At 44.7% G+C, this 1,153,433-nt stretch overlaps 2 protein-coding genes across 2 annotated transcripts; one reads left to right on the top strand and one right to left on the bottom strand.

Moving 5' to 3' along the window:
* The first annotated feature begins 312,139 nt into the window (after positions 1-312,139).
* CP (ceruloplasmin) lies at positions 312,140-848,361 on the top strand. Its single transcript, XM_069618363.1, has 19 exons — positions 312,140-312,336; positions 343,554-343,798; positions 402,844-403,056; positions 413,841-414,008; positions 428,805-429,059; positions 480,743-480,917; positions 506,947-507,086; positions 511,031-511,177; positions 535,356-535,555; positions 598,287-598,437; positions 619,027-619,239; positions 654,911-655,115; positions 670,840-670,979; positions 673,256-673,384; positions 721,735-721,841; positions 731,310-731,526; positions 740,168-740,307; positions 835,642-835,804; positions 847,901-848,361. The coding sequence occupies exons 1-19, from the start codon at positions 312,179-312,181 to the stop codon at positions 847,945-847,947; spliced, it is 3,213 nt and encodes a 1,070-aa protein (XP_069474464.1). The 5' UTR covers positions 312,140-312,178; the 3' UTR covers positions 847,948-848,361.
* A 202,955-nt stretch (positions 848,362-1,051,316) lies between these two features.
* Positions 1,051,317-1,067,287, bottom strand: TM4SF1 (transmembrane 4 L six family member 1). Its single transcript, XM_069618364.1, has 5 exons — positions 1,067,030-1,067,287; positions 1,058,881-1,058,970; positions 1,058,644-1,058,789; positions 1,054,496-1,054,682; positions 1,051,317-1,051,831 (listed from the first exon to the last, which is right to left on the bottom strand). Exons 1-5 carry the CDS (start codon positions 1,067,204-1,067,206, stop codon positions 1,051,817-1,051,819), a joined length of 615 nt encoding a protein of 204 aa, XP_069474465.1. The 5' UTR covers positions 1,067,207-1,067,287; the 3' UTR covers positions 1,051,317-1,051,816.
* Between the last annotated feature and the right edge of the window lie 86,146 nt (positions 1,067,288-1,153,433).

Below are 1,153,433 nucleotides of genomic sequence, written 5' to 3' on the forward strand. Positions count from 1 at the left end.
ACACGGGCGTAACACTCGGAATGGGGAACAACTTGCCAAAACGTGGGCGTCACGGGGGAAGTACAGGGTACAAGTGCGCGGAACGCCCACACGCTCGCCTACAACACGTATTCATGGAATAGAATAGGGCAAAAAAGCGCACGCTCAAACCAGCGCACAGGCACAAACACGACCGCCACAAGAAAGCAGGCGGTAGCGTCTCTGCGGCTGTAAGAAATGTGCGCCAAAAGGTGCGCCAACAAATAGCACCTATATACTGCCATGATGAATGTCCTATACTGTGGCCCTCCAGGACAAATGACGTGCAAAGGGGTACCCACAAACACCGACACCCGCTGACAAAAAATACGTGTGCGTGTATACCGGGGTGCGCGGGAAGTCTCACACGCGATTTCAGCAGGGTACGTGTATTTCAGGGGTGCGCGGGAAGTTCCACACGCGATTGGCCCAGTGCGAGCAGGGTACGTGTATTTCAGGGGTGCGCGGGAATTTCCACACGCGATTTCAGCAGGGTACGTGTATTTCAGCGGTGCGCGGGAAGTTCCACACGCGATTTCAGCAGGGTACGTGTATTTCAGGGGTGCGCGGGAATTTCCACACGCGATTTCAGCAGGGTACGTGTATTTCAGGGGTGCGCGGGAAGTTCCACACGCGATTTCAGCAGGGTATGTGTATTTCAGGGGTGCGCGGGAAGTTCCACACGCGATTGGCCCAGTGCGAGCAGGGTACGTGTATTTCAGGGGTGCGCGGGAAGTTCCACACGCGATTGGCCCAGTGCAAGCAGGGTACGTGTATTTCAGGGGTGCGTGGGAATTTCCACACGCAATTTCAGCAGGGTACGTGTATTTCAGGGGTGCGCGGGAAGTTCCACACGCGATTTCAGCAGGGTACGTGTATTTCAGGGGTGCGCGGGAAGTTCCACACGCGATTGGCCCAGTGCGAGCAGGGTACGTGTATTTCAGGGGTGCGCGGGAATTTCCACACGCGATTTCAGCAGGGTACGTGTATTTTAGGGGTGCGCGGGAAGTTCCACACGCGATTTCAGCAGGGTACGTGTATTTCAGGGGTGCGCGGGAAGTTCCACACGCGATTGGCCCAGTGCGAGCAGGGTACGTGTATTTCAGGGGTGCGCGGAGAAACTCCACACGCGATTTCACCATGGTACGTGTATTTCAGGGGTGCGCGGGAAGTTCCACACACGATTTCATCAGGGTACGTGTATTTCAGGGGTGCGCGGGAAGTTCCACACGCGATTGGCCCAGTGCGAGCAGGGTACGTGTATTTCAGGGGTGCGCGGGAATTTCCACACGCGATTTCAGCAGGGTACGTGTATTTCAGGGGAGCGCGGGAAGTTCCACACGCGATTTCAGCAGGGTACGTGTATTTCCGGGGTGCGCGGGAAGTTCCACACGCGATTTCAGCAGGGTACGTGTATTTCAGGGGTGCGCGGGAAGTTCCACACGCGATTGGCCCAGTGCGAGCAGGGTACGTGTATCTCTGGGGTGCGCGGGAATTTCCACACGCGATTTCAGCAGGGTACGTGTATTTCAGGGGTGCGCGGGAAGTTCCACACGCGATTTCATCAGGGTACGTGTATTTCAGGGGTGCGTGGGAAGTTCCACACGCGATTGGCCCAGTGCGAGCAGGGTACGTGTATTTCAGGGGTGCGCGGGAATTTCCACACGCGATTTCAGCAGGGTACGTGTATTTCAGGGGTGCGCGGGAAGTTCCACACGCAATTTCAGCAGGGTACGTGTATTTCAGGGGTGCGCGGGAAGTTCCACACGCGATTGGCCCAGTGCGAGCAGGGTACGTGTATTTCAGGGGTGCGCGGGAATTTCCACACGCGATTTCAGCAGGGTACGTGTATTTCAGGGGTGCGCGGGAAGTTCCACACGCAATTTCATCAGGGTACGTGTATTTCAGGGGTGCGCGGGAAGTTCCACACGCGATTGGCCCAGTGCGAGCAGGGTACGTGTATTTCAGGGGTGCGCGGGAATTTCCACACGCGATTTCAGCAGGGTACGTGTATTTCAGGGGTGCGCGGGAAGTTCCACACGCGATTTCATCAGGGTACGTGTATTTCAGGGGTTCTGGGGAGTACCACATGTGAATTGGCCGTGTGGGCCCTCCCAGGTGTACGCTTCACAACCTCCACAGACCCTGCAGGCAGCCCACACCACGGGGGACTACCCTGCACCCATGCTCATGTCCCGCAGGCAGCCCATCCACCATGGGCATGCCCCCCAGCCAACCCACATGTCACCTTGGACTACTGATCAACAATGCATGTCTCCCACCACCCCCACCCCCCTGCCACCATGGGCAGCCTCCACCAGGCCCCCACTCATGTCTCCCACCACCCCCACCCCCCAGCCACCAGGGGCAGCCTCCACCAGGCCCCCACTCATGTCTCCCACCACCCCCACCCCCCAGCATCCAGGGTCACCCTCCACCAGGCCCCCACTCATGTCTCCCACCACCCCTACCCCCCTGCCACCATGGGCAGCCTCCACCAGGCCCCCACTCATGTCTCCCACCACCCCCACCCCCCAGCCACCAGGGGCAGCCTCCACCAGGCCCCCACTCATGTCTCCCACCACCCCCACCCCCCAGCAGTGCAAGGGCAGCCTCCACCAGGCCCCCACTCATGTCTACCACCACCCCCATCCCCCAGCATCCAGGGTCACCCTCCCCCAGGCCCCCACTCATGTCTACCACCACCCCCACCCCCCAGCAGTGCAGGGGCAGCCTCCACCAGGGCCCCACTCATGTCTCCCACCACCCCCACCCCCCAGCATCCAGGGTCACCCTCCACCAGGCCCCCACTCATGTCTACCACCACCCCCACCCCCCAGCAGTGCAGGGGCAGCCTCCACCAGGCCCCCACTCATGTCTCCCACCACCCCCACCCCCCAGCATCCAGGGTCACCCTCCACCAGGCCCCCACTCATGTCTACCACCACCCCCACCCCCCTGCCACCATGGGCAGCCTCCACCAGGCCCCCACTCATGTCTCCCACCACCCCCACACCCCAGCAGTGCAGGGGCAGCCTCCACCAGGCCCCCACTCATGTCTCCCACCACCCCCACCCCCCAGCATCCAGGGTCACCCTCCACCAGGCCCCCACTCATGTCTCCCACCACCCCCACCCCCCTGCCACCATGGGCAGCCTCCACCAGGCCCCCACTCATGTCTCCCACCACCCCACACCCCAGCAGTGCAGGGGCAGCCTCCACCAGGCCCCCACTCATGTCTACCACCACCCCCACCCCCCTGCCACCATGGGCAGCCTCCACCAGGCCCCTACTCATGTCTCCCACCACCCCCACCCCCCTGCCACCATGGGCAGCCTCCACCAGGCCCCCACTCATGTCTCCCACCACCCCCACCCCCCAGCATCCAGGGTCACCCTCCACCAGGCCCCCACTCATGTCTACCACCACCCCCACCCCCAGCAGTGCAGGGGCAGCCTCCACCAGGCCCCCACTCATGTCTCCCACCACCCCCACCCCCCAGCATCCAGGGTCACCCTCCACCAGGCCCCCACTCATGTCTACCACCACCCCCACCCCCCAGCAGTGCAGGGGCAGCCTCCACCAGGCCCCCATTCATGTCTCCCACCACCCCCACACCCCAGCAGTGCAGGGGCAGCCTCCACCAGGCCCCCACTCATGTCTCCCACCACCCCCACCCCCCTGCCACCATGGGCAGCCTCCACCAGGCCCCCACTCATGTCTACCACCACCCCCGCCCCCCAGCATCCAGGGTCACCCTCCACCAGGCCCCCACTCATGTCTCCCACCACCCCCAGCCCCCAGCAGTGCAGGGGCAGCCTCCACCAGGCCCCCACTCATGTCTCCCACCACCCCCACCCCCCAGCATCCAGGGTCACCCTCCACCAGGCCCCCACTCATGTCTACCACCACCCCCACCCCCCAGCAGTGCAGGGGCAGCCTCCAACAGGCCCCCACTCATGTCTCCCACCAGCCCCATCCCCCAGCATCCAGGGTCACCCTCCACCAGGCCCCCACTCATGTCTACCACCACCCCCACCCCCCTGCCACCATGGGCAGCCTCCACCAGGCCCCCACTCATGTCTCCCACCACCCCCACCCCCCAGCATCCAGGGTCACCCTCCACCAGGCCCCCACTCATGTCTACCACCACCCCCACCCCCCAGCAGTGCAGGGGCAGCCTCCACCAGGCCCCCACTCATGTCTCCCACCACCCCCACCCCCCAGCATCCAGGGTCACCCTCCACCAGGCCCCCACTCATGTCTACCACCACCCCCACCCCCCAGCAGTGCAGGGGCAGCCTCCACCAGGCCCCCATTCATGTCTCCCACCACCCCCACACCCCAGCAGTGCAGGGGCAGCCTCCACCAGGCCCCCACTCATGTCTCCCACCACCCCCACCCCCCTGCCACCATGGGCAGCCTCCACCAGGCCCCCACTCATGTCTACCACCACCCCCACCCCCCTGCCACCATGGGCAGCCTCCACCAGGCCCCCCACTCATGTCTCCCACCACCCCCACCCCCCAGCCACCAGGGGAAGCCTCCACCAGGCCCCCACTCATGTCTCCCACCACCCCCACCCCCAGCAGTGCAGGGGCAGCCTCCACCAGGCCCCCACTCATGTCTCCCACCACCCCCACCCCCCAGCATCCAGGGTCACACTCCCCCAGGCCCCCACTCATGTCTACCACCACCCCCACCCCCCAGCATCCAGGGTCACCCTCCACCAGGCCCCCACTCATGTCTACCACCACCCCCATCCTCCTGCCACCATGGGCAGCCTCCACCAGGCCCCCACTCATGTCTCCCACCACCCCCACCCCCCTGCCACCATGGGCAGCCTCCACCAGGCCCCTACTCATGTCTCCCACCACCCCCACCCCCCTGCCACCATGGGCAGCCTCCACCAGGCCCCCACTCATGTCTCCCACCACCCCCACCCCCCAGCATCCAGGGTCACCCTCCACCAGGCCCCCACTCATGTCTACCACCACCCCCACCCCCAGCAGTGCAGGGGCAGCCTCCACCAGGCCCCCACTCATGTCTCCCACCACCCCCACCCCCCAGCATCCAGGGTCACCCTCCACCAGGCCCCCACTCATGTCTACCACCACCCCCACCCCCCAGCAGTGCAGGGGCAGCCTCCACCAGGCCCCCATTCATGTCTCCCACCACCCCCACACCCCAGCAGTGCAGGGGCAGCCTCCACCAGGCCCCCACTCATGTCTCCCACCACCCCCACCCCCCTGCCACCATGGGCAGCCTCCACCAGGCCCCCACTCATGTCTACCACCACCCCCGCCCCCCAGCATCCAGGGTCACCCTCCACCAGGCCCCCACTCATGTCTCCCACCACCCCCAGCCCCCAGCAGTGCAGGGGCAGCCTCCACCAGGCCCCCACTCATGTCTCCCACCACCCCCACCCCCCAGCATCCAGGGTCACCCTCCACCAGGCCCCCACTCATGTCTACCACCACCCCCACCCCCCAGCAGTGCAGGGGCAGCCTCCAACAGGCCCCCACTCATGTCTCCCACCAGCCCCATCCCCCAGCATCCAGGGTCACCCTCCACCAGGCCCCCACTCATGTCTACCACCACCCCCACCCCCCTGCCACCATGGGCAGCCTCCACCAGGCCCCCACTCATGTCTCCCACCACCCCCACCCCCCAGCATCCAGGGTCACCCTCCACCAGGCCCCCACTCATGTCTACCACCACCCCCACCCCCCAGCAGTGCAGGGGCAGCCTCCACCAGGCCCCCACTCATGTCTCCCACCACCCCCACCCCCCAGCATCCAGGGTCACCCTCCACCAGGCCCCCACTCATGTCTACCACCACCCCCACCCCCCAGCAGTGCAGGGGCAGCCTCCACCAGGCCCCCATTCATGTCTCCCACCACCCCCACACCCCAGCAGTGCAGGGGCAGCCTCCACCAGGCCCCCACTCATGTCTCCCACCACCCCCACCCCCCTGCCACCATGGGCAGCCTCCACCAGGCCCCCACTCATGTCTACCACCACCCCCACCCCCCTGCCACCATGGGCAGCCTCCACCAGGCCCCCCACTCATGTCTCCCACCACCCCCACCCCCCAGCCACCAGGGGAAGCCTCCACCAGGCCCCCACTCATGTCTCCCACCACCCCCACCCCCAGCAGTGCAGGGGCAGCCTCCACCAGGCCCCCACTCATGTCTCCCACCACCCCCACCCCCCAGCATCCAGGGTCACACTCCCCCAGGCCCCCACTCATGTCTACCACCACCCCCACCCCCCAGCATCCAGGGTCACCCTCCACCAGGCCCCCACTCATGTCTACCACCACCCCCATCCTCCTGCCACCATGGGCAGCCTCCACCAGGCCCCCACTCATGTCTCCCACCACCCCCACCCCCCTGCCACCATGGGCAGCCTCCACCAGGCCCCCACTCATGTCTCCCACCACCCCCACCCCCCAGCATCCAGGGTCACCCTCCACCAGGCCCCCACTCATGTCTACCACCACCCCCACCCCTCAGCAGTGCAGGGGCAGCCTCCACCAGGCCCCCACTCATGTCTACCACCACCCCCACCCCTCAGCAGTGCAGGGGCAGCCTCCACCAGGCCCCCACTCATGTCTACCACCACCCCCACCCCCCTGCCACCATGGGCAGCCTCCACCAGGCCCCCCACTCATGTCTCCCACCACCCCCACCCCCCAGCCACCAGGGGAAGCCTCCACCAGGCCCCCACTCATGTCTCCCACCACCCCCACCCCCAGCAGTGCAGGGGCAGCCTCCACCAGGCCCCCACTCATGTCTCCCACCACCCCCACCCCCCAGCATCCAGGGTCACACTCCCCCAGGCCCCCACTCATGTCTACCACCACCCCCACCCCCCAGCATCCAGGGTCACCCTCCACCAGGCCCCCACTCATGTCTACCACCACCCCCATCCTCCTGCCACCATGGGCAGCCTCCACCAGGCCCCCACTCATGTCTCCCACCACCCCCACCCCCCTGCCACCATGGGCAGCCTCCACCAGGCCCCCACTCATGTCTCCCACCACCCCCACCCCCCAGCATCCAGGGTCACCCTCCACCAGGCCCCCACTCATGTCTACCACCACCCCCACCCCCCAGCAGTGCAGGGGCAGCCTCCACCAGGCCCCCACTCATGTCTCCCACCACCCCCACCCCCCAGCATCCAGGGTCACCCTCCACCAGGCCCCCACTCATGTCTACCACCACCCCCACCCCCCAGCAGTGCAGGGGCAGCCTCCACCAGGCCCCCACTCATGTCTCCCACCACCCCCATCCCCCAGCATCCAGGGTCACCCTCCACCAGGCCCCCACTCATGTCTACCACCACCCCCACCCCCCAGCAGTGCAGGGGCAGCCTCCACCAGGCCCCCATTCATGTCTCCCACCACCCCCACACCCCAGCAGTGCAGGGGCAGCCTCCACCAGGCCCCCACTCATGTCTCCCACCACCCCCACCCCCCAGCATCCAGGGTCACCCTCCACCAGGCCCCCACTCATGTCTACCACCACCCCCACCCCCCAGCAGTGCAGGGGCAGCCTCCACCAGGCCCCCACTCATGTCTCCCACCACCCCCACCCCCCTGCCACCATGGGCAGCCTCCACCAGGCCCCCACTCATGTCTACCACCACCCCCACCCCCCAGCATCCAGGGTCACCCTCCACCAGGCCCCCACTCATGTCTCCCACCACCCCCACCACCCAGCAGTGCAGGGGCAGCCTCCACCAGGCCCCCACTCATGTCTCCCACCACCCCCACCCCCCAGCATCCAGGGTCACCCTCCACCAGGCCCCCATTCATGTCTACCACCACCCCCACCCCCCAGCAGTGCAGGGGCAGCCTCCACCAGGCCCCCACTCATGTCTCCCACCAGCCCCACCCCCCAGCATCCAGGGTCACCCTCCACCAGGCCCCCACTCATGTCAACCACCACCCCCACCCCCCTGCCACCATGGGCAGCCTCCACCAGGCCCCCACTCATGTCTCCCACCACCCCCACCCCCCAGCATCCAGGGTCACCCTCCACCAGGCCCCCACTCATGTCTACCACCACCCCCACCCCCCAGCAGTGCAGGGGCAGCCTCCACCAGGCCCCCACTTATGTCTCCCACCACCCCCACCCCCCAGCATCCAGGGTCACCCTCCACCAGGCCCCCACTCATGTCTACCACCACCCCCACCCCCCAGCAGTGCAGGGGCAGCCTCCACCAGGCCCCCATTCATGTCTCCCACCACCCCCACACCCCAGCAGTGCAGGGGCAGCCTCCACCAGGCCCCCACTCATGTCTCCCACCACCCCCACCCCCCTGCCACCATGGGCAGCCTCCACCAGGCCCCCACTCATGTCTCCCACCACCCCCACCCCCTGCCACCATGGGCAGCCTCCACCAGGCCCCCACTCATGTCTCCCACCACCCCCACCCCCCAGCCACCAGGGGCAGCCTCCACCAGGCCCCCACTCATGTCTCCCACCACCCCCACCCCCCAGCAGTGCAGGGGCAGCCTCCACCAGGCCCCCACTCATGTCTCCCACCACCCCCACCCCCCAGCATCCAGGGTCACACTCCTCCAGGCCCCCACTCATGTCTACCACCACCCCCACCCCCCAGCATCCAGGGTCACCCTCCACCAGGCCCCCACTCATGTCTACCACCACCCCCACCCCCCTGCCACCATGGGCAGCCTCCACCAGGCCCCCACTCATGTCTCCCACCACCCCCACCCCCCTGCCACCATGGGCAGCCTCCACCAGGCCCCCACTCATGTCTCCCACCACCCCTACCCCCCTGCCACCATGGGCAGCCTCCACCAGGCCCCCACTCATGTCTCCCACCACCCCCACCCCCCAGCAGTGCAGGGGCAGCCTCCACCAGGCCCCCACTCATGTCTACCACCACCCCCACCCCCCAGCCACCAGGGTCACCCTCCACCAGGCCCCCACTCATGTCTACCACCACCCCCACCCCCCAGCCACCATGGGCAGCCCCCACCAGGTCCTCACAATCCCCAATCATGTGCGTAATGGACAGCCTCCACAGCCAAAAAGCCCTACCAAGTAACCCATTCACCCACATGGAAATGGAAATCACATGTTACACCCCCAATGTTCATTAAGCTAATGAACCCATGTCCGTCACACAGAACGGTTGCAATTGAATGGGAAAACACACAACATGACATGCATGAAACCAATGAGATGATACCACACAGTGAAGTATGGAAACAAAATTGTATTGAATAAAATAAAGAATGCTAAAGAAAGAAAACAAACTACAATGTGAATGAGAAAAAAAAGCTGCATGTCCGTATAAAAACACAAAACTGCAAATCAGAATCCAAAAAATATTTGCCCAAAGTCAAAAGTTTAAAAATCTCCATGCAATAAAGAACTATGTAAAAAACTACCAAGGGTCCATGAGCCCAACTGAACAAAGGAAACCTACTAAAAAACCTACCTAAAAATCTACTATATGCAAAAAGTGGAGCAGTGTCCGTCAACTCCAAATCATAATAAGAAAGAAAGGAAACCTAAAACTAAAGAACTATATACAAAGGCGGCGGGCAAGTCCAGCGGCTCACTCCGTGGTGTCCCGGGCCAGGGCATCATCGAACTCCTGTTCGATGTCCCGGAGGCGGTCCAGTTCCATGGCCCCGAGGGTCCGCAGGGACGACGCTGTGTCCTCCTCCAACCCCCTGCGGATTGCCTCGAGGCTCTCGGCCCGCCTCAGGGCCCTCCGCATGGAGTTCTCCGCCCTGACCATTGTGAGCTGCGCCTCTTCTGCCCGCCGCCGCTCTGCACCTAAGGCGTGACCCAACCGCTGCCACACGGAAGACACTCTCTGTCCTGGGTCCCCCTGCCCTCCGGCCGATGCCTGCCCCTCCGATGTCGAAAGCCCCGAGCCTTCATGTCTCCCACCATGTTGCTGCTGCTGCTGCTCTGCCTCTGCCTGTGCACTGCCTCCTGCTGCCTGCACATCCTCCGCCGGCTGGGGTGCACTTGTGGATGTGGCCACCCCTGCTGGACCTCCGACTCCCGACTGTGGCAGGGATGCCTCCTCCACCAGCCTGGCCGCACCGTCAGAGGCAGCTCCACAGGGCACCCAGGTGACTGATGGGTGGGAAGATGGCACAGAGGACGACTGGCGCGTAGGGGGTCCAGTTGAGGAGGGGGTCGGAGCAAGCCCCATCAGACGGAGGAATCCGGCCTGGGTGACCTGTCCCAGCAGGCTGACGTGGTCAACGAGCCATTCGAGATGACGTGCAGTCTCTCCATGAAAAGACTGCAGGTCACCTCGCATGGGCCGTTGACGCAACGCCACACCAGCCAGGACAGGCTCAACCCGGACCTGGATGGCCACGTCCGCAGGCAGAGGAAAGCCAGTTGACGTCAGCTCATCTCCTGCCTGAAAACGGGTGTGGACGTAGGCATCCCTGCTGGTGCAAGATGATGCAGGGACAGGATAGGGGACAGGATTGCACACAGGCACCTCCGCGGCGGCCTGTGCTGCCTCCTGTCCCTGGTCCTGCACTGCACCACTAGCACCAGTGGGATCCCCACCTCCAGACCCCTTCTCTGGTGCTTGCACGGCCCCCTCCTCCACCAAACCCCCCACCAATCTGGATGACTCCGTGCCATCTTCCTCTGTTGGGCCCTGTGGGGTCCCAGCTGCCCCTTCTGCTGCCGAGGAGTCCAACTGCAACCTCCGCCTCTTGGACCTCCTCCCGGCAGCTGCGGCCTGGGACGCGGCACCGGACTCCTCACTCCCCGACGAGATGACAACACGGGAGGGGAGCCGGGCCTTGCGTCTCCGGCTGGCGGTCGGATCCCCGCCGCTGTGCTCCACAGCACCTTCTTCGCCCTCTTCATCAGTTGACGCTGCAGACAGGGAGAAACAAAACACAGGCATCAGGGCACTGTACAATGGACACATACACGCATGACAGTTGCACATGAGTGGCATTGGCAAACCTCAGACATGTCATCACAATCCCCAACACACATGTCATTGCAACTCACACACATGAGCCATACCACAGCCATATCGCAACTGCCACCACCATCCCTACACATACAACAGCATCGCAGCCAAAGGGGAGCCAGACATCACATGCAACACAGGAAGTGCACCACACATGTACACACAGCACCACACTTGCATGCATGTCTACACCTCTGCCAAGTGTTGCACTGTTCAGACGGGCATCCATGTCACATCTGCCAATCAGGCTTCCACATACCGCTGTCACATGCATCCATGTTGCATCACTGTTACACCCTTGACAAATACACACACATGCACATGTACACAGTGCTCATACATGCAGCCGAAAACAACATACATGCCTGACATCACGGACATGTCTACTTACATACACATTCATCCAAACATGTGTGCACGCACAACTGCATTTGCCATGCAAGCCCACACACACAAGCACCATCCATGTCTCACACATTACAGCCCTCGCATGTGTCAGACCCACGGCCCTGTACACCCCCACCCATACTCGACCCCATACAAACAGATGTGCAACCGGCACAATGCCGAATAATCACCACACGCACTGCTCACAATCAGGATGCATGTACACTCACCGCTCGACTCCAGACGGGTCTGCTTCTCTAGGACCTGGACGTGGAGCGCTGGGGATATGCGTTCCAGGACCCCCATCTGTTCTTCCGACAAGTGGCCCCGGCGCCCCTTGGCATCCGCTGCCTTCAAGAGGCGCCGGGCCTTGTTCAGGGTCCTGGACCTGAAGTCCTCCCAGCGCTTCCTGACATGTTGTAAGTCCCGGACTGCCACCCCCTCCGCGTTGATGGCAGTCACGATGTCAGTCCAGATCCGAGTCCGTCCTTCCTTGTCGGCGCGGGAACTTCCGAAGAGGGCATCATACTGCCCCAGGACTTGCTCCACCAGGACACCAACTTCGGTGGCACTGAAGCTGGTGCCCCTCTGCCTCTCTGGCCGGGGGTTGTCAGTGGTCACAGATGGTGTTTGCCCCGACATGACAACCCCAGAGGCAGGAGTGGGTGGGCAACTGGGTCCTGGGGCTGGGCTGTGGATCGATGGAATTCCAGTCGGGAGTCTTCGGTTCCAGCAGGGGTGGTCACAGCAACAGCACCCCTGGCTGATGTGCATGCAGCAAATGGCAGTGCACGTGGGCAGCAGGCAGTCAGGCAGCAGCAGATGGCAGGTGGGAGCGTGCTCGGGGCTCTGGGGGGCAGTAGTCCGGCCTTCTGGGCAGGAGCGTGGTCTTCCGTGTGCTTACGCGTGGCCAGCTTGGTACGGAGTGATTTGGCACGTGAAAATCCTGCACGTCAGCGTGAAAACTGAGGAAAGGCCCTTAGCGCGTAAGCGCGTCAGCACGCATACGCAAATCTATTGGACCAAAGGCCCTCAGCGCGTAAGCGCGTCTGTGACGTGACCCGCACGGGTGTTTCCCACACAGCACGTGATGACAGAGCACACGTGGAAAGACTGCACGTCAGAGTGTCATCGCGTGTAATTGGACAGCACGTCAGAGTCTCATCGCGTGTAATTGGACAGCACGGCAGAGTCTCATTGCGTGTAATTGGACAGCACGTCAGGGTGTCATCGCGTGTAATTGGACAAAAGTGCGCGTACACGCGATTGGCCTATGTACGTGTATATCAGGTGTGCGCGGACACTTACACACGCAAGTACGTCAGCGCACCTGTATCCCGGTGTGCGCGGGAATTTCCACACGCTATTGGACTGGGTACTGGATTTCAGGGGTGCGCGGGTCACACGCTCGCCTACAACACGCGCAACGCATTAATTTGCGCGCTAAAAAAATAACAAGCTCAGACCCAGGATGAACATACCGTTCCTAGCAGCAGTGGGCGTGGCCTACCAAAGGAGGAGGAGGAGGAGGATAGTCAGGGCCAGAATATTCACACCCAGAACCAGCCTTTTCGGGATGCCTGATGACCAGGTGCATGGGAAGTACAGGTTTCCACCACACATCATACTGGACCTGGTGAGTGAGTGGGAGGATGACCTCACATCACCCACCCTGTGCTCCCAAGCACTCAGCCCCCTGGAGAAGGTCCTCAATGTACTGCACTTCTTAGCCACTGGATCATTTCAGCGGACAAGTGCCATTGTGGGTGGTGTATCACAGGCCACCCAGTCACGCTGCCTACACCAGGTCTTCAACATCATCACTGCACGCCCATCAGTCCGCATGCACATATACCTGCCCAGAACCCCTGCAGAAAGGCATGCTGCCGCCCTGGATTTCTACGCTGTGGCACGATTCCCCAAAGTGCTAGGTGCCATCGACTGCACCCATGTGGCTCTACGTCCCCCCAGGGCATCTGAGCACATCTATAGGAACCGCAAGCACTGGCATTCCATCAACGTGCAGGTAGTATGTAATGCCAAGGGAATCATCACCTCAGTATATGCCAACTATCCCGGGTCCACCCACGACAGCTTCATTTACCGAATGTCCACCCTAAGCCGGGACCTAGAAGCTGGGCGGCATGGCGATACATGGCTGCTTGGTGAGTATGAATGCCACTGCACATGCATGCATGTCAGATACTGAGCAAGGTCACAACCCCACCAATGATACCAATCACCACCTCCACAGGGGACAGTGCCTACCCTCTCAGCCCCCACATGATGACGCCAATTCGGAACCCCACCACGCCACCCCAGGTAAGATATAACGCAGGCCACATTACAACCCGGGGCATAGTGGAGCGCACATTCGGAGTGCTGAAGTCACGCTTTCGCTCCCTTGACCGTTCTGGCGGGCAGCTGTTGTACGCTCCCCCAGTAGTGTGCAGGATCATAGTGGCAGCATGTGTCCTGCACAACGTTGCAACACGCCAGGGCCTGGCCGTGGACATGGTGGTGCCCCCCCATCCCCAACCACATGCACAGCCGCTGCGCATGGGAGGGGAAAGGGCATGGGGGGAGGCAGCCCGTACACAGCTAGTGGCTAATTACTTCACATAGAAATCACACCCCTGTGGAGTGCACACTGCCCTGGCACATTCCATCTGACAATCAATGATGACTCAACCTGACACTGACCCTGAATGTCTGGAGAAAGAACCGTGAAAACCATATCAGCCTGAGATTGTTCACCTGGAAGTGTCACAATGTGTGCATCCCTACCCACACAGACACCACCAATGCAGTTTTGTGAAGTTACACATTCAAGCAGCTAAAATGAATACCCACTTGCAAAATGCAACAAGAGGACAGTGCATGTCAGCCAACCCAACCCCAGCACCGCCACACCACACACCGTGCCATGTCATGCTATTTGCAGGTAAACAAAGTAATCCCCACAACATGACACTAGTGTCACAATGTACAGTGTCCCTATTAGAAACTTGCAACACCTGAAATGCTCACAGTAATGCCGGACCAACAACAAACTTGAGCACGTACTACCATTAACATGACATCACTAATGTTAAATATTAGTAGTCTCACCACCTGGAAATGCCTGCACTCCCACCACCACCAACTGTGCAGTGTTGGCGCCATGTAGAGTTGGAGGTGCACTGCTGCCAACATGGACCACATCTCCAGACTAGAGGTCCTTGTGTAGACATGAGGAAGGGACCTGCAAATTGGGAGGTAGACACAGAAGATGAGTTACACATCAATGCAACATGCAGTGTACAACACAACAGCAATATGCACTAGGAATGTATACACAGTATTGACTACAGACTGCCCACACAGCTCATGGGAGTCCAACGTCACTGTGTAATTCACTGTCACTTGGGCACACCCTTTGCAAGCCCATGGAAACGGGAAGCAGGAGGGGTGTGTGTGACTCAAACCCAAGCATCTGAACCAAATACATTACAAGCCTGCATGTGCCCAGCCACAATGCAGCGTATGCCCACAGGAACCACGGAAGCCAACAAATCGTCCCAAAAAAATTGGGAATAAAATAAATAAAAATGAAAATAAAATAAAAATAAAAAAAAATAAAAAATGGCCATTGAAGGGCCCGGGGGGGTTGGGGAGGCCACCCAGGAGGTCCGAGGACAGGATGCACACCAGAACCCACCTGCGTGGATCCTGGGAAAAAAAACACCTCCATGGGCTCATGGCCCACACGGCTACCCTATTGTGGGAGTATCATTGCTGTCGCTATTATCACCCTGTGCAGCTGCATCCGGAGGTGGTTGCACTATGGGAGGCAGCCCAGGCAAGGCCCTAGTCTGCTCCTCCATGGCTGCAAGCATGCGGGTGTGGTAGGTCTGGTTCTGGAGGATGAGTGTGCGGAGGTCCCCATGCAACAACTCACGGGATGCCCGGACCTCCGCCCTCGTTGCCTGCATCTCAGCTGAGAGCGTACGGGTGAGACGCTCCAGCTGCTGTTCTGTCCTTTGGTGTGTTGAAGCCTCAAGCTCAACAAGAGTCGTCCTGAGGTGAAGGAGCTCCTGCCTCAGGGCTTCCCTGTGGCCCTGGGACTCAATGGAGATGGCCTCCTACAGAGTCGCCAGTGCCGCCCGCCTGTCCCTGTTGGACCCCAACATGTCCTCCCTGTGTGACTGGCAGATGGAGTCGGTTGCCTGCTCTAGTCGCTCCATCAGCCTTTCAGGGGGGACAATGGAAGTGGCCCCCCTATCCATGGCCTGAGCCATCATCTCGGATGATGCTGCCTGTTGGGTTGCCATACCGTAAATGGATTGCTCCCATGCGGTATTGCCAGGTGGCGTACGGCCACCACGTCGGCGGGCACCACACCTGTCTGTGGCAAGGCGAACTGCACCTTGCTGTGCCGGCACTGCCTGAGGCTGCAGGACTGCATTCCCCCTCTGATCTGCTGGCCCAGGTACAGGATCAGATGTCGCGGAGTGTGACCCTGCATCCGTAACCACCAAAGGCGTAGCTGCCAACACTGACATCCCCATTGAGGGTTCTGACCCTGGTGCAGGTGGGTGAGACAGAACAGAATCCCTCCCTGGAACACTCACCTGCGACGGCACGTAGGTCTCATCCGAATCAACACCTGAGTACAGCTCGGGGGAGGTGCAGCCAGAGACACCCCTTGAGAGCAGGACCTGCAGCACTTGTGGGTTCTCACCCACCACCACACCACGTCCCTCACTGGTGGTTGGTCGGCCCTCGGACCCCTCCTGGGTCTGCACCATCTCCACAACCCCAGCAGTATCAGGTGCGTCTTCCCCTGCAAAGACATAAAAACAAAGAAATGGAAACAGGCATTAGCACCATGGCACACAATGAGGGCTGAGAAGCAAGAGAACCAGTACTTGTTTGACACATGTCCCACATGACTAAAACCCTCCCATGCATGCACCCTCACTGCGTATGAAGGGCAGGCAAATGGCACACACTGATGACACCAAGATGGAAGATGAACACATTTTCTGCATGCTGCCTGGCAGTGGCATCACACATTGGCCTGTGATTGGCAGGTGAAACACACATGCCATCACACAGATGGCATGTACCATTGCTATTGAGTGAAGATGGAGAGGAGGGCAGCACCTATTCATTAAGTCCAGTTCCCGCATGTAATAGCTTTTCTAATTCAAACAGGTCAGATTCTTCACCTGGAGCTGCCAGTCCAAAATGGTGCAATTGCACAGGGACATGTTTGAACAAATGATATCCAGGTAACAAAGTCACTCCACTTTACCATAGCCATGTCAGACATGTGACTAGAGGACTGCGACATGCCTAGTAATAGTGGTGGAATGCAAACAATCTGACTAAATGAACAGTGAAAAATCAAGCAACAATGTTGTGGCAAGGTGACACTTCAAAGGCAACTGGCGTGCAGTTGGGCTAGATGTCTACTGTTGGCAGAAGGGATACTGCTATGGCCAAATGCAGCTGCGCAGGATGTATTGCATGAAGCACATGGCTGACCCATACGACTCAGGCGCACACACTCTCACCTGTCACACAAACAGAAGCCCTCACACACACCATGCACATGGATGACACACACATGCATGTGCACTCACCGGACAATGCCTCGTAATCAGCCAAATCTCCCACGCCTTGGATCTGTTCCTCCGTGACGTAGGTCCCAGCGACTGACTCATGTGGAGTGAGTTCCATGTCTACTACTGGAGACCCACCTCCAGTCACTAGAGTTGCGGCATGACTTGAGGCCAGCTTACTCTTTGCCCTGCGCTTTAGGTCATTCCAGCGCTTATAGCAATCATTGGCTGTGCGCCTCACGATTCCAAGGGCACTTACGATGTCCGCAACGGTCTGCCAGTGTGCCTGGCGTTGTGCAGGTGTGGTCTTGGATCCTGCAACAATGACCATCTCGTTGTCATGTGCGGACACATACTCGACAAGTGCATTCAGTTCGTCATCCATGAAGCTGGGCTTCCTGGATGGCCCGGACTGTGTAGCCGTGTCTGGGGCATCAGCCTGTGCCGGACGAGCACTCTTCCTCTTCCGCTTGGAAGGTGGTGGTGATCCTGAGTGTCCTGCGCCGCTCTGGACACTAGGGGCAGGAGCCCTGGTGGACTCTGTATCAGGAGTGTGGGATTGCACACTCAGCATGGGAGTTGGTGCAGGCATTGGCTCAAGTGTGATGGTATCAGGGGGAATGTCAGCAGCATGGACTAGGACCGACACTGTCCGGGCTGGGTGTGTGAGGGCTGGGGTGGATGGAGCCGCAGCTGCCCCTGCAGCCTCTCCGCCCTGCCTACTTGGTGCAGCAGATGACCATGCTGCCCCAGATGCACGTGGCATGGTGACATCAATGTGCACCAGCGCAGCGCACGTGTCATAGGCCTGCTGACCTGGAAGTCAGCCATGGAGTCAGCCAGGTCTGGTGCCACAATGGACTGGTCCAACAAGGGCTGAGCATGGATGGTGTCAGCCACATCAGCCTCAACGGGAGGGGGGGATTATGGGTGCCCTTGACTGGTCCTCCACACATGGGGGGACAGGCTCACCCTGCAAGTAACAACCACGTCCCCTACCGGATCCACCACGGCCACCACTTGTGGCTCTTCCACCTTTGCCACCCTTACGGAATACTCGCCTCCCAGCCATATCACTGATGTTAATGTGCGTATGGGAGTGGCTGTAAAATATTGTCCTGGGCAATTGGGGGTCAAAGGGGTTGGGTACCAGATGGTAATTGTACCCTAGTGCTCTTGCAAGGCTGATTGTAACCCCTGGGGAAAGATGACGGGTCACGCTACGCACAGGAGGCCCAAAAAAGGGAGATGACGTGCACGCAACCCCTCCTAGACCACGTGTGCAGAAAGAAAAACCTGCACTACGCTGTGGCACCCAGTAACACAAGAATGAACGTATGCGTGTCACACGCAGCCTAGAATGACCTCTGAAGGGGTAGGCTACACACGGGGCAAGCACAGATGTTAGATACGTGCGTGACTCACCGTCTGCCAGGTAAAAGAGCGTGAAAAAGGAGCGCACTTGGTTGGCAACACCCCCGCCAAAAGAAGATTTGTACGCTGTCTGAGGAGACAGGACAACAGTAGAAGGGAACACTGTTTGAGGGAACAGGCCCAGGTAAACCAGTAAAAGAGAAAAAAGAGAAAAAGCTGTCAGAGGTAACAGGGAATACGAACTTGAAACGCCGTGAAGTAAATCGCGTGTGAAACGACAAGAAGTACAGAATTCACCCACTCGCTCTCCACGAAAAGCACGTACAAGGAAATGGTGTTCTACGCGTACCTTTTATACAGGCCCACACGTCCAGCGTCACTTACGCGGCGTGTACGCGCTAGGGCCATTTCCACCAATTACACGCTTTGTCACTTATGCGTGTAGGGCCATTTCCACCAATTACACGCTTTGTCACTTCTGCGTGTAGGGCCATTTACACCAATTACACGCTTTGTCACTTCTGCGTGTAGGGCCATTTCCACCAATCACACGCGATTACACTCTGACGTGCAGTCTTTCCACGTGTGCTCTCTCATCACGTGCTGTGTGGGAAACACCCGTGCGGGTCACGTCACAGACGCGCTTACGCGCTGAGGGCCTTTGGTCCAATAGAATCGCGTATGCGTGCTGACGCGCTTACGCGCTAAGGGCCTTTCCTCGGTTTTCACGCTGACATGCAGGATTTTCACGTGCCAAATCACTCCGTACCAAGCTGGCCACACGTAAGCACACGGAAGACCACGCTCCTGCCCGGAAGGCCGAACTACTGCCCCCCAGAGCCCCGAGCACGCTCCCACCTGCCATCTGCTGCTGCCTGACTGCCTGCTGCCCCTGCACTGTTGGGGGGTGGGGGTGGTGGGAGACATGAGTGGGGGCCTGGTGGAGGCTGCCCCTGCACTGCTGGGGGGTGGGGGTGGTGGGAGACATGGGTGGGGGCCTGGTGGAGGCTGCCCCTGCACTGCTGGGGGGTGGGGGTGGTGGGAGACATGAGTGGGGGCCTGGTGGAGGGTGACCCTGGATGCTGGGGGGTGGGGGTGGTGGGAGACATGAGTGGGGGCCTGGTGGAGGGTGACCCTGGATGCTGGAGGGTGGGGGTGGTGGGAGACATGCATTGTTGATCAGTAGTGCAAGGTGACATGTGGGTTGGCTGGGGGGCATGCCCATGGTGGATGGGCTGCCTGCGGGACATGAGCAGGGGTGCAGGGTAGTCCCCCGTGGTGTGGGCTGCCTGCAGGGGCCGTGGAGGTTGTGGAGCATACACCTGGGAGGACCCACATGGCCAATTCACGTGTAGTACTCCCCAGAGCCCCTGAAATACACATTCCCTGCTGGTATCGCGTGTGCAACTTCCCGCGCACCCCTGAAATACACGTACCCTGCTCGCACTGGGCCAATCGCGTGTGGAACTTCCCGCGCACCCCTGAAATACACGTACCCTGATGAAATCGCATGTGGAACTTCCCGCGCACCCCTGAAATACACGTACCCTGATGAAATCGCGTGTGGAACTTCCCGCGCACCCCTGAAATACACGTACCCTGCTCGCACTGGGCCAATCGCGTGTGGAACTTCCCACGCACCCCTGAAATACACGTACCCTGATGAAATCGCGTGTGGAACTTCCCGCGCACCCATGTAATACACGTACCATGCTCGCACTGGCCCATTCGCGTGTGGAACTTCCCGCGCACCCCTGAAATGCACGTACCCTGCAGAAATCGCGTGTGGATCTTGCCGCGCACCCCTGAAATACACGTACCCTGCTGAAATCGCGTGTGCAACTTCCCGCGCACCCCTGAAATTCACGTACCCTGCTCGCACTGGGCCAATCGCGTGTGGAACTTCCCGCGCACCCCTGAAATACACGTACCCTGATGAAATCGCGTGTGGAACTTCCCGCGCACCCATGTAATACACGTACCCTGCTCGCACTGGCCCATTCGCGTGTGGAACTTCCCGCGTACCCCTGAAATGCACGTACCCTGCAGAAATCGTGTGTGGAACTTGCCGCGCACCCATGGAATACACGTACCCTGCTCGCACTGGCCCATTCACGTGTGTGACTTCCCGCGCACCCCTGAAATACACGTACCCTGATGAAATCGCGTGTGGAACTTCCCGCGCACCCATGTAATACACGTACCATGCTCGCACTGGCCCATTCGCGTGTGGAACTTCCCGCGCACCCCTGAAATGCACGTACCCTGCAGAAATCGCGTGTGGAACTTGCCGCACACCCCTGAAATACACGTACCCTGCTGAAATCGCGTGTGCATCTTCCCGCGCACCCCTGAAATTCACGTACCCTGCTCGCACTGGGCCAATCGCGTGTGGAACTTCCCGCGCACCCCTGAAATACACGTACCCTGATGAAATCGCGTGTGGAACTTCCCGCGCACCCATGGAATACACGTACCCTGCTCGCACTGGCCCATTCGCGTGTGTGACTTCCCGCGCACCCCTGAAATACACGTACCCTGATGAAATCGCATGTGGAACTTCCCGCGCACCCATGTAATACACGTACCATGCTCGCACTGGCCCATTCGCGTGCAGAACTTCCCGCGCACCCCTGAAATGCACGTAGCCTGCAGAAATCGCGTGTGGAACTTGCCGCGCACCCCTGAAATACACGTACCCTGCTGAAATCGCGTGTGCAACTTCCCGCGCAGCCCTGAAATTCACGTACCCTGCTTGCACGGGGACAGTCGCGTGTGGAACTTCCCGCGCACCCCTGCAATACACGTTCCCCGCTTGGCGTTTGCTGTTTGCCAGCCCGGTGAACTGGTCCAGGGTTAGCACAGCCCTTTGCGATGATTTAGCGATTTTGATGGCTTTTCCTTGCGCAAGGGCGTTCTTGGGGGCGTTACTGGCGCTGCTGCAGGGTCGCTGCGATTCTCTGCGCCACGGCTGGTTTGGAAGCCTGAAATCCATGAATACGCTGTGCGCAGAAATCGGTTTTAGCGCACGTGCCTGGCGCAGTCAATCGCACGCGGACACTCTGCGCCAGCCGCTTGCGACACTTTTCTGCGAAATTCTATGAATTACCCTGCAAGTCTTGTATGTTACTCATAGATGATAGATGGTTTCAAGTAGCCATGACCAAGTGTTTACATTTTATGGATTGCTTACAATTATATGATTTTAGATAACGGAAGCTCACATGTCTGAAATAGGGTAAGCTGGTTCAACTTTCTTTAGCTGCAGATTCATTTTACTATCTATACGACTCACATGGTATATGGTTTCTTCTTTTTTTGGGCGATACACCTTACAGTGGTTTATTGGCAAAGGACATTTCTTACAATGGGAATATTAACAATTCATAGGGTTTGACACACTATAACTCTTAGTGGCAAGTCATTGGTCTTCACATTAATACGTATTGTTCAGCACAATAGTGAGCGTCCGATGGAGTGCTTGGGGGCCGTCCCTCGTAACGTCCACTTTTTCGTATGTTCTTTCCCATTTTCGGTGTTCCGGCTGCTACCCCGCCCTCTGAGAAAGCCATGCCCATGCTCTGCGTGGTGTCTCGGCCAAGGCACTCTGCCACTCGCAGGGGCATGCCGGACTGCCATTGAATGCACGTAAATCCAAGGAAAATACTGCACATTCGATTCCATGGATTGACAAACGGGATTATGCACGCAGTTTGGCAGACAAGTTCTCTATTTTCTGCACCAATGATTCCATGAATCGGGCCTTTAGTCCCATATTGATTGCTGTGAGGCTGGTGTGTATTAATAGTAATGGTATAGACGTTGCGTAGCAACATGCCGCAACAGAAAGCAAACCTTCTAATGTCAGGCTTAAAAGAAGAGAAGGAAGCGCTGTCTTCTTGTAAAACAATCCCTGTGAAATCCAAGTGTGTGGAGACAATAACTCTTGATGTCACGCTTCTGACTGTAAAATTGCAGAGTAATCCGGAAACCTCGCGAACAACAGCGGTGGTAGAGGGAGCAACGATGCCCAAAACAGACAACGAGCATTTCTCACTGCCTGCTATTTCTAATTCTAAGTTACATATAGTGGATGTCGATCCCATGGCGGATGTCACCATCAGTATATCTGGGTCCTTGTGATAATTCCAGCATCTGGACTCCGAGGACCTAGATAATTGTGTGCACAAAGACCTAACATTGGATGTTGTTACAAGCTAACAGGGACGCGGTCCCCTTAAGGAGCACGAACAGAGGACTGGGGGAGGGACTGGGGGAGGCTTCGGGAGGAGAGGGGAAGGAAGGCAAGTGGGAGGAAGTCAGTAACAGTCAGTAAATAAAGGAAGCATGAAGCACGTCCGTCTTTGTGTGTGGTTTAAAATAGGCCTGTGCGAGACCACAACAACTGGCGATGGGCCAGGAGCCCACGCCCGCTGCCTCACAGTAGAAGGAGGCGTGAAGAAGAAGGTGAGCCCAGCAGAGAGGACCGACTCTGTGGAACATTGAAGCCTGGACCAGCTACGGAGGGTGTGGAGACCCCCGTGACATGAAGGAGAGGCGTGGAGAGAGCAGAGACCCCTGCAATGTGAAGGAGAGGCGTGGAGGGTGCAGAGACTACGCAACGTGAAAGAGAGGCGAGGAGGGAGCGGTGACCCCGTGACATGAAGAAGAGGCAAGGAGGGAGCGGAGTCCCTCACAGCGAGGAACGGAGGCAGGCCCAGGAGGCCGGTGAAGCAGCAGCTGCGGCGGCACGAGGAGAAACGACCCAACAGCTGCTAACGAGGATCACAGCAGTCGGAGGCTGCTTCAGGGACAATGCCGGCAGCTTGCAGGTATGCAGCGCATCCCCACTAGAATGCAAGGATTTTGCATGAGACTTTGTCCAAACCCACTAGAACGCGAGGAGTGATTGATGGACGCACAAAGCACTAGGACGCGAGGATCAACACGTAAAACCATAGACTGTAAGAGCCACCCACATAAACCCCACATGCAAGTGGTTTTGCCAAATGGGTGCCAAAGGCACACATAAACCCCAATAAAAAAAAAAGGGCTTGGAGTGCTTCCCAAGAAGAAGACATGATGTCTCAGCCAGTGGTAGCACCAGCAGACCAAGCTGCCCAACTCGATATGTGGGAGTAGCACCCACCAACGCGGTGTCCTTCCCATACCGCCCAAACCCCTTCACCTCAGAGCCTCAGGAGGATCAAGGTCAAAGATGGCAGGAGTGGATGGACGAGTTTGAAGAATTCATGAGGGAGGTAGGAAACCAAGATGCGCCCAACAAACTGGGCATCTTCACCAACCTAGTGGGGAAAGAAATGAAAAGCGTTATTAAAAACATCCCCCCTGCAAGAAAAGTCAACCTACCAACTTCTCATCACTGCAATACATGGTCGCCTGGTTGTACTCCCCAAGAAGGACTATGAACGCTATACCTTCAACCAGTGCACCTAGGCCCCCCACAAAACAATTGGACAGTTCATACTATGGGCCTCATTACGACCCAGGCGGTAAGGGGTTTACGGCAGCGTTAACAGCGCCGACCCTTACCGCCTGAGTACGAGGTCCCTTAGCGCCATGGCGCTTTTAACACCTGCTTTTAGCAGGTGTTAAAATCCATGGCGCTAAGGGACCATGGAGTTAATTATGCCACCGTAATTTACGGTGGCGTAATTAACGCCTTCCCCACTCCCATTATGCCCTATGGGGCAAAAATGGGAATGGGGAAGGGTAAATGGGGATTGGGGACTTACCGCCCCGCCAAGGTCGGAATGGGGCGGTAAGTCCGCCAACCACCATGGCGTAAACGTAGTTTACGCCATGGTGGTAAAGTCACGGCCCAGGCGGTAACTTACCGCCTGGGTCGTAATGAGGCCCTATGCCTCCAAAGAAAAATTACATATTGTGACTTTGCAAACTTTAACGATGATGAATGAGGCCATCCGAGTGCGCGTGATAGAGGGGTGCATATCCTCGCAATTCAGGAAACATCTGACAAAGAAACCCCTTCCACTACAAGAGATAGCTGAACTGGCAAGGGTCTACGAAAGGGTCGATGTACAAGCACCGCAGATAGGGAACCCGAAGAAGACAGACACCATTGCTGCCATAGGCAACAGCCGCCAAAGGCAAGCTCGCCAAACAGGTGCACCATTTCGCCAAGACACATGGAACGACCACTCGCCGGGCCCAGCCCAAAAGACAATGCTACAGATGCGGGTTTGAATTCCCACACAAGGGCCAATGCCCCGCCATTTGCCAAATGTGCCTGAGATGCGACCAGGAAGACCACTTTCAAATCATGTGCCGGCAAAGGGCCCGCTTACAGCCACCCTACAGACCACCACCGCAAGTGAATCCCTCCCGAAGATATGACCCGACGAGGACACCCAACGTGCACCATACCCGGACAGAGACGGCGCAAGAACCGGCTTCGCCAGAAACACCACACCATATACAACGCACCCTGGGTTCACACGAGCCATTGAGAACCTACAAGTTGACACACCTGACAGAGTGTTCGACAACCAGGAACGCCTTTTTCATGTACAACCCTACCAAGGGGAAGACCAACAACGAGAATTTCCTACAGATGACACATATGAAAACCCTCCAGTGGAAGAAAACCCACTAGGCCCAGAACAATACCACGGGTATGACTGGTACAGTAAGGAATTCGTCTGACTCATCTATGACACCTCCGATGATAGCACAGCCCCGAAAGTGATGATGCTCCTGGGAGGAAGAGACACGCCGTTCCTCATTGACACAGGAGCCACTATCAACGTGATGAATGAGAAAACATATGAAACCATGGCAGGCATGTTCCTGCTACAACCATCTCGAGCACGCATCTTTCAATGGGGTGCGCCCCTGCAATCCAAAGGACAATTTCAGTGCAAACTGGTACACAGAGAACGATGAGCCCCCATCACAATTCACGTCATCAAAAGCCTGGTAACAGGAATATGCCTCCTTAGTTACAAGACGGCCACAGCGCTGCAACTGATCAACCTCCACTATGACCAGTGCGAGAGAATCCAAGGCCACCCGCTACAGGCTCAAACCATACAAACCATACCTCAAAAAGCAATGGACATTGATGAGCTGAACGCAATGTTTCCTAACCTCTTCAAGGGTGTAGGTATGCTGAAGGATACAGTCATATGCCTTCACATCGACCCCACAGTACGGCCCGTGCCGCAACACCCCAGAAGGATAGGGTTCCACCTCCAAGCAAAAGTGACACATGAGCTGCAACAGCTACTACAAAATGACATAATCGAAAGAGTGGAAGGACCAACCCTGTTGGTATCCCCCTTGGTGGTAGGTCTCAAAACCAGATGGGCGCCTACGTCTCTGTGTCAACCTGTAGATACCAAACTTGGCAATTCAGAGGGTGAGACATCCTGGACCCAACTTAGAGGACATGCTAGTAAGACTAAACCAAGCTACCCGGTTCTCGAAGTTGGATCTAAACCAATGCTACCACCAGTTGGTCATCGATCCCGCATCCAGGCCCGATAACCACCTTCACAACCCATGAAGGCCTATTCTGCTATAAGCGGCTCAATTTTGGAATATTCTCGGCAGCCGAAATATTCCAGGAGACAATACGAAGGTAGATAGCGCCAGTCACCAATGCCTTCAACTACAGTGACGACATCTTGGTGTTTGGGATCATTCAAGAACATCACCACGATGCATTAAGACAAGTGTGCTACATGAAGCAGGCCTCACCCACAACGGCCCGAAGTGCACCATTAACAAGCATAGCCTGTGCTTCTTCGGTCAAATTTTCTCGGATCAAGGTGTCAGAGCAGACCCAAAAAAGATTAGCGCCATTGAACCCCCAAAGGACGTGTCTGAACTGCGATCTTTCCTAGGTAAGGCAGGCAAATGCGTCCGATACCTATCCCAGTATGCCACTCTGACAAGCCCACTCAGGCTGCGCCTCAAGAAAGATCTCCCCTTTACGTGGGATGAACAGTGTCAGGAGGCCTTTGACACAATCAAAAGAGAACTGGCCAACAATCGCCAGATCGCGTATTTCAACCCGGAGTGGGACACCGAAATCACAGTCGACGCCACCCCGGTCGCATTGGGTACCATCCTGGCCCAGACCAACCCACACCAGAAGTCAGGGACACACATAGTGGCATACGCCAGTCATGCACTCACTTCCATCAAACAGGCCTATTCCCAGGCTGAACGAGAGAGCCTAGCAGTGGTCTGGGCTTGCGAAATGTTTCACCATTTCATAATAGTGAGGACGTTTGTCCTCATAACGGACCACCAAGCACTCCTGTCACTCTTTGGGAATCCAAAAATCAAGATGCCACAGTGGATTGGAGGTGGGGCATTCGCCTACAGAAGTATGACTACACCATCGTGCACAAGCCTGGCGGCGAAGCCAACCCGGCTGACTACTTATCGAGGCACCCCAGTAGTGCCCCAGACCCCGATATGCAGCTGGAGGCAGAATCATATATCACCTCCCTGTCCCTGAATGCCGTTCCTCCAGCCATCACGAAGGAACAATTCGCTGAGAAGTGCAGGGCTGACCCTACCATCCAGGCAGCTTTCCACCTCACAAACGCCAACCGATGGCACCACTCTCCCACGTAACACTTTGCAATGGGGGAGGTGGACAGGAGGGACCTGCAGAGGATGACAAGAATAAACAGGGAGCTGGCCACAACGGAACAAGGGACACTCCTGAGAGCAAACCGGCTAGTGGCCCCCAAGAACCTCAGGAAACCCCTCGCCATCATCACACATGAAGGGCACAGAGGCATAGCCAGTACCAAGAAGATCCTAAAGAATCAAGTGTGGTTCCCATACATGTACACCATTGTTGAAGACACACTGAGACACTGCAAACCATGTTAGGTGACTGCGACAACTGCACTGCCATGTCCACTCCAAATAGTTCCGCTACCTGAAAGCCCCCGGCAAAGCAGAGCCATGGATTTCTACAAACCATTGGAAGAGGGAGGTCATTTCCTGGTGGCCATCAATGAATATTCTCGATTTCCCTTGAAGAAACACTTCACATCCACGGCATTCCATTATGTAGTGACAGTAGTGGATGAACTGTTCAGTGAGTGGGGTGTTCACAACATTGTCAAAACGGACAACGGTCTGCCATTTCAAGAAGTTTGCTGCACACTTGGGACTCCAACATCAAAGAATCACCCCACTGTGGCCACAGGCCAATGGCATGGTGGAGTGGTTCATGGCAATCATAAAGAGAGTCCGCCAGAAAGCGGTCGCAAACCTGGCGTCTATGCCCCAAGCGATATCCCAGATGCTGAGGAGCTACAGAAATACCCCTCATGACGCAACGGGTAAAACCCCAGGAGAACTCATGATCAAGTACAAACCATGAACGCGGCTGCCACATTTGGAGGATTACACTCCATCTGAAGAGGCCTAGATCAGAGAAAGGGAGGCTGTGAGGAGAAGAAAGACAAAAGAATGGATGGATCAGAAGCAGAAAGCCAAAGAACACCAGATCCCCGTAGGCGAGGTCGTGCTAATCTGACAGATGCAACAGAGGAAAACAGACTCCGGATACTGGCCCAAACTCCTGGTGGTCAGTGAAGTCAGAGGGCCCATGGTCACAGCCACGGGAGAAAATGCGGACATAACAAGGAACGCATCATTCTTTCGCAAATTGTCTCAAGAAGATCAGGAAGAGGAGACACTGATGACAGAAGAGGACAAAGAGGCTACCGAGCCACTGCCAGAACCTCCCGAGGACCCTCCGTCGAAGGCACATGACGGAGACGCTGGGGACCTACCTGGCCGACCTCAATGGAGCATATGCTGGCCACTCCGCCTCATCAAACAGATGTAGGCCACAAACATTTGTGATGAGTAAGGGGGGGGTTTTACAAGCTAACAGGGATGCAGGCCCCTTAAGGGTAACGAACAGAGGACTGGGGGAGGGACGGGGGAGGGAATGGGAGGGGAGGGGAAGGAAGTCACGGGCAGGAAGTCAGTAACAGTCAGTGAATTAAGGAAGCAAGAAGCACATCCGTCTTTGTGTGTGTGATTTAAAATCGGCCTCGCGAGACGCAACAGATGTATAGATTATGGCACCTATTGTTTCACATGAACTGAGGAAACGGGTGCTTCTTTCTTTGCATTTGGGAGCTGCTCGTACACCCACATGGGACAGAAGAGAGAATGTGTGTCTTTACAGAACACCCATCAATACCTTGGCTGAATCATCCCCAAATTCATCGGACAAGCAAAACGCAGGACGAGCGCAACATGGTGTAACAACTTACCTGGGTGGCTCTAAAACCCTTTCCACACCAGCAGGTTGTATGTCACCAGGCATGCACACTAATCATCAGAATCCCTATGCTATTTCGAACTCTGGGAATCAGGCGGTTGATGCCGTTCCTTTCACAGTCTTGTCATGCATCCTCAGTTCCATGGATAAAGGACGTGATACACTTGAATATGAATGACGGGACGTTTGTTTGGTTTTGAAGGACTGGAGTGCCAAAATGTTTTTTTTGGATGGCCTTACTATGACCACTAGTGGATCCTTAAATAAATTGGACCCAGCTAGCTGTGTTGAGGCTCCACTGAGGTCAGAAGTACGAATAAAGGCCCATTGCTTGTTACCAGGGCCACTGAAGTGATTGAGGACATTTCTTTGGCAGTAGGTAGAGACCCACTTGTGGAAGCCTGGTTGAGATGTCCATTTGTTGATGTGGGGAGTTCTGTATTGAATTGCTCAATTGCCAAAGTGCCCTTACGTGCTCCTAGAGAGAAAACAGTAGTTTTGGGAGGTCCAGTGAGACACCCTACTGATTCAGGCGGCTCATTAGAGGTCCCTCGCAATGGTACTGCTAATAAAAAAAAATCTAAAACGCAAAGGAACATACCAGAAAAGAGCCAAAGGGGTCACGTAAGTTCTTACGCATGCTAAAGCTTCAGCCTGATGAGCCTGTGAGCTTACAAGAGGTGGGGACTTTGGTGACTAATGGGGGTGCTTCTACACATGGCCCAAATATGATTTTACAACAGTTGATTCCGTTTACAAAGAGTTCAAAGGGCAGAGGGACCCACACATTGGTATCACTATTTCAAAAAAAGACATGAAAGAAAAAAACATAATCCTCCTGTAATGGGAAAGGGGCAATCACTAATTTCTTGAAACTGAGTCCTCCTCTGGACAGTAGGTTGCATTTAAGTATTTTGACAATCCATTCGAATTGTACAAAGGATGTCAGAGCTATCGAAGATGATATGAATTGAGTTGAAAGGGAAGGGAATGCAGTGAATGCTGGGGGTCAAGTTTGGGTTCTGAAGTTGTAGAACAAAGAGTGCCCATGTCTTGTTTGTCCCCAACTGCAAAAGCGTTTATTCCATCTGGCCATAGTCATCCCCTTGAGGAGAGGGTCTTTACTGTTTTCCTCTATTTAGAGGAAAGAAGAAAAAAGGTTCTTTCACAGGAGCCTGAAGCCGGAATATCTTCACATAAAAGCAGTAAATCATATTGGGATGCAGTGAAGCAACCGCTGCGATTACCAAAATGGGCCGATCCAGATAGACAGAATACGTTGGGAACTTTAGAACAAAAAGGAGACTTGGTGTGTGGTGAATTGTTCAACGTATACCTGGAACATACTTTTAGACTGAGTGGTATATTCCCCATGAATAGGCAATATATTTTAACACTGGTTGGAGATATCCCGTGCTTGAGTCCGATAACATCTACTGATTTGTCTCAGGTGGAATTCATAGATCATTTTCGAGTTGACATGGTCAAATTGGGCTTCTCTTCTCAACTTGGCTGAAACTTAATATTAACTTAAGCATCAACTTTGGAACAGCTTGTTATAGGTTAACGATGACTAGATCTGAATTATCCAAACTTCCACAGCAAATCACAATAGTCAGTGATCAGGTCCCAGTTCCGCGGGACCCACTTGTCATAAATGTTAAATCTGAGCAAAAACAGGACCAGGCTGGGCAGAGGAATACTGTGGTGGAAAGATTGGTGCAATATGATTGGTCACACATTCTGAGCTCATTACATGCTAATAATCATCCTTACCAATATGCAAGTTGAAAACCGACCTTAAAAATGGCCTTGTGGAACACGCAGGGCTTCTCGCACTTAGCATATAATCTGGAGGGATTTACTGTTTGCTGTGAACCCGCAAAAAGGCGAGCGAAAGGCAGGCCCTTTGGTGACCTTTTGTGTGCATTACGTATGGACTGCCCTTTGAATATGTAGAAACTCCCTTTAGAAATAGTGACATTCTGGGAGTTAAATTAACACCTATAAATCACGGTAACCAACGGTTTATTTCCTTTATTCTATTCAATATGTATTACAATCCCATGGTTAGGGATCTGAATGAGTTTTTGAACACCCTTTCTGCTGCCTTTGAGAGCTATCTATATACCTGAAGAACGAGGGAATTGTATTGTGATGGGTGATCTAAATAGTGGGTGCCTGGATGATGTCTACTAAATTTGTCAAAAGGGCCAAAAAGTAGGAAGAATGATACATGAAAGAGGTAATATCCTCAAAGAATTACTGAATGCTTGGAAGATGATAGTTCTCAATGACAACATACTGTGTGATGTTCCTCCACAATATAATTGCATTTTTGTTTCAAATGATTTATTTCTGATCTGTAGAAGTCTTAATGTGCCTGATCAGGGGGGTAGTGATCATAGTCCCCCTACTACTGACTTTAGAATTTGAATATGGAATGCCTAACATACGTTACCAATCTGAATGTTGAAGTTAGAGAGAGAGAGCTCTGGAGATCACACATGAAGGTGCATTTAATAGTAGGATTGAGCAATGTGTACAGGAGGGTAGGGGAATTTACAGATCTACCCCAAGGAGGCTTTGTTCCAATAATACAAAATATCCTTAATGGTCTCTCATCAAGTAGACACTTAGATCAAGAATCATTTAATGATCTTCATAGACAAAAATGTGATAAACTCAGCTGAGGAAAAAGGCTCTTAAGCAACTCTTGAAAGCATAGACACTAATGGGACACTTGGGTGTGCCCTGGACTAAAAAACACAAACATGATTATTCTAACTATTCAAAGGCCAATAGATATTTGAAATACCAATGTGATGCTGAGTCTATGCTCAATAGTTTTTACCTGAATAATGGGTCTCGTTTTTGGTCCTTGATCAAATCTTCAGGCAAGCAAATATCAATGCAAGTGCAACCAATTGCTGGCAGCGTATGGGTAGATTACTTTTAGAACTTGTATTCAAAGTCTACGTTCGATGCATTAGAGTTGTCAGCAGATGAGAGGAGAAGTCAGGTGAACTGGGATAACCTGAATATAGATCAAGAGGATGTTCAAAAGGCAATTGGGAGATGTAAAAAGTCTAAGGCACCTGGTCTGGATGGGATGTCCAATCTCACCCTAAAATCATGACCCTCATTATGGGCAGGGGTTCTCCTGGAGATTTAACATCACATCTTGTCTCTTCAGGAGTTTCCATCATCCTGGAAGGATGCATTATACTTGTTTACAAATTGGGAAACATTGCAAATCCTATCAATTATCATTCAGTATCCCTGCTTGATGCCCCTTACAAAGTCTCTTCATCCTTTCTAATAAAGGACCTTGAAGAATTAGCAAATAGTGTGTTTTGTCAAGATGTATACCAATCAGGTTTTAAGTAGGTGACCAGCATGTCACTGAATTATTTGATTATCAGCCTCCTCTCCAGTCAGGTGTGTCTGGCGAAAAGACCATTATTTGTGGCCTTCTTAGCTAGTACAAAGGCCTTTGATTGTTTCTGAAGTTCTACTCTTTGGTTTAAGTTAAGAGAGCAGGGAAGCCCGGAGGCTCTGGTGAGTATGTTGGAGCGATTGCACTCTGGTACACGACTGGAGATTAGATTGGCCCATAGAGGTACTTGTTCTGAATTGGTGATGAGTGAGCAGGGTTTGCGCCAGGGGTGTGTATTGGTCCCCTTTCTTTTAAACACGTATATTTCTGATTTAGGAGTCTGTTTTAAAGATGTTGGAATCAAATCCTCCCAAACGGGGTTCTGCCTAAATACACTATTTGCTGTATGCAGAAGACGTGTTGTTTCATTATATGCCAATGGGTTTGCAGAGGTGATTGACAGCAGTAAATCATTTCTTTATGCATTTTGACTTGGTGTTAAATATTTCAAAATTGAACATTTTAAATTTGAATTCTATGACAAAAAGCTGCTAATAAGTCTTTTAATTGGGTAATTAAGGAACAGAAACTTGAGGTTGTGTAATCTTTTAAATATTTGGGTGTTTTTATGTGCACGAATAGAGCTACATATGCTTTAACTTCAATGAGCAAAACTGCGATACTTACCTCTGATGCCCAAATGCGGCAATTAGACAAATAATGTGGGTGATTTTCTTTGAGACCGGTTCTTCAATTTTGTCGGCAAAAAATAATTCCTAACATTATTCATTGGGGGGAAACCTTGGAGGCTGAAGGGAACTGGGCAAAGTGTCGAGGTAATATATGGTGTAAGGTGTTGGCTCTACCGCAGGGCACCTTGTTAGTGCCCATTAGGCACATTCTAGGGCTTACATCAATGCAAGCTATGATACACTGGAGAAGGCTACAGCTCTACAAAGGGCTGATTGCACCCCAGGAAGGTACCCTATATATTATACTAAAGGCTGTGATGAGTTCTTATAAATGCAGATCTCTGATAAAATGGACGGATGCATGTGCGTGCATTCGGTCAGTAGGTGCAACTAAAGAAGATCTTATTTACTCCCCTCAGAAAGTCAAGAAGCTCCTTTATGAGTTAGAGTGAGCTGAGAAAAGAGATAGGCTCTCCTCATATAAGATTTTTAGCCATTTTATTTTTGATGTGAAGAGTTATAACTCTATCTCAGTGTCATGCCCGCGCCGCTGGCGCACGCATTGGCAAACATCATGGACTACTTGGTACTCATTTATCCTCCTAATACTCTTTGAACAACTCCTATTCACGCCTTGGTCTTTTATTTCCATTTGCTCAACTTTGGTTCTTTCTTATTTTATTCAATTAACTACATTTACCATAATGCACCTGGCTACAGTCCTCAATTCCTGGCTATTCTCATTCATCATTATTGGGACCACAATCCCCAGAAGCCCTAGCGACCAGTGCTGCTTCTACCTGCTCAGCACCAGAGAGGGAGGAGGCAGATTGTCTTCAGGTGTGCTGCTCCAGGTGCTGTCAATTAGCCTGCCTCAGAACAGGGCAGGGCTGTATATAAGCAGCTGCCTGCAGGAGCACAGTGTCGTGCATCTTGAGATCTCCCCGCTCCTGTTTGCCTTGACCCTCTACTTTGTATGCTGTTCCTCTTGCTGCATTATCCTGTTTTGATCCAGTGCCCTTTCCGGGCTCCCTGCCTTGCAGCCGATCACGCTCCGCTGCCTTCTACCTACAGCCCTTGTCCTCTGGGCTTCCTGCCTTGCAGCCTGTCTCACTCCGGCTGCCTACAGTCCTTGTCCTCTGGGCTCCCTGCCCTGCAGCCTGCCTCACTCCGGCTGCCTACAGTCCTTGTCCTCTGCGCTCCCTGCCCTGCAGCCTGCCTCACTCTGGCTGCCTACAGCCCTTGTCCTCTGTGCTTTTTCCTTGCAGCCTGCTCCCTCCGCTGCCTACAGCCCGTGTCATCTGGGCTCCTTCCTTGCAGCCTGTCTCCCTCCGCTGCCTACAGCCCTTGTCCTCTGGGCTCCCTGCCTTGCGGCTTGCTACACTCCTCTGCCTTACAGCCTGTTTTACACTTAGCTGCCTACAGCCCTGCTCCTCTGGGCTCTCTACCTCGCGCCCCTATTCTTTTGGGCTCTCTGTCTGTCGCCTACTACTAATCTCTCTCTGTCCTGTTCTTCTGGACTCCCCGCCTTGCAGCCTACTACAGTCCTCCGCAGTTCGCTACAGTTTGCCTGCACCTAGTGCCACTCTTGACTGCAGACCTGCTTCCTACTTTGCAGCCCTTCTGTTTTCCTGACTGCTGCTCCCTTGTTCTCTTCCTTGAGTCCCCTGTACTCCACCTTAGGTTATCTATTTCAGTCTAACTGCCTTTCCTTCAATTCCTTCTGCTAGATTGCTCATTGACTTCCTTTTCGCTGGATATTTCTGTTCTTGTCTTCTCATGTGTCTTATTTAATCCCTTTGTACAGAGCTTGCCTGTTGGTTTCCGGCAGGCAACCTCTGCCCCTTCCCTTGTCGCGTTTTCAGTGTTACAGACACCCACTGCTGTTGTTCCCAGCCATGAGCATACAGCGTGGGCCTCTGTTATAGCAATCTGTGCAGAAGGCTGGGGTTTCCTAAGGTTCGTGGAAAACTCTTTCCCATTTCAGCATACACCCCAAGAGGGAATCCAGTTTGTTTGCACCTTTGTATCTTTTGCCCTCTTTGGCTCACAGCTATAGTTTCCTACTCTTCTTTCTTGTTGAACTTCCTGCTGTGTGTGCTTATCTGCTACCTTACTTCAGCACAGCCACCCAAACCCTACCTGGGTACCCTGTGCCACTCTTGACAGAGTGCCATTCCTGACACTCAGCCCCTATGAAAAAACATCCCTCTAGGAAATGCAGAGTCAGAATGCTCTGTCTAAAACTTGACTTATTTCATACTAGAGAAGTGTTAGGGGTAAGACAAGGGATTGCGAAGGTGGACAGAACCTGCCATTTTTGTTATGACGGTTCAGAATCTCTCAATCACCTGTTTATTGAATGTGTATACTTGATGGTACTGCATGAGGAGATCTTGAGTAGATTTATGGTAACCTCCAGTGATTTAACTTGGGAAAGGCTCTGGCATGTTTTTCTATGTGAGCAAATGGTGGCTCTAGCAATAGCTGCGATTAATTTTTTTAACATAGTATTTGGAGATGATTTTTAACTCTCTGTGTCTTCTGTTGCCCTAAAGCAGTGGTCTTCAAACTTTTTGGGCCTGGGCTCCCCAAAAATGCCAAATGGACAGTAAGTCCAAATGACTATGAGCTATCGCACACCGTCACTGCACCCTACTCCGAGTATAGTGCCTAGCCTCCCCCATCTGTAATTGTAATCATAATGGGCTATTTATAACGCACTTAATAACCAGAGGTGTCTAAGCAGGGACCCGGGGATCGAACATGTGTTTCTGCGCGTCGTCTTGCTTCCAAGGTGAGAGTGTTGCCCCTGAGCTATCCTCCCGAGACAGTCTCTGGACTCCCATCACCGTCTCTATGCACCCTCATCCCACTCCTAGCCCAGTCCCTGGGCTCTCCCCATCCCACAACAGACCTTGGGCACTCCCTACCCTGCTCCCACCAATGTCCCTGAGCACTCCTCACCCTGCTCCCACGACTATGCAATGTCTCCCCCCATACTGCTCACATCACAGTCCCTGGTCTCACCCCACCCACTCCCAGAATAGTCACAGCGCCAGTTGCGGCTGGTGAATTTTTAAGGTGGAGGGGCATAAATATTTCTCCCATATATGCCGTAGCAACCGAGCGTAGCGAGGGAGCCTAAGCCAATCAAGGATGGCTCGGGGGGGGGGTTCTCCCCCCAGGAATTCTTTCAAAATAATGCTCTAAAATGTTGCATTTTAGAGCATACTTTAAAAAAAAACATTGGGTAAAAAGGCAATCATTTTGCAATTGAGGCCTAGAAGGCAGGCATGGTATGTTGTACTGGACATCTATGGGAGATGACCAGTAAAAGAATACCATCCCTGTCCCCTGGACTCCACAGTGCCTCAGAAGGAGAGCTGATTTTGGCAGGTGGGTAGGGGGATTGTGCAACAAAGGCATTTCCGCTCCACGGACCAACACAAGCACACACATTCACACAGCATTCACACATCAAGCATTAGACTATCATTCACACGAACGCCCCTCATCATACACTCACTCATACTCACTCATAACACAAGCATACATGCATCCATACACATAAATACATAAGAAATAAATGAACATAAACTTACCTTCTGCCCCAGTCCTGAAGTTTCCTCCCCAGCGCTGAAGCTCCTGCATTATGAACAGGAATCGAGAAGCAAGAGCTTCCTGGTTCCTGCATGCAGGGGCCAAAGTATGGGTGCTGAAAACCCCTGCTACAGCCCGCTCTGGCTGTGTGTGAGGAGGTGTAGGAGCTCCCCCTGGCACATACAGGCATGCAGTTCACCAGCCAGCATTTCCAATGAACTATGCGAGGCTGGCGAAGCAAAGCGCCCCCAGCTTTGCATGCCTCATTGAGCATGTGCGGCTGGGGAACTGAACTGCCTTTCCCTTTGACAGTTCAGCCAGCCCAGCAGCACTCCCTCAGCTGGAAAAAGCAGCTAAGGGAGCACTCACACTTTCATTGGGCTGGCTCCTCAGCTCCTCCATAATGGGTGCGATGGCCACTGGGTCCACACCCCTCACCCATTATGGATGAGCCACACATGCCCAGGACTCCCCCTGCCACACTTTTCATGGATCTATGTGATCACTGCACCGCCCATAATGTCAACTTTCAAAATGCCGACTTCCATTACGGTGCGACACAGTGATCACATAGATCACTGTGCCCCAGATCCCCCTACTCGGCTCCCTACTCTATCCTCTATCCCTGCAGCGTCAGTTCTCTTCAACTAACGTGGGTCAGAACTGGCGCTGCAGGGTCCTTTTTTCTTTAAACTTTTCCTGTATTGTCCCCGCTACCATCTAATCGATGCGGGTGACACACGCGCAACCCTCGAGCCCCATTAAACCGACTAAAGGGAGCAGGGGACACCCCTGCAACCTCCACTATCCTTAGTCAGCATAATGATAGGACTTTTGTTCTGTGCAAGGGCGCAGACATTTTGGTACGTTCAGGCTCGGTCTGGCCTATAGGGCAATAGGGCAGTGCCCGAACCCAAAACACAAAATGCTTTCGGGTCAAAGAGGACCACTTTTTTGGCACATGTGAGCCAGTTTGATAAATTACTTCAGCATTCAGCTAGTAGTTTTGACCCGTGTTACTGAATAAATATTCTTTAAAAAGCACAATTTGCAACACATTTCATCAAAAACCTCCCCTTTGCGTACTAATGAAACAGTCTGTCACAAAAGGAATGAATTGCCCTTTGCAACTGTGAGCCACCTTTTCACCTGTGCCCCAGTCCGACCATGGGCACTTTTCCCTTTTTAATTCCTCCCTAAAAAAAAAAGAAAAAACAATCTTTTTTTCTTTTTTTAACATGTTTTTTACATTTCGGGCTGGGCATCCCCTCCTCCCCCTCGCCCCCCCTGCCCCTCACCTGGGATTGCGTCCACAGCTCCCCTCGCGGGATACGGGGGACACGCCCCACAGTTGTAGTCTCATGGGATCTGTTCTGCTTCCTCCTCTCTCCTTACATATTAATTGGGATAATCTTAACTGCTTAAAACGTAACATGATTGCACTACGATTTGATGTTTTTGTGCATTCATATTTGCATGTTAGACTTACTTGACTTTGGACGTGCCGCTTATTAAACGTTCTGCACACATAGGAAAATGAATTATGATATTTTGTTAATTTTTTAACTATGTATTTTAAAATCTTCGTAATTTTTCTTCTTAGTCGTAATGGAAACTTTGAAAGTTGTCAAAATAACTGTCTTGACTCATTTTTCTAATGGTTGTATTTTGTTTTAACTTAAGCACACAATAAATAAATAAATAAATAAATAAATAAATAAACAAAATATAAATCAGCAGCCACCATCAATAAAAAGGTGGACACAGCCTGGATTATGGCTGGTGTGTCTCTCGGTTCTTGGCTTGAGCTCTATGAGGATATGTTCATCTTTTTATCATAGCCTTTGCAATGGAATGCCAAATGGCTAATTTGGGAAAGTCATTAAATTTTCCAATTCAGAATCTTGGCACCACTGACCATACCTAGCAATTCTGCAGCTTTGAGGTGGTTCAAAATCAATTCCAGCCCCAGATTAACCAGGTACAGAGCAATTCTGCTTTTGAAGATGAGGAAAATAAAAGAGAAAAAAAAGGAAACTGAAAGTAGTGATAAACAATGCAAGCCATTTCTTAATGTTGAAGGCGCTGTCTAGTAAGCTGTAGGCCTTGAATCTGTACTAACGTGAGGTTGGGTTTCCCCACTCTGGGTAACCAAATTGATCCATTCATGAGCATTTGTTTCTGTGTTGCAAAATGTCACTTGAAAGTCATGGGCTATTTTCAACTTAGAAGGCTTAATGAGAAAGACAGTGGTAACAGGTTTCTTGATGAGATTGATCACTTCCTTAAATGTCCATATTCATTCGGCAGAGGATTGCCTCTTGTCTGATCATATAAATTAGTAATTTTCTACTGTCACTGGTTCGGACTGGTGGTAACTCTACACAGTATAAGCTTTCTCTGAACATAATATTCCAAAGAGGCCTTAACAAGGCTCTGCGCTTTGTGATGATCAGAAGCTCCCCAAGGGGAGTAAGATGTGCATTTTGGATTTCTTTATGCCACTTGCAGTCTGTCTTCTCTCAGAATAGTTTGAACAGAAGCCTGATGAGAAAGCCTTTAGGTTCCGTCCCTCTGCTGCTTTTTGTATGGCAAAGATAGGTAGATTGCTGCAGCGTTAACAGTTCTCCAAGTCCTTGACCTTGCTCTGTAGAGTGCGAATCAGGAATTCTTGCGTGGACATAATTGAAAAATGGTTTGCAGAGGTTTCTTCACATTTTACTTCTACAGACCTTCATTTGACTAATTTAAAAAAAAAAGTTCTACCCATGGGGCGAGACCCTCTCAAACAGTGTGCTATTTTTCTTTATCTCAACCAGACTTTTGGAGGTCTCAACCTGATGTGATTGTATCGACTGGTCAATTGTTGGTAGGGTTGCCAGTGTTAGCTGGTCCATAAGGTATTTAGCACCCCCTCCTCTTTCTGAACATCTGTTTTTGCATGATGCTGCAGTACAGAAGCAGACGTCTTCCTGCTCAGAACTCCAGTGGCATCACCAGAATCCCTGCAACTTGCGATAGCCAAAGGGACGAAACGGGCTCTGTCATCCCGGGACAGATCCCCTTTGCTTGATGTGTCTAATTCCAGGACTTCTACATCATATCCTTCAGATATGTGCAGCTAGGAGTACACCCTTGATGCTGTGGCTGCATAGAGAGGTGTACAGACAGGTGTATTACCAATATGCATCCAAAGAGAGCCTGCTCACGTCGACGTTTGTCCAGGTTAATATGTGAGTTAATATTTGAATGGGCTGGATTGTACTACACTGGCCCCTAGTCAAATGAATGCCCACCATTATGTGCCCAGTGTTGCGGTTGGGACCTTTAATCCAGCTCAGTATGGCCTCCACCATGGACGTTTATCATAGCAATACTTTTTCCACAGCAGCTACCATTCCAAGTGACCAAACTCTGTTTAGGGCCCAGCTGTGAGGAAACTTTGCTGCGTGCCCTGAGGCTTGTGTGTGTTTTCTTGAATTGCATAACCTTGTTTATACCTTAGGGCATTTTCCTTCAGGGAGGTTTTGGGCCTAATTTGGTGATCCAGTCAGTCGGGCAGGCTGGGTGAGTGCTGACTGTAAGGATTGAGGAGATTGGGGTTTGGCACTGGCCCAGGAGCCAATTTGAGGCAATTGTTACTAAATATTGGGGATATTGCTACAGGAAGGTGGTGGCTTAGTTGATGTTTCTTTGTAACTCCAGTCTATTACTTAAAATCAATGGACTGTGTGGGATAACAGTGTTGTAGTAGTTTGTTGGGTCTGATTCCCAATGTACAACGAATATCATCTGTGTTGATTGTCACACTCACAGGCATTGCACTACGGTGGAAAAGGGGACTGGTGGTTGGTAAAGACACTAGTTTGAGAGAGAGCATGAACTTCAGCACTGGCTTCAAGCGGCTCAAACTCTGAATGAACACCTGGTTGCACTGTTAGCACACAGCCTCCTATTCCTCTTCAATGGAAAACCTTGCATTGAAAACCTGGTTATTCAATAAATATTAACCGCTCAAGCCCTACCCTCCCATGACCAACTACACTGCTTAGGGCAGCCGCTGTACTGCAAATAAGGCTGAAACAAAATGGGAAGGGCTAACTGACCAATTGGAATCTGGTATATGACTACATGATATCTTGTAACCTATGTATAAAGAAAAATGTATTATTTGTATTGTAACTGCAACATTGTATAATAATGAGTTTAACTCTCCTGTATCTTTCGCCGTGATACCCTAGGGTCTGGGCGAGTAACAAATGTAATAAATAAATAAATAAAATGGTATCTACTCCAATAGCCTTGTTTCTGCACCACCCACTTCCTTTGACTTAAGGTCCTTATCTTTTTCTTCCTAACTGTCTTCGGAAGGAAAGGAGGCTTCTGGTTAAGAGCCCAACATGAGTTATAACCCTGGCGGCCAGCTACAAAAAAATCCAGAGATATGCTCAAGTCCTGAAGAGTGACCGGGAGCAGCGGAGGACATCTCCACTTGCCTGCAAGTGCCTCCCCAACAGGTGAGAAATGCTGTGTGTGGCAAACTGGGGTTGCTTGGAGGCCAAAAAGAAAATATTTTGCTTGTTGGTCCATTTCAGTTCTTAGGTGTCTAAAGAAAGGCAGAGGGGTACCACTTGGTCAGTGGCTTGGTTAGGGCAATATAAGCTGCTGCACAAGGAGAGCCTGTCTATTTCTGCAGTGGTACTAGCACAGCAGCTTAGTTTTAAGTCTTTTCTTAGAATATTGGAATGGGCATGATAGGTTGTGCATTTATGGCATGTGTAAGACTGAATGTTGGCCTTGTATGCTTAGAATTTCATGAAAACATGTAGGTTTATGGAGTGTGATGAAGCCCTCTGCCTTGTTCTGTGGGCTTCTATTACTGTGACTCACAGTCGCCTCCGCGAGCCAGTGGATTATGGTCTTCGGGGTGGTATAGGGAGGATCCCCTGGTCAAACTTATGTACTCCTCAATAGTGAACAGAGGGCCATTGCATCTGCCACACAATACTACTGGTCCTTTTAAAGGGAAAGATATTTTGGCAAATAGAGGCAGAGATTTCCTAACATGGGAAGTCAATGCCTCGCCCAATGACAGAAGTGGGCAGAGAAAAATAAGTTTACCATTCCACTGTTCACGAGTTTTAACACAGCCAGCACTTACTAGACAGAGAAAATCAAGTGTGGTTCCACTCTCAAAGTTTCCATGATGGTTGACCGGCCTTTTATAGGCATGGAGTATCCTCTCCCTAGTCTCCTAATATGGACAGACACAGAACCTGAGCTGTAATTAAAAATAGACAAATGGCAAGACAGACCTAACAAACACATGCGAGAAACTGAAGAGATATCCAGAGAGCAAAACACTATTACTTACAAAAGTATCAAATTATTTTATTTATCATGATACAAAAATTTGAACAAGTCAATTAATGGCATTCTACTTTGTAGAGCATCAATAAATCACGTAACACACCAGCATAGATGAACAAATAACTGTGACTAAAATACATCCATCTCAACAAACATTCATAGTGCAGCATCCAAACCATACATCATACATAGTGACATTCAACCAACCAACAATGGCTAAAAAGATAACTAAATTAATTAACATTATTTGCCAATTGGGAGTGGGACAAACATTCATCACATCCCATTTGATTATTTTAATGTTTACAAATATATTAAACAAACAACAATAGAATTCATTAAAAACAATCTATCACAAGGGTGGATCTGTGAGGAGAAGTGTTATGTAGATCACATCCCTAAAAGAATGAAGAATGAGTTCATTCTTTTAGGGATGTGATCTACATAACACTTCTATGCACTATGAATGTTTGTTGAGATGGATGTATTTTAGTCACAGTTATTTGTTCATCTATGCTGGTGTGTTACGTGATTTATTGATGCTCTACAAAGTAGAATGCCATTAATTGACTTGTTCACATTTTTGTATCATGATAAATAAAATAATTTGATACTTTTGTAAGTAATAGTGTTTTGCTCTCTGGATATCTCTTCAGTTTCTCGTTTTACGATAATACTCTGGTCCAGAGGATAGAGTTTTCCTGCATCTTTCCGCTTTTGTGCTAACAAACACATGCACCTTAAATTCCTTGTACTGGGCCTGACCCTAGGTGGAGACCATTCAGTGGATAAAAGGGGCAACTTGAGAAGGGTCAGTGTGACAGTTAAGAGGAAGTCAGGAGTGACGTTCAAATGGATTTGGTAATTTTAGAGAGGTGTGGAACAAAAAGATTGGAGGAGCAGATGAGAAAGCAGCTAGGCTCCGATCGTAAGGAGTCTGCCCACGGAGGGAGGAGGAAGAGCACGTAGCACAGCGCATAAGAAGCTCAGGACTAAAGGAGAGTTTGAGAGAAGATGCAGAAGGTAGAGACCAGGACCCCAGGGAAAGGAGTTAGGAAGGCCTTAAGAGCCCATTTGTGAAAATTGAAACCAGAAGACCAGGGTTGCTCTACATGCCATGTAACATGTAAAAAAAAGTTCCACCTGCTAATACAATTAATGGTGAAGTCCCAGCAATAGCTACAGAACCTGCGGGAGGGACCGAAGTTGACTGCATGCCAACTCCACCCAAGGACAAGCTAAAGGGTGAAGAGGAAAACCTTAAGAGACTGTGAGTGCTAGGAAGTTAACCTAAACCCTTGCAAACGTTTGAAAGAGACCTATTGAAATAAAGTTATGAGTGGAAAAGATTATGTTGATAACTTTATTTTGTCTGAGTTGCTATGGAGAAGCTTTGTGGTTAATAAAATGTGTGTCCCTACCATTGGACTCTTTTGTGGTTTCTCCAATCGGCTATATGACAATAGAAAACCAGTTGTGAGTGTAGTGCTAGGGTTCAACAGCATTTTGGTTTAAAAGTGTCCACCACTGTTTAGTTGTCATGGCAATTGTTTGCTTGTGACGTGGTGTGCCCCCCCTATAGCTAGTGTCTAGGATTAGTTGTATGCTGTCAGTGAACCTTTTAACTGGATTGTGCTCACTGTTAGCATGGTATGTTACACAACCTGTTAAGAAAAGTTGGACATTTGACTAGATTCATATGCCAATGTTTGTGCACATCTATGTGTGTAATTATGTATATGGATACTGTATGGTTCTAGTGTTGTTGCAGTATGTGCATCTACACGACTGATAACTCTAATTGTGAATAATGTGTGTGTGTAATAGAATGCAGGATTTAAATGTGTCTGTAAGTAAATGTGATTTTCAAGAGTGTTTCTCCATTGGTGTTTAAGAGTTGTGACTTAACATTTTCGAAGCAGGTTGATTGATAGGTTTTGGGTTTGTCCTAGCACTGTGAGTCTCTAAAGGTCCCCAGATGTGGCAGCCTGGGTGCATGTGCACGTGAGTGTCTGGGTGTGGCAGACCTGGGGGTTTGAGTTTCTGTTGGGTCCTAGAGTGGGCTGATCAAGGTATGTGTGGTAAATATTAGGTCCTGGGCATGGCAGACTCAGCATCATTAGTTTCATGAGGGCTTTTTCCTGGAAGCTGGTCATGGCCCCTGTCTGTGTCTAGCAGTAGGAATCTATTATGTCTGTTTTTCCTCGGCATATGTCTTCCTTCTGAGGCGCATAAGTTGGACAGCGGGTTGTTGCTTGGTAGTGGGGACATATTCTAAGGTGTTAATTTTTTCCACTTCACTGCGAGGGGTGGGAATATTACTGAGGTGCTGCACATATACTTCTTGGTTTTGGCAAATTTTGGTGGCACATCTACCAAAATATCAACAACACCGTTGCTGCATAGAAGAGAAAGAGTAAAGGGGTGCCAGGGCGCTGACCTGGGGTTGGCATGACAACTGGAAATGCAGTGGCATAATTGGTTGACACACTAAATGTTATTTCTTGTTCCATTACTCTGATGTAATCTAATTGTGGCTCGTTTTAACTAATTTTCTCTCAATCAGGAGTACTGTACCATTTCACCTGTCTGTGTCACTTTCAAAGCTGGGGCCACTAGTGATCTTTCTTTTGGTAGCCATAGGAAGTTGGGCTATATTAAGACTACTTTCTTGGCCCCTTTTGAGCTACATGTATGTTTTTTTTTCTTCTGGATACTGTTACCGTACAAGCAATTATACTTTGGAGAGGTGCAGTACCACTGAAAACAAACAGATGTTCTCATAGGAAATCTCAGATTTCTTATGGGGACATCTGTATATTGTCAGTGGTACTGCACCTCTCCAATAAAATAAGTTGTGAGGACATCTGTAAAATGTAGTTCACTGGAGATGTGCATTGTCATTGACAAATGTTTTCTCCTGCTCACAACCTGTTTCCATTTCTATTTCATGTTTTCCTGTTTCTTGTTTATTTTATTTTATTTTTTGGAGAGGTGCAGTACCATTGACAACATACAGATGTCATTACAACAAATCCCAATGTGATTTTCTTATGAAGTCATCTGTATGTTGTCAGTGGTGCTACACCTCTCCAATCTCAACATGATTTCTTATGAGGACATCCTTATGTTGTCAGTGGTACTTCATGCTTCCAATAAAATAAGTTGTGTGGACATCTTCTTGTTGTAGTTCATTGGATAGGCACAGTACCACTTGACAACATAAACTGCAACCAAAGGCTGCAATTGTACATGCAACCAACAGATGCCACTCCCCACTTGTGCTGTTGCCCCTTTCCTCCCTTGTGGTGTCCCTCCTCCCTGCTTGTGCTGCCCCTCAACCACCTTGCTCTGTCCCTCTTCCCACCTTGCACTGCACCTCCTTCCCGCTTGTGTTCCCTCTTGTGCTCCCGCCTTCCCCTTGCGCTGTGGCTCCTTCTCCCTTATGCTCATGCTCCTTCCCCCTTGCACTGTCACTCCTTCTACCCTTATGCTTTCCATTCTCCTCCTTTGCGCCATCCCTACTCCCCGCTAGTGCTGACCCTGCTCTCACCTTATGTTGCCCCTCTTCCCACAGTGGCAATGTCCCTCCTCCCCCCTGGTGCTGACCCTCCTTCGCCCTTGTGCTGTCTTTCCACCCTTGCACTGTCACTCCTCCCCTTGTGCTGTTGCACCTCCCCACTGGCGCTATCATTTCTCTCCCTTCTGCTGTCACTCCTTTCCCTCTTGCACAGTCCCTCTCCCCCCTTTTGTGGTGTCCCTCCTCCCCCCTTGCACTGTCCTTCCACCCCTTGCTCTGTTCCTCCTCCCTCCCTTGCGCTGTCACTCCTCCCACCTTGTGTTGCACATCCTTCCCCCTTCTGCTGTCCATCCTTCCACTTTGTGCTGTCCCTCCTTCCCCCTTGCGCTGTTGCTCTTTACACCCCTACAATTTTCCTCCTCCCCTGTGCTGTTCCTCCTCCCTGTTGTGCTGTGCCTCCTCCCCACTTGCCTGTCCCTCACCCCCCTTGCGCTGTCCCTACTCCCCCATTGCACTGCCCCACCTCCCCCTTGCACTGTAGCTCCTTCACCCTCGTGCAGCCCATCCTTCCCCCTTGCAGTGTCGCTCCTTCCCCTTTGCGCTGTTACACCTTCCCCCTGGTGCACCTCCCCCTGGGGATGTCACGCCTTCCCCTTGCACTGTCAATACTTTCCCTCTTCCATTGTCCCTCCTTCCCCCTTGCACTTGTGCTCCTCCCCCTCTATCACTTTCGCTCCACACACCTTTGCACTGTCGATCAGCCCCCCATTTGTGCTGTTGCTCCGTCCCTCTTTGCCATGTCAGATCTTCCACCCATGTGCACTGTCACTCCTTCATTCAAATGTTGTACAATGGCCCTGTGAACAGTTGCTGGCCTAGCTTTCATCTATTACATTTTTATTTTCCCTCGTGTTGCCATTTATTGTGTATTTCTCCCCCACATGGCTTCCCTCACTCCCCGGCCCTGCCCTTCACTCCCCCATGCTGTAATGTCTTCCTCCCTGTGCCGTCAATCCTCATTCCTTCCCTACATGGTAAAATGGAATAAAATAAAAATGCCAAATGTTTATTCCAAGGGATTGGCATTTAGTGCATGTTTTACGGTGTATCCATCAGGGTATGCAGTTAGTCATTTGCACAGAGTGTGCTCTCCTTTGTGTTATTGAGATTTGTGTTTGCATCTCCTCTTTGTGTTGTGGGATGTAAGCATTGTCCTATTTCCTCATTTGGATCACTAGGTTGAAGGAGAGGTGTGTGTTAGGGTATACTTAGTGTGCATTTTGTGTGAAAATGTGAGGAGTGCTCTGTCTGGTAACTGAGTTGTTGACTGAGTACTAGCATGGGTGAGGTGGTCATTGGGTGTTTTTAGAGAGATTTCCCTTTTGCACATCTTACCCTCTCTGTCCTGGGCATCCCAGCACTACTGCTGCACTCTCTGGTATTTATTTCTGACTCCAGAGCTGAGTGAGACTTTTTTTTATCTCACACACCCCCTGCATGCCCTTCAGTTCTGGGACCACTGGACCCCTTCTTGTGGGGATCCTGTGGAGGACAGACCTCTCCCCATGTTTTCCCATGGCAGCAAACCAAATCTATATGTGGTGTGCTGCCAGTGACCCCCAGAGCCCCTAGTTCAATCTCGGTTTTGGCTCACTGGTGAATCACCTAGACTCCCCAATACAGGAGTAGTCACATCCTTTTTGTGACTGTCGCTTTTTTCTAATTGCTGCACGAGCCAACGTCAATGGAGCATTGGAGACACTTGTATCCCCTTAACTCCTTTTTAAGTAGCAATTTTACATGCATCCTCTGTAGAGGCTGGTGGCAGTCTATACTTTTTAATTATAATATGTGAGTGCTGCTGCAGCTGTGATAATACAATAAAGAGGACTATATGCTCAATTTGGTGCCCCTTCCTCTGTTATGCTCTGTTCAAGAAGTGCTGTCCTTTGTTAGCTGTCCTTCCTTTCCAGGTGGGGGAGGGCTCTGTTCGTTCATGTACCTTGAAAGTCATCTTGCAGAAAGCCAGCGAAGGCTCTCCTTTGTGTGTGTCAGCTGAGATCCCTTATGTCTCTTGAATGACCTGCCCCCCAACATAGGATTTGCATTGGGTGCAAATTCCTGATTACCTTAGCGCAATCCGCGGCTGATCGAGGGTAGTGGTGTCTGGGTCAGTACTTCTGGGGGTCCTCCTGAAGAACTCCAGGCGTGGTTGTTGCTCCATCACACTGGAACCAGATGTGACATGGTCATGTGATTACAGTTGATGGCATGATGAGCAGCGTCATGCCCTACATGTATAGAAAGTTCATAAATAAGGGTGAAAGCCTGCCAAGGGGACATTGCGTCCCTGCCACCAGCCGTGTTTGGGAGTGAGTTATTGGTGTGGGGCCTGTTAGCATTCAGGCTTCATTATATATTTCCCAATGACTCAGGACAGTGGTTTGTCTAACCCTGATGACAGCAGCATTGACTGTGTCACGTTTGCTGCAGATTCTTGCTTGCAGCAGCATAAAGGGAGAAACATACTCCTGCAACGGTGCCAATGCTGTCCAAGCGTGGCACAAATAGCTGCAGCCACTGGGAGAATCAGAAGGTCGCAGGCTGCGTCTCCTCGCTGCAGCGTCACCAGTGGCTGGGGGAATGGAGGCCGCACAGCACTGCAAGCTGTGTTCTGGCACTGGGCCAGCCATCATCAGCAACATCAAATGCGAGTAGGCGCTGGAGCTCCATCTACCATGCCCCTACCCCCTGTAAACACCCGGCGGGGCCCACCGATCTGCCACGACCCTGCCTGAAAGATAGCAGGCACATGAGCGTAGGGCGGGAGGCACTCTAAAAACTGTATGAAAAAAATGTGTAAAATTAAAAGCAAGAAGAAACAACCAGATACCCAGCACTGCCCCAGTGACACTATATGAAAAATAAAATCAGGAAGTTATTAAAGCAGACCCTGCACTGCCAGTATCCGAGGCATAACAAACACGTGGTTAGACACTACACAAGGGACATTCATGAAGCTTTTGATCCATATGGGACTGGTGCTGCACTTAGGTGGGAGCTGTGGATACAACAGTTTGAATTCCACAGCCACCTCCGAGAAATGGCGATACGGTGTGACTTCCTGGATGAAGAGTTTGCTGTTAGTGAGCAGGTGATCCACAGCCTCTCATCAGAAAAACTCTGCAGAGTGATACTATCGGAAACAAGCCTACCACTAGAACGAATACTCACCATGGGACGCCACGTCAAAGAGGCTCTGTAATTCACTACATTACTAATTTTTTTTAAAATAGTATTTTTAGATTCTCTAGACATTTGTGCTTTAACTGTGTGATAGCAGGTTGCCAGTTTTCTGTCCTGCTTCAGGGGAATTTTGTCCTGACTTAGCAAACAGTGATTTGCATCAGAGTTTTCAAACTTTGCACGCTTCGTTTTCGCTTCTAACTATACTCCCCAGCAGGAGTTGTAGTTCCTGGAAGCAAACTTCACCTAGAACCCGGCACAAGCGTGGCATCGCGCACGGGACAAGCAAGTCTGTGCGTGTCCATGCGCGGACGTGCAGACGTAGTGCTGCGGCTTCTTTAGATGGCTGTTGCTGATGTCCTGGAGGCCATAGCCAAAGCCAGAAGGGAGTCCATTGACTGCACCATACTTCTTGAAAAAGCACTTAAAATGGCCTAAGTGGCTGAATACCCTATCAATACTCCTGACACCTCCAGTATCACTGCTGAGAATGGCGTAGTGTCACCTACATCTGTTCTCAAGCCGACCAGTATGGACAAGGTAGGAATACCTCCCTCAGTAGATACCAGCGCTACAGTGGAAGACTATCATATGCCTAATGTTACACTAGGAAAGGTTTTTTTCATCCTGCAAAACTTACGATGGCTCTATTGAACACCCAGTCTCTGGTGAGGCACGTGATAGATGTTCACGACTATATTCTTGAACACAGCGTGGACAGTATGTGCGTCATAGAGACCTGGCGTACTGAGGTGCATGGCCCCACCATCGCACAAGTGACCCTGCCCTGGCTATGTGTTTTTGGGAAGCACGAGAGGGGGGCTTGGGAGGGGGTGTAGCTATTGCATGCAAAAAGGAGCTTGGTCTCTATGAGACTAAGATTGAGTGCGAAGACTGTGACATTGTACATATTAAATTGATCCCTAATTTTAATCACAGCATAACCCTGGTGTTGCTTTATCGGCTGCCAGGGGAATCCCTCAAGTTTAATGAGGACTTTGTTAACACTGTCTTTTCTATGTTAACAGCTAACTCTGCGTTAGTCATACTGGGAGATTTTAATCTCTGGAAAGGAGAAGTCAAGGATAAAAAAGCTTTGGAACTTGTAAAAATCTTAAAAAGTCACCATTAATAGTTCATAATTCGGAACCGACACATTGCAAAGGCCATACCCTCGATTGGATTGGTAGTGGAAACATCCCGATTGAAAATATTATTACTACCCCTTGTATATGGTAGGATCACTCCATTGTTTCATGTCAAATGAAGCTCTCAGCCCCTCCACAAAGAGAACATTAACCTGTAGGAAAAATATTAAATGGGAATTTCAAGGCCGTCACAACCCCTATTCTGGCCGACTGCATGAAGGGTCTGATGACGAAAAACACTGACTCTGATGGTCCTGAGGTCTAGATTAGTACCTATAATGAGGACATTTTAGATATGCTAGACCAGACTGCTCCCTTAAAGGTTGAACTGTCAGAGACACGCCTAACCACTAGAAATGGTTTTCCCCAGCCTTAGTGGAACTTAAAGCCATCAAAAGGCAGGCAGAGCATGTCTGGTTGAGAGACAATTCTTTGGAAAATATGACTACCTGGAAACAGAAAGATAAAGAATATAAGGTAAAGATCTTAGAAGCTAAAAGTAGCTTCTATAACGACCAAATTACCCATGCCGGGCATCAAACGAAGGAACTCTTCTATTTATTTAGGTCTTGGGAAAAACCTGCAGTTACTAGTCCTGCTATTAAACCAACTAATGAAGACTGCAACAGAGTGCAGAAAGCCTTCTCCGACAAACTGAAAAAGGCCCAAAAAAAGATCCTGGAGGAATCCAACAAGAAAGCTTCCCCTCACTTAGCTACCACAGTGAACTGTAGCAAGACTATGGGGGAAGAGGATCTTGCTAATATTAAAACGGGCCCTCCACACCTGGAACAAGAAGCACAATTCCAGCCAAAACCTTGCATTGGTTTCAGGTTTAAAGAGCTAACCGCGCTAGAGATATGTAATGTCCTTAAAACTATGCACCCCACTAATTGCCCAGGAGAATTATACCCATCTAAAAATATATTATAGCATAAGGACATTTTTGCCCCATTCTTCTGTAGGTTTGTAAATTTTTCATTTCGAACCGGTATTATCCCACAGTCCATAAAAAGTGTAGCGGTTAACCCTCGATTAAAAAAGGCAGGCTTAGAACCTTATGATGTGACCAATGTTAGGACCATCACAAACAATCTTTGCTTCCTTAAGTTAATTGATAAGGTCGCCACCCTACGGCTCCATTCTTACGTCTTGGGAGCTTGTATCCTACACAAAAAACAGTCTGACTTTCTGAGCTTTCATGCCACCGAAAGCGCGCTGCTCGATTTACAAACTCATATGCTCTCTAAGTTGGAACAAAGCAAGTAAGGCTGCTGATGTTGTTGGACATATCATCAGCCTTTGAGTTGCCAGACCATGAAATTCTCCTGGACCGGATGGCTACCGTGGGGGGCTTCTCCTTGGAGGCGCTAAGTTGGCTCAAGTTCTTCCTGCAGGGCCGCCGTTCGCGAGTTCACTGGGCGATACTGAGTCTGAAGCAGAAACCATCACTTGCGATGTGCCCCAGGGGGCCTGCCTTTCTCCTTTGTTGTTCAATATTTATATTTTCCCATTATGTTTTGACCTAGAATCTTTGGATCTATTCTTCTGCAACTATGCTGATGATTTTCAGTTAACATTGGAGATCGGTGGGGATTACGTAAAGGACCAACTGATGCTGGACTCAGTGTACAGGCCATTAAGAGCTGGACATCAACAAACTGGCTCTGCCTGAACGCTGCAAAGACTGATTTTATGTTGTTCGGCCCCTGGCCAGCCAGATAAATTCTGGATCTTTTGTATGCCAGCTTTGAAATCTAAATGTATTGTTTGTGCGCAAGGTAAAGACCTTAGGTGCTTACCTGGAAGACAGTTTGAACAGCAACGCCCATGTAGTAGCTATCACCAAAAGCACCAACTACCACCTTAAGATGCGATGGCAAGTCGCTCCACTAGTTTCTACATAAAACCGTGTAAAACTGTTTAGAGCGGTGATACTTCCTTATGTAGACTACTGCAATGCCCTGCTGGGAGGCGCTAACAAGAAAGACATTAAAAAATTGCAAAAGAGCCAAAATGCTGTGGTCCGCATTATATGCCAGATGAAGCGTTCTGAACCAACATCGGCGGCACGAAATAAGCTTCACTGGTTGCCAGTATTGGCGCCAATCCAGTTTAAGCTGCTGTCCATCTGCCATAAGTGTTTCTTTCGTGGTGCCCCAGCCTATCTTAAGGATGGATTAAAGGTTTACCAACCTAAAAGAAATCTTCGTTCCTCTAAGGCCTGTCTGTTGGAAGTAGATCGCGTAAAGCGAGCTCGTGGGCGTGGCCGTGCTTTTTATATGCAGGCATCACAGGCCTCGAATGCCCTGCCGGAACACTTACGCAAAAAGTGAAAATCACCTGGCTTTTAGAAAGCAGTTGAAAACCGCTTCGTTTCAGAAAAATGAATACAATTTCTGCTATCACCTAGTGCTTCTTCGCTTCCAGTATTAGGTGCCCGGATGCTTTTGGGCTTTGGTGAGTTACAATTACACTAACATAATATAACAACGGGAACAAATGGGCGCACATGTGGCTGCACTGGAGTCCATGAAAACTGACTACCCTTGGACTTGAAACATCCGGAGAACAGCAAAGTAGCAGTAAACACGCTAGAAGGCCACCCTTCTAACTTGGCTAGAAGCCAAGGCAATCTGAATCATGCAAATGGTGCTGAGGGCCCTGGCATAGAGAAGAACTGTGCCCAGCACTAGGAGTTACCTTCCACAAGTGGGGAAAGCGTAACCATTTTGCAGCAGTATGCCTGAGCTCCAACCCCCGCAGCCAAACTGAATACAGAGTCACAGGACAGCCAGAACCTCGGCACAACAACTCCCTCTGGGAGAACAAGCATGAAAGCACTCCCAGCAGCAGGCACCCCGCAAAACAACATGAATGGAGTCACCAAGGACGAGCATGTGCGGTGGACACAGATGATGAAGACAGTGACAGTGACGTGGAGGAGCACTCAGGTGATGACTCATCCCCTGACAGGCCGTTTACACCACTAGAAGCTGAGGAGAGAATTAGTTCACATGATTTCAGCCGTGAAACCACGCTACGGCAAAAAGAAACGAGGGATTAACACCCACCCCACATGCATGGTCCTAGCTGACGGCACTTCCTCAAAAATGATGATTGACAAAGGGGCCACTGTCAATGTAATGCCCACAGTCCGCTATGAAAAACTCTGCCCCTGCCAGACGCTGCTGTAAGTCAGTACAACTGTTTGCGTATGGGTGCCGGAAACCTCTACCACTTTGGGGCTGCTTCAAGACAGAGCTAGAATACGAAGGAGAGATATACAAGTCACGCATTTACATGGTCGATGCAGGCATTGAGACATTCCTCAGCTGTAGAACAGCAGAAAAACTGAAGTTGATCCATTTTGCTTTTGTGGTGCGCACCAGAGGAATCTAACACCTTTTAGAAAAAAATGGCATGCTATTCCAGGGCATTGGGTGTTTGACGAACCACACAGTCAAACTACACATAGACCCCACGGTTGAACCCAAAGCTGTCAGACACCGAAGGGTCCCCTTCCACATGAGGGCCACAGTAGAGGCTGAACTCAAGAAACTCAAAGACCTCAACATCATAGAGAAAAAAACTGTCCCAACGCCATGGGTACCTACTATGTTGTTAACCACAAAGCCTATGCAGCCCCAATCTGTACGGCTATGCATCGGCATGCGACTCCCGAACATAGCTATTGAAAGAGAAAGACATATCACCCTTACCATAGATTAACTTATCGTGGACCTTATGGGGGCAACCAACTTGAGCAAACTGGATTTACACTCCGGATACCATCAGTTTAAACTAGCCAAAGAATCGAGGTACATTACAACCTTATCATCAACTTTTGGATTTCCTCCGCAGCCGAGGTGTTCCAGCATGAGATCAGGAAAGTCCTGCAAGACCTCCCCAGAGTGACCAATGTCAGCGACGACATTCTAGTTTTTCCGAAAAAAAAAGACAAGGAACATGCCTCCTGGTTCGCCTCGACGCTCCAACGCCTAGAAGACTCCGGGCTAACACTACACGCTGAGAAGTGTGAGTTTGGGAAAAATACACTCAGCTTTTTCGGGTATGTGTTAAATGAAAAAGGCATGTTTCTGGACCCGATTAGGAACGCCAAAGCACCTACTAGCGCCACTGAAGTTCGCAGTTTTCTTGGGATGGCCACCTATTGTGGGAGGTTCATTCCTGACCTGGCCACCACTGCAACGCCATTGCGTGAACTCACCTAAACAAATGTCCCTTGGGAGTGGGGAGAAACACACAAAGCCTCTTTCCAACGTATCAAAGACTCCCTGCTAGGAGATGCAACCATGGCTTTCTTCGACACTGCCTGAGAAACAGAACTTCTTGTTGACACCAGCTCGGTGGGACTGGGCGCTGTCCTGACAAAGAAAGATCGAGAGGGGATGATCCACCCTATAGCAGTTGCAAGCAGGGCCCTGACCCCCACTAAGAAGAACTATACACATATGGAGAAGGAAGAATTAGCCATCCTATGGGGGTGCAGGCACTTCAACGTGTACATCATCAGCAACCGGCTAAAAGTCTTCACAGACCACACGCTGCTGGCACTGATATTTAAAGGTTCCGCCCCACACCCTCCTGCGTGAATATAGCGCTGGATGCTGCCACTACAACAATTTGACGTAGACGTCCAATACAGAGCCAAAGCTGACACCCTCGGCAGCAACCCCGAGAGAGTGCAAAGCAGTGCTGGAAGTGGAAGAACATGTCTGCCAAGTTGTCCTGTGCACACGACCAAAAACGGTGTGGCTGCAAGACATCGTTGAAGAAAGAGCCAAAGATACCTGTCTCCAAATCACCAAAAAGGCGATCCTAATGGGAGAATGGAAGAACTACCTGACAGCTATCTCACACCACACAGCCCAAGCCCAGGAGATGCTAAAAATCCTATTTGGCATATGCCACAAACTATCTGTCTCTCCAGAAGGACTGGTGCTATAGGGGCCGCAGATTGTTATTCCGATGAGACTGGAGGACAGGGTACTACTCCTGGCCCATGAAGGACACCAAAGTGTGGTCAAAACACATTCCTTCCTGAAGTTGTGGCTATGGATGCCACAAATCCAACAAAAGGTATTGGCACTGGTGGAGACGTGTGGGTCGTGTCAAGCCTCATGTTGCCTTGGCCCCCCAGAACCGATTCCCAGCCCTCCCCTCAGCCAACAGAGGTGGGACACAGTCAGTATTTACTTTTGCACCATCGCCAATGAAACATATCTCCTAGCGGCGGTGGATGTATTTGCCTGATACCCGGAGATTGAGCCTATGCACTCCACAGATGCGACATCAGTGACCACAGCCCTGGAGAAGATGTTTGCCATCCTTGGCATTCCATCCATTGTCAAGAGAGACAACGGACCTCCTTTCAAGAGTCGAGAGCTCCAACTCTTCTTCTACAATTTAGGAATCTGTTACCATCGGATAACGCAATAGTGGCCACAAGCCAATGGAGAAGCTGAATGGTTTATGCATCAATAAACAAATTGATCTGAGTTCATGTTGGTATTCAATTTGGGGAGGGATGTGACATGGTCATGTGATTACACTTGAAGGTATGACGAGAAGCGTCATGCTGTACGCAAATACAAAGTTAATGAATAAGGGCAAAAACCTGCCAACGGGACATTGCGTACCTGCCACCAGCCGTGTGCGTGAGTGATTTCTTGGTGTGGGGCCTGGCAGCATCCGGGCTCCATTATATATATCACACTGGTCCTAGGTACCTTAAATCCTCATCTTTGCATTGTTGCAATTGCCCTGCTCTAAATGAACTTTGATACTGTACGTGCACTAAAAGAGCGTGCCCTCCTGGTTATTCACCTCCATTCTCAGGAACCTTTTGGGACACCTAAAAGACTTACAGAGACTTGGGGTAGACTAGGGCTGGACTTACAAAGTTGGTATATCACTTCCTCATTACTCTAAAATATTGCTTTTAATGAATTTATGCGTTTTATGCAAAGTACCTTAACACAGAGTGTAACCCCTTGAGGGTGACCTAACTGAGAGTTGTATATATGTTCTAAAGTATTTTTATTTACCGTACGATATCTAAAGTGCACCTTACTGTGCTATTGTAGTAAAATATTGTTAATTGTATAACTTACCTATGTGGGTGTTTTATTAACCTGTTCTACTAAGTGTTAACTGCACCACACAACAGTGCCCCCTTCCACCTTCGTTCAGCCTTGCTGCTTGGTCACTCCTACTTAAGAGAGTGGCTTTGCTCAACTTGAATTGTAAGAAACCTTGCTAACTCTAGGCCGGATTTTCTAAGTCCTATCCCAGATAAAGACTCTGAAAAACCCTCCTAACAGGTGTCTCCTGTCTATATGTAAATTAAGAAGCTAGACCAAGAGTAACTGGAATAAAGGCTTCATCCTCAGCACACCTGCCTCCTGATTCCTGAATCATCACTGTCAAGACATAAAGCTTTGATTATAACATTTCTCCCTCTCACCTCCTCATTCCGTCCCCATAGCCTTGACTGCAACCCAGGAGAATCGCTACAAGCAATTGTGTAACAGTGCTTCATTGGCCAATCAGCTTTGTACGTGTCCCTTTTATTGCCCCGGTGCATGCCTCAACAGTGCCATTCCCTCAGCCTGTGCTTACTAGTTCCTCTGTAATTTGAAGGCTCTGCATAAGGAAGTCCTCCCTGAATGGCTTTTCAATGGGCTTTATAATATGCTTAATACCCTGAGTTTGCAGATTATTACCATGTGCGCTTCATGAGCCTCATGAATCTTGGGGTTTCCAATAGAATTCAATTGCAATCGTGTGTCTGCCGAGCAACTACCAAAAATACTATTCCATTTAGCATCAAGGTCATAAAAAATGTCAATGTCCGTATGGTAACAATGGGGTATTCTATAGGGTTTTGACAGTTTCCTGTAGGGTATTGACAGTACTCCACACTGGGTGGTGCAGCCTTGAAAGCCTTCCATAATGGGAGGATTGGTGCATGGCATCTGTTTATGGGGATACCTAGCCCTCCCCCCAGGGTGAGTAGACCCCCCATATTCGATCTACACCAGTACAGTTAATGATGGTGGTATAGGCCAGTGCCACTCAGGTCCACAAGGAAACACACACCTCCCCTGAACTCTCCTCTGCTTCTTATCCAGGGTGCTGTCTGCAGAGCACACAGCAGCTGAACGCCCCCTCGCAGCGCAATGCAGCAGCTTGGGAATGGCTCCACAGATTCCAGGTATGTGTAGCCTCACTCAGCTTCAGATCCACAGTGAATAGTTGGAAACATCCCAGGGCCTCCAAGACCCTGCGCGACATGTCTAACATTCCTTCTGGCCTGCTCCGAGTCCATTCAGCACTCTTGACTTGATCTTGGCACAGCCTAGCACAATGTCTCTCACTACGCGTGTGGGGACACATTTGGCATCTAGGGCTGTTAGCAGGGCACTCTCATTGCAATTAGACCCAAAGAGCAATAGCTCCAGCACCACATGGGATTGCAATGATTGTGGCTGTCCCCACCCAGCCCTCACCCAGGTGAGACACCAATACATGGAAATTCTACCCACTTCAGCAGTAGACGAACTTCGGGATATACCCTTTGAACCAGAGAGCAACATTTGTACAAATTGATCTTTCTAAGGGCCGAAAAGGCCAACTCACCAATACATCTTGTCACTGTTTTGACTCCAGTTGATCAATGGTGCTTTGTCTATACAGCATTGCGTGACACTGCCTATATTGTTGGCACTCCATGTCTCTTTGTAATTCAACAAGGGTTAAAGCAGCTTTACCGGATCTACGCTATCGTTCCTCATTCCGAAAAGCTTGCATTACAAAATAGCGAAGCTCACTTTGTTGCATTTTGCAATTCAAGCTTTTTGGAATTTGTGCAATTGACCCCCGCTTTCCCTTTTATGTAGGCAGGGGACCCCCGCAGCCCCAAACCTGAAAATACCGAACTAGGGGACCAGGGGACACCCCTGCAACACCTGCTCACCTAGTTTAATATTTTTGGATTCAGCATTTTTTTTTTACCTGTGCCGAGGGCAACAAAAGCGCACATTCAGCATTTTGTATTCAGTATTTTGGGGTAAACCCGCTGTACCTGCATGCGCTGCACACATACGCTAGTTATTTTCTTCATCGTTGGTGGACCAGTGATCAGAAATCTTCTTGGTGAACCCCTAGAATAACTGGAAACCAGGGTTCGCCCCTGAGGAACTCCCCAATCAACTGCCAGACAGAGTTCTATCTTCCCACCAATGTTAATTTGTATGAGTAGGCAGAAGATACTAGTGCCCATATTTTGGTATTATTTATGACCTATAATTTTGATTGCGTCAATTAAACACTTCAGACTGCATAAGGTCATGTCAGACAGTATTTCACCGAGGTCAACTTAGGCTTTTGCTATTTATTTATTTTCAGACAGACCTATTTTATGGGTGAACCTTCATTACCACTAATCTTATGGTGCACTCTACTCCTCCTGCCAAGCAGGATGTGAACATGTGGCTCCTCGCAACAACATGTTTTTTTCTGATCTATTGGTTATCATTATTATTATTATTATTATTATTATTATTATTATTATTATTATTATTATTATTATTATTATTATTCATGTTGTATTTATGAATACTTATACTTAAGAAACCCAGGTTGGATCCAAAAGACTGTGCGAGTTATTGAACAATCTCCAATTGTTCATTTTTCTTCAAAATCATGAACAAGATGGCCTGCCTTCATTTAAAGCAGGGTGTTAAGTTTTGATCTGCTCCCTGTCCATGGTGTGTATGCTTAGGTCATGTCCAGAGTGTTGTTGTGGAATGTTTGGACTGGACTGTGCATGAGTGTTCCACTGTGCATGAGTGTTCCAAGAAAAGCAGTTGGGACCTGGAACTGAATGGACAAGTTGGGCCGGTGGATGTCTCTCCCTGCCTATGTTATTTACTTACCTGCCCTTATGTACTTACCTGAAGATTAAACCCAGTAAAGACTTATCAAACCCACGTACGGCTCCACCTGTATATTATACTCTAAAGTATAGACATAACACAGGGTTCTACAACCTTTGACTCTGCAGATGTTTTGGACTACGCCTCCACGCAGCCCTTCTCAGCATTGTCAATGGCAAGCTATCATGGGAGTTGTAGTCCAAAACATCTGGAGAGCCGCCGGTTGCAGATCCTGATTTAAAGTATCACCTAGAGTAGTGCAATATATGTGGGCACTGCTAGTCAGGTTTTTGTCCCGGAAGAAATACTAAGACATCTCTCCTTGATGCTAAGGGAAACCCTCTTGAGCTGCTGGATCCTGATGGCTCATGTATCCGTCTGATGCTAGATTTATCTGCTGCTTTTGATAGTGTTTTTCATCACATTTAGCTGAACAGAATTTCCCAGAAGCTAAGACTAGATACTTCTTCCTGCAATCGGTTTCAGTCTTCCCTTCATGGAAGGTCGTCTACAGTTAGACTGGCAGTTTATGGATCTTTTTCCAATCCTTTAGGCTGTTGGTTTCCTCCCCAGGGCTGCTGCCTTGCCCCAATCCTTTGTAATGTGTACTAATGTGTACATGTTTCCACTTCATGAGTTGTTCACCAGTGAGGGCTGAACTCCCAGCAGTACGCTGACCATACACAGATTCTCCTGAAACTTTCAAGCACTTTGGAGGATACTCGGCAACTTCCTTACAATTGAGAAACGGATGAAGTCACATGTTCATAAAAGAAAGAAAGAAAGAAATAAAGAAAGAAAGAGAAAGAAAGAAAGAGAGAAAGAAAGAAAGAAAGAGAGAAAGAAAGAGAAAGATACTTGTTACTGCATATAACAAAAATGTGTGACCCTTTAGAACTATATTGTATAGGTGGTACATTTCACATATATGTATACTTGAAAGAATATTACTCCTGTGGTCACATGTATCATTGAAACATTCACCTCCACTACCTGTTTCAATAGTATACAAACCAAACCAAGTGCATTAGACGAAACAACGAATTGCTTTGTTGCATTTACTGGATTTTTTCTTATTTTCATACATTTAAAACTCATCTCTGAGGTGGTACTGGTAATTACTTTGACTTGCCTGTTTTTAATGATGCGAGGGCCCCTTTAAGCACACATTTACATTCTGCAGCTCCTTTTCCAGTGCTGCATCTTCTTTACTAATCTTGCATTTGTAACCATGAAGTACCGCAATGTCGACAGCTGAGGGTGGCAGTGGCACAACGTTTTGTTAAGTGTAGGTCATGTGGAAGCGAAAGATGCAATTAATTGGACACGTGCTCCGCCTAGCGGTTGTAGACATACCGCACCTTTACTCTCCGTTTACTACCTAACACAGGAAAGGTCTGTTTATCTAGAATGCGGCAGCGGTCTGTGTTATTAAGAGTACAAGGACGAAAGAAATGAGCCAAAGTGCTGCACTGCCTATTGTTGAATTTTGACACCCCCGTATGGGTGGCAAATGCTAAAATAAAACATGCGCGTTTATGTGGTTTAAAAATACAACGGACGCTTCAAAATATAGCTTTTGTCACAAGAGACCAGTTTTGTGTGCACAGTTGTGCTGCTTCGCTTGTATAATGGTACACGAATTTACTGTTGTCTTGACTTTGGAATTTTAAGTAACATCCTCATCACGGCTGGAGGCATCACCTGAAACTGTAAAAGGTGGGGGGGGGGAGTGAAATGCAAAGCAAGAGAACCGACCTACAGCAACACATACGTGTGACAATTGCAATTTCGCAATTTCGGTTCTTTCTTATATACGGATTTGTACGAAAATATTATGAACAATGCTGTTTAGCTAAATAGACTGTAAACGCCCTCACTGAGAAAGAGACATATGCATTCCGAGTTAGCAGACTTGGCAACAAAGTAACTGAGGGCAGTTGGCACAAGCTCTAGGTCACTCACAGACCAGGCATGCTCCTGCTGTCACTTGGACACACACTTACTGAGGCAGGTTGATGACTTGCACACTGTGCCTGGAGCATAGGCGATGCTACATTTCTGAAACAAGAGAGCACGTCACTGATTGATTGATTGATTGATTGATATTTTATTTCTATCACGCTCGTACACAAGTGTTTCAGAGCGCAAAATGAGCTATAGGCACACCGTCACACGGACACGCGCACATTACTGTGCCCCTGGCATCCAACCGGCTGTCATAAATGCACAAAACTGATTTTACAGCACACTCTTACTGGCACACCACTAAGTGCATTGCTTATTTTACACCCATTGTAATTGACACACATCACAATATTACTGGCCAGTGCTTCAATTGACACACCCGGCTATGGTTAACCGGAATACACATAATGATGGCAACTGTATGAATATATGGTGACATTACAAGTATGTAATACAGAAGCATATTACGCATAATTATATCATTTTAATGTGGGCAGCGCCTAGATTCCAAGCAAATTGTGATTGCCATGCTACAGAAAACGCCCCACTGAACACACCACACATCTGGAACCAAGCAAACAATTAGCCAATTTGCACGGGAATTTAACTCTGAACAAGCTTGAACTTTGCCACCTGATAAGACGTTATTTGCATCTGGTTTGGAGACAATTTTTTTTCTATTTATTTTAATGCGCCACTAGAACATAGTTTAAAAATTGGTTACAAGACAGGCGCTCTGTTGCCAGTCAAGTTTTCCTGCATTAGCTTCTCCTCTAAACGCACATTTTCATGACTCCATCAATCTTCAGGGAGGCTGTGTTTCTTTGCTTTTTCAGGCGTGTCTTCATTTCCTTTTCAGGTGTGGCAAGTTAATTGACTCTGATTCTGGTACTTGTATTTTTCGCACTTAATTTTTCCTGCAGGTGGCTGGAAACAACTCCCTTCCATAGCACAAATCTTCCCCTTGATGGGGGGAGGGGGAAATCCATGTTTGTGGCTCTTCATTGTAAGGCATAATGGACCTGCTGCTACTGCCTTTTGAGCCCGGGACTCCTGGAACAATGTTTAGAAATTGGTGACAAGGCAGGCGCTCTGTTGTCAGTCAAGTTTTCCTGCATTAGCTTCTCCTCCAAACACACATTTTCATGACTCCATCAATCTTCAGGGAGACTGTGTTCTTTGATTTTTCAGGCGTGTCTTCATTTCCTTTTCAGGTGTGGCAAGTTAATTGACTCTAAGGATCTGGTACTTGTATTTTTCGCACTTAATTTTTCTTGAAGGTGGCTGGAAACAGTGAAAACCACTAGAACATAGAAAAAATACAATAAAAACACGAACAATAACATTCAAATATTTAATTAACCCAAGAATGCCTGGACCTGGAATTGTATCAGCACATGTGGGCCCTGCACACTGACTCATGACATTAAACAGCATGCAAGCAATGCAGTTGACTGAAAACGTTCACTTCATCAACACATTTCTTCAAATAAGTGAGCACCTGCATTATTATTTCTCAGTGATGATTTTAAGCTTATTAATGAAAATACTGTTATTTTTCATTTTAATGAAACCTTCTGTATTACTTGTTAAGCCCCCAGAAATGGACAGGTTGTGTATGTGGATTGACTAGTGCAGTGCTATGAACATGTTAACTAAGTAGTAGTCCTGAAGGGCATAATAAAATCAGTTGTTTTTTGAGTGTCACAGCTGTTGTAAAGTACGGTATTTGGATCAGCGCATAGAGTCTCGGGAGGATAGCTCAGGGGGCAACAGGACGAGGTGGGTCCGCGGGTACACGCTTAGAAATCTCTGCTAAATAACCCATTAAGATTAACAAACATGTCATTTGATTTTCATTTTCCTGGTTTGATCGTTCTGCTTTCAGGGAATGTTTAATCATTTGGTATCACCAGTTTTTTTAATCTTTTGCATTAAATGTGATAAAGGTAGCAAACTGATGGTGTGTCTAATGCAACGTGAAAAATTTTAAAGAAAATCAAACAAAACAGAACTGACATGGTAAAGTGGTAACTTCATGCTGTACGCTGTCCCTTACCATGCTCTTACCGCTTGATCATTTGGCACGAGGAACGTTTACGCATAGGCTGCAATGTCAGCTGCGTCTGAACGACCCTCGTGCCAAATGACCGGCGTTGAATTGGCTTTTGCTCCATTCTGGCAACACCGAAAGGGATTTATGCAGCAAATTTGGTGCGCCAAAATGGCCGGTGCTAAAGTGCTCACGCCAAAAAAGTCATGAAAGCCATGCACAAACAGTGCTTCTCCCCTCCCTCCTCTAGTGGTATAAGCAAAAAATACATGTTCCTAGAAATACCGTCCTTTTTTCGTTTGTTAGTTTAAATTAGTGAAAATAAGAATTTACTATAAATAAGCATGACTTATATTTTTGTCAATTGTTTTAAAACTTAAATATTTAATGTGGAATATTTAAATCCCCCAAAATATATAAAAAGAACATTACATTTTGACATTAACTTTTTTTGTGTTTGCCAAGGGATTCTAATACCTTTATAGAGCTCTCCCTTGCACTGTACCTTGTATGGGCCCTCATTCCTTGTTAAAGGCCCTCACTGCTCTCGGTTCTTTAACTCGGTCTTCAGGGTGCATAACTCCCAGTACAGCACTTGTGCTAGGTCAATAATGCTATAATATTGCTGTTTGCCTTTTCTTGTTATGGCCCTTTGGTTGAGCAAATAAAAAGTTGCACGTCAGCATTCATTATTACTGGGTGACAAAGTGTGCATTTGGTACTTGCATTTCAGCAATTAATTACATACTTTAAGGGTGGAATGACTGTTAGATGAAAAGTTATTAATTTGCTCCAGAACATCTTTACAGATGAGGTTGAAATGGAGGAGAGAAGAAAATGACAGAATAGAGAAGGATGTCGGGATAATATGAGGAACAAAGAGTTGAAGGCAAATATTAGAGCAAATTGCCACAGAAGTGGGAGGGCATTCAATGATAAAATAGTGTTTCTGCCTGAAATAATGCCTTATTCTCTTTTTTTGACATTTTTTGCAGTTTGTAAGGCAAAGGATACTTCAGAAAATGATGTGGTTTTTTAATGTGGTATGGAGCTTGGCCTGGACTTACATTCACTTCCCTCCACGAAGTTGGGTCTGTGTTTGGATTGCGATTTCTGCATTGCTTTAAAACATGTATTTAATAGTTTGGCTAAGCATAATTGGGACGTATATAGGCATACAAATCCTGTAGAAAAGTGGTAGTCTTCAGACATATTGAGTCCCTATACAGATATGGCAGTATTGCATGAGCTTATCCAAATTAACCAGACATCTTCCAGAGTATTTAGAAACGTTCAGACTTGCAGGTTTTTAAATGATTGCTTAAAATTACACAACCGCGGGGAAGAGGAAGATTTGATGGGAGTATGAGCCCTATATTTCAGGACAGATGCAGAAAAGGCTGAATGAGGCAGGAGTGTTTCCCAGGGTTTGGAGCCCACACAGTTTGCATAGCCGAGTCTTTCTTTCCTGTCTGTTGTGTGGGGACAAGCAGTCTTTAAAACCACTTATCACTTGTGGAGCGACACGGAGTGAGATAGGAATGTTTCGCAGTGTTTGGAGTTTGGAGGCCATACAGCTTGCAGAGCCCAGTTTGCCTTGCAGTCTGTCGTGTGGGGAGGAGCAGTTTTTAAAACCACTTCTCACTCGCGGAGCGACATAGAGTGAGGCAAGAGTGTTTTGCAGTGTTTGGAGCCCACTCAGCTTGCAGAGCTGACTCTTTCCTTACTGTCTGTTGTGTGGGGAGGAGCAGACTTTAAAACCACTTCTCACTCGCAGAGCGCCATAGAGTGAGGCAGCAGTGTTTCGCAGTTTTCCACTGGGGTTCACTGATGAGGTGACTAAAGACTTGGAAAACAAGCCGCTACATTTCCAGTGTACCTATAGCCCCTCGCCTGGGAGCAGAGGGACTCCACCCACATGATGGAGTCAGCAGTGCTGGGTGAGTCTTTGAGCGAATGCTGTGAGATTGAGGGTGACCCAAGAACTTATCCTGTGGATTCTGTTACTCCAGGAACTGGGGAGAGTAGCAAGAGTGATGAAAGACCTTTAATGCCTGAGGCGCCAGTTGACAGTACTCAATTGTCTTACTTCCGTCACCCACCCTCTAATCTTATTCCATTTGACATCTCAGTTGTAATAATGGCTTCCACTGCTGCCTTTATGGACACACAAGGAGAGGCAGCCGAGCAACAGGTCACTGGCAAAGTATGGAGAGAGCCTTGCTCGTCGGGGATACCTCACAATGGGTGCGGGACATCCAAAATGAATTGTGTGGTGCGGAGACCTGAAACTCCCCTACCTAAGACATGGAACCCACATGTAAAAGGTAGGGGGTTGGATAAAGAAGCTGCAAGCCTGCCCTCGCAACAGGTGCTGAATTATTTCACATATAGGATGAAACCCACTGAAGCATTTGTGGCCCCAGAATCTGTGTTTAAGGTTGCAGGCCCAAAATTCCAGTTAAAACAAAACCTGTCTGGTAGCTGCTGTCTCGTGGCTTTGAGGAGGCACTAAAAATTTACTGATTTTTCTATCGCAAATCACCGACTGAAGGAAGTTATGACCTGCCATCGGCTCACCAGAAAAGGTCAGAGTAAAAGAACTCAAGATCTGAGATCAATGATGAGGATTTATTTGAAAGCTTCAGATTGGGGAACTCTTCTTCCTTTCCTCTTCCCTGCCTCACACGAGGCAAGAGTCAGAAATGCTTCCCATTGATTGCGAACCCACAATGGAACCTCTGAGGTCGACTCAGAGATCTAACCATGAACCATGATCCATGATCTAACCTGTTGATTTCCCTCTCACACAAGCAGACCCATGACAATGGAAGTTTTCAGAAACAATGGTACAAGGAAGACCATGACTGTGCAAAGTCCATCGGACTATGCGGCTTTGGAAGCAAAGATCAGCACTTCCAAAACCAACTCTGCAATGCACACGTCGGGATGTCCAATGTGGGGAGGGGAGCTAAAATGACCTTGGTCAACACAACAAATGGTGGATCGACTGGATCCCCCACATGGCTTGCAAAGAGCAACAACAAAAGAGCAATGACTACTTCGGGAAGTCCACTGTGTCTAAACTCCGGGGCCAGGTGTGATTTAAGCACTTATTGTGGATTTCGCTGCAAGAAAAGGCAAGAGGAGGAACCTATGTTTCTGGGTGGCATGTCAGCTGGGATTGACACCAACATGGTGGCTGCCTTGGCACTAACATCAGACACATTCACCAAATTATACGAAAGCTTAAACAACCAACTTAAAGATCAACCCACAATGCTTGCCATGGTCCATTCTAAGATGCTGTTTGTAGAGGGCTTCATTCCAGTTACACAGGATAGTCTGGACAAAAGCTCTGTGTAGACTACAAACATCCTTCGAAGCATCTTGGACCCGATTATTCAAGACAAAAAGTAAAGAAGAGCCTGGAGGACCCAAGTGTCTTTATTTACTCAGACGGAGGACGTTGGCCTCCTACATCTCCCAACCCAGAAGGAACTCTCTAAGGTGCATTCAGAGCCCCAAGATGCCCAAGCCAGAGTGTCACAGGTTAACCCTGATACCATCATCTTTCCATATTCCGGGGAGTAGGAAGATTCAATTCTAGAGGGTCAGCTCAGTTGTTCCTCTTTCGAGGATAACAAACTTGATGAAGTACTACTCGAGGCTGAGCAAGAGATCCCAGCTTCCCCACCAGCGAAGGAATACACCATCTTCGCAAAAAGGAACAAGGATAAACAGTCTCAAGAAAAAGGAACAACTGACAAAATGAAGCCACTAAAGTCACACCAGGAGAAAAAATCCAAAAACCAAAAAGTGGTACATAAACAACGATCAAATGAAGCATGTCAATTTGTGAGGAACTTGATGTTACCAGTCAAACCTGCCGGGATGGCTTATGGGAAGACACCAAAAGTTAAAGCAGCCCTAAAAAAATCAAACAACGGGAGGACTACCTGTGATGCTGCGCCTATTGAGAAATTCCTGTTGAATTAATTTGAAGCTTTGATGACTCTTTCAACATACTCATTTGCTGATCCAGAATCTCCTGAGAAGACTAACAACGTTTATAACCTGGTTTCCAGGAGAAAGTGGGGTCGGGAGTTTATGTTCTCGCAAACTAGCAAAAGCAGCTGTGGATCCAATAAAGTGGAGGAGGAAATGATGTCAACAAAAGAAAAGACCCAGGCCCAAGGGCAGGCCTGGTTGCCCCCTCAAGCTTGCATAGACTGTTAGGCCCTGGAGAAAGTGGGGGTTGGCCGGAACCCACTAAAGTCAAAATCCCTGCGGTACCTCACAGTGAGGTTGAAATAACAAACAAGAGAGTCCAGTTTTTTGTTATAATTCCTTCACTAGAGGTGCTGAGCCCTTTGATCTTGTCCTCGTAAATGCCCCCAACTTCCAACACTAATTCTAATTGAATGAGTGTCAGCTGCGGAATGGTCCTATCAGGCAAATGGTTGTGGAACAAACCCCAAGGGTAACGCTTATCTGTGCGGGAGACTTAGGGATGGTGATCAGACTTTTCGTTCCCTCTGGGGTGAGCTCCGGAATGGCAAATCAACCAATGCCCTAGCAATGTCGGCCCGTCAATCAGCAAACGGCAGACTAACTGATCCACGTTCTCCTCCATTTTTGACTACGCAGGACAGGCAAAAAGGGTTTGAAAGTAAGTTCCCATAGGCTAGGAGAAGGGGAGACATGGATTAGAATGAGACAGTAAACAAGGGCTTCCGTCAATCTAAGCACTCCCCAGCCGCAAATAGATTATTATTGGAAAGAATGTGGCAAACCAACAATGGTCGAACTTTAAATCAAGAACATTTTCTTAGACTGTTGCACCACATCCAGAAATTCTGTATGATATCTACAAAGGTCATACAAGCAGTTGAATCTTAGGATTAACAATGACTGGACAGGGTTGAAATTCATGTACCATCCAATCTAGTAAAACAAACTCTAATGGAAGAGGCACCTCTCTATTACAATTGGGCTTTGACTTGATAGAGATACCAGATGTTTGGAATCACACAAAAGCAGAGTAACAGCACGACTGGAGCAAGCCTTCTAGAGGCCCTGAGGCAACAGCAGCCAACGATGCAACCCCCTTTTTTTGCTCTGTAAAAACTGTCTGTAATTCTGCACCCACTAGAAGTGTTGAAACTAAACAGGGATCTCCCCAGGTCCATGTACATCAAAGTTGGGGATGGTGTCTGAAGCCCTGAACCAGGATAAGAGAAGAGCATAACCAGCACAACCTACCAAGCTCAAACCTTTCATTTTGGGATCTTGGAACACAAGAGGGCACCCCCATTTGTTTGGCCATGGGGATTTGAATTTTAATTTGTATAATGTAGTCTGTTTGCAAGAGACTTGGTTAAGTAACCCCCTATTTTAGATGGGTATTCAGTTTATTTAAGTACTGCAATAAAAAACCGAAAACGGAGACCAATGTCGGGTTTGTTGGTAGCAATTACGGATGGGAGAGGGTTGACTGTGTTGGGAACGTTTAATCTCTCTGTGGGGTACATTTATGGCCCTAAGCAGAAATCCCCTTAAAAAAATGCATTGAACACTGCCACTCAAAGAATGGCGCTGCATTTGCTTTACTTTCAAGTTGAATCATCAGAAAAGACCAGTATTCAGAATGGCTCTACATTTGCTTTTCTGCCCTCTAAATCCTAAAGTTGCACACGACATTCAAGATGGCCCTGCATTTTCTTTCTTTCATCTAAAACATCACCAAATTTTGTGTTTCATTGAAACATACCCCTGCGTGTTTATTTCATCTGATTGCCAAAAAGGTAGGCCATACCTCCCATGAACGGCATTGTCTACTAATAAATCACATGAGGGCAGAGAGCTCTGCTTTTCACTCAACACTGCTTTTGTTTCCTTTTAATGTGAACCATTGTGCTCAAATTGCAGTAAATGAAAGAAATAACGTGGCATTTCCTTTTCCATGTTATCAAAGAAATCCTGTGCAGCATACTTTTGTGTCCATAAACCAACATTACATGCAACCCCCGCCAGAAAATTAATTGAAAGTCAATCCTGTGAGTTGCAGAAATCACATTTGTAAACTTGGAATGAAAGGTAATGAACACAGTGTGAATCTGCTCTTTTGAAAATTGGGAAAATGCTGTTTAAAAGTTAATGTCAAATGACAGCTTTTGCTCGCACAGAAATATGATTGAATATGTGGTTGGGGGTTTGTTTATATAATGTACATTATATTTGTCCCCACAAGACTTGGTTACTTAGAAAGGATTCAGAAACCAAAAACATTGGGTTTTTGGCCGAGGCACTGAATTCAATGACCAGCCCTGCCTCCCACTGATAAAGTTGCATCCATAAGTGAACCGGCACACAATGACATATGAAAAGGCCAAGAGTGTGAGGATTCACTGCCCTGCTAGACTAGCAGGCAGCCCTGGGAGAAGGAACAATGGAAGCCAGTAGGGCTGGTGCATAACTAAGAGGTGTGATTTTCTCCTGCACACACTCTGAAGGAGGAATTGTCAAACTTCAAAGGGTATCACAAATGTCCTTTGTTGTAAGCTTAGCCTGGCAGGGACAGTTTGCTGTATGGATCTGCAGCACTGCCCACACATGTGACGAATCCACCCATTGACATTAAAGGACTCCTGTATTTTAAGACATTTTTCCCAGCACCCTCAATAAGTAATAATTTTGTAGTATGCCAGCTTTCCATGTGATTTTTAGGCAAATGTAAAGAGACCAAGTACATGTTTCTAGCACTTGGTGACCTGAACTGGCATTGAAAGACGGATTTAGGGGTGAATTGTAAATGGGACAAATATGAAACTAAGTGAGAAGATGTGAATTGCTATTGGCAGAATTTTGAATATTATGCATTTCATAAAAATGGTAAAAATGTGCCAAGGGCGATGCGACCTCGGATTGTTCAATTCCCTGTGACCTATTGAATCCACATATCTACTTCTCATGGCGGTGGCTAGTATAAGTTCGAAGTTTTGATCTATAACTAATTTTTGGTAAAAAGTAGACTGGAGAGACAAAGAAAGATCATAAATGCAAGTGCACACATGATGTCATTTCCCATGAACCAATCGGCACAGGGGGAGGGGATAACACTGGTCGGCTGCCCTATGCCAGGAGAGGGATAAATACAGGGTACTCCCCCCCCCCCCCCAGGTTGTAAGTTTGATGATGTAATTTTGGCTATTTAAGGGGGAGACAGAGAAACACAGGGGACTCTCAAGACTAACACACTCTCAAGACTCACTGACTGAAGAATCCAAATCCATTCAAGATCCAGGAAACCAGTTCCATCCATCCAGGCAGATCCATCCATTCATCCAGAACCAGGCACACTCAATAATCCAGGGAGAAAGGAGAGGAGGCAGCTGATCCCATCCTAGAGAGTGCAGTGACCAGACTTTGCCTAGCCGTCCAGCATCCATCCAGGAGAGCCCAACGACCAGATCCCTAAGGTCAGCCATCCCAGTGACCCCATCCCTTGGTCCAGCCATCCAGAGTGACCAGATCCCTTGGCCTAGCTGTCCAGAGACCTCGCTGGCTTTCCAGAATCCCAAACTCAAGCTTACATTGTAAGTAGCGCATAACCCCAGTTCCCGAAACTGCGTATCCCGGTCTTTTGACCCTTGCACCCCATTCAAATCCCATTCAAATCCCAAATTGCCAGTATAATCTGTTCAACTTTCCATAGACAAATCTGTATTAGCCTGTGTATGTTAGTGCATCCCTTTTCATAAATCTTTCAAAAGTCTGTATACATTATTATAATTATTTGCAAGTAAATCAATTAATTCCCCCATAAAGAGATTCAGGGTCAGTTGGTTGAGGTTTGAAATCAACCACCTTATGTCAAGTGCCTTTCCTTAATAATTATAGCCATTAAAATATAGTCTCAACAAAACTAGCCTTTGTCTAACAAAAACCAAATGTGCCTGAGTATTGTGTGTGCTTTCCTACCAATTCCGAATTCCTACTGTGCATTGGTCCCATAGAAAAACCCAAACTGTAGTCCTATTGAGAGTAACCCCGTATATCAGAATCCTATCTGTTATGTGCGTCTGTTTCTTGTCCTGAAAACCAATTTTTGATTTTGACAGCCTAGCCCTTTCCGTGGCTGCCTTTCATCACACATCCTGTGTAGAAACAAATTTCCATTCTGCCGCGTAGGTTTTCTTTTGCATTTGTTTTTCTTTTCAAAACTCGATTTTCTTACCTTATGCTCACGTTGCCTTGGTGCCCTGCATATTAGTCGGTATACTTCCTTATCTCTCAAGTGTAGCAACACGGATCTCTGTCCTAGCTATCCCACCGTGGTTGCAAACTGCTGTGCGAGTAACAAGTGAAATCCGATTATGCCATTTTGCTCCTAAATAAGGTTTTCATCTTCTTTTCTGGCCTCCCATCCTGGGGGGTGGCCTGAATCCTAAATCTGATTTGTCCCTCTTCATACTGACTCCTTGCCGTGTCATTCCATCCAGAAAGAATTTAGTTAGCAGATGTTTGGGGGGAGTTGCAGGGGAGTGCTTAACATGAATGCCATCTGTTGCTTTTAAAAACGACTTATCTTTGCTTGCTATTAAAGGTTGCTCTATATTGGGTTATGAGTTTGAATTAACTGCATTGTGGGTATCTTTTTGCATTGCCACAACATCAGTGGCTGGTGCCCAATTGTTTAATTTTGCTTAATTTTTCATTTTGATCATAAAATTAATAAATATCATATTGTTACACACCGGCCTGGTTCCTGGTCCATTGCGACACAGGGTGTTTGTTAAGGTGGGTGCGAGACGGGTTGGGGCCTACTCAAATAAAGAACCTGCGGTTGATTAAAGATAAAAAGCATTTTTATTGTGCGCCACATTCATTGTCAGTGGAAGGAGTCCCTGGCTGGAGTGGGCCCGGTTATAAAATCGTTACACCTCCCCTTACATCCAATTGCTAGTCCTTGGAGTGGAAAGTGTGAGTTTGGGTGGACAGGAGTGGTTGCTGCTTTTTAATCTGTATAGGAATATGAACGCTGAGGGTTCTTAGTACTTTCAACCCATAGTAATAGGTCTGTTGGGCAGAGCCTTCGAGACGTGGCCTGATCCAACGGTAATAATTTGTGGTGACTTCAATGTACACTGTTTTGATGGATCTAACTTCTTGTTAACAAAGATTAATGTGGCCTCTACTCCTTTTGAAAAGCGAGGTCAAGTTTGGTGTAAGGAATTGAGTAACAGAAACATACACATGTTGAACAGACATTTACAGGGAGATATTCCGGCACGGGTGACTTGGAAAAGGGATTGGGAATCAAGTGTATTAGATTATGTTTTCCTCTGTGGTCAGATGCTCCTGAGATGTCTACAATTTGAAGTAACCCACACAAATCAGAGTGATCATAACACTGTGAAGCTGACATGTAAGAATTGGGAGTGTAAAGCAATTGAGAGTTACTCCACACAGGAACAGATTGATCATGAATCAGCCTAGACTAGAGGTTCTGACAGAGAGACTCATAGCCTCTGCTACCAAGCATCCTCTGGATCGATTTGACCTGACTTTAGATTACACTAGACACCTGGTGAATTCTGATGGCAACCAATCAGGTCTCAGGCCCAAAGTAACCCATTTGCATGTACATGATATAGAGGTGAACAAAGCAAAAAGAAATTTGAAAGCTGATCTGAGGAGACTCAAAAAGAACCCATTAGGCATCAGAGAGCCTCTGATCAAAACATTGAAACAACAACATTGAAATTGGCGTACATCGAGAAAACATCTATTGCTACAGCACAATGCAGAATTGATGCTTAGCAAAGAAGAACATAAACAAATGGGTGAGATGTGGGAACTGATAAACTCTATGCACGGCCCTAGGGCAGCATTGACTATCAATGGAGTTTCGGCTAAGTCATGGGTTGAACATTTCTCCTGTCATTTTTCAGTAAGCAATGTGTGCGGGACTGTAGTAACATCTTCCCCTGGGGTGAATGGTCATTCCGAGTGGATCGGGATGACATTGTGGAGCTAATCTAATAAAAAAAGCCAGTAACTCCAGAGCACCTGGCCCGGACGGCATCACAAACATGATGCTTAAGACTCACACGGTGGAATGGGCACAGTTCTTATTTGAGCTATTCACGCACATAGGAAAGATTGGTATGGTTCCACCGTCTCGGAGGACCTCGGTCATGGTGCTGATTTTTAAGAATGGTGATAAGTTTGATCCTGTGAATTATAGGCCTATCACTCTTCTAGACACCTCAGGAAAGATCTATGCAGGACTGGGGCAGAGAGCCCTATTGGGCTGAGTTGAGCAATCTGGCAATTGGGACCCTCTGCAGTCTGGCTTTACAAAGGGGGTGAGCACCTCATTGAACGTGTTTTTGATTAACATTCTGAAAACATACGCAATTAGAAGGAAAAGTAAACTGCACCTGGCCTTCGTAGACCTCGCTCAAGCCTCTGACACAGTCGATAGGCAGAAACTGTGGGGAAAGCTTGAAGAATGGAGGTGCCCAAAGGCTATCTTGGAGGCAATAAAGTGCCTATATACTGATACATCTTTTGGGGTGAGATTAGACCGTGGGGGTACCTTTCTGAAAGTATTCCAACCGACAAGGGCCTTAAACAAGGATATCCACTTGCACCAGCCCTATTTGACTTGTTCATTTCGAACCTGAGTAAGACACTAAAGACGGTACATAGCTCACAGCCCATGGAGGAGGGTAAATAAACGCGTTGCAGACGTACGTTATTGAGAACGCTCTAACAATAAATGCTGACAAAACAAGAGTGCTTATTTTGCAGCTACCATCGGGAAAAGCAACCTGCAAACATCAATGGCATCTGTGCAAGGATACCTTGTTAAAAGCAAATTCCTTTGTATACCTTGGGATGCACCTGGGAAACAGCATCAGGGACGCCTCCAGAGAACAGGTTTTGCGTTTAAAGGCGAGAAATTTGGTGGTTCAGGGAAGGATCATCCTAAGAAAATATGGAAGATTCTCTTTAACTGCTGTGATATCCTTTTATCGGCAGAAGGTGATCACTGTTCTTGCTTACGGCACAGAGGCTTTTTTTGCACTTCCATCTGGAGTGTGGGCCACTCTAGAGGGGTTATTCTGGAAAAGGGTATTGTCGCTTCCGAAGTGTTTACCCATTCAGGTCATAAGAACACAGCTGGACCTTATTTCCATGTACTCTATGGTGGTATGGAAAAGCTTAAGGCTGTACAGGAAATGTATAACATCAAACCCAGCCAGAGGCTTTTCTATCATAAAGAGGGCTTTACTGGGTGGCTCTGATTCCACCCTGAATGAAGGTATTTTTGTAACGCAACATTGAGCAACTTGATTTTTTTCAGAAGAAATTCTAGTTACAAATCCAACCTCAGTGAAGGTCAAATTATGGTCAAAAGACTAAATAGAATCCCAGGAGCAAAGGCATTCCTACAAATTGTATGGGCAATTAGTCCACACAACACACAAATATAATAGTTTGCCACAATATTTAGCAACATTTCCAGACAGCAATTATCACACTCAATACATGAGATTTAGACTAAATCTCCACCCCACTAGAGAGATATGGCATATACATAACAGGGATGGAAATGCTGATGCTTCATGTAGGTTGTATGAACTGGTGAATGTAAAAGAGACTCTGAAACATCTAGTTTTATTCTGTAAATCACTGACTGAGTTAAGAACGAGGAATGTGGGAAAATTGGCATTCATGCACAGAGACCAACTGACTTTAATCTTAGCTCTTGTTGCTTTTTTAAAAGTGACATTCATGCTACTGGAAAACTAGGCTGAATTCCCTAAACACTGGGAGCTTGATGTTAGCGTATCCATGGGCAGAATCCTTTCAATGCTGATTTTAGTGATGAAAAGAACATTGTAAATTCGTTGTAGGGCTGATTCTAATGAAATAACCTTAAGGAAATATATGTTCTTTTCTTGTCTTCCTTCTAATTGTGTACTTTGTTTTTTTTATGGGGAATGGCAAAAGGTTTTAATTTGTAAACTATATGCTAATACATATAAAGTAAAATAATAAAAAAGGATGACATAGGTTTTAATTTTTTCAATTTGTGGAGTTTTTAAGTGAATGTGTTTATTGGAACTTCCATAGATGATCAGTGTTGTGCCATTGAAAAGTGGGGACCCAAACGGAATCAATAATTAACCACATAAGCTATTTTGAGCTTAATTCTGGCCCCTTTGGCTAGCAGGTTTACATTTGTCAATGGAAGACAAACCAGAAGACCTGGGTTGAAAACTTTCTAATGGAGAACATGAGGGCAAGTAGTGTGGCTACCCCTAGATAATTGTTGAGAGCCTTTCATTTACCAACTAGAGTTGGAAAGGGAGACCTGGAGGGTTAAGGTGCAATTCTTCAGACTTTGATGAAGGCAAGTCAAAGGCAGGAAATGTTCAGTGTGGCTGACCTGAAGAAGAATCTGAAACACATCCTTACTGCTCAAACCTTCAGAAAAAAAGAGATCTCTCCAGAAGAGCAGGAACACATTATTCAATGTATATATTGGCCAAGATAAGGTTCACAGCAAAACAAAAAGTTGATGGCTGGAAGATTCTGAAGAAATCACAACCACGGCACTGCTTTGGGAAAGCTTCCAGACCTTGTTTTTCAGTCTGTGAAGTCATTTCAGAGGGGGAAAGACCATATACAAATCAGGTTTGGTGCCATCCCAAAAGGGGCAGTCCATCCCTAACTGCTTGGTCACATCACTTCTGTACAAGACCACAAGCATTCCCAGACATGCTTCAGCCTTGTTGGGCATCATCAGTGAGGAGTAGCTTGGGTCTCTAGGCCCGGCAGACTCGGGACCCACATCTGGGCATACCCATCTCAGACAGGGTGACTACAGCAAAACCAAAAGTTGATGACTGGAAGCTGTTCACAAGCAGGGGCAGAATCAATGTTTACCTAAGTGGAGACTACCTAAAAATGCCCAGACCATCTTAAAGCAGGGGAAGAGAAATCTTGAACTGGGGTAAGGTCGGATGTGGTTAGTTTTGTAAGTGTCACCTGGAGTTAAAGTCTAGTGTTCTTTATAGGTGCTAGTTTTTGAAGGGATTTGTGAAACGCCCTTTGGCGTCTTATTTTTGCAATTACTCAAGGAGACAAGTAGAGGGTGGGATAGTTGGATCTCTTTTTTTGGGGAATTAAGTATATGACCCTATGCCTTTAAAGGAGAGATTCAAGGATTGTATTACATTATTTGTGGCAATACATTGGCAGTACTATAACATGGGTGCCAGTATGGTAGAAAGCACTGTATGTTTTGTTTCTGCTTTGGGTGGACGAATTCATATATGTTGCTCTGAAATAAAGTCAATATTTCTTATTTGAGTGAACCAGTGGTGCTGTATCAGAAAATGTTCCAGATAACGGAATGTCTGTAGTCTGCATGGCAGAGAGCCAGGAAACAGAGCAGAGTCTGTATAACAAAATATCCTGTAATTCTGCTCAATACACTGTGACTCTACCATTCAGATTGCTCTGCAGGCTTATAAACATAATTTACAGCATTCTATCACCCAGAATGCTCCTTTTTAATAGATAGTTTGTTTCGGATCATTAAATCCTGCATTACAAAGATTGTACTTTATAAAAAAGATATTTAAAAATAAATTGGAATAATATGGCAGAACATCTTCCAACCCATATCAAAGGAGGTTCCCCATGTAGCACTGTCTTAAAAAGAACAATTGTGGATTCTGGGATGGAGCCAGTTCAGCATTCACATAGTTAACCCAATTTAGGATGGTATTAGCATATTTGATCGTGACCCAATTGACCTTTTCCAAATTGACTGCATTTTTTTGTTCACATTTTCTTTTTAGTTTTGGTCAATTTTAATTAAATATAGATGTGGGGTGGGGTAAGGGAATAGGTTAAGGTGGGGGGAGGCGTGGGGCAGGGGATCTCCACCCGCATTTTCAAACAAAAAGACAATACAAAAATAAATCAGTCTAATCGGAAAAGGTCATTATTATTTTGATCAAATAAAGCTAAACCCTTAGGACCAACTTCTGACCAATATGTGAGCACAGATGTCAACAATGTCATGATTCTATATGTGCAGTCTGCTGCAGAGTCTTTTGGATACTGATACTGCAGGACTCTATTTTGCTTTGCTCCAGGAACACAGAAGACTTTTCCAGTCCTCCTTCTATCTCTGGCAATTTTACTTATAATCCCCAGGAAGCCGCAGAGCGGCCGCGTTGTCTGCTGCAGAGTCTTTTGGATACTGATACTGCAGGACTTTTTTTTGCTTTGCTCCAGGAAAACAGAAGAGTTTTCCAGTCCTTCTTCTATCTCTGGCAATTTTACTTATAATCCTCAGGAAGCCGCGCAGCGGCCACAGAGTCTGCTGCAGAGCCTTTTGGATACTGATACTGCAGGACTCTTTTTTGCTTTGCTCCAGGAAAACAGAAGACTTTTCCAGACCTCCTTCTATCTCGGGCAATTTTACTTATAATCTTCAGGAAGCCCTGGAGCGGCCACAGAGTCTGCTGCAGAGTCTTTTGGTCTTTAGGCTCTGCAGGCTCCGTGGCGCCGCTCCGCTCTACCTCCAACAAAGAACAACAGACTTTCACCAAGAGGTTTCCCTGAGACTGGCCTAAAATAACTGACAAAACCTCTGCTCCACGGTACCCCCTCGCCCCCTACTCGCCCACCACTTTCCTTGCCTTTCCTTGCCTCCCCCCCCTCCACTCACTCAGAACTACACTCAGAACTACACCTATAGCACCCAAAAGCCTATCCTGTCTGCTCCCCTGCTGCCTCCCATCGGCTAAGCACACTCCCGTCCTCACAAGTCTTTGCCTCTCTACGTTACATCTCTCCCGTCCATACATCAAACAAACAAGAAAACCAAGCCCGCCCGCCAACCTTCACCCGCGTGCTCTCGGAGCCTGGCCTTCCTGCCCACGCACGCAGGCTCCGCCGATCAAGCTGCACGCGGACGAGCCGCAAGCCCTGTGTGACCGCTCCTGTGTGCTCTGTGCCGTCACCCTTCCCTCTCTCCCCCCTTCACATCCAGAAACACATCCATGGCTTTATAAAGCCTGTCCTGTCTGCCCACTGCCCCCCTCCCTTCGGCAAATCCGACATTCCTGCCCTCGCAAGTTTTTGCCTCCCAACGTTGCAACTCTCCTGCCCGCATAGCAAACAAACAAGACAATCGGGCCCGCCCGCCAACCCTTACCCGCATCCTCTCGGAGCCTGACCTTCCTCTTCGTGCAAGCCGGCTCCATTGATCCAGCTACACGCGGACGAGCCGCGAGCCTGCTCGCTCGCTGCTGCACGGCGCGCGCCGCAAGCCCTGAGCGACGGTGGTCCGACTGTAGACAGATGAGCCGCGGGCCTCTGTGCTTGCATCTGCGTGACTGACATCGGGTGACCCCGCGCGCCTGCGCGCCTGTCCCCCCTTCCGTACTGCTTGCGGTGCCTGATCTCCCGTGACCTCCAGCTTCTCATCAAGACACCACGTGAGCTGCATCCTCCCATCCTGCAGCCACGAGCACGCTGGCCCCATCTAGTGGCAACCCTTTACCACAGTAGGCAACTCATTACCGTGACCTGCAGCTTCTCATCGTGGCACCCCGTGAGCTGCATCCTCCCATCCTGCAGCCACGAGCACGCCGGCTCCATCTGGTGGCAACCCTTTACCACTGAAGCCAATTCATTGCCAGCTGAAGGACCAGGATCTGCCAAACTTTTCAGTGCCCATCCAAGCAGTGCTTCTTCCCAACACAAGATAATCTCACACAACGAAGGAAAAACCAGAATTTTGCACAATAAAGAATTTACCAGGACATCTCTTCCAAACATCCACCTCCTTGAAAACCGAAAGTGCCGCACAAAGAGCCTTGCTTAACAGCAAAAGAAGCAGTGATCCTTCAATACAAGTAAGCTAGTGTCCGGTTCTTTCTCACTCTCCTGTACCAAAATAAGATCTAAAACATTTCATAAGACAGGAGAACACAGAGAGCAACTCCCTCTCTCCTTTACATCAAGCGCCTACCTCGCTACAAGAACATCAAAAACACTAACAGCACAAGAGACGTCCTTGCTACAACAACATCAACAGCACAAGTGTTTTCCTTGGGGTGCCGAATTAAGACCCTTAGCAACTAACAAAAGGCAGAAGACTGCAGGGGTTTTCTCCCCTTTAATCCTGCCACCCTATGCCCCTTACCTTGCTACAACAATATCTGCAGCAGAAGCGATATTCTTGGGGTGCCGAACTAACAAAAGGCAGGAGACTACAGGGGCTTTCTCCCCTTTGATCCTGCCAACCCTTACCCCATACTAACGGAATCACCCTCATTGAAAGAACATTATTATAGCAACAAAACTACTAAAAACAGGAGACTTCAGGGGCTCTCCCCCCTTTGATCCTGACCAGATCTTTGTGCTACAGCAAATAATCCCCTGCGATCATCTGAATTAACCGGAAGACAGGAGACTGCAGGGGCTTGCTCCACTTTGATCCTGTCCTAGATGCTGCATCAAAGAAACTCTGACGACCCAGCTCATCAACTTGGTCCGCACTGCTTCATCTAAAGTGCTCACTCGATCCCGAACCCATCGGAACACAGGAGACTGCGGGGGTGCTATAATAAGAAAACCTCATCCAATAACAACCCCTCTACCATCGCACCAAGAGACTCACTCATCTTGAAATGCAAACTGGGACATTACCAACAACAAAACTTGCAAGAGTACTGGAGACGGCAGGAAACCACCTGTCCCCCTCAATGCGGCCAAATACAAGGCTCAGAGGAAAGCTCCACATAGACCCCTCACAAACAACAATGGAACAGGTATTTCAAAAGAAGAACTCTAACAAACTTCTGACCGAAAATCGACCAACCCATAACACCTCAGAAGTACAAATTCAAGATAATGAAACACAAAAACAGTCGGAAGACATAGAACAGACCTTCTCAGAAAATACAAGCGAACCCTCACCGCACCCAGATTGTGGACAAACTAAAGAGCCGATCCAAACAAACCAAGGAAACCAAACAGCTCAAGACCTACAAATCCCAACCACTTGGGACCAAACGGAAAACCAGCTAACAGAAAAAAATGATCAAACCAACCAATTAACCTGTAAAACCCACACGGAGGATAATGAGATTGTTCGAGCTAACAAACAATCAGACATGCAATCTGAAATAAAAGAAACAAACAAACGGAGCGAGATGACTGCAGATCCAACCCTTGCAAAAACCCAACCTAATCCACCAACGGCCGCCGTCAACGACCCAATTAGAGACACACAACCAACAGAAATGCCAAATCTACCACCAGCTGAAACATCAGCGGCTACTCAGAGCCAAATTGACAACGAAGAACCATCCAAACAATCAAGCCAAACGAATACCCCGAGAGTGCCGACTACCGCGATGACAAAAAAAGAAAAAGCAAAACAGGCCAAACTACAGTGGTTACAAACCCACACTGCTCAAAAGCTATTAAATGAACCTCTCAAACACCCTCTGAACACAGCGACAGGCAAAGCAGCCCGTCTATCTTTAGACATCACTGAAATAGAGTCCATCATGAACAGTGCAGAAAGAAGGAAAGAAATCTTCGGTGAACCAACACATTTGGCAACTCCATCCTGCACTTCGACGCCACTACCAAAAAATTCCAACCAACACAACTGCGAATCCCATGGAAAACAAAGTCCACGCAGAGAAGCACAACCCTTACATCTCAAAATAAAAAAGGAACAAAAACACTACCCAATTTGACTACGATGCCGAAGAAACCGGCGCAATGAAATACCACAATCTACCCTACCCCAACATCTGGAGTCACAGGAAAACAATTTTCTCCAAATGACGATAATCAAAATCAGAGACTTCCGACATCAATGTTAGAACTACAAAACATGCTGCTAGCAGTGGTGTCCCAATCCATGATACCCTTCCTTAAACTTCACGAAGCAATAAAAGACAACATATGAGATCAAGCCACTCTCTTGGCAATGATCCACACCAAGCAAATACACACAGAAGACTTCATAAATACAATTGGGAAACGTCTAGACTCTGAAGCAGAACAATCTCGCATCTGGCAACAAAGACTTTTTGAGATAGCACGAGGCGATAAGGAAGAAGAGATTCAACTCACAAAAGAACTTATGACCTTACTCAGAAACCAACAACAACAAGTGCCCTCAGCGCAGAACACACCAAAAGAAAACACACTACCTTGCATGATACCAGAAAAATTAAACCTTGATCAACCTAGATCTACACCAAGCAAACCTTCAACGTCTTCATCGACCCAAATAATAAAGCCATCAAACGCATGCAAAGAGAAAACAAAACTGACAAACGGTTCACAAACCATGACCGGCAACGACACTGGATCTTCGGTCCAGCAAAGAAAACCGACAAAGAACCAGCAAAGAAACCCACCAAACACACTCAAAAGCAAACGGGGTCACAAGCATTTCTCCGAAACCTGTCAATACCAAAGCAGGTTCCAGAAACTACCACAGAAAAAACATCTAAAAATCAACCTAAAAAGTCCGTAATGAAACACCCGGACCCACCGGCACAAAAGCCAAACAAAAAACCAGCAGCTGCGACAGCGCTAACACACAAGCACCAAAGCGTGGAATCAGACGATCTACTCATCCTAACGACGCATGAGGACCCATCAACACTAGAAAAAATGAAAACTAAAAGTCAACTAAATGACTCAAGTCTAATAGTCATCGACGAATACCAACCAAATCAGCTACACAATCTCGGGTGAAGAAATTTCAGACAGATCAATGACCAATTCAATTGATGCTCCAAGTAAACAGTCAACCTATGACGAAATCTCAACATCGTTTCTCAATGAAACAAGCAGTAGCACCGGAACCAGGCATTCCCCAACCCATCCAACACAAGAAAACCCTGGATCACAACACCAGAGAGAATGCACAGATCTATCTGAACCAATATTCCTGAACCCATTTCAGACAACAGAGTGCCATATGGTACAAATAGAAAACATCATCATGAGGCCTACCAAATTGTCCTACACAGAGCGAACATTCTAATCCTTTTCCAAGCAATTCCAAACCTCACTCAAGTACGTTCCAGAGACATCGACCTAGTCATCTTTGTAGACGAAAACTCCGATGACAAAATATTACTAAAACTGCACAACAAATTAACTATGGAGCAAATCTTAACGTCAAAAGCCGCGCTACACAAGCGGGGTTTTAGCTGTACACCTGACATCAAAGCGAAATATGAAGATATCATCAGAAAGGAAAACCCCAGAAATGCTATCACATCAAATCTTAAACAAGAACATTCGAGAAAACAGTAAAACGAGAGACATAACCACTCAAATAACCTTCCAACTGTGTCTGACCACCTTAAGAAGACCGCGGGCCATAACTTCAAAACTGAACAAAATAATGCCACCAGAAACAACGGTGATCGCCAAGTAAGACAACAGCATACCCTAGAAGACAGTATACACAACCAAGACGAATCAAGGATGAGTAACAACATAGATCGTCCGATCGGACACCAGTATGCATCAGAAGAAAGCCTAAATCTCTCAGACTCTACAGAGCTGAGCAATATCTCATAACCATCAATCAACATATTAAACAGCTGGACCCTGTGCTCATGGAATACACAGGGAAACTCCCACTTGTTTAATGACCCATCACCCGAATTTGACTCATACCAGATCATCTGTTTTCAAGAAACATGGCTTTCCAACACTCCTTGCTGTGACGGCTTTCTAGCCTTCCTAAACCCAGCTCCGCCAAGAACCAAAGGAAGACCCTCATCAGGTCTACTAACGTTAATCAAGATTGACCCTACATGGTCAATACTGCACACAACAAACATCAACCCGTGGATACAAAATACAGTCATAAAAATAGCAACAAAGGAAGACCTAGATTCCACTACAACGACACCCAAACACGAAAGAAAAATTGCAATCATGAATTTGTACTGGAATCCAGTGGCAATCAACAATGAAGCGTTCTTGGACAGTGTCTTTCTAACAGTTGACAACCTCATTCTTAAACATACAAGAATTGATTTCATACTATGTGGCGACCTAAACCTACACCTATGGCAACAAGACGGACAACCAACTCCTAACGAAAAACTAACAATTCGTGCAAAAAAATGGATCAAAGAAACCAGCATCCATAATCTACTATCCATTGATTATCCCAAAGACGAAACAGGCAAGCCTTTTTCCACGTGGTCCCGAGGCAAATCATCTGGCATAATTGAGTACATCTATCTCTCCAAAGAACTAAGAGCTGCAGTACAAACTATAAGCATAATTGCAACAACATAGAGCGACCATAACAAACTTGTCGTACATTGACAAGACATTTCGCGCCAACCTCAGCCCAATCGTCCTACCCTGCTAGAAGTCTGTACAGCTGGGAAAAAACTATGCATAACCCAACAAGTAACAAGTTCACTGACAAGACAATTTATCCAAACTACCCTACCTGACGACCAGAAATTAAATTATGGATGGTTACTTCAACCTTACTACAAACCAACCAAACAGCATACCGTACAGACTCACCAACATTCATACAGCAAGGAGTTAGTTGAAAGGAAAAGGGCACTGAGAAACACAGTGCGGCAATTGACGAAAAAAAAAGACAAAGAATCTTTTGCCAAAATAAAAGCGGCCAATCAAACCTACAGAAACTGAATCAAAACGCACAACATGATGCTATTACAAGCAGACGCAGAAGCAATCCTTGAAACTTACAAAACACACAACCTTCGAGACCTCTGGAATCTTCTGAACAACAACGCAGCGCACCAGCAAAAACTGACAGGAAATGTGACTGAACATCGATGGATTGAACATTACACAAAAATATATAAAGCCCAACCATCAGAAACTGGAAAAAAACCCACAAAAACAGAACATAAAGTGGACAGTAAACTGCACCTATCAAGACAATTTCGAGATGATCCAAAATCTCAACATATCTCGTGCTCCAGGCCCTGACGGAACATCGAACGCAATGATAAAGAAAGATCTGCACTCATGGGCCAATCTCATGAGGAACATCATCATGCTCATTAACAAACTTAATCAGATACCAACATCATGGAAAACTGCGACCATCGTTCCTATTCATAAACAAGGTCCGAGGGACGATCCGACAAATTTCTGCCCAATTGCGTTACTGGATCCGTTAGGAAAGCTGTTTGCATCGATTCTTCTGAAAAAACTTAACAAGTGGGCAACTGACACAAAATGCTTTGCAATAAGACAAACTGGCTTCACGCCAAATGTTGGGACAAACATCAACTTACTATTGCTAAATCTGATAAAACACAAAGCAATCCACAGCAAAACAACAATTTACACGGCTTTCATAGACCTCCACATGGCCTTCGACAGGATATCCCGACAAAAAATTTGGAATAAACTTGAAAAATGGGAATGCCCTAATGAAATACTAGGCCCAATCAAACAACTTTATTCAAACACCACCTTAGCAATAAGACTTACAAGAGAAGGCCATACAACACCAAAAATAAAAGCCGAAAATGGTCTAAAACAAGGATGCCCTCTTGCAGCCACATTGTATAATCTCTTTACTGCAGACATCGAGACCCATCTACAGTCCGATGCCCTCAACCCCCCAAAGATCAACTCAACTCCGGTAACAATCATGACATATGCGGACGATATCATTCTTCTGGACATGACACCATCAGGTCTACAAAACAGCCTCAGCCAATTAAGCCTTTATATGAATCTTAATGAACTCACCATCAGTACAAAAAAGACAAAAATCATGCAACTGACCAGACCGACCAATAACAAAGGGAACCAACTAAAAATCCATTTAAATGACAATCGGCTCGAAGAAGTAACAACATTCAAATACTTGGGCATCCACATAAACCAATCCAAATCCGAAAAAGAGTGGACTCTGAAATTGGAACCGCTGACTCGATCTCTAGCAAGACAAGGTTGTATGATCCAGCGCAAATTCGGCAAATACTCTTTCAAACCAATAACCACATACTACAAGCAAAAGGTGATTCCGACAACAGTCTATGGAACAGAAGCCATGATACATGCAACGGATTATAGTTGGACAAATCTAGAAGCCCTCTTTTGACATAATATCTTACAGCTGCCACCTTCTTTTCCAATGCCTAGAATCAGACATGAAATAGCACTACAGTCCATCAGTTCAATTGTCCTATGGAAACAACTAGACCTATACCGCAAGCTCCTCACTGATGAGAAAACACCAGCAATTCAAATCTTGAAGTTCCACGACGGAGCAATGAACAACACAATCCTCGCTAAGTGGAAAAGCAATCTGGATCAATTCATGCAAACAGAAGAAATCTCACATGAAATGCTCACGATGCGACCTCAACACGCAAAAATAAAAATAATGGAAAATGACTGGATAAAGACCCTTGAGGAAACAACAAAATACTCCCTCAACCTACAATGTGACACAGACATTCGATCCATTAACGAATTACCAGCCTACCTGACCATCTTTCCTGATGCCAGAATCCGTGCAATATATCTGAAAGTCCGAACGAACACCATACCAACACGCTTCTATCTAGCCAAAACCAGACAAATCGCTCCAACAGAACATTTTTGCCGCTCCTGTTCAGACACTCAAAAATCTGAAACACTGTTCCACCTACTAATGGAATGCAACGATCTCTCAGAATAAAGATCTGGATTCGGCAGCTATTATAAGATCAGAGAGCAAATAATGGAGACAGAAGAAAGATGGATGGAGATGCTCAATGGCAAATCGCAAAGACTGATCTTGACAATATTCCAATTTCTACAAGACATTCTAAGTCTTGGCAAACATGTAATAAGTTAAAAACAAACCTTGGAAACCTGGAGACAATGAAAAGGTTAAAAATGAAACTATAACATTTAAAAAAAAATATATGCATGCAGCTAAGACTACATTGACTTTAGAAAACGTGTAATAAGCTATTCCCTCAGGGGAGCCCTGAGACATTCATGCAGCATCACGTGTTTTACAGTGAAACCAATGATTGTCTACTGGCATTTACTGATAGTCCTCTCAGTTCTCTACTCCAGGTTTTGTAGGCAACTGGGAAAGATAAAATCATTCTAACAAGAGTTAACATTTGTGTAGTTCAAGTGCAAGGTTCCCCTTTCTTTAGATATATTTTTAGACTTCTGACTGCTTGCAGGTATGTACATTGTGCACACGTCCATATTGTCAGCATACCAGTGCATAATAGCACACAGACAGTGAATAAGAAGTGCTATCAACACATTTACCACAGTCAAAACAGGACAAAATCAGTCTGTGATTGATGAACGTCTTTCAGAGATGGGTTGCAAGTGAGTGGCCTTTTTAAAATTGACAATGGGCATGGCCAGAGGCCGTGCCCACTGACCACAGCTGAAGACCATGCTAGTGGTCTGAAAGCATTCTAATAATCTATGGAATAACAAAACCATTGAAATTCAAGGAAAAAACTTTAGTTGCTTGGACGTTAAGGTGAGAACTTAACACAACAAACCCCTGAAATTCAGCTAAAGTCACCTTTACTTCGTGCCCGTTGTTGCGCAGCCTATGGCCACAATGAGGACATCACAGATCACATCACTGATGACATCACTATTTACATGTTGTATGAGAACACTGATGACATTAATGATGACTTCTACAGAAAATGTACAGACAATGCGAAACATACAAAGAGGCATATGAGTTTCACTTTTCATGCCCTGAAAACACACATTAAATTCAAGGCTTACTTTGATGTCAGTTTTCAGTAGATGTAAAATGCATGCATACCAGTCCGGACTAACAGGCGCTCTTATGAAAAGCACTCCTATGACACACGCTTGTTTGACATACAACATATGCACATATAACACGTGCTCTGAGATCAGTTTCTATACAAAATGTGCATGTACATTTAGAATATGTACATTACACATGCTGAGATTCAAAATGTACATGTCCTGAGTCGGACTGGGCCATAAAACTGTCTTGGTCACCAATGTAAAAGTGGCCCACAGTTGCAAATGGCTATTCATTCCTTTTGTGACAATGTTTGACTAGTATCCAAGGGGGAGTTTTTTGATAAAATATGATGCAAATCGTGCATTTTAAAGAATATTTACTCAGCAACACTGCTTAAAACTATTAGCCATATAGTGAAGTAACTCATCAAACTGTCTCACATTGGCCAAAAAAGTGGCCCACACCAGCATTTTGTGTTTTTGGTTCTTCCATGGGCCCATTGCCCTATATGCCAGTCCAGGCCTGTGCATGTCCACTGTCCATTTCCAAGCACAATTGCTTTGGGAGTAGCTTCTTTAGGAATATGCGAAGGTGGTCCGTGTCAAAGCACGGTTGCTCAGGAACAGCTTCTATAGAAAATGCACAGGCAATAAACACTGTACAAAGAGGCATATGAGTTTCACCCTATACGTCCTGAAAACTCACATTAAATCCAAGGTTGACTTTGATGCCAGTTTACAGGAGATGTAAATTACATACAAGTATGGACTGACATGCGCGTTTATGAAAGCACTACTATGACACATGCTCCTATGGCATGCACTCTTACAACACACGCTTTTATGATATATACTCTTATGAAAGATGCTCTAATGGCACACACTCCTATGACACCCACCCCTATGACACACGCTCTGACAACACATGCTCCTATGATACATGCATCCAAAACACATACTCCAAGGAAACATGCTACAATGACACACACTTACAATACATGCTCCTACAACATGTGCTCCTATGACAGGCACTCCTTTGACACATGCTTGTACAACATACGCTCCTACAAACGTGCTCCTATGACACATTCCCCTATGACACAAAGTTATGACTGGCACTGTTATGACACGTGCTCCTTTGACACATGCTCCATGACAAGTGCTGGTACTCTGTGCTGCTCAGCAGCAGGAATATCCAAGGGGTTTCCGTGCCGCAGCATAGTTGATCTGGGAACAGCTTCTGCAGGAACATCCCCAGGAGGTCCATGTCGAAGCACCCTTACTCTGGGAACAGCTTTTGCAGGAATATCCCAAGGGGGCCGGTCTCCAACCATGAGAACAGCTTCTATTCAAAATGTACATGCATATTTATAAAATGTAAATTACATACACAGCCTGATTGTTGTCAGTTTTCAGACGATGTGATAAAGAGTGGGAATAACAATTTTAAGGTACATACATTTACTGAATACCACTAAAAATGGAGCCATGAGGCTATAGGTATAAACACTACAAATCAAACCTTAAAACTCACTTTAAGTATAAACCAGGTTACATCAATACCACAGTTGAAATAGGTGTTACGGTTTGATTTTTAGTAGTATGGAGTGTGTGTTTATGTTTAGAGTGTCATGGTTCAATTTGTAGTGGTACATCGAGAGTGCTTGCATCTTAGTGTTGTTATTCAAACTCTTCATACACTTTACTTTCTGTTGGATTAACATTAAATCTTGATTACAAAAGTGTTGTTTTATATATTTAATAAAAACCTATTATTCCATGCACTTTAAATATTTTGTATGTTGCAAAATTCTACATATTGTCACGTGGAACTTGTTAATTCTGCACAGATGGCACAAACAACACACACATGGATAAATGGACACACTTAGGTCCAGGTCTGCCATGATGGTGCCAAATATAGGCGCTGAAGCCACATGATGATAGTATCTGTTGAGAGGATGTAAAATGCTCTGTTGAGAAAAGAGAGGCACAATGTACAATTCTTGAAGATCATTTTTGAAAAGTATTCACTGTGAGATATTTTGATTATCCATGCCAGACATAACTTCCCAGGCCCATCCATATAGCCTGAATGCAATCAGCATTTGATGATTGACTGTGATAGTCGCCCAATTAGCTCCACCCTTTCTTGATAGACTTCGCGAATAGCTCATCCCAAGTTGACACACTACATTACTTTGATAATTGTGAAGAAGAGACCAAGAAAGGACATTTCTGGGATTATTCAATGAATGAGTTGTCTTGCCTCCACTTTTACATGATTAGTAACATCTGAGTGGCACATACACCTTCATTGTAAATAAAGCATCTCTGCTTTGCTATGGCACGGCAACAGACAGACCTCTGCTCAACAACTTAAAAGGACTTCTCTAGCCCTCACCAACATACTGGCCCTCATTACAACACTGGTGCTAACCCATGGCGCTATTGGCACCATGGTTGCTGCCGGTATTGTAACGAGTCCGCCATGGTGAAATGGGGAAGTACCACCCCATTCCAAGGTTGGTGGGGCGGTACTTCCCCATTTCACCATGGCCCTTCCCCATTCCCATTTTTGCCCCATAGGGCATAATGGAAATGGGGAAAGACGGTAATTACGGTACCGCAAATTGCGGTACCGTATTTATCGCCAGGGTCCCTGCAAAACGACTGGTTCTAGCCGCTGTTATGAGAATTGGGCGCTAAGGGATTACGGTACCCTTACTGGTACCGGTAATCCCTTAGCGTCAGGGTCGTAATGACCCCCACTGTCTAGTGAGCCGATTTGTTAGTCAATGATGAGTTTGTATTGCAATTCTATTATGTGTGTGTTTGTTTGTATGATGGTCCAAGAAATAACTCGTGCATCTGAAATGATCAGCAAAGTATACACAAATTAAAATGGTGTACCTTTATTAAAAACACATTCTTTTTTTAAAAATTATTGTATAATCAATGCATTTAAAAACATATTTAAAACTGCATTAAGTGTTTTTTAATGAAAAAGCTTCTGATTTGAGTCACACAGAGCTGCTCTTGAAAAATGAAATATGATTCATCTCTTCAATAGATTGAGCCTGCTATGGCCTGAGTGGAGGGCCACTGAGAGAGCATTGCAGCACTTAGACATTGATGTCACTGTCTACACGGGATTGCTGTCCAGTAGTACAACGTAAACAAGGTGTACCATATTGTTCTGTTATGTCAGATTCAACCATGTTGCCTTGCCACAGGCGACGGAGTAAAGTGCAAGTGACTGCGAGGACAGCAATGATCAAATTCAACCTCTCACCAGGCTTGATGACATTGATTGAACTATGGTGGAACTCTCAACCAGCACAATGTACATCATAACTTTTTGTTTTCTTTTCATAACAAGCCTCCCTATGGTAACTCCACAGTTCTACTCCTCAATAGCATCCCACGCATTTACTTAAACCCAACATTCCCCAATGCACATCCCAAAACATCCTACCCTCCTCCCTAGCCCACAAAACCCATTTGTCACCAGAGGGTAGATTGGTGTATACCCTATATATGCACAGGCGAGCAAAAGGACAGTGGCCACTGAAGAAAACAGAAGCAGCTGGGGACTGCATTCCTTAGAAACTAGCTGGGCACAGCTGGGAAGCCTGGGTGATGCACACAGCTGGGCTGTCTGGGTAAGATAAAACAAGCAGTTAACGTAATGCATGGACCTTGAAAGAGCAGATCTGTCTAAGGGGCAGAATGCTTTCAAATTCTAATAGTTATGTTTGCTTCAATAATTTGGAGGCAAAACTAAGCACAACTTGTTAATGAAAAGAAACAAACGGTTTTCAAATGCCTTCACTATGAGAGAATAAATATGTCATGGGCCTAAAAGTTCAAAATGCAATTTTTTTGACTGTTTCAATTTTTTCCAACCAATTTTTGTCCCATTGTTACAACATTAAGAAACAACATCATGTATTTTTGTCAAGCAACCTGTGCTGGCGACACACCAAGTTCATAGTGATCGTGAGTTTTGGCAACGTGAATAAAGTGAAGTACTGCCTGTGCTGTCCCTCACATTATTTTGGTAAAGAAAACTGGATCCCTCAAAGCACAGAGTATGTAAGAGAGGAGTCCTTACTTGTGGATTAAAAATGCTTCACCTGTAATTTGGTATCTGTGGCTTTAGATTGCTTCTGGGTTGTTTTAGGTAACTGCCCTAGACACTATGGCCTTTCAACCAAGTTTTTTTGGTAACCCCTTTCATTTAATAGGTTTAATAGGGGTCGCCAACCCTGGCAGCACATGTTCACATGGTTACACACACACTGCTGAAATGTTGTAGGTTGCTTTAACATTCTAGACACGAGTCAGATACTTGGACTTGATTCAGCTATTTCATTGCTAGTATTGGAATCTGCATATTGTCTGACTATGCTATATTTAATGTTCATGGATTATCACTACAAAATGAAAAATATACAAAAATGCTAAACAAAAAGAGTGGAGCAGTATTAATGTGTTTCTATTTTTTGAGTAAAAAAAAGACACCATATTGAAAGTGTAAATAATTATCAGTTTAGTGATTAAAGATGTTGATAATATATAATGTTTATCATGCACAAAAAAGGCAATACAAATTGGCTCTTAGATATTCTAGAGGTAGACCCATGACAATATTGCTGTTCAATAGTAGGCCTGTCAGGTCCTCAGTGGTAGTGGATGCTCTTTCACTAAGTGCAGAGATTCAACCCTCCCCTGAACTTTCTGTCGGGTACATCACTATTCTCTACTGCAAAACCTGCCCACAGCAGCAGATGGACATTTAGACCACCATTGGGGTTGAGGTTAGGCTCTGGCATGGAGGGTATGAGAACAATCACAAGACCTGCAGAGGGAAAGATTGAGGCAATGGTGAGTCTGTGACTTTGACTAGGCTGCTGAGATAGTGATCATGTGTTCAGTGATGGCCTGCTTATGGGCCCGACGGGTATTCTTACAGTCCTGTTGACATGCTACACCTGAATCTGCCCATCCCAATGCCAGCAATGTAATCGTTCCGTAGCTTTGTTCCCTGTGTAATCATTTGTATGGCTTGGCTCACAGGCCTCCTCCAACATGTACACCTTGTGGGGCCGAGCGTAGCTTTAAGGTAGCATTCAAGGTCTACACATTGGGAGCTTCTGGGTCCAAACGGGTGCCACATAAGGCCACTGGGTGTCCAGGGATTTATTTAAGGGGACCCATGTCTACTGTTTGTTTAGCCTGTATAAAAAGGATTTGGAAGACACCAGTCTACACACTTCATCCAGTGCTTGGCGGCGGAGTTTGTCGCACAGCATCACCCAAATATAATGGATGGCTTGGCCACAAGAATGGCAGATATCAACCATCTATATATGTGCGTTTCAGGGGTGGACTGGACTATAGGGAACGCTGGAGATTTCCCGGTAGGCCTCTGAAACCTGGGCCTCTTTTGTGTGGTATCCTATTTTATTTCCAAATGTTCTCACAGGAAAAGGGTTGGGCTTCCTGAAAATGAGTAATATGGGGCAATTTGAAAATAATTTCCGGGGCCTCTTTTGGTCCCCAGTCCACCCCTGGTGCGTTGTGTGCCTCTTCAGTCTCATAGCTCATGCAGACCCATTATCAACAAAGCATCTGTGTTAATACATTCTCTGGGTTTCGAATTCGGTCTTTGCGAAATTGCAGGCCTTCACCGTTGCAAAGTTATTGCAGGCACACATAAATACCCCAAATCAGTTTTAATGCATTTAAGTTCAAATATGTGAATATTAGCATGAGAAATGGTGCTCTGGTCGCCCTGTGTTCCTGCACTTCCACAAACAGCTGTAAACAAAGAACATATGCTGCTAATGTATTACCCACCACAACCCAGCACAACAGAGGACGAAGAGATATGGGTAGCAGGTTGGGTCTAGGGTTGGCAGGGAGCAGGAGGGCATAGAGAGCCTTGACTCGTGCTTCTGAAACAGGAAGTGGTGTTGCCTGTTCAGCCCTCTTCTTTGAGAATGCTGGAAAGCTAGCCACTTGCAGGTCCTTTGTTTACCATTTAGGGAGCCTGGGGGAACCGAGGACACACGTTTTTAAAAACAATTTCGTGTATAAAAATAAAATATACATTTTTATATCGTTTTTGAATTTGTATAACTATTGAAGAAAATGTAAACCATTGGTCCTTTGAATTGTATATGTTTCTAAACATTAATAAATAATGTATAACATGCATCTGCCTTTTTGCACTTTGCAATGAGTCTTTGGGAATGCGATTGTCAATGAACGTGTGTGGCTTAATGTAACAGAAGACAATATTTGTATTTATTTATTTATTGGTTATTTGTAATGCATCTATACCAAATGGTGTTTAAAGGTGCATCAATACAAGGGAGGGATGCAAGGGGGAAAACAAAAGTAATAAGCTTCCTACAAGGTTTTGAGGCATTTGGATCGTGCAAGTGCAATAACAGAAAAAGAGGGAGTTTGGGGGGAGTGAAGTGGGGATAACAAGGGAATAAACAGACAGTAACGTCCCTACTAGGTCGTGAGACAATTCAGGGCGTTCAAGTGCAATGACATTAAGGGCAGGGAGGGGGCAGGAGCGGAGGTGCAAGGCAAGAGGGGAGGGAGGAGTGAGTTCAGGGGGAAGGAAGAGGGGCAACTTAAAGTGAGGGTTAACAGGTTCCAGCACAGCACAAGGCTGGAATGAAGGAACAACATTGGAGTGGTTACACAAATGGAAAGCCACATCCAGGTGGATGGGGTCTACATCACAATGAAAGTACGAGGTAGGCGGGATGCAACAATGGAAAGCCTCACACTATGGAGAGGGGAGCTACATCATAAATGCAAGTACAAGGTAGGTAGGATGCAGCAATGGAAGGCCACACCCTATGGAGAGGGGGTTACATCACAAGAGAAGTGCATGGTAGGTTACATGCAACATCGGACTGCGTGGCCCAAATTAAGTGGGGGGCTACAACAACATGCAGGGACAATAGATAGAAGCAGGGACAATTACAGTAACTGAGCAGTCTGGCAGTGCCACGCTGCAAGGTGCTTCAATGCAAAGTAAATTGAACAACAGGGACTGGAGGCGGAGTTAGAGAAAGACAATCCAGTGGTTGGAGTAGGCTAAATGCAAAACACAGCGAAGGGCTGTGAAAAGTCAATCAGGTGGTAAGGGGTAAGCACATGCAAATACAGTGCAAGGCTGCCAAAAGTCAATCTGGTGGCAAGAGGTAGGTAAATGCAAACACAGCGCAAGGCCGTGAAAAGTCAATCCGGTGGTTAGGAGTATGCAGAATGCAAACACAGTTCAGCGCTGTGAAAAGTCAATCCAATGGATGGTGGTAGGATGCAAGCACAGCGCAGGGGTAGAAAGAGTCAGTCAGAAGTTAGAGGACCCAATAGGTCGATAAAGCAAAATGCAAGCCTCGTCAGGTGTTAGGCAGAACGACGCAAGGGCAACTCCCAACATTGCCTGCCGGGAGCCACCAGGCAGGGCAGGCAGGTGAGTAGAATATAACAAGTCACAGGGACAGCGGAAGTGTGGCGGGAAGACACATGCTGGCGCAGCAACACCCTGTGAGGCAGAAGGCCGCGGCAGCCACATCAGGCAGAGTGAGGGTGTCAGGGGGACACAGAGCCCGATATGCACCGGAAACAGAAGGTGGCAGCTCACATTGGATACAGGAGAGAATAGGAGTATGGAGACAAAGGGTAGAAGGAGGGAGTGAAGAAATTAGCAATAAGTGAAGAGAGGGAAGGCAGTAGTAAGACTTACGTGCCAAGAGGTGAGGCAGTTTGTCAGGATAAAGTATGAAGCAGGCAGGCGCCTTGAAAAGGCAGTGACTGGTGACAGGGCAGGGTCCCTCCATGCCCAAACGGGGCAGCTATCCTTCAACAGGGTCCTTTAAATGGGGGATGGCTTCGCCTGCCGGCTCCCCATCAATAGACATTTAAAGCAGAACGAAGCCTATTAGAGGCGGTGATGAGCTGAAATGAGCCTTTGATGCAATTGCGGACGTGGCTTCCCCCATCTTGAAGGAGCCGATGCTCAGGTGACAAAAATGTAACCACTGCAGGCTCTCGATCCAAGTTATGTATTCGGATGAATAACTACATTTTTATGTATTAATCTTGATTATTTCTGATAAATTATTTATTATATTTGTGTTACTATTGTATTTTCCACAACTTTCAATAAATATTGATTATTTTTGCATCTGAGTAATATTAGTTGTATTGTTTCTCACTATTAAATGTTTTATGGTTTACTGCCATTGCCATATTACTCTTGATTGTTTTTATTTCTGATAATTATTTGTGTTACTGTTTTAGTTTGTGTTAATTACTACACATACTTTATTGATCTAGATGAATATTATATGTATGTTTTGTTGCCATTGTATATTGTTATGAATTATTATATACATTATTAATTAAACGTAATTATTATTTCTGATCAATATTTTTGTCACTGTGCCTCATTACGAGTTGGGCGCAAAGGGATACCGGGCACCGGTAAGGACACCGGTGCCGGTAATCCCTTTGCGCCCTATTCCAAGGTCCCTTTGCGGGTCCCGCTAAGGCTGCCTGGTTTTACCAAGCAGCCTTAGCGGAGCCGCAAAGGGTCCAGGGAGCAAGTAACGGTACCGCAAATTGCGGTACCGTTATTTGCACCTTCCCCATTCCCATTGAGCCCTATGGGGGCTGAAATGGGAATGGGGAATGGCTTTTTCAATGGGGACTTACCGGTCCCGCAAAGGTTGAATAGACCGGTAAGTCCCCATTGAATGAGGGCAGACTCTGTACCTTTATTGGAGGCTACCTCCAATCTCGCAATGGGGCCCACTGTGTAATTCTTCGTAAATGACTTACATTTTTCATTAATCTTGCTTATTGATATTTCTTATTAATATTGTTTTTTTTACTGTTGTATTTTTCATGGGTTACTAATTTCCATAATGAACAAACATTTGTGGACTGGAATGGTCATAGTAAAGGGAGAAGGGCAGAGGGAAATGGCAAAATAGTATGCACTGATTGTTACAGCGAAAGTGAGAGCAAGGAAATAAATCCCGAGTCAGTGGCACTTTCTGAAATGTAAAGTAGTGCACACGTTCACCAAATTGGTGCAATAAGCAATGAATCCATTTGACTTTTCACACAACCTTTACCTCTGGGAGGTCCAGCAGCTCAGTCAGATAAACAGGCATATGTAATACACGTATACAATATTATATACATATATAATATTCTTGTGTGTAGGATCTTGTAAGGACCTTAGAAAGTATTGTAGCCCATGCTTACACCTTAGTCCATAAACTGTTTAAACATCAGCCAGTGTCTTTTTTAGCTGAAACGCTTTATGAGACACCTAGAAACTACATTTCCCAGGAATCTTGTAGTTCCTGACAGTATTTCATTTCACATCAGACGCGTAAGCGCTGGCGCGTAGGAGCTGGTTTGTTCCAGTATATATTCTCCTTGCGTGTGTGCCGCTTCATAGATTGTTTTAATTGTATTGTATTCTAACAGATAGCACGTTGCCTTTCAGCTCTGTAATTTTGAATACCTTGTACAACAGATAGCACGATGCATTTTAGCAATTCATTTAGCGTCGTATTTTATCTTTGTTGTTTTGAAAACTTTGTATTTTAGCCTTTGGGTTTTAATTAGCAGATTTAATAGTCTTGTGTGTAGGATCTTGTAAGGACCTTAGAAAGTATTGTAGCCCATGCTTACACCTTAGTCCATAAACTGTTTAACCATCAGCCAGTGTCTTTTTTAGCTGAAACGCTTGCTCCGGTCTTACTGGGAGTATGAGACACCTAGAAACTACATGTCCCAGGAATGTTGTAGTTCCTGACAGTATTTCAGTTTCACATCTGGCACGTAAGCGCCAGCGCGTGGAAGCCGGTTTGTTCCGGTGCGGTACGGGAGTCGGGAGGAGGGCTATTTCTCTTTCCTGTGCGCAGTAAGTATATATAATGGGAATTAACGAAGTATCACAAGCAGGGTTTTTTATCGAAAAATCTATTCAGCCCAAATCTCTTGTAGCTAGTAGAAGTCATATGAACTTGAATAAAGACATCCTGGGCCCCTGGGCCGATGCCCCGAACACCAATATTGGAAATCTAACCAATCTTGAAGACATGTCAGTCATAATGATAAACTCTCTAAAGACAGCTACAGAGAAGTTTGCTCCTGTTCAAAGTGAATTCAACCGAACATAATAACAATTGGTTCTCTAATGATCTGATGGAACTTAAAGCCAAGAAAAATAAACTCTTCCACGCGTGGAGAAAATGCAGAGTTCAAAGCAATCTTGAAGCATATAAAATTACTGCAGCGGAATTTAAAAAAGCTAATGTTATAGCAAAAAGATGTCTTTTAATGACAGAATTATCAATGCCAAATCTGACTGTAAAGAGCTTTTTTAAATTTTAAAAGAACACTCACACACTCTAGGGCCCATACAAGGCCCTATTGTTAAAAACAAGGTATGGTGTACAGAAATTCAACTAGCTATATCCAATAAATTAGTTAAAATTAAAGAAACAATAGAGATTAAAAAAACTCGCCCTGAACATAAAAGGACAGGAAGATAATTTACATTGTCCAACTGCCAATGATAAAGAATCACCTATCTTCAGATTTATTCCAATCTCTGAAGATAAACTAGCCAAAACAATCAGTCAACTCAAAAGCACAAGCTGTAAAGGAGACCCCTGCTCTTCCATTATTGTCAAGGAATGCCTACCCACTCTGATCCCGGCTCTCAGTAAATTTGTTAATGCCTCCTTTCAACTTAATCGGGTGCCAGATAACATAAAAAATGTGTGGATTACGTCTCTTCTGAAGAAGCCCAATCTGTGTCCATTAACACCATCAAACTATAGACCGATCACCAACACCGCTTTTCTATAAATAATTCTAGATTGCGTCGCGTATAACCAAATTTCTGCATTTTTGGAAAAAAATCAAATCTTACATAATTATCAATCAGGTTTTCGTATCAACCACGGAACAGAGGTGGCCCTTCTTGCCCTTAAATCTCACCTCCTTCAAGGTGTGGACAAGGGACATATTGCTCTCCTCATGATTTTAGATCTGTCAGCGGCCTTCGACCTGGTGCATCATTCCAACTTGTCCACCAGGCTAAGGGAGAATGCATATTTTTCAGAGGAAGCAATCCAATGGATAGCCTCTTTCTTGAAAGATAGACAAGTTAGAGTGGCCAGTGAGTTGGCAGAAGCCGACCCTATGATTCTACTATATGGGGTCCAACAGGGAGCATGCGTATCACCATGCTTTTATAACATCTTTATGATCCCCTTCTTCCAGGTGCTGGAAGGGGAGGGAATCATATCTGCCAACTATGCAGATGATACGCAATGTGTCTTACCTATCTCGGGCACCTATCAAGAGGATGAAGCCTTCATTAAGCAAATCTTAAAATCCAAAATTGGATGGCCACAAACGGGTTGGCCCTGAATAGTGCTAAAACCAAACTTCTTTTGGTCGACACACCCAGTAAATTGGAGAAATGGGGGGCTGATTATAAGAATCTTAAGTTGGACAATGGTGTTATTGAAATTTTAAGTAAGGTGAAGACCCTAGGGGTATACCCAGATAAACACCTGACCATGAAGGCTCAGGTGAACAATCTGATATCCTCATCCTCATATTTCATCAAACTCTTTTGTCATCTACGCCCTTTCATTTCAGAAAATAATTCAGAAACTTTGGCTAGGGCCAAGATTGGATCCAAATTGGATTATGGTTGTAGCCTACTGGTAGGAATCTCGCAGTAGAATTCCCACGCCTTCAGGTGATCCAGAATGGGGCGATGAGAGTAGTGAAGGGTTTAAGTAAAAGAGATCACGTAACAGAGGCTAGAAGGAGTCTTCACTGGTTACCGATCAGGGCCAGAATTCTGTTTAGGCTTCTTCTCATTACTCATAAATGTATTATGGGTCAAATGCCAGCATACTTTACAGAAGCCATTGTCATGAAACACAACACCAGGACGTTAAGATCGGATAATATGAACCTTCTTAGAGTTCCGCGCAGTATCTCCAATAAGGCACAGCAGGGGTCGTCTACAGCAGCAGCCCCAATTGCGTGGAATGCCCTTTCGCCTATGATAAGATCTATAGCCTCAACAGACCGCTTTAAGAAGCTGCTGAAGACCTTGCTTTTTGACTAGAGAGTACTTTCTTTCCATTTGCGATTTAGCAGATAAATAATCTGATCTCTTTCATGTCTTTTCCTCGTTCTATGTTTCCTGTGTGTTAGTCTGCGCCCATCAGCCTTCGGGTACCAGGTGCGCTCTATAAATGCCTAAACATAAACATGAATAAATTAATTAACATACACATTTATATTCCTGAACCTTTGCATCTTTACAAACAAACACTGACTACTGCAAATGTAAGCAAGTGCATACATTGCATGCATACTGTATGCATACTTTTATATTTGGTTTATCTTCCATTCAGGTAGACCAATCAATCAACATTCTTTTCATGAGAAGCCAACCAAGAAACGGATCCAGAGGAGGCAGCTATAGCAAGAACAAAAGTGACCACCAAGCAAATAAACCAGCAGTGTGGCTAACCCTGGGATCAATGCAAGACTTGCATTGCTGCAGAAACAATATTGTGCCTGATGCAGCCACTAGTACCGGACCCACTAGTGAAAACAGAAGTGCTCCCAAGCCTAAGCATCACATTCGGTTTGAATCATGGTCTAAAGAAGGTGGCGGCACTGTGAGGCTGCAGACAATCTTTGGTTGTGAGGTACAGTCACAGGCAGTGGGTAAAGGTTAAGAAACAAAGCAAGTAGGTACAGATGGGTTTGCAGAAAAATGTACCTAGAATAAGGTGAGAATGGTGATAAAAGTGAGGAAAAGGCCTCACCATCGCCTCTTCCAGGGGATGATGATGCCATTGACTCTGTATTGAACCCTCCTTACCCTGGCAAAAGGCAAGTGCAATAATCATTGACCAACTCTAGTGATGGCAAGGGTAGTGACTGTTAGCCTTGGAAATGTGAGTGAAAGTGTGACAGAAGAGAAACGGGCAGCACAAAGCAAAAAGCATCTGTGGCACCTATCAGTGCTATTTCTTTCCCCAGGAAAAATGAAATTAAACCAGATTAGGGAAAGTAGTCCAAGTATGTATGGAAGCAAACTGGTAGCAATAGACAGTGAGCAAATCGCCCTAGAGGCCCATGGTTCTTCTATGTCCACTACTGAATGTGACATCACCACCTCAAAAGTAGGAAGCTCTGTCACTGATTTTGTCAGTGGGAAAAAGTCCACATCACAGGCTTGGGAGTTTTTCACGATTGATAAGAATGACAACAATGCAATCTGTACACTTAGCAAAAAACATGCATTGCTGGGCACATATTTTGCCACTGGTGGATTTTGGAAAACAATTGCTGACTAAAGTATTGTTCTCATCAGGAAAATAATAAGAGGGGTTGGGGGGTCAGCTGCTGGAATGTCTTCTGAAGGGAAGATGCTTATTGTCAAGGAATAAAATGGTGATGGTGAAGGAGCTGTAAAAGAAGTCAGGATGTGAGCAGGACTTTAAGACTCATGCCCTTATATTCCCATCTATATGCAACAAAGATGTCACCCCTGCTCGTTCATGATCACCACTGGCGAGCGGGGCACCCTGGCTCACACCAGCAGTACACTTTCACAGCCCACTCTTAAACAATCCCGCATCAAGACTACTTTCAGTAAGTTTAGAAAGTACCACCCAAACCATCCCTTAATGTGTTTTTACAACGTGAAGCTGGCTAAAATGTTGGCAGTTCAACTGCTGCACTATTCTCTGCTGGACAACGAAGGATTCCAGGAATTTGTCAAATATGTTTGTTGAAAATATCAGGTGGCCAGTTGCACACACTCTTCCACTGTTTCAGTGCCTGACCTTTACAGAACACTTTGGCTGTAATGATGCGGTCTGCCACGCACACAATTCATGAAACAATGGAAGCACGGGCCTGAGGGCGTGCTGCGCTGTTTGGAGTGAAACAATGAGCCTCGGGACCAGTGGGCAGGCAACACAAAAGCTTTACCGGCAAACAAATCCTTAAATGTTTGTCGTGGAGAAGGTGCACACTGCAGCCAACATCCAGGCAGCATTCAATAGTCTGAGCCATCCCAATGTTTTGGTTTGGCTGAGACATAAAGGAGTGAGTTTGAGTTTTGTTGACAGCAGCAATAGTAGCGACATTGTGCGTGCAATGGCGGATGGCCATTACTACAGTGCATGGGTTCTGCCGTTCTGTCAAAGCCTGGAAGATGCTGGGACGTTTGCAAAACACGAATGGTCTACCCCAGCTTTGATACAGGAGGTTTTGACTCAATTGAATTAATGTAAGTCCTACATATGTTTTGATGCCTCTTTGACAGCACAAAGCTGTCAACCATTAAAACAAAAAGTTGATGAATGGTCCTACATGTATTTGACTCATCAGGAATGCTGGCTCGTGAAATGGCTCATCCAGCTACTAATAGCCTTTCAATAAGCCAAAAGGCTATCAGCAATAACACCATTAGCAGCAGTGAGGCAATTACATTGGCTAGTCAGCTCGAAGGCTTGCTCATGACTATGGGACAGGCAATTGTGGAAGAGGAGAACGTTTCTAAACGTGGACCCAGGGATTGAACATGTGCTGCTCCGTATCGTCTTGCTTCCATTTCAAGCACGTTTCCCCTGAGCTATCCTCCTGAGACTGACCACCAAAAGTGTCAGCAATTCAAAACAAACAGCAGGATCAACGCAGACGTAGTTGGTTCAAAGGAGTTCATATGTGCCACCATTTTAAACCCATGCTACAGATATTGATTGCCTCACTTTTAGACTCTTTTGAAGTTTTATATGGCCAGACATGGAGCGGGACCAAAATTGTGACACGTGCAACGGAGTAGTCTCACCTGCAACTTCTATTGTTCTACCGCTGCACAGAGCAGTCGCAGTGCCAGCTATATCACCATCACATCTGACACCACACACCCAGGACAATGGCAATAACCAGCTTCACCAATGTCTTCCCCATATGTTACAAGTGAACACAGTAGCAGAAGTTAAAGTCTGCCTTCTAAAGGAGATTTCCACGTTCAGCCAACAGCATAGAACCTTTTGATACACAACAAGGCTTTTTTTTGCCACGGAAAAAGGGAGCAGTGGTCAACACTAAGCAGATGGTCAGTCAAATGTTAGGAATCCTAACAATGCTGAAGATGAGCCAGTACCTCCTACCCCACGCATGCATTGTTCCAGATGAGGGTTTGGTGGCAGTTTTATAAATAGCTTGAACAGCTAATAGATAAATAGTGTTTTTAGCCCTAGAGAGAAAGTTCCCAAGGCACGCAAGCAACCACATATGTGTTTGATCCTCATTAGGGATCATCAATGTGGTATAGTCTGACAAGCAGGTGATTGGGGTATTGGGGTATGTTAAGTGAACACCACTGATGTTATGGGGTTTACAAATGCATGAAAAAGACCTTCACCTTAAATGTCAAAGTCGAATAGTCCATTTCAGCTAACCCACCACCTATATCGCAAGGATATCAGACCATATGACACTAACGATCCCTTATGAGTGTGAAACACACATGTGGTCGTATGAAAGGCCTATTTGACTGTTGTATATATAGGATATGCTAATTGAGCTTTGAAATGGGAATCAGCCACTGTTCTCCCAACATTCTACTCTAAAATGTGCATTACGTAGTGAAAGGATAATGATTATAACAGAGACAACAACACGAAAATGATTGTGTGACGTATACATAAAGAAGTGATGAAATAACGTCTTGTCAGCAAAAACAGAATGTTTTTTTGTTGATGCTATACAGTAATGCTAGTGCCTCTGCTCAGGATGAATCTATATACATATATGCAAAATGTCCTCGCTCTGAAGTGTTATCGTTGTTATCGACCATTTGAGAGCACATTACTTCATTTAATGTACATTGGAATTGAAAAATGGACACTCATTGAAATAATTTGCTATTCTTAAATGAAGAAATGTTATCCATCCTTTTTGTATATTGCAGTTTTAGCATGATATGGATTCTATAGTTGTGTATGTGATTAGCTTTTTATATGTCTTTTTTGCATTATCTCTGTGTGGCATTATTTAAGAACCAATCATGGGGCAAGGGACAGAGTCAGGGCTTCCCAGGACTTTGGGAAACAAGGTAAAAGGCAATAGAAACCAAGAGGCCACAGTGGCCATCTTGCCTTTCTTTGGGAATCCATTGATCCAATGGCAGGAACTCAGTGTCCCATAAATTGAGGAAAATCAGAGCCACTGCCATGTCAGCACGTGGCTGCCACCAGCCCATACCCTACTCTGTGGGCAACACCCAGGTGACCAAAAACACACATAAGGGGTACAATGGTTTATCCCCACCCATAGGTGCCCTAGGGGTATCCCATGGGTGCTGGTCACCAAAGGGAAAACATGAAGCGCTGCATTGCCAGAGGATCATGATGGACCTCAGTGGCAGAAAACACGAAGAAAACACACAAAGAGAAGTGGAAGGACAAGGATTAGGGGGCCCTGTCCCTCCGAAAAGGCATTTCCAGCATCAGAATGACTAATGGAAACTACGGCCCATATTACAACTTAGTCGGTCCAGTAATAAAGTGCAGGTAGCACAGTTTACTGGCACTATTACCAGACAGGCCAATCCAGAGCCATGTTGGTGGAAACAACAGCACCGGTAATACCAAATAATGTGACACCGGTCCCGTTGCACAGGCAACAGTAGTAGCAGCACCCTCCTAGACATGTGCCGATAACACCAGCATCACAGGACCACAGGCACATTACGAGCATGGATATTCTGGTACTACATGCCGAAAAATGCCGCTAGTGCCAGAAAAATCATGCTAGAAACACCAGCACCGCGGACGAGGTGGTAAATGGGCCCAGGTGGGGCTAATGAGGACACAGGTGCACCAACTCCCCCGGGTGCACCCAATACATATAGGAATGGTAGAAAAGGTCAACATCCACTCCCAGAACACTCCCGCAACACAACCATGGTGCCTTTCACAGTAGTAGCAATGGACAGAGAGGTGCTGAATGCTGCAGTGCAGCTCAATGAGCTGGAGCAGCACCAATGATGACAGGAGGCCAGAGAGAGGAGGAGGATGATGGCTGGGATGCAAGTGGTGATGCAGAGGCGAGCTGTTATACCTCGCACAACGGCCACACCCTGGGTACTGACAGATGGCCAGACACATACCTTGTACCAGCTAAACAGGGAGACAATACATGAACTACTGAACCTAGTCCAGGGCAACATAGAGAGTAGGATCCGCAGTCGGACAGCCATACCACTGCTGTCGAAGCTGGTGTCGGTCCTGCACTTCCTCACCACAGACACGTTCCAGTACTCCATGGGCCAGCTGCATGGCAAATCGCAGCCTGCCTTTTCCAGAGTTCTGGTGCAGGTACTGGCTGCCCTTCTGCACCATGTGGGCCAGCAGATCACCCTGCCAAGCACCCTACCACAGGTAAATGCCATTGAGGCCCACTTCCACATGCCTAAAGGCATGCCAAATGTGCTTGGTGCATTGGACTGCACACATGTAGAGTTGGTGACCCCCACACCACAGAGGAGGTGTACAGGAACCAGAAGCAGTACCATTCCCTCAATGTCCAGATGACTTGTAAAGATAACCTAAACATCATGCACTGCTGTGTCTGCTTCCCAGGTTCAATCCACCACTCCACAGTCCTGCAGAACAGCACCCTTCTGGCATACATGTCCTAGCAAACAGGACAAATGACTTGGATGTTGGGTGAGTACATGTAAAGTACACACGCATTGCTGCATAGTCATAGTCCCACAACCACCATGCATTAGCGGTACCAACCAGAGGATGTCCAATTGGCAGGCCACAACACAGCAGAGTATACTGAAAATGGTGTAACATCAGTCAATGACAATTCCATACCTACACCATGAGGACACAAACAGACAACACACTACAGGTACCAAAATGAAACACTGCCACTCCACCAAATCAAGTTCTGCAGTACACCATCCCACCCAGGCCCATGGGGGCATGTCCTTGCAAGGTGCATGCATGCATACACTGACTGTGTAGAACACTCAGTCACAGGTGACACCACTGACTTACACCATCTTCCATGCATGTCAACAGTCAATGTGAATGTTGAAGGGCCTCATGTAGTGCATTATTGGCACTTGCATGAATGGTCGGTGCTCAAGTGTGACTGCAATGTGATTAGCACAGGGGTCATAAGTCAGTGGGATATTAAGGGACATGGCCAAAACGTAAAATGTAGTACTGTTGCCAGCTCTAGTGATGCCAAACTTGTCATAGGTTATCTGGGCCCACTGCATGTAAGACATCCTGCTGCGTCGATGCATGTCAGTGAATGTCCAGACCACAGTGTGGGTGTTATCTGGTGTTTGTCGACACTGATGTGGAGGTGGCATGGAGATGACCACACCAGACCATGGGGATATGCATGCTGGGCCTATCAGTGGCAAGTGTATTCCCACCCCCCCGTAATCCATCCCAGGGAGTACAACGCAGCACAGCATGGATGATACAGATTGACTGTCACAGGGTGCAGCGCCGTGCATGATGCACATACATACCACAGTCTAAGAGGCATGATGAAGAATACATACACAGATGTGCCATGAGTACGACAGTCCTGCAACAGGCAGGTCATGGCTGACATTATGGCCCCCCCTTGCTAAAGATTCTGGTTATCTGCTCCTGCCTTGGCTGAGGACCCCTCTGAGAGATCCACATATGTCGGAGGAGATGAAATACAATTGTGCACATGTGCAAACCAGGGCAACTATTGAACAGACCTTTGGACTATTGAAGGTAAGTTTCAGATGCCAACACCAGTCAGGAGGTGCGCTTATGTACAGGTCAGAGAAGGTAGGGCAGATAGTCTTGGCCTGTGCAATGTTGCATAACAACTGCATAGTACGAAACATACACCTATCCCCAGACCTGGACATGCCACCACCAGAGGGCAGATATGAAGATGATGGTGTGGCAGCACCAGCCAGGCACATGCATATGCTCATGGATGCCAGGAACAAGTGTATTGTCCAACAGGAACTCATAGACAACTTCTTCTGAGGCCCCCACACTGTGCTCTACCCATGCCACATTACCACTTTAGATGTGCTCACTCAATGAATTGTGACACATAAATAAGGACTGTCCACTCATTGCTCTAAGTGTTGAATGAAATGTATTGGAATTAACTAACATCTACATAGAACACCCCGTGCCCACCTCCCCCTCCCCACACACCAACCTCCCTCTCCCCACACACCCGAAGACCAAAGTTTCTAATGTGCTGGTCCACAATGTCAGAGCCTGTGCACGACCCTTGCCATGGGCTGGTGTGCACATAAGTCACTGGGATCAGCGCCTCAAACTGCTCTGGACTGGACTAGCACGGGTGTTGGTACTGGAGGGGGGGCAGATCCCTGAGCCCCCATGTGCTCCGAGGTGGCCTGCAGGGAGAGTACTACAGACTCTGCAAGAGTAGACACCCCCAAGTTGCCCTCCCAAGCCCTCGATGCAACCCAGGGCACAGGAACAGCATCAGATTGGACACACTGACGCATCGTCTGGATTCAGTCAGCTGCTGCCATACAGTGTCTGCCTTTTCTTCATGACGGGCCTCCATGGAACGGATCCCTCCGTCCATCTCCTGTATGCTGGGAATTGGTGGGTTTTGAGGTCTGTTGAGGGTTGAGGGACTGAAGGTGAGTGTGGAATATTGGGTGTGGTATGGTGAGGCATCAGTGCCTTCCTTCCATCCACTGCCTCAGTCTCATCAGAGGTGGTGCTTTGATAGGGCAGGGGCTGATGTGTGATGGGCGCAGAGTATGTGCGCCTGAGCTGTGCCACTGGCTGAATTTGTGATGGCTTTCAGCGTTGGCCACTGGCTGGGTTGGTGGTGGCTGTTCAGCCTGGGATGCTGGCTGGGTTGGTGGTGGCTGTGCAGCCTGGGCTGCTGGCTGGGTTGGTGGAGGTGGCTGTGCAGCCTGGGCCCTGGCTGGGCTGGTGGTGGTGGCTGCTGGCTGGGCTGGTGGTCGTGGCTGTGCACCCTGGGCTGCTGGCTGGGTTGGTGGTGGCTGTTCAGCCAGGCCACTGGCTGGGTTGTTGGTGACTGTTCAGCCTGGGCCGTTGAGTGGGTTGGTGGAGCAGGCATTGCCAGGGATGTGTTGGGGGTGGGCTGTTAGGCAGTCCTGCCAGATCTTGCACGGTCTGTTGAGGGTCCAGTGTTGTCGCTGTCAGTGGATGTGCCTGTTAGGGTGAGATGAGGACGCGGATGGATACATGGGTGTCACATCGACGCACTAGCATTACACAAATACCACATTGAATGTTCCTTGGCCTGGACATGTTGTCTGGGGGTCAATTGTGCACTGACGGTGCATGCATATGTGTGTGGTGTGAGTCCATTTTGGTGGTAGTTATGGCATGGTGGCTTGTTGTGTTGTGTGCATTGGGGATGTGCTAATTGTCCAGTCATGCCATTGCGCACATGGTCAGTGCTCATGGGCATGTATGCGTAAGATGCATTGCATGACTTACTTTGACCCAGACCCCTAGCATCTATGTGTGCACAGTGATTTTTGATGTTGACGTCACATCTAGTACCCCTTTCCTTGGACACAATTTTTGTCATGCAGGGTATTCAGGTGTGGCTTGTTGTGCTCACTGCCATCTCCTTCGGTCCCTGCTCCGGCCTCTGCAGATCCAGCACCCTCAATCTCTTCGAGATGCATGATGGAACTGCATCTGTCTTCCCACGGCATAAGCTTGAGGGGAGAGGCCTTCCCGCCTCCTGTGGCCAGAGATTGCCAACAGTGTGCTGACAAAAGGTTGCGCACTCGCAAGTCATCCCACCTTTTTCTGCAGTCTTTGGGAGTTTGGGGAACAGGCCACTGCAGTGACTTTGCGTGCCACGTCCTCCCATATGGCCGACTTGCGCCGCTGGCTTGTGTGGCGGTTGTCCCGCCCAACCAGAGCTTCCGAATTGGCCACAATGTGATAAATTAGGGCGGTAAGGCCTGCCTCACTGAAGTGGGGTTTGAGGAGCCGGACCTCAGGCTGCCTTGATTTAGACCTACCAGACATATTGCTGGTGTTTCTGTCAATGCATGGCAACAGGAAATACCCAATTTTAAATGGATTTAGTTTTCCAAAATGGCCACTGCTGAACTTCCCGTTCCTGTGATGATGCTGTTTCCAGTGCCGGTGTTACCGTTGCCAGTGTTTCTGGCAACGGGAGCAGTGCTGCTGGTGTTTCTGTCACGATGGGCACCGGAACCGCTGTTACTGGCATTTTTTGTTACGGTAGTGCCGGCATTTCCCTCTTTTGCCTGAGTTACCATCATGCCGGTAACAACATTTTCAGAATTGCGCTGTGCGTGCGCCGGTGCAGTCAGAATTTGTCAGTGATTTGGTCACTCCGGTAGGTGGAAACAGTACTACCGGATTGACGGTATCACTGGCATCATTTAGGATAACTCGTAATGAGGGCCAATGTCTTTATTATTAACACAAGTTGAATAAAATTTGACTATTACAACTCAGGCATTAAGGGCTTAACGGCGCCGTCGGCGCCGTTAACCCTTAACGCCTGATTCACATTTTAACGCCTGCTTTTTGCAGGCGTTAAAATGCGAGGTGCTAAGCCACCTTAGTGCTAATTACGGTACCGTAATTTACGGTGCCGTAATTAGCGCCTTCCCCACTCCCATTATGCCCTATGGGGCAAAAATGGGAATGGGGAAGGGGCCATTGGTGAATGGGGAATTCCCGCCCCACTCACCTTGTAATGGGGCGGTAATTCCGCCATCCACCATGGCGGAATCGTAACCTTAGCGGCATGGACCATGGTGCTAATAGCACCATGGTCCTCCGCCAAGGTTGTAATGCGGGCCAATGTGTGCTTTTGTTATCTGTATGAATGTTCATGTGAATGTTTGATTTGCAGTTACACAATGCAATGCTATCATCCTAGGTTGTTTTCCAGGATCTATCTATTTATTTTTGAATTTTGTCATTTTGAACTTACTTTTTTCACCTTTCTTTTGTGTTTATGTTTGGGTTGCCACCCTATGCAGCCACCTCAGTATCTGTCTCCCATTTTCCCAACCAATGGGCCTCATTCCGACTCAGGCGTTAAGGGGTTTACGGCGCCGTAAACGGCGCCGACCCTTAACGCCTGATTACAAGGTTCCCTTTGCCGGATGGCTGTTTAACGCCTGCTTTTTGCAGGCGTTAAAAGCCATGCCGCAAAGGGACCTTGGCGTTAATTACGGCACCGTAATTTACGGTGCCGTAATTATCGCCTTTCATCAATTCCCATTATGCCTTACGGGGCAAAAATGGGAATGGGGAAGGGGCCATTGGTGAATGGGGAATTACCGCCCCACTCACCTTGGAATGGGGCGGTAAATCCGCCATCCACCATGGCGGAATTGCAACCTTAGCGGCATGGACCATGGTGCGAATAGCACCATGGTCCTCCGCCAAGGTTGTAATGATGTCTAATGTCTTTTTCGTAACACAATTTTCATGAAAACGTCATAATTCTTTTTTCCAAATAGTTCTTCTTCTTCCCCATGTAAGCCCTAAAAGTGGAAGAGCTCTGGGCATTACCGTAATATATTTAATAAGTTACATTGGGGTCCATACAGTTCTAGCATTTAACATCCTGTATCATCATTGCTATAATCATTCTTACCAATCTCTGTTAGCACTTGCTAGCACTCTTGTGGACTAAGTGTCCATCTTTTTCCATTGCAACTCGCTTGATTCCATGATTAAGGAAGGACAGAACGTTGCAAGCTGGGTTAATTGGAACATTGGGCAGTATAAGACAATATTGATGAGTGTAAGTCCTCCCTTAATGGTAGAATTATACTATTTCCCTGGCTGTGGACTAGACTTCAAGTCACCCCAGATAAACGTTTAATATTCCACATCATTAAGAGCATGAATTTCACTCTACTATTGAGGAGGAAAATGACAAAAATGTAAATCAGTCTAGTATGGTTGACATTTCAATAATTTTCAAACTATTGCATATTAATTTTCAGGGATCACGCCATTTATATATGTCTGTCAGTAAACTATTTGACGGGCTGTATAGGTTATCTTGGATTATTTGCTGTATGATATGATATGATAGGTTATTTATAGCACGCTTAATACCCAGAGGTTTCTAAGCGCGGACCCGCGTATGGAACCTATGTTGCTCTGTATTGTCTTGCTTCCAAGGCGAGCACGTTGCCCTTGAGCTATCCTCCCGAGCCCTGCTCTAGTCCATATTGATCCTGATACCCAGCCATTCCATGCCTTTATTGACCTAGTGAAATGAAAAAGGCACAGCAATCATGCACAAGGTAAATTGGTTCTCTAATAGCGGTCTCTGGGTCAGCCAATGTCAATTGGATGAGACTGCTTGTCGTAATCATTATAATGGTTATTTTATTGTTCTTACTGATTTAGTTGGAAAGGAGTCGCTGGCCAGTAAGAAGAGAAGAGTGGTCAGCGGGAAGACCATGTGGTTCCTCTATGCATGTTCAGTATTTCACAGAACAAGCCATGCTATAATATATGCCAAAGGTATACTGTACAGGGGTTGAACCATGTGTATACATTTTGACCCAATCCAAATCAGTCACAATTTGGAGCTCAGATATTCCAAATTTAGCTTCAGTATGAGTCTTTGAAGTCTAGTGACGGGGACTTAATCAGGAGTTTGTTGTCTGAGTTTATAAGAAAGATATGTCTGCATTTCTTATATCTGGTGGGACTTGTCCCTCATATGGCAAACTGTAATAATGGTGTTAAATTATTTTAGAAGTGAACCTGTGGTGCTTTCCTCCGAGAATACTTCAATAACCAGGCAGTGATTCTGACCAATGCAAATTATGTTGAGTTCTATTGAAAATCTGTCAATATGTTCTGAAGGGCTTGTCTGATATCCAGTAGCGAGATTGGGTCGTGCATGGGGAGTCTGTCTTCTATCTTCAACCAAGGTGTGGTGAGTTTGGAGAAGAAGTTGTGTCTGCCCAGATATTGCTGGTGGAGCAGCCATTCATAGGGATTAAGAAACGCTAGGATATATGCTGTTCATTACAAAATGCATTCGTAAATTATTAGATGACTAAGAAGGGAGTTATAAATGGCTTAAACGTGTATGTATGGTAAGCAATAATTTCACCTATGAGTGACTTCAGGAAATGTGTCATTTATTATACCATCTCTTTCCATTAGAACTGAGTAACATTTAGCCTGGTGTGCTAATCTCTCTGAAGCTAGTTTAATTCCAGGTGGACCTGGAAATGATCTGTCCTTTTAAAAAATATGGTGTTCAAATTATACTTCACTCTGAGAGGGATTTTAAGTAGGTCCAGAAATTATTTTAAGATGTTCTAGTCTCTGCTGTTCCTCCTGCACCCCTTTTTTTTCCTTTAAGGTATTTTATCTAATTTCCTGCTGATATACTCATTCAAAGAAGCCATACGAGTGCCAGGTGAGTCCATCCAAGCTTGATTGTGGTCAAGATTTTCCTTACCATCATTTGTCAGAGGTTTTACAGAATCTCATTTTGCATCTAGCAAATTATTACCTTCGAGACCCAATTCACATTCTATAGATATGGGTTATGATGCGAGAGATCCATTGGAAGAATGTTCTATTCCATTATTGAATTTGTCAGGTGATGGGTAGCACCGCAGTAATCTAGCTAAGAGAATGACTCTATGTATAACCTCTGGTAGTTGGGTGCGGAACATGCCACATTTTCGTCGGGTTGTAAGAATGTCCCATTTTAGCTTCCCTTTCTATGCATGAATGTAGATCTGGTTAGTCTAAAATGCTTAGTGTTGCTCATTGAATTTAATCCCCGTTCCAACGTATCACTGTTATTATGCTCCTTATTTACCTCAGTGTTATGTTAAGAAATGCGAGGAAGCACAGTTTGAGCCGTCAAGTGTTTGCACAGAGTACACAACAGCTTTTGTGTTTTGGATGCTCAAATTTGCCAGTGCTGTTCTGCCCATCATCTGTCAAAGATTTCGTGATTATATAGGAGACGGATTTGTGGAACAGGACTGTGTCCCTGTACATTTCCCATTATCCCTGATACTGTGTACTGATACTGTGTCCCACTTTTCCTATGAAGGCTCTCTTCAGTTTTTTTGCTCCTCACGCCTCCAGGTGTTTTTCCAACAGAAGTGAAATGTCAGAACATTACATTTTTAAATACGCTAAGGTGTACTTCCTCTTGACAAAGCTGTTCAGACCATTGCTGTTGAATGATATAATCCCTAGACCAGGTATTTGCCAAACTCTTGGATTTTTGTGTCCCATTAAAGTATTGCATTGTGAGGGAGATAAGTAAAACTGAAGAGTGATAGCTGGACGGTTTTGAATGTATGATAACCACTGCCATTGGTCTGGGAAAGTCAACAAAGTATTGTTTTTAATGCTTGCAATGACATTAAAGATAGGAAAGGACTGTGTGTATGTCAGGCTTGGTACCACCCCAAGAGCATTTTTGAGTAGATCGCTCCACTCAGAAATCAATGCAGATGCTATGTAATGGGTCCCTCTTCCCTGCATCACCTCACCATCACTGAATTAAGAAATTAACTAACAGGCACAATAACAAAACCTTGCTTACACTAGAGATAAACAATTTTAAGGTTGTACCACAGTCTTTCAAGAAGTCAACAGGAGGGCACAGTACATTAACATAAATGTGTGGGGGTGTAGGGAGAAGTGTTGTTCTTAAGAAGAACTATCAAAATAGTTTAGCCTAGAAATATAAATAGCGTGTGCAAATTCCCTGAAGAAGGTTCTATAATACAAGAAACTGAAACATGTAGGGGGACATATATATTACGGGACGTTATGTCTGGAACTATGTACGTATTGTTCTTGAATTATACAGCAAGTTTTTGAGGGCAGCATATATAGGGCCTCATTACAAATTCAGCGGTGCGCGAAAGAATCTCTGCTAATTTCGTTACCACAAATTCTTTTGGCAGTAGCAGAATTATCCCCCCTTTCCCTGCACCGCTGAATTATGAATTTAGTGGTAAAACAGAAGTTTTACCTCCAGTAACAAGCTAGGGGTATATCTAACACTCTCCCTACAAAAATTGGTGATTTTACAGCACAGTAAATCTGCTAGTGGTAAATCTGCCAAAAATCCCTTTGGAGTCCTATGGACTACAAAAATGGGAAGGTCCCATAAAACCATGTGGCAGGAGCAGTAATCGAGCTTGGTGGTAATTTGGCAGATTTACCACTGAATTACCACCAAACGTGTACTGAGGCCCTACAGTATTTTTTCAGACTTAGTGGTTAGTTTACATCAATTTGTATTTCATTTGGTTGCTCCATCGGCTACGATAGGGTGAGAACTGATACAGCAAAGAGAAAAAGACATGTACTGCTACCTGTCTGCCCACAGTGCACTCCAATGGGAGGAGAACTCCCCAAACTATTTGATTAGTAAGTATTTAATGTAGGTTGTCTAGTTCAAAACATTTCGCATTGCAGCACTCAGTGTATACTTTCAATGTAATAAATAAAAGAATTCAGCAAACCATTTGTTTGAAAAAGGAAAAAACAACCTTTTATTGATATTGTTAGACTTCAAAAAGAAGGCATACAACAATAATCTTTATCAATGTATTGGAACAATCAAAATAACTTAGGATAAATCTAACCAAATAATTGCACCATTAGTGTTACCAAAAAACAGAACACTGTCAAACTTCAAAAGACACTTCTTCCTTAGAGTCTCACATGTATCACAGTGCAATTTGCTCTTTTTTTAAACTGATCATTGGTGTGTGGTCCTGTCATTTCCAGGGCGCTGTGTATCTATCCATCAATGTACGTATAACAATTCAACAAGTTGAGGTTTGTCAATCCCAAAAAGTACCAAGTCTATTTTAATTCTTTGCCAACGCGTTTCGGACTGACAATCAGTCCATCTTCAGGGCATATGATACCATTGGTTCCGCGACATGTGTTCATTCACACTTTCAAAACCTAAGGCGGAATCTAAAAAGGGGACCCACTATTAGGGTTAAAGTCAATAATAGTGTTTTCAATTAAATGATTCTTAAAGTACAGAAAACCAACCTTGTGAATTCTGTAGTGGGATCTATAATCCTAGGCTTAATAGCCAACCCTGCTGTAGATGCTGTCACTGCATCAGTTTCCAGGAGGGTGCCGTAATCTCACTTCCAAAACAGGTCTAATCAGGGGCAATTAGTTCTAAAGTGAAAACGGACATAAATTGATTTTAGTTTCAATAAATTTGATTCTATTGACTATTTCCAGTTTAATATAATAGGCCTAAGGGTTTTCTTGCATGTGCTTACAACGTTTCCCAATGTTACCTTAAAGTCGGTGTGGTGTTTAGTCATTCAAAAAAGAAGAAAAATGGGCATACATAATCCTACATCCCCCTCGATTAGCTAGGTTAATATAATCCTCCCACTCTTAGAATTTAAGAAATTCGTCCCGTGATTATCTAACAGGCGAGATTCTCAGCCTGAGGATCAATCCTTACCCCTTCATCAATTTCGGGTCTGTCAAGCGTAGTTCCTCGCATGCGGCATGGGAGTGAATGTCACTTCCCCGGACTTGAGGCTTTTAATGCTAACGTAGAGCCTCATTGGTCATGCACAAGAAGAGTAGTGCCGGCGTGTGGAGCTGGCTACTGCTCTCCTGCGCATGCGTGCTGCAGGTCGCGCGTGTGCTGCAACTCTGCCTTTAACTAATCTTGCATAGAAGAGAAGAGAAAACCACAATATGCACTCTACGTGCATGTGCAAAAGATGGTTGGCCTTTTTTAGAGGTTACCATGCCGGAGTTAGAAACCCACAATACTGCATGTGCAGGGTGGGCAGTGCCGATGTACCGTATCGGCAACTGCTCTTCTGCGCATGGGTATTTCAACAGGCGTGGGTAATACACCCGCGTTTCTGTCTAATCAGAGAGTCTCGTGTCTTTAACTCGATCATGCTTGCGCGACGGGGAACAACACAGTGTCCACCCCTTGCGCATGCGTAATGACAATTCGCCCAGTCTGAAACGGCACCACATCCAAAACAAGAACGCGGCGCTGTCTATGCAAAGCCTGTGTCCCAGAATGCAAAGGAGCACTTAAAGGCATGGTCTAGTAAAAATTTTTATTGTCCCTACGGGTCGGCCATGTTTTTTTAAGCCTAAGTGGCTCGATTTTAGAAAACTTTCCTATGGACCTTACCCGAGTTTTCGTCCATTAAACGCACGCGAAAACAGGCACCAGGGAGCCGCCATTTTGTGATAATCCTATCACTTGCCGCATCGTCCTGGCTGACCTGCTTCTGCGGCACTAAATCAATTCCCCAGCCCCTGAGCTTGTCATCAGCAGACTCGTACCGCCCATTTCCCAACGCCAAAGCACGTCTTGTGTCAACATTCGCTGCGCTTCAGCTAATGACGTGTCGCCATGGAAATGGCAGGACGCCTCTTTCCTCAATAAGTATAAACAGACAGTTTCACAACACACAGCAGCAGATTTTCGATTCCATTCCTCTCTCTGTGTTACTTAGAGTATTTTGTGACTCGTTTCAGTGCTCTGGTCAGCTACCTTCGCCGCTTGTAGCCCGTGTGAACACCTGTACCATCTCGGTAAATTATTTTACTTTGTTTACCACACAATGGCTACAATAATGCCCTACATGTACGAGCCCGAGTATACCAAGGAGGAACTACTGGAAAGGGAAGCACGCGAAAACGATGGGGATTCGGACGGCAGTTGGCAGGACGAATCAACAGATGAAGAGCCTAGGCCTAGTCGCATGGACGGCGTCTCCACCTGGTGCACATGCAATCGGTGCGAGCTAATGCCAACCGAGGAGGAGAACTGCTGCTGCCGAGAAAACTCGGGATGCCTGGCCTACATTTCGGAAGGCGAGCCACGACCGCAATGCATCACCGAGCTGCCAGACTTCAGGGCAGCCTGCCTCACACGGGCCGTGTTGAGAATAATGATGGTGCTTATGCACGAACTTCGCGCAACTGTTCGTCCTCGTAATCCGAGTAACGAGTAAGTATACTCTGCTTGTCATGCCACTCCTATTTCATGTTCTTCTACTATATCCAAAATTACATCTACATATCATTGTAACGCATGAAAGTCGTTCAATAGTGCGCAGTGTCTAGATAGCATTTGTCCGAGCAGAATGCCATTAGTTACAAGAATTGTCATTGACAACAAACGTTTATTAAACTTATCTTGGTCATTTAAAAACAGTTTGTTTCATTCCTTTTCACAGGTGGTACAGGCTGGTGGCCTATCGTTCCTTTACATGGTGGCTCCACGGGAGGCTTGGACACCGCGTTCGAAGAGTGATACCCGCCTGTGCCATTCGTGCCATAAGAGAAACGTAACCCGAGTGACAGCGGTCAGTACAGGGGATTTTCTCTCGCTGTGCTGCAACCTGACCTGTATAATCTTTAAAGTCTTGTATTTTTGTGTCATGAAAATAAGATACAAAATAAAACACCACATATATTTTAACAAAGGTTGTTTCGATTTTTTTAAATGAATCAAGTGTGTCTCCATTCAAGGATGGACGTCAGACATCTGTGCTCCGAATGGGTGAAGGTCTGGTCGCTGTGAAGCAGGGTGGTCACTATCTAAGCTAACATAAAATATTCTCGATAATGCATGCACTAAATAACACTTGTTCAAAGTCTTTCAGTAGGTTATGTCTCTATAAAAGTCACACATATATCTATACTAACAATTAACATTGGATTATACAGGCCTTAGGTTAAGGGTCTTGACCACTGTAATACACCGGTTGAAGTGTGGGTCTGTGCTCACAAGAATCTCTGGTATGTGGCATTTGTTATTGATAAGCAACGATATACTGCAGTAGGGGTCTAATGTTAATTGGGGATCTGCTAGGTGGGCATCACGTCGTGGTCAGTGGTCTGGTACTTGAAGAGAATACCTTGCAGGTACACAGGGTCACAATGGCAGTAAGTTTCCACTGGCGAGGGTGTGTGGGCAAGGACACGTTTATGGAGATGAACGAGCGATGTGCTTAGTTCAGGCTGGTTCACATGCAGGACAGTGATCTCAGAGGAAGAGTCATGCTCGGTGGTCCCATCTACGCGATTGTCAACCAAAGTTATCACATAAGGGCAAGGGGTGAACCCACTACTGGAGGCACTTGGTCCGAGTTTCTACTGAGAAGTAAAGCATGAGAGGGGCCATCGAGAGGGGCCTGATGGCCCCTCGTTCCCACACACTTATCTGCACGCCCACCGGCCCATCCATCCACCCCCCCCTATCAAAGGCAGTTCGCACCCGTGGATGAGCGCTGGCATGTGGGGCTGTCTGGGGCGCGAACGGCCAAGGTGCCAAACAACATGTACACTTCAAAAGGTATCTTACACCCAGGGGCCATCGTTCACATGGTCTCCTCAGACTGTGTGTCTCCAGGCAGGCCTCCCCCGAGGTAGGCCGCCCCCCTGCAATCCACATAAGTGTGTCTCCATTCAGAAGTCTTCCTGTGCCTTATCTGCATGCCCCAGGCCCATCCAGCCCACCCCCCTCTATCAAAGGCGGTTCGCACCAGTGGATGCGCGCTGTCAGGGGCACGAAAGGCCAAGGTGCCAAACAACATGTACACTTCAAAAGGTATCTTACGCCCAGGAGCCATCGTTCACATGGTCTCCTCAGACCCTGTGTCTCCAAGCATGCCTCCCCTGAGGTAGGCCGCCCCCCTGCAATCCACATAAGTGTGTCTCCATTCAGCAGTCTTCCTGTGCCTTATCTGCACGCCCCAGGCTCATCCAGCCCACCCCCCTCTATCAAAGGCAGTTCACGCCAGAGGATGCGCGCTGTCAGGGGCGCGAAAGGCCAAGGTGCCAAACAACATGTACACTTCAAAAGGTATCTTACGCTCAGGGGCCATCGTTCACATGGTCTCCTCAAACCCTGTGTCTCCATGCATGCCTCCCCTGAGGTAGGCCGCCCCCCTGCAATCCACATAAGTGTGTCTCCATTCAGCAGTCTTCCTGTGCCTTATCTGCACTCCCCAGGCCCATCCAGCCCACCCCCCTTTATCAAAGGACGGTTCGCGACAGTGGATGCACGCTGTCAGAGGCGCAAAAGGCCAAGGTGCCAAACTACATGTACACTTCAAAAGGTATCCCACGCCAAGGGGGCATCGGTCACATGGCCTCCTCAGACCCCGTGTCTCCAGCCAGGCCTCCCCTTGAAGCAGGCCGCCCCCCTAATACCACGACATACATACGTCATTCATTCACAAACACACCCCTGTTTCTAATACTTTATAAACCACTTGATATGTCTCATGAGAACATCTTTGTGCTTTGCAAGTCAACTCGTGAATGTGCTACCTGGCAACCACTGAGATCTACGCTAATCTACTCGTCGTCGTGCTATCCGTGAACTTCTGTGACTGCTTAGAGCAAACCCATCAGTGTGCTACCTGTGGCCACCCACCTATTCTCCTGCAACATACTGCTCTGCTTGCTGAATCCAACTGTTTGTTGGTCAAGGTAAGGCTATGTATCCTAGTCATATTTCGCAGATTTTTAAATTTCTATCTATTTGCGAGTAGAGTACACAATAGTGCTATGTTCATTGGTCTCATTGCTATTGACTTGAGTTTCCATTGCTATGCTATCAATAGATCTATTTATTTTCATCTTTGTCTATTGTCATCGAATTGCATCCTTCGGGGGTCCAGTCTATAATGTAAGCATGTTTCCTTCTCGTGCAAGACAGAACATCCAAGGGACGAGTCACATGTTCAGATTTTAGTCACATAATTTATACATTTCTGCAACTTATGCGAATACTTAGCCGCACATAATGAACTGGTATAGTTCCAGCGACCAAAACAAACCTTGCATTGATCATTGTATGATTCATTTACTTTTGTATCAAATCTTTATTCATGATGATTGTATAATAATGTTGATATTTACTTTTCAGATTTATCAACAATGCCTGCCTGTTCGATTAGCGGTTGCCCTTCGAAGACCCATGCGAAATCTGAAGGCACTACAATGCATGTATTCCCAAAAACTGTTGATCGAATAAGAGAATGGGTCAGACATTGCGGATATCCACTGGATGAGCTGGAAAGTAGAGTCCAACAAGTCTTACAGGACAAGAGGGGTGATCGATACCGCATGTGCAGCCGGCACTTTTCCTTGGATATGTATACAACATCTTGGGTAACAAAGAACAATAAACGGCGAACGACACAGAAATTGATCGAAAACGCGATTCCCACTCTATTCGTCCACATTCCGCCATCGGTGAGTCAAGTGTCCGGATTTAGCTTTAGGCCTTGCGGTAGTGTGTAGGTAGCCGAATGGATTAATTGATATTGTAGGTGTTCTATCCCTTGTAATAATTTCAATATTGATATGAGTGTATAGTTTTTTGAATAATGACATTTATCATATATTCTTTTTCGATTTCATAACCCACAAACGCAATGTATATATATATGGGAACAGGGAACTGTGCTGTATTGAGCATTTTTCAAGTATTCTGTCGCCTTACATGGCTATTTTTAATATTGGCATTTCATTATCAATCATTAATTTACTTTTACAACTTCTTGACTATCCCTTGAATCTGAAGCAAGAACATTCTACATCCTTGACGTGGTCGCAGTTATCAACCACTTCTAGCGCGTATCAGGTAATCTTACTAGGCTAATCCGCTACATACTTGTTTTATGCATGTCAAGTAATAGTTTTATTCTATCGTGTAATTATTTTACTGAATGTTTGGTTAGTGCTTTCCAGTTGATATACACCTTAGTTATCATCCACTGGTGTTTGTTTTCAGTTATAAATTGGTGTTATCCATACTAATGCAAGTACTGTCATTCAGGGAGATGCTGAAGCGTCCGCCACATCTACAACATTTCTAGATGTTCTTCACCAGCAGGAGGTATGGATACTGACAGCTCCATCGAGCGTCATCATCAGAGCTGGAATTCTTGTCGTTTGATCGTTCTACACAATGTTTCATTCGTGGTTAGCCGTTGATATGTACCTGTGCTGTCGACCCCAGGTGTGTGTTATGTTTTCACTATTGTAATCCTCACTAATGCAAGTACTATGTTTCAGGCAGTTGATGGAGCGTCAACCTCTGCACTTGATGCAGAGCCTGACATTCAAGTAATTCCAGGGGAAGTGGAAGCGAGACCATGCGTATACGAATCGGCGCAACAGCTTTCGGAAGTGCGCACTACATTTGCAACATCCATAGATATTCTTCAGCAGCACGAGGTATGGATACTGACAGCTCCATCATGCGTGATCATATAACGTGATTCCATTAGCTATACTTTCTTCCCTATTAACGCAAGTGCTCTGTTTCAGGGAGACGACGAAGCTTCCACTACAATCACAACATCCAATTTAGATGATGCAGATGTAAATAAATCGGAGAAATAAGTCGATGAAATGTGATCATATTTAGATTTTCCTTGATTCTTTTAGACAATGCATCATTTGTGGTTATCTCTTTATATGTACCTGTGCCGTCGACCCCAAGTGTGTGTTATGTTTCCAATATTGAAAACCATACTAATGCAAGTACTGTGTTTCAGGGAGACGACGGAGCTTCCACTACTATCACAACATCCCATTTTGATGATGCAGATGTAAAGGAATCGGAGAAATAAGTCGATGAAATCTGCATACTTATATTTTCCTTGATTGTTTTAGACAATGCATCATTTGTGGTTATCTCTTTATATGTACCTGTGCCGTCGACCCCAAGTGTGTGTTATGTTTCCAATATTGAAAACCATACTAATGCAAGTACTGTGTTTCAGGGAGATGCAGATGCCTCCTCTCCAATACAACCATTCATGGCAGTCCATGCAGAGCCAGAGGTATGGATACTGACAGCTCCATCGAAATAGATCATCACTGGTCGAATACTTGTCGTTTGATTGTTGCGCACAATGTTTAAATCGTGTTTGGCTATTGAGATGTACCTGTGTGTTCATCCTCACGTGTGTTTTATGCTAACAATATTTTGATACATAGTAATGAAAGTACTATGTTTCAGGGAGACGATGGAGCCTCATTCCGTGCTGTCTATGTGGATACAGAAAATATAGTCGTTGCAGCGCAAAAGGAAGGGAGGACATGCGGAAACGAATCGGAGCTACAGCGTGCAGATGTTGAAGGTCGAGTCAAAAAAGTTGCAAAGAAAAAAAAACAAAAAAAGGTTAGTTACAAACAGTTCATAATTTTAAAAAAATGTTTGTGCTGGGGTCTATTTTATGTTTTTTTCCAGTCAATTGGACTACACTTTATCTTGTATTTAAACTGAACATCTCTTTTCCAATCTCTCCTCCAGTTACCCGTGGGTGTCAGAACTATACATACACAGACAGTGAAGTGAATGAGAGATGTTGCTTGCCAGACCATGTACACTATGGAGGAGCTATTCATTGAGGCGAGGCGTGTTCAGGCTCGAGATGCTCATGTCCAATGGCCAGAACATGAATTAACTGCGTTTGGAGAATACAGCAAAGTTGCATTGGACCATTGCTACAGTGCGACCGGACCACCACAAGAAGATGTTATTGAATGTATTGAAGATAGCTCTGAAGTAGTTGCAGATCAATTCACACAATTTACACCCGCTAAAAATTTGCCACCCAAAAACCTGTCGACATTGTTGTGTTCTCCCATCAATGTTGAAGTAATAGATGTCGAAATGACAGAGAATGAACCAGCCGCAGCATCCATAGACGCATCAGAACTTGCTATCAGCGATATTACTTTCCAATGTGTTGAAATCTCCACAACGTCACAGGCCGAAACAACTTTGACGCAGGATGACAGTCTAATGAAAGAGAGCAAATACATTGTATTCGACAGTTGTTTGATGGAAATTATAAGTATGCTGACATGTGTGCATTCCGTTAGAGGGAAAGTATGTGGGAAGCCATTGATTAATGTGACTCGCCAAATAAAAGGCAGTAACGTCAAAATAAATGCTGCCTGTAGATTAAATCATAGGTTCTCATGGTCTGTACAAACGATGCTGGGGAAAATGCCAGCAGGCAATCTACTGTGTGCAGCTGCATCACTTTTTAGTGGCTCCAGTTTTAGAAAGTTAGAGGCTTTCTTTCAGTTTGTGGGACTCCATTTAATTTCTAAATCGCTGTACTACATATACCAACGTGATTATCTGTTTCCGGCCATTAGTGATGCTTGGAAAATTGAACAATTGTCTCTAGCAAGTACATTCGAAGGCAAACGATTCAGGCTAGCCGGCGATGGACAGTGCGACAGCCCTGGATTTTCTGCCAAGTACTGCACCTACCACTTTCAGGACATGGATAGTAAGAAAATTGTGAGTTTGGTGGTCATGCAGGTAACACAATGTACATCATCAGTGGTCATGGAGAAACTAGGATTTATAAAATCAGTGGAATATCTACAATTAAGGGGAATGCACATCGACCTCATAGCCACGGACAGACACGTTTCAATTGCCAAGACAATGAGAGAGCAGTTCCCACATATTAATCATCAATTTGACGTATGGCATCTTGCTAAATCAATCAGTAAGAAAATCTCGGCTGCAGGAAAAAAAAAAGGTTTTGAAAGTACTTTGCAGTGGTCCCATTCTATCACCAACCATCTTTGGTGGAGCTCAAAAACTTGTGAAGGGTCAGTGGAAATACTATTTGAAAAATGGCGGTCACTGATGCACCACTTTACCAACGTTCACCGCTGGACAGCAAATCAACATTTCCACCAATGTGAACATGGCCCTTTGTCCCCAGAGGAGGCACGGAAGAAGAAGTGGTTAATTCCATCTTCACCGACACACAAAGCCATTGAGAAGATTGTTTTCGACAAAACTCTATCAAGAGATTTGAGAGGACTGACAGAATTCTGTCACACAGGAGATTTGGAGGTGTTCCACAATATGTGCCTAAAGTACAGGCCAAAGCGCTTGCATTTTAGCTTTCGGGGCATGAAACATCGCACTCTACTAGCGGTCTTGGCCCATAACAGCAATGTCGGACGTGAACAATCTAGGACTAGGGGTAAAGTAAGCATGCCTCGCTACACTAAGGTGTTTTCAAAACGAAGTAAGCAATGGGTGATCAAACCAGTCTATGATGAAATGCAGTTCGACTTTGTGAAAGGCCTTATTGTTGCTGTGTTAGAGAAGCACAGATATGGAATTTTGGACGTTTCTGTGCAGAGCAGTGATCCATTGCCACCGAACATTGCGACTGTGCCATGCCCACCCGAAGCACAGCTGGTTGTGAAGTACAAATCCCGGTTTAAATAATTGCAATACGATTGTCTTTTTGTAAATAAATGTTATTGTACAGTGTACCTGTAACCCTAACCCCTACCTTCACCATCATGGGCGGCGAACAAGCTGGGTGTCATCTTTGAATTCTCTCTATTCACCTCATATATGTGTATGTATATATTTTTCTCATGTCTCATCTCATGTAAATGTAAATGCTGCGCACTGTTGCGCACTGTTAACGGAGGGGAGGCTTGCGTATTGCAAATAATAAAACAAACAAACAAACAATAAATCTCACTTTTAACTCAACTCCTGTGGTACTTTATACTTTCCCTGACCTTCCGCCAAAAATTAAATGTCTCAATTTGGGCTGCAAAGCTCGCAGACAACGGGGACAAAATTGGGGACTTAGAACGCGCCAAGCGGGCCATGGCATTTGGGAGAGAAGCCAGTTCGCATTTGCACATTGAGGCGCACTACATAGAGGGATTCTAAACTTCAAGTTCTCACAGATGCCTTTACTACGTGATGTTGCAAATAAAGAATGCGAAGGACAGCAGCTTTGATTTTCAGCTCGCGCCCAGATGAGGCCCACAAGTTGCACTGGAAGTATAAGGGTCTATTGTTTTTTGACCTTGAGACAGGGACCATGCCGAAAGAACTACATTTGAAGGGGGTGCGCAATAATGTAAGAGACGATAAGGCAGAAAATTCAGAAACTAGACCGAGTTTCATTTTAGTTCAGTATACGAAAAATCGTTGTCAAGAGCACGGTCCATTTTACAGACTGCATTACGAAGAGACACAATGGAAATTTCAAATATAATGTGAGTAAATCTTTACACGCTTTTATACCGGAATGAAGATTTAATGAATGGATGCATGAATAAATGAATGAATGAAGAGCTAGGAAAAGCAATGAAAACGTGTTCGTAGTGTGCACATGGGCATGCAGGTCCACTGGTCTCACCGATCTCGGTCTTTGGCCCAGCCACTTTTCCCTGCACTGCCTACCTGCACTACGGGACTGTCTCTGTATCCTTCAGCCCCTTCTCCCGGCATTTACCTTGCACTTGCCACCAGCTGGCCCTATTATTTAATTTGTATTCAACTAACCATGTACAGCACTTTTACCTCCCCTCCCCCCTTCCCCATGCGCGATCAGAAAGACACCTGGCCTAGTAGGATCATTGTCTGTCTGCCCTTGTTCCCCACCTGCCTCGTCGCGCCTTGAAACATTTGAGTATAGGCGCGTTACAAATGCCATATCATATATCATATCATTCCTCACGCATGTAGACTAACTGTCGTTTATCATTGTGTGTTGGCCTCGATTTATTTCGTTACTTTTCGCATTGATTTTAGAGCCGAACATACTCCATTGAACTATCCTTGCAAGCAAATAGTTTCTGATCGGCTGTAATAAATGAAATGAGTAATATTAATGAAGATCGGCTGGCAAGACTAATTATAATTTTTTTGTTTTCATAACAGGTATTTGCTCCTCTTCTGCTACTGCCATCGGTTTGAGACACCAGCAGACGGTTTCTTCGTGAGACACCTGCAGCTTCGTGTGAACAACTGGAGCACACTGACAATTTTATGGGACGATCGCCAAGGGCCCACATGCCCTTACGCTGTACTAGTGGCTAGAAGCAACATATCAACCTTTACGATGGACTAGTGCCTAGTTGATGGAACAGCCTTGCGGTTCACCGTGCTTCCAAAGTGCTTCTTTTAACGAAAAGCAACACCCTGTGTACCATTGCGGATACAGATAAAAGAAAATAAATGGCTTTCGGAGTTCATATGGCAATTGCTGAATATTCTCTAAACATTTAATGTCAAATAAATGTACTTTACCAAATGTACCGTGTTGCTGTTTGATTTTAAAGTACAGTTTCATATTCCGAATTGTGGCACGCTGTGTTGTGAGATGGTCTGTGTTGGTTTCCGCGTTCTGTGTGGAGTCGCGTAGAAGACGACTGGGCGCGTTTGCCTACGCAGCACAGTAACGTCATGGAGAGAGGCGGGGAATATGAATGTTTGGATAATGTCAGGCTCAGGGGCGGGGGAATTGATTTAGTGCCGCAGAAGCAGGTCAGCCAGGGCGATGCGGCAAGTGATAGGATTATCACAAAATGGCGGCTCCCTGGTGCCTGTTTTCGCGTGCGTTTAATGGACGAAAACTCGGGTAAGGTCCATAGGAAAGTTTTCTAAAATCGAGCCACTTAGGCTTAAAAAAACATGGCCGACCCGTAGGGACAATAACATTTTTTACTAGACCATGCCTTTAAGTACTGTAATCCTACAGTGAGACATGGTAACAAGATGTCTAGTGTCCAAGATGTGATAGATTTACAAATGCTGGTAAGCAAATAGAGGGTGATCCGCACTTATGTTGGTGATTGGAGTATTTACATATGTCGGGTCCAGCTGAGTGAGGATGACGCAGAGCTAGTCTGCTCGGGTCCCCATGTCTGCCGGGCTGCGATGTATATGTGGTGGAACCAATGGTAAGTGCCTAAAGTCTTAGAAGTTCTTTAGGATCTACATGTCATATGCCATCCTGCCGTCATATAGACGTAGACGTTCACATTCGAAGGCATAGTTTCTAGAAGCCAAGTGATTATAAGACCTCTTGATAGGGCCTATAGCTTGTGCCTCAGGTTAAGGCACCATCTCCATATCATCAGGAATTATATTCAAATACCCTTGTAAAGCATTTTAGACATAACACATAAGGACAAAATCCACATTCATCCCCCTAGGACTGAGACAGTCTAGTAGATCAATCCACCACATTTCCCTTTGTTGAAGTATTCTTACTGTGTCACCTCCTCTAGGGTTGGGCTTGATTTGTTCCAATATTACACATTTAATTTGTGCTATTGAATGTCTAGCTTCTAGGAAATGCATAGCTACTGGTGATTTTTGATTCTTGGTTCTAATGTTTGACTTGTGCTCTGACCATCTTATTTTCGCTTTCTTGGTGGTCATGCCTACATAGAACATACCACATGGGCATTTCAAGCCATAAATCACGTTCGAGGAATCGCATGTGCACGAGTGTTTCAAGGCAATGGTTTTTCCTGTATGTGGATGTCTGATGGTATTGCCTTTTATAACATTAATGCAGTGTTGACAATTTAAGCATGGGACTGTTCTTTGCAACTTGATGTTGTGGTTCTTGTAGTGATACAGCCCCATGATGATTTATTGTGCCATTTGACATTTTTCTGTATTTCTTTGTTGAAATAAAATGTAGATTTATTCTTAAAAAAAGAAGGTCATATGTGTGTTTGAGGGGATTTTACCTATTGGCTAAGAGGATCATTGTGTGTTATTAATTATAATTACAATTAGGTGGAAGTACTGTAGGGGTATGTTTAAGATGTTTTTTAAACAAAACATATGTAGGCCACAGCAGTTCCTGCTTCAGACTATTCAGAAGGGCTTATTGAAAAGGCTATTTTCAAAAATCTGGTCTGGCCATGGATCAGGGTAAATGCAAGAGAATAAATTTATTTTCAAGTGCCCAAAAATCCTTTAAACAGCTCACTACAAATAGTAGCTACAGCAAATGTAATTGTGGAATCTCTATAGTAAAGATGCAGATCTTGGTTGGATGCCTGATCAGTCCTTTGATACTTTTGATAAAAGATTATATTCCTCTTCAGCTAATTGGCACCCATTTCATGAACTTCATGACAATGAAGGATTGGGTTGTCCTTGCCCGGATTCAAGCCTATCGCTTGCAGATTACACCAATATTTAAAGAAATTGTAGGAGCCCAATGATCTACCTTATAAAAGGACTGCCATAGGAGGAAAGGCTCAGGCATATTGGACATTTTATATAGTGCACACCACAAACTGAATTGCCTCTTAATGCTTAAAAACTTTAATAAAACAGGACTCCCGAGACTGTATGATATCCACTGAGCTATCAAATTAAGAGAACTTTAGAGCTTCAAAATACACACAAGGCATGGGAGCAGGGGTCTTAATCCATTCAGCTATCGTCAACTAATAGGAACTGTTGATGCACAGGTTCCACGTAGATCTCAGCAGAAGCTGCCTTAGCCTCATAAGCAATTTTATTAGGATCGGAATCTGCTGCCTGAAAATGACACCCACAAATGAGTGGCCATCACAATGAAGTCTGACAGAAAATCGTTTCTTTTTTCCAGAAATTATGAATTGAGGTGACACTCAGAAAATCTTCTGATTCGCAAAACCGCACATTGGGAAGAGTGTTGCTCCTGCTGATTTAGATTTGCAAATTTTGTATCACCTAATTTATTGAACACACTGATTCAGTTTTGAAAAAATATGTTTTATTTTCATCTAAAATTAGTTTTAGTCACAAATGCTTTTACCTTTGTAACAAATGGATTTCAAAAACCTTTCTCTTTATGTAACGAATATCTGTGAAAAGGGGCGGATCTGTAATTCGATACACTGCAAATTCTAAACAAAAAGTCATAAATGCTTATTCACTTTTCTGCACTTTAAATGCACCTGTCCCTAGTCACAATAAATCACTGAGTTTATCTTTCTATCAAAAATGTGAACAGGTGAATGTCTCTTGCGCAGCACTGCTTGCATGGTAGTCATGTACCTCAAATTGGAATTAAGGCTGCTGCAGTCAGTCATAGTCTGAGGCCAATTGATAAAATTCTGCAGGATGATCGGAAATCTATATATACGATGCACTCCCACGAGGCCTTTCCTATTCCCGTCCTTTTATCAACGCCTGAACGATGAAAGCCTGAAGTAGGCATCCCTAACATGTGATTCATTATGATTCAGCCCTGAGTACATACACTGAGTACATACACTGGGCTGTGATTATGTCTATCGTATTTTTGCCAAACTCAAGGATACTTATTTTATCAAGCTCAGAAGGATGACCCTCTGACTCGCTGCCTACACAAACATCTCAACAGCAAGGGCATTAACCCAATGAGTTGTGTTTACTAATTTGTCTCATGTAACCTTTGTTTACTGCACTCCACCATCTCCCACCTCTTCTCCCTGACATCAAGACTTCAGCTCCCCCTGCCCCAATGGCTCAGCCTTTTATTTTCTTAACTGAATTTCACAGGAAGAGTTGGGCATTCTGACACTTTTTTGAAGAGATCCAAATCACCCACATTTTCTTTGGGGAAACTACAGCGTAACTTTGAAAAGGTTAACCCTAAACTAACACTGTATGAAAGGGACATTGGGTTAAGTAGGTGTTTATTACAAAGGGCAATGGCTTGGGCCCCACTGCAGTTACAGCCTATCCAGCCTGCCACCCTGGTTATTATTGCAGTAAGCATTCTGGGAATGAGGTGCTAATAATATTTTTATGTAAAAAAAAAAAAATACCAGAGGCCCATCCAGGTCACAGAGCACCAGTCATAGAAAGGGAAGACAGACTCCCGGAATAGCCTGTCTTCCATTGGTATGATGCAGAAGGAAGGGCACTCAGAGCTGGAGACTGACAATTTGGTGAGCGGGAAGATTTGTGGAGGGAAGGTGGTGGAGAATGCTGGGTGTAGAGACAGGTAAAATAGAACGTAGGCTTATACCATGAGATTTAGTCCATGTTACAGAGTTTGTGATTGGCTTGCGCTTTTTCCTGGGTGCTAATAAGAAATTATGAGGATTGAAGGACAGTTAATTTACTCAAATATCATGGTGACTCTTTGAAGCAGAACAGCAGCAGTGCTTAATTCGTGAGTGCAGCAAAGAAAATATGTGACCCTTTTCACCATTCTGAGAATGCACTTACAGCATGGCCACAAACCCTGCCAAAATACACATTTCGAGGTCATCAACTTGTCCACCACACCCACCACAAATAATTATAACATATCATTTTAACGTGTATGCAGATGTAGGCCTGTGGTTTACATATTTATCATAGGCCAGCCTTTCTAAAGCCAGTATTAAAGATCAGCTCATGGCTTTTCTGAGGGAGAAAGACACAGAGAGAGAGAGAGGGAAAGAGAGAAAGAGCGAGAGAGAGAAAGGGAGAGAGAGAGAGAGAGAGAGAGAGAGAGAGAGAAAGGGAGAGAGAGAGAGAGAGAGAGAGACATATGTTTTTGCTGTGGCCCCAGGTAGAGCTACAATACACATGAATAATTCCACTGAAGCCATTTAATGAAATATCAGTCCAGACAGAAAAACAACACTTATGTTTCTCACTACAATCAGTCCATTGTACTTTATGACCTCCTTGAATAACTTCACTTTGCCCCTTATTCGTGGACTTAGAGACTGTATCTAAAAACAAAGGTGTCAGAAGCATGTTGTGACAGGCGAGAGCAGCTGGGGCCCAAGATTCCTTGAATTCCTGTTGAATGCAAAGAATGACCAAATCAATTTTTCAAGGTGTGGCCTTTATACAAGAGACTAACCATAATCATTTTTCAAGAAGCAGCTTTCATACAAGAGATGACACTCAAAAATGTTTCAATGATAAATCCTAGGTATCAAGCTCTGTCTAGCCAACGAACTCTGGGGTTATGCAGCTTGTAATATTAGTCAATTGATGGACACTTTTAAATGCACGTGTGGCAAACTGTACATAAGACTAATTCTCACCCTGCACAAATTCGATGGTACGAGCATAAATCAATTGTACTTACTAAAGGTAATGTTCAATCTTAATAATCTAGAGATTATCAACATCCAAAGTACGAGATCAGCCTGTTTCAAAGTCACTATCGTTTTTGAGCAATCACTTTAATTCTGCACCAGTGGCTTTGCAACAGTTTTTACGTCCGTAACTATTTTCCAAATCATTACTGGATGCTCTCTACCTCAGTCATCATATTTCTTTCACTAAACAATGACAGGACAAGAGTCATACCGGGCGATGGAGTTACGCAATAAGTAGACAGATTTATTACAACTCAGGGTTAGCAGCGGAGTCCAGTTCTAATGCCTCGGTAGGGTGTTAGCGAGACATAAATCAAAATAACACATCAATCAATTAGCAACACAAGCACAATTCCAGACCAGGCAGTCTTCAAAACCTCACACTTTGTAAATCTAAATGAAAGAATGGCATGTCGTGTTCTGTCACGCTCCCCTGATGTTTACAGGGCATGAATGTGGAGATGGGCATAACATGGGCAAATCACCCTTGTAGATGTACCTCTCTGAGAATGCCATTCTTCCATATTCTTATGTCTATCAATAATTGTTCAACACAGTAGGTGGTGCATTGTGAATCCTATGACTCCTATGAGCCAAACCAAAAAGTTAGTTACACTACGATCTTGCTGAAAGGCATTTGATGGACCCAGACTGGATATCCTTAATACATAGCAACAACATCATATGTATCCAGGAAACCTGGGTTTTATTACCAGTCAAGATACAGGGGTTCAATGCATTCAGCACCCTAGCGGCTAAAGGTGCTAGAGGAAGACCGTGGGGGGTGGGGAGGGTTATTAACTCTAGGTGGGAACTAGAAATTAGCAAATTTAGCACTTTTGACTTGCAATTAATAATTGGTAAGAATACAGAGGGGCATACTTTACTTATTTTTAGCCTACATAATAGACCAAATGGGACTAATCAACTGGGGACTTTAACACGTCTTCAAGATCTAATAAACAACTGGGATAATAGGGCACATGGTAAACTCCATTTTCTTTACTTGGGGTAATTTTAACTTGCAGTTCTAACCTCTTAGAGAACTAGAATGGCTATGGGACGAAGTAGATTTGGTGTGGAAGCTCCCAGCCTTAGAGTCAAGTTACCCTCTCCGGGACCATGAGCAAGCATTAGAGTCAGCTCCGATATTGCAAAGGCTCAATTTATAGGCATGCAACTGCAGGCGCAGTGGTGATTGACCAGGAAGGTATGCATTTTTTGGGTTTGAATGCTCCACACTGATAGATTACATTTTGGTGTTAATGAGCGATCGGGTATTTGTGGACAATTTTACCATTATTGATTGTAGAGCACCAATTAGGATTTCTGGGAATGCCAGACGTGTCATTACATGGGATCAAATAGAGATGGCGGTGCTAAAACATGTCACAAATCAAACGATATTGCCAAATATTAAGAGTATTTGTGGTGTGGGCTTATCGACAGTAAGGTTCTGGCCAGATTTGACCATCTGATAGTAGACCTCCATCCCCTAATCACAAGACCGGCAAATGAGATAAAGAAGAGAGGGGCAGGGAAGCCTGATTGGTTTGATGGTGAGTGTAGGTTGGCAAAACATGCTTTAATGCACTGCCTTGCAGCAGAAGGGAAGGTTAAAAAAGAGGAGCCGCGCTCCAAAAGAAGTCATTATACATAAAAAATCATGGAGAAAAATCCAAATGGGATGATCCTATGGAGGCATCTATCAGAAGGGACATTAGGACATCGGTCTCTGACAAAAAGGAAATAAAAGATTACATGCTCCATTGTTATATCACTGCAGACGATTTGTTTGATCATTTTAGTGGTATATAAATAGATGTTATGGTTGATAAGTGTGCCATCATTGAGGGACTTTTGAACCAGGCCCGGATTCAATTAACCAAAGATCACCCTTATTTTCGGAGAGGTAAAAAGTGCAATGCTGAATTCTAAGGGAGACAAAGCTCCAGGTCCCTATAGAATACCAATTGACCTGCTGAAGAATGAACCAGATGTCTGCTCACCGATTTTATTGAAGCTGTTTCGAGCAGTGGTCAAACGTAATAAGGTCCCCAATTCCTGGCATAGTGCTGAAATAGTGCCTATATGTAAAAAAGGCAGGAGAGAGAAACCTGGAAATTATTGTCCTTTTTCATGAATTGATGCCACCGAAAAGATCTTTGCAAGGGTGTTATGAATTAGGCAATAAGACCAGAGCCGGGTGGGCATTACCACCTCAGGTAATGCCCCCCCTCGGGCCCCATACATGAAGGCCTTAACAAAGGCCGCAGGGACATTACTGATGTGGTAATGCCTTCCAGCAAGGGGCTTAATGCCATTAGTACCCAGGCCTGTTAGACCGAGGTACTAATGATGTCACTTTTCGGTTGCGAGACCCTTCGCATTTCGCAACCAGAAAAAAAAAGCCTGCTGCAGACTGGGAAATTAGTCCATTCTCCCTTTCGTTGGTGGCCATAGTAAAGAAAGGAAATGGCCGGCACGGAACGGGAGAAGGGACTATTTGTAGTCCCTTCTCCCTTTCGATGGCGGCCATTCCAACAAATGAAAAAAAAAGGTAAACCAAAAAATGTCCACCATCGAAAGGGAGAAGGGACTACATGTAGTCCCTTCTCCCTTTTCATGGTGGCCTAAGCTAGTTTGTAAGGATCGGTAAGGAATGCTGGGGACCATCGTGTGGGAGATGCAAATACGCAACTGGGATTACTGGCAGGTAAGGCTTGCAAATGCACCAATCGGTGCTTAGATGTGGCAGAAAATATGGCGCACCGGGTACTAATGCAGTAACAGTATTGGGTGACTCCTAACAACCTTATCTCCTACCTTCAGGCTGGTTTTCAGCAAGGGATAAACATCTGTCAACCAATGTTTCCGCTTGTCCCTTGACCTACAAAAATATACAACATTGAAGAGAATGCGAGTGTATGCGGTCTTTGTGGACCTACAAACCACTTTTGATAGTGTACCTAGAGACCAACTATGGCATGTATTGTTGGAACGAAGGGTCCCTGTCCAACTTTTAGCAGTTATTTCCCAACTTTATTCCAACAACACAGCGGTGGTAAAGTGGGGTCTTGCAGGCGAAACCACTGATCAATTTGGGGTCGACAGGGGCGTGCTCCAAGTCTCTGGCCTTGCCCCGCTCCTGTTTTGCCTTTACAATAATGAAGTCATCTTGGACTTGGTGCCCAGGGGATAAGCTTGATCCACCGATGATTGATGCTGACATCTTCCCAGCATTATTTTTTGTGGATGATGCAGTGCTACTGGCTACTTCTCTGATGGGGATCAGGCGCTCCCTGAATCTCTTTGTCAGCAAATGTTCTCAATTGGGCTTGACCCTAAAGAAGAAAAAGACTAAAATACAGGTATTCAGACCAATGGGATCCAAGCCCTGTGTGTGTTCCATGAGAGTAGATGGGAACAACCTTGAACAAGTAAAGTACTATGACTACCTTAGAGTACTGATAGCGGGGCATGGTTTGCTTAGTCTGAAAAATCACATGTCATGCTAGAAAGAAATAGCGGTGGTTTAAGAACTTTTTTGTGGACCATGGAGAGAGAGCTGTAACCCCTGTTATTAACATCAATAAACTATAGACTACCTCGGCTGCTCTTTATGGAGCCGAATTATGGGTAAACAGAAATTGTCTGAAATTAGGACAGTGTAGAATACCTTTTTAAAGATGTTATTTAAACTTCCAAGAAGGTTCTCAAATGTTCTCTTGTGGATGCAGTGTGGTTTAGAGCCGATTGTTTTCCTGATAGCTTGGACACTGGTATTTTACAGTGTACGACTCTGGGTGACCCGGAGCTTAGAAAGTATTAGGAGGCTTAGACTAGCTTACTTAGCCATCTAGGAGGACGCCCACTTGAATGGGCAAAGCACATAAGACAGCAGTTAAGTGGAATGGGTTGGGTGATATGTGGGACAACCAAGAGAATGTATACAGCTGCACCAAAAAAGAGGTCAAATCGGTCGCAAGATGGGATACACAAGAACATCTCATAAGCTCAAGCTTAAAACTGAAAACAGGGCTGAATTGTGTGTCCCTGAAAACTGAAAAAAGAGCTGGGAAATACCTTGATCTAAGCCTATACTGCGGCATATGCATGTGCCTGATTTATGGAATTTAGGACTTGAACGCTGCAGGTCGTGAATTTTACTTACAGCCTGAAAATAGGTTACTAAGAAATGTGCTGATGTGTGGCTCAGGCCCAGAGTCAATAATGCATTTTCTGCTTTTTGTGAGAGTTGTGTGAGAGTTAGAATGACCTGAGAAGATTGTATTTGCTTCCATTGTTCAAGAAAGTCTGTGTCAACATTGCAACGAAAGCTCTAATACTATGCAAACTGACTGAAATTGGTGGCAAGGTTTTTAAATCGTGCTTGGTCCCATAGGAAATCTTTGACTGGAAAACACATATACGTTTTATGGATTTTTATCATGTATTTTAGTTTACATAAATGTAACTTGTAACTAGTTTTCATGTTGAAATTTGAATGTAACTTGAGTTTTAATGTTGAAATAGGTACCCTAGATGTAATATATGTATGGAATAATTTAGTGCACACAGTTTCCAACAATGTGCATTGCTGTCTTGCAGTGGTGGGTTTCAGGTCAAGAGCTACAAGGGCATTCCAAATGGCTTATGCACTGTTCCCTGATATGTAGGCAGAAGGGGGGAGGTAGTTGTCAGATACAGTCAGAGGCGTAGCCAGGAAGGTCTAACAAGTTTGGCCTGAAGCTAATGTACTTGGGCCCACTGTAGTGACATTAACATCTGTAAATGCCCACACAGTGCTTCTAAGGGAGAAGTTACAGATTTTGGGTGGGCCTTGCCCACTCAGGCCCTACCCTACTATGCCTCTGGATACAGGTTAGTGTGGGTATGGATTAGCCATCCCTTGCAATGTGATATGAACACTCAGCCGGAAGCTAGCCATCTCAAAGGTATCGGCTTGCGATGGAGTTGCGATGGAGTTGCCATAGTTGTCACTGTGCCTGAACATATGAGTCATATCACGAGTCATCTGTCATCTTCGGATACAATTACATAATGTAAATAATAGTTTGTTTTGCATTGGCTACAGCTAATGATGTAATAGAAAGTTGTTTCTGCTTTTTAAGTGATTGGGACATTGCAACCAGTCTGTTTACGTGTCCCCGTGGCCAGCCTATCAATGTGAGTCAATTAACACAATGGATCCTAAGGCAATGTCCATATTTCTAAACTATCAATCACATTCTGTCACACTGGGGTATGCACACTGAAAAAGATATACAGTCACACACTGAGACACTGGTTAATAGTTCAGATGGGATGAAAAGCATGCATATCTAATATTATTTGACATCATTTGGTCATAGAAACAGTCTTAAATGTAGGCAACGTTTGCAAGGCCTGACCATTGACCACCAAGACCGCTTCCGGCTGTGCGCCACTCAGCAGTTTTCACTTGCTCTACATTTGAGGCAGCCATTTCTTTGGCTAATGCAGTCGCGATTTATTGACCCTGATTGTGATGGCCCAGTCAAATTACTTTTTGTTTGCCTCTGCTATTGATGATGGGGGCATCTTGGGGGCCAAACATTATCCAGTTAATATACTGAACTGGATCTTTTTGCAGTTCCACGAGTTGTCAATATCCCTTGTGGTAGCAGCTGCTTTTGCGTTGGTTAGTAGTATGTTTCTGCGTTTGATTTACGTGTGTTTTAAATGTGTGACATTACAAAACGTGCATTTATTGGATCAATGTGATATAATATCTATATAACATTTGTTTGTTTCAGACACTTCCTGATCTCGTGAGAATGTTTTTCTTATGCATGAGTTGTTCTCCATTCAGGTTGCTAGAATATTACCATTAATATGTACATCATATTAAGTAATAGCTGTCTCATTTAGGACAGGATTATTATAATTCCTGGTGGGAACACTCCTTTTGCATCAGTCTCGTCCTCCCCAGTTACCCCCAGAGTCTGGGAGACTCCTTTTGTGTGAAAGGTTCATATTAGGTAGCAAGGAGACGGTAGAGAGAAGTCTACTGAACCCTTTAAGTGGCCTATTACGTTCTAGAAAAGTGGTCTCGTTTTGCCACAGGATGGATATATACTTCCCAATTTTGGAGTGGTGGTAGGGTGTGGGAGAGTAATGCCTGTGACCCCCAAAGCCTGAGGCCCACCAGGGAAAAAGTTGTTTTTCCCACATTCTGGGCTCTGGGCAGAGTAGGAGGGAGAACATACTCAAAGGTTTAACAGAAAAGACAGGCACTTCTAGTGTGCCAAGTGCCAACCTCATAATAGGCTCCAAAGAACCTGTTCTCAACTCAGCATCACTCAAGCCCTCACCACTTGTCCTGCTTTAGCGACAGCATCGGTCAGACAATTTAGGGTCAAAGACCACATCCGCATTGGACAGAAATTATTTTGTGCTACCAATCCCCTGTAATCAATGTAATCACCCACAGTACCACCTTACCTATCCATGTGTACCCCTTTCCCCACAATCTTAGAGTAACTTTTGTTTCAAATTTCACCCCATCCCCCAGCATCTCACTCTACGAGCACTCCTTGCTATTCCAGTCTCATCATTCAGTCTTTCTTTCTCTCTATTGCTCCCGTCTCTAGTCCGTCTTGTCCGTGCCTCGAATCTCTGCATATGCCCCATTCTTCTCCAGTAGTCTTTTTTCATTTTTGTTTCTCCAACTCAACCTCCACTTTTTATTCTCTGTATCTCTCTCTCATCACATATCCTCTTCACTTATCTCAACGCTCGTTTCTTATTTTTCCCCACTTTATAATGATAACATTGTTTTCCTGTTTTCCCTTTCTCTCCAGAGTTTCTTTCCTCTTGCCCTGATTTTCTCACTCGGTGCTCGTTGTGTGCTCTCTCCTGTTTTTCTATCTTTTAACACTCCACTGTAGTGTCTTTCTTTTCTATTGTTGTATTTATCAAAAACAATTTGATTTTAACAAAAACTTAGATGACTCTTCTTCTTTTTCAACAAGGTATAGGCAATTATGTTTAAAATGTCATACTTTACATGTAGTCATTTGCTGTTTGCGTTATCATTGTCCTTCTCTTTTCTCTATCAGCCTGAAGGCATGTTGTAATATTTTTACCGTGCCAATTGACCAGGCCGTTTTTTCCCTGCTTATTAGGCGAGGCCACCAAGTCTCTTCCTTGTGAAACGTATGAGTTTCTAGGAGGGTTGCCAGATAAGATTAGTAGTGTCTTTCTCTTGTTATTCCCCCTACCACTATGTGTTTTCTCCCCTTTCCTTCATTGTCCTTCATCTTTTCCTCCACACTCCCTCCTTTCTCTTTCTCCCTGCTTCACCAACTCTTTTTCCTTCTCTTGCCTCCTCTCTTCAGCACCTTTATCCCCCTCTCTAAAACCTGTCTTTCTCCTAATCCTCCCTTCAATATCTCTCTTTTTCCAAATTGGGCCTACACAGCGTATCCTGCTCCATATCTCACAAGTGCCGATTGTCCTCTTTTCTCTACTCGACCACTCTCGTGCATATCTTTGCTTCATTCTGTTCCATCTCTTTCACTGTCATTTCTTCTTCTCTTCCCAGTTTCTATGCCCCTCCTTCTATTTCCAATTTGCAGCCGATTTCTCCTCTAAATATGCCTCATTCTCCCCACTCTGCATACTTCTGCCATTTGTCTATCAAGCCCCCTCATCTGTTGCTCTTCTATTTATCTTCTGAACCTTTCCCTAATTCTCTGAAGCATGCACCTGCAGCTTTTCCCTCACTCTTTGTTAACTGCACCATTGGGCGGCAGTGGGGAAAAATGTCATTGGATGTCCCAGAAGTGCTCTGTGAGTTTGCAGACCTCAGCAGACACAATCGGCAAGACCATGCATGAGTGTCACACGAGGAGAGACCCCCATCTCCCATCGGTCTGCTCCCATGAAGCACATTATCAGAGTGCTGGGGTGCTTTTACCCACACAAAACCCAAAGCCATTCCTTAGGAAATGTCAATGGGACTGCAGAGATGAATGCTAGTGTTTCACACCCGACTCCTGGTGGGCCCCAGAATACCACAGAGGCCAAGGAGGATTGATGTAGACTCGTCAAGAAGGTGGTCTCAGTGCTACCCAAGGCCTATCAGCCAAAAGAACATTTGTCTTTGAGGGATACTGAATGGCTTTCAGCAGCAAATGCAACAGAAAATGGCAGATGTCTGCTCACGTTGTGCTGGCTTGCTGTTGTTGCTTGCGAGTGGGGGAAGGAGCGCCTGAGGCATAACAGCATCATACCATCCACCATTTGTGAATAGTTAAAAAGGAGACAATTCGGAGGGCGCGGCCAAGCTCCATAGCGGATGGTGGCCTGATTTCGAGCTCCCGGCCTGGCTTTGAATTTTATATAAATATATGTGGTGTATGTTACTTTTTCTTATTAAGGTAACATACCGGCTCCCTCTGCATGCATGTCTCAGAGGATTGTGTAGCTTCCTGAGTGTTTCTCCTCCTCTCACAGATGAAAGGGTAATACTGCGTTGTACATCCGGAGGCTCAGCCTGCTGACTGCAGTGTCACGTAGAGATAAGCCCGTAACGTTCTGTCAGCTGCTCGGCCGTCACGGCAAGGAAGCATCGCTTATCTCAAGGAGGCAAGTTTTCTCCACAACAGAGGCCAAACTCACACACGCTGCATTCCTTACAAAGAAAGGTACTTTTGGCACACCACTGCCAGTATATTGTATCTAAATATGTGTTCTTAACAATTGAAGCACTTTAAAAGTTTATGAGACTCTGGGGAAAAATAATCTCTAATGGCATACATTATTCAGAGTTTTTAAGTTGGAAGGCTCCTTTTGGCACATGATTGCCAGGACATTTTAAAAAAACTTGTTTTATTTATACATACAATGTTTAAGAGATGCTGTGAGGCTCTAAGGGAAACATAGCCCTTGTGGTATATATAATTCAATATTGGGCTGTAGAATTTTTCTTCTGCCATATGGTTGTTAGGACACTTTAATAAGAGCATGTTTTGTTCTTATAACTAGAACTGACAACAGGTGTTGGGAGGTCCTGAGGCAAACTAAGCCCATTGGGTTTATACTACTGCTAAATTGCCATAAGCTGCTTATGCATAAGAGTGCATCCAATTCTGCTTTGCTGACACTTGAATCTCACTCGGATCCTTGCAAAGGAAAACTGTGTACCTGTAATTAATGCATATTATTGTGCTCTAAACACAACCATTGAAGGAAAAGTATCTTAACTGGAAAGAGAGGCCTGATTTCACCTAGTTAAACATACCCTGCCTCAATATGGCTTCAATGAAGGTGCAAACTAAAAAAATGTTATTAAACCCCTACCAACAATGCTCCTAAAAGACAGAAAAGTGACTCTCCCACACCTAAAGATGATATGCAAGATCCGGTTATGCAAGCTATTTTAACTGAAATTAAATCTCTTAAACCCTTAATTGAGGCCACAACAGCTACATTGCAAATGATTGATGGAAAGTGGTCCACATTTGAATCAAGAATAAATGAAGTGGAATAAAGGGTCAGCAATGCTGAAGATGTTGCATGAAAGGTGATATCACTTGAAAATATACGGAATAGGAGGAATAATATACGTATTGTTGGTCTTCCTGAGAGGATTGAAAAAGACAATTCAATCCAATTTCTATACTCTATGCTCCCTCTACTTCTGGATCTTCCTACGCCCTTAAAACTTAACATCCAGAGAGCTCATCGTGTGTGACCTAGAAACCCTTCTCGGCATCCTCCACAAACTTTAATTTTTGCCTTACTCAACTATACTCATGTCCTACTCATAATGGACAAGGCAAAACAGAAAAAGATACTTACATGGGAAGGCACCAAAATCTTTATTTATCAGGATGTTTCCAATGCCAGAGCGGCAAGAAGAAAAGAGCTATTGGCATTTAGACCAGCCTTACAGCAACTCAATGCCAGATATGGAATCATCCATCCAGCATCTCCAAAGGTTACTCTCAATGGTAACATGTTCACATTTCAAAATCCAACCGACTTGCGTAATTTCATTCAGAGCCACAGAAGGGACGAAATGGATACCACCAGACCACCACCTATATGAACTGCACTACATACACAAAATAGTTTCTTCAATACATGATTTCCTGGCTGGGATAGGGCACGGAACAGGGACATCCAGATCAGGCTCTCCACCCCTACTACTTATTGACTTTTGCTGGACATGGTTTGGAGTGGCTGTTTCCCGTTAGCCACTACTCCTTTCTTCACTAGTTGGTTGATATCGAAATTGCTAAATTTCATGTTCTTTTTTATTGTTTTTCCCTCTCCCTTATGTCTCTTTTCCTTATGTGTTTCAACTCACCAGCATACTACTATAGACTATACGTTTGTATATACTATCCTTACAGTTACCAATGGAATTTAACATAGTCACATGGAATGTTAAAGGGTTACATAAACCTGTTAAAAGACAGAAAATCCTCCCACACCTCAATAGGGCCAAACCATCTATTGCATGCCAACAAGAATCACACCTCTAACAGGCAGAAGTTGCCAAATTGAAACACTTATGGGTGGGTCAAGTTATTTCTAGTGCGGCAGATGGAAAGACGAATGGAGTCATCACTGTTATTAATAAGCATCTTCAATACAAGGTCTTATCCTCAGAGTCAGGTATTAGTTAAACTTCTTATTGATTCTATAGAATATTATATTTTAAATGTATACAACCCCACTAATGCAGACCCTGCCTTCTGGACTCAGCTAAGAAATCATATTTCCAAATCTTATCCTAATAACCTCATTGTATGTGGAGACTGTAATGAGATCATGGATCCCCTTCTCGACACAAAGTCTAATGTACGTTTTAAAACTACTACGTCCCATTTACAATTTACCAACTTTGTGTGTGGATTAGGTCTCATCGATGCATGGCGTATCATTCACCCCTTAGATCTGGATTATACCTTCTATTCGCTGCCTCATAATTCTTTTTTGAGAATTGATTATGTCTTCATATCCAAATCCTTGACTAACTGTTTATTAGATGCCAACAGAGAATCACCTTGTCAGATCACGCCTCTGTTCAAATCAAACTATCCACTGCACAAAATGAACATCAACATAGCAGATGGAGATTCAATTCAGCTCTTTTAAAAGATGAACAATTTGTAAGATTCATTCATCAAAAGCATGCCTATTTCTTTGCAGAAAACTCTCCTGAGGATACTTCTGCACATAATAATTGGGATTGTTATAAAGCAATTTTAAGAGGACACATATATATGGCCGCTAAAAAGAAGAAACTTAAAAAAGAGACAGAAGATATTCTCAAACCAATCAAATCTCTACAATCTGAACAAATACAAACTAATCGGGCCACTCCCCTCCAAGTAATCATGAAACTTAGAATACAGTATAATAACGTAGCTACATAATATTCATGTGCCAATATAGTAAAGTACACATCCAAGATTCATCAGTTCTCTAATAAATCTGGTAAATCATTAGCAGCATGTCTCAAAGCAAAAAAAGACTAAGCAAAAATTACTGTAATCAAAGACCATGAGGGTAATAGAATTCTTACGGACAAGGACATCTTACAAGTCTTCTCAAAATTCTATCAAAAGCTATACTCATCTGAGAAACTGCCTAATAGTACCCATGCATCAGATTTCCTACAGATCCATCGCAACTCATATGCAAATTCCAACCTCCAATTATTAAATAACCCTATATCATTGAGTGAAAATTACACAGCCATTAAAGACCTCAAAAAGGGTAAAGCCCTGGCCCACATGGTTTCTCTATTGATTACTTTGCCCACTTTGAAGATATATTGGTTAATAAGCTTAATGAATTATATACCTCTTTTATTACTAACGAAAAATTAGTAATGCTAATTGTATTCCCTAAACCCAAAAAAGACCCTGAATTCAGCTAAAAATTATAAACCCATATCCTTAATTAATACTGATTGTAAAACTTTTGCAAACATTCTAGCCAATAGACTTATCCCATTTCTTCCAAATTTGATTAAGAACGATCAGGTTGGTTATGTCAAAGGAAGAACATCTTCAGCCAATATTAGATTATTTACAAACATCCTTAGCATCATTCAAAATTTTCCTGATCCATATGCGGCAATAGCACTCGATGCTGAAAAGGCTTTTGATAGGGTTGAATGGACATTTTTGTTTGAAGCCCTTACTTGGCATAGAATTCCTGATTGATTTAGATCTATGGTCAAAGTATTGTATTCTAATCCCACAACATCCATCTTTATTGATAGTCATATGTCCTCCTTTTTTCCTCTTCATAGAGGTCATTTTATCCTAGCTTTAGAACCCTTTCTAGAATCAATAAAACAGGATGATAATATACATGGTATTCAATATAAAGGTATTAAGATTAAAACGGCTGCTTATGCAGGTGATGTACTACTTTTACTGAATACAACAGATAATTGTTTATACCATTTGGCCCGTATTATCACAGAATTCTACCTTGCAAGGGGGTATAAGCTCAACACAGATAAATCTGAAATTCTGCCACTTAACATACACTGTACCAAACACCACATTTAAGCTCTGGCATGAGATGGTGCCCAGTAGGTATTAAGTATCCAGGTATTTATATTACGTCCTTAACCAAGAATATTATTAAACAAAATACAGCAAATATCACAACCAGGGTGAAAGAATTAACAAATACAAGGTCACCCCTTTTCATATCTTGGTGGGGTAGACTTGAAGCTGGTTAAATGATGATTTCACCTATTATACTTTATTCTCTATATATGCTATGTATTCCAATCCCAGCCTCTTTTTTTAAAGTCATTAGAATTGTGTATTCTCAAATTCCTTTTGGGAAAAAGAAACAGAGAATCTCATTGTGTAAACTCAAGAAGCCTAGATCTCAAGGTGGGGTTGGTTTTCCTGATTATAGAAAATATCATTCATCCTTTTTTCTAAGACAAGCTCAATTATGGTTAGTACCCACAAATCCAAATGTGCCAAACTGTTTTTTTGTAGAGAAAGCAATGGTCTCCCCTCATGCCCTTATGGATTGTTCCTACATCAAAAATAATAATACATGCTTTACCATCACTAGTATTCATGTTTCTATTATATACCTTCGATCATATTTATTCTCATCAAGCACAAAAAAGATCCCAGTTTATATCACAGTATATTTGGATTAAACCCCTGATAAAAATTAACAGAAGAACTATCTGTTGGAGACCATGGCTATCTCTTGGCATTAAGTTTGTAGATCAGCTGTTCGTTCAGGGTCTTACTTTTGAGGAGTTCATGGCCAAATGCATGCGCCAATGTCCTTTCTGCAGCAATATGTAAGTCTAATTAATGCTATTGTGGAAAATGATGATTTGTTAGTCTCCAATATGAATGGTTATCAGGCTCAAAGACTACTTAATGTATCTAACCAAAATGTTACAGCATCCATGCTCTATAAAGTCTGTTCTTCTATGTCAACTGATGGAACCTTCCTTAAATGCCTAGAGGCTTGGAACATTATTTGCTCCTTGTTAGGAAAGATTTCTTAATTGTGGGTAATTTTCCTTCCATGTGTCAACCCCTAAACTTTTTGCTGTTGTTTTCACCGGGATCTAGACTTTGCCAGAGAAGTGCCGCCTTCTGCCGCACTCCTCTGGGATTTCGCTCCATTCTTACGGGGAAACTGACATGCCCTTAAGACAGTCAGTACCGGGAAACGTTGTTTTCCGTAGTTCTTTTATCATGTTGCAGCTTTCGCGCAACATTGGACAAGAGGGCACTGTAAGCTAAGATACTGCTCTCTTTGAGTCTCTAGTCTACTACAGGCCCTAGATACTCTCTTTGGATTGTAAATGAACGGTGCAAGTGCATCATGGACGGTACTGGTGGCAGCAATAATTTCTTTGTGTTTTTGAGTTCCTTTTGGTGTTTAAGCGTGTTTCTCGCGCTTAGCCCAAAATGGTGGCCTGGCTCCCAAAATGGCCAGACCACGAGGCTCGTTGTCCTGTCCGCTGACCGTCTTGCCCCCTTCGCCTTCCTTATTTGGGCATGTACTTTCCCGCGAAACACAGATGCTTTCGCAGGCTTCTACAGGCCTTGTGTGTGCCTCCAGGATGTGGGCTGGGATGTCTGGTCCCAATACACATCCTGGGTGCCAGAGAGTCTAGGGTGGTGTGAATGCCTGGGACCTCCGTGGTCCGTGATAGGTCCACGTATGGTGTGAGTGTTTTGTGAGCAGATCTCCCATTGGGTCCCCTCCGTTTTAGCGCGAAGGGAACCATGGATAAGAGGGGGCTGGAAACACCACTACCATGTCGATCTCCTGAGTTCTCACGAACAAAGGAATACAGGAGGCAAGTATCCTGCACCATGAGGCTGAACCGAGGAATCTCTGGTGACCCGCTGAAGGACTGCTCCTCTGCACTGCTGTCACCTTGTGAAACCTTTTCTACCCCGGATCGAACGAGAAGGCCTGTTCTGGTACTTCGACCCTTTGAATAGTGGGAACAACTATTCTCGGCATCTCCACCATCTCCTGCACGGAACCCTTCGGAAGTGTCTCTGGGCCATCCAGCAGACTGACCAGCCTACCCAGGAGTCTTGCTCTGTAACCGGCGTCAGGTTGTGTTGTATTACGAGTCCTTGTCACTCTCACACGATTCGTACACTTGGCATTCCCAGGTCTGAAGTGAGTAGTGTACATTTGGCTGAAATACACACGGCCGCTCCGTTGCCCTGCTGTGGTAACAAACTGTGCGGGTTCACTGCGTTTGGGACGTCCTCAACTCAACTTCTGCTGCTGCGGAATCTACACGACGACGAGACGTCCCCTGCTCCTATCTGAACCTGCCATCACTGAAAGTGATGCGGAGAAGCCTGGGTGTGCTTGCATTGGGGACCGGTGAGTAGCATCGCTAGGAACTGGTCGCCCTCCTGCAGGAGCCCATAGCTTTTCCCCGCTGTGTCTAACAGCACGCCTTTCCGTACTCGCACTCTGCTTCTGCCCACAGTGGAGGCTACGCTTGAGTCGCGGAGCTCTGTTCATCTTCATTTGTTCACCGAACTAAACTGCCTGATTCCCTCGAAGAGACTCCCCTTTTTGCCCATTGGCACCAGCGTGTGCAGGTACTTTTGAGCACAAGGCTCCACTCTTCGTAGTGCTTGGACTTCCTTTTAGTTAGGTGCCTCTGAAGGCGGACTGGGTCTAATTATTATTTGCACTGCCTGTTTTCCTCCCCATCTAGGTGGTCTACACATTTCTTGCATCTAACTCGTTAGACTCGTTTGTATTTGTTTATATATTGTATTGGTTTGGTATGTGTTGGTTTACTGGAGTTTTATTGTGATTTCTCGCTACGGTCAATGTTACAAAGGCCTTGTAATAAATGTGTATATATTTTTAATATAACACCTGCTTGGAGTAATTTGTAAGTGTCCTTGCTTTGTGTGCTCATTGCGGGCTTTCAGTCACCCTCACCCCTCTTGAGACCTAGACTTGACCGCCGAGATTGCTACCCTGATTGGTCTGGCTTGTCCAGAGGTTACCCTGTTCCAAGAAACTAGGCTGGCCTTCTGAACCTCTGCCCCTCCAGGACAGAGTTCAGAAATCCGTCTTAACACTCCTTCAATGATCCACAACTGGAATGGTCTTCAATGTGGACTTATATTTCTAAAGCGATTGTCTCTGCTAGTTTACTTCAAATGCTTTACTTCTTCCACCACCGAGCCTACATTACTCCACTAATCCTCTTTAAAGGTGGAGTAGCCCAAAATGGCAAATGTTGGACTTGTCTTTGCTCTCAGGGGTCTTTCAAGCATATTGTTTTTGATAGTATTTACGTCAATGTATTCTGCAACAGGGTCTGGAAGACTCTCAAACATATTTTTCTGGTACAATTGGCTTTCTCCTTTACTGCTTTATTTCAGGGTAGCAAAAGTATTCAACCTGTATTGATAAAAATAAATGTTATCTGTTTGACTTGTTCACCGCCATAGCAATCCAGACTATCACTTCAAACTGGAAATACATCAAGGGTGTACATTTTAAATCATGGTGGAACTAAGTATGTAATATTTATAGAATGGAAAAATGCAAACCTGTGTCTCTACGCTTGCTGCACAAGCACACATTGAAATGGAGTGTTATTCTCCGACTTCTTGGAAAATGTAACGCCTGGTTAATAATATAGACCGTATTTATCATTGTTATATACCTTGGTAAATATTGCCCCCTCCCCACCTCTCCTTTTGTTCATGTTAGTCCTGGGTGTCTTGTGTGTATTTGATGTTTATCATAAATAAGTTACATAAATATTAGTTTAACTTTGAATTGCATTTCATGCATTGGAGCACAGCATTTATTTATGCTATATACGGTTCCTATATTGTTTCATGTGTGATACATGAACGTCTCACTCTAGCCAATTTGTTACGTTTACTCTTTCTTATCAGCCGTTCCACTTACTGTGTGAACCTTATATACTTACTGTTCTTAATAAAAAATATTTTAAAAGGACGACAATTCACCAGGAAGTGGGCGGTTAGTTATTTCCACCTTCAGTGGCATTGGAGAAAAGGACACTGCAGCATATAAATATGAACATGTCAGAATTAATCAGGAGTCTAGGGCCTTATGCAGATCTCGCAGAGCTGGGGCCGGCACTGGCCTTATGAACTCGTTGCATCATTAGGCCCGGGCGGTGCAGTGCTGAGAGGTGAGGGCCACGGGAACCCTTAGCGCAAGCACGGGAAGCGGATGGTGAGTTCTGGCGGCTGTGGCTACCCTCCTACCATGTGCGAATCCCATTATGATTCCTTGCTGTGGAAAGATGCATCGTGTTGCAGCCACTGCAGTGTTTGGACAGGGATGGGACCAGACTTTGGAATCCTACTGGCAGAGTTTGTCAGTAGATAGCCAGTAAGAGCATTCTAAAAGGAAAGTTAACTGAACACTGCAAGAGCAAGGAGGTAGTTTTACAGATAATATCACTGGGTGAATTATTGCTTGATATAAACTTGAAAAAACTATTCTATAAATGGCACTTGCGAAACATGCACGTATTGCATTTGAAGTAATCAGCACTTTTTGGCCACTGAAAAAAACAGTGGAACATTCTATACAACAACAGTTTAAATTGCACTGATTTATCTCCATTTCTTCTTATTGATACATCTAAATGGCATACCTGATATACAGTTGAAAAAAATCATAAACGGAAAAAGACAAATGAAAAAGAAAGTGGTAAAGTGCATAACAACTGATTTAGACCAATTTAGTGCTACAACATGTTACAGTACAAAAACACATATAGTACATAAACATATGTACATCAAGTTATCAGTCAATTCAAGGCGCTCCTATCCTGGTTGCACACATTTTTCTGTGCTCGCTGTTCAGTGAAATCAATGATGTTTTCATTCTTTCTGGGTGACAGAACAGGACCTGGGCGTGGGGGAGGCGCTGTGCCCATCTTTGCGATTCACGCCTAGGATAAAGCTGGCACGGCAGGTGTATAAAGAGAAGCGAGTTGCAGACAATACCAGGCTGCTGCCAAGGCACCCCACACAGCCATGACACGCTTGCCCGCCACTTCTCTGCTCATGCTCGCCTTCCTTCTCCCAGCATGTGGGAGAAACATAGACTATTTCATTAAGATTGTCGAAGAAGCGTGGAACTACTGCCCGACCAACATGAATATAATCTCTGGGAAACCCATCTCGCAGGATGAGTAAATGATTATGGATTAGTTATTTGCAGTTACTGCTGATGATCTAATGAAATAACACATACTTGTTCCAGGTTTTATATTCAAAAAACACTTTTCCTGTGTAATGTAATGGCTTTAAATGTGTAATGTTCTCCAGTATAGCACCTTCATTTTTTAGAGTGGGCAAGGGAGTTGCAGAGAATTTGAGACAGACAACCCCTATCTTCTGTGAAATCTTAGTTTGTGATGTGCCTGGAAAAGGAAAAAAACAATCCTCCGACAGAAATGATCCAGAAAACAAGTAAAGTGTTGTTATTGGGTGTGTAATTAACATAAAGAGAAAAAACGACCTAAAAAAACACCTAGAAGTCACTTCAGAAAATAACCAGCTCTCTCTTTGTATATAAACTGCTTGTATGTAACATTTGCCAAGAAAGCTATTCCATAGTTTCACACAGTAGTGCTGCATATGCACTTTTATTTTTTTAACTTTTGTACTTTATAATGGCAATCAATTTTTGGCCTCAGAAGGAATGCTGAGTTGACTATGGTGGGGATCAAGCCGGCAGGTCACTTGCAAAGCTCACCAACAAGTAGTTAGCCTGGTGTGCTAAATGGATGGCTTGGAAGATATCAATTAATTTAAAAGCTCTTGTCCGCACAGGTGTTTCTGCGTGGCTTCATTGTATTTCAGGGATGTGGATAGCCTTTGTGGACCTTAAACTGATCAGATAGTCGTTTCACGAAGGCATGTAGGCAATGAAGAGCATTATGTTTGTAAGGAACATTGGAGCACATTTGCAGTTTATCTTTCTAGATTGAATGCCACTTTCTTGTATTTGTATTTGTATTTTATTTGTATTTTATTTATTTGTATAGCGCACCAGGCCCAGGGGCAACCGGGCGCGTCACTTAGTTACAACATAAGAAAAACAAACAGAACCATAATTACAAAGTTTACAAGTATGATACAGAATGTACAGGTATAATAATAGCAATGAGAGGACAAGCAGATTATATATACATGTACAAATTAAGCAGAGAACCCAGAGCTAAATGTCCTGGGCGGCCAGCCAGGTTTTCATAAGGTGTTTGAATCTCGGGAATGAGGGTTCTGCTCTATGCTCATTAGGAAGCGTGTTCCAGAGTTTAGCTGCCAAGATAGGGAAGCTAATTCCACCTGATCATTGGAGATTGAAACGTGGAACCTCAAGGCAGTTTAAATGAGCCATTCTGCGGGGTCTAATGGAGTTGTGCTATTCCTAAACTGAGCTATTGGTCATGATCAACTGGCACACGTTATTAAGTGAAAACAGGGAACCTTAAACACTTAGAAATGATATCTAAAACCTTTATATTGCATTTGCTGTGCTGTATGTATGTGCTGGGTTTTATAGAGAGCAACATCAGCTGTGAAGCAAGGAAGTACTATACAAGAGGATACATCAATAAGGCACATCCAGGGTACCCCGCACCATTGGTCTTCTCAGGATCACGTGGTGCGGGTTGCTGATTTACAGCTATATGTTTTTATTTTATTGTGCTCATTGGTTACATATATTAAAACCTTTCACACAAAATATGTTTAACACATTGGTATACATAATACATCAAACACTTCACCATTGATATACAAGTAATTCATCAACACTAGTACTAAAACGACAAAGCAAATAAAATCAACAAAACAATTCAAACATTTTTAAAAGTCGGATTAAGAACCAATTTAAGAATCATTGATACAATCATCCAGGGCCATTTCTACAAAATCCAAAATAGCAATTGACAACGAGATTTCGTTGGCATTTAAAATACGAACCCACAGCTGGTTGGTCCCAGTCAAATAACAATTGGACATAGATCTATTGAGTGTCTCAGGTATGTGGTCCTCAAGAACGGTGAGCTCGATACACACATTTCTTAGGGTTTCAATGACCAAGCCACAGTGATGACATAACCTTTGATCCTGTGGAGATTTCTGCCTCCTTCCCAAAACATCCTGAGATGGTCGCAGATTAGGTTAAATCCTAATATTTTGGATCGAAAATCCCTTCCTGGGTGCTTGGATAAGTGTAGAACCATAACACCAAACTGTTAAATGTTCCAATTAAAATGATTGCTAAAACATTTATGTTTCAATAAAGTCTCCCTTAACTTAATCCATTCATGTCTATACAGTTTTAGCCTCACCCTGTTTGGGTTAGTGCTAAGTACTTTGGCAGATGACTCTAGTCTCTCGAGCCTCCCCTCACACTCTTTTTTCCACAACGCCAGGATATTACATCTACCTCCAACCATTTCACTTGACAAGTTGACATAGAGGGATGAGACTGGTGGGGATACTACTGAGGTGTAAAGTTGTAAGGTCTTCCATTCAACAAACGTACCCAAAGGGAGTAAACCCAATTCTTAGCTGATGCCTAGCATTGGTACCAAACTAGGCAAGCGAAGACCTTTCTCCACATCAGAGCCTCTAGCTTAGACCAGGGGTTTCCCCTGTAGTAGTCTCCACATCAAAGATTAATTTGGCTACCTATTTCTGTCTGTAGAATGCACCATTGGAGAGACTGAGTATCTACCAAATTTAAAATCAAACTGTATCAGCTAGGAAGCAGATGCTAAGAATATTGCCCTTTTCTCTTTACACAATGCCAATTTTGATTTACTTGCGTAGATGTAACCTCCCAAGTATTTAAAAACATTTACAACCTCCAGGTTTTGATTTAGGATACTCCATTTAAAGAGTTTCCTTTTGGCTTTCCCTGCATCCAAAATCAGTATTTATGATTTTGCAATATTTATATTCGGCCCTAAATCCGTTAGATAGACATTAAGGCCGTCTAAAGCTTGTTGCAGGCCCATAGGCATCAAATCAAAGATAATGGTATCATTTGAGTAATTTAGATATTGAATTTTTTTAGCCCTAATTTGGGAGGGTTAGTACGTTTGGAAATCCAGCAAGCACCCATAACTGTAATGTAAAAATTAAACAAAAAGGGTGCCAAAACGCAACCCTGGCACAGGCTCAAATGTGTTTTAATCCATTTCGTACATGCCACTTGGGTGTCTAGCCTAACCCTAATGCTTGTGTCGCTATGTAGATTCTCCAAGATACCAACCAAAGAGGCAGGGCAGAGACACTTGGTTAATTCTTTCGAGACAATTGCTCGACCAACACAGTTTAACGCTTCACTCATGACAACAAAGGCAAGATACAATGTTTTTTCTGGGCCCTTGCTTGAGTTTCCAACAGCGAAACCACAGAGTTATTTAAACCAGTCCCCACACCTCCGCCCATCCTCACCCCTTTTTTGAAATCACCTTCCTAAGATATCAAGTTACCAGATTTCCTTGCCCAACTTTGGAGCTCACCTAGAAGCATTTTAGCAAAGATTTTATTTGTAGCATCCAGCAGTGAAATTGGTCTATAATTAAAGGGAGAGAGCCTGCCCCCACCCCTTGAAGACCAAAATCACTGTTCCCAGCTTCCAGGAAGGGGGAATCGTGTATGTCAATGAAATATTGTGGAACAGAGCCGATAACATTTTCCCCTCCGAAAATATATTTGATTTAAGTGTCATTGCAGATAGCCCATCGGCCCATGACCATTTAATTTTTTACTACGATTTATCAACACTACAATGTCATCCACCACCCAAGTTATCGCAACAAGCTAGGGTGAGCCCTCATAGGCTTTTATATTTCCCCCTTCCCTAGAAGTGTACAAATCCACAAGGGGAGAGACCCACGTTCTTTCGCCTTTGTCTTAATCATGTTCAAGAACCTGTCTGGGTGGTTCCCAGAAAAACAACATAGTATCCTCTCTGCATTTTTAATCAGCATTAAGCATTTATGGCCGCATAGCCAATTCTAAAATTTTAATTTCAGGCAATTTATTTTGGGCCGGTAGTGCCCGTTGTTTTTCTGTGGCAATCCTATATTCTTGTGCAGTGCTTTCTTGCGAGTTTGAACCTCCACATCAAAAGGGTGTTTATGTGCCAGAGATGAGGTCCCCTTTGCCAGCTGCCTAGAGGATGTTAACTCACCCAATGTTGCCCAGACAACATACTCAATTTCCAGCCGCTTGCGTAAACCAAGCCTGCTGTTAAATTGGCTCTCAATCAAACTATTAAATGGTGCAGCTATTTTATTGCACCATTTCACACTGTGGTCTCTAGGATTAACTGAAACCTCCAATTTTAAGACTGGAAGTAACTTTAAACTCTATAGTGGTACGACGTATGCTACCATCGAATGGTCATTTATGGGTGAGTACAAGATCCTCAAGGTGCCACCCTTCACTTGCAAAGAGGACAAGGCCAAAATGTAGTCCAGGGTCGACCTCCATTGATTATTGGACCATGAGAAATTTGGAAGAATATCAACCTGGGTTATATCGTTTAGGACGTCTAAGTCCCATGACGCTAGTTCATGAGTAATCAGGAGCCCATTTGCTCTCTTCTTACTTGAAACATCTACCCTGTCATGCTTCAAATAGCATTCATTACTCAAACATTTAACATTGAAATCACCAACTACAATTGTGTGTGCACCATCTACAGGGGTCTCACCAAGCATTAAAAAGGAAATATCTGCTAAAATGCATTTACAATGGCACTGTTAGGAATAAAATACATATTGAACACTAAGCTTTTTTGCCATGACTTTAAATCAGGGTCTTTCCATGGAAGCAGGCTCACTAGCATATCTGATCTACCAGAGTCAATTTGTTTCAAAATAATCCCCTGGTTACACTTAACCGCAGTTAGTAGCCCACCATATGGGCGCCCTTCAAGCCCTGTTTAGCATTAATGGCATATATTTCCTACACATCCATTAATGGCATATCCAACATAGGAGTCTCCTGCAGACAAGCAATAGTGAAGGCACTCAGGGTTTCCTTGCTTTTAATAATGTTTACATGCCCTCTTGAGTTCCAGGATAATAGATGGAGCTGAGAAGCATATGCCTCCTATTCAGTGTGTGCCGGTTGTCTATGCAATGCATCTACAATCTTGGGCCAGTCATAGCTTGCCTCTCTGCTTGGATAGTCACTTTTCCACCCGATTTTGGGACCCACCCTCATTAGAACACCTTATCATTAGGTGTTTTTCTGGTATAGCCTTAGGAGACTTTTCTCTCAGGAACCTGCTCGGGATATTATTGTGTACCGGGTCAAGTTGCTCAAACACTTCATAGCCGAATGACAACAAGGCTTCGACCTTCTGCCAGAATCACATTCTTGATTATCTGGGTACGTGCACAGATGTTAGCCACGTCATAAACAAAATTGACCCTCGGAATCCGATCCCCAATCCCACCTGGCATAGACACCGCCCCCCCTGTAATCACACTGAGCCTGATTAACCCTCCCTCTCCCAACACCTGTTCAAAAATTCAATTAAGTGACTGTAATACACCCCTCAATAAAGTTTATCGGTGTACACATTTCTTTCAGTATCATACGCACCTCCCTCATTTCAAAGTTTAGGGTATCATAGCCCCTGTGCATAGTATCCAATAGTCGAGCCAGTACTGTAAAAGACAGCTCGTCTGTAGCAGTTGCTTCTAGCCCACCTTTAAGACCGGACTCATCAGACGGAATCCCAGTCAAAATCTAAGACATGTTCTCTATATAAGCACTTGTAATGATCTGAGTGGCCACCTCTGGGTCACCACAACCTTTATTTTCTGTGAACAATAAAGACACATTACTTTTGGTGGACAAAACCGCAACTTCCTGTATAGCGGATTCCAAGGGTTGATGTAATAACATTGTTGTCAAATCCTCTCCTTTCAAGGTGGACTCTGGTATAGCCCATTGGATCACTGGCGCCAAATGTTGAGCTATCTGATACCCGGTCTATTTTGCTTGCTACCTCCACATAAAAAACCTGACCCATCTCTTGGGGCTAGTCCTAAATCTGAGGCAAGCTATCAGGAAACTTGCTGGGTATAAAGACTGCCTCCCTGCGACAAAATGAATCACAATCTCCAAAAAAGAAGGCGTCAATAAAGTGCTTGTAACGCTTGTAGAGTATGTAAGGTATACCCACACCTTATGTTTGGAAAAATTAGTAAAGTAGGGTACTCTTAGATTGCGCCAAGCATCAAAAGAAAAGTTCCCAATTAAGTCAGCGATTCTTATTTGGAATTTTATAATTTTTTTATAAATGTCACTAGAGTTCAGTAATCGTAGACTTGGGATTTCCGAGAAAAGCGCTAAAATAAGCCCCCCCCCCATTAGGTGGATCTTTACCCTGTTTACCAAAAAGACGACCCAAGTATAAACAGTAGGCCCCCTCAGCCTCCTTAGATCTCTCCTTCCCTCCACCTTTTCTGTTTCCTTTTGACTCATTGGAGTGGACCCTTCCCGCATCAGCTTTTAAGTTATGAGTTCAAACTATTTCTTGTTGGGCTTTTACCCCCTCTCTGTTTATGCTGAATAGTGGTCATTCTCTTTTCCTCCACTGTCCGGAATATTGGGATTATCTACTGGGGGTCATCCTTCTTATTAAATATCTTGACTGTGGGGCCTAGCACCCTCTTAGGCAGTAGGTTTGTGGGATCGTATTAAGCTTACAGCTTTTCCCCTTGCCAACATGCACCCAACTAACATTTCCATTAACCACACTAGAGTCTGCATTGCCATAGTTGGTTGACCCAACAACCCCTATTCTTGGGTAAACTGAGATATTGCTCAAGCATAAAGAGTCCTCTCTATCCCAAATGGGTATCATGTACTGTGTAATAGAGCCTTTACCTTTCTGAATGCATCCCCCTTTAGCTGGACTCCTTGAATGGCAGGTACTTGGGTCTTCTCCGTCCTCTAGTGGGTGGGTCTTTACCTTCTTAGTTACAGTAGACCCTTTATCGGTTATTTCTTCAACCTGTAACTGCAGTTTCCGTAAAAACTATCTTGAACTCCTTATTTTGCTGTATTTGTGGAGCTTTACAGTTCTTTGACTTCATTTGTTAGTTTTACATTTTACTCTTTTTCCCCAAAACTATTTCCGGGGATCGAGATAAGGTTGGTGGCTCCGTCCTACTGCTACTAAGTAAAATCACAGAAGGCGCTCTTTTTACAATTGCAGAATCAAAAATCAAAATTGAAACCGAAGGTAACAGCTCTGTATGCACTGATGTCTGTACCTTATAATTTTTTTAATTTTCATTTGTGTGCCCGTCTATGTTGACACGTGTTTCAGCCAACACAGCCTTTCTCAAAACTGAGTTTAGGAATTTACATAAAAAATCAATCTCCTTTCAAATTATTTCACATTTTGTAGCAAGAATACATACATTGAACATGTATAATCCCATTGTGTAACCAGACAGAAAATTAGGGTTGGTATTGGGTCGGATTGGTAGGGGGTGACAAAACAGCACCATAACACATTAGTTGTATCTTAACATTGTAAAATGCTCTTATGCTTTATGGCCTATCAGCTTGTTTGGGGAAGTTGGTGACCTTTCCATTGTTTCAATATCCTAATCGTGTGCTTAGAGATGTCATCATCAAATTAAGAAAGTGATCTCCCTGAGTGGCTACTTGTGACTATGTGCTCCTGTGGCTTTAACTTAGCATACAAGCCTGCAAATATTTTAGAGACTTACTATCTCTGCTGGAGATGCATTACTCCTCCTTGGTAATGTACATGCATTAAATGGGGAATTTAGGTAGTGGGTACCAGTATCTAGTTAATCACCCATAGAGTCGTAATTCTAGGCGTACCATTCTTTTCCTTCTTAGATTATCCTCTTAATCATATATCATGGGTTAGATCCCAAGGTCCAGAAAGAGATAAGCCATATAGGTCTACCATTTACTGGGTTTTACGTTCCCATTTATCTTTATTTAGAATGCAATTGGATACCCTATGTACAAATTGTGGTCACTTTGAGGGTTAATAATGAGGCCCCATTGATTCATTCAATAGTTCAATAACACATGGCCTTCTTTGTTTCTTGCTTTTCCTCATATAGGTCACCATTTACTTTAGCGCTTACCTGCTCAGTTTCCCAATCAACAGGAGATTCACTCGGCGTCCCTTGTCGCGGTCACCATTTTGAGTTGTTTTTAATCCTATAAGCATTGGATGATGTCACGTGTATTGCATGCAATAGCTTCCTTTTCTGGTGGACATATTTTCTGCTTAAATAACCTAAAACACCCAAATGGCAATAATATGCAATGCAGAAGACCAAATTGCCGACATTTAGCATTGTGTTAAATTAAATTGCATTTCAAACTTGGACATTTGGTATCTAAAGGTGTGTCTGTAAAACACTTCACCTCGGCCAGGAGCAATTCAAAAATCATTCAATGTGTCATCATTAAATGGCAGATTTTATACAGGTTTGTTTGTTTATTGATTTATATAGCGCACCAAACCCTTAGGCATCTGGGCACATTGCATTACAGATAAGTTACACAGTTACAATTGAGAAATAGTGGACGTCACAGTTTTAACAATGTTTCAAGTCCCATGCACATTCACGTTCTCTGATTGCACAGCTTTAGCTGCGGTTTAGGTGAATCTATACAATAGCTAGCCCTATTGCCCTATTCTATCCTCGTGACAATGCTAATGACTTCACCCTGACAAAAGTCGGGTCATCTGCTTTCTCAGGGTTTTGATTGGATAGTAAACAGGATAATATGTTGCACATGCAACTCCAATGGTCATTGGTTGCTTCTCCTCAAGTGTTCATGGGTAGGTTGCATCCATCATAATGATTGGCCTATCACTTTGTGAGGTGTGAACAGTGTGACAACAGAAAAGAATACTTCACATCCTTTGTCATGGGATGCAAACGTTGGTACCAATTTACTGCTCCCAACATTGTGACTGTGCAACTGACAGTTCAATATTGCGACATGTTGTTGGAAACATGTTGCCTTTTACAGCACATCTCCTTCCTTTCTCATGGTGGAACTACATGACCTAATGGGGCGTGCTCTTTGACCTTTTGTTTCGAGACCATGTGCACATCTAATCTGTGTATTTAATGATTGGGCGGGTGTGAGTGGTCTGGATATCTAGGGACAGGTGTAATCTAATAGATGTCAGGATCATGTATGTATTATATGCCTTATTGAACTCCTTGCTTCTATGAACCCAAATGCCCATCTTCTTTATATTCTATGTGAATGTCCCCATGCTGTCTGGTGCTCATGATTCCACTCCTAGGTGGTTGAGTTCAGAAAGTGGGCAGTGTGGGTCTTCTGCCTGATGAAAGGGGCAAGAACTTCATTTGTTATATGTTTCAACTGTTAGATGCTTGGGACCTTGCTGCACCTCACTGTTCCTAGTCAATCCCTGTTCAGCTTTTACAGCTTCCCCTAACAAGGTCTGCTCATAGTTGCAACATCTGATTAAGTCATGTTTTCCCATTCTGCCCATTGGAATGAGCTTCGCCTCGTTGTCCTGACCAATTGCAGCACAAGTTTACACCCTGTCTTGTGAAGCTACTGACCTTGTGTTATGTCTGTCTGAGATGAACCAAAAATGAGTGTATTTTGCTTTGTGGAATGACTCGTGTATTTCTGATGCCTAATGTTTCTGAATGGCCCGTGAAGCTGCCTTTTGCCTCAAGGCCTAGTTTTCTGACTACCATGCGGAATTGTTTCTATGGATGCATTTCTCAACTCTGTAATGGCATTTGCATGGTATTTGCTCCGCACTGTCTGACCATTGCTACTTCTACATGTCTCTTACTGCTTCACTGCTTTCCTATCTATCAATGTTTATAAAAGTGAAAATGTGTGGGTTTATTTGTGGCATGGCGAAGCGTTGTTCCTTATACAATTCCACACTATTTCACCAATCTGCACCAATATCTGCATGCTTACCTGTTAGGACCCTTCGGACAATACTGGCTACATGACATTTGGACACCCAAACCTGTTCCACAGTTTTCAGCAAAAGTCAAAATGTTTCGGTGGGTGTGTGGCTTGGCAAACCATTGTTCCTTATACAATTCCACACCATTTCACCAATCTGCACCAACTTTTGGATAGTTACCTGTTAGGCCCCTTCGGACATTACTGGCTACATGACATTTGGACAATCATACCCCAGATGTCTGCACCTTTAGACATTAAGGTCCTCAACCCTAGAATGAACGGTTTCTGGGACATATCCATTGCAATGCACCACGCCAGGGCGAGGAACCAGGTGGGGAGAGAGCACAGTAGGTCCCACTATGCAGCAGCACACCTACTCTCGCCTCCCCACAACATCTGCTCTGGGGTATACTAGCCAGCCACACACACCCATTCTCAGTGCAGTTTACTTCAGAGTGCAAAACAAATCAAGCGATGAGCGAATCAGATCAGCAACCTACAGGATCATTGATTTTGAACAATTGATGACAGTGTTGTCACGTCTGTCCACAAAACCTGTTGGGAGAGTGCATACTTTTTGCTAGTGTAATATATTTCCCATCTACTATTTCCACACTGGGTACGTGCTTTTTTCTATCATCCGTGAGTGTGCTCTATTTTTCTGCTGTTAGTTATGTATTCATTGTTTTCATTATTATTGTATGTAGTCTCCTCTCTTATTGTTGACCACTGATGTGTGTCTGATGCATGGTTTGTCACTGATTACTCTCAGAATTGTATCAGTTCTGTGATCAGCCGCACATGTGCCCTACATATTGTGGATGCTAGCTGGGTGCCTGGCCTTTTGTGTGGTTTCTGTCTCATGTTGTAGGGACTTCCTTAGCTTATATTTTCTCTCACGTGTGGGACGTTGGAGGTTCATCCCAACAATACAATTAGTATCCAATGATGAAGAGTCAATATAAAAATGTCTAATCATCATATTCATACAATAAACACAGTACAGTAGTTCTAATGGAACATTCACACATAGAAAACTACAAATCATGTTCCTAGTACGAGGCAGTTATATAAAAACAATCAACAATGACGCTTAACGAATCTGAGTCTAATTCTCAAGGCTCTAGTGGTACATGAGGCAACTACAAAAACCCTGTGTGGCCTTGAAGAATTTCAGCTAAAATCCACAGCCTCCTGGATTGATACACCAGTACGATGCCTAAATATTAATTAACTGTCTTTTGCATTCACAGGTTTTGCACTTTGCAAGCTTTTTCAAGAGACAAACCTTTTCTATTCTTTAAAATTATGTGTGTCTAGAACATCTTTAGGCAACTGTGTGATCAGATCAGGTGATTTCAGGTTGCAATAGCACTACTTTGCCCTTACAAAAAATCACAACCACTTTAGAGTGCCAACTTAAAGAGCATACCAAGTTTCCACAACCATTCTTTATCGAGCAAACATGAACTATAACTACAACAATTTACAATGCATTATGTAGAGAGTCAGAGGAATTATTTGACAATTTGAATCACAATGCTCAAAGTATCTTTGAATCACCTGATTTGATCACACAGTTGCATAAGGATGTTCTGGACAAATATCATTGAAAAGAAGAGAACACATCTGCTCTGAAGAAGCTTGCAACAAAGTGAAAGGTAAGGGACACGTAAGACTAAGTTTGGGTTCATTGATTAAAGTCCATTGCCAAACAGAAAATGTATGTTATCTGACCACAATTCCCTAATGTTAAATATGTGTAGACTCAAAAATTATTTTTTGTAGATCCTTTTCTTTAAGAAGATTGTTGCGCTACTTATCTGCAGTCACCAGACTAACAGGCTATAATTTAAAAGGTCCATATTCCGAGGACTGGCCTCTTCGTCAACTTTACCGCACACCCTAGTGGGAATTCCATTTGACCAGGTTCAAATGATTTAACCTGTATTTATTTGCTGGCAGATAGGTTTTTGTACATCTTCTTGACTTCTATGGAAAAATTGCAGTAGATTGAAGCAGAACACTGGTAACTTTGTTACATTATGTAGCTCAGAGAGATAAGCAAGTGCTCAAGGAAGTGCACGCAATTTGCAGTCATAAGATAGAATGCCAGCAAGTACATCTAGGCGCTTCATCTTGCACAAGATGATAAAGTTAAAGTTAACACAATTAAATTGTGTGATTATTCCAGCGTAAAAACGAGAATGGAGTCTGGCACGCAACACTATACAAAAACATGATATGTTAATATTAGTTGCGTATTTGAAGTGAGTATTTGTTCCTAATGAAATATGTTAGGCTCAAATGATATTTATACTGTAAAAGTTGCTTTGTTTTTTTGGTTCGCATATATAGATCAATGTCTCAAAACCCATATCGGGGCTGTTTCTAGGGGTGGACAAAGTGGGTGATGTCACTGGGCGGACAAGGAAGAGGTGCAGCTGGAACAGATACAGTATCTGTCCCAATACCACAAGGGGCTGAGGTGGACTGTGGTGGACTGTTTGTGTGTTTTTGAAAGCATCAAATTGAAGCCTTCCCTCCTCGGTCTGTGCCCCTCAGTGCCTCCCTCCCATGCAGACGTAGTCAGTGCAAGTCATGGTCTTGCAAGTATTACCACCACTCATACCGTAGAACCTGCCTGTCACAGAACATACCAGGATTATGGTCTCAGATATTAAAGCCGCTCGAAGAGAAAAAAAAAGAGTAACATTGAAAAGAAAAGGAAACAGATCGCCGCGGGGAAAGAAATAATTAACAATTATAGGCAAAGGCAACCATTTTGCCTTTTTTATAGGCACATGTGTTCCCCCTGTTCAGATATGTTTAACAGGAAAACATTTGCAAATTATAATTTTATTCAAATGATCTCAATAAAATTAATAACATGCTTCTAATGGTCTAAAACAATACGGCACTGCCCGTTTTGACATTTTCTATAAAATAAAATGAGACAAGCTAGATATTTTAATTTACGGTTGTGTGTTGGAACGCTATATTCCTTAGAAATCAAATGGCTGGTGGCACAATTGGAAATACGTTTTTATTAAAATATTAGCTGTTTAATAGTTGCAATTAATGCACTGACTTTCGGACAGACGCTTTTGAAAGCAAAAATTGATGTTTTAGATCACTTAAATCCTAGAAGTAGCTAGTTAAGGATCAGCTGATTGGCTGTAGGTTTCCCTTTACCTTTCATTCAACAGTCAGTCATAGGCCCTCATTAGGAGGTTGCTGGTAGACCGCCGGGACTACCGGCGGCCTACCCGCAACCTCTGATTACTGCTTCTGCTGCCTGATATCCTGGCAACACCAGAATATTACGGATGTCAGCGGAACAGTAAAACATTGCCATTGCCATGGAGTCATAAAGGACTGCACGGAAATGGAAACACGGAAATGGAAACACTGAAGCACTGGCACTGTTAGTAATGGTGCCAGTGCTTCTGTGATTTTTCTGCTGGTAAGGGCTTGAACTACCGGCAGGTCTGGCCTGCCGGTAGTTCACTGTCTCTACCGGCAGACTTGTAGTTTGCCGGTCCAGAAAGGATCTGGTTACAATGTTACCGGCACATTTTCCAGACCGTCAATCTTAAAATGAGGGCCATAGACACAGGACCTATGCAACAATCTCTCATCATTATTCATCAACGAGGTAAAGAAATCAAAGAAGGTATTCAGTTAGCCATTCCAGTCAACAGGCCAATAACCCACATCCACATGAACTCCCCAAATGACAAACCTCCCTCCACGTCATTCAACTTACAACTGGTTTCTGAGAGTAGAACTCACAAGAGGCTCAAAGTAGTTGGACCTGCTCAAGACTAAGGCAACCCGTGTCCTTCATCCATTGGAGCCATCAATGCTGATAGTCTGGCCCTCCCACTATCCACATTGATTAATAGTGCACGCTTAACTGGTTCCGTCGTTAGCAATTTAAAAATATGCCTTGATCATTCCCCTACTAAAAAACACCCTGGACCCTAGGGATTGGGCCAACATCTCAACCACTGCCAGTCTCCCCGAAGCAGCTAAAATTCTAGAAAAGGTGGACTCAGCCCACCTCCAAAAACACACAGAAAAACAACCTGCTTATGAGCGAGATCTGGTACAACTCACAGGAGGCCAGCTCATCATGGCCGTTTTGTGGCATTTTTTGCTGTATTTTCATGGGGGGTTAGCGGCTGCAACGAGTTGGCCCCCTGTGGGTTGGGCAGGCACGTATGGATCAACTTTAGTCAGGCTTCCATCCCTGCCACATCACAGAATCTGCTCTGGCCTTAATTTGATGACTCTGAGAGTTTGTAGATGGTGGTCCTTCTCAACCTCTCTGTGGCCTTCAACACTCTCGATCATGCCATACTGTTGCAGAGGCTTCAATCAGTCACAGAGGTCTCTAACGATGCGATCAAATGGTTATCTCCTTTACTCAAGAACAGAAAGCAGGGTGTGAGCCTAGGGAAATGTATCCAACCACTCTTCAAAGTTTTCTGTGCAGTTCCATATGGCTCTCTCTTCTCTAACCTCTGTTTTTCAACATCAAGCCAATTATGGACCACTTAAGTTCACAGACCGACATATAAGACTCTGCCATGCAGTAATTGGTTTGCTCAGATATCTGTTCTTGATGCACCAACACAAATGTGTTTATTTCAGCATCAAATGTTGCTTGTGCTCATTTAGTGTCAGCAAAGTATCAATTCATCATTAAACACGCATTGGCAATGCCTATAGTTTGGGCTTTTGTGTAGCCACAGGAAACGCACTTGCAGGCACAGTCATAGTGGTATTCACTGGCCATTGATGGTAGCAGCTGCAAAATGGTGTGAGTACATTGGCATCTAATAGCAGTGTCTGGCAAACCTTAATTCTTACAAACAAGCCAAAATTGTGCTTACATCATAACCTGGTAAGAAAATGTTATTATACCAATAGCGGGTTTACAATTCCAATTAAGTCATTAAGTGACTTGGAAGTGGAACCAGATTGTTATGAGTTGCATGGGAAAGATTAGAGGGTAGAATATGGAAGCAAACGTCAAATCTTGCTTCATCAACACCTATGCCCTCTCTACGATTCAAACGGGGTCTCCTATCACTTCAAGCCTGATTCCCCATGGCGTGTTTTAACATTGTTTAGTGAAATGGCATTCCCTATTCAGGGCTCTTTATATGAGGATTTGCAAAGTGTGTTAATCACTGATTCTTCGAAACAGTTGAAAATCCATGAAACAAACTGTTGAATGTGTTTTGTCAAAAAGTGGTAGGAGTATACATGACAACAATATTAATCCCCAGTGGGTGAAAAAATGTCTAAGTGAAATGGATTGGATAGAATCTTTTCATAAATCAAGTAGCAATCGTCTCCATAACACTTTTTCAAAAGAAGATTAACTTATGACCAGAAATATACATGCCCTTCGGCCAAATCCCTACGTGCTTTGGTGCAATTATTTCAGCTAGTGGATATCTGGCGGACCCTGCACCCGCAGACCCGAGGCTAGTCACATTACTCAGCCCCCCAGGACTTGTATACTAGACTAGATTACATTTTCACAGGTGAATATCTCATACAGGTGCAGAATATAAGGCACGAGTGTTGTCAGATCATTCCCCTCTGGTAGTTACTTGGCGGGCCTTTCCTCCAATGATTCCCACATGGAGACTCCGTAGCAAATCTCTCCAAGTCGAGGCGTTTCAGGAACATTTGAAGGCAGGGGTGCAGGAGTACTTCAAGCATAATAAAGGAAGTGTGAAGTCAGCAGGCACATTGTGGGAAGCCTTCAAGGTGGTGATTAGAGGGATAGCAATTGCTAAGGCGAAAGGGGTGCTGGCAACAATAGAAAATGACTTACTCAAGGCTGAAACTAAACTAGAAGACAAGAAACGGTCAAAGTGACCTCCCCAGCGGGAGCACCCAGCAAAGTGGTTGCGCTACAGCAGGAGTGTTTAGTACACTGGAATAGGCTTGAGAAACTGAGTTATAGGAAATACATGGAACGTCAACACTCTGAAGGGGATAAACGAGGGCGCTTGTTAGCCTGGGTGTTCAAAAGTGAGACGGAGCGAAGGAAGATCCGAGCAATTGAAGCAAGAGGTGGAGAGCTTTGCGAGAAGCAACAGGACATACATAATTGTTTCTGTGAATTCTATAAGACATTGTATGAAGAGACGTCAGATGTGAGGGAATCGGAAATAGAGGAGGCCTTAGAGCAGATTGATCTTCCAAAGCTAGACTCGGAGGATGCAGATATGCTGGAAGCCCCCATAACTAAATAAGAGTTGGAACAGACCATAAGAGGGTTGTCGATGGGCAAGGCTCCAGGGGCGGACGGGCTACCCAGTGAGTTTTATAAACAGTTTAAAGCAGAAATTACGCCCCCATTGTCGGCAATGCTGAACGAATCCCTAGATGAGGGCATCCTGCCACAGTCATTGCGGGAGTCCATTATAGTTCCATTGCTGAAGCCAAACAAATCTGATACCGAGTGTGGCTCTTACAGACCCCTCTCGTTACTTCATCAGGATGGGAAAATACTGAAGGCTCTAATGGTTAATAGGTTGAAACCCATGATACATAAACTGGTGCACCCAGACCAGTTGGGGTAGGTTCCACATAGAAATATCACATGCAACTTAAGACAATTACATCACTTGATAGACCAGACCCAAGACAACACCCAGTCTATGGTGGTCGCCTCGTTGGATGCAGTCAAAGACTTTGATTCAGTTAGTTGGCCATTGTTATTAGCGGTTTAGAAAGGTTTTTGCATAGGCCCAACTTATATTAGGTGGGTCAAGTTATTGTATAGCAACCCGGTGGCTAGAGTGAAGACGGGTACCATGATATCAGAGCAATGGGAGTTAAGTAAGGGAACCAGACAGGGCTGCCCTTGATCCCCGATGTTGTTTATACTGGCCCTGGAGCCGCTGGCAATATACCTGTGGAAAGAATACCATGGAGAAGGCATTAGCATACAGGGCAACACGCGCCTGATCTCTCTATATGCGAACAACATGCTGCTCTATCTGCGACACCTGGAAACCAATTTACTTGACATACTATATGTGCTAGAGCGTTACGCAGAATTGGATTATCCCACAGAAATCCAGCTTATTCCACTTAGCTGGGTACAGTGGAAGTCCACGGGAAGCGCTACCGGTATTACTGACTAAATGAGAAACAGTAACATTTAAATACCTAAGAGTAGATATTTTCCATAATCCAACGATAGAACTTGAGCAGAATATGATATGATATGATATGACATTTATAACGCGCCTATACACAAGTGTTTCAAGGCGCGATGAGGCAAGGGAGGGGGAACAGAGGGAAGACAGACAACGATCTTATTAGGCCGGGTGTCATTCAGATCGTGCAAGTGCAAGGGAAGGGGGAAAGAAAAGTGTGAGGTGGGAGGGGAAAGTGCAGTACATGGGATAATAAAATAATAACATAAAATAAATAAAGAATGGCCAGCTGGTGGCAAGTGCAGGGTGAGTGCAGATATAAGTGCTGGTTTGGGGACTGTAGGGATACAGAAAACAGTCCAGAGGTGAAGGGGTTGCCAGGAAGGCAGTGCAAGCATGCAACTGGCAGGGCTTTGGCCCGAGGTCAGATAGGTGGACAGGTAGCCCGTTCAGTCTCAGTATCAGCCAGGACTTCAGCAGTGGAGAAGGGGAGAGAAAGCAGAAGCAAAGAGGAAGGTTTTTAGGTGCTTCCGCAACCGAAAATGGTTCTCCACAAGTTTCAGGGAGGCGGGAAGGCTGTTCCAGAGGGAGGCCCCAGCCGAAGAGAGAGATCTGCCACCAACTCCTTGCTTGGAGAAGCGACTGACCCTGAGGGAGTTGGAGGCGGATGAGCGAAGAGCTCGAGAGGGACGATATTTAGGAAGAGAGAGTTGAAGGTATTGAGGCCCCAGGCCCCAGAAGGCCTTGTGGACGATGCAGAGGGTTTTGAACTTAATCCTCGCAGCCCCTGGGAGCCAGTGCAGAGATTTCAGTCCTGGAGAGATACAATCCCTGGGCTTGAGGCCAAGGACAAGTCTCGCAGTCCTGTTCTGGATGAGTTGCAGAGGGCATAGAGTAGAAGCAGGCAGATTTAGAAAGAGGCTGTTGCAATAATCCAGCCTGGAGAGAACCAGAGCTCTAGAGACAGTGAGCTTCTGGGGGAAGGAGAGGAAAGGAAGAATACCTCTGAGGAGGTGCAGCTGGTAGTGTGACTTCTTAGAGACGTCAGAGTTTTGAGGGGAGAAAGAGAGTGTGGAGTTGAAGATGACCCCCAGGTTCTTAGCCTTGCAGGTGGGAGCAGGAAGAGGGCCAAGAGAGGCCGGCCAGAGAGCTACAGGAAAGGAGGGAGTGGGTGTGCCGATGAGGAGAATCTCAGTCTTACTGACATTAAGAGAGAGGTCATTGGCGGCACACCACTCCTGGATAGCAGACAGACAGTCAGAGATGAGGGACGGGGAAGAGGTGGCCAAAGGTAACCTGAAAATGAGCTGAGTGTCATCCACGTAGCACTGAAAGTTGAGGCAGAGAGCGGCAATGCGGTGGGCAAGGAGTGCCAGGTATTGGTTGAACAGCCAGGGAGAGAGGTTAGACCCTTGGGGGACACCACAGGTAGAGAAAACGATAGCAGAGAGGAAGGACCCAAGTTGGACCTGGGAGGGCCGGTCAGAGAAGAAGGAAGTCAGCCACCCCAGGGCCTGACCGGTGATACCTAGGTTATCACAGAGACACTTTAGCAGGATAGAATGGTTGACAGTGTCAAAGGAGGAAGAGAGATCAAGCAAGATGAGTACACAGGGGGTGTTAGAGTCAAGGTTTGAGAGCAGTGAAGAACGGATGTTCAGGAGAGCAGTTTCCATGCTTCTGGCAGCTCTGAAGCCAGACTTATGGTCATGAAGACAACCAACAGATTCAGTGTGGAGATTAAGCTGGGAGATGGCCAGTTTCTCCAGGAGCTTGCCCGAGAAGGGAGTGATGGAGATTGGGCGATAGTTGGCTTGGCAGGAGGGTTCGGCATAGGGTTTCTTAAGAAGAGGGTGCAGAAGGGAGTGCTTCAGGGGGGATGGGAAGACTCCAGTGGCAAAGGAGTGGTTGTAGAAGTCAGACAGGGCAGGGTCAATGAGGTCCTTGATGGTTTTGGAGGAACAGGGATGAACCTGTTTTGATGAGACATTCATAGATCGGACTTGTCTAGAAACCTCATCTGCAGAGAACAGGGGAAAGACAGAGAAGGAGGGAGGAGGGGTGGCTGCAGAAGGGCCAGAGGAAGAGACGGGAGTGTAGGGAAGGAGGGGATAGGAGGAGAGTGAGGACAGGATGTCCTGAGTTTTAGAGATGAAGTGAGAACCCAGTGCCGTGCAGAGGGCCTGGGAAGGGACAGGAGAGGTAGAGATTGCGGCAGGATTGGCCAGTTCCTTGCAGATTTTAAAGAGTTCAGCCGAGTTATTAGATGCTGCCGAGACACGGGCTCGGATATGAGCTCTCTTCTTGGTGAGGACAGAGAGCCAGTATTGCCTTTGGAGCAGGCGGCAGGCCAGTTTGTCAGATGATGTACAAGAAGCACGCCATTTCCTCTCAGCCACCCTGCACTTGTGTTTAAGTGTGACGAGGTCTGAGTCATACCAGGAGTTGCACTTGGCTTTGGGCTTCAGGCGGATCCTCATGACAGGGGCAAGGATATCAAGAGTATCAGATATAGCAGACTGGAGCGTGGAGAGGGCTGTGTCAGGGTGAGAATCAGCCAAAGGGGAGGGGGATGAGAAAGTGGCTGTGAAAGTCTCAACTGATACGCGCTTCATGGGTCAGATGACCGAGAAGGTGGATGGCAGTGATGGAAGTGGCTTGGCCTGTGGGGTAGGGAGGGTGAGATGGGAGGAAAGGAGAAAGTGATTACTCCAGGAGAGGGGAGTGGCGAGAGGGACAGAAAGGGGAAGGTCTGAGGAGATCAGAACATCCAGAGTGTGCCCTGTAGAGTGAGTCGGGCCAGAGGGGAGAATAGTGAGTGAGAGAGAGTCGCAGAGGTCGCGAAAGAAAGAGTCCAGAGGGAGGACAGGAGGCATGAGGGGGACGGTTAAGGCGATCAATAAAACAGAGAACTCTATGTGATTTTGGGCTAAACTGCCACTCTCACTAATGGGGAGAGCTGCACTGCTGAAAATGATGGTGCTCCCAAGACTGCTGCATTATTTTACTAACGTCCCGTGCAACATACCTAAAGCCTTTTTCAGGAAGCTGAATACCATTTGCAGAAGCTTCCTATGGAACAATCTGAGGTGTAGACTAGCACTAGAAAGACTGCAGAGGCCGTACAAACAGGGTGGGACTAAAGTGCCGGACTTCGAGATGTACTTCGTGGCATGCCAGCTGCAATTTACCACATACTGGCTATCCGATGAACGGAATAAGGACACAGAGTTAATACAACCAGAGGGAGATGGTATGGAACAAAGTTCTACGTGAACCCAGCCCTCCTGTACTGTTGAAACTAGGCATTGTGATGTGGCAAAGGGCCTGCCGCTTTCTAGGCAAAGGCACACCTTTTTCACCCCAGATCCCATTGGTAAAACTCAAGAGCGGAGATACTCAGCTTAGACTGACTTTTTGGAAATACTGGGAGCCGAAAGGGTAGGTCACGTTAGGAGATATATTGTTGGAAGAGAGACCAAAGACCTCTGGTGAGATAGCGGCGGAATCAGGAATTGATGAGGGGCAATACATAACCCACGCCTCACTTCTACAGGGGTTAAAGCTGACATGGCCGGCAGCAGGGAAAGTTCCGGTCGAAGACCGTACAATAGAAACATTATATGATATTTCTGAGGGGACACACGCAGTATCAAGATTATACGAAACGCTGATGGTAAAGCCTGATGGCCATTTGACACTGATTAAACAACGGTGGGAAGCAGACTTAGGGGAGCAACTGTCAGACAAAGCTTGGGGAAGGATCATGGGGTATCATAAGAGACTGTACAGGAACGCAAAGTTACAGTGGATACAACTATATGTATTATTTATTTATTTGTATATGGTTATAAACAACCTTTACAAAAAAACTCAGAATAAAAAAGCATCCAAAACATATAAAATATCAACAAACATTAACACATAGATACAATTACCATCCTTGCATAAAGAAAACAAGAGCATATAAAACCGATCCATTTAAAAAGAACTTACAACATCACAGTCAATCGATCAATGTATTAAACATAGAATAAAAATCAAATCTCGGTCAGCATAATAAAAAAAAACGGAACCTTCTCCTTATGTGCTTGTATAGGTGGCCATTCCCATATCTGATTCCTGTTGAGCCCCCATTTTGCATACATTTCTCAGAAAACCCACAATGGCTAATTGCAGCGATTTATCTTTGCCATGCAACATTTTCCACCAGAGTGAGTCCAAGTTCACAAAGCCAGTAGGGGCAACAAATTTGCCGAAGTATTGTATCCGGTATGCTCTTAATACTAAACAGTCAATCAGCAGATGCCCTAAGGTCTCTATTACTTCTCTTTCCTCACAGAATCTGCATCTTAGGTCCCCTCCCATCTCGGGTTTCCGAGAGTATAGGATTTCTCTGGTAGGGAGGACATTGCATCGAAATCTTGTAACCAATGTCTGACCAGTTTGTCGGGGAATAACACTAGGTATGGTTCCATACATCCAAGTTTCTTATAGTGAGTTACCATATGTTTTTGGAATCGTGTAGATCCCACTACACCCATTGTGATGTCCCAGTCCCCCCACTCCAAGCATTTTTTTTACTCTGTTCGGATTAAAAATTTAAGGTTTCCACTGAGAGACCTAAAGATTCAAGGTATACCACACATTCTGCCTTAAGATCTTGTATAAAGGCAGAGGTGATGTTGTTACTTCGTACACCTGAACCCAAAAGATCATATAAGGTTCCTCTGGCAGTTGTGATCAATTTCCTAAGAAGTAAACGTTTTTTCCACATTACAGTGCACCTTAATGAATTTAAACCTAATTCGTAGCGAATAACTGCAATCCGAACACATTTCGGGAGACACATGAAGAGTGACCTTATTAAGCAGCTTTCATATTTATACAATTCCTCCAGAAACCATCTTGGAAAAAGCTCCAGACCATAGCAGAGTTGTGGTAACAATTTTTACTTATAAAGGTGTAAGGCCGGTAAGATATAAAACTTGCCATACTTACTATCAATTTTTTTTATTAGTAGCCTTAAAGAATTGGTTTTGGCATCCATCTGTAATGTATAATAAGATTTCTGCTTATTACCAAAGATGGAAAAGCCCAGGTATCGAAAATTCGGCCTTACCTCCAATTTTATGTGGTTCAAAAACCAAGAAACTTGTTTAACGTAAGTACGCAAATGCAAACGAATGACCACTGTTTTAATTTCGTTAATAATCAAATGGTTTGCTTCTGTGAAGTCTCAAAAACTACATAGCAGATGCTGTAATCCTATAAGAGTGTGGTCACATAACACAAAGTCATCTGCATATGCAGTGCAGCAAATTTTGTTTCCTTCCACCACAGGAGATACAAATGCCACCTCTTCCAGCCACTCCCATGCGTCAGACACATACAAGTTGAATATGGTGGGAGAGAAAAAACAGCCCTGCCGCAGCCCATTCAAAGCATCAATTAAAGTAGATAGAGTACCCTCATTATCAAGTCGGACCTGCAATTGGGAACCCTCATGTAACTTTATTAAAATGGACAGAAGAGCAATTGGCATACCCAGGTGTTTCAACTTTCCCCACAGACGAATTTGATCCACTTTGTCGAATGCCATAGACAAGTCCATTGATGCAATATAAATTGGTGCAGCCTCCTTTCTCCATGCTTTATCTTGCATCACAGTTAACAAGAGCCCCCTCCACATCTGTCCCCAGATTCTTCCTGAACCCAAATTGAAACTTGGATAAAATACTGTTTTTATTGATCCAGGTATGGATGTGATTTGGAATAAACCCTGAGAATATTTTCGCGTCTGCATCCAACAGAGCTATTGGCCTATAATTGAAAGGGTTATTTATATATGGGTATCACATAAGAGATATGCCAGGAGGTGGGTATAGTACGCGACAAAAGAATGTCTTTGAATAATACAAACAATATTTTAGTCCACAGCTGTTTGTTTTGTTTAAAAATAGCATTAACCAGTCCATTTGGACCTGCTGCCCTGGTGTTGGAGGCCCGATTTATCAAAATACCAATATCCTCCTGGGAAATCTCCATGTTCCAGTCAACATTATCCAATTTCATTAACATTTATGGAGTGTTTTGTCTTGTTTGATATAAGTTGCCAAAATGCCTGACTCACTGGTGCTCAGAAATGGCGGTGGATAGGGCTGTGGTATTCAAAATTGCCTTATGATTAACCAGTGACCAGAAGGACCCAGATGTATTGTCCTTTAGTGCACGTAGAATATTCTCGCCGTCTAATTGATACAGCGTAAGTCGGCGTTCCTTGATCTTCCATTTCCAAAAATTGGCAATGTATATCTTAAGGACCGATTTCGCTGCTAAACGGAGGGAAAATTTGGCCAGCATCTTCAGGTCCTTTCGTCTATGGTTTTTGTATGATCTAATAACAGAGTCATAACAGTGAGAATGTTTGATCCTACTTCGCCCTGGTTTCCATAAAACATGCGGAATAGGTGGGGGGAGGTTGGGAGTTGGGAATGTAAATCAGCTGAATAATGCGATGTGTTATCAGATAATAGTTATTAAGTGTTGTATGTTATGTTGTGTTAAAATCAATAAATTTGTTTTTTTTAAAAAAAGATTAATTTATGGGCATACTACCGAAATATCTTGTGCTCTATCTGAGTCCATATTACCGGAGTCAAGTATCTTAGATTTTGTCTAAATTTACCACTGACAGGTGAAGTATTGCTTTCACATTCCCCCATGCCGGATACAGCAATAGGGATTTGTGGCTTTTGTAAAATAGCTGAACAGTCCAGACCTCGTGGTATATGCTAGTGGAATGTTCTGCTCTGATTGATGTCCGTACAAAATATTTGGGTCATTTTTTTAAAACAAGTATTCTTGCCTCTCCGGATGATATATGGGGCAGAACAAATGCTGGTAGAGAAACATTTTTGACTACAGATCGCTAAGCTCAGGCCTTTACTGAGGGTCTCAGTGCCGGTTACCACTTGTTCCAGCCCATTGAACGGGTGCATATAGTAATGTTTTTCCTATGAATGAATGGGGCACCTTGCAGCGTCTCGTTCATACATAAAAAAACAAACTCATGATGGCTACCATGGAGCTGGAAGACGGGGCTCCAAGCACAGTCCCTCTTCCATTTCCATGGCAGCCAGCAGGAAACGGAGCCGCAGCAGTGGCGGCGATGCCCCCGCCCCCGCCACAACAATCAGGTCAGTGGGGTGGCAGAGGCAGTAAACAAAGGGGAAGGCAAGGGAGGGTGGGGGAAGATGGTGGGGCATGGGAAACAGCTGTCAGATTGCTCAGAACACAGGGTTGGCTGGTAGGATTTAGCCCGTGATTCGAGCACCTGATTGGTTGCTCCCTCTTGCCATGGGTGCTAATCAAATTTCCATGCCCAGTACTACTGCAGGACCCAAATGCAGGCGGGAATGGAGTAAGGGAAGAATGTATCTGTTAAGTGATTTGATCTGCTACAGCAGCAGGTTTTTGTGTTGAAGAGTCAAGTTAATCTGTAGTTGCAGATCTCTTCCACTGCAACGTACAGGGCTGTCTGTCTCAAAACAATCTGGTTCATTGGAAATTAAATCAATTCTGCATGTAGATACTTTGAACATGCATCAGGTTCCAGAGGATGGAGTGCAGGAGCAGGAGGGGGAAGTTGAGCCTTCACCAACCAAGGTGCAGGAGGGAGAAGGATCAAAAAAGCGAGAAATCAATGGATGAGGAAAAAGAGGTGACTCCTGATAAATCCCCGCCTACGCTTTCCTTGGAAACAGATGACAATGAAGACCAAGACAATGATTTTGCATCATCCCCTGATTCAATATCATATAGCGAGGGAAATGCTTCAATGACACATCTTATTTCCAGAGTATAGCAGGATGGAACACCAGCACCATTGCTTGGAAGACCACATAACAGATTCCTCGCATGATGAGGGTTCTTGTGCGGGCAAGATATAGTCCTACAGATCAAGTACCAAGGGGAAATATGGTGGAGACTTTTCCTCGACTTTAGTGGTTGAGTGTAGTGCAAAAGTAAGTCTTTCACTTTTCCTTCATCCTCATTGTATTTGGCTCTACCAACCAGCAGAGCCATTCCACTAGTCGTAGTACCATGCTCACAAACTGGGGGTTCAGATTCAATTTATTTGACTCTATAAAGCAGTGGAGCCACACAACATCCCCTATATTGGGCCTGATTCACAGAAGCATTTTATAATGGCGCAAACCTGTAAGAAAATGCTCTGTGAATCAGGCTCATTGTGTTACCTTCTTGACTTCATCAGTATGGTTAACACCAACATTGGATTCAGTGGAGGTTCTGCCTCATTTTATATGGCTCCACCAACCAACGGAGCAACTCTCCATGTCTAGTACCGCACTCTCAAACATCATCCAGTGGAGTCAAATAACATTGTCTACATAGGGTTGCATTCTTGAATTTTTCAGTCTGATTAACACTAGCACTGGATTCGGTGGTGGTTCTGTCTCATTTCATTTAGCTCTACCAACCGGCAGAGCCACTCTCTGAGTGTCAGTGCCACACACACAAACTGGATGTTCTGCCCCAATGTATCTGGGTCTACCAACCAGCAGAGCCACTTATGCCTTTTTGATGCATTCTACCGGTGCCCCCTGACCACCTTTTACTATCAGCTTGCTCTGTCATCTGGTAGAGGGTAGGGTGTCACAGGAGGATGTGCCTCCCCATACTTTCCACCCCAGCGTCATAATCCATTTTACATTTATCTCCAGAGATCATGCAATGCATGCAGTAGCTGCCTGCATCACGGAGGCTATGCTCCCAATAGTGGTAAAGTAGCCCCACTAGTCGATGATGCCACTGAGTCAAGATGTGCTAGAGCAGACATTGGGGGTTGGTATGAAGGTAGCTTCCTAGCACATGACCGGTGATGAGTTGGAGTGTACCCTACGACAACCCTGTGGACATTGGCCCTCATTATAGGTTTTCCGGTAACCCGCAGGTAATTCTGGTGGGATACCATTAAGCCTGCCTTACTGTCTCTGCCAGCCGATATCCTGTAATTACCAGGATATTACGGGTGGCGGAGTGCCAGTAAGATCCCATTCTCATGGAGTCCAATAGGACTCCATGGGATGGAATTGCCAGTGCCACCGGTGCCGGTGATACCGGCAATTATCTGCCAGTTGGGGCCTGATCTACCGGCAGGTCAGGCCTGCTGATAGATCAGAGCCCCCACCGACAAACGTGTGTCTTGCCGGTCCGGAATATATGCCTGTGCGGGAATTACCAGCATTTATTCCAGACCAGCTAATCTGTAATGAGGCCTATAGTCACTGTTGCAGGAGGTTGATACACAAGCTGCATCTGTGAAAGGTGTTGTGTGCTCCTTGAACACATCATTGTGCTACAGCCCAAAGTGCTTGAGCATTGAAGAGATGCCCAAGGTTCTCTTACTTGGATTACCCAGATGAACTCTCTTCTAGCAGAGATAGAATATTACAATGCATACCTCCCCCTTAACAGTTATACCATTTGGAAAGCTTAGGTAGTACCAAAACATGATCAGATAGGTGATGATGGCATGGGTGGGAATGTCTTCTGACATCCTCTTGAGGAAATCTTCAGTATCTGCAGTAACCACAGTCTCCTTCTCCTGAGCCTTCTGCTGGGTAATCAACTCAAACTTTTCTGACTGACGCTCTTCAGTCTTATGCAGCACCACAACCTCCACTCCTCTCTGCCCTTAGTCCTCAAGCATTTCTTTGACAACACCTCCTCACTGCTCCTGTATTACTTCGTCCTCCCCCTCAACTCCAAGGTCAAGGCACTTGCCCACCTCCCTCAGGAACTCCTCGAAGGGCTCTGCCTCTATCACATCCTCCTCGAAAGTGGTAACCTCATCCTGCTCCTACTCATCATCATGCTCACACCTGCTCAACCACAGTCTTCCCCTCCTTAGCCACTGTCTGCCCTACCTCATACTTCTTCGCAACCTCTATTTGCCTTTTTTCCTCTTGCTCTTTGTCTCCCTGCTTGCTTACTCCCTCAACCTTTGCACTGGAGGGTGAAGAAAAATCAAGCTCCTGTACTTCTCCCACCAGCACTCCCTCCAAATAAAAAGACATGCTGATTATGGTCCCAATATGCAAAACACTAATGTGCCTAAGTTGGCTTAAGTTCATAGGGTGTCAAAGTGCAAAATACAAAACACGTGATGAAGACAAAGAAAGCGATTCTCACAAGACAGCACAGAAATAATTCTCGGGTTTCCATACAAAGGTTTCTCTACAAAGGCATGAAAGGAAAGGTGTTAGGAAACAAGTTGTTTAAAAAAAGAAATAATGTTATAAGGGAATAAGGGTAAAAAACAAAGGTTAGAGAGAGGATCTAAAGAACGCATACAGACAAAAGGGGATAAAAGAGTGATTGAGAAACAGCAAAAATGGCACTAACAAGTACCAACCTTTCCAAGGCACTCTTAAACTCCCCAAATATCATCAAAAGCCCTCCAAAACATCTCCAAAACCACCCATTTGTGACTAACTCACCAGCCAAACAAAACCCACAAAGGGAACAGGAAACAATCTGGGAATTTTGAAGGCCCTTAAATCTGTTTTAAAGTGGGTCAGGGTCTCTCATTGTCTGGTTAAACTACCCTCTCAAGTAAATCAGGTCTTGTAATTGTATGGTGGGCCTTGGACATGCAAGGGTTTTGACCCTCAGGAAAACCCATGGCAAGACCTTGGGTATGTCAAATGTGCTCATAAACTGCGAGGTATGAACATCCCTAATCAAGCTACTTATAGACATTTTAAGATCACACCATCCCACTTTTCACTCCTATGTTGATGATATTCATATTTACTGCACCCAATAGTGGAGAAGGATCCATTTGCCACCATATTTAAAGCACTGCTTGACAGCTTGGATGTTGGTCAATTGTCTGAAACCCAATGGAGCCAGAACAGAAATCCTTATAAATGAACTTCCTTAGCTCCTCAAACTACTAGGCACACACCACCTCCGCTTACATTCTTCCGAAAACCAGTCCCTAGTAAAACCAAATTCAGAAACCTAGTCCTCTAGACGATGATGAAATTACTCTTAACTGTCAAATCAGGGCCATGGTCAAGAGCTCCTTCTTCCAGTTGAAATGGCTCTGCAAGATCTTCCTTCACATGCCACATTAGAAACTTCCCCGTGGTGGCAGGAGCACTTGTCAACTTGTGATTAGACGATGGGAATTCCCTCTGCTCAGGACTCCCCACTCACCAAATCAACTACATGCAAAAGGTACAAAACGAATGCAGGACGCCTGATTTTCAGATTAGAGCTATACATTTCAAAAGCCTTCACCGACTCTGAGTGCTTCCAGAATCATGTTGAAGGTTTTATCTCTTACATTTTGAAAGAGAATCCATGGTCGTCTTCTCGTTACCTTCAAGACAAAAATCAGATGTACCTACTGCCAAGAGGCCTTGTTCGTCTGGCACAAACCTTCTTACAGTTCCATATTCCCTCTGTATGTACATACGAGATGGACACCTGTCCATCTTTGACCCTCATCTCTGGAACCCTCTGTTTACCCAAATTAGAGAAATCAAATCCCTCATGCAATTCAGGCGAGCAAAGAAAACCTTCCTTTTCTAACTCTCCATTCTTAAATGCTAATTTCTGCATCCCTCTGCCTTTTCCTTAATCTTCCTCTCACCCTTCCTCTGGTTCGTCCTCACCTCCCAGCCTTTCTACTCTGTTAGCCTGTCATTCTGACAATCGGCTAGCGGCAATTCAATTTGTGCTGTGTGAAATATAAATTACAATGATAAAGAATAAACACAGGAACATATGGCCAGGTATCCCCTCATCATAATATGCCCATTACATCTGTCAAATAACAGGCATTGCCATCATATGCCCAGGACCAAGCAATAGGTAAATAAATGCACAGGTACTATCAGGATATGCAAAAAAACATGCAGCCATCAGCAGAGGCCATCTTTAAATGTAGTATGATACCATTTCTGATCTGCATGACAGAGTTCAAAGCACACACTGTCCTTACCTTCATGAAAGGGCTCCTTGACTTAACTTATCATTAGCACTGCCAAGTTTCTAAAGACTTTTTGCATCCTCTAGCCAACTCGGATGCACTGCAAAGTATCACATTACTGATGAAGCGCTTTTTCTGTTCAACATTAATTACACAAGCTGCTTTCTATACTTTCCAAGAAATGCCCCATAAAATCATGCTAGCATCCTACAACCGTACAGAGCAACATAGTCCACCACTTAGTCACCAGAAACGGCATCACTAGAAACACGTACATTGAATAATGACCTGCAACCTTGTATCAGTACTTAAACACAGCGGTCAACCCTACTCATTAGTAAGTCTAATTACTACCATACACGACCTAGTCGGTGCTCACAGTTCAACTCTGCAATCCTCAGGGGATGCAGTGCAGTGCATTCTTGTGATCACAGAAAACGTCAGCGCGATTTTCTATGAAAGCTGGTAGTGATCTGCTAAAGCATGGCTACTCACTAAACTCAACAGCAACCCACAATATGACAACAGACCTTAAATGATAACCACATAAAGTACTGCCAATACCCCAAGTATTCTGAGATGTCATCCCAGGGCAAACTCCAATCTAGATACCACCTTCAATTCCTCTAAAAATGTGCAGACATATAACTAGGTGTCAACCCTGTAGCAGTGGACACCCCATAGCAGAAACCTATGGCTCACAGTTATGGCCCAATAACTGAAAGCCTGCCTCCCATAATACCTGCACTTATCACCATCTCCACATCAAACCACATGTCCACCAGACAGAACAATCCACCACTTGTCACAATTCAGCAACACCTTGCCAAGAATTCCCTGCCTGACCTAGTCATCCAATCTCCTTCTATCCATCAAACTACCCCCAGCCACCTCTTCACTGCCCCCAAACAATGACCTCAGTTCCTTGGACATCCCTTTGCATACCTCTTCACACCATATGGACAACTCTATTCTCCTCCTCCATCTCACCAACTTAGTCATGATATCAATACCGACCCATGCATCCCCAAACCTCTCAAGCAAAGATCAGAGCCTTCCTCATAAAAAAACAGCTCCTCAGTATAGAGCACACATTTTATCTGTGACCTACTCACTGACACGCTCTTCATCACAGAATACTCATTCTTTACCTTACCCAACCTCATTCCCCAAGCTTCCAAATTCTCTGTAACAAACAAAGTTGCCATCATATTTAAAACTCTCCACAACCTGAGACAAATCCATGTCCCAACCATGCTAAACTCTGAATCCTAACTGTTGAAATGTATACCACCAATACTATCAACATTCTTTTCCAACTACATCTTTCTGAACTCCAGACCACCAACACCAAGCCAAGCTTTCCTTTAAGCTAATGCTGACTTCCTCACTCAGACAAGTCTGTGGAGGTCTCACCTAATACAATTAGGCAACTTTATCTTCTAGCTCAAAAACTGCTCACTACAGTTCAAGATATCCTTGCTTAGAAGCCAATCTAACTTTGTCTTAAATCAATTAGTTCATGGCCTCACTGTCAAGGTGCCATGCCCTGCGGCACGGCAATTAGCATGCCATGCCTACTCCAGAAACTGGTGGAATCCCTGGCGCCGGGTGATGTCATGATGCTAGGCGCCACCATGCTCCACCATGCTCCATATCCTGGCAGGAATAAAATGCAGTAGCGTTCGGAGGCTTGCCCCTTTTTATCGTATTTCGAGCCTCAACTGCGGTGCTCGTTTATCTGTTTTGTCAGCTTTCCTGTTTCTGCCTTGGGACTTGCCTTTATGTGGTCCAAGCCGCCTGCTTTTCCATGTCCATTTCGGTAGCAGGTGTGGGAGCTGTCCATGGACACCTGGTGACTGGTGAGTGTTCACATTGGATTTTTGGACTTCGTTTGGACTTCTTGTTAGTTTCCTGGACTGCCTTCAGATTCTGGACGTCGGCTCCAATGAACTAAAGACTGCGTGACTTTCCTTGTATTCAACGCTGCTTCTATTCTTGAATTGTTATTTGACCTCTCTTTGGATTTTGTGGTTTTTCTTTGGATTACAGACCTACATTCTGTGAACAGACTAGGAATTATGGGTTTCCCTTTTGGATTGGATATCTTCCAATGTTGCATCCATCATAGACCTATCACGCTGCTGTACCATCTTGCAGGTAACAAGTCGGAAGGGTCTGAGACTACAGCTATGAGTACCTTAATCCATGAGTGCTTAGCATTGTTCTGTTTATCTTGTTACAGCTAGGGAGAGAGATGTGTGGTATTGCTCTCCACCTTTCGACTTGAGTATAATAATTCTCAGGTATTGTACGGTTGGGAGGAAGGTCTTACCCTCCCATTGAGTTTGTTTATGGTTGGGTGCTTGTTTTGTCCCTTCGCTCTTGGGCGTAACAACCACACATTCGGGTAAACAAACACTGGACAGCATCTTCAGCCTCTGTCTCCCCTCTTATTCTGTTACTATGCTCTGATCACTGCAGAATGCTTTACTATCTCACCCTTGCAGAAAAACGTGTAACTCACAATGATACATCCCTCGCCATCCTGTGCATAACTTAGCCCGAAGTTAATGTCAACACCTGAAGCTCTCAATACATCTCAATCAAGAGAAAATTCCACTCCGTTCACACCATACTCTTTTCCTTCACAACTTCCAACCCCATCACAACATACCACTAGAGGTTAACTATCCCCTCAAATGCAAACATTTCCTCACCACCAATCGCCCAAATCATAATTCCACTGAAATCCATGCTGATTCATTAGAAGACTGTATGTCAAAGTAAAAATAAGCTTCTGTAATCGCCTTTCTCTTCACCGAACAGCGTGAAAAAGGTCTACTACACACCTCATCAACTCTTATAACCTACAGTTATTCACATATGAGGAGGCTACCCAGATGCTCATTTGGCTGGGATATGCAAACAATTACACCCGCAACGTTACTGAATGCTTGTCAAAAGTTTGCAACAGACTCAAATGTAACCGAGCCAAAATGGAGGTCATCACTTGGACCCGGTCTCCAGAAATTTGGCTCCAATCCTTGAGCTCTTGCCACACCGTGTGCAAATAGTCAGAAACCTGGGAATCATTGTTGACTCACAGCTAAGCAGTTTACTTATGCAAACGTGTTTCCTCTCGCTCAGTACACCTAAACATGTTATCAATATTTTCCCAATCAGTCACAAAATCACAGTTACGAATGCTTTCATTTCTCTATTTCTCGACTAATGCAACAGCATTTATCTAGACCTCCCCAAGACTCAAATCCACAGGCTCTTACTATTTCAGAATGCAGCTGCAGCCTACATTGCCGTGACCACATATCACCCACTAGCACTTCACTCCATTGGTTCCCTATTCTGCAGTAAACCAAATTGAAGGCTTTTTTAACCATACACCAGGGACGCTATGGCACCAACCCTAGTTTCACCCTGGCGATATTCAACAAACATACACCAGCAAGACAGGCCTTTTGTAATGGCTTGGCAGGAAAAGAACAATGGTCTGGAGGGTTGCCCAGAGCAATTAACAGAGGTTTAAGATTCATTCTAAACCTTCCAGCCATCACTTCTTTGTTTTGCTTTGCTGATGGAATCTGACATTTATTTACTTATTTATTTAAGTAGTGTTATGAAGCAGCTTCTGTTAATGCATTCATGTTGTCGTGCCGAAAATCGCTGGTAAATATGAGATCATATTGTCTGATGAACAGAGGCACACCTGTGCATTAGGAGATTGCAAGATGATCACAAACACAGTCACACACACACACTTTCCTACAGGTTGGCACAACTTTGCAATCAGTGGTCCAATAAAAACATCTTAAAGTTAATTGTTGGCCATGTATTCATCCATAGCCAAAGGCTATGAAGGTGAGGGTCATCATATCATGCAGATTACTCATACCTTCTTAACACACCTGCATATGTTAAGTATGATAGCGAAAAGAAGATGATCTGAGCATGTGAATGGCCATTGAGGTATTTATTCCTCTGTACATAGCTCTATATTCGGCCTGCATCCATAAATACACTGATATAGCTCAACCTGATCCCCCAACAATTCCTTGGGAATTCTCAATCAAAATCCCATTACTATCCCCCATGACTACCTCACTGCAGTGCACCACCTGACTTCTTTCCGTTCCTTGGCGTGAAGTCACTTGCGCACAGGCATAAATATATATCACAAAGAAGTTGCAATGTGTCACTCTCTCGTTCTTTTAAGTTAAACTTGGTAAGGACTAGTTGGTTCACCAAAAAGTTCGATGGGTAACTCTTTTTTTTTTATTTCAACATTTTTATTCCGAAGAATTGCCAAATTCATACAAACACAATTAATCACAAAACCTGCTCACAGAGAATCACAGCAAATCACAGATAATCTCGAATAACACAGAAAATCAATGCCTACAATCACCACCCAAAGGGGGCCTAAGCACCCTGTTCACTGGCTAACTACCACCAAATGATTAATTACATAACTAACAAATTAATTGCTCGCTAACTAACCCCCATGACCAGCGATTTCCTCAACCAAGCCCAAAGGCAATTCCTCAATTCACAAAGAAACAGATAGCGAGATATTAGGGAAAAGAAAACAAAAACAAGAGAAACGAGAAATATAAAGAGGAAGACCAGACCACTAGAATGCAGTTAGGGGAAAGATGCAGTTGGGCAGGTGGGAAAGGGGATATGAAGGGAGGGACACAAGCAGGTAAGAAACAGATAAAAAGATAAAAAGATACAAAAACCGAGACAAGAGCAGATACTACAAAACCTCCCAGACATTCCTGTAATACAAAATCCCTTCCACACGGGACGTAGTATGAATATGCCTCCTTGACCCATCCGCCCACCCCGCTCCCGACTTCAACAGATAAATCATGAAGCCCATTGTCCTCAGCATGTACCATCCTCCCCTGTACCAGTACCTGGCCCATAAAGGTTCTCCATGGTTCCCCAGAGCTCTCCTTGGTTACTCCCCGACATTCACCCCCCACCGCCCACCCTTCCTGGCACAAAAGCCTGAGTTAGAGGTTCCACTCTGCTGCCTCCATAAAGTCTTCCAGTAGGGCCCACACCCTCCTTTCCTGCTCCTTGACCTGGTCCTTCTGTATAAGGAAGGATTCCATCATGTGTGTATATGCCACTGTGTTCTATTGAAACTTTTTGGACAAAGAGTGAAGGGCCTTCCAGTTGGCCATGCAATGCTTGAGGGCAATAGCGATTAACAAGTCCAGCAGGTGCCCCTGAGCCTCGCTACCCACATACCTTGGATGGACGCTGCCACACAATATAGCTGCTAGGGACAAAGGTAGGTGTATGTTACATATTTGAGGATCTGCGGCCAAACCAATCCCCAGAAACTAGCTGTGAACCTACAGTCAAGTATCATGTATTTCAATGTGCCCTTCACTTCCCTACAGGACCAACATAACATGCTCTGACCCCCCTTACGGCCTCCCCCCAATTTCGATGGAGTAAACAAGGATATATTGTAAATCATAAATAAGGTATGTATCAGTGACGCTGACCTACACATGTGCCTGATTTTCATCCACATGTAAATCCAACTATGTACCAGAAACTCCTTGCCACACATCCTTGTCCACACTTCTTCAATCGCCACATTGGTATGTATCCTCACACGGGCAGGCAGAGCAGCATATGCCGAGACCACGGACTTGGGTAGTCCTGCATTCCCACCACTCCCTCCAGGATCACTCCTCCCACCCGTCTGCCTGCCCCCAGCCACCAACTGTTTGTACAGCAGAAACTCCCCAGCCACCAACCCGTACCTGTATCTCAAAAACTGCATTGTGACTATGCCGTCTTCCACCCATATCTCTCCAGTGAACAACAATCCTGCAGCATGCCATACCGGCCAGTACACTGCTTTCCATCCCCCTTCAATATCCTCAACTTCACCCCCTTGCATCGGATGCAAGGTCAGCCGAGCCATTAAAATTCTAGGGTTCGCTTTCCCCCAGATACATTTGGAGATCAGTTTATTCAGGGAATTAAAAAACGTAGACGGCCACCCCACCGGTAGCATTGAGAGGGCCTACAGAATCACTGGGGAAATCGACATCTTAACTGTTTCCATCCTACCCCACCTGGATATGTGGAGAGGGGACCATTTCGACAAGAGGGCCTGCACCTTGGATAACACCTCATCCACATTTGCTTTCACCGTGCTCCCTGGTTCCCTCAAAAATTTGATTCCCAGATGTTTTAATCCCCCGGGGTTCCACAAGAACCTGGTTCCCTCACAGTGAGAACAGAGACAGAGAGTTTTCAACGGTATAAATTCAGTCTTCTCCTTGTTCAGTTTATACCCAGACAATGCCGAATACAGCCAAATGTCCTGCAAGAAGGGCAGGTAGCGAAGTTTGCGGGTCTTCCCCCAATGTCAAAATATCATCTGCATGCACTGCAACCTTTACCTCCACCTCCCTGACTCCCACCCTTCGAATCTCTCCCCTCGCGCTAATGCAATGAGTGAGAGCACACATAGAGCACAAATAGTAGCGGCGATAGCAGGCATCCCTGCTTCGTCCCGCACTTAAGTGGAAAGAACGGCGATAACACACCATTTATGTACACAGCCGATTGAGGGTGCCAATACAGGGTACCCACCAAGTCAATAAAGCGTGCATCTATTACATGCCACTTCAAGGTTTCCATCAAGAAAGGCCACCTCGCCCTGTCAAAGGCCTTTTCGGCGTCTAGTATTATTGCCCTCCAGGGTATATTGGAGATTTCGCAAAGTCCAATATGGTGCACAACAACCATGTATTTGCCACGGATTGCATCCCTTTCACAAAACCGTACTGGTCTTTATGAATCAGAGCTGGTAATACTGTATCCAGTGGCAAGGCCAAAACCTTGGCAAAGATCTTCGCCTTGGTGTTAATCAGGGAAATTGGTCTGTAGTTTTTCACTAGCGCGTCCACCCTCCCCAGCTTTGGAATCACATGGATCATGTCTTCATAGAACGTCCTTTGGGGGTAATCCCTGTTGATATAGACTCCATCAATTTCGGCACTAGAAACCGAACAAACATGCAAAAGAAATCGATCGGCAGTCCGTCCGGACCCAGGGCTTGTCCCCTCTTCATTTTCATTATTGCCAATTGTACTTCCTTCCTTGTGATATCTCGCCTCAATGTGGCCAGGCCACCCTCTGGTGGGTACCCTGTCTTTATGTGTGGAAGGAGACCCCCCAAATATTGGGCTATTTGACTCGTAGTGGGTGTGGATCCAGGCGTATACAGTGTCCGCTAAAAGGTTGCAAACTCCCAGGCGATCCCCTCATCATCCGTAAAAACTCCACTCGACCCTTCCACCGCGACCACCTGGTTGTCTTGCCGCTTCACTTTCAGGCAATTTGCCAATAGCCGCCCGCTCTGTTCGACCCCGCCATAAAATTTAGAGTTGTATTTGAGCAGCAACCCTAATGCCTTATTGGAGCACTTCTTATTGTAATAAAATGTATCCCTCATTATGGTCATCCACCTGCCTGAGTCTGGGAATTTAGGTACTCTGCTTCCTTGCGCTTCGTAGTTCGGAGCCTCCTACAGGCCTCTGCTTTAGATAATTTGTTCTGCCTTGCTACATAACCAACGATATGCCTCCGGAGCACGAATTTATAGGTCCCAGACTAAACCCACCATAGACCTTCAGCCACATTACACTGATAAAAGTCCTCTGTAAAGGCTTGAACGGAATGAATGAAGTCTGGATTCGCCAGAAGGTCCACATTTAGCCTCCATCTGTTATTCTTCCACCGTGGCTGGACCCACTCACAATCTGCCACTGCTGGAGCGTGTTCCGAGATAAGGATTGGGGGTATGTCCGCTCCTTGTATCTGTGCCATCAAACTCTTGCTCAAAAAAATACAGTCGATTCTGGAGTGTGAGTTGTGGGGAATGGAAAGTAAATTCCTGCGCTTCTGGTTTACACATGCGCCACATAGCCACTAATCCTTATGCATCCAACACCAAATTCATTGGCCATTTACAGGTCCCACCCAAAAGCAATGGTTCCCCTTTTTTAGCGCTGCACATCCAAGCTCAGAGATCCCCGAAACCCACTGTCCTGCTGATTTGGACCATATGTATTCACAATGCTTAGCAGGGTGTCATCCAGCTTCCCTCTAGCTATCAGCCATCTCCCCTCGATATCTACACGTACCTCCTGCACCTGATACTTGAATTTATTATGTATTAACACCACCACACCCCCTGTATGTCCTACCGCCTCCGATGCCATCACCTGCACGACCCACTGCTTATTCAGCAAATTGCACCCATCCGTCAAAGGTGAGTTTCTTGTAATATGGCTATCTGTGTTTCCAATCTCCTCAAATGTGTCAGCACCTTTTGCCTTTTAATAGGTGAACGAAGACCGTTCACATTCCATGAGACAAACTTCACCATGGCTTACGGGACACTGTATGTGATATCAGCCTTATGGACCTTGCCCCATTTGATGGTCCTAGCTGCTCAGCAAATGGGACTCCGGCCCTCCTACCCCCATGCCCATGGGTATACTTCCACCTCCTATCCACCCCTCGTCCCGACCCGTGCATATGCACAAGGTATTTGTTCAGAAAAGAAAGGATATCAAAACAATAATTAAAACTAAACTTAACAAGCACCTGGGTCAGCTCAGCCAACCCACTCCAACAGTTCTGCCACCGTCCCACCCTCTTCCCATGGGCCCCCACACCCAGGGACCCAGGGAAGACAGTGAGCCAGCAAAACAGATCCTCCCTGCCCAAACCACTGCCACCATACATCGGCAGAGGGTGTAGGGGGGAAGAGATGGCCCCTGCACCAGCTATGAAAACTACAATAAGCATACATCATAACAGTAACAGATCAACTCATAATCATGATAACTATACCTCAACACAAGGATACCTCTCCAAATCCTATCAGACCGCAACCAATTTCAGGTCGCCTCAAAAGGCTGCATCTGGGATTTTAGTGGAGAGTGGGATGCATTCCTTTCATGGCCATCCTTCCCCCCTCTGTCCCCTGGGGCATTTTCAAGAGACCAGTATCTAGGCCTGTGAGGTGGGTATTTTGGGAATTTGAAGCGAGAGAGGTGTGATGATGCTGCCGGCATCTTCCCCGCCTCTGACTGCTGACCCCGTCCTGATCCGGGTGGGCCTGTAATACTCGTGGAGTAGCTGATCTCCATGTCGGACCCATTGCGCTCTCCTCTAGTCACCTTGAGATATCCTTCCAAGTCCACAGGGTCATCGAAGAATTTGATAAGTCCTGTCGCATTAGAGCTCTGCATCCTCACCGGAGGATGTAGCCCAAATCACAGCTCACTTCTTCTCAACTCCGGCCGCCAGGAACAGTCTCTGTTTAATCATCATGTATCCAGAGAAGTCTTGTACAATTGAGATGGATTGGTTCTGCAGCTGCAGCTTCCCCCTTCCTGTTTCACAGTATTCAGGATCTGCAGTACCTGAGAATGGAGGAAGAGGCAAGTGATGAGAGGCCTCGGGCCCGCTCTGCGTTTAGGCTCCAGGAGACGCACTCTGTGAGCTCTCTGAATCTCCATTGCCAGCAAAAATGCATGTTGAGGAAGGAGGGAACTATTGTTTCATCCACTTTATCGTGTCCTGCCCCTCCATACCTTCAGGAATGCCAACACCATGATGTTATCACTACAGTTTCTGTCTTCTAGCTTATTGACATTCCGCTCGAGCTCACAGACCCTCCCCTGTAGGTGTTCCAGACCCTCCATACGATCTTCCAGCGTGGAAATCCGGTCCTCTGCCTCCTCCAAATGTCCTGCGAAGTGCCCCATCTTCGCCCCTAGTGATTTCCTTTTGCCCTGCATCTCCGACCTACGCTTGTGCACTACCACCATCATCAACTTGATATTGGGCAGCTCCCCTACAATCAGCACCTCCTCTCCCACCTGCGTGTCAAAAGCCAGGCCATGAGACCCCTTCTGTGTAGCTCCCTCTGCAGGTGAGGGCTTCCCCCCCATTTATGTGAGAGAGCTTCTTCGATGCCATGGCCCTTCAGGTTAAGCAGAGGAAATACCACAAAGTAGGAATTACAGTTACATCAAATAAGAAGTAAACATCACAGCAATAAATAGGATGTAGTAAGACTACTAACAGGCCCTGAAGAAGCAGGGATGTTGAAATGTAATATATAGTTGGCATTTTGTGGATCACATGAATGCCAAATGCATTTTATTTACCTACACATGTGACCATAGGGTACTATGTAGCCAGTGGAAGGGGAGAATAATAACTAGAGACCTTTTGTATTTAAAGGGTATATTATTAAATACTTTCAAGTTGTTTTGTTCATATAAGGGGGTATTGGATCTGGATAATGAAGAGCATATTGAATCCTGATAAACTTAATTTTTCCTTTGTGAGTAGCATAACCCTCTCCAGGAGTACTTCAAGTGTAAAGCAGAGTTGAGCAATTTATTTATTTATTACATTTATATAGCGTGCAGGCAGCCCAGGGGCATTGTAGCGCTGTTACTTGTAGGGGAACTTAGTTACAGGTACAGGTTGTGCTATGGGTTACAGTAAGGCAAGATCCTGTGTTAAGCGATAAGGAGTATCATACACCATAATACATCATACACCATAGTACATCATACATGTTAGTCATGAAGGTTTAAACACGTGGGGTTGGTTAGGTGAACAAGATAGTTTTCATGGCTTTACGGAAGGCAATTAATGAGGGTCCAGCTCGCAGAGAGGTGGGCAGGGTGTTCCAATGTAAAGCAGCAAGGTAGGGGAAGCTGGCACCACCTGCTCTAGCTCTTTTTACCCTGGGTACGGAGAGCATATTGGCATAGGGTGTCCTGGTAGGTCTTGTGGAGGCGGCCGGGTGGATTCTCTGGGATACGTACGGTGGGGCTGAGAGGTGGATGCATTTGTGGGTGATGCTTAACGCTTTGAATAAAATCCTTTCCTTTATGGGGAGCCAGTTGGATGCTTTTCTGGCAGCAGTGATGGGCTAAGTCAAGAGTAAATCGGTGTTACTCATACTGTGGTACCTGTCTTTGATTAAGTCAATGGAAAGTCACAGTTGCTAACAGTAATTATTTTGGGAAATGTCCTATTTATGTTTAAATTCATTGGGTTGGGCTCGCCACCCCCACCATTTTTTACTGAAGAGCAGCTGAGACAGCAGCCAAATGTATGATATTTAATGTGTCTTAAGGAGGCCTGATTGTTATATGGACAACTTAATTACAATGTGGTTTCTCTGTAATGCTGGTGGAAATCAAATGAATCTGGGACAGCTTCTAATTTTATATGTTAAGTAATGTGCACATTTGCATGCAGCTGATGGTAATGCTATGTTATGCTATTGCTTTGATTAATAACTAAATAATCATGATATGAAGGCATACCTCTAGAAGGTTCCACCATGTACAATGCATAGTAAGGGTTTTCTGTATTTTTTAGTTACGCCAGCACCTACTGCCTGAACGGACCAGACAGAATAGGAGCTGTATATAAGAAAGCTATGTACAAGCAGTACACCAATGCGTCATATACCGAGGAAGTGGCAAAGCCGCCATGGCTGGGGTTCTTGGGACCAATTCTGAAGGGAGAAGTTGGAGATCGCTTTGTTATACACATGAAAAACGAGGCATCAAGAATCTATAGCATGCACTCACACGAGGTCAAATACACCAAATTAAGTGAAGGTAACAATCTAGAGCGATTCCTTGTTAAGTCATAATTCGGTGTAATCATATCCTTTGCCGTGATCGTCTAATGCTCCATTTGAAGGGTTCAATTAGCCTGACGCAAACATATTTGCAATGCACCAAATCCTAAGATGTCTGGAGCATGGTGGAAATGCTCACATGCAAATACAATGCACACAGACATGCTCAAGGGCATTTACGAGATGCCCCAGGCATCTCATGATTTGCTGCTGTTTCGCGCGTTGTGAATCAGGTAAAAGGAAGCTTGTTCGTGTCTCCTGATTTTCTGCAGTGAAAATCTTTGTTCCTGTTTCAGTCTCTTTTTCATAAGTGTAAACCTTTGTGAGTCAGGTTTTGTGTCATGATTTCTCCGACAGCATGGAACACGTTCCAACATTCACTTTGGTTAATGAGTATGTTGAGTTTACCATCAGCCTTTTTCAATTCTCGATTGATTAAGGCATTTATGAAATAGTGAGAGATCTACCTCACCACTCGCCACCCAGCACACACAACACCACCCTCATCCTGATGTTTCGGTATCTGCTTATTTTGCTGCCTGCTTGCAGGACTATTTTTCACATGGTGCTGGAGCCCCAAATGGGGGATAGAACATGTGCAGAAAATTGTCATGCTTCATGAGTATTGGTATTCCAGTCTCCTTTAAATGGCTGGATTGCCACGGACTGTGCCTAGATGCTTGGCACTTGCAGAAAGCAACTGAACCCATAAGAGTAAAGGTAAAAATGGCTGTGACAAATATCTCAGTGGCACCTGCCATTGCTTAGCTCCACCGTGCATGTGTGCGAACTGTAAATCACTGCAAATGTGAAATGGAGGGCACAGACCCCTGGACAGATCATAGGCTTCAACGCCTTTCCCTGAACATATGCTGTGATGCACTGACCCATCTCCATCATGTCTGAAGTCAGACCTGAATCCAGAGAAAGAAACCTACTGCACAGATGTGGAATTGCTCAGACTATTTCCTGCAAACTGCCTGCAAACATGCTCATGGGGGTCCAACTTGTCTTACCACGGTCCTCAGTTTCACAATCTCTCATCCAAAAATGGTTTGCATTGGGGAAAGTATTTGCTCTACGGCATGTTGCTTCTTCTTGGGGATACCTGTTCCTTTTGCATGGGTAACGATGTATGATCGTATGTTTCTCGGAATACAGCAACAGGGGTCTCATATCATCGCAATGTCTTTGAGATGCTTTGGCAATTTTCCCAGAATGCAACGTCAGACCTAACTTGTGTACTCATACCTTCAGGGTGTTTCTTACATCCTCCTATTGTCAGCAGACTACTCAGCCCTCCAAATATTTATCACATCTCTCCAGCTCTTGCAAGACCTCTATTTGCAAGTTGAGGGGGGTCTTTTCTGCTGGCTCTCCTGGCTTCATGGGGTCCACAACAGCTTTTACTCCTCTAGCATCACACTTTCCTGGACTCCGTGCCATCTTCCCACCATGAGTTCCTGGCCCTAGAACCCCTCCAACAAACTGGTTCCTCCAGAAGGGTCCTGCTTCAGCAAAGTCGGAGCGACTTCTCCTCACAACACTCTCTGGGCCATCTCTACTCCAGGCTCCTGTGGCGACCTCCTTCATGTCACCTCTTTGGAGTATCCACAACTTCTCTCTTTCTGATGCATCTCTTTCTCACCCAATTCCGTTCATGTCTTTCCCACATGGGTGGGGTGCCCCATAATCTGTTTTCACTGGTCTTATTGGCACACTGGTCTTCAATGACTCCTCAATTCCCAGCTCCCAGCACTCTCAGTCCCTGACCTCTGATTGGCTGTATGTGATGATTGCAAAACTGATCTTTTTCGAAACTCTCTTTGCTATAAGACGAAAAGGATCTCTTTCCCTCCCTGTTTTCCTTCCCACTTACCCCGCTGCCTCTCTGGGTGACACCCCCACAATCCTGTTGATTTACATGTCCCAACCCCAACCTGTATTCCAGCTCACCTTCTCTGGGGGTCCTTATATTTAATCCCAAACTAATTACCACTTGCAGACAAAGCACTTGTCCAGGTAATACTGTACCATTGCGTTAGTAGGTCATAAGAGCTCTAGTTACTGTGATGCTGTCAGACAATGTAAGTCAACAAAGGTGTGAACTCTACTTTCACACCCCACCCCAGCTATTGACTCTAAGATTGCATGACCAAAAAGTGTGCCTTTCCTAAAAGAAGGAGCCACATTGCCACCTCTGCAAAAGACTGTCTTGAGACCTGAGGTGTTATGCTTAAATGATGTAAGCGCTGGTGTTTTTGGTCCCTGGACTCCATGGATTCCCATAGGGTACCATAAGAGCACTTCCGAGGAGTTTGGTAGCTGTTCAGTGACCTTCCTGGATCATTGTGCATCCATCAGTAAATTAGTACAGAGATCTTCTAGATCATTCATGCAGCTTGAGCTGGCTATGGCCAGGGATGAAGGGTGCCTGATTTCTCTCTATCCATTCAGTCTTTTTACTCCTACACCAAATCTGAAGTATAGGTCCCTTTGCCAAATACTAGGCTTAATGCATTCCACTGTGCCTGTGAACGCCCCTGTTTCTTGGAGATGCACTGCTCTGCTGATCTCATTTGCATCTTTCCGGTTCTGCTTGTCCATCTATAGGCCTTATCCCTATCCTGCACTGTACGTCTTCTTGTGTTGTGTCCAACCCTTGCTTCAGCCTTATCTTGGGCTTGTGAGCAACCTGTCGCCTATCTTCAATTCAATATTTCAGTCATATTCCTGCACATGTGACCAATCCCATTATTTCCAAATGTTTCCTGTTTGTTCTTCCCCACTGTGCTTGGATCACTTGCCTGTTACTTCAGAAATGAATGGCTAAGGAGTGAAGAAACAGGCAAAGGCAGTTACTCAACTGCTGAAATACCTATCAGGTGCCTGCAACATGCAGCTCTCCAGAGGGTTTGCACTACAACTCCCATGATCCCTCACCCTTGATTAAGCTGATGAATGTCCAAATTCCACCCGTGGAAGGCTGCAACACCAAAAAGGCTGCATTTATTAGGCCGATTTGGAGCTGCCTTCAACGGGTCGGATAATCATCATTTCAGGGTTTATCCATCGAAACCGCAGCACCCACATCAACCCGCTCCCATCCCCTTTTGCATTCGTGAGATTTACTTGTATTCAATGGGTGTAACCCCTGAACCACCTTTCGTGCCCCACCCCTCAAACCACACATCCAGACATATATACATACACACATACACAAACATGAACATAAACACTTACCTTCTCTCTGCACCGTGCATCTTCCGGGCTGCTCCGAAGTTTCTTCGGGCTTTCGTTTACAGGTTTATGTGCTCTTGATCTACAGATCATGGGCAACAGTCCGTAGATGAACTGCGCTAGCTACTGCTGATGGGAGTTGTAGTCCAAAACATCTGAAAAGCCAACGGATGTAGACCCCTAACTTGATCTATTTTCCCATCTCTCTCATTCTCCCTCTCTTTTTCTCTTTCTCTCTTTCCCCTCTCTCTCTGCCCCTCTCCCTCTGCATCTGTACTTTCTCTCATCATATTCTATATATGCTTCTCTAATTAACCATCTGCTGTAAAAAAGGAACTCAGCCATATGAGTTGAAGTACTATTTTCTCTTCCTTATTTGTGTCTATACCATAACTGCCTGAACTAATGTTTACCAGTGGTGTCCCTTTCTCTCCGGCAAAGTCCTTTTTCATATATAGTATTGTAGATGTTTAACTATCAACAACATGGTTATAGTCACCAATGCTGTCAGAGTTACATCTGGTAGACAATGAAAGCAAAGCTCCACTTTTGTATGGTGACACTTGGTGTCCCCAGGGAAAATATGTCCCCTTTGTTGATAGTTACCCATCTTCAGTGTTCCTTTCCACTGTGTCCCTTTTTCTACATCCTTGGTGCACTCCTCATACAGTAGCAGGGGAGTGTATGGAAAGAAAAGGCAACAGTGTCAACTTTTATGTACGGGTGTTACCATCATTTTCCAGACACTGCCATAATGTTAGTACCCGTCCATAAGATGGCAAAAGATGGTGAATGGTGTTAGTATTTGGACATATTGTTGCAGTGACCAGCAAATGCCTGTCCAATGCTTTTTCAGCAGCCAACATTTCTGGCTTAGCTAATGGTTGTTCTAACAGGAATTCAGTTCCTGTGACAGATACAAGACAACACACATGCTGTTTAATAATCTAGTATCTGAGGGAATGAGGCAACAGTTGGTTAAAACATACTTATTACACCAGGAGCTGGTTACATTTCTGCAGTTATGACATTACCTTTCAGAAGGCTGCTCAGAAAGCACACAGTTAGGTCAAAGTGATCCCGGGTTATGTGTTTTGGGTAGGAAGAGGCTGGCAGTGAATGGGAATGGTGATAGGAACTAGCATGACCATGGGCGATCAATAGGTGTGTTAGAAATTCAAACAACACCCAAAGGCCGTGTGTCCTTCCTCGCATCTGATCGCTCTTCAATCTTCACTTTCCATGACAATAGTTTTGGCTCGTAGGCAGCACGTACAGTGCCATTTAATACAAAATCAAAGAGTTATCCTGCCACCTCCCTCCATGTGCCTCGTGACGGTGTCTTCCTCCTTTCTAAAATGAGATAATTCTTCTATCTTCCCACCTTTTTTTCACCTCCCTTCCATGGTGGACTGGCCTATAGGGAATTCTGGAAATCTCCCAATGGGCCTCTGCCCATTGAGCCTCTTCTGTGTCTGCTCCTCTTACCTCTCCTCTCCCCCATAATCTCTGTCCCCTTAATACCGTCTCTCCCTCTCCCGACATCCATTTAAAGTAAAGAATGTGTAATAAAATTCCCGTATGGAATTCCATACTATAACCAAATGTAATTAATATGCCTGTTTTTGTCATGTTTAATGATTGTTTAATCCCTATTTCACTATTTGGACCAAAAGTTTCCACATTTTGTTGTGGGAGAACGTCTGAGCCCTTCTGAGGTCGGGCTTGTGCACATGGTGAAACATGGGGCCGCTTTGAAAAACATTTCTAGGGCCCCTTTTGTTTCCAAGTCTTCCCCTGCCTTCCCTGTGTCGCCCCCACCACCACCGAACTTGGTCTCCTACCCCACCCTCCTCTAGTCTTGAGTTTTCATTTCCGTTCCCTCCCGCCGCTGCTGAGGATGGTTTCCTAGCTGGGAGCGCTGAAGCTGCATAGCTCCCACAGTCCAGTACTGATGGTGAGGACAGATGTGCTTTGAGGAGTCCTGAGAAAAGAAGAGAACAGCCCTTCTTCCAGGGAGTGACGTCACAGCAACGGAAAGGGTTTTTGTTTTCCACTGGTGTCATATCACGTTTAGACAATGCATTAGCAACGTGGCTTAAATGGACACAATGATAGTTTCTTTCTTTCTTTGTTTATTTGATATAGCGCAAAAACCAAACCGGCAGGTAGCAGGGTGCAAACATTACAAGGATACTTGAGAACTTAGTTACAGTGAACACACAAAAGTAGGCAATAGGAACAGTTCTACAACATTATAGTATGCATGTGCTTATACAGTTAATGCAAGTGTAGGAAGCAAAAGGAAGTGGGTCGTAGGACAGTACAATAGCGATAAAGTCTGAATATAGTTGTGCAGTTGAGTGCCAGGTGTCCGGAAACATGAGAGAGCTGAGTAGTAGTTAAACAGAGTTAGTGGTCCCAGAGGAGTCCAGTGAAGTGGCTGGGTACTAGCAGTGGAGGTCGGGGTCCCTAGGGGACAGGTTAGCAAGGGCATGGTCAGGAGGGTGTCGCTCAGGATGAGTGGTTCTATTAGGGAGGGGGATCAAATTAGATGTCATTGGAGCGTATCCATGAGAGCACCTTGCGTCTGAAACTTGGGTAAGGTTGGTCCTTTCTGAATTCTAAGGGGAGTTTGTTCCAGGTGTGAGCAGCTGTGACTGGGAAGCTGGCGCCGCCAGCTGTGCTCTTTTTGTATCTAGGCACCAGCAAGGTGAAGGCGTTAGTCGTTCTTGTGGGATGGATTGAGATTCTTTTGTTGATTCTATTTACTAGGTAGGGAGGAGCTATATTGTTGAGGCATTTGGATGTGAGCGAAAGAGTTTTGAGGGTGATCCTGTCTTTGATTTTTAGCCAGTGGATGTTCCTTCTGGCGGTGGAGACATGGTCTCTGTTAGGTATGTTTAGGGCTACTCTAAGAGTGTTATTTTGGAGAGTTTGGAGTTTGTTAAGGATATACTTGTTGGATCCCGCATATAGGGCATTACAGTAGTCCAATCTGGATATGATAAGTGCATTGGCTAGGGTAATACAGCTGGCCTCCGTTAGGAATGGCCTGCATGCTCGGATCAGTTTACAAGTATAGGTTGTGGAGGAGGCTAGGGAGTTAATTTGTGTCTTGAAAGTGAGTGCTGAGTCCAAATAGACCCCAAAGGTTTTGACGGTAGGCATCACTTTGATGATATTGTTGTCTATGATAAATGAGGTATAGTTAGGGTCGAGTTTTTTAATCGCTGTCTCTGTGCCGAGGATCAGAATCTCTGTTTTGTCGTCATTCGGACACAGGCCATGGGATGCCATCCATGCCTGAATGAGGAGGTATATCTTATTTACCAAAGCTGAGTATTCCAAGAAGTTTCCCGAAAGGGGGATGAGGATCTTAGTGTCATCCGCATAGTTAGTGTAGATGATACCCAGTCTATCCAACTTGTCAAACAAGGGTTTGGTAAAGATGTTATACATAGTAGGAGATACACATGATCCCTGGGGGACACCGCAGGAGACTTGTACGGGACCAGCAGCTGCAAGGGGGGAGAAGACTCTCATAGTCCGGTTAGCAAGGAAGGATTGAACCCAAGTTATGGCATCGCTTGAAAAATGGGCAGCGGAGCTGAGGTGATTGCATAAAACTGCGTGATCTACCAGGTCGAAGGCTGCCGTTAAGTCAAGGAGGATTAGCATAGCTGATTTTCCACCATCCTTCAACTCGACAATTTGAGTCTTAAGATCAATCAGGGCTGTTTCAGTGCCGTGAAGGGGGTGGAAGCCAGATTGTCGTGAGCCTAGAAGTTATTGGTTTCAAGGTAATCCTGAATTTGCAGGTAGGCTACCCTGTCGATAATTTTTAGTAGGAATGGGACGGTGGTGATGGGTCTGTAGTTTGTCGGGATAGCGGGGTCGAGAGTTTGTTTTTTTAGCATGGGTAAGACCCAAGACTGTTTAAGGTTATTGGGCACTAGGTTAGTCTTAAAGGAGGCGTTGATCAGTTTTGAGATGAAGGGAGCTAGGTCTCTCGCTGCATCTTTTATAATTTGAGGAGGGCAGTTATCTCCTTTGCAATTAGAGGGCTTTAGGGAGAGTATAATTTTTTCTGTCTCAAGTATGGTTATTTGTTTGAAGATAAAGGGGTGCGGAGTGTTAATGGCCTGGTTTAGGGAGGGCTGTGCCATGGGGATGGGCTCAGGTGGCAATAGCAAGGCAGCTTTTTTATTTGCAATTTTAGTTTGAAGAGAGCTCATTTTCCTGCAAGGGCATTTTGTATGTTAGTGCACCAGAGTTGATTTTTGGGAGTATTATCCGTTTGCGGTATGGGCAATTCCATTTCACGCAGGATGGAGAATAATTCCTTGGTGTCAGATTTGGCTTTGGTTATTCTGTCATTGTAGATGTTCTTTTTAGTGCTAATGATTTCCTTTTTGTAATGTTTGGCATGGGTGGCTTACTTGATTTTGTTCTCCTCAGTAGGCGAGTGTCGTCATATAGATTGCAGTTTTCTTTTTTGAGTTCTAAGGTCTTTTAGTTGAGGTGTGAACCAGTTGTTTAGGTGGGAGAGTTGTTTGCCTTTCCGGATTTTGGTGGGGGCGATCAAATCTAATGCCATGGTCATGGTGTTATTGTAGGTTTCCACAAGCAGGGATGGGTCTGTAATATTGTCTACATTGTTCAGGGTGGGGAGGAGGTGCGGAAGGAGTTGTTCTGCTGTGATGACTTTTTTGCTTCTAGTGAGGAGTGGCGGGGTCATTATTATCGGTTTAGGATGTGTAAGGTCAAGTGAGGCGGAGAATGAAATTAGATGGTGGTCTGTCCATATTTGAGGGGTTATACTAGTGATGCTGATGTTGCAGTTCAGGTCAGCAACCCAATCAAGGGTCCGACCTTTAGAATTGGTGGAGGTAGTGACTTTTTGCGTTAATCCATAGTTGTGCAGTAATGCTGCAACAGGTGTGGCATGTTTGTCGTTGCAGTCATTGAAACCAAGGTTGAGGTCCCCTAATAGTAGGATCTGCGTGTGGTCTTTTGTATTTTTATTCAGGATACTTGTTAGGTCATCCTCGAAGGTGCCTAGTGGCCATAGTGTTTTTGGGAGTGTAAAATTGTTGTAAACAAGTATACTTAACGAACTCATATACTTCAAAAATAAGATTACAAATATGCCTTTGAATGGGGGGTGGCTCTGTTTCACGAGAACTGGAAAATCAAATATGTTTCTGCTGTCATACGTTAAATGCAGCCTTGCATGTGCTTAAAAGGACAGTAATAAAGCTTAGACCAATACAAATGAAAGCAATAACAATCCAAACATAAAACAGGTATGACAGTCAAACAAAAAAGAAGAGTTCGAGAAATACTGCTCTACTGAGCCTTGTAGATCTTGGAGTATGCATTAAATTGACAGTATAGTCAACACATTACAATAAAGCCACACAATGACCAGGGTGATCCAGCTGTTGGTTAGCCCCCTTCAGACCCGACTGTTAGTCGTTGGGCGCCCCTTTGAAAGGGGCCCTTAGGGGTCCCTCGCGATATGGAAACAAGGCAATAACCATACACGAAAGGATGCACCAGACACGAGGTTCAAATTCCCAATGCTAGGGTCTATTGCAAGCAAAATAGTCCCAATTGGCCAACTGTGGTCTCACGCCCCGCAACGTATATTCTCTAGACCTCGAGGGACGCAAGAGAGCGAATTACGTACATCAGTTACATATATACAAAATGCATATCATACAATCAGCTATGTCATGTTTAACACCCCCCTTTTATTGAGTTTCTTTGAACTCGGGATGATGATGGACATTTCCGACGAGTATGACAATTATGACACTTTCGATGTCTATTCTAGTAACAATGTGCAATTTAGAAAGTGCGGAAGCATCTTTTAGTTGTTGAACAGAACACGGTGCTTCTGTTCTTGGAAGCAAGCTACACACGGGGGAAGAGTCACATTCCAAGCTTTGCTATCTATGAGATGCTATTCGTGTCCTGGGAGCCGACACGCTCTAAAGGGTTTTGTGAAGAGGGGCCGTAAGAAGAGCATAATTCAAGCCTTTGGCTGCTTTATTCTAACATATTCTACCACAGTACGAGACTGGCTGGCAGCTGTGAAATGTTTAAATGCCCTGCAGCTCTCCCTCAAGGCTACAGAGAGGGAGCGTGGGCATTCCTTTCTGGGCTGCTCATGAGGAGTTTTCAACAAACTCCTCAGTCCCGCGGCCTTGCCCTTTCATATTCAGACAACAATGTTAACAGTTGAGCAGAGTAAGCAGAATTCGCAAGCATTGCAAGCTGCAATGCAGTTTAGACAGAAAGCAATGAGCAATGGTTAACAAGCAAAATGGAGATTCTTGCTACGTTTAAAATGGCCGCTTGTTGGTCAAGCATAGAAGTCTGTATTTCTATAATTCTGTGCATAAAACGGTTGGCCTTCCGCACCAAGATACGTCTATCATCCAAATGAAGGGTATTCATTTTTCCAGATTGACAAACCCTCCTTTTGGTCGTATGCCAAACGTCTTATTCATTCATTGTATCCTCCTCTGATGAGGACAAGTCTGGGGTATCTATGTCTAAACCTTTCAAGCTATCATAAGCATCATCTTCATCATAAATGTCTATAGCCATGAATTGTTTTACTGTTTTTGTTTCATCAGTGTCTCTGTTATTTCGGCAATGCGTTTGTTTTCCTCTCGACACCATGTGCATACATCCCTTAGTACATCCCTCAGTTATCTCAGTGCAAACTATTGGTAGGCATTGTATGCAACAGCAACATGTTATGAATATACCAAATACTACCACTAGTATCGAAATTAGCTTCCACCCCCAGGACCGCAATAATCCCCAAAACCAGGATCCTATCCCCCAACCCCCTTCTTCAGTAGAGAGTGTGGAACTTAGGACATGTAATTTCCAGATTGCTTTAAATATCGTAGGGGAGTAATCATCTATAAACACACAGCATGCAGTTTTTACGAGTTTGCAAACTCCCCCACGATCAACTAAAATTATATAAAGAGCCATTCTGTTTTGTAGTGCCATTAGCGCTAATTCCTTTTTCTTCCAACGTCATGTTGTATAAGATATCCGTTGTTGTATCTGTTGTATTTTTTAGTATTCTGGACAGTTTCCTTATGTTATAGGAATTTTCTATTTGGACCAAGAATGGTATAAACGATTTGGCTACATCCATTGCTATCATTCCATCTTCACTACTCCTTCAGGTTCTACCTTTTAATCGTCTCACTACTTCTGCAGTTTCTAAGAGGAACACTCCTGGGAATAGTAGACCCAAGTAACATGTACCTCCCCAGTTTCTAGGTAACCATGGATATGCTTTTTCCCCACATATAAAGTAAACAGGGTCCCCTACGTACACAGGTTCTATTTCGTGCTTTAAAACCACTGTGTTCAGGCAGCTGCTAAACGTTCCTACTTTATAGGAACCTTTTTTGTTTAAACATAGGGGAGCAGTTTTGGGGCTATAATCCACTGTATAGGCAGGGGGCACAGCATCTTTACTCCATTCATCCCTTATTCGAAATGTCATTACTGATGTTTCGTCTGCTGGCGGGGTCGGTCTATTCTGCCTAGGTAATCTATCTAGTCTTGTTGTTTTTCGTGTATTTTTCCTCATGGGATCTGGTGATAACACGCGAGCTTTGTGGAATATGGAACAGCCCACAGGCATGTTCACTTCCTCAAATTCATTCATATTGGTCTCGTCTAGCTGACCCGTATTACTCTTGTTCCATTTCCCAAAGAACATTGCACTCAACGATACTTCACATGAATAAACCAATGATAACGGTTGTACATACCAGCCTATCCCTTTCCCGCCGTGCTGTGGTAAATGGGCACAAACCCAGCAATCTTTTTTCTTTAAAACCGCATGGGTCATGTTCATGATGAGCAACAATGTATTGTTGTCATATCCTTCTCTATGTCTTTCTTCCATTGGGGACAAAGTACTAGTGATTACATGAACTGGGCTCTCAGTAGCTGCTTTTAGCAAAAGTGTTTCTAATGGGTGCACAGACTCCAGGAACCATAGTGTAATAGCTATTATTGTTGGTACTACCATACTTAGAGAACACAGGACCAATGTCCAAATCAGTACCTTATTCCTTTTACCATGCTTTTTCCCTAAATTTACAGTCTCTAAAACTATCATCTTTTCAGCAGGGGTGTAGGAGGAGGCTGAAACCGGTCTTGATTTGTTCTTCATCGTCCTTCTTCTTGCTGGCAAAGTTCGTCGCAAATGTCTCTCGTTCTTGATGCAAAAAGTTCAATGAAAATGTCACAGTTCAATTCTGCCAACCCTTTCACAGCCTAGATCACTTATCCCCTCCGAGCAAGATTAGTTGTTCTTTCTCCCACTGCTCAGACGATTTCTGAACAGTTCTTTATTGACAGAGTACTATGTGCATCCAGCTTGTCCCGCTCTGGCTTAGGACACATGCACTCTATCAGCCTTAGAACCTATGTGCGTCCAGCTTGTCCTGCTCTGGCTCCTGACACATGTACTTTAATATAAGAGCACCGAGGAGCCATGAGTCTTGAATTGTCCGACTTGCACAACTCTCACACTTCTCTCCTCTACGCCCCTGGTTCCTACTGCGTCCGTGAGTGGAACAAAAGGCAAAAGAAAAGCACCAAAGATCTGTGGATCACTTTGCCTGTCGAGGCCGCAGATCATGTCGTTTCACTCCTGGTATTGTGTGATCTGTAAACAGTGCCGATGCACTTCCAGTATCAGGTTCAGTGTCAGCCTGCGGCGCAATGATGGGTAGCGATGAGCGCCGTGGCAATGATGTAGTTTCTTTCTTTGGCTTTGGTGCGTTTGCAGAAGCTGGTGGGCGCCAAAGGGGTACACGCGTTGTTTCTGCTCGTGTTTGTAATGCAGAGTTTGTGTCGCTCGGCAGTGATGTTGTTTCTGCTGAGCAACGTTGGGGCACTTTTCGCCCTTTCCCCTTCCTGGCAGCCTCCTCAGGATTTGTTTTGAGTTTCACTTCTCGGTTAGGCTTTGTTTCAACTTTCACTTCTCGCTCAGGCTGATGCTGTGGCAGTGGACTGGCAACAGTTTCTTTCTTTTTCAGGACCGTTGTCTCTTTCTGGTCGTCTGGATCAGGCAAAGTTTTCAGTGAAACTGGGAACCTTTTGGCATGGGTAGCATGAATCCAGGCCTTGCGGCCGTCCACCCGTATGGCCGTCTGCGTCGCCAGCAACACTTGATAGGGGTCGCGCCACCTGGGTGCTAATGCTGTCTTCCACTCAAAGTTCTTAATCAGGACCCAGCTTCCAGGCTCCAGCGCGTGCCCCGGTCCGGTGTATCGCACTGGTAACGCCTTCTGCACCTGCTAATGAATCAAACGCAACTTCTGCATTAAAAGGCCACAGTACATGCTTAACACAGGATGCTCGACCTCACATAATCTTTTGGGCTGCGGTGCGCACCATACATTTGCTGGTCTCCCCATTATAATTTCATAGGGAGAGAGCCCAGTTTTAGCCTGCACAGACGTGCGCATGCACAATAGCGCTATGCATCCACCCAACTCAACTTGCTCCCAGCACAGATCTTAGCTATCTTTGACTTTAAGATACCGTTATGTCTCTCAACAAGTCCGGCGGAACTCGGATGCCTGGAACTGTGGAATCGTTTCTCTATCTGTAGACCTGCACAGATCTGTAACACCACTGAGCCCACAAAATGTGGGCCGTTATCTGACCACAGGACACAGGGCAGCCCGAACCGGGAGAAATACTCCTTCAACATTACTTTTGCCGTTGACATGGCAGTACAGTCTTTTAAAGGATATGCCTCCACCCACTTGCTAAATGCACAAATCACCACTAACACATATTTGTAGTTCTGGCACCTTTCCATTTCTATGAAATCAAAATGGATCACCTCGAATGGCATAGAGGGTGGGCCAAAACTACCTACTGGAGTCACGGTTCCCTTCCCTACATTGTGTTGCAGGCACGTAATACAATTCTGCACTAGCCTTCCTGCATTCTTTTGTATGTGCTCATTTTTCCATACTGTGGATAAATGCTGTACTATTTTCTTCGCGAAAATTTGGGTAGGGCTATGCGCCATTGTAACCATTGCGGTTACGTAACAATTTGGCAACATCCAGTTCTTGGTCTCTTTGTCCACCCAACATCCTTTCAAATCTAACTCAGTAGAGCCCTCAGCCCACCCCTGAATCTCTTCGGTCGTGGCCTCAGCCTGCATTTCTTTGACTGTGGCAACTCCATTCTCTATCATACAAGGTACTTCCTCTGTTTGTATTGTCATCATTCTAGTACTCAAATCAGTGGCTGTTTGTTTCGCAATCCTGTCTGCAAATGCGTTTCCCTCTCCCAATTTGCATGTTACTTTTTTATGCGCCTCGCATTTTACTATAGCTAAGCGCTTTGGAAACATGAGTGCAGACAACAATCGTACAATCAAAGGGCCATGCTGAATCCTGGCCCCATGTGATGTCAAGAAGCCCCTCTCAGCCCAGAGTCGGCCAAAGTTATGAACCACGCCAAAGGCGTACTGGCTGTCAGTATAAATATTCACGTTCAAATTCTCAGAGAGTTCACAGGCTCGGGTCAGTGCTATTATTTCTGCAGCTTGTGCCGAATTGTAGGGGATTCTTCTGCTTTCTACAACACTCTCTAGGGTAGTAATTGCATATGCGGCCATTGATGTGCCATCACGTAATTTAAAACAAGAGCCGTCACAAAACAACTCCCCATCTGGCTCTTTCTGTGGGATGTCGCTCAAGTCAACTCTTCCCTTTGTTTCTTCTTCAGTGACCATTAAACAATCATGGGGTGATGATTTGTTGTCACCAATTTCTGCTATGGGCAGTGGCATTAATTCTGCAGGATTCAATGAGCTACACCTCATAATTTGGATGTGGGGTGCAAACAAGATGAGCTCATATCTTGTTAGTCTAGCAGAGGTGAGGTGTTGCGTCTGTGTTCTGTTTAATAGAACGTCTATGGCATGTGGCACCATCAGAATTAAAGTATGCCCCAATACCATTCCTTCCGTTTGTTTCACTGACGCAGCACCCGCTGCAACAGATCGCAAACATCGTGGTAGTGCGCGTGCTACAGGGTCCAGCGCGGAAGAATAATAGCCGCACAGCCTATTTCTTCCACCTTGTTCCTGTGTCAAAACCGCCAATGCACATCCTTCACTCTCGCTCACATATAGTCTAAAGATCTTTTTATAGTTAGGAGTGCCTAAAACTGGCGCAGCACACAATGCAGCTTTCAATTGCTCAAACGCTTTCTGACATTCCTCATCCCACTGTAAAGGCATCACTGCATCCTTTTTAGTTAATTTTATCATCGGCTTCACAATCAACGCAAAATTACTGATCCACTGCCGACAGTAAGGGGCCATGCCTATTACAGCTCTTACTCCTTTTTGAGTTTTTGGAATAGGCATACTAGAAATACTTTCTATGCGTTCTGGTGTTAATCTTCTCCCTTCTTTCGAAAGTAGGTAACCCAAATAAGACACCTCCTTTTGATTATACTGGAATTTCTTCAAACTTGCCTTGCGACCCTGGGTCGCTAGGTGTGTCAATAGTAATATAGTACTTTCTTTGCAGATCTCTTTTGTGTCAGCAGCTAGTAACAAGTCATCTATGTACTGCAAGAGTACGCAACCTTCAGGTAATTCTAGCATGTCTAGCTGCTCTTTTAGCGCTCTGCTGTAAATACTCGGGCTTTCTGTGTATCCTTGTGGAATGCGTGTGAATGTGAATGATCGACCTCCTAGAGTGAACGCGAACAGATATCTACTGCTTTTATCCACTGGAATGCTAAAGAACGCGTTCTTCAAATCAACTACACTAAAGTATTCTGCAGTGGCCGGTATCATTGTCAGCATTGTTGTGACATCTGGGACCAAAGGGAATTGTGGGTCTACCACTTTATTCAATGCGCGCAGATCAATTATGAAACGATATGGCACTTCATTGCCTCCTTTCTTGTAAACTGGAAGAATCGGGCTGTTGCACGTGCTACCTGCAATTTCTTCAATCACCCCCAATCTCACCAGGTTAGTAACAATACTCTTTAATCCCTTCTCACCTTCAACAGAAATTTTATACTGGGGAATTCGTGGTAATGTAACACCTTCTTTCAAAGTTATTTTTGCTGGCTCTATTTTCAAGCATCCTACATCGTTATCATGCATTGCCCACAGACAGGTTGGTACTCTACTTAGCTCTTCTGGTAACGCTTTTGACATAAATTCCAAAACCGGTGGATCGTGAGGCCAAATCGTGAGGAACACCCCATCTGTCGTACAATGTATAACTGCCCCCAATTTTCTCAACAAGTTTAATCCTAGCAAGTTCTCCCCACAATTTTCTGTCAGAAGAAATGGACACTGTTCCGTAAATGGTCCTCTTGTAATTGGGACAGGTTCGGACATGGGGTTAATTACTGGTGTACCTGCAAACCCTACAGAAACATTCTTTTGCCCCGACAGTGGGATCTCTGGAACCAAGTGGTGGTCTATCGAACACTTCTGTGCCCCTGTATCTACAAGGAAACTGTGCTCCTTATTCCCGACTCTCATTTCTACGTAGGGTCCTCTCTGATTCACAGGAATAGACACTGGTTCCGACCCCTGCCGTGGGCTGTCCTATTGCGAAAATAACACATCGTCCGATGTGTAGTCACCGCTGCTACTATAATACGTGTTTGGCTGTGTATCAAAAATATTTCCATTTCCGCCTTGGTGTCCTCCACTCTGATCATTTCTCTGTTGGCCCTGCCCGCCCTGATTTTGGTTCGGAACACTTTGGTTCAATGCCTGGTTCTGTTGAGCTTGGTTTTGACCATAGGATTGGTTTTGATTACCTCCATTGGTATATCCCTGCTGCTGCTGCATGCTATTTCTGCTTGGGCCATTTGACCCCTGATGTCCTCTATGAGGCCTTCTCTGGCCAAACCCACCTCTATTCTGTAGGTGCGGGCATTGCGCTCGCCAGTGTCCTTCCTCTTTACAGTACGCACATTGATTTAATTCCAATGACACCCCGTGCATATTATTCAAATTTCCCCTGCCTGTGCATTTCCTCTACCTCTATTGTATCCAATTACCTGCTGCAGTAACACCCTGGTTTTTAAATTTACTCTATCCTTCATCTCTCTTTCTTTCGCCACATTTACCCTGTTCTCGTAATATTGGGCTATGTGTAATATCTCACTTACCGGTTTTGCTGCCCAGGCACTTTCCGACGCAATTAACATATCTTGAATTGGTAATATGAGTCCCCTCACATATTTATCAACAAATAGCCTTTTCCCCGACTCTGTGCTCACATCCTGCCCACTAAAGTCTGTGAATACTCCTTCAAATCTATTGAAATAATCCGTTACTGGCTCATCCTTGCCCTGTACACATGTAGTTAATTTATCCCACTGAATCCTTTTTTCTGGAATTATTTCCCTCAATCTCCGCATTATCCGTTCTGGTAGATCTGCCATGCGGGTTCCCGGATTTTCCCCTACTTTTTTATTTTTGTCCTCCAATAGTTACTCCGCCCATGTGGCGCCCAAAGCCCCCACGTCCTCTACCGTCCTTATCTGTTTCCATATATCTGCTGGCAAAATGACTGGGAAAATCAAATCTATATCGCTCATAGTAAGCACTGCTGATCTCAGGGTTGACTCTACTTCCTTGTAGAAACCTGCTGGATTCTTTCTTATATCGGGAATCGTCTGTTTTATAGTATTCACCTCTTGCCTGGAAAAGGGGACATGCACATACTGGGCGGTGAAATGGGCTGGTGTTACCTGCGCTCCTACTGTTCCCGTCGCAGGGACCTCTTCTTTTGGTACAAACGTGGGCGGAACCTCTCTCATTGGAAATGCCCCACTCACGATCCCTCCCCCTTCTCTTAGGTTCAATAGTATTCCTAAGTCCAGTGATAGGCCCGTTTCTCCTGTACTTCGCTCAAATGCTCTCTTGTATACCGCTAGTATCTCAGGTGGGCTAGCCTTATTGTTTTTTATATCCTTGTCTATTAAATGTTCAGCCATCGATTGCAGTGCCTTTCTTTTCATTGGCATGGAATATTCGTCAAATATGTCATGTATGACCATTGTTGGGATACTAGGATTCGACATCCACTTTATCGCTTCCCGTATACATACTTTCAGCTTGTCGCCCCTCTGTACAGATGACATTGAATGTCTCCGCTGTATGTATGGTTCTACCGTCCCTCTCCCATCTCTTCTAATATCCCAACCCCTGTATCCAGGTGCAGCAAACATTTCAGCATATTCATTATCCAACTCATTTTTAAGATCAAAAAGTCCAATCATATGTTCCTTTACTTCTTCATCTTTTATTCCACAACATGCTAATTGGTTCAAATCTAACAATCGTTGTGGCGGTACTTTCTCAAGTAACTTTTTCCATTCTCCCACCAAAAATTTCCCCATGTATTCCAACACTACCTGTCTCTCGTTGCTTCTTTGGTACCCATATAATGAGGCCAATGCTGTCGTCCCATCATTTCCTTCTATGTACATTTCTGCCTCTTGCTGTAATTCAATCTTTCTTTCTTTGCTGATCGCGCTGCGAGTTACCCGTCCAAATCCTGTTCCTTCAGCCCCGCCTCTCGCCTCCCCGGTCTCAATTTCGACTTCGGGAGGGGCGGATGGTGCTGAATCTGTCTCTGGAGCGGGAGGTGCGGATGGGACAAGTGACACAGGTGGTATCTGTGAAGGGCCTTCCTGGGTGCTGGGAAATTGCGCGTCTGCGGTCTGCGCTTGTGGGATGGCTCGAGCTGTGGGTGGGGCGTGGGTTAATGCTTGCGTGAGGGGAAGTGCTTGGGCTGCGGGAGGGGGTATGAGAGCTGCTGGTTGGGCCTGCGCAGTCACTACTGGCGTGTTTGGTTTTGATCCTGGTTTTGGGCCTCGACCCGTATGGGTTAACAAATGTTCCATTAATTCGTCTGCTATGTGTAGTTTTCACTGCGGGTATATTCCTTCTATGTTCATTTGCTCACATCTCCCTTCCGTCTTAGACTTGCCGTCCACTCCTCCTCCTCCTTTTCTTCTGCTACCTCAAGCTTCGATTTGTGCCTATGCGCATTCTTCTCTCTACTCCTAAATCGGAGCATTGCTTCCCTCCTCCAATCTTTGATAGTCTCAAAAGCTGCGGGTCGCGCTTTTTCCCTTATCAACACCCTTTCTAGGTTATCTATCCTCGCAATCTCAAAGCTACTATTAATCGGCCACTGATGGCCCTGTTGCTTTCTAGTTTGCCTACGCCAAATTTCACAAAATATTATCGCACCCACAACATATTTTGCATACATGTCATAAGCCGGCGTTCCCCCAGGAGGTGCACTTTGGCCATTTTCCAAGGACTGTCTACCGCAGCGGAAAAGCCCCGCTAAAGTGGACAGTACTCCAGGCATGTTTTTAACCTTCCCCTTGGTTAATTAACCTTACTCTGGATGTTTGAATTTGCAAAATCAACCCTCTACCAATAATCAGGGTTTCGTTTAAATCGGGGAATGACTCACCTGATAAAACAAGTCGCCTGTTTCCTGACGCAACCTCTCCCAATGTCGTGTCTGCGCTTCTCTGGCTTCTGCCTCGTTTCGGGACCCTCGCCTCCTTTGCCCTCTGGCCGGTACGTCGATCAGGGATCAGATGTGTGCAGATCCGCAGAAGGAATCTCTCCTCACTTCTACAGAGCGCCCCGTACACCTCTTGATCCTGGCTCGATCGTCCCGTCCTCGCCGTTCTCCGCCTTTACTCCGTTACAACGTATACGATGGGGCAAGTGGGGGAGGGTCCCTATTCGGGTGCCATCTTGAAAGGGGCCCTTAGGGGTCCCTCGTGATATGGAAACAAGGCAATAACCATACACGAAAGGATGCGCCAGACACGAGGTTCAAATTCCCAATGCTAGGGTCAATTGCAAGCAAAATAGACCCAATTGGCCAACTGTGGTCTCACGCCCCGCAACGTGTATTCTCTGGACCTCGAGGGACGCAAGAGAGCGAATTACGTACATCAGTTACATATATACAAAATGCATATCATACAATCAGCTATGTCATGTTTAACACCCCCCTTTTATTGAGTTTCTTTGAACTCGGGATGATGATGGACATTTCCGACGAGTATGACAATTATGACACTTTCGATGTCTATTCTAGTAACAATGTGCAATTTAGAAAGTGCGGAGGCATCTTTTAGTTGTTGATCAGAACACGGTGCTTCTGTACTTGGAAGAGTCTGGGGAACACTGGGCACACTGGGGAAGAGTCACATTCCAGGGTTTGCTATCTATGAGGTGCTATTCGTTTCCTGTGAGCCGACACGCTCTAAAGGGTTTTGTGAAGGGGGGCCGTAAGAAGAGCATAATTCAAGCCTTTGGCTGCTTTATTCTAACATATTCTACCACAGTACGAGACTGGCTGGCAGCTGTGAAATGATTAAATGCCCTGCAGCTCTCCCTCAAGGCTACAGAGAGGGAGCGTGGGCATTCCTTTCTGGGCTGCTCATGAAGAGTTTTCAACAAACTCCTCAGTCCCGCGGCCTTGCCCTTTCATATTCAGACAACAATGTTAACAGTTGAGCAGAGTAAGCAGAATTCGCAAGCATTGCAAGCTGCAATGCAGTTTAGACAGAAAGCAATGAGCAATGGTTAACAAGCAAAATGGAGATTCTTGCTACGTTTAAAATGGCCGCTTGTTGGTCAAGCATAGCAGTCTGTATTTCTATAATTCTGTGCATAAGACGGTTGGCCTTCGGCCATCAAGATACGTCTATCATCCAAATGAAGGGTATTCATTTTTCCAGATTGACACCTTCACAGGGAGTACCATTTAAGTAAATGTGGGTCTCTGTGTGGGTTAGTAATTCTTTCCACACCTGTTCACTTAGAAGCTTATTTGCCTTGGTTCTGTGAGCTTTTTGTTAAGACCTATCTAGTATGCTATGTTTCTGATTCAAAGACGTTCTAGGCGCATGTGTGAATAACTTCTAAGTGCAGGCTATTATGTGGTCTGCTCACGTAGAAATACATGGCCTTATAGCCTTGACACCGAAGCCATTGTCAAGTTCCACACTTCTCAGTACTCTAGACCTGCATGGCCCCCTCAAGACGACAACACGTAAAAAAAACACAGCCACAACTGGTTTACTGAAGAGCTTTCTTCTTTCTGCAAATTGAAGCTCGTCAAAGAAAACATCTGGCAAAAAAATCGCACCCCTCTAACAAAGAGGCCTTCAGCAAATACTGAACCTCAGAAATAAAACTGCCCTCAAGAAATCCCCGTTCTCCTCCTCCAAAGACGAGAAAGAAATCCACCTTCAACTCAAACTTACCTACAAATTACTGGCTAATCACAATAGTCCCCTTCATCCTGAAAATTCTGGACCCCACATCCTATTTACAACTCCAATCTCACCTAGAAATGAACAACCTACTCGGCACTCGCCAGTCGGGGTTCAGACCCAGGCATAGCACAGAATCCACCCTCCTTGATCTGAAGATTCAGCTCGACCATATCTGCGACAATGGGGACCTTGCCATCCTCCTCCTCCTGGACCTCTCAGTGGCCTCCCAGCTCGTCGAACATAATATCCTCTGTCACCACCTCACTAATACCTTCAACCTCCCCCCGAAGCCACCAACTAGATCAAATGCTTCCTGAGTGAGCGAACTTCTAGAGTCTTCACTGGTGCAGAAGCAGCCGACCCCCATCCCTGTCTCCTACGTGGTACCACAAGGGTCCTGCCTTTCTCCCACTCTACATCATGTACACCAAGCCCCTCTTTGATCACCTGGGCAGTCTCAACATCCCTTGTACAAACTTTGCTGATGACACAGAGGTTCTCGTCAAGCATATGGGCAACTACGAGTTCGATTCTGCCAGCATCAATCATTTCTACAGCATCATTCAGGCTTAGATGGCTAATCACCAACTCTGTATGAATGATGACAAGACGGAACTGCTTATTGTCTTTGTTTGTTTGTTTGTTTGTTTATTTATTTGTAATGCGAGCAAGAGCCGGAGGTATCAGGGCGCAGAGGAAAATGCATCTACATGAATGCTTTCAACGTACTGTCGACTCTTCACATCGCCTCAAACACCTGGACCCTGCCTTCTCCAAATTCTGCATCGACGGGAACACCATTTGCGTCTCACCCCATGTAAAAACACTTGGGGTCTACCTTGCCTCAGAACTCAACATGCACAAACATGTCAAAGCCATAGCCCCGTCCGAAGCATTTTCAACTAAACTCATTAACGTATCCAGAAAGTTTCTTACCCCCAACAACTGCCTCACACTAGCCAGAGCCATCATTGGAAGCAAATTAGATTGTTGCAATGCCATCCACACAGGCACCTCTGCAAAAAACATTAACAAACTACAATTGACCCAAAAAGTGCCCTCAGAGCAGTGTGGGTCCAGAAACGTTCAAATCACATCTCTCAAATTAGACGCGAAGCTCACTGGCTTCCTATCAAGGCTTGCATTGAATTCACAATACCATCCATTACTCATCGTTGTCTCCATAACACAGCCTCTCCCTATCTCTCCCATCGCATCTCAAAAAATTCCCATGCACGTCACTATCCAACACCAGATTCAAGAGTAAAAGAGCAGGAGGATCGAGCTTCGCTATCATTGCTCCCACCCTTTGGAACGCCCTCCCCCTCCACCCAAGAAGAACCCTCCTACCTGACTTTCCGTAAAAAAGTAAAAACAGCTATGTTCAACTAATTGGCCTCTGAGCACCAGAGTGGATCGTCTGTAACCATAACGATACCTAAAACCATGTATTTGCAATCATGCTGTCTTCCACAATGGATTGGGCCTCATTCCGAGTACGGCGCTAACCAATGGCGCTATTAACGCCTTGGTTGACGCCGTACCCGGACCGGCAGCGCCTTGGTGGTTGGCGGAATTACCGCCCCATTCCAAGGTTGGCGGGGCGGTAATTCCCCAATCCCCATTTACCCTTCCCCATTCCCATTCTTGCCCCATAGGGCATAATGGGAGTGGGGAAGGCGTCAATTACGCCACCGTAAATTACGGTGGCGTAATTAACATCAAGGTCCCTTAGCGCCATGGTATTTAACGCCTGCTAAAAGCAGGTGTTAAAAGCACCATGGCGCTAAGGGAACTCGGAGTATGGCGGTAAGGGATTACCGCCACCGCTCTCGTTAGCGGTGGCCGCTATCCCTTACCGCCATACTCGGAATGAGGCCCATTGTCTGTAACATATTGATACCGAAAAACCTTGTACTTGCCTGATGCTCAGAATGTTAACTCCTACTAGCGCCATGACAGCTCTGGGTCCTGGGCGCTATCAAAAAATAAATAAATAAATACAATAATCACTCCTACCTTGTTCTATGCTTTGTCAATGACTGAGCAAGAGACAGGGCACTATTTTCAGGGCTGTGAAAAATGCTCTGCTTGGTGGCCATCTTATAATAACGCTATGACCTGGGGAATCTGGGAGCAAGTATGCAGTGAAGTGCAGTCTATCATGCTCTGTCCTGAAACAGAACAGAAGCACTAGTCATTTGTAGTATGCTTTATTCTGCAGTAACAAAAAAATAAAAAACGATATGGTGCAGTGTTGTACTCTTAACTCTGTGGCTATCTAGATGTATAATAATGTACAGTTTAACCTGAGGTAACTAGAAGCAAGGAAGGCAGTACAGTGCAGTACCGTGCTAGATGTAGGACACAAATGAGTGCAGCGTAATATGCCTAGCCCTGAGCACCTCCAGCTGCCCAGCAACAGAACATGCAGTGGGTTACGTTTTAGCAAGCAGTCCTTAAGAATACAGCCCAATATATTTGAGTCTGATAAGTCTCGAATCAAAGTACAGCAGAGTACACTTTAGCTTGGGAGGTCAATGAGCACTGTCCCATAGGAAGCATAGGAAGTAATACCCAGGAAGGACTTGGGGTACACTCTGACCTTTGATACCTGGAATGAAATACAGTAGTGTACAGAGTGATGTGCTTTAACCTGGGACAACTATGAGCAAAGCATTATGCAATGTAGCGTGAGATGCTTTACCCTGGGTGCCCCAGAAGCCATTGACAATGTTGTGTAGTGTAATGTTATTTATATATGTAGTCATTTATTTTGTAATAACGCATTATATGGTTTTTAATAACACCTTTAAATGAACGTCATTATACTATGAAAAAAGCTTACTGATAAATTAACAGTGATACATAATCCTTAAAAAAATACATTCATGGGCCCTCATTACGATACTGGCGCTAAACCATGGCGCTATTAGCACCATGGTTGGTGCCGGTATCGTAACAAGTCCGCCAATGTTCAATGGGGAATTACCACCCCATTCCAAGGTTGGCGGGGCGGTAATTCCCCATTGAACATTGGCCCTTCCCCATTGCCATTTTTGCCCTATAGGGCTCAATGGGACTGGGGAAGGCGCTAAGTATGGTACCGCAAATTGCGGTACCGTACTTAGCACCAAGGTCCCTTTGCGGGTCCCTACTTTAACGGCTGGTCTAGACCAGCCGTTCAGGTCGGGTCCCGCAAAGGGACCTCGTAGTAAGGTGCTAATGGGTTAACGGCACCGCAGCCTTTTACGGCGCCGTTAACCCATTAGTGCCAGGGTCGTAATGAGGCCCATGGACAGCTAAAATACATTCTGCAAAACAAAAAAAAAGGTAAAAACATAGGGTCTCATTATGAGTTTGGTGGTAAACTGTCGGAATTACCACCCAACTCATTTACTGTTACCACCACTCAGTCCCTTCGGAATGACTGCAGAATTACGAATGGGGAGCGGCAGAGTTAGTCCCTATTTCTGGAGTCTATAGGACTCCATGGGGATTTTAGAGGAGTAAATCCGCCACAGTACATGCTATATATGCTGCGAGCAAACCTTTCACTTGACCTCCACACTCGAGTTCGGCAGTATGGTAAAGTGGTGCTAATGCATTACTTTACCGCTGTTTTACCCACACAGTCAACTCATAATGAGGACGGTAATTAGTCTTCGCACACCTTATCTTTCCATGCAAACCTTATGACCTGCAGCCGATCGGTTGTATACGAATTGTTCGTATTACAACTGTTCGAATGACAATTGACCTTTTCACAATTGACCGAATTGTGAAGGTCAATTGTAACATATATTATGCGGGGGGAAACACCTGCAACCCCCCACCCAACCCAAACCCGTCCAAAACCCCTTATATATACATATATATATATATATATATATATATATATATATATATATATATATATATATATTACCAAAGCGATATATATATATATATGTGCGGTCAATTGTGAAAAGGTCAATTGTGACCCTTTAAATTCGGTCAATTGTTCATTCGAACAATTGTTAAACGAACAATTTGGGTAATACCCAGCCGATCAGGACCTTTACTCAATTTCAAAACTCAACTGCCACGAGCGACAGAGTGAGCAGCCTTCCTTGCATCATGCATAGCAATGGGTCAACAGAATGTATCAAATTTACATCATGTAAAATGCCCCCAAACAGTAAATATGTCTCAAATGAGATAATTCAGTACTAGCAGTAGTAAGAACATTTATTGAACGCATGTGTGCGTTTTTTAAACCCTTGTGTAAGTACTAGTGCCAAGAGATCCAGGGGCATAACCAATAGATCTGCCGGAACATTAACCGGGCCTGTAGCTCGGTTACATCGCTGACACCCAATGGCCTGTTTTATTTCATCCACTGGAAACTCAATACATGCTTCAGTGAGAAACCTGTTCCTATTTTTCGTACTACCCCTGTATGCTTGGCCCTCTTCTTCATCCCTGCTCGCTGAGCTATATAGGGATGAAAAGTGGTCCAACCAGGCCTTGTCTTAGACATTATTGATAGGGGTGTCCATGTTAAATGTGTAATATGGGCCCTTCTGGGCAATCTACTGAAATCATTTTGAGTCATTATCCCTTGCAGCTACCACCCAGGCTTCTCATGCTTCCTCCACTATTGCTCTTTTTCTAATGGCCAGGGTTTTCTTTTAGTGGGATCTACCCCTTATGATGGCCGTTGTGTGGGTACCAATTCTGCCCAGAGCTAGTAACAAGTACTGGTACAATCAGAGTCAAACGAGCCCGCCCCTTCTCTTTCCTCCTCCTTTGCCTTGGGCACATGAGAATACCTGGGAGAGCTGGGTCAACATACTTCCAAACTCCTCCATGCTGCTTTCCCTCTTCAAGTTTCCCGACAGCAGATTCTCGAGTTCTTACGAGCTTGATAGTAGTGCCTTTTAATAGTTCATCCTCCTTATCCTCCTTCCATTTGAGCCTACGCCACGAGGTGTCTAGGGATACTTACAGGGGATATACTCGGCTCAGCCCATCCGCCCTTAGGACTGACTTAATCTTGAGTTTAATGGGGAAGTGGTCACTGCGGATATTATACAATACCTCAAATCCTTTTAAGAGGCTCCAGTGCACGACCAGCACACAGAAGTAGTCTATCGTTGACCTACCCAGTGCTGAGGAGAATGTGACTCTGCCGGGAGTATCCCCTACCAGCCGCCCATTCGTTGAGCGCAATCCCTACTCGTACAAGTAGTGCCAAAGGTGCGACCCTTCCACACAGAGCCTGGTGTTCATCATAATGAGGGAGGATAGGTATGCATTAATAAAATTGAGGCAAAAATATTGCCTTTACAAAAAATCGCAGCAAAAATGCTGTGGTTTGATCCAGTAAAGGTATACCCCATTATACCATTTAAGGGGAGCGAGGGTTGCGGGGGTGTCCTCCGCTCCCCTTAAATGGTATAATGGGTCTGGGGGTTGCTGGGGTGTCCCCCACATTCTTTACATGGATTGCGGCAGCAAAACCACAGCCTTTTTGACGCAATTTTTTGTGTAAACGGCCATTTTTGCTGCGATTTTAACACATGGAACCGGAGGATATCCCTCCCACAGCATCTTCCATGTTATCATATAGGTCATCCTCCAGCCCATATCCCAAGTTCGCATTGAAATCACCACCCAATACCAAACACACATTGCTGATAGGGGACCTTACAAGTCATCCCTCCAACACAAGAACCAAAACACTCTGACAGTTTTTCTCGTATTGTTTGTGGGGGCTGTTATAGAAGTTCACTACTAGAATGTCCACCTAGCCCGGTCTAAGGATTTTGACCACCAATATATATGACAGCGGAGTTATGTTATGTTATTTTGCATTTATATAGCGCCTTATATACCATTGGTATGGTCTGAAGGCGCTGGTAGGTTGAACGCCCTTGAGAACCAAAGTTCAGATCAGTAGAGAGAGTAGAGAGAGCCAAAGGTGCGTGTGAGCACTGGGTATGTGTGCAGCTGGTGCGGTATTCATGTAATAGCTGCTTCTTAGCGGTAGGTGTAGTGGTTGAGAGATCAGGAGTATGTGTTCGTTCTGGCAGGATTTATCCAGACCAAATGTGGCTGCGTTAGGCCTGAGGATAACGCCTGGCTGGGGGGGGGTGTAACCAGCAGTGTTTACTTAGAATGATGTGGAGTGTGCGGCGGATGTTGGAATGAGAACAGTTATACCGAATGGTGTCATAGTATCTCTGTGTTCTAGTTGAGTGGTGGTGCAAAGGAGAGAGTAAGTGTGGTGGTGTGATATGATGGGTTATATGCTCTTTCAAACATTCTCTGCATTCCAAACCATACTATATACGTCATGCAATTCTATGTGCTCCAGTCCGTTCCATGCACTCCTATCCACTCCATGCACCCCAGTCTGCTCCACACACTCCGGTCCGCTCAACGCACTCATACACTCCAGTCCACCCTGCGCGCTCCAGTCTGCCCCGCACACTCCAGTCTGCCCCACGCATGCACTCTTGTCTGCCCCACGCATGCACTCCTGTCTGCCCTACACATGCACTCCTGTCTGCCCCACGGATGCACTCCTGTAAGCCCTATACATGCACTCCTGTCAGCCCCATTCATGCACTCCTGTCAGCCTCATGCATGCACTCCTTTCCGCCACATGCACTCCTGTCAGCCACACGCACTCCGGTCAGCCACACGCACTCCTGTCCGCCACACGCACTCCACTGCGCTCTATTTACTCCCATCCGTTTTGTGTATTCTAAGTTGTTTTATGCACTCCATCCACATATTTCACCGTACCATTCCGTGTGTTCTAAGTTGTTTTATGCACTCCATCCACATATTTCGCCCGTAACATCTTCATACTTCATCCTTTCCATCCACCTATTTCACACATTTCATCCACTTACGTCACCCGTTTCATCCACATACGGCACCCGATCCATCCACCTAGGGCACCTGATCCATCCATATACGGCACCCGTTCTATCCACATATGTCAGCCGTTCCATCAATGTATGTCACCCGTTCCATCCACGCCCGGCACTCGTTCGATCCATACATGTGATCAATTCCATTCACGTATATCATTTGTTCTATCCATATAGACTCCATCTACATACTTCACTCGTTCTGTCCACTCTACGCATTCAGAAACTCTACGTACTCATCCATTCTACGCACTCATCAGTACTGCATGCAATCTGCGCTCGTTTGTTCTACATACTCATCCGCTCTATGCAACTCATCCGCTCTACGTAGCACGTCCGTTCCACTCTAAGCACTTGTTCGCTCTAGGCACTCGTTCGCTCCAAGCACTCATCCGCTTTATGCCCTCACACGTACTATGCATTCACCTGTTTTGCTCACTCACCCGCTCTATGCACTCATCCCCTTTACGCACTCATCCCCTCTACGCACTCATCCCCTCTATGTACCCCTTTTTTTCATATGCACTTATTCGCTCATATGCACTCGTCTGCTCTATATACTTGCCGGCCCTACCCACTAGTCTGTTCTATGCAGTCCTCCACTCTACACATTCTTCCGCTCAGCTCATCCATCCCGCTCCGCTCATCCATCCGTTCCCCACACTCTGCATGCATTCCGCACTCATCCGTTCTACGTGCTTATCCATTCTACGCACTCACCCGGTCTATGTAACTCATCCGCTCTAGGCGTTTGTCTGCTTTATCCCCTCGCATGCACTACACCTTCATCTGCTCTACGCATTCACCCACCCTACGCAATCACCTGCTCCCGGCACTCACCCGCTCCCCGAACTCACCAGCTCCCTGTGCGGATCTGCTCTCCACGCGCATCCGCTCTCCACACTCATCCGCTCCCCGCACTCATCCGCTCCATACACTCATCCACTCCCCGGACTCATCCGCTCCCCACGCTCATCCGCTCCCCGCGCTCATCCGCTCCTCTCACTGATCCGCTCCCCGCACTCATCCGCTCTATGCACTCATCCGCTTTATGCACTTGTGCTGTCCACGCATTCAACAGCAATATGCACCCATCAGCCTTATAAAGTAATTTGCTAATACGCAGTAATCCTCTTCTATACATTCATCTGCTCTCTACACTCATCCGCTCTATACACTCATCCGCTCTATACCCTCATCCGCTCTATACACTCATCCGCTCTATACATTCACCAGGTCTGCTCATTCATCTGCTCCGGCGATCTACACACTCTCCGCACTTCCGTACTCATCCGTTATCCACACTCATGTGCTCTACATACTCATTCGCTCTACATACTCATCTGTTCTACACACTCATCCGGTTTACGCTCATCCGTTCTGCACATTCATCTGTTCTACGCACTCCTGTGTTCTACTTGCTTCTCTGTATTTACGAACTCATCCGCTCTACATGCTCGTTCGCTCTACACACCCAGCCGCTCTACACACTCATCCGCTCAACATGTTCATACATTCTATACACTCATCCGATCTACATACTCATTCGATTTACACACTCATTTGAACTATATAGTCATCTGTTCTTCCACTCATGCATTCTTCCACTCAGCGCATTCATCTGTTCCACATGCTTCATCCATTCTAACTATTTCATCCACGCCATTCACTTTGTTCACTCCTCATGCATTATGTCAATTTCAGGAGTTTAAATCTCTTTACTGTTTTCGTATGATTTATTCTTATTAACCATTTCACTGCTTTGATCTACTTTACTCGTTTAATTCTGTTTGTCCTTCTAGTCTATATTAGGGGTTATTAGTTGTCAATTTCTTGCATCAGGTAGTTTGTTGGATGGGTGTCATTGAGATGCTGTTAGTCTGTTTGGGTTAGTTTGGTACGGGTTGGTTTTAGGGGAAGAGCCAGGTTTTCAGCAGTTTGCGGAAAGACGTTAAATCCTCAGTTAGGCGGATGTGGGGTGGGAGTGAGTTCCATAGCGTGTGGGCCAAGGCTGAGAATGATGATCCGCCTAACCTGATTGAGTTTGTCTTTGGTATGACTAGGAGGCTGGCTGAGCTTGATCTTAGGGTGCGTGGGGGGTGATAGGGTTTTAGCTTGTTTTGAAGATATTGAGGTTCGGTTTTATGCAGTGCTCAATGGGAGATGCATAAGGTTTTGAAAGTCACCCTTTGGGCTACTGGAAGCCAGTGCAGCGTCTTAAGGGCTGGGGAGATGTGGTCTCTTGGGTCGAGTGCAAGTAGCATTTTGGCTGCCGCGTTTTGTGCCCTTTGGAGTTTATTCCTTTGGTACGCGTGGATTCCGAGGTATAGGGGGTTTGCGTAGTCCAGTCTTGATATAACGATTGATTGGACCGCAGAGAGTCTGTTGGGAAAGGAGAGATATGGAAAAATGCACCTAAGGGTTTTAAGGTGGTAGTGGCAGGACTTTGAGACATTGTTGACTTGGCGCAAGAGTGTTAGGTCAGAGTCAAGGGTGCATCCAAGATTTTTCACAGAATTGGAGGGGGTCGGTGAGTTGCCCATGGAGGATGGCCAGGGTAGTGGGTGCGGAAGAAGTTCAGAGTTGCCACATACCATGATTTCCGTTTTGGGGGGGTTTAACAAGAGGTGGCTTTGGGTCATCCAGAGTTCTATGTCAAGGAGGCACGAGGCTTAGTCATTCCTACCTTTTCTGCTATTGTACAACCCATAGTCGCCTTACTAAAGAAAGACGTTCCTTTTAACTGGGCTAAAGACCAAGAATCAACCTTCCAGGAGTTAAAACAAAGATTTACCCGATTTCCCATCCTGGCACAACCTGACATTGACAAACCCTTCCTGGTGGAAACAGATGCCTCGGATTACACCATAGGAGCTGTTCTGAAACAAGAATCAGAAGACAAAAAAGAACATCCCATCGCCTATCTATCCCGAATTCTAAATCCCAGTGAAACCCACTATTCTGTTCTGGAGAAGGAGTTACTAGCCATTCGACAAGCCTTTACAGAATGGTGCCATCTGCTCTTGGGGGCCAAATTTCCGATCCAAGTCAGGACTGATCACAGGAATTTACAAATTCTGCAGTCCTTAGAGTGTAGAAACAGTCGTCAGGCTCGCTGGGCCTTTTTTTTGCTCAATATCAGTTTCAGATAAACCACTTTCCTGGAGTGACCAACATCATCGCTGACGCCTTGTACAGAAGACCGGACTATGAACCAGAGGAAACGTGTGCCCTTCCTAAGATGTTTCCCGATTCCGTCTTTGTTGCCCAGGCAAATTCATTATTGGATAATATTCATTCTGCAATACCTTCATCTGATCTCTGGAAGGAATTCCTTGAGACAAATAGATGGGAACTCTCAGTGAAAGATGGATACCTGTTCAAAGAAAAGAGTTTAGCGATACCTACACAAGAACTGAGGTTAAAGATCATGAAACTCTGCCATGATACCTTCCACTCAGGGCATCGAGGTATATCAGCAACTCTCAGACTCATTCAGAGGGACTTTTGGTGGCCCAGAATGGCCGAAGATGTAAGAAATTACATCCGAGCTTGTGCAACCTGCTGCCAGAATAAGCATGACAATAAGAAACCAGCAGGACTCCTTTATCAGCCTGCATTACCTGACCGTCCCTGGGCGACTATTGCAACTGACTTTATCGTAGAACTGCCTCCTTCCAAAGGCTTTACGACCATAATGGTGACCATCGACCTGTTTTCCCATATGGCCCATTTTACTCCCTTGGAAAAGCTACCTTCAGCACAAGAAATGGCAGGAATTTTCATAAACCACATCTTTAGACTTCATGGCCTTCCTTCCAAAATCATTTTGGATCGGGGTCCACAGTACATCTCCCAGTTCTGGAAATATCTGTGCAAAGTGTTAGGCATCCAACGAGCCATGTCCTCTGGATATCATCCCCAGAGCAATGGAATTACAGAACAAGTCTTCCAAACACTCGAACAATATCTGCAATGTTTTGCCTCCCAGGTCCAGGATGATTGGTCCGTCTTGATTTCCGTGGCTGAGTTCGTTTACAATAACTCTGATCATACAGCCATTAAGACCAGTTTGTTCTTCTGCTTCCAGGGATTTCACCCTTCAGTTCTACGTACTCTGCTACCTCAACCCACTCCAGTTCCTTCGGTTGATTCCTGGATAGACCATTTGGTTACAGTACACAAGGATGAGACAAGTCATTTGGAAAAGGCCATGGAAAATGTAAAACGATATGCTGACTCCAGGAGAAGACCGGCGCCTAGGTATGCTATCGGAGATAAGTTCTGGCTTTCCTTCAGGCTCTTACCTAGACATTTGAGACCCAACAAGTTTGCTCCACGTTTCTATGGACCCTTTACAATAAGAGACCTCCCCTCGACCTACCCCCATGATTAACAATGACCAGGTCGAATTTGAAGTTACCAGGATTTGTGACTCCAGATACAGAAGAGGCCGCCTCCAATATTTGGTGGAATGGAAAGGATATCCACCTAGTGAGCGAACATGGGAACCAGTGTCCAACATGACTGCTTCTCATTTGCTACGACGATTTCATTTAACCCATCCGGGCAAACTAGGAGGATCACAGTTTAAGAGTGGGCATGCTTTTATGATTCGCCGTTTCAGCCCCTTCTTGACTATGGGGTCCATAAGGCATTGCTACATTCCCTCTAAGGCACACTCAACCTGGCCCACGTTCGTGCGCGAGTACCGCACTAGCGTTTCCAGGATTTTGCCAGTCCCTTGAAAAAGGACATGCCCCCGCGGCGCTTCGCGTCTCAACGCTAGACTTCCGAACTTCGGCAAGCATGCTCGTACTTTTCTGTGCTCTTTCCCTCTGTCCAGGATCTTAGAGCTTCTCTTTCCTAGTCTCCTTCAGCGCTCCCCCTTATCGAGGGCCTTCGCCCGTAGCGCTCGCTCCTTCCATTGATTCGCCTGGTTCCTTCCTGGTCTCCTTCCTTCCGGGACCTTAGTTGCTTGTGCTCCCACCTGGAACTGAATGCAGACTCCCTCGGTCAGAATTAACTACACACTGGTGACGGAGGATACACGCCCGTGTCTTTGCAAGTCCCGAGCTGTCCAGAAAAAGGAAAAGAACCAGTCCAAGACTTCGAAAGACAAACAGGTGAGATTTCAGGCAAAGTGTGGCAGAAAGTGAAGTAATCAAAAAAGTAGCAGCACAACCAGAAACTGTTCATAGCCTACCTGATTATTTTTATGCACAGAAATGATTGTTCTTCTTCAAACCTACTACTTCCCTATGAATAACTATCAATTGATATGACTGCACCCTAAAGAGAGTAATGCGGATACAAATATGAGCATATCAATAGAAAGTACAGTAATAAAAAGATCAGGAGACCAATAAGAAAGTGTTCATGACCTTAGTGATTGTCTTCATACACAGAAAGCATTGGTATCTTTCAAGTGTATATTCTTCCTATGTATATGTTTCATATGCTATGAGTGAACCCCAAATGAATTAATGTAAGAACATGTTTGAAGTGTAAGTCTACAAATATAGCACTTTTCGATTTTTTTGTTCCTAAGTATTGCTAAGATATATCAGTAAAGGAAAAAGAGGGAGCCAGGCATGTGATGTCATCAGTGATGTCATCAATGACATTTGTGATGTCATCAAACAAAACAGCTAATACAGTCGTTTAGCAAAACAAAGGAAGCATCAACTACCGAAACTGTACCTCCTGTATCAAAATGTGGCACTAAACACAAAACGCTTCACAAAAAATCGGCTACCAGTACTGCTAACAATGCTCCTATTAATCCTGATGTAGTTACAAGAACCTATAGTAAAAAAAGTATTTTAGCAAAAATGTTTTGCCACAGAGTCCTTCAGAATCTAATAAGAAGAAGACCGAAATCATCCTCAACCCTTCAAACCTACCGTAGAAAGTTAATCCTACAAGCTCTCGTGGACAGTGCAATCCTTCTCAAAAGGAAGTTGTTTATATTAGTGTTAAATAGGATGAAACCACTAACAAAACTAAGTACTAAACTACAAAAGAAACTTATCAATAAACGGAATGTCAACAAAAATAATTTCTTAAATATGTGTGGAGGTGAATGGAGTCACACAACAACCACAGAACCATATTTTAATGAAGAAGCATACAAACAAAATCAAACAAAAACAATTGCCATCCATAGCAGTGGACAAGGGTATGAACAATTCAATAATACCATCATGGAACAAGAAACACTGCTTACAAAAGTATCCCCTGAAAACTCAGAATTACCTCTCGATTCGACTGAGCCAGACCGTCCAGTATACAAATGGCTGTGCACGTCAATGTGTGACATTCCTAACAAATCTTTCAAATCTTTATGTCAATTCCTCAATCAGTATGTGAAAGGTAAAGACAAAATTAAAATGAAAGTGCTGCAAAATATGGATATCTGTCCAGTGCGCAAATACACAGGACTACAAGGAAATTCATTAGCCTGCATTTCAGGACCTATTTGCAAAAGAACCTTCCATGATATCAAAAGGATATCAATACATCATTCAAATGTAAGAAATCTAGTGTATAAAATGTACTATGCTAAAAGTCGAGCTTTAGAATTAGCTAATTTAAATAACACTCTTCTGCATGGTACACCCAAATACCTACAAGAAGAAATCGACCGTATCCAGAGAAAATATTTTGGAAGTGAAAGCCACTCCAAAATGCAATAGTTTTAGAACAGACTAGCAACAATTGTGCACGTAGCAACCTTCTATTACACACATACAAAAAAGAAATTCTAAAATTTAAAAGTGCATCGGCTGAAGTACCAAACCATGTGTGTGTGTGTGTTGCCGCAGAACGTTTTACAAAAGAAACACAAACAATATTGACATAACAAACAAAATAGAAGACAATGAAGATTCCAAATGGTTTGAATTAGCTCTCTACCTTTTAGCAGAAAACAAATACCAAATAAGTGAACCCCTAATATGTTGCAGTTACTGCTGTACAAAACTGGACAACAACCAAATTCCTTCACATGCTATCACAAATAATTTGGAATTGTTCCCAATACCGAAATCCCTACAACAACTCAATTTGTATGAGAGCATCATAATTCAAACAGTCCACCCATTTCAAGCAATTATACGCCTTCAACCAAAAACAGCAAAATTACCTCCCTCTGAATTGGTGAAAGGCATTTGTGGCAAAGTAGTTTATTTGCCATTAGATCTTACAGAAAATGTACACACTCTAGGAGTGCAACATCCAATACAGCATTCTTTAACTGTCTTGGTAAATGGTGTACCAACAAAAGACAAAAAAAATTGGCAACAACTAGTTGACTTACATAAAGTTAGACAAGCCTTGCAATATCTGAAAGACAATAACGAATACTACAAAGAAATAAATATTGAAGAAAGCTTAGGGAAAACAACTGAAATAATTCAAGAGTCATCAGAAACTGGTCAATTTAAACCTCTGGATCCTGCTGCAGTATCCACTCTGTTGGACCAGTACACAATTCATCCATTGCATTCCAATGAAAGCATAGATTATGCACTAGAAACTTACTAAATGCGACAAACCAAAGGGTCACCAATGAGCATATGGGAAAAAAGTATAGAAGCGCGTGCTTTTCCACTGCTATTTCCTACTGGCAAAGGCGGAAGATACGATGATAGACCCACTCAGATTACAGCATCAGAATACCGCTCATTATGAATGTATTCGCAAGATTCCAGATTTAGACAAAATGTGGTATACATATTCCACCTAGTCTTTGAAAGTGAACTAGCAACCCTATGTTACGGAGTTGCACACATTTTGAAATCTGGAACCCACTTTCAAAATATGTCAGCTACGCAATTAATACAAAAAGTACAAGAAAAAGATGATGTTTTACAATCAAGTACAACAAATCTGTTTGCAAACATGCATGGTACAAAAGAATACTGGTTCCAACAGCACAGAGACGTACGGTGTATGATCAGAAACCTTGGACCACCGACTTGGTTTGTTACACTAAGTTGTGCAGAATAAGCATGGGAAGATTTACATGAGTTCCTATGCATATCAAACAACAAAATAAACAACATAGATATATTAACACTTGGAGAACTTTGCTCTCCATATCCAGTTAATGTATCAAGATATTTCCATCATCGTTTCATTGCTATGCTACATTTTATTTGTAATAAAGCTGTTCCTCCCCTCAGAGAAGTGCAACTCTTCTTTTGGAGAAAAGAATACCAAGCAAGAGGAGCACCACATATTCACATGCTTTTATGGATCAAAGGTGCACCTAATAAATTTGGTCACGACAGTAATGCCACTGTTTTGCAGTTCATCCAAAAATATGTCAATTGTGAAATCCCTTCACATCGGACACATAGTGACCTGCATGGACATATTTTACAATTTCAAGGACACAAATGTGGCAAATATTGTTGTCGCAAATACAAAAGCAAAGGGAAATACTACACCAAATGCTGCTTTGGTTTCCCTAGACCAGTTACAGAAACAGGTGTAGTGAACAACTTCATGTCTTCAGTTCGACATAGTGTTAAAGGTAATGACACGATCAATCACTCAATACTCCTCGATCGCCTCCACTCCCTAGGAATACGTGGAACCGCCCTCAAATGGATAGCCTCATTCCTCAAGGGCAGGCACCAAATAACGACACTCTCCAACTTTACCTCCCAAGCCCGACCAGTCGACACAGGAGTCCCACAAGGAGCGTGTCTATCTGCTCTCCTTTTCAATCTCTACCTGATCACCCTCCCACCGATAATTCGTGCACACAACATCCTATGTTACAATTACGCCGATGACACACAACTAATTCTAAAATTCTTGAACACGAATCCTAACTCACGACCTGACCTGGCAGCCTGCCTCCTTAACATTGAACGCTGGATGACCCAAAACCACCTCCTGTTAAACCCCTCCAAAACAGAAATCATGGTGTGCGGCAACCCAGATCTTCTCCCACACCCACTACCCTGGCCAACCGCCATGGGCAATTCGCCGATACCCTCCAACACAGTGAAAAATCTTGGATGCACCCTAGACTCTGACCTAACACTCTCGCACCAAGTCAACAACGTCTCAAAGTCCTGCCACTACCACCTCAAAAACCTTAGGTGCGTATTTCCATATCTATCATTTCCTAACAGTCTCTGCGGTACAATCAATCGTCATCTCTCGGCTCGACTACGGCAACCCCATATACCTCGGAATCCATGCCTACCAAATGAACAAACTTCAAAGAGCACAAAACGCGGCGGCCAAAGCGTTACTTGCGCTTGGTCCAAGAGACCACGTATCCCCAGCCCTCAAGACACTGCACTGGCTTCCAGTAGCCCGTAGGGTAGCTTTCAAAACCTTATGCCTCACCCATCGAGCAGTACATAAAACTGGACCGCAATATCTTCAAGAAAAACTAATAGCTTATCACCCCACTCGCACCCTTAGATCAAGCACAGCCGGCCTCCTAGTAATTCCTAAGACAAACTCAGCCAGGTTGGGCGGAGCATCATTCTCAGCCCTAGCCCCAACCCTGTGGAACTCTCTCCCACCCCACATCAGGCTAACCGAAGAGCTAACCGCTTTCCGCAAACTACTGAAAACCTGGCTCTTTCCCTAAAACCAACCGGTTCCGTTCTAGCATCATCAAAATAACACCAACCCAGCGAAGCACCTAAAGCAAAAGCAAAAAAAATAAAATAAAATATCAAATATTCACAAAATAAATTAAAACGAGTAATGTAGATCTATACAGTAAAGTAATTAATACGATATGATCAATGGATAAAAGAAAAATAGAGCGTAGACGAGCTTGGAAAGCCGATGAGTATGGTGAACGGATGAGTGAGAAGGGCGAATGAATAAAGATGATTCTAGACAAGTATAAATGAATGTGGAGGATGAAAGCGGTTGACAGGTGCGTCTAGAAGACGGTTGAGTCTGGAGACCTGATGAATAATACGAGCAAAATCAATGGGGATGACGGATGAGTCTGTAAACCAATTGACTGTAGAAAGCGGTCCGAGTATAGAGAACGGCTATGTGTAGAGAGTGGAGGAAGGTGGAGAATGGAAGAGCATGCAGACCGAAGGAGCTTGTTGAGCGAAGGGAGCATACAGTGCAGAAGAACGTGGAGAGCAGATGCGCGTAATGAGTAGAGAAAAGTATCAGCGACTGAATGGGGAGCGACAGGGTGTGGAGAGCGGAAGAATGTGGAAAGCGGAGGAATGTGGAGGGTGAGAGGCCGGAAATGGGAGATCGGCAGAGTACCAACGTGTGGAATGCGCATGGAAGATGAACGCTGCTGACAGATGACTGTGGAGGGCGGATGACTGTGGAGGGCGGATGACTGTGGAGGGCGGATGACTGTGGAGGGCGGATGACTGTCGAAGGCGGACGACTGGGCAGGGCGGATGTGTGCCCAATAGCGTCTGTGAAAAGTAGAATTTAGAAGTGTGCCCAATAGCCTCTCTGTTAAAGTTAAATTTAGAAATGTGCCCAATAGCCTCTATGAAAAGTTGAACCTAGAAGTGTTCCCAATAGCCTCTCTGTGAAAAGTAGAATTTAGAAGTGTCCCCAATAGCCTCTCTGTGAAAGTAGAATTTAGAAATGTGCCCTATAGCCTCTGTGAAAAGTTGAACCTAGAAGTGTTCCCAATAGCCTCTGTGAAAAGTAGAATTTAGAAGTGTCCCCAATAGCCTCTCTGTGAAAGTAGAATTTAGAAATGTGCCCAATAGCCTCTGTGAAAAGTTGAACCTAGAAGTGTCCCCAATAGCCTTTTGTGAAAACTGACTATCGAAGTATGCCCAATAGCCTCTCTGTGAAAGTTGAATTTAGAAGTGTCCCCAATAGCCTCTCTGAGAAAGTAGAATTTAGAAGTGTTCCCAATAGCCTCTTTAGAACATTTTAGAAAACACTTGAATTGACCATATAACCCACCATATGCTTACTCTCTCCTTTGCACCACCACTCAACTAGAACACAGAGATACTATGACACCATTCGGTATAACTGTTCTCATACCAACATCCGTCTCATACTCCACATCACTCTATGTAAACACTGCTGGTTACACACCCCCAGCCAGGCGTTCTCCTCAGGCCTAACGCAGCCACATCCGGTCTGGATTAATCCTGCCAGAACGAACACATACTCCTGACCCCTCAACCACCACACCTACCGCTAAGAAGCAGCTATTACACGAATACCGCACAAGCTGCACACATACATGGTGCCCACACGCACCTTTGACTCTCTCTACTCCCTCTACTGATCTGAACTTCGGTTCCCAAGGGCGTTCAACCTACCAGCGCCTTCAGACCATACCAATGGTATATAAGGCGCTATATAAATGCAAAATAACAATAACAATAACAATAACATAAGAACACGTATTACATAAAAAGAACAGAAGAATCAAAATATATCAATGATTACAATACAATCATTGCCCTCTTATGGAATGCAAACATAGATGTGCAATACATTGCAGACAATTCCACTGCAGTTGCATGATATGTTACAGCCTACTTAACAAAAGCAGAAAAACAGAGCTTCAAGACCTCTGGAATGACCTATCATCAGACAAAACACTTCCTCAGAAATTGTACAGCCTAGGCTTAAAAATTCTCTCTCATAGAGAATGTGGCGCCTATGAAGTGGCAGATCGTTTAACCGGTACTGCTTTATATGGAGAATCAGACAACATAGTATGCTATGTCTTGGGCGTGCTAAATCTAGAAAAAGAGTTCTAAATCATATGAGGACATAGAAACAATTGCTATAAATGATCCCAACAGCCAAGACCTTTTAAAAAACAATTTACAGGACACATACTATCCAAACAGGAGTAGCACTTTGGAAAGCATGTGTCTATACCACATAGCTCAAAGGTTTGCATACAAAAATAATATAAAACCTGATGAAACCAAAGGTAGATATAGAGTGACAGATTGTGAAGGTAGCTTAGTGAAACTTACCAAACAAAGCTTAATTAATATTGTCAAATTGTCATTAAAAACTCCTCAACAAAAAGAACTATATTACATGTCTCTGCTACAACTTTTTAAACCATGGAGAAAAGAGGAAGAGATACTAGATAACTATGACTGCTATGAAGATGCTTTCAAAGCAAATGAAAGCGCTATCACCGATGTGAACTTTACGCAGTACAAAACAATGTTGCACAATGAACAGCAACACAAAGAAGAACTTCAGGCCCAACTAGATAAGGACACTTCCGACAGTAGTCAACCTTCTGTAACAGGAAGCCAAGAAACACCAGGACAGCCACTAATAGCAAATGAGGCAGAATTAGCTATTAGAGAAGTGGAAAACACCATGTGTCACTATGAAGAAGATATAGAAGACTTAACTGTACCACAAGCAAAACTTAACAAAGATCAGCGCAGCATTTTAGAAGAAGTAACAAAACAAATTGCACAAGGTGTACAACACGAAAATAAAGAATGTACCTGCCAAAATTAAAAACGTATACTGCTGTACGTTAGTGGGTGAAGCTGGGTCAGGAAAAACATTCTTAATCAAAATCATCAGCAAGTTCCTTCAACAATTGACAAATAACAAACTGTCAGCTGTTGTAACTGCCCCCACAGGTTTAGCTGCCTACAACATAGGCGGTGTCACTTTACACCGATTACTACTCCTTCCAGTAGAACACCAAAACAAATTAGACTATTACAAACTATCTGCAGAAGCTGCAATGGAACTACGCAGAGTATTAAAACAAATGAAAATGCTACTAATAGATGAAGTGAGCATGGTCTCCAACCTAATGTTGGCTAAGCCCGGCGCGCAAAGGGCATCGTTACAGAGGATTGTGTCAGCTGTTAAGCTGTGGCTGCGACCCCCCTCACCTGCCCTCTGTTAATCTGCCAGCCTACGGAGGACTTTGGAGGTGTTGTGGGACATGCGGTTTGCTGCTGAGGAGGACACTGTGCAGGAGCGTGCGCTGGTTGGCTCCGCCCCCTGCCCGCCCCTTACCACGCCTACAGGAAGTGAAATAAAACCACCACCCAGACACCCTTGCAGCGCTAAGCCCGGCGCGCAAAGGGCATTGTTACAGAGGATTGTGTCAGCTGTTAAGCTGTGGCTGCGACCCCCCTCACCTGCCCTCTGTTAATCTGCCAGCCTACGGAGGACTTTGGAGGTGTTGTGGGACACGCGGTTTGCTGCTGAGGAGGACGCGGTGCAGGAGCGTGCGCCATTGCGCTGGTTGGCTCCGCCCCCTGCCCGCCCCTTACCACGCCTACAGGAAGTGAAATAAAACCACCACCCAGACACCCTTGCGGCGCTAAGCCCGGCGCGCAAAGGGCATCATTACAGAGGATTGTGTCAGCTGTTAAGCTGTTTGGCTGCTTGCTGTGGCTTTGCAGGGATCTCTAAGTTGTTGGCTGCTGGAAGTCAGTGTGACGAAGCACAACGAAGAGGCCCTCGATAACATGAAATCAACCCCAGCATCAAGGGATCTACAAGGGACTGGATTAAGAACCCGTCTGCAGGTAAGGCAAAGATTTGCTTCACTCCCGGAGGCGAATGGGAGTCCGGAGCAAACTCTGAGAACGGCTACGCTGAAACAGAATCGCCTACCATTCTGTACAAAAAAACAAAAAAGTTTATCAGTGGGAGCCAGTCAGCCAGATATGGACATATCAAATCAATCGCAGTTAGTAGAAAAAGGCGATAATTTGTGGTTGGCCCCAAATTCTCCTGAACTACCCATGGCGTGTACTATCCCCACGGCAAGAGAAATCATAAAACTGCCCCTAGCTCCTACAATAGCTATATTAGCTGAGATGGCTATTGAACCTACTTGCAAGGAGAAAGTGGCTGAAAAAACTTTTAGTGATCCCAATGAAATAGCACTAAGTGAGGACCCTATCCTAGCACAGGGAACCGACGCACGACCAAAGAAGCTCAGTCTAGTGTCTGCCAACCCACTTGAAGAGACTTTAAACAACCAGAGGAACCTACAAACTGAGGGTGAGGTCATTGTAACACGCCTTGCAGTGGGGGAGATGGAGGTTTTGAATAGAACAGGTCGGTCTCTAGACATTCTTAGAGAAGATCAGCACCCCCAAAACAAGAATGCAGATGAAATAATGGAGAATCCACAATTGACCACATCGTCTCACGAGGTGGAAAGGGCGGACCTAAGTGAATTGATGTCTGAGGCAAGAATGGCCACGAGTCTAAATGAAACATTAAGGCAACTGACATTAGAGCCTAGCTGCGGTATGGATAACATCAGAAATGACCATCAATCATCAGAAGCATCATGGGACCGAGGAGACCAATGGGATGTGATCGAACTGGGATGAATGGAGGAAGCCCTACAGGAGTCCATCAACCTGAGTGAGAAGACAGGTTATAGAGCGCCAACAAAGATAGTCCAAGATTCTATAGACATTTTCCAACCATATAGGGAAGATAAGGCTAGCCCCATAACGAAGATAAGTCCACTGGCTACAAATCCCCTAAAGGGAAAAGGGAGTCGATATGTAAATCCCCTCAATGAAGCAAACAAAATAATTGGCACCGTTGGATATGATGCTGAACATATCAGGCCCCACATGGGGAGGGCTATTCCATTAGGAAGAATGAATACCAATGGAGCATCAGATATTGCTCCAGCAAGCCTGAGCAATTCATGTCTTGCAAACAAAATCTTGCAAGACATTTCCATACTGATGGACAAAATCGAAAGAGAAAAAAGAAAGAGCTTTTGTCTGATAAATGAGAGAATGGCCGCTCTGGATAAAGAACAAGCCAAAGGGAGCCCTTCCTCTTTGGTCGAGGATCCTGCAGAAGCAGCAGTGGGGAAGGAACAAACAGGAATGAACATAATCAGCTCTCTAATCTCGTAAGATGCAAACAGGCTTTCAGGAGAATCAGGGAACAAACAAATCCTAAGGGTAATAACCGAGGCCTGTAAAATTGAAAGAGAAAAAGACATGGAGCATATTGAAAAAGTGGTTATGGCTTCATTAACCATCACAATGGCCCCCTTTTTAAAGCTCTACGAGGCAATTAAAGACTCTGTCTAAGAGGTGACCATCAGCAATACTCAAATAAAAGAGACACACGCCCAAATGACTTCCTCTCTGCAGAGCTTAAATAAACGAACAAATAAAGAAGCAGAATTAACCCAAATTTGGCAAACTCGCCTAGGTGACTTAGCTAGGCGAGATGCGACCGATAAATCCCTGCTGATGGAAGCAGTCCTGGAGGATTGCAAATGGATGAGAAGCATCCATAAACATAAAAGCCAAAAGAACGAGGGCATTTGGACTGATACAAAACCTAAAGAAGGAAATGGCCCAATGAAATTGAAACAGGGTGTAACCGTCCCCTCTAAACAAAAAAGGAGCAACATCTGGACGATGTGATTCTGATCCCGTCCGGGACAAAGGGAAAGGATAAAGGCATTCCAACCAAACAACCGATCTCAGCTCAACCGGAACTATCCTCCTTTGCAATTTTTTCAGGGGCTACGTTGAAGGACTTGACCCACCAAAATGGGAAGGAGATCATAAGAATACCGAATGAAAAGGGGAAAAAACCCAAAAATGAATCCCTTAAACGCAAAGTAAATGGCTCAAGAGCTTTTCTGAGGAATCTAAGAACTCCACCCAGAAGAAACAGTACACAGTGTGCTAAGAAATCTAGAAGAGAACTGAATATGAATCACTCTTTAGAGGCAGAGAGGATAAAAGATCTAGAAAATGCAATAATAGAGGAAAACCGGGATGATCAGGAGCAGCCAGCAAATCTCAGTGATCTTATTGAGCTGATGGAAAACGACAGTAAGGATGAAGACTGGGACAGTATCAGTGTATCGGAATGGCAAACCATAGACAACTGGGATACAGTAGACCCAACTGAAAACTCTAAGGATGATAAGAAGCTGAAGTCCCAAGGGAACAGAGGTTGGACCAAGTCATCTTGCACTTGATGTCCAAGAAGATAAAGCAGAAACTCTTGGAGGCGACTGATATTGTAAAAAAAAAAGGGGGTTCCTGTTGGAGGATCTGGATGATGACTCTAGGCAAATAAAAGAAAAAGCTCAAACGGGACAAAGAAAAGAAACAAAGGAGGAGATTTCAGTAAATCCTATAGTTACAGACACTGGGAAAATGTACATAAAAAATAGACCAGATGCTGAAACAAACACCGAAGGAAAAGAATGACAAAGGTAAAGAAATGGAAGGAAATCAGAAAGAAAACCCTTTAACAACTAAAAAAAGTAAGGAAACACTGAAAACCCTGAGGTTTACAGTGGACAATTCTGAAAATCCAAGGAGGACAAAGAGTAAGCCAATTAAGGCAGACAGTCAGGGAAAGGATTGGTCATAGATGACAAATGCCTTGAATTCTAAGAAGAAACAATAGAATAAGGAGAACGAGCAGAAGTCGATCCTATTTGCTTCGTGGAACACAAGAGGATTTAAACACCTGCTCTCAAATGACAGCTGCTTCTTGGCAAAATATGACCTCATTTCAATACAGGAATCATGGTTGCGTGAACCTCCAGTATGCGAGGGCTATGGAGTTTTTACCAACCCGGCTAGAAAGGGACCTAAGGGAAGACCATTTGGAGGTCTCATGATATTAAAGAAACTGGAATGTCCACTAAAAGTATTAGAACATCTGACACCAAACCCATATGTACAAATGCTCAAAGTAACATCTGAAGCGGAAGACTCAAAAGGCCTGAAACAAATGATCTTGATTAACATCTACTGGAGTGAGAATATGCTTGGACAGGTGATCTTTCTAAAATCAATCATGGATGTAATCGACAAATCCATGACGGAGGAAAATGACCAGCTGATAATATTAAATGGCGACTTAAACATAAAACTGCTGGATAAAGAAGGTAAAATCAAAATAATAGAACATCTACTAGGAAAAGAACAAACATGGATGAAGGAAATGAGAATCCGTGAGATGAAGATGTTAAATGGTCAGACAAAGGGAGATCTGCAGGGGGCTAACACTTGGCACAGTGGGAAATCAGGAGCATGCCTAGACTACTGCTTTGTTGTAGGGAACACGTTGGAGAGGATAAAATCCTTTACAATAGTTAAACAAACCAGCAGTGATCATTGTCTGTTAGCCACCAAACTCGCCTGGGAAATAAGTACTAACAGAGAGAGCGAAAGATCAATGGAAACTGAGGATTCATGGGGAAGAAATCGCTTAAGAATAAAAACTCAGGCAATCCCAAAACTAGTACAAGGATATAAAGAAGCTATAACCAAAAATGAAGAGCTGGTTGATTACAAATGGCTTCTGGAAGCCTATGAGGTCAGGTATAACCCTACCCAAAGTAAGCACATTAAGAAAAAACATGCTTATGATGAACAGCTAGTGGCTAGGAGGAAACAATATAGATCAGAACAGAGACTTATAAAAAAGAATACCAGTACAGAAAGAGTGGAACTTCTGAGGAAAAGTCAACAAACCTACAAGAACTGGTTGCGATAAACTAGCCACCTAAGAATGCAAAGGGATGCCGAAAAAATGCTAGCCGCAATATCTACTGTCATTGAGTAAGACAGACTTGAGTAGTCTGTCTTACTCAATGACAGAGACCTCAATCTATCAGCCATAGGTATTAATCAAGTCTCAGAAGAGAAATGGCTCCAACATTACACTGCTCTCTATAAAGGTGAAATCCAGGGAAAACCACAAAAGAGACTCCCGACACGACCCCTTGGGCCCTGGACTTTGCTCAAGATGACATCCGAATCTTAATAAACAAACTTAGTACCTCTAGAGCCGCTGGCCCAGATGGCATCTCCAATAAATTGTTGAAATAAAATTGCGAGAACTGGACTGATCTAATTTATGCCCTATTTCAACAAATCATGAAAACAAAACAAATTCCAGCCACATGGACGGAGGCTTATATAGTACCAATATACAAGAAGGGAGACTGGGAAAACCCCAGGAACTATAGGCCAATAGCGCTTCTAGTTTCAATTGGCAAGCTATTTGCATCACTTCTACTAAGAGACCTCAAAAAATGGGCTTCCCAGGCCAAAATCCTAGATGAAAGACAGACAGCCTTTGTTAGTGGAGTTGGCACTGCCTTGAATCTGTTTCTGATTAACCTACTGAAGGCAAATACATTAGCTGGGAAAAGAAACTTTACCTAGCATTTATTGACCTCGAACAAGCCTTCGATGGAATTAATAGAGAACGTTTGTGGTCAAAAATGAGGAACTGGGGTTGCCCAAAGGACTTACTGGAAGCCATTAAAACATTATATACTGACACTTCAATCAAGGTTCAAATCACAAGCAATGGGGGGCTCTCCAGGAGGATTAGAACCTCCAGAGGAATCAAACAGGGCTGTGCAGTAGCTCCGTTCCTCTTTGTGCTATATATGGCCGATATGAAAACGGCCCAAGACAAGATTTGTGCATTCCCGCCAAAAATAAATGGAAAAGAGATACCGTGGATGCTGTATGCTGATGACGCAGTATCTATAGACCAAACACCAATAGCCCTACAAAGACGGATTGAGACCTTCAATAAATATCTAAAAGAAAATAGCATGAAGATGAATGTCAAAAAATCTATGATCTTAACCTTGAAATCTGGCATGGGAAGAAAATTGGCAGGAAAAACTGTGACATGGTCATTGGAAAACGAAAAACTGGAAGAAGTGGAAATGACACTGCACCTGGGGATAATGATTAACAAAAACTGCAACGAACAGGCACATTACACTCTGATCGGGGAAAAACTAGTGGCCCTGACAAATCAAGGGATTTGCCTACATCGCAGATATGGGAAATTTTCTTTAACCCCGATTGTAACCTTTTTCAAGCAGAAAGTGGTGGCGGTCATCACTTATGGCGCTGAAGCACTCTTAGCCCTAAAATGGGAAGTTTGGAATCTCTGCGAGGCGTACTTTTGGCGTAAGATCCTGCGCCTACCAACTTCATTACCAGTGGAACTCATAAGAATGGAGCTTAGACTCCAATCGGTAGCCTCAGTCGCACTTTGGAAATCTCTATCTCTGTATAGAAAGTGCATCCTGGACATCCCATCAAAGCCATTTGAAATACTAGTACAGACGGACACAGTGAATGAAGATAAGATGCTTAATAACTGGAAAAGAAGATGCAAAGCTTGCATGGAACAAGTAAACCTCCTGGAAGATACCCTAAAGAATAATCCGGATAAAGCAAAAAGAGTTATCCGGGAAAAGGACTGGGAGGAAACCCAGGAACAAAGATTGAAAAGAAATCTATGTTATAACATCGTCTGGGAAAAAAAAGGCTTGAACATGCTACCTCCGTACCTGTTGAAATTTCCATCTAAGCATTACCGGGACCTGCTGCTGCGCTGCAGACTCAACATTTGGCACTGCAGAGAAGTAAAATGGAAAAGGAGGCAAATTGAAAAGCCAGCAGCATATTGCAAGTTCTGCAAACTTAAAGGCCAACTGGAAACGATCAGGCATGTTATGTTAGTCTGCCCAGCTTTAAAATGGAAAAGAGAGATCTATATGGGCAGCTATATAAGGAATATTACTGAGGAGAAGACTATTGGGAACGGCTCCTGACAGTTGACAAGATTGGCAAAACCCCTGATGCACTAAAATTTGTCGAAACATTAAATCTGAATCAGGAAGAAGAAGGGTCCGGACTTTGAGACAAATCTAGGAGTAGACTTATGTAATTAATCAATTCATTATTTTGATAAAACAAACTTTGAAACAATGTAATGATGGAACAAAAGGTAATGGAGGGAACACGCTATTGGACTGGTTCTTATCGATGGAAGAGGATTTTAAGAAAGGAATAATGACCTTACTAATGGAGTAAGGAGAACAATGTTTAAGGTGTAAATAAGATTAACCAATAAAACATAAAAAAAAATTAAAAGAAAAAAAGAAATGTTGGCTTTGATTCACCTCAGATTGCAAGAAGTACTTAAAACAAACTACGAAGAACTCTTTGCAGGGAAACACATTATCGTTTTCGGAGATCTTCTACAATTGACACCAGTAAAAGGTGAACCTATTTTTAAAACCTTAGGACACAAACTCTGCCGTAAAACTGTTGGCAGCATAGGAAATTTCAACCTTTGGCAACATTTCCAATACAGAGAATTAACCGAAAACATGCGGCAATCTGCAGATCTCACTGATGCCAACATTTTAAAAAGTATTAGAGTTGGTGTACTATCTCAAGAAGCACAAGCAATATTGAAAAACCGGCACATCCATGCACTTTATGGCGATAATGCATGTGCTACTGATGTTATGGAACAATTAGCGCACAAAAATGTCAATTGTATGGCCTTAATGTCAACTCTTGCAAGATGTTTCAAATTCATTGAACAATGTTAACAAAAGAAATGCAAGCAATAATGGAAATTTGCGCCACAGACAGACTAGACGTACATACATGGTATGACACTACACATGTGTAAGGAAGCTACAACAAGACTAAATACCTTAGAAAATTCAATCTCCAACACAGCTGGGTTGGAAAAAATATTAAAATTATCCTTAAATTGTAGAGTAATGCTTAAACGTAATCTTGACGTGGAGCAAGGGCTAGTTAATGGGGCACTGGGTGCAGTTGTTGGCTTTCAAACATACCCACCTGACAACAACATTCAGTTTGTCAATATTCGCTTTGATAAACTTTCAGAAGTGAAAAGGATAGGGCGCTCAACTGCTAGATTCCTTCTCTTCAAAGACATGTATGTACGTAGAGAACAATTTTCTCTAACGCTTGCTTATGCTGTCAACATTGATAAATACCAAGGTCTTACCCTAGACAAAGCATTGATAGATATAGGAAACACAGTCTTTAAAGAAGGCATGAGCTACGTAGCACTATCACGCTTACGTACACTTGACGGTCTATTTCTAATCAACTTTGATGCAAGTAAATTGAACGCTGATATTTCTTGCATTTTAGAATACAATAGACTGCGTTCACTGTACACCCCCCATCTGAAATAATATCCTGTTCCATAAAAACTAAAATGTGGTAAAAGAAAACTAATTCAAACAGAAATGCAACAGAAGCTGACAGCAAATCCTTCAAAGAAAACAAAAGAAGCTAAAACTTCATCAATTACCACAAGCAAAGAAGAACCTATTAGGGAAAGTAAATCAGGTACTTCTTCAAAGAAGGAACAAAAACTCCAAAAAAGCACTCAGACAGAACTAGGTGGTCCATTCAAATTTTCAAATGAAACTGGTGTAAGTTGCTATGCAAATGTAGCAATTAATATTCTATTTCAATTGCCACCAATTGTTAACAATATTTACTTACACAGTACAGACCAATTGTGTTTGCAAATGTTAGTCCTTCATAGAAACGCAACAAACAATCCTGACAACGCGTACAGTGTTCACGGAATAAGACAAGAATTGGACTACTGTGCTGGAATGGTGAGATTCACTATAAACTCACAAGAAGATCCACAAGAATTTCTAATGTACTTACTACAAGTACTGCAAAACAAAAACATACCTATAAATGAAATCTTACAGATTTCATACATATGGAAACATACATGCACTCTCTGCAACAATGTGATACAGGAACAAATCCCAAATGAGCGATTTGTGTATGTATCCATACCTAATTGTGAATCCATTCCATTACAGCAACTTGTACAGAATGCAAACCATGGCAGATTATGTGCTATTTGCAATTCAGATAATCACTCCACCTTACTGATACAAACACATAGTAACTACATAATACTTATGCTTCTACGTTACAATGCAGATTGTACCAAAAACAACTGCAAGCTGACTAGATTCACACATGGCCAAGTGTCAATGGGACAGAAAACCTTTACAACAATAGGTATAATCTACCACGCAGGAGCTACAACCAATGCAGGTCACTACACTGCATACATTAAAAAGAAATGTGGATGGTTCGAATGCAATGATAGCACCATTACCCTAAAGCAGAGATTGCCAGCTCATCTTAGAAATGCATATTTAATCTTCTTAGAGCCAAAATTTAATAACTAATGTGTACTACAACAGTAACAAAAATTCAAGTAAACGACTATAAACAGTTAGAATACGCCAACAAGTATCTAACTCCCCAAGAGTGTATAACAACCACACAGATAAGTGAATACCACAGATCCGTAACAAAAAATGCACAGTTAGAATAAGCCAACAGGTGTCTAACTGTTTTTTTAGAAATCTGCAACAAGCCAACAGACATAAAATTAATCAGAAACAACAAGGAAACACTCAAAGAAAACAAAGAAATAGTTTGTAGCATAGCAAAGAAAGTTTTTTTTTAATCCGACAAGGATTTTTTTTCCCCCAGACCCAAGGATTTGAAAAACAAACACAGAAACTGAGCAAAATGCACAGAACACTGGTTTGTAAACTAAATATTAGGATAAAAAAAGGTAAATGTCTATTGCACAGTGTAATAAGTCTTCATAAAATACAAACGCTAACATGGTCTTTTCTCTTATCACAGAAATTAAAAAAGGATATTTCGTGCAAGTACTAAAGTCATGTAAGAAATATATGGATACTCAAGAAAGTAAACAGTAAGTATAATTGCACACATGGCATACATATTCAAATCTGCACGTCTAATCTATGGCAGTAATATGGTGCAGTGGCTGTAGGCAGGGAATAGCATCTTGGATGTATAACCTACCACCTACACCCTGCGGCCAAGCAACCAACACTATAGGTCCTACCCACAACCATCGCAGCATATCAAAACCATGGTGCTTATAATTTCACTACTGATAAGTTTACTCTTGGGTGCATGGTCTGCAACCATGCACTTAACACTGTAGGTCGTGCACACAACCACCGCACCACAGCACACCCATGCTGATTTATAACCTCACTGCTTATGACTTCAGTCTTGGGTGCATGGTCTTTGGCCATGTAATGCACCCAAGACGCTAGACCCTCCCCACAACCACTTGAATGATGTTTGATACTACGGGTGTACCTATAGCTGTAATATGCTGCAGTAGTTGTGGCGAGAGGCGAAAGTCTTGCGTGTAAGGCCATAGATATTTCAATGTATGGATGTGAAGTATATAAAACCCATAGTGGCTTATAACTGCAGTGCTTAACACTCTACGTCCTCACCACAACGCCGACAGCATATCACACCCTTTGTGGCTTGTAAGTACACTACGTATAAATGTGGTCTTGGGACTGCAGGCCCTCCCCACAACCACCTGAGTGATGTTCGACACTACGGGTGTATCTATAGCTGTGATATGCTGCAGTGGTTGTGGCCAGGGCCTAGAGTCTTAGGTGTATGTCCATAGATATTTCAATGTATGGGTGTGCAGTGCTTATAGGTGCAAGACTCTAGGCCCTGGCCACAACCACTGCAGCGTGTCACACCCATGGCGGCGTATAAATCAATAGCACACCCATAGAAAAAAAACATTTAACTACGGCATGTACTCAATTTCATTGTTCGCTAACACCACGCGTGTCCTTAGAACAGTTTCAAGTTGCCTGCGCACAGCACGGACTGAAGTACCATCCTTATGAGACCCCTCATTTTCTGTACTTACAAACATCCCAAACAAGGCAGCCATAGGGAATACATCATTAACACCTACCACTTGAACAAATACAGTATTTCACCCATCTCTTACTGTCTGCACCTCCCCAAGCACTCTCACACAGCAAAACAGTTTCCGAAATAGCACTTTGCCGCTGGTCGCCGCTGCGCTGTCGGCAGATTCAAGATGTCGGGCGCATCCAAACAATCTGACGCAGAACATGACTCACTGCAGCCAATCGCGGGGAGATGTCGCGTCTCCGCGGTCATGACGCCAGCCCCCTAGCCAATCGGTATCTTGTCCGCGGAGGGAACAGGGAAGTGTGACTGCGAAGCGGACATAGATATCACTCATTTTTTTAGACCTACTTTTTGGTCATTTTAAAGAAAACTACTGCACGGATTGTCACCAAATTTACAAAAGCACGCTTTCGGGACCAAGCACCTGCCCCTGTTGCAAATTTGGTGAAAATCCGTCCAGCGGTTTGGCCTGCAGTAAGTTTTTCACCCATTCAGTTAATGGGAAAAAAAGACGTTTTGGGACCCCCCTATAGCTTTGCCCCCCCTGGACCAAACATCGCCAAACTTTGCAAAAGAATTCAGAGTGGCCCATATACTTTTTTGCAAAGTTTGGTGAGGATTCGTCTAGGGGGAGCGGAGTTATAGGCCGCCCAAAAAGTGCGCTTCCTATCGAAACAGCAACTTAACCATAACTACACAGCCACTACTGTGGCTGTGTAACCATAGGAAGAGCACTTTTTGGGCGGCTTATAACTTTGCCACCCCGGACGAATCCTTACCAAACTTTGCAAAAAAAGTATATGGCCCTGTCAGATTGATTCTGTGAAGTTTAGTGAGGTTTCGTCAAGGGGGGCAAAGTTGTAAGGGGGTCCCAAAAATTTCTGTTTTTTCCATAGACGCAATGGAAAATACATTTTGCTCACATCTACAGCCCAAACTGCTGGACGGGTTTTCACCAGATTTGCCACAGGAATGGCGGCTTGGTCCCGAAAACATGCTTTTGTAAATTTGGTGTAAATCCGTCCCGTAGTTTTTTAAAACAGCCCAAAAGTAGGTCAAATAAATTAGTGATATCTTGGTTCGGTCCACGGATTCACTTCCCTGTTTGGTCTGCGGACGGGCATCCGATTGGGCTAGATGGTGATGTGATGTCTGCAGACATCGGACGTGCCCACTGATTGGTCATTACAAAACGTGTGGTGCGTCAGAATTTTGGAAACGCCTGCCATGTTGGATTCGCAGACAGCTGCCGTTGTCTGTGAACATCGCAGTAAAAACTTTAAAAAACAAAACATTGCACTTGTCCAACTTATCAAACAATCTCTGGGGAGGTGAGGAGGGATGAGGATGGGATGGAATATGGACGTACGAAGCCAAAAACCAGGGGATTTTCATCACTGAAGTCTGTGGACAGTCCGGATGTTCGGGTACAGTCCTGTGATGTTTGCAAACACTTCAGATGTTCAGGGATATCTCTGCATATTTTCTGCATTACAGGGTTGGTGAAAAGCAGTTTTTGGATAGCTTATAACTTTGGCACCACTGAATGAAACTGCATGAAACTTTGGAATTTGATTCTAGACGTGATTCTGTATGGTGTTGGAAAGTGTGGAGCTGTTTTGTCAAGAAGGAACAACATTTGAAGGGGGGTCCCAGAATATTGTATAGGCTTATACATGTGGTGCCATTTGACAAATCTACACAATCGTTTGCGAAAAGATTTTAGATCTACATATAAATGTTATTGTAAGGTTTGGTGGGATTTTGTGAAGAGAGGGCTAAATTAGAGGGGGGTCTCAACATTTTTAGATAGTTTATAACTTTGTTGCCGTTTGACAAATGTGGACAAATGTTTTCAGAAAGATTATAGACCCAACCTTGAATGTTTTTGTAAAGTCTGAATGGATTTTGTCAAGTGGGGGTTAAGTTATATGACTATTGTATGTACATACATGTTGACACTTTTGAAAACATAAAACATGGGTGGATTTCCAGCAAATTCGTGTAAGGAGCATTGGCAAGGACCTTAAAGCATGGTTTTGCAAATGTGCCCGTGTTCTATTTTTTGACAAGTGTTATAATGTATGTGAAAAAATAGTGATATATCTTCGGTGAGGTATAGCCTGGGCCACCGGCAGTGGCCGGATTGTCCGGGTCATGGCATAAGGTCATGACCCAGACAATGTGGCTACTTGCCATGACCATGAGGGACGACAAATGGGGTTAAAGTGGCCATGCCCACCTGGGACTGGCTACGTGTAAAGTTATTCGGAGGTGGGATAGGTTTGAAAGGGAAACAAAAATGTGCTGTGGGAATATGGTAATAGGGTTCTCTCTTTGCCTTCGGCAGGCTGCCATGGAAAGGGAAGACGGGCTCTGGGTGGAGCCCCATCTTCTCTTTCCATGGTAGCCATCTTCGAAAAGGATTTTTCTTCCTACAGCGGGATGTCCTGGTGTAGGAAGAAAAATCCTTTTGTTTAGCACCCCTGGTTCCCGCTTTTGGAACCTGTGGTGCTAATGGTTTCATCCCCCATTGCAGGGGCTGGATTGGGGGATAACGGTCGGGCGTCCTCATTATCGGCCCTCGCTTCGCTTGGGCCGATATCTTGGGCTGCCTGGGCCGTTATCCCCTGTTCCAGTTCCTGGAACAGGGGATGAACGCCACATTATTTGCATTAGCATAACACAAAATGCTAATGGAAATGTCGGAAAATCTTATTGAGTCTTTGTACTTTACTGAGAAATGTACAGTAGATGGAGTCTATAAGAGTATTTTTTTAGTTCAATTTTTTAACTGTGAAAGGTGGTTCCTAAAGGAACCTTTCTTTTGTTGTTTTTTGGTGTATTTCTTTTTTGTAGGAGAGGTTAGAGCGTAAGGTGGGGAGGGAAATGAGGGAAGAAGCACCAGACACTAATATGGAAGGGTAGGTGGACAGGGGAAGATGTTGCACGTGTTTAACTTCTATAGTAGAGGGCAGTGTTTCTCATGCTCCTTGATAACAGCTTCAAAAGCACATTGCAATTGATCCCCCCTGCAGAGTGGTGTGTTGCAGTATATACAAAGTGCTGTTGTCTTCGAAAGATATGGATCAACAGCCTCTTTTATATACCCAGGGGGTAAGGAATCAAGCCCCCATTGTGACCTTCCTTTAGATACCCATAAGACTGGAACCGGGCCGCCTGATGAAGTCTGTATGCCCTGACCTTAAAATGGGGGTTCGATCAACTAGGCTTGGATGAAAGGGGGACATCCCATGAGGCCAGCATTAGTTATAACTGATGGCAAAACTTCTGCAAGGCCAGTGTTCACCTCTAATACCATTGATATTTCTCCTAAGGCCAACGCCCTTGTGATTGTGCTAGCCAAAGTCCCCACAAAGGCTTCAAAGAATCAACATCCTCTCATAGCAAAGACCACACCCTATCTTAACACCAGAACTGGCATGTCTGTTGAACCTGCAGACATATACAAATAGTAAAAAGAGTGAGTGGGATGGGGAGAGAGGGAAAAAATCTTTACTGAGATTGTATAGTTACTAAAGGTTTTGCTTCATCTGTTGCCGATCGGACGTTACACCTACTGAGGGGTTGTCAAAATGTGTTGCCTTCGCAAATTATCGACACTGCATGAAAACGATAGTTTACCAATGTTCACAGATTGGTAAACCATTGTGTAACCTCAACTTTGCAACAGTTTACACAGCTATTGTAAACATTTTGCAAACATAATGTCTACTTGCAGTTTACACAACATTTGAATGAGTGTACACTACGTTTGCAAACATTTGACAACAATGTAAACTATGTGCAAAACCTTGTGTTTACAATGGTGTGCTTGTTTGTAAACCATACCCAACCTATGGTTTGAAAGGTTTACAAATGTTCTGTAAACCATTAACACAAGATTTACATAGTTTACAACAATGTTGCATACCTTTTGTTTTAATGGCTCATGAAAATGTGTACTTTTCAAACCATAATTTTGGTTAGGTTTACAAAAGAGCAAACATTGTAAGTGTAAGGTATTGCATGCAGTTTGCATTTTTGTACAACATTGGCAAACAAGGTGCACACTCATTTAAATATTGTGCATACTTAAGTTTTAAAGGAGCTTTGTAAACAGTTGCAAAACTGAGGCTATTCAATGGTTTACAAATCTGACAACATTGGTAAACTGTAATTTTTATTGGAACACAATGTCATGTTTTTAGTTTTAACTTAAATCAACTCTTAAAGAGTGACATCATGCACATGCTAGCAATATGCCGAAGTGTATGGTGGCAGACCTCTCATTCCTGTACTTCGCAGTACTCATAAGCCTTAAAAAACATAGAAGGAATTCTATTGATATGGGGGGGAAAGTAGCGAATACAAAGTTTATGTGTTTATGGGGCAGCAGCATTCTCAGGTGTTACCAGATGTGACGATTCCCAGGATCTCATCACTTCTCCCCAGAGGGGAGACCTTCTCTGTGAGGCTAGGCAGTGTGAGCCCGCTACACAATATTCTGCTAGCAGTGGCGGTAAGTGGAACCTCACAGGGAGAGACACCCCCGTTGAAGCATTCTCTAACTTCTTTTTTTTTTTAAACTTAAACTTGAAATTGTAGCAGAGAAAACAAGCACAATATAGGCAGACTGTAAATATACATTCTTCATATGTATGCCGGAGGTAAATTACATAGAACTATAAAGCAGTAATTTGCTAATTCAGGGTACAGTCACTCGGAATACAGGTGATACAGTGACAATCAAAGCATATAGATCAAGCAGAGTTGGGCACCAGAGAGATCCGGTCGCTGGTGTCGTCATCGGTATCCGGGGACAGGGAAGAGATATAGGAGCGAAATGGGATCCAGATGTTTCTAGCTCTAGCCGCTATTGGTTGTAAGAATGACCAGCGCTTCTCGGTATCGTTGGTCCAGGTAACAGCCCGAAGCCACTGAGTGTGTGTGGGTGCCCCAGGGCGTAGCCAAAGTAGCAGAATACAGCGGGTCGCTAGAAACAGGCATAGGCCAGGCAATTTCCTGGATTCGCGCCCGAGTTTGGGAAGCTCATGAAAAAGACATGTCAGCGGGGAAGGGGTGATTGTGTAATCCAACATTTTGGATATCGTAGTGCATACCTCCTCCCAAAACAGGGAGAGGCGTGGGCAGGACCACACCATATGTATGTAGTTTGCATCACCTGATCCACATCTAGGGCATGTAGGTGGATGGTCTTTGGCCATGCGATGAAGTCTGATCGGGGTGTAGTGGAATCTCTGGAGTACCTTAAATTGGATCAATTTAAATGGTGAATTAAATGCAATTTCATGGGTGCGGGCACACATGCGGTCCCAACGTTGGTCTGTGATTTCAACACCTAGATACCTACCCCAGGACTCCTTGCACTTATCAAATGGGGAGGCCACTCTACTCTGGAGGATGGTGTACAGGCTAGAGACTTTTCCCTTAAAGGTCGTGGTATTCAGAATTTCTGATAGTAGCGAGTCATCTGGAGGCATTGAGGGGAAATCTGGGAATCTATTCTTGAAAGAGCGGCGCAAGCCTGCATATTGTAGCCAGCAAGAGGGCCTGCCTCGCAGGGGTTCTGGTAAATCGGGCCATTGAATGAAGATTCCCTGGTCGAAAACATCTTAAACAGAATCAAGACCTGCATCTGACCAAAGACGTGTTGTTATGGTGTCTACACGGGGGGACTCCAGAAAAAAATTCCAGTGGGGGAAGAAACCATGAGAGGGGTGAGGGGTGCATACCTGCTTCCATAGCTTAGTCAGGGCCAGTGCCATGGATCCAGCAGCGTTGGGGGGTTCAAATTTGATGGAGTGGGCGGGGAGAATTAAAGAGCAGATGTCTCGACCCTCCGTGGCAAGGTGTTCGAGTTTGACGTGGAGATGGGGGTCGGGAGATACGAACCAGTGCGAGGCATAGTGGGCTTGAGCAGCTATCCAGTACCCTTCGAAATTGGGGCCGCTGAGTCCGCCCCTAGACATAGGAAAGGTTAGTGTTTCTAATTTCAGGTGGACCGCGCCAGAGTCACATAAGAAAGTATTGATGATTCGGGTCAGTATTGCAAAGAATTCACGAACTAGCCATAAAGGGATATTTATGTATCTGTATAAAAGTTGCGGCAGCTCCACCATCTTGAGGATCGCAATGTCCCCTGCACTTTCGACTAAAGGTGGTAAGGTATTTCCCAAAATTAGCTTGATAGAGGAAGTTCTGTTGACGTGTAACCACCAGCCCAAGATAGGTAATCTCAGACTGCGCCCACGCAAATCCCAGGGGGTTTAGGTGAGTGGTGGTGGCTTTGGTCAGCAGAAACAATTTAGATTTAGAGCAGTTTACTCAGAGTCCTGAGAGCTAACCGAAGCGTACAACGTCTTCTAATATTGGGGCCAGGTTGTGTTCAAGTGAGCGGATGAAGAGGATAGCGTTTCCCGCGTAAAGGGAGATGATCTCCGGGGGTGGTGGGGTTGCCAATCTAATGCCTCTGTGTGCATGCTGTTGGTGTATCCTGTCAGCCAAGGGCTCAATTGCTAAGGCAAAGATTAGCGGCGAAAAAGGGCACCCCAGCCTCATGCCTCTGGCTATTGGAAATTGGGGCGAACACCGATCTTCGATCAACGAACCCTGGCAATGGGGGAGGAATACAGGAGTTTGACCCAGGACCTGAAACGGGGACCAAAGTTACATTTTTCAAGGACTTGCCACAGATATCTCCAGGAAACAGAGTCAAAATCTTTATGCATATCGAGGGTAGCTGCCACTGCCTGTGTGCCTGGGTCGATTCGGGCAAGTATGTTGAATAGACAGCGAAGATTAAATGAAGTGGAGCGCCCCAGGATAAAACCTGACTGGTCAGGGTGAATAATGTATGACATATACAGAGCCAATCCCAGGGCCAGCACCTTAGCGTAGATTTGAACATCACAGTTAATAAGAGAGAGGGGGCGGTAAAATCCACATTTTGTGGAAGGTTTGCCCGTTTGTAAGTCGTACCGAGATTATGGCCTCTCGAAGAGGGGAGGACACCTGTACCACAAGCCTCATCCCAAAGGGTTGACAACTGGGGACCAGGCGGGTGTTGTACCGTTTCTAAAATTCGACGGGGAGTCCGTTGGATCTAGGGGCCTTCCCAGAGGCCAGCGAGTCTATAGCATTGGATATTTCTTCGGGTGTGATAGGTGTGTCTAAGGCATCTGTAGTCTCTGAGAAAATGACAGAGAGCAGAAGTTTATCTAAGAATGTTTCTATGTCGGCAACGGGGGCAGGATCTACATTAGAATACAGAGTTTTATAGAAGGAGTGAAATTCAGTATTAATATCATACGATGACAGAGCCAGAGTACCATCTGCCCTCTCGATACTGGAATATGTGTTGTTCCATTCTCATGCCGAATCAGTCTAGCCAGTACGCAACCTGGGTGCTCACCTTCCCCATACCTTCAAGCTGACTGGGGATCATCAAGGAACTTCTGTTCTAGCTCTGCATGTGTGCGGAACGCATCTTATTCCGTGCCTATATTGGTAAGAGTGCTGGGTGCCTGAGAGGGAGCATATTGGGTCTCGAGGAGGGCAAGTCGGGTTTTGCTCGCAGCAATGTCTCTTCGGATTTCTCTGAGAATCCCTGCTTTCTTGGATATTTTCCTATTTTAATAATCATGAAGTTATCGCCAATCTTGGCCACCAAATTAGTCCTCATAACAGCCATGGGCTTGTTTGTTTGTTTGTTTGTTTGTTTATTTGGTATAGCGCAGAGAAACCAAACCCGCGAGGGTAACTGGGCGCAGGCAGTACAAGGATACTTGAGAACTTAGTTACAATACAAGAAAAGGTTGTACAGATGAGAGGAAAGCATATACAGGCAGTACAAAATACAGAAATGTAGATAGAGCAGGTAGTCTAGCGACCTGTAATCTGGTTATGCACATCCGCAGTCTCTGGGAAAAGTGGCGGTAAGGTGGACGGGCTAAGTGTCGAGGGATCGAATCCAGGTGAGGGCTTTACGCCTGAAGCTAGTGTAGGGTTGGTCTATTCTGAGGTCAAAGGGGAGTTTGTTCCAGGTTTGAGCAGCTATGACCGGGAAGCTGGAGCCGCCCGCTGTGCTCTTTTTATATCTGGGCACCACTAATGTGTAGGCATTCGTCATTCTGGTGGGTCGGTTTGAGATTCTCTTGTTGATTCTGTTTACCAGGTAGGGGGGCGCTATGTTGTTGAGGCATTTGGAGGTAAGGGATAAGGTCTTGAGCGCAATCCTGTCTTTGATTTTTAGCCAGTGAATATTTTTCCTAGCGGTGGAGATATGAACTCTGTTAGGAATGTTTAAGGCTGCTCTGATAGCGTTGTTTTGGAGCGTTTGGAGCTTGTCATGGATGTATTTGTTAGAGCCAGTGTATAGGGCATTGCAGTAATCCAACTTGGATATGATGAGTGCGTTCGCTAGGGTAATGCAACTAGCTTCTGTTAGGAATGGTCTGCATGCTCGGATCAGTTTACAAGTGTATGCAGTGGAGGATGTTAGTGAGTTAGTTTGTTTCTTGAAGTTGAGCGCTGAGTCAAGATAGACCCCGAGAGTCTTAACTGCAGGCATCACTTTAATGATATTATTGTCTATGTTAAATGAGGCATAATTAGGGTCCAATTTTTTGATGGCCAGCTCTGAGCCGAGGATCAATAGCTCAGTTTTGTCGTCGTTCAGGCAGAGGCCGTGAGTTGCCATCCATGCCTGAATGAGGAGATATATCTTGTTCGCTTATATTTACGAAATCTCCTACCTGCCCAGATGAAATTCAATCAAAAGAGGACTGCAAGGAGGGCGCCAGATGACTCATGGTAACAATTTGTGGCACACAAGAATAGATTTAAACTTTTAATGGATTGAAGGATGTGGATTGACATCATCACCAGTGAATTGCCAACTCGAATTAACCCGTCACAGGGACGGTGTTGAGTTAAGGGATAAGGCAGATTATACTTGGATGATTTTTCTTCATCTACACAGGTTATGAATGTGAGGCAAGACCAAAGAGAGGATACGTATATGCTTAACATGTGTTTTAATGATCCCTCTAGACCTCAGGAAACACAGATTACCTAATATGATATAAAATGCAGAGATATAATTTCCAAGACCGAAAAGCATCCAGATATGTATCTGGCTAACAGAAATTGTTCTATTGGTGATTGTAAGGTTAAACTCAATCCAGCAGGGGGTGAAGTGACTGGAGGGACAGAGTCTGCTTCCTCCGATGATCCGGCTGGGCCTAATCTGCTACAAAGTGGCCCTTTCCAGGCGTCCCAAAAGGGTTCAGTGCAAATCTTGGCATTGAAGATAGCTGGCCTACGGTCAAGGTAAATGATGTCAGTTAACTCAACTTTGTGAAGAAACATGACATCCTCATGTTTCAGGAAACATAGGACAGGCAATCCCCCTTCCTTGATTGATGGATACGTCATGTATGAAAACAAGGCCAAGTTTAATCTGCCTGGGCACCCATTAAAAGGGTTAGCAATTAATGTCTCCATGGCAATTAAGATGATGCATGGGAAGCCGTATTGCCATGTGAGGACATTCTTGAAGTATCCTTTTCCAATTCAGATATAGGTAATTTGGTATTGATACATTTTTTATACTGCAGTGAAAGGAAGGGTTAGTGGGTCTCATTACGAGTTTAGTGGTGATGACAGCGGTAATTCCGACGGATGGAATTACTGTTACCGCCGTGATGTCTGGCCGAATTTACAGCCACATTAAAAGGTGATGGAAGCACGCACACAACCTTATCTTATCTTATCTTTATAGTATTTCTAAAGCGCATCGTACGCCCGAATACCCATCAGCCAGGGTATTAACTGATGGAGGAATCAATTAAAACAAAAGAGTCTTCAAAAGATGGCAAAAACATAGATGATCCTTAGTGGCACGCCGTGGCTGGGGAAGTGCATTCCACAGCTTTGCTGCTACCACGGCACAACATTGGCGGTAACAGTAATTCGATCTATCGGAATTAGCACTGTAATTCACCTCCGGACAATAAATCTGCCTTCAATGGCAGAATTACTGTTAGTGCTGGCCAACTCAGTGCTATTGCCACCGGTAGAATTAGTGGAAATAATATCATCGTAGAAACAGGAAGCCAGTCAGTGGCCATCTTTAAAGAATTCAATCCACCCTGAATCTCACATTTTCTGATGCCAACCGAAGACAACAGTTGTGTGCAACATGTCTCAGGAAGAGGGGAAAGACAAGCTTGTAGAGATGTGGCTACGAAAGCCGTAATTCAGTGAACGGGCACTGCAGCTGCTGACGGATGATGTGGTTGCTCATGCAGAGTAGCTGTTAGGCACCAGACAGTGGAAGACCTCTGGCCAAAGGAAGGCTGCCATCTGGGTCAGCATTCGGGACAAGGCTGTGGCAGTGGGCATGTCCCACTGGACAGCGAGGACTGCTGCAAAAGATAGAACAAGCTCAAGGCCAGGGTCTGCAGCCTCATTGCCAATCACAGGCATGAGACTTCCACCACAGAGGGCAGCAGCATTGAACCCCTCATCCAGACCCCATGGCAGGAAAAGGCCAACAGCATCCTCCACATGTAAGGGATAGAGTGCGTTGGCAGTGCCAAAGTGGGAGCAAGCAACTAAGGAGATACTGGTGAGTTTTTAAGTATCCCATAATAATGCACTGGGCAAGTGCATGTGTCCCCATAAGGCCCAATGTTCAGGGGAATGGGCAACCAAATGGCAATCTGTACAAATGCACTGTGACTACATGCATGTGCTAGGGAAAGTGGGCTGTGAAAGTCCAAGTTACAAAATGAAACCCCTGCGCCACCACATCAACATGACATATTGGCAGGCCAACAGGCAATGAGCCCATGCATGTGCTGTGTATACCCTTAGCAGACATTACTCCCACCTTGCATAAGCTGTACTCATTGGCCTTCAATGTCCCTGCTCATCAGACAAAATGTGTATAAGATAACCATTCATCATGTTACATGAGTGTCTTGCTAGCCCACATACTAGTATGCATGATGAATGACAGCATGTCATTATCCACCCAACAGGTTGACAATCGACTCAGGCTGATGAGGCAGGGCCCTCCACTTCCCAGAAGACCCCCATTGGTGGCAGCACGCCAACATCATCCCCTGCACAGGCCAGCCTTGGGACAAGCATCAGGAAGAGCAGGAGTGAGGCATCAGGGCCAGAGCATAGCAGCACCATGTCAGCCGTGCAAAGTGGTGAGACAGCCACACTTCCCACAAGCGTCCCCCGTGACACCTTCAATGGCACTGCACTGACACGGGTGGCGCAGCATCTGATGGAGGCACTCACCATACAGATGCAAATGTGGCACCCCCATCAGCTGCGATTGCCACACCACAGCTGGCCCCTGAGGAGCAACAAAGAGCCAGTGTCACACATGGCATAACATCTGCAACCACCCATCTGCCCCCTGACTCTCCCTCTCCACCTGAGGCAGACAGCCATTCCCATCACCAGGGAGAGCTGGATACAGGGAGTGATGGCAGTCGTACACCTGATGGAGATGACACAGGCTTCAGGTCCTCCTGCTTCAGCCCTGTCCCTCCGCATAGTCCACATCATGTGTGTTAGCATTCACTATCTGCACTCTGGGAGAGGCTGGACACCATGGATTGGCATCAGGTCACCATTGAAAACCATTCAGAGAAGCAGGTGCAGCATCTGGAGGCCATACGGGACTGTGTGCACTGCTCAATCCAGAGAACAACCATCAGTTCTCCATGGCGATTGCTGCAATCACAGTATGAGGGAGCACAAGGAGGACATGTTGGCTTTTGCTCAATCAATGAACCCCAGCATGCTCCTCACCCTGCAACATGTTCGGGCCAGGAAACTGAGCCTTCCATCTCCATCACCCCCACAGAGGGGTCAATGACTGGTAGCCCACTTCACCGGTCATTGTGCAGTGTGGCCCGTACACTGTCAGAGCAGGCTAGCAAGGGCAAGAATCCCCTAAAATGACTTGTATTTACATGACACTATTTAACTGGGCACAAGGGAAGTGGGTGGGACGGGGAGTTGGGGAGGGAGGTGGAATCTTTGGAAAGGGGTTTTGGGGATGCGAAGTGTTGTTAGGGATGGATGCTCACCACAGTTCTCAATATAAAGTTCACTTGAAGAAATGCAAGGACAATGCTTTTTGTGTTTAGGTTATATATTCAAAACATGTGTATATGAAAAAGTGTGATGCATCTGAAAAGTAATGTGTCTAGAAAAAAATGTCAATAAGTTTGTGTCGCACCAGACATCCCTCCCTAGCATCCTCACGCTCACTATGAGGCAGCACTCCTTCTGCAGAGAGTGCATCATTGTTTGCTGGTAGAGGCATGTCCACATCAGGAGGAAGGGGGGCATTTTGCCTGAGACAAATGTTGTACAGTGTGGCACAGTGTTAAGCGGCTTCACTTCAACACTACAGCAAAGTCAATGCCTAGTCTGGGATGCTGAGGAAACCCTTATTGATGTATTTTTATGTCCAGTTCAGTACTTTGGATGACAACCCTTGTATAACACCCCCCTCTTAGAATCCCCCTGACCCCACTGAGCCAAGAAGTAGGTATTTTTGTTGCAAATTAAAAGGTTTATTTGAACATTTAAACAATATATATATATATATGTCACACTTCTATAAATAAATTGATAATGGATATTACACTTGTGAATATGAGAAGTAATCAGCAAGAGGTAACTTATGAATAGGAACAGAAGAATACGGTGGGAAAGAATGCTTTATATGGTTCAAGGAAACGCAAGGTGGAATAAATGCAGTACAGAAAATAAACTGATATGGTTTCACAAGAGATAATATGTTCACTTTTCCCCTGGTGGCAATTCACCCCCCCTATATGCAATGCAAGGAGATGGAAGTAACACACACAGTCTTCATGAATACAATCAAATACAATATGGAACTCAGTTCCCCCCCAGCAAGCTTAGAGGAAACAGGTAGAAGTTTGAAACACAGGCCCAAAATGCTTTTAAATGTGATGGCAATGGATGGGAAAATGTGCTAACTGATTTTAATTCCCTCTAGAGATTCAGGGTGAGTGAGAGATGCTTGTTGGTATTAGTTCAGGCTCACTTTAGCAATGCTCTATGAGTTATTACCAGGTTGCAAATGGATTTTAACAAAGGAAAGAATGGAGCTGCTATTTTGACAAGTGGAGAAATTGAGCCAAATCGCAAATCGCGGTAAATTTCGCGAGTGCGTAAATCGCGATTGCGGAAAAAGTATAGGGAGTAGGAAGTCGGTTCTATGCTTGTTGGAAAAATGTCATTCCTAGCCCAAACGGTTCCAGAGATACGGACGATTTAATAAAGGTAGATTTTCGATTTAAAGTAAAACTCAAAATGACAGGTGACAGCTTGCAGCTGCAGAATTGACAGGTGACAGTTGTGCAGCTTTAAAAATGACAGATGACACAATTTCTAGGAGGCAGTTCTACTTAGGTTAAAATAGCTTGAATTAGATTATTTAAACTAAGAGATTGGTTCTGCACAGTTCTGCTAGGTACTCACAATATAAATTTGAACTAGGCCTCGTCACGGATGTGGTCAACACGTCCGGTGGCGGCTCTGTCTGCTCGGCGGGTCAATCAGGCACTGGTTCTGCTCACAGCGATCCGGATCTCTGGTTCTGCTCACAGCAGTCTGGGTCAGCTCTGCTCTGCTGTTCTAGCCTCTCTGGATACAGCGGCCTCTGTTTCTGGATACTGCTCTGCTTTCTGGTCCGGATCAAGTGGATTCTGGATGTAACACTGCTTTCTGGGTACTGGCAAAAGTTCTTGGCAAAAGAATTCAGACAGCTCGCCCGGCTGTGGAATAGTTTGCAAATGATTTTAAGGATGCTGAGGCCTGCTGAGAAGAGTTCTCAGTTTGTGGGTTTAGGCCCTTGCTTTAAGTTCTGAAGTAAATTTCTGGTCTCTGAAGATTGATGGATGTGAAGTCTGGAGTCTCCCGGCAGAGTGTCCCGCAGAAAATGGAATTGAATGTCTCTACCTGTCCCAGCAGTCTCTTTTTATGTGTTTTGGAAGTGGGTGTGTGCGTGGCATAACTGAGCCTGCCCCTCTCTACTTGTCATCGGCCCAATTCTTCCCTCTCCCATGATTGGGGGAAGGAAATGTGAGTCAGAGTGATGAGGTCTGTTTATGGGCCAGAGGATCCTCCCCTGGTCAATTTGCCCACAAATCTATATTTGATTCAAATACATATTTCCCAGATACACAATTTGTTGAAATTACATGTACACATTATATATTCCTTATGTTCCATGCTTGTCCGCCTCTGATCTTCCTGGGGGCTTGCATTAAAAAATGACAACATTTTGCGCTTTTTGTCTGGTTTACCAATATTGGACATTTACCAAAAATTACACACATGTGCGCAAGGAGTATGGACATTAATTGATGAAGTGTCAGATTTTTAAAATGCAGACATTTGGAGTGAGACCCTATTTTCTGCTAGCAACCCCCCAGAATAAACCACAGGGTCCTAACGCCTCTTAAAACGTGCACAGAAAAATCACAAGAATAATGATATTACTTATATAATTCTGACAAGTCCGCACTATGAGTTATCTATCTTTTTAAATTTATGCTCTGGCCCAGATGAGTGTGGTTTAGGTTCCAAAGCACATGGGGGAAGCTTCTGTCCGCCCCCGCCTCCAGCTCGGGTGGCTCCCAGAGGCACTTCTCCTCCCACTTCTCCCAAGAGGAAGCCACTTTACGGCCCCCCCAATATAACATTTGCCTGAGTCCATTGTTCAGTTTCCTGCAGTCCCCAGGTAATTCAATCAGAGAGGTGTCAACTCCTTTTGGTGGGGAAGCAGGATGCAGCTAGGCCTGGGAAGAGTGGCTGAGCAGGTTTCTCCTGTCGGGGGTAGTTGTCAGGCAGAATTCAGCTAAATGTCACTTTAGTTCCCAGTTTAAATCAAACTTACAATTTTTACCTATACATTAAATAATTACTTCCTTCAAGTCATTTCAGAATATAGTTTTACATTGTATCCACCTCTTAGCAAGTCTTTCCTTGGTCTGGTTTGGGTTCCTCTGTTCAGTTTTACACAAAAGTCTGGTGGTTTTAAAACACTGGCTTTCTGAGAGTGGTGAGTACCGGTATTGTAACCATTTTTGGTATTAAGAAAATGAATTCCCCACAGTTCTGAGTTGCTTTTTGGCAATTAGCATTGCCATTTCCAATGGTTTCAGGCTACTGTGTGTGTAGCCCGATGGTGGTTTTAGGCAGTGCCCTCCTGTGCTCACAACATAGGCAAAAATGGGTGGCAGCCTATTCTTCATGTTTTCCCTGTGCACTCTCTGGGGAGTTCTGGCCATCATGATGTTTTCCATGCCAGTACTGCACAGTTTTATGGTAGGGCTTGGATGCATGGGTAAAAACATCCCACAAGCCCCCCCTCTTGCGATGGCCATTCTGGCTTTTCACTGATGGAACTCGCACGATCTGGGATGTTCGCCTCCTCTTCTTCCAATTCCATAGATGGCATAGTTCAGCATCTTTTCCTCCCTCCAGTCGATCAATCAGTTCTCCTTGCTGGTCCTGATGGGAGGATTGGGCGGTACCCCGGGCCCCTCGGATCTTCGCTCCCGGTCCCCAGGTCGCCTTCCGTGGTCAGTCTCCATGTTTTCTTTCTCCTAGGACGACAAAGGAAAGCGGCAATACCTATTCATAGACATTTCTCCCCCACTATTGATATAGTGGGGCGACATATACATTTTATACTTTAATAGACATAGCATTCCAATTTTTAAAAACAAGATATAATTCAGAGACAGTGGCTTACAAGAGTCATAATATTTTAGAGACTATATATGGGATATTTTAGGGTTGGAACTGAATTACTCTGGAGCGGCCCCCTCTGGGATTCCAGTGGATTCCTCCAGTTGTTGCAGAGTGTGCCTGGGATGGCAACACTTCAGCTGATTAATATGGACCCACTTATCTTCCCCTTCCGCCAAATTACCTTTGGGGATGCGGATTTTGTAGGCAACAGGGGAGATCTTGTCTATAATTTCAAAGGGTCCCTTCCATGTAGGCAAACATTTTCGCTGTTTGGCCTGGTTCCTTTGGAAATTGTATAGATAGACCCGGTCTCCCACATCATATTCCTTCCTGGTGGTTTTCAAATCATAGTGCCTTTTCATACTCTCAGCTGATCTTTCTAGATTCCGCTGAGCATAGGCAAAAGCATGTTGGAGGTGTTTCCTTAAATTCTCCACATACTCATGAGTTGTGGAGGCATTTATCAATGTCTGCTCTTGGGTCCTGTAGAGCAAATGCTGGGGAAGCACCATCTTGCGTCCGGTCATCAACTCAAATGGTGACATTTTAGTTGCAGATGAAGGGGTAGATCTGATGGCCATTAGGACCAGAGGTAGTCGGATATTGTAACGCTCACCTGGCTCCCACGGAGGCGCTGGTCTGGTCTGGGTTGCTGTGGCCTCTTCAAGCGTGATGCGCAGAATTCGGACCACCGATTGAACAGGACCCCCAAATCTTGCTTGTCTGGCCCGTAGGAATATCCTTCTGCAGATGAGAAAGGGGATTAACTGTCTGCTGAATAGTGTGCTTACTCCCCCCTTTACCCCTTCGTTCTTCTCTGACTTCCTCCAAAACCCCCGGTTTAAGCTCACCTTATGGTTTGGAAGGATGAACTCTCCATCCTGCTTCTGGTGCAGGGGCGCGCGTTCGGCCAGTTACTTCACTGGTTTTCAGAATGGCGCTGGCACCTCCACTTGACTTTTCTGAGCGATACGCCGTAAGTATGAAGATGCAAAAGTTCAAGTGTGAGCCTCCTTTTATGTTGTTTTTCCTAACCTGTGATCTGTCCTTTATTTTAGGTGCAGAACAAAGGCGATGCGTTGAGGGGTTAAATTGCCGGTGGTAAAATCAGGTGAGTTAGCGATGAGGGCGACCCCTCCAAATGTCTTTATAATTCCCCAGTAATGTCTTTTGTCCTTTCCCCATAGGAGCCGGGGTGCGGTACCTGCCAAAGATGCGGCGCCGACCCGAGATGTGGAATGGTTCACCAAGAAAAGCCGGTAAGTAATATGGCTGAAAATTCGGCTTTCCTCTTGTGTTCCCTTGCTCACCTTTTGTCTCTTCTTCTCTCCCCTAGGTGCAGAGATGTGGCGACCGGTGCTGAGAGCCGCGATGGAGCCGGGCGGCGTCTCGGGAACAGGTGAGTGAAGCGCGGCGCTGCAGCGAGCAACGTGGTGCTTTTAAATGGAAGTCTTCCTTCTGGAATGCTGGCGTGAAGATTCCGGATGCAGGTAAGAAGGTTGAATAAGTTCTTGGTTTTCACCTTTCTCTTCTCTTCTTTCCTTACAGGTGTTCCAGGTTCGAGGCGGGCGTGGCTGGAGTCCAGGTGCAGGAGCAGACACGGTGAGCGTTCAGCTGCTGGGATGCAGAACAACGCGAAGCACGTGTGGCTGTCCGGGCGTGGCTTAAATAGCCTTGGAAGAAGTTCCAGGTGAGTATTCTTCCACAGCCCCACCCAAGTAACAAAATAGTTCCTTCAGAAAAATAGTCCCTCCTAATCCTCATTTGGCTTTGTCCTTCATGCAGCATGGTCTGCATCAGGTGAGTGTGCAGCATGGTCTATTTCAGGTAAGTGCACCAAACACTTCCCCTTATGAGCCTGGCGCCTATGGCCTATGGCGCCAGGACTGATGTCCAACATGAGCCTGGCACCAACGGCGCCAGGACAGAGTCCAAAGAGCCCCTATAAAGGGCCGCTGGGCTTTTACCCGGGGGCGTGATGCCTGCTCCCAGGGGTGCTGGGCCTGGCCTCGTGCTCCGGGGGTAGGCATCATGACAGATATCCCAACTTGGCCCAGAATCTGCCACAAACTTTTTTAATATGCTCACAATGGTTCGGTTGCATCTCTCTACTGCTCCAGAAGAATCTGGCCTGTAAGCAATGTGTAGCTTCCTTTTAACCCCCAGTATCTCCCACATCTTTGAAATTACTTTGCTGGTGAAGTGGCTACCTCTGTCTGACTCAATCCTTTGAGATAGACCAAAATGGGAAAAGATGTGGTTAATCATCAGGGCAGTTGCTGTTTCTGCCTTGCAGTTTGGGGCTGGGAGACATTCCACCCACTTGGTAAACAAGCATGTAACGGTCAACATGTACTTGTTTCCTCTAGACGAGCGAATTACAGGGCCTACAAAGTCGATTTGCAAATCTGACCATGGCAGTGTCATCCCCCTCTTTTGGAGAGGCGCAGGGTGTGTGAGGGATGATGGCTGAAATTGTGCACACACAAGACACCCCAAGTATTGGTCGAGGTCCTACCCTATGTGTGGCCAGTATGCAACCTCTCTTAAGATTTCCAGTGTTGTGTGAAACCCCCTATGACCGGCTGTGGCCGCATCATGGGCGTGACTTAACATCATGCTTCGGAATGAGGTAGGAACCACCCACTGATCATGGCTAGCTTGGGATTTCCTTACCAACAGCCCGTTTTGGATCCGGAACATCTTTGGACATTTCATCAACACTCTTAGGTCCTCTTTCCCAATGTAATCAGTATCCGTCAGTGGAAAGTTCTCAGGGTCCTCAATGTGTTGGTAAAACTTACCAATTATTGGATCGCCCTTTTGAGCCATAATCAAATCAGCATCAGGGGTCTCCTTACTCCATTGTGCAGTTGGAAGATCATTGTGAGCATTTGTCTGGGACCTAGTGATAGCAGTGACCTGGAGTTCCCCCAACAGGGACTCTGTTTCTATTAGATCCCCTTGGATGGCCTCGGTTTTGGCCAGCTGATCAGCTAAGTGATTTCCAGTTTTGTCTGGTCCCTCTACTTTGGAATGACCCTTGATCTTTTTCCAGTAGATGGTCATCCCATTCGAGGTGACCAGATCATCAATGTTTTGGATTAACTTCCCATGTTTCAAGGGCTTGTTATTAGCACATAACATGCCTCTGGTTTTCCAATTAACCATGTGCTCCACGAACCTGTTCCGTACATAATCCGAGTCTGTGATTATGACCAGTTCATGGAGTTGATGTTGGACAGCAGTGAGGATGGCCTGATGCACAGCCATCAATTCTGCCACCTGACTACTTCGGGGACCAATTTTGTATCCAGCGGAGGGTTCTGGGGACTCATTCACCCATGCATTCCCTACGCCGGCCACCAGTTCTTTCTCCCCGTGGTTGTCAACATGGTAAGATCATCCATCCACATAGACAGTGGGCATTCCCTCACACTTGTCCTCTTCAAAGACTTTGTGTGGGGAATTGAGGTATGCCTCCATGTTGTCCTTGATTTTTAGACTTTCGTCCTCGAGACAGTTTTCTCTGGCACAATCATGCAAGTCAGCCAGACCTTGCGCGAGGGGACTCTTCTTGTTTTGGCCATATCTGACCTCTACAGGAAAGCCTTGCATTGACAGAATCCAGGAAGTAATTCGGGAATTACTCACATTTCCGGCCCGGATTCTGTCACTTTGGAGGTATTACAGAGGCTGGTGTGGAGTCTCCACTATGATGTGTTCCCCACGGATGAACGGGCGGTAATTCTTCAATGCCCACACCGTGGCCAGGAGTGCCTTCTCACAATCGTTGAATTTTTCCTCCACAGAGGATAAAGTTTTGCTCGCATAGGAGATTACTTTATTGACCTTGTCATGTTTTTGGTATAATACTGCCATCAAGCACGTATTAGAGAACCCTGTCTCCAGGAAGAACTCCTTGTTTCTGACACGGTAAGCTAGGCAAGGCGCTTGTGAGAGGCTTCTCTTGAGTTGTCTTACTGCCTCGGATTGTTCTGGACCCCATTCCCACTTGACACCCCCCCTTCAGGAGATGAATCAGGGGTCTGGTGATTTCTGCGTAGCCCTCAATGAACTTTCTGCTGTAATTAGTCAGTCCAAGGAGGCTCCTTAGTTCCCGCAGAGTTGTGGGATCCTTCAGTTTCTGGAGTGCTTCCACTTTCTTTTCCTGGGGACAGAGACCCTGAGGAGTAATCTCATGCCCCAAGAAATTAACACGGGTTCTTCACCACTGTGCTTTCTGAAAGGAAAGTTTTGCTCCGGCGGCCCACAACTGCGTCATAACATAACGGATCTCCGCTATGTGTTCTTCCGCAGATGAACTTTTGATGAGGACATCATCTACATAAGCCAGGTTACCCCTCGCACCCAGGTCGGGCATGGCCTTATGTAGCAAAATGTTGAATTTGTTGCCGGAGTTGAGGTATCCGAAGGGAGTCCGGGTCCAGGTGTACTGCTGGCCCCCAAAGGTAAAAGCCAGTTTGTATTGGTCCTCCCTACTGACAGGCACGGTCCAGTATCCATTGGTCAGGTCTATTGCAGTGAATACTTGTGACCCTTGAATCTGGGCCAGCCCTTGGTCAATGTAGGGCAGAGGCCATCGGGAAGTATGGACCCGTTTGTTGAGCTCCCTAAGGTCGGCACAGAGTCTCCACTGGCCGTTTGGCTTCAATAGTCCCAGCACCGGATTATTGAAGGTGCTGTGTACTGGACGGATTATTCCCCGGGACTCAAGGTTCTTAATTATTTCAGTAAGGGACTCTATGGATGCGAGAGGCAAACGATATTGCTTCACAAACACTGGGGTCATTCCAGGGTCCGTGGCAATTGTTGTGGTGTGGATGTCGGTGCGACCACAGTCATATGAGTCTACCGCAAAGAGATCTTGGAAATCCAAGAAAACTTGTTTCAACTTTTGCTTCTGTTCCAGAGTCACACAGGCATCAGCTAGGTTGACTCTCTCTTCCACCATCTGCCTGAAGCCTGGAAAGACTTCTGGTTTGGCTATCTCAGCGGCCTCCTCCAGCTGGGTGGAGAAGTCCCTGGTCAAAGTGCTGATTTGGACTGGAGGCTTCAGGTGGGTAAGGCAGCCCTCATGGACCTGGAAAATCACCTCATCCCTCCTGACCTCACAAGTCACATCTTCCTTACCATAAGGGCAGGAAGTGTACACCAGGAAGTTCCCCCCATGCCGGGTGAAGATCCTGTCTGGTGTTGTATTGTCCTCACTGTCACTGTCAAAACAGTCTTTGGGGATCGGTCCTAATAGTTCATTTCCTAGATCAATGGAAAAATGTCGGTCATCAACCGCCATTCCAATAATGGTGCCTGCGGCTAGAGTAATGCTCTTTAAGTCGCTGTTATCCACCTCTATTGGAATGGTGTCATGTTCTATGTTGACTAATGGAGTTGGGTTTACCCCCAACCCTTGCTGTTGGAGAGAAGCATTTAGATGTATGTAAGCATCAGGGTTTTTCAATTTTTGTCCTCTTTTAACTTTCACTTCCAGGGAGAATTGTCGGGTCCTTTCTGGGATGGTGACTTCCTCTTTAATCTGAATTTCAACTGCATAAGGTAGCAATTGAGCTGACCTAAATGCTTTTTCTGGATCATCAAGGCCCATGGGATTATCCGCTAATCGGGACTAAGCTTTGAAGTTTATTAGGTCCAAACTAATGGCGAAGCGATTGAGAATGTCACTGCCTAAGTAAAAGGCGGCAGTGACGTCTCGCACGACCCAACAATTATGGACTATGCTCTTGTTGCCAATGGAGAGTTTGAGCATACACCTGCTTGGCAGGAGATGTTTGGAATTGGGTGCTTCCAGGTCCATTTCCCATTTGTCTATCAGTTTGAATGTGGGAATGGCTGGATCTTTTGGGAGTTGGCGGAACATGGCTTCGCTGATGAAGCTCTTACCGTTGTTCACACACACTCGAGCGGGAACAGAGTCCTTCCCATCATTTAACTGAACAGGGATGAACAACTGATCTCCAATTTGCTGAATATCAGCCAGGCTCTGAGCTGATTTCACATCTTTCTGGACTATAGGAGTGGGAATGTCTGGTTGTGGATTGGTAAAGAATTTCAGGGTATTTCCTTCCAGTGTGGAATACCACCTTAAACTGGAAGGAAGGTTGATTTTCAGAAATAGAGAGGACCCCCCATCGCCAGTCTGTTGTCCTACTGCTATTACTGTCACGTCTGGAATTTGGTTGTTCTGGAAGTGAAATTCTACTTGGTCAGATTTTTGTTCAACCATGTGGCAGGTGCCGTTTAAACTAACATGGTTGACACTCTGTTTTAATTTTATTGGTCAACTAGTCTGGGTCCAAAGGACGTAGTTTACGCAATCTATTAGGGGTGACAACCTTCTCAGGAGGTCATTCCCTAGTAAACAAGGGGTGGCCTCTGGAGTCACTACTATGACCGGGTGTTTCAACCTGTGACGCCCAATTTTAATGTCCAAATCTGCAGTCCCCTCGACAGGAATTTCCTTCCCGTCAAAGTTCTGCAGTTGTCCAGGAAGAGAGGTGAGAGGAATACGGTACTTCTCCCCCCTTCCTGCATTTAGTTCATCAAAGGCCCTTTTGGATAGAAGGGTAGCTTGGGATCCAGTGTCCACCAGTGCCGAAATTGTACCCTGCCCCTGTACTTAAACCAGGACATAATATCTTCCCTCCTTCTCCTCAAGGGGGCACAGATAATGCACATTTTTGGAAAACTGGTGGGCTAAATTTCTGGTTTTGGACATTGCTAGCGAAGAGATTTGGGCAGAATTCTGTGGAGAGCCTGGGGAATCTGAAAGAAAAAGTTGGCAACTGGAAATGGTTTCGGGTTCTGGCCCGCCCCCCCCCCCCCCTTTTTGGAGGCACTCATCAGGATGGGTTTGACCCATGGGATTTTGGTATTGTCGGTTCTGGGATGAGATGATGGGCGGCGGTAGCTCAGTCTCCACATCTCCCCAGTCTGAATTGGCATCCCTTGGGACCCATTTTTCCTTGGGAGGAGTTCCCCCATCTCTGAAGGAGAAGATCCTTTTCCCAGTGTCCTCTGAGGATCCCTCTCCCTCAAATTGGAAGACCTGTACCTCCTCCACAAAGTGGGTTTGTTTGGGTCCTTTGTTTCTCCTACCCCCCTCTGCTCTTTGGGAGGCAGTCTTTCAGGGGCAGGAGATTTTGTTTCCGGTTCCTGGTTTTCCAGGGGCTGTTTACAAGTTGGGAAGGAAGCTTCCTCCAAGGCTTTACACCCCTCTTCCCCTTGTGCCTCCTCCCTGGGAACCGGTGGGTTATCGGGGTGCTGCCCCCGTCATTGTTCTGGAGCACCAGGTTCAGAGTTTGGGGCATTCTGCGGTTGCATGCTCATCTGAGGGTTCTGTTGAGCCCTCAGTATGTGACCCAGATCTCGTGCCATATTTTTCACCTGGCGCTCAAGTTGTGAAACCCGCTCAGGCTGATACGGGGCTCTATTTTCTCCCCTGGGCTGATCCCGGGAAGGGTAGCTATCCCTTCTCTGGTAATACCCCGGATTGGGAAGATTTGGGTACCCCTCCACCCTTGGCCTCCCCTCTCCCGGATTAGGTTGTCTGGGATCAGGGAATTGGGGAAAGAAGGATGGATGATTTTGGGGCTGGAAATTGGGTGGATACCTGGGGAAAAAGTTCTGCCCAGGATTTGGTGAATTTCTGCCCTCCTGGGGGAAGTTAGGAGGGAAGTTCCCCGGGTCAGGTGCTTGGCTGGATCCCCCCCCTTGGGCTGGAGGAGTCCACACATACCCCAGGATTAGTTGGTTTCCCTTGTAGCAGGGACTTACATAATCAGGGGAGCGAGGGACCCCATTTGTGGGACTATCTCCTTGGCTCCCTGTCTGTGACTGGCCCGAGGGCCTTCTGGGCTTGGCATTATTAGGTGCAGGTAGGTTTTTAGGCCCCCCATCTCCAAATCCAAAACGGGGGTGACCTTTACCTCTGCCACCTTGGCAGCAGCAGGGGTGCTGTTGGTTTTGGGGGTTTTCTGCGCATTATTTTTATTTTCGATGGGCTTCTGCACCTCATAGATCTGGGTAGCGTGTTCAATGACCCAGTCTAAAGATCTTTTCTCCTGAAAATCTCTCACGAGCTGGGCCATTATGTATTTGGGTAAGGCATGGAAAAACGTATTGATAAATTCTCTGCTATCCATGTGCACCCTTCTGGTGGTCTGCGCAAAAGCACGCTTTCATTCTTGCACAAACTCTTGTGGGACCTGATCCTCCCCACATTGCAAATTGTAGGCTGCCTTGCGAGCCTCTTGAGGATTTCTGTGCACAGAAAAATGTTTCAAGATGGCCGCCCTGTATGTGGACCACCTTGAATGGTTTTGATCCTCCAGCCCTGCAAAGAAACTGGAGTATTCTGGTGAGAAGGTCCATTTGACGTACTGGATGCAGCTACTGCTGTCCTTCGAATGGAAAGTCCCCATCATTTGCTCCAAGTGTTCCCAAACAGAATACTTGGCGTGATGACACTCCTTATTGCCTTTATTTGTTTCAATGGGTCCTTAACCAAGGCCCTTTTTGCCTTATTGGCCCTTTTGGTTCGGGTAACCCTGGTCCATTCATCCTCTGATTCAGAAGCACTGCTCCCAGAGGTGCTCGTCTGATCTTCCAGGTTTTCCCGGATTCTGCGAGCCTGGGAATGGCTGGCAGAATGTGGGGACCTGGTCTCCTGTGTCCTGTAATGCTCAGAGGAGTCTTCAGATCCCTCCTTGCTGCCAGGATTTGATGGCTACCCCTCCCCCCCACTGACCTAACTGGGCAGAGGTTTTCAGGATGCCCTTAATGGGCCTACTCTCCTGGGGTTCCCCACTAAATTGCACTGTTCTTGGGTGCCCAAACCCGGATGCCCGCCCATCCATTCCTGGGAGGTACTGGCCTATGAGCCCCATACTTCTAGCTGGATAGTAATCTGCCATCCCCGTGGCACTGGGCTCATGTGCGTGAGGGGACATGGGGGTGGCAGAGTCCAGGGACTGGGAGAGATGAAGGCCTCTGGTACTAGGGCTCCTGAGGTTATGCTCAGGAGTTTCTCTTTCCCAGCGAACCTCATCTCTATCCGCCCCTGTTCCCTGTTGCAATGCAAGAGCCTGCGCTTTCAGTTCCTCAGTTAAGGCCTTACTACACTATATCAGTCTCTCCTGCAACGCTACCTGTTGCTGGAGCCTATCATTGTGCTGGCAGAGAGCCTCATTCTCTCTCTGTGCCTCCTGATTGGTCCTGGAGTACTGGGCCAGTCTTTGCTGCAGGAGGGTTACCTCCTGAGCTGTGTCCCTATTGGCCTGCGCCTTTCTTGCCAGAGCATCCTCCACCCTCCTGGTGTGCTCTAACAAGTTCTGGTGTTCTTTTTGGAGGTCACCCAGTCCCTGGAGGGCCAGGTGATTTTCTTCCATTTTCCTTTTTAAGTGGCAGACTTCCTGGCCTAAGATATCCCTTTCCTGACTAAGAGCCTGCATCTGTGCCGCCAGGTCGTCCCTTTGCCTTTGGAAGGCACCAGCTTTCTGGTGCTCCTGGTCAAACTCTGCCTGGGTATCCAGGTCTTTCAAAATCAGTTTATTGCTCTCCTCTTTTTCCCTATCTAGGTGGCTTTGCAGGGTGACTACCTGCTCAGCACATGCCCTATTGAAGTCTAACTGTTGCTCCAGCTTTTTCTGGCTCTGTAGTAGGGAGTCCAAACCTTCTTGGTACTCCTTCTGCAAGGCCAGAAATCTGGTATCCTGGTCAGCCTTTTCCTGTTGCAGCACATCCATATCCTCCTTTATTTTAGTGATGTACTGTCTGCTGTCATTTTCTGACTCCTGGCTCCTGAGCAGCCTCTGCTCAGAAGAGTCCAGATGAGATTGGGCCTTTTCTAACGCCATCTGTTGCCTATTTGCCAGATCTTGGCCTTCAGCACATTTATTCTGTATGACTCCCATATATAGGTACAAATATGCCGCTATCCTGGCAATCTTATTATGTTCATCTTTGGCTTTAGGGGCATATATAGTTCACTCAGGGCCACATGTAGGGGACCCTGATCTCTCCATATATCTGACCCTGTTTCAGTGACCTGTTGCGCGATTGCCTGCAACCAGACCGTTTGGTCCTGATGAGTCCACTCACCTCTCACAAATAGCTTATGTAAGAAGTGCTCTCTGGCTATTTTGATGTCTACCAGTGTCGTCATTCTGGAATTTGAGTTCATTCCTGACTTACAGAAGTTTGTATTTTATTTTTGCAAAACAGACCGTTTCCTTAGAGCGTTCCTTTGAGGAGTGCTTTACAGCGTAACGCAGCGTGGTGATCCGACCGGATGTATGTCACCTGTCAGTTAGCACACTGTATTAATCTGCACAAGTGATAGATCTAACCCAGAATCCCGGACAAGCCCCCACTTTGTTAAGCGACTGCACTTCATCACTACAGCTAAGTCAATGCCTAGTCTAGGATGCTGAGGAAAACCCTTATTGTTATGTCCAGTTCAGTACTCTGGATGACAACCCTTGTATAACACCACCCTCTTAGAATCACCCTGACCCCACTGAGCCAAGAAGTAGGTTTGTTTTGCAAATTAAAAGGTTTATTTGAAAATGTAAACAATATATATATATGTCACACTTCTATAAATAAATTGATAATGGATATTACACTTGTGAATATGAGAAGTAATCAGCAAGAGGTAACTTATGAATAGGAACAGAAGAATAAGGTGGGAAAGAATGCTTTATATGGTTCAAGGAAACGCAAGGTGGAATAAATGCAGTACAGAAAATAAACTGATATGGTTTCACAAGAGATAATATGTTCACTTTTCCCCTGGTGGCAATTCACCCCCCTATATGGAATGCAAGGAGATGGAAGTAACACACACAGTCTTCAGGAATACAATCAAATACAATACGGAACTCAGTTCCCCCCCAGCAAGCTTAGAGGAAACAGGTAGAAGTTTGAAACACAGGCCCAAAATGATTTTAAATGTGATGGCAATGGATGGGAAAATGTGCTAACTGATTTTAATTCCCTCTAGAGATTCAGGGTGAGTGAGAGATGCTTGTTGGTATTAGTTCAGGCTCACTTTAGCAATGCTCTATGAGTTATTACCAGGTTGCAAACGGATTTTAACAAAGGAAAGAATGGAGCTGCTATTTTGACAAGTGGAGAAATTGAGCCAAATAGCAAATCACGGTAAATTTCGCGAGTGCGTAAATCGCGATTGCGGAAAAAGTATAGGGAGTAGGAAGTCGGTTCTAGGCTTGTTGGAAAAATTTCGTTCCTAGCCCAAACGGTTCCAGAGATACGGACGATTTAATAAAGGTAGATTTTCGGATTTAAAGTAAAACTCAAAATGACAGGTGACAGCTTGCAGCCGCAGAATTGACAGGTGACAGTTGTGCAGCTTTAAAAATGACAGATGACACGATTTCTAGGAGGCAGTTCTGCTTAGGTTAAAATAGCTTGAATTAGATTATTTTAACTAAGAGATTGGTTCTGCACAGTTCTGCTAGGTACTCACAATATAAATTTGAACTAGGCCTCGTCACGGATCTGGTCAACACCTCCGGTGGCTGTTCTGTCTGCTCGGCGGGCCAATCAGGCACCGGTTCTGCTCACAGCGATACAGATCTCTGGTTCTGCTCACAGAGGTCTGGGTCAGCTCTGCTCTGCTGGTCTATCCTCTCTGGATACAGCGGCCTCTGGTTCTGGATACTGCTCTGCTTTCCAGTCCGGATCAAGTGGATTCTGGATGTAACACTGCTTTCTGGGTACTGGCAAAAGTTCTTGGCAAAAGAATTCAGACAGCTCGCCCGGCTGTGGAATAGTTTGCAAATGGTTTTAAGGATGCTGAGGCCTGCTGAGAAGAGTTCTCAGTTGTGGGTTTAGGCCCTTGCTTTAAGTTCTGAAGTAAATTTCTGGTCTCTGAAGATTGATGGATGTGAAGTCTGGAGTCTCCCGGCAGAGCGTCCCGCAGAAAATGGAATTGAATGTCTCTACCTGTCCCAGCAGTCTCTTTTTATGTGTTTTGGCAGTGGGTGTGTGCGTGGCATAACTGAGCCTGCCACTCTCTACTTGTCATTGGCCCAATTCTCCCCTCTCCCATGATTGGGGGAAGGAAATGTGAGTCAGAGTGATGAGGTCTGTTTATGGGCCAGAGGATCCTCCCCTGGTCAATTTGCCCACAAATCTATATTTGATTCAAATACATATTTCCCAGATACACAATTTGTTGAAATTACATGTACACATTATATATTCCTTATGGTCCATGCTTGTCCGCCTCTGATCTTCCTAGGGGCTTGCATTCAAAAATGACAACATTTTGCGCTTTTTGACTGGGTTACCAATATCGGACATTTACCAAAAATTACACACATGTGCGCAAGGAGTATGGACATTAATTGATGAAGTGTCAGATTTTTTACATGCAGACATTTGGAGTGAGACCCTATTTTCCGCTAGCAACCCCCCAGAATACATCACAGGGTCCTAACGCCTCTTAAAACGTGCACAGAAAAATCACAAGAATAATGATATTACTTATAGAATTCTGACAAGTCCGCACTATGAGTTATCTATCTTTTTAAATTTATGCTCTGGCCCAGATGGGTGTGGTTTAGGTTCAAAAGCACATGTAGGAAGCTTCTGTCTGCCCCCGCCTCCAGCTCGGGTGGCTCCCAGAGGCACTTCTCCTCCCACTTCTCCCAAGAGGAAGCCACTTTACGGCCCCCCAATATAACATTTGCCTGAGTCCATTGTTCAGTTTCCTGCAGTCCCCAGGTAATTCAATCAGAGAGGTGTCAACTCCTTTTGGTGGGGAAGCAGGATGCAGCTAGGCCTGGGAAGAGTGGCTGAGCAGGTTTCTCCTGTCGGGGGTAGTTGTTAGGCAGAATTCAGCTAAATGTCACTTTAGTTCCCAGTTTAAATCAAACTTACAGTTTTTACCTATACATTAAATAATTACTTCCTTCAAGTCATTTCAGAATATAGTTTTACATTGTATCCACCTCTTAGCAAGTCTTTCCTTGGTCTGGTTTGGGTTCCTCTGTTCAGTTTTACACAAAAGTCTGGTGGTTTTAAAACGCCGGCTTTCTGATAGTGGTGAGTACCGGTATTGCAACCATTTTTGGGATTAAGAAAATGAATTCCCCACAGTTCTGAGTTGCTTTTTGGCAATCAGCATTGCCATTCCCAATGGTTTCAGGCTACTGTGTGTGTAGCCCAATGGTGGTTTTAGGCAGTGCCCTCCTGTGCTCACAACATAGGCAAAAATGGGTGGCAGCCTATTCTTCATGTTTTCCCTGTGCACTCTCTGGGGAGTTCTGGCCATCATGATGTTTTCCATGCCAGTACTTCACAGTTTTATGGTAGGGCTTGGATGCATGGGTAAAAACATCCCACAACAGTAAACAAATATCTGGCCACCGTTCTCTGTCCGGTACATCAGGACACCTCCAGTATGGTCAAGGCACCGGAAACATGCCTTCAGTAGGCCAAATGTCTGCTCAATGCAGAGTCTCGTCCTGATGTGTGCCTCATTGTAGGACACCTCTGATGGCGTACGTGGATTGCACACAGGTGTCATCAGCCATGGGAGCTGGGGGGTAACCAGAGTCACCTGAAAGAGCACAGGACACTGATATCAGTCACAGTGCATTGAAAATGCGTGGCATGTTACATGTCTTGTTCATGGGCACTCTCATGGTGCAGTTATGGTGCATTTGTACAACATGGTTATCATTCCCAGTAAATAAATAAAGTGTGATGTACTACAGTGATACATGTGCATTGTCACTTAGAGATACACTGTGCACACAGCTCACACACACCAGTTGTGCCAGACATGGCCTGTGATAGGATTTCCAATGTGCATGTTATCTGTGTTGAACCTGTGCTGTGAAGCAAGTGCCCTGCTGGGTAATTGGTTGCTCTTGTGCATGTTTGTGGTTTCTTTTTTCCTGCCGCAATGGATTCACACACATGGTTTGCTGTGTACCATGCCATCACTGTCTGGCAGTGTTGCATTGTCCTTGTGCAGCGTTGAACTGTTGCATTGGCTGTGTAGGTATGTGTGCTCTATGTATTGTGGTTCCTGTAGTTCTCTGTTTGTGTATCAGTTACTGGTTGGGGCAATATGCACTGCTGATGTACTACTACATAGCCCTGCTGATATGTATTTTCTATGTCTGTCTATATTAGCCATGCTTAATATGGCATGTGGTCTGATCCGCTAACCAGACCTTCTTGCTGAAACACACAGTGCAATTAACACACTTACATATTTAATGCAGGCAGCGAGATTTGCTTTTTCATGTTGCTATGAAGTACAGTAGATCTTTTCTAAATATCTTGGCTGCCCACCAGTGGCCTTGAGCCTGATACATTAAACTCCTATTGAATAAATATGGCTCTTGATGACAATGTAGGCCTTTTCTGGGACAAAGGCCAATGTTTTCGCAAAATACAAAATATAGATAACGGCAAACACTGCAAACTTCACGATGCAGTCCATTCTGTAGTTTCAATCTGTAGTTTTAAACAGGTTTCTGTAGTTCGCTGGAATAATTTCTGGTGCAATTCCTAGGGATGAATGACGACATGTCCCTGGCCAGTATTTGCACAAGAAAGGTGCATTCAGCTAAAACATACTTTCTGGCACAATTCCTAGTGGCCAAATATGCTTGTGTCCTCAATATTTAGTTTAGGTACATTTTCAGTGCTGAGCGAAGTTTGGGGATTTTAGGCGTGGCATAGGGATGGCCCGGAAAGTATAAAGCAGATTAATCTCAGCCCCTGCACAGAGCTGTTCGGGCGACACAGCTAGCAGGAAGACGGGGGCAGACACATATCAATGGAAGGAGATAAAGAGCAGCAAGGCTTCCCAGACCAGATGGGAGAGGTACACCCACTCCTAAATCTTTTACTGGATTTTTAAAGCCCCAAACTGGATCCTGGTTATTTAGAAAAAAAATGACGCAGAACTTGTGTGCTCTTTGAGCTGCTTGGGGAACAATCTTTGCTTTTCCCCCCAAGGCACTTCAGCTCACAGCCTAAGAGCAGACACCGTATTCTGGATTGGCTATATGATTGTCAAGCTGAGATGTTCGTGATGATTGTGTACCTGTTTTCCTTGATGTGGATCTTGTTGAGGCCGCCAGACTGCAGTCTTCTGAACGATGAGTGTGTGACTCGGGGAACCCGCCTCTCCACCACCCAAATGGCACAGGGTGGAGGATGGGCAGACTCCCAGCGCCACGGAAAGCACTCTCCCGATTTACGTGACGATGGGACTGTGCAAGCACAGACAGGAGAGGCTACGGTCAGTCTGAAGAGTTGAAACAAGGCGAGGTCCACGTTGAAGGTCGATGCACCAAGCTGCAGGCTAACTTCGGATAGCTGGTAAGAAGATGGAGCACCAAGCACCAGGCTGAGACAGACTGGAAAAGGGGAACCAGATTGGGAACGAGCTAAAGGTCCCAGGGGAATCAGAGGGGACCCTTGAACCCGCAAGACGCAGGGCAGAACAAGGAACTGAGGTACTGAAATAGGGACCAGAGAGACCCAAAAGACCAAGAGCTAACTGGACCCCTCAAGAGACAAAGGGTAAGTAAGCAACAGGGCCCTAAGTGGAACAGGGTACCCAGCAGGGCAAGTAGGACAGGATACCCAGGAAGGCTTTAGGCAGGGCAAGTAGGACAGGCAGGGCAAATAGGACAGGATACCCAGGAAGGCTTTAGGCAGGGCAAGTAGGACAGGAAGGGCAAGTAGGACAGGCAGGGCAAGTAGGACAGGCAGGGCAAGCAGGTCAGGCAGGGCAAGTAGGTCAGGATACCCAGACAGGCTGTAGGCTGGGCAGGATAGCAGGAAGCTGGTTTCGCAGGAAAACCAGGAGCGAGCAACACGAACAAAGCTTCCGCGTTGAGACGCGATTAGCTTCTGTTGCCGCTCCCTTTTATGGGCCGCCGGCACCCGCGAGGCCTGAAACGCAAGCCGTTTCACCTCCGAGCGCCGGCGGACCCAAAACGAGGCTTGGAAGGCGAGCCCTTCCCGATGTACAAGTCTGATCTACGGCGCATGCGCGGGACCGAGACAGTGGTCTCCCGCGCATGCGCCGTAGCCCACTAACAGCGGTTCCTGAAGCTCTCCTCCTGGCGGCTCCCCAGACGCGAAAGCGCGGGTAGATCCGCCAGGAAGGAGAAGGGAGAGCGATCGCCCTGGACCTCGGTCTCCCCCGAAGTGGCGTGACACTATGTTCCCTCCCAGGAAGACCCGGAGCCCCGGGTTTCCAAGGAAACTGATCATAGAACTTCCGCACCAAGCGGGAGGCATGCACATGCTGATGAGGCTCCCAAGTGCGATCACAAGCCGGATACCCCTTCCAATCCACCAAGAAATGGAGCACCCCCCTACGATAGCGGGCATCGCAAATCTCTTGTACCTCAAATTCTGGAACCCCTTGGACTATGACAGAGGCAGGGCGAGGACAGGACCGACCATAGGGATCTGCTACATAGGGTTTCAAAAGGGAGACATGGAAAACAGGGTGTACATGCCAAGAGGGAGGCAACTGAAGACGGAAGGCCACAGAGGATAGCCGTTCGGTTATCGTGAATGGACCAAAGTACCGGGGGGCCAGTTTAACCGGTAAATTGCGTAAAGGCAGATTTTTGGAGGACAGCCACACCTTATGCCCTACTTGTAAATCTGGTTCCAGACTCCTTTTCCTGTCAGCCTGGGCCTTCATCCGTTCCTTCGCTCTCTTCAGGATATCATATGCCAATTCTTGTTGTCGTTGAATATTGGAGACTAAGGCATCAGCAGATGGTACGGTACTGGTGGGTACAGGATGGAACGGCACCAATTTGGGATGTTGACCAGTAGAACAAAAGAACGGACTGATTCCGATGGAAGCATGAATAGTGTTGTTGTAGGATACTTCAGCGAGATCCAAGCATGCCTTCCAGTTGGACTGAGTGGCGTTGGAAAAACAACGGAGGTACTCCTCCAAGGTCTGATTAGTCCTTTCGGTAAGACCGTTGGTCTGTGGATGATAACCAGAACTCAACGCTCTACGTACACCCAGATGATTACACACCTTGTTCCAAAAGGCAGAAAGGTATTGAGAACCACGATCCGAGATTATCTTTTCTGGAAGACCATGTAATCGATAGATTTCGTGGAGAAAGACGGAAGCCATCTGAGCAGCCGTAGGGATCTTGTGGAATGGAATGAAGTGGGCATATTTAGTGAAACTGTCGACCACGACCATGATGCAAGTGTACCCGTCAGAGGGAGGTAGTTCAACCACGAAATCAGTGGCGATAGTATGCCACGGGTATGGTGCCAATTCAGTGGGTACCAGTAAACCCAGAGGTCGTCTCCTTGGGACTTTACATTGAGCACAGACGGGACAACTCTCGATGAATCCCTTAACCTCGGTAGCCCACCTAGGCCACCAGAATTGTCGAGAAATCAGTTCACATGTTGCTCTCACCCCTCGATGCCCACCAATGGGAGAGTCATGTAACCCATGTAATATGCCTTCACGGAGCGAACCCTCGGGAATGTAAAGCCTCTTCCGATAAAACAGGAGTCCATCATGTTCCGATACGAACTTGCGCCGAAGAAGGACCGGTCTTTCAGGATCCGTCCAGGTGGCGTCAGCGATGGCTTGTAGGTGAGAGGACAAGGTCAATAAGAAATGTTGGGGGGAAAGCAGAGGCTGATCCAAACCAGGCGTTTCTTCCCCTTTCTCCAGGGATCGTGAGAGAGCATCCGCTTTCAGATTAGCTGTTCCCGGAATGTATGTGACGTGAAACACAAAAGGGGAGAAAAAGAAGGCCCACCTAGCCTGTCGGGGTGTTCGGCATTGCAGGGAGCGTAGATACTGCAAATTGCGATGATCGGTACGTACTTCCACTGAAAAACGGGCTCCGAGTAGATGATGCCTCCATTCCTCGAACGCGGTTTTTATAGCCAACAGTTCTAACTCGATAACGGCATAGTTTCTTTCACTGGGACTCAGCTTGCGCGAGAAGTAGGCCACCGGATGTTCAACTGAGGTTTCTGGATCTTTCTGCAGAAGGACTGCACCCACAGCAAAGTTCGATGCGTCCGCTTCTACGATGAAAGGTAGATCGTCCTGAGGATGGCGCAGAATGGGGGCGACCATAAAGGCCGACTTCAAGGTGTCGAATGCCTGGGAAGCGAGAGAATCCCACCTGAAAGTGATCTTACTGCTGGTCAGACGGGTAAGGGGCGCTGAAATTTGAGAGAACAGTGGTATAAAGCGCCTGTAAAAATTTGCGAATCCCAAAAAGCGTTGTAGAGATTTTACATCATGGGGTTGAGTCCACTCCTGTATGGCTTGTAATTTCTTGGGGTCCATTTCTATCCCATCCTGATTGATCACAAATCCCAAAAACTCAATGCTGGACAAGTGAAAACTGCATTTCTCAGCCTTTGCGAATAGGTGATTGGAAGATAAACGTTGAAGGACCTCACGAACATGTTCTACATGGTCTTCGATGGATCTGGAAAAAACCAAGATATCGTCCAGATATATCCAGACCGACAAACCAATGAGATCACTAAAGATGTTGTCCATTAATCGTTGAAAAACGGCCGGGGCGTTGCACAGACCGAACGGCATGACTTTATACTCGAAATGGCCAAATGATGTCTTGAAAGCCGTTTTCCATTCGTCCCCGTTCTTGATACGTACCAGATGGTACGCTCCACGTAAATCCAGTTTAGTGAAGATCCGGGCAGTATGTAAAGTATCCAGGATAGTGCATATCAAAGGGAGAGGATACCGGTCTTTAGCTGTTATTTCGTTGAGTTCACGATAATCAACACAAGGTCTCAAGGTACCTTCTTTCTTCTTCACAAAAAATAAAGGAAACCCCGCAGGAGATTTAGACGGAACGATGTACCCTTTTCGTAAGCAATCCGATAAGTAATCCCGTAGCACTTGTTTCTCCTCCCGTGTTAAAGCGTATAGTTTCCCATGAGGTACCACGCAGTCAGGTAACAACTCGATTGAACAATCAAACGGGTGATGCGGTGGTAGAGGTATATCGCCCGGTTCAGAAAACACATGCTCGAACTCGGCGTAGTCCTGAGGAACATGAGAGACAGAACACACACGGACCCCGTTTCCGTTAGGATCCAAGGGGGTCGATGGAGCCCGAGTTGGCGTAGACACACAGCATTTCTGAGTGCAAACAGCAGAGGAAAAGGTCAGAGTGTGCTTTCTCCAATCAATTACCGGGTTATGGTATTGTAGCCAAAGTAATCCCAAAACCACCTTGTAGGTGGGAGACTTTATGACGTCCAAAGCGAGTTCCTCAAGATGGTTGGCGATCCGAAGAGATAGACCCACTGTGGATTGCAGGACAGGGCCAGAGGACAGAGGATTTCCGTCGATGACTTGCACGGACAGAGCAGTGGCTCTGGACAGGAGTGGAATCCGATTCACAGAAGCAAAAGTTTCATCTATATAATTGCCGGAAGCCCCGCTATCCAGCAGAGCAAACACCTCCACACTTCTGCCGGGTAGCTTGATTCGAATCTTCAGAGTCTGTAGTACCGCAGGTTGCATGGGATGTAGAACCGAACAAAACGCGGAAAGGACTGAAGAGAGAGAGGAACCTGTCGCTGCCTTCCCAACACACGACAGGTCCTCTAGTTTTCCGCCTTTTTCTTCTGAGACCGTAGAGGGCATGTACCCAGGAAATGCCCAGCAGCTCCACAATAGAGACATAGGCGTAAAGTTCTTCTCCGTCTTCTCTCTTCCTCTGATAAAGGACCCCTCATAGCCCCTAGTTGCATAGGCTCTGGTCCAGATTCAGTAGACCCGAAGGATCCGGCAGGTAAACCGGTTGTCCTGGAACTGCCCCTCTCGAACCGACGTCTCTCTGCCTTCCGTTCCGCCAGTCTCTGATCAATACGGAGCACCTGCTCAATTAGCTGTTGAAGAGTCTCGGGTTCGGGTATATGGAGTAACTCATCCTTAAACTCTTCCCTCAGCCCACGGCGAAACAGTGTCTTTTGTGTGATTTCCGGCCATTGGGAATCGGTTGCCAGCAGACGGAATCGACTGATGTATGTTATTACGTCGACGTTCCCCTGTTTTAGATCCATCAACTGGTTCTGCGCAGCGGAGGCCAGGTTGGGGGTCTGAAAGACCTCAAGAAATGCTTTTTCGAAAGCTGCAAAGTCGTTCAGGATTGGGCTATTCGTAACCATAAACGGAGTAGCCCAGGCCAGAACATTGCCCGTCAAATTACCCAAGATATAACCGATCTTGGCCTTGTCGTTATTGAAATGCGTCGATCTAAAAAGAAAATGGATTCGACAATGATTACAGAATTCTGCTACTCGTCGTGGGTCTCCATCGAACTTGATAGGCGTTGTGTGTGCCAAAGATCCTTCCACCTGTGAGGTGCTCGGAACCCCTTGGGTTATCATTTGGCGTAGGGTCTGGTTCTCCTGGCGTAAGGCGATCATCTCTGCCCTGAGTGCTTGTAACTCATTCCGCACTTCTTGCGAATCTTCCATCTCAAGGTCTGAAGGCAGGCGTCTCAATCTGTCAAGCTGAGATGTTCGTGATGATTGTGTACCTGTTTTCCTTGATGTGGATCTTGTTGAGGCCGCCAGACTGCAGTCTTCTGAACGATGAGTGTGTGACTCGGGGAACCCGCCTCTCCACCACCCAAATGGCACAGGGTGGAGGATGGGCAGACTCCCAGCGCCACGGAAAGCACTCTCCCGATTTACGTGACGATGGGACTGTGCAAGCACAGACAGGAGATGCTACGGTCAGTCTGAAGAGTTGAAACAAGGCGAGGTCCACGTTGAAGGTCGATGCACCAAGCTGCAGGCTAACTTCGGATAGCTGGTAAGAAGATGGAGCACCAAGCACCAGGCTGAGACAGACTGGAAAAGGGGAACCAGATTGGGAACGAGCTAAAGGTCCCAGGGGAATCAGAGGGGACCCTTGAACCCGCAAGACGCAGGGCAGAACAAGGAACTGAGGTACTGAAATAGGGACCAGAGAGACCCAAAAGACCAAGAGCTAACTGGACCCCTCAAGAGACAAAGGGTAAGTAAGCAACAGGGCCCTAAGTGGAACAGGGTACCCAGCAGGGCAAGTAGGACAGGATACCCAGGAAGGCTTTAGGCAGGGCAAGTAGGACAGGCAGGGCAAGTAGGACAGGATACCCAGGAAGGCTTTAGGCAGGGCAAGTAGGACAGGCAGGGCAAGTAGGACAGGCAGGGCAAGTAGGACAGGCAGGGCAAGCAGGTCAGGCAGGGCAAGTAGGTCAGGATACCCAGACAGGCTGTAGGCTGGGCAGGATAGCAGGAAGCTGGTTTCGCAGGAAAACCAGGAGCGAGCAACACGAACAAAGCTTCCGCGTTGAGACGCGATTAGCTTCTGTTGCCGCTCCCTTTTATGGGCCGCCGGCGCCCGCGAGGCCTGAAACGCAAGCCGTTTCACCTCCGAGCGCCGGCGGACCCAAAACGAGGCTTGGAAGGCGAGCCCTTCCCGATGTACAAGTCTGATCTACGGCGCATGCGCGGGACCGAGACAGTGGTCTCCCGCGCATGCGCCGTAGCCCACTAACAGCGGTTCCTGAAGCTCTCCTCCTGGCGGCTCCCCAGACGCGAAAGCGCGGGTAGATCCGCCAGGAAGGAGAAGGGAGAGCGATCGCCCTGGACCTCGGTCTCCCCCGAAGTGGCGTGACAATGATGACACCAGTAAGTCCACTGAACATTCAATTCTTTTTGAAGCATGTAATACAATTTTGATTAATTTCTGATGGAACGCTAATGGTGCAATAATTGGTGTCTTTTTGGATTAATTCCAACTTTTTCAATGTTTCCATTTTTATTTTAGATTGTGGATTTTTTCCAGGCTTCCAGTATTATCCAGCCCTCTACAACTCTCTACCTTCTATATTTAGAGAGTATGAGGAGGTATTTTACCCTACATTTGATATCACATTGAGAATGGTATTGAGGTATTGATTGAGGCAGATGCTTCTAACATTGCCTATCATGATTTGGTGAGGCAGGTGTTAGATTGCATAGCACGATTTGTGAGGTTGTCTATAAAGACTTGGTGAGGCAGGTAGTTGTATTTTAAGGTGACTTTGATGCCTTTGAGAAGGTTGATCAGTCTTAGTCTTCATTTGAGGTAGAGGTAAATGACAATGGTTCATCGTTTCCATTCATGATTTATTGCATTATTAAGTGTGTTGTGTATAGTGAAGATAATAATGGTGGTGTTTCTTTCTTACAGTTCTCTCCTAATTAAAAAGATGTATGTTTTACATGACAGTGTAAGAAGCATTAATTGAGTGTTAATTAGTGAGTGACAGGTATGTGAACATGAATATTAAGTGTGGGGCATCTATTTGAACTACAGTATATTGATGTTTTATAAATGTTACATGGCTTTTAATACACATATGAAGGGTTACTGGATGGGGTGAGCAATGTACTACCAATAAAATATATGTGACATTGGGAAACCGCTCCTGTTTTGGCAATTGAGAGCAGACACTTACTGCAGGGGTTGTTGCCTAGTGTCTTTACTGGTACACAGTGACAGGTACATGCTTTCCCTACACCTACCACATCTCCTACCACGGCCCTTGCTGCGGGGGTCATGGACACCCCCCTGTGGGTGGAGGCAAGGCTCTGGAAGTAGGGGTGATAAAACTCATGTCACTGCTGTGTAGCACTATATTGGGAGACCATACTCAACATGAGGAGTTCCTTCCCCCCAACTAAGGTGCCACACAACATAGCTGTGGTGTATATTCAGATAGCACTGTCTATGACTCATATAGAGCCAGATGAATCCCTCTCCCTGTGCCACCAATAGGCCAAGAACCAGGCTGGGGTACAGAAAGAATATATATTTATTAAATAAAAGGTTCCTTGAATATTTGCACCAAATAATTACACATGCCACCTTCCCTATGACGCCAAACAAAGCTTCAATACAAAAACTCACTTTTTCTTTGAATTTTACTTTTGGGTCTCATGTACATGGAACACAGGCCAAATAATCAGTTCAAACCTCTTGTCCCAGGAACCCCTGTATGTCAAAATTAACCAATAACTTGGAACATTACTAGATCATGAGCATTAGCATTGCTTGAGAAAACTTTAGATTTAAAACAACTGTAATATTTAGCTAGTTTCAAAAGCAATTTCAGACATGCAACGCTTTGTAAGTATTCCCTGCACACTTAAAATGCTAGCAGTTTTGTCATCACAACAGATTTTGGATACTACTTTAGATTGATAGAACCCTTCTTCCTTCTTCACCTCCAAAGAAATACAAACCCTTTCTTCTATCAAGGTCACTTTTTCACTCATAGGAAAGAGTATGCATTTTTCTATAAGAAATGACACTTTATTGCATTTAGAAAAAGCACTTTGCTTACCCAGCACCAAACCCAGACTTTCTGTGACGTTCAGCACCCCTCTCCTTAAAGGCCAGATCTAAGGAATGGTGGCAGTTAGGAATTTCGTTTTGTGCAAGGACACCGCTTTCCTTTATGGAAAAAGAGGTACCTAATTACATTACAGACAATAGTTTTTAAAGTACAGTGAGAATGACATTTTGTTAATTTTGAATGTTAACAAAATCACCCTGTGTTATTTGGCTATAGGGGAATTCATTTAATTATTATTTATCAAATATACTAAGGATCTACTTCCATACCGCTGTCCATTAAGTAAGGGGAAGGTATTAAATCAAACAAATCCCCGCACAGTTGGCTTTATTGGACAAGCTACTTACAATGGATTTCTCTGGGTTTGGCACACAGGAAAGTCAGCAGCATTTCAGGACCCTCTCTTGGGGAAGCACAGGGATCTGGTCAGGTACTTCAGTCAAAGATAGCCACCAGTATTCATCCCTCCATCAGGCTCTGCTTGGTCATAGAGCCCAGTCAGCTTTTAGGCTTTCCCAATTGCTGTCTCCCAGATAAAAATAGTCCTGCAGCAGTCTTCAATAATTCCAACCCATGTAGTATCAGGCAGTTTTCCCAGATAATTTCAGGAAGCTGTCACAGGATTCACCCCATTGGTTTTTAGGCACGTCTCCCTTTTCCATAGTGCGAGACCTTTTTACACTCTAAGCCCCACCTCTGAAATATGAACATTAGAAGGTACAAGTGTATTGGTTCTGGCTTTTGACTGGAGGTTTATCCCCTTCTCCTCCCGCAACACGCTGCTTCTCTCTGAGGATAGGCCCCACAGAGTTTTGAAGTGGAATTTATGGGAAGGATGAAACCACCCACCAGAGTCTCCATTTGACTCTTTTTTTACACGTGTAGTTTTGCACTGAAAAAGTCCTACATGAGAAAAAATGTTGTTTTACAAATAAATATAACAACATATATATTTGTGTGTTCCTCTACCCATACCGGTCTTATTAAGATGACTCCTGTCTCAGCAGGAGGTTGCAGGTTCAAATGGCAATTTTTGCGCACTTTACACAACAATTATAACAGTTACCAACTTGAAATATTCTGGGGAGCTAGAAACACCTTTTAGGTTGTAACAGGGTATCCAAAAGTCATGTTTTGATACAAATGTAATCAACATCACGGGCTCGTAATAAGCTTTCAAATGATACTTGTCACAATTATGTACGTTTCATGGTTCAAAGGTTAATGGTGAAAAAATTCCTAATATAAACCTATGGCTATATATTTACAGACGTCCGACTCTTAGTTTCATTTCTCAATTTGAGTTTCTGTTCTTGTTTGAGCATCTGTTCCAAGCTCTGCTGCCTCATTGTTTGCTTAAGGCCCGAGTAAAACTATTAGCCTTTCTTCTCCCAAGGCGAATGGTAATTTTATTGATTATCTGAGAGAACAGGCCCTCATAAAATTCCTTGCTGGTCACCACAGTGTCCTTAATAGAGCTGACTCCTTCTTAGGAAATAGAAACGTACAGTCATGCCTCTAGCAACAGACACCTATATGGTGAAAGTTACATTTCCGTAGGGACATGAGGCCTTTTTAATGTTGCTTTTACTTTTCATGTGAAGCCTTTTAACATCTCTCATCATGACATCAATGTCCACTTCACTTTATAATCTTTATTTGAAGGGTTTACGCAAGGGAGTTTCACTGTAAAACAATTCCTTTCCGTCCAAACTTTAAAATGCCCATAATTCCAAGGCATCTTTCTTTTGTCAATAACGTTGCTGGTGTTGAAAAATTGGCCTCACAAATTCTGGCAATGGCATGCAAAGCCCTTTTGAATAAGTATGCTTCTCTTGATTTACAAATGGCCATTTTAATTTGGAAGATGCAAGTGAAATGCTTCTGACATTTTAGCATTCACAATGTGCCTTTCCACTTCCCTTCTGCAGTCTGCTTTTATTTTTGCATATTCCTTGTTTAAACTGAAGAAATACACACAGTTTGAATTCACTAGGCACCTTGGCTGTGTGAAAGTTTGGAGGCTGGCTTTTCATTCTGCCAGTGTGCCTTTCCATGAGAAGAATGTATTTCAGCACATTAGGCCCTAACATGGTGTGCAATAGCACCTAGAGCATTCCAAGTGGCAAATGGGATTACCAAATAAATTATCTCAGGCCCAAATAACCGGGCAGACTTAAGAAATATGGAAAAATACTACTTTAATATCAGTCCAATAAAGTAGGGAAACCTGGAGAACAAACAGATTGTAGGTCACAAACTCTCAGTGCATTTCCATTACACAAAAGACTTTATACCCCGATGTACATCAGTTATGATGTCATCCTATGTAGCAAACAGTAAAAACCTATTGGGCGGAGGAATTGGTTAAGTGAACATATATATTTATAGTTCATATACGTGTTAGTATCATCATTGGCTGCCCCTTATCTGGTAGGCACGACTTGAACAACCTCTAACTACATAAAATACAGATACTAGCCTAATACCAGTAGCAGATAGGCTTCTGGAACAATGTATAGTCCACAATTACATAGTCCCTCATGATCGGTTGGCACTCTCTTCCAACCTTGGACTGTCTTCCAACCATGATCATTAGCAGCACGTAAGCAACTAAACCCAGGTGCAGGGGAACAATGTCAGACAACTGCCTTTCTTAGCTAATTAGCCTATCATCTCTCATTAGTTGGGCCCTAAGCCAAGGATTCCTCTTTGTAGTTGACCTTGTTGGCTGTTCTCTTCCTCAGAACTTTAAAGGGAGTGAATATACATTGCTATCTTAGTCTGGATCTTTATGAATAGGCCTTGTCCTCTGGTCTTACAGCTCGTGTGAAGAGACCATGATTTTGTCCATTCTGTCCTTTTATTTAGTGCTATTTGATTCAATTATTTTGGGTGCTATTACTCCTCTTGGCCTCTGGAGACTTGGTTGCTCCGTCTTGCATATGCCTTCTGCATTTTTGATTGTTCAATACTTGCCACTCACAATTATTCACCCCTTTACTTAATCTAAGAGAAATATGTCTTATGTACATCGGTTATCCTCTTCGACTCCTCTAGTGCCTTTCAGTTGCTTCATGCTGTGGCTTCCTTGATCCTGATCCAAGTAAATACTCTTTGTTCTTGCACAGAGCTGTATTCCATCACCTGTCAGCTTTACAGCCTTGGTCTCTCTCCTTGAGGCTTTTCGTTTACTATCAAATGACGCCAACGTCCATTTTCTCAACATGGCTGCTTTACTTGCGTTATGTTTCCTTCATTAGCAAACTTCTACGTTGTCTTATCTACCTTGCGTTTCTGCGTACATACATCTACTGCATCTATTGTCACTTATCTTTTAAGTGTATATGGTTTTTCTTCATATTCGCATATACATATACTTCGTTGCTTCAGTTACATCTTCATTCTTCAGACATCCATACATCAGATTCTGTGTGTCTATGTACCTTCTCGCTTCAGGACGTCACTTTGCACCTGGCAGACTTTACTTATAGGTCTACTATGTCCACTGGTGTCTGTAGACTCATGTGTACCGCCTCCGTTCGAGGGTACATCCGATACGGTTGTCTCAGTGCATAACTTCTCTCATACCTTCGAGGTGGTATTGGGATGATACCAGGTGCCATGCAAAGTGTTCTCTTGCTGTTCTTCCAATATGACGGAGGTGAGGGGGGTGGCTATATAGATAGAATGTACATCTGCCTCTCTACAATGGCCTTTCTGTTCATTTGATGCTGGGGCTGACTTTAGACCTCCCAGCTGGGACTAGTCCTGTTCGTTGGTGGATGTCACTTGCATAAAGACTCATTTCTTTTAACCCAAAGGAGTAGGTCACTCTTTCTCTGGTCTGATGTCTGGCTCCTGATCTGATTTTCTACAGTATTTGTATGCAATGTGTTTGTCCTTTTTGTGCGCACAGAGGCGTATGGGCATGATGCGTGAGATAAAAAATAAAAAAGAGTGTAAGAGGGCAGGTCTTGCATGTACGGGGCCTTGACAGGGCATGCATTGATCAGTAGCAGTAATGTTCCACTCCACTTCACATGGCATTCAACTTGTGCTGCAAGATTGCATCGTGTGATGGCACTTGTACTCACCCAGTATCCATGTCCATTGACTTTTATGGCTCTCCATGTATGCAGACAGGATGCGATTATGCAGGACCATAGCATCGTGGATGGATTCAGGAAAGCAGGCACAGCAGTGTGTTATTGTCAGGTCAGCGTTGCACATAGCCTGCACATTCCGAGAGTGGAACTGATTCCTGTTGTGGAAAGCCTCTTCGGATGCCTGGGGGCAACCAATGCCACATGGGTGCAGTCCAGCGTGGAAATTACATTTGGCATGTGTACTGCTGTGTAGAAACATGCCTTTGTGGCATTTATCTGTGCCAGGGTGGTGGGAAGGGAGATGTGCTGGGATGCATGGCAAAGGAATGCCTCCAGAACCTACCCAAGCACAACTGAAAAAGTGGGCTGGGACATGCCATGCAGAATGCCACCAGTGTGCAGGATGGTACCACTGGTCAGAAAATGTAGCACTGACACACGCTTCTGCAGTGGAGGTAGGGCAGTCCTGATATTAATCCTGCTCTGGGTGTTGTTATGGATCATGGACATTACCTCTGCAATCGTCTCTTTGTTCAGCCGGTACAGGGTAATGAGCTAGGTATCAGTCAATGCTGACTTGGGAAATGGGAGCTTGCCTTGCATGGCGCCTCCTCCTCCTCTTTGTGCACCATACCGGTGCTGCTGTTCCTGCCTCTGCAGCTCAATGTGGAGCAGGAGGTGCTGCATGTCCCAGTTAGTGACTACTCGTGGCAGCATGGTATTGAAAAATGTGTTGGGGTCAGGTGTGTGCCTTATGTACTGTTCGTAAGTGGATTGGTTTCACCTGCAACTTGATTTGATTTAAATCACATGTATGCATTGCTACTACAATGTGTTTTTGGTGGAATTACTGCCCATTTTCAATACTAATTCTACCAGCGAAATTAACACCACACCCTAATTCGGCATTGTGGTGAAAGTGGCAGTAATTTCATTACAGCTGCTTTTATTGCATTCTACCCAACTCACAATGAGCCCCATCTTTTAATTACTCTCCAGCACTGCACAGAATAGTTGATATGCACATCCTAGATGAGAATGAGAGGGAGACTGGTCTGTCACTTAGAAATTATAGAAAATGTAGACTCTAAGTTCTAAGAAGAAGCTCTATTGTTCAAATCGTAGAAGTATTCACACAGTCAAAATAAAATCCTTCTATGAGCATGGTTTAAGGGGAGCTCTATCTCTCATCTTAGAATGTTTAAAGTAAGAACTCTTGGCAAATAGGCCTATTTCAGCCTATGAAGGATTACCAAAATTGCAGGCCGTATTTAATTAGACCTGTCTGCCGCCTTTTATACCATTGGCCATGCAGTCCTCTGACTAGGTTGTGCAAGACTGGTTTCACGGGCCCTGCTGTGGAATGGTTCCAAGCTTTTCCGTCCCTCCATACACAATCTGTTTCTCTTTCTTCTTTCAGGTCTTTTCCAGTGGTTGTCACCTGTGGTGTTCCTCAGGGTTCTGCTCTTTCACCTCTACTTTTCAATGTTTGTATTCAGCCACTGACATGTCTTTTTCGGTCTTTTATGTTTCACTTTTTCTCTTATGCGGATGACATGCAACTTCTGTTCCGTCTTGACCTTGAGTGTGATGTCACAGCTGAACGTTTGTGATCTTGTCTTAAAGGGGTCAGCGACTGGATGGGTATTAATTAGCTTAAGTTAAATGGAGAAAAGACAGTTACTAATAGTGGGAACTCCGGATTGCTCCATTTTGTGGACTCCTGAATTTTGGCCATCTACCATGGGAGTGTTAGACATTCCAGCGAAAACAGTAAAAGAATGTGGGTGTCAAGTTTTCTGCCTCTTTTTCGCTGGAAGCCCAGATTAGCTCTCTTTGTAGCACAGGCTTTTTGAAATTGAAACAGTTGGAAAAAATTGTACATTTTATTCCAGCCTGCTTCCATGCTCTTGTTATAGCAGCAATTTTAAACAGCAGCTTAGATTACTGTAATGTTGTATTTCTTTCTCAACCTGCTTATTTGGTACAATGCTTGTCCTGCAAAATGCAGCAGCCCGGTTAGCGAAGGGTATTCCATATGGTATTTCTGTCTCCTCAGCTTGACGCGACTTGTACTGGCTTCCTGCCCCTGCCCAAATTGACTTTAAATCACTGTGCATTATCCATCGCGCCCTATATGGGAAAGGTTGTCACTCCTTGCAGGAGAAAATCAGGTATTACTGCCCTTGCCTCATGCTTCGCTCAACAGTTTGCGGTACTCTTGGAGGTTCCTCCTTAACTACGCGAGCGTACTGGTGGTGTTCTTTAACTTGCGCCAGACGTTGGAACTCACTGCCTCGGTCTCTCCATCGTATTCAGGATTGTAACCTTTTCAAGAGCTATCTGAAAACCCATCATTTTAACTAAGTATCGTCTGTCCATCTGCATCGTTCAACGCCATGATGCCTCTGGTGGCAGTTGCTTTTTACAAGTACCCAATAGATAGATAAATAGATCCAACAAGGGTCCATTGACCAAAGGGTGACAAAAAAAGGTTGCTCAGAAACGGGTATAACGGTGCAAAGGATGATCATCCAGTGCTAGTTTTTTTTTTCTTCACGTGAAATTTTATTGAAATCTCGAACAGCATGAGTTTAATCTTGTAAAACACAACATGATAAAGGCATTATAGTACATCGTGACATCAAGATCTCCTTTTTTACTTATAATCATATAACTATACCACTAACTATAGCAATCCAAGAGTCGTTAACAAACCTTCCCAACCAACATTTCCTCCTCCCCGCCCCCCCCCCCCCACCCTTTACCCCAATCTTTTTAGTTCCAGAGTCCCTTCTCCAGTTGCCAGACCTTTCAGGTCTGAGGCTGCAGGTTTTGCTTACTATCGCTGTGTCAGTGCACGTGAATGGTCTTAAACATTAGCGGTTTGTGGAAGTAAGCTTCTCTGTCTTTCACATAGTCCTGAAAGGGAGACCATACCGCTAGGAATTTCAAATATTTACCTGCCTTTAGGGCACACATTTTTCCATCATCGTCACCCCCCAGATCTTGACCCACCACCAGGCTGTTGTGAGGCCAGACTCGTTATTCCATCTTTATGCCAGCATCATTCTAGCTGCCATTAGTAAATGTGTAATTAACGTGGCTTTATGCCTTGATGCTGCGTAGGTACCCACTGAGACAGCTCCTAATAAAACTATTTTGGGCGACATTGGCAGCGCCACTCCCATGATTTCTTTAATGTGGCCCAGCATTTCTTTCCAATATATCACTGCTTTTGGGCACGCCACATATGAAACAGATCACCCCTTCCCCCACATTGCCTCCAACATGCAGGGGAGTACTTTGCGTTGATTTTATGTAGGCGATGAGGGGGACATATACCACCTACAGCATAGCTTGAACGCCAATTCCTTAATTGCAGTACATTTGGATGAGCTATGTGCTTGCGACCATATCTGGCCCCATTCCTCCTCCGAGATCTCCTCCCCTATGTCTTTCTCCCAGCTCGCTTTATAAGGGCGTTTGCATCTATGGACGCGTTGTTCAGCAGTCTATACAATCGGGCTATCCCTCTCGTGGCCGAACCCTCTTGCATTGTTAGTTCGATCCCGGCTCTCTTTAACGATGGGTGGGAGATCCAATGCCTAATTTGTGTGTATTTATGTCTTTCGCTTTCCCCAATGCCGAATTTCTGTTTGCTGTCTATGAAGGTTAGGGGGGCCCGTCCCGATACATGTCACTTAGGGTTACTGCTTCTGTGCCCAGCCAACCCTCCCAGAATTTCTGCTGCAGACCCAGAGTAAAGTCAGAGTTATTTGCTAGGGGGGAGAGCGGACCCATACCCCGTCGGATGTTTTTAATGCATAGCGCTGTCCCAGCAATGTAATGACATTCTAGTGGACTCAGCCAAGCTACCCCTCTTCTCACGGGCTCTAACAGTGAGGGCCAGCAATGCTTTCAAAGGGATTTTTGTAGATGCTTGTTTGATTTCGCACCACCCTTTTGGTTTGTCTGGTCCCGCCCACTTCAGCATCGGCGCCAGGTGTGCTGGCAATACATATCTCCCTATACCTGGAACTCACAGACCTCCAAGTAGCGGAGGGCGCATCAGAATACTCCTTTGTATTCTGGGTCTCTTGTTTCTCCAAACGAAGGTAAATATTGCCTTTTGCAGCTCCTTAATTAATCTGGGCGGGATATATATGGGCAATGAGTTTACCACATAAAGCTGTCGGGGGAGAAGAGTCATTTTTATTGCAGCGATTCTTGCGAACCAATATAATTCTTGGGCGTCCCATCTTTGCATATCATCTTGGAGTTGTTTCCACAGAGGCTTTATATTGTTCTATACAAGCTTTCCCTCTACCTTGTTAGATTTATTCCCAGATATTCCAGAGACTCTTTTTCCTAGATCAAAGGGTAGGTATTTTCCAGGGCAGTGATCTCCTCCCTCTTTTCTGTTCTGTTTATCGCTTTCGACCCAGAAAAGTTTATAGAAAACCATGATACCTCGGCAAACTCTTATAGTTTTGACATGACCCTAGGCAGTGTGTTTTTGGTATTCTTCATTATCTCGTCCCCATATAGTGCCATTTTGTGTGTAGCCTTCCCGCATGCCACCCCTTTAATCTCTGGAGCTATTCTAATTTGTGCCGCAAAAGGTTCCATTGCCATTGTAAAGATCAGCGGGGAGCGAGGGCAGCCCTGTCGGGTACCCCTCCTTATGTTGATCTGTTCTGAGGCTAACCCATTCACCACCAGGCTCATAGACGGGATCTGAAAGTTTGCCATTACCATCCTAAAGAATTCTGGTCCGCATCCAAACCCCTCTAGTACTAGTTTTAGATATTCCCAGTCCAGACTGTCAAATGCCTGTCTAGCGTCTAGGGCTGCTATTGAGAACCGTTGTTTCGTTCTCGTTCCCATATCTATGATGTCTATGGCTCGCTGCATGTTGTCTTGTGTGTGTCTGCCCGTGACAAAACCCGCCTGGTCCTCGTGTATAATCTCTGGGAGCACTCTCATTAGTCTGGTGACTAATATCTTACCGTAAATCTTAGCATCTGTGTTTAAGAGAGCAATAGGGCGGTAGCTAGCACATTCTAATGGGTCTTTACCTGAATTCAACAGTAATATTGTCGTAGATCTTCCCATGTCTGCGGAAATCGAACCCCTCACCCTAATGACATTGAACAGGCGTGTGAGTAGGGCGAGCAACTGCATGCGGAATCTTTTATAGTAACCATTTCCCAAACCATCTGTACCCGGGTTTTGTTTGCCGGTAACACAGAGATAGCGTTGTTGACCTCTTGAGCCGTGAACGGGCCCCCTAGTGTATCCCTGTCCTGCTCTGTAATTTGCGGTGGATGTGTTGCCGATAAGTAGGACCTCTGATTTTCAGGTTTGAGGTTTGAACAACGTAACAGTTCTTCATGGAACTGAACCATTATGTGTAGTTTTTCTGTTTATGCAGTGTGTGTTTCCCCATGCCCATTTTTGAGTTGTGCTATATAGTTACGGGTTCTCTGTTTCTTCAGATTTGCGGCTAGAATTTGTTCGCTTTCCCACCATGTATGTAGTATGACTGCTTGGTGTTCAGTAGTGACTGTGCCACCCTATCACTGGTATTATTTTCTAATTGGGTCCTGATCAATCTTAGTTCCCGGAGTGACTTGTGCGTTTGTCGGGTCTTACGCTGTTTCTCTGCCTCTACCAGGTTCATTTTGAGTTTATGTGTTATTAGAGCTCTTTCTCTGTTATATGCGGCCGCCTGCGACAAAAATTCCCCATGGATTACCGTCTTCCCCGCGTCCCAGACTATCCTACAGTCCATCTCACCCGTATCATTTTCTTTAAAGTAATTTTTAATCGTGTCTTCGATATGAGCCCTGAGTGCAATATCCCTTAAAATCATCTCATTCAGTCTCCAGTTTGCTTATCTTCTTTTTGCTACTCCGCCGATCTCAAAGCGGACCAGCACCGGCGTATGGTCTGAGAGGTACTTAACCCTATTTCCACTTTCGTCACCTTAAGGAAAAGAGTTGCCGATAGCAGGACCATATATATCCATGAGTAACCCTTATGCACTGCCGAGTAGTGGGTATATTCCCTATTTTCATCCTGAAAGAACCGCCATGTCTCCACCACCCCCAGGTCTCTAGAGAGTTTCCCTAAGGCTGGCCTGTTTTTTTTGGTTGGCTAATATGGGTGGGAGAGTTTTATCAAGTAGTGGGTCCATCACACAGTTGAAATCATCGCCTATAATTAGTTGCCCCTCGCACCAACCCCCCAGCTTCTGTAAAACACTGATAATGTATGCGTCCTGTTTCTCATTTTGGGCGGTACAATGCTAATAGCGTGTATATTTGACCCCTGATGGAACCTTTAAGACCCAGGTACCTCCCCTCTGCATCTCTGACCACCTGGAGTTTCTTGAACCCTAATTCTCGATTTATAAGTATTTCAACCCCTCTTGTCTTTTTGCCACTGGAGGCAAAGAATTGATGGGGGAAAGATCTACTGGTCAACCTCTTTTCATCTTCATGGAGGAGGTGGGTTTCCTGCAACATCCCTATCGCTGTCTGCATCTTCACCATCCTACCCAAAAGTGTGCGTCTTTTCATAGGGGAATTTAGCCCTTGCACATTAAGGGATACTATTGTCACTTCAGCCATTAAGTATAATTCAAATTAAGTGCTCTCGCTCTGTGGTCAGAACTTTTACTCCCATCTTCATTGCACTTCCACTACCTGCTCCTGGAACTCTGGACTGTTTTTTATCTATATTTACATACCTTTTCCACCCCCTCCTTCCCTCTCCCCCACAAATCTCAACCCTCTCCCCCCTCCCACCTTCCCTTTCCCTTTAGTCCCAGTGTGGCCAGGGTTCCGAGGAAACCCCCCTGGTAATCTACCTAGGTATTGGGCCACGAGTTCTCCAATATTTTCTTTACGCCAGGATATTATCATACCCAGATATGGATTCCAAGTCGTGGCGCTCCCTTACCTCAGCTCGAGCGCTCAGGCAATATATCCTGCAGTTTTCACATTATTGTTGAAGCTTTTAGATGTTTTGGTTACGTGCATATGACAAAACGAGGTCCAACTTTGCACCAATTAGGATTGACTTCTAGAGGGCCCTGACAGCTTTGCGTCCCTTCCAAATGTTTTCTTCCTTTCCGTTGACCATTCCCATGGATTGGGCTTGCTATTGGCGTAGTTCTGCTTCTGTCTGGGTTCAGGTTGTTGCAGGTCCACTTCCATTTGTAGCAGCGAGAGCCTCTCTTCACAAGTGCTTATCCTCCTCAGCTTTCCTTCCCAGGTGAAGGTTAGACCAAATGGGTAGGACCATGTGTAAATTATGTGTTTTTCTTGTAGGGCTTTCGTGACCAGTTGCATTTGTCTTCTTTTGTGAAGAGTCGAGAGTGCCAGGTCTTGATAGAGATGGATAAGACACCCATTGATCGTCAGGTCAGTCTGCGATCTGGCCGCTACCAGGACATCCTCCTTCAGGCCATTAGTGGTCACAGCGATCAGAACGTCTCTGGGTCTTGCTCCTGGTTCGTTCTGCTTAGGTCCTACTCGGTGTATCCTGTCAAATTTGATCCTTTCCGGTGAGGTGTCTTTCAGGAGACTGCTGAAACATTGTTGCATGGTATCTTTCAGGTCTCTGTCCGTCACTGATTCTGCTAGACCTTTGACCTTAATATTGGACCTTTGTGATCTATTTTCAAGGTCCTCCGCCTGCAGTTCCTAGTTTGTCATAGCTCTGGCAACATGGTCCAGCAGGATACTGCACATTCTCAACCACGTTCACCCTATCCCCCAGCTCATTCATCTCTTTTCTCATCTCTTGTAGGGAGTTTCTCAATTCTTCCTTCATTTGCTCTTGGAATGTGCTGGTCAATCTAGCCTCCATGCCTTTTAGACAGTTCAGCAATTCCTCTTTATCTGTCATCATGCTGACCAGTGATTGAATGGGGTCTGCTATTGTCAGTTCCTGAGAGGGTGTGGGTGAGGTATGTCCTGATTGCTGCATCTGCTTCCAGCACCTCTTCAGCTGTCCCTCTTGGCGCTTTGTTGTACCCTTGACTCTCAGCGAGGCACTTCTTAGTTTAGCCCCTGGCATCAGAGTCCCCTTGAGCAGTAGCAGCGTGAGGCGCAGGACCAGTTTTCTACCGGTTTTCAGTTGTCTACAGAGTATTGTCTCTATGCTGGTTCAACTGTTGCTGCTATATACGTAGCTTCATTTGCAGATACGTAGCACGTGTGTATCTTTGGTTTCTGTATTATTGCCTGCCACATGCAAGAGACGTGTGAGGCCAGGGGTTACTCAGCTCATTCCACTAGGCCGTATGGGTCACAGCTTCTTTGGTGATGCCAGTGTAGCAGTGTTGCTTCTCCCCCCCCGCTGGAAACGAGACACAGGGTACAGGTTCCGAGGTTCTGGGCTCACCCTCCTGAGTGCCGCCCAGGACCACTCCGCACTCGGGACCCACAGGGGAATGCGGACTGGTTTAGGTTGTTATTCTGGGGGGGAGGTGCACCCGATCATCCGGGTCCGTATGAGCCTCCGGGCTTGCTTTCAAGTCTTCTTCAGGGTAAATTGTCTATTGTTGGATGCATAGGTGTAGCTAGGATAATCTATACATGGTTTCAGTTGTTTGTGCCGTACTTTCCCCGTCGATCCGTGCGTCCCTCACCTTGGTCATCCGGCAGAGTTAGATTTAACAGGTCCCGCTTGGGGTGTGGGTGCTTGTACCCAAGCGACAGGGCAGAATCTGGAGTATGACCTGGGGCGTAGGCAGACCTTTCATTCATTTAGGTGTGGCCTCTGTTGTGGCAGTTCACTGCCTGGTTGGGCTTTGTTTGTTTCGTGGGATCCAACCCGCCTCAGCGTGCGGTTTGTTTCTTACTGCTTGTAGCACTAGTTGGCGCCATTATGGCGCGGCTTTATTTTGAGCTTTGGGTGTGGGACCAGGTTTCAGTGCCTTGTGAGGTGTAGCTTCTGTGCAGGCTACCGTGAGGATCACGAGCCGTCCTCTGGATCCGGCTGGTTGCTCGAGTCAGGCTCTCCTGTCACCCTTCGTCCCCTTGTCGGCAAAGTGCTGGAGGAGCATTTAAGCAGAGAGCTCGGTGTGGCCTCAAGGAGGCTGAGGGTTCTCCGAGCCAAAGTGATTATTCAGTTTGTATAGACTCCGCTGTGGGCTGGGTGTTGCGTCTCCCGGGGGGACCACCACCCAGTAGAGGTCAGAGATCTCCCGGGCGCTCGTCCAATGAAGGGCCCCCTGGTTGTCAACGGACCTCTCCGTACAGCACGGATCTGATTGGCATTGGTCGCAATAGATTAGCCGCCCAGGACCGCAATGACCCCACCGCTGCTGCGCGGCTCACCGGAGTTGGCGTCCGCCTCCCAACTGGATGTTGTTTCTGGGAGATTCCAGGTCGGGGGCCGCTCTGACTGTGCCGTATACTTGCAGTAGTCTCCAGCGGGCAAGGGCAACTAGTTCTCCCCCGCACCTGATAAGTGCTCCGTGCTCCACTCGTTGCGTATGTCGCTCACTGGGCTCCGTCCTCCCCAAGCACTTCTGAGGATGTCCGTGCGCAGATCTGGCCGCCCACACTTTTCTCTTGATGAGGACACTATCACAGGATGTCTTTTGTACGATCGTCACAGCTATTGACTGCAGTTTTCAACCTTTCGTTACCCGCGCGAGCAGAGGAGCAGAGATGTGTGTCCTCACGGGCTGGCAGCCATCTTGGAATCTCTATTTTTTTTTTAAATTAATGTTTAGTTACTTGAAGTTATGTTGTTCACTTTACAATTGGAGAACTACAAATCCATGAATATAAAATGCAATCAGTGGGGAGGAGTTGCTCAGGCATGACATTGGACAAGTTGAGAGCTCTCTTACTTCAGCATGTTTCAAACCATAGCTCCCCATCCCAAGGCTGTAAAACTTGGTTGTGTGTCTTTTGTGAGAGTGCTCAGTTTACTCTGAGGAAAAGAGGGTCACCAGTGGAATACCTCCTACAAGTGGCAAGCCTTTTAATGTAAATACATTATAGCACAATGGTCATGACATGAGGCCAGGGGAGAGTTTCAGGCAGCAGGGTTTAAGTGCAACAGAAGTAAATATCTCTTTGTGCATGTTGTGAATGCCCCCTGCTGAGTTTTGCTTGTTTTATTCCTTCAATCAATAATTGTTATGTTTCAGTATTTTTGCGCCAGTGTTGTGCGTGTGATGCACTTATTTCCTTCGTGCAGTCAGGGCCATTTTTCAGTAGTGTTGTGATGGTGCTCTGTCCTGTGTGACGTGAATTTGTTTCAGTCCTGAATTGAAGACCTGCTTTCAGTACTGAAGTGGTAGTTGTCATTCTGATGTGTGGTACACCTGTTTCAGGATTGCTGTGTGGTTCACTTTCACTTGCAGTAGCACTATCCTTGTCAGGTGATTTTGTTTCAGTCCAGAGTTATCTGTCGTCTGTCTGTATTGCAGCAGTGTGAGGTAACTTGTCAGTATTTCATTGTGGCACTGGCAGGGTCTTGAATGAAAGATGCTTGCTTCAATCCTGCAGGGATGGTCACATTTCAACCTTTCACTGGTGGTATTGGATCCTATATAACACGTGCATGTGTTTTAGTGAAGTAATGTGAGTTACCTTGTAGTATTACAGTGATGGCGTCCTGATGTCTGTGACGTGCTCTTGTATCAGCCTTACATTGATAATATATCACTATAATGATAGTTATAGTTAGTTCTGCAGTGGTGGTGCTCTGTGCTGTGTGAGACTCAGTTGTTTTAGTCCTGCATGGAGTGTCACATTTCAGGCATGATTTGGTAGTATCCTGTCCTGGGTGATGTGCGCTAGCATGAGGCCTTCACTGGTAGGCACTTTTAGATATTGCAGCGGTGGTGATAGTTGCGTGTCCAGACTCTTTTGACTGGGGTGGCCTAAGTGTGTGTTAGGGAGAATTCTCTGTTTGGGCTGAATTTCCTAACCTAGTGAGTCCCCCAGCAGCTTTGCTGGATTTCGGGAGTTTGTTTTTTTCCATCCTGCCAAGAGTGGGACTCTTTTCCTCCCACTCTTGGACATGTATGTGTGTAATTCCTTTGAATGTCAATGTGTTCTATGAGCTATGGGGTCTTTTACTCCATAGGGTCTCATATGTTTTTTTTCTATGTGTGTTACACTGCACCCTACGTGCCGTAACACTGGGGCGTCCTAGCGGACCTCCACCATAGACTCCATACCCGGGGACTGACTACTGTCTCCCCGGGCATGTAAAGTCACCATTGGCTTTACTAGACCTAAATTTACTAACAGGACTAGTACAAACCATCTTATTATGGACGTACTAGTAGGGGTAATTCGATTACTCCTGGACCTGTTACTCGAGGGGGCACTGTCCCGTCCCCCCTCGTCGAGTTTTGGCTGGTGGCAGTGGAAACTACTTGTTATGTTCGACCCCTAACATAACCCTATGGGATTCGTCCCATTGTTGGAGATTGATACTTTTTCTCGTTAATCTCTAACGTACCACCGATCTACTTATCTTAAATAGGTTTATCGGATTGGTATTTTCTGCCAGAACTCGGTTTGTAAAATGGCGTCTGTGTTCATCTCTGTGACTCCTAAACCAAAGGTTGAGCCCTTTGTTCCACTTTTGGTGGGCTCTGTACAGAGACCCTCCAAAGTGGTGCCATTCTGTCTGGGTTACCACAGGGGTGTGGGAGGGGGTTTAGGCACCCTGGACCGAGTTGCCTTGCCAACTCCGGTCGCACTCTGGAGTGATTGGCCCAAGTGGTGAGCCTTCCCGCTCACCACTTAGCATGTGTTGATTGACAGCTAGGCTGAATGAATGGGGGTTCTCTGCATAAAAGCAGGGCTTTTGGGTCTGGATCTTCAGAAGTCGCCACAGGACCTAAGAATCCGACGAGGGTAACGCTGAGCCGTCCTGCAACGACGACACCTCCGGTGGAGCCCTGCTGAGCCGACTCACCACTTCCCGACGACAGAGGAGATCTCCCTGCCGGAGAGTCTCTTCCCCTGGCTGGTGGGAACAACTAGCCCCCCCTTTGCTTTTTATTCGCCTCAGGACGCAGTGGTCGAATTGCCCGTGCAGAGCACCTCGGCAACCGGATAGCCACTACCCCTGTACGCGACCAAAAGGTGGTGCCTTGTGACGGAGCACTCCGTGGCTGGTCTCTTCCCTGGTGGTGCACCGGACTTCACTTTTCTTCGACGACGAGAACCTCTCTACTCTTGGCAAAGACCCGACGTGCATCCACCACCAGGAACAACTGCCCCCGCCGGAGCTGCCCTCCACAACAAGGTACCGTGTCCGCCTGGCTTCCCTTTCGATCGGATTGAGTGAGGTGTCTTAATCCTCTCCTTTCCGTTGGGTCGCCTCCAAGCTTTTCTCATTTATAGTTCTGAACTGGTTCAATTTGCCGATAACAATTTGCTACAAAGACTTGAATGCATCTCCACTAGAGACTTTTTGGGACATTGCGCCTTGCCTCTCTCCGAGTGGGCCTGGCCTCTGAACTTCATGATCTATTGTGATTCTTGCCTTCTTGCCGTGCATTTTACCCGCAAAGTATTGAACTGCGTTGATTTCGTAACCTGCCTATCTTTTTCTCTCCCGTCCTAACTAATATTCGAGTGTCATCTAGGTTGAGGTATGCACCTCTGTCTGAAAATAAGTGGTACCGGTAGAACCTAGAGTTGTCGAAATATTGCTAGGGGGATTGATCGTTTTCTTCTTCGTAGAGAAATTGTGTTTGATTTGTTTGCCGTGATAGTGCCATAGTGTTTTTCATAGATGTTCTGTTATAAATAAATACCTTAATATCTTTACACTAAGCCTCGTTGCGTGTTTGCTTGTCTTGCTGTGAAGAATTGCCCCATTTTGTATACTCCACATACTGCTCAACTTTTCTTGAGGGAAGTCTGACTGCTCAGCCACAGCTACCAAGTGAATCTGTGTGGTACAGACTGCTACCAAGTGGGTTCACCGCCAAACGCCTGTAGTCCTAAATCTTTTGCAGTGGTCCCAGAGGGAACTGCACAGGTTTCCGCCTAACAGTGTGCCACTGATTTAAGCAGGGGTGGCATGAAGTACGAGCACAGGGGGACCACCACCCAGTAGAGGTCAGAGATCTCCCGGGCGCTCGTCCAATGAAGGGCCCCCTGCTTGTCAACGGACCTCTCCGTACAGCACGGATCTGATTGGCATTGGTCGCAATAGATTAGCCGCCCAGGACCGCAATGACCCCACCGCTGCTGCGCGGCTCACCGGAGTTGGCGTCCGCCTCCCAACTGGATGTTGTTTCTGGGAGATTCCAGGTCGGGGGCCGCTCTGACTGTGCCGTATACTTGCAGTAGTCTCCAGCGGGCAAGGGCAACTAGTTCTCCCCTGCACCTGATAAGTGCTCCGTGCTCCACTCGTTGCGTATGTCGCTCACTGGGCTCCGTCCTCCCCAAGCACTTCTGAGGATGTCCGTGCGCAGATCTGGCCGCCCACACTTTTCTCTTGATGAGGACACTATCACAGACACAAAAGGAAGTAGGTGATCTGAATTGAGGTGAGCGTATGGCAGGAGCTTGAGGAGGTCTTGTGTCCTGCAGCTGATGCAGGAAGTGTGTGGCAAGGTAGGAGTGAATAAAGTGTGTGGGCGTCTGTGTTGTGAATGCAAAGTATGTGTTGTCGGTGTCATTAGGAGGTGCTGCCAGGGCCTTTCCAGAGCGGCGCCTTGCCTCGTGGGCCATGGCCCTTTGTTGCAGGCAGGGAACTTCCGGAGGCCAACAAGCGGAGGGGGTGCAGTGGAAGAAGGTGAGGGTCACTCTTACCTGGCATTTTTTGGTCTGACCTTTAAAAGGGGGCTGAGTGATGACCCAGCCTCTTTTCCCGCTGCACTCGCCACACAAAAGAAGTTTTCCTGCCCAACCAACACCTTGCTCTGGCAATTCTGATTGAGCCATTATCTGGGGATCCAATTTTCACAATGATGTTTTGATGATTGGTATGTGTAGTTATATGTGTGTTCTTTGCATGTTACATTTTGGCGCTGTTGACGGGGACGTACACAATGGATTATGAAAGATGTTCAGACCATGACCAACTGTTAACTAGATGGATTATGATTTTTCTACCCGGGTTGGGGGTTGAGGGGTCCACTCTCCAATAGGCCAAGCAGACGGGGACGGTGTCCTCTCGGGTTGCCCATTGGGTGGAGTTGTAGCCCAGGCTTGGGTGTTGGACATTGACATTTGGATTCTGCAATTAACTCTGGAACAGCTCAGACAGCTAGTAGGCCGAATCAGGCAGCTGGCGAGTCGGCAGGGCTGCTAGGGTCCAGGTCATGGTAGCTGATTATGGTGGATGTAAAATGCGTGTGGTCCCCATCATTGATTTCTGAGAATTTCTCGTAATGAAGTGCCTCCAAAAAGGATGTGGTACAATAATTGTATAATGCAATGTGTGTTTTCTGAAGACATGGGGCCTCATTACGAGGCTGGCAGTAGCCATGCATGTAATACAGTACGGCTGCCGCCGGCATTCATTTTTTTCCAGCGCCCAGAAATTGGCAATTGCTGGTTCATTACGGCCTTGGCGGAAACGTTTTTTCCCCTTTTCTGGGTGCCGGAAAAAATTCTTCCCCAATCCCATTGAGCCCCAAAGGGCTCAATGGGAATGGGGAAGCCGGATGCACAGGCACCGTTGCACCGTTATAAACGGTGCCTGTGCATCCGAAATGCTCTGCTCGCGGGTGCCGGTACGGCCGCCAGGCCAGTCCCGGCGGCCGCAATGGCACCCGCGAGCAGAACTCGAAGTTTGCTGGTCCGGGAACTACGGTACCGGCATGCTTACCGGTACCGTAGTTCCTGGACCAGAAAATTTATAATGAGGCCCATGGTCAATAAGAGTGCACCCCTATTAAATGTACGCATAAGAAGGAGAAATTGAGTATGTGTCAAGTGGCTATGTATGTGTGAAACAGGTGAAGAAGTTTGCTTTTGTTGCCATGTGTGAGCTTGTACAGGCGTGCATGTAGCATTAAAATGCGGCGACTGCAATGGATTAATTCTCCTTACACTGCGGTTCTTGGTGTTCCCTTCACAGCCAGTGTCTACCTTTTAGTGTAAGGTAAACCAGTTTAACATTAGTCAGTGTCTACTATTAATTCAAGCGCATTTCTTTTGTCTTTTTACTTTTTTTGTTCACGTTTTTTGCAGATCTGAGTAGATTTGAACTGTGGTCAGTGTATTACTAAATTGATAAATAGTCTAACTGAAATATCTTTTAAAGGGAAAATGAAAAGGGGGAAAAAATAGAAATAATGTAACGCTCTGCCAGATATGGCAACTCCTTCCGCGGATGGCTTTCTGCCTGCCCCAACTCAACCTGTTATGCCTAGACATGCAGGTTTGGAATGCCTGGCGAGAGCGCGTATGCTTAGTCAAGTCTCAGGAAATTGGTTTTACAGGAAGAAGAGCTTGACCTAATTATAAAGGGCCTTTCCGGGGGCTTTCCCCTATGGCGTAAAGATGACAGGCTGGCGCTTGTGCTATATGTATGCTTCTGCTGAATGTATGCTATCTCCTCTTCGATGTTGTGACATGTCCTTGAATCAGTCAGGCTGGAGGCGGGCATCTCTGTGCAAACAACATTTCCAGGCCAGATGCCAGGCCCCTCCCTGGTCAGGGCAGGGAAATGCAAACAGAAGCCACATATTCCATTCTCAGTTACTGCACTGAAACAAATACACGTCTGTAGGCCAATCCCTCACCTGTATGTCTGTTTGACCCTCTGCTGTTTTATTGCATTGGAGTACAAATAGGGATGAACAGGGGTGGACTTGGAACAAAAAGAGGCCCTACCCAGAATTACACATGAGGAGGGACAGAGAGTCTGTGGGTGTTGATTGGTTGTCTGACCACTGATTGACTGCCCATGGTCATGCTAATCCCTATCGAAATGCCCACCCATTCCTGCCTCTGCCTGCCAAAAACACTCATGGGAACTCTTTGAGCTTGCTTTAATCAATCTTTTGCATCAGACTTTACATTCAAAGTGCCTGCCAGGTGTTTGTTCAAAGCAGTCTTCTGAGAGGTAATGGGCCTCATTATAACACTGGCAGTAGCCGTGCTGGTAAAAACGGCAAGTTGGTGCCGGAGTTGTGTTTTTTTTTTCGGCGCCTGGCAATAGGGAATCATCGGAGCATTAAAGCCCGGCTGTCTCTGAAGCCAGGTGTGGGAAAAAATAACTCCCCATTCCCATTTGAGTCCTATAGGACTCAAATGGGAATGGGGAAGACGGTAGCACTGGCACCATTCAGAATGGTCCCGGTGCTACCGTCAAAGTCTGCAAGCAGGTGACTTTCCGCCCAACAGGTCAGACCTGGCCGGCGGAAAGGCACCCGGCCCGCAAACTTGTACCCTGCCGGTCCGGGAACAACGGTGCCAGTAAGCCTACCGTCACTGTTGTTACCGGACCGGCAGGGTTGTAATGAGGCCCAATGACTTATTTGCAGTGGTAAACACACTGTCTGATCAAGCCTACCTTCAGCCACGTGATGTATAAGCACTCTGCGTGTCCTTCACTGAAATCCTGTTAAAAACAAGCATTAGCAAAGCCAAGGAAGGCCTGCTTAAAACAAGCATATGTTCGGCAAAGGCAATATTTTTGGCTTATGCATACGTTTTAAGCTTTTGCCAGGCACTGCTATATAACATGCGAGAAACTGGCAGCACGTCACAAATGTAGTGTAATTAGGCATACCAGTTTATGGTTCAGTAAAGCTACATAGCAATCCTGCAAATCTGGGACAATAACGGGTGTTTATGTAATTTATGGGGCTTGTGCAAGTAGCTTTGGGTACTCTGCAGTAACATGCAGTAACATGCAGATGACTGTTAAACTATCACTTTGAACAGTTATGTTACTGTGGCTTGCTGTAGCACAGCGTTTCACATTTACATGGCATCCTTGGTGGCAAATTCAGGGCATGTTTTTTTCATTTTTATGAGGAGACGAGTATCCCTAGGGCCAAAGGCTGGAGTGAGAGCCTGTGGAGCTGAGCACCCCAACGGAGGCTCGTGCTGGGTTGCACTTGCTTATTATTATGCGGTTCCTGTTGGTTTTGCATTGCATTTGTCATCTGTACATATACATAACAAAGGCAAACCCCATATTATCCACAACCGGCTTCTCAATATGTACCGGAATTCAAGAAAACAAAAACTAAATGAAATAAGTGAACAGTTCAAAGAGGTATATTTCATTTGTATGATAACTTTTTGTCTGAATGCCTTTGAAATGCAGATTTGATCTCATCAGGAATAACAGCAAGGGGCATCCTCGGGGTCAAGAATGATTAAAAACAGGGGTTTTTCCCTGCAGGCTTCTTTGAAGTGTCTTTAAATTTTTGAGCTAGTTGCCAGTTTGCAGAGAACTGAAGTTGCTCCCTTTCAGATGTTCAGCTAGCTTTATTTATGACGTTTACAGCACTTTGCATTCTATTGCTTATGCTCCTACAAAAGGAAACTAGCACTAAAAGTAGAGTATTACTCCGTAGCAGAATAGAAACTTGTTCTACTGCCAATCAAGGGAATTTATTGTTTCGGCTGAGTACACACCTATGTCATAATAGAGACTGGCATTATGTTGATGTGTGTTTGTGTCCTCTCATGTCACTTCCAGAGGTATTGCACAGTCCATTTGTCACCCCACTTAATAGTTTTGGCTATAAACCGAAATGATGGCATTGGAATATGAGAGGAGCAGTATTGGTTGTGAGGAGGCACACAAAGCTTTGTTTGTTTACTCACCCATTGATTAGCCGGTTCTATGTCGTTTTACAGACAGTAATTTTTTCGATGGCGTTTTTACTGAAAAAAATCCAGTGAAAAAAACTCATCAAATTTGTTTTTTATTTTGGGGGCACCCCCACCAAACCCCCCATTTCCCTATGTTATTAACCACACCTGACACCCTCCCCATCCCTCTTAAACCCTTACCCTTCTCGATGGAATTATTTTGGCAGAAATTCCATCTTAAAAACTACTGTCAACAAAAGGACGTTGTACCAATTAGTCATGGCCTTGCTAATTCCTATAGCCATTCCCACGCCTAACCTGACGTTCCCTACCAAAAACTCATCTTTGAGCTAGCTCTATCACGCAGTAACATCAAACTATGTGCTATAAATAGCAGAACAGTGTTATTTCAAAGCAGTGTTCTTAGAACAAATGGCTTAATTGGAGAAGTAAATACACTATTGCTGTAATACATACGTCTTAAACAAGAGAGCCTTCAGCCACTTGATTGATAACAGAATGTGTATCCTTGCATGTGTTCCTTGCACCAAAGTTCTGATAAAAACAAGCATTGGCAAAAACATAATTTTTGGCGTGTGTGTGTAGGTATTAGGTAGACACCTGCCAGGCACTGCTATCGCATGCCCAGGTACTCAAATAATTTTACAGCCGGTACCTCCTTATGGCTATGCAGTGCCATGATGGCAGTGCCTGGCAAATGCCTATTCGATGCCTACTCAAACCTGAAAGTGTTAGCTTTGCCAAAGCTTATTTTCTATGGACTTCAGCAATAAAAGTGATTTTCTCAGTAGCATGATGAGGAATGTTTCAACTCTTGACAAACTTGGAAGGAGGCTGGCACGCCAGCTAGCCAGGAGGTTTACAGTTCACCTAGTACACGGTAAAGGGACCTGCGAGGAGAGGAGTTCTAGCATTACATGTTAAGATGCCGCTATAAGCAGCAACTGACATTTAATAGTGACTTGAATGTGGATGCAGCAAATTATGTACAGATCTATCATAAAATGATGTGCATAAAAGAAACTGAAGATGCACAGTATATACATATATATGTGTGCTACATCACAGACACAGTGCCTGATACAGTTTTTCGCTCTGGCACTTCAAAACATGCCCATCAAAGACCATATGCAAGTAGACACTACACTATTTTTAGTTCGGGCTATTAGGTGTCGGTTGTGACACCTATAAGCCGAAACTATTGCATTGCAGTACAGCTGGGGAGAAATGGCATTTGAGGAGGAACACAAAGCTTGCGGTATTGTTGGTAAGTTGGCCACCCATTGACTGCCCATGGCCCTGCTAATCCCTATGGCCAATCCCACCAAGTTCCTGCCCTCCCCGCCCATAGCACCTCCTCCTGGAAACCACTGAGCTCGCTTTAATCAAACCTTAGTATCAGACTTTGCACTCAAAGTGCCTGCCAGTGTTTGTTCAAAGCACTCTTCTGAGAGTCAATGGCTTAATTGGAGCTGTAAACACGCTACAGGTGTATTAAAAATGTCTTACTAGGCCTGCCTTCAGCCACTCGATTTATAAGCACGCCTGGTGTCCTTTACTGAAGTCCTGTTAAAAATAAGCATTGGCAAAACCACTGAAGTCCTGCTTAAAAGAAGCATTGGCAAAGCCAACATTTTTGGCTTGTGCGTAAGTTTTAAGATTTTGCCAGGCACTGCTATTAGATGCCCAGGTATTCGCACCATTTTGCACCTGCTACCAACAATGGGTAGTTAATACCAGTATGGCTGTGCATGGTAAGTGCTTTTCCCATGCCTACACAAACACCTGAACTGTTGGCATTGCTAATTCTGTTTTTTAAAACCTCATGCAGAGAACTCAGCCGAAACTCCTTTGGCTCGGGCTCCCGCCTACACTCGGTAACTCCTGCATCTATGTGGAAAACATACATGCTCCTCAAATTATAAACGTCACCAGCCGCCACCACTGGTAATGAATACCACAAATAAACGCTTCCCTGATGAAAAACCCACAGCATAACTCATATTTCAATCCAGATGGCTCTTATCTGCAGCTGTGCGGAAAACAAGAGAGTCACTGTGTCGATTCGGAAGGGCAGATAGGGCCAACCACCCAGGATACATTTTATACTGAGGGGACATTTAAAGCTGTTAGGTTGGGATCATGGTTTCCAATGCATGGACGAAAAAAAACTTTTCTGTCTTGTTACGTTTTGGATTTATTTATGACGAAAATGCCCCTTATTGATGATAACTTTTGAACGTGTTGATTTGAAATGTGCTTCCGTAAGGTGACTGGCGATAGAAAAATCTATCAAAGGTTCTGTGAAGTTTGTACAACCAAATGAATCAGAACTGCTAATTTGGATACAATCTCTAGTCAGGTCAGCCATTTTGCTCACTGAAAAGGAACATCAAGAACTCATAAAAGGGCTATTTCCAGTCTTCCACGGAACATAATTGGCTGACTGTTTTGCCCTAGCAATTCTCAGCATTGTTCTTGTTATCCGCTGGAAGCTTTGTGACACATTTCTGCACCTGAAATGCATGTGATCAAGCAGGTGTTTCTTTTTTTAACCTCACAGAGAATTCTGGATTTCTTGGAACTTTGCCCAAAAGCGTATCTTTTATTACTCATATTCAGTACTTTATATTTTCACATGGTAGAGAGGTGGAAAGTCCATTTTCCAAAGGAAAACCTAACTGGCTACTGTCTAGATATCACACATTGGCTTGAAATTACCTTGATAATGTTGTTTTTCGTGTTTCTTTGTAAGTGTCTCTGTAGCAGCACCCAACAAAGCAAAAGCTATTGATAAGGATAAATAGTACATGGTGACTACACATTGGACTTAGTGATGTGTTATTCGCTTCTTTTTTATGCATTTGACATTGTGATTTGCTGAATGGTGAACATTCGGTGTGCCTTACTTGCAATTGCTTAGGGTTTCCTGGTTTAGTTTTTTTTTTTTACTTCCAGGGGTATACATACTGTGTTTTCAAAAATGTTCAGAATCTGCATTTATCAGTGTTTTCCTGTTTTCCCCATTCAAAAACTTGCGAATCATTGTTTTTCCCAGTGTGAACATACAAATATTGTGTTATTGTTTCATTGCGTGGATAAGTAGGGTAATGTCTCTCAGAGCAAGATGTTATGAACACTTTCTGGATAATAAAGATGAATGTGTTAATCCAGTAATATATAACATTTCTACAAGTCAAACTTATTGTAGTAAATCATACAATACTTTTTCAGGGACTTTTTTTTCCAATCCTTGCACTATCTTTTCTTCCCATGAAGACTTTGATTGGTGAAAACGACCTTTGCACATTGTAGAGACATCTAATTTTAACAGATAAGACATGTGTGGTAAAAGGATTTGCCTGAGAGCACTCAATTTGGTGGCGATAAGGATTATTTTGACTGTCAAAAGAAATAAACTACAAGCAGATATTAACTGTTTATCAAGTGCTGCTCACTACAAAATGAGAAGGGAGTCTCCTTAATGTACTCCCTGAGGATTGACTGGAAGGCGTGAGCACGCCAAATCTTTTTGACTGGTCCTGGAATGTCAGTGGATCCTATAACTAAATGTTGCAAAGGCAACTCATCAGGTTATGTGATTGTTGCTGAGATGTTATATGTCTTATACCTTCCTGTAAATCATATGGCGTTTTCCCTATTCCTGCTGCAACATGTGCTGTAACATGCCTTGTTTTGACTGGGGATGAGCACGGCTCTCGCGCTTCACTCTGTGCAGGAACCTTTTTCCTCATAGCAAAAATCAAAAGCTGGCACCCACGATTATATGCACAGTAAGTTAACATAACTTAAAATGAAATATTCAAACATAGTTCAATTGACCTTCCCCTTAGAAGAAAGTGTGCAAGACAAAAGAGCATGGGACTTTTTAAAAAAAGTAATGAACACCAGAAAAATAACCTAGCAGAGGAAATGTTTCCGTAAATATGCTGGCAAAGTATAAAAGGGGCTCACCTTTTAAACCCAACAATCTGTAGTGATTTATTCCCTAAAAAACAAAATCCCAATACGAGACAAGTGCTTGTTTTCTTGTGGGTAAGCGTCTGCGCTGGGAATATGACAACCTGGGTAAAAGGCTTCCGGAGATGCTGTGATTTTCCGTGAGGTATCTTGGGGACTTCAGGGTGGCAGTCATGTAGATGATGCAGCAGGATTTGAAGATGGCACAGGCTTGCAGCAGGAGCCAGTGCAGTTTGATGAGGGTCGAGGTGATGTGGTCGAATTTGCAAAATCCTTTGATGAGATGTGCTGCAGCAAGCAGGATCTCAGAGGAGACAGGGTAGTCGCTGGAAGGCCTTCCAAGAGGGCATTGCCACCATCCAGGTGGGAGAGGACTAATGCTTGGACAGCAGGTCTGAAGTTGTTTTCAGAAATGATGCACTGGAGTTGCTGAGTCTTGTACTGTAGCTTTATTAAGTCTTCATCGGTGTCCCCCACCAGCACAGCACAACCTCGTCTCAGGCCCTACCAACTGCTTCACTGGAATGACACCATCCCCCTGTTCCAGGGAGTGTGGTGATGTCACTGTCCCATGAGATGTGACATCCTCAGCATGCCAAACATCACCCTCCTTTACACTCCAATGGATGCACTGTGTGGGGCTCATGGGTTAATGTACACGGAGGGGCATTGAGGCTGTGCCCACCATGAGACCAAGGGGCTGGCGGGGGGCTGTGTTCAGTGGCACAGTTTGGGCTCGGCTTTTTTGTGGTCTTTGTACAAAACTCTGGTATCCAATTCCCCACAATTTCTGCAGGTTCCTAACCAGGAATGGAGGCACGCTACACTATGCAGTTCCTAAGGTACCCAGATTGTGTGCTTCCGCCTGACTGTCTTGTGTGCAGTTCAGATTACTCATACCTTCCTGCCAGCACCGTAGTGCAGCAATCTACCTCAGTCGCCCTCTAGCCCCTTTGGGGATCATCTTCTTGAGCCAGTGCATTTGGATATGGTTAAGGGTTCCACACCTTACCAACAAACACTTAGATGACCCCATGCAATGTTTTCAGAACTCAGGTGCGACATGATCATACTCTGTCATCTTTTTGAAGCTGAGGAGGTGATTGGATCCTTACCCACTCTCTCATTATTACCTTGGTTACGCCATGGCCATGTGTCTGTGATAGCTTCTTTTATTGAATGCTTTCCTATGTCTCATTCTCGCTTCACTGTGTTTAATGCCAACCTTGGTTGCTCGCTTGAGGCATGAGGGCATAGCCTGGTGTTTGGCTTCCTACCGCGTTACAGTTTGAATGGAGAAATGTGGCTTGAACACGTGGGCCGGCAGGACCTCACAGAAATATGCAGCACACAACTGTAGCCATTTATAAAATATTCCCCGGCCACAAACCAGTTAGATTTGCTGTTTTTCATCTTGCATATCTGGATGGCCCTTTCTGAAATTTGCAGACACGGCTGTGCACCTTAAGGTAAGGCCAAGGTGTTGCTAAAATGATTTTAGAAACTCTCGGTTTAATTTAAAGACAAAAAAACACTGGATGAGTTTTTGCCAGACAAACAATTGTTTATAAACAATCAAACAAGAAAGTGCTGTCTAATTGAAAGATTATATTAAATTAAATCATTAAAAAATGTATTATTTGGCAGTGTGAAACATTCATCAGCTTTGTATAAAATCTTTCTATTTGTACAAATTCAGGGGGATGGAGAAAATGTGTGGTAAAATAGGGTGAATGCCTTGCACATACAATTGTTCTACTATGTGCCCAGAAAATATAAATTGAAGTCATGAACACAAAAACAGTTAAAACCACATCAATATTTGATTCATGATGGCTATACAACAAAGACACTACACCTACAAATGTAATTGCAAGCGGCGGGCACAATGGCACACCTACTAATGTTATTGGTCCCCTGCATGTAATTACATTTTTTTTCAAAATTACCCAGTTGGTGTTTTAGAGTTTTCGGGGACCCTCCCTGTTCTCGGGTAAATGTATTGTATTTTACCACAAAATTAATGCAAACAAGGCTCACATCGATGAAAAAACAAGATGCTATTTTTTCATGTCTCAAAAGTCTCGGTTGCTGCAATGCATCATGGGAGATATATTGTTTCCTTTTCGGTGCAAATTTATGCCACGGTTTCGCAAAACCGGTGTTCAATCGATGCACCCTTTTCTCCAGGTGGAAAAAGAATGAGAGGAGGCTGAAAACAGCCGTTACTTTCTCAAGGAGTTTGAAACCTTTTAATTAATTTTCCCCAAAATGTCTAGTTTGGAGGTGCCTGTGCCAGACAATGTTCTTGAAAATCAATAAAAATATGTGTCATCTTAACTATAGGGAATTGACTGCCACCCTATAATATATCTATAGCTAAATATTATAGTGCAATGGTCGCCGCACTATAGTTAAGGTGTCTAACATGAGCCACAGAAAATCAGAAAATTCACATGCTAATAACCTTTGACTTGCATGACGGATTTTGTCGATATCTTCCAAACAAAACGTTTGTCACGGGCCCCCCCCATACTGGAAATTAAGGGAAAGATTTGTTAAAAAATGAAAGTTATTAAGAAAGCAAGGAAATGCTGTTTTTGGCCTACTATCAATCATTTTTCTGTTAAGAAAAAGACCACATTTTATCAAGCTGAAGGGCAAAAACTGCTGGACGAAATAAGAAACCACTTGGGCACGAAGGGGTGACTTAATTTCCGGGACAGGTTTGGGTTATTCCGTCCAATAGTTTTTAAATATTTGACAGGGAATGGCATGCCTCCTTCTCCCAAAAATATAGCTATATCTCCCATGGTGCTTCGCAGCAGAGAGGCTTTTCAGAAATTCGGGAGGATAGCTCAGGGGCAACATGCTCGCCTTGGAAGCAAGTCAACACGGAGCAACACAGGTTCGATCCCCGGGTCCGCGCTTAGAAACCTCTGGGTATTAAGCGTGTTATAAATAACCAATCATATCATTAAAAGCTGCCATTCTTTTTGTGCTTGATGCGAGAGATTACAGCGGTAATACCGGGTAATACCAGGGAAGCGATAACGAAACATGCTGAAAAAGCTATTTAGAGGTGAAAAAAGGATACAAAGGCATTAGGCTAATTGAATTTCATCTGAGAATACTCTCCTTCTAGTACAACATTAAAAGCTAAATGAGACAATATGCTGATGTTATCAGTTACTCAATGTGAAGCATAATGCTTATTGCTGTTGAATGGATTTTAATATTCTCATCAGGGGAAGGGCAGTCAGCCAATCAGGTGACTAGAAAAGCGGGCGAGAACACACTGTGTACTGCCGACTTTTTCTAGCCACCTGAAGCCCTTGCCTCGGTGGCGCCATCTTGATTGTGGGGTTGCCTGTTGCCACCACACATCGCCACCCTCTTCCCCACCCCCAAACACATCCTGCACCCTCATTCCCCACTTACCCCCTGGACCGGAACTTTGTGCTCCGGCCCGACGCTCGTCATGCCCCCAGCGGTCGCCATGGAAATAGAAAAGGGACGACGTCCCTTTTCCTATGTGGTGGCCATCTTCTTTTTTGTTTTTTCTCATGGGAGAGTAGGCTCACGCAAAATGCCCATCTTCCTCAAAAAATAAAAAATTAAACTATTCACACCACAGACGAACCCCGGGATGCAAATAGAGATCACCTCTGTTTAGGGTGGCCATACAGGGCCAGTACCAACCCTGTATCCCCCCCTCAACAGAGATGGTTGCTACAGTAAGCTCTTTATTAATGTACGTGAGAAATCACATTAATAAAAAACTTGATTATAAAGCCCCACTTACATATGGTGCTATACCAGTCTTTTGAAGGCATTATGGAAGTTTTTGAGGGTGAACATGGCATATGTTAGCACCACCTAGACACGTGGAGTTATAACGTGGATAATGAGTCTACATTATGCTTGTGGTGGCATTATTGTCGCATTTTAGTCTGAATGTATCCAATAATGCAATCACCTGCAAGGCTTTATTTAAGCAATATTACCCGAGTGGGCCCTGGGGCATTACCTGAGTCGGTAATGCCCCCGCCGCGAAGGTCATATTGCTTTTAGTACCCGGGACCAGGGCACTAGAAGCATTTTTTTCTGTCCCGAAACGTTTCAGGACAGAAAAAAAAAACGACCAAGAAAATGGCCACCGGGAAAGGGAAAACAGAGTCCGTTTTCCCTTTCTATGTCAGCCATCGGGAGCGGACACGCTGGAAACAGAAGTGTTTCCAGTGCATCCGCTCCTGAAAAAAAAATGAGAAGGAGGTAAGTGGGGTTGGGAGGGAGGAAGGGGGAGAAAAAAAAGAAAAAAAAGAAAAAAGTACCTGTGTCCCCGGCGGGGGCGACGGAAGCCTCCAGCCGTGTGGAGGCGCAGAGCAGGGATGGCCCCGCTCCGAGCCTCCACACAGCTGGAGGCTGCCATCGTCCTCCACCAGGGACAAAGGAGCAAGAAGGTAAGTGGGTGGGTAGGGAAGGGCAGGGAGGATCGAGGAAAGGGAAATAAAAAAAAAGCCTTACCTGAGTTCCTCGCTTTGAGCCTCCTCATTGGCTGTACCCCCGCCGGGTACAATGGCCGTGGAATCCCGGCTGAGGGATTCCCGGCCGGGTAATGCCTAGGCGAGGGACAATCAGAATGGTTGTTTCATTCTGATTGCGCCCTCGTCAGGTACTAAATTGCAAAATGACTACTTATCTGGCATATTAAGGCATTAAAAGGTCATTTGAAGGCTGCTCTTGACATATGATGCAGGTAAAATAGCTCAGTGGATTGCGCACAGTGTTAGGCAGAATCCTGTGCAGTTCCCTTGGGGAACACTGCAAAAAGATTAAGACTGCAGGAGTAAGCAGTAAACCCAATTGGTAGCAGTCTGCACCACCCAGATTTACCTGGTAGCTGTGGCTGAGCAGTCAGACCTCTCTCAAGAAGAGTAGGGAAGTATATAGAGTATACACAATAGGGCTAAAAACACAGTAGAGCAAACAAACACTGACCAGAGCTTTGTATAAAAAGTATATAATTATATATTTAAAACACACTTTAGGCAATATACTAGCACTCTAAATCAAAAGCAAGTTAAAACACAGTCAGGTAAAGTATACACACCTCCCTTAATAACTATTAGACAAGTCAGAATTAAAACACCACGATTTGTTAAACAGAGGTGAGCGCATAACCTGATGGCACTCCAATAGTTCAGTTAAAGCGAGAGAAAAAGGCATAGCATAGGAATAAAACAGGTCCCAACACTTTTAGGAGTTATCAGCAAGGGAATAAAGACTGTAGAGCCAAAGTTCATAGGCCAGGCCCACTTAAAAGGGAGCAAAGTGAAATGTGCCCAGGATCACACGGTTTAAAAATGCACTAAAAGTCTTTGCAGAATGTTCAGAAGAGGTTGGGGAGATTCAAAAAGGTAAAGTTAGGAGGTCTGGGGCCAACCCAGTTGGCAAGCCAAGGATTTAAGGGTCACCTTGGGCAAACCGAAGAAAGGGAGGCCAGGCAGGACACAGTACCTTAAACAGAGAGGGAGCTCCAGCGGAGGCAGTTGTTCCTGGCAGTGGTCGCAGTTCATTGTTTCGACCAGGGGAAGAGAGGATCTCGTCGAGGAGGAAACGTGGAGTCGTTGCACTGCAAAGGGATGAAACCAGCCGCGGAGTTCGTCAATAAAAGGAGCGTTCCTTTTATTCGCGGTCAAAGTGGTGAAGCTTGGCTGGGGTGCTTGGCACGGGCGATTCGACCAAGAGACGTCTTTGGAAGGCGAAAAGGGTGAACTGGTTGGTCCCACCAGCTCAGAGGAAGAAGACTCGTCCAGCAGAAGATCTTCTCTTGTCGTCGGGAAAGTGGTGAGGTAGTTGCAGCAGGGCTTCACTGGTGGTGTCGTCGTTGCAGATGGCTCAGCTTCTTCCCTCTTCGGATTCTTAGGTCCTGTGGCGACTTCTCAAGTTCCAGTCCCAAAGGCCCTGCTTTTATGCAGAAAAACCCCCATTCATCAGCCTAGCTGTCAATCACACATGGTAAGTGGTGAGCCCGGCGGCTCACCACTGGGCCAATCAGAGAAGAGTGCGAATTGGGTTGCCAAGGCAATGCAGTCCAGGGTGCCAATTACCCCCTCCACCCCTCCTGTGGAACCCAGACAGAGTGGCACCATTTGGAGGGCTTCTGTGAAGCCTGCCAAAATAGTGGAACAAAGGGCTCGACCTTGATCAGAGTTACAGAGACAGACACAAACGCCATTTTAGAAAAGAGTATTGGCAAAAAGACCCAACGGGGGATTTAATATTAAATAAATAAACCGGCGGTATCTTTAACATTGCACTAAAAAGTGGTGCGTTTAAAATCAATGGGAAAATCCCATAGAGAATATTCCGGTGGAATATTTCGCGTGGTAACCACTGCCACCAGCCAGAAACTCGGCAAGGGGGGACTGGACAGTGCCCCTTTGAAAACAGACCCAGGGGCAATATAATTAACCCCTTCCAGTACTTCCACAATATGATGGTTTGTACTGGTTCTGTTCACAATTTAGGACTAGTAAAGTCAATGGTGACTTAGTAAAGTCAATGGTGACTTTACAAGCCCTGGGAGACAGTAGTCAGTCCCAGGGTATGGAGTCTATGTTTGGGGGTCACTATGACACCCCTGTGTTACTGCACTGAGGGTGCTGTGTAACACACACATAAAAAATAGATGATCCCCTATGGAGTAGAAAGAACACCCCATAGCCCTTAAGCACACACAGAGTCAAAGACACTGCCTAAGAGTGGGAGGAAAAGAGTCTCACTGTTAGCAGGAGAAAAAACAAACCCCAAAAATCCAGCAAAGCTGCTGGGGCACTCAATGGGTTTGGGAAATTAGCCTTATAAGAGAATTCTCCCTAACACACATGCTGTTGCAATATGTGTGTGATCTGCAGGTCCTTGCAAGAACAACTCATTTAATTCTTCCGAGATTGATAAATGAAATACCAGCTCCGGTTGGGTCATAGTTGTATGTAAAATGTTCTATGTACAGAGCTTGGCGAAAGCGCTATATAAATAACCAACATTAATATTATCAAATGACAGCCAAAATCCGTTCGCTTTGCCAATGATTGGTTTTAGATAGCTTTAAACCTGTAACAAATAGCATTTAAACAGAATGTCCTTAAAAATAAGACGTTGTGGAGGAAGGTGTGCCCACAGCAAAGAAGGCAGCTTGATTTAAAAAATAAACTAATTATTTTGTGTTAGATGTCATTTTATTCTGTAAAATACCCCCAGATTTTTTGATACCATGGAGTTTCTCATGTGTGGTTAAAAATGACAAGAAACCACTACCCAATCGCTTGCATTCAGATAACATCTCAACCTGTGTGTTGGGAAACTGCCACACTTGCTTAAGCACGACCATGGTACACGCGCTGCCCTAGCGAGTCCTTGAATTTAGTGACCCGTGCTCCTTTACTGGAACCACATGCCTGGGATCCAATTCTGTGTGCCAAAGGGTGTTTACTTTGACAACAGAGAGCTTCCTTGTGCAACGCGGTGATGCGCGCGCTAATCAATGAAAGCAGAGGCGAGGAGGGCTGGCGGGTCACTCTGGCATATATAGCGGACCGCGTGAGGCAAAAGCCCACTCTGGAAAGAGCGCACGGAGAACATGACGCAGCTGTTAACGGCGGGCCTGCTCTGGCTTTCTTGCATTTCCCAAGCATGGGGGAAGGAAAGAGTATACTACATCGGGATTACGGAAATTGTGTGGGACTACTGCCCAAGTGAGATGGATGTAATCACTGGGAAGCCTATCGCAGAAGAGGAGTAAGTATCTCCGTGTGTAATTTTCGAGCATTGCTTACAGTCTGAAGAGAATAACATAAACATGTATTTTTTTTCTATAAGAAATTGCTCGCAGAGCGATTTCCCAGTGCATTTAATGCAAAATGTCTTGGTATGGTTGACAGGGGAATTCTTAGGGCACTGGATAAAAGGATTTTTAGCGGTGTACTTTAATTGGACAGAAGGAACTTGCAGCAGAAAATAAATTACAATTCTCTGATCACACGCATTGCTCTGCAGTTCAGTGGCATTTGCAGTACACCATATGAAAAAGGAAGTTAAATATAGTCTTATCCCTGGTACAGAAAACGCTTGCCTGTATCGTATTTCAGACCAGTTTGATTCTATTGCAGCAAGTTTAACACTATAGCCTTATAGAGCAAGAGAGTGGTCATTATTGTGGGATAATGACCTGGCACCAAGTTACGGCCCAAGGTGAAGCCAAAGGGTATAGGTTTGGGAAGGGCCATTATCATAAGCGATAATGCCCTCTCCCAAGGTCTACAAGCCTATTAGCACATAGTGGTACTCGCAATACATGTTTTAGAGTGTTGGTGATGAATAAAACATGTTTCTTTAATAATGAGAAAAGTAAATAGATAAATTAAACGTGTGATCATTTTGTAATATTTAAATAAGTTGGCTTCATAAGTTAATAATTTTGATTGCAAACTTGTTTGAACTGAAACAGATTTAACATGAGCACGCATTAGGTGTCATGTAAAAGTAAGTTGTTTTTCTAAAAGAAATTGAAATAATTTCCCCACTTTCCAGCTTTCGCTTTCGTGTGTTACATAGCATGTTGTAGCAAAAATAGGTCCTCCCACAGAGGAAGTGTCTTTCTGAAAGAAATCTTGCCTGAAAATAGCAATGTTGTTTCCCTATCGTCTTTTGGAGACAATATTTTCAGAATGATGTCAATACCAGTTATTGACTGCACTCTGATCCTTCTTATTGGGCCGGACAAGGTAAATAACGATCTCCATGTGTTAAACGCATATTCTAGTGATACAAGCAAATTATTACAAAGTATGCCGCCAAATTCAAATGGGCCTCCTTAGAAGTCTGGCTGTCTGGAAATAAGGGTGCCGGTAGCAACGTAACAGCACCCTTTCGGGAACGCCAGACTACCAGTATGCCTGCAGGGGCCGGTGATCCCGGCAGGTCTGACCTGTCGACAGCACCGGCCCCTGTAGGCATGTTTTCCACGGAAGCACCTTCCGGCACCGTTAGCAACAGTGCCAGTGCTTCCGTGTCCCCATCACGGGAATGGGGACTAAGAGTTCCTGCTGCCTGATATCCTGGGCCCAGTGGCACTGGGATATCAGGTGGTGGGAATTGTGTTACCAAGTCGGCGGCTACCCACCAGTAGCACCGGCGGTTACTGCCGACCTCGTAATGAGGCCTAATGTCTTTATATGTACTGTTGTTTTTGGTCGCGCACTAGACCCAGCAGTTAAGAGCAGGCAGCCTTCCAAAGTAACTGGCATTTTTGCTGCAAAGAGGACACAGGCAAAAGGTGGCGAACAGGTGAGTAAGCGGCAATCGCGCAGCTCCTGAAGTACAGCGTGATCTAGCAATTAATTTGCTGCCACATTCGTTAAAGGCCGTATGTCTGCGAAGGAGGCAGGGTCGGGCACATTTTTTGTATTATCCCACTCTGGATGGAGGAGGGGCACATATAGCAATTAGCAAGGGACATGAGAAGCTGTGTTTATTACATTTCATTTGAAAGATGTGACAAGGTTGAATGCAGTGCTGGGAATGGTAATGAACTTTCAGAGCTCACCACCACTGAAGGCGTGGTATGAGTAATGGGGTGGCAGTAGGGGTGAAGTCATTGCAGTCAAGTGATAGGCTGACTGGGACTGGGAGTGAGCCACTGCCTGTTAGGAAAGATTTCGTAATTGTAGGTAATTTTCCTTCCATGTGGCAACCCCTAAACTTTTTGCTGTTGTTTTTCACCTTGTTCTTGACTTTGCCAGAGAAGTGCAGACTTCTGCCGCACTCCTCTGGGCTTTCGCTCCTTCTTACGGGGAAACTGACATGCCCTTAAGACAGTCAGTACCGGGGAACGCTGTTTCCCGTAGTTTCTTTTATCATGTTGCGGCTTTAGTGCAACATGACACAAGAGGGCACTGTAAGATAAGTTACAGCTCTCTTGGGTCTCTAGCCTTCTACAGGCCCTAGATACTCGTTTAGGATTGTATTTGATCGGTGCAAGTCATTCAGGGACTGGAATGGTGGCAGCGATCGTTTTGTGTATTTTGAGCTCCTTTTGGCGTTCTAAGCGCGTTTTTCGCGCTGAACTCAAAATGGTGGCCTGGCTCCCAAAATGGCCAGACGACGAGGCTCCTTTGTCCTGTCCACTGACCGTCTTGCTCCCTTCACCTTCCCCAGGTCGAGCAACCCGGGGCCTTCCTTATTTGGGCATGTACTTTCCCGCAAAACACGGATGCTTTCGCGGGCTTCTACATGTCTTTTGTGTGCCTCCAGGGTGTGGGCTGGGATGTCTGGTCCCAATACACATCCTGGGTGCAAGAGAGTCTAGGATGGTGTGAATGCCTGGGACCACCATGGTCCGTGATTGGTCCACGAATGGTGTGTGTGTTGATGAGCGGATCTCCCATTGGCTCCCCTCCGTTTTGGCGCGAAGGGAACCGTGGATAAGAGGGGGCTGGAAACACCACTACCATGTCGATCTCCTGAGTTCTCACGAACGAAGGAATACAGGAGCCAAGTATCCTGCAACCAAGAGGCTGGACCGAGGAATCGCTGGTGACCCGCTGAAGGACTCCTCCTTTGCACTGCTGTCGTCCTGTGAAACCCTTTCCTCCGTTGATCGAACCAGAAGGTCTGTACTGGTGCTTCGACCTTTGGAATAGCAGGAACAGCTATTCTCTGCGACTTCATCATCTCCTGCCAGTAAGCCTCCGGAAGCGTCTCTGGGCCATCCAGTTGACTGACCAGCTTACACGGAGTCCTGCTCTGTAACCGCCGCCAGGTTGTGTTGTATTTCGAGTCCTGGTCACTCTCACACGCTTCGTACACTTGGCGTTCCCAAGTCTGAAGTGAGTAGTGTACATTTGGCTCGGATACACACGGCCGCTCCGTTGCCCTGCTGTGGTGACAAAACTGTGCAGGTTTCTTCGATTGGGACGTCTTTTTTCTCTACACGACGACGAGGCATTCCCGGCTCGTCTGAACCTGCCAGCTGCTGAAACTAACGTGGAGAAGCCTGGGTCTGCTTGCATCGGGGACCGGTGAGTAGTATAGCTAGGATCTGGTCGCCCTCCTGCAGTAGCCCATTGCTTTTCCCCGCTGTGTAAAAACAGCACCCTTTTGTCCGTACTCGCGCTCTGCTTCTGCTCACTGTGGAGGCTGCGCTTGAGTCGCGGAACCTGTTCTTCTTCTGTTGTGCACTAACCCGAACTGCCTGACTTCCTCCGAAGAGCTTCTCCTTTTGCCCGTTGGCACCAGCGTGTGCAGGTACTTTGAGCACAAGGCTCCACTCTTCGCAGGGCTCGGACTTCCATCTAGTTAGGTGCCTCTGAAGGCGAACTGAGTCTAAAGCATTATCGCACTGCCTGTTTTTCCTTCCCTTTCAGGTGGACTACACATTTCGTGCATATAACGCTTGCGACTGTCGTATTTGTATATATATTGTGTTGATATGGTATGTGTTGGCTTAATATTGTGATATTGTGATTTTCTCGCTACAGTCATTATTTTAAAGGCCTTAAAATAAATGTGTATATATTTTTGATATAACAACTGTTTGGAGTAGTCTGTAAGCGCTCTTGCTTTGTGTGCTCATTGCGGGCTTTCAGTCACCCTCACCCCTCTTGAGACCTAGTCTTGACCGCCGCGATCGCTACCTTGATTGGTCTGGCTCGTCCAGAGGTTACCCTGTTCCAAGTAATTAGGTTGGCCTTCTGAACTTCTGCGCCACCAGGACAGAGTTCAGAAATCCGTCTTAACAAATTGGTGGCAGCGGTGGGATACGACTGAAGGTATCCAGTGTTGCGCACAAACTAAGGCATTTCAGGTTATTCCAACCAGGACACGTAGTGAATTGTTGTAGTATAACTTTAAAAAGGCCGTAGTCCTATCTAACAGTATGGAAACAAATACCTTGTTAACTTTAAATGCTTCCAAATCAGAAACATTGAAGAAGATGTGTGCGGAGAGAGGTGTTTCCTCTCAAGGCACTAAATTGAAAATGATCCAAAGAATCGCGGCGTGGCAAGAAGCGCAGCTTGACGCTATAACTTCTGAGGACAGTGCAGAAGGTGGTGGGGCTGCTCTCACTGGTAGAACCGACGGTTCTGCCGCTGCACTGATCCATCGCGACCACGAGGACAGGGAGGCTATGCTTGAATTCAAGAAGCAAGAGCTGCGGTTTAGGCAGCAGGAGCTTGAATTCAGCATAGCCAAACTAAAACTCGAACAGGCAGAAACACAAAAAGACAGGGATCGCCAGTTGGAACTGGCCAAGCTTCAGGTTGCAAATGGGTCCAAGGGTCCTGGACATGGGTCTGGGGCCTCCTCTCATCCACGGTTTCCGAAAGATCTGCTCAGTGTGTATGAGGAAAGGAATGACATTATGGACTGGCTGAATGCGTTTGAGTATGCATGCGAAGTTCAACAGGTTGACAATGCTGATAAGATTGCCTGGTTACTCAGCAGACTGCCCCATTCTGGCTGTAGTGCCATTATGGAAATGTTGAAGGCTGAGCGAGCTGATTTTGCAATGTTAAAGCAAACTCTCATTTTAAAGTTTGGGAAGACTCCGGCCCAATATTTGAAACGTTTCAGAGAGAATAAGAAAAAGGAAGGTGGTACTTGGGTATCTTATGTCACTGAATCCTTGAAAAACTTAACTGGCTGGGTCGAAGGTTATAAGGTTTCTACCTTTGAAGGCATGATAAATCTTGTCATGCTGGAACACATTTTTGCTTCTTCTTCCCCGGAGCTTAAGCAGCATTTGGCCGATTCGAAGAAGATAGATCCTAAGAAGCTGGCCATTGCAGCAGACTTATGGGTGTCACATCGAGTGTCCCATAAGGACAAAACTCATCCTGGTAAGCAGGAGGAAGGGAAAAAGTCCAAAGATATGGAGGGTGGAGAATCTGCTAAATCTTCTTCCCATAAGGGCCACAAAAAGAAAAATAAGGGTAGGACACAAGAGAACTCACAGGGTAGTGAAGGTCAGCCTCCGAAACAAAACTCTGGTTACAATAAGCCTCCCTATGTAAACAGACTCAATGGATCTTGTTTTGCTTGTGGAGCAACTGACCACGTGAAGGGGGATCCCCGTTGTAAGGTTAGACCTTTGGGGGTCCACTCCGCTAATCTGGCCTTCTCCTCCTACGAGGAAGAAGAGATTACAGGAGCATCCTTCTCCTCAGATTCATTTCCCAGCAGGATAGAGGCTGAGGTAGTTTTAGTGTCCCTGGGTTCCTGGGAGCCTAAAGTCGCAGAGGCTTATGCTAGGATTCCGGATAATACCAAGCACTACTTTAAAGACAGTGTGCTGATCAATGGAGTAGATACTCCAGCTCTTAGGGATAGTGGGTGCAGTCGCACTGTAGTGGATTCTACCTTGGTAGACTCAGAGGAAGTTGCCAGAGCTTCTCTAATGCCCACTAAGTTGGCAGACGGCCCCCTCCGTATGTTTCCCGTAATACCTGTAAATCTTACTTTAAATGGTACAACAGCGGGATTCCAGTAAGCATTCAGAGAAACGTCCCGGGAAAGGTCTTGTTAGGTAATGATCTCAGAGCTTTAGGGCTCGTAGGAGACACTGCCGAAAGAACCTACACACGGTCTCAAGCACGGGCAGCATTGGCCAAGTCCAATATGCCGCCCCAGCCGAAGGGGAAACCCAAGGCGAAAGGAGTCGACAAGTCAAGACGAGGGAAAGAGAATATTCCCCCGAGCTCGCCTACCACTGCGGTGGAGGAAGTTGGTCAATCGCCCGGGCCTGACGAGGAGGTGGCGATGCCTGAAGTATTCGACCCCAACGATCATCCTGAACTAAAAGACTTGTTAGTTGAAGGAGGTCCTGATAGGGACGAATTCAGTAAAGGCCAACGTGAGTGCCCATCTCTGGAAGGCCTAAGGAGACAGGCCTGCTCCCAGCTTGAGGGTGAACCTCCTGGGACGCATAGGATTTATTGGGAAGGTGGACTCCTGTATAGTGAGCCCACAGAGTCTACAGAAGGAGACCATAGGAGGTTGGTGGTTCCCCTTGCTGTTAGGCCCTTCCTCCTGCAGTTGGCGCATGAAGTTCCCCTTGCTGGTCACCTTGGTATGAAGAGGATCAAGCAAAGGTTATCCATGCACTTCTACTGGCCCAAGATGGGGGTGCAAGTAGAAAGTCACTGCAGGAGTTGTGCCTCCTGCCAGTTGTCTGGTAAGGTTGGCGCGACAATCCAAGCTCTGTTGGTACCGCCCCCAGTTGTGGGGGTACCATTTGAAAGGGTAGGGATCGACATCGTTGGTCCCCTTGACCCGCAAACATCCTCGGGCAATAGGTTTATCCTGGTGCTGGTCGACCATGCAACCAGATATCCTGAGGCCATCCCATTGAAAACTGTAACTGCCAAGTCAGTTGCAGAAGCTTTACTCGGCATATTTACTAGGGTTGGCTTCCCTAAAGAAGTTGTGTCGGATCATGGCAGCAACTTTATGTCGAAGTATAGACAGGCTATGTGGAAAGAATGTGGGGTCACCTACAGGTTCTCTTCTGCATACCGCCCCCAGACCAATGGTCTGGGGGGGGCGTTTCAACAGGACGTTAAAGAGCATGATTGGGGCTCTGGAGGACCCTCAGAGAAGAAAATGGGATCTTCTTGTTTCATGCTTACTGTTTGCCTACCGAGAGGTACCACAGGAGGGTGTTGGCTTTAGCCCCTTCGAACTTCTGTTCGGTCATCCCGTACGGGGACCCTTAGCCATCGTCAAGGAGGGATGGGAGATGCCCACTCCCCCTGTTACTACCAAAGTAGTTGATTATGTGCTAGGGCTCAGAAAACGGATGGTACTTCTGATGGGCTTGGCTAGTGATAAATTGAAGGCAGGGCAAGCGCTGGTGAAACATTGGTACGACCAGAAAGCTTCCCTCATCAACTTTACACTTGGTCAGCAAGTCCTGATCATGAATCCCATAAGGCCTCGAGCTTTACAGGACAAATGGTCAGGCCCTTACCCAGTGGTGGAGCCCATGGGTGAGGTTAACTATTCAGAGGACCTTGGAAGGCCTGAACAGGCTCCAAAAGTGTTTCACGTGAATAGGCTGAAGGCTTTCGTCCCAAGCGTCGAAATCGCAGCACTGCTACTGGCTTCAGATGTTGAGGAAGAGGAGTCTGAACCTCTCCCCGACCTGTTCCAAAGCAGTCCTTCAGATAGCTCTTTTGAGGGTGTCTGAGTGGCCCCTCACCAAAATGGACAAGGCTCTGTGGTTTACCTTGGACATGAAGTAGGTGGAGGGAGGAGACAGCCTCTACCCAGTAAGGTACAAGCAGTACAAGACTGGCCTACCCCCACTACTCAAACCCAAGTGAGAGCCTTCTTAGGACTCACGGGGTATTACCGCAATTTTGTGGCAGACTATGGCACCATAGCTGCTCCTCTGACTGCCCTCACAACTCTGAAGAAACCCAAGAAGGTAACTTGGACCGACGACTGTGAGAAGGCCTTCAATGGCTTAAAAGACTCCTTGTGCCAGGCCCCTGTCCTCAGGGCCCCTGATTATCAAAGACCTTTTATCGTGCAGACGGACGCCTCTGACACTGGGATAGGAGCTGTACTATCACAAGTAGATGAGAAGGGTAAGGAACACCCTATCGGTTTTATTAGTCGCCAGCTTAAGGACAGAGAGCTCAGATGGTCCACGGTAGAGAAAGAATGTTTCTCTGTTGTGTGAGCCCTAAGGAAGCTGAGGCCCTACCTCTATGGGACCCACTTCACTGTGCAAACTGACCATAAGCCGTTAAAGTGGCTAATGAACATGAAGGGGAAGAATCCAAAGTTGCTTAGGTGGTCCATAAGTCTACAAGGCTTCGACTTCACTATTGAGCATAGGCCAGGTGTCCAACATAGCAATGCTGATGGGTTGTCCAGAATGTTTAACTGACCTGAACAAGAGACTCATCCAGGGGTGGATTAGTTCCCCCTGTCCATAGTCTGGGAGGGGCGAGTGTTAGGAAAGATTTCGTAATTGTAAGTAATTTTCCTTCCATGTGGCAACCCCTAAACTTTTTGATGTTGTTTTTCACCTTGTTCTTGACTTTGCCAGAGAAGTGCAGCCTTCTGCCGCACTCCTCTGGGCTTTCGCTCCTTCTTACGGGGAAACTGACATGCCCTTAAGACAGTCAGTACCGGGGAACGCTGTTTCCCGTAGTTTCTTTTATCATGTTGCGGATTTAGTGCAACATGACACAAGAGGGCACTGTAAGCTAAGTTACAGCTCTCTTGGGTCTCTAGCCTTCTACAGGCCCTAGATACTCGTTTAGGATTGTATTTGATCGGTGCAAGTCATTCAGGGACTGGAATGGTGGCAGCGATCGTTTTGTGTATTTTGAGCTCCTTTTGGCGTTCTAAGCGCGTTTTTCGCGCTGAACCCAAAATGGTGGCCAGGCTCCCAAAATGGCCAGACCTCGAGGCTCCTTTGTCCTGTCCACTGACCGTCTTGCTCCCTTCACCTTCCCCAGGTCGAGCGACCCGGGGCCTTCCTTATTTGGGCATGTACTGTCCCGCGAAACACGGATGCTTTCGCGGGCTTCTACATGTCTTTTGTGTGCCTCCAGGGTGTGGGCTGGGATGTCTGGTCCCAATACACATCCTGGGTGCCAGAGAGTCTAGGGTGGTGTGAATGCCTGGGACCACCGTGGTCTGTGATTGGTCCACGAATGGTGTGTGTGTTGATGAGCGGATCTCCCATTGGCTCCCCTCCGTTTTGGCGCGAAGGGAACCGTGGATAAGAGGGGGCTGGAAACACCACTACCATGTCGATCTCCTGAGTTCTCACGAACGAAGGAATACAGGAGCCAAGTATCCTGCAACCAAGAGGCTGGACCGAGGAATCGCTGGTGACCCGCTGAAGGACTCCTCCTTTGCACTGCTGTCGTCCTGTGAAACCCTTTCCTCCGTTGATCGAACCAGAAGGCCTGTACTGGTGCTTCGACCTTTGGAATAGCAGGAACAGCTATTCTCGGCGACTTCATCATCTCCTGCCAGTAAGCCTTCGGAAGCGTCTCTGGGCCATCCAGTTGACTGACCAGCTTACATGGGAGTCCTGCTCTGTAACCGCCGCCAGGTTGTGTTGTATTTCGAGTCCTGGTCACTCTCACACGCTTCGTACACTTGGCGTTCCCAAGTCTCAAGTGAGTAGTGTACATTTGGCTCGGATACACATGGCCGCTCCGTTGCCCTGCTGTGGTGACAAAACTGTGCAGGTTTCTTCGATTGGGACGTCTTTTTTCTCTACACGACGACGAGGCATTCCCGGCTCTTCTGAACCTGCGCGCTGCTGAAACTAACGTGGAGAAGCCTGGGTCTGCTTGTATCGGGGACCGGTGAGTAGTATAGCTAGGATCTGGTCGCCCTCCTGCAGTAGCCCATTGCTTTTCCCCGCTGTGTAAAAACAGCACCCTTTTGTCCGTACTCGCGCTCTGCTTCTGCTCACTGTGGAGGCTGCGCTTGAGTCGCGGAACCTGTTCTTCTTCTGTTGTGCACTAACCCGAACTGCCTGACTTCCTCCGAAGAGCTTCTCCTTTTGCCCGTTGGCACCAGCGTGTGCAGGTACTTTGAGCACAAGGCTCCACTCTTCGCAGGGCTCGGACTTCCATCTAGTTAGGTGCCTCTGAAGGCGAACTGAGTCTAAAGCATTATCGCACTGCCTGTTTTTCCTTCCCTTTCAGGTGGACTACACATTTCGTGCATATAACGCTTGCGACTGTCGTATTTGTATATATATTGTGTTGATATGGTATGTGTTGGCTTAATATTGTGATATTGTGATTTTCTCGCTACAGTCATTATTTTAAAGACCTTAAAATAAATGTGTATATATTTTTGATATAACAACTGTTTGGAGTAGTCTGTAAGCGCTCTTGCTTTGTGTGCTCATTGCGGGCTTTCAGTCACCCTCACCCCTCTTGAGACCTAGTCTTGACCGCCGCGATCGCTACCTTGATTGGTCTGGCTCGTCCAGAGGTTACCCTGTTCCAAGTAATTAGGTTGGCCTTCTGAACTTCTGTGCCACCAGGACAGAGTTCAGAAATCCGTCTTAACAAATTGGTGGCAGCGGTGGGATACGACTGAAGGTATCCAGTGTTGCACACGAACTAAGGCATTTCAGGTTATTCCAACCAGGACACGTAGTGAATTGTTGTAGTATAACTTTAAAAAGGCCATAGTCCTATCTAACAGTATGGAAACAAATACCTTGTTAACTTTAAATGCTTCCAAATCAGAAACATTGAAGAAGATGTGTGCGGAGAGAGGTGTTTCCTCTCAAGGCACTAAATTGGAAATGATCCAAAGAATCGCGGCGTGGCAAGAAGCGCAGCTTGACGCTATAACTTCTGAGGACAGTGCAGAAGGTGGTGGGGCTGCTCTCACTGGTAGAACCGACGGTTCTGCCGCTGCACTGATCCATCGCGACCACGAGGACAGGGAGGATGTGATGTCTAATGTTTCCTCTGCCAGTGCTGATGGGGAGGCTATGCTTGAATTCAAGAAGCAAGAGCTGCGGTTTAGGCAGCAGGAGCTTGAATTCAGCATTGCCAAACTAAAAATCGACCAGGCAGAAACACAAAAAGACAGGGATCGCCAGTTGGAACTGGCCAAGCTCAGGTTGCAAATGGGTCCAAGGGTCCTGAACATGGGTCTGGGGCCTCCTCTCATCCACGGTTTCCGAAAGATCTGCTCAGTGTGTATGAGGAAAGGAATGACATTATGGACTGGCTGAATGCGTTTGAGTATGCATGCGAAGTTCAACAGGTTGACAATGCTGATAAGATTGCCTGGTTACTCAGCAGACTGCCCCATTCTGGCGGTAGTGCCATTATGGAAATGTCGAAGGCTGAGCGAGCTGATTTTGCAATGTTAAAGCAAATTCTCATTTTAAAGTTTGGGAAGACTCCGGCCCAATATTTGAAACGTTTCAGAGAGAATAAGAAAAAGGAAGGTGGTACTTGGGTATCTTATGTCACTGAATCCTTGAAAAACTTAACTGGCTGGGTCGAAGGTTATAAGGTTTCTACCTTTGAAGGCATGATAAATCTTGTCATGCTGGAACACATTTTTGCTTCTTCTTCCCCGGAGCTTAAGCAGCATTTGGCCGATTCGAAGAAGATAGATCCTAAGAAGCTGGCCATTGCAGCAGACTTATGGGTGTCACATCGAGTGTCCCATAAGGACAAAACTCATCCTGGTAAGCAGGAGGAAGGGAAAAAGTCCAAAGTTATGGAGGGTGGAGAATCTGCTAAATCTTCTTCCTATAAGGGCCACAAAAAGAAAAATAAGTATAGGACACAAGAGAACTCACAGGGTAGTGAAGGTCAGCCTCCGAAACAAAACTCTGGTTACAATAAGCCTCCCTATGTAAACAGACTCAATGGATCTTGTTTTGCTTGTGGAGCAACTGACCACGTGAAGGGGGATCCCCGTTGTAAGGTTAGACCTTTGGGGGTCCACTCCGCTAATCTGGCCTTCTCCTCCTACGAGGAAGAAGAGATTACAGGAGCATCCTTCTCCTCAGATTCATTTCCCAGCAGGATAGAGGCTGAGGTAGTTTTAGTGTCCCTGGGTTCCTGGGAGCCTAAAGTCGCAGAGGCTTATGCTAGGATTCCGGATAATACCAAGCACTACTTTAAAGACAGCGTGCTGATCAATGGAGTAGATACTCCAGCTCTTAGGGATAGTGGGTGCAGTCGCACTGTAGTGGATTCTACCTTGGTAGACTCAGAGGAAGTTGCCAGAGCTTCTCTGATGCCCACTAAGTTGGCAGACGCCCCCCTCCGTATGTTTCCCGTAATACCTGTAAATCTTACTTTAAATGGTACAACAGTCAGGATTCCAGTGAGCATTCAGAGAAACGTCCCGGGAAAGGTCTTGTTAGGTAATGATCTCAGAGCTTTAGGGCTCGTAGGAGACACTGCCGAAAGAGCCTACACACGGTCTCAAGCACGGGCAGCATTGGCCAAGTCCAATATGCCGCCCCAGCCGAAGGGGAAACCCAAGGCGAAAGGAGTCGACAAGTCAAGACGAGGGAAAGAGAATATTCCCCCGAGCTCGCCTACCACTGCGGTGGAGGAAGTTGGTCAATCGCCCGGGCCTGACGAGGAGGTGGCGATGCCTGAAGTATTCGACCCCAACGATCATCCTGAACTAAAAGACTTGTTAGTTGAAGGAGGTCCTGATAGGGACGAATTCAGTAAAGGCCAACGTGAGTGCCGATCTCTGGAAGGCCTAAGGAGGCAGGCCGGCTCCCTGCTTGAGGGTGAACCTCCTGGGACGCATAGGATTTATTGGGAAGGTGGACTCCTGTATAGTGAGCCCACAGAGTCTACAGAAGGAGACCATAGGAGGTTGGTGGTTCCCCTTGCTGTTAGGCCCTTCCTCCTGCAGTTGGCGCATGAAGTTCCCCTTGCTGGTCACCTTGGTATGAAGAGGATCAAGCAAAGGTTATCCATGCACTTCTACTGGCCCAAGATGGGGGTGCAAGTAGAAAGTCACTGCAGGAGTTGTGCCACCTGCCAGTTGTCTGGTAAGGTTGGCGCGACAATCCAAGCTCCGTTGGTACCGCCCCCAGTTGTGGGGGTACCATTTGAAAGGGTAGGGATCGACATCGTTGGTCCCCTTGACCCGCAAACATCCTCGGGCAATAGGTTTATCCTGGTGCTGGTCGACCATGCAACCAGATATCCTGAGGCCATCCCATTGAAAACTGTAACTGCCAAGTCAGTTGCAGAAGCTTTACTCGGCATATTTACTAGGGTTGGCTTCCCTAAAGAAGTTGTGTCGGATCATGGCAGCAACTTTATGTCGAAGTATAGGCAGGCTATGTGGAAAGAATGTGGGGTCACCTACAGGTTCTCTTCTGCATACCGCCCCCAGACCAATGGTCTGGGGGGGCGTTTCAACAGGACGTTAAAGAGCATGATTGGGGCTCTGGAGGAGCCTCAGAGAAGAAAATGGGATCTTCTTGTTTCATGCTTACTGTTTGCCTACCGAGAGGTACCACAGGAGGATGTTGGCTTCAGCCCCTTCGAACTTCTGTTCGGTCATCCCGTACGGGGACCCTTAGCCATCGTCAAGGAGGGATGGGAGATGCCCACTCCCCCTGTTACTACCAACGTAGTTGATTATGTGCTAGGGCTCAGAAAACGGATGGTACTTCTGATGGGCTTGGCTAGTGATAAATTGAAGGCAGGGCAAGCGCTGGTGAAACATTGGTACAACCAGAAAGCTTCCCTCATCAACTTTCACTTGGTCAGCAAGTCCTGATCATGAATCCCATAAGGCCTCGAGCTTTACAGGACAAATGGTCAGGCCCTTACCCAGTGGTGGAGCCCATGGGTGAGGTTAACTATTCAGTGGACCTTGGAAGGCCTGAACAGGCTCCAAAAGTGTTTCACGTGAATAGGCTGAAGGCTTTCGTCCCAAGCGTCGAAATCGCAGCACTGCTACTGGCTTCACATGTTGAGGAAGAGGAGTCTGAACCTCTCCCCGACCTGTTCCAAAGCAGTCCTTCAGATAGCTCTTTTGAGGGTGTCCGAGTGGCCCCTCACCAAAATGGACAAGGCTCAGTGGTTTACCTTGGACATGAAGTAGGTGGAGGGAGGAGACAGCCTCTACCCAGTAAGGTACAAGCAGTACAAGACTGGCCTACCCCCACTACGCAAACCCAAGTGAGAGCCTTCTTAGGACTCACGGGGTATTACCGCAATTTTGTGGCAGACTATGGCACCATAGCTGCTCCTCTGACTGCCCTCACAACTCCGAAGGTAACTTGGACTGACGACTGTGAGAAGGCCTTCAATGGCTTAAAAGACTCCTTGTGCCAGGCCCCTGTCCTCAGGGCCCCTGATTATCAAAGACCTTTTATCGTGCAGACGGACGCCTCTGACACTGGGATAGGAGCTGTACTATCACAAGTAGATGAGAAGGGTAAGGAACACCCTATCGGTTTTATTAGTCGCCAGCTTAAGGACAGAGAGCTCAGATGGTCCACGGTAGAGAAAGAATGTTTCTCTGTTGTGTGGGCCCTAAGGAAGCTGAGGCCCTACCTCTATGGGACCCACTTCACTGTGCAAACTGACCATAAGCCGTTAAAGTGGCTAATGAACATGAAGGGGGAGAATCCAAAGTTGCTTAGGTGGTCCATAAGTCTACAAGGCTTCGACTTCACTATTGAGCATAGGCCAGGTGTCCAACATAGCAATGCTGATGGGTGGTCCAGAATGTTTAACCGACCTGAACAAGAGACTCATCCAGGGGTGGATTAGTTCCCCCTCTCCATAGTCTGGGAGGGGCGAGTGTTAGGAAAGATTTCGTAATTGTAGGTAATTTTCCTTCCATGTGGCAACCCCTAAACTTTTTGCTGTTGTTTTTCACCTTGTTCTTGACTTTGCCAGAGAAGTGCAGCCGTCTGCCGCACTCCTCTGGGCTTTCGCTCCTTCTTATGGGGAAACTGACATGCCCTTAAAACAGTCAGTACCGGGGAACGCTGTTTCCCGTAGTTTCTTTTATCATGTTGCGGCTTTAGTGCAACATGACACAAGAGGGCACTGTAAGCTAAGTTACAGCTCTCTTGGGTCTCTAGCCTTCTACAGGCCCTAGATACTCGTTTAGGATTGTATTTGATCGGTGCAAGTCATTCAGGGACTGGAATGGTGGCAGCGATCGTTTTGTGTATTTTGAGCTCCTTTTGGCGTTCTAAGCGCGTTTTTCGCGCTGAACCCAAAATGGTGGCCTGGCTCCCAAAATGGCCAGACCACGAGGCTCCTTTGTCCTGTCCACTGACCGTCTTGCTCCCTTCACCTTCCCCAGGTCGAGCGACCCGGGGCCTTCCTTATTTGGGCATGTACTTTCCCGCGAAACACGGATGCTTTCGCGGGCTTCTACATGTCTTTTGTGTGCCTCCAGGGTGTGGGCTGGGATGTCTGGTCCCAATACACATCCTGGGTGCCAGAGAGTCTAGGGTGGTGTGAATGCCTGGGACCACCGTGGTCCGTGATTGGTCCACGAATGGTGTGTGTGTTGATGAGCGGATCTCCCATTGGCTCCCCTCCGTTTTGGCGCGAAGGGAACCGTGGATAAGAGGGGGCTGGAAACACCACTACCATGTCGATCTCCTGAGTTCTCACGAACGAAGGAATACAGGAGCCAAGTATCCTGCAACCAAGAGGCTGGACCGAGGAATCGCTGGTGACCCGCTGAAGGACTCCTCCTTTGCACTGCTGTCGTCCTGTGAAACCCTTTCCTCCGTTGATCGAACTAGAAGGCCTGTACTGGTGCTTCGACCTTTGGAATAGCAGGAACAGCTATTCTCGGCGACTTCATCATCTCCTGCCAGTAAGCCTTCGGAAGCGTCTCTGGGCCATCCAGTTGACTGACCAGCTTACACGGGAGTCCTGCTCTGTAACGGCCGCCAGGTTGTGTTGTATTTCGAGTCCTGGTCACTCTCACACGCTTCGTACACTTGGCGTTCCCAAGTCTGAAGTGAGTAGTGTACATTTGGCTCGGATACACACGGCCGCTCCGTTGCCCTGCTGTGGTGACAAAACTGTGCAGGTTTCTTCGATTGGGACGTCTTTTTTCTCTACAAGACGACGAGGCATTCCCGGCTCTTCTGAACCTGCCAGCTGCTGAAACTAACGTGGAGAAGCCTGGGTCTGCTTGCATCGGGGACCGGTGAGTAGTATAGCTAGGATCTGGTCGCCCTCCTGCAGTAGCCCATTGCTTTTCCCCGCTGTGTAAAAACAGCACCCTTTTGTCCGTACTCGCGCTCTGCTTCTGCTCACTGTGGAGGCTGCGCTTGAGTCGCGGAACCTGTTCTTCTTCTGTTGTGCACTAACCCGAACTGCCTGACTTCCTCCGAAGAGCTTCTCCTTTTGCCCGTTGGCACCAGTGTGTGCAGGTACTTTGAGCACAAGGCTCCACTCTTCGCAGGGCTCGGACTTCCATCTAGTTAGGTGCCTCTGAAGGCGAACTGAGTCTAAAGCATTATCGCACTGCCTGTTTTTCCTTCCCTTTCAGGTGGACTACACATTTCGTGCATATAACGCTTGCGACTGTCGTATTTGTATATATATTGTGTTGATATGGTATGTGTTGGCTTAATATTGTGATATTGTGATTTTCTCGCTACAGTCATTATTTTAAAGGCCTTAAAATAAATGTGTATATATTTTTGATATAACAACTGTTTGGAGTAGTCTGTAAGCGCTCTTGCTTTGTGTGCTCATTGCGGGCTTTCAGTCACCCTCACCCCTCTTGAGACCTAGTCTTGACCTCCGCGATCGCTACCTTGATTGGTCTGGCTCGTCCAGAGGTTACCCTGTTCCAAGTAATTAGATTGGCCTTCTGAACTTCTGCGCCACCAGGACAGAGTTCAGAAATCCGTCTTAACACTGCCCAACCTAACAAAATATGCAAAAATTCCTTGTAGAGGAATGCTAAACCAAGCAGAGTATGAGTGTAGCTTTATAAACCACTTGCAGTCTAAAAGGAAAATATTCTACTCATTTTCGTTTCCTTGGTAGGTCGAATGCACTGTACACTACATTCCAGCAGCAGCGTTTTAAGGAGGCTAAGAATAATTAATTAAGATGGTATTAACCAAAGCTGCTTCTCTTGTAGTAGGATATATTTCAGATTGTTATTAGATGATTACTACAGAAAGCCAGAGAGTTAGGAAGATGCACCATGCAAACCTCTGTATGCATAATCCGACAAAGAGACAGTAAGGACACATGTGTCCAGGAACAGCAGCAGGGAAACAAAACATGCACTTAAAAGCATACACATCTCCTCTATTGTAGACCACTAGCAGCTCAAAAGTGACACAAATCATCAATGTACCAGGCAGCGTGACAAAACAACTGAAGCCTGTTATAGCAGCATTCCGCACCTCTATTAAATAATATAAATGCTGCACATAGGTGACAAATATGTAATTCTTTTTTTTAATTTGTATTTGGTTTAATCAAACCTTTACAAAATGATAGATATACATTATAAATATACATACAAACATATATCCATCGTTCAACATATATTTAAACAACGATTCATATAAAAGTAAACATCATCAAATATAAAATATAAGAATCAAGAAGTAACAGAGAAAAGAGAGAAGTGCATAAACCAACTAAGCAAAAAACAAATAATCCTAATTAAAAATGATCCAAAACAGTCTAATTTAAGGCCCTTTAGGAACCCAGATATTGCTAAGCCTTCTCGCGTATTTTGGAGATTTAAACATCGTCTCCAGACTGAGTCAATAGAGTTACATGAATACAACTCCTTCAATGGGCTCAAAACAAAAGGTGTTCCTCATATCAGCCACTTGTACACCATTTAGAATGAGATGTTTTACAGATTCCTGTTCGGAGTGACAAAATCTACATAAGGTTTTCACCAAATTTACTTGATTTCTTTTAGCTAGAGCATCATTGGTAGGGAGGATATTCCATCGTAACCGCAACAGCAAGCCACAACGGTTTGGGAACAGAGAGAGAATTTTAGAGAGGCATCCTCTTTTCTTGTGCTCATGAGATAAATGACTCATAGATTTGTATGAGTGGAAAGACTCTAGTGTGGGGATCCAATCTTTATCTAGCAGCCTCTTTTTCGTTAACATCAAGTTGCTGATTAGGGTTTCCAGATTTGAATCTATGTTTTGGAGGATCTTCTCACAGTCGTTGCCAAATTTTAGTAAGAATCCAGAGTAATTTATGTTGTTCCCTACCAACTCATATAAGGTATTTACGTTAGGGGCCTTAATTTTGGTATATAGCAGAAGCATCCTCCATTGTACGCAGGCCCACAAGGAGATATATCCCAGCTCATACCGTATAGCAGTTAACAGCACTGCGTTGGGTACGCCAAGGATCCGTCTCCAGATTCCACCTTTTATCTGGTTCAGCTTGTACATTACTATATCAGAGCATAGTTCCAAACCGGATCGCAATTTAGGGATAATTTTCCTTTCAACAAAACGTGATCACTGTTTTTTTCGAGAATCTCCCACAATTACGATTCATTTTCAATATTTGGGCTCGACATAATTTAGCTTTATGTGCTAAGATTTCCAACTGAGCTCTAGCCCCCTTATAAGCTCCCACATAATAGCCCAAATAAGTCACACTGGGTGAGATACCCACCCTAGACTCCTCCAGGCTCCAGGTGGGATGCAATTTCTTACATTTTCTCTTTGCAAATGCAAGGATTTTTTTTTTTTTTTTGGATTAATTACAAGGCTGTTATCCTTGGCACCTATCGCAAAAGTGGCAAGAAGACGTTGGAGGCCCACCCTGGTAGAGTCAAACAGCAGAAAGTCGTCCACGTAGGCCTATCAAATGATTTTACTTAAACCCACTATAGGGGCTAACAACCCCTCTTTAATCAAGCACTCTGCCACATCGGACAGGTACTGATTAAAGATCCACAGCACCAATACGCAGCCCTGTCTCACCCCAGAGTGCGTTTGTAATTTTGCTGACATATCGCCCTTCTGGTTCAGCCGGACTCGAATACCGGCGTTCTTATAAAAGCCTTCAACAAGGCTTAGAAGGCCCATTGGTAGACCCCATAGCGCTAGTTTGTGCCAAAGTTTGTTACGATCAACCCAGTCGAAGGCTGCAGAGAGGTTGACCGACGCCATAAAAGTACAGCCCTTCTCCCTCCTCCATGCAGCCTTCCGGATGCATTTTACGGCTATACCATTGATGTTTGTCGAATGGCCCTTACGGAAGCCAGTCTGAAAGATACTTAACGGGTGGTAGCATTTTTCCCAATCTTCAAGATGTGTCAGCAGGAAGGCTGAAAAGATTTTGCAATCAGCATCAATCAGATAGATAGGCCGGTAATTCTTAGGCTCTGGCCTACTGCAACACTTGAAGATTGGAATAACTTGTGCTGTACTCCAGGAAGAAGGGCAAGTCCCAGTCATTAAGATATCTGTGAATTCATAAAAAAGGAGATTGGCCAATAGGTTAGGGTCTGACTTGAATGTGTTGTTAGTAAGACCGTTAGGTCTCGGGGCACGCAACCTTTTACACTTCAGGATTAGCTCCCTAACTGTGTCAATCAGCAAAGTGGACTCCCAGTTATCCCAAGAACCATTGGCAGGGCAAGCCTGTTTTTCCCACCCGCACATTATCGTGTTAGGGCCAAATTTGTTACCATAAAACGCTAACCATTCTTTTTAAGAGATCGGATTCAATTGTGAAATGACCTGATAAGTATCTTGGCCATTCACAATTGTCCAGAACGCCCCCACATTCGCCCTGATTAGAATTTCCAGCATAGATTTGGCGAATCGTTGTTGGAGACAATGTTTTATAGTTTCGCATAGATTTTTATATTTTTGCTTAATCTTTCTAACACTGTTGATCAGTAGGGCCTCATCGGGTTTTAAGTTCTTAACTCTCCTGATGTCCTTTCTTATAAGTGTTTTAGCAAGGGCCAATTCCCAATTATAACAGTGGGTGTGCTGAAGAATAGTTACTGGTCTATTTGATCGTAAGCCTATGGTTATAATCGCATCATTGATCAGGGACATAATCCTAGCAGCGTTAAAGGTGTTTAGCTTCCATTCCAGAGTGGATTTATTAAACTGCTCCCTGAGGTTTTGATTTAAAACCTCAATGTTTCTAGGAGTCCCTCGAACAGCTTTTCCAGAATTACTAACTGAGACCTGTAGGTATGGAATATGTTTCCTATTGGTAACATTCAGATTGAAATGTGCAGCTAGGATGGCATGGTCACTCCAATCATTAGTGTAGACCTTAAAAGTCGTACATCTATTTCTTAGGAAATTGTCCAGAAAGATGTAATCCAACATTGAGGAGCTCTCTCCACGCCACCAAGTATGCCAGGCAATTTCCCCATGTTGTTCTTTGTCGGAACCCACCAAAGGTAAAAGACCCATATTTCCCAACCTCACATACCACGAGATACCCAGTTGTTTTTTCCGGGAGAAACCTGCTAGTACCACATCCGTTTTACAAATTGGGATATTCAAACTGCCAATCAGCATTCAAGTCTCCTGCAATCAATATTCAACTATTCTTATTTTCAAGGGCCCATACAATTATTACTTGACACACCATATCTACAAAGACTTCCACTGATGACATTCCACTATGCCAATAAATGTTTATAATAAGTACCCTCAAGGCACCATCACCAGTTATAAGGTCAACTCCCACCACTCAAAAGGGGAGGCCCAATTAAACGGTTCCACTAAAGCCTAAACAGTTGGCCAAAGCCACCAAGAGACCCCCTGAGGGCCTACCCCCCACACCCTGATTGGCCCTTTGGTCGTAGGTCTGATAGCCATCCAAGAGGGGGGTTGAGGTCATCCAAGTTTCCTGAAGACACACAACATTAGCTTCTCTCAGATCCCGCATGCAAGCAGGATCACCCATTAGATGTTGATTTCCTCTTGTGTTCCAGGATTTAAAACATAGATCTATCTTTCTGGAAACCTTCTGGGTCGAGAAGCCTGTTTATGGTACAAGTTTCTGCCACAGGCTTGAGATAATTGCGGCCCAATCAACATCAATTCCCTGTTTCTTTTCAGGAAATCCTGGTTGTGCCTGCCTCTCATTACCTAGCGGAAAGCCTGAGGACATTCTCGTTTTGTAAGATAGCTAAGGGCTCAGAGTTCACCAGCTCCAAAGACAGTCTGGATTCAACCTCAAAACCCAGATTCCTCAATGGACCGCTCTGGGACAGAATAAGTTCCTTAGCCAAGGGGAAATCCAAAAATAGGAGGCTTGTATCTCGGTGCTCTCTATCCGGAAAAGGCCACCCTAGCAATGTCCCTAGAGGTGATCAGAGCAAGGGCTGGAATCTCTGCAAAGATTGTCAAGATGTTAGATCGGTTTAGGCAAATCGGTTAAGGCAATCCCAGCAGGCTCTTTATTCTAATTAGAGCCAATGGTTTAGTTGGGATTGTCAAGTGCCGTGAACTACTATATGGACCTCTCAAATTGTTTTTATTGGGAGCACCTTGAGCACCTTGCCCCTCACTTTGGGCACTATTCTTGCCTTTCTGAGTGGTTATATTGAAGGGTTTATGGAGCCGTTCTATCAGGTCTCTTATTCCTGAAGAGATTATGGGATATAAGGATGCTGGAGGAATATTCTCTTCTCAAAATTTGCCCCACCGACTCCACTTTTAGGGGGGGTCGTCACTTCAGGGGAAGAATGTTTACTAACAGAGGATAAACATCCCTGAATAGGGCCCCAAATCGAGGGAGGGATTAGCATACCACATTTCACCTTGCGTGATACCTGGTGCTTGTTACTCAGTCCTAACATACCACTGGATGTGAGTGCAGCTATGTTTGTTGGTCCAACAACACAACCTTATTGGTTTTCCCTGGGCCACACCCCCATACAACTGTTGAAAACACCCTTTGTACATACCCAGATGGCTGCTGAAAGGGCTGAGATTTAGTGTATAGACCATTGCTTATGCCAGATCACTCTCAGAGTCCCGCACAGGAGGAACACTTACATCTGGGACATTGTTTATCAATATCGTATCAGTTTGCACTATTGAGTCAACCAACTTAGTTTTTGGGAGGATCACAGGTATATTTGGCCCAGTTTCAGGGATGGTCACCAAATTGGGTCTAAACAGGATGTTATGTGATGTTTTAGTGGCTATACCATGTGGATTTTTCATTGTGAACTTCTGCTTAGGTAATCTCGTTTTCCATTGGAGGGGTACCTTTTGGGGGCTGGTGGGTCCTTAGCCACACAACTCTCCCAATCAGACCGTCCTCTGCCTCAACACTATCAACTTTAGCAATAGCAAGGTGTGGTTTTAAGGAGACAGACACATTTGGATCACAGACAACACTCTCTGCTTTTTGCTGTGTGATCGTGGAGCCACCTGCAGCCAGCCCAGTTAGGTCTGCAGTATCTGAGATTTCAATTATCTCAGATGTAAAGTTAATAACAACCGGATTAATATCCAGAATTCTCCCTTCAGAATGCCCTGATGGCGCCCCCAAAAGTAGCAGTCTGAGACTAAGTTCAGAAGCAGTACAATCCAGTTTGGAATTCATCTCAGCCAATAGTTATGTACCAATACAATCAATTTTGTCATTGACCTCTGCCAGGAGTCTTTGTGAGTTTTTCATTTTGTCCCATAAATTGTCACACAGATCAACAAATGAGCTAAGGACCACATTGAGAGCCGACACAGCCGGATTAGTTAATCTGATCCTTTCGTCAAGCTCCTTCAGAGTATGATGCATTATTGGGGAGCCCCCTGGCTCACGTAGATCTACAGAACTATTGTTCGCCCCATAAACCTCATTGAGCTGATTTTCTGCCCTATCAATGGCTTCTATTATGTTTGTTAGAGCTGTTGGTGAGTCCTGGATTGAGGCATCAGAGGTCTGTTGTACAACACTTTGCAATTTTTCATTACGAAATTCCATGGCATTATCAGCACATTCAATTATGCTAATGTCAGTAATGTCATTCTGTCTACCAAAAAAGTCCTGAGTCGTCATAGCGGAGTTATCCAGCATGGCATTCCCTCTAAAGACCTTAGAGGTGTGTTTGGAAAATCTGTCCGTCAGGTATGGAGGAGATTGTTGGACAGGCATTTATGAGTGAGGTTGCGTGATTTATGAGTGAGGTTGAGTGGTATCAGTAACAACAAGTGTGTCCAGTTTGTGGGTAGTGATGATGTTTGTGATGTGGGCTGTATACAAGATCTCTGAGCAGGTGTTGAGTACCAGCTTTCGAGTTTTTCTAGGGGTTGTTGGTGGATTAGTTACTTGGTAATACAAAGGAGCTTGCCATGGTGTGCTGTCTATGTTACCAATGGTGGTGAGTTTGTTTGCATTGTGTGGTCATGGTGGTAATGTGCTTTGGAATGAGTGGGTTGGACACATGATTTATTGATTACATGCTTGAAGGGTGTAAAGATATTGGTTCTTTCTAGGGCCCAACATGACCAAACAGAAATTGTCCTTAGCATCGCCTGCCCTTCATTTTGGATGCCCAGAGGGGAAATGACCTAGGAGCTATGAGTTAAAAGGAGAAAGGAGGGAATTGGAGAGGTAAAAAGAGCCCAAACCTATCATACCACAGCACATACAACTTCCTCGTGCCAAAGCCACCAAAGCAGCCGCAGACTCCCCATAACTCATTCAAGGAGGTCCTGATGTGTGCACTTTGAAGAAAACCTGACAGTCACTCACAACACACACCCTTCACTGAAGATGTGATCCAACCAAATAAACCCTCCTATCCATGATACAAGAACTCAGAGGCAGTAAGCACTCCAGCCACAGACAAGAACATCTATGGAAAATAACAAAACCCAAAAGACCACATAACACTGACAGCTCTTCACTCCACATCCAGGATTTTCATCACCACAGACAAGAAGGGTTGCTTGTCATTAACCATATCAGACGCCTCCAGGAAGAGCAGTTCCCGCTTATAAGCTGAATAAAATGTATCAACCTTCTACTATAATCTGTAATCCTCACTGCACAGGCACAATAAATGGTATCAGTGACCTTCTAATGGATGAAAAGGGCAAAAGCAGGCACTGCATTAACAGCACCATGCTCAGGAGATCCATTGGACACACCCTTCAATTGGGAGGTGCCAACATGGGCAAACATAATGTCCATTACACTTGACGAACACGTTGACAGCTGCAAAGAACACCACCTATGAAGAACAAATCCTCCCAGCCTTAATTCTCAAGAAACTCTCCTAAAAGGCACTAAGCTCACTGATTCACACATTAATGCCTCCCTCACTCAAGACATACTCTACAACATTTTAAAAACTGGCCAAATCCTTCCTCTGCTGAAGAAGACTGCTCTCAACCATCCAGAATTGGAAATCATGCATACCTTCTCAGTTCCCTTTATTGAAATATCATTGAAAAATTACCCTTGACATGAAACAATCACAGAGCACAACCTCCTACAGAGCTTTCAATCTGAATTACAGCCACAATTGATTGATTGATTGTTTATTTACTATGTGCTTATACACAAGTGTTTTCAATACTGCCACTATCCTGTCATTGACAGTTACCCTCTTGGCATGGATGATAGTGGCCCATGTATGGTAGTTGTGTTGAACTTGCCAGATGCCTTTGAGACTCTGGCTAAAAAGGCACAATTCAACTGACTTGCCACATCCACAAGTTAAAGAACACAGTTCTACAATGTTTTTTGCCCTTACTCACAGCGCAACATCAGTAGTCCGTATTATAGCAACACATGTTAATGTTTTACGGCATTATGATTTGTTTAAGAAGCAGAACACCACTCTTGAGTACTTCCCTCAAAGCTACTGTTTAATTCTACTTTTTTGTAATGACTCACAGGTGTCATGTTAGCAAACTCTAGTGATACAGAACTATTGCATGAGAGTGTAAACATAGGGCAGATGGAGTACAAGGATTTACACACAGCCTATAGATGTTGTTTGGCTTTTCACCCACTGACCACTCATGGCCAGGCCCATCCATATGAACCTTCCAGCCCACTTCCCCACCCAAAACATGACTTTTATACCATGTTTACATTCTCAGAGCATTTGGTTTCGAAGCATAAAATGGTACTTCCCTGTGTTTATGTAGATGCAGAGAGGATTGAGCATACAGCATTGTCAGTGAGGGAGAATCCGTGAATTGTGTTGTAACTAGTGAGCGTTCTGGGTCCAATGCATAGTTAAAGCAATGTACGTACCTCTCAACTCACACTGTGATGATATGACTACTGCTCTACAGAAGTACAGGGACAAGTGGAGGTTTAACTGCCTACTCACCTCCACACTACTACTGACCCAGTAGTGATCCAAATCATAAAGGTAAACCAGGCAAAGAGCGAAAGGAATACCTCCTTTGCCTTGTGTTGTAGCACAGGCCGAGGGCAGGCTATATCTTCACGCTTGTAGCGCGAGCATCAGAATTTTCAGGTGGGATTGAGCCCAAGACTAAAAGTGCTTAATTTTCAATAAGAACATTATTATTTGTGTGAACCGTAATGACACATTAAAGGCCTGTATTTGAAAAAGGTGCAGGTAGTACGCCGAAACATGTGTCATCCAAGAGGGGCTGAAAATTCAAAATAAAAAACTTTATCAAATACAACAGAACTTTTGGATTTGTCATTCATAGCAAAAGGAAATACACCAGTAATTTATCTTGGTGCAAATAAGTGCAGACACAGTTGCAACTTTTCCTACAGTTTACAAACGGAGTAGAGGAACTCGTGTCTCCATAGTGACCTACACTCATGCGACAAAGTACCAACCACAAAAGACAAAAACCCTAAAAAGGCTAATAAAAACCTAGTAACCCCGATTTGGTCGCAAAGGTACAGGCCTATGATATCTCAAAAAAGTTCCTCAATGTTAGAAAACTATATCTTCAGGAGGGTTGTGAGATGATAACAGTAGCAAACCAAACAACTTAAGTGCAATGGTTTTAAAATTATAGAATGTCCAATAAAGGTTATGTAAAGTATAGCCTTTTCATTAAATAATAACATTCAAAGAACTAATCAGAAAACACTTTAAAAACCCAATCCTGTAAATTAATTGCAGAGAACGCAGACCTTTGTAAAAGGGCACTCTAGGTAGATGAGCAGGAGTATTCAGGCAATAGACTGGCAACAATTTCCCTGTTCAAGGATATGTCTTGTCTTTGGGATTTATCTGAGTTGAGCCAGGCCTTTCAGTGTTCAATGTCGAAACTGAAGTCTGGGCACCAGCCTGGTGTTGAGTTGTGTGTCCCAATGATGCAGGTCCCAATGATGCAGTGCTGGTTGGTTGCGGTCTCGGATTATGGGTCAAAGATGCTGGGAATGGGAGGCAGTGTCAGGATGGTGGCAGTGAAAAACTTGGTGACCTTGGCAACAAGGAAGAGGAGAGCAGGCTTGGCTGGCTCAATAGGATGTCAGGGCACTGCACAGTTTTGGCTGGGAGCTTGAGGGAACTGATGGCCAGGTGACAGTGTCGTATTAGCTATGCTAAAAGAATCAGCAGGTCTCAGATGCAGAGAAAGTGAAGCTTCAGTGTGGGGTGTCAAGCCAGCTAAAAGTAACAGAGGCAATCGAGATCAAGGAGGACTCTGGCAGTTTCCGTCCATCAGATTGGACAGCATTGAAGGTTTCAAACCTCTGCCAAAGGCACATCAGAGAGGCAGAGGAAGCCAGGATTACTTCCTATTTTTGGTGATTGATGAAAGACACAGTCGAGCATTTCCAGGCAGAAGGTAAATCCTTCTGTTCCTCCCTCACACTCCAGGTGGTGCGGTTGGCACCTATAGGGATTGCTTCATCTCTAGTGACCACGAGCCTGGTTCCAGAGCATTCAATAGAGATGCCTTGGTCCCATAGTAGCCATTACCCCCCACTGTTACCTGAGGATGGTTAGGGGACACAACACTCCAATACCTTCGATGCCTGCTATCTTCATGTCTATGGACGAGGACTTTGGAGCAGGATGTAATCCCAATAGTGGTCTAGCGAAACCTTCTTGTCCTTTTAAGAGTCCAAAGATGACTTAAAGAAGAAGAGGAATGCCTCTCTTTATAAAGGCAAAATGTCACTGGTATTGCTCCAAAGAAGGCCTTGTATAAGGGGTCCAATACAGGCTGTTCTGACAAATACCCTGTGCCCTATGACATCACACCCAGTATGGGACAGGAAGAGGTAGAGTGCCCTAACAGAAACTAAGATGGGAGAACCCCTCTTTCAGCTCACCTCCCCTCCAACTACTCTAACCAAGTCCCTTCCCAAGTCTGCTGACCTCAAAGGGACTGCAGAGGTCAGCACCCTGGTGTGATTTTATTTTATTTTGAAATATTTATAATGCGCACCTGACAAACATAATCATATCTCGGTGCAGATGACATGAGGTAGCAGCCCCATCCAAAATGGGTTATGCGACCACAACTTGACCCTGCTAAGAGACTGAATCCATTTATTTGTTTCTACCGTATCGGGAGGATAGCTCATGGGCAATGTGCTTGCCTTGGAAGCAAGACAATGCAGAGCAACACAGGTTCGGTCCCTGGGTCTGCGCTGAAAAACCTTTGGCGATTAAGCACGTTATAAATAACAAATTATTATGAGTATAATTCTAACATAGCCCACCTAACAGCTATTTGAATAGGTGTGTTTTTAGTGCCCTACGGAACTGATATAATGATTTAAAGGCCCGGATTCCCTGCAGTAGGCTATTCCAGAGTTTAGGGCCATACGGTCGCCCCGAAACACATGCTTAGACCTGGGAATTTTCAAAAGCAGCTTGTCGCCTGAGTGCAGTTGCCTGGTTGGAAGGTACTGCCGACATTTCTCATATAGATATAAAGGGGCCAGGACATTAACACACTTAAACACCAAGCAAAGAACTTTAACATCTATCCAGTCCTTCACCGTGAGCCAGTGCAGGGAATGACGGAACTCAGAGACTGGGGAGGACTTACTTTAAATATCAACCAGACAGTGGCATTTTGAGCTTTTTGCATATGATGCATTTGGGCAAGTGGTATGCCTACTAATAGTCTGTTGCCGTAGTCTAGGTGGGAATTAACCATAGCTCCCACCACCATAGGGTGGTCCTCCACCGGACTGTAAGGGACGGCCTGCCATAAAAGGTGCAGGGTAAAAAAAGAGATTGGACCTTCACACTCAACTGGGCTGTACATCCTAGATCTTCTTGCCATGTACAGCCAAGATTTTTGATTTTGTGTGTGAACAATAGGTCTACATCCCAAAAGCAAGGTGGATCCGGGCACATGTTATAATTCAAACAGTGATTTGGACCAAACAATGCCACTTCTTTTTTGCCGGCATTCAGTAGGAGCCAATTTAAAGGCATCCAACTTCTTACATTGAGCAAACAATTTTCAACCATTTCATAGGCCTCATCGACATTCCTTAGTTTTACAGACACTTATGTGTCGTCCGCATATGAATGGAATTTGACATTATGTGTTCTAAGCAGATCCATCAGAGGACACAAATATAAGTTAAATAGCAGGCGAGAAACAGGGTTGATGTGAAACCATCCATCCTAATCATTTGCTGTCTCTCTCAGAGGAAAAACGCAAGCCATTTACTAGCTTGGACGGATCTGTTGCTGATCTTTCTGAGCCTACCAAGTAAAATGCAGTGATCCATCTGATCAAAGGCTGCAGAGAGATCTAACATATCCAGAAGGGACAAGTCCCCCTGATCTGCCACCTCGAGGAGATCCTCCCATACCGCTGTCAGTGCAGATTCTGTCCCAAAACAAGGGTGGAAGGCAGATTGCAGAGGGTCCAGTATAGATTTGAGAGTGAGAGAGTGTGAGTGTAAGAGTGTTTTTTGTTATGTTAGTGCCACTTTTATTTATTTTATTTTATTGAGCATTTGTAAGGTGATTATAGATCAAGTAATTATGTTTCAAAGCTTCCACAGGAAAAAAGAATGGTAACAAGGTATCAATGCAAGACACTGGAATAGAATAACAGTGAATTATCAAAGACAAAAGCGGTCCTACTAGGCCTTGTGAACATTCAGAGCGTGGAAGTGCAGAGAGAGAGAGAGAAGGGACTGGGGAAGGGGTAAGTGCGCAAGGTTACACAGAGGGAGGAAGTGGCAAAGAGCCAGTTGCAAAGGCAACATGTAAGTGCAGGCAGTGACCACTTGGTAGAAAAAGGGGTCACCAGCCAATACAATAAGTGCAGGCCTGTGAGACATCACAGGGCAATTAGTGCCTGAAGGCAAGTGCAGGGGATGCCGGATGCTGCGGGCGATGGACAGAAGGCCAGGACCCAGAAGGACACATGGCAGCCCTGGTTCCCAGGAGACCTTGGGGGCGTTCCTATGCCCTGAGTGAAGGTGTTAACCTTCCTGCAGCAGAATCTAGTAAGCATCCTGTCTATTGTTCCGCATGACTCTAGTGAAAACAGCCAGATTGGAGACCAAGTCACATACCAGTCCTGTTATAGCTGAGCCCTGCTCACAAAGATTACACTAGTTTGGTATCAAATTTCTGTGCCTGTAGAATAGTGCGCTCCTATCTGTCACTTTACTACAACTTATATTTAAAGAAAATTACATGCCACCAGACTGACAAAGGCATGCAATTAATATATTTCAGATCAGCGGTACAGCAGTTTAAAACATCACAACTGCCTGCAGGAACTTTGTGTTCCACAAGCTGTCAAAGTTGCACACATGACCTTCAAGCATGCCCTGTGTCACCACAGAGCCTGGGCTGAGGGCACATATGTGCTGTCTCAGCAAAGGCACATGTGTGCACTATAATGTTGGCATGGAACATTTATGAAAGGTGGTGTTTGATAAGCAGACCTCCCTTTCAGAAACATAATTACTTGCATCATTTTATGTAATCAAAATATAAAAAAGGGTGTGCTATCATGCCCTCTCCAGATGCCATTCTATCACACACACGCTTTTGGTGGGTTCCACCTTCCATGGGATTGGTTCACTCACCCTCCAAGCATCTTAACCATTGTTGCGCGATGGATGGCCGGTTAACTGGCAAGTTTTCCTTCTTATTTCCGGTTCCCCTCTTTCTCTTGGTGGTTGGCACAACTCATATGAGGGGAGCTGAGCATAGTGGTGCCACTGAATAACCACCCCTTGGTTCCCTTAAATGCCCAGTAGTTGCAGGACCACTGGCTTCAATAGAAGCAAAAGCACTGTGCTTTGGGGGATGTGAAGAGCCTGTTTTACTGGATCCCACATAGTCTCTGCGTCCCAGGTGCAGGGGCTGTGTCTCCTAATGAGAGCCTATTCCTAGTTGATGCCATATGACTGCTCCCTGTCCGAAGACGGGGACCAAGTGAGGGTGAACAGGGGATCATTGCCGTCAGAGCACTCATCTGCTTGCATGTGGAGACATGCATTCTTTTGGTCACCACATGGAAGGTTCCCAAAGTGAGGAAGGAGACCTTGCCACCGGAACCACTCACCAAAAGGCACGCATTATTTTCAACTGTAGAATTTAACAAATGCCAGCCTCTAGTCATCAGCAGAGTTGCTGGATATTGGATGGCAGTCTAGTCATCAGGAGAGTTGCTGGATATTGGATGGCAGTCTAGTCATCAGGATAGTTGCTGGATATTTGATGGCAGTCTAGTCATCAGGAGAGTTGCTGGATATTTGATGGCAGTCTAGTCATCAGGAGCGTTGCTGGATATTTGATGGCAGTCTAGTCATCAGGAGCGTTGCTGGATATTTGATGGCAGTCTAGTCATCAGGAGCGTTGCTGGATATTTGATGGCAGTCTAGTCATCAGGAGAGTGGCTGGATATTGGATGGCAGTCTAGTCATCAGGAGAGTTACTGGATATTGAATGGCAGTATAGTCATCAGGAGAGTTACTGGATATTGGATGGCAGTCTAGTCATCAGGAGAGCTGCTGGATATTGGATGGCAGTCTAGTCATCAGGAGAGCTGCTGGATATTTGATGTCAGTCTAGTCATCAGGAGAGTTGCTGGATCTTTGATGGCGGTCTAGTCACCAGGAGAGTTGCTGGATCTTTGATGGCAGTCTCCGGTGCTGATAAGAGAACCTGGGCATTTGATGGCAATCCCCAGCAATGTTCTGACTTACATATCTTTTGATGACCATACGTAGCCGACTTGTCATGGAAATCCATGCCATTGGTGTGAGTGCCTGGGCATTTAATGCCACTACCTATCAATTTTGTGTGTACATGGACATGTGATGGCAATTCCTAATGATGAAGCCAATACCCGGACATAAGATGCAAGCACCTGCCAAAAGGCGTGTGCACCTGAGTGTATAAAGGTAAAGCCTCATGATGAAACCTATACAGTGCCTATGAAATGAATCACTAAATACCATTACAAAATTGAATGCTTGTTTCACATTTTGATATAAATATAATGAACATTTGGGGTTTTCTATGTTTTCCAGACATGCCAGCGTCTTCCTCCAGCAAGGACCTGACAGAATAGGGCGCTTGTATAAGAAGGCTGTCTACACACAGTACACCAATGGATCTTTCACGGAGGAAGTTAAAAAGCCAGCCTGGCTGGGATACATGGGGCCTGTTATAAGGGCACAAGTTGGCGATTCCTTGGTCATACACCTCAAAAACTTTGCATCAAGAAACTATAGCATGCACTCTCATGGAGTGAAATACAACAAATCAAATGAAGGTAATTTCTATTGGTATTTCATGCAGCATTATTTTTTAAAATTGTTTGTATTTTATTTGTATTTATTCGGGTGATTGGGTTGTGCCTAAACCTGAAGCACTGTACATAGCACAAACAGCAAGGGCAATACCATTTCTGGAGGTTTTAACAGCTATGCCTTGTGTTGGAAGGGGTAGGGTGTGGAAACACACATAATCAGTAGGAGACAACAGAATGACATGCGTAACTATGGTACCCAGTGATGCTACTAAAAAGATAACAACAAATGAAATGTTACTGAAAAAACCTGAAAACTAAATATAGAAAGGGTGGGGATAAAGGGTTAAAAGGGGTGGCGGCGTTCATGAATCAGTCATTACACACACAATTGCAAAATGACCTATTGACATACGGTTTGGAACAGGCAGAGAGTTCTGGTGGATGGGCAAGAGGAAGGTAGGACGCATAACTGGTTCTATGTCATTTCATCGACAGTCTTTTTTTAATGAGTTTTTTACAAAACGCTTTCAACAAAAAAATGAATCGAAATTGTTATTTTTTTTATGGGGTTCTCCCCAATCCTCCATCCCCTATTGTTTTTTTCTCTATTCCCGACCCTCCGCCCCTTATATTCTCTGTCCCACCCCCCTATATTCTTCAATAAGTTTTTTTGTTAAACATTTGTCAGAAAAAAACTAGTTGAACAAAAGATTGTCGATGAAAGGACGTCATACCGGCATAACTTTACTAGATATCAGGTGTAACTTCTGCCTGGTCTTAAATGCCTCCACCAGCTGGACTGGCTTGAAGTCAGGCATAAGAGCATTCCAGTGGTGAGGTCCCAGTAAGGTAAAGAAGCTTATTAATGCAAACTCTAAAACGATTATTATAAAAATAATTCTTGTTGACATTGCAAGTAGTGAGAGTGAAAGGAGATGCTGGCAGTTGAAACAGAGTTTTGGTTATGAAAGATACCTGGATCTGTTATGTCCCAAACAATCGACGGCATTGCATCTGACGCTTCGCTTAGGTGTACTCCCACTTGCTGAAACACTACACAGGTGGAACTGTGAAACCTCTAAAATGTGTCCCTTATGTGAGGGTGCGATTGAGAATATACCACACTTGTTTTTCGTCCCTTTTGTCATGTAATCAAGAATAAATATCTCAAGGTTTTATTTACATGCAGGGCAGTAGGTACTGTGAAGCGAGCCTTGACTGTGTGCACAAACTCCAATGATGATCTGGCAGTGCATTCAGTTGTTAATGCTTTGTCTACGGTTTGGAGGATGAGACTTAATCGGGCTGCCTAACAATGCATTTGGCACATTATTGGGTCTGGGTAGTAATTTGCTAACATTTTCAAATTATGACCTCGCTTTGTAATAGAAAATTACCATCAATTCTATTAAGCACTTTGTAAATCCGAAGTTTTTTACTGTTTTTATATGAACGTTTTGAATGTGTTTGACACATGGTTTGTTTTAGGTATTGATTTTGATGACTATGTAGATAATGGGCCTCTTACAAGTGAAGCGGTAAGGGGTTAACGGTGCCGGTAAAGGTGCTGGCACCGTTAACCCCGTAGTGCCTCATTAAGAGGTTCCCTCGCGGCACACGCTCTGGACGTCAGATGTCCTTTGCGGGTCCCGCGAGGGGACCAGCATGCTAACAACGGGCCCGTCATTAACAGGCCTGTTGTTAGCATGTTCCCCATACCCATTGAGCCCTATGGGGGCTCGAATGGGGATGGTCCGGGTCCGGGTTCCCTGAATGGGGAAATACCGGGCCCTCCAAAGTCGGAATGGCCCAGTATTTCCCCATTCAGGGACCCCGGACCCGAGTTTGGAGGAAGCCATGCCCTTATTAAGGGCATGGCTGCCTCCAAGCTCGTAATGAGGCCCAATGTGTATTGTATTCAGTTATGGATTGCTTGTGAATGTGCTTTGCTTGTGATATTAGTTTTATGGTCTCTGACTGAAAGAAAGTCAATTCACTCGAATCGAATCATAAAGAAACGAAAGTGGGAGGCAGACATGGACAGTAAGGTTGTTGAGTCCTAGAGGCAGAGAGTCCAAGCATGAGAGTAACGAGAAATGGTTTCAACCAGAAATAGTAGTGGGAGGCTAGGACCTTGGTATATTTAAAAACAAGGAGATGAAACATTAAGAAGAAGCCATTCTGCAAAGAGAGCGTCCCGGCGTGTGATGGCAGACAAGGTTGTAGAACATCTATGCAGGTTGTAAAAGATGTGTGTGTGCGGCAAAGCTGCGTTTTTAAGGAGGAGAAAGTAGATTCGGGACCCATGAGTAGTCTAGAGCAGTAGCCTAGTACACTGAGAACCAAGGTGGGGTTATGAGTTTTGGCAAGGTGGTGGATGAGTGTGGTTGGATCTTCCAGATATATAGGTTTTTTCTTGCAGCAGCAATGAAATGATTTAGTTTGAATTTACTGTGAAAGATTAACTCAACGTTGCAGTCCCGGGGTGATGGTGTAAGGAGGCTTGGAGGTAATGGGGAATGGCAGACTGGGATCAGCATTGGGTCCTAAAGATGAGTTTAGCACCAGATGGCTCAGTGCCATTAAGTGTTGGATGACAAAGAGACAGCTGTTGATGTTACTTCAGATATCAGCAGTAATGGAGGGACAGTGAACGATGACCTTCGTATCATCAGAAATTAAGTGGCATGAGAAGCTGAAGGATTAGATGAGTTTTCCCTGAGAGGCAGGCGTAAAGAGAGGCGGTTCCAGGGCTCATCCTGGTGTGACACCCACAAAGAAGACCATTAGCTGTGCAAATGTTTCAATAGGTGTATAGGATAGGTTGGCTAAGTGGAAGATTGCTGTCAGGTCCCAAAATACGATTGCCTCCTAATGGGGGATCATGAGAGACACGTCTTCTCACTCATTATTGAGTTATTTAATGCATTTACATATAACCAGTTACAATTTTTAATTGCTTTGTGCACTTGCAAAACAACAAATCTACATCATCAATGACCAATTCTTAAACACACAACCTTGTTTCATTATTCATCAGTTCCACAATCTCTTATACAGACAACTGTTGCTCTTTGCAATCTATTTCTTGTGTATCATTGTGCTGCTCTTTTCTTACCGCAGGGCTCTGTCTTGCATTGTGGCAGATAAGCTGAGAATCGTGGGCAAAGCAAATCAAATGTTGCCCTTAATGCGCATCCTCTCTGATTGTATGTACTGTGGGGGATCAAGCATTTGAGTCAGCTTTGCTGACTCAACAAAGCAAAATCTATTCTGGTCTAAGCGGGATCTTCTCTCAGGTGTGGGAATTGAAATGTATCTGGACAGTGGGGCTCTGCAGTGTCACCTGCATGAGCGCTGGTACCGTCCTACTATGCGTGAGCCTCTGCAAACTACTCGTAATCTGGTAAATGGAGAAAATCCGACAGTGAGTAATCCCTCTGTCATACTGGTACCAACAAAATTATGCATTTAAACCCGGGTATCTTGGAAAATGTACTATTGAATACCAGCAAGCCGGAGCTTTCAGCGCAGGCTAAAGATCCGGTTTATAAATCCATGAATCAGCTTTAAAAACTGCTGAAAGCAAAGTGAGTGCCCTGGGACACAGAGTTGAAATTATATCCTGGAATATTGCTGGCGTGGAAAGACATCTACCGGACTAAGACTTTGTGTTGTTCTTGGCTAGGTTTGACATTATATTATTACAGGAAACCTGGGGAACTAACCCTGTGGTGGTAGATGGGTTTGCAACTTTCTTTTCCTCTGCCAGAAAGAAAAGCCGGAAAGGAAGAAACAGTGGAGGACTGGTGACTTTGGTGGCAGAATCTCTCGCTCCTTTTTATTCTGTATTTTTATCGATTCCTACAATTTTGGCTGTGTCCTTAAACATTCCTGATGTTGACACTTTCTATATTTTGAACTTGGATAATTCATTTAATGGCCAGGTGCTAGGGGAGGATATTGTGGAACTTTTAAATGTGGGCCGGAAATTCCTGGATAGTGCTCAGTCATTTGGGTGTAAACACCCCGTTTTTATTGTCAGGGGCGATTTTAATATAAGATGGCGGAATTGCTGGGGGATGGGTTTGGAAGTGCAGGAAGAAGATTTTGCTCATAATCTATTACAGCCAACAATGGTTAAAGATCCTGGGATGTCCAGATCTGGCAGTCTTTTTTGCCATTACTATCTGAATTAGACATGCGGTCGGTAAACAGAAGGTTTCCATCTGATCGGCCGGGGAGTTTTACCTTCCGTAATAATAGGTGTGCATCATTAATAGATTATTTTTTTCTGCCAGTGCAGGACTGGCATCGCATATCTGATTTAAAGATAGAGTCCCGGCCGGAAAGTGATCAAGACCCCCTAATCTTGATGCGTTGGATTAGGTCTGGTGGTACTATTTCTGAGAAGTGTGGCACATGGCAGGATCATGTAGTTAGGTTGGTAAGATGGGACAATATAAGTGGACGGCTACTGTCTGACAAGTTGATTGCTTGCACCCTATCTTTAATTGAAGGCTGTCTTATGTGTGATAGTGCATGTGAGGATGCCTTAGTGTTATCTGACAACTTAATGGCGACTGCGAGAAATATTTTAACAATGTGCTCTTACTACCGTTTTCAGTGACAATGGAGGGCAATTTGGTATACAAAAGAATGAAGGAGGCGGAAAGCCACCCTCATTAATGCTGTAGAAATGTGCCTTAGAAATGCATCTGCAATCAGCACTGCTAGATCAAAGGGAAAGTGCGCTCAAAAACTATATTGTCCCAAAAGATGGGCAATAATCAAAAATGTATATATAAAACATATTTTTTTTAATGTTCCTATGTAGAATTTTGAGCAAATGAGGCTAAACGTGTTTACATGGGGGCATCCATTTTGTGATTTGAAGCAGCCTCCTCTGTGCATGTTAAGCTTTTCTCTGGCGGCACTGATCAAGCAGCAAAAAACCCCTACTGGGAGCTTTTGCTTACTGCAGCCAGAGCAGAGCTTAACATGGAGAGGAGACTGCCTTCACTTTCATTTTACATTTTCTGTGCTCCCCAAGCCCAGGGAAGCAGAGAAAACGGAAAATGAAAGGCAGAGCAATTAGAAATACTTTGCTGGCGGAGTTTACATAATTTCTGCGACTTTCTTTTCTGGTTTCCCGTGTGCAGGAAACTAGAAAAGAAAGTCACAGCAATTATGAAAACTCTGCTGGATGCCGGCAAAGTATTCATAATTGCCTGGACTTGCCTACAAGCAAAGGGGCAGCAATTATAAATACAAAGTTTCTGCATTTATGATTGCATTTATGATTGCTGTGGTTAGAAAACCATGGAAATCATAAAAACAAAAAAGGAAGCAGGTGCCCCTCTCTCGAAAGAACATGGCATGATAATCTGTTTCTGTGGTTTTTACCCCCTGTGAGAGTCTGCAGCCATCGCCTTTAGCTCGCTGTATGGGAGACTGAAAGTGAAAGCCATCGCAATCATAAATACAATGCAGTTACATTTATAAATGCTGTGGTTTTCTTTTTAAGTTTCACGGGCTGCCCTGGGCTGGACGGGCTGTGGTTTTATTTTTAAGTTTCCTGAGCTCACCCGAGCCAGAGGGGCCCGGTTAACTTAGAAAGAAAACCACAGCAATCATAAATAGAACACGATTGTATTCATAATTGCAGTGGTTTTCAAAGAGAATGAAAATTAAAGCACTTACTGGCAGCAGCCTTCCTGCCTGCATTCTGTGCTCTCCGGCACTAATGAAGCAAAAGCTGCTGTAATAAAATCTACCAGTAGGTGGCATTTGCTTCATTATTGCCGCAAGGGCAGAGATTAACACAAGCACAGGAGGCTCATCCATTTCACAAAATGGATGCCTCCTAGTGCTTGAAGTTTTTGAGTTTGAGCCTCCTTTACTCAAAATTTTATATAAGAACTTTCTTTAAATCTATTTTTTATATACATTTTTGATTATGGACCATCTTTTGAGGCAATCAAATTTTTGAGTGAACTATCCCTTTAAAATATAAGCAGGTGATGGAGGAGGCTATATCTTGGTGGAAGTGTAAAATATGTTGTGAATGCAGACCGCTGTCCGTAGTCAAAATTCTGCCATGTTTTGAAAGATAGTAGCAAGTGGACTAGATAACAAACAAAATGACAATATTAGTTCTATTTTGTCTAATCAGTGAGTGAAGCATTTTTCCGCATTATATACATTTACCCCCTGTAGCAGTGCATGGGTATTAAACTTTTCTTTTTAATAGCTTTATCTAGGACATCTGCTATAGGTGATGATCCTATAGTATTTTGTCATCTTGAAGTACGACAAGCTCTACTAGCCTAGGCAAATGGGAAAGCACCGGGAAGTGACATGGCTAGGTTAGACATTTTACAACAAGATCTACCAATTTGGATCCTAGTATTCACAAAGCTGTTTGACGTATTTAGTAGAAACTATCTATTCCCAGCAAGTTGGAAAGTGGCGATAATCGTACCATTTTTCAAAAAGGGCGATAGGGCAAATTGATGTTGTTATCGCGCTGTCTCTCTGATTGATTCTTCAGCAAAATGGTACAGATGATTAATTCATAAAAGATTAACCGAGTGGGTTCAGTCCAATGGACTTTGGGCTGAGGAACAGTAGGGCTTTTGCAGGCGAGTGGGGACTATAGAACAGGTTTTAAATGTAGGTTTGATTTTAGAGAAATATATGTTAAGGCATGGTACACCATTATATTTGGGTTTCGTGGACCTTAGCTCAGCTTTTGATAATGTCAACCGGGAGGAGCTTTGGGATTTTTGGTTGAGTACAGGTCTTCCTTAAACCCCTTCTTGTTATTTTGCTGTCCCTGGACAAACACCTGAATGGTAAGGTCTGCCTATCCCGCACGGGCGAGTTATCGCCGGTTTTTAAATCTACACAAGGTTTCAGGCAGGTTTGTGTCCTGGCACCCCTGCTGTTTAAATTATATATATATATATATATATATGATAAAAAAGAGGAGAGGGGCGCACTCCAGTTCCCTGCACAGTAAACCTTCTCAGCTGCTGGTGTTCTCCTCCGACCGGTTTCTGTGCCAATACACGTCATCAGGGAGGCTGTCTTAACTTGCAGCTCACAGCAAGTGCAGGTGTTAACACTTAGTGATAATTCTGCTGCAAGGACTTCTGGTAGCTGTAGTCATCAGGTTTGCAAGGAACAAACTCACACCCAATCCCATAAATGGGGAAAGTGGGGGAGTAGCCTACAGTGAGGCACTCCAAAGTTGGGCATATGTTACCCCGGTGCAGCACCCTATAAGATTTCTGAAGATTCCACCCTTCAGAAAACTTGCAAATGTGATAAAAAAGAGGAGAGGGGCGCACTCCAGTTCCCTGCACAGTAAACCTTCTCAGCTGCTGGTGTTCTCCTCCGACCGGTTTCTGTGCCAATACACGTCATCAGGGAGGCTGTCTTAACTTGCAGCTCACAGCAAGTGCAGGTGTTAACACTTAGTGATAATTCTGCTGCAAGGACTTCTGGTAGCTGTAGTCATCAGGTTTGCAAGGAACAAACTCACACCCAATCCCATAAATGGGGAAAGGGGGGGAGTAGCCTACAGTGAGGCACTCCAAAGTTGGGCATATGTTACCCCGGTGCAGCACCCTATAAGATTTCTGAAGATTCCACCCTTCAGAAAACTTGCAAATGTGATAAAAAAGAGGAGAGGGGCGCACTCCAGTTCCCTGCACAGTAAACCTTCTCAGCTGCTGGTGTTCTCCTCCGACCGGTTTCTGTGCCAATACACGTCATCAGGGAGGCTGTCTTAACTTGCAGCTCACAGCAAGTGCAGGTGTTAACAGTTAGTGATAATTCTGCTGCAAGGACTTCTGGTAGCTGTAGTCATCAGGTTTGCAAGGAACAAACTCACACCCAATCCCATAAATGGGGAAAGGGGGGGAGTAGCCTACAGTGAGGCACTCCAAAGTTGGGCATATGTTACCCCGGTGCAGCACCCTATAAGATTTCTGAAGATTCCACCCTTCAGAAAACTTGCAAATGTGATAAAAAAGAGGAGAGGGGCGCACTCCAGTTCCCTGCACAGTAAACCTTCTCAGCTGCTGGTGTTCTCCTCCGACCGGTTTCTGTGCCAATACACGTCATCAGGGAGGCTGTCTTAACTTGCAGCTCACAGCAAGTGCAGGTGTTAACACTTAGTGATAATTCTGCTGCAAGGACTTCTGGTAGCTGTAGTCATCAGGTTTGCAAGGAACAAACTCACACCCAATCCCATAAATGGGGAAAGGGGGGGAGTAGCCTACAGTGAGGCACTCCAAAGTTGGGCATATGTTACCCCGGTGCAGCACCCTATAAGATTTCTGAAGATTCCACCCTTCAGAAAACTTGCAAATGTGATAAAAAAGAGGAGAGGGGCGCACTCCAGTTCCCTGCACAGTAAACCTTCTCAGCTGCTGGTGTTCTCCTCCGACCGGTTTCTGTGCCAATACACGTCATCAGGGAGGCTGTCTTAACTTGCAGCTCACAGCAAGTGCAGGTGTTAACACTTAGTGATAATTCTGCTGCAAGGACTTCTGGTAGCTGTAGTCATCAGGTTTGCAAGGAACAAACTCACACCCAATCCCATAAATGGGGAAAGGGGGGGAGTAGCCTACAGTGAGGCACTCCAAAGTTGGGCATATGTTACCCCGGTGCAGCACCCTATAAGATTTCTGAAGATTCCACCCTTCAGAAAACTTGCAAATGTGATAAAAAAGAGGAGAGGGGCGCACTCCAGTTCCCTGCACAGTAAACCTTCTCAGCTGCTGGTGTTCTCCTCCGACCGGTTTCTGTGCCAATACACGTCATCAGGGAGGCTGTCTTAACTTGCAGCTCACAGCAAGTGCAGGTGTTAACACTTAGTGATAATTCTGCTGCAAGGACTTCTGGTAGCTGTAGTCATCAGGTTTGCAAGGAACAAACTCACACCCAATCCCATAAATGGGGAAAGGGGGGGAGTAGCCTACAGTGAGGCACTCCAAAGTTGGGCATATGTTACCCCGGTGCAGCACCCTATAAGATTTCTGAAGATTCCACCCTTCAGAAAACTTGCAAATGTGATAAAAAAGAGGAGAGGGGCGCACTCCAGTTCCCTGCACAGTAAACCTTCTCAGCTGCTGGTGTTCTCCTCCGACCGGTTTCTGTGCCAATACACGTCATCAGGGAGGCTGTCTTAACTTGCAGCTCACAGCAAGTGCAGGTGTTAACACTTAGTGATAATTCTGCTGCAAGGACTTCTGGTAGCTGTAGTCATCAGGTTTGCAAGGAACAAACTCACACCCAATCCCATAAATGGGGAAAGGGGGGGAGTAGCCTACAGTGAGGCACTCCAAAGTTGGGCATATGTTACCCCGGTGCAGCACCCTATAAGATTTCTGAAGATTCCACCCTTCAGAAAACTTGCAAATGTGATAAAAAAGAGGAGAGGGGCGCACTCCAGTTCCCTGCACAGTAAACCTTCTCAGCTGCTGGTGCCGCACCAGGGTTATATATGCCCGGCTTTGGAGTGCCTCACTTGAGGCTACACTCCCCCCCTTTCTCCACTGTGGGATTGGGCGTGAGCGTTTTCTCTACTGACCAGATGACTACATCTACCAGTAGCCCTTGCAGCAGATTTTTATCACCTGCACCTGCGGTGAGCTGCAAGTCCACCCAGCCTCCCTGATGACGTGTATTGGCACAGAAACCGGTCGGAGGAGTACACCAGTGGCCTGGAAGGTCATGCAGAGAATTGGAGTGCGCACCTTTCCTTATTTTTCCATTTTTCGCAGGACTTGAGGGGTGGAATCCTCAAGACCTGCCTAGGTGCCGCACCAGGGTTATATATGCCCGGCTTTGGAGTGCCTCACTTGAGGCTACACTCCCCCCCTTTCTCCACTGTGGGATTGGGCGTGAGCGTTTTCTCTACTGACCAGATGACTACATCTACCAGTAGCCCTTGCAGCAGATTTTTATCACCTGCACCTGCGGTGAGCTGCAAGTCCACCCAGCCTCCCTGATGACGTGTATTGGCACAGAAACCGGTCAGAGGAGTACACCAGTGGCCTGGAAGGTCATGCAGAGAATTGGAGTGCGCACCTTTCCTTATTTTTCCATATATATATATATATATATATATATACATTCTTTATTTAGTGAGCCATCTAGTGCAAGTGATAAATGAAACCCAATATAATTCAGAAACTGTTAATAAAAAAAAGTTCAAGATTGTTCACGTAGCCATCAAAATAGTATTTTCCTATTCCTGTAGACTTTGGCAAACATTTTTTTTAAAAGGATAACACTTTTAACATTTTGGGTCCTACAGGGTGAGCAAAATCTCACTGCATTTTAGAGATTGCTGTCCTTTTGTTTGATAGAAAAGGACTTTCCAGTCGGTGGAAAGAAAAACGTGGAATGGAAAAGGACAGTTGGAAGCTGTAATGAACCAATGGGAGGCACTCTCGTCATCATGAAACAGGAGATCAAGACATACTTCCACATTACAAAGATCCCTCTAGGCAGACCTAAAAATGTGAAGTTACAAGTGAAGGCATCAGGCATTTAGCATAAAAAAAGATGAAGTTGACAAAAACACGACTAAGGCAGGAATAGGAACCTAGAACTTAAGAAAAGAGAATGATGCTCAACAAACAAAGAGGACCTGGGGCTACCCTCCATTAGCTCTGCTCTGTGTACTCACTTCATTTACACCCCTCAGTGTAGTTTCAGCAATCCAGCTGTTTTACATTAATGAACGAATTAAAGACCGTATCGATAGGGCTGTCAAAAAAAGGTGAACTCATTTTGACTACCATTGTTCAGTGAATCTTTGTATATACCTGTGGCAAAACTAACGAGTATTTTAGCTGTTCCCACATATTCTGCTTGAGTAACTGCAGTGTGGTGAAATGATGACCACAAAATGAAAGTGCTGACATTAGTAACCTGGCCAATTGTATGTTCGCTTATCTACGTTTAGCATACAACCCTTATAAACAATCACTCACCATTACCACCCACTCCAACATCCTCTTTGCTGAAAGACCTTTATAAACTCTCATCGAGAGTGATGGGAAGGTTAAACGAAAAATATAAACAATTTAATACGTGTTATGAGGAATTTTGCTTCAATTCCCCAGGGAACTTAACTCCAAAATGCATTGGTGCATGTCGTGCAATAATGCCAGTGCTACTCGAACTGGTTGGATTTACCAAATTGTTACAAAGAGACATAGGGCCTCATTACAACTTTGCCGGTCTGGAAACAACAGTGCCAGTAAGCTTACCGGCACTGTTGTTTCTGGAACAGCATTGTACAAGTCTGCCTGCCGGAGCCGCTGTGTCCAGCAGGTCTGACCCGGCCGGGCACAGCGGCCACGGTAGGCAGACTTTCAGGGAAGCACTGGCACCGTTAATAAGGGTCTATGGGAGTCTATGGGAATGGGGAATTACATTTTACTGGTGCCTGACTTACCAGACCGCCAGGGTTGGAATGCCCCAGTGTTTCCGGCAAGCCAGGCGCGGTTACCGCTGGACTTGTAATGAGTCCCATAAAGTTCCCAAACAAAGCATCTCAATTTTATTGGTAGTGGCAGAATTGAAGAGACGTCTGTGCAAGACAGCAGATTTCCCTCCAAGAGCATGACTGGAGGTTTTGTCTCCACTTTACAGCGAAAAACGTAAGGTTTTTACGGCAGCCAGAATTACTGCCAGTGGCAAATGCTCTAAATCCCAAATGAATGTGGATTAACACCACCAAACTGCCACTCATAATCTGACGGATTTACTATAACAGTGTTCTAGTCTTTCATGAGAAATAACACAAAACTCATAATGACGCCGAAGGTAATGAATTATGAGGAATAGAAGAAAGAATCAAAAGAAGGATTCAACACTCATCCAGAGGAGAACATTTCATTGTCTTTTAATGCACATACATTTTCACAAGGATTTGGAATTTTAAGACTAAAATTAGGTCAAGAAGGATTCTTTTCAGAAATGCTATCCCCAAATCTGAGGAGCCTCTTCATCAAAGCACACATACACCAGTTTGGAAGCGCTGATGATTCTACGGATGGAAAAGCACAAATGATAAATCCTAGTGTTGCTTGCAATTGTGTCCAGGAAGGCAGGTAGACCGCCATTTGATTGTCTGTTGACATTTCTGGAAACACAGATGGGCTCATTTTTGAGTTCCTCGTAATTTGGCGGTGCAGAGAAATTACATCTAGACCTACACTCCCTGCCACCACATTATGGCCCCTTGCACGGCAGAGTACAAATGTACAGGGCAAAAGGCTCTTTTGGTAACTGGCAGCATTTACAATGGATCCCTTTCAAATCTGCCTGCTTTATGTTGCCACATAAAGCCAACGGGCTCCATAGGGATCCCAGCATTTGCACCAGCATGAAAATGCATGGCTGCGCAAATGCTGGGCTATGACAGAGAAGAAAAGGAGATGGCGGAAACCTAACTTGCATTCTGCCCCTGCTCTCTGCCATACAAATGGATGAAAATGAGCCATTACATGGATATTACCTGGCGTAAAAGCCTTCGCCATGCATTGTGATTCTGATGAAAATGAGCCCCCACAGTGCACTGTCTGCACAAACAGTGGACTTGGAACTTGCGAATGGGGAAATATTTGTTTTCTTTTTCAATATGCGCCTACACCAGTAATGCAAAATGAAGTGAAAGAAAACCTATGTTAGACGAGGTCTCAGAAACAATGCGCTGGATGTGTAGCAGGCCAATACAGCTGTTTCAGATCAGTGTTGAAAGCCCGCGATCCAAACTTTGAGGGAGAAAAGACTGAAGACTATTTTTCCGAAATAATCTTTGTTTTTTCTCCCTTGAACATTCACAACTTGGCCCCTGTCCCACCCACAACCCCACCACACCCCCACATCCCTGCTTACCTTGTGTCCCTGCAACGCCTGTTCCCTGTCACTTACGTGATCGGGAACTGGTGCCGCAGGGTCCTTTTTTTGGGGGATGGGGGTTTGGGCTGGCTGCGGAGACACCCCGACAAACCCCGCTCACAATATATTGAGCAAGGGTGTGGGGGTGCCGCTCCTGCACCGAATTAGTGATCTGGTCAAACTTTTCATACGTTCAGAATTTTCAAACGGCCGAAAATTGGCCAAATCATGCATTCGGCCATTTAATTTTGGTCATTTTGGATGATTCTGCTGTTTCAACAAGTCATAGACATTCATCCTCGTTTAATTTGGGAAAGCATTCTTAACAATGGAAGGACAGTGATTTGAGAAATGAAGGCAAAATCCATTTCATATGCACAGGAGATTTTAAGCAACGAGGGAAACTGTCCAAATTAAACTTAATATAACTAGTCCTGTAATTCCCTTTTGAGTTCCATGGATGCTTTGTGTTTTCAAGGCCACCAAGAAGTTCCCTACACCAAAATGCTTGATAATCATTTTGTATGCAGTTTTGTATATTGCTATGCAGAGCCGGTTGCTGCCTCAGAGTGTTAGCAGAAGAAAGTGGGGGATTTATGCTAGGGAATAGAGTAAAGAACAAGAGAGGAGAGGTGAGAAAAGGTGAAGAAAGCTGAGGAGATAAGAGGATAGAAGAGACGAGAGGAGAAGGAGAGGTGTCAGTGTGTTCAGGGTCACGTTCCTTGGAAAATAGTAAAGAGTGGGGTAAGTTTGTGGGGTTGGTCAGCTCTAATTGGGCCTGTCGGGAAGACCCACTGCTAGGTGCAGAATAGTTCAGAGAAGGCATTAGTTAAAATGGTTTGAATTGATTAGAACTGAACCCCTGAGTAGGCTTTATGAATCTTCTTAAAGAGCAGGTGGCTGTCTCTGAGATGTTGGTTGTCTGATTGGTCATTGCAAAGTTTAGGTCACTGCCTACCCTATGCATTTGCCATTTTTCAGAATGTTATTGGGTATTGTTATCTGGATAAGGCCACTGTGTGTAGACCTGAGGTTTCTTTGAGGGAACATCATATTCCAGAAGGTGTGAGGGCTCTCAGAAAGTGCAGTCAAGGGAGGACATTTTGTTTGTGATGGTTTGGATATGGGGAAGAACTATCACTTCAGTGGCAAAAGTCTCCCCAACATTTTTTGGCCTATGGTTACTGGAGCCTGATTACAGCCCATACACTCAGAACATATGATTATTTGCCTTGGATTAGTTGGGGATCCACATAGGAGGACATCCATTTTGGTTCCATTGAGGCAGTGTTTGCAAACGTCCATCTAGTCCTGGATTTACTGAAGAAACCTTGTGATGGTGGTGGGGTATTACTTCTTTTTTTATAACTGGATGCTTAGTTCGGAGTCATGGTCATAAATAGAAAAAGGACCTGGAACCTTTCAATGATGGTAGCAAGGGGTCTTACGTCGACATTAAAAAACAAGGGCAATTAAATGAATATTTGAAATGTAGGTTATCCAGTGACAATCATCCTTTAGATAATAAGATCATCCCTGTCAGGACAGACCCAGAATTCCCATCTTAAGTTCTAACTATTGAAGAGCATGCTAGGATTTGCTGTTTCATGTGTTTCAGCGAGATTTACAAAAAGAATCAATACAACAGGTGATTGCAGTCTAGTGCTTTGAGAATGTCCCCTCTAATACTGATAAGGGTTTTTTAGTTTCACTGGATTGTGTGAAGCCAGACTGATGGTCCGGTACAAGGACGTTGACATTGCTGTATGTCTAAAGCTGATGAGTGGCCCTATTTTCCAGGAAGTTTACCTCTTTGGAGAGACCCAATCAACTCACTCCAGCAATACACAGAGGATCTCTAATTATACCTTAAAGCCTCTCAAAGCCTAGATTACAACCACATACCTAGAGCCCAAAACCACAAACACAGAATGTGGTCTACTTGGTCACCCATCTAAGCAGGAGACCATTCAAGGGTAGATAAACTACATGCAAATTAATGGCTGAACACCTCCTTTGGCCCAGACTGCCAAAGCATTCGGGGTAACTATAGACAGCACACTCTAATTCCAACAACATATCAACAAACAGGCCAAAACAATATGTGCATGCTTATTGTTTATTTTGGTAAAACAAAGCATACCATAAAAACATAACAGCAAAGGTAGCAATCAACAATGCTACAAAAAAATTAAAATAACCTTGATTAGGCCCAACAACCATAAAAAGACTTCAATACCCAAAGTCTAACCGCTCCTAATAAAGATTCTCTCCAACACAGAGCACACTTTAAAACAGTCAATACAGCCCAACCCACTTGTACAGAATTCGCCCGCAGCAAATAATACAATGCAGGCTCGTAACGACGAAAGCCCAAACCCAACAATACAGGTTTCAGAGTATGTTCTCTAATAATTGAAAAAGCTGGACAAAACATACAAAAGTGTGCCAAGTCCTCCTTAGGTGCCCCACTAAGCAAACACGATTGGTTCACAGCCCCCTTGAGCTTTTCCACCAGCAAGGCTCTTAATTGAATACAGTTAGAACGCGCCCTAGAAATAAGGATATGTTGAACCGGATGCTGAGCCCAGTTGAAATACTTCTGCAGGCCAGGAGACAAAATGATCATATGTTTTCTATTGGCAGGGATCATGATCTCCAAAGACTCTCCCTTGGTCTGAAGAGATCGGAGCACACTGTTTTTTGCAAAGTTTACATCCTTCTCAGACAGAAGGACTGCTGTAGAATAAGAGAGTGACCAACAACCGCCTCCAACAACACGGTTTTCCCAAACCTCATTAATAGAGTACTCAAAAGGGGATCTCTGCACACATGATGACTAACCAATAGTCAAGGTAGCATTGATGTTACCCCAAATTCTTAGGCAATGACTGGCAGGCATACCTGCAATCAGATCAGTAAGAAAGCAGCAGCCCAATTCTTGATGAACTGCGAAATTGGGGGCACACCCAGGTAACCACAAAATGCTCTTAAACAAAGTGTTCTGAGTCACCAGGATAGGATCAGTTTTGCCCAACCCCCACAGTTCTGTGCCATACCTTGCTGCAGAAGAGGCATTGCCCTGAAAAACTTGGAGTACGAGATCCATCAGTTTTATTTTCAAGGACCCCAAAGCTCTGGCTGCCCCAGCAATTGTCTGCTTGAATCTCAAGATCCGCTTCTCCACATGTGCCTCTCATCAAAATTTGATGAGAACCTCACCCTCAGGTAATCAAAATTGGCCACTCTGGGAATTAGCTCCCCTTTACAAAAAATAGCTGAAAACCGCAGAGGGCACTTCCCCCTGTGACAAACCTTCACAGCTGACTTCTGGGCATTTATCTCTAAACCTAGGGTATCCATAAATTGGGCATAGTCATCAACGAGGCACTGAAGAGATGTAGGGGTGCGATCTAATAAAATTGTGTCATCTGCATAGGCAAGTAAAGGCAAATGCCGCCCATCATGGAAACATAATGGAGATGCACTGGATTCCCATGCCTACCAGCATACTTTTTAAGATTGGGTACATTATCTATAAGGAAACCACCACTCGCACACCTGACTACCTAGCTGCAAAACCAAGTAGCTCAGGTGGGTTGTGCTCCTTCAGGAGGCAGGCCATCTCTAGGCTTGTGATGAAACTGGTGTGCAGAGAAATATAAGATGTCTTCTCTTGCTATGCCTCTGTGTGGTGGAACATCATTACTATTGGCGATACGCGGAAAACCGGAGCTTGGGAAATACTAAGATGCCCTTCAACATCTGCTGTCACTGGGAGGCAGCGATAAAATTCAGTGGCTTAGACGTGTCAAAAAGTGGCTTATGATACTGGGTCTAACCACTTATTGCGATGCCCCGACTTTAATGCATGGAGACGCAAAACAAGTGCAGTGTTTGCTCACTCGAGGTACAAAAGTAATAGAGCAGTGATAACATGCTCTGCTTTGGCTAGTGGGCTGGACTATTTAAATCAAAAGCGTGACTCATGTTGTGAAGAGTACTTGGAAACAATAGCCCAAACATATGCTTGTGCCTTGTACATGAGATTCAAAATGGGTTGCCTCCGGGTGAGGTCATATACTAGCCACTGGGATAAGAACCAGGGTGCAGACTGTTTGTGTTGTGTTGCGGTTGCTGAAAGCCTTTTTTCATTTTATGTTAATTTGTGAGGGCTTAAAAATACTCAGGAGTAGATGTTGTGATCTTTTAGTGCAGTTTGTGTTTTATTTTGTCTATTTTTATAACTGAGAGGGTGGCCCTGAAGAGGGACGTTTGGGGGGAGAAGGAGGGTGGAACTGCGAAGGGAAGAACATTAGGATTCCCACTTCTAGCAAAGGGTAAAAAAAGGCACATTTATTTTCAGGGTAATATTTTGTTTTTGAGGGTTTTTTGTTTTTAAAACAATCGGGGGGAAAGAACGGGGTGATTTCCACATAATTTTTAACGGGGGGTGGGTTTTGGCACACAAATTATACCATCGCTGCTGCTGTTGCCGTGTTCAGACAAGTTGAATAATGTCTGATTTGGGAGGAAAATGTAATAAAATCGAAAAATAATCAGTAGACAAATATAACAAATCATAGGAAAAAGGAGAGAGGGAAATAGACAAAGGAGGGCAAAATGGTAGGGAAAATGTCAGGAGTTTGCTAATAACGTTCTTATACCTCAAGTAGAACCTGTTCAGTACTCAGAAGAAAAAGCAATGAGGAAACGTTATGGAGTTTTGCATGAGTGTGGTGAATATTCAGGCTACACCCACCAGCCAATCAGACAGCGCAGATTCTATTCGCATCTATATGAGAGCGTATCATGTGTAAACCGCGTGTATGGCTTCAGCCAATGGACATCGGGATGCATAGACGCGGCTATGAGTAATGTGTCAGCGCGATACCCCTGCACGCAATTTGATTGGGTGATCATGTACGCATGGGTACGTCATTGCACTGGGCACGTTTAGGCATGTAAGTGCTGTGTGCAATCTGATTGGTCAGTGCAGAAGGCTCAAATGCGCGTAGGTGCATCAATGAAAGTCGTTGCATGAGTGGTCAATACCACATGTGCCGATTTCATCATATGGTGTGGGCATAGCCACGCTAATGAACCATTAATGAACCACGCCCCTTGATTGGGTCTTCGCTTTGATGTGCCTATATAGTGCATGCAATCCGATTGGTAAGTGCGGGAGGCTGAATACACGTAGCCGTGTTTATGAGACACGCCGCCTTTTTGGGCCTTCTCGTTGACTTGGCTATATAGTGTGCACAATCCGTTTGGTCGGCTCAGAAGGTGCGAATGCACGTAGCAGTGTTAATGTACTGCGCCACCTGATTGAGCCATCTCATTGACGCAGCTATGAGTCATATGTAGGCGTGTAATCGGTTTGCGGAATCTGATTGGTTGGTGATTAAGGAGCGACTTCGTCATTGCACCTGGGGGTTGCCTTGTGTTTTGGTAGCTGTGGCTATTCATTGCACCCAAAGACACCTCTTGTTATTTTCCCATTCCTTTTTATCTCTTGGTGAGTGAACTTGCTTGTGAACCTCCAGGTACTTTTAAAGATATCATAATGTACCCATTCTCTCTTTTACCTCTCTTCTTCCTATACCTTTGTCCTTTGTCCAATCATTTGTAGTTTGTGTTTATTTATTTTTTTAGCTTGTTATATTATGTTTGAACTTTTCCCATTATCAGTGGGCAAGTCATTTTAGCGTGTTTTTTTCTTACAGTTTTGTGTTTTTTTCTGCCTGGTCCCACATTTAAGTATGCCTGGTACCAGCAGTGATGAGGACGTTGTGTGGGGGTGTACTGCCTTACCTCCATGGAAGAAGCAGTGTGCCCAGAAAACGGTCACTGATAGCTGGCAGTATTTTAGTGTGAAGGAGCAATGGTGTAAGAAGGAGATTGAGGAAGTTTGGTGTGTTTTCTGTGGGAAGGTGTGGAGGAGGGGACCTTCTAATAAAGCATCACAAATTTTGGGAATCTCTTGTTTGATTCACACCTCGTCCGGGTCCATTGGGACGATGTGGAGGAACCCTATAGGGAGGCTCATTTCCATCACAAGGTGAGGGCCCATGATCCACAATCTGCATGTCGATATCTGCCAGCCAAAAGCACCTCTCTGAAAACTGCCTTCCACTTCTGTTGCTTCCTTTGTTTCTTCCACCACCACCCAACCTCATCCCATCCTGCCTGCACCCCGTTCTATAGGAATGCCAGGAAATGTGTTTGAGATGTCACAACTGGATCGTGGTGGGAGATGTCACCCAAGATGGCTGGAGAAGGGCCATTTAGACCACCAGGCCAATTGCTGCCATTATAAATATATTTTGTTTTCTAAATGGTCATTTTTAACCCCCCAAAAACTCCAAAAACACAAAATGCATAGAAAAATAAATGTTCCTTTTTTAACTCTTTGTTACATGTATGATTCCTAATGCATTCCCCTTCCCAGTGCCATCCTCATCATTCTCTCTACCCCAAAGCTGTGCTTTTCAGGGCCAAGTATTCAGTTATAAAAGTAGACACAAAAAAACACAGACTGTATAAATGGATCAATAATCGATAATCCTTAATTGGTACTTTTAATACAGTGTGTGTTAAAAAAAAGCACATACATCTATGTTTTTATTTTAGCCGCGTTAGGCCTTTATGGTAGCCGCGGGTACAATGACAGTAATGACAGTAGCAGCGGCAACCATGAATGTTATGTAATGCTATGTTGTGCAATGCCATGCCCTATAGCTGTGGCTATGAAAAAAAAAATATTTACATAAGTATATATGTGTGTAGTCCTGTAACATTCTATTTTGAAATATATTAAGTGTAGTATTTGTACAAAATTACTGTAACACTTTAAGGACTTTCTCTTCATGTATAATAAATATAACTGTAAACAATTTTTAAAAGTTACATAAGTATACAAGCAAAGTTTTTTGTACAAATATTTATTTGGGGAAAGAGGTTGTGGGATTTATGGAATAACAAAACCCTTGACATTCAAGGAAAAAGCTTTAGTTGCAGGCACGTTAAGGTGAGAACCTATGGCAACAAAACCACTGAAATTCAGCTAAAGACACCTTAACCTCAGGCCCCCTGTTGCACAGCCTATGACCACAATGATGACATCACAGATGACTTCACTAATCACATTACAACAGTAACCAGCACTTAACATGGCCTTCAGCCATGGTCAGTGTGCATGGCCAAATATATTTTAACCAATTTATGGGCCAGTATTCATGGTCTTTTAAAACACTAACAGGTCACCAGCCATAGCCTTTGGCCTTTTACCAGTGGCTATGACCTTCCGCTGGTGCCTACTGTATATTATATACACTAACCAACTACTAGCCATGGCCTCCAACACAATACTGGCCAATGGCCATGGCCTTGAAAGGGAAGATCCTGATTTCAGTTCTTTTGACTTTTTCAGCATCAATGTAGCGCATACAATGTATAATTATTTATTTATTTATTTATTTATTTAAATTTATATAGCACGCAAGCAGCCCAGGGGCATTGAGGCGCTGTTACTTGCAATAACTTAGTTACATGGTACATATGATAGCGATTGTTGACACATTATGAGTAGTACAGGAAATCATACTGTTGTTACAAATATTGCATTTGGGCGTAAATAACAAACCTAAATAATAAGTATTTGTGCTGATGTGTCGGTCCTTATGTGAAGAGGGTAGTTTTCAGTGTTTTGCGGAAGGTGGTGAGGGAGTCCTCGCCACGGATGGTGGGAGGTAGGGCATTCCAGAGGGTGGGCGCGAGGTAGGGGAAGCTGGACCCATCCGCTTTTACTCTTTTTACTAGTGGCACAGAGAGCATGTTGGTGTACGGGGATCTGGTTGGCCTAGTGGTGGAGACAGGGTGGATCCTTTGAGAGAGGTAGGCAGGAGCAGTGAAGTGAATGCACTTGTGGGTCAGTGTCAGGGCTTTGAATACGATCCTTTCCTTTATTGGGAGCCAGTGGGCTAGTTTTCTGGCTTCAGAGATGTGTTCTCTTTTAGCAATGCCTTGGGCTGCCCGGAGAGCATTGTTCTGTATAACTTGTAGTCTCACTAAGTTTTTGTTGGAGGTTCCTAGAAAGAGTACATTGCAGTAGTCTAGCCTGGAGCCGGTGATGGCTCTGGCTATGTTGGTGCAGTTCTCTTTGGATAGAAAGGGCCTGATTGCGTTGATAAGTTTAGCATGATATGCAGCTGCGGATGCTATTGCGTTGACTTGTCTATCCATGGATAGGCTGGAGTCCAGGTAGACTCCCAGCGTTTTGACAGAATCGGAGACCGGGATTTTAATGGAGTCAATGGTGAAATGGCTAAATTGGACATCTAGGTTTTTTAGCGTGTCGGGGGAACCTACCAGGAGGAGTTCCGTCTTGTCAGTGTTGAGGCATAGTCCGTTGTCAGCCATCCAGGCTTGGATGGTGTTGTAGAGGTTGTTGAGGGTCAGGGAGTCGGTGTCATAGTTACTTGTGAGAGTGAGGAGGATCTGGGTGTCGTCGGCGTTGTTGGTGTATGAGATGCCCATAGCGTCGAGGATGAGGAAGAGGGGTCGTGTGAAGATGTTGTATAGGGTGGGGGAGAGACAGGAGCCTTGCTGTACACCACAAAGTATAGTAGTTGGGGATGCGGCGGCTAGGTCAGAGAATACTTGCATGGTTCTGTCTTGTAAGAAGGAGGTGATCCAAGCTGTGGCCTCTGGGGAGAATTTGGCGGTGGAGGAAAGGTGGTGGCATAGGACGCCATGATCCACGAGGTTGAATGCCGCGGATAGGTCAAGGAGTAGGAGAAGTCCTGGTTTACCCATGTCTCTAGCATCGTCCATTTGGTTCTTCAAGTCAAGTAGGGCGGTTTCGGTCCCGTGTCTAGGGCGGAAGCCAGATTGGCGGAGTCCAAGGAGTTTGTTCTCTTCAATGAAATGCTGGACCTGCAAGTAGGCTGCTTTGTCCAATATTTTGAGGAGGAATGGGACAGTGGTGATAGGTCTGTAGTTGTTGGGGGAGGTGGGATCGAGAGTTGGTTTTTTCAAGAGAGGTCGGACCCAAGCTTCCTTGAGGGAGGCGGGGACTTTCCCTGTGGTAAAGGAGGCATTAACGAAGGCTGTTAGGAAGGGCTCTAGCGCTTTCTGTGCAGTCTTTGATAATGGAGGCTGGGCATGCATCACCTTTGCAGTTAGAGGGCTTGATGTTCCTCATAATGTTGATGATGTCTTTTTCTTGGATGGGTTTGAAGGAGAAGGGGGATCCGTGGCGTGTGACGGGATAGGGATATGGCTACTGGGTAGGGCTTGTTTAGTGGCTAGTATTTTGCTTTTGAGGCGGCTTAATTTGGTTTGCATGGCCGTTTGTATTTTGTCACACCAGTCTTTGTCTTTGGTGAGATTCTGGGGGGCGGGAGTGGGTGTCTCGAGCTCTCTGAAAATGGCGAAGATTTCTTTGGTGCTAGATTGGGCTTCCGAGATTCTGGATTCAAAGGATTTGGCCTTTGCTTGGGTGATTGCCTTTTTGTATTTGGTGGATAGGGCTTTAAAGAACATCTTGTCTTTTTCAGAGTGGGACGTTTGCCACTGTGTGAGTGCAGCTTTTTTCTCGTTGCGGAGTGTGAGGAGCTCAGGTGTGAACCAAGAGTTGGAATGGGTAGTGGGTTTGGATTTGCGTGGTTTGAGAGGGGCAATGGAGTTGATAGCTGCTTTAATGGCAGTATCATAGGTTGTTGCGAGTGTTTCTGGGTCTGATGAAAAAGGTGGTCTGAAGGCTGGGCCTTGGAGGAAGGGCAGTAGCCTTTCCTTGGTGAGCTGGCGGGAGCTTCTGGCGAGGCAAGGAGGGAGCGGTTGGGGCAAGGGGGCAGCAGGGGAGCTAGTGGTGAGGATGCTAAAGGTGATGATGTGGTGGTCAGACAACGGGGTGGGATTGTTACCTGTAATGATGAGTGGGCAGTTATGCTGTGCTATCCAGTCAAGCGTTCTGCCTTGAGTGTGAGTAGGGCTAAGGATGGTGTTCTTGTAGCCTAGAGCATTGAGGGCAGAGTCAAGGGATTTGGCTGCTATGTCCTTACTATCCCGGGGCCCTAGATTGACGTCCCCGAGGAAAATGGCTTTAGACTGTTTTTTGAGGTTGTCAGAGAGGAGGTGGATGAGAGAGGCTTGGAAGTCTCCTGTTGGGCCTGGAGGGCGGTAAATGGTGTGCACAGTAATGGTGCAATGGGGAGAGAGGGTTATTTTAACTTGGAGGTAGCCGCAGTTGTTGTTGGTCAGGGATTTCTCTATCTTTCTGATAGAGAGCGAGTCTCTGGCAATAATTGCTACACCTCCACCTTTGGAGAGGCGGTCTTGTCTAGTTATGGAATAGCCAGGGGCTAGGGCGAGGGATAGTGCCGGGCCGGAGGCATCATGTAGCCATGTTTCTGAGATCATGAGTAGATCTAGGTTGTGGGAGGTTAGGAGGTCGTGTATGTCTAGGGCGTGGGCATTGATGGACCTGGCGTTAATCATGGCGCATTTCATGTGGGGTTCAGTAGTGCCTGAGAGGGGGTTCATGATGAGAGAGGGTTTGGTGGAGGGGGGGTTGAGCTCTGGGTGTTAGGGGAGATGCAAATCACAGATTTTACATTGGGGGTCATATTTTCAGCGGTGGTGGACACATGTGGTATAGCAATTGGCACACTAGCATTCAAAATGGTGGTAGAAGAATTGCAAATCACAGATTTTACACTGGGGGTCACATTTTCAGTGGTGGTGGACACATGTGGTATAGCATTTGGCACACTAGCATTCAAAATGGTGGTAGAAGAATTGCAAATCACAGATTTTACACTGGGGGTCACATTTTCAGCGGTGGTGGACACATGTGGTATAGCATTTGGCACACTAGCATTCAAAATGGTGGTAGAAGAATTCCAAATCACAGATTTTACACTGGGGGTCACATTTTCAGCGGTGGTGGACACATTTGTAATCACATTGGTTATGGAGGCGGTATAATTGTACGGAAAGTTAAGTACTTTGTTGGTGGCTGTGTAGGTAGTACTTGACGTGGATGCAGGCTTTGAGGTTTTGCGGGGGTGCCTGGCCTTATCAGCGAGTGAGGAGGGTTGTACAGTGCGTGAGCATAGCCGCGTATTACGGCTATTCGTGGGAATGGGCTGTGAACTGAGGGCAGCTTTCAAAGTACGGGCGCGCAGCCTGAAGCGCCTTGAGGTGGTGCAGGGGTTGGAGAGAAGCTTGCAGGGGTAGAGCTTCTTACCTTCCGGGTGCGGCGTAGGTTTCGGGCAAACGGCAGACGAGCAGCGAAGAGCTGCAAAGAGCACAGGAGGCCTTTTCTCCTGGCCTTCTCTCGTCGGCTTCGCCTCTCGGCCCTCTCCCCCTCCATTTAAAGCAGGAGGGGAGGGGCAGGCGAGCCGACTTGACGAATGGGCAGCAGACTTCGTGGAGGTTTTGGATACTTCCATGAAACTGCTCTGGCATCCATTTTAGCAGGTTTCAGGACGGCACACGCGGCGGGCGGGATCACAATGGAACACACGGTTGTTCCGAACGAGAGAACAGCTGATCCAGTATCCAGCTGGAGTGGGAGGAAACGTGCTCGCAGCGCAGCTGCAAAGAGCACAGGAGGCCTTTTCTCCTGGCCTTCTCTCGTCGGCTTCGCCTCTCGGCCCTCTCCCCCTCCATTTAAAGCAGGAGGGGAGGGGCAGGCGAGCCGACTTGACGAATGGGCAGCAGACTTCGTGGAGGTTTTGGATACTTCCATGGAAACTGCTCTGGCATCCATTTTAGCAGGTTTCAGGACGGCACACGCGGCGGGCGGGATCACAATGGAACACACGGTTGTTCCGAACGAGAGAACAGCTGATCCAGTATCCAGCTGGAGTGGGAGGAAACGTGCTCGCAGTGGAGCTGCAAAGAGCACAGGAGGCCTTTTCTCCTGGCCTTCTCTCGTCGGCTTCGCCTCTCGGCCCTCTCCCCCTCCATTTAAAGCAGGAGGGGAGGGGCAGGCGAGCCGACTTGACGAATGGGCAGCAGACTTCATGGAGGTTTTGGATACTTCCATGGAAACTGCTCTGGCATCCATTTTAGCAGGTTTCAGGACGGCACACACGGCGGGCGGGATCACAATGGAACACACGGTTGTTCCGAACGAGAGAACAGCTGATCCAGTATCCAGCTGGAGTGGGAGGAAACGTGCTCGCAGCGGAGCTGCAAAGAGCACAGGTGGCCTTTTCTCCTGGCCTTCTCTCGTCGGCTTTTAATATTACCATCGTACACCAAACTCTAAACAGGATAATACTCCTATCCAAGAGTGATAGTAGCTATGGAAATAGAAACAAACATTTCAGAATACCTGCAGTTCAATTTTTTTTACATTGAACACAAATGTATGCACCCTATATTTAAATATAGTACAGATTAAAAGATTTACACTTGGAAAAAGGAGGAGGCTGCAGAGGCTGCTTTAGGGACAACAGTTAATAGAACATTATAAACAACACTGTATGGGCACAACATCTACACTAAGTACTTAGGTAACTACAAACCTGGTTTAGCATCAGCAAATTCAAATCAGAATTGCCTGCAATGTCAATGGTTTGTGCACCTCCAAAGACATTTCTAACCATTTCAAATACAAAAAGACAATAATAATATAATACAAATAAATAACTACATACACAAAACCAATGTTTCAATTCTGTACAAACGTTGTTTCATTTAAAATAATATAATATTTGCTGAGTAATTTATGCAACCTTAATCCAGGAAACAGAGACATATAATGTAAATATGTCTTCAGTTTTACAAATAAAAATATAAAGACATGCAACATTGTACCATTATTTGAGTGTAAATCTTTTTTAAATCTAGTCGTACCTTTATTTGAAATAATAGATAGACAATAGAGATCCCTGTATGTAAATGCATTAACAATTAATGCAATGCCATTTCAATACTTCTTGTAAAATATATGTGTGTCCTTGTTTTGGCCACCTACACACATGAGAAGTTAATAATGACATTTCATAATCTACTCAATTTTCAATATTTTTCTTTAAAATTCTATTGTTATTTAGTACTTCTATTTACTCAGAAACTTCATTGTGTGTGTGTAGAATACCATCTTGAAGTTGTCAATTAATTGGTAAACTACATTTTTGAAGTACCTCAAAAGCACCACAAACTGATATTTAAACAATGCTAACTATCTGGAAATTGTCATTAAAATACTTCTTTTCAAATGTGTGTGTGCCCTTTCTTTGGCCACTTAACCACATAAGAAGTTGATAACAATTTTTTGTAATCTATCCTGCAAACAATATTTACTATTTCTCAAAACATCTCATTTCAGATTGTAAGCACAATACACATTCCTGGACTTTTCTAGAAAATACCACACTTGAAATAGCTTCAGAGAATCCACTGACTACTATTTAAACTAGACTAATTTCCTTTGTATTTTCATTCCAATACTTTTCCAAACTTTGTGTGCATCCTTATTTTGGCCACCTACACACATGAGATGTAAATTACAATCTAAGTAAACATTTCCTTTAAATTAAAATTTCTGTTCACAAGTAATTTGTTTTTAATCATTTTTTATATTTTTATTTTTTTGCTGTACATCCTACTGTTTACATGGTTTCAGAGGTAAACAGTTATCAACATCTACTCTCCCTAGCACTCAAAATAATGTACATGGAACCAATTATATAACCCAGTGCAGATAGGGAACACTTGTGCATATTAAGATATACAGTGTTTTAAATAATAAAACCGAATTAGAAGATTGCAGAATGCTGTTTTTATAATAATTTATATAATTATATCAAATAAATATATATGTTTATTTTATAGTAACCTGATATTCTAAACTAGTAACTATCTATTCTTTAGTTTACATAAACACATTAGCGCGGCGCAAGTGGGCAAAAACGTGCGAATCGCAGTGGAATAGCGAAAATCGCAGTGCAAGTGCGAAAATCGCACGAAAAGCAGCGCACGTCGATTCATGGAAGGCCGTGCGCGAGAAAACCAGGGGATGTGCGATAAAAAAGTGCGCGGCGCACGTTGGCGCACGTTGGCGCACAGGCTATCTAACAGCGTGCGCCAGGTCACAGCGAAAATCGCACAGGCCACAGCGAAATTCGCACATAGCGCGGCGCACGCAACAAAAGTAGGCGGAACACGGGCGTAACACTCGGAATGGGGAACAACTTGCCAAAACGTGGGCGTCACGGGGGAAGTACAGGGCACAAGTGCGCAGAACGCCCACACGCTCGCCTACAACACGTATTCATGGAATAGAATAGGGGAAAAAAGCGCACGCTCAAACCAGCGCACAGGCACAAACACGACCGCCACAAGAAAGGAGGCGGTAGCGTCTCTGCGGCTGTAAGAAATGTGCACCAAAAGGTGCGCCAACAAATAGCATCTATATACTGCCATGATGAATGTCCCATACTGTGGCCCTCCAGGAAAAATGACGTGCAAAGGGGTACCCACAAACACGGACACCCGCTGACAAAAAATACGTGTGCATATATACTGGGGTGCGCGGGAAGTGTCACACGCGATTTGCAGGGTACGTGCATCACAGGGGTTCGCGTGAAGTTATTCACGCGATCGGGCCTGGGGGAGCGGGCTACGTGTATTTCAGGGGTTCGCGTGAAGTTCCTCACGCGATCGGGCCTGGGGCAGCGTGCTACGTGTATTTCAGGGGTTCGCGTGAAGTTTCACACGCGATCGGGCCTGGGGGAGCGGGCTACGTGTATTACAGGGGTTCGCGTGAAGTTCCTCACGCGATCGGGCCTGGGGGAGCGTGCTACGTGTATTTCAGAGGTTCGCGTGAAGTTTCACACGCGATCGGGCCTGGGGGAGCGGGCTACGTGTATTACAGGGGTTCGCGTGAAGTTCCTCACGCGATCGGGCCTGGGGGAGCGGGCTACGTGTATTACAGGGGTGCGCGGGAAGTTCCACACGCGAATAGCCTGGGCGCGTGAATTTGAGGGGTGCGCGGGAAGTTCCACACGCGAATAGCCTGGGCGCGTGTATTTCAGGGGTGCGCGGGAAGTTCCACACGCGAATAGCCTGGGCGCGTGTATTTCAGGGGTGCGCGGGAAGTTCCACACGCGAATAGCCTGGGCGCGTGAATTTGAGGGGTGCGCGGGAAGTTCCACACGCGAATAGCCTGGGCGCGTGTATTTCAGGGGTGCGCGGGAAGTTCCACACGCGAATAGCCTGGGCGCGTGTATTTCAGGGGTGCGCGGGGAGTTCCACACGCGAATAGCCTGGGTGCGTGTATTTCAGGGGTGCGCGGGAAGTTCCACACGCGAATAGCCTGGGCGCGTGTATTTCAGGGGTGCGCGGGAAGTTCCACACGCGAATAGCCTGGGCGCGTGTATTTCAGGGGTGCGCGGGAAGTTTTACACGCGAATAGCCTGGGCGCGTGTATTTCAGGGGTGCGCGGGAAGTTTTACACGCGATTTCTGCACGGTACGTGTATTTCAGGGGTGCCGGGGAGTCCCACATGTGATTTGACAGTGTGGGTCCTCCCAGGTGTACCCTGTACACCCTCCACGGCCCCTGCAGGCAGCCCACCCCACAGGGGACTACCCTGCATCCCTGGTCATGTCCCGCAGGCAGCCCACCCAACATGGGCATGCCCCCCAGCAAAGGCACATGTCTCCTTGAACTAATGAACACCAACACATGTCCCCTTGCACCCCCACCCCCCAGCACTGTGGGGCACCTGCCAGCAGGCACCCACCCATGTCCAACTCATGTCCCCCACCACCCCCACCCCCCAGCACTGTGGGGCACCTGCCAGTAGGCCCCCACCCATGTCCAACTCATGTCTCCCACCACCCCCACCCCCCAGCCACCAGGGTCACCCTCCACCAGGCCCCCACCCATGTCCCCTATCACCCCCACCCCCCAGCCACCAGGGGCACCCTCCACCAGGCCCCCACTCATGTCACCCACCACCCCCACCCCCCAGCCACCAGGGTCACCCTCCACCAGGCCCCCACTCATGTCTCCCACAACCCCCACACCCCAGCAGTGCAGGGGCACCCTCCACCAGGCCCCACTCATGTCTACCACCACCCCCACACCCCCAGCCACCAGGGGCACCCTCCACCAGGCCCCCACTCATGTCTCCCACCACCCCCACACCCCAGCAGTGCAGGGACACCCTCCACCAGGCCCCCACTCATGTCTCCCACCACCCCCACACCCCAGCAGTGCAGGGGCACCCTCCACCAGGCCCCCACTCATGTCTCCCACCACCCCCACGCCCCAGCCACCAGGGTCACCCTCCACCAGGCCCCCACTCATGTCTCCCACCACCCCCACCCCCCAGCCACCAGGGTCACCCTCCACCAGGCCCCCGCCCATGTCCCCTATCACCCCCACCCCCCAGCCACCAGGGGCACCCTCCACCAGGCCCCCACTCATGTCACCCACCACCCCCACCCCCCAGCCACCAGGGTCACCCTCCACCAGGCCCCCACTCATGTCTCCCACCACCCCCACACCCCAGCAGTGCAGGGGCACCCTCCACCAGGCCCCACTCATGTCTACCACCACCCCCACACCCCCAGCCACCAGGGGCACCCTCCACCAGGCCCCCACTCATGTCTCCCACCACCCCCACACCCCAGCAGTGCAGGGGCACCCTCCACCAGGCCCCCACTCATGTCTCCCACCACCCCCACCCCCCAGCCACCAGGGGCACCCTCCACCAGGCCCCCACTCATGTCACCCACCACCCCCACCCCCCAGCCACCAGGGTCACCCTCCACCAGGCCCCCACTCATGTCACCCACCACCCCCACCCCCCAGCAGTGCAGGGGCAGCATCCACCAGGCACCCACACATGTCCCCCTGCCCCCAGGTCCTGACGATACTCAATCATGGCAGTAATGGGCAGCATACCCAGCACAAACACCCAGGCAAGGATTGCATCCACCCACATAGTGAATGCAATTACATGATACAACCCCAATGGCAAGTCTGTAAATGAACACATGTCCGTCACACACACATACACAATGGGTGCAAGTCAATGTCAAAACCCATATCATGACATGTATGAAACCAATGAGAAAATACCACAAGTGAAAGTTAAAAAGAACATGTATTAAAGATGAAAAATAAGTAAAAAAATCAAACATACAACAATGGCGATAACAAAATAAATGGTCCATGTCCGAGAACAAATGTAAAAATAAAATAAACAAAGTAATCCAAAAACAAATGTTGTCCAAAGCAAAATCATGTGGAAGTAAAATAATGAAAAACCATTTCCTCATGGTGAACACAATAATTAATAAAAAAAAAAATTCTTCAAAAAGCAAACTATATACACGAAAATTCCAGGGTCCATGAGCCCAACACCATAAATAAAACCTACTACTACCTAATGAAAATAATATATACAAAAAAGTGGCCATTGTCCGAGCGGTCCAAAAAAAAAGAAAATTAATAAAGGAAACCTAACACTAAATAACTAAATAACTATATACAAAGGCAGCGGGCAAGTCATGCGGCTCACTCGGTGATGTTGCTGGCCAGGGCATCATCGAACTCCATGTCGATGTCCTGGAGGCGGGACTCTGTCCTGGCCCCGAGGTCTCGCAGGGATAACCCCATGTCCAGCTCAAACTCCCTGCGAGCTTCCTCGAGGCACTCAGCCCGCCTCAACGCCCGACGCATGGAGAACTCCGCCCTGACCATGGTGAGCCGCTCCTCTTCCGCCCGCTGCCGCTCCGCACCTATCCGCTGGACCAACTGCTCCCACACGGAAGACACCACCATCCCAGGGTTGCCCTGCCCTCCGGCCGATGCCTGCCCCTCTGATCTTGAAGGCCCCGAGCCATGATGCCTCCCACGTCGAGCCTGCTGCTGCCTCCGACGCCACTGCCTCTGCCAGCACGACGGCATCCAGGCTGATGGAAACCACCGACGCCGTCGTGCACGTGCCCTGCCTGATGATGCTGTCACATCTTCCACCTGCTGGGGTCCAGTTGCTGTGTTGTCCACCCCTGCTGGACCTCCGACTCCCAACTGTGGCAGGGATGGGATCCCCACCGAGCTGGCTGCATTGGTCGGGGCAGGTCCACAGGGGGCCCTGGTGGCATCTGGGCTGGAAGACGGCAAGGAGAACGACTGGTGGATAGCCTGCACAGAGGAGGAGAGGGCCGCCACATTGGCCAACACATGCAGGAAACCCCCGAACATGGCCGATCCCAATTGGGCCACGTCGGCACGGTGCACTTCGTGATGACGTGCGTGCTCCTCCCGGGAAGCACGCACGGCATCACGAATCATAGCCGTGCGCATCGCGACCCCAATCAGGACCTTCTCCGCACGGCCAGGGGTTCCCACGTCCGCAGGTGGAGGGGAGTCAGGTGACATGGACATCCCCTCTACCTGCGGACGGGCCTGGGACGGGGCATCCCTGCTGGTGCATGGTGGTGCACTCACAGGGTCAGGGACAGCGACATGCACAGGCCCCTCCACGGTGACCTGTGCTGCCTCCTGCCCCTGGCCCTGGTCTGCACCACTTGCACCAGCAGGGATGCCCCCACCAGGCCCCATGTGTGCCCCAGTGGCGGCCTCCTCCTCCTCTGTGCAAACCACCAACCTGGATGGCTCCTCACCGTCTCCCACCGTAGCAGGCCCCTGTGGGGGCTCACCCACCCCTTCCGCTGCAGCCGTGGGGGCATCCCCGCCGCCTTGCTCCACAGCGCCGTCACCGCCCTCTTCTTCACTAGCCGCTGCGTAGAGGGAGACAAAGAACACAAGCATCAGGGCACTGTACAATGGTCCCCTAGACAGGAAGCAATAGCGGATGAGCACCACTGTCAAAGTACACTTCCATCATGTCCCTCCACAACACATGGGTCAGTCCAGGCAAAACACACACAGTAACAGGCATGGTGCATGCCATGGACATTTCCATGCATGTCCAATGGACTCTTGAAACATTCAATGATATGTAACTCACATGCACCATGGCTCATGCCTATCACATGCACACACTTCACCTCAGTCACATCCATCTGGCCCCAAACACACCAAACACAGCGGATACAAGGATAATTTGGCTGCTTCACTGAATCTGTGCATTGTCACACACATGTGTCATGCATCCATGGCATGCACAAGTCACAGACACGCAGGTCAGGCACACAGACATGGCTACCATATATGTACCTGGCATCAGCACCCATCCCTCACCCCCACCCATGTCCAGGTACAGAGACTGGCATGCTCTCATGTTCAAAATCTGCATAGGGCTCCCCATGCGGCATTTGAACACATGCAACAACCATGTGGGTCACACATCACTGGTCGCACATGCATTACCATGATGTCCCTGCACACATACATGCATACATGGCCTATGGCACACATACAGGCAAGTATCATAGAACCAGCACACCGCAACATGCCCTGTCTCACACAGTAATGCTTGGACACTTACCGCTCAACTCCAGACGGGCCTCCCTCTCAAGGATCTGGGCGTGGAGCGCTGGGCGTACGCGTTCCAGGACCCTCATCTGGATGGAACTCATGCGGCCCCGGCCCCCCTCCACGAGGCGCCGGGCCTTCACAAGGGTCCTGGACCTCAAGTCCTCCCAGCGCTTCTTGATCTTCAGGACGTCGCGGGTTGCCACCCCCTCCGCGTTGATGGCAACCACACAGTCGGCCCAGATCCTCTGCCGTCCTTCCTTGCTGGCGCGGGACGATCCAAAGAGGGCATCATACTGCCCCAGGACATGCTCCACCAGGACCCCAACTTCGGTGGCAGTGAAGCTGGTGCCCCTCTGCCCCTCTGGCCTGGGGTTGCCACTGGTGCCAGATGTGGAAGTGCCCGACATGGCAACCCCAGAGGCAGGTCTGGGTGGGCAACTGGGTCCTGGGGCTGGGCTGTGGAGGGATGTAATCCCAGTCGGGAGTCTTCAGTTCCAGCAGGGGTGGACACAGCAACTGGACCCCTGCAGATGGCTGATGTGCAGGCACCAAATGGCAGGGCACGGTGGCAGCAGGCAGGCAGGCAGGCAGGCAGCAGCAGATGGCACGTGGGAGGCTGCTCGGGGCACTGGGGGGCAGTAACTCGGCCTTCTGGGCAGGAGCGTGGTCTTCCGTGTGTTTTCGCGTGGCCAGCTTGATACGGAGTGATTTGGCACGTGAAAATCCTGCACGTCAGCGTGAAATCCGAGGAAAGGCCCTTAGCGCGTAAGCGCGTCAGCACGCATACGCGATTCTATTGGACCAGAGTCCCTCAGCGCGTAAGCGCGTCTGTGACGTGACCCGCACGGGTGTTCCCCACTCAGCACGTGATGACGGGGCACACGTGGAAATACTGCACGTCAGAGTGTCATCGCGTGTAATTGGACAAAAGTGCGCGTACACGCGATTGGCCTATGTACGTGTATTTAATGGGTGCCCGGGCACTTACACACGCAAGTACGTCAGCGAACCTGTATCCCGTGGTGCGTGTGAATTTCCACACGCTATTGGACTGGGAACTGGATTCCAGGGGTGCGCGGGTCACACGCTGTATCCCGTGGTGCGTGTGAATTTCCACACGCTATTGGACTGGGAACTGGATTCCAGGGGTGCGCGGGTCACACGCTGTATCCCGTGGTGCGTGTGAATTTCCACACGCTATTGGACTGGGAACTGGATTCCAGGGGTGCGCGGGTCACACGCTGTATCCCGTGGTGCGTGTGAATTTCCACACGCTATTGGACTGGGAACTGGATTCCAGGGGTGCGCGGGTCACACGCTCGCCTAGAACATGCGCAAAGCATAAATTTGCGGACTTTAACAATAACAAGCTCAGACGCCAGGATGAACATACCGTTCCTAGCAGCAGTGGCAGTGGGCTACCAAAGGAGGAGGAGGAGGATAGTCAGGGCCAGAATATTCACACCCAGAACCAGCCTTTTTCGGGATGCCTGATGACCAGGTGTATGGGAGGTACAGGTTTCCACCACACATTATACTGGACCTGGTGAGTGAGTGGGAGGATGACCTCACATCACCCACCCTGTGCTCCCAAGCACTCAGCCCCCTGGAGAAGGTCCTCAATGTACTGCACTTCTTAGCCACTGGATCATTTCAGCGGACAAGTGCCATAGTGGGTGGGGTGTCACAGGCCACCCAGTCACGCTGCCTACACCAGGTCTTGAACATCATCACTGCACGCCCATCAGTCCGCAGGCACATATACCTGCCCAGAACACCTGCAGAAAGGCATGCTGCCGCCCTGGATTTTTACGCTGTGGCACGATTCCCCAAAGTGCTAGGTGCCATCGACTGCACCCATGTGGCTCTACATCCCCCCAGGGCATCTGAGCACATCTATAGGAACCGCAAGCACTGGCATTCCATCAACGTGCAGGTAGCATGTAATGCCAAGGGAATCATCACCTCAGTATATGCCAACTATCCCGGCTCCACCCACGACAGCTTCATTTACCGAATGTCCACCCTAAGCCGGGACCTAGAAGCTGGGCGGCATGGCGATACATGGCTGCTTGGTGAGTATGTATGCCACTGCACATGCATGCATGTTGGATACTGAGCAAGGTCACAACCCCACCAATGATACCAATCACCACCTCCACAGGGGACAGTGCCTACCCTCTCAGCCCCCACATGATGACGCCAATTCGGAACCCCACCACGCCACCCCAGGTAAGATATAACACAGCCCACATTACAACCAGGGGCATAGTGGAGCGCACATTCGGAGTGCTAAAGTCACGCTTTCGCTCCCTTGACCGTTCTGGCGGGCAGCTGTTATACGCTCCCCCAGTAGTGTGCAGGATCATAGTGGCAGCATGTGTCCTGCACAAGGTTGCAACACGCCGGGGCCTGGCCGTGGACATGGTGGTGGCCCCACATCCCCAACCACATGCACAGCCGCTGCGCATGGGAGGGGAAAGGGCACGGGGGGAGGCAGCCCGTACACAGCTAGTGGCTAATTACTTCACATAGAAATCACACCCCTGTGGAGTGCACACTGCCCTGGCACATTCCATCTGACAATCAATGATGACTCAACCTGACACTGATCCTGAATGTCTGGAGAATGAACCGTGAATACCATATCAGCCTGAGATTGTTCACCTGGAAGTGTCACAATGTGTGCATCCCTACCCACACAGACACCACCAATGCAGTTTTGTGAAGTTACACATTGAAGCAGCTAAAATGAATACCCACTTGCAAAATGCAACAAGAGGACAGTGCCATGTCAGCCAACCCAACCCCAGCACCGCCACACGACACACCGTGCCATGTCATGCTAATTGCAGGTAAACAAAGTAATCCCCACAACATGACACCAGTCTCACTATGTACAGTGTCCCTATTAGAAACCTGCAACATCTGAAATGCTCACAGCAATGCCGGACCAACAACATACTTGAGCGCGTACTACCATTAACATGACATCACAAATGTTACATATTAGTAGTCTCACCACCTGGAAATGCCTGCACTACCACCACTACCAACTGTGCAGTGTTGGCGCCATGTAGAGTTGTAGGTGCACTGCTGCCAACATGGACCCCATCTCCAGACTAGAGGTCCTTGTGTGGACATGAGGAAGGGACCTGCAAATTGGGAGGTAGACACAGAAGAAGAGTTACACATCAATGCAACATGCAGTGTACAACACAACAGCAATATGCACTAGGAATGTATACACAGTATTGACTACAGACTGCCCACACAGCTCATGGGAGTCCAACGTCACTGTGTAATTCACTGTCACTTGGGCACACCCTTTGCAAGCCCATGGAAACGGGAAGCAGGAGGGGTGTGTGTGACTCAAACCCAAGCATCTGAACCAAATACATTACAAGCCTGCATGTGCCCAGCCACAATGCAGCGTATGCCCACAGGAACCACGGAAGCCAACAGATCGTCCCAAAAAAATTGGGAATAAAAGAAATCAAAATAAAAATAAAAATAAGAAACAATCAAAAATGGCCATTGATGGGCCCGGGGGGGTTGGGGAGGCCACCCAGGAGGTCCGAGGACAGGATGCACACCAGAACCCACCTGCGTGGATCCTGGGAAGATAAAACACCTCCATGGGCTCATGGCCCACACGGCTACCCTATTGTGGGAGTATCACTGCTGTCGCTATTATCACCCTGTGCAGCTGCATCCGGAGGTGGTTGCACTATGGGAGGCAGCCCACGCAAGGCCCTAGTCTGCTCCTCCATGGCTGCAAGCATGCGGGTGTGGTAGGTCTGGTTCTGGAGGATGAGTTTGCGGAGGTCCCCATGCAACAACTCACGGGATGCCCGGACCTCCGCCCTCGTTGCCTGCATCTCAGCTGAGAGCGTACGGGTGAGACGCTCCAGCTGCTGTTCTGTCCTTTGGTGTGTTGAAGCCTCAAGCTCAACAAGAGTCGTCCTGAGGTGAAGGAGCTCCTGCCTCAGGGCTTCCCTGTGGCCCTGGGACTCAATGGAGATGGCCTCCTGCAGAGTCGCCAGTGCCGCCCGCCTGTCCCTGTTGGACCCCAACATGTCCTCCCTGTGTGACTGGCAGATGGAGTCGGTTGCCTGCTCTAGTCGCTCCATCAGCCTTTCTGGGGGGACAATGGAAGTGGCCACCCTATCCATGGCCTGAGCCATCATCTCGGATGATGCAGCCTGTTGGGTTGCCATACCGTAAATGGATTGCTCCCATGCGGTATTGCCGGGTGGCGTACGGCCACCACGTCGGCGGGCACCACACCTATCTGGGGGAAGGCGAACTGCACCTTGCTGTGCCGGCACTGCCTGAGGCTGCAGGACTGCATTCCCCCTCTGATCTGCTGGCCCAGGAACAGGATCAGATGTCGCGGAGTGTGACCCTGCATCCGTAACCACCGAAGGCGTAGCTGCCAACACTGACATCCCCATGGAGGGTTCTGACCCTGGTGCAGGTGGGTGAGACAGAACAGAATCCCTCCCTGGAACACTCACCTGCGACGGCACGTAGGTCTCATCCGAATCAACACCTGAGTACAGCTCGGGGGAGGTGCAGCCAGAGACACCCCTTGAGAGCACGACCTGCAGCACTTGTGGGTTCTCCCCCACCACCACACCACGTCCCTCACTGGTGGTTGGTCGGCCCTCGGACCCCTCCTGGGTCTGCACCATCTCCACAACCCCAGCAGTATCAGGTGCGTCTTCCCCTGCAAAGACATGAAAACAAAGAAATGGAAACAGGCATTAGCACCATGGCACACAATGAGGGCTGAGAAGCAAGAGAACCAGTACTTGATTGACACATGTCCCACATGACTAAAACCCTCCCATGCATGCACCCTCACTGCGTATGAAGTGCAGGCAAATGGCACACACTGATGACACCAAGATGGAAGATGAACACATTTTCTGCATGCTGCCTGGCAGTGGCATCACACATTGGCCTGTGATTGCCAGGTGAAACACACATGCCATCACACAGATGGCATGTACCATTGCTATTGAGTGAAGATGGAGAGGAGGGCAGCACCTATTCATTCAGTCCAGTTCCCGCATGTAATTGCTTTTCTAATTCTAACAGGTCAGATTTTTCACCTGGAGCTGCCAGTCTGAAATGGTCCAATTGCACAGGGACATGTGTGTACAAATGATATCCAGGTAACAAAGTCACTCCACTTTACCATACCCATGTCAGACATGTGACTAGTGGACAGCGACATGCCTAGTGAAAGTGGTGGAATGCAAACAAACTGACTGAATGAACAGTGAAAAATAAGCAAATATGTTGTGGCAAGGTGACACTTAAAGGGCAACTGGCGTGCAGTTGGGCTAGATGTCTACTGTTGGCAGAAGGGATACTGCTATGGCCAAATGCAGCTGCGCAGGAAGGATTGCATGAAGCACATGGCTGACCCATACGACTCAGGCGCACACACTCTCACCTGGCACACAAACAGAAGCCCTCACACACACACCATGCACATGGATGACACACACATGCATGTGCACTCCCCGGACAATGCCTCGTAATCAGCCAGATCTCCCACGCCTTGGATCTGTTCCTCCGTGACGTAGGTCCCAGCGACTGACTCATGTGGTGTGGAGTGAGTTCCATGTCTACTACTGGAGACCCACCTCCAGTCACTAGAGTTGCGGCATGACTTGAGGCCAGCTTACTCTTTGCCCTGCGCTTTAGGTCATTCCAGCGCTTATAGCAATCATTGGCTGTGCGCCTCACGATTCCAAGGGCACTTACGATGTCCGCAACGGTCTGCCAGTGTGCCTGGCGTTGTGCAGGTGTGGTCTTGGATCCTGCAACAATGACCATCTCGTTGTCATGTCCGGACACATACTCGACAAGTGCATTCAGTTCGTCATCCGTGAAGCTGGGCTTCCTGGACGGGCCGGACTGTGTAGCCGTGTCTGGGGCATCAGCCTGTGCCGGACGAGCACTCTTCCTCTTCCGCTTGGAAGGTGGTGGTGATCCTGAGTGTCCTGCGCCGCTCTGGACACTAGGGGCAGGAGCCCTGGTGGACTCTGTATCAGGAGTGTGGGATTGCACACTCAGCATGGGAGTTGGTGCAGGCATTGGCTCTAGTGTGATGGTGTCAGGGGGAATGTCAGCAGCATGGACTAGGACCGACACTGTCCTGGCTGGGTGTGTGAGGGCTGGGGTGGATGGAGCCGCAGCTGCCCCTGCAGCCTCTCCGCCCTGCCTCCTTGGTGCAGCAGATGACCTTGCTGCCCCAGATCCACGTGGCATGATGGCATCTACGTGCACCAGCGCACGTGTCGTAGCCCTGCTGACCTGGAAGTCAGCCATGGAGTCAGCCAGGTCTGGTGCCACAATGGGCTGGTCCAACAAGGGCTGAGCATGGATGGTGTCAGCCACATCAGCCTCAATGGGAGGGAGGGAGGGGGGGGATTATGGGTGCCCGTGACTGGTCCTCCACACATGGGGGGACAGGCTCACCCTGCAAGTTACGACCACGTCCCCTACCGGATCCACCACGGCCACCACTTGTGGCTCTTCCACCTTTGCCACCCTTACGGAATCCTCGCCTCCCAGCCATGGCACTGATGTTAATGTGCGTATGGGAGTGGATGTAGACTATTGTCCTGGGCAATTGGGGGTCAAAGGGGTTGGGTACCAGATGGTAATTGTACCCTAGTGCTCTAGCAAGGCTGAATGTAACCCCTGGGGAAAGATGACGGGTCACGCAACGCACAGGAGGCCCAAAAAAGGGAGATGACGTGCACGCAACCCCTCCTAGACCACGTGTGCAGAAAGAAAAACCTGCACTACGCTGTGGCACCCAGTAACACAAGAATGAACGTATGCGTGTCACACGCAGCCTAGAATGACCTCTGAAGGGGTAGGCTACACACGGGGCAAGCACAGATGTTAGATACGTGCGTGACTCACCGTCTGCCTGGTAAACGAGCGTGTAAAAGGAGCACGTTTGGTTGGCAACACCCCCGCCAAAAGAAGATTTGTACGCTGTCTGAGGAGACAGGACAACAGTAGAAGGGAACACTGTTTGAGGGAACAGGCCCAGGTAAACCAGTAAAAGAGAAAAAAGAGAAAAAGCTGTCAGAGGTAACAGGGAATACGAACTTGAAACGCCGTGAAGTAAATCGCGTGTGAAACGACAAGAAGTACAGAATTCACCCACTCGCTCTCCACGAAAAGCACGTACAAGGAAAACGTGTTCTACACGTACCTTTTATACAGGCCCACACGTCCAGCGTCACTTACGCGGCGTGTACGCGCTAGGGCCATTTCCACCTATTACATGCTTTGTCACTTCTGCGTGTAGGGCCATTTCCACCAATTACACGCTTTGTCACTTCTGCGTGTAGGGCCATTTCCACCAATCACACGCTTTGTCACTTCTGCGTGTAGGGCCATTTCCACCAATCACACGCGATTACACTCTGACGTGCAGTCTTTCCACGTGTGCTCTGTCATCACGTGCTGTGTGGGAAACACCTGTGCGGGTCACGTCACAGACGCGCTTACGCGCTTTGGGCCTTTCCTCAGTTTTCACGCTGACGTGCAGGATTTTCACGTGCAAAATCACTCCGTACCAAGCTGGCCACGCGTACGCACACGGAATACCACGCTCCTGCCCGGAAGGCCGAACTACTGCCCCCCAGAGCCCGAGCACGCTCTGACCTGCTGCTGCCTGACTGCCTGCTGCCCCTGCACTGCTGGGGGGTGGGGGTGGTGGGAGACATGGGTGGGGGCCTGGTGGAGGCTGCCCCAGCACTGCTGGGGGGTGGGGGTGGTGGGAGACATGGGTGGGGGCCTGGTGGAGGCTGCCCCTGGTGACTGGGGGGGTGGGGGTGATAGGGGACATGAGTGGGGGCCTGGTGGAGGCTGCCCCTGGTGACTGGGGGGGTGGGGGTGATAGGGGACATGAGTGGGGGCCTGGTGGGGGCTGCCCCTGGTGACTGGGGGGGTGGGGTGGTGGGAGACATGAGTGGGGGCCTGGTGGAGGCTGCCCCTGGTGACTGGGGGGGTGGGGGTGGTGGGAGACATGAGTGGGGGCCTGGTGGAGGGTGCCCCTGGTGACTGGGGGGGTGGGGGTGATAGGGGACATGAGTGGGGGCCTGGTGGGGGCTGCCCCTGCACTGCTGGGGGGTGGGGGTGGTGGGAGACATGGGTGGGGGCCTGGTGGAGGCTGCCCCTGGTGACTGGGGGGATGGGGGTGATAGGGGACATGAGTGGGGGCCTGGTGGAGGCTGCCCCTGGTGACTGGGGGGGTGGGGGTGGTGGGAGACATGAGTGGGGGCCAGGTGGAGGGTGCCCCTGGTGACTGGGGGGGTGGGGGTGATAGGGGACATGAGTGGGGGCCTGGTGGGGGCTGCCCCTGGTGACTGGGGGGTGGGGGTGGTAGGGGACATCAGTGGGGGCCTGGTGGGGGCTGCCCCTGCACTGCTGGGGGGGTGGGGGTGGTGGGAGACATGAGTGGGGGCCTGGTGGAGGCTGCCCCTGGTGACTGGGGGGGTGGGGGTGGTGGGAGACATGAGTGGGGGCCTGGTGGAGGGTGCCCCTGGTGACTGGGGGGGTGGGGGTGATAGGGGACATGAGTGGGGGCCTGGTGGGGGCTGCCCCTGCACTGCTGGGGGGTGGGGGTGGTGGGAGACATGGGTGGGGGCCTGGTGGAGGCTGCCCCTGGTGACTGGGGGGGTGGGGGTGATAGGGGACATGAGTGGGGGCCTGGTGGAGGCTGCCCCTGGTGACTGGGGGGGTGGGGGTGGTGGGAGACATGAGTGGGGGCCTGGTGGAGGGTGCCCCTGGTGACTGGGGGGGTGGGGGTGATAGGGGACATGAGTGGGGGCCTGGTGGGGGCTGCCCCTGGTGACTGGGGGGGTGGGGGTGATAGGGGACATGAGTGGGGGCCTGGTGGGGGCTGCCCCTGGTGACTGGGGGGTGGGGGTGATAGGGGACATGAGTGGGGGCCTGGTGGGGGCTGCCCCTGCACTGCTGGGGGGTGGGGGTGGTGGGAGACATGGGTGGGGGCCTGGTGGAGGCTGCCCCTGCACTGCTGGGGGGTGGGGGTGGTGGGAGACATGAGTGGGGGCCTGGTGGAGGGTGCCCCTGGTGACTGGGGGGTGGGGGTGATAGGGGACATGAGTGGGTGCCTGGTGGAGGCTGCCCCTGCACTGCTGGGGGGTGGGGGTGGTGGGAGACATGAGTGGGGGCCTGGTGGAGGCTGCCCCTGGTGACTGGGGGGGTGGGGGTGGTGGGAGACATGAGTGGGGGCCTGGTGGAGGCTGCCCCTGGTGACTGGGGGGGTGGGGGTGGTGGGAGACATGGGTGGGGGCCTGGTGGAGGGTGCCCCTGGATGGTGGGGGGTGGGGCTGGTGGGTGACATGAGCAGGTGTGCAGGGTAGTCCCCTGTTTTGTGGGCTGCCTGCAGGGGCCGTGGAGGGTGTACAGGGAACACCTGTGAGGACCCACCCAGCCTAATCGCGTGTGTAACTTCCCACGCACCCCTGTAATACACGTACCAAGCCAAATCGCGTGTGAGAATTCCCGCGCACCCCTGAAATACACGTACCCTGCTGAAGTCGCGTGTAAAACTTCCCGCGCACCCCTGAAATGCATGCGCCCAGGCTATTCGCGTGTGGAACTTCCCGCGCACCCCTGAAATACACGCGCCCAGGCTATTCGCGAGTGGAATTTCCCGCGCATCCCTGAAAAACACGCGCCCAGGCTATTCGCGAGTGGGACTTCCAGCGCACCCCTGAAATACACGTAGCCTGCTGAAGTCGCGTGTAAAACTTCCCGCGCACCCCTGAAATGCATGCGCCCAGGCTATTCGCGTGTGGGACTTCTCGCGCACCCCTGAAATACACGCCCGCGCACCCCTGAAATACACGCGCCCAGGCTATTCGCGAGTGGGACTTCCCGCGCACCCCTGAAATACACGTAGCACGCTGGGAGACATGAGTGGGGGCCTGGTGGAGGGTGCCCCTGGTGGCGGGGGGGGTGGGGGTGATAGGGGACATGAGTGTGGGCCTGGTGGAGGATGCCCCTGCACTGCTGGGGGGTGGGGGTGGTGGGTGACATGGGTTGGGGCCTGCTGGCAGGTGCCCCACAGTGCTGGGGGGTGGGGGTGGTGGGAGACATGAGTCGGGCATGAGTGGGGGCCTGGTGGAGGCTGCCCCTGCACTGCTGGGGGGGTGGGGGTGGTAGGAGACATGGGTGGGGGCCTGGTGGTGGGTGCCCCTGGTGGCTGGGGGGTGCGGGTGCAGGGGGACATGAGCGGGTGTGCAGGGTAGTCCCCTGTTTTGTGGGCTGCCTGCAGGGGCCGTGGAGGGTGTACAGGGAACACCTGTGAGGACCCACCCAGCCTAATCGCGTGTGATAATTCCCACGCACCCCTGTAATACACGTACCCAGCAAATTGGCGTGTGATAATTCCCACGCACCCCTGTAATTCACGTACCCTGCCAAATCGCGTGTGATAATTCCCGCGTACCCCTGTATTACACGTGCCCTGGCTAATCGCATGTAAGACTTCCCGCGTACCCCTGTAATACACGTTCCCTGGACAATCGCGTGTTGAACTTCCCGCGTACCCCTGTAATACACGTTCCCTGGACAATCGCGTGTTGAACTTCCCGCGTACCCCTGTAATTCACGTTCCCTGGACTATCGCGTGTTGAACTTCCCGCGTACCCCTGTAATACACGTTCCCTGGACAATCGCGTGTTGAACTTCCCGCGTACCCCTGTAATTCACGTTCCCTGGACTATCGCGTGTTGAACTTCCCGCGTACCCCTGTAATACACGTTCCCTGGACTATCGCGTGTTGAACTTCCCGCGCACCCCTGAAATACACGTACCCTGGCACCCTGGCTAATCGCGTGTATGACTTCACGCGTACCCCTGATATGCACGTTACCCGCTTTGCGTTCCTTGTTTGGCAGCCCTGTAAACTGGTCCAGGGTTAGCGCAGCCCTTTGCGATGATTTAGCGATTTTGATGGCTTTTCCTTGCGCGAGGGCGTTCTTGGGGGCGTTACTGGCGCTGCTGCAGGGTCGCTGCGATACTCTGCGCCACGGCTGGTTTGGGAGCCTAAAATCCATGAATACGCTGTGCGCGGAAATCGGTTTTAGCGCACGTGCCTGGCGCAGACAATCGCACGCGGACACTCTGCGCCAGCCGCTTGCGACACTTTTCTGCGAAATTCTATGAATTACCCTGATTATTACTTATGTTGCCCTTGAAAGTATAATTTTTGTATGTGTATATTCAGAAAGAATATGCAACATATTTAAAAAAATATGTTCTAGCAACATTAAACAAGCATCCTTTAAGTCCTTTGGCAATCTAGTTTGGTGCGTGACTATGGAGTCATTGCAAGCATGCCAATTTACTTCTGTACACACCCATGTTGTGAAATTTCCACAGTGAATGGATGCTCCCTCATGAAAAATAATTACACATGTTACTAACAGTTAGAAACAGTTACTAACAGTGCCAGTGCGTCCATGATCAGTCTGCCTACCGGGGCCACTGCGCCTGGCAGGGTCAGACCTGTCAGGCCTATGCGGCCCCAACTGGCAGACTCAGAGTGTGGCGGTCCTGAAACAAGGGTGTCGGTTGGATTACCGGCACCCTTGTTTCTGGACCACCACACTCATAGTGAGGCCCAATGTCTTGCTTCTCAGAGAGCAGCATTGTAGAGTTGAACGTGTCACACTCTCCAAGTGTACACATCAAAGCGGCACAAGAAATGTTCTTTTCTTGAAGAGTCAGCATGACATCAGGCACAGTGCAACCTGCATGAAACATATTAGAAATCAATCTCCCTTTTAAGACTGTTTTCATATTCTCCTCAAACATACCTATGCAGATTTTATTAAGCATTTCTGCATACTCTAAGTCTGCAGATTGTTTCATATTAATGGTAAGTTCCTACAATTCAAAACAATTCCAAAGGTTACAATTACCAATGCTACCGATAGTTTTTTGTCTCTCCTTAGATTGCAGCATCTTGAAAACGGGCTGACCTTTCATAGGGGTTAATTGTAACAAATCTCTGAAATCAAGGACATGTTTGCCTCCAAACACAATGTCATAGTCAGCTTTCAATACCTCTTGCATTCGCAAGTGAATGACAGCTAGCATCAAGTTAGACACCATGCTGACTTCATCTACAATCAAGGTACTTCATTTTCTTAGAACTTTACCTACTTCTTGTGCTTCACTCTATATACATTTTTGATACTATAGTTTATTGTCTTGCTCCACTGGTAGCGTTAATAATCGATGTAAAGCAACACCTCCTATTTTGAATGCTGCTAAATCTGTTAGAGCAGTTACAATACATGACAGAGGGCAATCAGTTCCATTTTGTATAGTTGCTCTGAATGCATGAATTATAAAAGATGTCCCTGTTCCCGATTGTCCACTAACATACATCAATAGAGGTTTAGTATTGGGCACCACAATATTCATGCTTGTCATGTTGCAAACCGTGTAAGAACCTATCTTTAATTTTACAATAAACTTCCTTCTGGCCTACATTAAGCTTACTTAATAATGTATCATAATTTGCATCTGCAACTTTAGTTTGTTGCTTTGCACGTTCTATTTCTTCCATGGCGAGCTCAACATCAGTTTGATTAATTGTCTCGCCTAAGACATTTTGACGTCCTACTGCAGTATCTTGACTGCCCTCAGGAGTCTCTTTTGCCAATTCAGCTGCCAAAAGTTCTTGTTGGCGTAGTTATTTTTCCAGTAACACTCAGTGCTGGTCAAATTTCGGATATCTAATTAACTCTTTTTATCAAAAAACTATTGTTCAAAAGTTTCAGAACTTCTGAACAAATCACTCTGCACACCACGGGAAGAAAAATTGCAAATGGCAACTTTAAAATAATTCCTTTTTCTCTGCCGTTTGGCAAGACAGTTTCATGTGGTTGATGAGAAATGGCATTTCTGGTCTCACCAGACAACAATTATATTCATATACTTTAAACCGTCCTCTGTCATTGTTTGCTTCAATATTTCGATAGAGTAGCATTCTGCTACTTCATACAAACAAAGATCCTCCAACTCTACAGACCTATTTGGATAATAGGTATCAATCAAGTTGGTTTAGAGAATCTCTGTACTATCAGATACTCTTTCAGCTAACTGCTAAATTTCACTCAAACGCTTTAGTACCCGATTTCTTTAATTAGCTGGGCCAAGACTTAACCATAGTACTTTATTTATTTATTTATCTATTTTGGGGATATTTACAATGTGACTATACAGCCAAAAGGTGTTTTGAAAGAGCATCAAGACGAGGGAGGCAGAGATACAGAAAAAAAAGCATAACGTTCCTACTAGTGGGATGAGGTTGGGTGGTGGTGGATGAAAAAAGGAAGCAATAGAAGTGGAAGGCAGTGGTGCAGAGGTTCTTTTGGTCGGCAGATACTGGCATGCAGATTGTGGACCATGGACTCTCACCTTATGATGGAAATGAGCGTTCCTATAGGGTTCATCCACATCATTCCAAAGGACACGGACGAAATGCTGGATCAAAGTAGAGGTTCCCCAACTTTGTGATGGCTTATTGGAAGGATCCCTCCGCAACACCTTTTCACAATAAACACACTGCACCTCCTCAATCTTCTTCTTGCTCCATTGCTCCTTGACACTAAAATACTGCCAGTTATCAGTGACAGTTTTCTGGGCACACTGCTTCTTCCATCGAGGTAAGGCAGTACACCCCCACACCACCTCTTCATCACTGCTGGTCCTAGCCATACTTAAATGTGGGCCTGGGAAGGAAAAAAACAAAACCATAAAATCCACAAAACAAAAAGTACTCTGCCACTTAAAATGGAAGTTAAAACATAATATAACAAGCTAAAATAAAAAAAAAACACAAACTACAAATGACTCGAGAAAGGACAAATGTAAAGGAACAAGAAAGGTAAAAAAGGAATGGAAAAATGAGTATACTGCTCCTTAAAAGTCCCTACAGTTTCACAAGCAAGTTCACCCACCAAGAGACAAAAAAACAATGAGGAAAAAAGAGAGGTGTCTTAGGTGAATAGCGGTAGCTACACAAAAAAGCTACACAAAAAGCTAATCATAGTGTAATTTTAATATGCGCGGATACACCCAGGTGCAATGATGTATTCATGCCTAAACTGTTGACCAATCACATTGCACACTTCACTTACGTGCCTACACATGTCTCGTAGCTGCGTCAATTGGGTACCAGAACAGGTGGCGAGGTTCATACACGCATCAGATTGCATGTACTGTATAATTGCGTCACCGAGAAGGCCCAATCAGGTGGTACGGTTAATTAACGTGGCTATGCCCACGCCATATGTCAAAATCTACACGTACAGCACTGACCAATTAGATCACAGGTTTCATTAACATGGATTCGCGCATTTGCATCTCCAAAACAGATTTCGCGCCCCACTTACACACCTATGCATGACTCGTAACTGCATCGAGAGGGCCCAATCATGGGGTGTGGTTCCTTAACGTGGTTTCACGCACACATGCACTTTGCCTACGTACCTGCACATGACCTGTAACTGTGTCAATGAGAGGGCCCAATCGGGTGGCGCGGTTCCTTAATGTGGATCCACGCATTCACGCCTAGACTATCGACCAATCAGATTAAGCGCCTACACATGACCCGTAACCGGGTCTAAAGCATTAACCAATTATGTGTCGAGTTCCATAGGCACGGCTATGACGATAACCCGCGTGTGCAGAATTGACCAATCAAACACACACTGCAGTAATGCAGTGACACATGACTCATAGCCCATGTATAAACTGTGCCGCCTGATTGGTTGATGGGCGTAACAGTGAATATTCACCACTCCCACTTTCCGACAGTCCTTTTTCTTCTGAATACTGAGCAGGTTTTCTGTTAGGTATAAGAAGGTTATTATTAGAAAACTCCTCATATTTTCCCATCCATTTTGCCATCCTTTGTCCATCTTATCTTTCCTTTGTCCTGTGATTTGTTCTGGTTGTCGATTCATTACTTTAGTTAGTTGTGTTCTTTTTTTTATTTTAAGAGGCATAGTCCCTTTTGTCAAGTCTGTTCAGATTTTATTATATTTGTCACCCAGTTCAGACGACATAGTCCAACAGGTATGAACACAGCAGTACCAGCAGCAATGACGTCATTTGGGTGACAAAGCCACCCCCTGCAAAGAATTATGCGGAATGAAAAAAACAGCAGATAGCTGGAGATAGTACTTGGTGGAGGAGCACCAGTCCCTTAAAGAAATTGAAAGCATGCAGTGCAGGATTTGTAAGTAAAAACTATGCCAGGGACCATCAAATGTGCCGTCACAGAATTTGGGGTCATCCGTCCTCATTCAACACTTAGTTAGAGTCCACTGGGATGACGTATACGAGGACTACAGAAAGGCCCAGGAGCAACACAAAATACAAGCTCATGTACAGCGACAAACAGTTGCAACCTTAACACCAGCAACCACCACTGCATCCTCTGGACCCTCCACCTCCACCACTATACCTACCACAACCTCCTCTGGGCCCCAACCTCACCCACTTCTGCCGGTACTAGATGTAAATGATTGCAAAGTTTTGTGCAAATTATGCCACAATTGGATCACAGTGGGTGATGTCACCCTAGATGGCTTGGGACAGGCCATTTCTGAACACCACGCCCACTGCCACTCAAACTATTTTTGTTTTAAGTGGCAAAAGAAAAGTAAAACAAAAATACAAAATAAAATAAATGTTACCCTTTTTACCCATTGTTACATTTGTAAACCCTAATGTTCTTCCCTTCCCAGTTGCACCCTCCTCCCACCCTCTCCCACAAAACGGCCCTTTTCTGGGCTATCCTCTAAGTTATAAAAAATAGACAAAATAAAACACAAACTGCACTAAAAGATCTCAACATCTTGGTGATCTAATTATTGTAGTGTGTATTGCTGAAATGTATTTTCCACATTTTTTCTTTATAGCCGCGGGTATGGAGCCCAATAACTTTTAGTGATAGCCACAGCTACCAAGCTCCCTAGTCGTTGCTGAAGTTATTTGTGCCTCAAAACTAGTTATCTCATTGGATGCTGTGGTCGCCGTGGTTATGAATTTATATTTTTAAAAACATTATTTACACATGTATATATTTGTGTGTTCAGTACTCACACTGAGTACTCACACTAGTTACATTTTATGATATATGAAGTGTAAGAGATCATGAGAGTAGGGTGCAGTAGCATGAAAAGATTCTGCAGTGATAGAGTGAGTAGGGATCAACAGGGTCAGGGTAGGCTGGAATGGGGTAGAAAGGATGTGGGTAGAGTGTTTGGAGTGTTGGTAAATTGTCAACAGGGTGTGTGGGTAGGGGTAGTCAGAGTTAGGTAAAGTGGGTGGGTTTCATATTAGGTATGGACACTTAATAGGTATAATGAGATATAATGAGGAAGGTATAATTTGCACTCTTCTGCCTGTGAAAAAAGAAAGCATAATTAGAGAACAAACTTTATGAAAAACAATTAGTTACAGTTGAACACATGTTTTATTTTGTTTGACCCTCATATTTATTTCATCATATGCACTTTCGATACAACATGTGTGCATACTACACCGTTGTTGTCTTCACATAAAATAATCACTGGGTTCAATGGGAAACAATCCAAGGTGGTACAGAGGGTGAGGGTACAATGCATGGGTAGGGGTAGAGAGGGGGGTGGTTGGATGAACAAAGCATCCATCCATTCCTGCAAAAAATCATGCAGCAAAAGAAAAACGGCAGACAACTGGAGGTACTTTTTTAAAATGTTATTTCTTGCTCACATTCCCCTGAATTCGACACAATGAAAATATTGAATGATTCACCCTAATTCTTGGCACCATTACTTTGTTTCCTTGGAAAAGAAGCCTTTCACATAAAATACAATTAATGCATAACAACATATATTCCAGTCACCTTCCTTAGGCAACTGATTGACTGCCACTGTGTTTAAGCCGGTCCGATGGCACAGCGAGTAGGGCGCTAGCTTTGACATCTCTGCAGAGCCTGCTGACACAGGTTCGAATCCCGGCAAGGCCAATCTCAGCCTTTCATCCTTCCGAGGTCGATAAATGAGCACCACACACCGTGGGTAATAATAAGCAGCGAACCTGAGGGTTCGTAGCGCTATATAAATGCTAAATTATTATTATTAATAGAGGTTTCAAGGGGTATTCAGAGAAAAGATGTTTTTAGATCGCTTGCATTTACATGTTTGTGCATTTGCATCTACTGCATTTACCTCCATGCATTTGAATCTTTGTTTTTTTTTAAAAATGTTATTATTTTCTATATTGTCTACTGATTTTTACATCTGATTTGCTTTTTAACTTGAATTAGCAAAACAAATAGAAATTTAGTAGGTGCAAAGATATGACACCAAACTGAGGTTCAGCATTCCATTGAATGGTGTCAATCCCCCCATATTTACCCATGTGCTCAGGATCCAGTGTACTACTAACCTGCAAGGCCCCCTTCACCCGTGCCACTTAAACGTTTCCTGTATTGGCACGAAAGTCCAAGGTTGTCGAACCCCGTGAGAGCCAGATCCATGTCAGATTTTCAGGATACCCCCTCATTAATATTCATGAGATAAATTTACATACAATGATTCCAAATGTATGCAAAATTCTTCTAATGAATATTAATGAGGGATATCCTGAAAACCCATCAGGATCCTGGCCCTCAAGGCCTGAAGTTGGACAACCTTGGAATTTTGTGCCATGGCAAGGCAGTACTCTGATGGCTACTTCAAGATATCTAATTTCTAGTTCTGAAACCATTACACTGTGTGGACAATTAATAATAAAAACAGGCTTTGACACTCCCCATAGTTTTGGCCTCTCCATAGTGAATTGCTTTCAGTTATATCACTCTCATTAGAATGGCAGGAATGACCTCTAAGAGGCAATAAATGGATGATTGTTCCCCCAGAGAACTAAGTTGGGAAAGTAACTATGGAACGTTTTCTCACCTGACCAGCCATATCATTAACACACAGTGCCTTTATTTGGCTTCCAGGAGATACTGCTGATACAGCTACACAAGGAGCGGTCTATCCTATAAACAGTAGGAGTCCCCTTGTCATTCAACCAAGGTTTTTATGCTCTCATCCACCGCAGTTAGCCAGAGAGTTGGTAGACCAGAGGTTAGAAGTATCTACAGCAACACAAGCAGACCTGAGAGTTATTGGCTTGTTCGTTCATACTGATCTCCTATTTTTGTAAATGTTATTCTAGGAATGTTGTTATTATGATCACACATTCCAAGCAATATCTTTAATTTGGCATGTTTACCATTGTTTTTGGCTAGACCTCAGTAGTCTTTTTTCTACTTTTTGTGTTGTAAGCAACTTATGTTTGCATGCAGACTGATTCTATATATTTAATATTATTGCTCACCCGTATGATGCCATATTTCCTTTAATATTGATTATTTGGCGAGTATTAATCACTGCGAGTTTCAAGGAAATTTGAGGTCTTAGATAATTTTAGCTGCATGGCACTACCAATGTTAGCAAGTGACTCCATGTCACCACGGACATGTTCATTCTCCCAGTGTGTCCTTGGAGTTCATTTCTCATTAATTACATTCTAGGAATATTGTCTTGTTTCACGTAAATTGAATAAGGTGATCTATAGTAAATGCAAAGCCCAGGACTGGAATATATCATTACCAGCTGGAGGTTCCCACTCGGCTGCAGCCACCATTAGAAGAGCTGTCTTCAGTAACTTCTCTTCTGAATGAAGTGCTTAATGTACAGCAGGTGTTATAAAATGGGCTGCAAATCCAACCATGGTAGGCTACGTGAACTGGAGAAAAGACTTGTATCTAGTCCAACCATCTGTTAAAGTTTGACCTCCCCTTGATGACCAATGCTCATTTCCTTTTATTTCCTGCAACTCTGCCACTCTGCTTAAAACAACACTTTCACACATTTAAAATATTATAGAACATCAGTCAATATTCTTGCTGTTGCTTGTTAAAAGACTTGCCCCATGTTGAGGAATAAATGATGCCATTGCATAATCAGAGGCACTATGCACGTGATTTCTGCTTTTGCAGACAGACATATAATTATATATGCATACATATAAATATATATGGGTAGAGAGTTGAATACATAGATACATAAATAGATAGGTAGGTAGTTAGGTAGTTAGGTAGGTGGATGGATGGATGGATGGATGGATGGATGGAAAGACAGGCATATGGGCAGACACAAAGATAGATTACATGACGCGACACATGGGAAGATGAGAACAGTTTTTCATTCATAGCTTTTGACCTCACCAGTGCAAGTTACCCATTTTTGATATTTGGCAATCTACTGATTTGACTAGACCCAAATGCTCATGCGTGATTTGGTGTACCTTCATGGGCATTGTCATGTAAAAAGAGAATATTGTGTAATTGGCGTTTTTTGCATTGGTTTTTGTTCTCAAACCCCTGAAAAGGGGACTTTGGGATGCATATTTCAAAAATGTCTGCCTTGAATTCCAAGATTTTCAGCACACGCCTAACCCTTACGTGGAACTTGCGCATGCTGCATCAAGTTTGGCTGCTGGATCAGGCAAGTTTGAGATATTACATTTTTAATATCCCAAAAGTATATATCTAATTCAGAGCTGTGAAATAGATCCAGAGTGTGAAGCAGTATGAGTGTTATCCAAATATCTATTCAGATTGTGAACATTTATTCTGAATGTGTATACATGACTGAATAGATATTCATAAGGTGTATCCCAAGAGTGTCTTTCGAATGTGGATTTAGAATCCAAATATGTATCCAAGATGTGCATTTTGGTTATGCACGTGTATTCCAAATGTTTAATAGGATTACAAATTGTAGCATGACACTTTGCGTAGCAAAAATGCAAAACATTTACTAATGTAACGTTTGATTCCATCCATGAAACCTCACCAAATTTGATAGACTTTGTATTAGGGGAATACTTTACGATCTCAGTTTTTACAACATCTAAACATATTTACATGTGCCCATTGTTCCAATCTTTATAGTCTCATTGCATTTTCGTAAAGTATTTTTGATATTCTGAACAAAAAGCATATTCCTAATACGAAATGATATCCCTAGTGATAGTCTTTCGTTTTCATCATGCTTGGTACATTTGTTTCTTCTTCCTTTTTTGGCTTCTTCTAGTGTGGTTAAAGACTATACTAATGATTCTCCGATTGATGACAATCAGCAGCTTCTTGATGCAGAGAGTGCTGTTAGTTGGGCCATTGCAACTTAGATAAATCAGGATTTTCACAGGTGCCATGTTGGAATGGCAGGACACATCAGGCAATGTTATCATTGTGTGTGTGTCAGCTGTGTGATAACAGTTTTATTCAGTCTGCATTTTCTTTATGTGTGACAACTTTGAGCTGAAGCATGTTGCAATACAATATGGCGATTGAACCACTGGATTATGTTATTGGAAAATCTTTTTGCGGTGTGCATTTTATGTTTGAGCTGAGAAGGAATTGCTGCATTTTATTACAAAACATTTTGCTTACAGATTTCTGTTTTTGGAACAGTTTAATGCAGTGATTGCAAACATATATCCCGAATGCCAAATGCCACCTGTCAGGGCATGATGTAAGGCCCTCAAAGTTGCTAGAACTTTACAACGAATGGTGTCCTGCTTCTAGTTGTTTGAAATCTAATGTTTAGAAAGCAACCAAAGCAGGACTGGAAATAACAGAGTTTAGCACAGATGAAGAACAAAATTGCAAACCCAAAAGTCACAAGACAATACCTTCACAATAGTCAATACATCAGGTATACCATAACAAAAAGCAGAAACCTTGCATGGATGTGACTTTAATAAACACCAACTGCCACTCCACAATCAAAAATCATTTATCAAATGATAAATTACTTTCTATGTTGTAGTTCTGAAACTCCAAGGTAGATGTTGACATGGAAAAAAAAATACAAATAATAGTTCAATAAGCAAGAAGTAGTAGTTTTCAGATCCAGATCTCACAACTGATTTTTACAACAAAGAGTGCCACTTGGTATTGCATTTTAAATACTGCATGATAGGCATTGCAGTAAGGTGGTGTCTGAGAGCCAGGTATATTGTTAACTGTGGCATTTAACACCTTGTGATCCTGGGTAAATAGTATTTTCACAGCTATTGCATTCACAGGAAGAAAGCAGCCAATCAGCTCTCGGAGATGTACATATGTATTGCAGTACAGCCCTGGGATCATGGGCAAACACTGTAGACACTAAGCCCTTTTGTTTCATGAGGAGGAAAGGAGTCAAATCAGTACCGAGAGATAGGGACACTCATAACTGTGTATCTTGGTGATCCTTGCAAGGGTGCAATGGGCTCTTGTGTTCCAAGGGGTGGAGACAAGCAATCATCATCGGAATATGGAATGATTCATTAGAGTGCAGCATTCACATCAAGGTAAAGCAGTAAATCCTGAGGTCTTGTTTTTTACAGGGAGGAAAGTAATCAGCATATGGAGGTGAGGTGATTCATTGCAGTGCAGGCTTCTGGTATTTGGTCAACAGTATATTCCGAGTAATTGTGTTGCAGCCATGGGGAGGAAAGTAATCATCAGTCATCACTCGTGTGGATGGAGGGATTCATAAGAGTGCACCCTTTGTAATACTGACCACACATTACACCCAGAGCACTTGTTTTGTAACAAAGGGTGGGAATGGAACAATAAGCACTGGAAAGCGAATGTATTCTTTCAGGGCGAGCTGTGTCATTTTGGGCAAAGTATAGTCTGAGCTCTTATGACCAATTATGAAACATGACACACAACACTGTGCTGGAGCTAGTCCCCTTCTCAGGGTTGATTCCACAACCTCATGCACTGTGCACATAACTCATCATGTAAATGGGGCCCATCTTCTCCCGCCATTCTCTGGGCCATGAGAGAGCTATTGACTGGGACAGGCTGCAAACCCAGGTGCATCCTTGATGGATGAAGGCAGGTTGCTATCACTTCATCTATCCGTAGCCTCTTAGTTTGTAACTTAAAATGGCCCAGACCTCTGGCAATATCATGGGCAGATTCTAAACTTGCAAGTGGCTCCTTGCCAGTTATATGCTTTAGGCTTGGGAGTCATGTCCATGGCATGTCTGTTCCGTTGACCATAGGCCTTATATTTTCTTCTGTAACTTACATTAAGTAATCATTTCATTATGCTTCAATTATTAATTTCAAATCTTTCTGAGAACATATAACATTTTTATTACAATGTATTGCAAGTCGAAATTAGAGAAACAAAAACAATAGATACAACACACAATACATATTGGGCATCATTATATGTTTGGCGATAGCCTTGCTGTGAAAACCGGCAGGCTGCTGCCAAACGTGCAAAAGTTTCCGGTGCCCGCGAATGGACAATTACCGGGTCATTATGGCCCTGCCGGACCTGGTAATTGCCCATTAGCGGGCGCCGGAATGAAATGCTCCCCCTTCCCATTTGAGCCCCATAGGGCTCAATGGAAATGGGGAGGTCGGATGCACCGGCACCATTCACAATGGTGCCGGTGCATCCGACATACTCTGCTCGCGGGTGCCGGACTGCCCGCCAGGTCCGACCTGGTGGGCAAAAAGGCACCCGCGAGCAGAACTCGTAGTTTATTGGTCCGGTAACTACGGTACTGGCAAGCATACCAGTACCGTAGTTACCAGACCAGCAAACTTAGAATGAGGCCCACTATCTTGTTTTATTATAAAAGATTTTAAAAAGACAGGTAGGCTGCCCCCCTGCAGCAAGTGCTATAATGCTGCGGGGAGGGTGGGTGATGAAGTGGCAACACTTTTGTGAAAGCAGCTTGTGATATTTCATGTTAGTATATTGTAGTGAACAAACATTTGGTGAGTAGTACAAATTGATATGCATTGCACTATTTATGAAAAATGTCAAAATGCAAAAGTTATGGTGACCATGTTTACAGTCAACACTTTACACTCATGCAACTCTCTACAGTCATTACTTTGTCATCTATCCTGTGTGACAACATAACATCATTTGTAGGGACAAAGTAGCAGTGACTAAACCAAACAACAATGATTTATGATGTGGAGGAAAAATAAGTAATAAGACATGCTCATTTATGTACCCCCCTGTTATAAGGTAACGGTGCACTATTATATTCTGTTTGCCACTTGCCATGTTTAAACTACTGTCTGTAACTTGCATGAGACAGCTGCAAGATTGCACTGCACATGTCACGGTTAGAAAAGCACTGCACTCACTGCAAAAGAATACTTGCCTTCACTGTTCATGCTTCTGACGTATATCACTTTTGGAATGGCTAAGTGTGTTCTCTGCTCTCACTTTCATTCTGAAAGGCAGCTTTAGCTGGAGAAAGTCATATTGCAAGGACTCTCGCCTGCCTCGAAGAGGGCGCAAATCTTTTGGGAGTATATGCACCTCGGAGAAATGTATTATGCAATGCAATGCTTTTTTCGCTGATAACACTAAAGAGCAGGGCAGAGTGCAGCTGGCATCAAAGGTTGTATAATGAGGATTTGTTCTCTGTCAGCAAAATGTTGCAAGGTTTGACCTTGCCAGGTTTTGACCACTCCCCTTGCCATTGGAACTCATGTATTAATGTGGGTGTAAGAGACTGGGGCACAGTAGGGGGGTGTTCACGTTTGTCAAAGTCTTGTGTTGACATTGGTTATGTACGTTGCTAGGCGGATGAATACATCACACACAGCTTCTGCCCCTCACCCAGCCCAATACCGCATGGGTGAGGAACGTTACTCACTAAGACAACCGTACCGCCCTTATCCCAAACAGGTACAGCAGGAGATGGACACAATCTAAGATGAAGATGGCAGAAGTAACTAAGATGATGACAATACATGTGCATGCATTAGGTACAAAGCAAATGTGTACTCAACATCAAGAACGTGGACACTAGGTAACATGCACTTATGCGTGAAGAATATTCACATAGCATCCAGAAGATATGAAGAGTACTAACATAAGCAATTTATAATCTGAATGCAACATGAACGGCATGCAAATATAGCTCACTCAAATAGAATTACAACAGTAATTGGCAGCCATCTTTTCCAAAATGGAAGCCACAACATGCTTCTCATTAAATGAAAGGCCTTGAGGTTTGAAGAGAACTCAAAATGCTGAAATTATAAAAATACAGATCCGGCACAGCTCAGGAAGGTGCTGGCACCCAGAGTCAAGGTTACCGCTAATTAAGGGAGGGTCAGAACGTTGCAGTGAAAGCATAAGATAGTAATCCCTCAGATGCAAGGATACTCCTAGATTAATTAAGGTTTTATAAGAATACAACCAACTTTTGTAAGCCAGGTGCACGATAACTATAAGCCAAAAGACTCCATGAAGAATAACTCAAGAGTGTCCCCAGTGGCAAGAGAAAACATAATACTTGCATCAATATTAGCTAAATTCCCAATGAATAAAGGGTCAAATAATTCCAAACATGGTCCCATCACATGTGAACCATAATTGGAGAACACAGTCTATTCATTAGCAACAAACACAGATAGGACACCTGCATTAATCCTTACACATATAACCAGACACAAGACTCCACACAAGGCCAAATACAAAGAGATCCCCCTGGCTCATGGCCTAGAAATGAGGGATTGTATCTTCTTTAATTGAAAGGAAAGCAGGCTATGGATCTCTCTCCCCCTACTCCTGTCTGACTCATGTCTTGATGATCTATCAGTTGTTCAAGGTTGGCTAGCAAGAAGCCAACCAATGAAAATCTCTAATGTTACGCCACCCATAAAACAAGGTGCCAGCCAATTACATATTGCAGAGATGATGTCTTTTTACTGTTATCAATTTAGAGGTGGTCGCAGGAGGAGCCATCAGACAATTGTTACCCAATTAGAAATTGAACCCCTATAGAATGTATATGTAATCACCATGATCAGCCAATCCCCATACCATATATGTTTTGGTAACTAGGATTACAGTATGATGTCATTTATGACAAATTTTGGATATATAAACCACTGTTTTTGATAAGCATGTATAGAGCGACAAGAATTCTTTGCTTGTCTGCTGTCCCTGCTTTATTTTGATAATTATAAAGCTGGGTGTTACCTTTCACTTTGTCTATTTCCGTTATTGAGTCCGGTTTGAACTGGCTCCAGAACCTCTGTGTTTTTTTCAGACTTCCCAAGCCGTCTTACCATGTGTCTGCTACTGCTTTACTAATAGAGTGTTCATCAATCCGCCGGAAGCGTGAGTGGTTATTTGGTTCCACAACAATGGGTTTGCAAATTAGAACTAGATGATTTGTGAAGAACTAGCAATAGGTGCTGGTCAGAGAAATTAAAATACAATCAGGGCTGCAGAGCAAGCAGTGAGTTGCATTCTGACAGACATGTCTTCTAAAATGGATATTAAACATGTGATAATACATATTTCGATATTAAAAGAAAATAAAAGCCTGAAGGAGGGGTCCTGGTGGCTCAAAAGCAATTGGAGGTAGATAAAAAGCATGCTTATGTCTGGAGTTGGCCTTACAAGTGTAGGATAACTTTTGAAGACTTGCTTCGAAGAACTCTGTGCAACCTACAGTGACATTTTGGAATTCAGGTAGTGTTGACTTAGCCCTTCACCGTTCGAAGGCAAATTAATTGAGTTACATCGAGTTGCTTATTAAAAGACACCTTTTATTCCAGCATTTACAATTGAAAATATATATTTATAATTCCTTATATTATTATTACTACTACTAATATTATTAATAATGTGTTTAAAGTTTCAAACTATTCAGTATGCTTGATATGCTTAGCTTCCATGAGTTACCCTGGGCTTACCATATTTGTTTTTGTAGATCGCCCCCATGATTTAAAGGTTTTTACTTCAATGAAACATTGAATTATTGACTTTTTAAATTCTGGTCACATGTACTGAGATTACAGGTGGACACTGGGGAAAACCTCCTGTTAACAGTACAAGGTTTCTCAGAAACCCTGATCACGGATTTGATCTATTTCTGAATGGAAAAAAAATCTGTTGCTTTAGTGAAAATACTCAACCCTCAAAAAAGTTCAATGAGTTAAGCACTTGCTTTAAAGATAGGCTGTCTGTGTGTGTGTAATCAGTGGCCACCGATTTGAAACCCAGGAGGAATGACTACGTCACTGATAGGTTCAATGAGTACAAATATATTGGATAATATTGACACTTGTATTCATACTGCAATGAGAAGTTGAAAGAATCTGGCATAAAGCACTCTATGAAAATGTTGTATGGGTTTTTGCAACTGATGAAGCTAGGCTCAAAACGTGCATTTTGAAATATCTGGAGGTCTCTACTTCTCTATTAATTTCAATCATGTAATCCATCGTATTGGGTGGTGTAGGTATCACCTTCGTCAATGTTCTTGCGTTTGTTTCATTTACACATATCTTGTCATCATAAGAGAACTGTCCCTATAGACATCTCACTGATTTGCTGCAATGTTATCAATCTGATTCCATTATACTATTTGCCCTATGATACTAAAGCAATGCAAATATCTTCAAACCAAAATGTGGCCTTTTAATAGTAAAGCAATAATATCTCAACTATATGTCCCTTATGTCCTAGGTGCCTTGTATCCTGACAATACAACAGGCATAAATAAGGAAGATGACATGGTTGCTCCTGGAGAGGGCTATACATACACATGGGATGTGGTGGAGGAACATGGTCCAGGTAAAGGAGATCAGGATTGTGTGACAAGGATTTACCACTCGCATATCAATGCCCCGAAGGACATCTCGTCTGGACTTATTGGACCGCTTATCATCTGCAAACATGGTACGTCATTTGGCTCGCCTGTAAACATAGGACATGACGGGGGAATACACTGTGCTCATTTCTTTGTCCTGTTGTAGCATGACCTTAGCAGAATGACCATTACAAACAAGTATGCTATTTCAATACACCATATCCCTGAGGCTTGTGTTGTGTGGTTTGCTACATGTTCTTAAATTGTCATACTTCTTCTACTTGTCATATTGATTTCTTTGAGAAGTCCTGAAAATGTACAGTCATCTTTTATACTGGTTCACACTGGTGTCTTCACATATTCTTCATAACATCACAAAAAAGAGGAAACCCTATTTGTATTTCACAGTGCCTCTGTCACTAATGCTGTCCCTCAAGAAGAAGCACGCTTTGCCTAATGTTGATTACTGCCTCTAGATCGGGGGATAGAGGAGTATCGATCTCAACCCTAACAATTATATCTGAACATCTACTACCACCCCACGACTTTGGAATTTGGCAAAAGGAGACCAAAAAAGACAACAAAATCATTGTTGCGTGAGCTTTACGATTTTGTCCAATCGTAGTATGGTTGAGTAAAAACAATATATATTTAAACAGGAAATGGGGAATTAGTCACCCACGTCTACCCCAGTTTGACCTTCAACTTGAGTGATATACACTTGAATAAAAAAGCTTCTATATGTAGCAAATTCAAGTGAGGATTTAACTTTTTTATTATTCCCACACCTGAATAAGTTTTGACTCTATCATACCTGCGATTGAGCCTAACTCTGCACAGCTGCCCCCTGTGAATGTGCATAGGACTCATGCACACATGTCCTGGCATAAAGGAGGCGTATGGGGGCAGGTAAAGGGAAGTGCGGGGTCAAGGCAGGAATCGAGAGGATGGGCCTATGATTTACCAATAGTTATGACTATCTACTTTATTGCTTTTTTAAGGAGTAAAAAACAAAAGACAGTGAAATTGTGCTGAGTCTGATACATCGGGGTATAGGTCAAGAGTGGCTACTGTCTGATTTCACAATTCATTTCTGTCATATTGGAGATGGTGCAAGTGCATTAGCTTATTGGTTATGCACAATTGCAGTGCACCTCATAATGACTTAAGTGTTGGCTGTCATTGAACAGTGCATAATCACACCATTGTCCTAATTTGGACAAATGTGTCATTTGAGAAATAGTGCTTTTGTAGATGCACACCCATAGAGGTGCATACAGACATTTTGCAAATTGGTTATCTCATTGCTAACGGGTTCCTCGTTCCCACATTACAGGTCACTCCCACTTTTTGTAAACTCTGTGTACCTCCCTCGCCCTTTATTTGTGGAGAGATATAGGCTGCTAGGATTGCTGCTCCATAGAAATCCCACAGGTGTGTGCATACCTAAATGTCCTTTGTCCTCTCAAGCAGTAACATGATCATTTCAGTTTGATTTGCAAAAGTAGAATGTGGGTATTCATAACATTAAAACCAGAAATAAACACATTATCAACCAGCAAGAGTGGATTTCAACATGTAAAAAAAACAAGTTTGTTCTTTATCAAAAACCAGAATTATATTACATCATAATAGTTGCCATCTGAAGAAAAAGAAAAGGTTTAGATGAAGCTCCACTGACCTCTTATCAGAGACCAAACGTGGGTAGACACAGACAACAAAAGCCGAGCCACATGCACTGAGAAAATATCTCACAAATCAAACAATTAACAATGTATTACATAAAAAACCCTCATTTATTTTAACTTTACTCAATGTTATGCCCAATAAATTGATTCTACAAAATGGAGATGGGGGAAAGGAGAACAGGGATCTATTAAAAGAGTCCATCTTATTTAAGACTGGGTGCAGCAATCGAGCTCTAGAGGAAGATGTATTCACTCTGTGGGTGTGCCAGCATATAGGCCTTGTGCATTTAAAGATTAATGTTTCAACATCTAAATCATCACTGAATTAGGCTGCCTGCATTGCTACTCACAATGTAAGAAATCACTTCAATCAGGACTATTTTTAAAAATCATAAAATAAAATGCACTCTGCTTGAATGTAGAGAAGTCTCTTCACAATTTAGAGTTGTTTCAATTGCCTTCAAATATGTAAAGTCAGAACTGATGGATCAATAATATACCAATGCTTACATCATCCTCAAGTAACCTGGAAGCCATTTACACTTTCAAATCTTCAAAAACAAATAATGTATTTTTCTTTTTTATTTGTTTTATAATTTTTATTAAAACATATTGAAACACAGTAAAAATATGACATGAAAAATCTCATAATTTATTAAGTACATTATGCAATTAAGATTGATTGAAACAGATTTAAATGTGAAGAACGTAATGAAGTACATTTTAGTGAAGTGAAGCTCGATGTACTGGGGACAAAGAGGACAGAAAACAATAGGAAAGAAAAGGAAAGGAGCAAATCATATCTATGCATGACAAACTCAATGCTGCATAGCAAAACATCATTAGTCAGCATTATTAAGGTTTTGGTTACAAATATTCATTTTTTTGTTGATTTTGTACAAACAATTAACAGAGAAACCATGATATTTTTCAATTCGGTGCATAGAGCAGATGAAATTTCACCAAGTATTAAAAGACAAATTGGAGTGCTTACAATTATGTTGTGTAAAGAAATACTAACAAATAAATTAGGTGATTCAATCAATTTTAGATACAGATTAACAATAGGGCTAATCATAAGATTAGAAAGTGACAGTGGTTCATGAAAATGAAAAATCTTTTGCAGGCATATCCATATTTTTGACCAAAATGCATAAACAAATTTACAGTCATAAATTAAATGAAAGAAATCAGCATTAGGTAAATGACAAGACCAACAATTGTTGGTTGAGTTAGAGGTGACTTTTGCAATTCAAGGAGTAAGAAATGCCTGGTGTAAAATAAAAAAATTAGTTTGAGTTAGATTGGCAGCTGCTGACGTTAAATAATATAGTTTCCACGTTTCAGACCACATTTCTGGAGGTTGGAAATTCCTTTGTAGTTCCCATTGCCTAATAATAATGGAATTTAAGAGGTTAGAAGACTGAGCATTGTTTAAATAGGTATTTAACTTAGCGGCTTTAATGGAAGAATTATAAATTAAAGAAGCAAAATGAGGGGATGGGGACTTTTGAGTAAATGTAGGTAAAGAGTTGACAACTAAATTGATGAGAGATCTATGAAACAACAGATCAGATTCAGGGAAATTGTATTGTTGACAAAGCTGTGTAAATGGGATTTCTATCGTATTATGGAACACGTGTTTAACAAGCTGGATACCTGATGAGTACCACCTATAAATATTAATCGTGTTAGATTTAATAGGGCATAGTTTAATAAACCAAAAGAAAATATCCCCTAATTCAGTTAAGGAAAAAGAACTAGCAGGTAATTTATTCCAGATGTATTTAAAAAAGTGCAGAGAAAGATATGAAGTGATGTTAGGCCATGAGGATGTAATTAAGAAGTGAGAAAGGGAAAGTGGGACAATCAAATTAGCCTCAATATTGATCCTCATAGGAGCGTCACAGAGACAATTTCAGTCTTCCGCGCTTGCCAGCCCCTCCTCTCCTGCTTTAAAGGGAGAGGGGGCAGACTGGTAGGCGAAGCCGCAGTCTGGGGAAGGCTGCTGGAAAAGGCTGATGCCGCTCTCTGCAGCTCTCTGCTGCTCGACGGCGCTCAAGGCGCCAGACCCCCACCAGCAAGGTAAGGCAGCTAGCAGCCGCAACTGCCAAACTCCGCGCATTCCATATCCCCAACTGTGCAAAGTTACCGCCCCTACCCACAGCCCCCCTCCCTGCCGCCTTAGAAATACTCGCCTCCGGTTGTGTACCCTTCCTCCTCTCTCAATAACATACTCTCCCATCCAGGCGGTCCGCAACTCGAGATTGGCTCACAGATGTCCTCACCTCTCAGAACAAAGCCGCCATAACAAACACCTTGATTCCATGGCTCAGGCCAGGGCACACAAGCCTGGTCCCTCTAAGGCCCAGCCACAAGATCATACCCATGCAGGAGCTTCTGCGCCCTCTCTTTCAGCCAAAGCAGGGCACATGCCCACACTTGTGACTCTCTATGCCTTACAGTAGCTACACACTCTCTCCGTGAGTACCTTGCCCAGAACTCAATTGCTGCTTGACCCTGCACTGTATACTTTGCCTGAGCCCCCTGTGGCACCTATGCTCAATATTGACCCTGCACTGTATACTTTGCCTGAGCCCCCTGTGGCACCCATGCACGATATTGACCCTGCACTGTATACTTTTCCTGAGCCCCCTCTGGCACCTATGCTCAATATTGACCCTGCACTGTATACTTTGCCTGAGCCCCCTGTGGCACCCATGTGTGATATTGATCCTGCGCTGTATACTTTGCCTGAGCCCCCTGTGTCACCTATGCTTAATATTGACACTGCACTGTATACTTTGCCTTAGCCCCCTGTGGCACCCATGCGTGATATTGGCCCTGCACTGTATACTATGCCTGAGCCCCCTGTGGCACCCATGCTTAATATTGACCCTGCACTGTATACTTTGCCTTAGCCCCCTGTGGCACCCATGCGTGATATTGGCTCTGCACTGTATACTATGCCTGAGCCCCCTATGGCACCCATGCTTAATATTGACCCTGCACTGTATACTTTGCCTTAGCCCCCTGTGGCACCCATGCGTGATATTGGCTCTGCACTGTATACTATGCCTGAGCCCCCTGTGGCACCCATGCTTAATATTGACCCTGGAGCTATTAGCTCCATGGCTGCCTTCAAACCGGGCTCCATTACCGGGTTCCTGCAATGGGGACTTACGGGATCATTCCGACATAGGGGGACCCGGTAAGTCTTCCTTGCAGGAACCATTCCCCATTCCCATTTGAGCCCCCATAGGGCTCAATGGGAATGGGGAGGGAGGTAACAAAGGGCACATTACAAGTGTCCCGTTGTTATCTCCCTCTTCCCCTCGCGGGACCCCGAAAAGACGTCAGGTTTTACCAGACATATGATCCGGGTCCCGCAAAGGGAACCTCGTAATCAGCCCTGACGGAATTAAGGGGGGCGGTCCCGTACCGGCCCCCTTCATTCCGTCAGCACAAGCCTTGTAATGAGGCCCATAATGTCTTCATGCAGGCTGTATATCTAACCACTGCTTATTTGCTTTTGCCTGTAACCCTGTTCTTCTCTGTATCGCACACTGTCTATGCCTTCTGTAACTAAGAGACTTCTGGTCGCCTGTAACCTTTAATCAAAAGCTCTTACATAATCCTGTAACAGCGCCTCGATGCCCACGGGCTGCAAGTGCGCTTTATAAATGCAAATAAATAAATAAATAAATAAATAAATAAATAAATAAATAAATAAATAAATAGTGAAATGAAGCTAATTACTTTAAAGTAAAATCTTTGTCATATAGTTGAAAGTTGGGAAATGTTACTCCTCCTGCACGTTGTGGGAGTCTCAATTTATTAATAGCAATTCTGGGTGTTTTTTGGTTCCATAAGAATTTGAGAAGTAAAGAGTCAAGTTTTTTGAAAACATGTGTTTGAATAGCTACAGAATCATAGATAAAGAATAAAAAATGATAGGACCACCCGGAAACGAGGTTGATAACTTTTTCTATTAATAAGTTGGTGTTTAGAGTAACTGTAGTGTGAATATTTTTTGTAATATGTAGTCCAAGGTATTTGATGTATGAAGTTTGGCAGGTCATACCAAATAGTGGAGTGTTGACTAAAATACAGGCGTTAGTGAGAGGCATAACTTTGGATTTGTCAAGGTTTAATCTGTATCCAGAAACATTAGAAAAATCATCAATGGTAGTTTTTAAGTGTTGAATGGAAGAAGCATGGTTAGAAAGGTAAAGTAAAATATCCTCTGCATAAGCAGAAATCTTCACTTCCAAATGTTTGATGAAGATACCACTTATGTTAGCATTTAATCTTATAGTTTGTAGGAGGAGTTATATGGCTAAGTTAAACAATAATGTTGAGAAAAGACATCTTTGGCGAGTACCTCTCTTTATTTGAAAAGCGGGAGAGAGAGGGTTATTAATGAGAATTTGAGTGGAAGGAGAGGAGTACAAGATTCGAATAAGGCTGATGAAGAAAGGAGAAAAGCCATGCCATTTTAAGGAGTGAACCATAAAGTTCCAAGAAACACAATCATAAGCTTTTTCTGAATCGAGAGCAAGAAGGGCTAAGGGATCTTTAGATTTATGCGAATGTGATAAAATATTAAAGAGTGATAAAGTGTTGGAGGAAGCATAACGATCTTTAATAAAAACCTGATTGCTCAATATGTATGAGTTTAGGAAGATAATTTTCTAGACATTTGGCTAAGATTTTAGCAAATATTTTGGAATCAGGGTTGATAAGGGAAATAGGTCTATACAGATCTCTATCAGGTTTAGGAAACAATACAAGGAGGTCTTCACCAAAAGGAACCAAGGGCATGTCCAATTTCAGTGAAGTGAAGTAAGAGTACAATTGTAAATGTTTTGGGGAGATAAAGTCAATAAACGCCTTATAGAAGTCAATTGAAAGCCCATCAGGGGAATTAACTTTGTTGGGTTTCAGGTCTAATATAGCTTGTTTAATTTTAGATAAGGATACATGTCAACAATACAATACAGGCCAACTGGCACAGCGAATTGAGCGCTCGCTTTGACATTCGTGCAGCGCTTGCCTGTGGTGTCGCCAGGAATCAAATTTAGGAGGGGCACAGAGGGGGCCAAAGACAAAAGTAGGGGGGCACAGACAAATGTAGGGGGAGAACATGGTCACTGCTCGTCTTAGGTAGGGGGGCACAAGGGGGGGCACAGGGTTTTACAGGGGGGGCCCTGGCCCCCCCAGACCTCCCCTAGCGACGCCACTGGCGCTAGCTAACGCAGGTTCGAATCCCGGCAGGGCCAAACTCAGCCTTTCATCCTTCCAAGGTCGATAAATGAGCACCACACACCGTGGGTAATAATAAGCAGCGCTCAGATACCTGAGGGTTCGTAGCGCTATATAACTGTGAAATTATTATTATTAGTAAGGGAAAACAGATCAATAAGGTCAATAGATTGTTTCTTATTTCTTTCAGAAAAGGAGTGGATTTTGGACCCTTTAATAGAAGTATCAGAAGAATACAGGTTAGAATAGAAGTCTAAAAAGGCCCCATTTATGTCATTTTGATTAGTCAATCTATTTCCATCAGAAAAGATGATATGAGTAATGAGCGATTTTTCTTTTTTCTTTTTAAGTAAGCGCCAATATTTTACCGGCTTTGCTGGAACCACTATATAATTTAGATCTATCTCAAAGTGTAAAATGTGCATCTTTGTCAATACATCATTTATTAAATTCAATACGCTTACTCATAAGAGTGTTGGCAATCATAGGATATGGGTTAGCATAATAGGAACTTTCGAGATCCTTAATGGAAGCTAATAAAGTGTTGTGGATGGATACAGATGGTTGTTGTTTTGAAAGCTGAAAATGGAATAATAAACTCACATAGGGTGGCTTTGAAAGCATCCCAATTATTGTGAATAGAAGTATGTTCTGGACGGTTGTTGAGAAAGAAATCTTGAAAAAACAAATTTGCTTTTTCAATGAAGAAGTTATTTTTAAGAAGAAAAGAATTACATTTCCATCTTGGGGAGAGTTTAGGGATGGGAGTCCATTCAAAAATGCTAAAGACAGGAGCATGGTCAGAAATGGATATGGAACCAATTTCAGAATTAATAATGGTTGGAGTCAGCGATGGGTTAACATAAATATAGTCTAACCTAGAAAAGGAATGGTGGGAGGGGGGGGGTAAAAGGTACATTCTTTCACACCAGGATGACAGAAATGCCAAATTAAGGTTATTCAGCAAATTGAGAAAATTAAAACGAGATTTGGAATCAACAAAATTGGAAGTAGATTTACGATTCAGAGTGAAATCAAAAACATGGTTAACGTCTCCAGTCAAAATAAGTCTATCACAATTTTTCTGCACAAGTTTCAATTTGAGGTTGGACCAGAAAAGGGGGTCAGAAGCGGTAGGGCCATGTACATGAATTAGAATTATAGTCACTGGTAGGTTGTTAAGAATTGCATTATCAATGATCCAGCAGCCTTCCGGTCCTTTTCTTCATTGGAAAAAGAGAAGGTTAAGCGTCTGTTGATCAAAATAGGGACACCACCATTTTTATCTGGGGCATTTGAAAAAAGGGTATGACTAATCCAAGAAGTTTTAATTTTGTAGTTTTGCTGTCATGGTTCAGGTGAGTCTCTTGAAGGCAGGTGATGTCAAGGTTACATTTTGCAAGTTGACTAATAACTTTATGGCATTTAATGGGATGATTTAACCCCTTAACGGTCCAAGTGACAAACTTAATAGACATTGATGATTGTAAAATGATAGAACAATTGACCAAAGGGTGCAGCGAAAATAAATGCTGTATTGCAGACACATAAGATGACATTATAGTAGTTGGAGAACAAGCAAAGCATTGACTTCCATGCATTGTGGTGATGTTAGGATGTATAGGGAAGAACAGAAGGATGATAGAGGGACAAAAGGGAAAAGGACATATAAAGTAATGAAAAAATTCTACTAGATTTAATATGGGAATGTTGAAAAGTAACAACAGGAAAAACTGAGAGAATCCTTATAGAATGACAATAACAGCAAAAAACCATGGGAGATACTAGGGCAGTGTGACAAACAAAGCAAAAGTGAAGAAAAACTAGAGAACAGGAGATAATGACAACTAACAATATTATAAGAAAAATAGGGCAACATATAAAGTAACCAACCAACAATATCACAACTAAGTAAATAGATTGAAATAGGTAGTCTGTGAACATGAATGAATCAAGTCAGAGTATGTAGGAGAGTTAAATTGTATTCAAGATTGTAAGGCAGCAAGAGCAGGTTCTGTGTTTTTAATAGGTGATCTAGATTTGACTCTGGAGCGCTAGGATTGGGAGAAGCCAAAGGGATTGAAGAAACAGATCTGCTTCGTGAAACGTTAAACTTGCTTTGTAGATTCTTTGCTCTTTTATAAGAAAGCAGTTAAGGATGAGGGTATGGTTTAGAAGAGCAAGATGTTGAATCTGAAGAATAAGAAGTATCCATCGGAGAATAATGAAGAGACTGGAATAGATTGAAGAGATAGTTAGGTTCCGTGAATTCTTTAGTCAGACCATCTGGGATTGTAATGATCATTTTCACAGATTCAAGCAGTCCATATCTGATGCCAAGGATTTTGATGAGAGGTCTCATATCTAGAAATCTTTTTCTTTTGGCTTGAGTGAGTTTGGAAAAATCTGGTCAGACAAAGAGTTTTTGACCTTGAAAAAGAATAGGGGAGTTTTTCGAGGCAGCAAGAAAAGTTTAGCATGCTTGCTGGTGTTTTCGAAAGCAAGCAATAAAGGGTCTAGGCATAGAAAACTGAGGCCTTATTCAATGAGCACGTTGGAGTTCCAATGGAGGTGAAAAAGTGATACCTAAGGCTGATGGGATCCATTTAGTGAGAACATTTATATTGCCATCAGATTCTATTTTCTCAGTGATCTTGTAAAAGCGCAGATTATCTCTACGAGTTCTGGCCTCCAATTCAGTGTTGTCAAGCTCCAGTTGAAGAATTGTTTGTTTCATGCATTCAAGACCTTTTAACCTATGTTCAACAAAGGAGATTTTTCCTTCTGTCTCCTCTAATCTGCCTGAGAACATTTTGATCTCATGCTTGAAGTCTTTGATTTTTTTCCTGAATGTTGGAGGAACAAGAGTCGTCTTGAAATGGAGGAGCAGATATTGCTGAGCTCCTCTAAAATCTTCTCCAAGCAAGAGTTGAATGAAGAATTGTCTAATATAGGTGAAACCTTGGTATTATCACCCATATCTGTAGTGTAAAGTAGTTATTGTGAGCCAGAAATAAAAAAGTTCAAATAAGTATGAGGTATGCTATATCTTATTTCAACACCGGGTGTCAGTATTGACTAAGCCACTGAAGCTCAGACTAAGTTGGGGAGTTATGTGATATGTGACGCTGAGTGACGGGAAGCAGTCAGCCAAGTGAGGGAGACGGGCACCAGAATACAGCATATGAGAGGGCAGTCAGCAAAAGGTGTAGTTATGGCTTAGAAGGAAGCAATTGGAGCACACTTCATGTAAAGTCGTACATCTGTGAAACGTGAGGAACAATGGAAAACGTAATCAGTGAGTGACTGGAGGATTTCACCTCCGCCGGGGGACACAGCTGGTACAATATATTCTTACCAGCTTGAGTGCATTGTCCCCAAACCAAACCGGAGTATAACAAGGTGCCGATGAATACATTCCTTCGTCAGCACTGGCAAGGATCATCAGTGGAGTTCGGGAATAAGCGCAAAAGAGATTAGTTGCAAGAGATACTGATGCACCATTTCCTCACATGCAGAGCCTATGATATCACAGGAGGAGCATTCTTAAACTGCTGAAGTTTGGAAACATGGCAAACATGAAAACCTGCTGCTGTTTAATACTGCAAGTTGATGCTTTGAACATATAAAAATGAAGAAACAATGGCCATCTTTATGACATGATCTCTCTGTCAGAGGGAGCTTCTCACTAAACCCACCAATGTTTTTCTATCATAGATGCTTCTCATGGTTTACTAAGAGTTGATCGGCAGTACCCATGTCATAAAACAATACCCAGTGCTACAAAATGCCTGCACTCATAGCATGACTTAATAATTTGAGTAATTAAACTGCTAACATATAAACACGTTATGCTATTGCTTGTACCTTACCTGCACCTATAATCACCATACATGAATTCATATTTATGTTTATTTTAGGTGTTCTCTGTAAGCAGGCAGAACCATTGCCAGAAACTGAGTTCATCCTGATGTTTTCGGTAGTTGATGAAAATCTCAGTTGGTATTTGGATGACAACATTGGGACCTACTGCACTGCTGACGTTGACAAAGAGGATGAGGATTTTCAAGAAAGCAATAACATGCATGGTAAGCTTCTTGAAGCCTATTGTAGATATTTGTTTCAGCGTCATTCTATGTTTGACTGTTAAAGAAGTCTTTTTAAAATACTGGAAATTGGTGAGCACATAATCAAGAGCTTCGCAATATATTTAGCACATTGTGTTGGCTTTTATGGTAAATCCTTTGGAGGCTACTGAACATATGCTGTATGGAAGACAGTTTGTTTGTTTTTCCCAAGGTGTCAAGCACATATTGCATACTGTATAATATGTCATCTAAGCAGTGGAATGATGACAATTATTCGTGAATCCAATAGTTGAGTTTGTGTCTTTACTAGGTATCAGAAACATTTCTGCAGGGGAAGAGTTGGGTTTTGCCTTTTTAGTTCCACCTGCCACTTTGTTAAAAAAGTGACCATCAGCCCACCTTAATCTGCAAAAGTGGTGCACAAATATTTCAGCCAATCATGTGGTTAGAATGTTCTGTGGGCATTGACTGCCTTGAATTCAGGTTATTTTAGTCAATTAGAACATGTAGAAAATGCTGGTCTACTGACTGGCCATAACGTCAGTGTGCCCAGGCCACCTACCCCTTCTCTGATTAGGTGAATTCGACCAAATCAGAAAATGGATTCCTGCTAGCAAATCCATATCACAGAAAAGGCTGCCGTGCTTCTTCAGACGAAAGTTAAGTTACATGCAGTTTGATGGAAAGGGGCTTTTGGGCTCAGATCATCGTTTCTTGGGTCATTACCAAATCTATTATTAGAATCAGATGCCAGCCACCAAAGAAAATGTGCCAGGCATGATTCAGTCTTCAATGGGTGTCGATGTCCTCATCTGAAGCCCTTATCACACATACGTTTTTGCAGATTAATTTGTGTCCCATTGCTTCACCAAGAACCACATCCACTGCTGTATTGAGCTCTAGATTGGGATGTTTTCCACAGTTCATTATATCGATGGTGTACATGGAACCAAGTTCAAAATTCCTTAGGATCAGTCCAAAAATGTTTAGAGTGTTGTCTTCTTCATCACATCAAGGTGCGAGCAAAGTGTCTACCCAGAAGTTACAATGCGGTTGCAGATTAGTGCTCTCATGATTGGTTGGACTCCAGCTAATGGTGTCTTTGTCCAAGGTTGTTTGGGCATCTTTTGAATCAAACAAGGTTCTTCCAGGTGGATATTTTTTCTTCAATTACCAGCCGTTAGACATTCGTGACTGGCTTCAGATTTCCTTTGGGACTCTTGGACCCTAAGGCCTTTGGAGTCCTATGGCGCTGTAAATAATTTCTGAGTTCACTGTTGTGTTCAATAGAACTTGAATACCATTTAGGGTGGATATAGTTCAAGCAGTACATGTTTTGGCTGATTTGCTAACTTTGATGTTCTTTTTCTCAGTTAATATTAGTAGGTCAGATAATTCTCCCAGGAGGTTTCTGATGGAGGAGTTTCCTTTGGGGGAGTATGGGCAGCTCAGTCATCTCATTGAGACAGCTTTTTGACTCTCATCAACGTAGGCTTCCTTGTATGTGGAATATAAACGTGATTCTTTCTTTGTTTTTGTTGTGGTCTGTTAATCTAAATCTATTCCTTCAGACTCTGCTAGCAAAGTCGGTAATGTTAATGTGTTTTGTACTTTTCAGATGTTTTTCAGATGTGGAGCACTTGACTTAATGGGTGCATTTTTACCCCTTTTGCTGTTTCCTTCCAAAACTTTGTGGATAGGGGCTTATCTGGAAGATACTACCAGGTCCATTGGTTGATCTATTGATGCAATAGTTTACAAGTTCTTCTGTAAACCTATTGTGCATGCTTGGCCATGGACTTTGTCTACTTATTGACATACGTAATAGAAAGCCTCTGTGAAATGCTTTAAAATGTCTGTTTTTTACTAGTGGTGATTATATGACTTTATTAATGGCATGGAGACACTGTTATACCACCACTGGCCTTAAAACATGTCCTTTTTTCTAGTACTTTATTCTGTTTCGGTTTTAGGAGGCTTTAACAAGCCTGCCTATTTTTGAGGGGAAAGGCCATGTTTCACCCAAATTGTCTCTGCTGTGTGTTGGCTGTTGTGGGTCTTCCCTTAACAAATTATCTTAACTAGGTTCCAGTTTGGTTATGTTTGTGAAGTCCCTGTTAAAAGGAGGGCATCTGCTTCTATGATGGGATGGGTAGCCATATTAGTGTCACATCATCAGAGAAACCTGGGAGTTCAATAAATCAAAGAGTATTTTTTATAGTACTTCATTCCATTATTAAAAATTCTTGCTTTCCATTGTCAACACTAGGAATAATACCAGTGCTGGTGGCAATGAATGACCGGTAGGACAGATTACACCTTGGAGTTTCATCCAGTGTACCCTGGAGACCCCATCCATCTTGCACTCAACTTCACATGGTTTAGCATAAGAATGAGTCCTAGAATGAGAATGTAGAATCTCACGAGAAGGGGGTTCTGAATGTGTCCGTTGCTGGAGGCTATTGATTGATATGGACTGTTGCTACCTATGTGCTTCAATTACGAGATTACGCGTCATTGGCCTTCTGAATTTTCTTTAACAGGCTCATTAAAAAAAATAAAAACATAAATGGCACAGAGAGGCCCACACTCCCTAACATAAACTATTTTCATTATGTTTTTCATTGTGTTTGTAAATTGGTGTATATCATACATGAAAATCTAGGCAGTTTCAAGTTTCCATACTGGTTTAAACCAATTCACAAATATAATTGTAAATGCTGCCCACCATTTATTTGCACAGCAGACAGTATATACATGAGTACCTTTGAAATTGGCCTCATTTATGCAGTTACAAGCACCAGGTGGAATGCATAGGGATTTCAGCATCTACCCCTGCATGGAGATGCATGCTCATTTGATAAAGGGAGTGCATGAAAGAGTTGAGAGCAAACTTTATTCCCCACCCCCCCAAGTCCACGCATCCAAACTGCAAATATCACAGAGATCATAGTTTACTGGTGGAGACCGTGTCTCTGAAAGTACATTACAATCTCAGCCTGCAACAGAATAACAACATTTATAGCAATATGCACTATTAGCTATTGATCAGATTGTTGCATTTGTTCAATTATATGTGAAACGTTGCTTGTTCATTGTGAGTGTGTTTCTGCTAGTTTCCCTAGAAACTGGGCATTGTGTATTCATGTCTGGCAATCGTGCACACTGCCTTGTGGGCAAAGTGGGGTAAGGAGTAGAAAGATGTCCTTAAAGTCTTTGAAAAGATTAATGTATGAGCTGGTAATACCCAAGTGGAAAACTATTGCAATAATCACCCATCAAGATAGGATACTAAAGTGGAAATGAAAAGACTCCTAACCAGCTGGTCTTTATTTGAATATTGCAAGTTGAATAAAGTCTTTAGCACATTCTGATTGGGTAGATTGGATCAGGAAATCTGAGATTAAAGTGCTTCAAGAAATATGGTCACTAGAGCCTACCCAAATGAATGGTTATGTTACAGATGAAAAACAAGACACCTGGAATGCTGAGGGGAGAACATATGACTTATATGACTATCGCATGCCCCGATTTGGGTATTTCAGGAAATATATGTTGATGATGAAAACATACTGGGCCTCATTACGAGTACGGCGGTAGGGGGTTAACGGCACTGGTAAGGATGCCGGTGACATTAACCCCCTACCGCCACATTCCGAGGTCCCTTAGCGGGTCCTACTAGGGCCGGCTGGTTTTACCAGCCGCCCTTAGCGGGACCTGTTAAGGGAACAGGGAGCTAATAACGGGCCCGCTATTTGCGGGCCCGTTATTAGCTCCTTCCCTATTCCCATTGAGCCTTATGAGGGCTCGAATGGGAATGGGGAATGGTTTTCAGAATGGGGACTTACCGGGACCTCCAAGGTTGGAATGACCCGGTAAGTCCCCATTCCGACCACCCGGACCCGGATATTGCAATAATTCCGACCACCCGGACCCGGATATTGCAATAATCACCCATCAAGATAGGATAGTAAAGTGGAAATGAAAAGACTCCTAACCAGCTGGTCTTTATTTGAATATTGCAAGTTGAATAAAGTCTTTAGCACATTCTGATTGGGTAGATTGGATCAGGAAATATGAGATTAAAGTGCTTCAAGAAATATGGTCACTAGAGCCTACCCAAATGAATGGTTATGTTACAGATGAAAAACAAGACACCTGGAATGCTGAGGGGAGAACATATGACTTATATGACTATCGCATGCCCCGATTTGGGTATTTCAGGAAATATATGTTGATGATGAAAACATACTGGGCCTCATTACGAGTACGGCGGTAGGGGGTTAACGGCACTGGTAAGGATGCCGGTGACATTAACCCCCTACCGCCACATTCCGAGGTCCCTTAGCGGGTCCTACTAGGGCCGGCTGGTTTTACCAGCCGCCCTTAGCGGGACCTGTTAAGGGAACAGGGAGCTAATAACGGGCCCGCAATTTGCGGGCCCGTTATTAGCTCCTTCCCCATTCCCATTGAGCCATATGGGGGCTCGAATGGGAATGGGGAATGGTTTTCAGAATGGGGACTTACCGAGACCTCCAAGGTTGGAATGACCCGGTAAGTCCCCATTCCGACCACCCGGACCCGGACACGTAATGAGGCTCACTGTGCGGACAAGGTAAAAGCTGTAATGTTTCCTAATCATTATCAATTTCTACAATTTTTGCAGCTGATAAATGCACGGGTAGCTTCGAGAGACTTTTGCCGCTGGTCTCAAATTTGGATGAGTTCTGTGTTCTTTGGAAGCCTCTCTGCTATATAGCTAAAGGATATTCTAATGCAAAAATTAGACACATCACTTGATATGTGTAGGTATTTTTCATGATATTAGATGGATGTAACATACCCCCAATTGTCACTAAAAAGTTGAAATGGTACAAGGTGGGTAAAGCATTGCTGGAATATACGATGATAACAGGAAACAGCACAATACATGGATACAGATCCTTTGATACCCCGGATGCACCCATCTATGTTTTGAATGTGGCTGTATCCTAAGTAGACTGTGCACTGGTAAATCAGGATTCATAGAAAATAGTTGTAAATTCTGAGGTTATCCTAAGGAATGTGATCAGAAACATATTGTCTCACAATGGGAGTTTAGATCATTCTCCTAGCATGGCTGATAATGTCTTGCATTCCACGAAAGTAAGAATCATGAGGAATAAGATAGTTGCTAGTATTTGAACTCAGACATCTCTTACAGAAATAATCATATAGGCATGTTAATGTTTGGTGAAGGCGACAGGCTCTTCTCAGCTCAATCCTCAAAGAAGGAAAAGGCTAGAAGCAGGAGAGAGGTCATTGGTTTGATGAAGAGTATTGGCAAATCAAATTAACCATTTTCACTGAAATCAAAACCGAGGAATGAAATATAGAACAAATTAGATCAAACCAAAAGGGATACAAAGCTATATTGTGAATGAAAGAATTCACATATCTGGACACCCAGCGGTGAGATCTCTTTTTTTAAGACTGCTATCATTGCTGACAGGAAGTCGATCAATCACCTCAGAAATATATGCTATGCTGTGGACTGAATTTTTTGCCCAGTTATATGAAGCTGACAAAGACCTGCCAATAATAGGCCTCCGAATTTAGGAGCAAGCTTCAACTCACCAGAATGTCCTATTACTGTCGCAGAGGCAGTAAGGTGAATTGCGATGCAATGAACATGAAGTGTTACTTGCCCAGAATGACATCCAGACAGATTTTGACAAACTGAATGTAAAGGTAAGGGGTGCAGTCCGTGATAAACCAAACCCTGAAGATCCCTGATTGTTTGAGGTTAGTGGATATAGTCCCAATTTTTTAAAAAGCATCCAGAATGACTGCAAGCTGCTATTGACCAATATCACTCTGCAACGGTCATGCTAAACAATTTGGGATGATACTTTACAACAGAGTCAAGGAATGGGTACAGAGAGAAGGGATATCGTCACCATGCTGATTAGGTTTTAGACTAGAATGTAGAACAATAGAATAGTGTTTGACTATACATGTACCCCTCACCAAGTACCAGATAATCCGGAGTCAAACGTTTTGTGAATGTAAGTTCACTGTTTGACCTAGTTAATCAGAGCAAGCTCTGGACCCTGCTTAGTAACCTGGTTATCCTGAACAACCTTTCATCATGTATAATGATTCTGTACAATAATAGTAAGGCTTAGCGAGATTTGGCACTCATGGACAGTGCACAGTATTTTGAGGTTTCAAGGGATGTGCAACAAGGTTGTGTTTAGGCACCCTCGTTAGTTATAATTTACATCAACATTTTAGATCGTGCACTGGGGCAATAACTAAGGATGTACTCAAGATAGGATCCCAACATGCACCCTTATTGGTGTATGCAGACAATGCTCTCATCCTAGCTAAAAGAGAGACAGCGCTATTCAATTTGCGGAGGGCCTTTGAACAGAGTCGTTAAGATTTAACTCTCAGAAACAATTCAGGCAAAAATAAAAATAATGTTAGTACGCCATGGCAGGAAACTGAAGCTTAAGTTCCAGGTAGGGGATCACCAATTAGAAACTGTTTGTACATTTGATCAACTAGGAGCCAGCTTTCAGATAACCTTAGTAGGGCCGGCCACTCTATAAGAGTTCAACACCATATGTTGTTTGATTGGTGTAAATGAATAGGAAATTTGGGAGTGTTTTAGTGCAAGTATATACATATATATATATATATATATATATATATATATATATATATATATATATATATATATATATATATATATTAAACATTCAAATATATTAGGCAGCTTTGTACAGCATATTAATATGTTGATCTCTGTGGCACCACATAGAGGTATGCCTATCACCACAGTCCATTCATTCCCCAACGCCAACTCCCAATCACATTACAAAGTGCAGAGAAAAGCATGGAATATCTTACCATCTCACCCAAAGCACCAGAGAAAAATGAAGCCAAGTGATAGCAAAAAGTGTCTGTGGTTTGGTTTTAGAAGGGGCCAATTGGGGGGTGGGTGCAGAAGAGTACAGGGAGTCGGGGGAGATGCTGGAGGCAGGGAAAGAATATGCCATTCACTATACTGTGACTACTGTGGGATGGTGTTACTGTACATTATGCATTCTCTCTTTGCATTGCCCTTCCCTGAATCACCAAACTGAAAAAGCTCACAGCACATTTGTCCTCATTACAAGTCTGGTGGTAACCATGCCGGTAAAACTGACAGGTTGCCGCCGGACTTGCATATTTTACCAGCACCTGGCTTGCCGGAAACATCGAGGCATTACAGCACCGGCGGTCCGGGAAGTCAGGCATCGGTAAATGGTAAATCCCCATTCCCATTTGAGTACCATAGGACCCAATGGGAATGGGCACCACGGAAGCACAGGCCCCGTTAATAATGGTGCCGGTGCTTTCGTGAAAGTCTGCCTACCGTGGCTGCTGTGCCCAACGGTACCAGTAGGCTTGCTGGCACCGTTGTTACTGGACCGGCACACTTGTAATGAGGCCCAATTGTCCCTAATATGTGAAACCATCCCACAATAGTGACAGGATAGTGAATGGCATATATATGTGTGTGTTATGGCAAATAGAACAGCCCTGTGTAGTATAAGTTTGGTTTCCCCTGGTTAAGGGTCAGCCAGCTGTGATACATTCAATTGTGAATGATATCAAGGATGTATGAAATGTTTGGTATTGTTTGTGTGATTGTCCAATGATAGTTTCATTTAGAGTTGAGAGTGATCAGCGTAGTAGTGGAAGCCAATGCTGAGACTCTCAAGCAGGTCATGAAGTGGCTTGGTGTAGAGGTAGTAAAGGAGGGGGGACAGAGCAAAGCCTTAGGGCAACCCAAAATTGGCAGGAATCGGGTTGGAGATGAAGGTGCCTCGTTGGAGTTGTGTTGAATGTTTTCCTAGAAATTATACAAACCATTTCAACACTCTAGCAGGTGGAAAGGATGGTGTTGTGGTCTAGAGTGTTAAACACTGCCATTAAATCCCACATGGTGATCAGGGCTCCTGTTTCTTTGTCTATGTTCTGCCTAATACCGTTCCTTGACGTCCGAGAACGGGGTCTCTGTCTGCCCTAGACCAAATCAAGACTATCTCATGCATAGAGGCTTCAATTGGTCTACATGTGCTTGTAGCTTTTTAAGAACTATTTTTTCACTGATTTTTAAGGTGGGTTTTTAAGGTGGGATATGATCCATAACAGTTTTAAATTGTTGTGGAGGAGCCCGGTCCAGAAGGTGGAATTTACAAATTCCTTGATGATTGAGGCTAAAGTCTGGATGTTTTCAATAACAAGGGAAGGCGGCCAGGGTTTATTTGAGCAAGAGGTGGGTTTAATTCCATTCACAATGTCAATGACTTCCCGGACTGTGACTTCTTGTAGCTAAAAGGTTGGGGTGTTTGACTTAGGTTGAGCTTTGCTTGTTGATTGGTAGAGGGTGAAGTAATCTCTGATGGATGGTATCTATAAATTTTCCACCTTTGTCATAGAAAAACCAGCTCTCTAATTGATTTAAATATTTCTCTATATTTAAATCAATTGGTTGCTTTACTGGTTGCTGCTAGTATGATTTGGTTTGATTTCACATCAGGGGTAAACCATACATGTCTAGTAGATGGATGGCAGTTTTTTTTTTATTTAAGTGGTGCTAGGAGGTTGATGGCATTAGTGAGGGTGATATGGTATAATTCAGCAAATAAGGATGGATTGTTTTTTACCAAGGTGTTGTAGTGGCCAAGTTCTGTTTCAACAGTAGGACCCAGGAGAGCCGGTTTTGGGTGTTTTTTGTTCCTAACCAAGATTGTGTAAGGGCTAAAATGCGTTACTTATTCTTTGTGCGGGAGTGTGCACGAAAGTATGTAGTAGTAGGTCCAGTTAACCTGAGTGTTGGTTAGGTTGGTGGGGGTTGGCTTTGCATGAATGATTAAATCCAAGGAGTTGCCCTTGTCATGGATGGGCCCAGTGTGAAGGGGGGCGAGATTTCGGCCCAGAGGTTGAGTGAGGAAAGAGGTGACTAACTAGAGGGTCTTTGGTATCGTTGGCTTGTAGGTTAAGGTCGCCCTAGATGATACGTTTGTCAGTGTGGGTAAGGAGTTCTGAAAGTAACTCTGATATTTGTGTTAAGAGCGAGGGTGTTTTCGAGTTAGGTGGGCGGTATACAGTTGTCAATAATGTGGAAGAGCTACTAGACAATTGAAGGAGTCAAACAAACATTTTTCCAGATGTGGGGTTTCAGTTGTGATTTGCCCAGTGGAGCTACTCTGCCGCCTCTGCTGGTGGGGCGGTCTTCTCTCATTAGAGAAACCTCTGGATAAGTTAGTAAAAGAGTATTGGGGCCAGATGATTCATCCAACCAGGTTTTTAATATGGGGCAAACAACAAGTTCTCGTGATGTGCAGGAAAATGTCTGTGGCATGTGCAGTGTGCCAAATTGGCATTCATAACCACGAGGTGGAGGTATTGGGGAACAGTGGTATTTGTGAATGATGTCCTATTTGGGGACCTGCAGCCAGTGTGGATGGAATTGATGCGCTACTGGTAATACAAGTCGGTGAGCGGGCGAGGCAAATGATAGCAATAGGAGATTTGGCATAGATGTGTGTTTTAAGCAGAGTATATTTTATTTCCAGACAAAGGGGAAGACAGATGTCACAAGAGCAATAGTTGGTGTCACGGGTAAAAACAGAAGGAAGGCATGGTGGAAAAAAGAACGTTAAGAGGGCAATACCTCTAGGTTGAAACAGGCTTTGAATAGGCTTCGAACAGGCTTCAAATAGGCTTTCGCGTAGGCGCTCTGTGCCTACGAAGACCTTTTGAGCCTACAGGTTGCATCTAGATGATGCACAAGTGGTGCTCCGAGCATGGCTGCTGGAGCTGGAGTCCCGCCCTCAGTCGGTATGACACAGCTAAACAGGAGAGGCAGTTCTCTGTGTGATGCTAGTCAGCCTCAGTTGCATGAGTTTAAAACCCACAATATTAGTCAATAAGGCTCATTACGAGTATGGCGGTGCAGGAAAAAAGTGCCAATAACGTTCTGCCATGCTACGAGTTTGGCCCTTGAGTGGGGGATTTACCTCCAGCTTGATGCTGGAGCCAAATACTCCCACTTTCTGCTTTCTGAAGAAATCAGCAAAAGGTGCTGAAGTACCGCAGGCGCAATTACTGCTGCAGCAATTCCACTAAAATCCCCCATGGAGTCCTGCGGACTCCTAATTAATGGGGACTAACACCACCACCAATCTGCCGGACCAAGTGGTGGTAACGGTAATTCCATTGGGCGGTATTCCAGCAGATTTGCCACTGGAAGAATACTGCTGAACTCATAATGAGGCGCATGTGTGTTGCGCTATGCAGACACAATCATTTTTGGAATGAAAGCAGTAAAGTTTCAAATTTCACGACTGAGCTTGTGATTTATGAGCATTTATGAATGGTGTGTGAAAATCAGAAATTATATATTCCTTTTCAATTTACAACACGTTAGCTATAAGTTCCTTAAACAGCAGAAAAATAGTTGTATTTCAGTGAAAACAAGCATTTGTCTCAAGAATATAAAAAATGCATGTAAAATATCTCATTAAAGAGTATTTTGATTGTTCTGATAAGTGTTCAGATAAGCCAAATCCGGCAGTTTACAAAGCGAAAACAAAGTGAAACAGATCTACACGTAATATGTCTACCTTGTATGTGTATTGTCACCCTGGGAGAGGTAGGCTATGTAGTCAGTCCCCTGCGTATCAGGGACACCCACTCTCCAAGTAAATGCAAGGTGGGCTTTAGGGAATATTGGGTTCCATTTCCTACTATTGTGCAGACGGTACTGCACCAAGCACAGAACATCGCTATCACCACAACACGTATGGGAATGTCAGGGAAGGTGAATATTGTTTATTTTTTATTGAATCTGTCAACACAAGGGATATTGTACAAAATGTGCAGGTGCATCGTACATGACATGCAGTTCGGGAAATGTGCTTCACGAGGAGCTAGAATGAGAAAGATTAGTGTTACAAAACATTGTAGGTTTTATTAGGTTGGAATAAGGATTGTGTGGATCATGCTGGTCCTACAGCAGATTGAATCTAAACATAGATGAAATATATCGCTGACTGATTATAGCAACTCGTTTTTTCAAATAGTTTTCTGCAGAATTCCGTAATGGTGTCATGCAGAATCATGTTGCTGTTATTGAACAATAGTATTATGTTTAATGGATTGTTCACACTGTTACTACTCATAGTACAGCTACGAGTACCCCAGGGGTTTCACCTTAGCTGTCCTGCCTCTCTTAGGGGTTAAAGGGAAGTCTAGGCATATGGCTTGGACGAGAGTGTTATTGGAGACAAGCCGGACACTCCAAGTCTGCTGGCAATAAACATCACAACCTGAGCATGGTAAAAGCAGAAGAAAGACGTGTTCAATAGATGGGAAAGGGGTGGCAACAGTCCCTACTCCAACAGGTTAGCTTTATAATTTGACCTCCAAAAGAAACAGACAATCTTCAGTAGGTGTGAAATCAGGCTCACATACTTGCCCTCAAGCTGATCCATATTGGACCTGTAATAAAATCTCTAACTGCTGATGACCTAGAGGATTCATTTCAAGGGCCTTTGCACTATGCACAGGGTTTTCGAGAGCAGATGCCCATTTCACCTACAGAAAAAGCCCCACACTGCATACTGAACATGGTCTTTTGCTTCAACAAGTCACCAAAGATCAAAAGCAAAAAGAGCAGCACAACCCTTTTGAAGTACATGGCCCAAAATCAACGGATGTCCTCAAGCCAACCGTAAGACTCTTATCAAACTATCTCACCTTCAGGAAGTTGCTGAAAACTGAGCACTCTTTTGAAGCATGTGAGTGAATGGGCCTTGAAGCAAATGAGCAAAGCTGAATCCTGCTGATATCTAATCATTTACAATGCCCAGCATATGATAATTTACACCCAACTGTTCAAGTCACAAAAAACCGGCCACCACCTCAGAAGCCAAATTACTGTATGATCACCTTTTTGACATACAAATGCCATATTTATTTGGATCCATCTATTACAAGAATTAATGCATCAGATCTTAAACAAATCTCACTATAGCAACGCATATGTATGGTATACACTGTGCATTTGAGCGATAAAACCTGTGGCTATCCTCTGTCCTGCTGTGAGGTTTGGGGATGCACATCTCTTTGCATTACACTTTTAGTGCCAGGTGTTTCATCTATGGATTCGATTTGCTGCACCACAAAGCAAACACAGCGCATTACTTTGCTGCGGCTTCAAAAACGACTATGGGCCTCATTACGACCCTGCCGGTCGGGAAACAATGGTGGCGTTATAATCGCTGGCACCGTTGTTTCCCGACTGGCTGATTCAGAGTCCTGCAGGCGGGAGGTGTCACTCCCGCAAGGTCTGACCTGGCAGGATTAGCACCACCCGCCTGCAGGCAGACATGGAAACACCGGCTCTGTTATAGACGGAACCTACAGGACTCCATGGGAATGGGGATTTACAGAATTCTGCCTCCGGAATTACCGGGTCACCGGGGTTGTAATGCCCCGGTGATTCCAGCAATGGAGGTGGAATGGTATTACAGGTCCGGCGGCAGCCTGCCGGTTTTTCCAGCACGGCTACCCCCGGACTCGTAATGAGGCCCTAAGTCTCAGTTGTTTACCTGGAAAGCTCAGAGAAAGGCACATAGCTTCTCATCTCAGTGCCACCCATATTTAATTCCATCTCTTTCCATGACCTCATTTAGAGAGGTGGAATTCACTTAAAAAAAAGCAGGCTGTCTTAGGCCAAGGAACCAACCAAAGACACAAGACGGTTGTAGTTTATTTCCCATTTATATTTTACAAAACAAAGAGATTGTAATAAGGCCTATAGGTCTAACTGTTAATGGTTTTAACACAACAGGAATGCTTCTCAATATACCAGTGCAGAGGCCAAAGGGGAACACAAGCAGGTGAGAGGAACCCTAGTCTAAAGCCGGAAGGTGCCCTGAGTGTAAGATCCCTAGTCTGCAGCAGTTTATAGAAACTATTGTATCACTCTGAGTGATTCATATACACTCACATACACTTCCTGGAAATTATAGGAGTTGCAGGGCACTTCTTCATTGGTTTATATGAAAGGTTCTTCGTAAATATTACACTTTAATAAAACAAATATATATCAAGCTTGGCCCTCCTGGCCATATAGCATGATGACTGATGCTCAATGCCCCAACTCTGCTGCTTCGGGGTGCAAGTCAGAATGGTTGGGTTCTTCCCTTTTCATCCCTGTCTGTCCTGGATGGATAATAGTTATTGTCACGTGCTCCCCCGATTCAGCGGTGGTTCAAATGTCAAGATTGACTTTGATTTCCTTCCCCTTAGGTTTGAGTATTGCGCCGCCAGCAAGTCTTGCTTTATTGTTCCCTTCTTTCAGCTGTGGACTAGCATACAGGCTGGGATTTGTAACAGAACCCCCAGCAGATTGTATGTAGGGGGGTTTTCCCTGCCAAAAGAGAGACTAAGTGACAATTCGAAGTCTGATTCCCCCTCTCCTTCTCCCCGGTAATGTATAATGTACATTACGTTTCTCTTGGAAGCAATACCATGCAGCACAAAACAGTTTATAATCCCGATCCCATGCTTAGAAACCACTTGCTGGTATTAAGCGCATTATAAATGAACAATTAAAAAAGAAATCTCACCTCCGAAAACCTCTCTCTGACATTTATGCTCTTCTCTTCTTGCTTGAGCTTCCCCCTCTCAAGTTCCAATCTTTTCTTTACAGTCCTCTCCTCATCCACCCAACTCCACCATGCCTTCCCTGTGGTCCCTCGTGGGCTTCCTGGCTTCTCTGCTGCACCTCGGTTGGATTCCCCACTCACATGTAGTTCTTCCCTTCTTTCACCAAGTGTATTAGAATTGGTGGTACTTCGAGTGATTACATCTTCCAACTTGTGGACTGCGTGTTCCTGTGTAACCTGCATGTTGTGAGATTCAATAGGCTTGTAGTCCTGATCCTTTGGGTTTCAGTGTCAACGCTTTCTCTGACTAGTATGTGTGGGGTTGTGTGTGATGGCCAGGTCAGCAGGCTAAGGATGGGAGAGAGACTGAGGGCAATCCCCCATATACCATCACAGAGAAAGGCATCACTAACTCTTGCCATTCTCCAGACCCTATGAGTCTCTTGTACCCCTTTCAACAGTTGCTCAAAACTGACTTTGTCACAAGGAAAGGGGAATGGAGTTCAATTTGTGGAAATGCTAATGTCAACAATTTGTAATACATTAAACATTATCCTAAATGGCATATTTTTTCTGTTAAATTTTGTAACAGAATCTTTCAGCGATTCATCTTTCTTAGAGCCACTGGACCGCATTCCAAATATGAAAGTATGCATGCCATATTTCCATGGAAATACCACCAGACTTTGTTACCGTTACTGCCACTATGTCTGGTGGATTTACTGCCTGATTATGAGCCACCATTCGATATGTGGCTAATTTACTATGTCCCTTTTTGGTGTTGAAATGATGGAACCATAACCAGCATGTTGCTCAAGGTCAAACTCAGAATTTGGTAGTGAGTTGAAACTGGTAGTCATTCCATGACTCCCTAAAAAGTGGCAGCAAATGCATGGATTTACCATAAATGCATAGATTTACCACCAAAAATGTACTGCACTGTGGAACCCTTAATGAAGCCCACTGATTCTGCCAGTGCAGTTTCTGTGAGCATAATTTATGAACACTAGCAGCTACACAGATAGGAATTCTTCTGCTGTTGTCTTTGGGAAAACTAAACCATGTGTCTTCTTTCATTTAGCCATCAATGGATATATGTACGGGAACCTCCCAGGACTGACGATGCAATCTGGGAACACAATAAAGTGGCATCTATTTGGCATGGGCAGTGAAGTTGACATCCATTCAGCCTATTTTCATGGCCAAACTTTAACGGAACAGAGACACCGTGTGGATACTATTAACCTCTTTCCTGCAACGCTTGTTGAAACTGTGATGAAGCCCACTACCCCAGGAAAATGGCTGCTCAGTTGTCAAGTAAATGACCACGTGGAAGGTAGGATATCAACTGTTTCTCATCAGTGTACTAAGAACATTTGCTAATAGAGTACTGAGAAGGCCACCATGAGTTCTGTTTGGAAATATTGGAAACAGACTGCTACTGTCTGGAAACATTTTGATCTTCCCCATGTGGAGAATCCTAAATCTCTTATGTCCAACCAAAACCAACATTTTAAGTAAATGATCCTTGTCCTGCTTCTGAGTTTAAAGACTATTTCCCACTTGTTCCTTTTATCCCTCCACTTGTGAACCTTTTGCTTAGTCATTTTTTCCCTGTGACTTCTTTGCTTTTTTCTTGGAAGGTTTTTATAAAGAATGGTTTCCGATCATCTAAATCGTTGGATTATGGAACAGCAGCTATTGGTCACTTTCCAATCTGGTTTTTGCCAGGGCTGTAGTATTGACACATTCTGGATGATATATTTCAGATCTGGAAATGGGGGCATTTGTTTAATGCTCTTTCTGGACTTTTCCGCTGCGTTTGATACGATTGACTGTGAGGTTCTTTAAGATACCTCATAGCAGTTTATGAGTATTAGGGGTTAAATTATGGAGAGAATGTTTGTTCTGTTTTGTATAATAGGTGGCAGTTGGTTACCTTTTCCTAGGACCCATTCTGATTCTTTGCCCATGCCATTTGCAGTACCCCAGAGGTCAATGCTGTCACCAATTTTTTGTGTGCAAATTGTACATATCCATCAATAAGCTGACAATACTTAGCTGTATATTAGTGTGTCCTCTGAGGGTGAAAGGTATTATATCTGTGAGTGTTTGCATGAAAAAGTGGGAGGATGGCATCACACTTTTTAAAACTGAATCCCTCCAAGACAAAATTCATATGGTTTTCTCATTTGAACTTTTTAACACCTATTGATAATTGATTTGGTTTATTAAATATTTCACAGACTCCACCTGTTTTTTTTCGAAAAATGTTAAATCCTTGGGTTTTATTTTGGACTCTCTTGACTGTCCATGATTCCTCATATTAACACCTTAGTCAAATCAGCCAATTATCATTTATTTTGATTATCAGCTAAAACATCATTTGTATCCTCTGCCCATTTTCGTTTATTAGTCCAATCAGTCGTTTTTTCCAGTATTAATTTTGGCAATGTATTAATAGCGGGGCTCCCTCAATTCTCTTTGGGACCACTAGAAGCTGTGTTCAATGAGCTGTGTTCAGCTCGCCAGCTGACATTTGGTGCATTGACGTTTTATCAGATTACTCGTATCATGAAAAACCTTAATTGGCTTTCGTTTGATGCAATAACTTCTTTTAATCAGCACCACGTATAAGTAAATTTGTGTGTTCTCCACCACGCATTTGGATGACAAATTGAAGATCTGTGTGGGATATTGGGGTTTGCATTGCCAGGAGATGTTGCATATTGAGGTTCCACGATTTAGATGCTCAGTGTCCAGCAAGAGGTCCTTATCAGGTGCTGCTGTTTCACATTCGGATGTGCTTCCATCTGATTTGTGTACCATTCTTCATTTCTTGAAATTTCGAAAAGTTAAGTCATTGTTTTGGAATTTGGTTTTTTAATCTTTGCTGTTTTTACGGGTTTTAGTCTACATTGTTGTTTTTAAATCTTGTGTTTTTTTAATATTGTATATGTATAATATTACGGTGCTCAGATGCATTTGTGCCTAGCTCTATAAAAATGTGTAAATAAATAATAATATTGTACATGCAGTAATTAGATTACCACATCCAATGAGTCCAGAGTCAAGGACCAATCATGAATTTAATTATAAATTTGATGCAGTGTTGTTTTTTTAATGCATTTTTTATTAAAGTTTTGTTTGGTTAAATAAACCTTTTTACACTGGAATTCAAAATACAATAAACAAAACATAGTACAATTCATATTCAAAAATAAAATCTCTCAAAACCATATTCACTATAACAGACTCCTAAAAATAACTTTCATCTAAGACAAAAAAAAATCATACCGCATTTCGACAAACCGTTGCCATTTCACTCAGTTTCTTTTCTATCTTCTACCAAATATGGTACATAGTCAAATTCAACATTCTACTATTACCAGAATATAAAAGACCCCATATTTGGTCATAGTTAAAATGTTCCAATTGATGTCTCAAATTAAAATAGCCTTTGATATAAAGATCATACAATTCTGGACTGTCAGTAAATAAATGTCTCTAACTCCATTTTACAAATAAGGCAAAGTCTAGCCTGGTAAGGAATAGCGATCCATGCACCTATTTTTGTAAATGTAGGGAGTAGTTCTAATCTCAATTGAGAGATGAATCTTCTCACCTTATCATTTTACACATTCTTAAAGTAAGCACATAGAGGGCCTGATTCATGGAAGTGTTTTATAATGGTGCAATCCCGTAGGAAAATGTTCCATGAATCAGGCCCAGAGTCTAAACCGGGCAACTTTGCATCACATAGAGGTGAAACTTCTTATTTTTCTAGAGGATGGTTTCATTATTATTTCTGTCCCATATCTTTGCTAATTTCTTTATGTTCTTCTCCACTAAGGACATGTTAACATGCATAGTGTAGTCAAAGCCTATCAATTCAAAGAATGAGTAATTATCTTTTTTCCATTCTTCCAGGGTTTTAAGGCACAGAAATTGTGTTAAGAATTCAGCAAAATTAGCCAACATTGTGTGTTTGTTGGATTGCAATAAATGTTTCACAGAAAAGATTCTATTTTTTTTTTTAATAGAAACCAAGGATGTAAGGCCAATCTCACATCGTATTGACTCTTTGGAGCAGAGTTCTAAAGACCAAGCGTTCTGCACCATAATTTGCTTTCAAGTTTTTTTAACCATTTAGTTTCCTGGTTAGTAAATATTTCTAATCAATACAATATACTTGGCACCAGACTTGTGTTATATAATTTAAAAAAACCTTCAAGTGAAAAAGCACCTTTAAATCTAATAAAATACTGTATTGCAATGAACTTTTTTCTGTTTTTTTGAAAAGAGACACTGCTCCAAGTCTTTGGACCTTAACAAATCAGTAACTAACACTCCTATATAAGTATAAGACTTATCAATCTGGATAATCTAATTTTCCATCTTTTATACATACTTTAGATGTTTCCCTTTTCAAATTTTCACAATTTTTTATTTTTTGATAGTTGATAATCAGGTCATTTTCTTCAGAATATTTGCTCACGGCCTGCAAACTCTGTTGTAGGCCAATCTCAGTTCTGTCTAATAACAGGGTGTCAACGCATAGGCGAGTCATCTTATCGCTTGCTGACCTAGCCGAGGGGGTAAAGTTGTGGCACTCCTCCAAGGCAGTCCCAACATCGGCCACATAAAGATTGTAGTGAATGGGAGCCAACGACAGCCTTGCTTAGGACCAAAATGAGTTTCTGTCAGAAGCTCATTTTAAGTTAATCGTAACTGGACTATAGTATCTGAATATAATGCTTTAAAAAAAGGAAGAATCAATGTATTCAGATTCCATATTTCTAGTTTTCCCCAAAGTAGCTTCCGGTCTGCTGTATCAAATGCTGCTTTGTAGTCAACAAATAAAATAAACAAAGCATTGTCTCTATTAGATAAAGTGGCCCAGATTAACTATAAAAGAGACCAGTGGTTGGTAAGGGTACTCTGCCTTTTTTCATGAATCCAGATTGTTGATTCCCCAACAATTTATTCTTAATTGTCCATGCATTTATTTCAGATAACTGTAGTTGAGCAAATAATTTAGAGGTAGCATTCACCATAGCAAGTAATCAGTGGTTCTGTGGGTTCTCTCTAGATCCCTTTTTGAATATGGGAATTGGTATGGATTCCTTCCAACTATTAGGGACGCAGTATTTCTCTCTGATGGTATGAAAGTGTGTATCAAGTCTAGGGGCCCAGTTATCAACATCTTTTTTCATTATCAGTTTAGAGATTCCTTCAGGGCCGGGGGCTCGAAATGGTTTTATTTTTTCTATCATCAAGATTATATCCTCCAAGGAGGAAATTTCAAAAGAATAGATTGAACACTCCACGGTAGAGTGAACACTCCACAATCTTAGGTGAATCTTGGGCTCTATAATACATCTTGGCTATGTGTTCCAACCATACTGGCTCAGCAATTGGATTAACTTATTTTTTCCAAAATTCACTTCCAATTGTGTTTTATATATATTCCAAAAAACATGAAAATCAGAGTTCCTGAGCACATTGTGTAGTTGAAACCATTGACAAGTGTTGTAGCATTTTACAGAGTTTTTATAAAACGTGTTTAATTTCCTTATTGTCTTTTGTAGAATTTGTAAGTTAAACCATTCCTTTTGCACTTTCTTTGTGTCAAATTTCAACCGTTTTTTCATATTTGCAATTTTCATATCAAGTGATACATTACTCTGTCTTATACCCAATGCATATTTCATTTGAAGTATCACCATTTGTGATTTAACTGCTGCAATGGAGGTTTCATATGTTACTAAATCAAGGCACTTAGGATGGTGATTCTTCAACAACTCTTTATATAAAAGGGTGTTAAATCTTTCTATATTCTTCTCGGACCATAAGTTTTTTATTTCCTGCATTATTAACATGGATATCACCAACAATGTCATGTTTTTGCTGGTGGATATTTCCTAATGTAAAATACAGTACCTTGTGGACACTCACAATCGGAATAATCTGTAAATTACCAATAGATTCAAACACTGAATCAGGAAAAAGTACATAATCCAACCACAAAGAGACAACATCATATGACCAAGCATAAGGAGCAGAGCTGAGGTCTCCTTGTTCAACATAAAGCTGTAACAGACAACATGTATTTTTAAACACCATCCATGGATCGAGTAAGGTGGCCTCTTCACCCATATAATCAATAGCTCTAGCACCCAGTCCATTAGTCACCGGGATAATATCACTCAACTCTGACTTTGAAAGGCGATCCAATCTCTTAATTAAAGTCTCCCATTACTAAGTATCATGCTTTGGGGTTTCCCTTAGTCCACTGCCAGATGATTATTTTCAATTCTTAAATCAGGTCAAAATGTATGCAGTTACCTAGTTTCTTGTAAAGCAAACACATGAGCTTCTAGGAGGAAAGACACCAATAGGGTTAGATGAAAATTATTTGGAACATCTAGTGTTCCATGATATATATTTAACCCTGCCTTTTTCTCCCATTTTTCAGTCAACAGACTAAGCAGTTCTTCGGCAGGAACATTGCTTTTCAGATTTGAAATGTGGACACTATTTTTTTAATGCATGTATGATTTTGTTAACCATGGATTCAAAATCATTCTTTTTAGTATCTTCTTCCTTTTGCTTAACTCCCTGGGGGAAGATGACCTTTTTTTCCTTCAATCTGCTCAACTCTTGTGAATACATAACCCATTTCTAGACACTGTACTACACATGCTAATGTGAGTTGCAAAACAATTCAAGGAAGCAAATGAATAACCACCCAATTTTCTTCTAAGGATGTGCAAGGTATTTGTACCAGTGTAGTGACATCACACTCAGATCTTATAAGCGCAATGTGACAGATGTTACTGGTGGGCGGGGCCTGAAAGAGAAAGGCACCCTTCCATCTATCACCACCGGCCCTCAGACAACTATGCATCACACTCCAGTAACTACTGCCTCCATAAACTCCAAACTGGCAGCAGAACGCTCATGGAGCCCCTGCACTACGCCCACATGCAATCTCAACCAGAATTGCCCAACTCAGGGCCAGAACCTGTACTCTCTATTTACAACTTCCCACCAACACAGGCGAAGCCTCAATCAGCATGATTGCCAATGAAAACCTTGCCTGATGTCACTAAATCCACAATAGCCACGGACCTCCCCACACAACACACTCAGACCTCGGCCACTATCAATCAGTCACATTCCTCACAGAAATCCACAGTTTTAAGTCCTCAACCTACTGTGATTACCATCCTCCAGCTCCTCCATGCAGCCATTATTAATGCCTGATCACTCAACGCACATGCCTTGGACATAAACTACCTCATAGTCCCCCAAAAATGTGATTTCCTAACAATATCTGAAACTTGGCTCCATCCTGCCTCAGGCCCTGCACTCTCCTTGGCCCTACCAGAGGGATTAACCATACTCAGACAAGACAGAACTGAAGCTAGAGATGGAGGTGTTTCCCTCATCTACAAAGACTCCCTTCAAATCAGACCTATTAAGTCCCCCAGCATCGCACACTGTGAACTACTTTCACTTAAACTCACCTCCTCCCCCTCTGATTCCATCACCATTCACATTATCTGCAGACAGCACGACCCCCATGTCCTTTGAAGAAGAATTCATCCATTCAATTGGTAATAACATCAAACCCGCGTCCAGAGTCATACTCTTAGGAGACCTCAACCTAGGCCTATATGACCCTTTAGACACAGCTGCGATAGCCCTAGACAAGACTTTTACTGACCTAGGCTTTACTCATCGAATCACAGAACCTAACCACATTAAAGGAAGATCACTGGACTGGATATCAGACCTTAACAGCCTGATTTCCATCACAACTAATGCCCGTTCCCTTGGTCAGACCATCACATTCTTCGATTTTCATTCCCCATGCAGAAACAACCACCACCAACTACTCAGAGCCTACCCAGTCCCCTCAGTCCCCTCAGCAGCCATACGGAGGAGAGGGCAGGAGCCCCTCCTCACCGACGACGATCGCCCCACTCGTGGTCCCACACGTGGCTATGCCTGCCCCTCGTGCAGCGACAAAGAATCCTTGAGGCTCAACAGTGCTGCGAAGAGCACCTTAACTGGGAAAGGCTGCACCATACTGGATGGACTGCAGCTGCCCTGATCTTCAGTATTTCCCTTGAAATCAAGCATGGAAAGCCATGCTTACCTGCCTTGCCTGACCCCTTAATGCTGGGCGCAGCGTGGCATCAAAGCGAGGCTGCTGCCTCGTTGCTAGGTAACTAGCACTATTTGAAGCAGCAAAGTTCCGCCGACAGGCAGATACACCAGCGGCCCAGCTAAGGCCCTAATAAGGCCCTTGTTTACCCCTGGAGCCTTCTCAGTCCCCTCAGCAGCCACACGGAGGAGAGGGAAGGAGCCCCTCCTCACCGACGACGATCGCCCCACACGTGGTCCCACACGTGGCCCTGCCTGCCCCTCGTGCAGCGACAAAGAATCCTTGAGGCCCAACAGTGCTGCGAAGAGCGCCGCACTGGGAAAGGCTGCACCATACTGGATGGACTGCAGCTGCACCTGATTTGCAGTATTTCCCTTGAAATGAAGCACGGAAAGCCGTGCCTGACCTGCCTTGCCTGACCCCTTGATGCCGGGCGCACCGTGGCACCAAAGCGAGGCTGCTGCCTCGTTGCTAGGTAACTACCACTATTTGAAGCAGAAAATTTCCGCCGGCAGGTGGATACCCCGACGGCCCAACTAAGGCCCTCATAACGCCCCTGTTTACCCCTGTTTGCACCGATTGTGCCGGTGCCGTCCTTTCTTTACCTCCTACTATCATCCAAACAGACCTACCATATGACTGTTGAACGCTATGAGAGCCCTTTCAATCTGAAAAATCGTGCTGCAATAGTCTCCGGCTCACATACCACCTTGCCATGCCTACATCTACTCACCACATGTCCCGTTGTATTGAGGTGGTCAGACCATTCTAAGATGGCCGACCTCTAGAGCTTGCTGCTCCCTCACCCAAGCTTTGCCTGATTGGCTGAACCACAGTTTATCTCCTACCCTGATTCACTGGTAGGCGCAAGCCGGCGTCCGCACTAATGCGGAAAACAAAGGCTCCTGTCCTGAGCCTGTCACGAGCCAAACAGAGCCCAGGGCCAGCCACACTGCCCAGTTGGAATGGCCCAGGACCCGTATATCATCTCACCATTTATCCAGCCAGTGACCTGGTAAGACTATGAAATCACTGTAACAAGAACGATAAGTATAAACAGTGTTATTGTACCATTCACTACTGCCCACTAGTTTACTTACTACATCATCTGTATTGTTTCCTGTGCATATTTTTATCACCAACTACCCTCCATGTATTATTTTGCCTTAACATAGTTAATAACCATGTTACTTTGCATTTATCCTAGTATTACCTTCTCCGCATATGTATTGCAAGTGTCCTAGGAACACCACCCAAATCAACTGTAGATAGTGATATTCACTCCCTACCAGTGCAGTGTTGTAATTCTGTGACAAACCTTACCAGTTATACCGTTATGCGCATGAGTGCAATTACTACCATTCTGATACTGCCTCACATTCGCTTCTCTGGTAAACCAAATGACTCAGAGGACGTTCAGTACTTTGCCTGCCCAGCCAGCTTGCCTCCAACCGGCACCATTAGCCTCCCCACAGACAGTAGACGCGTAGTCCTCTAATTCAATTAAATCATGGCAAGTTGGTTACTGTTTATGATGTTCCCCTTTTGCACTGTACCGTGTGAATTACCTTGCACAGGCTCCCACTTCATTATCCATGAAAACCGGCTTCTCAGGGCTGCATGCCCTCGTCATCACCCCATACCTTGTCCCACACCTTTCCTACCACACATCAATCCTTTCCCCCAGCACTACCACCAGACCAACATGCAAAAAGACACTATAATGGCCCAAAAGCTGCAAATTATGCCCAAATCATACACTCTCGTTACCAATAATTCGCCCATAATAACCTACCTGGTCCTCAATGCACTCAGATGTGTTAGACTTAGATCACGGACCTACACCACCCGACGTTGTCCAGACGGGGATTATACCATAACCAAGAAATCCAAACAGATCCTGCTACAGGGCAGCATTAGAACCCAAAGACTTAGATCCCGGCCTATAAATTGCCCCAGTTCACTGGCCTCCACCACATCTAACACCAGAGGCAGTGTACACGCACCAGTCTACCAGCACAAACCTTCCAAAATAACTAGCACAACCAAACAACAAACTACTAAAGCTGGGATTACCAACACCTGCTTACCACCTGTAGTCCAAAACCCACCCCCCTCTAAGCACCTCAAAGCAGCGCTCATTAATGCACGCTCCATAGCTGCACATGCCACAGAAATACATGACTACATCATTGAGCAACAGCTTGACCTACTCATAGTGACTGAAACCTGTCTCCACCAAGCCTCTGGACCAATACTTACCATTGCCATTCTTCCGGATTACACTATCCTCAGGACAGACAGAATGAAGTCAATAGGTGGGGGAGTAGCTATTATTGCTAAAACCCATCTTAAAATAAGAGCCTGCCCCATAGAGAACCCAGACGGGTATGAAATCTTACTATCTAAACTAGCCACTAACCACAAAACTGCTATAAACATAGTAACCATTTATAGAGCGCCCAATACTAAATCTCAGCCTGAAGTAGACATACCTTTATTACTAACGCCATTCATTAAACCCAAAACTAAATGCACAGTCCTTGGCGACCTGAACCTTGGATTCAATGATACCCAAGACTATAAAGCAGAATCACTACACAGTGCACTTAAAGACATGGCCTTCACACAACTCGTGAACGCTCCTACCCATGCAAAAGGGAGAATATTAGATTGGCTACTACCACTCAATACCTCAGTATCCTTAGACGCCATCAACACAAGTATCTTGGTCAGACCATCACAGTGTAAACTTCTCTATCCTGTGTAATGAACCAGACCCACCTAAACCTAACATAGCGGAATCCGATGTAACTAGAAATATCCGCAAACTCTCAGCAGATAACCTTACCCTCTGTTAGCATTCACTCTCAATGAAAAAATGATTACTAATGAAAACCCTTATGTCTTGGCTGACACCTACCACAAATGCCTCACTAACACAATAGATACATTAGCACCTTGCATCACCAAAACCAGACACAAGGACAAAAAATCCTCCTTCTGGTTTAATGATGAATTAGTCTCCCTTAGATGTACCAAACGATCACTCGAACACCGTTTAAACAAAACCCACACTCCAGAAGCCGCGGAAGCATTCAATACCGCTAATAAAAGTTATAAAGCAGCTATCATTGTTCACAAAGCAGATGCCCTCAATACTAGGATCAAAAATGCCTCCTCAGACACAAAATAATTATTCTCCATCCTCAAAGAGTTGGAAAATCCCATCCCAATCATTAACCCGGTTCAACCGAGCACAGAATGGTGTACCACCATTCAAGATGCTCTTGCCACCAAAATCAAACTCCTACAAAACAAAATAATTTCCCAAAGAAATCTCCTATCTGATAAACACCTCACGTCGAACCAAATCACTAAGCACTCAGGAGACACTACTCCTACTTTCAACGTTGCCCCAGTCATCTAAGAAGTAGTACAAAACACTATAGCTAAACAACTCAAAGCATCCAACTCAGACAACTTCCCAGCACACCTAGTCAAACTATGTGCCCCTACCCTCACCCCTATAATCACCAATTTTGTGAACGCCTCTTTCAACTCTAATCTGGTCCCAGCTAGCATCAAAGAAGCATGGGTCACGCCACTATTAAAAAAGCCGATGCTAGATCCTCTAGCTCCCACCAACTACCGGCCCATAACTACTGTCCTCTTCCTACTCAAAATCATCGACAAACTAGCCTATAACCAAATACGACCCATCTTGAACAAAATAACTTATTAGGGGCTAGACAATCTGGCTTCAGGCCTAACCATAATACTGAGACTGCCCTCCTGGATTTGAAAAGCCAATTAGATACCATCAGAGATACAGGAAAAATGGCCACACTACTGCTCCTGGACCTATCAGCAGCATTTGACCTGGTAGACCATGACAAACTTTGTGAAACACTAAAAAAAGACTTTAATTTCTCAAACAATGCCACACTCTGGATCAAATCCTTTTTAACTGACCGAGCATCCAGAGTCACCATAGGAAATGATTCAGCCAACCCTATACCAGTTCTCATAGGAGTTCCCCAGGGATCATGCCTCTCCACCACTCTCTACAATGGATATACTAAACTCCTATTCAAAGCCCTAGATGATATGGGTGTCATCTACACAAATGTTGCAGATGACACCCAGATCCTCATCCCTATTACGGGTGACTACACCCAAGATACCCAAACCATCAATAAAGTCTACGCCATCATTCAAAATTGGGTGCCCTTAAACAGTCTTTGTCTCAATGATGAGAAAACTGAGGTTCTCATCGTGGGCTCACAAAAAAGAATAAGCACCCTCCATCCTGATTACTCACACATCAACATAGATGGCACTCGCATCCCAGTACTCAAGCAAGTTAAAACTCTTGGGGTATATATAGATGCCAATCTCACTATGCATAAACAAATATCAGCCCTTTCCTCCTCAACAGCATATACAGCCAAACTTATTGCACTCAGTCGCTAATTCCTCACTACTACAAACTGCATCACTCTGGCTAGAGCACTGATTTTAACAAAACTGGACTGCTGCAACATCCTTCTCTTAGGTACCTCCAAAACCAATATCAACAAGATACAGTTACTGCAGAACAAAGCCCTTAGAGCGGAGCTAGGTATAAAGAAATCCGAACACATATCTAACATTAGGTGAGAAAATCGCTGGCTGCCCATCGAAGCTTGAATCATTTTCAAAACACTATGAGCCTCATTATGAGGTGGGCGGTAAGGGATTACCGGCACCGGTAAGGGCACTGGTGCCGGTAATCCCTTACCGCCCTACTACGAGTTCCCTTTGTGGGTCCTCCCTTAATGCCTGGTTTTTCCAGGCGTTAAGGACGGGATCCGCAAAGGGACTCTGGAGCTAATAACGGTACCGCAAATTTGCGGTACCGTTACTAGCGCCTTCCCCATTCCCATTGAGCCCTATAGGGGCTCAATGGGAATGGGGAAGGGCCCTGGTGAATGGGGAATTACTGGTCCCGCCAACCTTGGAATGGACCGTCAATTGCTCCATTCACCAGGGCGGAGTCGGAACGAGTTTTGGCTACCTCCAACCTCGTAATAAGGCTTTATGTGTCGTTCATAAATGCATCACAAATAAAGCCCCTAGCTACCTCAACAACACTATCAAGAACAAAATCTCCTGCAGGGCCCTTAGATCCAATAAATTGGCTCTACTAGAAATACTGCAATACAAATACAAGAGAGCAGGTGGAAGTAGCTTCAAAATCCTAGCCCCAACTCATTGGAATGCCTTACCACTTAATATCAAAAATGAGGACACGCTATCAGGGTTCAAAAAAGCACTGAAAACCTGGTTGTTCAACAAATACTAAACGCAGCTAGTCCCTATCAACCAGGGTACCAGAGTGGCCCCGACTTACCTTGATTTTCCTAACCGGTCCTATGGACTAAATGTATGCCCAGTGGCCTATTAAGCAACAAGAGTCTTAATTGATCGGCTATTACTGTTTTGATGTATATGCAACATTGTATAAGAAATACTATAAGCTGTCTGCTACTATTGTTTTGATGATATGTAACATTGTATAAAAATAATTCTAGAAGATGTCTGTAATCTCGCCGTGATACCCCTGGGTCTGGGAAATTAACAAATGTAATAAATAAATACAAATAAATAAATACAAATAAATAGCCCCCACACTCACCAGATGTTCATGAAACATGACCAAAGACTCCATCATCCCTTCCTCACCCCCTTGTCTGCAGTCTACACAGACTCATCAGACCCAGAACTCTTTGCTTACCATCAGAGTCGTTGCTAGGGGGGCTGAAGGGGCTAGAGCCCTGCGTCTTTTGGTGGTAGCCCCGGATAGACGCTCAGGGGCAACAACCAAAAGGCCATAGCTAGCCCCGAGTCCCGCCAGTTCTGAAATTAGCTTAGCCCCTGATCTTTTCCAGACCTAACAACACCCCTGCTAACCGTTACTCAACAACGTTGGCCAATAGTGTTAACATGGTAGCTCCTCTATTCCCAATAAAGGCTAAACCTATAAGTCATATTAACTCTTGTTTCACCCCTGAACTATCGGCCCTACGCTCCAAAAGGACACAACTGGAAAACACATGGAAGAAAGAACCTACACACCTCAACAAATCCACATTTATTAGCATAGCATACAACACAAACAGACAATCTTAGAGGCTAAAACATCAGCCTACGACCAAAGAATAGCAATTCAAACTCGCAAGAACTCTTCAAAATCCTTAGGGAATTAGAAACCCTGTCTTCACCACCAAGCGCCATCATCAAGGATTAAACCTGGTGCATCAGCATCCAAAACGCTATGCAAGCAAAAATAACCTCCATACAGGAAAAAATCGCCAGGAAACAAACATCAGCTAGCCTTACTAAATTGCCCTCCTACACTAGGACAAAGCACAACACCACAGCCTTCAAATTCAGAAACGTACCAGAATTAGAAACAGCAAATATCCTCAAAACCCTTAAAGCTTCTAGATGTAAAGGGGACATATGTCCAGCCTCAACCATCAAAGAATGCTCTGCAACAGTCGTCCCGTTCATAACCAGATTCATCAACGCATCCTTCTCATCCAACCCAGTCCCCAACAGTCTAAAAGAATCTTGGGTACTCCCAATGATAAAGAAAACCTCCCTAGAGCCCCTTTCTCCCAATAACTATCATCCTATCAGCACAGTACCTTTTCTCCTCAAGATACTAGACAGGGCAGTTTACATCCAAATACAGTCATTTCTCAAAGGTAATCAAATTTTAGGGATGTGCCAATCTGGTTTCTGCGTGGGCCATGGCACTGAATCAGCTCTATTGGACTTACAAATGCAACTTGACACCTTCAAAGATTACGGCAAACTCACGTTCCTTCTCCTTCTGGACCTATCAGCTGTCTTTAACCTGGTACCATAACACATTATGCCATCATCTCACAACTGCAGCAAACTTCTCAGTTGAAGCTGCCTCATGGATCGATTCCTTCCTGTCCAACCGGTCCATGACAGTCTTCTCTGACATAGCAAGTGCCCCCTCTAACCTACCCTGTGGTGTCCCCCAAGGCTCCTGTGTCTCCCCTTCACTATACAATATCTTCACCAAACCTTGGTGGTGGTGATTCCATGTTTATCATTACTAAAAACTCTTGATAAGGTACCATTCATTATTTCACTATCCACAATTACCAAATTAAAAATATTGTACTTCGGTAGTGCATGCTGCAGTAATTGCCTATGTGTATGTATGATTGCGTTCCTATATTAACAACACTCCAATATTATGTTTTGTTGAGATGAGCACATTCTTTAATACATACATTAGTTTATGATAGATCTTCCAATCACCCCTCACATCTTGATACTAACATTATCAACACAATTCCCTTTAGAAACTTTTATCACAATTAATTTCATATGTGATGTCATCAGTGATGTCATCAATGACATTTGTGATGTCATCTTTGATGTCCTGGGTGTTAGTCTTACCAGTGCACGGAGGTGGCGGGAGTTATTGTTGCTTGCCATACCATAACTGGCGAATTTCTGAGCTTTTTCGGTGTTACTTGCCACCATAACATCTCTTTAAAAACGTATATTCACAGATTTGAATGGGTATATGTTAGTGCAACTTAACCATAACGTTGCTTTAACAATGTTATTCAGTGGATTTCATAGGTTTTTATTAGTGCAACTTAACCATAAAGTCCCTCTAACCAAGTTTTTTCAGTGAATTTCATGGGTTTTTACGAGGGCATGCTAATTTCCTACAACTTACTAATATCGTACTTACCCTAATATAGCAACATTTGTGTTCACTTTCCAAAGTTTGACATTAAAACTATGCCATTTCCCACCTTCTAGCATTATTTTCAACACTTCTATACTCCTTTTGCAGTTTTTTGCACTGTTTTTGTGTTCGTTGACATTCGGGGACATCTGACGTCATCGCAGACTTTCCAGACAGTGTCACATGACCTCGCGTGTGTGCGTCATGATGGTATGTTGGCGAACGCATCTGCACTTCCCGAGCTTGTCCATGCTTTGTGGACAGTTTGGAACTGCATTTTCTATTGATCTAGGAACTTGCAAGCTCACAAGCTCATAATGTACCCTTGCACAGCTCCTATAGCTATTCTTACTCATTATCCATCAACAATCTAGTACAAAGCACATACTTCGAGGAATATTAGCACTATTGCTATTTATCTAACAAAAGCATGAGCTATTGCCATCCCTCCTCTCCAAGAGCCAAAACCACCACCAACACCAGCTGGAGCACTTACACATCAAAAATGTGCAGTACTTCCAAAGACAATGAAAAGGACCAAGAAGATGAGCTAGAAGAAGTGCCTACCTATAGCACCCAGAAAGAATCATGGGTGTGGCAGTTTTTTACCACTGTTGGAAATTGACCCTCCACCTACAGGAAATGGCATTCCCACTAATCTGATGACTATATTGAGTATTCATTGTCTGTTATAACAAAATGGTAACATAGTTTGCTCATTAGAAGAATCAATTGTTTTTTTTTTTCTTTCAAAGTGTGTAACAACACACTATATCGTAATTTCTAAATCATCTTTATGTCCTGAAGATGGCTGGCTTATGTAACATAGACAGATTACCCAGCAGAAACTGGAGTAGACATTCTTAAAACTTCCATTGGACAACAAATGCTCGACAGCTCAGCAAAAATATATTACTGATATATGCTAGCATTTCAAAATAACTGTGCATTTATGGTCGCTATAGCACTTTGCACTTTAGGCCAACTGTTTTTTCTGACCTATTCTTTTTAACATAAATTGTTCTGCACCAATTTGCAAAGTATGAATGAAGCAGTATGTGAATGATTGTTGGTCAGGTTGAATGATTGGTGTTTAGGTTACGTATGTGTATGTGTGCTCATGTTTCAGCAAACAGTGGAGCTTTTGACCTAAAAACAACATTTTACGAATGTGTTCTGATTATTCACTGTGGTTTTCTTATGTATGAACACAATTGTCAAATAAATGTATTTGAGATAACAATTGTTTTTTTTATTATGTGTAGGAGTTTGTAACATTAGAATAATTGATGAATGCTATTATAGGTGGTATATGCCCCTAGGTATATAAACATTTTTGTGTTTAGGAAATGTACCCAAGGCTAAAGCTAAGTAAGTGAAATGCACGGAGTGCAACGCTCCACTCAGTCGCGGCCTACCTGGACAGTACTCCTAAGTTACCACCTCCATGCTCCGCCACACCAAATCCAACCACTGCAATGCTCTCAGAAAGGTATTCCTTTCTTAGCAAGTTCTAGGATGTCTTAGTCTACCTCATCTTCCTCAACCGATACTGTAACCACACAGCCTGCTTCTGTGGGACACAAAATCCCACCAGCTACCTTGCAAGCGATAAAAGAGGCTGCTGGTCCATATCTTTCAAAGACAACAGTACTCTGTATATACTGCAACACACCACTCTGCAGGGGGGAGCAATTTCGAAATGCTTTTTAAGCTGTAATCAAGGAGCATGAGAAACACTGCCCCCGATCCTTAGGTGTAACACACACGCAACATCTTCCCCTGTCCACCTGCCCCTCCACCTTAGTGCTTGATGCCTATTCCCCCATTTCCCTCCCCAACTTACTTTCTGACCTCTCCTGCAAAAAAATTAAATACAAATAGGTTCCTTTAGGAACCACCTTCCACAGTTAAAAAATAGAACTAAAACAAAAATAAACATATAGACTCCATCTACTTTACAATCATCAATAAAGTAGATAGACTCAATAAGATTCTCCAACATTTCCATTAGCATTTTGTGTTATGCTAATGGGAATAATGTGGTGTTCATCCCCCGTTCCAGGGGCTGGAATGGGGTATAATGGCCTGGCCCAAGTTATCGGCCCAAGCGAAGTGAGGGTGGATAACAAGGGCTCCGGGCCGTTATCCCCTGTTCCAATCCCTGCAATGGGGGATGAAGGCCATTAGCATCCCGGGTTGCCAAAATGATAACCCTGGGTGCTAAAAAAAAGGCATTTTCCTTGCTACAGTGGTACGCACATGGCATCCCGCTGTTGGAAGGAAAATCCCTTTCCAAAATGGCCACCATGGAAAGGGAAGGCGGGTCTGCGTACGGAGTCCCTCTTCCCTTTCCATGATGCAAAGATAAAGAGCGGATGTGGCGGCAGCACCTGCTGCCAAAATAAGCTATGTAAGGGGCTGGGTGAAAAAATAAATTGGACAGGGGTGGGGGAAGATGACGGCGGGGAGAGCCGGACATCAGGCGGCTTGGAATGCAGACTTGCACCACCGGTTCAAGACAGTGTTCCTCCCACCTGATTGGCTGGCTCACCCGCCCAGGGTGCTAATGGGCAATTGTATACTAGAAATACATATAAAGGGAAAAAAACAATTTTATGTCCAAAATACTTTTCTCTAGTATACAAAAAGGGCCATAATAGATGAAACTTTATAATTATCCACGGTCTCCACAGTCCCCTTTCCAGGCCATGGATCATTAACACACCATCGCACAGGGCAGCCCTTCTACCCTTTTTAATTTTATATTTGTAACACTCCCTCAATGCCTGCTTTCAAACAGTCACACATCCATCCACAATCACTTCCAAAAACTGTACATATAACCCTATGACCATTCTAAGCTTCCACACACAAACTACCACTTAACAATCTTCTACAAATCTTTTGCATCTTCAGTTCCTTTATTTATACAAATTCCACACACCAACTGCCACTTAACAATCTTCTACAAATCTTTTGCATCTTCAGTTCCTTTATTTATACAAATTCCACACACCAACTGCCACTTAACAATCTTCTACAAATCTTTTGCATCTGCATTTCCCTTACTTATACAAATAATTTGTACACAATGCTCCTATAAATGAACATATGCATTGTGCAGTGAGAGAAGTGCATAAATAGAAGGGGAAGTACAGATGGACAAGTGCTCAGGAGAACCCAGGAGAGAAATGCAGAGGGATGCCAAGGTGGGACCCCAATGCTAACTACTGGAGCAGAGGAGTCCCAAGGGTCAATGAATCTTAACCATAACATCCCTTTAACAAAGCTTTTTCTGTCAATTTAATAGGTTTTCATAAGTGAAAATGTTTCATGGTGTTACATCACTGTATATAAGTTATTAACAATTCCTCTTTTCATATACATGAAAGAACTATAAACCTCCTTTAAGAAACATATTTTTTGCAACACATACGTATTTCTGTCGTTATCAGCAGCGCATGCTGCGGATGCAAATCATTGTTGAATTACCTAGGCCATAAGGCTGCACCATGACCCTGGCCAAACCAAACCACCCCTATTATTCACTGCACCTATCCTGCATCCGAGCTCAGTGTCCACTATACCCTAATAATGAAATCAATGGCCAGTGCTTATGGCTTGCAGCCAGGTCAGTCTCCAAAGCCATGGGACATAGGTTTCGGCCATGCTGCATTCCCCAATAAGCAAATCAGAGTCCAATTTTGCGTTTGCCGAGGGCCAGGCCCACTACCCAAACACCAAATGTATATCACTAGTTTTTTACTTACATTCTTACACTTTGGAAAAATAAAACACAAGACATATTCTGAAAAACATGCGCAAATGTGTTGTAGTCTAGTCCACCACTTCAGGCTGTAACCACAAGCTGAATATTTTTTCCCAATCAAACCAACTGCTTTCGCCATGCTGCAAGCCCCAATAAGCAAATTACAGTACACAGTTCTACTTGCTCACGGCCAAGCCCATTGCCCAGACAACAATGTTATATCACTGAGTTGTGTACTTACATTTTACACTTAAAAAAAATAAAACACAGGACATATTTGCAAAACCATGCTTTCAAGTTCTTGCTGACCCTCCTCGTGCATATTTGCTGTAATCCCATCCAGCACTTCCATCTTTACCCACAAGCAGATTTTTAGTCCCATTCACAGCTATCCCAATTTCTAAAATCTTTACCACATAGCCGGTCCCTGGTGGCCATGCCCACTTTAACCCCATTGCTGGTCCCTCATGGTCATGGCCAGTAGCCAGATTGTCCGGGACACAGACTTAGGCCATGACACAGACAATCTGGCCACTGCCCATTGCCACAGGCTATAGCTCAGTCACCAAAGGTATATTACTGTTATTTGTACCTACATTATGACACTTTAAAAAAAAATAAAACATGGATGTATTTGCAAAACCATGCTTTCAGGTCCTAGCCAATGCTCCTTTCACATGTTTGCTGCAAATCCACCCATGTTTTATTTTTTCAAAAGTGTGAAAGTGTATGTACAAACAATAGTCATATAACTTAGCACCCACTTGACAAGATCCATTCAGACTTTGTACAAACATTCAAGGTTGGGTCTATAATCTTTCTGAAAACGTTTGCCCATATTCGTCAAACGGCAACAATGTTATGAGCCATCGAAAAATGTTGAGACCCCCCTTTAATTTTGCCCCCTCTTAATAAAGTCCCACCAAACTTTGCAAGTTTATAACTAGGTCTACAATCTTTATGCAAACTTGTGTGCAGATTCGTCAAATATCACAACATTTATAATCCTTCAAAATATTTTGGGTCCCCCCTCTAATTTTGATTCCCCTTGACAAAACAGCATCACACTTTGCAATTCCAACCTTTCATACAGTTTCATTGAGTAGCGCCAAAGTTATAAGCCATCCAAAAACTGCTTTTTTGCAACCTTGAAATGCAGAAATAAGCATAGCGGTCCCCGAACATCTCAGATGTGCCCCAGACCGTGTGCGGACATCAGAAACGAAACACGCCAATTTTTTTGCTTTTTAAGGCCATATTGCATCCCATCTTTATCACCCCTCACATCCCCAGGGATTGTTTCATTAGTTTAACAAGAGCAATGTTATGTGTGTTAATACGTTTTTAGCACGATGTTCACGACGCGAGCAGAAATCTGCAAATCCAACTGGCAGGCATTTTCAAAAATCGGACGCACCCCATGATTTTCACCATCCAATCAGTGGGTGAGCCCAAAGTCTGCAGACCTTACACTGCCCCCTGGACCAATCAGAGGCCCGAGCGTGGACCGAACAGGGAAGTGAGTCTGCGGACCGAACTCAGATAGCACTAATTTCTTTTACCTACTTTTTGGCCATTTAAAAAAAAAAAATACTGGACGGATTTATACCAAATTTACAAAAGCGCGCTTTTGAGACCAAGCAGCTGCTCCTACCGCACATTTGATGAAAATCCGTCCAGTGGTTTGGGCTGTAGGCATGAGCAAAATTTGTTTTCCATTGCGTCTATGGGTAAACCCCCAAATTTTGGGACCCCATATAACTTTGCCCCCCCCTTGATGAAACCTCACCAAACTTCATAGAATCATTCTGATGGGGCCATATACTTTTTTGGCAAAGTGAGGATTTGTCCAGGAGGGCAGAGTTATAGGCGACCCAAAAAAGTGCTCTTCCTATGGATTGAGCAACTTAACTATAACTACAGGGCCGCTACCGCAAGTTATATATATTCAATGAAAAAACTTTGAATGTCCTTTTCAATAGATGAAGACCACTAGCATCCTAGGTCCTCAAAGTGGGAACCCCGGTGTAGGAAGGAAAATCTTTTACCAAGAGGGCCACCATGGAAAGGGAAGGCGGGGTGTATAAAGAGAACACAACAGGGCATCAGCAGAGGGGTGGGGGAACAAGAGGTCAACAAGGGGCATCATAGGAGGGGGGGACAAGAGGAAGACACGGGGCATGAGCGGGGGGCGGGGGGAACAGGAGGGAGACATGGATTATGAGCGGGGGGTGGGGGGAACAAGAGAGAGACATGGGGCATGAGCGGGGGGTGGGGGGAACAGGGGAGACACGGGGCATGAGCGGGGGTTGGGGGGAACAGGAGGGAGACACAGGGCATGAGCGGGGGGTGGGGGAACAGGAGGGAGAAACGGGGCATGAGCGGTGGGTGGGGGGAACGGGAGGTAGACACGGGGCATGAGCGGGGGTGGGGGGGAACAGGAGAGAGACAGGGGGCATGAGCGGTGGTGGGGGGAACAGGAGGGAGACACGGGGCATGAGCGGGGGGTGGGGGGGAATGGGAGGGAGACACAGGGCATGAGCGGGGGGTGGGGGGGAACAGGAGGGAGACACGGGGCATGCGCAGGGGGTTGGGAGGAACAGGAGGGAGACACGGGGCATGAGCGGGGGGTGGGGGGGAACAGAAGGGAGACACGGGGCATGAGCAGGGGGTGGGGGAACAGGAGGGAGACACGGGGCATGAGCGGGGGGTGGGGGGAATGGGAGGTAGACACGGGGCATGAGCGCGGGGTGGGGGGGAACAGGAGAGACACTGGGCATGAGCGAGGGGGTTGAGGAGGAACAGGGGAGACACGGGGCATGAGCAGGGGGTGGGGGGAATGGGAGGTAGACACGGGGCATGAGCGCGGGGTGGGGGGGAACAGGAGAGACACTGGGCATGAGCGAGGGGGTTGAGGAGGAACAGGGGAGACACGGGGCATGAGCAGGGGGTGGGGGGAACAGGAGGGAGACACGGGGCATGAGCGGGGGGTGGGGGGAACGGGAGGAAGACACGGGGCATGAGCGGGGGTGGGGGAAACAGGAGGGAGACATGGGGCATGAGCGGGGGGTGGGGCGGAACAGGAGAGACACGGGGCATGAACAGAGGTGGGGGGGAACAAGGGAAAACACGGGGCATGAGCGAGGGGTGGGGGGAACAGGAGGGAGACACGGGGCATGAGCGGGGGTGAGGGAACAGGAGGGAGACACGGGGCATGAGCGGGGGCTGGGGGGAACAAGAGAGAGAGACACAGGGCATGAGCGGGGGTGGGGGTGAATGGGAGGGAGACATGGGGCATGAGCGGGGGGTGGGGGGAAAGGAGGGAGACACGGGGCATGAGCGGGGGGGTGGGGGGAACAGGAGAGAGACAGGGGGCATGAGTGGGGGGTTGGGGTAACAGGAGGGAGACACGGGGCATGAGCGGGGAGTGGGGGGAACAGGAGGGAGACACGGGGCATGAGCGGGGGGTGGGGGGAACAGTAGGGAGACACGGAGCATGAGCGGGGTGAGGGGGAACAGTAGGGAGACATGGGGCATGAGCGGGGGATGTGGGGGAACAGGAGGGAGACACGGGGCATGAGCGGGGGTGGGGGGAACGGGAGGGAGACACGGGGCATGAGCGAGGGGTGGGGTGGAACAGGAGAGAGACACGGGGCATGAGCGGGGAGTGGGGGGAACGGGAGGAAGACACGGGGCATGAGGAGGGGGTGGGGGAACGGGAGGAAGACACGGGGCATGAGCAGGGGGTGGGGGGAACAGGAGGGAGACACGGGGAATGACCGGGGGGTGGGGAGGAACAGAAGGGAGACACAGGGCATAAGCGGGGGGTGGGGGAAACAGGAGGGAGACACATGGCATAAGCGGGGGTGGTGGGTACATGAGGAAGACACGGGGCATGAGCGGGGGGTGGGGGGAACAGGAGGGAGACATGGGGCATGAGCGGGGGGTGGGGGGAAAAGGAGGGAGACACGGGGCATGAGCGGGGGGTGGAGGGGTACAGGAGGGAGACACAGGGCATGAGCGGGGGTTGGGGGGAACGGGAGGGAGACACAGGGCATGAGCGAGGGGTGGGGTGGAACAGGAGAGAGACACGGGGCATGAGCGGGGAGTGGGGGGAACAGTGGGGAGACACGGGGCATGAGCGGGGGGTAGGGGGAACAGGGGTCAGGGGGGAGACACGGAGCATGAGCGGTGGGTGGGGGGAACAGGAGAGAGACACGGGGCATAAGCAGGGGGTGGGGGGAACAGGAGAGACACGGGGCATAAGCGGGGGGTGGGGGGAACAGGATGGAGACACGGGGCATGAGCAGGGGGTAGGGGGGAACAGGAGAGACACGGGGCATGAGCGGGGGGTGGGGGGGAACAGGGGAGACACGGGGCATGAGCGGGGGGTGGGGGGAACAGGAGGTAGACACGGGGCATGAGCGGGGTGTGGGGAGGTACAGGAGGGAGACACGGGGCATGAGCGGGGGGCGGGCGGAACAGTAGGGATACACGGAGCATGAGCGGGGTGAGGGGGAACAGGAGGGAGACACGGGGCGTGAGCGGGGGGTTTGAGGGAACAGGAGGGAGACACGGGGCATGAGCGGGGGTGGGGTGAACAGGAGGGAGACACGGGGCATTAGCGGGAGTGGGGGGAACAGGAGAGACACGGGGCATGAGCGGGGTGGGGGGAACAGGAGGGAGACACGGGGCATGAGCAGGGGTGGGGGAAACAGGAGGGAGACATGGGGCATGAGCGGGGGGTGGGGGGGAACAGGAGAGACACGGGCATGAGCAGGGGGTGGGGGGGAACAGGAGAGACACGGGGCATGAGCAGGGGGTGGGGGGAACAGGAGGGAGACACGGGGCATGAGCAGGGGCTGGGGGGAACAAGAGAGAGACACGGGGCATGAGCAGGGGTGGGGGTGAACGGGAGGGAGACATGGGGCATGAGCAGGGTGTGGGGGGAACATGAGGGAGACACGGGGCATGAGCGGGGGGGTGGGGGGAACAGGAGAGAGACACGGGGCATGAGTGGGGGGTTGGGGGACCAGGAGGGAAACACGGGGCATGAGCGGGGGGTGGGGGGAACAGGAGGGAGACACGGGGCATGAGCGGGGTTGGGGGGAACAGTAGGGAGACACGGGGCATGAGCGGGGGTTGGGGGAAACAGGAGGGAGACACAGAGCATGAGCAGGGGGTGGGGGGGAACAGGACGGAGACACAGGCCCCTCTATCATGCACATTCCTCGGACAGCTTACACCACTTTCACCTGAGCGGTTGATGGTTGGTGCCGGTGCCTGGCGTCCTTCTCCCTCTGGGTCCGTCCTGCTGTTGCATCTTACAGTAAAGGCGGCAGATCCCGCTCCTCGGCCCTCCAGCGCGGGGTGGAGGGAACAGGAGGGAGACACGGGGCATGAGCAGGGGATGGGGGAACAGTAGGGAGACATGGGGCATGAGCAGGGGGTGGGGGGAACAGGAGGGAGACACGGGCATGAGCGGGGGGTGGGGGGAACAGGAGGGTGACACGGGGCCCCTCTACCATGCACGCTCCTCTCACAGCTTACACCACTTTCACCTGAGCAGTTTATGGTTGGTGCCAGTGCCTGGCGCCCCTCTCCCTCTGTGTCTGTCCTGCTGTTGCATCTTACAGTTCAAGCAGCAGATCCCGCTCCTTGGCCCTCCGCAGGCCACCGTGTGGTGATGGCGTGTCTCCTGGCAGTCTTCAGGAGCCCGGGACGGGTTGTATGCAGGGTCTCTGTTGCCTCTCAATGCGAACGATAATCTAAGATGGCGGGCATCTCTGAAAATATGACACACTGCATGCTTCACTGCAGCCAATGGGAGAGCGCGTCACATGTCCGCGGACATCACGCAAGCCACTTGCCCAATCCCTGTCCTGTCCGCGGAGCGAACAGGGAAATGTGTCCGCGAAGCGGACATAGATATCACTCATTTTTTTCACTTACATTTTTGTCATTTTAAAAATAACTACTGGATGGATTTACACCAAATAAAAAAAAGCACGCTTTCGGGACCAAGCCACCACTCCCACCGCAAATTTGGTGTAAATCCGTCCAGGGGTTTGGGCTGTAGACGTGAGCAAAGTTTTTTCCCATTATGTCTATGGGAAAAAAATAAGTTTTGGGACCCTCCCTATAACTTTGCCCCCCCTGGACCTCACCAAACTTTGCAAAAAAAGTGGGCCATATACTTTTTTTCCAAAGTTTGGTGAGGATTTGTCCAGGGGGAGCGAAGTTATAAGCCGCCCAAAAAGTGCTTTTCCTATGGAAACAGCAACTTAAACATTACTACATGGCCACTAGCGTGGCCATGTAATAATAGGCGCTGGTGGCAGCCCTATAGTTAAAATAAAAGCAGCGTAGAAAAAAAAGATGTTTTGGCCTACTCCAATAATTTTCACATAGAGAAAAAGGAGTTGAGGAGTTGCAATTGAACACACGCAGAGCAAAAACTGCGGGATGGATTTGCGCAAAATAAGAAACAAGTTGGGCAAAAATAGTTGTTAATATTCCCTTTCTTTGGTTTGGTGTAAGTCTGTTTAGTCGTTTTTAAAGTGGACGGAGAAGAGGGTTCCCTGGTTCCAAAAAAACATGTATATATCTCCCATGGTGCATTGCAGCACTGAGGTTTTTCACGAGTGAAAAGTCAGCATTTTCTTTTGGCTCAATGGGAGCTATTCCTGTGTTAATCCTGCGGGAAGATAAACAAGAAAATGTCTCAAAATTAAATTTGAAGGAGACACGATTAGAAAGAATTGTGCATCATGGGAAAGAGCTGGGGGAAGATGTTTAGGAGTGGCTAAGGAGGACTTTGCAAAGTGGGGGAAAAGGTGGGGGGACCTAAAAAAAGTGTGGGTGCACATGTAGAGTGGCTTTGGGGATTGGTAAGATTTTATAATTTTTTAGTGTTTACGCATTACCCTGGTAATCAGATAAAACGTTGTTTCGGCACAAAAGATTCTAACAGCAATACAAGGCTGTGTTAGCGTGACCATAGTTATGTTTCTCTGGGAAATTATCAAAGAGAAATACCACAGGAATGAAAAAAGGTGTAAAAGTGGCAAATGGGTATTTACAACTGAAGGAGATAGGTGCTGCAGCCAAAGGCCATGACTCCTGGCCATGGCGTGTTAGCTTAATTGGTGCAGAGTAGACAGTGGCAATGGTCATTGAGACCTGATTATTTACTAATGAGGGGATTTATGGCATGACCAAAAGCCCATATCCCCTTCGAAGACCATGGCCATTGGGCCACTGTATTTTGGCCAAATCGTCGCAGAGTGGAGAGGGTCCACAGTGAAGGCCATGGCCGGTGGCTCCAGTTTTTTATTTTAATGGCGAGGGGATATGGGCCGCTGCCATAGGTCCTGGCCAATGGGCCACAGCTTTGTTGAAAATTGTTACAGAGTGGACAGTGGTCATATAGATATAGCATGAATGGCCATGACTAAAATATAGCATAAGAATACCCTTGAAATTCAGTGAAACAACTTTAGTTAAGAGATAGTTAAGATATACCACTTTGACACAACAAAACACATACAATCGGTTGGGTGTGTGTAGTGACAACAATCTAAACTCTGAACCCTCCTCTTGCTCAGCCCATGAGTACATACATGAGATCACAGCAGGGAGAGCAAAAACACATTGTTGGTGACATGAATGGATGAGCTCCAAGTTAAGATTGTCTTCACTTTCCACACTCAGAGAATGTCACTGATTTGTTGGGATAAACTGGTTTATCGTAAGTAAAGGTGCAGAAGTAAGACTCAGACACAATGGTGGCATGTTTTTGGGCATGCATCTTTATTTTTAAAGAAAGGGTTGGAAAAATGCCTCTCTGTCCAAAAAGTAAGAGGGGGTTCCAAGCCTCAAAGAAAACTAAGGAAATTGTCAGAAAGTCTAAAACTAAAAATACTGTCTCAAAAGCCTACCTTTGTCCCTAACACTAATAACTTAAACTCACTGTGCAAGTATGATCTCTTCTAAAAGTAAATAGTTAATTTTGATTCCAACCAGCATAAAAGTTCCCAGTCTCCCAGGTAATCAAAAACTGATGAAATGAAGAAATGTTCACAAATGTAGAACTCCAAGGCTAGAGTTGTGAACTTTTCCCGTAGATGGATTCTTGTTCTATTTTCTTTCCTTTAGGGGCTCTCAGGCCTGTGTTTTCTTAAGCAAATGTCACTGGTTAATTCACAAGAATAGCTTTATTGAATTCACACTGCATTATCCCTACAACTTGGCACTCCCTTTGGTGGCAAGCGCAGGATTCCACTTGTTTAATTATTCTTCACTCACTTTGGGTGCGGGTCCCAGACTCGCAGTATTCAGAACGGCTTGGTTCACTCTCCTGCCAAACAATTCTCCTCTTATGAATTTGGGTGTGCGTCCCAGAAATGCAATATTCAGAACGGCTTTGTTCACTCTCCTGCTAAGCAATCTTCTTTTTAACAACTTTGGTGTGTTTCCCAGATTCGCAATATTCAGAACTGGGGTCCCAGACTCTCTTATTCCCGCTTCACCACCCTTGCTTCCCTGGACTTTCAGCAACTCATGGGTAACCCACGTACCTGTTTGTCTCTTCCGTGCAGATACCAGGGTTTCCCAAGCAGCTGCTTTTTTTCTTGAGGCTCCGGTATAGTTCGGGAAACTGACTCAGTCTGCAACAGCTGTGCGGATGTCTGCTTCTCCCTGGCTGCGCACCCTCCCTTTCGGTTGCTTTAACGGTGTCTGGGATGCCTGAAGGTTTGACTCGGCAATAGCCCGAGCAGTCCTTTTGTACTCAACCACATTCGTGTTCTCCCTCTCCTCCGCTCACGGCTTCTCTTCTGGCTTTCATCTGCTCGGCCAGTGCACAACTGACCGATTTCCTCCTCTGAGGACAGCTCTCTCTTGGCATCTTAGCTGAGCTGTCTTTGAGCTCCCGAGCTGGATGGTTGAACTTCTTTGGGCCAATCACACACATTGAAAGACTAGAGTGCTGTTATGACTGGTTTTCCTTTTTGTTCCCTTCTACCTGAATGCATGGTCTGAGTGGAATGATATGTAAGTGTCTGGAATGCTGGTGAATGACCGAGTGTTCCAACCCAGGCAGTTAGAATAATGTAGCCTGGGTGGTGGGAGCCAGTGGGCTCTCTGTGCTTCCTTGTAACTCCTATTTGAGCCTATGTCCAGATGACATTTGATCTAAGAAGTAACTGGAATAAAAGAGTGTAATGATCTTACCTGCTGCCTCCAGAGAGTTTACCTTTGTAACAAGCGCTCACTCTGCTTCTCCAGTGTGATCCTTGGACTCCTGGTCATCTTCTTCTCAGTACTCAAAATAGAATCACATGTAGTATACTTTGAATTTTCTGATGTTTTAGTCTCGTCAAGTATATTAGGTTGACTAGCTTGACCATAGAACATAGTGGCCCTATTAAAAGAGGGGAAAGGGGGATTTAGCAATGGAGAAGTGTTTTGCTGTATTGACACGGAGATATACTGCATTCTCTCACAATGGTCAGCCCCAATCCCATAAGGGGCTTCCTCCCACAAGTGATCCTCCCTCGGTGCACCACCATCAGGGGGACTATTGTACTGTGGGCGCACCAGACTGGCCCCATGGAAAAGGTCTCCCCTGAATTTCAAGGATTTTGTTGTGATAAAAGAGATCACCTTTACTAATGAATTTCATTACGATACACTTTATTCTGTTTTAGCTGAAGTTTTCTCTTTGGATTTTAAGGGTTTTGTCATGCTAGATCTTCTTGACGGCCCACTGGCTTTTGTCCTCAATCATGGGCACCGTACATATTGCTCTAATTATAAAAAGGTGGGAAGGGCAAATGCCATGGCCATGGCCTGAACCTCCTTACCAAGTTACTAACGGGATCTCATCAGCATTGGCCTTTGGCCATGTCCTCTGTGCACATTGCAACAATTGGACATGATCTTCCTCGGATCCCAGTGACCACGGGCAAGTACATGTACATGTTGCACCAATTATTTAAAAGGACAGAGGCACCAGACAATGTCCCCCTCCCTGGTTAGTAGCTCACCTTTTGCCGCTTCCTTTTATTCCCATATAATGGTTAATTGAAGCATCTCCTTCAGCAATCATTTCCCATACTCATTCCTGTGGAAATGCTACATATGCCGATTTCAGCTGTAATGTGAAAAACAATGTAATTTTTCAATCTAAAAAATTTCCTACTACCACTAACCATGTGTCCCCCTCTTCCTTTCTTGTTCCCCCACTCTGCCCCTATTGTGTAAATCTTCCCTGATGCTCTCCCTTAACCTCCTTTCACTTGCCGGTTCCGGTGTTTTCACGTGCATCTTGCAACTTTACTGCAGAATTACCCCGTTAATCCAGTGACATTCCCCCAATAAGACAAACATTTTCTTGTACAAACCGGCCGCAGGGCCCACGCCAAATGCCCCCAGTACACGTGTTGTCCTCTTTCTCCCTCCACAACTCTACCCTATTTTGAAACCACCCCTTTACAGTCCCCAAATATAATTTTGAGCACTTTTCTTTTTAGGCTTCCCTCAGGATTGCAGCAGAAATTGGCCTGCATAAAATAAATCAGTTTGATTTAATTTCTGAAAAGGCTCACTGCTTCAATGCACAATGTGAGCTATATAAATAAATTGGGAGCAGGGGACCCCCTTTTCTACATCGAATATTGTCAAAACTACTAGACAGATTTACTCCAAACAACCAAAAGGCACATCCGCAATGCTTTGTGCTCAAGTTTGTTTCTTATTTGGTGCAAAACTGTCCAGTTGTTGGCATGGTACGGGTTTTCAATGGAAGCGCTGTTCAATCTATAGGAAAAGTAATGGGATTAGGCCAAAATCAACTTTTTTTTTTTGCTTTCTTAATAATCTTTCCACCATTTAATGAATTTTTCCTACAATTTTCATTTTGGAGGGGCCTGAGACAAACTTGTGTTCAGGAAAATGTCATCCAAATCCGTCCAGCGAGTCAGAAGTTATTGGCATTAGAATTTTGTGAAATGTCTATATAAATAGGTTCCACCTTACCCAGTAATTTTAGTTATGGTGAAGCCCGTATACATAACATTTTCCCAAAATTCTTCTGCTAATAACTCGACTCACTGAATGGATTTTGATAAAACGTCCCCCAAAAATGTTTGTCACGGCCCCCCCCAAACTGAAAATTGTGAGAAAAATGCATTAAAAGATTAACATTTTATTAGGAAAACAAATAGCATAGTTTTCAGTCTACTCCCATTCATTTTCCCATAGAGAAAAAGTGCACTTTTTGGACAGGCATAGCGCAGAAACCTCTTGGGCCAAAGCGTCGACTTAATTTCCTTGACTGATTTGGTGTAAATGTGTCCAGTAGTTTTTAAAATATTCAAAGAGAAGGGGGTGTCACCTGTTCCTAAAACCGTTTATATTTTTCTCATGGTGCTTTGCAGCAGAGAGGCTGAGAACCTTTCAGAAATGAGAAGCTGAAGTTTTATCCCAAAACACTTTCGCTAATAACTTTTGACTCGCTGGATGAATTGGGATGCAAATGCCCAAAAGAAGATATTGTCATTACCCCATCTCACCATCACGGCGCCCCAACCAAACAGGACATTTTGGAAAACATTTGTTAAAAAATGAAAAAGTTATTAAGAATACAATACACGTTTTTCGGCCTGTTCAATTCATGAACAGCCGCAGAACGAAAACAGTTGGGCAAAAACAGTTGGGCGGAAAGCGTTGCCGTAATTTCCATGATTGGTTTGGGGTAAATTTGTCCTGTAGTTTTTAAAATCTCCAACCGAGATGAGAGTGCACTTTGCTTCTTTAAACTTTTATGTAGTGCTTGACTGGCAAGCCGGGATACTGGGGGGATTACAAATTGTTAGAGTACTACCATTATGTAACTGTCAGAAGATACGGTAGGTAGGCAGCATATTGTTTGTGTTTCAGATGAGCTAGCGTACATTTGAATGTCATATTGTATTCAGTGAAGGCCATTGAAGGTTAAATTTATAATGAGGCTAATAGACATTAAATGAGTGCAGTGGTGTGAGATATGAAACGTTAAGTGACTAATGTACAAGTAGGAGTTTGAAAACCAGTTTAAGATTATGGAAGCTTTGCTTATACAAGATGTACATGTCGATGACTATCTGGGGCCTTGCCCAAGGTGAGAAACATTGTACACTGAGAAGGTGGTTTTTACAAGGTCGCATGAGGGCCCTGATCCTTGTGTGCACCCCAGAAAATAACTTATGCACGGACACAGTACCGGGTAGCTCAGGACGGCTGCGCTCACATCACTGGTCCCCATTTATTTACTCGGGTTGCCTAGCAGTCACCTTACATGGTGGCGTGCTAAGTCACAACATCCCTTTCCACCATCATAACAAAAACACATAACAACAACCTGGGGGTGCATTGGAGAACCACATTACTCCACAACATAATCATGTAGTCTCTCCGGAAGTCTTAGAATGGACTGCGGGGCAAGGGGGACGGCCGTTCCTCCAGCTCACAGCCGGGTGGGGAGATGACCCTGCTGGGCATTCCTGGTGTCGACCTCGGGGCCTCGTCCACCGGCCCTGGGCTTCGACTTGGTGTTTCCATGAGGCAGCAAAACCAGCTGCAGTTCCTTCATCAGGGACTCCTGTCCTCTCACCGCTGTGACCATGTAACCCGACTTATCCGCAACCCTCCACAGTGTCGTCTCATGAGGTAAACACAACTTGTGGGTGGGGCACCTTTTGTGGGCGAGCATCAGGTCTCTGACCTCCATCGCATTCAAGTCCAGTTTCCACTGTTCAATCTCTCTGTCATTTGTCCACTCTTGGGCATCTATCATCCGCTCGTCATCAGGCACCACCAACACCCTTGACTCGTGGTCAGGAATCAGCAACCTCATCTTGCATCCCAGGAATGGCTCTGCCGGTGACACACCCGTTGTGGAGTGAGGGATTGACTGGTACGACAGCAGGAAAGATGTGAACACCGGGCCCAGAGGTTGCTCTTTGTCTACAGCGATGCAGAAAGCCTTGTTGAGTGTCCTCATGAACCTCTGGACATCTCCATTGACACGCAGCCAGCATGGGGTGATGCACCTGTGGGACACCCTGTAGAAGTCGAGGAAGCTCACCACCTCTGCACTCTGGAACACCGATCCGTTATCTGACCTCACTGACTCTGAAATGATGTAGGCCTCAAATAGCTCTTCCAGGATCTGTATCACAACCTCAGTGGTTGTGGACTCAATGAACTGCACAATCGGGTACCTCAAGTATTCCTCCAATACCACCAGCAAGTGCTGAGACTTTATTACTGTGCCAAAGTCCACACTAAACGATCTCGACGGAGCCGACGCGCAAGCTGGGGATGATATTGGGGGTTTCTTTGCCACTGGTCACAATGCAAGACACCACGCACACCGGCTAAGGGCTTCATCGAACTTGTGCTTCAGCTCAGGAAACCACACCTTCTCCCGCAGGCAAGCAATCGTCTTATTGGCCCCCTGGTGCCCGACATGAGCTAGCTCCAGGATCCGCTCCTGAAGAGGCAGTGGTATCATGATCTGGGACCCCCACAGCAGACCCCTTTTTGTCCCAAGGACAGCTCGCTCCTCACGTTCCACAAGCCCTGGAGGAACGTCTGGGCCTCCGGTGTGTGGTGCTGGCTGCTCGACAGGAAACCCTTTCATTGTCCTGCGTGGAGTTGTTAGATGAGGTCTTGCAACCTGGTGTCATCCAGGGTTGCAGCTGCGATGTCATCCAGAGACATCAGTCGGGGTATGGCCGCCATGTTGAGCATGGCTACAAATGCTGCTGTGTCCCCATCATTCGCGAATGGGGACTCTGCCGGACCCACCGGGTGGCGAGAGGGATAATCAGCAGGGTTGTCCCCCCGCGTGAACCATCAGGGTGACTCTGTATTCTTGAAACCACAGCAGCCACCTTTCCATCCGGATTGGTGGCTAGGGAAGGGATGCCGTCATGATGGGGATGAGGGGCTTGTGTCTAGACATAGACGTGAAAGTGCTTGCAGCCCCACAGGATGGCTAAGGCTTCTCATTTAATCTGTGAATACCATCTCTCTGGGGGGTCAGCGCCTTACTGGTGTATGCTACCGGCCTCTGGCTTCCCTGTTGGCCGACCTGCAGGAGGACAGCACCCAGGCCGACCATACTGGCATCCACCACGAGCTCTGTGGGCTGAGTGGGGACAAAGTACACCATGTCCAGGAAGGTCTTGCACTCAGACGGGCCCCACCGCCATTCTTGATTCTTCTTTGTTAACACTTGCAGTGGTTCTGTGATGGAGGCAATATTAGGAATAAAGCGTCTGCAGAAATTGGCCATGCTGAGGAAGCTTCTAACCTTGGAGGGACACCACAGGGCCATCGCCTTTTTTATGTCCTTGACCTTCCGAGGGTCAGGTGATAGGCCACCATTGTGGAAGACAAAACCGAAAAAATCCACACTGGACTGCATGAACTTGCACTTCCTCCTGTTTAGGGCGAGGCTTTGCTGGGCGAGCCTCTCAAATACTGCAGCAAGACGTGGCAGATGATTCTGATGTGACTTCGAGAAAATGAGGACATCATCGCTCACATTCAGGATCCCTGCCAGTCCTGCTAGCACACCCCTGATCGTGTGCTGGAAAACATCGGCAGCTGACAACATGCCAAAACTGAGCCATTGGTAGCGGAACAGCCCACATTTGCGGAGAAGGTGGTGATGGGCCTCGAGTCTTCATGAAGCTGGACCTGGTGGTACCCAGCATTGAGGTCAAGTGCTGAGAACACCTTTGCTCCCTGAAAGTCAGCCAAAATGTCATCCACTGTTGCCGTGGGATGGCGTTCTCTGCAAATGGCTTTGTTGGGAAGCCTCATATGCACGCAGATCCTGACCTCCTTGCAACACTTAGGCTTGTTGGCATCGACAATAGGTGAGACCCAAGGGGTGGGGCCGGCCCTTTCTCAATGATTCCTGGCTGCTTCATCTTGGCAAGCTCCTCATTCGACCTTCGCCTGCAAGTGAAATGGAATGCACCGGTGGCGCAGTGTGATCTGCTGTACGGAAGGGCTATATGGAGCTGTACTTCCTGCCCCTGGAGGAACCCTACTCCCTCGAATAGGTGACCAAACTGTAGCAGCAAGCTGCCAATGTCTGCCTGGCATACCTGGAAGACAAATTGGACCAGGCCCATGTCCTCGGCCGTTGAGCAGCTGTAGCGTGTCTTTGGCAACCAGCATCACATAGAAAGTCATGCTAGACTTTGGCCCGAAATGCACCATGGAGAGATAGCGCCATGCCCCCCCCCCCATAAATGAAAATCCAGATCTGGGTTGCAAGCAATTTGGGTGATGGGCGTAGGCACCGGGGCAGGACTGCCGGCATGACATTGACCAACACCCCTGTGTCAATCAGAATGGACATGTCTGTACTTGCAATGGACACAGTACATCTCGGCCTCCTCCTTGCATCGGGGGCCACCTAGGCCGACGGTGGAGATGAAGAAGACGTCTTCAGTGTCGACTGCCCTTTTGAGCCTCAACGCATGACGGCGTGAGAACGTTTTTTTGTAGTTTGCCCCATTGACCACAGAGCCTTGCACATCCTGGCGAGGTGGTTTGTCAGAATGGGAGATCCGCTGAATCCATGAGGCGGCCTCGGGAGGGCCCCTGGGGCAATGTCACTGCCCAGCTGGGCACTGGATAATGGGGTGCTCTGGATCAGGGCCCAGCCTCATCATCTGACTCCATGGCGCTGTCAAGTCGTGGGGCGCAGTCGTCCACGGCACCGTAGCTGTCCGCCAGTCACACAGGCACCCAAGGGGCTGCAAACTGGGTAGGCAGTCGGCATATGGCACCCACCCTGCCAGACAGGGTCTTGGAGAGACACCCTCCCAACCGCACAAGCGCCCGATGGTCCACAAGCTGGGTGTGGCGTGTGCCCAAAACTGCCCTCAATAGGCCTGGCTCACAAGCCTGCAGGAGCCTGTGGCATGTGTGATGGGTGTAGGAGGAAGCACCTTGCTGTGGAGGGCTTGCCTGGCTCAAAGATGGTCCTGAAATGGCCTGGCCCATGGGCCTGCAGGGTCCTGTGGCAAGTGTAATGGGTGTGGTTGGAGGTACCTTGCTGTGGCAGGAGCTTGGCCCAAAGACAGTCCCGTAATGGCATTTTCAGGCCTCTGCAGCGACCCGGGCCTCCAGATGTCCTGCCGGGTTGCTACACACGAGAAGCAGGGGCCGCTCTGCGTCGGTCCGTGTTGCAGTCCGGCGGCAAAACCTCCTTGCAGGGTGAGCCGCCACCCACCTTCGTCTCCAGTTCTTACAGGGTTGCACGAGGGCCCTGACCCTTGTGTGCGCCCTGTCAAATAACATATACATGGATATAGTGCTGGGTAGCTTGGGAATGCCTCGCCCACGTCACAGAATATCATGCTGCCTGCAGTGAACTGCTTCTTCCTTGCGGTTCATAAAGGAGCTGCCCCTTTAAGTGAGGAAACCAATAAAGAATCATGTCCTACGCAGAGTGTAGCAGAAGTGTAGCCGAAGTGTTCTGGTGTTCTGGTTGGTCCAGGGTGCCGGGGTGACATTCTACGGACTGGAGGAACGCTCTTGTTTTTATGGTTATCGGTGTACAGCACTTTGGGTTTCTACGGATCTCCAGCTGCTACAGCCCCTAACGGTGAGTGGAGGACATAAGGAAGAGGAACCATTGTAAGAAGATTATCTGCCAACCCTGCACGGTTTTGTGGGTTGTCCACACTTATTGTTGGATATTTACTTGGCAGGGTGTTTAAACGTATCGTAACACTTATTGTGTGGCTTGCTTGCATTAAGGCGTGCTTACAATGGGAAAATTAAAACACCTTAAAGTGCTTAGACCTACCATGATGATTACATTTTTTTGCCAAGTTATCAATGGATACACAATGATCAAATTTGTGAGTTTCAGAATGTATCCTACTTAAAAATATAGGAATATTGGCAGTTTGCCGACTGAATAAACTAATCTCTTGACAATGTACATTCACCATATGGTCAAGCTCACCAAACCATGTACTCCTGGATAGCAGGTCATTATGGGCTAAAGCATTTTGAGCTAAGGATTCGACACCCTGCCAATTAAATTTAATTTCCATCCAAAATGCACAGGCAGCTGTTTTCCGCAAAGATAGTAAGGACTGAGACCTAATTACAGTCTTAATGTCTCCACCGGAACTCGGCATATTCAAAAGAGAGCAAAGTATTTTGGCCACAAGCTTGGGCAACCAACGAACTGCACTTAAAGGAAAAGCTTCTAGTGCGTACATGATTGTAAGGACTATTACCCTTGTATAGGTAATTACTAGGGCTTCAATAGATCGGCCACCGTTTTGGTGGATCACCCTCCTATTGATAAGCCATTTACTCCAGGCTTTTGTTACCACCTGTACCTCAATATGTGACAGCAACACAGAAGCCCGCAGTTGGACACCCAGATACTTATAGCACACCGCCACCTCTAAACGAATACCATCCAGGGTCCAAATAAAGGGATTCTTACCCTTGTGTTTTCTGCCAGAGCATTATTTTAGTTCTAGCAATATTAATTTTAAGCCCATTTAGTTTTGAATAACTGGTCAAAGCATTCAGGGAGCGGTGGAAAACAATTTCAGTTCCATCCATAATCACAGTGTCATCAGCATACTTTAAACATACAGTATTTACTTTTCCAAATTTAGGGGGAAAATGTGCAACTGAGGTTAACGCTGGGGCTAAGTCAGAGACATAGAAATTGTACAACAGCGGCGCTAATGTGCACCCCTGTTTCAGACCCACATTTGTTGGACAGTATCCTGACAAAGCCCCCTTCTGGGATAATCTGACCCTAACTTGTGTATCTCCATAGAGTAATTTCAAATAATATAATAGTGAGTCAAGGTACAAGGGTACCTCTGCATATAGGAAAAACAGGAAACTCCAGGACTCAGCGCCAATTTAAGATTTGATTGTTTAATTGCACAATCTGTTACAAAGCCCTCTACTTGGTTACGCGTTTCGGCTCCCACGAGCCTTTATCAAATCAGGGCCAATAATAGAACTATTTGATCCATACGACTGTTGTCCGAAAATTCTGCCGCTCAGAAATCCCTCGCGTCGGCTGCTCGAATGGTGAAAGCTTTCACCATTCGAGCAGCCGACGCGAGGGATTTCTGAGCGGCAGAATTTTCTACCATTGGGATTTGTCCCTATTATTATATTTCGGACAACAGTCGTACAGATCAAATAGTTCTATTATTGGCCCTGATTTGATAATGGCCCTGTTACTTTGTGGACGGTATGGGCTTAATATTCGTCCAAATCCAGTGACCCGTGACAATTGATGATAACTAGTGCAACCAATATTGCCTAATTACCTGACATTCAATAGGGATTGAAAGGAGTCGCCTGCCAGAGCAACTTTGTTAAAAATAAGCCCCACTACCTCTGCATATAGATTAGAATCCGAGATTAGGGTCTTAAGTATCCATTTGGGATGAGTAGTATTAAAACCCTTATGAAATCCCGCTTGATGGGGGCGTAGTAGATTATTTTCATTCGCACAATCAGACAAAAGTTGCAAAAGCAGTGCAGCAAACAATTTAGACCTGCAATCCAGCATTGCCAATAGTCAATAGCATGCAGGGTCCGTCCTGGGTCTGTGCTTAAACACGGGCACCAGGACAGACCTTGGGACAAAACCTATTCCACAAAGATGCAAAAATTGGCCCTTGAGCAATTCTGCCCAGAAAGCGAGGTCCATCTTCAGGACAGCGTTGCAAAGACCATCAGGTCCGGTGGCCCTAGGAACTTTACTTTGTCTTATCATACCTTCCAAGTCCGCTCCCTCAATATGGGAATGGACTAAAGTATTCAGCATTGATTGAGGTGGTCCCACGACTCTAATCTCCATTTTCGAATAATAGTGTTTTTTAATATGTAAGCCCCAGACAGCTTCTTTAACATTTGCTAATTCATGCCCCAAGGAGCTGGATCATATCTGCCGCAACATATGCCAGCATTTTTGGGAATCATTAGTTCTAATCCACAAGTCGATTAGTCGCAATTGAAGTGAGGAATGATTTGCCTTACGGGCCCTGCGCCATGAATGATAACGGTTTTTAATAGTTTTTATCCTTGTCCACACCATTAAGGACGCATACAATAAATTTTGTTTAATGGATCGAATCTCTGCCCCTACTTTCTTTTCTTCGTGGCAATAGCTGCATCATAGGTTGCCTCTAGCTGTTGAAACTTAATACCCTTAACCAAGCGCCTCCACACCCTAGGGTAAAAAATCTTCATCAACCTACCAATATCCCCATGTAACATATCTAGCGTGGTGGCAATAGAGTGATTCCCAGTATTCACTTCCCTATTAATATCGGCCATACTGGCAGTAGTACAGATGAATCAGTTTCCCTGCAGGTTTACCAGGGGACTCTCCTTCAGATGAGACACCCTATTTATTTCCCTGATTACGGGTTAATAGTAATGCCACATGATCACTCATGTTCACATATGTTGTACTCATTAGTGGAACAAGTTTCCTAATAGTGGCATTTAAAAAATAAATTCTGCTACTATAGGTACCATTTGACCATGTATACGGAGGATCATCAACTCTAGTCAAGAGTGGACTTAAATCAAAAACATTCAAAAGTTCCCTCCATTTTCTAGCACGTTTACGCAGGGCTGATTTCCCATGTGAGCTCAAGTCAGTCGAAAGTTCCTGCATACAAAGCACATTAAAATCTCCCATCAAAATTATCCCCTACTATACTTTTTACACTCCATGCTTGTAAATTATTGTGTACCATTTTTATAAGATTTTTTGTTTCCATACCTGAAGGGGGTGATACAAAGTTGCAAACAAAGTACCACCATGGCCAGGCAAAAGCATGGGCAATACCACCGCCAATAAATAATCATCCTCCCTGACCCCCTTCGGAGCATAAGGGGAAAATTCACACTAGGCTGCTATGCAGATTCCACCTTTTGGGCGTCCTGACATAGGCGAGGGCCAGGCGATGAAAATCCTATAACCATCAAGAAAAAAGGCAGAGGTAAGCCAAGTTTCCTGAAGATAGAAGACCTGGGAGGATACTAATTTGTCTGAACCATGTTGATTAGCAAGAAATGAAAATGACCACGAGTGTTCCAAGATAACAGAGAGAACTTTTGAGGAGACCTCTCAGAGCTTCAGAATGGAATACATAAAGCTTGTGACCAATTGCCAATGAGTCTCTGTTTCCCTTCCCTGTTTACCCTCTTCATTGATGAGAAGTCCCTTAAACATTCGTACAGGTTCTACTCCCTATTAGACAAAGAAGGGACTCTAGCTGAAGGGTAGAATACATTTATGTCAAAACCTATATCATATAAGGTTTTAGCATTCAAACAAATATGTTCACTAATCAAAGGAGAGACAGTAGTCAAGATTATCCAATTCAAAAAAACGATCATAGCTCAGTAATTCCAGGCTCAAAATCAAGCCCACGCAGTTCAGGAAGATGCAGTAGGTGAAGTAGCCAAGTACGGTTTAGAAAATGATCAGATTGTGTAGGTTCACACTCTATCAGCTTGATACATTTGAACAAGGCACTGGACTCCAAAGGCTCCTGTTGTAGTATTTGTTTTCTAGATGACGTATTCACAGTATTTACATAAGATTGCCAGTTACCTGGTAGTTGGTGGATTTCAGAAGAACAAGACCCTCCTTCGTGATCGGGGAGGGTGGCTTGTAAGAGGCTGTGCTTTGACTGGGCCTTCCTTGCCTCGTACCAGGCATTCAGTATTCAGGTTCTTTGCATACTTACCAATGCCCCTAAATTGGGGATAGCTTTTGACCTTCACCAGTGGCTCTGATATAGACCCCTTATCTAAGGGGCCATGCTGTACTACTTGTCTTGAGGTACCTTCCAGTTGTGTATTCGTAATGAGGTGTTTGTCAGCCTTAACATCATTCCTGTGCTGGTCAAGTTGTTTCATTCCCCATGGGATGATGGAGGAGGAAGATTTTCTTATTTGAACCATTTGATCCAAACCAGAGTTAATGCGGCATCGTTTTATCTTTCTTGGTGAATCATTAGTGTTATTTAACAAGGCTTGTTGCATGTTCAAAGCTTCCCTAGCTTGTTTGCTGGACCCTGCTGCAACTCTTAATGCAGACCCCTGTTTTACCACTGAATGGGATTTGTTGATGGGATGGGCAAGCAGAGTCTGCTTTCATCCACCTTCGTTATTAATGGCTCAATTAATAACCAGATTCCGCCGAACTTGTAATGAGGCCCATTGTCTTGTTTTTGGGCACATTCCCAAGAGCTTGGTTCTAAGTTCAGTCAAACCCATGCAGCTCACCAAAATGTGCCGTAATGATTCACCTCACCTTTATGTTGGCAAAATCTACATTCATCTACATTTGATTTGGCATATCGCTTCAAGATTTCATTAGTGGGAAGCAGGTTGATTCTCAGTCTCATGAACTGAGTTCTATACCATGTGATGGGAAGAGCTTTAAGTACCGGGGCCTTGTACCAAATGCCTTGGATTCTTTACTTAGTGCCAGTTGCCACCAATGGGAGTTTCTGTCCTCAAGAGTTTTTATCCAGTATTGTGCCCAGATTTTCCCTTTGACTTTATCTGTGTTAGTCAGTAGAAGTTCAGTGCTACAACCTAGCGACTCTAATGGGGCATACAACGATCCTTCCATTGAACCAGAATACTGGGTCCCATCCCAACCGACTGCTGGGCGAGAAACTTCAAATGGAGGTGCAGAGGTACCAATATGCATTTACAAAATAACAATAGCGCTTTCCAAGTTGTTTTGACATATAATGATATAAGGCCTAGCTCGTACCTTATCACTGGAGTTGCTACCAATTTTGGCAACTTTAGGAGCTTTCTCCAGAAGGTTCCCTCCAAAGACGCCCACACCTTGTAAGACATGAAGAGAAAATCTTCTGCGCCAAAATCAGAATCAGAACCAGAGATAGCTTGGCTTCAAAAATGTGAAGACCGGTTCTATAGAAAATTTGCCAAATCTCTTATGGAGTGGTATGGCTTGGGATGTCATCATGGTGGTCCTTCCTACTGTTAACAAGGGCACCCAAGTAAGTCAGTGCCTGGGTTTCTAGTAGAGGGACACTTTCCAAAAACCATTTATATCCCAAAACACCCTTCTTGCAATGCCTCCCAAAGGTCAGGATTCTGGTTTTGGCTAGATTGATTTCTACACCATAGTGATATTTATATACTTGCTTTAATTGTTATCCTATCATGCGTTTATTGTGTTATGTATTATGTATTTTATAGGTAGTGTGCAAAAGGATGCTAAATGCCTCCTAAAAGCACCTTTGTTTTCAATATAAATAAAATTGCCGTATTCTGACATGGTGGCGTGCTACGTCATAACAGTGGTGAGCAGTGAGTAGGCTTGGAATAAAGTTAGGCCCATGTGGTAATGCTGATTTTGTTTGGATTAAGTAAAATATGGAAGCACACAGGGATAGTCATGGCGCTCTATGCATTATAGGAATCCAGATATGTTGAGGGAGTCAGTTATATCACTATATGAGAAACGGTCATCATTAACATGCAGCATTCCCTCAGGGCATGTTGGCTGTATTAAATAATATGGGATAACCAGTAACCTTTTTAAAAGTCAAACATATTTAATTAATATATTGAATGGGTAACAAGAACACTGACATTTTTGGTTATACAGCTTCATTCACACGCTTGGTTGCTGCAGCAATTCAATTTATTTTTTGTCAAATATAATGAACTAATGTATCAGATGGGCAGCTAGACTATTTTCTGGGAAGAGACACGAGTGCATAATGTCATTCAAGTCTTAATGCTATGGTTAATAATGTATGGTTTAAACGTAACCCAAACAGTGTAACAAATGTGTTTTGAAATGGAAATTGAGGTGTGACGTTAGCCGCTTACGTGCTACGTCAGTATGCGTTTAAACATCTGTGTAACAAGTTTGTTTTGAAATGGAAAATGAGGTGTGACGTTGCCGCCTACATGCTACGTCACACCTTTCAAGGAGAGATTGGAAACCTGGACATGCAGTTGTGTATAGGGCCATGCTGGCCACAGTTTACAAAATGGGGTAAATAGCAATTTCATGTAAAGTAATCCAAGTTAAGGTTTATAATGTAATGTTATTTTCCCGTGGACAGGACCACTTTGAGCAGTGATCACATGCGAACACAAGTTTTTATTCCCAATGCGATGGCTAAGATCCCATGCATTGTAATGTAACGCGACCAGCGTTACACAGTGTTGTAGAATGGAAATGAAGGTGTGACGTCAGCCGCTTAATGTGGGACGTCACACCATTAAACAGCAGTCAGTCACAGTTTGAAGAAACTGTGCGGAACGTCGCAGATATCCCAGTAAATTGGCACTTTCTGTTAGAAAGTGTGAATGTTTTAGGAGAAGCTACTTAAACTGTATCATCTATTTTGTGTTTTAAGTATTGAGAAAAAATGTTTGTAGCAACAGTGAGAGAAAAGTGATTTGCCATACAATATCAAGATTGAGGCTGGCAAACTCAATATATCGGTATGTTCACATTTAGAGAATATGGATATAATATACTAATATGGTGTGGATCTAGACCAGCATATTAATGGTGTTTTTCCTTGTTATGATTTGGTGCTAAAATTAGGAACAATCAAAGTGGGAAGAAGGACAGCAAGTGTAATTGTTGTTCAAGAGTTGGATTGATCAAATAGTTACAAAGCCCATGTAAGGTGTGCACAATTGTGTTTGCTTACACACATTTGATTGATAGAGCACGACAAAGGGAGCACTTTAGAAGGTGATTGAATGTGTGTGACACTGTGGCATGAGGTACAGGTTGTTCTAACCTAGTAGTAAAAGACGATTTTCGTCTTGCACCAATACACTCTTGTACTTTTGTAAGAGGGTGCACATCATTTGAGACAACCCATGTTTGAAACAAACCTTTCTTGGAAAAGTTTAAACTCGTATCACATGGTGGCATGAGGTACAGGCTGATTTAACCTCTTAGTAACATACTTCTACTTTGGTCTTGCACCATTGCACTCACGTAATTAGTGTAAAGTGATTGGCAGCTCCTAAGCTATACATTATGGTAAGGGGTGATAAGGAGGACACGTTAGTAGAAGAGTGGAAAGCAAAATGTGAACCCTCAAGCGTTTGTGAGTGAAGATTCTTGGCTAGCGTGCTTACTTCAGCTCTGTGTGCGCCCACTGTTTTTTTCCCAAATAGCATGAACCCTTTGTGCCTGAATGAGGGGAACTGGTGATTTGTATTTTGTGAATGAGAATGCCTATTACCTAATGCTTACAAGTAGGAGAAATCAGGCCTAAATGACTATACAAAAATGTGGTTTAATGCAAGAATAAATGTTCTGATACGTATTACATTTCAAAATGAAACTTAAAATTTTAATTTTAATTTAATTTTAAAGCACCACATGCCAAATTGCAGTTTTGTAGCATGTTGGGAAGTGTGCTGAACATTTTGAACAGACACACATATATCCACACATTTCCCCCAAAAATAAATTAGCCAAAGGTACATTTATAGTTTATACTTTTTACATTGTCTACACCATGGAACCTACCCACATGCCAAATGTCAGGTTTGTAGCATGATGAGAAGTGTGCTGAGCATTTTGAACAGACACACACACATATCCACAGATTTCCCCCACAACATAAATTAGACAAAGGTATATTTATATGTTATACTTTTTACATTGTCTACACCATCACATCTAGCCACATGCCAAATTTCAGGCTTGTAGCATGTTGGGAAGTATGATGAACATTTCTGACACACACAAACACATATCCAAGCTTTGCAGACCGCCTAAAAAACACTTAAAAAATATATTTAAAAAATGTATTTGTTATATACTTTTTACATTGTCTACACCATGGAACCTACCCACATGCCAAATTTCAGATTTGTAGCATGCTGGGAAGTATTCTGCGCACTTGCGAACAGACACACACCTATCCACAAATTTCCCTTTTATACATGCAGAGATAGATACAAAAAATACAGATAAAAAGACCAACAAATTAATATGGATAAATACTAACGAAAATGTCAATATGATAAATGCCCTAAAGCTATGGGCCTTAAATGCATTGTAGAAGAACATTGTCACCTATAGATTGTTTTTAGATATTATAATGCGGCAGTGCACAACATATAGCATGTCAGCCAGAGTCCTTCAGGGCATGATTTATGGCCCTCCAAATCACTGGAGTTTCACAGGGAATTCTAGTTGCTTGATCTCCAAACTTTAAGGTGCAAACAAGGCAACACTGGAGTTAAAACAAGCTTATAAATCTTCATTCACTGTGGGCCTCATTACGACCCAGGCGCTAATGGGTTAACGGCGCCGTAAAAGGCTGCGGCGCCGTTAACCTATTAGCGCCTAATTACGAGGTCCCATTGCGGGACCCGACCTTAACGGCTGGTGTAGACCAGCTGTTAAAGTAGGGACCCGCAAAGGGACCTTGGTGCTAATTACAGTGCCGCAATTTGCGGCACCGTACTTAGCGCCTTCCCCATTCCCATTGAGCCCAATGGGGCAAAAATGGGAATGGGGAAGGGCCATGGAGGAAGGGGGAATTACCGCCCCGCCAACCTTGTAATGGGGTGGTAATTCCCCCTTTCTCCATGGCGGAGTCGGTAACTTACCGGCATGGACCATGGTGCTAGTAGCACCGTGGTCTTCCGCCAGGGTCGTAATGAGGCCCAGTGTGTGCATTTTCATACATCCTAGAACCTGTGGCTCTCCAGTTGTTTTGGAATGCAACTCCCATGACTTCTCGCTGTTTACTATGCTATCTAGGGCTTATTGGAGTTGTACTGCCAAAGCTGCAAAATCCTATCCTAGAGGCACAAAATCCCCAAACATAAAGATACAAAACATTTCTGCTAATGGGACACATTAGAGCTATACCGGTAACGGTAAAAACAGACAGTATTATCGCCCACCCCTTACTGGGGTGCTATTCCAAGGTGAAAGTGCCAGCAGCAAATGCCACCTGATTATTTGATGGAATACTGACATAAAACATCTTATGCATGCATAATTGTTCAAATATCACCATTGCTAGTAAAGTAATTATTCCACTATAACCGCTGTACAGGTTATAGTCCAGATGGCGGCGCTCAGATTAGCATGGGCGGTAATGGTACTTGCAGCTGGCAGTAATCAGACCAAAAATCTGCAGGCAGTGCTTCATTTACTTCATAAAATTCAATAATAGTGCCGTATTGGGACTTTAGGGGAGAAAAACTGCTTCCCTGCATACGAAATCATTCAAGCAAATAAGAAATACATTTTGACGTTTTTGATGTTTTAGTTATGAAACGTCATAGCACAAGGATGGAATGGATTACATTCAACTGTAATGCAATGCAACCAGGATTCGCAAAATCTCCCAAAATTAAACACAATTGTAGTTGTAGATGAGTTAGACATGAGATCAGAATAAAAAGTGCTATTTGGAATTGCATTTACAGCATAGTTTGGCAGGTGTAACAATATAAAGGTGTTGGAAAGGTGGGGTTTTCTTAGATGTTAGCGTACATTCCTATGCATGTATAGCATGCACCGCTGCCCTTTGCATGGTCTTGAGGCGCTGTGCTGGATGTAAAAGAGAGGCGGAATTGGGAAGGTTTGCAGGAATGGAGAGACAATGCGCCTTTGCTTTGCTGTTGTGTTGATGCATGCTGACCAGAAGTGCTATGAGCTCTGCACGCAGGTATGTTTCCAGGTGTTCTCTGTCAGAAGTGTAGTCCCTGATTTCTTGCTTTGGACCGGGCAAGGGGCACGCCTCCTCTACCCCTGATTGGGAACGATCTTTACAGGAACCACACAACCCCCAAGTCATATCGACAGGGAGGGGCTCTTCAACTGTAAAATAAAATTTCTATTAACAGAAGATGGGCTATGCCCTAAATGCTTACCTTAATCCTTTATGAGACACATACAGCAAGGTGGGCTTTTCAGGGGTCTTCATTTATAAAAACACTGAAACCTTTTATATTAAAGATTTCTATCCTTCTAATTAATAACTTCCTTCTAAATTTCCCCGGGCGCAAGTTCTTTCTAAAAGGGATCTGCCTTGTCAGCCCACCCTTCCTTAGAGGGGTCACAGGGAGACCCATAGGGTGGGACTGACGAAACAGACCCCTTTCCTACACCTGAAACCAGCCATGATAATGGGGGTGAGAGGATGGCCTTGATGAGTGGTCCAACACATTAGGTGGCCTGAGAGAGGCCCCAGCTTCTTACCTGCCTCTTGCCAGGGTACCCGTTCCTTCTGTACCTCCCTCTTAATTCTATAACCATTCCCCCTTGCTTAGCTAAGCTATCAATAAAAGTTCCGATAACTATGAACAGAGACTTTTCTTACCCGCTCCTCTCTTCACCTCCCCGGCCACCTGGCATACAAGGCCCGGGAGGACTTTTCTGCAGGGCCCACCTCGCCAGCCATGAGGTGGGCTGACAAGGGACACAGCTGTGTTGCCCAGTTCAGGCCACCCCCAACATGCGGCCTGGACTGGGCAGGTCTTGGTGATTAGACCCCTGGCACCATGCACACCGCTGTGGACCTTTTTTTAATGATCACACTGTCCCATCTAGCCCATGGTGGGCTGACAGCCGCCACATCCATGTGGGTGCCCACGCTGCTCCGGGCATGCAGCTGACCCAAGGTAATATGCTGGTTCACGCGGGACACATGGCCCACATCCGGAGGTTCATTAGGGCTTCTTCTCCCCCTCTTCCTATTTCTCTCTCTCCCTCTTTTCTTTTTTCTAACCATGTTCTAATGGTTCTTCTTTTTTAAACCTCTAGAATCTTTTCTCTTCTGCCTAGCCCATTTTTGGGCGGGGCAGTTCTGTCCTTTGGTGCTTTTTTTCTTTTTGACAACATTACATCCAGCACTAGTAAACACACACAAACTCAAACACAAAACACACACTAATTAATTACAACCCCTGGTGTATTTATCCTTATTTCTTGGCTTCCCTTAGGGGAGAAGTATACATCCCTGTCTATCAGGGCCCTGTGTGGGCCATGGGCTACACGAGCATGGAGGTATTCATGATCAGAGTGACACCTTGAGTGCCTGTGGTATTTGGATGTCTTGGCCGTGGATTTGGTATCTAAGTTGGTTTTCAAGGTGTAGTGTTCTGTTGTTCAATGTCACTTGGGATGGAATTGTAGTTTGCTGAGTGTGTTGGAGTGTAAAAGGTAAACATGTTAGTGTGGGAAGCTTAGTGTAGAGCCAGGGTGGCAATGTTGAGCCTCCCATGGCAATAGTCATCCGATGAGTCCTTGGTCATGTCTCGGTGGAAGTGCTCTTTGGGTGAGTTGCTTGTGAGATGGCATCCTGAGGTATCCTGGTCTGGGCAGATATCTCTGGCAGTGGGTGTTGTGAATAAACTGAACCTTGTTCATATCCTTGTAGCAAGTAATGTGTTGCGATCTTGGGCAAATAGTATATTCAGAGCTTTTGTATTCATGGGGATCAAAGGGAAGCAATCAACACTTCTAGATAGAGGGATTTGTAGAAACGAAGCCTTTTGATCCAATAAAATCAGCAGAGACACTTAGCTCTTGTGCTCCCTGAAGAATGCAAGGACAAAAACATCATTACTGCTTGATAGAGACACTCGTTGCAGATCGTTGTGATCTTTGGCAAGGAGTATATTCTGACTCTTTTGTTGCATGGTGTGGAAAAAGGTAATCAACACCAGGAGATGGTAGGATGCATTAAAGCACAACCATGTGCTCATGGTCAAGTAGTATAGATTGTGATATCTTTGTTTCCATCAGGAGGAAAGAAAAGGAATCAGCATATGGAGGTGTAGCAATTCAATACAGAGGAGCCTTGTGATCTCTGGGGAACAGCATATTCTGAGGTCAAGGTTCTAGTCATTGAGAAGAAGTCAATCGGCAAATCAGTCCATACCAAGGTTGGAGATATCCATTAACCACCCTTGTTCAGAGGAAAATTGATATAAATTAAACTGCTCCTCGCTGTCTCCTCAGTTGGTAACTAAAAATGGCTCACAGTTCCCTAGATGAACCTTCAACCTTTCTGCTTACTGACAAAATCAGATTTTGTGTTTGCAAATTGCTACTTTCCAATAGAAATATTTAGGCCTGGGATCATGTCAATAGCATTTGTTTCCGTACACCCTGAGCTTCGAGTACTGTTACTCACCGCTCCGTAAATAGGTCAGGAAGATAGATAGATGACCTTGGAGACGATATGTACACAGGAATCAATATTCAGCCTTCAACTCCAGATCCCCTGAGTTCAAGACTCAGGCTTCCTCAAGAGAGGGGCTCTTCTTTACAACGTACCTCTCTGCTGTTTCAATTGGAACAGGCAGAGGTGTCAGTTGAATAAAAGAGCAGGGAGAACACACACCGCCAATACCCAAGCTGCAAAGGAATACAAAGATATTAGACAGTGCTGAGAAACCAAGTAAGCAATCAAGCACAGTATGGGACATGAAATACCTAGGCAGGGATTGGAGTGGAACTTTCCCCGGAATGGACCTACAAGTAAAGAAGTAAACCCAAATGAGTGAATTAATCTAATGGATTCTTCCTTTAGAGAGTTTTAGTCAAAACTACAGACCTGAATTGTGGGACTCTCAAGGGTTAATGATTTATAGGATTGGAGAAAACGAAAGGGAAAAATAATAAACAGGGAAGTTAGTACAGGGAAGTAAACCCGTGCGGCACGAGTGTCGCGATTGAGCCGGGTTGGTGCAGGATCAGGAGAGCGTCAAAATGCACTTTGAAAATAACTTTGTTGAGTGTTGGAGTGCAATGAGTGTTCCAAATCCAGTAGAGAGGAATACCAACAGAGCAGTAGATAAATTATGTACAATAGTCAAAGATGGCGCTGGCAGAAATAGAAGAAAATAAACACAGTTGGTTACCTGAAACACAGACTTCCCAAACGAGGGTTGGAGCAACTGAAGTGTTCCGAATAACTGCTGATGAAGGTGTTGCGAAGACAGCAGGAGCAGGGAAGAACAATCCAAGTAACGTTCCGTGTCAAATACCAGAAGATCACGACAATGATAAGGGCGTAGAGAAGGCAGTCCAGGGGCAGTCCGGGTCGATACCGTAGAGGTCTATGAAGTGTCAATGGAATAGGAAACATAACAATCCAAAAGTTCGGGCGTGGGTCGGAACCAGGAGATCAAGTTGGGATTTCGTGACAAGATTTCACGTAGGAAAACGGACGTAACTGCAAATAGTAAGAAACACTAATTAGCAGCAACAAGCCCGCTGGAAGACGTTAGTTTTAAACCTGTAAGGGGGGCATGCCTTTTTGTACGTCCTTCACGTACGAGACATGTCAGCTGACACGGGTTCCGCCGTAGCTTGTACAGACGCCATGGAAACCTGTATCTGCTCAACAAAGGAGCCGTGAATGGGACGTACCCCACAGGGAAGTTTTTGTCTGCCGAAGTGTAACAGTACTCATTTGTAACCTAACCTATATAAACTCATGTTTTCTTTATTTCTCTATGAAACAATGCACATTTTTTTACAAGAGGTTCCATTTTTAAAAATGTGAAGCTTAAACTAGAGTAATAAAGGTAAGCAGTATACCTTGGAATCCCTATTTTTTCTGTTTTTAAAATAAACTTTCAAGGTGAAAAGGCCACTCCTGTGACAGGCTGGCCCACCATTAAAGGCCACCCAGAAAAGCACTTGTGTACGCCTGCTGTATTTGTTTCCATGAAGTTTTCCAAAGTTGCTGGAGGGTGGGTGTAAGGTGTGTGTCACTTTTCTTGAAGTATCGTGTTATATTTCTCATCTTTCTAAAGTTGAACGGCATGGTGAATATGGTGTATATAAAGCACTTTACCGTAAGGTGTTCTTTCCCACAGCACATTCATTTTTATGTTTATGTTTAATGTGTTCATATAGCGCTTTACGCCAAAGAGCTTTACATTATAACAACAAGGATACAATAAAAAACAGTAGAAGCAATTACAAAATATGAATCAAACCAGTAATACAGTAAGTAGAACAATTTGCCAGTAAATATAAACGAGGGAGGAGGGGGTGGAGAGGGGAGGGAGGGACAGGAAGAGGAATAGGCTGAGGATGAGAGAGGAGGAGAGGGGACTTAAGAGGAACTGAGCATTCTTTGCACTCATCCTCGTGGAATCCATCCGATATGAACATATGAAATGATTTGCAGCTAGAAAGCTGCAACAATACATCCCCGATCTCTACCCAAGAATTATGCAATGAAATTGAGATGGACTTGCTATTACTCATCTGGAAATAACTGAATAATGAATGTCCACTACTCCCCTAACCCCCAAAGAGACATCTCACCTGGAACCAACCTCTCCGATGATAACCACTTTTCGCTATTTCCCCCTGCAAAACCTTCTCCTCCAACCCCGCAGGATTATCAGAAGACACCTGCTGCCCCAGTTTATATATCCGGATCCAACTCCCATGCATACTTAGTTTATCTGATAACTGGCTGCATGGTACTTTGGGATCTAGGATATTATCTTGCAAAAACAGCGTTCAATTTCCGTCAAAAGTATATAGTGCGTGTTCTTTTCCTCTCCATACCTTGAAACCAGACTGATCTTTCCAAGGTGGTGCAAATGCACTGGATTCCTATGAAATCTGCCTGCTTTTTACATCAGCTAAAGCCAAGAGAATCCCATAGGAATACATTGGACATGCTGCAGGCCATGCGTACATGGCAGGTTTCACTTCCTCAATTTGCATTACAAAGGTGGAAAGGTAATTTTTACTGCTTTTAAAAACTACTACTTGCACTTCATATAGTGTTAATGACTAAAATTGCATGGGGGGGGGGCTGTTTGCACCTAAGTGCAAATGTAACAGGCCTCGTCCGTGTACTTTAAGTTTTTGGGGAAAGACACTTCCATGGCGTAAAGGAATTTTCGCCTGGGGCCAGATTATTAAAGAATCGCACTGGTGCAAAAGAAATGGAGCAAATGAATCTAGGACTAATTTCACTGCTCTAATAATAGAGAATGGAGCAAACAGGTTTAGCCCCAACCAGAATTATCGAAAAATAAATTCACTGGGGGAAATTGGAGCAGGCTGTTTGATTCGCTATGTTTGCTGTGTAATACGAAAATAATTGTAGTAGACACCTTTTGTTGTATGCTGTGCAGCAAACTAGTGCAGAAAACTGCCTGATTAATGTTTTTCCGAGTGCAGTCGGTTTTAGATAATATGGATTGTGGCAAAATCGGGTTGCTCCATTTTGCATTATCAAAGCATTTGCTAACATTTTAGCACCAGTGCAAATCTTTGATAATCTGGCCCCTGCTGTGACACTTTTGTCTGCAAGTGACTGAAATCGCAGGTAGGGGACCTGCTTGCAAGCATGTGCACATGTAGCTGGTCCCAGCATGAATCTTTATCTTGCAAAATCTGTGTTGCATTACAGTAAAAAGTATAACATGCATGTTCGTAACCTGAAAATAAATCTCAGCGGAAGGCTGTTCACCTATTTATGAAAGTAAAAACTACTTAGGGTGACCACTATGTGCAGACTATACATAATTTTGCCAATTTTTGCCAAATTGTTGAGAATTAGATTTAAAACCTTGGTTTTTAAAATCATGATGTAATGTGATGTATTATATGAATATTTTCTAAAGTTTTTATGAAACTAAACAAATAAAGAATAATTATAATGAAAGGAAAAAAGAAATTGGTTGACATAGGTCCAGGGTACACGCTAGCTGCTAGAGTCTGGCAGATTCTCTGTCTTTTTGTGTTCAAAGAATAGGTCCCAAATTGCCTCAAAGCTTGGCATGAACGTCCATTTTCATGCAATCTTAAATGCTTAAGTACCTATACAACTCAAAAAATGTGGTCCTCTGTACACACATTTCAGATAATTGATATACGTGTTTCATATACTTTTGTTACTTTGAAGATTTGTTTTCATATCGCCCTGGACATTTTTATTTTGTTGTTTTACTTTTAGTATGAGTATGTTACTGTTTTTTTTACTAGGTTTCTCAGTGTTTTTTTCATTGTATTCTTACGGAATACCTGTTCTATGTTAAAAAAGAAAAACATGCAGATTGTTCCCGGAAGTTACTGCTTTCAATGATCTTTGTTTATTGAAATCAAGGTTTTCAAGAGCATACTGTACGTTGAATTATTATTATTTTTTTGTTATGCAGCTGGGATGCAAGCCATTTATGAAGTGCGTCCATGCACTATAAACTGTATAAAACACAATAGCAACAAGCAGAACCATGTAAGGCATTACTACATCGCAGCCGAAGAAATTATTTGGAACTATGGCCCAAGTGGAATAAATCAATTTACAGGAAGGCCGCTGGACGAACCAGAAAGGTACTTAATTACATGCTTGCTATTATATTGCTTGTATGGGCCTGGAAAACAATTCGGCCACCTCCCTCTGGGTGTAACTGAGTGAGAACCAGTCTTCATTAGGACGAGTCTTTTGGAACATAAAGGCTGTTGAAGAGGGGAAATTAAGTCGTCTGGCTGGTACCCCAGCTGAATGTCTGCATCATAAGCATAACCAAAACGGGGGGCTGAGGTTGCGCATCACAGAAATACTTAATGGTGGCATAACATGTATTTTGTACATTATAAATATTAAACAGTTCCTGCTTTTTGGTCTTTCTGGGTTTTCATCTCAGGTAGTAGCGAAAACAATCTATTGGTACGTATGGTAGCAGGCGGCAAATGTGTATGATTTCACATCCGCCAACATTCTCTGAAAAGTGAACTATTTGCCTAGGGCTTGAAACAACGTTTTCTTGTTTTGCTTTTTATTTCAAGAGAGTGGCTGTTTTGCGTAAATTACCTTAAGGATTGTAATAACTTGCCATGGTGTGATCTTTATTCCTGTCCTTCTGGCATAATGTTTGTTGGTGTGTGTGTTTTTTTTAGCTGAGTGGTATCTTACGTATGGTGACTGTACCCAGAGGTCAAAGTGTGTGGGAACGAAAGGGCACGATGCTCCCTTAGCTGAGTGATACCTGACAATGCCCTTGTTATGCAGTATTGAAGGATCTGTGGTGCGGGTTCTCCTGATGTTATGCTTTAACCCAGTGTGTGCGTGTTGTTGTTGGAAGGATTTTATAAGTAAGCCTTTTATTAGTGAATAGAAAGCACTCAATAAAAGTATAAATTATGCCTCTTACTATACCCATATGGTATGGTAACTATACCCAGAGGTCAAAGCATGTGGGAACGAAAGGGTACGACGTTCCCTTGTTTTCTGGGGAAATCAGTCATCGTTCCCTTACTTTATTCAACCCGCAGCTGTGAAAGACAGCTTTATTTATTTAACTTCTCCCCTACTGGGTATTTGATCTGGTAAAACACCAGCGTCACACCATGCTGTGCTACCTTGCAGGGGCTGGGTTGCTTTCATTTGTAAAGACTGCCTTGGACGTTGGCTTTTCCTCGGTTTTGATAGTACTGTTGTAAACACAGCAGTGTAGGGTGGAGGGGTGATAGGGAAGGCCTGTTCTTTGAATTGGGGGTTTGAGAATGGGGTTGGTGGCGAGCAGGGGGATGCGGGAGTAGAAGGGGGCTGTGAGGGAGCAAAATTGGGGGCATGGGCAACATAGTTCCACTACTTTTTTTTCTCCACTTCGACCATTGACTATCCCGGGTTTCTAATGAAATTTGTACGGCATTAGATGGTTCACTTGGCCCATGCTGACAGCATCTTGACATGTGAGATTATCCCCTACATATGGTGACTATGCTAGGCTAATGAGGACATTGTTGGGCCATTCAAGACTGCTTTTGGCTTTTTATGGCAGCACCTGTGATGGTTTTGCTCATATAAACATCACTAATCTCAAAGCTCCTCTCCTCCATTTACAGCGTTCCAGGAATACCAACCTCGGTTCTTTGTGAATGGTGCTCCTTGAATTTTCCAACTCTTGCTCACTCTCTCGTTAAAATGTGTGATGTGCGATGATTTATAGGCTGGGCATAACATAAAATTGTCCTGTTCACCCTAATATCCAATGAAAACATCCTCAACCTAGTCCACCCAAGATTACCTTTCACCTCCTGGATTTCTTAAATTGCAATATTCTCCTGGAGGTCTTATTCAAAATGCATCTTGTACACGAGTCATCAAGCCATTCAGTGGTTCCCCTCCTAGTCACACAGGATGAGAAACTCTGTTTTTTTGTGTGATGTGAGATGATCATTCACAAAACGGGGGAGCTCAGTGTACCTTAGTAGCTGTCTAATCACTGTCCCACTGAATTATCTACTGTTCTTATTTATTAGTGAAGAACACTCTGGGTGTGGCCTTGACATTGGCTATTATGGATGCTGATGTTATTTCCATACTCCAAACACTTTCTTGTAATTAGATGTGCTTCCACAACCCCTTAGTATGGCCCACATGACTTGGATCTGCACTGGAAAGGGATGTAGGAGGTTTGCACAGCAGCAAAAAAGACATCCAAACGAAATACAGAATGTACACCAGCCTCAATATTTGTTAAAAACATAGACCTGCGTATTAAACCCAGGGTTAATTCAATTGGCTGCTTACAACGAGTGGAAACATTACATCCAAATAAATGTATCAATGTATTTCACAGTACTTCTATGGCCTTCAACAATACATTCTGCAATAAATGATTTTCATTCAGCTAAAGAGGGTGACCGAGAATACCATGGAGTGATTACTTAGCCATGTCCACAATACTGTAGATCTCTAATAATACACTAAACTACCAGGAGATCTGACGCTTCTTTAATGTATCCTGCAATCAGATTCAGAGTCCAAGAACTAAGGGCGGTAAAGGGAGATGTAACTCAATTAAGGGAAAATTATGCTTATCAGAAAATGCACAAGACCTTTAACTAGAATGACAAATTAGGATTTAGGAATTAGCTTGGTAGCATATTCACTCTTTTATGCATTGGTGTCTGCTCTGCTCACGAGGACTGTGTGTGATAGTTTAAACTCACTTCTGGCAGCTGAGTGGTTCTGCTACTGCACAGATTCCCTCGAATCCTGGGAAATGTCGTTTTTGTTTTCTTTTTGTTTCTAACTCTCACATCTATTTTACTAAACGAATAGCCCATGGATGCCATGAACATGAATGTGCTGGTATGATAGATCTAAGACTTCACAAATCCCCTGATGCTGGGAAATGTAGTTCTTCCTTGATTGGTACCTCTGACATACATTTTTCATCTCAAATCAAGTCCGTAAAGACCTTGCAGTTTATTGTGCTGCAGAGATTCCTTGCCCTGATGCATGGAATTCGAGCTTTAATATCCTTATCAAATGTACCATAATTTCAAGTTACACGCCATGAAAGAGAGCGTATTTCATGATGAAGCACCATCACCTATTGTGTAATGTCTCCCTGCTTCTCAAATTCCGAAGATAGCTCAACTTGGTCATTTAGACCCTATGTTATACATTTTATGGTCATAATCCATAAATGTTCTTTCTTTTTAGAACTGCTTGAGCATCATCTCTGCATTTTGATACACTGCCATCATATGTCTTGATCTGGATGTTCTTAGGGAAAAGGCTAGCAAATGTGGTCCGTGGCATCCCTGTCTGTATTGTGACAGTGACCTTCTGGGCAGTCATTCCTACTTATACTGAGTTTCAGGGGCAAAGTGCTCCATACACAGCATTTCAGCTCTAACATTGTGAGTGGGTACATAAAGACCAATTTCTGTGAGTATAATAGCATTCATTACATTCCAAGCAAAACGTGGGGGATGCTCATGATCCACACTTAAATTGCCCCACAACTTCCAATAAGCCCCTATAACCGAGTAATACTTTCTTCCTCAGAGTCTTGGTAAGTATACACTAATGTTTCTGTAGAGAGGCAGATGTATACGTCATCTCCAGTACCCACCCCTTCACCTCCGTCATATTGGAAGAGCAAGAATGCACTGTCTGTGACACCAGGTATCATCCCAATACTGCACCAAAAACATGAAAGACGTTATGCACTTAGACAACCGTATCGAATGTACCCTCACACTGGTGAGGTGGAAGGATGTCTACATACATCACTGGACATAGAAGATATAAGGGAAATCAGGCCAGAATAAAGTGACTTCATGAAGAGAAGACAATAGGACACATTGAAACAATATGCACATACTTAAAGAATAAAGATGCAACTGAAGTAACAAGAGAAACATGTATGCAAATATGAAGAAATCATACACTAAGAAGATAAGTAAGAAGAGAATCAGCAAATGTATGTATGCAGAAACGCAAGGTTGATGAGACACATAGAGGCGTGCTGCAGGAGAAAATATAATGCAAGAAAAGCGGCCATGATGGAAAGATGGACGTCGGTTTCGTATAATAGTAAGCTAAGAAGCTTTGAAGGGAGAGACAAGAACTGCAGAGCTGACAGGCGCTGGAAAACAGCTAAATGCGAGGAACAACAAATATCTGTATGGCTTGGGATCAAGGATACCACATCAAGAGGCAATTGCAAGGCACAAGGTGAGTCAAAGATCATAAGCTTCATATGCATGACATATTTCTCTTAGATTAAGGAAAGGAGAACGCATTTGCAAGAGCCAAGTTTTGGACAATTGAAGATGCAGAAAGCATGTGTAAGACAGAGCAACCAAGTCTCCAGAGGCCAAGAGGAGTAATAGAACCCAGCTTAATTGAATTGAATAGCACTAAATAAAAGGTCAGATGGGCAAAATTGTGGTCTCCTCACACATGGTGCAAGACTCGAAAAAAAGACCTATTCATTAAGCTCCAATTGAAGATAGAGAGGTGCCTACAATCCCTTAAAAGTCCCAAGGAAGAGAACAGTCAACAAGGTCAACTATAGAGAAGAAGCCTTGGTTTAGGGCCTAACTGATGAGAGACGGTAGGCTAATTGACCAAAGTGGGTAGAAGTCTGTCATTGTTCCCCGCACCTGGGTTTCGTTTTGCTTACGTGCTGCTAACGAGCCAAATGTCCAAGGTTGGAAGAGAGTGCCAAACAATCACGATGGCCTGTGTAGCAGAGTACTATACATTGTTTCTGAAGCCAATCCGTTGCTGTTATTCTGCTATTAATCTGTATTATACGTAGTAAGATGTAGTTCAAGGCGTGTCTACCTGTTAGGGAGCATCTAATTATGTTACTAACACCTAAATTAAGTATAGATATTGTAGAAAAGTAAGTTCCTTGGACACATCTGTCAGGTTCCATAAGTAAGCTTTATACCATACACATAAAGATCCCTCAGGATGACAAGTGTGAACCACTGGCTCGCATCACCCAGGGCAGGAGTTCTCCAACTGACATACAGTGGAACCTTCACTACAAACATTCCTTCACTCACAACTCAGCATTCTCTCAGGCACACTAACATATATATTCCCTTAATCAGTGTCTCGTTTCGATAGGATTTTACTGTTTTCCACGTCGGATGATGTCATAGCTGGCGTACATCGGGGTATAAAGAGAGCTGCAATTTGTTTGTTCTCCAGGTTTCCCTACTTTATTTGAGCTGATAATAAAGTAGTATTTTGCCATCTTTTTTGAGTCTGTCTGGTTATTTGGGTCTGAGATAGTTTATTGGTAATTCCATCTGACACTTGGAACACTCCAGGTGCGAGTGCACATTTTCTTAAAGTGTTTTCCTTTGATGAAGGCAATAGGACATTGCTCATGACACTTCTGAATTTTTAATAAGTGCAGTTTCAATTAAATAGATTTTTCTTATCAGACTAATATGCGTATTAAAAGTTGAAACTATCACTATTGTCCTCCTGTGTCCATGAGCTTCACAAACTGTCTCTATTGGAGAATCTTGAAAGTTTAGATACCAAATTTACTTGGCGCCTTGCATAACCTTTTTCCTGAAGGTTGTCTCTTAAAAGTTCAGCACCTTTAGCAACATTATTTATGTCTGAATAGTACTGACAAATTTGCAAAAATTGGCAATAAGGTCAGTTTTCACAGAAACCTCAGGGGTGGAAACTGTCTAAAGGGGGCAACATATGTGTATCAGTTGTTTTAGTAAACAGTACCATCTCCAGGAGTTTCCTTAACACATAGGTAATCAGGCCAAGGAATGACATGGCCTGATTGTTAGCTGTTATGGTAAAGCACAGACTAATATTATGCATATTAATCCATGTAAGCAATTCTACTAATTGTCTACCATTCTTTCATGTGTTCATGACCAAATGAAAACTATATTGTCAATTTACCTCCGCCATATATCAATGTCTTTTTGAAAAGGATTTGTGTATGTATATAAATCTCCTCAAACTTGCCAGATACGCCTTGCCCACACTCAAAGTGAACTTGTAACCCAAGCACATCCTTTTTATTTGTGCGTGATTGTGTGTTTCAAAGATGACATAATTCCTTTTCATGACTAATTCAAATAGGGATGCACTAGGAATGGTGTGTTTTGATTGTCCAAGAATGGTATATGCCACATAGAGTTGTACTTTTCTTTATCAAATACCACTCCTTCGAGTTTAAGCATCTTACCCTTGTTATCACAGATACATGAAGGGAGTTGGGCTACACGTCATTTTATAAAGTAGTCCACTTAAATGGGCAGGAGCCTGAGTTCTGATCTAATCCATGACACTATAAGGCAGACAGGACCGACATCACAAATACAGCATGAGTGGACAGGATCGCCCATCCCATAGCCACCATGTTCAACTAGGTGGACATGACACTGGGTAATCGAATGATAAGGCAGCGTGCTAAGTCATTGTCTTTGTCATAGTCATTGTCTTCAGAGCTCAAATCAACCACGGATAGTCGAACAGGCATAAAAACACCAGAGGATGCCCCAGAACCACATCGTTGCACTCTTCGGCTTCATAGTCAGCCATCAAATCCTGAGCATCTTCCATACCATCATACCCCGTAAGACAATCAGGTTATAACTATCGTCAGAATTCCTGGGACTTCCTGGGAGTGTGTTCCCCTCGGCATAACTGTAGCAGGTCATAATTGTCCCTTCCTGGATACCATGCACGTTAGCACCAGGGACTACCACAAAAGCTATATAGCAGTGTTATAAGCCCCTCCCCTAGTGCTGCCATAGCCTTAGAACAGCCCCATACCTATTTATATTTTGATTAATGTATATAAAATCTATATCAACATTTATATCAAAATGTATATCAAATTTATAAAAATGTATATTAAAATGTATATAAAATTATATAAAATGTATAGAAAAAATATTGGGGGTCAATAAATTTGATAGCAATCAATTGTTTTTATATACAATTTATATTCACTTTATAGTAAATTGATATCAACGGGGCTGGACTCAGGAAAAGGGGTGGGCTAAGACTAGAAATGGGGGCATGGCCATCTGTCCAAATTTAACATGGAAAGCTAGGGTACCCCCTTGTACTACTCGAGCGACAAGAGAATGCCTTTCATCACACCAAGGAAGCTCTCTCCAGCACCATGACCAGGGATTATTTTGTACCCAACTGAGAAACCAAATTCATAGTGAAAGCCTCTCTAAGCTGACTAGAAGTGCAAAAATAGCTGAGTGGGGCGATTCGGCCAATCACCCATGCTAGGAGGGCACTCACCCCCACAGATTAGTGGTACTTGCAGATCGAGAAAGAGGCCATGGACATGCTGTGGGGGGCAGGCCATTTTCTTCTCTACTTGTGTAGGCATAACTTCATAGTAGTAATGGACCACAAGCCACTGCTGTTACTCTTTAAGGGGTGGTCCCTTCTGCCTCTCATAAAAATCAAGAAGTGCGTCCCCCAACTACAAGAGTGCCAACAGACTGTGGAATGCTGCTGAGGAGCTGGCAGACTATCTATCAGGGCATCCTAGGCCTGGCAAGAAAAGGAAAGAAAGAGAAGTGAGCGAGACCAATGAACAGATCCAACTCCTGGCAGACAGCAATTACCCCATCCCACTGTCCCTGGGAGAAATATGGACAGCAACGGAGGAGGATGAGTGTTTTCAGGTAGCCATACGTTGTAGAGGAACAATTCTATTATCCTGAGGTGGATTTGATATGATTGTTGGCTTTGAATAATTTTATCTGATCTAGAGAAGATGTTGGGTACACAGACTACCCAAAGACATTCAAACAGATAACACCCCTCCATTCCAGGAGCAAGAATGGCAGGTCACTTGAAATCACAGGTCATCAAACACCAATGGAAAATTCCTTATTGGCTCCAGGCGTCCAGGGGAGAAAAGGAGGTTCAGCAGAAACAATATATCTACATTAGAATGAGACTCATTGAAAACTCTGGGGGAAAACCTTGTATTTACCAAGCAACCCGTGGATAAAGGTGTGTGAATTGCAACAATGAATACAGCTAACTATGAGGCAGTAGTCAGATGGCAACTATTGAATCATGAATTCAACCTTCCTTCAACTTGATTAGCTAAAGTAAGGGGGACTTTCTAACCAATATGGGACCCCTGATTCCTGTATTTTTATATTCTGCCAAAAATACATAAAAATAGTAAAACAGAACTATCCTTCTGGGGTGTTGCGGGATAATATGTATGCCTACATGGCCTTTATAGGGAGCCTATTAAATGTTGTCCACGATACCCTGGAAAGGCAGTTCTCGGCAGGAATCTTTTACTGCGATAATGCAGGGCAATTCGACAACATATGGTTCACGAAGCGAGCCCATCATGCCAAGGCCAGTAGACTATTCGATTTACTAGGAAGTATACACTCTGACCTTTTCTTCCAGTATAAACTACTGATCAATGGCTTTGACATTAAAAGGAAACTATCGAGAAACACGACTGCTTTTTTGCCTCATGAGGGGGAACACCAAACAATACAAGCTAGTCATCATATCGGCAAGTTTATTCGTTAAATGTTTGAGTGACTTTCCGACCATTAAACTGGCGCATGCAGAGGAATTTCAAATATCTAACATTAAGTAACTGGTGGAGAGGTTTGCCCTTAAAGTCTTCAGCATTCCTACCAGTAGTGTTGTACCAGTCAAAACAACCTGTTCCTGGGGCAGATCCCAAGAATAATCATCATGTGGATTTTTTAAGCAATATCGATCACCAGCGCATACGATCAAAGTCCCTTAAGCTTCAAACACTGTAACATGAACTATGCAGCGCTGCAAAAGGATAGTGCCCTGATCACTGCCAAAGCATACGTGCCTAACTTTGGAGTTCCGAACATAATCAGGGAATACATGGGCCTGGTGGCTGTCACGTGGGAAGCACATGCTTGATACGCTGGTTTCAATCACACACGAGTCTGCCCTCAGCTATACCCTAATGGCCTTCGGTCTAAGACTTGACAACGTATCAGCGGGTCATTTCAACCTTTTGAGGAGCAGGAACCTACGCACTGAGATGAAGTTTGAAAGAATCCTAACCGCTATGCACTCATTGTCACTGTGGAGTATTTTTGATAGTGGTCTCAAGATCAACGCTCAAAGCAACATACTTTTAGATTTTTAATGGATATTCTACAGATAAAAGGATCTCTGAGTAAGCAGAGACATGCTTGGAAAACATTTCACAGTGTGTATGCCAGCGATAAATACTCCAAGTGCCTACCCAGGAATCGCCCGGTTAGTCTACTGGTAAACACCGATCCGCAGGCCGGTGGTGGAACACACTGGATAGCTTTGTGGTTGCAGGGGGACGTGCTAACGTTGTTTGACAGTTTGGCACAGTACCTGCAACACCCCATCTATGCCCAGAGTTTTAATGGAGCCATTGCAAGGTGTTTACGTTTATTTATACAGCACTTATACACAGGTGGAGTGCTTCAACGTTCTTCAAGGTGGGAAGGAAACAAGGGAATACCGTAATCATTCTCAGGCCTTGAAGTTTCCGAACAATCTAAACAGAGAAACTAGCACATTAGGCCTGACGGCATTTCTCGTAGTGCAAGTGCATGAAGTGCTCAAGCTGTGACCAAGCTAGGGAGGGGGGAAGAAGAGGGGGACATGACAGACAAACTTACTAGTCCCAGTACATTTAGGTCATGCATGCATACAGCCGGAGATACGAGGAAGGGTGGTGGGGGGAACAAACGTGTCCAGTCCAGTAGGGCCCTGTGTTAAGTGCAGAGAGGTATCCCCACTCATGGAGCATAAGCTGAAAGTGCAGTAATGCTGAAAAATGTGCACTGGCCCGAAACAAGTGCAAAAGCCTGGCAGGGGAGCCTGGCACCTGTAAGGCTCTGGAGATTAACCAGGCAACCAGTCAGCAAAAACTGAACAGAGTTAGGGGAAGAAGGGTGGAGAGAAAAAGAAGTGAGGTTATCAGGGGAGAGGAAGGGAGAAGGAGGAAGAGAAGAGGAATGACTTGAGGAGTTTCTAGAAAGTAAGGTGCTACAGCTCAAAACAGAGAGAGGCAGGAAGGCTGTTCTAGAGGTAGGCACCTGAAGAGGAAAAAGATCTACCCCCAAATCTCTATTTGTGAAACCAGCTCTTACCCACAGAGAGTTGGAGGAGGGCTCTAGAGGGAGAATATTTAGCAAGAGAGTATGTTATTATACATAATAATAAGGACTGTAATAAAGAACCAGTCTGCATTATGAATTAAAAACAAAATTACTTATAAAAAATACATATTTTGAAAGGAAAAGTTTATACCATAAACATTTGAAACATTTCAATACAAAAAGAAAATAAATGTATACATTCAGGCAATGGATGGATAATCAAATGGGGGGACACTGTCTGGCGGGGCCTAGACGCTTGGGAGGTATGGGGGGCAGGCGCGTCATAGATTTGTGAGGGGGTGGGTAAAGACTCCTTAAGCCATTGGGTATTCTACCCCTTTTTGAGAATGGTGGGACAGACTCTATTTACAGGCGTGAGTTTTCTGGGTGTATTTAGAGGGCTGTGTTGTTGGCGTGGGGTATTGGGGGCACCAGTGTTTAGCCGCTCCAGAATGCAGCGTTGTGCGACATTACCCTCAATACATGTCGGGATATTCAAATCAGCGACCACTTGCACAAACATGTTCCAGCCGATGGGGGCATTTATTATAGAAGTGGGCTGTCGACTCGTAACACCCCATACTAGATTGCGCAGTTTTCAGCCCCTTAAAACCCTACATCTCTAGATAAACTCCTCCCTATAGGTCCATTCATCCACATCCTTTGCAAGTTCTGTCTTATGTAGCAATAGTTCCGCAATAGGTTTATAGCATTGACTAAGGGTATTTACCATGTCTGCCACAACCGGGTCTGCCCCCTTGGAGCTTTCAAACCACTAGATTCTTCAGACGGCATGTATAAGGTTAGTTGTTTTTTTCTGCATCACCGTACTAGGCTTGGTTTAAATATGCATGCAAAATATCCATATATAAGGCTGCTTTATCATGCGCTTGTAAATCACGTCTCTTTAAAACATCCTTAATTTCTGAGTCAAGCCGCATGGTGGCAACCTTCCGGATATCCCAATCAGCAGGAGGTGTGGGGGTTGCCAGACTTTCTAACTGTTGCTTGTCCACCACATACATTTTAAGGGTGTGCTCCATCACTGATCCCTGAGCAAGCTGGTGATTAATGGAAGGGCTATGCCTATGAGAGAGCCTACGAATCTGCCAGCCTGTGAGACCACTTTTCTGTTAGCCCGTAGCAATATCCGCCTAGTGACCAGTTTCTTGACAATGCCCTTTTACTTTTTCAGCACACTTCATGGTATGTTAGAAAGACGTGCCCCTTCAAGGTGTTCCGGCAGTCTCTGAAATAGTGTCCACCATTTTGTCAGAGGCCACGGCTAGAATAGACTTACATTGTTGAGGGGTGGTGTATACAAGCATTTTGAGCAGCGCAATTTTTCTCTGTATGCGTGTCAAAATGGTGAATGCATGGCCGGTTACTCAAGATGTATATAGAGCTGGTAGCCCCCGCAGGAATATATCGGTTCACAATCTATAATCCTCTAAAGTGGTTGTTTTTAATTCAACAAGCAGATATCCGTAGGACTTACTGGTCGCATCTTTAAAAGCTTCCATAAAAAATGTGTTTTGGACAGATACATCTGTCGAGCTATCATGGCTAATTGTTGTTTATCATGGGGGGGTTTAAATAACACTATATAACTAGCATTTAGCGTTCTAGATCTGTTGCTCTTGCCGTGGTTGAACAAGTTCTGCATGAAATAACACATGCTTAGATTGTGTTGATGGAAGTATTGAGTAACAGCTTTTTTTCTAGTTCAGTGTTCTAACCAAACTCCATCAACAAATAGTCCATGATGACCATATTCACCATGCTTGGTGACAGTAAACGATCGTCCTTGAGACTGTCAGGCATACCTTCTACAAAACGTAGGTGCTTCAACTGTTGTTGCAGGGTGGTATAAAGAGTTTGCCTGCAGCTATACAACCAAACAATATGTTTGGGGGCAAGGCTTGTAGCGGTCTGGGTGTTTTCTAGAGGTTTTCTGACAAATTAACTCTTTCTGCAACTGGAAGGCCCTGCCAGAACACACGTGAATGGATGTTGCAGCCTGGTATTCATAATGTCAATTCCTTAGGGGTTAATACACCATGTACAGATATCTATGGAGGAACTCTCTGGTGGGGTTTATTGTACTGTTGACTCAGCCTTACAGTCTTCTGGGGGGTGATAAAGAAAATGCTGCTGTGCCTGTGCTTCTTTATTTGTCGTTTCAGCACTATGTGGAAACCGCCAATTAAAATACATGGCATTCTCTATCTTACCTAGAAGTGGCAAATACAACCATGTGACAGTTTTGTATATTTTCTCTAGCAATAGACCTCTTAAAGGTTGTATAAAACTCACATCCATTGTGTATCATCCACAATATACCTTTAAATGTGCATCATCTGTCGTACGGGGGCCCCATCCCCGGCCCCTGCAAAACAATGTTCATAATTCAAACTATAGTGGCAACCATCACATCCTGTAACGTCGGCTGGGGATCAGCATCACTACCTACATCGTTCCATGATTGGCTCCTTGATAGCCGCGACATCTCAGATGAATGCCCCCTTGTGATGACAGAACAATGAGTGGTGTTGCAGGTCCTAGGGCTTGCAGATAGCTGCAACATCCAAAAAAAAACACCCATTCCCAAGGTACCTGTTGCCACAGTCCATTAAAGAACCTGAATATCCACTCTCCATCACCAGTGGAGATGCCAGACACTCCATTGACCCTTGCTGGGGCAACTACCCAACAATGGGCCTCATCACGACTTGGGCGGTAGCGCAGGCGCTATCTGCCCTACCTCCGAACTCCCCGGCGCTATAAGCGCCGGATCACGAGTTTGGCGATAATGTTAATACCCATTCCCCATTGCGCCCATTCGGGAATGCCCCATTCCCCATTGGGCCCAATGGGGAAATTTCACGCTAATACCGCTGGCAGATTTCCCGCCGGCGGTATGAGCGCGAATTTTCAGCGGATTTCCCCCCAGCTCAGAGCTGGGGCGAAATCCACCGAAGTCCTGATTTGGCGGACCCTTAAATCCAGCGGTAATAGCGCTACCGCCGGATTTAAGGGTTACTGCCAAAGTCGTGATGAGGCCCAATGTCTCTTAATGAATCTGAGGGACAACTGCACTGCATTGGGGTCCTAGGCACTTGACTGATCCTTGCTGGGGGTCACAACCAAGCAATTCCCCTTGTTAAATCAATGAAAACATGCAATCCCATCCTCGGGTCTCCAAAACAGCCAGGGCATGTTGAATCAAATGCACAAATATCCATGTTCACAGAATCTGACAGTTGTCTGGTGGCACGGGCCATTTCTTTAGGGTCTGCCTGCTGCATAATCCAGCTGTTGGAATACATGGTGTCTCAAAGTTAATACAAAGAGAATATAGACTCAGAATAGGACATCCTTTACACAGCACCAAATACCTCTTTGAAATATTCAGATACAATTCCCCATTCACTGCAATACACAACATATTGCAACTTAAGCGTCTGCATCTTAAGTCCAATGTAACTTGAGCCCTTAAACAATTGAACATTTCATTCAGTTTGTGTGAAAGAATCTCAGCTACACTGCTTTATCAAAATGTGTGATCTTTGATACATACTCAAATCCCACTGTGCGTGACCTGCCAAAATTGGAAGTTCCCAAACCCTGCATCTTTCATAATTAGTGAACGGATGTTGTAGCATGGTATCCATAATCCCAAATACTTAGGGGTTAATGCACCATGTACAGATATCTATGGATGAACCCCCTGGTGGGATTTAATACACCGCTGGGTCAGCCTTACAGGCTTCTGGGGGGTGATAAAACAAATGTCACTGTGCCTGTGCTTCTTTATTCGTCGTTCAGTGCAACGTGAAAACCTACAATTAAAATACATGGCATTAATACATGGCATTCCCTATCTTACCTAGAAGTGGCAAATAATAACATGTGACAGTTTTGTATATTTTCTTCGGCAATATACCTCTTAGAGGCTGTATAAAATGCACATACATTGTGTATCACCCACAATATACCTTTAAATGTTATAATGCATCATTCGTAGTATGGCGATACCATTCCCGGCCTCTGAAAAACAATGCTCATAATTCAAACTGTAGTGGCCACCATCACACCCTGTAATGTCGATTGGGGGATCAGCATCACTACCTACAGCGTTGCATGATTGGTGCCTTGATAGCAGCGGTGTCCCAGATACATGCCTTTTTGTGATGACAAAACAATGAGTGCTGTTGCGGGTCCTAGGGCTTGCAGATAGCTGACACGTTCAAACCCCCCACCCATTCCCAAAGAACCTGTCGCCACGGTCCATTAAAGTACCATAAAAGCTGCTCTAAATCACCAGGGTGCCAGACACTCCATCGACCCTTGCAGGGGCCACAACCCAACAATGCCCCTTAATGAATCTGAGGAATAACTCCACTGCATGTGGGTCCCAGCCACTCGACCCATCATTGTTGGGGGCCACAACCAAGCAATGCCTCTTGTTAAATCAATGAAAACATGCAATCCCATTCTTGGTTCTCCTGAACAGCCAGGGCATGTTGTATCAGATGCACAAATCTCCATGTTCACAGCGTCTGCAGGTTATCGGGTGGCACATGCCATTTCTTCAGAGTCTGCCAGCTGCACAATCCAGCTGTTGGAATACACAGTGTCTCTAAATTAATACAAAGAGAATATAGAATCAGAATAGGACTTCTTTCACACAGCGTAAATCACCTCTTGGAAATGTTCAGATACAATTCCCCATTCGCCGCTATACACAACGTATTGCAATGTAAGCACCTGCATCTTAAATCCAATGTAACACCCTAGCCAATGAGCCCTTAAAAAATGCAACATTTCAATCAGTTTGTGTGAAAAAATCTCTGCTACACTGCTTCATCAAAATATGTGATCTTTGACACATACGCAAATCCCACCGTGCATGACCTGCCAAAATTGGGAGTTCACAAACCCTGCATCTTTCATAATAAGTCTTTGCTTAATGAGTGAGCTGCTGCGTTAAATATTTTCACACTTAAAATATTTCACAGTAATTAGCACCACTCGAGCATAAAGAAGAATGTATGCAAGCATATGCTGTGTGCACGTGTGTGTTTGAGATACATGATCTTACTTCTTGGTTTGGGGAGGTTTTGGACTCAAAATGTAATCTATGCTGGGGTGCAGTGCTGTAGGCTTCGAAGGACTGAATTTGGAAAGGGTTCCCACTATTTTGAAGTAAGACCCCTCCATTTTTAACAGTTATATCAGTGTAGGCTTAAATAATTGCACAGGATCACACACTTTCAGTGAACAGTGAAGCAGGGATTTTAACCCACTCTATACATTTGACCTCATACTTTCCTTCTTCTTACTACCCCTTGTATTGTTGCAACTACAACTACATTTCATTGAGTGCCTCTTTCTGTGTACTTGCCCCCTCAGGTTGCTTAAAAGCCCCCAATCTATTTGAGAAAAACGGTGCTACTAAAGACCCGTAATTTCCCAAATTACAACATCGGGTCATTGTAGTTAGTGAAATACACATTTTGAGTAACATCAAACAAGTTAGTGCCTCGCGGACCCCGGCCTGGGCCCCGACGGGCTAACTGACAAAATGTTGAAACAACATCTGTGGAATTGGCACTGAAATTTTATTTCTATCGCGCTCATGCACAAGTGTTTTCAGAGCGTCACAAGGCAAGGGAGGGGAACCGGGAGAACACAATGACGATCTTACTAGGCCCAGTGACAAGTGCATGGGAGAGGGGGAGGGGAAAAGTGCATGGAAGGGGGAGAAGTGGAAAGTGCTCAGCTAAGGAGAAACAGATAAATAATAATAAATAAATAAATAAAATAAGCAACACACAGTGGTAGTGCAGCCAGCAATTGGCAAGTGCTGGGTTTAAGGCAGCAGACAGGGTTGTTCTGATAACTGCGGGAAGAAAAAGAGGGACTCTATGGGTACAGACCCCAGTGCATGGGGTGGCCAGAGGCAGTGCGGGAGGGTGGCAGGGTGTGCAGGTACCTGGGCCCGGAGGACAGAGGTGGCCAAGAGAGATCAAATCATCAGGGGAGAGGTGGAGCGAAGGCAGAAGAAAAGAGGAAGGTCTTGAGGTGCTTCCAGAACCAGAGATGGTTCTCCTCAAGTTTTAGAGTGGCAGGGAGGCTGTTCCAGAGGGAGGCCCAGCCAAAGACAGAGATCTACCCCCAGCTTCTTTCCTTGAAGAACGACTGACCCTGAGGGAGTTAGAGGTAGAGGAGCGAAGAGCTTGAGAGGGGAGGTATTTGCGGAGGAATAGCTGAAGGTATTTTGGACCCAGGCCCCAGAAAGGCTTGTGGACAATGCAGAGGGTTTTGAATTTAATCCTTGCATCTACTGGGAGCCAATAGAGGGATTTCAGAGCTGGAGAGATACGATCCCAGGGCTTGAGGCCAAGGACAAGTCTTGCAGTCATTTTCTGGATTAGTTGCAGAGGGCGGAGAGTAGAGGTAGGCAGATTTAGAAAGAGGCTGTTACAATAGTCCAACCTAGAGAGAACCAGGGCTTGGGAGACCATGAGCTTCTGCAGGAAGGAGAGGAAAGGCAGAGTACCTCTGAGGAAGTGCAGTAGGAAGTTTGACTTTTTAGAGACATCAGAGACGTGGGCGGAGAAGGAAAGGGTGGAGTCAAAGATGACCACGAGGTTCTTAGCCTCACAGGTGGGGGTAGGAGGAGGGCCAAGGGAGGCTGGCCAGAGAGTGAGGGGAAAGGATGGTGAAGGTGTGCCGATGAGGAGGCTCTCCGTCTTGCTGGCATTCAGACAAAGATCACTGGCGGCACAGCAATCTTGAATGGCAGTTCGGCAATCAGAGATGAAAGAGGGAGAGGAGGTGGCTGAGGGCAGCCTGAAATGAGTTGAGTGTCATCAGCATAGCACTAGAAATTTGAGCAGAAAACTGCAATGCAGTGGTCGAGAGTTGCCAGGTATTGGTTGAATATCCAGGGTGAGAGGTTAGACCCCCGGGGAACACCGCAGGTAGAGAGGAAGATAGATGATAGAAAGGATCCAAGTTGGACCTGGGAGGGTCGATCAGAGAGGAAAGAGGTCAGCCAGGCCAGAGCCTGATCCGTGATACCCAGGTTATCACAGACACAGTTGAGCAGGATGGTATGGTTGACCATGTCGAAGGCAGAAGAGAGATCGAGGAGGATGAGGACAGAGGGAATGTTAGTCAAGGTTGGAGAGCAGATCTTCATGGATGTTCAGGAGAGCAGTTTCCGTGCTTCTGGCAGCTCTGACTGCTGGTCATGGAGACAGCCAACAGAATTGGAATGAAGGTTAAGCTGAGAGATGGCCAACTTTTCCAGGAGTTTGCCCAGGAAGGGTGTAATGGCAGTTGGGCGATAGTTACCCGGACAAGAAGGATCTTATGTGGGTTTCTTGAGAAGAGGATGCACAAGGGAGTGCTTCAGAGGGGAGGGGAAGGATCATGAGGCAAAGGAGTGGTTGCAAAAATCAGCAACAGACGGAACAAGGGTGTCCATGTGGTCCTTGATGGTTTTAGAGGAACAGGGATGAACCTGTTTTGACGAGACTTTCATAGATCGGACTTGTCTAGCGACCTCGTCAGGGGAGAAAAGAGGAAAGGACGAGAAGGAGGGTGGAGGGTGGGGGGTGAGGGTTTGGCTGAAGGAGGGTCAGCAAGCAAAGGTGGAGAGGGGAGAGGGGAGAGGAGAGGGATGGGTGGGTGTCGAGGGTGGTCAGGGTGTCCTGGGTTTTTGAGATAAAGTGAGAGGCAAGGGCATTGCAAAGAGCCTGGGAGGCAACAGGAGGGCTGGAGACTGCAGCAGGGTTGGCCAGCTCCTTGCAGATTTTAAAGAGTTCAGCCGAATGGGCAAAGTTTTGTTGTACACTGTTCAAAAACATTCTTAAAGAACAAGTGATTCCAGCAACATGGAAAACAGCTATTGTTGTACGTGTCTTCAAAAAGGGCATAAGAACAGACCCTAAAAATGACAGGCCAATTGCGCTGTTGGATGTGGTAGGAATAATCTTTGACACACAATTACAACATCAGTTACTTGGATGGATAAAAATGTCTGGTAAACAAGATCTTCGACAAACAGGGTTCATCAAGGTTGGTGGGCTGTGATCTAAATGTTCTGATGACTAACTTGCTAAAAATGGAGGCAATTAAACACAAAACTAAATCCTATCTTGCCTTCATAGACCTGGCCCACGCCTTTGACAGCCTAGATCGAGAACTTATGTTGACGTAGTTGCTCGAGTGGAAGTGTCCTGAGAGCCTTCTTATGGCCATTAAAGAATTACACTCTGAAACAGAAATACAAATTCGTCTTGACCAGAGAGGGACCTTGTCTTCCCTTATAAGAACTGAAAGGGAAGATAAGCAGGCATGTCCCCTGGCGGCCATCATATTTGTGTATCTCTGACATCGGAGATACTTGAGAGATGTACATGCGTTTGCACCTAAAACCAATGGCAAACACATAAGTTGGATGCTGTATGCTGATGTTTTAGCTCTCTTAGACGTCAGTCCAATTGGGCTACAGTGGAAATTGGTTGCTCTTGAGAAATATGTAAATGCCAATGGCTTAAAAATCAATCATGTTAAGTCAGAAGTCCTTGTGCTACAGGATCTCAAGGGAAATCGAAACAACACGCATAAAGAAACATCAATGGAAGCTACAAAATGAAAGTCTAAATACGTTATCCAGACACAATATTTAGGCATGATTATCAATTTGAACATCAATGACCTGCCGTTTACACAACATATCATCGATAAATGTAAACAACTAGCGGCTCAAGGTACCTTGATAAACAAAAAATATGGCAAATTTACCTAAAAACCGGTTGTTGACTTTATTAAGATGAAGGCTGTTGATTCACAGAGCCGAAGCCGCTCTTGGGTGCCCTAATTCAATCTGTGCTGCATGTGAAAATGTGTTCCGGCATACAATCTTACTCTTACCAAAAGGAACATCAACTGCATGCATTAGGTATGAACTTGGGCTCATATCTATAGATGCAAGAGTCATATGGAACAAAATCAATCTGTATCGAAAATTGATATGCTCAGACCCTGCACCCCAATTTAACATTCTAAAGATGGAGGAGTGTGGTACATTCTAAAGATGGAGGAGTGTGGTACATTCTAAAGATGGAGGAGTGTGGTATTAAAGACTCTGCCTTGTCTGAATTGGTAAATTGTTGTGAAGAGCTACTAACACAACAGAACGTTTATAACTGCACGCTGCAAGGGAACCCCAATCAAGTGAAAAAGAACCTATGGTGTCTAGATTGTATTCAGACTATGGAGAAAAGATCCCAACACAAGCGTATGCAGTTGGCTGTCCCAGAAACCAAATCGTACAATATGCTGCAGAACTACTTGCTAAAGTTTCCTGGCAAATATCGCAGATGTCTTTTCATGAGGTTTCGATTAAATTTGTTTGACACAAAAGAAAAACTAAAATTAAAAAATTAAGATCTGACATTTCATCTTTCAACTGGAATTGTAGGTTTTGCATTATAGCCAAGGAAACGCTAAAACACCTGACATTGTTGTGCCCAGGGCTGAAAGAACTAAGAACAAAGTATTTTGCTGTGGAAATTGCTAAAAGACCATCATTCTGTGGAGAGGATTGGTGGACATTGTTAGCCGAAGGCAGTGACAAAAAATTGACATTTGCTCTCACTTTCTATCTAGAGCAAATGAGCAAAATGATTGATGAAATTTCAAATAATTAATGTTCGAGTCGCTGTTTTAGAGTCGTTCTGTCATATCACATGATCTTATGAATTAAAAAAAATGTTTTGGAAAGTTTGTATTTTATTCTTTGTGATCTTTGTCATCTTTTAGTTACCTTTAAAAAGTTTGGAATAAACTCAAATAACAAAAGAAAAAACAAAAAGCCCCCCTTTTGTGGTCTGGATCTGCATCCCTCCTTCTGAACTTCTGCTAGCACATTGTGGCACCCGCTATTAAGCAGCCTTACATTTTGTCCTGAGTCTTCCTTTTACACACCCGGTCACGTTTTTGGAAATATGTGCACTCAACTTGTCACACAATCAGCTTCCTTTCTACGAAATGCCCTGATTTTTCTTTGTCCTGATTAAACCTATAATATCTGATGGTTTTAGCCATTTTATCAACAAAGGTGTCCAACATTCCTGTGTCCTGTTTCTGTTCCAGTTATAACTTCATTTTGCCCCGTTCATTTAAAAACTCTTCATTTATAGGTTTGGCAAGTTTGATGGTTAAATGCAACATATTTCCAGGACACATCTGGACCCCCTTTCCCTATTGTTCTACGTTATCTGGTTGCTTTTGTCTTTCTCTTGAAAATTTGAATAGGCACAGGCGTTTTGGACTTAACTTAAATTCAACCTATTTTTCCTGTCACTATATAACCACCATCTCTTTCATGCACAGCTCGTCATATTGTTTAAGCCTGTCCAAATGACTGGGAGATATAATAAGTGCATTATATCCATTAGCTAAATATAAAATAGCCAGGCTGGAATGGCCATCTTCATAAAATACTCCTGTCATGTCTGTGCAAAATGCTGAGTGCCACTAGGAACGGCCATAGTAAGGAAAAAAGTGCCCCTTCGGTATTGGTTTCTCCACATGGGAGACCAGTTGGAAGAGGGGGCAATTAATATGGTGATGACAGTCGCAGTGAAGAAGAGGATTCAGACAAGTGCATTATTTAATTGGCAAAATTCATCAGTTTAAAGCAGTCTTCAATCCTCAATAATCAATACTCAGATTCTTAACCCCAAAACAATATCACCCGCTATGCACAAGCTTTTTAATGGCTTTAGCGAGTGCAACGCTGAAAAACTGTTCATACAGCAACCCGTGCAAAGAAAACACCCACATATTTATTCTTAAGGGTGCTCTATCCCCTCACAAATAAAATGGCGAGACACTCACCAATATTTTGCCACCCAGCGCATATTAGCATGGGCATTAATAACAACATAGATCACATCATGCATGAACAATTCCAATTACCAAAATACATCTGGGCAGCCTGTGCCAATATTCAGGGCAGTTGTTTAAAAAACCTTTAAAAACTAAGATCCTCTAGACAGAGTCTTCTGGGGATGAACCAACATCATGCACATCTCTCCCAACTCCATTTAAGGAAAGGGTCACCAGGTGCTCTAATTACATCCAAGATGTTCAGTTACAAAACACAGACACTGTATAATATGTAAATACTTATAGCAACATGTTAAGCCGGAAGAATATTGTTGTATTTTTAATTTGCACACCCTGACTGGTAAACTATAGGCCCCAGAATGCATGGGAATGCAAACCTGCCAAAACTATTAACCGCCCCTGATCCCACAATGCTTAAACCTTGACCTGAAAGAAGCGGTGTAAAACCGAGATAGATATGGAGATTCCTTGTCAGAAAACTCCAGCTCTTTGTTATTCCTGCTGCTGAGAACATTTGCGTAGTAACTTAAGTGCAAATGGGCCTCACTACGACCCTGGCGGAACGGGTTAAACGGCGCCGTAAAAGGCTGCGGCGCCGTTCAACCCGTTCCGCCACATTACGAGGTCCCCTCGCGGGACACATTAAGCACGCCTGGGAAAACCAGGCGTGCATACCGGGTCCCGGGAGGGGAAGAGGGAGCAAACAACGGGCCATCTCGTAATGGCCCGTTGTTTACTCCCTCTCCCATTCCCATTCAGCCCAATGGGGGCTGAAATGGGAATGGGGATGAACCGTGTCCGTGTCCTCCGAACTCGGAATGGTCCGGTAAGTCCTCATTCCGAGGACACGGACACGGATGCGGTTTTGCCGGCAGCCATGCCGCCAATAGCGGCATTGGTTACCGCCATACCTCGTAATGAGGCCCAATATCTTCTTTTTTCTACATGTCTGACTAACAGGGATCATGCTGTCCAACACATCTATATAGGGTGCCTTGAAATGGTCAATTTGTAAAAATACAACCCCCTCCCCATAATACTAGCAATGTTACTATCATAGAGCAATAAGCTCTACATTTTAAAGATTTTAAACAACTACTCAACTTAATCTAAGCCAGCTGAGGTTTTGAAGTCAGCTGTTGATCCAATTAGTAAAGACAGGGATCACTTGCAATTAGCGCTCAGCAAAGGGCATCCTCTGTCTGTCCTGCCAGCGGCTCGGACAGGGATCCAATTAACTCCAGATAGAACAGATTCCTCCTGGGGCTCGGCCTGCCAGCAGCTCCAGTCAATTAACTGCACAGCTGGAGACGCCGACTCAAGTTTCTTTTCCAATGCCATATGTCAGAATTTCCAACTCCAGGTAAACATCCACACATGTCCCAGGAGATGTCCACGCCCCAGTGAAAAGTACACCTTTTAAGGGTTAAATATATGCACCCCCTCCTGCCTGCCCATGCTGCTTCCTGGTCACAGAAGCACATTGGTAGTACATTATCAGCAAAGCACAGATATCCTACACATCGTGGATTTCCTGTGTACTCTGCAAAAATGCATGCTGGCATCCTGAGTCACTGCAGCAGAATCTAAAATTAGCTGCGCCCTCTGGCCTGAAGTTTCCTTTCTCTTTCAAATAACCCCAACATCATTCTTTCAGAAGCTGAGAATAGCCCTCCAACCCCTGATGACTATAGCTAAGCAACCCCTGCATGTATTTTTGGTCTTTGGAATCCTGCCATGCAAAGCTGACTCATTGGAGCTTAAAATAAAACCCCTTCTTAGCAGCCCCCATATGTGTTCTCAGCTGAGGTCTGCAGAATGCAGAAATCTCCATGTGAATCATTGGGGTTTCTGGTCATTCCAAAGACCATGAGTCACTGTATATCTGATATCTTCACGCCCCCAACAGCTGCGCTCAGTCACTGGTATTTGTCTGCTGCAGTGCCGTGGGCCTTGAGATGTGCTGGCCACAAGAAAATAGAGTGGGGCTTCTGAAGGCTGGGGAGCGCTGGTGTAGAATCAGCAAGCTATCAGAAAACAGGCTGGTGCCTCTACAACAGCCCGCTCCTTCAATACCATGCTTTGCCAAAGCTGACGGTTTGGGGCTTTTGTGTAGGCACCTGTAGACACACTTTGAAGCAAATTGGCACAGGGTTATTTTTGGCCACCATCAAAGGTCGGAGGGTGCCATGCAAGCACTTTATTTATACTCTATGTAAAATTGATATCAAAGTTTGATATTAGTAGGTGATGCAGCAAACTGAACTGTCCAGGGTTATTTTTAAATGCCGTCAAACTTCTGAAGTGTCAGGACGTCATCTATAATATATATAGAATGTATATCCAACTAATATAAGATTTATATAAAATGTATATATAAATGATATCAAAGATTTTGGGGATCGATGAACATTTTTTGGAGATCATTACATCGATGTAAAAAATTATATTGAAATGTATATTGATATTAAAATGTATATCAAAATGTATTTCAAAATGGATATCAAATATATATAAACATGTTATTGTAAAATATATATAAAATGAATATAAAACGTATATAAAAAATATTGGAGGTCAATACATTGACTATGTTTGATGTCAGTGCGTAAGGATGTTTGAAACAGAATCGGAGTGAGACAGCGATACGCGTATATTAGGATAGATGTTGGCTTACGATTGGGTCAAGGTCTGAGCTGTCGTAATTGCCTTTTTGACATTACATTTACTGATGCCCCCATCTATATTAACACAGTGACCTCTAGACCACATGGGCATGGCATTTTGGGTGCAAGCATCATTTGCTTGATTTGGTGTTGGCTGTGGAGAACATGCATACCTCAGCTTCTTCCTCTTCATCCTCACTATTAGTTTAGCACTTTTTTAGAGCATAACGAGACCTCTGCTGTATCTGCTTGTAGCCATTTGTTGCTCGGTTGCTAGGTGGTTCCTTCTTCTTGATGATGATGACTTACACATTTTGGGGTAGTGATACACTTTCCCTGCAGACCCCAAAGAGTTTGCCTTTTGAAGGACACGGGCCGACACAAGAGAGTGGAATTCCACAGGGGCCAGACAGTATTTTGAATGCTGCTTTGGGTATTCCTGACTTTTGCCAAATTACCATATCACTGAATTACATTTTGCTGTATTTGTACAACTTTTTTTTACTTCCAAAAGGTAGATTGTGGGTTTGAGTAAGGTATGTAGAAAGAGATGGGGAGGAGAAGGAGGTGAAGAGCAGTTTAAGGGGGGTCTGCCACTGCATTTTCTTGTAGCTAAAAACGTGCAGAAGTTAGTAAATAAAAAACAGCAAAAAGTAATTCTGCAAAAAAAGAAATCGAACAACCTCATAAATCCGATTTTGCATTAAAGCCATCGATCGACTCCCTCACAGGGTGCAGAGTCAGACAGATGATGAACCTCTTGTTTCAGCATTGACTGGCACCTGGAAATATGCATTTAGGTGTGGTTACTGCTCTATCATGATCATCTTCTTCACCACTGTTGGCTACATTTAGGAATGTTTTGTGCACACCATCCCCCCAAAGAAGCAGCAGCAGGGAGTGTTTGGCAGCTGGATCAGTCTCTTTGGTGGCTTTTAGAAAATGTATAAATCAGTCTTCCATAACTTTCAGCTGGGAGTGTATAGAGGAATAGGCACAATCGGGATGACCTAATCAATCTGGTCACCACCACTTAGGGGGCGTCCTGGTTATCCATCCCCTTCCTTTCTGAATTTCTATATTGTAGTTGTTATTTTGTTCTCTAGGCAACAAAATCTCGACAATCAGTACCAGTGTTGTGTTCAGTGCCTGTACCTTCGGGGTGCTCTGCTTAGTAGTGGAATGCAACACTGTAACAAGACTTACACAATGATTGCCCCTCTGGTAAGGGTACTTCCTTTTTAATTAGATCAGCAGCATCTGACATCAGATGTGCAATTTTAGAAATACCTGTGTGCATATGTCACAGCGAGACGCGGCCTCCCCCAGCAGATGCGCCACCTACTACATAAGAAACATCATATTAAAATTGGATTTCACACACTTCTAATGAGATCCAATGAGAATGATTTGCTGTTTGAAGAATATGCTTATATTCCAATTACAGAGGTTTTACTGTTTCTGGGCTGTTCCTCCTGGGCTGTGGTCTGGTTGTCACGGATTTGGTCCAATCGCAGGACAAGAAGAGACTACTTACAGAACTATGAAGATTGAGAACTGTACGGTGTACTATATTTCAGTTTCTGCGATCGATGCTTACAATAATGTCAATGTTTATATAGTGCTACGTGCCAGATTGATCTTTCTTCTAATGACTCTAATGATTACCGTTATTATAATAACCCAACTTATTGGTACTCACTTTATTGACCTCAGATGGATGAAGGACTGAACTAGCCCTATTGGGATTTCAATCTACGACTGCACATTTCACAGAATTATAAAATGCGAGCGCTTAGCTCACTGAGCTATCGCCCTAGCTTAATCCACTGCTGAGCTATCTTTCTAGCCTACTGCACACATTTACATACAACAGCCCGCAAGAAGTCTAAATCCACAGTTGACACTTGGAAGCCAAGTGACAGTGACCTGGATCTTATAAATGTTACTAAACTAAATATTACTATTTGATAATGCTATGCAACAAGTAGTGGCATTTGATACTGTGTTGATATTTCTGGTACGTCTTCAAAATGTATTTTGGAATTACTTCACAGGTAGCATGTCTTTTAATGGTACGTAAAATTGCAAGATCGGAAATGATGATTGCTTTACTACAAAGAAGGGACTGCCCTCCAGAAATAATCTCATTTCAAATATGGAGTCAAGGTACAAATTGGGAATTTGCTTAGTCGCGTCACTGAGAGAACGCAACCAGAGATAGCTCAGGTCATAGGAACTTGTGTGTTTTAAGCAAAAACGTTTGTGCATGTACCTCTTCATGTTCAGTATCATTTTATAATTTGAATAATTTCGAAAATTATTATCCACAGTGAATCGGTTGTGTTTTTTGAAAAAAATGAAAAGAGAATTGGGGGTTCATACAAAAAGGCTGCTTACATCGAGTACACAGATGCTACCTTCACAACGCAGAAGGAAAGAAGTCCTGAACAAATGCATCTGGGGATTTTAGGTAAAGAATTGCAATATATGGTGCCATTTTATTTGTTTACTTTATGTTGTTCCATAAAGTGTCACACGCACAAGTAATCAAACCTGCATCCTATGGTCCAGCCTGGCTACTTTAAATTAAGATGAATGCACAGTGTATTTTGAATTCAATGCATATTTGTACAGAATTTGATTTATTTCAAGAAGGTTTTCTTCTGCACATAAAGTGAGATATGATCACATACTGTTTTTAGTTTTGGATCATGCTACTTGTTTTAGTCACTAAGAAGGATTAACACGCTTATGCTTGGTAAGACTAGGGATTATTGGGACTGTGAGATGGAGCAGCTAATGCATGTGTTGGTATTTTAGTATGTCCACCACACTTTGGTTGGACGCATTGTTTATCTTCCAACATCCACCATTCATTTTTACGGGTATCAACAATGATCTCAATCTCCTCTGATATTAAGTAGGTTTGTTGTGATTGAAGATCATTTTATCTTTGATTGTCAATGGGTTTTCAGAATTGGGAAGACACTGTATTTGTGAAAGGAATGCACGCCATTCTCTGTTTCTCTAATGAGAACATCAAGAAGAGCTCATAAACAAAAAATAGTACCTATTTCCCCCGCGAGTAAAGCAGATTAGCAGCCTGACACTGAACCCCAAGAAAGTGCTAACATTGGAAATGGAGCATGTTCTGAAAGAAGCCTGGAAAAAAGAGGCTTTACCAGGTAATACCTGGTATATAATGTGAATTCATGCCTTATGATAACACTATCTGAGCATTTCATCACAGCGCCATGGAAATGATGGAAGTGCATTGAGCTATTATGACAATTATTAACGAATGGGCACTGTTACTGATGCAACCACTCGGTCACGTGATGACAATACCCAGCACATGATTGCCATCAATCCCCTATCTTGTCAGCCCTTAGCATAACTTGGAATGTATGACAAATACATTACCTACGCATGTGATTGCAAGAGCTAGCAAATAGTGTCAGTATCTGGCTTGTAATAACAATAAGGAACAACATTAACAAAAATGTTTATTTTACAAAAGCCAGCTCTATTGCATTGGCTAATGTTTGTATAGAAATACATTGGCAACATAATGTATAGAAGTAGTACAGGAACTAAACACAGCCTCCAGGCTAGTTTAGGAACCACTTCCCTGAGGAATTTAGCCTTTTGGTGCCACTGATGGTAAATGTATTATAATGTATACTGGGGTTGTGGTATCTCTACCGGGGCCCATTCTGTCCTTGTGCTCAAGGCCAAAGCCTCTTTTCCTAGTTGAGTAAACTGATTTTTAAGTATTGGATGGGTTTGTCAGAAGGGCACTATTTCCAGTAAACTTTAACAAATAGTCGTTGGCAAGTGTTTCCCCTGATTGGGTTCTCTTTTCAAAATGAAACCAAGGTGGCACAGCTCAAAGAAAATACTCTGGGGTGAAAACTAAGCAAGTCTTTCTTCTTCCTACACAAATAGCCTTCTAGGATACCCTGGGACTTTCCCCAGTGTCACTTACCGTCCCTGGGTTCTTAATTGTGTTAATGATTGTGAGGTCAGTTGCTTTTAGTAAGGCTGTATCTCTGGACCTCCTGGAGAAGGTTCTCTGTGACATGGTTGCCCATATAAACGCACAGACAAAGACCAGAGAACCCCCTAGATACTGCATACTCAACCATAAGGTCAAATATACCTTCAAATGATGTCTATGAATCAATGTTTGCAAAGGTTCCAAATATGTTGTATGTCATGCATATACAAATTGATCACGCTAACACTGTATTTTTCTTTGAGAAGGTGATTTTAATATGCAAAAAAATAAAAACAATGTAAGCAGATTGCATAAAAAGCCACTGCATTACGTGCATCTGTCCATCATCAGAGCTAAATCTGTTTGTCAAGGAAAAAAATAAAGAAGTCTACATGTTCTCAATTGGTGGAATTAGGCTTTTTAAGTTCCTATATAACTCCGGATCAAGAGACTGATTGAGATATATATACATATTGTTTTTTAACAGCACAATTTGCTGTCTGTATATCCGTGATGCAGTGGTGAAAGTTAATACACGGTCATTTACACCATGTCTCCCTACAAGTAAGTCTTGGAAACAAGCAAACATATGACACTGAAAAATGATATAATTATATAATTTGTTAGAACTCACCCCTACATGTTTTATTAGGTACAGGAAGAGCCCAGAGCAGCGCAAGACAAAATCATAAATGCGATTCATATTCTTTCGGTATTCTGTTAGATTCATTCTGTTTCAAGGATTATATTTAACTAATGAACATCACCATTTCACCAATGGGGTTTATGTTTGTGTACAGGTTTGTTGATGAAGGAAGTGGGACTAAACTATATGGATAAAGTCTATGTATGAGGCTCTTCCAGACATAGAATTGGTTAAGGTAATTGACAATTTGTTGAGCTCTGCTACAGGTTACAAAGCGGGTGTTTTTTTTTTGGTACTAATTTAGATCAATGTATTGCTTGTTTTAGGTCCATACACACACCAGTGAAGTCCAGGCAGCCTTGTCACGTTTGCTCTAAGAGACAGGAGCGCACAAGGTGCACATGCACCCCTTTAGATTTTTATAGGGACACCTAACTGAGAAATTTATCGGTATAAAAACACCAGCTTGTGAGTTTTGTCCCTTAAGAATGTCATTATTAACTACAGATCACAGGAACATGTTGAGTATTTAAACAGGACAGGTGATTGATGTTACATGTCTAGGATGGCAAGATTGCCATTTTTGTATGTAAAATTCAAAAGATAGTGTTTTTATTGTCTTCACTATTATATCTTTTGGTATTTTGGTGAAGTGTATTTTTGTTAATTATGATGCACCATTATGTTGTTAAAACATGTTGGTCTATGTGATGTGTTTTATTAGACAATCATTGGGTATGAGTTGTGAAAAACCTTTTTAGGGAATCTTTTTGAATCCTACTTGTGCAATGGAATTTTTGAAGACTCCAGGATAGGTAGGATTTCCTGACTTCTGGCGTCTTGAAAGTCGAGATGAGTTACATTTCCCATCATTCATTCTTGTGGTCATCTGACAAACCACATTATCCCGTCATGACATGATCCCATCATGGCTCATGTCTTCAGCTATAAATGAGGAATGCAAATAACTAATAAGGTTTTAAGTTTCTGAGTGAACAAACCACCCGCATATTTTATTATTTTTTTGTTCCACGGTGAGGAGAAATCCAAGATCTGATGATATTGGAAGAAATAGTTATTACACTGAATCGCCTGATTGTCTCCACATTTGGCATTAGCAGCTGGCTTCATATTTTCTAGGTATTTGGCCAAAGCTTTGTAATGATGTTGTTCTCATTGGGAATGCCACTCCAATGTGATAATGTGGAGCTTAAAAATCGAAATCAATTTCTTTCACCAGGGTCAAAACTTATGGGCAAATGACTAACCCTTCTTCATGGCAAAGGACAATGGGAACCTATAGAGCGCATAACTTATATTTAATGGCTGTATGTACATACAATATTGAAAAAGAAGATTGAGAAATACAATTAATATATGACAGTTGACAGATAAAATTCAACACATTTTGCCAGTTGAAAAGTAGGCTGGCAAAAACTGTCTTCAGATTAGCATAGGCATTGTGCCTATAATAAATACTTCTTTTATGCCCTCCTTGCCCCTGCCATCTCACAAAATACCCCAGTCCACATCCCAGGATGTACCCAAATATGTAACAGAAGTTGGAACATAAGCATAAGAAGAATACAACTAACAGTATGTTCCACTGAAAGTAATTTGTAAAGTTATTGTACGTGTCTGTTAAATGGTGTGTGTAAGTGTGTGTGCGTGCGCGCAGTTGTGTGTACTGTGCATGGATTTTATTGACTGATTTTCTACCTAGACAATGCATACATAATTACAACCAATGCTGTATTGCTTTTACTAGGACCAATCATATCTGCAGAAGTTGGTGATGAAGTGATGGTGACTTTCAAGAATAATGCAAGTCATCCATTCAGTATTCAGGCCCATGGTGTCAGTTACAGCAAGAACAATGAAGGTGCCCTCTACAACACAGATGTTAACCCTAAAGGTATTTAACTGGCAACTGATATATATGTATATATGTACTTGAAAATGTTGCATCATTCGATGGGATGGGAATCTAGAGTTATTCACATCACACTCATATCGTTTTCTATGAAATAAAGACACTGGCTAGAATTATTTTTACAATAAGACCCTTTGTTCTGGTCCACCTGAAACTAAATCCGATATAGTAATAAGTGGCTTACAAAAGTGCACCTTTTACCAGGGTAATCCTGCCTATGCCAGGCCAGTTTTCATGTGCTTATAGAGGCTTGGATTCCATTTTATAGACAGTACAGCGACAACCCTGTCAGACATCAAGGAATACGTTGACATTATGGGATCAAGAACAAAGGGCCAGGGCCTATTGGCTTTCTTTTTATGTTGGACCTTGAACTGTTGAGTAAGAGTCTTGGCAATTGGATAGACAGGTGACTCACATATTGAGTCTTTCCTGAAATACAGAACTCTACAGACGCTACTCCATCCCAGCCTTTGAAATATATCACCACTCTAGTGTAATATTTACATGAGGCCCCTGACTCTGGTGTTCAAAGTACATTTTCCATGATTATCAGATGCATGCCTATGGTAGAGTTATTGTAACAATCTATGTTCTTTACAATTCCAAAGGAACGGTGATCACAGTCCTTACTGCAGATCTCAGATAAACAACAAGACAACACTAACCTGGTCCAGTAGGAATTCGTAGAGCAGAATGGAAAGCTCACCTAACCTCCTCTCCCCGCGCCGGAGAAACCCAGGTCGAGGAGGGGAAGTCAGGGAAACCCTTGTGGGGGAGAAAACCCTGCCGTGCCAGGAACTCGGAAGAAGCGATGGGCGAGTCTTGATTCCCCAGGAGTGACTTCGGGAGTTGGACTTGCTATCGCGAATTATCCTGATGAGAGAAACCAGGTGGTGATTAGAGAAGGGAGAGATTGCGGAAGTAGAACTCTAGTGAGCGATATACCTTTAATTCTGAATGTCTGTTGAGGAGATGTAGGACGGCTTGCACGGAAGTTGTAATCTGTTCAGCGCGTTGGAAAAAGTAACTCCCTGTCCATGCTGAAGAGACTGAAGGATGGAGAAAGGTTAGTGATGGAACGAATTAAAGGATATGTATGCTAGGGGGGGTACGGAACTATACGTACTGAAGAGTGTAGAACAAATGCCTCCGGTGTATGCGTGTGGAGAGCTGGTAGGGCGGAGGACCAAGGACAGAGGAGTCTGACACTGAGAAAAGGAGAGACGGTAGAAAGATTACAGACAAGCGGAGTCTTCGGATAGTAAAGAGAGCTAGCCTAGAATAACAAACTTACGGTGCGTGGCCTCTGAAAACAGTAGCAACGCCCTGGACCGAAGACACCGCCGAAGGAAATCCATTCTGCGAGGTTGGGGGCGGAGTCATCCGACACTCCCGGATTCGAAAAGCTGGTGCGCTGCTTTTCCTTGCTACCGCCATGTTGGAGGAAGTAGAGGCGATGCATGAAACTCGTCTCCACCTGTGCCAGAAAGACCACGTGAGCCGCCCCCTAGAGGGAGCGGACGTGACAGTTATAGCATGGCTGACTAAAGGCATCTAGAAATGGATGTGAATTGACAGATCACACATGCTGAGTATTCAAATTCTATAATCATTACCATTTTGTGGCTTGGAGATGATGGGATTACCTCCCACCACCTTACCTAAGATTCAAAACCTACCGGATCATACACCCATCATTCAGATGAAAGACCACCTAAGTTTTGAAATGTGATACCCACAGTCTGTGTTGGGCCAGGATTGTCACCCCACCTTTGGAAAATCAACACGATTGCATTAATGATGCTGGCTGGTTCATCCAGTCTAATGCCATATACATAGGATTAACCTATTACGCTATATACTGGCTACAGAGAATTCATAATAAAGCATTTGGGCTAAATTGAGAGAGAAATATCTACAGGATATCACTCTTGAGCTGGCCAGCCTGTATTATCCCCACTGACTCCCAGTAGCCAGGAGGATAGTCTTTAAGGTCCTGCGCATGGTCTCTAGGGATTTCTGAGATAACGGGCCTGCCTATTTTCTTAGAGATTCTGGAATTTGAAGGCCATCCTGCATCCTGAAGTTCACTAAAGCAAACAAGTAGGATATCCACACAAGGAACAAAGCTCTAGAAAGTTACCACTGCCAACAAAACGGGGCGTTAGATCTGTATACTGCTCCCGTTATCTCAAGGATCACCAGCCGGAAAGGAAACAGTAGCATTGATTGGAGAAGTGTGATGTGCTTCTTGCTCCGGTGTTTGGGGCCACTTGGGTCCAATGTGAACCATCTTTATCCTGGGATCCGGCGAGTGCTGCCCAAAACAAACACTTAGAATGTGATCAGTAAAAGGATGGTATGAAACTGGGCAGTTTTCGCCTTATCTGCACCAAATGAGCATTGGCAGATTCCATTACAGCAGAAAAAGAGGGCAATCTACATTTGCAAATTTGGATCCTCCAGGTAGTGAGCGTCACTACCTTGAAACCCCCTCCCACCGGCTAAACACACAGCTCAGTTTCACCCACTATTCTGTTATGACTGATGATCTACACAACATAATATGCATTAGGAGAGCATTTGATCAAATCATGTGCAAACTATTGCTGTAATGTGAGAATGAGCACAGTCAAAAATATGTATTGTTTTTGAGGGATCAAGCCACAACAAATATCTGAAGCAAATTGAGACCTCTAGCTGATGTGTTCCAATGCTTCAGGCTGAAGGACTTGCATGTCCCTTCTAGTCCTATTGGTCTAAACAACTTAAGCTCATCCATATGTTGGTCTGTTTTCCATATTATTATTATAATGGTGCTATACCCCTGCTTATTATGCCTTTGCAATTTTTTCAAAAGTGGTTTGGCAGTCTTCGTAAATCTCCAAGTGAGGCTCAGGTTGCTTTAGAGTTTCCACTAACCTTATTCCTACACTGCAAATCTGCCCAAATCTCATTCCAAACCGTCAAGATGATATTCAGAGAATGTTCAGAACTTTTCAGGTTTTATGGGAGAGATTTGTAGTGAAAAGATATTGGAATGAAAAGCTACCTCAAATAGATGCTTTATTGCAAAATAAGCCAAAAGAAGTGTAGAAAAGGAGGGAGGGCGAGCAAGGCTGGATAGGTTACTTAGCAAGAGGACAGTTCAGAACAGATACACACCGCTGAAGGCTTATATGGTATGGACATAGTCAGTCAAATGTTAAACATGCGTTATGCAGCCATTCATCCATTAGAGGTTGCTTACTTGAATATCATTGAAATCACTAATATTATGATTGGACAAGTGTTAGTTGCAGGCATTACCTCAGAAGGTTCAGTAGTGCTGGGATAGAGCTGGTCACTTGCCAAGTATAAGCAATGCTTCCTACCATTCATCTTTCTGACTCTGCTTACATGAATACCAACATGATTGATAATGTGACAGTAGAGCGATTTTGTGTCAGGCATTAATTTTTTTAAAAAGCCATGCCACTCTGTGGCAGAGCATACATTCATCCTTCTGGGGTTACTTACATGAGTACCAATGAAGTTGGTAATGTAACAATAGAGATAGTTAATGACTGGCAAGCATTTATCTCTAGTCTCTAGTGCCAAGTGATATTGATGCACCATTAAGCCTGGCAAGGTTGGTTGCATGAGTAATATCAAAGTTGGTAAAGTTACTATAGGATGAGTTCATGCCTGGCATCTCAAAATGCCAGTATGGCTGGGGCTGAGTCAGTCACATGTTAAGCCATTCATCCATTTCAGTGTTAGGGACTAGGCATACCAGTGTCACATTCTACCTCTTTGTCCAGAGAAAAGGACTGTCCTTCCCAGGAACAATAGGGTTCTCGACACTTCAGACTGCCAGGCTTCTCCCAACACATCTGTGAGAAACCTGAAGGTGTCTTCCTGGCTAGTCCCCGGGGATCTGTCATCCAGGTAGCAAGGACACGGCCATCACTATTGGATCCAGTTCCTGGGGGTGGACCAGGTGGGAGGATCACCCGGATGGGGGGTCCTCAAGGAGTTGAAGTGGGACACCGGCGGGTGAGACTCGGTTTCCCCCCTTCTTTCAATACCTTTTCCGATCCTACCACATAGGACATTCAAAACCCCTGCCCTCACCCCTTTTCTAACACGAAAATGTTCGCATGACACACAATGGACTAATACCAGAGCCGTTTACCTGACATGTCCCAAAACAAGGGTCAGGCAATTGATCAGAATCACACACACCTGACGGCCTTTTCCGTTGCCCACAGGGATAGGAGGTGGAGCAAGAAAGCACAGTACGAGCAAGGCAGACCGCACAACAAACCAGCTATTGAGATGCGTCAGTTCAAAAGGAGGAGAAAGGTGGCGAATATCAAAAGGCTGACAAGGAGGTAGAGACCTTGCTTTTTTTGATGCAGACACGCGAAACATCTGCAGAGCGAATCGTAAGGCTGAGTACAATAGCCCAAGTGTGTTGCAGCAGATGTCAACGGTACACGAGCGTGTCGACGCTGATAAGCGGGAGCGAGGGAAACTCCTACTACTGTGGTACCGGCCTTGACTCCAGTTACGAGGAAAACCAAGCGGTTCATCACAGCTGGTGAGTCGAGGGGAGAGATGATAAGAGCCGGGCTGTGGTGAATGAAAGAAAGACACAAAGTGGCAAGTTGAACCAAGTTCAAAGAATTGTAAAAGTGTTAAGGGAAGACCAGTTGTAGAGGGAAACGCACCACGTGGGTGCTAACTCGAGAGAGTCTTGTCGATCTCCATCTGAGTGAAACTACAAATACCAGAAGGCTATAGGAGAGCCCACAAGATAGATCAAAGTGGTCATACAGGAGGTCAAGCAAAATCCCTGTACAATCGAAAGCCTTTGACCTAAGAAAGCAAGGAAAGTGAATCCCACAAACAATTGTGAATGTGAAGTGGCAGAAGTGAACCCGATCGAGGGATGCTGATGAGAAGGGGACAAGCTCAATGTCCCAAGTCACTGTGTGTTGACAAAACTGAACCCGGCGGAGGGATATCCACTTGAACTGTTTAAAAAGACATTAAGATTTGTGAAGGAATGAAAAGCCATAGTGAACCCGGTGGAGGGAGGCTGAGAGTAAAGAGGGGTCAGTGCCTGGAAGAGAGGGACCCATGGGTGAAGAATCCTCACCCTAAGTGAAAGCAGGAAACAAACTTTGATTTGTTGAAGAAACTTTTGTTTTGTTGGTTGAATAGATCAGGCCCTCGAAGGCAAGAGACTTTCAAGTGAAACAAGATTTGGCCATCGAGGCTCCTGATGAACTGGAACAGAACTGTCGACTCGTGCTGGGGAAGCTCAAGTGTGTGCTGTGCTCCAAGATCCCAACTTATCCCGTGCTCAAAACGTGAGGAATGGAGACCCAAGCTACCACATCCTGACATATTATTTGTGAACACTTCTTTGTTTTCTTGAAAACCACCCACACCTTTTTTGCAGTAGATGTAAGGTTTGGCAATAGGTTTTTTAGTATAGGCCCTTTTATTTTGACACATCGCCACTAGGCCTGCCTTATTTTCATTTGATGCTCGATGCTTGCTCCAATCTTAGATTTAGGTTTAGTTTATGTGTTTTTCCACCATGCAAACATTGTGCAATAAACACCCTTGAACTGCGATCACTTGTGTCTGTCTTTACTGCTGTCCCCATGAGTGCCTTACACACTGCAGCACCATGTTTGTCCCAATAGTCTTGAGCATTAAGAATGTTCAAATGAACAAGTATCCCATTGAGGTTGTTCACATGAGTTCCATTGAGGTTGGTAATTAGCCATTGATTCACTGGTGTCAAGCATTTACCTATGAAAGGCAGGTATTGACATCGTATATATAGCCCGTTAAATGTCAAGCATGAATGATGCAGCAATTCATCCATATAATGCTACGTACAGGAATAACATTGCGGATGGTTAAATTACAATAACGAGTTTTCATTGCAGACATTACCCTCAAAAGACTAAATAGACTAAAATATAGTGAGTCATGAATGCATGATCCAGACATTGATCCTGTCATCATTTAGAGGAGTACAATTTTGATGAGTAACATTGCTATGGTATATATTTATGGCACCCCTCTACCTCTAATAGACCAGTAAAACGAAACCTTAGCAGACAGGAGAGGCATCAACTTATTCAATTGCTTCTTAACAGAAATTGTGTTTCTGAAATGTGTGGGAGGTTTGTTGGGTTCCAAATACCCAGACAATCAGGTTGCTGTGAGTTCAGCCAAAAACCTTTTGTGTTCTGACTCGTAATTATGAGTCATGGCTATACATTAATTATCATTCTAAGAGTGGTATTGTGTTCCTCATTGTGGTTGGTATGATGATAATGAGTGATGCTAAAGAAAAGTGGTTATAGGTGGAGATTCAAAAGAATGCTACAAATGTGTTTAAGTTTTGTTGTTAAGAGATGTCATGGTCTCCGTGAGTTATTTTCCAAAATGAGAGCTAGATAAGAATATTATTAGTTAAACCAGTCACTTATATGTCTTTTCAGAAGACTGTTTTAATTGCTCATATCAAAACTGAAGGTAGAGATCCTATGACTAGTAAGGCCTTATCACTCTCATTAGCAATGTTAAGTTTGGTGATCTTTGCTTCTTTCCATGATGAAAGCTGGAGCAGAAGCCCTCTGGAACTCTAAGCACCTGCCATTACCCTCAGGCAAATTCATGAGGAATCTTCCTATGAACGGTTAATTCTAAGAATACAGTGCCTTAGCTTCAATCAGCAACCCAGCCAGTCTAATGAGGTGTGAATACAAAAGCAAGGAGAGGGACTGGCTGTCCTTTGCTATGAAGCAGAACATCTGTGGAGAATAAAGTGAGATCTGTTCAAAGTATTTGCAATTGATCTTTGGTGAATGAAGGATGATAGTAGCTCTCCATACTTTTTTCATATTTATTTAAAAAGAAGGAAATGCATAATTGGACTCTGTCATAGCTATATGAGAGACAGATGATTGGAAACAATGCAAACGTGATGAAGATCTGTGCCAATAAATGATTGACCTTTACAGAAGGTAAATGAAACTGAATGCTGTTTAAATTCAGTGAGACTTAAAAAAAGCTGCAATCTGCATGACATCAGAGACCTCAGACCATGTAACCAAGTTCATCCTGAAAGTGGTCTACTCCACGACCAACCGCTACTTATTGATATGTGCCTGCCGGTGAACACTATCAAACCTTACTTTGGAAAAGAAATGCAGTTGAAAACAAAGTGGATCTATAACACTGTTCCTACATTATTTTTCATTTCCACTCCATCATGGTCACTTGATATAAAAAATGAGCGTGACAATATATTTCTTCTTGTGGATTGAGTGTAAGGAATGGAACAATTGAAAATCATAATGAAATCAACATTGAAATAACTGGGAATAAAGATAAGACCAAAAGTAACCTCAGGCATAAACGTGAAGTAGAGAAGTAGGACAGCACAACTGTAATAAAAAACAAGTAATAGGGATTACACATGGTAATCTGTGTCACTTTTAGTCCCCCTTAATCTCCACAGTTCCTACTGAATGAAGTGTCATTACTTTACTGTATTGCAGCAAGTTACATTTGCTGACCTGATTCCAAATGCTGATGGGTGATGGTAGTGGTTTCATCCCTTTAGCTGAACAAACATACATAGCATACATAGAACATGAAGAGGACATTAACTTTCCTGAAAGCCTACCTATTTCATATATATATATATATATATATATATATATATATATATATATATATATATATATATTCCTTTGAGGAGTTGGAGGAGCTGGCAAGAATATTTAATGGACCAACTCCTCATTGATATGAAAGGCTGAACAGACCTTAGGGAGGAAATCTGGAATGTACCTCAATCATCTCCATTCATGTCAGACACCAGAAACATACCTATTTCAACCATCCACTTACCAAAGTGATTGCTGGCTGGAAAACCTCATTGCAGGTATATGCATGTTCAATCCATGTTCTTCAGCACTTCAAAACGGAATTAATGAAGATGCTGCAGGACCAACAGATTATTCTGGAGCATGACAAAGAGCAACCTGGATCTCGAAGGTGGACGAAGAAAAGCTCCATCTGAGTTGAAACGCCACGTGAATCCTATACCGGATCGATTGTTGCCTACCGGTTATGCTGGGGAAGATTGTAATTGTAATGGCAAAGGAGTCCCGCATGAGCTCCAAAATTAGTTAAAGATCTCCTGAACACAAGTACATTTCTACACTGTGCAACAAAAGTGGCTTGTGACTAGTGTAGGGGGCCGGAGTGGCTGACCAAAAAGATTGTGGATTCATTTGAACAACCTCCGGGGAGATGCCCCGGCCTAATCAGACTTCCAAATACAATGTCTAAGCCATCAGATGGATTCAAAGCATTGTCGAATGTTGAAGTACCAGACCCCAGAATGGAGCAGTGAATGTCAGGAAACATTGAGGCTGGTGCAAATCTAAGTCAGGGAAACAAAGGAATCCCACTGTATTTGTTTCCACTCCTGGGTAATTAGTCACAACCTGAACATCTCCTCATGTATTTTCACAATGAGCCATGATAGAAGTGAGCAGGGCAGCAAGAGCTTCCACCACCCAAAGTGAGTGGGTCCAAGCTGCAAAGCAAGTTGGCTTCAGTCTTAGAAAGATCCAGAAGGGGAAACGGCATTGGGGGAGTCTTAAGAGTTTTCTGAGAGATAAGTGTTCTCAGTTCCAGACAATGGAATGGTGTTTGCATAACCCCAAATGCCAATTCCACATGCCACAGACTCCAGAGTCTTTGTCTGGTATACCAAAAGCATTGACTTTATTGGATGGGTCCCAGTGCACATAGCTAAGTGAAAATGTGTGAAACATGACTGTTTTATTCTTACCTACTGCATGCATTGACCCACTTTAATGAGGCATCCAATGTCCGTTTAACGCCACATATGTAAGGCAGAGTCACCATATGTAATATGCTTCCACCCATGTGATACCATCCAACACTAAGCACAATCTCCAATGCCCCATTAATCTCCTCCAATCCCAATTTTATGTAATATGTCATGTACAGCCTGACATACAGGAGCTGCCCCACACTCCCAAACCAGCAACTACCTGTCTCTATGCAAACCATTCTCCTTCTACCAGCATTTGAGCTCTCACCACCACCTTCATTATTTGCAGCTCCCAAATAACATGCAGCAAGCTTTATCATCTGAAGGAATCCACATAACAGTTTGCCTTCTGGGCTTGGTCCTTCTTCCCTCTTGCAATGTATCATCTGAAGGAATCCACATACCAGTTTCCCTTCTGGGTTTGGTCCTTCTTCCCTCTTGCAATGTATCATTTGAAGGAATCCACATACCAGTTTCCCTTCTGGGTTTGGTCCTTCTTTCCCCTTGCAATGAATCTGAAGGTCCGGCTGAAGCAGTGAGGATGGGAAGAGGAGAGCAATCCTGTTGCCGCTCCCTAATCCTTCAGGAGCCATTTGGAAGCTGCAGAAGATCCAGGGGAGGGACCAAGGGTTTGCAACTGAAAACCTAACCTTGCTACCATAGCAACGCTTACTTTTGGTTTGGCACTGTGTCTGTGATCCCTGAACCAGAGGTCACAAGGTCAGGGCCATGGGTAGCTGATGCTCACCATTGGCAATCCCCAAAATGGTGTTCTTGGCATTGGCTCTGCCACTGTGACATTGACGCTATTAAGCGCAGTGCTGCCTCGTCTGACATACCAAGAGCATTAGTGCCAGACATAGCAGATGCCTGGCAACTGTGAAAGTGCTGGCAAGTACAGAGCATCGTCTGCTGCCATTGAGAGCACTGTTGTTCAACTTTAATTCAGAGATTACTTTCATAAAAGTTACAAACCAAACAGTACATAGAAGTAAGCATTACAGCAAAATGTGATAAATTCCCACTGAAAAATAATCAATACATTTAAAAAATATCATGAATTATTGTACAAGTCTCATAAAATCAACCTTTTTATCCCATGCATGTATTAAATATATGTTGAAATAGCCAAAATTACATCAGTTGCTATCGCCTGTTTGCATAGCTGCTCTGTACGGCCCAATGTCCTCACTCCCCAATTATTAATACAAGGTTTCAGATTCCTTTTCCTTGTGATATTGTATAAAGGGCAGTTAAAAAAAGAAGTGTTTCAGAGTCTCTCTAGTGGTCGTACAATAAGGGCACATAAGAGAGGAATCTGGATACCACCTAGCTTTAACAGTGGCAAGGGATACGTTACCAAGTCTCATTCTTGTATACAGGGACCTTTTTCTGTGATCGTCTATCAGAATTAAATAATCCACTATCTTGTAGGAATATTTATACATGAAATAGTCATATCGCATTGCTAGGGTTAAACACCTTTCTGCACAGTTCTCCCACTCACACTCAGAATAGGTGTACGTAACAGTGACTTTGCACATTCCATCAATGTTCTCCAGATGAGACCACAAATCCTCCATACCTAAGTTGGTTACAATGGATGTATTGTGTCGAAACCATACATGCAAGCACACGTTGTTATAGGACAATAGCTCTTTTAGTACCTCTCTAATCTTTGCATGATCAACACAAGACTAAATACGGATCTTCAACAGTAGGAGTTTAATAAGGATGGAGTCTTGGATACAAAATAGACCCAGTTCCATATGGACAGAGATGTTTGGAGAGCTGCCAGGAAGGTGTAAGAGATGTTTTAAGAAGTTGTTTTCTTTGATTATATGAGCACCAGATTTACAGCACCCCCCCATCTCTGCACCATACAGAGCCCTCAACAACACCTGTGCCCTGTAGATCTCAATGGCTGGCTTCACAGTTAGTTCTTGCTTTGCTAACTAATTGCAAGGTGCTGTTACATTTCCTACCCATTGTTGCATCAGCTCGAGCCACATGTTTAATTCATCTCCCATCATTGGACATTCTAATGTCAAATAGTCAAAATTACCGACTTCTTCAACAGGTTCTCCAATTTTTTTTCAGGGCCATTGTAAAACAACGACCCTGAAGATTCCCACATCGCATACATTTTGTTTTTTGCAACATTTATTTCTAGACCTCTTGTCTCACAGAAGTCTACAAAATGGTCAACCTGTTTCTTTAGCCCCAGTGCGGTGAGTGATATAAGCACAATATCATCTCTGAAGAGCATAATCCAACCTTATCGCTGGTTAATGTGGGGGCGTCTGATGATCCCATTGGGAAGCCCTACAACATGCCATTGAAGAAAAGGTTGAAGAGTAAGGGAGCGATTGTACACCCCTGCTTTACCCCCTTCGTTACCCCAAATGTTCTGGTGGTCTCACCACTTAGACCCCACCTAGCTCTAGCCCCTGAATCTGCATACAGCTCAATGATTGCTTTAAGCAATTCCATCGGGACCCACAAAGCAGCCCTAGAGATACTATCATAGGCCGCCTTGAGATCCACAAATAATAAGGAAAGGTCACCCCTTTTTAACTTAACATAGTTATCACAAATTAAACTTAGTCTTAGGACCTGGTCAATTGTACTCAGCCCTCTAGGGAAGCCCACCTGTAAATGACTGAGGGTACCTGTTCTGTAACCTAGGCTTCAAGTCTTGTGTGTAAAATCTTCCCAAAGATTTTCCTACTGGTGCACAACAGTGAAATGTATCTATAGTTACTAGGAGTACCTCAATCTCTTTTATGAACTATTAGAAAAATGTCCTCAAGGTTACATATCGGGGGTTCTGAGCCTGATCTCAATACTGCATTAAACAAATTATAAAGGTATGGAACCCACATTTCTAAATTACTCTTGAAAAAATCTGGCAGCATATTATCTCCACAGGAGGATTTTCCTGGGACCTGGCAACCCACTGCAATAGCCACTTCATTTAGACTCAATTCAAGGAGTGATACCCCCTTACACGCCTGACTAAACCAGTCCAGAAAATCAGGCTGGTTAGCAAAAGCAGGCCTTGTTTCTTGGTAGGGGGATGAAAAATGATCATACCAAATCCTCTCATTAATAGCCGCTTCCACAAAATTGGAACGATCGCTAAAGCCCAGAGTCACAATCCTCCAGAATGCTTTTGCATCCATCTTCTCAAGATCGTTTTTTAAAGAGTCCCATGTGCCTAGAAAAACATTTTTTGTTTGTTTTATAATAACGTCTTCTTGTATTCCTTTCTAAAGGAGCATATTTCTTCCCTACACTTCAGATCCCTATTTTTAACAGCCTCCAACAATCTCGATTTGGCAGCCCGGCAATCCTGATCATACAATGCCAATTTCCATACTGGTTGATCCATGTTTTTCTTTGCTGGTTTTGTTAGCTATGTGCCAAATGTAGATGTTATACTACCTACCAAATCAATGATATTGAAGTCATTCATCTTGCTATTTTTAAATACCATGTCAAGTTCAGGCAACCGCAAATGGTAAGCCTCCACCAGCGCATCAGCGAGGGGGTCCTCATCCCATGTTACCCTACACCTTTTTTTAGTAGGACATACTTTCTGGGCAGCACTAGATTTCATCCTAACCACCATATTCATGGCAAGGGTAAAAGGTAGCAAATTGTGGTCATTATCCATCTTTTCTACAACCTCAAAGGATATAGCCAATCCCCATGTTTCTAAGTCAACTAGAACATACTCAACATGGCTACTTCTATCCCCTATATTAAACATTTTGGAGCGAGGTATATCTGTTGTCACCCTGCCATTGCAAGCACAGAGGCCGTTTCTAAAAAAAATAGCTCTGCTGTTGGTAAAGCATATTCTTTTACTTTATTTTGGCAGGGGCAATGAGGTCAGGAATTCCCCAGATAGGATCTTCTCCTCCATTAGTTCTGCTAGTTAATTTTGGGGATCGTATTGCAGGTTTATCTCCCTGCAAACAATCATACTCAGCTGGTCCACGTGTTGCTGGGCTAGATCAAGTTCCAACAATTCTAATTCACTTAGTGTTCTCATACCATGTAAACAATATGGTTGATTATAAACATAAAAAACACAGTCTCATGTGCAAAGCAAATTTAATCATGAGGCACTGCCAATCCAAAGATTGGGTTTCTACCATCCTAGTCTGTGCTTTAAAAACAGTCTTAATCCAAACACTCATTCCCTCACTTTGTCACACAACCTCACTCCTGTGCCTGGCCGTTAGGATTGAAAACACAGAATAACCCACTATCATATGCTGGTTTAGGGCCCATGTCTCTTGAAAACAGAGTATTTCATAGATTCTAAGGTTCTTTACCCAGCCTGGGTCCTCTAGGTGTTTCTGGAGGCCTGTGACATTCCAAGGAGTAATCTTAACTTGATAAATTAAATCAATTTTTCCAGCTAGGGTATTGTCCATGTCCCGCACAAGGAGTGGGGAGGTTACTGCACATCAAGAAAAGCTGGGGACATGGGCAGAATGCAAGGAATCAAATCATGCCAATGGAGCTGTTGGGGAAATTAAAGTATTATTCGAACAGGGTGGCTTTCCTGTCAATTCAATTTTTATGTCACAAGGTTGCAGAGTTCTCTTATCAATTGAAAAAAGACCCAACCTTAGGTTATCATTTACCAAATACAGCCTAATATAATCAAGCCGCCTATATGCCCTTGAGAAATGCGTTGTGCATCCAATATATCTGATCTTACCACAGACAAACAATTCATGTTATGTCAAATCCAATGGATCTATGTATTTAGTAGACTAGCCTCGCCTTCCCAGCTACCTTGCTGGCGTTTAGGAACATTGGTTAAGAACACCGCATTGTCCACAGATTCCCGACCCCCAACCCTTGCACGAGATCTCGCCTCCCATTGGCCAATGCTGGTATCTCATGGGTCATAGATAGGTTCCATGGGCTTTGTTGATTTAGTTCTATTCCCTTTACCACCCAAAGTATGGGAAATTATCTTTCCGAAGACTATTGGTCTACCTAATACAGGAGTGGCTGGGCAGGGATGTTTTTTTCTCATGTTCTTCTATGACCTTAGTAATTGCACCATAGGCTGGGGCTCTTCCCAAGGGAACCCCCCTCCCTTTTAGTCCCATTGAGGTAGTAAGAGGAGCTAATTGAGATTCTACCCTTAATTTCAAAGTTCCCAGATCATCTCTTAGCTCAGAAACCAATGGTTTAAGAGCCACAATCTTTGTTTTGGCCCAAAAACAACCCTTACAACCAAGTTGGTCTGTCATTCCATTGGATGTAAGTGCTTGACATTGTGCATCTGTAGGCCCCAAGTTATCTATATTGACCTAAGGGGAGCAATTTGCCTCAAGATCAGTTAGGGCAGTGAGTGATTGGAGGTTGGGACTAGTTCATTAATAGCCATGGGTGCTTCAGATGACAAATCAATTAGATTTCCAGAGGATACACCCACTTTTTCATCGCCAGCCCCCCTCCCTAAACCCTCCGGTCAGTGTATGGGTCCTTTAGAAGCTGGATGGGTTTTATAGCGAATGTGAAGTTACCCCCCTCTTGCTGGTGATCAAGTTGTGATTAGCCACTAGATCACAATAAAAAAATGTGAACTTCCCTCACACCTCTCCAGGTTTAGTTTTGGGCTTGGCAAAGGGCAAATGTCTCTGAGACAGTTTGCCCTTGGTCCCCCCCTTTGGCTTTCCATCGACATTTGGGGACTTCACTCTATTTTTACTTATGGCTCCAGCATTTCCATGATCACCATTATCAATATCATCTAAGAATACACCGATTTTCTAAATCAATAAGTTTACTTCATTAATCAAGCAGAAACCTGTGCACTCTTTTTAGAGCTAAGGCAGAGGAAGTTGCTTTTCGCTTTAACATTATGGTCAAATATCCGATAGGGATATCAAAATATCAAAGGGTTAAATGTATTGCACAGTCTATCACAAATTAAACTGCAGTAAGGTAAAACGATAAGCAAAACCATTTGCATAAAAACCTAGGCATTAAACACAGAATTCAATGTTGAAACATGCAAGATAAAATTATACCACAGTATTATGACACAATAACCAAAATCACATGTGTTACATGTGTTACCCTCTCCCTAGTTGGCTCTGATGTACCGCTTATCTAAGTAAAGGGATATAAAAGAGATTAGCCCTAGTTTCTCAATCTAATTTCTAAATTTCTTGTATATCCATACAGATGAACTATACTCTATCTGTAGAGATGTTTAGCACAACAAATTTAAAAAGCCTTCACCATAACACCAAGGCTAGTGACACTGGGGGAGGTCAGTCTAATTGTATTGCTCCATCTTGTGTGTCTGATAAAACACAGTATTATCTGTGGCAAACTTGAAGTATTAATTCATATTTGGGGATCCACTAGTTATATAGATGTCCCAAGAGTTCAGAGTGTGAGCCCTGGACTCAATTTGGTCCACCGGTTTCAACAGATTAAATATATTGGAACCGCTTTCTTCAGGACCCCTAAGGTTTTAAATCAGTAGGGTAAAATATTGTATCTGTTTCACCATTTGGATTGTGAAGCTGTTTTTCTTTTTTCAATATTTGGTTGCTACCATGACATTTCAAATGGTATGTATCTAGGCAGCCTGCATCCGCACTCTGCCGACATTGCCAATCTTGGCCCGGAGTTGTCTACTCCTTCATGGAAGATCTCTTCCCTGCAATTGTGTTATTTATTATTTGTACTGGTCAAGTTCAATTTGTCTCGTGCCATTATCGCTTTTCGCGGTGGATTTTGGCAGCGGTATGTTTGGTTCCTATAGTTATTGAGAAACTAGAGCTAATCTCTTTTCTATCCCTTTACCTAGGTAAGCGGCCCACCAGCGCCAACTAAGGAGGGATTAATCATGTCAGGGATAGTTAGTTGTTTCCGCAAGGGGGACATAGCGAGCCGTAGGCCACCTGATAAAGCAACCAATGGAATCTGAGAACTTCCATCCTTTTTTGTGTTCAAGTGTTGGGAGCCATGGATGGACATTAATGCTCCCATAGACCCCTTGCATGTTGTACTACCCTTACATGTGTTACCCCTATGAATTACGTATATACGTGCTTTTCTTTAAGTTCACATGGTATCCATAGTGCCCACAAAGTCAAGAAAGGCCAGGAGAAGTCCAGGCAGCACGTGTCGGGCACAAACTAAGCAAACATGAACTAAGCACAAACTAAGCAAAAGTAAGCCAGCAAATAGATCTTTACAGATGTTTGCAAATAGAGTAATATCCTCAATCCAAAAGCATACAGCTCAGCGTATTGCTCTAATGGGTTTTGGGTGAATGCAGAGTGGCGTTTGATACAAAAAGGCTATAAAAGCAGTAAGTGCAATAAATACAAAAAGTAGAATAGGCTCTGCAAACATTACATTTAGAAGAGGCCAGCACCACTCCAAGCAGAGGTTTTACCAATTTTGCTGCGAGCTACGAGCAGGGGAAAAGATAAAATATCCAAACCAGGGCTAACGGGGCCACCAGGTATATAAAAAATGTTGAAGATGTAAAAGATGAAAACATATAAATTGCCTACCACCAACGGTGAGGCAAACAGTGGTCCCCAAAGTAGTGCTTGCAGTACTTGCAGGCCCAACAGGTTCAGTGCTCACAGCAAGGTTTTAGATGTAAAATGGTCTTCACTGCTGTTCCATTGGCATATCAATTAACATCTCATTCCAGAATAAGGGAAAAATGACAACAGTGGCTCCTGCTCTGGCTAATAACCACAGCGTTCTGCAACCTGCAAGCACCGGCAAACCCAAACACAGCCAGTCAACCAACCTGCTGGACTGCAGGACTGCCTTTATCTCCCTTCGCTGTGGCTTCGTCGTGCAAAGGCTTTCTTCACTAACACTGCAGGTGGCAGTGATTAGCCTTCCCCTCCTCCAGCACACACATTAAGAGAAGTGCTATGCTTGGCAGTGGCCCTGTCATTAAGCTGCTGTGGAGTGCAGCATTGATTCTGATGTGTCAGTGGGATCAGAATTCTTTGGCAGTATGAGGGAATGTTAAGGAGTTCTGGTCTTTTTTTAAGTTAATAAGGGGTCTGCAAAACCCACACGGCTGTTGAAGGATGTTGGCCAGAAGGTATATTTGTATATTTGTGAAGTAAGAGGACTGGGACAAACATTAGGCTGGGATTTGTTGGCAGTGGGGCAGGCATTTGTATATTTTTTAGGTGGGGAACTGTAATGGATGCACTCTATTCGCATCCCTAATAACGATCACATGTTCAGAGACGGTGTTTTATATCTTCATTTCCTTTACTGCCTATTTATAAAGACAGCATCTCATATAAAACAACAACCCTCTTCTCTGCCTACCCTTTTCACTCTCATTCAACCGTCTCTGCTTCCATTCCACATGCTAGATTCTCCTCTCAATAATAGGTCACCCCCTAACAGGAACGATACGGAGAACCTGAAGATGTTGCAGTGGGTGCCTGGATAATGTTTACTAACCTATCATTGACACACTTTTAAGGCTGTTGCTGACTACAGGACTAGGGCTGAAAGGGAACGTGAGGGCAGTTTACTGGTGTCATGGTAACACCTGGCCCCTGTTCCTGGTAACACCTGGCCCCTGTTCCTATTTGCCCCATTATGTGGGAAGCACCAACAAGGCGAGTCACTGTTGAATTACACTTAATTCACAAGCCCTCTCGAGTACAATAAACGCAGAGGGTAAGTGGGTGAAGCCAGCCTTACAGTATCTTGTCCAGGTTCCCCAGTCTGACAGTGAACAAACGTCATTCATGCACTCATCAAGGTATTGAATAGTGAGAGTGACAATTTGGAACAGAGGCACAACAAGCATATATATTTGGGGAAGGAGGTGCCAGCAGCATGGAGACTATGGAGGGCTATGTTGGGTTAGGGGAGGTATCAATGGGTGTGGGGCTGTTGTCCTGGAACACAGCAGGTGTTAAGGGCATGGTTGGAAAGGGCAGACATCATCGAATTCCTGAGGTCCCATGAAATAATTATTTTGCAGGAAATCTGGGCTCTGGACATCCCTCTGTTAGATGGATATGTATCATACGGAATAGCAGCTAGTAAAAACCGGAGAGGCAGATGTTATGGAGGAATGGCCAGCCTGATGAAGGCCTCTTGAACTGTAAGGTTAAGATGGTGGTGACTAAGTTGGATTTCCTGCAGATGTTATTAATAACATCACCAATGGAGGGTAAAGTGGGCATCTTACATTTTTATAACATCCCTCATAAGGGTGAGGGGAATCGATTGGGGAAGCTTAAGGACTTTCTTGATGACTATTTAGGGAAGAGAGTGAATAGGCGAATCAGGTTTGTATGGGGTGGAGATTAATCTCAGAATGGGCGTGAGAGTACCAGTAGATCTCTTCGACCTTTTTGAGGAACTGTCTTTGAACATTCCAAAACTAATAATGAAGGATCCTCCGATCTGTATGAAGGGACTACAGTTAAGCGTTTGGCTAATAGAATGGGGGATGCAATCAGTAAATGGCTGCATAACGCCAGATATTCCGGGAAACCTGACATTCCATAATCATTTGGGTTCTGCCACAACAGATTATTTTTGCCTATCTTTGGAATTGTGGGAATACATAGTGGACTTTGAAGTGGTGGCCATAACCCTCTAACCTTGAAGTTGAGGGGGATAGTGGGAGGGGAAGGCCTGACAGACAGTGCTCCTTGTTTAGTTGAAGTGGAAGCTGTCTCAAAAAAGAAGAATCAGTTGGGGGTAAATCCGGGACTCTGTTTTGCATCTCAGTATTCTGGCTGGGAAAACTTTGGAAATTGGTGGAATTCTAGAGAATGAGGCCAGCCCAGTGCATGTTGTGAAGTGCTTCATTGGTATACTAGGATCACTCACAAGGTCTTTGTGGCTGAGTGCAGGTAAAAGGGGAATCCAACTAAGAAGGGATGATTTGATGCACACAGCATATCTACATAAAAGCACTCCTGAAAGCCCTAAAATTACCTACTTCTTCGAGGAGGGACATTATCCAGGTGAGAGCCCACTATCGTTCTGTGGTAGAGAAGAGGAAAATAGTGATTGAGGAGGAAGCGTGGGAAGGGTTCCTAGAGGCTCTCAGGGCCAACGACTCTAAAAGATTTTGAGAGTTTGTGAAGGGGGGACTTGTCCATTAACCGAGTGAAGAATCAAGGGGTACCCATGTGGCAGCAGAAGCCTGGGTGGCTTATTTTGCCTCCATGTTTGGAGACAGAGGACCTCCAAGGGAAGGAAGGAATAATAGCACATCCCTATGCTTTACACTAGAAGAGGTTACTCTAGCTATTAAAGCCCAAGCTCAATATCGGGTCCCTCAACCAGATGCTATCCCTGTGGATTTGTTTCTGGACCATATCAATATATGGGCACCTCTGTTGACTCTAGTGTATAATACCTGTCTAAAATCAGGATACTTCCCTCCCTCATGGAAAACCGGCAACATTTTTCCAATTTTCAAGAAGGGAGACCCCACCTGCCCGACATCATATAGAGCTATATTCCTCCTAGATACCTCCTTTACAATATTTGGAAGGGTTTTGCTGGGTGACATAGAGTCCTGACTTTTGGATGGGACAGTACTCTCAGATTATTCAGTTCAGGTTTCGCCTGGGGTTACGAACAATGGAACTGGGTTTAAACCTGTATTTATTGGTCGCAAATTCTGTATTTTGCAGGGGGGATATGGTTTATCTCACATTCATGGACCTAAGCACAGCCATCGACAAAGTGCATAGATCAAAGTTGTGGGCTGTGCTGGAATCCCTGGGGTATCCAGAGGAACTCCAGGCTGTGTTGCGAGAAACCCATAGGGAAAACAAGGAGTGTGTCCTCAGTGAACCGTGGGGGCAGTGTACTGCATGCTTTGAAGTTGGGCTTATGGGTTCGTCTTGGCCCCAATATTGTTCACTCTCTATATTAATGGGCTTATTAAGGCCCTGGTAGATAGCAGGGCTGATTTGGGAGGGAGGGTGGGCCTTTCCGGTTCTGGTTTATGCCGATGATACAGTGCTAATAGCCAGAACCCCAAGGGCGCTACAGATTTGTATAAATGCCTATGCGGCCTTCATGAACAACCTGGGGCTAAAATTCAACACCACAAAGTGAGCAGTAATGGGATGCGTACGATGGAAGAGGCCCGCTAAGATGCGCCCTATGATGTGTAATGGGGAAATTATTCCAAGAGTAAAGGAATTTGACTATCTTGTGGTCAGACTTTCGGAGCCAGTTACGGGCAGCGTCCATGTTAAAAAACAAACTTTAAAGATGAGTCAGCATGTAGGCGGGATTTTCCGCTTTTTGGCCCGCTGTCCGGGTCAGCCCTTGGAACTGGTTCTGAAGGTTCATGCTGCTCAGACCAAGGCGGCCACTTTATATGGAGCGCCCCTATGGGGGCACATGAAGGCAGCGGAGCTACAGGTGAAAGAAATTACATTTTTTAGACAGCTCTTCGGACTCCCTGGCTCAGCCAGATGTGTCTCAGTCCATAGGGAACTGGGGATGCAGTTTTGGGAAGATCAATGGGCTCTTGCTCCGAGCATCTTCTGGCTCCGTATGTGGGCCAATCAGTGAGGCATTCTATGCCATTTTATTATTAGGAGCCTTATGGGCAAGTCAAACTGGTGTAAAATCCTGTGGTTAGCATATTTTAATGACTATTTTGTTTAGCAGTAATATTCTAGCCCTCTCCCCCCGGGACAGTCTGATGTCTTTGAGGCAAATGAGAGAGTTTAAACAGACGCTACTTCCGGTGTTGAAGGAGAAGAGGGAGGGTAGGGAATTTCACACCCACTCTGATAGAAACCACACAGTGAAAAGCAGGGTGAATGAAATCCAGCCTTACCTTCTTTGGAGGTCGAAAAGGAGGGAAAGGCGGCTTATCACGCGGGCCAGGTTTGACTGTCTACAGCTGAGGGGAAACAAGTACAAGTGGCCAGGGTTTCCTGATAATCCTAAATGCCCAGCATGTGGGGAAGAAAGAGAAGACCTGAAAGACTTTGTATTGTTTTACCTGGCATATAAGCATATGAGTAGGTCTACTATTTTGCCGGTTGTTAGGCATTTAGACATCCGCCTACATAGCCGCCCCTACTTTTCCTCCAGACTGCTGTTTCAGCATTGACTGCTAGGTCTTCCTGTTTTATTTGAAAAGGGCTATGTACCAGAGAAAGGGATTTTTATTTGAGCAGTAATATTTTAACTGCCCCTTGTAATTTGGTTTCATACTCCTGCTGTATTGACTTTTATTTAATTTTAGGGTAATGGTAGTGCTGTGTTTTAAAAAGGTGATGAAATAGTTATTGTCAGTATAATCTGTTTAAATGTCATGTTTTTGCGTTTAACGGATGTATTTAATTTGAATAAACAAGATATTGATTGATCGATATATATTTGGGATTGTGGAGGCAGGAAACAATCTACAATGAATGTATACAGTATTCACAATTAATACATAATCAGGATGTTGCAAGTCACATTGGAACTCCATAATCTTAAACATGCACTTGTCCGTGACCACATGCCTCTGTATGGTCAAAGAACTCTTCTGTCACATGCATTATACTGAAGACGTCGCAGCGCTGTAATTGATGTCATATATCTTACATGAGCTGTGCACATTAACCAGGAAATAAAGTACTCTGTAGAGTAATTTTCCACCCTTATGACATCTCACGACTGAAGGATCAAAGTTAGTTTGACCTTATAACTGTGATGAGCAACAATGAGGTGAAGAGTAAAGAGATGCCTGCCCCTCTAATCACTTGCCTGATCCTGAATAAGGCTTTATTCCAAACACCCCCAGATGGTGTGATAAATATGGATGTATAGTGACTCAATAAGAGTGCAGTTGAGTTCTGGAGCTCCAGCAGTACCAGCAATCAAGTGCCAGGTCTTACTGGAAGCAGAGGCATGAAGGTTTTGTTATTAAACATCAGGTCACCTTTATCTTCTGTACTGGCACTGTATTTTTGCCATTGCCCTCTTCCTCATTCTGGGGTGTAGGACAACATACCACTTGATGGATCTGCACATGAGGCCTTGTGAGGCAATAGCTCTCTTTGGAAGACAGTACCATTCCCATTCATTAGCCATGGAAGGCTAACTTCCGCCCGATTTCTCATTTAGATTGTGTTGGAAAATTGTTTGGGAAAATTCTATTAAAATATTTGCAGGAGTGGGCAGACAGGGAAAACAATATTAGTGATCTCCAAGATGGATTCAGAAAGCACAGGGGAATGATGGATCAGTGCTTTATGCTTTTAATGTTAATCCAAAAATACACAATTTTAAGGAAAATGTATGTATATGTGGTATTCTTGGACTTAAGAAAAACATTCGATTCTGTCTCTCAAGTGACACTCTGACATATTCTTTCAGTTCGGAAGGCACCAGCTAATCTGATCTCTATCATTTGCCAGTTATACTCAGGAAACAAGGCCTGTGTACGTTATGGTTTGAGTGGTGAATTGACATGAGCCTTTGATGTTGATATGGGTGTTAGACAAGGCTGTGTCTTGGCTCCCCTACTTTTTAATATTTACATCCAATAAATCATTGCTGTTTTATTGTAGGAGTGCCAAGACTGTCCCAAAATGGCATCTGCGAAATATCCTGCATTATTTTATGCAGATGATACGATTTTGATAGCTACAAACCCTGCAAGGTTTGAGAAAATCCTTGTCTGTTTCTTTGGCTAAATGTAAAGAGTCGTCTCTTACTTTGAATATTGATAAATGTAAGGTAATGGTGTTTAAATCTCAATCCTTTAAATATAAACCAGTACTGCTAAAGGTAGGATGCTCGCCATTAGAACAGTCAACCTTTTATGAATACTTGGGAGTGAGATTTCAAGAGACTGGTGGCTGGGCAGCACAACTGGACAAATCTGCAGTCATACTTGAGAAATTTAGTGGAGCTGTAATGTCTTTCTATTTTAAACATGGTAGTAGTGCATTATCCCCAGCCACAGATCTGTACCAAAAACAAGAAGCCCTACCTGCCTCAATGTATGGTTCAGAGATCTGGGTGAATGCCAATGTTGGTAAGATTAGCATCTGTGAACACACATTTTTGAAAACCTGTCGATGCTCCCTCTTAGTGCCCCCTCCTCACTGGTATATTTGGAGCTTGGTAGTGTGCCAGTCAGTCATCAAGTTACCATTAAACTTGCTCCTTTTGGGTCAGAGTGTGGAAGCAACATGGCCTGGAAAAACTATGGGATGCATTGCGTCACCTAATGTCATTGGTTGGGCGGGGGGCCTGAAATGGCTTTTACATGTTAAGGAGAACCTTCCAAAGCTTAGATGCATCTGACTTGTGGACACATTCCCAATGTTTGACTCTCTCAGTCATTATAAAGTGAGAGCTGGTGAGAATCTATTGGTTTATGCTTCTATAATAAAGACGTGTTTAGATTATCGTGATTATCTTAGGTTACAGCTTGGATTCAAATCTGACCTGGACATAATTTCTCAATCATTCGAAAAATCTTTGTATTTTTTATTTTAGGCTGGGGTTACTCCCAGTTGCTTCCCTTACTTAATCATGGAGGTCTTCAGAGTCAAATAAATGTCCATTGTGTGGGGTAGCTAATAAAATTATCTTACATTTTTTGCTAATTTGTGACAAGACCATGCAATTGAGATGTATGCATCTTCAACCAATTTTAAGGAAATTAGGGATTTGTTCCTCTGTTCTTGCCTTGGGATACCTGAGCCAGTATTACATTCCCATGTTGTTTTTTCAACCACCCATTACATATACATGGCTTGTTGGCAAAGATCTAAAGCTCTGAAAAGCCTAGGATAAGGTGGTTCTTGATGGTTCGACAAGGCTCCTTGCCTTTTACTTTTGTTAGCATTTTTATATTCTGCACTGATGGGTCTTGGGTAAGAAATGCATACTGCTTGTTATTTTACGCATTGATCTTATTCGTTTAACAATTTGTATTGCTGTGCATTTTTCTTTAACATATTTGCATCATTGTCCATTTTATGAAATGTGTTATTGTATGTTGACTTGATGGTTTATACCGAATAAAAGTCTGAAAATGAATGAATGAATGTATGTTTGCCCAGTTTGCTGTGCCTTTGGTGACTGGCATTACTAGCAAATGAAACTCATAGACAATGCAAACTCAAGAGCCTTGTCTAGTTACACAGCACTAAACTCATCTATGTGCACCCTTGTGTACAGGCACATCATAAATGACTTATGATATCATATCATTTTTTAATATGACAGGTTCTCATTCAACTCCTGCCTCTCACGTGAATCCAGGTGAGACATTCACCTATGTATGGAGCATTCCGGATGATGTGGGTCCCACCCTAGAAGACCCAGATTGTTTGACTTGGCTGTACTACTCAGGAGTGGATTCCATAAAGGACACCAGTGCAGGCCTTGCGGGCCCTCTGATAGTGTGCCGCAAAGGAACCTCAAAGGTAAGGCAATATGCATTCTGACATAAACCTTTTTCCAAAATTTAGAAACACCTCGATCGAACATTGAGCAGTATCCAGTCACAAGTGGAATTTTACAGTTCCAAATATGTACAAGGAGCAATATATTTTACAAATAATATAATTATTTATTGTTGACTGTAAATTCAAATTCAAATTGGACTACTGCATTTTGGTCGTCTATCCTTGATTGGTGACTGCATTCTGGTCACGTATGGCCCTGACTGAAGTTGACTATGTATTTTGTTTGCAGCTGGTCCTGATTGAAATTGTGCTACTGCAATTTGGGGTGACCTCTGACCACAATTGAAATTATAATGCTGCATGTTAGTCGCCTATGGCCTTGATTGAGCTACTACTTCTCTATTTTGTTGGTTGCTGGTGGCACTGATTGAGCTCAAACCACTGGATCACCTATGACCCTGACTGAAATTGGGCTACTACATTTTGGTTGTAAATGGCCCTGATTGAAATTATACTTCTGCATTTCGGTTGCCTTTGGCCTAAATTGAGCTCCTACTTCTGCATTTGGTCCTGATTGAAATTGTACTACTGCATTCTGGTTGCCTATGGCCTTGATTAGAATTGTACTACTGCATTTTGGTTGTTGATGGCCCTGATTGTGCTCAAACTACTGCATGTTGGTCACCTATGACCCTGAGTGAAATTTAAAAAATACAGCATTTTGATTGCCTCTGTCCCTGATTGAACTTGGGCTATTCATTCGGCTGCCTATAGCCCTGACTGCAATAGTACTACTGTATTTAGTTTGCCTGTGGCTCAGATTGAAATTCTACAACTGCTTTTTTGTTGAAAAATACCCTCTAGCTGATAGTATATTATTTTGGTAACCTGTACCTCACTTTTCCTGCATGTAGCTCTGGTTTCACTAGTTACCTGCTTGACTACTACTAGCCCCTACACGTTCTTCTTTCCCTTCTTTTCTGCACAGTGTTATTCGAAAAATAGCAATATTAATTCACATGCACATCATATTCATGGAACTAAAATGGAAAAACCAAACCCCTTCAGACTTCACTTTAAGGATATAGCTTCACTAAGAATGTCCCTTTTTATGTACTATGGCTTCCACGTGTCAAGATATTGAATAATCCCGCTGAAAATCCGTGAATATGGCATACAGCATTTCACAGATCAAGTCTTAAAATATGCCTGTAAAAACCCGGGAATTAATTTATTTGGCTTCTGTCAGAGAACAATATATTTGCATTTTGCGCTCAAAATTGTATGACATGCTATATTTGAATACACTTCCCCAATTTCTCCATTATATCCCAGTACACATTTAGTGGCGTAGATGGTAAAGGACTCTGGAGGCATATTTATAATTGTACTAGGATTTGTATACTAACTTTACATTTTTATTTCAAAGGGAAAGAACAGGTAGGGCATTTGCAGCTCAAGGCAACTTCATCCAGTCAGCTAGCCCGTTTGTCTGTTCTTTGTTTACAAAATCCTTCTCTGGGAATCTACTTTTGATTTGGGGTAAAGTTTTCTGTGTCAGCTTTGCTATGGATAAAATGCCGTTTTAAAGGGGTCCTCCACCTATCTCCAAGGTATATTCCCACGCCAAGCAGACATCAGGCAGAGTGCCCACATCTGCAGACTTGCAAGAATCACAGAACTCTCCCTGTTTTCCTCTGTGTTTGGGCTTAAATAGCTCATAAATATTACTAATTCAGCATCTTTTGCAAACATTTTTCATTGGATGGGTTCTATGTAATGTGATGTAATGTGAGCATATATAGCGCCGGTAGCCCGCAGGCATCAGGGCGCGTTAACACAAACAAAGCACAAACTATCTAGTAATCTTAGTGGTGCAGCTAGAGGAGTAAAAGGTCTAGAAAGTGGGATTACTTGAATAGGTGAGTCTTCAAGTGCTTTCGAAATTGTAGGTGATTCTCCTGTAGTCTCAGAATCACTGGAAGGGCATTCCGCATCTGAACTGCCTGCACTGCAAAGGATCTGCTCATCGCTGATTTAAGATTGTGCTTGGGGACTGCAAGAAAATGTTTTCCAGCCGAGTGCAGCTGCCTCTTCTGCGTATAGGGTACAATGCTCTCCTTCAGATAGTTGGGTGCTTTCCCAAAAAGGCATTTATGCACGAGCGTGAGGGATTTAAACTTAATCCTCTCTTCGACTCCTAACCAGTGTAGTGCTTTTCTAGCTGTGTTAATATGGTTTCTTCTCGTAAGGTGCTTGATTAGTCTTACTGCATCATTTTGAATGACTTGGCAGATGTGTAGATCTTTAGCATGAGTGCCTATGAGAAGGGCATTGCCACAGTCTAACCTAGACTACACCACCACCCTGGCAATGGTGACCAAGTTGTTTTCGCTCAAAAAGGGTGTAATAATCCTCATGAGCCGCAAATAGTAGGCTGTGTTCTTTCGCAAGAGGTTGGCCTGGGCTTCTGAGTTAACAGAGGAGTTCATCATCATACCCAGGGTTTTAACCTGGCTGAATACTGTTATGATGGCCTCTTTGATTTGAAATGATTTGTACTCCCCCCCCCAGTTTGTCTAGGAGGCGGCTAGATCCAAACAACATGAGTTCCGTCTTAGAATCATTGAGGCACATCCAGTTGGCTTGCATCCAATCATCTATTTTACTGTATATAAGTCCAATCTTTTCACTGTCTGCTCTATGAGATCCATCTAGCTCTAATATTAGCTGAGTGTCATCAGCGTAATTAGTGAAGAAAACTCTGGATCCCGTCAAGATGTCACACAGTGCACGCATATACAAATTAAAGAGCATAGGTGAAAGGCTAGCACCCTGGGGCACTCCAAAGAGAATTAGAGTAGGATCAGAAAAATTGTCCCCCCCAGTGAACTCTAGCTTGGCGATTCGTGAGAAATGAAACCAGCCACTTCTGTGCTATATCCGAGCAGCCCACAATGTCTCCCAAGGCTTTGACCAGTAGATCATGATCGACCAGATCAAATGCCACACTAAGATCAAGAAGCATCAAAATCCCAATTTTACCCCTGTCCATGAGTCCTAGCATGTGGTTTTGGAGATCCAGCATGGCCGTCTCTGTGCTGTGTGCCGCTGTAAAACCAGACTGTTGGTAGTGTAGGGATGCATGGGTTTCTACATGGTCTTGCAGCTGCTGGGTAGCTATTTTGTCCAGGATTTTAAGTATAAAATTAGAATTAGTGATAGGCCGTAAGTTCTCTGGGTCCTTGGGATCCAGCCCAACTTTCTTCACTAAAGGTGTAATGGTAACCTTTTTGATTTAATCAGGAACTAAACCCTCTTTAAATGAGGCATTAATAATTCTTAGTAAAATGGGAGCAAATTGCTTTTTCTTTTGTAGGATGATGCTGGGTGGTAAAACATTTTCCACACAAGACGTGGGCCTCATGTGACCAAGCACCTCCAGTAGCTCTGTTTCGGTTATGGGGGTGAAAAAAGAAATTCTCCTGTCCCTGATTTCTAACCATCTTTGTGGTGCTAATGTCCTGTTTTAGTTTATTCCTGGCGTTGATAATGTTCTGCCTGGCTTTGGCTATTTTGGCAGAAAACGCATTTTGCACGGTGTTGCAGTCTTCTTTCAATCGTGACAAAGGCGGGGTAAGGTTTTCCGGTTTCTCTACACTCTTGAGTATTTCGAAGAGTTTGCTAGTCTTGTTATCAGCTAATTCAATTTCCTTGTTAAAATAGTTGGACTTGGCTGCTCTTATTTTATCATTATACTTCTTGTTTGCTGCTTTCCATCTCTCTTTATTTTCAGTGGTCCTGTCTGAGTGCCACTTCCTTTCAAGAGCCCTTTTTTCTTTTTTAGTGGTTTCTATGTCCTGATTAAACCATTTCTTTTGATTGTTGATTTTCCTGGCTAACTTCGATTTAATTGGGGCTATTTCGTCTACTAGTTTTTGTATGTGAGTAGTGTATTTCTGAAGCAAAACATCACATGTGTCCTGCTCCTGAAAGGAGGCGAGTACTGCATTTAAGCATGGCTGGATATGTTCTGATGTCAGATTTTTGAAATTTCTGCTGGTGACCTTGACATGCGGGTTATGTGTAGTCAAGGGAGCATTGAGTTCTATATTCAAAATGACTAAATGATGGTCACTCCAGACACATGGCTCAGTCTTGCAGTTTTGGTATTTCAAATTATTTACAATAACCCAGCCCAATTGATTTACTTGAGGATTGGTGGCTACCTCATTTACAATCATAAAATCTAGGTTACATAGTGCTTTCTCCAACGAGATCCCTTCCTTATCCTTTGTATCCCCCCGCCAATAGTTGAAATCACCTAACACCAGGGAGGATGTATTAGTGGATTTCAGATTGACTAATTGGGAGCATAGTTCATTAGAAAAATCTGAACTCAGTGACGGAGGTCGGTATAAAACTATAAAATTGAGGCAACTATTGGGGGTGAATGTCAGTTTCAAACGGATGGTTTCACAGCCGTCACAACTAAATGAGGCTTTAAACAACTTTAGTGTTTCCTTAGCTAGTATAGTAACACCACCTCCCATTGCTCCCTCTCTGTTAACATTATAAATAATGTACCCAGATGGGACCGCTGTTTCGCAGGTGGGTTCCCTTTAGATGTTCCTATTCCCAGTGATATACCCCTCTATTTGGATGTGTCCAAATTATTTTGCTATGCTTCATGGGGAGTTTATGGTCAGATTTGGGGCCAAATCCATTTTCCCCAATAACTTCTGTTTGGGAATATTTCCTATTGTTGAAATATCACATTAATCCTACATCTGTAGGCATGTTACACTCCACAGTAGCATACAATATGAAAAAGGTATTAAAATATGTTCATTTATTAATCATTAATAGATGTAACTATATCATGTTTAGTTTTCTAATATGCAGAATGCTCCACAAAATCTGTTTTCATTTTTCAAAATGGCCAAAGCATTGCAAAGTTATAATATCATGCAGTGTAAATAAACCATATGTAATTCTTTTTCTGTTTGGTGCACTTGAATCTCAGCTTCATGATTAACTTTAAGGGCTGGGTTAGGATCCAAGCCATGAACCAGGCACACACAGATATTATTATTTTGTTGAGCTATGTCAAAAAGGTTGACTCTGGTTGGAACTTATTTTTTGTTGATCTTTTGTACTGTGAAAACCAGATCATCTATGAAAATTGGGTGGTGCTTAAACCACTCCTTCACTACAGAACTGATTTTTGTGGAATTTATTTGGATGTATTTTCCTCTATTTTAAAGATAAGAACATGCTCATTGTGTCCATTTATGCGTTCAGCTCATTTCTAATGGATCTTAATGAGTAATGGGAGGCCTTGCTTTGGTAGGTAGCTCACCTCTTGTCATGGGATCGAGTCTTTGCCTTGACAACCGGGCTTCAAAACTATGCATACCATTAACAGATCTGAGCCAAGATTGACCCCCTTAAATGAAAATGCGCTGCAGAGCACAAGGCAATATTTTCGCTTTTATTTCACTTCCACAGTCTATATTGTAAGTTGCTTAACACATAAATGATCTGGTATATTTGGAATGCCCTTTAATTTTCCTTAGGCATTTTGATGGCACACAAACTTTAATTTGAACATTGCTTAAACATTGCTTAAAGACAATTTGTATGAGATAGTACAATTTAGAGAGAACACTGCATACCTTGGACACAGACTTGATTGTATTTGTGTCACTTGACTGCTAAAATGAACATTATTTAAATGTAAGATTTGCATAAAGGCAAGGGCCTGATTGCGAGTCCGGCGGTAAAGCTGCCGGTGCTATGGGATTAGGGACTCGGAAGGGCCGGCACTGTTGATAACGGTGCCGGCGCTTCCGTGACCTGTCTGCCTATCATGGCGGCTGGACCTGACAGGGTCAGACCTGTCGTGCACAGCGGCCCCGGCAGGCAGACTCCTAGTTTGACGGTTGCAGAAACAAGGGTGCCGGTGAGCTTATCCACCCTTGTTTCCGACCAGCAAACTTGTAATGAGGCGCAATTTCTCTTAAATTCTTCATTATCTAAGTGACACAATGTATACTTCATAGGTTCTGCACCATTTGTATAACAGAGTTGGAAAAGGAACCTTATACAGTTGAACAGTAATGCAAAATATACTTTGTATAGCAAATGTGTGTTCTATTTCCATTAAATGTCTTTGATAAGGGAATCATAAAATGCCTAGCACTATCATGTGATGCCAAATAGTGTGTCATATGCGGGTGTATTCACAATATTTAAAGACAGTGTAGCATTTACTGCAACCTTGCCTCAAGTGCAGCCTAAAATGCCCCAGTAACACCATCTAATGTGTTGTATCCCATATGGGAGCGGGCAGCAAGGTGGGCTGTTCCTGCTGTTCTTTTGGAAGGGGCATACCTCCAGACGCAGATGCCGATACTGTGGCCCCACACTGTAAGCTCCAGGGCTTGGAAGTCAAAAGCCAGTTGAATGTGAAGTTGGGAGCGAAGTTGGCTGTTCCTTCTGTTCTTTTGGAAGGGACAGACGTCGAGATTCCCATGCCGATACTGTGGCCCCACGTTCTATGCTCCAGGGCTCGGATGTAAAAAACCCATTGATGGCGGATCAGGTAGTGGAGCCAGTGGTTCCAGCTGTTCTTTTGGAAGGGGCGGACCCATAGACATAGATACCAACACCTTTGTCTCATGATATACACTCCAGGGCTTGGATGTCAAAAGCCTCTTGAAAATGGAGTGGAGCTGGAAGCAAAGCACACTGTTTCCGCTGTTCCCTGCTGGTCCTCGTGGATCTTGTGATCTCTTGGGATACTGATATATTGGTGCATCGCCCCCTTGGGTCATTGTTCCTCCTTAGTGAATGGATTAATGGGCTGTGCTGTTGTAGTGGGAAGTGGTGCAGCCCGCGTGGAGGAGTGGAGGAGAAGGAAGACAGGCTCTTTACTTATAAACCGGACACCTACAAGACAGTGTTTGTGGACTATGGCTCATGAAGTGCAGTCTGCATCAGAAGGGAAGGTGTCGATCAGAAGGGAAGCAGTCGTACCATACCCTGTACTAGATTGGTTTGGTTGATGCCATAGAACTCGCAATAGGTCTGCTGATGTCATCCTAAAATTTCGGCATTGCCAGTAGCTTCTTCAGCTACATCAGGTACTTTTCGGGTTCTTGGTTTTAGTGAAAAGGAGCTGAAATTGGTGAAAGATGGCTGATCTCCCTTGTATGTTCTCTTGTTTTCGTGTCTAGTGTCCATAGTCTTGCCTTGCCGCTTTATTGCTTGAATTTGGGAGTGCTGGAGTACTGGCGCACTGAATGCTAAGGCTTTGTGTAATTTGCCTTATTCTGCCTAGCCACTCCAAATTGAAGAGACTTAAGAGACTGTGCAAGGTGTGTGGGCGGGGGGAATGAAACTGACTTTGATTGGCCCCCAAGCTGTCGTGGCATGTCCCACTCAACCTTGGGTCCCCCTAAAGTGTTTTTTATTTATATACCCACTATTTGTTCACCATGTCAGTCACTCCCTGCCAACTTGCTCTCAATTCTTTCTTTATAGTATGAGCAGTGGTCGAAGTGGGCGGAAGCGGTTGGGAGCGGTGCTCCTCTACATTTTTTAATTAAGTTTTACTGTTCCTATTCTTTTATTTTAAAAAGAAACCGTTCCACAATAGTTTCATTTTTAAGTAAAAGTGTAGAAATAAGTTGAAACTTGCCTTTCAGTGCACTGCACTGAACATTCCCTTAAACAGCAGGCGCATTTGTTTAGGGGTTTGTATGGTGCCTAGGAGGGACATGGCAATGGGGTTTGTGGGGAGCGGGGACTGGCCAGCAGGGAACATAGTTCCACTACTTCTTTTCGTACACTTTGACCACTGAGTATGAGGTGAATAATATTTCCTCTGGCCAATCTGTAGAAATTGCACGAGCACTAGTGGTCTATTAGTAGCTCAGTCTATTTCCATTTCAAACTTAAGGCTGAAATTTGAAGGGCTAAAATGGTCAAATGGAAGGCCAACTTCAAATTGGAAGACACATGAAATAAAAAGGTCAAGAAGAGCATGGTATTCATGAAAAACAGGCAAAATAAGCAAACTCAGTCGTTATTGGACACCTACTTTCAAGACATTTTTGGCAAGATAGAGGAAAATATCTTGAATGTTGAGAAAAAACTAAAGACCACAAGGCAAACGTCTGCCTGCCTCTGCAAAACAAGGGGAAACCCTGCCTGCAATACCCCAGTGGAAGCCCTCCCCCTGTAGTAATGGAGAGCCCTCGACACAATAAGTTCTCTATGTGAGTTTGGATAGTGAAAGAACTGGGGTAGTGAACATGGTTGATCTTAAGACCCATGCTTCTCATTGGGATGGCCAATATATCTGATGGTCTGACTGATATAGCTGGAAAAGGTCGGGATGGGCTCAATTTGTGCCAAAGTGGGGAAACGGAGCAGAGGAGGAGGGGTCTGTTACACTGCGGCCATACCAGCTAGAGAGCCTAGAGTTTATACAAAATCTGGTGGAGCATTTTAATGAATGTGTGGGAAAAATGTTAAAAGAGATATTACAACCTTTTTGGGATTTCCTGAAGAATTTTAAAACAGCCCTTTTTAATTTTCTAAATGTTATGAATGATGTGGTTAGACAGACGAAAACTGAAGCCAGCCGAGTAAAAGAAATTGTTAGCACTAGTGTCACAAAGAATTTGCAATTTGAATCCACTCACATCTCTCATTTAAAGGAAGTTATTCTGCAAATAACACTGGACCACGGGCGAAATATGGTAGCCATAGCCTAATGTCCTCAAGGAAATAAATCACCTACTATAACATTGCAAGATGGGCCTGATGCGGGATTAGTGAGGTGTTATCCAAACTCATCAAAGGTTATCTCTATTGGAGAATATACTAATTCTTCGGTAAACATTAAGGAGGCTATTATCCTCAATTTACCACCAATAACAGCACCCTTGTGGGCATCTTTATCTCAGAGCCTTTATCTGAAGTAAAAACTGAATCCACAGTGTCGCTAATTAACAAGACAGCACATTGGATAAATATCCACCTGCATGGGCCCTCCATTAACCCCAATTAGTACCCTGGCCTGGAATGCGGGCTTGAAAGCCTGCGTTCCATGCAACCTGGCGGCCGGCTCACCCGCCGCCATCTTCCCCCCACCCACCGTTCTCTTAGTTATTTTATTTTTTGCTCTTTTCTTACCCCCACTTACATGTTTGTTGTGGCGGTGCAGGCCACCACCACAGCTGCTTTACCCACTTCTCTGGTCACCATGGAAAGGGAAGAGGGGCTCCGGAGAGCCCCACCGTCCCTTTCCATGGTGACCATCTTGGAAAATGATTTTGTTCATTGAACTGGATGCCTCGCGCGCCTGGGTAAATGAATGAAATCCTTTTTTTTTTTTACTTGGGCCACCCAGCCGTTAAAACACCTGTTCCAGCCCTAGAAACAGCTGCTTAACATCACATTCTATCCTTATGGCTAGGAGAGTAAATTGGATGGGGAAACTGCTAAATCTAATAAATCTAATAAAGGGGATTGCAATGTACTGTCTTTTGCATCATGCCAAGTTACTTACTATGTGCTTCGTTCGAATCTGATTCTTCCCTGATGAGGTTAGGAGATAAAACTGGATTCCAATTCCTTCTTTTATCCTAGGATAGAAAATACTATGTACCCCTGGACATGTTTTCAACAGTGGGCCACAACGTATTCATCTTACTAGAAATAAAAATACTGTTTTGGTCCCTCAGCCGACAAGTAGAGCTCTAGTTGTTGTTTGGGTCCTGCTTCCAAATGTCCTGGTAGGGGAGTAGGGGCCAGGCAAAGGGAGAAGAAGTGTTGAGTAATCAAATGGAGATTCGGAGTGTGGGCAATCTGGTTTAGGGGAATAGGTTTGAACCTTTAGCCTCATTGGAATATATGGATGAACTACCCAAGAAAATTATGGTACCGAATTTAGATGCTCCCAATAGCATAGATGCAACCCCGCCCTTGGAGTAGAGGCTGTTAAACCTTGGTATTAATACAGTTAGTTATGATGGGCATGTAGAGGATGTCAGCACACACTATTGGCCATCATGGAGTGTTGAGTGAAACCTGATGAGGGCAGAGTAATGCCATAAAGCAAATATACAAAGCCATACTGAAGCAAAATGAAACTACTAAGAGAGACAATGTAACTGAAGGGAGAAGAGAAACATGTATAACACGATAAAGTAATCATGAATGCAAAAGAAGACACAATAACTTGCTGACCAATAAGTGTAAATACGCAGTAACGCAAGGTAGAAAAGACATATAGAAGCTTTCTATAGAGGAATATATAAGGTGGCTAGGACAGCCATAGTTGGAAAATGGATGCAGGCTCATCCAAAGATTCAATTTAGCTACCTCAGAAACAGATCAGGGTTGAAGAGTCAGGAGACGCTGGAAGAACAGGTGTGCAAAACAAAGAGGACTCTATGTTGGCTTGGGATCAAGGATGCTGTTTTTAAGGAATAGCTGCAAAGCAAGAAGGGAGGCAGACGAATAAGCCATGGACAAGACATACTTCTCTTAGATTAAAGAAGAAGAAAACATCTGCAGAAAGCCAAGTAATGGACAATTAATAGTGTATAAAGTCTATGCTTGGTAGAGTGAGCAAGTCTCTAGAGGTCAAGAAGAGCAATGACACTCAGTATAATTAAATCAAATAGCAGTAAATAAGAGGTTGAAATGGACAAATATGTGGTCTCTTCCCATGTGACTCAGAAGTCGAAAACAAGGGCTATTCATTAAACCTCGGATGAAGATAGTGATGTGCTAACACTCCCTTGAATGTCCCAGAACAGAGGGCGGGCTGCAAGGTCAACTACAGATGGGAAAGGTTGGCTCATGGCCGGACTGATGAGAGATGATGGGCTAATTGGGAAAGTGGGGAGTAGTCTGACGTGATTCAAGCACCTGCTTTTCGGTTTCCTTACATGCTGTTAGCCGAGCGGAAATCCAAGGTTGGGTGAGAATGCAAACCAATTTGTGGGTCTATGGGGCAGCCTGCTATACAATGTTGCATAGACCAATCCGCTGCCATTTTGTTTGCTATAAACAGTATTATACGTATTTAGACGTAGTTCGAGGTGTGTTTAACAGATAAGAGACTGCCAATGGTGTACTAATCCCTATGTATTCTATAAGTAGATGTGTTCCCCTAACCAATCCCTCCCGCTAATAAGTTTTACAGTTTGCCACGTATGATGATGTCATAGATTACGTATATTGGGGTATAAGACCTCTGTGTAATCAAGTTTGTGTGTGAGTGTGCATGCATCAGTCCGATGTCTGCCAGTTGCTCCTGCTTTTTTAAATTGAGAATAATATAGTACTTTGCCATATCCTTTGAGTCTGTCCGGTTATTTGGTCTGAGATCTTTTTTGGTAATTTCATCTAGCACAGGAGATGCTTCAAGGTGCTAGAACATAGACCCTGTGCATATGCGGAGCCACTGAAGTTATCAATTGTTTTATGTAAAGTCTTGTCTTGCCGGTTGTGCCATTATCTTATTACAGTAATGGTGGGAGGGGGGATCTGATATTTTAGGGGTTTTCCGTCCATCAAATTAAGGACAAAAAAAGGGAAGAAAGAGAGATTCTATTGTGGGCTAGCGACTCATTTCAAGAGTTCACTTGATTATAAGATAATTGAACTGGGGAGATACCAGGACATCCCAATGCAACTTATTGAGCTAACCCCCAAAGCTGGTGTATGTTTCCCTAACATATATAGTAGCCCCAATTCCGCTAATTTGTTGGACTCAATCACACGTATTAAGCAAGAAATTAAAGAACTTTGTAATCGTTCACCACGATAAAGACCTAATTATCATAGGTGGTAGGGACTTACATATCAAATTGGGTAATGGCCCACCGCAGGGTCTATTTGACCCTGAGGAAGATATTGTGTTAGGCATACCAGCACTCCAACTGTTTGATGCAAGAACATGTGCAGAGGGTATAAAAATGGGGATGAGATCAATTAACGGTAGATCAACAGATGACATCACCGGGTCTGTGACTTTTAGAAGTACAAGAGGTAACTCTATCATTGATTGTTTTTTGGTGACAGTTAACTTGTGGCCGAAGTATGCGCAATTTCAGATCCACATGTGCCTTTTTAGTGACCATTATGCCCTAGTACTAATCATCCAATGGGGTGGAGGCTGCCAAAGAAGAAATACTTTTCCCCCCAGTCGGAGGTTACTTGCAGGGGCCAATCTACCAAGTGGTTACCATGGGAAATGGTGAATAAACTATCAATACAAGAGCAGACACTTAAATATAATATCCCTAAACTCATGACTCTGTAAAATGATAATGAGAACCTTGTGATTATTGTATCAACATACATGAAACTTACATCTGATATAAGGTATTCATGGTCACGAGTGCGAATAGTACCAAAAGAGAGGTGGAAAAGGGTTGGTTTGATAATCACTGTAGAACTGCAAAAAAGAGTACTGCTGACTTTATTGAAAAAGGAAGATATGCGAAAGGGTGAGATTATATCTGCTAGAGCCCCGTATAAATGTGACATAATTAACCGGAAAACAGACTTCGATAGAATTGCATGGGAAAAATCGGACACAGCGAGTAGGGAAAATAACTCTAGAAAATGTTTGGAGGCTGCGAATAAAGCTCCAGTATATAAAGAGCAACAGTCTGGGGTGGAAACTATGATTCCAGACACTAGTTGGGTGGCGTATTTTTGTGAACTTTATAATAGCCCAGATGATGGGGAAGGCGGGACAGGTTTATTGTACAAGGCAACCCAAGGGAAGATATTGTCAGCACTCCTAGGTCAGATGCGAATGGTTTGCTGCGGTGTACAGATAATGAGTTCATAAAGGTCATTAAGTCCCCCAAATGGAACAGAGCGTCTGGCACAGATGGAATCCCTGTTGACTACTACCAGGATTGCAAAGCAATTTGGGGCTCGCTCATAACTATATTGTTTAATGCAATATTAGTGTCTAATATAACAATGGATGGCTGGAGGAGGGCAATTAGTGTGCCCACATTTAAGAGATAGCCCCCAGGCCTATTGGCCTATTTCCCTCTTAAACGCGAGCTTTAAATTGTTTGGAAGATGTCTTTTGAACGTTATGGAGGATAGGGTAACTTCACAGGCAATCCTTGCTCCGATTCAACTAGGGTTTCGCCCCTTCATTAGGAACGATGGAGCAAGGTTTAAATTAGAATATGGTAATCACACATTTTCTATTTATAAAAAAGGAGCCTGTATACTTGCCGTTTATGGACCCAAGCACCTCTTTTGATAAAGTAAACAGGTGCTTAAGTTCTATGATTGCCCAGCGATCATCCTAGACATCCTTATGGTCTTACACACCAACAACGAGGCCTGGTAGCGAGGGACATTCTATCCTAATAGCGACAACATGCTCGAAGGCATCAGGGCGCTCACGGTACACACAGACAAATAGCATAGAGAAGGACTAAGTTAGTGTGTTTGGTTAGTCTTTCTAATCTCCTCCCCCATCAAAAAGATAGGTTTTCAGGGCCTTTTTAAACTGTGCGACTGAAGGGAGTTGCCTAAGTGTCTGTGGTAGGACGTTGCAAATCCTTAGGTCCCAGGAGTTGAAACTGGCACCTCCGAATCTTACCAAAAGAAAATGTGGCTGTGTTAGTAATGCTTCTTTGTTTGATAGTATAGTGCATTGAAAAGGCAGTCTACTGATCCGTGAGCTGAGGTAGGCAGGAGCCTGACCGGCTAGGCATTTATAAATCAGAGTTGATGCTTTGAAGTGAATTCCCTCACGAACAGGGCCCAGTGCAACTCCCTGCGTGCGGATGTTATGTGGTCTCACAGCTTCATGCCACATTCGGCTCTAACTGCACCATTCTGAATAGTCTGGAGTTTATTTATATTCACTCATGAGGTTCCAACCAGTAGCCCATTGCAGTAGTCAAGTCTTGTATTGATGGTTGCAGCTGCAGTTAGAGCTCTGTTTCCCTCTGACCGGTATGGGCCTTTCGGCCAGAGGAGCTGGGTCATATATGTACAAGGTGAGCTTAAGTATGAAACATGTTTTTTGAAGTTCAGATTGGAGTAGTCAAAAACAGCCCCCAAGGTTTTTACATCCTTAGAGACAGGTATACTGGTGGCTTCAATCATGAAGGCTTTATGTTGTACATCTAGTTTCTTTAACTTCACATCTGTTCTTAGAATCGAAATCTCAGTTGTATTGTTTATTGTGAGGGAGTTTATCGTCGTACATTTTTTAATGGCTGCAAAGATATTACTTACAATTGATAAATCTTTGTCATAGGTGCTGGATAGCTCCAGGACAATCTGGGTGCCGTCCGCATAATTTGCGGACAGCAAATTTGTACACCCTGGATCCACAGTCACTCAGGGGCTAGACAAGGGTGCATCTTAGCCCCCTGTTATTGTTCTCCCTGTACATTAACAGTCTCCAAAAGGAATTGGTTAATTGCAATGCCGATGTCCGTAAGACAGGTGGCATGCCAATTCCAGCATTAGTTTACGCCGATTACTATGTACTCATTGCTGGTACCCCAAGAGACCTGCAGATTCTAATCACTAAGTATACAACTTTTATGGGTGAACTAGATGTACAGATGAATTCAAAGAAATGTGCGATTATAGTTCGCCATCTAGCTGGAAAGAAGGTCAATTTCCCCACCATGTGGTGTAATGCAACCCCTATTGTGAGAATTAGTTTCTTCGATTATTTGGGGATCTGTTTCTCAGAATTCTTAATGAAGGAAGTGCACACTGTAAAACAGCTGCTTTTAATGCAGCAGTCTATAGAGGACATCTGTTATATTAAGCAACAAAACAGCAACTGCTTAATATTATAAAGTCAATTTATGTAGCTCGAACTTTGGTAGCAGGAAAATATGGGGCGGCAGTGTGGGGTTGCGCAGATCATACAGCTATTCAGAGAGAAGAAAATTCCTTCCTGAAGAATTTGCTGGCTCTTCCCAGCTCTGCCCCGAATTACACTGCTCATAATGAGATAGGCTTACATTTTATCCACGATGAGTCAGCCTTGGAACCCATTCTTTTATGGATTAGGGTATGCTATAACTCAAACGGTTCACCAACCAACCATGTTTTGCCATATTTGTTAACCAAAAGGGGTGTGGATAACATGAAATGGCTCCTATATAAAACAAATGCTAGGAAACATTAATGACACTATCCATTTCGCGCATTGATACACTAGTGTATAGGCGCGCTATAAATGCCATATAATATCATATCATACCCCAACTCTACTAATAGTTTGATGAGTTGTGAGATTAAAATGTTGGGTAAAGGATGCAAGAGAGACTTTAGAAATTGTGAATCCAGCCAATAGGCGTTTTATGATCTTAGCTAGTGATACAATAAAAGATGATTTGGTCTGGACTAACACTAAACCCCAAAGGTGCCCTATTACAAGAGCCTCTTTTATTTGTTTACTGCTAGGCGAAATATTATGCGCAAGATCAGGACAGACTATTGAGGCATGATGTCCCATGTGCCAAGCAGAAGTGGAGGACATGGCACATTTTTTTTTCTTTTGCCCGGTGTATGCATCACTGAGAACAAGGTTATTGGTGTGTGCTTTTAAAGATAATAGATGTATGCAGTATCGTCTAACATTGCACTTTTTATTAATTGTGGCATCTCCGATTACATGTTGGGCATTGTCCCTTTTTATACATGGAGCTTGGAGAATATGGGAAAATAAACCCAAGGAAGAGTTATAATATTAATGATGGGCTCTGTTGATCCAGCCTGATGTTTTCATTTTATTCTTTTGTGTTTTTAGGAAACATATGCACTTAATGTTTAGCCAGTTTTGGCTGATATGGTTATCTTTTTATTCTAAGGCTGCTGTTCCTGTGGTCTTTGCTGGTTACATGTTCTTTTGTTGTTGTTCTGCACTCTAGCCACTTTAGCCGTTATAAGGATGGACCATTAGGGTAGCCAGTCAATGCATCTAAAACATTACAGACGGACAATAACACTGAAAAACACCACACACATTAAATAAATATATAAAGGGTAGTGGGGTAAGGGGTTAAAATGGGTCGGGATGGGGTTGGGGTGGCGTTATAAGGGTGCAAAATTGGAGGGCTTGGGGGGGTAACCCTCAAATATAAAAAATATAAAGAATCCGTGTTTTTCCGTGTTTTGCCCACAATTAAATGTACCACTTTGTAATTGTGGTCGGTAAAATCACAATCACAGAATGCCTCCTGTGCCCTGTCACCACTCTTAACTAAAATGGCCTCTTAAGCCCTATCTGCACTTCACCACACAAAGCAGCTAGCAAAGGACAGCATTTGTACACACCTTACTCAATTAAGGAAAACAACAGTGCAACTTGATAAACTGCAAGTACAACATGCAGTCTTAACTCTGCGCATTGTACAGCTATAGTAAAGTACTTTGGAAGATGCCCTCTTCATGCACATATTTTGGATTTGTACGGAAATCATTTTACAGTGAGTTGATGGTATTGTGGCAAGGCACTATTGGGCTGTCATAGTACATTACAGTCTGGCTCCTCAATGGGGCATCTGATAGCAACATACTCCATGTCATTTGGGAGATTGTAGTTTTGTCTTCCCTTTATATATATAGCAAAACAAGGGGGGGTCTGGGAGTCTCTCTAACAGCACGAACACAGCCCATTGACCTGTTCTTGGGTGGATGACGCCTGGGAGAGTCTCAAACAAGTCTTTAGCTCACTGTGCCTTTCACAGAGGAGAATATCCCTGCATATCAGTCTTTGTCCTGCCCAGGTGAAGTCAAGTGAGACAATTAAAAACATGCCAGCATAAACATCTCCCAAATACCATAAGGGCATTTCCGCATATATGTAATAGGAAATCTTTACCAATGCACAACACATACAAACAATCGCATCTCAGTGTCTCATTTACTCAGGTAAAACATTTCCCTATGCAAGTTATTCAGGTCTGGGCTAGCAGTCTCTTAAATGGAACATGTGAATATCTTTGCTAATTATTATTATTTTTTTTAATGGATAAGGGCAACATATTTTAAGTGCGTAAATGAGTCAGAACACTAAGGTATGAAGTTATTAGTGAGCTCTTCCAGGATCATTACAGCAACGCTAAAAGCAAACTCATGAATGAAAAGAGTAAACCTGTTACAAGAAACAAATACGTCATTACTTTTCACAGCAACCCCTTTGCTCTCTAGCTGCATAGGCATACAAGGTCAGTGCTGCTTCATCAACTGACCCACACAGTCTAACTGTGCAGAACACACACAGCTCCTACTTGTACCTGTGCTCCTGTGAGGCCAAGACTACAACCCAGTACCAGAGAGTAAACACACTGCTCAAGGAACTGGGGTGTTATTCTATCTCGCCATGGCACCACTCGTGTGACCTCTGTCTGACCCGGCGGTCACAAGAACAAAGCCAGGGTTACCAAAGAGGGAGTCAGACGTAGCAGCTGTTGACTCTGGCGACCCTAAAATGATGTCCACGTCATTCAATCCAGCAGAATAACTATCAAGTCTGACTCGCGTCACAGCTCACCATTTCCAACCCAGAGCTAGCCAATCACAGTACATTGCTGTATTTGTAAAGTAAATCCTGTGAAGAGTTAAGTGCAGAAAAGGGAGCTGGGTCAAAGTTCTTTCGTCACCCTAAACAAGTCATTTTTCATCTCACACAGACGCCCAAAAGTACAGTAAAGGAAAGAGAATATTTCTGTAGTGTTCAGAACCAAGCAAACGGTGCATAATACAGCATCCACACCTCCTGCGTTATACTCTACAACACCCACAGGCGCCCTCACAGCAACCCCACAGTACTCACTACACCTGATGCATAGTTATCCCGTTCTGTGAGAGCCCTGTGTTCCCAGTGTGATAGTAGGTGGCAGGCCTCATTGTTAGTCCAAAAATATGAGGCTATTGCAAAGAAATGAAGACACACCCGTCACAAGGAACAAATATATAAACAACAGTTTATTCACGTTCGAATGGTCTCAGGTTTCGCAATGCATTTATACATGCATAGAAAAAAGTGAGCTAAAACATGGGGGAGTAGATGGGTTTATGCACATTCAGAATACCATGACGAATTTCGGCTAGTTCATCACGTGATAAGGGCTCGTGACCGATAGACCTATGGACCTGGGCATTTTACCATGGTAACGTGTTACAACACTTGACATCACCTTGCAGACTATTTACTGTCTGGGACGCAAAACAGAGAGGGGTGTAGGAGGATATAGTTTTCTGAGCACAAGGTAACATTCCTCTCGCTACTTTATATTATTGCTAGACTAAAAGATCAGCCAGTATTTCTGCTTAGTAGCTCGATCCTTCAGAACAACATATGCTGTGAATTGTGCTTCGCTTTAATTGTCTGAATGCATAATCACAATTAACTGAGGAAAACAAGAGAGTTAAGGAAAGCAGGATGGCACCTAATTTTCAGATTAGTTACGTTTGTGCCAGTGCTTCAAGGCTCTCCATTACAGAGAAACTATGTGTTCAGAGGTTTCAACACTCCTGTGCAGGGGCATATTTTAGGGCAGCTTCCGAAGCGGTGACTTTGTGAGTTCTCACGGTGTTCCGAATGAAAACTCGGAAATGAGAGCAAAGCTGCCAAGATAGCGTTTTTGGAAAATACGATGGCACGATTCAAGGTGTACGTGCTTAGGCCAACGTTATAATGCAAAATGCACATGCTTTTACAAAATGAGGGGAATTTAGAGAGGTACAAGCCATTTCTGTTTTTCTTTCACGATACAATAAAGCTCATCTCTGGTCTGATGATTATGGGCATTATGTAGTATAAAACAATGGAGAGTTCATTGGTTGAAGTAGCTCACAAGTTGCAATGCACGAAGAATAAATGTGCGTTAGTCTTGAAAATAAGGTTCTTTAAAGAAGTACGATGAGGAGCAGAAGGGGGTCACAAGGCGCTCAAAGTCTTGTGCTTCATTGTTTTGTAGCCTACTGGGTTAAGTACAGGAGTCAATGCTTGACTCCTTAATCAGGGCCTATTGTCCTATTGTCTAAAAAGGTGCTAATACATACAAGAGCCCTGAGGCATTACCTGGCTTCTGTGTGATTCCATATTAGTGGGTTTCCCCAGTCAGTGTTACAATTCCATTGGGACCAAAGTGAAAAGAGGGTTGCTAGGACTCTGAAGTTGCACCTTTGTGGAGCACAAAGACTGTGATTTCTTTCACCTCTGCCAAATGTATTATAGGAAGAGTAGTCCTAAATAAAGTATGGAAATTCAATGCAAAAAGGCATGAACATTTAAAAAACTGAAAAAACCGGTTCTTGTTAATGAAATAATTAAAAAGTGTGCTACTGTTTGGAGAGAGGAAGTAAAATTGCAGAGGTTCCAAACGATTGTAATAGACAAACCTGAGGCAGTCCACCTGCAGCTCTCCAGTGCACAGATAGATTCACTTAGCTACTGAGCCCTGAGGCTAATTCCTATACCAAGCAAAAGAGGATGGTCAAGCCAGGAATAGGTTTGTTCAGCCAGGGGTCTGAGGCTTCTCTAGCAGACACACACATAGTAATTAGCCCGTCTGTAATTTAAAGGATTTATTTTGGAAACCTGAGGCCAACAGGGTGACGCAGGAAAAAAAACATTACAAGAAATCAGTTCAATGTCAAGAATGTATTCATTTAAAAAAAAAAAACTAAATTGACAATGTCAAAGAGAACCATCACAAAACATCAATACATGGAAAAGGTGATCGTAATTCTTCATGTTGCCACCTATGCCTAAAAGAACCTTACACTACATGTTCTCATATTGCGGACCTAAAATGACTTCAATTAAGAACCCATTTAAAGAGAAGGAAAAGAAAATGCACAGCTTGTCCTAACTCATATAAAGCAATTGCTTCAGATTCACTCCAAAAGTAATCAACAAACTAGGGATAAAATGCAAGGTGAGAAAAAAAGAGAAATGGACAAAAAAAATGACATGTATCCAATGCATACAGTTTTAACCCATTGTGGGTACAGATATTACAAAGATAATCTACTTAGACCAGCAAGCCTGAACCTGTACACAATTTTCAAGGTAAATGAAAAAGTCTTGCTGGTAGGTTATAAAAATGACAATGGGCCTCATTCCGAGATTGGAGGATGTCATGGTGCTATTTGCGCCATGACTGCCTCCAATAACGGTACTGGCACCAGTCTCGTTCAATGGGGACTTACCGGAGTAGTGCTACCTTTGCGGGACCGGTAAGTCCGCATTGAAAAAAAACATTCCCCATTCCCCATTCCCATTTGAGCCCCCGTAGGGCTCAATGGGAATGGGGAAGTAGCTAATAACGGTACCGCAATTTGCGTACCGTTATTAGCTCTGAAGTCCCTTAGCGGGTCCCGTCCATAACACCTGGTAAAACCAGGCATTGAAGGAGGGACTCGCTAAGTGAACTCGTAGTAGGGTGGTAAGGGATTACCGGCACCGGTCTCCTTAACGGTGCCCGATATCCCTTACCGCCCTACTCGTAATGAGGCCCAATGTCTTACAAGGGAGTAACATAGTACATAATACAGCCTAATGACTGTGAAAAATAAAATCAAAACATTTGAACTCGAGTTTCAAACTGTAAGTGGTCTCCAGCACAAGCTGGCACAAGCCCTCTTCAGGACAAAACATGCGGAAGGAAGGAGGTGTTTTTAAGTGATTCTCCTATATTTGAACTTAACCTGTGGGGAAAACCAGAAACATGGATCTTAGTTGCTGCCCATGTCTATTTTACAGCCACAGTGATATATCAAAACAGCCACAACCGTGGTGTTGCCAATCCATGTGTCTACCAGTGACATTTAAGAGGAGAGAGACACTATAATCACCCCGTGAACCATGCCGGGATATGCATAGAAAACGCACTGCGTAGGGGCAAAGGGGGAGAGAGGAGAAGGGAAGGGGAAACAATTAGGTCACCAAGCGAGGGAGAAAGGATTGGCTCACAGGCGACAATCAACACGCTGGAAGATGCCTGAGTTACAGAAGCAGGTTGAGTCTGTCGAAACGGGAACAGGCAACAGAAATAACGAACTCTCTCTGTCAATGTCCAAACCCCTTAGCAATGTTTCTATGAGCCCGGGAGAAAGAGGATAGGAAAACGACCTGCATCAGATATCATGATGGGGCACACACAAAAAAACTTGCATGGTACCATTGCCATGCGTCTTCCCTGATCAGAGACACCCGGGTGGGATAGCTCACCCGCCAGTGCTCGCAGGGATCCAAAGAGCTGCTCCTACCTGGGGATCAGGTTCCTGGTGTACACTTGTAACTGGTCAAGTCAGTTAGAGCTCTGAGACACCAGTGGCAAAGTCTGCAGCTAGTGTACTCGTGAGGTTGAGCAAGGCTGACTGTGAGCATGGATCCCACCTCATGAGCGATACATAGACAGCGTTGCTGGCACCAATTGGTGAGCCTGTCCGTCGGCCATGTTGGGTGAGTGGAAACGGCCCGATCTTGACTGGGTATGCAAGGGTAACTGCTGCCAGAAAAAATTAATTTACAGTATGGGTAATTATTCAAATTTTGTTTTAGAGATCCAACCTCTAAATTACCAAAGATGTGACAATAAAGACAATAAAAGCATATAAAAGCTTAAGCACAGCACGGTTAAACACTATGCTTGCAAAAATATTTTAAAATGGGAAGAACCCATTGAAAATTGTTTCGAAAATCAGGCCCCATATGTTACCATGCTCGGCATGCGATGCCATCTTGGGGGTGGGATTCGGTGTATGCTCTGCAATACACTGGATAATGTGACATATAGGGTATGGCCAAACCCTTGTGCGCGAGCAGTGCAGTTTCATTGTTATGTTATGTTACATTATGTTAGGTTGATTTATACTGCGCACTACTGCCCTTTTCATGGTCTCCAGTTGCTCACGTGGCTCTGTACGGAAAGGTGGGTTGGATTGGTTAGTGAGGAAGAGAGGGGTAGGATAGATGTTGTGCTCATCTGTTTATGCATGCAGAACCAGGAGGAACTGGCATCTTTGCATGCAAGGTTTCTGAGAGTGCTTTGCTCTGTGCACTGGGTGTGTTGTGTCGGTAGGGCCAGTTTCAATTGTTTGACCCATTTGTTGGCATACGTTATTGGGTTTGTAGCTTGTTAATAGAGTGTTGTGCAGTTTGCATGTTTTAGTGGGCTGATTCACTAGCCCTCTGGGCAGGTGTTGTAGGTGAGAGGTGTGGGTTGTGTGGAAGAGACAAGTGGTTAGTGAGTTTTGGGTAATCTCTGGGTTTTTGTAGCTATGTTATTATTTTCCATTCTGTATTTATCCCTTGTTTTCCTTGTTTCTGGCTTATGGTTTGGAGCAGCAAGCATTGTATGGGGTTGGACGGTCCGCTCAAGAGGGTGGTTGTTGTATAATTGGTCTATGTTTATCTCAGCAAGTTGAATAGCCAGGTATTTAGTCGTTTCCTGAAAATTAGGTGGTCCTCCAACTTATTTCAATCGGAATCGAGTTCCATAGTTTGGCTATCAGATAGGAGAAGGGGATTCCTCTGAATTTTCTTTTCTACCAGTGCATTGATTCTATTTGGAGGTCGGTGCTAGATTTTAAGTCTTTTCTCGGTTGGTGTTGGGTGATTTCTGCTGGGATGATCTCGGCTCCTTGTCTGTGAAATGATTTATAGGCAATGCATAGGGCTTTGAAGTTGATGTATTTCTTTACTGCTAGCCAGGGTAGACTTCTTAGGGCCAGTGTGATGTGGTCGCTACTATTTAGTCTCAGAAGTAGCCTTGCTATAGTATTTTGGATGTCTTGTAGTTTTCTAATGAGGAGTTTGGATATTCCTAGGTAGAGACTATTTGCGTAGTCTATCCTAGATAAGACCAAGGAGATGATTGTGAGGGTTCTGTGTGTGAAAATGAGGTAGGGAAGTTTCCCTCTTATTAATCGCAGGAGGTAAAGAACATTTTTTGCTATTGGGTTCCCAGATTTTTTATCACTGTTGATGTCTCCAGTTGGGTTCCCATGCTCGGGGGCCAGGTGAAGATGTCTGTGTTGGACTGTCTTCTCATGGGGAGATCATTTGTTCTGTTTTGGCCGGGTTTAGTTTGAGGTTGTTGTTTGCCATCTAGGTGTTTATGTCGGTGATGCATTTTATTGAGGGTGTTTTCAGGGTCGTTGTCGTTAGTTATCTAGTCTCTCGTAACCAGGACTAATGTCTGGCAGAGGGACTCCCAGGACCCCCCTTGTTAATTTGCATATTTAAGTAACTTTGGGTCTCACCCTAAGTTACTAGGGGAATCCAGACGTGGACCCCTTGCTCACTATTCTTAGAGAGGCACAGATCCACCCTACTGATGAGGTCCAACCAGACCGAAACACGTGTCTGGGGTTTCTGTTGGTACTCTTGTTCAGAGGAGAATTGCCTAGCATTTCGGTGCTGGACTGCCCCAGGGCAGGACAAAGACTGATATGTTTGGGATATTTCTTCTCTGTGAAAGATAGTGAGCGAAAGACTCTGGGTAAGTATCCCATAACCAGGACTAATGTCTGGCAGAGGGACTCCCAGGACCCCCCTTGTTAATTTGTTAGTTATCTAGTGCCACACTTTTCAGAGAGTGGAAAGGTGCATTTAGTTTCCCTGTAAACATGTTGGCGATGGGGGAAAAAAGAATTCAATCTGTTGGAGGCTGCTCGCTGAGAAAGAGGGTCTCATATCGTGGAAAAAGGAGCATCACATGTCTGATGATGTTACAAATAGTGATGACAAGCACTACAACTTTAACAAAACAAACAATGCAGCTTTGATATACAGTGTAGCTTCTGCAATAAGCAAAGACAACCTCTACCATGGTTGCTTCATTTTTTTAAGCAAAATGCCTCTAGGGATTTACTTAATGACTAATTGATTTTCAAGCCTCTTTGTCAAAGGTTGAAGGTTACTGCATAAAGCAGTGACCTAAAGAGTGAAGTGTATTCATCTTAGCCTTCCTGTTTTCAATTGTTGGGGCTGCAAACAAGCTGATGTAGATTGAAGTGCCTTAATGGATGCATAATGAGAGAATTTAACTCAAAGGTACAACTGGCTTAGTTCGCAGTAAGGTCTCTGCTATACATAGATTGTTAAAGTACATAGACATTTCACTGGAAGTAAGTGCAGTGATGAGGGGGCCGGCATCATATGATACCTTTGGTTCAGACGCAGCAGTTTCAGGCATAGTGGGGAAACTGGCCTGCCATTGGTCCAGAATGTTATGTTTCCAAATAGGTCCAAAGATGTTGTAACACCAGTTATTCCATTAGCTTTGCAAAATAAGGCATATTAGCTAGAAATATGTCTTTAACTTGACAAATCAGTTTACTCTGCATGGGGAACTTAAAGCAGGGGAGCTGGAGGGGGTGTCACGGCTCAGCGGCATCAAGTCGGTAAGCGGATCCCCTTCCTTTTGATCCTCACCAGTTCAAAACACTTGATAGATTTAGTGAAGAAGCAAAACCCAAATTTAAAAATACATTCAACATTTGGAGGTGGTAAACACAAATATAGCATTCTCTCCTGATGATCCACCATAGAATAGTGGAGAAACATGTGTTGAGAGAAAAAGAAAAGAAATATAAAGGATTATAAATTACATGTAATACAATGGAAAAGTTGATAAAGTTTGAAAAATACTTTGAAGAAAATTTTAAAACACTATAAAAAAGAAAATGTTTGGATACTGGTGTATTATCTGAGACGATTCAGCCAAGTTTTATGTGCTAAGCAAACCCTTTATATGATTGGCGCAATTAGGCAAATACCAATTGCAAATACAAACCTTAAAGACAATTAGACAGTAACAATAGTGGTATAACTTATGCTGACAACTGCAATCATTTAACATATGTCAGACTCGTCGATTGGGTAGTTTTTGACTGTAAAATTTTGAAGATTAACAAGAGCTAAAGGGGCTAGTTTTAGAGGAGTGGGTTCTAAAGCTGCAAAAAAGAGAGACTAATTATAAGACATATTTGATCTGAAACTATTTTCAGATTGTGGCAGATCCTTGAAAATTACAGCCGTGGAGCTTGAGCTTTTACTCGTTTGGGCACCATTTATCATCTTTTCATCTAATTTTAATGTAATTTATTGTGAATCTGGTTGAGACCAGTCAACCTTACACAAACAATTAAAACAGGAAGCGGTCATAGCGCACATACAATACATAACTTTCATATTAAAACTACAGACACATGAACAAAAGCAATAAAACCTGAACCCACAGCAAATATTAAAATACTCAACTTTCACTACAATCATATAGCAGATTATACTCACTATAACATTTTCAGATTTCATTACCAAGTGTATATTCCAGGATCACATTTGTGCAAGTATACTAAAATCAATTGTACAAATATGCAAATGTGCAAGAAAAGGATTCAAGCCCTTATTCCCCACAAGGTGTTCCACACTTTTACAACTCATTTCAACTCCCTTCCATACAATAAAACAAAAGTGCAAGTGTTCACGCAGGCTAAAATACAAATACCTACTCTCAGAATTCCTTTCTAAACTCCCCTTATGTGCAAATACGCAGTACAAACTAGTGCAAATACGCTAGTATACGGCTTCAAGGTTGCAGTCCCACCCATCCAGATTACATTTAATTCCATAGCAAATTGTCTTTACCTCCTTCTGTACAGATACACAGTAAGAAAGTATGCTAATAGATGGTTATCAGACTGCAACATTCCCAAAACTATTCTAATTCAAGTACTGTATCGTGTTGTGCAACCTAGGTATCAACATTTCCCTTAATTCCTATGTCAATATGCTGCACTGATTTAGATAAGGCGCCCTGAACTCTACGAAATAATGACTATCTCTGCTAGGGCGAAAGGTTTTAGTGTTGCTATCGTTAGCAGAGTTTCTTCACCACTGGCCATTCTATAAGGCAGGTCTTTTGTATTGATGTAATCTGAATTCGATACAATTTGGTTGAGCAGGGTCAGCCATTGGCTTTGCAACACCCCACATTTCATCAAGATGTGTCCATGACTTTGTATCGTGTTGGCGGCTTTGCATAACAAACCGTATCCGACCCCTTCCAATTCCTTTTCTCCTCTACCTACCCTATTACCCTCGTATCTCACCAGTTGGTAATATATTTTATCTAAATCTGAGGGATTCACCATGCCAGTATGAATTGGGAAACTTCCTCAAATACAGAGGTAGATATCCCAATGGTTTATCACTAGGTTATAGACTTCTATACAGTTTGTATGATTAGCTTTCTCTATTGTCTGACACCTGTCATTTTTTTTCTTGACCAGCCCCGGATTTACTCTCAACAGATCAGATTTTACCAGCAGTCAGCCAATACAGAGTCAGCAGCTTCTTTAAAGGCAGCTAAAGTCAGGTAATCATCGTGGATCCCAGATCACTTTACAGAGAGTCTGAGAAATGGATTCTTAATAGTCTATATTGGGATACGATTTTCCATCTCAAAATGTAAAACAAAGAGGAAAGGCCTAGCTTCAAATGCGAAACAGCAATTGGCAAACACTCAGGTAGAGTTAGATTCTTCCTCCATATAGCCACCTCTATCTTGTCCCACTCTAGACTTGAAAAGATTGCAGCAATTTCCACTCCATACATAAGCGCCGGCACCACTTTCAATCTATAAAAATCTAAGACCGTAACTAATGAACATCTACAGCACTTCATACAGAACTTTTTCATCTGGGTCACCAATTGTACAGCTTTTAACTTCAGACTACTAATTACCTTTATTCAGGGCAGGGTTCATGGCGAAACCCAAGTAAATTAAACTCAATTTTGGTACACCAAATTTCCTGCACAGTGTCCATGAGAAACCCATTGGCTTTTTACTATTTTTATTTATTCTTAGGACATTTGTTTTGCCACAGTTAATCACTAATACATTCAAGTCTGCACACTTTTCCAGGGCACTTGTCTGACTCTGCAGTCCAAGCTGTGTGACGTCCAGCCGGACTACGTCATCAGTATACGTCAGATAAGTTACTCTCAAATCCCCAATCTTGGGCGGGACAAAGGATGCTGCATTCAAACACTCTCCCAAGTCAGCCAGGTACAGATTGAACAGGCAAGGTGCCAGCACACATCTCTGCTTCTCCCCCCAGCATGGGTCCCCTGCCTGTTCAATCTGGCCTACCAAACTGACCCCGTCTGTAGATGAATCAATATTGCCAAAAGGGACTGCAGGATGCTCCAGGCCTGTAAGTTTCAAAAGAGACATGCACGGTTGACTGAATCAAAAGTCATTGAAAAATCAATAGCCATTATACAGCTCTGCTGAGAAGCCTCCGCCCATATCTGGTCTTGTATGCAAGCAGCACAAAACCATTCAAGGTGGTAGATAAACCCTTTCTGAATCCTGTCTGAAACTTTGTGAGATGTCCTGCAGATCTGGCCCAATCTACCAGAACCTGCAAGACCAAACTTGCAAAGATTTTACTTTCACAGTCCAGAGGAGATATAGGACAGTAAGTTAGAGGGTTATTCCTGTCTCCTTTCTTAAATATGGGAACAATTACTGAGCATATCCATGAATCTGAGTTTGCTCCCCTAGTCAATACCGAGGAAAATAGAAAAAGCAGGACAGTAGCCAATCCCCTAGGATTCGATTTTATAAGGGCATTAGGTAACCCATTGGGCCTCGCTGCCCTTGAGTTAGATGCACTTCAAATAAACTCTTCAATTCTTTCTACACTCCAATTCAAGACCCGCAAACATTTAATAAACGGGTCTGACATCAAATCCACAGGGCTCTGGTACAGATGTTTGAAGTGTATACCCCAAACCTCCTCTGAGATGGGATTACCCTGTGTTTTATCCTGGGGGTGTATCAGAGTGTTAATTACCCCCCAAAAATTCTGAAAGTCTTTACAAGTGACAATACGCATCATTCTTCCACTTCAAGATGTGCTTGGTAGTAACGGTGGGATTAAAGACAATACTTAAAGGGTTGTTTCAATGTTCTCATCTGGTCAACTAACACTTCTGTATCTAAACATTCCCTACATAGTCTACGCAATTCTTTCTGCGAGATACCTTTTTTCTTGAACAACTTGATCAAATGGATGTGTGCCAAACCCCGTCCTCACTTCATTGTATGGGTTGGAAGCTACTACAAACCTGTCCTGTAAATGACAAAAAGATCCAACCTTCAACACATCCAATTCTCAATTAGGGTGGCTGAGTCCAGGACCTGGTCAAAATATTCAGTGCACCTTTTCCCTCTGGAAATCCTCCTCCCTAATCAATTACATCCATTAGCAAGGACTAGGTTCGAAAACCTCAACTGCATTTTATGTTGAACTTTAAAATCCAAAGTTATTATTAAAGGGCTGTGGTCACTCAAACTTGTTGCAGGAATTTGAAGTTCTAAACATGATCTCATTAGACACTCTGATAACACAATGCAATCCATACAGGAGGAGGTAGCAGCATTTTTCACATTGCCATTTAACACCGCTAGGCCCCAGTTGTTGAAGAAAGATCTCCACAGTTTGGCTTCTTCCTCCCTGTTACGCTCACCTGGCTTCCACAGGGGCGTCGATCTGAACTGGACAGCCGCGGTCTCCACCAATGTGACGCGTAGTGCCGAGATAACAGACTGGACTGGCTCACCTAGCTTCGTTTGCTTGGCCCGTAGGAGTATTCTTCTGCAAATGGAGAAAGGGAATTAACCAGCCGTGGAGTTGAGAGTTAATCCCCACCCCCGCTGTTCTCCCCACTGATCACCTTTAATGTCCCCTCTTATAGTCTCACCTGATGGTTTGGAAAGATGAGCTCTCCATCCTGCATTGAGCGCAGGGGCGCGTAGGTAACCAGTTGCTTCACTGGTTCGAAGGAATTGGTGAGTTCCAGAACAATTTTGACTCTGAGATTTCCGGCAAGACGCCGTAAGTATATAGTTCATAAGAGTTCAAATGTCTGACTTTCACTCTTGTCCGATTCCTTGCAGGTTGCAGCTTGACGATAGCGAAGAGTTCCTCGTGGCAACCGGTAACATTCAGGTAAGGATTTGTATTATCCAACACAGTTCGATAAAATAATGTCAGTATGTAACCTGTTGCTTTCTCCCTTATTCAGGTGCTGGGAGAAATTATGACGTCCCAGGGAATAATGCCTCCGGCGGTAAAATTAGGTAAGTCTATTGTGGTGAGGAGGATTCCCCATGTTTGTCCCTTTGTTTCACCTTGCTATCCTTTTGTTCCCCTTGGGGGCCGGGGTACGGCGAAGATGCAGTGGAGGCTGCGCCGACCCGTGAAGAGGAATAGTACCCCCGGCGGTAAAATCAGGTAAGTCTATGGGGGGTAACTAATATTACCTCTGTTTGTTCCCTTGGCTCACTTTGCTGTTCTTGTGTTTCCCTTAGGTGCCGGAGTGGGGCGGGAACATGCAGAAGGATGCAGTGGATAGTGAAGATGCTGCGAAGGCCGGTGAGTTCAGCACGGCGCTGCAGCAGGCGAGGCGACGCGCATAAAATAACTTCTTTCTTCCAGCTCGAAGGCACGGTGGATCGGGAATTCAGGTAAGGAACAAAGGTATTGCTCTTGTTATAACCTTTTCTCCTTCTTTCTCCCTTTTTCTAGGAGCTCCAGACTCGAGGCGGGCGTGGCAGAAGACTGGATGCAGACTTGCAGGCACGGTGAGCGTTACGCTGCTGGATGCAGAATAACGAGAAGCATGTGCTGCTCTTCGGGAGTGGTTTAAATAGCCTCCAAAGTAGTCCCAGATAAGTATTCCTCCCCGACCCCAACCGAGTAAAAAATAGTCCCAAGGTAAAGTAGTCCCTTCAGAGCCTCTTTTGGCTTGGAGCTCTTTCAGCATGGTCTGCATCAGGTAAGTTTGCAGCATGGTCTGCATCAGGTAAGTTTTAATCTATGAGCCTGACGCCTATGGCGCCAGGACTGACTCTTCATATGAGCCTGGCGCCATAGACGCCAGGCCAGCACCCAAATGGCCCCTAGCAGGGGTTGTTGGGCTTGCTTGGAATAACTTGATGCCTGCTTCCGGGGCTGCCAGACTTGATCTGGATCCCCGGGGGTAGGCATCATGACAGCACTCCCCCCCCCCAAGGCCCCTACTAAAGTCGTTCTTCCCCGTGGTTTTGGTTTGTCTGGGAAATTTCGGTGGAATTTTTTCACCAATCGGGGTGCATGAACGTGGTCACTAGGTTCCCATGACCTTTCCTGTGGTCCGTAACTTTTCCAGTCGATTAAATAAAAAAGCTTTGACTTCACCAGCTTGGAGTCCAGGATGTTCTTAACCTCAAATTCGGGTTCCCCGTCTATAGGGAAGGGGTCTGGTGGCTTGGTTAGTCTTGTCCCTGGGTGCACTGGTTTCAAAAGTGACACATGAACGACGGGGTGAATTCGCATATTAGCAGGTAAATCCAACTTGACGGCCACTGGGTTGATAATGGCCTTAATAGAGTAAGGTCCAAATATCTGGGGTTAAAGGTCTGTGTTCCCTTTAGAGGTATGTGTTTTGTGGCCAACCATACTTGGTCCCCTATCTGGTATTGTGGAGTATCACTTCTATGCCTATCAACATTTTTCTTGTATTTTTCTTTCGCTTGTTTTAAATGTGCAGTTGCTTCCTCAAAGGCTTGTGTAATCGTAGCGTGCAGATGGTCCACTGCAGGCATTTCTAAGTGTTGGGGTGAGTCAAGGTCTGAGGTTCGAGGATGGTGCCCATATAAGGTATAAAAGGGGCTTTGTCCAGTTCCAGAATGTAATTATTGTATGCATATTCGGCGATCCAAAGAATGTCTTTCCAATTACTCTCAGTCTGATGTAACATACAACGCAGGTATTGTTCAAGAGTCTGGTTGGTCCTCTCTGTTTGACCATCGGTTTGGGGGTGGTGACTGGTCGATAACCTCACATCGATTTGCGGCAATTGACAACATTTCCTCCAAAAATGTGAAATGAATTGACTGCCCCGGTCAGAGACCAATACGGACGGAAATCCATGTATGTGAACAATGTTTTCGAGGAACTCCTTCGCCAGGATTGAAGCTGAAGGTAATCCCTTTAAAGGAATAAAGTGGGCCATCTTGGAAAAAAGATCCACAATAACTAGAATGGTGTTAAATCCATTGCATGGAGGTAGATCAGTAATAAAGTCTAACGATAAGGTGTGCCATGGTGTAGGCGGAATGTCTAAAGGTTGTAAGAGTCCAGCTGGTTTTCTCTTCTGACTTTTGTTTTGGGCGCAAATGCCACAAGACATTACACATGATTTAATATCCTTTCACCAGGTGGGCCACCAGAATTGTTTCTTAATTTTAGCTTCAGTCTTTGCGATACCTGGGTGCCCCTCCATTGGGGTGTCATGTTATTGGGAAATGACTAGCTCTTGTAGTTCCTTGTGTGGCAGAAATAGCCGCCCTTGGTAATAAGGCAGGTCATTGGTGACAGAGTAGTCCGGGCCTTTCTTTACCCAGTCCTGCAGGGCTGTAGAATCAAAGAGTTGCTGGATCTTTACCTGAATGTCCTGTAGTGTCTGTAGAGTAGTCATGCCAAGAATCCTTTGTTCGGAAATTATAGGTACTGGTTCTGGGTTCACTTCTACCTCTCCCATCCCTATTCGGGATAAGGCGTCTGCTTTACCGTTCTTGCAACCTGGTCGATAGGTTATCACGAAATCGAACTCGGCAAAGAATAATGCCCATCGGAGCTGGTGTGACTACTGGGCCTTGGCTGTCTTTAAATACTGCAAGTTCCGGTGATCGCTGATCACAGTAATGGTATGCCTGGCACCGAGAAGATAGTGCCGCCAAGCCTTGAAGGCGGATTTAATGGCTAATAACTCCTTGTCGGTAACAGCATAGTTTAACTTGGGTGCCGAGAACTTTCTCGACCAAAATGCTACTGGGTGAAGCTGGCCAGTTTCAGGGTCCTTTTGGGACAGGACAGCTCCCATGGCTAAACTGGATGGAACAGTTTCCACTATACATGGAAGTTCAGGGCATGGGTGCTTTAGTACAGGTGCAGACGTGAATTTTGCTTTCAGCTCTTGGAAGGCATTTTCAGCTTCTTCAGTCCACATAAAGCGTTTGTTTTTTCGCAAGAGTGTTGTGATGGGATGTACAACATGTGAGAAATCCGGGATGAATCTGCGGTAGAAATTGGCAAAGCCGAGCATGCTTTGTACTCCTTTAACTGAACTCGGTGATGGCCACCTTTTGTGAGTCCATTCAGACTCATTTTGGACTCAGGATAAACCCAAGGAATTCAACTTCCGTGGCATGAAAAATGCATTTTTCCAGTTTTTCATATAGTTTGTGCTGGCGCAATTTCTCAAGGACTGCTCGGACGTGCTTCACATGGTCAGATTCTGAAGAGGAGTACACTAGAATATGATCGATATATACGACAACACAAACGTCAATGAGTTCACGAAGGACATTGTTCATAAAGTATTGGAAGGCTGCTGGTGCATTGCACAACCCGAAGGGCATCACCTGGTATTCGAATAACCTGTACTTAGTGCGAAAAGCAGTCTTCCATTCGTCGCCCTCTTTCACACGTACCAGATGGTATGCCCCCCGGAGATCCAACTTAGTGTATATGCAGGCGTCCTTTACTTGGTCTAGTAGTTCGGGGATCAGAGGCAATGGGTATCGGTTCTTAACAGTGATCTGGTTCAATGCGCGGTAGTCTATGCACGTTCTGAGGTCACCTTCCTTTTTGGGCACGAAGAACAAAGCTGAAGATGCAGGGGACTTGGATGGGCGAATGAAGCCATTAGCAAGGTACTGGTCTAGTTATTGCCATAGGTGAAGGTTCTCAGGTTCCGTAAGGGCGTAGATCCTGCTACAAGGGGGTTGTGCACCGGGTATGAGATCGATTTGACAATCGTACGATCTGTGAGGTGGTAAGGTGCTTGCCTGTTCTTTTTGGAAGACATACTGGAATTCTTGATATTCTGGAGGTAATTGCACGACTGATGTGGTGACTGTGGCCAGGCCTGCGTTCAAGTTTTTCTTTGGGTAACAGGTTTGTGCACAATCCGGGAAGGTTATTCTCTTCTCTCGCCAATCAATACAAGGATTATGTGTTTCCAATGAAGGTATCCTCAGTATTATTTGGAACTGTGGGGCTTTGATTGGATCAAACACAATAGTCTCTCGATGCCCAATCCTGACCCAATAGTATCATCTCTGCGATGGAATGAGTTACAGGCCCAGAGGCAATTTCTGTTCTATTGACTGTGGTGATGACATCTGAGGTGGTCTTTCTTCGGCAGAGAGGTAGATTCATCCTGGAAGCCAATTCGTAGTCCACATAGTTTCCTATGGCCCCGCTATCAATGTATGCCCTTACTGCGTGCATACGTGATGGCTGCCTTTGATCTACGAGGACCATTGGTATGTTGAAATGTGAGGTCTGAGTATCCTTATTCAAGTTCGGCAAGCGGACCTCTACGCTTGTCGGGCGTGGTTGTTTCCCGAGTCTGAGTCCATATGGCTTTTATCAGCAGCTCCTATCACCTTCTTGGCTGGTTTTACAGGGCAATCCCGTAGAAAATGCCCAGAAGTTCCGCAATATAGACACAATTGCATTTGCCGTCCCCTTTCTCTTTCCTTCTGGGTTAAGGGTCCTTTAACCCGTCCGATTTGCATGGGTTCTGAAGCATCTGCTCCTTTGGGGTTAGCGTGAGTTTTGACCAACACCGATTCTCAAGCTTGGCTCGATCAGCCTTTCTGTTCTGTAGTCTGTGATCTAACTGGACCACTAAGTCTTTATACTCAGCGCAGTCTTGAGGTAGGTTCACAACTTGAGCCAAGACATCCTTGAGTTCTCCTCGAAGCCCTCGATGAAATAACGTGATTCGTTTTGCCTCGGGCCATCCAGTTTCCACTATCAACCTGTTAAAGGTCGCGATGTAGGATAGAAGGTCCTGGTTACCCTGTCGTAGGGACAAAAGTTCGCTATCCAGGGCCTGTCCTTGGGAGTGCCGGGCAAATAGTCTTTCCATGCTCATTTGAAAGCCCTGAAAATCCCGAAGAATTGGGTCATCCTGAGTAACTAGTGGAATTGACCAATCAGCTGCACTGCCGCTGTGATATGACAATACAAAGGCTACCTTGGCTTGATAGTTTGGGATGGCTCCAGGTCTGCATAAAAAGTGTAAGCGGCATTGGTTCATAAACACGGCGAACCTTTTGGGGTCCCCGGCAAAGCGTTCGGGCAGAGCTAATGGAATAGTTCCTGGTAGGTTTATTTGCACAGGTTTACTCAATGACACAGGAGCTGGATTTCCCCCGAGTCCTGGTAGGGGTGTTTGTCCAGCCTGGCTTTGCAGTAGTTGCCTAGCAAGGTCATCAGTTCTCTCCTAAGAGCATTGGTTTCTTGACGGGCGGAATGCACTTCAGCCCTCAGTTCCCCTAGTAATTGGGCCAATTGGTCAGTTTCTGAGGTATCCATAATGCCCGGGTGGGAAATTGTGGGTAGGCTTTGCGTTCTGTTACGCTCACCTGGCTCCCACAGGGGCGTCAATCTGAACTGGACAGCTGCGATCTCCACCAATGTGATGCGTAGTGCCGAGATGACAGACTGGACTGGCCCACCTAGCTTTGCTTGCTTGGCCTCACCTGATGGTTTGGAAAGATGAGCTCTCCATCCTGCATTGAGCGCAGGGGCGCGTAGGTAACCAGTTGCTTCACTGGTTCGAAGGAATTGGTGAGTTCCAGAACAATTTTGACTCTGAGATTTCCGGCAAGACGCCGTAAGTATATAGTTCATAAGAGTTCAAATGTCTGACTTTCACTCTTGTCCGATTCCTTGCAGGTTGCAGCTTGACGATAGCGAAGAGTTCCTCGTGGCAACCGGTAACATTCAGGTAAGGATTTGTATTATCCAACACAGTTCGATAAAATAATGTCAGTATGTAACCTGTTGCTTTCTCCCTTATTCAGGTGCTGAGAGAAATTATGAAGTCTTGGGGAATAATGCCTCCGGCGGTAAAATTAGGTAAGTCTATTGTGGTGAGGAGGATTCCCCTTGTTTGTCCCTTTGTTTCTCCTTTCTGTCCTTTTGTTCCCCTTGCGGGCCAGGGTACGGCGAAGATGCAGTGGAGGCTGCGCCGACCCGTGAAGAGGAATAGTACCCCCGGCGGTAAAATCAGGTAAGTCTATGGGGGTAACTAATATTGCCTCTGTTATTCCCTTGGCTCACCTTGCTGTTCTTGTGTTTCCCTGCGGCGGGAACATGCAGAAGGATGCAGTGCATAGTGAAGATGCTGCGAAGGCCGGCGACGCGCATAAAATAACTTCTTTCTTCCAGCTCGAAGGCGCTGTGGATCATGAATTCAGGTAAGGATCAAAGGTATTGCTCTTGTTCTAACCTTTTCTTCTTCTTTCTCCCTTCTTCTAGGAGCTCCAGACTCGAGGCGGGCGTGGCAGAAGAGTGGATGCAGACTTGCAGGCACGGTGAGCGTTACGCTGCTGGATGCAGAATAACGCGAAGCGTGTGCTGCTCTTCGGGCGTGGCTTAAATAGCCTCCAAAGTAGTCCCAGGTAAGTATTCCTCCCCGACCCCACCCGAGTAAATAATAGTCCCAAGGTAAAGTAGTCCCTTCCGAGTCTCTTTTGGCTTGGAGCTCTTGCAGCATGGTCTGCATCAGGTAAGTTTGCAGCATGGTCTGCATCAGGTAAGTTTTAATCTATGAGCCTGGCGCCTATGGCGCCAGGACTGACTCTCCATATGAGCCTGGCGCCATAGATGCCAGGACTGCACCCAAATGGCCCCTAGCAGGGGTTGTTGGGCTTGCTTGCAATAACTTGATGCCTGCTTCGGGGGCTGCCAGACTTGATCTGGACCCCCGGGGGTATGCATCATGAGACTCCCCTCTTTGCTTAATTCCGCTCACACCACCCAAGTCCACAGAAGGTGCATTTAGGTCAACCCCCAACAGGACATGTACCCCAGCTTGGTCACAGATTTCAATCAAACTGTGGGAATAGGAAGGTAGGTTAACACTCGCAGGATTACTGTATAGATTCGCCAGCAGCACCGGCTCTTCCCCCAAAATATTTTTGAGTCTTACTTTGATTGCTAAGATGTTACAGTCATCTAATAGTGTTTTAAAGTTGTTTAGGGTTTCCTTTTTTCTTTGTTCAATTATTACGCAAATAGTAATTGCAACCCCTATAAACTGATATTTCAAAACATGAAAAAAATGACTGCAAAGTAAATGTATTTCCTGAACCCAATGCATCCGTATTGTCTGCTTATGGGAGTGACGCTGAGAGACAGGGCTACCAATAAGAAAATGGAAGAGCATGAAGGAGTGGGCAATAAGAGAGTGTCTTTGACAGTTTATCAGGATGCAGCACACAAACCTAACTCTGAGTGTTGCTCAAGCGTCTATAAGCTAAAATCCCTTCTATGCAGACAGTTTAATGTATGCAGGGTTGAAATGTCTCACTTGTGCACAGCAAAGAGCTTCTTGGGAGTAATTGGGACCATATGCTATCATTTCTGAAGGGGATAACTTTACCAAAAATAGTTATTCCTTTATCTAGAGAACCATTGACTACAAGTCATGTTTAGTAATGTTATTTCAGTAAAAAACAGAATTAGCTATAGCTCAATTTCTCTACATACTACAATATTCCCCTTTGGCAGAATATTGCTTTGCGTTCAGAATTACCTAGCTTTCAGTTTGTAGTGCCTAGGACACTGCCGCCAGGTAAGAAAAAGCTTTGGAGATAACAAGGAATTTTAATTTAGGACATTTTGAATTTAAATACAATTCTATTGCTGCCAGGCAAGCTTACGCCATAGCAGACATTCCTAATTTTTATTTAGTTTATGATTTTTAACTCGCCAAACTGCAGTACGAGCAGCTTCAACTTATCTTTTAGTAGTGTGTGTGCAGATTATTGCATGTCCTTTTCAATGGACTATTGTCAAAGCTCTTATGAAATCGATGATTGTGAATTATTTTATCCCTGAACCACCAGGGGGCGCACGGATGAAGTTGTGCGCCGTGTGAGCTTGTCCCTCAATGGTCCCTGAAGAGGTCTGAGCCCCCACTTCTAGGACCCCCCCATGACTGGGAACTGGTACAGAGCTGCATGAATGTGTCCCCTACTGGCAGTAGAAAATTCGGCGAAAAACGGCAAAAAATTCGCCCAGAAGCAACCGACTGAACAGAACGGCCGTCCACGCAACCAGAAAGTGAAAGTAACCCTTCCCGCCACCCCGCCAGAGTTTCATACAGGCCCTGTGTTGGAAACGAGGCTGCCCTCTAATGCAGGAAAGTGCCCCGATGCAACACCTATCCCGCGCCCCCCCGCGAAGCCTATCCAGAGGTTCTGGAGTAGCAAAGCAGGGCCCCCAGGACACCAGTGCGCCGGCCTCACACGGGGTGCTCACAAACGTAAACCGGCAGTACCTGGAGGGCTCGCAAATCAGAGGACGGCAGCTGGCAGAGGCCATCCAGCCCACTTAGCAACACCCCGCGAGATTGGAAGTTGGCCCCGATGGCCGGTGCGCCCCCAACCCACTGAACGGCTTCGGAGACCAGACCAGTGCACCTTCCAGAGGCCCAGTGCGCGTGATCCGAGGTGCCCGTTGAGCGGGTGCCATCACTACACAACCAAAGCAATCGGAGCGGGTGGCCAGCACACGCAGTAAGTAAATGCTGCAAAGCCTCCCATCCCCCCGAGGACGAAGAAGTTGGATGGTAGACAGACGGGACCTTTTGGTGAATCCTCAGCTTCCGGCTACACACCAAGTCGGTCCCCAAAGAATGCTCTGAAACCCTACTGGACAACTGGAGATCTGAGGGTTGGGCCCCCAGGACCTGGGGAGTGTGCCCTCCTTGGACGTACCAGGTGTGTCATTGATCGAGCTAATCGTGATTTTAAATCCTCCCCACAGCGATCACATCTATCATAACACACTGAAGGACGCATATGATCCCAGAGTGAACGGCGAAAAGATCATCCACGCTCTCCATTCAGAGTCAGACTGAATCACACCCGCAAACTCCGAATTCGCAAGACGCATCCCATAAATTGTGTTGAGAAATCAATAGGTCGATAGGCCATAACCAAAGGGTCCCTACTGTGACACAAAACTTCGTCCACCCCTCTCACTGACATTCGAATGGGACGGAATGAAGACGAAACTAATTTCCGAGAGAGACATCTCCAATTGCATCACATACCTAATGGGCCCTCAGGCAGACGGAGCAGCATGAGTACATAGAGGAATGAGTTTGGAGAATGGCAAATCAAAGGCCCTCGAAGAAGGAGAATACAAGGATCCAAAAAGTTTAGGAGGATGAACACCTCCCCGGACATGGAACATTGACTCTGTCACTAATCCGATCATTTCTCTCACGAAGAAACTTTGGACGGCAATGTCGGAGTAAGGCAACACTGAAACAAAGGTGATTCTCAAAATACAGCCTACCACTGCAGAATGACAGCAGACCTTTGTGAACTGAGGTACTGACAGGAAAAAAGGGAACATCTAAAAGCCAGTGAAAACAGCGGATGGACATTCACCGAGTAGCACCAGATGGTGGGTGGGTTGTCACCCTCCTCACATCGCCCTACTCGACTCAGGTGATGTAATCAGGAAATGGACAAGGATAAGGACACGCACGCACGATGTGCACCGATGCATTTCCGTGGGCTCTGGAGGGGGTGGGGGAGATCAAGGACTGGGGATGGCCCAGGGAATTGAGAGATGGAGGTGGTAGTGAGAGCCAACATAAAACAAAAACTGCCCATACAATGTCTTATTGGGATTCTGATGTCGGACTCACATGACCGAGAGTCGATGGTTGAAACACGGTTCAGTTTGTTAATATGTTTATATAATTTAGGGGGGGAGTTGGGGGCTCATGGTTAAGACGATATGTATATGTGATCAGGACCGTTCAAGGTGCGGTTCCCGCTGGTGGTCCGAGAGCGACCGGGTGAATATAACCTGGCCAAATCGGACGCCGCATAGGTGGGGGGAGGGTAGAGTGGGGCAGTGCAACTCGAAGGGTCTGAGGAAACGGATGAGGAAGAGGGAGAGAGGGAGGGAAAGGCAATCTTCAAACTATTAACGGCAGAGCACCAAGAAAGCTCATCGGCCCACGCAGGGCCAAGCAAAACCCGGCTCACTAGCAAGGAGTCAGACATGTGGCAGGTACCTAGAGCGCAGACATTGAGGCAGACGCACTTATTGGGCTATTCCACACATATAAATAACAATGGCGACTGCACCCAGACACCACATGCTACGCATATGCACACTCAATGTGAAAGGCCTGAATTCCCCCACAAAATCTCACTGGTAGCTAGAGAATCCAATATTGATATTATGTTCCTACAAGAGACAAAATACCAGAGGGGCAGCGAGAAAGGGATCCCCAGTAGTCTGGTGGGGCACGCTTACTGGAGTTCGGGCCTCACCAAAAATGCTGGGGTGGGAATCCTGATCCGAAAGAGCCTCTGCATGAAGATCCTAAGTTCCTGGTCCGACACAGAGGGCAGAGCCATGATAATAGTGGGATCCATCCAGGACACAGTGATAACCCTTGCCACAATTTATGCTCCCAATCAAAGTCAAAAGAGATTCCTTCTTAAAACAACCGAATGGCTTTTCAACAAGTCACAAGGTCACACTATTCTAGGGGGGACTTCAATACATGGATGAGCGGTACCATGGATAGGCAAACCACAAATGACGTCTCCCAACCCCCACAGACAAAAGAACACGCAGAAATTAAAATGACCCTTGCCTTGTACGGCCTCTCGGACAGCTGGCGTCATCTACATCCATCTGACAAGGAATTTACCTTTCGGTCCATCTCCCACAATACGCTCACAAGAATAGACTTATGTGTTCCTTTCTGAGGACCTAATGAGAATACTGCAGACCGCAAACATACACCCCATTGCATGGTCTGATCATGACATGGTCGTGTGGACATGGACTGGGATGGCCTGACCCGTCGCAACACAAAGCGGAGGTGCAACGAAACTCTGTGGTCGGATGTGGTTTTTAGGGAGGAACTAGAAAATGAAATGAAACAATTCTTCATAACCAATGACACAGGTGAAGTCACGAAAGTAAATGTATGGAAAGCGGCAAAGGCCACTTGGCACGGGATCCTAATCAGAGAGGGTGCGAGTAAGAAGAGAGAACGCACCTTACTGGAGACTAACATCAGAAAGAAACTAGACACAGCACAGAGCCTAGCACAGACAGCCCCACGAAGAAGATCTAGACACCTTGCCGAAGCCAAAGTTCTAAGGGAGGAGCTAGAAGCCCTGGAAATGGGTAAGGTAGCCCAGACATTACAATACCTAAAACAAAAATACTATGAGAAGGGAGATAAAGCTGATGCCCTCCTCGCGGCAAGACTTTGCGCACAAAGGGCAGAAAGATGGGTGGACACGATAGAGAGGATGGATGGTACCCTCATAGACACAGTGGAATCTTCCCCAGAAGGCATACAAGAGGCATTTGCCTTCTTTTATGAAGACTTATATACCAGCGACCCTCCTCCCCCACTGGGGAGTGTAGACGCTTACCTCAAAGAGACAGATCTCCCTACACTCATGCGTCTCGAGGCTGAGGCCCTCGACGCACCGGTCACCGGGGACGAAGTTTCCAATGCCATCAAGCGTCTTAAGTCAGGGAAGGCACCAGGGGATGATGGCTTTACACCCAGCTTCTATAAAATGTTCACTGCATTCCTCACTCCCTTCCTAGTGACCCTATTCAACAATATCTTTGAAACGGGACGGGCACCTCAGTCCTTTGCCCAGGCCTTCCTAACGGTCATTCCGAAAGAAGGTAGAGACCCAAAACATTGTGCATCGTATCGTCCCTTATCACTCCTCAACATAGACGCCAAAATATACACGAGAGTAATAGCAGCCAGACTAGAAACACACCTACCTAAATTAATACACTCAGATCGAGTCGGCTTTGTAATGGGAAGACAGGGAGCGGATACATTGAGGAAAACACTACACCTGCTACATGAGGCACAGGGGAGGAGCGACGACCCATCCCTCCTGTCGCTTGATGCAGAAACGGCCTTCGACAGAGTGGACTGGGAGTTCCTGGAAAGGGTCTTAGTCTTAGTCTGGATAGGTCTTGGCCTCAAACTTTGTCGCGCCATCAAGGCAATACACTCATCTCCCATGACCTCTGTGGCGGTGAACGGTGGCTACTCAAGATGGTTCCCACTGGAAAGGGGAACCAGACAGGGCTGCACACTATCTTCCATATTATTTGTGCTGTCCATCAAACCACTGGCAGAGAAGTTGACGCCTGACAAAAGGGTGGAGGGAATTACAGTTGGAGACCGAGAATACAAACTAGGCCTATATCCGGACGATATTCTCCTACACACAACCAACCCCCTAAATTCGATACCGGCGGCTATGGAGATAATTGAGGAATACGGCCAACTGGCGGGCTTGAAAATTAATTCAGCAAAATCGGTCCTCCTTCCGATTGACAAGAGTAGGGACTCAGAGGTTGAAAGATTTGCACCTCTAGGTATGATGGTCAGTCTCACCACGTTGCGGTACCTGGGTATCAATGTGACTCGAAACCTAGGTGACCTATTTGAAGCCAACTTCCCCCCGATATTACACACGCTCCAAAAAGATATTGTTCGGTGGTCAAAGCTTACTATCTTGTGGATGGGCTGTTTGAACACCATCAAAATGGTAATCCTACCGAAGCTGCTCTACTTATTCCAGATGCTCCCCATCCAACTAACCAAAGAATTCTTTGTAACCACTAAAAAGGTTCTATACACCTTTCTATGGCAAAACAAAAAACCAAGGGTCCCTGCTGCTTTACTTCACCTTCGGAAAGACGATGGGGGGTAGGCCTCCTGGACATAGAGCTCTACTACAGGGCAGCTCAATTGCGAGTGCTAATCCTGCATGTTAGACAGCAAAAAGACCTCCAATGGATAGCTCTAGACAACTATCATCTGCGTCCATTTATCGTGGGAGAATGATTATGGGTACCCGGACCCCAGTTACGAAATAGCATTAAAAACCATCCCATCCTCTGGACCTTATGGGCAATATGGAAACCAAACAAGGGTATGAAAGGAGTCACGACATGGCCCTCCCCATTAGCACACTTATGGGCACCCGGCATTCGAGATGATATCCCTGTTCCAGGCAGTTTTGAATCATGGTACCAGGCAGGGCTTGAAAGGGCAGGGCAACTACGGCGAAATAACACATTCATCTCCATCCAGGACCTGGACGAAGCCCTTGGCATAGGCCCACTCTCAGTTTTCCTATATTTGAGACTGAAAGGCGTCATGACCCGTGAAGTTTGGAAGGAGGCCCTACAGAGAGACCTCACCCCATTCGAAAGCATTCTAGACACGAACCTGGGCTCCAAGGGCCTCATAAGTGCAATGTACAGAGCGTTAGTAGGAATCAATATAACTCCCTCAGCTACTTTAAAACAGAAATGGGAAAAGGACCTTGGCAGAAATCTCTCCCCAAAAACATGGCTCAAGATATGTAGAAGGACCTCAAAAACCTCTATCTCTTGTCAGTACAAATTGCATGGAATTAAGCTACTCTACAGATGGCAGTACGACCCGCTTAGACTGGCTAGGATGTATCAGGATGTAAGTCCTTCTTGTTGGCGGGGCTGTGGCCAGAAAGCAGATTACTGGCACAAGGCGGGGGGTGATGCAAGGCGGCCCAAGCTTACTGGGACGAAGTCCTCAGCTGAATCAAAGAGCTCGAAGGGGAGGAGAGGGAGAAACAACCACTCATGATCCTATTTAGCTTGGTCGAGACGGATGAACAAACACTTAAGGTACCTAAAATGACCCATGGGCTCCTGCTTTCCGCAAGGGCCTGCCTCACGACTGTGTGGAAAAGAGTAAGTCTACCAACCAAAGCTGAGTGGATCAATGTCTCCCGTAATATTTACAATATGGATAGGCTAACAGCAGCCATTCATGGCGATCGCACCTCCATTGACAATGAATGGTCCGAATTCCGAGCCAAGTACATTACCTGAGTGTGCAACACAACGTAGCCAAGTCACCAGTTCTTTGTTCTGCCTATTGCTTCAACGTTAACTCCAATATGTCATATGCAAGTACCACTGCTTCAAATTACGAATTTGCCTACTAACTCCGCCGTCGAACTACGGAAATCAGTGAGACCATCTGTCACCTCAAGGGTTGCAGGGTGGGAGGAGGGGGGTAGGGGCTAAATTGGGGTTATGAGTTATTATGAGTCACTGTATTGCACATAAGTTATTTCACAACCTTTGTAATGAAAACTGCAATATCCTTGTTGAAAACCAATAAAACCAATTTAAAAAAAGAAATAATGCTTTCTGGCACGTTTCCATGCCACATACTTTCGTGAGCTTGTGACGCAAATTGGTATAGTCCAGAATGTTCAAAATTGACAATTTGAGTGAATGCGATGAGGTGATACGGTAGGTGTGGTTGGTAAGCCACTTCAGTAGGAGCGAGCACAGGAATTCGTCATGTAATTTGGTCCATGGTCATTTGTGTGGACAACTAACTGTTATGGAGACGTTTGAATGGACTCAGTGGGGCATGATATCTTCTTTCCATCATGTAGACCTAAAACGGAGAGTTCTGGAACGTTCCCAGAAGGTTTCATATTCGTCACCTGACAATGACCTATAAACGTTGAGGTCTCGAGGGCACGTCAGGTTGTTGCACTGAAGATGTGCTCTCTGGTCTTTGTCTTGCAAGACAAATAGGGCTGTCTCTGTGTTTTCTACTATTTTAAACTATGAGCATGATTTATCTCACAATTCTGCCACCTAGACTCGGGCCTGTTGCGTACTATCGGAGCACTGTTGGTTAGCGCATCGCTTTCTACTGAACAGCCCCATTGCACCAAACAGAGACTCCAGAGGGAGGGGGGGTCAGTAGGTAGCTAACGGTAAGTAGTAATTTCATGCTGCTGCTCACTGAGTAGCAAGACACAGGCTTTCAGGTACACTCTGGTAAATGTCTGATAAATATTTGGTGAAACAGAAATAATGGTGTAGGCTGCGCTTGGTCAGTTTATAAAAAGAAAATGTGTCCCCGCTGGTAAATATCAGTATGGTAAAGGATTAAACTGTAAAACCTGTGATACAATGAAGTTTGAATTAAATATGAACAGACGGTGCACATGGAGGGTGAATGTTTTTTCCTGTCCGGACAACTTAGGCACCGATTCCCCTCCCTTTCAAGGCCATGCAGATAATGGTGTCAGTGTGTGCTTGCACCATTAGCAATCGAGAACTGTGTGGCAGAATAAAAATCAAGGAAAGAGATGGGAATGGAACTGTCCAAGCAAGTCTCCATACCACTTAAGCCGGTGCTGGCTCATTTCATGTTTACATTGTAAAATGCAAATATTTAGTGGGATGGCACAATCTGATGTGGGAGAATCGGCATAAGCAGTTCTACTCAAAGGTACCGTTCATCTAAGATGGCTAGCCAACTTAAAGCATGCATTAGAATAGAGGAAGGGAAAAAGTGACCCGATACAGTAGGAGACAAATGCCACCTTGTATGAGGGGGATTCTGAAAAAGCTGACCGTCCACCAACCATTTTCTGACAAGCGACCAAACGCTCCTCAGCATTTGCCTGCAGGCTCCCATGACTTCCAGACACCCAAATCAGGCAGCACCAGCCTATGCCTCGACACAGGCCCTTGGGGAGTTGTCAGCCCCAAGGTTTTCACAGACACCCATTTCATCTCGAGTTGCAGCCTCTGTGAAGACAAGGGGTACAAACTATGGAGAGCCTTTTAGGCAGGTACCCCAGAATGGAACTTCGGGTACAGACAGTGAGAAGAACAACTTGGTAGCAGTGAAGCAGCAAAAGACAGCCAGACTTCCGTCCAGGACATGGGACTGAGTCTGCCCTACTCGATCTTAAAATACAACTCAGTGACATCATGGACAAAGGCAAACCGGCACTTCTCCTCCTCCTGGATCTGTCCGCTGCCTTTGACCTTGTCAACCATGATATCTTAGGAATGCATTTAAAAAATGAGATCCACTTCTCACCAGAAGCTATCACCTGGGTGGCCTCCTTCCTAAATGGAAGACTCATGAAAGTCTTCTCAGACTCTGGATACGCCTCCCCCACCACCATCCATTGCGGCGTCCCGCAGGGCTCTTGCACTGCCCCCACGTTCTACAATATTTTCACCCTCTGGCTCTTCAACGATCTGGACTGTCGTAACATAGCTTATACCAATTACGCTGATGACACGCAAGTACTACTCCCCCTATCCAGTACTTACGAACAAGACACTGCAGCCCTAACCAAAATCTACACAGTTATCCAGACATGGATGGCTCAAATGGCCTCTGCTTAAACGGGGACAAAACAGAGATCCTCATAACAGGTACCAGGGAAACTCTCAACAAGCTCCCACCACAATACAAAACCTTCATCATTGACAACTCCACCACCACAGTCTCTACAGCCGTAAAAACCTTAGGAGTGTACCTTGACTCCTCACTATCAATGTCACGCCAGGTCAATGCTAAAGCGTCCTCTGCCGCACTCACCACTGAGATGATCAATGCGGTCAAGCCTTTCCTCTCTACTAAAAACTGCCTATCCATCGTCAGAGCCACAGTAGGCACCAAGCTGGATTACTGCAATGCTTTATTCCTGGGCACCTCGGCAAAAAACCTTAACAAACTTCAGATCCCACAAAATAATGCCCTTAGGGCAGCTCTGAGCATTCCCAAAAGGGAACACATCACTCAAGCCAGGAAAGATGCCCACTCGCTACCGGTAAAAGAACGCATACTCTTCAAATCTCTGGCTATTACACACAAGTGCCTCTCTTCTGATGCCCCACCCTACCTATCAGAAAGAATCACCATCAACTCCTCAAACAGACCCACCAGATCCCACCTGTCCAACCAGATCCACGTGCCCACCTTCAAAAGAACCAAAGCGGGAGGGTCCAGCTTTCAACACTTGGCGGCAAAAAACTGGAATGCACTGACCACTACACTAAGGAACGAAACATCCTACCCTACCTTCCGCAAAATGTTAAAAACTATACTGTTCTGTTAGACCTAACTAATATGTATAAATACGCTGTTCAACTGCAACCTAAGCAACAGTTTAACACACGTATGCTACCACTGTCGTTTCTACTGTATAATGTATACTGTACACTGATCACATCTGTCCTTGACTGTAAGTTAAATATTCTGTAACAGCACCACGATGCCCCAGAGCTGTTGCGCGCTTTATAAATGCAAATGAATAAAAAATAAATATATGTCCCATGGTCTCTTGGAGACTTAAGGAACTAGGATCAAAGAATTCCTGCACATTAGAGTAGATCCCCAGAGATTTGTTATAGAAATCCAGACTGTCATCCAGTTTCACAACCCGTTTGGTCTGAAATGAACCCCCTCATGAGGGTGATTAGGCCAGCAGAGGTCAGACAGTGACTTATACAACCGAGTCAGTAGCCAACTGCTGACGTGGGAATGTAAGATACATTAGAACAAGCTTGAAATAGACTGTTAACACCCATCCCAGTAGTATGTCACTGGAAAATGGTTCGGGATAATATTAACTACTGCAGAGAAAAATAAAAGGGAGTCACCTTTAGGCTACTTAGATCATTTAAAGAAAGTATTCATCCATCATTTAGGCTAAGTCAAACTGGAGGACAGCATTGGATAAGCAGTAGCCAACGCAGTTGTTACGGGACTGCAGCCCAAGCTCCAGGCCTAGTTGAAAATGATGTGTATCTGATGACAGAACCATTTCCTGTCTCAACTTGTGAAGGTGGCAAACCACTGTGTCGATTATCAAGAGCAGAAGAAAGAGAAAATAGAAAACAAACATGTAATCACAGCTACAGAATCTCTAGCAGAGTGGAGCTTCACAGAGAGGGAAGGGGCAGGAGTGACCGACAGGAAAGTCAGTCACAAGATTTCCCCAGTCATACAGCTAATTATTGCAAACAAGAGGGCTACTGGAATAATGAATGTACATATAGACCATTGTGGAATAATCTGCCTCCACCCCAGAGCAGGGCACATTCCCTAATCCATTTACACCTGGGTTCAGACAGAATAAGCCTGCCTGCCACCATTAGATTAGGAACAATACTGAGACATCCTGCGTCAAAACTTTGCCATGAACCCCCTAATTCCTGTAGATCAAAATGGACCGTATGTTCTGTTTAAAGTCAGTGGGTAAATAATCAATCTTTAGTTACCACTGCAGCCTCTATACCAAAAATGTGTTCTGACTGTTTCCCAGGTACACCTTTACACTCTGAGACCATCAAAGACATGGGCATTTTAAATACCCCTGTACCACACCCTGTCACTGAAACAGTGTCCATCACATTGGGACCCATTACAGATAAGCATGTCTTCTTACTGAGCCCTTTAGCCCCAGGTAGGGACTTGTTATATAAACGCCACTGCATGACACATTGTATCCCGATGGAGTTTTTCTAGATGACCTGAGTAAAAACACAGAGGCTGTGCTGGCAACAATATACGTTGGCCAGACAAAGCCTGCAGAACACATATGCAAACTCTGGTTGCCAGATTTAGAGGAATTGTTGAATTTAGTCACCGACACTCTGGCCCGCTCACGACAACAAAGTTGCGTACATCCCCACTGCAGAACCAGCTAAACTAGATCAATCCAAGAGATAGCCCTGAACTCCACAATATCCATTACGCCCAGAAGCTGAGGAAGGTATAGCACCCATAATAGACTCCCTGATGAAAAGGACAATAATAGCACCTACAAGTAGCCCTTCTATACTACCACAATATTGCCAGTCAAGAAGCCAGGATGTAATACAGATTTGTTCAAGAACTTAGAGAGCCAGTAATGCAGAAGTTATACCAATTTTCCCAGGAATCCCAAACCCAGCAAATATTGAATCCCTTATTCCTCCAACTGTTACACATTTTACAGTAGTAGATTTGTGCTTGGCATTTTCATCAATCCACATAAATCCAGAAAGCCAAGATTTGTATGATTTTTTTCTTACTGAGAAATTTTGCACACATGGACTAGACTCCTACAAGGGTACACAGAATCACCAGCAGCTTAAGAAGGACGTAGATGACATTACGTTCCTTGGACAGTTAGTTCTGGTTCAATACTCAGCTGATCTCTTACTTGCCTCACCCTCATCGGAAGCCTGTTAGCTGGACACACAGGTAGTACTAACCACATTAGCCAGGAAGGCACACAAAGCATCCAGGCACAAATACTACAGCTATGTATGAAGAGAGTTAATTATTTAGGACATGACATCATGTTAGGCCATTGATTAATAGTAGGCTCCATAGAGCTATTTCAAAGATACTTAAGCCCCATACGACAACCAAGATTAGAGCATTTTTGGGGATGATGGGATACTTTAGACAATGGATATTCGGTTATACAGAAATGCTGAAGCCCTGTGGCAATACACTAAGCCTATACAGTTGATGCAGAAAGTAGTAAATTGCTGATTATAGTTCATCCCTAGATGCAGCTATAGTAGGGCTGCCCCCATGCCTTAGATCCATGGCAGTCACTGCTATAGCAGCCCGGCAAAGTGACAATATATTATTAGGGTCATCCTTAGAGGTAGCAGTACCACATGCTATAGTTGCCATGTTGGTGAGATCGAAAACGTAGCCCATGCCCCTGTCACAATCCACAAATAATTATTACCCTGTCTCGCTGCCTATAACTGATTCTTTCCACCCTTCTGCTTACCCCTCTGAATGGAGACCCTCCCGACAGTGTATAGCTATCACCAGTTCATTTTTTAACCAAGACGGGACCTGCTCAAAACACCAATTGAAAATACAGAGCTATTGGTTGCTGGGACAAAAACAGCTGATTAGTAGCTAGGTAGACTGGCTTTTCCTTATTGGGTTTCATAGAAAGTGGCATATTGACCAATGTGATTTGAGAACAGGTAGCATAGTTAATAGAACTGGCACAAGGATGTAAACTATCTGAACAACAGACTATTCATTGATTTGCTTCATGCCTTTTGTGTGGGATACAATTTTGGTCAGGCATTGAAACTAAGAGGATTCTTGACATCATCTATTTCTCTGATAAAAAATCATGAATATGTGGCAGACCTTCTGAAAGCCCTGTTTTTTCTCAGACAGATAGCCATTATTAGGTATGCAGAACAGCAGCCCTTCAATTATGAGCTCTGTCGTGGAAAGGCATTAACCGATTCTACTCATGTGACCTTTTCCAACTTTCAGTCTGTATATTTGTTAAGAATAAAGAGTGCGACACAAGCTCTCTCAATTAACACCTTAAGATGCAGCACCAGAAATAGAATACAAATCATGGTCAAAGAAAGGTTGTTGTTTGCATGAAGATACACTTTGACAGGATAAATAGAGTCATCTAATGACCACAAACGTACTTTTGTCCTACCTGCCTAATATTTGGTAAGGTGTGTGAAATCCCAGCAATGGAGGCAGTGGACTGCCGAAGATCCCACCCTGGGGTGGCAGACCACTCACTGCTCAGAAACTAAAGTCGGGGGCTAAAAGAACTGTGGGGAAGAATGGATGATACAAGCCCCGGGCTTGCGTTGATTCCCCGAGAGTCCTATGTGAAATCAGCGTGGGGATTGCTCGTAAGAGCAGGAGAATTGATCCTGGCAAGAGAATAGATCCTGGCAGGACAGACCGGCCTACCGAGGGTGAGTGAATCTGCAATGCTACCCATGCAGGAGAAACTGTGAGCTTGTGGGCCACGGTTGATCAGCCTAAGCAGTTGGAAGGGCATGGTTGCTGAAAATGTGGGAGGTGTGGTGATCCCTGGGACCCGTGAAAGGTTTCACCGTGAAGGAGGAGTATAATCCTTCCATTCCATCTTTCTTCCTACTTCTGCATGGTTATATTAGGCTAAAGGATGGAGCCCATGTGTGGACCCTGATTTGGTGGGGCGTTGCTCCAGTTTCCAGTGTGAGGGCCCTGGAGCATAGTGGTGAAGCACAGTAGTATTTGGTATGCGACTTGCTGATGAGTTGGCCCCCATGGCCAGGGAGAAGCATAAAAAGTAAGGTGTGCAATCTTAAATCAATATAATTTAAAATCTGTTACCAGCTAAGCACCAGAGCGTTTAAAAAACAACATGGCTCCCCAACCATTGCAGAAATCCTTCAGACCATCAGACACTCTAATGGATCCTGGAAGTAAAAATTGATGTGATTAGGCTGGATGGGAGCCTTCTTCAACTGGGCCTACAGAAGGTATCCACCACAGTCGGAGTGGCTGAGGAATGTGTCACAAAGCTGGAGGATGGGAAAGGGCTGCTCTTGAGGCAAGCCAAGTCCCTGTTGACTAGATCGCAGAGGTTGGAGGAAAGGGTGGAGGATGCAGAGGGACGCTCAATATTAAACAATGTTTGGATAGTCGGCCTGCAAAAGAGAATTGCAGGATTGTCAAAAAACACTTTCTTGAAAAGTGGTTTTGATAGGTAGTTAGGCCATTGGGTTTATCAGGATTTTTCTCTGTGGAAAGGACACCCTCTCCCCCACGACGGACCTCCAAGGCTTGAGGTGGCAATCTTCCTGAACTATAGAAACAAAGTTGCTATCCTACAGGCTGCAAAGAAGAGAAACACATTGAGTAGTGAATCCTCCAGGATTTCTGTATTCTTGGACTTCACAGAGGCGGAAAACCAAGCAGTCCTTTGACACGGTAAGATGACGGCTGCATGCAACTATCACACATGCCGTAATGTATCCTTCTTGGAAACTGTGGAATGGATGGAGCCTGCAGCGCCATTACCGTTCCATTGCGCTCATCTGCACGTGAATTCCCGGTCTAGTCTTTTCCAAGATGGCCACTGTTTATTCTTTTACATTCGCACCACAGCGCCCGCTTCGCGCTTTGCACCCTCAATATTCCTCTTTGTGGTAAGACGCTGTTTCCTCCTCGAGTGCCTTCACTCTCTCCTTTCGTCTTCTACTTAGATCTCTTCCTACGTTCCTGCCCTTTAACGTGATCCTTACCTCCTTACCTGCCTTATTGGCGCTTTTTGTACTTTGCGTGTTCTCCTTTGTCTTTGTCATTTCATTCCAGTGCCCACTCTGAAAGTTGGCTTACATTCCTTTCGGAGTTCTGCTCTATACAAATTGCCAATTTTTGAAAGGAGGATACGTGGGATCCTAGCACATCACTTCTGCTCTTTACACCAGGCGCCTGCGCACAGTCGAGCTCCTGTTTACCTCTGGATCTTATGTAATTCCACTGGCAACATCAATAGGGACAGAAGGGTTTTTTGTGCCTTTTGTGCTGTGCTAAAATGGCTCACACTTTCTTCAGTGAAGGACATCTCACGCTTCTTAGGACTGGCACATTTTTACCAGAAATTGAGTCCAGACTTCTCCACCATAGTTCTACCTATCACTACTTTGCTTAAGAAGAACGTTGTGGTGAAATGGAGTCAAGCTGTGGATAAGGCTTTTACGCTTCTCAAGAACAAGGTTTGCTGTGCCCCTTCCTCAAACAGCCAGACCAAAACCTTCCATTAATTGTGGAGACCGGTGCTTCTACTGGGGCTCTGGGAGAAGTCCTTAAACAAGAGTTTGGGGCTCAAGAGCATCCCGGTGCTAATCTTTCTAAGACCTTCAATCCAAGTGAACAAAATTATTCTGTAATCGAGAAAGAACTCATGGCAATGAAATAAGCCTACACTGAGTGGGAACATCTGTTGCAGGATGCCACACATCCATTCACCATATGTACTGACCAATGGAATTTATCGGTGTTACAACAGGTGGATCGCATCAACGCAAGAAGAGCAAGATGGGCTTTTTTTTTTGCTCAATTCGATTTCAGGATAACATATATTGCACTATTAGAGAGCTCGATAGCAGACGGCTTATCATGTAGCATTGCTTCAGAATCATCTATCACCTCTTTGACGGAACCCCTCTTTTCCCGGAACAAATTCCTGGGTATTGTGTCTACCTTACTTCAAGAAATCAGAGACACTGCTAGTGTTAACCCTGCTTGGTCTAGAAAAGAATGTATCATGAAGGATGGGTTGCTGTTTCATAAGGATCTTCTGGTTGTACCTACCGTCACCTTACAGAAGAAAGTGATGTTTTGGGTTCGTGAAGGCAAGACAGCAGGACACCGGGGATCGGAATTCACCCTGGATCTCATACAATGCTGCTCATGGTGGACCACCATGTGTAAGGACATCAGACTCTACTTTCGATCATGTCTGATTTGTCATCAATGCAAATCCAAGACCAACAAACTGATCAGACTACTGGAACAGAGCCCAACCCCACCCGACCCTGGAGTCATATATCCACTGATTTTCTGGTTGACCTTCCTCCCTCTCGAGGGTGCATTGCTATGTTGGTGACAGTGGACTCGACCAGCAAGATGGCTCACTTCATTCCACTCCCAGGTATTCCTACACTTCCGAAACGGCTGCTGTGTTCTTTCATGAAATGTTCTGCTTACATGGTATTCCAGAGTCGATTACATCTTAGAGAGGGACTCAGTTTACTTTGATGTTTTGGAAAACACTATGTAATCTGATGGGCACTGAACGGGCCCTACCTTTGGGATACCATCACCAGACCAACGGCCAGACGGAACGGTTAAATTACACAGTGGGATAATACCTCCGATGTTTTAGAAAGCCTTGCCAAGACAACTGGGTAGATCTACTCCCAATGGTAGAATTTGTACATAAAAAATCTCTTCATTCTGTCATCAGCATTATCCCTTTCTATTAGACCTATGGTCTTCATCCTCAGGCTCTACCAAGTTTGGTGTATTTAGTAACTCCTGTTCCTACAATCGACAACCTTTTGCAGAATATCTCACAAGCCCATAAAGATGCCTACGAACACCTAAATTGGAAAAGAGGGGAATACAAGAAGCAAGCCAATGCCCATAGAATCTCCAACCCTGATTGGGAGGTGGGCACCAAGGTTTGGGTGTCTATGAAATACCCAGATGGGTCCGACCTTCAAAGATTTCTCTGAGATTTATTGGACCCTTTGAGAAATGTTCTAGGATTAACCCAGTGGCCTTCCGGCTAAGACTACCTCAACCTTTACACAGCCTTCATCCTGTTTTTAATTCTTCTCTATTGGCTCCTTATCTTCCAGACCCATTTGGTCACAAGTCGGAGAAAGATCTCATGCATAGATCAGAGGAACCCGAGTAGTATGAAGTCTCCCACATATGTGACTCTCACTACTATAAAGGAGGTCTGCAATACCTTGTTCGCTGGGAAGGTTATCCTTCATCTGAGGATATCTGGGAACCAGTTTCATACATCAAGGCACCATCTCTACTGCAGGGCTTTCATCACATGCACCCCGGTAAATCGGGTTTTACCAGAGACAAGAGGGGCCATACTGTCAGCGGTCATCCTCCTTGGAGACTGTGGCATAGATGGAACCTGCGGCTCTATTAGCTTTCCATTACTCTCATCTGAGCGTGACTGCCCAATCTAGTCTTTTCCAAGATGGCCACAGCCCATTCCTTTACATTCGCACTGTGGCGTCTGCTCTGCGCATGTCAACCTCATTATTACCTCTTTGTGGTAAAACACGGTTTCCTCCTCGAGTGCCTTTGCTCTCTCCCTTTGCCTTCTCCTTAGTTCTCTTCCCACGTTTCTGCCCTTTAACATGATCCTAGCACATCACTTCTGCTCTTTACACTAGGCTCCTGTGCAGAGCGGATCTCCTGTTTACCCCTGGATATCCTTATTGTAATTTCACCGGCAACATCAATCCGGACAGAAGGGTTTTTTGTGCCTATCAGCTTTTTCCCTTTGCCTGGTTATTTCAGGTAGGGGCCTCTTGCCTTAGCTGTCATAAACAGCAGGTTCAGTGGCTTCCCCTCAAGGTCAACCATATCTCTATAAGGACAGATCTTCATCCTCGAAGAAAGGATCTTCTCCACCACCAGACGAGTCACCAGGCCTCTCCAGTGATGAAGACTCGTGAGGAAGTGAGGAAGGAATAGCCATCAGTGACAGTATCCTGCAGCCCTCAAGATCATGGAAGAATCCTGGGACTGAACTGAGCCGAGTAAAGAAAAAGAACCCAGTAAACCGGGCAAATCAGCAGTGTCAGCAAATGGCAAAGGGGCGAAATGAGCTGGGCATTGAACAAGCAACGGAGAAGGCTACTACAGTTTGAGAAGGACCCAGGTGCAAGCGAGGTCCCACTGACCTCCAGCTACACAAACCCCAAAAGGGAATTGTAAAGTGGCCTGAATATCCAAGCAATAATGGAGGCCCGAATCCCATCGTGATAGAAATATTGCTAGCCCAAAGGCTGGTAATGAAGTGGGAGCAGTGTTGATTGTGCAGTAGCCCTCATGTTGTTGTTGTTTTATAGTTGGAATATATCTGCTTGTTTGGTTATTTCAAGGAGTCAATAGATAATTCTGCTGGAGGGGAGGTATCTCGTGGGGAATATGTGATGTTCTTTGCGTTAAAAAGTGTTTTTTGTTTCTGAATCATACCCTTTACTTAGGGCCCCAATGGGACCTGTTCGACCCAAGGTAACAATGATCCAGGAAGGTAAACCTGCCCATATGTTTGTCATGGAACGTGAATGCATGCTGTGATAGGCTTAAACATGGCACTGTTTCTCAGCATCCTCCTGATATAATGTTGCTTCAAGAAACACATCTAGCGGGGAACTGCTGACATTTTCTAAGTAGAGGGCAGTATATTGTAGCAGAACATGCATGTTTCTTAGGAGATCCCATGGGGTGTCAATAGTGATCCACAAAATGCTACGGTAACAATATCAAACTATCCAAACTCCTATATTTTGCAAAAGCCATAGAACTAAAGGACTATTAGAGGGAACTGCACCTTGGAGAGAGCATCTTCTTGTTACAATCAAGAACCCATGGAACAATGCTGAGTCTAGACTACTTTTTGTTTCCTGCACAGGCATCAACAGAGTGAAAGAGGCAAGGTATCTGCCCCATGATTATTACCCCCTAGTATTTAGACTGTTCAGGAAAGAAAATAGGGAAGGCAGAGATTGCCATTTAAACACATATTACCTAGCTACTCTAAAAGTAATAGAAATAGTAGATGTTGAAATGGAAGAATATGTTAATTTAAACGAAGTGACAGTGAATAGTGCTATATCCCTAAGGCGAGGGAGATGTCAACCTTGTCAGCAAAAGTAGAGAAAGAATGACGGAATTGGAGGATATTAAGGAGTTTATAGAGGAAGGGGATAGACGATTTATCTCTCATTAAAAATCTGAGTCGCTCAGAGGGCTGAAAAGGCTGAAGGAGAAGTAACGATCAGACGTGGCAGTTATGGATAAATGGGTGTCCTGGAAGTTAAGAAGTAGATTATATAAAATGTCAGACATGGCAGGGAAATTACTTGGAGAAAGCGAATGAGAGTGGTGGGTGAGTTAGAGAGATCTTGAATCCTGGGGCAGAGAACTGTACTCCTGGGGAGGATATTTGAAAAAGTATCAGTAATCAAGGAGACATAGATGGATTTCTAAAGAACATCCTGCTGTCTCATTTGATTGCTTAGTAAGTGTTGGAATTTGAAAACGATATCACAGTTGAGGAAATATAGCAGGTCATTATTGTATTTCACTTGGGGACGGCTCCTGAACCCAGCGTGTTCCAATTGAGATGTGGAAAAGGCTTTAAAGAAAAAATCAGTCGGCAGTAGGAAAGTGGGAAAGTTAACCAAAAACCTGAGAGTTGCAGATGTAGTGGTAATCCACAAAATGGCGAAACCTCCAGGCTCTTGCTCCTTCTACCGACTCATATGACTACTGAATGGAGAAACAACAAATGTTGCTAGGATTTTGGCAGATAGCTTTTTACAGGGCTGATAGTTTAAGTTATTCAAATCAGTATACATTTCTGCCTATGAGGGCTATGTGGATGAATTTACGAATACTCCATGAAGCCCAGTTGGGAGCAGATCGAACCCACAATCCATTGGCACTAATGTCACTGGACTCGGAAAAGTTTTTTTTTTATTCTGTTAAGTGTGAATTTTATTTCTTTGTCCAGTAATGAGGAAAACTGGCCTTTGGGAATAAGTATAGTGCCTGGGTGTAGCTACTATATTCAAACCCTCTTGCTAAAGTTAGGGTGAACGGGTATACCTCGCACTATGCCTCCTTGCAGCACGGTACCTGACAGGGATGTCCCCGATCTCAACCCCACTCCTATTCAAGGTGGCCATGGAGCCACTGGATGAATGGACTAAGAGAGACAACGCCCTGAAGGTGTTTCGGTGGCCGGGAGGTTAGAAGGATCATATATCATTATACGCAGATCGCCTCCTAATATTGCTGGGTGATCCAAAGACTCCTAGACCTGGGGCACTGAACTTGATACAGGAGTTTGGCAATGGGCTAAGTATTAACTAGGAGAAGTCACCAAATTTGTGATTTGTGATTTCATCTTTGATGTCCTGGTGTTAGTCTGAGCAGTGCATGGTGGGGGCATGAGTTATGGTTGCATACCTTACCACAACTGGCACATTTCTTTAATTGTTTTAATTTGGGCTGGAACCATGACATACCTTTTTCATTGAATCTGAAAGGTTTTTATTGGAGCAACTTAACCGTAACATCTCTTTAACAATGTTTTTATTTGATTTTCATAGAGAAGTGCAGGACATGTTACAGTGCAGCAAGTAGTCAGTGCTCTGTTCCGTGTTGCCTTGGATCCATTGCCTTTGACTGGCATTTTGGTGCTCGACTTTCTTACCTGTGGCTTGCTGTTTAAAACCTTCCCTGCAGCAAAGAGCGCCTGCAGAGAAGTGCAAGAAGTGTTAAAGTGCTGTCAGCATCCAGTGGCTCTGCGGCAGAGTGGTTTTGTCTCAGACTGGATTTTAACCTAAGAACTTTGAGTCTGGCCGTATACAGCGGTGGTGAAGTTTTGGGTCCATTGACATTGAAGGTAGATTGTGAGTAGTGGCCGGCTGGGTAAGAAATTGATACAACCCCTGTTGTTTGCTGTTTTATTATTACAATTCCGTGCCTATCAAATGGCCTATAACTTACTTATGTGGCCTAGGCAATGTGTGTATGCTTTAAGTGATGAAGTGATGAATACTACAAGGAAGGATGACGGGAATGGGAAAATGACATGTTTTTTCCTGATGGCCCCCACTCGAGAAGTTTCCAGGGTGGAGGCTATGGAATCTATGGATAGAGACATTATCCCTGAGTCTGTTACTGAAAGAACACCATTGTCGGTAGTCAACAATAATTCCTCACTGGGTTTGTGTGTTAGTCTGCGAAAAGTGAGGAATAAGCCATCGGACGTCAGTGCTAACAGCATAGTGAGCACTGGGTGCACTAATCAACTTGATATGATCCCACAAATTAACACAGGACTCATGGACAATTTCAATGCCAGCCTTTATTTGGGCCCTTTTTCTTACTCTTAGCATGGTGTTTCTGGCTCCCATTCATTCATAGAATGATTCTGTTTATCAGCACAACGAGGATGTAAGACACTTCAAAATACTTTTTGAAGTATGTGTGAGTACGCTTAATCTTCATGAAGATCAACATTTAAAATTGAGCAGCATTGAACATCTACTGGGAAGAATTCTGGAAACATTATTAAAATGTCCGAAAAAGACCCCGAGGGAATGACAATTGGAAATGGTTTCTACTTCACTGAATATTGGGTGGATTAATAACCAACTGGATGTGGTCATAATTGTAATGCAAGATAAGCAACATGAGTGTAATGTGCAGGAAGAGTTTGGTGCTCAGAATACACTTTGAAGCACTTCACTTGTGTATAAGCTCTTTACAAATAAACAATTACAATTACAATTACAATACCAATGTGTCTGAAGAAGTACAAAATGTGGATGATGGTCATCCATTGATTATCTCTTCACTAATCAGTGTGTCTCAGACTTGTGATAGGCTGGTGCAAAGAGGTCGGAAGAATAAGGAAGTCCAAAAGAAATAGAGGATCTGCCTATTAAGGCAAAAACATAATCGGACTAACCATGAGAGTGGTGAGATAAATCATGTGGACGATGAGGAGAGTCAACAAAGCATTAGGCCTCAAGAGGTGGAAAATGTGGAAAATTCCTCAATGTGGAAAATTCAATAAATGAAGAACTTTAGATGATATGGTGGAGAAAGACCATAGGGAATCTGCCTAAGCAGGGAATAAGCTGGATGGATGGTTAATACAAACCAAAATATCGAATAATATCAAAAAGCATCCACAGAAAAGAAAGGAAGTGGAAAGGAAAAGGCATCTGTCTAGTATGTATGCCTCACCGGAGAACAAAGAGACCCAAGTTGAGACTATTAATGATCAGGAAGTGTAAAAGTTTGATAATGCCACGCCTGCTGGCACTAATGTACAGACCTGGATGAATGCATATTGGAAGCCAACAGTTAGAGCATATACAATAGCCTAGACCAACAAGATACTGGGCCAATAAATAGGGGTTCTTTTTGAACTATACGTCATTGGTTACCGGAATTACGTGTGATCACCTCAAATGATATTGATCATGTTGAACTGATCAATGTGGTCTTTCCTAGGAAATCAGCGATTCACTGCTTGTCTAACAAAGTGGTGAATATTATACTATGGCATTTTACAGCATTTATGGAAATGGGTTTCGGTTTAGCTCCCCTGGAAAGATGGTCTGACATTCAGCAGAAAATATGTGAAGAGCTGGGAAACTTTGTTTGGATAAAAAGATTGATCGGCATCATTTTCACACCATCATTGATTGGGCCAGATGCCCTGGGCCATAGTACATACCAAGCAAAGTTCCTAACACAGATCTCAATAAAATGCAAATAGTGTCATGGAATATCAGGTGGCATAAACATTTAAATCGTTCACTATTATCCCCCCTGTTTCGAATTTGACCTCATGCTGATGCAAGAGACATGGTTAAGGACCCCTATATTGTTACATGGCTATAGTAGAGTGATGAATCCTGTTAGTAAGGGTTCCAAGGGTCGACCGGAACTTGGTATGCAAATAGCCATACAGAACTGTCCTATGTAGCTGTTAAGATAAAACAAGCAATTCTGTATGTTCAATCTGCACATGTACACGGTTCCATGTGTTAATATCCCCGCAAAAATATTGCCATACAAGAACGGCGACTTTTTATGCAGCGATATTAACCCATGCAACCTGCGGTGGACACCCCTGTAACCCCCATATTTTTTTAAAGGAAGCCCGGGACACCCCCGCAACCCCTGCTCCCATTTACCCCATAAATTATCCCCGCAAATAATCTTGCCTATGGCCTTTCCCGGCAACCATATATATGGTGAAATTATTTGTGGGGATAATATTGCTAATACCATGTACACGTGGGTGGGAGGTGGTGATGTTACTTGTAGTGAATGCTAACAATCCTCCTGAGATTGTTCAGCTAAAGAATATTCTGGATTTGATTGATGAACTGGAGGAAGCAAACCAACATTAAATATCATGAATCTGCATGTGACTCCTACAATAGCGGAGAGGAAACTTATATTAAGATATACTATACGGATAACTCAAAAGAATAAATAAATCTCCTTAAGCGATAGCATGAAATACATACAAATGCTTAAAAATGAGTACAAACACAGCTTGAGGGAGCACAAAACCTCAAGGTAAACCAAGAAGTGGCAGATTATGCTTAAAATACTTGCTTCAAAAGATTTAAAAAAGGTTTGGTCTTTAATAAATAGCAATATTGGTAGATGCAATGTTGTCTTAATTAATCGTGTCTCAGCTGAAAAATGGGAAGAACAAATCAAGGGGTTAAATGGTATTGTAAAAGATGATTTGTGGTACCCTCCATTGATATTTCATCTTATGATCAGCAGTCCATTGAAAATCTGATAAGAGCACAAAACAATTTGGGAGTTCCTGGCCCCGATGGCCAGACTAATTTAGTTGTCATGGAGGTTCCCAGTACTTGGGACTGTGATCTTTTTCACTTATTTTAATTACAGAGTAGATATGAATCGAATAACTGCTTCTTGGCAATTATCCTTATTGGTACCTATACATAAATCGGGACAGAGAGATTATGTAGCTAAATATCACTTACTCGCTAAGCTTGATGCGTCCGTTGTCTTGTTTGCCAACATCCTCCGTAGAGAGGTGGAACTGTGGGCTAATGAATGTAATATTTTGCACTGTGCCCAAGTTGGATTCCACCCTGGCTGCTCCACCATATACAACTTGGTGATCCTGCATACTCTAATAGATAGGGCTAAGGCTAAAAAGGTTCCTTAATTATGTATTTTAGTAAGGCATTCAATTGTGTTAACAGGACAAAATTGTGGCATAAGCTAATTAGATGGGGTATCAACAAAGGTCTTTTGAACATGATTTGCCAATTGCATACTAACACCTCTGTGCAGGTGCATATGGATGGAACAGGCAGCGTTACAGAGGCGATTTCCACTAATAGTGGGTTGAAGCAGGGGTGTGTTTTAGCACACTTGCTTGTTAACCTCTATCTGGCAGATCTCCCTGAGAGATCAACCAAAACTAGGGTCTATTCCTCTAAATGGGGGACATAACACATATTGCTCCTGTCTTATGCAGACGATATAGTGCTGATGGATCACACCAAAGTTGGCATTATACAAGCCATGAATATCTTATTAGAACATGCTGTGGAATATGACTTGCAAATTAACTTAAAAAAGACGCGATTAATGGTATTTGACACTAATACGTGTTGTAAACCCCTGAATCTCACAGTAGATAATGTATTGGTGGAATGGACTGTGGATTATATATATTTGGCTTCTGTTATTTCAACCAAACGCAGTGAGCGTTTCTAGGAGGGCAATGGAAAATAAGGTAAACGGGCGTTTGGGTGCTCTTATGCAATTTTTGCAAATAAGAAGTGGATTTAGTATTGGTGGACTTTTACAGATTTACAAACACAGTTTAACTCCTATAGCAGTTTAACTCCTATAGCCCTTAATGGCCCTGAATCTTGGAATTCCCTAGATGCAAAGTGGTTTGATAAATTGGAAAGGGCAATATTGCGGCACCTGTTGGGGACGGTCAAAGGGGTTCCTGTCAGTATGTTGAGATTGGAACTTGGCCTTACTTCCTTGTAGACTTTGACTAAGATGAGACAAGGAGTGTTGTTATTAAATATTATCAATGGTCCAAATATTGCTATCCTCAATGTAATGAAGGAAGAAGTTAGTTGTAATTATGAGAAAAAAACTGGACTGATTGACCAAGACTTGTAAATCGTTTTTTTAGGGTGATTGACTGGAAGCCTGACCTGAAAGAAAAACACAATGAAATTGAAATCAGAAATGCAGAAGAAAGCCCAAAGCTGGGACTGCTATACTAATATTAAAAGAGTAACGACATACAAGTCTCTGCAATTGTTTGTGGATCATATATATGCATTTGGCAAGGCAGAAGTTTACTTGATGAAATGCCCTAATCCAAAGATCAGATGTTTTTTCTTGAAGGTCAGGTTTAACTAATGATTGCCAGGCAGCAGATTGCGAGAAATTATAGGGTATGTCGTCTATGTCACATAAAGGAGGAGATTGAAACACTGAGACACATCCTGACCGTGTGCCCTGTGATGTCCTTAGAGCATCAATAAACATTGAATTAATTGGTTCATAAAGCCAAAACTGCGAGCACCCCATCGTTTTGGGGTAGATGTTTATTAGGGAATGATCCTGTACTTATAATAGCCCTTTTCAATCTGTAGAAGATAGTTTGTGTGACTGTATCGATTAGGATTGATGAAGTAAATGATTCTGGATGAAGTTGGAATACAGCATGAACAGTGTATTATGGCACGCACAATTTTTCTTTTAGATTGGATTTTTATTAGTTGTGTGTATGCATTAATTGAACGATTGCTATATTATCAATTATTTTATAAAGGTATGTTGCTTTATTGCTGTATTTGTTGTGTGTATTCATTGGTGTAAAAAGCTTCAGCTGAAAGTTGCCAATTAAACTTTCAAAAATAATTTTTAAAAAGATGTTTATTAGTGCCACTTAACCATAAACCCCTTTGACAAAGATGTTCATTGAATGTATTATATATGTATAGATGTTTTTTGACAGACTCAACCAAACTGCTGACCTTCAGAAAGGTATGTCCGATCACTGCACACTATAGAAAATATTCCTGAATAGCAGAGCACACTTTATCAGAAAGAAACCATTTTACCTTTGTTTGTACAAAAACGAGAAAACTCAGGTGAATACAACTTGGACGATTGGCATTATGCCAGAGTATACTTTCAGATCAATCCAGCCACAGAATAATGGTGCCCCACACTTATACCAGCATCTGACACTGTACCTTCAGGTGCTATGTATCACCATTATTTACATGAGAACAAATTAAGATGAACATTTTGGAATTCCATCAGAAACCCCAAGTGCACATACAAATCCCACTATTTCCAAGGTTAGAAATGCTGATATTTTTCCAGAACCAAAATAGAAACCCACTTGTAACGCCCAGTAGGGAATAGTATGTGATCAAATGTTTATTATGTGGTCTTTCTCACCTCAACTTAACTTGAACTATTTTGCCTTTTATTATGTTTTGACCTTTGTATTCACAGTAAGGCACACACGTTCCTCTCTATTCACAGGTGACAAGGGCCAAGGATTTTGTCATGATTGCCACAGTGTTTGATGAGAATTTGAGCTGGTACCTGGATGACAGTATTCAGATGTTTGCACCAAGTGTTAATGACACAGTCAAGGAGGATGAAGACTTTCAGGAATCTAACAAGATGCACTGTAAGAACCAAAATTACAACATTGTCTGTCTTGTCAATGAGTTAGAACTACTGTGACAAATACTGACATATGACATAAACTTACATTTGGTATAATCTCAGATGAGTAAGTGAGTTAGTTAATACATTAGATATTTTCTATAGCTCAGATCACAATCTGAACCATTTCTTGAGACTTGTGAACCATGTGCCAAAGGAGGCCACACAATTTACAAAATGGTACGATTTGAGAATCTCTCAAAATCGAAGTCTTGTACCTCATCTCACAGGGTATTACATATATTACATATATTTGCAAACCAAATGATGAAGAACCTTCACACCTAACACTTGCATTGATTGGTTGCAATAGGAGATTTTTACGAGACGATTGTACGGTTCTATAGATGGGCACATATTGATTGGACATCAAAAGGGCACAGACTGTCATGCCTGTCACCCCAGGCACACCCGGCACATCTATATCTCCTAAACGCTCCCTATTACCTGTACATTCAGCTTTCAGAACGGCCAGGCCATTCTATACATGTTGGAGATTGTTTGGGGAGCTCCGCTATTAAATCGCTTACTGATGGTGTCACCTTGATACTGCGGTCTTTTTTTTGTTTACGAAACGTTCGCGAGTCCTAATCACGTAGTCATTCTGGGAACTGTGTGCCGTATTCGTCATTACGGTGGTCACGTGATTACGTGAATGTCAGGTGACAGTATTTATAATGGCAAATTCAAATCAACGGTGCTTCTGATCGTTGTTCTTACTCCACAGCGTTCCGTAGCTCAGAGTTTTCTAATTCCCTTGCAGACTCAGTGTGTTGCAGTCGGCATTTTCCTGCTTTCCTATTGTTTGCTCCAGGTTCCGCTCAGAGCGGTTGCTAATTCCCGCATTCCTACACGGCGCTCGGCAACTTCGCGCTCTGGTATCACTCGGAGCCACCAGCTGATTTTCGTGGTCAGCATCCATTCTGAATTCCACCCAGCAGAGTACCAATTCCCTACCTGCCTTCATCTCCGCTCCAATTCTGTTTGGAACATTTCTTCCTCTGGCAACATTACTTTCTGTAAGTCATCTGCTCTGTTTATTGCGGGTATACAACTCCTGTTTAATTACCACCCGCATTTCAATAGGAGTGTCTTGTGCTGTTGTTATCGTGAGCTCAGTGCCTATTTTCCTCACGAAATCCTAATTGGACATTCTACTGCAAAAGGGCTTACCAACCTGGAATAAGGTTCTCCATTTCTTCTTCTCACCTACAATGAATAAGTGCACTGAACTTGATTGGACGCTATCCTGCGTGCACCAACTCGACTCTAGTGTGGCCCTCATTCTGCCCGGGTTAGACTCCTCTACTAACTTCCCTCCTTGTCATTGTTTCCTCGGATTACCTTCGGAAATTCTTGGACTTGCCTGTGGCTGTGCTGATTTCAGTTTAGTGTAACCCCGATAGGCCCTTGTTGTCTTCTTGATTATAGCTCTGTTCTAATGTAGTTCCTTTCTACCAACAGCCTGGTGAATCTTGGTCCACTCACGCCCTTTCCACTAATAGCTCTCTTTGGCTGTAGAATTCATTCCTTTCCACTAATAGCTATCTTTGGCTGTAGAATTCATTCCTTCGACTAATAGCTCTCTTTGGCTGTAGAATTCATTCTAGTCAGAGAGTGACATTAGTTGGAAGGTTTAATCTTGACAGGACGTCGTTCTCCTTCAGGTTATCAGTTACTTCGGGAAAGACTACGAGTGTATCCTTTTTGGCTACCAGTCTGTGTCCTTTGATAAGTGTTCCATTGTCAAAAATGCGAGGTATCACCAATATGTATCCTTTGTGTTCCACTGTCATAACCGTGGATATAACACAGATCAGGAAAAAAATGCAAGCCCTTTGTGTTTTTCCCAATGTGCCATTTTGATCTGGATTCTCCTGATGGAATGAGGCATAGAGTGCAAAAACACTCTGCATTTACACACTCCATTAGAAGCTTGTCAAGGGAGAAGGAATATGGGAAGGGGTTACCTCGAGTGATTTTGCTTGATCCCCCATCACAAGGAGTTTCCTTTTTGCAGGGGTGAGCTAATGAAATATTTACATGAAAGTTAGACACCTGTTTGGGGAGACGGGTCCAAGTCGAGGATGAGGTAAGACATGGGCTCTCTCTCCATGCTGGCCTGTTCCTGGGTTCCCCCTTCTGTTGCCCGAGAGATGATCAAAGGTTGGCAAAAGGAAGTGAGAGACCCCTGAATTTGGCAAGTCGGGTAAAAGATCCCCACAGCCCTATTAGCACAAGTCCTTCGATAGGCTGGTTTTGTCATGATCTCTGCTTCCAAAAGATCAGGACTTGCACGAGCCCCTTGGAAGCATACCCATAACCCCGGTTCCGAGTGCCAGCCAGTCCCAATTGGGACCTTTTGGACCCTGTCCTGGCGCCAGTGGCACCAGGCTCATAAAGATGCCCAGTCCCAGCGCTGGAAGCGCCGGGCTCATAATGCTTGGGTGGACTTACCTGCAGCAGACCATGCTGCTTACTTACCTGCCAGTTGAGCCCCTGATCCTCTTCTGTTTGGGACTACTTTTCCTGTTGGGTGGGGCAGGAGCCACTCCCTAGGTTCAGAACACTGGAACTCTTCTAGAAAGCAGGAACTCTTTTCTTACCTAGGCGTGGCTGTGGAAGGAGACATCTAAGCACTACAGGAGGCTATTTAAACCACACCCGATGGATGGATCTTACTTTGCGTTATTCTGCATACTCTGCAGCAGAACGCTCATCGTGTCTTCTGCATCTGATCCTGGGCCTAAGGGAAAAAGGCTTACCATCCTGAATCCAGTCTTCAGCAACACCTATAAAGATAAGAAGAACAGGTTAGCACTACGGTCTTCAGTGAAAGCGCTTCTCTTACCTGGTCCATCGGCTGTCACCAACGCCTCGCGCTGCATTCCGGCATCTGAAAGACAAAGGCTTACCTACTCTTCGCATGCTCCGGAGGTCTTCGCTCTGCATACCGGCATCTGAAAAACAAAAACTTACCAACTCTTCGCACGCTCCGGAGGCCTTCGGCGCTGCATCCCGCATCTGAAAGACAAAAGAAGGTGCGTTTAAAGACATTGGGTAACTTTATTACTCACGTGCCATTACTCCTTCCCACGCCGAACCCAGTGGGCATTCCGGCACCCTTCGGCAGCTCCGAACTTGTACCTGCAAGATAAAAGGACAGTTAGTGCGCATCGTGAAGCAGGCAACAAGCGCTTACTTACATGCTTCCAGGCGCTTCTATTCCTCACACGGGTTCCATCCTCAACTCACTTCAGCCCGTCATCCGCCATCGCCGGAACCCCGCAAAACAAGAGACATCATTACAAAAGACTTTTAAAGACATTCGAAATACTCGGATCTTACTGTTCGTGCAGTAAACGACGGACAGCAGTCCTCTGAGGTCAAGAGGCCTGCACCCTTATCCAGTGAAGAAACTGGTCACGGCACCCTGCCCCGAGGCAGCTGGAGAGCTCGGCGTTCACTTACCTAAGGTGAGAGTGTTAACCTTTGGGGTTCTACAGGAGAAGAGAAAGGGAAGAAGAGAGAGACACCCAATAACCCCAGTTCATTAATCCCATATTTTCTATCTGCAGACATCTTACTCTTCGAGTCAGACATACAGTGCACAGAGGTCCAGCCCAAAGAGCCAACCGTGTGTTACACATCACCTTTGAAGATACGGTGTTCGCCCAGTCAAGACCGGCGCCTCTGCGGGAATCAGGTGAGCGTTACAGAACGCAAAGCCTACCGCAAAACTCCCGCCCAGGCGCTATGGAAACCTCGGATACCGACCAGCTAGCCCAGTTACTTGGGGAACTAAGAGCAGAAGTGCATGCAGCCCGTCAGGAAACGAACGCTCTAAGAAGGGAACTGATTATTTCCAAGGAGCGAACAGACGATCTCGCTAGACAATTGCTACAGTCACAAGCCGGACAGACCCCATTACCCGCATCAGGGGCAAATCTTCCTTCAACATCCTCTATGAATCCAGTGCAAATCAACCTACCTGGGAATGTACCTCTGGCTCCGCCCGAACGATTTTCTGGTGACCCAAAGAGGTTTGCAGTATTTATTAATCAGTGCCGGTTGCATTTCTTATGCCGGCCAGCAGCCTTTCCAACTGATCAAGCTAAAGTAGCTTTCGTGCTTTCGTACCTTAGTGGCAATGCGGCAGACTGGTCGATCCCTCTAGTTAATCAAGATGATCCGGTTCTCCATGATTTTCAAGCTTTTCAGCTCAGTATGGAAAAACTGTTCGCAAGACATTCACAGGGGCAGGCTTTGGACAATGAGCTTCTTTCGTTGCGACAGGGTAATCAAGACCTTTTGGCTTATATTGCGTCTTTCAACAGACTGATAGTGGAAACTCAATGGCCTGAGGACAAAAGGATTACGCTGTTTTATAGAGGTCTACGTGGAGAGCTCAAAGATGTGTTAGCCCAAGTAGTGAATCCCCCGCAAGACTGTTCGGACTATATAGACTTAGTCGTTCAAATAGATCACAGACTGCAGAACAGGAAGGCCGATCGTTCCAAGTTTGATGCTCGAGTATTTTCCAAACCACCAACTCCTTCCAAAGGAGTAGACTCCGGGGAACCCATGCAAATAGGGGGCCTGAAAGGACCACTAACACAAAAGGAGCGGGAAAGGAGAAAACAGTTGCAATTATGCCTCTATTGCGGAAACTCAGGGCACTTTCTTCGAGACTGTCCGGTGAAACCAGCCAAGAAGGCAGTAGGAGCTGCAGTTACCAAGGTCACAAACTCTGACCAGTAAAACGACCTCGCCCGACAAGAATAGAGGTCCTTTTGCCAAGCGTTAAAACCAGTTCCGTGACCTCGCATTTCGTGATACCTATGGTCCTCATTAGCCCTGATCATCCGGATCGATTGCATGCGATTGAAGCTTACGTCGACAGCGGTGCCATCGGCAATTATGTGGATCATGAAATGGTTTTGAGGATGAATCTAACTCTTTGTCCCAAGGCTGTAAAGGACGTCATTACTACGGTGGATGGTACGGAGATAGCCTCCGGACCAGTAACGCATACCACCCAAGAAGTGACGCTAATAAGTCAAGATGGACACCAGGAGAAGATTGTGTTCGATGTGATCAAGGCCCCTCAGTTCCAGATTATTCTAGGAATTCCTTGGTTAGAAAAGCACAATCCTCAGATTGATTGGCGAGCAAGAACGGTTCAGTTTCCAGAATGTGTCTCTACTTGTTACCCTCGACCTGGTGTTGCACTGGCAGCAATTTCCTCGGAGGCTCCCCAGTTACCTCCTGAATACCTTGAATTCCAAGATGTTTTCCGGAAGGATCAGGCTAACTCTCTACCTCCTCATAGGTCTTATGACTGCCAGATAGACCTGATACCTGGATCTACTCCTCCTTGTAGTAGAATTTATGCCCTCACCGAGCCTGAGAATCTTCACCTCCGACAATACCTGGATCAATACCTAGCGAATGGGTTTATTCGTCCTTCCAAGTCCCCTGCTTCCTCAGCTTTGTTCTTCGTTCCAAAAAAAGAAGGGGACCTTAGAACTTGTATAGATTATCACGCCCTGAATCAGATCACCGTTAAGAATAGATATCCGTTACCTTTGATCCCTGAACTCCTGGACCAAGTCAGAAAAGCATGCATATATACCAAGCTGGATCTTAGAGGAGCCTACCACTTGGTACGAGTAAAAGAGGGCGATGAATGGAAGACGGCCTTCCGCACCAAGTATGGGCTATTTGAATATCAGGTCATGCCCTTCGGACTTTGCAATGCCCGGCCGCCTTTCAATATTTTATGAACGATGTCCTCAGAGAGCTCATAGATGTGTGTGTTGTTGTTTACATTGACGACATCCTCATTTATTCTTCATCGGAAACACGTGAAAATGGTCCTCGAAAGATTGCGTCAACACAAACTTTTCGCTAAGTTGGAAAAATGTGTTTACAACGTGACTGAAGTTGAATTCTTGGGATTCATATTATCACCTAGCGGAGTGCGTATGGATTCAAAGAAGGTCGATGCAATTCTCAAATGGCCATCGCCATCCTCTGTAAAAGGTGTTCAAAGCATGTTAGGCTTCGCTAACTTTTACCGCAGGTTTATCCCTGAATTCTCTCGAATAGTCCAGCCCATCACCGCCTTGTTAAAGAAAAACAAACGTTTTGAATGGTCTACCGAGGCGGAACAAGCTTTCCAGGATTTGAAGACTAGATTTATCTCTGCACCGATCTTAAAACATCCTCGCCCAGAACTCCCCTACATCGTTGAAACTGATGCTTCGAGCCTTGCCATGGGGGCAGTTCTATCACAAAAGGACCCAGTAACCAATCAGTTGCATCCCGTGGCATTTTGGTCCTGCAAATTCTCGCCTCCTGAAATCAATTACACTATTACTGATAAGGAACTTCTAGCTATCAAGTCCGCCTTTAAGGCTTGGCAGCATTATCTTCTGGGGGCCCGACACACCGTTACTGTGATTACGGATCACCGAAACCTGCAATATTTGAAAACCGCAAAAGCTCAATCCTCTAGGCAACTCCGTTGGGCACTATTCTTTGCCGAGTTTGACTTCATAATCACCTATCGACCTGGTACAAAAAACGGTAAAGCTGATGCCCTTTCTCGGATGGGAGTGGAAGAACATTTGATCAATCCTAAACCTGTACCTATCATTCCCGAACAAAGAATTCTGGGTGTAATCGCCACACAATCCATAGAGGAAGTTAAGGATAAAGCCAGGCTACTGGTAACTCCAGCAGACATACAGAATTGGCATCTGCAGGGAAAGGACTTTACGGTGAAGGACAACCTATTATATTTCCAAGAACGGTTATACCTGCCCAGCACAGATTTACAGAAAAAGGTAATCTCTTGTTATCACGATTCTTTAATGGAAGGACATCCCGGTATGGCCAAAACCTCGGAAAAGATCAAGCGCTACTTCTGGTGGCCATCTTGGAAAAAAGATATCAGAGACTTTATAATGTCCTGTGGAGTATGCGCCCAAAACAAGAGTCAAAAGGTAAAACCAGCCGGCCTCTTATGCCCTATTGACATCCCACCTCGCCCTTGACATACGCTTTCTATGGACTTCATCACCGATCTACCTCCATGCTCCGGATACAATACGATCCTAGTAATCGTGAACCTATTCTCCAAGATGGCGCATTTCATTCCACTCAAAGGCTTACCAACAGCAGCAACTCTGGCCCGAGAATTTCTCGAAAACATCGTCCGACTGCATGGTTTTCCTTCAGTTCTAATTTCGGATCGAGGGAGTCAATTTATTTCTCATTTTTGGCGAAGTTGCTGTCGGTCGGCTCAAATTGATGTGAGACTTTCGACCAGCCACCACCCTCAAACCGACGGACAAACCGAGAGGACCAATCAAACTCTGGAACAGTATTTGCGCTGCATGCTACAACAAACTGAAAAAACTTGGAAAGATATCCTTTGGATAGCCGAATATGCCTACAATAATTCTGTCCACTCGGGAACTGGGAAGACCCCGTTTTTTCTTTTATACGGGAGTCACCCTCGAACCTCGGAGTTGGATCCACTCCAAGATCTTGGAACACCAGCAGTAGACCACCTGCATTCTACAATCACCCAAGCCTTTAAGGAAGCCGTTTCTCACCTTCAAAGGGCTAAAGAACAATACAAGAAAGGCGCAGACCAACATCGGAAGGAAGCCCCCCAGTATCAAGTAGGAGATCAAGTCTGGTTATCCACCAAATATCTACCTCTAAAAGGACCACGCACATTCAACCCAAGATATCTTGGTCCCTATTCCATCACTACCATAGTAAATCCAGTAGCGGTCAAGTTGGACTTGCCCCCTCACATGAAGATACATCCGGTCTTCCACGTCTCTCTATTAAAACCCGTGCAACCTCAAACCCGACTAACTAAATCTCCAAAACCTATTCTAGTTGACGGAGAACTCGAGTTTGAAGTCAAAAGCATCCTGGATTCCAAGATCTCCAAATCAAAACTATTTTACCTGATTGACTGGAAAGGCTACGGTCCCCAAGAAAGATCCTGGGAACCTGCAGAATATGTCCACGCGCCTCGTCTAATCAAAAGATTTCATCGAACATTTCCGAACAAGCCCAAACCCCCGGAGAAGCCCGGTTTGGGAGGGGCCTTGAGGGGGGTACTGTCATGATCTCTGCTTCCAAAAGATCAGGACTTGCCCGACTCCCTTGGAAGCAGACCCATAACCCCGGTTCCGAGTGCCAGCCAGTCCCAATTGGGACCTTTTGGACCCTGTCCTGGCGCCAGTGGCACCAGGCTCATAAAGATGCCCAGTCCCAGCGCTGGAAGCGCCGGGCTCATAATGCTTGGGTGGACTTACCTGCAGCAGACCATGCTGCTTACTTACCTGCCAGTTGAGCCCCTGATCCTCTTCTGTTTGGGACTACTTTTCCTGTTGGGTGGGGCAGGAGCCACTCCCTAGGTTCAGAACACTGGAACTCTTCTAGAAAGCAGGAACTCTTTTCTTACCTAGGCGTGGCTGTGGAAGGAGACACCTAAGCACTACAGGAGGCTATTTAAACCACACCCGATGGATGGATCTTGCTTTGCGTTATTCTGCATCCTCTGCAGCAGAATGCTCATCGTGTCTTCTGCATCTGATCCTGGGCCTAAGGGAAAAAGGCTTACCATCCTGAATCCAGTCTTCAGCAACACCTATAAAGACAAGAAGAACAGGTTAGCACTACGGTCTTCAGTGACAGCGCTTCTCTTACCTGGTCCATCGGCTGTCACCAACGCCTTGCGCTGCATTCCGGCATCTGAAAGACCAAGGCTTACCTACTCTTCGCGTGCTCCGGAGGTCTTCGCTCTGCATACCGGCATCTGAAAAACAAAAGCTTACCAACTCTTCGCACGCTCCGGAGGCCTTCGGCGCTGCATCCCGCATCTGAAAGACAAAAGAAGGTGCGTTTAAAGACATTGGGTAACTTTATTACTCACGTGCCATTACTCCTTCCCACGCCGAACCCAGTGGGCATTCCGGCACCCTTCGGCAGCTCCGAACTTGTACCTGCAAGATAAAAGGACAGTTAGTGCGCATCGTGAAGCAGGCAACAAGCGCTTACTTACATGCTTCCAGGTGCTTCTATTCCTCACACGGGTTCCATCCTCAACTCACTTCAGCCCGTCATCCGCCATCGCCGGAACCCTGCAAAACAAGAGACATCATTACAAAAGAATTTTAAAGACATTCGAAATACTCGGATCTTACCGTTCGTGCAGTAAACGACGGACAGTAGCCCTCTGAGGTCAAGAGGCCTGCACCCTTATCCAGTGAAGAAACTGGTCACGGCACCCTGCCCCGAGGCAGATGGAGAGCTCGGCGTTCACTTACCTAAGGTGAGAGCGTTAACCTTTGGGGTTCTACAGGAGAAGAGAAAGGGAAGAAGAGAGAGACACCCAATAACCCCAGTTCATTAATCCCATATTTTCTATCTGCAGACATCTTACTCTTCGAGTCAGACATACAGTGCACAGAGGTCCAGCCCAAAGAGCCAACCGTGTGTTACACATCACCTTTGAAGATACGGTGTTCGCCCAGTCAAGACGGGCGCCTCTGCGGGAATCAGGTGAGCGTTACAGGTTTGGAGCTTTATACAAAAAACGCTTGCATGGTTCTGCTTTGGCCACAATTCCTTCCCATGTTTTATGGACAGTTTTAACTCACCTGTCACAAGGCTACCTGTGAACGGGGGTCTGAGTGATAGCATCCAGATCAAAAGGGGGACCAGATAAGCCTGTCCTCTCCCCGCATATATTCGCATTATCGATGGAACCGTTTGCCAGGAGGATCTGATCAAATGCTGAGATTAAAGAGATCTGGTCAAGGGGAAGTGAACATAAGGTTGCATTATAGGCAGACGATGTTCTGCTCATCATATATCCTTTGTATCTGGATAATGTTGAGATTTGTATAATGTGCACACATTATTTTATTGTTATTGTATTTTTAATGTTAATGGTGCAAGCTGAATAAAATATGGTTTCTCTTCTCATCATGACCAAAACCCCCAGAAAACACCCAGGATATAGAGCGGTGGACAACCCAGGAGATATCATGGCTGGGGCGGATTATTGCGATAAAGATGAATCTGAGACCCGGCTTCTATATGTGAGCCATGCTCTACCAATAAAAATCGGGGACATCATAGCTGTTCCACCTGCATCATTAGATCTATAAATTCATCTGGGGAAATAAGCACCCAAGAATTACCACTTGTATAATGACAAGACACATATATTTGGGTGGGTTAGGGGACACAGATGTGAGGAGATATATCTGGGTATCCCAGATATCGGCCATTTTAAGATGAAAGGACAAAGTACAGATACAAGGATGGATGGAATTGGAACAGGAGGCTCTCAAGATCCCTTTACACACGCTTCCATTTCTGTAATCTGCCCCCATATTGGGAGCTGGGCATCTCGAGAAGACCATTTTTAATGTTGTTAGTTAATGCCTCTTTATTTGTGGATTCTTTGCTTTAGTAATTGTACAACCACAAGCACGTGCTGTGGAAACACAAACACCTTAAAAAAACTATAGCAAAGCTGCGAATGATAGATGCAGCTCGAAATGCTCCAATTTCTATGCACATGCACAAGATAAGAAGGGGTAGTTTGATGTAAGTCTGTAAATGCACTGGAAGAGACCATGTCTACAAGTACACAACGACCCCAGTGATATTGTGTTAATTTCCAAGATGGAGTGAAAATGCAAAGCATAGGCAAAATTGTCTTCACTCCGCTTTGGAAAAAGTGTAAATTCTGTGTGCAAATTGGGCTTTGCTGAATTCCTGTGGAACCCGCATGGTTTTATTAGGGAGAAAAGTCAGGAAAAAATCTATAGAAATCCATTGTTTTTCCACCAGCATAAAAATACATGCTTGTAGAAAACCATGTGCTATGTGAAGGCGGGGCATGAATGCACTGCGGAAACAGAAGTACTGTTCTGTGCCCCTATTATACCTCCAAATAGAAAGAACAGCCCATGGCCCAAAAACACAAAGCGACAAAGCGTAAACAACACACGCCTTTGTATGACACATTCATTTTACACCCAGGGGCTTTAGAAAATGGTACCATAGGAGTTTCATAGTCTGCATGTGCGGTCGCTAAGACAACCTGTGTAATTCCATCGTGGTCTAGTTGCAAACTTCATCCTAGGTAACAGCAGATAAGGATATTGTATTTGACTTTGGCTATCCACGCATCAAAGGTTTGTACCAGGGGTACAGCATGGCAAAAGCAAGCTTCTGACATAAGCAGATTGACACAACGTTGGTAGGTCTATCTTCGATTCTGTATCAATGTATAAGAAAGGACATGTTTTGAAACTATCACAAAAATGCAGTTTTCTCAAATACATAGTGAAATATTGCAATCAAATGCCCGAAAATCATATCATTGTACAGTAACTATCAGGGAACTCAATACGCTTGTGGGTGCGCTCTTCTCAGGAGCTACTTAACCATCTGACAATATTTTTACATTATTTGTTTGTCACGTTTTGGCTTTGCAGCTATTGGTGCACAAGCAGCACAAACACTAAAATATAAATAAATAAAAGCAAACCATTTGGGATTAAGTAGGAATGTGTAGGAAATAAGGATTTGGAAAAGGAAAAACTTCAAGGTTAAAAAACAGGATAGGGAGGACCAGGTGAAGGTTCAGGTATAGGATAGAAACATTTGGAAAATTGGTGGTCAAATATTCAGGCCCGATTCATGAAATTTCTTCCACGGTTCAAAGTTACTTTGCACTGCCCACAAAAACCCTGATTCATGGAAATGTGCAAAGTGTATTTTTTCAGTGCAAAGTCTTTGCAAAGTCTGTGCATAGACATTCATTTTTGCAGTACAAAATTACTTTGCACGGACTTTGCACTGAAAAAATACACTTTGCACAGTTCCATGAACCAGGGTGTCGACAGTGCAAAGTCACCTTTCAGCAGTGCAAAGTCACTTTGAACCGTGAAAAGAATTCCATGAATCGGGCCCTTATTAAACAATAAACTACTTTGATTCACTGGAGAATTGTCCATCTCAGTTCGTCGGGCACGTAGCTTTGAATAGTTAAAAGTAATGTTTAGGCTTCGCAGCTCCAAGTCATATTAGTGGCAGGGACAGCTAGAGAATTTTCGCAAATGGGGGTGGCTGCCCAGAACAGGAAAAAACAAATTTCCAAGATTCATGTATGCCAGCGCGTCTACTAAATATTTACAACTAAAATTGTTTCTCGCCATAGATAAAAACATAGCTGGTTGTTTTGCAAAAAATGTTAATTGCATTCATGGGATTAGCCACATTTACACTTGCATGTTGTTGGGCCCCCTGCACGCAATTTTATACATTTACAAAACAGAGCTAAAAAAGAAGAGAAGAGCCAGACGGAACCACCTTTACTCTTCATTGGCACCCTGGGAGGCACCTGGAGCAAATAAAAATGCTCCAAACGTGGGCTATATTCACAAAGGTAAGCCCGCGTTCTGAGCACTTACATTAGTGTCAGGCTATTCCTTTCCCTGCTCCCCCTTCCTATTAGCACCCGTGTAGATCACTACAGGGGTGCTCATTTTTTGTTTTTTCCCTTTTGAAATAGTGAAAGAAAAACGTACCTTTTCCTCGTCACCCTACCCCATGCTGACATCAGCCAGGCAGTCCCCTCTTCAATGTTCATGAAATCCGTCATGAACATTGAAGATGGACTTCCTGGTTTGAAGGCAGTGCAGCATTGGCTGCGAGGAAAAGGTATTTTTTTTTCTTTCAAAATAAAAGAAAACCCTTAGCACCTGCAGATGCGCAGTGTTCTACATGGGTGCTAATAGCGGTATCCTCCTTGGTGGTTGGGCCCACCCTGTGGGCAACAGCTGCCACCCTCATTAAGTGACCCTCACTTCCCTCGGGCCCTTAACTTGGGTGGCGGGCCGTTACCCACAGGATCCGGCCCGCCACCTCGGGGAATATTGCTTCAGTATTACTTTACACTTAGTAACAAAATGTAAAGGCCACCTGCAAACCATACTTTGCAAATGGCATTTACAATGGATTCCTATGCGATCCACATGCCTTTATCAAATGCCAAAAGCAGGCAAATTTCATAGGAATGCATTGGTTTAACTCCTACATGGAAGTCCCATGCAGGCTTTAAACCATATGCGCTTTGAAGACAGAGAAGGATCGCATGGAGGAAATATTAATCGCATATTGCGCTCATTCTCCACCTTTAAATGGCATAAAATACCCTGGAATGTAAAAGTAAGGCATAAATGGTGTTAATGGCAAACGGCTTACTTTTACGCCTTACTTTTTCACCCCAGAGAATGCAGAATGACCCACACAGTGTTTTAATTCTTTATGTCTCTTTGATGTGAAAACTCAACACCTCTGCCTTTTATGTGAACAATACTTATTAGTTGCATGTATGCATGTATATTGTATTAATAAAATAGCTGATAGAGTATTATGCACAAAAAGGGGGTCAAACCATTGTCAGAATACAACATGAAACAGCCAAAGAAATATATAGCCCAAACATGTGGTATATACAAAATCCAATAGCTGATACAAGCTGAGGCTGTGAAATAGAAGGTTGTATGCAAATTGTTCAAATGACAATTGTCCGAATGACAATTGACCTTCTGCACAATTGACCGAATTTAAACGGTCAATTAGGATATGTATGCTGTTAAGGATTTCAATCAGGCGATACACTCTTCTCCCGGCCTAGTGTACAACGCAATGGAAAACTTATTTGATATATGGATTCAATTATTTGTCACGCTGGACCAGAAATCAGGCTGGTTTGTAAAAGGTATTATTTATTTACTTAGTTAAGATCAGAACACAATATATATATTAATAGGTAAACAACAATCACCAATGGGATGACAGAACACAGAATGATGTCTATAATACACTGGGACAAAGTTATGGGCAAGCAAATGTAGCACAGAAAATAATACTTTTGTGTTGGTTTCAGATCAGATAGCACAATGGTTAGAAATTCCCCCTGCAACACTTCTCAACCCCCCAATAGGTAATGCAAAGAGATGGAAGGAGAGAGCAGGTATTCAGGAATGTACAGGTCATTGTCTCACTTCCCCCGAACCCCTTTATACAGAAAGAGAAAAACGAAGTGGGCTTTTCAACTGTCAGGATGACTTTTAAAATCTTTAAAATAGACTGGCCAAAAAGTCTAAATATGGTGTAAAATTCTTAAATTGCTCTAAATTCTTATGGGAGCCGCTTTGAATAGTTGCACACAGACACAAGCAATGATTTAATGCAAAGAAAACATTTGGAATCTTAAAATCCAAATTGGAAGCATTTTAGAGCTATTCTACACATGTACAAATTTCTCTAAATGATAATCCACTGCAAACTTTGCTATGTATAGATATGGATGTTGGCTACAAGTAGGAGTTGAAATTTTGTTTCTATCGCAGAAACTGAGTGAGTTACAGAGGATTTAGTGAAGGTCGTTTTTGTAAAATAGGTGCGAGAATTGAAAACAGAAATGCACTTTTAAAAATGACAAATGGGTTTGCTTACACTATATTAAAGTAGAATGCCGCACAGTTCAGGTGTGATACTCTGCTTTCTGTTTGGTTTGGGAATTACTTTCTTAATCAATCAATGGGAAGTTAGAGTTTAGGAACACATGTGAGAGAAGAGTCTGTGAAAAGATAGTTCTAACAATATTGGTTCTAATTGAAAGATAGGATGGATATAAGCTAGGGACAAGACTATGCAAAGTACATACGCTATATGACACAGTTCTTCCCATTTATACTCACTGGATACGTTTTTAAATGGGACCATCAGGATTCTGGACTGTTAGGATTCTTAACCGTCCAGATTCTGGACCTATCAGGGACTGACGGCTAGGCACATCGGACTGGACAGGGTCAGCAAGGCGCTCTGGTCGCAGCACGGCACAGGACTGGACAGGGTCAGCAAGGTGCTCTGGTCACAGCACGGCACAGGACTGGACGGGATCTGCCCTTCTTGGTTCTGAGGATCTTTCAATTCAGCAGGCAAGCAGTAACAGCACAGCCCGACTGTATTATGTTGCTTCCCCTAAGCTTTTGGTGTTCTGTTCTAGAATTTGAGGCCTAGCTGAGAATAGTTCAGCTATGCAATTGGCCCTTGCTTTGCCAAGTTTCTGGAGTCTGCAACAAGGAAAATGTAGATTTCAGCAGCAGGGTGCTCCGCAAGCATCAGGAGGGTGAGTGGATCTGTCTGTGTCCCTATGTGTGGTGAGCTGTCTCTATTTATGCTATGAAATGACATCATACAGGGGGTGTGTGGGTCGGCTTCTCTCAGCTTGTCCCCTTGTGCTGGGATAGGGTCAATACTTCATCTCCGCCTTGCAATTTGAGTGATTGGCTCAAGGCTGGGTGATGTCAGGATTTATGATTTGTTTCACAATTCCAGAGCCACTGGTCTCAAAATCGGATTTTATCTTAAACACACATTTCTACATTAGTCACGTTTCTACAAATTACACACAAAGATGCCATATTTTACATAGCAGCTATTCCTCAAAACCCCGTAGCTGTGGGACCATGTCTCCCCTTTCCACAGAATTTTGCCCTTTTTGCTATGAACACCCTTTCCGATTTTTCTGCAACTTTTCACAAATATGCACGTTTAACATGGGGATATGCATGTACATTTTCACAATTCTAACAGTCATGCATTTTGCGTTAAATCACATTTCTTGCCATTCCTTTCCAGAACATGTCACACGGTTTTGCCACCTCTTAAAACGTGCAGCCGGAAATTAAATGAACAACTCTCTCATTTTTATATTTTTCACCATTTTGACTAGCAAGTTATAAGTCTTTTTTAACAGTGTTCTTTGTTAATGTTCAGCCACAGATGGTTGTTTGGGTCCGCCTCTATTTGTCTCCCTGCAGTGCAGGAGCACTCTCCTCCTTGTTTGTTCCTTGCAGAGGCCATTTACAACCCTCCTCACACCTTGAGTTTCCTGAGGTGCAGCTTGTCATTGTTCCTTTTCCCTCTGTAGAAAAAATGATGTCCCAACCTATAATTGACACTTCCCCGTGAGTTCCTGCTGAGGGAAGGTCTTCCTTCTGTGAGACAGACCTGCTATTCCAGTTTTGCAGCTCAGCCTGGTTTAATTTAATTGTTAAATTATTTTGGCTTTTCCTTAGCACAAAACAAACTTGTTGTATCAAATAACAAATAGAATTCTCATTCAAGATTTTGAGCCTGTGGGATCAAAAACACAACTATAATATGGGTGACTATCAGTAACAGGCCTCAGTTTATAACATGTTAAAGTTTAAGCAGAAATGCCTCTGACAGCAGCTGTCATCACAGGTAGCCCTCTGCTACACAGAGATGTTTTACAGATCCACAGACAGGCCACTTTTGCTGTGAAAATCTCTTTATGCTCTCAGCCTTTCAGGACATTGTAAGTTCACAGTGATTCCTTAAACTAAGTGAATTGTAGCACCCAGCGAGAATTTTTAATATTTGAAGGTGTTCTGTACCGGCATTCAGATGTTTCAGCAGCAAAGAAAAGATGATTTAAAGCCATATTGGAGTTTCATTTTAGCAAAGCACTGCTTTTTCCTTCTGCACTCCACTTTCAATTGTTGTGAAGCCCAGTGACATATTTCAGTAGTGAGATCTCTGTTCCACCACTGACAACATGTGTGGCAGATTGGGCAGCCATCTTTTTGTGTGTTGAAAAGCGCGATTTTCAGGGGTTTTGTCGAGCACAAGGGTTTTGCAACCATTTTGCTGTGTCTGGGCCCACCATAACAGAGTGATGCAGAGTAGCAAAGTGGCCCTATGGGGGCTCAAATGGGAATGGGGAATGGTATTTTCAATGGGGACTTACCGGTCCCGCAAAGGTCGGACTAGACTGGTAAATCCCCATTGAACCAGGGCGGACACGGTACTGGTAATGGCGCTAGTCATGGCGCTAATGACTAGCACCAACCTCAGAATGAGGCCCATTGTGTTGATAAGTGCAGTACTGAATGAAATGCATGTCAACTATTGAATTGTGTTTATACCAAACTTTCAGACTATTGTTTTTTTTTTAGCTCTTTAATTTTGTGTATATACCGCATGGTTTGTCCATCCTTCAATACATATAACCATACCGTCTGTTGTGGTGTTAATAAACCCCACTATATGAACAGAAAAATCATAGCTGCAAAGAATAAATATATACAAGTTATAGGTGTTGAGTGTTCGCAGCAAAGAGACATCAAGAATGAAAACACCAAGGAGGTAATTTTGGTAAAAGTGGCAATTGCATGAAGAGGACCTCCAACATCAACATTTACGTGCAGTTGGGACTCATGAATGCAATGTTCCACTTTTACAAACAGAGTGGAAATGAAAGAGTAAAAACAAGCTAATCACTGTTACTCTTTCTTTTTATGCTCCTTTTTGTAAAAGATCTACCGGCCGCAAAAAATGTATCTTTGCAGACTGCATTTACAATAGGCTCCGGTGGCAGCATTCTACTTTCTGCTGGTGTTAAATGCATGCAGATTTCATAGCAATGCATTAGTTTCTCACCAACATCAAAATGTATGCTGGCGTTAAACCATGTATCATTTGAAGGCAGAGGGGCAATGCACGTGGAAACTTTCTTTAATTCTGCTTCGTGCTCCATACGCCCCTTTAAATAATATGAAAATGCCTCAAAATATAAAAGTGTAAAACTGAAGCATAAATGGCATACTCTTTGCTTTCACGCCTCCCTTTTCCACTTTCAGGACTTGGGAAATAAGTCCATATGTATTTAACCATGTGAAAAATCTATTTTTGAACTCAAATGTTGTAAATATGTCATAGGACTGCAGGCAAACATTATGCAGAGTGATCCCATACAGGATTCTATTGAGGAAAACAGGGTGAGTTATAGAACATCAAACAAAGTACTGCAGTTTTTAACAACTAACATTTGTGTCAAGAAATGTTCTTCACATTGGGTGCACCAAAAAATGTCTTACGTACATCTCACCCAATATAGTCACTAAACCAACAAAAAGTTCAAACAACATTATTTTGAGTATTTTTAAATAACTACGGAACTATACAGTTAATAATATTATACATCAACCGTAAAATGCTGAAACCAATTTAAATATAATAAACACAAATAACATCTCAGAAAATATACTAAAGTTTATATAAACTAACACGGTGAAAACATTAATACAAATTCAAATTCATCATCCTATATTTAAACATGTGCCGCGATCCACACAATGGATTCAGCAAGAGTCCCTGTGGCAAAGCCACCATTGAGGTTTTGCCCCGGCTTAGGCAGTTCAATAATTCTCTTGGCACTTACCTTGGTCAAGAAGAGAGTCATCCAATCAGGTCAGACGGTATACATGGCTCTCATAGATTTTAAAATGGCCTTTGATTCATTTCCGGAGGGAACTTTTGTTGTCAAAGATGGAAGAGGCAGCATGCCCGGCACATATTCTGGCATTTGTTTCGGGTACGTCCATACAAATTAGAGTGACCCAAGATGGACTCTTCACAAAATCTATCCCAACATCCAGAGGTCTTAAGCAGGGATGCACTTTCATGCATGTACTTTTTAATAGTTTCACAGCTGATATTGGCCTCCAATTGGAAAGCATAATTTCCTATCTACCAAAACTGGCATCTATTCCCCTACCGTGGCTCCTATTCGCAGATGATCTTGTTATTTTAGATAAAACTCTGATGTGTTTACAAAATTCATTATCAGCCCTCGAGCACTATGTTAACAAGAATCATCTAACTATCAATGTTGAGAAAACGAAAGTTATTGAGACACACATTTAAATGTTTTTTATATAAAAGACCATTGGTAACTGGATGAGCATCGCTATTTGGAAATGAGTACCATTAGCAGTAATCAATAGGCCCCTTACAAACTGGACTTGAGAAGGAAGGCCTTGTCACAGGCTTCACAGGCCGCAACAATACATAGGAAATATGGGAAATGTTCCTACAACCAATTACTCACCTTTTATAAGCAAAAGGTGGTCCCAATTTTAATTTCTGGAGCAGAAACTACGATGGTAGAAGCTGTGCCAGCCTGGAGTAGAATTGAGGGTTTGTTTGGAGGAAAGTGCTGTCTCTTCCATCAAGACATCCAGTTCAAATGATACTTTACGATTTGGGGCTATTATCCTTAAACATTATGTGCACATGGCGAACTATGAGTTTGTTCAGGAAGTATATTCTGAGCAATTGGAATTCTGTTTCAATATTGCCTGCCATAGCTGCATTACTAGACCCTAACCCCGGATTGGTCTTTGCAGGCATGGAAGGAAGCCTGTATACCTATAATGAGGAAAGAAGATATTTCACTAGATGTACTTGTATCTAATCCAGATCGAGCCAAGATAAAATGGTGGCACTATAATGGGAGGCTGACTTGGGATCAATGCAACAAATATAAGAATTTTAAGAGTGGTCATTTTTTTAATTGAAACCTTTTAACCAAATGGCTGCTTATCTTATGAAGTGACCGTCACCAAAATTTACAGGATTGTTTTTAAGATTCTGTTTTAATTTGTGGCAGACTAAAGACGTTCTAGGGGTGAGATTAAAAAGCTTGATGGGGGAAGAAACTGTTGGTTCTGAAAAAGTCAGAACCAGTTAGAAACCTTGAAGTTTTTTGTGGTGTTGAGTCTGCACGTGCTCCCACAATGAAAGATATTTTTTACAAATTTTTTTTACGGATTACAGAGATTTAACAGCTGACATTTTGTTTGGGAAAATGTTTTACTGGTCAACGTACAACTGTGATTTTAGCAACAATTACATTTCTGTTATTTTTTAGAGATTTTTAACTTTTAGAGATTGCATTTTATCAGTGAAATGGATTTATAATAAAATATTGAATCTGTCTTGTTTCAACATTGAAAGGTTGCTCTTTTGTCATTTTTTTTCCTTTTGTTCTGTAATCTTATCTTATTGTCCTGTTATTTTGCCAATCAAATTGTATTGAAAACTAAAACAATAAAAACAAAAAATTAAAGGATGACATTCCTATAAATCTATCTTCAGTTTCATGTGTAGCCATATGAAGAAATTCATATCTTGCCAACCAGGTTTTAGCTGTAATGGTCTCCCTGATTCTCTTGACCCAGCCGTCTTCAGGGCCCCTTCATAGATTTGGTGGGAAACATATACATTGTTTATAATAGAAACCCACAAAGAAAATGAATTTCAGTATTATACCATAATTACATTTAGCTATTAGGGAATACATATTAACTGGAGAACCAAGTGCCAATTTTACAGAGCACTTGAGATGTTATACAGACAGTCACACATTACTTTGCAGGTGCCACAAACACACAATAACCAAAAATGTGAACATATATCCAAATCTATACCAGACCACCACAATCCCATCTTCTGACGAGTTTACCTCATAATTTTATGGCAGCGATTATATGCTTTACCACATATTTGACTGCTTCTAAAATATATGTCTGTGTACTTTCTGTAAACCCCTTTCCAGCTATAAATGGCTACATGTACGGCAACCAACCTGGGCTGGATATGTGCAAAGGAGATACTATTTCGTGGCACATGATTGGCATGGGCACAGAGATTGACATGCATGGAATAAGCTTCTCCGGGAACACTTTTTCAACTAAAGGAACAAACCGGAACACGGCAAACCTCTTTCCACATACATCTTTCACAGTTACCATGGTACCCGATAACGAAGGTGAATTTACATTTTCAAAAGAGTTTTTCTTTATTAAGTAAATGAATAAATATTACACACTTATTTGTATTTTGAAAAAAATATTATTGTACTTCGGAATTTTATTTTTGATTGGCGATAAAAAAAATTGAATTGGGAAATGTCACACAGTATATTTCAATTAAGAGAATGCCTTTTCCTGTTTAATATATTAACCTGAAGTATGTATTTTTGCATGTATGTAGTGGGTAAGGGGGGTAGCGTGTTGATTTCTTGAAATTATTTATTTAATTTATTTATTTGCATTTTTAAAGCACTCACACAGCCCAGGGGCATCGAGGCGCTGTTACAGAATTTGTTTTTTTTGTTGTTGTCTTAGTTGCATATTCATAACGCGCTTAATACCTAGAGATTTCTAAGCACGGACCCGGTGATCGAACCTGTGTTGCTTCGTGTCATCTGGCTTCCAAGGCGAGCATGTTGCCACTGAGCTATCCTCCCGGGAAATTATGTATGTATGGGATTTACAAAGCACAAAGTCAAGAAGGAAAGTGGTCCCAATTGAAGCCAGATACCTCATATGAAGTTAGGATGCAAGCCACAAGATAGCATACAATAATTTTATTCAAGATGTATTTAAATTAAAGCTTTTTCAATTGATCCAAAACTCTAATCTTTGCCTCTTAGTGAGCAGCAGTTGTTATTTCTCAGGCTCTTTAATAATCTTGTAGGGTGCGCATTGGCAATAATGGCCTGCCAACCCGAGCGTTTGAAGGGCCAAGCGAAGTGAGGGCCTTGGCTCAGGTTGGCAGACTGTTAGTGCCAAAGCAAACTGCAAATTGAGGTAGTTAACACTAAAAGCACATCAGGTCTTCGACCTGCAGTGTTAACAGTTTGCAGCACTATTTAATGGAAAGCGGCTTTGCATAACTCACACATGCTGATTTCCCATTAAAAAAATTCAAAACAAGATGGCTGAATGTGAACTGGTAATGAGGCATTGTCCCTTTACCATTTTCATGTCAGCGTCTTGAAGGGCAGGGGCATGCAGCATTGCAGTTGCTGGAGTCAGACAAGAGAATGAAATGGGGACGGGTTGGGATGGGAGTAATAGAGGAGAAGGTGCTTGGTTAATGAGGGTCAGGGAATCATGGAGAAAGGGGGTAGCAGGCAGTTTGTTTTGTAGAACAAACAATACATGGGGGCTCAGGGAGTGGCTCATGAGGCAGGATTGGACACTGCCTTATACTGACAAATACAGCACACATTCCTTGTCTCCTGAGTGGATGGCTCCACTCCACAGGTTCTAATTGTCCATAGTAACTTTGACTTCAAGTTGCCACATGAAGCCTTTTCCTTTTGCACTTACTTTATTGGCTGCTTCTAAGAGAATATGCTGTGTTTCTCCTCGCTGTTACTTTCTTTTTGTTATTCATATATGTGTGTTAGATAAAAATGTTTATACTATCATTATTAAAAAAATGTAATCACATTCAATGTTCAGAAAAGTAGAATTTTCAAGAGAAAACACACAATCCTTCAATTCATACAATTACAAATTCTGAGATCGCAAAATCACAATAAATACACCTTTTCTTCTAAAAGGTAATAAATAATATGACTAAATTGTATGGCAGCTGTTGCCGTAGGTTGTTTGGGTTTACTTTCGAAGGATCATTAATACATCTCTTAAAAAACCTGAATCAGATAATTTGTGTAGCTTGACAATGCATAAAAAGATGTTTCAATGTGTCCAATGCATCTGATCATTTACACAGATGACATCTTCACGGGTCCCTGGGAATGGCCCTTCACGGGCCCATTACATCAAAAGGGTGCAATATATTAAACCTAAATTGCATGAAGCTGTATATTTCCCATCTGGGAAGTTCACAAGATGTTAGGAAGATTAAATATGTCTATATTCTTTATATAACCTATCATTCTCCAAAGTTTGTTTTACCCAATTATGCAGAATCAGTTTATCTTTTACCTTTCCTGGATCATTCATTAGCAATTATTTGGAGGACCCTATATCATTAAGGGGGTCATTACAAGTTGGGCGGTAGGGGTTACCGGACACCGGTAAGGAGACCGGTGCCGGTAATCCCTTACCGCCCAATTCCGAGGTCCCTTAGCGGGAACCTTAAAGAACGTGTGGTCTGACCACACGTTCTTTACGGGTCCCGCTACAGGACCAGGGCGCTAATAACGGTACCGCAAATTGCAGTACCGTTATTAGCTACTTCCCCATTCCCATTGAGCCCTATGGGGGCTCAAATGGGAATGGGGAATGGTTTGTTCAATGGGGATTTACCGGTCCCTCCAGGGTCGGAATGCACCAGTAAATTCCCATTGAACAAGACCGGTGCTGGACACGGTATTGGAAGCAGCCATGGCGCAAATAGCGCCATGGCTACCTCCAATCTCGGAATGAGGCCCTAAGTATATATATACATTCTGTTACAAAGTGCTTCAGAGGCAGGGAGGAACCTTTCCTTAAAATAGTATTGAGAACCTCTTACAGCATCTTTTTGAGGGGATTTAACATTTTCTGAAGAATCATCTTTTTTTAAACAGTGACTTTAGTATAAACAGACTGGAGGCCTAAATTCTACATGGAACAAGTTATTGGGACACACATGAGTCCGCTTTTAGGTTTCTTCCAAATTCGACCTTCAAGTTTATCCTCAACCATGTCTACTTACTTCCAAACCATACATTGTCACTGGAATTATTTTTGACTTGTAAAACCTCAACAGAGGTATAATGGAAAAAGCATTGTATTTACTTCTGATTGTCTTCTTCTGTGCCACTAGTGGTGATAGTTTATTTTGTAGGCTAGATAAAACTAATTTTTTACTAGGCTACTTGTTGACAGGGAAACCAAGATAAGTGAAACACTGGGCTATTGCTATGAGTTTCTCGGAAATATCCCCATTATTCTTAACCTGTGTCTTGGAGGAGGTCACCACTATTACAGCAGTCTTATTAATGTTGATCCACAAATTGATATCTCTGGTGTAGGCTCCTCTTGAGTTGAGTCACACTCTAATAACAGTATCAGACTATAGCTGTATAATAATTTTTAATAAATCTGTATGCCCCAATTCCAGAGCTTGTTCCACAGTTTTTGCCTATTCATACAGTAAAATGCAGCACTTAGATCTACATATTTTTTTTTTGGAATGCCTTGGAAACAAGTAACTTCATAATAAAACCATTAAGATAATTTCCTATCCCTTTCTTATAGCCAGTTTGGAAGATCGACAAGAAGTAGGATTTTGCAAACCAATCTTCCAATTCTGCCAAAACCAAAGAGGCAAACATTTTGCTGGGGGTGTCCAAGGAGCGATAGTTATCAGGTTCTGAACACTCATCCTTTTTATATTTTGGAACGATAAAGCTCTTATGCCAGGTCACTGGAAGCCTACATTCCAATCTTATTTCAGAGAACAGTGCAATTAATAACTCTGACCATAATGATGGATCCCCTTTAAGAATGAAATTCAAAAGACCTACAGTGCCTATTGCGGTCCGAGTCTCAATATCTTCTTTAGTTTGTCTCTGCCTGCAAACTGTTAGATACCCATAAGAAAAGTCTGTTTCAAGTGCAACAGATGTTCCAAATTTCCCTTCAAATTTTTTTTTCCGATTAGTCTCTGAGACAGGATTAGTCTGTAAGACATTCTGCATCCTACCCATATTAGTTCTACATTGCCAAAATCTTTTGGAATGTTTCAAGCTTAGCACTTTGGGCATGTCAATACTATTGGGGGCATTACGACCCTGACGGTAAGGGGTTAATGGTGCCGGTAAAGGTGCCGGAGCCGTCAACCCCTTACCGCCTCATTACAAGTTCTGCTTGTGGGACCCGCTAAGGACGCCTGGTTTTACCTGGTTTTAACATGCTTCCCCTTCCCATTGAGCCCTACGGGCACTCGAATGGGAATGCGGATGTACCGGGTCTGGGTTCCTTGAATGAGGAATTACTGGGCCCTCCAAAGACGGAATGGCCTGGTAAGGGTAGCCATGCTGCTAATAGTGGCATGGTTACCTCCTACCTCGTAATGACCCCCTATGTGTCTAATTCATAAGTGCTTTATGTTGAATCATCCGATTTTTGTACTTTTGTTTATGCCTCCTCACATGTTGTTCTTTTTCTCCTTGTCCTAAGGTATGATCTTTATTTATCACTCTGATGATTTTCCTCAGTAGCCTCTTTTCCAATAGGACCTCAATGTCAAATGTATGGTCATGCAGTAAAGGCTACTGCTTGGAGGTTAAATATTAAGGGAAAGGGAGGATAGCCATTCTTCCAATAAGTAGTTATAATTGAAAATAATGAAATTCCCTCTTAGACCCCTCAATAAATCAGGATATTCCATTTGGGCCACCTTACTGAAAAATGTCTCTCATGTGACCCTGGACCATTTCACTTTAGTACCTTGATGATAAACTTTTTGATGTTCCTAAGATAACTATCGAATTATTAAATCTTCAGGATTATGTAGGCATGATCACTATATCTGTTTCTTGGATGTATAATGAAATAATGAAGTAAAAAAATCGATTTTATGGCAAATAAATTATCTATTGGCCACCTTCTATTGGCCTCCAGGACAGTCCACTCATTTCCTCTCATCCTCCCAGAATGGGCTGACCTGGCATCCTCGTTACTCTCCTCCTCCTCTCAACTCCTCCTGATGGGTGATCTCAACATCCATCTGGACTCTCTTGACTCCTCAGGATCTTTCCGCAAACCTATGCGACTCTCTCTTCCTATCTATCCTACTTCTGGCCCCACTCACACTGTAGGCCACACCTTGGATGTTCTCATCTCTACTGACATCCCTCTCTCTACGCCTCTCACTGCCTCTCTCTCTTGGACTGACCACTCTCTTCTCTCAACACCTGACAGTCTCCTCACCTCTTGTAGCAATACACTCGGCATTGCTGCTTGGCTTCATAGTCAACAGACCCATGAAAAAAGTGACAGTGGCTGCCTTTGCCTCCACCTACTCTCCTCCTCCCATTCCTATGGCTGACTCCCACCCTGACACAGCCCTCGCTAACCTCAACCTCTCTATCTCCAACACTCTTGACACTCTTGCCCCTGCCATGATTGTCCGACTTGAGCCTTTCAAAAAGTGCAGCTCTTGGTACGACTCCAATCTGGCTGCCCTTAAACGCAAATGTAGGGTAGCTGAGCGGAAATGGAACTCATCGGCATGACCATCTGACAAACTAGCCTGCAGCCTTCTTCAAAGGCAATATCGACTCTGCATCCGCTCCAAGAAAAGAGTCTATATTCAAGCCTGCATCTCTGCGGCATCAAACAACATGGCCAAGCTTTTCAAAGTCTGCAAGGAACTGGCCAATCCTGCACCAGCCTCTTCTTCTGTCACACCCACCTAGGACCTTTGCTCGGCCCTGACTGCTCACTTCATCATTAAAACCCAAGACATCCTTTCCTCCCTTTTTTCCACCACACAGCATACACTAACACCTGAACCAACCTTGCACCCCCCTCCTCTCACCCTCTCCTCTCTTACCCATCACACCTGATGAGGTCACCAGACAAGTACAGTCTATGAAGGCCTCATGCAGACAGGTGGACCCCTGTCCCTCTAAAACCATTAAGGACAATATTGACATCCTTGCCCCAGCCTTGTCTGATCTCTGCAATCCCTCCTTTTCCACTGGAGTTTTCCCAACTGCTCTTAAGCACTCCCTTGTGCACCCTCTGCTCAAGAAACCCTCTGCTGATCCCTCCATTCCGGAAACTACCACCCTATTTCTATCACTCCCTTCCTGGGCAAACTCCTGGAGGAATTGGCTATCACTTAACTGACCCTTCACACTGAATCTGTTGGCTGTTTCCATGACCATCAGTCTGGCTTTAGCGCATCCAGAGGCATGGAAACTGCTCTTCTGAACACCTGTGAAGACCTGCTCTCAAAACTTTATACAAACACTCCTCCCTCTGTCATTCTCTTTGACCTCTCTACGGTTAACCACAACATCCTGATCGCATGTCTCTGTGACACCCTGGTAATCACAGGTCAAGCTCTGGTCTGGTTAATCTCCTTTCTCTCCGACCACCCATCAAAGGTGGAACTTGGAGCGTTTCTCTTGACCACTGCTCTCTCAACCTGTGGTTGTCCCCAGGGATATAACCTCTCCCCTTGGTTCTACAAAGTCTATATGGCTGCCTTGGGACATGTGATGATTGCTACTTTCACCCCTAACTTCCAATGTTACGTGGATGACACGCAACTATCTTTCAGGCTACCCTCCTCCTCCTCGCTCATACCTGAATGTCTGTCTGCTATTCAGTCATGGTGTGATGCAAACGACCTCTGCCTCAACACCACTAAGACTGAGATTGTTCTCATCGGCACCCCTACTCCTGCCTTCCCACTCTCGCTCTGGCCGGCCTCCCTTGGCCCTGCGCCCGCACCCACCTGCGAGGCAAACAACCCTCAGGGTTATCTTCGACTACACTCTCTTCTTCTCCTCTCACATCTCTGACATCTGTAAAATGTCTAACTATCATCTTCACCTCCTTAGAGGTACTCTTCCTTTTCTCACTTTCCCCCAGTGGCTTCCTGTCTTCAGAGCCTTGGTTCTTTCTAGGCTGCACTATTTCAATAGCCTCTTTCTCAAGCTCCCTTTCTCTGCCCTGCGCCCCCTGCAACACATCCAGAACAGAACAGCGAGACTTATCCTTGGCCTCAAGCCCAGGGGCTGCATCTTTCCGGTGCAAGGATCAAGTTCATGACCCTCTGCGTTGTCCACAAGGCTTTCTGGGGCCGGGGGCCTACGTACCTGGAATGCTGCCTACCTAAATACTGTTCCTCAAGGGCCCTCCGCTCGTCTGCCTCCAACCTTCTCTGAGTGAGCCGGTTCTCCAAGCAGAGATTTGGAGGGAGATCCTTACCCTCAGCAGGTGCCTCCCTCTGAAATAGCCTCCCCGCCGCCCTCCATCTTGAGTCTGACCTTCTTAAGTTCTGGAAACTCCTCAAGACCTTCCTCTTCCCCTCTTCCTTCGCTCTTTCCTTACCCTGCTAACCGAGCCCTCTGCCCTCTCCATCTCTCTTTTCCTCTTCCTTACAGCTTGCTGACTGGCCGCCTGGTGTACTTCCGAGTCTCACCGGTCCCAGGCACCCCCACCAGTCCTCTCTCGCACTTGCTTCAGGGCCTTACTCCCACCCACCTCACTGCACTTAGAATAACCCAAGAGTATGTCTCTCCCTGCACTTACCCCAGTCTCTGCCTACTGGGTGCACTTGACCTACCCCTCTCTGTGACCTTCTATGCACTTGCGGACCCAAACGCAACGTGCCCGATGATTGACTGTATGTTCTCCCTTGTCTTCTCCCCTTAATGATAAAACTGCAAAATCGCCATCATGCCTATTTGCTGTGCCTCAGCGGTTAAATGTATCTTACGCACTTACTCTGCTTGTGCAGACTATTATCGTCTTTGAATTTCAAGGGCTGTGAGCGACTGTTGTCTTTCTCCTGTTCCCACCCTCCTTGAGCGCTTTTAAAGGATAGTTCCGGGACTTTTTTTTTATTGTTCCTATGGTTCGGTCATGTGTTTTTAAGCATAAATCGGTAGATCGTAGAAAACTTTCCTATCGACCTTACCCGACTTTTCGTCCATTAACGCACTCGAAAACATCCGCCATTTTATGATAATCCTCTCACTTGCCGCATCGCCCTGGCTCACCTGCTTTTGCGGCACTAAATCAAATCCCCCGCCCCAGAAACAGACTTGATCAAAACATTCATATTCCCCGCCTCTATCCGTGACGTGACTGAGCTGCGTAGGCAAACGCGCCCAGGCGTCTTCTACGCGACTCCACACAGAACCAGGAAATCAACACAGATGAGCTCAAACAACACAGTGCGCCACAATTGGGAATATGAAACTGTACTTTTAAATTAAACCGCAAGATTGTAAATTTGGTAAAGTACATTTATTTGACATCAAATGTTTTGAGAATATTCAGCGATTAGCATTTTTATTTGCTCACGTTCCAAAAAGTTCGTTTCGAGGCACACGATGTTCCTTTGCTGTACACAGGGTCTTAGATCATCTCACAATACAGCGCCACAATTCGGAATATGAAACAGTGGTTTAAAAGCAAACAGCAAGATTGTACATTTGGCAAAGTACATTTATTTGACATCAAATGTTTTGAGAATATTCAGCGATTTGCATTTTTATTTGTTCACGTTCCGAAAAGTTCATTTCGAGGCACACGATGTTCCTTTGCTGTACACAGGGTCTTAGATAAATGAATTTTTATTTGCTCTCGATCCAAAATATTTCGTCTTGAGGCAAGCGATGTTCGTGTGCAGTAGACAGGGTGTTGGTTTACGATAAAATAAGCTCTTCGGTCGCACTGATAATCGCACGGCTATTCCAACAACGAGGCACTAGGGCACCACAACGGTCTGTATGTTGCATCTAGCCGTTAGTACCACGTAAGGGCATACTTGTACTTGGCGATCGTCCCACAAAATGGTCAGGGTGCTAACGTTGTTCACGCGGAGAAGCAACTGGCGGTTAAAAAACCCATCCGCCGGTGTCTGGTACTCGTGACACAGACAATAATGGACGATGTATCTATTTGAAAAACATAAAAAAAGGAAATTAGTCTCACCATCAGATCTTTATTAAAATTATTCATTTTATATATTAGGTCTGGAAATTATTTCATAGCTAGGACAGTGCAACTGGGTTTTATACGTCAAGGGGGGCTGTAGGATACTGAGACAGTCCCCCAGTGCAGGGGTTGACAGGGAGTGCAGGTGGAGAGTGGAAGGGCCCAGGACCGAGGTCGCAGACAGTGGACAAGTTGTAGCAGGGGAAAGGGAGAGAGAAAGCAGAAGCAAAGAGGAAGGTTTGGAGGTGCTTCCGTAAAAGGAGACGGTTCTCCCCAAGATAGTGCGCGGTACAAAACAATATGCCACATAGAATGAACAAGTACAACTTAACCCGTCTTTAAAGCTACTGTATAGTAATTAAATTGCGGTATAAACTCATCTAAAGAGTTACTTACATTATATTTGCATTTTCCATTGTGTCTGTGCGTAGGGCAGCCCCGAAATACCACTCCTTCTATGCCGACATTTTATTTCTTCTAATGAACGAACATGAAATGGCTTTCGTTTCTGAAATTATATTCATTATCGTTTCTTACGTGGTCCCGGCCTGTCAAGGTCAAATAACAATAGAACCTTATACTGAGTCTTGGGCCATTCTGGCACCCGAGAAAAAATCAAAGCAGCTGACCTTCACTTTGAACGAACACACATTCCTAGTTAGCTACATTCAGTGTAAGGCCGTCTTACAGGACTTGAAATTTACACTCCATCTTTGCATTTTGTCTGCGTGCTTTGCTGCCCCACAGAACCATAAATACGGAGACATTCTATATTTTTGGAAAAATCATTTATATTACTGTTTGGTTTAATTTAATGCGCAAATGAACAAGGTTGGATATATAAACATATTCAATGGGCCTGCGACATGAGGAGACTCGAGAGAACAGACAATCAAATTACAATCATTTAAACCGTGATGTGTATTTCTCAATGAGCTCTTCTTTAGGTGGACATGGAACAGAGGCAATGTTGGGTGGCAATGCAGTTGTCACCTGCACAGGTTCGTTCACAACTCCATTTATGTGCCTATCTAGGACGTCAACAATAAGTCTCTCAATAAACTCATATTGCATATCCTCAAACACTGGTTTGATCACCCATTGTTTACTTCTTTTAGTGAAGGCCTTATTGTAGCGAAGCGTCCCTAAAGTTCCGGTCGTCCTACTTTGTTGACGGCCGACATTATGGTTATGTGCCAAGACCGCTAAAAGAGTCCGATTTATCATGCCCTCCATGCCAAAATGCAATCGTTTTGGCCTGTACTTTAGGCACATATTGTGGAACACCTCCAAATCTCCTGTGTGGCAGAATTCCGTGGGGCGGTGGTCGTGCAGACAAGACACAGGAAGACTCGTGAATGGAGACACACTTATGTGGATTGCAGGGGGCCGTCCAGCGTGAGGGGGGATGCTTGGCAGGAGACACGGGGTCTGGAGGTAGACATGGGAACAACAACCCATGCTCTGTAGACCACTTTGAAGTGTACATGGTCTTTGGCACCTCTTGGCCTTTATCGCTCCCTGACTGCTCCAGTTGCCAGCACAAGTACCCCGGTGCAAACTGCCTTTGATAGGGCGGGGGTGGATTGGGGCGGTGGTCGTGCAGACAAGACTCGTTTGCCGCAGGGCCTCACCAAGGAGAGGCCATCTAACTGCATGTAAGAGGCTGGCTGCAGGATCTAGTACATGGAAGGCAGGGGGGTGAGTTTATAAATACCTCACCCTCCCAGGAGAATATATGGGTGCAGTTCACCCTGGAGACCCTGGATGCCTAGGCAGTTAGTCAGCAGCAGGCTGGCCTGTGGTGGCAAGGCGGCACGGGCCAGAGGTGGTCATCTCTGTACCCGGTGCCCAAAAGGATGATTTATTATGATCAACCATATTTACCTATAACCATGTTTTGTATCAATAAAATACAACGGCCTTCCTTTTATTGCCAACGCTTGAACAAATCAAAACAACCATTGTTAAAATATATATTGGGTTTTATTTTGGATCTTAATTTCAATTGAACATAAATAATAAACATTACACATTGTAAATTTGCGGTTGCAGCACATCCAGGGAAAATCCGCGGTATTGTCCACTGTCGCTGGGGAAATGTTGTCTAATGGCAAGTACCGCACAGGCAGGTATTACTCTCCGAACGCGGTGTCCGAGCCTCCCGTGAAGCCACCAAGTGAAGCAACGATAGGCCACCAGCCTGTACCACCTGTGAAAATGAAAGATGCAAACTGTATTAAAATGACAAAACTTTCTTATCACTGTCGATTCAGGTAAAAAATGTCATTCTTCTTTGAAAAAAATTCTATCTAGAAAATGCACAATATGGAACCAATTTACATGCATTCGAATGATATGTAGATGTAATTTTATATGTGGGAGACGACCATGACATAGTAGTGGCATCACTGACATCACAACGAGAGTATACTTACTCGTTACTCGGATTACGCGGACGAACAGTGCCGCGAAGTTCGTGCGTAAGCACCATCATCATCCTCAACACGGTCCGTGAGAGGCAGGCTTCCCTGAACTCTGGCAGCTCAGTGATGCATTGCGGACTTGGCTCGCCTTCCGAAATGTAGGCCAGGCATCCCGAGTTTTCTCGGCAGCAGCAGTTCTCCTCCTCAGTTGGCATTAGCTCGCATCGATTGCACGTGCACCAAGTGGAGACGCCGTCCATGCGACATGGTCCAGGCTCTTCATCCGTTGACTGGTCCTCCCAACTGCCGTCCGAATCCCCATCGTTTTCGCGTGCTTGCCTTTCCAGTAGTTCTTCCTCGGTGTACTCGGGCTCGTACATATACGGCATTATTGTAGCCATTATGTGGTAAAGAAAGTAAAATAATTTATAGCGGTGGTACTGGTATCTGTTCACACGGGCTACAATCAACGAAGGTAGCTGACCAGAGCACAGAAACGAGTCACAGAATACTCAAAGTAACACAGAGAGAGGAATGGATTCGAAAATCTGCTGCTGTGTGTTGTGAAACGGTCTGTTTATACTTATTGAGGAAAGAGGAGTCCTGCCATTTCCATGGCGACACTTCATTAGCTGAGGCGCAGCGATTGTTGACACGAAACGGGAAATGGGCGGTACGCGTCTGCTGATGTCAGGCTCAGGGGCGGGGGATTTGATTTAGTGCCGCAAAAGCAGGTGAGCCAGGGCGATGGGGGGAAATGATAGGATTATCATAAAATGGCGGATGTTTTCGAGTGCGTTAATGGACGAAAAGTCGGGTAAGGTCCATAGGAAAGTTTTCTACGATCTACCGATTTATGCTTAAAAACACATGGCCGAACCATAGGAACAATAAAAAAAAAGTCCCGGAACTATCCTTTAAACACTCTCAAGTGTATAGGCGGTATATAAATAAACAATACAATATAATATATAGTAGAGACACACACTCCTCTCCTCCAGGAAGTACTGCCTGGATGATCACCTGGCACGTTGCGATTAATTTGAAATAATTGCCAATTGGCCAGCATCATGAAGTAGGCAGTACCTTTATTATTTGTCTGCATACCATTAAAGATTTCCAAATATCCACATGTCTCATTAGGAACCCAGGCAACTACATTTAAAACCACCTGCCACAATAATATAATTTGAGCCCGTAGAACCATACCAATCTAACAGCAATGTGTCTAAAGCAGTCATTAAGTATTTTTCTGTGGTCACCACAGGTTTCCAATAAAAATTAGCCAGTAATAAAATAATGCTGTCACATTTAAGAATGACTGCTAATAAGGCTTTGCAGTCTGTATACCACTCCCTTAGTGAAAGGCTCAGGGGAATTATCCACTCCTATGTGTAGACCCAGCCCCTGCCCCCAAAGGTTTTCCCCTCAAACCTTTTCTGACTTTTTCCAAAACATGGTATATCCAACTAGAAGTGAAATACTAAGAAGCCAAACTTCTTGTAATGAGATTTAAAAGCAACGTATATGCATAATTTATAGGGGTTAGATCTAAAAATTATTGAACCATTAAGAGTTCGTAGGCACTATTTTTAGACCACATTCCTTAGTGTGTTTGGGGTAAAAAAAAAATTGGCAGCCAGGGCCAACCAACTCCATCTTCCTCAACCACCTCCTGATTATAGGCAATGCTAACTAACCTATCTCTTCTAGAACGGTACAGGTTGGACTGTCTTTACCGACTATGGGCCTAATTCACAGAAGTGTTTTAGAATGGCAAAACCACATTGGAAAACACTCTGTGAATCTTGGCCTATATCTTTATGAGGCCGTCTCCCCTTCACACTATCAGATGTCTGCTCTTGTAATTCTCTTTGACTATTTAGAGCCTCATTCAATTGAAATGAATCTGTACCAAATGTTAAAGTGTTGATTTCACTCAAAATTAAGTAAAAAATCATGTTTAAATTTAAATGAACCGCCGGCAAATGTTATCCAGAAATTCGTCAAGGTTAATGTCCCTTCAGGGGGGGCGTGGCTACTAGGGCCATGTAGGAGGACGCGATCTTGAGGAGCTCCCGAGATCCTGCAACGATCCGGGCAAAAAAGTGCGTGATGGGCCGTCGACCGCTGAAAATACACATGCCGGTGTGTGAATGATTGGGCTATGCATGGTGAACTTCTGGATGGTGCAGGAAGAACGGCGGCAGAGATCGGTGCGGAAGAGATAAGGAGCACCGGAGACGAAAGATGACACAAAATGGCCGACCAATGTCCGGAACAAAAGAAGAAGCAGGCCGTACGGTGACCTAGCGAAAGGGGTGTACTGAGTGCACATTTGTCACTTGTGCAAAATACAGGTCCTCTGGGTCATGTCGAATAGAACGGTGAGGCCGAAGGCGAAACAGCCCACCTTAGACGACTTCGCTAAGACGTCCCCGGGTCAAGACATTACCAAGAGCAGGGAAAAGCTGCCTGCAAGTGGCATGACGACTTTGGGCGTCAACCAAGAAATCCTGGCTGCGACTGCGGACCTAAGGGCGGCCTGGGAATCTAAACTCGAACTAGCCGTCACTGAACTAAAAACGGCACTGGACCTCAAGGTCGGAGAGGTGCAGGAGGACGTTAACCTACTCCGACAGGATGTCAGGGAATTGGCGGAGCGCACGGAGTCCCTTGAGAAGGAAGTTAGCCCGAATACTGCGGATTGCGCCTCCCATAAAGCCGAATTGCACGCCCTGATACAAAGAGTGGGCAACTTGGAGAGCAGAGCGGAGGAGGCGGAAGGACGAGCCCGACGAAACAACATCTGCATCGTGGGCCTGCCGGAGGGATTGAAGGGCCACGATCCCACGGAATTCATTGAATCCATGCTACTGCAAGAGATACCCGGAGGAGCCCTATCCCAAGGATTTTCAGTGGAAAGGGCACATAGAGCCCTAACAAGGAGGCCGCCACCGGGGAACCCGCCTAGGCCTGTGATAGCCAAAATTCTTAATTACCGTGACCGGGAGAGGATATTGGAACACTTTCGTAAGGGAGGAACGATCACACGAGGAGCGGCAAACATCACGGCTTACCCGGACTACACCCTGTCTGTGCAGCGTAGCCGCATGAACTTTTGGACGGTAAAGCGGAGATTGAGAGAGGCGGGCCACAAATATATGTTACTGTATCCGGCAAAATTGAAAGTCATTCATAAACATAAAACTTTGTTTTTTGAGACCCCGGAGGATGCCATGGGATGGCTCGATGCGCAAGGATGTCCCCAGGAGTCAGAAGTTCGGACGGAGAAAGAGCTCGGAAGAGATAAGTGCTGCACGAAGAAGGTGCCGCAAGATGGCGCGGCACGTGGGACTTGAATATAGTCGCTTGCGCAGCCTTCAGTAGAGAAGGTCAGACTATTGCACTATATGTCATAAGCACTGTGGTTAATGTTGAATTAACGGGAGCCTTACGGAGCGATTCTCTCTACCCCACAACAGTTTTAGTTAAGTGGCCATTAGGGCGACTTCACCCTACTGAGCTCTGTGCATCGTTTGGTGCTTGCAGGGCTAGACATGGGGGTGCCTGAGCTCCGAGAATGGAGCTGGGCAGCAGTTGGGGTGTGTGATGTTGGGGAAGAGACGGGTGGGGGGAGGGGAGGGAAGTTGGGGATTTATCGTGTACATAGTTATGGGGAGTTTGAGCTGGTACGAGAAGCTACAAGCAAAAATGGAGGGCTGTATCTATATCACGTGGGCAAAGGGGAGTCGCTACATTGGAGGTAAGAAGACACTCATGAGCCATGGGAGACCTTAAGATCATAACATGGAATGTCAGGGGACTTAACAGCTACTTAAAAAGAAACAAAGTCATGATGTACTTAAAAAGAAAGAGGATTGATATTGCGCTGTTGCAGGAAACACATCTGACCCAGCAAAAATTGCAACTGGTGGGGAAGAAGTGGAGAGGTACGGTAGTGGGCTCTCTGTACTCTGCCTATGCTAGGGGAGTGCAGGTCTGGGTGGCAACGCACGTTCCGCTCCAACTTACACAAGAGGTGGTGGACACGGAGGGTAGGTTGGTCATATTGAAGGCCTTGGTAGAGAATAAAGAGGTGTGCATTATAAATACATATGCCCCCAACCAAAACACTGCTACGTATTTTAGAACCCTCTGCCCACCTGCAAGACCCCGGGTACGGACGGATTCCCGGGTGAGTTTTACAAAATATATAAAGCAGAAGTACTCTCCCCCTATGCTAGAGATGCTCAATGAGTCTTTTGAGAAGGGTCGGCTACCGGACGCACTCAGAGAAGCACTAATCGTGCCGCTCCCCAAGCCCAACAAGCCAGGGCATTGCTGCGGCTCTTATAGGCCGTTGTCAATGTTGAACCAGGACAGCAAGATCTTGATGGCGGTCTTGGCTAATAGGCTGCGAAGGGTCATCAGTAAACTGATACACCCGGATCAGACAGGTTATGTCCCCAACAGAAATATAACCCACAACCACAGGCGACTCCACCGGGTGATTGAAGAGGGAAACAGGAGCGACGGGGAAATGGCGGTGGTGTCCCTAGATGCAGTCAAGCTTTTGACTCAGTGAGGTGGCCATGGTTGCTGGCGACCCTGGAAGAATACGGGATGGGGCCGGGTTATGTTAGGTGGGCGAAATTGTTGTACAGTGAACCACTGGCCAGAGTACGCACAGGATCGGTGATATCTGAGAGGTGGCAACTCGGTAGAGGCACCAGACAAGGGTGCCCCTGGTCCCCGATGTTATACATTCTGGCCCTAGAGCCCCTGGCAGTGTACTTCAGACAACAATATGACATGGTCGGTATTGAAGCAGGGGGAAAGAAACACCTAATATCCTTATATGCTGGCGATTTGCTACTGTATTTGAAATATCCGGAAGAAAATCTTCAGTATATTCTAGAGGTCATGGAAAAGTATGCAGAACTGTCCGGCATAGCGGTGAACCCCCAAAAATCGAGCATGTTCCCATTGGGGAGCTACATAGGAGCCCCTCTGGAACGGTTGTCCAGTGTTGTCCGTACCTTGGGCGGCTGATTCCTTCCGCTACCTCGGAATAGATGTATATCATACTGTGGAGGGGGAACACTTGCATAACTCTGAGGTGGCTGTGAAAAAAATCCGCACAAATATGAAGTTTTGGGAGAAGCTGCCGCTGTCGATGATGGGACGGGGGGCGATGCTCAAAATGGTGGTCCTGCCTAGGCTGTTACATTTCTTCAGTAATATACCATATTTGATACCCAAAAAGTTTTTTGTCAAACTGAACAGCACGTGTAGGGACTTCCTATGGCACAGCACTCGCAATAGAGGGGCGCTATGGAAGCTACAGAACTTCCATGATAGAGGGGGCATAAAGCTGCCGAACTTTGAGGCCTATTATGTAGCCAGTCAGTTGCAATATGTAACCAAATGGCTCTCTGATGAAGAAACTCCTGAATCTAGGCTGTTTGGGGAGGACTGCACCCCGTTTTACCTAAAAGAGATTATCTGGGTTCATAGACTTGAAATGAAAGAACGCCCGGGTATGCTGTTGCTTGGGTGGGAGATGTGGCACAGAGTATGCCAACTGATGGAGAACCCATGCCCGTGTTCCCCACAGGTGCCACTAGTTGCCTTAGCTAGGGGAGACAACCAGCTCAGGATGATAATCAGGACCTATTGGGAATCGGTTGGGCTGGTCACATTGGGAGACATATGGCAAGAAGGGGCTATTAAAGATTTCGAAGAACTGGGAGAAGAGACAGGCTTGCACGGAGGCCAATATGTCACGTATCTTAGGCTAGTGCAGACTATTCGCAAAACCTGGCCAGAGACTGTACTGGCGGAAGAGCCAGACGTTCTAATGGGAACAATATATGACATATCGGAAGGAGGGCACAAGATCTCTAGACTATATGAGATGGTGATGACCCAGGTGGGGAAGGATTTGACTCATCTGAGGCTGGACTGGGAAGCGGAGGTGGGGGCACAGATGACCGATGGAATGTGGGAACGTGCTATAGGATACCACAAGAAAGTGTCCAGAAATGCTAGATTGCAGCAGATACAGTTATACATAACGCATAGAGCCTATATGACCCCGAAGAGAAAATCTAAGTTTTCAAACGCAGGAAGACAAGCATGCCCAAAATGCGATGAGGAAGACGCTGATATGACACACATGCTCTGGTCTTGCCCAGTGATTGAAGCTTTTTGGGGGGAAGTGGCACGGAAACTAGCGGATAAAGGGGTCTCTCTCGACATAGATACAGCCTGGGCCTGCCTGTTGGGAGGGTTTCCCAGACCACGGAACACTTAACACCTTGGGAAACTGAGGGACCTGGCATAGGTGCTTGCTAAAAGAAGGATAGCTATGGGCTGGAAGCAATGCCACAAGCCACGGGTAGAGGTATGGTGGCGGGACTTGCAAAAATGGGCGGAGGCTGAAACGGTGTGGCAGGAGGCATGTAGCAATTGCGGGGAGGAAGATGTGGGTAACCTGATGGCTTGGAGAATGTTAATAACAGGACTGTTTGGTACAGTAGTGGATCCTGCAGCTTCGGAAGGAAGCGATACCCAGCCACACGCAGCGGATACAGAACTAGAAATGCAAATAAGCTCTTGAGGGAGGGGGTGATTTGGGGAGCAGTAATGAGTGTTAATTGATGTTCACGAGTTTATTGTAAATAATGCTGTAAGTTTGGTTTGTATTGTTTATTTTTCAAAATATTTTTTTTTTTAAAAAAAAAGGTTAATGTCCCTTCAGACCAATGCCCATATTACAAGAATCATAGAAAATAAACAAAGTAGGGATGTTCTATTAAGTACTAATTCCCCTTTGTCCAAACAAATTTTGCTCAGAAATCACAGCAAAGTTCCCAATATCAGTCTTTGCTCTGTTTTTAGTTAACTGTCAGAGTTGGTCAAATTTGGCTCCGACACTAGACCTGAAGTTCTTCCCTTCTGGTCAGACTCCTGCGCTTTAGTGTCTTTTAGAAGACATACTACTTTTGCAGCCATTGTTGGGCATACAGAACTTCTACAATCTCATCAACATACATTTCACCGCCAAATGAATGATCATTTAGTTCAGTCAGAGTATGAGTAGACATTCTTTGGGGTTTATCCTTTCCAACCTGTTCTCATCTCTAATTAAGAAAGGGATAGTTGAGTTAGTATTTGTTCCCTGTTTAAGAGGCTGGCCCTTCTTTTTCTTTCCTTTATGGATTTTTTTTGTGTGTCCTATCTAGCCGGTTGTTGGGTGTCTAATGCCACTTCATCTCCCCCCGGAATCACTATTATTGAATTGGCTTCAATATTTAATCTTCTTAGCAATTTGCGAGAACCTCTACTCTTGACCTTATGAGCATTATTGTTTTTCATTTCCCTTATGCATTTTTGATGAGGTCCCTTTTTTGTAGGTTCCTTCTCTATTTTATTAGGGGAGCCTCCATTACCTTCAACCACAGCCACTTCTGTTTACTCATTAATTAACAACTAGGTCATTATTATGAAGTTCAGTCACAGATCCAACCTCTGAGCCACTGAACAAATGCCTTTTTGTAAGTGGTTTGATAAAGTGGAAGTTGGAAGACATTTCCTTCAAAATGTATGAGTGAATTTTTACTTTATCATGTATGTTGTCAAGTCTCACCAGAGACTGCAAGACTGAGTGCAGGGCGGTGACGGAATTATTTGCCACTGAGGAATTACCCTTTGTCTCTGGTCCCTCAAGATCCAGGGATACATTTGAACAAACGCTGATGTTATATTGGTTGGCCTTGAATTAGCCACAGGTTTTCATTCACACAAAGTATCTTGTAGATGCTGTGACAATATACCAAATAAAGCCAGAGTATTCGAAAGTGATCTTAAGTCCCGGTCTCCTGACTCCTTTTTCAGACTATTACAACCCAGGCCGTAAGTTCCTTACTTTACCACCATGGTGTAAACTCTGTTTACACCATGGTGGATGGCAGATTTACCGCCCCATTCCAAGGTGAGTGGGGCGGTAAATCCCCATTGCCCATTTACCCTTCCCCATTCCCATTTTTGCCCCATAGGGCATAATGGGAGTGGGGAAGGCGCTAATTACGGCACCATAAATTACGGCGCCGTAATTAGCACCAAGGCGGGTTAGCGCCTTGCATTTTAACGCCTGCTAAAAGCAGGCGTTAAAATGGTAATCAGGCGTTAAGGGTTAACGGCGCCGACGGCGCCGTTAAACCCTTAACGAATGGGTTGTAATGAGGCCCTATTACATAGTTGGACAAATTAATCTTCAATGTCTTTTAGGGCCCTCATCTATTTGCTCTTCATTCCAAGGTCATTTGACGGCTTTAAGATGACAAAGTCTCTGTTAACTCAGATGACAGTTTCAAAGTAGCGGAATGGGAGCATGCACAGTTGCTTCAAATGCGAAGAAATTGGTCTTTTTCCCATCCAGTGTATTATCCTTCTCGTTAGCAGTCTTGCAATTACAAGTAAAATGTAAGCGCCTCAAGTCTTCCACATCTCTTTCCTCAGTCTGAGAGACCAATGGAGTAGCCATCAAGCCCACATAATTAGTATCGTTGGGCAGTCATAATTTCGAAAAAAAAATGTCGACAGACAAAAATGTCGACAAAAAAATGTTGAAAAAAAAAATGTCGACTTTCGTTTTTTTTAATTATATATTTATTTTAGGGGTTCGGGAGTTAATAAAAAGGGAAAAATCAAAAAAAAATTGAAAAAAGGAGGGTTGGGGGGAACCCCCCCATTTCGAAAAAAAAATGCATTGAAAAAAAAAAGTCGACATTTTTTTTTCGACATTTTTTTTTCGAAATTTTGACTTGCGACATTTTTGTTGTCGAAATTATCACTATGAACCATTAGTATCAGGAGCCATGACACGTCTTAGATTGTAGTGTGGCTGTTCTATAGTAGGCATCACTATAAAAACAAGAACCAAATAAAAAGTCAAAATCAAACTAAATTAGTATTCAGAGTTCAGTTGGTGGGAATGAAGAGCTCTCATTCACTCTGATGAAACTTTCAGCACTCCTGCTCCAACTGCAGTAACTTCACGTGCCCACACTTTGCTTCCGTGCTCTGCGCACCAGGCGTTGGTGTCTGATTATAAGTGGAAGTGTGAGATGCCGATAGCCGACCATCCTGCAAAAGGAGCTCCCATCAGTAACTGCACTTGTCTGCACTTTGCTTCCGAGGTCCACTTTGTTGATGTTACTTTTTCAATTGACCTTAGGAACATGTTGTTCAATTTCCAGCAGTCACTGAGTTATGTCTTATTTGTCCTTGCATGAATACAATGCGAGAGTGCATTATGCATGAGTGAGTGATGCAATGGTGTATTGGAGTGTGTGTGTGTGTATGTGTGTGTATGTTTATGTGTCTGTGTCTGTGTCTGTTTGTGTCTCTATTGGAGTAGTAATGTCTTTCCAGAAAAGATAAGAGTTACATAGTGTGGCAGGGTCATGACCCTTTTGGGGCTGGGGGTGGCAATAAGGGAACCCAGTCTCTGAGAGCCCCTTGTGTGCTCTGCATGTGGATACTGCGCCCACGCTCTGTCCAAATATGCATTGCAGCACTTCTTCTGGGTAGTGTTCTCTCTTTTCTATTTCAAAACTCCAACTCCCACAATGCGTCTGGGAGCAACTGAGAAAATCCAGATCAGAACCTGGAGAACAGAATAAAGAACATCCAGGAAATAGACTTGGAATTTCCCTACCAGACAGCAATGAGACATCCAACACCTGACCTAACAACTGCAGACAGACCCTAGGCAAATGGGGGGGCCAGCAGAAAATGCACTGGGAGTGAGGAGTGGCTGGAGTGGGACCGGTTAGACACCCTCCCCAAACCAAATTGGCAACAAATCTCACTAGCACCTGACGAAAACAACAGGGAGAACAAGCATCCTGTGCCCTGAGTGCTACCAAAACAGAAATGGTTTCCAAAATTGTACTGGAAAAGGGGCAGCGGCTTAGAGAGTTGTTTAAAGCCTCTCACTAGTGTAATCCAGCTCCTGGGTAAAATACAGGCACAGATTGGTTCATAGAATCAGGTCAATGCTGCAGCCAATGAAGGGGCATGGGAGACAGATCCAGCAGGACCACAGTATAAAAGGAGTCAAAAGGAAAGGCAGAGCGTGCGTTCTTCAAGTGAAGTCAGAGGAGGTGGAGGCAGACCAAGAGACTAGGTGGAGGACAGACAGTGCAGATGAGCATGGAGGTAGATTGCTCAGGCATTGTGCAAGGAGAGGCATTTGTGACGGAGCGTGGTACCAGTTTGTGATAGTGAAGCAGTGAATGAGGGAGTGTTTGCAAAGGGAAGGGTAGAAGGGAGGGAAGAGTGGGAGATATGAGTAGGGGAGTGAGGGTAATAGGTAGAGTGAGTGGATGTTGGCAGAGGTCAAGGATAGTAGGGAGGGATGTAGCCATGGGGTGCATGGAGAAGGGTGCATTGGAGAAGTGAGAGGGTGATGAAAATAGTGAGACTGCGTTTATTGGGAGAGTGAGCAGGGCTCTAAATCCCTGGGCGGGTGAACATATCGGAGTACTAGTGTAAGAAGAGGGGCATAGAGAGAGGTGAGAAGAGGGGTGTAGTGTGCAGTGGGGATAGTAATAGTAGTATGGACAGAGTGGTCGTATGGAGAGGGGGAGTAGTAGTCTGGAGAGAGTAGCAATAGTGTTGACAGAGTAATAGTAACGTGGAGAGGGGAGAGTAGTAGTGGTGTGTAGAGTGTAGAGTAGTAGCGGTGCAGAGAAGGGTTATGAGTGGTGAGTACAATGGGAGGGTGGAGGTAAGGAGTAGAGAGAGAGAGAGTGAGAGTGAGAGGAGAGTGAGAGAGAGGGGGGTTGACATCAGAGGGATTGAGAAGAAAGTGTCAGTGAGAGTGAGGAGAGACAGTGAGTGGAGTAGGAGGGAGGTGGGTAGAAGGGGATAATGGAGAGAGATAGGGAGACATAGGCAGAAGAAGATCAGAGGATGAATCATGCTGTATAACAACATTTTCTTCAGATGTGTCTCTCTTTCAATACAAACGACTCTGTTTTGTGGTGTCCTCAGCAGCAGAGGAGTGCCGGCCAGTTTTCCAGGAGTAATGAATGTGGAGAGACAACATTCTCATTTATACAGCATCAGAAAAGAAACACCTTCTGATACTCGCAAGAAGGTTCTCACATCTCAAAGAACATGGTTTGATTTTCAGAAGAGATCAACGTGTCTTCCTCCAAGGGCAGATTGACTTCTTTGGGTGCATCCTCCAATCTACAAGCATTTCAGCTGACTCCATGAAGGTTGCTAACATCCAGGCTACCTCTAGGCCTACATCTTCCTCTGAAGTCTTCAGGTGGTGAGTTTCTGTGGGAAGTCCAATACTCACAGATCCATTCCGCCGTCTCACAAGGATTGTCTGCAAGAACGGCAAGCTACTGAACAACGGCATTCAACAAACTCAAACCAGCAGTCATGGCCAACACGACAATGCCCTTCTTTGATCTACAAAGCTGACAAGCGTGGTGGTGGACACTTGCCAATTTAGCCTGGGAGCATAGTTGGTTCAAATTAACACTAAGTGTCAGAGAGTACCCATTGCCTATGCCAGCAGAACCCTCACCGCCACAGAGAAGAGATGTTCCCAGATTGAACAAGACACTCTTGCAGTTTAATGAGACTGGAAGCATTTCCATCCATACAAAAACAGCCACAGATTGAAAGAGGTGATGGATCACAAGCCATTTGTGCCTGTAATATCAGGATCTGTCCCCTGGCCACCTGCATGCATCGAGTAATGACTCTTGCAGCTGCAGGAGTATAGGGTCACACTAAACTATGAAGCAAATGCTGATAATCCAGCGACAATTTTCCCAGGCTGTTTTAAAAGTACTGGAGGCAGAATGGGCAGAGAAACATGTGGTTCATAACACAAGCCACCCTCCCTATCTCAATGGTAGTAGAATGACAGGTGGGAGGATAGTATTGCACAAACATAATCTCACACCAAGAAAGCCAAGATGGTGCTGCACGGCATATGACTGGTTCACCAGGATCTGTTGGTATCCTGTGTAGGAATCCTTTTTTTTACTGTCCAAGATTGTAGTACCATGAGTGCTGATAACTCAAGTAATACTTCTAGCACATACTGGTCACAATGTTTCTTTTATAACCAATACATGGCCCCCGGAAAAGGTCTATTTCCTTGGCTTCGATTGCAAGGCTAGTGAGATGCTGGAGGCATGCAAGTGGTATCAGGCCTCGGTGACAAAAAACAGCAACCTCCTATCCAATCCCTGATACTAAGTGAACAGCCTTGACAAGCTATTAGCATAGACTTTGGTAAGATCCTCAATAATTAGCACTTCATGGTTATCACACACAAATATTTAAGATATCTAGAGGTAGAATTCACCTCCTCCACCTCACTGAACATAGTGATATTCATCCTCGAGAAGACTTTCTCAGCCTCTGGGATGCACAATACTTTCTGTTCGGATAGCAGAAAAACTGAAAGGAAAACGCTCACCAGAGAATTGTGAGAGATGACTTACAAATAGGTGACCATGTCCTGATACAGAACCGCCATCCAAACCACAACCTGTGAATCCTGTTCTAGACCAAGCCATCCCGGGTCACATGATAAAAGGATCCATGGTGAAAGCTTATAATGGAAAACAAAGTGAGAAGAGAAATGTCAGCTGGTTTAGCAAGGTAAATGACACTGTGGAAATGATGGACTGCCTAACAACTGGTGGAGAAGAGGCAATGATGGCTATAGGGATGTTTCTATTGCTTGAATATATACACCCAAGTGTATGGGCACTAGATCGTAGTCTCCACATGCGCATCACTGTATTTGTTTTAGCTCTTTTTTGTTTTTTACTTGTTACCAGATTTATTAGCGGTACAGTCACGGCTTTGTAGAGGTGCTGCCCGCATCTCTCATTGGGATTGAATTACATGTCTACACACTTGGTTTAGTGCAGTGGGGTTTATTTTGTATTAAAAGTGGCCAGCCGACACATGTTTCGACCCCTCAGGGTCCTTTTCAAGGCTAGGGTGTGCTTGTCTACATGCCACGTCTTTGGACTGTGGGCTGTAATTGTTTTACGATGGCCTGGTTAGGCTGATTGCTGCGGTGTGGTCTGCCACAAGTATTTTCGTGATCACGATCAAGTGTGTAGACATGGAATCTATCTAAAAACAAGCGCCAGGTATCCGGGTACAAAGAAACTTGAATGTATACCCAATAATTTAGCCAAAGGTTATACTACAGAAGATACCAGTCTTGATGAAAACCCCTAAAGTGATACTGGGATCTACACTAATTATCTAAAGAGGTCTGTCAGACTCATCCCCAGACAATTTGATGATTATTTTATGCATGATCCATAGTGTATGTTATGGTTTTATTTTGTTTTGGCAGGGGATGTTATGTTTCGGTGGCCAGCCCCTGATAGGGTATCACTCATTGTGTGAAATAGCGTGATGATGTGGTTAACAATATCACATAAACCAGATCAAGTTTTGGCACACCCACAGGCGTGGAAGAACTGAACATAGCCCACAATGCAATCAAATGCAGTGTGGACTATTCCATGGAAAAGATGCTTTTTTTGGAACCTGAATCAAATTTGGAAAATAACATCACAATTGTAAATATTATTTTATTTCGGGCAGCAATGGCCCATACAACTCAATTTAAAACAAACCACTTCATCAATCAATAATGAAAAAGTCTGCAGCATACAATCTAAAAACAGTGTCTGCAGGCTGCACGTATCGTTTGCATACTTAATAGTGGATAGTTTAATTTTCTACAATATAAACAATACAAATTACAAGTATAATGCGTGCATAAAATACATAAAATATGAAAAGATGATTTAAACATTAAATAAAATCAAGAAGCCATGAGTCTCTTGGTACAATTTAAAACAAGTCTCAAAAATCGAAAAAGAACCCAGACAGTGGTGATTGGAACAGCAGCCATAAAAACAAGCATTGGCAATGCCAACAGTTTGTGCTTTTCTGTTGGCATGGCAAAGGAACTTGCCAGGCACAGCCGTAGAAGTATTAACTGGCCATTGTGAGTAGCAGGTGCAAAATGGTGCGAGTACCTGTGCATCTAATAGCAGTGCCGGGAAAATGCCTAGTACTTGTACACAAGCCAAAACTGTTGGCATTGCCAAAGCTTGTTTTTAACAGGAACTCAGTGAAGGACATGTAAAGTGCTTATAAATCGAGTTGCTGCAGGCAGACCTGGTTAAAGCATATTTATTGCACAGCAGTAGCGTGTTTACAACTCCAATTATGTCATTAACTCAGAAGACTGCTTTGAAAGAACACTGGTAGGCATTTTGAGTGCAAATTTTGATGGTAAGGCTTGATTAAATTGAGCTCAAAGAGTTCCCATGAGGAGGTGTTTTGTGCGGGGTGCGGCAGGAACTGGGTGGGAATGACCATATTGTTTAGCATGGTCATGGGCAGTCAATGGGTGGGCAAATAACCAAACAACACCTGCAAACTGTGTTTCCCTCATATGCATTTCTCCTTATCTGTACTCTAATACAATAGTTTTGACTTAATTATTGTACTGCTTCTATTATTCCTGAAAATGGGACAAAAGAAAAGAAAACACACGACTGAATCGATAGGGCCCAAGCACAGAAAGAAGTGAATCTTCACTTTGCTATTAGTTGCCTGTCTTTCAAAAAGGTGAGCAAGTTAGATGTATTTGGAGAAACAAATTACCTTATATCATTTCATTTCTAACAACAAATGTCTGTATATTGCCAATTGCCGGTCCACTCCTATTGGGACAAGGCTCTTATTTAAGGATAGTATTAGGTTTTGGATGTGTACTTGTCCAGCCCATAAATGTCGTCCACATTTCCCTTATTGGATCCCACCACCAAATTCGCCAACGCATGCTTCATCCATTGTATATTAGCCCTCTTTGAGTGCAAGCAAATAACTCCTAAAATGTCTTGAGTTAAAAGTGCATTTTTATTTAACAACATTTTTCAAAACAAATGTTACCAAGCTATGTTTAAAATAATCCTATTAATAAGGTTTGGGATCATAATGTGGGCGATCTAACAGCTTCTGACAGAATGTATTTTCCAATCATTTCAAAGAGGTACAATTGCTCCATCCCTACACCCCTGCTCCGGTTGGCTCCATAGGCACATAGCATGGCTTCATCAGTGTGAAGCGGTAAATGCATAGATTCTTGGGCCATTTTGGTAGCTTTTCCCATTAATATGATCTTTCCATAAAAGTTTTCAGAAAAGGTATCCTGAAATAATTATATGTCTTACCCCTGGTGATAGCGGCCCTATTGAATCTAAAAGTAGAAGAGAACTTCCTAAAGCCTGGCCCAAGGTAAGTTATTGCAGATTTTAAAACAGTAATCCATGACTCCGTGAGCGCATGCACTAAAAATACTGACCTATAAGGTTTTGGAGACAAGATATTGTTTGTGCCATTAAGTCTGCATCATTGGCATATGTCAACATGGGGATTGGTTCTCTTGTTAAAGTTGGTAACATCTATTGCTACTGCAGTCACACAATCATAAAGTGTGTAAGAAAATTGATTAAACAGAGCCAGTGCTGGTAAACAGCCTTGTCTCACCGCATGTTTACATCTTGTCTTGCCGCATGCTTCACTGCAACGGGCAGAGTAGACTGGCCAATCATTCCACAGTGCACTGGGCCGCTAATGTCCAAGGGCCTCATTACACGGTAGGCGGTGAGCCATGGCGCTATGCCTTGGCGGAAAGGGAATTTACCGCCCCATTTCAAGTTTGGAGGGGCGGTAAATCCCCCTTCCGCCATTGCCCTTCCCCATTCCCATTTCTGCCCCATAGGGCTCTAGGGGAATGGGGAAGGCGCTAATTACGGCACCGCAATTTTGTGGTGCCGTAATTAGCTCCGAGGTCCCTTAGCGGGTTGGATTTTAACGCCTGCAAAAAGCAGGCGTTAAATCCCCCAACCCGCAAAGGGACCTCGTAGTAAGGCGGTAGGGATTTACCGGTACCGGTATTTTACCGGTACCGGTAAATCCCTAACGCCATCCGTGTAATGAGGCCCCAAATGTCGATAATTGACTACATTAAGATGGTCACCGGGGACCACGAATTTTGCAAAGGCTTGCCATCTTTTCTCTCTATTGACTGAATTGAAAGCAACCACCAAAACCATGAACACAAGAGAAATACATTCCTTGTCTATAAATACTAACTTAGAGGCAAATAAATAGAAGTTGAGAGTTTGGTGATCGGACTCCACCCTTCCGATTCATTCCATCTGGATTGGGGACCAAATGTTATTTTCAGGTCACCATGATTCTATTCTTGACAAAGATGCCTTCCCCTGATTTTAAAGTAGGCATCAAGGAGAGATATTGTGCAATAACATTTAGGTAACAGTCAAACCCCCCTTTTGTATAAATAGGGACTAAGGCATCATTCTCCAAGACTCTGGATAGTGTTTTACTGCTACCCTGGCATTACAAACACCTGGTAGCAACCAAACCCAGATTCCCATATTTGTGTATAGCTATCAGTGGGGATAAAATCGGGGCCAGAGCTTTTATCCCCCTTTATAGACCTTATGGCCCCTGCTATTTCATGTGTGCATCGTAACGTGGGTAGGGACACTCAGAGTCCAGTAGACCCTGCCCTATTCTGTATTCACAGAGGGGAAATCCCTCTGCTATAGAGCTTCAAAATGTGCCACTCAGGGCTGAGAGGAAACATTTGGCCCTATGCAATTTCAAATGAGCATTGGCAATCAGCTCCTAGGATATCCAGCAATTTGGGTCAGCAGTCAAACTCATTCAAGCCCGCTTTACGGCATTCAATGCAACTGACCCAGGCCCTCCTTGCCTCAAGTATCTACCAAGTGTCTTGCACGCCGGCTTATAGTGCACTAAGGAGGGATCATTTGTCCACTTAAAATGTAGAGCCAAACCAAGAAGGAATAGTGCTTCCCTTCCCCTTGGTCCCATTATAAATCATACAGTCCAGAAGCCCATCCATAAACCTACTGAATGGACAACTTATTACTCGTGGATTATTATTAAAGTCAAAAGGTAAAGACCAAACTCAGGTTTAACATTACTTAAAAAATTCCATAATGTATTCTCTCATTTCGTGTCTACAGCACACTGCAATGAGCATGCTGTATAAATCACGCAGGCCATGGGTGCACTGACATTTCCTGCACTGTGCCCCTCCCTTAGTCTGTACCACTTGGCAACTATCTTTTGAAGGGGGTTACCCTCTGTCAGGTCCCTTTTCCTCCCTGAACCTCCCCGTAGCCTCACTTACCTGATTCGTCATTGTCACCGGACTACCTACGACTTCTTCTAGATTTCTTCCCTGCAATGGTACACCACTTCTTTGCACACTACAATCCCCCCTTTCAAGCCCCATGCCTGCCCCTTTCCTGACCTACATGCCTGCGCCGTCATTCATGATGTGTTAACAACCTTGCATGGCAAAGCCACCAAGGTCAATGCTTGCACTGTAAATGACAATGCATGCAAGACATGTCACCGCCTTTGCCTTATTTAGTCATTATTCCACCTTATTTTTTTAGAGTTAGTTCTAATGCTGAGTGGCACTATCCTGCCATGGTATAATTTTAAAATACTCAATGAAGAACGAATAATTTACCAAATCACCAAAGTAATCAGTAGTTCATGTGCCTCTTGCAACAGAAAATGTTAATCTGTGTGGAATTTCCTGGCAGAACCTACCATTCAATGACCTAATCCCACATTCCATAAAAAACACAGAAACCCAGTTGATCCATCATGGGATCATAAGTTACTGGGTTCTCAATCTCCCACATAATATCTTTGTTCTTATCAAATAATGAATCCAAGGGGCCATTGCCCAACTTTAGATTCAAATAACACCCCAATCGTCATCGGACAATTCCAGTAGTTTATCATATAGGGAGTCAAGAACAGTATTGAAATGATCATTGTCCTGTGGTTCATAACAATTTACTACTAATAGGAAAGGAAAACGGAGTCTGGTTAATTTGGTCAATATCCAGTAGTCGGGTGTGAATGTGGTGTTACTGCACCACAAGAAACAGTTAGAAATTAAGGTGGGTAGGCCCCCCGAGTTACAGCACCTACAATTATGTTTTGCTGGTCCACTTATTGTATAGAAACAATCAATATGGTTAGGGATTTCAAGAGAACTAAACTCTTGGATCATCCTACTCAAGAATTCAGACAGAAAATGAATTGTGGACTTCTCTTTACATTTTGTACCGAGGCCTGCTACATTCCAAGAGAAAATAGAAAAACTATCCATTAAGGAATCATCTCTATCTGGTGAGGTAAATACGAACAAGAGCCTCAGATAATTGCTAATGATGCCTGGTGTCAAGAATTGCACAACTGTATGACCCAAAAAGTCAGAGAACATTTAGACAATATCCCGAACATAACTCAAGCTAGTCAGTTGATGAGTACAGATACTGGAACTCCAGAACCTAACACAGATACTGAGTTTGATTCCTTCTCTTTCAAACATGTCTCAGTTAGCGAACTGACTGCGCTGGTTGCTAATATCGAACCTACTCAATGTAAAGGCGATGCTTTTCGGTCCACATTGTTCAAGGAATTTGTCTCTAGTATTGCTTCACCAGTGGCGTCCCTCGTGAATCTGTCCTTTCAGGAGGGGAAGGTTCCTGACTGTATAAAGGAGGCCTGGATCACCCCTTTACTAAAAAAGGAGGGCTTAGATCCCATGGACCCTCTTAACTCTCGTGCAATAACCAAAGTCCCATTCCTTTTAAAAATCTTCGACAAGGTAGCTTTTTTGTCAAAGAAAGGGACCTTCTATCCAGCAGTCAGTCCGTATTTCGAAAGAACCACGGAACGGAAACAGCCCTGGTGGAAGTTAGATCTACCATTGCTGGAATTGTTGACCAAGGCAAACTAGCTATGCTGCTGTTGTTAGACCTGTCCCCCGCTTTCGATCTGCCAGACAGGCTAACAAAAGATGGAAAATGCACCAAATCGGCCGCTAATTGGTTCAGATTCTTTTTGGGCCCTAGGAGAGCTAAAGTAGCCATGGGGAAATGCAAATCTCGCGAAGTCCCACTCTGCTGTGATGACCCGCAAGGGTCTAGCATATCACCCCTACAACATCTATTCTAAACTGTTCTTTGATGTGCTGGAAAATACGGGTGTCAAACATGTGAAGTACGCTGATGACATCCAGATCATCTTGGATCTATCTGGTTATTATGAGACAGATTAGCTTCTTATCAGTGGGGTGTTCAAGGACATCAAAGACTGGATGGGAAAAAACTCCATGACACTGAACAACAAAAAAGACAAGCTTTTAATTGTTGGAAGTCCAGCAAAACTTAAGCTCCTAGATCCCCAATATGAGGCCTTCCTTATTGGAGGGTACAGAATCCACATGTCCAGCCAGGTTTTAAACCTTGGGTGTGTTTTTTGCTGCCACTTTGATTTCAAGAAGCATGTCTGTTATGTGACCTTTAATTGCTCATATATGACACAGCTCCTACGGCAAATTAGGATTATTTGTCAGAAGACAACAGGGCTCTGCTAGTTGCAGCAACCATTCATTCCAGGCTTGACTATTGCAATGACCTGCTGGCCAGCACTACACAGGAAAATGTCAGGAAATTGCAAGTTGCCCAGAACCGAGCCGTTAGAGCCATCATGTCTCAGACGCCCGGATAAAACTTAATTGGCTGCCGAAACAGCTAATTATATTTTTTAAAACATCCTGCATAGTCTATAAATGTCTTGACGGGAATGCTTCTGGTTATCTCAAATCCTGTATTAGCAGACTGCCGCGCAGACAGGCGCTGCGGTCTAATAATAGGGATTTACTCTTGCAACCTTCCACCAGATTTAAATGTTTTGTAGATCTGAGTTTCGACGCCTGGGCTCCGGGAGCCTGGAACAATCAACCCCTATCAATCAGACAACTGCCTTTGTTGGCACAGTTAAAAAAGCCCTCAAAACTCACCCTTTTGATAGTGTAGGTATCTGACTGCACCCCTACCTGCTTCTCACATTGACACACTCTCAGCGACCTCTTTATGTTTGTTTGTTCTCCCAGCGCCCTGAGGCCTGCAGGCGAGTCAGCTCTTCATAACAATTTTATAGAATAGAATACAATAGAACAAGTCTAGGACTTGCAGACTTGGACTCTGACAATCATCAAGAATAACATCATACACAGCAAGCCATTCTGTGAATCAAGTGAAATGAGTACATATCTACATGCTCGTCATAACAGCCTAAAACCATGTTTACATCCTTGCCTTTTTGTAATTCTTGAGGATAAGGAGGAGACACACACAAGAAGAGGATTTTGATTAAGTCAGCCACCTCAAGGCAATGATATTTCAACATAGAGGATACAACAAATACAGGCTGCATTAAACATGTTAAAGGGACCATCAAGAGCTAACATATTACCAGGGTTCTCAAAATCGAAAATGATTGAGAGATTGGCAGTTCTTATGACATTTGACCCCATTGCAGACATGTGAAAAGAGTTGAGATCTCTTAAAATGGAGGAGGAACTGAAACACATAGCCAGAAAAATAATGGATGGGCATGCAACAGAATTCTCAGACAACTGTGGTCACTGTCAGGAACATGCAAAACAATTGGTGCCTCACGGGAAAAAGATGTTGTTCATTTTAATTAGCACCATTTTTAAACCATAATTTGAATAATCGTTCATGAAGGAGGAACTTGGAACAATTGATAAAGTCAATCAAATCACACTATTCAATAGCATCAATTCAATTGTTTCTCGAAAAAATACAACACACAGCTTCCAATACATTGTGTAGAAAAACATCATACTTCATATAAATACATACAATAAAGTGCAAATAATTCACCCTAATTATGCAAACAGTATTCATGTGCAAATACACATCACATATAACACATTAGTCACATATAACACATTAGTCAACATTCAGCATCTATCTCTCATACTAAAAGTTTCCTGACTAATGGTTTTGGACGCCAGTTCAACTTTACAGAAAAAACTTTGTAGAGCAAAGATGTCAGACATAGATAGGTTCTACCATTTTAATGAAACCCTCCTTCACTTCATCTAGAAAAGTGTGAGTGATAAAATCTTTATTCGGAAATGTAAATTCGCATCAAAGAACAGACAATAAAAATGTCACAACAATAAAAACATTTAGATGCAATCAAAGACATATAGTCCATCATAGTATACTAACATCGTTTATCAGTACATACAAATTGCCTATGTAACATAAGTGCCCGTTCAGTGCACAAATACACTTTTTGGGTCATCTGCAAATCTGGGGCAGAAAATAAAAAAGTAAGTCCTGATTGCACATGTCCAATCTTTGAGGTTCTTAGTTCTGGGATTATAAAATCCTTTCTTAGCTTTGTTATTGTTGGACAAAAAAATGAAAATGATTTGTGGCACTCTCACAGCTAGGGCAGTTTCTTCTCACTGTGTGAATTGCTGGTGAAGCTGACACCCTTTCTCCAGTGAACAAAAGAGTTGTTCTCGGGGCAATAATGACTGCCCTTTCCCTTGGGGTGATAAACCATTGGACATTTGCTGGCCTTACCAATTTAAAGACGATGTTAAGATAATAAAATTGGACGCTTTGTTTCTTCAAGTCATTATTGTTCCTTATTCTTGATCTTTGAGGGTAGAAGGCCTCTGTTAGCTCTCTCCTCGTGGAATTACCAATCCGCGACTCGTCACCGAACAAATAACCAAGGCTAAGCTCTTGTAGAGAAGATTTTATATACTTTAACCAAGGTGAGGTAGCAAAAGAATTTGTGGCCATGGGATCCTTCACTAGGTCCCTGGTTATTGATAATTGGGGCCTCTACCATAGACACAGACAATAAATGAAAGGCTATATTGCTTTGAGGTCTTCTACATGAGCCAGTTCAAGTTCTTTGTGTAGCAGGTGCTATGTGGTAAAGCCGTTATGTTCCTTAGGAATGTGTTTTCAGTTATTATTTTTTTTTTGTAGTTTGATAATGACCCCACGCAGCCTCGCTGTATGTTAACAGTGGTGTTGATTAGCAGCGTAATTTCGCAGGGTGTGATCCATAGGTAATACTCCCAATTTTGTCCCAAATCTCAGGATTGAGCCATTGTGATGTCTATATAGTTTGCTGGTTTATTTGTAATGGCCAGCCCAAATCACTAGAGATCGTCACCCAAAGGTAGCAAAACTATTTGACCCACTCAAGACTTTTCCCTGCTACCAATATGTCGTTCTCTTGTGGTTTACTATTGCCAACACACATAAGCTTTGATTTCCCTACATTGATTGCCAAGCCTCTTTCTCTCATATAATTTACACATCCATCTATCATCTCTAAGATAACATCCTTTTGATGATATCTTAGACTGTTTCCAATGATTTTTGTTATTGTCATTTCAAAGATAACACTGCTCTTCTAAAACCATAGTTGACATTTTAATTGCTTTCTAAGCCTGGGCCAAATAGTCAAAATGTACACTGTATTCAGGATTTGCCGAACTTCCATTTTGAAGAGATAAACCAAATGTACCTGGAGCTTGCCTCTGGAGTTCCTGGCCATTCACTGCAAACCATTCCGGGAGGGAGAAAAGTATTTTTTCGAAAAACTGAAGGATTTTATTTTTTAGAGAGAGGTTTTAGGCATTTTTTAAGGAGTGATTTTAGACAGTGCTGAGCAGAATATAATGTTTATGTTTATGTTTGCAAACATCTTGAAAGGAATTATAGAAAGGCAGTTAAGACTTGTCGGGATTTGTACATTTGTTTGAAACAGAATTCAGTTTCCCTGCCATGCTCATCACCATCTGGCTTACATATTTTATGCTGGACTGTCTTTTTGGACACACGCTCACAGATGACATGGTTTATTGCAAAAGGTGACACAAGTTTGTGAATTTACTTTAAATGGATTAGCTGTCACAAAGATAAGTATGAGCAACATGAGTCATACGCTGAGTTTGATAATTAAAGAAGGGCTTACTAGAGGTAATTTTATGGTTGTGACAAAATAGGAAACCAGGAGCGTGAAGCTTCAAACAATCGCATGGCTTTTCCTCAAGGTCAACAGTTTGGGGCTTTATTGGGCAAATCATAACCTTGGGTTCCTTTTCCATAGAATTTGATCAAATCACAGTCCTTCACAGTTCTGGGATTTTGAGTCTACATACTTGTTTTTGTCTTGTGGCTTTGTAGATTCTGATCCTCTGCTTCCCATTCTCGATGTGGGGGGGGGGGGTTCCTTTCCACGAGTGCCTTCATACCAGGCTGGCCTTCCAGTAGAGGTGGGGTTAAGGTGTTGGTGGAAACCCCCTTCCCCCAGAGCTCCCACCAAGCCGCTGGTAAGCTTAATATAACTGTAAGCTTAGTTTCAGGATTCTTCCCACCTCCCTGTCTTAGGAGCCTGACTCTGTTCATGCAAGGCATATCCTCCCTCTCTACCTCAAAGTGTCCCAAAAGTCTTGTGCCTAAGGGCATCTCGCTCGTACCGCCCTTCCCTCCCTCTGCCCTACGCCTCTCCTCAGAACCTTCTCATCACTGTGTCACATGCTCGTACCACCACCCATCCTAGACTTGCCCTGGTTAGGTTTCTGGCTTGCTTGCTCCCTCTCCTCTACTTCCATTGGACTCACTTCTCTCCTTACACCCAACCTCCCTCTCTCTTTTTTCCACCTGCCTCTTGGATATCTCCTTTTCACCCCCTGTTTTGATGGTTCTGTCTGCCTCCTTTTGGATGTTCTCTTTCTCTCCTTAATGTTCTCTTAAGCCTTCTATATGTGTATCCTTTTCGCCTTCCTCTTCAAGGTTCTTCTCAAACTCCTGTGTGATGTTCTCTCCTTGTCCCTCCAACCTCCTCTTCCCACTCTCTGTCCACTTTCTCCCTCTGCCTCTTTCAAACTTCTCCTAAAATCGTACTCCCCTCTGTCCCTATAATGGCCTTTTTTCCCTTGCTCTCCCCTTCTTCTTTAAGCCACCTCTCTCCTCATTCATGCCACCTCCTCTTCAGTGCCACACCTCTATGACCATGCAGGTATCGCATTCTTTTTCTTTAGAATACCCTATTTTTGATTATTTTGGTCGACTCTCTTATTTCTTTGCTTCATTAACTGCGTTTGTTCAATGGAATGTTTCTCTTTTAAAGTTGATATCAATGTTCTTGTTTATTGTTTTCCCTAAAATGCCAAATACGAGCCCAAAAAATAAGATTATGTGATATGATAGGTTATTTATAACGCGCTTAATACCCAGAGGTTTCTAAGCGTGCACCCGGGGATCGAACCTGTGTTGTTCCATGTCGTCTTGCTTCCAAGGCGAGCATGTTGCTGCTGAGCTATCCTCCCGAGACAAGTTCTACTTATGTAGAATCAGGTTCTTGGAGAAGGCTACACAGTGTATGCTAGCAATTAGAAAAACATTATGATAGGCAAAGGGACTGATGACCGGGGCACACTGATGTTCACCCTACTACAATGACTAGTAACCCAATGTGTATTTTCTTTAAATTCTCTCTGTAGGTGTTTTCGATGTGGAGTGCTTAACTACAGACCACCTCATGGCGGGTATGAAGCAGCGATACAGGGTGAAGAACTGTCACTGGTCTCTTCCGGAAGGCATCTATTTCCACTCAAAGACATTTTATATTGCAGCTGAGGAAATAGAATGGGACTATGCACCCAGCAGAGAATGGGAGAAGGAGAGACATCAATATGATCTTCACAGGTACTTAACTGACATCAAATCAAATATACAATTTCTGAGCCAATGTGTCAGATGCAGCTCGAGCTATACTCTCCGCGAGCACTGTTTATTCTCACATTTTCGTATCCCCACCCTTCGTGAGTTCCTATCAGCCCCATTAACCACAGTGCCAGTTCAGCTGCGTGTTTTTGTATGATGCGTTCGGCGCATGCAATCCTATTCTGTGCAAACATCCTTAGCCTATAAATAAGTTGGATAAAATATGTTTACACATAATGCAATGTATCCCATTACATTTAGGCATTTTTGCATGCCACATTAGGACTGTATTAAAAACAATGGGCCTCATTATGACCCCAGCGGTAGCCGTGCCGGTTAAAACAGCAAAGCTGCCAATGGAGTCATTTTTTTTCCGGTGCCCGGCAGTGGGGACTTACCTGGGCTTTACAGTCGGGTCGGTCCCGGTAATTCCCCATTGCCGGGCACCGGGAAAAATTACCCCCCATTCCTATTCGAATCCCATTAGACTCAATGGGAAAGGGGAGGACGGATGCACCGCCACTGTCTGCAACAGTGCCGGTGCATTCGTCAAGGTCTGCGAGCGGGTGCCATTCCGCCCACCAGGTCAGACCTGGCGTCCTCAAAGGCACCAGCTCGCAGTACTTGGAGTATGCCGGTCTGGTAACAACAGTGCCGGTAGCTTACCAGCACCGTTGTTACTGGACTAGCATACTCATAATGAGGCCCAATGATTTTTATTCTGCAGGAAGACGTTTTGTCGTTTTTCTGTTTTGCATGCTAAATATCTTTTCTCATAATGGATGACTTCCTCGTGGGTGCTGGCTTCGCTTGCATAGAATTTTCTGAGCATCCTTAGATTCTTCAGCACAGGCCACAGTAGAGAAAGAAGTCTTCCTCAAAATCCGGATTGACACCCTTAACGCTACCAACAAAGGCAAGATTTGCCTGTCGATACAGCTAACCCTTAGAGTGGTCTTCTATGCTCTTGAATGAGAGATAATGCTCTGCTGCCTATCACACTGTGACTCGTTGCCCGGACACCTTGCTTCTATGTCTAGCTCCATCCTATCAGGCTAATACAAGTCAACTAGGCCATACCCCTTTGTCTCTAACTGCGAATTACAGTCAAACTAATTTACTGTTACTGTCACTTGGTCCAATGGGTTTTCCACAGGCAGTGGCGCAACATCATTGGGCAGATCCAGCTCTAGCCGTCCGACCCAGAGGCCCAACCAAGGGGTGACCAAGGGGGCCACAGAGACCCTTATGAAAATACCCCCCTCACTCCCCAGCGGCAGGCCTGCCTCTTAGAGTCAATGAATCCTGCCACCCCAGTGACCTCATCAGGCTACCCCTATGAAAAATGTCTGGGGTGCCACTGACCCCACTCCCAAAATGTTGGGCTCTATTGACTCGACCTGGCTGACCTAGAGAGCCATGAACAGACAGAACAGGGCACAGACATTAAACGGTGCCTGGGCTATGCTGTTAACAAAGGCCCTACAGCTACTTACGTAAAGCATTTCATTGTTGCATTCATATGCATACATTTTTAGCCAATTAAACTGTGATAAGGTGTTAGTACTTGAATGTCAAGGGAGTGATTGGAAGGCGGGGCAGGAGACCATTCATTCTCTCAGCCATACTTAAGTGTGTGGTTTCAGATGTGTAGGAGATAGTTAACTGCTTGTAACATTGACACTTCACCAGACTGGTTTCATAAGAATGTGTAAAGAAGTTAGATGCCCCTACATAAGTAAGTTTGCCCCTCCCCCACAGTCTTTGAAATTAGGACCTCTCCTAACATTTGAAGGGGTAGCTCCCAACCCCCGAAATATTAGCCTATGTACAACCCTGACCACAGGATTTTAAGGGGTGGTAGGACAGTGTTAATCCCCATTTTTGGAGTCCACAGGACTCCATGGGGATTTTGGCAAAATTACTGGGAGTGGTAATTCCACCAATGTATGATTTTGGATTTACTTTGAGCATAATCCTCGAGGAAAATCCTCTACTTTGAGGTCATGCTTGTAGTTCGGCGTGTACCGTAAAATTGGCGGTAATTCTGTTAAAGCCCAATGAATTGGCAGTTAGGGAATAACCACCAGTTTTTTCCCCACACAGCTGAATTTGTAATGCAGCCCATAATGTTGTTGTAAATTGGATTACTCATTCTATGGTTATGAGTTCACTGTTCTATGAATCAAATTATCTCTGTAAATCTAGGTAGTGGAAGTCATAGGGAATGCCAGGAAAGGTACAGACTGTGCCTGGAGATCATGCCAGGATAATTCCTAGACCTGAGAGGACCCATTGCATAAATCATGGACCTGGCAGAGAGAGCTAAGGACACGGAAGAGCCAGTAGACCCACACATCCTAGCAGGCTGGGCCCAACAAACAGCATGCATGCTTCAGAATGCAAGCTGCATGATCTCATCCGAGATGCACAGAACCATGGTCTTAAAAATCGACAATAAGTTAGGAGCCCTAGCCTCCTATGAGACAGGGGAAGGAGTACAGGGATTGCTCATTGGAGACGCATTCGTAAAGGAAATTAATACATTTGTGGGAACATTCACTGCCTTAGAAAAAGCGCAAGCCTCCATAAGGAAAGTCTTCCCTGGAACAGTTTTTGCAGGGGCCGGTCAATACAGAGGACGCTCGACTAGCCGCTTCAATTCAAACAGAAGACCCCCAAGGCCCTAGGGCACAATACTGGGAATCAAGGCAGAAGGACGCCTTTTTCCCCAACAGAGGCAGAGGATACAGAGGTCACAGAGGACATGGATACTACAGGCATCAAGGAAATACCACAGGTGAGAGAGCGCATTGCGATGTACTCTCCAGTAGGGGGGAGGACATTACTATTTATAACTAGTTGGCGCGAGCTGTCTCCAGATGCGGGGGTTTTGCAAACCACTTAGGGTTTCGACTTGGAGTTCCTAGAGAAACCCCTCTGCGGCGCATGCACATCTCGCTTGCAGAGAGCATATTATTAGATGCGGAGATACAATCTCTAGCACAGAAGAACGCCATAGAGAGAGCGCAACCATACACAGCAAGCTTTCTAAGCAACATTTTCTTGGTCGACCGCAAAGGCAAAGTGCGACCAATCATCAATCTAAAAGAAATAAACAGTGGGTTAGTGTACAGAAACTTCAAGATGGAAGGAATCCATCTGCTAGGAGATTTACTCAGAAAGGACAATTGGTTAGCGTGTCTGGATTTGAAAGACACATATCTAACAATACCGATAGCAGTACAATACGGTGTCCAGTCAAAGGATCGAAAATAAAGGATCGAATGACCTTTAGATCGGCAGTCAAAGGATCGAAAAAAAAAGGGTCGAATTTTTTTTATTTATTTATATATTTTTTTTAGTTTGTGTTGGTAAAAAAAATGTTTTTAATAAAGAAAACGGGGGGTTGGGGAGTGAACCCCCCCCAAAAAATATATAAATAAAATAAAAATTCGACCCTTTTTTTCAGTCCTTTGACTGTCGATCAAAAGGCATTCGATCCTTTTGTTTTCGACCCTATAACTGGCAACCGTACAATACTGTTCCTTCTTGAGATTCATCTGGAGAAAGGAGATATGGCAATTCAAAAGCCTACCCTTCGGCTTTGCTGCGGCACTGTGGGCCTTCACCTAGCTCACGAGACTCCTTGAAGCCGCACTCCAAGATCAGGGAATTCAGATGATCATCTACCTAGATGACATCCAATTCATGGCAGAGAACAAGGAAAGATTACAAAAGCAAGTGCACAGGGCGATATCCATAATATCAGGACTGGGATTCTTGGTCAACAAGGAGAAATCTGCCCTGACCCCGAGCAAGAGAGTAGAATTCTTAGGCTTCACGATAGACACAAAGAAAGCCACACTAGAGCTCCCAGCGCCTAAGATGAGATCAATAAAGAAAGATCTGAGAACAGCTCTCAGAAATACGGCTATATCGCTTTGGAATTTAGCCAGGATAGTGGGACTCCTAGCAACCTCTATCCAGGCAATATTTCCCAGCCCACTGCACTATCGAGCCCTTCAGAGGCTCAAAATCAAGTATCTACAGAAAGGCTAGAGATACCATCACCTAGTGCCACTAGACGAGGACAGCAAGACAGAGCTTCTCTGGTGGCTCCACAATATGGAGGCATGGAACGGCTGAGCCATCTTCGGAGACGTGTCAGAACTCATTGTAGAATCAGATGCCAGCATATCAGGCTGGGGGGGCCAGATGCGAGCAGACAGAAACAGGAAGAAAATGGTCCAAGGAAGAACTAGCAATGCACATCAACTGCCTAGAGCTACTCGCGGGCCCCTTTGCAGTGAAAGCATTTACTAATTTACTGAGGACAGAGCGCAATGGTGTATTCTACTCCGGAGGGACAACATTTCTGCATTAAGATACATAAACAAGCTAGAAGGCTTAACATCCAAGATGCTAGCGGAGCGAGCGAAGGACTTCTGGCACTTTTGCCTAGAGAAAAATATACCAGTCAGAGCAGAATATCTTCCGGGAGCGCTGAATACTGTAGTGGATTGGAACTCATGATATTTACTAGACTAGAGCGACTGGAGACTACACAAGTCAGTCTTCAAAGAGATTACAACAGAAATGGGGACCTCTCCATACAGACCTTTTTGCCTCAAGACTGAACACCCAGCTAACTAAATACTTCAGCTGGAGGCTAGACCCGGAGGCTCTAGGGACGAATGCCTTCCTGCACAACTGGGGAGTTCACATTCATTATGCCTTTCCCCACTTTGCAATGCTTGCGAGGGCACTAGAAAAGGTACAGAGAAACAAAGCAGAGCTGTTGATAGTGACACAGAATGGAAATCGCAAGCTTGGTTTCCAGTTCGGATGGAATTTTCCACAGATTTCCCCCGAAGGATTTCTCACAGAACATATCTCCTAACTGATCCATTGGGAGCCCCACATTCGCTGGTACAAGATTAGATGCTAACACTACTAGCTTGCAGAATTTCAGGTGCAGATGGTGTTTGCTGGGACTTTCAGAGCAGCCTACAGAGCTTTTCAAGGTGTCATGGGCACCTTCCATAATTTGTAGCTATCGGTAGAAGAGTTTCTGAGTGAAGGCTCTAGAGATCGACAGAAAAGTTTTCTACCCAGAGGGCGTAGTGTTTAATATTGCGCAGAATACTAACACTAACTATAAGGTGATTTCATACGCATATTTCCTGAACAATAGCAAACTATGCGTAGCTCAGTGCATAAAGTGCTATAAGACAGCAACAGTAGCGATAAGACCGCAGGGTGTCAAGCAGCAATTAATAGCATGCAGAAAACCATATAATGCAGTTGTGCCAGCCACCATAACAAGATGGGTAAAGGAAGTAATGACATTAGCAGTGATAGACATTTCTGTATTTGGGGCTCATTCGACCAGAGGAGCTATGGCTTCCCAAAGTTTTGCTATAATATTTCTGAAAGGCACAGGAAACCCCACACTCTAGATTAGGGTATTAACATAACAGTTAGTCTCAGAAAGAAAATCCAGGGGTTACAATTTGAAGATCCAGTATCAAAGGATTTTATTAGACCTGATACATTTTTCTATTATGTGAATTAAATCACGATTTAATCTGGACTTGGGCAATCATTTTACAATTTAAGAACACATCAATTAGATAAAATTCATACTATTAAATCATTCCACCATTCATCCACGTACATCCCTCATACATCAATCTACTCATACCAAACAACAATGGATATAAGATAAAAGCCTATAAAAAAGTCATAGCAAACAATTCATCCTCAATTTAATTATTATAAAAAATATGTGCAATCCAAAACGCATGGCACAGGAAGATTATATAAGTGGTCAGCAGTTGAGATGGATCCCAGAAGTCTTCAAAAATGACCTCATCTCAAATTTTTCTACCGGATTCGACGTATTTACGTTGTTAAAGTAACATCTTCATCAGGAGATAAAGATTACATTCTTAACACAAAAGAAGGGAAGCAATCCATTACTTCTTTTGTGGAAAACTGGAGTCGCCGCCGTGAAAGTTGACAGCGTCCAGATGAGGTTTCCTGCGCAGCTGCTTGCTGGGCTGGTTGTGGTCCTCCAATACAGTCAATCCAAACATTTAGAGAATGGACGGGAGGATACTCTAACTCCTCCAAGGATCTTCTTGATGGCCGTGAAACAATCACAGGGTCACCCAGGTGTATTGCGTCGTCATTGCGATTGTTCAAACAAGTGTGGAAAGAATGCGTAAATGTCTTTATCTTGTAGTCCCTGGGTTCGAATCCCACCTGCACAATGCAGCTGCTCCCAAGTCTCGCGCGTCGGATGGCCTCATACCCATATTTCCTGAACAATAGCAAACTATGCGTAGCTCAGTGCATAAAGTGCTATGAGACAGCAACAGTAGCGATAAGACCGCAGGGTGACAAGCAGCAATTGATAGCGTGCAGAAAACCATATAATGCAGTTGTGCCAGCCACCATAGCAAGATGGGTAAAGGAAGTAATGACATTAGCAGTGATAGACATTTCTGTATTTGGGGCTCACTCGACCAGAGGAGCTATGGCTTCCCGAACTTTTGCAGCAGATGTTCTGCTGCAGGAGATCATGAAGGCAGCAGACTGGTCGAGCGACTCAGTTTGCAGGACCTTCTATTTTAAGCCAGTTTCTAATATTGCCACAGCTGTAGTGGAAAGCTTTAAACAAGCATAATGCTTGCTTCCGGTCTTGACATAGAATGAAGATTGCCCAAGCGCATAGCGCAGGTAGTCTTGATTCTATTAAAGACACAGAGGCGAGCAATATCCCTCCCAGTTGGAATATGCTGAATGATAATTGTACAATACGATATGTGATAACGATGATATCAGCGAATTCCCCTCCCTACCAATATGAATCTCTTTCCACATAGGAGAGGATAAGAAGAATACTCGAGATTAGTCGTACCAGAGCCGGAGGGAGAGTATTGAGTCACAGGCCTCTAAAGTTGCTGAGATGCATGTGGGACAGCCTGATGCAGAGAGGAGCAGAAGGAGCACCCTCAGACTGTTTCTTAGACTGTTTCTTAGGGCCTCATTACGACTCAGGCGGTAAGGGTTTTACGGCGACGTAAACAGCGCCGACCCTTACCGCCTGAGTACGAGGTCCCTTAGCGCCAGGGCGGATTTAACACCTGCTTCTAGCAGGTGTTAAAATCCATGGCGCTAAGGGACCATGTTGTTAATTACGCCACCGTAATTTACGGTGGCGTAATTAACTCCTTCCCCACTCCCATTATGCCCTATGGGGCAAAAATGGGAATGGGGAAGGGTAAATGGGAATTGGGGACTTACCGCCTGGGTCGTAATGAGGCCCTTAGACTGTTGCAGAGTTATAAAGCAGTATCTGAAAAAGAAGAGGAAGGAAGCATGAGCAACAGGGATTTGTACTTAGGCAGGAGCCCTGATCGGACAGTGGAACAGAGGCTCAGCACTACCATGTTGCAGGGGATCATAGGGCCTGTAGTGTTTTGATACCATTTCTCTATTTGTTTATGTTTTATTCCGTGTGTTATTCAGCTTCACGCTTCAGCTTCAAAAAAAAAGTAAAAAAGAGAAAAAGTTCAGATTTAAAAGGCTGTTGGAAGCAGTAATAAAGAAGTTTAAGCATAATGCTTGCCTACGTGTCTTTAATAGAATCAAGAATACCTGAGCTATGTGCTTGGGCAATCTTCATTGTGCCACTGAAAATAACCACATTCTGTCGTTCCCTTTGTATTGTATTGATGGTTTATAATGCGCTATACAGCAGCTCCCCAGCTCCTAAGTGCCAGACTAGATATCAAACAAGTGTTGTAAGGCATGGGCCTCATTACGACACTGGCGGTACGGGGTTAACAGTGCCGTAAAAGGTGCCAGCGCCGTTTACCCCGTACCACCTCTTTACGAGGTCCCCTCGCAGGACCCAGGAAGTAACGCCTGGTCAAACCAGGCGTGCTTACCTGGTCCCGCGAGAGGAAGAGGGAGCAAACAACGGGCCAACTCGTAATGGTCCGTTGTTTGCTCCCTCTCCCATTCCCATTCAGCCCTATGGGGGCTGAAATGGGAATGGGGAAGGACTGGGTCCGGGTCCTTGGAGGGAGGAATTACCGGGCCTTCCGAACTCGGAATGGCCCAGTAATTCCTCATTCTGTGGACCGGGATGCGATTTCGGCAGCAGCCATGCCGCCAATAGCTGCATGGCTACCGCCGAGGTCGTAATGAGGCCCATTGTCTTGTTTCTTGAATGTCAATCAGTAAATATTTTTATTCGGATGTGCACATCCATTAAACAGACTAAACACAAAAACATTACATAAATAAACCATGCCACAATCAAAGCAGCAATATTCTAAAAAACAGAGTATAAAATCAACACATTATAAGACTCGAAGATATTGCAGACCTTCATGACACTGCCAGAACACCCTTTATCTTATACATGGGTCTTTTTAAGAAAGACAACAAGGCCCATGCAACAAATACTGAATCAGCAGATAAAAGAAAAAGCAAGGCAGGATAATAGAAATTCAAATTAAACTGTCAAAAAACAGGTACAATTGTGGACATTCTCATGTCACTGTATGCTGGGCAGAAACGAATGAAATGCTTTAAATTCTCCCTGGGTTCTCCAAATGCCGGGCAGCTCGCAGTGTCAGGACAACCCTTTCAATTAATTGTATTTCACCTCAACGGCAAGCAATCAAATCTTGCAAGAGTGATCAATCATAGCAAATTCCCAGCTTTCTCTCTTCTCCACAACCACTGAAGTAAAAATGCTCTTATAACGATGTCTGTGCCAAGTCAACACGCTACCATGGACCTGAGCACGACCCACAGCATTGGCCTATTGAACTTGTCAAAGGCGGTGCTCAGATCCATGAATGCAAGATACACTGCCTCCCCTCTACAATACACGCAATTAGACTCTAATAGGTACAGGTTTAATGCATGTTCCATTGTGCCCACTCCAGGCCGAAAACCAATGTTTCTAGAATTAGCTTGCTGCTATAGAGCTATCCACCTTGCCAATGTATGCCTGCCCTTTGTGTGCATGTATACATGCCCAGATAGGGTGGAAGAAACTCTCAAGCAATATCCTCATAATCTCCCAAATGGGGTTATGGCTCCCTCTGTGTGGGTTGTGTCCCCAACCTGACCACTGCGATGGATGGTGGGGTAGTCAAGGGGGCTGGGTGCTTGCACCTGCCAGGTGATGCTGTCCCGGGAGGTGTTATGACAAGGATCCCGAGGGTACCCTCTTCACGCCACATGTAGAAAGCAGGTGATCACCACATGTGCCCAAGCATACCTGACCCTTTAAGAAATGTCCAAGAGATACTAATATGTAGTGTTAAGGGTGCCTGTACCACAGGCTCTTTAAGGTGAGTCCAGCAGGTAGAAAATTCTCTTTGTTCTGTGCCAAAAACTGTATTTCCTGATTAGGGACACGCATGGAACAGAGCTTGCTCCTCCCACCCAATGCGAGCTCCTAACACCCTGCTTATATGCGTAATTCAAACAAATTCACAGATGATGGACCAGTTGCAGGATGCAGGAGAGTGGCTCATCCCATGTCCAAACAACTGAAATGAAATTCATATTCAAAATGAACCAATCACATAGGAATGAGTTAAATCACCATCATGTGCATGTCATGGGCGCGTGGGACTATAAAAGCATGCTTTGGGCTACCCTTAAAGTGTGTGTTTGTAGATTGTGGAAAGAATGGCCAAGAGCAAGATGGAGATTTCATTGTAGAAAGAGTAGGAGGCTGAAGAGAGGAAAGGCGAGGAGGAGAGAATAAGAAGGTGGGAGAGAAAAGAGTGGCGGTTGATTGGAGGAATATAACATGATTCAGTAAGAAAGTAGTGGAGATAAATTGATGTAATTTCAAGAGTTGACGGAGGACGAGGTGGTAGAGAAAGCAGTGGAGGTGGACTGGTGTAACATTAGAGGAGTGAAGGAGGGTTGGGATAGGAGTGGAGACACAACAGCAGAGAGGGGGAGGAAGTTGAAGAGAGTGTTAAAGAAAAGGATGTGTGAAACATTAAGGAGGAGTTAAAGAAGGGGTTCAGGTCAGGACCCAAGAGGAATGAGCATGTAGAGTGACATTGTGGAAATGCAGACAGTTAGAGGAAAGACAAGATAAGTGCGGTACTACTGCAGAGTCCCAAGGGAACGAGCAAGTCATGAGACCTTGAGGAGGCGAGAGAAAGCGGATAGTTATGGGCACAGAAGGGGAACCTTAATCTAGGGAGCTTGTCAATGCCCTAACCCAACTCATTGTGGAAATTCTGAGGTAGGCCTGGCCTGCTGAACCTTCTAGGATGTGCTGGTCGAAAACTGTGAGGCAGTGTTCAGGGAGGGAGGCGCAGTTCTGCTGCTTTGCACTCACTTTGAATTCTACCAGAGACTACAACCTGATAGATTGTGAATGGCTTCGTAAGTGCTGTGAGTTTACCAAGCAACGAACAGGTAGTATTTTTGCCAAACTAGGATATATCACAATTGACTTTTGATTGCATGAACCCATTTACTTGGCAACTTTTCTTGTGCAGTTCCTAACTGTTCTGTAGTCTGCCTGTTTGTAGTTGCCACTCGACTTTGTGACAGGTACAAATTACTTTCGTACCAAAGAAAAATCTAGAATTGAGACCCTGTATGGACTATCTAGGTTTCAATATTATCACCATTAAGATAGGAGTATTGTGAAATGTGTATATAGAAAATTTGTTTAACAACCACATACATTTCAGTGCGCATATCCCTTTGTTTGCACAAAGGATAGCAATGAGGGGAAGTCTTCTTTGGGGCATTTGACTGAGTATACTTGAATAAAGAATAAATAGCATAATCAGGGAGTTCGGCCTGTTATCCTTCACCTCTCCTCCTATTTGAAGCACTGCTGACATTCGGCCTCATTACGAGTAGGGCGGTAAGGGATACCGGGCACCGGTAAGGAGACCGGTGCCAGTAATCCCTTACCGCCCTACTACGAGTTCCCTTAGCGGGTCCCTCCTTTAACGCCTGGTCTGACCAGGCGTTATGGACAGGACCCTTAAGGGACTTTAGAGCTAATAACGGTACCGCAAATTGCGGTACAGTTATTAGCTACTTCCCCATTCCCATTTAGCCCTATGGGGGCTCAAATGGGAATGGGGAATGTTTTTTTCAATGGGGATTTACCGGTCGCGCAAAGGTCGGACTACACCGGTACCGTTATTGGAGGCAGTCATGGTGCAAATAGCGCCATGACTACCTCCAATCTCGGAATGAGGCCCATTGTCTGCTTTAAACTGGGTCCCTCTACTTTTCCAGTGTGTCAATTTAGAGGTGGAAAACTCTCTGGTATGCTTCGTCATAGAGAAATTGGAGCTTTGTAAGTTCCCGGACATTCCACGGAGTGAGGGGATGGTGTTCAGTTGTTTCCCTTTCACGTGCCCACTCAAGTAAAATTTCTATTTTCCACATGCAGCTTTGCATCGGCAGGTCACTTATAGTCTGCAGAAGTATGAGTCACAATTAGGAATCCTTCTACCAGGATAAGCGCTATTAAAATAAATATATTTCCCTGCTCGTTGGGGACTTTGAAATGTTGCAACTTCATTGCTTTAAAGGGAAATGCTTTCTTTCCTAAATTGGTGGAATTAGTCTGGATGCAGGGGACATGTTGAAGCACAATTTGTTGAAAGAATTGGGTAAAAGGCCATATAATTTACAATTGGTATGATAGGGGAAGACATGAAAAAATCCAGTACATGCCACGCCACCAATAGCACCAAGGAGCATTTGACAACATTTTCACAAGGCTAAGTCCACTAGGTATCTATGCCAGTAAGGGCCACTGTAAATGGCTCCCATAAGGCTGCAGCCAAAATCTATCTATGCCACTATTGGTCACTATAAATCACTTGCACAAGGCTGCGTGCTTCACCCTCCGACAACATGTATTAAGTAATGTGTGAAAATGGTGTACTTTACTGTACAATTTGAAAAAAATGGGATAAAAGGCATAAAGTTTACATTTAGTCCTCTAGAGTAACACACGAAAGAAGCTAGTTCATGCATATCACCACCAGTATACAGGAGCATTTTTCAACAATTTCCTCAGGTTGCAGTTGAAATGTGTCTATGCCAGTAATGGTCACAGTAAATCACTTGCATGAAGATGCAGCAACACTCCATCTATGCCAATAATGGATGGTCACTATAAATCAGGGCTTTAAGTGGGCTGGAGCTAGACAGGTCAGAGCCCTGGCAGTCTCCAAGAAGTGCTCCCAAGCCAGGGCTCCACCCGACTAGCCCCAGATACTCCACCCCTCACAGTCAGCCCGTTCAGTGAAAGGGCTGAAGGCTTAAGGGAATACCTGCAGGGGTTGACATTTCTGATTAGAAAAGATGGAGAGGCATCAGCACCCGCCGATGCTAAGAATCACCGAAACACAAAAACAGCCCTTTAACCATGAGACTCAATTAGTGATAAGGCTGGATGCTGGCGGTTGGCTCCTCTGACTAAGAAACAAAAGGAGAGCCAGAGCACACTGCTATAATTTCTTTTGGTGCACCTGACCTCTCTTTTTGTTTCTAATTCACAGGCTCCAACCCAATAGGCAGCCTGGCAGCAGTGCTTGGATCTTGTGATTTTGTTACACAAAGGAGAGGTGGGCACACAAAAGGAATAATAGCGGTGCATCCCAGCACTCCTGCATGACTCACACTGCCTGGGAGCCAAGCAATTGTCATCCCCCATCTCATAGGAGAGGGGGAGCTCTAGTTAGGGGGCATGGCTTACGTACGGGTGGGTGGGCTGATGAGGGAGGGCCCCTCGATGATTCTGCCTCCCATTTAAAGCTCTGCTGTAAAACATTGGCACGAGGCTGCAGCCACAATCTACCTATGCCAGTAATGCTCACTGTAAGTCACTTGCTTGAAGCTAAAACCACAGAATGTATATGCAAGAAATGTTTGTTTTAAATCACTTGCATGATGCTGCAGCCACAATTTATCTATGCCAGGAATAGTCATGGTAAATCACTTGCATGAAGCTGCAACCACAATCTGACTATGTCAGCATGCAAATTGTAAATTATTTGCCTGAAACTGAACTCACAATCTAAATATACCAGTATGGTTACAATAACTCACTTTTATGAAGCTGACTGCACAGTCTATCTATGGAGAATGTTCACAGTAAATCACTTCCACGAAGCTGATACCACCATTTAACTATCCGACCATACACATGCAAACATGCACAGACTCAATCAAAACTCTATTGTGTGCAAACACATACATTGGCACATTATAAATACTCTTTAAATCAAATAGTGCAAGAATTATATACAAACAGGTACGCATGCATGCATACACTACAAACACTCGCCTATGCCTTCTGCTCAACGGTTTTGAATCTTCTGTTTGAGGCAAGCAGCATTAAGCTATAACTGTGAGCACAGAGCGAGAAAGGATCCAGGTGACAACAGCTGGGAGTGGATTAAGGAAGTGTGAGTGTGCCCTTGAAAGACTTAACTATGGGAGGCACTGGCTGATCAAGTAGGTTGCTAAGCAACCTTGTGGCCCACGTGTACAGTATGCCTCACACTCTGGGGCATGCGCCTTTTAAAATATAGTTAAATATAATTAGTACCCCGGCGAGAGACAATCAGAATGAAACAAGTATTCTGATTGGCTCTCGCCAGGTCCATACCCGGCCGGGAATCCCTCCGTCGGGATTCCACGGCCTTTTTCCCCGGTGAGGGGCGTGGCAACCCCTCAGCCTATGGGGAGGCTCGAAGCGGGGCCTCCCCGCGGCTGAGAGGCTGCCTTCGCCCCCCGCCGGGGACTCGGGTAAGTATTTTTTTTTTCTCCCTTCCCTCTCCTCCCTCCCACCCGCCCCCCCCCAACTTACCCTCTTGTTTCTGCATCCCCGGCGGGGGACGAGGGAAGTCTCCAGCCGTGTGGAGACTCGGAGCGGGGCCATCCCTGCTCCGCGCCTCCACACGGCTGGGAGCTGGGAACTTTCCTCGTCCCCTGCTGGGGACGCAGGTACGCTTCGCTCGGGGCTATAACTATGGGACCCGGGGCATTACCTGAGTCGGTAATGCCCCCGCCGCTCGGGTCATATTGCTTAAGTAATGTGCCACCCTTGTGCATCTGGGACATCACAGAGGAGCTAATCCACTGATCCGCTGATGTTTTCCAAAAATTAATGCATCACATATGTGTAAACTCATGCATTCTGTTATGGTGTGTAATCACATAAGTGGACCCATAATAAGAGGGCCACAATCAAACCTTCCATTGTGTTATTGAGAATAGTTGAGTGTACTTTTAAAGCCTGTAAATAAGGATTTGTGATGTCACAGCACATGTGGATATGTTTCTACTAAAGTGTTGCTCCTCTGCAAAAAAGAGTTTCGTATTGATGTAGTGTATAAAAATGCACAAGTAATCATGTGCTTATTTTTTAGAAATAAAAAAGTGCACAATATTTTGAAAAGTGCAGCCGTACATTTTGCTGTCTCCATTTGCATTCTCAATGCATCCCTGTACACACCTTTCCTGCCGGTGGGAATCAAGGCCTCACTCTTGGGATTGCTCTTCTTATTGTGTACTGCCCATGTCTGCACACTACGGATATTAGCAAGAATGTTGTCGAAAGTAGTGCGTCTATTTCTGTTCTTTAACTTTTATATTGAAGCAAAAGTAAAATCGTATTAGCAGGTAACTGCATCCAACATTTCATAAATAGATATTTTCCATTAAACAATCCTACAGCACACTCTCAGCCATAGCCTTGACATAGTCCTCCAGGCCCTGGCCTTGCTCGACCTTACTCTGAAATTGGCCAACAGCAAAATGCACAATTCAACAACGCTCTGCACATCATCAGCCAACATTAAACCCCTTCAGCCAGTCACTATACATACACAGATGAAAATACACCACAAGAGCCGACGAAAGTGCAGTGTAGTGTGACATGCACTGGATTCATTCTTTTCATTAAAACTCCTTCTCTTGCTGGCATGCAATTGTGTGAATCTTTTGTTACCAAATGTGCATAGATACATTTACGTTGGTGTTCCGTCTGAATGATTATGCAGTCAGGTGTCAAAAAACTGTCATGGGCTAACGGATCCAGTTTAGATGCCAATCGGAATTTCCACCAATATGCATTTTTCACTGTGAATTACTATGAATCAAACTCCTGCTGTGTTTTTCCGGCACCCGTGAATGGGCAAGAACCGGGTCATGCCGAGCTTGGCGGACCCGATAATTGCCCATTTGCGGGTTGCCGGAATCAAGGGCCTCCCGATCCCCATTCTGCCCCATAGGGCTGAATGGGGATGGGGAGGTCGGATGCACCGGCACATACAGAGTTGTTCCGGTGCATCCAACGTGCTCAGCTCGAGGGTGCCGTTACACACGCCAAGAAAAACCTGGCGGGTGAAACAGCACCCGCGAGCAGAGCACGTAGTATGGTGGTCTGGGAACTATGGTACCGGCATGCTTACCGGTACCGTAGGTCCCGGACCGCCATGCTTGTAATCAGGCCCATTTACAGTTTTAGGATCTGAACCGAAATTCACCAGCACGTCTTTATTGTGTGGTTAAGGCTTATAGACGAACAAAAATATGACATGTTTACTGACAAAACTTTGTCTATTTTTTTCCTATTTATAATTATGTCTTTTTTTCTTTGAAGCCCAGCAAGCATATTTTTAGATAAAGGAGATAAATTCATAGGCACCAGGTACAAGAAGGCGGTATTTCGTGAATATACAGATAAGAATTTCAACATTCGCAAAGAAAGGACCGAGGAGGAGGAGCACCTGAATATTCTAGGTAATGCTCACAGTTGATGAAAATATTGGGATAAATATTGCAGTAGTCATTTCTCGAGTAGCAAAGAAGCAATCCCTGCACATTAGTCCATAGTCCCCTTTCCTCCATATGTCCCAACATCCTCCCCCTTAATAATGCTGGTGTCATTAGGCAATGTTAAAGATTGTCGACGCGTCAATGGGGACTGAGGAGTGGCGCTGGTGGGCGGAGTCAGACGAGTGCATGCTCCCTGGGCCGAGCCCCAGCACGCCTCTAAATTTAAAGGGGAAGAAGGCTTTTTCTGGTGAAAAAGGTTCTGTCTCCATTCCTTGGCGAGGGACGCCCATGCAGAATGGAGGAAAGGGGACTATGGACTAAGTGTATGTTACTCACTACGGTGAGAAACTATTAATTTCCTCTTCATCCGCCACCACCCCACATGCCCATCAGTAGATTGTTAATTATCAACAACAGGAAAATATTCCACTGTGTGGTCCCATGTGACATCTGATAGCCAATGAGAATTAAGGTGACATTAACTATGTTACTCTGAGCTCTGAGTTGAAGTGCACCCCTTTTGTTGATAGCTGTCTGTCTACAATTGTATATTTTGTATGATGTCCCTTTGACACCACTTTCACTTCCCCAATGGAGACCTGTAATGCAGGGGGTGGATAAGGGGGGGTATGTGAGACAAATTTACATTTTTGGCAAAAATTAAATCTGGGGTTCTACCTACACCACAAACTCCCTCTGTCGCACTACCTTCCCTCTCCACACAACGAGAAAGGCAGAGACATTGCTGTATCTGCCTACTGTGAGATCACTAGTGGAATAAAACTTCCATATTTCACTGGCATGACATCCTAAGAGGGTGTAGCATTTAGGACCCTCTTTATACATGCATGGGTTACCATGTATGCCATGCTCAACAATAGTCAAAGTGGGTGATCTCTCCTCATATGAAGTGGTGGAAGGAAGATTAAATATAAGGGAACGTTTCTTCAATTTAAACACTGGGGTGGAAGCCGACATCGCACATGATGTCCAATTAAGGCGTGGGCATTAGTGCCTTGAGTTTGATGTTGGGTGGTGGAAAGGGGATGGTCCCCACAGTCCACATAGTCATATTTCCCTCTACATCTCTGCATTGCTGGTGAATGAAATACAAATGTGGAAATATTGATTTTGCAGTAGTGTTAATGAAATGTGAAATTTAGGGATCACACAGATTTAGTGATGCACGTAGTTCTGCATGCCACATTTAAAAACTGGCACAAAACTAACTTGCTCCATTCCTTATTTGCTTAGTAGCACAAATAATGCAAAATCAATTTGCTCCATTTTTTCCATGCAAAACTTTGCAATGTGGTCTGTTAGAATGCATGAAAGAAGCAAGACTATTGTAAATTCTTAATTTAGCAGGTTACACAGTACTATTTTCTACTGCCCACAAAATTGTCAAGTACATTTTTAAAATGTGTATGCATTTCTTGTAATTGTCATTATAATGCTGCTCAATGCTGTCTGATATTCTTTATCGAGCATGTGGGTGACAGGTAGGGAGGTGAATGGTGATAGGGGGGGTGTGCAAAGTAAGAATATGGACCTGATTGCAACACTGGGGACTGGTAGACAGTGCAAACAATTAGGCAACTCAGTCAACAGGGCATCGAAAGGTCAGTCAGAGCATAAGTGTGATAGGGGTGGAATGTGCAGTGTCTTCATAAGCTATAAACAAAGACCAGAGAGCCTTTGGCCTTTTGAGAACATCATTCTGTAGTCTCGTTGTCATGGCGAGGCTGTTCCAGTGCCGTGGTCCCGTGACTAAGATTATAGCAAACGTTACTTGTCATTGGTCCCCGGTCCCCATTACGAGCTGTGCTGTGTAGTAAAATGTTGGTGGTAGTTCCATTACTGCCACTTTGTAAAGGAATTACAGCCAATTTTACTACACAGCGGAATTTCGCAATTGGAGGCGAATCTTCCACTCTAAAGCCAATAATTGGTGGTTTTATCGCAGCAGAATTACCACAAAAATCCCCCTGCTTTCCTATGCACTTCAAACATTGGGATCAACACGGCCTTACCATCATTCATCATCCCATAGTAAATCGACTGCAACACTCATATTGAAGCCCATTGCATTTGAAGAGAAATCATGTCTGAAATCTATGGGGAAATTAATGTTAAGTAGCATGACTAGGATTCTTGCATTTGTAGTTTATCAAAATGAGCCTCCCTTCACTGCGTTTTCATGTAATAATATTAATGCTTATGAGCTCTTTCGTCAACAGGACCGCTGCTTCGTGCAAATGTTGGAGAAAAAATCATTATCTTTTTCAAAAATAAAGCTAGCCGACCGTACTCAATACATGCCCAAGGAGTAAGGACGGACAGCTCTACTGTTGAAGAAACCCTGCCAGGTATTGTCCAGCTCCTGCCGCTTGGCGATATTAACTCACATCTTGATAATGCGTTAGGACAGCTCTTCATTGTACCTTGTTGATGTTTAGGGCACGCACATTCAACCGGGAAATGTTGCCAGATTATGTCAAGTGCCCAGAACTATTCTTGTCATTAGAAAAGAAAAGTGCATGAGTCACATAGAAAGTATTATCTGGATTTGTGTTCTCATGAATTATCTGTACTTCACGCCCAACTATAAACCCTGAATGATACCAATCCATGGAGTGAGCTGAATGCACAAAATAAAGAAGCGATGGGCGATAGTACATGACCATAGGGACGTCATTTGGCGGTCGCCAGAGGTCGCAAGTGCGACCTCTGTGGTCTCCCATGTGACCTCTAAAAAAAAAAAAAAATCTTATTTTTTTTGGTTTTTTTTGCAATGCAAGTTCCTGTGCTGTGGCCAGCACCATGTCGCTCTTTAATTCTGGAGTGGCTAGCTTCTTGTTCAGGCCCCTTAGAAAAGAAGAAAAATAAGAAAATGAGGGCCACAAGTCTAACACTTTCAGCTCTGAACCTAAATAAGAAAGAATAGGAATGGCAAAAAATGTGTCTTTCTGGAATTCTATACAATAATTGCTAGACTCAATAAAGGTTTATTTCAGGCACACTTCAGTCACTGATTTAGTCTGTTCTCAAACGCCTCAACTCAGCCTTTCATCCTTCTGAGGTCGATAAATGGGTACCAACACAGGTTGGGTGATAGTGGGTGTATATGTCTTCTTTGTAAAGCGCTTAAACGTAAGTGCTATATAATAACACATCACTATCATTTGGTCATGGACGCCTGCTTGCAATTACAGTAATTTGGTAATATGGGCCTATACACACTGATCTTAACGATACATATGGCGATCCATTCAGGTATGAAATGTACATCACAGTGATATAGTGATATCGTAACCATATTTTTCCTAGTGTACAATGCTATGTAATGCCACTTCCTGTTTTGTCAACAGGTGAAAGGTTGTGTTCCATTGCTTCCCTCGATATCATTTTGGGGTGGGGTCAAATGACATCACGTCCTGTGATGTCATCAGGGGGTCAAGGGTCATGTGATGTCACTTCCGCTACCCCTGGCATTTTGATGAAATGACGTCCCTGCCACTCTTTATTGTGCAAGCATCAGACACTTTGAAATATGTTTCATGACTGATTTGTTCCAATATTAATGCATTTGAAGACACATTACAAACGTTTAGGAGACACCAAGTTAATTCTCTTTGTGCTTTACAGATGGCCTGCAAAAGCACAAATTAAGCATATCGTATCATACAAATAGGTTCAATGCTTTCAGTCTGTGGGACAAGATGCTGACTCCTAGACAGAGAACTATAAAGGGCCCGATTCATGGAATATTTTCCCGGTTCAAAGTGAAAAGTGACCTTGCACTGCCGACACAAACCCTGATTCATCGAGCCGTGCAAAGTGTATTTTTGCCGGGCAAAGTCAGCGCATATTCATTTTTGCAGTACAGAATTATGCCTATTTGTATTCCTAATCCTTCCTGATCTGGCCATAGTTTTGTGTATGTAAGAGAGTCATCTAATTTTAACTTGTTATGAGATGGTCGAAAGTGTGATGGAGAAACTGCAGCTTGTGAACATGGTGGACAAAACATGCATGTGAAGTGGTGAGGACACAATCTGGGATAAGGTGATTGTATAGTCAGGACACATGGGTTTGGTAGAGGGGATCGCAAAATTATCTTTCGCCTAGGGCGCCAAAAATCCTTGCACATGCCCTGCTTTATTCACACGAAGCATGTCAATATGGCACTGAGGCCAAACAGAGGCAGAGAATGTGAAAATATTGCTTTGCACTTGGCTCGAGTAGCTCACAGTGCAAGTCAAAAAGGGAATGCCTCAAAATCCTATCACGATGTCTACAACAACTTTGGGGTCTTAGAGAAGCGTTCAGTGGCAACAAAGTGCATGCCTTAAGATACAGGGACAGGAGATATTACATCACTGCCTGTTGTATTACATCACCTCCTGTTCATTGGACCTGCCACAAAATTCAGGCCACGTGGGAAGGCAAAACAGATGTCACAAAACACTGTCCATCTAGGTAAAGGCGGTAGATGGAATATAACTCGCATCATACTGAACAAGAGGCGCAAAGCACACAAGGCCCTCACAGAGCCAGGTAACTCAACAAACAAAATCATGGACCATCCTAACAACAAGACAGACAAGATCAAAGATCAGCGTTAACATAAGAACTACAAGGTATTACAAAAAAACTAAACATACAATCAATATTGCATGAATGGAACTACCTCACCTACAAAAGATACTGAGGGACCATCCAGACAAGAAGACATACCTCTCAACTCACACGCTTTTGGCAGGTGTCACCCGCACCTTAGGCAGCTCACTCACCCGCCAAGCTCACTAAACGCCCATAGGAATCAATCGGCTTTCACCCACCAAATGTAAAATTGGGTGTTTTCACCTGCCCAAGGACCATGAAAGGTTGAGAGCTATGAGAAGACATCAGCAGGTGTAACATACTACAAGAAGACACATATGCACCTGAAGGGCACACCGAAATGTCTGGGAAAGTGAGAGAAAGAGTGAAGGGACTGACACAGTCGCACAAAGGGATAAAATAACATTCCCTAATGTATAGGAGACTATACACTTTATATAGATGCTTAATTTGCTGAACAACAGGAGGTGATGTAATACAACAAGAGGTGATGTGACATCCTTTGTTCCAGCACCACACAGCATTTGTGTTCTCGCCACTGAACACTTGCCTAAGCACCCAAAGTTGCTTTAGCCACCATGGCAGGGTTTTGGGTCATTCCCTTGTTGGCCTGCATTGTGAGCTGTGCGAGCCAAGCGTGAAGCAACATTTTCATACTGCTGTGCTTCTATTTGGCCTAAGTGCCATATTTCCATGCTTCTTGAGAATAAAGAGGTGTGAATCTTTACTGCTGGCTCTTTACTATTCAATTGGATCATGGTGCCTGCGGAAAGGGACCTCTTCTCATCCTTCCTAACTGCTCAATGGCAAATCTGCAGACCCTTGCATGCCTCGAGGACACCAACATTGGTGAGGAGGAAAATCTTGTCAAAAAGATGACATGTTTAAGGCAGTTTCTTTTATCAATGAAAACACTTTATAGTTCTCTGTTTAGGAGTCAGCATCTTGCCACAAGACTGGGAACATTGGACCTATATGACTTATAAAATATATGCTTAATTACTGATTTTCAGGCCATCTGTACTCTGTTAATGTTATTGCGCAAAGGGAATTAACTTGGTTTCAGGAGAATACCTTGGATCACCTTCTCCAGGGCATAGAACGTCCCAGAGGACGTCTCGGTGTACGGGTACTTCAAAGGTGGCACTAACATACCATATCCCCTCTCACACCAGGCTGCTGACCACTGGTGTCCCTTTGAAGCTAGCAAGCATGGGTGTTACCCTTCCTGCAGGAGAATCAAAGAGGCAGCATCCTGGCCATCGTTCCATGGGGCTGTATGGTACAGTCGGAACAGACACTAATAAACATATTCCTGTCAAAGCAGAACCCTGCTCACAGGGCTCTCACTAGTGTGATACCAAATGTATGTGGCTGTACAATTGCCAGATGATCTACTTTGTCTATATTTGAAAGGATGATCTTATTATCCATATCAAATAAAAAAAAAAATGTAAAAAAAATTGTGAGCTCTTAGCAGTCACCATGCCACAGCTAGACATACAATTACTATAATTTAGATCAGAGGTGGAGAAGATTAAAAAGCCATGTTTTCTACAGGAATGTTGTGTTCTAGCAGCAGTCAGGAATGCACATGTGACTTTTGAACTTGCTTAGTTCCATTGCAGAACTGGGGCTGAGGGCACTTGTAGGCTTACTTATCAAAGGTCCATTTTTGCAATATGATTTTGACATGGAGTATTTGTCAAAGGGTGGTCTGCTTAACATACCTCCCTTTCAGAAACAGAATTACCCACATCATTTTTGCATTTAAAAATAAAAACAACTCCAGCTATTCTGCACACACCAGGTGGCATTCTGTCTCGTGGAGTTGTTAGCAAGAATAGTATACATGATCCTCTGTGCCAAAAACATTGTAGAATAACGCCTTTTTTCCTTTCCATTACATTTTTCCCTATCTAAGAGGTCTATATAAATTTAAACGGTCACCCATTTCGATCGCAGAACTCAAGGTGTACCTGCAGTCTGAAGAAAGCACTGCATAGGGGTCACACCCTGCATGATGAGGCAAGTGAAGGGAACGTTCTAAAACATTTTTTTTTAAAAAGTCCTCTATTCCAATTGCCCCAAGTCCCATGTGAGATGCAACAAGGAGCGATAGGGAAATACTAACTCGTTGGTGGGTAGAAGATCCCATCCTCATCCACACTGTAATGTCCGGGAGTGGGGATTTGATGACTAGCCAATGAGGTTTCTCCCTGGACAGCCAATGAAGGTGAGAAGAGCCCCCTGTGCTCAGACATCACAATACAATCGAATAATAAGAAGTAATCAGAAAACATTATCACTGCTTTATTATCATGAAGCATGGCAATATGGCACGCAGCCCAAATTGGAGAAGTGCAATGTAAAATGGCTCTGAGAAATCAGGAACGCCTGAAACAAAGAAATATGCATGTGTCAGTGTACTGGGACAAAGACTGTGACACCAAAGCAATATTTAGTGCTTTTTCTGCATTTTATATTGCTTTTTTGGCTTAGGAACAGTTGATTTTTCAAGGCTGTGGTGATTCTCGGGGCAAGCTGAGGTGCATACTCACCATCAAACCGATGTTCTCACCTATTCAGTGAAGCTTTCACTTGGGTATTTAATCCGATCAACTGCAGGTGATTTTTTAACTTTCCCACTCCTCAACCCCCTATTGCAGCTCACCATGACTGTATATGTTGTGTACCTTTTCTAAATCTTGTTTGAAACATTCTTAGTCTACCTACCGAAGACACCCACTGCTCTAAGTCCTGCAGGATGAGAGAAGTGAATATTTTACTCTCAGCATTTACAAGGGCTATAGGACGATAGTTCAGCGGGTTCAAACGATCACCCTTCTCATGTATCGGGATAACAATCGATCGTTTCCAGGTTTTAAGCATAGATTTGGTAATAGGTATATTCTTAAACCGTATGAATAACACATTTGCCCAGAGAGCGAGATCACTTTTAATGATGTACTCATGAGTCTATTTGGACCCGGCGCTCTAGAGTGTGATGATTTTTAAATGCGATTTTCACTATCTTCTAAATCGAATTTTAAACTCTAGGAAGGTGCGTCATGTTCGTTGATGTCGTTCCATTGTGAAGCTCTATATAGGGCCAAGAAATGTGACTCCCATGCTTCCTCGGCTACAGGATTGCACTGAGGATCCTCTTGACTCGAGGGCATCTCATTAATTAGGTACCAGGAGATGTGTGAATTTTTAGTAGTCATAGTGCGCAACATAAGTTCACCATCTTTCTTTAGTAGAAGATGGTGATATGGTGATATGCTTTATACCAGTTTTTATACAATTGATGCAGTTGCTGTACTTTCTCATTGCACTCCCCATATGGGATTTTGGCTTTATGTAGATGTTTCAAGTCCGGCCTTAAGGAGGATTTCTTGGCTTGGACAATCGGGTCAAACCGATGGATGCTTTGCTTTGGAGCTTTAGTAGATGTTCTATTCTGGGCAGAATAGTTAGGGATAAATCACAAAAAAGCCTTCAGAAGTTATCTCTAAAACTTTGGCCTCAATTTTTTATTTCTCAAATGAGTCTCTCATCAGTATATTAAAGGAGAGTGTGTCATGGATCCTCTTTGCAATCCTATTTCTACATGGATAGACCGACAGATTAGTTAACTCAATTGATTTTTCATACTTATTTTTTAATTTAAAAGTAGCACTTAAGATGTTATGGTCGCTAGCATTTGTGTCCACATCCCACATACCAAACAGTAATGGCGATAAAGCCAGGTAGTCAATATACATAGTCAATTTTCAATTTTTCCATGTACCTGGTATCTCAACCTTAACATTACCATTAGTAATGAATAGGTTTGAATCATCAAGAAAGTCTGTCCCTTTCTTCCCATGCTTATGTCTAGTCAAACAGCCGGATTGAGGTATCAGCCCTTGTAAGATTGTATCAGTCATAGTAGCGTTTCCTGCCTTCTTTACTTCCCATTAAGTTTTCGATGACTTGGTTAATCGAAACTAGACAGTCATCAAGAGAGGAGGATGCAGGACTCAAGTATAAGTTAATTTACAGTGCTGGGTTTAGGGTAAAATCCACTTTGAAGGTACGTTTTACTGCTAATAGCTCATAATGTGTATTTGAGAGAAATTCATGTCTCAATAAGACATCATTTTTGATGGAAAAAAATAAGCCACCTGATGGATGGACCACCATTTGATGATGTTGCAAATTGTTGGATTACTACATAGCCATCTATAGACAATGATGACTGCAACCAGACCTCTTGCGATAATACAATACTAAGATCATTACGTAACCTTCCCACACCTTTATTATTTAAAAAAACTATTAAAACGCAGTGAATTCCATAAGATTCTTCAGAGATAGCATTTGGTTGAAGGCACATGCCCCTGTCGTCCATTCTTCCAAACTCTGTTAGAAGAGTTTTAGAGAGCCATGACCAATCATTGTTATTATTACCTTTAGAGAAGGGGGCACTAACAAGTTCAACAGTTCGCTCTGTTGAGGTACACCCTGACATCTGATTTTGAATGAGTCACCGCTCCACCCGTTACCTACTGGGCGTGAAAACGGCTTAGCTGACTCATGTCTACAGGACCTTTCCTCATAGTACGGGGATCGGCCGTATCACTTTTGTCGAATAGTTTCAGCTAAAACTATTTTAATAACTATTTACATGAGATGATTAGCTGCACTATATCTGTTCTTACTTTATCAACAACATATAGAGGGTCTTTTCCTGAAGAAATTAGCAATCGGAGGCTCAGTACTTCATGAAACAGTTTAAATTCACTCATGCAATTTAAAATAACAGTATTATCTGTATGGAAAAGGAATTCCAGCAGAAGCTGGTATGGCAAAGCTTTCCTGTCATTGCCTCTATTTTTATTTTCTTTCAGTCTATTACTGCCAGGGAACATGATCTGGGCACGGGCTGGCACAAGTTGATGTATCTGAGAAGTTGTTAAACAATACATAGAATCTTTCTCCTTAGTTTGAGATTCCACTCAATGCACAATTCTTTCGGCCTGTATCCCGTTATTCAAGTTGTAAGCCTTATTAGATGATGTATATGTTACATGTAGGTTGATTTGAGATATGTCCACTGATGGGTGCTCATACAATTCTGCGTGCAAAATATTGTCATCATTTTGCTGGGTGAGTTTTAACATGAAATTAACCTTGTGAAACAGATTGAAATTTGCTTTGGAGTTGCCCGCAGAATCTTTTGCTGTGAGCACTTGATTAGCACATGGGGCCCTACAAGCCGCCTCTTCCATGAGATGGAGGTTCTGCAAGATTTTTCTCAAACTTTGCTTGGTAGTTCTGCGTTCTTTCCATTTTTGTATTTCCTGGTGGCCTTTTTGGGCTGCACTGTCGGAATTTCAATGGAATTGGCAATTGAAACAGTTTCACTTACTGTGCTTGCATCCAGAGGTTTAGGGACTTAGTCTAATGATTTACTCGCTTGCAAAGCCTCAGGGTCGTCAATAGGTCTCTGATCTAAACTGTTCTTAGAGCTGCTCAAGAAAGTGTCAATTGATTCTAGCTCCAATTATTTTCACTTGGTGATCTTACTTCAACCTTGCATTTGTAAAACAACAATGAACAATAAATAAATAGATTAATCTTGAAATCGTAACACGTGTTATTGCAATGCAACATTTGAACAATTCATTGTTCATTTATCGTCAAGATCATCGCTTGACCAATCCTTGGTCTACGTCACTATGGATAGTGTGGAACTCAATGTGAGCACTATCGACTGGGCCTTCAGATTCATGAGCTCTGTGGATGGGAAAACATAAATTCATGTGTGCCACCACAGGCTCTGGTATCTAGTATACACATTCTTGTATGCAAGCGTTTTTATGACCAGAGATCCCGGTTCTAGAAACGTTAGGGGGGCGATAGAGGGCTTGGTAGGTGTCCTCGTCTGGTCACTGAACTGGTCTGTCCTCCCGTGTCAGCTGCTGGGCTCTTATAGAAAGAAAGGGGGTTCATTTTCCTGCTTCCGGGTATGTACTGCTAGGCACTTGTGTGTCTTGCCATGGTGCATACGATGTTATGCTTTTAATAGCAAAGATAGACGGGGAAGACAATTTTACATTCTTATCCAACTCCCACAGTGTGTGATGCAAACTGGTAGTACACACTAAGCTTACTGAAGATAGCTCATCTTGCTCCAAACCAGAGTGATGTTCGGTCAGAAAGGAGGGCATATCCTTCATGACCACTAGCCTATGGTTCCCAGAACTGTCATTCTTATTTGAGTCAATCTTGCTCGGACTAAGCATAACACGCTGTTCCCGCTGTGATGATGATGAGTCCAGAAACTGATTTCAATTTTCCCTTTGTCCAAGAGGCTCCAGTGATTTTAATTTCTCGGACTTAAAATATCTCAAAATTCAGGGTGCCATCTTCAGTCTGACACTTGCCTGCCTGGGCAGATAACCTGATTCAGGCTAGGTCTATTCCATTTAGAATGTAGGAAGAAGGAAACATTTCAGATGTTCAAGTGACTTTTCAGTAGCAATCCTCTTCGGCTGCCCAGCACATCGAAATGTGGTCCCAGCAACAGTCGTGGACATACTACTTTGCTATAGAGCAAAGGACTGGCCATTTGGATCTACTGACAGATTATAAAGTAACAATGGACAATGTAACCTACAATCAACCAAGTATGTGACTATGCATAACAATATACCAACCAAAGAATACATTCTTATCTGACTTTGTCAGGCACATTGTTCTTTCATGCTGCATTGCTATAGTGCCTCTCACAGTTTCACAGTTTCCAGTAGCACGCATGTTGCCCCGAGATTCTATTGGCTTAGAAAAAAGGACAGCATCTCTCCTGGCCCTGGTAGTGACTCTAGGTGACCTTTCACCAAACAAATTCTGGACAGTCACTGCACAAATTGTACATAGCCAAATGTATGGAGCTGGGTCTGTGCCCAGTAAATATCCTACGAATAATGAACACTAATTCTGAACAAAGCGTCAGATTAATGGACACAATTTAAGAGCAAATTGCCTAAACCTAAAAAAAAGTCATCATATACGAAGGTAAACGAGCATCTGATGCATTCATTCAAGTTAAATCTATAGCTTCTCAACATTTTAAAATGTCCATGAACATTTCATGGTTTGGACAGTTAGACAGTCAGTCAATGTTCTTTATTCGGGAAAGTATGTCAGCAGAATTCCTAAGCCAGAAAATAAAATGCCATTGAAACTGCTCCATCTTTTAAAAGAAAGTGTGATTCAATATAATGCACTGCAAGTTGTAATGGCACAGAATTGCAAATAAAACAAATAGCTGCCTGTGTTATGAATTTAACACAACAATACTCGATGGAATAACTGGTCCCAGATATGACATTATAACCAAATACGGTCCTGAGGTGTAACTCATAGAGCTGCCAAATATGGCAAAATGCTTCATGATATAAAATAATTCCATGTAATATAATAGTTCTGATCAGCATGCCATAGTGTGGTCCAACATGCCACTGGGCTAACAACATAACTACTGTCACAAGGTGGGTACAACAGAGAATGCAACACCCAAAAATAGTTCATCATCTTTATTCATTGTCTTCTAGTAGTGGTTACATTAGAATGCCTACAGGAGTTGGGAACTAGCACAGAACAAAGTGGAATACACGGTTCACAGTGTCAGGAAAGAGGAGTGAATCAAAGCAAGTGAAAGCCTAAGTTATGAGGACCTGAGGTCCAGAGCCCAATTTCCATTTCTTTTTATGATCACACACAGTTCTGTGTGTTTGAAACCAGGAAAAGTGGTTTAAAGAGCCCCAGCGCGTCCTTTACTTGTTCATGGACGATGCTTCAGAAGAAGATTCATCCTTCGGAACTGTGTAACCATGCAATCATCTCCAATTGGGACAATGACCTCATATGTGTCCCTCTCTTGCCCTAAGGGTCTCCTTAAACTCCTAGTGGTGCAAGACCAGGCATTTCCCCCACATTGACATTGGGTTCTCCTCATGTAGTGTTATTCCACCCCCACCTGGATCCCTTTCAGGCTACAGTCATTAAAAATAAACCAAGAGTCACACTCCCATGCTTCAACCCACTGCATTACCATCTCATGTTCTGAAGGTTACATCTCCCTTTCACCTCTGGTGGTGCTTCGCCTACCGCTGGGATCAGGATTTGTATCCCAGCAGGCTTCACTATAGTTTGGCTCTGGTTATCTTCTGGTTCAAGGCCCCCAGCAGGCTTCTGATTTCACCATCCACTGCAAGTCTAATCTCCTTTACAATATGGCTTCTTGAACCTAGTCACCTCATGTTCTCTCCTGCATTGCTCCCTCTCCAAAGTCAACTCTCTGGATCGTCCTCCTAAATTCCACATTAATCGCCCCCTTCTGCCTGTTTTATTCTACCATCTAAGTGCCTGGAATATTTATCATGGCAGTCGGAAAAGCCCAGCGTACCGTTCTCCTCGAATCTAGCGTGCACATCTTCTCATTCTCCATCCTCACGCTCTGTGGGCAGCCAATCATCTTATTCACAGAGGCTTTTCAGTCTTTGCTTTCCTGCAGAGTCTAGTTCACCTTCCACTTCAGGCTTCCCTGACCTGAAGCGCACATGTTATGGGACATCTTGTGAACCTCTAAAATGAGCGCGGGCTGTGTTCTCCCTATAAATTTGCACAAACGTCACCCCACTCTACAATGGCATGGTCTGGGGAACACTGACATTGCTCCTTCTCTGGGCTCACTCACACACGGTTCCAGGTTCTCTGCATAGCACTTGTCATGGATGCTACAAGGATGAGGTTTTCCTTGGTACTGTGGATGCGATGCACTGGGAAACCTTCCAGACATGGGAGGGGCTGCATGGTCTATGGGGGTTCCTCTGTATCCGACCTGCAGGGGTTGCATCATGGAGCATGTGGACCCCTCTAGCCTGCAGAGATCTCCAGGCCTTCTACTTATGTGACTCAGTCACACTAGGTAGATGCCATAATATGACCCAACTCTGCAGGTAATATTAAAAAGCTGCTCTCATATAATCAAAGGTACCCAGACAGCCAGCCAATTCCTCAGGGTGTTATTATATATGCTAGTCTATGGCCAATATTAAAGGGCCTGCTGAAATACAAAGTTGTGATCAACAACATCCTGCCAATGACAATTGTTTGATAAAGCAGACAATAAAGCAGTTATTATGTATGCTAGTCTATGGCCAATATTAAAGGGCCTGCTGAAATACAAAGTTGTGATCAACAACATCCTGCCAATGACATTTGTTTGATAAAGAAGACAATGATGCAGGGTCAGGTCAACAACAGGGTCCGCTCCATCACAGCCATTGTAAGTAGACTTGATAAAGAGACATAAATGGGGGAGGCAGGTTGTAGCATCCCCAATGTCATGTGCTAATACACAGAACATCCTGACAATTATGTGTTACATTTTTGTGATACTCCTAACATCACTCAATGTAAATATCAAGTAACACACAGAGCAGTACCAGCACTCTCAAGCATACGTCAGAACTAGCCATCATCGCTAGTGCCAGATTCCATTATTCACAGTTAGCAGCACCATGTCAGATCACTTTATGGCAGTTAGCACAAAAAGGCATACTTCCTTTATGCCCCTTTAGCCTAGTAGAGAATGTATCACTCTTCACAGCAAGCACACCCAGAGCATGCCTGCCCACATAGGCATATTCTGTGTGCCGTGGTGGCATAGTATGGACAGATAATGTTATTCCCAGTTACTGCATAAGGGCCAAATACAGTTATGCCTCGCATGCCCAGTCCATCTTGGTCACAGTTGGCACAACACCTATATATGCATTAATCCCAGTCAACACAGTAATAATGCCCAATGCAGCTGTTCCCAGCTAATGCATAAGGCTTGGATTCATTATTCCCAGTTAGCACAATGAACCCGGTTCGTTCATTTCCATTTAGCACAATGAGGACTGGTTCCTTTATTCCCAGTTCCAAGTTTCCACAAATTAGCCTGATTCAATTTTTCTCAGTTAGCAAAATAGTGGAAAATGTCATTATTCCAGTTACTTCAAAAAGGTTTGGCTCGTTCCATAACTCCTGTTGTTCCCATAACAAGGCATGGTTCCTTTATTCCCAGTTACCTCAATGGGGCCTGATCCCTACAGGCTCAGATTGCCCCATGAGTGATAAGGCATGTGTTCGCAATTAGCGCGATTATCAAACGTATGCTTGACTGGTTATTTTATTTCTAGTTACCACGTTGAAGCTCAGACATGAGAAGGGACAGTAATATAGGGTCTCCACCACCAGCCTACTTCTGGCCAGAAGGGTGGTGCCAAGTGAAACCGGCGCGGAAAGGATACCTTTGCAGGCTGTGGAGTCTGCCATCCTGCTGTCTTCTCAAATGTTCCTAGAGACCCTCTTCAGTTCACACTGCCTTCGCTCTACTGCAGGATGAGGACTAGAGGTGGGCTCACATTAAAGTAGTAGCCAATCTGCATGCATCCAACTGTTAGGAGCCGCGATTCCTGCTGGTTGACCAAGGTTAAGTGGAACATGAAGAGCCAGGGGCTGAGGCTGTCTGCCAATCTTCTCCCGTGCACCAGTCTTCTCCTTCCTAAATGTATGTCTTCATGCTGCATCTGCTACTCAGTCAGACTGCTCACACAGTGTTCACTCTGTTGCTGACAGTTATTCCAACATATACCACTTACAGTGCTGTATGCAGTGGAAGAACTCATGTCACATCTGCCACATCCCCAGACACAGCGCAAGTCCAAAGGAAAGCCACTGATTGGACAGCTCGGGAATTGATTGCCACCATGTTCAAAGCTGCCATCTAAGCTGCCTCGTATGAGAGACAGCCAAACATTTTGTGAGTGGTGGCAGGGTGGTACTTCCACTACAGTTGCACAGTCAGACACCGGTTGTCTATGTAAACTCTCAATGAGATACAAATATGGCCAAATGGTGGCATAAGGGATCTATATGGACAAAGGACAAATGCCTTATGCCACAAAGTGTATGTATCAAAAACAGATGGGTGGTCACCCTAAATGATACTGTTTTATTGCAGAACCTCTACATTTTGGATTCTCGGAATCTAGCAATATGAACCCCGGGTGGTCTCGACGTATGAGGGATTTGGGATTTGATGCACTGATTGCTGTCATTTGCCTACAAGACGAACACAAGAAGGGGGGCCAACAAATGCACCTCTGTGGTAACAGATGTGAGTGACATCACTTTCAAACTCCCAGAACACAGGATGGACAATCTGACAAACTTAAAGAGTATTTCATTATTTTGTGCCAAAGAAGAATGTGACTACAAAAGATACATTATTCACTCCACAAAACATGACAAAAGTGAAACCAGTGGCAGTTTCGTGACATTAAATTTCAGGATAAAGCCTTCTCCTTTTCGTAAAAGTTTCCAGTTATGGGTCATTAAAATGACAAGTAATTGCAGGCTATGAGTCGTCAATTTTTAGAAGAAAGCATCCTCAAAATCCTTATCCCTTAGAAAGCATCCTCAAAATCCTTATCCCTTAGAAAGCATCCTCAAAATCTTGTTACTAGTCAGCAACATACACGGCTTACCTGCAGGCTGAAGCCATGCAATGGATGATTTATCAAGAAACCCCCAAGTGACACACAACTACCTTCAAAGAATATGAGATGCGGGCAAAGCTGCCCATGTAAAAGGAACTGCCGAGCAATTGGTCAGACATGTCAAGCCTGGGCAAATAACACTCATTTGTAGGGCTTGTGCCATGCATTGAAGCCAGGGTGGGTCTACAGGGGAAGGGTTGAAAGGAATGCAACCAAGAATACTAGACATCACTCATCCTCACCTAGGAGATCCATCAGGTCCAAGCAGAGGTGGAGGCAATTGGACACACAGGCTGGTCCGCATAGTGATTCTTTAGTCAGTAACCAATCCTCCAGTGCATACGTCTGCGTGCATGGCCAGCAGGGAGCCACTAACAACAACCTGTCTTATTGCTCTGACTGAATTGACAGCCCAAAGGTTCAGATTTAAGGTGGCATTGATGACAACACCTGCAACATTTCCTGGGTCTTGTTGGGTTAAAATTGTACCTCCACTTATTTTAACTAAAGTTTTTTCACAGAATGTCAAGGTTGTTGTTGCATTGAACTGATTCAATGTTTTTATTTATGTGTTCTGCTTATTAAATGTTACTTAGCAAGATAGCCTTAAACATTTGAAAATCGCGGGTGCATCAGGAGTACTACAATAATAATTAACCACCAGGCAAAGCAACAAGTAATCCAATAGAAATAATTAAGAAAACAATGACGAATGGTGTCATGGGCTTATAAGTTGTTGGCATTTGGTGTTAGATCATAGCCATTATCAGACTTATTTAGATAAGGCATAAGACATGTCTAGCTGTTCATACGGCATGATGTTGGGTGCAACAGGCTCCCTATATGCATCTGACACAAATTAATTCACACCACCAGTCATCCATCCTGGGTGCAATTGGCTACATCCAATGTTTTACCATCTGTTTATGTTCCAACAAGACCGCTAAGTTGATATCACAGTTTTACCTTCTGGATGTGGCAAGCACAATAAGCAGGACAAGGGACGGCAGGAGATCTGTTGGCTCACGACTGCAGATAAATTTGTCAGCAGGGCCGTCCCGAACCCCTGCATATCCGGGTATCCTGAAGCTAAGTGTGCAAATGTAGCATCATCAAACTTAGTTTCACAGGGGGATCAAATTTGCTCACCTCATCCGGGAATAATAACATTTGTATACGCATTTGAAATGTAATCCATGGTGCTTATGATTCATTGAAAAGCATCTAGTATGCACACAGATCTTTTCCTATTGTTCCTCATTAACAGTAACCTCGAGTACCCTTTCCCAAAAAAGCTGAGGCACTCGAGTTCCAGTTCTTGGCTGTCCAATGCTAGTCTATACAGGGAAGTGATTGTTATGTAATGTTATGTTATGGTATGTTGATTTATACAGTGCATCGCTACCAACCAGGGACAGTCTCCAGGCACTCACTTGGCTCTGCAAGAAAGAGGACGCGTTGGTTAGTGAGGATAGAGTGATAGGATAAGATACCCAGATATTCAAGGAATGCTACTTTTTCCAGTTTGATGGTGTAAAGCGTAACAGATGAATGGTGATGTTTTTCCTGATACCACAGCACATATATTTGATTTCTTACCATTAATGTGCAGCCCCTTCTCCTTGCAATGCTGTTTAAATACATCCAAGTGTTTCTGAAGCCCAGACTGGGTTTTTTAGATTAGAATTGTGTTTTCCTCATATAATAATATATCAAATGTTTTCCCTTCCAGAGATTGTGCATCAGCTTCCAGACAATATTTTTTATTTTTTTATTTTATTTGTTGTTTTTCGATACAAATTATCTTTACAACAATTCTTAATATTACTTCATGAGTTTACAATCTTTTAAAAACAACATAATACCATAGAAACATCAGAACAATAATAAAATTAGGTCCCATAACCATGATGTTTTGCTAGAAAGGGAAGAAAAAAGAAAAAAGAAAACCATATTCACAGTCTAAAACAGAACAATTACATATTGTCACATTAATTCTACCTCCAACCGAATGTGGACTATGGGACTAAGTTAGGATCAATCATTTCCCCACTCAGGATAAACATAATTTTTAGTACTTTCATTCATCTGTTGAGTGCACTAGGGCCTCATTTACCGATATATCTGAAGGATCATCCGCCAATCCATTTAAGCCGAAGTTCTTACACTTTAAGTTCCTTTGAATTACATACAACAATTGTGTTAGGTCGATGATCAAGGACATTCTATAGCCCCACATACATTGTATCCAAAGCATTTCACATTGGTAAGCTGTTATTTCATTTTGATGTTTCAGCAAGATAGTTTGCCGTGCTTTTGTAAAGAAGACGCAGTATATAACAAGATGTTTCAAAGTTTCTTTTTGATAATTTTTACAAAATCTGCATCCTTCCTCTTCTGAATACAAACTGGTGGACCATTTCTTGGTACGCTCTGAAGTTGAAAGGAGGTTGAATTTAAACCTCATATAAAGCGAACGCATTTTATGGCCAGGACACTGTCTCAAATATGGCAGTAACGGTGACTGCTTATGCCAAAATTTTGTGTACTCTTTAAATGCGGTGTATAGCCCAATTTTATCTGCGTTCGCTGCCCAATCAAATTGTATTAGCCTCGCCTATACAACCTGGGGACGTTTGATTAGATCTTCCCTTTCCATGGCTAATAGTACAAGATTTTCATCACACCTTTTTCCTGCCTCTGCTACCGAAGCTGGAATACCCTTTTTTGGCATTTTATCAAGATCTTCATAAAGGGAATTTGCCAACGGCTCCACAATTTTTGCATGGGACGCAAGCTTGCGCCATAAATATTTGGTAGCTAAGGATGTCAATCCCAGTTCATGTATGATGATCGAATTTGGGAGTGACATAGGCAAGTGTAATACTTTCTCCATATTTTTCCTTGGATTTTATTTAGCATAGGACCGATTTCCAAATAGCCCAGGTCTAAGCCATATATAATGATTGCTTCTACTTTAAGCTTATAGAAATCGATCAAAGGAATCATGGAAAAATTGCAGATTTTTGAATAAATTACTTTCATTTGGGCGATCAGTGGCATCACTTTAATTGAGATTTCTACATGCCATTTGTTGAGCGAATCAGAGTTGTTCAAATTGTACCCCAAGTAAATCATGCCCAGAGCACGTGGAATCGGGAGCCCCTTTATCTTCCATTGGTATCTTACGATCTTTTGCTTGTTTGAAAATATCAAGATATGTGATTTCTTTGGGTTTAGCTGGAGATTGCGATTTTCACAGAATTCTACTAGACATTCAAGTTTGTTTTGCAGCCCAAAAGGAGTAAGATCAAACATTATCAAATCATCTGCGAAAGCCAACCAATCCAAGCAAAGATCCCCTAGTTTGATCGCAAATGAATTACACATGGACCAAATTGTAGCTATTTCAGATAAATACAGGTTGAACAATGTGGCTGCAAGGTTACATCCTTGCTTTACACCTATATGTGTTAAAATAGGCGGTGTTAAAGAGCCTTCCTTGTGGATCTTAATCCTGTAACTTGTATTAGAATGCAACATTATAATCATTGCTATCAGGGGAGGTGGAATATGAATATCTTGCATTTGTTGCCACAATTGTTGTCTGATTACGGAGTCAAATGCCCCGGATATATCGACAAGTGCCATATATAATGGACCATGGCCTTTCTTCCTAGTGGATTTCAATAAATGTGCCAACAGAGTTGCAATCAACTGTGTACCCATACCTTTACGGAACCGGTTTGAAACCGTGAAAGAATTTTCTGTTTTATAATGAAGTCGTTTAAGTCCTTTAATATTAGGGCAGCAAAGATCTTTGCAGAGATATCAATTAGGGCTATAGGTCTAACATTGGTGGGATCGTTCAGGGGACCCTTTTTATGTAATGGAATTATAATCGCAGTTAACCACGACTCGGGCACTTTCTTTGATTTAAAAACACATTCCAACCTCCTTAAGATGATTTTTGCCCATAATTTCGGATCGTCCCTTATGACGCACGGTGGAATGCCATCCGGCCCAGCAGCTTTAGAGGGTTTTAGCATTGCTATTATATAGATAATATCATTCAAGCCCCAAGGACATTTAGACGGAAGATTTGCAGCCAAATCTAGGGTTTGTAGCCCACAAAATTTCTGTGGCAGTGCATATTTGGACTTAGAGATTTCACACCATACTTCCCCGCTTACTGCAGAGCATAGATCCGACTTTCCTTTCAGTAGGGGATCCTTCAGTATTGCCCAAATTTCCCTTGAATTTTTGCCAATTAGGTTCAAAATCATTTTTTGGTTGGTTTCTATAAATGAACCAATCTTCAACTGTTTGACATCATTTCTATAGGTTGTAAGAATTTTTTTTTCTGAATCACATAACCCCCTATAATATAGGATGATTTCATCAATTTACGTATTTCCTTGTTTTTTGTTTTTTCCTCAATGCAATTTCTACATTGTAACTCTTCTTATAATCAGTCTGCTTAGCCATTGAACATTTCTTTACCAAGGTATCAAGATGACCACATATCATGCCAACAATTTTTCTTTCCCATGCGATAAGATCAAATCTAGACATCATTTCAACATTTATTTTTTCCATATCTCTGTTAACCAGATAATTTAGCTGCCTCTAAAGTCTAGCATTCCACCTGATGGAAAGTGCTTTGCGGTCTATCTCCAACAAAGATAATACCGGGTTAGCTTCATACATTGGTAAGTTACAATCTAACAAACACTCCAATATGCAGTGATCACTTAGACGCAAATGGATGATATTACAGTTTATAGCGAATTCCGCTAGTGCGTCCGAAATTACCAAGTAATCTATTGTTGAGCGTTTCATGCCACGAGCCCAAGTATAAGCGTGCACCTTTTGTACAAAGGGCACTACTTGCAATTCCCATTCGCTCAAGAAGTTCCTCCATATTTGCCCCCTTTCAAAAGCCAATATTTCATACTTAGACCCTATGTCTGACTTCATCATTATATTATTAAGATTTGAATTAAAATCGCCACCCATGATGATCTGTGCATTTGGAGCATCGATTGCAACTTGTAGAAGTACAGAGTTCACTTTATCGATAATAGCATCTAGAGTTATTGTCGCTGGGTTCCAGTACAGTGCAACTATGATCAACTGGGAGAGCACCCTAGCTTTGGATGTCACTTCCACCACCAATATGTCTGAGGATGAATAAATTTGCAACAACTTAGTATAATATAAGTGTCTCACAAGGATCGCAAGTCCGCCAGATGGACGGCCTTGTATACCTTTTACCGCATGAGAACAAAAAGCTACATATCCTTCTAAATAAATATCTTGGATTGCCATGGTTTCCTGCAGTATGATTATTGCTGGTAGTTGTACATCTAATGTATTCTGAAACCATTTCTCAAGGTTATTAAAGCCACAGCAATTCCAAGAATTTATGACCACTGCGTTGTTTTATTGTTTTTCTTTGACTGGCATATCGCCTATTAGATTTTTCATAAGTGGTTCAAGCCATGCCAGGCTTGATGCAATTTGTGCAACAGATTCAGATTGTAGTCTGATTTTTTCATGCAGAGTTGCAAACTGATTCTCATGATCTTTGATGAAGGCATTGTTATGTGACGCAGAGGACTGATATTCAACAAACAGTGTGGCATTTTCCAACGAGGTAAACAAAGATCACTCATAACCAAGCAATTGGAAATCTCTTGCGTGTTCCATATTAACACAGCAATAATAGTGTTCTGATATTTACATAACATACGACCGTTTGAGACGTACGGTAAGCGAACCCAGTCAATGTCATTAGACACTAAATTGCGCAGTGCTGGTATTTGGTGGAATACTTTCATCAATGATGTTCTATTTAAGTTAGGTTTGTCTACTTTCATTGGATCCAGCATCCAACCCATTCCCAGTTTCATTTCAGGCCCCAAAGTATTGTAAAATGACCATCTATCAACACCCTCTCCATCAAAAGATGGGGTGGGTGGTATGGGATGCAGATTTTGCTGTATATCTGGGGCTCCCTTCATGGGTTGGAACTTGATAGGATCAGAATCCTGAATACCTACAACTTCGTTCTCAGCTTGGCTTATCTCTTTATGAACACTTCTATTTGTCAAAGAGTTCACAACAGAACAATCAGCACCGATATCTACAACATTTTGTGGTTTTTGGACTAAAGAGGTTATTTTTTTGTCAATTTTTTCAAAAAAAACGCTGTAACTGCATTTGTTATGGATAGGTGATGATAGCACATTGTCATCTTTTATGTTTGCAACATTAGAGTTTGATGGGTCATCTGTGGTATTTTTCTTACGTTCTCCCCTGTACTCGAGGGAACAAAATTTTGTGGCACAGTGTCGGTTATGCCCAGTGGAGCCTTGCTTTCGATGTTAAGTTGCGTTAGATCAATGTTGTTGTCATCCTTAATAACACTCTTATTATTTTTTTTTTGCTGTTGCTGATTTTTATCGTTCTCTTTTTCCATTGTTTTTGTTTTTTTGTTTTTATTTTTATTATTGTGAGCCATGTTGAGCCCTGCTTGCGTTAAAGTATTTTGCAAACTTGCATTTTTTTGTCTTTTTAGAGCTTTAGCATGCAATTTTTTAGCTTTGCGGGACATACATAAAGTACTCTGAGTTCCATTTTCTGCCTCAACTGAATCGTCAATACATTCCTGTCCCTTCTGAGTGATCATCAAGTTTAAGTCGATCAAATCTGTAAGCGCAGAGGGGCTATCAGGGGTATGCATAACTATTAGTTTTGGTTCCTCAATTGTATTGAGCGCCTCAGACATCCTCTCTGCTGAGATTAAATTTGCAGCAAGGACTATCTTCTCTAGGGTCAGTATTCTTTCATGTTGTAATTTGGCTATCTCCACGTATGGTGGAGTCTGATTTGCTGTTACAGTCTTAGCATCACTTGTTGTATTTGTTTTAGTAGGATCGATCTTCTCTACATACTCGGTTTGAGAAGCTGTAGATTTCATATTATGTAACTTCACAGCTTTTATCTCGGTTACTATTGCTTCTAACTTTTGAGTATGGAAGCGTTTCTCGCTCAAGTGTTGCTCCGCCCAGAATACGTGGCATTTTTCCTGAGCCATCAAAAAACCCTCTATTTTACACAGTCTCGAGTTGATTTCTGATGTAGCTAGACTCAGAGCACCGATCGCCCCATGAGTGAATTTGTGCCCCTCATCCAGCAAGTTCAGCATCCTCGTCAAGACTGGAAAATTCTGTCGTTCTTGAGGATTTAAATCCACTAATGTCTCTTCCATTGGAAATAACGGTAATGATGAAATCGGTTGACGAGATTTTTCTAAAAACATTTTCGCTGGTATTGGATCACTGGTGAATGTGGATAATTTTTATCAGAAGGATTACAATGACTTTCATGTGCAGGTGAGCTAGCAGAGTGTTTTAGGTCCCTGTCCACCCATCCTCTTTCACCTTTTCTCATTTCTTTTAATTGATTTAGATTTTCTGCTATAGCTGCATAGAAATGTAATTGCTCCCTAAGGCCCCTTGACTCACGCGCAGGCGTTGAGGGCCCATTTGATAAACGCGTTCTGCTATGGAGTTCAGCTAGAACTACTGGGGCAACCAACGAGATATGTATAGTTGGCATATTACAATCTTAGTTTACCGCTCCCAATATTGAGCTGTCGGTAATGGGTACATTATGTATCGGCTTTGGTGGATAGGTTGTACTCTCATGCCCCTCCATGTGGATTTGGGCCACTATATTTACCTCATTTTCAGTTTCTGGGATTGTAACTTTTTCTGGCTCCAACGATGTTAGAATGGGCCCGTTTGTATTTGATGATGACTTCATATAAGGGCTAATGTTCGATTTCTCAATTATGCCCTTTCCCTTTTTCCTGATTTGGTTTACCATTTCATGAATGGACTCATCATCTGACATATTACCCTCAGACAGCGTTGATGGAGATCCATTAAGGCATCTCTTCCCATTTCGCAATTTCTTAACCATGATTGGTGCAGAAAAACAACCAAAACAACCAAACTCCACCTAGTCAGTGCAATGCTTACCGCCTGATACGCAGAAAACGTCTCCGTATGAGCAGAGACAGATGCCCCAAGATGCCCTGTCGCACCCTGCGCCGCGCACCGCGAACAGCAAACAGTACTTGTCCAGTACTTGGTGCGCGGCGCGGGTGCGCGAGACTGCCACTATTTGTGGACCCAGGCAAAGTGACTCGTCACAGGGGCGTGTCCACCACAAACAGGAAGAGCTTATACAAGAAAATACAGAAAAACACACACAAAAAAAAGGCAGAGTTAGCTGTGTGGATTCCAGGATAGCAGCCACGTGTGCACCGTTATATACACACAAGCCGTCGAATGGCAATGTGTGAAGCTGTAATAACCTTATAAAAATAAAGTACTAGACAGCAGATTATCTTTTGGCAATTGTGAATGACACCTACCTTCTCTTCAGTCAGCCCTCTCCGGATAGAAGCTAGAGGGAATTACCTGAAAACCCCTCCTAAACCCAGCCAAAAGGCTAGGCTGAAGTGGAATCTCCAGGGGAAACCCCGACGGGAAAAAACCCTGTGATGTGCTGCTGGAGAGCGTGGATTCCTGCAACGACGGCTGAAGGATCACGCCTTTTGGAATGTAGTCTGTAGTCTTATCAGGTAGAATTCTGGGTGAGAAGAGTAGAGGTAAAGGTAAGTCTGGGTCCAGATTTCTAATCCAGAAGAAAGGAAGTAAAAGAGAAGGAGGCTTACCCTGACAGACCCATTCCTTTTTAGGCTTCTGTATTTCGTATCTGATGGGGAATGCAGACGTGTAGCCTATTGCCAAATATAACAGATTAGGGAACGTTTTAAGATACAGCTCAGAAGTCGTGGGAATTGGAATGAATATTACCCAAAGGAAATGGCCCCAGGGAGATATGGGTAAGCACAGAATGAGAGGCTAACACAAGTAGAAACCGAATGCAGAATGTTGCGTCCTAATGGGCATTAATACAAAATCAAGATTAGAAGAAAGAGAGACCTCCACGAGAAAGCCGGACTCAATGCTAGAAGGTGAGGAATCACTACCGGTAAACGTAGCTGTGAAAACAGGAAGGTATCGTCTACTCGATCCGGATGGCAAAGATAGCAATGGAGATTTCTACAAGTTCAGAACAAAGGTAAAAGTAAGTGAAAGTGAGAGTTGGAATCAGTAGTCAATGATAGTTGAATTCAGATAAGTAGAAAAGAGCGAACTCACGATGCGCAACGCGACTCTAAGGAGAGAAGCAACGCATAGGACCGAAGCTCCAGCTGCCGGATATTCCTTCCCGGAAGTCGGGGGTGGGGCTACCCGCGCAGTCCGGTGAACACGAACAACTGGTGTGCTGCTTGCAGTCCCGGTACCTCCATGTTGGAAGTCCTGATTCCCAGTCGAACAGCGGGAAGTGAAACCTTGCGACGAGAAGCAGCGGGATCCAAGTGGACAGCTGTAACAGAAGCGCACAAGTTGTGAAGCGCACAAGTCGTAAGACACACAATGGGCGCACAAGTTGTGAGGCACGCAAATGGGAGCACACACTATGTGCGGCACAAGGCAGCACTACTAAACAGTTACCTTGGGGTCAGGCACGCTGGTGTATCTGGCTAAGACGTCCTCCAGGGAAAGCTTGCTCACTGCAGCAAGGTCCGTGGGAGCACGTCAGCAGGCAGAAAAGCCACGATTACAAATCCGATGGATACAAGGCGGCGGGGCAGCGGCAGCAAACAGTACTTGTCCGGTACTTGGTGCGCGGTGCGGGTGCGCGAGACTGCCACTATTTGTGGACCCAGGCAACGTGACTCGTCACAGGGGGCGTGTCCACCACAAACAGGAGGAGCTTATACAAGAAAAGACAGAAAAACACACACACAAAAAAAAGGCAGAGTTAGCTGCGTGGATTTCAGGATAGCAACCACGTGTGCGCTGTTATATACACGCAAGCCGTCGAACGGCAATGTGTGAAGCGCACAAGTTGTGAAGTGCACAAGTCGTAAGACACACAATGGGTGCACAAGTTGTGAGGCACGCAAATGGGAGCACACGCTATGTGCGGCACAAGGCAGCACTACTAAACAGTCACCTTGGGGTCAGGCACGCTGGTGTATCCGGCTAAGACGTCCTCCAGGGAAAGCTTGCTCACTGCAGCAAGGTCCTTGGGAGCACGTCAGCAGGCAGAGAAGCCGCGATCACAAATCCGATGGATACAAGGTGGCGGGGCAGCGGCAGCAAACAGTACTTGTCCGGTACTTGGTGCGCGGCACTGGTGCGCGAGACTGTCACTATTTGTGGACCCAGGCAATGTGACTCATCACAGGGGGCGTGTCCACCACAAACAGGAGGAGCTTGGGGTCAGGCACGCTGGTGTATCCGGCCAAGACGTCCTCCAGGGAAAGCTTGCTCACTGCAGCAAGGTCCGTGGGAGCACGTCAGCAGGCAGAGAAGCCGCGATCACAAATCCGATGGATACAAGGCGGCGGGGCAGCGGCAGCAAACAGTACTTGTCCGATACTTGGTGTGCCATACTATTTCTATTGAGGGCTATGGAGTTTATAAACAATAAAAACAAAAGCTTGGCCAGGAAAGAACCCCTGTCTGACTCCTTGACTTGTAGTTGCCTCACCCTCACATCAACATCTGTACCCAGCTGTATTATCCTTGCAAATAGTGTCTTCTACAGTTATTAAGGAGAATGGAATTCCCAACTCCGACATACTCCTGGGACAGTATCAAACATTATCTTCAAGTCTATAAAAAATAAAAATGTAGTGTTTGCGCTCATAACACCACACTTTTTTAAAATCAATGTAAACAAATTAATATCTTGGTCAACTGTCGAAAATGCTTTGCTAAAACCAGCCTGTATATCCACTAAAATGCTATTATGAGCTGCCCATTCGTCCATATGGCCCAAGAGAACTTTACCATACAGTTTTGCTGACAAACCTATTAAGGAGCTAGCTTGCTGGGTCCAATCAATGCCCCATTGTTGAAAAATTGAATTATGTCAACACTACACCAGCTAAAAACTATAAATAAGGTAGGAAGCCCCTGTAACCCCTCATCACTGAGGACCAGTAATTACGACTGTGCATTGTGTCTCAAGGCCAAATCCAGAGTGCTGCATTTGTATTCAGCAGTCACAGAGGATCAGGCTCGGACTGGTCTATAAGGGCAATAGTGTATACAAGGGGTTTGTCCTATCCTCAAAACATTTCTAGCTGCACTAAATTCTTGCAGTAGTTATTCAAACCTTGAACAAATATATCCCAAGCAAAACAATTATCAATTTTGTGACGCTGGGAAGGAACCATCCAACCACTGAAAGGTAACTACATCTGCCTTTTATATTTGGTTGTGAATTTAGAGTTCACATAGAACAAACACATTTTTCTTCTAATAATAGGTGGAGTACTCAGACAATTTGGGGGAACACAACCGTAAATAATGCATACACTCGTCAATAGTCGTCTTAGTTTTCTGCATAGTCTGATACCCACACAAATATGACCTGACTAATATTACTTCATATCAGTCAAATCGAATTAAATGATTACAAATTCATCAAATGTATTTTGCATACTGTAACCATTCCAACTGAAATTATGAATGCAACATTATTATGCAAAATCAGTAAAACATTCTGTGTGAAGAAATACATATATAACACAGGTTGCTGCACTTTAGACATCTGTTATGCTTTAAATCAAGATACCACTGCATCCACCCCTTTTTAGCCAAAAAGGGGTGGATGCAAGTTAGTTAGTCTAGTGGCTAGGTATCAAGTGACAGGAGTCCAGTGTATTGTCCACTATATGTGGAGCTGAGACCTAAATATGGGGTCTACCAAGGCCTGGTAGAAACTGGTCTATAAGGGCAAATGGCGAACCAAAAACTCAAAATGCTGGTGGGGGCCAGTTTTTTTGGCCAGAGTGGGCCACTTTTTGGCAAATTTGGGCCAGTGTGATGCGTTAATTCAAACTGCGGCTAGTAGTTTTGACCAGCGTTGCTGAATAAATATACTTTAAAATGCACAATTTGCATCACACTTTACCAAAAACCTGCTCTTTGGTTGCTATTCCAACAGTGTCACAAAAGGAATGAACAGCCATTAGCAACTGTGTGCCACTTTTTCATTGATGCCCGAGGCAATTTTATGGCCCAGCCCGACCCTGCAGGGGATGATTTTGATTTTTTTGTCAGCCAAAATATGAAAAAACAAAACTACGGGCAGTGGTACTTCACTGGCGACACAACATTGACTTTGTTCTATGAACAGGCATGATGGATTATTTTCACCAATTCAGTGACAATTACATGGCCCGAGGAGACATCCAATGATAGTCTCCACGACATTTTAGCGGATGTACATACAGTCCTGAAGAAGACACAGAACTTCATACTATCGAGTACAGGTCGAAACTTGTGTTTTAGGGGGTCTCATTCATTTAGAACCCTTTGAGGGCCAGAAGAAGGAAGACAGCACGAATCACTGATTGTTGTCTGTACTAGTAGAGTTAAGATGTTGAACATCCTCTCTTTTCGACTCATGATTGCAAAACGTGATGTTTATGACACAAGTTCATGTTGCTGAGAGTGCAGTCAATCACACAATTTGGATGTGTTTCACGCATAGCTGCTATGAACACTTATGCATATACTGCACTTTAAATTTGAATGCAATGTGTGCAGTGACCAGTTGTATTTGCGATGCAATATGATGTATGATCAAAACTCTTTTTGAAGCACTCTACACTTTATTCAATCTATGTAGTGTTTGAATTCATGCATTGTTGATGTAATTGGGTAATTGTATGTGAATTTCCCCATGCCGGGTATGGCTAGCTCTTTGGGGCATCCATTACTAGAATGTTTTTTTGATGTATCCCTTCAGACACAATTCCCAATCATTGTAGCACTACGCCAGCTTGCAGGGAAGCCCCTCATTAATGTTATTAAATGACTTTGTTACAAAAGGGTCCTGAATATTCAGTTTAAATAGATTGTACAGGATCTGATCAGGCCAAGATGCTTTGTAAGATTTCTTGGCAATTATTGCTGACATCACTTCACTTTCCATAAAAATCAGATGGCCCAAAAGCACCAGCCAACACCAGAAGCCGCATCTGCTTCACCGCAGAAGCAGAAGACAGCGGCTCTACCTGAGAGCACTACCTCAGCAGAGCATTGCAGCAACAGTCCCGGGGATTTCACTGAATTGCACAGCTTTATTTTGCTATATCTTCAACCACTTGTAGTAGTACAGTTTCCTAACTGATGTAATATGCAATACAATCAGTGTGTTCTTAAGCTACCACCACCAGGTTTCCCCTCATTACGGATCGGTGGGCCAGGTGCAGGCGGCACTTTAGCTGGGGCATAACCAAAGGCCATACCCAAAGCCTCCTTTGCCACCCAAAGAGGAAGAGGGACTGGGAAAAAGAAGTGGATGGGGGACTGGATTGAGGAAGAAAAAGAAGGATTGAGATGAGTAAGAGGAAGGATTGGGACAAGGAAGAGGGACTCAGACAAGAGAGTTGTGAACGGATAAAGGACTGCAATGAGGAAGAGAAAGAAGGAATGACATGAGGAAGAAGAAGGACTTGGACAGGGAAGAGGATTAATGATTAAGATGACTACGAGTATGAGGTTCTGAGACTAGGAAGAAGCCCTCAGATGAGGAAGAGGGAATGGGAGCAAGAAGAGAAAAAATGACTTTGACAAAGAAGAGAATGAGGAAGGATTGAGATAAGGAGGAAGAAGGAGGACTGAGATGAGGGAAAGGTTGAGGTACTGGGATGAGAATGAGAATGAGGAAGAGGGACTCAGATGAGGGAGAGCAAGATGCACTGAGATGAGGAAGAAAAAGGATTGGGATGAGGAAGAGGATGAGGGACTGAGACAGGAAGGGGATGAGGCAATAAGACAAGGAGAGAGACTAGGTTGAGAAAGAGGAGGAGGGTTTCAGATGAGGAAGAGAAAGGAGGACAGAGATGAACAAGAGGAAGGGGCAATGGTAGGTGGAAGCAGACAAAGTACTGGGACTAGGAAGCGGAGGATGGACTGGAATGAGGGAGAAAAATTACTGCAAAGAGGAACTTCAATGATGATGAAGAGGAAAAGACATGGATGAGGAAGAGGAACATGTTCTGAGATGAGGAAGAGGAAGAGCGGCTGGGATGTGGAATAAAAATTGGGATAAGGAAGATGATGAATCACTGGGAGAAGTAAGCGGATGTAGGAAGAAAGACTAGGACTAAGAAGAGGACCTAGGACGAGAAAGAGGGAATGCGCAGGAGAGGGACTCTGATGAGGAAATAGATGTGGGGCTGGCACAAGATGTTAAAGAAGGACTAAGATGAGGAAGAAGGACTGGGATGAGGAAGAGGATGATGGACAGGGACAAGGAAGAGAAAGAAAGACTGAGAGCTAAGAGGATGAGGCAATGGGCTGAGGAAGAAGGAGAACTAGAATGAGGCAGAGGGTCTCAGACAATGTAGAGGTTAATTAACTGAAATGGGACAGTTTAAGAAGGAATGAGGCAAGGAAGACAAAGAACTGGGATGAGGAAGAGGAAGCAGGATTGAAATGTTGAGGATGAGGGAATGGAACTAGATAGACAAACTGAGATGATGAATAGGGAATAGAATGAGGAAGAGGTAATTAAAAGAGGAAGGGCGTAAGGAACAACGACCAGGAAGAGTAAAAATCACTGAGATGAAGAAGAGGAAACTTTAGGGTAAGGGACTGAGCTGAGGCAAAGAAAGCATGACTGAGACGAAGATGAGGGACTGAGACGTAGAATAGAAAGAAAGACTGAGATCATTAAGAGGAAGAGGGTTTGTGAAGAGTAAAAGGAATGAGAACTTTGACTAGGAAGTGGAAGAGGCCCTGGGATGAGAAAGAGAAAGATGGACTGAGATGAGGAAGAGGATGAGGGACAGCTATGAGCAAGAGAGTGAGGCATGGATGAGGAAGGGTAAAAGGGGATGGGATTAGGAAGAGGAAGTGGGTCTCAGATTCAGAAGAGCATAAGGGACTGGGACAAGAAAGGGGAACATGAACTGTGATGAGGAAGGTGAAGAAGGACTGGGATGAAAGAGAGAAATAAGGATGGGGATGAGAAAGAGGGTGAGGTACTGGGAGGTGGAAGAGCATAAGGGAAGAAAGACCGGCATTAGGAAAAAAGACTCTGATGAGGAAAATGGAATGGGGTTAGGAAGAGGAAGAGGGACTCTGATAAGGAAGAGGAGGGGGGACTGGCGCAAGGAAATGAAAGAAGGACTGAGATGTGTAAGAGGACGACGGTCCGGGGTGGGGAAGCAGAAGAGGCACTGGGATGGGAACGAAGGACTATAAGTTCGAAAAGGATGAGGGACTCTGACAAGGAAGAGGAAGAAGGATTGGAAAGAGGAAGAGATTGGGGAACTGGAAGAAAGAAGAGGAAGAAGAAGGATGGAGACAAGGACAAGGAAGAAAGACTAGGAAGAGGGAATGGGACAGGAAATGGGAAGCCGGGTTGGGACGAAGTAGATGATGAGGTACTCAAATAAGGATGAGGAAAGAGGACTGGTATAATGTAGAGGGTGAGGAGCACGATGAAGGGCTGGGATGATAAAGAGAAAGCTGAACTGAAAAGAGGATACGGGATTGGGATGAAGAAAAGGAAGAAGGATTGAGACAAGCAAGAGGAAGAAGGGCTGGGATGAGGAAGAGGTAGAAGGAGTGGGTTGGGATGGAGGAAGAGGGGCTGAGACGGGAAAGGGATAGTAGGTCTGGGATGAGGAAGAGGAATATGGATGGGGAAGATGAAGAAAGACTCAGGGGACAACGAGGGGGATAAACTGAAGTGAACGCGCGGAAGAGGGACTGGAAGGAGGAAGAGGTTGAGGCACTGGTTTGGGAAGACAAGGAAGGGGAAAAAGAACTGGATGATGGAAATGCAAAGATGAAGAGGATGAGGGACTGGCCCAGGAAAAAGAAGCAGGACTGAGACAAGGATGAAAGACTTGGATGGGAAAGAGGATGAAGGACTGGGATGTGGAAACGGAAGAAGGCCTGAGACAAGGAAGAAGAAGAAGGACTGGGATGAGGAAGGGGAACATGGATTGGGACTAGGAAGAGATTGCAAGACTAGGAAGAGGAAGAATGACTGAGACAAGGAAGAGAAAGATGGGTTGAGACAAGGAAGAGAAATATGGATTAAGACAAAAAAGATGAAGCAGACTGGGACGAGGAAGAGAGAATGTAAACAGGAATAGGATGAGTTACTAGGACAAGGGGGTAGGTAGATGGAGGTCTGGAACTGGGAGGAGGAAAAACTCTGATGAAGGAGAGGGCATGGGACAAGAAATAAGATGAGGGACTGTTGTGAGGAAGGAGAGTTAGAACAGAGAGTAGTATGAGGAACAGGGACAAATAAGAGGAAATACATTGGGACAATGAAGGGGATCAGAGACTGGGACAAGGAAGAGGAAGAAGGACTGAGATGCGGAAAATGATGATGGCTTGGAAGAGGAAGAACTATGATGTAAAGCAGGAAGATGAACTTTGATTTGGAAAAGGCACTACAATGAGGAAGTGAAAGAGGGACACATTTTGCTTTGAATTTCGCACAAGTACCATTACTCTTTAGTCCCATAATAAAACGCCTCATTTAAGCAATTCTAAGTATTCTCATTACTCATGCCAGTAGATCTGGCACTCACAGTTCACAGATTCATTGTTTAATTGTAGTTAAATAAATAGCTCACCCATTTTTGGCATCACAAAATACTACATCCAATTAAAAAACACCTGAAAAATGTTCTAATGTAATTTACAAGAACATCTCTGCATTTTAATGAATTGCTTTCCATGCTGCGTATTTTGTACGAAATTAAATTTAAACATTTGGAGAACCATTATCAAGGTACAATAAGTGCATACATTTGCTCTTTGATACTTAAAACCATGCTTTTTGTCCAGTGATTAATGTTCACTCTTGAACATTTGCTAATATTCTGAATACCTCATCACGATTGAAAGTAAAAAATGTATTTCCATTCCACTTATAAACTCAATACCTTCACAAATGCTACTCGTTGTTTCCCCTACTAATATCATTTTAAGCACTGGCCATACTCGTGAGTTTTTGTTTTTCATTCTCGTGAATACAATGTTGCTGTTTTTCCTTTCTGGAAAACCTCAGTTGCTGCAATGCATCATGGAATATTGTGGCTAAGTCCCCAGCCTAGTTCTTTAATTTACCATGTAGGTGTCTCAGGGGACTGGGTGCCACCCTGAGCCTGTGGATGTTGGACGTATCAAAGATATGGTGAGGATCCCCTGGTCATTTAGCTTTAGCCCCTGGCACATGGCAGGGGGGCAGTAACATTGCCTCATCACAAGTCTCAGGCGTCCAGCCCCTTCTTACCCCCAATGGCCCATTAGGGGAGTCCAGCCTTAGAGACTTGGACCCCAAACTAACCCATGACAATGCTTGACAGGCTTCTGAGCTTCACCCCACCTCCCTCACCAGTGGATCTGGTGATAGCAGGAGACACCCAGGATAGCTTGATAACATCAGGCTTGGAAAGTGAGCAAATGGAGTTGGTGGTGTCTGGAGAGTGTCAGGAGGAGGTGGCAAAACCATGGGTGGAGATTGAGTAGAAAGAGGTGGTGGTAGCAGTAGACCCAGGGGGAGGTGGCAACACCATGGGTGGAGTGTGCGAGGAAGGTGGCAATGGTAGCAGGAGATCAAGGAGAAATTAATGCCACCGTGCAGACATGAAAGCAGGAGCAGGTGTTAATAATGGAAGCAGAGAGGTGGCAACAGGAGGTGGCAGGAAGCAAAAATGTGAAGGAACACTCAACAAGAGAGCGAGAAGAGCGAAGTGGAAGTGGGAGATTAGGAGATGTACAGGTCCAAAAGGAAGAGGCGGGGACATGACATAGAGAGGATGTGTTGGAAGACAAGAGCAAGGAGGATGAGGGATCCAGGGACCTGGTGGTGGCACAGAAGCAGTCACCTCATGTGAGCAGGGTGAAGTGGGGGTGATAGGAGGGACGAGAGGAAGACCAAAGAGAAAAGGAAAGAGAAAGGAAGAACAGGACACGGTGAGAATAAGAAGGTTGCAGTAGGCCAGGTCGGCCTTCTGCAAGACCAGATGGCGGGAGGAGGAAGGAAACTGCGACAGGGAGGTTACATTGAGCTCAGAGATGCAAAGGGAAAGAAGTCCAGGGTCAGATTAGCCAGTTTTGGCACCTCTCTCTACGTCTTCCAACCATCCACAACCATAGACCCATCAACTCACAGAACTTGGTGCCGAGGCAGATGTGGGGTACAGGAATCCAGAGAGCCTACAACTAGCTAGACCAAAGAGGAGGGTTCAGGACATCCATAAGCCTCCAATGCCTGAGATGGGGAGGTGAAGCGATACCCCATCCCAGAATGTGCTGAGACTTGAATAGTAGCCTCAGGGACCCAAAGGCCTAACTCAACCTGGCAGAAAAAAGATACTTTATTGGGGGAAGACCATTATTATTATTATTATTATTATTATGACTTCTTTTGGGAAGATAACATGTTTGCATCTAGTTGGCCTCTGCTTGTACACAGGCCCCAAGTAAAACTTCTGAACAGTCAGTCTTGGCATGCTTCTGGATCCCAGATGTCCTGGATGACAGAACTATATAAAACATTTTGTTGAGGGGTCACACGGCTCTTTGCTACTTCTACCTATAGCAATCATGTTACCCACCGAATATTTAAATACAGTGTTGTGGAGTAGTGGTGCAGTGTGAGTCAGCTTTCATTTGTTGTGCATTGGAGTTTTCTTGTTTGGGGAAAATATTTCGTTTGGACAGTGTCTCTACCTCAATGTTGCCTTTCCCATCCTGTGTAGACTGTGTTTTGTTACCTTCGGACTGAGTGTTGGTTTTGTAGCAGTACAAAACATCGCAGACCATTACAACGAATCAGAAAACAATGCATTGTTTGATCGGATTTTTGCAAATCTCATTGCATAGGTAGATGGTGTGGGGTTTATTTTCAGTGAAATGAGCAAAAACATCGAAAAATAAAATGTTTTCGGATTCGCAGTAAAAAGTGCATTGTGCTCACGCAGATCCGTTTGTTTTATCTTAACATTGGCATTCTCAACGTTTGTAGGCTTCATTTTCTTTGCAGGTAGTAAACTGAATTGTTTTTAAATATGTCTTGTGTTTGAATGATTTCCTCCTTTTATTAAATTGCTGTTTCCCTGTGTATTCCAACATATCCTTTGTGTGCATATTACTTCTTTGTTGCTCGAATGGATGGTGACTATGCATTGGGTGCATTCCGTCATTAGGCAAGTCACTTGTATTTCCTGCATAGCATGCGTTTACGTATCCATCATCTGCAAATGCACATGTTAATGGTCTTCCTGACTAACCTGCACTGTGTGTTAGTCCCAGGCCTAGAGTGTCGTGATGTGGTGTGTGTATATGCGCATGAGTCTTCTGCACTGTTGTCGTGGTACGTTTGTTCTATGTCTTATGTGCACAGTATGTTCCTTGTGGCTCTACTGTGTGATGCTGCACCCCATTTGTTTATGTGTGCATGCTACAAAGGCAGACACGTATAACAGTCCTGATGCATCCACCCATCTGCCTGCCCTTCATCTGTGTGTGCATCTGTCTCTCCATCCATCAGCCCTGCCAGCCATATAGAATTCTATTGAATTCCTCCTTCCAACAGTCCTTCCATCCATCCTATAGAATGCCTCCATACAACAGTCCTTCCATCCATCCTATAGAATGCCTCCATCCAACAGCTCTCCCATCCATCCTATAGAATGCCTCCATCCAACATCCCCCCTTTGGTGTGTTGGTCTAGTTCTTGTGGGCAGAGAGCGTCATGACCTTGTCATGACGCCTCTGCAATAAAAGGGACTCTGCTGGCACGCACGGGCAAGAGCAGCAGAGTCCCAGGAAGCGGCAACTCGTGGCTGTGTTGTTTGTGTTGCGCCTGTCTGCCACGTGATTGTGGCCTGGTTTGCAGTGTGGCCCGAGTGCCCTCGGAGCCGCGACTGCGAGTAACCGGGGGTGATCCCCCACATTGCGGAGACTGCGCCCGGTGACCCGGGAGCCATAGGGTGTTCCCTATACTCGGTACGCTGGGTGTCCCCCAGCGTGTCTGCCGAGTCGGGTGACCCCGACGGCATCCGTGGACCGCCCCGGTGACCCGAGGTGGCCCACAACACTGGCGACGAAGACTCTTCACCCCCTCACATGCATTCCCCCGTCAGGTTCACGGAGTGGGGGGCGGAGCTAAGAAGCCACGTGTGAGGTTGCAGTCTGCCATCAATCCCTGGAGGGAGGATATCAGGCTCCCGGTGCCGAGGCTCTTCGCCTCCAACCCCTTCACGAGGGTGGAACCATCTGCGGTGGAGTCCGCTGAACACACAAACTGCCGGCAGGACCACGTGGCAGGGCCCCGGCCCACGACAAAGGAAGAGGCGGAGCCTATGAAGGCCTGCGTCCACAACACGGGTTGCCGCGTGGGTCTGGTGAGGCATCCGCTGGGGTGACACTGCCACCAGTCCTTGATGCGGCAGCCAGGAAGCCAGTGCCCGTGAACTCCTAGGCTGCCGTGGGGAGAGGAAAAAAAAATCGAAATTCTCTGTGTGGGCTGCGGGCTCGTGCTGCAGTGCGGCCGGCAAGGGGCGTGCCCCAGCGGCGGGCCGATGATCAGAGGCGGGGCCATCCCTCCACCTCCCCCGCAGAGGAGGGGAAGCAGGTTATAATACCTGGGCCGCAATGGGGAACTGCCTGGCCACCAGGAAAGGAAGGCTCATCACCATCTGGGCCTAAGGAAGAAATTATACAGCAGTTGTCATACAGGTGGGTCTTGAGGCCCATCAAGGTCCAGAAAGGGAGAAAACTGTCCGGTGAAGAGGCTGGGAAACGCAACATCAACCCCTCACACAAGCCCCTCCCGCAGGCCACAGGTGTACTAAGCCCGAGGGTAGCGACTCCACACAGAGTGCTTGTGCGCCCTCGGGGGAACGCTCTGCTGGGTAACACCACTAAGGCCAAGTCCAAGGAGCATATTAACAGGGACGGGACTACTTTGACACCGATGCTCCTGTCCACATCCCCAACAGTAATAGTTTCCCGGGGAGCAGGTCGACGCTTCCAAGAGACCTCGCCACAAGGGGTCAAGCCCTCAGAGGCCCCGTAACTCTCCACATTGGTGGCCACATCCGGCATCCTGCGTAGCATCAAGCATGTCGGACGACGATGGGACCTGTCGAGGACAACTGGCACCGATACCCCCTTTTGATGTCGTGGGTGCGCCTGCCAGTCTGGGCCCCCGGTGGACTGTCTGGGTTGAGAACCTAGAACTATACTTTGACACAGTGGAGATGAAGGACAAAGCCAAACGTCCAACCCTCCTGTACTCAGCCGGATTCACAATCCAGAGGCTATTCAAGACATTAAAGCCCCTGGATCAGCCCTCAAAGAGAATTTTTGACCCATGGTCAACAGGGAATACGAACGGTTCCGGATGAGGTGCGCAAGGCAAGAGGTAGGCGAAAGCCTTGATGCATTCCACCGAAAGCTGCGTGGCATTGCACTGTCCTGTGCCCTGGGGAATTTCGAGGAGGACGAGATCCGGGCGCAGATCATCTATGGCTGCAGTTCCTCCAAACTGCGCAAGCAGGTTCTGAGGGACCCAGCGCTGACCCTCGAGCGAATAATAGAGCTTGGCCATGCCCAGGAACTGGCAGAGGTGCGGGCCTCCGTCATGGACTCCTCTAGACACCACCTCAAGATGGAGGTCCCCATGCAGTGAGTGAAGGTTGAGGAGGTGGCCGCTGTCGGCAAGTGGCCAGGAGGAAGAGTGATGAGGAGGGGAGACTGGCCGAGGAGGGACCCCAATGCCACAATGTGTCATCAGTGTGGGTGGGACTGCCCGGCGACAGGACACATCTGTGGAAGGTGCCGGAAAGGAGATCACTTCGCACGGGTGTGCCTTGCCCCAGCTCCAGCCAGCATCGCCGGGGCATCACGGGGGAACAAGCCGAAGGGGAGGAAGACCCCCAAGGTGGAAGCGGTCCAGGTGGCAGAGGGTCCCCGAGAAGTACTATATGATATGGGAGAGGAGGAATATGAAGAGAATATATTCTTTTTGTCCTGCAGCAGTGCCAGTGGCCAGTTTGATCCCGGGATCTTCTGAATCAGGAGAGCCCATTGTCGGGCCCCGTGGGGTGCGGACTGGAACACGCCCCATTTGTTTTCAGTGTTGAACGTTTAAGTTTGTAGTAGCTATTAGAGGTGCTCGGACTGGAATGCACCCAATGTGTGCTGTGATGATGTAGGGGGCACTGTGGGTGCACGGACTATAATGCGCCACGTGCAACCCAGTAGAAGTTTTGTTTGCAGTGGGGTGAATTTTGTTTGGTTATAACAAAGGGGCGATGTTTTGTGTTGGTCTAGTTCTTGCAGGCAGAGAGCGTCTTGACCTCGTCATGACGCCTCTGCAATAAAAGGGACTCTGCTGGCACGCACGGGCCAGAGCAGAAGAGTCCCAGGAAGCGGCAACTCGTGTCTGTGTTGTTTGTGTTGTGCCTGTCTGCCACGTGATCGTGGCCTGGTTTGCAGCGCGGCCTGAATGCCCTCGGAGCCGCAACTGCGAGTAACCAGGGGTGATCCCCCACATTGCGGAGACTGCGCCTGGTGACCGGGGTGCCATAGGGTGTTCTCTATACTCGGTACGCTGGGTGTCCCCCAGCGTGTCTGCCGTGTCGGGTGATCCCGACGGCATCCGTGGACCGCCCCGGTCACCCGAGGCGGCCCACAACACCTCCCATCCATCCTATAGAATGCCTCCATCCAAAAGCCCTCACATCCATCCTATAGAAGTATGATCTATCTGATGCCTAGTGAGCTGGGGAAGCTTTACTTTAAACATGATGAAAAAGGTTAATACACCAAACCTCCTCTGAGGACGATTTTAGGTGCTTTTCAGAACATTGGGGTGTGCACATTACTCCCAAATTCTGCATCAAAGCTATATAAAAGATCACAAGGGAGAAATTAAAGAAATTATAGTTGTAAAAATTAAAGTGTTAGTGGTCCCTGTTTTTAGTATGATAACGCAAGGGGAGAAGGAAATCTGCTGTGAGTAACACTGTGAAGCATATTTTGCAAATGTGCTCAATCTTAACCCTGTAACTCTACGTGAACCATTTGTGTCTGCTGGTACCATTCCACTGAATACAGCTTTTCACGCCTGCTTGAAAGCCACATCCAGTGAAATGTGTGCTAGAGTCATAACGTTCCTGATGGAAGCCATTTTGATGTGTGAATGGTGTTCTGACCGTTAGTTATATTATTATGATTGCTTCACCTCCAGATCTTCAATAGATGTGCCTTTTAAAGGAGCTGTCTGACGCTTTTTAGCACTACTTTCTATTTTAAGCGGTTCATTATCAATCAAAATAACTTTAGTACATCCAAACCCAAAACATTTGCATACATTTAAATAACAAAAAGAGAGAACGCCCACATGGGCACCAAAGTACAGAAGTAGGGGAACTCCTTATTAAATCAAGGAATGATTCAAGGTTTAATAGCCCCGGGCCCACAATGCTTTCGTGCTGCCCGTGTCCCCAGAGGGGTAAGGTTTGCAGCAGTCAGAGCATGGTTAGTTAGCGTACCTCCAGGTTAACTGACATTTCCAGGGGGAGTGCAGTGGCTAATTACAAGTCCACTGTTACCAAACCGGGGCATGGCTCCCTGGTGTGCCCACACACCTCTGGTCACTCTCTGATCCCGAAAGACACATTTTACAGAATCTTGGAGGTTGTCGCCCTCACTAGACATTCTGTAGTAACCCACCACAGATTCCCTAGATACAAAAACACAACCCAGAGTCGTGCAAAGCCAGTGTAAACAATTGTTAAATAGGGCATCCATTGGTTCTCGCTTATTTGCAGACAGTTTTGGTACTTCGTGGAGGAATACTGCGAAATTGCTTGGACCTCCATGTTCATGGTTCCTAGACATACTTCCCCTAAGGCGGTTACTGCATGTTCTGGATTCCTTCATGCTTAGGTGTTGAATTCCCGTTGTGTGTTGCTCACAGGCCTCCAGTACAATGGGCTTCATATAGGAGTCAGGGCGTTGCCAGGCATAAGGAACTGCAATGGGTTCTCTGCCTGGGGCAGCACCATCTGGGCATAGGTATAAGCATTGGGCTCACAAGGGGCAAAGGCCAGGAGGGGTCTCTCATGATCCCAACTATGACTTCTGGAGCATTCCCATCGTAAGCCAACGGGCCAGGATTAACCTGGTTGGATTGGCATTTCAGACATTAATTAAGGGGCTCTATTTCAGCAGATTGCGCACAGCAAAGCTCACCTTCAGGGCCCTCTTCCCTTCTCCTGAGCCTCCAACAGGACTAGAATCAGTTTTTTTTTTATAGCTGCTAATACCAAAAGCACTCGTTCCCAGTTGCACCCCCTCACATTGTGGTCCTCCTCGACAGATGGATCAGAGGTGGGTTGGATGTCTTGGTTAGTTGGCTTGGGAGCCCTGAGGGGAGTTAATCGTGGATAGGGACTAGACCCTGAATGCATTGACAGCGTGTTCTCACTCCAGGTGCTACAAGTGTGGCCGGGTGGGGGAGCTTAGTTCTGGTTATCTCATCAGTCTCAATGGCCGGTGGGTTGAAAATATGTTGTGCTGGAGTAGGCGAAAAATTGACCTGGGTGAAGCAAGACAAAGGCAAACAGTCAGGGGCCAAGCAGGGATTTACAATAAGAGGCTTGGGTGACAGCCCCCCCCTGGATTCTATGACAGGGGCAATTAACGGGGGGCAGATGTGGCCACGGCCATCGCTGCTGTTAGTGGCTTCTCCATCCCGAGGGTTATCAAGTCAGATGAGTGATGTAGAGTAGGCACACAAGAGATTGGTGACAAAATGGTAGGGGCACCAACCATGAGTGTTTCAACTAGGATTGGAAGCAGGAGGTCTTTTTCCCTAGTATTGACTTCGACTTTACCAGTGTCCATACAAACAAATCTACCCTCAGTGGTGTTGTGGGTTTCAGGAGAGTCCTGGTTTCCATCTGTGGTGCATTCCTCCTGAAATGGAGTGGACTGGCCATCCAGATGACTGGGATTGCTGGAATTACCAAGAGTCTCCCCCCACCCCTTGATGGTTAGCTATTGTATTTGCTGTCCCACCCACAGAATCTTTGTTGAGTGGTGAATCTCACTAATGAGGGAATGACCCCCCGCATAGTTTAGCATGGTGTTCGCTTCTCCCAAACAGGCAAAGATGGTATCAGTGGCAGAAGTCCCTTCCTTGCCGTGGCTTGGCCGGAAATCCCCCTACTTTTCAACAGCTAGTAGCCTGCGCTTAGACTTAAGTTCTAGGTCATCCTGTGAGATGGACTGGGAGGCTCGCTGTTTGCAGAAGAGAAGTGGTGGATAGGGGCAAGTTGGTGAGGACTCTGATGCCTCAATTTGAATGTTTCAAACATTTCAAGTGTTAACAGCAACAACAGTTGTCCTCCAACCTGTCCCGATTTTTGCTCACCTAACTTTCGCCCCAGGGTGAACTTTGATACAAGGACCAGGCGGGGACTCCGCTCATGGGCCTGTACTTCAAAATTGGTTTTAATTGCATAGTGTTCCACCGCACACCCTGCACCCTGTTTCCGTGAGAGATCCCAGCTATCACGGCTGTCACAGGTTGCTGATACCGTCTGCTATGCCGAACTCCTGTGGTGCCAAACACTGCTCCCTTGCCTCGCCATGGGCTTCATCGCTGCAGGGTTACTGATGCCTCTTTATGTCCAGGGGGGCGTGCGCCAAGCAGGATACGGAAACCAGAAAGTCCTAGGAAGTCCTGGGATTGCGCCAAACACTGCACCCTTGCCCCGCTGCAGGGTTCATTATTACTTTGCCCTTTTCGAAGACCCATTTCACTCCATTGAAGATATGCGGTATTACTGCATACAGTCATAACTGTATTACCACATAGTTATTACCACCACACTTACTACTGGTTTAACCTCAAAAGCAGGTTTTTTAATTGGGAATGGTATCCCAAACTCTAAACCAAACGCAGTGGTAAAACAGGTGGTATTTTCAAATTTAGCCTGTTTTACCATTATTCTGCCTGTTTTACAGTTACTGCCAGACTCATATTGAGGCCCTTAGTTTCTGTATCGGTAGGTAAGGCTCGTATTTACCTATGAGAGATTGTGGAATGAATATAGGTGTTGATGTTCTCCGATTATCCACCTAAAGTGTTGAATGAGTTTCGTTTCACTTGGCATGCTTTTCATACTCTTTTGGTGGCCTGTTTTGTTGCTTAACATTGATACTTGTTTTAAAATATGTGTTGATAAGTTAAGTTTCCATTAACGCATCTGTTCTTGTAGTTATGTGTAACCGCTTGCTCACTTAAGCCCTACTTTCTCAGGTGTTACTAGAGGTTATCTATAAACTAAGTTCTTATCCTATTTAGTTCCCGGGTTTAGTTATATCAAGACCTATCTGGGATTATTGAATCATCTACTCGTATAAGATAGACATAAATACAGCATGTGTTTTGTGCATGTGTATTTTTTCAAGCATACATTTTTAGTTCATGGATGTAGCATCTGGTACCTGTGCAGGTGTGTTGGTCCAGATATCATTAGCTCTGGAATAAAGGGGGCTTTAGCATGATGACATCCAGAACAAGCAATAGAATGATCACCTCCAAAGGTTTGGGTAAAATGGCAACATCTGAAGATAACCATTCGGGGTGACGGTTGACACCCAAGAGAGAGAGAGAGTGAGGAGGATGGTAAGGGGCCACAGGCTGGTGGGCTGCTGTCCTAGTGGCCCCTCTCAGGAAATTTTTGTATTTTTGTATTTCTATTGAATGTCTATACAGCTTAACGCCTAAGTGCTGTCAAATCAACCAACAGAACAAATCACACAAACAGATCAATAAAAACCAACAGATTACTGAATAAGAAGATGAATCTTGAAAAGGGAGAAAGACGATATCGAACGCCGAGAAAGAGTATGAGAATTCAAATTTGTAGGGGCCAAAAGAGCAAAATAACAGAATCTAGAAAAGGCAGAACGAGCATGAGGAACCGTAAGAAGAAAAAGAGATTCAGAACGAAGAGAACAGACATGAGAGTAAAAAGAAATTCAAGAAGAAGACTTAAAAATAATGAAAGGAAAAATTGTAAAGTAAACGATTTTCAAATGAAAACCATTCCCAAGAGAGTAAAGCAGAGGTGATAGAATCCAGAGGAGCAAGAGAACAGAGAACCCGAACTGAATACCGGTAAATAGAATGAAGAGGTGCAATCTGAGATGCAGAAAAACCAAGAAGAACAGAAGGACAATAGATCAAGCAAGAAAAAAACTGAGGAAGAAATAAGGAGTTTAGCAGAAGAAAAAGTAAGAAAGCAACGGCAGAAGGGAGAAATAGAGGAGATATGAGCAGAAAAAGATCATGAAGAGGGTTTATAGTGATAGCCTCGACATCCAAAGCATCGAATGCAAAAGCCTAAAAAAAATGCATCGAAAAAATGCATTTTATTTTCATTTTTTTATAGGGGGCTCCTCCAACCTCCGTTCTTTTACCCCTTAAAACCCATTTTAATTAAAAAAAAACTTTACCTACCAAATAATGCATTTTTTCGATGCATTTTTTTAAGGTTTTTGCATTCGATGCTTTGTATTCGAGGGAATCACTGGATACCCATGAAAGAGTCCAGAATGACACTGAGATTATGAGCAGAAGGAGAAATAAGAAGCAAGGAACAAGGAAAGTAAAGAGAGGGGGCAGGGTGAGGAGAGGGGATAGTTGAGGCAGGAAAAAACAGAACCTCAGTCTTAGAGTGATTAAGATGTAAATAATGAGATGATATCCAAGATAGAATTGTAAGAAAACAGGCAGGAAGAGAAGAATGAATAGAATCAGTAAAAAAAGGAAAAGCTAGAAAAATGTGTGAATCATCCACATGGAGATGGTAGGAAGAACCAAAATACGAAATAATCAAACCAAGAGGAGCGGTATAAAGAGAAAAGACAAGAGGACCAAGACCCAAACCATGGGGACACCATGTAAGAGCAGGAAAGTAGGAGAAGAGTGTCCAGTGCAAGAAACAGAAAAAGTATGGCCTGTTAGGTAGGAATAAAATCAATTTAATTCTGAACCCCGAAAGCCCAGATTAGAAAGAGAAGAGAGAAGGATAGTGTGTTTGACCATATCAAAAGCAGCCAAGAGATCAAGAAGAACAAAAAGAGTTGAAAGTTTAGCGTGACGAGCGGACAGAAGAGAATAAGTGACAAACAGAAGTTCCGTTTCCGTAGAGTGGCAGGGTTGGATACAGACTGAAAAGAGGGTAGCAAAAAATATGCATTAATAAACGAAGAAACTTGCAGATAAACAATCCGTTCTAGAAGCTTAGAGAGAAAGCTTCTAGAGCATTGTGTCGGTAGATCTTTACAGCCAGTCACAGCTTGATCTGGATAACATGAGCAAGCTGATAGAGGTTCTGTGGAGGGCTCGTTGCTTGAGGAATGACCTTCTGTGTTGGTAGCGTTGCCTCCCCTTGTGAGTTAATTTTATTTTCACAAGTTACTAGGGTAACCAGGAAAACACCACAGCTGAAAATAAGTGGTGGATGTACCTGCCCGCCAGGAAGGTCTGCAGTTTGAATCACATTCAGGTGTGGGGGTTTTAGGCATAATTTGTGTTACCTTTTCTTTCTTGAGGAAATCTCTTTGGCCTCCAATTGATTGTGCCGGTTTCAGGCTAGATATATTTATGAAGGAAAACGTGAATGTGATGTTTTATTTTCAATGAAAAGCGTTTATATAAATGACGTCGGAATTGGTGGGAAATGTTCTTGTTCTGCCTGGTAGTGGACTAGACAGGGTAGCTGTTCTCAGGACTTCCCTAGCCTTTTATTCCTTCAGAGGTGTCCTTAGGGTGGCCTATGTGGCTCCCAAAGGTTTGGGAGTTCCTAGGAGTTGGGTCATTCCACCTGTACCATGGCAGCCTCAGACCTCTACGGGTCGTAACGGACACTGCTCTTGAGTCATGGAAGTGGCCTTGTCGGGGTGAGTTGGGTAAAGTGGCAACCAAGCTGGCATCGAGGGTGGTTACAGGGCAACTGTTTGTTTATAAACTCAAGTAGATGGTCTTCCGCATGGCTCCTGCTTCAGGTGGTTTCTCTCCTCAGGACATGTGTTCCCTATGTTAGGGTCAGGGTTTAAATACCCTAGCCTAATTTCTTGCCTCTCAGAGTAGTACCTGAACTGGTGTTCAGTCATCACTCCTGGACCCTGGCAGCCTTTTGTTGCCCTTTGTCCTCTTTTCCACCGGTTGGGCAGTCCCACACTTGGACTTGGCAGAAGGTGGTGAATTATTCTCAGGTGGTGGGGCCTGCTTTGAGGGGCTTGTCCTGTTCATCTAGATCATCATAGGATGAGAGTTGCCGTAGTTACAGTATTATGCTGCAGAGGGTGTGGGTCCCTGTCTTTCTCGGTTATTCTTAGGGGCAGCCTGAGTTAAGAGTTGGCCCAGGATTGCTTTCATCCTTGGTTTTTGCCTGGTACTTCTGTGATTCTCTGCCACTTCCTGGGTGTTGGGGTGTTCAGGCCTGTGGATCTTGGCTGACCTTTAGTAGGCCTGTTGAATGATCTGATTACTGATTATGTGTCAATGCATAGAACTTGACTTTACCCCTCTCACGTGGGTCCCTCTGAGTGATGTCCTTTAACCCTCATTTTCCCTACTTGCTGGTGACTCTCCATGTAATGGCCACTTCACCCCCTGCACAACAGGGGCGTTATTCCTTTTCGGTTCTATTATGTGCTGGTCCGGTCTTTAGATCTTTGGTATGCTTCATAGAGTAAGAACTGGGAAGAGGAAAAGAGGACACAGAGGCAATGCTCTGTTTACTTACTGGTTATTACTCCTAGTTCTACTTTTCCTCATCACAGTACTGATGCCCTCCTTCCTTTGGTAAGATTGGCCTGGATCCTTTGGTATAGTCAGGAGAATTATGGGGCACGCAGGTGCTTTATACACAGTGCTAAGAGGTGGCCGTAATTCGCCGCTCCTGGTAATTTTAGCTTTGCTTTTAACTAGTCTCATTTAGAAAAATCACATAGTTGTGTTTTTATAGAATTCACTATTATATTTTTTAAAAAAAGTTTAATCAGTTTAACAGTTTTAACAGTGTGCTCGCTGATCACGTGCCAGTACTTGCCTTAACCTTGCGCAGTTTGACTGCAACCTGTTTGTTTCCCTACTCGTGCTACCTGGGTAGTTCAACTACACTTCCCAGCAGCCTTGTAGTTCATCGGCTGCCTTATCTGTTTAAACCCGACGCGAACGCGCTGGCGCGAACGGGGCAAGCCGGTCTGTGCCGGTCCGTGGCCGGACGTGTCGGCGCTCGGTGCAACTCTGAGCTGGGACCATAATCTTCCTTCTACCCGACCCACGGGTTTCTCGAGCTCACCTGGTGCCCTAGTGCTTTGGTAAGAGGGGGCGAGAGATATGCATGCACCAGTTGTAGACACACAAGAGAGCAGGAAGAAGGGGGAGGGGGAGGAGGCCATTAGCCATGAGAGGGAAGGGAACTCGTCTTTTGACATCCTTAGGGATGGTATGGAGAGGTGGATGTGCCTGAACATTGGTCTTCTCAATACACGCTCCCTAACCAAACACGCCATAAACATCAAAGACATGATATCCTCCAATAATTTCGACATTCTCTGCATAACAGAAACCTGGCTCAAAGATCCAGTAGGGCCTACATGCGAGCAGGCCATTCCAGCAGACTACACTATTTACTACGACAACAGAGTACAGGGTAGGGGAGGTGGCGTTGCAATTATTGCTAAGAACAGCCTCAAACTTTTTAAGGTATCTGTAGGTTTAAGTGGGTGCAAAGCACTACACCTTAAACTGATTTTCTCCCCCAACAATTGTCTCAACTTGATAGCTATCTATAGACCACCATCATTGGTCTCAGATTTCTCACTGGAACTCTGCTCTCACTTAAACACTTTGAGATCCGTCAATGCATCTACGGTCGCTATGGGAGACTGGAACCTCTGGCGAGGCAATAAGAGGGACAAAGGGGCTATAGCATTGGAAAAAGCTCTAAATAATCTCGATTTCAAAGTCCTTAATAAAGATCCCACTACCCCCCAGGGAAACCAGTTGGACTGGCTGTGTGGCCATAACATCTGTTTACTAAACTGCAGCACCACTCCCTGCATTTGGAGTGATCATCATCTGATATCGGCCAACCTAAAGCTGCCCTGCTATGCATACAAGCAAAACCCTCACATTAAGACAGAAATCAGAAATTTTAAAAATCTAAATGAACTCCAGCTAAAGCCTTGCTTGGAGAAAATTCTGTGCTCTTTTCAGGATCAGGATTCATGTGCCGAATTGCTAGACAAATACAACAAACACTTACACGAGTTAGTAGAAACCGTGGCGCCGCTCACCACCAAACTAACTAGGAGAATCAGTAACAACCAAAAATGGTACACACCAGAGCTTCTTCTATTGAAGAAGGAAAAACGGACTCTGGAAAGAAAATGGATCATACATAAATCGGCGGATAGTAAAGCGAGTTGGAAAAGGAAGGATAGGGAATATAAAGAGAAAATTAAGTCAGCCAAGGCTAATTTCTATAACAAGGAAATCGAGCATGCCGAAAACAATACAAGCAAACTCTTCAACATTTTGAAGAGTATAGAAAAACCTACATCTCTTACTCCCCCGTTTACGCCATCTGAGGAGGACTGTAATATGGTGCTCAATGCATTCCAAGCCAAAACGGAAAAAGCGAGACAAAATATTATTAAGGCTAGAACTTCCTCAAATCAGGAGAACTGCCCCACCGAAGGGAACGTATCTGTCAGAGAACAACTCTTTAAATTTGACCCTATCTCAGAAGCAGATATGCTAGAGGTGATGAACAATATGAAACCTTCTACCTGCGCAGAAAATATCCTGCCCCCTGGTATTATTCTTAAACACAAGGATATATTTGCTCCCATCCTCCGGAGAATAGTGAACGCTTCATTTCATGAGGGCACGGTGCCTAAAGACCTGAAGAGAGTCACCATCACCCCACTTGTTAAAAAAACGGGACTAGATCCCAAGGATCCCGCAAATCTTCGTCCCATAACTAACTCGAATTTTGTTCTCAAACTGTTGGATAAGGTAGCCACACAGCAACTCCAACACTTCGTTGAGAACCAGGGGATTCTGCACCAGCAACAATCCGGCTTTAGAGCATCCCACAGCACTGAAACAGCTATGCTAGACTTGCAGAATCAGATGCTGACTATGCTGGACGATAACAAATTGGGGATGCTTATGCTTTTAGACCTTAGTGCAGCGTTTGATTTGGTGGATCACCACCTTCTCATCAAGGCGCTTGGGGAGAATGTGGGCTGCTCGGAGAGAGCCATCGATTGGCTCCTATCCTTTCTCTCCAACCGCCAAGCAAGAGTACATTGGGGTAGCAGTTTCTCCATCCCATGTGAGATTATATTCGGAGTGCCTCAAGGGGCTAGCTTATCCCCAATGCTATTCAATATATACATGCGCACTTTGTGCAGCCTTCTGGTGAAAGCCGGAGTGTCATTTACAAATTACGCAGATGACACCCAACTCATATTGGAGTTGGGGGGTAGGGATCATGCCATGGACAGTGAAGTGCTCACCAAGGTTTACAAGTTAATTGACGACTGGATGCAGGCAAACTGGATGTGCCTGAACGACTCTAAAACCGAATTGATGTTGTTTGGCTCCAGTCGGCAGTTGGAAAAACTAGGGGCAGAGTACAGCTCTTTTCAAATTAAAAACGCCATTATCCAGGTGGTTCCCAAGGTGAAGACTCTGGGTATGATGGTCGATTCAGTCGTCGACTCCCACGCCCAGACTAACTTCCTCCAAAAAAACTCAGCATACTATCTCAGGCTTATGAAAGCAATCATACCACTACTTAATGAAGTAAACAGGGCAACGATAGCCAGAGCCATTATTCTCTCACGGCTCGACTATGGTAACGCCCTGTTGTTGGGGGCCGCATCCAGGGATCTATCCAGTTGTCAGGTGATCCAGAACAACGCGGTCAGATTAGTAAAAAATCTGAAAAGGAAAGACCATGTTACTGAAGAGAGGCGTGCTCTGCACTGGCTCAGAGTAGAAGAGCGCATCAAGTTCAAAACTCTCTGCATGGTACATAAGTGCCTTTATGGCACAGCGCCTGCATACTTGAAAACACACATAGTGCCCTACAACCCCAGCAGAAACCTACGCTCGGGTGGAAAATGCCTCCTGCATGTGCCCAGGTTCAAGCTAAAAACAGGGCTGGGCAGATCCTTTCTTGTGCTAGCTCCTAAACTGTGGAACAGCGTTCCCGAATCCCTTAGGTCTGAAGTTAATCACTCTGCTTTTAGGAAGATGCTGAAGACACACCTTTTTAGATGAGATCTTAGACGTAGGACTTTCTTAGAGACTTCGCAACGCAATAGTATTTGTACCCATTGTCCGTATCATACGTGTTGTTCGTCGTGCAGTACCGGTGTTTTATGTACAAGCGCCCTGATGCCCTCGGGCTACCGGCGCTATACAAAAATCAAATACATACATACATACATACATACATTCTTGTATAGCCACCTAATTTTTTTTTTCTTTTCTTTTTAAATCTGAGCATTACTTCATGCGGTTGCTTCATTTGTGAGGTTACATTTGATTTGCTTTGCCTGTTCTTGACAAGTCCTTGATTTCTTGCATTTGGAATTTGCAAATGAGACAATTTTACCATTTTCTACCAATTGTTCCACCCACTGGCAGTTTGGGCATGTGTAAATTGCACAGACACAAAGTAATTTGGACCATGTGAATTCTCCACTTTTTTCTTTTATGAATCGCGTGCATGTGATTGTGTTTTTTCTTTTTATTCTCCATGTCCATGTGCGATGATTAGAAAGCGTTGTGACTCACTCTACAAGCGCGCATGCTGCATGAGATGCCATTGGACCAGTTACAGGTTTTTAAAGGCTCTGCTTGCTGGCAGATATTTTTTGGGGACCCTTCCAGTGGATTTCATTGTCGTCTTGGAGCTGCTTATGGATGCCTGGTGGCTTTAGATTAGCTTTTTATTTCACGCTTTTAATTGAGATTGGTTTTTCTTCTGTGCGTATTTGGTCAAAAAACCATTATGTGGCAGCTGGCTCCATTGGAGAATAGTTGCTGTGAGTCAACTTGAATTTCCAGCAGGGAATGGCTTGCCACTGTAGCACATAATTGAAGGCAATTGACCGAGCTGTGGTAGACACTCCAGTCATCAAATGCTTCACTGATATTTACAATGTAATTAAGTGGTAACAACAGCTAACACGTCATTTCATATTATTATTTTGTTCATTCAGGAGAAACAAAGAAATACATTTGGAAGATCCCTGAGAGAGCAGGTCCTGGGAAAGGTGATGGTGACTGCATTACATGGCCCTACTTTTCAACAGTGGATCAAGTCAAGGTAAAATAAGTGCAGTAGTGTAGACTGCTCCGTCTTATGGTGGAAAATGTTATTTGTAGAGGGAACGAGGGATAGGTAAGGTTCTACTGTACGTTTTTGTGCTCTCTGACAAAATAGTATGTCCCAAAGAACACAAATATTGGATGGAAGTCTTCCTGAAAACATCATCAGCTTTGAGGGACATCTTGGAATTTTACAATCAAACACCTTTCCTGTCTCTCTCATAGCAGACGCCAACTGGGGCGCAAGTCCCTGATGCAGACCCATAATCATCCTCTTCTTCTTCACTTGCCGAGTATTAATCCAGGGGGTCACAGACTGCCAATGTCCAGATCTGTGTGACGACTGGCAGGAGAACTTGGCTCACAAGGCATAGTCCTTAGAGGTTCAGCCTAGTCTCTAGCTAGTTATTGGAGAGCGTGTAATGAGAGATGCCCAGCTTTATTTTAGAGGATAGCTGATTAACACACTTTTTGTTCTCCTCATGTCTCAGTAATGGTCTTGTTCCTGGGGGTCTATTCCTCCCCTTCAGGGTCAGTTTTTCTGTGGGCATTACTCATGCGTAACACATCTGCTTCAAAGGCTGGTCCAGGTCTCTTAAAAGGGCCACTATGTTGTTTCAACAAGTCCCTGTCAAACTCTTGGGAGAAGGTGGGGTGGTAAAGGGGATCCTCTCATCACTGCCCCAGGATCCTGCATCACTTAGAGGTTGGTGGTACTTGGTCCCTTGGTCACCCCACTCTTAACCTTAAGGCAAGGAACTTAATCCCAACCCTTAATATTCTGTCCTTATAGTTGTACTGACATTTTCTTATCCTTTAAGTGTGCTCTGTTCCTATCAAGTTAGGTGTGTGCAATATAAACCCCTGTCACTCCTACATGACTATCCCATACTCCTACTATTATGCTGTCTTGCACTGTTCTCTTTGTTTTGTCTTGTATTGTACTTGGATGAATTGTGCAGATTAGCCTATGTAGTGCATCTGGAAGAATATGTGTGGGCCATCCTATGTGTTGTGCTTGTATGCATTGCGAATAATTATCCTTTTATTGTGTATACACTGGAGGGGGGTCTGTACTTCTGTTCTCTACATGGTAGAGGAGAGGCACTGAGGACCCCAGCCAAGATTCTCTATTACGGTAGCAATGGACGAGCAATCAAGGCCTAGCTTCTCAGGTGGTGATGCAGGCTGGTTCTTAAGTACAGTGTAGTCACCAAGCCCCCACAAAGGAATGTCCACCCACTGTATTAGTTAAAACACAGTCTTTATATAATTAAGGTTCAAGGTTACATACACAATCACAATAACTCACTTTGTGCTTAGTTAATCTACAATGGCAAATATATACAGTTCTAAGTGATACCACAATTATCATTAGATCTCAAGTGCATCAAATATACTCTGTTCAAATGTCACAAAGATCAAATTAATAAAGGAAACCAACAATAGACACAGGAGGGAAAGCAGTTGGTTAGAACAATTGGCAGCATTCTGGCTCCTACCACTAGACACAGTTCTTTTTGGAGATCCCCCACCTGGGCAACCTGTAAAATAAAGATACACTACAAGCCCAGTCCATATATTTTCAATTAGTCTTATTTCCTTCTACAATGTTTCTACCACCTAAAAGTACCTGGAATAGCAGAGTTCGACAACGGGTTATCGACGGATCCTTCTTGAGCTGTTCCTTTTAAAGCAGGAGCCCAGATCGTCGAGATCCCTCGAAGAAAGTGAACGCAGCATCGAAGCAGCAGCTTCGGTCCCAGCGGTGCTCGTCGATGATAGAGCGAAGACGTCCTGCAAGGAAGAGGCGTGCGGGGCACCCCGATGTCGAGAGTTCAGGACCGTAAAGAGTCTTTATATAATTAAGGTTCAAGGTTACATACACAATCACAATAACTCACTTTGTGCTTAGTTAATCTACAATGGCAAATATATACAGTTCTAAGTGATACCACAATTATCATTAGATCTCAAGTGCATCAAATATACTCTGTTCAAATGTCACAAAGATCAAATTAATAAAGGAAACCAACAATAGACACAGGAGGGAAAGCAGTTGGTTAGAACAATTGGCAGCATTCTGGCTCCTACCACTAGACACAGTTCTTTTTGGAGATCCCCCACCTGGGCAACCTGTAAAATAAAGATACACTACAAGCCCAGTCCATATATTTTCAATTAGTCTTATTTCCTTCTACAATGTTTCTACCACCTAAAAGTACCTGGAATAGCAGAGTTCGACAACGGGTTATCGACGGATCCTTCTTGAGCTGTTCCTTTTAAAGCAGGAGCCCAGATCGTCGAGATCCCTCGAAGAAAGTGAACGCAGCATCGAAGCAGCAGCTTCGGTCCCAGCGGTGCTCGTCGATGATAGAGCGAAGACGTCCTGCAAGGAAGAGGCGTGCGGGGCACCCCGATGTCGAGAGTTCAGGACCGTAAAGAGTTTGTGAAGAACTGTGGCCCAGTAAGGGTGTCGAGTCGTCCGACGTCTTTACGGTCTTTGGGTGGTGGGAAAACCCACCGCTGGATGCTCCTCGGCGTGTCGATGGCCTGGCCTTCTCTGGCGGGATAAGGCGGGCGGCGGTGCGGACGAGTGCGTCTGTGAATCAAAAGTCTTAGGCAAAAGGAGCGTTGCGGCTCCGGTCGTCGATGGCACGGCGTCAAGCAGTCCCCGTTTCTGGGCAACACGGTTTCGACGGGCCTCCAGAGGTTATGGCAAACCTGTGAACCCTGGTCGACGACGGTGGATGGAATGTCCGGTGCTTATCTTCGTTCTCCTCGGCCATCCTCGTCTCTGGTCGGCAGCCTGTCAAGGGTCTGACTTCCAGGAAGCTTCAGCAAAGGTTAGTGGTGCTCGATGGTCCCTCGGAGCACGGGAAGAGGGCGCCTAACCAGGTCCTCTCATGGATCAGTCTCAGCGGCTCGGTGGCTTTCAGATTTCGGTGAAGGAGGACAGCAGTCAACCTTCTTCTTCAGGCTCGGTTGTCGAGATCAAGCGTCAGTTTCAACTTCAGCTTCTGAACGAATTCTAGAAGTGAGAGGCCCCTAGATATACTAGTTGATCTCCCATTCATTCTGCTGGGTCACACTCAGGCAACCAATCACTCAGAAGGTGTGAATTCGGGCATTCAACAGTCAGTCAGCCAATCAGGCATACAGTGAATTCAGGCCATTCTCCTCCCTCTCAGACACTCACAACAAGGAATGTGTATTGGGACAAGTACCCAGCCATTCAACACTAAACACTGCATTCATACCAGTTTCAGGCAGGGCTTTTTCAGTCATTGGGCCTCATTACAACGAGTGCGGCAAAGGGTTAACAACGCCGGTAGAGCTGGCGGCACCGTTAACCCTCTACCACCTCATTACGAGGTCTGCTCGTGGGTCCCGATAAGGACGTATGGTAAAACCAGGCATCCTTAGCGGGACCCGCTAGCAGACCAGGATGCTAACAACGGGCCCGTCATTAACAGGCCCGTTGTTAGCATCCTCCAAATGGGAATGGGGATGTACCGGGTCTGGGTTTCTGGAAAGGGAATTACCGGGCCATCCAAGGTTGGAATGGCCCGGTAATTCCACATTCCTGGAACCCAGACCTGGTACCCAGTATGGGGGTAGCCATGCCGCTAAAAGCGGCATGGCTACCTGCATACTCGTAATGAGGCCCATTGTGTCAAACACCAGATACTAGACATCCACAACAAGAAGTGCATATTGGTCACACACTCCATTCACCCAGGTCCCAACCACAAGGTGTTCCCACAACATACAGTCACTGGAAAGGCTCCAGCCAGTCTGGCCTGGACTTCACAACAACACCATATATGGAACTTCCACCCAACAGCCCATCAGGAGGAAGGGACAGAGTCAGGGCTTCCCGGGACTTTGGGAAAACAAGGTAACAGGCAAGAGAAAGCAAGAGGCCACAGGGGCCATCTTGTTGCCTCTAAGGAATCAACTGATTCCAATGGCAGAGCCTGGGTATCCCAAAATGGAGGATACTCAGAGCACCTGTCAAATTCAGTATGGAGCTGCTGCCAGCACATACCATGCTCTGTGGGCCACACACAGGTGCCCAAAAACATTTACTAGGGGCACAGGGTTGTACCCCTACCCATGGGTGCCATAAGGGTATCCCATGGGTCTGTACACCAAACTGAAAACGGGAAGAGCTGCACTGCTAGGAGCCCCCCATGGACTCCTGGGCAGAAAACAATACAGAAGACAACTGAAAAAGGACTACAGGACAAATACAGGGAGCCCCTGTCCCTGCATGCAGTTCCAATATCACATATTGCTCCTGATGAGTCTTGAAGGCTAGCCTCTACTTTGCACCGAGTGGTAATTTAAAAGGTAGCCATGTATTGCATTTAGAAGATGGTGTAGCTTGTCTATGCGTCACAAAGAATAGATTTAGGAGGATCGCACATATACTGCACTTAGATGAAAACGTGAAGATAGCCAATGTATTGCACTTGGAAGATTTTTTAGAGTAGCCAATGTGTTGCATTTAGAAGAATGGTAATCTAGCCTATGAATCACACACAATAGATTTATGAGGATGTAAATACACTGAACTTACATAAATTGTGAGGGTGGACAATGTATTGCACTTTAATGATTTTGAGGGTGGCCATTGTGTTGCACCCCGACAAATTGCGAGGCTAGCCAGTATGGAGTACCAAGATGAGTTGTTAAATCACTTGTGAACTCTCGAGGACAGCCAATGTATTGCAATTAGAACCGCGAGGATTAGCCAATGCATTGCACTTGGAAAAATTGTGACGGTTAGCCTATGTATGACAACTCAGAAGTATTGTGAAGGTAGCCAAGGTATTGCACTTTGAAAGCATTAAGAGAAGCCAATGTGCTAACCACCCCTGCTCTTGCTCCTCTCCCGCATACCTCCAAACTAGCACACACGCCCAATGGGCTAGCCAAAACACAGGCAAAACACACAAAACACACCTCCAACATAACAAACACTTGCAAACAACAAACAATCCCTGTCACTGGGCCTTACCCCTTTGGAGACAACAAGAAAGTGCACACAATCAAATTCACTTGCACATGACGCCAGTTCCTCCTGGTTCCTCAAGCAACAACAGAACAGCACAATACCTATCCTATCCCTCTTCCCTCACTAATCCTCCCCCCACCCTCTTTCTTACAGGGCCACCTGGAGGCTATGCCAATGGTAACGCTGTGCGGTATAAGACAACTTAACATGACATAACAATATATGTCCCAACACATACAGCTGCTAATTAATGTTGTAATATTTTGCAACGTGCTCTAGACATCACAAAATACATCATGTCAATTCTGCATCATTGCCAGAGATCTGGGTCATAGGACATGTCCCTCTGAAATGTTCAGTATGTGTCATATGTTCCTGACAATATAGAACCATGCAGGAATGGTGCTACGATTCAAACATGGCATAACATATTTTTATTTTTTCTGTAAGAAGTATACTTGCTTGAACCAATGTGATTTTTGTATTTTAACGAGTCTACACGCAGCGTCACTGTTACTTGTGTTGCTTTCTATAATATATATATTACACTGCCTGTGTAATATATATACTTATAGCTTTGCTCCCCCTGGATGAATTGGTGAGGTTTCGTCAAGGGTGGGCAAAGTTATAGCGGGGTCCCAACATTTTTTTTCCCATAGACTGAATGGAAAAAAACGTTGCAAATGTGTAGAGGCCAAACTGTTGGACGGATTTTGGTGGAAATCCATCCAGGAGTTTTTTTAAAACAACCAAAAATGAGGTCCCAAAAAATGAGTGATATCTGGGTTTGGTCTGTGGACCCACTTCCCTGTTATGTCCACGGACAGGCATCCGATTGGCTTAGAGGGTGACGTGATGTCCGCGGACATCGGAAAGTCCACTGAGTGGATGGTGAAAGGCGTGGGGTGCGTCAGATTTTTGGAAACGCCCAACATGTTGGATTTGCGGACTTCGGCCGATGTCCGCGGACATCGCAGTAAAAACATATAAAAAAACACAACATTACACTTGTCAAACGTATTAAACAATCCATGGGGAGGTGAGGTGTGATGTGAATGGGAGAGGATATGGCCATAAGAAGACAAAAAAAGGTGTTTTTCACCATAAAGGTTTGTGAACAGTCCTGTGAAGTTCGAGGACACTTCAGATGTTCGGGAGCAGTTCTTGTGTGGCTTATAACTTTGGCACCATTGAATGAAACTGCATGGGAATTCTACTCTAGACCTGGCACTGAAAGGCCTTGCAAAGTTTGGTGGGATTCTGTAAAGTGGGGGCGAAATTAGAGGGGGGGGGTCCCAAAATAATGTAAAGGCTTATAAACGTGGTACCATTTGATAAATCTGCACAAAAGTTTGCAAGACGATTTTAAATCTAGATATACATTGCAAAGTTTGATGGGATTCTGTCAAGAGAGGGCAAAATTAGAGGAGGGACTCAAAATATTTTAAAGGCTTATAAATGTGGTGCCATTTGACGAATCTGCACAAAAGTTTTCAAGAGGTTTTTAAATCTAGATATAAATATTTTTGTAAAGTTTGGTGCGATTTTCTCAAGAGAGGGCTAAATTAGAGGGGGTGTTAACATTTTTAGATGGCTTATAACTTTGTTGCCGTTTGACGAATGTGGACAAAAGTTTTCAGAAAAATTATAGCACCAACCTTGAATGTTTGTGTAAAGTTGGAATGCATTTTGTCAAGTTGGGGACTAAGTTATATGACTGTTGTATGTACATACATTTTAACACTTTTGAAAAAAAAAAAAAATGGGCGGATTTCAAGCAAACTAGTGTGAGGAGCATTAGCAAGGACCTCAAAGCATGGTTTAGAAAACGTACCTGTGTTTTATTTTTTGACAAGTGTCATAATGTAGGTACAAAAAATAGTGACATAACTTTGGTGACTGAGGTATAGCCTGTAGCCATGGGCAGTGGCCAGATTGTCTGGGTAGTATAAAGTCATGACCAGGACAATCTGGGCTCAATAGGGCTCGATGGGAATGGGGAAGGAGCTAATAACGGGCCCGCAAATAGCGGGCCCGTTATTAGCTCCCAGGTCCCTTAGCAGCTCCCGCTAAGGGCGGCTGGTAAAACCAGCCAGCCTTAGTGGGACCCGCTAAGGGACCTCGGAATGCAGCGGTAGCCGTTAGCCCCCTACCGCCGTTCTCGTAATGAGGCCCATAGACATCTAAATTAAGGGAATCAGAAAACCACTACGCCTCCCCAATTTGCGGCATGTGGCATCTCTTGAAAGTGACTTATGAACACAATTCGAAGACAATTGCATTCTGAACACACAGATCTTTACACATTAAACATAAAAAATATTTTGTTGTGTTCTTGAGTACGACCAGCGCAGCTTCTTATCCATAGTTGCACTTCTAATTACAAGAACCGAGACAAAGATAAAGCATTCACCCCTCCACTACAGAGGTAAAACAATTAACATTATTAGTAGAATTTGTAGAGTGCACATTTCACCACTCATGTGATCCATTAGCACATTGCCCCGTATGGCCCAAGGTAGTCCAGAGAATCAGATTGGGAAGGATAAAAATCAGGAATGTTTTTAATCTGAAGGTGCAGGTTCTTCTAGAGTCTTGAGATGAGAGTGACACATGCTACACTTCCCGAACAGGATATGTTGAATGTGGAGGGTATTTTGTAAATATATGGAAAGGATTGCAGCTTTCTGAAGAAAGTGTATAGATGAAATTCGGATGAGAGGAATGGATAGGCTTTCCTGAAATAAGCACAATTTTTGATGCATAGAGATTTAAATTGAATATGGCGGATATTTGGATGTTTACCACTGTGAGTGTGTGAGGGAACCTGAAGAATGGAAGAAGTCTCCTGAGAAAGTGGAGGTGAAAAAAGCAGGAGCTGACCATGGGCCTCATTACGAGGTCGGCAGTAACCCGCCGGTGCTACTGGCGGGTTGCCACTCGACCTCCTATCACTGTTTATGCTGCCTGATATCCCGGATCTAATGGTGCCGGTGCTTCCGTGGAAAACTTGCCTGCAGGGGCTAGTAACAGTCCCAAGGAAGGAGGAAAGAGGACCAGATGGAGAATGAGAGGTGGTTAGCCATGAGTACCTCACTTTTGTCACGAGCCATTTTCAGCCAGGTGTTGTGCATCCATTGGGATATGCCTGTCATACTGTGCGCTGGCCAAGCCTGTCAGATGTGGGATTAGGGGATGTCAGGCACATCGTTTGGGGTCGCCAGGGGTCGCGACTGTGACCCCTGAGGTTTCCCTTCTACCCCTGTGGTCTCCCTTGCTACCCCTAAAAAAGACGTTAAAACTTTTTTTATTTTTTTTTTTACATTGAAACTCCCGGACTGTGGCCAGTGCTAAACGGCTCCTTGTTTCTGGAGTGGCTGGAATGTGTGTTGAGGCCTCTTAAAAAAACAGGGGGTTCCACAAGTATAAACCTTTGAGCAGTGACCCCAAATAAGAAATAATATGAATAACAAATAATTTGTCTTTCTGGAATTCTATACAATAATTGCTAGACTCATTAACGTGGTGAAAGGTCATGTTCTTTCGCTTCCCATGATGTCACTTTGGGGTGGGGTCAAATGACATCACTTCCTGTGATGTCATCCGAAGTCCAGGGTCATGTGACATCACTTACGCTACCCCTAGCATTTTGGTGAAATGACGTCCCTGGGGGATGTGTCCAGACTTACTAGAATCTGTTTATCAACTGTTTTCATACAGAATATGAGTCTGAAGGAGAGCGCGAGTTAATCAAGAAGACATCTATAGTAGAGACGGGTGGAGAGGGAGACCCCCAAAGCACACATCATAAAAGGTTTACAGTAGCAATAGAAATGTTTCTATGCCAGGAACAATTGTTAAAAAAAATAATGATTAATTCCTAGCAACTTGCCTGCGGTCAAATTCTGACTTGTGGCACAGAAGGCCAGTGCCAATTTGCCAAGGTAAACGGGGGAAATCATGTTCTCCTGTTTTGTCAATACACAAGCATCCATTGCCTTACATATCTGTGGCCACTCCTTTCATTGAACCACTCCCATTGTGTATTAAGGATGTCATGAGTGTTTCATTCCCTTTCTATCTGCTTTTTTCCATCTAGGTGTTCTTTGCACATGCACAAATTGCACACACGCATACGTTTTGCTAACACATAGTGCAATGTGTTCTTTCGATGCCTATCTCGTACATATATTTTTATAATGAATCGTGTGCATTTTGAGCATTCACAATGTGGTCCTTTTGGGGTGCAAATCATTTTCATATGTATGTTTACTTAATGAAGCAGTGTGACTTTACTCAGTGAAATGTCCAATTTCATAATTGTTTTAAAAAGAAATGACAATGGTTACACCTCATTTTTTGAACACAGCATGAAAGGAATTTATTATGAATATGAATATGAAAAACTTGCTACCTACTAACTACATTGCATTCTGTTTTCAGGACGCTTACAGTGGACTGGTTGGCCCCCTAATCGTCTGCCGGAAGCAATTGTCGAGCCGTTTTGCAGTATATAGGAAAATTCGATTTGTTCTGTTATTTTTTATATTTAATGAAAATGAGTCCTGGTATCTGCAAGAAAATATACAGACCTATTCGGAGCACCCAGATCAAGTTGATGTAGAAGACGCAGATTTTCAAGAGAGCAACAAAAAGCATGGTATGCATTTGTTGTTGCAAATGTGTTTTGAATTGCACACATTTTTTTATTTCATATAACACATAGAAACATACATCACCTTTTACATGAGACCTATTTCATTGCAATCCCGCTTCTCTCTAGGTTTGGTAGAAATGTGGTGCTTGTGCCTCCCCACTGACCACAATTATGATGTAGTCGAGTATTGGGGATTCATGTAAAGATACAGCACTTTGCAATCTTTTTTATTGCTGTTTTTATTCATCCAATCACTGTTGGATGATCAGGAAAATAGTTGTGGGTGTTTCTCGGTGGTTACTCATTATTTGTTATAAAGTGATAAATAATGTCCAAATTAATTGAACACGTACAATGGTTTAACAAAGGAGGAAGTCTAATGGATGTTGTTATCCATGAACATGAACTACACATGTATCAGTGGAATTTGTGGAATTGTCATTGAAGTCAGTCTCCACTTCATGCATGCATGATCACTGACAATACATAAATCCTAAAATGCAAGGACAGATGCCTGAAACCTCTAAATGTCTAAATGTCTACAACCAGCTCGTGTTTCGCCCCTCAAGAACTCTCTCACAGCCAAAAATGTCTAGACAGGTATTGCCTACACATGTATGATATTGATTAATTCAATTGTATGCTTAATCCTCGATCTGTGATCTGTGAAGGGCAAGAAACACAAAAGGGTATTTTGAAATTCTGTTTACTTTTAGAGACACCTATTACTTGATATCAGCACATTAGTGCATGAACAAATCTTACACTTTATGAATTACAATGAACAAATCTGTAGAGCAAACTAAGCCAAAACAGATATAAAAGATAAAATGATGGTCATATTTTTTGATTTCTTTTCATGTCAAAAATAATTGATAAGAGCATTTAGTGGGTTATTATTATTATGGTATTTACTGAGCACAGACCTGGCTTCGAGAAGCAACGGCGCGCTATACAGAGGTTTCCAACAATACAGATACATAACAAAGCACTCTACAGAGGTATACACCAATACAGATGCATAACAGAGTGTCTTTCCGAGGTAACTACAAAACAGATATACAGCGGGGGTAGGATACAGAGGGGCACAGAGGAGGGCTACAGCTGTACCAGGTGGCGAGGAGAGGGGCAGGCTGCATCTAGCGAGTAAGGTGGCGCAAGGGGCGACATGATGGCCTAGGTGTTAAGGATGAGAGACTCCTTTAAGAGGTTGGTCGTGAGTTCTTTTCTGAATTGTAGGAGTGTGGGGGGTGTCTGATGCTGATGGGGAGGAAGTTCCATAGTCTTGGAGCGTAGGCAGAGAAGACTTGTTTTCTGGTCCATTCCTTTTTTCAGCGTCGGATTTCAAATCTGCAGTGTATGCATTATCTAACAATTGTCCACTCCAATTTGTTTAAATCACTATAATTCAAAATTCTAGATTAATTGGAGTCGTCTATGTAAAGACTGGAGGGGGGTGTCTGTACTCCTTCTCTCTATATGGTAGAGGAGAGGCACAGAGGACCCCAGCCAAGATTCTCTGTTGTTGGTAGCAATGGACGAGCAATCAAGGTCTAGCTTCTCAGGAGGTGATGCAGGCTGGTTCTTACGTACAGTGTAGTCCCCAAGGCTCCACAAAGGAATGTCCACACACTGTATTTGTTAAAACACAGTCTTTATATAATTAAGGTTCAAGGTTATATAGACAATCACAATAACTCACTTTGTGCTCAGTAAATCAACAATGGCAAATATATACAGTTCTAAGTGGTACCACGATTATTATCAGATTTCATTAAAGTGCACCAACTGTCCTCTGGTTAAATGTCACACAATTCACTTAATAAAGGTAACCAACAATAGACATAGAATGAAAAGAAGTTGGTTAGAACAATTGGCAGAATACTGGCCCCTACCATTAGACACAGTTCTATGTGAAGATCCCCCCACCTGGGCAACCTGTAAAGTAAAGATATATCAAAAGCCCACTCCATATATTGTTCAATTAGTCTTATTTCCTTCTATAATGTTTCTACCACCCCAATGTACCTGGAATAGCAGAGTTCGACGACGAGTCGTCGATGGATCCTTCTTGAACGGCTCCCTTTAAAGCAGGAGCCACGAATCATCGAGATCCCTTGAAAAAAGTGAACTCAACGTCGAGGCGGCAGCTTCGGTCCCAGCGGTGCTCGTCGACGACGGAACGAAGACGTCCTGCAGGGAAGAGCCGTTCGGGGACCTCGATGTTGATAGTTCAACACCGCAAAGAGTTTGTGAAGAACTGTGTCCCAGCAAGGGCGTCGAGTTGTCCGGTGTCTCTACGGTCTTTGGGTGGCGGGAAACCCACCGATGGATGCTCCTCAGTGCATCAACAGCCTGGCCTTCTCCTGAGGGATAAGGCGGGCGGCGGTGCAGACAAGCGTGTCCGTGAATCCAAAGTCTTAGGCAAAGAAGCGTTGCGGCTCCGGTCGTCGGTGGCACGGCATCAAGCGGTCCCCTCTTCTGGGCAACATGGCTTTGACTGGCCTCCAGCGGTTATAGCAAACCTGCAAACCCTGGTCGACAACAGTGGACGGAATGTCCGGTACTTATCTTCGTTCTCCTCGGCGGTCCCAGTCTCCGGTCGGCAGCCTGTCAAAGGTCTGACTTCCAGGTAGCTTCGGTGAAGGTTAGCGGTGCTCGATGGTCCCTCGGAGCATGGGAAGAGGGCGCCTAACCAGGTCCTCTCTTGGATCAGTCTCAGCAACTTTCGGTTTTCGGATTTCGGCAAAGGGAGACAGCAGTCAACCTTCTTCAGGCTCGGCTTTGAGATTACGCGTCAGTTTCAACTTCAGCTTCTGAATGAATTCTAGCAGTGAGAGGCCCCCAGATATACTAGTTGATCTCTCATTCATTCTGCTGGGTCACACTCAGGCAACCAATCACTCAGAAGGGCATTCAGCAGTCAGTCAGACAATCAGGCATACAGTGCTTTCAGGCCATTCTCCTCTCTCTCAGACATTCACAACAAGGAATGTGTATTGGTTCAAGTACCCAGCCAGTCAACACTGCACACTACATTCATACCAGTTTCGGGCAAGGCTGTCTCAGGCATTGTGTTTTATACTAGAAACCAGACATCCACAACAAGAAGTGCATATTGGTCACACACTCCATTCACCCAGGTCCCACCCAGAGGGTGTACCCACAACATACAGTCACTGGGAAGGCTCCAGCCAGTCTGGCCTGGACTTCACAACAACACCATATATGGAACTTCCACCCAACAGCCAGTCAGGGGTAAGGGACAGAGTCAGGCCTTCCCAGGACTTTGGGAAAACAAGGTAACAGACAATAGAAAGCAAGAGGCCACAGGGGCCATCTTGTTTCCTATCGGAAATGAACTGATTCCAATGCCAGGGCCTGGGTATCCCAAAATGGAAGATACTCAGAGCACCTGTCAAATTCAGCATGGAGCTGCCACCAGCCCATACGCTGCTCTGTGGGCCACACACAGGTGCCCAAAAACATACACTAGGGGCACAGGGTTGTACCCCCCACCCATGGGTGCCATAAGGGTATCCCATGGATCTGTACACCAAACCAAAAATAGGAAGAGCTGCACTGCCAGGAGTCCCACATGGACTCCTGGGAAGAAAACAATACAGAACACAAATGGAAAAGGACTACGGGACAAGAACAGGGAGGCCCTGTCCCTCCAATGCATTTCCAGCATCACAGTCTATCAGTAATTGAATCAAATTCTTATCCTAATAAGAGCAATAGGCAAATACCAGACATTTTTTATTTATTCACTGTAGTTTTTAACTAAAGATTTCCATCCAATGAAGGCCTGTGAAGAAGCATAAATATAGTTTTTTTCTATTTGTCTGAATGGCCGCCATGGAAAGGGAGAAGAGACAACATGTAGTCCCTTCTTCCAATCCCCGGCAGCCAATTTTATTGTTATTTTTTTCTCGAGTCGAGAAACAGTTGCAGCGCTGTTTCTCAACTTGAGACAAATTGCAATTAATACCCCGGTACGATTTTCCAGGGTACTAATGGCAATATGACCCTCAGAGGGGAGCCATTACCGGTCGGGTAATGCCCCTGGGACTCCGTAAAGGCCCTCACTTTGCTCAGGGTTCTAACTATGGGCCTCATTACACGGAAGGCGGTGATCCAGGGTGCTATTAGCACCCTGGACCATGCCGGTAAATTACCGGCACCGCCTTGGCGGAAAGGGGATTTACCGCCCCATTCCAAGGTTGGTGGGGCGGTAAATCCCCCTTCCGCCATTGCCCTTCCCCATTCCCATTTCTGCCCCATAGGGCTCTATGGGAATGGGGAAGGCGCTAATTACAGCACCGCAATTTTGCGGTGCCGTAATTAGCTCCGAGGTCCCTTAGCGGGTTGGTTTTTAACGCCTGCAAAAAGCAGGCGTTAAAGCACCAACCCGCTAAGGGACCTCGTAGTAAGGCGGTAATGGTTAACGGTCACCGTTACCATTAACGGTGGCCGTTAACCATTACCGCCTTCCGTGTAATGAGGCCCTATGGCCCCGTGGGCATTACCCGACTGGTAATGGGCCCCCTCCTCGGGTCATATTGCCTAAGTAGAGGAGCATGAACCACCAAGCAAAGTGAGGGAGCCCAAAACAATCATGCATGGTTCAAGGGGGTTTTGCCCTGAGAAAATGTTTTAAATATTTAGTTGAAAGGGTGAATACTCTGTCCACTTGAAGTGAAAAAATGGGTAAAAAGTAATGCAATTTACAACTGATTATGTAGGGTATTTCTTTATTTTATTAAAATTTTGGTTCAGCAATGGCCCTACCAAGAGGGTCTTGGAGCACCTTACAATGTTCAAAAGTGAAATTTATTTAAAGGACAGGATAGGACGATATGGTAGACAGTGATGGCAGGGGATGTGGTGTGGATGGATTAGGTATGGGGAAAGAGGTATTTTTTTAGGCTTTTTTATAAAGTGGTGATGGAGGGTGCAGTGTGAAAGTAGTAGGATGTTCCACCCTTTGGGTGCCCAGTATATGACTGCTTGTTTTTGTGCACATGTTTGCAGAAAGGAATACATAAAGATTTAGGCTAGCAGATCTGCTGTTAGTGTGGGTTATAGGTGTCATTTTGTTGAGAAGGTAGGATGGGGGTGTTGAGGCATTTGGCTTTGATTAAATGCTGAGTCCTTTAAAGAAAATGAGTACCCGGCAAGAGTCAATGAGCTTGTTACAAGCAAGCTCATTGGCCCTCGCTCGGGCCTTATCTCGCCGAGAAGGCTCTGAAGCCTCTGCTTCACCGCCGTGGCTCTGTGGTTCCCTCCATGACTGACTATATGGAAAGGGACAAGGGACTACACATAGAACTTTTTTTCCATTCGTATGAATATCTGCCATGGAAAGGGAGAAGGGACTACCTGTAATTCCCTCCTCCCCATCCTCGGGGGCCATTTTTTTGCTTTTTTTTCCTCGAGTCGAGAAAGGGTCGCAGCACCGTTTCTCGAGTAGAGTAAATTGCAATTAGTACCCCGGTACCACAAGCCAGGGTACTAATACCAACACACCATTAGAGGGTGTCAATTACCGGTCGGATAATGCCCCCGGGACTCTGTTAAAGCCCTCACTTTGCTCAGGCTTCTAACTATGGCCCCCGTAGCATTACCCAACCAGTAATGGCCCCCCTCTTCAGGTTATATAGCCTAATTCTCCGGAGTACGGGGAGCCAGTGGAGCTGGGCGACCACTGGGGTTATGCGTGAGTGTTTGGGTAGGCGCAGGATAAGTCTTGACGCTGTGTTCTGTATGGCTTGCAGGAGGGCAAGTGTAATGTTGGGGAGTCCATTTAGGAGAGCATTTCCGTATTACAGATTGGACTGAACCAGTGCTTTGACTGCAGTGTAGAAGTCATCAGGGGGAAGGATGTATTGTATATTACAGAGGAGGCGTAGTTGTGGTTGCATGTTTTCATGACAGCAGTTCTGTGGTGTGTGAAGGTAAGCTGGGGGTCGATGGTGAAGCCTAGAGATTTGACAGGTGTGAAGAGGGATAGGTGATGGTTGTCTCTGCTGAGTTCTTTGATCCAATGGGTGAGGTCCGTTTTTGTTCCTGTGGGGGCAAATGAGGATGTATTCTGTTTTGGGAGGGTGCAGCTTAAGGAAGTGTATGGCATCTAGGTTCTGATGCTGAAGAGACAGCTTTTGCGGGTACGAACTTGTGAGGGGCATGAGATTTGGAAGTATGTTTGTGTGTTGTTTGCAACTTGGTGGACATAGTCATTGTTGTTGCTAAGAGTCTGTCTGGGGGATTCAACATAGTAGTGAAAGTGAGGATCCTTACGAAACCCCGACCTTGCCTGAGAGTTGCCTGCTGTGGGGTAGGATGTTTAGCAGAATGGTGTGGTCGATAGCATCAAAGACTGAACAGATGCAGAGGAGTATGAAAAGGTATGTATGTCCTTCGCCAGTGTTGTTTTGGAGGTCATGAAGGATCTGAAGTGTTGCAGTCTCGGCACTGTGGCCAGGTCAAAAGCCAGATTGGAAGAGAATGAGGAGGTTGTTTGTGGTGATGTGTTGTTGGAGTTGACTTGTGATGAGGTGTTCCATGATTTTGTCAGGGCATGGCAGGATAGTGATGGAGTGGTGTTTTTCAGGGGGATTACGGTTGAGGGATAATTTTTTATGAAGGGGAGATTGGTGCTTTTTGGAGCACAGAGAGAATTGTACCATGAAAGAGACAGGAGTTGTTGATGTCGACCCAGAATGTAGCCAGGGTGATGACGCAGTTTGGTGGGACTTGAGGTGGGCATGCATATATCCAGGAAATGTGCTAGTTTTGTTTTGGCTGTGAGGGTGATTAGGGTGTTTCCGTTGATGTGGTGGAATGTGTCCCATGTGATGAAAAGGTGTGCGTGTCGGAGGTGGGAGTGGGACAGCAGAGGGGAGGGCTTGTCGGTTGTTGCGTATTTTAGAGTTCAAGTAGTCCATGTGGGAGTTGCATACTAAGGTGGATTGTGGTACGGAAGGTATGGATAGTGATTTGGAAAGTGACCTGATGATGCTGAACATTTTCTGTTTGCGAATAATGACGGATTGCAGTTCTTGGAGGCAATAGGTGAATTTGGAATTGCTTATTGTTGTCTTATACTTGTTGTACAGGGTTTGAGGGGTGTTCTGGAGGAAGGATATAGGTTATTTTGTTAGGCTCTTTCAAGTCCTTTGGTGTATTGTTGGAGAGTGGGGGTAACTGTTGAACCGTGGTTTATGGTGGTAGCTGTGGGGGTTTTGTATTTTGACCGGGATTGTTTTGTCAAGGGCTTGGTTGATGATGGTGTTGTAATCATTGAAGAGTGTGTGAGATGAGTGTGATGGGAGGAGGGAGTGGTATGAGTGGTGCTGAGGCTGTGTCTGTAAGGTGTTTCATTTGTCTGGGTGGATGAGACCGGATTTGTGGCAGGCCCGGGGAGGGCTGTTGTGTAACATAGTGAATGTGAAGGGGATTGCAAAGTGGTCAGACCACAATACCCAGATTTGAATTTGCACAGAGATGTGATTTTTGCATGCAGTCAGAAGGTCAAGGGTTTTGCCAGCAATGTTTGTTGAGTAGGTGATGTGTTGGATGAGGTCAGTGTGTGAGTGGACCTAGGTTACTGTTCTGTATATGGTTGTTGTTGGTGGTGCAGGGGGAGCTCTGTTTTTTTTATTGGTGAAGTCAACGCATTTAGTGTGGAAGTTGGGATGGCTGTGTTGGAGATGGTAAATGAGGTGTATGAATGTGTGCTGTGGGTGTGATGGAGGGGAGAAACTGAGAGAGAAGTCCTCAAAGGATGTGTATGGGAGATAGTGGGGTCACTCACCCATGAAACTTCTTTACCTTTTACTCAGACTGAATTCACCACCAGGCAACCACAAGAACGTTCAAACATACACATAATCACATTCATACCCATACACCTTCTCTCACATTCACTCATACATGCACTGAGAACAATCACACTGCATTCTCAACACGGGCCACCGCCTAGAACATTCACACACACACACACACACACACAAATAATCACATTCATACCGATTCCCCCACCAGCCACTCAACCATACACCTCTCACATTCACTCACCTGCATTCTCCACATGAGCACCCACACACACAGAACATTCACACAAACAATCACCTTCATACCCATGCACCTTATACATACATTTGACACACGCATGCATAATGCACACAACAAATATAAAAGCGTGCTTACCTGTTTCTTTCTTTTGTCAGGAACCATTTCACATTATAGATTTTATCTTGGGAGAACAGGTTAGATGCTCGCCTTATGTGCCAGTGCTCCTATTATTTGGGAGATGGGCTATGAAATGTGCTGAACCCCAGAGGAGGCTGTCTAGATCTTTATTGGTAGCCAATTCACAATCATATGTTTTTGAATGGATAATCCATGATTCCAATCAAAAAGTACCATGCAGCTTCCATACAGTTTCAAACCATGTTTAATTCTCAGTTTCTGTAATATCTGATGCTGTCCAATGATAATCCACAGAAATCTCCCAGAGACCTTTGAGCATTCAATCGTTAAATGTGGGACCTTGACTCACGCCATTCAAGTTCATGGATGCCAATGCAGTGAAGACAATTGTTCTCTTTTTTAGAACTGTTTTGTTTTTGTTTTCTAGGTATCAATGGGAGACTATATGGAAATGTACAAGGTCTTAACATGCACGTTGGAGACAATGTCTGCTGGCATCTCATTGGACTGGGGAATGAGGTTGACCTGCACACAGTGCATTTCCACGGACATAGTTTTGAATATCAGGTAACACTCTTTCAGTTAGATAACTTACTTTGTATACTTTGAAACATTTACATTGACATCGTTCTACATAATAGTCGACCTCCTACAAAGACAAAGGTAAGTATCAGCTTTAAAAAACTCAGCTTGGTCCTGCTCTTTATTGCCAATGTCTGCCCTACACCACTTACTGATACCAAGGCCAATCTAGTACTGCTTACTGTTGCCAGGCAGGGCCCTGAACCCAGAGTCAGCACCCAGCTCATTCATAGTGCCAGCAATAATAGCGGCTGTGTCCTCATAGTAATATTGTAGGCTTTTACCATTTTTTATTTCTGCCATTCATTGTTCAAATTATCTCAAAGAGAAGGAATTGATTTATTTTTTCCACAATCACCCCTTGTGTAATTTGTGTTCAACCATCTTTATTACAATCATGTTTATTCAGACATTCCATGCCCTTTACAGTGCTTTGTTGATCATTTGGGAAACCTGTTGATAATCCCTTAATTCAAGGATTGGAAGTTGTTTATTCAGGGCACCAATTTTCATTTCAGTGTTACCAAAACTTTAATCATGAAAAGAGAAAATGTTATTCTGAGATTTTTCGTTTTTTTAAGCATTAGTATATACTTCAACTGATACTTTAGTGGTACTTTAGGCCTCATTACAGATTTAGCAGTCTTCTGCTCTTAAATTTGCCAGAATACCTTCAAATGGATTTATTGTTACTGCTACTTGGTCAGGCGGAATTAGCGCCAGATGACACGTGGTGGTATGGTGGTGTTAGTCCCCATTTATGGAGCTCATAGGACTCCATGGGGATTTCAGCAGAATTAAAACAAGTGGTAATTCTACTAGTGGTAATTCTGCAGATTTAGCCAATTTTTGGTGGTAAAGCACCAGAATTACCTCCAGCATTTTGCTGGAGGTTTTTCCTCCACCTCACCATCAAAACCTTTAGTACAGCAGTGCAGTAATGCAGCAGTAAAGGAGTTACCTCAGTTGTACTGACATTCTTTACAGCACCACTATACTTGTAATGAGGCCCATTGTTTGCAATAGAAATACAACACAATAATGAATACTATAAACACGATCATTTAAAAAATCCCAAAGGAGTGAAGTGGCCCACTTGTTTCCTTCATAGCTGCACACAGGATATAGAAAAGAGTACAAAATGGTATCTGCTTCATAAGTTGCCGCTAAAATATATGTCTCTCTGTCTATGTCTGAAATCTGGTATGCTTGGACCGTAGAGCTAAGCAGATTGGGGAAACAGTGTGGCAACAAAACTGTTTCGTTCAATGTTGTGTCATAGTCAAGTATTTTCCTTTCACCTGGCCAATAAACTGTGGGTGTCTTTGAGTGTATTGTAGTGTGAGCTGAATGTCCCATGAAGGCATACACTTACCAAAATACAACTGTTACCAAGGCTAAATAGGTATGCCCCATCTAAGGAAAAATCATGACTTAACTCCTCCCAGCATACCCTGGCACCCACTTCTACTATCCTTGCAGATTTTATTTTACTGGCACATTACATTCTTGGAGTTGCTAAGGGTGAGAGCTGCTATTCAGCTCCAAGACCTCACTAGACATGCAACATTTAAGTCATCATACATTTAACAAAATTTCAGAGCTTCCTTAGCGGTGGTAATGTCATATAGCAAAAACAGTGGTTTCAAATACCTAGTTCTTAATTCTTTTATAGCATCACAGGTTAATATGAAGTCGGCTACTGTTTCTACACCTTTGCTACAGATTGGGCACTCATAGCAACCCTTCCCATCCCATCTACTTGTGTTTTCCCTCATGGGCAAGCAACCCCCAGTCACTTGCAGTATACCACAAGGATCTTGTGTCTCACTGACACTCTATAACATTTTTACAAAATCTCTATTTGACCGACTTGATGACTTGGTTGTCACCTACACTAACTATGCAGATGACACTCAAATCCTCATATCTATCCCGGGTTCTCATGACATCGATTCAGCCTCACTTAGCGTAATCTACCAAACCATCCAAACTTGGATAGACCATCACTGATTATGCTTGAATGATGAAAAACAGAACTACTCCTCATAGGATCACAATATCGCTTGAATAAACTTGACAACTCCTTTAAGGCCTTCAATATAGACAGCATTTCCATCAAGGTGTCAAATGAAGTAAAAACCTTAGGCTTTTATTTGGACTCAGCCCTAACTCTAACTAAACAAGTCAATGCCACAGCATCTGCAGTAGCATACACTTCTAAGCTTGTTAACGCTTTTAGACCTTTCCTGTCACCTGGCAGTTGCATACCTTAGCCAGAGCCCTCATTTTGTCCAGACTGGACTATTGTAACACACTATATGCTGGCACCAAGGACCACAATATTAAAAAACCACAAGTCATGCAAAATAACGCCCTTAGAGCGACTCCAAACATATCTAAAAATACTCACATTTCCGAGATGAGAAGGAATGCCCACTGGTTACCTGGTCAGGAGCGCATCCTGTTCAAAACTTTCACCATGACACACAAATGTATACACAAGTCAGCCCCTAAATATCTGGCAGATAAAATCACCACCTATCAGTCCAATAGGCCTACTCGCTCAGCCCAGTTGCACCTGCTCTCTACCCTTTGATTTAAATTGCAGAAAGCCAGAGGCACTAGCTTCCCAGTGGTAGCTGTTAGACACTGGAAGACTTTACTGGCCACACTAAGGTTAGAAGATTCCTTCTGGACATTCAGAAAACGCCTAAAAACTGTCTCTTCTCACAGGAACTGCTAAAATAAGTCATGATCAGTAATCTGCATTGTATCCACTATTAGGATGACGGTAACCTAAAATGACGCTATAATCTAGCGCCTTTTTATTTTTATGTCATTGTCTATGTATATGCGTAACTATGTAACCATTGTGTCTTGAACTAAGAACAGCGCACAGATGCCTGTGGGTTGGGTAAACTCTACAAATTACAAAATAAATAAACCTAGGCGTAGCCTCATATATAAGGTGCGGGCATAGGCTGGCACCACTGTATTCAGGTATAGCTCCAGGCCTGGGAATCTTTGAGCTCTAAGTAGTTTGGACCAGTTTCCAGGGCCAATGTGATTGTCCATGCCCTTGTTAAGTTGTTTCTATGAAAAGCCATATTGACTCTCTCTTTCGCATCACCTCCCAACATCTGCAGATGTTGACAATATGGAGATAGACCCAAGAGGGCAAGCCATTTTTTTATGTGGACTAACCATTGGATCCTCTGCCACCCCTTCAGTGTCAATACCTGCTCTAATGCTTCCCGTTATTTCACCAGCTCATGATTTCCCCAAACCCAGAGCCAGTAATAAAACGGTCTGAAAATGATTTCTTCGTCGGACTCCATTTAAATGTACTAGATCGGGTGCTTTGGAGGAGCAACAGAATCGCTTTCAGAAGTGTGTTCTCTGTGATTGTCAAGGGGTGGCATCAACATAGCCCCATACTTCAGCACCATATATCGCTGCTGCATTAGCCTGCACTGCGTATAGCTTGAGGGAGGGGCCTATTGCACTCCTTCGGTGCCTGGAATGGTAGGCTTTCAGGGCCCCGCTAATTCTTTGGAGTAGAGTGTTGGCTTTGGGAACCTGATCGACCCAGCGACCACCACTTGAGAACCGAATCCCCAGATAATCATACCAACCCACCTCTTCTAGAATTTTACCCCCCACCTCCAATTTCAATGGTTTTATCCCTGATGATTTTGATGTAAAAACCATAGCTTTTGTTTTTGCAGCACATATCTCTAACCCCAATTTTGCACATTCATCTGCTAGTGTAGACAGGGAAATGTGCAGTCTCATTTGGGTGGTGGACAATAGGACTGCGTCTTCCCTAAAAAACAAAACCGGAATACGGTCTGTCCACAACCTTGGTGGGTCCGTGCTCCCCTCCAGCAGTCTCAATAATAGAGTTTATTTACAAACAGAATAATACTGGAGCAAGGACACAACCCTGTCGGACACCTCGGTCCACTTTGAAGAATTATGTGTGTTTGCCTCCGCCAGGGACAGTTGCTGTATTGTCATTGTACAAGAGCTGGATCACTCGCAAAAGATCACTAGGGATATTTTTGAAATGCAAAACTGCCCAAATGTTATCTCTAGGGGCGCTATCAAATGCTGCCCTGAGATCCACAAATACCCCATATAAATTAGTGTTTGCGATTCTCAATTGCTTTGATCACTAACTAGAACTGGAACCACTGGTCTATCATGTTTTTTCCTGCCTGGTACTCGGCCTGAACATGGCTCAATTGCTTGGTATCGTCCATTCATGCCACTAAGTGTCTTAGCAGGACCTTTGCAAATCTCTTTCCTGCGGCATCCAATAAAGATATGGGTGTATAATTTCCTGGGTCTGCTCGATCACCCTTTCTATATATGGGGACTATTATTGCTGATGTCCAGGTGTTAGGCACCCAGTCAATCTGCATCAATTTTAAATGCCATGGTTAAAACTGGGGCGCAGGTTACAAGCTCACATTTATAAAGGTCCAACGGCATCCCACCGGGTCCCAGCACTTTACCTGCCTTCTGCACTCTTATATCCCTCTCCACTTCTTCAAGTGTGAATGTTAGGTTGCCAGGTCCATCATGCTCAGGTCCGGTGCCCCCATCCAATGTGGGGCTCAGACATGAACCCTCCCCCTCCAATTGAAATGAGTACAAACCCGCAAAGTGGGAATACGGGCCTAAACTTTCAGGGTCCCTTCATGTACATATCCGTAATAAAATGCCAGAACCCGACTTGGTCCCCACTCTGCGCACATTCGGTCAGGGTAGCCCACCTGCCATGTAGATATTGAGATTTTTTACTGGCTATAATTTCCATATATGCCCTTTGCAATTGCTGTACTTGGGATCTATCTACCTGCCCAGAGACCCTCAGACATGTGACCAGGACTCGCTTTGCTTCTCTGCCCACCTTGTGAAACCATCAGTTAGATTTGTTACCCTCATGTCTTACCGGCACAGTCAGGAATTCTGCTAGCGACTCAAAGTGAGATAACTTGCACGTTTACTTTCAAGAGGGGTGCTTGCCTCGCAGATGCACTCAAGGTCCTCTATAATTTTACTGTACAAAACCAGAGCAAGATCCCCCAGGTTCAGGGTCACCCATTTCATAGTACGTCTAGCATTACCATGTACCATCACGGGTGCTGCCCTATCCACTGTCAGGTCTGGCTCAGGTGAAAGGTCTTTTATTTGGAGACATATTGGCCTATAATCGCTCTCTAGGCGCCCTAAGACATCAAACCCTTATCTGCCAGTCTGATCCTGACACTAGGGCATTATCCAACCTCTCAGATCGCCATAAGTATACCCGGCTGGTTGGTCAGTTGCAAACTGGCCATTGCAAGGTCTCAGTCCCACATTATACAATCTCCTAACAGTCTCTGAGGAGGCTGGGTGTAATCTTGTCAATGTATCAGCGATTGTCTCTGGGATGCCCCAGACCTCATCCTGGTCATCCCAAAGGCCTTCCCGCAATGATTCTAACTGGCTATCGAACTCCCCCATTGCAGTGACACAATTCTTCCCACCAGTATCTGGCACTCAGTGCTCCAAAATATCTCAGAGTGCCCAGACTGCATTAGCCCTGGCCTTAAAATTGGGTATATTGTAAAGATTAGACAAAAGGAGCCTTCAACAATAGAGATATTGATCTCCAAGGACAGCAGATCTAAGGATCCTGTGTTTCTCTGTTTGGCTACCAGTTTCGTGATGTCTTTACCCCTACAAGAAGCCCCCTTGCCGGTCTCTCTCTAGGGCACTGCTTGGCTTTAACCTCAAAACGTTCATACCCCTGTATCTTAATATCCTCTGTGGCCCATGTCTCCTGGAACATTATGCTCTCATACAGATCCAGTGACCCCACCCATTCGTTGTCAACAAGGTGTTTAGAGAGACCTTCTAATGTCTTTAACTCCAGTCATAATTAGGAAATTTGACTCAACAGCCTCCATAGCATGTCGAAGATGGATAACGCCGACTTTGCATTGACTTGTCCCGAGTGGGCAGGTTCTGGCATGAATTAACCAGCAAGCTTTCAGACATAGCGGGCACTACCATTCACCCAGATCCTATTACATGCTTGATGGGAGTGCCTCTTCAGATTGGCAAATCTTTGAGCCGATTGGTAAACTTGGCTTTGCTCTTGGCCCGCAAACAGATTGCCTTGAACTGGATGAGTTCTTCTGACCCACAAGTGGAGTCTTGGTTTAGGGGGATGCTATGGGCTAATTACCGCAAGGAGTCACATATGAACACAACTCAGCCCCACTCCCAAACTATGAATACCTGGTATGCATTGCTTGCATATCTTTGGAAAGAGTACAAACAGGGTCTCAACTGAACTGTTAACTGCACATGTACTGGTGTATTTACCAACATGATAATCTAACAATAGATATTTTCTTATTGTGTATGACAGAAATTAGTTTCTTGTTCCTTTTCTGTATCTTGAAGTACTCTCCTTAACCATCTCCATGGTGGACTGAATGCTAGCTAGTAAACATGTTTGTCTTTTTCTGATTGTTCTGCTGCTTCCTTTTGATGAATGCAGTTACCATAGTTACTAGTTCTGAATCTCAATAAAAGAAAACACAAAAAGTTATGGTTCTAGCATGTGGTTCTGCAACTTCCAATGGGGAACCCAATACAACACATCCACACTGCTCTGCTGCCAAGGTGGCAGCTGCAACAGACTACAGACAATGGGAAATACCTGCAGGCACTATGTGGAATGCAAGTGGGAATCTAGGGAATGCAAGTGAGCAGTGTTTTTCCTCATGTTTTTGTGTTAGAACTTCTAGTGCAAACCCTTTTAATTGATAATACATTATTTATTTCACACGTATATAGAGTTCGTGTCAAGGTATAGATACAGAACGGTCAGTGTTATGTACAATTTCATAAACAGCAAGGATCCAGTGGCTGGTTACTTTGGAGCCTGTCCAGATCCCAAAGAGCTAGCCGTTACTTGAGACCATAGGTACACGGTACAGTAAGCATCAGATTGAGTTATAGGTCATGTGCGAAGAGCAGTGCTTAGAGATGTTTTCAGAAGGACCATATGGAGGTCTCTGATCTTAGCGCTAATGGGAGTGCATTCCATAGTTGCGGCCACCTGATTTTTAAGTTTGAATCTGGGAACAGAGAGGCAGAGAGGAGTTGGACGTGGGCCGACATTGTGGGTCTGCTGGTTTGTTATTTGGAAAATGTGTTTGAGAGGTAAGGTGGGGTTGTTTTTGCAAGGCATTTGTGTGTTGGTGATAGGGTTTTAAACACAATGCGGTCACAAACCGCAGCCAATGGGCTGCCCGTCTGGTCGAGGAGATGTGTTCTTTTTTCTGTCTGTTCAAGGCTGATTTTAGGGCATTGTTCTGTATTATTTTGAGTTTTTGATGTTGTGATTGGTAGAACCAGCAAAGAGTGAGTTTTAATTGTCAATTTGAGATAGAATCAATGCTCTGGCTAGCGTGAGGCAGCTCTTCGAGGTGAGGAAGGGTCTGTAAGCGTTAATGAGTTTTGTCATGTATGCTGCTGAAGAGGCAGTTGCATTCACATGTTATGTTAGAGACAATGATGAGTCAAGGTAGACCCCTGCCCGCCCCAGGGTTTTTACCTCTTTGGAAACTGCGATAGTGTTGCCATCTAGGATGAAGGATTTACAGTCCTTGTGTAGTTTATTTAATCATGGTTAAGTACCTACAAGGAGTAGCTCTGTCTTCTCATCATTTAAGCATAAGACGTGTTGGGCCATCCAGGCTTGGATGATTATGTATGTTTTATTCAAAGTATAGGTGTCTGCAGTGTAGTTGGCAGTGATAGGCAAGAGGATGTGGCTGTCGTCTGCATAGTTGGTGTAGGAGACACTCTGCTTATCTAGTAGGTCAATGAGGGGCTTCGTGAAAATGTTATACAGTGTCGGGGAGACAAAGGAGCCCTCAGGGACTTTGCCTGTGATGGGTGCTGGTGGGGCCATAGCGGTTTTGGAGAAGACTCTCATTGTTTGGCTGTATAGGTAGGATTCTAGCCAGGTGGTGGCTTTGGGGGAAAAGTAGACTGTGGAGGCGAGGTATTGGCATAGTATTTTATGGTCCACTAAGTCGAAGGTCACAGAGAGGTTGAGAAGGAGGAGAATGGCTGTTACCTCTGTCAATGATTTAATCTATTTGGATTTTAAGATCCAGTAGTGCAGATTCTGTCCGTACCCTGGTCGGAAACCGGATTGGCGTAGGCCAAGAAGGTTGTTAGCTTCGAGATATTTTTGTATTTGCAGATAGGCTACTCTGTCTAGTTCTTTGAGGAGGAAGGGCACTGTCATGATGGGGCGGTAGTTGGTGGGAATATTGGGGTCAAGAGTAGGCTTCTTCAGGAGTTGGAGGATCCATGCATCTTTTAGGTTGGTAGGGATGGAACTAGTAGTGAAGGAGTTGTTGATGAGAGATGCGTTAAAAGGGGCAAGTTCTGCTGCACAGTCTTTGATGACGGTGGCAGGGCAGATGTCACCTTGGCATTTGGATGGCTTCAGACTCTTAATGATTTTCACGACTTCATGTGTCGAGACTAGGTGGAAGCTGAAGAGAGTGTGGGGGTGTGGAGGAAGGGGGTGGGGTGTGGGTAGCGTTTCTGGTCATGCAGTTTGTTTTTTTGGTTCTCGATGTTGGCTTGGAGGAGGGAAATTTTGTCCAGTAACAACTTTTGAATGTTGATGCACCACGAGGCGTCTGGAGTCAGTTATCTGGGGGAACGATAGGTGTTTCAACTTCTCGCAGGATGGAGAAGAGTTCTCTTGGGCCAGACTTGGCATTTTAAATTCGCTCTTTGGATTTAGATCTTTTGGCTGTAAGGATGGCCTGTTTGTACGACTTGGCGGTAGATAGAAAACATTCGTTGATTGCTGTCATTGGGGACTTTTTCCATAGGGTGTCAGCAGCTCGCTTGGCAGCACACAAGGTCTTGAGATTGGGCATCAACCAGGAATTCAGGTGTGATACCTGTTTAGGTTTGTGTGTTTTCAGGGGAGCTAATTTATTGATGGCTGCAAGGAGGGTGTGGTTGTATAGCTCTACCGGGGATGAGATGTCACTGGTTGAATGTTGGTGGCTTAGAAAGGGTTGCAGCAGCAGGAGTAGGTTAGCTGACGTGATATTGCAGGTGTTTCTCGAACGGGAGGCTGGCAAGGAACGCTGCGTAATGTTAATTTGGATGTTGCTGAGGATCGTGAATGAGTTAATGTTGTGGTCAGACCGTGTAGATGGTGAGTTGGCAGGAATGTTTAATGGAGCTCTGAGCGCATTATTTTGTATAACCTGCAGTTTATTGATTATGGATTTATTGGCTCCTAAGTAAATGCCATTGCAATAGTCCATTTTGGACTGTATGCTCTCTTCTAGGAATCTTTAATGCAGCTCTGAGTGCATTATTTTGCATAACCTGCAGTTTATTGATTATGGATTTATTGGCACCTAAGTAAAGGCCATTGCAATAGTCCAGTTTGGACTGTATACGTGCTCTGGCCAGTATAAGGCATCTGTTAGAAGAAAGTAGGGGTCTGCAAGCTCTGATGCAGTCATATTTACTTGTTTGGTGAGATTGGTTTTAGCATCGAGGTAGAAGCCAAGGGTTTTTATGTTTTTGGCAATCGGGATGTTGTTACCATCAATGAGGATGCTGCTGTAGTTGGGACTAAGTTTGAGAAGGTTGTTAGGTGAGCCGACTAGGAGTAGCTCAGTCTTATCATCATTCAGGCAGAGGCCATGTGTGGCCATCCATGCCTGAATGATGATGTAGACTTCGTTAATCCGGCAAACAGCAGAGTCGTAGATGCCTTATAGCGTTAGGAGTATCTGGGTATCATCTGCATAGTTGGTGTATGGACACCCAGACGGTCCAGTTCATCGAAAAGGGGCTTTATAAAAATATTGTACAAAGTGGGCGATACACAGAAGCCTTGAGGGACGTCGCATGTGATGGGGATCGGGTCGGCCGCAGCTGTGGGTGAGAAAACACACATAGTTCTATTTGCGAGGAAGGATTCAATCCACATAATAGCAGAGTTGGAGAAGTGTGCTTCCGATGACAGGTGGTCACATAGGATTTTATGGTCCACCAGATCAAAGGCTGCTGATAAGTCTAAAAGAAGTAGGATGGCAACTTTCCTCTAAAGCAGATTGACGCATTCCTAATATTTGGTTTGTCTCTAGATAATCTTGAATTCGCAAGTATGCAACTCTATCTAAGATTTTCAATAAGAAAGGGATTGTAGTGATCAGTCTATATTTCGTGGGTATAGACGGATCTAGTGTTTGTTTTTTGAGTAATGGGAGATCCCAGGATTGCTTCAGATTACTTGGGACAGAGTTGCTGGTGAATGAAGAGTTTATAAATTTGGTGATAAAAGGAGATACATCTCTGGCTGCATCTTTTATGATTCGAGCAGGGCAACTGTCACTTTACAGTTAGATGGTTTCAGTGATGCTATGATTTTTTTGTACCTCAGGTATGGATACCTGGTTGAATGTGAAGCCTGACTTAAGGTGTGCGGATGGTAGCTTGATTGGACTGGTGAGATTGCAAGAGGCAAGTTGGTGCCGTTTGTTGGCTATTTTGGACTGGAGCCCTGTGATTTTATTGGAGAGAGCATTTTGAATGCTGGTGCACCAAGGTTTGTCCTTGGTGCAGGTATCAATAGGTGGATTGGGGTTTTCCAATTCCTTTAAGATGTTAAACAGTTCTTTCGTGCCTGAATCTGCCTGGTTTACTCTGACGTTGAAAGTTTCTTTTTTAATACGGATGATCTCACTTTTATAAGTGGCAGTAATGTTGGTTAGGTTGACTTTATTTTCTGTGGAGGAGGTGGTTTTCCAGAGTGCCTAAAGTTTTCTTTTTTCTGTACGTAGAAGTTTGAGTTCAGGGGTGAACCAGGAGTTCAGATGTGCTCTCGGTTTGCTTTTGCACAATTTTAACGGGACAATGGTATCTATGGCTTTGGTCATGGCTTCATTGTAGGTGTTAACCAACAGACTCATGTCATTAGTGGTGGGTATAGTATTGAGTATGGGGGTTACCAAAGGTATTATGGCCTCAGCAGTAATGTTACGTTTATTCCTAGTCAGACACAGAGGTGCAATGGGGGGTTTCTTAGGCTCTGAATTGTTAACGTTGATTTCTATGGATAGGAGATGATGATCAGTCCACACGAGTGGTGAGGAGTCTTTTAGGGTAATATTACAGTTGAGGTCTGCTACCCAATCGAGTGTCCTACCTTTCACATGAGTGGGTTGGGTGCTTATGTGTAGGAAGCCTTGCTCTGATAGTGCATTGGCTACAGAGATAGCTGGTAGGTCTTTGGGATCATTATAGCCAAGTTTGAAGTCACCAAGGATGATGTTTTGCGCCATAGGTTTGGTATTCTCAGCTACTAATGTTGTAATGGCTTCTTCAAAAGATCCGGAGGGACCTGGTGGCCTATATATTAGGTGGATGGCGATAGTATTTTTAGGAGATGTTAGGAGCTTGACCGTGAGGAGTTCACAGGATGCCAGAGGAGAGGAGGTGGCTAGTCTCATGTCTAAGGTAGATTTGAATATGATGGCTATTCCTCCACCTCGGGCATTGGGTCTGTCAGCTATGAGGGTGGAGTAGTGGTCGGGGATGGCTAGGGTTAGAAACGGGACAGCTGCGTCATGCAGCCAGGTTTATGTTACAGTGGGGAAGTCTAAGTTGTTGGACAGAATTACATCTGCGATTTCATTCGCGTGGGCAACAAGGGACCTGACATTTAGTAGTGCCCCTTTTTATAGGAGGTTTTTGGGTGCCTTTCTGAATGAGGTTAGGGCTGTTGTCAGTTAAATTCTTTGTCCTGAAAGTGTGGGAATTTTTGTGCGTGCGTGTGGGATTGTTGGAAACTGTGTCCTGTTTAAAAATGGTCTTGGTGCTAGGTTTGGCTGTTGGGTTGATGTTCGTGGTAAGTCTGTTGCCTATTCTGAAGTTGCGCTCTGTTATGTCGGGGTTGGTGGCAGGTGTTCCTACTTCATGCTTAGATGCAGTAGGTGTGAGTATAAATGTGCCATGATTAGGACTAAGAGGGTGTCAGGAGTATGACAAAGTGTACGAGATCTTATGCGGTGACACCTAGTCATACCAGTGATAGGGAAAGAAAGGTTGTTTGCAGAGTTGGAGTGGAAGCGAGTATGCTCTGTTATGAGGGAATTGGTGCTAGTTTTGGTGTCAGATGTGTGGCCGTTGAGGCTGGTGGTGGGAGAGAAGTTAGTGCCTGTTGGAAATGGTGGTCTGGAAGGCAGAAATGGTGTAGGGCAGGTGGTAAGGTGGTGCCGGGGGCAGGCAAGTTTGGACAGACCATTTTAGTAGGCTACATAGTGGGTACCAAGGCATGGTACACTATCTTGGATGATACACTAAGGGAACATGATTAAGGTGAGCAGGAATTGCATGGTGTGTGGATGTTGTAGTGCAGGTGCGGTACCTTGCAGAGTTCTCACAGTCACAGTGGAATAACTGAGAACTTTGGAGTGGGGTGGAATGGGTGAGTTAGGATGAGCTCTGGGATGCTATGAGTATCTACTAATAGTAATAGAGCAGTTCGTAGGCCTTAAGATATGCAGGGGCAGGCAGTAATACTAGGGGCCTTTCGGAATATAGTGATAAGCAGCAACACAAGTAGGGTTTGCAAATGCAGTGGCAGGCAGTAACAATAGGGGCCTTTCAGAATATAATGATGAGCAGCAACACAAGAAGCTTTACAAATGCATTGGCAGGCAGTAACACTAGGGGCCTTTCGGAATAAAATGATGAGCAGCAACACAAGTTGGCTTTACAAATGCAGTGGCAGACAGTAACACTAGGGGCCTTTCGGAATACAATGATGAGCAGCAACACAAGTAGGCTTTACAAATGCAGTGGCAGACAGTAACACTAGGGGCCTTTCGGAATACAATGATGAGCAGTAACACAAGAATCTTTACAAATGCATTGGCAGGCAGTAACACTAGCGGCCTTTCGGAATAAAATGATGAGCAGCAACACAAGTAGGCTTTACAAATGCAGTGGCAGACAGTAACACTAGGGGCCTTTCGGAATACAATGATGAGCAGCAACACAAGTAGGCATTACAAATGCAGTGACAGACAGTAACACTAGGGACCTTTCAGAATACAATGATGAGCAGCAACACAAGTAGGCTTTACAAGTGCAGTGGCAGGCGGTGGCACTGGGGCCTTTCAAAATATAGTGAAGTACACCAAAGGTTAGGAGGCATGCATATATTTGCTACGGGACAAAATCATAGATACGGCGATGACTAATAGAGGGAAAGCTGATAAAGCTGTGAGTATTGGGTGCCAAGGATGCATTTGGACGGTTTGCTATAGGCTTCCGGAGTGGGTCTAGTGAGGGAGTATGCTCATGGCAAGTATAGCGGTACGCAGCGTGTGTAACACATCATGATTAACATTGCAGGCGTCATGGCGTGACCAGTGAGCAATTGTCGCTAGTGTAATGGTTGCAAACAGCATGTGCAAGGAGGAGCATGAACACTGGCTATGTTAGAGCGTGTTGGACATTTAACGATGAAGGTAGGCAGGGTTTTCAGAAATGGCAAGAAAAATGCAGGGATAGCAATGTGCAACGGTCGTGCTGTATGTGAGCAGCGACTGACAGCAGAGTTTACCATTTCGGATGGCAGCAGAGAAACTTTTCACGGTATTACTAGTATAGCTGGCGTGAGTTTGTGGGACTGTGAGGATGGAGTCTATCGAGCAGGGGTTTTGGCAGACACACAGCGTCTCAGTCAGGCACCTTAGTTGCACCTTGGAGTGCACCGGCTACGCCTTCCCGCGATCTGGGATTGGCTGAAGAGCAGTAGGCTAGCCAATCCCAGGGCAGAAGGCAAAGGTGAGGCTCAGAGCTGTGATGGTGGCAGCAGAGGCCATCTTAAAGCAGTACAACCCTTGTGGGTTGTATGGAGGGGCAAGTTCGGATCAGCACTTGCAATGCTCCGATGTGCAGTATTAGCAGCACAGAATAAAGAGCAAAAATTAGCAATATAGCTGTGTTGTGTAGAGCGTAGCGGTAGGCTATTCAGTAGTGGGCTCGCATTGTGTGTGGCGAGCTCATCATGCAGGCCGGTGCCCACTGCCTTACCTTGGTCTGGTAGGCAGAATGGAACACTGATTCCCAGCAGTGTAGGTAGCGGATGGTGAGCTCCTGCTCTGGCGGACCGCTTTGGACTGACTTGTGTGCTTCTTTGCTGAGGAGCGGAGGAACAACTCATTGATTTTTTTGTAGGAGATAGCTCTGTGGGTAAAGGGGAGATCAGCTGTAGTAGCTGAGATCGTGTGTGCAGCATACTGGTTACGTGGTTCAGCAAGATTGTGGACATTTGGCTACGTAGCAGTAGGTCTTTGACGCTCAGTGCGTTGCTTGCTCTCGGAGTAAGTATGCTGTTGGTGTTGGGGCGTTCGGGTGTGGCGCATTGAGGGGCATGATTACCTTGTGGCTGTTGGGTCTGTAGCTCTCGAGGGTGGGGTTAGTCTGGATATGAGTCTGGGATATGCACAATGTAAGGTGCAGGTTTCTGCATATGGGTTGGCAGGGGTTAGCGATGTGGAGGTTTGGCTCGGCTCCAGGGGGTGTTGGTCTCGGAAGAGGCAGAGTTGTAGCAGGGCATCTGGTAGGAATAAGGAAGAGGGTACTTCGGCGTTTGAGGTAGTATGGGCGACATTGATAGAGTGTTGCACAGTTTCTTATGGGCTGGATTGATTGAATCATACCTTGTGATGACTGCAGGAGGCTCTTTAGGGCTTGATTGGGTGAACTGCATCGTGTTTGTGGGGAGAGTTGTGAGATTCTCACGGTGCTTCTGAGGAGAAGCGATAGCAGCGAGCCAAGTTGAGTAGAGGAGAGCTGCAGAGAGTAGATCTTGTGACCTTAAAGTCTGGCCTTTAACAACCAGCGACTTTGCCTCCTGGCTTCGGAAGGACCCGTTCTTGTCTCCAGTTGATGCCCAATCAGGTTGGTTGGAACACCTTGTATGTCACAGGGTCAGCCATCTTGGCGTGGAGGCCCTCGCCTGCCTTGTGGTCTTGTTGCTCATTCTCCACCATGTCTGGGGGCAGGTCTAGCATGCTCCACAAGGCAGCAGAGCTGCATAGAGTAGATCGTGTAGCCTTAAAGTCTGGCCTTTATCAACAGCTGGCTTCATCATTTCTTGCTGCACTCTGGTTTGCAGCAGGACCCCAACCGGCCGATAAAGCTGGGGGTTGCCCAATAGCACTTTAAGATGAGGCAGCAGCACCCGTGAGATGGATGGGGATGCAGACTAGTACTCTAGCATCAAATCAATAACGTCAACTCAATGGTTTGGCAAAGGAGTCCGTTTAATGACAAGTACAAAAAACAGGAGTTCAGTGAACATCAGCAACCGCGCAATCTTCCTTCTCACTTAAACTCCAACGAACTTCATAGAAAACACATCTTTTATGCTAAAAACTCGACATCACTGACGTGTAATGCTTAAAATGTTGCATGCAATTCTATTGGTTATACTAAGGTAACTTTACTATAAGTACTATATCTGTATATGGTAACGGGGTGACAGGATTGGGTAACCAGTGCCAGGTGGGGCATCTAAGCCCTTCCTTCAGAATAGCTATTGTAGACGTCACTAAAAGTACGACGTCACATTGGTTCTGCAAACTATAGGATCCTAGATTACTTGGTCCATTATGATTGGGTTGGCACCAAACCCCCTCGTACTTTTCCACTGGCTTGGCAGCATGCAGAATGGTCGTCCAGGTGCAGGGTGCTCCCCCGATCTCCCAGCCTTCCCCCAACCTATGCCATCATCACCTCCCCAATGGCCATTTTTCAATCATTTCTTGTTGGTTGGCCTCGAGACTGCATCTCTGTCTGGAAGAGTTTAGATATCTGTGCATGGCACAAGGCCACGTGTAGGTGTAAGGGCCCCAAATCTTCTTGCTTGGCTGGTCACGTGATTCAGACAATATGAAATTGTCTCATTTTCTATGCAATTTGTGTCTTCGATTTAGCTTTCTGCTCACCACCTGCCTTCTGCTGCTTATCTTGACTTCTTTGAACAGGATACTCCGCTCTTTGCTTTATAAATTGTATCTACGGTTCGTCTATGTCAGCCGATGCGACCTTGGCTTCTTTGTACGGGTTCCATGCCTCTGAGTTATGTTTCTTGTCTTTTAGCTTTCAATTCTCGTGTTGAGGGGCTCCTCTTCTGCAGCCTTTAGTAACGTTTGGTTGATTCTGCTCTTGTCCACAGTCGAAGTATACGTATATAACAGTCTCCTTTTTGAGGTAGATCTGTATAGGTGGTGCTTGCCGCAATCTATCTTACTACTAAGCATAGCAAGCCGCACGATTTTCCAAGCTTTCTTGCGGTTCCAAGCAGATGTACAAGTGTAAACTGGCTGCATATCTTCATCACGCTTATGGCATAAGCTTCTTACATTTGACATCACTCATTTCACTTTAAACTCAGGATGTTGCTTATGCATGGTGTTTCATCTCTTTTTGTCATTCTCAGGTTGTCATATCTTCTATATGTGAGTCAGCCCGGATTCTCGTGACATCACCATTTGTCTTCCTCTAGGACTTTCTTGGCTTCTTCAGGCATTGTGTTTTGACAATTGTCAGTTGGTCTCACTTGTCGATATGGTTTTCTCAATGGGTACCTTACTGTCCAAGTTTTCTTAAGTGCAGGTACTTCAATAGGTGCTGTCAGTCTGAGAGGTAGCGGGCAGAGCCCCACTGCAGCTCTCTGCTGGTTTATTTACTCATCATACATCACATACTTCGGCATGAAAGTTCCTGACACTTCAAAATGGCCGATTGGAATGTGGGTCAGGCTTGGGACCGCCTCCATACTCCCCCCTCTGGGAGATTCATCGACCACTTTAATTTCTTCCTTGGTATCCATCTTTTCTGCATCCACTGCATTCACTTCTCCTTCATCTTCTGGGTTCACACACGAAAGTCTGTCGAAATATCTCTTTGGGGTCCATATTTTTATGACTCCCTTCAAGCTTCCTGCTGCTCTCACGTGTTGATCTTTGTTCCATGTCATCAGTTGGCATTGTCCATTTGGTCTGCAGTAGATCTATCTTCCCACATCATTTCTGTGTTTCCTTGGATAGCGAAACTTTGTTCTTTCTGGTTCATGAATGCTAGCTTTCACAAAGTCTCCTATTCCTTCATCAGTCAGGTCTTTGGGTGTCTATCCTGGTTCGACATCAATCATGATCTTCATCCCTGTGGCTTTGTTCGCAGTTTTCTGGCACTGAGAGATTATTATTTTGATAACACAGAATCTGAGCAATATCATCACTAGCATGGCTCCTAGGAATTTGAATGTGTCTGCCATCCATTGTGGAACCCATGAAAATATTGATCCAAACCAACTGTCATTGTCCACTTCATCGGTTTCATCAATCATTTGATTCTGTAGTTTTGTCGGCATACCTATGGCCTCTGTTAACGTTCCATTTTCTTCGTCGTGAGATGGTGTAAATGTGCAACATGATAGAGGAAACATATCATTTGTGGTGGTGGGTGTGGTAGGGGAGTGCATGCCACACTTGAATTGGAAAGGGGAGCCGGAGCTGCGGTTAAAATGCTGGTGAATATAGCATAAAGTGCAGAATGCACGTGTGGGCGAGGTGCGGTGGTTACAGTGGGAATGGTTCCAAGCCGTTGGCTTTGGATACGTTATAGGGAGCTGTTCGAGGACAGCAGCCTTACCTGTGCAAAAAGAAGCTGTGTCACTGAATGGAAGCTGGAAAAGGCTGCGCGCATGTGTAGTGTGCGGGCGCTGTATATATTCAAAGAAGGTAGGGGTCCTCCTCTGTCTTCGACCCACGTTAGTAGTTTTGCAAGTCTCGGCCATAATGGTCTCCATATCTTCTGCAAATTTTCAATTGCTTCTTTGCCGGCTCCAAGGACCATCCATGCTCTGCAAATCACTACTCCTTTCTCCCATCCGTCTGCTGGAAGCACTGCTCCCCAGATTTGGATTTGACCTCTGTTCCTCCATTTTCTAGCTTCTTCTGGAGTTCTTCCTTGGACGTTCAGCTTTTGATTTGCCTCTCTTCTGATCTCCGCCCCTTTAACTCCAAGCTTCTCGTATCTGATCACAATGTGCTTTGTCTTTCCATTGTTCCTTGTCTTTATGTCCTGGACATAGTCGTCTTCATTTGGATCAGTTGCTTCAGTTTCCCATTTCAGTGAGGCATCACTTCCCATGAACCAGCCTCTGGTCTTGCACATTGCTACATGTGAAAGACAGTGTGCTGTCTAGACAACAATTTCTACAGCTACATAGATCTTTGATTTCCCCATGTTGTAAGGTAGGAGTGCACAAACAAAGCATTCCATCTCTGAGTTCCGTCTTCCAACTTCTTTCATGTGCTGGTACCATATATTTTCCAAATGTACAGTGCTGTCCAAGTAGTCGTTGAGCTCATTTTCATCGCCTTGTATGCTTCTCTTTATTCTCATGGCTTTCTTGTAGTTTGCTTTCATCGCATTTTTAATAGCATACATGTAGCTTCTTCTCACTGGAGGATTCTCAGGTACCTCAATCCATGGTTCAGGCCTCTTCATCTGTACTAGTGGAGTAGGTGAAAGTCTGGCAATTCTTTCCTTCTCCTCTTGCATTTTCCTGGCTCTGGTTATGAATGGCCGAGTTGATTCTGCTATCATCTCTGCACATGACAATTTTGCAGGACTCATGCTTGTCATTGCTGTCTCGGTTGGTTTATTCTCCAACCCCTTTTGTTTCTTTAAACATTCAGCTTTTCCTATTTGTCTTATCACGTCACGTGTAGGGTAGCTTCTCATTGTTGGCTTCCCAAACATTTCCCCTTCTTTGGCCAGTGGTTCTGCTTTTATTGACACTAGACCTGGTGTGTGTACAATCATCGCTTGCATACGTGTGGTTGTCATTAACCCTCTTTCATTCTTACTCTGCCGACCCTGTCTCCGGCTTTTCAACTTGATTGTCACTGCATGTGTGTCATTGCTAATCACATTCATTTCAAGTTCACTCACTCCTGTGTCGGACCTCCTAGGAACTGAGATCACTATAAAGGGTTTTGGTGCTTTTGTGGGTGTCATGCGTACATTATTAGGTGGGTTCGCTGGACTCTGAACACTTTTTACACCTGTTAAAAATGCAGTTCGAATTGTCAGTGATATTAAAACAATGATGAATATGATGCATAAATACATTATGCCCCTATAGGTTAGGCGGTGGTACTTAGTTCTGGAACAATAAGTATGTCTCTCCTCCTGGTGGGTGACAAAGCTGCTTGTTTGATTTCCCATCTCTATCATTGAAAGAAAAGACAAACATTAATATATTCTATGCAACAATATCTCTGGATTTTGATGTCTTTGCTGGTAGGTTGCAGGTAATGGAACAATTGTCCTGCTTTGCCTAGATCACGGATTGTCTATTGTCTCTGGATACAGTTCTCTTTTCTGTATTTGAAAAAATTTCAATTCATGCAATAAGTTTGGCAAGTTCTCTTTCACTGTATGCGTTCAAAATACACAAGTTCCTAAGTCTACTCCTCTTATCTGTTTCACTCCATAAGAAATATTGTGTCCTTGATAGTATGAAAAAAAGTGAATTCTCTGGCAATACTTTCTCGATCTGTCCCTTGGCGGAAAGCTTCACAGTCTCCTCTGGAAATTCTGATGGTGATTAGAATGTTACATTTTCATTACAATACCCTGCAGGAGCATGCTCATCAGTGTAGAATTTGCTGGGTCTCTGATGAAAGAGAGGACGTCAGCACTGGTGGGCCTCCCCACAAGTTCTGGAAAGTCCTCAATTAAGCGAAAGAAGACATTGCTCGCCAATCTGCTATCTTCTGGTGAAAGGGACATTTGTCTTGTCCTTGCTGAATTCTGCTACCGTTCGGTCCTCACTTTGAGTGGCTTCTGTGAACTCGGTGGGTGTGAAGAGCAACCTGAATTATGATTCCATTCAGGATTATACTCAAGCGTTCTGTGTTTGCTGGATCTCGAAGAAATGTCAGGACATCAGTGTGTCTCCCCACAAGATTTGAGCAGTCTTCAGTTAAATGAAAGAATAGCATGCTGACAAGTCTATTTGCTTCTCCTTCTGCTTGGGACATTTGTTTTTTCTTCTCTGTATTCCGGAAGCAGGAGGAACTGATCAGCAATCACGGTGAGCAGCCTCCTTATTGTCTTTTCGTTTTCGGGGTCTTGGAGAAATTCAGTGATGCTAGTAAGTCTTCCCACTAGTGACGAGTATGACCTCAAGACTATGTCAAAGGAATTCAGAACGTCTTTAGTGATGCTGCTGCTGTGGAGCAGCATAAGTGAGTCCAAACAAAGCTCCTGTTTTGAATGAGTCTGGATACTGTATTTTCTTCCAATTTGTGTGTCCACGATCAAAATTTGACATATTCTTTTCTTATCAAGGCTTCAGTGTACCTCTGTCCAAGGTTCAAACTCAACAGAGTGTGTTGTGGCTCATAAGTACAATTTTCTTCTTCACCCTGCAACTAGGATGCACAGAGTGTCTGTGTTTTATGTCCTTATCCCCTTTTTTGCTCAGAGGAAATGTCCAATTTTAAGCCACAATTTCACACAAAAGTTCTTTATCTTTGTTTTGCTGGTCACGCATCCTTCTTCCTCGTCATGGATATCGTCTGCATGTGCCGTGGTTCTTCCCCGTGGTCTGTAGTCTCTACGCATTGGGGTGTGGCTAGGGGGCCTTCTCCGATGTACGGCTTGATGTCACCCAGGAAAATTCAAGCTCTTCATCCTTGTAGCTTGACTACAGATGGAGTGACGTCTTCCACTTTGAAGGGTCCGTTGAACCTTGGCCGTCCCACTTCTTTCTCGTGTGGTTTCTCACCAGGACCGTGTCTCCAGGAAAAATTGATGGTACACGTAAACTCTGAACTGAGTGTGCAGCAATATCTCCTTCTGTGTTCTGTGCACCCTTTTTGTCATCGCTGCAGCTGTCCTGAAATTACAGTAAGACAAGCTGGCATGTAATTCAAGTAATTTTGCATTTCAGACCCTAAGATTTCTCCTGTTGGCTGGGCATCATATCTAGCTCTGTCACGGGGTGTCAGTGGAGTATGCATCCTTCTGCCTGTTGCTATCTCGTGCGGTGTAAGATGATGGTCAGAACCAGGCTGGTTTCTGAGTGCATACAGTGCCAATGGAAGGCAGTGTAACCATCCCTTCTTTAGAGCAAGCTTCAACTTGGCTATCATTTCCTTTAACAAGCCGTTGAGCTTCTCACATATTCCATTACCTTGCGGGTGATATGCCAATGAGAAGTTGTGCTTTATACCAAGCAGCAAGCTAATCTGTTCGAAAACTCTATTAACAAAGTGAGGCCCATTATCTGACCTCATGACCTTGCATACTCCCCACCTGGGAAATACTTCTCTCACCAGAAATGTGGCCGCACAGGTAGAGTCTGGGTGTGTACATGGACCTGCTTCTATCCATCTAAAGAATGGACACACCACAACAATTAAATACCTGTAGCCGTTACATACTTGAATCATATCGACATAATAGACATGCAAGTGCTGAAAAGGTCCATTTGGCCTTGGGATGACTCCTCTAATTACTTTTAGTGTGTGCCCAGCTGTGAACTGTTGGCAGATCATACAGTTCATCATGAAAAATGCAACGTGTTCCGCTAAGTTCGGTACAAACCAGTCTTCAGTGACGTGGCTGCTAAATTCTCTTTTGACATGTGTGCTGGATAATGCAATTGTTCCAAAGCTAATTTTAACAGGGCTAAAGGCATTACCGGTTTACCAGTGCTGTCTTGTCACCACAAGCTTTCGGAGGGGTTTAAAGACCACCCTTGCCACTTCCAGAGGTTCTTTTCCTCCTGTGGTGCTTCCTCTTGGAGTTCCATTAACTGTGTTTGCCCCATGTTACTATAACCCTCAGGTTCACTTTTGTGCAATGATAATTTTTTCATTTACATCAGTTATTTCCACACCCATTATGGTTTCGCCCTTGGATGCCATACGCTTGGCCTCTGTGTCTGCTGCTTGATTTCCTCATGAGATAAAATCTGTCTCCTTCGTGTGTGCGGCGCATTTCACCACTGCTATGCCTACTGGTAGATGTAGTGCCTTAATGACTCTGTCCAATAGGGCTGCGTGCTGCACTGGTGTGCCATCCGCTCTGAGGTAGCCCTTCCTTTTCCAGCGTGCAAAGCCTGCATGCACTGTTGATGTCACATAGGCAGAGTCACTGCATACCGTCACTTCCTGGTCTATGTGATTCTCGATGGCGAGTATCAACGCCAATTGTTCTGCAGCTTGTGCTGAATAATGAGATGGTAAACGTGCACTAATAAGTACCCTAAATTCTCCATTTGCTGTGTGCTTTACCACAGCAGTGCCTGTGTACCTCTGCCCATCATTTTGATTGATTCTCGAAGAACCGTCATCAAAGACAATATCTCCTTCTGCCAATGCATTTTCTTTTACCCTGGGAATTTCGTCATAGAATTCTTCATAATTTGTGCAGTCCTGGATCAGTTCTCCTTCAGTGACTGGCTCTGCTATGAGCATAGCTGGGTTAACTATTTTGCATCAAATTTTCTTAATCGATGGATTTGATATGATCACTTCATATGCAGAAACTCTCTGCGATGTCAATGTGCCATTTGGTTTCTCTAAAATGGCAAATAGTGCGTGCTCGACGAACAACATAATTGAGCATCCCATCACAATAGTTGAAGCTTTCTCTATGGCGAATGATGCAGCAGCTAAACTCTGTTTGCAAGGGAAGTGGCCTCTCATCACTGGGTCCAAATTCCCACTGTAATATGCCAGGGGCTCGTACCCCAATGTGATTCTCTGTGTGAGTACTGCCGTCATAAAGCTGCCATTCGTGTGTGAGAACAGGTAGAATTCCTCTGCATAATTGAGAATCCCCAAAACTGGTGCGGTGCAAATGGCTAATTGAGTTGAGTAAACCCCTCTTTCATAGTCTCAGACCATCCATTTTTTTCTTTCGTTACCTGTACCTTCTTCAGGGCCTGTAACAAGGGCTTGGTATATGAGCTGTAGTCAAAGACCCATGCCCTGACGTAATTGCAAAGACCTAGAAAACTCTGCATCTGTTTTATCGTGTGTGGCTTGACTGTGTTTGGTATGGCTTCAGCCCTTTCAGGGGTAATCCATTTCCCCTCATGCGAGATCAGCTGGCCTATATACAGCACTTCTTGCTGACGATATTGTAACTTTTCTTTGTCAACTTTATATCCTTTCTCAGCCAGTATAATCAATAGCTGAATAGAATCATGGCTGCATCTTTCCTCTGTTGTGCTGCAGATTAAAATGTCATCCACATATTGCAAGACAACACTCTCTAATGCAATGTTGCTTAAGTCCATTTGTAGGACTCTGTTGAAAATTGAAGGAGACTCACAGTGCCCCTTGGTAGCCTTGTGCTCTTCAGATGCATCTGTCTGAATGTAAATGACGTCAAATTTTGTGAGTCTTTGTGTAATGGGATTGAGAAAAACACATTTTCCAAGTCAATCACCGTGAAATATTGAGCCTCAACAGGTATGTTACATGGTATCGTGGATGGGTTAGGGACTAGAGGGAACTCGGCCTCAACAATATCATTTATCGGGTGTAAATCTTGAACTAGTCTCCAGGACCCTCCCTTTAATTTCTTGATAGGGTAAACTGCTGTATTGCAAGATGACACAGATGTCACTAAGATGCCCTGCTCCATCATAGCAGAAATTGTCCTGAAAATCCCTTCATCTGCTTCCCTAGACATGGGATACTGCCGTGCTCTTGGCACAATTGCTCCTGGCTTCAGTTTAATCCTTACTTCTCCGACTCCTTGCAATAAGCCTACATCATAGGGGCCTGTGGTCCATACTGAGACAGGCACCTGGGCCATATCGTCATCAAAATATTCAGGATGTTGTTTCGCCAACAACATTCTCTGGGGCACCTCTCTTGTAATCATTCTCACCCAGAAAACAAAATATACCTCAACTGATGTTTTGTCTATACCTGTTTGTTCATCAAATAGATCGTCATCAGTGATGTCAGTCAGTATGTACCCTTCTTCAATGGCGATTACTGTGCACCATTGTCTGCCTTCATCATCACAACCATCGATCAGTGCCATTCTCCCCCGCACTATGGCTGTGTGTATTTCCAAGGGAAACACCTGTCCCTTTTTCATGCATAGGTATTTGTGGCCTAAACAGAAATTCATCTGGGGTTCTCATTGTTTTGTCTGCAAGGCCTGGTAGCCCTGCCATTAATATGCATATCCCATACATGAATATTTCTGGTTCCAATGGGACAGCTCTCATAGCTGATTGTCCTGCGTATGCTCTAATCATTTTGCACACGTTCAAATAATGCATTCCTGGAGTCGAACATACTATGCCCTTCTCCGTGAACGAGATTGTCATGTTTAACTTTGTCATTAGGTCTCGTCCCAATATATTTACTGGGGTTTGCCTTGAATATAACAGTGGCACATTCATGTCACATTCTCCCATAGAGACTGGAAGTTCTTTTGTAAAAGGAACACGACTTGTTGCTCCTGTGAAGCCCTGAGTATTAATAGCATCACCGGACAAGGAAAACTTGCCTTCACGTATACACAAACGTGTTGCACCCGTGTCAACTGAGAAGGAATATTCTTTCTCCCCTATAAGGACATCTACCCTGGGTTTCTCATGAGGGTCTGGTGTCACTGATAGGATAGAACACATCAGGCTTCTCAGCGGGCTGTCCTAATCCATACATAACTTTGTCCCATGCTGCGTGAATGGACTTCCTCCATCACCAGTGTTGGCTCTCATTCCAGAGTTCGATGCCTGTCCTGCACTTGTTGTCTGCGACAGTTGCATTGTCAAAAGTTGAGACTGTCCTTTTGGATAACTTATCAAGTTCTGAGGTTGTGAGCTTTGTTGTGCTCCTGGCGCTTGCTGTTGCACTGTGTGATTCTTTGCAACTCCATTTCCACCGTGCTGTAAAAACACAGGTGGATTCACCATTCCTATTCTTGTCCCCTGGTTGCTTTGCACCATGCCTTGACTTCTGCATGTGCGTGCTAGATGTCCTGACATCCCACACGTCCAACATATTGGCGGTGGTCTGATTATTTGCCCATTTGACATATCCTGATTGCCATTTTACATGTTTTGAAAACCTCCCTGATTACTCTACCATCCTCTTCCCCGAAAGACTCTCCCTCTGGGGTGAAACCCACTATTGCCCTGACTAATTTGCTGTTGATTATCGACCTGCTGCATGTTAGGTCAATCTGTGCTAGTTATCATTGCCCCTTCAAAGACATATTTTGACAATTTCTTCTGCACTAATTTTCCTAGCTCAGCTTTTTGTGCAGCCTTTTTTTTGCGATTCTTTTCTTGCAGTAGCCTGCAATAGTGAGTTATGGTCAACTGTATTTCAGACCACGGTTTGGCCTCGATTCCTACCAATTTCTTGAGCTGCTTCTGTACCTGATCAGGCAGCCCTTAAATTAATATATGGTAAAATACGGGTATAGATTCCCCCTCTTGGAAGTTCTGCATGTAAAGCAGTGGATCTTCCGATTCCTTCATTTTACGTGTCATTATAGCTCCCATGTCAGAGGTATCTGGGTATATCAATCGTAATGCTTTACATATCGCAGCTCTGCAATTGTTAAATGGAGCTTCATCATGTGCAGTGTTAACTGTAGTCACACCAGGGTAGCCTGCAAGTGTCCACACATCGTCAGCTCGATCACCAAGTATAACGATTAAAAGAGCTTTAATATCTCCAATAGCTAGCATGTTCCCCCCCGTCATCTTTTCCAGCTCATGTATCCATTTCCCGGCTCCCGATGTTAACATTGCAAGCCTATTTTTGAAGTTTTCTCGATCCATGTGTGGCCCTGGGATATACTGGGGCCTCGTCCCTCCTTTTTCGAGCAACAGGAATTGTGATGTGTGATACTCCTTTTCCTCTCTCATCATTTTTCTTTCCACTGCAGGGGTGATAGTCCCGCATTGCTGTCTACCTGACAATGTTCTTAGTCGGCTCACATAGGGCGGTGGAGACACCCCCCTCTGACCGTAAGATACTCCTTTGTGTCGGCCTGATTGCATGGCTGACTCTGATGCCTTAGGTGCAGATTCACTAGAATCCGACCATATAATTCCCCTTCCCCTTGAGAAGTGTTTTTCGTGCCTTCTCTAATTCTCCTTTTCCTCATATTCCTTTCTTTCTGCATCTGATATTGTCTGTGCCCAACTCGTGCAACTCCTCTCATCATCCTTGTTCTGATTTAGTGTCAACTTATCTAGGGACAGCTCTCTGTCTCTACTATTTCTGGGGGTGTCCTCAGTGTCAAACAACTGAGTGCTCTCAAGAAGCTCGTCCTATCCAGTCCCTTGGAGTACTTGTTCTAGCCCCATTTGATCATATATTCTATTGATCATTTCTCTGATTCTTTCGGGTGTCGACGTTATCCTCAGTATTTGCCCTAGATGTGCCTTGGAAAGAATTCTTCTATGTCTTCCCAGCTTACCACTGGATCTGGTTTTTTAACCTCTCTTTCCAGATATTCAAGATCTCGTGCTCTCTGTCTTCGCTTGCGTTTTATGTAATCATCTACTCTCTGCACTTCCTCCATGACTCTATCTTCTTCCTGTTTCCTTTGATGTCTCTGTTCATTTGTCCTTCATATTTCCTCATCCCTTTGTCTTTTTATTCTCCTTTCCCTGATCTTTTGTTCTTCTTCTTCTATCTTCCATAGTTCCTGCCCACTCTGTTCGTCGGCTTTTTTGTGACTGAGTTTCCTTTCTTTCTCCTTGCGCTACAACTGTTCTCGTCTCTGCCTGTCTCTTCTCGTGATCCTTTCGTAGCTCCTTTTCCTTCCCACTTCTTCGGAAATCATTTAACTCTCCCGTTTGTCTCACTTCTTCAATGCCATTACCATCGAGTTTCAACAGAATCTGACCTCCCATCGATTTGTTCTGTGTGAATGCTATCTCATCAGTTCTATCCTCATCTCCTTTCCATCTTTTGCCCTCTCTCTTGATATCTAGAGATGTACTTTCTTGTGCCTGGTCTCCTTTCTCCTTTTCGCGCCTCATCCTTGGAGGTGATATCTCTATCTCTATCTTTGTCTGGGTTTTCATCACTACTTTGCATAGGTGATTCATATGCCGGGTTGCTATATCCCGTGGCTGCTTTAAGTTCCCTTAGTGGGTATAATCCTTCGTCTTTACTAACTTCACCTTTTGTTTCAGGCGGGGCAGGTGGCGCGGAAGGCATCTCACCCCCCTCTGTGCATACGTTAAGTATCGAATCAAAGGGCGGCTCTTCCTCCTTGATCTCTTGGTACATCTTCCAAAGTTCTAAACTCGCTAGGCGTTTGTCTAACTTCTTGCCAGTGTATGTAGCGTGCAAATATGTCGTCATGTGTTGCAGGACCGTTTTAGATAGTGACCCGCACTGGGGCCACGTCATAAACATTTTGTAGCGGTTGCCTTAACCCATTTTGCACTGTACTTTTTCAGCTTAGGGGCATCTTTTGGCAACTGTTTGCAAAAGTGTATCAACGGTGTAACCTCTTCCATACTTAAAATCATCTCTTTTCTTCCTCACACAACACTTAGTCAAATTTTATGTTACTTAAACAATTTCAACAATATGAGCTGGCACCAATCGTTGCACGCTCCAATCCCGTTTTTCCACAAAATGTTTTCCTTTTCAAACAATAAACATCGATTCATAATATACAGTGTCTTGGCTACACAATCGCATATTTTTTGTGCTCATTCCTCAAAAATGTCCTTACTTATTATGACGTCAGAGAGAAAGAATAAAAAGAAAGAGAAAAACATAAGACAAATGTGACAGACTAGACAGACTAGACAGACTCCAGCCGGCTACACAGATCTCTACCCCTACGAGTTACTCCGACATGGAGTGTAAGCCCATCCCTTTCAAAAGCGTCTTTAACAGCTTTGGTCTCCTAATTCGTCCTATTTAATTCAGGACTTTGGATGCAGGCTTCTTCTAGCTGCTATATTAAGCGTAGGTATTTGGGCGTATCCTCTCTCTGCTCAGGTATCCTCCTGGTATCCTCCTCTATGCTCAGGTATCCTCCTGGTATCCTCTATGTGTTACTCGGCCACCCTGGAGTCAATATTTACTTCCCCTTATATATATACATTCTACTCTATCTCTACCTTTATTTTTTGTCCCGCCTCCCACTGTTACCTTCCCTTACTTGTTCTAAGGCATGCAACTTTTTGCCAAAGCGCTCAGTCTTGTTCACTCACCGTTCGCATGTTTCCTCTTATTACTGCCTCTCCTGCTGTTCACTCGATCGGCTGCTTGCAGAAGTGGGAAGGGGTTCGTGGGCAAAACACTGGTTCCTTCAAACCTCACCCTGCAGGTTTTTCTTTAAATTTTACTCTAGCCACTCTCGATGGGGAGCTTCTCTCGGTCTACTTAGCCGGATGGCAAAAGGACTTGTGATATTGCTGAGCACCTAGAGTTACTTTATGTCGACAGCCAATGGGTGTCTTTGTCTAATCAATAATCAATAAACCAACCATCCTCTGCTACCAAGTGTGCACCAGGACCCCAACAGGCCCATAAAGCTGGGGGTTGCCCATTAGCACTTTAAGATGAGGCAGCAGCACCCGTTAGATGGATGGGGATGCAGACTAGTACACTAGCATCAAATCAATAATGACAACTCAATGGTTTGGCAAAGGGAGTCCGTTTAAAGACAAGTATGAAAAACGGGGAGTTCAGTGAACATCAACAACCACTCGATCTTCCTTCTCACTTAAACTCCAACGAACTTCATAGAAAATACATCTTTTATACTAAAAACTCATCATCACTGACGTGTAACGCTTAAAATGTTGCATGCAATTCTATGGGTATAGGAAGGTAACTTTACTATAGGTATTATATCTGTATATGGTGACGGGGTGACAGGATTGGGTAACCAGTGTCAGGTGGGGCATCTAAGCCCTTCCTTCATAATAGCTATTGTGGATGTCACTAAAAGTACGACGTCTCATTGGTTCTACAAACTATAGGATCCTAGATTACTTGGTCCATTATGATTGGGTTAGCACTAAACCCCCTCGTACCTTTCCACTGGCTTGGCAGAGTGCAGAATGGTCGGCCAGGTACAGGGTGCTCGCCGGCTCTCCCAGCCTTCCCCCAACCATTGCCATCATCAATCACCTCCCCAATGGCCATTTGTCAATTATTTTTTGTTGGTTGGACTCGAGACTGCATCTCTGTCTTGAAGAGTCCAGTTATCTGTGCATGGCACAAGGCAGAGCGTAGGTGTGGAGGCCCCAACTCTTCTTGCTTGGCAGGTCACGTGATTCAGACACTGTGAAATCGTCTCATTTTCCATGCAATTCGTACCTTTGATTTAGCTTTCTGCCCACTGCCTGCCTTCTGCTGCTTATCTTGGCTTCTTTGAACAGGATACTCCGCTCTTTGCTTCATAAATTGTATCTACGGTTCGTCTATGTCAGCTGATGCAACCTTGGCTTCTTGGTACGGGTTGCATACATCTGAGTTTCCTTTCTTGTCTTTTAGCTTTCGATTCTCGTGTTGAGGGGCTCCTCTCCTGCGGCCTTTAGTAACATTTGGTTGATTCTGCTCTTGTGCACAGTGGAAGTATACTTATATAACATGCTCCTTTTTGAGGTAGATATGTATAGGTGGCGCTTGCTGCAATCTATCTTACTACTAAGCATAGCAAGCCACCCAATTTTCTCAGCTTTCTTGCAGTTCCAAGCATATGTACACGTGTAAACTGGCTGCATATCTTCATCACGCTTATGGCATACACCTTCTTACATTTGACGTCACTCATTTCACTTTAAACTCAGGATGTCGCTTATCCATGGTGTTTCATCTCTTTTCGTCATTCACAGGTTGTCATATCTTCTATATGTGAGTCAGTCCGGATTCTTGTGACATCACCATTTGTCTTCCTTTAGGACTTTCTTGGCTTCTTCAGGCATTGTGTTTTGGCAATCGTCAGTTGGTCTCACTTGTCGATATGGTTTTCTCAATGGGTACCTTACTGTCCAAGGTTTCTTAAGTGCAGGTACTTCAATAGGTGCTATCAGTTTGAGAGGTACCGGGCAGAGCCCCACTGCGGCTCTCTGCTGGTTTATTTGCTCATCATATGTTACATACTTCGGTGTGAAAGTTTCTGGCACTTCAAAATGGGCGATTTCAGTGCGGGTCGGGCTTGGGACCTCCTCTACACTGGCAAGGCACTTTGGAGAGTGTGTGTTTAATGCAGTGAACATTTGTTCACAATCTGAGGACCATGGCAGTGGCTCTGGTGTTTTTAATTGTGTTAACACTTTTAAGTATTAGGCCGGGGTTGCATAACGCAGTATCCATAGAATTGTCTCCCTTGCCCCCTTAAAGGTCTATCCTGTAATCCTGACATGCTAGAAAGTGGATATCAATTCAACAACTTCTGGTATAGAGTTTCGTTTGCCATCTACTACATATCATGTTTAAATGTTGCTGTCATTTTGTCAGTGAACCCTGGACAAATGTGATTGCTACAGCTTCTTCGGCAGTATTATCAGGCTTTGTTATAACAGAATGCTGTGTCAATACTACTTTAACTCAGTCAAGGTAATCAGTGGTGGGGTGGGGTCTGTTTTGGGGGGGCAGAATTCAGGAATGATAGTTAACAAGGCATCTTGTGCACAAGTCAGTTCTATTTCTATTCCAGAGTCTATTTCCTTCAGTCCCTTTAATGAGTGAGCTGCTGTCCCACCTTGGCTGCTGTCTCCATATAACTTTAATAAACTGGTTCATATCAGCTCTTATTGAAATGATTATCTCCAAATCTCTTAACGTATTTGTGGTTGTTCTGTAATGCTTGTAAAGTCTTTAGCTAGATGACTAAGATCCCTCTGTCTCCTCAGAGCACCCCTGGTAACTAAGTTGCCCCCATCTTCTGTGCTTTACGGGAGCTGGCAAAGAGGGGGTTGGAGTTATGGCTGCTCTCTTACTTAGTCTGTACCCCTTCTGGTAATGTAAAAGTCAAAGGGCATTGAAAAGGGATAACTGATGTGGGTCAGTGTTAACTTAAGGGCATCTGCATCCCCAACAAGCTACTAAGATTGGTCAGGCTCTGCTTTCACAGTTCCCAGACTACTATGACACTGTTCGTACTAGAACGTTCAGTGTTACCCCTTCCCGACAACGCTCTGTCCCATTGGCTCATCGGGTGTTTGTTACAGCCTGGACCCATTTCTCAGAGCGTGTGCGGTTGCCCTGGAAACTAGATCACTTTTCGTCCCGTCGCGATCACGTGATGCGCGACTCATAAGCAGTTACAGGAAGAAGCTCGGCGCTTCTAGTTGAGTCGTATTTCTTTGTGAGAATCTTTGTCTGGTTACATTTACTTGGTTTCCTGATTCTTGTTTTGCCTTACGGATTGCCCCTGTCTTGCCCTTCTGCTTAGTTGTTCTCCTCATCGTTTGCTTACGAACCACGTCTTGTCTAGTGCTATTGAACCCTGCCTGCCGCACGGATATTCTACGGATTACCCTTATCTGTCTGAAATCGCCTGCCAGTTGCCGAACTCAGTTGGCTGTACGGATATTCTTTGGATTACGTCTGTCTGCCTGGAATCCCCTGCCAGTTCCCAAAACCATCCTGCTGCACGGACATTCTCTGGATTTCATCTTGTCTGCTCACGTTGTTACCGGTTCCCTTGCTACAGAGCCGCCGGGAGGTTTGTATCCAACATTCTCCCCGGCAACCCAAAACAAATAGTGTTAATACCTCGTTCAGCGGAAGACATTAAAACCATCCAAGTGCATCTGGTTCCATACGCGAAGTTTGTCTCCTCCGGAACGCTTACCTGCTGGTTGTCAACTACTCCTTCTGGGATACAAGAACAAGTTCTTCCCTCTCTGGTCAGAAGTTCTCCTGTAATAGGCGTCCTCATGTCATCGGTCCGGTGGCTCTTGGGGACTAGAGACTGGCCATTTTAGGGCTTAGGCGTCCACGTGCCGTCGGGTTGAGCCTTAATCCTCTGACCAGAGAAAAACCAGTTCACCCCTACACAATGGTAAGCCTTGATTCCTCTCTGATTCCATATTCTTAATGCCTTCAATTTTTCTGATTTCTTATGACTCTTCATTGCTGTTTCAGGTGAAGGTCGATTTCAATTTCTCTGCCTATATTGTTGTATACTACAATCCTGGTTACTACAGGTCAGTCCTCGTGTTGTATGTAATTATTGGTCTGATTCCATTGAAACTTGTGTGGTGACCTTTGTAAATCTCCCCGTAGATCAAAACTGCCCTGGGAGTATATTTGGTTCGCCCGCATAATCCAGGACGCCCCTGCACACAGAGTATTGTTGGTTCGCCGCACAAACCAGGATGCCCCGCTGATCTCCTTCTTCTGGTCAATCTCCCTGTTGGCGTGTGTGGTTTGTCCCTACGCCCAAGGGGAACATTGTCTTGAGGAATTCCACGGCTACACAACGAGGTCAAGGCCGCTGGAAACCTAACATAACTAGAAGCCTTTAATATGGAGATCAGTGAAAACCTGGCAGGGATTATGCAGCTTGTGGCTGAGCTACGGAATGATATGGCAGCAGCACATAATGCTACACAACGAAGGATGGACGAGTTACAAGCTGCTATTCCGGCTACTTCTGGTATACCTTCAGCACAAGGACCCTCTACTTCTGGGTTGACGGCCGGAAGTCAAGGACAAGGTCCCGTATATCTAACCACGCAATTCCCTCTTGCTCCTCCAGAGAGGTTCAACGGGGATCCCCGGTTTACAGGACCTTTGTCAATCAATGTTGTTTACATTTTTTGAGTCGTCCGAATTCCTTTCCGGACTCCACCACCAAGGCTGCATTTGTACTCTCGCACTTAGGCGGCACCACGGCCGCTTGGGCCAATCCTTTGTTGGAAGAAGGTAGCCATATGTTGTATGACTGCGATGCCCTTCTGGAGGCTATGAGGAAGGTCTTCGACACCAGGTACAAGTCGCAAGCCACGGATTTAGAGATGTTGAGTCTGGTACAAGGGGATTCTACCTTGTTCTCTTACTTGGCCAAATTCAATCAATTGGCGGCAGAAACCAACTGGCCAGAAGAGAAGAAATCCTCTTTGTTTTATAAAGGATTGTCTGATTCCTTAAAGGACATTCTATCCACTGTTCCGGTCCTTTCTACTGCATTTCCTGACCTTCTTGATCTGGTATTGCAGATAGACGCACGAAGGTCAGAATGGAGAGGGAAGTGCAAGTCTCATGTTCCTCTTCCCATTCCTGTGGTAGCCTCCGGCAGTACTGTACCCATGCAAATAGGGGCGCTCCGGGGTCCTCTCAAGAGGTAAAGAGAGCGACTTCGGAGGGACAACCTGTGTTTTTATTGTGGGGCTTCTCATCATATCTTACGTTTATGTCCCCGCAAACCTAAGAAACAGGGAAACTCAAAGGCCCGGCAGTAGAGGAGGTCCCACTGTCGTGCGCACGTTTTCAGGATCCCGCAGTACCAAGAGTGTTCTCCATTGAGGCACACTTGTCTATTCTAGTCACTCTCTCCTGGGCAGTCAGTGCCATTATTGACTCAGGTGCCACAGGCAACTATATTGACGTGAAGTACTCTCATGACATGAAAATACCTTTGGTTCCCAAGAATAAACCGGAACTGGTCAATGCAGTCGACGGTACTACTTTGCTCTCTGGTCTAGTAACTGACAAAAACATCCCTATAATCATGACAACAGGTACGGGTCACGTAGAAACCATATCCTTTGATGTCATTGCAGCCCCTCAGTTCTGAATTATTTTGGGTTTACCGTGGTTGACATTACATAACCTGTGTATCGATTGGAAGGCTGGTGAGGTGCATTTCGTTTCCTCTTTTTGTGAGGATTCATGTTTTTCCTCTAACACGGAAACCCCTAACCAATGTCGTACCTTGTTACTTACAGCACCTATGGTAGGAGCTGTCTCTAAGGTCTTGCTTCTGGACGACTATGCGTCCTTTCGTGATGTATTCGATCCCAAGGGTGCTGAGATCTTACCACCCCACAGACCATATGATTGTCCGATTGATCTCGTTCCAGGTGCCAAACTTCCGATGGGAAGGGTCTACTCATTAACAGTTAAGGAAGATGCATTATTGAAGGAGTATATTGCGAACTCACTCAAATCTGGTTTCATCCGGCCTTCATGATCACACACAGCCTCTCCTATGTTTTTCGTGCCTAAGAAAGAAGAGGATCTCAGACCCTGTATAGACTATCGTGAGCTAAATGCAATCACAATTAGGAACCAATATCCCATACCTTTAATACCTGTTCAATTGGATCAGTTGGGATCGTCTAAGGTCTTTACCAAGTAAGACCTACGGGGCGCTTACAACCTGGTACGAATCCGTCAAGGCGATGAATGGAAAACGACCTTCAAGGCGCGGTACGGTTTTTATGAATACAGCGTAATGCCGTTTGGGCTCTGTAATGCCCTCGCAAACGTTCCAGCACTTTATCAATGATATATTCAAGGATATGCTGGACGTTTTTTTGGGGGTTATATATTTGGATGATATCCTTATATATTCATCTGACCTCGAGACTCATATACGACAAGTATTATCAGTTTTGCAAAGGTTGCGGGAACACCGCCTTTATGCTAAACTAGAAAAGTGTGTATTTCATGTCACCTCAGTGGAATTCCTGGGGTATATTACTACCAACCACGGGATCCGCATGAGTGAGTCTAAGGTTGAGGTGGTGCTGGCTTGGCCTGCTCCGAGAGACTTAAGATCCTTACAATCTTTCCTGGGATTCTCCAATTTCTATCGATGTTTCATACGCTCATTTTCGACTATAGTGGCCCCTCTAACCGCATTGACCAGTAACAAGACACCTTTTGCCTGAAATCCTGAAGCTCAATCTGCGTTTGATCAGTTGAAGAAGTCTTTTACCACCGCTCCGGTTCTACAGCATCCTGACCCCAAACTACCGTTTGTGGTGGAGGTGTGAAAACAAAGAAATTGATATGAGGCCGGGAAGCCCAAAGGAAACACACCAACACAGGTTACAAAGAACATACAAAGTGCTTTATTCAAAAGCTACAACAATAACCAAAAAGTCAATTGACAAACGGATAGCTGTTCGGCTCTCAGAGTAACAGAACGAACTTTCAACGATAGTTCACTGCGTTAGTGTGAGAGACCGTACATTGGGATACTCATGCTTTTATACTTTTTTTATCCAGCTCTGGCCAACCCCCCTCGCGGGTTAACCATTCTTAGGACCAGGCCTAGGGTTCGTTGCCAGGTCAATCCCATAATGTATGCATTTCGATCAGTTTCGCTGATACAGTTGTTCATTTACACATAGGTCAGGGATAGGACAAGGTCTCAGTTCGCGACCCCAACAACTGGCCTACAGGCATATTATTCATTCATGTATGCGGAGGTCACAATGGCCAGAATCCTACTCGAAATGTCATTCGGCCTCCATTTTGGTGTTCAGGGTGACTTCCACATTGCAAGAGAACCTAAAATGGCGGCTAAATCCAAGATGGCGATTTACATAGTACATTAAGGTCAAGACCTTGCCGCGGAATCTATTTACACAATGTTTTTAGACAACTAGGCGTAGGCCAACACATATTCAAACAATGCGATAGGAGGTATAATATTATTTCGATTCCGACAGACCCTCCTTTTGGCCTATGCCAAGTGCTAAACATCATTCCTAATACTTTTGAAAATAACTCCATGTGCTATCATCCATAGATTCCGCATCATTGTCTGTAATGTCTATAGCCATAAGGTCGTTCATAAAAACCTCTTGTAACATGAATTCTTTAGATGCTGTATCTGGGGCATATATTTTATGCCCTATTGCACTCACTGCTTGGGCACAACACCCCCCTAACATTCCACATATACTTGGGAGGCATTGAAAACAGCAACAAAGGAATAACAAGATCCCCAAAATAACCAGAATAACGGAAAGCACCTTCCAACCCCAAGATCGTAAAGAATCCCAGAACCAAGAACTAAGGTTCCAGTCTCCTACAGGGATATGTACTTCAGAACTGAGAGTATGCAAGTTCTGTATTGCTTTAAAAATTGTTGGCGAGGAGTCTGGTACGAAAACACAACAAGCGGACCCTACTAATTTGCATACTCCACCTCGTTCTGCCAAAATGACATCTAATGCCATCCGATTTTGAAGTGCTACCAATCTTATTGCTTTTTGCTCTAAGGTCATATTGTAGAGTATGTCCGTGGTCCGGTTGATCGTTCTCTCCAGTACCCTTGCTAATCCCTTAATGTTCTCTGAGTTTGTTATTTGTCCCCAAAAGGGCACAACTGATTTCGCTATGTCTCCCAATACTTGCCCAGGGGTATCTCCGTTGTCGTATGGCCGCGGGCGAGCCTTAGAAATCTCTAATGTACTTGCTACAAATACCTCGGGTAACAATATTCCTAAATAACAGGTTCCCTGCCAATCCTTGGGTAACCAGGGAAATGCTAAACTACCACAAACAAAATAAACAGGCCCCCCTACATACAGAGGCCTGTTTTCCCCAGTCAAATTTACAACGTTTTTACAAGCTTCAAAATCTCCCATTGGCCTAGTGCCATTTCTCTGTACACAGAAGGGAACCGAGTCAGGACTATGATTTATAGAATAAGAAGGAGGTACAGCGTCCTTATTGCCTATCGGAGCCATTTTAAAGGAAATCAGAGTTTGAAAAGGAAGAGATAGTTTGTCAGACGGCCTAATAGAAGCGACGTTAGGTTTACTTCTATTTGCGAAAAGCGAGCATCCCACGGGAGTCAATTCACGTTTCTCAAAATTATTCAAATTAGTTCCATCAAAGTTCCCTGAGATGCTATCATTCCATCGGCCAAAGAATAGTGCTCTAAGAGAGGCATAGTAAGCAGTCGTTAAAGGTAGAGGATGTATATACCATCCCAGTCCCTTGTTCCCATGTTGCGGTAAATGAGTACAAATCCAACAATTACTCTTATTAAAAATGGCATGAGTAGCATTCATTACTATCATCAGAGTGTTATTATGATACTTTTGTCTATGTTGGGAGTCTCTAGGGGACAGAGTGTGAAGGTGTACAGAGGGAGTCAAAACAGTTGGTACAATCTCGGTCGGTAATAAAAGTTTCAAAGGTAGATTTCTTCAAAATACCAAAGTCCTACAGCAGCAGTTGCAAAAATAACAATTATCATTATCAACACACAGCAGTACGTTTTCGGGGCCCAGGCACATTGTTCATTGTCCAATTTGGTCACCCCCTTATTCACAAGTCCAATACGGGGGGCAGCAGCGGAGGTGGCAGGCATCGTAGTTCCTCGATCGACGACCCCAATGTTCGTTGCTGGCGACGCTACGGTCGCGCAATTTCTTAGTCCTTCCCAACCCTAGCCAGCAGAATCCCTTTTTGTTCAACAAAACTTTCTCCTAACAAGAGGATTTCCAATCACTTCCTTTTTCCGAATGCACGCAAAACTCATGCCGTAGTTCTATTTCCTTCGTCGAAGGTTGTACCTGGTGGTACCCAAAATTGTCTGGTCTGGAAGTAAGGTATCGTCACTTCCTGAGGGAAGCGACGTGTCGAAGGCGACGGAAGTCGCAGAGCTCGAAACAGTATTTTCCGGAAGTGATTTTTCAAGAGAGTCCGGAGACGAAATGGACTGTTCCCCAAGCTCCTCAGGCTCAGAGAACTTCTCCGACGCACTCACAGCGCTGTTTGCTACTCCAAGATCAGAGACTGTAGCGTCAGCGAGGGGTTCTGCTTCTTCTGTAACGTGTGGCGTCGGGTGAGGAAGTTTCTTGACGTGCGTCGCGTGAATCCAGTTCTTCTTTCCAGCCACCCGCACTGCTGTCCTGGTGACCAATAACACCTGGTGGGGTCCCCGCCAGCGAGGCGCGAGACAGGAAGACCTCTCGTAGGCCTTCACTAGGACTCAACTTCCAGGCTGTATATCGTGTCCTGGGCCCGTGAACCATACAGGTAAAGCAGTGTGCACCTGGTGATAAATTGTTTAGTTAACTGGTTACAGTAGTCTACAAGCAATACATTTTCCACCTCTCTCAGGGCTTTAGGTTTCGGGAGACCCCAAATGTTAGCAGGTCTCCCCATCACTACTTCAAATGGAGAAAGCCCAGTTCTAGTCTGAGGTGTGGTACGCATAGCTAATAACACAATAGGTAAGGCATCTGGCCATTTTAGTTTGGTATCAGCACATGTTTTTGCAAGTTTATTCTTTAAAATACTGTTGTGTCTTTCCACCAACCCAGCGCTTTGAGGATGTCTAGCTGAGTGAAATCGTTTCTCAATACATAGGGCTGTACATATCTGCAAAATTACTGCTGCAATAAAGTGAGGGCCATTATCCGACCAGATTATCCTCGGGAGCCCAAATCGAGGAAAGAATTCTTTTACCATAATCTTTGCAGTGGTCATGGCGGTAGCATCTTTGACGGGGAAAGCCTCGACCCATTTGCTGAAGGCACAAACAATTACAAGAACATATTTTAGATTATTACATCGTTCCATCTCAAGAAAATCAAAGTGAATGACCTCGAAGGGAACAGAAGGGGGTCCAAAACTTCCCCTTGGAATCACTGTCCCCTTACCCACATTGTGCTGTAAGCAGATCATAAAGTTCTGGACGTGCCTCTTTGCAGTCTCCAGAATCTTGTCATTTACCCAAACTTGTTCTAGCATTTTCGTGATCTGCTGGGCACACACATGCGCAGGACCGTGTGCCATCGTAACCATTGCCAATACATATGAATCAGGGAGCAACCATTTCCCTTCGGATGTATCCACCCAACACCCTTCGTCATCCAGTTTCCCCATTCCTTCAGCCCACCTTTTAGATTCCTCTATCGTGGCATCAGTTTGAATATCTCGCACAGACCCAATACCTTCATCCATTATGCAAGCATCTCTTATTTCCCTCGAGGCATACATGTCCGTGCTAAGGTCTGTGGCCGTTTGTTTGGCTATCAAATCCGCAAAAGCGTTCCCTTTGCCCACATCATCTATGACTTTCTGATGTGCTGCACATTTCATGATCGCTAACTGTTTAGGGAGTGAGAGCGCCGAGAGTAATTGCACTATCAAGGGGCCATGCTGGATCTTGGTCCCATGTGAGGTCAGGAACCCTCTTTCCGACCAGAGCCTTCCAAAGTTGTGAGCCACCCCAAATGCGTACTGACTATCAGTATATATATTTACTCTACGCCCTTGGGAAAGTTCACAAGCTCGGGTCAACGCTATAATCTCTGCGGCCTGCGCGGAGTTATGCAAAATTCTCTTAGTTTCGACAACTTTGCTCAATGTAGTAACTGCATAAGCAGCTGTAGATGTACCTGTGGAAACAGAGAAATTGATATGAGGCCGGGAAGCCCAAAAGGAAACACACCAACACAGGTTACAAAGGACATACAAAGCGCTTTATTTCAAAGTTACAAAGTTACCAAAGTCAATTGACATGCGAATAGCTATTCGGCCCTCTGACTAACACACGAACCTTCAACGTTAGGTTCGCACTGAAAGTGGGAGAGACCGATCATCGGGATGCTCGGGCTTTTATACATTTTGTGCTGCATTGGCCAGTCCTCTTGCAAGTTAACCATTCTTGGAACAACGGCTAGGGTTCGTAGCCAGGTCGAACATGCAATTTCCATGTATTAGATCAGTTCCGCTGATACAGTTACATATTTACACCTAGGTTAAACAGAGGACAGGGTCTTAGTTCATGACCCTAACAGGTAGCCTGTGGACATATTATTCATTCACGTGTGCGGAGGTCACCATAGCCGAAGTCTTACTCGAAATGTCATTCGGCCTCCATTTTGTGATTCGAGGTGACTTTCACACTGCAAGAGTACCTAAAATGGCAGCTAAATCCAAGATGGCGGCTTTCACGATACATTAAGGTCAAGACCTTGCCGCGGAACCTATGTACATAGTATTCTTTAGACAGCTTGGCGTAGGCCAACATACATTTAAACGATGCGATTGGGGTCACAATATTATATCGATTTCCACAGACCCTCCTTTTGGCCTATGCCAAGTGCTAAAACATTATTTCCTAATACTTTTGAAAATACTTGAAGGCATTAGCATCCATAGGTTCCGCATCATTGTCTGAAATGTCAATAGCCATAAAGTTGTTCATAAGAACTTCTTGCAACATGAATTCTTTAGATGCTGTCTTCGGGGTGTATATTTTACGCCCTATTGCGCTCATTACCTGGGCACAACATCCCCCCATCATTCCGCATATACTCGGGAGGCATTGAAAACAACAGCAAAGAAATAACAGAGTCCCTAAAATACCTAAAATAACAGAAAGCACCTTCCACCCCCAAGATCGTAGAGAATCCCAAAACCAAGTACTAAGGCTCCAGTCTCCTACAGGGATATGGACTTCAGAACTAAGAGTGTGTAAATTCTGAATTGCTTTAAATATTGTTGATGAAGAATCTGGTACGAAAACACAGCAAGCGGACCCCACTAATTTACATACTCCACCTCGTTCAGCTAAAATGACATCTAATGCCATTCGATTTTGAAGTGCTACCAATCTTATCGCCTTTTGCTCTAAGGTCATATTGTAAAGTATGTCCGTGGTCCGGTTGATCGTTTTCTCCAATACCCTCGCTAATCCCCTAATGTTTTCTGAATTTGCTATTTGTCCCCAGAAGGGGACTACTGATTTGGCTATATCCCCGAATACTTGTCCAGGGGTATCTCCATCATTATCCCGTCGCGGGCGAGCCTTAGATACCTCTAAGGTACTGGCTATAAACACACCTGGTAACAATATCCCTAAATAACAAGTCCCCTGCCAATCCTTGGGCAACCAGGGAAAAGCTAAACTACCACAAACAAAATAAACGGGTCCCCCTACATACAAAGGCCTATTTTCCCCAGTCAAATTTACAATATTTACACAAGGCTCGAAATCTCCCATTGGCCTAGTGCCATTTCTTTGTACACAGAAAGGGACAGAATCAGGACTGTGATTTACAGAATAAGAAGGAGGCATGGCATCCTTATTGCCTATCGGAGCCATCTTAAAAGAAACTAGATTTTGAAAAGGAAAAGAAAGTTTATCAGACGGCCTAATAGAAGCGATATTAGGTCTACTCCTATTTGCGAAAAGCGAGCATCCCAGGGGAGTCAATTCACATTTTTCAAATTCATTCAAATTAGTGCCATCGAAATTCCCTGAGATGCTATCATTCCATCGGCCAAAGAAGAGTGCTCTAAGAGAGGCATAGCAGGAAGTCGTTAGAGGTAGGGGATGTATATACCATCCCAGTCCCTTGTTCCCATGTTGTGGTAAGTGAGTGCAAATCCAACAATTACTCCTATTAAGAATAGCATGCGTAGCATTCATCACTATCATCAAAGTGTTATTATGATATTTCTGTCTATGCCGAGAGTCCCTAGGGGACAGAGTGTGAAGGTGTACAGAGGGAGTCAAAACAGTTGGTACAATTTTGGTCGGTAACAGAGGCTTCAAAGGATAAATTTCTTCAAAGTACCAAAGTCCCACGGCAGCAGTTGCAAAACTAACAATAATCAAAACAAGAACACAACAGTACGTTTTCAGGGCCCAGGCACATTGTCCATTGTTCGATTTGGTCACCTCCTTATCTAATAGTTCGATACGAGGAGCAGCGGTGAAGGCGGCAGGCATCATGGTTATCCCGATCGTCGGCCCCAATGTTCGTTGCTGGCGGCACTTCGGCCGCGTGACTTCTTAGTCCTTCCCAACCCTAGCCAACAGAACCCTCCTTTTCCTTTGTTCCAAAAAAAGGAAAGACAATAGTATTTCAATCACTCCTTTTTCTTCCAGATGCACGATACTCGTGCGGCGCGTGGTCGAAGGTTGTACCTGATGGTACCCAAGTTTGCTGAATCCAAAAGCAAAGTATCGTCGCTCCCTGAGGGGAGCGTCGCGTCGGTGGCGACGGAAGTCGGAAGTGATCGATCAAGAGAGTGTGGAGACAAGATGGACGGCTCCCCGAGCTCCTCGGGCTCAGAGAACTTCTCCGACGCACTCACAGCGCTGCCTGCTACTCCGAGATCAGAGATCGTAGCATCAGCAAGGGGTTCTGTTTCTTCTGTAACGTGTGGCGTCGGGTGAGGGATCTTCTTCACATGCGTTGCATGTACCCAGTTCTTCTTTCCTGCCACCCGCACTGCCGTCCTGGTGACCAATAAAACCTGGTAGGGTCCCCGCCAGCGAGGCGCGAGACAGGAAGACCTTTCGTAGGCCTTTACCAGGATCCAGCTGCCGGGCAATATATCGTGTCCTGGGCCCGTAAACCGTACAGGTAAGGCGGCATTCACCTGGTGGTAAATGAAATACAAGTTTTTAGTCAATTGATTACAATAGTCTATGAGCAATACATTCTCCACATCCCTCAGGGCTTTAGGTTTAGGGAGACCCCAAATATTAGCAGGCCTTCCCATTACTACCTCGAATGGAGAAAGCCCAGTTCTAGTCTGGGGTGTGGTGCGCATAGCTAACAACACAATAGGTAAAGCATCTGGCCATTTTAATTTAGTGTCGGCACATGTTTTTGCGAGTTTGTTTTTCAAAATACCGTTGTGTCTTTCTACCAACCCCGCACTTTGAGGGTGCCTAGCTGAATGAAAACGTTTCTCAATCCCTAAGGCAACACATATTTGCAACATTACAGCTGCGATGAAGTGTGGGCCATTATCCGACCAGATTATCCTCGGGAGCCCAAATCGAGGAAAATATTCTTTCACCAAGATCTTTGCGGTAGTCATGGCGGTAGCATCTTTGACAGGGAAAGCCTCGACCCATTTGCTAAAAGCACAAATGATAACAAGAACATATTTCAAGTTATTACATCGTTCCATTTCAATGAAATCAAGGTGAATGGTTTCAAAGGGGACAGAGGGGGGCCCGAAACTTCCCCTTGGAGTCACTGTCCCTTTACCCACATTGTGTTGCAGGCAAATCATACAATTCTCAACATATCTTTTTGCAGTTTCCAAAATTTTGTCATTCACCCAAACCTGCTGTAATATCTTCGCAATTTGCTGGGCACACACATGTGTTGGACCGTGTGCCATTGTGACCATTGCTAATACATAAGAATCAGGAAGCAACCATTTCCCGTCAGATGTGTCCACCCAACACCCTTCGTCATCCAATTTCCCCATGCCTTCAGCCCATTTCCTAGATTCTTCAACAGAGGCATCAGTCTGAATATCTCGCACAGACCCAATGCCTTCATCTATTATACAACCATCTCTCACTTCCCTCGAGGTATACATGTCTGTGCTAAGGTCTGTGGCTGTTTGTCTAGCTATCGAATCTGCAAAAGCATTTCCTTTGCCCACATCGTCTATGACCTTCCGATGTGCTGCACATTTCATGATCGCTAGTTGTTCAGGGAGTGAGAGTGCTGAGAGTAGTTGTACTATTAAGGAGCCATGCTGAATCTTGGTCCCATGTGAGGTCAGAAACCCTCTTTCCGACCACAGTTTTCCGAAGTTGTGAGCCACCCCAAAGGCGTACTGACTATCCGTATAAATGTTAACTCTATGCCCTAGGGAGAGCTCACAAGCACGGGTCAACGCTATAATCTCTGCGGCCTGCGCGGAGTTATGCGGAATCCTTTTAGTTTCTACAATCTTATTCAAAGTAGTAACTGCATAAGCAGCTGTAGATGTGCCATTCGGAAGTTTAAAACAGGAGCCATCACAAAACAGCTCCCCTTCCGCATTCTCCAAAGGAGTATCTGAGAGGTCTATTCTGCCCTTTGTTTCTTGTTCGTTGGCATACAGGCAGTCATGTGATCCATCATCGCCGCAAGCAGTAGTTTGCGGGAGAGGCAAAAGTTCAGCCGGATTGAGAACACAACACCTTTTAATTTGGATATGAGGAGCAAATAGAACTAATTCATACCTGGTCAACCGGGCAGAAGTAAGGTGTTGTGTTTGAGTTTTATTCAATAGAATATCAACAGAGTGAGGTACCATCAGAATCAAATCGTGGCCTAGGACCATCCCCTCACTCTGTTTTACAGACGCAGCGGCAGCAGCAACAGCGCGCAGACATCGCGGCAAAGCGCATGCAACAGGATCGAGGGCGGAGGAATAATAGCCGCACGGCCTATTCTTCCCTCCATGTTCCTGCGTTAACACAGACAAAGCACATCCATTACATTCATGCACAAACAACACAAAGGCCTTATCGTAATTTGGTGTACCCAGAACCGGTGCTGAACACAGCGCGGCTTTGAGAAGCTCAAATGATCGTTGATGTTCCGATTCCCATGGCAGTGGCAGAGAAATGCCCTTCTTCGTCAAAGCCAACATCGGTTTTACCACTAGGGCAAAGTTCGGGATCCACAGTCTACAGTAGGACGCCATCCCTATCAGGGCTCTGACTTCCTTCTGTGTTTTTGGGACAGACATGCCAGAAATGTGTTTTATTCGTTCAAGTGTCAATCTTCTCCCCTCCTTTGACAGGAGGTAGCCTAAATAGGCAACCTCCTGGCAACAATATTGAAATTTCTTAAGTGAAGCTTTGTGACCATGTTCGGCTAAATGAACAAGCAACAATATAGTGCCTTCTTTACAAGCTTTCTCAGAGTCTGCAGCTAGGAGCAAATCGTCTACATATTGAAGCAGCGTGCAAGTAGGTGGCAGTTCAACGGTATCGAGCTGCTCTTTTAAGGCTCTACTATAGATACTAGGACTTTCAGTATACCCTTGAGGTGCCCTTGTGAATGTAAATGAGCGTCCCCCCAAGGTGAACGCGAACAAATACCTGCTCTCCTTGTGTATCGGAATACTAAAGAAGGCGTTTTTCAAATATACGACACTAAAGTGTGTAGCCGTAGCAGGGATCATTGTTAAGATTGTTGTTACATCAGGCACGATTGGAAATTGTGGGGCCACTACCCGGTTAATAGCACGAAGATCTATTATAAACCGGTACGGAATTGCATTGTCGCCTTTCTTATATACCGGCAAGATCGGACTATTACATAAGCTACCTGTAATCTCTTCGATCACTCCACGATGTACAAAATCGGAGACAATGCATTTCAGAGCGCGCTCACCTTCAACTGAAATTTTATATTGCGGAATGCGCGGTAGCTTAACCCCATGTTTCAATACTATCTTAACAGGGTCGATGTGCAATATCCCGACATCATTGTCGTCTATTGCACACAAACATTCTGGGACAATGTCAAATTCGGGAGGTAGAGGTCGGGTCAAGTATTGGGAGTTAAAGGGTTGCTGTGGTGAAACTGTTAATCTTATTCCGTCAGGGGAACAATGAATCACTGCGTTCAATTTCTTCAACAAATTCAACCCCAGCAAATTTTCTCCACAGTTTGAAGTAAGAAGAAAAGGGCACTGGTCTGTAAAAGGGCCCAAAGAAACGGATACCGGTGCAGAAACCGGACAAACAGTTGGTATACCAGAGAACCCTATAGAAACATTTGTTTGCCCTGACAGGGGGATGTTTGGAACCCGAGAATGGTCGATGGAGCACTTCTGTGCTCCAGTGTCGATCAAGAACTGATGTTTCCTATTCCCCACCAATAATTCAACGTAGGGGCCCTTCTGAATAACGGGAATAGGTAAAGGTTCCAAACGCTGCTTCGGGCAATCCTAATAAGGCAGAACTTCATCAAAGGGAGGTTCCTCAGAAAGATAGGCGGCGGAAGGGTGATCAAATATATTTCTCGAGTCCATACTCGGAGTCTGATTTTCCCGTGAAAAAGGTTGCTGTGGATCTTGTAGAAGCTGACCCCTATCAGGGCCCCCTGCTCCAGGGCGGCCCCGTGGTCGCCTACCCATACCTCCGAATGTGCCTCCTGACCTCTGACGGAGGGCAGGGCACTGTGCTCGCCAGTGACCTTCCTGGCGGCAATAAGCACACTGATTATATTTTTTAGAATTTGGAGGAGTATTTCCTCTTGGAATGTACTGACCTCTAGTTTGTGTCGTACCTCCTCTGGGGTTTCTGACAATTTGCTGCAACAATACCTTAGTCTTTAGGTCACCCCTTCTTTTTTCGATTTTCTCTTTTTCATTATTAACCCGATTCTCATAATACTGAGCCATATGCAAAACCTCTGACTGAGATTTTGCCTGCCAAGCGCTCTCTGAGGACATAATTTGTGACTGGATGTCGGGCAACAATCCACGCACAAATTTGTCCACAAACAACCTCTTCCCCGACTCTGTACCTAAATCCTGTCCACTGAAGTCGGAGAACACCTGTTCGAATCTATTAAAGAATTCGGTAGTACCTTCAGTTTTCCCTTGGACGCAGGCCGTAAGCTTGTCCCAAATAATCCTTTTTTCTGGGATTATAGTTTTTAATTTGGCAACTATTCTATCGGGTAAAGTGAGTATTACCTGGGGTGGTTTCTCACCAGCTGGTCGTTCCCCATCTATTCTAGTCAAATTTACCCATGTATCCCCTAACCCCGGCACATCATCTATTGTTCGTACCTGTTTCCATACATCAACAGGTAAAAGCACTGGAAACAATAAATCCATGTCACTTAAGGTGAACACAGAAGACTGCAAAACGGATTCTATTTCTTTGTAAAACCCTGTCGGGTTCTTCCTGATATCAGGGACTGATTGTCTAATCGTGTTCACTTCCTGTCGAGAGAACGGGACGTGAACAAACTGTGATACGTAATGTGCAGGGATATCCACCGCGGCAGTACCAGCTGCCGCGTTGGCGGGGATTTCTACTTTTGGGACAAGGGTCGGAGGGACCTCTCTCATAGGCAACTGAGATATAGGGACCTCCGACCGCTTACTAAGTAATAAGGCCAAATCGAGCGCTAAAGCAGCTGTAGAAGTGTCGGGCGAAAAAGCTCTTTTACAAATACCTAATAACTCTGTGGGGCAACCAACCTTCTTCCTTATACATTCCTCCTGTAAATGCTGTACCATCACTTGGATTACCTTCCTTTGCATCTCTACCGTGTATTGACTATATGTGTCATATACCTCATCTGGCGGTATCGATGAATCCGAGATCCACCGAATCGCATCTCTGGTACAAATCCGTACTTCCTCAGGTGCTGATCTTCGGCACGAAAGGAACCGTTTCTGCACATATATCCTATCGTCCTCATCATCCTCGTTTTGTAACCTTTCAAAATCCCTTCTAAACTCAAACAACTTATCGACATGCCCATATACTTTCTGCTCTGTATCCCTCGAGAGTGCCAAGGCATTCAGATCTCTCACCCCTTGTGGGAGATCCGAAGTCTGCAATCTACCCCACATTACACATAAGTGAATCCCCAGTCCTTCAATAAAAACGTTTTTCTCGGGAAAATCGTGCAAATTAGATAATGTTGAAAATACATCAGTTTGATCACCTTTTTCCATGCAATGTTTAGCCCAAGCAAATAGTTCCTGTTTCCTGCCTGCAGGAACAGTACTACGAGTCACTATTCTCGACCCTGCACCGGGATCTGATTTAGTGAACACAGGACTCCCCGGAATCGAAAGTGTAGGTGAACCTAACATGGGTGCAGGGGAAAGAGGTAATGTAACAGACGAAATAGACGGAGGAGCGACAACTAAAGAACTAGGGGTAGTAGGCTGCGCAGGAGGAGTAGGAATAGCGATAGGAGCAATAGCAGGAATGGGAAAAGCGCCCACAACGGGAGCATACGGAGGTGGCGCTGAAGAATCAGGCCTCCGTTCGTTTAATATTTTCTCGATAAACTCCTCGGAAACATGGAAATCTTTAGAGGGGTAAATTTTCTGGACTCCGAGCGAAAAAGCTCTGTCCATTTTCTGGGTTTCATCTAATCGTTTTTCCTTGTCATATAACAATGCCTTTTCGGCATTCGTTTTATGACGTCGTGCATGTTTATCCCTACTTTTAAGCTGCTGTAATGCTTCCTTTTTCCAATTTTGTAACACATCAAAGGCTGCTGGCCTAGCCTTTTTCTTAAGCAAGATCGACTCTAAGTATTCGATACGGGGGATCTCAAAACTACCATTGATTGGCCACTGAAATTCGGAGGCATTTCTGGTCTGTCTGTGCCAAATGTCATTAAATACAATACTACCAATGCCATACTTACAGTACATAGTACACGCCGGCGACCCCTCCTGTGGTGCCGGACGGCTAAATTCCAAAGATTGTCGATCGCTGCGGAATAGAGCCCTAAAACAGCTAGACAATTTCCCAGGCATTTCTCAAAGAATTGGTGTTACCTGGTCCAATAATTGTGTCTGCAGATACAATACGCCAAATTCAAATTGTCAGGGTTAAATTAAGAGCCGGGTCACGACTGCACCTGACCAAACCTAAGGAGGACCGTACGGTTTACAAAGGACTTCAACTAACGAATTTTACCTGCGTTCGGTGGTTTCGGCAAATCTGCCCGCCTCGGAATTGGACCCTCGTCAAGATGCCGTATCAGACCGCACGACTATCGCCCAAGGATCGGATCGTGCAGCGCTGCCGAGGTATCGCGTCTCGATCGGTCGGGCCCGCAGAATCACACCGTCCGATCCCGATTCGATAGTCTGCGTCAACCTTCAATGATCCGGCATCAATCTTGAGGGTCCCTATTCGGGCGCCAACTGTGGAAACAGAGAAATTGATATGAGGCCGGGAAGCCCAAAAGGAAACACACCAACACAGGTTACAAAGGACATACAAAGCGCTTTATTTCAAAGTTACAAAGTTACCAAAGTCAATTGACATGCGAATAGCTGTTCGGCCCTCTGACTAACACACGAACCTTCAACGTTAGGTTCGCACTGAAAGTGGGAGAGACCGATCATCGGGATGCTCGGGCTTTTATACATTTTGTGCTGCATTGGCCAGCCCTCTTGCAAGTTATCCATTCTTGGAACAACGGCTAGGGTTCGTAGCCAGGTCGAACATGCAATTTCCATGTATTAGATCAGTTCCGCTGATGCAGTTACATATTTACACCTAGGTTAAACAGAGGACAGGGTCTTAGTTCATGACCCTAACAGGTAGCCTGTGGACATATTATTCATTCACGTGTGCGGAGGTCACCATAGCCGAAGTCTTACTCGAAATGTCATTCGGCCTCCATTTTGTGATTTGAGGTGACTTTCACACTGCAAGAGTACCTAAAATGGCAGCTAAATCCAAGATGGCGGCTTTCACGATACATTAAGGTCAAGACCTTGCCGCGGAACCTATGTACATAGTATTCTTTAGACAGCTTGGCGTAGGCCAACATACATTTAAACGATGCGATTGGGGTCACAATATTATATCGATTTCCACATACCATCCGAAAGTTTGAAGCAGGAGCCATCACAAAACAGCTCCCCTTCTGCATTATCCAAGGGAGTATCTATAAGATCTATCCTGCCCTTCGTTTCTTGTTCAGTGGTATACAGGCAGTCATGTAATTCTTCGTCACCGCAAACAGTGTTTTGCGGGAAATGTAAGAGTTCAGCCGGATTAAGAACACAACACCTCTTAATTTGGATATGAGGGGCAAACAGAATTAGTTCATACCTTGTTAACCGCGCAGAGGTGAGGTGTTGCGTTTGGGTTTTGTTCAATAGAATATCAACAGAGTGAGGTACCATCAAAATCAAATCATGGCCTAGGACCATTCCCTCACTCTGTTTTACAGACGCGGCAGCGACAGCGCGCAAACATCTTGGCAAAGCGCATGCGACAGGATCAAGGGCGGAGGAGTAGTAGCCGCACGGCCTATTCTTCCCTCCGTGTTCCTGTGTTAACACAGCCAAAGCACATCCATCACATTCATGCACAAACAACACAAAGGCCTTGTCATAATTTGGAGTACCCAGAACCGGTGCCGAACATAGCGCGGTTTTGAGAAGCACAAATGATCGTTGATGTTCCGATTCCCATGACAGTGGCAGAGAAATGCCCTTCTTCGTCAGAGCCAACATCGGTTTTATCACTAGTGAGAAGTTCGGGATCCACAACCTACAGTAAGAAGCCATACCTATTAGGGCTCTGACTTCCTTCTGTGTATTTGGAACAGACATGCCAGAAATGTGTTTTATTCTTTCAGGTGTCAATCTTCTCCCCTCCTTTGACAGGAGGTAGCGTAAATAGGCAACCTCCTGACAACAATATTGAAATTTTTTAAGCGAAGCTTTGTGACCATTTTTAGCTAGATGAACAAGCAACAGTACAGTGCCTTCTTTACAGGCACTCTCAGAGTCTGCAGCCAAAAGCAAATCGTCAACATATTGAAGCAGCGTGCAAGTAAGTGGCAATTCAAGGGTGTCAAGCTGCTCTTTCAAAGCTCTACTATAAATGCTGGGACTTTCAGTATACCCTTGAGGTGCCCTTGTAAATGTAAATGAGCGTCCCCCCAAGGTGAACGCAAACAGATATCTGCTTTCTTTATGTATAGGAATACTAAAGAAGGCGTTTTTTAAATCCACAACGCTGAAGTGCGTAGCCGTAGCAGGGATCATTGTCAATATCGTCGTCACATCGGGCACAATAGGAAATTGTGGGGCGACCACTCTGTTAATAGCACGAAGATCAATTATGAACCGGTATGGAATTGCATTGTCGCCTTTCTTATATACAGGCAAGATCGGACTGTTACACAAACTACCTGTAATCTCCTCGATCACCCCACGATGCACAAAATCGGAGACAATGCATTTCAAAGCACGTTCGCCTTCGACTGATATTTTATACTGCGGAATGCGTGGCAGTTTCACTCCATGTTTCAGAACTATTTTAACGGGCTCAATCTGTAACGCTCCGACATCATTGTCGTCCACCGCCCACAAACATTCCGGGACAATGCTAAACTCGGGAGGCAAAGGTCGAATCAAGAACTGAGAATTAGGAAGTTGCTGTGGTGAAACCGTCAGCTGTACTCCATCCGAAGAACAATGAATTACTGCGTTCAATTTCTTTAACAAATTCAACCCCAGCAAATTCTCTCCACAGTTTGAAGTGAGAAGAAAAGGACAATGGTCCGTAAAGGGACCCAAAGAAACAGATACCGGTGCAGAAACCGGACAGAAAGTTGGTATACCAGAAAACCCTACGGAAACATTCGTTTTCCCTGACAGTGGGATGTTTGGAACCCGAGAATGATCAATGGAGCACTTCTGTGCTCCAGTGTCAATTAAAAACTGGTGTTTCCTATTCCCTACTAATAATTCAACGTAGGGGCCTTTCTGATTAACGGGAATAGGTGAAGGTTCCAAACCCTGCTTCGGGCAATCCTAATGAAATAGAGCCTCGTCAGAAGGAAGCTCTTCAGAAAGGTAGGCAGCAGAAGGGTGATCAAATATGTTTCTCGAGTCCATACTCGAGGTCTGATTTTCCCGTGAAAAAGGTTGCTGAGGATCTTGTAAAAGCTGACCTCTATCAGGGCCCCCTGCTCCAGGGCAGCCCCTAGGTCGTCTACCCATACCCCCAAACGCACTGTTCGACCTCTGGCGAAGGACAGGGCACTGTGCTCGCCAATGACCTTCCTGGCGGCAATAAGCACATTGATTAATATTCACAGGACCCAAAGGAGCATTTCCTTTTGGGACGTACTGACCTCTAGTCTGTGTCGTGCCTCTTCTGGGATTTCTAACAATTTGCTGTAATAATACTTTGGTTTTCAAATCTCCCTTTCTCTTTTCAATTCTTTCCTTTTCATTATTAACACGGTTCTCATAATACTGAGCCATGTGCAAAACCTCAGATTGAGATTTTGCCTGCCAAGCGCTCTCAGAGGACATAATCTGTGACTGGATGTCAGGTAACAATCCACGTACAAATTTGTCCACGAACAACCTTTTCCCCGACTCTGTACCTAAATCCTGTCCACTGAAGTCAGAAAATACCTGCTCGAATCTATAAAAAAATGTGTTGGCGCCTTCAGTTTTCCCTTGGACACAGGCCGTAAGCTTGTCCCAAATAATCCTTTTCTCTGGAATTATAGTTTTTAGTTTAGCGACAATTCTATCAGGTAAAGTAAGTATTACCTGTGTTGGTTTCTCACCGGCTGGTCTTTCCCCATCAATTCTAATCATATTAGCCCACGTATCTCCCAACCCCGGCACATCGTCTATTGTCCGAACCTGTTTCCATACATCTACGGGTAGGAGTACAGGGAATAACAAGTCAATGTCACTCAAGGTGAACACAGAGGACTGTAAAACGGACTCTATTTCTTTGTAAAACCCCGTCGGGTTTTTCCTAATATCAGGAACTGATTGTCTAATTGTGTTCACTTCCTGTCGTGAAAACGGGACGTGAACAAATTGCGATACATAATGTGCAGGGATATCCACAGCGGGGGCACCAGTCCCAGCATTGGCGGGGATCTCAACTTTTGGGACAAAGGTCGGAGGAACCTCTCTTATAGGCAACTGAGATATAGGTACCTCCGGCCGCTTACTAAGCAACAGGGCAAGGTCGAGCGCTAATGCAGCTGTAGAAGTATCGGGCGAGAAAGCCCTTTTACAAATCCCCAATAATTCTATGGGGCAACTAACCCTCTTCCTTACACATTCCTCTTGCAGGTGCTGTACCATCACCTGAATCATCTTTCTTTGCATTTCTACTGTATACTGACTATACGTGTCATATACTTCATCTGGCGGTATCGATGAATCCGAGATCCATCGAACCGCATCTTTAGTACAAATTCGTACTTCCTCAGGTGCCGATCTACGGCACGGAAGGAACCGTGTCTGTACATATATTCTATCGTCTTCGTCGTCCTCATCTAGTAACTTTTCAAAGTCTTTCCTAAACTCAAACAATTTTTCAACATGCCCATATACTTTCTGCTCTGTGTCCCTCGAAAGTGCCAAAGCATTCATATCTCTCACCCCTTGTGGAAGATCTGAATTTTGTAATCTACCCCACATCACACACAAATGAGTCCCCAAACCTTCGATAAAAACATTTTTCTCGGGAAAACTATTCAAATTAGATAATGTGGAAAAAACATTAACTTGATCACCTTTCTCCATACAATGTTTAGCCCATGCAAACAATTCCTGTTTCTTATCTGCAGAAACAGTACTACGAGTCACAATCTTTGATCCTGCGCCTGGATCGACTTCAGTCAATACGGGGCCACTCGGGAGCGGAGGTATAGGTAAATTTAATAAAGGTGCAACTATCGGTGCAGAGGGAAGGGGCGGTGCGATAGGTGGAGGAACAACAACCAAAGGACTAGGAACAATAGGTTGTACAGGGGGAACAGGAATAACAACAGGAGCAACAACAGGAATGGGCAGAGCGCCCAAAATAGGAGCATACGGAGGTGGCGCTGAGGCATCAGGCCTGCGTTCATTTAATAACTTCTCGATAAATTCCTCAGAAACATGGAAATCTTTAGAGGGGTAAATTTTCTGGATCCCGAGTGAAAAAGCTCTATCCATATTTTTAACTGATTCTGAACGATTTTCTTTATCATATAATAATGCTTTTTCGGCGTTTGTTTTATGACGACGTGCATGTTTATCCCTACTTTTAAGCTGCTGTAATGCTTCTTTCTTCCAATTCTGTAACACATCAAAGGCTGCTGGTCTGGCCTTTTTCTTTAACAAGATCGATTCTAAGTATTCAATAACGGGGGGATCTCAAAACTACCATTGATTGGCCACTGAAATTCGGAGGCATGTCTGGTCTGTCTGTGCCAAATATCATTAAATACTATGCTTCCAATGCCATACTTACAGTACATAGTACACGCCGGCGACCCCTCCTGTGGTGCCGGGCGGCTAAATTCCAAGGATTGCCGATCGGTGCGGAACAGAGCCCTAAAGCAGCTAGACAATTTCCCAGGCATTTCACAAAAAATTGGTGTTACCTGGTCAATAATTGTGCCTGCAGATACAATACGCCAAATTCAAATTGTCAGGGTTAAATTAAGAGCCGGGTCACGACTGCACCTGACCAAACCTAAGGAGGACCGTACGGTTTATCAAAGAACTTACCTAACACATACCACACGACTATCGTCCAAGGATCGGATCGTGCAGCGCTGCCGAGGTATCGCGTCTCGATCGGTCGGGCCCGCAGAATCACACCGTCCGATCCCGGTTCGATAGTCTGCGTCAACCTTCAATGATCCGGCATCAATCTTGAGGGTCCCTATTCGGGCGCCAACTGTGAAAACAAAGAAATTGATATGAGGCCGGGAAGACCAAAGGAAACACACCAACACAGGTTACAAAGAACATACAAAGTGCTTTATTCAAAAGCTACAACAATTACCAAAAAGTCAATTGACAAACGGATAGCTATTCGGCTCTCAGAGTAACAGAACGAACTTTCAACGATAGTTCACTGCGTTAGTGTGAGAGACCGTACATTGGGATACTCATGCTTTTATATTTTTTTAATCCAGCTATGGCCAACCCCCCTCGCGGGTTAACCATTCTTAGGACCAGGCCTAGGGTTCGTTGCCAGGTCAATCCCATAATGTATGCATTTCGATCAGTTTTGCGGATACAGTTGTTCATTTACACATAGGTCAGGGATAGGACAAGGTCTCAGTTTGCGACCCCAACAAGTGGCGTGCAGGCATATTATTCATTCATGTATGCGGAGGTCACAACGGCCAGAATCCCACTCGAAATGTCATTCGGCCTCCATTTTGGTGTTCAGGGTGACTTCCACATTGCAAGAGAACCTAAAATGGCGGCTAAATCCAAGATGGCGATTTACACAGTACATTAAAGTCAAGACCTTGCCGCGGAATCTATTTACACGATGTTTTTAGACAACTTGGCGTAGGCCAACACACATTCAAACAATGCGATAGCAGGTATAATATTATTTCGATTCCGACAGAGGCTGATGCTTCAGATATTGCCGTGGGAGCCATCTTGTCTCAGAATTGTCGAGATACAGGAATGCTTCATCCAGTAGCCTTTCATTCCCAAAAACTCGTATGAAAGGAATTACTCGGTTACAGAAAAGGAACTCTTGGCGGTGCGGGACGCCTTCATTGTCTGGCGGCATCACCTGTTAGGCACTACGTCACCAGTACAGGTATAAACAGATCATAGAAATCTGGTGGCTTTGCGATCAGTGAAATGCAACATAGCCAGGCACGCCCGATGGCATGAGTTCTTCTCGGCTTACAATTTTGTGGTTACATATTGTCCCGGCTCTCTGCATTCAAATGCTGATGCACTCTCACGTATCCATGCTTCAGATGCTTTATCAACACCCGAAAAGGTGTTTGTGCTTCCCCACCAGGTGGTTTGTGATTGTATCCTACAATCCTCTATGAAATCTAAATTGTGGGATTGGGTGCATTCCGGCCCCTAGAGATCAATGATTATAACTTGGATCTCGTCAATGGTCTTCCTTATGTGCAGGATCGGGTCTTTTTACCGGACGAGGACACCCGCCTTAGGGCCTTGAATTGGTGTCACGACTCCAAAGTGGCAGCACATCCTGGAAATCCGTGAAACATTGGATGTGCTGAGGAGATGGTGTTGGTGGCCTTCTATGCAAAATACTGTCCACCAGTATATCTCTTCTTGCACCATATCTGCTCAAGGGAAAGGGGTCAGTTCTAAACCTATGGGTTTTCTTCAACCTCTTCCACTCCCCGAGCTCCCCTGGACCATGGTATCCATGGATTTTGTCATGGAGTTGCCTCCTGTAAGAGGTTATGACACTATATGGGTAGTCATAGATTACTTCTCGAAGATGGCCCGTTTTGTCCCCTGTAAGGGCCTCCCTTCCGCTCCAAAACTGCCAGAGTTGTTTTTGCAGAACATTTTTCGTTGTTTTGGTTTGCCCACCATCATCATTTCCGATCGGGGGTCACAGTTTACCTCTAGATTTTGGAAAGCACTTACCTCTGCCCTGGTCATTGACGACAGGTTCTCCTCTGCCCATGACCCCCAGACTGATGGGTAGACCGAACGACTGACTTCTACAATGGAACAAGATCTAGGTTGTCTTGTCCTGCAATACCATGATACCTGGCTTTCCGTACTAGGAATGCTTGAGTTTGCCTATAACAACTCTTTGCACACTTCTACTGGGGTTTCACCTTTTCTTGCTTTATACCGATTTCATCCTCGTTCTCTGCCTCTGACTCCAATTGTCCCTTCTAATGTACCTGCTGCCTCGGCTTGTGTGCGGGATTTGATCAAGTTACGGGAGGATGTCAAACAACGATTGTCCGAGGCACATTCAGCAGCTGAGAAGGCAGCTGAACGACACCGCTCTTCAGCACCTCACTATCAGGTGGGTTCTAAGGTTTGGCTCTTGACCAGACATTTACGTATTCTGGGTCGGACGGCCCTCAGACCCCGTTTTGTGGGTCTGTACACTGTTGTTGAGGTGTTAAAACCAGTGGTGCTTTGATTGAAATTACCAGACCAGTGGAAGATACATCCAGTATTCCATGTATCACTGTTGAAACCTTGCCCTGCATCTGTACGGTTGCAGTCAAAGCCATGCCCTGTTGTGGTACAGGGTTCTGAAGAATACAAGGTTAGTCAAGTACTGGATGCTCACGTGTTGCGGGGTGTCCGCCTGTACTTGATTGATTGGAAGGGATACGGTCCGGAGGACCGGACGTGGGAACCCGTTTAGAATGTTCATGACCCCCGGTTGATTGCCTTATTTTGGGCTTCTAGGGGAAGAGGGCGTTCTTTGGGGAAGGGAACTGTTAAGAAACGAGCTACTAAGATTGGTCAGGCTCCGCTTTCACAGTTCCCAGACTACAATGACACTGTTTGTACTAGAACGTTCAGGGTCACCCCTTCCTGACAACGCTCTGCCCCATTGGCTCATCGGGTGTTTGTTACAGCCCAGACCCACTTCTCAGAGTGTGTGCGGTTGCCCTGAAAACTAGATCGCTTTTCGTCCCATCGTGGTCACGTGAAACGTGGTACGCGATCATGTGATGCACGACTCATAAGCAGTTATAGGAAGAAGCTCGTCACTTCTAGTTGAGACGTATTTCTTCGTGAGAAGCTTTGTCTGGTTACGTTTACTTGGTTTCTTGATTCTTGTTTTGCCTTACGGATTGCCCCTGTCTTGCCCTTCTGCTTAGTTGTTCTCCTCATTGTTTGCTTACGAACCACATCTTGTCTAGTACTATTGAACCCTGCCTGCTGCACGGATATTCTACGGATTACCCTTATCTGTCTGAAATCGCCTGCCGGTTGCCAAACTCAGTTGCCTGCACGGATATTCTTTGGATTACGTCTGTCTGCCTGGAATCACCTGTCAGTTCCCAAAACCATCCTGCTGCACGGACATTCTCTAGATTTCATCTTGTCAGCTCATGTTGTTACCGGTTCCCTTGCTATAGAACCGCCGGGAGGTTTGTATCCAACATTCTCCCCGGCAACCCGAAACAAATAGTGTTAATACCTCCTTCAGCAGAAGACATCAAAACCATCCAGGTGCATCTGGTTCCATACACGAACTTTGTCTCCTCCGGAACGCTTACCTGCTGGTTGTCAACTACTCCTTCTGGGATACAAGAACAAGTTCTTCCCTCTCTGGTCAGAGGTCCTCCTGTAATAGGCGTCCTCGTACCGTCGGGTCAAGTGACATTCTGGGACTAGAGACTAGTCACCCTAGTGTAAGGCGTCTTCGTGTCGTCGGTCCGGTGGCTCTTGGGGACTAGAGACTGGCCATTTTAGGGCTTAGGCGTCCGCATGCCATCGGGTAGAGCCTTAATCCTCTGACCAGAGAAAAACCTGTTCACCGCTACACGATGGTAAGCCTTGATTCCTCTCTGATTCCATATTCTTAATGCCTTCCATTTTTCTGATTTCTTATGACTCTTCATTGCTGTTTCAGGGGAAGGTCGATTTCATTTTCTCTGCCTATATTGTTGTATACTACAATCCTGGTTATTAGAGGTCAGTCCTTGTGTTGTATGTAATTATTGGTCTGATTCCATTGAAACTTGTGTGGCGACATTTGTAAATCTCCACGTAGATCAAAACTGCCCTCAGAGTATATTTGGTTCGCTGCATGAGCCAGGACGCCCCTGCACACTGAGTATTGTTGGTTCGCCGCACTAACCAGAATGCCCCACTGCACTCCTTCTTCTGGTCAATCTCCCTCTTGGATTGTGTGGTTTGTCCCTATGCCCAAGGGGAACATTGGCTTGAGGAATTCCACGGCTACACAACGAGGTCAAGGCCGCTGGAAACCTTACACCTTGTTGCAGCTTGTTTGGGGAATACAGTTGTGGCTGGGTGCACTATTGAGGGCTGGAGAACTGGGAGAAGGGCTTGTGAGTGATAGGCACTTGTGATTGAGTTTGGGTAGACAGTTGGGAGTCAGGCTGTAGTGGTGAAGATGAAATATATTACTCTGGGGCCGGTAGAGCATTGCTAAAGAAATCTATTAGGTCTTCCATTGTCTTCTCTCCCTCTGCATGATTTATTACTTGAGGATAAAGCAGAGAGAGGGGTGGTGCAGAAGCAAAGATTTCAATAGGATTATATTACGATCTCAGATTTTTTTTATTGGTTTTTCAATTTTTCATTCACATCTTTCAATTTAATAATTTAGATGCATTTTGCCTGTTGGAGGGCTCAAAACACCACACTAATGTTGTCAGATTTGACTCTTTCTAGATTCGAGAGCTTGCTCTAGGTCCACAACTTGCTTTATATGAATGGTACCTTTAGGTGTGAATTGGTTATGTTGAATATTCTTTATTAAAATATGCCATTCCTGTCAATATTTACATGTTTTGCTATGATATTGCGTATACATCTGGTGCACTGGGTTGTCCATAGATGATGGAGACAGATCCTTGGACTGACCTGGCCCCATTCTTCTGCCTTAATCCTTGCTCTAATCTATGCACCAAACAACTCATACTATTCGCCCATTCCTCAGCAGCTCTATTCTCATTTGTACATAAAGGTAAACACTGCTAAGCAGCTTTGAGGTAGGAACAGAAAACATGAATGCATGAAACCTCTACAGATAGGGAAAGGATAGAAAATAAAAGGAGCCCAGTCTCTGGGTTCCCCCAACACTCTGTTGGGTTCAATACCTCCTCCCAGCAAAGGTTTCTGAGGCAGCCATGTGTTATGGGAATTGGTAGAGAGAACTGAAACGCCAAATTGGAAATGTTTAAAATTCATAAGAAAACACACTGATTGATTTGAATCTGCCTGCACTCTGGGACAGGCACACATCCAACAGAATCCCTGCTCACTCTTAAAAGAAAGGTATAATGCTTGGGCATTTGACCAATTCCCAAAAGAACAGGCAAGTTCCACATTATCTTTCATTTACTTGCCTTTAAACACGGAATGGGGTCATGAAAACTCTTCGGTGTCGCTGTCTAGCGCAAAGCAAAGACGACTTTATGTATGAAGTCTAGATCAGCATCCTACCGCTAGTCTCATTTACTGCTAAATGTGCCCCTAATCTCCTGGATAAGTGCCATTTTGCCCTGATGAGACTGAATGCAAGCAACATTTTATTTATTCTTGCTGCTACTTTCGTAAGGCAAGGAACCTTGTTTAAACAGAGGTATTTAAATACATTAGATGCACTGTTATCTTTTAAATGTGGCACAGACCCTGTCATCACAGGAGCCGTTTCTAGTCATATAGTTAATTAGATCTAATCATTTGAACTTCTAGCGAACGGCAACTTTTGTATTTTTAGACTAAGAATTTGCCTTTTCTCTTTTGTGATCATGATATTTTCTTTTATCAATATTTGCACATTCTTTTTGTTATGTAAAGAAATGTAATATTTCTGAATAAATAAGTACTGTACTGTAAATGGAGTTAAGAATATCAGGCACATGCAATCTTAAAGTGGGCCCCAGTAAGTTAAACAAATATATGCATGTTCTTCTAGAGACGTATTGTGGTGAAATATCAAGAAACATAGGGCCTCATTACAGGTCGGGCGGTCCGGAAATAACAGTGGCGGTAAACCCGCTGCCACTGTTAATTCCGGACCGCCCGATCCCGACTCCTGCACGCGGGAGGCGATGTTCCCGCCAGGTCTGACCTGGCGGGTTCAACACCGCCCGCCTGCAGGCGGACGTAGAAACACAAGATGGTGCCGGTGTTTCCACTTCCCCATTCCCATTGAGTCCTTTAGGACTCAATGGGAATGGGGATTAACCGAATTCCGCCTCCGGAATTCCCGGAACACCAGGGTCATAATGCCCTGGTATTTCCGGGAGTCACAGAGGTGGAATGGTAATACGAGTCCGGTGGTAACCAGGTGGTTTTACCGCCTCGGTTACCGCCGGACTCGTAATGAGGCCCATAGTTGGGAAGAAGGGTTTGTTTTGCATTTGCTTCTCACATAGTCTGTGAAAATGTGTTTTGTATCCTCTATGCAGTGTCAGGGAGGCAGTCTGCTCAAATGTTACTAGTTAATACCAAATATGGTCTCAGGGGATTGTGGTTGCTGTAGTCAATGCGGGTAGCCAGGCACCAGCTCTCCCTCCAATTGCACAATGTAAATTTCACAGTGAGGGGAGGTGGGGAAACCAGCAGTGTGGCTCTCCAGAGTGGGGCGTGTGTCACTCCGTTGCTGCCCCTCTGGAGTGCAGAACTCCCAAAAATGTTTTCAAAATAGGGGGGGCAAGGGGCGCACTCTGGTTCCCAACTTAGTGTACCTTCCACAGTACAGTTCATCTTCTCTTCCGGCCTGTTGCACTCAACAGGGAATTTTGGACTCAAGAGTGGCAGCGCCGGGGTGACACATGCCCCACTCTGGAGAGCCACACTGCTGTTTTTCCCATTCACTTTTTCTGGTATTGTATACTGACTCCTTTTCCCCCTTTAAAAAGCAATGCTCACTTGCACATTTTATTTCAAGGTCTTTCTTGTTCATTAATGGTGTTTGCCATGTCTGCTAATACGCCCCATATTTTTCGTCTCTCTGGCGGTAAGCTGGTAGCAAGAGTTTGGCATCCTGCTTGCCGCTTCTGTTTCTCAGATTCTTTGCCCTTCACAGTTCCTGCTGGGATCTCTGGTGCCTTCCTGAGTTCCCATAAGGTGGAGGCTGCCTCCTAACACCTGCAAACACCTAGAAGTATTCTCCCGGCTTCCGGCATCCCTGCGTGGTGTTTTTTCTCGCGATCAGCTTCCCTTCTGCTTCTTGATGAGTCGGTTGGCTCCACAGAATGCCTTCTAGCTCCTCGGTCTCTTGATCGATTTTGAGAGATGCTGTCTTCTCCCAACAGCAGCTCCTCTCAGCCAGCTGCCTACGCTGTTTAAATTTCCCGCTGTAGGTAAGTGCTCACTTCAACTAGAGTGCAGCTTTTTACTCTTGGCCTTGGCTGATCTGTATTACGCAAGATCCCTATTTCTCTCTCCAGTATTCTCAGGCTTATTGGAATGGAAGTCCATTCTTGATGACTTGCATATGAAGTTTGAGCCAACATTCTTAGTGGTTTTTAATGGCTAGTTGGGTTTTGATGGTTTGCACACAGATCTGGTGAAGCGGTTCTCAATGCTCTTCCTAGGTGGATGAGGGGAGGTGTAACAATATGCCATTAAGATATTGGACATGGATGGTGTATACTCAGAATAAAACGTGGGAACCATGTCTCATCTGATGTGGCCATGACACTCCCCTGGAGGTTGTCTCCCCCCATGTGATCCTCCCTCACATAGCCGCCCACCGGATGCGGATCAGGTAGCGGCTGCTGGCCACATGGGCAGAGGTCACATCGGATTCATCACAGTGGGGTTAGAGCAATGATGCAAACGAGGACTAGGGTGCAAGCAAGAGCTAACCTGCAGGCAAGAGCTCGGATGCGAGCAAGAGCTGGGGTGCAGGTGAAGGAGAGTGACAAGGTGCAACAGTGAGACGTGGGGTGCGAGAGTGAGAGCTAGGGTGCAACGGTGAGAGAAAGTGTCCAAGAGTGTGAGAAAGCATGTGCAAGAGAGTCTGGGGGAGATAGAGGGGGTGTGTGCAAGGCTGCAAGGGAGACAGGGTGCAAGATTGTGAGAGGGGGTGCATGAAGGAGAAATGGTTCTAGAAGGGGGAGAGAGTGCATGCACATAATTTGCTTGGTGGTTAAAAATAAGTCCATGTTGTGTTGTACCCTGCAAATAAGGATTAGTTGAGAGGTAAGAAGGGTGGAGGAGGGAAGGGAGAGAGAGAGAGAGCGCGTGAGGGAGAGAGAGAAAAGGGGGTTGTGTGTGAGTGAATGAGAGTGGGGTGTGTGGTAGAGCCTAGGTATTCCAGAGAGGGCACCGGTGATGGAGAGAGCCTGCATCCGGATGGAAAAAAGGGAATAGGAGCATGCAGGTAATGGAGACAGAAAGAGTGTGCATGATGGAGAGAAAGAGAGTGAAAGAGAGTGAACAAGTGAATCTGATTGAGTGAGAGCTATTGCACTTCATAGAGAGGGAGAACACCCACTTAGATTTGCGTGTGTGTGAGAGAGAGAGAGAAAGAAAGAGAGAGGGTGTGTGTGGGTGATGCAGAAAGAGTGAGCACGCAATTTGGAGAGTGTCAGTGTGATGTGCGTTGTGCGTGATTTGTGTAATATGATCTATACTTTGAAGCCTGCTATATTCTGGCTTTGTTCTTGCCAGTTCAACACTTTCACAGATCATCTGACCTGAGGCCAGCACGGTTATAACCAGAAGGTGCCCCCTGCACTCCTCACTCTATCTGAGACTCAGTGATCTGCTCCCCACTGTCTCCTCCCCTGGTAGCCTGTAGATCCATTGCTGCCAGTTGACCACCGTCCCCCTCCCCTGTTAGCTGCCAGCTTCCTTTTTCTCTACTTCCTTCACTGTGATCTTCCCCCTATGATTGTAAAGTGCTCCATTGCTTCCTGAAGCTAGGTCCGCGCTCAATAAATACCCTAATTATAATAATAATTACCTTGTAAGAAATATATATGCGTCTATAGACCATGTCCGTAGCCACAGCCATTTCCCAACCTCTAGGAATCAAATCGATCTTAAATAAGTAAAGCATGTATGATGGTGTGGTAGAGATCATGGTGATCTGCCCTTCTTTTAGATCTTTCTTGTGCAGAGTTTGAATGTGAAGCTACATTGCTGAAAAACAAAACCACGAAAAAGCACGAGCACCAAAGTTCAAAAAAAAATCTTTACTTACTGTATAGTCCGAGATGTGCAAGGCTCCTGTCAGTTCTTCGGCGGCGGTATTGCAGAGAAGGTGTGTGCACGGATGAGAGAGGTTGAGAGTGTGTGCAAGGCAGCGGGTGCAAAAGAGTAAGATGCAGCCCCGGGGAGAACAGAGATAGACATGGGCGGGGGGTGTGGGAGAGCGAGAGAGAGGACAAGTAGCACAGGGTAGACCTAGCAACAAAGGGGGGGAGTAGCAGGCAGCACAGGGTAGGAAAATGAATGCAGGACAGAGTACGAGGGAAAGACTGCACAGGGTAGAAGGGGATAGGCAGAGCAATACAGGGAGGGATAGACAGCAGGTGCTCCTCTGCAGGGCTTTCGTTAAACACCAAAGGCTTCCCCAATCAGGAGCCACTAAAAGGACTCCCGGAGCCTGCAGGCTATCAAAGTGCACCTACAGTGTAGAGCATACCTGCAGGCTACCATGTGGTGGCGACCTGAAGCATTCAATCCAGGGCTGGTGGCAGCAGGAAATGCCTGAGAGGGGTCCCTCCTGCTGTCTGCATATGTGCACCCTCCCGCAGATATCCTCCTGATTGGCCTGTGTCCATCAAAATGAATCCCTTATTGCTTCCTAATGGGAATACTCACACAACATAGCACAGTTTAGTTAGGTGGGTGCATGCCTTAAGTGTTGTTGGTTGCAATGTCAACCCAATACATTGCTTCACAGCACCCCTGCTTCTCTTCTCGCTTTTCTGTTGGCAATGTTGTGCCCACAAGTGACACAAGCTTTGCAGTATGCACCACAAACAAAAGGGGAACTGTCCCTCACATACTAATGTAAGATGTTGTGGAGTGATATTAAGGGTCAAAGTGTGCATACAATGTGTAACATTTAACAATTGGAGGTTTCCTCTGCACATTAATATATGATCAACTTTACCCACACTGTATGCAAGAGAACTGTATTCAAATGAAAAGAATATTGGTTTCACTATTGTGTGTATATTCTTTATACATGTTTTCACTTTCCATGCCTATGAAGTCAGATAAATGGGAAAGACTTTTAGAGAGGATTTAGGAATGTGTTCTATAGTTGCGAGACCCAACAGGACAATTTAATGCCAGCAATCATAGCTCGGGGTTTATGGGTTCATACTTTCTTCCTCTGAACTTGGCTTCTTTAGAGAAGTGGCTTGAAGTAGTGATGTTGAGTCCCTTCCAGAAGATGGAGGGCAGTGTCTTGGCTGCTTTACGGATTGCTAACAGCTGCTGAAATATAACAACGCCCATTCCCATCAGGCGTTGTGTTTGATTGCTTGGGCCAATTAGTAGGACTGCTTGGGCATCCGTAAGGGTGCCCAGTTATAATGTCGACTGCAAAAAGTCGAATGCAAAAATGTCGGAAAAAAAATGGCGAAAAAAAAATTCAAATGTGTTTTTTTTTCATTTGTATGTTTTTTTGGGATCTAGCTAGTAAAAATAAACAGGGGGATGGGTGAGAACCCCCCCATGATTTTTTTTTTTTTTTAAAAACACATTTGAATTTTTTTTTTGGGCCATTTTTGCAGTCGACATTTTTGCAGTCGACATTTTCACTATAAACCAAACCGACTGATTACAATTATCGGTAATTGCACTTAGATCCATTTCAGTTCCATTTTTTGGAAGCAAGCATGATAGCAAAATAAAGGTGTTCTCTGTTGTTCTCCACTTATGCTTATTTGCACGGTGAGAGGATAGGCCTTTGCTTATCTTGATGACTTGACTTTTGATTGCTGGGGTGCCATCACTGTGTTCCATTACCAAATCTTTCACTTTGCGGGATTGCACAATGATCGTATCAGATCATTTGAGGCTGATTACTTTCTAAGGTGTCGAGGGGAGGGTTGGGTCTGGTGTGGTATTCTTGATTGTCATTTACTCAGCCAACACCTCTATGTTTGGTGAAGTTTCAAAACCAGAAGACTTTTTAAAATCTTTTTAAAACTAAGATGCGGTGTGCTTTTTGCTTGATGTAAAAAAAGAGAATGACTTTAGTGAAAAACCTCCCTTTGGTTTTTGAATCCGAAACCATTTCATCCAGGGCAATGGCAAACTGATCTCTTCATTCATTAAGGCAACAGTCCACTTGATAGCAGAACTAAAGGAAAGGGCGTACAAAATGTCTGGCAGGACTGCACATTCACATCTTGGCAGCACTTAACTAAGTGCAAATACCTACAAGGAGTGTTTGTCCCCTCTGGAACAAAAGCTGCTTTCATGCTGTTGGAAGACAATGATCTGCCCAATTTCAACGTGTTCCAGTGAGCAGCGCAAATAGCGTGGCGATCTGAAATAACGACACTGCGCCAATTATGCTGGGAAATCAGAACTCAAACCATGAAATGGCAGCATATCTTGCAAGCAGTTTGAGTACATCAGGCTGCTTATAAAGGCACAGAACACTGTTTTGGACTCCATCCAACGCCTAGGAGGCTATCCATCTATCCATCCATATATATAAAAGGCTAAGGTTGCCTGCGCAAATCAGCTGCAAATACACATGTTTACCACTAGATGGCAGTATGATTGAAAGCATATTGATCACCAGATGGATGATGCAAGCTGACAAAGGGAGGGTGCTGAGACGCAGGCTGACAGAGATGCCCATGGAGGCTGACAGATGATGCGGGATGGATCAGTCTAGTTCATAGACTGTGCGAATATGCAAACACAGGCCCAGGGGCACAGTACAGGATGTACTATATTGGCATAGGTTATGCCGCAGACAGCTGGCATATTATTAATGAGCAAGGAGGGGCCTCTGTACCATGTGAAGTTTTTTTAACATCTTTATATTGGTTTGCAGTAAACAAAACATACAAGCCTGAAGCTTACCACTGTGTATCCTTGCCAGAGAATAATGCACCTGGGGAATAAACTTGTAATTATTGAAACTTAACCAATTATTCAAGGACACAGATTTAGTTTGTTGGCAAATCCCTTTCCAATGGGCATCTGTTAGTACCTTCCCCAGCACCAGGTCCCACCTAATCATAGCACTGTTACCCACCAGAGGCCTCTGTAGTCTTATGTCTTTTTATAGTGTGGCTACTAGTGACTTAGCTTTGGGGGATGTTGTAATGTGCTGTAACAGAGATGGGGCCACATGCACATGCAGGTAGTTAGGCCAAGGATTCTTGAGGACCTCCCGAAGGTGGAAGTACAGAAACATGGTCACCATGCTCCAGTCCCCTCTGGTTTTCAGGGCCTCCCAAGTGATCAGGAAACTGTCAACCTCAAGGTCCCCCAAAGATTGAATCCCTAGAGCCTCAAAGTGTGTAGAAAAATATTTTCGTGTGATAGTGGAATTCCTCAGACCCAGTATAAGGCAAAGCCCGGGGAATAAAGAGTAATGTCGGCAAGAATGGCTGCCAGTTTCTTCCAAGCCCTTCATGTTAACTCGATTGGCTGTATTTCCAGCCGATTACCATTGTCCACCCCTGCCCCCCACCCCCATAGCAGTCCCCTCATATCCCCTGGAGGGATAATCGTGTTTTCCAAATAAATATGAGGGAGGTCAGCCGAGTGAGACCACCATCAGTATGAGTAGTGGAGTTGTGAAGCCAGCAAAATATAAATGCAAATCTGGATATTCCAGTCTTCCCATCTAATATGGGGCTGTTAACACATTGTATGAAATTCTTGCTTGTTTCCCCACCCATATGAGTCGTATCGTTAATTCACGTACCCTGAACCAGAAACTGGGTTAAGGCCACAGTGGGGCATTATTAAAAATGTACAGTAACTTCGGCAGGATAACCATTTTAGCCAAAGACATCCGGACGGCTTGTGACATGGGGAGGATTCATGATTCAAATCTGCATTCAAGTTTCGTTAAAACAGTCAAGTAGTTATCCTCGAACAGGTCTGATGGAGATGTGGCCACGTGTATACCCAGATATTGGATACTCAGGCAGCATTTAAAATCTATACCTACATCTCCTTGACACACCACAGGGGTCAGGGGCAATACCTCCGATGTGACCAATTGATCTTTAAACCAGAGATGTCCCCAAATTGTTGAATGGCACTAACGACTGGTTAGGTTTTCCCTGGGATGTTTTATACAGCATCATATCATCCGCACACAGAGATACAATGGAGAAATTAGAGTAGATCCTGACCCTGCGGTGAGTGTGGTATTCCGTAAGAAATCATGCACGAGGTTCAATGGGGAGGGCAAAGAGGATAGGCGAAGAGGGGCAGCCCTGCCTCGTGCCCAGGGACGGGGTGATATAGTCTGATAGAGTTTTTTTGGTGTATATTGCCGCCTGGGGTGCATCATATAGCAGTCACACCCACTGGAAATAGTTCAGGCCCAGACCAGAGCGTTTCAGGACTTCAAATAGGAAGGGCCACTCCACTCAGTTGAAAGCCTTTTCGGCATCCAGATCGGTGACCACAAGAGGGATTTCCAGGTTCACGTTATGCATAAGTGTGAATAACCACCTCAAGTTGTTTTGTGTGGAACTACCAGAGATGAAGCCCGCCTGATCTGGAAGTATCAGCTCGGGCATATGTGGGTGGGAGGAGCGGGTCAGGTAAGATGTTGGCTAAAATTTTATTGTCCGTATTAACTAAGGATAGGGGTCTATATGAGAAGCACTTTATTGGGTCCTTATCCTGTTTCAACAACACCATTACGTTAGCCGTTCTGGAGGATTCGGGTCGGACTCCCTGGGCAAATGATTCATCATACATGCTACGTATGTGTGTGACTAGTAACTCTGCATATTCTTTATATAGCTCTATAGTGATCCCGTCCATTCCAGGGGCCTTCCCATTGGGGAGAGAGAGGATGGTTTTGCGGATTTCTGCCTCCAAAGGAGGCACATTAAGCTTTTCCCCCTGTGTTGGTTCTATCCACCCCAAGGCAACTTGGCCCAAATATAGAGCTATAGAGTCATGCCTCACTTGTAGATGTGATGTATATAGTTGTTTATATTAGCTAGTGAATACCTCATTAATCCGCAAGAGGTCGCTGCTTGAGGTCCCATCAGGGCATTCAATCTCTCGATATACTCCGAATGGCGTTCCCATTTAATCGCCCATGCTAGAGTGTGGCTGGGACGGTCCCCCTCCCCTTATGCAGTCGCCCTAATAGGGTCCCCAAGAGGAATCTTTCTTTCCTGTCCATAAAAAGACGCTGTTTTTCCTATTTGATCTTAATAGCCTCCCAGGTCAATTGGGAATCTCCCACCCCCAGTTGAACCTCAAGGTCTTTTATTTCCAGCTCTTTGCTAGAGATAGTTCTATGGATAGATTTCAATACCCCTCCTTCTCTTGTCATGCAGTAGCCTCGAATAAGCATTTTGAAGGCCTCCCACACAATCCTAGTATCAGGAACAGACCCCACATTGGTCTCAAAGAAGGTGAGGCTATCCTGCTTGATGTTCCCCTGAAAGAGAGCATCCTCTAGGGCCCGGGCCCTGAAGCACCAGCGCATGAATTTCTGGGGCTGTGGGTGACAAATGAATAGGACCCTCACTGGGGAATGATCTGATACATAACGGGACAGGATCTTGTCGTCAGTGGCAGCGCGTAGCAGATTTGGTATAACCATAACATAGTTGATTCTTGATGAGCTGCCATGTACCCCAGAAAAAAAAGTGAATTCCCTAGACGTGGGGTCATGCACCCTCCACACGTCATACAGCCTATGGTATTCAGCAATGTTGAGCCATGCTGTCGCCGCTTTGGTCATTATACTCTGATGTGTCATAGATCTATCCAAGTGCAGTGTCAACGCTATGTTAAAGTCGCCTGCCCATATGATGTCATAATCTGGAAATCTGTGTAGGTGGTCAGCACAGCTTTGAAAGAAACCTGGAGAGTCCATGTTCGGGGCATATATATTTATTATAAGAACTCTAAAGGTCAGGACCTCCCCAGCCAGAAGCAGGATTCGACCCGCGGTGCCCCCAATTTGTTCATGAAGTTTGAAGGCCAGCATTCGATGTACGTATGTAGCGACTCCCTGAGAGTGTGTGAAAAAGGAAGAGTCATGTCTGTGCACCCCCCACCCAGGCATATTCGGAGGCTCGCCATTTGGCCCCTTAATACATCTCTTGTAAACACATAAAATGTATACCGGAATTCCTGGCCTAGTTTGCTATGAGCCAGGAATTCCTATGGTTCGTGAAACCCCATATATTCCAGGATAACAGCGATGTGTTTTCTCCTACATTTGCACTATGTGAAGACATTGATACCTTTTGATTGTACAGCAGTACTGGTTTATGCAAACCCCCCGTAGTCCTTCACCCCACCGAGGCCTAGCCATTAAGTACTGATGGAAAATGTGTGAACCATGGTTTGATGCACTCAAACTGCCATAACCACACCCTTCAAATTGCTCCAACTTCCACAACCGAACCCCCAGCAACACACACCTATCCCCATCCATTCCACCCACCAACACCGTAAACCGTAACATACCAGCCTTTCTCTCCCCCCCAGTTAACTAATCAGATCCTGAGAACTACAAAACGTGCAGTTGCTGCAGAAACGGGGTGCCTTTGGCAGCTGAACGGCTCTGTATAGCTCAGGCTCCTAACCAAGCCATATTATACCTTCCTGGAAAGCACTTTTGGCAAATATGACCATTAGGTCGAAGGGGGTCAAGGAGAGTGGACTGGTGAATTACAAGGTTCTGGTAAATCCACTGTAAACCGTTTGCAAACGTGGCAGTGCCTATGTGGAGCACACAGAGCTTGGATGGAAATATCATAGCATAACAAACATTCTTCTGCCTTAGGATGTTCTTCACCGTCTTGAAGGTCTTTCGCTGCTCCTGCAACTGGGGACTGAAGTCCGGGATTAATTGGATTGTGGCAGATCCCAAGCGGAGTTCACCATTTTCACTGGCCGCCCTGAGAAAAACATCCCTGTTGCGTTAATTAAAGATGCGTTGCAATGATGGGGTGCTTAGGGGCACCGGGTGGAGGTCAAGCTGCCAGGGAACAGTTCGCCCTTTCTAATGCACGAAATGGATCCACAACCTAAAAGGGGAAGGAAACAGGCAGTGCAAGTAGTCTTTAGTCTCTCTTGCATCCAACACACTCCTAACTAAGAGGCAGTCCAATCCCTAAGAAGAGTGGAGCCTAATGCTCAAATGTACATGCAATGCCAGCGCACGCGGTAGTTCAAATGGGCAAAACGGGGTTTCTTCAAGGGTCTGTAGCAACTCAGGAAGGTGGGTGAGGCAATGAAGAATAGGTTCCCACTATTCGAGGAGGGCCTCCACTTGAGGGCAGAGTTGATTCCAAGAGTTGGGAATAGTTTGTTAGTTTGCACAAGCAGTGGAAAGGAGAGGTGCCCCCAGGGGCCACTCGTGCGTAAAAACGGATGGAGGTGCTAGGGTCCACCAGTTAGGGTTGTGATTACTCACCGACCCCTGGTGCACTGCGGACCAAACTTCGGCAGTTGCATCCACTTCGGTTGCAGATTCAAGTGCAGCAATTTGGCAGCTCTGCGGTTTACAGCGACGAAGATACAGCGATCATTCCCAAATGGGACAGAGCCGATTTCTCTGCTCCTGGTGGATGGATCAGGCCAGTTTCACTGCAGCATGCTTCAGGGGTGAGAGGAGCACAAATGCAGCGCACCTGCAAAGGTCGTCACCAGAGCTGGGCGACACGGTAAGCATGTATATTCCAGTTCGGGCACACTCGTCTCACTTCAGACCTGGGAACGACAAGTGTATGAAATTCAGTGTGAGGGTGCCATGAACACAGAGCTAGCGATACACCCAGTTTTGAGGGCCTTCCCGAAACGGAGGCGGTTTCAGGGCAAAGAGCCTGCGTAAGCTGGTCAACCCACTGGTTGGCCTAGGGACACTTCCAAGAAGGCTTACTTGCAGGTTTTGATGAATGTGCCGAGAATAGTTGGTCCCACTATTCCAATCGGTTGAAGTGTCTTCGCAGACCGTCTAGGATGACCAGATGCAGAGTGGTCCCACGGAACGTCAGCAGGCTCAGGGTGCCAAACCTTCCAGCGGGTCACCAGCAGTTCCTCGACTCTGCTTCTTAGTTTCAGGATACTCGAATCCTATCCTTCGTTCAGTGAGAACTCCAGAGGTCATCCATGGTATGGGTGTTTGGGGCCTTCTCTTATCCAGAATCTCCTTTGTGCCAAAACGAAGAGGACCCAATGGGAGATCTGCTCATATACAGGCATACCATACGTGGACCAATCAAGGACCCCGGTGGGTCCAGGCATTCACAGCACTCCAGACTCTCTGGCACCCAGGATGTGTATTGGAACCAGACGTTCCAGCCCACATCCTGGAGGCACACACACAAGGCATGCGGAAGCCTGCAAAAGCTTGGCGTTTCACGGGAGAATGCATGCCCAAATGAGGACTGGCCCGGGTCGGCCCGACCTGGGGAAGGGGAAGGGGCAAGATGGCCAAAGGACAGGACAAAGAACCTCATGGTATGGCCATTTTGGAGCCTGGCCACCTATTTGTGCCAAACGCAGTAATCGCGGTTTACCTGACAGGAAAGGGTTAAAAATATACAAAATTATAAACTGCCACCAGCCCTGTCCAAGGCACATCTGCACTTCTAAAAAATCCTTCGTAAGTATATAGGGCCTTTAGAAATGACTAATAGACCCAAGTGTACTGTACTGGAAGGTACATTGTACACTTTTTGCATGTTGCACAAAAGTTGCAACACTCAAAAGGACTAAGGAAAACAAAGTCTCCCAGTACTGACTGTCTTAAGGGCATGTCAGTTTCCCCATAGGAAGTGTGCGAAAAAGCCCAGAGGAGTGATGCAGAAGGCTGGGCTCCCCTGGTAAAGTCACACTATGGTGTTAAACATCAGCAAAAAGTTGGGGGTACAAAACTGGAGAGACAATCACAGATGAAATGGCAATCTTTCCGAACAATCGGTATGCTGCATCCAGCTGGAGGAAGAGGTTCTGCTTTTGCAAATGTTCATCTAATCCAAAGGCAGTTGTGCTGATCCTAGGACTGATCAGAGAGGACCTAGACAGGCAATCTCTTCCCATAGCTAGGGGGAGACTTAGTGCAACTGCTGTTCTACACCCAAAGTTGCCTGGAAGCAAGTCCTGAGAGCCTGCCGTTCTGTAGAGTTATCTTTGTAGGTCCTGAACGAAGAAGAGTGACTCGGCACCTTGTGCCCAAGAAGTCTACTATCTTCCAGGTTCCGGAGGTGGTCTGTGACAGTTGGAAAGCCAGACTGCGTTGTATCGCCCAGAAGAGGGGGTACCCTGACTTAGTGCTAATCGATGCCCGGAGCTTGCTAAGTTCCAACCAACTGAAGAAGTCTTCAAGTGTCCCTGCAAAGTCGACATCTGTCTACTTTTCTATGGCTGAGGAATTTCAGAGTCGCTGCCTGTATAGAAGTGCCCCCTGGTGGGTTTCCCACCACTCTGCATCAAAGAACGGGTCCTGAGGGTCCAGACTTGGTGGAAATCTGCAGGGCAGTCCAGTCCTCGAGTCCAACGTACCAGAAGCATCCTCTTATCCTTGGTGCGGCAGCAGCAACAAAGAACTGAATCTGAGCAAACCACAAACTGAGGAAACATGACACGTACTCCTGTCACTGCCCCTGGCACCAACGAAGGTCATCGACAGAAACCAAAAAGCTCTACCTTGCCTTCCAAGCCTTGTCAAGGGCCACAGTGAGTTTCATCTTCCTAGGGTATACACAACCAGAGTAGTAATCCGACCAGGGAGACCACCCTGACAGACCATCATTGCTGCCTTTCCGACACTGCTTGGTTCCCTTCCCCTGCTCGACAGCAACTACCCAACTACTTCTTCATCTAGGGGGAGTCCATCCCCGAGGGGCATCATTGAGTAAAGGTTAGAGACTCCACCACTTTGCCTTCCAAGGCACCCAAGGTTCTGTGACGAGGAAGAGGGGCTCCCTCCTGCAGGGGTAACACAAGAGTCGCAGATTCATCCTAAGCCAAGCTACCTTGCTACTTCCCAGGTACTTGGTGGATGGTGGGACCTGTGAAAGCAAGAACAGGTTAATAATGAACACATTAGGACTTGCCATTAATATAAAAGCAAAGCATAACTACCTTATATTAATTGCCTGCATTACTACAGTTGTGCTATGAGGTTCAAACAGGGCTTAATAACTTTAGTGCATTTTATGCCATATACCAGTTGGTGCATTTTGCTGAATTTAAGAATAACGGTGGTACCACATAATATTGTAAATATTGTGTTAATTGTTAGAGTAGTTTCCTGAGTGCACAGTGAACCTTATTCACCTAAACCTAATCTTTATTTAATAAAATAACTGTGTTAGCACATAACATAATGTGCTGACATTGCTTTGTGTGGGCTTGGGGATAAATTGTACCCAAGCACCAACCTGTTTCATCTCCCTGTGAGTCTCAGCCTTGGCTGCTCTTTCACTGCTACCCGTTGAGAGCCTTGGCAGGGGCGCCTCTCTGTCTCTACACCAACGATTGTGAGTAGTATCACAGGTAAACCCCCCTCCAGTCTTTACAATGGTTAAAACGTACAGTGAAGAATTTCAATATACTAGTCTGCCCTCTTTTTGACACACCCAGCCTGGTTGTCGGCTACACTGAGCTGTTGATCTGCTCTGCCACATAGTAAAGGTACTGCTGACAATATAGTGCCCATTGATGGAGAATGCAGTATCAAAGTGCTGCTCACCCTCTCTAACAGTAGAATATGTTATCATCAAATACTAAGTCACCAACATTGTATACTGACCAACGTGATTATTAATAATGTATTTTGCATATGTATATAGTACTCCTCTTTAGTTTGAAGCGCCCCCTTAGGTTAATGTTACCATTGAAAGTTGCCTGTTTTCTTATGTGTATATATATATATTTTGGCGCAGCCATCAACATATTACCAACGCCATTGCTACAGAGAAGAGAGAGAGTAAAGGGGTGCCAGAAAGCTGGCTGTGGTTGGCATGGCGACTGGAAATGATGTGGCATAATCCCATGACACACTTAAAGGCTATTTCTTGTGCCATTACGCCAATGTAATCCAATAGTGGCTTGTTTAACCAATTTTCTCGCAATAAGGAGTACTGTACCATGTCACATGTCTGTGTCACTTTCAAAGCTCTGGCCTCGTAGTTCTGTCACAGCCGGGCGTGTGGGGGGGGGGGGGGTTGGTGAGGGGGGACTGTATTTGGGTTTAAACAGAGAACAATGCAAACAGAATGGTGGGCAGTCCTTACATTTCCCCTGTTCAAAAATAGTTGCATTCTTTATGGGTCTGATGGCTACCAGCTGATTTCAACATGTTGTTGTGACTGTATGATGGCTCCAGATAACATTACACAAGGCTACTAGCTTTTGAAAGGGACTGCTAAGCCCATCTAGTGAAAAACCCTATTTTCCAGATCGATATTTACTCTTTCACTATGTTCATATACCCCGGAGCCATGTGCACGCGTGCTTATCACAAACAAAAAGTATTTGGCTTTGACAATGCAAAGCTTTTCATCAGTGCAAAGGGTCCTAACCGTTCCAGTTTACAAGTCAGCTGAACAGTCCCACTGTAAGAGCGAACTCGAGCTAACATTACGGAATACAGAACAAGCGCTGTTTCTTTCTGCAAGTAGTGCGCGTGCCGATAGCAGGCGTCGATCGTGTGAATAAGAGTCTTGAAAGTAGCAGGTACCACAGTAAAAGCAACCGAAATGTGAATTCATCTCTCTGTGAAAAACACTTCTTTTGGCATTGTAAAGGAGTACACATGGATGGCGAGGTGCTAACAAAATGTTGACGTCCACCCGGGCGTGTGGAAACTGTGAGGGTTTACTGCGGGAACTACATTCTCATAGGACTGTGTTATGCGTATGTTGGGAGTTGCAAACGCGCACACTTAAATTCTGCAGGGCGCGATTAGTTTAAAAGAAAAGTCCCAAATTAAGGCTATCTGGTGCGCTGTTATACAGATCAATGTTTTGATAACATCAATATTTACTGTTGCATAAAACGTTCATGTATGTCCAATACTGTCAGGGCACCACCCCTGCCATGTCCATGCTGATGTCATTCTGCCATTTGTAACATCTGAGGCAAAACCAGCAGGAGGCAGCCATTCTTTTTTTGTTTTAGTGCATTTTGGAGAAGAGTCACCAAAATATCACCAACACCATTGCTGCAGAGAAGAGAGAGAGTAAAGTGGTGCCAGAAAGCTGACTTTGTGTTTTCGCATAACAACTGGAAATACTGTGGCGCAATCAGCGACACACTAAATGTCATTTCTTCTTCCATTACACTGATATAATCTAACAGTGGCTTGTTTACCTAATTTTCTCCCAATCCGGAGTACTCAACCATGTCACGTGTCTGTGCCACTTTCAAAGCTGGGTCTGTGTAGTGATCTTTCTTTTCGCAGCCAGAGGGCGTTGGGTGAAATAAGCTCCACCATCGTATTTGTTGAAAGAGGATTTATTGAGATATTAGTTATAGGTTAGCCCACCCGCTCACTGAAAGCAATCTCACAACTAAAATGTCTCTTCTGCATTTTCCCTCTTGCATTCTAAATTCTCTGTTCTATGTTCCACAGCATCATGTTGAATAAATGTACAGGAGGAGAACTCAAAATGCTGAATGCTACACACCTCCCCTCTTTAAACAAAATTGCAACAAAATTATTTGGGCTACTTTCCTGGACCTGTTGGGCTACATGTAGGTTTCTCCTTCTGGATACTGTTACCATACAGCAATTCTTTTTGGAGATGTTCATTGGATAGGTGCAGTATCACTGGCACCATAAAAGTGTCCTTGTAACCAATCACTTTGAGATCAGAATTACTGTACAGGCCAATTACGACCAAAGGATGGAGTTATAGATACAACCAACAGATGTCACTCCCCACTTGTGCTGGTGCTCCTCCCGCCCATGTGGTGTTGACTCCTTGTACTGTCCCTCCTCCCTCCCCTACTCTGTCCCCCCCCCCTCTTGCACCCTCCTCCCTTGTGCTGCAACGTCACTCTTTCCCCCTTGTACTATTGCTCCTTTCTCCCTTGTGCAGTCCTTCTCCTCACCTTGTGCTGTCCCTCCACCCCTCTTGCGCTGTCCCCCCTTGTGCTTTCTCTCTTTGCCCTTGCCCTGTCCCTTCTTCCCCCCTTGTGTTGTTCCTCCTCCCTGTTGCGCTGTGCCTCCTCCCCCTTGGGCTGTCCCTTCTTCCCAATTGCACTGTCCCTTCATCCTCCCTTGTGCTGTCGCTCCTCCCCTTGCACTGTCTGTCCTGCTCCCCTTGCGCATTCACTCCATCCCCTCTAGTGCTGTCACTCTACCCACCTTTGCACTGCCAGTCTGTCCCCCCTTTGTGCTGTTGCACCGCCCCCACTTTGCCCTGTCACTTCTTCCCCACATTTGCTCTGTCACTCCTTCCTTCAAATGTTGTGCAATCCTCCTGTGTGCTGTTGCTGGGCTAGCTTTCATCTATTGGATTTTTTGATTCTACCTCTTGGTGCCATTGTTTTCTTATTGCCCACCACCCCAGTACTTCTGTCAACCCCTGACCCCCGCCATCATGCTGTCATTTCTTCCTCCCTGTGCTGTCATTCCTCATTCCTTTCCTTCATGGTGAATGTAAAATGCAATAAACAACTACAAACACCAAAACTATTGGCATTTCCAATGCTGGTTTCTATTTGTTTTGTCCCTGGTATATCTCACACTCTTTTACACCCTCATAAACTGGTTCGCCACTAGTTATCATAGTTGTGCTATTGTACAGGCACCCTTCATGGGAATGCCTCCACCATCTGAAAATGTGTTTTTGAAAGTAATTTCCAATCAAAATTGGCATCCCTATTCTTCAAATAAATACAAATAATTTCAAACACACGCTCGCATGTTCGCTTCTAGTTCCACTGCCTCTCAACTTTCAAATGTGTAGGCAAACTGATAGAAGACATTTAAAATTTCAAAAACCAAAAACTAGCCAAAGTTCAGGTGACTTGTGCTTTCCACAAAATAGTTTGGCCTTGACTGCATTTGAACATCACACTCTGCGAGGTTTGTCCATTTCTATAGACAGGTCTTGCAGTCAGATTTAGAAAGATCTTTTTTTTAAATAATGCAATCCTTATTAACTGACATATGTGTACAGTGTTTTGGCAGGATTTAGTAAATGCATGAATATGTCTTCTTGCAGTGCAATAAAGCATTATTGGATACCGAAAATGGTGCATTCTGTCATACAGTGCATGATTGTGTCTTTTACAATGGCAAAACTGGAATATGTATGCATATCTGGAATGACAATGGGCCTGATTATGACCCTGCTGGTCCGGAAACAACGGTGGCGGTAAACCCGCTGCCACCGTTGTTTCCGGACCGGCAGATTACGAGTTCTGCAGGTGGGTGGTCTCACTCCCACCAGGTCTGGCCTGGCGGGAGTAATGCCACCAGCCTGCAGATGGAAATGGAAACACTGGGTCCGTCACAGACGGAACCAGTGTTTCCATTGTCCCCATCCCCATGGAGTCCTGTGGGACTCCACAGGAATGGGAATTTACAGAATTCCGCCTCTGGAATTACCGGGTCACTGGGGTTGTAATGTCCCGGTGATTCCGGCAATCACAGAGGTGGTAATTAATTCCAAGTCCGTCAGCAACCTGCCGGTTTTTCCGGCTCGGTTACCGCCGGACTTGGAATGAGGCCCATTATCTTCTTTGCAGTGGCAATATGGGCATTATTGGGCACAGTGACATGATTGTGTTCTTACAGTGAACATCCTTTCATCAATTGTTACAGCCAGCATGACAAGATGCCTCATTCTGATTTTGGGGTTAAATTTGCAGGATTCACCACCAAACTTGGTTACCGTTACTGCCACCCATTCCAAAGGATTTATCTCCAGCAGCTTGCTGGATGTAAATCCACCAATCCAAGAGCATGTATGTAATTTGGTAGTACTTCTGTTATGACCTAAAAATTGGCTGTAACAGAATTGCCACCATTTTTCAATCCACACCGCCAAACTTGTAATGAGCCTCCAAGTCTTTGAACAGTAGGAATACTGGTACTAGTGGGCATTGCAACATGAGTGTGTTCATTCAGTGGCAATACTGGCATATACTGGAACAGCCAGCAATACAATGGACCTCATTACAAGGTTGGTGGCAACCCGCCAGTGCTGCCGGCGGGTTGCCCAGAACTCGTAACACCATTGCATCGCCTGATATCATGGTGCCACCGGGATATTCCAGGTGGCGTTGGGCCGGGATGTCAGGTGGCAGAAAGTGTAGGTCCCCATTCCCGTGGAGTCCGATACCACGGGCTCCAGCCCCTGCAAGCATTCTCGTAGTCTGGTGGTCCGGGAAGTGTGCTGTTACATTTCTACCGCCACCCTTATTTCCAGATCGCCAGGCTTGTAATGAGGCCCAATGTCTTCTTTCAGTGGTAATACTGTCATTATTGGCCACAACAACATGAGTGTATTCTTACAGTGGCAATTCTGGCATACATTGGCACATCCAGAATGACAATGTCTTATTACAGAGTGACGGTATTGCGTTCATTCGCCGTCTGATTTTTCATCGTCGGGACTTTTCATCGCCACCCATTTGTTTGTTTTTTAAATTTTTTTAATGGTAAGGGAATTTTTTACGGGTTGGGGTAAGATTATTTAAGTAGGGGGGGTCTGGGGGGATCTGGGGGGGAGGGGAAACCCCCAGAAATAAAAAAAAAAAACAGGGTTTTTTAAAAAAAATGGGTGGCGATGAAAAGTCCCGACGATGAGAAATCAGACGGCGAAGTAACGTAGAACCACAGTGACAATACTGATACGAAACACACAGTAGGCTGCATTCTCACTCTGGCTGCCACTCAAAAATATTGGCTGAATTAACTAAAATACACTTCTCTGATGCTTAAAAATGCCTATTCTAGTGGTTAACATTGGTACAAATGAATGTGGTTTTGCAAAAGTTTTAATGCAGTCCTGCCTGGATTTTTAAAGGGTTGTGAATGATTTACCTTCCTTGGTACTGCCCAATTCCCCGTTAGCACTTCTGCTGGTGACGTACTCAGGTCTGTGAGTCTGCTTTGGAGGAAATCCACTTGTGTTTTGACAACTTGCAGTTATAAATTTGAAAGAAGAGAGTGAGAACCCTACATTTGTTTACGTCTTTTTTTTGTATAATGTATGCCTTGGTGGGATTATTACCCCACTCTCCAATAAACACACACACACACACACTCCAGTTGGATTTTCACTTCTTTACATCCTTGTATTTTATTATAAGCTTTCCTTAAAAACTTCAATTTTGTTGAGGCCATGTTTTTCTTTTAAGGGAGTTTCACCTATTTTGTATTTGTCACGGCCTGGGAGGAGATTGAAAACAAGACTACACGGACAGCACGGTTTCGATACCCGGTCCTACGTTTAGAGACTGGAATCCGGCATGAAGCGTGATATAAGAATTGCATTTTACCTACGTGTACATTTACCTATTTTCTTTTCCCACCCCCTTCAATTTTTGGACATAACAGCAGTTTAGGGAAATGCACCAAAATGTCGCCTCCAGAATTCCATCTCCTGAAATTCTGACTTTCTTTTCCGAACCCCCCTTACACCACATACATATTTGGGGGGGTGGGATATAATAGTAGTATGGGGTGGCTGTGGAGGTTCTCCCCCCCCCCCGCATATCTGTATGGTGTAAAGGGTGTTGAAAAGAAAAAAATGGCATTTTCGGCAGTCGGAATTCTGGGGTCATAGTATTCATATAGATCCGCAGTTTAGCTATATGACCATGTTATGATCATGGTGTTATGCCATGCTAAATTATCTAATGTTTTGTTATGTCGTATTTGCAATGTCATGTCACTACAAAGCCGACTTGGGCTGTGACAGAGCAGGGAGGTGACTTATAGCACTCCTCAGGGCCCCAAATAATTAAATAATAAATATTAGCAGCACTCACTTCAGTAAAAGGGAGACATCATCCACTGTAGAAGAGTAGGCAAGGCTGGATTATACAGATGACCTTCCAAAAGAGCTCAGCCACAGGCCAAGATGAATCCAATGTCCAACACCACAACTTACCATCTCCAAAAAGCTTCTAGCAAGCCTAAAAATGTCCATCACACGGGTGCCTGGACATTTCTGCCTGTTCTGGCTTCACAGAACAAAAGTCAGCCTCATTTAAAAAAGTAATGATAGTTTATCTCAGCTTTCCTGTACATAGAACCTCACAGTTTGTGGTCTATAAGGGGCAAGTGGATGCGTGTGTGGTCTCCTGCTCGATTTGGCATTGATTGAATACATGTAGTCCCAGTTCAAGAAGGCCTCAAAGGCTGTGCTTGGAGTGCCAGGCATCCTCTTATTGCCCCCTAACTAGTTGTCCTTAATGTTGAAGGTCTTCTGTGACCTAACTAACCTGGTGTGCATTATTCTACACTGCTAATGGCCTTCATGAAAGTTCTGTTGGACAATTGTGGAAGCTCTTGTTCTTAATTTTGATAACATTTTCTTCTGGTCAAAACACTGAAGAATAAACATTCATTACAATAATCACTAAACTAGGCCCATTTGTGTAGCTCTCACTGCGAGTAGTAATTCCTTGTGGGAATGGCATATTGAATTCTCACTTTTACAGCACTTCGAAGCACGGAAATCCCTAGTATGAAGCAGTACACTAAAAAAATCATGTTATTGTATTGTTTTACATGGTATCCAGGCATTGTTTCGAATGCATTGATTCGAATACCAAAGTTTTGAAAAAAAATGCATCGAGAAAATGCTTTTTTTTTTAGGTAAAGTTTTTTTTTACTATAGTGGTTTTTAAGGGGTAAAAAAACGGGACCTGGGGGGCACCCCCATTAAAAAGAAATGCATTTGTTTGATGCCTTTTTTCGAAACTTTGCCATTCGAAACTATGCATTCAAAACTTTCACTAGGAACGGTTTTGCATATGAGAATTTCCTTTCCAAGGGGGCCATTGTCTGAAGCAGGGGACCTTATAGCTGCAGCAGTAGCACTGTTTATGTTTGAATGAAAACTTCCATGGACAAAGGCCGCTGTTTTCGCAAGAAATGGCTGGGATGTAGGAAGGTGACGATACACTGCTTATCTGGGAAGGGAAGAAAGAACATTGATCCAATTGGGATCTGTTTTTTATTTTTCTGCATGTTTACAGGTGTGGATTGATATGCTTAATGTACTGTTTCATTGTAACAGACATTTCAGATGTTATATTCTATAACATAGTGAAGGATGTATAGGGAACTTCATGCACTATCTGATATTACAGTAGACTTATATTTGCCCTATTTTGGTGTATTAGATATTCAGAGGCAAAGTGCACCAAATTAACCCCATATCTCATTAACTAGACAACCTACTGCCGTAGATGGCACAAGAATCACTGCAAATCTCAGAAGCAGTCCAATGGTTTTATTGAAATATATGTGAGCCCTACAGCCATCCCTCTCTCTCATCTTATATTGCACCTCCTCCCTAAATCAGATGTCTCTTACCCAAGGTTATTAGGTACAGAAGATTGACTCCTACTGTCTAATTCTGCCTTCAAATAGATGTGAGGACCTAACGTCAGAGCACCTTTTCTCAGTAAACTCCCTCTTGTACTTCACAACTGTCCCTACTCTAGCCAGTAGTTGTGAGTGTTCTAATGGGATTTTGGGAATTGTGCCTTCACACTCACTCGTTCTTCTCCCTCTCGTCTTCTCTCGTCCCATCAACTCCCACTCTCTACTCACTCTTCCCTCCACTTGCTGTGCTTCTTACAACTCATCCACCCATGATGTTCCTACCTACTCTCCAATGTCACAATCATCTCCCTCTGCGCCACTACTCTCTTCTCCAATACACTATACCCTCCTCTATATTACTGCTACCTCCTCCACACAAATACTCCATCCTCCTCCTCACTTCTGCTCCCTCCTTCTTACTACTACTTAATTCCCTCAACTACTACTTCCTCCTCCTACACATTACTACTACTCAGACAATCTCCTTTCACTCAATACCTGTCACAACCACGGTTTCCTGCCACAACCCTACTGCACTAGTATCAAAGCAGACTTACATTCAAGGGGCTCCCAAATACCACAAGGGACTCTGTATTAAGTAACAAGCCGGGGCAAGGTGGGTACAGGCATGGCGGGATTGTTGCCATACAGCATTCATGGGTTAATGGAAGCAGGGACCCATGGTTTAGCAGGCGTTTCATGGGTTAATTAGAACCAGGCAGTCAGGGGTCAATGAAAGGCTCCTTGCATATTCACTGGTAGCCATCCTTGCTACCGTCCCTTGGTTCCCCTAACATGGAGGCATAGGTATCAAGTGCAATCTAGGCTGCAGGCCAGTCTTTTGGGGCGTGGCTGGGTGTGGCTCACTATTTAAAGCCACACCCAAGCCCAGCTCGTTGCTTCGCGTCATTCTGCATTCGTAGCATGACATGCCCGGTCTCGCTCCTAGAAGAAGAACAGAAAGCTGTTAGCAGTTGTACAAACCACGGACTCTATGGTCTCAAGTAACACTTACAAGGTCTCTGCGTGCAGTATTCCCTTCTTCACGACGGTGGATTCCCAGAACTCTCTTCCCCACGCGACTTCACTGCGGGCAACAGCTGCTCCGGACATTCGCTCGCCGCATTCTTCCGCTACTGTCAAGCGCACCATCGCTCGACGCACAGGGATTGCCGTCTTCTCCAACGCCGCGCCTCCACTACGACGAACAGCACCTCGCCTTTTTCCCGCTGTTCTCACCTGCAGGAGAGAACACGAGGTTAGTGCTTACGCCGCCATTCAGGACATTGTAAGGCGCATTGGACTCAAGGCACTTAAGAAGAGAAAACAAAGGGGCTATAAGAGCAGCCCGTTAGGACTTAAGACATTAAAGGAAAACAGGGCTTTTCACCGCCAGGGCAGTTCCAGCCTCGCAGAGCTCTTGTTAATGATAGCATCACCAAACTCGGGAATAGGTGTTAAGGATAACTGCAAGCACGCGTACAAGGAGTTTATTGCTAGGTGGGCATGGATAAAGAGCTCATACGAACTCTCAAGAAACATTAAGTACTAAGAACCTATAAACGCTGCAGCAGGTCTGGGCGAACCCTCACGACCAGTGATGTAACTGGTCCCAGCGGGGAACGCACCCCTGTTAAGAACACAACAGGATGTATAGTTTATTTTCCTTTTGACACAGGTGAGAGGAGATTCCAGGGGCTGGTAGAATTGGGAGTGTGGGTGGGTGGTAGAATCCACTTCTAAACCCCTCACTTATGCATTATTGTGTACTCTCTTAGGATAACACTCAGAAGCCCGCTCCTCCAGTGTATACAGGGTGGAGAGTCCTAGCAGGCAAGGTCTTCCAGGTGCCCCTGCAGAGCAAAGGTGAGCGTCACAATACCACAATTTATAGTCACTCCTTACAACATCTCTTCTAACCACACTTGCTACACAAACAAGCACACTCAAACTGCTGTACCACTTTCACTCACTAGCCAATATCTCAGCTTCTCCAGAAATCACCACCATGCTCTGACCACTCATCCCTTCCTCCTGCCAGTCTCTTGGTCTTTCACCTCTCCTCCTCCGACCTCACCCAAATATCCACACTTCCTGTGTTCACTTTATACTCCTTCCCCTTCCTGCGTTGGCTTTCTTCCCCTGAAAAATGTTGCCCTGCCTTTCCGACCCTGGATGTATTGTAGGCAACAAAAGTTACAAATTGTGGCTAAGCCCTGCCCACTAACTCTGCACAGGTCTTTCCCGGAGCAACAATGGCGGCTCAGGAGGTTGAATGTTCAGATTTGTGTCTGGGCACTTTGTTCCTTGTGTCCAAAAGGTAAGTCTAATTGTTAGGGGGAGATGTGTATTGTTTTGTATCGCCTGTGTTAGTCCCTGGTGGTCTATGGTTTTTGGCAGCGACTTTGGATGCTTGCCACGGTTGCCCGGCAGCCCTGTGCAGCTTCCCTGTCTAGCACGTGCTGGTGGCACAGCGGTTCTCTTTTTGTTCTGCTGGTCTCTCTCTGCCGCCGATGAACCACAGATGCCTGGGAGCTGGATACGGGTGGTCTGGCCACGTTCTCCAGGATGCCAGCATTCGGCTCTGAAACATTTTTACCAGTCTCGCTGGCTCCTTATTGATGGGAATGGCACTAGGACAAACAAGAGAACACTGGCAAGGATCTTGTTCTGGACGCATGGCTTGAGAAAAAGGGGGTCACCCATCCATGTGTATTTCCGGCAACCGGGACACTAGTTAATCTACATTTTAAACACAGTGATCTGGTCTTAAGTGAGTTTATGTCGTCCAGATAGGGTTCTGCTCCCAGTCAATTTTTACTGGTTAAATAACCAGGAAGTTGTTTGGGTTTGAGTACTGTAAAAATGTTTTTCTAAATCAAGTAGATTTAATTTTTCTTTCACTTCTCTGACCTCATTTTTTCGAACCGAGTCCACTTCCTGTTAGAGTGCACTTAAGACAATCGTTTTTAGTGTGTTTTTCACATACTTATACCATCCCCAAGCATGAGCCCCCTTACGAATTTATTACATCCCAGGCAGCATCCTTGTGTAGAGCATTTCCTTTCTGGAATGGATCCGGAGCCGGTACATTACTACTTTTGAGGCCATTCCAAACTTAATGGGAGTACTTTCTATTGCTAGAAATAACAAGAATGAAGTTGTACTTGTTGGTAAACCAAATGTGTGTATTATAAAACAGGGTACTGGCCTATTCACACTGGTTACTGTTATTAACACACACACATGACTGGTTTATTGGTGTATTACCCATAATTTTAAATATTTATTACAAGCCATTAAATTCCTAAAATCCTCTGCTTCCTTTTAGTCCTTTACTACCCATTAGCCAAACCTTTTATGCATAAGCAACACATATATTTTGGAATATTTTGTCTTGACAGCCTACTTCTCTAGCCCTTTAAATGACACAGTCTATCCAAGTGGTGATCCAGGTAATCATGCCGTTCATTATACTTAGGATAGCCTGAGCACCTCTGGAGTCCCTCATCCATCCATACAATACATAATTTCCATTCATATGTTCACATATTTCAAACTTTCTCCCTACTCTTTTTTACTACTGTCGCTTCCTTTCTTTTCCCATCTTCCTTCCCTTATTTTTATTGTCCTCCAGCAGACTAAGTGTTGGTGACCGCAGGACAGGGATACAATAGGCCACCAGATCCGACAAGACCTGTGCTTTGAAACCACTGTGGCATGGTGGTGATTTCTTAATGAATGATTGGCCACAGCAGCATGAGTGTCTTCAATACTGGCATATATTGGCACAGTCAGCATGACAATTTGTTGCTACATTTGACAATGTTGGTAGTATTAGGCACAGACAAAATGAAGGTATTCATACAGTGGAAATGCTGGCATTATTAGGAACAGCTAACATAAGTCTTTTATTGCCATCCCTATAAAGCTACTTGTAGTCCTCTAGAAATTCCAGGTGGTACAGTTCAGGGCATTGTTCCCAAAGAAACCACTGTTAAAAACCCACCCTCATTTAAGAGTTGCCAGATTCCTCCCGGCTTACCCTTCTGTACAATTTCACCATTTGTGACTGTTCAGGGTCGTGGGAACAAGTAGAAGAGCAGTTGCTCCCCTGAACCTGTCTGTACTGGCTGGTTGTATCTAGGCAATACAAGACAGCGTCAAAGTTTGGCCAATCCTGAGCCAAAGGGGTACTGCCACCAATGGGTCATTTCACGCAAAACAATGCCAGATTGTTTGTTTGTTTGTTTGTTTTATTTATTTATATTGCGCGCCAGACTCGAGGGTATCAGGGCGCATTGCATAGAAGTACAAGGGTTACAGTTCCACATAAGGCTAAATACAGTTCAGGTAAAGTGCAGTAGTAGACATACATAGTGGGAAGACAAGAGACGGTACAAGGCAAAAACAGTGTACAAGGAAAGACGCAAGAAGTCAGGAACTAAAGGCAGTCAGATGTCGCTCGAGATTAGCAATGTTTTAGTATTTTTCCTGAAGATTTGGAACGTCTGGTCCATTCGCAGATGAATAGGGAGCGGAGTTCCAAAAGTGGGCGGCCTGAATCGGAAAACTGGTGCCCCAGGCTTTTTTAAGGTTAAATCTTGGAACTACGATGCAGTGTGAGTTTGCAGTCCTAGTGGGGCGCGATGAGGCTTTTTTCATGATTTTATCTCTTAGATACTGCGGTGCAGCATTATTTAGACTTTTATGCGTGATGGAGACAATTGATAGGGAGCCAATTATGTATTCTTCTGGCATCGGAAATGTGTTGCCTCTTTGGGATGCTTAAAGCTGTTCTTAAGGCATTATTTTGTAGAATGTGTAGCTTGTTCAGAATCTGTTTGTTGGCTCCTGCATAGAGGGCATTACAATAATCAAGTTTAGACATGATTAGTGCTCTTGCTAGTGTGATGCAGCTGTTGGTAGATAGGAAGGGTGTGCACGCCCGAATCAACTTACATGTGTACGCCGTAGCAGAAGCTGTTGCATTGACTTGTTTACCCCAGTTCAATGTAGAGTCCAGGCAGAATCATAGAGTTTTAGTTTCCTTGGCGACTTTGATATCGATGCCATCAATGTTAAATGAGGTGTATTGGCATCCCAATTTGATGGGGTTGGCTGAGGCTCCTAGGATCAAGATCTCAGTCTTGTCATCGTTCCGGCATTAGCCATAGGCTGCCATCCATGCCTGAATGATTAAGTATATTTTATTGACTAGTGTCAAGTCTGTGTCATAGCCGCCCGACAGGGGTAAGAGTATCTGGGTGTCATCTGCATAATTAGTGTAGGTGACACCCAGGTGATCCAAATCGTTGAACAGTGGCTTTGTAGATATATTGTACATGGTTGGTGAGACACACACGCCTTGTGGGACACCGCATGTGATAGGAGTGGGGTCAGCAGCAGCTGATGGGGAGAAAGCTCTCATTGTCAGTTTAAGCTGGTCAATTTTCATTTTCATGTCAATCAGGGCAGTTTCTGTACCGTGGAGTGGTCTGAACCCTGATTGTCTTAGTCCTAAAGGGTTATTGGCCTCTAGATACCACTGGATCTGGAGATATCAAGCTGTATCTATTATTTTGAGTGAAAAGGGGACTGTAGTAATAGGCCTATAGTTAGTAGGGATGGTTGGGTCCAGTGAGGATTTCTTCAGCAGTGGTAGTACCCAAGCATCCTTAAGGTTGGTGGGGACGTTAGAGGCACGGAATGAAGCATTTAATAATTTGGTGATAAATGGTGCCAGGTCTCTGGCAGCCTCTTTGATAATTTGTGGTGGGCAGGTTGATGAGTCTTTTGGCTTCAATTTTGTTTTGGAGGGTGGCAATTTTGTTGGATAGAGCATTTTGAATGTTGGTACACCATACTTTGTCCTTTATACAAGAGTCCTCTGTGGGAGTGGGGGATTCCATTTCCCTCAGGATAACAAAGAATTCCTTGGTGCTAGGACTGGCTTTGTTTATCCTTTCATTGTATGTTTCATGTTTGGTTCATTTTATTTCTTCTTTATACTTGGTAGACATTTCATTCAGGTTATGTTTATTTTCTTTACAGGAGATATTTTTCCAACAAGACTTCTAATTTTCTTTTCTCTGCTCGCAGAATTTTTAACTGTGGTGTGAACCAGGTGAGCGTAACATTTACTGCACTAAGGGTGTAGTGTTTACATTGAAGGGAACTCAGCTTTTGCCTCTATTCCTCACAGAATAGAAGATATTTGGAGAGATATTCCCCAAGAAAAGGAAATCTTTCCCCTCTTTTACCATTTGGTGGTACAACACCGACTGTGGAACACTGCTGCCACAGTCTGTACGGGTTCATAAATCACTGAACATACTTGACAAAGAAAGAGTGATAGGAAAGAAGACTTTATCACTACTATACAACACAAGTAACGAAATACCCCTGATGAATGTCCTACATTTATCTGTGTTTTAGGGACAGAAACTTGTGCAAGTTGGGTCTAGGAAACAATAACAATATTCCTGTAAAAAAAGAAAACAACTCCAATGTGAAGTATCACATGGCGTTGACTTAGTGATCAAGAGATTTAACCCACATTGTTTGTACTTTCTTGTGTTTCTGTGTAATATCTGTTTTACATGTTTTGTATGGAGTTTTATGTAATGTGATCATTTTATGAGTACTATCATTTATATGTTTAATAAAAAAATGTTTTAACGTTCATGAGTGAATTTTGGGGGTAACAGATATACCCTTTGTCATAGTAATCTGCCGGTTTTTAGACACCTGTTAGCATACCTTCTTTTTGAAGAATAAATAGCTTATCCGTGTGGTAAGAAGTGTATGATCCACCCAATACATGGCTTATGCCGTTTGAGAAAAGTGACAGTGAAATAGTTACCAGTCTGCATAGTATAAAATAGCAGTACTGATGTACGTGGAGAAGACCACTATCAATAAGCAGTACTCACTTGGGAACATCCTGTTGAGGCCCTAGTGGGATAAGATTAGACAAATAGGTAGTCGTTATGTACATCATGTAGCTGATACCATCCTAGGCAGCAGTCTGCTGATACATGATCATACAATGGTCATAATGCTGGCAACACAGGTACAATAGGTACAGTCTACAATGCTGCAGTGGATAGCTAGATGTAGTTAGAGGTTCATAGTCATTTTTTCGAGAAAAAAAATGTAGAAAAAAAAAGTCTAATTTTTTTTCAATTACATTTTTTATTCGAAATGGGGCGGTTCCCCAACCCCCCTCTTCTTCTTTTTTTATTTTACCCCTTTTTTTTTTATTCCCGGACCCCAAAATAAATATATAATTAAAAAAAGGAATACGACTTTTTTTTCGACATTTATTTTTCGAAAAAATGACTGCACACCGTAGTTAGATAATATGCATTAGGGTACACAGGTATGCTAGGTACAGTCTATAATGCAGCAGTGGACAGCTAGATGTAGTTAGATAATATGCATTAGGTAACACAGGAATACTAGGTACAGTCTATAATGCTGCAGTGAGCATCTAGATGCAGTTAGGAAAAAATGCAATGGGCTACACAGGTAGGTAGATACAGAATGCATGTGGTTAGATAAGATGTGACCTGAGTACAGATGGCAGTGCAGTTGGGTAGGAAGCATTGAGCAGTGCAGGGTGTGCTGAGTACAGAATGCTACAATTGCTAGAAAGGTAGCTGACAAAAAAGATATGAACGTAGGTAGTAGGGTGAGTGAGTTGCAGCTTGAACACAATGAAGCGTTAAGGCACGCGCTCTCTTTGGGTTAGGGCATTGTGAAGACAAGAGAGCTTAGTACAGAAGAGTGCACTGAACATCGTGGTCACTTAGATGGTCTGAATGTCAGGTTGGAGCCTCGTGCAGGTGGGCGTAAGCTCGTAGAGGCAAAAAGTTAGAGGTCTTTAAAGGGCCATACCTTAATGTAAAGAAGATGGTCACGTGTATCAGACTCCGGCAGTGGATAGAGTCATTGAGCTGTAGACACGCCAATGATGGATGTTCGTTTCGATGGGGAGACAGCTGACAGATTTGTGCTGGCGGGTGAAGACAGGCAGCTTGTTCAAACGTAATGAAGATGAAGATAGGAGGGCTACCCAGTGAGTCGAAAGAAGGGTGCAGAAAGAAGCGCTCCAGAGTGTGAACAGGTGCAAACGGGCCTTACCCTGCGAGCCTTACCCAGAAAGAGCCGACTTCTGCCTGCCAGTTGAGTTAATTGGTTTAAATTCTGCATGCGCTGCTAGGCAATGCAACAACAGCCTCGTTTCAGCGCCGAGAGCTGAGTAGAAGCCGGGCAGCCTTTTTAGAATCAGACGGCCTCGGGCTGCTTATCAGAGGTATAAAAAGGATGAAAAAAAGCTCTTATTGCACGATATTGCAGGGATGATTCAAAGAGGAGGGGTAGCTTCAATGCACCGAAGTGCTCACCTCTTTGATGCTGCCTCCAATGTGGATAATGGTCGTCTGGGACATGCGAAGTGAAGATCAGCTGCTCCTGCAGCATGTGGGTAGAGTCGGGTGATCCGGTGGGGAAAGGGCTCCTGCCCTCTCTGTGTTCACGGGGTGGAATGGCAAACTTGGGGCACAAACAGGGCCTTATCCTGCGGGCCTTTGCCGGAAAGGGCCGGCTTCACCTCATGTAGGCTTTATTATTGACAATTGCCCATCTAGAGAGCTGTCCTTCAGCCAATTTTCCCTTTGACATAGGTAGTCTGCCATGCATTATTTTACAATCTTACCTTCTAATTGATTTCTCTATGAGAGAATTTCACTGCATCCCGTTGGGGTGTATAAGTGAATTGGCAATTCATCACTTCACCAGCTTGCACATGAACAGCACAAGGTAGCAGCACAAACAAGATGCACTGAAATCACACTGCTCCCACATCTCACAGAACTCGCATTCATGAATTTGCCCTCATGGAGAGGCTATGAAGGTGTGGCTCTTTCAGTGCAGTCTGCAATTCCTTGTCTTTATTCCTTCTCCCTCAGTTTGGTTAACCTGCATTCACCTTCTTTGCTCAGCCAATGTTTGGATATATAACTTCTGACAATTGGCTGGGCAGTCCCAGATTAAATCACTGTGGCTTGCAGGGGATGCCTAAAAAACACTACCTGACAATTCTGACCACCGCACTTCAAGAGCTTTCTGTGCACTTCTCCCGGACATCACGCAACTATGCTTCCATGAATTCTAGTATTCCCTTTCAAGGTACTGTAAAATGCCAACCCTGTATAATTGCTTGCTACCCCAAGATTTCTTATCTTCCCTCTTTCATGTTCAGCTTTCTGTTTGATCCACGGTGTATACCATTACAAGTGCACCCCTATTTACACAACCATTCTCCCTTTTGCTCAACTCTTTTGTATCTTTCTAGATTGTTAGTTCTGTGTATCCCTTTCCTGTTTCCCGCTTCCGCCTACCCCTCAGTGTAGCCTTTTTTTTCTTTATTCTTCTTCCATAGACCAGATTCTGGATACAATGTGTGGGGGCACAATATGTCGATTTCTCAGTCAAGGTACTGGTGCTATAAGACCACTATGGTGGTGATTGGTGCAATTTAAAGGTTTTATAACGTAACAGTGAAAATATTGGCATTACTAGCGCAGCCAACGTGAGTGCATTGTTACAGTGGCAATACTGGCACTAATGAGCAGCTGGTATGAGTGCGTTCTTACAGTGGCAATATTGGCATTATTAGACTGATCAGTGATGAGTGTTTTCTTACAGTGACAATACTGGGATGAATGTCCAACGCAAGTATGTTCTATCAGTGGTAATCATTATGATGCACAGCCAAAATGAGTGTGTTCTTACAGTGGCAGTACCTACATACATTGAAACAGACAGGATGTGAAGATCATCTTACACAGGCAGAATACTGACATATATTGAAAGCATGTGCATTACAAAGTGGATTTTTCATTTACCATGCCAGCATATGTTATAGGTGAAGACAACATGAAATTGGATTGGACAATGACTTTCTGTACTGTTGGTGACATGGCATCTATTGTTACTTTGTGTGTATACCACTGAAAGTAAATTGTATGGCTATTTACCCAATTTACTACAAACATATGCTGTAAAATGCACTATTTAATGCCATTATTTAAATTTTCTCGTAGAAGAGCCCCACCAAACCACCATGGTTATCTGGGGGTTCCTCACTACTACCCTTCATCACTCACACTCATTAGCTGGAAATATTTAAAATCCTCCACTGGCTAAATTCATCATCCCCCACTATTCTGAAGCTCACATTGTCAATTTCGTACATACTGTGCAAAGGTATGCGTAGGCCAAATGCAACTTCCTCTTCATCTTCTGTCCGGAATGTTGTACATCTAGTACAAGACCTAAATATATGATTTTCAAGACCATTATCTCGACCCCATTTCTAACATCTACTGAACCTTATTAGACCTAACATGCATTGATTTCTGCAGGACCAGTCTAACTGGGACATGATCTGTTGCTGCATGTGGGCTCAAGTGCTGAGTTTGGGCTCGAGTGCATTTGAGATACTTCAGCAAAGGCTGAGTTTGATAAGCTATGATTTTAGGGATAGAGTGGTAACTTAAGTTTTTTAAATATTGTTTTCAACATTTATAGTCATATACATTGTAATATTGTGATTTCAGCACAATGACATTGTTGTCAAGAAAAGCAAATAATACAATTAATATTATGCACATAAGGCCAGTTGCGTTTATTCGTCTGCAGGGAGTTTGAATATGGTAAGTAGGCAATAGATGCTGCCAAAATAAAGCTAGATGTTTTGACAAAATGTCAGATGTATGTATTTAGCAAAAGGTCAGCGGTTCAGTCAAAACCTCTGCACTTGTTGACTCCACAGTGAGTGGAGAAGGTTTTGTTCACGATGCTTTACATAAGCAAATGGAATAATCAAGCCAGGAGATGGGGATTAATGGAAGCTGTGAAGGCCAGAATAGTGAGCATATTTTTATGTCAGGAACAAGGGTGTTCCAGCTAATCGGGGGGCCAAGAGTGAAAATCAGTAGAAGCAAGGGGTGGGTAACAGAACAATGCATATGGAGGAGGGCACTGGAGCTAAGGGCCCGAAGTGGGGAGTAGCAGGTTATGGAGTTAGCCAGGCGTGGGGTTCCAGGCCACAGAGTGATTTAAAGATGAGTAGATGACATTTGAAAGGTATCAGTGATGCACAGTGAGCCAACTGGCACAGCGACAGTGAGCAGAGGTGGCCAAAGAGCAAGGAGGTTGGCGAGGGTACATGTTGCAAATTCAGAATGTTGTTATGGGGAGAAGATTTGTAAAGAGGGGGGCCCAAGAGAAAGATAGATCTGGAGTCAAGTGCAAATTTGGAGATGAGAGTTCTGGCGGAGTGGTGGATATAATGAGGGTGGATTCTGCTGATATTCAGGAGGTTGCGCATATCATTGGTGGCAGTGTAGGTGATACATTGGTGGAGTTTGAGATCACTGTCAAAGAGATCCCCCTAAGGATATTGGCCTTAAGGGATGGTGTAAGGAGGTAAGAGGGAAAGTGCATGGGAAGGGAAGGATAGGTGGATCCTGGTGAGCAGAGAGGTAGATGACTTTGGTCTTAGCAGATTTGAACATAGCACATCATTAAAGTACCATTGAATGCAAAATGGCCGAAATACAATTAGCGATTCTGTAGGAGAAGTCAGGGGTAAAGAAGATCTGGCAATCGTCGGTGTATAGATTGTAGGAGAATTCAGAAAAGGAGATGAGCTTGGCAAGAGAGGTGCAGAGGGCAAAGAGCAGAGTCCCTGGACTGGCTTGGGAGACTCCTACTGTGAGATGAGTGGGATCAGTGGAACTGTCCTCCATGAGACAATGATAGGTGAGAAAGGTAGAAAGAAATCCCAGCAAGCGAAGTGCCTTGGCTACTGTGGTGAGGGTGTTAGGAGAGAGAGATGTCGACAGTGGTGTCAAAGGCTGTTCTGATGGCCAGAGGGATGAGTATAGAGGATAGGTTGGAGTGATGGACAATGGTGAGAAAGATAGTGACGTGAATCAGTGCTGTTTTTACAGAGTGGTGGCCGCCGGATCCAGGGACCCAGAGAATTGACTTCAAGGTAGCTAGTAATCCAATTTAAAGCTAACCATTCAAAGAACTTGGAGTAGTGGGGTAGAAGAGATATTGGGTGATAGTCTGACCAGTTAATGGGCTTGGCAAAGGACTTATTGATGATGGGTAGGACTGTGGAAATGTTGAAGCAGCCAGGGAACTTACCAGTTTTGAGAGTGAGCCTAAAGAGGGAGAAGATGTTGTAACAGGTGAGGGGTGCAAGGGCCATGGATGTTTAGGTAGCAAACAAGTCCACACGGGAACCAATGGGTTGGTGTTCAGGTGAATGGTTACTTCAGCAGGTTAGATAAAGGAAAGGAGCCAAAATAGTTGAGGTGAGAAAGGTGGTTGAGAAAGAGGTTCAATAGGGGAGAGAGAGCAGTTGTGGTGCCTTATGTCTTGGATACCTTGCATGGGAACTAGAATTTGAAATCATTAGAAGACAGTGATAAGGAGGTGGGCAGCATGGTCCATTGAGTAGTGGAGAGATTTCAAGGCTGAGAATGAATTGAGGATAAAAGATTTGTGAAGTCACAGTACTTAACTTCAACAAAGGCAATAGAAAGAGAGGAGAGGGCAGCCTTAGAGGTGATCAGTTGTGAAGGGTATCAGTATTAGCAACCATGTTGTATATGGAGCTGCATACTTGCCTTGAGGCACTGAATCTTCCAGTGAGATCCAAGGCTGACAACAAGGCATAGTGGAGAGTTGGGATAAAGGTGGAAATTGGCTAGTGGTATCAATGATCAAGGTGAGGGCTGAGTTGAAGTTGATTAAGGATTTCTCGATAGAAGAAACCGGGGCTGGAGAGAATTACAGGAGAGGACTTGATCTCGACTATGTAGGAAGTGATGTTAGAAGGTTTGAATGTCTGTTTTAATAATGGGGCGTTGGGGGGAGTAAGAGTGGATGACATATCACAACATTGAACAGTAAGGAAGTAGTCAGATGGCAAGGGATCAATGGAGTTGACAGATGTGTTGGGAAATGATGATTGGAAGATGTGATTGAGGGAGTGGCCATGAGTGTTGGTCAGTCAGTCGTGAAGGAGGTCAGGGTGTGATCGGAGAGTTGAGGTGCTATTTTAAATTGAGGAACAGTGCAGATGTTTGGGGGATGTATGTCTGCTAATATGGTGATAGGTGCCTCAGTGGGAAGTGAGTCAAGAAATCGGTCCAAATGAGTAAACAAGGAGTTAAGTGGACCAGGAGGCCTACAGAAAGGGAGGACAGTGAGGGAGGTGGGAGCAAGGAGTTGAGTAGCGGTATATTCATATGAGAGAGGGTGGATGTCAAATGTAGGAAGGGACACTTCGCCAAGGTTTATTTCAAAGGCGTTTTAATGAAATCTGAATTTCACTCTTTTGTGGCAATGGAATGAAACAAATTAAACATTCATTTTGTGATATGAACTTTGTGTATCAAAGGTTAGCTGTCTGTGAAATTACAATGCTGTATCTTTCCTTCCTAGAATACTGGAGTGTATCATTCTGATGTGTACAACCTCTTCCCTGGTTCTTACCAAACGTTGGAAATGCGGCCATTATATCCTGGAACCTGGCTCCTGCATTGCCATGTAAATGACCACATTATTGCTGGTATGGAGACCACCTATACCGTGCTGGAAAAAGAAGGTGAGGCATTAGGAAATATATTTAAGCTATAAGCCCCTTGCCGCGGGTCCATTACTGAGTCAGGTAATGCCCCGGGCCTTCGTTAAGGCCCTCGCAACCAATATTGTGTAGTAGCAATGTATAAGTTGAAGAAAGATAGGAATATACTGACATCAGCTCTCAGCCAGTTTGCAAGTCCCTTGACATTTGGCTAGTCAGGCTTGTGCTTTCTCATAACCTCCAGACCGTGATCATCTTGTGTCTAGCCCAGTACCTTTCTCATTCAATTTCTGTTTTTGTCGCCCTCTCACCATTCTTGTGCTCGGCATACTGTGAAGTACAACCCTTGCCCCAGCATCATAGCACAACCTTAATGTACAGACGAGCATCGTTAATGTACCGAATGTTTTGTGCAACGTTTTCTTTTTTTCCTCCAAGGTATACACATTATGCTTCTTAAGTCTTCTAGGGTGTTAGGTACAATGCGAAATGTGCATAATTTATTTAGATAGCTCAGCGAGTTGAGAACACAGTACTTTTTTTTCATAAAAAGAGGTTTTTATTGACATGATTGACTTGCCTTAAGAAGGGGGTGGGGGGTGCATGTTTTGACGACCTTTACCTGATGCGGTTTTGCCTCTCACGCAGGGTGATGGAGCCAGTAGAGATGAAATACGGGCCCTGTGACATGTAGTATCTTTCTGTACTGCTGGACAAAAATGTGTGCTTACTATCATTAAATGACGTTGCTGGAAATACGTCCAACTAGGTAGCTAAGAGGCCCAGAAATTGCCAATTTGTTAAGGATGTTCTTTGAGTAGCTTCTGCTATCCAGTTCCAGAGGCAATATTGAGTCTAGCCACAGTAGTCGAATTTCCACCTGGCGTGGCACCTAGTAGGCTGGACTCTAGCTGCTCTTTTGCAGGCTGCTATTCCGCGACTTAATTTGTGCAGGATCTTTTCCAAAATGTTTTCTCTGTGTGTGCCATTTTTGTGCGCTTTGCAGTCTGGCTTTCACCTAATAATAGGATCATAACCCTGCCCATAGCCCCTTGCAGACCTCTCCTTACACCTCTCTTCCCCAATCCATACTACCCTCTATCCATCAGTACAAAAAAGGTAGCAGGCGCCCCTCTCTCGAAAGAACACGGTATGATAACCTGTTCAGTGGTTATTAACCACTTTGAGAGTTCGCAGCCATCTGCTTTTTGCTCACTGTATCTTTCACAGATGGGAAATATCCATTTGCATATCAGTCTTTGTCCCGCCCACATGGGTAGCCCAGCACCGAAATACTATGGCAATTCGCTTCTGAACAAGAGTACCAACAGCAATACCATACACGTGTTTCAGCCGTGTTGGGCCTCATCAGTGAGGTGGAGATCTATCCATCAGTCCCTGCCCAACCTGCCTCGTAAGCCCTCTCTTACTGATCCCAACGTGTCCCCTCAGTCACTAACCACACCCACATTCCTCACTGCCCTACTCACCTGCCTCTGGCGAGCTTATCCCCACAAAGCTCACTCCACGGGCCTCACAAGGCTGTGCGCATTTAAAGGGATGCTTGCTGCTTTTCTGCAATGGTCTACTGCGTAATGCATATCTTGCAGTAGTCGCCAGGCCATTAGAATGTCATCGTTTATTTCTGATAGGTACTGGACTTGTCGTTATTTATCTCCAACAATGCTGATATGACTTCCCCTTCTGTGGCAAGCATATAATAAGACTGGAAGTCGACTAATAATAATTGGACAACGTGAGCTGGATATATCTACTCCTCACAATAGACAAATAGGTCAGTTTGAGGGCCTTTTGAGGGTGCATTCAATCTTGCAGTTCACTGAATCATGAGACAGTGATCCTCCTGGCGAAAAATGTAACTGGCCGATCAGAGCTGTTAGCTGGGTGGCGGGAGGGCAGGGGGGCGTCCACCTTGACCTTTCCCGGGTAATTACATTACATCTGTCCAATGGGCACAGTTTAGAAACATGGCTTCATCTCTTTGGCTGTGGAAGCAGAAGTAAATTATATAACATAATAGGTCATTTATAGCGTGCTTAATACCCAGAGGTTTCTAAGCGCGTACCCGGGGATCAAGGTGAGCATGTTGCCCCTGAGCTATCAGCTTGCTTATGTCTAGGATCTTTCCATATTTCCCCTTTTCGCATCGTTCCCTGAGAAGACAGCACCTGTGGGACTAAACCAGTACTGGTCAGATGAAGTACAAGTGAGATATAGCAAGGGCTTTCAAGCACTAAACCCATCTCTGTACTACAACTGTGCCAAGCAAGGTCTCAGTAATAAAGGCAAAACAGGTAGAAGGGGATCTGTATGTCTCCTTGGCCTCCATTGCCCTAAAATGTGCTGAGAGCAGATAGTACTTTCAAAAGCTAACGGTTAGCAGTGAAATCATATAATAGATCAGTAGGTTCCAAATAAAAGAAATGTCAAAGGAAGATTCTACAAACATGTGCATTTTACTTAACTTTACAGCCTAGAGAAATATAGATCGCAAGCTGTGGGTATAATAGTGCAGAAGGTGGAAACAGTGAAGACAAGACAGATTAAAATAGTGAAAAAATTAGTTGCTTTAAAATGTCTTTGATTAAGTTAGGAAAGTGGGCAGTGGCGTAGACAGGGGTAGGGCCTGAGCAGGCAAGGCCCACCCACAATCTGTAAATGCCCACTCAGCTGCACTGTGCATCCATTCAGAGAGGTTAATGCCGCTGCGGCGGCCCAATTACATTAGCTTCAGGCTCCACTTGTTAGATAATCCTGTCTATGCCTCTGAAAGTGGGATTTAAGCAGTCTCTATTGCTCCCTCTGCAGAGACAGCGGGTCAAGGCACCCAGAATGCCTTGGAATGTGCAGGGGCATCTAATCATGGGTTCACTACCTTAGCCCCTTTAGGCAGGCTCCACACAGTCTAGCAGGTGTCCTGGTGCTTCTCCTTGCAGTAGAAGCAGGAGATTTGGCCAAGGCATCTTGATGTGGCAGGCGGCTCTCTTTTCGGAAGGCAGAAAGTTTCATGAAGCATCAGGCGGTTCAGTCAGGAATGCAAAGGTGGTTTTAAAGTATCAAGACCAGTTCAAGTTCTTCTTCCATGAAACTTTGTTATGTTGAGAAAAAGCATGTGTTATGGTTTATGCCCTTTTATTTATTTATTGCATTTGTTACACGCCCAGACCCTTAGGTATCACGGCGAGGTTATAGACAGCTTATTAGTACATTCATTAGAGGGGCCAATCGGCACAATTACAATAATTCGAAAATGCTGTGGGTCCTTTAACATACCCCACAGCATCTTCCCAGCAGCGAGTGGCCTCTTGGTCTTCCAGAAGGTGACCTCTCTTGTCCCCCAGAGGTGGCTGGAGAGAGAGATCTTCTCTATTCTGGGATGCTTACCTTCATCCTGGAAACATCATTTGAACTGGATTAGTCCCAATAGGATGTTAAGGAATGAGGGAACACAGTCCTTATATAGCACCATCGTGGCAGCAGATTCTTGCATTTCCAAGCCTGTTGCTAGGAGACAGCCATAGTTATTTAAATAAAATGATTTCTATTCTTTGCAATCATACCCAAAGCTTTAGGTCTGCAGGAAATCATGTGGGATCACAAGGAAGTGATGTGGCAATAATTAGCAAGATGGCAAATGTCTTCCTTGCACAACCACTTGCCTCTTCACTGCTCAGTACTCCCTTCCCACCTCTGTATCCTACAGAACAACAAGTCCTCTTGGAAGTTGTCCACACTAAGCCTCTCCACCCCTGGCCAGCAGTTCCGTTTGAAATACACAATTGTGGAGCCTTGTCCATGAAAGTAGAGCCGCCTCATGTGTGGCACCTGTAAGATTCTCACCAAAGTAACAGAGCATTTCCTGTGGTCAGTTGCTCTCCTCGCGTGCCATTTCACCTTCTCAGATATATAGTGGTCATAACTTCAATTCCTTTAATAATGCAAAATCAACCTTTGGGTATGATATAGTGCCTTAATTGAACACAGCGTCCAATTTATAAGGGGCTGAATTTCTGCCACAAGGCAGAAGGGTTAATGAAAACTACAGTAAAACACCTCCAGTTTTCATTTCTAGTGCTGCAGTTTTAAAAAGACAACCCCATTAATGCTAAAATAAACGTAGCTTTGAAAGGTTTTTTGACATCCACACCATACTTTGCTTTGCTGTACACAAATATAGTCTATTCTAGAGAGTTGTACTTTAGTGCCTAATGAGTTTTTAAAAGAGACGACAGTATTGCAGAGGCTGCTAATCACGTGACCAGGCTTTGCCACTCAATTGTCCTAATCAGTTTTCCCGCCCACACCACAGTGATTTAAGGACACTGGGCCAGCTCCAGGCAGACATCAACGAGGAGGCTGCTGTTCACGTGACCAAGTCCTTGCCTCATCCCTCAGCATAAACATTTGCTTACATTTATCGAAGGTCAAAACCAGTCCTCTGTCAAATAATTGACCAAGTCGCACCAGCCCCCCTTACCTTCAGCAAGCAAATCCCCCAGCCTGTTGACCTGGAGGGAATTCCAATGTGCCCAAGACCTGTTTGAGAGGGGATGGAAAGGTCATCCCATTATACCTACATGCCGCTCTGTTAGAATAAACTAATATCACCTTTGTGGTTGAGAGTAAACAAGCCCCACCCTGCCATGCTACTGGGGAGTTCCAACACCAGTCATGTGACGGGAAACCAACTATAAATTGCTCAATGTCCATCCAATGTCCCGGGTCCTGATCTTTCTTTTTACTATGCAACAAAGGCACACGCTCTGCTGTGTGCAAATAACTTTCTAGATCTGGCACCCCCAATACACCCTTCTCCTTCGATGCCATCAACTTATGCCTAGAAACGCTTGAGAACCGCTTAGCCCTGATAAACCGAAAAATCAGAGTCTGTAGATCTCGCATCACTGTATTTGTGATGAGAATGGGGAGTCACTGGAATATGTACAACAATTTCAGTAGGTGAGTCATTTTGACTGCTGCTAAGGTCAGATTCCCTCCAACGCTCCACATCTGGTTTTAACGTGGACATGAGTGCCAGGATTTTATTAGAATACAATTGACTATGTTCAGCTGTGAGATAAACCCCTAAATATTTCAGCCGTTTTGAAACCCATTGGAAAGCAAAGAGGTCCCTCAACTCACTCACAGTGCAGGGTTGCCCCGACACGTAAAGTATGATAGATTTTATGAAACGGAACTTAAACCCAGAAGCCCGGTGAAATTAATCCAATAAAGTAACTGTGTGGTATGGTGGTCAAACAATTACATCTAAAAAACAGGAAGTCAACGGCATACAGATCCACCTTGTGTTGATAACCTGCTACTTCCATACCTGAAATACCTTCCAAGGACCTAACTAGACGCCAGAGGCTCCATAGATAGATCAAATAACAACACAGACAGTGGCTACCCTTAAAGAGTCCCTCTTGATAGAGCTACGGGGTCGGAGATTGCCCCATTCAATTAAATTCTGGTGGTTGGATGAACAAAATTAGCTAATACCCTCTTAATAAATATAGGTCCAAAATCACTCAACACTTCAGACAGATACACCCAATGCGTCCCTGCCGAATGCTATTTCAGCATTGACTCAAAGGACCGCCAGCTCTTGATTCTCACGTCTTGCCCATTCAATAACATGTATGGCCCTGCAAATATTATCCTGTGCTTGGTGTCCTGGAATAAATCTTGCTTGATCCATGTGAATAATCGCTGGAAGGATACTTGCTAATCTTAGGGCTATGATTTTTGAATAAATGCGGCATCATAATTAAGAACTGCAATAGATCTATAAGAAGCGCACAGTGCTGTATCTTTCCCCGGTTTCCCCAGGAGGGTCAATAAAGACTTCCCCGAAGTAGGTGTAATTCCACCAGTTTCAAAGGAACTGTTAAAAATAATGACTAATTGTGGGTTCAATATTTCAGAAAACCTCTTATAAAAAAGGGCTCAGAAACCAAAAGTCCCAGGAGCTTTATTTTTGGGGTGAGTTAACGGATAACCTGAGAGGCCTTCTAATTACTGTCTATCTGCTTCTGAGATTTTAGGTACCTGCCCTGCACAAATAAATTCCTTTTGAGCCCTTCTATCTAATCCTTGTGCCCCAAAAACGTCCCTGAAATACTGGGTCAGGATAATCATTTTAGCAGGTTCATCCTCGTGTAATTGACTGCTGTTATCACTTAGCATTGTTATTGCGGTGCTAGCCTGTTGTGACCTCAGATTATATGCCAGAATACTTGAAGCCTTATTTGATGTGCTAAAATAAAACTATTTAGTTTGTAACAGTTTGTGAGAAACGTCGGCTGCCCATTGCGCCTTCATTTCAGCTCTTGCTACTTGTAACTGTCTATATTTCTTTTGTGAACCATCCCTTTTGTATTCCACTTCCAACCTTTGAGCTGTGAGCACTGGGCTTTGTGCTGAGGCCAGACTTATAATTTCACCTCTCAGCGTGGTCTTAAACACATCCCAAATGGTCGCCATAGGCATGCCATCCGTCGCGTTTTCTCGGAAATAGGTGACATTTTCTCGGCAATAGAGGTACAATAGGCTATATCATTTAAACGTGAACTGTTCATTTTCCACAAGGTGGATTTCCGTGCATGTAACACATATGTATCCAGCTGAACCCTAATAGGGGCAAGGTCTGAGACAACCACTAATTCGATAGGGGATGCTGTGACAGCAGACAGGAGTGAATGGGAAATTAAGAAAGAGTCTATCTGAGAATAGCTATGGTGGACATGGGAAAAGTGTGTGAGATCCCTATCATGTGGGTGTAAGTGTCTCCATATATTTACTACCTGAAAGTTATGTATCGCCTGTTTAAGTGAAGCCGATCCTAACTCGTCTGTACCCCCTCCCGGTATAGAACTATTTAGCCCACCATCTAACACTATATCAAAGTCGCCCACCATTATCAGGTCACCGTTCTTGAATTGCGTGACACGGGGGAGCAGCCGGGCAAAGAACTCCTCCTGATTTCGATTCGGGCCATATATTGAAAACAGGGTCAGGTCTCTTTCCCCAGCCAAACATAAATGCCCAAGAATCTCCTCTGATAATCCTTAACCTCCCCCATCATCTTGAAGTTCAAAGAATGACTGAGCAATATCACCACTCGCGACCCTATTCCATTGGTGATGGAAATCATTGGTCTGCAAAGGCTCTAGACCGTAATCATGACAAATCAGCCTTCAGAAGATGAGTTTCCTGACGCAGGCCTATATCAGCTTTCAACTCTGTCAGCTTAGCCAGCATGCTTTCCACTTGCTAGGGGAGATAAGACCCTGCACATTCAATGACCCTATCTTGCGATACCCCGTTCGGATCTTATGCATCTCATTCTTCTTCACAGAATACCACATTAAATCATAGCACAATGAGAAATGCCCATCTGAGTCTTTCACCACCATTGAAAGAACTGAGCGAACTCTAGCATCTGTACCCACAAGCCAGCATTATTTCCAATAATCAAATATGACAAACAATACTTGTGAAGTTCATGACTTTACCCCATTAAGAATTCAGTACTGCTAATACTTTATAAATGCCTTGGAGGCAATAACTTCAAACACTAAACAACCCAATTTTGGGGATTCATTGGCTTTAAAGGAAAAAACCTAAGTATGGGTGGGTACTCCTGATGCCCAGCCAATATGTTCAGACTTAAACAAAATTGCATCTTCATGGATCTGAGCTACTTAAACAATAAGAAGCCCCAAACACCTCTCCGCTAGCCCTAATCCCACTGATTCAGTCAGATGCCCAACCCCAGCTCATGTGAGGCAACACAAATCCGGTCGTTATCTTCATGTGGGTCCCTCGGCATCTACACTCCTCTCTCGCCTATCCATGGACAGCCTCTTCCGATCCCTACGACGGCCCTTCCGAGACTGTGTTCTAAACCAGTCATTTCCACAGACATTGTATTCTATGATCCTTCTGGGCATTGTAATTCAGCACTCAGAATTTTAAGGGTCTCAATCGCTGCTTGAAGAGGGGTGAACTGGTGCTGCACTCCATCATATTTGAATATGAATCAAAATGGGTAACCCCACCGATATTGGACTTCTTTATTCGCCAGCCACAGTGTTAGTGGCTTCATCTGCCTGCGCCTTTGAATGGTTCCTTGTGCCAAGTCCTGAAAGAGCGTGATAGTACTGAACGATATTCCATGCAATGATCTGGTCTGCTGGAATATTTGCTCTTTAGTTTTAAAAAAGTGCACCCGTCTAAGGATGTCCGGAAGTAAATTCTGCATTTAAAAAACACTCTCTGCGTCCAATATAAGGTCAAACTCGGTTGTGTCCTCTAGCATCTCAGTAAAGAGATCCTTAACATAGAGCTCAAGCTCCCAGTCCGCAAACTCACAAGGGATTCCTCTAATCTGAATATTTTTTCTACGTGAGCAATTCTCACTATCCTTCTTCTTCTCGTCTTGGGAAGCACGATGCACCTTTAGTGCTGCGACCCTTCTTTCCAACTGATCATAGTTGTGTTTGTGATCACAGAACGCATTTTCAAGATCCCCCAATCTACTCTCAGCCTGCTGCACATTGGTAGCTAATTCTTTAAATGAGCCCTTTAGTTCCTGAACTGTATTTGCCTTCTCGTTCTATATACATTGGAACAATTGGGCTATGTCGCCTTTTGTGGCAGGCTGAGAATCTAAAGTGGCATCTGTCACCTGTTCCGAAGTCCGGCCACAGTGGGTCTAGCTGGTTGTAACAGGTCCTAATGGATGTCATGGACTTATCCTTATGTGTATTGGCCTTCATATTACACTTTCCCATGTACTGCGCTTTCCCCTTCTCCCTTGCCCCTAGCACTTTCCCTCCCCCCCTTCCCATGCACTTGCACAATCTGAATGACTCCTGGCCTAGTAAGATCCTTGTCTGTCTTCCCTATGTCCCCCTCCCTGCCTCGTGGCGCCTTGAAACACTTGTGTATAGGCACGTTATAAATGCCATATCATATCATACCTGTATGATATATGCGCCTCTCAGTTTGGACAAACTGCATGGGAATATTACAAATGCCCAATAACGTGTTGAAGCCTCCCCGTGGCGCTCATGCTCGCTATCTCATGAGGCTCATAGGACACAGCCAGATCCACTGCTCCACACTGATAATGAGGTCGTAGGCCGCGGGTGGAAGGAGCAGCTTGGGCTAACCAGGCAGCAGCCCACTGCTTTAGTGAGCACTCAAGTCACCCACTGCCAAAATGACTGCCTCCAAACACAGTCTCCCTCTTCCGCTCCAGTCGCTCTCCTCCTATGCCTCCAAACTCCTCGGCCAGCCACGGTGGAGGCCTACCCCCTTGCCCAGACATAACAGGTCAGGTCTTGCACAACCCCCGCCGCTCCCCGCTCACCTGCCTCTTCCTCTCCTAAGCCGGCCACCAGCGAAAATAACCCCCGCCACCTCTGGTAGGCCGCTTCAGGTTTCGGAGCCCGACAGCTGGGTCTGGAGCCACTGGCTCCAAAAGTGACTGAATTAGGTGGCCATCTTGGCTCTCCACAATGTGGGATTCCGAGGGGTCGCTGGGTCATTCCCCTCAGCTGCTAGGTCGATTGCCACAGAATTATTCCAACAGTGGCTATAGGGCCTCTGACATCGGCCCATGGGCTGCTGGGGTGAAAATCTTTGCTTGTGTGCCATAAAAGTGGCGAAGAGTCAGGCAGGGCTATTAGGACTCCAATGGATTCAATGTTCCTTGACAAGAAGCCTTCTTAAACGTACATTGAATGTTCAAAAGTCATATGCCTTAAAGCAGCTACGTTGGTTCCCAGTAGCTGGGAGAATGACATTTAAATCATGTGCAGAGTCCGCAATGCATTTGTCCCTAGTGGCACTAGTTTCTTGATAGATAAATTCAAAAAGCATGTCTAGCTCACCAGCTTTGATAAAGTTGTTATAATCTTTTGATTACTCTCATGATATACACAGCATAACAGAGGTTAGAGATCTTTTTCTTTTCAGGATGTTTTCATTTTGAACACATCGCCTGACTCTTTAAGGAAAGGAAGCTATCCAACAAAAATGCTAAACTTTGTTTCCTCAACAATTCAGATTCACCGTCATTGCTATAAATATCACTTGAGTGACCCAGACTGTTTTATATGACCACATGTGCTAGAATGCTCAGTACCAGGGTACACTTTCCATGTGTAAATTGCGGTTGATAAGCGACCTTAAAGTAAACTAAATTCCCCTCTGTTCATTCCGCCCTTCTCGCCCATCATGTGTGTAGCACGCTGAGGCAGCCGACCAGACATGTTAGCACTCTACAAAACCAATAAGAAACTAAGTACACCTAGAACAAGCACACACTCTTATTTTCTACTGCCTTCGTAATGTTCTACTGACTTTGTAGTCTTTCTCATCTTTAAATTCTATTATCTCTTCAAAACATCTTCTAAAAACTGCCTTTATCAAAAACATTTTTATGACGTCGACTCAAAGAACAGATTGAAAACCTGGGTAAAGGGATAAGAAATATCAAGATGAAGTAATAGAGGGGTGGGAGAGTAGGGGGGTACTCCTCCGTAAGGAGAAATAAAATACCTTAAAACAAAGGGATTTCCCGATTATCACACAGGTTTTTTTATAGCTACCTCAATATATACATATTACTTGCCTATCTTTTTAGTGATTCCTTTTAACTACACTGAAAGTTTAATTCCCTCAACTTGCTTTGGAGACCACTTGTCTTCGTCTCCCCTCAGACTTCCTTTCTCTTGCTCTAAAATTGTACATTTTTTGCCATTTCTAGAATGAGCCCCATTCTGGCACAGGGAAAACTTGGGTATCAGTCAGAATGCAAATATCACACAATAGGGCATGTTCGTGGGAGCGTAACGTATGACAAATGCGTAAAAGCCTTGGGTTAAGGCTTTTACGCGTGTTTCTTTGATTACACCCTCCCCCCAATATTCATTCGTTATTTACGACGTAGAGGAGGGGCGGAACACAACTGATGTTCCGTGCCGTCCCGCTTCCATTCCGTCATACAAATGCTCCAGAATTTGCGCCGGCATCGATTTTCATGTGCTGGAGATCCTTGTAGGGTCTGCCAGTATTATGCACTAGCATACAGCAGGCAGACCCCATAGGCTTCCATTGTATACAATTTGAATGTCAAAAATCCTAGTAGGACCGTTTATTGGTCTTCTTACATCCCCTATACCCTCCTTTTTTGCCTTGTGGCCCCTGTAAATACTTTTGCTGTATAAAGCACCTTATAAATATTCAATAAATAAATAAAAGAAATACTACCATAAAGATAAAAGGCCTGGCCTTCCGGTATATCAGGCCTCTAAAAGCAAAGAAATGCCAGAATCACCAGCACCGGTTCTACCGGTGCCAGTCATTCTGGCAATCCCATCCCATGGAGTCTATTGGGGCTCCCATGAATGGGAACTTACCGCCATCTCTGCCGCCCGTAATATCCCGGTAATACTGTGATATCAAGTGGCAGAGATGGTAGGGTCAGTTTCCCGGTATGCAGTTTACCGGTATGCTGCCGGAATTACCAGCGGCATCGCAGGAAACTTGTAATGAGTCCCATAGGGTCATACAACTAAAAAGGAAAGCGTCTTTATTACAGGGGAAACAAAGAAGTGCACGTAGGTAACTTGTAATTTAAATTTTTTTTTTTTTTTACATAAAACCAGTAACAGTAAGCTTCACACATGTGTGTGTTATTGCTAGTTTGGGGAAATAACCTACACATGCGATTGTCTAACTTTGCACAGCTGATTGCAATTGTTTCTATACTGCTTGTCAGGCTGCTGTTCAGGTGAGAAGGTTTGGAACGAGGTCTATAAGAGTGAATATAGACTGCATCCAAAGCATCCCGAATCGCTGAAAGGATACCTTAAATGGAAACCTTGCGCTCAATTCTCTTAGAAGTTGAGTAAGAAGTACATACAACTGTCAGAACAGGAATAAAGAATACAAGCAACTAAAGAAATACAGAAAGTGACAAAGTACTGCAGTGGCATTAGGTAAACTTTAATGTACTAAACGCATCTTTTTGTTTTTCTATACTTTAATGTACTAAAAGCATCTTTTTGTTTTTCTGTGCAGAAAAGCCATCTCTTTTTCGAAGGATTATAACACGCCTATCAAATTAACAATGAAGATAAAAAATGAACTTCAACAAGAGAAGACTGCACAGTATTGTTAAGACTTTTCCTGTTCGGTTATGAAATTCTCCAAGTGTCCGAATTTGAAACAGATCGATGTTGAGAAATGATGCAAACAGACGTGGAACACGCGTGTGCTATTGGTTACACATCTGACCGGCGTGAAGAACATTTTCAGGAATGGTGATTAAACAAACCGTGAAATCTAAATGCAAGCAGGAGATATACATCTGCAGAAAACATGAAGGTGGAAACACAATAATATAGCCCTTTGAGGAGACGTCATCTCAGAAACTGGGAACGAGATATCATCTGTGTGCCTTGCAGAATGTGGACCACAACAAATGCTACTATTCATCGTTAATGAGCCATGGTTACACGAATAAAATGTGTTCACATTCAGCTTCCTGACTGTATTCTTCTCATCCAAATATGTATTGTGATTAAAAATATGAATTTCGTTGTGGACAATGTTGCGCTCAACTTATAATCATGTGCAAATACTTACCAAAAACCTCAATGAATAGAAATTCCGTGAGGTTCCAAAGATTAATATTCCTTTTTCCGTGAATCCCTACTCAATTAGGCTTAAAAACAACTACATTTCACTGGCAATTGAAGGGAAGAAGTTACTCACCAGCACGAGGACATGTTCCCACCCCTCTGCAAGGGACCTACACCTCTTACTAAAGAAGCCCTCATTGCCCCACCCCCCTGAGGAAAGAGGCCCAATATGCGATCTGTGTGGGCACAGGGCCTAGATTACTCAAGAACGGGGGGGGGGGGGTGGACAGGCCTGGACAGACACAGCTCTGTGAAGCTGTCCGAAGCCCACACACTAGCTGCCAGCAAAACACTTAAGTACAAAAAATATATGTATATATGATGCATGACTTGGCCTGTCATGAAATGCATGATTTCACGTGATCTGTAGAAACCGAGCAAAACAAAGAGCCAAATAAAATACGCTATTTCCCTTAGTTTCTAGGTGCAATAAGTTAGAACAAAAAGGAAAGTGTTTCAGGTGGGTTTTCTTTCTCGGAAATCACTGTAAGAAATCCCGTAAATACTCAATGTGTTCATTGCCAAGGAATGAAAACAGATAATATGCTACAAACTAAACATAATACGCTACTAAATAATGCAACACACACCACACTCTAGAAGATTCTGGAACACTTTCCTGACTAATCTTTCCGTTTGGGGTAATCCCTATTTATGCAGGATTGTGAGCATTCAATCTAGTCAGCTAATATAATGTGTATAATAATATTATGTAAACTTCCTGTTCTAGTAATGCATCCTTCCTAAAGGTATTCTATTTGCTGATGAAGGCGCATCTCAAAATGGTGCAAGGGACAGCAGCATGAAACACGCCTCACTAAAATGTCAAGCAAGTGGCCAATTCCCGTGGTGTTGGCTTTTAAAAGGCCAGCTGGGTGTAAACGTACATGTTTCAACTTATGTAGGGTACCCATTTTCATGAGTACCTGTTCTAACAATGGTGGGTATTCTTTTTTTGTAATAAAAGAGCATCCACTGTATAGAAAATATTATGTCATCAGTTTTTGTAGAAAGTTCTCGGTTCATTGTTGGGGTGGATCATGGGGAACTGCGGTGGATCCTGGGGAACTGGTTTCTGTTGGTCAAGCTGTCACACATATTACAAACATTCAGCTTGTTACGATTGACCCTCTATCCGCTACCTTACATCTTACGGATGTGGTTGCATCGCTGGATCAGGGAACCGTTGCTGCTATTCCCCTGTTAGGGGTAACGGGCTTCAACAATGCTAACAAATACACAGACCCTATTAGGACTCAAGTGACCTTTACTCCTCACCGAGCTATTCTCAAGGTCTTAACAAGAGTGAACCCTCGGATCTGAAAGGCATTCGTCCTCCTACTGATTCAGTTGTGCCCCATTTGTCCTGTAGCTTATATGCCATTTTGTGCGCCCCTGCAGACAAATAACTCAACTGCTGGTGGGATCACGCTAGTTTCTACTGGTCACAGACATAGCACTGATATACCACTGTTAACAAAGATATTCGAGAATAAAACCATAAAGTTGCCTTCTACACAGGGTCTATGAACAAACATGCCTTGGATATTCATGATTATATACTTGAAAATGATATTGACGTATTATGTCATTCGGAAACATGGCTTAAGGACTTTAATGGGCCCACAATCGACCTTGCCGTGCCCTTGGGTTATGTTTTCTTTTCTCAGAAACGAACTCAAGGTAATGGAAGGGGAGTTGCTGTCTTACTTAAGAAGGATTTCAACCTGTTCGAGGTGCGATGCATCTGTAGCGGCTGCAAAATCGTTCATCTTAAACTTACCCTAAACTACAACGCCTGCATGAACCTTATTCCGGTTTATCGCTCTCCCGAGGACATGCCTACCATTAATGAATGCATTATCCAGATTTTGGGTCCCCTAAATAAGCCTAATTGCTCAACTATCTTACTAGGCGACTTAAAGCAATGGCGAGCAGATACTAATGACGCAGAAGGTCTATCATTAGAGTCAAATTTGAATAATGTCGAATTTGTAGTCCACAATACAGAAGCCACCCATTGCAAAGGTAAGATACTGGACGGGGTTGCATCTCATAATTTGGACATCATTATTTGCAATATTAGGTGATATGTATAGTCAGACAACTCTTTTGTGGAATTTTTCTTTCAGGTCCCAGGTAAACCAGATAAAAAAAATCAATCCATTCAAAAGGATCCTTAGTAGGAACTTTAAGAAGATTAAAAAAAACTGACCTTTCACAATGTATGGAGGCTAGTCTGGAAGCCACTATGGACTCAGACCCCCAGATATCCTGGCCACCACCTATCGCAAGATGCTGACGGATCAATTAGATTGATTAGCCCCTTTGATATGGAAGACCGCTGGGGAAGGTCCCTGTCATAACACCTGATATTTGCCGGACTTGGATGTTCTTAAAAAAGTGAAACGACAGGTTGAAAGGTCCTGTTATGAATCGAAGACAGAAACTAACAAAATGTTGTGGAAGGGCGTTGCTTAAACCTACAAGCTAGCCACAAATAAAGAAAAAGAAAACTTCCTTAATACCCAAATAGCGAAGGCAGAGAATTATTCAAAAAAACTCTTTGAAATGTTGAGATCACTGGAGAAGCCCAAAGGGCAGGTCCAGCCATTTCTTCCATACATCGCAGAGTGCACAAGAGTTCAACAGGCCTTTGTGGATAAAATAACCAGCGCAGGGGAAAAATAAAAGGATCAGTCCTTCATGCCAGTTTCATACACAGATGAAATGATTACGGACCTGGGTGAAGCATTTCCGGTCGTTGAATGTTCATTTAATCCGATCACTGTGACAGAGAAGGAAGACGCACTTAGAATGTTACACCCACCTTGTGTTTTGTAGTTAATCTTGGATGACATTGAAATATTCTCTCCATTTCTTATGAGATTTTTCAACTCATCGTTTTTACATAATAGTGTGCCTGATGACATCAAGGAAGTCATAGTGACCCCTCTGGTGAAGAAACCAAGACTCAGTCAAAGGGACCCTGTAAATATCAGGCCTATTACAAACTCCCACTTCCAACTTAAGGTATTGACAGAATTGACTGCATTCAATTTCTAAAACATTCGGAAGACGCTGCTCTTCTACATTCTAAGGAGTCCAGCTTCCGTCCGCATCATGGAACTGAGAGCGCACTGCTTGACTTACAGTCAAAGAGGGAGATCAGGTCTATTGGTTTTGCTGGTTCTTTCAGCAGCTTTCGACCTCCTGAATCACAACCAACTTTTAACCACCTTATTCAGCATGGGTCACTGCTCAGAGAAGGCCATCGGCTAGGTTCATTCGTTCTTGGGCAACAGGAGGTCTGCCATATAATGGGGCAAGGTCTTGTCCGCTTCCGTTCCAGTAACGTACGGCGTGCCCCAGGGTGTGAGTTTGTCACCTGTTCTCTCTAACATCTATATTAAACCACTCTGTGACATTCTGGCTAACTCGGTGTGCTTTTTACGAACTACCTGATGATACACAGCTACTGTTTGAGCTTGAAGGGGGGCATATAACTCAGATATGGATAATCTACAATCCATTTGATGCACTATTAAGCAATGGATGTCGACTAACTGGATGTGCCTCAACAGTAATCACACAGACCTGTCAATATTTGGTTCCCATCAATCCAGGTCAAAACTCTCCACAGACTATTCTAGATTTACAATTGACAAATGTGTGATTCCTCTCCTCAATAAGGTCAAACTCTAGGTGTCTGTGTAGAAGAATCATGAGGCGCTGAAACTCATGTGAATTACATCTTAAAGAACTCACACCATCTTAAATTGTTGAGATAGATAAGACCTTTTCCATCAGAACAAAATTGTATCTCGCTTGCTCGAGCTGTTATTCTCCCTAGAAGTGACTCTTGTAATGCTCTGTTGGAAGACATGAGTGAGAGCTGCATACAGAAATCACAAGACATGCAAAACAATGCAATCCAGATCGCTAAAAATCTACCTCATAACGCTAATTTCTCTGAAATAAGGAAGGAACTGCACTGCCTGCCTGTAGCAGCTTGTGTGCAGTTGAAGATAATCCTCTTGGTCCATAAGTGTGTTCATGGTACTGCACCTATATATCTCGCAGACAGACTGACTAATTATGAACCAAACAGAATTTTAATATCCACAGGTAAGGCTGCTTGTGTGCCCTAAAACCAGGCATGTTCTGGACAATGGAATATCCTTTGTCACCCTGGCCCCCGAAAGCATGGAATATCCTGCCTCTGACCCTACGTCAGGAATATAATCTACTCCAGTTTCATAAACGCCTGATGACTCTTCTGTTTGAATAAATGTGATCGCCATGTTCTTTTTCATTCTTTCATGCTGTCTCGTGCTTTGTGTTTCTGTCTTTAGTTTTCATGTGTGCTCTGATGCCTGCGGGTTTTCAGTGCATTATAATGATATAAATAACAAAATAACAAAATAAAATAATTGCTGTCACCTTCATTCTGTTATAAAAAAAATCAATACAAGGTATTGAAAGAAAAACTTGCAGACTCACTAGATAAGTCTGTTCTGTAGTTTAAAGTGTTGTTGACAATCTATTTGAGGCTGTTAACATGCACATCTACCTCACTTCCAAGTTTCCCAGTTCTATGTGTGACACCTGGAGCCAGTCCTGCTTTTTGCTTCTAATTGAATGCTGGAACTTGTAGCTCAGGACTGGCTCAAAGATTCTGCATGGAACTGGGAAACTTGGCAGCAATGCGTCTATAGGCACTTGTCTTAAATGAGACTCTCTCCCTGGCAGTAGACCTCCTAGCAACAGCAAAAACATGTTCTAAGAGTCAAAAATAGATTAGAAAGACTGTTCCCAACGTCAAGCAAGCTACTTCCTCCTCACCCACTCCCGCCCAATTGCTTGTGCAACACAATGCATTACAGAACATTGCAATTCAATTTGAAGAATGGCTGACCTGCCTCCACAAACATGCATCTGGTCATTACGGACATTAGCCTATAGAAGGTCACATGTGCCCTCATCTAGAGCATCAATTAGAATTAAAAAAATATACCCAAGAACATGCAGCAGGGACTTTAACGCCTGAACTAAAAATTGTGATTCTGGGCAAATCACTTTTTATCCCTGTGCATTAAATGGTAAATATGTTGTCGCACCTCTGAGCAATCATACCCCATCTTTGCTGACACCCAATTGCCTGTAATCCGCAGCAAAATTGCAGAGTGGTGAAAGCCCATGGGTAACAAGCTACAAGGGTTCCATGTGTTAAAATCGCTGCAAAAATGGCCGTGGACACAAAATATGGTGGCAAAAAGGCTGTGGTTTTGCCACCGCAATCCATGTAAAGGATGCGGGGACACCCCTGCAACCCCCGTACCCAGTATACCATTTAAGGGGAGCGGGGAAAAACCCCCTCATCCCCCGCTCCCCTTAAATGGTGTAATGGGGGTACACCTTTAACCGGTCAAACCACAGCATTTTTGCGCGGTTTTTTGTACAGGCGACATTTTTGCCACGATTTTATCACTGCAATTCTCTACAAGTGCAAGATTAAAGGCCAGGGTGGCCAGTCCGATTGAATTGAGCAATTTGCCTTGATACTCTTCCATTGGCTTCAAGTGCCAATAGCACGCGGCTGGGACTCAGGCAATGCACTTAATGCATTTGAGTCAAGATCTTCAAATCACTCCGTTTTGGAGAATACTTAGATAGAAGATGCAATCTCCCATCTGATTTCTCATGACACATAGTGTGAAGAGATCAGGGAAGACCAGGAAGACTCAATACTTAGCTATGTATAGGCTGTATTACACCCCTCAAAGAATTGGGAGCAATTGCCCATTGTCTGGGAGATGTCCAGAAGTTACCCTGCCTCTCCCTAAATTCCGAGAAACACGGGCTTTCTGCAGTTAAAGAACAGCTAGTTTCTGTTCTTATTATTTTGCCTTAACCAGTCCCTATGTGGTCATGGAAGGGTGCCAAATCCACCAGCAAGCGGGGAGTGGGGCGGTAAAGTGTCTAACACTGCTGCATTTGGAAAAGTCACCATAGCAGGAGAGAGAAATCATAAAAATATCACATATGTTACAACAAATGTAAGTGGATGTAGAATGGCCCTGCTAAAAGCTCAAACAATTCGTTGTGTGTTCCTCTTCTCCAGTTCATTGAAGGCACTTGTCTTTTTATCTTTACATCTGTATATAAGGTGGAATCGATACACTCCATCTTTCTCCCAATGAGGGAGTCCATGGGACTTCGATAGGGGGTAGAAGATCACTTTGAAGGCCTTTTTAGATTCTCAGTACAAATTAGTTACGCTAGGCACACTATCGACCTATTTATATTTGTTGTCGGATAGACCAACCAAAGCTCTCTGGATGCTTTGACTCCCATGATCCCGCTCCATCAACTATACTGGCTAAGGATGACGTTAGTTCTAGGCCAAACATCTCCTCTGCTGCAGGTTTGCTGCACTTCCAAGAGCATAATACATATTCTACATACATTAATGTTTTTCTCTTGCCTCTACATGTACCCTATGACTAATAAACCAACCTTAAAAAGGGATCCAGGGACAGGGCCCACTGAGTGAAAGTAAGTAACATGCTGTTTCAGTTGACACTATGTTATAGAAAATATGATGAATAATGCAATAGAAATGTGAATCCAAATCATCCACGTGACACGACACGCCCCATAACATCATTGTTTCTGGGACCAAGTGGTCCGAGCACTCCATAGTGCAGCTGCTGCTTCAATAAATGTTCTCTGCAAAGTGCAGCACTGCTCCTTTACCCTAACAGCCTGCAAGTGACGTCACTCTAAGGTATTGCCGGCAATGCCACCCACTCCAGGGAGCTATGCTGTTAGCACCCCTTAGGGCAAGAGGCAGGAATACAAGGTGAAGTGGAAAGGGGTTTCCCTGAAGGAGCAGCATCCCAGTACTCCTGAGGGCACAGAGATGCTGGTGAGAGCAATATCCAGCGATAATGTCACCTGGGAAAGGGTTGCCTGGGGCAACATTTCCCCAAATTTGCACTCTCAAGAAGATCAAGCACTTTCCCCAAATATTCTAGAGAATATAATAGTAAATAATGCATGTCCTCGAATATGTGGGGCAAATCTTTTATGGATCCAGGGGGGAAAAGATAATTGCCTAGATGGCGACTTTTTCCCAGGTGACATTTTCACATACAACCGCGAGAGCGACCCACATGTGGCTGTGTAGGCTCGGCATGGCAGGCACGAAGGAGGGAGTGCTGGTGGGCCCATTTGCAGCTCAGTGAAAAGGGATTAGACTGGGGTTTGACTAGGGTTTGCGCCATAGACACCCACAGGCCAAAAAAAGTTACAAGGCTGGGAAGGAGTGGGCCAGAAGGCCGCAGCTGCAGGAAGAAAATGTACGGGGATCTTCCATGAGGCCCAGCCCGGGGCCCAGCCCGGGGCCCAGCCGGGGCCCAGCCAGGCATGCAAGCAGGAGGATTCTGAGCGCATACTGTCAGGCAATGTCAGGATTGTGTTAAGAATCCCCATTCAGAACGTGCCAGTGGCCCCCCTAGGCATTTTTCAAAGGGGTGGTCTGATGAGGTCTCTGGAAATCATGGGGTGGCCGGCATGTATTGACTCTAAGAGGCAGGTGGGCCAGTGTGGGGGTGGCGTTTTTATAAGGGCGGCCGTTGGCCCACCTTGGCCACCTCTTTGTGGCACCTCTGCTTAGAGGCCTCAGGGATGGTATTCTCAAGTATTAGTGTCCTGAAAGCTCGATGTAACATCTTGAGCAGAGTTAGGGCTTTTGGCCCTGAATAATGAAGGCCTAGGCACACAGCCCGCAAGGATGCCCAGGCTATTAGCACAACTGATGGGGGTGGTGGGAGTCCAAGGTGACGGGGAAGGATTTTCCCCGATGCGGCTGCGTCCCAGAGCCTTGGAGTGTGCGCAGGTGCTGTCTGGAGTGCAGTAGGCAGGACATCACAGGAGAGAAGAAGTGCGTGTCCGCGTAGCCATTTGCCGCCAGGGAACCTTGCGGAGGTTTTGCAGCTGGCGAGGTGTCGCGCAAAGACACCCGCAGGTCATGATGGGTAGCAGGTGGGGAAGGGGCAGGCCAGTGCAACACAGCTACCGGAAGGTGCCCCACGGAGGACTGTCCCCTTGGCCCAGCCAGGCATGCAGGCGGATTACTAGCATATACAGGCTGCTAGTGCCCACATCATGCACGGAATCCACGTTTCTTATTGGCTGTGTCCACTGGAACACTTCACCCAGGTTGGCAATTGCAGTTAGGTTTGCGCTGTGATATAAATAGGTTACATATATGTCGGTAGACGCTCCTGGGGGTCATAGGCTCATGCTAACGGATGAAGCCCAGGGACTATAGCAAAGTAGTAGGGGGGAGGAAGAGGTGGAGCCTCGGGGCAGGAACGGAATGTGGGGGTCGAGGGGTAGGAAACCCGGAAAGGGTAGGGCTAGGAAGGGTTTCACAATCTTGCACAGGAGAAACGGATCCTCTTTCGTGGGTTTGATGTGGCGCTGAAGTCAATTGTTCCTGTATTATGATGTCGGTGAGTATGTTGTAAGTATCGCCCCGCCCACTGCTTCTTTGTAACCCGTGTGTGTCACTGCTGCAGGTCCGGCACTCCGTTTATCCGTGTGTGTATTCCTGCATTACAGTGTGCCCTTTAAAACCGTTGTGGTTCTCCTTCCCCTATGATGGATGGGGCGCGTGGCTGGCACAGCCTGAGAGTGGGGTTTGTGGGGGGTCTGATGTGGCAGAGACGAGGGTGGGGAGGATTGCTCGCCGGGTTTTGTGGGAGCTGCTTGGGGAGTCCTGAGGTTGGGTGTGCATTCATGGAAGTTGGAGGGGACAATGGGTGTTTCTCGTTTGTCAGGGGTTGGGGACTCTCATTCGCATGCTCCAGTCTGACAATGTGGAGGGCATCCTGCATTGGGGTGGTCTTGAGGGAGCAGTCCAAGAGGTAATTAAGGGGTGTAGGGGCAGGGAAGGGGTCCCGGTGCCTGCTGTGATTTGGCCCATCGAGCTCTTTGTGCGTATCACCCGCTCCCTGTTGTGTGTGGTGGTTTGTGCCACATGGGGAGGCCAAGCCAAGCATATTAGGCTGGGTTTGTCCATGCTATTCAGCCCATTTGTTTACGGTGTTCGCCGTGCATGGTGCTGTCCTCCCTCTGGCAACGGGGGCCTGGACCGGCCTTCGTCTGTGCCTCCTTGTGTGTCCACTCCGAAAGGGGGGCAGGTTAGGGAGAAGCTGCAGGTCACTCGTTTGCATTTGAAAGAAAATGGGGGTGGTTATCGATTGCCCTTAACATGGCCAGTCAGGTACTGCTCGCCCCCATCCAGACCAACTTCTCACATTTGTGGCATAACAAGGCCGCATTTAATAATCACACATTTCACACTGTCACTGCAAACCAAACAATAACATCTTCAATACATTATTACAACCCCAGACGATCGGCAGCACCCTTTTGTTTACACATTCCTTTGCACCCCCTTTACACCTTTCTCTGTTCCTTTATTTATTTCCAGGCAGCTGTCTTTTAATTATCTATTCCTTTCCAGCATACTTATGCCAGCACTCCCCGAACCTCCCAGAGCCTCTCAGTCTGGGCAAAACACATTGCCAGCCGCCGCTGCTGGCCTGCAGGGAGTGCCGTTATACTTTTCTTTTTCCACCAGCCCAAGCTGGAGGTTGACGACCATGGGGGGAGGCTTGCCCGTCCTCTTTATACCATGTGGTCCTCATCCGTGTTAAGCTCACGGGGAGGAGGTTTGTTTAGGCACTGCTCGATCGCCCGAGTTACTGCCACAGCAAAAAGGGGTTTCCGCCCTTTTGCAACCCCCAAAACCTGCAGAAAACTGGCCTTCTATTCACACCTTTGCCTTCTCAGGGCATCCTCCGAGTTCAGCAAAAAAAGGTACCAGCCCATATCCAACAGGTGTACTCCATCCTCTTCATAGTATGTGGGCACCCCTAGATTTATGAGCCTTTGCCTGGTTGTTAAGAAGCTAGCCCCCTTGCAAAATGTGTACAGTGCCACATTCAGCTTTTTTCTGGACTTTTCAACAGCTGCGTTTGACTTGGCCTCAATCCATATTAACCTAGGAATAATTTCGGACCACATCGGTGTGCAAGCCCCCAAGGCCTTGCTCAAAGCCCACATAGTGTGGCACATTTCACGCACCAGGACACCTCTACCCAATTGGGGCAGGTCATTCCCTCCCAGGTAGATAATCAATATGTCGGGAGGGGCCATCTCCTCCAATAATGCCGCCACTGTCTCCTCCAGCTCCTCCCATCTCATTCCTTTCTTACCAAACCAGAGGATGTCTGTATTGCTCAAGGCCCTGTCTCTTCCACTCCTCCTGATGTTGGACCACTCCGCCGCTCTCACTGGGAACGAGTGGTCAATCACCCATGCTACCTTTCTGTCTTGCGTGGCATCCCCTAGCATGGGGGAAGAGAAACTTCCTGGCATTGTGGGTAAGCAAGAGGCACTACAGAGTGCACATCACATTGGGGCAGCGGTTTTGTATATCAAAGTTCTGGTACGGAAGAGGGCAGTGGGGTGAGCTGCTGTTGACCTGTGTGCAGAGCGTACCCTACAGACCTGATCAACTTTGACAGCAGATTGGAGTCTGGGATGGACTGGGATGACAGTGCCTGGGTCGCTCGTGTGTATGGCGGGTGGTTGGATCTGCCCCAAGTGATGCGTGAAACGTCAGCCATGAAGGTAAGTCAAATTTGCCTGAGAAGATGAATAAGGAGTCACATGCGTGCTAGTGACCCCACTGAAGGGGTTAAGACAACTGGGGAAGCAAATAATTGCATAAAAGTTCAATGTACCTGGGGAAATAAATAACTACGCAAGAGGACTATGCAGCTGTGAGGTTAGGCTCTTCCTGGGATTCGGGTATTCCAAGTGATGCGTGACATGTCAACCATGAATGCAAGTCAAATTCACCTGAGAAAAATAATAAGGGGTCACATAAGGCAGGCCAAGCGAAATTGCACCTGCTACTAAAGCCATGCTCCCAAGGTCAGAGGATGTTCTCTAGGAAGCTCATTAATGTAACCGACTAAATGTATCAGCTTACTTTTCTGTCTGACATCATTGCATACAATCCTACGAAAAAAGATATTTATGTTCTCAAGTGGCCTAAATTATGGGACAGGGATGCCCTGCTAGCTTTTCTGTCCATCTAACCCAAAGCAAAACTGAGATACACAATCTCAACACATAAATCACATCTCCAACACTCTAACCCTATACACATAAAACCTAATATATCAAATCCACAACCAGTGGAATGATGGACAAAGAGGTGATGCTATGGGTTATCACCCACCACCGATATAGCTGAACTCGTGTGCCAATATTCTGTTTCACGTGCACACTCTACAGTTTGTGATCTCTATGTGATTTTCATTATATTACAATACAGCATATTTCTTTACACAATTCATTTACTACAACATTTTGTTGTTATAAACATGATCCATTAAACAAATGGCAACTTTAGTTTCAGCCATATGGGTCTATAAAGCTTCTCACGACCCAGCCTTCCTCAGGACACGACACCTTTCAGGGTCAGGGGTACAATATTCATACGACCCACAGTATTCTCTCACCACCCCCATCGGGACTTGTTGGTTAGTCTGCAATGAAACCAAATACAGTCAGCCAAGTAAGTCATGGCAGGTCCCCTTATGGGACTAATGGTGTTCATAGTATATATAGTATATAGTATATATTTTGCTCTGTGCTCCTGCTCGGGACACAGTCCACGGGAGATACAATCACCCCTGCTCCTGCCACCATCCATGTATCCACTGGTGGACCATCCCAACTCTCTATGGATTTGTCCCCCTGTGCTCCTACCAATGTCCATGCAAAACATGCATTCCACCATCCCACCAGGAGATGACTAGGGGTAAAGAATGCCAATGTAGACTCAACACAATTTATCGCCCACACTGTGCTATTCCTCTACCCATAACAGGGTCCAGTTTCTCCTTACTTGTATGCCCACACCGGGCCACACAGTTACTTAGTAGCCTAAACAAAGCTACATCTTGAACGTGTGATTTAAAGTCAGGTGTTGTTCTCTACAAACAGAACCAAATATCGCGGTTAATATCCATCATCTATTTTAAGCAACCACCATCACAATCATGTAATCTCAACGCCCACCCCTCAGGACTTGGCGCTGTGTCAAACTTGCCCTCTCACTTCAAGGATCTGAATACATAGATTCCTCTTGGTTTTGCACACAAAGCTGTTCTTCCTGCATCTCCTGACTCTGCAACATTGATCTGTTTCTGATGTAGTTGAATTTAATATTTACACAAGCCGGCATCCATTTTCCAACTATGGCTGCCCTTGCCACGTTATATATTCTTCTATAGCAAGCTTCTATGTATCTTTTCTACCTTGCGTTACTGTGTATTCACACTTATTGTTACTTTATCTTCTTTTGCATTCATGATTACTTTATCATTTCATACATGTTTCTCTTATTGCTTCAGTTACATCGTCACTCTTAAGTATTTTCATATCGTTTCAGTATAGCTTCGTATAGCTTCTTTATGACATCACTCTGCCCACGTCAGGTTTCACTCAGCCGTCCATAATATCCAATGGTGCATTCTGACATCCTTCCACACTTTCAGTAGAAGGGCACATTTGATACCGTTGTCTGAGTGCATATCATCTCTCGTACACTCAATGCGGTATAGGCATAACACATGGAGTCTCACATAGGGCCCTTCTCCTGCTGTTACCAGTATGACTGCGGTGAGGGGGCAAGAGTTAGGGAAAACGTATCCAACTGCCCCTCAACACCCTAATGCATATGGTGAAGGTTTTGCACTATACAAGTACCTGATTGATTGCTTGATTGATAGGGCTTCGGATCAAAATGAGGAATAGGTGAATAAGTGTGACACTGTTTTTTCAGGTGACGTAGGTGCTGATGGATGGAAAGGAGCGGGAGGAGGTTGGGGAGGGAGAAAACAAGATGTTGAACATGAGAAATGGTGGATTACATCGTCTGGATACAGGATTACGCCACCAGCTATCCAGAGGCTCTCCCCATTAAAAGCAACAAAACCAAGAATATTCTGATGTTGCTAATTCCATTCTTCACCATTTTAGGTTCCCAACAGAAATATTTACTAACCAAGGGAGCAGTTTCATGTCTACGCAGAAGGTGAGATGAAAGACCTCATGAGCATTAAGACACTGAGAATGTTGGGATACCATTCTCAGACTGGTGGGCTGTTAGAAAGCTTCAACCATACTCTGAGCACCATCCCGAGAAGGTTGTCTCTAACTAGTACCATTTAATTTTATAGGCTTATTTTGCTCTAGGAAAGACGCCCCAATCATCCAGATTTGCTCTCTTTTTGATCAGGTGTGTGGCCCAAACCCTATAGATGTCTTGGATTTCATGGAAGAATCGTTTGAAGGGGGAAGGACCTAGGAGTCGACAGACCAGTGATCCCCCCATGGCACAGAACACCAGGTAATACAAGAAAAAGGTTCAAAACCTGATAAAAGCTCATCTTGAACAGCCCAGGACTGCCAAGAGAAAGCATACAACAACGAACTAAGCTATGCATCTTTCAAGTGGTAGAAAAAGTCATGGTCCTATTACCCACCTCTTGAAACAAGCAAGAGGCTAGATGGCATGGGCCATATCTAATCAGGGAGGTCATGCATTGCCTCATGAATAAAGTCCATTTGGCCGATAGAAGAAAACCATCTTAGCTTTATCATGCCAATAAAATGAAAGCTTGTTGAGAAAACATTAACTCCCAGCTCCTAGCTCTCCATGAGAATACCCAGGCAGTTTCCGTACCAACTCAAGATCATGGGGCCATGGTTCCACCAGTTCTCCCCAGAACAACCCACAAGGAATAGTCAGAATTGCTATGGAGATACCCATGTGTGTGCTCCCCAAAGCTACAGGGGAAACGTGGGGTGGTACACAAGATCCAAATGCCAGCCGGAAGAGTCATTGGGGCTCATTATAAGCTTGGATAGGCCTGGCAGTATACGGTAAAAGTGGCCATAACAGCATTACTGCCACTTTTATCACACTGCCAAATTAGGGTGCAACAGTATTACCACAAACAGTGATACTGCAGGAGTGGAATTACCACTGTATTGGCGCCAGACTCGTGATGAGGCTGATTTGATCCAAACTCCACCAAGAAGAGTCATTAGCCTGACATCACACCAGCTACCTGAGGCCAGGAAGAACATTGTTAAAGAAGAGCTGGAGAAAATGCAGACACTAGGTCTAATCAATAAGATCTTACAGTGAGTAGTTCTCTACGATCGTTCTGGTACCCAAGCCTGACAAAAGCTTCTGATTTTACAATGACTTGAGAAGATTCAATGAAATGTCCAAGCTGGATGCAAACCCCATAACCAGGATAGGACCTAGAAGAGTAGAACTTCATTTCAACTCTGGTTTTTACAATGGAATATTGGCAGGTGCCCCACACTGAAGTGATAGACGGCCTTTTCAACATCTTAAGGACTCTTTAAATTTATGACTCCAATGTTTGGTTCTATTGGTAGACCCCTACGTTTCAACAGATGATGGATCACATCTGGTCATCCCATCGGACCGTAGCTGGGGCCAATCAGGACTACATCAACATATATACCTGGACTTGGAACGATCACCTGGGACACCTGGCCACAGCCTGCGATCAGCTGAGAAAGTCCAACCTCACGGTCAACCCAGCAAAGTTTCCCCTTTCTCAGTTGTCTGTAAAGTTCCATGGATTCCATGTGGGGAATGGATTGGTGTTACGACAGCACTGTAAGGTGGAGGCTTTTCCAAGTGTCTCACAGCCTCTAATCAAAAAGGACGCCTGGGCTTTTCTGGGGCTGGCGTAATACTACCAAAGATCACCAACATTTTTGGAAGTAAAAGCCCCCTTAAAATACAAACATGCCATGGTCCATCCCACCCCTGTGCACTGCGATCAAGTAGCCCAAATTGCTTTGTGATGATTATGCCTGACTTCTCTAAAGACATTTTCCTACAGATCTATGCCCCCACAGTGTGAAAAGGTAAGGATCCGGCAGTGTATTGGAATGCTGTGCTTCACTCACTGGCTTCACGGACACTGCTTTTACGGTTTGCACTGATTTCCTGACTTCCTCAACCACTTCTACTACTTCTGGCATGCTGGGGACCCACACCATTCTCCAGCAAGGGTGTCTTCGGTCCAGCCACTTAAATTGGGAGTTTCCTTTTCTCCTGAGACTCTCTGCTTGCCTTCGGCTTCTGGCCTTAGTCTCCTGCACACTCACAACTCTGCAATCACTGCAACACGGCTCACATGGGGACAACTCAGCCTCCTGCACGACTTCTGCTGCACAGCCTCTGCACTTCAGGTTTCGGGAGAACCGGACTCTCTCAGAACTTGCAGGTGAAATCTGCTGTCTCCACGTTCCAGCATCTCTTCTTTCTGTGCTCCCACTTCCTCGTGAATTTCCAACCTTGTGCTTCTTCTCTACTAATCCTACTACAACCAGCTTTCCAGCTCCCATTTCAGCTCCTACTACTCCTGCTGGGGCCTTTTATGCCTCACAGGTTCAATGGTTCTCTTCAGGTGTGGGCTAATAGCCTCAATTGCCTGACTACTGCAATAGCTACTAGCATTAATTGCCTGACTACTACCTCTGGATGCCTCTTCAGCCCTCGTCCTGGTCTCAGTACCTCTAAGATTCTGGGACATGTAGTTCTTTCCAACAAAATTAGATTGTTCCACTTCTGCAATTTGGCAAATAGCCATCAAAAGTGTGGAATTACAGGGAAAGTTAAATAGGGGGTTATCCCATTCCTCCTGGTCTGTCCCCCCATGTGATCCTCCCGCAGTACACCACCCCCAGGGTCCGCATCAGGAAGAGTCTGCCTTTCTCTAGCCACATGAGGAGGGTCCCAGACCAGGTTTCTGTGGAGAATCATCTCTGATTCCTCACACTTGACAAGAGAGAGAGATCTAAACGGATCACAATCTTTGTGTCAACTGCTAAGAGTAACATTGGAAGCCGTGAGAGCACATATGGTTGGAAGCGGTTGCATGTACATGTTAAACAAAACTGGGAAGATAGAGGAACCCTGAGGGACTCCACATGTTAAGGCAGTGGGCATAGAGCAAAAAAAGGGGGCAGAGAAAGAGACTGTGTTCGATCAGAGAGAAATGAAGAAAAGCAGGAAAGAACAACACCAGAAAGGCCTGCCCCACGAGGCGTTCAAGCAAGACAGCATGGTCGATGGTATCAAATGAGGCAGGTAAGTCCAGTAACAATAAAGCACCAATGCTGCCTGAGTCATGGAGCCGTGCCACATCATCAACGATGGAGACCAGCACCTCGTCGGTGCCGAGTTCTGAATGAAAACTGGATTGTGAAGTGTGGAAGAAGAAATATTCCTTAAGAAAGGAACTCAGGAGAGGGCAGACTAAGGCTTCAAGAAGCTTCAGATGAAATTGAAGAAGCAGCATTGGATGAAAATTAGCCAGGACAAGAGGGTCTAGGAAGGCTTTTTCAAAAGTGGGCAACCAATGCGTGTTTGAGAGAAGCAGGGATCTGACCAGTGAGAAAAGTATTAACAGCATGTGTGACCAGAGGACCAATCAGGGGAAGACAGTCCTTCAAGATAAAAGAATATGATGTAGAGGGGATGCTGATTTCAATGTATGCATAGTCACTGTGATTTCCTCGGAAGTAAACACAGACGGAAGTATCCCAAGGACCAGAATGAGGGATAATGGCCACCACCTGAGAGGCCATAGAACTGAGTCCAGGGGGACAGATGTTTTTTCAAATTTTGATTATCTTCTCAGTGAAATACGAGGAAATAGGGTCACAGTGAGATTGGGATGAGCAAAAAAGGTCAGATGGAACCATAGAGAATGAACAATTTTAAAAAGGTTTTTTTTTAAAAAAGGGTTTTGGGTTAGTTAATAGAGTTTTCCATGCGATAGGAGAAATCAAAAATAGCTTCATGATACCTGGAGGAGATATGTTGCAAGTCTAATTTAAGAGCGGGATCATAATTCGAGTTAAGCAGGGCTCCAAAACATGAGCTTTAGGTTTAAGTGTTTTGAGAGGGGCAAGAAGGTCAGCGGTTGCAGTCAGTGCTAGACCAATGGTATTCAAATCAGGAGTCACAGAACAACAAGCTTCCAGCGGGGTAGAAATATCACCACAGGACAGAAGGCACCAATTCCGGCAAGGCGTAAGGTGAGGCTTAGATACAGACTTAGAAGGGACCAATTTACAAGAAAATGAGATAATGTAGTTGCCTGGCCAGGGGATAGGGGCTGAAGAGTAAACATTAACATAAGATTTAGAAGCAAATAAAAGATTCAGTGGTTTACCCAATCGGTGAGTAGGGCCGCTAACTAGCTGTGAAAGGGCGAGTTCATTCATGGCATAAATAAATCTGAGAGACTTAATATCAGCAGGATCATTCACTTTAAGATTAAAATCACCAGCAAACAAGAGGTGGACATGCTGAAGTTGTAAATCGGCCGCTAATTCTAGAAAAGAGTCACTCAAAGTTAAATGACTGGACAGGCTGAAGAAATAGTAAAGTGGGCTAACAGTGCATTCATTTGAATATTATGAAAAGGAGTCAACAAAGTCCTAGTAAAATGAGAATTAAAAATAACAGCTACTCCGCCATTAGGGCAGGGGGATGTACGGTCCACATGGTGAATGCTAACATTGGTGGGCACGAGCTGAACAATTGCAGGACCAGAAGACTCACAGAACCAAGTTTCAGTGACACACATAAAATCAAGAAGATGGTCAAGCAGTATATCGTGGCAATGGGTGGCATGTGCCATGAGTGACCCGGAATTGAGAAGAAAACATTTCAAAGAATCAGAGGGAGGAGGAGGAATAGAGACATCCTCACTAGCGGGAGAGAAACCAATAGGCCAACTATTGAAAGATGGGGCGAGCTGCCAAAGCTGATAACGCGAATAAGCATGAGCAAGAATATTGGCAGAGTTTTCCAGGGTGAAATAACATGCGATCTGGCCAGAGCAGGATGGGCACAGACGGGCTTGGCTTTAGCGCACCTTCCGTTTTCTTCATTAAGACGTGTGCAGCATCACTACGTTGCATAAGGCCACCAAGTCCATGAGGCACTGTAAATTCACTACTGAAAAGTGTGTACTGCTCAAAACTCTTCGCACAACAGCTGTAGTGTCAATATCCCTTCTGTCAGGAGGAAAACCCTCACGTGCACGCAATCCCGTAATGTCGCCAGTATCCTGGAACCTCTTAGTGGGCATGAGGGTAGACTTTTCCAAGTTGATTGTCAGGCACAGCGCAAAAGGCAGCTTGACGACAAGATTGACAGTTTTCACTACTTGAGAAGCAGTGGATGCACAAATTAGCCAATTTTCCAGGTAAACGTGAATCCACAGGCATAGCAGTTGGTAGATCACAGCATCCGTGATAATTCTGCACCCCCTTGGTGCAGAATTTAGGCTGAATTACAGGACCTTATGCTGATAGTGTGTGTATTGTGAATATTGGAAGTGTATAAATATTCTATGGGCATCCAAATAAGTATGGAAATGTAGGCATTCTTCAAGTCCACAGATCAAAACCAAACTCATTAGATGAGGAATGTCAGGATGTGGCCCAGTGTAACCATCTTGAACCTTTTGGCCGGAAAATATTGGTTGAAGTTTCAGACATTGAGGCTGGTCCTCCAACCCGACTTGTCCTTCTTGGGCTGGGCAAATGAATCTCAAGAAATAGCTATATGGTAAGATTAGACATACATCTCTATTGCATCCAAACTCAAGAGTTTAAAAAGTTCTTCTTCAGATTTGATAAAAATTCTTGAAGAGAGTAGGGTGGCGAAGGGCGTATCAGCTTGTCCAAAGGTCTGATGTTATTTCCCCCTGCTGAAAAATACAGTGATACCTGTCCGCACACTGGTGTCGTATGCTGCTGGGACTGGTGGGGCGATAGGAGAAGAGGGGCTGTCAATCTTAGGCTTTTCAGCTTAGCTCGACATGGTGCTCAAGAAGGTTTTTCCTGTCTGAGGTATTTTTTTTTTTTTTAATAGAAATTCTGTCCTCCAGCTTTGTCTTCAGCTACATTGAAACCGAGCCAGGAACCCACCAAAACTAGATGAGGTGCTAGGGCCTCTCAGCTGTTGCAGTGATGCAGGCTTAGAGTAGTCTAAAAGGCTTCTTGCCATGAGAGAGTGCGTCTTCTGTTTAGTAAGCTCTTCAGTCCTACAGTGAAATAGAGTCAGGCCATCTAAGGGCAAGGCCTTGAGCTTTTCCTGCACTTGTGGTAAGAGCTTACTGCTCCTGAGCCAGGCAAGTCTGCGAAGACTGAGGCCCATATGCATTCCTGTCACTGCGTGGTCTGCGTGCCCGGCGGCTGACTCCAGAATGTCAGGGGTAGCCATAATAGCCTCCTGAATTCCTGAAAAGAACTGTTGCTGCCTGTCTCCATTTTGGTCAGATGCAAACTCTTCCATCTCTCTACATAGATTGTTATTGCACACTGCTAGTATGGTGTCAGAGTTTGCCTGCCTCTGATGTAGTGCACTGTACAGGTAGATCTTTTTTTCCATCCGTGTCGAGGGCATTCACCTTGGAGCCTGAAAGGGTAAGAGAGGGGGTGCTGGGCCATGAACCACTGACGGTAGGCGCACGGACCTGCAACAGAGCAGCTGAAACACAGCAGAGTAAGGCAGTAGATTGGTGCCGATACCGAGCATTTTGGTATGAGTCAGTCTTCAAAGGACATCCAACGCCTTACTTATGGGATGTACATTGCAAGGCGACATCCAGTTTTTCTTTGTCTCAGCAAGATTGTGCGGCTGTTGAGGGATCACAGTTTTTTCTTGCCTCTTTGTGAGAACCTCAGCCGAAACCATGGTCTAAGGCAGGGTCTCGGGGATGGCCAGTTCCAGAAACTCCATGATGTTCCCTGCCTTCTTGTGGAATACATGGATTGACTGAGACATGTCATCATGTCCCTCTTCCTCAAGGTCAGCAGAGTCTGGCAGTTCAGTGGGCAGCTGTTCTTGGGGATCCAAAGGCCTTGTTGGGTCTGGCTGTTGTGTGGAATGACTGTCCGGAAGGTCCCGCTATAGGTGGATTTGTGGTAGTCCCCAACTTGGTGTTGCCATACACAGTTTCCTGATGAGCATTGATCAGTGCACCCATGATTCAAAACCATGCAGAACCCGTTTATGAGTCCTGCTAGGAGGTGCTGAGGTAGCCATTACTGTTGGTGAAATGGTAATATTCTCTTGCACTAAAATTTGTGGAGAATCTGGCCCCTTGGCCATTGTGTGTCCTTCCACGGCTGAAACATACCTCCTGCACAATTTCCCCATCCTCTTTACATGCATGCGCAATGCTGTTTTAGCAGAATTAGGGGATTCCTCTTGTTCCACTCCCAGCCACTCTACCAATAGGAGACGGATGTCATTCTTGCCCATTTGGTTGGAGTGTTCGCACACCTGATCCACCCAAGGCTCCCAGTGAGCCCTCCCGTGTTCAGGGCACATTGTCTTTTTTTCGTTTCTTGTGCCTTTCTGTGACATCTATGCAGATAGCTGAATCAGCACGATGACCAACCTTGACGTTGCATAGGGCATGTGCTCCGCTCCTGGGATCCAGCTAGTGGCAGCAGGTGCGGTGGCAGGTATGCCAGTGACAGCTAGTAGCGTCTTCCCTACTGCTCCTGTGGTGCTTAGTTCGAGGTCCGAACGCTGGTCCCACGTGGAGAGTAGCACGGTCCCTCACATGTACGTACTCCTCAGCACAGGCCTGGTGTGGGTGTCTGCCTGTGCAGTCAATAGTTTTCTTCCTCCTGTCTTAGTGACTCACAGGTGCACTGAGCAAAGATATGCTGCAAGCCTCTTCTGGGACCACAGTCAGTTATAGTAGTGCCTGGGGCGTAGGCTCTATACAACAATTCACATGCGGGTGAAACACCAGCAGGTTGTCCCCCACATGAAGTACCCTTGAGAAGAAGTTTCCTTACCCGACACCTTTCCTTGGCTTTTGATGTGAAAGTCTTCTACATATCATGTTGGCGACTCACCAACTCTTCCCACTGTGAAAGCCTCTGAATGAGAGTGCATCCTGAGAGTGCACCACACACATCACAGGACTGCCAGGTGTGTGATCACCCTAAATGTGCAGGTCAGCAGAAGAAAAGCTCCATGTACAACCCATAGTGCTTGCACCCATTGGGCATGTGACACGGGGAAGAAGAAAAAGACAATTTATGCACAATTTGGTGTCGCTGTAGCAGTCGGTTCTGCCCCTTCTGACACAGAGAAAGGGATTGATGGATGGGTGCAGTGCGCAGGGCATATGCATGCTGGGGCGTAGTCGGGGCGTGCTGTGCTGGTGCTAGCAGAACATTATCACTATGGGCTGCGCAGAGACAGGCTCTTGCTGCACCCCCATTCTGTGGGATGCCCAAAGAGTGTGAAAGAAAGGAGACAGGACACATAGCATGGGAGTAGGTGTCAAAAACCAGAAGAGCTGCAGGTTACAAACCCTTGCCCTAGGCAAATCACTTTAGTCAACACCTAACAAAATAAAAAATAAAATGAAGAATGGTCTGAGAAGTATAATATGTCAAGGAATGGGCCTCCTCTACACCTATAGAGTGAAAACAACACGTAAGGATGCCAGAAAATGCAGAACAGAAACAGCAAAACAAATATATAATGTTGAACATCAAAACACCAAACTTTAAAAAATACCACCGACCATGTCACTTTAATTTGTATTTATTTGAAGAACAGGGATGTCAACTGCCATCAGAAATTACTTACAATAACACATTAACATATGGCGGAGACATTCCCATGAAGGGTGCCTGTACAATAGAATACAGATGAGAACAAGTGGTGAGCCAGTTTAGGAGGGTGTAATTATAGTGGGACATATACAAGGGGCAACACAAAGCAAACAGAAAAAATGTATATACACGAAAGATGACTTACAAAGGTGCAGTAACTTAAGGTGGTAAGTGCTTCAAACCAAGGAGGAGTACTATTTAAATACACACAATACAGTACAGAAAAGCAAAAATCGCCCTCTTGCAAGCACTGAACCCAACCGAAGGAAGAAACCCCATTAAGAGTCACAAATAAAAAAAATAGATCACAAGACTCTAATACTTAGGAAGAAAGCTGAGTTTAACCAGGCTCTCTGGGTTTCCCCTTAAGATGCAGCTAATACACATAACAGCAAAGAATGTTGGCATATTGTAAGGTCTGGAGTGAGACCAGAGAGTGATTGTATAACCAACAATATTACCACCCACCCCCACATCTGACATGACTACTTCCAGGCTTTGTATTATACAGAGGAATTCCCCTCCGCATCTCAACAGGAATCCCTCAAGAGACAAAGCCAGGAGTATTTAACTGGCAGAATCCATAGCCTGTTTTTTTTTCTATTTCTGAAGTTGAAGCCCCCAGACCCGATTTGATCATCCCATTGGACCTTTTTAAGAGCAATGTGGAAATTTGGGCCCCCTTTTTAGAAAGTATTTTAAGGAGGTTAATGGTCACTCCCCATAGTTGGGGGGGGGCACAACTACAATACTGATATACAAAAAAGGTGACCGCGAACTACCTTCGAACTATAGACAGATTTCTCCAACTAACACTCTGGCTAAAATATATTGGAAAATGATGTTGCATCGACTTGAAGAATTGACAGACTTTTAATATACTCTCAATAGCCGGAGCAAGGTTTCGCAAAGGGGACTCTACAATAGACCAGGCCTTTCCGATGAAATCTAATTCTGCAGAATTTTGTGGAATTGAAGTGCCAAGTGATATATTTATAGACTTGCAGATAACTTTTGACACCGTCCCAAGAAAGTTACTGTGGCAGACATTGGAAGAGCACCAGGTACCCACTAATCTTTGGCTTCCAATCACAAAAAATTAGGGTTCAGGCACCAAAAACATAATCAAAGCAATTGCTGTTCTCAGAGTCAGATTTGAAAGTCATTACATGACTATGTTACCAAAGCCACAGAAACAAGGAAGCATTTTTAAAAATGTAATATATTACTAGGTACCTGGTCAAAACATGTCCCAGGGGAGTGTGATGAATCTAGCAACATCGTCACTGATTCTCTGGAGAGGAGCTTCTCTTACGTGGCCATGGAAAGGCAGAAGCTACCTGACTCTGACCCTGGGTGTGGCTATCTGCAGGAGGACCACGTGTGGGAAAACAAACTACAGAGGGACAAGAAAATACTGGACAGAAATAATCTTACAGCCATCATTTCTAATGACTTGCAGTTACCTTTACAACATACCTATATGGCTTATTGTAATGTAGACGAGGAACATCGAGGTATTCCCAGTCAATTACCTTCTTTGACTGCCCCCCCCACATCCCTTTTTTAGTACTGAGATGAGGAAGATAGAGCAATGAAGATAATCAGAAGCGGTAAGCCAACGCTGATGTCTAGTCTATGGAAATTGTTCAGCAATACCGGGAAGTTTAAAACGGACACACATGACATACAATTGAGAGAGAGGCACAGCCAGAGTTGTTTGGTAATTTGTTCTGACGCTGGTCAGAACGCTCAAAGTGAGCAAACTGTAATTCAGTGGCATTGAGGCTACCCTGAACGTCTTGCAGAGAAGCCATTATGAAGGATGCTCCCTGCCTGAGAGACTGAAGCAGTGGGAGCTGTGCACAGCAGAGGAAGGCAAAGCGAGGGCTAAAAAGCTAATGAGATGCACGCCGAGTAAGCAAACCGAAGAGGGCAGAGACGAAGAGATGCAAAAACACCAAAGCTGCCCGGTAAGCCCAGGGAAAGCAGATAGGTTATCAGGGTGCCTGAAAGTGTATGCTGTGTCAGAGAAACAGTGTGAGAGATAAAAAGTGAAGAAGAAGGATAGATGTGAGAGACACAAACTGCCCGGTAAGCCCAGGGAAAGCGGATAGGTTACTGGGGGGACCTGAAAGTGTATGCCGTGTCACAGAAATAGCACGAGCGACAAAGTGAAACCTTTGAAGAAATTGATACATTTGTGAACGATACCAAAAATCGGTCAATGACCCAATGTCTCAAAAGAGATATCAATGTGAATAGTATTGGAATGGAAGGAAAGGAAGAGTGAATATTGAAACAAACAGTGCTAAGAAAGGGCCAGTGACCCAGTATTGGACAATATTATTTCATGGCGAAGAGGAAAAGTGATTAAAGAATGCAAACGCCCTGGCAGGTTAGTGAACCAGGCAATCTGTGAGTCTGGGACTCACATTCAAGAATGAGAGATAAAGAGACTCACTGGGCCTCATTACGCGGTAGGTGGTAAGGGATTACCGGCACCGGTAAGGTCACTGGTGCTGGTAATCCCTTACCACCCTATTCCGAGGTCCCTTAGCGGGTCCTTTCCTCAACGCCTGGTTTTACCAGGCGTTATGGATGGGACCTGTTAAGTGACTTCAGAGCTAATAACGGTACCGCAAATTGCGGTACCGTTATTAGCTCCATCCCCATTCCCATTGAGCCCTATGGGGGCTCGAATGGGAATAGGGAATGGTTCCCGGAATGGGGACTTAACGGGTCCTCCAAGGTTGGAATGACCAGGTAAATCCCCATTTCGGGAACCCGGACCCGGAATGCGGTAAGGGGGTAGCCATGAGGCTAGTAGCACCATTGCTACCTCCTACTGCGTAATGAGGCCCAATAATGTGATCTGGCAGGAGAGTAAACCTGGAGTGGCAAAAGAAACGAACTTGACCTTGTGCAACAGTGGTGTTACATTCTGGCAGGAGAGTAAACCAGGAATGTGAAATTGTAAAACTGTGAGAAACAAATATTAAAGAGATGAATTATAACCCTTCTTTGAGGATTTCTGATACCATGGCAAATATTCTGGATGGAGAGTATACCAGGGTTATATGGAAGAATAACAATGGGAATTGGGAGAACCATGCCCCTATAAAGTCAATGGAAATTCAGAGGATTTGAATCTGAACATTGGAAAAAACGGTGGGCCTCATTACGAGCATGGAGGTAATGAAAAAAGGAAGGTGGAATGGTATTACCGGCATCACTAAAGGGTCCGGGCCATGACGAGCCGACAACCCGGCAATACCGCCACCTCCCGTACCGTGCCCCTTCATACCAGCATGCGCGCGTACACGCGCCCCTTCGTGGCGGAAATAGTGGGATGCCGCTAAAAGGAGGACATCACAAGTAACGTGGGAATTCACTTACCGGCACCCCGAAAACCACCTGCAAATAGCAACCTGCAGTGTAGCCAACTGCCACAGGTGCACACAGTCACCACAGGTGGAGTCAATGGAGCATGTCCCAGTACAAAAGGAGCACACCCACACACCACACCCCTTCCCACACCAAAATTATCCCACTAGCTGTTGCAATCCTGGGGCTGGAGGACATGCCTCTACTGCTACACCAGCAACAACAACAACAACAACAACTATAACAACAAAAACAGGCAGCGCAGAGGAGATGCAGGAGGAGAAGGAGGGTGAGACAGGCCCAGCAAGTCCCACCAGTGCAGCCAGTGGTACCACCTAGGCAGCCACCAATCCCTCGCATCAGAGCCAGTCCATTCAATCTAACCACTGAACAGATCCACACCCTGTACCGGTTGGACCGGGACACCATCACCAACATAGTGGACATGATACACAATGACATCCTCAGTCTGATAGAAATCCACACTGCCATCCCCCCTCTACTGAAGGTAGTGACTGTGCTCCACTTCCTGGCCACAGGCACCTACCAGCACACAGTGGGGCAGCTGCATGGCATATCACAACCTCTCTTTTCACGCATGCTGACCCAAGTGGTGGATGCCCTCCTGAAGCACGCAAGCATCCACATAACCCTACCACGGACTGCCCAGGAGCTTGCTGACAATAAAGTAGGCTTCAACACACTGGCAGGCATGCCCAATTGCGTTAGAGCCCTCAACTGCACCCATGAAGAATTGGTGATCCCTCATGCCATAGAGGCAGTGTACCGCAATCGCAAGCAATACCACTTCATCGATGTGCAGATGGTATGTGACTTCAGCAAGATCATCACACATTGTTGTGCCCGATATCCCGCATCCACACATGATGCCATGGTGTTGCGGAACTCCACGCTACCCCGCTACATGCAGCAACATGCTGGACGACGTGCCTGGCTGCTTGGTAAGATGCCTGACATGCCCATGGCAGTGCAGTGGGGGGTGAGACGGGGGACGCATACTCCACCTGGGTGAGATTGGTGGGATGCATACTCCACCCGGGTGAGATTAGGGGGGGTGCATACACCACCTGGGTGAGATTGGGGGGACGCATACTCCACCTGGGTGAGATTGGGGAGGACGCATACCCCACCTGGGTGAGATTGGGGGGGATGCATACTCCACCTGGGTGAGATTGGGGGGGACGATGCATACTCCACCTGGGTGAAATTGGGGGGTGCATACTCCACCTGGGTGAGATGGGGGGGACACGTACTCCACCTGGGTGAGATTGGGTGGTGAGTGGACAATGCACATACAGCAAACACTGTAGCCCTGAACATCCCAACCTGAACATGACACATCAATGCCACACATAAAACCAATGCAGCACAGCAATGACAATATGCCAGACGTACAAGTAGGCCACCATGGGAATGTCAAGTGATGAATGACAGAACATGATTACACCTGTGGCAATGCCGCTATTGGGAATACATACAGAGTACCACACATCACCAACATGGGTGTTTAAACATTGTTCTGCATCCACAGTATATCTGCATCAGCATGCAAGTGAACGCCCTGCATCAGCTGGACAACGCAATGCACACCAGCAGAACATATTGCCTTACACATTGTGTGAAAAGAACCTGCGTGCATGCATCCAGGGACATGTGCATGTCAACACCGAATAGCTGCAGCCATGGTAGTGACAACTAAGGCGACAAGTCTGATATCGACTAACACATACCTCATTGTGCCCCCATGCAGGTTATGGTGGCTATCCCTTGAAGCCGTGGCTACTTATCCCTGTACGGAACCTGCAGAACAGGCATGAAGAGGAGTACAATCGGGTTCATACCCGTACCCGTGTTGTGATTGAGCAGCCCTTTGGCATGTTGAAGGCACAGTTACGCTGTCTCAGCAGGTCTGGTGGAGCACTCCTTTACGGGCCTGAGAAGGTGGCAAAGATCACCATGGTCTGTGCCATGCTGCACAACATTTGCATCCGGAGAAACGTAGCAATGCCACCTGACATGGACCTGCATGAACCGGGTGAGGAGGATGATGATGATGATGATGGAGGAGGAGCAGCACCCCTGCCAGTTCGCGAGGCACAGGATGGCCGTGCTGTGTGTCAATCACTGATTGACAATTTCTTCTGAACCATAGGGATGCTGATGTGTCTGTGTTAGTACTACACTGGGCACTGGGATCGTGTGGATATGGACACAGGGTGTTTGGGGATTTGGGCACTGTGCGCTGTCAAGAATTGAATAAACACACATGAAATTAACAATGTCCAGTCATGAAATTATTTTTAACACATCGGGTGTATTGGAATATTAACAATATAGTGGTAGAACCCTCCACCTCACACACACGCTCCCCATTACCCCCAACCCCCAAAACCCCATACCCCCCAAAACCCCATACCCCCCAACACCCCATACCTCCCCCAAACACCCCATAGCCCCCAACACCCCAAACACCCTCAACACCACCTCCCCCCCTCACCCATTGTCATCCCACACATGATGTTCCATTCAGGAGTTTTGCAAGGTGGCACTTGGCACATGCAGGGTGGTCCTGCTACTTCCGGCCTCTCTTCGGGTCTGGGGGTGTCATGTCCATTTGCCGTGCGCTGCGCCTGACCATGCGCACAGGACTTGAGGGAGTCAAGCTGGCAGGTATGGTGGATGGGGTGGAGGTGGATGGGTGTGCCACTGCCGGCTCTGTTTGTTGCTGCTGCATATTCTCCATGATCCTGCCAAGGACCTCTGTAACCGCAGCTAAGCTGTCCCTGATCACTATGGTGTTGGCATTCATGGCAGTGATGGAAGCCGCATTTGCCTCCCGAATCTCGCGGCGGGTCTGTTCTCCCTCCGTCACGTACAGGCGGACCAGCTCAATCAAACAGTCCTACCGTGCCTCAACCCTCGTGAGGCGGGCCTCCATGTCTTTGGGGGCTGTGGAGGTGGAAGGTGCAGTGGCAGGGTGGCCCAATGCTGGACTGCCCTCTGATGTTGTGGACAGATGTGGACTGGCCAGTAATGTGGCATGTTCTAGCATAGGGCATACTGGTGTGCCTGTGTGAAGTACAGGGGGGTGGGCTGGGGACTGGGGTATACGGACATACAACATGGATATTGTTGTCCATGTCAGATAATTCCTCTGCGTGGCCCTCCACGTCGCTGAGCGGGGCATTGGCTGCTATCTCCCCTATGGAACTTGTGGTAGCTGACAGGGTTCCATCACCCTATGCCTCTGCAAGAGTAGTCGACTCTATTGTGGCTGTATCGTGGCCTGGTGTTGGCTCCTCCTCTGCTGCCCTGGCCTGTACTGCTGGTTGTTTTTGCACTCTGGGCATTGTTGTTGCCCTGGAGGTGGAAGGTCCTTTGGCTGCTTGTCTGGCCCAGGTACCCTTAGTGGATGTGCCTTTGGGGCAGACTCCTGGCCATCACTTTCTGCTTCTGTGCCTGTGGGCGTACAAGAGATGCAGGGCATCAGTGATGGTGGTACGTGCAAGATGCATGATTTGTTGCTGTTCAGTATTTCACATTTCATGCATTGCTTTATTGTAGGTGTGACGCTCAGGGTACTTGCAATGTGGGGGTGCCATTTGACATACGCCGTGCACTCTAATTTCTGGACTGTTGTGTTCTAGATGGCATACCGTTGTATTGCGGTTTGCGTGATGTGTCTCATGTGATTGATCCCTGTGTGTTGGGTGTCTGTTGGTAATGGTATTGGCACGCAGCATGCATTTCATTGTGCCAGGGTTTGGGCCACCATCTGGACATGGATGTGTATATGTGTGTATAATGGCCCATGCATTGACTTGGTTCACTTTCCCATCAGTTATGCTGCATCATGCTTTAGTTTACTGGGGTTTACGGGGTCATTCACCTCCATCTCCCGATGTCACTGCACCCGTCTGCATTTCCCAAAGCCCTCTATCGACTCCATATTTATCATGGTGCTACAGGTCTCCTCCCATCGCATCAATTTGGTGGGTGAGTGGTCCCCGCCGCCTGTGGCCATGGCTTCCCTGTGGTATGATGCTAGTATGTTTCGCACCCAGAGACGGAGATCGTCCCACCTCTTTTTGCAGACTTTCACCGTGCGGGGGCTGGTGCCAACCACTGTCACCTTCCGTGCCACCTCCTCCCATATTTGTTTTTTTGCATTTGGGCTTTGCGTTTCAAGTTATGCGCAAATACCCCATCCGCATGGGCTGCCAGCGTATCCGCAAGCATGTTGAGCTCCTCGTCAGAGAAGCGCTTCTTGCGCAAGCGGGGGGTGGTCTTCCAAGTTGCCTTTGACATGATGGGATGATTGGGCCTGCTCTCCACTCTGTAGCACTACTGTGTTGAGAGGATTGCAATGGATTGTGTTTTTTAAGATGGCCGCTGGCGCATTTCTTGTTCCTGCGCAATGACATTACTTCCGGGTCCAGTATTACGTGCCCGGTATTTGCATGATGGAATTGCCGGGTCCGTTATTAAGGGGTTGCTCCTGGGTGAAGGCAGTATCGGCGGGTCCCGTGATGGTGCTATCAGGAGTTTGGAGGGCCTCTAGCGGCATAGCGGTGCAGCCATTACCGCATGGGGGTTTGCGCGTGCTCACGCTCTCGTAATCAGCCGCTATTAGTGGCGTCGAGTGTGCACAGATGCGCTAATACCACCATGCTGGTAATGACTGCGATTTTACCGCGATTCACATAATGAGGCCCGGTGTGTTTAAAGGAGGCTCAAGGGACGGTAATTTGCCTTGAAACAATCTTCAACTGTAATAAAGCAACCTTTTAATTACCAGATGAAATCTAGGAGAAGGGAGACCCCTTTCCTGGTGGAACTATATCCCTTTCTTTTCTACACCTTAAATCTTTCTGTTTTTGCAACTCTGAGTAAAAGTTATAAGTGTATAGCTTACAGAAATCCCCATGTGCACATTATATTGCATTTAGAGTGTAAGGGACAGTTTAGGCCTTGGACACAGGACAGATGACTCTCTTTTGTTTAATATCCTGACACAGACGTTTCTTAGTTTTGTTGAGACAGGGAAACCCCTCTCAGAGTTTAGGGCTAGATAGGATTTCCTCCAGCCTTCTTATTATTTTGTTGAATAAAAGTGTATAACAAATACCTAAGATACCACTGTGTCTGAATCTTACTCTTGACCCCTTTCAGGAGGCTATTGTGACATGGGTCTCTGGTGGCTAGAGATGGTTGCCCGGGAGGTGGTACATGGTGCTTGGAAATGCGGCTCCCAGCCAATTGCAAATAGACCCATGAAGGAATTGTAGTTCAAACAGGTGCCAGTCACTGGGGAGGCCCAATCCCTTTTCCAACTCTGGTGCTCCAAATTTGGCAGTCAACATCCCATTTACAACCTAGGGAGGAGTATAAAATTGCTCATGACAAGAAATGGTGTGGGAGTTAAGAGTAGGTTGGCAAAGGGCAGAAAAGCAAGAATTTAGGGAAAGGACAGAGTGGGGCGAAAGAGGGGAGAGAAGGGGCAACATGCACAGAAGAAATGAAGGGTGGTGAAATGAGAAGAGAAAGGGAAACACAGAGGGAGGAGAGGGAGAAGAGAAAGGTGAAGAACTGGCCGGAGAAAGAAGAGAGTGAAAAAACATCTAGCGGGAGCAAGAAATAATAGAGGAGGGAGAACTCTTAAATGAGGGGGCAAGAGTGCAAGGATGGAAAGGAGGAAATAGAGTATCTAAAGGAGTAGGGAAAAAGACAAGGAAACACACGAAAGGGGCATAAGAGACACAAAGTAAGTAGAGGATTCAAGAATCTTCCTGGAGAGAGAAGAGGAGAAGGACAGGTGGGTGGAACACCTGTAGTGGAAAAGGAGAGAAAGAGTGAACAGGTGCGGAAAAGAACATAGGAGGAAAGTAGAGGAGGAAAAGTGAGGGAGGGAAACAGGGTGCTGAGATCAGTTCAAAGCAGTGTTAGTAAACTGACAGCTCCCCACTAAGGCTCTTCAGGGGCAATTCAGGCCAGCAAGGAGGTGAACAAATTACTACCCTCAGCGGTTCCATCTACATTTAAGAGTCTGATGCCTGAGCCTGGTCAAGACAACCTAATGCACCTGGGGGGTGGTACTAGGAAGCAGTAAATCCTGGGGGATCAATTTGACAAAGAAATAGCTCATTAGGCCAAGAAGGATCACAGCAGCATCCTGATAAAGAAAGATCTCAGTGGTTAAAAAATAAAAGAAGTGAATGGAAACACTTTAAATATCACCTGAACTGTGACTGGTTAGCCCACACAGGAGGACAGACCTGTTCCAGACTAAACTGGGGCTAATAAGAGAATAGAGAAACTACATAAAACACCACTATTTTTATTTTACTCCCAAATCCTTACCACGGTTACATGGCCAATACAGTAGTCGCCCTTCCCTCAAAGTGGAGAACAAAGTTTCAGTGGTATGCAACAGCACAGTATTCTGAGTGGAGAGTACACACAATTATTAGTTTAGGTTCTAAGCATTAACTGCAAGAGCATCTGGTCCAGGTGGGAAGATCCACTACAAAGGACAAAACGGCAATATGCTAAGAAGACTAGAGAAATGTATCACCCAATAGTAGTTGAACTATTGTAAACAGGCTCTTGTGCAACAATTGATTGCTAGTATGAATTAAAACAATGAGATTTTGCAAGGCACAAAAGTAACGGACTGACAGTCAAAATTGTGCATTGTCTACTAAACACAATAACTTCTATTCTTCAAAACATTTGCCTCAGCAATGAATACAAATAATTACATGTTTCATTTCCTGTTCTTCACCAATTTGTGCTCTATGTGACAAGGCCCAAGTTCAGGCCTTATCGCAAGTGGGTGGGGATAGGGGGAGCCCAATCCCTACCACCCCTTCATGGTGCCTGGGCATGGGCAGGCCCCCTCCCTACCCCTGCTGACCTGAACAGGTGGCAGCATCCCTGCCCCAACGAGGAGCCGGAGCCCCAACACCACTGAAGAAGAGCACTTTTTGTCTCAGGACGACACAAGCAGCATCGGGTGGGAGCGGCGTGATGACCTCCCTGCCAGAGAAGACCTCAGTGGACACCGTAAAAGATCCCAGAGGGAGGCGAGTGCAACCATACTGGACACTTCCAGAAAAAGGAGAACATGGCTCCAGCTGACATTGTCAGCTGGAGCCCAAGCGGGTAAGGCAAACCACTAAGCTACCAGGGATTCATTTGTACTGCGTAATAAATCCCACTAAACCAATGCAGATTTATAAATAAATAAAGGCCTTTAAAATGGCCTCATGGAAACCTTCAGTAGCCCACCAGAAATTCTACATTATTTACAGATGAACGCCTCCATACAGGCAGTGATGACCCACTATGCCAGCAGGAATATTTGGGGGCATAGAGGTTCCCTAAGGACCAGTATATGGTCCAGGTTGAAATGCTGAAAGACTGCCTAGAGAAAGGGGGGCAGGGCTTACAAGCCCCTATAACCCCTCACCAAGCCTTTCCCCTGACACACCCCCTTGAGCAAGGTAGGTGATTCGCTGGGGTAAGTAACCAGTCATGGGAGAGGGTGGGGAATTTACGGTGGTGTGTGAATGGTTTAGTGTGGGCAGGTTAGGTGAGAAAAGGAAGTGGAAGAGAACATCAGAAAGACCAGAGAGGGAGAGAGCAAAAGGAGTGTGGAGGCTGTTGGAGAGAGGGGAGAGGTCTTTGGAGTGTTTGTGTATGAGATGTGATGAATCCAGAGAATCTGTTGCTTCTCCCCAAGGGGGAAGACACCCCCATGAGGCTACGGAGGTGAGCCTACTCTGCAAGACCATCCCCAGGGGTCGAGGCAAATGGGACCTCACCCAGAGAGACTCCCCTTTTGGGGGTCAAGGGCTCCCGTTCTTGTGAGAAACTCCCTAGGCCATTCTCCTTAATTGCATATATGGGAATGTCAAATATAAATAACATTATGAAATCCAAACACTTCGATAAAGACAAGCCCATAATATGGGACTGCGAGCAAGAAAGAGGATTTGTCTCCTTAAGGGGAAATCTTCATTTAACTGATATGAGAAAGGTGGATGGGAGGAACATGCAGATGAGGGATGAAGCATAGTAAGCAGGAGAAGCCCCCTGACAGCGTAACAGCTGAGAGAGGTGGAGCCAAGGAGCCTGTGGCTTTCAGAAGTATTCCGAATGTGAGACTGAAGCGCTGGAAGCCCAGTGTTTACATGCACAGGAGAACCAAAGTGACAGGCAGCCAAATCCTGGTGGTGGCGAGACCACCACAGTTTCATGGTGGCAGTGTACACATCCACCATGTTGGAGAAATAGCAAAGTATTGGTGGCCGTCAGCTAACCCAGGTCGAGGGGAAGGAGCGGGGTGCCAGCGATGTTCAAGTGGGAGCAAACCGGAGACAAGGAGAAGAACCCGAGTGAGCGCTGGTCTAGAGTATGTTCCGCTAACAACCGCAAGGTAACAGGGAGGACGGGAAAACAGGGAGGCCTGGGGAATCGTTATACATCAGCAAAAACACAGCCCATTGAAATTGAAAAGACAGGGAATAGAAAAGTGATACAATGAAACTGTAACAAGGTGAGAAAGAGAATCCCGAGTAAACTTGTAAGAGACAAATAAGCATTGGGTACAAATATCATGGGAAGAGGGTAAAATATCCTATAAGAAAAGTGCAAAGTGGAACAAATCAGAAAGGGAAACATATGAATGAAAAGTGAAGGCCACTAGAGGCTATAAGAGAGAACGGCCACGTAAGCTACCTCAGGAGAGGAAGAACGTTAATTACCAAGAAACTCTACCCAACTTAAGAAAGTAAATGTCACAGGAGTCCAAAAGTCATAGTCACCTACATCAAAGAATAAGAGAGAATAAGCGATCCTTTGAACATTGACCAGGGAAAAGAGAGTTAACCAAAAACTCTACCAAAGGAGTTATAAGATCGGGTACAGAAGGTGATGAGTGACTATCTAAAAATATTCTATTAAAAGAACTTTGCTGTGAAGAAGAAAGTGTTTGAGAAGAGACAGTCTTGAGAAGGGAGTTATTCTCCTGACTTCATTTCCTTTTGTTAGAATAGTGGTAGGGTCTGATAGAATTTGTTTTTTTGGACAGCAGACTATTTTTTTTGTTTAGAGAGTTGCAACGATGAACGAGTACCTTAGTTATTTATATAGCCAGGGAACACCCTCATAGCGATGGGGATGGATGGGATTATTCTTATAGTTTAATAAAACATTCTCTGGAAAGGCCAACAACGTTCTTGTGTCCTTTTGGCCCACCACAGAGAGTAAAGAGTGTGTGGAATACTGATAGAGTAAAAGATATTGTTAGTGGGAGTTAGTAGTAGTTGGGAGTAGAGATAGTGTAGTTGTAACAGCATGAAGAATAAGACTAGAGGGAAGACGGATAGTAGAGTGATAGTATAAACAACTGAGTAGGAATAATAGTAGAGGGAGAATTGTAAGAGCAACAGAGAGTGGGAGAATAGAAGTGGCGGTAGGAGCAGAGAGAGACAGATTATAACAGAAGACTAGCAGGAAGCTAGGAAGTAGAGTGAGAGGACGGCAGAAAGAGAAGATAACAGAAGAGGTAGACATAGCAGGGAAGGTTGAGGTAAGAGCGATAGAAGAGCAGTAGTAAGAAGAGAAGTAAGATCACAAAGGTTGGAGGTGGAAATGGGGAGTGAGAGATCAACAGATTGGAACATGGTGTTAGCAGGATACCTTGACACTCAGTGTAGAGGGGGGCAGGTGAGAAAGTGTGTGCAAGGAGAGCAAGTGGCACTGAGCGGCAGAAGGCACCATCCATATCTCCCCAGAACACTAGGCAGGATAGGCCAGGGGAAGACTAGAAGGCCCCTAGGGAGGCAGTCAGCCATCAAATTAGGGAAACCTCCATCAGCCCATCAGCCTTATTCAGAACAACAGACAGATAGGGACTACCTTTGGCCAGCAACAAACAGCCATTTAAGTACACCTGGGTTAGTGAGGTGAGTAGGTGGCAGGGGAAGCAATAGCGAGAAAGGGACAGCCCTAGCATCAAACATCTCCAAAGAACTCGGTAGACCCTAAAGACCATTTGCAAGAACCCTCAACCACGTTTACGTTGTACAAATCACCAATGAACACCACTGGACTGTCTGACATAGACAAATTACTTAATAAAATGGATGCGCCATGATAAGCGTTTGTTTTTTCACCCATTAAACTCTGGATGTAATGTCCACCTGGACATCTGGAAGAGATGTTATTTATTATTTTTATGACATGCTTAGGTAACTTCTCTTTTTTTCGTAGCATTCAATAAGTTATCTTCTTAAAGTCATGGTAGCTGATTCCAAATACATAGTAACACAGATTTAATCCTGGATAGACTGAAAATGAAGTTACCAGGAGTGGTGGTTGAGACAAATGGGCTGCAAGGTAGCCACTGGGTCCAGGAGCTCTGTATGCGATTACCATGTGATATAGGGAGGCAGCAGGGGCAGTACTGTCACACACTCCCACACATCTTCATTCAAATCTACACACACCCACAGTCATACTAGTACGCACACATGCACTTTCAATCCAGCTCTCACACACAGTCACACATGCACACATACCTTTAATAGACCTTATGGTTGTGATGCGCATCCTAACGCAGGGTTTGAAAATGCCAGGAGCTTTTTAGCTCCTGGCTATAGTCAAGGGGAGCCGGGTTAGATTGAGACCAACAGCTACCAGGAGCTAATTTTGACTTCTGTAGCAAGAGGTACCATACAAACCTAGCTATGCAATAGTAACTGTGTATGTTTGAGAATGTTTACAAAAGGAGAATTATAACACACACAAGGGACAGTTAGAGCATATTGGATAGTATAAAATGGAAAAAAAGTTAGCGTTTGCATCTGGCGCAAAGTTAGATTTGCTGTGCACTATGTAATAGCTCCTGGTTTTCCAGTGGTAGCTCCTGCCTATCTGGTTATGCCCAATGTCCAGGAGTGGCATTTTGCTCCTGGTCAACAAATCCCAATTTCGAATTTAAACCTCTTTAGCCTTGCTGGCGTCTGCACCCAGCAAGACCCAGGAGGAATGCTGCCCACAGATAAAGATCTCTCCAGGGCGCCACCATGATCATTTCACAACGCATGCACGGTGGCTCAGCTCCCGTGCATGCGTGGTGTATGCCAGCCTCAGGGGTCTCCACAGCAACGCTATGCTGCCGGCCTCATTTTCAGAGAGGAAGGGGTATTTAAAACACTCAATACACAGCATGTCTTAATGCACTCAACCAGTTTCCTGCCTATAGTGTCCTGACTTCTCCTTTGTGAATTCCAGCCTTACCTTTTGTTTTTTTTCTGTTTGCCTTGTCTAGTCTCCCTTTTTCATCAATTCCCGCCTGGTCTCTTCCTATTTCCTCCTCTCCTGCCACCTTGCTCGCACTTGGATCTTACCCCTTCCTTGTCCTGATTCCTTCTCTGCTTCCTGTTGGTTCTAGTTCCTTTCCACATCCTTATTGTTGCACGTCTGCTACCGCTTCAGTTGGATTCTTGCTACCATCCCTCAGAGCCTCAACCTCCATCTTCTGGCAAGAACATTCTTCTTCCCCGGTCAGTGTTCGCACTGTCCGTGCATGACAGTAAACAGGGGAAGCAACCACGTGGTGTGGGGAGTCGGTCCCGTATCACCGGGTACCCATGTTCTTGGGGCTGCCGTCCCGGCTTCCCATGTTGCTTGCTCACTTCTGGAACAGCCCCAAAAATCAACACAATGGACCAAAGTCGTGAAACAGGTACACAGTCAAAGTGAGATGTGGTTATTGACAAGTACTATGGTTGGATAGGAGGTTGGGGTATGCAGGTACACGGGTGCAGAAGAAAGAAACTGACACAAAGGTGGCATGATTGGGGTTAAAGACTTTTATTCAAGTAAATTTAAAGAGAAAACCTGACTATACCTATCCATAGATGGGTGGGGGGATTTCCCTACCTCAACTAAACAGATAAGGTGACTGTCAGGGTGTCTGTCAAATCAAAAGTGTCCACCGTCCTGTGCCAAGAAAACCTTACTCATATCCCTTACACTACAACCTATAAAATAAAGCATCAGTGTTCTTGTCCCAGGAAAATTATTCCCTTCTCCTGGGTTTAGGGTCCTTGGCTTGTCAAAACCAGTTTTCATAGCCTGGTGTCTCAGACGTTATTAGGGGGAATGACTCCCTTCCCCAATGGTAAAGTTTTCGACACAACTTTAATTCTCCTTCTGGATGATCCTGGAGAATGCCTCCCTTCTCCTGGTATTTGGTTTCACACAGCCCGGGGGAATGTCTCCCTTCCCCAGGCTTGGCAAAGTTCTCAACACAACCCTTTATACTCCTTCTGGATAGACCAGGAGAATGTCTGGGGGAATGGCTCCCTTCCCCAGGCTCCAGGACTTTCCTACTAGGCCAGTTTACAAAGACTCCATTCTCCTGGTATCAGTTACAAGCAGGGGGAATAACTCCCTTCCCCATGTCTTTTTATTCTTCAACTTCACTCTTAATCTGCAAGCTTTTGGAGGAGTCCACATTCCTTGCTACTCCCCTTCTGTGTTCTGCCTATCTTGGTACCCTTCCCTGCCAAGAATCGCAATGAGGAAGAGGACATGTTGTGCTCCCTTATTTAGGGGTTCAGGCCCTGGCTTCTCCTTTTCTTTGCTCTGGCTAACTTGGCTCACTCTTCTGGCAAGTATTGCCATGAGGAAGATAATTCGTAGTTTGGGTAGGGTGTCTAACCCGCCTTTGTTTGTCAGTGGTCTTCTCTCTACCCATGTTTTGAAGAACTCTCCTTCTCAGATTCTCTTTCTCTTTGTGAGGGTATATAGCCCTACTTTGGTTATCAGTTGCTCCTCTCTGCCACTGTTGTGAGGGATTGTCCCACCTTGGGTCTCTTTAATATGCTTGGGGTCTTCGACCCTTCTCTGGAGGTCAGCAGGATTTATTCTGCTACAGTGATAAGGGATTTGTATGCCTCCTGCCCCTGCCGTGCGACCCAAACGTAGTGCTTGCCCAGGGGCTGTTGGTGGGAACACTGCTTTCCCCCTCTTATTGAGCCGCTGTAACGCTCACCTGGTTCCCACGGAGGCGCGGGCGTGGTCTGGACGGCAGTGGCCTCTTCGAAGGAAATGTTCAGCACCCTGAAGATGGAGTGGGCTGGGTTCCCATATCTGGCTTGTCTGGCTCGGAAGAATACCCTTCTGTGAGCGAAAAGGAAGGGTTAATACTCTGCAGGTTTTGTGTAGATCTCCCGTTCCCCTTCTCACCCTCCTTGCAACCCTTCTGTAATTCCCTGTGGAGACTCACCTTAGGGATTGAAAAGGCAAGCTCTCCATCGTGCTTCTGATGTAGGGGCGCGTTGGGATCCAGTTACGTCACTGGATAGTAAGTTCGAGTTCGCTTGTCTGTTCCGGTAAGTACCGTAAATGTTTATGGCAAGCTTGAGTCTAAACTGTTCCCCTTCTCTTTTGCAGGTAATTGAAGACTCCGGGCTGAGGGCGGTTACCGTCGAAAACCTGATTTCAGGTGAGTTTTGGTGTAGGCCCACTACTGTCTTTTCCTGTCTCTTTTTCCTTAGGGGCCGGAGTTCGAGAATGCCGAAGAAATGGAGCCGGCACGAAGCAGAAGCTGAGTCCGACCTGTAAGCAGGTAAGTTTTAAATAGTTTGTTTGCTACGGTTCTTGCATTCACTAATGTGATGTTTGCTTTTTCCCCATAGGGGCCGGGGTGCTGAAATGCCCAAGGAATGGCATCGACCCGAAGGTAAGAAGAATTAGCTTGGCAGGTAAGTGCTTCTTGGTTATTTTCCCCTTCTCACCTTGCTTTCTTCTCTTCGTCTCCCCGTAGGTGCTGGAATGCTGCAGGAGATCCGGATGGGCGTCGCAGAGCCGAAGGCGCCATGTGCAGGTAAGAGAAGTGCGCCGAGATGTATGCAACGCGGTGAGTATTTAAAATGATGTCTTTTTGTAGGAACGTTGGCGCGCTGAATCCGGAATGCAGCTTTAACAGGTAAGGTTTGTTTTCACCTGTTTCTTCTTCCCTTTTCTATCCTTAGGTGTTTCCAGGATGCTTGCAGGCGTGGTCGAGGGCTGGAGCAGGAGCAGGCACGGTGAGCGTCCAGCTGCTATGAGCAGAACAACGCAAAGCGTGGTTTGCTGTCTGGGCGTGGCTTAAATAGCCTTTCAAGTAGTCCCAGGTATGTATCCTTCCACTGAAGGTATGTATCCTGCCACCAGCCACACCCGTGTGGTTAAGTAGTTCCTTTTTCATCTGGAAGTTGTAGAATGATCTGCCAGGTAAGGAAATTGCAGCATGGTCTGCCAGGTAAATTTGCACCAAACACTATTCCTTCCATATCTTGTATGAGCCTGGCGCCGATGGTGCCAGGACTGTTATTCCTTATGAGTCCAAAGAGCCCTTATCTGGGGTGGCTGGGACTTCCCTAGTATACATGTTGCCTGCCTCTGAGGATGCCGGGCCCTGTCTGGCTCCTTGGAGGTAGGCATCATGACAGCCGCCCAACATCTCCTCCAGATCTCCTATGCCACCCCTTACCCGGTCTGGTGTCTCAGCATGTCGCTGGGGCATCCTGGGCCTGCGGGCATTCAATTCTGCTGCTGTAGCATCTTGTTTCCTCTGTGGCTCCTTGACGGCGTCCCCAGTTGCCATCCTTGTTCCTTCCTCATTTTGGCAGGGCTGAGCAAAGATCTATTCCTGCAAACCCCCCTCCCATAAGATGTGGCGAACTGCTGGTGTTTTTGGAGCGCTCTTCCTCCAGATCGGTAACGCAGATTTGAATCTCCCACGTTTGCTGATCAGCACACCTGCAACCTTGTGTGGCTGCCTGTGACCGTCTCCCTGTGTTTAGTCCATTGACAATCTTTATGGAATGTTGCCAGCTGTCCCCAGGCTCATTATTCCTTTGTTTCTTTTGTGGGTCCTATCTTCATTACTCCGAGGGACCGCTCGTCCCAGAATTTACATTACATGGGCTCCTGTGTTTCTTCTTCATCCCAGTACTTTCAAGGATCTCAAGATATTCAGCCATACCACAGTACATAGGTCTACTGTTTATAAAGAAGGTAGGAGAAGAAAGAGGAGCTGGAGTATGTGGGGGTGAGATGTATTCATAAGGCCTGTACCCTATATGGTTGACCTTCTCCCCGGCGGGGGGAGTCCCTACCTATGAGATCCTCCCACATTATACCACCCCCAGGGGGACAATTGGGTAGTGGCCTCACCTCCCTGGCCTCATGGGAAGGGGCTCCTCCTTGGGGAGAAGTGACAATGCCTAGTGCTTCGTCCCACAGAGCTTTCCTATGCCAGCAATGAGAAAGTGCAAAATTAATTGCAGTTTGTTACTACATATCGGGAGCCTGAGCCTTACACATCATTGTGCCAGCAGGCATGCACGCTGACTGATGGCAGGCAATCGTATGGGCTTGGACCTAGCATCAAAAGTGCAGAGAAAGGAATAGTATTGTTTGAGGGCCATCCATCAGCAGAGTAGAGAGAGGAGAACTTAGTTGATTACCAACTATTTTTGTTCCTCACACCCAGAAGCCCCGCTCCATCCCTCTAGACCCACAGTACCATCCCTCCAGACAAACTCGCCCTCCATCCACACGCATGCCCCAAACTTTGCCTTCAGAACCACAAGTAACCAACCTTCCTTCTAGGCATACATGCGATACACATCCATTCATTCCTAGATGCCCCCATTGCTCCCTCCAGACCTACATGCCCCATCCCGCCATTCACACGCAGATGCCCCACCCTTCCCTCCAGACCGATGCACAGGTGCTCCAGCCCTCCCTCCAAACACCAAGTCTCAAGCCCTCCCTCCACACATATATGACCACAGCCCTACATGCCCAATCCCTCTATTCACATCCAGATTCCTCCAGACCTACATGCCAACATGCTTCCATTAACACAGATACCTTCTCCCTCAATTCACATACAAATGCCCATCCCTCTCTCCAGAGAGGTGCTCCAGATTCACGTGCCCCATCCCTCCAGATATTCATGACATCCATTGCGCCATTCACACCCAGATTCCCCAAACCTTGATTCACATGCAGATGTCCCAATCTCTCTCTCCAAACCTACATGTCCCATCGCTCCATTTACGCAGATGCCCCCAGTCCTACATGCCCCATCTACACCCAGATGCCCAATCCCACATTCACACCGAGATACCTAATCCCACTTTCAGACTCGCATTCTTCATTCATCCCCACATAGTTCATCCATACCCAGATGTCCCATCCCTTCATTCAAACCCAGATGCTCATCCCTCCTTTCCCTTTAAACACATGCTGCACATTCACATGACACGAATCATCCCACCAGGCTCAAGTGCCAAATCCTCCCCTCCAACCCCAGCCACCACATCCCTCCATCTGGACTTGCATGCCCCAGCCATTCAGCAATCATGCCTTCAGCAGCAGAATGTAGGAGAGAGGTCGCTGATGGAACAGAGAGCGAGCAAGGACTACGGTTGGAGAAGATGGACGGGAGAAGAGGCTGCTGAGGACAGCGTTCATGTCCTCAATGCCCATTATTCTTTAAAAGAGTATAATATAATTGCATTTTACCCACGTTTATCAGTTCCCATTAAAGAAAAACTGTTTTCTACGTTTCCTGCATCCGCCCGTACTTCAGTGGCAACAAGGATTCACTCACTGGGCCCACAGTATTACAAGGGCGGCACAACAGCTAACCAATCGCCCGATGCTAGACAACGTACTGGAATAACTGTGTAACTAAGAAAATAACGTTACACCGCCCATGCGCACATGGAGAAAGCCATCAAACATTAGAAGAAAGGATGCAATGTTATTTTTCTGACACGACGTGCTGACAACTATGATTTAAAGTCAGGCGTAGTCAGATCATCATTTATTCACTGTCTTCATCGTTGCAGTTTTCTTTGTTTTTTTCTGATTGCCAACCATTTGCGGGATTTCACTGGTCCCAAAAAAAAAAAAGATGCACTGGAGACTATAGGTGCATTTGGGGTAACCACAGAACAGTAAGTAAAAGCAGAGAGTTACTATTGTGCCACATTATTGTAAATGAACCAGTGCACTTCATTACCAAAACCACATAACTAAGGGATACAGTCAAACTACCACGGCTCACAGAGGTGCTGGAGACATGTCGATACACAGTGTCCCAGTTCCTCAAATGTTTTTGCCAGAGATTGGAGAACCTATACTACCATTGAAGATATGGCTGAAGACGTTTGAACATTATGCCAATGTGGTGTGTGGAACTAACTACAGTGTGGAGAGAAAAAATCCTTGCTACTGCATTGTTTGAGACCAGCTGGTTAAGAGAAGTATGAGGATTTGCCAGGCCTTCCAGAAGGAGAAAGTGGGGACAAGAACGAGTATGAGAAGGCTATCCACAAGATGAACAAATACTATGAAAAGAAAATTAGCACCATATTGGAGAGGTATACATTCGGAAAAAGGGTGCAAGAGGAAGGAGAAACCGTCGAGCAGTACATCACGGCATTGAGAAAATGGGCCAGAAGATGTAAATTTGACCAGCAATTGGATGAGAGAATAAGGGACCAATTTATGTTGTAGTGTAGTCGTAGCAAGGTTAGGGAAAAACTACAGACTGAAGATGACCCATCATTGGATGTAGTATTGAAAATGGCCAAAGAAGTGGAGCACACTGAAAAATGTGTGAAAACATTGGCGAGCAGAGTGAAGGACATCTCAGTCAGAGCAGCTGTGAATGTCATACAGCCGGGTCCTGAGGAGACCATAGCAGCGGTTGGTAACCAAGATAAGAGAACAGGTACGAGCAACCATATGGATGGAAGAACAAAGTATGATGGAAGATCCAACACTGAAAGAAGGGACATCTGAGAAGGGGCATACAGAAATAGGAGGCAGGATTGGGAGCACCAGAACAGAGGCGGGATGCGCAGAGAGGAAGAGGACGAACATTGTTTAGGACATGTTACAGATGTGGGAGTCCATCACATTGGGCGAGCAGCCCTACTTGTCCAGCTTTAAAGATCATATGCAGAAATTGTAATGGAAGAAGACATCTTGCCAGGTGCTGTAGAAGTAAAAGTGAAGGCTCAGGCACGAACTGGATTGGAATTGGAGAAAGTGATGAAGGAGAAGAATATGTGTTCATGGTATCAGATGATGGTAAAGGGGTTGACAGCCCAAGAACGAGAATTGTAATTAATGGACATCCCATCATTATGATGGTAGATTCAGGGGCCAGATATACACTCATCCCAGAGAGAGTATGGAAAAGTTGTGGGCCAGAGTTTCTACATGAAGTGGACATTAGACCAAAAGCGTTTGAGTAGACAAGATTAAGCTTATATGATGGTTTAGTGCTATGTTGATGTTCAAAGAGAGACAAGCTGAAGGTCGTATCTATGTTTTGAAAAGTGGAGGATCCTCAGTTCTCAGTTGGACTCACCAGAAGTTACTGAGAGTCCGGCTAGATCTGTATGCAAGTGAATCAGTGTTTCTAGTAGAAGGTTCAGAAGCAAACACAGAGAAGATACTTGCAGAAATATTCAAGGAGGATGCCATAGGATGCGTGAAAGGCTTCACTCATCGCATTCCACTTAAACGTGATGCAAAGCCAGTTGCACAGAAGTTACGCAATATACCATTAACACTTAGAGAAGAAGTAAAACTGGAACTTAAAAAGCCAGAAGAACAGAGGATTATTGAAAGTATTGACACGTATGAATGGGTATCCCCATTGGTTGTGGTCAGGATGAGATCGGGAAAAGTTAGAGTGTGCATTGATCTGAGAGAACTGAATAAGTGCATTATTCCTGAGAGGCACCCATTACCAAACATACAGGAGTTGATCTCAACGATGGGTTCAGCGAAAATATTCTCGACATTGGACCTGACTGCTGCTTACCATCAAGTGAAATTGCATAAGGAATCAAGGCATTTGATGCCGTTCATCACCCGCAGGGGCTATATCAGTATCGAAGGATGCCATTTGGACTAATCTCTGTGACTTCTGTGTTCCAGAAGATCATGTACCGTATTTTGGATGGAGAAACGGTTTATTTTCTTTCAAGATGATAAGAAACTGCATGAGGTAGGAATGGTACTCAGTAAAGAAAAATCAAAAATAATAGGAGAGAGATTGAGTATTTGGGACATGTGATTTCTGGAGAGGGAATCTCACCAAAAAAGAGCTAGCAGACTCAATCAGACTCATGGTAACACCCAGCAGCAAGGAGCAACTCAGGATCTTTCTAGGCATGGCGGAGTACTATGCTAAATTCATTAGAGGATTTTCAGATCACACAGTTGCATTGAGAAGTATGTTGAAGATGAACAAGAAATTCATGTGAGATGGAGAGTGCGAAAGTGAATTAAATTATATAAAGGAAGCTCTGGCTGTGGCTCTGACCCTGCAGAATTATGTAAGGGGAAGACGGTCAGTAATCACCACGGATGCCAGCAATGTGGGGTTGGGAGTGACCTTGATACAATTTCATGAAGGAAGAGAATATAATATAGCCTTTGCCTCACGTTTGCTCAAAGGGGCGGAAAAGGCCTATGCAACAATTGAGAAGGAGGCTTTAGCCATCAGGTGTGCCACCGAGAAGTTCAGGAGGGTCAACGCTGGGGTGTTGAATTTGAAATACACACAGATCACAAGCCTTTAGTAGATATCTTTGCAACAAAAGGTCTCAATAAAGTTTCGAGCAGGATTCGGAGATTGGTATCTAGGTTACAAGAATTCTACTTTATCATAGTATACATTCCTGGTGTAAAGAACTATACGGCAGACTTCCTGTCAAGAATGACCAAATATAGTGATTTGAGTGAGGAAATTGATGAACATGAAATGATATGTGAATTGTCAGATGCAGCAATATCACGGCAAGAATGGGATGAGGAAATGTTGAAAGACACTGTGTTACTGAAGGACATGAAAAATGTGGAGAATGGAAGGTGGCACAAAATTGAAATGCAAGAAGCAGGAGCAGGTGCTTTTTGGAGTGTCAGAGATGAATATATCCAAGATGGATGTCTCATGAGAAGTGACAAGTTAGTACCTCCGGAGGGGCTCAGCAAGAAAATCATACATCTGGGTCATGAGGACCATCAAGGCATGGTGAAAATGAAACGCAGGATAAGGAACACGTATTGGTGGCCAGCATGTGACCTGCAAGTGGAGAGAAGAATCAGGAACGGTATCCTTTGTATGAAAAGTGATAAAGTATGTGTGGGAGCGAAATACCCTATGGTGTTAAGGGACATACCAGAGGGACCATGGAAGAAAATAGCCATTGATGTGTTAGGTCCAATATGGAGTGAGGGGTGTCCAATGTATTGTATTGCTGTGATTGACATGTTAACAAGATGGGTAGATATAGCGATGATCTCTCAGGTGACGACTCAGAAAGTGATTGAATTTGTGGAGCAATTGTGTGAACGTGAGGGGTATCCCGAAGAGGTGCTGACAGACAATGGATCTCAGTTTAAGTCTAGAGAGATGGAGAAGTATTTGGAAGAAATATCTATTGTTCATAGGGTTAGTGCCATTTGTCACCCCCAATCCAATGGCATTGTAGAGAGATACAATAGAGTGATTAAGGACGCCATTAGACGGGCATGGTCAAATGGGAGGGATTGGAAAGCAGTGATGAGGGAGACTGTGATAGCTCATAGATTAACACTGCACAGTACCACAGGGGTCTCTCCCTTTGAACTAAGCAGGGGATAGAAGGCCAAAACAAAACTGTTTCCAGGTTGGATGAGTGCGATGGCCAGCAGGAAGGTGGAGTTAGATGGAGTGGAGAGCAACATCTGGCAGAAGCAGGTAACCAACAAGATGCAGCATGATAACAAGAGATTTAGTAGAGGAAGGGTGCCATTTATTGGGTGCTTGGTTAGATTCAAGGTTCCGGTTGTGTTGAGAGAAAATGGCTGTCAGTGGTCGAAGCTGGTTGAAGTTGTGGAAGTATTTCGGCATGCGGTGAGAACCAGTGATGGTAGGGTGTGGAACAATGAGAGGGTGATGGTGTTGGCGGAGGAGGAAACAGGTGCTAGTTTGGTGCTTGAAAGAGGTTTGGTGCAGGGCAAAGTGGATGCTGGTTGTGGGTCTGCAGGAGGTAGTTCCGTGAGGATGTTTTCCTTGGCAAAGAATACAGATATGCCACGGGGAACATCAAGATTCAGCAGGAGCTAGAGGAGTCCCAGATATTTAATGGACTATGTGAAATCATGATTTGGGTGGTGTTCTTCATGAAAGAAAGGGGAGCAATCATGCCGTCAGCAGCGGAACGTAGGCAAGAGTTTGCTGAGGGAACGGGGATCGAGTGAGGATGACGGTTGGAACAGGTGGACGGGAGAAGAGGCTGCTGATGATGGTGTTCATGTCCCCAACGCCCATTATTCCTTAAAATAGTATAATATAATTGCATGTTACCCACGTTTATCAGTTCCCATTAATAAAACCCTGTTACCACGTTTCCTGCGTCAGCCCATACTTCAATACCCCAGCCCTACATGCCCCTATTCACACTCAGATGCCCCATCTCTCCTTCCAAACACATGTTCCTAATTCAAATGCCACAATCCCCCCTCCGTACCAACATGCCACCATCCAGCCCTTCGAAACCCACCAACCGTCCCTCCAAACCCACACAAAGACGCCAATATCTCTCCCTCCATAACTACACCAAGATGCTCCATCCCTCTCTCCATAGCCACACCCAGATGTTTCACCTCTACCTCCTGACTCACACACAGATGGCACCATCTGCCCTGTCTCTAGGCCCACACCTGGACTACCCTATCCACTCCTTGAAACCCACATGATCCTTCAGATCCACAACAATATGCCACCAGACCCACACCAAGATGCCCCATCCCTCCCTCCAGACACAGACCAATGTGCCCCTATCCATCCCTCCAGACCCACACTAAGATGCCCAATCCCTCCATTTGATGCCCCCTCCCTCCAATCCAGACCCCACCAAGATGCCCCATCCCTCCAGACCCATACTATGATGCCCTCCTCCTTCCACACACTAATATGCCCGATGCCACTCTCCTGACACAACCAAGATGGCACCATCCATCCAATCCAGACCCCACCAAGATGCCCCATTCCTCCTTCTAGACCACCCACACCACGATTACCCCTGCCTCCCTCCAAACCCCAACCTGCCCTCCACTCACCTATAGATGCCCCAATCCTCTCAACATACCAAGCCCCATGCAACCCTTCACACCCACAACAAGCTGCCCCATCTCTCAATCTAAATCCATGCTATGATGCCTCCTCCCTCCGCACACCCAGATGCCCCATCCTGTCCTCCAGACTCACACCAAGATACTCAACCATCCCAGATCCCACCAAGATACCCCTGTCCCTCCGATCCAGACTCCTCCTAGAGTCCCCATCCCTCTCCACACGCCAAATAGTCCCATGCCACCCTTCATACCCACGCCAAGAGGCCCCCATTCCAGATCCCACCAGGATGCCCCCATGCCACCCTCTAGACCCATACCATGATTCTCTGTTCCTCCCTCCACACACCATCCTGCCCTTCACTCACACCTAGATGACCCACCCATCCATTCTGGTCCCACACCAATTCTCCCACATGCCACCCTCTGGACTCACACCAATGTGCCCCTATACCCCCTCCAGACCCACACCAAGATGCCTTCATCCCTCCCTCTAGACCTCACCAAGATGCCTCCATCCCTCCAAGCCAGACCCCACCACGATGCACCCATCCCTCCCTCTAGATCCATACCATGATGCCCCATCCTCCCTCTGACAGACCATTATGCCCCTATACCACTCAGACCCACACACAGATGCCCCACTCCCCTAAAGACCCACACACAGATGCCCCATCCCACAACAACGACCCACACACAGATTCCCCCATTCCACCCACACCAAGATGCCCCATCCCACCCTCCTGACCTACACCTAGATGACCCATCCGACCCACCAGACCCACACACAGATGAATCCCATCCGACCCTACCGACCCACAACTAGATGAGCCATCCCACCCACCAGGCCCGCACACAGATGCCCCATGCCACCATTCAGACCAACACACAGATGGCCTCATCACTCCATTCCAGACCCCACCAAGATGTCCCCTCCCTCCGATCCAGACTCCAACAAGATGTCCCCATCCCGCCCTACAGACCTAGATCAATGTGCCCGATCTCTCCCTCCAGACCCAGACCAATGTGCCCTTATCCCTCCCTCCAGACACACATCAGGATTCCCCCATATCTACATTCCAGACCCCACCAAGATGCCCCATCCCTCGGTTCCAGACCCCACCAAGATACCAACAACCCTCCCTCTATATCCATACCATGATGCCCCATCCTCCCCCACACAGCAAGATGCCCCCATCCTGCCCTTCATACTCAAACCAAGAGATCCATCTCCACACACCAAGATGCCCTATCCTATCCTTCAGACCCAGACAAATGTGCCCCCATTCCCCCTCTAGACCAATGTTCCCTATCCCTCCCTCCCAGACCCACACCAAGATTCCCCATCCCTCCATTCCAGACCCCACCAGATGCCCCATCGCATCCCACTCTGCAGGCCCATACAGATGCTTCATCCCACCCTCCAGATGCACACAGATGCCCCCATCCCAACCCACACCTAGATGACTCATGCCACCCTCCAGACCAACAGGTACCTCATTCTTGTTCCAGACCGATACCAATGTGCCCCCATCCATCCATTGCAGACCCTACCTCTACCAAGATGCCACCATCCCTCCCTCCACACAGCAAGATGCCCCATCCGGCCCTCCAGACCAACACCTAGATGACTCATCCCTCCCTCCAGACCCACATCGTGCCCCATCCCTCCCTCCAGACCCACACCAATGGGCCCCCATACCTCCACCAGACCCACACCATTGTACCCCCATCCTTCCCCCAGACCCACACCAATGTGCCCCATCTCTCCCCCAGACCGACTCCAATGTGCCCCTATGCCGCCCTCCAGACCCACACCAATGTGAACCTATCTCTCCCTGCAGACACCCACCAATGAGCCACATCCCTCCAGACCAACATTAGTGTGCCCCTATCCCTCCAGACCCACATCAAGATGCCCTATCCATCCATTCAGACCGCACCAAGATGCCCCATCCCACCCCCAGACCCATACTAAAATGCCCCATCCTCCCTCCACATAGCAAGATGCCCCATCCCCCTTGCAGACCCACACCAAAATGCCCACGCGCATCTCCCAATCCACACTCAGATACCCCCAACCGACCCCCTCTGTATTCTCACGGTACAAAAGCAAACACTGGTGGATTGCCTACCTAATGCCTGTTTAACTTTGCAGACCACTTTCCATTTTGTATTCCCAATCTCTGCCTTTTCCTGATTGCATCCTCCTCGCCACAATGATGGCACGTTCCCTGCTTCAAACACTTGCCTCCATGGTGTCATGATCTCTGGCTGTTCTGGTCTGTCTTCCTTCCAGAGGCTTGGTTGTCAGTGATAGTACTCTTGCCTAGAGGGCCTCGGGGGATTAGTAATGGAAATGGTACATGACGGAAGGTGCTGTCTGTTCACATAGTAGACAATAGACAACACAGACTGGCAGCCAGCCACGCACCAGTAGTAGAACAGACGACTTCTGGTGCTCAGATGATGGGCGTTTAGTATCTCTTGTTAGCACACGCTGGAGCATCCATTACGCGTATAAAAGCAGATTCTGGTTGCTCTTGCAGCCTGGATGCGAAGCCTTCCCGGTTCTGGCTCACGAAAACCACAAGGAGGGGGACAAGATGATGTTGGATGGTACGTGCTTGGTAGGGAACAAAACATGCCCAAAGTCACGTGAAGAAGAGTAGATGGGGCGTTGAGATGGTTTGTTTCTCGGAACTACCCTCTTTGTCCTTGTAAATTGTACAGAGTATGTGTTATTTGCAAGGACAAAGGGCAAATAGCATACATTCTGCACAATTTAAACATACCCTCTCATCCTTATAATTTATGAAGAATGTGTACTATTTATTTTTCGTTCTTGCGAATAGACACTACCAATTGGGTGTGTGGCTGTGGGGCGGGGTACGCAGTTTCTTGACCCCTTTTTTGTTTTGTGTTAAGCATTTGGCTTCAAGGTATGCAGGCTGTGTGTTAGTAGAGAGGGCACAGAGCTTTTTTGGTATTCGACTAGACTCTGACAATTTACTTTTCAAATATTTAATTATCAATGATTGCGTGAAAGGAAGGCAGGTTTTGTGTGTGGTGAGTAGTCTTTTTAGTTTGAGCTATTAGGTGGTGCCCGAAGCGCTACTTTAAGCCTAAACTATTGTCATCAAAATAAGAGCATCAACATAAGAGCTTCAAATATGGGCTTTGAATGAGGGTCTGTAATGGTTTTCCAATGGAGATGACATTTGAGAATGGATACACAGTTGAATCCCTCCCATTCCCTGCCCCTAGCCATGCTTATCCCAATGGTGAATCTCACCCATTCCTGCCCATCTCAGAACTCTTTGAGCTCTTTGAGCACTTCCACGGAGGCAGCCATCTTGGATGACTTTGTCTAAACAAGCTCTCTGGAAACAAGCGAAAACTAGCGACCATCTTTGAAAGGGAAAGAGACCATGCATCCTCCAATCTATCTACACCAGATTCAACTAGCTCTTTCTGGCATTAGCCACATGGATCATCACCAATTCCACCACCAAGTAATGAAAGAAAAATCAATGACTGAGTGCAATCCTACAGTAGGTTCCCTTCAGACAGGCTTAGCAATACTGCACCTGAAGCTGGCATCACCAACACGTCCTCTGTGAAGTACTTGGAGCCCCTACAGAGAACATAAAAAGGGGCTGCTGTTAACTTGCTCTTAACCTCTCACTATATTTCTGTGCATCCCTTGTGCCATATTTTGGAACAGGCTGGGAAAGCATCATTTAATATTTTCTCAGATGTATTCCCATTTACCTAGCATCCTGCATGTCTTGGGTTTCTAGTTTCCTTGTAGAAGGTGCTCAAGACCACTTCTTTATTATAGTGAGGGTCATTAGAAGCCTGAGTTGTTGCCTGAATATACCCTCCTTGGACATCACAGTGTGGTGGCAGGTTAGCGGCACGACATCAGATAACCTGCTTTTCCAGCATCATCTCATGCTCTTTTGATGGGTTGCCAGACATTTGGTCGAAAAAAATTGGTCGACCAGACAAATGGTCGAACCAATTTGATCGAAAACCAAATGGTCGAATTTTTTATTTTTTTTATTTTAATCCTTTTTTTTTTTTTTGGGGGGGGTCCCCCCCAACCCCCTTTTTTTCTCTAAAAACCCCTTTTTATACTAAACGAAAACCCGAAAAATAAATATATAAATAAAAAAAAAAATTTGACCATTTGGTTTTCGACCAAATTGCGTCGACCAAATTGCAGTCGACCAGTTTTTTTTCGACCAGTTGACTGGACACCCTTTTGATGCCACAGCTGGAGTCTGTAGGTGCGATAGCATGCGACTTTTGTGGCACCATAATAAAATTAGCAGACAAAGTTGATGGTCCAAAAAGTGGGTGCATCGTTAAGACATGCGATCTTAAAAATTGGCAGTTTTAATCTTCCCTCAGAGATATACGCTCGGGGGGTTTGCAGCAACCCCTGGCTCTGAAAATATATGAGCAGACTTGTCACCTCTTTTTTTTTTAAATTACTAAAGACAAATTCCAAACACTGTAATAGGTAGAATGAGATGTGCCGCTGGCACAAATTATCACCCCCTGTAAGAACCTCACCCGGAGAAATGTGCATCTATTTAGAGCAATCTGGTACAGCGGTCTCCAGTGGTGGCAAAGGGGACAGATTTGTTTTTCCTTCCACATGTTCTGTAGAATGGTGGTGTTTCAAATATCCTCACTCACCTGAGGAGAAAGGGTCCTCAGTTAGACAGTGGCTTGGGATGTAAAACTTCACTTAGTTTCACATCAATCAGGGAATGTAGATTCCCTGGGAATTGGTTATAAGCAAAAGAAGATCCATTTGCAGATGGATTATTTTGAGTGACTGCCCCCCCGCGATGCTCTAATTGATTTAGAAAATGAGTTCAATTATCTTTTGTATATGTTGCTACATTAATTTATTGTTGAGCTTTATACACTATGCATGTTAGATTTTTCTTGGCTTGGAAAGTTCAACCTTCTGAATACCATATGTTGATTTAAGAAGGGTTAGTAAAATATCACTGGAGCAGACACACTTTATTATTATTAAATTAGAAATATGCTACAGACAGAGCATAATTCAGCGTCTATACTTATTTTCATCTGTGTACACCAGAATGTTGGTGCCACCTAGTGTCATTCGTACACAATACTGTGATTGAGGGGGGGTGTGGCTAAGCGCAGAAGAAGATGGCTGCTTGAATGAACCACTCTGCCTCACCTCAATCGCATAATGCATTAAGTTGCTCTATTTCACTTTTTATTTTTCACTTTTTACTTACCTCTGTATCCCGCCAACGGTCCATGCTGTGGCGTGGGCCTCCGGAGCTGGTCCTGTCCTTGTGGAGCGTGTTGTCTCCGGGTGCATAGCTTTGGAGTCGGCCCGAGTACGGCGCTGGGTATGCGCCGCCCCTCATGAGGAGAGGTGCAGCGTCGCATTCCAAGTGATGTGCCGGCTTTGGGCCGACGCAACGGAGGAAATTCATCTCTGGCGCCACCTATGGCTGCATGTTTACTGCACATCAACAAAAAAAAATAATAATAATAATAAAGAAGAGACAAAGAGTTATAAGCCTGCTCCTCCACATTAAAGAACAGGAGTTGGAGTGGGAAGAAGAGGAGCAGGCGAAAAGGAGAAAGGAAGGAAAAGGCAAAAGAAGAGGAAAGGAAAATAAAAAGGGAGCAAGAAGTGGACACTGAGACAAGAGAAGTGAAGGAGAAGAAAAGTTAAGAAGGTGAGAGGCGTGGAGGGGGAAGGGCAGTGGAGATGAGGAGAGCGAGCTAGAGCTAACTGAATGAGAGGAAAGAGGGAGGTAAGTGTAGAAGAAAGAGGTGAAGTGAAATAGAATTAAAGATTATATAAACTGAAAATATTCCTAAAGCCTAATAATGCCAGCAGTACAAACATCACCCTTTCTCAGTGCTTTTGCTGATGCTGTCTAGTAAGTGAAGCTTAACACTATCAATTTATACAACGCAAATAATATATATAAATCCGCTGCTTTTGCCTCCTGCTCTCTACTTAAGTGCATCCAAAAATGTATATAGCCTTGGACATTAGCTCCTAACCCCTCCGCCACATCACAGGCTACATACGTGCTTTCATCTTTGAGCTACAGCCTCAACGCTATATCTGCTGGTTGCGCTTCTTATAACCTACTACATCGACAGATTTGGCCTAAAATCCTATTATCATTATATGACTAGTCTTTGACCAAATCTCAACTCGCTATAGCAGTGGGCAAGATCAGATTTACACCTCTCCGTTCCACTTTCGTGACATTACTATTATTCGTGATCTGTTCCTTATTATTCTCTGTTAGGTCATTTTGACCCCTTATTGTTTAAGGTTTACAGTATATATAATATGGAAGTAATAATTGCAGATTATGAGAAGCTATAGAACCTAAAACAGACATCACTATAACTCAAAGGGGCGTACAACCACTGTCTGCAAATCTGACACAGCATTGATCTATATTGTCCTACGAATATATATCTTTCTGAACAGCTCACTTTCAAGACTCTAACAACAATCATTAAAATGGCTACCAATAAAACGAATAAAAAAAACACATCCATAGCAAAAGTATCCACCGCCTCCACAACGAATCTCAAAAGACCTAAAAGTGACTTACCACCTCCACTTAGCATCTCTGATCCCGCCATTGAAACTATTCTTGCAGAAATAAGAGCTTTGAAGCAATTTATCGAGACTACAAATATGAAACTGCAGCAACTAGATGAAAGATGGCTGGGATTCGACAATAGAATGGAAGAAGTGGAAAGGAGAGTGGGGGTCATAGAAGACCTATCCCTAGAGTTCAGAAGTTGGAGAAATCATTCAAAGAGCTCCAAAAACATAATGAAGATTTAGAAAACCGCAGCAGGCGCAATAACCTATGCATCCCAGGTTTACCGGAAGGCTCTGAAGGCTCGGACCCCATTGCGTTTCTACAAAAGTTTCTGCCTGCCATACTACATCTACCCTTGGAAATTGTACTTAATATACAGCGCGCTCACAGAATAGGTCAATCCACAGCTCCCACTGCATCTCATCCATTACCCAGAACCCTCATATTTTACCTCTTGGAATACGCTCAGCTTCAGCTCATTATAACTTCTGCCAAGGAACGCAAATCCCTCATATGGCATGGAAAAAAGATATTCACCTCTCATGACGTGGCCAGAAGCACAGCCCAGCGCATGAAAGTTTTCTTATTCTTTCGTCCTGCTCTAAAGCAGCTTAATATCCGTTAAGGGTTATACCGCCCATGCTCCTTTAAAGTTACCCATGAAGGTCGTACAGCTGTGTTTGAGGATCCAATTGATCTTGGAACCTTTATTCAATCCATCAAAGGCGATGACATGGACACATCCTCTCCCGCAAGTACTTTAACCTCATCTGTTACCTGAGAATTTGGCCTTATGACGTGTACTGATTTTTCTTTTTTTTCCCTCTCCTCTTTACTAGTTACTATTTACTTAATGCAATCTTTAACCAATCACTCTAACAAATTGAGGTGGGTGCTCTAATAGCGTCCTTCTTCCACTGTGGTCGCTCTTTCTCCTTTTTGGCGACTCAGTAGGTGTTACCTATCCCTGCTACATTCTTCTTTCCTGTTCATTTTCCTATGTCCGGTTTGATCTCTAGAGCTACTCTTACCTTATTGGATATATTTTCTCAGTCTATGATCGAACTCGCTTCCCCTATCCCTTATCCCCAATGTGTTATCCTTCTGTATCACTGTTAGGGTATATATGTCTTAAGTAACATCACTGTTAATCTGATATTGATATGGTACTACAGCTATTTAATGAATGTCTATCATTATGCATATGATAAAATAATTTTTAAGTGTATTACATGGAACATCAAAGAATGTAAGAATCCCATTAAGAGATGTAAAATTCTATCTCACCTCAACAAATTTAAGCCATCGGTAGCATGTTTACAGGAAACTCATTTATCGAACAAAGAAACAATGAAGCTCAAATCCCTTTGGGTAAAGGAGGTTATTTTTAGTCCAGCAATATCCAAAAAGAATGGTGTGGCCATTTTAATAAGTAAAAAACAACCCTTTAAAATTCTTGATCAAGATGCTGACACCAATGGAAGATGGGTTTGGGTAAAACTACTAATTGATTCAACACAAGTCTCAATCTTAAACATTTATGGCCCCACTTTACCAGATCCCTACTTCTGGACCTCAATAAAACAAATGATACTCAAAAACAACTTTACCTACTTAATTATGTGTGGAGATGTAAATCAGGTCCTGGACCCATTTTTAGATCGAAAATCCAGTTGTATGTTTAAAACTAACAAAACCCACAAGTCCTTTGTGAATTGTATAGCGGAAACAGGACTTATTGATACCTGGAGACTATCCCATCTCACACAAATACATTATACCTTCCATTCACCCCCGCACAATACCATATCATGTCTGGATTCTATTTTTGCAATCAAAACCCTATCTGGCTCCATTGTTGATTCTAAAATCTCCAATATTATTATTTCAGACCATGCTCCTGTAATTACATCCTTCTGTTTAGCCGATATGAACAAAACTGCTAGCTGATGGAAACTTAATAATTTCCTCCTACAGGATCCACAGTTTACTCAATCCATTCAATCATTTATCCTACAATATTTCACAAATAACATTGATTGTGACACTTCGTTTGTAAACAACTAGGATGCATTTAAGGCTGCTCTAAGAGGTCACATTATGGCCCTCTCAGGTAAAAACAAGAAACTTAGAAAAAAGCATCTGGGTGACCTCTATTCTCAACTTACCCAAGCTGAACAGTGCTATTATAGAGACTCTACCTCGACCAATCTCCGACATGTCATGGCACTACGTTTCAAAATCAATAAAGAAATTACAGAACAAGGTGCCGGGCCGATACTCATATATAAAACAAAAATATTACAGACATCAAATAAAGCTGGTAAAATGCTTCCCTCTTATTTAAAAACTAAAAAAGAAAAGTTTCACATATCCCATGTAAAGGATGCTCAAGGTATATCTCACTATCGATCCAAAGATATACTTGATTGCTTCAGGAAGTTTTATGCTGATCTTTATACCCGGGAATGCTCTATTGCTAATGATAACATAGAATCCTTTTTTAACAACATTGGTCGGGCAACATAACCTCAAATAGACCTCTCCCACCTTGATAAGGAAATACCATCCTCAGAGATCATTAAAGCCATCAAGGGCTTGGGGAAAGGGAAAGCTCCTGGTCTTCATGGACTTTCTACTGAATTCTATATTAATCTATCTAACGTCCTAACTCCTAAACTTAAAACACTATTTTCATATTTTATATATCAAAAATCATCATCTGGTTCATTCTCAGAAGCTTTACTCATTATATTCCCTAAACCTGACAAAGACCCTACAATTCCCAGTAATCATAGACCTATATCCCACATAAATATTGAAAGCAAAATCTTTGCAAAAATATTAGCCAACAATATTCTCACATGCTAGACTGTTACTTAATGCCCTTAACGTAGCAGCTAAAGACAAAAAAGACAAACAAGGATACGCAGCCATCGCACTAGATGCGACAAAAGCATTTGACCGTGTCAATTGGAACTTTATGTTTCAAGCCCTTCACTGGCACTGTTGTGGCGAGACATTTATTTTCCTGGTCAAACTTCTATATTCATCCTCTAAATCCTCCATCTATCTTAATGGCCAAATATCCTGCTTCTTCCCTTTACTTAGAGGAACGCAGCAAGGCTGCCCCTTTTCACCTTTACTATATATTCTCTCTCTTGAACCTTTATTGGAACTAATACGATCCAATAAAAAGATCCCGGGTATTTCAGCTGGCGCCTCATATACCAAAATAGCAGAGTACGCTGATGATATCCTTATTCTTTCAAGAATCCCAAACGCCATCTACTAATCTACTTGATGCTCTGGCTCAGTTTGATCAAGTATCAGGATACAAATTAAACAGAGAGAAGTCGGAAATTATGCCCCTAAACTCTTATTGTTTAAAACATGATATCGATATCTTTGGGCTTAAATGGTGTAGTAGCTCTATAAAATACTTAGGAATTCGATTTGCCCCTACAATCCAAGATACTTTTAAAATTAACACAAAAATCATATTGGACACTCTTAAAGACCTAACTTCCAAATGGTCCCCCCTATATCTTTCTTGGTGGGGACGTTTAGATACTATAAAAATGATGCTGTCCCCTATTGTACTATGCTACCTACAGCTTCTATCGGTTCCATTATCTCTTTCCTTTTTCAAATCTATATACACTATTTTACTAAACTTTTTGTGGGGGGAAGGAAAAAGTAAAAGAATAGCTTTAACCAAACTTAAAGCTCCATATGAAAAGGGTGGAGTTAAATTCCCAGACTTCAAGCTATACCACTCTGCGTTTCTACTAAAACAATCTCACCACTGGTTTTCTGATCCCGTAATTAATGATATCCCCACATGGTGTACTTTAGAAAAACATTCAGTCTCCCCTTATAACGTCATGGACCTCATCTACATATTTAAGCATACATCTATGAATGTCTTAGATCCTATTAAGGCATCTATCTCAGCCCTACAAGCCTTTCTCTTCCCTCATTTTAAAACCCCAAATAAGTGCCTTTCCCCTTTAATATGGCATAACAAGAATATTGTAATTAACAGCAAGACCTTGGGCCTCATTACGAGGTGGGCGGTAAGGGATTACCGGCACCGGTAAGGGCACCGGTGCCAGTAATCCCTTACCACCCTACTACGAGTTCCCTTTGCGGGTCCTCCCTTACCGCCTGGTTTACCAGGCGTTAAGGACGTGACCCACAAAGGGACTTTGGAGCTAATAACGGTACCGCAATCTGCGGTACCGTTATTAGCACCTTCCCCATTCCCATTCGGCCCTATGGGGGCTCAAATGGGAATGGGGAAGGGCCCTGGTGAATGGGAAATTACTGACAAAAGAGAATGTTTTCCTATTAGGAAAGCTTCGTCCCCTGCACACTATCTGTAAGGCCAAAGGCCTAATGATGATTAGAAACACATTAAAGTCTTTTTAGGCATTTTTAGATATATATTCAGATTTTCACAAAAATGATTAAATTTTGACAATTTGAGAGATAAATTCAAAAACAATACAGTTTATTATTCGTACAGAATGGTAGGCCCAACGCTTTTCGAGTAACAAAAAAACTCTTCATCAGGGGCATATTTTCTTTATGAATAACATTTCTATAAAGAAAAGAAACATTATTACTTTTTTAAACACTATAATTTTTAGATTAATGATCAATTTCAAAACACACAATTTCAAAAAACAACTTCAATTAGAGGATTTCTCAGAGTTACCCGCTATCCCCTGAACCCGGGACTGAAAGTGTATAGTGCATATTTCTAATGAGACCAATAATTTTTAGAATATCTAACAACAATGATCTACATGTTTTTTAGATTGTGAGCAATTCTATAGTTTGCAAAAAGATCTTAAATCTCTTAGTTTAATACCTTCCAATGGATGGTTTTGTCCATCCTAAAGATTACAGATATTAGATGTCTGTATGTATAGTGAGGGAATTACAATGTCAACAAATAAATAAAGAGAGGGGAGTAGAGTAAAAATAAAAGTTGTCCCATTGGGAACAATTACAACTAATTGTTCTAGAATCTTACCTATTTAAAAAGACCAAGGTAGATGGAATATCTAGTATGGCCATAGACAAATTTGTTCGTGAGATGATTTCACCAAAGTTGTTCTGGACCTGTCATAAGATCTGGTAAACAGGAGCTAAATGTAGATAAGTAGAAAAACACTGACTTAATGCCAATGGTACTAGTTACTGATTAACAGAAAAAGGTAAAAACGCACTTACAAATCTTTGGTTCCAAAAAATGGTCCAATAGTTAAGCTGGCCAGCAATAGGTCACTGGATAACTTTATCAGGTGAATGGTCCCTTGGAGAATGCTATCAAGCAGTCAGTTTCCAAAGTGGAAGATCTAAAAGAACAGGGTAGTGAAGGTAAGTATTGTGAAAAGAGGAGGGTATTTTTAACATAGTATAAGTTTAGGCTATATGGTCAGCATAGGGAAGGTAAGTCTGTACTTTAAAATTGTACCTAGGAGGAAGATAAATGTACAAAAGTGTATAATCTAGGTCGACTTACTTCTCTTATAATTCTCTAGGTCCCATGACGAAGCTGCATCCAGATCGGTGAAGGCCGTGGAGGCGTCTGCCATTTTGGAAAAATGTGTCCTTTAAATACTTTGTTGACATGATGACGTAATTCGCTCATGCGCGATTGACGTCACCAGTGTTAATTTGGGGTATATGACGTTGCTCGTGCATAGCGTGAGCAACGTAAGGTTTGAAGTGGCATGGTCTATCGTGTGCCAGCCAGTAAGTAAATGCAAATCAATTGCAGAAAGAGTGAAAACCGGAGGGTACGCCACATGAAGTGACGTCAAACGCACATGTCTGTAGTACGTTGACCAATATTATCTCAATATTTAAATACTTTCTTGACATGAAGACGTCACTCGTGCATGCGCGATTGACGTAACCAGTGTTTATTTGGGGTATATGACGTTGCTCGTGCATAGCGCGAGCAACGTAGGGTATACAGCGGCATGATCTATCGTATGCCAGCTAGTAAGTGAAATGAAAAAGAATTGCAGAAAGAGTGAAAAGGCGAAGGGCATGCCACATAAAGTGACGTCAAACGCACATGTCTGAAGTACGTTCACCGATATTATCCCAATATGAGGGTTTTGAATATTAGAGAGAGGCATGATGGTAATAAGCCAGTGAGCCAGGATGGTTGTCTGAATACAATTAACTAGAGACTACGCAAGTTATACTACAGATAAAGATTCAATTTTTTGTTACGTTTTAGTATAGTATGTATCTGTCTGATTATACTAGGTACATATGACATGTTTGTGTAGATATGGATATTGAACCAAATGGTAATAATAACATGCTTAGTCACATTTAGAACTATCATGGAAAACCTGCCTGTACAAAAATGTATAGAGGTATGCATGACTCAACATTAACAATTTGAACAGTTTTAACAATTTTACATTTTTTTGTCCTATTATGAGCCTATTTGATAGACAGAAGTATGCATGATTCAATATTTAACAATTTTACATTTTTGTCATATTATAAGCCTATTTGACAAATACAGTATGTTGTGTTAAAACTAACCCAATAGAATTGGTATACAATCTAAAGAAAAAAGCATCAATAAAGATCAGTTTCATGAAAATGAAATCTTAAGTGTGTGACATTTCAGAGATCATAACCACAACATCTCACAGATGAAAATGATCATATTAGAAGTACTACACCCACTCCCGAGGGGTGGAGATCTACAAAAACAACTCCTACAAAGAGAACTTTTCTGGATCCAACGACTTGACGCAATGACCCCACTTGCCATGAATGAGGACTAATACCTTGTACCATTTCTCTAAAAATTCATATCCACAAAGGAAAACCAATTTTTACTATCTGGGTAACTACATAGGTCACTATTGCTCCTTTGTTTAGACTCTCCCATCTAACATAGCCTTTCTTTATAGTAGGGTATCCAAAATCAGAATTATTATCTTTATTTTCTACACAAATGAATGACTAGGCAAATTATCTTTTTACCACACACTTAAGATTTCATTTTCATGAAACTGTTCTTTATTGATGCTTTTTCTTTAGATTGTATACCAATTCTATTGGGTTAGTTTTAACACAACATACTGTATTTGTCAAATAGGCTTATAATATGACAAAAATGTAAAATTGTTAAATATTGAGTCATGCATACTTCTGTCTATCAAATAGGCTCATAATAGGACAAAAAAATGTAAAATTGTTAAAACTGTTCAAATTGTTAATGTTGAGTCATGCATACCTCTATACATTTTTGTACAGGCAGGTTTTCCATGATAGTTCTAAATGTGACCAAGCATGTTATTATTACCATTTGGTTCAATATCCATATCTACACAAACATGTCATATGTACCTAGTATAATCAGACAGATACATCCTATACTAAAATGTAACAAATTATTGAATCTTTATCTGTAGTATAACATGCATAGTCTCTAGTTAATTGAATTCAGACAACCATCCTGGCTCACTGACTTATTACCATCATGCCTCTCTCTAATATTCAAAACACTCATATTGGGATAATATCGGTCAACGTACTTCAGACATGTGCGTTTGATGTCACTTTATGTGGCATGCCCTTCGGTTTTTCACTCTTTCTGCAATTCTTTTTCAATTCACTTACTAGCTGGCATACGATAGATCATGCCGCTGTATACCCTACATTGCTCGCGCTATGCAAGAGCAACGTCATATACCCCAAATAAACACTGGTGACGTCAATCGCGCATGCGCGACTGACATCTTCATGTCAAGAAAGTATTTAAATATTGAGATAATATCAGTCAACGTACTACAGACGTGTGCGTTTGACGTCACTTCATGTGGCGTACCCTCCTGTTTTCATTCTTTCTGCAATTGGTTTGCATTTACTTACTGGCTGGCACACGATAGACCATGCCACTTCAAACCTTACGTTGCTCGCGCTATGCATGAGCAACGTCATATACCCCAAATTAACACTGGTGACGTCAATCGCGCATGCACGAATTACGTCATCATGTCAACAAAGTATTTAAAGGACGAATTTTTCCAAAATGGCAGACGCCTCCACGGCCTTCGCTGATCTGGATGCAGCTTCGTCATGGGACCTAGAGAATTATAAGAGAAGTAAGTCGACCTAGATTATACACTTTTGTACATTTATCTGCCTCCTAGGTACAATTTTAAAGTACACACTTACCTTCCCTATGCTGACCATATAGCCTAAACCTATACTATGTTAGAAATACCCTCCTCTTTTCACAATACTTAACTTCACTACCCTGTTCTTTCAGATCTTCCACTTTGGAAACTGACTGCTTGATAGTTCTCCAAGGGACCATTCACCTGATAAAGTTATCCAGTGACCTATTGCTGGCCAGCTTAACTATTGGACCATTTTTTGGAACCAAAGATTTGTAAGTGCGTTTTCACCTTTTTCTGTTAATCATTAACTAGTACCATTGGCATTAAATCAGTGTTTTTCTACCTATCTACATTTAGCTCCTGTTTACCAGATTTTATGACAGGTCCAGAACAACTTTGGTGAAATCATCTCACGAACGATTTCGTCTATGGCCATACTAGATATTCCATCTACCTTGGTCTTTTTAAATAGGTAAGATTCTAGAACAATTAGTTGTAATTGTTCCCAATGGGACAACTTTTATTTTTACTCTACTCCCCTCTCTTTATTTATTTGTTGACATTGTAATTCCCTCACTATACATACAGACATCTAGTATCTGTAATCTTTAGGATGGACAAAACCATCCATTGGAAGGTATTAAACTAAGAGATTTAAGATCTTTTTGCAAACTATAGAATTGCTCACAATGTAAAAAACATGTAGATCATTGTTGTTAGATATTCTAAAAATTAGTGGTCTCATTAGAAATATGCACTATATACTTTAAGTCCAGGGTTCAGGGGATAGCGAGTAACTCTGAGAAATCCTCTAATTGAAGTTGTTTTTTGAAATTGTGTGTTTTGAAATTGATCATTAATCTAAAAATTATAGTGTTTAAAAAATTAATAATGTTTCTTTTCTTTATAGAAATGTTATTCATAAAGAAAATATGCCCCTGATGAAGAGTTTTTTTGCTACTCGAAACGCGTTGGGCCTACCATTCTGTACGAATAATAAACTGTATTGTTTTTGAATTTATCTCTCAAATTGTCAAAATGTAATCATTTTTGTGAAAATCTGAATATATATCTAAAAATGCCTAAAAAGACTTTAATGTTTTTCTAATCATCATTAGGCCTTTGGCCTTACAGATAGTGTGCAGGGGACGAAGCTTTCCTAATAGGAAAACATTCTCTTTTGTCCTTTATCTCCAGCCTAGGTACCAAGGCTGAGCACCTCTCCCCTGCACCTTTACTTCACTTTACATATTTTTGATACACTCAAAAAAATATAACTTAAATGAATTAAGATCATCCAAATCAAGGTGTGCTTGGTGTGTTTTTTACTTTTTCAGAATGGGAAATTACCGCCCTGCCAACCTTGGAATGGGGCAGTAATAGCTCCATTCACCAGGGCGGAGTCGGTAAGGATTTGGAGGCAGCCATGGCGCTAATAACGCCATGATTACCTCCAACCTCATAATGAGGCCCAAATCATAGATCATGGATAAACAAAAGGTATTAGATTCATTCAACACATTATTGATGGCCCTTCAATCCTCACCTTTCAGCAAATGATATACAAGTTTGCCATTCCCAAAGCTGACTTCCTATACTATAATAAATTAATTAACTCCTGTCTAGATGCACTTAATCATTTTTCAAATGAGATCCTTTCTCCAGATGCTTTTAGACTGTTACAGCTTACCATGAGTAATGGTGAAAGAGCTTCAAAATTTTACAGTATGCTCACCACCTCAACATTTGATGTTTGTACTATTTGTCTAAAATGGGAAGATGACTTAGGATACATATTTGATGATCATATATGGCTCCGTTTGTTTTCTAAAATCAAAAATATATCTGTTTCAGCAAATATAACGCAACATTATTTTTTCTTTATTCGTAGAGCATTCATTATTCCTGCCAAACTAGCAAAGGCTAATCCAAATCACAATTGTTGGACATGTGGTCTAACCCCTGCTTTATATGCATATGTTCTTTGAATGTCAATTTACTTTCAGATTTTGGAATGACATTTGGAGGATTATTAAGCTCATATTCTCTGTTAATATTCACCTGTCCTTTTTGAATGTCTTCCTAGGCAGTATAGCCTTAACAACTAATATCTCCCCTGACTCAGCCAAACTTTATGATTTATTGATCTACACAGCCTTGAAATGCATTACAGCTAATTGGAAAGATTTTCGATCTCTCTCCACCAGAGGATGGTGGAACTCTATTTGTAATATACATAAAATGGAATTATGTATGGTTAATGAGTTGAATATTATCCCTAAATTCGATGCTAAATGGTCCTTTTTCATCCGCTATCTTAACTATTTCAATGTAACTGCAGATGGTACCTGAACCTATATACCTATTTTAAATCCATTAGATATTGGCTTATAATCTCATCCATATGTATGTCATATACTATTATTATAACTGCAATAACAGTTTGAACACATATAACATTATATCCACCTTCCCCATATGTCTCCTCCCATTTGTTTCCTGTTCGTTAGCTGTTTGTCTACCAATTTGTTTCCCCATCTTTTATATCCAATTCTCCCCAATTTATTTTCATTTCAGATTTGGTATAACAACTCATGTTGAATTTTCTATTGCTTCCATAACCTAAGCTCCGAGAACTTTGCAAAATAATACATATGGTTTATTGAATGTTTTATGCTTTATTAACTTCTTCACATGATATTATGGTTATCCTATGTTTATTTTCAGTAATTAGTTCCTCTAGATGTCTGTAACTTGCGAACAAATGTGTTATCATTGTTAATTAAAATAATAAAAATTATTAAAATTAAAAGAAATACTGCGATTGAGAAGCTGAATGCTGAGATGAATCTTGTCATTTGGTACTTAGATATTGCCATGTTATCATATGCTAAATGTTTGCACCTATTATCCTCTAGAAATAATCAGATGGATATGGGATATACTGTACAATGATGTTCAAAACTATGTCTTATTTGATAAGGGAAAAAACATTGTGCAAGGAAATGTAGGCCTTTTTTAACAGCTGATTTGCGACAGACTAATCTGGATCTGGAATGTGTGTAGTATATGATCAACTTTGTCCCCAAACAGTTACCTTCACGGAAAGGCCTGTCTAAGATTCTGACTGCAAGTCCGTGAAAATCCCAAACAAATTCAAACAGCCGTGGCATATGGACAAATCAGATGTTGCCATGACACGTAATCTACCATGCCAGTCCAGTCTAAATTATATGTTTCAAATTGTCAAAGCTGTCAGATACCAACTCACTGGCGGCTCTCATGTGGCATATTGTTTATGGTCTTCTCAACTCCTGCTGCGAAATGCACTGGCACTGTTCTTAATAAGTAGCTGTTCTGATTCTTCACAAACTCATCAAGTACTTTGCTCACCTTGCTGCACTAACTGAGCCCCTACTGCAGTGAATCCAGCCGGAGGTGCACCGCTAAGAAAACCTTCAGCGCCCGCCGTTCGCTAACTTGGTCCCAACGACAGGGGGATGACAAATGTGCCAGCAGAGGGGTTGTAGCCGCAGATAAGGTCAGAAGAGGCACTGGGGACATCATATGGTGCAGAGCAACTGCCTCAGTGCATCGCTGAGAAATCCTTCTGTCCCCGAGGCCTGCCGTATGCATACATGGTCCCAACTGCAGGGAGCACATCTGCGCCTGCAGGGGACTTGTCACCGAAGAGGTGGGAAAAGAGGCACCGGGGGTGACCCATGGTACGTATCCACTGTCTCGGTGCAGACACCAAGCTAGAGAAGTGGCCCGGGGCCCGGGCAGTCATCATTCGGTGCAGTGCGATATTGTAGCTGGGGTTTGTTCGCCCGCCCTGTGGAGTGATGGAGGTCCTGGTGCTGCAGTAACAGCTGCTTCCAATAAACGGGAACAGTTTCCACTTCCCGGTTTGAATATTCTGCACCAAAACAAGGTGCTGCATCACGCAGGCAGGAGCAATTTGTGGCCGGGGGTGGATTTCCAGGTCTAATAAGTTTCACTGTGTTATAAATGGGTAAACCCTACTAAACACAAAGTCTATCTCCACCAGTAGGGAAAATAATGTATTTGTAACAAGGAGAAATGACAGGGAAAGTAACTAATTATTATGGACCTCAAAGGACCTACCTAAACTTCATGATGTTCCGGCAACACAGTCTAGAAAAAATTGGACTGTATGCTGATGAAATATAAAAATAATGTCGATTTATTACAAAATGTACCACAAATGGTTAAAACATCAATGGACCCACAAACACCAAACACAGTGGAAGAATATTAACAAATAACCTAATACCTAGACCTATCGTCTAAACAAACTTCTTACGTAATTGCACAAAACACAACAAGACTCAAAAATAAAACAAAAAACATTCTACATGTGTTTAAAAAAAGAAATTCCCGACATGTTTCTGTTCATCAACGACTCAAACGGTTGAACATTCATCAGGGGAAAGCTTCTGTAAATATGCTGTAGACTGCGTCAACACTGTGCACAATGGGTCAGTTTTCACATCTCAAAAATGGATGTAATCTAAAATACAAAAATAAAGGGAAGTTATAGTAAGGGAGGGGTCTGTAGATACCAAATATACCTGCATACTTCAGAAAAAATACTGAGGCATGGAGTAACACAGGCAAGATAAACCAAATAACATCTGCCCTTCTATTAGTTCTAGAAATCAACTAAGCAATTACCTTAACTGTATAATTGCTAGTACAGTGTGCCACTAATCAGAGCTACACGACACACCAATCGATGGGTGCATCTATTGTTTCAAAAAGCGCAAGTAAATTGCCGTAAAACTTGATCCGGGGCGCTGTAGAGTCAAGACAAAAGACAAAAACACACTCACCAAATGTACTTAAATAAGGGAGTATAGCCATCGAAACATCAAATGAAAAAACAAAGGCGAATCACCTCTATTACCTTTAGTCAAAAACCAGGTTAAATCCGGAAGTCGAATCTCAAGAAAAGGATCAACAACACTATTTCAATCCGATCTTCAAAGTGTTAATATCCACACTACCTAAAAAACAACAACAGAACAATTATAGACTAACGGTGTATCACTACATGTTCGACCGTACCGGTGTGATTCCAAAACCCGTACTACATGATCTTATCACTTAATAAAACAGAGCCAAAACACTGACTACATATAAAAGGCTTGTTAGTCTGCAGTACTCAACTCATTTTCCATAGTACCCGGACCTTCTACATTTCACCACTGTGTATATCTAAAGCTTACTATATATACACACAAACGTTTACTATACATAAAGGTAATGTGACTCAAACACGGGTACTACCGAAACCTACACAGAGTGACACGGCTACACATCCAACTTACCCAATCAATTGGTAAGCGCTCCTCAATCCACTCGATCTAAACACCTAGGTGTGGACTGACCGCAACCACTGGCCGGTAATTGACATGGAAAACAGACTGACCCTTTTATAAAATGGATCAATGATCATAGAAACAGGACTACCCGCACAACATGGCCGGTAAATGACATCAAAGCCGGAATGACCCCTGTAGAGAGTTGGAACAATGATCATAGGAAAAGGACTGCAACCCAAACATAAAGTGGCACAGGGTTTAAGGCAGGTAGGCTGTACTTAAAGGGGAAGCAACCTCAAAAGCAAACGGTCCGCATAGGAACGCCCATGGTACAAGTATGGAAACAGCCTACAGTATCCAACACACATAGTGATATTGTTCCTACACACTTATATTTACAACAAAAATGTTCTAATACCTCGAATCTTTTTGTAAACTTTTCATTCATTAATAAAACATTTTTAGGACACAAACATGTAATTCAAGACATATCTTTCAACTTAAAGAAACATTATGTTGAAGAACCTTTTAGAGAGATAGATATTTTCTACAACGATTAACAATCAGTTTATACAATCTAAATTTGTTCATACTATATAGATGTAACGGCAAAGAAGCATCAAACAAGCAGCTAATGATCGTTGCTTAGGATCACTATGTCTCAAATAAGACTCACACAGTGCCAATCAATTGCTTCATTTAAACCCACTACGTGGCTCTGTAGTTTGAAAATCATCTTTTGTTCAAAATTGAGCAACTTGCGATCAATCTCTTGTTTATTAATGCCACTTATTTTTTTCAAGATGAACCACCTGAAATCAGTATGAGAATGTCCTTTCTCCAAAAAATGTTTCACCAAAGGAGCTGTAATTACCTTGTTTTTAATACAACTACGATGTTCAATCATTCTTATACGACACATTCTGTTAGTTTTGCCCACATACTGTAAACCACAAGGGCACCTGATCAAATAAACGACATTTTGGGTGTTACAATTCGTTAATTCATTGAAATTCCAAACAAGATCTGGCAATATCTGAAAACTCTTTTTCTCTTCTGTCTGTGCACACATACTACACTTCCCACATGGAAAGTGACCTTTAACTTCAGGTAAACCCCACAAAGTGCTCACTCGTACTTGTTTCCCCTGAGTTTTAGTTATATCATTACGAACCAACATATTGCGTAGGCTCTGACTCTTTTTGAAAGCAACTAAGGGTGGTAAAACCTTCTTACCATGGTATGCTTTCTTCCAAGCTTTATTCACAATTGTTTTTATTTTATACGAGAGATTTGAATACGTGTTAACAAACACAGTACCAATCTCTCTTTTTTCTTTCAAAGTTTTTTCCAAAAGAGCTTCCCGATTGTTGTTGTAAGCCCTTTTTGAAGCCAATTTGATCACACGTGGGGGATATCCCTTGGCTACTAACTTTTGAGTCAAGATGTTAGCACTTTTGCTATAGTCCTCCTTACTGCTACTGTTCCTCTTCAGCCTGAGAAACTGTCCAAAAGGTAGATTCATTTTCATGTGTTTAGCATGATGGCTGTTGAAATTGAGATTGGCATTTTTGTCAGTAATCTTACTGTAAGGTTTAACCTTCAAAGAGCCCATGGAGTGGAAAATGGTAATATCCAAGAAGTTGATTTCACTTGCACTAATACATTTAGTGAACTTCAAAAAACGATTTTGCAAATTCAACCATACTACAAAATCATTGGCTTCCTCCACCGAACCATCCCACACGATAAACACATCGTCAATATATCGCAACCACTTCCTCAGATGTTGAAGAAAGGGATTAGTGGCCGGATATATGACAGATTTTTCAAAGAACTCCACATATAAGTTCGCTAAGTTGGGAGCCATGGCTGCACCCATGGCAGTACCCTCAACTTGTTGGAAAAACTTGCCTTGAAATTGGAAGAAATTTTTTGTAAGTGCAATTCAGTGCACCATAAAATGAACCCATTACTGACAGGATGCCCATCTGTTCTGCCAACCAAAATGTCTTCTACAACCTCCAGTGTCGCCTTTTGGGGGATCATGGTGTATAACGATTGGATGTCTAAGCTAATCAGTAATGATTGACCATATACAAAGGGCAGTCCCTCTATCTTCACAATGGCATCAGTTGTGTCTCTAAGGTAACTCTGCATATTGAGCACAAAGGGTCTCAAATAAAAATCCACAAATTTTGACAATGGCTCCAAAATGGAGTTTACTCCCGATACAATGGGACGGCCAGGAGGATGGGTTAGATTTTTATGGATTTTAGGAAGGATATAAAATACCGGTACTCTCCCATTCATTCGGGTAAGATATTCGTATTCCTGTCTACTAATCATTTCCAAATCCAGAGCCCTTTGAACTTTTTCTCTTATAACCTCAATCAGAGCTTTCGAAGGATCCTCTGAGAGGCGTTTGTAGCAGGTAACATCATCTAGTAATCTTTCACATTCGGCGATTCAAATAAGTTTCACGGCATTCGTCTAGTCATTTGGCCTGAACACCAGAAGGCAAGCCACGTGGAGGTGAGACCCTCTGGTGGCTGGTGTAGGGCCGCGGGTGCCTTCCGGGTCGGCCACTATATGTACTGAATCTAGAAGACCCCGGGGTTGGCGGCTTGGCTACCGGCTGCAAGCTATTAGGTGGAGGATAAGAAGCCCTGAGGGTAGATGCATTTGATGGGACGTGGCAGCGTCAGCCATTAATTGTGGAGCAGCATATATACAAACTTGGCTGCAGCGGCCAGGCGACCTCCTCTGTTGGCTGTTGCAGGGAGTAGCCACCAGAGGACTACACGGAAACCTTTACAGCAGGTGCATTGAGACTAGCTTACTCGCATGAAGATTTGTGAAGGTTGCCTTAACAACAGACAGACACTAAATCCCAGAGCATGGGATCCTGGGCCTAGAGACATGGGACATGCCAGGTATACGGCTCTGTTGTTAGTCCGTTGTCGCTCGCGGTGAACTGTCCATGAAACAATGTTTGTGTCGGGGAAAGGGGGTGGGGGTTCAGTTCCTAGGTATCCTACCTGGTAGGATGGGAAAAGGTGTCATAAGGAAGGGGACACTGCGTATCACCCTCTGTTGTCCCACTTCAACTCCCCGAATACCCTTCATCCAGGTCATCCTTTCACACTGGTCCACCCGCAGGAAACTTGATCCATAGCGATGGCTGTGTCCTGGCCTCGTGGGTGACAGAACCCTGAGGACTAGCGGGTGAGACACCTTGAGGTGTCTCACTGACAGGGAACGTGTACAGATTGAGATGGCGATAGCCACTCCGGCGCTTTTAGGGCAGTTATTCTCACCACACTGCAACACCTAGCAAGATCCCTAAATATGGTTGAACTCACCTGTGGGGCCTGGAGGCGTATAGAGAGGAGGACACACAGTGAGGTTTTGTACACCCCTCTTCTTCCCATCAAGCACATGCCGGGGATCCCTCTAACAGGGAGAAGGTTTTTACTAGGGGTGTATCGAACTTCAGCTTAGAGTAAGTATTCGGCCGAATTCCAGCTGAAAAAAGGTATTCGGCTCTTGCCGAATACTTTGACACTCTCATTTGAATACAATGCAACATGAACTCAGAAAGGCAAATATAGACTTCAGTTTGCAAAACTGAATAGAATTAGGCCAGACAAACTGCTATCACATAGCTGAAAAATATCTCATATTGTAATCTTCTCCCTAGGGCATGTTTTGTTACAGATTCTTAGACAAAAAGGTGCTCATCTTTTATATTTAGCCTGCAACAACAAAGCAACATCTTTTCTTTTGGCGAATCTTTATATGCAATGTGCACTTTTTTCAGTTGGAAAAAACAAACTGAAAGAAATGTGCATAGATACTTTCAGTTCCTGTCATGTCACTTCCCATTGCGCATGTCATAGTCCCCCTTTTCTTTTTTAAGGACTTGAGTCCTGAGTTTAACATTATTTGATATTTTATCAGGAATTATAAGTTGCACATGTTTTTGTATTGGCAAGAAAGATTGGCTAGGATAAGTGAGAAGTGAGCAGCATTTGTTTGGGTGGGGTGAATAGTTGTGAGATGGAGTTCACGCTTTTCAGATTTCCTCTTGACTTGTGTTCTACATGAGCCGACATGAACCATTTAATACATTTCCATGTGAGCTGCAAAGAAGTTTCGAAACTCGACCGCATCGACTTTGAAACTGGATAGAGAATGCAATGCATTTGAATCACAAAGGCAGTCCTTTTGCATTTGTGAAGCCTCCTACTTTAACTTGCAATGAATGTGGAACAATCTTCTGTACATTTGGTCCCTTCATTTTGGTTAAATCTGCTTTATTTCTGGCTTTTATACTTTAAATAAAGATGCTACATTAATTACAATGAAGAGAAATAAAAGTATAGAATGCATTTAAAATGGTGCTTTATTTGTTTTTTTTAATAAGTGTGTTTTTTGAAGTTTGGACCATGATTTATTAAATAAAGCAACTATTCGGCTTCATATTCAGCTTCGGCCGAATAGTTGACAAACTATTCAGTATTCGGCTGAATACTAAATATGCTATTCGGTAAAGCCCTCATTTTTACACTATGTATGTGTAGGTTAGGCCTCACATGCTGGTGGTGAATATTTTCCCGAATGGCCAGATTCTGACATTAGAAGAATTTAAGGCGAAGGGTGGGGTGTCTGTGCTAGACATATTCTTATATTTCAGATTGTGCATTGCGGTGAAGGGCAGGTTCACTAGATTCCCACTCAAGTTCCCTACTGCACTAATCTTACATGACCTTATCAGCTAGGGGTTCGTTCCAAATTGGTCTCTAAGATATATGCTTGTATAATATCCCAAAATAGGGCAATATGAAATCACTGAGCAGCTGAGAAATGGAAATCCCGGCACCTGACTTGCTTCATGCAAAGCTGCTGATTGGAGCAAATATTGTTAGGGGACTTCTCTTTGGGTAGTACGGTGGAGGAATTTAGAAAAAAAGATATTTGAGTGATTTGGCAGTTTCATGCCATGGCATTGCCCCTTTCTATGCCAGCCAGATATTCTCAGTTCAGAAGCCCCATTTCCTGTCTCTCTCTTCTGTAACAATGGTTTTGGGAATGTTGTGCCACAAGGGCCACAAAGAATCACCAATAGCAATACGAGAGAAAATAAAACCTATTTTTGTTAAAAAACAAAAAGATAGATATGTAGCTGTGGGGTGTGGTTTTAGTAATGACTGCTAAGGCCTGTTTGCTTCTACTTTGTACCCCTATGAGTGTTTGTGTCCCAGGGAGTAAGCTGATATAAGTGAGACTACACCTCCTAAACCCCAATAAGTTATGGCTGCTTTTTAGAGGGTCGAGGGGGATAATGACATGGGTGTGCATGGTCTGCTGCTAGTGGGGATTAACCAGACTGTTTTGATGTGTGCACCATTAGCTGGAAATCTTGTGGACTGTCATAGACCTCCTAAAAGAGGCTCTTGACATGGAGCATGAGGGTCTAGAGGTGCTGTAGCTAAGTGTTGCCACTTTGGAAGGTGGAGAGGGAAAACAGAGAAAGGTATGCCCCCTGCTATCAAAGATTTCATTCTTGTGCAATTTTCCCTCCATTTATGGACCCCCCCCCCCAAAGATTTTGCTTTTGTTTGGCTATCTTAACCTGACTTTTTCCAGTGGAGCCCAGCCTTCAGCTGAACTCCCCTGGGCTTTTGCTCTTTTTTTATGGGGAACCTGACACGTTCTTCAGTCCAGTCTGTCAGTCCTGGGAAACTATGTTTCCCATAGTCTTTGACTATGATGCCATTTCTTGGTAACTTTTTAACAGTGCACAACGTACCTTGCAGTACAGTACGCTGGGGTCTCTTTTTGTTTTAAGGCCCTAGACACCCTCAAAGGATTTTTTGGTGATTGTACGGGTGTGCCTGGGATGAACTGGTGGCAGCAGTTACTTTTCATAATGTTTTACTTCTTTTTACTGAGTTACAATGGTGTGTAAATATGCATGATCGCGCAGATGAAGCAGAAAGTGAGTCTTCTTGTAGGGGCTATAGCAAGTCAGGAAGGGCCTTGAGGTGATGAAGAATTGATTCCCACTATTGAAGTAGGCCCTGCCCTTGGCATGGCTATTTGCCTGAGGTAGGCAGTGCGGGTGGGTCTGGAGGATTGGTTCCTAGTTATCACGCTGGAGCAGTATTGGAGAGGCATTTGTGTGTCAGTGTGAGTATTTTAAATTTAATCCGGTCCTTCACTGGAAGCCAGTGCATGTTTCTTCTGGTGGAGGAGATATGTTCTGATTTGGGAATGTTTAATGCTGCTCTTACGGCATTATTGTGCACAGTTTGGAGTTTCTGGATGTTTTTGGATGAGGAGCCTGCAAAGATGGCGTTGCAATAGTCAACTCTGGAAAGGATAAGTGTTCTTTCCAGGGGGATTCGGTTTTCTACTGTGAGTTAGGATCTACAGGCCGTGATAAGTTTGGCTGTGTAGGCAGATGCTGATGTGATAGCATTGACTTGCCGTGTGAGAGTGAGTGAGGAATCGAGATAAACTCCTAGGGTCTTAAATGCTTTGGCAGTGGGGATAATGTTTCCGTCTATGTTAAAGGATTGGTACCGTGGTGAGATATTTTTGAGTTTCGCTTGGCTGCCCAGAAGTGACTGGCACAGGGCTAGCAGCTGCTGTAGAAGAGAAGACTCTCATTGTTCTGTTAGTGAGGAATGATTTAATCCATGCTATGGCATTGTTGGAGAAGTGGGCATCGCTGGCTAAGTGACGGCATAGGATGTTATCATTTACCAGGTCAAATGCCGCTGAGAGGTTTAGAAGCAGGGGGATGGCTAGATCACCTTTATCTCTGATCAGATCCATTTGTGCTTTGAGGTCAACAAAGGCTGTTTCCATGCCATGACCCAGGCAGAAACCTGACTGTCGAAGGCCCAGTAGATGGTGTTTTTCTAGGTAATTTTGGATCTGGACATAAGCTACTCTGTCCAAGATTTTTTTAAAGGAATGGTACTGTTGTGATGGGACGGTAATTAGTAGGTACATTAGGGTCCAAGGAAGGTTTTTTCAAAAGTGGCATTACCCATGCTTCCTTGAGGTTGTCTGGTACTTTATTAGAGACAAAAGAGTTATTTATAAGAGAGGTGATGAACGGTGCCAGGTTATCTGCGCAGTCTTTGATTAGGGTCGCAGGGTAGATGTCACCTTGGCAGCGTGCAGGTTTGAGACCTTTGATGATTTTAGTAGTTTCCTCCATGGTAATGGTGGAAAACTCAAACTTTGGGAAGGGTTTGGGTGTTGTACGTTTAGGTGTAAATTGTTGGGGTGAGTTAAGTTTCAATTTTTTGTTGTTAATTTTGTGCTGGAGAGTTGGGATTTTGTCCATTAAGGCCTTTTGTATGCCCTTGCACCAAGCTTGGTCTTTGATACAAAGATCTGGCATTTGCGAGGGGGTTTCTAGTTCTCTTAGGACTGGGAAGAACTCTTTTGAGCTGGAACTGGCATTTTCAATGCGCAGGTTGTATGCATTACTTTTGGCTTGATGGGTAGCTTTTTTGTAGTCAGAGGCTATGGAGGTGAATTGTTCTTTTGATTTAGTCAATATGTATAATATCTGCATTTGCCGAAATGGGATTTCCAGTGAGCTTAGAATGCTGGGAGGTACATTTGAGGCAGAAAGAGCACCCCGAAGAGAGATTATAGGATATGAATAATTGTGGCGGATGTTAATGCTTTGATAGGACAGTCCAATCAGAAACTCACAGAAGTTGTTTGGAGGAAGCATTCATCAGATAGGAGATCAATGAAGCCTTGGATAACTTGATAATAGCCCTCCGCCCTGTTTTTGAGCCTGTTGAGTTCCTAAGAAGCTTTCATTAGATTGGCTATTCTACTCATGATTTCATATTGGCTGTCATGAAGCAAAGAGAAAGTTCTGTGGGATAATAGAAAAACATACATTATGTGGAGTGGGTTCAATGGTAAGGCATGTTCAGAGGGAATACATTACCATGGCCTACTCTAAGAAAAAGGCAACACTCTATTCAGCTTGGAGTTGGAGGAAGCCATAGATAGAAAGGATTCAAAGGCTTTTGGGGAACCAATGGCTGCTGGCAATGTAGGTGCACACCCATGGTAGGGCGGCTGTGTTTATTTCAGAAACCTAGCAGGAACATTACGGTCTACTTCGCCTGTGTTGGGCACGAGGTCTTGCGGCTTTATTAGCAGGCCCAGTCACTACTTTCACTGTTTAAGAAGTTAGTAGAGAGCTTAAATCTTAAAAACTACAAAAAGCAGGGATTCAGATGGGAACCCACTGGATTTGTTTGCCTCAGACCTGACCATTGGAGTACCAGTCCGCTTGATAGCTGTGAACTCATTTCTCACAACACTCATAACACTCTGCAAAGTCATGGAAAGTGGGAGAGATAGTGCCTGTGTTCAAAACTGAGGTCCTAGTTCCCCTTCAAATTAATGACCTATTTCCCTCATTGGCACTGGTGCCAACCTCTATGGGAAGTGTTTTTGAACAGGGCGCGAGCCTGGCTCTGCACCGACTCTGTACTTGAGATATTATCTCCCAGATCCAAGCCGTATTTAGAAAGGGAGTTGGTAAATTTGGGCAGTGTATTTGTCTGGCCTTCACAAAGGAGTTGAAAGATGGCATTGTTTATGTTGTCTTTATAGCCTTGAGTACAGCATTCGACTTAGTAGATAGAAACCTGTCACCAGATGCATTAATGAAGGGTGGTCTGCCACCACATTACACGATTTTTGAAAGCCATGTGGCTCCTACTTAGGGCTATGTATGCATGTGTTTGTTATGGCCTATTGGGTGCACATACAATGTAATTCTCTGTGATGTTGGGGATCATATAGAGCTCCGTGTTGGTCCCTACAGGGTTCTCTTTCTTTTAGAATGACTTGAAAACCTACTTGATGGGTTCTGGTGCAGACCAGGGGAAACTCATTCATATTGGGTAAGAAGGCGATGACCTGCCTATACACTTGTCCATTATGGAGGATCTGTGGTTTAAACTGTCAAACAAAAACAAAGTTTCCCCTTTGGACATTTATGTTCCCCAGTGAGCATGTCCAATGGACTATGCAAGGCTGGGGTGTTTTGCTTCCCCAGCTTTGCATGGCCCATTGGGGATGCAGGCTAGGGAACTGTTTATCTGAATGTGCAAGGTGGAGTTCCGGCACCTCCCCGCACATGCAGACTCAATGGGCCACTGCCAAAGTGGCTTTCTTGCTCCTGCATACATGTGCAGGAACCAAGAAAGGATCTGGGGAGCTTCCAGGTTCATGTTCTTGTGCGTAGGAGCTGGAGGCCCCTTGCCACAGGAGGCAGCATCGGAAAGGAGTTGGATATAGGCCAGGCTAAGTGTAAAATGTAATTCTGTATGTGTGTGTATGCGTGTGTGAATCAGCAAGTATCTGATGTATGGGTGAAAGGGTGCGTGCACATGTGAAAGATTGAGTGAACGCTGTGTGAATGCTGTTTGAAATGAATGCTGTGTGAATGAGCAAGTGAATGCTGTTTGAAATGAATGCTGTGTGAATGAGCAAGTGAATGCTGTGTGAATGTGTGTTTGAATGAGCGAGTGAACACTCTGTGATTGAATGAGTGAATTATGTGTCAATGCTCTTTTAAATGAATGCTGTCTATGTGAACGAGGCATGAATGTGTGTTTGAATGAGCATGTAAATGTGTGTGGGCTTGTGTTGAGTTTTTGCTGACCCAGGAGAGTAGTTTGGTATCACAGATGCCCAGTAAAAAATGTCATGTCATAGCAAGAAATGGTGAATCTGGTTACATAAACATGTCAGCCTAGCCACGTCTATGCCAGTCAATGCCAGTCTAGCCATGTGATAACACTTATCATGCTTTCTTGCAAGCATGATAAGTGTTATCACGCGCCAATACTGGCATTTTTGTGTAGAAAGTCTCCCAATTTCCTACTGTGGCATGACATTTTCTACTGAGCACATGTGATAAAGCAAGCATTATACGTGTTATCAAGTGTCGAAACTGCCATTTTGGTGTAGCCAATGTAGCAATTTCATACTGTGGCATGACTTTTTTTCCTGGGAATCTATAATACTGTATCATCGAAGCTCAGTACAAAATGTAATGCCACAGTAAGAAATGGCTAGACTGGTTGCACCAAAATGCTAGTCTAGCCACATAATAACATTTATCATACTTGTATCATTGATATAGCTAGCATAATAAGTGTCAGTATGTGGCTGGACTGGCATTTTGATGTGGCCAGTCTAGCCATGTCATATTGTGGCATGACACTGTTTACTGGGCATTTATGATAAAGTAAGAATGTGCTATTGCATCACTAGGATCCTAGATATAGCTCTCCTGCCCATTGGATCAGTAGCTTGTTTGAAGAGTGGGGTGATGCAGGTTGGCAGCAACAGGCAGGAAGTGACAATTAAGTTAGGGCTAGAGCCACCTGAGAATAACAAACTGGCTAGTCCTGGAAATATGTTTTACTTACAATTAAAAACCCGGTCAACTAAGTTTGATTGTTCCATTACGTGGCTAAACTGCCATTTTGGTGTAGCCAGTCTAACCATTTCTTATTGTGGTATGACTTTTTTTTACTGGGCACCTACGATAAAGCAAGCATGATAACTGTTATTTCACAGCTATACTGGCATTTTGGTGCATCCAGTCTAGCCATGTATTACTGTTGATTGACATTTTTTACTGGGCATCTATCTATGATAAAGTAGCATGGTAAGTGTTATTACATTGCTAGACTGGCATTTTGGCACAGCCAGTCTAGCCATTTACTACTGCGGCATGCCATTTTTTACTGGACATCTATGATGAAGCATACATGATCAGTGTTATTACATGTCGGGACTGACCAGCATTGGACCAATTCTTTACTGATCAATGGAGATAAAAACAAAGACCTTCAAGTGGAGAAGAATCTAGAATTTTCTATTGTGATTTTCTTGCATCTGGAAGATGGGCAGACCAAATTCAGAAAAGTTCCCCTGTGGTTCCCCAGGAAGCTGTGGGTATGCTCTGGTTGAACGCACGCTTCATCTCTAATTTAGTGGGCGCTCAGCTGGATATAGCGCAAAGGCCACTTCCGCAGCTCCATATGATACTACTATCTAAATTTGGTGGTGGCAGGGAAGGATTTGTTGCAGTCCTTATTCTGCATGGAGCCAGGCACTGCAGTGCTCTCTCTTAGCCTACAAGTGGGTGCTCCCTCTATAGACAAGGTAGTGTGACTGAAGGCAACTGACCTGCTTGGTAGCCTCTGCTTGCATCCCTATGCTAAACTACACCAAGAACATACACAGGATGCCTTCACTCTCCATACGTCTGTAGCAGCAGCTTATCCATTAGGCCAAGTAGGGGGTGACATTTCGACTGCATAGGGGCTTCCACAGTGTTTAATCTGGCACTGAAAGGACCTCATAGTACTCAAGGGAGGGCATTGGTATTACTGTAGGGGTGCGCGCCTCGATGCATGCAGTTGCATTGTACAGAGCAGGAGATAATGAAATGTGAGTGAATATAATGCCAAAACGGTGATCCCCTTGAGCTATATGTTTTCTCGGTTTCATTTCCTAAAGGATGTCGCTTTAATTTTTTTTACCCTGATGTCATTGCATGCCTTATTGAAACAATGACCACCACTTCTGGTTTCAGTATAACATTCAAAATAAATTGCATTGGTCGAAGCAGCACACTGCTTTAGTCCATTGCCTGGTGTTTTCATTCATTTAAAAACTTTGGGGAACAAAATAAATCTGTCCTCTGAGGGGACACTGGGGATTACTTTTGATTGTTATGAATAGGCAATGATTCCTAGGAGTGCCCCTGTAAGTACACATTGTACACATTTGTGCACCTCATTTTCGAGTTCTGCATGTACTGTATTATTTTACATTTTTATCATGAAGTACATGAACTTTGACAGCAGGTGGTGACAGAGTTTTTAAGCAAATTCAGACCTGCCGCTGAAGAGTTAACTTTGCTATGTAATACTGTATGTGGTATTTTATGGGCATTTATATGATCCTATAAAATGAATTAAACCGGAAACACAAAATCTTCCTGATTACAATTTCCTTCTGCTTTCTAGCATTGATGTAGCTGTGCCCTGATAAAAATGTAAATATGCAAATATAATTAAATCAATTCTTGTGTTGGTGCAATCAAGGTTTCTCTGTGGAGAAGTGTCCAGGGTATTAGTGACAAGATTCATGTTTGCCTTACTCTCGATGCCCATTTTGTTATTAGTGGCAAGATTGGCCCATGTTCATGGGCCAAGAAACTCTGGATATAATTTTCACTGCACAGTAAAATATATTCAGTGAAAAAACGTTGTTAAAGGTACGAAATGGTTAAGTTGCACTGTTAAAAACCTATGAAATTCAGTGAAAAATCTTTGTTAAAGTGATGTTATGGTGACAAGTAAAATCGAAAAACCCCATAAATTAGCCAGTTATGGTAAGCTAAGCAACCATAACTTGCGCCACCACCGTGCACTGCTTAGACTAACAGCCAGCACCTCAAAGATAACATCACAAATGTCATTGATGACATCACTGATGACATCACATATTTTTGTTCACTGGCTTGTCTAGGCCAGTTATTTTCTTCAATGACAGTACGAGTTTTATCATTGAAAAGGTACACTATATCAAGAGGTTTAGCTTGTCCTAAATTGTTAAGGTACTTTCTTTAGGATATGGCCTCAGCTCATGGGGGAAATAAGCACGCCTTTTTGTCATTTTCTAGTGAAGTTCTTTCTTTCCTCCTTACTGGAGTTTCCCTGTATGTGCCTCAGATTCCTATGCATTGTGTCTCTTCATTTGTATTGTTTGTACTAACACAAGTGTGTAGTAAGTCTTGTTATTACCAGATAAAAAATACTGTATTTCTGTGGTGCATGCTTCACCCATTGCCTATGTGTATGTATTACACATTCCCCAAGAGGCTAGAGAGGAGCCATCACCATCAGCCAAAATATTAAAATACCGGAATAGCGTTATTCCGCCCATCGTAGCACCACCCAGGAGATTGGGGGGGGGGGGTATATGCATTCACCATCTTGCATCTGATGATCGTTTTGGCCTCACTGCAACATGTCTGCTTACTGACTACAGGCACTGGAGTGCTCGGCCACCCCTCCCTCCTCTTCACTGATTGGACCTTGCTACCATCTTGAGGCCCAATCAGGCAAGGCGGCAGGTGAACGCCAGCTCCACCAAAGGCCCTCCTAAGGCCTCTGTTCATGCCGGGGAGTGTGCAGAGGGCCTCCCAACCTGTTCCCCCGCAACACATCTCACTCCATGACCTACCAGCCCCATGCAACAGCCACCCAGCATGCAGCCTACTCCCCCACAAACCTGTTCTCTTGAACTTTGTCACCTCACCACGAAACCCTTTGAGTCTTGTCCTGGGCATTACTATAACTTTTAACTAACTCACACAGTTGTCTGAGCCTGGGTGTCCCTTCTCAATTTGGCCTTCATTCTTAACCAAATCCTTGCTCCTTAATTCTTTTCTGTGCATGTTTTCACCCCCATGTTGCATTGTTTTGCTGTGTTTTTGGTAATTCGAATCATGGTGTGTTTTTGACATCACTTCACCCCCATTTTGCATTGGTTTGCTGTGCGTTTGGTAATTCGAATCCGGGTGTGTCTTTACCATCACTTCACCCGCATTTTGCATTGTTTGCTGTGCTTTTGGTAATTCAAATTGGGGCATGTTTTAACTACACTTCACCCCTTTTCTGGTACTAAGGTGTTTCCATTGCATCTGTTTTCTTGCTTCTCCTGGCTACTAGGCTGCCTGGTGAGTTTGTGCGTGTGCTTGTGAATCCCGCCACTATCTTCCATCCTATCTTCCTCCGCCCCCTATGGCACTCACCATTTCCCCTATCTGTTCTAACTGCTACACTATCACTTATCCTCCTTCTCTCACGAAGTCTGGAAGAAAAAAGCTTAAAAAGGACATGCTGACCACTAACCCTGGCCTACCCATTGCAGACACGTATGTCAGCGCAACTTCCAGAAAGATTTTCACTGATATCCTCTTATTTGTCCCCTCTCATCCTCACCCATTAATGGTGGCACTAGATGGGAAGTACTCTTAGGGGCTTTTCACCATCCAGGTGTATCATTAATGTCTATCGCAATGGCACTATCCTGGCTCATGGTCCACAATCCAACCCCCTCCTCTTTGACCACGCCTGCTGTCCCTCATTAACTTCCTTCCCACACATGCTACTTCTTCTTCCTCTTTCTCTATCCCCCTCTCCCAACTAGTGTACCACGCCGATGTACCCCTCTTTCGGAAAGTCTTCAAAGGCAAACCTCTTGCATCTAGCCATGCTTAATGCTTGCTCTGCTATAAAACACTCTGCCCGACATCTGCCTTCTCCTTGAAAACCTTAACCTCGTTATCCTCGCTCTTACTGAGACGTGGTTCAACGCTAGCTCAGTCACTGATTTTGACTCCTTGATGTCTACAGGATCATCTCCAAGCCTCGCCCTAACCATTCTGGTGGTGGGGTTGCCCTGATCTTCCCTGAGTGGGTCCCTTTTATCCCTTGTACCCACCCAGCCTTACTCTTCCTTCGAGAGCCTGGTCTACAAGCTGATCATCTCTCCCACTTCCTCCATGATCATTGCCACTATCTAAAGTCCACCTGGCTATACTACCCTGTTCCTCTCTGAAAGGGCTGACTTCTCCTCTTCTCTCCTCACATCCACCTCTAAACCCTTTCTCCTGGCATTCACTCTCTTCCTTGATATCTGCACCTCACTCTCCCTCTCAATTCTCCCCTCTGTTCCTACCCACCTGGCTGGACACACTCTCGATGCCATCATCCACATTGATCTTTTGCTGTCCTCCCCACTCACCACCCCACTTTCCTGGTCAGACATTCCCTCCTCTCCTCTCTCCTTGGTCCTCTCTGTTGTCTGACCGCACCTCCCCCAGCCTTGCCAATCTCCTTCACGAACATCCACCTGATGAAACGAGTGTCAGCTGCGTTCGCATCTACCTTCATTCCCCCTCTCGCCCCACAGCAGACTCTACCATTGACTCCGCTCTTAGTGACCTTCATCTTGTCATTTGCCCCAGTCATGAGGATCCACCTGAAACTTGCCTCCAAGCAAAACACCTGGTACGATTCTGAACTCACAACCCTGTAACGCAGGTGCATGGCTGCGTAACAGAAGTGTCAGACCTCATGCTCATCCTCTGCCAAACTGGTCTGTCGCCTTCTCCAAAGGCAATACTGACTCTCCATTCGTTCCAAGAAAAGGGCTTATTATGCAGTGTACTCAGCGGAGGGAGGCCCCAGAGCGCCCCATGTGGCACTGGAAGAACGAGGTTGGGACCTTGCAAATCTCATACATGAGCGAGCCGCAGGGAAGTCAAGGAGCGATAACCAAATGGACCCAGATCTGGTCACACAACGTGCATGGGCCAGGTTAGTTTGTCACCCTAGAGATACCATAATGTATAACCCAGACATGCCGGTTTGGGTCAGGCCAAACCTGCCCATGACGCTGGATGCGGATCTAATCATACAATGTTGGGGGAGGGCATACATCACTTTAGAGATTTGTTCAGCGATGGCCAATTTATTAGCTGGGATGACATAAAGACAAACATTGGAGACACGCCATTAGAGAAAGTACAGTACCTCAGACTGCGCTCGGCAGTGGCGACTACGTGGGACGGGTTCCCCAGTGAACCACCCTCGCACCCGAGCTTCAGATGTGCATTCTCTCCCAGCACAGTGAATAAGACAGCCTCAGCCCTGTGCAAACTCACATTGTCAACTAGAAAGGCACTGGCACCAGATATTAAAGGGGAGTGGGAAAGGGACCTGGAGATTACCCTGACGGACACGCACTGGACACAATTATGCGGATTAACAAAGCACATCTCTTGCAACTCCAGATACCGACTAATGCATTTCAAGATAATGAACAGAGTGCATCTCACCCTAGCCCGACTTGAGAATGTATGTTACAGCAGAAGGGAAGTGCCCCCGATGTGGGAGTGAGGAGGCAGATATATTACATATGTTATGATCTTGTGGTGCGCTCATCAAGTACTGGGCGGATGTGTGCTAAACGTTGGAGGGAATGTTGGACCAACCAATAGAGTGGGAACCGGGATCATGCCTATTGGGCTTTGTATGCAAAATGAACCCAGCTCGGCGCAAACTCCTGAACCTAGGCTTGCTTCTGGCTAAGCGTGCTATACTGCTACGCTGGAAGAACAGGAACCCCCCTCTGATCGAAGAGTGGTAGAGTGACATGGCCTGGGCGAATGATAATGAAGAAGTCTACTCTAGTCTACTGCCCTCAAATGGCATAGACAGTGCTTAAACACAGATGGAGAGAAGTCCTTTCTAAGCATAAAAGAACCAGTACTAACAACTATGCATTTCCTCCCCAAGATACACAAAGAGTTCGAAAAAATTCCAAGGCCCATCCTAAGTGGAATAGGGTGGGTGACTGAACCGATCTCTGAGTATATTGATTCCATGATTAGGCCATTTGTGAGCAAGCTACCAGCCTACCTTAAGGATAAAAACAGTGTATTTAACATTCTGAACAAAATAATTTGGGAACCAAACTGTCTCCTGGTCACACTGGACATTCAGGCCTTGTATACTTCGATTCAAGATGATTTAGCTCTTAAGACAATAGAATATACTTTCAAGGAAATCTCTGCCTCGCACTACCAACCCAGAAACATGCTCATGGAAATGTTGCTAGCAATGTTGCAACATAATACATTTATTTTGATGAATCATACTACTAACAACTGAAGGAAGTGGCCATGGGCACCAAACATGCGCCAGCCTTGGCAAACCTTTTTATGGGACTATTTGAAGATACCGTAGTCTACAAAAATGACAGCTATCGAGTGAATGTCTCGATGTGGACAAGATATATAGACAACATCCTACTAATTTGAAAGGGAAGCCTGCACCATTTGGAGAAATGTATAACTGAATTGAATACAAACACTTTTGGAATAGCATTTACTGGAACTCACGTTGGGAAGGAAATACACTTTTTAGGCTTGATGATTTATGTATCATGGAACACATTAGTGACCCGCACTTACAGAGAACCGACTGAAGTTAACTCGACCCTATATGCAAGAAGCTGCCACCACTATTCAGTAATATGCATTATACCTGCAGGTGAATTTATAAGGGCAAGAAGAAACTGTGTGGACCAAACCATTTTTGAAAAAGAATGTTTTTTGGTACAGAAAAGATTTCACCAAAGGGGGTACTCCAAAGCTGGCATACACTAGGCATAGACAAAGGCGAAGCAAATTGCCAGAATGGAAACGTTAAAACAGAAAGATTAGAGTTCAGATGTAGCAGAAGCTAAAGTTAAGTTTATTGCTAAATATTGTCGGAACTACGACAGAATGTGTGATATTCTAAAGAAGCATTGGCATCTTCTACTATTGGACAAAGACATTGTGAAATTTCTGGAAGAGAAACCTACGGGTGTCTTCAAACGAGCAGAAACGCTGAATAACAAACTGAGTCCACCATATCTACTGAGTATCGAAACTGAAAGGTCAATGACATGGCTGTAACCCTTGAGACCAGGTTTTCACAAATGCGGTACGTGCAAATTTGCGCATGTAAATACAGATACATTTGCAGACTTGAGTGGACCAATTGTACATATTAAGGATTATATCAACTGTAAAACATCTTTTGTTGTATATGCATTAATGTGTGTGGGCAAGAAGGTATGTATTCAGTACGTTTAGGCCATTGAAAACTCAAAGAAGGGAACATATGTCTTCTATCAACAGTCAAGACCCTAAACTGCCTCTGGCTCAGCATTGGCAAAGCAATCATCAAATGCATGAAAAGCATGAAATGTGATTCATAGGCCTGAGGGAAATAACACTGAGTAAAAGATGGGGAAATAAGGAGTATCTCCTAAGGCAAACTGAGGCCAGAATTATATGTAGGTTTCGAGCAACAAAGCTCGGTCTAAATGGCGATAATGAGATGAGCTTGTTCCTGTAAGGCAGAGACTTTGGATAGCAAGGAATGTTTGTCTACATTAAGTAGGTACCCAGCATTATGTTAAGTATAGTGAAAGGGGCATACTATTAACATGATCAGACGAATCTCTATAGATTGATACTGAAGGATGTATCAGATACATGAAATGTTGCATATGGTGAAGTGACCCGTTCCTGAGGAATGTAACTAAGACTCCAGATTTGCTATGGGAATAGTCATGCTGAAGTGACTCGTTCCTGAGGAGTGTAACTAAGACTGCATATTTGCTATGGGAATTGATAATGTTCTAAACTATCTCAACACGAACTTGATGAGATTTCTTAGAATGACTTAATAACATAGATGGCCTTTGAACAATAAGAGATACGAGGTTCGTTTAAATAGTGAACAATATTCAAATAAATAATAAAAAATAATGTTTCAAAAGACTTTCTCAAAAAATACAAATGTGAATACATGTAGACTTCTGAGTTAAAAATATGCCAAGACGTGTTCTAGATATCTGGCTGTGACAGGGAGGAAGATGCTTGCATACACTGAAAGAATTTTCGAAGCCACAGGTGATGCAACGTGTAATGTGGAGGAGGTGTGGCGCCAACCCACGTGTTAGTATATAAAGATTTCCAAAATGGCAACCACGTCTTAAGCATGGGACGCGATCGCGAGGGGAGTGAACTCTGATATTTAAGGCAAGTCGTCATAACTCTGTAATGCTCATCCATTTAATGCCCTTTTGAATGGTGTATTGGTCTAAACCATGGGAATGTGTAAGGAGTAACAACTCATATCACAAAGGTTTTTGAAACAGGTGGGGCAGGGCTTAAGACCGTTGGACGTGATTCAATATGTGTCATGCGCTCACGGTCCTGGAGACTGTGGGACCATTGGAGTGTGAGGCACCATTGAAATGTGCCATTACGCTATTCCCCTGCACGCATGCCGCGGTCTAGTGTATTTCCAACATGGCCACCGCTGGGCTGCATTTAACGTTGCATCCCCCGGCAGCTGACGTGTTTCAACCCGTTAGCGTTTCCTCGCCCTTGGGTTACTACGCTGTTCTCCTTGGCTCTGCGGAGCCCAGCCCTTGCCTTCTTTCTGCATCCCTCGCAGCGCTCCTTTCCTCCTCCTCTTTCCTTCCCCCTGCTCGGCTGCCTTTCGCAGCTGCTTTAGCATTGCTGCCTCTCACATGCCGCTCCTTTCGGTTTGCCTTCTGGCTCACATGGCGTTCCGCTCTGTTGGTTCCCGTCTCTGGGAGCCCACGGCCTGCTCTCTTTCTCCCTCTCATTCCTTTGCCTTTCATTGCTCCTTTCTCCTTTTTCTTGGATTTACCTGCCTGCGCTGCATTCCCTTTGGGAACTGCCTCCTCTTCCTGATCCAGCCTGCACTCGTGGTTGCCTGTTGAGTATCAAGCTACCTACACAATTATCCTGGGAAACTACAAGATTCCATCCAGTCCTTCCAAGGGTTTTTTTGTGCCGTTCTGGCTTTTTCCCCTACTAGGCTACCCCGGGGGCTGGTCCACTGTGCTACTTGTCATTAAGTAAGCACAGTGGCGGCCTCCCATGGTAGACCATACCTACACAAGAAGACTGATTTCAGACGGAAGAAGACTCCAACCATCAGCTCTGGCAGTTCAGGTGAGGAGTCGGGGGAACTATCAGACAGAGATCAGGACAATTTGAGGAAGAGAAATATAGATGTGTTCTGTTATGCAACATTGGACAACTTGTCATGACAACTTAATCTGCCTAATCTCTGGGCATGTCGAAGGAGTGACAACTCACACCAAGAAATTCTAGAATTAGGTGGGGGCGGGACTAAAGCACGCAATAAGAATTTTTGGCTAAGGTAACCAAGGGTGGCATGTCATTTTGATCTCGCTGATAAATGAACACAGAGGGGTGTGATTTAATTTAGGGGAGATGAATGTATCTAACTTTGGATAAATGTCATGATAAAATGGAAGGAATCCATATTCTAATTATAGTATAAACTGTTTCCATTGTAGGAACAGGGAACTAACCCAGGAAAACTCTCAACTTCATGACACTCGTATAATACCACTCGTATAATACCCAAGAAAAATGAACTGGATAAGTACGGCACAAGATAAATAATGAAAATTATGTATTGGTAACTCTGAAGATCAAATATGCAAGGAAGTGTCAAATATGACTAATTACATCTGTGTTTTGTCCTATTTTGTTTTGTTTTCCCTCGAATCCCACCTTTTGCCAACCCCAATGATACATGTTAGCAATGTACATAGAATAGCTCAATTATTGAGATCAAGGATGAGTCCAGTTTTGAAAAAGGCCTAAGGCCGAAACACGTGTTCACCTAAGGACATCCCTCTCTATTACACCTATATATATGCAAGACAGTATATGCATACATTAATAAATACGCAAGAAAAACGTAAAATGACTCTTCGTTACTCTACCTTGGTGTCGTTTGTCCTGGCGCAACTTGAAGAGTACCAAGGTTTTCAATGTTTTATGAAGGAGGGGGTAACACTTCCCTGTATTCACAAGTGGGGCAGACATTTACTATCTATTTCAAGTGTCCAATTCGCTGAGTGACATTCTGAATACCCCAAAGCTCTAAGGAACTTGAGAATTTTCATAAACTGACGTATTTGGTGTATCCGTGGGAATTGTTAGCTGTTGCCTGAAGTCCCATTTTTCTGTTTTGCCTTCTATCTGATGCCTTTTGTTATATATTTGTTATTTTATTTAGTCTTAACTTGTGTGTGTATGTGTTATGTGGCGCACTGAGGCCTATGGGCATGTTGCGCTTCATAAGAAATAAAATCAATCAATCATATGTACTAATTTGATCTTGGTTTGGATCTATTCTATTTATTTTTGCTCTTTTGTATTTTCAAAATGATAAAGTCTTAAAAAAAAATAGATGGGCCAGGCAGATATTTCTTTCGAAAACATTTGGTTATGAGCAACGCAATTTGTCAGCAACACATGTAAAATGAGAAGCTCCTTGTAGTGATTGGTGGCAGACACTGCAGTAAGTGGGCAATTGAACTCTGGAGCAGGCAACTTTTGTTTCTGCCAAATATGCTTAATATGTGTGGGTCATTAGGTGAATGCAGTTGTAAAGCCCCATTTGATATGATGGGGCATTTATAACGTGCCTGTAAACAAGTCTTTCTAGGCGCGATTTCCAATTGAACGCCAAAAAACAGCTCAAATTACCTACCAGATCAATGCATTCTTCAATTAACATGAGGGGCTATAGGTAGATGACCATATCCTGAAAGTACAGTGGCAAAACACAGAAAGGTTCCACAGTCTCGCATTTTAATCCATTACTTCGAGTCTTATATTCATGATTTAGACAATAAAGCTACATTCATACACTTTTTGCTTACAATATTTCTATAAAGATTCATATATTTTCATGTCACTTTATTATGTGATTTGTATTCTTTGCAAGCCATCTATTCAAGACAGTTTAGTTAGGTAGATCACTAAAAATCAAAACGTCACATATATTTGAATCAAGCGCTCAAAAGGTATGTGGTCCGGTTGTTAAATTGCTGAGTATGCTTAAAACTCAGCTTGCCCACTTAACCAAAGTGTGTGATCCTGGCAAATCAGCTAATGCTATGGTGCCTTATCTACAAAATTGGGATTCATTTTACAGTGAAACTTGATAAATGCCTCACACGTGTTTAATAGGATATAATGTTGCCTCATATACAATCATATTAGTGACAATTCATATGCTGCACATCACACTGTTTTTTGTCTCTTCGCTTAATCCCAGCAAAGCCACTACAAAACCATGGACCTCTCTGATTGCAAAGTGAAGTAAAGAATATAGCACTGTTTAGTGGAGCCTTTCATTTGGATGATTTGGATGTTTGTATACTCTCAAATAAACATACATGTTGGGAATAATACTACCCTGGCAGGCCATACTGGGTGGTTAAAGCCCATTTTGCTGATTCCTTTCTATGATTCCACTTCTTGTCATTTGTCACATTCCTTGATGCCCTTGAGAACCACAGAATAATGCCACTTGCATTGTGGTCAATATGTACGCAAATTAAGGGTTCCCCGGCTCAGGCTTGATCCTGTGGTACGCTGCATAACTTCTCTGACTCAACCGCCTGCCCGAAAGCGGTGCTAACAATTCAGGGAGTTCCTGAAACCTCTTTGGATTTAGAGCTACAGAAGAGTCAGGGAGAAAGTCTGCTCATTTCAATATGATGGATTGGGCATATTGACGAATGGACCAATCACACTCAAGTAGATGGGAGTTTTAGTTCTAAGCATAGCATATTTACAGGACTAGCCAGCTCTTTATTCTCCGTTGGCCGTGGTCCTACCTTATTGTCACCGCTGCCTGCTGCTGCCAACCTGCATCGCCCCACTCATTGAGCAAACTTCTGTGAGTGAGTAGGGAAGGGTTATGGTGGTAATGGGTGGGATCCTTAGGTTCTGGGTTTCCGTGCCCATGTTTCTGTTTCCTGGCTGTGGGTGAAAGGCAGGCTACACCAGGTAGGAGCTTCAACCCCTGGCACTTACAACACCCGTAGCTCAAGGAGCAATAATGGGGCATATCTATGAATCAGACCGTGAGCTGGAGAAGTCAGTCCACTACTACCAGAAGGCCAGCTACCTAACGACTAAGGCAGTATGGCAAACCTTAATTTCTTCATCATTCACCTGCTGCAGCAGGCAACCACACCTGTCATTGCACAGTTAGGCACTACTTTCTGCATCTTGCCACAATGAAGTTGTTCTGTTTCCTAGCCCCTCCTTTTTATTTTGTCTTTGCCCGATCTTGACCATTGTAGATCACCAACTTTAATAGGGATCAGTGTCTTCCCTTATATATTATATTCTGTGGCCCTTTGGGTGATCACCCGAAGTATTGTGCATGTACTGCTCTGTGCGTTTTCCTCCTTCATAAAAAGCCCTGGCCTGCCTTTATTTTACAATGTATTTGTTTATAAAGCGCCAAAAGCCTGCACCAAGGACTAACATAGTTCCAGGACAGTGGACAGTACTATTGGACCCTAGGTGTTATAAAGGCAAAAAAAGGAACTGAGGGCATTGAGCCCAAGAAATTTACCTAGGAGGTGGGTTTTCAAGGTGTTTCTAAAATGACTCAGAATGGCCCTGGGCAGGGAATTCCAGAAGGAGGGTGCCATAGCCTGAAAAGATCTACCTAGACCCTTAGCTCTTTTGACTCTGATTCCCTGCAATTGAGCGGGAGCAGATGATCGCAGATTCCTGGCCGATTTGTAAGGCTTAACCAGTGCTTTAAGATATTCCTGTGTAGGGCACAGTGTACAAGTAGGCCCATTTTGAACTGTATACGTTCCTGTACTGGTAGCCAGTGTAATTCTTTCCTGGTATTGGATGTGTGAGCTCTTCTTGGGATGTCCATAGCTACACGGACTGCGTCATTCTGGATAGTCTGGCATATTCGAAGATTAGATTTTGAGGCTCAGTTTAACAGAATGATACAATAGTCTAATCTTCACAGAATCATCGCACAAGCTCACTGAGTTCGTTTTATTGATAAATGGCTGTATGGACCGAAGTAGCCTAAGGTGGTAGTAACAGGTCTTGCGAAGATTCTGTACTTGGGCATCAGAGTTCAAGGAGGCCTCCAAGAAGACGCCCAGAGTCTTTACTTTCGATTGGGTCAAGATCTTATTGCCGTGTAGCATGAAGTTAGCATAGGTGGGATCCAATTTAGCATGAGCATGGGGAGAGCCAAAGATCTACATCTCAGTCTTATTACCATTAAGACATAGCCAATTAGAGGACATCCACCGCTCAATGGCATTGTAGATGTTATTTAATGTTAGAGAATCCTGGCGATGATCACCGCTCAACTCGATGATCAACTGCGTGTCATCGGTGTAGTTCGTAAAGAAGACCCAAAGGTCTTCCAGCGAAGTGTAAAAAGAACGCATGTACAAGTTGAAGAGGAGGGGTGACATTGATGCTCCTTGAGGGACACCATAATTGATTGGGGAGGCCGGATAGGTGGCTGAACCACATTGAATGTTGGATACCCGATTGGACAGAAAAGACTTGACCCAGTTGATCACTTTCAAGGAACAGGCCCCTTCCTGTTTTAGGCACTCGAGAAGGCATTCATGGTCAGCAAGGTCGAATGGCGCTGACAGGTCCAACAAGATCAACATCCCAGCTTTCCCTGTATCCACAATGTCCAGCATATGGGTCTGGAAATCCACCATGGCGTTTTCCGTAGTATAGGAGGGGCAGAAACCAGATTGCCTGTTATGGAAAATGTTGTTAGTTTCCATAAAAGCCTGTAGCTGAGACATGACTGCCTTGCCAAGATTTCTAATAGGAACTGGCTGTTTGTGATTGGCCTGAGGTTACTGGGGTCGGTGTGATCGGTGTGATCCACCTTGCTTGGCCAGAAGGAGTGCCACACACTGCATTTAATAAATAAGAAGATGTGTTACTTGTAATCACAGTTCCATACAGTCTGCATCATGATGGGTTGTCATAATACTGACCTTACAATTTGGCTGATTCGATGGTTATAGTGGCAAAATGGTGTCCCGTAATGCTGTTCTGCCAGTAGCCCCCTAGTCTGTAAACTAGAATCTCACTATTGTGCCACCGGCCCAGACTCCGTCTCCTATCACTTGATTTGACACAAGGATATATAAATACAACAAGGCAATCTGGCACCAGAGTATCTAGTATACCAGACTGAGTGCAGCAGAACAAAAACACATTTCTCCACTAGCTGCCGACAGTCACTAGAGTTGTTTGACCATGGCAGAACTATGATCAATAATGAGAGGAGGAGTGAAACGCGTTCCTATGCCCTGTTATGCCTGGTTTTGCTTTGTTAAATGATGTTGGTCTATGTCATGTCAAGTTACAACGGTGCAAATGCAGAGCCCACAATATGTACTCATTTCTGCCAGGACTTCCTTCAGACTGCTACTACCACCTGAAAGACACTCCAACCACAACTCCTTTCAGAATTAGATGGGATTATAATACAACGCAAATAGACACCCACCCACCATGAATGCTGATGTGTGTGAATGGCAGAGTGAATGAAAAATGCTGAATGATGCCATTTGAATGCCGATACGTGTGTGTGAATGGGACAGTGAATTAAGAATTAATGATGCTGTCTGACTTATGAGGCATGTGTGTGGATGAGAGAGTGAATGAAGAATCATGCCATATCTATGCTGATCCATGTGTATCAATGGGAGAGTGTATAATTGTTGTTGTGTTAATGATGATGCATATGACTGAATGGGAGAATGAGCGTGGGGAATACTTGCGGTAATCCTCATTACTCCTAGTCCAACTCTTCCTCATCACAGTATTTGTGTCACAATTAAGTACTGGGACAAGGAAAAGGGACATGAAGGTAGTGAAGAATAAATATTGCCATATGAGTGCTGGTGTGTGTGGATAGGAGAGTGAATGAAGAATGAATGATGCCGTATGAATGCTGATGTGAGTGTGAATGTGGGGATAACATACCGGTAATCATCATGAATCCTAGTCCAACTATTCTTCATCACAGTACCTGTCTCACAAGATGAGGAAGAGGCACAGTGATGTGTGTGAAAGTGAGAGTGAAGGATCAATCAATACTATGAATAATCGACCAATATGGATGTGTGTGTGCCAGCTGGGCAGCAAGCCACTTATTGGGGGGAGGAGGAGGGTTGGACGGCAGCCAGAGCATTTTATTTTAATTGGTGTGTCCATTTTGGACAAATAATCACCATTACATGGCATTTTCCTACTAGGCAACAAAGAGGAAGGCACCATAATGAGAGTTTCTACCGATATTAGCCCACATTAATGGGTCCAGTCTGGATATGCTGCTTTTCTGTGGCATGGCATTTTTTAGTGGGCACCATGGGTGAAGACAGCATACGTGTTACTGGTCCACATTGGTGGGTCCAGTCTAGACATATTTCTTTACTGATGTAGGCTCATTTTTACTGGGCAACAGGATGAAGTCATCATGATGAGTGTTCCTATGTGGTACTGACCCACATTTGTCGGTCCAGTCTGCACATTTTTCTTTGCTGTTGCAGGGCAGGGCAATTTATTTTCTGGGCTTCAAAGGTGAAAGTATCACGATGAGTGTTTCCATGTGGTCCTGGCCCACATTGGTGGGTCCAGTCTGTACATGTTTCTTTACTCTGGCAGGTTCTTTTTTTCCTGGGCATCAAGAGTGAAGGCAGCTTGATTAGTATTCCTATGCGGTACTAGCCCACATTGGTGGGGCCAGTCAAGACACATCTTCACTCTACTGGTATGGCATTATTTACTGGGCATCATGGGTGCAGAAGCATGATGGCTGTTTCTATTTGTTATTGGCCAACATTGGTGGGTCCAGGCTGGGCATGTTTCTTTACTGTGGACATCAATGGTTCGTGCAGCAGGGGTGTTCCTACATGGTATTAGCCCACATTGGTTGGTTCAGTCTGCAGATATATTCTTACTGTGGTACTGGTAACGCCAACAGGAGTATGATATTCTATGGAAGTAATGGCATATATTGGTCCAGCCTTCATGAACATGTATGGGCACAGACAACATGAACATGTTTTATACGTGTATATATTTTGTGAAAAGGCATCATGAAAATTAGCTGGACAATGTTCCTGTGGAATGTTGAGGACTTGCATTTATTGGATGTTCTCATATGTTACCATACAAAACCCATTGCAAACTGTGGCTTTTTACACCAATTTTACAAAGCAACGGTGTTGAAAATGCATCATTTTAACTCAATATTTTAAAAGGTTTCCCTAGGGATAAGCACCCTTAACTCCCCTTGCTTGGTTCAGGCTACCTCGCTAGGTTCGGTCGCTTCTGCATATTCGGAGGAAACATTTACGTCCCTTCAGTCATCAGCCACTACTGACATACTGTAACAACTAGTAAGGACTGACATGTAATATGTAGCTGTTGTGAGCTCTGAAGGTCTCAGTGGGTCTGGGTAGTGTTGATAAGGAGACAAAGCCCCAATGAACATCCGCTGTCCTGTTTGAACAGGGCTGCCTGTGCCCAAAGGGCTGAGACGTAGGCGAAACCCTCCTGGGTTAAAAAACCTTTCCTCGGTTGTAGATGAAATAATCCAAGAAGGTGCCGGATGTTATAGATAACACAGGAATTGGAAGAGAGGAACTTCCTGCGGTGATGGTCAATATGCAGTAAATATTGCCTGCAAGTCCTATGTGACTCTGCACGGTCGCCGGTCGCCATCTTGGATTAAACTAGAGCGTTACCTCTGTGTTGATTTACCAGAATGACATGGCATGATCTTGCAGGGGAAAATACTCTGTGAGGATGCCTTTTCCTCCAATGTTGACACAGCGACCAAGAGGACAATTGTTTCCTAACATACATACGTGTATCCAAAACATAGCGTACAGCGCTTTCATTGGCATTCCTTAAAAAATGTTTGCCACATCACAATCTAACTGCCAAGAATGTTAAGTGGGCATGCAGAACCCCACTCAAGGTGGGAATCTAGAGCTCCAACCAGGCCTGGTCCGGCCCACAGGGACACCAGGACTTTCCCCACTAGTCCTTGGGGGCATAGGGCCCCTTTTCTTGTAGAAGGATACATAAATTAAATGGTTACAAGAAGACGATCGGATCCATGATCCAGGCCAGCAGCTGCCCAAGTCAACCTGGGTGTGGTTCGCTCTGCCTGAATCATTGCGTGCCTGCGCATTGTCGGGGGCACCCAGACACTGCTCCGGCAGGGCATCAGAAACTGCACATGCCCTAGTGCGTCCAGGTGTGGCTTCCTGACACGGCTTGTGCTCTGGTGACAACGAGGCAGACTGCCGCCTGCAGATGGCACTGCACACTGCAGTGCAGAGACAGCAGCCGGCCAGGTCAGGGGTTCCGTTCCAGTTCCTAGACCTCAAGGTAAGTAACTGAAAGTGTAACTTAAGTCTGGGCAGATATGGATTGAATTAGCAATGCTGTTAGTCAGTCCAGTCTGTGCAGGCACGCGGCGTAATGTGAATTCCTTCCAAGTCCAGTCTGAGGCAAGCATAACAATTTCACAGTCTTTGCCATGTGCCATGACCCGGGGGTACCCACTACCGACCCGTACAGTATTGAGGCCAGTGATCGAAAGTGAGGGGGAGTGGCTGGGAGCGGTGCTCCTCTACTTTTCTTTCCTGTTATCACTCTGATACTTTTATTTTAAAACAGAAACCACTACGGAGAACTTCTTTTAAAAGGTAAAGTATTGGTACGGAGGACGAGAAGTCAATCGCAGCACTGCACTCTCTGATGCAGGCTGCAGCAGAATGGATCGCCCAGCCTTGGCCCATGCCTGCGCATTCAGCAGTGCCGTTCTGTAATTTCTGCACGTGCCATCACTATGTACAAGTGTGGGCCAAGCCGCAGTGACCCAGCCTATACACTTTTATTGCAACCGTGGAGCCACCAGCTGAGTGAGACTGCTATCTTTATTTTTACCTTTGAGTCCCAGCAGCAAGGTAGTTAATGGTGGAGGAGGTGCATGCCAGTGCACTAGTGGGTCGGGAGAGAGGGACGGTTCAGTGGACTGTTCAGTGAAGTCCACTGTACCGTTCCTCTCTCCCGACCCAAGCATATTTTTACTGCGTGGAATTCGGGCAGGAGGTCAGGGGACTATGACTGTCACCTCTCAGCCTGCCTTTCATTGCTATATGCAGAGGCAGAGCAATAATCTTCCCATGGTGGTGCCAATAACAAGGGAATGTCTTCTGCACTAAAAACTTGTTATTGGCACCAAAATACATGTCTAGTTGTTCTTTTGACTTTGCATTCAGCTGGGACACCGCAGGGTCAGGTTGACAGCCTTTCCCTGCTGAATACTGAGTCAAAAGAACTATTTATAACTCTAACAACGTGCCTTTCATTGCTCTGCACAGCGTTGCTGAGGACGTGTTAAAAATCGGTTGTTAATCGTATGACATTTTGCAGGTCATTCCTTATAAAACAAGTGCTATAAAATGTGTTTGACCAGAGCATGGGTTGGGCTGCTGGTCGCTTGCTTATATTCAGGACGGAGGTGGGGGTATTTCTGCCCCTGTAGTTAAAATCAAAAGTTGGCACCCATGAACCCCTTGAGAAACTATGGATATTCAGACTTAAAACTGATGTCAATGGTCTGAATGAATCGATGTGTTGGCAAGCCCTTGCAACTCTGTAACTTTATAGTCATAACCTCCAGTTGTTTCCCTCATGTTTATGACTATGTGGAAATGTTTGCTTAATTGTGTTTTTTTTTAAAAAAAAACTCTTGCTGCTAAATTTTCACATTTTTCTGTTAAACTAGTCTGCTCTGCTCTGTCATATAACTGATTTGAATTCTTGATTGTGCCATAAGGAATTTAACAAATGACTTAAATGTATGACGCTTTAGAGGTGCCCTTGATGGGCTAGCCCTGCTGATGTTAGCACAAATGTGATTATGAGATACAATGTTACCAGAAGTGAATAATGATGTATATACAAATGCGGTACATAGATGATGGACAGATTGCCCTTTTGCCTAACTAACATTGTTAATTGGCCACATAGGATACCTATAATACAATTGAGATCTCCGATATCAACATGGCCACTCTATTTACGTATGCCGATTGATAAACTGTCCCTTTCATGCTTTCAATGCAAATTACCATTGTGTCAGTGCTGACACATGATTTATCACGTGATCGCAAGACGCTTTGTACTTGTTTAGTTACACACCGCTGTGTGATCGTGTATTTTACTCCTGGCGGCACTGCTACACCAACCGCAGTATCTTCACTTTGGGAAGGCTCCCCGGGAACAATATAGGTGAGTCTGGGCCGATTATGTGCACACCCTTCAGGTCGTCCCGATGTGCTCCTTAAATACGAACTATGATTGTGTGTTCTGAGGTGGGTTACATTACATTCACACTAAGGTGTTTTTCTTATACATCTATTATATTGACAACCCAAATTCTATCACGGGGTGTGGAAAAAGAATAACCAAACTATTCTGATGTATTGTAGGGCCAAACTCACGTTAGAGTTGACCCTAAATATGTAAACTTTTAGCTAGCATTTTAAATTACTGTAAACTATTGTAAACTATTACAGCAAATCAATTATTTAACTATACATCAGAAACATCTGAAAACATATTTGTTTGCGTAGTTCTCTGAGTCATCTGGCATCATTTAAATGTGTTGGTTCAGTATAAATTCAGCTGCAACAAGATGTAGTTCGCTGCCTGGTTCCCCTGTGGGATATGCACATTATAAATTCAAAAATCAAAAAAATCAAAAATCAAATCTGCCCCCTCGTAGGCCCTGCACTGCAAGGTGATCCCACTCACCATCTTCCATTTACACTCGGGCTCAGCTGCTTAACATTGCAATAGCACCCACCTACTACACTATTATTGCAGCTTCGCTTTGGTGTGGATAAGATGGTCAGTCAGGGAACTGCCACTTTGGCCCCTTCATCTGGAACCATCATTCTCCGAATTGCAGAGCCCAGCCTTTGCCTCTCACAGCCATGTGGATGTACCACAAACAACAGGATCTATTTTGTATCCTCCCAGGGTTAAAATATGCACATACTGCTGGAAAGCTAACAAAGGGCTGTGCAGAGGTGCACACAGTAAAGCACCCTGTACGGGATGTCAAACGTCACGCATTGGTGTAGGCCCCAGCCTGATAAAAGCATTCCCGGACCAGCTCCCTATCTTCACACTTTCGAAAGTGTGAAGAAGTGCAAACTGAGGCTCAGCAGGGTAGCAGAGTGGCTCTCCCTCGCGCAAAACAATGATGTAGTAATTCAAACTTGCACTGAGGAATGGAGCCTGCATAGGGTTGGTTGCAATGCAATCTTAATAAATAGGTCGAAGGAGGGTAATGTGGTGACTGCAGATAATGTTATGAAACCAAAGGCTAGCCTGCAAATATGACCAGCAGACACTTTTATCCTTCTAAAGTTAACAAAATTAGTACTTTTGAATACAGTAATATTAATGTCATCCATTAGTGCAGGATCTGGAAACACCCTAGGTTTGAACAGTATAAAAACATGCAGTATTATTTAAAAACATATTTCTTTTGAAGTTGATAAGCATTGGAAGCAGTGATTTGTGGGTATTTCACCAGCTTCCTACCCAACCCTATAATTGCAGAAAAACAAAGTTCAATGGAGAGAAATATTTGTGGTAGCACAGTGGAGTTCCTAAATAAAATGCATTGAGCTGTGACAGGGACAGCATTGGGGCCTTCCACCCTTTTCATATCAAAGGGGCCTCAAACTACAGGTGTGCCCCCAGCAACAGCCCCCATGTTGCCAGTCATCAGTTTTGTAACACTGCAATGTATTAATTTCTCTATTTTCATTCTTGGACTTAAAATGTGCGCTTTCTCTTTCCATGGGTTATACAGAAGTGTTATTATATACCTACATATCCATTTGGCAAATTGTGAGCTGTATGTGTGCAAATGTGGTGATACATTTTTTTTTATGGCTGGCTATTAGTTTGCAACTGAGGCAAGGGATTTTCATGATAAGACGCAGCAAATGATAAGAGTATCTGTGTAAAGTAATGTCTGGAAAATGGTGTGAGTACCAAGCATATGAAGAATACCGTACCTGGGATCCCACTCGTGTGTGTGCATGCTCCTCGTAGTGCCCTGGTTTCTTAAATGCTCGACTTCCTAGTTTCTTAGAATGAGTGTGCCCTTATCAGTATCCCACTTCCTTCAACCTCAAGCTTCATTCATTCCTGGGTGCATCCTTCTCTCATTATCCTACCTGATTCAAGCTTTGTAAACGTTCTCTAACATGCGAATGCCTGTTCTTCATTCCCCCGGGATTCATCGGTCCACAAGAGAACCAGGCAACTGAAATCCTGGCCAGCCAACCCAGAGGCATCCAGGAATCATCTTATCTAGACTGCCCAAGGTAAGAGAACAAGGTTGTCTATCTTCCATATGTTATTATTGTTAAAGCACTTGAAGGAAGACACCATTCAATCTGTTTACATAGCTACTAGTCTATCCCACATGGCTCCTGAATTTGTAGAAAGCAGCTGCAGATTGTCCATGGTGTAGCTGTTGTGGAGGTATATTCGCTTGGCTCTCAGATCATATGTACCCATTAACCTGCCATGTTTTTGTGGGTTGTGGCCTGTAGGCTGAGATTCTACACTCCATTGTTTCCAAAAGAGTACACATACGGCCACTTAATAAGGCAACATTTGACACAAAGCTGCAAAAAAAGCAGGACGTTTTCATTAGCAGGGCCATAGACGGCTGCAGCTATCCCCAATCTGAGCCAGAGTCTTTGAAGTCCCCCACTCTTGCAAGCAGTCTACTCAACTCACTGCTAAGGTAAAGAGAGAAATAAATCTAGGGAATCAGAATTAAGCAAGAATCCCTTTTCCATGCAAATTGGTCTGCATATCTCACCCTTACCAAAGAATAGGTCTTTCAAAATTTAAATCTGATAGACATCCCCAAGAGGTGGGGCTATCTCATTCCTGAATAGTTCAACTCAGACCTGCACTGTACAGGTGAATCCCAGACAGGTGAAAACCCTAACACAATCATACAATGGATTCATTAAACAGACAATAAAAACCTTGTGAAATGCAACTTGAATCTCTATCTTGCTATGCAACATTAATGTATTTTACACCACTGGAGGATTCCTTTATTGAAAAAAAAAACATTAATGTAATAGGCCAGAAAACATGTAGCCACCATTCACTGTGGGCGAGTGAATATTCACTCTGGGCGAGTAAGAAAGGCTGTGTTGTGTGAACCTGGAAAATCGGCCTTGATTAACAATGGCAAGTGACCTTTATTTATTTATTTTGTTATTTATATAGCGCGCCTAACCCACGGGCATCTGGGTGCTTTTCTGACAGATAATGTTACATTGTTTACATGGTTGTGAATGTGCAGAAACAAAAACATGAACACTTTTTGTTACAGTCGATTGCAAGGTAGTACATTCTTTACATAGTTGCATAGAGGCATCCCCTAGGGACTTGTGACAGTGTATTATGTACAAGGACATATGTGTATAGGTTAGATACTCAAGCTTTGCGAAAAGAGAAGTAGTTGTTTGGGGAAAATCCAGAAGGAGTCTCAGGCCCTAAGTTTGACTGGTAGGGTGTTCCATTGTTTACTGGAGATCGTCGGGAAGCTGCTGCCACCCGCTTTCTGGAGTTTGAATCTTGGCATGGTGAGAAGGTGCATGTAGACTGCTCTAGTAGACCTTTCAAGGTGGGGTTTTGAAATTTTGTCAGACAGATATGAGGGGACCGACCGGTAAAGACATTTATGTGCCAGGGTGAGTGTTTTGAACATAATCCGTTCTTGTACCGGTAGCCAGTAGACATTCTGTGTAGTTGAGGTAATGTGTGTGGTTCTTGGGATGTTAAGTGCGGCTCTTCGGGCGTTGTTTTGCAGTACCTGGAATCTTCTGCCGAGCTAACGACCATTTGTAAAAGTATCTGTCTTTTACAAAACTATTTACATAGGATGATAAAAGTGCCTGAAGAAGAAAAATGCTCCAGTTACATCTATGGAAACAGTTCAAAATAGCTCAGATGTTAGAGTAGAAGACCCAGCAGGGGCAGAAAATCTAGGCAGGCAAAGCAGCGTTAGTCAAGTGCCTGCAAGTAGAACAGATGAAATGCTAAAGGTACCTGAGAAAATAGAAAAATACCCTCTGAAGATGTTATGCCAGTGATGATAGAAGCTTCCGATGAGAGAGACAGTGTATTGGACTTGGTCCTTAGTGAAAAGGAATGCGAGAGAGGAGGAGGAAAGAAGTGAGCATCCTGATTGCTGGTAATGGGAATAGTATGAAAACAAATGCAAAGAATACCCTTGACTTACTTCTTCCAAAGCAAAGCTTGGATGTAAAATATGTAGGGAAGATAAACTCTTGGAGGTCAAGGTGTGCATTTCTATCTGGAAAGTGTGAATTCTTCAGTGAACTTGTTTGGTCCCACTAAAGAGAAACAACACAGTGGCGTGCGTAAAACATGTTTCTCCATAAGAGCAGCGCTTGCCATTTGAAAGCAGTGGCAATTTTAGATGTAAGGATTTGTGAAACCATTCCTCAATTTAATTCCCGAATGCAAGTTAAATTATATGAAGAAACATGCCTCGTATTTAGAAGTGCCTACAAAATGGGTAAACATGAATGCCCTTTGACTGATCTACCACTGAATGGAGATGTTCAAATAATGAATGGTGTTGATTTGGGAAAAGTGCTGCATTCTGACCACAGCTGTCCTGAAATTATTGAGCACATTGCAACAACGATGAGGACAAAACTGGTTCACCATATCTTGCAAAATGAATCAAAAATATCTGTATTAAAAGACAAATCCACCACCTTCAGTAAACTAACTACTTTAATTATTTGTATTCGAACATGCATTGAGAAGGAGGATGTGCTTTTGACCTTTTTCTTGCACCTTGTTGAGTTGCCTGGCTTCAGCAGAAATCATTTTGGAAACGTTATTGGCATGCTTGCAGAGTTATGGCTTTACAGATGACTATCTAAGAATGCATTTTTTGATTCAGCTAGTGACTGACGGGGCTTCTAACATGATCGGAAGGAAGTCTGGTGTAGGAACACTATGTAAGATTAAGTATCTACAGTTGACTATTTGACACTGTTATGTTATGTTATTTTGCATTTATATAGCGCCTCATATACCATTGGTATGGTCTGAAGGCGCTGGTAGGTTGAACGCCCTTGGGAACCGAAGTTCAGGTCAGTAGAGAGAGTAGGGAGAGTCAACGGCACGTTTGCGCACCGGGTATGTGTGCAGCTGGTGCGGTATTCGTGAAATAGCTGCTTCTTATCGGTAGTTGTGGTGGTTGAGATCAGGGGTATGTGTTCGTTCTGGCAGGATTTATCCAGACCGACTGTGGCTGCATTAGGCCTGAGGAGAACGCCTGGCTGGGGGGGGGGTGTAACCAGCAGCGTTTACTTAGAATGATGGGGAGTGAGCGGGAGATGTTAGTATGAGAGCAGTTACACCGAATGGTGTCATAGTATCTCTGTGTTCTAGTTGAGTGGTGGTGTAAAGAAGAGAGTAAGCGTGGGGTGTGATATGATGGGTTACATGCTCTTTCAAACGTTCCCTGCATTCCAGACCATACTATGTACGTCGCGCAGTTCTATGCGCTCCAGTCCGTTCTACGTACTTTTATTCATTCCATGCGTCCCCGTCTGTGCTACACACTCCGGTCTGCTCGATGCACTCATGCATTCCAGTCCGCCCCGCGCGCTCAAGTCCGCCCTGCGCGCTCCGGTCTGCCCCATGCATGCACTCCTGTCTGCCCCATGCATACAGTCCTGTCTGCCCCTGTATTTCGCATTCACCCACCCTACGCAGTCGCCCGCTCCCCACATTCACCCGCTCTCGCACTCATGCGTTCCCGGCACTCATCCGCTCCCCGCACTCATCCACTCCCCGAACTCATCCGTTCCCCACACTCACCAGCTCCCTGCACTCACCAGCTCCCGGCACTCACCAGCTCCCTGCACCCATCCGCTCCCCTGCACTCATCTGTTCCCTCACTCATCAGCTCTCCTCACTTCTCCGCTCTATGCACTCATCCGCTCTATGTACTCATCTGCTCAATCCACTCATGCTTTCCATGCATTCAACTCATAGGCTCCCACACTCATTCGCTTACTTCATTCATCCACTCCCGGCGCTCATCGGTTCCCCATATTCATGCGCTCCCGGTACTCATCATATCCCCGTACTCATCCGTTCCCGTACTCATCCACTCTCCGTACTCATCCGTACTCCGTACTCATCCACTCTACGTACTCATCCACTCCCCCTACTCATCCACTCCCCATACTCATCCGCTCAATGCATTCGTGCTTTCCCCGCGTTCAACGTTAATATGCACTCATCAGCCCATTCGGTAATACGCAGTAATCCTGGTCTATAAATTAATTTGCTCTCTACACTACACTGTGCTAACCACAAATTAGAGCTTGCGGTTGGCGATGTTTCCAAAGAAGTCACAGGGATTAATCAGCGTACAATTTCTTTTTACAAGCTATATTTATTTGTTTATTTGAATTTAGAAAGCACCCAGAGACATCATGGCGCTGTTACAGCACATTTACTTAATACAGTTAGGACAGATATTTCATAGGCAGTAATACAGCTACAATGACAGTGTTGAGAGTGTGTTAGAGTGGAACAGTGCTGGAGACAGTATATTGTAGAAGTGGTTTAGTTAAATAACCTTGTTTTTAGCAACTTTCTAAACACTGTGAGGGGTTCTTCATTTCTTAAACTGAGCGGGAGCGCATTCCAGGCTTTTGGGGCTAATACTTCAAAACTGGTGCCGCCAGCTTTAGCTCTTTTGAAGCCAGGACAGAGAGCAGGCGAAAGTATTGGTCACGTATTGGTCTGTAGGCCGGAGCCTTGTGTATTCTTTCTACTAAGTAGGCTGGGGTGGTCTGGGCAAGGCATTTGTGTGTGATAGTGATGCCCTTGAAAGTTATGCGTTCTTTAATTGGGAGGCAATGGGCATCTTTTCTCGCCTGGGAGATGTGCTCTCTCCTGGGGATGCTGAGGGCAGCTCTAAGGGCGCTGCAATTTGCAATCTGTTAATGTTATTAGCAGAGGTGCCTAGGAGTAGGATGTTACAGTAGTCAAGTTTTGCCCCAAATGTGGCTCTAGCGATGTTAAGGCAGTTGCATGGCGATAGATACGGTTTTACTGCATTAATTATTTTTGTGGTAAGGGCAGCAGAGGATGAGATGGCTCTGACTTGCCTGTCCATTGTTAAGGTGGAGTCCAGATATACACCCAAGGGTTTTTACTGCAGTAGAGGCTGTAATGACAGTGTTCTCAATACTGAAGGAGATGTGTTTGTCATCTAGTTTTTTTAGGGATTCTTTGGAGCCTACCAGCAGAATTTCTGTTTTTTCCCTGTTTAAACGGAGCCCATTGACTGCCATCCAGGTCTGGATGCGTGCATATGTCAGCTGGAGGGTGTTGAGGTCTTGCCCATAGTTCCCTGTTAGGGGGAGAAGATTTTGTGTGTCGTTGGTTTAGTTTTCAAAAGCAAGGCCGAATTCTTCTAGGTCGCTGAACAGTGGAAGGGTAAATAGATTGTAGAGAGTGGGGGAGGTACAGGATCCTTGTGGTACTCCGCACTCAATGGGGGATGGAGAGGCTGAGGCCTGGTTGGAAAATACCCTCATAGCTTGGCCCTCCAATAAGGAGGTGATGCAGGCGGCTAGCTTCTTGGGAGAAGTGAGCAGTGTCAGTGAGATGTTTGCACAGGATCTTGTGGTTATGCAACGTACCATGACTCCCCAGAAAATCAGCACGAGCTAGGAAATGTGCAACACAGGTAGAAGTGAGTCTTCTCAAAATAAGAAAGATTTTAGATATACGCTGGGTGTCCTCCAACGAAAGCGCAGTAAAGACTGTGTGGAATAATTATAAAGCTCTAAAAAAACCTTTTGGTGAATCTTCTTGTGACACAGTGAGGAGTGAAATTGAGCGTAACAAATACTCTGACTTAAACAGAAATCTAACATGTACAGTATTTGTGGAGAACCTATGGATAATGCTTGATGCCCTAACAGAACTTGGTGACTTAACCAGACAACTGCAGTGTCGTGAAATGACATTATATGAGGCAGACCAAAAATCCAAACACATATTTGTTTCCTTGAATCAATGGGCCTCATTCAGACACTGGCGATCCGGAAACAAGGGTGCCGGCAAGCTTACTGGCACCGTTGTTTCTGGACCGGCATATTAGAGGTCTGCCTACCAGAGCCGCTGTGTCTGACAAGTTTAACCCTGCCAGGCACAGCATCCACGGTAGGCAGACCCATCACGGAAGCACTGCCACTGTTATCAACGGTGCCAGTGCTTCCGTGTCCACATTCCCATAGAGTCCTGTGGGACTCTATGGGAATGGGAAACAACATATTACCGGTGTCTGACTTTCCGGACCTCCGGGGTTGTAAACTTTCTTGATGTAATTTACTTTCTGAGCACAAATTCCCTTCGCAACAACACAATTGTGAATAAAGGTCCCTTAGCATCAACGTACATGGAATACAACACAGTATCATTGCACTCTGTACCAATGTTTAAATACATATTTAAATGTAAATTACAATATTTAATTTGATAGTTTGCTGTATATATTTATGTTAGTACTACTGCCTGTAAGCTTAATTAAAAGCTGCCTCTGCTCAGGTATAAAATGACATTAAATTCAATTATTAAGTTAGTATTTTGTTGAATGAGCCAAGTTCATATTTATTGTTCAGTAGCTACAGCTTAAGGTTGACAAAGCAGTACTTGCCTGTAATGCTCTGAGCAGCACCAATCAATGCAGCCAAACCTACATGCATTTTCTAGAGCCAGCCGGGCAGTTCTTAGCATCCAAAATCAAGCCCTAAACGGATTTATAATACACCCTTTTTCTTTTCTCTGAATGGATACCTACACATCCCTTATAGTAGTTGTAGTTAAGTGAAATGTTGCCAAAAATCACCAGAAATATAGGTCTGAAGGATTTAGCTATGCCTCAACAGGCCTCCTGAAAAAAAACAGGAGCAGACCATCTGAAAAGGGAGTCAGGGTGTGAACCTGCCGTCAGGGACATCCTTTCACCAAAATACCAGGGTTAGCGGAAGTGATGCCACACGACCTTTGACCTCTGATGACATCACATGAAGTGATGTCATTTGGCCCCCACATGACATCACGGGAAGTGATGGAACATGACCTTTTACCCCTTGACAAAACAGGAAGTGACATCACATAGCATTGCTCCTAAGTACACTACGAAAAATATGGTTACGCTATTACTATAATGTGATATACATTTCATACAAGAATGGATCACCATATGTATCATTAATATCAGTATGTATAGGCCCGTATTACCAAATTACTGTGAATGCAAGTAGACGTCCAAGGCCAAATGATAATGATGTATTATTATATAGCACTTACACTTAAGCGCTTTATATAGAACACATATACATACAATATCGCCCAACCTCTGTTGGTACTCATTTATCGACCTCAAAAGGGATGAAAGGCTGAGTTGAGGTGTTTAAGAACAGACTAAATCAGTGACTCACCCGCTGAATTGTGCCGGAAATAAACCTTTAATGAGTCCGGCATTTATAGTATAGATTTCCAGAAAGGCAAATTATTTGTTATTCCTATTTTTTCTTATTTAGGGTCACTGCTCAAAGTGTTACACTTGTGGAACCGCCTGTTTTTTTTAAGGGACCTGAACAAGAAAGCCAGCCACTCCAAAAATAAAGAGCCACAATGCACTGGCAACAGCCCAGGAGTTTACATTTAAAAATAAAACCTTCCCTTTTTTAGGGGTAGCAAGGGAGACCACAGGGGTAGCAAGGGAGAAATCAGGGGTCCCAACTGCGACAATCTTTATAGGCGATCCACCAAAATGTAATGTGGAAGGCTGGTTTCTCCTTAATTTTCAGCCCCCCAGCATGCATGCCCAATAATCAAAGCAAGGCCAGGGTATTATGATTCCCCAGTCTTGTATGGCTCATTCCGGATGCAGGCTGGCAAACTGCAGGTTCAAATATGCCTTGAGGGTGCTCCTGCCCCTCACCGCGCATTTCAATCTAGTTGGCTGTGAGATGTAGGTTCTTCGATTCTATCACACATGTCTGGACCCGGGAAACTCACCCTGCTTTCTGGTTCCTATCTGTGTGGAATCCTGGAGCCGGAGGTCTGGATTGAAGAGCCTCGTCGAGTTGGGATCTGCAGGAAAACAAGTAATGGGTGAAAAAAGCCTTTTTGCATTTGTGTATTCATCTGTGGATGTCAGATGTGAATGTATCTATTGTGGCAAGGGGTTGTCTGTGTAAGTAGGTATATAAGAGTGTATTGTGACTGGTGGGTATGGGTGCGCATGTGAATACAAATGCAGTGTGAATATTCTGTGCGTGTGTGAATGATTGAGAGAACCTGTATTGGTTCATGCCTGCTGATGTGAATGTGGATGAATATGTGTCTGGGTGGAAGGCTGGGGCTAAAAGGGGTATTAGTGCACTGACATGTTTTCTCAGGTGGCATGGCATTTTACAAAGGCATGAAGGGCAAAGCAAATAAGATGAGCATTCTTACATGCAGTAGCATTTATGCATCAAAATGAAAGATTATTTCTGATTATGAATTGTATTTTATACTGATACGAAGCGTAAAGCCAATATAAGCGTTCTTACGTGGCCAATCTGGAAATGTTTTCTCACTATGGCATGGCATTTTGAACTGTGTTAACAGAGCAAAGCCATCATGAAGTGCATTCATAATATGGGCGGTGTGGGCATTTGTAATTTGTGCTTCCAGCACGGAATATTTTATTACTGTGGCATGCCATCTTAAACTGACGTTAAGGGCAAAGCCAACATGATGAGCGTTTTCTACGTGGCCTCACCAGCAAACATGGTGCAGCCAGTCAGGACATGTTTCAATTGCCAGTATGGTCATGTTTTCCTATAGTATCTATACTGGTAATATGGTCAAAGCAAACACTAGTGCTTTCTTACGTGTAAATACTGGCATATATTGGTTTAGCCAGCATGGGCATGTATGGGCGCAGTCAGCATTAAATTACTTTTTTTACAATGGCAGACAATTGCATTGTAGTAGGAAAAGGCATCATGAAAATGTGTTGGGAAATGCTCCTGTGCACTGTTGGTGACTTGGCATAAAATCGATTTTTCATGACTTACTCTAGAAATCTTTTTGACAACTTTGTATTATTTAACCCCATTTTCTCCAAAAATGTGCTGTAAAATGCACCATTTAACCCATTATTTTAAAAAGAATTCTCATGGGGAAAACCCTCTGAACCCTCCTCATTTATTTCAGGCTCACTCGCTATGCTCGGTCACTACCAGGTATTTATGGCAAATGTTTATTACCAGTCCCACCCATTTATAAAATTGGCCAGCTGTCACTGGAAATAACACCAATTTTTCTACAAACTCCAAAGCTCCACTACTATTTTTCCCCCACTGTGACCACTGATTGAGGCAGTTGATGTGTTTCGGTGTTTGAGTGTTTTTGCGTGCATTCACTGAGGGTTCAGAAGACTGTCTATCTCTGCAGGTTCGGTGGCCTGTCACTAAGGGTTTAGTACTCTGTTTATGTTGGGTCGGGGGTCTGATGCCGAGAGCCCGAGAGTCTGTGCCTGTAGGGTGGGGGGTTTGTCTGTCACCAAGGGTTCATGACTTGGCCGGCCTGTCATTGCAGGGCTGTATTATGACTCCATGTGCTCAAGATAAACTCTTGTTTAGCAAACACATCATTCTTATGCCACATCGTGTTCATATTATCAACCTGGTATAGTTGCTCACTCACCCCCAGGGCGCTCACTCATAGAGCCTAATTCTGCCTCTCTACCCCTTCTCTGTGAGGCCCGATCTTCCTTCCTCTGAGAGTGGCTCCCCATTATATGATGGTATTGTGGCAGGTTGTACGAGACTTGTCACTGCAGTTCTTTCCCACTTATGCAACGATAGACAGTGCAAAATGACATGCATTTTCACTGCACCGTGATTGGTCAGGGAGGGCATGGGTGCATGTATTGTTCCTCGCGCCCTACACACCTCGTGCAGGCATCCTGCACAGACTCATACCCACTTCGCGTAAGGTGGTTTTTCTCTTGCTCGGTTTCCCCATAGTATCTTCTCCTGCATCCATTTCGCCACCTTTGCTGTGGTCACTCCTTGACAGCATATCTACCTCCTCTCACTTTTCCCATTACTTGGATTTACTTCCCACTCTCGCGTCGTCTTCCCTGTCTTTTTCTCACCTTTACCCCATCCTTCGACACCAGATACCTTTCGTTCCACCCCGCCGCACACTTGTGCCCATAACCCCGGCAACCGTCCATTCATAACCAACACACACCCATAGTTCATTCCCTTTTCCCCAAAAAGTGTAGAATGAGACCTGGATGTTTGTTGGCATAAAAGGCTGCAGAATGTATTCCACAATAACACAAAACCAAACTGCACACATTTGTGGAAAAATTGTTCGCAAGATGCAGCGACTGCTCCGTGTCCAAAGAACCTGCTTCCCCCTTTCCTTCCCCAAGAGTCCATAAGTAGGCCCAACTCTCCCCACCTTGGCGTCCAAACCTCTCCTGCCCCTGCAGGCACTCCTGGGTGGGGAGAGTGCCATTTCCTTGGGGGAAGCTGAGCCGTAGTTGTTCCTCCCAGACGCCTCTTGCCGCTTAGGCTCCCAAGGGGCGCTGGGTCTGAGAAGAGTGAAGACCCTTCCCGCTTTCTCCTGGCTCCTCCGGAGTCTGTCTCCTGTGTTTGTCCGGCCAAACACCGCCACACCGCCTTGCCGTCCTGCAACGACGATGACCAGGTGCTCCTGCTTGTTCCGTTCGTAGGGTTGGTGGGTGGGAAAATGAAACCTTCTTCTGTTGTCTCACGAGCGGGCCTCCCATGGCGGCAGCTGGATGCTGCCTTCCGTGCTGACCCTGCTCGATATAAAGGGGGAAACCCCTCCCCTTTCTTTTGTTTGCCCTTCGCAGGCTTTTTCCCAGTTCTGCCGCGCTTTCCCTTTCGCTGGCTTTCTGTTCCTTTGCCGCCTTGTCACGGCGCCTCCCCCTCCTTCCTACAGTGGGGAAAGGGGGAGAACCAAGTGAGGACACTGCCCTGGTTATCGGGGGTGCCTCCTCCATTTTGCTGTACCTTGTGTTCGTCGGCACTGGCATTCCCTGTCTCGCTTGTCTCCGTAACTGTGTGCCTCTCTCCTCTAACCCTACTACTTCTCCTCTGCCGCTCTGTGCCCCCACTGTCTCTCCTCTCTGTCCCTCATTACCCATAACTTATCTCCTCTATCCCAGTGTCCCTTCTGTCTTTCTGCGCCCCTCTCGGCCGTCCCTCGTTTCTGCCCTGATCTCCCTTTCACCTCTTTTCCCTCCACCCCCCCTCTCCCCTTCTCTTTTCTTTCCCTCTACCTGGCTCTCCTGTTGGTGTGTCTGTGTTTGGTGCTTACCCAACCCCCTACCTCCTGTCCTCAGACAACACATGGCTCCAAAAAAGAAACTCCCTCACCATCACCCCCTCGTACCTCAGACCTCACTTGCTCTCAAGTAAAGCACTAGTAAATCAACAGTTCTCCAATTACCAGGGGGTTCTAGCCAGACAGGAGAGAAATACTGGGGTACAGGGGTTCATGACGGCAGCAGCTCAGGGGGTCAGTGTGCCTGCTTCTCCAGAGCTCTGTTTATGGCCAACAAGACATTGGTTCAAATCCCAGCTGATAGCTCTGTGGGCTAATGCATCAGCTGTTCGGACATTTTTCTAGCCTGAATGTGACTAGTGCGTTTGAATCCCAATAACACAGCTCAATGGGCCAATGCACTGGCTGCTTGTGATGTAGGTCGCAGGTTTGAATCTCAGTATACAGCAGTATTCCATCCTTTGCGGGCAAGTTGGGTTTCAGTGGCATGAAGCAGCATTACATTGCCATGTAAATACACGAGAACTTCAACCACTGCCTGTGTTTCATACAAGCCGTTCTCCGAATTTCCACTGGCTGTGTTTCATACAAGCGTTCTCCGAATTTGATAACCCTCTAACCACTGCCATGTGATCTGATTCAATGCAAACTCAATCCTCCCTTGATGCTTTTTAGAAATAGGAGGCGCTATGAGCGGAGCCGGAGGCGCTGTTTTCATCGACTGCCGGACGATGAAAAACATGCCTTAGCAGAGGTTCCTGGAGCTGAGAGGAGAGTGGTCCATCCCTTGCATCGCTGAGTGCGGACGGGATGTGGGATGCTTGCAGTATCCCCCCTGCATCACCCTCCATCATCCGGGATTCCCACGCAGAAAGCACCCACCCACACAATGCCGGGGGTATAACTGGGGTTAGGATGGGGGAAAGGGTGTAGGGGCAGGAAAAGGGTGCACGCGTAAGCACACATTTTAGGTACTGTAAATTGTGTGCGGGTGGCTGCTTTGGGACTGCCTTGGCGGGAAGGAAGGCAGTGCTCTCTGCCCAAAGGACAGCAATAGTTTGGAGCCGGCTAGCCAAACGATTGCTTTTAAACTGCTTACTGTAAGAAAAGAGTGAGCCAGTCTTCAATAAAGCTAATTTAGGACCCTGGAGAGCATCAGCATAGCAAGGAGAAGCTTACACTGTAAAATATTACATCCTTTGGCTTTAAGTGTAAAATGGCAACTTTCCATAGGAGATTTTTTTAAGGAATATGCTGATACATTGTTACTGAAGATACTTTAAATTCTAATTTAAAAATGTTTTCTAATATAACCAATTGGAGCATCTGGGTTTTTGGACTTTGCCTATATCCAGACAGGAGAAAAAGAAACTAACTGCATGCATGGCAGCATACCTTATTCCATTCGGGAGATACGAGTGCAGGCCTGGTTTTAGCTTTGCATTCAGGTACTTGTAGTTCTGTGTTTATGATGGAGAAATCCAGTGCTGCAAGTACCAGAATGTAAAGTTAAAACCAGGACTGTACTTGCCAATTCCGAATTAAATGTAGATGCAACATGTTGGAATCTATGCAGCTGAAACGGATAGATACGATTTGGCAGTGGCACAATTGTTCGCGGCCGAATTGACCGTGGTCAATTTAGCTGTGAAGACAATTTTGCTGTGGGCAAATCCGGCCAAACTACCTAAACCCCCCTACGGCCCCCAGTGCATTCCCCCACCCACCCTCTACTTACCTTTTTTGGCGTCTGCTCATCTTCTGACCCTCCAGCGTCAGATCCGTCCCTTCTACGCGCATTGGATCCAACCCTGCAGGGTCCGCCTTATCTTTTTTCTCTTTTTTTTTTTCTCCGTCCTCTGCCTCCAAACCTCCGGAAGTGAGGGACACCCCTACTGCCCCCAAAGGGCATCACTACCAAACATGGGTAGTGGGGGGCACCTCCACAGCCCTTGCTCCCCATGTTTGGTAGTGATTACCCAATCTGATCGTTTCCAAACGATCGAATGGTACTGGCCGAGTTTGGACAGATTTACCATACGATCAATTGGAAACGATCAGTTGGGATACTGCCCAATAGACACCCGGAAACACGAGAAACCAGGTCCAAATTTCAACTGAATTTTTACCAGTAGTTGTTCATTCAATGTTTTAAAAACCAGCCTTAACCATTTCTAATTGGTCATATTGAAGTTGCACTAGGATATGTTGTTCTCTGTTTAAATGGCAGCGCTGACCTTGTTTGTAGAACGCGCAGGCCCTTTCTTTCAGCAAATCTTTAACACTAAAAGTATTTTTCACCCAAGCGAACGTAAACACACCAATTTCTTTTCCTAAGTGGAGACAGGGGTGCACTGGACTAAAGGGAACTCTGTTAAAATGTCCTGATAGCATTCTGCACCCTGTGCCTCTTTTTTCTGGTACTGTATTTTATTTTCACATGTTCTCACAGAAAAAGGGTTGGGTTTGCTGAACATGTCTAATATGGGGCCACTCTGAATATTATTTCCAGGGCCTTTTTTGGTTCCCAGTCCACCCCTCGCTCCAACACTAGCCCTCTGATAACACAGAACTAAGAGTACTCCATTATGGACCCATTAGCTCAGTACACAGTGCTTCAATAAAGTGACCAAGACATATCAGTACAGATACCAATACAAAGAGGAATCCCCGCCACATAACGAGTAAACATGAAGGCAAACTTCATATATTTAAGCATACTTTAGTATATCTCACAACTGGTAGTGCAGGCAGTGTGATATGCCAGGGTAGTCCAATTCAATGCTAACAATTGCTTCGGAGACGGCGGAACGTGTGTCCTCGAGGTCCATGTTTGCTTTAGTTTCCATTGCAAGTAAACTAAAAGAATAGACGAGATATGCTGTATAAACATTGCTTGCTTTCTTTTCGTTTACCTTACTAGAGCAAACGCTGCACATGCGTTAACCTGTAATGGCGTTATGTTCTTTGTTCCCATGGATTAAGCTGGGAGTACTGGAAGGGGGCATTATTCCATGGCACTTCAAAAGAGTGTGCCGCTTAAACCACTGGCCCAGAAATCTACCAGCATGCCCTTACCAGAAACCTGGAACCAACCAAAAATCACCTTTCGGAGCGCATGGAAGGGCACAGACTCTTTTGACCCAAAACTCTAAGCATTATTACATTAAACAAATTAACAAATACTGTAAACATGTGAATGTTACCAATGGCATAGAAGAAATAAAGAAAACACTGAGAGATGATTGTGATTGGGGAAGGAGAGATCCATCTCCTCACTGAAGATTTACAGTACAGCATTTTAAGGGTGCTGTAATTAAATCCTCAAGATCACAGAGAAGCGGATGGTTCATGACGCCATAGAGCAGGCCTGTTTTCGGCACAATATACTGTTATTCTTTTATAGCACATGTCAATGGGAAATGTGTCGATAAATGCTCCTTTTCAAAATGTAAATTGTATGCTATATGCGTAACAAAAGTGCATTATAGATTACATCCGTCATGCAAATGTAACAATTGTAAAATACACATATATGAAATACATATACATGAATATATAGTATGCTATCGCACCAGCTAAGGTTAAAATGAACTATCTATGGAGTTTCAGAAAATGACTTTTCTTAATAACTTTTAAACCCTTGCATGAAAAAATCAGACAAGATTCCACAGTAAAGTCGTAGTCTCTGTATGCAAAATGTCTGCATTTATGTATGGACGGCTTCATATTTTAATAAAATGTTACTTTGATCCCATTCTGAACAGGATTTAACATGAGATTTTCCCTTAAGTTAACATTGGAAGTGTAGATTTTCCCAATTTTGGGCATGCCCCTAGATTCAATCAGGAATTGGTGTACTGAAAAGGTTTTGAAAATCGACTTGCAATATGAACTATTCATGTTTGAGGAATGCGCTGAATTAATGTGCATCTTTCATACGAACTGTACAAAAAGGTGAAGGAGTTTCATAGTTCATACATTTCGCAATGACATCTGAAAACTCACATCAAAGTCAGGGCTGATTTTGATGTTAGTTTTTTTGAGATGCAGTGAATCCTTCTCTTTCATACAAACTGTACAGACAGGCGTATGAGTTTCATAACTTTTACATTGTGCAATTTACATCTCCTGAAAACCACATCAAAGCTAAGGCTAACTTTAATATCATTTTTCACAAGATGTAAATTGATTACAAGTACAAACTGTAAAAAACATATACACCTCTTGTACCTATTGAAAACTCACACCAAAGTTACAGTTCACTGTAATGTGAGCTTTCATACGTATAGCAGGCATACAATGCATGAGTACAATGAAGGTACATTTTATAAACAAAATCTACATTTGTGTTTGGGAGATGAACATTTCATATGTGTACACTTATAACATACACTCTTACTATGCACACTCCTAAAACATACACGCCTACAACACACGCTCCTACGACATGTCCTTCTACGACACATGTTCCTGTGATGTGCTCCTATGACACACTCTCCTACGACACACTCTCCTATGACACACACTCCTACAACACATGCTCTTACAACAAATGTTCCTACATTTCAGGGTCCTTTGACACACTCCTACAACACGTGCTCCAATAACAAAGCTATTATGACACACAATGTTGTGTCACATGCTCCTAAAACACACACTCCTACAACAAACAGTCCTGTGGCATGCATTACTATGAGACATACCCCTATGACATTCCCTCCAACACGTGATCCTACAACACATGCTCCTATGACACACGCTACTATGAAACACATTGTTACGACACACATTGTCATGACACACGCTCCTTTGACACTCGCGCCTGTGACAGAGTCATATGACACATGCTCCTACGACATTTTCTCCAACAACACACACTCTTACTATGCACACTCCTATGACACCTGCTCCCACAAAACATGCTTCTATAACACATGCTCCTATGACACACATTCATACCAATGCGTTCCTATGACACACACTCCTACGATGCACACTCCAACAATCCATGCTCTTACAACAAATGCTCCTACTTCTTAAACTCCTATGACATACATTCCTAGGACACATGCTCCTATAACAATGCTACTACCACACACACTGCTATGTCACATGCTCCTATGACACACACTAAACAACAAACAGTCCTTGACACACATTCCTATGACACACACTCCTATGACATGCTATCCTACTACATATGAGTCTCCAACACATGCTCCTATGGCACAGGCTACTATGCCACACACTGTAATGACACACATTGTTACAACACACGCTCCTTTGCCTCTCGCTCCTATGACAAACAGTCCTATAACACACGCTCCTGTGACATTCACTCCAATGATGCATGCTCCAATGACACATGCCCCAATGACACACATTCTTACTATGCATGCTTCTATGACACGTGCTCCACCAAAACATGCCCTATGACACACATTCATACCAATGCGTTCCTATGGCACACCCTCCTACAACATGCTCTCCTATAACACACACTCTTATGACACACATTCCTATGACACAGGCTCCTATGATGTGTGAGCCAATGACACGTGCTACTATGACACACACTGTTATGTTATGACACACATTGTTATGACACTTGCTTCTATGACAAACAGGCCCTTGACTCACGCTCCTACGACACACATTAATACAACACATGCTCTAATGACACATGCTCCACTATCACACACTCTTACTATGTACACTCCTATGATATGTGCTCCTACAGCACATGCTCTTATGTCACATGGTCCTAAGATACACAGTCCTAAAGCACACATTCTTCCGGCACAGAATTATAAAACACACACAGTCTTACCACATATGCTCTTACAAGACACACTTAAGTCACATTCAGGAACTTGTCGAAGATGTAAATTTCATACATGTAAGCTACTATACAGTAATGTAAAGCATATGGCTCATATGCCATATTCTAATGTACTCGTATGACAAACACTCAAACTAAATACAATCACACGCTATACACCGTACTCGTCCATGAAAAAACATTGAAATTAGAGATACAAAATAAATGATTTAATGAAGAGTTAACGTTAATCTAACATAAAGTAAAGTGTATAAAAATTGGTACTAACACTGTTACATTTAATCTAACACAAGTAAAGTGTACTGTGAAGAGCCCAGAATGAGACGCAGACACAGAGAGCACATAGTTTTGGATATAAACTTTTATTAAAAATAAAAAGGGGGTTGGAAAGTGCCTTGCTGTTCTTATTCTAAAAGGTGTTTCACTACCTCAACCAAAATGAAGGGTCTGTCTGTTGTCAAGCTGTCCAAAGCAAACATTTCCTTTGTTTACGAAATACTATTCTGGCCCTCACATTCTAAAAGTAACTCTAAGGTGAAAAGGGTAATGTCTTTGGTCTTGAAAGTGCATAAATGTTCAAGTTAAAAAGGAAAGGCATAATTCCAACACAAAAGTTCCCAATGAATAAAGTTCACAGTTCTGGAATTGCTCCCTTCCCCACATTTTCTCTTCAAGATACTTTAAACTCCTATCAACAAAAAACAACTTATATATAAAAAACTCAGTTGTTAGTCCCAATTTTAGAGGGTATCAGGTGTGCTCCCCTGCAGGTTTCTTCTCCACTTTAATTTAACCTTTTTTCCAATCTTGGCTTTGCCTGATGTCTTCTTTTATCAGGACTTTCTCATGTGATTCGCTTTTTACACTTGCTAACTTGACATGCCTGGTATACCTTTCTGCCAGGGCCTTCTCATGTGCTTCACTTAACAAACTTGCAAAATTGACTTTGTCTGTTATACTCTCCTGCCAGGACTTTCTCATGTGTTTCACTTGACACACTTGCAAACTTGACTTTGCCTGGTATACTCTCTTGCCAGGGCTTTCTTATGTGTTTCACTTGATACACTTGCAGACTTGAATATATATATTGCATTCATTCCGTTATTTCCCCTTTTTAAACATTGGGTCTCATTCGCTTTTATACGCTTCCTTTATCTTTGTTTGTCTTTAATAAGGTTTCCAAAGTGCCCCAGTGTCCCAGTTTCCCTCCTGAGGACTCAAAGGCTTTCTGTGGTGTCTTTGGTAAGGTTGCTGAAGCGCCCCAGTGTGCTAGCTTCCCTCCTGAGGACTCACAGGCTGTCTGTGACATCCTTCAGTTCTCCCATGATGAATGTGAAGTAGCTCTTTGGCTTCCCAACCCGATTTCCCGGGCTCACCGACTTTGTTTATCAGCTCCGGCATCCTTCATGGCTCCTGTCTGCCTGCTGTGTGCTTCTCCGTGTTCAGGCTGAGTGGATACTGCTCTCTGGTTCCTGCAAACGCCAGAAAGTCTTCCCCTCACTTTTACTATGCGGTGGACCAGCTCCTGCAGTCTTCTTTCTCTGGCATTCCCCTTCAGCCGGTTGGCTCCACAAACCTATTTGCAACACAGCTGTCCCTTGGTCAGCACCAAGAAGATGAGGCTCTCCAGGCAGCATCTCCCACCTGTGAGTTGGTTAGGGTTTTAAATGTCTGGCAACTATTATGTACTCTCAACCATTGGAGCGCACCTTTACTGATCCTCATTACTCCATTCAGCTTTCGCGTCGCAGTATTTTCACTGGCATGGAATAGTAGTCAGTTCTTAGTAACCTATGCATAGTACATTGAAAGGTATTCTTAGTAGCTTCCATGGGTGGTTGAAGGGTGGTATGACAATATGTCATTAAGCCATGGGGAAGGGAAGGGGTATCCCAACAAAATGGGGATAACATGTCTCATCCGATGATGTTGTATCACTGCTCTGAGGGTCACCTCCCCACATGTGGTCCTCCCTCATATAGCCACCCCCATGGTCAGGATCAGGTAGTTGCTGCCATCTCCTGGTCACATGGGGAGAGGCCACTGCTGGGAAAGAAGTAATGACATCATCAAATTCATCTCAGTACACAAAGTGGGAATAACAATACTAAGGTACCAACACACACTGCATACCACCACTAATTCAGCCATGAAACTGGAAGCATAAACACTGCAGACCACTACAAATCAAAAACAATTGTGTATATATATATTTTTTAATTGAAATTATTTGGAAACAAAATTACAAAACAGTTAAGGTTAAACCAACAAAAACGTACCATTTACAAACATTAGAAAGAATAACCATAAAGTAACAACATAATGCATTGTATCAAGAAATAAAAAAAATATTTAAAATCAAATATCATGATAACTTTAACTCACCTACAAACCTAAAAGCATGCAATATTATCATAACATAACAACTATAGGCATACAAACAACAACTTGTATTAAAAGTAAACTATTAAAAGGTAGATGAAATGTAGACCTATAATAAATGTTAAAGCAAAGTCTAAAATGTTTTTGTAATATGTTACTATATATAACAGCATGAAATTATAATATACAAGTTCAATTAAAAAATGAAATACAGTTTGAAAAAAATGTAAATTATACATACATTTATGATCACAATATACATGAATATTTCACTATCATATGTTACATACACATAATATCACTTAATAAACTATATGTAATCATTGCAGCTATATAAATTAGTAAACAACAAAAGTAACATAAAAATAAAACATTCACTAAACAATTAAAAAACTATTAAAATATCATATACAGTAAATAAACAACATTTATAATGTACAAAGTTAATAGCATTTAAACTACAATAATCATAATATGCATACAAATAATTCAAACATGTAATATGTGTGCTAAATTAAATTGAGCAAATAAGGCAAAATGTAAATACTAACAAAAGCAGCACAAATGTATTACACATCAAAAACATAAATAAAAAAAAACAGTTCAACATTTTAATTTAACACAAACAAATATTCACACAACACATTATACCACTATCACCATGAAATATTTGAAAGCAAAAACAAAATATTGCAAAACAAATACAGGGTGAGTTAAGGTCACCATGATATTTGTTTTAAATATTATATATGTTTTAATATATCAATAAAGTGTATTATGTTGTTTCCTTGATGTTATTATTTGTAATGTTTGTAGACTTTAAGATTTTGTTGGTTTAACCTTAAACTGTTTTATAAATTACTCTTTTATTACACAAATTCCAAATATAAATATAATATATTCAGTGAAAAACCTTGTGCCACCACCACCTTTGTTGTCCTGGATATTAGTCTTAGCAGTGCACGGTGGTGGCATGAGCTATTATTGCTTAGTTACCATTGCTGGTGATTTTCTGGGGTTTTTTAGTTTGACATGTAACCATAACGTCCCCTTAACAAACATTTTTCACTGAATTTCATTAGTTTTTATTAGTGCAACTTAACCAGAACGTCCCTTTAACAAAGTTTTTTTACTCACTGAATTTCATAGGATTTTACCAGACCGCTCCTTAATTTGCTACAAGTTCTTTATATGATACTCACCCCAATGCAAAAGCAATAGAGTCGGTGGACAGTAATGAAAGTCTGCAGACATCAGGTAGCATCAACAAAGCCCACAAACACAGGGGGATACAGAAAATGTTGTATCCATCAACCAACAAACACATGTACATAAAACAACAATACTTATATTTACTACAACCAAATACACCTTTTGTACAATTCATCATTTCAAAATGTAAAAATGATTTTTGATTTAGCACACAATATAATGGAATTCACCAAGCACAAACCATAACTGTAAACCTCATATTATCACTTCAGCACAACTCTTTATACAGACTTACACACAGCAGGAGCTCATTCGAAAACAACCTCTTACCAAATAGTAAGTACACTGTATTCATTTCTCCATTATTACCATGTATTATATAAACATTTCTTATAAGCAAATATCACTATTTGTGTATTGTAACAGAAAAGGCAAACAGACTTGAATGGTTGTGAAAAAACTTTCCAAAAGAAGAAATGAGTGATGATGACATTGCTAATGGTAAGCAATGCATCTTTCAATATAAACAAATAATGTAATTTTTACAAAGCTCATTGAAATAATAATTTATTTTCTTATAGTACATACTTTACATGAAGAAACAACACCCCAATTTAATTATGGAGGGTCCCAAGAATCACAAAGACATGCCCTATCCCCAACTGTACATAATGAAATCATTGGGCCTCATTATAACTCAGGCGGTCCGGAAATAACGGTGGCGGTAAACCCGCCGCCACCATTGTTTCCGGACCGCCTGATCCCGACTCCTGCAGGCGGGAGGTGATGTTCCCGCCAGGTCTGACCTGGCGGGTTTAACACCGCCCGCCTGCAGGCAGCCGAGGAAACACCGGCAGCATTACGAGATGCTGGCGGTGTTTCCATGATCCCCATTCCCATCGAGTCCCATAGGACTCGATGGGAATGGGGATTAATACCATTCCGCCTCCGTGATTCCTGGAAAAACGGGGTTGTAATGCCCCGGTAATTCCGGGAATCACAGAGGCGGAATGGCAATACGAGTCTGGTGGTAACGAGGCGGTTTTACCGCCGCGGTTACCGCAGGACTCGTAATGAGGCCCACTGTCTTGTCTGCAAAACTGGATGAACATAGTAATGACTTTATAGCACTTTTAAAGTATGTTAAAAATCATGTTATTAGAAAGGTTGATTATCACTGTCCTACTTGTACCTGTCACACCTTTCCCCAGGAATTACCCCCATCTAATTCCCAAAATATAAATGAGATGCTTTAATGAAACTTCTCTCCTTCCCTCCCCTGATGATAATTGTATAGAAATTCCAAATTCTCCCATTTATGTTTCCCATTCTGATACCCCATCCCTTTCATAAACAAATGTATCTATCATACTATAAATATCTTGCATAGTCTTCATTGATACATTTTAGTTTTTTTAAACCCCAATTAATAGTCTACAGACTCCACAACAATCCGGGGTCTCGGTTTACACAATCGGGTGTCCGCATACATATCGCTGTATCCGAGCATGTCCAGTTTGGCATGACGCACTTTTAATTAGTCCCCAGACAGCCTGCTAGTTTGCGGACACCCATGTGCATGCACCCCACTGTCTCCTGCCCAATGCTGTCCGCGGACACACATCAGCGTCGCGGACGTCCCCGGACATCTTCATGTGACTGCACCTGTGAAGGTTTGCCCTTCCAGAGATGCTAGACCCATTCTTAGTCAATCTGACAACTTTTTACAACTTTTCAAGGCCTATTTTCGACTCTATAGTCCACAGACAATCACGCGCTCAGCGGACGGTTACTCTGAAGGGATCCACCCATTACTTTTAGTCATTCACAATCTGGCAGACCAGGAGATAGCATCTTTGGAGACCTTCTTGCAGGACACTTCCAGCAGACAAACAATGACATCTGTCATGGCCATCTGCCCTTCCCAGGGGCCACCACTATCATCATCACACAGTGCTGCTGTAAATGCACATATGCATTTGATTTACTTTCAGCAAAATCCTCCTTAAAAAACACTTTTAAATGCACACCATTTTCCATTTCTTATTCAATATCAACATCAAACTTTCCAACCTTTCCCATGACATCGATCATAGTGCCACCATTCTTGACCTGCTCTCAAATATGTATATACTGCCCAATGGTCCGATTCATCCAATTCTTTGCACAGTGGAAAGGGATTTTCGACTGCTAAAAAGTAACTTTGCACTGCTGACACAAACCCTTATTCATACTACTTTATAAAGTGTATTTTTGTAGTACAAAGTCAGAGCAAATGCACTTTATACTGCAAAAATGAATTTGCACTGACTTTCCACTGCAAAAATACACTTTGCACAGTTCCATGAATCAGGGTTTCTATAGGCAGTGCAAACAACTTTTCAGCAGTGCACAGTCACTTTGCACTGTGCAAAATATTCCATTACTCGGGCCTCACGTATTTGTATACAATACTTCTCATTAGTTTACATATAAACTATTGTTCTTTTCCAACCACTACTATAACACACCAAACACTGCTCCAACTACAATCTGCCATTGCATTACCACTAGGCCACCGTTTCCCTATTCTTTAAAAACACTGCAACATATCACAAATACATTGCACCAAAAACACAGCCCTTCTCTTATTAAAATCACCAGCACAAAAATAATAGAAATAATCTAGATATGCATCTTTTTTACACACCCATTCCCTACTCCTTATGTCCCAAACAACACTACTCATGGAGCCTCATTACAGGAATGCCGATAAAAGCCACTGGTAGCCGGTGTGTTGCCATAAACCCCATATTACCGTTACCACCACCTGATATCCACCTGACAACCCGATAGCTACCGAAATATCACAATCATCGTCAGTACACTAAGTTCGCATTCCCATACAGTTCTATATGACTACATGGGAATGGAAACCATGAAGTACCCGTACCATTAGTAACACTGCTGGTGCTTCAGTGTAAATCCTGCCGGTAGCAGCCTCAACTCCCAGCAGGTAAGACCTGCCAGGAGTGCAATGCCCTTACCGCTAATCACAGAGTAAGCTAGTCCAAAAAAGCTGTCGCTAACATTTTACCGACGCTTTAATTACAGACTAGCTCATCGATAATAAGACCCATAGTCCAATTATTCTAACTACATACTATTCATATTTTACTACACCACCCATAGCCCACCTTCATTAACTCCTTTCCCAACAACTTCTACTATTTTATTAAATAACAAACTCTCTTACTAAAAGTACTTCGGCATTACCACATATACCCACTAACTTTCTTTTACAATTACAGGAAAAAAGAAGATTGAAGAAAACAGCTTCTGAAGAAATAACACTCTTCACATCCTACAAAGTAAGTACATGACTATAGCATATTCACTGCTCTAATTGTAACAATGCACTTTCACTATATATTTGCCTAGAATGTTCTGTTCTACTCACCAACATTGTATTTCACTCATACTCATTATATTGCAACATTCACACACTTTTGATTCCCATCTAAACACTGTTCTTTATTCAAAACACCACCCATTCCCTACTACCTAACAACACAGCTATCTCTCAACAACTTCTATAACCAATATTCCATACCCCAATGCACATAAGGTCCTGATTGCAATGCAACAACTCATTCCATTCCAAATCACTAACACACATAGATAGACTTCTGCACCCCGTTCCTATTACATCTACACTGCGGAGTTCGGCAGAGTTCAGTCTGCAGGAGACCCTTGACAAGTGAGGAGCTGCAGCGACGGACTTCTCTACTGGTGTTGTTTTTTTTTTCCTGTCGATCCTGGCATTGGTGTGGCTTTAAGGAAAAAAAGCCCAACCAACCATAAAAACTACGGGAACGCGCGGAGCGCGCGCGGAGTTCGGCAGAGTTCAGTCTGCAGGAGACCCTTGACAAGTGAGGAGCTGCAGCGACGGACTTCTCTACTGGTGTTCTTTTTTTTTTCCTGTCGATCCTGGCATTGATGTGGCTTTAAGGAAAAAAAGCCCAACCAACCATAAAAACCACGGGAACGTGCGGAGCGCGCGCGGAGTTCGGCAGAGTTCAGTCTGCAGGAGACCCTTGACAAGTGAGGAGCTGCAGCGATGGACTTCTCTACTGGTGTTCTTTTTTTTTCCTGTCGATCCTGGCATTCGTGTGGCTTTAAGGAAAAAAGCCCAACCAACCATAAAAACTACGGGAACGCGCGGAGTTCGGCAGAGTTCAGTCTGCAGTCTGCAGGAGAGGAGAGGAGAGGTGAGTCGGATCATGCAAGATGTTGGCCCACAAACGCGCCTGAAAGCTAAAAACAACAGGGGTAAAACCCAGGAATTAGCTCCCCTTGCCATGACACTGGAGCTTTCCAACTCCAGTGTAAACTATACCGACTCGCATGAGCTGCCCACAAACATGCAAACACCTAGCTCACCTGCCTTAACAAACAGAAACCCCTACGGTAACCCTCCAGTTTCGCCCACTCCAGACTCACACACAACATGTACTCCTATGCAATCTCTTAGTCAGATGCTAGATGACAATTCGATGTCTTTCGATAGAGTACAATCAAACGTGACACTAAGAGAGAAAGAGGCGGAAGAGGGGAGGGGAGAAGCAAACGCTGAGAAGATACAGCGGCTCGCGACATTAGTGATTGCGAGTTTGAACACCTGGACCGTTGACAAGCTTGCAACTAAATCCACTATTTCTAAACAGTCTAATGACCTAACTCCTCCCAGTCCCGCAAGACTTACAGACCAACCTGTAAAAGACAATTGCTCGAGCGCACTACAAGCACCTCGAGTAGAAACGCAAATAGACTTGGACCAATCGCAAGAGATAAATAATGACATGAGGTGCGCCGACCTGGCAACATCCAATGGAAAAAATCACTTAGATAAAACCGTCTCACCACGGCCCTCTAGGTTAGATAAATCAGACAGAGAACTGTTGGAAGTCTCAATTGCCCTGTCTCCGCTGACACGGCCAAATGGAAGTACCCAAGAGGCGCGAAAATCAGCAAACAGTGCTGAATCAGATGATGAAAATTCCCAGGGACAAGATTGCCTTGATAAATATAAAGACAACATGAAAAATGGCAAGTCCTCAAATCCAGCAAATGGAGATCCCATTGTAGCAAGAAATACGTCATCCATCACGAAAATATTGCCGACAAACTTAAGTACGATTGAACGGCTAGCCAAGATGACAGCGGCAAAATCCAAATGGAAATTGAATTATGAAAGAGACATCGCCTCTCCTGTAAACAAAACACAGAATGTAGTCAGTGACGAAAGGATCTGTAATGACAGTCTGTTGCAAGAACCCACAGTACATGTCGCAAAAATTCTGCGACACATGCAAGCGGAGGACACGGGCACATGCCCACAAAAAATAGATCCGCTCACTACAACTGTATGTGTTCATAACTTGACTCACGAAGAAGCCGCTAGGGAATCGCAGTTAATGAAGAAAATGAAAGAAGACTTCGAACAAATGAAGCAAAAACTAACAGAAACCCATTTGAAAATGAAAAAAAAGGACAGACGCACCAGTAGTAATGACTGGGACCTACATAACTCTAACACTCTGGAAAATAGCAGTTTCACACATCCAGCACGTCAATGTACACAATCATCCTCTTCACAAAAAAAGGACGAGCTAGTGTATGTAACAAATACAATGCCAAAAACAAACTTAAACACAAGCATTGCGGAAAAGACTCTTGATACCACAACCGCAAGCAAAAATCATAACGATTCAAGTGGCTCAGCTAATAACGAAGAAAAAACAAAGGCCACCTCTAAACCAAACATATCAACGGCCGCTGCTATTCAAATACACAACAATGTGCTAGCTGCCACCTCCTTGGCTCTCATTCCTTTTACCAAGCTATATGAATCGCTTGGTGACGGGATTATGACACAGGGCTCCATGCTAACCAACATAAACGAAAAACTAAATAAAATGGAAATTCAACATGGTGAGCTACTAGCACGCATGGAAAAGGAAATAGAACAAACAGCGGCCTGGCAATCAAGGCTAACCGATCTAGCAATGCGCGACAATCACGAGAAGGAAATTCTGATGAAAGCTGTGCTAGAATGTATGTCATGGCTGCGGTACAGAGAAGATAATAAGGAAAAAAATGGAACTCATGGTACCAAAGAAGCAAAGACAGCGGCAGTCAGGACCAATGATACGACCGGGCATGTAGTTGTACCCCCCCACCAAAAATGTGCTGCATCAGTAAGCACACAAACCTCCATAGAACCCAGGCAGCCACTACAGTCGGAACAAAAAGCGGCAGGAACCAACGACAAATTACCAACACGAGTCGTAGTAGTGGAAAGTGATCACGACCTTCAACAAGTGCAAGAACCAAACATCCCACCTCAAGAAAGTCAGCTCCTGTCGACTTCGATCCATCAAAATCCAGTAAAAACTGCCCCACTAGCCTTACAAACAGATGCGCTCGTCCAGACTGGAAAAAAAATACACCTTTGACGTTTGATATGTTTAAAGGTCCAGCGAAGTCGACTTTATTCATTCTAAGCAAAGAAACTAAAGAAAAGGTCGTAAAGACAGGAAAAAAGTGTACAAATACTAAAAAGGCAGGAGCAAAGAAGCATACAACTAGTTCCAGAAATTTTTTGAGAAATCTGACGACTCCTACCAGGCCTGGTTTGTTTGACCGTGAAGTCGTAAAACCGACAGCCCCTGCAAAGAAAAAGCAAAAAGTTGCGAAAGATAACAATGAGCAAACGATACTCGACAAAGGAAATTCGAAAAAACGAGCTTGTCATGAGTCGGAAAGGAGTGAACTTCACTCCACACCTTCATCAATTGATCTCGTAGATCTATCCACCTACTCAGTGAGTTCGGACGACGAAGCTAGTCAAATGACGACATCGAGTCCTGATAAAAACAGAAGTCAACACTTGGCAACTATGGCTGAGCAGACAAACCAACAAAAAAGACTAAATCGGAAAAGAAAACAAGACAAAACTTCAGATATAATCCTGGGCTCTGCCGCAAAAGTAGTAGATAAACAGGCACATAACAATCCGGCAAAGTCCCTAAGACTCAGCTGCAATGACGGCTCTCAGCAGGGAAAAACCCACAAGCAAACCGCTGCTGGGACGACATCAAACGGATACTCCAACTTAAACCCAAATCCCAAATTCACAGTAGCTCAACGATCCAAAATAAACAGAAGTGTGCACATCGAAACAAAAAAGGAGACAAATGAATCCGTGAGTAAACTGAGACTCGAGAATGTACTGGCAGACAATGATTCAATGAATCTAAATCGCCGGAACATCCTAAACTTACTGCAGAGTGTTCCTGCTCTACGGACCATAACTACAGATGACATCAAAATTGTAGAATATGTGTCCGAACGCAGCACCGACATAGTACTGCTGCATATAAATTCTCACGCAGTTCGCCAAGCAATTCTGGCGGCTTCGGAAGAACTGTTGTTTTTTGGATTTGAAATAAAACAAGAAGCGGCTTCGCCAAAAAATTCTATAAGAGACAACCAAAGATCCTCCCCAAACGAAAAAGCTAAGGATCTGGAAAGAGCGAAGCTCAGGGAAACGATGAAACTCTCTACAAACCCCTCTAAATTCAGAAATAATGGAGACACGAAGAGAAATAGATACACCTCTGCCACAAGATTGGAAAGAAATCCAGTTTAGCAATGAATGGACGTAAAGAGAGATCACTCAACGCTTGTATCCTGGAACACAAGAGGTTTTGACCATCTTTTCAACGAGTTCTCATTAGACCTAGAACTGAATCTGATCATATGTTTGCAAGAAACTTGGTTGCGGAAGACACCCACGAGAGATGGCTACCTAGTTCTCGCAAACCCTGCAATCAAAAACAGGCTGGGGCGCCCATTTTCTGGGCTGATAACGATGGTCAAACAAGGAAAAGGGTGGGAAGTGATCGAATCAAAAAATCCGAACCCATTTGTACAAAGCACACTGTTACAACTAAAATGCCACGCAGCTGAAGCAAGGAAACACATGTTAGTAGTTAATGTATACTGGAACCCAGTTAAAATTTCAACTAAACATTTCATTAACTCAATAACAGCAATAATAGATCAAGGACAGCTCAAACATAATGATTTGAAGATTCTAATATGCGGCGATTTAAATCTTGCTGATCTAATCGATATACAACTTCAATCAAATGCAAGCTTCACTACAGGAGAAATGGGTTCAAACAGATGTAAAAAATGGACTCAGGCCATGCAAATGAGGAATTGCATGATGACAAACGGAAACCTAACAGGTGACTTTCCGCCTCGTCATACGTGGCACAACATGGGCCTACACAAAACCTTAGATTACATCTGGGTCTCTGCAAATCTCTGGGACCAAGTTCTTGATCTCTCCATGCATACAATGACAAGAAGCGATCACGACGCGCTAGTGCTGCTTTGGCAAACAGACCAGTACACCGCTGACAGGATATATACTGGTTCCCTTGAAACAAATCAAGCTGGCAATCGCTTGAGATTAAATAGAAAACAAATCTCAACTATGACTGCGAAACTTCAATCGGAGAATGACGAGGCAGTACCTCTGATAAACTATACGCCTCTGCTGATGCAATTTCATTTACCCAAAGGAAGGAAAACAAGTAACAACGTACAACACAAACATAAGTGGAGTACACTGATCAACGAAAAAAAAAAAGAGGTACGGAAAGACATAAGAAAACTAAAGAAAAACTTCGGCCCACAAACGCTACTGCTGATTAAAAAAAGGAAACAACAATACCATAATTGGAAAAAATCCTTTGCCTCAATGAGAGATCAGGAAAGAGGAGCCCTGATGTTAAAATTAATAGTAACAAAAAATTCAAGTGAAACCTGGGCGATCTTGAATAACGAAGCTCCGTTTCAGAACTTAAAGTTGGCTAATGGGGTAGCCGAGGCGACTTGGGTAGATCACTTCTCAAAACTATTCTTCACCAACAGTGAATGCACAGACAGTGACAACTATATCACTCAAGTAAAGTGGGACACGTCTGAGCAACTTGAAGACATAAATATAAAAATCTCAAAACTTAAAAACTCTAGAGCGGCTGGACCAGATGGAATTAGTAACGTAATGCTAAAAAAGAATAAAACAGAATGGTCCCGCTTCATTGAGATTGTACTTAATCATATCACAACGGAAAAAAAAGTCCCTCAGTCATGGACCACGGCAATAATAGTGCCAATCTACAAAAAAGGCTTACGTGAAGACCTCTCCAACTACCGACCAATCGCGTTGTTAGACACGATTGGTAAAATAATGGCATCCTTTCTGCAGCAGAAGTTAGCAAATTGGGCCTCGAAATCGAACCGCCTGGACCTTCGGCAAACTGGGTTCACCAAAGGAGTGGGGACCGAAGTGAACCTAGTAATTTTGAATTTGCTAAAACTAGAAGCACTAAAACAAAAAAGAAACATACACCTAGCTTTTGTCGACATGCGTCAAGCGTTCGACTCGATAAACCGTGAGCTACTATGGAAGAAATTGAGGAGCTGGGGCTGCCCCGAAGAGATCTTACAGCCTATAATTGCTCTGCACACAAACACCTCAATCAGGGCACGACTGAATCAACAAGGAGATCTGACAACTCCCATCATGACAAACACGGGTGTGAAACAAGGGTGCCCCCTTGCTGCGCTGCTCTTCAAGCTCTTTATCGCTGATATTCCAACTGCTTTAAACCAAGTAAATTGCTTTCCTCCGAAAATAAATGGCCATCAAATAAGAGGTGTCACATATGCTGATGATATAGTCCTAGCCGACCAAACGCAGATTGGCCTGCAAAGGCTGTTAACAGCGCTTGACAATTACATGCGCAAAAATAAACTGCAAATTAACACAGCAAAGACGAAGATTATGTCAATTGGTTCGACGGCAGGAAAAAGGAATAACAAGTACAAATGGTCAATTGCAGCGGAAAATATAGAAAAAACAAAAAGAAATACGATATTTGGGCATTTTATTCAACACATCAATAAGAGAATGGGCATGGTCAAAAGATCTAATACAGCGGACCCTGACATTTGCACAACAAGCGACAAAACTGCATAGACTATACGGGAAATTTACGATGCTACCCGTACGGGAATTTTACCAACTAAAGGTAACACCGGCACTAACGTATGCCGCAGAATCCGCTTGGAATCTACATAACAGAATATGGCCGTACCTAGAAGGTAAATTTTGGAGAAAGGTCTTGAGGCTACCAACTTACATCTCGGTAATCAAAATTCGAAACGAGCTCGTATTAGACTCCCTTCAAGGAACAGTCCTATGGAAATCAATTTCACTCCTAAGGAAAATGAACGTAAGCCCTCCAGAACCGGCGTATGAAATCTTCAAAAACTGCCATAGTGAGCACACGTGTTCTCTGATAAATGATTGGAAAGAAAGCGTCAAAAAAATACTAGTCAGCGCAGATATCACCCTGGACACGTTGATAAATCGCCCTGAAACTGCAAAAAAAAAAATAAAACAATTGCAATGGATTCTAAACACAGAAAGATACAATAACTTAACATCTGCATTATACCTAGGACCAGCTGCAAATGGGCTAGACTCAATACCAGCGTACATAAAACAATTTCCATCAAGATACCATCGCGACAGTTTTATGAAACTGCGTCTAAATGCCTGCAGAACGAAAGATCAATTATTTAGAACACACGCCAAGGATATAGGTGACAACCTATGCAGAGTATGTAAGGACGAAGTTGAAACTACCAAACATTTAGTAATCAAATGTGCAGACCTTAAGAGCCAACGAACACTACACCTAGAGAAATACGCCCCAAAGAACTCAAATATGGAAGACTGGTGGTTTTATATCCTTGGAGGGAAAAACGTACCGCTGACATGTCGAAAAATTGACTATTTGGATGAAATCTTGAAAGATGATGTCAAAGGAGATGTTGGAAACAAAAGACAATGCTAGAGTCTGTGACAAGTGAGTGCGCCTTGTATCCTGTGGTAAAATCTGTGAAAAGAGTGTTTTCCTTTTGTTTTAAAAAGTTTGTAAATCAAACTATAAAATTACAAAATAAAAAAAAAATAAAAAAAAAATTACACCTACACAGTAAATCACACAATTATAACAACCACTGTTCCCTCAAAACATCATAACGTCCCTTCTTATTCCATCACAACTCCACTCACTAACCCACGCCTATCACACATGTAAATCCTCTTACTCTTACAACCTACCCAACCACACCTATCATCCTACCACACAATCACACACACATGCATAAAGCATGCATAAACATTCCACAATTTTCAAACACAAACTTAATTTTTTTCCCAACAGGCAAAACACAATGCCTACTAAAAAGCAGCTTTGTAGAAAACAAAGAAAAAATAGAACAGATAGAATAAAAACAAGAAATATAGTCATCCTCCTCTAAAACAATTAATAGAAAACATTCAAACAAAACAGTTAGTAACCTCACTCAAAAAAGTAAACCAGCCACCACTAAAATAACTATTGTCTCTCTTGCAAAATCTAAAAGTAAAAACACATGTACAAACAAAACCAGACCGAGTAATGAACCTAACACTATATCTACCAATATTAGCATAGCCACAGTAAAGCAATCCAAGAAATACATTTTACAAAAAATGTTCCACCGTAGAGTTCTTAACAATCTTATAAAGACAGCTATATAGTCATGACATACCCTTAAAAACTACCGCAGAAAACGAATCCTCAAAGCTGTAATTGATAGCGCATTTCTACTAAAAAGAAAGTTATTTACATTAATATTAAGTAGAAAAAAACCACTAACTAAATGAATAAATAAATTACAAAAAGTACTTCTAAACATGCGCAATGTCAACAGAGATACCTTTTCAAATTTCTCTGATAGTTAATGGATTCACACAAGCAGCAGAAAACCATATTTCAATGAAGACACCTATAGACAAGAACAAAAAAAACAATTGCCATTGACAATAATGGCTGAGGCTATGAAATGGTAGGAGACACCATTATGGCAAAAGAAACCTTTATAGAGAAAATCTCCCCAACAAACTTTCAACCCAATGTTCCATTTGCTCAAACAAACCGTACAGTATACAAATAGATGTGCATCTCAATATGTAATGTATATCAAAAATCCTTCAAATCTTAACTATTCATAAATCACTATTTGAAACTAAAAGACAAAAGTAGAATACAAGCTTTGCAAACCATGGACGCCTGCCCAGTGCGCATCCACACAGGACTGCAAGGAAATTCATTAGATAGCATTTCAGGAACTGCTTGCAAAAGCACATTGCATCACATTAAAATGTTAGAAATGCACCATTCGACTATATGAAATCTTGTGTGTAGACCTACAAAAAAGAAATAGCGATGTTTCAAAACACATCTGCTGAAATACCAGAAAGAGTATGTGTCTGTTGTCACAGAACTTTTCTTAAAAAGAGCACCAAAATAGGCATGGCCTACAAAATAGAAGACAATGAGGAATCCCAATAGTTCCAATTAGCTTTATATCTAACAGCAGAAAATAAATACAAAATAACTGTCCCCTCATTAGTTTGCACATACTGCAATAAAAAGCAGGACAATAGCCAACTGCCATCACGTGCTATTACTGATAAATATTCCCACTTCCAAAAGCTCTCCAATAACTTAACTTGTATGAGATCATTAGAATCCAAACAGTACATCCATTCCAAGCTATAATACGCCATCAACAGAAAATGGGCAAATTGCCTCCAACCGAAAATGGGCAAATTGCCTCCATCTAAGTTACTAAAAGGCATTTGTAGTATATTTGCAATTAGATCTTAAAGAAAATGTATAAACACTAGGAGTACAACAGCCAATAGATCAATCGATGATTGTACTAGGTAATGGTGTACCAACACAAGACAAAAAAAGTGGCAACAACTAGTTGACTTAAACAAAGTTAGACAAGCGCTAGAATACATTAAAGAAAACAATGAATACTGGAAAAATATAAACATGGAGGAAAACTTAAAAGAAACCACCCAAATAATTCAAGATTCACCACAAACTGGCCAATTTGAATGTGCAGATCCTGTTACTGCAGCCACATTTTAGACCAGTATACAATTCACCCACTACACTTCAAAGACACCATAAAAGATGCATTATAAACATATCAAATCCGTCAAGCCAAAGGCTCTCCAAAAGTGTAGAAGCATGTTCTTTTCCGCTACTCTTTCCCACAGGAAAAGGAGGCAAATATGATGAAATAGCCACACAAATTAGTGCATCAGAATATCGCTCTTTATGAATGTATTCTGAAGATCCCAGATTTAGACAAAATGTAGAATACAGTTTCCACCTCCTGTTTGAAAGTGAACTAGCACCTCTATGTTATGGAGTTGCACACACATTAAAAACAGGCTCTAATTTTTCAAACATATCTGCTACCCAACTGCTTCAAAAGATAAAAACAAAGATTAAGTTTTGCAGTAAAGTATCACAAATCTCTTGGCAAACATTTGTGGTACAAAAGAATCCTGGTTCTGATGTAACGCTGATGTACATTGTATGCTAAGGAACATAGCCCCACAGACATGGTTTGCTACTTTAAGTTGTGCAGAATATGCATGGGATGCCTTGCATGACTTCTTATGCACTGCAAACCAAAATAAAAAGGGAATAAACATAGAAACACCAGGAACACTCTGTTCTCTTGACCATGTTAATGTATCTAGGTACTTTCACCATTGCTTCATTTCAATGCTGCACTTCATCTGCAATAAAAAATGCCCTTCCACTCTGAGAAGTGGAACACTTCTTTTGGAGAAAAGAATATCAATCAAGAGGAGCACCGCACATCCACATGCTTTTGTTGATAAACAATGCTCCCAAATTTACCCTTGACAGTGATGCCACTGTTTTACAATTTATTCAAAAATACATTACCTTTCACATCCCTTCAGAAACCACAGATCATGAGTGACCTATATACACAAATCCTATGCTTCCCAATACATAAGTGTGGCAAATACTCCCCGACTCGATATAAAAACAAAGGTAAACACTATTTTAAAATTTGCTTTGGTTTCCCTAGACAAGTTTGCACAACAGGACACGTAAATAGCTTAATGTCTTCGGTTAGACACAGTGTAAAAGGGAAATCCCCTAAAAACACATACAACATTAAAAAGGACGAAGCATCCAAGTACATTAATGATTACAATGCAATCATTGCCCTCTTGTGGAATGCAAATATAGACATCCAATACATTGAAGACATTTTCACTACAATAACAAGATGTGTCACAGCCTATCTTATCAAAGCTGAGAAAACAGAGCTAAAAGACCTATGGCATGACATATCATCTGATAAAACACTGTCACAAATATTATACAGCTTCAGTATCAAAATGCGGTCTCATAGAGAATGTGGGTGCTACGAATCTGCAGACCATTTAACAAGAACTGCCTTACATGGAAAATCTGAACACATTCAGCCTGATTCGTGGATTATTTGCTCCGAAATAAAATGGGATTTGTGCGCCATTCAGCTCGCAAATCCCCATTTGTTAAACAGGGATTTGCGGGCAGAATGGCGCACAAATCCTGTTTTTTTCAGCGCAAATAATCCATGAATCAGGGCCTTAGTCTGGCCAAATCTTGGTCCAGCTTCATCCCAAAAAAGAGTACTACATTCCTACCAAGCGATAGAAACCATAGCCACAAATGATCCCAACAGACAGGACATATCAGAAAACAATTTAATTGACACCTACTACCCAAACAGAAGTACTAGTTTTGAAAAAATATGTCTATATGACATAGCCCAAAACTACTCCTACAAAAGTATTGTTACACCAGATGAGATAACTGGCAAATGTTCAATCTCAACTTGTGAAGGAAGCCTGGTAAAACATATGAAACCCAGCCTAATTGATCATATACAGTTATCATTTAAATCTCTGCAAAATAGAGACCTTTATCACATGACCCTCCTACAACTTTTTAAACCTTGGAGAAAAGAAGAATTATTAGCTTACCATGATTCATTTGAAGCTGCATTCAAAGCAAATGAAAGCATTATAACAAATGTCAATTTCAAACAATATAAACAAATTTTGGACAAAGACCGCCAACAAGAGGAAGAAATTGAAGCAATGCTACATAAAGACACTCCTGAGGGCAGTAATCCTTCCCTTACAGGAAGCCAAGACCACTTGTAGAACCACTCATTCTGAATGGAGCAGAAATAGCCTGGCCTGAGGTAGACAATACCATGTATAAATCTAAATAATTTGAAAGAGACTTGTCCGTGCTCAAAACACGGCTACATGTTGAACAACTCACCATTTATCTAGAAGTCACTGACTAAATTGAACCTGGTCTTAAACATGAAACTAAAACTTGTTGCTGTAAAAATTATAAACCTCTGCTCCTGTATGTAAGTGGTGTAGCTGGTTCTGATAAAACGTTCTTAATTAAAATAATCAACAAATGTGTACAATACTTAATAAACAACAACCTTTTAGCTGTTGTAACTGCCCCCATATGTTTAGCTGCCTACAACATAGGCAGTGCAACTTTACACCGACTACTGATCCTCCCATTAGAACACCAAAACAAATTAGAATACTACAAATTATCAGTAGAAGCAGCTACTGAAGTACACAGAATTTTGAAACAAATGAAAGTGCTCCTGATAGATGAAGTAATCATGGTTTCCAACCTCATGTTGGCTTTAATTCATCTAAGGTAGAAATAAGTCCTAAAAGCCCACTATGAAGTACTGTTTGGAGGAAAACACGTGATTGTTTTTGGAGACCTACTACATTTAATACCAGCAAAAGGTGAACCTATTTTTAAAACGTTAGGACACAAACAATGCCGTAACACAATCGGCATCATTGGAAATGTAAATCTATGGCAACATTTTCACTACAGAGAACTAACTCAAAACATGTATCAGTCTGCAGATCTCACCTATGCTAACATTTTAAAAAGCATTAGAACTGGTCTGCTTACTAAATATGCAAAATCCATCTTATGAACTAAACTAGTCCATGAACTATATGTACAAAACACATCTGCCCCTGATGGCATGGAACAATGAACTCAACAAAGTATAAAAATGCATGTCCTTAATGCCAACCCTTGCAAACTGTAGTCAATTCAATGATACAATGTTTAAAAAATAAATGCAACCAATAGTGCATATCAGCCCCACAGATAAACCTGAAGTGCACAGCATGACACTCCCTAGGTGTCAACAAGCAACAGCACGGCTAAATAGCTTCAAAAAATGTATCTCCAACACAGCTGGATTAGAAAAAAATCTAAACTGCACAGTAATCCTAAAACGTAACCTTGACATAGAACAAGGTTTAGTCAATGGAGCAATTGCTACAGTTTTTGGCTTCCAAACATATCCACATGAGAACAGCATTCAGTTTGTCAACATCTACTTTGACAAACTTGCAGAATATAAGAAAATAGGCTGCACAGTAGCACGTTCCTTCTTTTCAAAGACATGTACGTTCACAGAGAACAATTCTCTCTATCGCTTGCATATGCTTTCACTATTCACAAATCACAAGGTCTAACCCTAGATCATGCATTGATTGACATTGGCAGTACAGTCTTCAAAGAAGGTATGCGTTACGTAGAACTTTCACATCTCTGTACACTCAATGGTCTATTCCTAGTTAACTTTGATGCATCCTAGAATACAATGGCTATGTGTACTGTACACCCCTCACCTAGCTATGTACCATGTATCTGAAAAAAGAAAACCTTTAAAAGGAAAAGTAACAGAACCAATACAAGATCTCTCAGCAATACCACTGAATAAACAAAAAACTGCTAGTCTATCAAATAATGCAACCACAAAACTCTCTAGTCCAAAAACAACTGTGCCCACATGAGAAGAGAAAGACTCAAATGTTTCTTCTAAAAAAACAACTGCAGGCACATCAAAAGATACAAAAGCAGAACTTTCTAGTCCATTTAATTTCAGAAACACAACTTGCTATGCAAATGTAGCAATTAATCTTCTCTTTCAATTGCCACCATTTGTACACAATATTTATTTAAATGGCTCCGACCAGTTGTTTTTGCAAATGCCCTTCATTCATAGAGTGCCACAAATAATCCTGACAACACTTGCAGTGTCTCAGGTAAAAGGCAAGAATTAGACTACTGTGCAGCAATGGTAAAACTCACCTTAAACACACAGGAAGATCCACAAGAATTCCTAATGGTCTTTCTATAAGTACTAGAAACCAAACACATCCCTATAAAGGAAATCTTCCAGATTTCATACAAGTGGAAACATACATGCACTCTCTACAACCATGTTTCACAAGAGCACATCCCTAACGATTTGTGTATGTACCCATATCAAATTGTGAATGCATTCCATTTCAGCAGCTTCTCCAAAATGCAAATAATAGCATAGTATGCCCTTTTTGCAGTTCAGACAATCCTTTCAGCATACAAATAAACTGACAGGGCCAATATGATATACTAATACATCTAAGGTATATTGCAAATGGTACCAAAAATAACTGTAAGCTGACTAGCTTCACATACAGCCAAGTATCTCTTGGCAAGAAAACCTTCCCAACAGTAGGCATAATCTACCACACTGGTGCCACAACCACTACAGGCCACTATACTGCATATGTTAAAAAAACAAGTGGTTGGTTTGACACATTGTTACTCCAAAACATAGGTTACCAGCAAATCTAAGAAATGCCTACTTAATATTCCTTCAACCCAAATTTTTTCACTAAAGTATAGTACAGTAAACAGTTAGAATATGCCAATGGGTATCTAACTACATCCGTGCAACTCGCCTGCAAAGTATGCTGTTTGTACTCATTTTATTCACCCAGCAGTATTGAAGAATATCTGCTGCATTCACAACTGCTGTTGATTCCACACAGCGTTATTCCATGGTTGCTAAGCAGCATGTGCAATGGCTGCGCTGTGCATAGCCTGCTCATAAGAGTTGAGGCCAGCTGTTTGAAATCTGGCCTCTAATTGGCCTGAAATCTTCTTTTACGCCCACCAGTGTCACCGGTAGGTGGAAGCCAGACGCGTTCCTAGCACCTGTCTGTGCCTGTCCAGGCCGGTAGGGTCGAGGGCCCTGCCCGGTACCCCGATCACAAGGCCCCATCACACATCTCAATAACTATCCTATTATCACAGCAACTACAAGACTTTTGGAACTTGAATGTTGAACCAGTGTGCATTGTTTTGAAATCCGGTAGTACATTGCCTCGCATTCCACAGTACAAAGTTTCAGTTGATGGTGAGTAAGCACTTAAAAGTATTGTCTCTGATTTGATGCATCAATGTGTAATTGAGGAGATCTCTGGTAGCACATGTGATAGCCCTGTTTTGCCTGTTTATAAGAAAGGTGACAATGCATTACCCTATCGTTTTGTTATTGATCTCCATGCGATTAACAAGGTAGTAGTGCCACAGTTTCCCATTGTCCCTCACATCACGACCATTCTGACTATGATTCCAGCAACGGCTATGCACTTTCAGTCATTGACTTGAAAAATTCATTGTTTTGCATACCCATTCACCCCAATAGCAGGTATTTGTTTGCTTTTTCCCTTGGGGAACGTTCCTTTACTTTCACCTGAATACCGCAAGGATACACTGAGAGTCCTAGCATTTGCAGCAGGGCTCTCGAAGAACAACTAGATATGCTTTAATTGCCTTCACTTGCACACTGATTCAGTACATTGATGACTTGCTTATTGCTGCAGATTCAGAAAGCACTTGCAAGGAGGGTACTTAATTTGTTACTGAAGCATCTAGCTGACAATGGTAATAAAGACTCTTTAGAGAAATTTCAGTATTGTCAACAGGAGGTCGCCTATTTAGGCTATCTCCTGCCAAAGGGGGGAAGGCACCTTGCACCCGAAAGAATACAAAGCATCTCTGATATGGCAATACCAAATACACAGAAAGAGGTTAGGGCTTTTATTGGAATGGCTTCCTATTGCAGGCAATGGATTCCAAATGTTTCACTTTTGATTAAACCTTTGTTGATATTGACAAAGAAAGATGTACCGTTACCTCTACCTTGGGATACAGATTGTCAAAACGCCTTTGATCTACTCAAAACTGTGCTATGTTCCGCACCAGTATTGGGCACACCAAATGATCACAAGGAATTTGTGTTGTTTGTGCATGAGAGAAATGGATGTGCTTTGGCTGTTTTGAAACAGGAACATGGAGGACGGAACAGGCCATCAAGCTATTTGTCCTCCACGTTAGACCCTGTTGCATGTGCTTTGCCGAAATGTCTTGGGGCCGTGGCTGCTGCTGCCGCCTCAGTTAGACAGAGTGAAGGTATGGTTTTGGGTCACTCCTTAACTGTGATGGTGCCTCACTCAGTAGATATACTACTGAATAGAACGCAAACTCAGCATCTCACATCTGCCCGGCTCACAAGTTAGGAGCTCATTCTATTTGCACCCCACATCAAAATTAAGAGATGCTGTTCTTTGAATCCGGCTGAACTTTTACCTCCTCTAAATGAGGACAGTACTAATGACATGACCCACGATTGTCTTTATGTCACTGAACAAGACACCAAGGGGAGGATTGATTTAAGTGACACTCCCTTGCCATCCCCTGATGGGGAAATATTTTGTGAAAAATGTTCATGTTTCAAACTCCAAGACAGCACTTCTACTGCCTCCTAGGCAATCACCACCTCAGACACCATTATCGAAAGCAGGAGAAATCCTCACAATTCTGCCCAGGCTGCAGAAATAATTGCTTTGACAAGAGCGTGTGAGATATCCCAGAGACTTGGAGTAAATATTTATACTGATAGTCAGTACGCCTTTAGAGTAGCTCACAATTCTGGGACACTATGGGCCGAGAGGGGATTTTTAACATCTCATGGTCCTTTGATAGTACAATTGTTATCAGCATTGGCCCTGCCTAAACAATTAGCCTTAATGAAATGCGCAGCACACCAGAGGGTGACTGACGATATTTGTGGAGGAACGCATTCACAGACAAGATAGCCAAACAAACTGCCACAGACACACAAGCAAGAATGTATGTGTTAGACTTTGCTAGGTGGGTTGATGAGACTGGGATGATGGAAGAGGGCTTCAGCAGTGTGAAAGAAATTCAGGCTGAAGCCACAGCAGAGGAAATTGAAAAATTGGGTTCTGACCCAGCAGGGTTGGATAATGAGGGTTGTTGGGTGTATCATGAGAAACAGAGATGGATGCTGCCCAACGCTTATGTAACAGCTGTAGTTACTATGGCACATGAGCCAGCTTACATCAGCGCAAAAGGTATTTGTAAACATCTAGGCCCAGTATGAAAGAACGATAACATTCCCAAAATTGTAGAACTACCATGATCTGTCTACAACACAACATTGGTAAGGGAACACCAGCACCTAAGGGTAGTTTTGGACCTCCTTCCCAGCCATTTGAAGTGATTCACTTTGACGTCATTGAGATGGAACGATGCCAAAATTACAAGTATGTGTTAGTAGTGATATGTACCTTCAACAAATGGGTTGAGGCTTTCCCTTTGAAGGATAACACTGCCATATCCACTGCAAAAGTCATGCTGAAAGAGTATTTCCCTAGATTTGGATTGCCCAGAGTAATTTGGTACGATAATGGATCTCCCTTTATAGCGTCTGTTATACTACAGATATTCGAGGTGCTACAAATTGATAAACAATTTCTTTCCACCAGGCATCCTCAGAGTGCCAGGTTGATTGAACGACATAACTGCAACTTAAGAACAAGCTAGTGAAGGTGTGTGCAGACAGCAAACTGAAATGGCCCGATGCCTTACCCCTAGCACTGTTATCCATGAGACCAACTGCTCTGGCAAAGACAGGACTTTCTCCCTATGAAATAGTGATGGGGAGACCTGCTAATGTATGGAACACACCTAGACCTAAGAAACTGTCAGAAATCGAGTATCCACTATTGTCTGATTACTTTAATCAATTGGGTCAAAACTTGCATTTGTTTCACCAACAGGTTCGTGCAGCATTACCCGAGAAATATGAGGGTCCTAGTCACTGCATTTGACCTCACAACTATGTTCTCGTGAAAGACTTTGATCGGACGTCCAGCCTTGCTGCTTGCTCGAAAGGTCCCTATCTGGTACTACTGACTATTCAGACGGCTGTTCGAGTGGAGGAAGGGCTGGATACATTCAGCACACCTGAAATGAGTGCCTTTGCCCAATGCCAAATGGGAAAAGGAGGAGGGCAAAGATCTTGAAACCAAAAGTGTGCCTTTCAATGACGGCCCCTTTCCTGGTCCTGATCCTGAGACCAAGCTGTCCAGCACTTTCATCACTTTCTTCTTCAGATACTGAACCTTTGCTCATGGATCACTCTGTGCCTGAAGTGTTCAGGTACTACCTTCAGCCACTGAATTAGCTAGAGGATGACTTTATATAGTTAGGAAAGTGTGGTAAGAATACTGCTCCCACAAGAAACCCACAAGATACCAACAATTGTTCCCTCTATTCCCCCCATAGACGCGTAAAAGTTTCATTTTAGAGCAACAGGGGGGCTTGGAAAAGAAGACTAACAGACACTGATTTAACTACAAGAAGACTAGAAGCAAGACTGGCCACGTGGGCAGGTGCCACCCATGGATGAACTTATAGAGCCTGTTCAGTGAGGCTTCTTATCAGACACTGAAAAAACTATGCCACTGTTTGGGCACGTATAAATGAGGACATGAAAAAGATTGCCACTGGAAAATACACATCTAAAGATCTATGGTCTACGAGGGACAAATGCATAATCATAGTTATCTTAGCATGCATTATGCTCATAATGATACCTGTGCTATGGTTTCTGGAAAGCTCACATCCTCTCAGCATACTATTACCTACAGTTAGCATCAGTACCTGGTCTCCTCTCTTTGTGCACTCACATACTCTTCGTCCCCTTTATCTCAAACACAGGTAGGGGTATCTCAACAACACCCTCATACGTATTATGAAAGATACGCATGCTATCCTAAACAGAACAAATTGCTGGGTATGCTCTCACCTCCCACAACATGGTGAGAAAGGCTTAGGTTGGTACATATATCCACTACCCTTGTCAAATACTTGTTATGCTTATTTTAGAGCTCTATTCTTTGGTAGATGGAATGATAGTACCACTGGTAACTTTGATGGGACAAACATTAATGAATTTGTTCGACAAGTATTACTGCCTCTAGGATGCTCTGTCTTCGCTAATAAGAGCACAACCAATATTGCCTCTATTAAACATACATATAAGAAATCTAGATCCTACCAATCGATATAATTTAGAATGTCACCAGTAGGAAATAGGAAAGCAACTCCACCATCCTACACCATTAACCATGATCCTGATACGGTACCACTCTGTTTAAAGAAAGAAGGTTCTCAATATATGGGGAAATATGACAAAGGTATGCACACTGCGGTATTGGAAAATGAGACAAGGCCCTTATACATTGGAGGGTCCATTTACTTTGTCTATGGGAAACAAGTGTATCCATGGTTACCAAAAGATTGGCAGGCAACATGTTATTTGGGGATACTGCTGTCAGGGGTTTACATAACTTCAACTCCAATTAATTTGAAATATCGCCATAGGAGGGGGATCGATGATGACACATCTCTCCAGATACTAGAGGATGTAGCAAAATCCATGATTCCCTTTTGGGGACAAGTAATACATTCTCGTGATATTAGAAAGTTGGCCAGAGTATTAGAGAAAACTATCAATGAAACTACTGACATAATGTTTAATATGATGTTAGAACAAAGAGCCATTAGATTAGTTGCTCTTCAGAATAGAATGGTTTTAGACGTAATTTTAGCTGAGCGTGGAGGTGTATGCAAAATGGTCGGGTCAGCATGTTATGTATTTAAACCTGACGCCGCCGCTACTGTGTTTCAAGCCATCAAAAGATTACATACAATGTGTTCTTAAATTCACGTTGATGAAGGTGATTGGAACATTGGAACATGGGCTTGGAATTAGTTTAGATCCTGGGGTTGGAAGATATTCTCTGCACTTGCTATTTTCGTTGGAATAATTTTGTTCTGTTGCTGTTGCATACACTGTTTACCAGTTTTAGGTTCTATGCTAGGTAACTGCTGCTCTAGGGCTCTTGAAATTTAAAGCGGTACCTTATCCTCCAGTTGATGTGTCTAATGCCCTGATTATGCAGGAAGTAGAAATAAAAAAGTTTATGGCTATCAATATATATGATTCTGATGATGTATCATTCAAATGTGTTCGCGTAGGCTAAAAGCCGGGTTTGTGAAAATGCATCCATTCTGTGTCAATATGTTAGCCTGGGCCCACACATTTCAATGCAATATTTAGGTTCCATTTCGCTCACTTCCCAGGTTTTCATTTCCCCATGCAGAAAGTGATCACTCCATGAAAAATGCTTAGCTAAATGGGATTTTCCAGCTACAAACCTAGAGCAGGCATCCACGGACAGACGAAGATAAAGGAAGATAAAGGATAGTTTATATTCTGCCCTGTCTGCTGCTTTCCGGGGCTAATTGCGCGGGCCATCTTTAGAAAACCTGATGTACGATAACGCACCATGCACATTCTAGAAAGGGAAAGATAATTAAATTACTGAGCCTCAATTGCAAAGTGCCATTTTGGTATAAGACAAACAGTGTCAAAGATAGGCTAGGAATGTTAGCTTGTGTTGGGAACAGGATGACCCCTCCGCTCTGAGAACAGTAAATTAAATGATGGTGACGCAGAGCGATGCTCCATGTGTTACAATGGCAAATGCCCCATTTCGTGGGTCATGAACTGCCAGTAATACAAAGAACTAACACTGATTTGAAATGTATTTAAGGCTGACTGTTCCTCGTGTAACAGTCTCACTTTCTCTATGACTGTTCGCAGTTCTAGATGAACTCGGGGTCCATTTAAATGTGAATAACCTCTTGTTATATATTTGTTTGCGTGACTGGTTTTATTTATTATTTGCAGTAACTCAGATTTGAGACTAATAGTATATTCCTGCCCCGTAGGCGTACCTAAGTTTTAACACCTAACTTATTTGTTCACCTTGCTAAGTTTGTACATGCGTAGTAGTCTAGCATTAATTCGGCCTCTTCCATCATCTACATGCTGCAGGGCAGAATATCATAAACACTGTGTATGTTGCTACCTTACTCCGAGGTTAGTGCTAGGCTTGAAACATAATAGATGACTCTGTGTCTAGATTAAGCTGAACAGCACCCATTTGTCACATTACTCACCTCTTACACTCATTGTCTATTCTGGCAGTGGAGCTCTCGTTCGAATTATGTGCATCGATATAAGTAACTTATGAAAAGTAATCTTGTGTTAGGAAACTATGACCATATATATCCTGCCTCTATGTGCCTGTTAACTGTGCTACCCTACAATCATGGATGACCTGTATGTTTGTATGCATGTTTCAACCACAATTATATACTGTCCGCATATGTGCCAGTTAACTGTTATAATGCTTACCTTGAGGTGGATCAGTAAGATGTTCTGAACAGGTATCAACCAGCCCTAACGTACCTCAATGATGACCATTGCCTGTTAACCGTGCCCACCTGGCATATGGCCTCCTCACCGGTGAAGCACAATAATAGTCCTAGACATGTACACCGTCACCATATGCAGTCTAAACCTTCTGATACTAATCAGTGACAACTATTTGTCCACCCAGCTTTGCACACTCTCTACCCCAAGGCTGACCCCCAAACTTATACATCTGGGGTTTCAACTAAGGCCACCATTACAAGCCATACAACCATGACTATGCCTACTCCACTTTCCAATTGTATCCAACCTACTAAATTCCGACCACAGCTAAATCTATCCCATGACCAACCTTTGAAACTACCTCAGTCTAAATTTATAAAACCTACCAAATTTCTGCCTCTGTTAAAACCATTAGCCAACAACTTCCCGACTATTGACATCCTCAGTCCTAGTCTATCTTGCACCCTAACTCCAGACCTAGGGATTCAACAAGATGTTACTAGGCCCCTACCAAACCAACCATGCGCCACTAAGGTGAAAAATCATAGACTTGGATCAAGAATGTACAAAAGTCTCATGTCTTCACTCAATGACAAACCGAATCTAAAAAAATCCTCTACGAAAAGACCAAAATTCTAATTGAGACACATAACCAACAACCTCTCTGATCAGAATAGGTCAGCTCACATCCCAAACCGACCAGACACCAAGACATCATATATCAAAGGTGCTCTCATCAACGCTAGATCTATGGTTGCCCATGCGTTAGATATCGACGACTTAATTACCTCTAAACAACTAGACTTTCTTGTAATAACAGAGGCCTGGCTGCATGCAGCATCAGGACCCACCATCTCCATTGCTATACCTGACAATTATACCTATATAAGGTTAGACAGAGAATCCTTGTGAGGAGGTGGCATTGCCTTCATAGCCAAAACTAAACTAGGATTGAGGGTCTCATTTCACACCCCATTCCCATCAGCTGTACTCTTGACAGTCAAACTGCCACTCTCTGCTTCCAGAACCATAACTATGCATCTTATATACAGACCTCCTGGTCCTATTGCATCATTTGAGGAAGACATCAATGCTCTTCTCACCTCTAACACTAAACCTATCTCTCAAATTATAGTATTGGAAGACTTCAATTTAGGACTCAATGACCATAATGATGACAATGCCTTGGCACTAGCCAACACTATCTTAGAACTAGGCTTTACTCAAAGGGTTAACACACCCACACATGCTAAAGGAAGAACATTAGACTGGGTGGGCGACCTAAATTATGAGATCACCTTATCAGCTAACGAAATGTCCGCCTGGAATGATCATTACCTAATCTCTTTCACCATTCAAGACTGCCTACAACCTAAGAGGCCGAACCTTATGGCACTGCATTACTCACCAGAAACAAACAAAACATAACAATGGGAAATGTACTTCCTCTACTCCACACCATCACGAAATCCTATGCCTGCTAACTTAGACCCAGCGGCGCTAGTAGACCTATATAACTCTATCAAAATTGCACCACTAAAAATGTGTAAAGGTAAACCTTGCTCTCACCTTATTTGAGGTTTACCCCGACTCTCAAAGCCTTACAGTTAGAAAAAAGGAATGTTGAATCCCTCTGGAAAAATAACCCTACAGAGCCCAATAAGGTCAACTTTACAAAAATTGCATCCAAAAACAAGTCAGAAATCATACAAGCAAAAAGTGACATATACAATGACAGGATTAACAAAGCCAGCTCTAATACTAGAGAACTCTTTGTTGTTCTAAGAGAACTGGAATCCCCAACTCCGCCAATTGATATATGTACCAAGGACAGGGCTTGGTGCACAAATATTCAAAATGCGCTTTCCAATAAAATATCTCTCCTTCAAGATAAAATAGAAGCATAATAAACTTAACCTCGCAACTAGCCCACTTCCCCAAGGTTCATAACCAGACCTTAATAAACCAATTCCTTACTTTAAATTTGCCCCAGTTTCTACCCAGGCAGTGGAGGAGATTATAGTCTCCCTCAAACCATCAAGATATCAAGGAGAGTCATGCCCAGCCACTATATTCAAATAAGCAGCTAGAGACTTAGCCCCTTTCATCTCCACTTTAAATAATTCTTCATTTGACTCGAGCACAGTCCCCATGAACTTAAAGGACGCCTGGGTCCTCCCACTCCTAAAAAAACCTTCCTTAGATCCAAATAACCTGATTAATTACAGACCGATAACAATGGTCCCTTTTCTATTAGAAATATTGGACAAGGCAGCCTACTTAAAGATTCAGACCTACCTTGAAGCCAACAATCTTTTGGGGCTCTGCCAGTCAGGCTTTAGACCCAAACACATAACGGAAACTGCTCTTATTGATCTGAAAAACCAGATGGATGACATAAAGGACAAAGGGAAATTGGCCGTCACACTACTATTAGGCCTTTTCGGCCAATTTCAATTAAATGGGCCATACAGTACTCTGTAAGCATTTGTTGACAGCCTCCCACTTCTCCCTGGAAGCAACAACTTGGATTCAATCCATTCTAGGCAATCGTTCCATGAGAGTCTTCTCAACTATGGTATCAGCAGAGCCTGTACCTCTATCCTGTGGAGAACCAAAAGGTTCTTGTGTATCGCCTACCTTGTATAATATTTTCACAAAGCCTCTTTTTGACGATTTAGATAATCTGAGTGTCATCTATACTAATTACACAGAGGACACCCAGATTTTCATACCTATGTCAGGCGACTATGACACCGACTCTACCCTGGTGAATATAATGTACCTCATTATTCATGCGTGGATGGTTACACATGGCCTCTGCTTAAACGATGAGAAGATAGAGCTCCTCCTTATAGGAACTCCAGCTAGTCTGTCCAAACTAAGCAACCAGTTTCAATCTTTCAAAATTGACGGTATCAATATAAAACTTGCCAAGGAGGTAAAAACATTAGGATTCTATGTAGACTCCGGCCTGAATTTGAAAAGACAAATTAACACCACCGCCTCTACTACAGCCTACACCTGCAAGTTAATCCATGCTTGCAAACCCAAACCGTTCCTTTGTACAACCAGCTGCATTACTTTAGCAACAGCCCTAATACTCTCGAAAGTAGACTATTGTAAAGCACTCTATCTTGGGTCAAGTAAACACAATGTCAATAAACTTCAAACATTACAAAATAATGCTCTCAGAATTGCATTAAGTATCCCTAGAACGAATCATATATCTGAGACTAGACAGAACACCAAATGGCCCTCTGTCAAGGATAGAATACAGTTCAAAGCGCTAACCCTCTCCCACAAATGCTTGTCTAACTCGGCTCCTAAATACTTAGTTGACAAGTTTACTAAAAACACTTCTGAACGTCATACCAGAACAGCGCAGCTACACTGCTTCAAATTCTCAAGATATAATCTCAAGAAAGTAGGAGGCAGCGACTTTCCTGTTATGGCGGCACGGTTATGGAACTCCTTGACTACCTCTTTAAGATCCGATCCTTCCTTCTTCAGCTTCAGAAATAAAGCCAACAGCGGGCTCTTTCCGCTGGATCTTTAACTGGTCCAATAGGAATTCCACATTCTCTCAGGCACCTTACTATGACTGTCTGTAAATCTCTGTAAATAACTTTTTAACTGTCTGAATTGTTAAGTAACCTCATGTATATTATCTCATGTTATTGCCTTAACTATGTATCAGACTCTGAATGACTTTGTAATCACTGTAATCCACTCGCAAAGACACCGAGTGTAATCATGTACATTATCTCATGTTATTGCCTTATCTATTTATCGGACTCTGAATGACTTTGTTATCTGTAACAACGAATAACTGCTGAACCCATATGCATGCATCATAGTACTTAGCCGAAACCTACCCTTACCCAGAATAATTTGGCTCACACATTGTTTGTCAAGTGCTGGCAATAAAAAGCTGTATGTTTTTATTGTACAGATATAGTTATGCCAATAACAATAATCACATATTATAAGATAATACACAATACTTTTGGGCACCAGGTCTTGGGGTTACCCCCTCTGGCCCGTGCCCACCTTCTTATGTCCCACGACTTGTTGTGGACACCGTACAGTGTCCTGTACTTCTTTTCCTTTGTTCTTCTCCCGTTTTTTGTAGGGTGGGAGGGTTTTGTGGTAAAGAAGCAAAGGTTTGGAAGGCACTGAATCAACAGTGCACCTCCTGTGTGTTTGGGTCCCCGTTCAGGGACCACAAACTAGTTGTGTTTTCTCCTGATCCCTGCCTGCCTGTTGGCTTCCTTGGGTGCTTAGCACCTAGCTGCATGAAGGAAGGGTGAGGTGATTGCTCACACCTCACCCTTCCTCAGCATTGTGCTTGGCAGACTGCGTGTCTCTACGACAAGGGGGAGGAGGAGAGGAGCAGAGAGGGGGGAAGGTTGTGCTGCCCCTTTCCAGGCCTGCTGATGGTAACAGCAGTTACCCTGCCTCGCTTTGTGAGGCACTACAGCATTGCTCATAACTGTAATGTGCCCAGATGCCCTCAGGTTTGGTGCGCCATATAAATAAATAAACATAATACTACAATAGTCATATTAATTTCCAAGACAGTTAGATTACGCTGTTGGGTATCTAACTACTTTAAAAATCCCTTTCATTCTAATACACTTTAAATATACCATAACACTTATTGTTACTGCAATACTTCAAATAAAATCCAATATAGTTAGAATACACAAATGGGTATCTAACTATTTTAAAAATATATTTACTTATAACACACTTCCAAAAAACATCCTACCACACCTACACTCACAACATATATCAATGCTACCAAACACATGTACTTTGTAACATGTATATTCTTTAAAATGTAATACTTTTTTAAAATCCACTATGGATTTGTTTTCCCATTGATTATTTCAAGTCAATATAACAACAGTGTAACCCACACTTGTGTTGAAACAAAGATAGTACTTACATTGTACTGTTTATGAGGGTCTAAAAAGTAAATGTATATGTACAATTGAATGCAAATAAATGTTTTAAACCACTGTGTTTAACAAATTATACTGTTTTCTTTCACAGAAAATGAACCAGAGATTCCAACTTTATTTCCATATGCAACTAAGTATCAATACCCACTGGTATCTTTCAGTATTTTCTTCACCTACAGATTTCATCACAACTATTCTCAAATCTACTGCAATCATAAATACCATGTGCACTTCAATTATATCATCCCACCCTATTACTACTACAGAATGCTCCCCCTACAGTACCTATAATTACTATACACATATTACTATAGTGCTTGTGAACAGTGGCCAGAATCTTGGGGTCCTGGCCTATGGCCATTCCCCCAAGTATCTGGTCACTGGTGAAGACCACCACAATGCAATCAAACCATCTAACAAGTATGTGCAGTACACCTTCAAATAAGACTCACCTAGAACTCACCCAATCCCAATGAAGTCCGCTGACATCTTTGTGTCCGCGGACAAGCACAGTGAGCGTGGACATGGTGGCAACAGCGCCATTTTTTACATCTCTTAGAACAGCTCCATGATGGCTTTATTGCACTCCCCACCCTTTCAAAGCCCTATTTCAGCTACCAAATAACCCCAAATATGTTTTCCATACTTTTTTCTTACCACGCTGTCTGCGGTCAGCAGCTTTGTTTGCGGACTCGACGGCACCTGCAAACCCTTTTTCCATCTATAAAAACACATCCTTGTTACCTTTTTTCCACTACCCCACCCTTTGCAGTCCCTCTTTCAGCCTCAAAGTAACCCCAAATGCAATTTCCAGACCCTTTCCACACTGCGTTTTGTAAGTGTAACGCATTTGATGGTGGGCGTTGCCACGGCAGCTAGACATTTAGGATAAGAATGTTATTGTACTTGAAGGGACGGGGGATGGGCAATCTATCATTCTAAGATCCACAGTGACGGTTGGTATTTAATTCACTTAGATCGCATGCGAGATAAAGCACTGCGATTTGTATGTACATGGAACCCAGGGGGTAGATAATTTTGAATGTATAGCTAACTCATGTATTCCTTTCACACTCCGCACCTTTGGAATTTAGCCGAAGGCACGGCGTCACTCCCACACACATCTGCTCTCACATTTAACCCAAACACTGTTGCACAACCCGCTGCCATAAGAATGTAGCTAACTTTCACGACCAAAAATCTGAACTGAAGCTACTCACATAACTATCTACACTCTTAGACACACCCTCCTGCTTAGCTCCTAGTATACCCCTTTCCACCCATCCACATACCATTCAGACATGAGTAACTAGCAGGGCCTGGCCCACCCTCTCATAACTTTACTTTAATGGTCGAAATGCACACAAGCATAAAAACACCTCTGAATGTTCCCATACTTTGGACTTTGGTCCTTCCGAGGGCCGTCAACCACCTGTGTGCTGGGACCATAATTATGGTGAAAGATGCTATACAAATAACACAAATGAATGAATGAATGAAATTGTAAAACGAAATCCCAAGAAAACCTCATTCCGACACTTCTCTCAGTGCCTCATCCCAACTTGTAGTACAAACCCCCACTCCGATCCCCCAACATTTCCCCCCGTAGACCATGGGCAATTGCCCGGGGGTGCCACTGAGATGCCTATCTCGCCAGCCAAGCCCAAAGGAGGGAGAGCGCGTACTTGCAACGTAAAAACAGGAAGCAATAACAGACTGAGGTGTTACATTCATGAACGTGTGTGCAAAACAGTTACTCAAGACCCACATTGTCACAGAAACAGCAGGACCCTTCCTCCCGGAGCTGGACCAAAACAAGCCACACAATGCAAAAGAAGCAATGTGGATATCAACCTGAACCTCCACTCCTCAAGTGTCTTCCTACATGGTCACAGCACTGTATTTAAAGGAGAGAAGAAAAATAAGGGAGGGTCACCAAACCCTTTAGCCAGCCGAAAGAGAATCCAAGAAAGAAGTAGCTTCAGCAGGATCAGCAAAGAAGTGGGTCTTGTTGTTGTGCATGACGCATAGTCTGGGAGCGAACAGCATCGCATACTGGAGGCCTTGTTCGCGTCGCTTGAGTTTCATGGAGGCATATGAGAGGTGGGCCTTCTGGATTGTGGAACTAAGTAAGGTCTGGATAAAATATATCTTCCCATCCTGGTAACTCACTTCGCCCAGCTCTCGCCCGGTGCAGGAGTAAGGTCTCTGTCTCAATAGTTCAGCATACGGATGATCACAGGGCAAGGCTGCTGCCCAGGTTTGAGAGCCAAGACCAATATTCGGTGCAAAAATGCTCAACCAAAAACTGAGCTGAAAAGGGGGGATCCGGCGCCACCTTCTTAAAGAAATCTTCCATAAAAAGATCCATGTTGCCTGGTGGGATGGATTTTCGAATCCCAAGTACTTGCAATTTTTTTTCTCCTGGGCCTTGCTGCCAAATTTTCAGTGTTTGAGTGGACACCCTCCACCTCATGCTGCAGCAAACGTAGTGCCACAGTCATTTTTGAGGAAGTATCTTCCTGGACCCCCACTCTGTGCTCCATCTCCGATATTCTGCCACTCTCCTTCTCAATTTGATGCTGCATTCTATCCTCTTTATATAACAGACTATACAACTTACAATTAACAGACTCATTTCATTTGGGGCAGTATGATGGACAGCTCAGGTTGAGGGCCTGGGTCTCTATCCACCAGGAATGACTAGGAAGATGATGCACTCACCCCGAATCAGTCTCCCCCAACGTAGAGACCCTGGAGGTCGAGTTCCTCTTTCCCTGGACAGTCAGAGGGTCTTCATGGGAAAAGGGCACCTTGGATTGTTGTTTGTTGCCTCTGGCCATGTGAAACTCGAGCCAGCCCAATGAAGTCAAGCAGATGGGAGCCACTGGTATCCATATCACACATCTCCAACAAAGGCTAAAACATGCCCCCTTTGTTCCACAAAACCAATCTACCGGTGTAGGTGCCTGCAGGTATAATCACAAGTGGGAGGGCAGTAGCTCAAAAGCCTCAGAGGATGGAACACAGATCAGCATCCTCAAAGTGTTCCCACATTGTCCCTCAATGTCTCAGGCAGCCCCCGGGATCGAGTGGCCACCCGCTAAGAGCCTCACGGTACCTGCTAGAGAAGAAGTCTCAGCGCTTTGCTCCTCCTATTCCAGCTTCAGCAGTGTGCTACCCTCTCCAGAGCGTCCACCCAGCGCTCCACTGCCAGATATGCACTTTGTGTCATGGTCCATACTCGCCAGGTTTCTGCACAAGGAACCAGGCCCACAGCAGTCGCACATTGACTTGAATGCTGGAGGCCTCGGTATAATCCCTCACTGGGCCCGGGGAGTCTCCTAGTGGTCTGTGAGGTGTTCTGCCGGGATTATAAACAATAGGGGTCTACAGCAACCAGCTCAGCCCACTCTCCTTCCTTCCTTCCACCAAGCATGGAGCTCCATACTAAAGCGGCCATTACTGACGCACGCTCAACAGCACCACCCCCCCCCAATAGCTTTGTGAGCACTTTTTGTTTTGGCATTCCCCCAGTAATCACTCGCATTGAGCAAAAACAAAATGGCAAATTTTCATATTGGAAAAGCTTCTCTGCTGCAAAGTGCAATGGGAGATATAGCTAGTTTTGTGGGGGAGCAGGTTTCCCCCCCCAAATATTTTGTAAACTATTGGATGCACGGTTTTACCCTCAAACCTGTCCCGAAAATTAAATCAGTGCTTCATGCCCAAGTGTTTCGTATTTGGTCTAAATCCGTGCAGCAATTTTAGCGCTTTCGACTTTCGGCTTTACCAAATTTGTACTTTTTCACTATGGGGAAAATGAAAGGGAGTAGGCCGAAAACAGTGTTTTTTGCTTTCTTAATAACTTTTAATAACTTTTTCATTTTTTAATGAAATATTCCCAAACCTTCTATTCTGGGGGGCTCATGACAAACATTGTGTCTAGAAAATGTCATCCAAATCCATCATGAAAGTTAGCAATAGAATTTTTGGAATTTCTATCTGACTCAAGGCTATCACCTTAACTATAGGGCGGCGAACGCCTATAACATACATATATATATTCAGTGAAAAAACGTTGTTAAAGGGACTTTATGGTTAAGTTGCGCTACTAAAAACTTATGAAATTCAGTGAAAAAACTTTGTTAAAGGGACTTTATGGTTAAGTTGCGCTACTAAAAACCTATGAAATTCAGTGAAAAAACATTGTTAAAGGGACGTTATGGTTCCAAGTAAAAACGAAAAACCCCTGAAATTCGCCAGTTATGGTAAACTAAGCAACCATAACTCGCGCCACCACCGTGCACTGCTAAGACTAACACCCACGACATCAAAGATGACATCACAAATGTCATTGATGACATCACAAAAGAAGAAAGATAGTCTTCCAACATGATTACCTCACAGAAACTCCACAACTAAGAGCAACAGCAAATCTACAGACCAGTAAGAACACACCTTACCAGAAGTTAATAAGTGTACTGCATTTTACTCATATATTTGTAAGCTTCCTGTATTAGATACAAAAAAAGTGATATTATGTTTTTTTCTCACAGAAATGTATAGTACCCTAGAGTGGCTAGAGGAGCATTTCCCACGTGAGGAAATGTCTGAAGATAGTGAACCTAATGGTAGACACTTTACTATATAAACCAATTAATAAATATTATTTTATATACATTTAACATATACATTTTTCTTTAGTACAGACCATACAAAAATTGAAAATACTAAAGAAAAAGAAGTATTGTATAAGACTCTCCAGCACATAGAAGAAAAAATGGACCTACTCATGGCAAATTTTAACAATTTAAAAAAGTTTGTGGGGGATCACTTGAAACAAACAACTACATACCATTGTCCCACATGTACTTGTACCCCCTCACCATATCCCAGTCAATTATCCCCAAACCCTCTCCATGAACCAAAATGTTTTGATGAGACTTCCATCCCTTCTTCACCTCATATAAATCCAATTGAAACCCCCAATTCTCCTGCTTTTGTTTCAGTTTCTACCTCACCTTCTCTGTCATTAATTTAACATCCATATAAAATAAAGTAAAATTATTATAATGTTTCCTAATTCATTTCTTGTCTTTTTTTAAAAAGCAGTTCAGGTGTCCGCGGACAGCGCGGGTGTCCGGATTGTCTGTGAAGAAACAAAAATGGGAGCGTCCTAAGGACACTATATCTGTCCGTAATGTTCGCATGCAAGTTGAAACTGTTCTAAGAACACAGCTGGTGTTCGGGATGTCCGCAATCAAACTACCACATGCAGTGTCCTGAAATGTTCGTCAATAAACAAAATGGAGGTGTCCTGAGGACGCTAGACCACATGCAGTGTCCTGAAATGTTCGTCAATAAACAAAATGGAGGTGTCCTGAGGACGCTAGACCAATCCGTATTGATCGCAGGCAAGTTGAAACTGTTCTAAGAACACAGGCAGTTTCCTGAAATGTTTGTAAATAAACTAAATGGGGGTATCCTGAGGATGCTAGATCTGTCCGTATTGTTCGCAGGCGAGTTGAAACTGTTCTAGGAACACACGCAGTGTCCTGAAATGTTCGTAAATAACCAAAATGGGTGTGTCCTGGGGACGCTATGCCTGTCCGTATTGTTCAGAGGCAAACTGAAACTGTTCTAAGAACAAACGCTGTGTCCTGAAATGTTCATAAATAAACAAAATGGGGGTGTCCTGAGGACGCTAGATCTGTCTGTATTCTTCGCTGGAGAGTTGAAACTGTTCTAAGAACACAGGCAGTATCCTGAAATGTTTGTAAATAAACAAAATGGGGGTGGCCTAAGGACGCAATACCTGTCCGTATTGTTTGGAGGCAAGCTGAAACTGTCCTAAGAACACACACGGTGTCCTAAAATATTAATAAATAAACAAAATTGGGGTGTCCTCAGGACGCTAGACCTGTTCGTGCTGTTCGTAAGCATGTTCAAACTGTTCTAAGAACACATCAAGTGTCCCGGGATGTTCACAAATAAACAAAATGGGGTGTCCTGAGGATTCTATGCCTGTCCGTATTGTTCGCAAGCGAGTTGAAACTGTTCTAAGAACAAACGCCTGTCCGTAACTGTTCGTTTCACTTGTGATGCACTTTTAACTAGTTTCAGGACCCGACTAGTGTCCGTAGAACACCAATGCGCATGCGCCAAACAGTTTCAGTGCATTTGATGTCCTGCGGACACCTGCTCCCTTCGCGGACATGTTCGCGAAGCTATCATATGACCGCACCCATGCTGAGCATGTGTTCTGACTTCGAACACTGTTCGTGTCCCCAAATAATTTAAAACTACCTTTTCAAGCAATCCACAATATTTTTCAATAATAACGCACCATAGCACAAGTCCCATATAGTAATCCTGAGTTTCTACATACTTTTTGGGACTTTTTGAACCTTTTTTTGGTGTTCGATCTGTCTGCGGACAGCGTGCATGTCCGCGAACCGCGCACAAGCACCCCCATAAAAGGCCACACCCTAGAGCTCATTCTCATTGTGTTTCTGGCTATTTTAAAGAACACAGTGCATTTTCCTGCCAACTTTCCAGATTGTCATCTGAAACCTGATGGCATCCATGGCTGCAGTACTGCCACCTGGTGCTACATCTGCCTCAGCACCACCCAAACCCCTCCACCACCACCACCTCCCCAAGGGTCTGAAGAGGGGAACAGGAGTGAGGATGCAGAGGAGGATGAAGAGGATGACGGGAATGAGGTAGAGAAACTCCCTACTACCAGCACTCGGCATGAGTCTTGGGTGTGGCGGTTATTTACCATTCATGATAATGTTCCTAAGGCGCGTGAAAACCGAGTCACCTGCAAAGAGTGCAAAATGGTACTCAGTCGCGGGAGGGCTGGTTCATACAGATTTGGGACAACTACCATGAAGCGACACCTAAAGTCATTCCACACTGGGGCCATTTGCAAGGTTGTACCTTGCGAGGAGCGTAGTAGGTTGACTTCCCCTACTTCATCCTCCGTTTCTGATCCTGTCACCACAAGGAACACTCCTGTGGGACATCGTATTCCTCAAACTGCCTCACAGGCCATACGCAATACTGATGACCCTTACCTTTTGAGGGTTACAGTTCTGTGTATGTACTGCGACGCAGTACTGTGCAGGGGGAAGAGACTTCGAAGTGCTTTTGAGGCTCTGGCCTCAGAGCACGAGAAGATCTGCTCACTACCCAAGTAAAACCCACTCTACATCTTCCTCTCTCCACCCGCCCTTTCTTATCCCCGTGGTTGGTGTCCCCCTCTTACCCTCCTTTTCCCTCCTCTCCTAGTGTGTCGTGTATAAAAAAACAAAAAAACAAAACAAATATAAAACAAAAATAAAAAAAGGCTCTTTTCAGAGTCACCTTTCACAGTTTAAAAATAGAAGTGAAAATAAATGAAGCAGGGCCCTGTGTCTTTTTTATAAGTCTGCGGACAGTCCGCGAACATCTAAAATGTTGGGGTGCTGCCCTATCATAACCATTGCAGTTTGGTCTGGGAGGAAGTGGTGGCTCCGAAAAGAGCATTTTGGTGGTGTTTGTTTGTGTTTGAAAAATTTGAAATGCTCAACACCTACTACAAAATGGATGCTGTAATTCCAAAAAAGGTCGCAATGCATTTTGTACATTTCTCAGAAAAATCTGATTGCCAGCATAAGTAAAATGGACTCCATCTCTGTGAAAAATGTATCTACTACGAAACATAATATTTTCATTGTGAAAAGAGGACATGCCAAAATCTCTAAGAAAGGCACAAACAGCCTTATTGACATTGTGCCTTGCTTTCTCCATTTGTGGACCAAATGAAGAAGAACGAAGCCACATTTGTCTCTGCGCAATCCGTGAAAAAATTACTTGAGAATTTGGAAACATGTCCATGACCTTCCCATGTCCTTCTTTCATTGCAAATTGCAAAGCAATTCCAGACACATGTCCTAAACTGTTCCCTCCACAATGAATTACAATTATGTCTGGATGATGCTCTGTCTCCAAAGTAGCACAGAGAGGTAGCAAGTCCAACCACTTCAACCAATGTATCCACGAGTCTCCCAAAATCCAAACAATCTGTTTTCTGAAACACACAGCCATAGCTATCTGTTATTCTCTCAGCAAAAAGAGTATCTGAGAAACTCTCTCCTGGCACAACACACCCACTAAACTTTACTGACCAATCCGTTGCTCTGCTCATTCTCATTTACATGCCTCCCCACCCCAAAATCCCCGGATGTAACACGCGATGTCTGCGGACTACCGCCATGTACGCAGACATATCGTAACATGGACAGTCCTTCTACCATTTTCATTTCACTTTCTGTGCCATTCCCTCATTGGATATAGCTAAGAAGTCACACGACCATCCACCAATCACATCCAAGACCTCTACATCTAACTGCATCATCATATATCAGCGCTTCAAATGTACTGTTAATCTCTGTGAGTACAAGTGTAATATCATTGGAAAGCACTTTCTACAAGAAATACTGTACAAGTCTCCAAGATTTCTACTTGCAGCTGAATGCATATCCATATGTATGAAGACAAACTACAGGTATATTTTCTGTATAGTACGTGTACAATTCTTATCGATTCATATAAACAGATTAACTGACTTTTAGCTTGTATAATCTATAAAAATTATTTAATGTAATTTTTTCCATCTCCTATAATCAACTGTCACTTCCAAACCTATCTGCTATTTAATTTATTTTTACACACACATTTTCAAAGCATGTTGAACTAACATATTTAAAGTACAATATAAAGAGTTAACATACTCAAACAAAATTGCATGCACACAGTATGTTCAAATATCAAACAACAATACTTGTACAAAAACATAAAAATGTATTTATGTATTTATTTGTTTATTTATTTATATTTATATAGCGCGCTAGCAGCCCATGGTATTGAGGTGCTGTTACTTGCAAGAGCTTAGTTACAGGAATAGTGGCATTCAGTGGTACATTAGGAATTCCACAAGGCATAGAACTGATATTTTGGTTGGTACAGTTAGTCATTACAATACAGCTTATGCATTAAGAACATATGATATGTATTCAACTGGTGTGACGCATCTTATGTGACTAAGATAGTTTTCATGGTTTTGCGGAAGGCGCTGAAGGTCAATGTCAATTAAAAAATCAATGTCTAAATTAAAAACAGTGCTATATAAAAACAAAATTACTCATTTGTTTCCTTTACAATTGCAGTGAAGACCATTCTCCTGAAAAGAAGCAGCCGATTTTCAAGTACAAAGAACAACTAAGAAGAAACCTGCTCATTCCAGAAAAAAAGTAAGTTGAATACCACCATAATATTTGTCCTATTACTCAAGGTTAAGGTTAATTCATGCTATTTCTGTGCCTAGAAATACAGATTGTGCACCATTCTGTCCACAAATCCCCATTTCTTAAACAGAGATTTACAGGCAGAATGGCGCACAAATTCCTATTTTTCTGCACACAAATGACCCAACTCAGCCCCTAGAATTTTGATATTATAGAACAAACAATTGTTTTAATTGTATACCATTAGATTTACTATTTGTACTTCTCCAAACCACTAGCTTACATTCTACTGTCATCTGAACCCCAGTTTATTAGCACATAAATTCAAGAATACCCATCCCAACTAGTTGTAGTTGCCCAATGCACAATCACACACCATTACATACATCTTTATCATCTTACTCAGACACTCATGCACACAGCACACATACACTGCAGAACACCCCAACCCATACCTTCTTTATTTTTTTCAACAGACCCTAAAGAATGCCTACCAAAAATCAAGTCCGTAGAAAGCAACGCAGAAGCAGAGCAAATGAAAATGGAAGTGTCCAAAATAAGCATCCATCTCTAGCGGAATGTGTAAAAAAAAGTTCAAACAAAACAGCTAATACAGTCATTTTGTGAAACAAAACAAGCTTCAAGTACAGAAACGTTGCCTCCTCTATCAAAATGTAAAACGAACCAGAAAACAATAAACAAAAATTCAGCTACCACTACAGATAAAACTGCTCCTATAAATCTTGCAATAGTGCAAAGTAAGCATACCAAAAAAAGTATTTTAGCAAAAATGTTCTGTCACAGAGTCCTTCAAAATCTTATGAAAACAGGAGAGAAATCAGGCACAACCCTTAAAACCTATCGTAGGAAATTAATCTTAGAAGCGTTGATAGACAGTCCAATCCTTCTCAAAAGAAAGTTATTTATTTTAGTGTTAAACAAAATGAAACCACTAACAAAACTAATCACTAAATTACAAAAAAGACTTCTCAATAAATGAAATGTCAACAGAAATAACTTCTTAAGTATCTGTGTAGGTGAGTGGAGTCACACTACACGCACAGAACCATATTTTAATGAAGAAGCATGCAAACAAAAGCAAACAAATACAATTGCCATACATAGCAGTGGACGAGGTTATGAAAAAGTTAATAATACCATAATGGAACAAGAAATACTGCTTACAAAAATATCCCCAGAAAACTTAGAATTACCTCTCCATTCAACTGAATCAGAACGTCTAGTATACAAATGGCCATGCATGTCAATGTGTAACATTCCCAAAAAATATTTCAAGTCTTTACGCCAATTCCTCAATCAATATGTGAAAGGCAAAATCAAAATTAAACTACTGCAAAATATGGATACCTGTCCAGTGCGCAAGTACACAGGACTACAAGGACATTCATTGGCCTGCATTTCAGGACCTACTTGCAAAACCACCTTCCATTATATCAAAATGATATCAACACATCATTCAACTATAAGAAATCTAGTCCATAAACTGTACTATGCTAAAAGTCTTGCTTTAGCACTAGCCAATTCAAATAACATTCTTCTACATGGTACAGCAAAAGACCTACTTGAAGAAATCGACTATATCCAGAAAAAATATTTTGGAAATGAAAGCCACTTACAGAATGAAATATCTTTAAAGCAAATTATAAACAATTCTATGCATGGCAACCTTCTACTACACACATACAAAAAAGAAATACTGACATTTAAAAGTACATATGCTGAAGTACCAAACCATGTGTGTGTATGTTGCCGTAGAACTTTCTATAAAAGTAACACAAAAACTGTAGACCTAACATACAAAATAGAAGACAATGACGATTATAAATGGTTTTAATTAGCTCTCTACCTTATAGCAGAAAACAAACACGAAATAACTGACCCCTTAATACTTTGCAGTTACTGCACTACAAAACTTGACAACAACCAAACTCCTTCACATGCTATCACAAATAATTTGGAATTATTTCCACTACCAAAACCCCTACAACAACTCAATTTATATGAGAGCATCATAATTCAAACAGTGCACCCCTTTCAAGCAATAATACGCCTTCAACCAAAAACACCAAAATTACCTCCCTCTGAATTAGTGAAAGGTATTTGTGGAAAAGTAGTGTATTTACCATTAGATCTAAAAGAAAATGTGCACACTCTAGGAGTGCAACGTCCAATGGAGCAATCTTTAATTATCTTAGTAAATGGTGTACCTACAAAAGACAAAATAATTTGGCAACAACTGGTAGTTTTACATAAAGTTAGACAAGCCTTGCAATATCTAAAAGACAATAATGAATACTACAAAGAAATTAATATTGATGAAAACTTGAAGGATACCACTGTAATAATTCAAGAGACACAAGAAGCTAGTCAATTTGAGATCCTAGATCCTGCTACAATATCCAATACTTTAGACCATTATACAATTCACCCATTGCACTCTAATGACACCGTAGAAGATGCACTAGAAACGTACCAAATGCATCAAATAAAAGGCTCACCAAACAGCATATGGGAAAAAAAGTATAGAAACACGTGCTTTTCCTCTACTCTTTCCTGCTGGCAAAGGAGGAAGGTACGATGATAGACCAATTCAAATAACAGCATCAGAATACCGCTCATTACGGATGTATTCTGAAGATCCCAGATTTAGACAAAATGTGGAATACATATTCCACCTACTCTTTGAAAGTGAACTAGCAAATTTATGTTACGGAGTTGCACACACATTAAAATCAGGATCCCACTTTCAAAATATGTCAGCTACACAATTATTACAAAAAGTGCAACAAAAAGATGAGGTTTTACAATCAAATATTACAAATCTATTAGCAAACATGCATGGTACTAAAGAGTACTGGTTTCGACGTCATGGAGATGTACGTTGTTTGATAAGAAACCTTGGCCCACCCACTTCGTTTGTTACATTAAGTTGTGCAGAATATGCATGGGAAGATTTACATGATTTCCTACGCATATCAAACAAAAACAAAACAAACATAGATATACTAACGCCTGGAAAACTTTGTTCTCTAGATCCTGTTAATGTTTCAAGATATTTTCACCATCGCTTCATTGCTATGCTACACTTTATTTGTTATAAAAATGTTCCTCCCCTTGGAGAAGTGCAACACTTCTTTTGGAGAAAAGAATACCAATCCAGAGGAGCACCACATATCCACATGCTTTTATGGATTAAAGATGCTCCTAAAGTTGGTCAAGACAGTGAAGCCACTGTTTTACAGTTTATTGAAAAATATGTCACTTGTGAAATTCCATCAGAAGCAACAAATAGTGATCTTCATGCACACATTTTACAATTTCAAAGACACAAATGTGGCAAATATTGTCATCGCAAATACAAAGGGAAATACTACACCAAATGCTGCTTTGGTTTCCCTAGACCGGTTACAAAAACAGGTCAAGTGAACAACTTCATGTCTTCAGTTAGACATAGTGTTAAAGGTAAATCACCTAAAAATACATATTATATAAAAATAACAAAAGAAGAAAAATATGTCAATGATTACAATGCAATTATTGCCCACTTACGGAATGCAAACATAGATGTGCAGGGCATTGCAGACAATTCCACTGCAGTTGCACGATATATTACAGCATACTTAACCAAAGCAGACCTCTGGAATGACTTGTCATCAGACAAAACACTGTCTCAGAAATTATACAGCTTTGGCATAAAAATGCTCTCCCATAGAGAATGTGGCTCCTATGAAGCAGTAGATTGTTTAACTGGTACTGCTTTGTATGGAAAATCTGAAAATATGGTATGGCTAAAGCCTGATAAATCTAGAAAAAGAGTTCTACAATCAAACGAAGATATAGAAACAATAGCCAAACATGATCCCAACAGCCAAGACATTTTAAAAAACAGTTTACTGGACACATACTACCCAAACAGAAGTAACACTTTGGAAACCATGTGTCTATACCACATAGCCCAAAACTTCACATACAAAAATAATACAAAATATTTTTTTTAAAAAAAAGGTAAATACAGAGTGACAAATTGTGAAGGCAGCTTAGTAAAACTCACCAAACCAAATTTATTAAATCATATCAAATTGTCATTAAAGACTCCTCAACATAAAGAACTATATTACATGTCACTGCTACAAATCTTTAAACCATGGAGAAAAGAAGAAGAAATACTAAGTAACTGTGACTCCTACGAAGACGCTTTCAAAGTAAATGAAAGCACTATGACTTATGTAAACTATACACAGTACAAAACAATGTTGCACAATGAACAGTAACACGAAGAAGAACTCCAGGCCCACTAGATAAGGACACTCCTGACAGAAGTCAACCTTCTGTAACAGGAAGCCAAAAACCACTGGGAGAGCCACTAATAACAAATGAGGCAGAATTAGCTATGACAGAAGTAGAAAACACCATGGCCCTCATTAGGACCCTGGCGGAGTGGGTTTCCGCCAGCGCTAATCGCGGCGGACCCGTCCGCCGTACTACGAGTTCCCTTAGCGCCATGGAGGTTTTCTCCGCCTGGTTTTACCGGGCGGAGAAAACCATGGCGCTAAGGGACCTCGTTGTTAATTACGCTGCCGTACTTTTCGGCGGCGTAATTAACTCCTTCCCCACTCCCATTATACCCTATGGGGCAAGAATGGGAATGGGGAAGGGTAAAATGGGGATTGGGGATTTACCGCTCCGCCAAGGTCGGCATGGGGTGGTAAATCCGCCAACCCCCATGGCGCTATCGGCGGCTTTCCGCCATGCTCCGCGGTGCATTTAGCACCGCGGATTCCGCCTGGGTCGTAATGAGGGCCCATGTGTCAGTATGAAGATAAAGAAGACTTAACTATACTACAATCAAAACTAAACAATGAGCAACGTAGCATTTTTGAAGAAGTAACAAAAGAAATTGCACATGGTATACAACATGAAAACAAAGAATGCACCTGCCAAAATTACAAACCTATTCTACTGTACGTCAGTGGTGAAGCTGGTTCTGGCAAAACATTCTTAATCAAAATCATCAGCAAATTCCTTCAACAATTGACAAACAACAAACTGTCAGCTGTTGTCACTGCCCCCACAGGTCTAGCTACCTACAACATAGGCGGTGTGACTTTACACCGATTACTTCTCCTGCCAGTAGAACACCAAAACAAATTAGACTATTACAAACTTTCTACAGAAGCTGCAATGGAACTACGCAAAGTATTAAAACAAATGAAAATGCTACTAATAGATGAAGTGAGCATGGTCTCCAGCCTAATGTTGGCTTTGATTCACCTCAGATTACAAGAAGTACTCACAACAAACTACGAAGAGCTTTTTGGAGGAAAACACATTATTGTTTTCAGAGATCTTCAATTGACACCTGTGAAAGGTAAGCCTATTTTTAAAACCTTAGGACACAAACTCTGCCGTAAAACTGCTGGCAGCATTGGAAATGTCAACCTTTGGCAACATTTCCAATACAGAGAATTGACAGAAAACATGCGGCAATCTGCAGATCTCACTTATTCCAGCATCTTAAAAAGTATTAGAGTTGGTATACTATCTCAAGAAGCACAAGCAATATTGAAAACCCGCCACATTCATGCACTTTATGGCGATAATGCATGTGCTACGGATGTTATGCAACTATTAGCCCACAAAAATGTAAAATTGCATGGCCTTAATGCCAACTCTTGCAAGCTGTTTCAAATTCAATGAAACACTGTTAACAAAAAGAAATGCAGCCAATAATTAAAATTAGCGCCACAGACAAACTAGACATACATGGTATGACACTACCCATGTGTGAACAAGCCACAACAAGACTAAATAGTTTCAAAAATTCAATCTCCAACACAGTTGGATTGGAAAAAATATTAAAATCATCCTTAAATTGCAGAGTAATGCTTAAACTCAACCTTGACGTGGATCAAGGACTAGTTAATGGAGCACTGGGTACAGTTGTTGGCTTTCAAACATACCCACGTGACAACAACATTCAGTTTGTCAATATTCTCTTTGACAAACTTTCAGCAGTGAAAAGGATAAGACGCTCAACAGCTCGATTCCTTCTCTTCAACGACATGTATGTACGCTGGGAACAATTTTCTCTAACTCTTGCATACGCAGTCACCATTCATAAATCACAAGGTCTTACCCTAGACAAAGCATTGATAGACATTGGTAACACAGTCTTTAAAGAAGGCATGAGCTATGTAGCACTATCACGTGTACGTACACTTGACGGTCTATTTCTAATCAACTTTGATGCAAGTAAAGTAAACGCTGATATTCCTTGCATTTTAGAATACAATAGACTTCGTTCACTATACACCCCCATCTAAAAACATATCCTGTTCCACAAAAAGTAAAAAGTTCTAAAAGAAAACTAAATCAAACAGAAATGCAACATTATGTCACTGCAAATCCTCCAAAGAGAGTAAAATAAACTAATACTTCATCAAGTACCACAAGCAAAAAAGAACCTATTAGGGAAAGTAAACCAGGTACTTCTTCAAAGAAGGAAAACAAACTCCAAAAAAAGCACTCAGATACAGAACTACCTGGTCCATTTAAACTTTCAAATGTAATTGGTGTAAGTTGCTACGCAAATGTAGCAATGAATATTCGATTTCAATTACCGCCAATTGTTGACAACATTTACTTACACAGTACAGACCAATTGTGTTTGCAAATGTTAGTACTTCATAGAAACGCAACAAACAATCCTGACAACACGTATAGTGTTTATGGAATAAGACAACAATTGGACTACTGTGCTGGAATGGTGAAATTCACTATAAAGTCACAGGAAGATCCACACGAATTTCTAATGTACTTACTACAAGTGCTGGAAAACAAAAACATACCTATAAATGAAAGCTTCCAGATTTCATAAATGTGGAAACATACATGCACTCTCTGAAACAATGTGACACAAGAACAACTCCCCAATGAGTGTTTTGTGTATGTATCAATACCTAATTGTGAATCCGTTCCATTTCAGCAACTTGTACAAAATGCAAACCATGGTAGATTATGTACTACCTGCAATTCGGATAATCGCTCCACCTTACTAATACAAACACATAGTAAATATAGTAAATACATAATACTAATGCTTTTACGTTACAATGCAGATGGTACCAAAAACAACTGCAAGCAGACTGGATTCACACATAGTCAAGTATCATTTGGTAAGAAAACCTTCACAACAATAGGTATAATCTACCACACAGGAGCCACAACCAATGCAGGTCACTATACTGCATATATAAAAAAAAAATGTGGATGGTTCGAATGTAATGATAGTACCATTACTCTAAAGCAGAAATTACCTGCAAATCTTACAAACGCTTATTTAATCTTCTTAAAACCAAAATGTATTAACTAAACTGTACTTAAACATTAACTAAACTTCTATTAAAAGAACTATAAACTGTTACAATATGCCAACAGCTATATAACTGCCCCACGATTCTACAACAACTAAACAGATAAATGAATACTACTAAATGATATCTAAAAATAGATAGTTAGAATAAGCCAACTGGTATCTAACTGCCCCAAGATTTTACAATAACCAAACAGATAAATCAATACCACTTAATTATAAAAACTATAAACAGTTAGAATATGCCAACAGGTATCTAACTGCCCCAAGATTCTACAATAACTAAACAGATAAATGAATACCACTAAATTATATCAAACAATAAACAGTTAGAACACACCAACTTGTACCTAACTGCTCCAAGATTTTACAATATCCAAACAGATAAATCAATACCACTTCATTATAACAAAAAATAGACTGTTAGAATATGTCAACAGGTATCTAACTGCTCCAAAAATCTGCAACAAGCCAATATATAGAGCATTAGCCAGAAACAACAAGTGAACACTGAAAACAAACAAACAAATAGACTGTAGCATAACAAAAAAAGTTGTTTTTTTTTAATCCAACATGGATTTTTTTTTCTCCCACAGACCCAATGATTTTAGCAACGAACACAGAAACTGAGCAAATTGCACAGTACACTGGTTTGTAATCTACTAAATATCTAAATATGAGGGTAAAAAAAAAATGTTGATTTGGTATAAGTCGTTACAAAATACCAATACTAACATGACCTTTTCTTTTATCACAGAAATGAACAAGAAATACATGTACTCCAGTTACTAAACCAAACAGTAAGTATATTATAATAAGTACAACCATCACAGCAAATCACACCCATAGTGACTTATAACTTTGGTGCTTATAAATTTGTTCTTGGATCCCAAAGTTATAAGCCACTATGGGTGTGATATGCTGCGGTGGTTGTGCCCAGGGCATAGAGTCTTGGGAGCATCATGCTCCCAAGACTCTATGCCCTGGCCACAACCACCGCAGCATATCACACCCATAGAGTCAAACATTTTAACTATGCCATATAGGCACTTTTAATGTCCGCGGACATGATGAGTGTTCTTAGAACAGTTTCAACTTGCCTACGAACAGTACGGACAGGCATAGCGTCCTCAGGACACCCCCATTTTGTTTATTTACGAACATCCCAGGACACATGATGTGTTCTTAGAACACTTTCATCTTGCCAGCGAACAATACAGGCAGCATCCTCAGGGCACCCCCATTTCGTCCACTGACGAACATTTCAGGACACTGCATGTGTTATTAGAACAGTTTCAACTTGTCTGCGAACAAAACGGACAGGCATACCGTCCTAAGGATACACCCATTTTGTTTATTTTCATCATTTCAGGACACCGCATGTGTTCTTTGGACACAGTAGGGACAGGTATAGCGTACTCACAACACCCCCATTTTGTTTATTTACGAACATCCCCGGGCACATGATGTGTTATTAGAACAATTTCAACTTGCCAGCGAACAATATGGACAGCGTCCTCAGGACACAACCATTTTGTTTATTTTCGAACATTTCAGGACACCGGGAGAGTTCTTAGAACAGTTTCAGCTTGCTTGCGAACAATATGTACAAGCGTAGTGTCCTCAGAACACCACCATTTAGTTTATTTACAAACATCCCAGGACACTTCATGTGTTCTTAGAAAAATTTGAACTTGCTTGCGAACAGTACGGACAGGCATACCATCCTCAGGACACCCCCATTTTGTTTATTGACGAACATCCCAGGACACATGATGTGTTCTTAAAACAGATTCAACTTGCCTGCGAACAAAACGGACAGGCTTACCGTCCTCAGAACACACCCATTTCGTTTATTTTTGAACTTTTCAGGACACCGCGAGTGTTCTTAGAACAGTTTCAGCTTGCTGAACAATTTCAACTTGCCAGCGAACAATACGGACAGCGTCCTCAGGACACACCCATTTTGTTTATTTTAGAACATTTCAGGACACCGTGAGTGTTCTTAGAACAGTTTCAGCTTGCTTGCGAACAATACGTGCAGGCGTAGTGTCCTCAGAACACCCCCATTTCGTTTATTTACAAACATCCCAGGACACTTCATGTGTTCTTATAACAGATTCAACTTGCTTGCCCTCGAACAAAACGGACAGGCTTACCGTCCTCAGAACACACCCATTTCGTTTATTTTCAAACATTTCAGGACACCGCGAGTGTTCTTAGAACAGATTCATCTTGCTTGCGAATAATACATACAAGCGTAGTGTCCTCAGAACACCCCATTTAGTTTATTTAGAACATTTCAGGACATCCGCGTTGTCTATGGACAAAGCGAACACAGGGGGGTCTATCACCTACATAAATACATTTAACCCATCTCTTACTCCCCCACCCTCCCCAGTTTTACACACCAACACACTCTACTACACGAATCCAGGATGGCAGGCATTCCCAAAAATCTGACGCGCTTCACCCTCTTCACCATCCAATCAGCGAACACGTTGCATGGAAATGAGTACGCGGACCGAACATAGATATCACTAATTTTTTGTGACCTACTTTTTGGTCATTTTAAAAAAAACTACTGGATGGATTTTCACCAAATTTACAAAAGCACGCTTTCGGGACCAAGCCGCTGCTCCTGGTCCAAATTTGGTGAAAATCCGTCCAGCGATTTGGGCTGTAGACGTGAGCAGAGTTTTTTCCCCATTCAGTCTATGGGAAAATAAGAAGTTTTGGGACCCACCCTATAACTTTCCGCCCCTGGGACCAAACCTCACCAAACTTTGCAAATAAATTCAGAGTGACCCATATAGTTTTTCTGCAAAGTTTGGTGAGGATTCGTCCAGGGGGAGCGAAGTTATAAGACACCCAAAAGGGCTCTTTCTATGGAAACAGCAACTTAACCATAACTACACAGCCACTGCCGTGGCTGTGTAATATATATATATATATTTATATATATATATATATATATATATATATATCCACAATCTTCCGCACCGCCTTCACGGCGCAGTCTTGAGCTGCACTCCCGGAGTGGCATGCCACTTTTAAAGTCCCCACTTTGGTTTTCACAAAACTTGCCACAACCAAAAGTAGAATTAAAGTTTCTTCTTTATTTTAACAAATGTTTAAAAAATCTGTGTGGAAACCTACAGCCCTCGCCCAGCCAAAAGGAAAATCCAACGACGATGACTCGTTTCGCTACTGCTTGTTGCTTGGTCACATGATATATATATAAAACATTAGGTGGCATTTATGCACTGTGATGTCTTGCATTGCTGTGATAAAATCAAGCATGGGACCTTAGTGTCTCATAATGCAATGGCTTTTCAGGTGAAGGGCTGCATGAAAGTATGATACAATTTGTGGAGACCTGACCGTAATCCATCCTCTCTTTTCATGCCTGTCTCCAGAGAAAGGGACACTGAGTATTCTGTAGGCTCCCACTCCTGTGGCAATAGAACCATATTTAGAAATGGCACACTGGCCCATCTGTGGCTGCAGAGACCCCTATCCTACTTCCTCTCCTCCTCTTCCCCTTAAGTGCCTTTATTCTCTTGTGATAAGCCACAGGCTCCTCCTGCTTTGGCTCTGAAAACCTTTTCCACACCCCTCACTCCCTTAGGCAGCTGCATGGCTGACCCTTCCCCTTTTATGACTTTGTTTTTCTGTAAACATAAAACTACAATTTCCATTATTTAGCATTGATCTTTAGACTACTCGTGCAATGCATTGCAGAGTGCAGTGACGAATGCTTGCTGCCTTTGTTTGAGCTTGTTCAACATTAGTCATGACCTTGAGCAAGCTTCCTATGGCATAGATGTTTTTCTGATGCCGCTGGGGTGTGGTAAACAATTGCTCGGCACATGTCTGACCTGTCAGTAGGTGCAGGTGACACAGACCTTTTATTGACCGTGATGTGATGTTTCACTTTTATTTATTTATTTTATTTATTGATTGATTTATAGGGCGCCGAAGCCCACGGGCATCAGGGCTCACAAACAAAAACACAGCGGACAAACATAAAGGCACATGACAAAAGCGCAGGAAGAACCAGCGCGTCAGGGAAACGGCATTAGTTCAAGGAAGAACTTAAAAGATTTTAGATGAATAGAGCAGTCTTCAGCCTTCACTTGTTCCATCAGAACTTCCATTAGTTGATACTGCATAGAGATGGTGACAATGTGCTAATCGTGCTTGACTTCTGCAAAGCTAATTGGTGGTTTACGTTTTGGGTTGCCATTGTTACCACACCATGCATATGAATTTTCTCATCACCCTAAAGAGCCAGGACACTCCCAAGGTCCAAAAGTGAAATTGCATCAAGACATATAACGTTAGTGTTGCATCCATCCGTATAAATATCTGCCCTGCAGGAGACACTTGGTGGAAGTTGATGGGAAACAGCCTTGTCACATGAAAGGGCGTTCCTTAGCAGCCTCACCCTTAGATGGGGCAGTGTACACAGCGCTTTGACCATTTCCATCGCTGCTATCATTCAAGGCTCCTGGAATCCATAGGCACCAGGACACTCCCCTGCAATCCTGCCAGGCCAGGGGGTTTGGGTGGCCCTCCTCCACTACCACAAATGTGCCACCACCAGAACCTTCTGCCTCGCATGGAGACAAACACTGTGCCACCACTGCTTAATGCATATTTCACTGCGACGGAATGAATTTGGACCAATATCTCTTCCCAGGTTTTGGGGGGCGATAGACAGGGGGTCTTATGTGCTCAAGCACAAAACAATTGTGTTTCCTCGTTTCCCATCACGTCCACCAACATTTAACTGCTACCTTTTACGTGGACTCCCTGTAATGCCGTAATCTTTGCCTGGCGCGCCTTCGATCTCGATAGTCTTACAGCAAAGGCGCGCTTGGGTTAAGCTAGATACGTCAGCCATGCATCGGCCAAGTTACAGCTGTGGGCACATTGTAATAATACTCCTGAAAGTACCCGGCTACTCCCCTTCCTTGCCGATTGAGTAGCATCTATAAATGTGACACTTTAAATGAATCGTGACGCCATTTTTCCTAACTGGCACAAACACAATGCAGAACCTGTACGCCCCCCACCTGTGACCTTACACCCGCTAATCATGACCTGAATGTGCAGAATTCATCTTCTACTGTGTATCCTGTTAGGGCAGATGGAGCGAAGGTATGTTTTCATCCATGCTATACATAGCCATTATGTTGACTGATGTTGGGTATCCTCCCTAGTTATTCTGAAGAGATATTTTTTTGGACTCTACCAGGTGTACAGATTCAGTTCTAGCCACTTTATTCCATCCATTTAGCCAAATGTTCCAGCTCTGCTGCTGCATAAAACAGCTGGAAGTCTGGTATCCCTCTTCCCCCTATGGGAGATTTAACGTATTGCGTACATATGGAATTATAAATGGGTGGCTATCAACTATGGAGACATATTGCGCAGACGGGTTCCGAGTGACATCTGATAGACATCGAGAGCAAAGCTTAAGTTACATATGAAAAATCAGTTGCCCATGTTGGAATATACCCCCGAGTTGATAGCTAGCCAGCTCTAATTTTATATTGTGTCTGGCCCTTCATTTTATTTTGCGTTTTGCCCACCCTCTATCCCATTACTAACCTCCGTGCTGTTTCCCACTATCAGCACTGTAGAGGGGGGATAGAAGATGCCGGAATGGACTACGTACAGCAAGAAAAAAGTCCCTTCCTCAAACAAGAAAAAAAGACCTGCTGTCCTACCCCCACGTACGCCTCCCTTGAAAACTCACTTTAATTCCTCCTCCTCAACGCCAAAGAGTATACCTGGCGTTGTGCTACCCTTGCCAACCTCCTTTGTTGTGTTGTGTGCCCTCATCACCTCCACCTACAAAGAGATTACATTACCTGGGCTCCTGTGACCCACCTCACATCCCTTACCTCCACCGCCCCATTTCCTTCCAGTGAGGTACCCTACCAAAGTAGGGGCACAACCTCTGAGAGTTTATCAGAGTGCCTGCCGCCATGCTGAGAAAGGCAGAGCAGCCGCCTCTGAGTGTGGGAGACACATTTACTTATAATAAAAGGCCAGATGTATGTACCAAGCCGTCATGCGCAGTAGAGGCTGCACGAACGCACAGAATGCTCTGCTAGGGGGAGCTGTTGTCTTAGAATATATGTGGTCCAATTCGAATAGCTTTGCCTGTTGTCACCGCTAGAGGGAGCTGTAGGCTCAGGATATATAGTGGTCCAACTGTGTCAATGAAAACCTGCAATTTGGCCCATATACAAGGCCTGTGCAAAGCCGCCTCGGTACTACACTTTTTCCACATGACTTTCCTGATCACCACTGAAGGTGAAAGTTCGGGCCAAAAATCAACCAGGTTGGACAGGTTTCAATCAGTATTCAGATTAGGGATCCACCAATCACTGATTACGGCTGCCATTTGCGCACAGTTCCCAATGGGCCAGTCCACACCTGCCTCGTGTCTATTGTAACCGTTTACTGACAGCTCCATGATCATTAACTGCCTCCCCCGCCCCCCAGAACTAGACCAATGGGTTTATGCAGGATCCAGCCCGAGCAATGTGCAGGTCGGTGGGCACAACAAATGCCTGCACTTCCTCTAGCACCAGATCAGCTACCCTGTGCTTCATGGATCTCCTATGGAAGCAAGTGCATCTATATACAATACCACCACCTGTTGTGCCCATTAGTTGGATTGCCTTTACACTGATTGTTGTGCTATACAAGTGAGTAGTTCAATGGCTAGGACAAAAAGTAACATGGGGAATGTGGGAACCCTGTCTTTTCTCTTTTCGAAATGTCAAGCTCTCCTGACTCGTTCTTACCCATACTATTAGCACACTATGTAGTCGACTGATCTATCAGATTGTTCTAGTCCCAAAGTTCAATTTCACCAATGTGTGAATAAGGTAATACCACCCTGTCTGTCTTGTCAACGACCTTTTCAGGTTCCAAAGTGGTCTTGCATGTCATCTGGCACATCACATTGGTCCCTCAGATTCATGTGGGGGTGGCTTTTCCCCTGGCATCCCTGCTTGATCACTGTGATCTATTGTAAGTGCCTTTGCATTATTTTTAGTGTTGGCTATTAGGCATCACTTGGTGTACAGCTGAGAGGGAGATGCATGTGAGGAGGGGCACAAAGCTTGTAGGTGTGTTTTGGTTGTTTACTCACCCTTCCATTCACTATTGAGGAGAGGGAATAGGTGCCTGCTTTCGGAGGTTCCTTGCTCCAGTGTCTATGTGATGGACATTCTTCGCGCCTAGAAACACTCGTTATAAAAGCAATACCATATCATACTTATGTGACCAAATTACTTCCTGTCTAGGCTGACAGCTTAACTCTGGTGATGAAGGTTCGTAGTTTCAGATGCCACCAAATCGCTGCTGAGCCACAACTATTTTCAAAATAATACCGTTTTACAACAGGCAGCTCAACAATTCAGCCTCTCATCTTAAAAAAAATAATAATGGCAGTATTCTGAAGACATACTTTCATACATTCATACCTACATACTTTCCGCCTCTCTCCTGCGTCCGCTGCTAATTGTAATATTTCCAAAGTAGGCCTGGGCACAATCAATGCCTGATATTCACCAGCATAGTGCAATAAAACCTAATACATTAAAAAGGAACATACTGGCCACGAGATCCGTGTTGACATCCTGGTGCCTGGAAATGGTGCTCACACTCAGGGACATTCACCAAACTCTCCGGCAAGAACTCTTTTATTCCACGGATCTCTTCGTGCTTCATCTTTCTTACAAGGCTCTATTTCCCTTCTCATTCTTTGGCCTCTCTTTGTCTCCTGCCTTCCGGTTTTCACTTTCTCTCTCTTTGCCTCTTCTCTCGCTCCCTCTGTCCCTGACATTCACCCCACAGGGCGTGTTGTCCCTCCCTTCCTTATCCTGGGTGTACTCCTAAACCATAGCTGTCTCTCCAATGTCTATTTTGCTGTCTCAAATCTCCTGGTTTCTCGCTTGATGCCTCTCCCAATATATTTATCTGTTCCTGCATCTCCCAATGTCTTTGTCGTCCTATCTCTCCCTCTAACAGTCTTCCTCTCTGGCTCTCTATACCTTGCACTTCCCAGTCTTTCACTTTCTGTGTCCTCCATTTCTAATTCTTCTGTGCATCCTACTCCATGCATTTCTGTCCATGCATCGTGCTTGCCCCTGTGTCTCCTTCCCGTTTCAATCTCCACATTTCTGTCTTCCTCTTCTACTGTTATGTTTCCCATTTGTCATTTCCCTCTCTGCTTATTCCCTTTACATCTCTGCTGCTCCTGCTTTTTGTCCCTCTCATTCTCGCCCCCAGTGTTTCTTCTTTTCTTCACCTCTCACTATATTTCTGCATCTAGTGACTCGTAATGTTGTTGCGTCGTGTACCCGTTCCACGGGCAACACTGGGGGTAATGGCCCGCAGCCCCAGTTAATGGGCTGAGCGAAGTGAGGGGCATTAACGTGGGCCCACGCCCGTTGCTCCTCGGTGTTGCCTGTGGAACTGGTACATAAGGCCATTAGCACCCCGGGTTACCAAAGCGGCAACCCGTGGGGCTAAACAAAAAAAAAGGATTTTCCTTTCTACAACGAGATGCCACCATGGCTCCGTACAGAGCCTCTCTTCCCTTTCCATGGCGGCCGTAGGAAGCTGCCACCACAGCTGAAATAAGCTAAGAAGTGGGGGGGATTGATAAAAAAAAAAGAAACAGGGACGGAGGGTGGGAGGAAAATGGCGGCGGGGAGAGCAGCCATCAGGCGGCTTGGAACGCGGCCTTGTATCGGTGGTTCAAGCCCGCGTTCCTAGCCACCTGATGGGCTGGCTCACCCACCCGGGGTGCTAATGGCAGATAACTCACAGTAAGAGAAAATAAATTGTCCATGTTCACGTGCCTTAATTAAGTGGTGAAGCTGGAATTTGAGTCCAGTCTGCAATTTAGGCAATTGACCGCATATCTTTTCAGCTCTGGTCAGAAAACATATAATACACAACAACTTTAATATATATGTGAATCTTCATAGAACTATATTAAGCAAAAAGAGTGTGATTGTGCACAATGTAAAGAAAATGTGATGTTCCTAAAAGCAAACAGACATTGTGGACTTGCAGTTTAAAAGGAGGGTAGGGGTTAATTTTCTTGTTAGAAGATACAGCAAGATGTCCGTAGCCATCTGGAACTGTGTGGAGGCTTTCACATGCAAAAATCTATGGGCCTCATTACACGGAATGCGGTACGGGTTTACCGGTACCAGTAAGGGCACCGGTACCGGTAAACCCTTACCGCCTTACTACGAGGTCCCTTTGCGGGACCCGACCTCAACGGCTGGTTTTACCAGCCGTTAAGGAACGGGCCCGCAAAGGGACCTTGGTGCTAATTACGGTACCGCAATTTGCGGTACCGTAATTAGCTCCTTCCCCATTCCCATTGAGCCCTATGGAGGCAAAAATGGCAATGGGGAAGTGCCTTGGTGAATGGGGAATTACCGCCCCCACTCACCTTGGAGTAGGGCGGTAATTCCGCCATCCACCAAGGCGGACACAGTAAAATACCGGCGGCAACCATGGCAGTAATAGCGCCAGGGTTACCGCATACCGTGTAATGAGGCCCTATATCAGGGCCAGGGAGTAGAGCCTCCGATAAATACTGGTCTACTGGATGGGAGGATTCTATGCTGCAGTTTTCGCTAAATTATCTCCTTAAATGAGGTGGAAGGGGCAATCCTTTCACAAACAATGGGTAAAGCTTCAGGGTTGGATGCATTACCTACAGGGCTTTTTAGCACAGAAGTGGGAATATGGGGCCCTGGTCTATGGCGAGTGTTCTCTGGTATTAAGAGCCCTCGCCTTGTTCCAGAGACTTGGCCAGGTGCCATAATAGTGCCTGTCTTTACAAAAGAGGACAAGGATGAACCTCAAAATTATTGACTCATCTCTTTAATTGATGTGGCCTCAAAGATATATGGGAAAGTATTCGCGAGGAGACTAGAGGACTGGCTCTCCCAAAAAGAAGTGCTTTCCAATCAGCAGGCAGGATTTAGAACGGGCATCGGCCCATTGTGCCAGGTTTTTGGGCTATCTTTGCTCTGCGACAAGTACATGAGATTGAGAAGCCAAAAGCTGTATTTAGTGATTATTGGTTTATGCTCAGCCTTTGGCTCGACACCTAGAGCACAGTTATGGTCACACTTGGTTCAATTCGGGGTCCCTTTAAACCTCCTTGCAGCTATTCGCAGTTTGTATTTGGACACTTATGCTCAGGTGCGCTTACCAAATGGCGCAGGCCTGTCAAAGCTCTTTTCAGCTTATAGGGGTGTTAGGCAGGGTTGTGTTATGGCACCTACACCTTTTAGTCTTTACATGAATCAAATTGTGGAAGAAATTGGAAGGTGCGACAGGGATGCCCCTTTGCTAAGGGGGAAGAAAATGTGCATCCTTTTGTTCGCCGGTGATATGGTAATGATTAGCAAAACAAGAGTGGGCATCCAAAAGGGGCTGAATTTATTCTAAATCTTATCAACGAGGATGGGGATCGAAATTAACCTCTCCAAAATGAAGGCAATTCTCTGGGCCAAGTGGCGTGGTGATTCAATTCCCTCTATCTGTTTGGGAACCAGTGAAATTGTGAGGGTGAGTTATTATGATTACTTAGGGGTTCGCCTTGATGAAAGAGGTCCATGGGAGAAACAAATAGACAAATCCCTAATTAATTATGTAAGGCAAGGAGCATCCATGCAGGCCTTTATTCAGCAGTATGAGGGTAAGGCCTCCAAGGTCTAGAGGTTATGAGGGCCTGCACTAATATCTCAGTCTTGTATCGAGCTGAGATTTGGGGCTGTTCAAACCTTAGGAAGATGGAGCAGAAAGAAATGGCTTCCATGAAGAAGCTTCTCTCTCTTCCAAGGACTACCCCGTCTCTCTCCTTAAAATTTGAGTTGGGGGTGGACGGCTTTGTGTATGATGTCAAGCTTCGTCATTTGTTGTATTTGTATAAGCTGTGTACAGTGCTGTCCCTTCTTAATTATAAATCAGCCCTTTTGGACGTCCTTGCACAAGATGGTGCAAGAACTCTTCCATGGGTTAGCTACATGGTCAATCTGAGTGCAAAACTTGGCCACCCCCCAATTCTTGCTGTTGGGCATCAAGAAATTTCGATCATGAAACAGCATATTAAGCAGAAGTACAATAATTGGTATTTATTTATTTATTTATTCATTGAACATTTGTTAGGCGCATATAAAACAAAATGTTGTTTCCAGGCGCAACAAGCCAAATGGGGAGGGAACAGGGGAGTAAATAACAATGGCAACAAAAAAATAGTAAACAGCAATCATGGTCCTACTAGGCCTTGTGAAATTTGGGCATGCAAGTGCAGTGAAGAGAAGTGCAGGAGTTAGGGAAGGGAGGGGGAGCAAGGTGTTGGCAAGTGCTGGTCGGGGCCCGGGAGAAAAGTGCCAAGGGGTGCCAGGAGAGGAAGCCACTGGCTAGGTGCTAGGGTGGAGGAATCCCAAGGTGGTACACACAGTCAACAGACAGGGGGCCCACAAGGGCAGTGCTCAGGGGGGCAGGATGCTGGTGTCAACTGGGCAGAGGGCCTGTTAACCTGTGGGATTCATAAAGGACCAGGTTGCCAGTCTCAGTGGCATTGGGGTGATTAGCAGGGAATGGAAAGATGGAAATAAGTAGAGAAAAGCAGAGTTTGTAAAAGGTTCTGGAACTTAAGGAGGACCAGCTCGAGTCTGAGAGGGGCAGGGAGGCTATTCCAAAGAGAGGCACCAGCCAAGGAGAGAGACCTAGTCCCCACTCTCTGCTTGGAGAAGCGTTTGACAAGCAGACAGTTTGAATTAGAGGAGCAGAAGGCTCTAGCAGGAAATATTTAGGGAGAGAGAGTTGGAGATAGCGTGTTCCCAGGTCCCAGAAAGCCTTGTGGATGATGCAGAGGGCTGTGAATTTGATCCTTGCGGCCAATGGGAGCCAGTTGAGGGATTTTAGGGCTGGAAAGATACAGACCCTAGGCTTGAGGCCAAGGATAAGTCTTGCAGCCCTATTCTGTATTAGCTGTAGGGGGTGTAGAGAGGAGGGGGGAGATTGAAGAAGTCCTGTTGCAGTAGTTCAGCCTAGAAAGGACCAGAGTTCTGCAGCCATGGAGCTTCTGGCTAAAGGTGAGGAAAGAGAAAATGCCTCTAAGGAGGTAAAGCTGGGAGTGGGCCGTCTTGGTAAGGTCCAGAATGTGAAGGGGGAAGGAGAGAGAGGAGTTGAAGATGACCCCAAGGTTTTTGGCATTACAGGATTGTGAGGCTAGAGGGCCCAAGGAAGGTAGCCAGAGAGTAGGAGGGAAACAGGGAGCAGCTGTCCCAATAAGAAGGATCTCTGTCGTACTGACATTAAGGCAGAGATCATTAGCCGCACACCAGGCATGGATAGCGGTCAGAAAATCAGACATGAGAGAGGAGGAAGAGAAGGTAGTAGAAGGAAGTTTAAAGAAAAGGTCTGTGTCATCATCATAACGCTGGAAGTGAGTTGAGAAGGAGAAGATCAGGTGAGCGAGAGAAGCGAGATAGATATTGAAGAGCCACAGCGATAGGATAGAGCTCTGGGGGACGATGCAGGTAGAGTGTGGTGGTGGAGAAGAAAGGGCCCAGTTGCAACTGGGAGGGGCAGTTAGTGAAGACAGAGGTCAGCCAGTCCAGTGGTCAGGCCATTGTGCTGAGGGTATCACAGAACCTCTTTGTGACGATAGAATGGTTGACCATGTCAAACTGCAGTTGGATTGGCAAGTTCCTTGCAGATTTTGAAAAGCTCAGCCATGTTGTCAGTGACCCCAAAGATGGATCGGATAGAGAAGCGATAATGCCTTCGGAGCAGGCGACAGGCTAGCTTGTCAGAGGATGAACCTGAGGTCTGCCACTTCCGTTTAGCAGCTCTGCAATTGCCTTTCAGAGGCGCTAGATCAGAGTCATGCCAGCCATTGCACCTGGAGGCATGCTTCAGGTTGATCCTCATGACAGGGGCAAGGATGTCAAGGGTGTGAGAGATGGAGAGTTGGAGGTTAGCAAGGACAGAGTCAGAGGAAGATTCAGAGGCAAGGGTGGGAGGGGGATGAAAGTTGAAGGAAAGGCAATGACTGACACTCGCTTCATCAGTCGAATGACCGCAGAGGAAGCTGGCAGTGTGGCAGCTAGCTCAGACAGAGGACTGTGGGGCCCCAAGCAGTAGGAGAGAAGAGAATGGTTGGACCAGGAGAGGGGGGGGTGGGGACCAGGTTAGAGATAGGGATGTCTCCAGAGATGAAGGCATCCATAGTGTGTCCTGCTGAGTGGGTCGGACCTGAAGGAAGAATAGTAAGAGAGAAGGAGTCACAGAGGTCACGGAACAGTGAAGGGGGTGATTCAGGAGCGTTGAGGTGGATTTTGAAGTCACTGAGGGGGAGGAGGTGTTTAGAAGTAAAGGTCAATAGGGAGGAGGTGAGGTGAGCCCATTCAGAAATGAAGAGAGAGATAGGGCCGGGGGGCCTGTAGATGGTGGTGAGGGTGAGTGAGAGAGCAGGTTAGCAGATGAGGCATTCACAAGAGGAGTAGGATTGAGTAGGTATGATGGAAGCAGGGACCCACTCAGGGAAAATCAGGCCACTCCACCTCTGGATCGGTTGGGCCTGGGTTTGGAGAGGAGTTTGTAGCCCTCAGGTATGAGAGTGTCAAGAGAAGTGACAGAGCTGGCATTGACCAACGTCTCAGTAAGGACGAGGACATTGAGGTTAAAGTCTGCGAGAAGTAGACAGATGTCAGGGGAGTGTTTGACAGCCAAACAAGCATTCAGAGTAGCTAAGTGAAGCTGATTACCACCTTTGAAAGTTTTACTGAGGAGGTGTACAGGGGCATGGTAGCCCATCAGTGGTGGTTGAGGGGTAACAGGAGAGGAGGAAGGAGGAGTTTCAGGGGAAGGGAGGAAGTTAATGAGTAGTCAAATTATAAATCAAGGTATTAGGAAATAGGCCTGATAGGCACAAAGTCGGCATAGCTTGACCTGAAACAATCCTTTGGTCAAGAAAAGTATTTATTGCTTATTGAAGATAAGGAGGCACGAATCTTGTTTCTGAAAGCTTGACTTGGGATACTTCCACTCATAGGGGTTACAAGCTCCTGGGGCAGAGGGGGCATGTCAGTGTGTAACATTTGTGAGAAAGGGGTCAAAGATTTAAAACATGTCTTGTTTTTCTGCCTCATGTGTAGGAATCTGCAGCATAACTGGCTTGTCCCAGTTCAAAAAAAGTATTGCATAAAGAGTACTCTAGTGGGATTAATGCTTTTCTTATGCAACCAAAGCAAAGCAGAGCTTCAGGCGCAAACGTAATATTTGGAATGAGCCTAGCACCTAAGAAGGAAATACCTTGTTTAATGTGTTTGTCTCGCTGGTTGTTTGTATATTGACGCATTTCTTCCAGCCGAGTGAGGAAAACGAACGCTCGAACTGAAGGGCTCACACCAGCTGGACAACGCTAACGCGCTTCCTGGAGGAGGCGGAGCTGGGTTCTCATCACGTGACTTGGCACGTGACTTCCTGGGCCTAGAAAACATCGAGGCCTCTACCCTTGCGGCGCTAAGCCCGTGAGGAGCAAAGGGCGCCGACTGTTCTACGACTGTTCGGCGCGGACGGCGCGACCTGAGAGCGGGAGCCCGCGGTGGACAGTCACCGAGACACCTTGCATAGTCAAGAGTACAGGGTAAGTTGACACGGCGCAACTCTATTCCTTTTCACTCTACTTTTTACGCCGTGCATGGATAAGGACATGCGCCTGCGAAGCTCCAAGCAAGGGGAAGAGTGTTCACTCAAAGAAGACCCAAGGTCTTCAATAGAACCTGTCCTACATCCTCCTACACCATGTGGAAATAGCCCACAAGCGACGAGAGCTGAGGGTAGTCCTACCACCGCATTCATCATACAAAAAACCTGTGCACCAAGAGACTTCACTGCACACTCAGTTTGCCTAGTAGCGGCCATGGACACACTTGGGGAGAAGGGGAAACAGGCTCGCAACGAAGCAACACAAGTCACAAAACCATCTGAAGCTGCACACGGCGCAGTGAAACTGGCCGAGTCGCAGTCTTCCGGAGGGGAGACTGAACAAAGCCGTACCTGCGACCATGTACCAGCTACGAAGTGTGACAAAGACCTCAGCATTGCACAGGGCCCCAGCAGCAATGCATGCACGAAGCCCAAACAGAGCACAGTGCCCTCAGCAATCAATAACGATGGTCAAAAAAATAACAATGAGTGCATACAGCAGCAGCAGCAAAACAGAGGAAATAAGTTCATCTCAGTTCCAACAAGTAACGCGAAGACACAAGTTCATGTGCCCCCTGACGAAAACACAGCTTTAACCTCGTCAGATCGGATAGGGATACCGCCAGAACTACCAACATCTATCGGTGAAGCCAACACACTTCTAGCAGACCATAATTGCAAAAAGAGACCAAGACCCAAATGCACAAAAGGCAACAAGAAAAAGCTGCCACCATTTAAGAAACAACAAGCCATCAGAGGCAGCACGACCCAAAACCCAACATACACAAGATTACGGAAAAATCATTCTTTACGAATCTTGACAGATTTTTTTGAATTTCAGCCACACACAAAAAACAATATGTGTGACGAAATCTCCGACGCGGAAATGCTCGCAGCTGAGGCGAATCTCCCTCCTCCGGCAAAACAAAGAAAATACGAGCATACAAGCAAAGACCTCTACAAATCATCAATAATGTCTGAACCTCAGAATGTAGAAGCAAGGGAGCCACGAACCATGGAGAAGTCAGATGAACTTAACAACCGAGAACCAGCCCTGGAAACGCCTGCTCACAGTGGAACCCAACCTTTGACTAACAAACAGGATCAACAAGACATGGAAAAACAAACGACAGATGAACAGCAAACAACACAAGGACTGATTGGAGATGGAAACATCACAGCGAGTAGCGATCTCTTACCCATCAAAGACAACCACAACTACATTAGGACCCCTTCGGCACAAGAATTAACACCAACGAACACACCGTCAGGTCAAATGGATGGTACATCAAGGGAAACAAATTCACCTCACCTCCCAGGAACTGACAACAGCGAGAAGTCCATAGAAGGTGAGCGACAACATTCTACAACTCCTAAGGATGCAACCGAAGTTCAGCCCAACATCCTAACAGGTGTACAAGAGCTTGCGCTCAGAAAAGTGACCACCGAAGTAAAGACAGTCACAGAAGGTCACACAATACAAGATCAGTCATTCACGAAATCAATCACCTCTGCGAAAACCAACAGCACCCCCAAAGATAGGAGGGTGGCGGTATCAAAAGAAATTACATCCGACATACAAGAATCATATTCATATCTACCACTGATAAACACCACAGGACCCATAAATACAGGGAATGCCAGTCACTCAACTCAAACTCCGAGCAGGCGGTCCTCCGCCTCTGGGTCAATACATCACGAAAACATGACTCAGAAAACAATACATACATCACAAGATATGAACACAAAGAAAACAGATCTGCAAGGTATAATGTCAGTGATAACCATTGCCCTGAACCCTTTCTGCAAACTCTATGAAACAATGCAAGAAACGGTGAAAGACCAGCAAGTGATGTTAGCCATGATCCTTACAAAAGTACTGTACTTGGAGACTTACATAACAACAAAAGAAAACGTCACAGAGCCAAAGGACAAGTTGGACACCCAGGGCCCATCAAAAAACAAAGGCGTAGCTTCACATCTGCATGCTCAAACACAAACAAGGCAAGATCACACTGTATATGATACTGGCACACAAACCAACACAGTTATTGACCTGACAGAAGATAAACGCACCAGTGACCTAAGGGCACTGCAAGGGTCAGCACAAAATCAAACTGTCGAACTCACTTCTAAAGGAAAGTCGCCGTTACACTCATCACATCAGGCCAGCAACACACTGTTCGTCTTAAACAAGCTGCCCTCAAGCAATTACGCTGGGAAAGATAAAAATGAGCTTATCTATTCCATTTTTGATACGACCAACGGCAAAGATAAACCAAGTCTTGAAAACCCAACGACAAATCTAAACCAGAACGTCATCAAGAACACAAATACCAAGGCACTACAAAAAAATACTCCAAACAATGACAGTGCGCACAGAAGACAAGCGCAGGCAAAAACATGGGACACTGATAAGATAACAAGCCAGAAGGCTCTGACTACCAACAACATCAAACACTCAAAACCGAGTGAAACAAGTGGAAAACACATGGTCAGAAGCACATCAGCGGCAAGAAATCAGCTGTCGGACTCCGACTCAGTAGACGCACTATTAAATCTTAGCGTCTACTCCGCTGACGACTCTTGCTCAAGTATAACACCTGATCATCGCAAAAATAAGGCAAGTTCAAATCAAACAAACCAGGTCAATTCCGTACCCCTGGGAACAACTAACAAGCGGGGAAAGGAACGCGACTTCGAAACCCTCGAAGAACGGCGTAATCGCCTAGTCTATCACTTCAAATCCAATGAGGCAGAAAATCGTATGGAAATAACAAACAAGGCACCAAAAAAAGCAGACAAAGAAATAACCCAGAAGAAATCCAAAATTGATAAACACAGACAAGAGAGGGGTATGGATTGCAGAAAAGAGCAAGCAGAAAGATCCAGGTGAATTAACGAAACCACAACAAAAAAAACAAGAACAAAATCGGAACTGTCTAATCAAGCGGCACGTTCGATCTCCCGTGACACTCAAAACAAGGCAAACAATAGAAACATAACGGAAAAACATCAAAAGAGGGACGCAGACATCAGAAACGATGAAAAAGAAAAAAACAGACAAAGTCCCCACATTCAAAGGTATCACAGGACTAAAATACAAAACTCAGGAGAGACGCACCAAAATTCTAACAAACATACAAAGCACAAATGGACAATAAAGATGTCACAAAGACGTTCAAATACAGAGGACCTTATTCTGAACAGAAGAACTGTCTTGACCATATTCAGCAAAATTAGTAAGCTACGAGACATTCAAACGGCAGACATAAAAATTGTGGAGCCATGGCATGACAGGTCGGGAGCAATCACTTTACTCCATGTAAATTCGAAGACAATATGCTCAAAAATTTTAAACCAAAAACTTTACATCCACAGACAGGGATTCCATACCGAAGATGTATCAATCCAGCCCCCACACGGAAGTCCTGAAGCTCCATCTCGCAGACGACAAAGTGCCTCAAAAGACAGACACGAGAACTCCAGACATAAGTCTCCCCTAACTTCAAAGGGGGCAAGAGAAAATCAGGGAAAGTCACAAATCAAAAAAAAAAAATCAGATAACCAAGAATCACATTCAGACAAGGATCAAAACTTCACACGGAGGGATGAGCAACAAAACTCAGAACGTAACGTGAAAATCCTCTACTATAAAGAGAGAAGTCGGAACAGGAAAGAACAAAGAACAGATAACAGTCACAAGCGAAACAACGAAAAGGAACACAATCATAAATCATCTACATCAAGGGCGGGAAACCGAGACAGAAAAGAACACAGATCAGTCAACAGCCAGAAATCAACAAACACAATGGTCCCAAAAACATCGGAGCCACAGAAGAGCACACAAACAAAGCCAGACACACCGCGAAACAGCAAAAAAGGGCTATGGGCCTGGCTGCCCAAAATGCTCGCAAATCATCGGACACAATAGCCATTCACGAAAGGAGATCCATCTACATGCGACATGTCAAAAGAAAGGCCGACACGACTCATCCTATGCTCCTGGAACACCAGAGGTCACTCCCACCTAACGATGCCAGGTGGCCCTAACTTAGGGGAATATGACATCATTTGCCTACAGGAAACGTGGCTTCAAACAACCCCAAGACTGGAAGGATATCAAATCACTCTAGTCCCGGCCATCAGAGGAAACAAGGGGCGCCCAACCTCAGGTCTGCTGATAGCATGTCGCAATGGAACTAAAATGCAAATCGAGAAAATCTTACTGACAAATCAATCTCTGTTAGCAATTGTAATTTCGGCGCAGGCTCAGAACAACCAAAGTGCACAATCCAGAAACATAGTTATAGTCAATGGATACTGGAACCCAGCGGCAATAACAACAAAAGCATTCATTGATTTGTGCGAGAACCTGTTTGCAGCTGCACTGATAGACTATCCCGCAGCAGACATCATCATGTGTGGCGATTTAAACGCCACTTGTAATGAGAAAAAAAAATCAGTAACAGCGGCTCAACAGGCATCAGCACACAGAGGGAAAGAATGGCTAAAGTTTTGTCAGCGACATGGGCTTCACAACCTAGATGTTGCCCTTCCAGCATCAGACATGCCACCTACGTGGGAGCGTCTACTCGCATCAGCCACTATCGACTACATATTTGTTTCGCAGTCATTACTACCAATCACTGAAGCATTCACGATACATCGTACGCCCATGAGTGACCACAACCTACTTGAAACAGCCTGGTTCCTAACTAGCAAATCAAACACATATCATAACACTCAAATCGAAGTTAATCCGCAAGGCCTACGACTAAGAATAAAACCTGCAGAGATCTGCGAAGTAACAAAGAAATATATTGGAAACAAAACTTCAGAGGCTGCTGACGGAATAAATTATCAACCACTACTGATTCCATACATGCATCAAAAACGAGGAAATAGACCAGCCCCTGATCAAAATCCCAAGCACGTCTTCAACAAGGAATTAGTGGAGACAAGGCGCAACTACAGAAGAGCTATAAGAGAATTACGCAAGTCCTTGAATACAGACACCACACACGCCATAAATACCGTAAAGAAAAGGTACAAGGACTGGGTGAAATCTCATCGACACAAACTATATCAAGCAGACGCTGAGAAAATAACCAAAGCTCTTGTCACCAACAATAGCAGGGAATTCTGGTCTTTAATAAAGGACGCTGATAACACGTCGAATAACCAGATTTTAAACAACATCAATCAAGCAACTTGGATAACGCATTTCACCAAAGTCTTCCAATCAGCCTTACCCACACCTGACAAAGAACAACAAGTACCCACAGTCCCTTGGGCTGAATTAGAACAAGAAGATGACATCATGAACATCATCACCAAACTAAAAAACTCTAGGGCACCGGGCCCAGACGGAATCTCGAACGCTGAGTTAAAAAGTCACCCAAAAGAGTGGGCAAAGCTAATGAGTGTTATATTTCAGCGTTGCACAGAAACTCAGTCCATACCTCATTCCTGGACCAAAGCAATAATCATTCCAATCTATAAGAAAGGCAACATCAGCAATCCCGAGAATTTCCGCCCGATTGCTCTACTGGACGTAATGGGCAAGGTTTATGCGTCACTCCTAATGGCCAAATTCCAAAAATGGGCAGCGGGAGCCAAGTGCAATGACCCATTTCAATCAGGATTCAAGAAAAGCGCAGGAACAACTTGTAACATCTTATTATGCAGCACGCTAAAAGCAAACGTATTGCAAAACAAGCTACATCTATATGCTGTATACATTGACTTCACTCAAGCCTTTGACCGAGTGGAAAGATCAATACTATGGGACAAATTAAAAGCGTGGCAATGTTCCGAGGAGTTATTAGCCCCAATCCAAGCATTACATTGTGACACCTCAATGAAAGTGCGTCTGAATCATAATGGACTGCTATCAGACGAAATTCATAGCACTCGAGGTGTAAAACAAGGATGCCCGCTAGCTTCTGCACTCTTCCTGACTTATATTGGCGACATTAACTGTATAAACGAAACAACCAGAGCATTTCCGCCAAAGCTGGGCCAAATGAAGATCGGACACCTTCTGTACGCCGACGACCTAACCATATTTGATCAGACAGAAATAGGTCTGCAGCGTAAACTCGACGCGTTACAAATCTATGCCACAAAAAACCACTTAGAAATAAATACGAGCAAAACCAAAGTCATGATTCTCCAAAACACCGATAACAAAAGAAATCAACAAAGAAAAAAGTTTAAATGGCATTTGGGTGACATCGAGCTTGAGATCGTTGCGCAATGCAAATACCTAGGAGTACTAATGGACAGCTCTCAAAAGGAAACAGCTATGCAGACAGAACTTTATGCAAAGACTAAGAAACTAGCTGCCCAAGCCAAATTTGTGGATGGCAAATTTGGAAAATTCTCGCTAGTACCAACCATCAATTTCTATAAAATGAAAGTGGTACCGTCAATTACGTATGGCGCAGAAGCGATGCCCACCTTGCCAACAAGTTTATGGGCCAAATTGGAAGCGCTGTTTTGGCGCACTGTACTACATCTGCCACGGTCAGTATCAGGGTCAGCAATCAGGCGTGAGCTGAGTCTACTATCGTTAGAATGTACAGTTCTCTGCAACTCCCTCATGCTGTACAGAAAATGTCTACTTGCACACAACAATGAAGCTTTCAAGCTAATAAAACGCGAAATGATCAGCAGAAAATGTAAAATGCTAAACGACTGGCAAGTTAAAAATCAATTAATCATGAGGAGTATTGCATGCGAAGATCATGAGCTCATAAGCAATCCATGCAAAATATTAAAAAAACTAAAAGACAATGACTGGGCCATGACAATAGATAACGCATCTAAACTGAAACTCACGTCGCATCTCCCAGGGAACACTCTAAAAAGGAATGAGTTACAAAGATATGTCATCCAATGCCCAAGTAAATACACACGAACCGCAATCCTGCGTGCACGGCTAAACCTGTATAAAACAAGGGAGATCCTACACATCCGTGGACAAGCTACAACAAATGGATGCCGCTTCTGCACAACCAATTCTGACCCCCCAAAAGAAACTCTAAGGCACTTAATCATGAGCTGCTCAGCTACAGCCAGCATCAGAACACACTATCTTGCACCCATGGCAGGATTTGACATTTTGGCAGAAAAAGCGACATGGTGGGCGCGACTAATAGGAGGAGAAAGAACTACATGGCAAATTGCATTGGCACAAATGGTCCGATACATCGAAAGCAATCTACTAAATAAAAATGACAAGCAATAGACCACCGATCCAGACAAAACGGACGTTGCAAAACATAGTCTACTGCGCGAATCTAACAACGAACTTAACAACAAAAGAGCGCAAACCCTGGCAAAGCTCTCTGATGACACCGATGTTGACAGAACTCACAGTCCGTATTGTAAAATCTTTTTTTTTGATCAAACAATAAAAAAAAAAAAAAAAAAAAAAAATATTGACTGTTTTTACTTATTTATATCAATGTTACATTGTAATGATTATGCCTATGGTCTGTTTTAGGTCGTTTCATTGGCAATGTTAGCTTGTAATATTGTGTAAGTTGTTATTTTTAATTCTGTATCTTGTCTGTGATTATTATTGTTTTTATTGTCTACTTTATGGCCATGTGGCAAAATAAAGTTTTGTACTACTACTATACACCCTTTCTTTAATTCTTTAGTTGTCAGGATCGATTTTGAAAGTTGACCCTGGCAGTTTAATCTAGCCCACATAGAGGTAAAGATCCTTTATTACTGCTAAGAGGTAGGTCAGACAGCCCCATTTTTCCAGTTCAGACCATAATTTAAAGCGACCGACTGAGTCGAAAGCTAATTTAAAATCAATATATGCCAGGAAGACTGGCTGACCTGTGCGATTTGCTTGCTCCTTAATTAATGCTAAAGCCACCAGATTTATTGAGGTTGCTAAACCAGAAACAAACACTGACTGGAAGATATTGAACATTTCTATTTCTTTTACCCAGGCCAATAGTTGTCTCAAGATCAGCCTTGCAAAGATCTTGGCCAATACATCGAGATGAGCTTTTGGCCGGTAATTATCCGAGTCGTCTCTGTTCCCCTTCTTAAAAATCAGGATTGTCACAGGATTGTCACAGTCTTTCTCCACCCTTCGGTCCTCCAAAACAAACTTAAACATAGATGCCAATATGTTTGCCCATTCCTCTGGATGGGCTTTCAACATCAAGTTAGAGAGGCCGTCCGGGAATTAACAGAATTTAAAATATTCATTTTGATATCATCCTGATATCATCCAGCCGCGGCAGAAAAGAGTGCATGAAAGTCAGCAACTCATACTTCCTCTGCTATCACATTTGCCTGTAGCACTAACTGATTAGTGTTGTTATTATAATTTAACAAGGCTCATATTGCTGCACTGTTTTTTTATACTAGGGCTCTCAACATTCGCTCTGCTTCTCTTTGTAACATTAAAATTGTGTTTCTTCGAAGCCCATTTTTTAATTTTTGTTTAAGGGATTTAATTTCATTCAGTCTCCCCTCTACATAATGCGGTCTTAGCCTTCTAATTTCCCTTCTAGTTTCCCCGCTTTTTTAATTGGACATCAGGGTAAAAAAGATGTTTATGTGCAGACTCCCTACTCTTTATACTAGTACCTTTTACTGCGAACTGATTTAATATAATCGGGTAGTCTTGGATCAGGCCACCTTTTACTACAAATTGCTCATTTAGGTCCTCCAAAGCTTTATTAGATCAAATAAAGTGTTTTTCCCCAAGCTCAACTTCAGGTTTTCCCTGTATGTCTCACTTACCTGAGGGGCTAGCGGAAGGAACCAGATTGTGGTGACCAAGTAACAGTCACTTTTATTATTTGGTATCACCACTAGGGCCTCTATCCAGTCATATACATTTCTAGAAACAGAACAATTATCTAGTGCTACTTTATGTTGGCCTCTAGACTAAGTAGTGGACGGAGAAATATCCCCTTTCAGTGTGCCATTGACCATACGAAGGCCTCTAACATTCTTATCTGTTTAGGCCCAACTGAGTTAGTCAAACAATAGATGTTCAGATCCACCATTATCACCCCCCCCTGTATTTAGGGATACAAAACACACAAACCAACAAAAGGACAACTCCCTCCATGAAAGCCTCTCCTGTAATCCCCAATGAATTCCACTGCAAGTTAATCTAGCCCAACAAACCACCTGTACTTCCTTTCTCCAGCGTCCAGAAAAGTCTCGATAATTGTGAGAAACCATTAGGGGACAGCCATACATATACCCCCAGACCCTGGCCATTTCTGCATGCTGTCAACATGCCTGATGTAGGCCTACCAAGTGTACCTTTACTAGCTCTTAACTGCTTACCTGAGTGAGAGAATAACCATTGATCATTAGGCAGCCATGTCTGTAGTAAACAAAAGTAAACAAAAGACATCTAAATGGCACAGGGGGGCTATCCTCATTCTGTACAAGATGTGTGTGGCCTCTTGTATTCCAACACCCCATCTGTATTAGTAGTGCCCCCCCCTCCTTTGTGGCTAGACAAAATCAACATTGCCCATTAACACCCCTGGTAGCCAAGACCAATCGTTGTCCCCCTGGGTCTCCTCCTGTTATGGCTGTACTCGATTTATCAGCTTCTCGAATGGGGACCTTCAGTGCAAGTGACCCTCATTGGCAAAAATTGAAGCTGTGGATTCCTTTCATTAACGAAAGGGGTGGGAGGAGCCTCACTTGTTGTTTTTACCATGCACTCACTTCAAATATTATATAGCACAAGGGGCAGAACAAAGCACTAACCTCCATGATTATGTCCCATATCATCCTGGATGGAATATACAGGAATACTCTATGTAAATATTTTCATGGACAAACTTTACTTGGTATATACCTCTTGATTGAATAGGTCGAAGTCGTGGAATCATATCAAATAATCCCAAAACATTAAATCTATTCAATACCCAGGGGTCGGTACAGTCAACCAAACATTACTAAAGAAGGGAACAATGCTCCTCCACATTGTGTCCTTCTACTTGATGATCCAAAGCTAGGGCCTCCATTCGATTAGAACAATTCTGGCGGCCAGCAAAAAGCTGTTCTTGATGCCTTTGTCCTACAACCCCCTGAGCTGTTTGCAAATTGGCCAACTGGGGATTATTTTGATATTCATTTTGGTCCCAGTCCGAGTGAGTCACAAGGGCCAAAGTGGGATTAGATGTGTGACTGCTAGATTATCGTACCCTCTTCTGCTCGAGGCTCAAGAAAGGTGTGGGTTGCGTCCCTAGTGTCAGGGACCCTTCTCCAAATGGTGTTAACCTTGCCAGTTGCCCTCCACCTAATATATTTAACTGGGTTGGAATTGGATCCTGAAGGTTGATGACAAGATGTGATGGATTACTGAGTGACGCTGCATCTATGTGTTCATCAACCAAGTACGTAGTTAAATGAGCATATCTCTGGCAAGGGGCAGACCCAAAGTTTCTGTCGCCTGGGTCAGATCATCTTCCCCAGGAGGACCTCATCAATGTTGGTGGTCGCCTTCTGGTCTAACACTGATTTTCTTTTCGACCTCTCAACCTTTTCCTCTGTGGCAGGGTCGATGGCTGGCCCCTCAGTGGGATTGTTAGGGCTCTTAAACATTTTCTCGAGCCCACCATTTGGGATCCTCCCAGATGCTTTTGGTTTTAATCTGTTCTGACACATCCTGTTTGCAAATATTTAAAATATGGGATGAGCGGACCTCAGGTCTTTTGAGTTGATTCTCAAATTTAAGGAGATAGGGCATGACTCCTCCACCGAGTCACTAATGATCCCTACTTGGGTCTTCGGTGGGGGTAGCTCCAGCAAATCCTCTTCAATGAGAGAGTTGGGGATAATTCTCCCCTCTTCTATTGACACACTTCGTGGGATCATCACTCTGTTCAAATGGGGAAGCTTCTGGGCTGAAGGTAAATCGCTATGCACGGAAAGTGATGTGTTTCATATCGCCTATCTTTATTGGATAATTTTTCTTCAATACCCAAGACCTTTGTTAGCACAGTAGTCAGTAGGTCTGTCTCAACTAAGCTCTTTTCATTTCATTTAGTGAGTCATAGAGCTTCGACAAAGTCAGAAGTGTCATTTCTTGGAATTCTCTACCGATTTGTCATCACAGGCTATGGCTGTTGCTTTAATTAACAACCTAACTAGCATCTCAGATAAACGTGCACCATTAAAGCAAAAATATCTACATTCAGGGGTTAACATAAATAAGGCCTGATTCTCGGAGGAACTGAGAAAACAAAAATCTGCTTCTACTAAAGCGTTCCATGCATGGAAACATGAACCAAAACCGAAACTCCTAGCAACATAATATGAAAACTCTATTCTCGATGCTAAAAGAAATTTCCATAACAATCGCATCAGTAACGCAAAATCAGATACTAAAGAAATTTAAAATATTAAAAGAACACGAAACAACCTATGCCCCCTCAGGTCCACTAGTAAAAAACGAAAAAGACTGGTGCCAATTCATTCAAGATGGACTCCAAAATAAGTTGCACAATATTCAGATGGATATGCTCGAAAAGAAAAATTTGTCTCCTACACCTTCAGTTAAGGAATCATCTAAATTCTACACTAGGGACCCATTCATACTTTTGTTCAACTTCCATTCAATAAGTGAAACTGACCTAGTGAAAATCATCGAACAGATGATGTGAAAACAAAGTTAAAATATCAAATATCGAGGCTGAGTACCCCAAAAGGAAATACGCCGAACACGGGTTACAAAGGAACATACAAAGATCTTTTATTTTATACTGAACAGTTTCAGAGGACAAAAGTAACGGATAGCTATCGGCCCTCAATACAACACAACGAACTCCAGCGTGGTTCAGTGTGCTCAGTGAGTGGGGCTGTACATTAGAATAGTCCCACTTTATATACGTTTGCAAACATGATGTCCAACCCTACTGCGGGTTAATATTCCTCTAATACATTACTGATCTAGGGTTCATGCCGAGTTCACACATCTATATGCATAGGGTTTGTCTTTAATACATTCGCCAACAAGCCTACACGGTAACAGTGTATTTTAAGATTTCTCATAAAGGTCTTCTCAAACATTAATACACTGTAGTTAAACAAATGTTCTCAGTTCAGTATTTGGATACATTGTTCTTAACATATGCTCGTGGATTAGTTTAATTGGCACGAGTAATCCTTTACACACAGGTCAGCGAAGGACAAGGTCTCAGTTCACGACCCTAACAAGTGGCCTGCAGGCAAGTTACATATTAATTACACAGAGGTCAAGATGGCCATGTTGTATTTCGGAATTACATGGTCCACCATTTTAACTCACAGGGTGACTTTACAAATAGAACCTAAAATGGCGTCTTACATTGATTCTAAGGTCAGGACCTTGCAACACGGATTTCTTCGCAAGTGACTTACAAGCAGCTTGGCGTAGGCCAATATACATATATTCATTACAATAGGAGGTACGAAATAATTTCCCGTTTGACAATGAAACCCTCTCATTGTAGAGAGATGCATGCTCATCCATGACAGTCAAAACCTGTTCCCCTCAAATTCTCAAAGCAGTCTGCACATTAATAAACACCTCCTTGAAGGAGGCTAAGGTGCCTGTCGAGATAAAACAAACCATGGTCACACCGATCCTCAAGAAACCAGGTCTGGCTAGGTACAACTCTTTGAATTTTCGACCTATATCCAATATCCCGTTTCTACTTAAAATATTGGATGGGGTGGCTAACAGCCAAATTGCTGAGCACCTGAATTTATTTCCCATTCTGCATTCCCATCAGTCAGGATTCAGAAAACAATTTGGAACAGAGACATGATTCCTGGAGCTGAAATCCAAACTGCTAACTCAGATGGATAAGAGCGGTCTCTCTCTGGTTATACCTTTAGATCAATCAGCTGCCTTCGATTTAATTGAGCATTCCATTCTAAATACTAGATTGAAGGATGTTGCTAATTTCTCAGACTCTGCGGCCGCGTGGATTGCCTCTTTCCTCGAATATAGATGCAGTAGAGTTTGTTCGGATATAGCTGAAGCACTACCAGTTTCAGTCCTTTATGGCGTCCCACAGGGAGCTAGTACATCTCTGTGCCTATATAATCTTTTATGGCTCCTTTCTTCTTCATGTTAGAGGAGGAGGGGGTCGTGTTTTCACACTATGCAGTTGACACTCAGTGCGTTGTTCCTCTGATGGGCCTCCACGACCAGGATGAGCAGGAAGTCAATAGAATGTTCTCACTCATAGAGAAATGGACGTTGGATAATTATCTTGTCCTAAACAGGAGCAAGACTGAACTAATGATTGTGGGCAGCCCACAGGCTTTGCACAATCTAAAATATTCTTATAGTTCTTTTAAATTAAGTGATGACATTATAGCTCCTCTTCCAAAAACAAAGATTTTGAGAGTAACTCTCGACCAGACACTTAATATGAGGGCTCATGTCAATACTGTCGTCTCATCAGCGGTTTACTATGTTAAGTTATTATCACATTTGAGACTGCTAACTTCACAGGAAAGTGCAGAAACCATTGCGCGAGCTATAATAGGAGCAAAAATTGACTATTGTTGTAGCTTATTGTTGGGTGCCTGTACACTGGACCTGATTAGGCTCCAGGTTGTTCAGAATTGGGCTGTGAGAGTTGTCTTGGGGCACTCCAGGCGTGATCGTGTGTCCGAAGCCAGGCAATCTCTTCACTGGTTGCCTATCGAATCAAGGATTAAGTTGAGGGTCTTGGTCATTAACTTTAAGTGTAGATTGCAAATGATGCCATCCTACCTGCAGTGCCACATCAAGAACAAAGTTAATCCAAGAACTCTTAGATCTGGCACGCACAATGTACTTGTGCAACCCAGATCTAGAACATCTAAAGCGGATAATGGAGCGTTCGCCTTGAAGGCGCCCATTTTCTGGAATCAACTGCCAGGGTATATGCAAAACCACAAGTTGCTATTAACCTTTAAGAAAGACCTGAAAACACTTTTATTTGTATTTTGTATTTTATTAGGTTTTATATAGTCCTTAACACCAAAGCGCTTTACATAAGGACAATAAGAATACATAACAAGCATTAACAACATTTACCTGATAAGCACTTACTTCTTTGTGCTCAGGACTGTACAGGCCTTACGCAGGCTTTCTCTGTGAATTTTTGTCTCAGAGGATTCCGTTTTTGGATTCTCTAGTTTCTATGTAATCTTGTCCGCGCCTTCATGCCTGCGGGTCTATAGAGCGCATTATAAATGCTATGTAATGTAATGTAATATTCATTGCTGACGATGTTAATTCTGCAAGCGAGTTCACCAGGTTTGTCATGACAAAGGATCTTCTAGGGGTCAGGTGGATGAATGAAACTAAGGTGCTTGTAGAAGAATCCGGACTATCAGTTGGAGGATCGGAGATGCCAATCATTGCCTCACTCGAGTTTGGGAGACATTCCTCTCACACCTGTCTCCCCTATAGTCTTGTGTTACCTCCTTTACTATACCCTTAAAGACTTGCTGAGCCTTATATATTTTTGATAAAGCTGTTTCCGGTATTGATTGGGGTGAAGTGCCCCCCCTTTTGGTGATCAGTGTTGATGTCTTCTAAGTTAAACACTGTTGATTTACTCAATCGTATTGCATTTGGTTGTGAATGCAATGTAACATTGTTCTTCGCAAAATGTACCTGTGCCATTGCAATCGTATGAGGATTAACAATCTGGTGCCAAATCATAGCATAAATAATTTCCTTTAGAGGGGGAGATTTTGCTTAACCCCCACTACCAAGGCAGTGTCTGAAATATCCGAGAATTATATTAATTGATCCACCGGGCAGTCAATGTAAGCGGGATGGGAGTGGCTGATCCTTGGGTACTGTATAATCTCTACCACCTTATTTTCCCCTACTGCCTCCTTTTTATGTAAGTATGACCAAATGTCTTGGTTGAGCCATGGGGCAGCCGTGACCACAGTTGGTCGTGAAGCTGGAATGGGCTGATTACCGGTGACATTAACTGTTGGTCTTAAGACCTTTTGGACTAAGCCCCCTCCTTCTTTGCACACCGGCATGGCTGTTTTCATTGTATAAGCATACGACATGAGGGATTGATTAAATGCACAGCGGGTAAACTGACTTACCCCTAAGCATCTTAATAAGCCAAACGAGCTGGGTCCTCAAAGTCAAAATTGTTCCAAGGCCCTAAGCCTGTCACTTCGCCAAACAGTCAAACAGTGCACTCCCAGTGCACTCTAATGGGTTTGCGCGCATGGGTGCTCGCGGCCAGTGGCTTAAATGCAGATCTTCAAGTCTGGGCATAAAAGTGCAAAGGACGAGTATACTCGTCCTTTTTACATCGACTTCAATAATAGCCTGGCACTTAAGGGTTTAAGTCCCAATTGAAATAAAAACAGCAGTCGTCTCTTTAAAAAGCTAGAAAGTCACAAAATGAAATACGAGGTCCATATTGAACACTGTCATTGGCACCAGCGGGTAGACACACTTCTAAGCAATGAGTGAATATAATTCTCGCAACCTCCAGTAAGGTGTTAGGGCAACCAGCCAAACAGTGCAATCCTAGTGCACTCTCACACATCAATGCAATGATTGAAAGGATTGGAACCTCTATCGACCAATCCACGGTAGAGCTAGCCAAATGATGGGGTACTTTTCTCTTGATGCTAGTGGTTTAAGAGAAAAGCACCTTGTCCATCCCAGTGGCATCATTCCAGTTCACTATGTTCCCATTCATGTTACGTTAATTCCAGACATGTTTCAGTGACTTATGGATATTCTGCTCTGATCAGACCGGAATTCCCAGGAGAATACTTTGATGACATCATGATGCATATTAAGAACAGGGAGAAAAATGTAAGATATCATATCTAGTGACCCAAACCCTCGCCCACTGTTAAATATCTAGGCCCTCAAATGTGTGATGGATTGGTGTAACAGCATTCTGGAAAGGTAGAGGCCAGTGTCCTTTGTTTGATCTGCAAGGGCTTCTGTAATGTTGGGAAATCGCAGAATAAAACATTGTGAGTCTCTTACTAATCCAATGAATGCCCTTATATCTTTCTTGGTCACAGGTAACAGAATCTTTTTATTTGGAATTTGCAAATGAATTGAATTAGATCTAACAGGAATGTGCACCCCTCGTATTGAGTGGACTGGATTCCAGGTTCGTTTTTAGGATTCTAGTTCTGTAATGTTCTACTGTATCAATTTGAAGTTTTACACTGCTCCCACGCACTCACATTTTTTTGTTCACGCTTTATCAAAAAATAAAGCATTATAAAATAATAAAACTTATGTAAAGTTGTGTCTAAATATTATGTTTTTGCGTAGTGTATGTGGGCCTTTTAGAGTTCTCCTTTATATTATCTATATTCAACTATAATTCTGACTTTAGCCCTGTATTGCATCTAGCTATAATTTTGATTGTTGGCCTTGTAGCAAGTGCATCCCTGTATTGTTTGCTAACTGAATGCCTGCCTATACCATGGTAACTAGCTCACAGTCCAGAGGGGCACTGTGGCGCAGCGAGGGTCTGGCCAACCCCCAGTCCCTCTTCTCACCCTCTACATAGGCCCCTCCCGCTAGAGACACGCAACTCTCCACTCTGCTCCCTCCCAAGTGCCCACCCACCCCTATCATGCCAACTAACTCGCAGTCCACAGGGGCTCTCTGGCACACCAAAAGACCAGCCAATGCCCCTCTGCAACCCCTTCCTGTCCACCACACAGACCCTGCACCATACAGAAGCACAATCATCTTCCTCAATCTCACCAAACACCACACCCCCATCAACACCCCTGCATGACTTTCAGGGGAATCAATACCTTCCACATCTATCATCCCCAACCTACCCCACCATTGCCTCACTAGCCACCACCCCCTCCCGAGCTGACCCGCCAACTTTCTTGCACACACCACAGGCACCAAGACACATCTCCAAACATAGAACCCATGACCCCCCACACCATCCGATTACTGCATACCTCTCCCAACGTACACTCCTCATCCAGCACACACACCAGCTACTCACAAGACTGCTTCACCCTCCCACTCCCAAACCCAGTAAAGTCCCTATTTGCCAGATGCTCAAACATTTATTCTCTCCAGCAAAAGCAACTTTCCCTGACAATAGAGCAACAGAAACAACCCCCAAACCTCACTCCACCCCCATTCCAACTGCACCCTATAACCGCCTCTGTCTACGACACTCTTCACCGCCCTCCTCAGCCCCAGAACACCCACCCTCCTCAGAAATTCCACCCTTTCACTGCACTACACCCAACCCTCACCCAAAACCATGCACATCATGAACTCTCTTTCCACAAACACCCACTCCACCCATAAACCCCACACACCCCACGGATCCTCCACTGGGATGTCACCTCCTCCACCACCTCAACCCGACCCACCCAGCCCCCTCACACCAGCATACCAAAGAACCAACCACCTGCTACCATCCACCAACTCACCTGTGTTCTCATCAATGCCAGATCAGTCGCCAAAAGCAGACAAAGCATATTCAACTTCATCACCCCTGAAAACCCAGACCTCTTGCTCATTACCGAAACCTGGTTCTCTGATGACTTCTGACCCATTGCATACAAGGCTTTCCCCCCTGAAAACACACTCATCACTCACAAGAGGGCTAGCAGAGCTGGTAGAATTGACATGCTTTACAAACCTCACCTAGCTATCTCACACTCCGAGGCACAGGCATGCAGCGCAGACTGTGAATCACTCATAGTTCAATTCTCCATCCCCCATCACTCACCCAAAGCTCCCTACTCATCTACAGGCCACCCAGCTATGACAGACACTTTGCCAACACCTTAAGTGACTCCCTAGCAGACATGCTGGTATCCCACCCCTCCCTCACCCTACTCGGAGACCTCAACATATGGTTTGATGCCCCTGACAACCCCATGACACAACCACTCTTAGATAACCTGGTAACCCAACAGGTAACACATGCCACCCACACAGCAGGACATACCCTTGATGTAATCCTTGGCTCCTCTGGCCTCATCCCTGCACTCCTCCCTCGACCACTCATATAGATAGAGTATGCAGCCATCTTCTTTTGTCTTCTGTCATGCGGTTGGACGGAGTCCCCCAATTTTTCAGGAGCCCCCCCACTTTTTTCAGAGGGCACTTTGATATTCTATTTTCTGGTGACGCCACCTTCAATTGGTATGTTAATGAGTCCCCCAACATTTATTTTAGGACTTGACACCCGAATGCCTCACAGACATTGATCGCTGGATGACTGTCAACCATCTCCTGCTCAATCTCGGGAAAACAGAGATCATAATTTGCAGAAAAACATCCCTCTTCCCGCAACCTACCCCGGCCTCCCCTCACTAGGCCCAACCTCCACTTAATCCACTGCAGTGAGAAACCTGGGCTGCACAATGGACACTGAACTGAATCTTTGACAACACATGAACACCGTGTCGAACTCCTGCTATCTATATCTCTGCATTCTCAGATGCATTTTCCCTTACCTCTCCTTCCCCCACAGATTGAAGGCTATCATGTCTATTGTCCCCTCCCCACTGGACTACACACACTGTATCTGGGTGCCCCAGCCTGCCAACTCAAAAAGCTCACAAAAGTCCAAAATTCTGCAGCTAGGCTACTCCTTGCCCTCGGCCAAAAGAGAGCATGTCACCCCCACCCTCCATACCCGCCAATGGCTCCCAATTAGATGGTGGGTCACTTTCAAAGTCATGTGCATCACCAAGCATTACACAAGACAGGCCCTAAATACCTGCAACAGAATATCACGCACTATCACCACACTAGAAACCTGCGATCAGGCAATGCGCTCCTTCTGGCGATTCTCCGCCCAAGCCCCCACTATCTGGAACTCTTTGCCGCTTAACATACGATGCATAGATGACCACCTGACCTTCCGGATGGCCGTCAAGGTATGACTGTTCCCTCAGCACCATGACTAACTCTGCCCTCACCTCCTGAACTACCTACTTAATCCCAGGACCACAGAATGATTAAACCACCAGCGAACGGTGATCCAATGTGTTCTATTTGGACGAAATGCAAGGGTAGCCTATGTGTAACACTTGGATGAACTGTAAGGGCAGTTAGTGTGGTGCATCAGAGTGAACTTTGTGGGTGGCCGGTGGATTGGATTTCAGATAGATTTTAGAGGTGGCATCTGGCTGAACTGGGATGGTAACTAATGTACTGCATTCAATTACATTCTTATGAATTTGAGAATATACAATGTATTGCACTTGGATGAATTTCCAGGGCGGCCAATGTATTGCACTTTGATAAATCTGAGCCGAGCAAATATATGGCACTAAGACATACTCATAGGGTGGCCAGTACATCTGCATCTAGATGAATCTAAATGAAGCTATAAAGGTAATTACTACTGTATTTTGCCAAGGGATTCACCTGGATCATTAAAATGCAGCTATCCCCCATGACAAAGGTTTGGTCTAGCTGCACACATATGTCTCCCTCGCACTCCCCAGTCTGCCTCTGTGCCCACGCACTACTCTGAGACACTTTGCACAACCCCTCTGCCATTCGAATGCAGCTAATCCCCACGATAAAATTCAGTCTAGCTGCACACATAGGGCCTGATCATGACTTTGGCGGTAACCCTTAAATCTGGCGGTAGCGCTATTACCGCCTGACTTAAGGGTCTGCCAAATCAGGACTTCGGCGGATTTCGCCCCAGCTCTGAGCTGGGGGGAAATCAGCTGAAAATTTGCGCTATTACTGCCGGCGGGAAATCCGCCGGCGGTAAGAGCGCAAAAATTCCCCATTGAGCCCAATGGGGAATGGGACATTCCCGAATGGGCTCAGTGGGGAATGGGGAATTCCATTACCGCCAAACCCGTGATCCGGTGCTAATAGCGCCGGGGGTTTGGCAGTAGGGCTAATATCGCCGGCAGTAATACCGCCAGAGTTAACGCCCAACTTGTGATGAGGCCCATAATGTCTCACCTGCTTCAAATACTTTGCACAACACCTCTCCCACTAGAATGCATCTATCCTCATGATCAAAATTCGGTCTTGCTGCACACATAATGTCTCTCTCGAATACCCTCCAGAATATCTGCAGCACTCATGCACTACTCCAAGACACTTTACACAACACCACAGCCATTAGAATGCAGTTAATCCCCACGATAAAATTCAGTCTAGCTGCACACATACAGCCTCATCACGAGTTTGGCAGTAACCCTTAAATGCGGCGGTAACGCTATTACCGCTGCATTTAAGGTCTGCCAGATCATGGCCTTGGTGGATTTCCCCCCAGCTGTAAACTTTAAGCTGGGGGGAAATCCGTGGCAAAATTGCCAATTTTCAGCGCTGCTACCAACGGCGGTAATAGCGGTAATAGCGCACATTTTCCCCATTGGGACCAATGGGGAATGAGGAATTCCCAATGGGCCCAATGGGGAATGGGCACTAACCGCTCCGCCAAACCCGTGATCCGGCGCTAATAGCCCCGGGGGGTTTGGCGGTAGGGCTAATAGCACCGGCGGTTACCGCCCAACTCGTGATGAGGCCCATAATGTCTTTCCTGCTTCACATACTTTGCACAGCACCTATGCCATAAGAATGCAGCTATTGCCCACGATACTAATTCGGTCTAGCGGCACACATGATATCTCTCTCGCATACTCTCCATATTACCTGTCTGCACCCACCCACATGCCTGCTCAACATGGGTGACTAGCAGGGACTTGGCCACCCCTACCCTCCATCATATTGGTTAAAATGCACACATGCATTCTATAACTGACGAATTTCTCATACTTGAACTTCGGTCCCCAAGAGCGTTCAACCTACAGCGCGCTGAGACCATAACGGTGGTGAAAGGCGCAATACAAATGCCCAGTACGTATCATAGTTCTATCATTTTTTTCAACTGCATTTGTACATTTGTGAACAATCTAAAATTTTGAAATGATCCCCCTTTTACTGTTTTCAAAGGTTCTACCTGTTTTGGGAAAATCTAAAAGCATAAGATTTGTTAATGTAACGAGATCTTATGTAGCACAATTGCTGCCATGTTGGCAGCTCTTCTGTGCTAGGTTCTGGAAGATAGACGGAAGGCTTAGTTAGTACTTGGGAGAGAGGAAGAAGCAGACGTGAAACCTGCACTATTCATGAGTGCAGATCAGAGAAACACATTTTTGGTGTGCAGTAAGTGAGTTGTGGTGAGGGCACCTGGGTTGTGTGTCCAGAGGGGTGGCCCAGGAGTAGGCATCCTAATCGGTTGATGAACAACAGCGTCCACCCTGAGAACAAGGACGCGTAGCGGTGGCTGTAAGGATGGTTGCTCTTCGTATTTTTGGTAGAGATGTAACATGTGCTTGGTGTTGGTATGAGCACGGGTGGGAAAGTACTAGCAGGCAATCGGTTCCCAGTGTTTGACAGGCAAGAGGGTCCTGACCCAGTTGGCCCAGTGGCTGTGCAATTATAGAAGTAGGGCTGTTCACCTGATTCCTGACGCAAACCACGCCCTGGACTGAGAACTGAACCCAGATCTTTATATACAGTCACACAAAAGAATCTTTTTACAGCCATTTATTGCAATTTTAAATATACATGTTTTAAACGTTCTCTTATTTTTGGGAAACCACTTGATAAAAAAACAAAAGTGTGGGTATCGTGTCAATCACAGTGTTATGCTGTAAAAGGTGTGCGCACTCCGGCTTGATAACGTTCATCAAATGTTTTTTCCGTTCTCCTTGTATAGACATGAAAAGAAACATTCATCATTTTTGGGCAATTCTCATCAATGAGAGGGAGGAAAACAACTAAATAGCTGTATGCACAAATATCATATTGAAGTATTTCTAAGTCAGGTCTGTCCCGCAGAAAACACTACACAAGCTTGTATAATATAGAATAGTGTGTATAATTTAAACAATGATAAAAAAAAACTATATACAACAAATTTACACGGTCTTGTATGAACATTGTTCAAGGTGAACATCAAAGCAACCGACGCTACAATAGCAGCGCAATTCAGGGCACAGTAACATGGCTCCCATTCTCCCGGCAAGGTTTCAGCAAGCGTAACTCTGGAGAGAAAGAAGAATAGTCCATGAATTCATTGTCTGGAGGTCAAAGTAGCCTTGCAGCTTTAAATACAATGGATGAAAGAAGCAGCGGGAACAGCATGGAATGATCAAAGAGCAAGACATTTGGCGGATAAACCACGATGCTTGTGTGACTTGTTGGGTGCAATGAAGCAACTGCGCTTGTATAAAACAGCAATAATTAAATGAAATACATTTTTGGAATCAGGCAAAACAGGCGAGTATGGTCGCCATACTTTTGTGTTCGGTTGAGCATGTACAACATATGTTTTTTGAAACAGGTGAATGAAGTCTCTGACTGAAGACAGGTATTGACTTCCCTATAGCTGAGATATTGTAAGTTTTTCTATGTATGTGACTTTTGGCGTATTGAATTGGATGAAATTCGGTCTAGTCACTCCTTGTGTCCAGGGTGAAGCTTACATGATTGTTTTGTATATAGAGACAAACACGCCATTGCATTTGGTCATGATGATTTTATATGTAAGGATTCCCATTCCATTGCATTTGGTCAATATGATTTTGTATATAGGGATCCCCACGCCATTGCATTTGATCATGATTATTTTGTATATAGGGACCCCCAAGCCATTACATTTGGTCATTATGATTTTGTATATAGGGATCCCCACGCCATTGCATTTGATCATGATTATTTGTATATAGGGACCCCCAAGCCATTACATTTGGTCATTATGATTTTGTATATAGGGATCCCCACGCCATTGCATTTGATCATGATTATTTTGTATATAGGGACCCCCAAGCCATTACATTTGGTCATTATGATTTTGTATATAGGGATCCCTATGCCATTGCATTTGGTCATTCAAAGGGTGATTTTCTGTCAGTGAAAGAAACTGGACAGGATCTCGGGTGACCAGTTTGTAGCCCCATCCAGAAGGCGCTAAGTCTGTCTCTTTTGTTTCATTAATGTGAATTAGTTTTTGGAGAACATGAATTGTCCACCTAACCATTGATTCAAACATTGCTTTATATGGGGGTCCAGTTGAGAAGAGGGTAGAGGCTGCACTTGTATGTATTTTCTTATTTTATTTAATACCGGCAGTGAACTTTTGCACAAACAAAAAATGAAGATTCACTGGCTGGATGAAAGATGGAGCTTTGATGCTGTTAAATAATTCAGAGGCTAAGCCTTCAAAGAGCCTTGGCCACACCTATGCAGCAACAACACATTGAAGGAACTCATGGTCCTTTCAAAAGTGGGGGAGATAATTTAGTGGCTCAGGTGCCAAATCTGCCATTTTGTGCCTCTAGAGAAATAGTTGGAACCTATGTGCATGTCAATGTTCCCCAAAGAAGGGAATACACGCCACACTGTGCTTGTTGCCATTGCAGAGGCGTACATTTTATCCCAAAGAAGGAGCTAATTGTAAACCTATCTGGAGGATGCCTGCATTTTTCAATACCCACTTCATGCGTGGAGGCCTTTGAAAACATCATAGCGAGCCACATGGCTTTCCAGCCACTTTCAAAGTCCCCACCCTCAGAGGGCAGGGGGAATGAGGCACACAATAAGAGCGTGTTAGGTGATACCCCTCTTCACTTGCCAGTCTAAATCATAGTACATGCACAAACTAAGGTAAGTGTTGCCTATTTGCCCACACACTCTGCAAAGGCACACTCGGGCTAGGGTGCACCAATTGCAAGCTAAATGTTGTCATATGCTGTAGAAATTCATGAACAAGGCTATGTTTACCTTTCCTCTGTCACTTTGTTCATGTTCATCTTTTCCTTCTTCCAAATATTGAACACTCCTTTGCATTTCACGGGGGAGGGATGTGTTCTTTATGCTACATGGCATTTGCAAAGTGCCCCTCTGCCATTCAACTGGTGGAACACTATTTTTGTCAGATCTGGGAACACCAATTATTTGCTCAAAGAACAGAAATAGGACTGGACCTGTTCAGTGAATGCATGCTGGGTTATCCTGGATATGAAAAAAAAGAGTACACCACCAGCCTCGCTGGAACAGTGGATGCAACCTATCAGCCAGAAAAAGATTTGCCATGGGAGAGTTAGATATTGACAGCAGAGTGCAAGCCAAGGCTCCTTCCTATTGTGTGTTGATAAAATGTGATCAGATACCCCATGTTGCTTCATTGGGGTACCAATGACAACTCTGGTTCAAACAATGAAGCAACACTGTAGACACTAAACAAACAGTGTTGCTCCTTGAGACAAGCAAGAAGACTCTTCCATGGGAAGAAGGCACTCATAAACTGACTCTGTCAGGTGATCAAGCCTGTTTACTCTCTAATGAACTTTCCTTTCTTTCCGTCTCTGCCTGAGCCGCATTGAAGCTTCTCTCCTTTTCTGAGACGATCATCAGCAGATTGTACCACCCGGTGGTAAGGTTGACAGTAGCACTAGGTAAAAAACCAAACATGCACCATTTTGTTCAACATGGAAGTGCCTACAGGGGATTTGGCTCACATTGATGTGCTGTATCCTAAATATTCACCAAAAATACACAACTAGATTATAGGGGTGTGTAAACAATACTCAGCACAGGTTTGCTTAAGGTTCCCATGCTGCCTAAGGTCTTTATAATTGCAAGGGCGTTCCAGAGACAGTAGATTCTGCAGAGGTTAAGTCACACACTAAACACGACTGGCTCCTTACCTGTTGTTCATTACGACAGCCACAGCAGCTGCATATTCCTCCAATTAAGCCATTGATTATTTGGATCAAGCACAGAATGAACTCAATTCCCGCAAGTCCCAAAAGAATCGAGAATAGCGTCACGTTCCATGTAACAACGTTCTTCGGTTCAATGCATTCCGACCAGGAGGCGTGATCAGTTAGGTACCTGGTTAAGAAGAAAAAACATGCATAGTGGTGAGATCCTTTAGCAACAATACACTATGGATGCAGTCCGAATTCTGCTATCAGTTCACAGAACATTGATGGATCGGGTAGGTACAAGAATCCTAATAAACATAAGAATGTGAGGGTGGGATATGGGATGTCTGTCAGGTTTCACTTGGGGATGCTATTCATAGGCCAGAATCAGCAGGCTGGAGACATAGGACACCACCAGCAGACATAGACATGGAAGCATTTCACAACTATTAAGATTGATATTCAGTTGGTTGATGTGTCGTGATGCTAGATATGTTCTTTGATCAATGTCATATACATAGTAATATTTATTTGTCACAGAAGGTTCCAATAAATAATTACAAAAACATAGTGCCCCTTGTTTTTTCACATTTTAAAAATGAGCTCCTGCCGAAGTTATTACACTCGAAACACATTGTATGCATTATAATATAAGCATTTAATTGCATACATAACCATCAAATAAACACTTCCATTTTCACCAGACAGTTACTGAAAATGTTAAGAGAATGAGTAATAAACTCCATCTTACAAAGTGGGCAGGGATAAGGATGTAATACACAATATTACAATTCTACCCTTGTGCATACAGCTTATATGGTTTATTGGGTTGAAGGTTAATTGTGACGTGGACAAAATCAGTAGACAGTCAAGTAATATAGGGGGGATTTATCCTCCCCATTATTTACATTCTAGGTTTTTATTTATTGAACCATAAGGACATCATTTCTAACAGAGAGCTTGTACATAGCATACATTGAAGATTGCAGAGGAATTCCATGGTTAGAATGTCTTTACTGCATATGATAGTTCTCTGAATGAGAGTATACCAAGGAATGTAAGGGTGGTGTAAGGAGACTAGGGACAGAGACTAGGTAAAATACATGAATAAGATATATATTAAGGGCTGAGATTCAGAATCTGCATAGGAATCATTTACATACTTACACTGGTGTATGGGAGGTAGGCGTCTTGGTGAGGGATAGTGATTGGATTGTACACACGCTCCACCAGCCAGCAAGTGGAGCTGTCATCGGGTCTACTCTTCACGCGTGCACACGGGTGGCTTCCTAGAGAATCCCTACAGCAAATGTTTCATTTTTGGTGAATTATGTATCATGGGAGGAGCTTACTGACGACATTTTCTAACCGTAAAATGTAGATTGTTGGTTGTTGTTTAGTGTTTTTTCTTTCGTTTTGCCCTGTTTAAATATGTATTTTTATTACAAATGTGCATGTTTTCATACTATCTGGTGTATTGTTCCTCCCTACAGCCACATTATTTAACGATTGCATTCTGCCTTTCTATTGACACACAAGCTCAGACTTTGTATATTATTATATTATATGATCGATTTGCCTATTTCTATCACTGTTTCCATAAACTGTTACAAGGTTTCTTATCACTAAAATGAAACAATGCTCTCTGTGGTTATTTTGAATTTCTGATCCGGTGACCTTTTTAGCAAGGATCTCAGAGCAGAGACTAATTTACCATAGGTCGGTTGCTTGAAGGCCCAGGTCATTGCAATCCATCACCCGGAGGATACATTTGCTGATCAGTGCTCAATGCACAATAAAGTACATTGGTCGGTGTGTTCTAATCGCCACAATTTCTCTGCAATAGTGTGAATAATTTCTCCTCGTAGAGTGTAGTAGGAAGTGTTTTCAGATTTGTGGTGCTCACTAATAGAATTATTCTTTTTTTTGTATTCACTTTTTTTTCAGTAATGAGACAGGCATTAAAACAGTTTGCAGCGTAAAGCATGAAAACTTCATCTGTCAATAGATGTAAACTTCCCGTACTCCCATAGTTGCCCAGCTCAGACAAGACCCGCTTCATATCAATCTTGCGAGGACTCGGCTATTACGTTTTGCAACAGAGAAGCCCAAATGCAACTGAGGGGAGAGGGCAAGACGATAGCCATCGTGTGCCTCCACTGATTGGATTTATTTTGAATGTTGTGGGATTTCCAGGCAGAGTCCTCTTTTATATCTAGCGTACATAGTTCCACTACTTTGTTCCATGCACTTCGACCCATGCTCTCTAGTAACCTTGTTCTAATTTGCTCCTGAAGTAGAGGCAAACCGTGGAAGAGAGGAATGCCAGCATAGGAGATTGGATGGGTGTCACTGTTGGAAAATGCAGCCGAATTCCAAGATCAAGACCATGGCCTTGGAGCGATTGGCTTTCCACTGTGATACTTTTCCAAACCATGTCGCTGTGGTAAATGTAGCAGGAATAGAACATGAATTCTAATTCTAGATTATAATTGTTCTTTTATAACGTGCTTAATGCCAGTGAGTGGTGGTTTCTACACGTAGGATTCAGAGTCGAATCTAAGTATATAAAAGTATAAAAGCGAAAAGAATCAACTCAGTGTCATATGTCCATGTTAGTCTTAAATCCATGTACTGTAGCCATGCATTTGAAACACAGCTTTAAACCAATCAATTGTTGAATAAGAATCTGTGCAAACAGTGATGCAAACGAAATACATCCAATCACACCCTCAGTGATTTCTGTAAAAGGCTAATGCGTTCAGCCCGTAGGAGCCACGTCCACTTAGTGTTTGTTTTTCTCTCTCTCTCACTGTCTCTCACTGTCTCTCTCTCTCTCGCTCTCTCGTTATTGACATAATCCCAGGTTATCCTGAACACCTTGTGTGGTTGAGGCCCATCAGGACTTGACTTGGTCACCGTCAGTATAGTCCTATGAGACTTATACTTTAAATGATCGGCCAGTGCCTGTTTTTAACCCTAGTAATGTCCATTGTTATTAGAGTCCCTTTTTTCGACTTGTTATACATTTCCTCATGGCTGTCACACTTTGTAAACCCATCGACATCAGGTGATATGATCATGGTGCCGTGCACCATTGTAATGCGCTATTCTGACTTGCTTGCTTTTTTATTTATTTATTTATTTGATTTCAGTCATGTTTGCATTTACTCAATGGGCGCTCCTTTCGAGTTTGGCGGAAATTCAGTTGGAATTGTCGCCAAACTCATTCGCTGATACCGTCACTCAGTCCCACGGATTTACTGCATGATCATGAGTGGGATAACAGTGCTGCAGATTCCCATGTTTGGAGTCCCTAGGGCTGCGCGAGGATTTTGTCAGATGTACCATGAGCGGTAATTTCGCGGTAGAAAATCTGACGATTTTTTGGAGGTGAAAAGGAGGGTTCCCTTCCAGCTTCTTGATTGCACTGAATCAGGCCATAGTAGTAGCTACGGTATTAGCCTATTTGACCTAAAACAGTTGACCTAATTACCAATTTGGTCGAATTTTGCATGGATGATTTGGCCTTTGGGGCAATTTGGTTGCATATATTGCAAATACCAACCCTGGAGAGCAGGGGTGGCAGGGGTGTCCCCCGCACACTATTTTTGGCATTTTGCAATTTTGGGTGTGTGGGGGTGTCCCCGATTCCTTAAAATTCGGTCAAACATACCCAAAACGCAGCAACCAATTGCCTTTGGCTACCTTTGGTCAAGCGCTGAAGCCAGACTAAAAACTGAGGTACCCACACTTCAGTGTCAACAAACTTAGCCAATAAACCGCATCTCCCATTTTTTAAAGATGGCTGCATTATACCTTTTTCTTGTTTCCATCTCCTGCTTCTCAGGATTCCTGTGTCCTAAACCTGTTGCTCCCTAGCATGTCTTCTCTTTTAAACTGTGCTTCATTTTGTCCACTGAGCCAGTACAACCCAAAAGGTAACAAAGAGCTGAATAACACGTTTTCAAACCATCTCTGAGAAGCGCTTCCATCGAAAAGACCTAGTTTTCTGTGAGATGCAATCTTCTTCTGGTCGCATCATGAAGATAGCTGGACATTTATGGCCCCCTTGCAGCAACTAAATCATTTTCTCACCGACAAATCGTTTTTAACAATTGTCACACAAGAAATATAGTGACACCTACCCTCCATTGGTATCAAGGAAGACATATCTCCATTGGCTGGCACTGTCCAAGCATAACGGTCCTCTGGCCAGGGCCACTGCTGAAACAACGACACAGTAGGCGGAGCCTGCGAGCCCAATCACTGCTGCCAGGATCGAGGAAAACATCTGGTGATGAAAGACAAGGCATGAGTCGAGCTATGGCCACGCGAAAGCAACAACATTCATAGAAAACAGAACTGGTTCACGCGTAACATACCGCACACCCTTTCCCGCAGTTCTGGTGGCCGCAGCATCCGCAGCAGTTCTCACGCTCCAGTGCAATGAATACTGATGCTGGCAGGAATATCTACAAAGAAACACAGCAGGCAATTGAGTAACCAGCAGATATTTAGGAAAGCACAGCATTTGTTTTTCTCAAGGGTGCATCTTCTTTCACCTTGACCTCAGCATGATTGTACAACCATCTAGCAAGTGCCTGTGCCTTTTATTTTTTTTCCCACCATAGTATCATAAAGGGTTAAAACTACCCAAATCCTATTATCTTAAATGCTCCTTTCATTTAAGAAATCTAATGGAAGGTTGCCCTTTTCTGCCCTCTTTGCAATGTTGAACATTCTATGATTCGGGAACTTGCAAGGTCAGGAAATGTTGATCTTTATATTTTGTAATTCAGATACTACCAACTTCGTCCTATTTAAGACTCGTCTTTGTCTTCGTGTAGTGCTTGGTGATAGGCAATCACTAAATGTAGAAACCACTACAACTTATCCTTAGGTTTCCAATCAATCTTTGAAGAAACCAAGTTGTGCAGTTGAGTGTTTTATGAACAGTGATATAGATAAGGTTTGTTATTCCTGAATATCATTGTTTGTGCACTTCCTCTAAACCTCTGGAATGACCATCAGGAGAACCTCAGATGCCTGGAACATGACTTGCACTTTGGGAAATCCCTGAAGACCCATTTATCGCCCAGAAAACCTATCCTTCCACCCTCTATCCCAGAAAACATATCCTGCCCAACCTCTATCCCAGTCTGATTCAGGGACCTCATCCAACACCTTAGAGCCCGCATGCAGCCCTGACACCACCCAAGGGCCACATCCATTCCTTCTCCCTGCCCATCACGGACCTATCAAAGAAGTTCCGCTACCAGCTGCACCTCCTCAGAGGTATTCTTCCCTTTCTTACTTTCCCCCAGAAACTCAATCTCATTGGCTCTCTCCAGGCTGGACTACTGCAACAGCCTCTATCTCAACCTGCCTTCCTCTACTCTCCGCCCTCTGCAACTAATCCAGAAGAGTACTGCAAGACTTTTACTTGGCCTCAAGCCCAGGGATCATATCTCTCCAGCCCTGAAATCTCTCCACTGGCTCCCGGTGGCTGCAAGGATCAAGTTCAAGACCTTCTGCATCATCCACAAGGCGGTCTAGGGCTGGGGCTCGCATTACATCCAACTCTCTCTTCCTAAACATCTTCCTTTCCAAGCTCTTCACTCAGCTACCTCTAACTATGACGGTCAGACGCTTCTCCAGGCAGAGAGCTTGCGGTAGATCTCTCTCCTCTGCAGGAGCCTCCCTCTGGAATGGCCTCCCTGGCCCTCTCAAACTCGAGCAAGACCACCTTAGTTTCCGGAAGCAGCTCAAGACCTTCCTTTTCGCTTCTGCTTTCTCTCTTACTCTCCCCTGATGATCACCTGTCTGCCTTGGTAGCTGGTCCCCTGGCTAACCTCTGAACCTAATGGGCACCAGGCTTCTTCCACAACCTGCAAGCACCTGCGCTGCCTCCAGGCCTCCGCGCCCTTGGGGCCCACTTGCACTTCCCTAGCTGGCTCCCCTGGCTGCACTTACCCAGAGCATTGCTTCCCTGACCGCCCTTCACTTCTCCACTCACCCCAAGCTCTTCTCCTCTCCCCCATGCACTTGCACGATCTGAATGACACAAGGCCCAGCAAGATTGTTGTTTCGTCCTCCTCGTGTCTCCCTACCTTGTCTTGTCTCTCGTCCTCCTCGTGTCTCCCTACCTTGTCTTGTCTCTCGTTCTCCTCGTGTCTCCCTACCTTGTCTTGTCTCGCCTAGAAACACTTGTGTACAGGCGTGTTATAAATGACTCATCATATCATATCAGGCTATAGCCTGGCCCTGGAATTCCATTCTTTTTCTGCACTTTGGCAAATTTGCCACTGGACCTTCATGAATGCAGCAAACTGGCCCTCTTTGCATGACACGTTCGTTATCCATTCCGCACCCTTTTCGTCCCTCTTTTGTCCTTCTCCTCTAATCCTCCCAAGTTTCCCCAGTTCTGTAAAAATGTTCAAACAATGTTCCCCACTGCACACAAAAAACAAAATACAGCAATAGATACCGACAATTCCCTATCACTGTCTCCACAGTCCATCTGGAGGCCCCTTCCTGCTGTCTGTCCTCCCCAGCCGTGTTTGTGTTTTTGTAAAACATACCCTGCAACCGCTTTGTACTCATCACGTCATCTTATGAACTGGGACAACGTGTTCGCAACCTACACACCGACTATTTCAAAACCGCTCTTTGTGTTTGGCATCAGTCGGGCATAATGAAGGTTAAGGACATGTGACTCGTGTTTAAAACCGCACCCATTTCAACATCCAAAAATAATAATGATTATTAGAGGACGCAGAATGTACAGAGAGCAGTGAAACCATAAATTGCCCCGATGACGCACCAAGTTCCCACGGCATCACAGAAACTGGATGTGTTTATTTGAAAAATGTTAATAAAAATATATTTAAAAAAAATAAGTCATTGCTCGCAACACAAGGTTGGCACCTTTGCTCTTATTTATTAAGCGCGGACCCAGGGATTGAACCTGTGTTGCGCAGTGTTGTCTTCTATCCTTCCAAGACTCCACCATGAGGAAAAGAAAAACATGAGGGTGAAGAAAGAGCTCATCTTCTGAACTCACGTTGGAGCGCCCACATCTTTGTGTGCCTCCCAGAATGGGTGTGCAGGTTAGAGGATGCCCACAACATTTGGGGTTTTTCATATAGATTCCATATAGATTCCTGCTAACCTATGCCGCCTATAGAAAGTCTCGCAACTGAGCAATGAAGAAAGCAACATACCTTAATCCAGAAAGGTCTGAAGGCCCCGGATTTAGCAACAGTGTGCACCATTTGTTAATTCAGATACATCCTAGGTGGTCTCCTTGTCAATGTGTCATAAATGCTACTTTCATGACGGAGCACCTAAGATCAGGGCCAGTGAACATTTAAAAACACTTGGGAAAAGAAGAGCTGTACAAAAGTTGAATCATCTAGTCCTTAATTTTAACAATTTTAAATTCAGTCATTAGCAAATCACGTAAACTTGTGACAAATCCTGATCCCACCAAGTTTGCCCACTTTATTTCTGTTTTAAAGTATCAAATGTAGCAATTATACAGCACCAGTAAAGGCCTGCCAGCCGAAGCATAGGTAAGGCTGTGCGAAGTGAGGGCCTCAGCTAGAACTCAGGGCTGTGACCGGCCCTGTACACTCCCCTGAGCGGGGTTAATTGCACCCCGTGGTTCATCTGGGGTGTGAATATTTGTATTTATTTTTAAGCAGGAGTGGGCTCCACGCGTATTGCACGAGCACAAACTACTGTAAAAAAAAAAAAACAATATGGCCACCGACATAGAAAATAGAAAAGACTTTTATTCACTTTTCAATTCCTAGTGCTGTGGCGGCTGCGGGCGGGAAGTAGAGCCCGGACCGGAGCACAAAGCTCAGCTTCAGCAAGTAAGTGGGACAGCATAGAGGGAAGGGCTGGCGGAACAATATGGGATGTCTGGGATGGGTGCGGGAGAGAGTGGGGTTTTGAGAAGGCCACGGGATAGGGTCCCTGTTGCCTCCTCACATTCAAGATGGTGGCACACGGGAAGGAACTCGAGTGGCTTGAAAAAGCGGGCAGTACACTGTGTGATCTCGCCCACGTTTCCAGCCACCTGATTGGCTGAGCGACCTTCCACTGATGTGAATGGACAATCATTTCCGAACAATAATTCCATCCAAGACAAAAATCCTTCTTATTGGATATTACAATCCTCATAATCTTTTGTCATTAAATGGGTTCCCTGCCCACCACAACCAAATCTTAAAAATAAGCTCTCAGTCTATTTGGACTGCACGCTGCCACAGCTTTCTGCAAGAACTCCAATTCAATAAAGACAGGCGTGTGTCCTCCTCTTAAGATCTGTGGGGAAACTTTGTCTATATTGGACATGTGCTTACAGAGTTCAGAGTGGACTAGACCATTTCAGCTAAACCACCCATGTCACAGGGCCACTCAGTAGACACCCCTAGTCGTTCACCTCCAGCTCAGAGCCACTGAACAATGCATTATGGTTATGCAAATTGGTTCAAAGGCATGCTTTTTGCTCCAGAAAATTGTCTTTGCCTTATTGGACAGTCAACTCTCAAAGAGACAGACAACCACACATGCATTTCACCCTCATTAGGGCTCATTTGTGTGTCATAGTCAGACATCCTTTTGGATGTGCAAACACTATGTTTTGAGCTAATTTGCATACCCACAATGCATTTCTTGGTGAAACTGTGGCATGTGTGGCATAAATAAAATGGCCTAGTCTATTCTCGCATTTTAGGAAGAAAGGTTTTTTTTAATGCGTTTTTTTCAATTTGCCGTAAAATGTATGGTGTTTGCTAAACTTCCGAATCTGAGGCATGGGTGTCCAGTCAAAGTTTTGAATACATTGTTTCGAAATGAAACAGTTTCGAAACAAAAGGATCGGAAAAAAAAATTTGAATGCCTTTTTTTAAATGTATTTTTTTTTTGGCTTTCGTATAGTAAAAAATAGTTTTTTCCCCAAAAAACAGGGGTTTGGTGGGGGACACCCCAAAAAAGAAAACGTGAAAAAAAAACGTGCATTCAATTTTTTTTTCAGTCCTTTTGTTTCGAAACTATTGCATTTCGAAACAATCTATTCGACCCTTTCACTATAAACCTGAGGCATGGGCTGGCTCACATGCAATCCAAGAAAGACTATGGTAATGGCCTCAATGCTGGTCTCCCTCATAGTACCATTGAAAAGCCTCAGAGACTCCAGAATGTGGCTGATGGTCACTGGTCAACATCCCTTAACTCTTTCGCATCCCTTAGGATTTATTTATGTCCTATTTCCCATAGGAAAGCATTGAATTCCTGGGACTGAAAGTGTTAAAAGAAGGTTCATGTCTCCCCCCACTGCTCCGCTCCATACACTGGCATTCCATAGAAACAAGGGTGACGTTTAATGCTTTTTGTGTAGCTCTTATAGTTTGTCACTCGATCAGCCCCCACCTTGCATAATCTCCATGACCTTAAGAGACGAGCCATGACACCACCGCAGTTCAAGGAATGCCCTGCATGTAAAGTGCAATAGAAGGGGTGTGGGGCAAGGCAATCATGTGCTGTAAAAAGGATGTTGGTGCAGAATACTATCCTCCCTGGTTTTGGGGTGATCAGTGTTCATCTGAGGTTCGGAAACTGCTGAATTATGTCTTACTCGAAGCATAAATTCTCGCAAGACTTGCTAATCCTCCCAGAAAATTAGCAGCGTGAGATGGTGTCTTGGGCACCCAAAAAATGCTTAAGCTATAACATAACTATTCCTATAACATTTACAGTTTATTTTAATTTAATCTAAAGAATATTTCACAGACGGGCTGATTTGAATAGTTGACAAAATGGAATTTGCGAACTGGAAGCATTCAAGATTAGAACGAAAACCAATCTTGCTTAGTCTGTTATGACAACACAGTCTCTGTCCTGGAAAAGTCAATATCACTCTTTAGTCTTATCGCCAATCACATGGAAAAATGAATACAAATCTCAATGGTTTTGGTCCTGATGTTTAATTAGGAAACACACTTTCTAGGAAGGTGTATCTATCACTATATGTCAGACATTTCATTTGAAAAAAATATACTGTACAACCTTTTTAACAAACCACATGTTTAATGACTTAATGCCAGTAAGACGGAGATCTTTCTCACTGGCATCCCTGCTCCCGCTTTCCCTCTCTCACTCTAGCTGCCCTCCTTGGGCCCTCTACCTTCGCCATCCTGTGAGGTAAAAAACTTTAGTGTCATCTTCGACTCCACTTTCACCTTCTCTCCTCACATCACAGACCTTGTCAAGAAGGCCCACTACCAGCTGCACCTCCTCAGAGGTATTCTTCCATTTCTCATTTCCCCCCAGAAACTCACTGTTTCCAGAGCCCTGTATCTCTCTAGGCTGGTCTACTGCAACAGCCCGTTTCTCAATCTGCCTACCTCTACCCTTCGCCCTCTGCAACTAATTCAGAACAGGAGTGTGAGACGTATCCTTGGTCTCAGGTCCAGGGACTGTATCTCTCCAGCCCTGAAATCTTTCCACTGGCTTCCGGTGGCTGCAAGGATCAAGTTCAAGACCCTCTGCATCGTCCACAAGTCTTTCTGGGGCCGGGGCCCGCACTACATCCAACTCTCTCTTCCGAAATATCTTCCTTCTAGAGCCCTTCACTCAGCTACCTCCAACTCTCTGAGGTTCAGACGCTTCTCCAAGCACAGAGTGGTGGGTAGATCTCTCTCCTATGCAGGTGCCTCTCTCTGGAATGGCCTCTCTGCCCCCCCCTCAGACTTGTGTCGGAGCACCTAAAGTTCCAGAAGCAGTTCAAGACCTTCCTTTTGTTCTTTGCCTTCTCTCTCTCTCGCTTCCTTGCTAACTTACCTTTTCTGCTGCACCGACAGGTTGCTTGGTATCCCCAGAGTTTACCGGGTACCATGCTCCTCCACAACCAGTCTTCCCTGCACTGCCTCCGGGCCTACTGCGCACTTAGGGGCTGTAACTGTACCCCTACAGCCCCCTGGCCTCCAACACTTACCCAGAGCCGTGCTGCCCTGGCTGCAATCACTCAGAACTTGCTGCCCTAATCGCACTTCCCCATTTCCTATCCCCCGCAACTCGCATTGTTGAACTTGCACGATCCAAATCTCACAAGGCCTAGTAGGATCGTTTGTCTTGTCTTCCTACTGTCTTCTCTCCCTTGTCTTGTGGCACCTAGAATTATAAATGCCAAATCCTATCACATCTGATATGTAAACCTGTATGGGCTCTGAAATGTTCGCCTTTTGAATAGTCGTGTACAGTTACATTTCTATTCTATCTGTAGATTTTGTTAGCGTTGAATTTTTTATTCAATCCGTTTACAATTCTTTTTATTTCTATCTCTATGTCTCGGGAGGATAGCTCAGCGGCAACGTGCTCACCTTAAAAACAAGATGACCCTGAGCAACGCAGGTTCGTTCCCCGGGTCTGCGCTTATATCTCAATATTCTGATAGCACTGCTCCCAACGGTGTGCAGTGCTGTTCAAGTGTTTTAAATAAATGAGAAGATTACTGTATGCAATTCAATTTGAAGTAGGAGCTGCAAGGACATGTGGATGTTGCTTTTTCTTCAGAAAAGTAGTTAACTATATAACATAATGTGTGTTATCTGATAGTCCATTCGTCTACACTTTAAATCTGTTCACTTTCTGCAATATGGCATCCTCGGCAGAGTAGGTGTGCAAATGAGAAAAATGCAGTGGCCTTTTGAGTCATGAACCCATGGATTACAATTTGTCTTGGGAGGATAGCTCAGGGGCAACGTGCTCACCTTGGAAGCAAGATGACATGGAGCAACACAGGTTCGATCCAAGGATTCGCGCTCAGAAACCTCTGGATATTAAGCAAGTTATTAATAATCTATCCTATCGTAGACAATAAATAATAATAAAATCAGAGTTCTTCAACTTTAAAAAAAAAAAGAGTTGTAAATGCTCAGCTTTTCTGGCTTTGAATAACTAACTTCATTTTTTCTAACTGCAAGGACAGACTGCATTGACTTTATTCTGTCAAACCATTAATTTGGGCAGGAATCAGCTGTTCTGGCCCCTTTCAAAATGTTAATGATGCAAATAGGACCACCAAGGGCTCACTGCACACAGTCCCCAGAACCCCCCTTCCACGTGCAGGGCTTTGTGTAACATGTTTGCTGTGTGATATTCAAAATCTATAGGGGCATATTATAACTCAACAAAGTGTATGTAACTTCCCATATGTCTCAGAATCGACTCTTACTACCCTCGTACGCCCACCAAGTACCACTTTCTGCTGCTTCCCCCGAGGCTATGTAAGTGCGTCACAAACAGCTATAGTTAAACGTTAGTGGCATAATTGTTCGGTTTTATTTGAACAAATAATAAATCATAAATAAAGTAATCTGACCAAATTTGAGCGGGAAAAAAGTAGTACGGTGATTCAAACACTCCCCAAACCGCTGCACATCTGAACATTTGATCCTAACAGCTCTTGACGTGCATGACAAAGTGCGGAAGCAGCAACATATACGAACATCTCTATCTTACCAGCAGGCCTGCCCCGACGAGTCCATGGAAGTACCAAACGTAGCTGGTGAGGTGGCCCTCTGACGCATACTTGGTTTCCCCATTTGGAAAATAGAGCAGAAGGTTTGCTATGATGCACAGAATCGCCAGGTAGAGTAGGTTGGAGCCAATGCACCGCGCGCATTTCCCGAAACACATGTTTTTGGTATGTTCTTGGTCTTCAACGTTCGCCCTTCGTACAAGTCGTTCCTCTGTGTGGACCAGCCTTTTAGAAATAAGCTCCCTTGCCTACAACGTCTTAAATACACAGACGCACTGAGTCACCTGGGCGAAGACATGTTTACAGTGCATTAATCACAGCGTTGATTGCTTCATACAATAGGCAAGGAAGCAAGGAAGGAGTGGATGGATGCCAGGTGAGAAGTCATGGGCCGAGAAATTAAGCACATGACGGGGGAAAAAGGCTAATGGAGCTCATTTGACAGTTTCTGTTTGCAACAGCATGAGTTGCCCTTTGCTGCGTCACAAGGATTGCTAGAAACCAAGCTGGAAACCGAACAGGAAAATCCAGAAATTTCCAATGGCCTAGTTTCTTCAAGTAATGAACATAGAAGAGCGAAATTCCATGTTTCCTTTCAATTCTTAACACAAAAAACAGCCAGGTTTTTTAGGGAACACTCTCTTACACGTGTACCTTTGCCATATTGCACAGATGTGCAGCTGTCTTCATTGAGTGGGGAGACACATGTTTACAATGTATATCATGGCAATCTCCGGGGTAACTATTAGCTGACCCAATGATCGTTATGTTCATTTTTCTCGATGCTGGCCTTCACTTCCGCCGCAAGTGCATTTTTCCAGTGATTTGCACACACAATATTATATACACTATTTTCTATTGACCTTTTCTTGTAGATCAGACCGACATGAATATTTGAGTGTGTGTTGATATTGCCTATTGACAGCTTGGCCATTACAGAAAGATTGCTGTCTCTCACAGAAATCCCGAATTGATAATGAATTTGTATATTTGCATACAAAAGCATATTGGTCAACAAAAGCACTTTCAGAGACCAGAGCGAGCGAGAGAGGGAGAGAAAACACGACTTCTGGGGCTACCCATTCCTGGTAATAGGGTGAAAGGTGGGCGTCTTCGTCACAAATGTAAAAGAAAGGAGACATGCACTGAGCATTAGCTCATGCTGTTCCAGCTGGCCAGAATCCAAAGTGAGTAAATGTCCCTTCCCTATCTGACATTTTGCTAGGAATTACTGATTTCAGAAGCCAGAATTGGCAGATTTTTCTGGCAATCAGTTAAGTGGTTTGACCAACACAATTGCGCAGTATTTATTCAGCTTCTGGAAAGTAATATCCTACGCCCTACAGATGCCATTTTATTTACCACATGGGATCTCGCTCCAGCAGTTATAGGTATATTAAGAAAGGCAATTATAACTATTAATAATTTAAAGATGATTTGTGAAAAATATAGAGAGCTGCACTAATTGTATGTCCAATGAGGGATGGAGAGTGAAGAAAGTATGGTCGCAGAGAAGATTCCTTCAAATTAATTTTTCAATACCATTTATTTTGTAATTCCTTTTAAGCCATAATCACCCGTTCCCTGGGCTGGAATGGGTGGTAATGGCCCGGAGCCTGAGTTAATAGGCCAGAGCGTAGTGAGGTCCTTTAACCAGGGCCCTGGTGCCAATACCTCCCGTTCCAGCCCGTGGAATGGGTAATTATGGCTATTAGCACCCCGAGTTTGCAATCCAGAAACCTGGGGTGCTAAGAGAAATGTATTTTCTTTCAATGAATGGGACACCTGTGCATTGTAACAAAATACTTTGTTAAGATTGCCGCCATGCATCCATATGGAGCCCCTCTTCCATTTCCATGGTGGCCAGCAAAAGTGAGATGGAGCGGTATTGGCGGTGGTGGGGCTATCACTACAGTAATCAGGTAAGTAATCTTGTGGTGGTTGGAAGAGTTGAGGGGGAAATCGAAAGGAAAGGGAAAGGAGGGTGGCAGGAAGATGGTGGAGTGGGGAAACAGCTATCAGGTTGCTTGGAATGCGGGCTTGGATCGTGGGATTCCATCCTTAGACAAGATTGGATAGCCAGAACAGGAGGGGGGGGGGGTAGCCATTATTCACAAAGAAACACTCTCTATCAGAACCGTACCCCACCAAGAGGAAGATAATATTGACATCCTTTCAGTCAAATTAGCACTTTCTCCAAATAGCACAATAAATATTCATACCGTATACCGTCCACCTGGCCCAACCACTAATTTCATAGGTCAAGTCAATCACCTCCTAGGAAACAACCTTAAAAAATCCACAAAATCACTACTTATAGGTGACCTTAATTTAGGATTCAACGACTCTAAGGACAAAACTGCTATCTCTCTTGCCAAAGACCTCCAAGACCTAGGCTTCTCTCAAAAGAGCACTTCGCCTACTCATGCTAAAGGACGCATCCTAGATTGGATTGTAGACCACAACTGTAACACAGCCATCACCTCCAATACTAGCCTCCCATGGACAGACCACAACCTTCTCCTATTTGACATCCCTGTCTTACTAAGCGCTAAAGTGCCTACTAAAGCACCGGCGACCTTAGTCAGAAGCGCCAAAAAACCCACTGCAGACAATATCAGTGCACTCCTCAATCTACCATGCCTAGCGCCCCCGTTCTCCACTGACCCCAACATCCTCGCAGAAATATTCAAAGACACTATCACAATGGCTGTCAACACTGTTGCCGCATTGGAAAACAAAAAAGAAAAAAAATCCTTCCATTCCAATTCCTGGTTCACAGAGGAACTCCAGACTTTGCGCAAAGACAAACGCTTAGCGCTCAAAAATTGGCAGCTTAACCCATACAATACCACAAAAGCTAACTTCAAATCCATAGCAAAAAAATACAAAGACGCAATCTTCCTTGCTAAATCTGAAGCCTACAACCACTGCAACTCCAATGCCAACTCCCACTCTAAAGAACTTTTCAACATATTCAAAGAACTAACCGTACCACCTACATGCCCTGATGAGATCGTCAAAGGCGAGGCATGGTGTACAGGCATTCAATCAGCCATGCTTACAAAAATAAACCTCCTCCAAAACAAAATATCCCACCACTTCAATACCTTACCAAAGCAAAGTGCACATGCACAGATAAAACCTAATGTAAAAGTAAGAAACGTGCCCAAATTTGCATTTACCGAAATCTCCGAAACTGAGGTCACTGACATTCTCAGACACCTCAAACCCTCACAATCTAAGGTCGATGTATGCCCCCCTAAAATCATCAAAGATTACACAGAACCACTCGCCCCTCTTCTCACAGCCTTCATCAATGCTTCCTTCAAAACGGGCATAGTCCCAGACAGCCTTAAAGAGGCCTGGGTACGCCCTCTCCTAAAAAAAACGACGCTAGACCCTGCTAACCCTAACAACTACCGACCCATAACCACAGTCCCATTCCTCCTGAAACTACTTGACAAGGCCGCCCACAAACAGATCCAACTATACCTTGAATCGAACGCAATCCTAGGTAAAAGACAATCTGGGTTCCGCAAGGGACACAGAAATGAAACCGCCCTTCTAGACTTAAAAAACGAAATTACCAACATCCTAGACAAAGGCAAGCCCGCCCTCCTCCTTGACCTTTCAGCTGCATTTGATCTGGTAGACCACACTACTCTTACCAGTCACCTGACACACGCGGCACACTTCTCAAATGACGCAGCATCCTGGGTAACATCATTCTTAGAGGGTAGAGCAATGAAAGTGTTCTCTAACACAGCACATGCAGCACCCTCCATCATCCACTGTGGTGTGCCACAAGGTTCCTGTACTGCCCCCACGCTGTATAATCTTTTTACCAAGCCACTATTTGATAAACCAGACGCGCTGGGGATCACTTACACAAACTACGCCGACGACACGCAGGTTCTCCTCCCCCTGATAGAATATTATCACCAAGACGCCTCTACCCTACAGCAAATCTACTCTTCCATACAAGCATGGATGGCTACTAACGGCCTCTGCTTGAACGGGGACAAGACTGAAATCCTCATTCTAGGACAGAAATCCACCCTCTCCAACCTCAACCCACTGTACATCAATTTCAACATAGACAATTGTATCATCCCCCTCCTATCCTCAGTCAAAACACTGGGGGTTCACATAGACGCAACGCTATCCATGGACAAACAAGTCAGCGCCATAGTCTCAAGCAAAGTGCACATGCACAGATAAAACCTAATGTAAAAGTAAGAAACGTGCCCAAATTTGCATTTACCAAAATCTCCGAAACTGAGGTTACTGACATTCTCAGACACCTCAAACCCTCACAATGTAAGGGTGATGTATGCCCCCCTAAAATCATCAAAGATTACACAGATTCACTCGCCCCTCTTCTCACAGCCTTCACCAATGCTTCCTTCAAAACGGGCATAGTCCCAGACAGCCTTAAAGAGGCCTGGGTACGCCCTTTCCTAAAAAAACCGACGCTAGACCCTGCTAATCCTAACAACTACCGACCCATAACCACAGTCCCATTCCTCCTGAAACTACTTGACAAGGCCGCACACAAACAGATCCAACTATACCTTGAATCGAACGCAATCCTAGGTAAAAGACAATCTGGGTTCCGCAAGGGACACAGAACTGAAACTGCCCTTCTAGACTTAAAAAACGAAATTACCAACATCCTAGACAAAGGCAAGCCCGCCCTCCTCCTTCTCCTTGACCTTTCAGCTGCATTTGATCTGGTAGACCACACTACTCTTACCAGTCACCTGACACACGCGGCACACTTCTCAAATGACGCAGCATCCTGGGTAACATCATTCTTAGAGGGTAGAGCAATGAAAGTGTTCTCTAACACAGCACATGCAGCACCCTCCATCATCCACTGTGGTGTGCCACAAGGTTCCTGTACTGCCCCCACGCTCTATAATCTTTTTACCAAGCCACTATTTGATAAACTAGATGCGCGGGGGATCACTTGCACAAACTACGCCGACGACACGCAGGTTCTCCTCCCCCTGATAGAATATTATCACCAAGACGCCTCTACCCTACAGCAAATCTACTCTACCATACAAACATGGATGGCTACTAACGGCCTCTGCTTGAACGGGGACAAGACCGAAATCCTCATTCTAGGACAGAAATCCACCCTCTGCAACCTCAACCCACTGTACATCAATTTCAACATAGACAATTGGATCATCCCCGTCCTATCCTCAGTCAAAACACTGGGGGTTCACATAGACGCAACGCTATCCATGGACAAACAAGTCAGCGCCATAGTCTCGGCCTCAGCACTGAGTACTAAACTCATTAACACAATAAAACCATTCCTAACCAAGGATAGCTGCCTCTCCATCGCCCGAACAACTATAGGAGCCAAACTAGACTATTGTAATGCGCTCCTAGCCGGCACCTCCCAAAAAAACCTATCTAGGCTCCAAACAACCCAAAACAACGCTCTCAGAGCAGCCCTCAGCATACCAAAAAGAGAACACATCACACAAGCCAGAAAGGCAGCTCACTGGCTCCCAGTCAAAGACCGTATCTCTTTCAAAATTCTCACAACCACCCATAAATGCATCAACCTCACAGCTCCCTCTTATTTATCTGACACGATAGGTAGATATCAATCCACAAGACCAAGAAGAGCACAATACACGAATCAACTAGCAATACCTCGCATCAACAGAACCAAAGCAGGAGGCATAGGCTTCCCCTTCCTCGCACCTAAACCCTGGAACTCCCTACCTTCTGACCTCAGAGCTGATGCATCTCTCTTCTCCTTCCGAAAAAAGCTTAAAACTGCCCTATTCAACTAACCCCGTTTTCATGTGCTCCTGCTGCTCTTGCATATCTGTAAAACAAAAGTCTATCTCGTCCAATGTAGCCGTACGGACATGAACTGTATGTAACTAAGTATAAGCAACACTGTAACTAGCGCCACGATGCCTTTGGTCTGATGTGCACTCAACAAATGTGAATGAATGAATAAATAAATAAATAAATAAATAAATATATTTAGGTAGATGTGAAGGCATCTTGGAGTAAGACACAGACAACAGATTCCAAGTTTAAAGTAAACACTGTTATTAACTTAAATGCCAGGATGGAAAAACGCCTATCTTGCCCTATGTTATGGTGCGAGTTCCCTACCAAGCAAAACTCAGGAAACACCACAAGAGTCCATAAGCATCAAATTCTGCCTGACCCTCAACACTTCACCGCACAACACAGGCAGAAATTATTTGAGTTAATTATTTATAACTTCTACGTCTATAGTGGCCTACAACTCACTAAATATCCCTATTAGAAGAAACTAACTACCGCTAGGTGTAGTGCAATCTCCATAGTCAGCATATCCTGTAACAGCGCCACGATGCCCCAGGGCCAATGTGCGCTTTATAAATTCAAATAAATAAAATAAAATAAATAAAATAAAATAAATAAATAGGGTAGGGGATAGAGAAGAGACTGACCCTTAGCTCTCAATAATTTGTAACAGCTGGCTGCATACGGGAGGACGCAAGGACGTGAGGACGCGGGCCACGAGAGGTAGGACCCCTGATATACGATCTGAAGTCAGGAGTAAAGGAGAAATACCCCTAGAGAAAAACAGAGTGAAAAGATGGAATAGCACCTGCACCATATACATCTGAAGAAGACACACTGGCAGAACATGCGGGCTGGGTGACAACCATGAGACCAAAGAAAAAAAGTAGAGGGGTGTTTAAAAGAGAGAAATCAAGATAAAAAGAAGATTGAAGAAGAGAGAAAACTCCTGAAAAACAAGATGGAGCCCTTGACATACAAAATGTTGTTGCCTCTGTAACTTGTGATCCCGACGGCTTTGTTGGGTTTTAGTCCCTAAAGGTACACTAACATGTATACCGCTGAAACCAGTCAACCTAAATAGAGGTTCAGGGTGATGACCAGAACACTCAAGACTTCTAGATACATTGAAAGCTTGGTTAAAACACATTGTTTTCATTCAGCATATTCGTTCTGCATAAGCTTCTGTGAAATAGAATATACAAGAAACCCTTTCTTTAATTCTGTGATATATGACACACGAGAAGGAAGGATTAAAAGTAAAAATAACTTCCTGAAGTGTGTGTGTTTTTTAGCTGTGAGGAAAGTAGTGAGAGAGTTAAGGGTCAGTCTCTTCTCTATCACCTACCCTAGATAGGCGGCACAACAGCGCTGACTAGGGAGATTGCACTACACCTAGGGGTAGTTTGATTCTTCCAATAGGTATATTTAGTGAGTTGTAGGCCACGATAGATGTAGAAGTTATGAATAATTAACTCAAATAATTTCTGCTTGTTTTGTGTGATGGAGGGATTGAAATGAACCAGTGGCCCGTAATACAGTTGAGTAGTGTTCATTACTGTTGACTAAGACAAGAAAGGAGAATAACAAGATAGAAGAGAGACAAAGAGAGGGAGCTAAATTGGTGCAAAAGAAATTGTCAAACATAACAGTAGAAGTGGCAATGATTACAAAGACTGGAGGAGAAAATTATGAACAGGAAAATGAACAGCAAGGGGTGAGTGGATATATGGGAGGAAGAGGAGAAAATAATTATTATACAAGAGGAAAGGGATATATGCTGAGGGGAGGAGAGTATGGATTTGGAGGTGGATATGGAGTAGGTTTCGGGGGAGCAGGACCACGATTTGGAGGAGTTGGAGCACAGTGAGGTTGGGGAGCATAATGTTGGAGGTGCGGGAAGATAGGGCATTATGCACTGGTGTGAGGGAGCAATGATTGAGGATGACAACAACCTGGTCCAAAAGGGGGGTCTGTATTTGTCCCACAATATTTTGCACAGGCACAGCAAGAACAGGATACAAGTCAATATACGCAGCAACAACCGTTCCCACAACAGACGCAACCCCAGATTCAGACACAAATACAACAACAGATTGACACAGCAACATGTGCCACATATACAGCACATACAACAACCGCAACAAGCACTTAATCCATTACTAATACAAATGTAACGTACAAATGTAACGATTCAGACAGTGGGACAGCAACATGTTACTGAAAACTAAAGCATCCACCACAGGGGGTGCAGCAGTAGTGGGGGTGAACCCCTTTACAGGGACAGGGAAAAGCATTTTTTCACAATAGGACAGCCCACAGAGAAGCTTGCTATGTCCAGTGCTATAACTAATGCCTGACCCGGAAGAGAAACCCTGGGTGGGGGTGATAATAGGGGATAGGACGGTTTTTGGTTGACACTGAGATGACAAGATCTTGTGTCAGGGAAGGGGATTTCCATTGTTTGAAATAATAATGGACACACAGTCGTCCTCGGGGGCTATGACAAAGCTTCCATTTACAGAACAGTTATCTGTAACAGTGGGAGAAGACACCATGGCTGTACCATTGTTGTATTCTCGGAAGACACTGGTTAACAAATTGGCGAGAGACATGAGGGCCAAGTTAAACATGACAATTTCATTTACTGCAGAAGGAATATTATGTTCAGCACCAGGAATGTATTATGCAAATGCAACTGAGTTTTTTCAGGCATTCTATGGCTGGAAAGCAGTATGAGGGATACCCCTGAATTCAGAACTATTCCTTTAGAGAGTACAAGTGTTGTTAGGATGGCTTCCTCCAATACGAGTCAAGATGGTACGATTACCCACAGAGCTTTTATTTAGAGCAGAGGTAACCACGGATGTGAGAGAAGGCGCGGTGATAACAATACATTTGGAAGGAGCACTAGTGCGGGAAGACAGGGTAGTGCTACATGGGACAGATGAAGAAGGTGGTAGCTGGCTCTGAATCCCCATGAAATACGGCTTGTACCCAGTGAGAAAGGCAAAGAGGGGGTCTTGGAGATTCATACGAGATTTAATCCCCTTAAACAATATTGTGGAAGCAGAGTTTAATGTTGTGAATGATTTAAAAAACGCTTTCTTTTCCATTCCATTGCACAAAGATTCTCAGTATCTCACAGTGTTTACTTATGGCGGGATCCAACTTCAACACATAAGTCTTACACAGGGGTACTGTGGGTCCCCAGTGTTTTCAGCAGAATGCTACAAATGGACTTGGGAAACATACAGACACCCAGTACCATCATACAGTAGTGAATGATTTGTTAGTGTGCAGCCCCACACAGGAAGAATGTAGTACATACTCAGTGATGTTGTCAACATTATTGGCAGAAAAGGGCTACAAGGTGGACAAAGAAAAATGGTAGCATTGCCAGGAAGAAGTATTATATTTAGGCCAGATAATATCAAAGAAAGGGAGGCCTGATAGAGCAAAGGTAATAATAATATGTATGCCCCATCCAGTGACAGCGAAATATTTACGGCAATTCTTGGGACTATGTAATTATTGTAACATGTAAGTTTTTAACTACAGTACGTATGTTCTGACACTTTTAGAAGGATTGAATGAAGCACAGAAAGAGAAAAGATCCATAATGTGGTCAGACAAAATGATCAATGTATTTGAGGCCCTGAAAGAAGTACCACTCCTGTGCTAGGGATACCAGATTATAAAGAAGAATTGTATCTGTTCTCATATTCAAATGGATGCGTGATGACGGCTGTCCTCAAACAGAAAACTTCAATGGGACATAAACCCCTGGCATATTATAGCAGGATTCTAGACCCAGTAATGAGAGAGCATTTTCCATATGAACAAGAATTGGCTGCATCAGCCTTTGCAATAGAAAAATCATCTGCAATAACAATGGGCTGTGCCATAACATTATATGTGGAGCATGCCCTGTTTGCTGTCCTTGAAAAACCAAAGTCCACACTCACTACACAGCGAGCATCTGGGTATGAAATCATACTGTACAACACATCAATAACCATTGTTAGATTTTGCATGGTGAATCCAGTAAGATTAATGCCGAACCCGTAGAGGAAGGAGGCATGGGTTCATGAGTGTTCTACATACACAGACATACATGACGACCTGACCCCAGAAAAATAAACAAAGCTAGTGGAGGGAGAGGTGGTCTTCGTTGATGGTTCATCTGCGATCGATTAGAGGACGGGATGGAGGCATTCAGGAGCAGCAGTGATTAGGAGCAAGGGTGACAGTTTTGAGATTGCAGAAAGCATCAGATTACATCACATTTTTCTGCATAGGCAGCCAAGCTAGTAAAATTATATTAGCATTTGAAAAGCCTGAGGACCAGGTAGTGATGATTTATTCTGACACCGCCTACATGACGTCTACAGTACACTCAGGACTGTCACAGTGGAGAAGGCAGGGCTTCCACTGCGCAGACAGTACACCAGTACATTATGCCCCATTATTAGGAAGACTACTAGATGCACTGGCGTATACCATGGCGGTTGCCGTGGTGAAATGTGCAGCACATACAAAGGGAACAGCAATGATTTGGAAGACACAGAAGTGAAAAGAGCAGCATATTTCCCAGAGATAGTAGAAATTACAATTACCCCACACACACAAATATATGCTCAGCATGAAGATAACAGAGAGCTATAATACAGTATCATTGACACAATTAGTGGAATTACAGGGAAGAGCACCATAGACAGAGCATGATCTTTGGATAAAGTGGAGGTGCTCCCTATCCCCAGTGATCTGGTGTGGTGACAAGACAGCACAGGGAAGCCTGTCATACCACTTCAGTTGCTTACAGTAGCATTACAACAGTTACACTATATAGCACACGCCACAAGAGAATAAGTAGCAGCATATGTTTCAGAACACCGGTTCGTACCTAACCTGCATGAGCACATCAATAATTTCATTATCAATTGCGCCACGTGTCAACAAATAAAATCTCTTATGGGTCACCCCTCACATTTATCCTAAAAAAAGGACTACTACACAACAAAGGGGAAGTACTCAAATATATCACAAAAAAGAGAGAGTAGCCCTGCCCTCGTAATACCTCAGAGAAGGACATGTAAGGTCAGTGTGATTACTCAATATTGGAACTCAATTCCATGGGCGCTCAGTGTTTACACATTACTCTTACCAAGTAAGTTCTGCAAATCTCTCAAAAACTATGTGTGAAACACATCATCATATATACAAAATATTGTATTCTTATAAATACATCAATTCAGATTTGTTTTAAAAAAAATACATCAACAAACAATACAGTACTCAACATAGATCATTTCAGTGCAAAATTGCAAGGAAGGTGCTTCTCGGTGCAAAAATGCAAGGAAAGTGCTGCAACGTGACATAAAGTGCCCAATGCATGAAAGTGCAATAAGATGTGAATTGCAATTGTATTCAAATACACTGTATGAGGGAATAGTGTATCAGTGTCTCACTGACAGGCTATATATTCAGCATAGTTTAATCTCACAGTCACTTAATGATCACATGAAAGATTAACACATGTTTAAATCTCACTTAGAAACTCAGGCCTAACATATACAAATCATACATGATAGAACACTGTATAACCCTTTCGGGGTAAATGGTTCCCTACAGGATGGAAGACATCACATCGTTGATGCCTGGATTTAGATGTCGACACTACGTGTTTTCGGCCCATAGTGGTCAGAAGACATTCGCCCATAATGTTTATTCCAAAGGTATAAAGGACCTTCACCAGGACGTGAACCAATTCAAAACTGAAGCCAAATCCTGCACATATTGGAAACGCAACTTATTATTCCAAAATGATTCATGTTAATAAAAACAAATTCGAGAGATTTGTAAAACATATCATTACAAAACAAGTTCTATATTTAGTCACCACTTCAAAAACACATAGACTGACCTCAAATGGTGTTCTGTTTTGACGAAGGGCTTTTTAAAATCTTTTAGATGCATCCCAGCTTTATTACCAAGCTCAATCGTTGCCAACCGCTAATGCTGCGGCAACAACGTTTTTACTCCTTGCTAAATATATGTGTAAAATCACAAAACGCTACTTAATAACGTGATGCTACTGATCATAGCTCAAAACATAGGGTAAGTGTCCCCAAAGGGCATTGACCCAACCACATAGCCCACAGAAAAATAAGCCTGCAGAGTTACTAACCCAATACTATGGAGAGAGAGAATTCTCCAAAATGACTGCAACCGACTCATCAGCAACGCAGCAACAAGCTTGCCCGTGTCTTTGTGGCATCCAAATAAGCAAAACCTAAAGCAGAGACAAAAAGACATACAATTATTGGCTCTGTGTGACTAAGAGCATTTAACATCTATGTCCATTTATGGTATGTTGCAGCACTTTCCTTGCATTTTTGCACTTACTAGCGCCTTTCTTGCATGTATGCACTGAAATAATCTATGTTGAGTACTGTATTGTTTGTTTATGTAATTACAAACAATTACATATGGGAATGTGTAAAAAATGGGAATTACCGGGTCATTCAGACCTTTGCAGGCCCGGTAATTCCGATTCGCGGGACCCAGATCCGGTACGTCCCCATTCCCATTTGAGCCCCCATAGGGCACAATGGGAATGGGGAGGATGCTAACAACGGTCCCATTAATGACGGGACCGTTGTTAGCATCCTGTTCTGCTAGCGGGTGCCGCTCTGCACGTCTGGTCTGACCAGGCGTACAGGGCGGCCCCGTGAGCAGAACTCGTAATGAGGCAGTGAGGCGACAACAGTGCCGGTAGCACTACCGCCGCCGTTGTTGCCTTACCACCAGGGTCGTAATGAGGCCCATCGCTTTTGAGAGATTTGCAGAACTTACTTGGTAAGAGTAATGTGTAAACAGTTAGCGCCCACAGAATTGGGTGCTGATATTGAGTCATCACATTGACCTTAGGTATCCTTCTTTGAGGTATTATGAGGGCAGGGATACTGTCTCTTTTTTGGGATATACGTGTCAACAATTTACAGCTGGATGTCCCTTGAGAACAGTGAGAGAAGCAATACCCCACTCAACAGGCCCATTTCTGCATTTTCACATTGACTATGTTGATATGCTCCAAAATTATAACGGATGCCAGTATATGATCATGATGGTGTGTCCATTTTCACAATTGATAGAAGCAGGTCCATGTCATGTACCCATGCAGATGCCAAGTTGGCTGATAATTTCCTTGTATGAGAGATGTTTCCCCAATGGGGTGTGTGCAAGGTGCTACAGCGATATAATGGACCACACTTTGTAAACAAGCTTTTTTCTGAATTGACATCCCTGCTTGGCATCAAGCACAAGCTTTGTACTGTTTACCAGCCACAGGCCAACAGCGCTGTTGAGCACAACAATTGTCTCTTGAAGGAACGCATAGCAAAATTGGAAGATACCCAGAACATGAATTGGTTGCATTGGCTTAAAGGATAGTTCTGGGACTTTTTTTTATTGTACCTACGGTTCGGCCATGTGTTTTTAAGCATAAATCGGTAGATCGTAGAAAACTTTCCTATGGACCTTACCCGACTTTTCGTCCATTAACGCACTCGAAATCAGCCGCCATTTTGTGATAATCCTATCATTTCCCCCCATCGACCTGGCTCACCTGCGTTGGCGGCACTAAATCAAATCCCCCGCTCCTGAAACAGACTTTATCAAAACATTCATATTCCCCGCCTCTATCCGTGACGTGACTGTGCTGCGTAGGCAAACGCGCCCAGGCGTCTTCTACGCGACTCCACACAGAACCCGGAAACCGACACAGATCAGCTCACAACACAGCGCGCCACAATTCGGAATATGAAACTGTACTTTTAAATCAAACCGCAAGATTGTACATTTGGCGAAGTACATTTATTGGACATCAAATGTTTAGAGAATATTCAGCGATTTGCATTTTTCTTTGCTCTCGATCCAAAATAGTTCATCTTGAGGCAAGCGATGTTCGTGTGCAGTACACAGGGTGTTGGTTTACGATAAAATAAGCTCTTCGGTCGCACTGATAATCGCATGGCTGTTCCAACAACGAGGCACTAGGCCACCACAATGGTATGTATGTTGCATCTAGCCATTAGTACCGCGCAAGGGCACCCTTGTACTTGGCGATCGTCCCATAAAATGGTCAGGGTGGTAACGTTGTTCATGCGGAGAAGCAACTGGCGGTTGTAAAAGCCATCCGCCGGTGTCTGGTACTCGTGACACAGACAATAATGAAGGATGTACCTGTTTTAAAAAAATAAAAAATGAAATTAGTCTCACCATCAGATCTTTATTAAAATTATTCATTTTATATATTAGGTCGGGAAATTATTTCATAGCTAGGACAGTGCAACTGGGTATTATACGTCACTTCCAGTAACCCACCCCCTCTCCTCCGCCTTTTTCAGAGCCGCCTGAGTGCCAGTGGACCACTTCGTCACTGATATGATATAATATGGCATTTGCAACGCGCCTATACACAAGTGTTTCAAGGCGTGGCGAGGCAGGGAGGGGGGAACAAGGAGAAGACAGACAACGATCCTACTAGGCCAGGTGTCATTCAGATCGCGCAAGTGCAGGGGTAGGGGGAAGGTAAAAGTGCAAGGGGAAGGGGAGGGGGGAAGTGGAGTACAAGGTAAGTAGCATAAAATAATAAATACATAGGGCCAGCTGGTGGCGAGTGCAAGGTAAGTGCAGAACAAGTGCTGGGAAGGGGGGGCTGTAGGATACTGAGACAGTCCCCCAGTGCAGGGGTTGACAGGGAGGCAGTGCAGGTGGAGAGTGGAAGGGCCCAGGACCGAGGTCGCAGACAGTGGACCAGTTGTAGCAGGGGAGAGGGAGAGAGAAAGCAGAAGCAAAGAGGAAGGTTTTGAGGTGCTTCCGTAAAAGGAGATGGTTCTCCTCAAGATAGTGCGCGGTACAAAACAATATGCCACATAGAACGAACAAGTACAACTTAACCCGTCTTTAAAGCTACTGTATAGTAATTAAATTGCGGTATAAACTCATCTAAAGAGTTACTTACATTATATTTGCATTTTCCATTGTGTCTGTGCGTAGGGCAGCCCCGAAATACCACTCCTTCTATGCCGACGTTATTTCTTCTAATGAACGAACATTAAATGGCTATCGTTTCTGAAATTTTATTCATTATTGTTTCTTACGTTATTGCACCACACCCCCAAAAAGAAGTCTTTCGGGATGGTCCCGGCCTGTCAAGGTCAAATAACAATAGAACCTTATACTGAGTCGTGGGCCATTCCGGCAGCCGAGCAAAAAATCAAAGCAGCTGACCTTCACTTTGAACGAGCACACATTCCTAGTTAGCTACATTCAGTGTAAGGCCATCTCACAGGACTTGAAATTTACACTCCATCTTTGCATTTTGTCTGCGTGATTTGCAGCCCCAGAGAACCAGAAATACGGAGACATTCTATATTTTTTGAAAAATGATTTATATTACTGTTTGGTTTAATTTAATGCGCAAATGAACAAGGTTGGATAGACACATTGCATGTACACTGAGCAATCACTTTTATTTACACATTACATAGCTACACATATTCAATGGGCCTGCGACATGAGGAGACTCGAGAGCAAAGTCACAGGTGACACCCAGGTGGTTCGCACTACTGCACAGTGAAGGGAGGGGCAAGGGTGGAGAGACACATTGCATGTACACTGAGCAATCACTTTTATTTACACAATACATAGCTACACATATTCAATGGGCCTGCAACATGAGGAGACTCGAGAGCAAAGTCACAGGTGACACCCGGGTGGTTCGCACTACTGCACAGTGAAGGGAGGGGCAAGGGTGGAGAGACACATTGCATGTACACTGAGCAATCACTTTTATTTACACATTACATAGATACACATATTCAATGGGCCTGCGACATGAGGAGACTCGAGAGAACAGACAATCAAATTACAATCATTTAAACCGTGATGTGTATTTCTCAATGAGCTCTGCTTTAGGTGGACATGGAACAGAGGCAATGTTGGGTGGCAATGCAGTTGTCCCCTGCGCAGGTTCGTTCACAACTCCATGTATGTGCCTATCTAGGACATCAACAATAAGTCTCTCAATAAACTCATATTGCATATCCTCAAACACTGGTTTGATCACCCATTGTTTACTTCTTTTAGTGAAGGCCTTATTGTAGCGAAGCGTCCCTAAAGTTCCGGTCGTCCTACTTTGTTGACGGCCAACATTATGGTTATGTGCCAAGACCGCTAGAAGAGTCCGATTTATCATGCCCTCATGCCAAAATGCAATCGTTTTGGCCTGTACTTTAGGCACATATTGTGGAACACCTCCAAATCTCCTGTGTGGCAGAATTCCGTGAGTCCCCTCAAATCTCTTGTTATAGTTTTATCAAATACAATCTTTTCAATGGCTTTGTGAGTGGGTGATGAAGGAATGAACCACTTCTTCTTCCGTGCCTCCTCTGTGGACAAATGGCCATGTTCACAATTGTGGAAATGTTGGTTTGTGGTCCAGCGGTGAACGTTGCTACAGTGTAGCATTACTGACCGCCATTTTTCCAGTAGAATTTCCAACGACCCTTCACATGTTTTTGAGCTCCACCAAAGATGGTTGCTGATTGACTTGAACCACTGTGAAATACCTTGCATATCTTTTTTTTTACCTGCAGCCGACATTTTTTTATTGATTGTTTTTGCAAGATGCCATACGTCAAATTGGTGATTTATATTTTTGTACTCTTCTCTCATTGTCTTGGCAATTGAAATGTGTCTGTCCGTGGCTATCAGGTCGATCACCATTCCCCGCGATTGTAGTTCTTGCAATGATGCTACAAAGCCAACTTTCTCCATGGCCACTGAGAATGTACTTTGTGACACCTGCACGACCACCGAACTCACAATTTTCTTACTTTCCATGTCCTGAAAGTGGTAGGTGCAGTACTTGGCTGAAAATCCTGGGCTGTCGCACTGTCCATCACCGGCTAGCCTGAACCGTTTGCCCGCGAATGTACTTTCAATAGACATTTTTTCCATTCTCCAAGCTTCGCTAATGGCTGGAAATAGATAATCGGTTTGGTATTTGTAGAACTGAGTTTTCGCAATGAAATGGATTCCCACAAACTGAAAGAAATACTCTAACCTTTTAAAACTTGAACCACTAAAAAGTGCGGCCGCTGCACAAAGTAGATTGCCTGCTGGTAGTTGCCCCAGCATGGGTTGTGCAGACCATGAGAACGGATGATATTGTGCACAGGTGGCATGTATTTTAAGGTTAGTGCCTCGAATTACACGAGTCACATTAATCAATGGCTCCCCACATACTTCCCCACCAACCGAATGCCCACATTTCAACATAATAATAATATCAATCAAACAACTATCGAATACAATGAATTTGGCCTCTTTCCTTATACTGTCACTCTGCATCCCAGCTGGTTCGGCCTGTAACGTTGAGGACATGTCACTCACATTAAAGGTACAATCTCTGATATCGTCTTCCGCTTTGTTCAGTGATATTGATGGTGTTTCATTGTCGTCCATTTCATTCTCTTCCATTGCAACATCTGTTCCTTCTCCGGCGATGGGAGAATATAACAATTTCTTCAACTTTCTCGCGGTCTTAGTTTTTGCGGGTGTGGATTCTGTGAATTGATCTCCGACTGCATCCGAACTACCAGGAGGACATTCACTATCAATGGCTGGTGGTGGTATAGCTCCGTTGTCAATCACTTCATATTCTTCCCATTGGCACGATGCATCTCCAGTCTCAAGTCCCTGCCAAAAGGTTTGACAAGCAACATCTCTCGTTCGCTTCACTGTCTGTGTAGATCTAGTTCGTACACCCACTCGCAACTAGAGGACAGATTGGAAAAGGGATGTTCAATTTAAACACAACTTGCAGTATTGAACTATTAACAGTGAAAAACAACATAATATAGTGACCAGGACACTAACGTTCTTTTGCTTTCTTTTCTTTGAAACTTTCTTGCCTCGAACTTCAACATCTGGACGCTGTTGCTCCGACTCGTGTGTGCATGTCTCCACTTCCTCTTGCGCTGCAACGACTATATTTTCATGATAAGCACATCGATCACGCACTGACGCTCCATCGACTCCCTGAAACATAGAACTTTCATTAGTATGTATAATAATATTGAAAACACAAAATGTACTTGGGGACCAATACCCACGTACATCTCAATAGCAAAACACAAATGAACGCATTGTGTAGAACATTCAAACGACAATTATTCACGCATTGTTGATCTAGTTAGATGGAACTGTCAAGATCCATACCTCGGGCTCCGCATAGATTTCCATTGATGATATTATTGAAGATGACGCTTCAGCAACTCCCTGAAACACAGTAATTGCATTAGTATGGTTTTCTATTTTGTTAAAAAGAACATAAACTTTGCGCAGGCGTCAACGGCTCATCTAAATAGACCTGCACAAATGACCAGTTGTCTAAAATAAATAATGGATATCTAAATATGATTTGATTTGCTCGATCGCAGGAAGTGTCACCACCCAGAGATCTGCATCCACTACTAGGGGTGATGTTCTTGTAGAAGAAGCTCCGTCATCTCCCTGAAACATAGTACTTGCGTTAATAAAGAAGGAAGTATAGTGGATGTAATCACGTCATATGATCTCGCTTGATCGAACTGTCAGTATCCATACCTCGAAATGCATAAGAACATCAAGGGACGCTGTAACTAAGGTGCACACTTCTGCAAGCTGTTGCGCCGACCCGTAACTGCATGCTCCCCCTTCTTCTTGGACTAATGCTCCATCGACTCCCTGAAACATAGGACTTTCATTAGTAATGAACACAATATTGAAAAAAGAAGGCACATAGGAGGACATATCAATGGCTAAAAACGAAAGAAACATTGTGTGTAACAATCACGCTACAAGAATGCAAGATCTGATGATATCCATCGATGGAATTGTCCGGAAACGTACCTCGAGCATCTGAGTGACATCAACGATTGTCGTCAATGCGTTGGACTCCTCAGCATCTCCCTGAAAGACAGTACTTGCATTATTTTGGATAACAATAATTATAACTGAAAACAAAGACTAGAGGACGAGTACTAGGGTGTACCATTAGGTAAAATAATTACACGATAAATTAAAACTATTGATTTACATGCCTAAAACAAGTCAGTGGCAGAATAGCTAAGTAAGATTACCCGATAGGCGCTTGAAGTGGCTGATGACTGCAATAACGACACGGATGGAGAATCTTCCGCCTTCATATTGAGTGGATACATAAATGGGGAAATTATTGTTAGCTAATGCTACACACTACCGCAAGGCCGAGAGCTAAATCCGTAAACTTGACTCACCAGTGGAGGGATGTGGACGAATAGAGTGGGAATAGCGGTTGAGAGCAATTTTCGCGTCGCTCGCGGTGTTTTCTTCTTTATTAGCAATGATGTGGAGTACATGTCTGAGCTAAAGTGCCTGCTGCAGATGCGGTATCGATCACCCCTCTTGTCCGCAAAGACTTCTAGGACTCTACTTTCAAGCTCAGACGGTGGATATCAGCAATATCGGACCCATTCTCTTATCTGATCTATTGTTTTAGGGAAAACATGCATTATAGTACCTTCAGATTTATTATGGGTCTTCGAAGGGCAACCGCCAATGGAACAGGCAGGCATTGTGGAAAGTTCTGAAAAGTAAAGATCAACAATTCTCAATGAATACCAATGTGTTAAAAAATTAAATGACACATAAAAGGTCCAATGCAAGGTTCGTTTTGGTTCTTGGAACTATACACGTTATTCACATGCGGATAAGTATTTGAATAACTTTAAAAAAATAGAAAAATAATTTGACTAAACTCAGAACATGTGACTAGTTCCTTGCATGTACTGTCTTGAACGAAAAGAAAACATGGATGCAATTTGATGACTACTAGCAAATAGATATAAATTAAAAAATTGGACGCAAAATGATTATGGTACATGGCCTTACCTTGACAAACAAACAGTTAGATGCAGGGATCAGAGTAGTTTCTTGTTGTAGAACAGGGAGCAGTTCACAGGTTGCAAACTGACGAGTTTGCTCGAAGTGGTCACGGAAGTTCACAGAGACGAAGAGCAGATAACCAGCACCTTCACGGGTTGACTAGCAAAGCGCAAAGAAGTTCTCATTAGAAATATGAAGTGGGTTATAAAGAATTCGAAACAGGGGTGTGTTTGTGAATGAATGACGTGTATATGTCGTGGCATTATGCGGTTTGCAGGGGGGCGTCCAGCGTGAGGGGGGGATGCTTGGCAGGAGACACGGGGTCTGGATGTAGACATGGGAACAACAACCCATGCTCTATAGACCACTTTGAAGTGTACATGGTCTTTGGCACCTCTTGGCCATTATCGCTCCCTGACAGCTCCACTTGCCAGCGCAAGTACCCCGGTGCGAACTGCCTTTGATAGGGTGGGGGGTGGATTGGGGCGGTGGTCGTGCAGACAAGACACAGGAAGACTCGTGAATGGAGACACACTTATGTGGATTGAAGGTGGGCGGCCAGCGTGAGGGAGGATGCTTGGCAGGAGACACGGGGTCTGGAGGTAGACATGGGAACAACAACCCATGCTCTATAGACCACTTTGAAGTGTACATGGTCTTTGGCACCTCTTGGCCTTTATCGCTCCCTGACAGCTCCACTTGCCAGAGCAAGTACCCCGGTGCGAACTGCCTTTGATAGGGCGGGGGGTGGATTGGGGCGGTGGTCGTGCAGACAAGACACAGGAAGACTTGTGAATGGAGACACACTTATGTGGATTGAAGGTGGGCGGCCAGCGTGAGGGAGGATGCTTGGCAGGAGACATGTGGTGTGACAAGACAAGGCACAGGAAGACTATTCAATGGAGACACACTAGATTCATTTAAAAAAATCAAAACAACCATTGTTAAAATATATGTTGGGTTTTATTTTAGATCTTAATTTCAATTGAACATAAATAATAAACATTACACATTGTAAAGTTCCGGTTGCAGCACATCCAGGGAAAATCTGCGGTATTGTCCACTGTCGCTGGGGAAATGTTGTCTAATGGCAAGTACCGCACAGGCAGGTATTACTCTACAAACGCGGTGTCCGAGCCTCCCGTGAAGCCACCAAGTGAAGCAACGATAGGCCACCAGCCTGTACCACCTGTGAAAAAGAAAGATGCAAACTGTATTAAAATGACAAAACTTTCTTATCAATGTCGATTCAGGTAAAAAATGTCATTCTGCTTTGAAAAAAATTCTATCCAGAAAATGCACAATATGGAACCAATTTACATGCGTTCGAATGATATGTAGATGTAATTTTATATGTGGGAGACGACCATGAAATAGTAGTGGCATCACTGACATCACAACCAGAGTATACTAACTCATTACTCGGATTACGCGGACGAACAGTGCCGCGAAGTTCGTGCATAAGCACCATCATCATCCTCAACACGGTCCGTGAGAGGCAGGCTTCCCTGAACTCTGGCAGCTCGGTGATGCATTGCGGACTTGGCTTGCCTTCCGAAATGTAGGCCAAGCACCCGGAATTTTCACGGCAGCAGCAGTTCTCCTCCTCAGTTGGCATTAGCTCGCACCGATTGCACGTGCACCAGGTGGAGACGCCGTCCATGCGACATGGTCCAGGCTCTTCATCCGTTGACTGGTCCTCCCAACTGCCGTCCGAATCCCCATCGTTTTCGCGTGCTTGCCTTTCCAGTAGTTCCTCCTCGGTGTACTCGGGCTCGTACATATACGGCATTATTGTAGCCATTGTGTGGTAAAGAAAGTAAAATAATTTACAGAGATGGTACAGGTGTTCACAAGGCCTAGAAGCGGCAAAGGTAGCTGACCAGAGCACAGAAACGAGTCACAGAATACTCAAAGTAACACAGAGAGAGGAATGGAATCGAAAATCTGCTGCTGTGTGTTGTGAAACGGTGTGTTTATACTTATTGAGGAAAGAGGCGTCCTGCCATTTCCATGGCGACACTTCATTAGCTGAGGCGCAGCGATTGTTGACACGAAACGTGCTTTGGCGTTGGGAAATGGGCGGTACGCGTCTGCTGATGTCAGGCTCAGGGGCGGGGGATTTGATTTAGTGCCGCAAACGCAGGTGAGCCAGGTCGATGGGGGGAAATGATAGGATTATCACAAAATGGCGGCTGATTTCGAGTGCGTTAATGGACGAAAAGTCGGGTAAGGTCCATAGGAAAGTTTTCTACGATCTACCGATTTAAGCTTAAAAACACATGGCCGAACCGTAGGTACAATAAAAAAAAAAGACCCGGAACTATCCTTTAACCTGGCTCTTTTTGCCTTAGGCAATCAGGCAGGTTCGGACCACCACTGCACGCCCCATGAAATAGTAACTGGCAGACATATGCATATTCCCATTGCTCCTCCCACATGGGCTCGATTGGTGCAGAAAATGCTGCCACAGTGCTAGGTGATGAGCTGCATGACTATTTAACTGCTATGACTTAACGTCTGCAGGGGGGCCAAGAAGCACTCAACAACAACAGAGAAAGAATAGTTGATGTGAAAACTGTAATACCCCCTTGTCCTTATTGCCAGATGACCTTGTTTATATTAGGAACTTTGTCTGAAAGTGGCACAAGACATGATTTGAGAGCCCCTTTACAGTTCAGTATGTAACACTCACTGCAGTAAAAGTCTGCGGCAAAAAGGCGTGGGTGCATTTAGGTGATGTAAAGAAGTTCATAGGCACATCCCCCCGTTGAACAAAGAAGAATCTGTTGAAGAAGAACAACAGCTGCCCGGGCCACAGATGAGGGTGAGAGCTGACCAGCAACACGAATAGTGACTAACAAAAGAACCACATATTTCTCCCAAGCGCAAGAGAGAGTATCGTTAACATGCGAGGAGATGACAATACCTAGAAAAGATGGACTCACTCGCCATAATGATTGGCACCTTTTTCTTTTCTCTTTGATTTCTTAGGATGGCCTATACAGTGGGATTTACATTTTTTAGTGATAGTTGCAAACATAAGTGAAGAGATAATAAACAGAATTAAAAGAGAAGTGATAAATGATGATTACCACCTAAAAGAAAATGTCCAAGGTTTCACCCATGAGACTAATAATATGTGGTATCATGATATGACCAGAGTGGGAAGGGAGAAATCAGATGAACACTGTTTTGTATGCTCACTCCTTCCATATGCCTTGAGGTTCTCCAGACAGTTTGTGGCTGAGGAAATAACAGTAAGGAGGGCACACTGCTTAACTCACATTGCACTATGCATAACAAGGGGAGAGTTCCAGGTTAGCTCAGCTGTTATAAAATAGGTGACAAAAGCAGATTCCCCGTATGAAGATAGATTTATCAAGGCAAAAACAATGGACAACAAAGTCATAAATACATACTATCAGGGCTCTGAGTAGGTGAAATGACTCTGAGAGACCACCCAGGGTTAAAATGTATGGACAAAAGAGGGAGAAAAGCACTGTTCTGCTGGGACAGGCCTCAGTTAAACATTACAGGAGAAGTGTACACCACCCGAGGTTGGGTAGAAGGAATAATGGGGTGTAGAGCAGAAGTGTTTATAGGATTCTCTTGGTATCCTATTGAACCCACAAACAGAGAGTGCATGGAAGAATGGAACAAATATGCCAGACTGTTAACATGGGTGGATGACGAAGAAGGGCCGGTACACATAACAGGGGTAAATAACCCCTTGCTGTGCTTCAGAAACAATGGCATGTTGCGGATTGGGAAAAACTTGGGATGTAAACACATCATGGACCTGCCAGGCATGAAAATAGGCACAGCAGTACTCATGGACCATTATTGGGCTTGTGATTTACAGGCCTATATGCAGCTCCTGTCAAATTGGGGTGCCATTTGCTCAATAGTAGTGTTACAAGCACCGGCACTGGTGGTGCTGCACGGTAACATGGTGCAAATAGTAGACTACCCTATGTTAATGTTAAAGGACATTTGTACCGCGAACTATCACCACCGAAGTGGTCCCCTGGCGCTCTGGCGGCTCTGAAAAAGGGGAGGAGAGGAGGTGGGTTAGTGGGAAAAAGCTGGAAAAGTGCAAGAGGGCAGTGATGTGCTGTTGGCAGCCTCAGCCCGGTGGGTCCGTTGGCTGGGCTTGGGGTGTTTCATGGTCCGTAGTCATTGTGTGCTGTTGTGCAAGTCTATGTGTGGTTTGTTTTGTTGTTGCATTGACGTGAAGTGTGTGCGGATTGGTGCGTTTTAGGCTTGTGATTGTGTTTGGTTATAGTTTGAGAGGTTTATGGAGAGGGATGGAATTGTTAGTTGGTTGGTTAGTTGGCATTGCTGTCCTTGCAATTGTGGAATTCCATCTAGGTGCGGTACATGCTAACAGTCACATTTCCTTTTAGATGCGGCGTAAGCCAAAGTTCAGAATTCCGTACTAGTGTGGCACATGCTAACAGTCACACTTCTATCTAGATGCGATGCAAGCTAGGGTTCAGAATCCTAAGTGTGGTGCATGCTAACAGTCACATTTCTATCTAGATGCGATGCAAGCTAGGTTCATAATTCTAAGTGTGTTGCATGTTAAGAATCACATTTCTCTGTAGATGCAATGCAAGCTAAAGTTCAGAATTCTAAGTGTGGCACATGCTAACAATCACATTTCCATCTTAATGTGACGCAAGCTAAAGTTCAGAATTCCATACTAGTGTGGCACATGCTAACAGTCACATGTCTATCTAGATGCGACGCAAGCTAGGTTCAGAATTCTAAGTGTGGAGCATGCTAAGAATCACATATTTTAACAATCACATTTCAGCAATTTCATCTAAGTGTGACATGCTAACAATCACATTTCTGTCTAGATTTGGCACAGACTAAACTTGAGAACTCCATCTATGTGTGGCACATGCTAACAATCACATTTCTGTCTAGGTGCAACGCAGACTAAACTTGAGAATTCCATCTAAGTGTGGCACACGCTAACAATCACATTTCTGTCTAGATTTGGCGCAGACTAAACTTGAGAATTCCATCTAAGTGTGGCATATGCTAACAATCACATTTCTGTCTAGATGCGACGCAGACTAAACTTGAGAATTCCATCTAAGTGTGGCATACGCTAACAATCACATTTCTGTCTAGATTTGGCGCAGACTAAACTTGAGAATTTCATCTAAGTGTGGCATATGCTAACAATCACATTTCTGTCTAGATGCGACGCAGACTAAGCTTGAGAATTCCTATGGTAAAAAGCGATAAAAAGGAAAAAGAACACAAATGTTCACGATGCACAAAGAGAGACAATTATCTTTCGAAAGCTTCTAACGATGTACTGGATGCTATCCCATATGAACACAGGCTGTTAAGCAAGGCATCAATGTTCTTTACTTCTCTCCTTGCCCGTGGCGTGCCGGCGGCGGCAAATGCCAAATGGTTGCAGTTACAAGATGGGAGTTATTGCAAGCCATGGATTCCACTGCAAAGGGGTTCAATGTGATTAAGGAGTGCTGAGAACAATCACATTAATGACTCCACAGAAAAAGGTATGTCCTCGACCTCCTCACTGACATGGAGTGAGACGTGTGTGCAAAAAGTGCCTCAAGTTGCTGCACATTTACACCTGCACATGATGAGCAGAATGGGAGCTTGACAGAAGCAATAACGTCCCTGCAAAAGTTACACACAAAAAGGTCCCAGGAAACTACTGCAACTGAAGATGAGGACTGGTTTACATCTCTGTTCCATGTGTGCCTACCTAGCTAGGTAACATGTTTCAAATAATAATAGCAGTTCTGTTATTGGTATTAACAAGTCTTTGAATTTTTCAATTAATACTGTTACAGTGCAAAAAGACTGGGAAAAGTCATAGAACAGCACACGATGATGGTGATATTGGGTAAGGATAACGTGGTACATATCCACACCCAAACAGATGAAACACATGAAATGTATATGCATGTCATTGAAAGACCAATAGGACCCCCAGGCACTTTGTTTGAGCCCTTTCTGGACCCAGAAAACTATACTCAGCACTTGGTCAATTGTAAAGGAGATGGGGAGAACTGCTTCATGTCATGTGGGCCAGAAGAATACATAGAACAAGGAGGTAGCTTGAGAGGTGTGTGTAAGATATGGATACCTAAACATGGTTATGATAAGATATGGGAATATAATGTAGGTGTGGTCAATAAATAAATTGACCAGAGGGGGGAATGTGGTCATGGAAATGACAGTTGCACCAGTGTTAGCCACAACCCCAACAGCCCCACATGCTCCCCATCATGATCAAGAATGGAGGTATGAACTAAGAAAGCTGCAGTAGGCCATTAACAAAGCATTAACAGTAATTTAGTTGTTGTTAGAATAGATAGTGTGACACAATCAGGGCAGCAAGTCGTGCACTCATTATAAACGCAGGTAGGGAAAAATTAAATGGAGGCACACACACACACACACACACAAAGTACATGTAATAGACATGAAGAAGCATGTAAACATGAATAGCACGCAGACATGAACAGTATTTGCATGTAGAGACAAAGAAAACATAAATGAGGAACATAAAGACGAGGGCACAACATGGCGGAAGTGCACCGAAGTACTGCCATTTTAGACTAAACCCAACAAGGCATCAATTCTGAAAGAATGAATCCTGACACAAAATTGCTTAACACAGTTTCAAGGCCTCACAGAGGTCAGACAGTAGACCCTAGCAACCAAGGTCAGCGTGCCGATGAGAGTTCAGCAGAGCAAGGTGAAACCACACAAAATCCGTTTCCCAGGGCACACAGCCCACTTATCAAAGTCAATTAGTTTTAGTTGGTAGCAATGAGAAGTACTCATATCCTTGAATCCCAGGTGCAAACAGCTACCATGCAAATTGGTCCCATAATGCATGAATATGCAGCGCCGCAAGTGGACACTGCGAGAAAGCACATGCACGTTGAGACAGCAGAAAATCTAATAAATAGATGAAAATAGGTTCCGAACAATGGTCCTCTACCACGTGACTGAAACAATGGTAATTTATGCCAGAGTCAATTAGATAGCGCGACTGCCATTTCTTTAGCACATCCAGACATAGAGGCAGCATGCCAAGGCCACAAACAAGGCTAACAGTGAAAAGCCAGGACTGGGAACGAATGGGATTATCTTCCTTGATTTTATTTTATTTTTATATTTGTAACGTGCATATCCCCAACAGAGCATGGCAGAAAAATTGCATTTGGGCGCAGATCGAATTGAAAAAGTGTAAACATTAATTACCTGCCTTGTATTAGTCCAGAGAGTTATTTAAACAAATAAGTTTTCAATGGCTTCCTAAAGATGGCTAGAGAATTCATTTGCAGTAGCTGTGGCAGAAGAGAATTCCAAGCTAGGGGACCCATAAGAGAAAAAAGTCTGTCTCCCCAAGTAGTAGTTCTAGAGGGGGGGAATCACTAACAGGCCTTTTCCCATAGATCGCAGTGTACATGTTGGACAATGAGTTACAATCTTGGATGATAGATAGGTTGGGGCGGGGCATGGATACACTTGAAAACAAGACATAGAATCTTGAACGGCATACGCTGCTGCACTGGAAGCCAGTGAAGATCTCTTTGAAACTCTGAAATAGGTGTTTTCCGTGGTAGTGAGAAAATCAGTCGCACCGCTGAATTCTGGAAAACCTGCAGTGGCTGAAGCTGTTATTTCGGTATGCCAGTTAGACCGGTATTACAATAATCTAATTTGGTGTTTGTGAGAGTTCCCACCACGGTTGGACGATCCTTCTTGGAAAAGAATGAGAGAAGAGGCTTAAGATGTTTTAATTGAAAAGAGTGAGACTTGAAAATCTGATTGACTTGTAGGTTACAACTCATGCTGGACTGCCAATTACTGTCTGTATGTATTCAGTAGCAGTTCCAAATGAATTTGGACAGGGAACCAGATGTAGTACAATGGCTAATTTCTTTTTTGGCCCAAAAACAATAATCGCAGTTTTAGAGGGGTTCAGTTGGAGCTTATTTTCCAGCACCCAAGATGACTTTTTTCTACACATTTTAGAACTTGCTCCGCTGCCTCCAGTGGTTGCTTTAATTAGATTATAAAGGGGCACCCATTTCTCCTTCCTCAGCACATGACTTGGCACCGCTTGAAGGTGGCCAAGGCTGATGAGCTAAGACCTGGCAAATCACCATGTGTTCTTCTTATCGACTAGTGTAGTACAGCACCAACCAATAAGGTGCTGCATTAAAATGTATCCTTATAGAAGGATGTACTAAGGAGGTGTTAGTAGTTATAGAAGAAGCAATTATTATGAGGTTTGCTTATAGATAACCCTATATTCTATGTACAAACGTCCAATCCAGTATTAGGATAGAAGTTTTGTTATATTATTATGCGTGACATCATTTATGACACATTTTGAATATAAAAAGTTGTTCCTGTTTCCATTTCGAGATTGTACCTTTTGCGCTCTCCCAGCGGCCGTTTGTTTTTTAATAAAGCTGGGTTTTCTCATGTACCTGGTTTTACTACGTTTTTGAGTATTTTTCTCTTATTGGTACTTTTTGGTCCTATCTTAATATTGTCCTAAACTGGCACTAAGATGTTTATCCCAATCTGTTTTGCTGAAACTAGAAATTAGAAGATGAGGTTAGGAAGTGCCATGGACCAGGTTAAAAAGTGTTATTGTTTTTTTCCATGATAGCAGTGGTTAAGTTACACCATCAATCGTGTCTCAATTTCTCGGATAACTTTTAAGCCAGTGGCAGTATTGGCATTTACAATCCCTGATCATGCGCACCATTTCAAGATCCCCACCGCACCTCTTTGCAAGGGTTCTCAGATCTTTGTTCAATTTGCGTTTGCTTTGCGAATACTCACCTCAAAACACCCAGAATACCGGTAAGGCCGGACACAAAACAGCCCCAATGGAGCACCAGTGCCTCCAACCACATTGGCGACCACTGTTGGGTAACCAACCTCCACAAACGGGAGGGCTATCGCTTGGCACAACGTTTAGTTAGATTTCTAAGTAAATTCTGCTAAGCTACATATAGAATTCAACAAAATGAATTGATTTACAATCTTCAAATTGGCTGCATTACAAATAACTTGATTGCCTGCTAAATTAACCTGAATGCTACAGTCGTTCTCCACTAGGGTCACAGGAGTGAACATATACGTCGTCAAGTATAGTGGAAAATGATCACTTTCATCACATTGGATAACACACAGTTCAACCTCCACAGCAATTAGAGCAGATTATAAGAATACGTAATCTATAGTGCTGGCAGAATTAGCATTGACCCAGGTAAAATTCCCAGGAAAATCAGAACTACACTTGCCACTGAGCATAAATATGTCAAAATCGCTTACACAAGCTGCCCATGCTTGGTCCTTAGCAATAAAAGAGATTTGTTTAAACTAAGCCAACGGGAAGGCCATTTTGTCATGTGCATACAGGGAAATTTAGAATTGAAGTCACCCAGAATTTTAACATGCCCCTCTGGGTTGAAGTTCACTACCAAGATCTTAACTAATGTGCCTGGAGGATCATAAATACTAATAATAAGCCATATTGTGTGTCCTGCGTCAGGAGTGTCCCAAGATAAAATATCCAGCAGTTTGAAGTCTGAATCAACTGATAAGGATGTCAGCAAGCAATCTGAAGGGCAGCTAATTAATGACCATCCTTAGGCCGACCAATTGGCCCTATATTAGCCTTTTATTGAAGAGTGACCCATCCTTCAAGCACAAAACCTCAGTGCATGTGGGAAAAAAAGGCCATCTTCCTCTTGCTAGTGAGGAAGCCGGATAACCATATGCAGTCTTCCTCTCTTGCAGGGGGTGAATGATTTGGCTCACTCTGGAATGCTATCCCCCATTTTTCCATTCCATTCGTTTTTACTTGAATCAATTGATGACACTCATCTCTTTCTCTTATCTCAGGGCCTCTGTCGCCTGGGTGTCTGCCAAGAACTGAAGCGACCATTGAACTTTCCGTGCTGCCTGATGCCTCAAGTTTATCCCAATAAGTCGTTTTATTGTGTGGGGGGTGGCTACCATTGTTACCATTGATAATCTCCTTACGCCACAATCGTCGCCAATTCCTTCCCGCCTAGAATTCCTTTGCAGGCTGATATTCCCTATTTCCACCAAGGCTTCCGATGCTGATGCTACATGGATATCCGAGCCTATGGAAATCATTCTCTGCTGCTTGAATAAAATCTACCATCAAATCTCGTTAGAAATGAACATAAATAGTTACTCTCTCAATAAGCAACTACTCTCAACTATGGGACATAGCTGCACAAATCTAAAAAGGTGCAACGTTTCAAAATTAGAGAGTCCGTTTTACGAAATAAACTTTGAATCTTAATGCCAACTCTTCCACCAATGACATAGCCTTTGGAATCAATTGGTTTGTCAATTTTAGGTGAATCAATTGACATCTTATTCGAGGGAATGCCTGTACTATCCAGTATTCATGAGCACGTTTCCAATATTAGCTTTTGCATTGATTTTGTTCACAGTTGCTTCAGGAGCAGGGATATTGTGTACAACAACCCTTGGAGAAGAATTAGCTGCATTATTGCAGCAACATTTGAGGTAATGCAAGACAGGTGGTATGCTTTTAAAAGTTCTGGGTAGTGGGGAGGATCATGTTTGAAAAGACTTTGGGCCTCATCACAAGTCTGGTGATAATGTGATAATGCAGCACAATTACTGCTGGGTGTTAGGAAAGATCTCTTAATTGTGGGTAATTTTCCTTCCATGTGGCACCCCCTAAACTTTTTGCTGTTGTTTTCACCAGGATCTAGACTTTGCCAGAGAAGTGCAGCCTTCTGCCGCACTCCTCTGGGCTTTCGCTCCATTCTTACGGGGAAACTGACATGCCCTTAAGACAGTCAGTACCGGGAAACGTTGTTTTCCGTAGTTTCTTTATCATGTTGCAGCTTTCGCGCAACATGGCACAAGAGGGCACTGTAAGCTAAGTTACTGCTCTCTTGGGTCTCTAGTCTTCTACAGGCCCTAGATACTCTTTTTGGATTGTAAATGATCGGTGCAAGTGAATCACGGACGGGTCTGGTGGCAGCGATCGTTTCTTGTGTTTTTGAGCTCCTTTTGGCGTTTGAAGCGCGTTTCTCGCGCTTAGCCCAAAATGGTGGCCTGGCTTCCAAAATGGCCAGACCACGAGGCTCTTTGTCCTGTCCGCTGACCGTCTTGCCCCCTTCAACTTCCCCAGGTCGAGCCGACCCGGGACCTTCCTTATTTGGGAAAGTACTTTCCCGCGAAACACTGATGCTTTTGCGGGCTTCTACAGGCCTTGTGTGTGCCTCCAGGATGTGGGCTGGGATGTCTGGTCCCAATACACATCCTGGGTGCCAGAGAGTCTAGTGTGTCGTGAATGCCTGGGACCACCGTGGTCCGTGATAGGTCCACGTATGGTGTGAGTGTTTTGCGAGCAGATCTCCCATTGGGTCCCCTCCGTTTTGGCGCGAAGGGAACCGTGGATAAGAGGAGGCTGGAAACACCACTACCATGTCGATCTCCTGAGTTCTCACGAACAAAGGAATACAGGAGCCAAGTATCCTGCAACCACGAGGCTGAACCAAGGAATCGCTGGTGACCCGCTGAAGGACTGCTCCTCTGCACTGTTGTCGCTTGGTGAAACCCTTTCTACCTCTGATCGAACGAGAAGGCCTGTACTGGTACTTCGACCCTTGGAATAGCGGGAACAGCTATTCTCATCACCTTCACCATCTCCTGCACGTAAGCCTTCGGAAGTGTCTCTGGGCCATCCAGCAGACTGACCAGCCTACCCAGGAGTCTTGCTCTGTAACCGCCGTCAGGTTGTGTTGTGTTACGAGTCCTTGTCACTCTCACACGATTCGTACACTTGGCATTCCCAGGTCTGAAGTGAGGAGTGTACATTTGGCTGGAATACACACGGCCGCTCCGTTGCCCTGCTGTGGTAACAAACTGTGCGGGTTCACTGCGTTTGGGACGTCCCCAACTCAACTTCTGCTGCCGCGGAATCTACCGGACGACGAGACGTCCCCTGCTCCTATCTGAACCTGCCAGCACTGAAACGGACGCGGAGAAGCCTGGGTCTTCTTGCATCGGGGACCGGTGAGTAGCATAGCTAGGAACTGGTCGCCCTCCTGCAGGAGCCCATAGCTTTTCCCCGCTGTGTCTAACAGCACGCCTTTCCGTACTCGCGCTCTGCTTCTGCCCACAGTGGAGGCTGCGCTTGAGTCGCGGAGCTCTGTTCATCTTCATTTGTTTACCGAACTAAACTGCCTGATTCCCTCGAAGAGACTCCCCTTTTTGCCCGTTGGCACCGGCATGTGCAGGTACTTTTGAGCACAAGGCTCCACTCTTCATAGGGCTTGGACTTCCTTTTAGTTAGGTGCCTCTGAAGGCGGACTGGGTCTAATTATTATTCGCACTGCCTGTTTTCCTCCCCATCTAGGTGGTCTACACATTTCATGCGTCTAACTCGTTAGACTCGTTTGTATTTGTATATATATTGTATTGGTTTGGTATGTGTTGGTTTACTGGAGTTTTATTGTGATTTCTCGCTACGGTCAATGTTACAAAGGCCTTGTAATAAATGTGTATATATTTTTAATATAACACCTGTTTGGATTAATTTGTAAGTGTCCTTGCTTTGTGTGCTCATTGCGGGCTTTCAGTCACCCTCACCCCTCTTGAGACCTAGTCTTGACCGCCGCGATCGCTACCTTGATTGGTCTGGCTTGTCCAGAGGTTACCCTGTTCCAAGAAACTAGGCTGGCATTCTGAACCTCTGCGCCTCCAGGACAGAGTTCAGAAATCCGTCTTAACACTGGGCGCTAATAGCGCTACCGCTGGTTTGTACGGCGGAATTAGCACTGCATAACAACCTGGCATGAACGTGCCCCCGACTCCGGCGGTAATGCTATTAGCGCCCGGCACTAAGAGTGACAGAAAAAGGGCTACCACCAAGTAAGCGTTGCTAATTGTGCTACTGCCGGTGAACCCAGCGCTTGTAGCACTGGTGGAAATTGTGTCACCGCTGGAACGGGAAGCATTGTGGCAGCCATTTTGAAAAACACAATCCATTAGATATCTCTACTTCCTATAGCCATCCAGCACTGCAAACTATCCAAAATGTCTCAGGAGAGGCTTAGAGGCAAGGGGGCCGAACATCGCCTCAGAAAGCCCACATTTAGCGAGGGTGAGCTTGTGGTTCTCACAGATGCGGTAGTGGCCCACTATGAGGAGCTATTTGGAGCCAGGCAAAGAAAGACCAGTGGGCAGCGGCGGACAGCAAAATGGCACAACATCGTCCAGAAGGTCACAGCAGTTGCCAGTGTACCCCATGATGGTGAGGAATGCCGTAAAATGTGGAACGACCTGAGGGTAAGGTTGCAGGGACTGCTGTCCCACACCGCCAGGAGTTCCTGGTGACAGGAGGAGGCATTGCCGAGCCACTTGTCCTCATTGCATGGGAGGAGAATTGCAGGAGCCTGTACCCTGGAAGCAGGAGGTGAGTGAACCCCCCCCTGCAATGCATGCATAAATGACAGCCCAGTAAAAGAAGCCCCAGTGGATAGGGACAGAAGTCAGCAAACCCCAAAGCTGGGCCTTCCAACAGGGCAGAGTGACGGGGTGGCACATCAGCCACCCCCAGAGCAGCCATGGTGCAGGGCACCAACAGCACCCCTGAGCATCACAGCAGCGGGAAGGGCAAGCAAGTGAACCAAACAAATGCCATACGCACCTCACCCTTACTGGCTCACCCTGTGCCAATGGGATTGAGGTGCATGAGTGACCATGGCACCATGCAGCAGTCACCCCAGTATGAGGCGGACCCAGCCTGCCCCATGTGGCCATGGAAGACAAGCCACAGGGAAGTACATGTCCCACACACAGACATGTTCCCAGCCTGCCAATCACTGTGCATCAGTGTTCAATAGTGCCATGATGGTGCCATGGAACAAGCCACCCCCCACACCTCCAACCCCAACCACACCATGTCACTGCCACCCAGGGCGGGGATGCTGTTCCATGAAGGATCACACGCATGCTTGTCGGACCACAACGCCCCAGCATGGAAACCTGGCCCTACCCAAATACAGGTCAATGACCAACAGGTAATGGGCCACACACGCATTGCCTCATGCTACACCATGACACTGGTCCCCCATGCATCCTCCCATGGCCAACCATACCAGTTTGGCCATATGTGTGGGTTCACGCCCTATACCATAGCAATTGTGTCTTGCATGCCAAAACACGTGGGGGAACCATACCTGACGACATTCCCTATGTCCCCTACAGGGACTCATGCATCGACAGTTGCTTCAGAGGATGAGGAGGAGGATGCCGGACCATCAGGCCAAGGTGCTTCAAGAACCTCAAGGACTGCCACTACCACTCCACATAGGTGTACACACTCCATACCTAGGCACACAGTCTGCCATGCAACGTCTGCAACAAGCAAGGCCAGGCCTGCAGGTGACCCTGCAGCCCCTAACCCCAACATCAGCAACCATAGCCACAGAGACAGAGGCAACACCTGCTGCCACAGACACTGAGGAGCCACCGGGGGACAGCAACCCAGAGTCACCACTTGCTGAAGGCCATCAATCCCCAGGCAGCATTCCATACCAGCAGCACCATCAATCCCTAGAGAGCACTCTGCGCCGTCAGCTCCATCAATCCCCAGGCAGTCCACCACGCTGCCAGCACGTGATGACACCAGAACCAGACCTGAACACCACAAGCTATGGCTCACCTGCCGACATCCCTGGAGCAGTGCAAATCCCCCCTCTCAAACACTGTAGTCCATCTCGCAGCATACTGCTGCAATGGCTGGATGTGATGGAGCGGAGGGGGGATAATCTGCTGGGGAGTTGGAGGTGGGAGGAGGGATAGTGTGCTGGGCAGTCGGTGTGGACGGGGGGAAAGTGTGCTGGTTAGTTGCTGGTGGAAGGGGTTAGGTGGGTAGTGTTCTGGGGAGTTGATGGTGGGTGATGGCAGGGGGGATAGTCAGGGCACATACTTAGAATAAAACAGTTGAACTACATCAATGTGAGGACATTCCTGATTGTGGAGTTTATTTACAGAAGTGACAGTCACACAGTGGTGCCTGGCTTGTGCCAGGAGGGAAATTACTTAAAAGAAATTGTCAATCAGTGTCTCCCATCCCTCACGTCATCTCTGACGTTGCCTGCTATGGCCCCTGCCACAGGCACTTCATCATCATCTTCTGGGGGTTGCATGTACATTTCATGGGGTAGGGGCACATTCCTCCTCATGCAGATGTTGTGTAGCATGGCACACACAAGCACTATTTTTCCTACTCTCTCTGCAGCATACATAAGGGCTCTGCCTGTATGATCAGGCAGCAAAAACACGCCTTCAGGAGTCCAAAGGTGCCCTCAATGTATACACAGGTCCTGCTGTGTGCGTGGTTGTAGGCTATGTCGTGCAGTGTTCGTGTATCACACACAGGGGTCATTAGCCAAGGGAGCTGCGGGTATCTGGAGTCACCTGCACGGGGCGAGGCACAGACATTAGTCACTGTGATATGTTTGGGGTGGACTTACACATCATCATGGCAATGGTCATCATGTGCATCCATATGGGGCTTCATCTCATGGCATGTTCTCATATAATGGGCCTCATTACGACCCAGGCGGTAAGTTACCGCCTGGGCCGTGACTTTACCATCATGGCGTAAACTATGTTTACGCCATGGTGGTTGGCGGACTTACCGCCCCATTCCGACCTTGGCGGGGCGGTAAGTCCCCAATCCCCATTTACCCTTCCCCATTCCCATTTTTGCCCCATAGGGCATAATGGGAGTGGGGAAGGCGTTAATTACGCCACCGTAAATTACGGTGGCGTAATTAACTCCATGGTCCCTTAGCGCCATGGATTTTAACACCCGCCAAAAGCGGGTGTTAAAACCTCCATGGCGCTAAGGGACCTCGTAATTGGCGGTAAGGGGTCGGCGCAGCTAACGCTGGCGTAAACCCCTTACCGCCAGGGTCGTAATGAGGCCCAATGTCTCTGCATCCTGTGTCACTGGTATTATCCATGACATTGGCATCATATGCACCCTGTTACATTGCAGCAGATGTATCATGATGTGTCGGTCAGTGACGTGTGGCTGGGTATTGCTCTTGTGCATGTGGTTTGCTGGGTTGCCTATCAGCATTCCCTACGCTTCCGGTGACAATGGGTCAGCATTGCGGGGTGGGTGCACATGGGTACATGGGTGCGGCACTGGCAGTGCTGCTGTTGTTGCTGCAATGTGGTCCTTTGTTTGGCCCTGGCTGACTTCTGCAACCACTCCTTCACCACTGGAGCCTTCCCTTTGCCTCTGAAGAATTCTCTTGTGCACCCTCTTCTCAAGAAACCCTCAGCCGACCCCTCCTGCTCGGCTAACTATCACCCAATCTCCATCAACCGCTCCTGGGCAAACTCCTGGAAAAGCGGGCCATCTCCTAGCTTAATCTTCACACTGAATCTGTTGGATGTCTCCATGATCATCAGTCTGGCTTCAGAGCAGCCAGAAGCACGGCAACTGCTCTCCTAAACATCGTGACAACCTGCTCTGTAACCTTGATTCTAATCTCCCCCCTGTCCTCATCTTACTCAATCTCTTTTCTGCCTTTGACACTGTCATCTATGCCATCCTGCTCAATCGTCTCTGTGATGACCAGGGTATCACTGATAAGGCCCTAGCCTGGCTGACCTCTTTCCTCTCTGATCGACCTTCCCAGGTCCAACTTGGGGACTGCCTTTCCTCTTTATCACTCTCTACCTGTGGTGTTCCCCAGGGGTTTAACCTCTCTCCCTGGCTGTTCGCCCACTGCATTGCTGCTCTCTGCTCCAACTTTCAGTGCTATTTGGATGACACTCAGCTCGTTTTCCAGCTCCCCTCTTCCACCTCTTCTCCGTCTCTCATCTCTGACTGTCTGTCTGCTATCCAGGAGTGGTGTGCCACCAATGATTGCTGCCTTAATGCCAGTAAGACAGAGATTCTCCTCATCGGCACACCTGTACCCTCATTTCTTGTCACTCTCTGTACGGCCTCCCTTGGCCCTCTTCCTGCTCCTACCTGTGAGGCTAAGAACCTCAGGGTCATGTTGGACTCCAGACTCTCCTTTTCGCCTCACATCTCTGACATCTCTAAGAAGTCAAACTACCAACTGCACCTTCTCCGGGGTATTCTTCCTTTCCTCTCCTTCCCCCAGAAGCTCACTGTCTCTAGAGCTCTGGTTCTCTCTATGCTGGACTACTGCAGCAGCCTCTTTCTAAATCTGCGTGCTTCTACTCTCAGCCCTCTGCAACTCATCCAGAACAGAACTGTGAATCTTGTCCTTGGTCTCAAGCCCAGGGATTATATCTCTCCAGCACTGAAATCTCTGCATTGCCTCCCAGTGGCTGCAAGGATTAGTACAAGACCCTCTGCATTGTCCACAAGGCCTTCTGGGGCCTGGGTCCTCAATACCTCCAACTCTCTCTTCGTAAATGCTTTCCTACTCGAGCTCTTCGCTCCTCCACCTCCAAATCCTTTAGGGTCAGTCACTTTTCCAAGCAACGAGTTGGTGGTAGATCTCTTTCTTCGGCTGGGGTCTCCCTCTGGAACAGCCTCCCTGCCTCTCTGAAACTCGAGGAGGACCATCTCCAGTTCCGGAAGCACCTCAAGACCTTCTTTTTTGCTTCTGCCTTCTCTCTTCCTCTCCCCTGATGATTTCCTGTCTGATACTGCACTGGTCACCTGCCTACCCTCTGATTTCAGACCCAGGTCCCTATCTGCCCAGTTGCACACCCGCACTGCCTCCCGTCAACCCTTGCACTTGGGTCTGTATCTGTAACCCTACAGTCGCCCTACCTGCACCTTTGGACACCTGCTGTCTGCACTTACCCATGAACCTGCCACCTTCTGGCCGCACTTCTTGTTATTGTTTTGATCCCATGTACAGCACTGCCCCCTCCCCTTTCCACTGGCACATTTAGTCTCCCACCTCCCCTGCACTTGCGCAATCTCAATGCCACTTGGCCTAGTAAGATAGTTGTCTCTGTCCTCCATCTGTTCCCCCTTCCTTGCCTCGTCGCGCCTTGAAACACTTGTGTATATTTAATTGTGTTCTGATCAGCCGACACGGTCCGCTCGTATGATACGTAGATCTGGGGTCGTGCCTCTAATGGCATGTTCCCTTGGTGTACATTCTATGGGGGATAAATCCCACTTGTGAAGATATCATACGAGCGGACCGTATCACTTAAGGAAATTGCGCCTTTTCAGATTAGTACTGATTTCCCCATACCACGCCATTTGATCTATATAGATGTGTTACTCTGCATGATGACCCTTTGATCTGTGACACCATTATTGAAAAATGTTAATATGTGCTACTCTACTGGTGCAACGGCACACATTTTTGATTATCATCCTTCTTTACCAAGATCTCATGCCTTGAGGACCACCAGTTTGGTCGAAACATGTGTCGGCTGATCAGAACACTATTAAATATATTTGTGAAAACATCACAAGTCTATCTGTTACTATAGATTCTGTTTCTAATTATCCTAGTAATATCTGTTTTTGGCAGTGCGCAATTTACCATACTTCCAACGCAACTGTATCATTATTACTCATGATGCATGCTGGAAAATAATTAGTTATTTTGGCACCCTCTGTGGGTTTATCAGACAGAGCCTTATTTATCCTTGGCAAACCGCCCCTGTGTTGTCGTAATGCATAAGGGCACAATGGACTTGACTGGTTTACCCCAGCATCAGAACAATAGTCACTTAGTTTGAACAGCCCCATAGAAGTCTGGTCCAACAATATGCTAGTAGTATCTGTAGGGCCAGTTGAAGCCTCTGAATAGAGCATAGCATCTGTGCTGGCATCCTATTTGCCAATCTGCCGGGTGAAGGCGTGATGGCGACATGCTTTGCATGCTTTGCACGCAATACTGGTGCGACACTTCAGCGTCAGCCTCGAAAGTTATAGTGGCAAAGCGGCTCAAAGGGCCAGCAAGACCTTGCAGGCACCGTCTCTCTGCAACTAGGCTCACTGGACCTCAGAGTCCTCAGCAGGTAAAAAGCAGCATTTACACCAAAGCAGCGTTTTTCTCCAACAACAAAAGCAAATGAAATAGGTTGGTTTTGACCACCAGTATGGAAAGTTAAGGCAATAGGCTAATAGCGAACAACAGTATTAAAAGTGAATGCAATGGGCATGTTGCGAGTCAGATATTTAAAGTTAAGGCAATTTATTTATTTAGTTTGCATTTATAAGGTGCTTATACATCAAGAAATTGTTTCAAAACTCCCACAGGGCAAAAGGGGAGGGAACAAGGGAACAAAAGCAAATAGAATAAACTGATGAACAGGAAAGTGGCAGACCTACTAGGCCTTGTGTGCATTGAGACTGTGCAAGTGCAGGGAAAAAGAGAAGGGCAGGGGGTAAGTGCTAGGAGTTCCACAAAGGGTAGTGCCAAGGAGTCAGTATTGTGCAGTAAGTGCCTGGCAGAGATCGCTAGGTACAGAGTGATCACCTGCCAACAGTAAGTGCAGGCCTGTGAGAACACACACTTGTGGGTGCCCGAAGGGAAGTGGTGGGATGGGGCAGAAGGCTGAGGACAATTGGGTGGAAGGCCGGGACCCAGAAGGACACATAAGGGCCCAGGCCATGAATCTCAGCGACAGTGGGGTATTAGCACAGGAGTGAGAGGGGGTAGGAGGAGGTGAAGAGGAAAGTCTTGAGGAGCTTCTGGAATTTGAGCAGATCCGACTCAAGATGGAGAGGAAGGGGGAGGCTGTTCCAGAGGAGGGAGCCAGCGAGGAGAGAGATCTGCCACAAGCTTGCTACTTATAAAAGCACCTGACACACAGAGAGTTGGAGTAGGAGGAGCAGAAAGATCTGGAAGGCGAGTATTTGGTGAGAGCAAGTTGTAGACAGATTGGTTTTAGGCTCCAGACAGCCTTATGGATGATGCAGAGGGATTTGAATTTGATCCTTGCAGTAACCGGGAGTCAGTGGAGGGCTATTAGGGCTGGAGAGATAAGGTCCCTGGGCTTGTGGCCAAGGATAAGTCACGCAGTCCTATTGTGGACAAACTGGAGGGGGCGGACAGAGGAAGAGGGTAGATTAAGGAAAATGCAATTTCAGTAGTCCAGCCTAGAGAGTACCAGAGCTCTATAGACATTGAGCCTCTGGGGAAAAGTGAGGACAGGAAGGATACCTCTGAGGCGTTGGAGTTGAAAATGGGCCTTCATGGCAAGGTCCAAGATGTGAGGGAGGAAAGAGAGAGAGGAGTAGAAGATGACTCCAACGTTTCTGGCTTCATATACAAAAGAAGGGGGAAAGCCCATAGAGGGTGGCCAGAGTGAAGGAAGGAAAGAGGGAGTGGGAGTCCCAATATGAAGGATCTCAGTCTTGTTGGAATTGTGGCAGAGATCTTTGGAGGCACACCAGGACTGGATAGCAGATAGGCAGTAGGGAATGGTAGAGGAAGTAGGGAGAGCATCAGAGGGAAGTTTGAAGAAGAGTTGGTTGTCATCAGCATAACACTGGAAGTGGGGGGAGAATGTGGAGATAAGGTGGGCAAGCAGAGAGATAGACGTTAAAGAGCCAGGGTGACAGGTTAGAGCCCTGGGGAATGCCATAGGTAGAGATAGAGATAGGAGAGGAGAAGGAGCCGAGGATGACATGGGAGGCGCGTCAGTGAGGAAGAAGGTTAGCCAGTCCAGTGCACGCTCCGAGATACCAAAGGTATCATGGAGCCGTTTTATGAGGATGGAGTGGTTGACCATATCAAATGCAGAGGAAAGATCAAGTAGAATGACAACAGTAGAGAGTTAGTGTCAAGAGATGCAAGCAATTCTTCACAGGTGTTCAGAATAGCAGTTTCCGTACCTCTAGATGCTCGGAATCCAGATTGAAGGTCGTGTAGGCAACAAACAAGCTCAGTATGCTGGGCCAGGTGGGGAAATACCAGTTTCTCCATGAGTTTCCCAAGTAAGGGAGTTATAGAGATGGGGCGGTAGTTAGCCGGATACGAGAGGTAAGCAGAAGGCTTTTTCGGGAGGGGGCGCACAAGAGAGTGCTTGATGGAAGAGGGGAAAGACCCAGTAGCAGGAGAGTGATTGTAAGAATCAGCAAGTGCAGGGGCAAGGGAGCCGATGTTGTCCTTAATAGTTCTGGAAGAACAGGGGAAGACCTGTTTGGAGGAGACCATCATAGAGAGGACAACCCTCGTGACCTTGTCCGATGTGATAGGAGAGAAGGAGGAAAGAAAAACTCAGGGAGAGTGGGAGGCCAGAGGTGGCAGGGGGATAGGAGGGGGGGGTGCAGAGTTTTTGCAGTGAAGTGGGTGGCCAGTGCAGTGCAGAGGGCTTGAGAAGCAAGAGGCGAGGTGGAGACTGCATAAGGATTGGCTAGTTCCTTGCAGACTTAAAAAAATTCAGACATGTTGTTGGATGCTCCAGAGACATGAAATGGATATGGGCCCTCTACTTAGAGTGAATGGTGAGACGATATTGCCTTTGGAGAAGGCGACAGGCCAGTTTGTCCGAAGATTAGCCTGTGGTCTGCCACTTCCGTTCTGCAGCTCTGCGTTTGCACTTCAGGTCTGCTAGATCAGAGTCGTACCAAGTGTTACATTTGGTGACATGTTTCAGGCAGATACTCATGACTGGGGCAAGAATGTCCATAGTGTTAGAGATAGCGAGAGGGACGTTGCCGAAAGCAGAGTCGGGGTAGAGTCTGCAGTGGGAGGAGGGGGTGGGATGAAGGTGGATGCGAAGGCAGCAACTGGGACTCGTTTCATTGGGCGGATGTCCGTGAATGAGGTTGGCAGGGCTGGGTGAGGTGTGGTAAGAGGGTTGAGAGGGCACAGGTTGGAGGAGAGGATGGACTGGTCTGACCGGGAGAGCAGGGTGGCAAGTGGGGTGGAGAGCAAAAGATCTGGGTGGATAAAGGCATCAAGAGTGTATCCAGCTGAGTGTGTAGGACCAGATGGGAGAATGGAGAGGGAGAGCAAAGTGCAGAGGTCCTGGAAGAGAGTGGTTGCTGTGCTTAAGGATTCAAGGTGGATGTTGAATTCACCTAGTAGAGGAGTTTAGAGGAAGATGTCAGGAGAGAGGAGGAGAAATCAGCCTATTTAGAGAGGAACAAGTTGATAGAGCCAGGTGGCCTATAGATAGTAGCAATGCTCAGGGAGGAGGTAGGAGAGATGACCAGCTTGCAGACCAGGCTCTCGAAGGAGGAGTATGGCTGTGTGGGTTTGAGGGAAGAAGGAACCCACTCAGGGAAGATCAGGGCAACCCCACTGCCAGAACAGTTAGGGTGAAGCTTAGAGATGATCTTGTAGCCATCAGGGAGAAGGGAGTCAAAAGCAGTGACTGAGCTGGCATTGAACCATGTCTCGGGAAGAGTGAGGTTATCAAGGACAATGTCTTCTAGGAGGAAGCAGATGTCAGCAGAGTGTTTGATAGCAGAGCAAGCATTAAACGTGGCTAGATGGAGAAGGTCTCTGCCTTTGAAGGTTTTCCGAGGTGAGGTATGGGACAAGGTACACCAGTCGGAGGAAGGGGAAGAGAGACAGGGGGAAAGGAGGAAGGAGTAGAAGGCACAGGAAGGAAGTTGATGAGGGACGGCAGGCGCTGGTCAAAGAGGATGAGTTTGGGTTGAAGAACCTGAGCCATGATATTGCCATTGTGATAGACATTAATGATACACCTGGATGATGAGAAGCCAGCCAAGAGTACTTCCCATCTAGAGCCACCAGTAATGGTTGAGGATAGGAAAGGAGATAGACTAGAGAGAAGATGAGGGGTCCAGAAATCTGGAGAAGGGATAAAAAAAGGATATTAGTGACAATCTGTCTGGAAGTTGCGCTGACGTAGGTGTCTGCAATGGGTAGACCAGAGTTGGTGGTCAGGGACACTTTATTAAACTTTTTCCTTCCAGACTTCGTGAGAGAAGGTGGACAGGTGATAGTAAAGCAGTTAGAATTGAAAGGCGAGATAGTGAGTGCCATTAGGGGTGGCAGAGATATATGATGGAGAATAGAAGGATAGACTGCACGGCATGAGCACAAACTCACCAGGTGGCCTAGTAGCCGCAAAGGAGAGCAAACAGATGCAGTAGAAACACTTGGGTACAAGATTGGGGATGTACAGTTGTTAAACACACCTTGATTCGAAATTGCCCAAACAGCACACAAATGCAATGCAAGATGGGGGGCGAGGGTACAGTTGTTAAACACACCTCTATCAAAAATTGCCCAAACAGCACACAAATGCAATGCAAGATGGGGGGGAGTGTACAGTTGTTAAACACGCCTTCATTCGAATTTGCCCAGACAGCACACAAATGGCTTTGATGCAATGTTGCAATTGTCCAGAGCACAAAAATGATGCAGGAAACCAAATAGTGTAAAACACGTACCCAGAGCATGTTCAGTATTGAATTCACACACTGGCAAAGCAAGAGATCCCATCGCAGCACAAGCACTAGAGATAAGGGTCATAGAGGGATTACCGGCTTCAAAGATGGCTGACCTGCATATTATAGACTTGGTTCCACCCATAAAGCTGAGAGTAACGACAGATGCACTTAGAGACAACAATCAATCCCAGTCATCTGCCAAATAAAAGCTGCATGTGCAAACCATCTCTGTAAGACCCAGAGGGGTGATGGAATGCAGTATAAAAGTTCCCATCACAAAGTGCTGAAAGAGAGCTGAAGGAGCTGGAGGTGCTTGGAAAGAGAAGCTGGCGATGTGAAGAAAACCAGAATTTGGCAGCGGTTGGCAGAAGACAGGAGGAAGGAGAAGCTGGAGTCGCAGAGTTAGAGAGTCCAGAGAGTAGATGGGGCAAGAAGGCTAGTGAGTGATATCTTAAAGGAGAAGAGTTTGGAGAGTGAGGGTGGTATTGTGAGGGAGGAGGTGGTAACATCTGAGAAGTAAAGGGCTTGGAGAGTGAGCACGATATTAAGAGGAAGGAGGTGGTAATTTCAGAGAAGTGCAAGGATTCAGAGATTGAAGGTTTTATTGTAAGGAAGAAGGTGGTAACGTATAAAGGTTTGGAGAGAGGAGTGGTATTAAGGCAAATGAGGTGGTAACATCAGGTTTTCAAAAAGTGACCTTAAGGAGGAGATAGGAAGCTCAGAGTTGGAGTATACTATTTGGAGGAAGAAGAGAAGAGTAGTTGGTAACATTAGGTGGCAAGAGTGATTCTGAGATGGGGTGGCACATTCAGGAATACAGGGAATACTATTGTTGAGGAGAAAAAATAGGTGGTAACATCAAGTGACAAAAGGGATTCTGAGTAAGAGGTAGGGAGGTCTGATTCAGAGTGTGCTATTGTGGAGGATGAAGAGAAGGTGGTAACATTTGCTGTGAATGGAGGAAGGAGGCAACATTAAGAGTTGAGAGTTGTTAAGGTGACAGCAGATTCTACACGTTATTAAGGTGGAGCTCGCCACGTTATTAAGGTGGAGCTCGCAGTAACAACAGGTGATGAGGGAATTATTAATGTAGTGGTGCAGAAGCAAAATATGGTGAAGTTAGGAACACGGGAGAAAGAGGGGGTAACAAGCAGGAAGTAAAGTGGTGCTAATGTAAGTTAGTAAAATTAGAATGGTCAGGAGACTGTTAGGAGGAAAGAGGGCAGACTTAACACAAGGAAGGTTGGAAGAGGTCTTAGTTAGCCAGAGCAGGAAGGGCCCTGAAGCCCATGTCAGCCTCAAGATGGCTCAGCAAGTGGGAGAAGGAACAAGAGCCAGTCGGGGGGTGGAGGGGTGGGGAGATTGCAGCAGTAGTAGAGAGGGAAAATAGGCCAGACACTGAAGACAATCTATTTAAGGCAGGGGACCAATGATCTCCCCCCCTCGACATTGCTCCAAGCAAACTTGTCATGCTGTCCAACCACCTGGAAGGATTGTTGACAAGCCTTATTCCCTGGAGTTTCAGAGACCGGGAAACCTTACACTGCAATGTCAAAGGAGCAATCACCCAGAGGAGAGGACCGTACAGGTCTCTCGAAGTTGCAGAATGCTGGGGAGACTCAAGCAATCAAAAGGCCAGGGAGGCCTTGCCAAGAATGGGGACTGTTTGTTTTGGTTTTCCCTATTTGGGAATTTGTTTATGTTAAAGCACTCCGTTGGAAGGCCCATCCTGTCATATTATTTACTTCAACCCCAAGTTTAGTAAGTGAAGGAAACTTGCATTGTTTTAAGTTTAATAAATATGTTAAAACTTGACTTCTGTCTTGGCATTCTTCTTGACCCCAGCCACAGGTATGTGACACTGTGTAGAAACATATGGCAAATGTATTTGACCTATTGGTAAAAAGAGATGTTTGCACTTTTAAAAGGGATAAAAGTTTGGGGTACGAGCTGCGTGACCTTTATACTCCACATGAAGCTACTCACTTTTTGGGCCCTAAAATCGCAACATGCAACAGCCCCACTGTTCCCTCAACCAATAAAATCACAGAGGCATCAGGAAACTAGTGGTATTTCATATGGAAGGCTTCCATACATATTGTGAACCTGCCTCCAAGGGGCCTCGGGGTCACCCACGGCGGGCTTAGCAATAGCCATGTATTTAAAACGTTCTACTACTCATAGAGAGGTAATGACTGGTTGTAATGATCTGCTGGCCATCAGCGTGACATTTAAGGGAAGGGGGAAGAGGTCCTGTTTGTAAACATCTACTTGAACCCAGCAAAATATTGCCTTGTAGATTTCCATAGAATGTTGGATGATGTGTTGGAGGGGTGGCTGACATCTAACACACCTTGATCTATCATTGTAGAGGGGGACTTCAACTCCCAATGTGCTGATGCCCAGAACACCAGGGGCATGGATGAGGGCTTTTGCCCAGCCTTTTCTAAAGACGATCCCTCAGCAGTTTGGTACATCTATTTGCGTAACTGGGGCCTTGAGTTATGTCTGCCTGTAAGAGGGGGGTCTGGGCTGGAGTTCCACTCTTGGACTAGGGACATGAAACAGTCATGGATTGACCATTAGTACGCGCCCTCTGAAATGATGTCCAGGGTGGGCCTCTGGTCCGTGGCCCTTTTAGGCAAAGGGATCATTGTCCACTTCTGCTTACCATAAGAGGGCTGCTGTCGAGATGTATTATTATCCCAACACTTGCCTTTATTGGTCCAGCCAGAGATGGTCTGACAGTCAATTGTAACCCAACCACTTGCAACAAGTTTCTTCACATTTTTGCACGATTGGTTGATACAGAAGGCTCTAGCTTTGGCACATTTTGAGCAGTACAGTTTAGTGAAGCTCTCAGCAACAGTCTGGCTCAGCTGGATAACAGGAGTAGGTGTCAGGGGTTTCAGAAGCATAAACATCAATATGATAGGAACATAATGCAGGCAAAGAAAAATAAAAGGCACAATCTCAGAACAGTAAGCACCTTGGCCCTTCCTGCATATTAGTACTCTCGGAAAAAGGGGAAGATACTCATAGTTTATAAGGGAATCCTTAGATCCCTCAGAGTAAAGGCCCATATTGAGCAGAATCAGGAAGTTCTGGGGGCCTTGGTGAAGAATAATCATGCGCTTTTCAGGTCCATAATTAAGTCACAAACGTCTGCGCCTGACCTGGAGTGGGTTTCTTCCGTACCGGAGCAGACATGGATTGATTATTATGCGAAACATGTGCGCTGCCTGTGAAGAAGGTCACTTCTCACTATGATTCACAAACATTTCCGTGGAGGAAGACGACATCTTGTGGGCAATAGGTCGGGCTAAAACCCTGAGAGCACCAGGCCCTGATGGTATTCTGCCCTTTCTTATAAAGAAGGATCCCTTGCTCTGTAAGGGCCCTTTGATGACCCTTCTCAAGAATATTTATTTAACGCATAGTCTCCCTCCCACATGGCATCAGTCTATTATAATTTTGATACATATACAAGGGAATGTGGCAGGCCCCAGGAATTATAAGCCGATTGCCCTTTTAGATTCGTCCAGCAAAATGTTTTCTTCTCTTTTGTTAAGAGACCGAAACAAACAGCTTGAGCCATTAAATTTACCATCAATCTCCCAGGTAGGGTTTCGCTCTGGCATGGGCATTACCTTCAATGCAACAGTGCTATCGCACTTGTTGACCACCGTAAAAAAAGGGGCGTTGGGCCCGGTCAATATGGCATCTATAGACATGTCAAGTGCCTTTGACACTGTGAGCAGGAACATCTTAAGGAACATGCTCTGTGATTGGAACATTCCATTAAAAATTATCCATCTCTTGGCCTTGCTGCATAGCGAATTTGTGGTGAAGGTGAGATTGACTAAGGAGGGGGCCAAGTCGGGCCCGATTCCTACATTTTTGGGGCTAAAACAAGGCTGCGTTGTGGCTCCAACACTTTTTCCAATCTATATAGCTCAGATTTAAATAGGCTCTGGGACGCAGGAGTAACGTTCCTTGTAAAATTAGGCAACTTGGTACTCAATTGGCTGGCATTTACCGACAACATCATCTTGTTTGACAAAACACTGTTAGGTCTCCATAAGAAGTGGACCCTGTTTCGTCAATACGCTGTTTCATATAATAGAACCTTTTGATATAGGACCTCGCTTGAACGTTTTACAGGGCCTGCTTTGGTAGAAAATGCTGGGCTTGTAAAATTCCCTACCAAATGCGGTCATTTGGCATTAATTTGGTCTGGTCTCCTTGGCAGGTACGGCTCTTAGGAAGAAACTGGCTGATTATGCTAAATTCTTGAATCCTCCTAAAAATTCCCTTTGCTCAAAACTGTGGGAACCCTCTGCTTGGCATTCAGTAACTTCAATTGAGGAGTTCAAGCAGGAAATGTTACAAATACTCCTGCAAATAGGTTCAACTACAGAAGAGCTAGAAAGTACACTGGATCTAGTTAAAAAGAAGCTGGTTAGTGTAGATTGGTGTGAAACATGTGATCTATTGCCAGCCTTCTCCCTTTATACTGAGTTTGCAAAATTTAGAAGGAAGATAGAGGAGATCCCTGAGTATGCAGCCTTATTTCCCTGTCCAAATATTCGGGGGGTTTACCTGCGTTTCTGGTTAAATCAAATGTCCACCCTGCAATGGAGAAGCAAATGGGACAGCTCCATAAAGCACACAAATTGTAGGTTCTTTTTGGATCACAGTGGGGAGGAAACACATAGTGTTGCGGTGTCCTGCTTGCAGGGACGTTAGGCTATGTTACCTGGGCTCCATAGAACAGCTAATGTGGGGTTATGGTGTGAAACTGGTTGTAGCCTTGTATGGTTTTCTGTGTGTAGCAACTAAAAGATTGGAGGAATTACAGATTTGAGGAACCATATCTAAACTAGGTTATGTTACTATTTATCGTGATTTTGGTTTTTACGATTGTACTGCATAACATTTATTCCTTTTTTTAATGAATTTTATTCTTGTTTCGTACTGTTTTGTGAAATACCTATTTCAATAGGCTGAAACACAATAAAAACATTTTTTTTTAAGGGATACAAGCATTCCCCTTGATATCTCGCAAAGGGATTTTTCCATGCTTAAGTTGTTCAGTATGCAACAATGCAATTAGGGTATACTAATTCACTCCTTCTCACTTCGGTAGATTTTGGTGCAGCACTCTACCATGGTTTGATCTACATATGCAGTCTATTGATTCATCTGCCCCTGCAAACTAAGGTACTTATGGAAAACGACTCAAATTATGGAGCACAAGACAGATATTAGAGTAAGGACTATCAAGTGGTCACTTGCAAGGCATCTTTCTTTGTGTAGGGAAGAGATGATTCTCAGCTAAACGAATGAAGATCCAGAGGTAATAGACAGCAGCAAATAAGTACTCATGCACCAGCACTGGCAGATAAACATCAGACTCGCAGCCTGCCATCTGAGCCCAAGCCCAGGGAGGCCTCACAAAAATCTACAATTTCTGTCACATAAGGCACAGCTTTGGTACTTGCCAAATAAGCATCATTCGAGTGGTTTGGTACATCAGTCCCGGGAACTGCCATAGGAGTACTGTCCTCAGGCATAGCATACACATACTAAACTTAGCACATGAGAACAAGCTTGAGGCATGGCATATAGCCGCAAGTGAGGTTCTCTCAGAAGGAAGGAAATGAAATATTTGGTTTTGCAGCACAGTAAGAGAGGTCAGTCAGAAGAACTGGCATTTGACAACAACATCCATTTCTTCCAAGCACAATAGTGATGCTTCTGCCCATTTAAAAAATGTTGCAGCAACCAGAATGGCTTGCAGTCTGCCATCTTGCAGATAGCAGTTTGGTACTACCAAGGAAAAGAGGACCAATTGCAGTATTGGCCAAATGTATTAACCCAAACAGTATGATTCTGGACTGTCTTCGCACTGTGGGGATGAATGACAGGGAGCTGGTTGCCATTAAAGCTGCCTGTACCTTTTCTGCAACCATTGTCAACTGAGCCATGTCCCCTGTGGGTCAGCACGCTACACCCAGCAATGTCGAACAGCTCTGTGTAGCCTCCCAGTTACTCTGACACCTTTTTGACGCCTTATGGGGCCTTCTTTCTGACCTCATTCTAGTGTTGACTTCAGAGTTTCCCCTAGTGACAAAGCCAAGGTCATTACAGCCCCAGGAATCAAGACCATGATAAACCCATCTCCTGAAAAACAGAGCCTTTGACTGCACAGGACCAAAAGCAGCTAATGGCAACTGGTTGTGAGTAACCTTCCAAAGCATCTGACAGCTGGGACAGCACAACAGCCAAAGTGCCCACAAGGTAATGTTCACATAATTGCGCTGCTTTTGACTCGGCTTCCTTTAATATGATTTTGACTTTGGGATCCAGTTCTTCATGAAGTGGCCAGAGTGAACTGCACACCAAGAGTCAGGGTTCCTCATTACGAGGTTGCCGGTAAAACCTGCTGGCAGGCGGTGGGTTACCGGCAACCCTGTAACACTGTTACCGCTGCTTGACATCCTTGTGCTACCGGGATATCACAAGCGGAGGCAGAATGGTAAATCTCCATCCATGGGAATGGGGACACTGAAGCACCAGTGTTAACGGGGCCGGTGCTTCAGTGAAAACCATGCCGGTCAGATCAGGCCTGCTGGTAGTTCAGTGACCCTACCGGCATACTTATAGTTTTCCAGATCGCTTTAGCGTTTGTGGGATGTATTGACCCACTTTTGCTCTGTTATGCTGCATGGTGGGGCCAGAAACAGCAAAATGGCCGCAAAAACATTGTGCGCGCCAAAACCCCTGAAAATCGCGCTTTTCAAAGCACAAAAAGATGGCTGCCCAATCTGCCACACATGTTGTCAGTGGTGGAACAGAGCTCTGACTACTGAAATGTGTCACTGGGCTCCACAAAAACTGAAAGTGGTGTGCAGAAGGAAAAGGAGTGCTTTGCTAAATGAAACTCTAATATTGCTTTAAATCACCTTTTCTTGTCTGCTGAAACTTCAGAATGCCAGTACAGAACACCTTCCAAGTATTCAAAATGCTAGCGGGGTGCTACAATTCACTTAGTTTAAGGAATCAATGTGAAACTACAAGGTCCTGAAAGGCTAAGAGCATAAAGAGATCTTCACAGCAAAAGTGGCCTGCCTGTGGATCTGTAAAAAAATCTCTGCGCAGCAGAGGGCTACCTGTGATGACTGCTGTCAGGGGCCTTCCTGATTACACTTTAACATTTTATAAACTAAAAGTCAAATGTTTGCAATATAAGAGGCCTGTTACTGATAGTAACCCATATTGTAGTTGTTTTTGATCCCATAGATTTAAAATCTTGAATTAGAATTCTATTTGTTATTTGATACAACAAGTTTGCTTTGTGCTAAGGAAAAGCCAAAAGAATGTAACAATTAAATTAAACCTGGCTGAGCTGCAAGAACTGGAAAGGCAGGTTTTTTTCCCAGAGGGAGGGCCCTCCTCTCAGCTGAAACTCACGCGGAGGTGCTAATTGCTGGTTAGCCTAGGACTAAACAATGGACATCGTCCAGCCCAGGAAATTGGAAATGTGAAAAGGGGTCGTAAATGGCCTCTGGAAGGAGCAAGCAAGGAAGGGGATGCCTTGGGCTCCCAGGAGAGACAAAGGGATGGAGCCCAGCGACCATCTGTTGCTGAACCTGAACAAAGAACACATTTTTTTAAAAGACTTATAACTTGCTATCCAAAATGGTGAAAAATATAAAAATGACAGAGCTGTTAATTTAATTTCTGGCTGCATGTGTGAAGAGGTGGCAGAACTTTGTGACATGTTCTGGACAGGAATGGCAAGACATGTGATTTTACACAAAATGTATGACTGTTAGAATTGTGAAAATGTACACGCATGTCCCCATGTTAAACACGCATATTGGTGGAAATTTGCAGAAAAATCGGAAAGTAATTTCATAGCGAAAAAGGCAGAAGTCTGTAGAAAGGGGAGACAAGATCCCACCACTGCAGGGCTTTGAGGAATAGCTGCTATGTAAAATATGGCATCTTTATGTGTGATTTGTATGAAGGTGACCAATGTAGAAATGTACATTTAATATGAAATCAGACTTGGAGACCAATGGCTAAAGGGAGGTCTCTGAGGATTGTAAAGCAAATCAAAAAACCTGACATCACCCAGCCTTGAGCCAATCACTCAAATTGCAAGGCAGAGATGAAGTATTGACCCTATCCCAGCTCAAAGGGGCAAGCTTAGCTAAGCCGGCCCACACACCTCCTTTATGATGTCATTTTCATAGCATAAATAGAGACAGCTCACCCACACATAGAGACAGACAGATCCACTCATCCTCCTGATGCTACTGCTGAAATATACATCTTCCTTGTTCCAGACTCCAGAAACTTGGCAAAGCAAAAGGCCTCTTGCATAGCTGAACCATTCTCAGTTAGGCCTAAAATTCTAAAACAGAACCCCAAAAGCCTAGGGGAAGCATAATAATACAGCTGGGCTGTGCTGTTAATGCTTGCTTGGAGAATTGAAAGATCCTCAGAACCAAGAACGGCAGATCCTGTGCAGTCCTGCGCCGTGCTGTGACCAGAGTGCCTTGCTGACCCTGTACAGTCCTGTGCCGTGCTCTGACCAGAGCTCCTTGCTCACCCTGTCCAGTCCTGTGCTGTGCTGTGACCAGAGCGCCCTGCTGACCCTGTCCAATCCGATGTGCCCAGCTGTCAGTCCCTGATAGGTCCAGAATCCTGACGGTCCAGAATCCTGACGGTCTAAAATCTTAAATCCATTTTGTTTTGTGAGTATTAACAGAAAGCTAGAAATTGTTGATTCCTGTGCATTATCCTGTCCCCTCCTAACCTCTGAACTATCATTACTTCCATAGTCAGTAACATTGTCTAAATCTGTAGTGAAATCTTATTCTGTCTATCGGTAAAAGCATCTTTGTCCTAGTCATTTGTGAACTTGATCTATTAATTTCATTCGAGTGACCAGCTTAACGCTGCAAGGTGGACAGCGAGGAACCAGGACTGAGTCGCGAATCACTCCTGACTCTTACCTGTGCTGTCCTGGTGGCTTAGCTTGAGTGCTCTAGTCCCTAGCCAATATTTTCTGATTTTAAAACTAAAGCCTCTTTCTATTCTCGTGCCTATCTCGCAAAATGACCTTTACTAAAATCACTATAACTCCCTCACTTTTTGTGATAGAAACGAAATTTCAACTCCTACTTGTAGCTAACATCCATATCTATCCATTTGAAAACATTGTTCTCCTGTTATCACAAATATCGCGCACAGAAAAGTTTGCCGCAAATTTTCATTTTGAGAAATGTTTACACATGTAAAATAGATTTAAACTGCTTCCGACTTGGATTTTAAGATTGCAAATGTTTTCTGCTGACTAAATCATTGCTTATGCTTGTGTGCAACTGTTCAAAGTGGCTCCCATAGGAATTTACAACAATTTAAGCATTTTTCCACACATTTAGAGTTCTTTCTCAGCCACTTTAAAAGTTATCCTGACAGTTGAAAAGCCCCCTTTGTTTTTTTCTTTATGTGTAAGGGGCAAGGGGGAAGTGAGACACTGTTTGATCTCTACTATTCCTGAATACCTGCTCCCTCCTTCCATCTCTTTGCATTGCCTATTGGGGATTAGGAAGTGTTGCAGGGGGAATTTCTAACCATTGTGCTATCTGATCTGAAACCAACACAAAAGTATTAGTTTCTGTGCTGCATTTGTTTGCTCATAACTTAGTCCCAGTGTATTAAAGACATCCTTCTGTGTTCTGTCACCCCATTGGTGATTGTTGTTTACCTATTAATATATATATATTGTTTTTTTGATCTTAACTAATTAAATCAATAATACCTTTTACAAACCAGCCTGATTTCTGGTCCAGCGTGACCTGGGATATTCCTAAATAAGGGGTGTGATACGAGTGGTACATCTTTCAAATAATTGAATCTATATCTTAAATAAGTAATTCCATTGCGCTGTACACTGGGCCGGGAGCAGAGTGTATCGCCTGATTGAAATCCTTAACCTATTCCAAAACAACATTGTCACGAAAAAGCGAAAACAATGTACCCCTTCATTGACATCCTTGTTAAAATAGCTCAGCATCCGACCATAACCCTCAAAGCCAATGAATCATCAGGTATCTTAAATCCTTGTACCTGAGACAGACCAACATTGAGGTTATGACCCACACTTCAAATGGGCCTGCGGGCCCCCATTTGAAGATGGATGGACATTATTACATCCTGGGGAGGCCCTAGATCTGTGGTATCCCTGTGGTTGACCATAACTGCACTGGTTATTTTTTCTTAAACGGCTGAACCCAGAGACTTGGGGTTTTCACAAACGCAGACTGCCTTGGACTATACATAACTATCCCAATTGAGCGCAGGGCCTCATTACGATTTTGGTGTTTTGACCAAAAATGGTGGTGATGTTACCACGAAATTACCTCTGCATTACCACACCACCAAACTATGGGTTTGAAGGTAAGGCAGAGAAAAAACCTCCAGCAAAATGCTTGAGGTAATTCTTCTGCCTTACAGCCAAAATAAGGTAAAATTAGTGGATTCCCATGGAGTCCTATGGACTCCAATAAATGGGGACTAACACTGCCTACCAACACTTGTAATCTGGTGTTAATTCCGCTGGACTAAGTGTGGTAATGGTAAATCTGTTTGGTGGATTCTCAGTATATTTAGCGTCAAGATACCACCAAACTTTCAATGAGACCTAAGTGTTTAAACCCACCTCTGTCAAGTAATTTGTTTAATTTAACATAGCAGTGTTATTTTGTATCTTTAGCCACCTCACCAGACTCCAGGAAGCTTGGACTAGGCTGCTTGTTCATGGCCTTCAACCAGAGAGGAAGAAACAGAGCACATATGGGCCTCATTATGATTTTGGCGGTGCAGCCAAAAATTGTGGCAATGCAGTGGTAACAAAGTTACCGCTGCATTACCACCACATTAACGCACCGTCAAACTAAGGGTTTGGAGGTAAGGTGGAGGAAAATGCTGGAGGTTATTCCTCCGCCTTAGTGCAAAACAAAAGCCAAATCGATGGAATTATCACTGGCATAATTACTGCCGGGGATACTTCCTCTGAAATCCACATGGAGTCCTATGGACTCCAATAAATGGGGACTAACACCACCTACCACCACTTGTAACCCAGCAGTAATTCTGCCGGACCAAGTGGCAGTAACAGTAAATCTGTTTGGTGCTATTTCAGCAGATTTACCACCAAACTTGCAATGAGGCCCAAAGTCCTGTTTTGCTATTTTCAGCAACAAATCCCAGTTTAATATAGAACCTGGAGAAATATCCCGACATATGCCACCCATGGGCATAATACTCAGCTACTGCCACATAAGCACCAGCTCTTGCACGTGCACACATTCACAGACACACTGATGTATAAACAAAACCACTGGCACATAAACATTGGCTAATTCATACATTAACTCAACAAAGGCCATGCCTGCCACATACACACTAGCATTTGAACATATGATTAATTCAAAACCTTCCAACCATCATCCTGCAATTTTTCATGAGGCACTCCTGGCCTAGTCCACCAGCACCCACGCCCATTGAGCAGCACAGTGTTGGGTGGGTTCATTAAACAGATCTATGAAATACTTGAGTAGCACCCTGGCTTATTGAACACTACACTGAGGTCTTATGTGAAAACAGAGATTCTTTTTGGTTCTGAATCCACACTTTGATATGCTCTAGCGCGAGTGGGCAGGACTTTCTATACAGTAAGAGAGATCCTCACACTCGTATGCACACCTTTCCCTCCTGGACTTCACCACTGCACCACCATAGAGAGAATAAATCCCTCTGTGAACAGTGATGATAATGCACTGCCCCACCACCACATCAAGAAGCACTGCAAGCATGCACAGTGATGCTGCCACTCAATTGCCTGAAAGAGGAACGATGCCGGGTTAGCAGCAGACCACCAAACACAAGCTCAATGGAAAATAAGTTATCTTACCACCTAACAGTTAAACATACACTGCATGGGTAAGTCACAGGTCTCCAGTTTAACAAGGTAATCACGTGTGCAACATGGGAAAACCTTGATGCTCGTTTGTACATATCCTTTTGTGTTGTATTTTAAGTCTAGTGCAGGGATCTACCAACCTGTGTCTCTCAGGATGTTTTTGACTACGACTTCCATGATCTCTCAACACTAACTATGATTGTCTCATTAGTGTAGGCATTTTTACTGGCTCCCAGGTCACAACAGATTTTGATGTTTTCAGGCATGCATTTTTAATCTCAAAATCGAGTTTTGTTTTTTAAAAGTAAATGATCTCATGATGAACCTGTCTTTGAAACAGTATGGAAAAGATTGGTTGGAAGCGGATGCGTAAGGCTGTATGGTTGCAGTGCGGCGTGACTCTAGGTGCTTTCATCTAATCCCTGGTGATCGCTTTGGTGGCGGGGCTTCAGTTTGGTGTTCCAGCGCTCAGTGTTCCGTGGCTTTTCCCGGCTTATCCCGGTCTACCTCGAATATCACGGCAGTACCTATCCTAGTACCGGCGCCAGCACCAAGCGCAAGGTGAAGTGATTCCGCGCAGGCTCGGGGGTCTAACTGCTCAGCTCTGGTGAGGTGTTTGCATCATGTTTGAATCATGCTGCGGTCTGTCCGCTGCAGCCAGTGCTTGCTCTCAGTGCTCTGAGAGGAACTGCCACACCAGGGTGATAGGCCTTGGACAAGCCGCAAGTTACAAGCTGGGAGTCGCTGGTGGGTATGTCTCTCTGTGCTTTGGCACCCTGGTACTCCCTGGTCCCAGTAAGGGTGCCGCAACAGAAAAAACACAAATCTTTTAAACCAGTACTGGGGGTGGACACTCTATGCTCTATGCACTCTACGCTTTCTTCGCTGTTTTCCTTGTGATCTCCAGGGTTCTTTGGGGTCAGTTTAATCCAGCATTGGGTGCTTAGGTGCCGTTTAATTTTGGTTACCTGGTGCATTTGGAGTGTTGGACACAGTGGGTGTATGAGCAGATTGAGGTTGCCAAAGGCAGCTAGGGTGACTAAAGGAGCTAAAAAGTCTCCTCAAGCTACAGCAATCTAGCAGGTTATAAAGGCTATAAGTGCATATAGGCCTTTAAATGGTGGCTAAACTTCGTACTCACAAGGCTCTGAACGCGGGTGCTAAAAAGTCGTTGAGACAGTGCAACCAATCAACCATTGACTAGGTGTCCGTTAGTCGCCGGACTACAGGAGTTCCACCAATTTCAGTAAACCTGGAAGATGAGGGGGGAGAAGCCCGATGGCGGAGCTTATTGCTGGGGGCTTATATCCTGAGTCCATCATGGGGGTCCTAAATCCAGAGGACAGCTGTGACATGCCTGCTGAGAACATGGTCTGTATGGATGCACTCGTTGAGCTGCCGATTGGGCTTCAGAATTGTGAACAAGGTGCTCAGTGGGGGCAGAGTGCTGCAGGGGCAGACCCAAGCACTTGGGGGGCGACTCAAATTGTTTACACCTCTACGCCCGGCCTGGGCTCTCGGGAATTGTTGGAGTACAGGCCCGGAGCTGTCAATGGTCCAATGGCCACAATCAGCAGAAGTGTCAACGTAGACTGTTCATCCAGAACATCTTTGGAGGCACTCAAACGCTCCATTGACGATATTATGAGGGGGATTGTTTTCCGGGATGAACCGATCAGGTCATAAGTAAACGCCCAGTGCTGGTTTACTCTGGCCAACAGATGGGGGGGTTCCTAAATGGGGAGGTTTTGGGAGGCGATGCTGTCTGTAACTGCACACAGGATTTTTGTCATTCAGTCCTGATGGGGTGCTTGCCACGCCATGATTATAGACCCAGATTAGCGAGCTTCCGTGCATTTCTACAGTAATCAGGGACTGTGGCAGTCCCCAACCTGAATCCCCGAGCCCCGACTGCCAGAACAACAGACGGTCATCCAGCAAACGGAAATTTGTTTTTCGAATCCTGGAGTTGCTGATTCACTATCAGGCTCAAACGGTGGACAGTCATAATGTCGAAAAAAAAATGTCAATGTCGACAAAAAAATGTCGAAAAAAAAAATGTCGACTTTCTCTTTTTTTAATTATATATTTATTTTAGGGGTTTGGGAGCTAAAAAAAAGGGAAAAATTAAAAAAAAAATTAAAAAAGAGGGGTTGGGGGGGGGAACCCCCCCATATAAAAAAAAATGCATTGAAAAAAAAAGTCGACATTTTATTTTTCGACATTTTTTTTTCGACATTTTGACTGTCGACATTTTGACTGTCGACATTATGACTATAAACCGGCTCAAACACAGCCCAAGCATCTCAAGTTGTTCGCCATCTCAACAGCCTTACCCTTTGGAACTGAAGTTGGAATTTAGGTCTCTTAAAGATCGGTATGACAAAGATGCAGGGAGACTGGACTCCCATTTGGAGGTGATAAGTGCGCAAGCAAAGTTGATGGCAGCTCATGCTGTGGTGCTCAAAACTTCTGTGGCCTTGGAGGGGGTCATTCTGATCATTCTGACCTGGGTGATATGTGCAATCAAGCCAAGAACCCCAAGGCGGCTGGCTCTGGTCCAGTGCACTGGGATATAGAGGCTTTGAAGTCTAAGACTGGTCTTGATGGAGCAAGGGTTGCAGCAATTCTGAGACACCCCAGAGGAACAAGACTAATTTCAACGCAGTCTAATGGACTTGTGACAAACTCTATAGGCCCTCCGCATAATTGCAATCCTGATGCAGTGACTGTACAATCTGTCACAGAGATTCAGGCAAGCTCCGATGAAATGTCGCAGGGCCTAGGAGGATTAAATCATCACAATGCTGAGGTCCAACCGGCCCCTTAGGCTGCTCTTAGCACCTTACCGGGCCATAGAAGTGCAGAGGACGACCCCCTGAGAGGCTGGCGAGACCACAATTTGATCTGTTGTTTCAAGCGCCTGACGCATAGGAATGAAAATGCCTATAAAAGGCTTTTAGTGCAGGGTTTGATGGAAGTGTTGGCGGTGAATGATATTTCTTTAAAATTGCTCCCGTTTGACCGCATTCTATCAGACTACATGTTTTGCAAGAGTTGCAATGTTCGTTTTTCTTTCACTAACTTCAACTTTCGCACCTGCATTTGGAATTGTAGTGTGGTCCTGGCCTCTAAGGGGATTGAAGTCTTTGAAGACATCAGGGTAGAGTGGTGCCATATTCATAACTCTTGTTACCACTGGCAGGATAGGGGCGGAGCTGCCGGTGACGCTTTTTGTTCTGAGTTTGCAGCTGTGGATCGTCAATGTCTCAAGCGCACTGACTATCCTGAGCCTCCTGTTGATCATACTGGCCTCATCATCGACCCGACAACACCCAAACTGGAGGCGAGGCTGAGGCAGCCCCCTCCAATATCCTTCCAAATCTTGCAGCAGGCATGGGACAGGGTGTATGCCTCTGCTACTTGGGCTCCTTGGACAAAGCAACAGTGGCAAGTTTAGGGCCCTTGCTGTAAGGGAGCCTGTGAATTGTCCCGGTAATGGCCTGCTTAGTATGGCCATCCGCTCTGCTGATGAAATGTTTGTGTTATCTCCCTGCCTTAAGCCCATGGAAACCCTGGTCTTTATGTCCTGGAATGTGGCGGGTATTAATTCCAAACTATGATATTTGAAATCTTTGTTGTTTCATGAAGGAATTGATATCTCTTTAATACAGGAATCCTGAGCTATGGAGGATATAGTTTTAGAGAGATTCACAACCCACTCTATACCGGCCTTGAAGGGACTGAGGGGGTGACACCATGGCGGGGTATGTACATTGGTAAAGCCCCCTCTTGTGAATAAAATGTCCATTTTGAGTCTGTTCACCCCTCCTTGCAAGGGGTGAGAATAGGTAGCAGGGGTGGCCAAGACATGCTGGTGGTTAATTTGTATAACAGCCTGCATGCCCAATTTGGTAAAAAGTGCTTTTCCACACTGACACTTGCAATGGAGGGTTTAGTGAGCTGGGCAGCCATGAATGAGGTATTCCTCGTTTTGGGAGGGTACTTTAAGGCCAAATTGGAAAACGAAGCAGGCGCCACTTTGTTGGATCCGGCCAAAGACGATCAGTCCGGTGTGCCGCCTGCTGTAATGAAAGATGCTGGAACTTGTAGGGAGGGGATTAGGCTTGGCAGGCCCCTCTTTAGGTGGGGATTGCGTTCAGTCAATGGTCTTTTTATAGAGGACATCCCAGTGAATTCTACATTTTTTCCCACACTGGGACCTTTGACTATTAATTATTTGTGTGTTCCAATAAAGTTTTAAAGCCATATCAGAGGGTTATAATATGATATGATATTTATAACGCGCTTAATACCAGAGTTTTCTAAGCGCAGACCCCAGGGATCGAACCTGTGTTACTGCGTCGTCTTACTTCCATGGCAAGCACGTTGCCCCTGAGCTATCCTCCACTGAGACAACTTGACCACGTAGGCAGTGATCATTTCCGCATCCGCCTCAAAATGAGACTTCAATGTGGGTCGCCCCCTGTGGGCTCTGCGGGTTCTCAGGGCTCTGCACCGCAGGGGGAAATGGAAATCAGTGGATCCCCAGCATGTGCAGAGCGTTATTGTTAGCAATAACTGGCAGATTCTGGAAAGACTACTAAGTGGGTGTATGGAACAGGAGGCTATCGGGGAAGACTTTTTGTTACTTCTGTACAATCGTTCAGCCACATTTACTTTGGGGGAGGGCAGAAGGAGGGCTAGTCCCCACCCTAGGTGGCTTAATTCAGAATGTGCAAAACTGAAGACCTCTCTGTAAGTATTCTGAGGAATCCTCTATCCACAAAGCTGAACATAGCAGGAGCCCGTGCAGCATATAAAAAAGCCATTGGCCCTCATTACGAGTATGCCGGTCCGGTAACAAGGGTGCTGGTAAGCCTACTGGCACCGTTGTTACCGGACCAGCACACTCCGACTCTGCGGGCGGCTGTCATCACACCCGCGAGGCATGAACTGGCGGGCGGTTCGCCACCTGCCCGCAGTCTTTCACGGAAGCACCGGCACCGTTGTTAATGGTGGCAGTGCTACCGTCATCCCAAGTCCCATTGAGTCCTGTGGGACTCAAATGGGAATGGGGATTAACGATTTTCCGGCACCTGACTTCCAGGAACACCAGGGTTGTAATCCCCCGATGTTTCCTTGAAGCTAGGCACCAGAAAAATCCTCAAGTAATGAGGCCCATTGTGCGCAGGAAGCAAGAAATTGAAAGAGAGACATGGGAGGACTCGATTAATTCATCACCTTCTAACAATGCCAAACTATTCTGGAAAATTGTCATTAAGGGACCATTTCATAAATGTAGGACCTGTCAAATTGTCAGTAAGGGACAGTTTTATAAATTTAGGACCAGTCAGTAACCGCCAGTGTTCTCGGAACAATCATGGGTAGCTCATTACTCCTCCCTATTTGTCAATGATTATGCAGCCATATATAGGGACAGTCTATGGCCCTCATTAGGACCCTGGAGTTAAGGGGTTAACGGCACTGTAAAAGGCTGCGGCGCCGTTAACCCCTTAACGCCTTACTACGAGGTCCCTTTGCGGCTCCCGACCTGAACGGCTGGTCTGGACCAGCCGTTAAAGTAGGGACCCCCAAAGGGGCCTTGATGGCAATTACGGTACCGCAATTTGCGGTACCGTAATTGCCGCCTTCCCCATTCCCATTGAGCCCTATGGGGCAAAAATGGGAATGGGGAAGGGCCGTGGAGAAAGGGGGAATTACCGCCCCGCCAACCTTGGAATGGGGTGGTAATTCCCCCTTTCTCCATGGCGGACTCCGGCATGGACCATGGTGCTAGTAGCACCATGGTTTAGCGCCAGAGTCCTAATGAGGGCCTATCTGTCCGAGGCACCAAGCTGACAATTTGCAATACGACAGCTATTGTTATTTTCACAGTGGAGGAAGTCTCACTGGCTATTAAAAATCAAGGCAGGAATCGGGCCCCTGGCCCGGACAGTGTTCCAGCAGACTTATTCATGGCACAGCTGGATTTGTGGGCTCCCATTTTGACTCTTGGATATAACTCTGTCTGTGCCGGAAGACCTATCCCAGTCTCCTGGTCTCAGACATTGATCTGCCCATTATATAAAAGGGCCCAAGGGAGCAGTCAGGGTGCTATAGGCTGATCGCTCTGCTAGATTCAGCTTTTAAGTTAAGATCTTGGGACGGGCTATTTTAGGGAGACTTCAGTCCTGGGCTGAGAAGGCAAATATCTTCTCCCCTATTCAATTGGGCTTTAGACCAGGTCTGGGCACAGCAGAGCAGGCTTTCAGTCTTTATCTGATTGCAGCACATTGGCTGTTTGTCAAGGAGGAGCCCATTTCTTTGGTGCTAGGCTGTGAAGTCCGCTCGATCCAGGAACTCCCCTGGTCCATTGGTGGACCGGATGGAGAGATTGCATTTCTCTACCATGGCCCAAGTGAGAAGTGGAGCTGATGGACAACACACCCCCTCTTTCCAAGTGGAGTGTGGGGTGCGTCAAAGGTGTGTCCTGCCTCCCCTCCTTTTTTGTCTTTACACAAATGGCCTATATGAACACTTATTGAATTAGTCTTCTGACTTTCCCAAGCTGGATAATAGACGTCTGCCAGTACTTGCTTATTCTGATGATGTGGTATTATTTGCCTGCACCCCCAGATCAGTACAGCATCTGGTGGATGACTATTCTGGCTTTATGGATAATCTTGGGCTCAAGATAAATGCCTGGAAATCGGCCGTTATGGCCTGCTGTGGAAAGAAAAAACCCCTGCCCCAGGTCTTTAGCTAAATTTTGTAAAGGAGAGCTAATCCCAAGAGTTAACAATTTTGACTATCTGGGGGGTTCAAGCAGGCAATCGGGGATGGGGGTATCTAGAGCTTTGTGCTCATTTAAAGCGAAACCGCCAGAATTGGTATTAAAAGTCTACCATGGTAAAGTCACGTCTGTGGCAAGATATGGTTGGAGCCGAGTGGTTTTTATCACGTTGTAGCCCACTCCGGGGGCCGAGACAACTCTTTCAAGAGCATTTTGGGGCTGCCAGGACTGCTCCTAATTTTGAAGTTCCTCAAGAGCTTGGCTGTCGGTTCTTGGGCAATCTGGTTGTAGCTTTATCGGTCAGTCACTGGCTCCGAATTTGGATAAACACTAGAGCTACCTTGACTCAGGAACTCATTAATTACTTGGTGCCCAGAGACTCTTATTTAAAGATTTCCTGGCTTAGGCATGTGAAGACGCTGTTGGCCGATGTAGTGGAGGGTCACTGTTTTTATACATCAGTCTTATTACCTTCTAAGGCTATAACAACAAGTGTGCTCCAGCTCCTTTTGGCTAGAAGAGTGTCGTCAGAGTCTGTGAAAGCTGCTAATGGGTCACAAGCGCTGATTACATCCCCTGGCCTCCAAAAATATCTGAGCTGAGCTAACCATCCGTCTCAGCGTTTTCCTGTCTCAATGGGCAATTTTAATTGCATACACCTGAGAGCTGTGATGTCGGTCTGGTCCAAAGGGAGAACGGCCCAGTCTTGTCTCCTTTGTAGGGCACCTAAGGAAGATTTGGCACATTTCTTCTTGTGCTGCCCCACCGTCTCAACAATTAGGAACAAACATTTCAGGGCCATGGCCTGCGACGTTACGCAGGGCCATGGCCTGCGACGTTACGAGGCGGTATTACATTATTTGTTGCGGGTGGACTCTGTTCAGGTGGGTCGGGCTGTCTTAATGTTTTTAAACTGTGCCTTATTATTGAGAGACTCTTTTTAAGGACTTGACTGCCATGATTTTGTTTTTAAGTTCGTGTCATGATTTTATTTTTTGCTGTTTTTTTGCTGTTTTTATGGATATTGTGATGTTAATTGTTGGGTTTTATGGTATGCTATGTCCGACCAAAAAACATTTTTGAGTTTGAGTTTGCGTTTGAAGCAGTGGTAAGGGTGAACATTCTAAACAACTTGACAACGTGGAGCCAAATGTGATTCTCCCTGAGGCAGATGGCATGTCAAATTGACTTGCTGAACCAACGTTGTGGGTAACAATGAATACAGGTTTACTTGGACATCACAAAAGGATTTGTGTTAGTGTATCCATGGGAGACGAGTCAATGGGTGTGGACATGCTGCAACATAGTTGCATTGGCAAGGGACAAGTGTCTGGGCGCACAGGGATTTCCACTTTAAAGTTTTCAAATGTTCAAGAAATGCTGGATAGCACTAACACCTGTGCATTTACCTAGTCATGAACATGCTGGCATTCCAGCAAAATCACCCTTTGGGTCTGAGCTCGAGAAGCAGCATGTGACCATCATTTCTGGAAATTATGGAACGGAAACTTGCCAGCTGTTACCTGTTACCTACATTCTTAAGAAATGCTCTGAATATTCTGGGCCCTACCCACTTTCAGCTCCCTGCTTCAGTACCGGCCTGACTATCCCCTACCCACCAGCCTTCTTTAGCACAACCTACCTGTGAGGTGCCTGCCTGCGCTGGTGCAAGCGGTCCTGCAGTGCATCTTCTGTGCCCATGGAAACTAGGGACCAGGTTGTAACGACCAGATTCTAAACTCCCCATTTGTATTTTCTTAGTCAATAACTGTTTTTCCTTCCATGCCTATATGCTTCACTTTCAATCAGGAAGCAAGCTGCGGCGCAGTCTTTCTTATCTTACCTGACAGGAAATAATACATTGTGGGAGCTATCAGGGCGTGTTACTGACATAAACATGCATCAATAATTGTTATTAATTACGGCAAAAATACACACTTTCTCTGAGGTGCTCACTGTTGGAAAGCCAGTCAACAACCTAGACAAATTCCTAGTGCTTGCAACTGCCCTGTGGCCACAATACATGCCAAATGTGTCACTATGAAATATATTTTCATGATGCCCGTGGCCACAATGTATGATGGGCTTGTCACTTTAAAACACACTTTCAGGATGCATGTGCCCACAATATATGTTATGTTATTGGGTTTTATTTTGCACATCCATGCCGTTTGCAAGTTCTACAAGCACGCTGGCTCTGTGAAAATAGTGTGGGTGTGAAGAGGGAGACCTAAATGTGGCCCTCGTTGCACCGGTTCCACCATCATCTCGACGTCACAGAAATGAGAGGTGCACATCATTCCTTTCCCTCTCTTCCCCATCATTGATGTATCGCAGATGTGAGAAACTTGTTTCACTGAGACAGCCATTTAGACCCTACCCTGATGACGTTGTTGAAGAGATACACCTGCAATCAATGGAGCAAGTCGACTGATTGTAACCGCGAAGAAAGCTTATGATGTTACGACTAGTAACACGACGTAGATGTGTTAGACATGAAGCACACACGCATTCCTGCATGAAGTTACGCAGATACTTTGACTGCATTATTCTTAGACACGAAGAACATGCTTATGACTGACTTAACTAGAGGATGGATACACCTATACTATGCAGTAATCGCAAGTTGCACACGAATACATAAGAACTGCTTGCTGACACTTAAGCGCAATTAACATGAACGCCCATGAAAATAAAGATGAAAGCCATAGCCGCATTGAAATGAATGGGAAGACACTGGAATGGATTGAGAACACAGGAGACCTGACATTCTGACATTGCTGAGACACACCGACCAGGCTGTCAGTGCAGCTATTGTGCACAGCCTTGCCAAGGACACAGACAGAGGGAAAGTCACAATTGAACAGAGGAGATAGGACACCTGCAAGAGTAAAAAACTGAAAATCATAAATGCAAATAGGAAAATTAAGTTTGTGGTCCCTACACATGTGACCTGAAACCTGTAAGACAGAGCCTATTCATTTGAGCCAGACGGAGACCATTGTTAGCATGCAGCCGAGGGTGGGATGATACAAAAGTAAATACATGGATGAAAGCTTTCCGCTCTCTCTCAAGACCTAGAGGATCAGAGATGGTTACTTGTTAAGTACATGCAGCACCTCTATGGATGTTCTCACCACCTTGTCTGGGCTCATGGGCTGACTAATCCCTATCCACCTTCCACGCTAGCTCACACATTGTTGCGAAGCCAATCACAGCATGTTAACCTGACATACCTGTAATTGCAACATGTAGTAGGTGGTCACAAGAGGAGCCACCAGATATTGCTTAGCCATTAGGGATACTGACCCACTATGCATTATATATGAAGTTCACCTCACTAACTAATTCCATGTTCCCTTAGGTTTTTTAAATGTTACTTGTGTTTTGTGATGTCAGGGGCCCTTAAAAGGCTATGATAAGCCTGAGAACGACGAGAGAGTATTGGAGGATTGCATATTATTCATCCATGTACTGAAAGCTTTCAATAAATAGATCATTCTGTCACATTTGTGGACTCTTCTGTTTTTTGTGCAGGGGATTTCTTCGGCCCAGTTCCTCTTGCTTGTAATTAGGGAGCATAACAAATCCTTTGCCTGATTTCAGGTGGTAGCAGGTGGTAGCAGGGGACAGTTGCTAAGACCCCAGGCACAATTGCTGTTTTTTACCAGACCAACTTACCACATGTGTAAACTGAGATGGTTGTCAGGAGCCCCCTTGGTGAAATTCCTGCCCACTCCTGTGGGATGTCGAGCAGACCAGAAGGCAGAGTGGCAGATTGTGGGTGATGGCGTCCAGGGGCTTCAGCATATCTGGAGAGAAGTGAATATAAGTCCACCAATTCGACAAATATTGGGGGAGGGGAAGATTGATAGGTTGTGGTTTGTTTTATGTTAATTATGGTTGATTCCCTGTTTCTGAGCATTCGCTAGGATATGGATGATGAGACAAATCCCTGTGACTAGGCAGTTAGCTTAGGCTGCGGAAGATGGTACCTTATTGAAGTTACAGAAAAAATCATAAATAGAAAAAAGACAATTTTGAGGTTATCATATTGTTGGGAGGACCCCAAGGTATGCCGAGGGACACCGAAGCCCACGGACTTGAAAGCCCAACTTCCTCCCCCAGGGTACATAGAGAACTCAGTCAACGGCAAGTTCAAACTGTGGTTTATTACAGGCAAAACCAACAGGGATCAGCACAGGAAGAGAGACTATCCATGCACATCCCCTTCTCCAGAAAATCTATCACACCAAGGGATTGGGTATAGAGTATTCTACCACCTATAGTGGACATTATAGATGTTATCCTACTAGCCCTCGCATGTCAAGTGGCTGGCCTGTCCCATCCCCAAGTTACTAACTATAACATTGTTGCAGCGTCATGGACTTAACATTGGTTCTTGCTCATTGCTACCCACTAAATTGCGATTAGCTAGAGCTGATGTCCCCAGGACTGGGATCCGCAAACGTTCTCAGCTCACTGTGTACCTCTTCAAGGTAATAAGAATGACTATGTGTCTGCATTGTAACTTGTGTGTACCACCTTAACTCATGAGAGTGCTCTCCTGATCGGCACAACACTTGTTGCATATTGTTGCATACTTATCGCTGTCTAGGTCTGGCAGCCTGGGGCCAGCTCTCCTTTCCCACTGCTGATAACTGTCCATTGTCTGCGTTGGCCGCTCCATGTCTTCAGACATCAAAAATGTGTGCTGTGCAGCTCTGAATTATGAGGTTTTTATAGTATTTTCTGCAGCTGGTCCCTTTGTCATCTGGGGATTGGAATGTTATCTGTATCTCTTCACCTTGGCTGCAGGTCCTCTCTCACATGTCTTGCTCTCTTTCCAGCCTGAATCAGCCCAGATCGTCTCTTTCTATGGGGCCTGAGGCCTGCTGTAATTTTCCTAAACCTTATAATGCGGTTTCTACAGTGTCCATGCTATACTACATTTCCATAGGTTAGTCACACTTGGCTTTGTCAGGTCCCATAGGTGCTCCTGTAATTCCATAGGATTATTCGTGTCTAAGCATCTGCAAGCTGCGTTTGGCTAATGGCAAAAATAATAAAAGCAATGACAGTATGTATATGTATCTGCCCTCTAACTATAAACCTGTACGTTTGTGTTCTTTATGTATTCGAGTGTGTGTTTGTGTCCCGAAGTGCGGAAGGCACATGTGCTTCATGTCTAACGCTGCTATGTCGTGGTGTCTCTAAAGACATCAGCAACATGGTTTCTTGGTGTTTAGTCCAAACTGTCCATACAGGTATCCTTAATCATGGCCTGTGGCTCTTCATCCACACATGGATGAATCTGTATGTTCCTTGGTTGGTATAGCAGGCTGAGGGGATACCTCTCGACATACTTTTTAATCATGGGTCCATTGGGGATTTGTTTGAAATAGAATAGTGATTGCGGTGCTTCCCGGATTTCTTCCTTTTCATGAATTTGGTAGGAGGGGAAAGGGTTGGTAGGCTTCCCCATCCCTCTTGAGTCCCCCCTCTGGTCGACCTGTCGACCAAATCCTTATATGACAGTCCTTTTGGTCTTGGCTCCCATATCTTCATTATTCCTCTGAGGTGTCCATAGCAGTTTGTGTGGTCATGGAATGACCAGTTCATGTAACAGCACACTCCATCAGGGTTACACCAAACCCACTTTCCTTCATAGTATGTTGCATCGAATGGGTTGTCCAACTACATTAAGTTAGTTGAGAATAGGTTGCATTGTGCAGTTCTTTCTCTTATCTTGTCCCTCTGTGCCACAATCTCATCATTTGTTCCTCCTATGGTTACATCCATCAGTAAATGCATCGTGATAGCTTCCTCCACCGTCTTCTTGCAGCTGGCCATGAAGATCTTGATCCTACACAGTGATGTTGCTGCCAGCACAAGGGCTCCCATTTTCACCTTCAGTCCATCTGACATCCATGATGGCATCCATGAGCATATGTATGCTGTCCAGCTCTGGTCCTTTCCTGTCCCCCTGGCTTCATCTTCCATCTTTGCATGCATCCGTGCCAGTTGTGTCATTGCATCTGATAGGATTTGTTATCTTCATTGTTGGCAGGTAGGAATGTGCAACAGGAACTCCCTATCTTTGCGCAAACTCCTCCTTCCATAGCTGTGAGTAGATCCAGAATGTACCTATTCTGGAGCACCACCAACCTTATTGCTCTGAGCTCCTCCTTTAATGCATTCAACTAATTTACAGTAGAATTAATAGTCACCATTAGCTCCCACTGAGCGATTTGCAACCACTTTGCGTTTGTGTACATCTGTACAGATGGTATTACTGATGCAAAGAATATTTGTGCCCTGCTAAACAGCCTGTGCACTGCTAGAACTTCGTCTAGTGCAGCTTCTGATGCTCCTGAGAAGTAATTCCCTCCTCTTTTTACTCTGCTCAACCCTGCTGGCTTCTCTGCCTTTTCTGCCCTGGCTGTTGGTGCCACTTCAATTGATCGCTTCTTTCTTTTGTTATTAGCCATCCTAGGGAACTCATCAAGCTTCACATCCTTCTTTGGCACGACCAACGAAGGCATGTTGATGTGTTCCAATGAGCAAACTCCTCCCCAGCCAGGTGGCAGCTTCTTGTATGCTTTCGGTCCACAAGCCCAGTAATGATCCATCAGTACTGCCGTTCCTGCTTTCATAGCTGCATGTTGTTCAATGCTTCTGTACCCAACATTCTCGCCAACTTCAACTTGGCCATTGTTCTGATAGCACAGTGTTGGTGTCTTCAGAGGTATTATTGGCATTGAACCAGCCTCATTTTCCACCGACGTCAGTAGCTTTGCACTTTTGTCCCATTCCTTCAGGCACTTGTCATTTTCTTCCTGTGCCTTGTTCGTTGGTGACAGTGCTAGTGTCAGCGCTTTGCTTTCCACCACTCCGTCCTGCCATCCATCCTTGGTGAGTACTTGGCCATACACCAGTATCTGTTGTCTTTCCCAGCAGCCTGGCTTTCCTCCTGTCTCCCTCACTCATGTCCAGGGACATGGTAGTTCCTTCAGAGTGATAGTCAAATGTCTTAATGTAATTATCTTCATACGGGAATGTTGATTTAGACATCCAATTTAGCTTGGCTGTCTTGCCTTGAAATCTTCCTTGAGTTTGCACCATTGAGAGATACATTAGGCATTGTGCTCTTGCTGTGGGTATTTCAGTTGCTATTACATTTCTGGAGGCACTCATTGCCCAGGGATTAAGGAGCAGACATAACAGCTCTCTCTGGTGGTTTCCTTACCTACTTTTGTCATGTGTTTGTACCACATGTTATTAGACACTCAAACAGTTTCGGTAATGTATATGTCAACCCCTTTCATGTCTCTATCAACACTGCGCTTGCCTCTCCTTACCTTATCAGCAGTGTCCTGTCCACCTGACATGGTTGTTTCACCTGCTTGGGTTGGGAAAATGTTAGTAGAGGGTACAGCAGTAGCACTAGCAACAAGGTATATGTGGCAAAATATGAATCCCATCAACCCACTTGGAAATAATAGACACAAAATAATAATAATGTTCTTTATTGTTTCCCTCATTTCCACTTACTCTGCTTGATCCTTGCAGTTTGAACATATAGTTGCCTGCCTGAAATGCGCAAAGAAATGCGTTACTTTGTAATTATTGTAAATGCTCTTTATCTCCGTGAACCAAGTAATCACTGATGGCAAAGGCAAACACTTCTTCACACAATTTTCTTACTGATGAGTCTCTTAGAGAGGCAAGGACTGGGGGATCACCGTGCTGAAGGTGGGGGGTATGTTTGGGACAAATACTCTATAAAGGCAAGGTAGTATACTCCAGGGGATCGGGCTCAGAATCTGCTGGGGCTGCTCACAGTGTGGACAATTTGGTTGGAGAAATTATCTCGGTGGTGGGCAGAGGGTAAAATGGACAATCATCAACAATTATATCTGCTTTTGCATAGATTGTGTGCAGAAAAGAAAAATAACAAACAGACAGTGTACTCTAATCGATGTCCACACGTATTCCAGTCTCACCATTGAATGTCCTCCTCTCGGTAGTGTAAGTTCAGAACGCACTTGTAGCTCTTCTAGGAGCTGAATGTTGGCCCTGTTGGTCAAGGTGACCTTTTTGCCAGGTCAGGACGTGGCTCTGTAGGGCTTGAAGTCCGCCAAGTGGTTCCAGAGCGTCTTTCCTTCTAGTTTGACAGCACGGTCGGCCACTTTCTCCACTACATGCAAGCCTGTGAACTTGGGCACATTCCAGCTCCTCACAAAGTTCCTGAGGAGGATGATCTCCCCACACTCACAGGGTTTTTATAACTCAGAGTCTTGTGGCGCGCTGTCACAGTTGCTCTCTTTGCTGTCTTCTGGGCCTCCCCGGTGTCATTGTATCTGGCAAGAGAGATAAAAGAAGCAATAGCACCAAGGAAGTAACATAGTCATTCATTTCCTGCCCTAACACATCTGCACTATTCTCACAATCTTTAAGTGCTTTTGAGGGAGGAGCCAGGGGAAGGTGCATGCGCCGTCCAGTCACCACCTTGTGGGGCGTTAAATGGTGGTCATATGCAGGCTTATCGTGAAGTGCAAACAAGGCAAGAGGTAAACAGTGCAGCCAGTCCTTTTTGGTACTCTGCTGTGTCTTGGCTATGCACTCTTTCAGAAGGCCATTCAGGCTTTCACACACCCCATTTACTTATGGGTGGTCACACAGGCAAATTTGTGTTGGATACCTAATAATGCATATGTGCTGGAACACTTGGTTGGCAAAGTGAGGCCCATTGTCAGGCCGCAGGACCTCACACATGCCCCATCTTGGGAACATCTCTCTGACGAGGAATCTGCCCGCTCTGAAGACCTCAGCATGTGAACAGGGGTCGGCCTTGATCCATCCAGAGAATGGACATTACACCACTATCATGTAGAGGCACCCTTGCCAGACTTGAATCATGTCTACATAAGCCATGTGTAAATGCTGGAATGGGCCTACTGGTCTCAGTATGGCTCCTCTTACAACTCTCAGAGTATGCCCTGCTGTAAACTGCGGACAAACCAAACAATTTCTCACAAATTCAGCCACATGTTCTGTGAAATTAGGACAGAACCATGTTGCTCCAATGTGTATAGCAATGACTTCCTTCCCTGTGTGTGTTGGATAGTGCAATTGTGTTAATGCAGTGGTGAATAAGGCCAGTGGTGTTACCACTTTCCCTGTGTTATCCCACCACCATAGGGCATCTGTAAGAGATATTGGTCATCCCCTCCTTACCCACCGTTCCTTCTCTTCCCTAGGTGCAGCGCCCTGCAACTCCATGATCTGCGCTTCTGGCAGCACATTGTACCCTTCCTTAAGTACCATATTTCTGGTGCACTCTCTCGCATTTGGAGCTCCTCCTAGTTCCCATAGCTCCCCAAAATATGCTGTGCATCTGGACTCAAAGTCTGCTGCTTCTTTTCCCCTTGAGATGGAATCTTCCCCTTTTGTGTGTGCTTGGCACTTCACTAATGCTACCTGTGTTGGATATACATTTACTTCAATCAATCTGCCCAGTAAAAGTGCATGTTGTAAAGGAGTCCCATCTGCCCTTCTGAACCCTGTCCTCAGCCATTGTGACAGTCCAGAGTGGACTGTGGATGTCACATACAGGTGGAGTCAGAGTAAATTGCCACCTCCTTCTCGATGCTGTTTTCCAGTGCTAGTATAAGGGCCACTAGTTCTGCTGCTTGTGCAAAGTAATGGGATGGTAGTCGCGCACTGGCTACCACATCACTTCTGCCATCTTCCTTCAGTTTTACCACTGCAGTCCCAGTATACCTGACCCCATCTGGCTAGTCAATTGTTGACGACCCGTCAATGTAAAGCACATCTCCCCCCTCAAGTTCATTTTCCTCTACCTTGCGAGTGCCACTGAACATCTCTATGTTTGTGGTACAATCATGTGCATAGTCTCCTACCTGTAGGACATCTGCTTGAAATGTTGATGGGTTGACAATTCAGCATCTCATTATTTTAAGGCCTATATTTGATAGTATCACCTCGTACCCTGATGCTCTTTGTGTTGTCAGAGTGCTCTTTGGCTTCTGCAGTATAGCAAAGGGGGTGTGCTCCACGAAAAGAGTGGTGGTGCACCCCATGGTTATTGCTGCTGACTTCTCCACTGAAAATTCGGTAGCTGCCAAAGCTTGTTCACACTGATAGTGTCTTCATAACTGGGTCCAGCTGCCCACATTAATAAGCGATTGGCTTGTGGCCCATGCTTGTCTTTTGTGTCAGTACTGCCTTCATCACTACACCGTCAGTGTGTGAGAACAGGGAAAAATTCCTTTTTGTAGTCTAGGATCCCTACCACTGGGTCTGTGCTTATAGCTTTCTTCAGTTCTTCGAATGCCTCAATCATCTCTGTGGTCCATGTCAGTGTCTTGTTTCCTTTCTGTGCTTCCTTCAGAGCGCCAGTAGTGACCTCGTGTATGTGCTGTAGGGAAAGGCCTATGCGCTGCATAGTGCCATAACCCCATCCCTCACTGTTGTGGGATTGGGTGTCTTGCGTGTGGTCTCTGCTCTCTCTGGGGTGATCTGTCAGCTATTTTGGGATAGCGTCTGTCCAATGTATAGAACCTCCTTCTGACAGTACTGTAACTTGGCTTTGTCCACCTTGTATCCCTTGTCAGCTAACACAGTCAGCATGTGTACTGAGTCTTCCTACATTGATCTTTTGTTGTGCTGCATATCAAAAATGTCATCTACATATTGCAAAACTGTGCTTTCCATCTGTATGTTGTTCAAGTCCATCTGTATCACTCTGTTAAAGGTAGATGGTGACTCACAGTACCCTTCTGGTAAATGAGTGTGTTTCCGCTTATGGTTTCTTTACATAAAGCTGGTCAAGTCTTGTGAGACTGGGTGTAGTGGCACTGAGAAGAAAGCATTCTTCAAATCAATGAGCGTGAAGCAGGCAGCTTCTGCTGGATGCTGCACAAAATTGTTGCTGGATTTTCCAATAAAGGATACTCTGCTTCTACAATATGGTTAAGAGGTCTTAAATCCTGTATGAAATGCCATGACCCTCCCTTTGCCTTGCATACTGGGTACACTGCAGTGTTGCATGGGGATTGATGGTACAAGAATGACGTGTCTGTATATTGTGTTCGTAAAGCTTGCCATACTGCTGCCCTGCAGTTTGAAAATGACGCCCAATCGTGCGCTTTGTTCTGTGCTGTCACCCCTGGGAACCCCGCCCTCTTCCATACATCATCAGCCACGTCCCCTAATATCCATACTAACAGTCACTTTACGTCCCCCAGTGGTAGTCTGTGACCAGCTGTCATCTTCTCCATCTCATAAATCACTGTCCCCGCGCTCAATGATGGTAACCTACACTTCACACTATCCTTGTCTGTGTGCTTCCATGGCATGTACTGAGGTCTCACCCCTCTTCTCTTCAATAAGGGCATCTGTGTTTATGCTTCCTTCTCCTCAAGTGGCTTGCTAGTCAACCTAATTTGTCGAGGCCCTCTCTCTTCCTCAATATCTGATCATATATTTACTGGCTCCAGGGTAAGCACTCTCCTATTATCGTTATAAGCTCTAGACAATCGTCCCCTTGAACAGGCTAATCCTTTCTCCCCTTCCCACATCCATTGAGATCCCTCAGTCTGTTAACATACGCACTGTGTGAGGTGCAAAGGACATCCGTCTATTGTGTTTACTCATCTGAGCCACCTCCCTTTTCTCCCTGTGCGTGTGTCCTGAACTCACACGACAACCGTTTGTCTGTGCCAAGCCCGATGTACTGTGATCGGTACTGCTCCCCCCTCTCGTCTCCACTGTATTTGTCCTCATTCTCAGAACCCGTGTCCATGTTGCTACGAAAATCATCAGCAAAATGTAGTCTCCTCTATGTCAACTCTGTGTTGGGTTTCATGATAAGGTCGATGTCCACCAGATCATACCTAGTACCTCCTGTCCAGGCCCCTAGGCCTGCTCATCCTCCCTCTGTCGTGCTCCTGCCTCATATGTTTGTGCTGTCTGACTCAGCTCATTTGTTATCCTCGCATCTACTCTTTTCCTTATCCAGCGCTGCCTGCATCCTCGCTGTCCTTATTACTCGCTTCTCCTCTCCCTCTGCGCTCATTCTCTTGCCAATCTGGCCAACTGCGACTTTCTCTGCTCACTCTCTGCTAACTAGCGTTTCTCTTGATCTGCTATCTCTCTCCGTCTCTCTGCCTTCTCCATTTCTCTCTCTCTTTTCTCCCTCATTTCCCTTTCCGCTCTCTTCCTTTCCCTAAGATCCCTCTCCATTCTTTCTTCCCATTCCCTTTCCAACTGTTCCTTCTCCTCTTCCCTTCTTCGTTCCCTGTCTTCTAGCTCCAGTTTCTCCTCTCTTCTTCTCTCTCTGTCATCGCGCTCTAATCTCACTTCCCTGTCCTTCTCCCTCCTTAAACATACACCATAACTCAAATATGGCCATGCGTTTGGTCAATTTCTTCCCCTTCTCGGCACCCTGTCTGTGTGTCAATAGCGATTGCTGCACATCTTTGGAGAAACTTCCACAAGGTGGCCATGGTTTTGTTAATTTACCTTCTGTACTTTTGGACCATTCTATGCTATATTTGCATATTTTCTCCTTATAAGGCGGGAGTGTCTTACACAAGTGTTGAAGGGGAGTAGTCCCCCAACTGATACCTTGATACATTTCAATACCTTTTACCTAACCTCAAGTTGAGGGTTTCTATAATCCGCTGTTTGGGGAAAAAAGTCACAATGCAATGATAATACTTTCCAGTTTCTACGAGCCCCTCTGGCTCTACATCTTATCAGGCGCGCTCCACACACTGCCCCTCCTTCACAATCGCTGCCTCCTCAGGCACGCAACCACAATCCTATGCATGTGCCTTAAGCGCACCCCCCCTGGTTTACCTCATCTGCCAATCCCAAGTTCTCTACACTAGCCCCTCACCCTCTCAAATTCTCTGTGTCCTGTATGCAAAACTAAGAGTGATGTCACCAAGCTATCAAAACGACATAGGTAAATCAAATATTGCATGCCCACTGTAATAACATGTTACTCCCAAACCCACACAAACCCCAAAGCTGTCTTCCTGCACTCCATGCAGAGCATACCACTATTCCCTTGTGATCGAACTGCACCCATTGCATCACCTAATGTGTGAAATGCCTCACTCCAGGAGACAACCAGTCCACTCACCTTCCGCAATCTAGGCTAGCTCCCTTGCTAACCCTCACGGGGATACCATTATCTATGACCCAAGCTAAAACGTCCAACCCCCAGGAATACCTTAATTACATAACCTTTGTCATCCAAGCATTTGAGTCAATAGTCTAGGTTATCAACCAGAACCTTTTACCTATAAGACCGATTGTGCCATAAAGATAGAAAAGGGACTTTATCTTCGCTCCTGTCCCTACTCACTATAACAATATAAAAAAATGCTATAACACTACTAAACAATACTTCACCAATACTTGACAATACCAAAGACCAAATAATACTCCACAATACTCAGTACCCACCCTCATACCCACAGTTGCTGTCGGACTGAGTCAATACTTACATTCCGTGTTGTGTTAGCGCTACTCGGCTGCCGGCTCCCTGTCAAGGCGCTCCCCTCCCCATCCTGGTCTGCCTGGACAACTCGCTGACCTCGGGCAGGATTATTTCCAAGAAGCTCCTGACGACCTTTAAAAGGGCACACATTTTCTCGGCTTCTCGAAATATGCAAGGGCCCCGCAGCCTCTCAGGTTCGGCGGCGAAGGAGTCGACCTGGTGTCGGGCTGGCACAGCCAACCATCCTCTTGCTACCAACTTGTTGGGACAAACTCCCAGGTAAACCGGAGGGCCGCAGGGAGTTTGCAGACTCTTGGAAGGCCCAACACCTTCCCCCAAAAGGAACGTAGACTCAGTCAAACGGCAAGTTCAAACTGCGGTTCATTACAGGAAAACCAACAGGGATCAGCACAAGGACAGACGAAATCTGTGAACGTCTCAACATCTCCTGGCTCTCAGGCCAGTTTTGTCCTAAAGTTGCATCAGAGTGACATCACAACCTGGGCCCCTCTCCAGAAAACCTATCAAACTACTGGATTGGGTACGGAGTGATAGTCCCCCTATATTGGGTACGACGTGCTTTCATCGCCTGCATTTTCATCCCCTGGCATTTTAAAGTGCATATTACAACGAATATGCTCATCAAATTTTTTAGAGGGGGGTGGAAAAGGGAAGATAAGGGTTCGAGCGGGTAGGCAATAGCTAAAAATAAGTGTGGGAGGGGGCATTTTCGATGGAATATGCACGTTAAAATGACAGGGGATGGTGGTCCATCCCCAAATTACTATCTCTAACAATGTTGCAGTGTGAGGGTTTTACCATTGGTTCTTGCTCATTGCTACCCACCCCGAGGATACTGAACTGTGGTTGACTAGAGGTGACGTTCCCAGGCCTGGGACCGCAAAGGTTCTCAGCTCTAGGTGTACCTTCTCAAGGTAATATGAATGACTATATGTCTGTATTGTAACTTTTGTGTACCACTTTAGTCTATTAGAGTGCTTGTTCATCTTGTGCAACACATGTCTCACGTTGTAACATCTTTGTTGCAAAATTAGGTCTGGTGGCGTGAGATCAGCTCCCTTTCTTAGTGCTGGTTTCTGTCTATTGTCTAAGTCGGCCTGGTCACATGTTCGAAGACAAGGATTTGGAGCTCTGCAGCTTTGAATTATGAAGAATTACTTGCATTTGCTGCAGTTGGTGTTACTGTCATTCAGGGAATGGAATGTAATTTGTGTCTGGTGTCCTTGGAAGCGGGTCCTGTTTCACACGTTTGCTCTTGTCCAGCCTTGATTCAACTCAGCTCTTGCTGAGAGGCTTGTGGCCTGCCGTAATTTTCATAAAACATTATGTGGTTCCTACAGTGTCCATGCTATTCTCTGCTCCCCATGTATTAGTCACACTTGGAGCTATCAGGTCCCACACGTGCTCCTGCAGTTCCATAAGGTTATTTACACACTTCTGCAAGCTTTACTCAGGATCTCTTGCTTCTTGCGGTTTCTGCGTTGCTGCATCTAGTTAATGACAAAATAATAAAACAATACAGTAACTCTAGAACAGTACGCTCGTGTTCTTCATGTATTTGAGTGCGTGTTAGTGTCCCGCTATGCGGATGGCATGTGTGCTTCATGTCTAACACTGCTAAATCGTGGTCTCTAATGGCGTTGGTGACTTGGCTTCTTGGCCCTTTGATCAATATTGTCAATTGAGGTCTCTACGGTTCAACGTGAAAACATTTACAATTATGTTAGGTAATATTAATGCCTATTCATGACAGGCAGAGGGCAAGACTTGGGGCATGTTTCTGAGAGGGACAACACTTTACAGTGTGTCCCTGAAAAAAGGCGCATGCTCCAAAAACAGGCATCTATTGATTCTAATGCTGTCTGCTCATAGGCAAATGAAAAGCCAGAGCCTAGTCCGAAGGGTCATGAACTCCTCTGCCCAGGGCATATCTTACCCAAGGGAGTACATATGATATTTCTCAGCTAGCAGCACGGAGCAGCACAGAGCAGCAATACACATTGGATTACTCAGCCACAGGCAAAAGATATATAGAGGGTGCCTAGCAGAGTTCTGATATGCCCAGGAGGGTACCTGTATACAAAATGCTAGAAATCATGGGTGGGAGAACCGTAAGAAGCTATCTGGTTTGGACACTATTTTATTTTGCCTCCAAACTATTTTTTGCACAGATGATAAAATTAAATGTTTACATGACTTTCGATAAGCACGAAAGTGGTACGGATTTTGTTTCAATACAGGAAATACAGGTGAGTATCGACCTCTCTAGTATCGAGGTACTATTTCCAAAATGATGCACAAGTATAAAATACAGATAAGTGAGGACAAGATTTGACAAAGTGCTGCCCAGGACTGTAGTAGGTCTGGGGATGCTGAACAAGACGGTGTACACAACACTATCTACAAACACATATACAATGGGGTTGTGTCACGGAACATCGACACTGGTGTGTTTCGGTCATGGGGGTCTGGGTAAGAGCCCAAATCAGGATGAACGCTGAGCGTGGTACTGTCCGTGTGGGTGATCGTCTGCTATAGTTGCAGCGGGGGTGCTGTGCTTTAGAGTCCTTAAAAATGCAGGCCTGTGAAGAGCCCATGGCACTAGGTTGCATGGGCTGACTCAGAAGTTTTTCGGATCCTTCAGGCAGGAAGATATGGCCTGGAGCGTCTAGGAGCGGAGCGCAATGGATGCAGCCGCAATTTTAAAATTGTGCATCATTTTGGAAATTGTACCTCGATACTAGAGAGGTCGATACTCACCTGTATTTCCTGTATTCAAACATCTGTCCGTACCACTTTCGTGCTTATCGAAAGTCATGTAAACATTTAATTTTATCATCTGTGCAAAAAATTGTTTGGAGGCAAAATAAAATAGTGTCCAAACCAGATAGCTTCTTACGGTTCTCCCACCCTGATTTCTAGCATTCAGCCACAGGCAAGTAATCTGCATGTGAGTATCTCCCCAATAAGAACCCCTTGACATTTAGTAAAACTATCAGTGTTGACAAGAAATGCCCCACTTTTGCCATCTAACATAACTCCTTCATTAAATCCATATCTCAGAAATATGACGAGAGCCCTGTGTTGTCTCATGGAGGATCGGAGATGCTGTGCCAATCTTGTTTGTTCTGCTCATGTCACTTTGCTTTTTTAAACATTAGTGATTTTTAATTTTCACATGAAAATGCAGACCTGCAAGGAGCAGAATTACCGAGTGACATGGTTTTCAGTGCCAGGATTGGCAGAGTGCCTATCCCACCCGACCAGGAAACGCCTGAAGACCTACCGGGAGTGGACTCAATTACAAGAAGGCTTTTAGTAGTGCTGAGAGGTCCCATGTAAACTCTTTACCCTCTGGCTCCTCAGTCAACTTCACTTTGTATTCTGCGACTTGTACTTTGGCCTTTCCTATAAGGTTGCATTTTCTCCAAATGGAAAGTGCTAGTTGGCAGGAACTGTTCTACCAACACCCATCCAGTTGGAGCTGCATAAAAAAGAAGTAGTGCTGAATGTGCTACACAGAGAGCGCATGGGGCAGCTTGAGTTTTCTGTAAACAGATCATTGTGTACTATCAAAATAAAATTACATGCTTTCATCATTGTTTGAAAAATACAGTCTGCTTGTTGCTGCACATCGTGTTATTAATGTGGGCACTCACAGTTAAACTAGTGTGTTTTGTTTCTCCAGGCAAATGTTATGTTTTGCAGTTATTTACCTTTTGGTTTGTAAATTACTGAATAGTGGAGTGTGATAGGACTCTTGCATTAAAATAAAGATGGCTCCTCCCACAGTGACATATCACTTTCCAGGAAGATCTGGAATTTAACATGTAACAGGGTCACTGAAGGTGACCTTGTCCATGCCAGTATTTGCCATTAATTGCTGCCTCATGGGCAGCCCTTGTCAAACAAAATAAATACAGAAAGAAACTTAAATAGGACCCCCACTGCAGATGAACCATTTACCAGCTCACACGCAGTTGATTGAAGCCTCCAAAACCTGACGAAGCATCAGAAACCACACTCGGCTCAAGAAGAGAAGGGGTGTGGCAGCCCTCCACAATCTACGCCCCTGAATGTCATTTGTATCTAGACGTCCTTGTCCTGACCACAGCCACGCCTCCCCTGCTCCGATTGGGCCGTAGGCCCGTGCTAGAAGGGTCTAGTGACCCAGTCCGCACCGGCTTCCCTCCGTCCACCGAGGGTGCCAGTGCAGTGAGTATGCCCATATTGGGCTTTTCTTTCCCATTTTGCCCACCAAAAAATGGCCCCCAGCCCCCCGAAGTGCCCCTTGCATCCCCTTTCCTCCCCGCACCCTCTTCCTGGTCTCCCTCCCTCCTGCCGCCTCCCGACCCGCCTCCCCTGCTCTGATTGGGCTGTAGGCCCATGCTAGAAAGATCTAGTGACCCAGTGCGCAGCGGCTTCCCTCCGTCCATCAAGGGAGCCGCTGCAGTGCGTATGCCCATATTGGGCTTTTCTTTCCCATTTTGCCCACCAAAAATGGCCCCCGGCCTCTGAAGCACCCCTTGTGTCCCCTTTCCTCCCTGCACTCTCTTACTGGTCTCCCTCCTCCCGCCCGCCTCCTGCCCGCCTCCTGCCTGCCTCCTGCCCGCCTCCCCGCTCTGATTGGGCCATAGGCCCGTGTCAGAAGGGTCTAGTGATCCAGTGCGCACCGGCTTCCCTCCGTCCATCAAGGGAGCCGCTGCAGTGAGTATGCCCATATTGGGCTTTTCTTTCCCATTTTGCCCACCAAAAATGGCCCCCAGCCTCTGAAGCACCCCTTGTGTCCCCTTTCCTCCCTGCACCCTCTTACTGGTCTCCCTCCTCCCGCCCGCCTCCTGCCCGCCTCCTGGCTGCCTCCTGCCCGCCTCCCCGCTCTGATTGGGCCATAGGCCCGTGCCAGAAGGGTCTAGTGATCCAGTGCGCACCGGCTTCCCTCCGTCCATCAAGGGAGCCGCTGCAGTGAGTATGCCCATATTGGGCTTTTCTTTCCCATTTTGCCCACCAAAAATGGCCCCCAGCCTCTGAGCACCCCTTGTGTCCCCTTTCCTCCCTGCACCCTCTTACTGGTCTCCCTCCTCCCGCCTCCTGCCCGCCTCCTGCCCGCCTCCTGCCCGCATCCTGCCCGCATCCTGCCCGCTCTGATTGGGCCATAGGCCCATGCCAGAAGGGTCTAGTGATCCAGTGCACACCGGCTTCCCTCCGTCCATCGAGGGAGCCGGTGCAGTGAGTATGCCCATATTGGGCTTTCTTTCCCATTTTGCCAGCCAAAACAATCAGCCCCCCGAAGCACCCCTTGTGTCCCCTTTCCTCCCTGCACCCTCTTCCTGGTCTCCCTCCTCCCGCCTCCTGCCCGCCTCCTGCCCGCCTCCTGCCCGCATCCTGCCCGCCTCCCCGCTCTGATTGGGCCATAGGCCCGTGCCAGAAGGGTCTAGTGATCCAGTGCGCACCGGCTTCCCTCCGTCCATCAAGGGAGCCGCTGCAGTGAGTATGCCCATATTGGGCTTTTCTTTCCCATTTTGCCCGCCAAAAATGGCCCCCAGCCTCTGAGCACCCCTTGTGTCCCCTTTCCTCCCTGCACCCTCTTACTGGTCTCCCTTCTCCCGCCTCCTGCCCGCCTCCTGCCCGCCTCCTGCCCGCATCCTGCCCGCCTCCCCTCTCTGATTGAGCCGTAGGCCCATGCCAGAAGGGTCTAGTGATCCAGTGCACACCGGCTTCCCTCCGTCCATCGAGGGAGCCGGTGCAGTGAGTATGCCCATATTGGGCTTTCTTTCCCATTTTGCCAGCCAAAACAATCAGCCCCCCGAAGCACCCCTTGTGTCCCCTTTCCTCCCTGCACCCTCTTCCTGGTCTCCCTCCCTCCTCCCGCCTCCCGACTCGCCTCCCCTGCTCTGATTGGGCCGTAGGCCTTTGCTAGAAAGGTCTAGTGACCCAGTGCGCGCCGGCTTCCCTCTGTCCATCGAGGGAGCCGGCGCAGTGAGTATGCTCATATTGGGCTTTTCTTTCCCGTTTTGCCCACCAAAAAATGGCCCCCAGCCCCCCGAAGCGCCCCTTGCGTCACCTTTCCTCCCGCACCCTCTTCCTGGTCTTCCTCCCTCCAGCCACCTCCAGACCCGCCTCCCCTGCTCTGATTGGGCTGTAGGCCCGTGCTAGAAAGATCTAGTGACCCAGTGCGCACCGGCTTCCCTCTGTCCATAAAGGGAGCCGCTGCAGTGAGTATGCCCATATTGGGCTTTTCTTTCCCATTTTGCCCACCAAAAATGGCCCCCAGCCCCTGAAGCACCCCTTGTGTCCCCTTTCCTCCCTGCACCCTCTTACTGGTCTCCCTCCCTCCTCCCTCCTCCTGCCCGCCTCCCCGCTCTGATTGGGCCATAGGCCCGTGCCAGAAGGGTCTAGTGATCCAGTGCACACCGGCTTCCCTCCGTCCATCGAGGGAGCCGGTGCAGTGAGTATGCCCATATTGGGCTTTCTTTCCCATTTTGCCCGCAAAAGCAATCAGCCCCCGAAGCACCCCTTGTGTCCCCTTTCCTCCCTGCACCCTCTTCCTGGTCTCCCGACCCACCTCCTCTGCTCTGATTGGGCCGTAGGCCCGTGCTAGAAGGGTCTAGTGATCCAGTGCGCAACGGCTTCCCTCCGTCCATCGAGGGAGTCGGTGCAGTGAGCATGCCCATATTGGGCTTTTCTTTCCCATTTTGCCCACCAAAAAATGGCCCCCAGCCCACCAAAGCACCCCTTGTGTCCCCTTTCCTCCACGCACCCTCTTCCTGCTCTCCTTCCCTCCTTCCACCTCCCGACCCACCTCCCCTGCTCTGATTGGGCCGTAGGCCCGTGCTAGAAGGGTCTAGTGACCCAGTGCGCACCGGCTTCCCTCCGTCCACCAAGGGTGCCGGTGCAGTGAGTATGCCCATATTTGGCTTTTCTTTCCCATTTTGCCCACCAAAAATGGCCCCCAATCCCCTGAAGCGCCCCTTGCGTCACTTTCCTCCCGCACCCTCTTCCTGGTCTTCCTCCCTCCTGCCGCCTCCCGACCCGCCTCCCCTGCTCTGATTGGGCTGTAGGCCCGTGCTAGAAAGATCTAGTGACCCAGTGCGCACCGGCTTCCCTCCGTCCATCAAGGGAGCCGCTGCAGTGAGTATGCCTATATTGAGCTTTTCTTTCCCATTTTGCCCACCAAAAATGGCCCCCAGCCCCTGAAGCATCCCTTGTGTCTCCTTTCCTCCCTGCACCGTCTTACTGGTCTCCCTCCCTCCTCCCTCCTGCCCGCCTCCCCGCTCTGATTGGGCCATAGGCCCGTGCCAGAAGGGTCTAGTGATCCAGTGCACACCGGCTTCCCTCCATCCATCGAGGGAGCCGGTGCAGTGAGTATGCCCATATTGGGCTTTCTTTCCCATTTTGCCCGCCAAAACAATCAGCCCCCGAAGCACCCCTTGTGTCCCCTTTCCTCCCTGCACCCTCTTCCTGGTCTCCCTCCCTCCTCCCGACCCACCTCCTCTGCTCTGATTGGGCCGTAGGCCAGTGCTAGAAGGGTCTAGTTGTCCAGTGCGCACCGGCTTCCCTCCGTCCATCGAGGGAGTCGGTGCAGTGAGTATGCCCATATTGGGCTTTTCTTTCCCATTTTGCCCACCAAAAATGGCCCCCAGCCTCTGAAGCACCCCTTGTGTCCCCTTTCCTCCCTGCACCCTCTTACTGGTCTCCCTCCCTCCTGCCGCCTCCCGACCCGCCTCCCCTGCTCTGATTGGGCTGTAGGCCCGTGCTAGAAAGATCTAGTGACCCAGTGCGCAGCGGCTTCCCTCCGTCCATCAAGGGAGCTGCTGCAGTGAGTATGCCCATATTGGGCTTTTCTTTCCCATTTTGCCCACCAAAAATGGCTCCCAGCCTCTGAAGCACCTGTTGTGTCCCCTTTCCTCCCTGCACCCTCTTACTGGTCTCCCTCCTCCCGCCCGCCTCCTGCCCGCCTCCTGCCTGCCTCCTGCCCGCCTCCCCGCTCTGATTGGGCCATAGGCCCGTGCCAGAAGGGTCTAGTGATCCAGTGCACACCGGCTTCCCTCCGTCCATCAAGGGAGCCGCTGCAGTGAGTATGCCCATATTGGGCTTTTCTTTCCCATTTTGCCCACCAAAAATGGCCCCCAGCCTCTGAAGCACCCCTTGTGTCCCCTTTCCTCCCTGCACCCTCTTACTGGTCTCCCTCCTCCCGCCCGCCTCCTGCCCGCCTCCTGGCTGCCTCCTGCCCGCCTCCCCGCTCTGATTGGGCCATAGGCCCGTGCCAGAAGGGTCTAGTGATCCAGTGCGCACCGGCTTCCCTCCGTCCATCAAGGGAGCCGCTGCAGTGAGTATGCCCATATTGGGCTTTTCTTTCCCATTTTGCCCGCCAAAAATGGCCCCCAGCCTCTGAGCACCCCTTGTGTCCCCTTTCCTCCCTGCACCCTCTTACTGGTCTCCCTCCTACCGCCTCCTGCCCGCCTCCTGCCCGCCTCCTGCCCGCATCCTGCCCGCATCCTGCCCGCTCTGATTGGGCCATAGGCCCATGCCAGAAGGGTCTAGTGATCCAGTGCACACCGGCTTCCCTCCGTCCATCGAGGGAGCCGGTGCAGTGAGTATGCCCATATTGGGCTTTCTTTCCCATTTTGCCAGCCAAAACAATCAGCCCCCCGAAGCACCCCTTGTGTCCCCTTTCCTCCCTGCACCCTCTTCCTGGTCTCCCTCCTCCCGCCTCCTGCCCGCCTCCTGCCCGCCTCCTGCCCGCATCCTGCCCGCATCCTGCCCGCCTCCCCGCTCTGATTTGGCCATAGGCCAGTGCCAGAAGGGTCTAGTGATCCAGTGCGCACCGGCTTCCCTCCGTCCATCAAGGGAGCCGCTGCAGTGAGTATGCCCATATTGGGCTTTTCTTTCCCATTTTGCCCGCCAAAAATGGCCCCCAGCCTCTGAGCACCCTGTGTGTCCCCTTTCCTCCCTGCACCCTCTTACTGGTCTCCCTTCTCCCGCCTCCTGCCCGCCTCCTGCCCGCCTCCTGCCCGCATCCTGCCCGCCTCCCCGCTCTGATTGAGCCGTAGGCCCATGCCAGAAGGGTCTAGTGATCCAGTGCACACCGGCTTCCCTCCGTCCATCGAGGGAGCCGGTGCAGTGAGTATGCCCATATTGGGCTTTCTTTCCCATTTTGCCAGCCAAAACAATCAGCCCCCCGAAGCACCCCTTGTGTCCCCTTTCCTCCCTGCACCCTCTTCCTGGTCTCCCTCCCTCCTCCCGCCTCCCGACTCGCCTCCCCTGCTCTGATTGGGCCGTAGGCCTTTGCTAGAAAGGTCTAGTGACCCAGTGCGCGCCGGCTTCCCTCTGTCCATCGAGGGAGCCGGCGCAGTGAGTATGCTCATATTGGGCTTTTCTTTCCCGTTTTGCCCACCAAAAAATGGCCCCCAGCCCCCCGAAGCGCCCCTTGCGTCACCTTTCCTCCCGCACCCTCTTCCTGGTCTTCCTCCCTCCAGCCACCTCCAGACCCGCCTCCCCTGCTCTGATTGGGCTGTAGGCCCGTGCTAGAAAGATCTAGTGACCCAGTGCGCACCGGCTTCCCTCTGTCCATCAAGGGAGCCGCTGCAGTGAGTATGCCCATATTGGGCTTTTCTTTCCCATTTTGCCCACCAAAAATGGCCCCCAGCCCCTGAAGCACCCCTTGTGTCCCCTTTCCTCCCTGCACCCTCTTACTGGTCTCCCTCCCTCCTCCCTCCTCCTGCCCGCCTCCCCGCTCTGATTGGGCCATAGGCCCGTGCCAGAAGGGTCTAGTGATCCAGTGCACACCGGCTTCCCTCCGTCCATCGAGGGAGCCGGTGCAGTGAGTATGCCCATATTGGGCTTTCTTTCCCATTTTGCCCGCAAAAACAATCAGCCCCCGAAGCACCTCTTGTGTCCCCTTTCCTCCCTGCACCCTCTTCCTGGTCTCCCGACCCACCTCCTCTGCTCTGATTGGGCCGTAGGCCCGTGCTAGAAGGGTCTAGTGATCCAGTGCGCAACGGCTTCCCTCCGTCCATCGAGGGAGTCGGTGCAGTGAGCATGCCCATATTGGGCTTTTCTTTCCCATTTTGCCCACCAAAAAATGGCCCCCAGCCCACCAAAGCACCCCTTGTGTCCCCTTTCCTCCACGCACCCTCTTCCTGCTCTCCTTCCCTCCTTCCACCTCCCGACCCACCTCCCCTGCTCTGATTGGGCCGTAGGCCCGTGCTAGAAGGGTCTAGTGACCCAGTGCGCACCGGCTTCCCTCCGTCCACCAAGGGTGCCGGTGCAGTGAGTATGCCCATATTTGGCTTTTCTTTCCCATTTTGCCCACCAAAAATGGCCCCCAATCCCCTGAAGCGCCCCTTGCGTCACTTTCCTCCCGCACCCTCTTCCTGGTCTTCCTCCCTCCTGCCGCCTCCCGACCCGCCTCCCCTGCTCTGATTGGGCTGTAGGCACGTGCTAGAAAGATCTAGTGACCCAGTGCGCACCGGCTTCCCTCCGTCCATCAAGGGAGCCGCTGCAGTGAGTATGCCTATATTGAGCTTTTCTTTCCCATTTTGCCCACCAAAAATGGCCCCCAGCCCCTGAAGCATCCCTTGTGTCCCCTTTCCTCCCTGCACCGTCTTACTGGTCTCCCTCCCTCCTCCCTCCTCCTGCCCGCCTCCCCGCTCTGATTGGGCCATAGGCCCGTGCCAGAAGGGTCTAGTGATCCAGTGCACACCGGCTTCCCTCCATCCATCGAGGGAGCCGGTGCAGTGAGTATGCCCATATTGGGCTTTCTT

The sequence above is a fragment of the Ambystoma mexicanum genome, chromosome 10 (assembly GCF_040938575.1).
Source record: "Ambystoma mexicanum isolate Mex_15411 chromosome 10, UKY_AmexF1_1, whole genome shotgun sequence".
NCBI classification, from domain to species: domain Eukaryota; kingdom Metazoa; phylum Chordata; class Amphibia; order Caudata; family Ambystomatidae; genus Ambystoma; species Ambystoma mexicanum.

Bases quoted from the DNA above. Each gene is read 5' to 3' on its own strand.
- TM4SF1 (XM_069618364.1), bottom strand. From the start codon at position 1,067,206: ATGTGTTTCGGGAAATGCGCGCGGTGCATTGGCTCCAACCTACTCTAC. The intron at 1,058,790-1,058,880 runs GTATGTTACGCG...TTTCATCACCAG, and splicing joins ACTGCGGGAAAGGGTGTGCG to ATGTTTTCCTCGATCCTGGC. The intron at 1,054,683-1,058,643 runs GTAGGTGTCACT...CTTCTTAACCAG, and splicing joins TTCCTTGATACCAATGGAGG to GTACCTAACTGATCACGCCT.
- CP (XM_069618363.1), top strand. From the start codon at position 312,179: ATGACGCAGCTGTTAACGGCGGGCCTGCTCTGGCTTTCTTGCATTTCC. The intron at 343,799-402,843 runs GTAATTTCTATT...CTTATGTCCTAG, and splicing joins ATACAACAAATCAAATGAAG to GTGCCTTGTATCCTGACAAT. The intron at 535,556-598,286 runs GTAAGGCAATAT...CTCTATTCACAG, and splicing joins GCCGCAAAGGAACCTCAAAG to GTGACAAGGGCCAAGGATTT.